This window comes from Saccopteryx leptura, chromosome 12, assembly GCF_036850995.1.
Source record: "Saccopteryx leptura isolate mSacLep1 chromosome 12, mSacLep1_pri_phased_curated, whole genome shotgun sequence".
NCBI lineage: Eukaryota > Metazoa > Chordata > Mammalia > Chiroptera > Emballonuridae > Saccopteryx > Saccopteryx leptura.
In genome coordinates this window covers 23,343,733-24,497,165 of record NC_089514.1, presented here as the reverse complement: position 1 = coordinate 24,497,165, position 1,153,433 = coordinate 23,343,733, and the positions used below count along the sequence as shown (strand labels likewise).

Genomic DNA, 1,153,433 nt, shown 5'->3' with positions numbered 1-1,153,433 from the left:
AATCACATGTGTTAAATTTGCATAGTATAGAACACATAATAAGAGCACATAAGCCCTGGCCAGTTGGCTCAGTGATAGAGCGTTGGCCTGGTGTGCGGAAGTCCCAGGTTCGATTCCCGGCCAGGGCACACAGGAGAAGTGGCCATCTGCTTCTCCACCCCTCCCCCTCTCCTTCCTCTCTGTCTCTCTCTTCCCCTCCCGCAGCCAAGGCTCCATTGGAGCAAAGATGGCCCGGGCACTGGGGATGGCTCTATGGCCTCTGCCTCAGGCGATAGACTGTCTCTGGTCGCAACAGAGCGACGCCCCGATGGGCAGAGCATCGCCCCCTGGTGGGCGTGCAGGGTGGATCCTGGTCAGGCGCATGCGGGAGCCTGTCTGACTGCCTCCCCGTTTCCAGCTTCAGAAAAATACAAAAAAAAAAAAAAAAAAAAGGAGCACATAAAATATGTGTTCACTATATTGTGGCCACAAATATTTAATCTTGTTCAAATACTATCTAGTTTTCCTCTCTGTAAAGTTGAAGCAATAATATCAATGTTGCCTAACTCTATGGTGTACCATGAAGCTCAGAGGTCTAAATGTTATTTTTTAAAATATGAGATCTATGAATGGAAAGTATTATTTTTTTGGCCACTATACTTTGTTTTATCAGCTGATTATTTTCATAAACTCAGCTATTTTTATTTTCATATTTATTCCTCACCAGTCTTGGCTTTTCAGAGCCAGCCATTGTCACCAATAAAACATGCTCTTCAATACGTTTTAGGAAAAGTGCCCTTTTTGAGTCATCAAAAATACTGATTATTTTTAAAGAAATCACCAAATTTGAACTGGCATCTTCTTAGTAACTGGAAGGTAGTTCCAAGTTTCCTACAAGAGGGTACTCATCATACAAGTGAATTTCTAAAATGAGCCTGTAGAAAACAACAATGAGAAAAAGAAACAAAATGTCTAAGAACAAGAATTCATCCAAAGGAAATAGAGTTTTTTAAAGAATGAATGAAAAGTTATAAAAAAAAAGTATAATATACAAAGAAGTTTAATCTTTAGAAGGATCATTCAAATGTCTTTTCTTTGAAAGGTAGCCTCCATTCATTAAGTGATTAGCTTGTAGTTTTAAACCGCGTTATTTCTTTCCCTGGTTCTTATTTTTCTTACTTGTTCTGTGTATATCCTGACCTTGTAAACATTCTACAATGAGCCTAAAAGCTTCATTTTTGGTGTATAAATTCAGAGTTCTTTTCTATACTGGAAACTGTTGCCATTGTGATAATGCGTTGAGAGAGAGAGATCAGCACAGAAAAAGATAAATCAATCGCCCGACAAGGGGCCAGAACCTTGGTTCGGAAAGAGCCACTGCGGCGTACAGTTAGATAGGAGGCTCTGCTGGGGTTTTCTCAACAGCGATATGTTATTTGTCATGTGTTTTCAATGTAATCTGTTTTCGCACATAAGCGTTTTCAAATATCAGACAATGAAACATCAGCTGTACGATCATATTGCATCTCTTAAGCTTCCATTCCACTCTAGTTGCTCTGGCTTTCCTCACTGAAATTCTCTGCTTACAGGGACACAAAGAGTTGTTTTAAACAGGAAGCCAACAATCTTCAGGTGCCAGACAGCATGCTGGTGCCACATACACGCAGTCCGTTGTGAAACAGCGAACCATGTCCTTTCTGGGCTGAGTGGCCCCGTTTGCCCCATCCCACTTTATTAGAGGAGATTTCCTTCATGATGCCAGCTGCTCTTCTGGCACCAGACACAAAGACTCGGGCTCAACTATCCCACTCAGACTATTGCTGGTGTCCTTGTGTCAGATGCACCACCCTGACCTGCCCTCTGCCAGGCTCAGTTGGAAGGCACCATCTCCTCCTGGCCTGTTTTAGATGTTTTTTCTAGTTTTCTCTGGATTTTGTACTTTTGCATCATTTTTGTGGGCACCGGGTTAGATAAACGAGTTGATTGCTGTTTTGATTGCTGTTACTCACGAATGAATTTCACAGTTCTTCATGCAGAGACTTGCTGCCTTTTCTTCATGGCTTTCCCCATAATGAGAATGATATCGTTGAAAGAATAAAAAAGAAATAAGGATTTAATAGTTTCAACTCAAGGTGAGACAAAAGTCGTTGTGTGGTGGGGAATCTGTCTCTTTGCAAAAGCGTAGCTCGAGGAGTGATTTTGAACTTGTCTTTAGTGTAAATTACTGGTATACTGAGGTTACTTGCACTATTTTAAGTGCATTTTATAACCCTTTTTCAATAAATGGAAGTACTTCATCATGTTCACTTTTTTGAAATTTTAGCTTTACTGAAATACAATTGACAAATAATAATGTTCATTTCTTTACCCAACTTAAGAAATGTCATCCCCTTCACTGGTCTGCAATGGTAAGATGATGGCAGAGCAAGAATTCCCATCCTTCACCAAAGTTGGATACAGGACTGTGTATTTGGGCATAGGCTCAATGATTGCAAAGCAATCTATGTTTAAGCATAAAAGAGGGAGAAAAGAACCACACTGCTTCTAAACACCAGTTCTCACCTAAGAACTCTGTATTTTAAGGATATAGGAAATCAAAGTCAAACCGGTTAAGCAAAATGAAAGAATCTACTGATTTATTATGTGGATGATGCAGGAGCTGTAGACAGGACTGCAGATTTTGAGTTGACTCAGCAGCTCAAGGATATCATGTAGACACTTCCTTTCCCTATTTCTTCATCAACTTCCTTAGTGTCAGCTTAATACTAAGACTGTCTAAATCACTTCCAAAACTCCAAAATCCAAAGCCACATGCCATACCATCCAGAAAGACAGAAATTGTAAGCTGCAGCCAATCACCTCCTCAGTCACTAAGCAACATCCACCCATGTTTTGTTGGCCCAGGTCACCCATTCCTAAACCAATGTCATTGATAGAGGGATATCTTTGGAAGCTAGACTGAAGACAGAGCTCTCTGAAACAATCCTCATGGCAAGAAGAAGGACAATTTTGGATAGGATCAATCAGGATAGGGCACACTTGTAGGCAGGGTGGGATCAGATGGCCTCCACTCCCCCCCACTCTTTGCTCCTACACTAGGGGGAATGATAGGAGAATAGGAGACAAGGAGAAGGTTGGCACTGCTAGCAATGACTCAGGGCACATCTTGCTCCCTACAAGCCCTGCCAGGGCTCCTCTGTGGCAATATGCTTGACCTCAAAATTAGGCAAATCTCACTTTTATCAACGAGTTCTCTCTCAGAACTGAGGAAATTGAGTTTTTGTTCCACATTCAGGGTATTTTTGAAATGAAATCCCAAATTACATTAAAATATTTTGTTGCATTTAATGAACACAAGATCTCCTGAACAAGCTGACAAGCACAAGATTTCCTATTTGAGGAAATATCTTGAGTGACTGATTTGAGCAAAATTCAGACATAAAATAAAAGATAATATCATCTCTGGGATAAAAGAGTAAACTGTGATTTTGGTTTTTGGGTTTTTATTTAAGTTGTTATCCAGTGAACATATAAAAATATTAATATAGAGATACATATTTTTATATTTATATAATATATATACTTATATATATTAACTCCCATATACATATATGTTCTTACCTACATATGTGTATGCCTGTATAAATATATAGATATATGTAGATATGAATATATATGCATTTGTGGGAGCACATATGAGTGTACATAGATATATGCATACATATTTACTATAATCATCAGCTACATTTGTCCTCATTTATAAAGAAACAGGAGATAAATCCTAGCCTACTTTAACTATTATGACTCTTAATATATTATTGTTTCAGTGTGAGTTTCCATCAGAGATTATAAACAGAATGTAGCCCACAGAAGTGGCCTGTTTGATGCTTATCCAGACACGCCATCCTTTCTCCTGTTTGACCAAAGACCACAACTCCCTCTCTTACACCTGACCCAGTTCACAATTTACTGTTAATCCAGCCTCTAAGATATTAGAGTATGTCCATCAAAACTGCAATCAAGATGTGGTCACAGGGTTACAGAGTGTCTTAACAGAGGTATCAAAGTTAAATTAATAATCAGGCAACTCCTTGGTAAGCGAGAGAAAAGAAGAAAGAAAGAAAGAAAGAGAGAGAGAGAGAGAGAGAGAAAGAAAGAAAGAAAGAAAGAAAGAAAGAAAGAAAGAAAGAAAGAAAGAAAGAAAGAAAGAAAGGAAGGAAGGAAGGAAGGAAGGAAGGAAGAAAGAAAGAGAGAGAGAGAAAGGAAGAAAGAAAGAAAGAAAGAAAGAAAAGAAATAAAATTAGGACTGCGTGTTCAGGCCAAAATGAAGAAGTTTAAAACTACCAGATATTTTTGCTGTCACTCTATTTTTTTAAGTTCTCTTATTATAATACCTTTTTTTCTTTCTTTTTTTTTTTTACAGATAGGGTCTAACAAAATTGAGTATGTTGCAGCTTTTATCCATGAGTCATCTAATAGCCTGGTCATGGAAATTTGTTTTTAAGTGTTTCTAGACTCATCGGTCACAGATTATTACTTTAGTTCAGTTATTTCTATAGCTTACTGTTCTCAGTTTTTTCATGATGATTATGTCTAATTTCATTCTCAGAGGGAAACCTTAATTCCAAGAGCCCAAGTCACCTAGTAGTTACCTCCAAGGTACTTAATACAATTTTCACTATGGGTGTTAAAGTCAAGATTTTAAAATATTGGCTCAGTATCACAACATGATACTAAATTGATATTGAATTCTTTGTAGTCCTTTAAATACTTTCCTAGTGTTCTCTCTATGTAGGGTCATGCTTACTCTTTAGATGAAATATAATAACACATTTTTTTAAGCACAGAATTTCCATACATCATCCTCTGACAGTCTTGGCATTAAAATAATCAGTACTGGGTACTTGCAGCATTTGATATTGCCTCATTTGCTATGCAACAAAAATCTATACACCTTTATAAGTTAAACGATGGCATAACAGTTTTGCGGACCAAGAAGGGTTGAAGTACATTTCTTCAGGACATTGTCTCGTTCCGCATTTTATTCTCAGCACCTGGGAATAAAAGTATATTTTTGAATGAATGAATTAACCACAAAAGTTGGAAAGCTCAGATAGAACATATTCTCCTACTAATTTACTTAACATGCAGGGAGATCTCTTATAAAGCATCTTACCCAAGGTGAAAGTATAGATACCATCAAAGCAATGACATAACAACTGTTTCCTTTATTTGAACTATTACTAGCAAATTACCCTTTAATGACTAATACTGCTCAAAATTCACAAAGAAGAAACACTTGTTTTTTATAATGTCTTAAAATAAAGGTCGATATTTTTGTTGAAGGAGTCTCCATTGCTAAGAAAAGCTTTACATGAAGTTAACCAGTAAACTAATATTTGATTTCTTATAGAGTCTCTTCTTAAGAGAAATGATATCATTAATTAAAGTAAAACATATTTCTGAAAGTAGATATGGACACTAAAGTGTCACAAGGTTTACCCATGTACTTAAGCACTAGATTTATTTAGCTGTGGCATTCATGCTGAGAGAGAACCTTTAACTTTATATATTTTAAGTATACTCAAATAAATGGAGAAATTAAAGTCAAAGTTAATATTATTAGCTATTACATGTTCAGATTATTTAGAACTTTGGGCCATAAATATGTTTCAATTCCAAGTGATTGTCAAAATGCAGTAAATCTTTTTCAGGGTAGTGAAAATTTGTTGAACAATAATTGGACTAGCATCATGATTAAACAGATGCTAGGCCATCAACATCACCACCTGTAACTTTGCTGGGTATAAGAATTCAGAATACAACTTTATTTTACTTATAATTCCAGCTTCAATCAAAGCATCTACTACCCCAAGCATCAATGCTCTTCAATATCTAATTTCACAGTTTTCTTAACACGTATCTCATGTTATTTATTATAGTCAGAGACATCTCAACACCTTTGTCTATCATTACTACCTTTTAAATGGTTTATCTAGCAAACCATCAATCACAAATCATGAAACATTTTAACTCAAGTAAGATCAGTTAAGAAAGAAAATAAGGCTTGTGCAGTCTAATTGGAAACATTACTCACATCAATAAGTGATAAATGCTTGTTTGGGAAAAAATATTTTTCCCTCACATCTGTCTGTAATGTACAATATGGACAAGATTAAAATCTCCAATCACTTTCCTACTTGAAGCCATGTAAGATATTGATAAATACATCCCGAAGTTTTGTCAGGATAAGTTTCAAAACCTCAATTTCAGGTTTAGATGATTGCTTGTATTACCATAGAAGTAGAAATATACATTTTATTTATGACTAATTCTCTGGTTAAAATCAGAGCTCACAAATAACTTAAAAATATTACTCCATCAATTACACACAAATGTTTTAGTTGTGTTACAAAAGCCTTTATAAATTGGCTGACTTAGCTATATCCTGAATGTCACGTGCTGGAAATTTTCAATAATCTCTTACTTGATATTTAAATTATTTATATGTTTTATTAATTGTATTATAAAGTGTATAATTCAGAATTTACTGTATTATACACATAACATTTTTATCTTGTGGAAAATGTATTAAATATGTCCAAGTAAACATATTCTCAAAATGAGAAAAGACATAATGTTTCTTTCATAAAATTTTAATCCAAAGAACATAGATGAGCTCACTTACTCCATGAGGTCAATTGCACTACCACAACCACAGTAACCAGGTGATGTTCATTGCACTTTACAGGTAATTTATTATAACTGCAGCACTGTCACAGAGATGGTTCACACAAATAATTTAACCTAGGTAAATACCATTTTCCAGGAATGATAGGACAAAACAAACTTTGGGCGCATTTATGAACACTAACATTTCATTCTCGGTACACATTTGCCCACTGATCTCTGTTGTTTGCAAATGAATTAACAATGGCTTGAAAAATCATTAGAGCCATCTGCTTTGACGGTAAGGAAGGACTGCTGGGATCACATTATTATAGGAGAGACGAGGTATTACTTTAGCATACTTTTAGCATCATTGAGCCTGATTTTCACATACAATTTAAAAATATTGCCAGTATTATTCATTCTCATTGAAGTTCCTTGTAAATCCGTTTACTGAGAAACCATTTTTTCACAAATGTTGAACATGAGAAATATCTGCTTTTCCCCTATTGAAAGTAATCATTATGGTCACCAAAAGGTTTGTTTTTTCTATATATTTTAATCCCTCAAGTGAGAACTGATATAAGAAATTAAAATCAGATTAACAAATTAGATCTTCTGGTTGTTTTATGTCAATAGGTTCCAAATGTACTTTGTTCAATGTATTTTCTTGTGTAAATAACTTCTATGAATGTTATTTTCAATGTTATCAACATTTGGATAGCATTTTTTTCACCTGCATGAAAAGTATCATATTTATCTATACTTACTTTCCAATGAATATTTGATTCTTGAACATATTTGTAATGTGACTTTTAGTATTTGCTTGTATTTGGCTGGTCTAAAAACAGAATGGGAATCAAGTGTAAATACATACGTACACACATGCAGACACACAAAGTAATCCCATTAATTGTGTATATGTCTCTCAAGGATGCATGTATTTTTTGAAAGAAAGGAAAAAGTAAGAGTGGAGGGAGGGGATAGATGGAGGGAGAGAAGGAGGCAGAGAAGGAGGCTGAGGAGGGAGAGGAAAAAGAACTGTCTTGATCAGTAGGATATAAAAAGTGGTAAGCAGGTAGATTTTACCAGTTTCTCATGATGTAAAAGGTAACTAGAAAAATAGTAGACATACTTTCTTAAAGCAGTGAATATAAAAGCATATATCTCTTAAAATTTAGGTAGGTTCATTCACAATGTAATTTCAGAATCTGGTGATTGACTTCTTTATTTTATTTTATTTTTTTACATTATTGAGAAATGCAGCATTACACTGTGATACCAATTAACCTAATTATTTTGGTACCATTTATAACCAATTATAGTGTATTTTGTGTGTATCTGTTATCACATGTCATGCACTGGCCATTTGTATATTAATAATTTATAGAATTATGCAATCTTTCAAATAGTAAGCTAGTTTATTATATGATTTTTTCTTTTTTTTATTCAGTGAGAGGCAAGGAGGCAGAGACAGACTCTCCCATATGCCCAGACCAGAATCCACCTGGCAAGCCCCCTACCAAGCCATGCTCTGCTGGTCTGGGCCACTGTTCTGTTGTTTAGTCACGGAGCAATTTTAGGACCTGAGGTGAGGCCATGGAGCCATCCTTAGGGCCTGAGGCCAACTTTGCTTGAACCATTCAAGCTATGACTGTGGGAGGGAAAGAGGGAGAGAGAGATAGAGGGGGAGGGGGAAGGGAACATGGTCACCTGTCTCGTGTGTCCTGTCACGGAATCACACCCCGGGACTTCCATAGGCTGGGTCAACATTTGCTGCTGAGCCAACCAGCCAAGGCCTATATAATATTTTTAAAATCACATTCATCAATATCACCACTAATTTATCAGAAAAGTCTTTAAGTAAATTCTAGTTATCCCTTCAACACTTAACTTTTACTACCGACAACAAACACTCTCAGTTGTTTTCCTTGAAATGATAAGCTCTCTTTCTTTGTTTTCAAAAAAAACTTGTCTACCAGCCAAGTCTGAATGGTCACAGATTTTGTCTGTCCACCATTCCTTCCAGTAAAATCAGTACTCCTGAAAATGATTGCAATTTACAGTGGACACAATCACACAAGTGTGTTTGAAATAGCTATCATACCTTGATATCTACTAGATGTTCTTTAATGAGTTGTTTCTTATTTCTTCTCTTAATGTATTAAATAGATATGAGCTCAGAGACTGAGATTTAGCAAGATTAATTTTATGGTTTCCCTTCTGTGAACGAACGGTAGTTAAGAATGCAATGACTACTGGTCCTGTTTGGTACCAAAGACTTTAGTCTTAGTTGTGCTAAGACACCAGAAATTTTATCCACTATCTTTCATTCATGAATGAAATTGTCAGTACACTGAAAATACCATATTTCCCATGTATAAGATGCACCCTTTTTCAAAAAATTTGGGATCTAAAATCTGGGTGCATCTTATACAGTGGTTGTAGTTTTTTTACTTGCATTTCCCACAGATGAGGATTTGTATGCATTTTAGGATGAATAAAACTTGAGTTTAATAACTTTTATGTAATACATTTTTTTCCAAATTTTGGGCCCCAAAATTAAGGTGCATCTTATACATGGGAGCGTCTTATACATGGGGAAATACGGTAAGTGGATAATGCTACTACTATTAATTTTTCTCAGTTTGAAAACTTTCTGAAAGGAACTCAGGAACCTCTCAAAGGACTCCACAGACAATGCTTAGAGAATAGCCAGTCCAAGCATCCTGTCTTCGGACATATGTCCCTATTTTTAGGCCCGGCGCCCTCCCCCATTTGAAGAGTTATTATGGTAGAGTGGCCAGGTATATTGTCTCTGAGTTAGAATGCTGAGATTTTGAATCTGACTGAGCAATCTATTAACTCTGTAACTCTAGGGACTAAATGTTATCTATAATAATTATTCCAGAAAAAGAAACTACAGCCTAGGAATTGACAAATTGGGAATTAAATCCCAAATTATCTGCTGGTGCCAACATTTAAAATCTTACGTTCTTCATGTGGCATTTGGGATTTCCCATAATCAGGCTCTTATGTCTAGTCTTCCTGTCTCCCTTCCTTTCATCTTACTCTACTCCAATATAGTCCCACTCCAGGCACCCCAGTACTACACTTGGTATAGTCTTGTCATTTACAAACACATCAGAAAATGTATTTCACACCTATGTGACCTTTGAATGCTCTTTTGATGGTCTCTCCATCTCCAATACCAATCTCAGTACTGGCGTCCAACATACCTTTATAAGAACAGTAGCACATTTTATTCCACTTAAATGTTTACATACCTGGTTTCCCTTTCTTTGGGCCAACATCTTTGTACAGTGGAATAGGTGAAGTAATTGTTTTTAGAACATTCAAAGACTTCAAAACACAATGTATATAGTTTTAATTTAGAAAATATAAAAGAAAGGGATTTATTGCAAAGCACTCTCATAAGTATGTTGGCTTTCAAAGGAGATTAGGAGAAATTTTCTTGCAAAAGGCTGGAAATATCCTTATTTGGAATAGCAGCCATAAATAAAATCTGGCTTAATTATCATACCTAAAGATGGCAAAGAGTAAACTAAATCACTACACACACACACACACACACACACACACACACACACACACACACACACAAATGTGGGCCCTGGCCAGTTGGCTCAGTGGTAGAGCATAGGCTCAGTATGTGGAAGGTTCCAGGTTTGATTCCCGGTCAGGGCACACAGAAGAAGCTCCCATCTGCTTCTCTACCCCTCCCTCTCACTTCTCTCTCTTCTCCTATCCTCTTGCAGCATGGCTTGATTGGTGCAAGTTGGCCCCAGGTGTTGAGGATGGCTCCATAGCCTCTGCCTCAGGTGCTAAAAAATGGCTCCAACTGCAAAGGAGCAAGGGCCCCAGATGGGCAGAGCATTGCCCCCTAGTGGGCTTATCAGGTGGATCCTGGTTTGGGCACATGCAGGAGTCTGTCTCTGCCTCCCCTCCTCTCACTAAAAAAAAAAAAAAGAAAAAAGAAAAAAGAAAAAATGTGCTGAGGTAGAGGTATGGGGAGGGCTCATTTGAAGAACTAACCGTGTCTAGAACCCAGAATAGTATCGTGGAACCAGTAAGGAATATACACCAAATGGTAAGAGTGTTTTCTCTTATTGGTTGAGTATGCGTGCATAATTTTTTAATCACATTTCCTTTCTTCCCTAATTTTCTACATTGGAGATGTCACAGTTTTATAACTTGAAAAAATAAAAATGTTATTTTGAAAAAGACCTGAGGAAAACAACACCGAGTTGCCCAAAGTATATAAAATTAAAGTTTAGTAAAGAGAAAAAAATTATCCAGAAAGATTCATCTAATCACAGGTACAGACCAAAAGGGGACACTGTAATAAATCTAACAAATGTCACCTCACAGGTGATCTGATTATAAATTCCTAACTGGGCAGGTCATGGTGGATAGTCAGGCCCCCGGTATATAATGTCTTCAGTAAAAGGTTTATCTTTGCCTTAAACAAGCCTTCTCTGTTGTTTCTGTGCTTCTAAGTTAGCATACCTTTGAAACCTTATTTTTAAAAATAACCACCTAGGCCCTGGCCGGTTGGCTCAGTGGTAGAGCGTTGGCCTGGCGTGCAGGAGTCCCGGGATCGATTCCCGGCCAGGGCACACAGGAGAAGCGCCCATCTGCTTCTCCACCCCTCCCCCTCTCCTTCCTCTCTGTCTCTCTCTTCCCCTCCCGCAGCCGAGGCTCCATTGGAGCAAAGTTGGCCTGGGCACTGAGGATGGCTCTGTGGCCTCTGCCTCAGGTGCTAGAATGGCTCTGGATGCAACAGAGCGACGCCCCAGATGGGCAGAGCATCGCCCCCTAGTGGGCATGCCGGGTGGATCCCGGTCGGGCACATGCGGGAGTCTGTCTGACTGCCTCCCTGTTTCCAGCTTCGGAAAAATGAAAAAAATAAAATTAAAATAAATAAATAAATAAAAATAACCACCTACCAGAGAGTATATGATCTTGCTAATCATCCTGTCATCCAGTCCTGCCTTGCTTTCTCTCATTTTTATGTAATCTTCCTTAAATTCCTTTCTTAATTCCAGATGTATTAAAAAAATTTTTTAATTGTAAAACTGTCTTTTTCTAGAGCATTTAAGATCTATCTGGCTTTCCAGCAGTTGCCCTCAGTTTAGCTCAAATAAACTCATAAAAATTCTCTACAGGTTTAGACGTTTCTTACATTGAAACAGGACACAAAAAAAAATAACTTTGTGGAAAAAATTCAAAGGCAGGAAGCAATTTTAATGGCGTTTAACATTGATTCTTGCGGATGTTAAATACACACACACAGACAAGCACCTCTAATAATCCTCAGGATATTCTGTGAAGGCTCTGTGTCTCACACCACACCTGGTCTCTGTTGATGTTTACAAAGGGGAGTTCCTGACCACAAGATGATCCATGGAGTATGGGTAGAAAAATTTAAAACATGTATTTTCACCTGGGTTTTCTCAATAATGCAAAAGGGTTAATAAAGCATCTAGTACAGTGCTAGTCAACCTGGTCCCTACCACCCACTAGTGGGCGTTCCAGCTTTCATGGTGGGCGGTAGCGGAGAAACCAAAGTATAAATAAAAAGATAGATTTAACTATAGTAAGTTGTTTTATAAAGATTTATTCTGCCAAACAGCAAAAATCCGACATAAAGTACTCGGTAAGTAATTATGTTTATATGCTTTAACTTGCTGTAACTCTGCTTTATAAATTTTATAAAGTTACTTCCCTACTTTATAAATCACCATTACTGTGGACCTGGTGGGCGGTTAGAAAATGTTACTACTAACAGAGATACAAAAGTGGGTGGTAGGTATAAAAAGGTTGACTGCTCTGATCTACTATACAGGGCTGCTTCAAAAGGCATGTAAGTTAATTAACAAAAAGCACTTAGAATTATTTGGAAAAAAGTTCCTTGAAGAATAATAAATGATAGTACTCACTATTGTTATTGTTGTTAATTTTTTTAGTTATAAATTAAGCTATACCTATATTTACAGAATGGGAGAGTAGTGATAACTACAGAATCATATATATTTGGGATGTTCAAATTCAAAAATGGTTACTGATGGGTTTTATAATGAAAGTTCTGGAGATCACTGAACGTACAGAAAAAAAAGATCAAACTGAATCTCACCTGAACCCAAAATGGGCCTAATTTTAGCCAAGGTGACAGATGGTACAAGAAAAACAAAACACACACACACAAAAATCTAAAAGGTAAATACATATAGTGAACTTAATATATATTTATATTATATTGTTGTGTAGTGTTTATATGTGTATAGTATATATTTTCTGTCTTTGTTTTTTTATATTTTCATATATATATATCTATATATGATGATATATATATATATCATCTCAGATATTAGATTATTGAATACTGGTCAGGGATATACATCTCCCTAGAGAAGAAAACTTTACTTTTCTTCACTTCTGTCTAACTTTAATGTTTAACTAAGACGTTCAAACTGCCAACCCAGAGAAGGCTCCACGAAGGCCACATGGTGTGGGGAAAGAGATACACTCTAGAGTCACAGAAAATATCAGGTTGGATGTTGGCTCTGCCACTTGGGAAAATCTGTCCTTTTATTTTATTACTTTATCAGTGAATTAAAAGAAAATTATAAACTTTAACACATAACACACAGCTTGCTTTCATTCTTTTATTATTATTATTATTTTCAGAATGGAACTTCCCAGCCACACTATGTGGCCATAGATTTGTGTCTTTATACACAGTAGATATCACTGGTAGCCTATAATACAATCACTGTCTCCTAAAATGGGGCTTGCATTTTTAAATTATTTTTGTAATATTAGATGATTATCTCATTTCTTCAGTACAGTAAGTTCCTTGATGACAAACTCAGTCTCTTCTACATCTTTATTATTTCTTAGATGCTAAGCCTGGGACAGAGTGCTTGCTGAATCAATATTTGTTTCTTGAATGGAATTGAGCTGGGTGGTAAGGTTTTCCTCCTGTTTTGGTTATTTTCAATGTGTGCTAATGTAAGTTGGAGTCTGGAAGATCCACTCCCTCAAATATACAGTACATGTGCCTTTGCTCAGCCTGCCAGGCTGTGATCACCAGCCAATTTTCAGCTGCAAGACCACATTTTTTTTTATTCTGGGAAGTTATAAAAATAACAATTCTGCCATCACTTTCTAATTCACAAAGTGACTTTAGTCCTGCTCTCTAATTCCTTTCATTTCTCCTTTATAGGGCTGCCAAGAGCCTTGGCCTTCACTGGCCTTACATATTTAATCAGACATACCAATGCTGATGATTTTTACAGGGAATTAAGTTTGATTTGTTTTGAAACATTTATTTATTCCATATGGCATGTAAAATGACTGAATTATTTTTGGTGTTGGAATGAGGTTGCATTAACTAGATTCAAATGTTCACACACACAACACACACACACACACACACACACACACACACACACACACACACACACACACAACAAAAGCCCAGGAGCAGTTTTGTAGAAAACATCCTCTGTTAAAGGACTTAACATATTGATACAATGGAGGGATCAGGTCAGAGGAATTGGCAAAAGCCCAACAATAATTTGTCTAAAACTAATTCTCCCACATCAATCTGAATCGCAGGCCAAGGCTTGGTCCTACACTACAGTGAGCACTGTGCCCTCCTCCCTGTGAGCACGATGTAGTACCATGCTACAGCACTCTGCAATGCTGGGGACATTGTCAGGGATACTCTCTCTTAGCTCTGGGGGATGACGGAGAGGGAGAGGGAGCCTTGTCAGGTCAGTGAAGGGCCTTCACTCTTTGCACAGGTTCGGGAAAGTCAGGGGTCCAGGCCTTTCACGAACAAACAAAAAACAAACAGAAAAATTAAACAGAGTCCAAGCCTGATCCTTAATCATTGCCTAAAGTTCACTAACCTGGATGTGAACCAAAATATTGCCTTTATTGCTTAAGCCAATGTTGAGCTGATTTCTTTTCTTGCATTTCAAAAAGAAATAATCCTGATAGATAAGTAGAGACGCAGACAAGTACATGCATAATTGGTAAATCCTTATGCTGGGTTTCCTTTTCTGGGGCCGGTAAAATATTTGTGTGTTATTTCACACATTCCCTTATCAAGGCAAGATCGCCCTTCAGCCTTTAACCGTACTCGAGGGGGAAGGTTGTGTTGGGAAGACCACTGTTTCTAATGTACGCTACCAACTGGATGCTAATAAGCATTTTAAACCAGTTTAAGTGCATCAACGCTGATTCCCTTCTTTTGCGGTTAGAGGTGTGAGTCATGCTTCCTGTTAAACCCAAAGACAGTGCCTCCGTTTGAGGTTTTATTATTTGGTAACAAAATGGAAAGCACGCTGGTGCCGTGTCAGTGAGCTGGAAGCAATCAACATTTACTAGGCTCACACACATGAAGAATGCAAATATGTTCATTCGCAGGGATATGGGTTGGTGGCTTGACTCAAACAGTTTTACACCCCCAGGAAAAAGGAAGTTAAACCACAGGCTTCATCCTTGACTAAATCTTGAGGCATTTAGAACCGCAAATTAGAAAATTAAAACCAAAATATGTTCTTCCATTTTAAAACTGAAGAGCTAAAGCTCTTACTTTCGAGGCAGCAAGCCCACTACTGTGGCCCATGTCATTGGATTTTCCCCACTGGTTTACTTTTATGGTCTACTGCCAGCCTCTCTAACACAGAGCTATGGAACCAGGACCCTCAGCTATCGAACCAGAGACTGGGTTACAATTAGGCTTGAGAGGGCTCCCAAAGCTTCCAGTGATACTTAATTACTGAACTTCTAAAGATAACTATAGGAGGTCTTTGGACTGTCTAGAAAAAAATTATTAACCTGAAAACTCACAATCTTCGCCATTGGTGTAAGAAGTATTAATTATAAATTTAGAGGTAGTTGTACTCCAAAGGAGAGAGTACAGAAAAAGGTAGAGAGGAGCCGGTCTGTCATTCAAGAGGATAAGATTCTCAGGGAACACTGATTGATGGTGATGATACATTTCCTTTAATTCACTATAAGATTTCCTTGAATTCATTTTGTCAATGCCTAATTTTATTCCACATACATTTAGCCAGAAGTGTCAAAAATCTTGAAGAAAACTGTAGCAATTTTTGAGCATTGTTAAGTTGAAATTCTTAATATTAGAAAAACTATTCAGAAACAGAAGTTGCTTATAATTCATTTTTAAAAAATGTAATGTTTGAGAGAGCCCAGAAATGAATCCGTGCATATATGGTCAATTAATACTTAACAAAGGAGCCCTCAAAACTCAATGGGCAAAAGATGTTCTCATGAATAAATCATGCTGTGAAAGTTGGATATTCACATGGAAAAGAATAAAACTGAATCCCTACCTTATATTTCTCACTAATATTAACATGAAATAGATTAAAGGCTTGTATGAAATACCTTCAACTATAAAACTCCTAGAAAAAAAGACAGGAATAAAGTTCTTTGATATTAATCTTGGTAATGATTTTTTTGTATATAAAATCTAAAACACAAGCAGCAAAAGCAAAAATCAACAGGTGGGACAACATCAAACTTAAAGGCTTCTGCACAGTAAAAGAAATGATCAGCAAAATAGAAAGACAATCTATGGGACGGGAGAAAATGTTTGCACACCATATATTTGATAAGGGGTTAATATTAAAATATATAAGGAAGTGATACAATTCAATAGCAGAAAAATAAACAAATCATTTTTTTTATATGCACAAAGGACCTAAATACAAACTTTACCTAAGAAGATATAGGAATGCCCAGTAGATTATGAAAAGATGCTCAACATCACTATTCATTAGAGAAATGTAAATCAAAACCACAATAAAGTATCACCTCACGTCTGTTAAAACGACCGTTATCAAAAACACAAGAGTTAACAAATGTTGGTAAGAATGTGGAGAAATGGGGACCCTTGTGTCCTATTGGTAGGATTATAAATTGGTATGGCCACTATGGGAAGCAGTGTGGAGGTTTCTCTAAAAATTAAAAATAGATCTACTCTATGATCTAGTGATTCCACTTCTGGTAATAGAGCATAGAAATGGAAAACACTGTCAGAGAAATATCTACACCCTGTCCATGTTCATAGCAGCAATATTCACAGTAGCTGAGACATGGAAGCAAAGTAAGTGTCTGGGAACATATGAACTAATAAATGAGTTGTGATATATATATATATATGTGTGATATTTATATACACATATATACGTGTGTATATATATATACACAGATGTGTGTATATATCACATTATATATAATGAAATATTATTCGGCCATAAAAATAAGAAAATTCTGTCATTTGCTACAAGATGGATGGAACCCAAGGACATTATACTAGGTGAAGTAAGTCAGACAACAAAAGACAAGTACTATATGATATCACTCATATGTGGACTTTAAAAAAAGAAAGAAAGAGAGAGAGAGAGAGATCAGATTTGTGCTTGGGGGCTGTGATGGGGGGGGGATTGGAAAAGGTAATCAAAGGTGTAAACTTCCAGTAGTAAAAAAAAGGAAGTGTGGCCCTGGTCGGTTGGCTCAGTGGTAGAGCGTCGGCCTGGCGTGCTGAAGTCCCGGGTTCAATTCCCAGCCAGGGCACACAGGAGATGCGCCCTTCTGCTTCTCCACCCCTCCCCCTCTCCTTCCTCTCTGTCCCTCTCTTTCCCTCCCGCAGCCGAGGCTCCATTGGAGCAAAAGATGGCCCAGGCTCTGGGGATGGCTCCTTGGCCTCTGCCCCAGGCGCTAGAGTGGCTCTGGTCGCGACAAAGCGATGCCCCGGATGGGCAGAGCATCGCCCCCTGGTGGGTGTGCCGGGTGGATCCCGGTCGGGCGCATGCGGGAGTCTGTCTGACTGCCTCCCCATTTCCAGCTTCAGAAAAATCCAAAAAAGAAAGGAAGTGCTAGGACTAGATTACAGGGGTCCCCAAACTTTTTACACAGGGGGCCAGTTCACTGTCCCTCAGACCATTGGAGAGCCAGACTATAAAAAAAACTATGAACAAATTCCTATGCACACTGCACATATCTTATTTTAAAGTAAAAAAACAAAACGGGAACAAATACAGTATTTAAAATAAAGAACAAGTAAATTTAAATCAACAAACTGACCAATATTTCAATGGGAACTATGCTCCTCTCACTGACCACCAATGAAAGAGGTGCACCTTCCAGAAGTGCGGCGGGGGCCGGATAAATAGCCTCAGGGGGCCGCATGTGGCCCGCAGGCTGTAGTTTGGGGACCCCTGGACTAGAATGTACAACGGAATTCGACACTGGCAACACCATGTGTTGGTTGAAGCACATCAAGCAGTTTATGGTTGTAGATCTAAACAGTTGTTCTATCCTTTGGATATGTTCCCCTTTGGATGCCATTTCTAGAATGCCACATTTAGATGTCCTCTTAACTTTGAAAAATTTACATTAACTCCAATCTGTATTTATTTAGTTTTGCTTTTTAGTTATACATAACTACCGTCCTTCCTCCCAGGTCAGCATCACCAAACTACCCAGGGTGAACCTTGTTAATAATGAGTTATCTGCCTTGATCTGTATCTATTTTACTCTAGGTTTAAGGCTCTGCTTACATTCTTCATGAATGTCCTTTTAAAATCAGATATCATCAGAGATCTCACTTGATAACCATATTGTTTTTTTAAATTTTTTTAATTTTTTTTTTATTTATTCATGAGAGACAGAGAGGGAGAAAGAGGAGAAAGAGAGAAGGGGGGAGGAGCTGGAAGCATCAACTCCCATATGTGCCTTGACCAGGCAAGCCCAAGGTTTTGAACTGGTGACCTCAGTATTTCCAGGTCGACGCTTTATCCACTGTGCCACCACAGGTCAGGCAACCATATTGCTTTTTTATGTTTTGGTCTCTTTCTCCTCTCTTCTTCCTATCTAGAAATTTTTATTTTGGAAGTGCCTTTTTCCCTTGGGCTATATTACAATTTTAGTTCTCTATTCAGGACAGGAGAACATCTTTCCCCCTAGTTTTTCCATTTATATAATGGTATTATGTTTCCTAGAGTGCCAAAACATATTCCACAAACTGAGTGGCTTAACACAATAAAAATGTGTTGTCTCACAATTTTGAAGGCTAGGAGTCCAAAAGCAAGGTGTTGGCAGGAACACCCTTGTTTCCTCTGCAACTTGTCAGGAATCTTCCCTTGGCTCTTTCTAGAGGCTGGTGCTTTGCTAGCAATCTTTGGCATTCCTCAGCTTGCTAACTGTCTTTTTTTTTTGTCACATAGCGTGCTCCCTATGTGTCTTCCTCTTCCTTAAAGGACACCAAGCACACTGGCTTAAGGGCCTGCCCTACCTCAGTATAACCTCACCCTAATAAATGACGTCAGCAACAGCCCTAATTCCAAATCAAATAATGGAAATCAGGACTTCGTCATATCTCTTTTTTTGTGAGAGACAATTCAACCCATAAGAATTACCAATACTGAGAAATAATATGGGTTTTGGAATGAAAAGGGTCCGATGTCAAGGCCTTGTTCTTCTACTGTCACCTTCGTCCAATTATTTCACATCCCTCAAAAGACAGTCTGTTCACATATAAAGTAGGAACAATAACAATACCTCAGGAGCTTTTGAGAATTCAGTAATTCATCAAGGTGATGAGCTCAGCACCTGGCATACAGCAAATTCATAGAGTGAATGGCATGTAGTAATTATTAGCAATTGATGTTAAAGTACTTCAACTATTTCTAAATATATTCAGGAATCCCTATAAGGTTAAAAGAGTAAAGATAGGGCAAAGGAATCACCAACTTTAGCCTAAGCTGTGTTGGGTGCTGGCGTCCAGATATTCTGGTAATTTCTGTGAAAACGATGACAAGGAACTAGGAAGAGGACCTGCAGGGAGGACTGAGGAGCCCCCAGGGCGAGAGCTCATCGCAGGGGACCAGAAAGCAATCAGCGGCCGACTTGACTTCACACTTCAAGTTGATCTTCAGAAGGGAAAGGGGAATCTGGGCAGAGCCTCCTGCCCGACGTCAACGGCCCAGCACCATGGATTTCTATCCTGAGTTCTAGTGGGAAAAGAGGACTCTCAGCTAAAACCAAAAGGACAATTTCACTGTAATCTTTAAACCTTGGGTTTACAACTTGTATTGTTTTGCTACGCCTGTCACACGTGTTAAAACCCAAAGGTGGTGCAAGGCCTCCTATTCTAAACTTCTGCAACTTTGTGTGAAGCTTGGTAACTCTGAGGACCCTTACAACACCTAGTGGTCACAATGTACTTAGTGAAGCGCCAACCTGGGTGACAGAAACAGCAGGAGCCCCCGGAAGACATTAACAGGGAAGCAATACATTAGCGATAGATGTGGAAAGTAGGACAGTGATGCTTAACATAGGCAATGGGTCCTAACAACCACCTTAGTAGAGAGGGATTACATTTACGCCCATTATATGATATACCACAGAGAAACTGAAGGTTGCACAGTGACAGTGTCTGGTCCAAAACCTCAGAGTAGTAGGCAGAAAAAAACGTGTATTTTAACCTAAATATTGAATTTCCAGGACTAAGAATGTTCCAATAAAAACCCTCTAGAGCAGAAGTCGAGGATCTTTTTCTGTAAAAGACCGGAGAGTAGGTATTTTTAACTTTGGGGCTTAATGCAAAAGCAGCCATGAATGATATGTATACATAGGAGCATGGCTGTGCTCCAGTTGCAGCTTATTTCCAAAACACAGGCGTCAGCCAGGTTTGGCCCACAGGACAGAGTTTGCTGACCCCTGGCTCCTTTTAACTGCTGTGGCAAATGATTTGCTCAGTCACGGAATACACGGCATTTAAACCCACATCACCTCTTCCTCCTCCTTCATTCTTAACCCCTGTAAAACTGCTAGATGTTAGTAATCAGCACCGATTTGTTTCACTTAGTGAGGTTAGTCCGCTTTGGTGGCAAAGCTAGAAACAGACCCTTGATGTGAATTTTCCACAATAAAGCGTTCCCTTCTGCACCTGTTCAGCCCTGCGTGCTCCTGGCATACACATCTCTCTCTTTCCCTCCGCCGGTACTGGCCCGTCTCCTCTTGCCTTTTTACTTCTAATCTAACTTCTGTTTCTGAAATTTCACTTGGTTTCTGAACTTAAAAAAAGATCTTTTTTAAATCCGTGACCATTTATGTATCCCATTTGCTGCACCTATTCCCTGTATACAGCTGTGATTTCAAGACTTTTATTTACACGTGTCGCATCTGTGTCTCTGTGGACACCACGAAAATCCTGTGACCACCAAATGATTAGAGGATTGGCACTGAGTACATTTTAAAAGTTCAATGTTATTCAAACGTTTGTGTCTATATAGCATAATGGCTGAGAAAATGACACAGGGTGAAACAGAATATACCTAAAGTGTCAGCAAACTCATCACATTTTTTTTTTCCTTGTTTTTTTTTTTTTTTTTTTTTTTTCATTTCTGAAGCTGGAAACGGGGAGAGACAGTCAGACAGACTCCCGCATGCGCCCGACCGGGATCCACCCGGCACGCCCACCAGGGGCGATGCTCTGCCCACCAGGGGGCGATGCTCTGCCCATCCTGGGCGTCGCCATATTGCGACCAGAGCCACTCTAGCGCCTGAGGCAGAGGCCAAGGAGCCATCCCCAGCGCCCGGGCCATCTTTGCTCCAATGGAGCCTTGGCTGCGGGAGGGGAAGAGAGAGACAGAGAGGAAAGCGCGGCGGAGGGGTGGAGAAGCAAATGGGCGCTTCTCCTGTGTGCCCTGGCCGGGAATCGAACCCGGGTCCTCCGCACGCTAGGCCGATGCTCTACCGCTGAGCCAACCGGCCAGGGCCCTCATCACATTTTTTAAGGACAGACTGTTTACTAGAGCTGAAGGGAACATGACTACAGCTACCACTTCCTTTTGAAAGAGACAAAACTGAGATCAAGAAATTTGGAGGGATTTACCGAACTGGTTTCAGAGTTTATTGAGAAACTGACTCTTAACTCCAAGTCTGCTGATTTCACCATCAAGACTTCATTCTAACTACTTAAGAGACACAAACAGGTGGAGAGAGAAAAAAGAACTTCTGAAAGGTGTTTCCTCCCATCGATCTAACATATTGCATCATTATTCCTGGTTCTAAGTCCTCGGGCAGAATGATCAAGGCTTCTTCCCTCACCTACAAAGATGAGGGTCAGACCTGGTTATAGCTTTAAAGAAAGTTCAGTTTTAAACACTCTTCTCAAATCACGCGTCCTTCTCTTCTCTCCTGATGACTTGCACCTGCAGAAACACTCCAGCGCCCGCTAAATCTGCCCTTGGTCAGTATTCCTACCTATAATGTGAAATGTGTTAAAGCACAATTCTGAAACTGCCACTCCGCTGCTCGCTCAGAAAAACATTCAGAGCCCTGGCCTGTTGGCTCAGCGGTAGAGCGTCGGCCTGGCATGCGGGGGACCTGGGTTTGATTCCCGGCCAGGGCACATAGGAGAAGCACCCATTTGCTTCTCCACCCCCCACCCTCCTTCCTCTCTGTCTCTCTCTTCCCCTCCCGCAGCCAAGGCTCCATTGGAGCAAAGATGGCCCGGGTGCTGGGGATGGCTCCTTGGCCTCTGCCCCAGGCGCTAGAGTGGCTCTGGTCGTGACAGAGCGACGCCCTGGAGGGGCAGAGCATCGCCCCCTGGTGGGCAGAGCGTCGCCCCCTGGTGGGCGTGCGGGGTGGATCCCGGTTGGGCGCATGTGGGAGTCTGTCTGACTGTCTCTCCCCGTTTCCAGCTTCAGAAAAAATAAAAAAAAAAAATAAAGCATTCAGAGGCTGCTCACAACTGCTTCCTAGCTCTGCAAGTACTTACTAATCTTTTGAGTTTTATTTTGCTTTTTCCTTCACCTAAAACCAAACCAAAACAAACAAAACAATCTCTCTCTCTTTAACATGATTCTCGTCAAAGCCCTTGAATTAGTTTGCCAGGACTGCCATAACAAACACCACAGACTGGGTGGCGTAAACAAAGTACTGTCTCCATTCTGGATGCTGAAACCTCAAAATCAAAGTTTTAGTGAATTTTCAGAAGTCTCCAGACGTCCCTCGGAGATATGTGGGTTGGGTTCCAGATCACTGGAATGAAGTGAGGGTGGCGATAGAGCAAGTCACGTTTATGTTGGTAAGGGTGTCGCCTCTCATGTGTAAGAAATGCAACACCTGTGAGGCACAACAAAGCACAGTGCAGTAAAAGGAGGTCAGCCTGCATTTGGCCGTCTGGTTCCCTCTGGGAGCTTTGAGGGACAATCTGTTGGAGGCTCTCTCCGAGGTCCTGCTGGTTTGCTGGCAATCATTAGTGTTCCTTGGCCAGCGCAGCACAAATCCAGTTTTTACATGGCGTTTTTCCTGTGTCTCCTGTGTCCCCCGTTCCCCTTTTCATAAAGCCACCAATCATATTAAATGAGGGCCCACTGTAATGACCTCATCTTAACTTGGCTACATCAGCAACAACCCTGTTTTCAAATAAGGATGCATTGTAAGGTTCTTGGGGACTTTAATATGAATTGGAAGGGGAGACACAATTAAACCCATAACAATCCCATTTGGGTTTCCTTATAACAAGACTCCTGTCTGTGAAATGTTTTTCTACCTCCAGGCTGCGGGAGTGTTTCCCCAAGCTGAGGCCTTTAGTGACAACTCCCTCTCCCCACTTTAGGGGCAACTTTCTTGAAATCCGTATTTTTCTCTACTTGCTACTTATTCCCAAAGTCTAACATGCTGCTTAACGTGTAGTAGACCTCCCGATAAACCGAGGAAACGGTCTGCACCCTCTCGGCTGACAGGAATGTTTACGCGGTTGGGAAACAGGCAAGGGCCCGCCATCTTCCGGTCGACATTTTCCCCGGTGCTGAGACACAACACCACATTGTGGTGAAAAGGATGGACTAGGTCCAAATACCAACTGTGTCATTTCTGTTGGTATGCAACCTAATGATGTTAACCATCTGCAAATTGTTCTCAAACTTCCCCATTTATAAAACATCACCTCTATACCACGAAGAATTTGACTCAAAGTAAAGGAAATCTGTGCAAGCTCCTCAATCATGGTAGCTAATAATATTGTTGTGTAAGACAGTTACCGTTTAAAGGACGGACACATTTTAAAGACCTGCAAGAAGGTTTTAAAGAATTTAGCAGGACTACAGTTCTCATAAAGGCCTTATATATACTCACAGAAACATTTTCTTTTTTTTTTTTTTGAGCCAAATTTATGGAGAGAGAGTGAGAGAAAAGAGACACTTCGTATAACATTAAGGAAACAGTGGTCACTACTGGTCAAGGAGAACAGACAGTGACAATGCCGAATAAAGCTATAGATCCTACCTTTGACTTTTCTGTCACACCACATAGCCAGCAGAGCCGTTTTCAAATATCAAGGGCAATGCAAACAAGAGTTATTTTCACCACTCACTCTTCAAAGCAGTGACCTTTACTTTAGGCTAGTTTCTTTGGCAAGGAAGTTTGGCGTGAAGCTACTCAAGTAACCTTAAATAGCAAAAAAAAAAAAAAAAAAATCTGTTTTTGTAACTATGCCCCTTAATGGCAATTGAACAAGAAACACCTAACATCAGTCTCAGAGGTAAAAATACTTAAGATAACCCACCTGAGACTCTCAGGCAGCCTATTTATCAAAACGAGTTAAAGTCACTTTTTGAGTAATTGCTGTGGAGGCGGTTTAGCATAGCAGACAGGCACATTTTCTGTGGGTTGAGCGATTGATCACTAAGTTCTAGTAACAGGTGCATCTTGCTTCTGGGGCCCTGAAACATGACAGCCTGTAGAAAGACTATTAAAATTGCTTTGCTAACAAAGAAAAATCAATTGTTCTCCATGAGGAGGTGCCCGTCGGCACAATCAATATACAATAGCACAGTGCTGGGCTGTAAAGCCAGTGAACAGATTTAAGCTTTTGATTAGGTAAAAGCGAGAAAGTGTAGCTGTTTTTCATCTCTCTGTTGGGCTAAGAAAAAGAAAGATGTATTTTGCTGCAAATTGCATTTGGTTTTCTTTCAGTTGATCAACTTGTTGAAAGGACAGTTTGGGGGGTTTTCTTTTTTGGTTTTTAGAGCAATCCTTTATAAAATATCATTTTATTTGTTTTTAGTTCAAAGTATTTGGGAGAGACTCAGAATTGGTAAGAGACATACTTATTCCAAGAATAAAAATGGAGACACGTGGGAACATTGACATTGTCAGTGCCATTGCTAGGAGCTGTAGTTAAATAGTATATATTTGTGATTTTTTTCTGCTATATGTTGGAGATATATGAGTTGAGATGTCAGTAAGGTCTTGATACATTTTGTGCCTTTTTCTACCAACAAATCAATAATCACTTGTCATTTACAGACACATTTCAAGAGTAGAAAAATGACATTTTTGTGGCATTTACAACCTCCACATATTTTTTCAGAGCTTTACCTGGGTGCCAACAATCTTTGAAGCAGGCTCAAAACTCCAAATAAAACTAAATTCAGGCTGTTCAGATGGGGGAAGCAATTCACAATCACAAAGAACTTTATGCTGAGAACATCAAGTGCTTTGTAACTCAAAGGAATGTTACAGTTGAATAGTGCAGACAAAACCCATTGAACAATTGTCAGCAACTTTTTATACTTATCTAGAGTGTGTATATGTTAACAGATTTGAAAGTTAATATCAAAAAAATGTTAAATGGTCTCGGTGTTATAAAATCAGTGATATAGTTCAGTATCTTCGTAGAAAATTATATGCATGGATTGAGCATAAAACAGAAATAAAAATATTTTGTAATTTGCCTAGTGTTGGGAAGTATGTACTACTTAGAGGGTAATTTTTGCTCAACATATGTCAGCTAATAAGTATCATATACTAGAACTTCCAACCTTGTGCGTTTGAATTAACCACATTAATTTCTAATCTTCTCTCTGTGAGGCTGTTTTGGCCACAGAGAAGTCAAATAGCTTGCCAGAGAGAAAGCAATGTGGTTCTCAGTCTATGAATCAAAAATAAAGAAAGATCTGGAAATCTGACAGGTAGTGTTAAGAGGTGAAGCCCAAATTTAAAGACAACAGAGTGCACTAGAGTCAAAAACCAAGAGTGGTCTGTGAGAATGTTTGCTCTAACATGGCTGGCTGCTGCCAGCTGTTCAACTGGAATGAGTTAGATATAGCTATGAATTATCCCTGACCTGCATCTCCAGAAGAGAGCTCATTCATCTCTGATCAGACACTCTCATTGTCTATACGTCTTCATAAATTCTAAAGGAAGGTCTTTAGGCAGAGAAAATTGATACAACAGGAAAACATAGAGATGAAGGAACAATAATTGGGAGAGCAATATATTTAGAAAGTTATAGGCAAAGCTAAATGAATATTGACTGTATAAAACAAAATGATTTAACTTTAGATGATAGATAGATAAATAGATGATAGATGATAGATAGATAGATGATAGATAGATAGATAATAGATAGATAGATAGATAGATAGATAGATAGATGATAGATAGATAGATAGATAGATAGATAGATAGATAGATAGATAGATAGATAGACAGACAGGTAGGTGGATGGATAAATAGATAGTTTTAAGGTCTGTGTATTATCTGGAAAATTTTAAAAGTATTAATTTACATTTGACTTTAATCAGTCTAAAAAATGTTATCTCTGGGGTTAGATGTTAATATGTCAACAAATGTTATAATGGTAAAAAATAGTATAAGAATGTGTAACAAGCTAATGGGTATAGAATTTAATAATTAAAAACAAAAGAAAAAACAGACTTAGAAGGACAAAAAATACATAGAACAGATAGAAAAAATAGAAAACAAATTGTAAGATAGTAGATTTAAACACTGATATATTAGGAAATTCATTAAATGTAAATGAAATGAAATTGCAAGTAAAAGTTGAATAAAACACTTTTAAACACTAAACTCCAATCAACATACTTTTAAACACTAAACTCCAATCAATCATTTAAGGGACATACTTTTCTATATTAAAATTCAGAAGAGTTAAAAATAAAGGATATAAGAATTAATGAGCAACATTTAAAAAAAGCTTTTGAAATTACACTGATACTAGACACAGCAGACTCAAAGTCAAGGTGCAGTATAGAAGATCAAAGAGATATTTGACGATGATAAAAGGGTAAAACCACTTGGAAAATATACCTCTAACTTTGTACACACTAATAACATAGCTTCAAAATAAATAGGAAGAATTCCCAGAGCTACAAGGAGAAACAGTTACACCATTCTACTGAAAGACTTGAAAACATCTCTCAGTAACAAATAGGACAACCAAATAAATCAGTAAGACTACAGAAGAGTTAAGCAACCTAATTAACCAACTTGAAATAACCGGCAGATATAGACTATCCAGCCCAACAACTACAGAATACAAACTAATTGAAGCTAAGAATGAAGGGAATTGACTGGCTTGTTATCATTTATAATAACAAAGGGATCTTCAGGATTCAGACATCATTGGACCGAGGGAGGTAAGAATTTCTGTAGCAGACCTATTACAATCCCATGGAGCAGGAGAGGAATTGGAGAAATAAAATTGTGTAACGTGGCTGCGTGAAAGACATAAACTTCCATCTTCCCGTACTGTGAACCCAAAGAGCGCCTTTGATGTTGGATCATAATAGAGAATTCACAAGAAGCATTATGACTGGTGCATTTTGGAATACAAATTCATCGTTAAAAAGCTTTAGCCAAGGGAATAAAATGTTTTTGTTTTTTTTCTCTTTTTATTTGGAAATAATTTCAAATTTTTATTGTTTTCAATAACATTAAAAGAACTCCCTTATGTTCTTTACCCAAATTTGCTGTTAACATTTAGTCCCATTTCTTTTGTTTGTCATTGTGCGTATGTATGTGTATTATATGAACTTATGTTTTTTAACCACCTCAAAGTATGTTGCAAACATCATGGCCGTTACCCTTCTCGGCACTCATTTCCTAAGTACAAGGACATTCTTTTATATATCATAGTACAGATGTCAAAATTAGCAAACGTAATGCCTATACAATACTATTATATAGTGTACAGTTCATATTCAAATTTCTTCAATTGTTTCAAAGTATTTAACCAATATTCCAAACTTGGATATTTAGGTTCCTCTTTTCTTCCCATGCTCCTTTTGATCGTCTACTTTCTGAACATGTGTAGCAGACTATTTACCTTGTGCCTCTTGTGTCTTGTCGCCCTGTATTATTTCCTATTCTCGTTCCGTCCCTGTGTTGCCTCCATGAGACCCAAGCATACAGTTAGTGTGTCCTCCTTGCTCCTGCCATACAACTAACTACACCACAGTGTTTTCCCCTTCTGATGCCAACAGTTAGGCAAATACTTTGGGATTCTATGATTCTATGGACATGAGACATTATTCATCCTAAGAAATATATTTTTCTTCAGAAGTAGAAAGGAGACAATGTCCCTAGGTTTTTATCAGTGTTTCTCCCAAGTTAAGAGTATATTTACATCTTCCTGTAGCTGGAAATAAGTCAATTACGCTAATATTCAATAAACCACCCTGAACTTTCAGTCACTTACCTTAACTGAAAAAAATTTCATTGATTTGTTTTTGCATGGTTACCTTTTGTGCAGGAATATAGCTTTTTTATTTTCTCTAAAATGACCTTGACATGTTTTTGTGCTGGTTGATTAAACTTCAGCAAAAGTTAAAATGATGGCACAACAGCATATCCTGTGACCCAGCACTTTCACCCCTAAGAGTTTAACAACAACAATAAAACAAATCTTATGTGATAAAACTACCAAGATAAATCTAGCTGAAATTTATAATAATGCAAAACAAACGAACAAAAACCCTAGAAGTGACTAAATGTCCAAATAGGAAAACTGATTAAATAACCTATAGAACAATGCTAGTCAACCTGGTCCCTACCGCCCACTACTCGGCGTTCCAGCTTTCATGGTGGGCAGTAGTGGAGCAACCAAAGTATAAATAAAAAGATAGAGTTAACTATAGTAAGTTGTTTTATAAAGATTTATTCTGCCAAACTTAGCAAAAATCCAACATAAAGTACTTGGTAAGTAATTATTATTATATGCTTTAACTTGCTCTGACTCTGCTTTATAAATTTTATAAAGTAAAGTTACTTCCATACTTTATAAATCACCATTACTGTGGAACCGGTGGGCGGTTAGAAAATTTTACTACTAACAGAGATACAAAAGTGGGCGGTAGGTATAAAAGGCTGACTACCCCTGCTATAGAACTTCTGTACAATTAAGTATTATATAACTTTTAAAAATCACTACATGCAGTAGTACTCAAGATCTTAGAAAGCTGTCCAGGTCAATACATTAGGTTATGAATGATTATTCTAGGATTACTCCTAGATTAGGTAGCAAAAGCTGGGATCAGATAGATTTTCTCACTGTGGAGACAAAAGGAAAACAGAGCCTACAGAAAAAACTGGAAATGTTCTTGAGGCAGACTGTCGATAACACATGAACTTCAAAAGACTTTCTGTTTTGGGGGGGCTGAAATCAGTCCTGATACTGTGACCTCTATATTAAGACTCTTCCATAATACTATACATTTTTTTGGAGAGGAAAGAAAGAAAGGGAGATAGAGAGAGAGGCATCAGCTTGTTGCTCCACTCCGTTGTGCACCCATTTATTCCTCCCTCATGCTTACCCTGACCAGGGCTCAAACCATAAAGCCAGTGACCTCAACACTCGGGAGAACACTCCACCAGCCAGGGCAATACTATACATTTTTAATAGCTTCCTCAACTAATTCAGCCTCTGTGTTTGCCACTTAGATTCAACTCCGAACCTTACCAAACTCAGTGGGAGAGCCAGACTGTCTCAGTAGTGTGTATAGTGTATACTGCTCTTCTTTAACACATCACTTAAGCTCTAGCTATCCAACCTAAGTATAACGGTGAAACAAACAACCTAACACAAGTCTTTCCCTTCCTCCATCCCATATGCAAAGTTGGAATAAACCCTATGCCAAACAAAAGTGACTGAGTTCTCCTGAAGCAGAAAACAGTGGACATATCATGGGCTCTGCAGCTGGTATCCTGGGCAAAGTAAAGAAACGTCAGGTCTGGTTTGACATGCGCAGTCAACGCAGTTCGTAATAATTCTGCACATGACCTTTATAGCTTTTATCTTCTGCTTCTAGATGACAGAGACAGGGGATAGTAACAGACTGGCCAGTGCCTTAACTGGACCACATGCAGAGGTAAAGCTTAGCTCTAGACTGCCCGCCTCATTTATACCCCTGCTTGTCCTTAGGTTTATGTACATAAGATATTTGAAATTCCATTGCCTCTGTGACCTCCTGCATGTTTATCAAATGAGCATTAGAACATGGTTATTCAGCCTGACCAGGTGGTGGCTTAGTGGATAGAGCGTCGGACTGAGACATGGAGGATCCAGGTTCGAAACTGCAAGGCCGCCACATTGAGCACAAGCTCATCTGCTTTGTGCAAGGCTCACCAGCTTGAGCCCAAGCTCACTGGCTTGAGCAAGGGGTCACTCGGTCTGCTGTAGCCCCCTGGTCAAGGCACATATGAGAAAGCAATCAATGAACAACTAAGGTGCCGTAACAACAAAGATTTGATGTTTCTCATTTCTCTCCCATCCTGTGTCTGTCCCTATTTGTCCCTCTCTGTCTCTGTCACACACACACACACACGCACACACACGCACACACACACACACACACAACATGATTATTCAATGTTTGCTTACATTTCATTAAAATATATCTTGTGGAAGGTCAAATTTAAACGCATTATCTCAATCACTTATGAGACACTAATACAGAAAACAGAATAAGCAGGGAGATAGTGGAGTGTGTTTTAGATGATTTTCCAGAACAAATGTTTATAGGGTGACATCGGGAACTGGTGACAGGAAAGAAAGGTGTTTTAGAGGATAATTATTGGGTGATGTCTGGGACACATTAAACATGAGGGACATGTGGAAATACCCAGTTTGAGTTGTCCAGTAACAAAGTTGAAATTAGGATTTGGAACTGGGGTTAAGAGTTAGGTTTTTAGAATAAGTGCTGTAACCTTCAAAGGTTTCAAAGAGATAATCCAGAGAAATGCATACAGTGAGACTACCAGGAAAAGGTCACCAGAGCAAGAATAGTGCATATAGGGGACTGACGAGGTGACCAAAGAGCTAGGACAGAGCAATACTTGGAAGCCTCATAAAGACAGAAAAAGTAACCAAATGTTACAAAAAGGTTTTGTTTTTCTCTGAGGCCCAAGTGGGTCATTGCAGAACTCAAACCAATGTAAATACTAAATACTAGAAGTAGGCCCTGGCCAGTTGGCTCAGCGGTAGAGCGTCGGCCTGGTGTGCAGGGGACCCGGGTTCGATTCCCGGCCAGGGCACATTGGAGAAGCGCCCATTTGCTTCTCCAACCCCCTCCTCCTTCCTCTCTGTCTCCTTCCTCTCTGTCTCCTTCCTCTCTGTCTCTCTCTTCCCCTCCCGCAGCCAAGGCTCCATTGGAGCAAAAGATGGCCCAGGCGCTGGGGATGGCTCCTTGGCTGCTGCCCCAGGCGCTAGAGTGGCTCTGGTCGTGGCAGAGCGATGCCCCAGAGGGGCAGAGCGTTGCCCCTGGTGGGCGTGCCAGGTGGATCCCGGTCGGGCACATGCGGGAGTCTGTCTGTCTCTCCCCGTTTCCAGCTTCAGAAAAATACAAAAAAAAATAAAATACTAGAAGTATTTTCATTCTAATACGCCCTCTCTGTGCGGAGGAGAAATGGCCTGTTCTGTTCGGAAGTATCTGATGTATAAGATGGCTCCTTCCAGTCTTCCTTGATGCAGCCTGTCTACACGTGCTGACTCTGGCTGTACTCAGACTTGAGGTCCTGTTACGATCCTTCCCGCTCTATCAGCCTCTGCTCACCTTGCTGATGGGCCTTGGCCAGCTGCTGCTCTTGACTGTGGCATTTTGCTTCTCACTGTTCTCATTCATCCTACCATGCTACCAGACCAGTCCGCCACTTACCTGGTTTCAGTGGCCATCAAAAGTGTTCAGGTATCCTGTTTCTCAGTGCAAATTTTTCTAATAGGCTCCAAGTGATGCAGGCCTGAGCTATTAAAGGCTACTTTTGTTCATTTAGTTGGTTTTTAAACTTCTGCTCTTTATGACCTATAACTGGGGGAACTGGTAACAAAAACTAGGATGATACACACATACACACACACTCTCTCTCTCTTTCTCTCTCTCTCACACACACACACATATATTCAAATATAATATATATATATATATATATATTAGATATTCAAATCTAGTCAAAGACACTCTGCTCAATAACACAAAAAGGGCCATATTCTCTGAGCTCTAATCTCCAAAATCTCAACTCTGGAATTGTCTACTAGAGAGAGCTGATGGATCATGATGGATAAAGAGTAGAGGAACACCTCAAATGCCCAATCTTCAAACCCATGCATACTGCACAATAACCTGCAATAGTGAAACACCGTTTAAATAAACCTGTCTATCTAATCTAGTCTCTTCTGTCATTATAAGGAGACAAGATGCTATTATTGAGCTGATATTTGGGGTAAGTTTTAAAGAGCCTCCAGTCAGCTCTTTTCAGATCTGGGTATACGACCTCCTCCAGCATCACTGGGTACGTATTTAGAAGCAGTCTCTCCACACCAGCGCCCCTCTGCTCTTATACAGACCACGCCTGCATGCAGCACCTTTCCACACACCCTTCCTTGGTTTATTTCTCCCCGTTATCTGGGAATGTTAGATTTTAAGGTCCTGGAGAACAGATGTGAAGATGGTAACTGTGTTCTCCATTTATTTCCTTGTGCTTTTAACATAGAAAGAAGACAGCAATATTGGGTGGGGGGGCACAAACCCAGAGGAACCCACAATTCCTAGAAAACTAGGCTCCAGGGGCTAATTACTGTCCTCATCCATCTCTTGCCCCAACTAATTGCATCCTAATTCATCCTCTTGTCTCCACTCTTGATAACCCCAGTATATGCTACACACATCTACAAAAATACATTTTTAAAACAAAAATATCACCTTTCACAGTTTTGCTTAACAGTCATTGAGGACTCACCTTAGCTAAAAGCTGAGTTTCTAAAACTTGTTTTATATTAACAGTCACTTGAGACTCTTAAATTTATTTTATGCATTACATTAGCATACATTATAATTGACATTTTTGGGGGGGTTTCACAGTTCTTTGAATTTTAATGCATGTTGTGGTAGGCAGACCAGTGACCCCTCAAATTTAGAGGCTCCCCTGATCTCCTTATCTTGCCAGAGAAGAATGCCAGCTCTAATTGCAGTTTCTTTCGATAACCACAACCCCAGGCATAAAGCCTCCTATCTTCCAGTACACAAAAGTCAGGTCAGAGCCCTGGCCGGTTGGCTCAGCGGTAGAGCGTCAGCCTGGCATGCGGGGGACCCGGGTTAGATTCCCGGCCAGGGCACATAGGAGAAGCGACCATTTGCTTCTCCACCCCCCACCCCCTCCTTCCTCTCTCTCTCTTCCCCTCCCGCAGCCAAGGCTCCATTGGAGCAAAGATGGCCCGGGCGCTGGGGATGGCTCCTTGGCCTCTGCCCCAGGCGCTAGAGTGGCTCTGGTCGCGGCAAAGCGACGCCCGACGCCCGGAGGGGCAGAGCATCGCCCCCTGGTGGGCAGAGCGTCGCCCCTGGTGGGCCTGCCGGGTGGATCCCGGTCGGGTGCATGCGGGAGTCTGTCTGACTGTCTCTTCCTGTTTCCAGCTTCAGAAAAATACAAAAAATAAAATAAATAAAAAAATAAAATAAAATAAACTTTCCTTTAAAAAAAAAAAAAAGTCAGGTCAGAGCATCATCTGTAGCCGAATGATACAGGATTAGGATTCCTGGACTGTATGGCAGGCTGACTAAATCTGAAACTCAAGAATCTTTATTTCAAAACAAACCCCAAGTGACTGTCATGTTCAAGAACCCAGCTCTGTTGGAACAAAATGTGAAGTAGTGATGTTCTCAGAGTTGAGGGTACCTTAAAATCACCTTGGATGCTTTACCAGAATGCACATGCCTCCTGATTTTTCCTGTTGTCATTGGGAGTTGGGGGAATGGGGTGCCCAGTTTAAGAAAGTTTTCCAGAAGATTCTGATAACCCCAGATTTCTGTTCTCTCCCTCCCATCTGCCAGTCCCTATTATCAGCTTCAAGTTGTCCACAAAATTTATAAGCATGGGTCATATATTACTTTATCTATAAAGACGTTTCCATATCCATATTGGAGCAAGATTAACAGCTTTCATGAACTCAAATACCTACTAGAGTTATAGTACAGAATTTCACACACTAAACTGTAGAGTTGGTGATCTGTATCTTTCTTGTGCACTAGCCTGAGTTCCTCATTAGAAGGAGCTGTGTCTTCATTTGTGTCATCTCCAGAGCCAGTACCGTATATATTGAAATTATTAAGAATCACATGTTTTATTAACACAACAAAACAAAGACCTTAGTACCAGTAATAGGGAAGTGAGGTGAGGTCTAGCACCGTAATTTTGACCCTCTCCTCTCCAGAAGACTCTGTATGACCAGAGGCAAAGCAGTTCCGTTCCACGTTTTCCTAAAGTTGGGGTTTTTTGTTTGTTTGTTTGTTTGATGAAGGTCAGTGTAGTAATCATAATTTTCTTTAAAGTTATCATTTCCACTCTAGGAAACTTTATGATGAATTCAATACATTTCCCTGAAATCCAGAAAGACTGTTAAATGCCGAAGGTAGTTTGTTGATTCATATTCAATGCCCTTTTCTGAAGAAAGCTTATATATGCCCACTCTCTGGAATTCCAGCATGGCCAGTTGACATTCTTGGCCAATGACTATGAACAGAAGACCTGGTGTAACTTCAGAGCAGCTCCAAGAGCCAGCAGATGGAGACCATGTTCCCCTTCCCAATGCAATAACTACCACCAATGTTTTGGCTTGAGATTTCACCATTAGAAGTCTGAATCAGGAGTACAGCCAACCCATGGTAGATATGTAGACAGAGAAGGAAACTTGGTTTTGTAAGCCACTTAGGAGTCTTGTATCTCCTGACAAGGGTCTCGTGACATTGGACTCTTGAACAACCATAGGCATCTTAGAATTCCCAAGCAGGTGTGACTGTGTATCTGAAATTGGAAAACTTAACTATTGAGCTGGCTATGGTGAGTATGTTTACAATTTTTCTGGAGCTTTTCTCAGGTAGGGGGATGCCCTTAGGAACACTTAAAGATATGTGTGTGTACGGTAGGTGCTATTTAATATCCTGGAGACTTACAGACGTAGTGCCTGGGGTCTTGAGATGTTAGACATGCACAGAGTCTTGTTCAAGAACTGTCTGGCCTAAACGCCCACTGCTCTGGCAGAAAGACAGAGGATCAAGCCACTTGAAACATGAAAATAAATGATCCCTTGAGAAAAGGAAAGAATGGAATGAAAGAGAGAGAGAACGAACATGCAGATTCAATAGTTATATTTATAATGAATATATGAAAAGTATATATTAGGATTTGAATTATTTATTTATTTATTTATTCATTTTTAGAGAGAGAGGAGAGAGAGAAGGGGGAAGGAGCAGGAAGCATCAACTCCCATATGTGCCTTGACCAGGCAAGCCCGGGGCCTCAAACCAGCAACCTCAGCGTTCCAGGTCAACACTTTATCCACTGCGCCACCACAGGTCAGGAAGGATTTGAATTTTTATTCCAATAGGTTCAATCTGCCAATTTGTCAAGATGATTCTTATGTTCTTGGAAAACCAGTTCAGAAAGCCATCACATTTCAAATTTTATGGCAAATTTTTAAGTCAATTCTTTAATCACAGGGTGAAATTTAAAGATTCATTCCCAGATAGTCTCCCCTTCCAAGACTTTAATTTTCATTAATGTGAATATAAATGTATTTATTTTCAGTTTTCCCAGGGATGTGTTTTGTTGTTGTTGTTTTGTCCTATAGAAGATATTCTGTTTTGCTTCTTAACAGATGTTACACAATTGCAGACTAACTTTCTAGTTCCTTTTCCTTTTTTTTTTTTTTGTATTTTTCTGAAGCTGGAAACGGGGAGAGACAGTCAGACAGACTCCCGCATGCGCCCGACCGGGATCCACCCAGCATGCCCACCAGGGGCGACGCTCTGCCCACCAGGGGGCGATGCTCTGCCCCTCCGGGGCGTCGCTCTGCGCGACCAGAGCGCTCTGGCCATCTCCAGCGCCTGGGCCATCTTTGCTCCAATGGAGCCTTGGCTGCGGGAGGGGAAGAGAGAGACAGAAAGGAGGGGGGGGGTGGAGAAGCAAATGGGCGCTTCTTCTCTGTGCCCTGGCCGGGAATCGAACCCGGGTCCCCCGCACGCCAGGCCGACGCTCTACCGCTGAGCCAACCGGCCAGGGCTCCTTTTCCTTTTAATTATACTGTACACACTGTTATCTTTCATAAGTGGAACCTGCCACTTCATAATCATCCCTTGTTGCTATGCTATGCTCTGATTTTCCTTTGTACCTCTTCGTTATTCTAGAAAAGGATGTTTCCAAAGAGAAGTAACTCAGTCTTCCAGAAGGGGCTTAAGCAGCATATTTATAAACAGATAAATCGTCCTCAAATTCATCTAATAGATCAAACATCCTGTTACATTTCTTGGATGCAACTTTGGAAACTCAGAGGCAAGTTGTGTGTCCTGTCACTGTCCCTTTGTTGCATCCTCAGGTATTGTTGCTGAATGTTTTTCTCCTTTTCCAAGTTACTCTTGTGCTTTTCATTTGATATATGCATTTCTCAGTTGTGCTGGGGTGCTGCCTAATTTTACTAACCTCACTGCTTTTTAGCAGAACCTCCCAACTGTAGTTGAACTATGAAATTCATTGGAATGCTTCTACCCCTTCCTATTTATTTAATTAGATATACTTAACTCACACCTTGAGGGCAGGATCTAACATGAAACCCACACACCATGGTGGAATTTTAGTTTCCTGGACACAAAAAAAATACAGGCCACCTGCTATCTTCTTCATGATTCTTTAGTATAAGGCCAGGCAAATTGGGTGACTTAAAAGAATTGGCTTGTTCTGAGTCGCAGAAAAATATCAAATAACAGCATCAGAACAGAATCTTAGGGCATTAAGTGAATTAAATGATCCAGTGAGATAAGTAACTATTTGCAAAAGCATCAAAAATGTTTGAGGCCAAATCTATTTCCTCCTCCCTCTCAATCTGAATGGATTGTATATGATGTCTGAAATCATGGGGTGCGTTCGATCTTTTATTCCATTTCTTTCATTGAGTCTGAGAAGCAGTGTGAATGTTAATATGTGCTGAATAAATCCTGTGATCACTGTAGCACCTTATAACAATGTGTTCCCAAGCTGCCATATCACAGTCGATTATTACTTTTTTTTTCTTTGCAATCCTTCATTTAATTTCCATGCCTCACCCTGGTGTGAATATTCCTGACGATTTAAATTCATTTTAAGAGTTCATGAGGTGCTGTATCAAATGTTTTGCTAAAATCCAAATGCATTGCATCTCTGACATTGCGTTCATCCACTAATCTTGTAATTCAATAAAGAAGAGCAATCAGATTTGTGTGGCATGATTTGTTCTGTGTAAACCCATGCTGCTCATTGCTCAATGGTGCTTAAATGATAAGTAGTGCTCAATGCAAATGTCCTCATCTAACTTCTCATTTTAGCTCAGAAAAGTCTATAGTATTTTTGTTCATAGATTTTTTTTTTCCTGGCATATAGCTAGATTCTAGGTCCTAAAAACCAGAGAACAGAAAGGACACACTAGTTTTGTTATGGTATCATTTTTTTCTTAATGTTTTTATATTACTCATTTCCCCCAATTATTAGCTGTATATATTTTTTCATTTACATTTGTATTAAATTTATTTTGGGAGTGATCGTTTTTATTCTCATTTCCCCATAAAATCTTTTTGGAAAAGTGTTTATTGATGGACAGACAAGAAGACTATGAGAATAAAATTGATTTCAAACATCTGTATTGGGAATGTAGGGTAATGCCTTGGTTATATTAATCCAATGTTTTTCTCCTTATTTGTTCATGCAATATAATAAAGATACAGCTGTAATCATCTCTTGAGTCTGAATCTCACAAGTAATGGATGAGTCATTTCATTTTAACAGAGCCTTTCACTTTCACTTGATCATAATTTAAGTTCCTGTTCTGGGTCGAATGTGTCCTCACCCTAAAAAGGTATGTGGAATCCTAGCTGTAGCACCTCAGAATGTGACCTTATTTGGAGAAAGGATCTTTACAGCGATGAGTTAACAAGGAGTCATTAGGGTAAGCCTTCACCCATTATGACTGGTGTCCCTCTGAAAAAGAGAAATTGCATCCAGGGACAGAGACAGAGGAAAGAGGATGTGAGGAGACACGAGGAAAAGGCCAACAATAAACTAAGGAGGGAGGTTTGGAGCTAACCCCACCATCAGAAGGTACCAGCCCTGTCAACTCCTTGATTTTGGACTTCTCATCTCCAGAATTTGATATAATAAATACTATTTAAACCACCATATTTGTGCTACTTTGTTTTGGCAGCCCTAGCAAATGAATACTTTCTCCTATGTGCACAGTGTCATATTGTTTCATTCTCATTATTCCTCTTAGATGATACTTTTCTTGTTAACTACTGCTTTTATGCATGTGTGCCATCTCAGTGGGCTTGAAGGAATCAAAACACTCTTGGAGAAAATGAAAGAACAAAAAGGATATCTTCATTCAGCAGTTTTCCTATTCTGAAGATAGATGATATTATTTTTAATCTGTGAGAAAGACTAGACAGACAGCCAAGAGGCAATTCTTTTTAACTCACCAATTATTTAAGGGAATTACTTCCCATTTCATGCCAGGACTCGATAGGATTATAAGAACAACCCCATTCTCTTACAGGCAAAAAGTTGGGACATAAACCAAAGACAAATTCGTGGGTTCTCTTCTTCTGGGCTATGAATATTGAGTCAAGTGATGCAAGAATTGTAAGGTAGTTGGTAATTATTGATTTCAGTAAAAGACTGACGATTATTTCTTGATATAAGGATTTTTTGAAAAGCTAAGTCCTTTATTATTTCCACCAGTATTGCCATCTACTCACTATCCTTCCACAAAGTTCCTTTTCCACTTAAAACAATTATAGTCATGATCTATTCAATTTCATGAGAACATATCTAAAATTCATAAACCTGAAAATGTATCCATTTGAGCCTCACAAAAACCAAGATAGATGCCTATGTCCTTTATTCTTAGAAACTTGCACCATTCCTTGACTGTAGTTCTCTAAGTATGCGTTAGATTCACATGGGCTAGTCTAACTATTGTGGAGGAGGGGGGAGAGTAATTTGAATGTAGAACAAACATAACAACTGACTTTAAAATTGTGTTTAATACCAACTTGTAGAAGACTCATATATAGGGATTTTAAAGGATTAGATCACTAGATTTTCTAACATAAAACAAATTGAAATAAATCATCCAAAGTCCATTCTGAATATGAGTAACTTAATATTCATTCAATGAATAAACCAGTGGGCAGTGCATTCTTTGGGATCTAAATTTTTCAAATATTTTTATATTTCCCTTTGTTTTCATTTTAGAAATACTGCCTCAGGGTTTCTATGTGATCACATTTTTTAAAAAAAAAAACCAAACGGTAAATTCTGGAGAAGTCTTTTTTTCCCCAATTGATTCTATTTCATAATATTTTTGATACTGAATTTCAGATGGAAGCAAGTGAAATAAAATGACAATTTTAAGGGTTATCTGTACCATTCCATATTTATATCTGCAAAACCAGCTCTTCATGAGACAAATACGTAAAATTCAACAAACAAATTCGGAATGTATCACATTTGGGCCTGGTATTTTTTATCTGAGAAAAAAATAACAGAAACTTACCTTTTTAGACGCTGCCTTTTCAATAATAAACCAAAAGTTTATTCCATAAGTGAATGATTCTAACAAAGGCACCTTGATCTGTATGTGATTAAGTACCGTATTTCAAGGAACAGACTTTGAAAGGAACCTATAAGAGATTTGAAAAGTCACAAAAAATATTTGGTTTGTTTTTAATTTAGGAAGTTCTTAGGTTTTACACTAAAATATGGTGAGTGGGTGGTGGGGAGTTGCCCAATATATCTTTACAACCTAATTTCACATTAATTAAATACTGTTATTAAACCTAGCATGTTTCTGTTTAGAAATTTTCTCCATAGAGGTTATCTGAAATTACCACCGTTTAAGCATAGCTTCTGTGTTTGTCTTTATGACACATTAACAAAATTTCTCCATTGAAACTAAATAAATATGAGTGCAAAAGATCAGCTAACTGACATAGCTTGTTTTAAGGGGCATTTTTATTTGTTAATATATTTAAATAACTGAATTATTTTTAAAACGTTCAATAAATAATTACCAAAATTAATTTTTTCCCTACAACAATCACTGGGGCTTTGTGGAAATAGTGTTTATACATAATGTTTATTTTTCTTAAATAAAACTATTAAACTACACTATAAAATCAAGGTCAACCGTTAATAAAGAAACCACAAGTAATGTGAATTACTGGAAAACATAAAGTTCTTATTTTACATTTCTAATTTTAATATATGAAAGTATCTCCTATAGCACTTTAAATAATACTTTAGGAATACGGTAATCTAAGTGTGTTAGACATAATGGTTATGGTTGCACAACATTGTGAATGTAATTAATGCTACTGAACTGTATACTTATGATTAAAATGGCAATTTTTAGGTTATATATATTTACTATATTTTTAAAATAGGATACATTTAAATAATTTAATATTTACAAGTAATTTTAAGTATAAAGTAAAATATTTCTGTATTATCAATATTAATAGGATAGATTTTACAGTTTAAAAAGTGTCACATGCATTACCATTTTTCCCCACATTTTTCTTCTGCTATTAAATTTACATAAAACTTTCTATAGGACAAATCGCTTTACTGGCTATACAGAAAACTAAAAGGGGCATAAGATGTCACTGTTGACTTTGCAGCAATATGATCATTTTTAAAAATTAAGATTTCTTTATAAAGTAATTTTTAAGCTTTCAGTTTTACGTTAAAAATCCATCTGTTGTTATCTTCTCAATCATGTGGCTTGTGATCTACCATGCTTTGAAAGTTTTCTGGGGAATTTGCTACTTTTGGAAGTCACGTCAAACAGTGTAAGTCGTGAGGGCAGTCTGTACAACTTTCTGAAGAATTTGATCAGGACATATATCTTTTCCAGAATCATTAAGCTGTATCTTTCTCCAAGAGAAAAAACAAAATGGCATTTCAATCATTTTGATTTCTAAATTCTTCAAGACTTAAGATGAAGAACTATAGACACATGTATGTACCATGGTTTGATTCTGCAGTTTTTAAATAGTACTTCATTTCCCCCGCAGATTTTCTATAAACACTATTCAGAATGGTTAACAAAATATATTTTTTAAGTCAGACTTTAAGCAAAATGTGAGTCATTGTTACATACTTTTGGTTTATAAAAATCTAAAACTAGAAAGAGGCTAGGTCCAGTATACACAAAAGTAGGGTTTATTAGTTTGCCCGTGATCACGAGACATCCACACAATGATGTTCTGGTTGTCCATCCGCCTCAGCTTCTCAAACAAAGTCAATACGTTCTATCAGCTGGCATATGGGAGTCACTGAAATAATTTAGATAGTTCCTTTACCAAAATTTCTTCCTTAAGTATTTAAAGGGATTAGAACATAGAAGTGTTATCAGGTGTCCTGGGACCTTTACCAAAATGAGAATGATACCTGGGAATTGAGAGCAGTGAAGACATTACTCAAGAGCCTTGATCATAAATTAAGTGGTTACGATGTTTCAGATGATTGAAGCAAGTAAAAAATTTAGACTACATTCATCAGTTTTAAAATGTGCCATCTACCAGAGTGATCACGATAGTCCAATATTTTCCATTTCTGGGCTTTTATTTTAGATTTAAATTTTGAGCATATTTATTTTGCTATAATTACATAAATTTCATAGCATGTTTTCTCAAACCATAATTTTAATACATCCAAGTGAATTAAAAATATTTCCCATAGAAACAAATATAAGTTTAGACTGGAATAAGATTAGAACCTATATGCAAAAAACAACAAAAAAACAAAAACAAAAAAACCCCACACCCTATCTTACAGATGAATTCATAAACCATAGCTATCCTATATATACTTTTAATAGAACATTCTAAAATTATTAATATTTCTATAAAGACACCCACTACTCTAATCAAATTCTCTTCTTAAACTATATTTCTCCATAAACTGATTTTTTTTTGTAAATAAATCTTTCTAAACAAATCATTTATCTATAAAAAGAAAATCAAGTCCTAAAAGTACTAGTTGCATTCTGAGTAAATTGGGCCAAATTCTTAAGAATCATGTCCAACTGACACCTTATGAAAACTTGGCTTTTATGCAATTCTTATCACAACTGGTCAATATTTCCCCTTGCCTCTTTTAACTTCCTTCTATTATTTTTACCCAATTTCTCTGTTGTTGTTTTTCACCTTTTTCCCATCCTTCATATCAACTATAAGTGGAAAATAGCTCACACTCACTTCTTTTAAGTTCTAGGTTTTCTTCTTTAAGATACAATAAGAAACATTCAAATGGTCTTTTCCTCTGTAATGTTTTGTCATTATAATCTCTGAAAATGTTGCTTCTGATAAAGTGGCTCATTTTAGAAACAGCTATGATCTAGCCAAATACTACAATATTGGGTAATAGATTTCCTTCCTTGTCATATAAAGATAAGTTGACTCATATTTCAGAATTCTTTTTAATAACAAGAGATATTCTAGGTGTTACTCATACCTAATTGAATTCCATTGTGGACTTTAAGGTTGTGTAGTAACAACTCATACTAGCACCAAAAGAAATTTACTTTAAAAACCTGGCTTGGACAACAGCATTAAATGTGCTACTACTCTGTAATTGTACCTTTTCCTTCCCCTCTCATTACATGTTTACATGAAGGGGACTTAAATCATCTAAAAGCTTGATGTGATTAGCAGATAATTTGAAGGAACAGCTGACATTTAATATAGAAGGCTTTCAGTACCATTTATGCAGAGTAAAGTAAGGCTATCTCTCTGGTAAACATAAATTGTTCAACAGTTTCTAATCAAAGCTCTGTCAATAGAACATTTGTCCACAGGTAAAGCCATTGGTATCTTTCTACACAGTGCCTTCATCCGTGGTCTGAATAACAGCACCACCCCCAGGACCCCCATTTATACTCATGTTGTGGTCACAGGAACTTGTGAATGATAACTGATCTGGCAAAAAGGGGCTCTGAAGATATGATTAACTTAACGATCTCGAGATGAGAGATCATTGGGTGTTACCTGGAAGGACCCTAAATGTAATCACAGGTGTCCTGATAAAAGGGAGTCAGAGGGAGATTTGACTACATAGAGGAGAAAGGATTGTGGCCATAGAAGTAGAGGTTGAAGTGATGGAGCCAGAAGCCCGGATCCAGGAATGTCAGCAGCCTCTGAAAGTGGAAGATGCCCTGGAAACTTCAGAAGAAACAAGATGAGCAGACACCTTGGGTTCAGCCCCTTGAGCCTCAGTTTGGATTTCTGATCTCTAAAAATGTAAGAGGATAAATGTGTGTTGCTTTAGGCTAGTGAACGTGTGGTAATTGGTTACAGCATCTACAGGAAACTGATACAGGCATACCTCAGATATTGCGGGCTCCGTTCAGACCTCCGTAATAAAGCCAGGGACCCAATAAAGCAAGGCGTGCTCTTTGTGCTGGCGGAGGGTCTCGCCTTCAGTTTGCAAAAAACCAACACCTGCGAAGCACAGTAAAGCGAAGTGCAATAAAGCGAGGTCTGCCTGTCCAGTCTGCGACAAGGTTAATTATACGACCTCCGGGATCCTACTCTGATGTGAGAAAACTGCTCTGTACCGTCAGCTTTGGGGGGTGGTTTTTTTTTTTTAAAGCATTTTTAATGGGCATAACTTAAGATTTAAAAATAGTTTTTCATTCATTATTTGGGATGCAGTGTTCTTTGCTGTCATTTGTTGGGTATTAGTATGTCATCAACAAGAGGCAGCAAACACTAGACAGATAGTTCTTTAAGTTATTCTTACAAAGTTGAAGGAAAATGTTATATGATTTAATTTCTGTTCGAGTAGCCAATTCAGTTAGAAATTCAGAACACAAGATTCTTGCAGAAATCAGCTGCCAGATTTATTCATCTATCTGAAAGTAAACACACAACCAAACAAAAAGTAGAATAAAAGCAGAACTTAAAAAAAATAATAAAGCCTTAGACACATTTTCTAAGAGTTTATAATGCGATGTTTTAAACCCTTCTGTATCACGAATATCCTTAATGTTGGCCAATTCCGTATTTCATTCAGTGAGTCACTACCTTAAACAGCAAAATATATAGCTTGTCCTTAAATATTACATAATGAAAACCAATTCTTCCTTTGATTCCTTAAGATAATTCATAGCCCAATTCTTCCCCAATGACAAATAATAGAATTAAAAAACTAAAATAAAAAGGAAGAAAAGAAAGAGAAAACAAAAACAGGCTCCTCAATACAATTTTCATTAAGATCATATTTAAAGACCCACTTTCAATTTCTACAAATATGTCAGTTCTCTTTCCAATAAAACTTTAGCTAAATATTTTAAAACCTGTTTTATTAAATGGCCACATGAGCATACTGAGGAGGGGGATAGTTCTGATTTTTAAGGCATACTTATTAGCCCACAATGGGCCTAATGATATATAATGATATATAATGTATGTATAAGAACAACCATGGGACTTACAGGTTACATACATATGTTGAAATTAGAATTTTTGTAGGATTAAACGTAAGTAATATCAATTATGGTATGTGGATTTGCCGATAATTGTTTCAATTAGAGAATGTGTGGGAAAATGGGTAGCAAGGAGATTACTTTTCAACAATTTTTCCTGTGCTCAGTGAAATGCTTTCAGAGGTTGATTTCGGATTTGTGTTTAGGATTTTCATTTATAACATTTTGATATAGACTCTTTAAAAAACATTTGTTCCTCTGGGATATTGATGGACTGAACAAATTCACGTTGCTTGCTTGTGTTGTTTAGCAAGCTTATTCAGATACTATAAAACCATTTACTTATGTTTTTCCACGGTGAATGGTACAACACATCCTGCTTTCAGTATTTTCTCCTAATGCAAGACAAAAACAAAACAATCACCTTTGAAACTTTAAATCTTTAAATCTTCTTTCAAACAATCCAATCACATTTACACGAGTGTCCAAAACAAGATGAGGGATAATATCAGTGCCAGCACTATGTCATACAGCAACTTCCTCATATACTTTTGACAGTTTGTAAATAATTTTCCATTTCACCAAAAGTTACAAAAGTTTCCACAGTTTCCCTTAGCAAGCTGAAGCTTACTCTTCATTTGTCAATGTGCATAAAAGCTGCTTATAGCATAGCATGGCGTAAGCTATTTTTTAAGCAATAAATGGTTTGAGTCATCTATTTTGTCCTGAAATGCTATCTGTAGTGAACTGCATTGCTTATAAATGGTCATAGTAAATTCAGCATGAAAGAGAATATTACAGAAAAGACAGCAGCAGAAGCATTAGCATTATCTAATATTTATATATGTTATCAACGTAACACAGCAGTAAAAGGTTTAATGCATATCAATGGGTACCATCTCTAAAAATTACTATAGTACCTATTTAGTGTACTGAATATTCTTCTTAAAGGAGTGCTTGCCTGCCGTTTTTGGAACAGCATAATATGTGATTTAGTACAGTTAATTCTTACTGATTAAATAATGTTTTTATGTACTGAAACAAGTGAAAAGACAGATTTTTTGCTTTATTGTGATTCCAGATTTAGTATTTAAATGAAGATCTCAAGGACCATGACGTTATCATTATTTAACTGAAATGGGCTTCAAAATATTGAAACAACAGTATGATTTCTGTCTAAATAGCAAGGTGGCACCAGATACACATAATGCTACTGGCCTGTGACTCAGTTTGGAGCCAGAGTCCAAAATTGTGCCCCTCATTTACAGCCATGGTAATTAATCAATTTCAGAGAGAATTACCCATATCGGGGTCATCCTCTGTGAGTCATATATAAAACAAAAACAACAGCAAATGCAATCTCTCTAAATACCTTTCTACAAGAGGTGCAAAAAACAGTCATTTCTAACACTTAAACTGCCATTTACAGTAGATTTTTTTTTGTACACCTTGCAGAGACTCAGAAGTAATAGGGGAAGATGCCCAAGGCAAACAGTCTCCAAGTGGATATTTACACAATGTGAATTAACTGTACCATAGATACCCAGAGAAATCGAACATTTCCTTATGTTGTTATGAAATCAGATAGACATGACACAGCTTTGTCATACTTAAAACCTGTAGGACCCCATCCCACGCCGAAGTAAAAAGTCCTCCCCCGCTCCCTCCCACCTGCTGACCCATTATCTTCCTGTTACACAGATTAAGTGTTTAGATTATCCCCACCCACCCACAAATAAAGTGCGCAGTCCATGGCAGACCATAGAATAATGCAACAGGAAAAGCCCCTTTTCGTGTATTATTATTTAAAAATAAAATACAAACAACAAAAGTCAAACAAAGATGGAAGAGAATTCAGAGATTTCTCTACATCTTCCAAAAAAAAAGAGAGAAAGCGTGGGAGGCCCTGCTTGACTGTCACGCGTGTTAGTACACATAGCCTTCGTTGTAGGGGTGTGGGTTGCAGCAGCCCCCTTCGGGCATGTAGGCCATGCTCTCGTCAAAGTGAGACAGAGGCACTGTGTCCTCTTCGTTGATGTGACGTTCCATGTCCGTCTTCAGCAGCGGGCGCTGGTTATCGGGAAAGGCCATGGAGAAGAGGGCTTCGGGATCACACACAAATTTGTAGACATATCTCTCTCCCGCCACCTGATGACACCACGGAAGAGAAAAGCCCGTCGTTAGGAATGCGGTACTTGATATGAACCAGATTTACAGTGGTGATCGCGGCACAATCTTTCCACATTGCGAATCATTATATTATGTAGTTCCAGGCATTACAACATAATGTTGAGTGTCAATTTTAGCTCAGTAAACACACACATATACCTTCACTACCCCAGATGGAGGGCAGAGAAGGAAAAGAACAGAAACGTGGTTTAGGATATCAGAAAGGATGGATAACAGAAGAAAAAAATCACCAAGTATTAGCAGATACATATTAAATTTTTTTTTCTTTACTTTATGGAATATATTATGGTTAAATTGAGAGAAATGCAAAATGTTGACCCTGAATAATATTTACATCACTCCAGATTTACCTAGAAAGCTGAGGTGTTTCCTTGTTTTTGTGTTGTTGTTTTTTCCTTTTTTAGCGAGAGAGAGGAGAGACAGGAAAGGAGTGAGATGAGAAACATCAACTTGTAGTTGAGACACCTTAGTTGTTCATTGATTGCTTTTCATATGTGCCTTGACCAGGGGGCTCCAGCTGAGTCAGTGACCCCTTGCTCAAGTCAGCAACCTTGGGCTTCAAGCCAGCAACCTTGGTATCATGTCGATGTCCCCACACTCAAGCCGGTGACCCCGTGCTCAAGCCATATAAGCTTGGGATTTTGAACCTGGGAGCTCAGCACGCCCGGTCAGCACTCTGCCCATCGCACCACCACCATCAGGCTTGCTTGTGTGCCTGCTGGGAGAGGCCCAGAGGTTGTCTCGAAGAAGCACGGGGGTTGCTGGTTTGATTCTGGGTTGAGGCACATTCCGGAACAGATCAATGTTCCTGTCTCTTTCTCTCTCTCTCCAAAATCAATAAAATATACATTTAAAAAAATAATATGAATGTAGACTTACATTGCTATTTTGGGGGGTTGGGAGGAGGAAAAATCAATGATTTCATGCAGACATCTCACATGGGAATTTTTTTTCTGTTTTAAAATATATTACTTCTAGCTTGTAACACAACTGGACCTTCAAGATCTAGTGTCTCCCTCTTAATACTATACCTGTGAAACTGTAAAAAAAAAAGTAAACTTCTACACTTTAAAGAAAAATCTGTGTTCTTAACAAGCCTGGACTAGTGATTCACTGATTCGCAGGGTGAACTGTTTTCTCTTTCCTTCTGTGTATTCTTATCAAAGACGAAAAATAGATACATGGCCTTATTTAAATGAAAGATGGATCTAGGGACGGCATAATCCTGGGCACATCAATTTTAAAAATGAAGGCACGACGCATTAGACAAGTTAAGGATGTGTGTGAAATGTTAAATTGAAGTAAGAGGTGCAAAAAAGTGAAAGGAATTCCAAATGCACAATGCATAAGGAGGAAATGAACAAAAGAAATGTGACAGCTGCTTGAAATAAAGGAGTAGCATAATTTGTAGGGAGTGACATGTTCCAAACTTAAATTTGGAAGAGTGATGCTTCTCTAGAAAATTACAAAGAATTGAGTGAAACAAATATGCCCCACCACCACCATTAATAAAGAATACTGAGGTTCTCAGTCGGGGTGGCGGGTGGTGAATGGATCGATACAGTTCCTTACGCTATTAACTTTGATAGTAAATTTTTAGTGTGTGTATCTAGAGTTCATTCATTTTAGAAGGGTGAAAATTAATCACCTCTGGGTTCTTATGCATCACAAAGGCAGTGCTAGTTGCTTTGTGATGTCAGGGAATGGTGAGCACATGGTTTATGGACTATCTGTATATGTTCAGAAAACAGACAGAACCACCAGAGAGAACTGGACTCAGATTTAGAATAAGTTGTCCTGTGCTTGAAACCCTGTAAGAAAATCCTAATAATTTGAATAGCCTTAGGTTTGAAAATAGTTAATACTGAACTTGTATGGATTTGGATATATTTCTTAAACTGCCCTCAGTTCCCCGATTTTTTGTGTGAAATAAAGCCGACTGTAAGAGTGAGATGGAAGTCGCTTGTACACCGCAGAGCAAGCAGGGGAACCTGGCATAAATTTATTCATTTTAGTCCCTAGAGAAAGGAAATTAAGTTCATAAAGGTGACATTACCATGAAAATAAAAATAGGCAATATCAGAAGCAAAGCTAAGATACTAATCCTAGTTTTCCTTTTTTTCTCTTTTAAAAGCAATTTGAGGGAAAAAAAATAAAATAAAGGGCTTACATATCTCAGAGCATTTAATAACCTGCTTTGTTTCGTTTGAGGCTGTGGAGAGAAAGGAATTTGCTTTTGGCTACTAGAGCTCGTTTTGTCCAACCTGTTGCTACTGGTTTTCAGTAGAAATGATTCGATAAATCCATGTGGGCAATAAAAGTGTATAATTTACAAACAAGATTATAAAATTTAAAAAAAGGAAAATTATAGAATCTATTAAGGACTTTGCCTTGACTTACTACTCTTTCTCATTTTCTTCTGAATCAACATTTTTAGGGCTATTACTATATTTATTAGACTATGTCTAATGCTGCAGAGTTTACAACGAGGGCTGATAACGAATGTAGGTAAATTGCATCTTGTATTATTACTAAGACAGTAATAATATGGAAAATGCTATACATGAATACATGATGTACACCCAAAGTGCAATGCTGAGATAGACAAAACATGAATTCTGCAGGACAGATGGACTGGAATTTTACAGATGATATCTTTTGAACTGTGCTTTAAAAGACTAGATATTTAAATTATGTATTAACTTTCAAATTTTTAGAAGTAACACAGGGATACTGAGGAGAAATTAAAAATTACAGATTAAGCCAAAAGAAATAGTGATCTATCATTATATCATCCAGGACTAACCACTGTTAAAACATTTGTATATACCTTTCTAGGCATTTCTAAATTTTAAAACAGAAGTACACACATATTCCCTTTAGAGCAGGGGTCTCAAACTTGTGGCCCGCGGGCCGCATGCGGCCTACCGAACAATTTTGTGCAGCCCGCAGTCTAATCCACGAAGTTCAAAATATTTTGGATAAAATTAAGTAAGCCTAGGGGCCTACTTGTATTTTTCATTTCTCTAGCAACCTAGCTAGATATTAGCTTAGTTAACAGCAGTTGTGATGCGAACTACAGTTTCTGGTCGTTTTGTGACACTGAGTAAACTGCATGTACGATTGTGCTTGTTGTACTGATTTTTTTTTTGTTTTCAACTGCAGTGAGAAAAGTGTTGCGTAACAGTTGCCTTTTGTAGACCTAGCGGCCCGCCGAACGGCTGTGATCTTGCTCTGCGGCCCACATGCTGAGTTGAGTTTGAGACCCCTGCTTTAGAGGGTATAATAAATAATTTTCCAATGTATCTTATCTCTTCCTAACTACTGAAACAATCAGTGTTTTTCCCATGTTTATAACCAATTGGGTATTTTTATTTTATTTTCTACTTTCCTTTTATATACCACATACACACATAGATTTAAATTTTAAATATAAACATAATCCTACACACTGAAATATATAATTCTACTGAGGCTGATGCTTGGACCAGATGAGTCACTGGCTGCAGGAGGGGAGGAGGGAAAGCAAGGGAAGAGGGAAGGGGGGAGAGGCAGTCAGTTGCTTCTCATGTGTGCCCTCACAAGGGACTGAACCCAGGACATCCACATGCCGGGCCAGCGCTCTACCCACTGAGCAAACCGGCCAGAGTCACTATCTACCCTTTATCCATTATACAATGACACCCGAAAAATTCTGTCATATACAGCATCATGCTAACTAACCTATATTAGCTGATGAATAAATACTGTAGTTGCAAATAGTTTCTTCTGGCAACTATAGCCTGAAAGGGAAAAATGTGAGGAGCAACATTTTTATCTGTATTTCAATATCTATGCCATTATTTGATTATCTGATAGCATCTTGCCTTATTAACTTATTACAATAAGAGAAAAACAAATGAAATATAAGATAGCTGGATAAGTAAATATGGACATGGAAGCGGTGGTAACTATGAAAAGGAGTATAAGTTTGAACACCCTTGAGAATATTTAAGACTAAGCACGACAGCCTGTCACATGCTGTTTCTAAAAGTTGAGGCATAGTTAGAGATCTTATCACATGTTTTGGCTCTCTGTGAATGCTTCCTTTATAGGGGCAGAGGGTCAAGACACAAAAGCTAATATGCCTTGGCTTACACTGGCTTCCGGGTGTGAAACGCATTCAGAGCTTTCATTTGTTGACAACTTATTTTTATTCTAAGTATAATGCGAGTATCTCAAATCATTGTCTTTTATATATTGTAACAAGTCTATGAGGTGAGGATACACCAGTTAGCAGGAGAAGCAAGCTATCTGCTCAAAATGCTCTAATGAGAAGATGCATGCAAATCTAGAACATGATTGCATTTTCTTTTACTGCTGAGAAGGTGAACCGCTGAACATCTACTGTGCAGCCCACCTGACATGCAGGAATTGGGCAGATGGTGATGGATGTGAAAGGAATGTGATGTATCTGAATGGATTTGGCTGCAGGTGGTGAATGAAAGAGAAGAATGAAAAATGACTCCTGGGTTGAGATGCAGAAGATGGAAGGAGCAAATAGTGAATGGTTATACATTTTGAAGGTGAGATTCAGGGATATAGGAAGCAATTAAGAATTTAATTCAGCCTTATCATTTAAGGATCTTGGAATTTTTTTTTATTTTTTTTAATTTTTATTTTATTTTTTATATTTTTCTGAAGCTGGAAACGGGGAGAGACAGTAAGACAGACTCCTCCTGCATGTGCCCGACCGGGATCCACCTGGCACGCCCACCAGGGGCGACGCTCTGCCCACCAGAGGGTGATGCTCTGCCCCTCCGGGGCATCACTCTGCCGCGACCAGAGCCACTCTAGCGCCTGGGGCAGAGGCCAAGGAACCATCCCCAGCGCCCGGGCCATCTTTGCTCCAATGGAGCCTTGGCTGCAGGAGGGGAAGAGAGAGACAGAGAGGAAGGAGGGGGGGTGAGGAAGCAAATGGGTGCTTCTCCTATGTGCCCTGGCCGGGAATCGAACCCGGGTCCCCCACACGCCAGGCCGACACTCTACCGCTGAGCCAACCGGCCAGGGCAGATCTTGGAATTTTTCATGTGTAAGCTGGCAAACTCTGGGGCATTGATTTCCTTGGGTACAGGAAACCCAGCAACGCTATCTATCCTCCTCTGTGCTAGTACGTTTCATATAGCCACTGGTCCAGTTTTTCTTGGCATAACTATGGTGACATAAGAATATTCCCAAATCTGTAATACATTGCTATGTTCATGTCCTTCCAAATGAACAAAGGATGCATTATAAAACTGCAATGTTCACAATGGACGACTTGCAGACTTAGTTCAGTCAAGACAACTGTATACACACGCACGGCTGATAATGTAGTAATAACAAATACCCATATATGTTTATCTTTACCTATTCATTTCTTCAAAAATTTTATATTATGTACTAAGTGTAATCTATTTGTTTTATTCATTCTTTTTTAAAAAATCTACTTTGAAATACTAAGAAAAGTTTATTTGAAATAAAAAAATACATTTAATTTCATTCTACCAATAAAATAAGGTCAAATGCTTATTTTTACTAAATGGTTTAGGAAGTTAAGCTCTCTGGTAATGAAAGTAGGCAAGATTTCATGCAAGAAGAGATGTTTTCAGACTGAGAATAAGAAATGTTGTGAATGCATTAAGAATCAGAATAAGGAATAAAAAGTAAGAATTTGGTTAGTATTAGACTCTAAAAGCTACAGTATTTCAGAATATAGATGGATATAAACCTCTGAGGATGAACACAGAAAATATTAATACAGAAGCAACCTTTTTTCACCAAATGCAGCAAAATAGGAACTTCCAGAAAGTCTACTACTTTCCGTATGATGTTATTTACACATTTCTCTATGATGCTCATAAATTTATAAATAGAAAAGGCTTATAATACCAAAACCAAGAGCTAAGCGTATGTTAAAGTGAGTGAAAACCTTGCTTCAGCAATGCAATAATATGTAGCTTTTAAAGTATGACATGCAGATTATGTGCAACATTTCGATGAATTCTAATGCTGTATTAGCTGCTCACCTTTTGCATGATACCTTTCTCATAATAATAGCGGAGGGAACGGCTAAGTTTATCATAGTTCATAGCTGGCCTGTTTTTCTGAATGCCCCAACGCCGGGCCACCTGCCATCAAAACAGAATTATATTGTAGTGTTAAATAGTAACTTATTAAAATATTTCATGAATTATAGCTAATTCATTAACAGCTTCCAACCTCTCCAAAAACACATCCAAATCAAAGAAGCAAAAGCCATAATCTGAATTTCCTGTGTCCTGGTTTGCTTTTTAAACCAGGCGTGCGGTAATCATTCTCAAACATCACAAGAGAATTCTTTGTCACCATTGTTTTGGATACAAAATTAAATGGAAATATGGGGATGTGTTTACAACTGGAATGAACAGGCTGCAATTCACCAAAATGAGGCAAGTTTCCCATTCTGAGATACACTGTGGTTTTTTTTTCCTTCTTGGTTTTCAGATTAAAACTATAGATTAAGAGCAGTTTAGTGACCTCTTTGTAAAAGTGTTCTTTGAGATTACGAAAAACCAAAGAAAAAAGATATCCTACTTGATGCTTAAAAAAAAAAAGTGAACAAATGGCATTGTGTGTGTAGCAGAGAAAACTATATACAAATTAATAATCTGGACTGCAAATAATTTTTATTGCCGGCAGCAGCATCAGAATAAAATTGTAGCCAATAGTAAACTGGGGAATTAAACATTCATTTTGAGAATAGTAATTGGAAACTAAAAATAAGAAGGAAGTGGAAAAGGTCACCATGTATATGAGTCCACAACTAAAATCTCTAAAGCAGAATGTCCACTTTGTTATTCAGTGAAAAATCATCAGAGCTCTTTATAATGTACATAGTTTTGGAGGAGCAACTTATCTGGCTGAGAGTGTCTTCAATGGAGCTTTAAGAAAACCTCCTTCCTCAATGTGTGTGTATCCTCCCAGCTCAGCACCAGCCTGGGCTGGCTAGAGCGTTATACAGAACAGTGTTGCTCAAGCCACGTTCTCACTAATTTCTACTTCTACTAGTCTGAGCAGAAACTGCAGCGGCCACTCACGCCAAGCCCACCCCAAGAGAGCCTTGTGTAATAGGGTTAGTGCTTTCTTTTGGGTCCATGAAATTTCAAGTTGTTGTTATGTCCCGTATATACTCCAACATTAACACTTTTCAGAGAGCTCGTTCTGTCTCTGCACTTTATTAGCAATAATTGTTCTCCAGGCTTTGTTTGTTTGTTTTTCTTTAAAAAATACGGACCCTTGCTATTTTACCTCTCACAACTTTGTATTTCCTGAAGGAAGAAACAATATAATCTAATCATATGCACCAGTAGCCTTTTCGATGGGCACAGAAATGTGCTGTAACGGGGACATGACCACAGAGCCAAGCAGACAGTCACAGTGAAGGGTACATCTTAATTTTCCAAAGATAAACTTCATTTAAATGTAAATGTCCTGAGCAACAGTGAAATGGGAAAGTGGAAATAAAATAAAGGTTATACATCCTAAATAAAGTGCCTTTTAAGAACCTAACAACGAACATCAGTTAACAGGCAAGGCCACTCAACAGCATGCAAACCTGGACGGGACATGGAAATAAAGTACAAATATCTCCTTAAATTAAACATCAACTTCTGGATACTTATTCACTTATAGATAATAATTTTCTAGAAACTCACCAAGATTCACCTAGAAAGTAATATATTTGCAATAAGCTTTAAGACAACATAGTGGAGATCTCTAGGAGAGAAAGATGATTTTTTAAATGCTATAAATCAGAGTTTAACTTTTAGGATACCAGTTAAGTCCCAGCACTGTAGGTATCAGTAAACATTTTGAAACAGCTATAAAAATATTTTCCATTGTTTCAATGTCACATTTGTCATAAAGTTGAGGGAAATGGGACATACTAATATGCCTATGAGATAAAGACAACTTAAACAAGATGGATTGCAAAGAAGTTCTAGAAATGTGCTGTACAACACGGTGCCTATAGTTAACAATACATATCAAATTCTGATGAAGGCAGACCCCATGTTAAAGTGTTCTTCACAACAGATCATTCCCAGGATAGGTTAGACCACCCACCAACTAAGAAAGTCCATCAGCCCTGACATATGACCCACACCAACACCACTAAAAACCAAGAGAGAAATAATTACAGTGATTTTCTTATAAAACTCCTTCAGATGAAAACTTTGGCTATTAGTGAGGAGAGTGAAAAGATGATGGTAATACAGCATTCAGTCTTACTGTCAAATGTCATAGGTCTAGTACTATTCAATTTAGTTTTAAAAATCATGCTTGACTATGTAACATTAAATAATAGGAACAATCAGGGCATGGCTCTCAGATGTCCTGATGACTCTTCTACCTCAATGAGTTTGAGTACCATCAAAAACTTCACCTCCGAATCCTATAGATGTTTTACTATGCTTGGATCCATGACTGATTAAAAAATAAGATTTCATTATCGTAAATATCTCAAAAAGGGAGATGTAAGGATTATCTGCTTGATAGAGTTTTCCAAATACACTGAACAGATAATCAGCCCAGGTCTGCTGTCTCACTCAGTGTCATTTTAAACTGCAAGAAGAAATATAAAAAATGGAACCCATGAGTAATTCCAACAAGCCACCTCTCATGAGTGTGCTGACATAGACTCCCAAAGATGTGCTGAGTAATAGAAAGAAGAGGGTGAACATCCTCTTCAGGCCACACAGGCTGAAGTAATTTCACAAGCACTTTCCAAAGATGAAATTTAAACAACAGCAAAGTCATGCCTCATGGAAGCAATTGCAAAAGTGAACAATGCGGCAATCAAAATCGGGATGTTTTGTTTTGAACAAAGGCCTTAGGACACATTTAGTGCTTGTCACACAAGCACCATTCAGTTAGTTAGTTCCCGTTTGGAAATGGTCTGCTGACTCTGAACTACCAAGCCCTTTTACTCTTGATGAGTCGGCTACAGAGAAGGTGTCTAAAGGTTGGTTTGTTGTATAGGATAGATGTAATTGTATTTCTTCCTTGCATTAAAAGAAAATCACAGAAATTCTGAATTTGATGGAACTTAATGGTCGTCAGGTCAAGTCTTCCACTTAATTTATACGTTGTCATCATAAAAGTCAACAGCTGCTATATAAAGAATTTAATCACCTGCATAAGAATTTTTACTCTTCTGAATGAATCAATATTGACATAATTCAATCATTTCCCCTAACTTGACAAATACACAGAACAAAAAATTTCAAATCCATTTCTTCTCAACTTTATTGTAATCACATGTGGTGAGAAATAACTGTTTGATATAATTTCCTATAGAATGTCCTCAGTTATAGCATAAACCAACTCTTAATATGATTATTAACATCTTTCATAAGGTAAAAAGCACACATTCCCGTTATGTTAAAGACCTTTCAAGGGACTTTATGTTAAGTGTTCCCAGTCTCTATTTGTTAGTGCTTTGTATTTCTGTGGTTCTTACATTTATATTATTTAAGTATTTATCTACATAAAAACTAATTTCCTTTGACAAATTAAGCTTTGGATATACTACAAAATCCAAACATCTGAACATTTAGCCCATACTAGATAATGGATACTTTCATATTCTGAGCCTTTGTATTTGTTTGCTTGGTGTGGGACAAGGCCAGTGTTGCTATGCTAACCGTCTAGTGTCACTAGTTATGTCTTTGAGGAGACTTGATTGTGCTAACCAGCTCTTCTGTCCTATACTTCTCTCAATAGGTATTTGTATCAGATAATCTCCTAAATCTTAATATGTGAATTTATCTCCTGGTTTTCAAATTGGAGCATATTATCTTATTATGACTGAATATATGTCCGTGATGGCGAACCTTTTTTATAAAAAACCTCTCACTTTTGCAGTACTGGTCAACCTGGTCTCTCCCTCCCACTAGTGGGTGTTCCAGCTTGCACGGTGGATGGTAGCGGAGCAACCAAATGGCGCCATGATTGGCCCACCATGAAAGCTGGAACGCCCACTAGTGGGCAGATGGGACCAGGTTGACCAGCACTGCAAAAGTGGTTGGTTTTTATAAAAAGGTTCGCCATCACGGGCCTAGATTGTAGATGTTCAGCCTATATGAAACTAATCACTTTAGGTTCAAAATCAGCTGAATAGCTTACTGAATTTTTCAACCGTTCCGAGGTGTTTACATGTTATAGCCAGTATGATCAGTCATACATAAGTATTTTAACCACAAGTCTTCCATTGCGTTCTTGGCTAAGTCAATTTTAATGATAACAGAGAAAAAACTTTTAATAAGACACAAACGTTTCATATAACAGTCACCTTTGTACACTGGGTCTGAAATGCTATTGGTGGGCTATTCCTAGGTGGGCAGCCTTAAGCCTAAAGCTAGTCCTGGAAAAAAAATGAACTGAGAAGTTCTTCAGGAAAATACTCTGTTTATATGGGGGGTGTGGGATCTGTGGGGGGTAGTGGTCTTTGAACAGTTAGTAAAATGTATGTTCCATTTATCCATATTATCTCTATCCAGAGTCCTCTCATTTTTTTAAAATTTCTTATGCATTATGGTGAGTTTTAAACTTTACCCCTACCTCCCAGTGGAATGTGCATGGGCCAGCTGACTTACAACAAATGTCATTAACAATCAAAGGGAAGCACTATTCCTACCAGACCTGTGTCTCCTAAGAAACACTAAAGGAGTGAAAAGTTCCCAGTGTGGCTTCTGTATGCTGCTTTTTCCCCCCAAACCCTATCACAGAGACTTTGGTCTCTAAATAGTACTCTCCAACCCCCTTAACAAAATCAAGATTGTCCGAAGAACAACTGTTGATTCACAAGAACAATTCCTCCCCACCCCAAACTATATAGTTGAACCTCAGAGACATCTTCTCTCTCCCCTAAATACCATCAAACATCTCAAATATAGATGCTCTGTTAGAGACTTCCCAAGCCCTGCATTCTTGAATAAAGACTTAAGCTAATGATGCTCTGGTTGATTTTCTCCAACATCAATTTGGTAGGATGGTGTTCAACTGGAACACGCATGCATATACTCATTTTATTTTATATGTATACATGCTTCCCAACCCCCACACTTAATTTGGAAGGTTTCCCTAAAGTTTTAAAATTAAAAAAAAAAACAAAACATATTGGGCATATTAATCACATAAGTTGCTGTATAACACATCTAATTTTCCTAAACTGAAATCGACTATACCAACCTCTTCAGGCTCAATCAGTTTAAATTCCATGCCTCGGCCAGTCCAGGCAATGAAGTGAGAATTGGAGGGGTCGTCCAGAAGAGCCACCAAAAACTGCCAGAGCTGCAGCGACCCCCGTCGCTGATACGTGGGCCCTTCCCGGTACATTCCTGGCTCTTGTTTGATGTCACCTAAATTTTTAAAAATTTTAAGTTTCTATTACTAACAATATGACATTTACATAAACTTACATTAAATCAATGTTAAATGGTTAAACCACGAGCAATTTATCTATGTATCTATGAAATATATTACCATTAAAGAAAGATTTAAAATCCTTAGGGGGTTGAATATAAACCAGAAATCTGTTCTAACTTACAGACAACTATATGAAAGGTGAGGAATAAACCAATGGATATCATTTACTTATAAAATTCTGTATTATATTTTTGTTTGTATCCCTTGCCCTCCCTCTCTCCCTCTCTCTCTCTCCCTCCTTTTTGCTTTCCTTTTTCTTTTTTACCAAAGAGAGAGGGACAGGAAAGGAGAGTGATGAGCTGCATCAGCTTTTAGTTTTGTCAGTTTAGTTGTTCATTGATTGCCTCTCACATGTGCCTTTGGGGGAGAGGTTTGCCCAAGTGAGCCAGTGACCCCTTGCACAGCCAGCAAACATGGGACATGTCTATGAACCCATGCTCAAGTTGGTGACCCCTCGTTCAAGCTGGCGAGCCTGTGCTCATGCCAGCAACCTTGGGACTTCGAAGCCAGGACCTATTAACATAGTTACAGAAAGAACAATACTTTAAAAACATAAACCAAAGTAAAATTATTGTCAGTGGGTGATAAAAATCATTATGTTGTTTTGAACTAAGATAATACGGAAGTATCTCTTTATATTTATTTCAATGACAATTTAATTTATCTGTTTTTCCTTCTGAGATTTACAAATTTTTCATTATGCAGACAGACTGAACACTGACAAATTTTACAATTGCTAGATTGCATCTGCCTATAAATGTGACTGATTGTACTGGCCTTGTCTAACGAAAAAATTTATTTTTTGTTATTCTTTTTTCCTGTTCTGTATTCACTATAAAATATAAGACTTATACTATCTTCCAAAAAATGTTTTCTTAGTATAAAATTGAGAATATTTAAAAGTCAAAGAGAATAAATAATCAAGACAGTGGCTCTGAACATTAGTATGGCATTGGCCTGTTAGATTATATCATAATCCTGTCTATAGATTTGAGCTATTTTTCTCCCTTATATGCCCATGTTGATTACCAAGATTTCTTAAAATGTTAAGCTCACTAATACAAAATGAAGTTATAAAGGTCATTTCAAGAAGTAAAGGCTTTATGCTTTGTCTCAAAAGAAAGGTTATATTTTAAGAATTGTGATGTTCTATTAATTATTAAAAATAACACAGCTCATGCCTCTGAGACTCAAAGCTTAAAACTAACATCTATTGTAGAGTAAAGCAAAAAAAGTGACCCCTATTACTTTTAACCCTGTGACCTTGAATGAATTTAGTAATTTAAAGGAAAGCAAAGGAAACGACCTGCCCAAGACTTAGCATCCCTTCTGAGAAGCCTAAGTGTCGCTGGAACCTTAAGAACAGAGGAGTTTGCAAGCAACTAATTAGAGATTTAGAAGCAATCTGAGCATGACTTTGCTCTTTAAATAATGACAATTAAAAACTTCTGAGACCTACACCAAGTCATTACGGCCATGATCCCAAAAGTTCCTGCAATCAGCTAATCAGAGGGCCCTTGCTCATTTCCTGTTAAAGAATCAAAGCAGGAAATATAGAGACCACTCTGAAGAACCAGTATGTCAATTAACTGTTCAATTTTACCAAGCTTCCTTGGACATGCTGATTTCTCCCACCTTTGTCGAGAAAAGAAGATTCAATCTAACGTGACACCCCTTTCTAACATCTAGGACCTTTTCATTACATCAGTGAGTGATATTAAATAGGTAATGCTTTTCCAACTTCCTTTTAAGCAATTACAAAGTAATGCCACATTAGTATGAACATCTTCCCAGAAAAAAAAAACAGAAAAGAAGGACTAACAATCGCCAACCAAATGGGCACTAGGTTGGCCCGGTGTTCCATAATGCATCATTTCATGAACAATAAAAGGAAAGAGGCGCATTAGTCATCTGTGCATCCACAGTAGCATGCTTTCTGTTCTGCTTTGTTAATTATGGGATCAGCTTTCAATAAATCTCCAACAACAAGTTGCGTGTGCTCAGCAGGGCAACGGAAAGCCCTGTCTGACTCTTCCCAAAGCTCCACACAAGAGAGACTCTGATTATATCTATAAAAATAAGATCTTTTGTGGGGGGAAATGGAGGCAGGAAAGAGACTTTATAAAAAAGGTGAGGTTTAGCAAGAGTTGAGTCTATCATAAGGGATGTGCATATAAATTTTTTTTTATTTTTTTTCTTTTTTTTTTTGTATTTTTCAGAAGCTGGAAATGGGGAGGCAGTCAGACAGACTCTCGCATGCGCCCAACCGGGATCCACCCGGCACGCCCACCAGGGGGCGATGCTCTGCCCATCTGGGGCGTCGTTCTGTCACAACCAGAGCCATTCTAGCGCCTGGGGCAGAGGCCAAGGAGCCATCCCCAGCGCCTGGGCCATCTTTTGCTCCAATGGAGCCTCAGCTGCGGGAGGGGAAGAGAGAGACAGGGGAAGAGGGGAAGGGGGGGAGTGGAGAAGCAGATGAGCGCCTCTCCTGAGTGCCCTGGCCGGGAATCGAACCTGGGACTTCCGCACTCCAGGCCAACGCTCTACCACTGAGCTAACCGGCCAGGGCCTGCATATAAATTTTTAAGCCGGGATGTTGACTGTTTTCAAGAGAGACAAGAGTCATTTCTCCACTCCTACTACAAAAATCAAAACCTGAAGTACAATGAAAAACCTACCATCGAATTTTTCTGGGACAACACAGGTGTCATCATAAAATTGCCTGGGGCCCTTTTCAAACATACAGCCTGTGGGAGAAATGAGATTCATTTAATCATGATGCAAATGAAGCTCACAAACGATTTAAAATAGGCACATTAACACAAAAATCGAGGTAGAAAAATGATTGCCATTTTTCAATTTGGTGATGGGGGCACATTATTTAAATCCTGTGCCTCAGTTTCCTCATCTACAAAATGGTAATAATAATAATAAACCATCTACCTTATAGGTATGTTGTAAGGATAAACTGATTTAATATATACAATTTAGAATAGTGCCTATTACACAGGGATATATCAGTTCGCTATTGCTATAATTACTGGTGCACACATAGAGCTCACATAAACACTTAAAACCTAGGATTTATAACATATCATCTCCTTTCCCATTTTCTTCCAAGTTTCGTTACCCAATGAGAAGAGAGGAAAATCAAAGTGAATTACTGATAACTGCCTTGCATTACTGCCCTGATTAACTGAAATAGATGAAGTTTAGCCCCTTCTTCCTTGGAGAACTATCTGGGCTAGCCTCTTCACATTTTCACCTCTAATAGCCACGGTAGTTAAAAAAAAAATTTTTAACTTTCCTTTATTTGCTGTAAATCTACAGGGGGGAAAAATGTGCAAAATAAAATGACAGCTTTTCACACTCATTTTATCCTCTAAATATCCTTGAGTGTAGACCTTTACTTAATTGTTCTCTTTGATCACCAGGAAGAAATTTCATACATTCACGGTTTTATTTCTCAGATATATTGGTCTCCATTATGGGTTCACAATATTAACAACAGTTTCTATTGCATTTGTGCAGAAATTTTGGTCTCAAGTGTTTTGGATTTACTAGCACATTATACTATCCTTTAAACACAGGGATTTACTGCTATTCATATCATTTATACAGAACAGCCCTAGAAGGATACATCTGAGTCATCTCACAGAAAATACATACATTGTTTACATCCAGACTCATGCATAGATTTCTTGAAATACTGTAATGTGGATGATATCTAGATAAAATCATTTTAATTCTTTTCTCTGCCAGTATCAAAGTCCATTAGACCAAAGCTTCCCCACCATAGTTACCATAAACACATCCATGATAAAAACTCCCTGTTTAGTCTTCTTATGTACATTTCTATCTTTAATTACTTGTCCAAAAATGTAAAATCCAGGATATTTAAAAGCAAATACATTTATATCTACTGTATTTTATTTTTAAAGCAATGACGTAGGTCTGAAAAGCAAAACTGAAAATTCCTCAAAGATACATTTCAGTAGAGAGCAGTAAGATGCAGTAATCTATAAAGCATGTGTTCTATCTGAAAAAAAAAAAAACCCAAAAACCCAACAAACCACCCAGAAACCCATTTTTCAGCTGTTTATAAATGCCCAGCTCATGTTAACAACCAAATACATAATATCATGACCTGAAAAATCATCCTTTGACTTTAAAAAGATAAAGGTTAAAAATAATGGTTTAGGGAAATATAAGTCATTTTTTCAATAAAATGCAATGATGAATTAAGTGACTACATCCTTGGGATGTGTACTGATTCTGACAGGTATTTACAGGGAATTGCAATAATGGAAAACTTAACTTCTGTTCTGCTGGGATGAGCCAGGAAGCCTTCTTGCCTCATGTAAATTGAGTGGCAGCTAGGCACTTCTGAAAGAAGAAAACATTGGTCACAGAGAAGCCTGGAGCTGAAGACTGCTGTTATCAACAGACAGAGTGCAGATAAGAAAGTAACAGAAATTGACAGAGTCTACACCAGGGGAACTTGTCAACACAGTTAACATTTCAGGCAAGGCCCACATAAGAAATGCAAGAAGGATATTGAACCGATACTCTTGAACATGCATGGGAATTCAGTTTTTCTGTATCACTCTTGCTAAAGGCTGGCTCTACCCACACGAATATGATGGTATTCCTGTAACAAACAGTGTCGTGGGTTGAAATACATCTCAGGCCATTTATAGAATAACTGTATATATCCCACAGCACTCCAAGAAAAAAATCAACAAAAACTATACCACATCTTATTTCATGAATACTGCATAGAAATTACTATGAAATGATGAAATTGCTAAATTTATTAAGATTACACCAGTCCTTTAAGGGAGCTGCTATTTTTCCTGCCCCGATGAAAGCATGACTGGCTTTCCATGTTGGTAAAGCCCACAGGTCATATTCAAAACCAATGAGGCTATAAAACAGAACTCCAAAAATGTCATAGCAAACACTATTATTGCCCTAACAGTGAGGCCTTCCCTGTGTGACCAAGTTAACTGAGAAAATAAACTTGGTTAATGGTTAATCTTGAATCATACTGATGGCTGTGTATTTAATATGTATTGGTAGTGGCTTAGATAGGGAGAAAAGAAATATGGATTATGAAACTGATTAAAATCCAAGTCCTTCATTTACTACAAATGAAGCTACATGCTTTAGACACAACATTTTGTTTTTATATTGTTGTAAAATAAATGGTTGCGTCGGATGTTGTCTAAACTCTATTATAGTCCCATGTTCTTTGATTCTGAATACAGAAGTTCACTTACATAATCTGAGGTGGCCTCAGGTGAAACCAATGAAGTTTAAACCTTAAGGTCCTGCACTTTCAAGAGTCTCTTCTGAGTCCTGAACCTATTTTTTTTTGTATGTGCAACTTGATTTTCTTTTCCTTTAAGAGGGTTCCCAAATTTTTTAGGTCCCACAAACTTGGGCCCAAAACTGCATGTAACATATAAAGTTTTTTTAGGAAAGTATGAATATATCTGATCAAGTTAGTTCTCCATCTCTTTCTGTATTACTAAAGTTTCTTTAAAACAATGTATACAAAAGTAAATTTATAAAACATACATGACAAGTGTGCTATTAAATATATGGCACCCTCCTTTTTACCACTGATAGTAAGCACCTAACCTAACAAGTAATAAAGAACATTTAAATGAATTGGAATCTAAAGACCTTCATTTCCTTTTCACTATTGACCTTAGACTTTCATGCCATAGATAATTAGCACTATTTGACCCCAAAGTCATCTTTCATAGGTCCAGAATGTTCCATTTTTAAAATCGGATTTATTTTTTAATTTGTGTGGTGATGAATGTCAGCCAAATACGAAGCCTTCTTTCCACAGGAAAAAAAAGTTTATCATATCTGGTTTTAGTCAAAAATATTTTAATGGCAAGCCATACTAACAATAACATTTATCATCAGGACTCAATAGCTTACAAGTTGAAAACAGTAAAAAATTCTTGATCAAACCGTTTACGACACCATGCCTTGTTTATACAAGTATTAGGTAGTATACAATTCTGTCCCTACGACATGCAGGGTTAACCTTGTTTTCTGATATCAATTCACTTCTAGGTTACTAAATAGTGACACATTTTAGTCCAACTTTTTAACCAACGGTACGTTGATGTGCTATTTCATGTTATTTTGATTTATTACCAGGTATAAAGTCCTTCGAAGCAGTGGGCCCAGCAGAGACAGGGTTAGAGACTCTGCCTCCAGCTCAGCAGCTGCTGAGAGGCAAGCGTTTTGTTGTACCAGTGTTGACACTCTGCCACAAAATACTTTTACTGTCGCTGCCCAGCTGGAGTGTGGCTGCAGAAACAGCTGGCTAGCTCTGACGGCAGCTAGGGGAAAACACATAGGCTAAACCGAAACCCTATTATAGGAAGTGTGTGGCTCAATGCAGTCTCTCCTAAGAAAGAGAAAAAAAAATGCAAGCATTTCTGAGAAAACCACTATTCCAAGTTGCAAGAATATCTAAACAGTGTTCTAGAGTAATACAAAATGAGCATAATCCTGAGAAACTAGATATTTAATATCAAAGATAGGATTTCATGGATAATTTCATGAATACTCATATAGCTATCGCATTGGCTGCTTTTGTGACCATTGTACTTACTATGTAATATTTATTAATCTGTGACATTTAAAGTACACTGATTTAAAATGGAATAAATTAATCATTTATAATTAAGGTTAAAAGCCAGAACTTTCATTACATTTCCAAAGGCCCAACTTGTGATCTAATGTCTAAAAAAGAAAGATAAAACCACTGAACAGCAATTTAGGAAAAAATTTCCTATGAGAATATAATTGTGTTCTCACCAGTTCTTGATACTATTTATTATACCTTAGAGTGAATAAAATTAACATTGAACTCTTAAAATTGACACTCGGCTAGCGTTAAGTCCGGTCTATCTTTACAATCGGTGTCTTTTATATGGTCCAGAGAAGCCTGAAAAAATATGGCTAGGAGGAGTTTATTCCTCTAAAGTAACTAAAGTCATGTTATCCTAAAGTGATATCAGTTAATTTATGACTGTCAGAGTAGGTCAGACTCTAATCAAATTGTAGAAACATTTCCAAAGTGATTATTCAATCAAATGACTAACATGGTTAATTAGGAGCCATAAACATTGCTCTGAAGTTCATCAAAGTAATGACTTGCCCAGAAAAATTACTGCTAATTAAATTGCCTGCTGCTTTCATTTCTACCTTATCTAATAAAAAATCCAGCCAATGAAGTTTGGCATTACAGTTTAACTTTTGTTAAATGCTCATCTAAGATCCCAACTAGCTAAGCGGCGACTTCAAAGGCAAATGTTTTGTGCTGAAGAAGGCAGGCATTGCATATGTATTCAATCTATTTTTCTATGCACTAAAACAATAATGAGTTGTAGTTTAAGCTATGCACAAATGACAGCTTTTTTACACTGTCCTTGTCCATAGATTATTCCCTTAAGATCATTAGTACAGCACCATGATTACAAGCGTGTACCTTGTCATTTAATAGACCTGGTTTTGCATCTCAGTTCTAACATTTCAGGGTAGTTATATAGCAGGGGTCGGGTATCTTTTTGGCTGAGAGAGCCATGAACGCCACGTATTTTAAAATGTAATTCCGTGAGAGCCATACGACGAGCGGTGCACATTACGCATTATCGAATAAAAATTTGGTGTTGTCCCAGAGGACAGCTGTGATTGGCTCCAGCCACCCGCAACCATGAATATGAGCGGTAGGAAATGAATGGATTGTAATACATGAGAATGTTTTATATTTTTAACATTATTATTTTTTTAATTAAATATTTATCTGTGAGCGAGATGCAGCCATCAAAAGAGCCACATCTGGCTTGCAAGCCATAGGTTCCTGACCCGTTATATAGCATCACTGACTCTCAACCTTCACATCTGTAAAACGAGAGTAACAGTGATATCCTTCAAACTTGCAGGCATCGCCGGATGCGGCCCCCTGAGGTCATTCATCCGGCCCCGCCGCACTCCCGGAAGGGGCACCTCTTTCATTGGTGGTCAGTGAGAGGAGCACTGTATGTGGCGGCCCTCCAACGGTCTGAGGGACAGTGAACTGGCCCCCTGTGTAAAAAGTTTGGGGACCTCTGCAGGGTTGCTGGGAGGACCATATGGGGTAGGTTCTGGGCAACATTTCACCCAATATCTGCAAATGGTGAGGATTCAGTTGATGGTTATTATTACTAATAAAAAGATCTATTTTTATGTGAACCTCACAAGTATGTGTTTAAACTGTATGAGTTACAGTTTCTTAAAACTAGAAATAATTATGTATCTAGATTACTTTTCTATCTTGATTTGCTGTGCTTAAATCCCTATCTATTGGTCAATTTGTTGCTTATCAGTGTACTTACTCTGTAATGTTCTTCACAAATCAACTAACCTACGATATTTTAAATATATCAATTTTAAATTCATTATAAATTTATTATTTATAAGGTTTAAGTGAAAATCGCAATTGTATTTAAAAACCACTTGGAAGAACCTTTTTTTAGCTTGTTTTCACAACTTCAACTCTTGATATTGAGAACTAAATAACTTTGGTTTAAAAGTTTTAAAATCAATCTGTAAAATTGAATTATGCAAATTTAATTTAAGAGAAAGGATTTTATTATTATTTTGAGACTTATGGATCAAAGAGCTGACATTAGTGTTGGGCCAAATCAGCTGGCAGAAACAAAACTGCCTATAATTTGTCACAGATTAGTTCATGGTGAAAGCTGGTTTAACAGGCTACAAAATTTCAAAGTGGAAAAGACACTGTTGTCATTTGAATGCACTAGTCAGTGTAGGGGGGAAGTTAAGAAGAATAGTAAACTAACAGTCCAAACCACTGGATTTGATTAGTTTTCATAGGTAGTAACATTGTTAAAATTCTCTTTAAATTAAGATATGCAGGAATGAAACTGAAAGGTTGGTTTCTGTGTCTGGGGACTTGCAGAGGGCGAGGGGAACTGCACTGGGAAACGTAACACCGATTTGGAAAGCTTTACCAAGCATTTGACCACAATCTGTAGTTTTGAATTTGCACATATAATAATACTGTTAGGCACTCCTCTGATTTGCTTATTTGCTGCTCAGCAGTACAGAATAAACGTTTCTCTTCAGGGCATGCTTTGCCTACAGTTTCTAGGAGCAAATCAGGACAGATCAGAGAAAAAAATATTTGTCATAACCACCCGAGGTATCCCTGTAATTTGTTGAAATTACTTATCAAACAGTTACAAACCTAGATACACTTCAGACTGTAAACTCTGAACAAGGGTGGTAGGGAACTCCCTTCTTTCATTTTGATGCTACTGGTTACATTCCCATAGCAATAATCAGTGTGATAACTTAAATCTCTAAGAGTAAATGAGAAATCCCAGTAAAACAGGAATACGTATAAATGTACTTTAATGAGATTTTGCTTTCATATGTACGTTCAAAAGCAGTTATGTGGAGTATATACACTTGGCTAACTTTTTGAGGAATTGATGTCACAAAATAAAGTCCACCTAAACTTGTGTAAACTATTTTGACTGTGGAGGAAAACTTTACATATTAAATTTCCACAGCCAAAATGTGTGTGCTGATAACAATTTCAAATTACCGGATCCTTGGGAAAAAATGAGTGTGTGTGTGTATGTGTGTGTGTGTGTGTTTGTATATGCATGTGTGCATATGTGTGTATTTCAATATGTATGTATATAGGAGCTGTAACAAGATTTTTAAAATCATGTACCTATTATCTAAGTAAATACTGAGTTGTATCAGGAAAGAATTAATGATATCAATCTCACTCAAGATGAGTATAATGGCATAATTCGCCAAAGTTTTATTTGTTCAATGTTCTACTTCACAGTTGTGTTTGTATTTCTCACTTCCTGTCAATCTCACAGTTTAATGTTTAAAATCAGAAGGTTTTCCAAAGTACATAAATAACATGGGCTTTATAAAGATACATTTAAATGCAAATGCATTCAGACATCCTGGTACAGCATCCTTTTACTCTGCATTTCTCCTTGCCACACGAATAGATTTCATGTAGCTAATTGAGAAGGCTTTATTTTATAATGTTTCCTGAAAAGGATGCTAATGGGAGGTAATTTTTTATACTCCTATGATCCCGGGATTGTGGATCAATCCTAAAAGTAACTAAGTCTAAAAATAAGGCCTTGATTTAGTAGGTCTGGATTCACTTGAGAAATTTGGCAAGTGTGATTTCAAAATAGTCCACTTTTATAAGGTCTGCTTGTTGTCAGTCACAAAAGCTTTATGGGAATATAATATCTTATCTCATGTGCAGAAGCCAGAAAGTTGGGAGTTGGCTGAAATGTTAAAAGAGTGATAAATATAGTATTAGGTCATTCTCACTTACATGGGAACTTTCTCATTAGGATTTTTAGTAAACTGTGAATATACACAATCTGCAGATATCTCTCTTCACCGCAGCTCAGATGTACTGAATCTGCTTTTGATAGACTTCGAGGACAGATAGAGAACGACAGTAGTCTTTATATGCCTAGCATAGTGTTTGTAAAATCTTAAAATGAAAAGGTAATGGACCCCCTAGTGGGCTTGCCAGGTGGATCCCAGCCGGGGTGCATGCAGGAGTCTGTCTCTCTGCCTCCCCCCTCACTGAATTAATAAAAAAAAGTAATGGAGTTATCTGCATTCAGATGCTTTTAAAACTTCAAGACTACATAGCATGAAATAACAGTGTAGAATTTTACTTACAAAACCACAAACTTCTGGAGTTATTTTTTTTTTGGGGGGGGGGACACAGTATCCCAAACAAATAATGCCCAGAATCAAACAATATCAGTTTATATGCTCTAATAAGCTCACAATTTTACAAGTTTTACAAGCCTGTGAAGGTTTTTTTTATTAAGTTAGAGTGAAAAAGTTGAAGTGATGGAAAACATAAGCACAACTGTAACTATTTATTAGACGTTGGTATACTCTAAGAATTAACAGGAGATTTTTATAAAAGAAAATATGAGAAAAGATACCATTAGTTCCCAAAACAGACCCCCCCCCTAAAAAATCTCAAAGAGGGGGAAGTTTTAATGTTGGGCTTTAGTACTAAATCATTCACCATCTAGAATCTACGTGATTTAAAACAGTGGTTCCTAACCCCCGGGCTGTGGACCGGTACCGGTCCATGGGCCATTTGGTACCAGTCCTCAGAGAAAGAATAAATAACTTACATTTTTTCCATTTTATTTATATTTAAGTCTGAACGATGTTTTATTTTTAAAAAATGACCAGATTCCCTCTGTTACATCCGTCTAAGACTCACTCTTGACGCTTGTCTCAGTCACGTGATACATTTATCCGTCCCACCCTAAAAGCCGGTCCGTGAAAATATTTTCTGACATGAAACTGGTCCGTGGCCCAAAAAAGGTTGGGGACCACAGATTTAAAATACATCATGGATTGCTTTTTCCTCTCACTTTCATTTCTCCTTGGCTCACCACAATATTCAGACGACTTATCCCACTTGCTTTGTACATTAACAGTACTATTTAGAAGTTCAGAAACAGCGTAATCGTACAATGCCTTGTTTGCCTTGCACAAATAATTATTTTCAATGTTAAGAATATGTCTCTTATTTTGACCTATCTCCTCTAGCCACCAAAATGTATTTGTAATTAGGTATAATAATGGCATCTTATTCAAGGACTATTTTTGAGGATATCTCTGGAGGTAAAGCTAAAAATCCTAGCAACAGAAATCCCTTATTATTGCCACTCTCCCTAATGTTAGATTAGTAACTTTACATATAAACGTAATCACACTTGATCCTTATACAAACACAGAAGAGCATGAAAACTATTCGGTCCTTCTTATAGACAAGGAAACTGAGGGCAGAAGAGGTGACCAAACATTCTCAAGGTGACACAGTAAACAGACATCAGGCCCAGGATTCAGTACAATACCGCCAGTGTCATACAAAGTGGGTGGTTTTATTTTTTAATGCTAAGAATAACAAAAGCATGTAGACAGGGCAGTCAATGGGGCTGGGCCGCACACTAGAAAGAATCATCAGAACAGAGCATTCAAAGATACTTTTCCAAATTGAAGAGAACAGTCACTTAATCACATTAACAACAAACTTGTCAATCTCTCGGTGTTGTTTCATCTGTTTTTCCCGTGTATCTTTCAACCTCTTTCCTCGCAAAAATTTTCAGAATTAGAAACATTTGACTAGAAAAGTCTCACACATGCGAACACATGATAAAAACAATAATCCCCTATTTACACTGACCAAAATCCCTTGAAAAATATTTTAATTAAGTTTTTCATATGTACCGTTAAAGTTGTTCTTTAAATAAAGTCTTCCTTTTTTTCTCAACCATTAAATAGTTCTCATTGAAGTAGAGAAATCATTTAAGTGTCGAAAAACTCTATAACAATTTCCTAAATCTAAAATATATCCTTCTTAAAAATCAATAATATGTATCTCCCTGCTCCTGTTCACACACACACACACACACACACACACACACACACGGGATATCCAAATAGGCACCCTTAAACTGTTTTATTTAATTTCAAATCTTAGCTGCACATGCAGAAACAGCTGTATGTTCACTTCACCCACGAGCAACAAGCAGTTTTGGGGCCTAAGCGCCTTGCTTGTTTTCTTTAAAAAGAAACTAAAATTCTCCCACTATAAAAGGACACTCTCCTCCCCCTTTCTAATTCCCCTTTTTTCAAGCTCGTACAACTCACAAACAGATTAGCCCTCCCTTCTCCCTTCCCTGCCAGTAAAATCCAAGTTAGACAAACACTCTGTGGCTGAAATGACATATTTGAATGGAATTCAGACCCACCAGTTCCTGTTTATGTTTCTGATTTGAGAATGTTGTCTTCTCATTCACTATACATTAGGAACTCTGCAAGGCCATAAATAGTGTCAGGTTACATTCAGGCAGGACCAATGAGCATTAATCATTACTTCCAGTCAACTGGCAAAAGCAGCAGCTGATGGAACACTACACCCTTCAGCTCTGTATAAATGAACATTCCAGAGAAAGAGAGTGAGTGTGTGTGTGTGTTTCCTTTCCGTCTCCATTTTATGAATGAAACTCCAGGCTCTATAGAGTCCATTCATGTAAGAGAAATGCTTCGAGGGCTCTGCCCCTAGGGATCAATCCGTCATGGGTAAAACTGATGTGATTGGCTTAAGACAGCCTTCAGCCTTCCATTACTGACTTAAATGCAGTCCCTGTCCATTTGACCTGCGTTAATGCATAAAGAGTAAATCCAGACCCTAGTCTCAATTCTCAAATCAAATCACTAGCCAATACCACTTACTGTAACTGTAGATTTAGAGCATATTCAAGTATTTCTTAGAAAAACTGATATAGTGAACCAGTGTACTTTTTTTGGGAGATTTGCTATTTTATCTCAAGAGACGAATGAGGAAAACCCATGAGATATGCTAAGCAATAAAAACAAACAAAGTAAGGCTAATCCATGGCCTCTGCTAGAATAACGAAATCAATTAGGAAGACAGCACTGTCACTTTTCACAACTGAGCCACCTAAAAATTGGAGATTAAGCGATCTACCAGTCCACAAATCATTGGCTGAGCAAGAGAAAATCATCTTTATATGTTGGAGAAACAGGTAAGATGTTAACATTTTCTGAAGGATCAATAGCTCATTCCTTTAAATTCCCAAGTGATTCTCCACTTCAATTTCTTGAAGCAATAGTTTTAAAGGTAGGAGAGGAAAAAATTAGTGGCATAAGCAAATGATTCTTAGTAATGGGACAGGACCAAGGCTCCGCTTAGGGAGGGTTACGTTTCAGGTACAAAAAGTCACCGTTGCCTGACCTGTGGTGGTGCAGTGGATAAAGCGTCGACCTGGAATGCTGAGGTCGCTGGTTCAAAACCCTGGGTTTGCCTGGTCAAGGCACATATGGGAGTTGATGCTTCCTGCTCCTCCCCCTGTTTGCTCTCTATCTCTCCCGTTCTCTCTTTCTAATAAAAATGAATAAATAAAATCTAAAAAAGTAAATATACAAAAAGTCACCGTTCATGAAACCGTAACCATCACTGTCCTAGAAATTACTAAACATGGTAATACTAGAAATATTTAGGGTTGTGAGAAAGATAAAAAGTTATTACTAAACAATTATGGGAAAGATTTCTGCAGTTTGTCCTATACTGAATAGTGTGAAACTTACAGACATCTGTAACTCGATCTTTGACTACAGAGAAAAGAAAACACTTCTCTACCAGTGACCTGCAGCCATACGGGGAAACCAGTTGCAGTCAACAATCCCAATAGATATGTCGAAACTATTTCTTATGGGATCTTCACCCATAAGAACGGAGGAAAGAAAAGAAACATGAAAAATGCCTGTTCTCTGGTTTTTAATATGTGAAGGGTTGTCTACAATGGTGTTATGACAATTCAATATTTATCTTCCACTTTTTAATATCTGGTACATAAAATGGGAGAGGATCAAGTTACCACCATATTTTGCAGTTCAAAGTTAAAACGCTTGCCACAGCTAGGTGGGGAGATGATGAGGAATGCTGTAATCTAGTATCCAGAGAAAATAGGGAACAGAGCAAGACCACTGAAGAGTGAACAAACACTGAATTATTCATTTCTAAATACTCTGTTTTCAAGGCTTTAGAAAAAACTTCGGTATTCTTTCAGTGGTTACTTTTCAAGGTGGTTCAAAGATATGTAAATAAAAAAATAATGAGATAAAAACGGAATGTTTTCAAATATGATATTTCATATTAAAATCATAATTGCCAATCCTGGGGCCTTTCGTTTTGAAAAGTACAAGCTGCTAGTTTATGGCAGCCTAGATGTTCAAAATAAATATCAGTAGCCTTTACTTCTACTCCCTCCGTTCCATCTGGCTTTAATTAATCATTCTTCAGCAGTTTCCTTTTGTAGTCATTGCATTCCATGTGTTTCTTGAACAATATGTTTCGCTTGATTACGTATGTGTCACTCAATTGTTCATAAAGGATGTAAGAAAATTTGTTAGAAAATATGTGTGAGTTTGATTTCCCTACAATATATCTCCTCGTATAAGTAAGAGATAGTTTTTAAACATAATATACACTGAAAACAGAATTTCTGAGATATTACTATATTGACAGTAGTAACAATCATAATAATAGTTTAGAGAGAAACTACTAATTTTAGCCTTCTGAATTTTGTTTTTAATTTTGTGCATGTTGAGTCTGTCGACTGAGGCCCTTATAAACTATCCTCAAACACATAAAGCACTATTTATTTACACTGCTGACAAAAAAATAGGGGTTGGGGGGCCCTGGCTGGTTGGCTCAGTGGGAGAGCGTCAGCCTGGCGCGCAGGAGTCCCGGGTTCGATTCCCAGCCAGGGCACACAGGAGAAGCGCCCATCTGCTTCCCCCTCTCCTTCCTCTCTGTCTCTCTCTTCCCCTCCCGCAGCCAGGGCTCCATTGGAGCAAAGTTTGCCCAGGCACTGAGGATGGCTCTATGGCCTCTGCCTCAGGCACTAGAATGGCTCTGGTTGCAACAGAGCAACACCCCAGATGGGCAGAGCATCGCCCCCTGGTGGGCATGCCAGGTGGATCCCAGTTGGGTGCATGTGGGGAGTCTGTCTGGCTGCCTCCACATTTCCAACTTCTTAAAAATACAAAAAAAAATATTAGGGGATCGGGGAATGTGCAGATACTCCATACTTTCAGCTTTTTGTATAGTGCATTTTCACCAATGAAATAAAAGTTGGTTTTGTATCTCATTTGCATAATTGAACAAATTTCTTTGACTTGTCGTTTGCTTTTCTGATGTTCTTATTTAATTAAAAAAATCAAATGCTTCTTTTTTTATCACTTCATATTCATTTTAAATGTATCCTAATTTCTGTAAGCAGTATATTATTTTTTGACATTTTACAGACAGCTAATCATTCTCTAAATTTCAAGTTTTATCTATGAGCCTTCATCAAAGTCCCAAAGTGATAAAGAAGTATGTGAGGGACTTGAGAGGGGTTGCTTAGGTAAAAAAAATAAATGAATTTAAAAGTGGAGGATAGAGCCTGGCTTGTGGTGGCGCAGTGGATAAAGCATTGACCTGGAATGCTGAGGTCGCCAGTTCAAAACCCTGGACCTGCTTGGTCAAGGCACATTTAACAAGCAATCAATGAACAACTATAGTGAACAACTACAAGTTGATATTTCTCGCTCCCCTACCTCTCTCTCTCCTCTCTGTAAAATCAATAAATAATTTTTTTTTTAAATGTAGGATAGAAAAGGGCCATCTTATTCTCCTGAATGTAAGCTTTTCTTATTTCTGTTTTATATGCTGCATTCTCACTTAAGCTTTCTGGTGAAAAATGGATTCACTAACAAAAGTTTGAAAATGACAGCTCTAGTTAAATGATAAGCCATCAAGCTTTCAGAGGTTTTAGAAGAGAGTGAAGTCCAATAAGAAGGCTCAGACCAACTCAAAGTTCATTTCATCACAGAATTTTAGATCTGGATGGGCCATTAATTTGCCACTTTTCCTTTTAATCATTAATTCAGCCTTTTACAGAAGAATTATTATGAAAAAGTCACTTCCTTAACGATCTCAACTCTTGTGTATGGCATACTTTAAAAAAGAAACAGACTGTATTCTAAGCCCAAATGTTACTTGAGATCCCGTATCTTCCTATTGTCCATCAGCTAACACTTGACAGTACATTTGACGGCCAGCTAATGTACCTCCATCCTAGGAAAAGCATGCCTTTGGTCATAATGCAGATACTTTTATTGCCATGGATAATACAGTTTTTAAAAACTATATAGAACCTGACCAGGCTGTGGCACAGCGGATATGGATAGAGTGTCGGACTGGGATGCTGAGGATCTAGGCTCAAAACCCTGAGGTTGGCGGCTTGAGAGTGGGCTCATCCAGCTTGAGGGTGGGGTCGCCAACTTGAGTGTAGGATTCATAGACATGACCCCATGGTCACTGACTTGAGCCCAAAGATCGCTGGCTTGAGCAATGGGTTACTGGCTCCCCCGAGCCACCCCCCTCAAGGCACAAATGAGAAAGCAATCAATGAACAACTAAGGTGCTGCAATGAAGAATTGATGCTTTTCATCTCTCTTCCTTCCTGTTTGTCTGTCCCTGTTTGTCTCTCTCACTAAAAAAATCAAAATAAAGAATAAAAACCATAAAGAAATATTTAGTCCAAATATGAGAGAAAGGATCGATAACATATGTGACTAATTATGGAGTAAAGTACTGGCCAACTATATAGAAAGATAGACTGTGAACTGGGCACTAAACTAAGAACCAGGAAACCGGTTCTAGTTCTGGCTGTTCCACAAATCATCTATGTCACTAATGACACGTTAACTTGGATGAGCCTTGGACATATTATCTGTCCAACTGGGATGTAGAGAAGTAATATGAACCAAGTGACCTCCAAGAGCACCTAAGTTTAAAGACTTATAATTCTATGAAACAACTATTTGTGTCAAGTTCTCAGCTTAAAATAGTGCTAACAACATTCGCCACCACATAAAGGTTAGCATGCCCCCAAACTGAAAAAAATACCTCATCAATACCCGCAGGGGTGGCCCATAAAACACACTTAAAAATCCAAAAACATTTTCTTCTGAAAACATATGCCAGCTTCTTCCTGCACCCTCTCCTTCTCCCTCTTCTGACTTGTCAGTTCAGCAACCTTCGCTGTGTCCCGGAAAGTACTCCCTCTAGTCTCTATCCCCCGCCGGCTCTTTGCTTCCTACTCTAGTTAGTTTAAAAGATGCCTCCCGGTCATGAAGATTTTGTTTCATTTGCCCACTACTCCCTTAAAAACACTACACAAAGCTAACAAAAGAAAAAAAAATTAATGAGGCATAGACAAACCAATCAACTAACACAACTCCAACAAATGTTACGATAAATAACTAAAATATCTGCCACACAGAAGCAGCCAAACCTCCCAGGCAAGCGTGAACATGGGAAATAACTCTGCTTCTGTGAAAACGGGCCCTGCATTGGGCACGCCCGAAGGAAGCACTGAATGCATCCAACCCCTTTTAGGTAGTCAGTCGGCCATAGGGGAAGAAAGAAAAAATCACGGACACTTCAGGAAAATCCATCCAACCAACAGTTAATCTGAATACTGCTTTGAGCAGCACTGTTAGGCTACACATTAAGAGAAGGAAAACAATGACAGATGTAATCAGACGATTTAGGATTTAATATCATAAAATAATCATGGTCACATGCCCTGGCTCACCCAGTTGGCCCTAAATGTCAATTTCTTATCTCCTCGGTGTCTTCTGATCTAAGTTTGCTTTTCTTCCTCTCTTCTCTTGAATAAAAATTTCTACTCCAATATTTTGCATTTTTTATCTTAAATGCTTTGCAGTTGAAATTGCATTCCTGTAATTATAATTATAACTAATAGACCTTCCATTTCCCATGTCATAATTAATGTCAGGCTTTATTAGAAGTATAATCATGCAGCCTTTTCATCACTTATAAAGCTTCTTTTATTTTCACAACATTTATGTTCTACTGAATTAAGCAGTAGAGAGTTTAGAGGCCTTCTGAAAGGACAGCCTTTGATCACAGATGCTGAGTAAACGAACTATGAAACATTTTTTTTACATTGTTTTTAAATCACATAATTTCCAATGTGTGATTTGTTCAATATCAACATTGAACCAAGAAATCAATGCTTCGGTGATAAATACATTAGCTATTTACAAAGGTCATTTAATGTGCTCTCAGCAAGGATGAAGGAGCTAATGACAAAACAAAATATCTGGAGATCACACTTATCGACTACAAAGTGTGATGTAAAGAGATGTGTCAACTTATTGCTACAATTTAGTGGTTAGTAAAATACATTGGTACCTACTGGTTAATTTTTCATAGGCCCTGGTTACATTATTGCTACAGTTCTTTTTAGCCCACTTCCAGACCATATAACTCTACTAGTCAACTATTCAAACTAGAACTGTATCCTACTGGCACAATATGGAAATTGGAGTTCAAAGGTGTCATACAACTTGAGCAATTTGAAATTAATTTAGAGAAGGAAAGAACAAATTAACCATTTATCAAATATTAAACAAGTATGTTGTCTGTCATTTGCAAGGTAAACGGTCCATTTACAAGAGACATCCTATATCTCTTTAAAATAGGACACTGGACTGTTTATGGACTGAATGATTGTGTCCTCCAAAATTCATTGTTGAAGCCATATTGCCGGATGTGACAGCATTTTGTGGTATGGCATTTGCAAGGTAATTAGGGTCAGTTTAGCTCAGGAGGGTAGGGTGACCGTGGTGGGATGAGTGTTTTTACAAGCAGAGAAAGAGGACCGGAGCTCACTCACTCTCTCTCTGCCATGTGGAAAACTGGCCATCTGCAAGCCAGAATAGGGCCCTCACCAGGAACTGCTGGCACCCTGATCTTGAACCACCCAACCTGCAGAACTATGAGAAATAAATGTCTGTTGTTTAAGCTTCCTAGTTGATGGTATTTTAGTGTAACAGTCTGAGCTAAGACATGGACCTATGCTTTTCAGGTTATAAGTGACTGAATGTGCTTTTGAGAGCGACTAACTCTGAAGTTCATATTCTGTATGGCCTATAAATAATGCCATTAAATCTTCCAGCACAAACTCCTATTTGGGGCCTCACTGGATTACTTAAATTGCTTCCTTGTTTGGCTCACACCTTCTCAAAAAAAGTGATACAGCCTCAACACCATGTTGCATACAATTTTATATGTACTTAAAATGTGAAGATATTATATATAACCTCCACAAAATCAAGAGAATGGTTTCAGCATTAATCTTGCTGGCACTATAAATTTAAAAAACATTTCTACAACACACAAAGAGACGTTTTAAATACTATACTCTACAAGAGCTTTTGAACCAATCATCTGAACTATTTTATAAGACGTCCACATAAAGTTTCTTGAAATTGTGGTAAATTCAAAAAACAATGCAGCAAATTAAAGTGTCATTGAAGAATAAGGATAACATCAATTAACAGAATCTGAAATTTACTGAAAAAAAAAAAAGAATCCTATCTATAATAAAGTTCATTGTGTTGCAGGGTTCTTAATTATGAATATAAATCATAGAAAAGTATAAAAAGTAATAAACTGAACCCAGAATGGTACATTTCAGGATTACCTCCAAATAATAGGGTCTGGGGTAAGATTCAAATAAAGGTCCTTGTATCATATACCATATTTTTCGCTATGTAAGACGCACTTTTTTTTCTCAAAAGTGGAGGCGAAAATGCCTGTGCAATTTATGGAGTGCAAAATACGGTATTTTATTAAATATTTTTTTTAATAATTTTAATGGGGCGACATCAATAAATCAGGATACATATATTCAAAGATAACAACTCCAGGTTATCTTGTCATTCACTTATGTGAAATACCCATCGCCTAAAGTCAGATTGTCCTCTGTCACCTTCTATCTAGTTTTCTTTGTGCCCCTCCTCCTTCCCCTTTCCCTCTCCCTCTCCCTCTCCCCCCTCCCCCCGTAACCACCACACTCTTATCAATGTCTCTTAGTTTCACTTTTAATATTATTAAATATTTTAACACACCATTTGGTTCAGAATATTGGTTTTCTTATTTTTCTCCTTAAAACCCTAGGTATGTCTTATGGTCAGGTGAGTCTTATGGAATGAAAAATATGGTATTTCATTTTTTGAAATGATAAACAAACCAAACAAGCTGATAAATACACAGTCTCTCTCCTTCTAGTCCTTGAAAATATACCATCCTAACAACCTGAAAAGCCAGGTCAAACTTATAACTTGCTGGAATTTCTAAGGTTAGCCAAGGAATCAGATGGTGTGAATGCAGCCTCCGGTCTTCAGAGCCCAGCCCACCCCTCTTGGTGCATGTCTTCCTATCCTTCAAGCCCAGACTGTGCAACTAGCTCCATGAGGCCTCCCGTGGGAGCATATGGGATCACCCACGCTCCATCCTCGTCCTCCCTACAAACAGCTGCTCCTTAGCTACCTCCTTAAACCTAGGGAGACACACAGGAGCGGTGAGCTCGACCTTAAGAAAAGCGGGCCTGGAAGGCTGGATGGACAGAGACTTCACGGGTCTTGGGTAGCTGGTGCGCTATCTAGAAGTGGGGGCATGGCCTCTGAGTGGGCAGTTCTTCTTTTGAGTTTCTTTCGAATTTCTTGCCCAGTGAGGAAGGGTAGCCGGAGGCCAGAGCGGGACTCTCAGTTATAGAGCTCCCTCCTGCCAAGATTTTAAGGGCAGTTGAGAATAAAGCAAGTAATTTTATGCAAGTTGGAAACTCAAGACCCGGAGACAATTTTCTTTCCTCAAATAGAAATGATAGAAAAACTTCAGCTGAGTTATTCTTAGAGAAGCAACAGTTTCTTCATAAAGAACATCGTTAACTTTACATCCAAACAAAAGGAAATTCCATGGTTTTCAAACAGTTCCAAGTCCACAGTCATCTACTGATCAAACTTACAGTGTTAATAATATCTTGCAAGTACATGGTGCCCTTCTTTTAAGCATTAGCTTTTATTTTATACTTAAAAAAAAAAGTTCCTGAGATGTCTGAAAAGCAGATGTCCTATTTGGAGACTGTGACAGGAGAAACTAAGCACAAATGAGTGAAATAATTCTTTTAAGGTCTCAAGGTCAAATTTGGTGGTAACATCTGTAACAGATTTAAATTCTCCTTACTTTTAAAAGAAAAACTTCCTTCTTTATCTTTATATACTACTTTGCCGGGCCGTTCAGCTTCAATAAGAGTAAAAAGCTAAGCTCTATGAATAAACCATAAATCTGTATTTTTGTATTCCTTTCCTAGTATGTAACAATCTTTAATTCTGGAATCTTAGAAACACGCCAAGAATAAAGGAGAAACAAACAAATAGTTAGAAGCAATAAGTGACCTGGTACAAAAGGACATTATACTTTCTGTAAACACAGTTATTAAATCGTGCTGTAGTAGCAAATAGAAAAAAGCCCAGAATCCAGAAAAGAATTACAAGGTTACTTACTCTCTTGGGCTGAGAGTGTGTCTAATTTTACAAATTGCACTTCTTTTTAGGACTGGTTTCATGTCTAGATACTATATCAACTATCAGTTCATGTCAAAACAGCTTGATAGCCCCACCCTTCACATATAGAGAAAGATTCAAAGAAGGAATAAAATCAGAAAGATTCCACACAAAAAAATAGTCAGGAGCCACCCAGTCTGATGCCAACACTAATCAAAGTGACAAACCAGTGAAAAGATTTCTGAAATGTAACTTAAAACATGGGCCTACCTGAATCATATGCAAAATCTCTGGGTTCCTGTTTAATCATCAGAGGAGGGGGGAAGCTTTGGCCCGGCGCACCACCAACCATGGTGTTGTGTTCATACACTGGGTCGTGGTACTCCTGCTTAAAGCCTTGAGGTGGGAAGGGGATGTTGGGCTCAGACAGCTGCCGTTGGTACATAGGACGTCCTTCCCTTGGCATTGTCGGCAAAGGAGGAAAGGAATTACAGGGTTCAGAAAGCTGGCGGCGAAATCTGGGAAGTAAGAGAGCATGTTTCAAATAAAACAATAACAAGGAATTCTCTTTAAAATACTGGTACAATTTTTTAACTGTTTAATGAACATGATATGAACTCATTCAAAGTGTAAATCTTTAACAAAGATTTCTCCTTCCTGGGTCACTAGCACTGTGCTTTTTAATCATAAAATGACAGGTGTTCCTCTCCTAAATAGTCCCCTACAGCACTATTTTAGGACAATATAGTAAGACAAAGGTGTGCTTTTCATAGAGCTAGAAAAACAGTGTACTATTTTGAGGAAATACAGTCCCTTACAGTAAAAATGCCTAGTTCTAAATCAATTGGATCATTTCCCAAATTTTCATATTAAAAAGGTCCCCAAACAATTATACTAGGGGGAAAAAAAGAACAGGAGAACACTACAAAAATCAACTCTCAAATGACATCCTCTACCTTTTAATTCTGTCACCAAACTAATCCACAAACAAACCAAAACAATCAATCAAATAAAAACCTACCGACTGGTTTTCCTTCCCCCACCACCAGTAACTGAGAAAGCAACAGAGGAGTGACTGTCCTCTCAAATGGGCAGGGCTCTTAAATCTTTGAGAATGTCCTACATAACATTATGCTCTAGTGATAAATGAAACTAGAAAATACAGAGACAAATCCAAGCTGGTGTTTATAAGACTATCTTTTGACTGTGAAACAGCAACCCAACACATTGGCTTCCATTAGCTTCAAACAAAATCTCAGGTCGATAAACAGAACATATACAGCAATGCCTCAGCCATGGAAATGACAAGGTGAATGGCATAGAGGTAGGACAGGTCGTGCTGTTAGGTCATGAAGTTTTGGGGCCTTGGCCGAAGACTGAGAGTGAGTCTCTGCTCTGTCCTTGGTGATACCCTGTACCAACTGGCTAATCACAAAATCGTTCGGTTCTGTGTCCCATCCATAATATCACTGACCCGCCCCAAAGATGCGGACTAATTAAAGATTTCAAAGAGCTCTAAAAATGCCCCGGAGTGCTTCAAAATAACCTACCCAACATTACTATGAGCAAATATAAGCCTATTAACTCCCTTCCTCCCCACGTCACCCCACTAAAAGCATTCCAGAAACTTGAATTTGGAAAGTTAGCATTTATTTTTGGTAACATTAAACGAAAACAAGGTAAAAACTAAAAAAAAAACTGCAAAGCAGTTGCTTTAGCATTTCTAAGAACACTCCATCCTGTGACTTCACTCGAGCCTCCCTCGCTGCCCTGGAACTCCCCCTCCCCCTGCAGAAAATAAACGTAGAAACTCCCATATTGCAGAACAGTGAGGCGACTCGCACCACGTTCCTTTCCCTCCCCTCGCTTATTTCATTAGCCAAAAAAAGAAACAGAAATTATCATTAAGAACTGTCAAGGAGTGAATCAGAAAATTGTAACTTGAAGTTAAAATAAGAAACCAGCTCCCTCCTGCACCCTTAAAAGGGAGTTAATAATAGGTGTGCTAAAGACTCTGTAAGGAATAGGAGCCGTTGTTTTCAGGAATCCTCCTGATTCACGTCGGCACTTCCCGAGGACCGGGTTTTAGATCAAGCACGCATGTTTCATAGCCACAAGTTTTTGGTGTCCTTCTTATGAGCTGCCGGCCTACTGTAAAAAGAATGGGACCCAAGAAGCTAATGGAAGAGAGTTAATAGGTTAAGGACAGCATGCTGATGAACTCTTGCATAAAGGAAAACAGCCTATAAGGGGCGGGAAAACATTGAGAAGAAAAATAACAACCACCATGCTCCTTCACAGCGGGTTCAAGAAAGAGTGCCAAAGGGCTGGCCCCAGGTGCAGCCTGAGCCCGAGGAAAGGAAGCAGGGGGCAGCCCAGTTGGCCGTGAAGCCTTCCCAGAGTGAGGTGGGGTGCCCAGGCTGGAGGGGGCTATTTGGGGAAAGGATCTGTTCCCAGAGCAAATCTGCCATTTATAACTGAGGGACTGTCATTTGTTGGCTGGAGCCCTCCGAGAAATCCTCCTCAGAAACATACGGCTTCAGAGATTTTCCTGGGATTGGCCAGCTGGTCCTGTCCTCAAAACCCAATGGGGGGCATTGGGAAAAGACCCTGAGCTTCCCTCTTCTAGTTCCGGACCGGCTGTTCTAAGTCTCAGAGATTTGACTTCAAGTAGAGAAACTAAAATGGGTTCTGCTAAAGCGTTTCAAGATAGGTCACCTAAAAACGGGCATCTTGCTCGTTCGCCAGCCACCTTCTATAAGAAAGAACAACTCTGCAAAAAGAGACAACTATATACACAACCTAGAATTCTGGCACTCATTTGAGGAGTGAGAGACGCATGGATCAAGAACTCTGGGAAGTCACCAGAAGGGGACAAAATGAAACTTGCTCCTTTTGTGCACTTCTTCCCTTTTAGCCCTGCACAATGTGCATCTGTTTAACGGCCCACCCTGCAATGAGATCTCTTTCATCTGTGTTTACAAAGCTGTTTACACAGATGCACATACCATTGTGATCTGACAAGGTCTCCAGTCTATGGGGTGAGAAGAGAAAGATAATTGGAAGCACTTAATAATTAAAGCTGAAGAGGACCCGGTGATGAAAACAAAGATAGGAAAGATACAGCTTCGTTTCACATTGGAAAGAATGCTTTCATCTTATCCCTTCACACCGAGAGGGTTTTTACTACATTTGAGACTGAGTTGGTTTCAAGAACCTACACTAAGCAGATCTGAGTCCTCCCTTATTTTCAGCAGGTAGCAAGTGGCACATCTTCCAGTTTCCTCTGTTGATCTAGAGGATGCCATTGGCCAAGTTAATTTTTTAGCAGAGTATCAGAAATTCTGTGAGTCCATTGTTAAAGACACCCAACAAGAAGTACATTATGTAAATTTATCATTTTTTTAACTATTAAAAAAGCAAAGGCTATTAATACTCAAAACTCTTTGCTTCCTGATTATGGTATAACATTTATTATTAATTATGCTTGAAGTTATGACTGTAGTATATGGTAGAAATACTATAAAATGGAGTGTTACTGCGCATCTCTTTCCAATTCCACCTTCAGGGTTGTCATATTGATAACTTGGAGTCAGCCAGGGGTGGGAGGGGGGTGGATATTTATATCACAGACTCATCAAATGTCTGTAGATCAGGGCTTCTGGATTTTCTCCATAGAGCCTGTTGTTCAACGTTTACGAGCACACCGCCAGTTCTTTGTAAGTACAAAGTAGAAGGGGAAGAAGGAATGCTGTACTTAATCTCCGTTTTAAGTCGTAGTGTTAAAACCTCTAAAAGTCCCCCAATATTTTACTTAAATATAAATATATTCATCTCTAAGAAACAAGAATCACAGCATGCCTCCTCGTTCCAGCCTCTGGCCCTGGCCTTGCTCCTTTCCAAGTAGTAATAACTTAGTCTTTATCTCTTTAACTTTATATTCTCAATGTCCAGAGTCAGGCGTTTACTGACATTAAATATTCATCACATGGTAAGGATGGAAAATGGTTTTAATCAAATAAGTTCTATTCTGCAAAACTGTGTACAGCTACACCATTCACTCTAAGGTAAAAAAAACCTAATTCCGTAAGCCACCTACTAAAATTAGTCTCCTTACTTTATAGAACAAGTACACACATATGCTCATAAAAAATGGGATGATCTGATTTAAAGTGTAAGTAAAGCAATTTAATTCAGGCAAAGCGAAAGGGAAATGTTGAAATGTCAGTATACAGATTAATTTTCCATTTTAGCAACAAATTTAAATGCTTTTAAAAGGTCTGTTTATAAATGACCTTCCCCACAAATAATTTGTAACTATAGATAGAGCAAGCTCTTCCCAAAAAAATATTTTGCCCAGATGTGCACAATGAATATGCTCCTCTTAAATCTACTATAGGCCTTAGGAATTCGTAACAGAATTTCTTCCAAGAATACCCGAAGCCGTTTTGACAAGAACAGGATGTGCAGTGTACCTGTGGTCCATGGGGTATCTGCTGTCCTGCATGGACTGGGACGGAGGGAGGTGAGCTGGGAAGGCGCGGTCAGGTTTCGGAGTGTGAGTCGAGTTTGGAGATGCATGATGTAACGGGGACACTGGAGTGCTGGACGGGGTGGGGGGGTTGGAGGGCCTCATTCCCACTTGTGGCTTCTGATCATAGGCACTAACCAGAAAAACAAAAAACAAAAAGACAGAGAGAATATTTCTTTCTTTGGAGCAATTTAAAAAAAAAAATCTAATCCTAAGCAAACAACAACAAAGAAAACATTTTAGGCTTAAGTCAGGGGTCCCCAAACCTTTTACACAGGGGACCAGTTCACTGTCCCTCAGACTGCTGGAGGGCCAGACTATAAAAAAAAAACTATGAACAAATCCCTATGCACACTATACATATCTTATTTTAAAGTAAAAAAAAAAAACCAAAATGGGAACAAATACAATATTTAAAATAAAGAACAAGTAAATTTAAATCAACAAACTGACCAGTATTTCAGTGGGAACTATGGGCCTGCTTTTGGCTAATGAGATGGTCAGTGTCCAGTTCCGTATTTGTCACTGCTAGCCGTAACAAGTGATATGACGCACTTCTGGAGCCGTGACACATGCGTCCCGCAACACCAGAAGTAGTACTGTATGTGAGCGACGCCACCATATACAGTACTCCAGGAGCACAGGATGCATCCTATGCTCCTCCCACTGACCACCAATGAAAGAGGTGCCCCTTCCGGAAGTGCAGCAGAGCCGGATAAATGGCCTTAGGGGGCCACAGTTTGGAGACCCCTGGCTTAAGTCATAAGGAAGTTAAAATGTTATGTCCTTTGGTGTTTGGGATTCTAGAACATGTAATCTTCAAAGTTGCCACACACTGAGATAGAAAATAGGATAAGTAATAAATTGGAAACAGCATAAATGTAAAATGTATACATTTTTAATACATATATAAACAACTTAGAATAAGGAACAGCACTATCTATGAAAGAAATGGCATTACATCCATCTAACCTGGATATGTCTCCTTAAGCAAGGTGCACAGATCATTTCAACATCATTAAATAATTCTGATATTATCATTCTTCTATATTACATTAGATTTTAGAACAAGAACATCAGTTTAATAAGATGGAGACTAAACCTGGCTTGACATTATTTGTGGTGGAATTTTAGGAAGGTGATGCTTTTTGCCTTATTTTCATTTTTTATGCAAAATAAATGATGCTTGGCATTGACTTCGTCACATGGGATAATAAAGATTAATGAGACAAATTAAAACCTCTCTGATAGATTTAAAGTTTCTTAGAGTGTAAGTACAAAATAATGTTCTTAAGAATAAATCCTGGGGGATGTACTGGGGAACACGGGAAAGGGGAGGATGTATTTGGGGGAACACTAGAATCTATGTAAACACAATAAGTTAATTTATAAAGAAAAACTCCTATTGTCATAGTCTAACTTCTGAACACACATACAGGAATAAAATGAGTAAGCTTATTTATGAATTCCAGTCGATTCCCTATGTGTACCCTTCAAGAATGTGATTTAAATAATTTTTGTGATCTAAAAAATATATCATTAGCCCTGGCCGGTTGGCTCAGTGGATAGAGCATCAGCCCAGCATGCGGACATGCTGGGTTTGGTCCCCTCAGGGCACACATGAGAAGTGACCATCTGCTTCTCTTTCCCTCCCTCTCTCTCCCTTCTTGCTCTTTTCCCCTCTCACAGCCAGTGGCTGGGTTGGTCCAAGCATCAGTCTCAGGCACTGAGGATAGCTTGGCTGATTCAAGCATCAGCCCTAGATGGGAGTTGCCCTGTGGACCCTGGTCAGGGAGGATGTGGGAGTCCGTCTCTATCTCTACCTTCTTTCACTTAAAAAAAAATTCCTAAAAGCATATTTTACTTATTTTTCAAATGAAAAGATGTTTTTAGGTTAAAACTACTATATTTCCTTATAAAATAAGAATTCATCAATTCATATTTTTTCTTTAAAAAAGAAGCATTTCTTTTTTGCATTAACTTATGTAATAATTTTTTCTGTTGCACTATCTATACAAGAGAATTACATCCAAATATAGAAAGACTACAAAGTGAGGAAGTATATGCTGTGTAAGTCTTAACGTACAGTGAGTGGTACTCATGTTTTGTTCTACTTATGTTCTCTAACAACATTTCTACATGAGAACCTTTTATAAAATGGTTCACCTGACTCAATCCCATGTAAAAAAAAATATGATGCATCATCTGCCCTAGCATATTGCTTTTTCCCACATGAAATGCTGCATTTATAGTTTGTAACAAGAAGTTGTTACCAGAATTTAATCCATATATCACTGTGGGAATTATTGGTCCCCAGGAAGAATTTCCAAATATTCAAGCAATCCCCCTACTGTTAATTTATGAATATTAGATAGGCAATATAAAGCAGTGGTTATTTCATAATCACTCTTCCGATCAATGCTAAAATTCAATGAAATTCCGTATCTAATTGATAAATTAATTAAATACTCTTCAATGTTAAATAATTATTCTGTGAATACATGACACTTAAGGGGAAAATACAAAAACAAGAAACACTATAAAATGAAACTCAGATCAATATTGTTTTATCTAAACTGAGTATGCTTCAATAGTTAACTTCACAAGAGATATTTTCTATAAAAGCTTTGTAGTTTTAATTGAACTGGCTTATAATTTCAGGGTCTCATGACCCTCCTAGAAAAGCAAACCTAAAACACAAGTCTGAGTTTGCAAGAATAAATAGTAAGAGAAAAGGCAAGTATTGGTCAGTTGCTGAAAGATTGTACACACCTAAGTTTCTTGAATCTTATATCCTGATAGAAAATATAAGTAGTAAAGATAGGAGAAAATATAAGAACCATTTGGATCCAAATATATTATTAACTTGAACCAGCATAACTTAAAAAAATGCAAATATTTATAATCAGCTTTTAAGTTTCCAAATTAACTCCTTTTAAGAACTAAGATTCTATTATAATTGAGAGTAATAAATATTCAATATACAGAGCCAACTTCTTCCTTATGCAATTAGAGGCCAGTATGAAAAGTAGCAGAATGCAATTTACTGTGAACGGTTTTTAATGAACATGTATGTTATCAAATTTTCTAACAAATGAACAATGTACTTTTATTGCTCCACCCTTTATCATCATCAGAAGGAACAACTGGCTTTTTAATAGATAATAGCCTCTGCTAAGCCTTATAAAATTCTAACTTTATTGCAATTGTCCATGAACGCATCTTATAGATCATCTGCCAAGCCTGTCAGATAACTAATGTACTGTTGAAACATGCCAAATGTTTCATTCTTTTTCCTACAAACTCTATCTGAAGTGCATAATGCATTCATTAGAATGAGAATTCTCAATTGCTGCTCAGGCCAAGTCAGACCCTCTTGTCAAACCCAGGATCACTCAGTAGAAAAGCAACCAATCAAGTGCATGAAAGTTATTGCTTTAAAATTATTCTTAAAGTGTGTAACTGGATCATAAACGTTTATTTATTTATTTGTTTGTTTTTTTTTTGTAGTTCTTCTACACACATTACCTAATTAGCTTGCAATATGCTTAAGATATAACTCATACAACTTGACTTGTGGCCCTGGCTGGTTGGCTCCATGGTAGATAGTCGGCTCGGCATGTGGATGTCTCGGGTTTGATTCCCGGTCAGGGCACACAGGAGAGGCGCCCATTTGCTTCTCTACCCCTCCCCCTCTCATTTCTCTTTCTCCCTCTCTCTCTCTCTCTCTCTCTCTCTCTCTCATTCTCCCCTCCCACAGCCATGGTTAGATTGGAGCAAGTTGGCTTTGGGCTCTGAGGATGGCTCCATGGCCTCTGCCTCAGGCACTAAGAAGAACTCAGTTGCTTAGCAATGCCCCAAATGGGCATAGCATCACCCCCTGGTGGGACTTGCTGTTTTCGTAAGAACCATCATCCTTTGTATAAACACCTGACGGCTTTACCTGACATTGTACAGGCACTTTTCTCCATAGCTGAATTTAAAGGGCTGTTCTTGACTGCAGGCAGAGCCGAGTTCTGAACATGGGCTGTGGGGTTCTTTCTTGATTTTCAGTGGTAGGCCATGAAAAGCCACTAGAAAACAAACAAACAAAAATACTGAGAAAAATGAAATGCAACTGAGAATTAGGTATATTAACCTCTACTTCATGTGCTTAACTTTTCATATTACCGTATTTCCCCATGTATAAAGCGCAACTATTTTTGAAAAATTTGGGGTCTAAAAACTGGGTGTATCTTATACAATGTTTGTAGTTTTATTTTATTGCTTGCACTTTTTGCTTTCTTGGGCTTGTTTTTGCACTTATTGTTGTAGATGAATAACTCGAGTTCAATAACTTTATGTAATACATTTTTTTTTTTTTCAAATTTTGGGCCTCAAAATTAAGGTGTGTTTTATACATGGGAAAATATGGTAGTTCTACATATCAGAAAACATTTTATGGATTTCATGGAAGAAAAGATACTGGAGAATCCCTGTATCTGCCATTTTTTGTTTACTGTTTAACAAAATACATGCTTGAACTCTCATTATGTAAAGTGAACTGCTTGCAATTTGCTTAGCTGTTATTAATTGACGCTCAGTTTTCAGAAAGTGTGTTTTAAAAACATTTCAGAAAGATTTCCAATGATTAAAGCAGAAAAACAACAGGACTGAATTAACTGAAGACTGAAACATAAAAAAAGTAAAAGAATTAACTGGAGACTAGAATATACTTTAAAGAATTATTGAAAGAAAAATACCTCAAATCCATCAATAGTAATGATTAACCGAATGACAACTGAACTATGAAAAAAAAAATCTACATAGTATAGATCCATAGGAAACTGATGGTAATTTAGACAAAACTTTCATCATTGAAAGCAATAGTCATCTATAAAATAAGAGAACAATAAGTACCTGCCTATCTGCTTACCAGAATTGTGAGGATGAAAATAATATGTGACAGTTATTTATCACATTTAATCCACATAAACAATTTTTCTCTACCACATGTTTTCTCCTGTTTCATAACTTAGTATATGGTTATACTTATATTCATTAATGTTAAATATAATACAAAAATCATATTAAATTGGAAGGCTAAAAGGTAGATGTATATTTGAACGGAATCAGAGCTTTAAAAACAATAAATAACATGTTTTACATTCTAATATATGAAAATGAAAAACAAAATCTATTAGAGATCCTGTCAAAATAACTGAAGTGTTAGTATAAATGGAAAATTTAGTATGAATGGAAAAAGATAAAGAAAATACAGATATGAGAATGGATTTTACTTTCATGTACAATATGCACAAGTATTACTAATCAAGGGATAAACACAAGAAGGACACACATTCTGGAGATTTAACTATAATTAACAGTGGAATTAAACCACAAAAGATTAAGTCTGTATTCTATAAACAAGTAACAGGAGAAATCTTGTGATTTAGATACCATTCAATCTTGATTATGATATTATAGCATTATAAACTTGTACTAGTTTAAATGTCATATATAATTTTGATATAAAAATTTGATATCAAGAACTACTACCAAGCAATAGGAAAATGAATATTATTTATTTGTTCATGTATATAATTTTGACAGAATAGTTTATAGTGCTCAAGACCTATCTGACACATCATAGAAAGCAAATTTGCCAAAGAAACCAATTTTGCCTAAATTAGCTTCCTAAGAACACTTAATAAATAAAATATAATAATTTCACTGGGTGGTCTATTTCAAAGTATTTTCATGATATAGCATGCATTTGATACACCTATTCAAAGCAGAGAATAGAGACAAAAGAGAAATTACATGTCTTCATATGCAAGGGCTCTTTAACTTTATGCATGCTCTTTAACTTGACACCAAGTGAGAAAGTCATTGTTTATTAACCATTCAGTTAAAAGAAATTTTAAAACTTCAAGAATAAATTATAATATAAAAAAGGACTTGTTAGCATTCTGATTTGAATAACCAACTAGAAAAATACATCTTTGCAACAAATAAATTTGAATATGAACTAGGTATTAGATATTTTAGAAATCAATGTTAATTTTGTTGGATGCGATAATGGAATGGCAGTTGTATCCCCCCCCCCCAAAAGACTTAAAAGTTACAGATTTGTAAAGTTCTTACAAAAAATAATATGTCTAAAATTTTCTTTAAAATATCCAGAAAAAAAGGCCCTGGCCAGTTGGCTCAGTGGTAGAGCATCGGCCTGGCGTGCAGGAGTCCCGGGTTCGATTCCCGGCCAGGGCACACAGGAGAAGCACACATCTGCTTCTCCACCCCTCCCCCTCTCTTTCCTCTCTGTCTCTCTCTTCCCCTCCCGCAGCCAGGGCTCCACTGGAGCAAAGTTGGCCTGGCCACTGAGGATAGCTCTGTGGCCTCTGCCTCGGGCGCTAGAATGGCTCTGATTGCAACAGAGCTACGCCCCAGATGGACAGAGCATCGCCCCCTGGTGGGCGTACCGGGTGGATCCCGGTCAGGCGCATGCGGGAGTCTGACTGCCTCCCCATTTCCAACTTCAGAAAAATACAAAATAATAATAATAATAATAAAATAAAAAATTATCCAGAAAAAAATGATATATGAGGGATAGATCGACTTAGAAAAATACTGATGAATATATAGGTGTTCATTATATAAATATTTTTCTCTTTACTTTTATTTAAGTCCCAAATTAGCATGATGAAAAGTCTTTAAAATGTGAAAATGAAAAGATTTAAAGTGGCCTTAGCTGGTTGGCTTAGTGGTAGAGCATTTACCCAGCATGTGAAAGTCCTGGGTTCAATTCCCAATCAGGGCACATGGGAGAAGTTGCCATCAGCTTCTTCCCTTCTCCTCCCCCATCTCTCTCTTTCTCTCTCTCTCTTCCCATCCCAGACTCCCACAGCCGTGGCTCACTGACTTGAGTGTGTTGGCCTTCAGGTACAGAGGGTGGCTGGTGGAGTCTCCTCCTCAGGCACTTAAAAATAGTTGCTTATGAGCATGGCCCCAGGTGGGCATAGCATTGGCCCCAGACAGGGGTCACTGAGTGGATCCTGGAGGAGCACATGTGGGAGTCTCTCTCCCCTCCTCTCACTTAAAACAAAATAAATAAGATTTTTTTTAAAAAAGAAAGGATTTGAAATAGTATGTGTATGCACACACACACTCTACATCCTAGAATAAGAAATATTGTATATGCAACCATTAACCATACTTTTTTATTTTTATTTTATTTTTTTAAGTGAGAGAGACAGAGATAGACAAACAGGAAGAGAGATACAAGAAGCATCAACTCGTAGTTGCGTCACTTTTAGTTGTTCATTGACTGCTTCTCGTACATACCTTGACCAGGGTCTCCAGCCAAACCAATGACCCCTTGCTCATGCCAGCAACTCCGTGCTTCTAGCCAGTAACCTTTGGGCTCAAGTCAAAGACCAGGGGATCATGTCTATAATCCAACACTCATCCCGGAGACCCCATGCTCAAGTCGGATAAGCCTGCATGCACTCAAGCCAGTGACCTTGGGGTTTCAAACCTGGATCCTCAATGTCCCATGTCCACACTCTATCCAATGCACCACCACCAGCCAGTGATTTCTTATTTTCTTAACAGTTTTTCAACTATTACTGCTTTGAATGTATATAGTAAAATGTATATCCTCAAGTTTAGCACTTTGGATTAAGTATCAGGTTTTACATTTATTCCTAAGAAAAAGATTTAACAACATATAAGGAACTCAATTTGTTACACAAAGAAGTAACATATTATTATACCTGAGGGATCAGATCTAACTTATAAGAATAAAGGTGATAAGATCTCAGAGTGAATAAATATGCAATATAATGCAGTTTATCATCTTTATCAAAATATCAGGTATTATCAGTGAGTAATATATTCCATATTACTGTTTCTTTAAGAGTGTTTGGGACCATGAGGTAGAATATAATTAGTGAACAAAACACAACAGCACTATCCATAAAGAAAATCTACAAATTAGGCTTCAGTAAACTAAAAACTACTCTTCATTAAAAGACACTATTAAAAGAATGCAAGGTATGCTACAGACTACAAGGAGTTTGCAATGGAAAAATCTGATCAAGAACTCAAAGTCAACATGACATAGTAAGAGTTGCTACACATAAGACAAATCTAGTAACCCAATTAAAAATGAACAAGACAGGGCCCTGGCAGGTTGGCTCAGCAGTAGAGCGTCGGCCTGGCATGCAGGGGACCTGGGTTCGATTCCGGCCAGAGCACATAGGAGAAGCGCCCATTTGCTTCTCCACCCCCCCCTTCCTCTCTGTCTCTCTCTTCCCCTCCCGCAGCCTAGGCTCCATTGGAGCAAAGATGGCCCGGGCGCTGGGGATGACTCCTTAGCCTCTGCCCCAGGCGCTAGAGTGGCTCTGGTCGCTGCGGAGCGACGCCCCGGAGGGGCAGAGCATCGCCCCCTGGTGGGCAGAGCCGGGTGGATCCCGGTCGGGCGCATGCGGGAGTCTGTCTGACTGTCTCTCCCCGTTTCCAACTTCAGAAAAATACAAAAAAAAAAAAAAATGAACAAGACAGGAAGTTTATAAAAGAAGATAGCCAAATGGAAAAACAAACATATGAACAACACAAAAAACATATGAAAAAGTATTCCAACATCTTCACTCAACAGAAAAATGCAAAGAACACCGCATGAGATTTTCACTATACCAGAATGGCTAAACTGCAAAAGATTGGCTTCAAGATTGAAGACCTAAAGCTACAGGAATTTGTATCAATGCAACTGAGGTTATAAACTGATACACTTTGAAACACCTTTGGCAGTAGCTAATAAGGCTCAACATAAATCTACCCTGTGTCTAATAATACTCTCTTAGGTATATATTTATATATATTCAAGAGAAAGGATTGCATATGCCCACCAAAAGACATATATATGAATGATCAAAGCAGCTTTATTCATAGCAGCAAAAACTGAAAAAATTCAAATGTCCATTAGCAGGTAATGGATGAAGAAATTGTGGCATAGTCATACAATGAAATACTATGCAGTAAAAACAAGGAACAAACTACTAACACATGCAGAAACATAGATGGTCACACAGTTGTGAGTAAAAGAAGCCAAGTACATAAGAATATGTTGTACTGGATATGAATTTCAAGATCAGACCAAACTGACAGTGGAAGAATGCCTTTCTGCTGGTAGATGAGGGAATGTTACTGCCTGAGAAAGGGCACTAGTAACCAGCTATGGTACTGGAAACATTTTATATCTTGCTCTGTGTGGTGGTTATTTGACCCCATACATCTGCAGAATTCACCAAGCTGTACATCTAAGATTTTTGCATTATAATAAGTGCATATCCACTAAAAGCTTAAAAAATGTAAGGGCGTCAACCAATGGTATACAAATTAAAATACTTGAACAGATCTGGCTTCCTGTTTCAGCAGACATTGGAGAATGTGTTTCGATGTCATAGGATAAATAGTTCCACATGAGTGAGGGAAGGAATGACAAGTTTGGGGCCCCATCAGGAGTAGTTGCTAGCACGACAGTAACCTCCTATCAAAACATCCACTGGTATCAAACTAGAAGCAAAAGGTGAATTCCATCCTAGTGGCTACACTGTCTGCCCGGAGCTTTAGGGCCTTCCGATGGACTCCACGTACTTCCTAAACTGACTTTAGAAGAAAAGACATAAGGATTTCCAAACTGCTATCAGAGGCAAGTTGATCCCTAAACTCAGGATCTTCTCCCAATCTGGCCAAAAATCTAATTACTTGGGCAACGCTTGAAAACAACACAGATTCCTAGACCCCCGGTGCTATAGGTTGAATTGTGTCCCACACAAAAATTCATATATTGAAGTCCTAACCCCAGTACCTCATGTGTGCCCTTATGTGGTAGACTAATTAAGATGTCATTAGGGTGGGATCTATTCCAATGTGTCTAATGCCGTTATAAAAAGGAGGAATGAGGATACGGAGACACTCTCAGGAGAATGCCACGTGAAGATGAAGGCAGAGATCACAGAGATGCTGCTACAAACCAAGGAGGGCTGAAGGATTGCCGGCAAACCCCCGGAAGTTAGAAGAATGGTAGAGAAGAGATTCTCTCTCACAGCGTGCAGAACGCTGCCCACACCTTCACCTCAGACTTCTAGCCTCCAGAACACTGAGACAATAAGTCTCTGCTGTTTTAAGCCAACCAGTGTGTGGTAACTGATATATATAAACACACTACTCCCAGAAACTCTGACTCCTTAAGGCTGGGATATATATCAGGACTCTCTCCTTTACACAATTTCTAAGGTGAATTTCAAATCCATTCAAATCCATTTTGACTCTTTGCACCACTTGGATCCAGTGTGAGCGGCACTGAAATGGGTTCGGTACTTTAAAAAGCTTAATCAGAAATAAAAACCAACAATGTCTTCCTTTTCGTCAGATGCCAACACTCAAGAATTCTCACAGGTTCCCCACTTCCAGAAGATGAGGGCTCCCCCAACCCCTTCTCCCTAACACAGTCAACGTGTGTGGGCCTCTTTATCATGATGGGCCTGTGATTTTCTTTTTCTAATCATAAGCCAAATAAGTAATCCAATGAATTTGAGTTGGCTGGGATTTTCTTTTCTTTTCTTTTTTTAATTGCTTTGTGTGAGGAAAACAAGGAGAAGCCACCCTAAAGATCTTCCACATTTTGCCCAAGGACCACGCGCTCCTTCATTTTCTTCCCTCTCACTTTCCTGCTTCCTGGAGACTCAGGATCACCAAAGTAACTTATTTATTCTTAAATACGGGGAGTCCCGGCCCGAGAGGGCTGAGCGGAGAACGTGTTGGGTATCTCAGCGCAGAGCTGAGCGTCTGCTAACAGGCAGTTTTCCAGCTCACTGGCACCGGCACCAGGGAAGGCAGCACATTCATTTTGTGCAATTTGCTTTACCTTCCCACATGGAGTTGGTGCATGTAAAAGGCTGTTAAGTACTAAATTATTCCTTATCAAATCACCATCATCTGGAGTCATGATCAACACTAATTAAATTACTTTCGCTGAACACGGCTCCAGCCTGCTTGCCGGGGCTGCGAGACATTTCATTTCGCTTACTGTACCGGCCTCGCTGGGTCTGGAACAGAGGGAGAGCTCCCGGCATCTGCATTGTTTGTAGTTTTAATTAAAGTGCATCCTTCCTTCTGCAAGTGTATCAAATCAAGTCAGTTAACTCCTTCATTTCATTTACAAAGAAGTGATGGTTGGAAATGACATTACACTCGGTCTTGATCCCAGACTTTAGACTGTTCAGGTAATTTGTCTAGGACATCTGCAGCCTTCCCAAGGCCATTCCTCCAGCACCTTTCCACACAAACCTGCATGACCCACGACTGCTCTGGACAGTCAGCTGTCAGGAGGAGAAACGGAAAGAACCCTGGAGAGATGCATCTTGCATTTTTTTCTTTGATGGGGGCTTGACCTTTAAAACCACATCTTAAGGCTGACTAATGATGGCCGAGTTCTTCTCATGGTTAAGTTTAAGGGCTCCAAAATACCAACCAGCACTTTAAAAAATGCACTTCCAAAATAAACTTAAACCACCTATTCAAAAATGTGCTTGGGGTCGTCGTAAACTATTTGTTAAATTAGTAATTGTTTTGGTATTAGATTTATGAACCACGAGACATCATCTTGCTTCTATTTTTCCACTGACATTTCGGAAGGAAGGCACAAGCCTGTGCTGGTTCTACTGGAGCATAGATGTGCCCTGGGCTTTCCAGATGCAGTAAAACTGGCATAGGAGCACATCTTTGGTTGAGGGTAGACACATAATAAATCACATTTAAACACCTAAAAGATAGATGAAAATAATGAACTTTAAAATTTGCTCTTAGTAACTTCCTAAACAATTATGACACAGGACCTTCCCCCCCCCCCCCCCCCCCCGTACCACTAAATTGAAAACAGACCATGTTTGTTGTAAATGACTGGTTTGTCTTTCGTCCAAAGAATAAACAATGAAATCTATGAATCGAGTTTTGGTTTGTATTTCTACAGTAAAGACAATGGTGACTTGTAAATTTAGAAGAGACAGTATGTTTAACTGTAGGTGCTGACTTCCTGAACAGTGGTTGTGCTTGGAATTGTGATAGAAGCAGTGGCTATAATGCTTAAAAAAAATACCCTCAAATTTACATAGTATTATAATCTTCACCTATTGTATTTGATTCTCATTATTCAAGACAAGAAGGATATTTATTTTCATCTCCCCATTTTGCAAACATTTTTAAAGCATAAAGAAGCTAGGCTTATGGTAAACTAAAGATCTAGAACTAACTTGTAATAGATGAAGAATTATAGTGCTCGCTGCAATTCTTGAACCCTTGAGCATGTTAATTCAAATTTTTATATTTAGAAGAAACACCCTTATATTGAATACTTTCATGAATGAGCACCACTAACACATTGTATTAGATGTTTCTTTATCATTCATTTCTTCTTTAATTTATGGCCCAGATACTATGCCAGCTGCTGGGGGAGGGGAGGAGGTAAATACGGAGCTATAGAGAAAAGATGAAAAAATACATACTTACCATCAAGAGCTCATAGAAGTCCAATTAGAGCTGTACTTAGTTTTATTGGGTTGTTTTTTTTTAAATTTTTTCTAATAAAGATACTGGCAAGTCTTCTTAAAGTTTGATTAATTTGGATGTATGCGATGCGTATTTCTGTATACATGACCTTAATAATATATTCTTGGCACTTGCATCTAAATGAAAACAACTTCTCAGAGCATTTGTGCTTGCTTTTAGGCATTCTGCCTTCTCTCAATTTATTACTGTGACCAAAGGCATTTAAAAATTCACACCACTCATATTCTACTGAAGGAAAAATGTTGCTAGCTGTCCAGCATCTAAAGTTTTCCCTAGACTCTGGTAACCAAAATGTCATCAGTGATGGGCCCCCTTCTGTATGTGGACAGTGAATGTAAATATACTGATTTAGTTGTCATGGAGTTGACCTTTGATTCTGCTTTCCTCTCAACTCATCATAAAATTGAAATAGAGTCGCAATTTGTGTGAGTACAAAACAATTACCCAGGGCTGAGAAAACATAGCACATTTTTAATTACTTCTCTAAACAGAACCAGGTCTTTGAATCAAATCTGTACATTTTTAAAGCAAAACTAGCTAGAAATACAGAGCCTTGATGGCTGTTTCCTGATTTTAATGTTGAGATTTCTTGTCTGCTCAAAAAATTCTGTTTTAGAATAACCTATTTTATAAATGTTCTAGAATGGTGGTTGATAAATTAGCCTGTGAACCAAATCCGGCTTCCCACTCTTTTAGCAAATGAAGCTTTATTGGAACACTGTCCCACCGTTTGTTTAAGGGTAGTCTCAGGCTTAAGGATAGTCTTAGGGCTACTTTGAATATCAGTTGAAGAGTATGTAGGACAGAAACCCTATGACCAGTGCTGGTCAACCTGGTCCCTACCGCGCAACCAAACAGCACTGCGATTGGCCCACCATGAAAGATAGACCGCCCACTAGTGGGCGGTAGGGACCAGGTTGACCAGCACTGCAAAAGTGGGCGGTTTTTATAAAAAGTTTGATGACCCCTGTATGATGGTCTAGAATGAAAAAGGAAAAAGAGAACACTTAAGTAGAAGAATGGGATAGTGATATCTGCTAATGACAGAGTCCAGCTAAATTGGTGAACAAAGGACATTCAATTTTGCTTTTTTTTTATTAACTATGACTCTCAAAATTTAGAGTACAGCCTTCTGTAGTCAATTTATGGGGATATACACAAACAACATGATGCAAAACAGACACAATATTGAGGCTCTAAAACTCAACAAATTTATGTGCTTTGAAAATTTTCAAGGCATTTACTTAGACCATGGTTATGTATAATGTGGAGAATTTTTTACACTTGTCTACAAAACACAACTGAGAAAGTCAAAACAAATCATTCTGTGGACACTGAAGTGCTTGTAAAAATTTTTTCACTTGGCTGTAGCAGTGAATTTTTTTTAAAAAAAAAATCTCTATAAAAGGGTAAAAAAGTAAATGGTGTACATAAATTAGATTATTTAAGACCAGGTACAAGCATGGCATGAAAAATGCATGCAGCCTTTTAGACAAACACATGTAGTTAGGAATCCACTCACTAGATGAAAAGCATTCACTTAAAGTTACTATCATTTCCATTTCAGGTGATAGATGGGTAGCAATGACCTCAATTAGTGCTCTGTTAAATTCCAGAAGCAAAGGGGAAGGCGTGTGTACAAATAAAGACACCAGTGTCACAGCCTTTCCAGAGCCATACAGGCAAGCAGCGCCATTGCTGCTGCCTCTCACCCTCTCAAAGGCTCTTTCCAGCGCGTTTACCTCCTCCAAGCCCTCCCCACCCCCTCTGTGCACACACACCACTCACAAGCACACACCCAACATCCATTACTAAGGGGCCTAATCTCAGCTATCAGCAGAGTGCCTTTATGGGGCCATTAAACCATTTCTCTTGTTTACAGTGCCCGAAGAAAGATGTGAATTATGTCTGTGACAAAACAAGCGATAACATTTCTAAACGGCTATCAAAATGCAAACCAAAATGCATTTAAGGACAGAGACCCTGATTCAAGTTTTCACGACTTTCCATTATTTGAAAGCATCTGGAAAAACAATCACCTATATTTCCCAGACAAATTTAGACCAAGGCACAGCAAGCTGATATTTATTTTTCTTTTCTTAAATAATATTCTTTTAAGTAGAGCAGTTCTAATATAGACGATACAATGTGTTTAAAGGAGTATCATCAGTTGGGGCTAAATCCCATCCCTAGTTCGCCCTTTGATGTTATTTTGGCAACACTATTTAGTAGTAGAACAAACGCAAAGCAAGGGAGACTCTCGCCCCTTATGAAGCTTGGAAATTTTTAATCGAAGAGAACATTAGATATGGACAAGTTTCAGGGTTTGAGCTAGTGTTTGTACTCAGAAAGCTTTCTACGAAAGGAATCAAAAGTGGAAGCCCGGAGGGTAAAAAGAAAAGAAAAGCTACTGGTATTAGAGGAAAGCAGAGTCATCAACATGCCCCTAACTTGAAAGTAAATACTCAGTATCTAAGGAACTTCCTGGGCAGTTTGGAAACCAAAACTGAGTTTGGGAGAAATCAGGCATTTCTCAGAAAAGGATATCAATTCTTTATCCCTAATACCAAATTCCTATCAGTAACAGCAACTGCACACTCTTGCAGGGACCCCTGATCAGCCAGCCTTGCCAGGGGCAGACCTGAATAAAGGAAGGAATGCAGTTTGAACGGCTTCCAGGGGTGGTCCTGCACCGGCACAGCCCCATCCAGAATCGATGTCTACAGACTTGGAAACTAGTGCTGAGGACACAGCAGGAAATCAAGCCAGGAGTCCTTCTAGCCTACAGGGGAAAGCCTTTCGATTTCTGTGACAGCCTCCCCAGACAGTGATTTCTTTTTTTTTTATTTTCCTGAAGCTGGAAACAGGGAGAGACAGACAGACTCCCGCATGTGCCCGACCGGGATCCACCCGGCACGCCCACCAGGGGCGACGCTCTGCCCACCAGGGGGCGATGCTCTGCCCATCCTGGGCGTCGCCATGTTGCGACCAGAGCCACTCTAGCGCCTGGGGCAGAGGCCAAGGAGCCATCCCCAGCACCCCGGCCATCTTTGCTCCAATGGAGCCTTGGCTGCGGGAGGGGAAGAGAGAGACAGAGAGGAAGGGGGGGGGGGTGGAGAAGCAAATGGACGCTTCTCCTATGTGCCCTGGCCGGGAATCGAACCCGGGTCCCCCGCACGCCAGGCCGATGCTCCACCGCTGAGCCCACCGGCCAGGGCCCAGACAGTGATTTCTTAAAAGTACACTCAATAATTCAACTTTCTCTACACTACAGAGTACCATTATGCCACCAGGAGAACAATCTGTAGGGAAACGCACCTTGACAGAAGGAAGAAGTAAGTAGTGTGGTCTGGTAGAAGGAGCACTGGATTGGGAGTGAATTAATCTGTACCTAGTACCTACCGCACCTTCAACTAGCTGTGTGACCATGGGCAAACTGGGCAACCTCTCTGGGCGTGGCTTCCATCCCTAATTTACCAAATCAAGGCACTGGACTAAGCAAGCTTTCCTTGTACCTCTAAAATTTAATGCCTGGGTATAAGTACCTACTTACTGATGTCAGAGAAGAGAAAAATGGAGAGATCTGATAAAAGAATTTAGAAGGCATAAATCTGAGGCCATTCAGAGTTCTACACATAACAACAATGGAGGACATTCTTGCATTTTAGCAAACAACGGACACTGAAATTCAAAATAATGAGCCTTAATTGTCATAAAAAAAAGGCAAAATCAGGTATAATCTACTATATTCAAGGAGGGAGGGTACATAATGCCCATTAGGAAGGTGTAAGCAATATGGTTAACATTTAAAAACACTTGGGGCTCTCAAAGGTGTTTCACGGACCACCTACGTTCCAGTCGATGTCAGAAAGTAATGTTATTTATATTCATAAACCAAAAAGCAGAATCAAAGAGAGTGATTTTCCTAATTTTAAAAGCATCACAAGGACCATTAACTGAAAAATAAAGAAACCAAGTCCAGAATGTGTTGATCCATTCCTCTGAATTGTAAAACCCAGTGCCACTCTCATTGGACATCGGCAGCAGTGGTACTAAACAGTCCTCATCTTCACAGTCTAACTGCCGGGAGAAAGTGCCCGGGAGGACACCGGCGCTTCCCTCCGGAAAAGGCTAAGACGAGGGAAGGAAAGGCCTAATGTAGGAACAATCCAGATCTAATCAGTTTTGCATTTTGCACTGGCTCCGAATCAGATCTTCCTACCCCTATTGGTCCAGTAGATGGAAAGCAGCACGACGCTATTTTTTTGGAAACGAATTTCGTACAGTGAGCCCAAACATACAGCACTTCACATCCAACTGGCAGGAACAGAACACGAGCGAGCCACAGCTATGTGAAAAACAGACCTCATCAACTGCAATGAAGTTCTGAGCCAAGATGCCCACCCAAACCCTCACCTCTCAAAACCTGCTCTACTTAATAAATTACCTCATTGGGACTTGTAGAAATACGGAGGACACCTCTTCTGCAGAAATTATTTCACTTTGCTTTCATAGAAATGCTCCTTGCAGCCTTATCAAAGTTACAAAACTAAATATTTCTTCTTTGCCTCCTAGTTCTGTAATTTCTTTTAAATAATGGCCAACACCCTTTGGAGAAGACTTTGTAGTAACTATTATTTCTAGCTGAGGAGGGGCTGGAAGATCTCATCACTCCCTGGTGTTTCTCAGTCTAGCACAGTGGTAGTCAACCTGGTCCCTACCGCCCAGGAAATTCCAGCTTTCATGGTGGGTGGTAGCGGAGCAACCAAAGTATAAATAAAAAGATAGATTTAACTATAGTAAGTTGTTTTATAAAGACTTATTCTGCCAAACTTAGCAAAAATCTGACATAAAGTACTTGGTAAGTAATTATTATTATATGCTTTAACTTGCTGTAACTCTGCTTTATAAATTTTATAAAGTTACTTACCTACTTTATAAATCACCATTACTGTGGAACCCCAGTGGGCGGTTAGAAAATTTTACTTCTAACAGAGATACAAAAGTGGGCAGTAGGTATAAAAAGGTTGACTACCCCTGGTCTAGCACAAAGAAATTCTGAGGAATGCCATGACAGATGGTTCCTGTAGAATCCGCAGCCACCAAGGGGCTAAGTCATTGCTACTGTATAACCATGAAGACAGGTCCCTCCTCAGTCAGAAGGTGTACGAAGGTGGGCTTCTCTCGTCATGCATCCCCTGCCTCCTCCAACTCTCCAGAACAAAGCCCAGAGTTCTCTCCCTGTATACCTTCTGTAGCGATCTCTAAGAAATGATTCAGCAAAAATGGGATAGAAATATGACTTGAAATCCACTGATACGAAAAAGAAGGCTGATAATAGGTAACAGAGAAGAATCAATGCAGGTTGGAGCTTATCAACATATTTTACTTTTAAGTAATTAATGATAAATGTGATCTTGAATTTACCTTCTTTATTGAATCACAAACACAAGAGTTCCATCCTACAGTTTTATATTAACTACTCTACAGACCACAGTAACAGAAAAAATGAAGTTGAGATAATATTTCATTGCCAAAGACTGCCAATTACTAATACACCTGTCATCACTCGGAAAAATAATTACTAAAAGGACCAGTGGTTACTATAATGTGTAAGCAGGAACAAGTAGGTAAACAAATGTTTTTATGAAATAAAGGATAACCATTTTCTCCAGTAATTTTTTAAGTGAAATAAGTAATTAGTGATGCAACCACTTGCTTAAATAATAAAGTAATAAAGTGAATTTATTACTGTGGTCTTCAGAATTGGAGTAGTATAATTTGGAATTTAAAATTCAACTCAATGCATTAGCGTGACCTTGAAACGTCTTTAAATAAGCCCAGAGGTAAGAGAAATGGTACATGGCCTACAGAGTCAATACCACCCCCAAGACAACTAAAACTTCAAAGCTATATACCATACACCAGGGGTCCCCAAACTTTTTACACAGGGGGCCAGTTCACTGTCCCTCAGACCGTTGGAGGGCCGGACTATAAAAAAATACTATGAACAAATCCCTATGCACACTGCACATATCTTATTTTAAAGTTAAAAAAAAAAAAAAACAGGAACAAATACAATATTTAAAATAAAGAACAAGTAAATTTAAATCAACAAGCTGACCAGTATTTCAATGGGAACTATGGGCCTGCTTTTGGCTAATGAGATGGTCAATATCCGGTTCCATATTTGTCACTGTTAGCCATAACAAGTGATATGTGCTCCTCTCACTGACCACCAATGAAAGAGGTGCCCCTTCCGGAAATGCAGCGGGGGCCAGATAAATGGCCTCAGGGGGCCACATGTGGCCCACGGGCCGTAGTTTGGGGACCCCTGGAATAGAGTGTCATTAGCCCAGTGCAATGAAGTAGCAGGGTTGATCCCTGGTCAGGCCACAAATGAGAGGCAACCAATGATTACACACCTAAACTGAACAACTAAGTGGATATCAATGAGCTGATGCCTCTCTCTCTCTCTCTCTCACCAATGGAAAAATTTATATATATCCCTAAAAAGAATCTTTCCATCTTGATTTGGTGAACTTATACTGCTTGAAAAATCTTATTTTCTTTCAAGTTAGTGAATCCTGATGCTTGATTCAGAATTTCCACATACTTTTTATCCAGGCTATATGTGAAAAGAGCCTGCAATTTTCATGGCCTTACACTGACCACTTTAGCATCAAAATGGCCCCACAAATAAGTAGGAAGCACCACTTACATAGCTGAAGTACACCTGTAGCATTCTGAAGTCACTCTACTGAGGACATGTTTCAGATTAATTCAGATATTATTGGCCACTTGGCTCCTTGTTCAAAAAGACCCCAATGGTAGACAATCCAAGTTGAAAATATGTTCTTAATACCAGAGATAGAAAAGTGTGTCCCCCAAAAGAAAGCCAGCTGCCAATGCCAAAAAAATACCTTTCAGTAAACGCCAATAAAACTTTACATGCTGCCAAAATAACAAAGGAAACTTGGAAATTTTTCTGACAATAAACACTTTCTTAAAAAGAAATTATCTGTCACCTGGGCTCAATTGTTACATCTGTTAATACTAGCTAGGGTAAATCCTGAAAACATATTTTATTTAAACCAACTACTAATTCGGCACAAAATAGAATTTCTTCCCCAAAATAAATGTAAAGATTTTCTTTAAAATGGCTTGTAATGTTTAATTTAATGTACACTAGAGCAGGTTTCCATGAGAAAAATTTTACCCAAAATATTTTGCCCTTCCTGAAAAATGTTCATTTGCCCCTATCAGATTAAGAATCCACTCAAAAAGATAAGGGAGTTGCAGGAGGGGTAAAAGTAAAAAAACTAGGATTTGGGAGCTGCATTTTTTAATACCAAAATAGCCATAGAGAAGAGAAAACAAAAGTTGTCATTATGTGGAAACATTTTTAAAAGTGCACTGTTCTTCATACAGCAGATAGTATTGATATTGGCCAATATCATCTCTAGCTGTCAATTGAGCCATTTTGTCTTTTTTTTTTTTTTCTTTTATTCAGTGAGAGGAGAGGAGGCAGAGCCAGAATCCTCTGTGCGCCCCAACTGGGATCCACCCAGCAAGCCCACTAGGGAGTGATGCTCTGCCCAGCTGGGGCACTGGTACATTGCTCAGCAACCAAGTTCTTCTTAGCACCTGAGGGGAGACGATGGAGCTATTCTCAGTGCTCAGGGCTAACTTGCCCCAATGGAGCCATGGCTGCAGGAGGAGAAGAAAGATATCCAGAGGAGCGAGAGGGGGAGGAGTGGAGAAACAGGTGGGCGCTTCTGCTTGTGTGCCCCAACTGGGAATCAAACCTGGGACATCCACCTGCCAGGCCAATGCTGTACCACTGAGTCAACTGGCCAGGGCCATGCCTTACAGTTTTGATGTAAGTTCTAGCTGCTAGTTCAAAGGACATCCATTTCTTCCTTTTTTCCTATTCTAGAGGCTTCCTATTGCACTGTCCCACAAATACATGCCTGAAACTACATCCCAGGGGACAGATCATTCTGATCCTTCAGGAACCAGTCAGGCCCAGTGATCCAAGGCACCTCACCAGTTACTAAATGTGGCTCCACAGCAACAGTGTCATGGCAACATTCCAACATATATCTTTTTACTTCAACTAGCTAACTATAAATAAGGGAAAATTAGAATATCACATTAAAAATAAAATGTAGCCCTGGCCGGTTGGCTCAGTGGTAGAGTGTCGGCCTGGCATGCAGGAGTCCCAGGTTCGATTCCCAGCCAAGGCACACAGGAGAAGCGCCCATCTGCTTCTCCACCCCTCCCCCTCTCTCCTTCCTCTCTGTCTCTCTCTTCCCCTCCCACAGCCAAGGCTCCATTGGAGCAAAGTTGACCCGGGTGCTGAGGATGGCTCTGTGGCCTCTGCCTCAGGCGCTAGAATGGCTCTGGTCACAACAGAGCGACGCCCCAGATGGGCAGAGCATCGCCCCCTGGTGGGCGTGCCGGGTGGATCCCGGTCAGGCGCATGCGGGAGTCTGTCTGACTGCCTCCCCATTTCCAACTTCAGAAAAATACAAAAATAAAATAAAATAAAATAAACTGTAGAGCATAACAAGGTAGCATTGTTTTATGGGTATTATTGGAAATAGAAAACTGCAGCAGGGAGGCAATAATAGTTGAAGATTATAATTTTTTACTTCTATCTTAGGTAGAGCATTTCCTCGTAACATCAAAATACTTATGATATCATACTAATCCTCGCACAATGGCAGCCTTTATCTTGTTCATTATACGAAGATGTACCAACTGGGAAATATATGCTGCATTTGAGTTCATGTCCAGACAAATATCAATTAAATAAATATTGACATAACTAATCCTTATGGGTTTTAAAAATTTAGGATAAAATAACTAGGATGTAAAGTATATATAAGTGGATCTCTACTCTTAAGTGAGGTGGTATATTCAAACACTCCACGCATTCTTTCTTTTAAACTGTCAAAACTATATTTACTACTATGGCAATGTAACATACCTATTTAAATTTAACCTCTTGAGACCATTAGATATGAACAGCATGCCCATAGGAATGCACAGATATCATAACGTCAGCTGCAGATTACAGAATATACAGGAATAATCATTTTTCTATAACTTGGTGATCAAAGAGGATGATACACGATGAGGACAAACAGCATTCTTTCGAGCCCCTTAATAGCAACGTGGGTGTAGAGTGGATTTTGTTTTATATTTCATTTTATTTTATATTCTAAAGTATCATTTCATCCTTTAGAACACGGAGCCCCGCCAATGCATCTGCTCCAACTCCAGGTGGAAGGTGACTATTAGGTGCGTGTGTCAAATACTGTAGCTAGCTGATACATTCAGCAGCTTAGACTCGTGCTTAAACAAAGAAGATTAATACAGACTTCCTTTGTCAGTGAGTTCCAAGAAACTAGAAAAATAAGAAGATAAAAAGAGTCCTTTCCTCTCCCCCTTCCATGTGTGCAAACTGAAAAGATGAGCTTTGGAGAAACACATGGATGCCACCTGCAAAACAATTGTATGCTCACAAACAGAACAGGCCTGCTTGGCATGAGCCTCCTTGCCCCTTGGAAATTAATAGGAGCTTTGTAAATTGAGGGTGTGCATAGGGATAAACATTAAGTCAGATGAAGCTTGGTTCTCCTCTTCCCTTACAATGTGTGCATAAATTCTTAGCCAGTGCACATTTCTTTGGATTACATTAGATTCCACTGACATAATTATAATGTCTGATACATATGCATTATTTAGTAGGTGTCTCTTTTAAATATGGTTTACTCCAGTATGTCTGCATGCTAAACCACCTTTACCAAAAATATGGCGCGCCCTTTGTGTTCTCTCTCCACTGTCTTCCACAATAATGTGAGATCTAATCTGTCATACTCAGCAAAGTCCAGGCTGGGGCGTTTATTCTTGGGAATAAACCTCAAATACACCTGATTGACTTTTGCAGACTCACAGAATTTGACTGACTCTGACCTTTCAAACCCTCTATCACTACCAGTGCATACACCTCTATCTCCAAACACTGCCTCTGGCAGTGGGCAGACAATGCTCATGGCCACTTCAGGGCAATTGACACTCGGTCTTTATCTCATCTGACTGGCTCTCCCTTCATCAACAGGTAAACCATACAAATCTTTGAAGTGTAGGAAACACAAAGTAATGAAAATTAGGTACCAAGAAAGATTAAGTTACACTTGTCTCATCATTACTACAGCAATAACTACTTGTCACTTTGGGCAAAAAAACAAAAAACAAAAAAAAAAACAAGATAAAACTCTTTGGCCCAACCACCTTATCTTTAGCACGGAGATCTATCTCAAACAGTGGAGCACAGAAGTTAGTGTGTAAACTCCATATTCAGGTCTGCAGTTTGGTCCCATGACCGCAAACATCCCGTTTACCTATTCTGTGCCTCGATTTGCTCATCTGAGAAAAAGGAGTTAACAGTTCCGACTAAAGAAGTTTATTGTGAAGACTGGATACAAAATGTTTTAGATAAGGTGCTTAAAAAAGTACGTAGCTCACAGTGAACGTAGGCCAGTACAGCTAGTGCTCGACTTACAACCATGATTGGTTCCAACAGACCAGTCGTAACACGATTTGGTCGTAAGTTGAGTAGGCTGTATGTACAGTACTGTGAAATGATGTTATAAAAACCTTTAAGTCATATTTTATCATAATTTTCTCTCATTATTGTTATATATCATAATTTTCTTTGTTCATCTTATGCCATTAGTATCATCTCAACACCATTTCATTTCTTATTTTTACATTCGTCAGGTTTAAGTAAAACACTGCATTACCAGTACAACTGGTTTCATATTTGCAAAGACAATTTCCTCTTGGTAGACATCTTGGGAGGGGTTTGATGAAAAATATCCAAGACACAAGACACAAAACACAAATTGCTGTACCGAGTCTGGGATAACAGTTGAAATGGTGCACGCGGAGATGGTAGTGCTGCCAGACGTGGAGCAGCCATGGCTAGCGATTGTGGTCGTAAAGTCAAATGGTCGTAAGTTGCATAGGTTGTAAGTCGATCAATATTTGTATTAGTTATTAGTGTTCATTAAGGTTGGATCATTTCTAGGTTCATTTCACTTATAATTACTTCATGAGCATGGGTTTCCTTTGTTTCTTTTTTTTTTTTTTAAGTGAGAGGAGAGGAGAAGAGATAGAGAAACAGATTCCTGCATGCACCCCCGATGGGGATCCACCCAGCAACCCCTATCTGGGGCCGATGTACAAGCCAACTGAGCTACTGGCTGCGAGAGGGGAAGAGAATGAGAAAGGGAGTGGGAGGGGAAGAGGAGCAGACAGTCGCTTCTCCTGTGTGTCCTGACCAGAGACTGAACCTGCAACATCCACATGCTGGGCCAACCGTCTATCCAATGAGCAAAGCAGTCGGGGTCAAGCCCAAGTTTCTAGATCCAGCTCATGTTTCATTTTCTTCATGAAGCCATTCTCAACTCTTCCAATCTACACTGATCTCTTAATTTAAAAAAAAAAAACAGAAAACAAACTATAACTTACTGTCTGTAACTTTAAGTTGTAGTCATATATTTTTACTGTTAATATTCTAATAGTAATGGTGCTAATATTTATGAATGCTCTGACTTATTTTATTCTTGTTCCACATCTATGACATCCTTATTATGGGGAGTCCCTTGTAAACTGAGAAAATGAAAGTATTGGGTGGTTAAGTGACTTAGCAAGGTCATCCAGCTAAGAAGTAGAAGACAGGGACATGGTTCCTAACTAGCAGGAAGGCAGCCCCTGTATTCTTGGCTGCTATGGTAACTCCTCACTACTGTAGCTTACCTAGCCGCAGCACGGGTTCCTTCTTCTTCCAAACCTCCCAGTCGGCTTCTTTGAAAACACGCAATTATGTCTTTGTTTTCTACATATTTTTATGCATTAACTATATAAATACTTAAATATTTGTCCATATTTATATTGACATTATAACTATATGAGTAATTAATATAATTTTTTATTTTTATTTTTTATTCATTTTAGAGAGGAGAGGGAGAGACAGAGAAAGAGAAGGGGGGGAAGAGCTGGAAGCATCAACTCCCAAATGTGCCTTGACCAGGCAAGCCCAGAGTCTCGAACCGGCGACCTCAGCATTTCCAGGTCAATGCTTTATCCACTGTGCCACCACAGGTCAGGCCATTAATATAATTTTTAAAAGAAAGAAAAAAAAGACTCTAGGTCATCGTCTAAAGATGGTTTGGTCTGTTTATACCATTTTACAGGAAATACTTAGAACATTGTGTATAGACAACCTTCATACAAACTGGAGAAAGAACAAGGTCTTCCACAAATTTGTCATTTATATACTGCCATATCTATACTACCAGCATGTAGTAGGTAGCAGGAATGATATCACAAACCAATCATTTTCACTGGTAGGCCAATCAAATGCACTCATGTGGAATTATTGTTAACGGCATTACTGGCATTACTATATGCATTATTGGCATTACTATTCTGAAACGGTTACTATAGCTTATTGAATCCTGTGGTCTCAAAACAGTACATATATTAAATAGATATTGATAATGTCTTACTTCCATAGAGCCACTGAGTTATCAAACATTCTCCTGTGTGCCAAAATCTTGACATGAAATATCTCATTTAATCATCACTTCAATCCTTTTACTTACAAGGCTTAAAGATGTTGGATAACTAGCCCCAAGACCACAAATTGGGGAATTAATATTTGAACCTAAACATAATGGACTCCCGAGCTGACATGTTGCCTTCTAAGGTTATAGCTACTTTAAGATCTTTACCTCAGCACTAAACAATCCTGATGTTAGTAATTCATTTTTCTTTTTTTTAAGAGATGCAGCTGGAATCTACTTTTCTTAAATTTAGCATGCAGAGTCCAATTGTTGGGTCAAACATACCTGGTCTTGTATAAATAAGCTCAGCCACTGCCTACTAATTGATTCACTGGAGTAGTAGCTATTTTATAAGGATGTTCTCAGGTCATTCACAATTTAAGCAGCCAATTACTTTTAAATGAGCTTCCAGAGGCCACATCTAGAGCTGAATACAATTTCATTGCAAAGTAGTGTTACAGCAAAGGTCCTATGGATTAATTTTTATTATTTAAATAAGAGATGATCATAAAATTAGCACCCTTCTAATATAGTTCTCATCTTGATTATGCTATTTAACTAGTGAATTTTTTTTCTTCAGGCTGAGTGAACACTATAATTATTATTGCTTTGCATTGGAAAGGTTGCATCTTAATCGAAAAATCAACACTTTTTTGCCTTTCAGTGAACACATCAACTTCAAAATGAACCAAAACATTAAAGATGCAGGCAATTTTGCTAGAACCACAAATTAGGGTGTCCTTGATCAACCAAAATTCATAACCTAAACATAAGATGTTAACTGTTTCTATAACCAGGCCTGTACTTTGAATACCGGATACTTCCAGCTCAACATTCTGTTCATGAATTCTTACTGTCAAAACGACAACTGGTTTCAACAGCACTTTTGAGTGTCTTCTGACAGTACCCTGTGGATATCTACCACACTGCTTAGCAGTCAGTAGTAAAAGGATAAATTATTCTTGTCACTATTTTATAGTATGTATAGATATAGCCTTTAAGTTGACAAGTGCAGATAAAATTTTCTGAACATGGCAAAAATAAACAGAAATAACACAAAGAGTTAGGCTGATCAAAACGAATGCATTTATGATACATGATAATATAAATTATGTATTTTATATATTTCATACATATCTGTGTATATATAAAGTACGTAATAGTGCTGGACATATATATCTCACATAAACATTCACAAGTTACCCTAATACCTACATTATACAAGAATAGTGATTATCAACCTTTTTCATCTCATGGTACACATGAACTAATTACTAAAATTCTATGGCACACCAAAAAATAAATATTTTTTGCCAACATGACAAAAAAATAGGTATAATTTTGACTGATTTATAAAAATAATAATAGTAATTACCTGCCCTTTCAGCTCCAAAGTGACTTTTTTTTTTTTTTTTTGTATTTTTCTGAAGCTGGAAACGGGGAGAGACAGTCAGACAGACTCCCGCATGCGCCCAACCGGGATCCACCCGGCACGCCCACCAGGGGCGATGCTCTGCCCACCAGGGGGTGATGCTCTGCCCCTCCGGGGCATTGCTCTGCCGCAACCAGAGCCACTCTAGCGCCTGGGGCAGAGGCCAAGGAGCCATCCCCAGCGCCTGGGCCATCCTTGCTCCAATGGAGCCTCGGCTGCGGGAGGGGAAGAGAGAGACAGAGAGGAAGGAGGGGGTGGGGGGTGGAGAAGCAAATGGGCGCTTCTCCTGTGTGCCCTGGCCGGGAATCGAACCCGGGTCCCCCGCACGCCAGGCTGACGCTCTACCGCTGAGCCAACCGGCCAGGGCTCAAAGTGACTTTTTAAAAAATCAGGTGCCTATACTTATATATAAGAATTTTTGGTACCAAGAATTAACCTATCAGATGTAACCATATTATGTGACTTGACCAATATGACCTATGTTTATGGTTGAAGACAGGGCATTTACACCAAATGGCTATTGTTGTGTTTGCTATCATCAGTTTTTTATTTGACAATCTAAGTGGAAAGCAGTCAGTGCCCCTGACTAAATAGTCAGGCATTGCATGTTTTAAAATTTCTTGTGGCACACCAGTTGAAAATCGCTGTCCTAACAAAAGGTAACATTATTCCTGTTTTAAGCAGGAAGAAACTGAGGCACAATGCTCTCAATCTGCATATACGAGGTCACACATCTATACAGTAAACAGCAGAAATTTGAACTTGACTGCCCTAGGTCCAATACCTTGCTCTTACACTATATTCAGTTCCCTGAAGGAACGACATCATGTTTTTATTATATGGCTTCAGTTTCTACAGCATTAATACTATAAAATAGCATAGATAGATAGGTAGATAGATAGATAGATAGATGATAGATAGATAATTTAAAAAGTAGCTTCAGACGAAATGCCAAAAGCTACGTTTAATTAATTTCATTATAATGTTAGCAAATGTTTCTGGCCAAATTATACAATGTCCAAAGATCAAGTGTCCCAAACCAAAATTTAAAAATCTTCTTTTTTAATGTACATTGTAATGAACAATCTTCTTCAAATGTACATTTGAGAGCATTATTATTTTGTTAAGCAAACGTGCAGGACCCCTGAAGCTGAAGGCTCGTGCATACACGGAACTTAACCACCCTTCTATAATTCAAAGCATGAGGATGAAGATTTTCATAGAGCCATGGGGAACTTACAGGGTTGCCTACTCCAGCCTTGCATTCCATATGTATTATTTTGTACAATACATTCTAAATTAGAAGAACTCTATAAATAAGATTTTTTGAAGTTTTGCATATTTTCTTTATGCTAATATACAAATATATGTAAGTGAAAAGGCATGTGGAAAAATACTTCTATGGGCCCTGGCTGGTTGGCTCAGTGGTAGAGCGTCAGCCTGGCGTGCAGGAGTCCCGGGTTCGATTCCCGGCCAGGGCACATAGGAGAAGCGCCCATCTGCTTCTCCACCCCTCCCCCTCTCCTTCCTGTCTGTCTCTCTCTTCCCCTCCCGCAGCAAGGCTCCATTGGAGCAAAGATGGCCCGGGCGCTGGGGATGGCTCCTTGGCCTCTGCCCCAGGCGCTAGAGTGGTTCTGGTCGCCGCAGAGCGATGCCCCAGAGAGGCAGAGCGTCGCCCCTGGTGGGCAGAGCGTCGCCCCTGGTGGGCGTGCCGGGTGGATCCCGGTCGGGCGCATGCGGGAGTCTGTCTGTCTCTCCCTGTTTCCAGCTTCAGAAAAATATTAAAAAAAAAAAAACAAGAAAGAAAAAGAAAAATACTTCTGTGTAATTCATTCACTTGCATAGTCTTAGCATTTCAATGAATGAGTATTATTAGTTCGCACGTCTTGCTGCGATGTGGGCGAGAGAAAATGGTGCAAGCTGAGTGTTGGTTCTGCCGCTCACCACCTGTGAGGCTTTGGAAATGCCACAAACCTGTGTGAGCCTTGTCTGCCCCGCAGACAGGAGATGCGGGATGTGAAAATAAACTATGAATTCTAAATTGCTAAAGTAATATAAGGGATGAGTGTTATCGTTAATATTGTTTGTATCCTTCACTCCATAGCATGTAGTACGGTGCCTGGCACTAAGAATGTTTGCTGGCTGGCTAAGCTTATTTTTCATTATGGGGGGGGGGGAACCATTGCAGGAATTTAACCAAGCGAACAAGCTGTATTTTACCAAAATAAAGATGCCAAATCTAAAACTATTGTCCATTTAACTATAAATAAGAGGAAAGAAAAAGAGTAGATCTCTTTCCTGACTTTATAATCGCAGCATTTAGCCTATGCCACTGTTTACAGTGACTGAAATCCACATTAGGGGTTTAGGAAGCATTTTAATACCAGTCCTAACAAAACAAAACAGGTTTTAGAGAATTAGAGAAAAAGAAGTGTGCTGATGATTACCATCTGACACCAATTTTAAGTGAGAACACTTTATTTTTAATAAAATAAAGATGAAGGCATTTGTATATGTGGATCTGCTTGTGTGCACAACATACTCATAAATTCATGTGATTACCTCTAAACGTACATTTGAGGATAGGTCTGTCTATACGTTCCATAAGGACATTGTTCAATCCTTCAGAAACTGCCATTTAAAAGCCCCTGGTCAAGGCACATATGAGAAAGCAGTCAATGAACAGCTAAAGAGACTAAGGAGCTGCAACGAAAAACTGATGCTTCTCATCGCTCTCCCTTGCTGTCTGTCTGTCTGTCCCTATCTGTCCCTCTCTCTGTCTCTGTCCCCACACCCCCCCAAAAAAAGCTAAAGGCCTAAATTTCCATCTTGATCAATGGAACAGCTTTATCACAAGATGGGATGACTTAAGTTTATTGATTAGCTGATAACTCTCTAATGCACCAGCCTTTAATCTACAACAAAAGAGTGAATGAAAGTAGAGCTTTCAGAAAGAAAAACGGGGTTTGATTATCTTTGAGGAAACAAGAATGTGGAGAGACTCACGAAGGCAGAAACATCCAGGGAAAAAAACACACACACACACACACACCAAAATAACCCAGAATAATGACATCCAGTTACTTGGCTTTCCCTGCAGAACCCTGAGCTGAGACAACTGTGTCACCTGACATTCTAGGGGGAGTGCCAAGGACTAGAGAGTCATATCAAATCAACATAATAAGGCCCTTGTGCCCAGGAGGATGAAGAAAAACAACCTTGAAGAGGCAGTGCAAGTTCATTTCACAGCATGATCTGCATTTCAAAGGTAAAGCTAATGCTATTAAGGGTTTACCTCAACATTATCCGTATCTCAACAGGAATGAGTCACTTTTAACCAAGTCCAGTGGCCTTGACAGCATTTGACAGAACTTTTGCTGACTCTGTGGCTGGAAGTACATCTAAGAAGACCATCTCATAACTCAAGGTCTGTGTTGAAAAGTACAGGGGAGAAAAGTAGAGAAAGGGGGCTATGCAGTTCTCTGGCCAAACTTCATCCAGAAATGTGTACTGATTGAAAAAACTTGATCATGCTTAATATAAAAAAACTAATAGTAAGCTAAGAATTATGCAGAGAGACACTAAAATTGGTAAAGGAGATAATCAAAAGCCTGGCAAAAAAGATATTTCAAGCTGGATTCATTCCTTCCCCCAACAAATATATATTGTGCAGTGAGGAAGCCGAGTTCGAACGTACTGCTTCAGCCCTCACCAAGCAGCTCAGTTGCCTGGGTAGTCCCAATGGGCCAAGGTTGCGGGTTCCTCACTGGTCCGGGAACATACAAGAAGCAACCAGCGAATGCATAAACAAGTGGAACAAGAAAGCAATTTCTTCTTCTCCTCTCCTCTCTTTGCTTTCTCAAAGCAATAATAAAAAAAAAAAGTTTCCATCTTTAACAAGACAATGGCTGAAAAATAATATTTCTTACTCCAGTGTTACAAATAGAGATTTTTGACAAATAAAAGGTCACTAATAAATAAAAAGTATCTAAGTTCATATGACTCTTATTTGCTATTTTCCCAGCACACAAGTAATATCCTACAATCGTTCTTTTAAAATCAGAGAGTCCAATAACCTTTATGAATTTCACGTTTTCATCTTTAAAATGAGAGTTTTGACATCGTTACTCTACAATGTCTTTTCAAGCTGCAGCTTTGGGATTTCCTTGGTACTATTGTTCAGAATAGTAACTAGTAATCCACTAATATTTCTGCCACTACTAGACTATTAGTGTCCTAATAACACCAACAGATTTCCCCACCATTCCCAGTAAGAAAAGTGTGTCACGTCCGAAACATTTCTGAGGTCAAAAACTGCACTTAAAGAGCATGCAAACATACAGTGGTATAAATCTCTCAAATTCTGGATAAGTAGATAAAATCTTTGAAGCAGGGGAATGCAAGCAGTGTAGCCTAGATGGGAATTAACAGTTCCCCAATACCAAGTCCTCTCATTTTGCTTTTCTACAGCTATTAGCTCAAACAAGTTCACAAAACTTCTTTTTCAGAAAACTCCTACTTATTTTATGTCCTAGATTTTTCTGTATATAAAAATGGGAATAATACCAAGATATCTCAGAGTATTTGTGCTAGTGATTACTGAGAAATGTATTGTGGATCTCAAATAATATTTATTAGGGAGCTTGAATCTGATAACTGATACTTAGATCTAATGTTACATAAGTGCAAACAGATTTCCACTACCCCTTAAAGAAAAATGAAACATGGGAAAATAAAAACAGATATGTTTATTAGATTTCTAACAACTTACTCAACCTGCACTTGAAATTAAATTTTAAAAAGATTCTAAATATTCTATAAGCTATTTATTCAATTCAACTCAGTATTCACTGAACACCTACAACATGGGAATTATACAAGCATGAGTAGGCCACAATCATTCCTCTACAAGCCAACGGAAATAGTTTTAAAACTGAGATGTATATAAAGCTCTTATGAGAAATCATTAATTCTGACTAAAATATTCAAGGTGCAATGGGATCAGAACTGAATCTCAAAGAATGAGTATAATCTTACAAGGTAGAGTAGGTCAATATTTTGTATATGTAATGATCACTAGCGTACTTAATTTTTAAGAAGCCAAAAGACAGTCTTCTTACTCCCTCATCTCAGGAATTCAGGTGTAGGCTAATCAGGGGTGTGAACACAAACACTGATAGTCATCCACCGGGAAATTCGGTGGCCACACCTTTGAGCATTGTGCTTTTTGTGAAAATTAACGTAACACAAACCAAAACAAGAAATTTTTCTTCTCAGTAGATCAGCATGTGAATACACAATGATTCAGCACACACCCTGCCCCCTGTACAATTTTACATCCCTTGACATGGTATGAATACGACTATCAGTTACTGACTTGTGGTGGCCCAGTAGCTAAAGCATCAACTTGGAATGCTGAGGTCCCTGGTTCAAAACCCTGGGCTTGCATGACACATAAGAGGCTCAAATGTATTTGTTGTCTAAATAAACTATTAGGGTCTTACAAACCTACTTTTTATCGGACTCAAAAAATATATACAACTGTAGAAATATGTATTAATAAGTAGGTTAAACTAAAATCTCAAGTAAAATAAGAATAGTTGCACTGTTAAAATTCATTTTCACTATTTTTAATCATAAAAGTGAAGATAATGGAGCCTGACCTGTGGTGGCGCAGTGGATAAAGTGTCGACCTGGAAATGCTGAGGTCGCCGGTTCGAAACCCTGGGCTTGCCTGGTCAAGGCACATATGGGAGTTGATGCTTCCAGCTCCTCCCCCCTTCTCTCTCTGTTTCTCTCTCCTCTCTCTCCCTCTCTGTCTCTCTCTCTCCTCTCTAAAAATGAATAAATAAAAATTTTTAAAAAAGTGAAGATAATGGACATGGCTCACATTTGTAAGAAAATGAACATTCCAGTTTTGGAAACAGATATATTATTATAAAATTTCCCTACATTAAGACAAAAATAAAGGAACAATCTCAAGTCAAGCCTTTTTTCCAGGATCTAAAAATCACCAACAGGACTGTAAAGCCAAAAACTAGGAGTAACTGTGAAACAAACCTTTGAATAGTTTAACAACGAAGCATCTATAGCAAAATGAACTTCTTTGCTAAGCCTTAGATTTAAATACAATTCAAAGAAGATTGCATACAAAATGATTACACAAAATTACTTTTAAGTGTAATCAGACATTGTATAAACATCACTTTAACCCCTGATAAATCGTCAATAGTTGAGTTCTTGAATTAACATCACCCTCAGGTAATGTCAAATGAAAGTACTAATTGTTGGGGTATATAATTCATTAGATTTTAAAAAACAACCACATCAAACCAACCATTTTTACTTAGTGAGACACAGCACAAACTCTCATTAGGAGAAAATTCAATAACAGACTGAAGCAAATATGCCCTGTGCATATTAAGTACACATTCAATGTGATAAAAAAAAAGGTGAAAAGAATGACATAAAAACCCATAAAAACACTAACCATACAATCATGTCAAAGATTCAGTCTAGCTTGGAGTTTTCTTCTTTACATCTAATTTCATGAAATTTACATACTCTATGAAATAGTGGCCCCAAAAGGTACTTATTTTCATGACTACTTTGGCTTTATTTGCAAAAACCAACAAATGTTGTTTTTGCATTTTTATTCAACCACTATACAGAAGCGTATGTGTATATATATTTAAAGTACTGGAACAAAGAATATTTGGTTCTGTAAATAATTTTCCACCTTCATCCCTTACCTAATTTTCAAACAAATACTGTTTGGCTCTTAGACTGATAAGTCCAGTTACTGCATAACAACATACGCATTTAATATTGAGTAAAGTTCAACCATAGATGGCGCAGACCACTTTTCTCAAAATAATTTGTTACTAATTATAGGCAGGGTGAGTGGAAAGTATTTGTTGACATACCTCCTTTGAGCATGTTTCTGAAGTCAATTTGTAGGATAATTTGTTTTGCTAAAGGCAAAATTAAAGAAGGTAAATAAAATAGGAAAGAAAAAGTAAAAACTTAGGTTGAGATATATATAACTTTAGCTTTCAGCTATTAATAGAATAAACCCCAGTTCTGTGGGGAGGGGTGTGTCTGCTTTGCTATGTTTTCTTTAGGTTTTCACTTTAACATTAAGTCTGAATGATCTTACCTGAATGAACTAGTAAATTCAAAACTTTTCACAGGATCTACTAGAGCAGACGTCATTAAAATTAACATAATTTCTAGCTATCATATAAGTATATTTTGATTTATAATTTTTATTTCCGCACTATATGTATTTTTTTAAGTCCACCTTTAAAACGGTTCAGGAATTCACCATACTTAGAGGTTATCCTTTCTTTTTTTTTCCCCCAAGTATGGAAAAAGTTACACAGGAAATCATAACACAGCTATGTCTTGGGCCTGAGAGATTTCTTTGTCATAAGTAAATAAAGGTTAGCTGAGATGCCCAAGGTGTATGAGTTAGACTTTGTTCTCTCTTTTGAACTTGATCAATTTTGGGAGGTGATCTAAAACAAAATTTCCCGCAAGATGTCCCTTTTTCCCCCCCTCTGGGTTTCTATTTTGATTTGAAAAATGTGTGGCTTGTGAAACAATCAAGCACTACACTAAACTGTCTGTTTTGCTGAAAAGGTGGCTGCTGGATCCTGTGACAGGCCTGGGGCAGATGTGTACCACCCACGGGAGAGCAAGCAGCTCTCTGATGACAAGACTCCCTACTGGAGGCACCTGTAACAGGGTGGAGCCCCCCCCCCCCCGCAGTGCTTGATTCTAATTGGCATTGGCAAGATTCACAATTTACTAGCTGTCCTTACTAAACTAGAATTGATTCTAATCAAACGGAGACCAACAACAGCCTGCGGCGACTTTCTCATAGCTACAGGTAAGAGAAAACGTAGGAATATAGTCTTTGGAATTGCAAAATACAAATAACCCTAGCTAAGGTGACAAAAAATTAAGAAACTATATAGACATCATTTTTTTACTTCCCCGATATATTTAAATAATTAAATGACAATATATTGCTTATATAAAAATTTCAGAAAGTCTATCTATTGCATAATGAATTGTATGTATGTATAAAGAGTATCGTCCATCATACAACCTAACTGCCGAAGAGTTACAAAGACGTCTTTATTCTATGAATAAGTAAATGACAGGCTAGGCAAAACGTGTAGCCTTATGTACCATGAGAAGTCAGCATCAGAATCATCTAACAGTTCCTTAGACATACGGGGACCTAATTCCAGACCTAAAAAGTCACACTCTCACAGGACAGGGAACAAGAAGCTGCATTTCAATAAACTTTCCAAAGGATGCTTATTCACACTCAAGTGCGCGTAAGATCACTGGACTCATGTACAATTATATGACTTAATAATTTAACTTGTCAAAAATGCTTCTCTATCTGAATTGGGCACAGATAAAATCTAAAACTGATAAGTCAAGAAGTTGCAATACACACATATTATTTCATATATGGGACAATTAGGGAAAAAAGTGGCTGTTTCTAGAGAATAGGATTATATAAAATGGGGAATAATCTTACTTGTTTTTTTTTTCTTGAGTATATTGCTTTAATAAATTATTTCACCTGTAAAAAAGAAAAGAAAAAGACAAAAAACAAAGCAACAAACCAAAACAACAATAACAACATACAAAAGGACACAGAACCTTCAGGAGCTGATCACGGCTTAAATCTCAGGCATACTATCTCAGATGAGGCAGGCAGCAGACGCTTCACCCTCGAATGGATACTTTGAGTCTGACTACAGTGACATGTTTCAATATGGCTCCATTTTTTACAGTAAACAAAACACAGTTACCATTTCATGTTCTCAAATCCCAGAAATGGAATTTCTCTTTGAACACGTGCCCACCCTCTCTTAAAAATAATCAGGCCTGACCTGCGGTGGCGCAGTGGATAAAGCGTCGACCTGGAAACGCTGAGGTCGCTGGTTCGAAACCTTGGGCTTGCCTGGTCAAGGCACATATGGGAGTTGATGCTCCAGCTCCTCCCCCCCTTCTCTCTCTCTGTCTCTCCTCTCTCTCTCTCTCTCTCTCTCTGTTTCTCCCTTTCCTCTCTAAAATGAATTAAAAAAAAAAAATAGAAAAAAAAATAAAAAAAAATAATAATCAAGAGGAATAAAAGACAAACTCCTTCTGGCCTAGCATAGCCCAAAACTTAATCAGGCAAGAAAAGTTCTAATATTAGTATAGAAAAGTAAACTTTTATAAAGTACTCACATGCCCAGAAAGGAATAGAGTGGAGGAAGCTAGTTTAGTAGAAAGGCAGAAAATGAGGAAACAAATCATAGATGGAACTTTCCTCTCTGGGGCAAGTACATATTAATAAAAGAACTTATTCGGTCAGGGTCTGCATAGACGACCTGTCTGATTTCAGCTTTCTAAGGAGAAGATAAGTAACAGTAACTCCACATATTCCCCATTTCACTGTTAAAAAAAGACCCAAAGTACTATTTAAATAAAAAAAGCCTTAAAACATGAAGCATAGCAATGACTTTTATCTACCCATGTAATAGTGGCTTTAAACAGTTGGGGGCCCGCACACCAATTTGTCTTGATTATTTTCAGATGGGTCACTAGAATTGTATTACAAATTTCAGTTAAACTATTGAGCTTTGCATACTTTTTATATTTAATTTCATATATATATATCAGAATTAAGGTTATTATTTCTTTAATGGCATTATTCTCATTGGCTTGTTTTCCAGTGTTCTTTCTTGATTGTAAGAGAAAGGAGAAGGCACAAGGGATTTATCCTGCTGGGCATTTTGCAGAACCTTAGCTATACCCTTGGGAATGTCCTCAGAGGATATACCATGTAATTGTGAACATCAACTATTACATGAATCACTGAAGGAAACTAACGGCAACAAATGGACACAAACAAGTTAGAAAAATAGCAACATATAACTTTGTAATCAAGAAATGAGAGGTGGTATATTTAAAAAGCGTAGTGATATACCTAAATTGAAGTGTATCATTTAAGGCCTGGCTCAGTCAGATCGCTATTCTGACACACCCAAGGTTGTGGGTTTGATCCCGGGTCAGAGCACATATAGGAAGCAACCACTGAAGGCACAATTAAGTGGAACAACAAATAAATAAAAATACTTCTCTTTCTCTCCTTTCCTCTCTCAGCAATTAAAAAAACCTTGTTTTTTAAATAAAAATAAAGTTTATAATTTGAAATATAAGCTTATTGATGATATTAAATTTAAAACACAGGATTTAGGAAAATTCAGTTTATATATAAATTTGCATCTACTTTGATAAAATAAGGCTCATCTATGTTCTAAATACCTTTTAAATTATCCTTCTGAAAAGACAAAATTCTACTTCCGCTGGAATAAAGGATATCCTAAAGTAATTTTTTTTTTCCAGCAGAGTGTCTGAATTCTGAAAAGATTTGTTCCTAAGAAGCAATTTGTTAGAGCCATGTAATTGTTCCTCTTAGCCGTCATTCATATCCTGGGATGTACTTATTTAGGGAGTTTTTCTGTTTGTTTTCATTTGTTTTTTAAGTGTCTCTATGTGCTTTAAAAGTTAGCATCTTTCAAAGGTTAGCAAGCTATATATGTACATCATTTGATTTTACATTTCCAATTGATATATTTTTTTTAAAATAAAAATAAAGAATCCTGGGAATGCTTTTAGAGAGTACCCAACCGCTACGGTTTAATCTCATTTTGACAGTTTCTGAAGCTCTATTCTCTCCTCTTCTACACATATGAATCCATGTTACAGTCAAATCTCTGTTCTCAGTGTTGAGCAGAACTTTGCAGTTCATTCTCCTAACGTACATTTACCAAAGGGCTAAAGCAATAAAAGCAAAAACAGACGCATTTTATTTGATTGAGGTATGTAAGGAAATCTGATTATTCACGTTTGAAAAGATAGCCCCATAGAATTTATAGACGGGCCACACAGGGGGATGGACTTTCTATTCGCAGAGATAGGATCCCTCTGCCCCACTAAGCATTCCCAGACAGATGAGAATCAAACATTTGTGAAGGGCATTTAGGAGACAATATAAGCTTTCAGTTCCAATATTTGATAAACTTCTCCCTCCAGAAATCCTTCTCAGAATCTAATCCATACACCCTATTCCTCTTTTTAGACCATTCCCTCTTCTTTCGTCCGGAATGAAGATTGAAACTAGCTGGTCACCATCGTCTGAACAATAGTCCTTTCTGTCAGAGAAAACTTGAAATAAAGCACACCTCCACTTTCTTTTTATTAGACTATTTCAGATTTCTTTCTACCTTTGTTTATAAGTCGCCTTTATATTTAGGTGTTTTATTCGCAAGTCCCAGAGCCATATTTATTAAACTGCAAATATTCACTAATTGAAGTAAAATATAATTTCAGCATTCTGATAATGTTTTGTTAAAACACTCATGGTTTCAGCAGATCTTTTTCCACAATAAGACTAAATAGGGCTTTAAGGCATGATCGTACACTTCTACCTTAAGGAGGGAAGAAGGGCTTTGAAAATACCTAGGAGAAAATAAGCAGTAGGATGCTGATGGTGATTATGATAACAATTTTAATTATTGCGCTTCTAGAACATACAAGGCATACTAAATATGACATGCTTCTGATCAAAAAGTTCAAAGTCTTTATCAATAGACATATCAAAGAAAGACATGTATCTAAAATATTGACATGGACAACAGTGTGGTGATTGCAGGGGTGGGGTGAGGTGGAGGAGGTTAAGGGGAAATAAATGGTGGTAGACAGAACCTTGGCTTGGGGTTGTGAACGTACGATACAGTGGGCAGATGATGGGAAGGATTGTACTGAAACCTGTATGATTTTGTTAACCAGTGTCACGCCAATTCAGTCACTAAAAAGGAAATAGAGTAAAATCCACGAAATACTATAATATAATAACACCAGAGACAAGATGTTATATAGAGTTTAACTCTGCAGGGTAAGGATGGCAAAAGGTCAAGAAAGATTTCAGTTGCACGGAAGTCTATACCGAGTCTGGAGCAGGCGGTTCACCAGACTGCGGAGCAAGAGTAAAAACGATGAAAGATGACCCTGTGCAAAAGCAAAGAGGCATTGGGAGAGTTTGCCCTGTTGGGAGAACTACAAGATTAGAAGGGCTCAAGCTCAGAGAATGGGGAGGAACACGGTGCTGGAAGGGCAGGAGTTAAAACTCAAACAGTAGTCCGGGCTTCGGTTATAGAACAACGTTCTGTCTGGTTAAAGAATCAGGACTTTGTCCTGAAGGAAGCTGCAGCAGAAAAGTAACAAGATTAGAGGCTGGTGTGTTAATGCCTCTGCAGAGAGTAGATTGGAAGGAAAAAACTGAAGGCAAGGAGACCAAACGAAAGGCTGATTCAGAAGTCCCGTCGAGGCAGAAAGTGGGCGTGAACTAAGGCAGTGAGTACAGATGAGAAAGACCACGAAATCCAGATTATTTTGAAAGGTAGAATGGACAACTTGGTAAGGGATCGGAGGATAGTGGTAAAGAACTGGTAGGGCTGAGGATAAATCAAACGTTTTCACCTTGGATGGTGACACCATCAACTTAGAGAGGCAACAGAAACAGGAGAGATGTTGGTCAGGGAAAATAACAATTTTAACGTTGGTCTTGCTGAGTGTGAACTGTCTGCAGGCAGCAGATTGAAGACTGGAGATGATGTGCAAATACTGTTTTATGCCAACGCTTCACCGAGGGCTGAAGGGGTGAATCCAGAAATGCTGCATTGCCTGACCTGTGGTAGCACAGTGGATAAAGCACTGACCTGGAATGCTGAGGTTGCTGGTTTGAAACCCCAGGCTTGCCTGGTCAAGGCACATATGAGAAGCAGTCAATGAACAGAAATGCTGCATTTTTCCAATTGCATGAGGACTCAGTATGTATCAGGGAAGAAGTTCAGTAGACCTGGCACAGTGGAGACCCCAGCTAGAGATCACCACACATGCGGAAAACATAGCTATACAGAACTGCACTGGCCACTACAGTAGCTCATAGGCACATGTGTCTATATAAAGCAACAATAATTCAATTAAAAAATTCATTTCTTCAGTCCCACCCACGTGCTCGATGACCAATGTGATCAGTGGCTACTGTATCGAGTGGTACAAAGATTTTTCCATCATCACAGAAAGTTCTATGGGATTGCGCTGCCACCGCACATGTAAAATAAGAGGGAAGGCTTGGGGACAGAACCCCTGGAAAGAGAAGTAAGGAAGATGAGTGGAGTGAGAGGGAGGAGTCAAATGAGTAAAAAGGGAAAGGAAAAATCATAGCCCTGCGACCAAGAAAATAGAATTCATAGAGACAAAATATTGAAGAATAAGACAAAATATTGAAGAATAAGAATAATTAAAAAGGGGTCAATTAAGAAAAGGGATTTTAAAAAATTACCTTAAGGTAGTTATTGTACCCTGGCATTTGACACAATGTTGGAATCATTACCAATTTCTTCAGATGTAAAATGACTCAATGAGATCAATTCTCCCACTCAGATGACAGGTTTAGCTTTTAGAAAGAATTCAGAACCCCACAGGAAGAGAAACGTTGGAAATGTGACCATTCTCTTCCCACACTGTAATGAAGGGGAGGCCTTGCCTAGCTGTCCTCCTTCGCTATCGTCCTTCTGGGATTTTCTAAGAGTCTCTAATTAAGGTCTAAATCATTGCTGTATAGGTTTCTTGAAATCGAGTATCTAATAATTATATTCAGACATCAAACAACACAATTCTCTTCTCATAGCAAAAATCAAGCTGACAGAACAGCCGTGACAAGGGCAGGGGAAAAGAGCGAGCAGTTATTTCTTAGTAAGTATAGAGTTTCAGTACGGGATCCTAAGAAAGTTCTAGAGATGGGTAGGAACTGCACATATGGGAAACTGCGGAGACCGAACAAAAAAGTAGAAAACAACGCTCGCAAATATCTGTTACTTAAAGTAACATAGGTACAATATTTGTATTAGATTTATGATATTAGGTGTGAAAATATGGGTTTGATAAATCTGTAAGGTATCAGTGTATTTTTTTTTTTTTTTGCTGTTGATACTAACTCCTGTGAAAATGTCAATAGTCTGGAAAAATGAAACAAGTTAGAGCTTTCAGTGGTGCTAACAGAACAACAATATATTAGGTCAGTATCATAATCAACAGTGGCACGTATACCCTTTCCTTTCCTTTACTATTTGCACCTCAGGTCAACAGCTGCAGTTAGCTTGCTGAATGGCAATGCATAACTACCGGAAGTCGACCCTGAGGCAACCGTGTTTGCACAGGCAAAATGCTCACTCTGCAACTACAGGAGAGGAGTACTCGAGATTCACTCCTCATGCGTCTGTGGCAGTCAAGCCCAGCAGCAAGGCTCAGAGAAGGAAACTCTGAAGAGACCCTAAGAGAAGCTGATGATGGCTGTTTCCATTTCTGTTACTGCCCCAGGAACAAAAAGTGAAAATCAAAGCAGGTAAAAGTTCACGAATGCAAAAAAAAAACACAGTAAGCCTATAAATGTTTGGTCCAGAATTTTTAAAAGTTATACAGTAATAACGTCATATGGATTTTAACTACTACCTGTCTCTCATGAATATCCAGACTTTCCCTTGTGACCGTATTTAAAAACTGGAAGCAACCACTTGCATATTCATGAACCTACCCCCATTTCTTCTCCAAAGATACTGACCAAACACAGGGAACAGGACCACCTTTTAATCAAATCAGTTTTCCTTAGCTACTATCTGGAGCTCTGCTCAAATCATACAGCGGAGTCAACTGATGTCACACCATCACAAATAAAATCACCTCGTCGAGACAGTAAGCCAAAAAGGCACCAACCCAATGCAAGAACAAACACTGGAAGTGGAAACCAACCAAAGAGAAAGAATAAAAGGAGGAAGGAAGACAGAAAAATTGAAGAAACGAGTCATACTGTACTTACAACTTTCAGCCTGATAATCTGGCACAAACTGCTCATCATTGTCAGGGACCTGAGCTGGAGGAAAAATAAAAAATAAAAATTAAGAGGAAAAACTGCCAAGACATAAGGAATGTCAAATAAGATCTTATTTGTAAGAGCTTTTTAGACTGAGATAAAATGTTATTATTTGCAGATGGGCTTCTATTAAAAATGATATTGACAGCAATACCTGGGAGGGGAAATTGAAGCCATCCTTAATGTCAAATAGAAAACATGTATGTCAGAAATATAACAGTGGCAGTCCCTCTGAATTTCACCGGCCAGACAGAAAAGACACGTGCAGTGTTTCTTTTTGCAAGTAAAATGTATACTTTTGGAGTAAAAGGTATTGCAGCTCACCCACTGCCAGTGTGTAACCAGCCCCATTTAAAGTAACCAGATAATTCTTTCAAATAATTTGCAATTATCACACACAGGAATGCATCTGCTTTACAGAAATGTCTGATTTTGGTATGTTCCATCTATAGCAAATTTGACTACCAGAATTAAAACTGTTTGCCCTAAATTTGGCCAAAGTAAGCAAAAATGTTTCTTAAATTATTGTCATGGATTTTCATCATATATTATATAATGTTATAATTCAATGATGATGGTCATATTAACATAAATAAACTCCATTTTTCCAGGCAAAGTATTTTCCTGGCAACTATTTAGCATTGACAAAAAGAATATCACTATTTCATCAGCCATAATGTCAAACAACTTCCCTATTTTTGTCTTTTAGTAAGGGGAAAAAATTACTGAATAGCAAAGACTATATTCAGCAGCAATCAAAAGCCAAGTAAACTTTTTCACTTCTACAATATTTTTTATCATGGTTGATTTAGACATCAAAATAGCCTGTTCCAAATTGACAAAGACTATTAACAAAAACAAGTTTTCACATGCACACTCACACACATACAAACTCCATAAAATAGGAGTTAGGGTACCTTTAATTTGATAAAAATGTAATGAATTATCATCCCAATTAACTTTAGCTGTGATCTGATTAGCTAGTACTTTTTTATACTATTATCTAATACTGAGACTTTTTATCCAATCAAGTCATATTTAACAAATGTCAATTTTTTAAAAAATGTCTTTTTGTATGGGGGAATGTTTATTAAAATAATCAGTTTCAGTTGAAAAACTTTTGAGATTTGTAGTTCATAAATTAAGAAAAATTCTGCATAAGAAAACTATTTAAAAATTCTAATAAAAAAGGATTACAACATACATATAATTAAAGGTTCTTTTTACCAGCTTATTTAATAATATATTTAAAAACAATTATTTGGCTAAATAAAATTTATATTATTAAGAACAGAACCAATGATAATCTTGCCTATTATCAAAATTTTTAGTCTGGCATATATTTTCTAACAACTTTCTCTGTACACCAATAGTTAAGCTTATTAGAGGCAAATACCATCCTCTGCCACAAAATGAAACCAAACAAATTAAGAACTTTTTCCAAATTATAACTGATACGTGTTTATTCACCCTATATTTGAATAAGTGTTTTCTCTTTGCATTCTACTAATATTTGATATCTAACTAACTAAACTCATGCAAAACTTCAAATCAGAGTTCTATGACTTGTTAGCTTGCTTGTATAACATGATGTAATCTTTGTCCATTTTACTCATCAGTTTAATAGTGATAATAGAGATTTTCTGTGAGGATTAAGTGAAATAACCTAAAGAAAAGGCCAAAGAAGGCCAGATAATCAAGAAATGTTATTTTCTTGTCTCTACCACCCACTCATTTATTTTCCATTTCACAAACAAAATAATTACTTCAGTCATTACAATGCAAGTTTAATATCTTTACTTCTAATGAATTACATTGAATACAAAAAAAAAATAACAGCTACAATTTGCATATTAGCATTCTCCTATCTATAAAAATTATTCTTGCATTGCAGTAAGCTTGAGTTTTCCCAGACTCACAATTCTAACTGGAGGAGTACCCTTTAAAATAAGTCTCCACACCAAAAAAATTACAAAAATGTTTCTAATAACTGTTTAATAAATAACAGCAGGTAGACAGAATCAAATCCTACATATTTTTTTCATTATATCCACTTGTTTTGGTTTTCCTTCTAAATTAACAGTTACACAGACTTAACTATTAAGATGCAAAAATGATCAACCATAGCAATTACTATTCTTTTAAAAGGCCAACATTTACAAGAACCTAATAAAAATGTAATACCCCTTTACAGGAATAGTTAAAAATAGCTGCTGAGTAACAAAAGTATATTTGTAACTGAATATGCTCCTCTGAATGTCCTAAAGGCCAGACTTTTTTGTCCTTACTATCACGAGACAAAGTTACAACTCCATGATATATATTACTTCAGGAAAGGCATGAATATCTCCGATGGATGAGTGCTGTATGATGGGATATGTTCCCAAAGAAAAGGCAAAACTTTAGGAGCAGAAAAAACTGGATGTTATACTTCAGAAAATAGCTCCATACTAGCAACTCGGAAAAAGAATAAAAATTGCTATTTCTTTTCTAACTCTTTAACATACTGAATAAATACTTCACACTTATGCTTGAACATATTACAGGATTTTAACAAAAAACATATGAGTCACATTTTTCACAGAAGCTAATCTTCAGAAACCGAATAGACCAAATGAAGCTACTTAAACAACAGACAAAGGCTGAAGTCTACCTCTAATATGAAGAGTAGAAGAAAAGCAGTTAACAACAACAACAAAAAAAAACCCAAGTTGGATCTGGACAAGGAAAATATGACAAAGTATTGCCACACTCATAGTATACATTTCCTTTTCCCCCCCTCAATTCACGGGACTTCTGTGAAACAGTGAACTAGAGCTGCCTAAAAATTTGTGACAAGCCATACCAACTCTAAGGTAGAAAATTAGCAATAGATGTCAATCTAAAATAATAATAATGTCCCTACACACACTACTACTACTAAAATATGCTTGGAAAATCACCTTTGAGGAATGAAAATGTTTCCCCACACTCCGTAATTAAAAAAGAAGGGGAAGAATATGAAAAGAGAAGGGGGAGGTATGTACCAAAAGACCAATAAAAAGCTTTCAAGAAGATTAAGCATATGGATTTTATTGGTAATAGCTGGAGTGGCTCTATCAGATCATTGTACATTAATAGACAAGTTGCCATCAAGTCTCAGGACTTTGGCTTTAAAAGGCGAGGATCTGCACTCTCAGCTATTTGCTTTACCTCGATTATTATTCAAAGTTGTTTCTCTCTCTCTCTCTTCGCTACATAGCAACACGTATCATGATAAAGAAACTGATGAAAATAATCATGACCCATATGTCACAGAATCACTAACCCTCATGTCTAATTTTAATACACTTTCTTAACATTTCCTGGGGGTGGGCAATTTTTAAATAGTTTGCCTTTATTTTACGCATTATTTTAAACTTTCAAATCAAATACTAATCATCACTTAAGGAAGAGCAGGCATGTAAGTATGTTCCAAGGTTAACTGCAGGCGCAAAAAAAAAAAAAAGACTACTTTCTTACAAACCAAATGCCTGTTGGGCTTTCTCTTAAAGCAAGGGAAAAAAGTGGAAAAATTACAAATGAAACAAATGTCAAGTATAAAAGGGGTTAATATTTAATTAAAACCAGTTCTATCCACTGTAACAATGACCTGGAGCCAAACAAGGCGGAAGATGTATGAGTCATTCTTTCTGCCCGTGAATGAGACAGCTGATCTCCTCAGCAATTCCTCCAGACAAGCAGGCAGAACTGGAGTTCTGCCTCCATTCACAAAAACACAGTCCAGCATGAGCCATGTGGCCCAACCACAATCTTTTCATGTCACACCCTTCTAGAGAGCTAAGGCAAGTCAGCTTGAACTTGCAATATAAACACAATTTTATTGCTCTCTCTCAAACACAGTTCAGATACATTAAGATACACACTGAAAGAAATAAGTTTACAAAATGAAGTCCCTATATTTATTATATTTAACCCATCCTACTTCATAAGAGTAACCTGTCACAGAAACTGAAATGTACAAAATAAAAAAGAAGGAATGAGGCAAAGAAAAAATGAAAGAAGGGAAGGAAAGAGGAAAATCTTTAAAAAGTGCCTCATTCTTGGATGAAGGTTATACCATATTACTGTTGACTTTGTAGCATTTCACTTTGATCAAAGGGTTAAAAATAACTTTCTCCGAAGAAATTTTAATTTTAAGATAAAGTTAAACAAGAAAATCAAACTTCGCATAGTGGTATTCTGTTTAATGCTAAAATAAAGCCTCAGGCCATGGAATAAAATAATCATGAGGCCACTAAGCCTGGTTTTATACCACATCCGCTTTTAACATTAAAACGAACGAACCAATGTATAAGCATTAATTAATGCAGAACTATAAACATATTTAAACAGATAAAAAAAAGGGAGCTAATTCCCCATGACTGAAACATCTTTAATACTTGATAAAGACATTCCATATGTCCTAAAAGAAAGAAAACAGTAAGTTTTAGTTATCTTTAGTCTCCAATTAGCTTCAATTCCTAACTCTAAACTGAGAGCTGAAATGACTTAAAAACTGAAGGGTAGCTCAGAGCTATTGTTTCTAGCCAAATATTTTCTCTAGTGCTACAGAGGTCTCATGATGCTGCTGCTGCTGCTGCTGATAATGATGATGATGATTTTAATTACGAGTTTATAATAGGTCAAATAGTATAAAGTTATATTATAAATTTCAAGAAACCAGACAGTTTTTGTAACTGAACTAGAAAAGCTTAGCAGTATTTCATAAACACTTATTACAGCCCTCTGGAAAAACTGTATTAATTTACAGTAAATCCAAATTCTATTCATAAAAACTATTTCTATTTTGCAAATAGACCCTACATGAAAGATATTTAAATAATTTCAATGAATATTTATAAATACAATAATTACTTTACCTGCTATCCTTTAATTAAGTACAAAGGAGAAACCTTTCACATTTTAGAGAATTTCCTGGTACAATACAAAGATGAGTAGTACCCCCCTAAAATAAATAATTCTTACTCAATTCTAAGAAATAGTATAAACTTCTGTAATTTACTGCTTAAATTCTCAATTCCTTTTTTTATGTAAACCACATAAAAATATTGTTTTTAAAGCTTTTATTTCTTGTTGCATGCCATGAAAACAAAAAGCATGCAAGAGTACATCCAATTTATATTTCTTTATAAAAAGTTACAGTATAATTTTTGGAAAACAAATCAGTACATTATGACTGTTAAATATTGTTAGATGATAATGCATATAACATTATGTAAGAAGCTTCATAATAAATGACTGAATACAAACAAGCATCTGCCACTGGCCTGAACTGAGGAGATATATTCTCTAATATTAAAAATAGATACATTCCTCCTTTTAAGTCAACTGTATTGTTAATTGAAGGTCACATAAAAAGAAAAAAAAAAAAAGAAGAAAACGTCCTCATCTGCATGAGGAAAGGACCTTCAGTGTACAAAGTTTATTCTTGGAGAGAAAACTGACTGAAGTGTGGTGGCAGCAGGAAACTTGACTTACTACAACATCATTGAAAAACACTTCACGGCCATGGCCGAGAATCACTGACTTTTTCCCTTAATATCCCTGTCAAAACGGAATCTAGACCAACAGCAAAATTAACATGCCAAAGATGCTAGGTATTTACATTAGGTGCACATGAAATTTATTTTTTCTCCTTTGTTTATGTTAGTAGGTAAGCTTATATAACAAACTTTAGTAGAATGCAATCCTTTTAACACTCAGTTTACATCCTTCACCTTCTGCGCCCCAAACCCCTACAAGAGTCCATCTTACCTATGACTTTCTAGGACACCAATTCGCTGAGGCACCCCTTATAACAGGTTGTTAAGAATAAAACATTACCATGACGTTGATAGGATTGATATCTGAACTCATTATTTCATGGGATCAAATAATTGAAATTGCCTTTCTGTCAGTTGCAATCTAATTCGAAAGCCAAAGAATCAATAGAGAATGGTATATAGTTACAATAACAATATAAAGTAGCTATTAGCAAAATTTAAAATAGGCACATTCTCTTTTGTTTTAACTGGTACTGTGTCACTGAAAGCATTACCTTTTCGATTTATTTTAGAATAAAATATAAAATATTTTAAAATGTGGAAATACAATCTTTAAACTGCAGATGTTAGTATTTGGAAAATGATACTAATATAAGATTATAGTCTTCACAAATATATTTTTGACCTCTGGAAATGAACTTTTTCAGAGAATGGAGTTCTATTTTTAGAGGTAACTTCAGTGAATTAAAAAAAAAAAAAAACGGGTTCCAACCCCACCCTCAAATAATTCTGCCTTATTCCAATTTCTCCTTAGACATAAAGCACATTTATTACTGCATAATGATCTCCTATGACTAATCCATATGTTGCACTTTGCATCTAATTTATAACATTCTTATAGGGAAAAACAAACATGCTAGGACATATCATCTCCCAAGTATTTAGGGACTTTGATCATTTTTTTAACATGATTTTTATATGATACAGGACAACTAACTTGACTCTCAGATTCTATAAGATTTTTGGACCTGTTTAACTTCCCAGTAGGACTCTAACTCATGGGAGAAACTTGATTAATTGCCAGTGATCTTTATTAAAAGGGTCAAGATGCTTTAAAATTCCATGGTCAGTTTCTTGGCTACAAAGCATTATGAAAAGAAATATGTAAACGGTTCATATCAGCCAATTTGGCAATGTTTTAATTTCTGGATGTCCAGAGGGACATAAATGGAGAGATCCAACTACAAATAAACTAGTGTAATTTTGAGATCTCTCCTTAACTAATGTTGTTCAGGACGCCAATAAGTCAAGTTAAAATGCTAATGCAAACATATTATATATATAATTGCTAAAAATAAAAATATGCTGCCTATTAATATATAGTAAAAAAAAACTACTTCTCACTATTAATACTTTAAAAACCATATTAAATTTTTGCATATATCATGCTAGGATAAATTGATGTAACCTCTCTTGAAAATGTTAAAATTATTCTAAAATGCAATCATATCCATAGCTTGTAAATAACAGTCCACCTTGGTATTCCATACAAGTCTGAGGATTAATTCCTGAACTTCCTTAACCTCATTAATTATTTTCTCAGTAAAAGTTCATATTCCCCCAAATACATGAGTCAATTTTCTAGGTTTATTTTAAATAAAGCTAATTTTTTAGATTTGATTTACAGGTATGTGAGTAACTATGAGTAAGAATAGTCAGTACAGAGTTTTTAAAGATTAACTCAGATAAATTATTAAAATTTCTTATCCGAGTGACAAAGAAACAAAACAAGTTGAAAGTAAAAAACTGTACTGAAACTGATTATAAAATGGTAAGAGTCTGTCACAGATTCCACATTAAATTCCAGGAACAGAGTGGCTATGCACATTCAAAATCTGCCAGCAAGTGCACTGACTTGGGCTCAATGAGACTTAAACATCTTAAAGAACAAATCAACTCTCCAGAGCAATTAAAATGGATGTTTTAAGTTATTTTAGATAAGCGAGTAAGTTCCCTCATAAGTGTAGTGGTCTCACAAGCCTCAACTTTGCAAACTAACAGAATAAAGTTAATACAGAAACTCTGTGCAATTTCTGTCTTGAAAAAGTTGCATTGAAATAGATGCCTTATGCTGCAAATAATAAGTAATCTATTGCAATAAGTTTCATTTACAAAGACAAGCAAAATGACCTTTAAATATAACTCAAATTTTTATTAATACTTACCTTTCATTAACATACAAACACAATCACCCTTTTGGAAGGGCTACCAGGAAAGCTATTAAACTTACAAAGATTTGAAAAGATTGCAAAAGCTCTTTGGAGAACTAGAATATCAACAAAACAAAGAAACTTATTTTACATGCTAACAGCAACTTGATCAACTGCTAGCAAGACCACTGATAAAACACAGCAGACAGCCCCAAATAGCAAGAGCTACACACTTGGTTTCCACTTAAACAGACCCTCTCTCTTCCTGTAACCATCTTAAAAATCTGTTCCAAAAACTGCAGTTCCCCATATATTGTAAAACAGAATAAAAACAATTATACTCAGTGCTTTAATATCTATAATTTTCTGTTTTCCATCAAACACATCACAAAGTAAAATTAATATTTCACATTTATTAGGACAAGTCCAAAAGAAAAATTTCAAATTATAAACACCAACCTAAGTCCCTCAACATTAGGCATTTCTCAAATTGTATAAAGCTGTATTGAAGCAATATCTCATTGTTCCTATAAAGTTTACAAAATAAAAGGTACAATAGATTTTAACACAGAATTCTATCAATAGAGCAATCAAAAATAAAAATAATGCCTGTAAATGTCTCCTTGCTGTATTAAATAAATTCCAATGAAAGTAACATAACAGCAAAGGTCAATTTCAACAAACATCACATAACAGGAACAAATAGAAAAACATTTTAAAATTCCTCCAAGCCCCCAAACATTTACTTTAAAGCCATAGATTTCCTAAGTATTGGATACACACCTATCGTTCTATGTTGTGAACAAGGTGGAAAGAAGACACTTGCACTTAAATCTTGAAGCATCCCGTCCTGATGAACCCAGAGAAACTAATTTCTGCCATCAGAAAAGTCCTCCACCAGAACACCCAATAATGATATGCGCTGCTCTAAAGGAAACAGCGAGCTGAGTTCTGGCTAGGAGGTCTCTCGAGGTACAAGAATATAAACCTGATCAATTGCAATTAAAATCGGAACAGAGGCTTAGAACTTGAAGTCTTGGTGCATTAGTTCTTGCCCAAAGCAGATGTGATTCTGAGCTGGAAGCAATTTCTCCTGGTAATTTGTGATGACACTGGGTAGTACAGCCCCAGATTCCCCAAAGACAAACTCATCAGAGGCTCTAATGTATGCATGACACATGAGGTGGCTCTTTTAGAGCTCAATTAATTGGGCTGAACATTAAGACAGCAAGTTCAGGACTTTTTTTCCCCCCTTCTAGAGTTGCTTTGCCCTTCCTTTTAAAGCAATTTTTTTGCCTTACCTTCTGCAAGCCATGTTTCCTGTAACTGACTTAGATCTTGAAAGAGTTCTAAAAAACAAGTCAGAGACAAACAAAAGGTTTGCAAAACTTTAAGTTTCATTAAATGTACATGTTTGGCATAACATTTTGCCACATATCAATTTAATTTGGGGAAGGGGCCAATATAAAAAAAAAAACAATCCATAACTTATATAGCTCAATAATCCTGCTCATTTTTCAGTATTATTTTGCAGGTTACTAAGCATTATTTTTTTAGGGAATTCTTTCAGTCAACTAAATAACAAAGTCAAAATCTCTTCTGTCCCCCTCACCCCTTTTAACAAATAGCTTAATAAGTAAGCTCAGGGACATCAAACACAATACAATGGGTTTTTTTTAAAGCTCAGGTAAAGGTATGTCCACAGAACCTTTCTTAAATATATTCAACTCTTATAAAATAGTAGGAAAAAATTAGAAAGACCGAAAAACAGTTATATCTTCTGAAATTTACATAAAAGATTTAACAATACATGGCATAATTCTCAAAGTAATGTATGTTTTCAGTTTCAATGCATCAAAAATAGAAGGAAAAACTTTTAAATACAAATTTCTAGAAGAAAATATCTATATTAAAAGGTTTACAAAAGTCAAAGAATAATAATTCCCTGGCACCTGTTTATTACTGAGTCTCAACTTTTGTGTTTTGACATAATGGGGAGGGAGATATGTCCTATAATATGAAGATGTGAAGAAGTTTCAGAATCTCATGGATAGGGCCAAATGAACTTTGATAATTCAATCTAGTGCATTAATTTTATTACTAATGCTCGCATATGGCTGAAATAATTTATAATATATTGACCTCCTACAAACTGTTCATAAAAAGAATCTGTAACCAGGTTTTCCAAATAAGTAAATTATAATTATTAATTAGCTCTTAATTGTAAATTAGTGAACACTTTAAGATCTGTCAAACAAGATTTTATGTCCTCACCGGGAAATCGTCAAAATCATCCTCCAAAAGTTTGATAACTGTGTATGATTTTCGAATAAAGGGGCAAGGAAAATCAAATAATCATTTACACTGTTTAACTTCTAATAAAGAAAAAATTAAGCAGTGTACATAGTTGCTTAATTTGTCCCACTGGGTTGGGTATTTTTAAATTCTTACCTTAGTATATGGGAATACTTATAATGCCATATGGACAGGGTATTTAAACAAAAAAGAAGGATGTCCTGTAACTTTTTCTTTCCTTCTTTCATTAGTTTGTGACAGGGCCATAAAATATCCACCAGTGCAAACTGTCACATTGTGCTCATTGCTCCAAGAGTCTTAGTTAAATACAGTAATTTGAATGTTTATTATTTTTAAGCTAAGATTGCTCCTCTTCTCTGTGGGGTGGAAAACATAGGCAAAGAGGGGGGCGCTCAGCCCCAAATCAAACCTCACCTTCTGAATCATGAGCCAGATCTCTGTTAATGAATTTTCTTTTCCTGACATTTGTTGGTTTCTCGTTACAATTTCTCCCACGCTGATTCTACAAAGGGAAAGATAAAATCCTTTAAAAGAATGTAAGCCTCAAAAGTCACACACACACACACAAAACACATGCATACATACGTCTACAGGATCCTCTCTCTAAATATAAAAATCAGAGTCCACAGTATCAATTCTAATTTTCATTTTCTGCATTCATTTCAAAGGGAAAGCTTGTGCTGAGAATTTAACAACCAGGAAGAGCTGCTTCCCAGTGCCGATCCTAACATACTACTTATTAGTCATATATTCATAGTTATCTCAGCATCAAAACAAGCAATTACACTTTAAGTCGATTTTACGCTGGATCAAAGCTAGATTAAAATATAATAAATTTATTCTGATACTCCCCACTCAAAAAAAAAAAAAAGATAGAAGAGTGGTAAAATGAAAAATATAAGAGAAAATGCGAGGGGGGGGGGGGACAATAACACTGCATGTAAACAAGAGGTGTCAGCATTTCTCTCAACTTCATTCTTTTCAATGTGGCAGACAAACCCAGCCAAAAACTTTGAGAGCAGCAGCTGCTGCTGCGCTCCAGCTCCTCCTCCACTCATCTTGGGCCCTTTAATCAGAAAAAGGGGTCTTAAAAACAAAACTATGCCTTATCCAAATCACTGAAAGGTAAGCTCATTTTGAAGGCTGGGCTTCTAGAAGCAGAGTCGCCCTACAGTGGCAACAAAGCAGATAAAGTATCTGCAGTCCCAACCCCCTTACCCCCTCCCATCTCCTGCCCCCCCCAACCCCCCCTCAGTCAAGTTTATAAACAGCAACTCTCGAACTGATCACTCACATTGGTGACCATGTAAGGCACTTGCTGGTCATAAAATCCATCCATTCTGCTGCTCTTCGCGAATCTCAGCCCAGTGGTTTATATTTTGAGCATTTAGCTGGAGATTTCCTCGGAATCTGGACTTCTATCAACCTAGAGGGGAACAAGATGGCTTTTAAGCTAAAAAAAAAAATCATGAATGAAGCTTTTTTAATTTGCATAGCTAATTACCCTCCAACTGTCCCATTCACAAAAAATAACCCTCCCTTCACCGCCTCTTTCACCTGGATCCAAAGAGAGCCAATAGAGTTCACAATTTACATATTTCGGCAGTAGCAAAAATCCGAACTAGAGGCAATGTATTTATTTACACTCTCGATGCTTCCCTGCGCGGTCGGTGTACCCCAGGCAGCTCTGATTCGCAAACGTGTGCAAAACTAGCAATGGCGATCAACGAGACTTGCTTTGCACCTAACGGGACTAAAGAGACGGAGACACCTCTTTCATAAGGATAGTTTTTGCAACCCACAACCATGCAGTTATCTGGAGAGACATAAAAAGTTGTTGGAAAGACCCACCTGAAGGCCACGCTAGGCGAACTGCTGCAAAAAATTCCCTCCAAATTTAATAAAAACATTAATTATTGCCCAGCACTTCCCCCTTGGAAGCCGAAAGCGCCTCTGACAGAGCTCAATTCAGTGGTTTTTCCTCTACTTCTCCTCCAGGGGCCTCCAATCCAAACTGATGGATCGCTGCCTCCCATTGGCTCCGCGTCTCTTTCACAAGATCAGATTTCGGGCTGTCAATCAGGCAGCTTGCTGCCCCTGCTCCCGGATCTCCCTTGCCCCTTTGCCCAGGCGGGTGCTCGGAGGGCTGGCGCAGGGTCCACAGGCTGGAAACGCCTTAAAAGAAACGGACTGCGTTCCTAACCCGCTGCTTATTGTTAAGGTGCCCGGGGACACTGAAGCCATGTGTACTGAGTCGCCAGTTCTCCTTACTTGTACGTTTGGTCCATTCTTGGGCCGATTTCCTGAAGCACATTTGTTCAGTTCAGGTATATACTCTGAGGCGTGATCCGCTAAACCGGTGCCTCCGTGCCCCCCTCCCCCCGCAAGAACGCCAGCGCCCAACCCCCACTTTTACCCTGATAAGGAGCCCACCTAGCTCAATAGTTTCGCTTCTACTAAGTTGTTGGCCCAAGTTCTCCTGCCTCTTTATTATTAGTAGTAGTATTTTTAATACCCACCACCATCATTCAGGTTTATCAAAAACATTCTTTAAATAGCCTTCCTCAAATAAGATCCAAATCATTCACGAGACAATAAAGACTATGGGGAAAACACCTGGGAAAAGCAGAGAAATTGCTTGTTAGGAAGGGTTACGTTGGGAGGGAGAACTGGAAAGAGTACGGAGCAATCTAGGTGAGAAGTATAAAAATCAAATTTCTCCCACGTGTGCACTGGGACAAGGTGCTTCCAGTCCACCGTGAAGGTGGGGAGGAGCAGGCAGGAGATGGGCTGGCTCGGATATCCTAGGGACACGCACATTTCCTGAGCTTTTGTTATGTATACAGGGAGACGGAGGGTGTCACTTACTGTACTGGATGCTTTCACTTCCTCTTCTGCTTTTACACAGCCACAGCCCGGAGTTGGGGGGCGAGCGGCCAGAGGGCTTGGATTTCAAGGACAATGAGAAGGGCGTTAAAAAGTGAGGGCTGCAACTCTGAAACCACTTACTTGCCCTGACCCTCCTGTGGGGCTTGGAGCTATAGAGTCACTTAAGAAGCTGCGGCCCAAGAGAGCACGGGAGGCAGCGGGGATGGGACTAGACTACGAGTAGTGCTGAAATTCACTTGTGATCCGGGTGGCGACCAGAGCTACAGACCAAAGGAAGTTTTCCGCAGCTGTTCCGCTCGTTGAGAAACACGCTTCAGTTCTCAATTTCTATTTGAAACTTTCCTTCCTTAAATGGACCTATATGGAGACGCATTAAAATGGAGTGTGAGTGAACAAGATTCCAAAGGAACAAGAAAAAGAAAAATCTATGTCAAGACATTTTTTTTTTAATTTTAGAAAAACATTACTGGAGATACACCCAATAATCGTGGACAGCATGGACACACAGTGTGCATTCCCTGAAACGAGTAAATCAATCAGAGTAGCTGGAACTAATGCACACCTATTGATATAAGCATTTGGAGCGGGAACTGCACTTTAACCCCAGGCAGGGAGGGTTTCCGGGCTCAGCCTGGGCCTCGAGTCTGGGATAGTGAGGCTCTTGGCTATTTTCTGAGGGTGCAATCAAATGGGGAGCCACTAGTATGGGTATCCCGCCGCCCAGCACTCCGGGGATAACCCAGCCTCTGTAATCTGAGCAACAGTTTCCAAAGACCTCTGCAGCTGGAGCCTGACAAGGTATCCAGGGTAACCGGGAAGGGGCGGAGTTTCAGTGTAGCCCCCCCCCCAACACCCCACCGTGAGGCTCTTGCCGCAGCCAATAACATACCGTATGTTTCCAGCCCATTGTTGTTTATTGCTGACCCCGCAGCGCTCCGCTAGGAGATTGGCCGCTTTAGGGATAAGGGCGGAGCCTCTCCCGCCCCTGCAGCCACCTTTCAGCTCCATTCACAAAATTCGGGACTCTCTTTGGTCACGTGGTTGGGGGCGTGGCGGGGCAGGGGAAATGACATAACAAAGGCCCAAGTTTTCCAAACCACAAAACTTTTTTTTTCTGCTTTGCAACCTCCTCTATGTCCTGTTCCAGAATGAATAACAGAAGATGAGAAAAAGGAGCCTTAGGTCTGGGAGCAACGCGGAAGGGGTGGGCGTGGGGGGAGAGGTTGAAATTAAAAGAAGGCTTACAAGGGGATGATTCCAGGTTGCACTGCAAACGAGAAAAGCTGCGAAAGATGAAAGGAAGAGAATTAAGGAGAGTGGGGAGAAAGCCTTAAGGACAGACTAGTAACTTTTGTTTCATGCTTCTTCAAGTCATTGCTTTTGAAAGTGCAAACCACTCTATTTTTCTTATTAACGTTCTGTAATTTTCGTTTCTACCTTTGATTTATCGCACAGGTTCGTGTTAACCTTTCAAAGTTTCTTTTAAAATAGTGCAGGTTCGCTGGCTGACAGTTTTAGTTTCCATTTCCCAAATCCACACTCACACACAGGCCCTCAGAGCAGACTGGCAAACAGCAGAGGCGCACTAATCCTTCCATTTTACTAGTCTTGCATGGGCTCCATATTCCCCTTTGGATTCTTTTAAATGAAATCAGCATTTAACTATTTGCTATAAATAGTAATAGAAAGTTATTTTATATCATAAGCAGACAGCCAGTCTTGCTACAGCTCAGTTTTGTTGAAACAACATGAAATTTTGAGATAAATGTGCCTCTCTAGCACCAAGCCTCTGTCTCTCTTCCACTATCTCTTCTGTTTGTTCTCTTTCAATCCTTCTTGTGCTGCGATAGTTAGTGAGACACTATCTTGTAATTTATCTTCTGTACTTGGCACTGGAAAAAACCAATACACCGAGTGGCTAAAGACGTTGGATGGGCTAAAAAGTCGTTTTCAGAATGTGTTGCCATTGTGAAAAATGTCTACAGAGGAGTCTGTTCTAGCCACAGACAGGGACGTCAAAAGTTGCATAAAGTTTCCACTACTTTTGAAAGTGAGTCTTTAAAAAAAAATCAACTTCGTAAATGCCAGTTCTTGAATGGAAAATTTCATTTTGGCAGGATTTCAGGCATAGAATGGCAGAGCAGAGGCCAAGAGGCTTTGACATTTATTTACTTGTATTTTGAAATCCCATTTGGGTTTTGAAATAAGAGCTCTTGAGAGAAAGCCACCCCTCCAAAAAAAAAAAAAAGATACATTTCTAAGTTTAGAAAGTTTTTAACTTGCATATAAAGCTATTTATATCTTTATAGTTCCTTTGCTGTTATTTAATAAAGTAAAATAATATTCATCAGTGGCTTTTCTGCAGTTAATTTATTATAGCATTATATTGAAAATGCATGCTGTTAAATAAAAACAAATTTCTAAAAGCAGCAAATAAAGGAGAAAGCTAACATGAAAATAGTATTACTTATTTTAAGTGGTTAATATGATCAAAATTTAATAAAATTTGTTCAAATTGGATATATTCTAAAGTAAAATAGTAACTTTTATAACTTTTTAAAATAATACTCTATAAAGCAAATTGTTAATGGCCTCGTTTGTACTGAGCTACATCAAATAGATAAGGAAAAGACAGACTACTGAATAGTTAAATAGGCAAAGAAAGTGAACAGATAAATATAATTGCAAAGGAAAACTTAGAAACCTGCCAGAATGGCAAAAAAACAATTCATGGTTTTCACGGTTCCCTGTAGAAAAAGTAGTTTTGAGAGAGAGTGGAGCCGAGGAAGAAGGTCAGGGGAACAAGGAAATGAACACTGTGTAGGTGCTGGCTCGCACCTCAACCCTGACTTTGTCAGCTGGGGAATATCCACAAATTCCCCAAATAGAGGAAATGCAAACATGCGATAAAAAAAATTAACTGCACTAGAAGTCAATATATTATCCATTTTTTTAAAAAACATAGTATTTTTTATCCCATCAAATTGGATAAACATTTTTAATACCCATAATTGTCAGTGTTGTGATAAGGGTACTCATATACTTCTGGTTAAATTGTGATTTTCTGCAACCTTTTTAAGTAAGTCTACAATATCTAATAAACCCTAAAATGTGCAATTTGTATTAAACCCTCTCTAAAATTAGACCAAATAATCCTCATTGGAGAAATCCATCCTATACTAATAAAAACAATGTGCATAAGAATATTTAGCCTGACCTGTGGTGGCGCAGTGGATAAAGCGTCGACCTGGAAATGCTGAGGTCGCCGGTTTGAAACCCTGGGCTTGCCTGGTCAAGGCACATATGGGAGTTGATGCTTCCAGCTCCTCCCCCCTTCTCTCTCTTTGTCTCTCTCTCCTCTCTCTCCCTCTAAAAATGAATAAATAAAATAAAATAAAGGAATTTAAAAAAAAAAGCCTGATGGGAAAAAAAAAGAATATTTATTCAAGTGCTATTTATCAAGGGAAAGATTTAGAAGCAACTTCAACACCTACAAACAAGGAAATAATTTTAACAAAGTATGACGGCTTCATACTTTAGGCTTTAATTATGGTAATTAGCTATTAAAGAGTAGGCTTTTCTTGGTTCTCAAACTTGAGATTACATAAGAAACTCCTTGTTAAAAAGTCAGGTTCTTGGGTGGATCCATCAAGTTTGTGATTCGGTAAGCCTGAGTTGGGGCCCACAAGCACATCACGTGGAAATGATGTTATGGAAGATTGTGTTGTGGTTGGTCTCTGACTTTTTTTTTTTGAGAAAACCTGGATTGGAATTCTACCAGAGGTCCAAAGGAGGCCTACAACGCTTAAAAGTACAGGCATGTTTTGCATGACTGATATATGCTGACCCTTATGGGGGATTCATAGTCAATGTTTAAAATACATATTTTCAGTTTTGTTTATTGTAAGGTCGGTGGATAGAGGGCTGGTCACGTGGGAACTTAGGCTCGGGGAACTTTGGCTAGGACTGCCCACAGTCAAGCGCGCCAAAAAGAAACTTCCTAGGACTCCTTGGAAACAAAGGCGATTGACTGTCAGCCAGTAAGATTTCTCTACGTCATATTAGCCCGACTGCCCTAGAGGGACCCTTTTTTAAATATACGCACGTGGTCTCTCCATGTGCAATTTTTTCCTAACCTCCATCTTGCACGCCAGTGAGTCTCGTCCGGGAACGCTTTGTACTGAATAAAGCCTTTTGAACTTACCACACTTGGTGGCTCCGAGACCTGTTCCTTCCTTCTCGGCGGGGAAAAATACCTTACATTTATGAAGTCAGAGAATATGATAACACTGGACCCAAATTCCCACAGGGCAGCCATCAACTGAAGCTGAGTTCTGTCGCTACTGCTGCCTCTTGTAAAGGAGCATGGACTCTCAACTGTGCCATGGTCCACACTGTTCCCAGTCCCTGTTTTTCTTGTTTATGTTACCTCCCTGAGCCCTGCAGGCATTGGCTGGTGTCAACCTAACTGACACGGGCTATAGTATGTTAAATGAAAAATGCAAGAAACAGATTAGAGTGTCAAATATCTTGTTTTTGTTTAAAGAAATAGTGTACATAAAGGTGTATGTAGGCCCTGGCCGGTTGGCTCAGTGGTAGAGCGTCAGCCTGGAGTGCAGTAGTTCCGGGTTCGATTCCCGACCAGGGCACACAGGAGAGGCGCCCATCTGCTTCTCCACCCCTCCCCCTCTCCTTCCTCTCTGTCTCTCTCTTCCCCTCCCACAGCTGAGGCTCCATTGGAGCAAAGATGGCCCGGGCACTCTGGTCGCAACAGAGCCTCGCCCCGGAGGAGCAGAGCATCGCCTCCTGGTGGGCAGAGCGTCGCCCCCTGGTGGGCGTGCCGGGTGGATCCCGGTCGGGCGCATGCGGGAGTCTGTCTGACTGTCTCTCCCGGTTTCTAGCTTCAGGGAAAAAAAAAAAAAGAAAAGGTGTATGTATATGTACACATATACAGATATATGTATATGCACACATATATCAATGTTCCTCAACATTTTTTCATTATTGACAGTAGAGACTTTCTGGACATTTAAATTAAATTTTTCTCATTGTAATAGTTTGTCACAACATGCATGTATCACAGTCATATTTTGTAATCCTTTAAAGGGAAAGAAACCAATTAGTAATTTATATTGAAGTTAGTTTTTAAGAACCACCGATATTTTTGAGGAACAAAGCATAAGTCATTTACCTTTCAAGAAAAAGAATCTTGCAGTTCTTTTAGAATTGAAGGCATGTCATTGGTAAATTTCAAATAGATGGTAAAACGTCGGCAGAGTTCGTCCATCGCCGCTCCTGTAGATGTCTGGACCACAGTGGGCGAGATACAGGTACCGCTACTGCGCTGTACTGAAAAGTAAAAGAGCCTGACCTGTGGTGGCTCAATGGATAAAGCGTCCACCTGGAAACGCTGAGGTCGCCAGTTCGAAACCCTGGGCTTGCCTGGTCAAGGCACATATGGGAGTTGATGCTTCCTGCTCCTCCCCACCTTCTCCCTCTCTGTCTCTCTCTTTCCCTTTCTCTCTCCTCTCTAAAATGAATAAATAAATTTAAAAAATCTTAAAAAAAATAAAAGACACATTAGTAACAAAGGTAAAAAAAGATTCTGAAAGTACACTTTAGAAATAAAATGTTATTTTCTGTGACACAACTTGATTTAGAATGATCTAATAAATCACTAACAATGAAGTTTATCTTTTATGTTTATTATTTCCATGCTGGCTTCCCAAAGCACCCTTTCGGGGTTGAGTGTCTTCCTGGAAATAGTTTGTTTCACCAGTTCTGAACCCCAAAACAGCATTAGGGGAATTCCTTCTGGTAGGCTCTATAAGCTGGCATTTCTCCATAGCTCTAAATTCGATCTAAAAGTTTATTACTGTCCTTCTTTGGGTAAACTCCTTAGGACCTTAATGACAATTGTGTTCTTAGCCACTGGCATATTGAAACTGCTTAATGTTTGTTGTAGGACAAATGAATCTATGAATTGATAGCATACTTCTAAATGGCCTTGCTTTACCGATACAAACACATTTCAATATTAGAAGTAATACTGCAGGCAGTGGCCGTTCAGAAAATAAATGAAAATTAACTGGATAACTGAGTAGGGCAGATTACCCAAGTACAAATGGCTTTAAGCTAAATGTTGGTTCTTAAAATTGTTGTCAAAAACAAAATTAAAAGCTGCACTGAGCTAAATATATTTGTCATATACTGTATATAGAGTTCTTTCTGCTTTTTTAACACAGAAAAACATTCTTTGTGATTTCTAAGAATATGATATTTATGTCACCAACTGCAAAGTTTCTGAAGCATATACTCCAAAATCATAGCTAGAATTATTAAATGAAAGGTTTGTACTAGGTGCTTTTGAGATTCCTTAGGAAAGAAATTACATGATTGTCTTATTTATAATCAATGACTGTGTTGAACTCACTCCTAGAAAAAAAAAACAAATAAATAAATAAAGCCTGACCTGTGGTGGCGCAGTGGGTCAAGAGTCAACCTGGAATGCTGAGGTCACCGGTTTGAAACCCCAGGATTTCCCGGTTAAGGAACATAGAAGCAGCTACTATGACTTGATGCTTCCTTCCCTCTCTCTCTCTTTCCAAAATAAATAAATAAAATATTTTAAAAAAATAAATAAAATTAAAAGAGTTCAGTGGAAAGAGGATTAACATTGTACAGTTGGATTTGAACGCTGGCTTCAATACAAATCAAATTACTCCATCTCTACGAGTCTCAGTTTCTACATCTGTATAATGGATTTGAAACCTTTGAGGCAGAAATGAGCTAATATATTTAAACTGCCTAACACGGCTGGTACTTCATACAAGTCACCTTTTTGTCCCTTATACCACTTCTCTTTAACATAGGATGATAGATCTCTCCTTTTGGGGTCAGTCTTTATTGGCCTGATGCTATAAATATATCCCTATGACCTTCTGGATGACTTTTAGAAATGTTCTTAACATCTAGAAACAGTCAGCTTGACTTCCTTACCATGATTAAAACAATTTTCTAGCTTTCCAGTTGGCAGGAGTCAATTCCTGGTCTTCAATATTTGTCCTGTTCAGGCAGGGGACTGACACATAAGACTCCTCTCCCTGGTCCCTGGTGGTCAGCTGACTCAGTGCCTGACACAACCAGTTTATCTGGCAGTTAAGATCTCCTGACCTGGCTGGATAACTCTGTTGATTAGAGCTTTTTCAGGAAGCTTAGAGGTTGCCAGTTCAATCCTAGGACATGGCACATACAGGAACAGATTGCTATTACTCTCTCTCTCTCTCTCTCTTTCTCTCTCCCTTCTTCTTTTTCTCTAAAATCAATTTTTAAAAATCTCTTCAAGATCTCCTTACTGAGTTCAGCACTAGTGGGATAGCTCTGTTGGTGGTCCTCCCAACGCACAAAGGTTACAAATCTGATCCCCAGTCAGGGCACATACAGGAACAACTTGATGCCCCCCCCCCCCCCCGTCTCTCTCAATCTCAATCTTCCCCCCTTCCTCTCTCATTAAAATCAAATTTCTTTTTAATTTCCTTACTGAGTTCAAAAATTTACCAGAAGGAAGTATGGGAGCAGGTAGTAAGGAGTAAAGGGAGCCAAATATATGGTGATAGAAGATGGTTTGACTTTGGGTGGTGGGCACACCATGTAATAAACAGATCATTTACTATACAAATTTACACGTGAAACCTATATAATCATATTGACCAATGTCACCCCAATACATTTAATAAAATAAAACAGAAAAAAAATTAGCTAAATAAAAAAAATGTCTATCATAGTAGTCAAAGAAGACAAAAAATGGTGTTTGAAGAGAATGCCCAACATATGAATTAGTCCTAAGAAAGGAGAACAGTCTGACCACTGGTGGTGCAGTGGGTACATTGTTGACCTGGAATACTGAGGTTGCCAGTTCAAAACCCTGAGCTTGCCTGGTCAAGGCACAGACAGGAAGCAACAATGAGTTGATGCTTCCTGGTCTTCCCCATCCCTTTCTCTCTCTCTTTCCTCTCTCTAAAAAATCAATAAGTAAAATCTTAAAAAAAAAAAAAAGTAAAACAGAATAGTGGCCCAAAACATAGCAGTTTCTAAAAAGGGAGCAAAAAAATAAAAAAATAAATAAAAAAATGACCTCATGTTCATCACTTCCTTAAAAGCTAGTCTCCCCTGAATGAGGGTCACTAATGATACTTAAGTCAATTTCTTGGTATTTGAAGAAAAATATGTCTTTGAACTTTGTAATAGTGATTTCACTTCTTTGTGATCTCTCTCAGTTCCCTTTTATATTTAAAATGTTCCTTTGTCCTGAATTTCTTCTCAAGTTTAAAAATAACCGTTTGACTATAGGCATTTAATGTGAGCACATCAAAGAAAGCTACAAATCTTTGTATCAGTATGAGACATCCTAAATAAAACTCGGGTTTTCATTCTTGGTTCACCTTTATATTCTAAATTAAAATTACTCCTTGTTTCTATTGTGTCAAATAATATCATTGATTTCTTCAAATATATTTGGAAGCAACACAGTCCTCCCAGAAATTAAGTTATTTATGAATGAGTCTTAGTTTTGTTAGGAAAGCTTTGGATCAGACAAGACACTGCTGGAATCATTTGAGTCTATAAAGGAAGACAATCAGGATGCAGAATCCCATTGCTTTAGGTATGTGTAAGGGTGATACCTAAAACATTTAGAGTTAAAATATAGAAATCCAGAACTTTAAGTTAAAACACAATTTAGGGATTTAACATTTCAGGATTGGGGTACATTTAGTAAAAACTAAACTAAATCTTCTACGCTGAAGTTTAAATTATCTTCTCACATTAAATTCTTTATTTATCATTTATCATCACAGTGTACCAGACATTGTGTTTTATCAGAATTACAGAGATAATATAGTATTCCACATGAAATGAAAAGCATAAACTACAAGTAGAGATCTAACCACAGCCAAACAGTCCCTTCCAGGGGCCTTCTACGAGCACTCCTCAACTCTCACTCTACATACTAATAGGTTTTATTTTCATCATCGGTTTTAACTTGCTTACATTTTCTAGTTTACATATACGCTTCTGATTTCTGTTCAGTTCCTGACCCTTTCTTCCTCCTCTTTCCCCACTATAAAACATAAGCTCTAGCAATGTAGAGTGGATCCTAGTGGTCTTGTTCATTATTTTATTTACAAGCCTGTCTAGAACTGAACTTGGCTCAATTACACACTGAATGCATACAGTAAACTAGAGGTTCTATTACTAGGCATCTATTACTCTTTTCTGTAAATCCTGTCTTAGATTATCCATGACAAGGCCTAAAGTTTTACCTTTTTTCATTTATGCTTTCACTTAAGATCTTGTCTTACAATGTTTTGATCATTTTTTTGTTCCTCCACCAAGTCCCCTTCTCCCAGCTTATTTGTTTTCAGAGACAGAGAGAGAGAGTCAGAGAGAGGGATAGATAGGGACAGACAGACAGGAATGGAGAGAGATAAGAAGCATCAATCATCAGTTTTTTGTTGTGATACCTTAGTTGTTCATTGATTGCTTTCTCATATGTGCCTTGACCATGGGGCTACAGCAGACCAAGTGACCCCTTGCTCAAGCCAGCGACCTTGCGTCCAAACTGGTGAGCTTTGCTCAAACCAGATGAGCCCGTGCTCAAGCTGGTGACCTCGGGGTCTCGAACCTGGGTCCTCCATATTCCAGTCTGGCGCTCTATCCACTGCGCCACTGCCTGGTCAGGCTCTCCCAGCTTTTTAAGCTGTGGAGACATAACATGAGTACAACATTCTTGTGTGTGTTCAGTGATCCCGCTTTTATCATTTTCATTACCTAATGTAGTTTGGAACTAAGTGATGTCCATGGGAGTTTTGCAAGAATAAGGGCTGCAAACACATCTGTTCAAATTAAATGGAAATTAAAGAGACATTTTCAAGGACATTTGCTCTAAAAATTGATCTGCTTTGCAATTAGACTCATGTAAAATTATTTTTCAGTAGCCATGGAAATCGCAGGTAGCCCCTGAACCCGAGATGAGTAAAACAGATAATTTCCTCAGAATTTATAAAAACTTGGATAGGGAAAATTTTTTAATTATTATTTTTTGTTAATTTTAAACTATTTATTTTTAAAATGTAAAGGATGAGAAATGGCTTGGGGAAAAATAAATTTATTGAATTCTCTTTTTAAGCTGTGCATTGCATGGATACGCTGTATGGGTACCCTGCATGGATTCGCAGCATGGATACGCGGCAGTAGCAGTACTAGTGTCCAGAAATCTGATAGTCGAGAAGGTGAAAGGCATCACCTTCACCCAATGTCACAGAGCCAGCAAGTGGAGGAACAGCTGTAAAGCTCAATGCATTCGATTCCTGTGCCCCTCAACACCATGACTTGTTGCTGACTAATTGCTCAACTCTGATTTTAAGCGCTTTCTAACAGAGTCTCAACAACTGTGCTTACATAATAATAATGCTAAAAGAGCCCCCCAAGGTTGGTCTTAAGGGAAGAACATCGTTTAGGAATACGAATAGATGCTGCCTGGGAAAGAAACAGAACACGTTGCGGGGGGGGGGGAAGGGGTTGAAAGTATGGGGAATGATGAGTTGAACTGAACACAGTTAAATCAATTCTAAACAAAACAAAAGGAATCACTCTTCGGCAATTATTGGAGATTTTAATGTGCTAATGTTTCCTGTTAATTAAATCAATTAAATCTAGGTGGAGGTGGTTTAGTGCCTCCTAGTGATGGGGATAGTGAGAGGGTTGCTGAGATAGAGTACACTACACTTTCCAAAAATATTTGACCATCTACTATTTTCCCTCCAGGTAGAACATTTTGTAGGAGTAAAGCTCTATGGACTATAGGTTGTGAAATACTTTTGAAAATTTTTTGAGCAAAATCAAAACATCAATTTGAGACAGTTTACTACCACGGCTGCTATTTATCCTTATTTAACATTAGCTTGTGGAACTAAAGGATATTCTTTCCTAAGAAAGGTTGTATATGCCTGACCAGGCAGTGGTACAGTAGATAGAGTGTCAGACTGGGATGCAGAGGACCCAGGTTCAAGACCCCGAGGTTGCCAGCTTGAGCGCGGGCTCATCTGGTTTGAGCAAAGCTCACCAGCTTGGACCCAAGGTCACTGGCTCGAGCAAGGGGTTACTCGGTCTGCTGAACGCCCACGGTCAAGGCACATATGAGAAAGCAGTCAATGAACAACAAAGTTGTCGCAACAAAAAACTGATGATTGATGTTTCTCATCTCTCTCTGTTCCTGTCTGTCTGTCTCTATCTATCCCTCTCTCTCTGTAAAAAAACAAAAACAAAACAAAAAAAGGGTTGTGCCTGACCTGTGGTGGCACAGTGGGTAAAGCATCAAGCTGGAATGCTGAGGTCACTGGTTCAAAACCCTGGGATTGCCCAATCAAGGCACATACAGAAAGCAACTAATATAAGTTGATGTTTCCCATTTCTCACTCCCTTCTCTTGCTCCCTCCCCTCTCTCTAAAATCAATAAAATATTTTTTTTTCTAAAAAAAAAGGGTCATAATAATGATAGTAGAAAATGGTGTCAATTAATATTGTCTGCAGTTTTAGGTGGAAGGCCCCGCCCCCTTCCTTTCCGCACCCTCGTCTCTGTTTCTCTTCTGTAGTGCCCTAACTCTGTCAGGCCTCTATTTATAGGTTTGATGACCTTACCCAGGAAAGTGGGGAAATTGTTTCTCACTTAAAATACCAGGAAATGCTCTTTATAGGGATTGCATGGTTCTTGAGTAGCTCCTCGGTGTGCTCAGATTTTGAAATGATTAAAAACAAAATACTATTTAACATAGAGCTAATAACTCTCTGTTTTGCCAGATAAGAACACAGAAACAACAAAAAAGGCAGGGTGGAGTGGGTGTGGTGTTCAGGGAGGAGGTGAAGAGCGAAAGTCAGAGGCCCCACAAGCTTGAGAGGTTCCTAGACCAAACAGGAAGTTGAGGTGTGCAGGACACTCTAAGTTAAGAAGGAGGTAAAGCACCTTGAGGCTTCAGAGGTTATTGCGGGGGGGGGGGACGGGACTTTCAGTAATTATTACTTTGCCCTACCATACAGATAGGTAAAAAGTCATTTCTGGTACTATCTCTTTTCATGAGCCAGAATCTTAATTTAAATTCTTCTAGATAGTTAAGTTAGGGAGAGAGATTTCTCTTGAGCTCACCTGGTCTTGGTTGTCTTTGGCTCAAAATAATCCATGAAATGTTACCGATCAGGGGACCTGGCTCATCAGGTCAGCCCAGAACCAGCTGGTAGTGTGTGGGTTCTTGTACAGGAAAACTTTCACAACATCAGTCCGGGTGATCTTGAGTGTACATTTATTAAAGCTGGGGAAAGCGAAGCAAAAAATAGCCTAGAACAGTAGTCCCCAACCCCTGGGCCGCGGACTGGTACCAGTCCGTGGGCCATTTGGTACTGGTCCGCAGAGAAAGAATAAATAACTTACATTATTTCCATTTTATTTATATTTAAGTCTGAACAATGTTTTATTTTTTAAAAATGACCAGATTCCCTCTGTTACATCCGTCTAAGACTCACTCTTGACGCTTGTCTCGGTCACGTGATACATTTATCCGTCCCACCCTAAAGGCCGGTCCATGAAAATATTTTCTGACATTAAACCAGTCTGTGGCCCAAAAAAGGTTGGGGACCCCTGGCCTAGAAGAAGCAATAGGAGAAGCCTAGGCAGGGCTGCCTTAGTTCCCTAGAAACCTCACGGGAAAGAAATGAGCCTACATTGGGATATCAGAGAAAAGGGGACCTTGGGGACAGTTTCAGGGGGTTAGTCCTAGACTAGTTGTGGCTGCTCACTGCTCCTCTGGTGAAAAGACCCCTGCAGTTTAGGACATGCACACCTGTGGGGGAAGAAGGTAAGGTGGAAGGGAACGGTGCGGTGCTACTTTCTCCCGAGAGGGAGAGCAGGCTGGGTCCTTGGTTCTGAAAGTTTCTGAAGACTTGGAGTTTAGGGGAATCTTAATAGAATGTTCATCAGCTTTTCTTGGTGTACCCTTTTAGGGTTGTGGTCTTTACTGTTGGTTAGTCCCAGAGTAGGGGTTCATTAGTCCTTCTATTTGGTCCTGGCCTGAAGCTAAAATTCAACTAACTGATGCCTAGATGTTATCTCTAAGGAGGTGATGAGGTGACACTCTGCTTCTGGTTGATTGACTCAGTTATCTGTCTCAGTTTCTCAACATGCTACTTGCCAAGAAATTTCCTAGCTTCCAACTATTCTGTCTCAATACCACTGAGGCACAACTTCGGGTGGATGTTCTGAGTCCCAACGTGTGTGTATTTAGGCGTTTCACTTCATCTTATATTTGTGTCTCAGTCTGTTCTGGCTGCTATAACAAACATCATAGATCAGGTGGCTTATAAACAATAGAAATCTATTTCTGCCAGTTCTGGAATTTTTTTATATTAGTATCACATGTTAAACCAGATACTCAGAACCATAGGGGAAAGACCTTTATAGACACAATAAAATGTAGCTGAGATAGATTTTCCACAAAGCATAGGACTGAAATTAAACAAATTATTTTACCTGGCCTCATTAAATTTAATGAAGAGCCACATTATTTGAGGGGGAAGGGGTGCTGTATATATCACTGGTTCTAAAAGAGATGTTAAATAAATGACAATTGCCAAGAATGGCTGAAATCACATTTATATGCACTCCAATCATTAATATTTTCAGAACAAAATAATATTTGAGGAGTAAAATACAAGGAAAGGCCCGGATAAGTATGGGGCCCTGTAGCCTGACCTGTGGTGGCGCAGTGGATAAAGCGTTGACCTGGAACACTGAGGTCACCGGTTCAAAATCCTGGGCTTGCCTGGTCAAGGCACATATGGGAGTTGATGCTTCTTGCTCCTCCCCCTTTCTCCCTCTCTCTCTCTCCTCTCTAAAATGAATAAATAAATAAAAAAAGAAAACAAAACAAAAAAAATAAAAGTATGGGGCCCTGTAAAGTGCTGAGGCCATTCTTATATGAGTCTAGATGCTTCCATGAGGGTCGTGAGTTTCCCCGGTAACCTGGTGTGCGGATTATTACATTATTAGAGCAGATTATTAGAGCTGAAAACAATTAAAGCTCAACAAACTCATGCGTTTGTTACTTCTGCCTTTCCTGCCTAAAGAAATTAAGATAGTAAAGCATGCTTCCGGAAGCAAATCTTAGCATATTCCCCTCAGCACTTGGGAATTAAGTGTGGCCTACAGGGAGGATGCAAGCCCAGATCTGGCCCTGTGTCCCACTGTTTCTGGGTGAGCCTGCAGGAATTTGTTTACCAGGTGCTTGATTCTTGTCGTTGGCTTATGAATTGCCTACCTTCCCTCCTTGGTCTAAGATAACATATGTACCTCATTGTACCTTACTGTCTCTGGAATATTCATGCGTATGTGAATTCCCTGTGCTCACCTATTAAAATTCAATTTTCTCCTCATTATTTGCTGTATGTCTTATGAACTATTGGACTAGGCAGAGGAATAAAAGGTGTAGGGGAAAATTTCCTAGACCCCAACCATTTATCTTTCTTATGTATTCTGTTCTCCACACTTTTCAAAATGAAAAGGGATAAAATGTATATGTATATTTGGTATTACTAATTCATTCTTACGGTTAGTTTTGTTCACAAAAAGTTTCTGGTACAAAGAAGTGGCATATCTCTAATGGAAGAAAAATAGAGAAGGAGGATTTGTATTTTCTGTTTGGTAAACATGGAATTTAGGAAGTGGCTGCTAAAATATTAGGGCTATATATGTATAATATGAAAATTTTGCATTTTAATTGAAATCCTATAAAAGGGGATCATTTGGGGGTATATAAAGGAAAGAGTTAAGAATTTTAAGTTATGAGTTAAAAACATGCTTACCTTAGGGTAAGTGTGCATATATAAATATACATTTTTAAAATATAGATGGAGAAAGAATATTTATGACTTGTCAATTTATATAAAGTTTTCCTATAATTTGACTACTTCGCTTATTTTTTGTGGGTTAAGGACACCAAGATGTGATTTCTTTGGTGTTTAGATGTCAAAATTTCATAAAGACTTCATAAGAGAGGCATACTTTTATTAGAAAAATACTTTTTTTTGAATAGGAATAAATAATTATAATGAAAGCCAAAAAGTTTTTAAAAGCACGAACACTGCCAAGTTGACAAGAGTTTTAGAGTAATTTAGCCATAGCGCTGGCATGCTATAGACCTGAATCCAAGTTCAAATCAATTGATAAAACACTCAGTAATTATATATAAATAAACAACTTATTTTCCTTACAAATTACTTCAAATTAGAACATTTTTCCCACCTTTCCACCTCACTTTATAGAGACAGCATAAAATCAAAATGTTTAAACAGGAATAAATGACTGTTGTTGCTTTTATTTTTTTGAATGATGTAATGATAGTTTTGGTGGCCCATTTTTCTTTCTTTTTTATTATTTATTTATTCATTTTAAAGAAGACAGAGAGAGAAGAGAGAGAGAGAGAGAGAGAGAGAGAGAGAAAGGGGGGAGGAGCAGGAAGCGTCAACTCCCATATGTGCCTGGACCAGTCAAGCCCAGGGTTTTGAACCGGCAACCTCAGCGGTCCAGGTTAATGCTTGACCCACTGCACCATCACAGATCAGGCCAGGTGGCCGATTTTTCTATGTGATCTCTCTTACCTAGTCTCTATCCCTGGCAACAGCAAGCAGATGGAAAACATACCGTAAGGGCCACCCTCTTTAGAACTCCTGGAAAAAATAGAGAGAAACCATCAGTTATTAAGCTGTATATGACAAAAGGAAAACCAAGTCACAGAGAGAGCTAAGGATGTTGATAGTAAATACAAACAGATGTAAAATAACTGAGAGTTAAAGAGAATTCAGGATTGAATTGTTAAATTTGCTACAGTAACACGCTTTACTGAACTCTTCATCTTGAATTTTCAGACCCAAGCTTTTATATGATCTTTATACTAAGAGCGAAAGAAAAACGAAGAAACAGTTAAGCCCTGAATTCTTTTTATTTTGAGCTTTCTAAAACTGTTTCATATTGCATATAAGGGGCTTTAAAGGAATTTAAGGATTTGACCCTTCTAGTATTATTAGTAGTAAGTCGAGCTAAATGTATACATTTATAAAAATAAGATTGCATAATATAGCCTAGCAAAGCGTTCTGATATAATATTTTGCACAACTATTGCAATTACTGGAAAACACAGAGAGGCAAAGATGTGGTGAAACAAATAAATGTTGAATATTTTGTTGAATAATGTCATTTTCACATAGAAGCCAATTTAAATGTGTGAAACAATCTGTAGTGTACATACATAAACATTCTCCATGACTTTTCTTTAAGAAAAGGTTTTCAAAAACGGATTTTGAGTAATAGGCATCCGATTCAACCATTGTTATTGTTACAAATTCAGATCTTACACAATTTTCTAGTTAATATTATTACAGCAGATTAAAAATTATACATTTTCATTCTTTTCTTTAGTACAAATAGATAACAAAATCCAAATTCTTTAAAACATCATTTTATTCATTAAAATTGCTAGCATGAATGAAATCATTGGGGTTTTTCACACTAGAACTATGAATAATAAAGAATAATTAGTATAGATCCGTCATATACACATTTTGTCAAATGTGAGGATATGAGGACAAATTTAATAAATATTTTTCCAGTTTTATAATGGAGATATAGAAACTAAAATTGTACACTGGTTAATTTACACTTATTTTCTTACAAGTTGCACTTGTTACAAAGAATATTTCTAATTGTACCTTTATAAATGAACTATTTTGACATATGTTCTGATTTCAAATATCAAATTTAAATGTAAACGTAATAAAAACTAATTATTTTTTAAAGTTTTTATTTATTTATTTTACAGAGAGGAAGGAGAGAGAGAAAGAGAAGTGGGGGAGTAGCAGGAAGCATCAACTTGTGGTAGTTGCTTCTCATATGTCCCTTGACTGGGCAAGCCTGGGGTTTCAAATTTGTGACCTCAGCATTCCAGGTTGATGCTCTATCTACTGCACCAACCACAGTCTGGCAATATATACTAATTATAAAGACACATGGTGTAGGTAGATCATTGTTCTTAATTCTTCATTTGTGCTCTTTGCCAAGGGATTTTGAAGTTCCCTCTTTAGAAGCATTGATATTGAGTTTGGCCAAATTATGATACTTCCTTTGGCCAATAGAATGTAAGCAGAAATGATAGTGTGTCAGCCTGTTTCTTGAGTTCCAGTGACATACTAAGAAAAAAAAAAACCTTCCCCAGATAGCTGCTGACCCTTAGTTTGACTCCAGAAAGAAGACACATGAAGAAAACCCAACTCCACAGTCTTCTAAGCCCAGTTGACCAAAAGTAGAACTCAAGATAGTTCAGCTGACACAGTCGATGATAGTCTCCTAAGCATGAAGATCAGTGCTTCTTGTAATATGCCAGTGGAACAACACTATTGTTAATTATACAGGATTGTTAAAGCAATACAATAAACTTATACACTATACTTATTCAAAAGTATGAAATAAATATACTAGTTCATGAAGAAATAAATGTATTTGGACAGAGAATTAGCCCAATGTCCTTCTGGACCTAGGTCATCCTTAAGAGTATGATTCAGCCAAGTCACTGTGGTTCTTAGATGTCTCAGCTAGAGTGTGAATGTTGGATGGGATGGTTGCTAAGATCCAAATACACTCAATAAAGAATATCTTTGGATTTCCAAGAGCAATTACAAAGGGAAAAGATGAATATTTCATAAGGTGAGTGTCCCTAGAAAACCATTATTGCAATTTATGTGTTACTATCATTTATTCATCTAGGGGGTATTTTAGAATAATTAACTTGAGTCCAGAATTTACACCAAGCACCATAAGGAATGAAAAAGATAATCTGATACTTTGTAAGAAATGAAAATCCTAACAGGGGTCCGAATACAAAAAGAAAAACGTAAGCATTGTAAAGTGTTACTAAAGGCTTTAAGACGATAATCTCTTCCAGGTGGAGAGATTAGGAAAAGCTCTTGGGAGGAGGTGGCCTTCAAACTGGATCTTGGACATGATTTCAATGGGAAGAAATGTAAAGTCCTTTGTTGAGCAAAGGAAGGACACTGAAGCAGGCAGAACTGGTTCTTTAAAACAGAGAATTTTGCTCTTTCAGTGGAGTTTACTGAGATACAGAACAGAGATATAGCTGAAAAGAATTAGAGGCCAATTTTTGAAGATTTTGATTTCAGGAGTTTAGAATTTATCACAGAATATGATTAAAAACTAAAAGATTTTAAAAACAAGGGTGCCTAATGAGGACGTCGGAAAAATGCAACTAGTAATGCTCAGGGACAAAAGAGATGAGAGAGTCTCCAGGGAAGCTGGAAGCAGTTGTGAATGGTCCTGAGCTACAGCGAGTGAGAGAAGGTGTGGGCACTTTAGATACAAACCCCAGCCATGTGCATTTCATTTTCTTCCAGGAAGAGAACATATTGATGAGATAAAATGATGGAGTTTCAGAAGAATGACTTTATTGCTAGATGATGAGAAATTAAGCCTTTAAAATAAAGTAATTCAAGTACATATTTATATATAAGTAATATTTTTAAAGTACATAAAAATCACTTGAGGTTCTTATGAAAAATACAAATTTCTAGGCTTCACCCATAGAGATCTTGAAACAGATGGTGCTGAGAGAGACCTAGAATTTGTATTTTAGTAAATGCTTCAAGTGATCATGACACAGGTTGCGTGCAAATCATTCTTTGACACTAGTTGGAAAATATTTTAGGGGGATTAGAATTAGCATTAGCTTTAGTTTAGGATAAGAGTTAAGGTGAGCTTTAGTTTTAGGGATAGGGTTTGGGTTGAGGTTATGATTAGGGTTAGGGTTAGAAAAGAGCAACAACAGAAGGAAACATTTATTGCTCACTTCCTTTGTGAGATCCTCACTTAAATACATGCATGCAGTATCTTCTTTCACCCTCATTGTAAATTTAAAATACATATACTAATATTCTCCAACTTACAGAAAATCAAGACTTAGAGGTGTTCCACAGCACTTTGAAAGTCATAGAGCCAGTAAGTGATGAATTCAGGATATGAATCAAATACTGCCTGATTTTGAACTCATATCGGAGAAGTCCATGATATTAAAGACTGTCACTTTTGTCTTTCTTCTTTTACTTTCTCTTTTCAAAACTTTCAACGAATTGGGACCAATGCCACATTTAACAAGATTGTCTGATTAAATTTACGCCAGTAAAAAATTTCATGCCTAAGTAGAGAAAGACCAGCTGGAACATAATCAGTCATCATAGTGGGATGCCCTAGATATGAAGATGCCCATCCTACCAAGAATAATACATATGCACATAGCAGTAATTTTAAAACAAATATAGAAAATTTCTACAGCATGTGTTATTATAACCATTTAAGTAGAATCACAAGAACTTGAAAGTGGGACATTATCATTGCCTTAAACATTTTTCCCTGTCTTAAAATTGACATATAAAAATAAATTCATGATCTTAAAGCCTTATCAATTGCCTAAAGGAATAGTTCACAATAAAACATGCTGAAGGTCAGATTTAACTTTATTCTTCTTAACTATCTCGTAGCTCAAGCTACTATATTTTTTAGATTGAAAAACAAGTTACTTATGGTTATTTTCCTAGTGGAAGCAGTGGTAGCTTATGTTGCTCTCAGAAAAAGAAATGACTTAAGTATGGTATGGGTCATATTCAAAGTTTAATAATTTCAGTATAGATATTAATTCTCTCCAATTTGAACAAAAAAAAAATTCTAGAGTTGGAAGAGCAATTTATACACCATCAGTTGTACTTTTCCAGTTTTAAACCCAGTAATTGTTCATTGTTATTTGTTCTTGAAGATGTTGACTGGGCAAAAGGTGGTATGTTGTCACTTTAAACTGATAGCAGAGTTTTTATTTGTTTTCCTTAACAGTGACATTCTTTCATGCTCTGACCTTTCTCCCTTGCTCCTGGAAGATGATAGCATTAGAAAAAGTTCTCTTTAATTTCAGAGTTAATAATCAAAGTCAGTTTGTGAAGCTATTATTATTATTATTTTATTTTAGGCCTTTTAGAGGTGGCTTTTATTTAAAATTTATTCAGAACTGACTACATCCCACACACTATGCTAAACTATATCCAAGGCACTAATGGTTACTGATTTCTCTGTTTTTCTTTCCATTTGAACACATCTTGCTGTATACCTTCTTATGTCATCAAAAAACTTATTACCCATTAAAGAATAAGGAAAAAATAGCCCTTACTGGTTAGCTCAGTTGGTTAGAGTGTTGATTGTAAACCTCAAGGTTGTGGCCCCTGATCCCTAATCAGGGCACATAGGGGATGCTACCAATAAATGCACAACTAAGTAGAACAACAAATGGATGCTTCCCTCTCTCTCTCTCTCTCTTCCTCTCTTTGTCTCTCTAAAATTGATAAAAAAAAATCAAAGAATAAGGAAAAAAGTAAAAGCTTACTCAATACCATTAGCAGAAAGTTTGATATATGATAAAGAATATATACTTGAAAAACACATCAGATCATATTTCCTTTTAAAGAATCATTCATCACAGGTGCTGGATATTTGGCCCTGAGAGAAGAAACATCAGATAATCCTCTAATGTCCCATTCCACATATGTCCTTTGGTCTATACTTCAGCTTAAACTTTCTGATTGCTTGATAAAGTGGAGAGAGCTAGGTAGCTGTTTATAGAAATGAAACACTGTGAGACGAGTACAAATATTATTTACATAGCATATGATTATTTATTGGGATATCAAAGAGAATTAACTGAAACTCTTTAAAACCAAGGTATAGCCTGACTTGTGATGGCGCAAGAGATTAAAGCATTGACCTGGAATGCTGAAGTTGCCAGTTCAAAATCCCAGGCTTGCTTGGTCAAGGCACATATGGGAAGCATCTGCTTTTTGTTCCTCCTCCCTCCTCTTTCTCTCTCTCTCTCTCCTCTCTCTAAAATCAATCAATAAAACCAACATGTAAACACAAAAGTGGATACAAAAGGAATGTTTCTAAATATAAAATAATCTTGTATTTAATAAAAAATACTTTGAGAATATCATATTCCTAATAAAAATTTAAAAAATAACCAGTAATAAACCTTATAAATGGACAGGACTTATATATAAAAAAATCTATAGAAAACAGAAAATTAGTATCTTTTTATATAACTAGTTTGCATAAATGGAGAGATAACAGATGTGAATACTCAATATTGCAAAGATGTCGATCCATTCCAAGTAAATCTATAAATTTAGCACAATTCTACTCAATATCCCAATTAGATTTTCCTTATAAGAACATATCCAAATTTTTTTTCTTAAGAAGAGCATTTGAGGTAAATTTAAAATGCACTTTTTATTATTAATTAATATATTGTGGTATGAGCACACAAGTTAATAAGCAGATAATTGGAATGTAACAGAAAATAAGAAATACAATCTAATGTATACAATAACTCAGAATATATTGAAGTAGTGCTTCAAGTAGAAAGAAATAGAATCAAATATTTAGGTTTTTTAAAAAACCCTTTAAGGCCTGACCAGGCGGTGGCGCAGTGGATAGAGCATCAGACTGGGATGTGGAAGACCCAGGTTCGAGACCGCGAGGCTGCCAGCTTGGGTGCCGGCTCATATGGTTTGAGCAAAAAGCTCACCAGCTTGAGCCCAAGGTCGCTGGCTCGAGCAAGGGGTTACTCGGTCTACTGAAGGCCGGCAGTCAAGGCACATATGAGAAAGCAATCAATGAACAACTAAGGTGTTGCAACGCACAATGAAAAACTAATGATTGATGCTTCTCATCTCTCTGTTTCTGTCTGTCTGTCCCTGTCTATCCCTCTCTCTGACTCTCTTTCTCTGTCTCTGAAAAACAAAACAAAACAAAACCCCTTTAAGATAACAGGTTAATTATTCAGAAAAACATCATTAATAGTTTTCAATCTCATAGCTTACACCAAAATAAATAAAAATAGATTAAATAAAAATGAAAACAATATACAGTGTAACTATTTTTCTATTAATGGGATTTGGCAAAAAAAAGTGAGGCCAAATATAAATTCGTTAAAAATTTTGAACAAGGATTTTGGTAACAAGTTCAAAAGCTTTAAATTATACACAAAGACTAACAATTCAATTTTTAAGAATTTATGTTAAGAAAAAGAATGACGGCCCTGGCCGGTTGGCTCAGCGGTAGAGCGTCGGCCTAGCGTGCGGAGGACCCGGGTTTGATTCCCGGCCAGGGCACACAGGAGAAGCGCCCATTTGCTTCTCCACCCCTCCGCCGCACTTTCCTCTCTGTCTCTCTCTTCCCCTCCCGCAGCCGAGGCTCCATTGGAGCAAAGATGGCCCGGGCGCTGGGGATGGCTCTGTGGCCTCTGCCTCAGGCGCTAGAGTGGCTCTGGTCGCAACATGGCGACGCCCAGGATGGGCAGAGCATCGCCCCCTGGTGGGCAGAGCGTCGCCCCATGGTGGGCGTGCCGGGTGGATCCCGGTCGGGCGCATGCGGGAGTCTGTCTGACTGTCTCTCCCCGTTTCCAGCTTCAGAAAAATGAAAAAAAAAAAAAAAAAAAAGAATGACAAGTGTCATATATGTATATGTACGTAAAGAAACTTAGTGTATTTTATAACAAGAAATACAGAACTGATTAATGATCCACAGTTGATGGTTTATTTGATAATCCAACCATGCCATGGAATATTATGCAGTGATTTAGAACAATGATTGAAATGTTTATTTAATTTGCCATTATTTTTATGTGCATAGAAATATAAATTTAAAAATACACATATCCTGAAGGAAATATATAGAAGGTTTAATAATGCTTATTTCTTGGTTGTAAGAATACTAATTTTCCCACTTATTCATTCTGCTTCTCTGAATTTTCTTATTTTCAAAGATAAATATACAAATGAAAAGGAATAAATCTACTCTTAAAATGAAAAGGGAAAAAAATATGTTCATTATATCCTCTGCCCTGGAAAGTGAAACATATGAAAAATCAAGAAAATATATACCGTCTCATAACAGCTAAAATTTCATTGCTCCCCTGATGGCCTCGCTACTCACACCAATCTTGCAGTAATGAAATCCCAAGTTATTGGTACCAGAACTCATTCACTGACTTGTAAAGACCATTCAAGATCTCAAGGTAACACAGAGAAAGTGGAATCCTTTTCACTTGAAGGATCTTAGGAAGTGCTATAAACTGGATAATATCCATGTGCTGTGGGATTTGTATAGTACCTTTGCACAAGACAAACTTAGAGGGAACATACAAGAAGACTTTTAAGCTGGTCCCATGATGGTGTACTGGATAAGGCACTGACTTGGAATTCTGAGGTTGTGGGTTTGAAACCCTGGGCTTGCCCAGTCAAGGCACATACAAAAAGCAACTACATGAGTTGATTCATCCTACTTCTTCCCCCTCTTTCTCTCAAAAAAAAAAAAAAAAAAAAAAAAGTTTTTTTTTAAACATCAATATAAAATATCCTCCCCAATCTCTTCCAAATTTAACTTTTTAAAATCATAACTTACCTAAAAAATGGGCAAGTTAAATGTTTTCTGATGTTTATCATACAGCAGACACTAGCTTTTCTTTGATATGCCAATGGCCATTGCTTGGACATCTCATGCCATGTATTTCAAATCCTAGATAGCTTGTTCATAAGGTGGTGATCACGCACAAAATCTCTGCAGCTAGTCTACCTGGCCTTGCCTCTGAACCAGTTATGCAACCTTGAGTACCATTGCTTCTGTTTTTTCATTAACAGACTGAGGATGTGTAGTTTATATGAATTTCTCTCATTTTCAATTCTAACTCACATCTCCTTTGTAAACACCTATATTGTTTAAACCTAGTACATTTGACAGTGGGTTTGGTCCATAGGTTGCCACATTAACGACCTCTTGGGACCTTCATAATTTATTTGAAACTCCTTGGTTTGGTATGAGACCCATTTTTGATCTGAACCTTTCTTACCTCATCTACTTCTTCAAACTTCGTAGGCTGATCAGTTCTTTACACACCTCACTGCCTGTGCGCATTTTATCTAAAAGTCCATCCCAACTTTTCTGCCTTCCTGAACACAGTTCTTCTCAAACATGTCCAGGAAGTACTCCCAAACCTTAGATTTGTCTGAGCTAGCTTCTCTTTCTCAATTTTCCCAGATTACATGTGTGTTGCTCAATCATAGCACCTAGTAAATTAAGTAGTAGCTATAAATTTGTCTTTCTACCCTAAGCTACAAACTCTCTGAAGACAGGCACTACATCTATATGCTAAATTCCTTGCTCCAAATAGATGTCAATAAATTTTTTGTCTTTTTTTCGCTTCTGATTTAGCAGTGATGTACATTCACACTCAAGTGATAATTTCTCACATGTCTTAATTGTGGCTCACTTTTTGGTATTTGTATTTATTGTGGATCCCCTACTTTTTGTTAACATATAACACCAATTGCCAAATTCTTGTCATTTTATTACACTATTTCTTCAAAGCCAACTACTCCCTGCTCTACATATTTTATTACCCTCAAGATACACAAAGCATGAAGGAATCTGAATTTTTAATCATGAACATTTTGTTTTTATATTAGCCATCTTCTTTTTTTGCTTTCCAGTAAGCTAATTGTTAAAATGTACAGAACCTATAATGACCAGGTAGAAGAGAGCAACTTGTAAGGATTATGGGTAACATGGATCCAATAAATTGTCCTCAATCTTTCAGAACTGGGTACATAACACTTCTCAATTAGGAGTAAATATTGGTAGCCCTGGCTGAGTGGCTCAGTGGATAGAGCATCATCCAGATGCGCTGAGGTCATGGGTTTGATCCCCGGTTGGGGCACATAGGAGAAGGAATCAATGAGTGTACAACTAAATGGAACAACTAAGTGGAATGAGTTGATGTTTTTCTCTTTCTATCTCCTTTCTCTCTCAAATCAGTGGAAAAAAAAAAAAAAAGACTAAATATTGGTAGTGTTGTAAATGCTTTAAGTTTCTATTGGTAAAAATACTGCCCAGTTATTTAAGCATTAAAAACTCTAAAATGAAAAAAAAAAAAACCTCCAAAATGAAGACCCATAAATAATTCTGTAATTTCAGTTAAAACTAATTATTCTTTTTTGGTGTTCACAGGAGACATAGAACGAATCAAAGGGACAAATAATTAAAACATAAAATAGAGTAGTACTTTAATCCAGTAGCAGCCGGAGTCTGGAGAGTGGGGAGTCTCCTCCAGGTTTACTATAGTCCACCTCTTTATCTGGCCCACACAGTATAGCAAGTCTGCCCTGACATCCCTCCAGGTTTACTATAGTCCACCTCTTTATCTGGCCCACACAGTATAGCAAGTCTGCCCCGACATCCCTCCAGGTTTACTATAGTCCACCTCTTTATCTGGCCCACACAGTATAGCAAGTCTGCCCCGACATCCCTCCAGGTTTACTATAGTCCACCTCTTTATCTGGTCCACAACAGCAAGTCTGCCCCGACATCCCTCCAGGTTTACTATAGTCCACCTCTTTATCTGGTCCACAACAGTATAGCAAGTCTGCCCCGACATCCCTCCAGGTTTACTATAGTCCACCTCTTTATCTGGCCCACAACAGCATAGCAAGTCTGCCCTGACATCCCTCCAGGTTTACTATAGTCCACCTCTTTATCTGGCCCACACAGTATAGCAAGTCTGCCCCGACATCCCTCCAGGTTTACTATAGTCCACCTCTTTATCTGGCCCACACAGTATAGCAAGTCTGCCCCGACATCCCTCCAGGTTTACTATAGTCCACCTCTTTATCTGGCCCACACAGTATAGCAAGTCTGCCCCGACATCCCTCCAGGTTTACTATATAGTCCACCTCTTTATCTGGCCCACACAGTATAGCAAGTCTGCCCTGACATCCCTCCAGGTTTACTATAGTCCACCTCTTTATCTGGCCCACACAGTATAGCAAGTCTGCCCCGACATCCCAACATCTCATCCTAATCTCAAAGCCCTCCTAAGAGACCTTCTCAATACACAGTCTAGACTATTTCATCAAAATCACCTAGATACGTGTATTAAAAAGGACTTGGCAGTATTCCAGATTCTTTGGCCCTGTTCCAAACCTATCCAATCATTTTCTGGACATTGTGGATAGAGAATGTTTCCTTTCACCAGCTCCCAGGTGGTTCTTGCAGCAGAATTGAAGAGTTTTATCACTTCCTCATTAGACTGCTCTGACATGGTGTTTTTTGGTTTTGTTTTGTTTTTTACTCAATACTTAGGGTAAAATTTTAAAAATCTGTTTGACAAACTAGTTTCTTCCTTGGAATTATGTGCATTTTTTATATAAAATCACTTTTTTTTCCAATTTTTTTTTTTCATTTTTCCGAAGCTGGAAATGGGGAGGCAGTCAGACAGACTCCCGCATGCGCCCGACCGGGATCCACCTGGCACGCCCACCAGGGGGCGATGCTCTGCCCCTCTGGGGTGTCGCTCCATTGCGTCCAGAGCCATTCTAGCACCTGAGGCAGAGGCCACAGAGCCATCCCCAGCGCCCGGGCCATCTTTGCTCCAATGGAGCCTCGCTGCGGGAGGGGAAGAGAGACAGAGAGGAAGGAGAGGGGGACGGGTGGAGAAGCAAATGGGCTCTTCTCCTGTGTGCCCTGGCCGGGAATAGAACCCAGGACTCCTGCACGCTGGACCGATGCTCTACCGCTGAGCCAACCAGCCAGGGCCTCCAATCTTTTTTGTTTCCAGCAATTATTTATATTCTTTAAATGAATTATAAGCTTGCGAACTCCTAATATTTTCCCCAGTTTCAACAAATCTTTCTCGTCCTCACTTATTCCTCTTATTTTTTCTTCTTCTCTTTACAGCAATTAAAAGATTTTCTTCTACGCTTCCTTTCTTCACCTTCCCCACCTCTCTGCCAGAATGCTCGCCAAGCAACATGACCTGTGTTGCTAAAACTAGTGGACCATTCTCGGTTCTTATAACAGTTGACATGTCAACAGCATTGGACAGACGTTATTTCAACACAAGTTGCAACACATTTTCCTCTTGACTTCCAGGATACTACTCTCTCCTGGTCTTCCAATTTCCTTACAATCTTCTTCCTTTCAGGTTCCTTCTTGTGAATCTTCCTCAGCTCCCTGATCTCTAACTTTTGGGGTGGCTCTCAGTTTGGTCCTTAGATTTTCTTTCTGTTGGTATGTCCACTTCAGATGGGTTTATCCAATCTCAAGGCTTTAAAATACAGTAATCCAAACACTCCCAAATTCATATGTGCAGCTGGGCCCTCATCCATTCAATTGATGACTTGGTACTTCACTTGGATCTCTCTTAGGCATATTTAATGAACTGGCCTCAAACTGAGCTCCTTATATTCAACACTCGTAAAACTACTTCTCTCCATAGATTTTTTTCTCCCATTTCTCTAACTGCAGATCCATCCATGTTGTTATGTTTAGAAACAGTCTTGACTTCTTTTCTCTTGTCTTGCTCTTCAAATATTTTATATTCTGACCACTTCTTTTCAATTCCACAGCTTGGTCCTCAGTTCAGGCCTCTATCCTTTCACTTGAACGGGAGCAATATTGTGTTAATGCTTTGCTATGGACCGAATGCTAGTGTCTGCCCACATTCATATGTTGTAATACCATAACCTACTGTTATGGTATTAGGAAGCAGGGTCTTTATGAGGTCCTTAGGTTATGAGGGTGGAGCCCTGATGAGTGGAATTTATATACTCTTATAAAAGACCCTAAGAGTTCTCAAGCCCCTTCTATCATGTGAGGATACAAAAGGAAGCAAACAGTCTGCATCCTAAACCAGTCACCAGAACTTGACTATGCTGGCACCTCAGCTTAGACTTCTAGCCTCCAGAACTGAGCAATTTCCAGTCTTTGATATTTTGTTATAGCAGCCTGAAAGAACTAAGACATACTTCTTGCTATGTCCTTCTCCTCCGAGTGTGGCAGTAAGAGTAATCCCTTTAAAACATAAGTCATAACTCATCTCCCTGAAACTTTTTAATCATCTTCCACCTCCTCTAGAGAGATGAAAAGTAATTACAATGATTGATAAGATCTTAAACAATATCATAGCAACTTCACAGGAACCCACTATTGTTCTGAATTTAATAGTATGTTTAGTCTTGTGACTGAGAGTGGGCTATATAAAATATCACTATGAATGTAGAGCACCATGCATGATGAAAAGTATCTCAGGAGTCACATACAGTTGACATTGTGAATAAAAAGATTCTCTTGACAAGTTACTATTTTATCAGCAGGTAGGAAGTGAATCTCAGTAATCCCAGATCTTATTCATTAGTTAAGATAAGAGTGTTGTGGTGGCTGTAAAGCACACAATGATCAGAAGAGAAACACTTTGTAAAAGGTCAAAGTATAAATTCAGCTAGACAACACAACTTTCAAGGCTAAACATAAAAAAGAAAACAACAGGAAGAAACCAAAACTACTACCAGATGGAGCTTCATAGGAACTTGAAGGGAAAGGTAGAGACAACTTGCAAAGTCTTTATAAATGAAACGAAAACTTGGTATGAGAGGATATGGGTAAGATATACCTTATTATAAAAGCAAGACCAAAGAGGTTGCCCAAAATTGTGACTGTAAAACAATTTAGAACTTCAGTCTGTTTTGATGGAACAGTGATAGAAATGAGCATGTCTAAAGGACAATAATTGTACAGAAAGAACTCCATTCAGATAAAAATAGTTGCCTTTGTTCTACCAGCTCTTTTACTTTCATTAGTCACTTATTGGGGTTTGCTATGTTGCATATATACTCCTTCAGATGAAGTGCAGTTAACTTTTTTTTTTTTTTTTTTGTATTTTTCTGAAGCTGGAAACGGGGAGAGACAGTCAGACAGACTCCCGCATGCGCCTGACCGGGATCCACCCGGCACGCCCACCAGGGGCTACGCTCTGCCCACCAGGGGGTGATGCTCTGCCCCTCCGGGGTGTCGCTCTGCCGTGACCAGAGCCACTCTAGCGCCTAGGGCAGAGGCCAAGGAGCCATCCCCAGCGCCCGGGCCATCTTTGCTCCAATGGAGCCTTGGCTGCGGGAGGGGAAGAGAGAGACAGAGAGGAAGGAGGGGGGGTGGAGAAGCAAATGGGCGCTTCTCCTATGTGCCCTGGCTGGGAATCGAACCTGGGTCCCCAGCACGCCAGGCCAATGCTGAAGTGCAGTTAACTTTATAACTATTAAATAATTAATTTCAACTTAGCCAACAATGACAGAATCTTCAAGAACAGCACTACATTTTTCTGCCCATTATACGGGGGGTGGACAAAAAAAAAGTAGGCTTATAATTGTTCATATGGAAAAATATATATAATACAAGATTAAAAATTTTATAAGAATAAACTCTATTTCATGTACTCACAACAGTAAACCTACTTTTGCCAACCTCTGCATTGCACTGAGATAAATGGATTTTTAAAAAATGACTGAGCACTGTTTATTTTGAATATTTTTTCATTAATTTAATATCTTCCACATTTAAGCTCACTTAATGTAAAATCACATTTTCTATTTAAATACCAAGATAAATTTGAGTATTATAATTACTAATCTAAGTTATCAAATACTAAGAAATAATATTTAAAATAATTTTACCATATTACAGAAAGGTCCAGACCTTTTAAAATTCTAATTCTGTATAAATTATACTCTAGGTTAGATTACTAAGGCAAACATTCCCGATTGCTATATAGTTTAGTTCTTAAATAGTAAAGTTTTTAATGTTATGTATTAATAGGAAGGGGAATCATGGTTTTGATTATATGTGTTTAATACTAACTAATCATATCTGTAGTTCTCTTTACCTAACATTGTTTACCTGACATTTAGAAATTAAATAGAAAGAAATGCATCTAAATCTACGCTACACATTTGAAACTGATAGTTTGTATTTGGTATAAAAGGGATAAAATTTATAGTCCTAAGTGACAATTTTATGTAACAAGGCATGAGAATGTAAAATTCCATTCAAATTCCTTTCTTATCACTATTCATGAAAACAGCATTTCTCAGCTGGGAAAGCTAACAGTGGTATTACATGGTGACATTATTTCAGAATAGTTGTCTATGATGCAGAATATCTAATTTTTTCACACATGAGTAAGGACTATGTAAAATTTAGCATTTAATTTGCATTCTATATGCAATATTTTAAAGGGCAGGATCAAGTATTTTTTGAAATATAATAACATACATTAATTTAAAAACAAGAATTTAATATTTATATACCTCTTTTCTCCCAAGTGTTTCCAAATAGCTTTTCAAAAAAAAGAAAAAAGGATATCTTGATATATATACTAAGATACAAACACTATTCTTGCTGCTTTAATAAAAAGGAAACTGGAGCATGGAATTGCATAAATGATTTTTCTAAGGCAACCCAAATAAACTATAGAAGTAGAGAAATTATAATATAGCAACAGATTCAGTATTCCTTATTTTAGTGCTTGACATTGTTCTTTTAAATATTTAGACCAGTAGAACAGCCTAATAATATCCTGTGCAAGGGACAAAGCTGTTAACTTCACTGTTTTCACAACCTTATAGAATCACAGCCATGCAAGACCATGCAATTTCATCACCTGTCATTATGGACAAGGAAACTTAAATCTAGAGGGATTGTGACTTGCTCAAGGCCATAGAGTATATTAATAGCAAGAGAAGACAAATTTAGGTATCCTTTATTCCAGGGGTGGGGAACCTATGGCTTGGGAGCCAGATATGGCTTTTTTGATAGCTGCATCTGGCTTGCAAAAAAATCTTTAATAAAAAAAATAATGTTAAAAATATAAAACATTCTCATGTATTACAATCCATTCATTTCCTACCGCTCATGTTCATGGTTGCGGATGGCTGGAGCCAATCACAGCTGTTCTCCGGGACAACACCAAATTTTTATTGGATAATGTGTAACATACATGGGTCGTTGTGAGGTCAGAAAGTAAACTTCCCTCCTTTTAATCAAGTAGTCAGCTAGCTAATGCAGAAACCCTTTTGACGAAGAAGATGGCTAAAAGAAAAAAAGATGAGGAGTATTGTACTTTTTAGCAGGAATGGACAGAGGAATTCGCCTTTGTGGAGAGAGCAGGTTCTGTAGTGTGTCTAATATGCAAAGATAAAATTGCATCGATGAAACAGTCAAATATAAAGTGGTACTTCGACACACGCTGTACTACATTTGCATCGAAATATCCATCAGGGGACAGCAGGAAGAAAGCATGTCAAGAGCTACTGTGCAGAGTGCAAGTTAGTCAGTAGCAACTCCGTGTTTGGACCCAACAATTCCAGTTGACTGGAATTTGGCTAGCTTTGTTGGTGCTTTAGCAATTGTGAGAAACAGAAAGCCATTCACAGATGGGGAGTATGCCAAAACATTCATTCTTGATGTTACCAATGAACTTTGTGACAACTTTTCGGATAAAGACAAGATAATCAACCGAATAAAAGACATGCCTCTGTCGGCAAGAACTGTTCATGATTATACCATCATGATGGCAAATCAAATTGAGGCAACACAAATGAAGGACTTAAATTCAGCACCATTCTTTTCTCTTGCTTTGGATGAGTCAACAGACGTAAGCCATTTATCCCAGTTCAGCGTGATTGCAAGGTATCCTGTTGGTGACATACTACGTGAGGAAAGTCTTGCTGTTTTGCCTATGAAAGAGACAACAGAGGGGAGGATTTAGTCAAGTCTTTCACTGAGTTTGCTAAAGAAAAAAATCTATCAATGGATAAACTTATTTTGGTGTGTACTGATGGTGCTCCGTGCATGGTGGGGAAAAACAGAGGATTCGTAGCGCTTCTTCATGAACATAAAAAGAGACCCATCCTAAGTTTTCACTGCATCCTACATCAGGAGGCGCTTTGTGCTCAGATGTGTGGCGAGCAGCTTGGTGAGGTGATGTCACTGGTCATTCGGGTGGTCAACTTTATCGTTGCCTGAGCTTTAAATGATCACCAGTTTAAAACACTGCTGGATAAAGTTGGGAATAATTATCCTGGTCTGCTTCTGCACAGCAATGTGCATTGGTTAGTTGTCAAGAGGGAAGGTGCTCAGTCATTTCGTGGCTTGTCTGAGCGAAATCCGGACTTTTCTTGAAATGAAAAACTTCGAGCATCCTGAGTTAGCTAACACTGAGTGGCTCCTGAAGTTCTACTATCTCGTGGACATGACTGAACATCTGAACCAGCTCAATGTGAAAATGCAAGGTGTTGGAAATACAGTCTTATCCCTTCAACAAGCAGTGTTTGCATTTGAAAACAAGCTGGAACTCTTCATCGCCGACATTGAAACAGGTCCTTTACTACACTTTGAAAAACTGGGAGAGTTTAAAGATGCATGCACAGCAAGTGACCCTGCTCAACATCTTGATCTCCAGCAGCTAGCGGGCTTCACATCTAATCTCCTGCAGTCATTCAAAGCGTCCTTTGGAGAATTTTGTGAGCGCACTCATCTTTTTAAGTTCATCACCCATCCACATGAGTATGCTATGGACAGCACCGACCTGAGTTACATCCCTGGTGCCTCCGTCAGAGATTTTGAGCTACAAGCTGCTGACCTGAAGGCCTCAGACATGTGAATGAATAAGTTCAAGTCACTGAATGAAGATTTGGAAAGACTTGCATGACAGCGAGCAGAATTGGCGAGCAAACACAAGTGGGGAGAAATGAAAAAACTTCAACCCGCAGACCAGCTGATTTGTCAAAACTTGGAACGCGCTTCCTGTCACATACCACACACTGCAGCGTGTGAGTATTGCTGTACTGACAATGTTTGGCTCTACATATGCATGTGAGCAGTCTTTCTCACATCTAAAGAATGTTAAGACCAACCTACAATCATGTTTAACGGATGGAAGTCTCAACGCCTGCATGAAGCTTAACCTCACCACGTATCAACCAGACTACAAAGCCATCAGCAAAACCATGCAGCACCAGAAGTCGCATTAATGGTAAGAAGTACTTTATTCATCATTGGTTAGCCACAGCATAACAACGTTATTAAAAAGAATTCAGAGACTTATTGTACTTTAAAAGTGTTGGTCTTACATAAAATGCACACATTTACTTGTATTTAGTGTTAAACATATTGCATAGCTCCTTTGGAATTACATTTTAAAATATGTGGCGTTCATGGCTCTCTCAGCCAAAAAGGTTCCCAACCCCTGTTTTATTCCCTGTATAGTGCTGTGTCCACCATGATTAAAATGAATAAATATAATCAGTTTCCCAGATACTCTGATTTTTTATGTAATTAGATTTATGATGTAAAGAGTTTTGTTATAATAGATTTTGACTTTAATATGTTGCAAATATAATCTGTATATGAGACATTGTTTTTTTACTTGCCTTTTATACTTGAGACAACATAATTTAATAATCTTTTTCACTTAATTCAGAAATAAAGATAAAATGTTTACTACTCTTCACATCTGATCTTCCACTTATTTTTTTAACAAAATAGCATTAACTCTTGCATCCCTGCAGCTTAACTATCTAAAGCAGGTACCCATAGGCCCTGGCCGGTTGGCTCAGTGGTAGAGCATTGGCCTGGCGTGCAGGAGTCCTGGGTTTGATTCCCGGCCAGGGCACACAGGAGAAGCGCCTATCTGCTTCTCCACCCCTCCCCCTCTCCTTCCTCTCTGTCTCTCTCTTCCCCTCCCACAGCCAAGGCTCCATTGGAGCAAAGTTGGCCCGGATGCTGAGGATGGCTCTATGGCCTCTGCCCCAGGCATTAGAATGGCTTTGGTTGCAACAGAGTGACGCTCCAGATGGGCAGAGCATCGTCCCCTGGTGGGCGTGCCGGGTGGATCCCGGTTGGTCACATGTGGGAGTCTGTCTGACTGCCTCCCCGTTTCCAGCTTCAGAAAAATACAAAAATAAATAAATAAATAAGTAAGTAAATAAATAAATAAAGCAGGTACCCATAAACATTTTATCTAAAGGTCCAGATAGTAAATATTTTTGTGACTATTCAAGTGTGGTGTAACTAACAAGTTTTTCTAGCACCCAAGTAGCCACAAACAATATGTAAGTAAATGGAAGTGTGTTCCAATAAAACTTTATTTACAAAAAGATGCAATGCCCCATCTTCTAAAGTTTGTTGACCTTGATATAAAGCATAATGATTGCAGATGCAGGCCCAAGATGATCACATACAGTGTGGCATTTCAGTCCAGGCGTGTATCTGTTTTTTAATAAAAATCACCATCAAAGTCTGAGAGTTTTATATAGTTTTTCTAAGTGATAACTAGACCTGCTAAATTAGCATATCTTTTTAAAAATAAAACTTATCTAAACCTTTCTCATACTTCTTTCTCCCTCTCTTAAAAAGCTATCTTAGTGTTTTCATTGGCATCATTTCTTTTTTAAGGAATAAAAACTAAAGAATTAGAAAATATCTAGGTTTTAAACAGCATGCTATATGCTCTCTTAATGTAAACACAAATATTTCCAAAACTTTGACCCCCACATTCATTTGTCTCATTTGCTCTTCTATGCCTCTCGAGATTCTAAACGCATTTAAAAAGGTACAAACCCACAAGGTTGAGAGAGTTGGAGGAGAGAAATCATGGGCCAGAATTCTTAGCCCATGTTTGGAGGATGGGAAGCAGGAGTGGAGGTTACTCAGACTAGTGGAGGAGGCTAAGTGTAAGCCACCTGCTGAGGACAGATGAGAGATTCCCCAATCCGAACTCCAAACTGCAAAACTGAGGGGAGATTCAGCCCTTGAAGTTAATAAGGAAGTCAAGATGTGAGGCATGGCAGTGAAGGCAGGAATATTACTTTTAAGTTTGCACATAAAAAGTGTAGTTGCCCCTGCCCACCCCCAGATTTTCAACACTGACAGCCCTGCATCCCTTCAATGCTTCCATCTGTACGACTGGAAGTTTACTCTAAAGAAACTATGCCAGCCTGGCCCGTGGTGGCGCAGTGGATAAAGCGTTGATCTGGAACGCTGAAGTCACCAGTTCGAAACCCCAGGCTTGCTGGGACAGGGCACAAATGGGAGTTGATGCTTCCTGCTCCTCCCCCCTTCTCTCTCTTTCTCTCTCTCTCTCTCTCTCTCTCTCTCTCTTTCTTCTCTTTCTCTAAAAATGAATTTAAAACATATGCCAGGCCAGCTCAGGACTCAGGGATTCCCAGTCCAATGGGGAGCTGGAGAAAGTACTGCAACAAAAAGCAATAAGATCAGCCCTGGCCGGTTGGCTCAGCGGTAGAGCATCGGCCTGGCGTGCGGGGGACCCGGGTTCGATTCCCGGCCAGGGCACACAGGAGAAGCGCCCATTTGCTTCTCCACCCTCCCCCTCTCTTCCTCTCTGTCTCTCTCTTCCCCTCCTGCAGCCAAGGCTCCATTGGAGCAAAGATGGCCCGGGTGCTGGGGATGGCTCCTTGGCCTCTGCCCCAGGCGCTAGAGTGGCTCTGGTCGTGGCAGAGCATCGCCCCTGGTGGGCGTGCAGGGTGGATCCCGGTCGGGTGCATGCGGGAGTCTGTCTGACTGGCTCTCCCCGTTTCCAGCTTCAGAAAAATACAAAAAAAAAAAAAAAAAAAAAAAAAAGGCAATAAGATCAAGTTAGAGTCGGCACAGTGAATTGAGATCCTCTAGGCTTGTTCTCCTTTCTTGATCCCAGAACACCCGCCATAAAGCCCGAGGAGTCTGGCCAGATAGCTCTGTTGGTTGTAGCATCATCCCCAAGTGCAGAGATTGTGGGCTCGAGGCACATACAGGAACAATATCTATGTTCTTCTCTTTCTCTGTCTCTCTTGCTAAAAATCAGTAAATAAAAGTTTAAAAATAAAGAACAAAATAAAGAAATAAAAGAAGTCCAAGGAGACTTCTCTTGAGAATCCACAGCCCTGGAGGGAAAAACACAGAACTTAGACACCCTATATGGGTCTCAATGACCCAACTTGAGCACTCAACTCCTTTCTCCCTGTCTCTCCTGTCCAAGCTAACTAGCATTTGTTTAGGATGTGGCCAAAGGGACCTGTGCATAGCATGACCGAAGGCTACATGGCTTTTCCGGTCTCTTCCGGTTCTGGGTCCCCAGGAATCTCTACAATTTGTAAGGACTGTAAGGGAGTGATAGGAACTAGATGCTATATATGTGAGTGGCCAGTGAATAAATGACTCACCTCACCAAGTCAGTTTATAAACAGGGAGAAGAGCAAAAGAGAGGAGGGACAGAATCTCACGTGATACAGAAACCCCAGGGGAGGAAAAGAAGCAGTGCTCAACTCAAAATTAGGAAAGGAAACAAGTATCAGAAGGACTGATGTTACGTGGGATGTCACCGCAACATTTATCTCCGCGTGTAAAATTGTGTATTGTATTCAGAATATCCATTTCACCTTATTCCTCTCTGGCACAAACATTCTTCATCTGAAATTTCTATTGGTGAAGTTATTACTTGGTTTCAGAGAGACTCAGACTTAAATGGACCCCCGTCCCTCAGAGTTCTCCATTTATAATAGTGCCTTAACTAGTATATCTTTCCTGGGAGAATAAATTACCACAGTTGTGGGTTTAAAATCTATGGTTACCTTCCAACCTCCTGCATTTTAAACTGAGTTTATATATCAGACTCTTCAGAGAGAAATATGACCATACAACCAAGAGAAGGTTGCATTACCTAATTCAATTGCACATTAGTGGCAGGATAAAGGCAAATTCTAGGCCCCACAAGCAAGGTAGACAATTTCCTGGAGATTCTTGTGTCTCCTGCTTTTCTACTTAGCTTTTACCTGGGACTGACTCTAGTATGATAATGGTCACAGTTATTGATAGAAAGATATCCACATTGTTCCGAAATTTGGATACCTTACTAATTTGGTAACATTTACGTTATAAATTTAACAGATGGAAGACCACAAAAAGAATAAAAACAAAACTATCAATGGGATGTTTATTGTAAGGAAGCATTTCTAAACAGAATCGTGAAGTCTACAGGTAAATCAGGTCAATCTGAAAGAGATGAATTTAATATAAGCAGGAGACATTATGAGCAAATAACATCCGAATGGGTTCTTTTCCCACAATCAGATTATACATTGGATATTGTTTAATGTGGGCATGTCATGTAACGGAGGTATGTTAAGCAAGGAGGAGGGAACTTCTGGGGCTTGGGCAGAGTCCTTGCCTTACTGCCACGCACGCCTCCAGTTTTGCTGTAGACTAACCCACGGCTGGACAATGCGCTAGCCTGCCTGGCTGCCTGGGTTTTCCTAACCCCGTTGTACCAAGTAATGTGCCAAGAAATCACCTACTTGGCACAACTGGCAATGATTTACTTGAGAAATTTCTAGTAATGCAGATGCATGTTATAATATATCCAATACTAATATTTTCCTATATTCTCTAAACTGGACAATCTGTCTCAGGTATTTACATTCTTCTGGATTCTTATGGCAATCTTTTGTGACAAGGAAACCCATAAAGGGCTTTTGTCCTTTAGCTTTTTAAATGAATCTGGAAAAATGAAAATTTATATACACATTAATTTTTATTTACGTATTGTATATTATTTTATATTATATGTAATATCTTTAGTACACATAAATATATTTTAGATAACAATTGATATAGACATAATTATATGGCCATACACATATAAAATTATTTCTAATTTCTTTTCCTACATTATTAGGTTCTTTTTTTTTTAGTGAGAGAGACAGACAGACAGGAAGGGAGAGAGATGAGAAGCATCAATTCTTTGTTGTGTCACCTTAGTTGTTCATTGATTGCTTTCTTTCTGTTTGTTTTTAGATTTTATTTATTCATTTTGAGAGAGAGAGAGGGAGGAAAGAGAGAGAACGGGGGAGGAGTGGGAAGCCTCAACTCCCATGTATGCCTTGACCAGGCAAGCCCAGGGTTCGAACCGGTGACCTCAGTGTTCCAGGTCAATGGTTTAACCACTGTGCAACCACAGGTCAGACTGATTGTTTTCTCATACATGCCTTGAATGGGGGGCTACAGCTGAGCCAATGACCCTTTGTTCAAGCCAGTTACCTTGGGCTCAAGCCAGCAACGTTGTGCTTTAAGCCAGTGACCTTTGGGCTCAAGCCAGTGACCATGGGGTCATGTCTATGATCCTATACTCAAGCCAGTGACCCTGCTCAAACTGGTGAGCTCATGCTCTGTGCTCAAGCCAGTGACCTCGGGGTTTCAAACCTGGGTCTTCTGCATTCCATGCTGACATGCTATCCACTGCGCTACCACCTGGTCAGGCTAGGATTGTTTAATAGAGTTTATTCCTGGGGGCCTATTAGCCTTGCTATTTGCTTAACCAATAATCAAAGTGCCCGGCATTTTATTTATATTCACAGGACAGAAAAAATCAGATGATACTAAAATCAGATGATATTTCAATAACCCCAGCCCAAATGTGTGTATTTTTTCTAACACGTAAGCTAACCATGCTTCAAATACTTATTATTTATACATATCTTTCAGAAGCAGCAAGCACACCACTCACTTATTTGAGAAGTCATGAATTATTTTATTTGCTCATGTTTCTATGTATTATTACTGGTACACAACTATCTAGCTTCACAACAAATTTGAGGAGAATATATCAAGTAAAAAGTGAAAATTCCCTACACTCTTTCTCTAACCCCAAGCCTTAAAGATAATCACTGTTAACTATATATTTCATGTCTACCATAATCTCCAGCTAATCCCACTCTATTTTCTTATTCTTCTCATTAACTGGCATAAATTTTGATTTTGATATATTTATATCATTGACATCCTTCCAGATTAATATAAGTGATTCTATCACATTATTTTTAATAGCTTGCAGAATACCCTTCTATTTTATTTATTTATTAATAGATGTATATTTTTAAGAAAAATACTTCCTTATGTTTACTATTTTTTATCCTTTATGATATCCCTGGTTATGTCATGTTTTCTAATGGTCCATTTCTTTAGTTTCTTTTTTTATCAGTTTAATTGAAAGTTTGTATATTTCATTAATTTTTTTCTAAGAACAAACATATTTTTTGTAGTTACACTCAAGCTGGTGACCTCGGGGTTTCCAACCAGGGACATCAGCATCCCAAATTGACACTCTATCCACTGGGCCATCATCAGTCAGGCTTCATCTGCTTCTTATATAAATTTATTTCTGGTATATTTATCATACAGGTTAATTTTTAATCATTAAATCTATCACTTTGGGATTTCTGAGTTTTGTGCTATTTAAAGGAAGCTGTGTTGCACCCCCAAGGCAATAAAAGTTTCATCATATGTTTTCTTCTAGTACTTCTGTCATTTATCTGTTGTTGCTCCTCATGTATTCAATTCACTTGGTATTTACTCTTCTAACAGTGTGTGTTATTTTTTCCAAACTGAGAGTTAATTGTTCCAACAAGAGATAGTAAATGTTTTCAGTGTTTTATATTCTCTTTTGAGAACCATACATTAAATTCCCACATCTGTCTGGATTTATTTGAAATTCTTCATTCCATTCTACCTATCTGGTTATCAGTTTGTCTTGTGTTAATACAGGGTTTTTATTACAGTAGCTTTACAGACTAACATTTAATAAATCAAGTCTCTTCTCATAATTTTTGTCATTTTCCTACCATTTTCTTAGCTATGTTCACATACTTATTTTCCTTGATGAGCATTCGTTCTTAAAAGATTTGGTAATATGTACATGTATTATAATATTTAAAAAAGGAAATTCGGAGACAATTAAGTCTGAGTATAATCAGTATACTACACATGTTATAGTTGTATTATATTAGGAGAAAAAGTACTGGACACCATTATTAAGTAAATATCTCAATTTCACAAAGGGAATTTGGTAAACACTAAATTTGCAGTGCTTTATTTCTATATACACAAATTTCTTGAATTTTCTTTTGAGTTTACCTCTTTCTTGTTTTATTGGGGAATTACTGTCTTTACTCATGTATGAATGAGGACTAATACTTTTGACCTATGGAAGGAGACACTGAAGATTAAATAACACATTTAGAGAAATTTAGGAATAAAACTGTTAAAAGTCTGACATTGTAAAAAGTTATTCACGGTCTAGGTTTTCCTTAATAGTTTTACCAGATGATTACTAGGTTGTGAACTCCCTAAGGACACACATCAAATGCTTATCACTTTTTATTCATTAGAAACTGTGGCCAATGCTTACGTATTTAAGAGAAGGAAAGGGTTTCTTGGGTGGAAAGAGAAATGGAATTACAATACAAAATATACTTAAATGGGACTAATAAAACCTAATAGTAAAGGTGAATTGGCATAGAATCTGAATAGGAATGCACACACAGAGGAAACATAATTTGGGACTATGGATGTCATAGCTTGCTTGGCCCAGAAAACAGGCGCTTGGAGAAAGACTGGACCAACTCTTAATCTCCACTACCCCAGGCAATTGTCTATACTCCTCTTGTCCTTGTGCCGACCTGTCACTCTCCACTGATTTTTTTGAAACCATATAGATTCTACAACAGTCTAGGGGATATTTCTCTTTCATGGCCTCGAATCTTTAAATCATATCTGGTTGATATTTGACATACTTGCCGACAGCCTAAATGGATTTTTTAATAGTGTAGCTTAGATAAATCTTTCTTCTGTTGTAGGGGAGCCAAAAATGTTTTTATGGCTAACTCTAGCTTAATAAGCAGCAAGAGTTTTAAAAAACTGCAACCATTTAATTTTTAATATGGATTGGTTTCTTTTGGTAATTAAAAACAAACATTTTGTAAAACTGCCAACACATTAATCAAAATAATATAGGGTTATAAGCATCAGGCACTTAAAACATGTTTTAAACCTTTCTGAGACAGAATCATGAAGTAAAATTAAAAGAGATTGAAGCAATGTTCTTTATAGCTTATGCCTAGTATAGAGCAAAGGTCATATATGAAGTTGAGCTAAGGCCATATTAAATTTCAGTGGTTTCTAAGGTTCACTTGATAATACATACCTAAATGCATATGTGAGTGTTTCACTAACAACACATAGCACCAAGAAACAAAAGATGTATGTATTACCTTGATTATGTAGGCCTCAAAGTTTTTGCCACTGGTCAAGTTTGATCAATGATGATTGAAATTTTTTTTTCTTCTTCATTTTTTTCATTAGTAGCAATGATAATGTGCTACCCTTTGAGTAAGGATAATAATGTAGCTAGAACTTTCTTGACAACTTAAAAATAGAGAGCCTGTTTTATCCAGAAAGCAAATGAAAGATCCCAATAAGAGTTTTCTTTCTTTCTTTTTTTTTGGGGGGGGGGTGGACTACATGGCTATGTTGTTAGTAAACCCCAGATTAAGGATTATTGCATATAGTCATTTAAAGGCCCTTGAAATAATTATGTTTTGCATAGTTCTATGAAGCGTGTTGGTGTTTCATTCCATTCTATTATTTTTGTACAGCCAAGGTTATTTCAGAATTTCTTTTTACCGTCTTAGCCATTATATCAGAAAAACAGAAATCAGATACTAGTTCTCTTGTATTGGTTTGTAATAAAAATAAATATGCTAACATTTTAATCTTAATATTAAACATTATGTGTCTTACTTTTTTAGTAATATCTTACTAATTTTCCAGCATCAATTTCTAATATATTTTATATCTATATATATTTATATAGATATCTATATATTATATATCTATATATATAAAATCTCATTTTTTTTCCGGTAGCTCTTTTACTTTAATCAGAATCTTAGATTATTAGAACTTTAAGAATAATCAAATATTGTATAGAACCACTGAAGATTCCAAATAGCCAAAGCAATCTTGAGAAAGAAGAAAAAAGCAGGAGGCATCACATTTTCTGATTTTAAAGTATATTCAAAATAGGATGGTCTTGTCTTAATAACAGACATGTAGATCAATAGAACAGAATATAGAGCCCAGAAAGAAATCCCTGTATATTTGGTCAATTAGTCATCCACACACAAAAAAAACCCCAAGAATATACAATGAGGAAAGCATAGTCTCTTCAATAACTACTGTTGGGAAAATTGAATAGGCACATGAAAAAGAATAAAACTGGACCCTCATCTTACTCCATACACAAAAGTCAACTCAAAATATTTGATTAAGGACTTGAACATAAGACCTAAAACGGTAAACCTCTCAAAAGAAAATTGCACGTAAGCTTTGACATCAGTCTTGGCAATGATTGTTTTAATTTGACACCTAAACCATAGGCATTCAAATGCAAGAATAAACAAGTGGGACTATATCCAATTAAAAACCTGTACAGCAAAAGAAACCATCAGTAAAAAGGTAAGGTAACATACAGAAAATAAGAATATATTTGCAAACCACATATCTAACAAGGGATTAATATATAAAATATATAAGAAGCTCAAAGAAGTCAATATAAAAACCAAATAACTCAATTACAAAGTGGGCAAAGGACCTGAATAAACATTTTTCCAAAGAGGACATACAAGTGGCCAATAGGTACATGAAAAGTTGTTCTACGTCACCAGTCATCAGGGAAATGCAAATCAAACCCACAATGAGATACCATCTCACACCTGTCCGAGTGGCGCTCATCAATAAACTAAGAAACAAGTATTTGGAGAGGATGTGGCGAAAAGGGAGCCATAGTACAATGTTGGTGGGAGTGTAAACTGGCACAGCTTACAATATAGAGGCCTCTCAAAACCTAATTGTAGAACTACCATATGACCCAGTAAAAAAAAAGTTAACTATGTAAGGTAGTAGATGTGTTAATTAGTTTGATGGTGGGCCTCCTTTCACAATGTATATGATTATCAAATCATCATGTTGTACACTTAAAAGACAACAATTTTATTTGTCAAGCACTGTATTTTTTATGGTGCATCCATAAGATGCACCTAGGGTTTTGAGGAAAATAAGAAAAAAAATATTCTGAACCAAATGGTGTGTTAAAATATTTAATAAAATATACCACAACAATATTTCAACAATGTAAACTCAACAGCAGTATTAACAACCATTAGCACTGTTATTAACAAATGAGAAGAGACTTTCATGTTCAAATGCTCTTCTAGTTGTCTGGGAACCCGCAGCAGCTAAAAAAAATGAACATTCACTCTATAGGACACAGAGCATTTTCCCTTCCACTTTTTGGGGAAAAAAGTGTGTCTTGTGGAATGAAAACTATTATATATCTCCATAAAGCTGAAAAAAAGAATAAACAGATACTTTCTGACTATGTCAAACTCATTCTTATAAAACTCTAAACTTCAATTTCCTCAATAAGTAAAACTAGTTTAATAATATTAAATGATGATCACCAATGAAATGATAAACTCAGTGAAGTTAGTTTAACAAACCGAATTCAAAAGGACATTCCCTCTGCTTAAAGATGATGCAGCTCCTTCATTTTTAGAGAAGAAATAGGTTCTAAGTGCTACTAGTTTGGCCCACATTACTCTTAGAAGTTTAAAGCACTTTGCAGTGTGAAAGCGTATGTGGCAATGGTATTGGTCTGAAACTTGAACTGCCGTCTAGATCTGTCTGCTTCCTCCTGACTGTTCGTTTTTCCATGTATTTTTGCAGTCCTGTGAAGGTGAAGATCACTAGACTCTCATTTTCTTTATGTTGATGGAGCCACTGAAAGCCCCAAACTACCACAAAGTCAGGAAATGCAAAGTGTGGTCACTTTCCACAACCTCTTATGAAATAGAATTGCTTAGTACTCTTGTGTTGTGTGAGGTTTCAGTTATTGATCCGGAGCAGAGCTCATCAGCAGTGAATGTGGCCCTCTTTCCCCTGCATTCTCTATAAAGCATCAGCCTGACTTTATAGCCAACCACAAACTTCTCTGCTCCTCTAAAGATTAGTGTCCATGCATTATGAAAAGCAACAATTAATGTGTTTTATTACTGTATATTATTAATATATGTAGTTTTTTTTGTAATGAGATGCTTAAATTACTTTTTAAAAGATGGTTTCCTGTAGTTCCGTGTTTGGAAAATACAAGTATCAACATTAAGAAAGGTTTCAGCTGAAATACAATGTACTGGATTTTGGCCTTTGGCGTATAAGGCCACGATGAGTTACATTTTGCCAATGAATGCAGCTCTCTAAGTAAAAATGTATAGGCGAAGAACAAGCTTACATTTCAAATAAATTTGCTTTGCAGCATCAACTGCATATGTTCTTTAAACTGTTGGTGTTTTCTTAAGAAAGGAGTTTATCAATTTTCCCTTGAAATGATGTTTCTCATTTGCAGCTACAAACCAAGATCATTAAAATACTATTTGAAAACATTGGACAGTTTCATTAAGGCCCCCAAAAGTCTGTAGTCCAAAAGACTACAGGATTTAAATGTGTTTAAGTTTTTAAAAATTGAATTAATGGGGGTTACATTGGCTAATAAAATTATATAGGTTTCAAGTGTACAATTCTATAATGCATCATCTGTATGTTGTATGTTTACATCCGAAGCCTAATCTCCTTCCATCACTAGTTATTCCCTGTTTACCGAATTCTACCAGCCCCCAACCCCCCTTTCCCTTTGGTAATCACCATACTGTGGTCTGTGTCTATGAGTTTTTCTTCTTTTGCTGCTTGCTTAATCCCTTTACCTACTTTACCCAGCCCGGCAAATCCATCTAATTCTTTGTTTTAGTATCATTCCCAACATTTATAAAAAAATAAAATAAAACAAATATAGGCCCAAATCCCAAACTAAAAATCCAAAACAAACTCTTTAAGTATAATGTAGTTATTGAGCACGTAGAATAATGTAGTTATTGAGCATTGGTCAGTGTCTTTTATTTCCTCGGACAAATATTAGCTCTTCTCAATTTAAATTTTGTATGTAAAATTCCAGGCAATGATTTTGTCAACTTTCTAAGAATCTTGGAAAAATTTTATGATATAGTTCGCTTAGCAGAGCACCTGCTGCATGAGAGACAAGTTACTTGGCAAATGCTCGTTGGCTCTTAGCAGACTTTATCTACTATTATTGTCTGAATTATGTTCTCCCAACAGTCATTATGTTAAATCCTAACCTGCAGTGCCATAGAATGTAACTGCTTTTGGACATAGTACTGTTAGAGCGGTGATTAAAATGAGGCTATGGGGGTGGGTGTTTATCCAATATAACTGATGTTCCTATAAGAAGCAGAGATTTGGAAAGATGTGTGAGCACAGAGAGGTAAGACTGAGTGCGTGGCTATTCACAAGCCAAGGAGAGAGACTTCCCTGGTGGTCTATGGGTTAGGAATCGGTGCTCTCTCACAAGTCCAGGAGAGAGACCTCAGAAGAAACCAACTCTGATGGTACCTTGATCTGGGACTTGCACCTTACAGATCTCTGAGAAAATAAATGACTGTGGTGTTAGCCTGTGATATTTTGTTAAATATGATTTAGAAAACTAGTATATCTACCGAAGACTCATTTCTCCTCTAATTTTGGAAACAGATCTGACTGCATTGGATAAAAGAGTTGAGCTTATGACCAGGCTAGGCCATGATCACTGCCCCTTGGCTCAGACACAGGCATTTTTCAGGCCCCAAACAGGGTCACTGGGAGTCCTTTTGGAGGCATTTTCTGCTGAAAGATGCAGATGGTTCTCTAATTCCTGACTGAATGTGGTCTTCTGGTCATTACACTTGGTAGCTGTCTCTCAGGACAAGCCTGAGAGGACAGAGCTGGTACTTGGTGAGAGGCAAGGTAAGGGCCAGCCAGGGAGCATCCAAGGGCTGCCCTTCAACCTCACCAGTTCTCTTTAATTTTGTAACCCTCCATCCAAACAGATTTTATTTTTAAATTTGACTACAGTAACTTTTAGCTAAGTGAATCCTGACTATTCTTTTCATTTTTTGTTAGAAAATTTTACATATGGTTTTAAGAAAATAAATCCTTCCATCAACAGAACTGATATAATATGGGTTGGATTGTGTGTCTCACCCCCCAGAAAAAAAGATATGTTGAAGTTCTAATCCCAGTAGCTCAGAATATGATTTTATCTGCAAATAGAATTCTGCATATGCAATTAGTTAAGATCAGGTCAAACTGCATTAGGATGGGCCCCTAATCCAATATGACTGGTGTTCTTATAAAAAAGATAGCTATCGGCCCTGGCCAGTTGGCTCAGCGGTAGAGCGTCGGCCTGGCGTGCGGGGGACCTGGGTTCGATTCCCAGCCAGGGCACATAGGAGAAGTGCCCATTTGCTTCTCCACCCCCCCTTCCTCTCTGTCTCTCTCTTTCCCTCCCGCAGCCAAGGCTCCATTGGAGCAAAGATGGCCCGGGCGCTGGGGATGGCTCCTTGGCCTCTGCCCCAGGCGCTAGAGTGGCTCTGGTCACGGCAGAGCGTCGCCCCGGAGGGGCAGAGCATCGCCCCCTGGAGGGCAGAGCCTCGCCCCTGGTGGGCGTGCCGGGTGGATCCCGGTCGGGCGCATGCGGGAGTCTGTCTGACTGTCTCTCCCCATTTCCAGCTTCAGAAAAATACAAAAAAAAAAAAACCCCCAAACAAACAAAACCTAAAAAAGATAGCTATCTGAAGACACAGGGGCACACAGGGAGGACTGAGGTGGAGGCAGAGGTTGGAGTGACGCATCTGTAAGTGAAGGAACACCAAAATAGCTGGCAAAGTACAGAAGTTAGGAAGAATTAAAGGAGGACTAAACAACACGTTTCAGAGGAGAATGACCCTGCTGATAAGTAGATTTCAGACATCTTGCTTTAAAGACCATTCTTTTAAGCCACAGTTAGTGATAATTTGTTTCAGAAACCCTAATAAATTTGCCTGACCAGGCAGTGGTGCAGTGGATGGAGTGTTGACCTGGGATTCTGAGGACCCAGTTTCAAATCCCAAGGTCATTGACTTGAGCATGGGCTTATTAACTTGAGTGTGGGGTCACTGGCTTGAGCATGAGATCATAGACATGACCCCATGGTCAGTGATTCAAACCCAAAGGTTGCTGGCTTGAAGCCCAAGGTCACTGGCTTGAGCCCCAGGGTTGGTCTGAGCAGCAGGTCACTGGCTGATCTGGAGACTCCCCCAACCCCTACTCACCCCAGTCAAGGCACAATTGAGAAAGCAATCAAGGAACAACATAAAGTGCCATAATTGTGAGTTGATGCTTCTCAAATTTTTCTCCCTTCCTGATTGTCTATCTCTGTCTCTCACTAAAAGAAAAAGAAAAAGAAAAAAAAAAACAGAAGAAAATACAGTTCATGAGAAAGGGCATAAGATCAACGACAATGAGTCTTTCCTTGAGATTCCTTCTTTTGAGCAGTAAGAGTAAGAACCTCTTCTCATCTCCACCTCTTCTTCATATTTTTTAAAGCATAATGCAATTTGTATTGCTGTTTGACATATATCCTCCATCAACAACTAGATGATAAACCTTTTGAAATCAGGACATGTTTTTAGCTCACCACAGCCCAGCACAGTGAATAATTCATCTCCACGGTGTTGTGTACCTTGTCATCATCGTCATCATCATTACCATCAGTCAATAGCATTAATACAACTACCATTTATCGATCACCTTTTACCTTGCCAGGAGCTAAGAAAGGTACATTCCATACGTTATCTCATTTAATATTCACAAGACCTGTGCCAAACAGATGTTAACCCTATTTAAAGAAGATTAAACGGCCACTGAAAGAGATGAGGAAATTCTCAAAGTTTCCCACAGTGGGTGGGGAGGAGAATTAAACACATTTCTTTGTGTCTCCAAAGTTAGAGTCTTGTTGGTGATGTAAGTGCTCTTTTGTAAAGCTTTTGTAACTTTGTGGCTGTTACACATTCTAGAATCTTATCTATGTTCTGAGTTATCCAAATGCCTTTACGCTTTGTTTGGGGGATTGTGTTACCCTATATTATTCTAGTGATTATATTAGTATACTGATCTCTCTCTTTTCCTCTCTTGCTCCATCCCCTTCACACTCTCTCTCCTTTTCCACCCCTCTCTACTTATCTAATCTTCTGGCTCTGATTGTGATTTAAGGTTAGGTGATATGTAATTACTACTTTTTCAAAACCATATAAATTTAAAATTCCAGAAAAAAAGTTTCATGAACTGAATGATTTAGACATTAGCTATTTTTAGAATGTTCAGGATAAAATAAGGATTCCCTTAAAAACCACTGGGCAACCTTGACTTCCTTTCAGTCTGAACTATGAACTAAAGCTGCTCTGTCATTGTTTTTTCAGAAAATGCTCTTTTTCCTTCCCACACTTTATCAATGTCCACATTATACATTAGAGTAGTTCCAGGCCCTAGTGAGTCTTTCGTAGCAATTATTATTAACTTTTTGAAAACGTGATACTCTCTTTACTACTGCTCTTCATTATTCTGTAAATGTCATGAGGGCACTACAACTTCAACTTTTATGTTCACTTTTATGTCCCTAGTGACTGGTTTAGTATGTGATATTATTTTAACAATTGAATAAATGACCCTAAGTGTACTGTCTCTCACTTCTTTCAATCATCATTCATTTTGGTCTCAGTATGATTTGAGCAGTTGAAATCACATTGACCAACCCCAGGGCCTATAGATTTCAAGATCTGTGTGAACTTCTTTGAGAAAAGAAGAATGTTCGTTTTCATCAGCCTTCAACTAAAATTTAGCATTTTCTTTAATTATGAATATAGGCAACAGTAGTGGTAGCACTACTTATAACTTAATCACCAGTAAAAATCAGAGATATTTTAAAATCCCAACTCAGTTGGTGACATAACAGATTATTGTTTATGCTCATGCCACTTTGAGAGGTATTTTACATATTGCTAGATCCTGCTATTTAATGTGTTTATAGAGTCACATTATTAAATAACTGCATTCCAACATAACTGGTTATGTTTATAAGCCTATATATATGTATATATTAATGCATTTCAAAACATTATTCTGAAAACTTAGTTTTTAAATGACTACCAATGGGGTCCATGGCACACAAAAAAAGATTAAGAATCTCTGATAGGGTTTGAGCAAGGCTCACCAGCTTGAGCCCAAAGTCGCTGGCTTGATCATGTGGTCACTCAATCTGTTGTAGCCCCCCGGTCAAGGCACATATGAGAAATCAATCAATGAACAACTAAGGAACTGCAATGAAGGATTGATGTTTCTCATCTCTTTCCCTTCCTGTCTGTCTGTCCTTATCTATCCATCTCTCGGACTCTCTCTCTGTCTCTGTAAAAAAAAAAAAAAAAAAGAATCTCTGATAGGTTTATATTTTGTATTAAATTAGTATTATCTGCTATGATCTATTATACCAATTAAAGTTTAAAAAATAAATAAGAATTGGAAGAAAAATTTCTGTAAAATCATAAAAATGGTGAATAATAAGGTCAATACAAAATAAGCATTTTATGTTTTAAAATGGTGGGAGGGTTAACTATCTTCCAATAAGGTATACCAATATAATTCTGAAAACCGATCCTGGATTGAAAAGCAAAACTTGATGATCTAACTCTCTCAAGGAGTTTCTGTGGTATAAACATTTCCCTTCCAGAGAACAGCATGTCCTTCTGTTAACTTGACATGGGTTTTGAAGTTATACATGTAAAAGTTATCTAATGATGATTAGATATTTTGGTATGTTTAACATAAATTCCTCTATTATTTGCACATTTTTGTTAAATTTTCTGGACAATACTGGTTTTTTTTATTGTTTTTTTTTTTTGTATTTCTCTGAAGTTGGAAACGAGGAGGCAGTCAGACAAACTCCCGCATGCACCCAACCGGGATCCACCCAGCATGCCTACCAGGGGGCGATGCTCTGCCCATCTGGGCTGTTGCTCTGTTTCAACCAGAGCCATTCTAGCGCCTGAGGCGGAGGCCATGGAGCCATCCTCAGCGCCCAGGCCAACCTTGCTCCAATGGAGCCTTGGTTGCAGGAGGGGAAGAGAGAGACAGAGAGGAAGGAGAAGGGAAGGGTAGAAAAGCAGATTGGGTGCTTCTCCTGTGTGCCATGGTTGGGAATAGAACCCGGGACTCCTGCATGCCAGGCCGATGCTCTACCACTGAGCCAACCGGCCAGGGCAACAATACTGTTCTTGTGACAGAAACATTAAAAAAAACAAGTTTTCTTTTATAAATCTAAAGAAAAAAAGCTTTAATATAAGATTGGATTTAGAGCACTGAAAACATTTCTATCAATAGTTTTAAGGGCATCTCTACATTTAGAAGGAGATAATTAAATTTTTTTCATTTTGTTTTTTAATTTGAGGCATTATTTAGAAATTGTTTCTTTCTTTGAGTTGTTTTTCTCTTTTTTTTTAAGTGGAGGTAAAATATGTTTTATGTTACCATTGCATTTTAAAACTCTCCCTAGGCAGTGAGAAATCACCAAATTAGTTCTGGAGAAGAAAGGGAAACATATTGACAAAGAAAAATAAGTCCCAACATCAATAACAAAAGTGATTAATAGGTCAGGAAGTTACTAAGCTAATTAAAAAATATATTATATATTATATATATATATATATATATATATATATATGGGCTTAAAAATAGGGTTAATAAATAATATTTATTTTACAAAAGTCATACTCTGTTACTAAGCAATTTGCTTATGGTTTGTTTGTACATGAATGTGACCCTAGGGTCCTCATTTCTATTTTTTTTTTTCCTTTTTAGGTGAGATGAGAGATAGTGTGGCAGACTCCTAAATGCGGTGAGGATTCACCCAGTAACCCCATCAAGGGCCGATGCTCAAGTACCAAGCTATTTTTAGTTACTGAGGCTGATACGTACCAATGGTGCTATCCTCAGCACCGCGGGGCAATGCTTGAACCAATCAAGTCACTGGCTGCAGCGGGGAAAGAGGCAGAGAAGAGGGTATAGCAGAAAGCAGATGGTTGCTTCCCCTGTGTGCCTTGACCAGGGATTGAACTTGTGACATCCATTTGCCAGGCCGACACTCTATCCACTGAACCACCAGCCAGGGCCAAGGTCCTCATTTCTTGTTTTCTACATTTATCTCTCTTGAATTTGTGGGATGGAATGAAGGGCAGAAGTGGGAAGATGGTGAAATATTTTAAAAGGTTTCTTTGCTCTTACTTGAAAAGTTTATGGCACAGTGGATACCATCTCTTCTACTCATAATTCATACACCAAGATAACCTTTAACTTACCTATAGAGACTTTAAAAAGGTACACTTTATGGGAGGTCAAAGTTGAAATAAATATCCCTTTTAAAAAACAGTGTAATATATATTTAGAAATTATAAAACTGAAGTCATAAGTTTTAAGTAACCATCTAACTTGTATTTATTTCTTTAGTTTGGCAAACAAGATGTGAACCACAATATGATAAAATATGGAGAGTTCATCAACATAAGTTGCTGTCTATGCACAGTGAAAAAGATGTCATTTTTTGAAGTATTAGTAGCTAACTCTTTCACCATAGCTATTATTACCAAACAGAATGAAGTTTTAATAGTGAATGTTACCCAATGTTTCTTAAACAACTGACTTGAAGGATTCTTTTAGAAGTTTAGTTGGTCCTTTAATCTAAGGGAAAGGCATATTTAAACAGTGAAGTTACAAAACAGAAAGAGATTAAATAAACCAACTTTTTAGACCTTGAGTATAAAAACGGTTAAAGTCTTTTTCCATTTTTATGGTCAGAAAGCCTTTTCTCTATCTCACCTAAGTGGAAATTTAACTTCTTGTTCATTAACTTGTTAATCATTCTCTGTTTGAGGATATGTGGTAAATTCTAACACAAATAAGACAGAAAATGTATTTCTTGCTTTTCTTACTTGTTCTAAAGCACCTCAACCTAAAAATACTTGACATTTGTATAGCTTTTTAACAAAATTAAGCTCCTCCTATTACAGTTTTTATTCAATCTATACTAAAAATGTAGATTAGATACAGTGGTGTTCTAGAGGTAGCTTGTCTTAGCGTCTATTAAATTTTCAGAAATAATTTTAAGAAAATGAAACATCAAGTTATATAAACATATTAATTACAAATTATACTAAAAACAAAGGCACTAAATACTCAAGACTCATCATTTTCTAATTATCACAAATTCTATCATTAGGGCTTTTTTTCTTCTCTACTAAGTAGCTATTATTATCCTAAATTTACTAAGTGGAAAATGACATCTTCAAGAATGAAGTAAATAAATGACTTACTTATCATAGTAGGAACTAGAGTGGGGCCTCTCACTTATATCACTCTCTTTTTTGGTCAGTTATATTGTTAACAAATATTGAAAGCCATTATAATTGGCAATCTATAGTGACAGCTTAACACTTCAGTCTCCATCCTTACTCTAAGCCAATGATTTCACCTTCTATTTCACAAAGAAAACAGACACTCTCAGGAGAGAACTTCTTCAAGCTCCCTCAACTACACTGATTATCTTTTTCTTTTTATTTTTGCATCTGTCCCTCATCTTAGGTAATTTATTAGCATTTGGTAGTGTAGATTATTGTTCTCTGAAATACTTTCTTCTCTGGGACTCTAGGATATCACTGTGGGCTAGTTTTCCTCATTACCTTTCTTAAATTTATTTATTTATTTATTTTTTACAGAGACAGAGAGTGAGTCAGAGAGAGGGATAGACAGGGACAGACAGGAACAGAGAGAGATGAGAAGCATCAATCATTATTTCACTGCGCGTTGCAACACCTTAGTTGTTCATTGATTGCTTTCTCATATGTGCCTTGACTGTGGGCCTTCAGCAGACTGAGTAACCCCTTGCTGGAGCCAGCGACCTTGGGTTCAAGTTGGTGGGCTTTTGCTCAAACCAGATGAGCTCAAGCTGGCGACCTCAGGGTCTCGAACTTGGGTCTTCTGCATCCCAGTCCAACACTCTATCCACTGCGCCAACGCCTGGTCAGGCTCTCCTTGCCTTTCTGATGGCCACATCTCCTTTTCTTTCTTTCTCATCTCATTGGCCTCTAAATGGTTGTCAATAAGGGATCTCATCATCTCTCATGGTTTTATAATCTGTCCATCTTTCTGTTTATTTGCTTTTCTGACAAACCAACAGATTTATATATCTTCATCCCAGAAAGCTCCTCTGAATTCCATATTTTTTCTCTCTCACTGGCCTATTTGACATTTCTGCTTAGAAGTCTAATAAGCATCTCAAATTTTACATGTCTTAGGCTTAAAACTGAACCCATAATATGCCTATCTTCTATTTAATCCCATATCAGCCTAGTCTTCGTATTTCAGGCCCCAAATATGAATTCTTATTTTTCACTTGCACCCCAAATCCATATGAAAACAAATTCTTTCAGTAGAATTTTCAAAATAAATGCATGTATATTATTTTATTGATTTAGAAAGAGGAGAGAGAAAGAGAGAGAGAGAGAAGAACGGATTGTTGCTTCTCGTGTGTGCCTTGACCAGGCAAACCCAAGGTTTTAAACTGACAACCTCAGCATTCCAGGTCAATGCTTTATCCACTGCACCACCACTGGCCAGGCATAAATGCATAAATTGATTGCTTCTCAACACCACCATTGTCACTGGTTTAAAGCAAACATTTGGCTTCTACCTAGAATGCAATAACAGCTTCTTAACTCATCTTCCTTCTCTCCTTTCAGACACTTGTAGTCTGTTGCCAACACTGTAACCAGCATGATCCTATTAAAGCATGTGGGAACATGCCACTTCTCTGCTCAGAACCTTTCAATGGCAACCATCTCGCTTAGAATAAAAGCCACAGTCTGTCTGATGCTGAAAAGGCTCATCCTGATCTGCACTGCCTCATTTTGCCTCCCCTCTCCCCATGGTTCTCTGACCTTCTATCCTAATTCTTCCCCTATTGACTCTGTTATTCTTTAAATATACCTGTGCTTCTTTCTCAACACTGGGCCTCTGTGTTTGTTTTTCCCTCTGCCTAGAATTTTTCAAGTATGCTCAGAGTAGTACTCTTATTTTTCCCTGTGACCTTCCCTGGCCATTTAACGTAAAATTCAACACTTTCTTCCCTTTTCTCCTTCAGTATTTCATATCTCCCCTCCCTGTTCTTTGTTTTATTTACTTTTCTTCTTATTATTATCATTATTATAACTTATTCATCTTGTTTATAGTATATTCTTTTCTATAATGTAAGTTTCAGAAGACCAGGAATTTGCTTTTGTCTGTTTCTTGTGATCACTAGAGCTGTATTGAAACAGCAAGGACACACCACATGATTTTTCTCTCCATTTGAGATTTGAATGCTTCTGCCCTTGTCTTTTGACTCCACAAAATTTCATGAAACTAAGTTTAAGGCAGTTTCTGACTATACATGCCAAAATGCAGAACACTTAAGTTAATTTTGATGAACACAAGGTTTGACATATTTGTCAATAGTACCAGGAATAGTTTTGCATACTGTAATCTTTAATAACCACAGGAGAAGGGCAAACCAATATAATTAAGGTTAAGGGTATGTGAAATAATTGACTCAGAGAACCTTAAAGTGTCCCTATTTCTATTTTAACTCTATTCAGGTTCATGAATCAATGAGTAAGAAAAAAGATATGTAAAAAGAGTACATATCCAAGCAGGGTTTGCTTGAGTTTCCTCAAATGGATTGTTAGTCATTCAGGTTAATTTATCATTTGAGAAAGCATGTTATTTTCTTGATATACCCAATGTTCTGGGGTTGTCAATCAATTAAGAAAAAAGAATTCACAAAATATCTTCAATGTTTATTTAATAATTGATTTTATTAAGATATGTGCCTTAAAAATTTCTGCAAAATTATATTCATTGAAGTTGTTCCTCTATGGCACAGAAAATTTTAAAAGATTAACAGTGGAAATAAAGCTCCTATAATATCTCAACCCATTCTGTATTTAAATGTGCTCAGTCATTAATTACATCACTGACAGGCTACATATTTGCTATACAATTATTTTGGATAAGCCCTGATATAAAAATATTGAATAGAATTAAAAAAAGACAATGGGTATAACACAATAGATTTCTGGGTTATTGATATATTTATTTTTAAATGATGTTTATACTAATAAGAGAATTAAAAGTAGTCCGACAATCAATAATTATGCAATAATACTAGAAGAACAAAATACAATGATTTTCAGTATAGTTGACTTTTTAATTACTGGTAAACCATCTTATAGAATCAGAAAAAAAGAATTTCTGCTTAGAAATGCTGATTAAACATTAGTGCACAATCAATATGTTATTTACAGATCATCAAAAAGTAGTACCTAAAATATTAGCCACTTCGAAAAAAATTATGGCTAGGTCATGAGACACTAGAGAATGACAGTGAAAGAAAACAAACATGTCATTCTGATGTATATACATTTTATAGTTGAAAATTATTAGATTAGATTATAAATTTTAAAAAGTAAAGAAAAAGCTTTTTAATTGCTTTACAAAATATTCTTGAAATAGCATTCACCTGAGATCAATATTCTACTATTTTGAGGTGAAAAGAATAAAGGTTTGCCTGACCTGGGTTGGCACAGTGGATAAAATAGTGGCCTGGAATGCTGAGGTTGCCAGTTGAAACCCTGGGCTTGCCTGGTCAAGGCACATATGGGAGTTGATGCTTCCTGTTTCTCCCCCTTCTATGTCTCTTTCTCTCACTTCCTCTCTTTCTAAAATAACTAAATAAAGTCTTAAAAAAAGAATAAATACTTGAGTGTTTTGGGTAAAAAATGAAAAGCCACTTTGGATTACCACAGAAATTATTTGTCCTGGCCCTGGCCGGTTGGCTCAGTGGTAGAGTGTCAGCCTGGCGTGCAGAAGTCCCGGGTTTGATTCCCGGTCAGGGCACACAGGAGAGGCGCCCATCTGCTTCTCCACCCCTCCCCCCTCTCCTTCCTCTCTGTCTCTCTTTTCCCCTCCCGCAGCCGAGGCTCCATTAGAGCAAAGATGGCCTGGGCGCTGGGGATGGCTCCTTGGCCTCTGCCCCAGGCGCTAGAGTGGCTCTGGTCGCAACAGAGCGACCCCCTGGAGGGGCAGAGCGTCGCCCCCTGGTGGGCGTGCCGGGTGGATCCCGGTCGGGCGCATGCGGGAGTCTGTCTGACTGTCTCTCCCCGTTTCCAGCTTCAGAAAAATACAAAAAAAAAAAAAAAAAAAAAAAAAAAGAAAAAAAAGAAATTATTTGTCTTGAATTAAGTATATAAATATTATTAAACTATGTACATTATGGACCTATGGAGTAATATGTTTCTAATGTAAGTATTCTTACACCAAAAAATATACGGTATTTTGTGGGCTATCCTACTACATATCTAATTATCTAGCCAGTTCTAAGAAACAGACACATACACAAATTTCTAGAACTGAAGTTATTATTGTCTGGTCATCAACCAATTTTTCCTTCAAGAATAACACATTTTACAAATAAGTCTGTAGGATTTTAAAAATTAATTTAAAGGACAATTTGGGTGCTTTCCTATATTTCTTTCAAATTTTGCATACTTTCTTTAGTTTTTCAGTTGGTTCATTTCAAAGACCATTGAACTACAATTAGAAAAAAATTGTCCTAATTTTTCAAGAATTAGTTTAAATTAGCCTCTGAGAAAAATCCATTACCTCTAGGTCTCCATTTCTTTGGTACTTATCATTTATCAGTGGGAATTCAGAATTGTGGAATAAGAGAAGTACTCATCCAAAGAAAGGTAAAATAAATACATAGGTGAAAAAAGATACAGGAATGTTTTGGGCATCCCCACCATGAGTATACTGATGCTCAGTTTTCATTCTGTTTCAATAGACTCAGAGAGTGCTGGTTCTCAACATACCTAGTAGAGGCAAGCTCAAGATAGACACAGACTCACCGTGATGAAAGTGTGACTGTTAATTGCAAAGTTTTACTTGAAGATGTTCAGATAGCTAAATACTTTTCGGACACAAAAATCTTGACAGAATTAATCCAAGAAAGTAAAATAAGAGATAAAAAATCCTACTAAAGTTTGAGAAATATAAAGCTACCATAAAGAAATGAAAGTTAAAAAAAAATCTTGGTGATGGGAACATCTGGAAGACATGTAAAAGAGACACTAGGAAATGAACAACTTGTTTAGGCTCATTTTATGCAAAATAAAGTTCATGATAATTTATTTAACTTGAAGAGTAAAATACACAATATCTATCTTTTACCAGGTCATTAGCTGTGAACTTCAATAATTCAACAAGGAAATTTTGTGTTTAACATGTTTATACTTGTTTAAATAAGTAAAATGATTCTCAGCAAAAAGAATATGATTTGTATCTTTTGAAAGTACTTCTACAGTTTATAATTCTTTTGAAAAAATTTCTCCAATGCAGAATATGGTTCTATCTTTATTTATAGACAGCTGCTTCATAGCAACCACAAAGGAAGAAAGCAAGAGAAAAAAGGAATAATGAGGAAGTACAAAAACAGACAGAAAACAATTAAAATGTCAATAAGCATATATTCACTAATTAATTTTAATGTAAATTGACCATGTTCTCTAATCAAAAGACCAGAATGTCTGAATGGATAAAAGTAAGACCCATCTAACTATTGCCTACAAGAGACTCACTTTAGATGTAAGTACACACAGAAACTGAAAGTAATAGAATGAAAAAAGATACTGTGTATATGGAAATTAAAGGAAAGTTGGAGTAGCTATAATAATATCAGACAAATAGAATTTAAAACAAAGAATTGTAATAGGAGACATATAAGGGCATTATATAATGCTAAAGGAATCTATCCAGTAAGAGGATATAACATTTGCAAATATTTATATATCTAACAGGAAAAGAAATTAAAACTAACATCAGCAGGCCTAAAGAGAGAAATAGGTAACAATACAATATCAGGGGACTTTAATGCCACATTTCATCAATGGAGAGATTATTAAGGCACAAAATCAAGATAAAAATATTGATCTTAAATGACACCTTAGAGCATATCAACTTAACATGAATATATAGCACATTCCACCTATGTATTGAAATCTACAAGACAATAAAAGAAAATAAAGACAACACAAATAAAGGTGAAAAATAATCCATGTTCACGGCCTGGAAAAATTAGTATTGTTCAAATGTCCATACCACCCAAAGCAACGCATAGATTTAATGCAATTCTTATCAAAGTCGCAATGGCATTTTTCACAGAAATAGAACAAACGTCACTAGAATTTGTATAGGTCCACAAAAGAATCCAAATTGCCAAAACAGGTTGAGAAATATGAATAAAGCTGAAGGTATCCTTCTTTCTGATTGCAAACTACATATTATGAAAGCTATAGCAATTTAAAAAACTATGGTCTTAGCATAAAAACAGAAAAATAGATTAACGGAACAAAGTAGAGAGTCCATAAATAACAACTCATGATTATATTATTTAATCTAATTTATAACAACTAATTTAAAACAAGGAGGTCAAGAGTATACAATGGGAGAAAGACAGTCTCTTTAATAAAAAGGTGCTGGAAAATTTGGTCAGCAACATGTGAAAGAGTGAAACTGGACCACTATTTTACATCATACAGAAAAACTAACTTGAAATAGATTGAAGATTTCATTGAAACAATAAAAGTCCTAGAAGAAAACATAGGCAGTAAACTCCTTGATATAGTCCTTGGCAATGAGTTTTTGAATCTGACACCAAAAACAAATGCAACAAACATAAAAATCATGAAGTTATTTGACTATATCAAGCTAAAAAGCCTGTGCACAGCAAAGGAAACCATCAACAAAATCAACATGTTAAGTGGGAAGACATTTTTGCAAATTTTAATTGATAAAGAGTAGTACCCAAAATATATTAAAAACTCATCTAAGTCAATAGCAAAGCAAATAATCTGATTTAAAAACTGGCAAAGCAGTATAGATGTTTTTCCAAAGATGACATACATGAAACAGGTACATAAAAAGTCTTCAATATCATTCATTTGCAGGGAAATGCAAGTCAAAACAACATGTTAAAATGGTGATTATAAAAAAAAAAAACAAGAAATAACAAGCATTAGCTAGGATGTGGAAAAAAAGAGACCCTTGTATTTTGTTGGTAAGAATGTAAATTGCTATAGCCACTATGGAAAACATTTCAAAAAGTCCTCAAAGAATTAAAAATATATCTGTCATACCATCTAGCAATTCCACTACTGGGTATTCATCTGAAGAAAAGGAAAACACAAACTTGAAAAGATATATTTACCCCCATGTTCATTACAGCATTATTTACAATAGCCAAAATATGGAAGCAACTTAAGCATCCATAGATGGATGTAAATCGATTAAGATGGTTTGCTATATATACATCATGAAATATTATTCAGCCATAAAAAAGAATGAAATCTTGTCAATTGCAACAAAATAAATGGGACTTGAGGGCATTACGCTAAGTGAAATAAATCAGACAAAGACAAATACTAGGCCCTGGCAGATTGGCTCAATGGTAGAGCGTCGATCTGGCATGCAGGAGTCCTGGGTTTGATTCCCAGCCAGTGCACACAGGAGAAGCGCCCATCTGCTTCTCCACCCCTCCTCCTCTCCTTCCTCTCTGTCTCTCTCTTCCCCTCCCGCAGCTGAGGCTCCATTGGAGCAGGGATGGCCCGGGCGCTGAGGATGGCTCCATGGCCTCTGCCTCAGGTGCTAGGATGGCTCTGGTCGCAACAGAGCAACGCCCCAATGGGCAGAGCATCGCCCCCTGGTGGGCATGCCGGCTGGATCCCAGTCGGGCGCATGTGAGAGTCTGTCTGACTGCCTCCGTTTCCAACTTCAGAAAAAATACAAAAAAGAAAAAAAAAGGAAAAAAAAGACAAATACTAAATAATCTTCCTGGGATGTCCCATCTAAATGAAAATCATGCTCATAGAGAGAACAGATCGGTATTTGCCAGAGGCAGTGTGGTTAGAGGAAGGAAGAGAAATGGGTAAATTGTGCGGTTTTTAAATTAAATAAATTGAATAATAATCATAATAATGATAAAAAAAAACTTAAAATGCTATTATAAACAAACTGACCCAACAATGTTACTTCTAGGAATCTATCCATCTATCCTACACTTATACTGATATCCATGTACAGGGACACATGGAGTAGAATCTTCATTACAAGAATGTCTGTAACAGCAAGACCGACCAATCAATCAATCAAACTAATTTTGAGAACATCAGAGTATCTGGATTAGTGAATGACAGGTGAAATAAAGTTTCAGTAGTGAAAGGACCCTCCTTGAGAGCTCCAGACTTCTAGTTGTATTCTTTTCTGGGAGCATACTTCAAATAAGTTTATGGGGCCCTGGCCGGTTGGCTCAGCAGTAGAGCGTCAGCCTGGCTTGCGGGGGACCCGGGTTCGATTTCTGGCCAGGGCAATAGGAGAAGCGCCCATTTGCTTCTCCAACCCCCCCCCTCCTTCCTCTCTCTCTCTCTTCCCCTCCCGCAGCCAAGGCTCCATTGGAGCAAAGATGGCCCGGGCGCTGGGGATGGCTTCTTGGCCTCTGCCCCAGGCGCTAGAGTGGCTCTGGTTGCGGCAGAGCGACGCCCCGGAGGGGCAGAGCATCGCCCCCTGGTGGGCAGAGCTTCGCCCCTGGTGGGCGTGCCGGGTGGATCCCGGTCGGGCGCATGCGGGAGTCTGTCTGACTGTCTCTCCCCGTTTCCAGCTTCAGAAAAATACAAAAAAAATAAAATAAAATAATAAGTTTATGGGCTGATGTTAGCTTGGTTTAGGTAGAGGGCCCCTGATGGCCTGTGGGGAAGGGAATTTTTTTTTTTCCTTCCTCTCTTCTAGTTCTTTTTGGCTGGTCAAAACACTGGGGAACAATTTTTTTTTCATTTTACTATTGCATGAGGTTTTAGAACTGTTTCTATATATTTCTGCATCACTAATTCCAAATCTGAAATCCATTCTTTTGGTGCATGCTCTAGTTTTTATGCAATTTTAATTTCTTTTTGTTACAGTTAATGGCATGCATTGGTTTTTAAATTGGAGTTAAAGGGTAATGACTCTTGGATTGAACATAACCACAAGGCAATGAATGTTTTACAAACATCACTTTTACATAATTGTAGTTGTTTTTAAATGTAAAAAATTATCTGATAAAAACACCCTCTTATTTTAAGATTGAATCATGGCTTCTTCGAGTAGTCATAGATGTTAAGAATAGTCCTGTCACCTTCTGTTATATATGTGGCTGTCACACACTTCAAAGTCAAAGGCGCAATATTTTATCATTTGTGACATGTGCATATATTGCCTATTTTCGGCGGTTCCAATTGGTTATTCAACTCATCTGCGAGAAGATTATAATGACATAAAAATTGTCCTCGACTTTCTGAAGTATGAGGAGCATAACTGAATCATTTGTGTGGATCTTAAAATGGTAAATTTCCTGCTAGGAAAACAGAGAGGTTTCACGAAGTATCCTTGCTTTCTGTGTTTGTGGGACAGCAGAGCTCGGGAGAAACATTGGACACAGAAGGAGTGGCTGAAACGTGAAGCTCTGGAAGTAGGGATGCAAAATACTGTGAATGAACCTGTAGTTAATCGAGACAGGATCATTTTTCCCCCATTTCACATCAAACTTGGCTTAATGAAGCAGTTTGTTCAGGCTTTGGATAGAGAAAGTGAATGCTTTAAACATATTATTTCTGCTTTTCCTGCTTTGTCTTTTGAGAAGATAAAAGCAGGTGTATTCGATGAACCTCAAATTTGAACCCTCAAATGTAACTAAGAATTTGCCAGGAAGATGAATAAGGAGGGGAAAGCAGCATGGCAGTCTTTTGTGGCAGTTACAAAAAACTTCCTTGGCAACAAAAAAGCAGAAAACTATGAACTTCTGGTTCAATGGATGCTGTTGGCTTTCTGCGACATTGGATGTAACATGAGCGTTAAGATTCACTTCCTGAAAACTCACCTTGATAAGTTTCCTGAAAATCTTGGAGCTGTTAGTGATGAGCAGACTACTGCTGGAGCATCAAACAAGATTGTCCTCAACAAGTACATAAACGCAAGAGCTACAAATGCAAATTTTTGCCTGAATAGAATTTAAATAAGTTTGGAGCAAATTTTATGATTAAAATAAGTGTTTTAATATATTCTATTTTGAAATTGTAGAAAAATTCTGATGCAATCATATCTTTTAGTGTATTTACTGCCTTATATAAATTTTTATATTTTCACAAAGATGATGCCCAAGAAGACATTCTACTTCATTATGTTAAACTAAATGTTGAAAATTTTACAATAAGATAAAAACCTAAAATCTTGAATTGCAAAACAACTGTAGCTTACAGAGAAAAACTAATATCAGATTTGAGATCAGCACACTCGAATTAGGTAAGAACCAGTGTTTTTGTGGATGCAACAAAAATTTTGTTCCCCAGTCAATCCAATCAACCAGAGGCTGACTGATAAGAAAAAATCAGAAAGCCAAATATATGCTGATTAAAGATGATTTGACTTTGAATGGTGGGCACACAATGCAATAAACAGATCATGTATCATAGACATGTATGCTTGAAACCTGTATGATCTTATTAATCAATGTCATGCCAATAAACTTAATAAAAAATAAATTCCACATAAAAAAATCAAATTTCCGCCCTGGCTGGTTGGCTCAGCGGTAGAGCATCGGCCTTGCGTGCGGGGGACCCGGGTTCGATTCCCGGCCAGGGCACATAGGAGAAGCGCCCATTTGCTTCTCCACCCCCACCCCCTCCTTCCTCTCTGTCTCTCCCCCCCCCCCCCCCCCCCCCCCGCAGCCAAGGCTCCATTGGAGCAAGGATGGCCTGGGCGCTGGGGATGGCTCCTTGGCCTCTGCCTCAGGCGCTAGAGTGGCTCTGGTCGCAGCAGAGCAACGCCCGGAGGGGCAGAGCATCCCCCCCTGGTGGGCAGAGCATTGCCTCTGGTGGGTGTGCCGGGTGGATCTCGGTCGGGCGCATGCTGGAGTCTGTCTGACTGTCTCTCCCCGTTTCCAGCTTCAGAAAAATACAAAACAAAAACAAAAACAAACAAAAACAAAAAAAACCCAAATTTCGTCTCATGCACAAAGAACTCACATACACGAGAGCTTCAGAGAGAACAAGGGGATGAGGTACATAAGACATATGGAACTAGGGATGAGTAAGGTAACTTGGAGGCATCAAAATGTCATGCAGGATGAGAGGAGCAGACATTTAGTAAGGAGAAGTCTGTCCTGCTCCATAGATAAGTGGTTGAAGTTCTTTCAGATAGTGAAAAGAAGGGGCAAATGTTTCTCTTGAACCTGAAGCTAAAATTGCCTTTTGCTCAAAGTAATCTGCGTACCACTGAGGTATATCTTGGGATGGCTCATTCTGAACCCCGACAGGGGACAGGGAAACCAGCACAGCTTTTAACAACTGTGCAGTCTTAAATTATGGATGGCTACTCGAAGAAAGCAAATACATGGCCAGCTTACATTTTGGGGTATTTGCTGACATCTGGGGTGATGTGGGAACCTGGGGACCGGGTTGGAAATATTTTAAGGTAGAGTGATATATTCTGTGGCTTTGTGGTACTTAAAGAACAAAGTTCTCCCGGAGAGACTGTTTCAAAGTCACGATCCTCTCTGCCGCAAGACGTGTCATATTTTAAACCACCAAGGGTTTGAAAGTTAAAAAGCTAAGCTCAAAATCTGTTAATGGTGGGAATTAATTCCCCAGTGTTTCAGGGCCACGGAAGCAGAGATCTGCCAGGCTCTCAATCAAAACCCAGATGAAGGTGTGACTGAAGCTCAGGCTTGCCCACACCCACCCTTTCCTGTTCTTTCAACACGCTTTTCTGGCTACTTACATAGGTAAGCACCATTTTTCCTTTTTGTTTTTTCCCAAGATTTTGTTTGTCCTTGGTTTCCACAGTTTGATTGTGATATGCTTAGATTTTTTTGTTTTTGTTTTTATCTGACTTTCTGGTTGTAATGAAAATCTGAGGTCAATTTTTTTTTCTTTTTTGAAGGTATTGTATTACATGCTATTCATTTAAAAGATGTTAGAACTTCCTTTGTTCTGCATTTTTAAACCTGAACCTTAGTGTGTGTCTGCGTGTGTGTGTGAATATGTATGTTTTTTTCCCTCCTATACTTCAATTTTGTCTTTGATATTTTCTTTCTAAGACTTAAGTCTTCCTTCAGCTCAGGAAATGTTATTTAGTCTTTTCCTCTTTCCTTCAATCTTTTTCTTTTGCTCACTAAAAAATAATTTCTTTCTTTTCATTTTTCTTTTGGCAATCCTCTGGAGATGAGATGCTGGACTTCCTGAAAAGTTTGTACCTTTCAACTTGACACCTATAATTTTTTTAAAGATTTTATTTATTCATTTTAGAGAGGAGAGATATAGGGGAGGGTGGGGAGGAGCAGGAAGCATCAACTCCCTGATGTGCTTTGACCAGGCAAGCCCAGGGTTTTGAACCGGCGACCTCACAGTTTCAGGTCGATGCTTTAGACACTGTGCCACCACAGGTCAAACGACATCTATAATTTTTTTTGTTTTGCTCTTTACTCTAAATTTTTTTTTTCTTCAATAGTAATGATATTTTTCTTCAGCGATTTATTTTATGATTTCACCCTAGTAAATTCTTACTTTGGCGATGATAATTTTAACTCTTACTCATACAGTGATTCTTTCCTATATCCCATCATTTCCTTTTAATTTTATAGTCGCAGTAACTTCTCAAATCACTATAACGTATAATACATTCTTCTATTTCTTGAATGACACCCCATTCAGAGCTTACTTGTTCTATTTATGCATCTTGGTCTCCTCTTTCCTATTGTTGATTTTTCATAAAATGAAATCTTATTTGTATATTTTTGTTTAAGCAATAAATGGAGTATCTTAACTTTCAACAATGGAATATCTAGGAGTGATCAGTCATGTTGAAACAAGATCTCTCTCTATCATTTCTAAACTCCATTTTCTTATAGAGTCTTCTAATTTTTAAGCAACAGTCTTTTCTCTACTAGAGAGATGGCCACAATAATTCCAGGCTAATATAATACCATTTGCAGAACACTAGCTTTGCTTTTGAAAACCTTAGCCAATGCCCCAGAAGATAATCTGTTTAGCCTAATTTAGATCACATAGTCCATTTCTGAAGAATTACCAAGGAAATACTTGTGAATTATGACATATTTCAATATTAAAATCAAACATACTTTTGAAAAATAGACCTCCCATTCTTTTACTTCAAACTATAAGATTTTTTTTCAAAGTTTTGGGTTATATGGTATCAATCATTTATTTTATTCCCCTATGAGATTTTTTTTTTTTTTTGTATTTTTCTGAAGCTGGAAACGGGGAGAGACAGTCAGACTCCCGCATGCGCCCGACCGGGATCCACCCGGCACGCCCACCAGGGGCGAAGCTCTGCCCACCAGGGGGCGATGCTCTGCCCCTCCCGGGCGTCGCTATGTTGCGACCAGAGCCACTCTAGCGCCTGAGGCAGAGGCCACAGAGCCATCCCTAGCGCCCGGGCCATCTTTGCTCCAATGGAGCCTTGGCTGCAGGAGGGGAAGAGAGAGACAGAGAGGAAGGAGGGGTGGGGGTGGAGAAGCAAATGGGTGCTTCTCCTATGTGCCCTGGCCAGGAATCGAACCCGGGACTTCCGCACGCCAGGCCGACGCTCTACCACTGAGCCAACCGGCCAGGGCCTTCCCCAATGAGATTTAAAAGGAAAATTCTTTTTTTTTAAATCGCTGTCACTTCTTTTCATATAACTAAAGGCTTTAAAATTCTGCCTTTTGAAATATTATAAAGCATAAGTAAGCTTTTTATTTTATTAGAATAAATATCAAGAGATTACAGTTAACTTGAAGGAACGCAAATGAAAGGGTAATTCTCTATGAAAGTGCAGTGATACCATTTATTTACATCTTCTAAACAGGAGTTCCTTTTGAACATATATGAACTATTAAAGCAAATATAGAATGAATGAAAAATGTAAGAAGCAACTATTTTTTTTTACTATGATTGGTTTATAAGCTAACATTTATTACAGGGTTTAATTTGAGTCCTATACACTGAAAAAAGATTATGTATAATTTATGACCTCAAAGAGAAACTATTTTGCATGATCTAATCCATGTACTGCCAAATTTATAAATTAAGCAAAGCTTAAAACACCAAGACAATTATAGATTGTGGTATTGATATAGTTTAGGAGGATGTGACTATTGGAAAGAGTAATATTTTCAGTACAAAGAGATCACTACCAACCAGTGAGAAGGAGAAGAAAGCACCTTGATGATCAGCATGAATCTGGGACAATTGTATAAGAAACTGAAGAGAAGACCTGTAACCTAGAGATAAAAAAATAAAATCCTGTTTCAGAAAAGGATCAAGGTCTTAACAACAGAGAGAAAAATCTCCAAAAAAAAAAAAAAAAATTGTTGGAGGTGATCATAGAAATAAGCTCTCTTTTCTTGGAATAAATTTGGCTGAAATTTTGTTGCATCATTCAAAAAATACTTTGAACACATCAGTGAAGTGTTTCTTCAGAGACTCAATCTCTCTAGCAGCTCGAGTTCTTTAGTTGCAAGAGGCAGAAGAAAGGGTGTTGTTATGTAATGTTCTGTGCTTGTTTTAGAGCACTCTGCAGGCCTGGAAATTTCTATCGTGTATATAGTACACAGTTTTAAAAGGTACCCAGGAACATACTAGGTAATCAGATAATGCTAACTCAGTTGTGACCTGTGAAACTCTCTGAGGTGCAGGCTAGAAGTTGGAAATAGTAAGGATATAGGATACTCTTCACATGATAGATTTAACGCACTGCTTTTGATCATTGTTGAGACAGCTTGTCCATCTATATTATATAGCAGGAGGCCCTGGCCGGTTGGCTCAGTGGTAGAGCGTTGACCTGGCGTGCAGGAGTCCCAGGTTTGGTTCTCAGCCAGGGCACACAGGAGAAGCGCCCATCTGCTTCTCCACCCCTCCCCCTCTCCTTCCTCTCTGTCTCTCTCTTCCCCTCCTGCAGCTGAGGCTTCATTGGAGCAAAGTTGGCCAGGGCACTGAGGATGGCTCCGTGGCCTCTGCCTCAGGCACTAGAATGGCTCTGGTCACAACAGAGCAATGCCCCAGATGGGCAGAGCATCGCCCCCTGGTGGGCATGCCGGGTGGATCCCGGTCGGGTGCATGCGGGAGTCTGACTGTCTTCCCGTTTCCAACTTCAGAAAAATACATACATACATACATACATACATACATACATAAATAAATAAATAAATAAATAATATATTATAAAGCAGTATGTAATGTTGCTAGTTTTGATTGTGAGCAACTCAGAGCACAATGCTAGTGGTTAGGAGTGCACTTCAGCTAGTAAGATGACTGGCAAGTGTTCACATTTCATTGTGACTATGTACTCTGTCTCACTCTTAGAGTATATAAAATTCTAGTGAAGCTGCAAACATGTATTTATTTATGAAAAATGACTCTGGAAAGAAATCCAGCTGCTAGTGGTAGAGAGTCATTAAAAGTATTAATGTTTTTATCCAGAAATTACACTTCAGATAAATTAAAAATGGATTGATTTTCAAATTACATGGTGACTTGGATATCTGAAGTAGTCAAGCCCACTACAAGTTTTATGTGAAGACAAGAAAAAGTGATTTGGTGTCTCTGATTCAGCAAATGTTCTAAATAGTCCAAAATTTGTTCTTATTGTGAAAGATAAAACTTTAGTAAAATCTGAAAAAGCAATTAACTTGTAGTATGAAACATGTAGCGTTAGAAGGAAATATGCTTTTGGAGACATTTATCTTAATAGCTGCATAAATAAGCCATAGTCACATATTACAGATGCATTAAAAGCCTGAAGGTGTCATTGGCATTTTTCAGTTATACTCTATTGCATTTGAAAGAACAAAGTATATGCTTAGAGCTGTATTCTTGAACTTGAGAAGTTCTTAGAAAAATACTTTACCACATCACTCAAGAAGGTTTCATAATGTAGTAGAAATAAAAAAAGAATGATTAGAATCCAAGAACTGAATTCCAGCCTTGATTTTGTTACCAGGTAGATGTGTGATTGTTCAGGGCATTTGATCTTTCAAGCATTTGGTTCCTTTTTCTTTTAACTTTAGGGGGTGAGGAGTGGATTAATAACCCCAGGTGTGTCCCTTCTAACTCTGAGTTGCCATGTTTTCTCTGATCTTTGTCCACAAGAAATACCAGTGTCCCAAAGTGTCTGCAGATGATTACATGTCACTTCAGCTCCTCTCAGCTTTACATGTTGGCAGCATGACAATTTAAAAAAGGCTTTCTGCCACGAGATGAGTAAGAGATTGGGCTCCATCCATGCTTTGAGCAGACTGGCTTCTCTCTGCCACACATCCTCGGAGTGAGCGGGATGTCACTGCCAAGCCAAACCTGATGACACTGTGGTTTGAACATTAGTCTAAAATACAGAGGAAGTTAAATGCTAGTACAACTGTCTATAGTTCCATCTACCCTTCCATTAAGTATTCATGGATTCGGTTATGTCATTGAAATACATTTTGGCATTCAAGTATTTCTGTGGCTTTTCCTCTCCATCATTTTATCCTTGATAACAATGTCTGTGGCATTTTACCTGTGAAAAAAATGAAAGAAGTGGGAAATGATGGGCTTGATCATACAAATCACTTATGTTCTGTATTCATCTGTGACCTTTGTTAGAGAGAATTAAGAGGAACCAGGCATCCAAAGCTGGTGTGAACCCCATGCCTCCAGTTAAAATCATAAGAGAGAGGTCAAGATAAAATTCCATTATAAATTTCATCTTAAAGAACAGAAATTTTTATCATACTCCTTTATAACTGAGATATTTCATCACTGAACTAGGCTGAGTTTTTCAGCCAGGCTTCAAAGTGTATTCAGATCAGCCCCACTCTGCACTTGGCCTGCCTCTACTCAGGGAGCTGGCTGGTCTCTGCCCTCTGCCCTCTGGTCCACATGGGGTATATGCATCCTAGTACCCATCTTTTTTTTTTTTTTTAGTGAGAGTGACAGGGAAAGAGAGAGAGACAGAGAGAGGGACAGATAGGGACAGGCAGAAAAGAAGAGAGATGAGAAGAATCAATTCTTTGTTGCAGCACCTTAGTTGTTCATTGATTGCTTTCTTATATGTGCCTTAATCGTGGGGCTACAGCAGAGCCAGTGACCCCTTGCTTAAGCCAGCAACCTTGGGCTCAAGCCAATGACTTTGGGTTTCAAGCCAGTGACCTTGGGTTTCAAGCCAGCAACCATGGGTCATGTCTGTGATTGCACGCTCAAGCCAGCAACCCCATGCTCAAGCTGGATGATCTCGCGCTCAAGCCAGCAACGTCAGGGATTCAAAGCTGGGTCTTCTGCATCCCAGTCCTATGTTCTATCTACTGCACCACCATCTGATCAGGCAGTACCCATCCCTTTTAATGCAATGTATCTACTTACAAGTTTGCAAACATAATAGAACATTCTTTGTGGACAGACTCTTTCTACTTTAGAAACTAGGAGCCACCGGACACATAGTAGGTACTTAATAAATGCTTGTTGAATAAATGTATGAGTCACGTTCCCCAGATTCTAGTTGTATCCTCTGGAATTTGTTTGCTAGAGGTTTTGCAACAGACCATAGAGAAACTTTGCCCAACAAATTGCCAAAGTTTAAGAGATATGGATGTTGCCATTTTGAAGATTAGAGAAAAAGATTTTATTCTAGTTAATATTCAGAGAGAGCTTAATTCATGCCCGGCTCTGTTCTAAATTTTTTTACATATGCTGACTAATTTATTTCTTATTCAGCCATATGTGAAAGATATCATTATTATTCCCAATTTTCAGAGAAAGAAACAGAGGCACAGAGATATGAAGTAATTTCAGCAGAGTTCCACAGACATTGGCAGACCCAGAACTCAAAGCCAATCAGCCTTGTCGCAATGTTTGTTTTTGTAACTATTATGCTACAGTCCCCTAGAACTGTATTTTTAAAAATGATAAAGCTGATTTAATTAATTAGGATTGAAATATATCATTCAGAGGAATCTTTAATCAGCTATACTGGTAACAAATTCCCTTTGTTGTTATTTTTACAGTTTCAAAAATAATCAGCTCTATAAGATAAATATAAAGGTTTGTCCCCTTTAAAAAGATGACAGGTTTTTCTTTGCCATTGACTCTGGTTATTAAACCTGAGGAAATGTGCTACTCAGCTCTCCCACATAGTTCGGTTGTAGCTAAATTTGTTAAACCAATAAGCAACCCAGGGACGCTCGACAGATTCTCATATGGCAGGTCAGTTGTGAATTCTGATTTACATTTGAATTTACATTGCCTCACTGACTTCCCAATATTGTATGATAATGTTTGTAAAGTACGATATTGTAGATTTCTGTGGCCCCAGAATAGAAAATAATCTGGACAGTCATAATGAAGAGCTAGTATCTGAAACTCCCTGTAACCCACACAAGCAGCCTGTTGCGCTGCTTAAAAAATAAAAGGGAAAAATGCTTTAAAAAAGTAGACATATACCTGGCATCAAGCCCTCCATTGTAAAACAGATTTTGGATTTGCTGTGTCCGGAAGTCGTTAGAGTAGTGAGCAAATAATGAATATGCATTTGTGCTATAATTTTTGTCTGGGAAAGAAAAGCGGTGTTAATAACACTGGCAGACCTGAGAGAGACATTTCCAAAATTGTCAGAGGATTTCCTGTTGCTTCAACTTCACTTTGGTAAACTGATTATTGTAAACTGGTATCTGAGGACCTATTATGTATTTATATACATATAGTTTAAATTTAAGTTTCTTATGCAAATCAAAACTGCAATGAGATACCACCTCATACCTGTTAGATTAGCTATTATTAACAAGACAGGTAATAGCAAATGTTGGAGAGGATGTGGAGAAAAAGGAACCCTCATACACTGTTGGTGGGAATGTAAAGTAGTACAACCATTATGGAAGAAAGTATGGTAGTTCCTCAAAAAAACTGAAAATAGAATTACCTATGACCCAGCAATCCCTCTACTGGGTATATACCCCCAAAACTCAGAAACATTGATATGTAAAGACACGTGCAGCCCCCATGTTCATTGCAGCATTGTTCACAGTGGCCAGGACATGGAAACAACCAAAAAGCCCATCAATAGATGCCTGGATAAAGAAGATGTGGCACATATACACTATGGAATACTACTCAGCCATAAGAAATGATGGCATCGGATCATTTACAGCAAAATGGTGGGATCTTGATAACATTATACAAAGTGAAATAAGTAAATCAGAAAAAAACAGGAACTGCATTATTCTAAACGTAGGTGGGACATAAAAGCGAGACTAAGAGACATTGATAAGAGTGTGGTGGTTACGGGGGGGGAGGGGCACAAAGAAAACTAGATAGAAGGTGACAGAGGACAATCTGACTTTGGGTGATGGGTATGCAACATAATTGAACGACAAGATAACCTGGACATGTTATCTTTGAATATATGTATCCTGATTTACTGATGTCACTCCATTAAAATAAAATTATTAAAAAAAAAAAAAAAGAAGAGCAGATCATTGAAAAATGTACATAGCATAAAAAAAAATTTGTTTCTTTTAATTAATGAGTTCCATTTTATTACTTTGAGTGGTATTTTTGTTATAGCTTTAGAAAATCACTTAAGGTATGTTTCCTATATTATAATGAATGTTTTTATCAGGTAATAAAAATTTATATTACTAATGCAGAATGTTTTATACTAATTTTTCACAAAAACTGTATTTTATATAGTAGCTGTGGTAGATTTTTTTTTTTACCTCAGAAATGACTGGTGAATATTTAGAGTATATTCCAAAAATTTGAATTAGTACATGTACTACAAGTGGCATTTGTGGAGTTTAATAAATTAGTTTTAAAATTACTCTACTTAAATATATTACCTGATAATAGTATTGTTTAAAATACTATGCCTGGAACAAACAATATTTAAAAAAAATAAATTATGTATACAGTTGTGAAATTAAGATATATCAGAATATAATAGAATGATTTTCAGAAAATCTGCTAGGGTTTTATTCCAGAAATTTCTACAGAATAACCAAAGTAGGAACTACATGTGTCTCATGTCATATAAACACACTGACACTTTTGAACTTTTTTCTTATTTATCTGTCAGCATCTTTTCATCTTACTGATTTGTCTCTCCCTCTTGTCAGATGACTCTTATGACACAAGTCTCTTATTTCTCTGGCTGCTTCTTCTAAGCCTTTTTGCCTTCCCCTCCACTCAACCCATAAGTGATGATGTTCCTCTATGTCTACAACCCTTGAACTTCTTTGCAGGTATTTAACTCAACATCCCCAACTACATGTGAATGACTAATTTATCCTTCCCCTCCTTCAAAAACAAAACAGACCATAATATCCATGCTCCTTAAGCAACCTTCCCCATATTTGATAATTATACCAATAGCCATTCCTTTGGCTTAAATAAAAACTGAGGAAGATATTTCATGGAGTGACTTTTTCCCTTTCTAATCTTGAGGTTGTTTCATTTCTCAGTCATCACTGTGTATAAGAATATTACTTAGAATTTCTTATTTTACATTATCACTCACAATCCATTTACTTCAACGCTTTTTTTTTTTTTTTGAGATTTATTTCTGTGGATAAATTACCTTATCCTCACTCAGGCTGTCATCTCAAAATCTTTTATTCACCAAGCTTATTCACTGATGGCTAGAACTTAACAGCTAATATTTTTTTCTCCCTAGTCATGTTATTGTTCTTTATAACTTCAATATGTACAATCTCACCTACCCTGGCCTCCAGATATCTGCTGTTCTCTTTGTTAGTGACCTTTCAATTCATTCTGTTGCTGACATTCCCTCTGATCATATACATAAACCCATTGTCATAAAAATTAAGAAAAAGAGAGATTTAAAGCAATCTTCTCTGAGATAAACTCCTATATCACTTTCTCATTAACTATTATTGTAGCTACCTTTATTCAACCTCACTGAGATGCCCTATGTGCTGACTCCAACACCCATCTCAGTATCCTCCTGCTTCCTAGACTGCCTTGTTTCTATGGTTCATAGAAAATATTTCTCTTTCAAAAATAGTTTTGGTTGCTTGACTGTCCTTCTATTTTACTCACCAAGGAAAATAGTAGGTCTAGATGAGCCCCGACATCCCTTTTTTTCTGTGTCTATATTGAACTGCAGAGTAACTATGGAAGAAATCACCCAACTGAGCTAAAGAGATTTTGCTATATATTTTTGGTTAATAAATTAACATCAGTAATTGAATTTTTTTGATTTGGCCTCAGTGTGGCCCAACAATCATATGGCATTTCAAATGGGCTGATTTCCCCTCTACTTGAAATTATTTCACACAATTGTCTTGAGACAGAAACTGATTAGCTTTTCTCCACATCGTTTCCTGTTTCAGCTGAACTCACAAAAGCTGACTGTATTTTCCAGCCTCCTTTGCAGTTAGATATAGTCATGCTTCTCAGCATGCTTCTGAGTTCTGGACAATCAAATGTAGGCAAAAGTTATATTCGGCCCTGGCCGGTTGCTCAGCGGTAGAGCGTCGGCCTGGCGTGTGGGGGACCCAGGTTCGATTCCCGGCCAGGGCACACAGGAGAAGCGCCCATTTGCTTCTCCACCCCCACCCCCTCCTTCCTCTCTGTCTCTCTCTTCCCCTCCTGCAGCCAAGGCTCCATTGGAGCAAAGATGGCCCGGGCGCTGGGGATGGCTCCTTGGCCTCTGCCCCAGGCACTAGAGTGGCTCTGGTTGCGGCAGAGTGACGCCCCGGAGGGGCAGAGCATCGCCCCCTGGTGGGCAGAGCGTCGCCCCGTGGTGGGCGTGCCGGGTGGATCCCGGTCGGGCACATGCGGGAGTCTGTCTGACTGTCTCTCCCCATTTCCAGCTTCAGAAAAATATACAAAAAAAAAAAAAAAGTTATATTCATCACTTTCTTACCTTACCCATAAGTAAATCTACACACAATTCTTCACTTTCCTGGCATATTGGCTGAATGGAAAAGCACAAGAAGGACCCAGAAGATCGTGAAGCCACAAATTGGAAAGAACCTGGGTCATGAGTGACTCTGAGAAGGTATCTTTCTCTTCCTTTGCCTATTTGTTCTATTCTCAAGGGACTGGATGACATCCACCTACATTGGTGAAGGTGGATCTTCTTTACTCAATCTATGGATTCAAGTATAGAAACACCCACTCAGACACCCAGACATGTTTCATCAGATACCTGGATATTCCTTAGCCTAGCCAAATTGACAGATAAAATTAACCATCCCCAGGGAGGGACAAAAATCCATGCCATGCTTTCTCTTTTCATTCTGCTATAGAGTCCTATACTACTGCTTTATCCAAGTTTATGAATTTAGGTTATTATTACTTGCTTGGTGTTAGATTCAAGGAGTACTGACATGCTGGGGCTGCCAAGAGTGTACAAGGTCCCTGTGACACTGAGAACAAAGAGTTCAGCAACATCCTGCATTGAGTCAGAGACCCTTATCAGAAGTTTATGTTTGAAATTCTCCACTGAGTAATACCCCCCCACCCCGTAACTGCGCACGACCTCCCTAGCCAATTGCTAAGCGCAAAATTCGCTTCTGTATGAACCGCTTGCTTGCTACGCTATAAAAACCCCTAGACTGTAGGCGCTCGGTGTGACTCTGGTGACTGCCACCTGAGATCACCCCTGCGCAGGTTTGGTTTTTTTTTTCTTTTTCTCTTGGCCATAAAACTTTGTCTGAAACTCTCCAAATGTCTCCAGTGTTTGTTTTACCCGGCGAGTGCAACATTTATGGGGGCTCGTCCGGGATTCCCATTACGGGAATTTTGGCTGGGGACAGGCGGAACAGCTCGAGCTGGTGAGTATTTTGTTGTGGAATTCCTTGTTTCTGTAATCTGGCTCCGGAGCATTTGCAGTCTGTGGTGGCAGACAGGACGCTGTCAGAGACCCGCCCAGACACTCGGGCCAAGGGCAGGATGCTGCTGGCCGAGGTTTCTGTTTCTGTTTGAAATCGATTGATCGTTTTAAAGTAGTGAGCTCACTCGCGCCGCGCTGCTGTCTGGTTGTTTGTTTAGCCTGAATGACTGTGTGGGAAATTTTGTGTATTGCCCTCCTGGGATTTGCTGCACTGTTGTGTTTGGTGTTAATTTGTTTGCCAGTACAGTGTGATCAACGTTCATCTATCTGGATCACCCTGCTTATAGGGTGGGGAATCCTGTGTGTTGTCTTTGTAGGACTAGAAGCATACCTGGCTAAGAAGAACAAGTACCGCGAGATGGGACAGCAAGAATCTACACTTAAATCCCCTCTTGATTAAGGAAGCTTCCTCTTGAATATTTGGAAACAGAGCTCTGGTTAGAAAAGGGTGTAGTGGAGCAGGCGGGACGCCACCTGATTTCTCCTCACCCAGTCGGGGAACGCAGGATGCTGCCTTCTCCCTTTGGTTTTGGTTTAGAAGTTTTGTTTGTTTTGTGTGCATATTTGGTTTGTTTGTCTGCTACTGGAATGGCCAACTTAAGAGCAAACTGGCCAAACCAAGGATTGCTAGACCCATAGAAAACATAGAGAGTCTAGCGTACTAGCACCAGCACCCACCCGCAGGCAGGTGGCATGGTCAGTATACAGCCCAGTATAGCAGCAGAGGTAGAGAAAGAAAAGGCAGCCAGGCTGCAGCTGGCTGCAGGAGAAGCGGCAGGCTCCCCTCACAGTTTCAGGCACTTTCCCCGCCCCCTTGGGCACCGGCTCAAGGGCTGAGCCACTGCTTAGTGAGGCAAAAGATAACAGCGCTGTAAGCTAGAGGTTATCATCACCTTGCTACAGCCCCCTGCCCTCCTCTGCTTTGGCTCTGGGGAATCCCCACCTCCTATCTGGAGCCAGACCCGAGGAGAAGATTTAGGGAATACGGCCCCTTCTAAACCCACTGCTTTAGCCATAATAGAATTGTATAGCCTGTCAAGTACAAAGACTTCCTTTTTGTACCAAGGATCTGTTGTTGTATTCCCAATTTTGCTCTTTTAGTCAAGCCCCTCAGTGAGATCTTCTGAGCATGGCTTTTAAGGTCTATAATGACCAAGGAAGTAACAGAAAAGGCAAATAAGGCCCAAAAGAAGTCAGGAAATACCAACTTTTGGCTCCAGTGCTCTAAGGGGCTTTATCAAGGCCCTGCTCCAGAGTGGAAAGAAAGGTCATTGAACTGAAGCCTGCCAGGCTTCCCGGCCCCATCAAGGGACATGTCTGTGCTGTGGAAAGAGGGACATGAGAAGGTAAGCTGCCCCCTTGCTCCATGGAGGGAGGGTTCAGTCTCTTCTAGCCCTGCTCCAGCTACCTGTGACCTGACCTTGCCCAGCGTGCTGGGAATTGCCACTGAAGGCCTAAGGACATCGTTCATGAGCCTAAGGTATTTCTTCCAAGTAGCAGATAAGCTAGTAACACAAGGGCCATCTACTATGCCTTGCTTGAATATTTAAGTTTTATTTATCCCTCAAAGATCTCTACTGTGGGTATTGACAGTCTGATTTTATTGCTTTATGTTTAGTGTCTCCTTTATTTCTCTTATCTCAATGCCCCATGCCTATTATAGGCTGGGACCTGCTGCTAATTCCAGCTAGAAGCAGTGGTCACTAGGACTTAAACTCTAACTGCAAAGTGTAGAAATGTAACACCTTTTCCCTAAGTACTTACAGGTTTTATAGGTTACTCAGCAAACTGTTCAAAGACTGTCCAAGAGGCACTTCTAGCAGTACACCACCCAAAGACTGACTCCCATGTAGACGGGTCCAGACACCATGATCCTGACAACTCCCACTACTGCCAAGGTAGAAGGCATACCCACCTGGGTCTACCGCAGCCGGCTGAAGCTTGCAGTCCCAGCAGAGACACCTTTGTGGACAGCGAAGACTGACCCTGCCAACCCTTGTAAGCTGACCCTGAGAAGGACAGCATGCCCTGCTTCAGCCACAAACCAGAAGTTAACTGGTCCACACATGGAGACTTTGGGGAGGGAGGGAAACTAAGGTAAAGGAAAGTCAAGTAAGTCATCTTAAGGTTTGATGCATGTACTGCTATGAGTCATACAGAAAGGGAGTGTAAGTCCCTTGGCTGAGAGAGAAGCTATAAGGTAAATGAAAATTATATATGTGCTCATAGCTACCACTATAGAATAATCTGTGAATATTGGTCATGTGTCCAATAGGCTACTTATGAAAGGGACACCTCCAAAAAGCAATCTTTAAAAGAGGATTACTTAGTACTAACTTAGTCCTCACTGAAGGTTAAAGATTTTTAAATCAAGAGTTCTGACTAGAAAGGAATTGTATGGTTTTGATAATAGAAGGTATAAGGTGTAGAGGTACTTTTGAAAAGGAAAGGAAAAAGCAAGTTGTTATGAAGGCCAGTTATTTCTGGATAAGAAAGTGCATAAAAGTTGAAGGTTTATGTAAGTTGCAGAAGGTTTGTGTAAGTTGCAGAAGGTTTGTGCAAGTTGTAAGAAGTTAGTACAGAGAAGAAAAATACAAGGCAGAAAGAAATTAGTCCATAAAGCTTGTAGTACTAAGGGCACACTATCAGCGTGCCAGCACATTCTAGGGAGGACCCCTGACCTAATTAGCTTATAGCTACAGCTAAAGTAGAAAATTCTCATGAGCCCCAGCCTTATACCATTCTCCCCACTGATGAAGAATCAAGGATTTGATTTATGCCCAAAAGAGATGGGGGAATGTTAGATTCAAGGAGTACTGACATGCTGGGGCTGCCAAGAGTGTACAAGGTCCCTGTGACACTGAGAACAAAGAGTTCAACAACATCCTGCATTGAGTCAGAGACCCTTATCAGAAGTTTATGTTTGAAATTCTCCACTGAGTAATACCCCCCCCCCCCCGTAACTGCGCACGACCTCCCTAGCCAATTGCTAAACGCAAAATTCGCTTCTGTATGAACCGCTTGCTTGCTACGCTATAAAAACCCCTAGACTGTAGGCGCTCGGTGTGACTCTGGTGACTGCCACCTGAGCTCACCCCTGCGCAGGTTTGTTTTTTTTTTTTTCTTTTTCTCTTGGCCATAAAACTTTGTCTGAAACTCTCCAAATGTCTCCAGTGTTTGTTTTACCTGGTGAGTGCAACACTTGGCTACTCTTTGTAAATTTTATTATGGCTTTCACTATATCTGAAGAGACAGAAGATAGGTTTTATGAGGAATTTCTTAGGGTAGAATTCTCCCCTCACATCTCAATCCTTCCAAGTGCTCCCATAACCTCTCTGCTCCAGTCAAAGGGACCCCCTTGTGACCGCCAGTGACCTCCTTGTGGAAAAACAAATAAATAGTTCTTTGAACTTGTCTTGCTTGGCAACATAATTTACTACGATTGTCCATTGGCTTGTTCTTGAAAGCATATCCCTCTCTGGGCTTCCCTAAAACAAACTTCTAATTCATTGGCAGCAATTTTGCTATTTCTTGGTTGGGTTTTTTCTCCTTTACTTCTGGAAGGAAAGTTTTCTTCAAAGAACAGTCTTAAGCTATTTTCTTTTTCTCCTACTCATTCATTCCTTGGCTAGAACACAAATTCCATGTTGAAGATTTCCAAGCTTATATCTATAGCATGGACTTCTACTTTGAGCTCCAGAAATGAATGTCTATCTACATATGGAGATATTTCAAATTGATCAGCAACTTAACTCAACTAGAATTTCCCTTCCCCCTTCTCACATCTCTCCCTTGTTTCTATGGTTCTAGCTGCTGTGGACACTCTTGGAAATAGTGACACCAGACACTCCTTCCTTGTGCTTTCTGCTAAAAATTCTCCAGTCTTTTACCCTTAAATAGCATAAGGTCCTCTCTCTTTGTCTGCCTGTATCTTTACTTTGAACTTTTTCTTTGTTCTTTTCTATATTCTTCTCTTACTCAGAAAAAAAAAAATGGGAGGGACAGTATGGTCTGACCTGTCTCTTAGATGAAAAGAAGAAGCTTTCAGGTTGACTTTGACCCTAAGCCTCCTTTAATACTTCTTGAATTGCAGTATCAAACAGCATCTTTGTTCTCTACTCCACCTAAAATGGTACAAAACTTAACAGCATAACTTTCCTGCTTACGTTGCTGTGGGTTACGTCAGTAGGTCCTAGTATTCTTCCATTTTCTGCCAAATCATCAAAAAATTTTCATTAGAAACTTACCCTCGTCAAGAAAAGTTTCCATTTTTATTATCTAGTTTCATTTCCTTTGTGAAAAGCAAAACAAAAAACAAGGACAAAATCTTCTCATAGCAATGAACTCAACTTTTACCTAGTCTAACAAAACTCGTGTAGGGCTTCTCTTGATTTCCTTATATCATCCATTCTTAGGTTTTTCATTAGAAAAAAGATTGAGGAGGGGGCAAGAGCAATGCAATTTAGATTCTGGGGTTTTACGAATTATCTAAACTACTGAAAATTGTTTCTGTACTAGAATAATTTTCCGGGTGACTAAACTGTCATTTAATTTAGGTTATTATTTTCTCCCACAGAATTTTACACTATCTAAAATCTGCCTTCTGGCAAATGCTTAAAATTAAACTCAGTGATACTTTTCTATTAATAGTCTGTTCTAGCCCTTTCCTCAAAGAGACTACAATTCTTTTATGTTTTAAAAACATTTGAGTGAACCTGTGTAATTTCCCCATAATCTTCTTAAAATCTAGATCCCTAAAAAGGAGGATAAGTCTAAAAATCAATTATCAGTGGTAACTTAATTTCCATAAGTCACAAGAGTGTCTACTACATTATATTATCTTATATAAGGATGTACTATCCTATAACACTAAATTAGCATTGCTTTCATGCTTACAGGCCATTCCTTGTTTTGCAAATTGCATAAAATAGATATAGACAATCCTGTTGCTTTTCAGCAATTGAAATTCTTAAAAATTCTTCCAATGCAAGTTGGGATGATAATATCTACTTTATAAGCAAACTATGGGAAAATTACTCAGCTTTGTCTGATGTACACTAAACACAGACATTCCTGGATAGCACCTTTCTGCTATTTCTTATTCTATTAATATTATTTTTGAAGTTTCTGATCTTCACTGTCAAAGGAAGTTCTCTTGATGTCAGTCTTTCATCCATGCTCACTGAAATTCAAATGGAAAGTACAGCATAAATCTAGCTTGCGAGTAACAAAGTTATATGTTTGAAAAGTTTTGCTTCTCTTAGATAAAAATTTTAGCTTTCAAAATCTAATTTATTAAAACATAAATATGAGCTGTGTTAATAATACAGACTGCAGTTATAAAAGAATAAATATATACTTCTTTAATGTAATATAGCTAGGCTCTGATAGCCTATGGACCTCTGAATAGTTTTTCTTTGCTCTCTGTTTTGTTATATACACAGAATGAGTCGCTCAGCCTCTGCCACTGCCCACTATACAACTTTACCTCCTTATCTCAAAAAAAGACATGCCATGACATCATCTCTTTGCATAAGACAAAAATTATCCTTTTGTTGTCGAGAGGTTCAAAAAGTTAGCCACATTCTATAGGATTTTGGTTTTTATTATATAACAAATGCTGTGACCTGCATTGACAGCAAAGTCACATCTCTGTACTGCAGATGGAAAATGAGAGAATTGCAACTTGCTGTGCTAAACTGCTGAGATCACCATCATGCATTATTAATTAAAATAAATAAGAAATAAAAGAAAAAAACTGACTTTTGCTCCTGCTATTTGAAAAGTTCTGCTAGTTATCAATTCAATTGCTTTTACCACATCATGCTTCCAGACTTAAACTATGTGGGTGACAAAGTTCTCCCTATGACCTTGTCACTTTAAGTTTTCATGTATTCTCCCCACCCCATTATCCTTCTCATATTCATTAGATACTCACTTCCCTGAATCCTATGCTCAATATCACAAAGACTTGGAATAAAAGGTGAGCTGCTGTCATTAATGTGTTATTTCAAAATAAATGAATATGAGTGAATCTGTCACTTGGAAAATTTCAAATGAGTTCTACATTTTGGTAGGTGACCTTGGCAGAAATATTTAGGCTATATGAAATATTTAGGCTATATAGCTACTATACTCTAAAGCAGACTACTGAGTCGGTCAATAGTGCAAAAGAGCAGATATTTGAAGAAGGGAAGAGGAAGAAGGGAGGAGGAAGAAGGAAGGAAGATAGACAGCCCATTATGTTTTAGTGAATTTATCAGCTATTAGGCTAAAATAAAGTCTTTTAAGTAAATAAGAGGAAAATCATAATCTTCTATGTATATTTGATGACGTAAAAATATTTCTACAAATTTACATGGATGCAAAATTCCTCAAAAAAGTATTAAAGAACAGAATTCAACAATATATTAAAAGGATCATATACCACAACCAAGTGGGATTTATTCCAGGGATGCAAGCATGGTTCAACATCCACAAAATCAATGTGATACATCGCATTAACAAAATAAAGGCTAAAAAGCATATAATTATCTAATTAAATGCAGAAAAAGCATTTTACAAAATTTAGCTCTTCTTCATAATAAAAACTCTTACCACATGGGGTTTAAAATATACCTCACTATAATAAAAGCCACATATGACAACACTGTAGCTAAAATCATACTCAATGCTAAGAAGTTGAAACGTTTTCCTCTAAGGAACAAGGCAATGTCCGCCTTCAATAGGTTTATTCCACATAGTGCTGAACGCCCTAGTAATAGCAATAGACAATTAATACCAATCACGAGAATATTTATATCCTTTACCACCTATTCTTTAATAATAGTGATAAATGTCCATTTTATATGTATTCTACTACAAACGTGATTCCTCTATTTCTCTACTTAAATTGCAAAGCAATGTAATAAAAACAAATAATAGTTAATGTTAAAGATGGCTTTTGTATATGATGGGGTAAGAAGTCTCAAGAATAGTGTTGTTGTTTTTTTTATAAACTTATTCACTCAACAGATAATTATTGAATGCCCAGAAGTAGAAATCTAGTAGTGAATGAAATAGACAGTATGGTGCTTACAGAGAAGTTAATCTATAGTAGTAATTAATTTATGCTATACTATGAAGAATTTGAAGTGATTAAGCATGTTCACATTGTAGCAAGTGGAGAGGCCCTCTGCACTTAATCTCTTTGTGCTACTCCAAGTTCTCATCCATGAGGAGATCCATGAGCTTGAATGGAAATCAACACACTGCTGCCTTCTTTCAAAATCTCTTACTGAGAAAAAGAAAACATCAGCTGAGACTGAGTGTGCCTCTTGATGTAGGTAACTGACATTTGGCATAAGCTCCTTATGTCATCACCACATTCTACCAAGATCCTTATCTTTTGCAGCCTGGTAAGAAACAATTTGCAGATGGGTAGACAGTCTTCTGTATTCAATTTGAATCACATGGCTCTCTGTTCCTGCCTTGGTGAAAATGATCAAGTATAGACTCAGTTCACAAAAGCTATCATTTTAGTGCATGGCTAGGGAAGACTAAATCTTAGTATGAAAAGATGTCAAGAATCCCAGTTCAGAGTACACTCTGGGGGCTTAGTAATTGTATACGTCATGGCTGGCACATGTGGTAGTAAAAGGATAAAATCCTACAACTATAACTTTTTGGAGAATTGGTTTTAGGTTTTAAAATTTTCTTTAACCATATACAATTTTTTCTTTTCTCAATACCATCCATTATTTCTTTTATCATCATCCCATAATATGCATATTTATTAAATATTAATGGAAAATAAGTCATAATGTTAATTATCAAATATCTCGGCAATGGTTAAGAGGAGACAAAACCTACAAAAATGCTGTTCTTCATCTGAAATTGGGGAAAGATAATAAATTTTATCATTTTTTTTGTTTTGGATAGGCATTTATTTTATGTCATTCTTTTATTGGTTTGCTAAAACATTTATTTAATATTATTTACTGAAAGTTTCAATACTCAACTACATAAACTATTTTTGAATGCATCAAAACAGAGTAAGCATAAAGAAAAATTGTATAAAAATTTTTAATTACTGGTATTTGAATTGTCAGTATGCTAAGATATTAGAATTTTAGAACTGGTATCTTAGGATTTAGCTGGTTTGACCCTCTCAGGTTATATACAGAAAAAATCAAAGCCCAATGAGATTGCACAAATAGTGGAGGAAATAACAGTAAAACTCAAGTTTTCAGATATGCGTTCTTTCTACTTTGTCACCTTGCTGCTTTAGGTATGCTTTTATCAGTTGTCAAATTTACATTTGGTACCAGAGTTCCCATTTTATTCTCGAAATCTTATATCTTTCTTATATCCCACTGAAGTAGGCCAATGGGACACGAGTCGTTTTTCTATCATAAAAACACTATGGAGTTAGCCTTAAATCCAATAACTAACTGGGTCACTAGTTCCCGGTGAATCATGGATACAATTGAACTGAGGTGTGATTCGGCAGCACCTGCATCATACAGGTTACTTCTTCTCTACACCTATTTTTTGGGATGTATAATCAAGGTACTAAAAATTTGGAATATGAAAATATTTAATTAATTGTTTCACTCTGTCATTCATCAGCAGAATCTCTTACATTCTTTACTTTGTTGCTGTAAATGGAAATCTGCCTATTCCCCGGGGATACTGCTTTCCCTCGACTCACCTCAAGTGGCTCAGATTTGCTTCTTCATACACTGCATGTTCTTCTCTCAGATGGGGCAGTAGGGATCCTTCCTGGTCCCTAGTCCTGTTAAACATCCAGTTTTTACTCCTATGATTCCACATCAAGCCTACCCTACTTGGTATCCCTCCTTAGTGCAGTGGTAATCTGGCTCTCTTGTTACTTTCTTTCACTTTTTGAGAACTCTAATACCTGGTTCACGGTCACCCTCTCCACCCCTACACCTGCCATAACTCTAAAGAATGTCAATATCCACTTAGATGATCCACTCAATATCTTTGTCTAAAGTTCTTTTGACCTCCAATGATTGTGTTCCGAACTATTTCCTCTCAAGATCAAACCCTAGAACTTGTCATTCCCAATAACTGATGCCCCTCTATTTCTTTTGCAAGCTTGCTTTTCTTCCCCAAAACCAATCCTATTCTTCTAGAACACTTAGCCCAAACTCCCAATTCCGACAATCTCTTTAACTCATGGTATTTATAATCTATTGATTCACTGTCTTTTATATGTATCATCCATCCTCATATTTCTGCTCTTTTCCTTGTCTTGTGCTGCTTAAATTCCAGTCACTATAACCACTCCCTGATCTCTACCCTCAGCTCCCCTGTCCTTCATTCACTTTGCTATACTTTCTTGGCAAAGCCTGTGTGCATACTGTTTTATGTCCATCTTGGCTCTTTTTCCCCTCCTGCCCAGACAGTAAAGCTGAACATGTTGGAAAAAAACACACCACATTACTTTAAATATGACCACAAATGTCAAGTGAGCTTTTAATGACGCCCAGAATTCACATTGTATTTTCCCAATCTAGTCTCTTTCCTGTTTCCCTTAATGACTATTTCAAATCATCTTCTCTCTCCTCAAATCTTCAACACCTACTCATTTATGCTCATTCTCAATCCATGATCTGGTGTGCTTTTTGAGAATACTGAAGCAATTAGAAAAGAATTTCAAAAAGCCCCCAAATACACTTACCACAATGAAAATGCCTGAGAACTGTGTCTGTTGCTATAAACTATTTATACTCTTAGCAATGACCAACTCTTCCTAATTAACCACACAAGGACATTGCTTCCACAAATTTCCCCCATTCTCCATCATTGCTTTCCTCCTCACTACTGAGATTTTTTTATAAACATAATATATTCTGTAGCATTTTCCACCTTTACACAATTCTTCCAGGATGCTCTCTTCTTTCCAGTTACTACATAAGGTTTTTTCCAACTACTATAAAGAAAAACTTCTCCAAACTAGTTGTCCTCTCTAGCTTCCTCTAGTTTCTCTTCCTTTATTCAACCTAGAACTCACCACATTCAGGTTTTCATGCTTTCAACTCCACTGAAATTACTCTCATCAATGTCCCCAAGGACCCCTTTATTGCTTCTATTCTTAGTTCCCATCTATTGAGCTATCGATACCATTTGATGTTTGGCTTAAAAACTGTCTTCATTTGGCTTCCAAGACTTCTGACTGTCATGGTTTATCTCCTGAGAAACAAGTTAGTTATTCTCAAGCTTTTTGTTGATATCTCCCCTACTTGCCTATCTCTAAAATGGGCTCAATCTGTAGACACCTTCTCTTTTGACTTCACACTTTTTATAAAATCTCAACTTTAGGATCATTTAAGTCTTGAGAAACTCTAAATGAACATCTTCAACACAGACCTTAACTGAACTCCCAACTGGAGTAAGTAATTGCCTACGTGACATTTTCACTTGGATATCAAATGGTTTATGGGCGTCTTAAAGTCAACATGTTACAAAATGATTTCCATGCAACTTTTTTCATCACTTAAAGAGAATTCCACTTTTCCAGTTACTCATGCCAGAATTTTTGAATCATCTTTTTTCTCTAACACATCAATTCAAGCTGTCAGTAAATCTTTTTGCCTCTACTTTCCAAATATAGCCAGAATCTGACCATATCTCACCTCTTTTTACCATGCTGGACAATCCTCCATCATTATTCACTTGAATTAATGATCAAACCTTCTTCCCAATAACACAACATCTGCCATGGGCCCCTTCATTCTGTTCTATCACAAATGTTAGAGTGCTTCTTACAAAACATAAGTCATACCAGAACAACCGTCTACTCATGATTCCTTAGTGGCTTTCCATCTAATTACTTGTATAAGCCAAGTTTTTCAAAAGTATCGGGACTCCTGTTCAAACCTCTGGCTTCATCTGTTACAATCCCCCCTTCTTCACCTTGTTTCAGCCACATTGAATTCCTTTCATCCCTAAAAAAATATCAGACATGTTCCCACATGAGGGCCTTTATTCTGGCTATTTCCTCTGATGGCAAATCTTCTCCCAGGGAGACCCAGATGCCACTTTTTACCTCCACCAGATCTTAGCTCAAATGTCACCTTCTCCATAAAGACCTTTGCCACCTTTACTTAAAATTGCACTTTTCATATATTCTCTATAATCCTTCCCTTCTTTGTGTCCCTTTTTAATATTATATTTATATTTATATATTCTATTTTATACCATTTATTTGTGATCTGCAGTCATTCACTAATAAAAATCAAAGCCCCTTGAAAGTCAGGACTTTGCTTTGTCCACAGGTTTCTAGCCCCTAGAGCCTGATGCAGAGTATAAATTAATGAGATTTATATTAATCATATTACACAAAGTAATGAGTTAACTTAATATTGTAGAATGTTATATATTTTTTTACATTCATGATGATAGGTACAGAAACGGGTGTTCCTTTTATTCCAGTGTTTATTTAACGTTGGGTGGATCATAGCACAGGCACAGAAGTGAAAAGTGGGAGACACGTGTTCCTACCAGACTGCACTGGCAGGCCAGCAGGAAAGTGGTTAGGAGAGAAAACATGAAGAAAGGAAGGCAATTAGTACAGGAAAGGAAGGCATGCCCTTTCTGTGGCTTGAGATTAAAAGCTGAGATTGAGTAAATTCAGGTACCCACACAATGGGAAGCATTGAGATATAGAAGATAATTTTATGAACTACCCATTTGTACAGGATTTCAGACCAAGGAAAATGAACAGTCTTATTGAAATCTATAAATAAACAAGCAGAAGCCAGCATTCACCTTTTAAACCAGGTGTTAAGGACGAACAATTCTTTTTTTTTTTTATTTTTTTTATTCATTTTAGAAAGAAGAGAGAGAGAGAGAAGGGGGGAGGAGCAGGAAGCATCAACTCCCATATGTGCCTTGACCAGGCAAGCCCAGGGTTTCGAACCGGCGACCTCAGCATTTCCAGGTTGTCGCTTTATCCACTGTGCCACCACAGGTCAGGCAAGGACAAACAATTCTTGATGTGGGCATACCCCTTCGTTGTTTTCATACATATTATCATATATGTTTTCTTATTTTTGACCCTCACAACACATGGAGAAAGGCAAAGACTCATTTCAGTTTTATAGACATGAAGTTTAGAAGTGATGTGACATGTTTAATGATACATGGCTTCAAATGAGTATAGTATCTTTGCCAGTCTCTCAGTTCCAAATGTTTCCCTTTGCATCATTCCAGGCAGTAAGCCAGGAACCCTAACTGGGCTAAACCCACCCAGAAAGGGGCTTTTATCGATGTTGCAAAAAGATGCTCTATGGCCTTTAGCATGGGACCTTCTGTTCCAAGTTGCCACCGGCTCATTAGTGTGTATAGATTCTTTCAATGAGGCAGGCTTCACAACTGTTCTAGATGGAGTATTGTTGCTATATTAGTCATCTTCTGTACATAAAAGATTATCCCAACATTTCATGGCTTAAAACAGAACCATTTATTATCTTCACAATTCTGTGTTTCACATATTTGGAAGCTGTACTGTTGGGTGTTTCTGGCTTAGAGTCTCTCATGAGGTTACACTCAAGATATCTGCAGTTATCCAAAGAATTGATTGGGCTGGAGCAATCCTCTTCGAAGGTTGCTCTTCCATGTAGCTGCCAAGTTGTTGTTGGCTCTTGGCAAGAGGCTTCATTGCCTTGCCACACAAGTATTCTGTAGGGTTGCCTGACATACTATGTAATCTCAGTTGGCTTCCCTCCCCACTGAGTGATCCAAGAGAGCAAGGTGGGATTCTCAATGTATTTTATTACCTAACATTAGGTCCCACATTCCATCATTTCTGCAGTATCCTGTTGAGTACACAAGCCAACCCAACTTATTGTGGGAGGTCATAACACAAGGAGGTGAATATCAGGAGTTGAGGATGATCAGGGGCCATTTTGGAGGCTGGCTACCATAGCTGCTCTCAAGACAACCAGGTCTCACATTTCTAGCAAGAACATTATATCTTTGAGAGAATGGATATGAATGCTAAAACATGGATTAATATATATTTCTAATATTATAAAAATAGTTATTTTGTCTCAGCTGCTTATTTAAAAATATTTCCAACCCTGGGCTTGCCTGGTCAAGGCACATATGGGAGTTGATGCTTCCAGCTCCTCCCCCCCTTCTCTCTCTCTCTGTCTCTCCCTCTCCTCTCTAAAATGAATAAATAAAAAATTTTAAAAAAAAAGCCTGACCTGTGGTGGCGCAGTGGATAAAGCGTCAACCTGGAAATGCTGAGGTTGCTGGTTCGAAACCCTGGGCTTGCCTGGTCAAGGCACATTTGGGAGTTGATGCTTCCAGCTCCTCCCCTCTGTCTCTCTCTCCTTTCTCTCTCTCTCTCTCTGTCTCTCTCTCTCCCTCTCTCTCTCCTCTCTAAAATGAATAAATAAAATAAAAATTAAAAAAAAAATTAAAAATATTTCCAATTCATGCTGCCCTTCTGATATTCCATATATACCTCAACATTCAATTTTCCAGGAAGCTTGGCAAGATCAGTGTAAGAGCAAAATAGTGAGAAGACAGAATCTCTCAACTCACATAATAAAACATCTATTACTGGCACTCCAAGAGTAGTAATGGTTTCATAATTCTCCTTAACATTAAATATCCAGCAAGCATTATCTCATCATATGTGTCCTATTGCTATAACCTTACCAGTTCAACTGTTTTCTAATCAATTAAAATGTATTTTTGAGCAGAAATAATGCTTGAAACCAAGTAATCTGTAGATATATAATATAATGTAATTTTAATATCCTAGGGAAAAAAAATTCATGATTCAATTTAATTGAATTGATTATGCTAAATTTCATCACTCTCAGAGAATTAGTTTTGCTTTTTACTTATTAACACATAAGAACAAAATTAGTAAAAGAATTTTTTCAAACAATTTGAACAATAAAAACACACAATCATAATTTAAAATAGCATACAAAGTTGAAAATAACCTAGTCCAACATTTAACCAATAATGTTCTCTTTAACAAGAGTAACAGGTGTCATCTAGATAAGCACTCAGCACACTTTTTTCTGTAAAGAGCTCAATAGTAAATATTTTAGATCTGAGGGTCAAATGCTCATCCATAAGTACATAAATTTGTTCTTGTATTGTGAAAACAGTCATACACAATACCTAAATTAACAAGCATGTCTCTGTACCAATATAACTTTATTTATAAAGACAGGCAGCTACCTGGATTTTTACCATATTTACATAGTTTTCCAACATCTGATTTTGACTATGGATCCTATACAGGCAACCCAGACCTACTGTGAACGAGATAATAGTTTTCCTTGATTACTAATGAGGTCATGTTTTTTTAAGAACGAAATGCATTAAATAGAACCATCTATTTCTTGGAAATAGAACCATCTTAGACCTTGTTTCAAACTCAGTCTGTTTTTAAACAATTGTGTTTATTGTACACATCCAAATGCATCTGAGTTTAACTCATATTTGGCTCGAATGCCTCCTGTGCTTGGGGTCTTAGTACCTCTCAAGGTAACTCATTAACTGACTCTATTTAAATGAATCAATCACCACATCTCTGTGTGTATTACTTTATCACATTTTATTAATTTTAATTTTGTAGATATTCATCTCTTAGAAACTTTCAAGCATATAATAGAGTATTGTTGATTATAATCACTATTCTGTACATAGGATCCCCAGAAATTACCGATTTTATAACTGGAAGTTTGTACCTTTGGACTAAGAAGAAATAATTAAAAACTAGTTAAAATACTCAGTGCCCTTTTTTAGGGTCCTTATCTATTTTTAACTTAAATTCAGCCTGGCAAATGAGTTTCTCAGATGCACTGGGACTCTTATGGAATACTAATGAAGTAAGACTCATTCATCTGTAACACATATAACTGACAGAAGATTACTTTTCAGAATATGTAAAAATAATTTTACAGATCCATAGAAAAGGACCATCAGATTGACTATAAGACGATAATGATAAAGACTATAAAAGTTACAGAAGAGGGAATCTGCTAGGCAAATCTCCTTAGTGATGAGGGTAACCCTGTGACCCCGATGTGGACATGCATAGTTACTTACAATAACATTTAATATTTATCTTTTTTTTTTTGTATTTTTCTGAAGCTGGAAATGGGGAGAGACAGTCAGACAGTCTCCCACATGTGCCCGACCAGGATCCACCCGGCTCGCCCACCAGGGGGCGATGCTCTGCCCACCAGGGGGCGATGCTCTGCCCCTCCGGGGTGTCGCTCTGCTGCAACCAGAGCCACTCTAGCGCCTGGGGCAGAGGCCAAGGAGCCATCCCCAGCGCCGGGGCCATCTTTGCTCCAATGGAGCCTCGCTGCAGGAGGGGAAGAGAGAGACAGAGAGGAAGGAGAGGGGGAGGGGTGGAGAAGCATATGGGCGCTTCTCCTGTGTGCCCTGGCCGGAAATCGAACCTGGGACTTCTGCATGCCAGGCCGACGCTCTACCACTGAGCCAACCGGCCAGGGCCTTAATATTTATCTTATCTCTCACTTCCTAGATATTTGTGTCTAAAAATCTGATAATAAAATTTGTGTTTCTGACAATTTTTTCAGTTATTTCTATACTGATTACTCTGTTTTTTTCCTCCCTGTGCCTTTCTTTTCCTGTGAATTTTTATTTCATATTTCATCCATGATATTTTATTTAAAATTTCTCTCTAAATGCAATTTCTAATTTCTCTATTTTCCTTCTAAATGCCTATTTCCCTAATAAAAAGTTTGAAAGCATCAACACAATCCGTATGACTTACAATTTCTAAACACTAAAAGATGTTAGAATATACATTTCAGCTCTTACGAAAACTGTCCAGCCTTCAGGATTGTAGAAACTCAAATATTTGTTAAGGTAAATTGAAATGCACTATGTACGTGTTATCTTCACATGAAATCACAAAAGGAGACAGTGGCAAGTGGGATTTATATATATCACAGGGATACAGAACATTTTCCTATTAGCTATATTATACTTGGCCTTTTGAGGACCCTACATCAATGGAAAATTTGCAAGTTGCTCTAATTAATATGAGAACATTTCACCTCTACCATTACATAGGAGTCATGATTTTCATTTGGGTTCTCTTTCTTCCCGAGGCTGAGATCACTATTTTTATAAACTATTAGTAATGATTCACAAAATCACTTCCTGATTAGTATTATTTTAGATACACAGTTTTAATATATTTACTGCTCACAAAAATTACGGGATCAGGTAATGTGCAGATACTCCAGTACTCTCAGCCTTTTGTATAGTACATTTTCACCAATGAAATAAAAGTTGGTTTTGCATCTCATTTGCATAATCAAACTACTTCCTTCAACTTACTTGCTTTTCTGATGTTCTTATTTAATTAATATCAAATGTTTCTCTTTTTTATCTCTTCGCATTCATTTGAAATATTCCCTAATTTTTGCGAGCAGTATATTTATGAAATAAGTTTTGGGACACATGTCATAATGTTCAGAAACATATTGTCAGTATATTTGAATGTAGCATGTGACTTGCAGATTCTATTTGCATTTCATTCATGAAAATTTTTTTTTAAATTTTATTGAATTTATTGGGGTGAGGCTGGTAATGAACACTGTATAGGTTTCAGATGTACAACCCATCATACATCATCTGTATATTGTACGGTGTGTTCGCCACCCCAAGTCAAGCCTCCTTTCATTTTTTTTTTCTTTTTTCTTTTTTGTATTTCTCTGAAGTTGGAAACGGGGAGGCAGTCAGACAGACTCCCGCATGCTCCCGACCAGGATCCACTCTGGCACACCCACCAGGGGCGATGCTCTGTCCATCCGGGGCGTCGCTCTGTTGCATCCAGAGCCATTCTAGCGCCTGAGGCAGAGGCCATGGAGCCATCCTCAGTGCCCGGGCAAATGCTGCTCCAATGGAGCCTTGGCTGCGGGAGGGGAAGAGAGAGACAGAGAGGAAGGAGAGGGGGAGGGGTGGAGAAGCAGATGGGCGCTTCTCCTGTGTGCCCTGGCCGGGAATCGAACCCAGGACTCCTGCACGCCAGGCCTACGCTCTACCACTGAGCCAACTGGCCAGGGCCCCAAGCCTCCTTTCATTATCGCTTTATCCTCTTTATCCCCTCACTCTCCACAATAGTATTTTTAAAAATCAAGTGAAATCTTTGCCTGGGTCCCTCCCCTTAAAAAAAGAAGTTAAGATTAAAGTATATATATGTACAGTGGTTTATTTGGACTTTGATCTCCAAAGTAGTAATTGGAGTCTGAGAGTAGTGAAACAAGAAAAACCAACCCACAGGTGTTACTCTGCTTACTTCTATGGGCTGCAGGGTTTAGATCCTATTGGTGACCCCATGAAACGTTTTGAGTCATGTGGCTCAGAAAAACAATGGAAGCAAGGAATATTTTTCACTTACTCCTGTCTCTGACAGTCAAGTTTACACCAAAAATGTGGTACCTATCTCACACTTTTGATTTTATGCTTCTCAGAATGGTTGATGGTGCTCTTGTCCAATCCAAAGCAGAGGTGGTCGAGAAGCTCCCAGGCAGAAAGCGAGAGAAACACCTGATACAGCTGAGGCAAATACTACCATCTGGGACGTGTACACTGAAGACTACACATAGTACTGGGAGCACCAAAGTTGCCCCAACACAAGTGAAACCAAACAGAATAGGATGGGAGAAGATGACATGGGATAGAATAGGTTTAAAAATACCAGAATGTGTCACATGTAATAATGGCAAGTGTTATTTCATGAAAATTACACTTAAGTTTTTTGGGGGTTTGTTTCTATGTGTGCATGTATGTGTGTGTTACTGAATAATGAAGTAAAATATATTTTTTGGCTCTTGTCTGCATATTTCTTCTCTCTTCTTGCACATATTGTTCTACTTGGATTTTTCTCTCTAGAACTGAGATTAATTTTTTTCTCACGTCCTCTGTGGTCATTTTGGTCATTATATATCGATCATCACAATCTCTAATATACAGAACCCTGCAAAACAGTTCCTCAACATTGTTAAGTTTTCTTCTATCATTTATAACTGTGTATTTGTAGTTTGACTACCTTGAATCAGGTACAAATTGCCTTGGGACTGGAGTGTGGTTTACCCAAGAAGTTAGGCAAAAGCTACTATATATATTGTACTTTGTATATATCTGAGTAACAATGGCTGCACCTAGGAATACACTTATGAGAAAATCAATCAATTAAAATGTAGGCAATGTATTGAATTAAATAAAAAAAAGAATTAAATTTCTAAAGACTAAAATCCATTCTTATAAAATGAATCCCATTTGAGGCATTTGCTATATGCTCAAGATGAAAAACAAAATAATATTTAGAGACTACATTAGGTATAATTAAAAAAAAATCTTCTGAGTTTTGATTATTACCCGATCTCTGATTTTCTACTTCATGCAAGAGTTTTGGTTACTTTTGGGATATTTTCCAGAGGTCAAATGTTTGAACCTGAAGGAAAAGCAAGGATCTTTCACATATTGTGGCATTCATATTGCAGGAGTACATTAGGGCATGTGAATTGATACCTTAGATAAATTATTCAAAACTCCCTCTATATTTTGATTGATAAGGAGCAAAGCTTTTTTCAGTATGGTGTTATCCATGGCCTTCTTCATGGAAATGCTGTAGACATCAGGGAATTATGTAGTACAAAACAGAAGTTTCTATTTCATGTCTAACATATTTGATTTTACTGGTAATGCAATCACTGTCAAGTATACTAAAAAGAGGTCATTGTGATTTTAATTCTTTTGATCTTTTAAAATGAAAAGATGTATTTATATAAACATTTCAAGTATCACTTTACCATTGTTTATTTTACAGCATTTGCTTTGCTTCGAAAATCAAATTATTAGCGATATCTAAATATGTAAACATTTAAACTAGAATTTCAAGCACTAGAAGTCAGATGTTAAATTGATTGAATTTTCTCCTTTGGATTCCAACATTCACGTGTCATCTGTGTGACATTTTCTTACTTGGGCATCACAAGCTTTTAAATGAAATACTTTTTTTCATTTTTCATATTATATTAGCTTTAACAGCATGAATGCTATTAAAGGGTAGAAGCCACTTCTTTGAAAGGGTTTCTGTTCTTAAATGGAATAGACAGCATTGGTCAGACAGCTACCTAGTGCATTTTAATTTTGTATATGTGGCTTTTTTATTTGGCATATTATTAGGCCAACTCACCAGGGAAAGGGCTCGCGTTTTGATAACATCAAAATTCTCTCTTTGGGAGAAAAAAAAATCATTTGAATGCAGACAGATACATACACTGACAAATGATGGAGAGGGAAGAAGGAAAAAGAGAGAGCATTGAAGTATATTGTCTCTAAGTCAATAATAACAAGAATCCCCAAATCCCCAACTGCCCGGGGCTTCCTGGGGGTGTCGCGGGCTTCCAGAATTACATAGAGAATGGTGGAAACACCTCCATTCTCCATTCGGTCTTTCACCTTCGTGAAATAGGCTGGACCTTGTCTGAGACAAGAAAATTTATTTTGCTACTTTAGCTTAAGTCTGTCAATCTAGTCTTACCTTGTTTTTTCCCTGATCTTAGATCTACAGATTTACTATGCTTACATGTTGAGAACGCATGGAAGATTTAGGTCACAGAAAAATAATACCTATGTCCTTCAATATTGTGTATGCACAGCCTGCAGCCTCTCTCACTCGGAGGCTTCAAACCCCACCTGTTCAGCCTTCCAAAGGCAGAGAAACAGGTCTATACTCATCTTAACCACACTCTCCATTTGGGAGGGAACATTGAGAAGACAGGAAATGCTATCCAAATTCATAAAATCAATATAACAAACAACATTGTCTGTTGATCTTACTATGTGTCAGGTATTGTCCTCAGGTCATTACATTTAATATATTTTTCTTATTTTGTAAGAACTATTATGATTCTCAATTTATGGATTAAAATAAAACAAGGGTACTAAGGATTTAGAAGTCCAATGTCAAGCAGCTAGATGGGGAGGATCTCTGGAGTTTAAAGAAGTGTGGAGAGGTACCAAAGAAATGAGATCTTCAGTCACCTGCCTCTTCCCAACTCAAGCCTTGCTCTCCAGCCACGTGTCCCACCATGCAGGCATGGGTGAATGCAGTCTCTAAGGACAGTCAGGGAATTTGGCCCCACAGAGGGCCTATCTTTAAATGTTATCATTTATTTTCAACTTTCGAGGTCTATTATTATTATTATATTCTTTCCAATTACAAAGTCTCTCTAGATTTCCAAGGAGAAAAAATCATAGGTTTCTTGAGAATGGAATCCATCGCATTTTGTATTTACTGAGCCGTTTCTACAAATGTTTAGCTTCTGTTTGATGCCAGTGTCAAAACACTCATGTGGGCTCCAGAATCATGTGCACCTAATCATCTAAAATAGGATTCAGAGCGTGCGCCAGAGAGTTGCTGTCCTATGAGACTGTCTCACTTAGGATGCAATTTCAAAGGGGAGAGGTATTTTTACCAACTTTGTTTTTATGTGTCTTTCACTCTCCCGGTAAACGTGTTTTTCTGAATGTTCTCTAAAGGCCGGAGAAATGAATAGTAATGAGCTCATTGCGAAAGAAATGGGTTTCTGATCATTTCTGGCTTTGTTCCCTCTGCAGCAATGGTTCCTGCTTGTTTTATTTTAAGGACTTTTGATTAGGTGAGGATGCTGAGTGCAGTAAGGTGCTGTTCACTGAAATAAACTTACTGAATTTTGGTGGGCCTCTGGGACCAAAAAGGAAAGACAATCACCTACAAAACATGGGATTGTTATCTTTTGGCGCAAAACAGTGGGTGAATGCAGTCTCTAAGTGATAAACACGTGTGTTTCTAACTTCACTTGTACACCTGCCAAGTCTCCCCAGCAGCTGTCTTCCTTACAGCCGTCCGAGTACCCACAGAACAGGTCCAAAACTTTCCCAACGACATGTGGCCTGACTAAAACTGCAAAAGGTTTTTATGTCATCGGCTGAAAAGTTTCTGACAGCATGTACAGTCAATTTTAGTTTGTGAAGATTTTATTCCTTTTGTTTCACATAAATACTGCAGTTTAGTAAATGAGAATGAAAATGGCAACAGTTCCTTCCATATAATGGAGTATCTGTTATTGCTTGCAGAGACGCGACCATCTTAAGAAAATGATCCTGTTATATCACGGGTTCCTATTTTTGCTGCGTACAACTTTGAGTACCCGATTCCTTACTTTGTTGTAGGGAAAGGTTGGAAAACATGGAAGGGAGAAAATACTCTGGGGCTTCTTGTGGGGATACTTCAAAGGGATGATTCCAGATTCAGGAGTTTGCTTATTCAGTATAAGAACTATAAGGTAAAACATGGAGACATCTCTACTGGGGATGCAATCCTATTGGTTGTCATCTTGAGTCCTCTCCTAACTCTATTTCTCTGTGTATTTTAGTTCACCTCTGAGTTTACCCATTTGAAACATGGATGAGGGCCAGCATCCACTGCGTATAGTTACCAGGACTGTTAGATAATATGATCTGTGCAAAGTGCTTAGCATATTACCTGGCACATATTGCTGAAGGAAGGCAATTAATCATCTCATGGGAAAGGTGAGGACATTTTTCTAGACACAGACAACATCATGGCGGTTATGGGTGGGAAAGGGGACAGGCGGGGTAGAAGAAGGTAAAGGAGAATAAGTGGTGATGGAAGACTTGATTGGGGGGTGAATGTGCAGTGCACAGATGATATATTAAGGAATGGTACACCTGTAACCTATGTAATTTTATTAACTAATGTCACCACAATAAACTCTGTTTAAAAAAGTAAAAAAAAAAAAAAAGACGTTCAATGTTAGAAAGTTAGGACATATACAAATATTGATCAATTTACGACCTATGCAACTTACAACCATTCGACTTTACAACCACAATCGCTAGCCATGACTGCTCCACATCTGGCAGCGCAAGCATTGCCCAGCTGGGCGTACAACAGTGCGGACCAGCTTCCGGCAGCACTACCATCTCCGCGTGCACCATTTCAACTGTTATCCCAGACTCAGTACAGCAATTTGTGTTTTGTGTCTTGGATATTTTTCATCCAACCCCTCTCAAGATGTCTACCAAGAGGAAATTGTCTTTGCAAATATTAAACCAGTTGTACTGGTAATGCAGTGTTTTACTTAAACCTGACGAATGTAAAAATAAGAAACAAAATGGTGTAGAGATGATACAAATGGCATAAAATGAACAAAGAAAATTATGATATATAACATTAATGAAAGAAAATTATGATAAAATATGACTGAAAGATTTTTATAACATTATTTCACAGTACTGTACATATAGCCTACTCAACGTACGACCAAATCATGTTATGACCAGTCTGTCAGAACCAATCATGGTCGTAAGTCGAGGTAGCTGTATGTGAAAGTCTTACAAAAGGAATGAGAAAGTGTCCCAAAGGTTTTACTGCATTCTGCAGTCATCCTTAAAAGTGCGTTGGTAGGAGATCTGGCCATTGTGCGTAGTGAGGTGTGATTCTTATAATAGAAAGAAAGCTCTCTAGCCTCTCAAGAAGGAAATGAGGTGGATTGCTTTGTGTGTGTGTTTGTGTGTGTGTGTGTGTGTGTGTGTGTGTGTTTGCATTCTAGCATTTGATTGGGGGAAAGGGAATACAAAAACATGAAAAGGTATAGCAGACAAAAATCTCTAAAGCCCTAAATCTGATCTCATAATTTATAGTCTAGCAGAGTTGGGAACAACAGTGAGAAAATGATTCTCATTCTGTTGTTCATTGATGTCATTCATTAAATCACATGGGAATTAAATTGTATCTGAATTAAACAAAACTTGTTTTGCTATCACAAGAATAAGTAAAATAGTCCTTTTTTTAAGTTGCATAATCTTTTGGACTTTGAAGTCACCTGGTAGACTAGAAAGTTTAGAGGCTTCAAAAGCAGACAGAGCTAGATTTAAATATAGCATCTCTCACATTGGAACAGAGTTTTAGTCAAGTCAGTTGTTTTGAACTGAGTGTCCAAGCCTAGACAATGGGGATTTCTAACACCTCCCTTTGAGACTTCTTGTGAGAATCAAAGTGAAATAATATATCTCGACAGTGCTTGTCTTATTACAGCTGTTTGAGAGATATTGTGTTCGTCTTTTCCCCTTCATTATTGGAGTTATCATTGTTAACGAAAGAGTTGTGGCAGCTAAAAGGTTTATGGAATTGAACAAGAAAAGATGTTTCATGTAAAAGAGTAATTGATCCAGATTATATTAGGAGACAGTGATGATTCAGTCAAGTCACTCATTAATAACACTAATTAAAAACCAGTTTATTAAACGCTTATTATGTGCCAGGCACTATGGTAATTTCTTCCATGCATCATCAGAGTCAGTCCTGACAAAAGCCCTGAGATATTAGAAATTCCTACATTTGATAAGTGAGCGAACAGAGATTTAGTCATGGTGCGAAGCTCAGTGAGTCCGCACTTAACATCATCAGTAGGTTCTTGGAAATGGTGAATTTAAGCAAAACGACAGATAATGAAGCCAATTTTCCTACAGACTAATTGATATAAGCAAGAGTTAAGTTCCTACAGCATATTTCTGGTCACAGAAACATTACTAAGCTTTTAAATAAAGACCACAAACATTTTAAATATTAAACACTGAAACAGATTTGAACTATGTATACAGATAAGAAAGATAAATAAAAAGAACTAGGATAATTCTTTTACCACCTGCTGATTCTAGTTCAGGGGTCTTGGGTGGCTGGAGCTTCTCCCAGCAGCTCAGGGAACCTGGTGGGACCCACTCTGATAGGATACCCTTCCATCCTGGGCCACTCACACCCACACCCTCAGACTAGGACAAGGGATTCATGCCAAGTCACCTAGTGCACATCTTTGGGATATAGGAGGAAACCAGAGTCCCTGGAGAAAACCCACACAGACATGTGGGGATCGGGAAAACTCCAGAGACAGTGGCCCTGGATCACGATAATTTTTTATTCTACTCAATGTTAGGATGACAAAATAAAGGATGTTGAATGAAATGATGTTATTTGAGGACCTGCTATGTTGCTCTTGCTACATATAAAAAATATATATTAAAAAAGGCAGATAAAACTCCATGTACCTTATTTAGGGAACAAGTTCTAACTCATTTTTTTTTAAAAAAAAATCTCTTTAATTACTTCTAATCTGACCTAAAGCCGAAGAGAAATGTAAAAAGTTCTCACATTTTAGTGTCAAGTAAGTAAGACATTTAAATTACTTTCAAGAAGGCAGATATTCTTCTGAGGTACTGTTTGTTTTTCATGATACCTTAGGAGTAATATCTTCAAATTGTCTGTAATATACATTTTTGAAAGACTTAGAATTTCACAAATTTTATCTCATATAAGGCAGCAAAGTCGAGTGGCCAGGCTATGTCACCAGAATTCTGGAATTTTAATTCTAAAATAGCTGCCATTTACCTTTGTAACTTTGGCAAATTAGAAACTTTTTTTTTTTTTTGTATTTTTCTGAAGCTGGAAACGGGGAGAGACAGTCAGACAGACTCCCGCATGCGCCCGACCGGGATCCACCCTGCACGCCCACCAGGGGCGATGCTCTGCCCACCAGGGGGCGTCGCTCTGCCGCGACCAGAGCCACTCTAGCGCCTGGGGCAGAGGCCAAGGAACCACCTCCAGCGCCCGGGCCATCTTTGCTCCAATGGAGCCTTGGCTGCAGGAGGGGAAGAGAGAGACAGAGAGGAAGGGGGGGTAGAGAAGCAAATGGGCGCTTCTCCTATGTGCCCTGGCCGGGAATCGAACCCGGGTCCCCCGCACACCTGGCGGACGCTCTACCGCTGAGCCAACCGGCCAGGGCCTAGAAACTTTTTGAACCTTTCTTTTCACAATCTAGAATATGGTCTAGATTTGCCGTTAGTCTCTTCTGATTCTAAGAAGTGTCTCAAGGTCATATAAATAAAACTAACAAAAAATCATTTGAAATGACTCCTTTTCTGCATAAGGAAATCACTACAATATGTTAGCAAAATGTTTTTCTACTACTGTGACGAATCTGCTGTCCTTTTCACAACATGCTGACGTGAATATGTAAAATTATTCACGAGATACCGTCATATGAAATATTCAAGTAAAATTGTGATTTTATTCTTTCAAGGCTTGTGGGTTGGTTATGTATATGTTGACTCCAAATATATGTAAATTGAAATTCTCTTACATTTAGATGCCACTGTTGAATTACAGATATCAATAACCCTTTCCAAATCAATCCTTACTGAGTTTTCATATTCTGTTTTGTTTTGGTCAGGTTAAATGTAGATTTTCCTATATGAATTGCATAAGTAAGAAAATTACTTTGTTACTAGTATGAATACATATAAAAAGTGTTATAAGCAATTCATATTGGATATTTGATCTATTCTCTACCTCCTGTCAGAATAAAGCTTACACTTGGCATACCCATTGTAAGAAGAATTTTGTTTAACACTAGAGGGCAAATAGACTGGTCACTGATTTTGGTTATATGAGGGAAACATTAACAAATAAAATAAGTTAAATGTGATTTGGAGTTTTCTAGCACTTAGTAGCAGAGTTCATGTTGAACTCAAATTATGGCAGAAAAGGAGGCACTTGGTAAATAGCAGGAAAAGCATAGAAATCAAATGCAGATTGTAGTATTCACTAACTTTAATGCTTGGGTACTAAAACCTATACCTGGTGAATATTATCCTGAATTACTTCCCAAAGAAGGGTTATATTTCTGATGGAAAAAGTAAATCAGGCCATTAGCCAATGACTAAAAAAAATCTTCACAAGCGCCTGACCAGGCGGTGGCGCAGTGGATAGAGCGTCGGACTGGGATGCCGAGGACCTAGGTTCGAGACTCTGAGGTCGGCAGTTTGAGCGTGGGCTCATCTGGTTTGAGCAAAAAGCTCACCAGCTTGGACCAAAGGTCGCTGGCTCAAGCAAGGGGTTGCTCAGTCTGCTGAAGGCCCGTGGTCAAGATACATATGAGAAAGCAATCAATGAAAAACTAAGGTGTCACAATGCTCAATGAAAAACTAATGATTGATGCTTCTCATCTCTCCGTTCCTGTCTGTCTGTCCCTGTCTATCCCTCACTCTGACTCTCTCTCTGTCTCTGTAAAAAAAAAAAAATCTTCACAAGCAAAACAAAAATAATCTTTCTGATCTGATGTTAAAGAAAATTAAGAAAACTGCCAGGAATCTGAAAATATTTGTTCTGAGAACTGATAAATAGCCAGTCTTGTTTCAGTGTAAATTAATATGTGTTTGTGAAAAGCAATATAGTACCACTGGGGCAGTAAATAAATACAGAAAAGTTGGAAATTTTTTGGCGTGTAATAAATTGTTGCATATGTAAGTAAATAAATATGCATATGTATATATGCATGTGTATATATGTATGTATAATACATATAAATTTGAAAAAGCTACTGACTAAAAAAAAACCCGACAAAAATAAAACCAAACACTGTTGTAACTACCATGAATTAAGAGTCCATCTAATTAACATTATACGGAGTGAAATAAGTAAATCAGAAAAAACCAGGAACTGCATTATTCCATACGTAGGTGGGACATAAAAATGAGACTAAGAGACATTGATAAGAGTGTGGTAGTTACGGGGGGAGGGGGGAGAGGGAGAGGGAAAGGGGGAGGGGGAGGGGCACAAAGAAAACTAGATAGAAGGTGACAGAGGACAATCTGACTTTGGGTGATGGGTATGCAACATAAGTGAACGACAAGATAACCTGGACTTGTTATCTTTGAATATATGTATCCTGATTTATTGATGTCACCCCATTAAAAAAAATTATTAATAAAAAACAAAGAGTCCATCTATTATGAACCAAATTGGAGTTACAGAAAGATGGAAGGCTTGCACCATCTCTTTCATTTAATGTGTTTCAACCCTTTTATGATATGCAAATATTTATTCTTATTTTTAAAGCATTTCCCTTTAGTACTTCTCAAGAGTTATCTCTTCATTTACACTGGTTTCCACTCCTGTATTATTTTTCAAACACCGAGAGCCTGAATTCCAATGATCTGGTCAGCCTCCTTTTTCATGGAAGGAAATAGTCATAGATGATGCGACCTTATGTTGAATTCAGTAGTGAACTCTTTCACTGACATCCACTCCACTGATAGATTTACTTTATAAAAAAGGTTCAAGTTACAATACCTTTTTTTCTAGAATTTCCCTTAAGTTTCACTATGTAAACATTTTAAAAAGATTTAGTATTATTTATACATCTCAAGTTCATGGCAAACTCCCTTTATATATAAAAACCACATCATTCATTTCAGTTTCCAAGTGTTAAGAGTCCAAAAACGGTAATAACTAGAGCACAAATATAGCTTTCACTTCTTTTCTCATTCATCATTACACTTTTATTCTGTTTCTTCTTTTCCTCATTATTTTCTTTTTCTCAGGATTTTGGAATTGGGTCAGGCTGACTGGAAAACCAGTGAGCTTTCTGTTATCTTAGGCTGTTTCTCAAAGAAAGTATGTTGTAAAACCTGAACTTCTAACTATAAAAACAATCTGGTTATAAATATAAATACTTTGTGTAATCATGGATTGTGTTATCAATTTCTTGATCCCCAAGACTATAAGATGTGTTTCAGTGTGAGACATTGAGCATTTTTGGTAGAATGCAACCATTGGCAGTTGGCATTGGCAAGGGAACCCTAAAAGAAGATGGGAAACACTTCCCATGAAGGAAGGTACGTATTGCTGAATTAGCAATTGACCAAGCCCAGAGTGGTACACGCATATTGGTTCAAAACGTACTTGATCAGGCAGGATGTATGTTATGTGTGTATTTTCCAAGATGCTTATAGGTAGACACATAAATTTTAGAATGTGAAAGTGAAATGCTGAGGACAGACCACCTGCAAAAGTACCTCTTGTGACTTCCTCATGACTTATTTTCTGAGGTTCTTGGCTCTTCCTCGCTAGTCACAGGTAATAAGAATAATACAACTGGTGTAAGTATGGGATTTTCCACAGAAATCTCAACCCCTGGAGATTTAAAAGTAAAGAGACCAGAGTAGAAGAGGATGTTTTCAGAAAGATCTACTGGCAGGAAAAGAAAATCTGATTCCAAAAAGAAAGTTCTTTTGAGAGAAGGTAGCGTCTAAGCTGGTGTTTAGACTTGAGACATGGGCTTAAAGCTGTTGTGAGCACAATGTCATCTGAAGAAGAAAGCCCATCCCAAAGACAGCATGGTGTTAGATTTGGAGGGGGAAATGGCCAAACTCTGTGTGTGAAAAAAGAGAAATGTAACTTTAGAACCTCCGTGTGGGGTCTGGTTGACTCCTGTAGTACCCTCGGCAGGCATCCCCAAACTACGGCCCACGGACCGCATGTGGCCCCCTGAAACCATTTATACAGCTCCTGCTGCACTTCCGGAAAGGGGCACCTCTTTCACTGGTGGTCAGTGAGAGGAGCACTGTATGTGGCGGCCCCCCAACGGTCTGAGGGACAGTGAACTGGCTCCCTGTATAAAAAGTTTGGGGACTGACTCAGCATAGGCATTGCCACCAGCTTGGTGACAATTTTCAATGTTGTCACCTTGTGGCTGCCACCAACAATAGCAAAATTGTTAATGTCTCAATTTAATTTTGGTGCAAGGGGATACTGGAAATATCAGGGGGAACTACTTTGTAAAATATATGCTGTTCTATGAAGTTAATACACTATGCTGTACATGTGAAATTAATACAAGATAATATTGAATGTGAAGTATAATTGAAAAAAAATTTTAAATCTTTATATATTCCAAAACACAAACAAACAAAAAGATTAATTTTGGTCTTTCTCTGCACCTTCCCCTCACGCCACCCTTCTTCTGACACTGTGGGGTCCTGGTGATCGATTCCTGCATCAGAAGGTATCGTTTGGTTTCCATGCCAACAGGAAATGGGAAATCATGAGCAATCAATTATAAAAATAAATATATATGTAAGTACCACACTCTAACCAATTGTGCCACTGGAGCTCCATAAAAAGAAATATGTGCCTATATTTGAATCCTGAGGTCAAAGATTAAACACATCCCCATTTTCTTCTCCATCTGCCAGAAGACTGTTGATCCACTGAAAACACACGAGCACATGGTCCAGACACCATCAGCAGAAGAGAAATAGAGTAGGAAGGAAGTGACCATGCAAAACACAGGCAACGGTGTAACAGAGAAGGGATCATTTAGTGTCATTTCCATGCATATTCAAAAACTCTACGAGTTACTTTATTCTTTTAAGTGAACTAAGGAGCTCTGTGTTATCGGTAAACATTGCTTCAAATCAGCTTTTAAATAGTTTTTTAATTAAAATAAAGAAAGAAAAGTATGCTCTTTATCTAAAATCGTATTGTACAGTGTGTCCATAAAGTCATGGTGCACTTTTGACCAGTCACAGGAAAGCAACAAAAGAAGATAGAAATGTGAAATCTGCACCAAATAAAAGGAAAACTCTCCCAGTTTCATACATATTCAGTGCAGTTGGATGTGGGCTCACGCACAGATTTTTTTTAGGACTATCCCGTATAGCCTTTACAGACTCGTCACTGACTGATGGCTACCAGAATGGGGTTTCTCCACCAAACTGCCGGTTTCCTTCAACTGCTTATCCCACCGACTAATGTTATTCCTATGTGGTGCCACTTCGTTATAAATGCGCCGATATTCACGTTGCACTTTGGTCATGGATTCGAATTTAGTGAGCCAAGAACACACTGAACTTTCTTCTGTACCGTCCACATCTCGACTGGCATGGCCGTGGGCCGCTCCACTGTATACACGGTGTTACGTCATCATCTGCACATGCACACATGCTGCCACATCAACCCGCAGAAACTGGGAGGGTTTTCCTTTTGTTTGGTACAGATTTCACATTTCTATCGTCTTTTGTTGCTTTCCTGTGACCAGTCAAAAGTGCACCATGGCTTTATGAACACACTGTATTACTGCTTTTACCACTTTTCCAGACCACTGTGGCTAGATAACATTATATCTGGCTGTTATTTCTCTTAACCAGGTTTCTTTTTTTTTATTATTTATTTTATTTTATTTTTTATTTTTCTGAAGCTGGAAACAGGGAGACAGTCTGACAGACTCCCGCATGCGCCTGACCGGGATCCACCCGGCACGCCCACCAGGGGGCGATGCTCTGCCCACCAGGGGGCGATGCTCTGCCCATCCCGGGCGTCGCTTTGTTACGACCAGAGCCACTCTAGCGCCTGCGGCAGAGGCCATAGAGCCATCCCCAGCGCCCGGACCATCTTTGCTCCAATGGAGCCTTGGCTGTGGGAGGGAAAGAGAGAGACAGAGAGGAAGGGGGGGGGTGGAGAAGCAGATGGGCGCTTCTCCTATGTGCCCTGGCCAGGAATTGAACAGGGACTTCTGCATGCCAGGCCGATGCTCTACCACTGAGCCAACCGGCCAGGGCTAAATTTTTAAAATAAATAATAGCTCAATGATTAATATAAGAATGTGCATGGTTATGTTTCTTATTGTTATTTGTAGTTATTTCAATTTTAACTTTCAATTACATGATTTGGAAGTTTGCATTTTATCCAAGACATGTATTAAAATTCTGTAAAACTTGCCATCTTCTATCAGCCCCAATCCTCAATTATCCTCATTATCATCAGGCATTGTTTTTTCAGGAAAAGCAAAGTAATTTTAATATTTGTCTAATAAAACAATTATGCTAATTGCCTCTAAAATAAAACAATATTCACTAAAACCAAATATTTTGGAAATAGCTATTCTATTATACATATGCTTTTCATTGGATAATTCAGATTTGACTATAGTTTTTATTTTAAAATCTCATAGTATTTTTTATGGCCAGTTTGAACTATTTATGGAGTAGGCAATAGTGCTGGAGTATGTGGGTGTTCTATTTCTAGTTGACTGTGAGATTATGGCCAAAGAACTTAAGCTATGGAAGCATAACTATAAAATATATGTATTTAATGAGTAGTTCTTAAAGCTCTAGATTTTTATTCAAAGTGTTAATGGGAATAATTCAGATAAATTAAAAATATGATAGAAAAATAAGTAATAGTTCTGTCCAGGTAAAGATACTAGACAATGAGGTTCATCTCCAGATATCTGAAATATATGTTCCTAAGACATAGAAAAGAAATGCATAATTTAAGAATTAAAATGAGATAATATATTTAAATTTTCATATTTGAAACAGTCAAATTTGAAATAGCTCTAAAATGAAAAGGAAATTGCAATAATTTAAAAGTCATTACAAAATCAGAGGTTATTATGCTTTTCAAAAAATACATGAAAAAGAAACTGATTCAAAATTGAGTTTTAGGAAGGAGCATTGTTATTGTTCTCTACTTTCAAATTTCCTTGGCCCTTCTCAAACTTGACAGGGTGGTTTAAGTAAGGAGCACTTATGAACTAGGAGAATAAGTCAAATCAACATAAGATCAAAGATCTAAGAATTTACAAATTTGTCTTTTTTTTTTTAATTTATTCATTTTTTTTTAGAGAGGAGAGGGAGAGACAGAGAGAAAGAGAGGAGAGATGGGGGGAAGGAGCTGGAAGCATCAACTCCCATATGTGCCTTGACCAGGTAAGCCCAGGGTTTTGAACCGGCGACCTCAGCATTTCCAGGTCGACGCTTTATCCACTGCGCCACCACAGGTCAGGCAATTTCAGTCTTTTTAAATTCTAATATGTACTATGGCTTGGGCAGTGAATATAAAAGTTGCTTGAAATCAAAGGATCATTTGGAACCTTAATTTATGTATTGATTAAGAAAAAAATATTATTACCTAAGTAAGGATCACTACTGGTTCTTCAGCTACATGAATAAAAGGGAACCTCTACTTTGCTTATGTATTTTCTTAGATGAAAATAAAAAATATAAAATAAATTGAATATTTTCCAATAACATTTTATTATTTTAAATTGTTTTCCATAATATAGATCTTTATGCCTTGAAATTAATATAGGCTATATATGACTCTTCTATACTTCAATTAAACTTATTTTGCTAAATTGTGTGTGATACGGCATGTTGTATGCATGTGAATGAGACAAAAATTGTTTCTTTTTCCTAAAATGTGTCTAAAGGATAGAACACACATTGAACAAGAAGGAAACATATCTATGATATAACTTAAAAACAAATGTCAGATATTCAGAACTTCATATGTTAAGGTAATCTGAAATATCACAAGTCAAAATAAAACTAATTATTCATAGATGTAAAAATAAATGCTAGAGAGCACAGAAAACGTTACAAATATGCGTAAGTATTCTGAAAATATTTTTAGCTCATCTGAAGACCTTTATACATGCTAAGTGCTTCAATTCCTATTTCATTCCTTATTCTTACACCAAACCATTATATGATACGTCACACTTTCATGACTGGACAAAATGAAACAAGCTGAGAGTGAATACATTCTTCACAAAACAATGAGATATTAAAAAGCACTTATTTTCTAAGATTGCAAGCATATTAGAGGGTTAAGGAAATAGAAAGGCAGTAGACTTGGAAATCCTTGAAGAGCTCAGAGTTGTTCTGGAAGGCTTGAAGGTCAGTATTATTCAATACCTTTGTCTATTGATGTGGTGGTTAAGGTCCATGCATCACTACTTACTTGATGCTGGACTGTGGTTTTGATAAGATATTGTTGATGTGTATTTCTATTATTCCTCCTCTTTCTTTCATCACTGAAAATAGCTCATTTAAGACTAGAGGGTAAAGAGTGAAGACATCACAAAAATCTTGAAGCCATTCACAGTTTTATGACAAATTAATAATTCACATTATCCAGTAGTCTTTTTTCAGTATGGATTAATATGTTGATTGTATATTAGTAATATATTTGCATTTTAGAGAAGTTTCTGACATTATGTGGTGGGATCAACTGAAAGTAGGACACACTGAGAGCAGACAGATGAGTAAATTAGGTTATCAAAAATGTTCAAATGATTAAAAATCAAAAATTAGACAGTAGCCATAGGGATTGAAGTAGAAAATGGAAAGATAGGAAATAACTTGAGTAGAAAAGATTTGGTGACGGATCAGCTATGAAGAACTGATAAGGGTTGTGCTTCCTTACATGAAAAGCAAGTGACAGAAGAAGGTTGTCGTGTGGGAATGTAGAAAAGTCAAGTTTCAGGCAGGTTGAATCTGAGATGCCTGCAGAACGTCCAAGTTGATACCAGGAGGCAGTTAGACACAGGTCTGAGGCTTAGAACCGAGATCCAGGCTGGTGGTAAAAATTGGGAGTGTAGGGCAGTGATTTTCCCAAAGCATTTTCTAATTTTCTGATTGCATGAACCTGGGAGCTTGGGCAAATATTTTGTGATCTATTGCAAAGCAGATGTTTCACTTTAATACTTGATTAATTTTAGACATATCTGTGAATTTGTCTTGGTTTTTACATAAAGTTAGTTTCCCCCCCCCCCCAAAGCTTAGTTAAATGTAGTGACCCAGGAATACATTTGACTATTACCTACCTTAGTTTAAGAGGCACCCAGGAAGTGAGTAGTAAAAAGTTCTTTGTAGAGAGTTAAGATGCTATTCAATCCCTAATATTTAGCTCTGTGACCATGAGATTATTCTCAGCTGCAATAATTTAAAAAAGGGTATCAACATATAATATAAATAAATCACCTATCACATTGATATTTTTGTTCATTTCCTTTTGGTTATGTGGTAGTAAATTTCTGAATAAAAGAGTCAATGAATTTGATAAAGAAAATAAAGTTAGAAAGCAAAGAATGAAACAAAAATTCCAAACCTAACCTAATAATATGGAAGTCATTACATCTGCTATAAAAAAACAAAAACCACAAACCTTGCTTTTAAGTTTCCCAAGTATACAATAGCTTCATGAAACTTTTTAATTGTAACTTCTTGATATGGCCATTTTAAATGGCTTACAGAGATGATTTAATGGTTCTATCAGCTAGAATATAACCCACATGAAGAGAATGGACTTTGTTTAGTCACTGATTTTTTCCTGAGCTCAAAAGCATTCAAATACCATGTACTAAATTTGTTAAAGAAATCAAGAAGAGATAAGCAACATTTTAATGTCATTGTTTTGGTACAGTTAATCTCATTTGAAACAATTCACATTAACTATGACTTCTTGCCAGAGACACTGAGGATGATAAGGTGAGTCTTATCATTATTAGATAAACAGTCCTTCTGATTGCAGAATGGACATTTTACAGAGGAAAAGTTTCTAAATGAAAACAGGTAAAAACTTTGAGCCCACGGGCTAAATAAAATTTACAGTAGTGTTTCTGCTTGTTTTTTTTTTTTTTTTTTTTTTTTTTTTAGACACAGCATTTTAAAACAAAAAGACTTCATATAAAAATCTTAGTTTGCCACTTCTCTTGAAAAATGGAAGAAATAGCAGTATCAATTACTTTCTCACTTAGCATCAATGGTGCACTGGGTAGTCACAGGCCCCTATGAACCAGGTAGCTATGAGTTTGCTAGTCACAACATAGTTCTCACCATCATCTAATGCCCACTTATGAGGTTTACCAGTGGGCTTCTCTCCTTGTATTTCCTTTGTCAAAGGAACACCACCAAAAACAAAGAAAAAATTAGTCAATGGCAATAAAGGAAGATTTATTCAAGGGGGGACTATTGTGATGGGTTATAGCAGTGGTCCCCAACCTTTTTTGGGCCATGGACTGGTTTAATGTCAGAAAATATTTTCACGGACCGGCCTTTAGGGTGGGACGGATAAATGTATCACGTGACCAAGACAAGCGTCAAGAGTGAGTCTTAGACGGATGTAACAGAGGGAATCTGGTCATTTTTAAAAAATAAAACATCGTTCAGACATAAATATAAATAAAAAGGAAATAATGTAAGTTATTTATTCTTTCTCTGCAGACTGGTACCAAATGGCCCACGGACCGGTACCGGTCCATGGCCCAGGAGTTGAGGACCACTGGGTTATAGAGACCACTGCAGTGGAATTCTATAGTGGGGGAAGAAATTGGGCTTCATTTAAATACAAGAGAGCAGGATAGGGGTCAGTGGACAGAAAATTGCTAAGAGAAAACATCGGGGTGAAGGGCATTATTGCGGGAGGCAGTCTGGGTCATTGGGATGCCACTTGGGAGGTGGTGGAAGACGCAAAGCCTAATAAGATATTGAGGGTAATGAGATAAACAGAGTGGGGGTTTCTGCTAAAACTGACCAATGCAAAGAAAAAAATAGAAGTCCAAAAGTTGAGGCCTAGTAAAAAAGTAGTTCAGAGGAGCCGAAGCACAGTCAAGGGGTATAGTAAACTGTACCAAACAGGCTGCGGAATTAATTTCTCCCACGTGTGTGAAAGACAAGACTGTCTGGTAGCTGCATAAAATGCAGTGACAGTAGCAAACGCTCTCGAATTGGAAAGGGACTCACGTTACAGGCAATGCTAAGTTTTCAGGTAGCTGGCAACCTCCCTTGCACTCAGGAAATTCAGACCTGTAAACAAGGTAAGAGGCCCAGAACGTCATTACATTGTAAAATATTTCCTAAGTACTTTGATTTTTCCTTCCAAACATCTAGTCATTGAAACATAAGCCAGTTGAAATTCAATAGCATTTGCCAAGCACACTCTTGTTCAAGAACTTCAACTTGGGATAACAACCCAAAGGCAAAAAGCAGGGCTCTGACCCAGGCGGCAGGGACGGGAGCATGAGCCGACTCTGTTTAGCTATTGCTGCAGCTCACGCTGAACCTGTGAAGTGACTGCGCAGGAAAAGGTGGGGCAGATATGATATAAATAATTTAACTTAAGAACAGTACTCCAAGCTTCTCATGTACAGTCACCTGTTATTACTTTTTTAGCCCTACAGACAAAAGTAGAAAGTGTCTCGAGAAAGGAAAATGAGCATTTTTATACCCCCAACTTCCAAATGACTAAAACCAGGATTAAATATATCACCTGACAAAAATTGAGATCATTGTCTTAGATGAAATAGCTCTTACTACAACAGATGTTTTTAATTTTTTTCCTTCTTAAAGAGATAGCAATCAAAAACTAATGAACTACGAAATAACATCTTTCGCCTTCCTCCCTCTCTCCCCACTCTCCTTATCAATTTATCAACTTAAGGGTCCAATGTAAGAACACAGTGCGTATACTGGATTCGAGCAATCCAAATGCATTTTAATGAAGATTAAGCAATTCAAATGTTAAGGTTTAAGTGAGAGAACTGACACTCTATTTTATTATTAACTTTTTTATTTAAAAATAACCAACCACAATGTGTAGCCACAGCTCTGAATGTGGACATTTGTTGGGCAGATAAAATATATTATGCTTACTTTGATAAAGCCGGCGCTGCCCACGAGGAGGCCGTCGCCCAGGTGATATTAATGTGTGTTGAGAATCCTTGTAGCCTGGGGCTTGGTTTTGGGATTAAGCCTTCCCCACCCTTTTTGATGTGGGGTGGTACAGTCCAGTCATACCTCAGAGAAGTGACTTTGTATTAGAGACTTCCCTATTTTGTATATTGGATTAGAGGTTGTGAAGCTACAGTATAAAATGGGGGCAGAGCGAGAGTTTGCGCTCTTGGTTCCTGGGATGATTAGTATGAGAGAGCAGAGGGAGCAGAGCAGAGAGCAGAAAGAGGCCATGTGGCCAGGAGAAGCAGCCAAGATGGCGGAGTATTGAGTGAGAGGCCAGTTTGTTCAGTTTGATGCTAGAGAAGGAAGGAGATGGGGAACAGAGGTGAATAAGTCTGGTGAGCTAGAAACCTTTGATTCTAGGAAACTCGGATAAGTCAGTAGCTTTGTGAGCACTGAATATGAGTGGGTTTTGGAGCCCAGTGTGTATTTTTGCTTGCCTGCCGAATGCAAGCTAGAATTAAAGACTATGGCCCACCAGTTTGTGGCTCCGTTGTTTCTTTACCGACTGTCCGAATCCAATGTGAACCTGCATGTGAATGGCCCCGATGGCGGCTCCTGGCTTTACAACATTCTATCTCTCTACCAACCTATATTAGTTTCTTATTGTTGCTGTCACAAATTACCACTCATTTGGTGGCTTAACAAAAATTTCTTATAGTATCATGGGTCAGAAGTCCCTATTGGGTCCTAGTGAGCTAAAACCAAATTGTTGTGTCCCTGCTAGAGAAAACTGGTTTTCTTACTTTAAAATTTTTTTCTTAATTGATTAGAAGGACAGATAAGAGGAAGAGAAAGAGAGAGCAAGAGAATCATTCATTTGTTGTTCCACTTAGCTGTGCATTCACTTGTCGCATTCCCTATGTGCTGGCAACCGCGGTGTTTCCGGAAGGAGAGAGCTATCCGGCCAAGGCCACCTTACCTTTTGCAGCATCCAGAGGCCCTGCAGTCTGTCGCTGTGGTCTCCCTTCTGCCACCTTCAAAGACAGCAGTGTAGCATTTTCAAATCTCCCTGTGACTCCGACCTCTTCTCTGGCCAACTCTTCTATTTTAAACGATCCTTGAGATGACATTGGGCCCACCTGGCTAACCCAGGAAACACTCTTTAAAGTGAACTAATTAGCATTCTAATCTATCTGCAATCTTTCTTGCCTGTTGCCATGGAACATAACATATTCACAGGTGCCAAAGATTACTGTAGCGGGGGCCATGCTCCTGCCTACCATCTCACCAGTATTCCTTAAGAATAGAAGACAGCTGTCTAATTCCCCTAGTTCCTTCGGACCTGCAGATCCTGCACTGGCCAAACTATCGCCTTGAGTTATTTTAAATAATGTCTTTGTGCCTCAATTTTGTAATGAGTGAATTGGCAATGGCATTGATAATTATAGAACTCAAATGAATTCACTTATGTATAGAACTCTGCATGAAACAAAGCAAGCTCTGTAAAAGCATTGATTCCTTTCCATAAGATTTACATTCTTAATGCTTGTGATGGGTAAGGTTTTGCTGGGTTTTAGCAAAGTCGTGCATTTAAATGAAGTGGTAATATGGAGGGAGAGTGAGAAGTAGGAGGTACTTCTAATTCCATACTTCTCTAAGGGCCTTATCTGTCCCCTGCAGCCTCCTTTCCAGAGCTTGTGTGTGCTTATACCACGGGCAACAAGCTATGGAATGCCTCTGGTCATGGCCAACACACCTGCTTGTCCAGCTCTCCCCGTCTTTCTTATAGCCCAACATCCACGAAGTCCATAGTTTCTGCCGCTTTGACTGTGGGGTGGGCGATTCTGGGGAGTGCTAGCTTGCAGGGTGAAGGCTACTGAACCCTCACTGTTCACTGGCAGAGGGGAGGAAGTTTGGGAGAAAGAGGTGAACTGACTAAGAAGTAGAAATTGTCAGTTACAAAATAATGATGGCATGTAAAGTGCAGTATAGGGAATATAGTCAATAATATTGCAGTAACTATAAAGAGTTCTGGGTGGATGCTGAAAATATTGGAACACTTTGTAAAATATGATTGTTTAACCACTATGCTGTAGGCCTGCAACCAATACAAAATTGTATTGAAAATAAACTGTAATTAAATTTTTATAAAAAAATATGTCCAGGAAGTGGTGCAGTGGATAGAGCATTGAACTGGGACTTGGAGGACTCAGGTTCGAAACCTCAAGGTAACTGACTAGAATGCAGGCTTACCTGGTTTGAGCACGGGCTCACTAGCTTGAGTGCCGGATTGCTGGCTTGAGTCTGGGATCATAGACATAAACCCATGGTCGCTGGCTTGAGCCCTAAGGTCACTGGCTTGTAGTCCAAGGTTGCTGGCTTGAGCAAGGGGTTACTGGCTCTGCTGTAGCCCCCCACCCCTGTCAAGGCACATATGAGAAAGTAATCATTGAACAACTGAGGTGCCGCAATGAAGAATTGATGCTTATCTTCTCTCTCCCTTCCTGTCTGTCCCTATCTTTGACTGACTCTGTCCCTGTCAAAAAAAAAAAAATTAAAATAAAATAAAAAAAAAGAAAAAGTTAATGAAATTCCAAGAAAGGTATGCCTTTGGACAGTGGCCAGGATCTGAGTGGTGAGTCTCGTATCATATTACTTTTGTCCTCAAGATGGCATGGAGGTGCCCAACTCTAGGCTTCTCCAGGTGGTGTAATGATTTTTGCTTGGATTTACAGTTGTTTTTTTTTTTGTTTTTGTTTTTTTTTTTTTGTATTTTTCCGAAGCTGGAAACGGGGAGAGACAGTCAGACAGACTCCCACATGCGCCTGACCGGGATCCACCCGGCACGCCCACCAGGGGGCGATGCTCTGCCCACCAGGGGGCGTCGCTCTATTGCGACCAGAGCCACTCTAGCGCCTGGGGCAGAGGCCAAGGAGCCATCCCCAGCGCCCGGGCCATCTTTGCTCCAATGGAACCTCCGCTGCGGGAGGGGAAGAGAGAGACAGAGAGGAAGGAGAGGGGGAGGGGTGGAGAAGCAGATGGGCGCTTCTCCTGTGTGCCCTGGCTGGGAATCGAACCCGGGACCCCTTGCACGCCAGGCCAACGCTCTACCACTGAGCCAACCGGCCAGGGCCGGATTTACAGTTTTGTAGGAGGTGATTCTGGCACATCTGCAAATGTTCAGATAGATTTATGAAATAATTAGGTTGGGAGAAGTGTAACACTATAAAAATAATAGGGACATACACTGACAAGTTATTACAAACCTGAAGTGGACAACTATTTTTCTAGTAAATAAAATAACCAACTATTTGTCAACCATTTTTTGTAGAGCAGAACAAGGTCTGCTATACCATGGATTTTTCCTGTCCTTTATTAACATGAGAAACGGAGGCACACAGGACTCGAATACCTTGTGGGGCTTCACAGCAAGGTGGTAAATCCAAGAGTTGTAATCATGTGTGGTCTTGAAGTCCTCATGCCTAAGCTCTCAACATATTGCCCTTCACTAGGAAGTTTGAAATGAACAGGGAGCTTACCAATAGAATGCTCTTCAATATTTTAACACAATGTTGAAAGAACATTTTGTGGGCTGTGCCGTGTTTAAATTTTCTACTCCTTTAAAGTCTATGAATTGCAAGAAAGATATATAAGCGTTCTTTCTGACTGTTGGGTACCACTTAAAGATATAGGATCCTAAAAATGGGGATACAGTAGAAAAAAAAGTAGACATATAATCTGCATAGTCTTCTTTGAACCCAAACATATTTTCTAATTTTTCAACAATACGCTATAAACTCTAAAACCTTGAGTACTATTATTATTAACACAATTTTAATTAGCGATGGTTTTTTCTGAGACCAACTGACTTTAGGAATGGATGTTGGACAGCAGAATTGGGAGAGCCTTCTGTACCGGTTAATGACTCTGCCTCCATTGTAAGATGTTAGACCATTTTATATTAGGAACATTTTTTATTACTCTATTACTAACTTTAAAATTGAATTATCTTGTATGTATATTTTGATATTTAATTTTTCAATATATTTAGAATCAGTACATTTCCTAATTAGCATTTTCTATTACTTTAGTATTCTATAAGTTTTAGAGTTTATAAAATTCCTTATATTATTAAAATATTTTGTCATCAATGCTTCCTGAAAATGTATTATGGCCAGATATTGCTTTGAGGCTTTATAAACCAGAATACCTGGGAACTGATTATTATTTCTCTTCCAGAATGGGAAATCAATTCTTTTTTTTTTTTTTTCTACAGAGACAGAGAGAGTCAGAGAGAGGGATAGATAGGGACAGACAGGAACGGAGAGAGATGAGAAGCATCAAACATCAGTTTTTCCTTGCAACACCTTAGTTGTTCATTGATTGCTTTCTCATATGTGCCTTGACCAGGGGACTACAGCAGACCATGTAACCCCTTGCTCGAGCCAGCGACCTTGGGTCAAATCAGATGAGCCTGCGCTCAAGCTGGTGATCTTGGGGTCTGGAACCTGGGTCCTCCGCATCCCAGTCCGGCACTCTATCCACAGCGTCACCACCTGGTCAGGCAGGGAATCAATTCTTATAGTCAATCCTAATTTTGGTGTTTGCCTTTATTCTCTTTCCCTCCCTTCCTAGCTACTCCACTCTTTATTTTTTCTTGCCTCTCTCTTTCTTTCTCCTCTATTCCTTTTTTTCTCTAGTGATTTAAAGAAGAACCACCACCCAAATGCCTAATTTATAAATTCTCTCACCTTTGTATGAAACGAGGCAACGTAGCATCTGGGTCATGGTTCCCATCCCCGTGGTTCCCATCCCCATGGTTCCCATCCCCGTGCCCTGACTCACATCTTACTCAGGAGTCCCTTCATCCTAAAACTCTAGCAACTGTGGGAAGCCATTTGCAGGCTTATCTTTTCTCATGGCATTCATGAATCCCTTCAACCAAATCATCTTTGCTCATTTGAATATGTGTCACATTTTGCTTACCTTGGTTCTTACCTTTCGCCATCATGTAATAGGGCCATTCCTTTACTCATCTCTTCTAACACATAGGAAGACTTTTGGAGAAGAGATACATCATTTAATTTTTTTTTCTTTAATTGCTGCTGCCCCCCATAATATATCTTGTACCTTGTCATTCTCCAAGAGGCATTTATTGACATTCATTACACAAAATAAAATTAGAAATCAGTTTCATTAAAAACAATTTATATAAATCCTCACAGAACCACAGCCCTTGTCTTTCAGTCTCTATGGTTCTATCATCTGGTACTGGTTTTCCTGGAATCTCTGAGATTGCTGGAATAATGTTCACAGCAGCAACTTGGGGCCAAAGCACCACAAAATAGTATGGTCTGGCTCTTACCAACATAGAATTCGGTCCCCAAATAGACAGACTCAATGAAAGGCAGGGTTGCGGGCCTGGTACGCCAAGCCAGAGTAGATCATCTTTCAGCTGCACGAAGAGTTCATTTATGGACACAATCCGGCCAAAATGGTGCTAAGGAATCACACTTATCTGAACAGTTAACATTTTTATTTCAAAAAACAGAATACTATATATAACACTTTTAGAGAATAAAAGATACCGTAATTAAATGAATACCATGTTTTTAATCACAATAAAGATGTACAGAATCCTTCCAATGTCAGTTTACATAAACATTATTTAAATAGAATGCAATTTAATTGGGAGATTTCAGGAGTGATTTCTGCCTTTCACATAATAAAAGCTCTTTTTGCAGGTTTCTGTTGGTTTTGTTTATTTAAATTTTATATCCTAAACGTATATTACAAGGGCTCATTTAAAAAAATTTAGGATATATATACTGTATTTGAATAATTATTTGGGGTTATATATGCAATGAACAGTACATTTTCTCTGTTGTAACTAATAGAGAGCAAAGTAACTTTGACATACAAATGAATGGAACTGTGTAAAAGTTTTGTCTCATTCAAGTAGAATATAGTTTGAGATTCAAAACAGATTCTTTCTTGAATATCACAACTGCTGCCCATCCCCCCTAAGAATGGAGGGAAATGTACAAAATGCAAAACCAAGTACGTAATTCATTAATTTTCACTGGGTTTAAATTTCTGCCTGCTGTAGACAACTCTAAATATCTGAGACTTTTACCTTATTCTGGTTATAATCACCTAACCAATTTAAAGAGCAAAACCTCTAAAATGTTATTTTTTTTTTCTTCCTATCATATGTCTTCTTCCTCCATAATAAGCTGACACGCACTTTTTGAATCAAATGCACACGGTATATACATCTAAGTAGAAAAATACATCCTTTCAATTTTTTGGTTCTATGTAGACGCCTCGTTCCTAGGAGAAACATGGATATTCAGGTTTATTTTGGAATCTCTTTCTCTGTTTATCAACTAAGTGTAGGATGAAAGTGCCTGTTTCCTTTTCTTTTTTCCTTCGACCCTTGAAAGCTCAGCGTGAATTTTTAGTGAAGAGCTTCGTCCACTTTAAACTTTATACCACTGTGTCTACTATACTGAAAAGAGGTTGACTCAACAACTTACACACTCACCCACACACACGTGAGAACAGATTCTATCTTGTAAAGTGTACATCCATTATTCAATATTTTAATATACCTTAAAACTTTCAGTTTAGCAATTTTCTTAAAGAGTCTGCACTTGCAGCTGTCATAAAAATGGGGAGAAAATTGTCTCTGATTTCAAAACCATCCAAGTAGTTTGTATAAACGACTTTCCAAAGCCCAGGGATAGGTGTACTTGAAGGGCAAGCACACATGTGTCTTAAGGAAAGAGTTACGAAATGTAAAATTTGATCGTTATTTGAACATTTATTATTGATACCAGTTACTCCAACTGACTGAAAAGATGGTTGCTGTTATCAGTAATTACAGTCTTGTAGCTACACTGAAGTAAAGCTGCACCCAGTGTATCAATTATTGATGTCTTATAGGCTGGCCGTTCCATTGGTCTCATCCCACTGTTCTTTCCACTGCACAGATTGTTAAGAATGATTCATGAACTGTTGCTGTCTTCAAACTATATACTGAAAAAGGTAGCCAAGAAATAATTGCAAGTTGGACTGAACATAAAATAATTCGTGGCTTCAGGATATGTTTTTGACACAAGTCTGCCTGACCATTGTAGAAAATTTTGTCAGTTTATGTGAAAATATTTATTACCTGTAACCATAAATACATACAAAAACTGCGTGTTTTATGTAACAGTATGTCAGTAATGCATTTGTTACTTTTTTGAAATTTCTTTTTGTCTTGATTACTGTTCTTCCAAATACCATTTTCAAAATAAATTACACTAGGGAAAGTGATTGCTGGGCTACATTTGCAATTGTAATAATAATTTTCCTGGGAATGCTAAGTTATAACCTTTTATTTTCAAAGCAATTAAACTTATTGTTGATTGATGTTTACCGTCTAATGTTCCTGGAACACGAAAAGAATGTGCTTCATACACAATCTTTCATTATAACACATTACTTGAGAATAGCGACTTGATATAACAGTATTCAGTTGTGTTTGCAAACCAAAGAACACAATTATCGCAATTTTACTTGAAATCCATAAATCCACACACAGGATTGAGTTCAACAGCATCACCGAATGCTATTTGTTATTCAAAGATGAATGAATCAATAATAATAAAAAAAAACCCAGAACTGATAAATCATTAGTACTTTAATGCAGAGTGGAGAGAGTAACTAATAAATCATGCATTTCAAGCACTTGTTTTCCTGATGGCATGTTTGAAAACATAAAACATGCAATGAGGAGATGCAGGTCAATATGAATGAATAATACCAAACTGCTCAGAATAGCGTTTCACTGCATATCCTAGGTTAAAAGAAACACTAAGAAAAGTGTTATTCCATAATTTCTTTAAACAATCAAAGAATCCAACCACGCCATGAGTATCTTAAACAATGATCTCTAGGCCATTATTTCCAAATAAACATTTGAAATGTCATAGAGGTGGGAGTGGAGTAAGTGAGGAGGTTAACTGCATGCATGATTTGTTTTAATGAGCTCAATATTATTACAGGTATCAATTTATATTAGAAAGCAACTAATACAATCATTTACTTTTTCAAGTGTACTTAACTGATTCATTAAAAATTACAGACACATATTTGTAAATGACTCAAAAAGCAAGAAATCAGCTTTTTACATACACATCACTTCTGTGAAGTTAATAATATTGAGCTTTGTGTTGTACGGCCTACTGTTTCTGAAAGGTGAAAATTTTCAATGATAATTAATGGGTAGTTCACTCTCTTCCAGAGATTTAGTCATCACAAAATTAATCATAAGAACCATAAATTTTCTCCACAATTAATTATGCATTAAAACATTTCTCTCAGGCATCTTTTTCTGAATCTTTGGTGGGAAACACAGTTTATTAGGCACATAGTTTAAAACACTATTTGGTTACTGGTGTGGTTATAAATATTATTCTAGATTCACATGCAGAAAGGAATAAGGCTTGTCGTATTTACCACACTTTACTACCAAGTAACATGTTCTTACTTATTTCTGGAATGAAAAACAAAACTAAACAAAATAAAAACCACTTTCTACTTTATAGCACAAGAAAATTTTATGCCTGATATTTTAAATTCCACTCAGAAGCATTAAGAAGTTAAAGGAAAGTTATTTGGATATAGCAAGGTCTCATGAAAACTATTTAATAAAATCTTTCAATGAAAAGTTTATCCTCAAGTCGAAGACTATTGGTTGGTACACTGACTCTAAGAGGGAACACTATACAATCTGCAATTTTGATCACTGTAGCATTACTGATCAGTGCTTATTGATAATAGAAATCACACTGAAAATCACATTTCCCATGGTATTTCTTTTTTATGTTTAAAAGGTTTTTTTTTTTTTTATAATGGATTAGGAAATGAAAATTGGGGGAGGAATGGGCAAGAGACATAAAAACCTATGGGAATGCATGCAACAAAAATATGCAGTATCACTTCATGTAAACTTCTGCTTTCTACATGCAAAGATGCCTATAAAAACTGAGACCAATTTTCTAATAGATGAATTTTACATTAACTCAGTAACAAAAACTGTTAAACCAATTCCATGATTTTGCATAAGCAGGAGACTTGAAATGATTCAAAGATTTCCAGGATAAGTGTTTCATGGCCCAATTATGCTAATTAGATCTCTAAGAACGAAACCATACAGGATTATTCCTTGCTTCGGTTTCTTGTTCTTTTGACGAGGGAGCAGAACAACCCAGTTTTTGGAGGAGGGCCCATCAGCATGGGGGCTTGGTTCTTGTGTGTAATTTTTATCTAGGGGAAAGAAAAAAGAGAGAAAGAGAGTCATCTCCAGATAGAATTCCAATTTCTGAGAATGTTAGGTTATTAATATTCCATAAATTACTGAAACACAAGTATATAAAATGTAGTTTCTGAATTGCTATTATTTCAAAAATATTTTTAAGAGAGATAAAGATATGCATTGAAACCATATTTCAATGCTCAGGGTACTAAGAACACATAACAATGAACTGCAATCACATTTTAATCATCATGTTACCTCTAACCTCATTTGTAACTATATGCCCAAACTCCTTGTTTAGGTTTAATAATTTTTTTTTATTTTTTTATTTTTTACAGAGACAGAGAGAGAGAGTCAGAGAGAGGGATAGACAGGGACAGACAGACAGGAATGAAGAGAAATGAGAAGCATCAATCATCAGTCTTTCGTTGCGACACCTTAGTTCATTGATTGCTTTCTCATATGTGCCTTGACCGCGGGCCTTCAGCAGACGGAGTAACCTCTTGCTCAAGCCAGCGACCTTGGGTCCAAGCTGGTGAGCTTTTGCTCAAACCAGATGAGCCCGCGCTCAAGCTGGCATCCTCAGGGTCTCAAACCTGGGTCCTCTGCATCCCAGTCCGACGCTCTATCCACTGCTCCACCACCTGGTCAGGCTTAATGATTATGTAATATAATTTGTTGACCATTAGTTATGTATCATTTATTTAAGGCAGGAAAGGATGCACCATTACAAAGTTCAGAATCCCAGCTATAGCCAAACATCAAGCTGCACTTGGTGGTCATGGCAAGCCTTATTTATCTTACTAATCAGCTTGTTTCTCTCTTTCAACACGAACTGCAAGGCTTAACTTCAAAACAATCATTAGAATTGAAAGTCACAAATTAACATGAATAAAAGGTCAGGAATGATGAACTACTTTTCTAATTTGTTAATTAATTGGTAATAGAATAGACTCAAATATTGAAAAGCCTACTTAAAACACTTGTGAGAGACTGTTTTAAAGTTACTCGTTTTGATTTCTTTGATATAAAACTACGAGTCGCCTTAAATGAGACAAGCTTAAAGTAGATTATGTCTGCAATTTTCTCTCATTCAAGTCTAAATTAGAGAAGACATTTTGTGAATCTATGCTATGCTCAAAGCTAATTGAAAGCAATTATCAAAGTGGCATTTTGTCTGTGACTTTAAGATACATTGTGAGATAATAAATGATTATCATTATGTAATAAAAAGGTCACATCTTGCCTTTGGGCTAGTGACACTAAGAGTTTTCAAAAGCAATCTGAGACATTTTCTTTAGAGAACTGCAACTAATACAAGAGCCATCGCTTATTAAGTATCAGTTGTCACCCCCATATACCTGAGTCAGGGATGAGTATTTCTTTCAAAAAGAAACACCACCTCATTAAAAGCTGAAAAAATGTATCTCTTAAAGTGCGTACCTGACATTTCCAAGTTAAAATGAATATCCTTCACTTGTCATTCACTAATAGAAATGAAACACACACACACACAATGTACGTCACGTGAACAGGATCATTAAAATTGGCACTGGGGCTTTTGGGAAATAGAGATTTACTTCACAGTCTAGAAAGACAGAAGTATGTCAAAAACCTGAAAAAACGAACAACTTTATTAAACTTTGTTGAAATCAGGTTATTCTGGGAGGATTCAGTGTTCTCTCAACTGTAAAAAGAAGTTGTACCTGTAAAGGGTCACTGGGCGAAACCAGCCCCTAACTCTGTGGATATATAATTTTATTTTATTTTGCTCTTATGAACTGGGGAATTGATAGCCATATAGTTAAAATACCAGAATGCACCTGTATATGTAGATTCAAGGAGATATCTACCAGATTTCCTGTCTTAATACTTCAGCTTTAGATTACGCCATACTATATGCTACTGATTTTAAATTCCTCTGAATCTTAGCTTTGTTGAGTATATATAATACCATATCATTCATTCATATATTCATTTAACAAAATGGATTGAGTCTCTACTATGCTTTAGGCACAGTACCAGAAACTTAAAAAAAAAAAAAGAGAATACATTCTTTGCCCATAAGAGGTATAGTCAATTAGGCAAGAAATTTAACAAGTATATGCAATAATGATATAGATGCTGAAAAAGAAGGCTAAGCAGAAAGGCACTATTTTTTAAATGTTGAAATGAGCATGAATCTTTTCATACAAAAATATCACTTTTAGATAAGTACCTGGGAAAGCACTTATTACATATTACTTATATAATAACCTTAGCTTCAAATAGAACATTAGCAGTGAAAGTAAGAAGGTAGACATTTGATTCACAGTTGCTGGACTAAATATTTTAGAGGGTACAATGGTAATAGGACATGCTGGGAAACAAGGTCATTATTTTCAATGGAAGAAATACATTCTTCTAGTTACATTTAAAGTTAGAATCAGTTTATAACAAATCGTATCCCAAACAACACAAATTATTAGGTACGAGATTTTGTTTGCTCTTTGAATTTTGTTTGACTATGGCTATCTTTATATTGGCAATCCTTTTTTGAAAGAAATCACATGTCATGTCTTCAAAAATAGCACAGTATCTCATTCGGTGCTCTTGACACAATGGGACACTTAATCCATGTTCTAGTTTTCAGTTTCTAAGCAGGATAATGGCCAGTCCTATTTTTAAAATTTTCTATAACCTGGCTTCTTTGTTGTTGAATCGGTTCCATGGTCAAAATGCACAACTCTTTCGTTTTCTTTAAGTTTTTAAAATTCATTTTTTAGAGATGGGAGATAAAGAGAGAAAGAGAGAGAGAGAGAGAGAGAGAGAGAGAGAGATGTTTACTCTAACATTAATTCTATAAAAATTAAATCTACACCTTTCTTGTCTGTTTATGGAAATGACATCCCTGACATGCTCCAAGCACGTCTGGCCCAACTCATTGGTAGTTCCTTTCCTAGCTCCTTGTTTTCCAGCTTTGAATGTTCCCATCACCCTTTATTATCAAGGGTAGTGTTGCTCTTCTCACATTATCTGAACACCCTGATGGACATCCATTCCCTAGAGACCACGGCTACCCAACTCGGGGCTTAGCAGAGCATCTGAAGGTGGCATTGTTCTCTCCTCAAGGAGTTCTCATACCTACTTCCAAAAGAACAACTTTTCCATTATTTTATTTTTATATTACCTAATTTTATTTTCTCATCAACCCTGGGAGGTAGGTGTCAACATCCTTAATTTACAATACAGGACAAAAACAAACAGCTTTCAGTAACTGGCATTACACCACTCAAGCTGGTAAGGGCAAGAAAGGCTTTGATAGCTGACTTCTCCCCCAAGCATCCCTGTTTCCCACCTGGGTACCTTCCTCCCAGTCATACCCTGGAGAACATTCCCTCTCTTCTCTGCCACTACCTCCAGCCCTGTCCGGTCCAGCTTAAGTCACACATTGTTGTGAAATTTCAAAGCACAGGGCTAAAAACAAGATTCTAAATGCCCTCTGAGAGGAAAACCAGGTCTATACAGAAAAACTAAAATCAGCATGGCATCAGGCTTCTCAAAAAACATTAGTGATAAAAGAATATGGAGAAACTCCTTCAAACCCCAGAGCAAGAGTTAATTTTATCCTGGAATATTATACTTAGTCAATGTATTGATTAAATGCAGAGGTACAATGAAGACTGTTGCAGTCAAAAAAGGATCTAGAGAGTTTACCTTTGATATGCCCTTTAAAACATATTAGTGGGTGTTCTCTGGCAAAACAAATAAGTGCGTGTAGGATGAGATTTACAACACACAGGATCACACTGACCACAGCAAAGGCTGGTGAGGGTGGAGAGTAACACTCTCCTACACTGCTGGCAGAAATGCAAAATGGCACATACAGCCACTGTGGAAGACAGGCTTGTCCAATGACAATAACACATGCAATGGCACGCTGTGATACGCACTGGGCTACGGAGGAGTTAGGGGGCAGTGTGAGCACAAAGCAATGCCAGTTAGATCGTGGTGGAAGGACAGAGCTTAATTAAATCCGAGTGTTAGAAACAGCCCTCTGGAAGCATAGATTAGGGACCAGGTGCCATGCCAAAGGCAGGAGACCAGCTGGAAGGACAACACAACCCAGAAAAGCAGCGCAACAGACTTCAGTGCCGGCAGCGGCAGATCAAACTTACCCGGGAGGGGTAATCGATAGGTCGCGATACTAGCTGACTGGTTGTGTGGAATTTTTGGAAAAGGGAAAAAGTCTAGTATGCTTTTCATGACTTTAGCTTTGTTTGTTATGTGTGTGGTGATGAGTTTTATAGAAAGAGGTGCCTTTTTGGCTGGGGTAGGAACCAAGAGGCTAGTGAGCTCAGTGCTGGGGGTGATGTGCTGAAGATGTTCAGTGTCTTTCAGATATTATTAGGTCTGGCGTTCAGAAGGGAGGACAGGTCTTGATACAGAGTTAGGTGCGATGATGAGTTTATAATAATATCCACTGAGAATAAATTATTGAAGGACAGTGTGGTGAATCCGACCATCAGAGGTTAGACTGGGTAACCTAGGAACACTGATGTCAGAGGCTGAAGCGGAGGAATGATGTCCTAGGAAGAAGTCTAAGTACAAGAAGCAGAGAGGTAAGAGAAAAGCTAGAAAGAAGCACCACCACATAGATATCGCTAATCAATCTTCTGCGTGGCCTGTTCTTCTTCTATTAATGAGGAAGAAACCATCAAATTGCATGTGTCACGGCCAGGCAAGCCTTCATTTGTCACGATGGCTTGCATATAAGTGATTAAGTTCCTGAATTGTTTACACTATTTCTAAATCTAGAAACCATTATATTTATGACTATACATAGCAGAATGTTTTACTAGTTGTTGATGGAATTCAGAGGTTGACAAGCATTTTCTGTAAAGGGCTAAGGGACAAATATCTAGGCTTTGTGAGCCAGAGAGTCTCGGTAACTATTCACCTTTGCCACCGTGGCACGGAAGAATCCACAGACTATATGTAAATGAATGGGTGTGGCTGTTCTCCAGTAAGCATACGTATGGAAACTAATATTTGAATTTTAACATTCTTATTTGGATTTTTTCAACCATTTAGACTGTAAAAAGAAGAATATTCTTAGCTCTTTGGCTATATAAAAACAGGTAACTGCTCAGATTTGGCCCAAAGGGCAGAATTTGCTGACTCCTGATGTAATTATGGTGAAATACTGAAAATTACATCCAGAATTATAAGGCATGCAGTGGAAGAAACAAATTGTAATTTAAAATTCTAATTAACGAGTCAATAGCTAAAAAATGGGTGAAAGTACAAGTGATTTCATGGGGCATATTTTTGCTATACTGCGTGCCACCATTCAGAATTCATTCTGTGAAAATTCTGAATTAGAATATAGATTAGCCTTCCCAATTTTGGTAATGCATCAACTGATTAAAATTGGCTTAAATGCACAATCTCTTTATTGCTTTGTACCAGGGTGGGCTTAATAAAGTTGTAGTTCTTAGAAAGTTACCTCAGCAGGTAGCATTTTCCTTTTGAAATCATCTCCCTGTGTCTCACCAATATTTTCTTCCCCTGCTTCACCTTTTTCAGAGTTCATTATCCCTGGATTTATTCAGCTACCTTAAAAATGAATAGACTTTTCAGAGCCAAATAAATATCATAAAATATCTGTGGGGATAGCTTAATTTTGCAATTATCTGGAACATTAATAGTTATCCAGCTTGACTCTGAACTAAGATTGTCTCCTTCCAATAAAGAAAACCATTTTGAATTCTTTTAATTCATGCATGTAGCCGAGCCATATGACAGTGGGAAGAAAGAGCACGCTAAATTTTTCGGGTCCATAACTGCCAAAAAGCAAAGCAATGAAACATAACCATTTTCCAAAATTTCTATGCCAGCGTTTTTATGATTCCAGCCATTATTTTCTGAAATGATAGTAATTTCCAAGTTTAATGTTATAGTCTTTGATCTAACATCAAATCCAGAGAAATCATTGAGAAGAATTTACAATAAATCTTTAAAATATGGGTTTGAGAAGTTTACTTGCTGATGAAATTCACAGGAGTTTTAAATATGAATGGTAACGAGAAAAGAGAAACTTTTTCCTAAAAGTGATGGGCTATTTGGCCACATTGCAGAAGAAATATTCATACCTGGAATTGAATTCTTTTTAAAGATATAAATTTGGTTCTCTCTTCCAAAATATTTTATGGTTGTAAGTTGGCTGCCAGGGATGGTCAACATTTAAAACAAAATAAACCTTTTTATAATGTTCATGTCTCTACAGATAAATTTTACCCACAACTTTAACCCAGTACTTGTTTTTCTTTTTATAGGGGCTCTCCAAAGAAACAAAAACAAAAATAGAAATAGAAATAAAAATAAAAACAGAACAAATCTAAATAACACAAAAATATTTGCATCCTTGGCTATGGCCAGAGAATATTCACAATATTTACTATTTGCAATTTTACTCTCTTAATAAGTAATATTTCTTATATCTTTCCCTACATGGTCTCCCTCAGATAGCATAGGGGTTAAGATCATGAACTTGAGATATGAGGCAAGGGTTTGAGATCCAGCTTGGCCACTGGTCAACGTTTCTCACATTTTTGAGCCTCAGTCTCTGTTTACTAAAGGAAGATAATAATACACATGCTTTATAGGACTATTACAAGTATCACATAAGACTATACATGTTATATATGTGCTCAATAAATGCTGCCTAGTATTTTTAGTGTCATTAGATTCAGTCCAAAGGAGAACACATTTTGCTAACTGCTCTCCTATCTGAGACAAGAAGGCTTTCAGGATTCCTTGGGTGACATTGGGAGATGGCATATTATGGCCATCTGCCTTCTCTCTGAGGAGGCCAGAAGCACCTGGTAGTATTCCAGACACATGACAGGTTCCACTCCTATCAAAAAAAAAGGGTAGAAAAAATATCCATGTGGGACATGTACTAACTCACAGATAGAAATTTTTTTAAACCAAGGGAGACCAATAAACACATACTGACATATTACAAAAAATAATGTTAATGAGCCAATAGCTAGACTCAGCTATACCCTTGGCTATTTGGAACATCATATAACTTAAAAACATTCTGTTAAGGTTAAATTATTTCATGATAATGCAATAAACATTTTGACGTGGTACCCATAAAAAATTGTATCAGATGGTGGAATAATAATTGATTTCCCTAACAATGTGCCTAGGACATTGATTGAGGAGCATAATCTAATTGAGTTAAATTGGAATAGAGAGAAAATAAACTAGGTATTATCCAGATTCTCCTTTTCCCAGGAATTGTTCCATCATTTGTTCAATTGCTCAAGCCAGAAGTCTGGATCATCCTTGGCACCTTCCCCTTATCTCCCATAACCAGTCTATCAATTTTATCCCTCAAATATTTTCTATATCTCTTGACTTTTTAATTTTTATCTTCCTACCACCACAACTCGAAAACCTGAACAAATTCAAAAGTCTCCTAACTGGTTATTGCCTTCCCTTATGATCCATTCCTCTCCCAGACTGATTTATCACCATGCCAATGTGATCACATCACTCTCCTGCTTAAACTCTCTTTAGTTCATGTGCCTCTTAAACTAAAGCTAACAATCCTTCTTCCTGTGAGTTTCTAGGCCCTACAGCTCTGATTCCACTGAATCACCTGCCTTACCTTACATCTCTCATCCTTCTGGTCCACATCTATCATGTCATTTTTCAGATCCTTGTGCCCACCATGCTCCTTTCCCCCTCATTCTTTCCCTTTGGATAGGACAATCTTCCCTCCTTTTATGCCTAGTTATATGCTCCTCATCTCAGGTCTGTTTTGAGTTCCCTGGAAAGTTTTCTCAGACATCCTTTGAGGTGGTCAAATTTCTTTTTTTATACCCTGTCGTAGTACCACAGTACCATGTTATGACAGTACCACAGGATCATAGCACCATGAACATTTTGTTCATAGAACTTATATCATTACTGGAGTTTTATATTTGTATGACTCTGGGTAATGTATAACTTCACTGAGTTCAAAGATCATGTCTTTATTGTTGTTGTTTCCATTATAACCTTCTAGGGCAAAGGGTCAGCACCTTTATCAAGAAGAAATTCAATAAATATTTGTTGAGAAAATAAAATAATGAATCTGACATTTTTGACTTAGCTTGGATAAAATAGTTATATTCTCTTAATTTTTATTTATTGATTTGAAAATCCTATCTAATGATATCTATTTTGTTCACCCCACAAAACTATAGTGTGGATAAAACAATACAATATGTAAAATCCTTTAAAATTTTTGCCTTCTCAAATGAAACAGGTGCAATTATGTTCTGAATATTCAAGAAAATAAAAACAATAAATTATTAAATTCCATTCAGTGTATATTTATTTATTAAGAATTTTTAATTCAAAATTTTATTTGAAATTGGTAAGTCACCCTGGAAATATCTCTGTGGAGACATGGAACCCTGTTCTGTGTTAGTAGATAATAAGGAAACTTTTACTTTTAAAACTTTCTACAATAGAGGGGGTTGCTCTTTGAGAAAAATCTTAGAGTGTCTTAGCCATATTTCCTAATTTTATAGACAAGATGCAACCAGATAAAGTGTGACCACAGGCAAACGTGAGAGAAAAATCAGGCTTAGGCCTTATGATTCTCTAGTCTAGGGGTCGGGAACCTTTTTGGCTGAGAGAGCCATGAACAACACATATTTAAAATGTAATTCCATGAGAGCCATACAACGACCCACTTACGTTACACATTATCCAATAAAAATTTGGTGTTATCCCAGAGGACAGCTGTGATTGGCTCCAGCCACCTGCAACCATGAACATAAGCGGTAGGAAATGAATGGATTGTAATACATGAGAATGTTTTATATTTTTAACGTTATTTTTTTTTATTATAGATTTGTCTGAGAGCCAGATGCAGCCACCAAAAGAGCCACATCTGGCTCGTGAGCCATAGGTTCCCGACACCTGCTCTAGTCTGTATCCTGAGAGGAGACACCTCTAACCGCTCTGGAAGGAAAGAGAAATCACATCTACTATCATTAGTCTGATGGTGCATATAGAATAGGAGACTACCCGTTCCAGAGGAATATATTCCATTTTGAACTTGATATGAATATTTTTTAAAAATTGCTCCTCTTGAAAGTTAGTGACAAAATTCTGTAAACTGCATACAATTTTACAACTTCTAGAATATGTAGCAGTCCTGGGTCAAATTAATATAAATGTGTGAAGTATTTCATCCTTGGTATATTTTTCATTTCAATTTTTGCCCTTTTGTGTTTTTGGACATTGTGTTCAGTTAGGGTTAGGAGTTCCAACCAAAGAATTAGAAGATAAAAGACACTATTATATTTTAACTGAAATGAAACAAACTTTTAAAAATTAAAACTAACGACTAGATTAATTTAGTTTTCAAAATGAATAAAAGAACAATTTAGGTTAATTTCACAGTATTTAAATAGAATGTATTAAAGAGGGGAACTATGAAAAGGTACATTTTGCATTAAATATAACATGTTTGGATTAACTTTTTCAATATAACATGGTAGGAAAATTCTTTAAAATATTTTTGTGCAAAATGCAATCAAATCTAATCAGTTTGGCATTAATTAAGCTCTAATAATGTACTTCAGTATCTCTCCTAAGTAGTGTGATCCGTTTTCCCATCACCCAGGTTTATTTGCGCACGTTATGGTGTCATCATAATTTTAAAACATACGAGAAAATGACAGAGCTGCAAAATTAAAATAAATGATTAATGGTATTTTTTTTCATGTTTTGTACTAATAGGTATTACTGAGCCTTTAAATTAATAGAGCTGTCAAGCTCACGGGTGTTACAGATCCAGCAATGAACCAAAATGGAAATTATATATTCCACAGACACCTAAAGATGACACTTTGGAATATTTTAAATTTTAATTAGTAGGTGCAATTGTTTTGTTCTCCGTAACCACCGCAAATTAATTGGAAATTAGTCACAACCAGTCCCATTTTGTAACAATCTGAAATTAAAAAGACTGGTGCTTTACACTTTAACGTTCCTGTTTGGGGGCCAGAAAGCACACAAGCAGTAAATTGCATTGTCAATTAAAAAAACACAACAACTGTTGTAAAATTAGGAAAAATTATGCACAGGTAAACAAAACTAATTAATGCATAAGTAACAGGGAACGCACAAAATAACGCCCAACTAAACACTAAAGTGCCAGTCTTTGTGGGAGAGCTTTAGAAATGCAAATTTATGCAAAGCTTTACCAACAAAGTCTTAGGTAAAAGGATGTTTTTAGTTTGTGTTTCATTTAACTGGTTTTGGGGTCTCATTGCTGCTCACACCTTAAAAAATATACCCATCAGAACAGCAGTCAGCTTATTCAAATATGTGTCAAGATGGGAAGATTGTTAATTAATTATCTATTCCTCAAAATATCAAGATAAGACTCATTAAATAGCAAATGTTGATTTTCTTTCCCTAAGATTTATCCTTATTCTGTATTTAAACATTAGGCAAAATGCAATTTCTAAGCACATCAGAAAAATATTCAGTATCTATACCTACCTGGTAAGCATTTTCTAACTGATAATTTTGGTTACTCTTTGTCTTTCATCACTAGAAGTACAAATGTTCCTTTGTCAATTATTTTTCTCTTCTAAATTAAGCTATTAGAGTTTAAGATTCCTTGAAAATGCTTATGTCTACAAAACCAGCAAGTGTCAAGTTGCAATGGCTGTGTAACTTTTAATGAGAAAATACTATTCTTATCAAGTTTTCAAAACAAGTCTCATTTCCAGGAAATCAATGTGATGCATTCAATATTATTTCATACTATTTAAAGTTAATTGATTTAATGAAATGGATGGGGAGATTTGGTAAGAGTTCGGTAAACTTGCAGATAACTCTACTGTTTACTTTGCATAATAATTTCCCAAAGTGGTGTTTTCCCTCCATCCTTATAAAAATTCCATAAAACATTGCTTTCAAGGAGAAAAACATATTTTTAACATCAGTCTATAGTGAATTTCTGCAAAAGTTCTAGAAAAGGTGGCTATTTCACAAAAAGTTAATATACAGAAGTTTTAATAAAATGAGATTCTATAATAAAACAGTTGTAAGGCTGCGTAATTTCTTTTTTTAAGTGAGAAAGTGAGAGACAGAGAGAAGGACAGACAGGGTCAGAAAGACTGGAAGAAAGAGATGAGAAGCATCAATTCTTTGCTGTGGCATCTTAGTTGTTCGTTGATTGCTTTCTCATGTGCCTTGACAGGGAGTTTTCAGCCGAGCCAGTGACAGTTTGCTCAAGCCAGAGACCATGGGGTTATGTCTATGACCCTGCACTCAAGCTGGTGAGCTTGTGATCAAACCGGCGACTTTGGGGTTTTGAACCTGGGTCCCAAAGTCCCAGGCTGACACTCTATCCATTTTACCACCACCTGGTCAGACAAGGCTGTATAATTTCTAATCTTTTACAGTCCTAGGCCTGTGATTAGTTAATTTAGGTAGTAGGTACAGGAATGCCCATGTACCATAAAAATATGCAAATTCAAGCTATTTCCTGTTTCTCAGATGCATCTCATTCTCTCCATAAATCTTTCCATGTACTATTTATATTTAGGTTTTGATAGTTTCTTGTCAGGAAACAGTTCTATTCACAATTTTCCTTTAAAATTCTGTTGCATCTCTAGTAATCAAGGGAGATATAAGCACATCAACTATGAAAAAAGGAATCCTCTGATTCCATTATAGATTATAATATAATATGATGTGTAATGTTCATTTAGATGGTATTCCCAAGTCAAAAGGATTTTCATGGCATTCAACTCTGCAAGTGGGTTGAAAGGGGTATATTTTGCTTCTGCACTATAAGTGTTTCGTGTTGGGCTTGCTGGGGTGAGATCTGCCACAGGGCCAGGGGGTTCCACCGGCCCAGCTGCTTGTTTCATCCTTGTGCCCGTTTGCTCAGTACTGTGCATTACAGAAAGCTTCAGTCACTACATTCCCACCTCTGAACTCCTTATCCATAGGAAAACAAGCATAATGAAGCAATGGCATGTTTGGCAGTAGAAAAACTATCAATAGTTAGAGACCGTCCCAGTCTTAGGACTCTATTCTCATGACCTTGGACATTCACCTGAAGTCATCTCCGCAAAGTCTAAAGCCTCCCATATTATCATGCAACTTATTTGCAAAGTCTTAAAATATGTTTGCTGATAGACAAAGTACTAGAAACAACAACAAAAACAGACTTGTGTAATCATCCATGTCATCATTGGTTTACCTAAAACTTAACTTCATCCTTAGAGGTGAGCAGAAAAGCTATGCCCTTTTGGTTAATTATTTTCACTCAAACATATAGGTAAATGCTGTCTCAACTGCTTAAATGGAGGACACAAGAATGGGGGGGGGGGGAAATCATGAAGTTATCTCAAAATGGATAAATTTAAAATTCAAAATTTAGGGCATTTTTTAGAGACTTATTTAGTACTTTTGTAAGAGATATGAAAATGGGGACTATATAGTGAAGTCTCAAAATAGGCAGAGATAATAATTGTGGCAAATAATTTGGCGACTTGGGGACAATACAGGCAGATCTCAAAATAGCCATACACAGTGAAATATAAGGAGAGTGGAGATGTTTTCAGTTCTAGTTAAAAAGAAGTACCATGTTTTCCCATGTATAAGACGCTCCCATGTATAAGAAGCAATTTTGGGGCCCAAAATTTGAAAAAAAATGTATTATATAAAATTATTGAACTCAAGTTTTAGTCATCAGAAAATTCACACAACTCATCATGTGTCTGATGAGGAATCACTGTTTTCATATATGGCCTTTTCCTGAATTCCATCTACGTCACTTGAAATGCCACACTTCTACAACCACTGTATAAGACACACCAAGTTTTTAGACCCCAAAATTTTCGAAAAAAACGATGTGTCTTATACATGGGGGAAAATATGGGTAAGCACACTTCCTGGTCTTTCCTGCTGAAGGCAGCTGCGAACCTTGCACAGGCAGCAGCTACCGCAGGACGGAGGACGCTGCAGAGCAATGGAAGGCAGGCGGGCTGGGACGGACATCAGAGCATGAGGAGTCCCTGAGCCCGTGGTGACTTTCCTGTTTCTTCTCTCCCCTCCTATTTCCTAGTCTGGACTCAAAGGCAGACCAAAACCCAGAACTGCACACCAAGTACAGGTCCAGAGCTCTGAGAGAAGCCCTGTGTTTCTGTTTTAGGTGGTAGACAATTATGGTCCCATAGGTCAGAGAGTAAGAAAATATTGTCCTATTGATCCCTCCCAATTTCCTAGACCAGGGGTTGGGAACCTATGGCTCGCGAGCCAGATGTGGCTCTTTTTTTTTTTTTTTTTTTTTTTTTTTTTTTCATTTTTTTTTTCTGAAGGTGGAAACAGGGAGAGACAGTCAGACAGACTCCCGCATGCGCCCGACCGGGATCCACCCGGCACGTCCACCATGGGGCGATGCTCTGCCCACCAGGGGGCGATGCTCTGCCCATCCTGGGCGTCGCCATGTTGCGACCAGAGCCACTCTAGCGCCTGAGGCAGAGGCCACAGAGCCATCCCCAGCGCCCGGGCCATCTTTGCTCCAATGGAGCCTCGGCTGAGGGAGGGGAAGAGAGAGACAGAGAGGAAAGCGCGGCAGAGGGGTGGAGAAGCAAATGAGCGCTTCTCCTGTGTGCCCTGGCCGGGAATCGAACCTGGGTCCTCCGCACGCTAGGCAGATGTGGCTCTTTTGATGGTTGCATCTGGCTCACAGACAAATGTTTAATAAAAAAATAATAACGTTAAAAATATAAAACATTCTCATGCATTACAATCCATTTGTTTCCTACCACTCATGTTCATGATTGCGGGTGGCTGGAGCCAATCACAGCTGTCCTCCAGGACAACACCAAATTTTTATGGGATAATGCATAATATACACGGGTCGTTGTACGGATCTCATGGAATTACATTTTTTAAATTTTATTTATTCATTTTTATTATTACAGAGAGAGGAGAGAGAAAGAGAGAGAGAGAGAGAGAGAGAGAGAGAGAGAGAGAGAGAGGAAAGAGATAGAGCAAACAGAGGAGGAGCAGGAAGCATCAACTCCCATATGTGCCTTGACCAGGCAAGCCCAGGGTTTTGAACCGGCGACCTCAGGGTTCCAGGTCGACGCTTTACCCACTGCGCCACCACAGGTCAGGCGGAATTACATTTTAAAACATGTGGCGTTTATGGCTCTCTCGCCCCTGTCCTAGACCCTTGGCAGCAGCAAAGTCCTTCTCTCTGACCAGTAAGATGACAGTCCCAAAAGCACAGGTGAATACCTGATATATTTTCTCTTATCTTCTTACCAGACAGCCCTGGAAGCAAATGCTACATCAGGAAGTACAAGAAAATCAAGGTCTTAGATTTCTAGCTGGAAGAGCAATCCAAAATCCCTGGGAAGTGAAACAAACAAAACAAAACAAAGCAAAAAAACAACAACAAAAAACAGAATGAATCTGAAATTCAGGGAGATCCTGGAGTGAAGGGAGGCATACGAAAGCTATTCCTAACGTTGTGTATGATCTCCTTTGCATTTCCCTAAGCTTGGTATGCACAGATTTGACCTTGAAAAGCATACTGAAAATTTAGAGAACTGAATTAGGGGTAGCCCACCACCCAGGTTCCAGACAAGCTTATGGCTCTTGTATATGTAGAATAAATCTGAATAACATCGCTAAGACATTGAAAACTGAACTGATATTTGAACCACAACTTACAGGAAGCAGATCAGAATTTGTGATCTGAAACTAACTGGGTCAATTACCTGCTAAAAGAACAACAACAATAACAAATTGACATTCACCACAAGAATTAAACAATACCCATGGTAAACGTGATATTTAATATATTCAAGTCATAATCCAAAATTTCTCAATATATGCTGATTCAAGAAAGTCTCAAACACTCCTGAGGGGAAAGACAACTAATGATGCAAATCTTGAGATGATACAAGGGTTCAAAGTATCAGACAAAGACTTTTCAGCAGTTTCTATAAGCAAGCTCCAAGAAGAAATGACAGACCATCTTGAAATGAAAAGAGAAATAGAGACTGTTGGCTGAGAAATAAAGCATATTAAAAAGAAATAGAACCAACTTAAAATTTTACAACTAAAAATTATTAAATAGACTAAAATACAACTAAAAAACTAAAATAAAAAATATTGGATGAGCTCAAGAACAGAATGGAGGTGAGTGATGCAAAAGACAGTGAACTTGAATATAGCTGAAGATATTTTCCAGACGAATAATCAAAAGAACAAAGAGAAAATAATCAACAGAATCACAGATCTAAGAAAAAATATATGAAGTACCTAAAACATCATCAGAGTTTCAGAAGGAAAAGAGAAAGAGTGTGGTACTTAAATAAATAGTTGAAGAAATAATGTCTGAAAACTTCACCATTTGGCACGTCATAAACCAACATATTTGCAAAGCTCAGAGAAACTGAAACAGAATACATTCAAAGAGATCCATGTCCAGACACATCAAGATCAAATGATTGAAAAGTAAAGACAAAGAAAAGAAGCTTGAAAGCAGCCTGAGAAAAATGATGCGTTACATATTGTGAAGCAATGATTCAAATGAGTGTGGGTTTCTTATCAGAAACCATATTACATAAAAGACACTATGCGAGGTATGAAGGGGAATTAAAGATGAATCTTAAGATGCTTACAGTGAAGTTGGAGGAGCTGGATGCACATGTGTACAGCTGAAATACGGGGTCGTGCATTGGGATGTCATTACGAAAATATCAACAGAGTCACAGGAGTACAAAGGATCAGGCAAATATTTTAGACAGATGGGGAGTTAAAAGGCTTCATGAGGAAATCGCTGCTAAGCTTGGCACTGAAGGAAGGGATTTTATTTTATTTTTAGTATCTATGTATTTATATCCTATCATCTTCCAGAAAGATTTTGAAGTCACTAACAAAAATACATATATCCCAACCGGATATAATAATGAAGATAGGCAATTTGACCGAAAGAAAAAAAAAAAAGTATATCAAAATAAACTACAGGTAAGATTAGATGAAAAAAAAAAATGCAAACATTCATCCTAGAAAATTGCTGAAAGAAACTCCAGATTTGCTGGTAGTTGGCTTCAAGGCTAGAAGAATGAGTCTATTTTGGAATCACAAAATAGGGAGTGGGATAGTTAGGCACAAAAGTAAGCAGTATGAGTAGAAAGCCTCTGGAAAGCAAAGTCTATGTACCATGGCAGGCTGATGCCAGCCGCGGGGGAATCATTTCCTGCCTTGACAAGGGTCTGCTTTATTCTGTGTGAAATAAGGAGGTATTCAATTTCACCATCAGGGAGTCAGATATTCATAGTTTTATTATTCAATAGTCTTTCTGGTAATAGTGTAGAGCAGGCATCCCCAAACTAGGGCCCGCGGGCCGCATGTGGCCCCCTGAGGCCATTTATCCAGCCCCCTGCCGCACTTCCGGAAGGGGCACCTCTTTCACTGGTGGTCAGTGAGAGGAGCATTGTATGTGGCGGTCCTCCAATGGCCTGAGGGACAGTGAACTAGCCCCCTGTGTAAAAAGTTTGAGGACCCCTGGTGTAGAGGATGACTTTGACTATACTGGGAAGTAAAAAAATAATGCATTAAAGAGAAAAATATATTTCTTTTGGCCACCTGTCTATCTTTTTTGGAGAAGTATCGATTCAGATCTTTTGATCATCAGTAATTATCAGAGAAATGCAAATCAAAACCACAGTGAAATATCACCTGATACATGCCAGAAGGACTATCGTCAAAACATCAATAAACAACAAGTGCTGGCGAGGATGTGGAGAAAAGGGAAGCTTCACTCACTGTTGGTGGGAAGGCAGATTGGTGCAGCCATGGAAAACAGTATGGAGGTTCCTAAAACAATTAAAAATGGAACTGCCTTATGGCCCAGAAACCTGAAACACTAATTTGAAAGAATATATATACTCCCATGTTCATTGCAGCACTATGTACATTAGCCACAATATGGAAGCAAACCTATGTGCCTAGCAATAAACTAGTGGATAAAAAAACCTGTATTATATTTACCCAATGGAATACTACTTAGCCCTTAAGAAGAATGAACTCTTACCCTTTGTGATAGCCTTAATGGACCTAGAGCCCATTATGCTAAGTAAAATAAGTCAGACAGAGAAAGACAAGTACCATAGGATTTCACTTATATGCAGAGTATAAAAAACAAAAGAAATAGACTCATAGATAGAGAACAGACTCACAGTTGACAGAGGGGAGGGGTTGGGGGGTTGGGTGAAAAGGTAAAGGCATTAAGAAGTACAAATTGGTAGGTACAGAAGAGTCACAAAGATGTAAATTATACAATAGGAAATATAATCAATAATATTGTAAAAACTGTGTATGGGGATAGATGGGTATTGGAAATATTGTTGGAGATCAGTCTGTAAAGTACATGATTGTCTAACCACTATACTATACATCTGAAACTAATACAGAATAATATTTAATGCAAACTCTAATTAAAAAGAAAAACTAAAAAAAAAGTAGCTTACCTGATAATACCTTGCTAAAGGAATCAATGAACTTTTCCCTTTTTGACATCTCTATACCCCGAACAAAACATCTTATACCTCCCCCAAAAGATATAAACATATATATATCTTAAAAATTATATGTATAAGCCTAACAATGGATTTATGTTATAAATAGGGGAGTTGTAGTTGATTACTAACATTAGTGATACACTAAAGCCCTGAGGAATGGCTGAGTGAGGCAGTGATACATCATAATTACCTCATATTTCCCCATGTAGAAGATGCTCCCATACAGAAGACACACCTTAATCTTGGGACCCGAAATTTGAAAAAAAAAATGTATTACATAAAGTTATTGATCTCACGTTTTATTCATCATAAAATTTACACAACTCATCATCACTGTGAAAACTCCTATCGATTAGCTTGTCCTCATCTGTGTCTGATGATGAATCACTGTCTGATTCACTCTTCCTCAGTTCCATCTATGGCATTTGAAATGCCACAACCATGATATAAGACGCCAGTTTTTAGACCCCAAAATTTTCGAAGAAGGGTGCATCTTATACATGGGGAAATACGGTAAGAGAAAAGGCATTAGTGTCCTAGCCGCTCTACCTCTTACTGCGTGATCTTGCGCAAGTTGCTAGACATACCTGACTTCAGTTTTATTTATTTTTAACATTTTATGATGGGGGATTATGATAACATTACTGACCTCTTAGGGTATGCTGTAATGATTAAATAATAAATATGAACACAAAGAACAGAAACTGGTACATGGTAAACACTCAATAAATATTAGGCATTGTTACCATGGTTTCCCTCCAATCATCTCCAGGACATACAAATATCTTGAAAATCCAATCAATCTTCATTAAAATAACACTAAATTTCTGGTACTGGAAACACTTAAGTTTATAATTATCTTTTCATTTTCTATCCTAATAGCCTGAGATTAATTTGTATTTAGCAAAGTATTCAAGATTAACTAACATTTTAAATTTATGATTATGTGAAATACAACAACAAATGCATAAGTAAAAATTTAATAGGCCCCAGAACACTATTCATCTTTTCAAAGAGTTTACATTTTAAAGTCAGCTGAAAATATGCAAACACAAGTGTCAAAATGAAGGTAAACTCTAGTCTAGATAACACAAGTGCCTTGGGGCAGTGAGAAAAAGATCCAGTCTTTGTAGGGACCTAGGGACGGTGCAAGCAAGGCGAGGCAAATAGCCAATGTCTGAGTCTAGAAGATGCTGGTGCCAAGGAAAGAACCTGTTATTCAAGTCAGAAAATAACATCTTATAGATTGGCTCACACAGTAAAAACGGGTACAGCAGGAGGCAGGTGTCTTGAAGCATGAAATGGTCAAGTATCTGCTCTTGAAATACCAGGGATCAAATGGAAGGCAGTGAGACAACCAGCTCTGGCAGAGACTGGCTCAGTCCTAGGTCAGACCAGGGTGGCATGTGGAAGGTATTTAACATTGGAAGCTGAGAGAGAGCAAATGGGTTTAGGGTACTGAGACATATTATACCAAGAAAGGTATAAAAAAGGCAAAACACACGTAAATCACTTTCAGAAGACACCTTGACTTCAACTATAACTTTGATGAGTCTGCACATTTTTTTTTTTCTTTTCCTTTTTCATTTTTCTGAAGCTGGAAACAGGGAGAGACAGTCAGACAGAATCCTGCATGCGCCCGACCAGGATCCACCCGGCACGCCCACCAGGGGCGACGCTCTGCCCACCAGGGGGCGATGCTCTGCCCCTCCGGGGCATCGCCATGTTGCGACCAGAGCCACTCTAGCGCCTGAGGCAGAGGCCACAGAGCCATCCCCAGCGCCCGGGCCATCTTTGTTCCAATGGAGCCTTGGCTGCGGGAGGGGAAGAGAGAGACAGAGAGGAAAGCGCGGCGGAGGGGTGGAGAAGCAAATGGGCGCTTCTCCTGTGTGCCCTGGCCGGGAATCGAACCCGGGTCCTCGCACGCTAGGCCGACGCTCTACCGCTGAGCCAACCGGCCAGGGCGAGTCTGCACATTTTACCTGTAGTCATTTCACTATTGAGCTTCTGATCTGTTCATACTTCCTTCCCATTCTCTACCACATAAGAGAAAGTTTCAGGATTTCTCTCTGTCTTACTTGTATATAAAACACCTAGAGTGATACTGCATTACAACATTTTTGGCATTACTTTTCATAAGAGTATCATCACAAGTAATAATCAACATAAGACTATTAATATTTCAAACTTTCAACAGATGTAACCGATATAATGTATAAAATAAATACGTAGAGAGTGTGGCAAAGGTAGGTTTACAGATATCCATATGAAAAATAACACAATAATAACACAATAATAATAACACAAGAATAAACTTGGTGTTTTGTGTACTCACAACTGTAAGCCTACTTTTGCCCTACCCTGCAACCAAGAATGCAGAGAGAAGTGGCCCGAAAAAGTTTAATCCTACCACATCAGGAAACATAAAGATGAAATCTTTTAAGGTTGTGAAAGTATTTTTTCTCCAAAACATTCAAATTCTATGCTTTGAATTACAAAATGAATAAAGATAACTGAAACTAATGTTTACATGCATTTAGATATATAAAAAATATGTGAATGAGTTGCTAGTCAAACCTACATTATGTTTGGTAAAAGAAGATTTAGTAGAAAGCGTTTTCTAAAGATTGTTATACGGCCCTGGCCAGTGGTAGAGCGTCGGCCTGGCGTGCGGGGGACCTGGGTTCGATTCCCGGCCAGGGCACACAGGAGAAGCGCCCATTTGCTTCTCCACCCCCCCCCCTTCTTCTTCTCTGTCTCTCTCTTCCCCTCCCGCAGCCAAGGCTCCATTGGAGCAAAGATGGCCCGGGCGCTGGGGATGGCTTCTTAGCCACTGCTCCAGGCACTAGAGTGGCTCTGGTCGCAGCAGAGCGACGCCCCGGAGGGGCAGAGCATCGCCCCCTGGTGGGCAGAGCATCGCCCCTGGTGGGCGTGCCGGGTGGATCCCGGTCAGGCGCATGCGGGAGTCTTACTGTCTCTCCCCATTTCCAGCTTCAGAAAATTTTAAAAAGAATAAAGATTGTTATACTACCTCAAAAACATTTAACAAACTCACAAATTCAAAATGCATTGGGCAGAGGCAGCCTACTGAGGTGAGGCACAGCGTACGGTCTGGGTATGAACAGACAACCGAAATCATGGTGCCTGACCTCAATGAGTTTGTGTTCCCCAAGGCAGCATGTGCAGATACAAAATAAAGTCTGACCTAGCCTATGACCTTTAATATTGTACCGTCACCCCCTTCTTCCCCAAACTGCTTTTTTCTCTGCCCATAATAGAAACATATGACAACAGAGTCAATATGTTAACAAGTTCAGGAGGAAGAAGAAGGTAGCAATGGGAAAGCAGGCTCTGGAGTCCAACCTAAAGAAAGGCTGTTCTTGAGCTATTTCTTCTAGAATATATTGTCTCTTTACTATGATATGCTTATTAAGATGGCTAATAATCAATATGGCTAAGATCCATTCTGTATTAACTCAGCGACTATAAACAACTATAAACACAAAAATTCTTAACACATTTCTGTTGAGGATTTTAGTGTGAAATAGTTTAAAAGGTCATAAAATAATTACAAAGTACATAGTTGAAGAGTTCATGGTTAAGCTCTCCGGTTTTTTCTTTTCCTGATATTAGCACTCAAGGTGGATGAAATTTCTAAGTAAATATTACCTTACATTTTTTTTCAATTACTTTTTCTTATGGTGGTAAACTATATCCTATGAAGTTTTCCTCTTTAATTATATTTAAGTATACAATTCAATGGCATAAAGTACGTCTATATTCAAAACTTACATTATTTTGACTTTTTTTTTAAAAAAAAAAGTGTATAATTGATGTAAGAATCAAGACACACTTTTCACCTGCCTTTCCATTTTATGTATGCCACTTAAAGGAAAACAGAACTTCTGCTGTGCTCTAAAATTATATCTAGAGCAATTCCCGCATAAATTGAAGATAAGCTTATGGATATTTAAATGCAGCAAAGAATTTTAACATTCTACCAATTCTTATGTTCCATAAGAAAAACAGTGTGTTATTCAATTGAAGCAAAGAATACTTTGTAGTTAAACCATACCAATGCTCTGAATACTAAACACTCTCTTTAGCTAAAGTGAAATTTAAAGTTCAGCACTCCATGTGGTTCTAGGGAAAGTAGAGCATGACAGAATGTGAAATAACAATAATGAGCCATAGTCTAGTACAGTCCTTGGCCCACGGTAGGCTGCAATAAATTTTTTAGAGGAATAAAAGTATTTACAAGGAGAGAAAATAAAATGTTATATTAAATGTATTATTAATTGAACAACTGTAGAGGCCATGATAATTGATAGGCAAAATAAATGTCCAGTTACTAATTGAAAGAAAACAACAAATATATCATTACAAGTACTTGTGTGAAATAAACTAACATTATTCTAGAACATGAATTAAATTTTAATACACATAGACTTTTACAAGCTGGAGAAGGCAGTAAGTGATTTCCTGAAGGTCACACTCGGGAGGGGTGATGTCACAAGGCCAGACGGGACTTTTTTGGGTTGAGAGCCACAGTGGAAAGAGCCATGAAGAATGCAGATGGTAGACCTGGCCACCTCTATGTCACCTCCTACTCTGCCACTTATTTTCTGTGTGGAATCAGGCCAAGCACTTAACCTTCGTCTGCCTTAGTTGTTTCATCCATGAAAGGAAGCCAATCATAAGTTTCTTTGAGCATTAAATGTGTCAATACAGATCAAGTGTCTCAAACTGTATGTGGCACAAACAAAAAGCTTAATAAATGTTAGATATTATTATTGCCATTAATCCTTCATGATTTATAATATAGCAGAAAAGCAAAATTCTCTTTCTCCTTGGGAAAAGTCCAAAACAAAACAGAGTATTAAGGGAAAGTGTTTGTTTTATTGTCTTCCATTTATTCTCTTGGGACCCAGGTTGATGAAAAGTGACCTTTTATGAAAGACAGGAATAATGCTATTACTACCACCATCCCCATCCAGCATCACACCCACCATTACCACAAGCACTGCAGCTACTGTCACCACTGTCACTGGTAACACCTCCCCTGGTTCATCATGACCATCATCATGACCATCACCACCACCACCATCATCATCACCATCACCACCACCATCATCATCATCACAACTACCATCATCACCATAGCCACAAGTTTCACCACTCTTCCACCATCATAAACATGACCTGTTTACTCCAAAACTATCATCTTCACCACCCCCTTTACCATCCACAACAATAGCAACAACTTTAACCTCAAGATGAGTGTAAATGTGATCTTAAAAGTGTCATTGGGAAAATGGACAATAACAGACAAGATGGAAGGGTATACCAGCTGGTAAAGAGAGGAATGGGACATTTTTTAAAGGATTTTTGGAACCATGTACAAAGATAGCAGAAGGCATTGATGTAGTCAGTCGAGAGTAATTTTTTACACAAGTTTGTTTTATACTGTTATTATAGGATAAATGTATTTCACAAACTTGGGATTCAAGTAACTAAAAGGAACATACCAGAAATAAACAAAAAGTCATATGCATGTGCTATAAACAAAGACTGGGCCAATAGCTTCAGAGTAAAAGCACTGGAAAGGTACAATTAAATATTCCCTCTTATAGGCTAAGCTGTGATGTTTGGAATCTGTAGCTAAAGTTGTTTAAGCAAGTGGTTAAGAAAATGTGCTTTAATGAAAGAGTTCTGGATTTGAGTTCCATATCTGCTACATATTTGACCTTGAATATATTATTTAATCTTCCAAAGCCTCAGTTTTTGCCATCTGAAATATGGTGATAAGCATAATTTAGAGTTTGTGTACTGATATAATATGCTATGTCAATTATACCTCAATTAAAAAATACATATAATACCGCCACTTAGCACAACACTTATACTAATCTTATACTATATTAAGACCTCCCCTGTTACCCTTTAAAGAGTTTTGTTCCCAATCCTTAAGGTAAAAGCAAACATCGATTCAACTCTGTCTCATCCCTTATCCCTCACCCCAAGGGACCTTATTAGCAAATTCTTTCTGTTTCAGTTCCAGAATGTAGCTCAAATCCATCCACTTCCCTGCCACTATCCTTGCCCAAACTCTTATAGATCCTGTCTTCCAGCTGCTAGTCAGAACAATCCATTCCCCACACAGCAGCCAAGGTGAACTTTAAACATATCAATCAGATAATACTCAGAGCCTTCAATAGCTTTCTATCACAGTTACAACAAGATGCTCTTTACCATCATTTTTCTACATGACGCCATCCTTATCCATCCTTTTATTTGACCTCTTACCACTTTCCCCCACCTCTAGAAGCTTTGGTCATTCCATGCTCCTTCTGTTTCCTTGGCACACTGAGCTTTGACTCTTCTTTCAAAGAGGCTCCCAGATCCACCTATCTAAAGTATGTAGTATAGTCCCTACTCCACTCAGTTCCTCTTCATTATTTTGCCTTATTTTTCATAAATCCTGTAATCTGAAGTTGTACTTAACGTCTATTTACACTTATGTATTAGCAGAAGTAAGTTCCTTGATAATTCTATTATTGATCTGGTCTATTCCCTGTTTTATTACTCCGATGTTCTATTAACAATCATGATTATGTTCCTAATCTTAGTTTCAACAGCAGTGCCTGACATATTTTTGAAATGTGATAAAATATTCACTATGCATAGGGAAACAGAAATTTTTTTGTGGTATAAATGTCTGACTTAAATAATATCTCTTTATGGATGAACCTACAGGGGGAGTTATTCTGTAGAGAAGGAAGCCTCAAATCTCCAAATGGAGGCAAAAGAACAGAAGGGAGACTTTTGTCTGAAGGTCTCATATATAATTTTCTTCTAAGCTATTCTGAAATAAGTACAAGGAAGGTTAAGAGAAACTTTATCAATTTTGTTTAGTTCTAGAGTGTATAATTGATCTGTGGTATTTAAAGGTTATACTTAGACTAACACAAACATTCCAAAGCTAAATCATTGTCAAGGGCACATAAATAAGAAAAAAAATAGAAAGTACATGGTGATATGCCCAAAGCTTAGACATTATGATTATTTAGTTGTAGGAGTATCTGATTAGTTAGTTATCAGAGTACTATAATAAGCAAAAATGAAAGTGACATAGACTGCCAACCACTCTACTCACTGTGCATGGGGTCTGCATCCACGGTTCTCCATCGATCTGCATTGGCAAGGACTTGCTAGTCCTAGAAGAAAGTATTTCTTTTAAGCATAATGCTGAAATACTTTACCTAACACACACTATATATAAGATATAAGATAATGAGACCAGGAAATGCAAATATGATCGTAGATCGGCTCTAAATTTACCTATTTTAAAAGGGACCTCCACTCTAAAATGTACCTTGATTACAGGGATGTTAAGAGCTTTCTGGCCTGACCAGGCGGTGGTGCAGTGGATAGAGTGTCGGACTGGGATGTGGAGGACCCAGGTTTGAGACCCTGAGGTAGCCAGCTTGAGTGCGGGCTCATCTGGTTTGAGCAAGGCTCACCAGCTTGAGCCCAAGGTCGCTGGCTCAAGCAAGGGGTCACTCAGTCTGCTGTAGCCCCCCAGTCAAGGCACATGTGAGAAATCAATGAATAACTAAGGAGCCACAATGAAGAATTGATGTTTCTCATCTCTCTCCCTTCTTGTCTGTCTGTCCCTATCTGTCCCTTTCTTTGTCTCTGCCAAAAAAAAAAAAAAAAGGGCTTTCTGGTAAATGTGGTGCTATAAACAAAAACTCTGATGCCAAAACAAAACAAACAAAAAAAGTAGGGTATTTGTTTAATGGCAAAATCAGAATTCCTACAGCCAGAAGAGGCTCCGCATTTTCATGCAAACCCACATTGTAAACCTGGAAAAGAGTTTTTGATGTCTTAGATTATTCAGTATTAACATTTTTATATAAATAACACCAATGATATCTGTGCCATAACCATGCTTTCAGCATAGAATTAAAAACACTTTTTTTTCTATAGGTAAAATTTTGGGAAAAGAATGTTTCTTGACAAGGTTCAAATTTAATACATATATAAAATCCTAATTCACAATAATTATTTAATGTTATAGAAAAACTAATGCCCTTTAGTTCATGAAATAATTTAAGTCAATAATGCTTCAATAGTGCTTTTCTTGGGTAATTTGCCCAGCAGATGCTGTGACACTTCAGTAAACCACACTGAATGGGACCCAGAGGGGATGATATGCGTATGTTAGAATTGCAGCCCTGGTGTGAATAAGAGAGTATCTGATCCCAATGAACCTGATAAGCAATAGCTAACCAAAACTTTGTAAAATCTGCCAATTTCCATTATTTTGCAATATATTGGTAGTAATCATTGATAACTTGAGGCACAGGTAAGACAGATGTTGCTATCACACTTCTGCATACTCTTCGTTCGTTTGTAGTCACGCCATGTCAACTCCCTCTTCCAATCACAGAGAAAGAACTACCTGATAACCACAGAGGAGCACTGAGCCAGCCGCCTCCCAGCGCTCTTTAGTCCTGTGTATATCTGCCCCATCTCCATGGCTCCTTCCAAGCCAACCACCTCCAGCAGCTGATCACTCAGATCTGAAAGAAAACAGAAGCCTTGTAAGTTACAGCGCATAGGTATATGTGTACAGTTTCATAGCATTAGATAGCGTGGAGTTTGGGAAAGAAAAGCTTCTTTGTAAAAAAAAGCATCTCTGTCTTGGATACTGAAAGTCATGAAAAGATGGCCTAATTTATGAAGAAACTCTCAGTTTAACGAAACCTTGAGGTGCTGTGGGAAAAGATTTGCTGTCAGCTTATGTTAAAACAAAATGGGGAAAATGGCTTTTGAGCCAAATAATGCCAAAAAATATACCAGTAGTTTTTAACATCAACAAACTTAATGTTATTCCACATGTATATATGGAACATTTATATATCCCACATCAGACTTTTGGCAGCAAACACACATTTCAGCACTATAAATAAATATGAGGATATGCTGTCAAATATGATTTTGTTAAATTGCTCCAACAAAAGACCTAAGAGATCATGCAATTAAAGTTCTCATTTTAGAGATAAGAAGACTGAGTCTCTAAATCACTGAGTGATTTAGCTAGAGTCATAGGTAACTTTGTGCAGAAATTCAAGAAAAAAAGATCTAGAAGTGGCCCTGGCCGGTTGGCTCAGTGGTAGAGCGTCGGCCTGGTGTGCAGAAGTCCCGGGTTTGCCTGACCTGTGGTGGCGCAGTGGATAAAGTGTCGACCTGGAAATGCTGAGGTCGCTGGTTCAAAACCCTGGGCTTGCCTGGTCAAGGCACATATGGGAGTTGATGCTTCCAGCTCCTCCCCCCTTCTCTCTCTCTCTGTCTCTCTCTCCTCTCTCTCCCTCTCTGTCTCTCTCTCCTCTTTAAAAATGAATAAATAAATAAAAATAAATAAATAAATAAATAAAAAAGAAGTCCCAGGTTTGATTCCCGGCCAGGGCACACAGGAGAAGCACCCATCTTCTTCTCCACCCCTCCCCCTCTCCTTCCTCTCTGTCTCTCTCTTTCCCTCCCGCAGCCGAGGCTCCACTAGAGCAAAGATGGCCCGGGCGCTGGGGATGGCTCCTCGGCCTCTGCCCCAGGCGCTAGAGTGGCTCTGGTCACAACAGAGCGATGCCCTGGAGGGGCAGAGCATCGCCCCCTGGTGGGCAGAGCATCGCCCCTGGTAGGCGTGCCAGGTGGATCCCGGTCGGGCGCATGCGGGAATCTGTCGGACTGTCCCTCCCCATTTTCGGCTTCAGAAAAATACAGAAAAAAAAATAGCTAGAAGTGTTTAACTGATCATAGGAATATGCTATGAAAATACTCTTTGAGAGTCGACTAGATAATCAGCACAGTTGCTTTTAAACAGAGGACAGCAGAGAGAGACTAATAGAAATAGGCACTGCTTGTTGAGTGTTTACTAAGTGCCTGTCCCTGGACTAATCACTTTCTATATATCTTCTCATTTGCTCTGCCTGGAAACCATTTTAAGACAAATATAATCATTCCCATTTATAGGCAGAGAAGGTGAAAAAGAGAGAAGTGAACTAATTTATTCATACCCACATACCTAGGAAGTAACAGAGCCAAAGTTTGAACTCAACCACTTTGATGCATAACCACTCTGCTATATTTGATAAATCAGCCATATGAAAAAGAGAGACTTTAAAAATTATAGAAATGTTTCTCACATAGGAACGGTGGTTGGGAAGGACACTGTACCCAGCCAGAAAGCAAAGGTTACCCTATCATCAATAGCATCCCATAGAACCTAGCTAGCTCTGACACACAGCTCATCTACTGAGCTCAGAATGCTTGGACCTCTGGTTTGGAGGTGAAATTCAAGGTGCAAATATATGACCCTTTTATTTCCATATCCTTATGAATTTTCAAATGTAAATAAGTAGACTTAATACTCTTTTAGCAGCAGAAAAAGCTGCATTGTCACAGAGTGGGCGGGTGTGATGATTATACAAGGCAATCAGTCATGTAATCACTTAGGTCATAATTGGAGTTCTACCTGAAGAAAAGCAAGCAAATGTGTTTCATATAGACTCCATTTTGTATAGAACACCTTCATTCTCCATTAATAAAATCCATTTTAGCAAGGAGTTCAGAGATGTTGCTGATACATTTTCAGTGTTGGTCAAACATGTGGCCAAGTTTGTTAGGCTCATGATCACTGGCAAATTCAATAAAAACCCTAAAAAAAAAAGTGTGGCCAAGTCCCTTTTTTAAAGTGAATTGATAAAATATCTGTTTAAAACTGGCTGGTGATACTTATGTGTGGCTGGTGATATTTATAAAACCACCACTACAACAAAAAGATTTAAGTTCATATTTAGTATTATCTATTTTGCATTGCCTGATTCTTAAATAGGTGAAATTTTATGCTAATTTTTGTAATGATCTGGTTAATAGAACTATTCTTCAAGAAATGAAACAGCCTGACCAGGCGGTGGCTTAGTGGATAGAGCGTTGGACTGGGATGAGGAGGACCCAAGTTCGAGACCCCGAGGTTGCCAGTTTGAGCGAAGGCTCATCTGGTTTGAGCAAAGTTCACCAGCTTGGACCCAAGGTTGCTGGATCGAGCAATGGGTCACTTGGTCTGCTAAAGGCCCACGGTCAAGGCACATATGAGAAAGCAGTCAATGAACAACTAAGGTGTCTCAACGTGCAACGAAAAACTAATGATTGATGCTTCTCATCTCTCTCCATTCCTGTCTGTCCCTATCTAACCCTCTCTCTGACTCTCTCTGTCTCTGGAAAAAAAAAAAAAAAAAGAAATGGAACAGCTTCTTACAACAGAGTTAATCTGTGAGCCCTGTTTCCTGAATCACAGGGGCTGTAAACACGCACACCATATTGCTACCGTCTACCACACTCTTTCTGATTTTTTTCCTTCTTTTAATTTGTTTTTTCTTTTCTCATGGAAAAAAAATCCCCTGCTCCTCAATCCTACCATTAATAATCATTAATGAAGGTATTTCCTATGGATTTAGGATTTCAAATGTTCGAGTCCTTGCTAGCACAAAGAACTAGTGGGCTCTTCCACAGTAACACGATTCCACAGAAATAGTGCAATATTTATTAACTCTGGTAAAGGTAAATAAATACCGTATTTCTTTTTTTTTTTTAAAGTTAAGGTATTATTTTTTTTTTCATATTTATTTTATTTATTCATTTTAGAGAGGAGAGAGAGAGACAGAGAGGGAAAGGGAGAGAGAGAGAGAGAGAGAGAGAGAGAGAGAGAAGAGACAGAGAGAGAAGGTGGGGAGGAGCTGGAAGCATCAACTCCCATATGTGCCCTGACCAGGCAAGCCCAGGGTTTCGAACCGGCGACCTCAGCATTTCCAGGTCAACGCTTTATCCACTGTGCCACTACAGGTCAGGCAATACCGTATTTCTTTTAATTAGGTGTTCAAGAAAATAAATAAAAAAGAAACTCTAAATTTGTGCGGTGCCAGTTTGCTCCCATAACACTTTCACAGTTTTTGACACAAGTCTGTATTAAATTGATTTCTCTTATACATTGTCTTTGAGATCAGGTCCTGATTGATCGCAGACTAAGAGAGTTTCTGTCTATTTAACTTTGAACTCTGTTTTCATATGTGGCAACATCTAACACTATCCACTTCTTTCTCAGTTCACATTCTAGCTAACATATACTTTAAGGGCAGGAACCCTTGGGACGTCATAACCAAACAGAGGAACCTACTCAATTGGTTTGCTACCTGGCTATTTATTTCATACTTAAGAGTAGGAGTCAGTAGCAAACAATAGCCTGTGGAACATATCTGGCCCAATAACTCATTTTGTGTGGTTTGTGAGTTAAAAATGTTTTTCACATGTTTACAAAGTGAAAAAAAAGTTTTCAAGAATAATACATTGTGACATCTGAAGATTATATAAAATTTGAATTTCAGTGTTTTAAATTAGTTGTTATTGGAACACAGCCACATTCATTCATTTAGGTTTTGTCTATCTTTGCTTTCCTATTACAATAGAGGAGTACTTGCAATAGAGACCATATGGGCCACAAAGCCCAAATTATTGACTATCTGAACCTTTAGAGAAAAAGCACCAACCTCTGCTTAAGAGAAACACAAAGTCTTTCAGGCCAATGAGGTTTTCACTTTAGTACTGCCCCCACAGCTGTTAAATGGCATTACAGTGGCTCGAGGACCCAATTCCCCAGTGTATGTGTCTCTGCTCAGAACAGCTGATCTTGGGCCTGGAGTCTCACCACACTTGTGTGCTGTAAGGTTTTTCAGTCAGTTTGTTATTCATCATGAAATACTCAAGTTCCCATCCAAGTCATGACCAAAGAAACTAGAACAGCTTAGTGTTCAACGTGCAGCTCAAGTACTGCATCCTGGCTGGCTTTCTCGGACGTAAGGAAGAGAAGGCGAGGTGCAGGCTGGAAGGAAGGCTGAAGCTACATCCAGACCTAACACCCAGGTGCGAGTCGGCTCCGCCTGTGCACGTCACCTACCACCGACTGAGGCGTCTTACATTTTGATTTTCTGAAGGGTTACGTGTCCTATTCCCAGTGGCTCCATAGGAGTCCCAGGGGCAAGAAAATATGCCAAATTTCCTTGTTTTTATGTTTAAAATAAAAAAGCCCAGAATAGGTGCTTCAGAAGGAAGAAGCTTAATAAAATAACCCAAGTTTAGTCAGAGTAGAGCAAGATTCTCATCAACACAGGGTCAATGACTCTGAATATGGAAAAAACACAATTTTATTTAAACTAACATTCCATGACGATAAGCACTTCTTTAAAGTACAAATTTAGGGAAGAAACCTTGGCTGTAGTAAAAATGCCTGTGACTTTGTCACTGACAGACAATATCTGCCAACCTTTTTCATCTCATGGCACACATAAACTGATTCCTAAAAGTCTGCAGCACACCAAGAAAATACATTTTTTTGCCAATCTGACAAAAAAAGTAATTTTGATTGATTAAAAAATAATTCCTTTTTTACTACAAAGTGACTTTTTAAAAAAAAGAAATCACATGTCTATACTTGTATTTAAGGATTTCTGGTACCAAGAATTAACCAATCAGATGTAACCTTATTATGTGACATGACTAGTAAGATACAACTCTAATATGACTTATATATTTGTGATTCAAGACAGGGCATTCATACCAGATGGCTATAATGTTGGCTGTTCTCATTTTTTTTTTTTAATCTGATACACTATGGGAAAAGAAGTCAGTGTCCCTGACTAAATACCATGTTTCCCCAGATATAGGACAGTGTCTTACATTAATTTTTGCTCCTAAAGACGCACTAGGTCTTATTTTCGGGGATGTCTTATTTTCAGGGAAACAGGGTAGTTAGGTTATTGCATGTTTTAAAATTTTTTCTGGAACACTGGGTAAATCACTGCCCTACCACATTACAGTTGTGCAAAATGCTATTGAAACTAAATATTATTTTTAAATCTTAATACCTATTGATCCGGTTAGACGTTTAAAGTTAACTTATTAATAAAATAGCTCATATATTACTAAATCAAAATTTTAAGAGCATTTCAATATAATTGTTTCCAGGGATCCCCAAACTTTTTACACAGGGGACCAGTTCACTGTCCCTCAGACCGTTGGAGAGCCGCCACATACAGTGCTCCTCTCACTGACCACCAATAAAAGAGGTGCCCGTTCCAGAAGTGCAATGGGGGGCCGAATAAATGGCCTCAGGGGGCTGCATGTGGCCCGCGGGCTGCAGTTTGGGGACCCCTGTAGCCTGTAAAACTTTGTTAGTCTGTATATATTTTATAATTTAAAAAAATTGCTCTGAAATAGTCTGTAGATTTTGCCAGACATGCAAAAAGGGTTGTAGCACAAATATGGTAAGAAACCTTACCTTGTCTTTGACTCTAAACACTTTCCTGAACGTTGCTAACGTTACATGGGCAATCGGGGTTATGTGTGTAAAAATCTGAGTCAGGGGTGAGGTATAGATTCAAGAGCACAGTAGCTGCACAGCTAGTAAGTGAGTATTTATTCATAGCTTAATCTCACCATTTTTGACAGTTATGCCCTGTTAATATGTCTCATTATGTAATTGTTTCAGACTGCCATATGTGAGGGAACAGAAGAGATGCATTGCAAATACAGACTGAATGTGGGTAGTAGCATTTCATCATGTCATGGAATATCGGGTGTCCTGCAGGGAGGGGGAGGGGGGGCAGGGCAGCGCATGCTCCTTTGAGTGTGCTGTCCAGCAACATGTCACAACGCTGCGGGAGGCCATGCCCTGAGCACACTCTGTGACTCGGCAGAGACACTTTGCTATCACTATAATTTGCTAATTATATCATCATCTAGTAAGTCCTGAGCTGGCCAGAGTGAGACTGTGCTAGTTACGGCACTGGACCTTCTGAGTGTGGGGAGATTGTAGGTCTCCCGGCGATGCTTCAGTTATCCGGCCACTCTGGCAACAAACTTGCGGACCCAGGAAAACGTTTGCAAAGCTAAGGTAGGTATGAAATGTATCCACTGGACTGGGTGCTTTGAGGATTCTTCCTTAACGTGTCCATTTATTGCCCACTAATTTAGATGATTTCTCACCAGCATAAATAGCTATTTTCCCTGACTTCTATAAATTAGAATATACAAATTAGGGAAGGGGGTAAGTGAAGAGAGCTAGAGCAAATTCTTATTGCTATGGACTCTGTTTCATAGTACACGTATGCAAACATGAAAGCAGACTTTTAACACCTTAGGAAACATATTATGCAACTAAAGATCTAACCAAAAAAATGGAAAGGGAGTGTATACACACACACACACACACACACACACGCTCTGCTCAGGGATTAAAGGCATTTTTTTCCCCTTAAGACTTACAACAATCATTTAAGGGTGGTATTAGTCCCTTCATTTTATTGGTGAGAAAAATATGTCTCTTATCCAAGTCTTCATACATAAGTTGAAAACTTGGTTTTACAACTAGGTAAGCTTGACTCCAAATCCCAGGCAACTGTCTATACAGACAACAGTACGAACTAATCATTAAATGTTATCCGTGATGACAGAAGAAAAAAAAATGTATACATAGCACCTTGAAATGGTACCATTAATTATCCTACCACGAAGTAGTTTCAGATGTCTCTAAATTAAAATGGAGTAAAAGCTCTCATTTACAATGACTCCTCAGATCATGCATGAATTATACTCTGAAGAATCTCTGGAAGAAGGCTAAGAGAAGAAAAATACATTTTGGAACTAAATTTTATCCGAAATGGTTAAAATGTAACAACTAAAAAGATTAGAGTCTGGTACATAAATGGATTAACTAGCATTATTTGGAAAATGTAGCAGTGTGAAATATCCCATTTCCTGTAGAAATCGAAAAGATAAGGGGTTAAAGTACATAAACAGAATATATATATAAAATGGAATCACATGCCTTCCTTTAAAAATGACTTTTAAAGAATGGATTTGATCATCTCTTTTAAAGCCATCTGGTTTTTGAAAACAACCAGTTAGAGCTGACTATAACTATGTATTTTCATTCTGAAATTCTCCACTTCCCTAAATGAATCCAAAAAAAGGAAAGACCAGAAATCACAGTGTGGCATACTGTCAACAACCGCCCTTTGTTGTGACCAAAGTGGCTCAGGGCCTTCAAATCACATTGTTATGGTGTACTTGAGAAGTGATCTTCATCCTGGGAACACACAGCCCAAGACATCACAAGCATTTCATTCACAAGGCTCACAGAGAACCAGCTTAAAGGCTCTCCACAGCAATCTACTGCTGCAACCAACAACGCTTATTAAAGTAAACGCCAGCGGAGAGTGTACGAGCACAAGGAACACTTCTGCTTCTGGATTCTTGAGTCGGTTTGTTCTTGTGAAGAAGCTCTGTGGAGGGACTCAAGGCTGTGGCTTGTTTTTTGTGCAGATGAGCAATCAGTGTGTGCAGGGATGTTTTCACAGAGCCCAGCCTCTCCTGCCCTCTTCCAAAAACCGAGCTGCTTCCCTTGTCTCCTCATATTAACACTATAGTGTACAGTGTGTCCGTAAAGTCATGGTGCACTTTGGACCGGTCACAGGAAAGTAACAAAAGATGATAGAAATGTGAAATCTGCACCAAGTAAAAGGAAAACTCTCCCAGTTTTATACCTATTCAGTGCAGTTCGATGTGGGCTCACGCACAGATTTTTTAGGGCTCCTTAGGGAGCTATCCCATATAGCCTCTACAGCAGGGGTCCCCTAACTTTTTACACAGGGGGCCAGTTCACTGTCCCTCAGACCGTTGGAGGGCCGGACTATAAAAAAAAACTATGAACAAATCCCTATGCACACTGCACATATCTTATTTTAAAGTAAAAAAACAAAATGGGAACAAATACAATATTTAAAATAAAAAACAAGTAAATTTAAATCAAGAAACTGACCAGTATTTCAATGGGAACTATGGGCCTGCTTTTGGCTAATAAGATGGTCAATGTGCTCCTTTCATTGACCACCAATGAAAGAGGTGCCCCTTCTGGAAGTGCAGCGGGGGCCGGATAAATGGCCTCAGGGGGCCGCATGTGGCCCACGGGCCGTAGTTTGGGGACCCCTGCTCTACAGACTCGTCACTGTCTGATGGCCTACCAGAATGGGGTTTCTCCACCAAACTGCCGGTTTCCTTCAACTGCTTATCCCACAGAGTAATGTTATTCCTATGTGGGGGCACTTCGTTATAAACGCGCTGATATTCACGTTGCACTTTGGTCACGGATTTGAATTTAGCAAGCCACAGAACACACTGAACTTTCCTCTGTACTGTTCACATCTCGACTGGCATGGCCGTGGGCTGCTCTGCTGTATACACGGTGTTACGTCATCATCTGTGCATGCGCACATGCTGCCACATCATCCTACAGAAACTGGGAGGGTTTTCCTTTTATTTGGTGCAGATTTCACATTTCTATTGTCTTTTGTTGCTTTCCTGTGACTGGTCAAAAGTGCACCCTGTCTTTACGGACACATTGTATTACAAAGTGCTCAGGAATGATGGCTGATGTCAGCCAGTTGTGAACAGCTTCTGAAGGGGTATCCTCCATCCTAACAATGTTGCCTGCTTAGGGCTGTGCAGTCACCAGGAAGATCAGTCACCCTTATGTCTCTAAGAAGTAAGCAGTTTCAACAATTAGAAAACAACACTTATTAAAATCCAATTGATTAGGGGGCAGTGGCAGATTACTTTCCATATGACTATGTAGTCTTTACCCTCAATTTTTAGAACCACTCTGAAATCAGTTATTTTCTTAAAATACAAAAAAGAATATAATGTCATGTTTTACTGTGCCCTTATTTTAGTTTCAATGAAATATGAAAAGTACTTGTGAAAAAAAAATTAAAGAAATGATATAAATTTCAACCCACTTATAAACTTAATGCTAAAAATAAGGACAACCTTAATGATAAAGAATCGTGATTTAGATATGATATTGTATATAGAAAACTCTAAAGTCTCAGTCAAAAAGCTACTGGACCTGATAAATGAATTCAGCAAAGTGGCAGGATATAAAATCAATACTCAGAAATCAGAGGCATTTTTATACACCAACAATGAACAGTCAGAAAGAGAAATTAAGGAAACAATCCCCTTCACAATTACAACCAAAAAAATAAAGTACCTAGGAGTAAACTTAACCAAGGAGACTAAAGACTTGTACTCAGAAAATTACAAAGCATTGATAAAAGAAATCAAGGAAGATACAAACAAGTGGAAGCATATACCGTGCTCATGGTTAGGAAGAATAAACATCATTAAAATGTCTATTTTACCCAAAGCAATCTATAAATTCAATGCAATACCAATTAAAATACCAATGACATACTTCAAAGATATAGAACACATATTCCAAAAATTTATATGGAACCAAAAGAGAACACGAATAGCCTCAGCAATCTTAAAAAAGAAGAATAAAGTGGGAGGTATCACACTTCCTGATATCAAGTTATACTACAAGGCCATTGTACTCAAAACAGCCTGGTACTGGCATAAGAACAGGCATATAGATCAATGGAACAGAACAGAGAACCCAAAAATAAACCCACAGTTCTATGGACAACTGATATTTGACAAAGGAGGTAAGGAAATACAATGGAGTAAAGACAGCCTCTTTAACAAATGGTGTTGGGAAAATTGGACAGCTACCTGCAAAAAAATGAAACTAGATCACCAGCTTACACCACTCACAAAAATAAACTCAAAATGGATAAAAGACTTAAATGTAGGCCGTGAAACCATAAGCATCTTAGAAGAAAACATAGGCAGTAAGCTACCCGACATCTCTCGGAGCAATATATTTGCTGATTTATCTCCACAGGGAAGTGAAATAAAAGACAGGATAAACAAATGGGACTATATCAAACTAAAAAGCTTTGGCACAGCTAAAGACAACAAGAATAGAATAAAAAGACAAACTACACAATGGGAGAACATATTTGACAATACGTCTGATAAGGGGTTAATAACCAAAATTTACAAAGAACTTGTAAATCTCAACACCAGGAAGACAAACAACCCAATCCAAAAATGGGCAAAAGAGATGAATAGACACTTCTCCAAAGAGGACATACAGATGGCCAATAGGCATATGAAAAAATGCTCAACATCACTAATCATTAGAGAAATGCAAATTAAAACCACAATGAGATATCACCTCACACCAGCCAGAATGGCGCTCATCAACAAAACAACACAGAATAAGTGCTGGCAAGGATGTGGAGAAAAGGGAACCCTCATGCACTGCTGGTGGGAATGCAGACTGGTGCAGCCACTGTGGAAAACAGTATGGAGATTTCTCAAAAAACTGAAAATCGAACTGCCTTTGACCCAGCTATCCCACTTTTAGGAATATACCCCAAGGACACCATAGAATGGCTCCAAAAGGAGAAATGCACCCCCATGTTTGTGGCAGCATTGTTCACAATAGCAAAGATCTGGAAACAGCCCAAGTGTCTGTCAGAGGACGAATGGATTAAAAAGCTTTGGTATATATATACTATAGAATACTACTCAGCCATAAGAAATGATGACATCGGATCATTTACAATAACATGGATGGACCTTGATAACATTATACGGAGTGAAATAAGTAAATCAGAAAAAAACTAAGAACTATATGAATCCATACATAGAAGGGACATAAAAATGAGACTCAGAGACATGAACAAGAATGGGATGGCAACAGGGGTGGGGGGTGGGGGGATGGGGCGAAGAAGGAGAGAGGGGTTGGGGGAGGGGAGGGGCACAAGAAAACCAGATAGAAGATGACAGAAGACAATTTAACTTTGGGGGAGGGGTATACAGCACAATCAAATGTCAAAATAATCTAGAGATGTTTTCTTTCAACATATGTACCCTGATTTATCAATGTCACTGCATTAAATTTAATAAATAAAAAAAATGCAGTTTAAAGAGTGCATAGAAGGACATAGAAAGACAGGAAGGCAAGGGCTAAAATGTAGAAAGTGGGATTTCTGAATAATGGAATTGTGAATGATTTTAATTTTCTTTACACTTTATTTCTCATATTTTCTAGAATAAATACATATTACATTTAAAATTGGAAGAAAAAAAAAGAATCGTGATTTACACTAAACATTATCCTATGCCCTGGCCCTCTGGTTCAACAGTAGAGCGTTGTTCCAGCATGTGGAATTCCTGGTTTGATTCCCAGCCAGGGCACACAGGAGAAGCGCCCATCTGCTTCCCCACCCTTCCCCCTCTCCTTCTTCTCTCTCTCTCTCTCTCTCTCTCTCTCTCTCTTCCCCTCCTGCAGCCAAGACTCCATTGGAGCAAAGTTGGCTCGGGTGCTGAAGATGGCTCTGTGGCCTCCGCCTCAGGTGCTAGAGTGGCTCTGGTTGCAAAAAGCAACACCCCAGATGGGCAGAGCATCGCCCCCTAGTGGGCATGGTGGGTGGATACCCGTCAGGCACATTCAGGAGTCTGTCTCTCTGCCTCCCCTCTTTTCACTTCAGAAAAAAATATATAAATAAATAAATAAACATTACCCTATATAATAGATGTGGGTTTTATATTCAGTTTATCCCAGTCACATAATTGTGTTCCTAGCAAGAGACGGAGAGATTCTATTATATTGGGGTCATTGTGCTTTCTCAGAGCACTTGCATACGAACACACTGCTGGTCAGAAGGAAATCATCTTCTCCTAAAAGTACGGCTTCAGAAAAGAGGTCACGTGACTAAACCGAATTCAATCCTGGTAACTTACATTTAAAACTTTTTAATATTGGAAAAATACAAGATTATATCCACAAATCTGGTGTTCTGCCAGAGAACCCTTGAAAACCTGCTGAGGTCAAGGCTTTGCACAATAGGATACCACAATTTCTGGTAAGAACAGCGTGTGTGTTTAAGAAGTTTTTCTGCAACAAAGGCCCGGGGACCCTCACAAGCCTGGGGACCCTCACAGACAGAGAACAGGCTGTGAGAACAGAGCCCAGACAGAAACCACATTGCCTCCAGCACTCACAACACGATACGGTCACTGCCTTACCATTTCAAGATGAGCGGTTCTTGACTCATCAATGCCTCTAGGACGTAAATAATTTGTTTTTTTTCATCTTTAAAATTCAGCTTATAATACACTGTAGACAGATGGGCCATCATACCTAATAAGCTACATGGTAACCAGTTAGTACAGCTTAGCATACACCTGAATTCTTCTATTTTGTATAAATCCTCCCTTTTCCCCTTTCTTCTTCTGCACCAAGATAATTCTATTTTGTGTCTTTAGGGCTACAGAAAAAGAATTATATTACATTTTGGATTACTAAATTGAATTAATGTTGACATAAGTAGTTTTATTTGGATGGGGTTTTAAATTAATCTCATTTGTAAATACTTATAAGAAATACAATATCCTTTGTCATGTCAATTACAGAGTGAGCAGAGAAATCCATTCAACACATGAAATCACTTAGAAGGGAGAACTCGCAACCGACTGCTGTTTAGGAGATTTCAGTATCTATTCACCTCATGATGCTTATTAATCATGTACTGACAAGTATCCAAGGAGCCTGAGTTTTTTAAGAATAAAGAATAAGCCCTTGTATATTAGACATGTTGAGGGTTTCAGATAAGCACAAAGGGTCTCTGTAAAAAGTTTTCCTTTCCATTTTAAAACACATGTCATTTTATCTTTATAAAAGAATGGCACCAATATTAATCCAGCTTTCAGAGAATATAGAAACAGTCATGAGTAATTGTTATGTGAAAAATAGAAACGGAACATTCAATGTACCTTCGTCCCTAACAACCCTGGTGAACACAAGAGAAGTTCAATGCAAACTTTCAGCTTTCCAACACTGAGAAACCAAGGATTTTATCTCCCCTTTTAAGAAGTTGCTTTGGAGACAAGGGAAGCCAAAACTTCTTTTTATAGTACAAACTTTACTAATATAACTCATTCTTCTCCTATCTCCTCTTATAAGAGATCTATCCTTTTTAAAAACTAGTTTATAATACTTTTGCACTGATACGCTTGGTACAAAGAAAAATTATTCTATTTAGTCGTATTCTTTTAAAACTTATTTGTTTAAAAGGGCTTCACTGTATTGGTCTTGTAGCCCTTCATACCACAGAACAAAAGCAGTTCTATGAAAGAAGTCTAAACTTGGACAAACCGTAAAAAAAAACCCAAAGTTCCTCTCTGTTTTTATCAAATTTGATTGCTGCAGCTGTTCCCAGTTTCTGTATTTTAAAAATAGCCTTATTCAGTGCCTTGTTGGCTAAAGGCCAGAGTGCCATTAGAACATGCTGTACGGAAAACCTCTATTCGGTTACAGACACAGAAATATATTTAAGATCAGTGGGGGTCATCTGCAGCAAACACTTGTAAAGGAAAATAGAATTTTAATGTGTTGGACTGATCGCCACTTTTAGTGGATAGTTTAAAGCTCCTGGGCAGAGCATTCTTATTAATGTTTTCCCTTAGGTAAAACTGCAGAGTGACTATCAATTTCATTGGAAGAATAATATTAGAAAGATTTGTTTCTCCAATAGCAGTTGTATAACTGAGATAGCACATTTCAAAGAATACCTATTAGTGGTTTCCGTCTGGCAAGTTCACAGGTATACATCCATCCAGTGGAAGGGAGGTATTAGTGAGCAAATGCTACGAATGAAATCACAACTTCTCTCTAACACAGGCCACCTAACTAAGGTCACCAATGTGTCCAAGGAAAATGAGTTGAGGGACTCATTTTGGTCCCTGCATATAGTTGGAAACATTCATCTCAGCTGTACAACTGCTATTTGAGAAACAGACTGATAAATTCATACCTTTGGATTTGCTGTGTGGGGATAGGTCAAAGAATCGGATTTTTCAGTACAGCCTCAGAGTTGTCCTCTATATAAGTTCTTTCCTTTTTCCTCAACAAAGGATTAAACCAAGCATTCGGGATTGCACAGAGTTTATAAAGAAATGTTAATTAGAGCAGCAAGTAAAAGAAAATGTATATATATCCATTCTGCATGGAACATCAAGAAAAAGAAAAGGATCTGAAGTCAGGGAAGAGTCAGAAAGCAGCAGGTCTAGGGAGAACCTAGGTGAGAAGTTTCCACTATGGAAATTCACACCATTGTCAAGAAGTGCAGCGTCTGAGATTTTTATCTTTCCTGAAAGCCTACGAGTTAGCCTTCACAGTGTTGGGGAGGCTGGTGGAGACATGAATCTCCGGAGGCAGAGTCCTAAGATTTTACTACCCAGAGCATTGATGTCAGTCCCCCGAACCTCAATTTCCGTAGAGTGAAGCCAAGACCATTTCCACCATGGACTCAAAAGGGGCGAAAGCAGGTAGATCAGCACTGCAGGCTCTTTGGAACAGAACTGGACTCATTGTGAACCTAAAGACAGAAGTTAAGACGCAGATAGTTCTTCTTTCCGTAAGGAATGGGATGAAGTGCCAATGCCCAGGTGTCCTAGGTACAAGGTGTGGTACAACCAAAACCTCAGCGGGATTGAATTGGTGAGTAGAACCAAAAGGCACTATAACAGGGTTGGTGGCCGCACACTGAAAGGAAGCTCTTCATTAGGTTATACAATTAATTCAATTAGTTTATTAGAATATTATTTAATGATTTCAGAAATAATAGTGATGACCAAGTATATAATTTCTTAGATTTATGACTGGCAATATTACAGAAAAAGACATGTTGTGTTATTTACATGTTTTTTTGTTTTTTTTTCCAAAGCTGGAAACGGGGATAGACAGACAGACAGACTCCCGCATGCGCCCGACAGGGATCCACCCGGCACGCCCACCAGGGGGCGACGCTCTGCCCCTCCGGAGCGTCGCTCTGTTGCGACCAGAGCCACTCTAGCGCCTGGGGCAGAGGCCAAGGAGCCATCCCCAGCGCCCGGGCCATCCTTGCTCCAATGGAGCCTCGCTGCGGGAGGGGAAGAGAGAGACAGAGAGGAAGGAGAGGGGGAGGGGTGGAGAAGCAGATGGGCACTTCTCCTGTGTGCCCTGGCCGGGAATCGAACCCGGGACTTCTGCACGCCAGGCCGATGCTCTACCACTGAGCCAACCAGCCAGGGCCTTATTTACATGTTTTATAATCTCAGAAATTAAAAATAAAACCAAAGTGTCAAAATAAAAAAAAAAATTAAAGAATTAGAAGTATTAAAATCACAAGTAACAGTTGTTTGGCTTTGTGCTGAGTATATAGTGGTAAGCAAGACATAAACAGAAATTCATAATATAATCACTGAAAGAAAGAAGTTCACATTCACCATAGATTCAAAATTGGGCATAAATCCTGAGTAACCTCAGGGCATCTTGTTGCCACACAGAAGCCATTCTGATCACTAAAGTAACAGGGCACTTGCATTCAAATATTCCTGATTGTTGTCATGGATTTTTCTGATACATAAGCAATACATCCACATTGTATCTTTTCAAGTAATTTTAAATTCAAACATGGAAAATAGCCCTGGCTGGTTGGCTCAGCGGTAGAGCGTCGGAGGACCCGGGTTCGATTCCTGGCCAGGGCACACAGGAGAAGCGCCCATTTGCTTCTCCACCCCTCCACGCGCTTTCCTCTCTGTCTCTCTCTTCCCCTCCTGCAGCCAAGGCTCCATTGGAGCAAAGATGGCCTGGGCACTGGGGATGGCTCCTTGGCCTCTGCCCCAGGCGCTAGAGTGGCTCTGGTCGCAACATGGCGACGCCCAGGATGGGCAGAGCATCGCCCCCTGGTGGGCGTGCCGGGTGGATCCCGGTTGGGCGCATGCGGGAGTCTGTCTGACTGTCTCTCCCTGTTTCCAGCTTCAGAAAAATGAAAAAAAAAAAAAAAAACAAAACATGGAAAATAAAAATGGTCTAGTTTTGTTTAGCTATTTGAACTCGGTCTCTTTCACTTGCAACTCAATGACACCTGAGTGACATGATTTCCAGTCCTTCCTACTGGCAGATGAATCGTCCCCCATTGTACTTTGGTGGTATCATCCCCCTTCAGAGACACCTTTACTTGATCTGTATTCTTTAATGAGCCAGAGCCTTGGTATTCAGCTATCCATAATCTTAATTTTTGTTTCCAACACTTTTCTATGTAAATTTTTACATCTTATTCAAACTAATGTCTTCTGTTCCCAAATTAGACCTGCCTGTCACTATTGGGCACCCCGATAATACGAGAGCTTTCTTCTCCTCTCCCGCTTAAACTTTGTTAGGCCTTTAAGGTTCAGTTTAATAACATCTCTTCTGCAATCCTTTCTCTGACGTCATCAACCCACTGCTAAATTTTATAAAAACAAACTATCTTTATGATAGTAGGTTAGTAGGTAACCAAAAGGTACTCAACCCACTCTGTGAGGCAACAATCACAGAATCAGATTCACACAGGGTGGTTCGCAGAGTAGAAGACCAAGCATTTAAAAAATGACACATCACTTAGCCTTTGGTCATCTCATTGCCTAATGGACCATATGAGAGCCATTTACTGTTGAGCATGCTCATTATCAATGTTTTTAGTCCAACTCTGATATTTCCCTACACTGTGGAAAAAAAGTAGTCCACATATGACATAGATAGCACTTATGTATTTCTGGTTATTTCGGTTTGTTTCATTCCAAATTTGGCCTGATATTTTAGCTTTCTGGTATAAATTTGAACTCCATATTTGTCTTGCTATATCATATATATGGTTTCGTAATGTAACTTAACATTATTTTTCCATTTCTTTCCTAGAACAAAGTTTCTTTCAACATCAAATAAATGCTCAGTAAATCAATAGAGTTGATCCTCAGTATCTGCTGGATACTGGCTCCAGAACCCCCTTTGATACCACTATTTGTGGATGATCAAGTCCCTTATATACATGGCATAGTATTTGCATATAAAACCTAATACAAGGTACATGCTATGTATATAGTTGTTATACTGTATTGTTTAGCAGTCAACTTTTCAGATTATTTTTTAGACTATTTTTGATCTGTAGTTGGTTGAATCTACAGATGGGGCCAATTGTATATACCAGCTACTATAGAAGGTGACTGAGATAGATGTGAATGAAGTTACAGTTTCTAACTTCAGAAACGTTAGTATCCTTAAGAGACCTGACATGTAAAATATGTAATGTAGTATAATTAGTTCTATAATAGACACATGTTCAGAATATACACTGTGGCCCTGGCCAGTTTGCTTAGTGGATAGAGCTTCAGCCAGGAGTGAAGACGTCCTAGGTTTGATCCCTGATCAGGGCACACAGGAAAAATGGCCATCTGCTTCTCTCCCCCTTCTCTTCCCCTCTTGCAGCAAGTGGTTTGATTGGTCCAAGCATTGGCCCCAGACGCTGAGGATGGCTCAGTTGGTCCCAGCCTCAGGCATTAAGGAGAGCTTATTGATTTGAGCATTGGCCCTAGACAGGGGTTGCTGGGTGGATCACGGTAAGGGTGCATGCAGAAGACTGCCTATCTCCCCCCCCCTACTTAAAAAAAAAGTATATATCTACATATATACACACACACACACATAGCCAAAAATGGAAAGTGTTTAATTCTACAAAAGATGGTTGGAAGTGGGGGCAGTTGGGAATGGAGGGATTTAGGGACGACAAGGAAGGCAAATTAAGTAACGAGGATCAGTCATGAAGAGCTTTCTAAAACCTTGCTGAGGAGTCTGGATTTTCCCTGTAGTTGACTGGGGCCAGTTAAAATTTCTAAGCTTAAGTAGAGAAGTGATTAGATTGCATTTTAAAAAGAACAGTTAGTGAGTTGTGTGGAAGATGGATGGTAAGGAAATGAGTTAAGAAGCAGGGTGATCAATTAGACAGGCACAGAAATAATCCTGGCGAGAAATGACAAGGAGTTAAAGTAATGCTGTGACCATGTGCATGAAAGGGAGAGCTGTTTAGGAAGTAGTGCTGACCGTGTCATGACCAGGGCGGTGGGAAGTGTTGGAGGCACAACAATGCCTAGGGTCAGCCTTGTGAGAGAAGTCAATGGCAATGTCACCAACCAAGTTAAGAAAAAGTGGGGGCAAAGCAAGTGGAAATAGAGAACACGGGGAGTTTGGTTTAAGGACATGCCAATCCGGGCTCGTTTACATAGAGCTCTCTGAAAGTCCAGAGAGGACAGCTTGGAGAAACCTTATCAATGTACAATCTCTAAGGGTAAGAAACATATATTGTGTTGCTCTGGAGTTCGATGTTTTGTTTTTAGATTCCCTAACGTACACCCTGGCATGAACAGACAAGGAATAGGATATGCTGAATTAGTAATAGGGTATTCTCTAAGTAGACATGAAGCATTCCTGATAGTCTTAGATAAGTGTCTCAGAAAGAAGCATAGACCCACCTCTGAATTTGTTTAATAATGAGTACTACTAGCCAGACAAAAAAAGTGATTCATGGTTTCAGAGAAAATTTCTGGAAGTGACAAATCAAATATGATTTCTTTCTTTCTTTTTTTTTTTAATTAATAGAATTACTTATCTGTTTTTTATTTATTTATTTATTTAAATTTTTTTGGAGTATTTTGCTGAAGCAAGAAGCGGGGAGGCAGAGACAAAATTCCGCATGTGCCTGACTGGAATCCACTCAGCAAGCCTGCTAGGGGGCGATGTTATGCCCGTCCGGGGAGTTGCCCCAGTTGCAACCAGAGCCATTCTAGTGCCTGACGTGGAGGCCGTGGAGCCATCCACAGCGCCCAGGCCAACTTTGCTCCAATGACGACCTGGCTGTGGGAGAGGAAGAGAAAGAGAGAGAGAGAGAGAGACAGAGAGAGAGAAAGGAGAGGGGGAAGGGTGGAAAAGCAGATGGGTGCTTCTCCTGTGTGCCCTGACCAGGAATTGAACCCAGGACTTTTACACACCAGGCTGATGTTCTACTACTGAGCCACCCAGCAAGGACCTAGCTATTTCCTTTGATTAAAAGTACTCTTTGAAGAGTTATTTTTTGTGTGTGATAATTATTTTTTTATATTTATCTGGCTCTATTTAGTTTTTCACATTTTTAAATGATTTAATGTACTTATAAGACAAAAAAATTAATGCTTATGGATTTTTTTTAACTTGCCACAGAAAGCTTTTTTTACTGATACAATTTTACAGAAGGGAAAAAGAAGTCAGAGAAGATAAATTATGTGTCCACAGTTATACAGTGAGTGTCTAGAGCCGTGATGGCAAACCTTTTTATAAAAACTGCCCACTTTTGCAGTGCTGGTCAATCTGGTCCCTCCCGTCCACTAGTGGTCATTCCAGCTTTCATGGTGGGCTAATCGCAGCAATGTTTGGTTGCTCCCCTAGCTACCGCCCACCATGAAAGCTGGAACGCCCACTAGTGGATGGGAGGGACCAGATTGACCAGCACTGCAAAAGTGGGCAGTTTTTATAAAAAGGTTCGCCATCACGGGTCTAGAGTTATGCTCACAATATCACAATTCCTTCATGAATCTCAAGGATACTGATGGAAAGATTCTTTAGAAAATTTTCATTAAATAATTAGATCTTATCAAGGTAATCTCAAAGGCAAATGCTGCTGTAATTTTAGTCATTCTGTTTGTCTGAAGTTCCTTTCTTGTTACTAATTCTTAATCTCATCATAACAAGAATATTGATAACTTCATTATTTTTCTGACTGCTCTAAAGATTGAAATGACTTCATAACATTCACTGATGTCTTTTTATTTATTTATTTATTTATTCATTTTTAGAGAGGGGGAGAGAGAGAGAAAGAGAGAGAGAGAGAGAGAGAGAGAGAGAGAGAGAGAGAAGGGGGAGGAGCAGGAAGCATCAACTCCCATATGTGCCTTGACCAGGCAAGCCAGGGTTTTGAACCAGCAACCTCAGTGTTTCCAGGTTGACGCTTTATCCACTGCGCCACCACAGGTCAGGCCATTGATGTCTTTTAAGCAGCATAAATAAATATCTGCCTACTGAATGTGTTTTCAAATATTTCCAAAAGTGGTTATAATCTGATAGCATTTTTAAAATTTAAAAATTATTTCTTAAATCAGAAATAGCTAGGTACTTATGTGTCATTATAAGATGTTAATCGTAGCATAACATTCTAAGTTGTTAGAAATATTTTATAAACTTTGAATTCTATTAAATGATGATTTATTTTTTCCAGATAAGTCACCATGCAAGATGCACTTACTTATTACACATGTTTTTCAGCATATGTTGCAAGTTTATTTTAATGCTGAATAGGCACATTATGATCAAAGCAGAATTCTGCCCAATTTAAACTGTTCCAAGCTATTTTCATACATTCACTCATGTAATACTGTAAGATTTACATTAAAATGAACACTCCTCTACAATTAAGTATTCAGTCAACATTAAAAAAAAAGGTGCAAATGTGTGCAACATGAAAAAAAATCAACAGATGTGCGAATAATCTCTGCATGGGGACCAGTATCAAAAAGAACAGTAGCCAGAAAAAAAATTCAACTTTTATTCTTTCTATACTCTAAAGTTTTACTGTGACCATGGTAAAGAAAATACACAAAACAATCCCAAGATTTTCCCTTACGATGGTAATTGGATTAGCCAATAATCAATTGGAATAAGAGGCAAATAATAAACTATAAGATCAACAATAGCTTCAAACAACAGCTCAGATAAGGGCCTAATTTCCAAAATTTACAAAGAACTCATAAAACTCAACAACAAACAAACAAACAATCCAATAAAAAATGGGAAGAGGACATGAATAGACACTTCTCCCAGGAAGAGATACAAATGGCCAACAGATATATGAAAAGATGCTCAGCTTCATTAGTTATTAGGGAAATGCAAATCAAAACTACAATGAGATACCACCTCACCCCTGTTAGATTAGCTATTATCAACAAGACGGGTAATAGCAAATGTTGGAGACACTGTGGAGAAAAAGGAACCCTCATTCACTGTTGGTGGGACTGTAAAGTAGTACAACCATTATGGAGGAAAGTATGGTGGTTCCTCAAAAAACTGCAAATAGAACTACCTTATGACCCAGCAATCCCTCTACTGGGTATATACCCCAAAACCTCAGAAACATTGATACGTGAAGACACATGTAGCCCCATGTTCATTGCAGCACTGTTCACAGTGGCCAAGACATGGAAACAACCAAAAAGCCCTTCAATAGAAGACTGGATAAAGAAGATGTGGCACATATACACTATGGAATACTACTCAGCCATAAGAAATGATGACATCAGATCATTTACAGCAAAATGGTGGGATCTTGATAACATTATAAGGAGTGAAATAAGTAAATCAGAAAAAAACAAGAACTACATGATTCCATACATTGGTGGAACATAAAAATGAGACTAAGAGACATGGACAAGAGTGTGGTGGTTACCAGGGGTGGGGGGAGGGAGGACAGGGGGAGAGTTAGGGGGAGGGGGAGGGGCACAGAGAACTAGATAGAGGGTGGCGAAGGACAATCTGACTTTGGGCGAGGGGTATGCAACATAATTTAATGACAAAATAACCTAGACATGTTTTCTTTGAATATATGTACCCTGATTTATTAATGTCATCCCATTACCATTAATAAAAATTTATTTAAAAAAAAAAAAAGATCAACAATAGCACTTCAAAATGTAGAAATATTTTGATCTTGCCTCATTCTCTATTCTGATAATGAATATATTTCAAGAGCAGGACATTTGCACCCATGCTCAGAGAAGGCTCATATGTAAAAACCAGAATATTGAGAATTAAAGCATCTACAGAGAAGCTAGCCAGTTTAGGGTATAATAATGACCAAAAAAACTTCTGATCCCAAAGGTCACTAAACCTTGCAGGTCAGTGCACGCACTCATCCAGGTCGTATGTCACGTAACTCTAGGGTCACCCATCACATCTTAGTGAAGTGAATGGCATCTCTTCAAATTATATAGAACAACACACACTGACAAACCAGGGACACCGGGGCCCTAAAAAACATCATTAGTTTGTGGGAAATATAAAGGTGTTTATTTAGATGAAATAAATGAGATCATCATGCTTCATAAACCGGCATTTCTATTTCCACGGAGAATATTGCTGTGAAAACTAAGTGTCAGTTGACAACCTGAAATATTTAGAATATCTGAACCTTCTGGTCAAATAACACTACTAAAAGGTATTTAAGTGTCATTCCCATTCTCTCCTTCCCCAGAGGACTGTGTGATATTTATCCTCCTGTCATTTTAACTGTGCTTCGCAGTGCCATCAATTTGAGAAAATATAAAACTGGAAATGGCACTCATTGACAAGCATATTCCTAAATAGGAGGGAAATAAGTTAATGTAATTGTACTTAAAATATTTTCCACTAATGTTCTTTTCAAATAGTCAACATTTACAGAAGTCCCTGATATATATTATATGAAGTCACATACTTTAAAGTGAGGACAGTACTTTCGTTAACAAAATTCAATGTGCACTCCTATCGTAGATGAAATTTGAACACGTGGACACTCGTTTACTGTGGCTTAACATATGCATCCATGTTCAACTCTGAAATGACCCAGAACTTCAGCTGTTTGGATCTATCGCACGTCTGCTACACAGTTCTGCAAGTATCCTTAGTAAACCCAACCTAAGTGTGGTTGTACATGTATCTATCTAAACACGAGTGAGAAAATTATTAGCCTGAAGTCTCCGGTTAAGTCACTGGCTCCACTTCACTCCATTACATGAGACCACCTCTTTCCCCTTTTTTAAATTAAGAAATATAAAACTGCTGAGAAAACACAGGGTTTATGACTTGGTGAGGAGTTCATATGACCCAAATTATCTCATAAAAATCTTCATTGGCTCTTTGCCCATGAGAACTAAAAGGTTCAAGTTCTTAGTCAGCTGGTTAAAAAAAAACTTAGTGTTTGGGAACACTGTGAAACAGCCAAGACCCCTGTTGTAACAACAGGGTAACAATTATTTTCCACACAAGAAAAGGATATTAAATCCAGGGTCATGAATATGGGAGAGAAACATATGTTCAGGTGGATTAATCCAAGGAGAAAGAATAGTTATTAATATAAATATTTTCTGTTCTTTATCTACTGGTTATATTCATGCAATTCTTTAAAATGGGGTAATGTACTTTCATTTGGAGAAACCTCAAGTGTTGCAGTAATCCCTGCATGAAGTGTGTGTGTGTACCAGCCCAAATCATTAGGTATTCAACAATAATATAGTTTTTATTTCCTGTTAATCAACTTCATTCTGCCTCCACGTTCCCATTACTCCAACCTATCAGTAAATTAGATCTCAGCTGTGTTACAGACCGATTCCCTTTCTAAAGATTGTATAGCAGCCAGGAAATCTTGAAAACAGCCTGTCATTCTTAGTGCATCCTTGCTACTGCTATGCATGTTATATCAGCTTGCATTCTGAGGACAGCCACCAAGACGTGTCCTGGGGCTGACACACAGCTCTTCCATGCGGGATCTGATCTCCGCAGAACTCTTCCTTGGAGACGTGTGGTTTGACACTGTTCTCAGCACCCACCCCCACTACCTTTCCCCTGCCTGGCCAGGCGGAACCTCTACTTTCTCTGTCCTTCCACCTAAAAGCTTCCTCTTCTTTAGAATAGCTCATAGCATCTTTTCAGAGTGTAAAATTCACACACATTGCTGGCCGGGGGCTGAATCTGGTCCACAGAACTGTTTGACTCACTCCATACTGTGTTATAAGAATTTTAATTGTTGCTAATACTTTTAAAAATCTATCAATTTTTTCTTTAAAAAATAATATAAAAAAAACACTTTATTAAGGCATAATTGACATACTATAAACTGTACATATGTATTTATTGGTCAAAGGATTTATATTACAAGGTGAAACATATTTACTCCTTGAAGCTCAGTTTTTATTTATAAAATTCCAAGAAAATAAAATCTGTATTTTTTTAGACTAATGGAAAGTAGAATAAATACTTCAAGTCATGGATGTCACTAATCATTTTTATTGGTCTTTGGAGTCACTTTTTACCTGTTTTTAAAAAAATATGTTTCAATAAAGCAAAATAGCCACTATAACAGGCATGAGTGATATCTCACTGTTGTTTTGATTTGCATTTTCTGGATAATTAGAGATGTTGAACATTTTTTCATATACCTATTAGGCACTGTATGTCTTCTTTGGAAAAATTTATGTCCTTGGTCTATTTTTAAGTCGGGTTACTTTTTTTTTGTTTGTTTTTACTAATGATTTGTAGGAGTTCTTTGTATTTTTGGATATTAACTTCTTTTTTTGGACAGAGACAGAGAGGGGATCAGAGAGAGGGACAGAGAGGGACAGAGAGACATGAAGGGAGAGAGATAAGAAGCATCAATTCTTCGTTGTGGCACCTTAGTTGTTCATTGATTTCTTTCTCATATGTGTCTTGACTGGGGGGCTACAGCAGACCAAGTGACCCCTTGCTCAAGCCAGCACCCTTGGGCTTCAAGCCAGTGACCATGGGGTCTTGTCTACGATCCCATGCTCAAACCAGCAACCCCATGCTCAAGCTGGTGAGCTGTGCTCAAGTGGATGAGCCTGTGCTCAAACCTTTGACCTTGGGGTTTGGAACCTGGGTCCTCTGCTTCCCAGTCTGATGCTCTATCCACTGTGCCACTGCCTGGTCAGGCTGCATGGCTTTTAAGCCTGATTCTCTGTCTTTTGGAGAGACTCTGGGGCTACTGAAATCATTAAATAAATTACTTTTTTCTTACAGAGAGAGACTGGATTCTGTTGTTTGCAACTAAAATTCCATACTGATACATGTGTCAAAGTAAAACAATGATTTTTATCCTGATATAGCAACATTTTTAGTTCCATTCTTTGGCATCCTTGGGAAGTAGGGTGTGAGGGTGAATGTAAATATGGAAATAAAGAGCCTGACCAGGTGGTGGTGCCGTGGATAGAGCCTTGGACTGGGATGCAGAAGACCCAGGTTTGAAACCCCAAGGTTGCCGACTTGAGCACTTGAGCCCAAAGTTGCTGGCTTGAACAAGGGGTCAATCAGTCTGCTGTAGCCCCCCAGTCAAGGCACATATGAGAAAGCAATCAATGAACAACTGAGGTGTCGCTATGAAGAGTTGATGCTTCTTATCTCTCTCCCTTTCTGTCTGTCCCCCTCTCTGTCTTTGTCACAAAGAAAAAAAAAAGAAAGTGGAAAGAGGAGAAAGAAATGGATTCCAATGCTATTGTATATCCTCAAGAAAAGGAATGTAGACTTCTTAAAAAGAACAACCTCAAAACATAAATATAACATCAACATAGTTTCTCCTGCAATCTTTGAATACTCCTACAGAATTTTGTTTGTTAAGTTTTACTCTAGAGACTCAGTAAAGTTTTATAGTGATTAAACATACAGGCTTTATAATAGGAGTGTGAATCCAGATGGTTGTTTCTTAAGTTTTCAATTGTGTGACCTTGAACACATACTTATATTTAATCTTTGCAAACACCTGTCCCTTCATCTGTAAAATGAAATACAAATGCCTAGTGAGAGAATGTATTCAACACACCTGTCACAGTGCTTGGCACCAGACAAGGACTCAATAGTTGCTGCTCATATCCTAAACAATAAAAACATTTTGTTGAACTAGAAAAGAATTGTAAGAATTAGAAGCAGAACAGAGGGTACTAGTCCTCTGGATTCTTGAGCTATGATCAGCGGGTAGTATGAGAAAGCCTTAACCACTCAAAAGAAAAGAAGCTAGTCTAGGATAAACGGTAGTCTACCTCATCCTCACATTGGAAAGAGGAGGCAGGAAGGGTTTTTGAAATTCAAGTTCTTCCTCAAACAGCCCCCATCCGTTTTCCTGACACCAGGGATTGCCAGACAGCCCTGATTTCTCCCTCTTTATCCATATTCTCCTTCTCTCTTTCTTTTCAGCCTTGGATTGATATTTCTTTGTGCCTCTGTATACGCCTATGCTGGTATTTATTTACTGAACGAGTGTTCCAAATGAAAATGGTCGCATCAATTTTAGAACATTTAAAGAAACTGCCTTTTATGGATCCTTTTCTTCATTTTTGTGTGTGTTCTGGCTTTACGTCTTTAATTTCAGAATATGGGAGTACACACTAGGTCGCCTCTGCTGCTAGCTCTATTCTCTGACTATTCACTGAACACACTGCTGGTGCCTGTTCAGCCCTATCCGAGTGCTGGAAGAGTTGTGAGGAATAAACAAAAGGACATTCACAGCCTCCTGGATAGGGCCAGTTTTTGTTTTTTTTTTCATTTAGCCTCTGCACTTCTGCATTCTTCCTTTTGGATTCTGTTCTTCTTTCAATGCAAACCCTTAATTAGCCGGCTTCTTGGTAACCTCTAATTCCATACAATGAACGGCGAAATTACTGAAGTAATATTGATATAATGGCACATATTGTTTCTCTTTTCACTGTGGGATGCCTGTAGAAATCTGAAACAATATAATCGTGTCGATAAGCAGAGAGGGAAATGAGCAGGACACTGAGGGGAAAACCTGAAAAGGTTTAACAACTGATGAAAAAAAAAAAACTTTAAAAAACATCACTGTTCATCTATTTTTAAAATGTAGCTCATGTTTAAACATTTATTTGTTTCAAATAAATAATGAAAGGCGGTTCTATCTCCCCCAAACCCAAATTAAGTAGCATTGAAATTCCTTTTCAAAATTAGGTATTTGGAAAGATGTAGGCAGTGGTGGCAACTATAAAAACAAGATCAAAACACCCTGATGCCCTTTCCACTTCAGTAGGACAGCCACTGCACAAGGCTAGTCTCTAGAGTAATGATCTTGCCTCCCTCTCTACGTTCTTTTTTATCCTACATTCAGGAGGTCATACCCAGTCTTCAGCTGCACAGAGTATAGTCCTATTAATTTAAAATGAGGACTTCAGAGGTTCACATACAAGAAGATCTCTGCTCCTTAAGAGATAAGCTCTACCAAAATCCTACTTGAAGAAAACAAGGAGAGTGCAGCTTGGAGAAAAAATATCTACTTATGTAATCTATCTTCTTCACTGATAAAAAAATGAAGAAAAGCTTAGAACAGAAGTTAACAAAATATGTTACTTGAACATAGTGCAGGTCACCGTCATGTATTAGTAAGAGTATTTTTTTTTTCTTTTTTGGATTTGGTGTTGTTATTTTTACCGCCATCGTCATTTTGTTCAGCTATCTGACAGACCCAAAAGGTTATTCACCCTGGGGCTGCGTTGTTTGTAGAAAAATGTTGAGCATTCATCGAAAAGAATGAAAAAAATGTGGTTGATGATGCAGGTGCACTGATAAATGGGTGATCTTCGGATTCTAGTATTTATGTGTGCTATGGCAAAGCTAAACAGAAACCTAAATGTTATACATACAAAGTGGTACAACAAGAACATCTGTGTTGGGGGGATTGAACTGGCATGGCTAACACCTCCAGTGCCAGGTGCAAAGGAAATTTCTGTACAGCTTGAGTAATCTCGACTGCTAGCATCTGCCTGCATCAGATTATCTCCTATGTTCCTAGTCCACCACTACCCATTACAGTATTTATATATGCATCTGCTGGTGGAACGGCCAAGCAAAGAATAGCAATTCCTCCATTACTGGGGGCAAGTGCCTGCCTCTTTTACGCAACACAAAGGCAAGCAGGGATTCTTTTCAGGGCTGAGGGCAGCCAGCCAATTCTATGAGACTGAAGAGCAGAGAGCACCCTGGGAAGGTGGCTGCTCTTCCCTTTCCTTTCCCTTTAGTTAGATCTTTATTCATCTGCATAATCTGGAGAAGGTTGTTCTCCTCCCCTCCCCCCACCAAATACCTTCCCCTTCTCTAAAGTTCTCAGTCCTTCCAAAATTCACCATCATCTACCCAATTACTTAATCCAGATGACTTAAGTCATCTTTGACACCTGTCTCTTTTCCCAAACCTATCAATTTCCAAAGACCTGCCAATTTACCTTTCGAAATTCAATGTTATCCATAAATTTGTATTTTATTAACAAAATGACAAAGATGTCCTTTCATCATCATTCCCAAACCTTGACCAGCTTTTCTTTCTCTATTCCGAAGTAAAGTTAGTTACAAATTTGGTGCATATTCATCAAACTCTTTGGTCTGTCCTTATATGAACTAATATATGTACCTGTTCAATTTCAAATATATGGTTGAATTTGCATATCAGGTTTTTTTTTTTTTAAGGTAACATATGCTGAAGTTTGGTTTATTGAGAAAAAAACATATCCTGGAGAACTATTTTTGTATGCAGTTGACAACTGAACAACACAGGTATGAATCACATAGGACTACTTATACACTGATTATTTTCACTAAGTCCTTGTACTGTTTTCTGTCTGTGGGTGGGAGTCCAGAGATGTGAAGGCTGGCTATGCGTTGATGTAGGCTACCTTACATAGAAGACTTGAGAATCAGTGGATACTGGAATCGGAAGGAGGTCCTGGAACCAACCCTCTGAACAACAAGGGTAGTTAAGTTCTGCGGGAGTCAAAAGTTACATGTGGCTTATTGGTTGTATAGGGGTTGCTGTATCAAACCCCTGTGTTGTTCAAATGTCAACTATACATGAGTTCGTCTCACTTTAATCAATGCACAAAATACCCTTGTATAAATACTGTGTACTGTTGGACTGTTTTCTTTTTAATGTTAGGCTTTCTCCTCTTTTCTATAGCAATGTTGTAACAAGTACCTTTATACAAGCACATCTTGAAGATACTGTTATTGGTTCCAAACCACTGCAGAAAAGTGAGTGGCAGTCTTTCTGCCGGGGGAGGGTCTTGCCTTCACTTTGCGACAACAACAACAAACAACCACCACCCCCCTGCAATATTTGTGAAGTGCAGTGAGGTAGAGCACACTAAAACGAGATTCCTCAGATAGCTGTTTCTCAAGGTTGATAAATACAGTTTCAAAGATACAGCCAGATTACACTCACAAGTAGAGCCGAGGGACAGTTCTCTGTGCATTTTTAGGTTTCTGTGTCTGGCAGGTAAGGCTGTGGCTGCCCTTGCTCCGCATTACCAGGTCAAGGGGCCACAGTGAGTGGTCTTGGAATCTAACGTGCAAAAGGAAGCATACTGGTTCTATAGTATAATATGCTCAGAGCTCTTCTCCTGTAACACAACACACCGCAAGGGCTGGTGCCATCTGGCCATCTTTGGTATTGCCCTGTGGGAATTATGGCTTGGGAACCAGTACAAAAAGGCTGCTTTTTTGGCTACTGTTACTGAATTTATTACGTGTTGAGTAATAAATTCTACTTCATTGCTAACCAGGGTTCTTGTGACTTCTGCCAGCATTCATGAAAGTGTGGCTGTAGCTATACAACTTATAGTCTCACCATAAGAGTGTGGTGGAGATACAATCCTTCCCACATTGTAGCCGAAGACTGAGAGTAGCAACTTTTTCTTTTTTTATTTCCAATAAAAAAGAAGAAAAACGCCTGACCTGTGGTGGCGCAGTGGATAAAGCATCAACCTGGAAACACTGAGGTTGCCGGTTCAAAACCCTGGCTTGCCTGGTCAAGGCACATATGGGAGTTGATCCTTCCTGCTCCTCCCCCTTCCCCCCTCTCATCCCCCCCCCCTAAAAAAAATGAATAAATAAAAAAAAAAGAAGAAAAACAATTGTATCTCATTGTTTTACTTTGCATTTCCCTGGTTATTAGGATAGCGAAGATTTCCATGTTTCTCTCCATTTGCTCTTTTCCAAGTATTCCCCGCACTCTTTCACTTGTGTTTATCTCTGACACCACCATCCCAACCCGCCGTAACTGTAAAGAGCTTCCTAACCGGCCGCTCCACACCTGCTCAGTCTCTCTCCACTGTGCATCTGATTGTATCACTTCTCTGCTTAAAAACATGTGGTCTTTCTGATTATCCTCAGAGAGAACTCCAAACTCTTCTCATGGCCCCATGTTATCTTTCTTCTGCTCACTTCTCTAGCTCTATCTGTCATTGTTCTCTCTTCATATTTTTATAGTAAATATAGCATTTCACTTTCTTGAATATGTCATACTCCTCTTTTGGGGATGTTCATACACTTATTAAGTCAAATCCCACGTGTCATTTCAAATGCTTGTTTTCTAAGAAGTTCATTATGATTCAATGCTCTGAAAATAGCTTTTGAAGAAACCATGTGTTTTGGTTGTATATTGCAATACAAATAAAGGTATAGAAAGAAAAACTATGGAAATGTTAAGTGGCAGTTATTTCAGGCTTATGTGATACACATACAGTTCTCATTAGAGTTGGTTTTTCATATTCCTGACCTGTGGTGGCACAGTGGATAAAGCACCAACCTGGACCACTGAGGTCATTGATTTGAAACCCTGGACTTGCCCAGTCAAGCACATATGGGAATAGATGCTTTCTGCTCCTTCCCCTTCTCTCTCTCTCTCTTTTCTTTAAAATGAATAAGTAAAATATTTTGAACAAACCTTAAACAATTTTTTGTATTCTTCCCTTTTCTTTCTTTCTTTTTTTTGACAGAGACAGAGAGAGGGACAGATAGGGACATACAGACAGGAAGGGAGAGAGAGATGAAAAGCATCAATTCTCCATGGCACCTCCTTAGTTGCTCAGTGATTGCTTTCCCATATGTGCCTTGACCTGGCTGGCCTCCAGCAGAGCGAGTGACCCATTGCTCAAGCCAGCATCTTGGGCTCAAGCTAGTGACCTTTGGACACAAGCCAGAGACCTTTGGGCTCAAGCCAGCTACCATGGGGTCTCATCTATGATCCTGCGCTCAAGCCAGCAACCCCACGCTCAAGGGCTGGTGAGCCTGTGCTCAAGCCAACGACCTCAGGGATTCAAATCTGAGTTCTCTGCATCCCAGTCTGACACTCTATCCACTGTGCCACTGCCTAATCAGGCTGTATTCCTCCCTTTTCTGCCACAAACATATCTTACTCTATTAGAAATTATTTTCTATAATGTTGCCTTTTTGTCTCTATTCTGCTCTCCTCAATCACATAATCAAAATAAAACACATAATACACTTTCAAATGCAGTGCCTGATACTATGTACAGGAAGGTAGCACAATTTTGAAAATAACAAGAAAAGATTAAGAGCATTAACTGCTTCATTGTACTCATCTAAACTAACTTCATATTAGTAAAAGTTGAGGACACTGGGCACTGAGTTGAGCGGAAATTCTGTGGACTGTTCGCAGGTTTTAGGGTCTCACAATCTTCCAGCCGTCTTTCCCCCTCCCCCATCCGTGCCCCTCCCTCAATTCCACGTGAAAAGCACTCTTGTGTGCCAGGATGCATAAAGAGAGTCAGAGTGCATGGTGATATGGAGGGGCAGATCTACCTTCATCAAAATGCCCAATGACAAAAACATGAAGGCAGTGATCGTGACTGGAGGTAGCGTTTGAGTGGTGTATCTTGAAAATGGGAACATTTGCTTGGTGACTGAGTGATGCAATCTGTTTCTGTGATGCAGGGAAAACAAGAAGAATATTGCAAGTTAGGGCAAATATAAACAATTTCATAAGGAAGGAATCTGTAGGGTAGCTATGCATGGGTGACAAGATGGCTAATGACAAACCTGGGAGAAAATTAGTTTTTCAGCCACATTTTTCTCAAGGGTAAAATAAAAATAATATATTAAAAGCATCTCACAAAGTTCAGGGCTCCACAGCAAGCATAAATATTAGTCATTCTCCCTCTTTCATCTCTTACATGTACATTTCTTTTTTCTCAAATTTCATAACAGTATATGCATGCCGCTGAGCCCAGAATAAAAATGAACATAGTAATAAGAAGATAGTAATCACTAATACTTGAGCTTCTAATAAGTGCTGTTAGTATAGAGCTGTTTTATATGCTTTATCACATTTAATTTTCAACAGTCCCATAAGGTGGGGACTAGTATTATCTGTATTTTAAAGATGAAGAAACTGAGACACAGAGTTAACTAACTGGCCTAATTAATTAAAGATGAAGCTAAGATCTGCAAGCAACCATTATGATTTTGGATTTGGGCTCTTATCTAATAAGATTATGACAGTATTACTTCTCTGTGCACTGAAATCATATTCACAAAAGTCAAGCATTTTCAAACATCCTTTTTTGTACAACGTTAATTTTTTCTTCTCTGTGTGTCCCACTGTATACACATGGCCCGAATGTTATTTCTTTAAGCAACTTGATTTGCAGATTCCCTGGAAAATAGTTACCAAACTCTTACAATGTGTCAAGCCTGTGCTAGAACTTTAAAGGGTTGAGGAAGTAGCTACCATTCTTGTCTTCATGGAATTTACTGTCTAAAGAAAGAACAAATTTGAAACAAAAACTAAGGTACAAAATTGCAATGATAATGAATACCATGAAGGAAATAAAAAAAATATGCCGAGAAGAGAGTAACAAATCTATTGCATGTGGATACATGGTCCTGCCCCTACTTTTTGCAATTAGTCTGTTTGTAAAGAAATCCTCAAGTTATCCTAACTTGAGTGTTTAATCTGTTTCCTATTAGGGCTCTTACCTAAATGTTAAATTTCATTTGGCTTTGAAAAAAATCTAAGTTTTATTTAGCAGGGTAGATTTATGTAAACACATACACCCACCAGACACAGCTTTGTGTTCCTAAGACTGCAGTCTTCAAAAAAAATTTGAGCAAAAAGAATAGTTGTTTCCAGTATGAGGTAGTCCAATATTAATGTGTCCAAAATGGAGAACAGAAAATGAAATGTACTGGTTTATTCAGGGGAAATGGAAAAAGAATCTGAAGTCTTTTCCAAATAGATAATAAATTTGAGCTCTAGCCGAACTTAACCGTGATATTTGAAGTTATATTTACAAGGTCATAGTTTACAAAAGAGTTATAAGTCTATATCAAGACTACTCTATGTGGCTCAATGCTAAAAACATCTTGCAAAAGCACTCAATAGTTAAATAAAAATATCACTCTAATAAAAAAATAATAAAAACCACAATGGTATTTGCTCAACTTCATAGGTGAATTTGTTGGTGGTCTAAGATGTCTGCCAACAAAAGCTCTTTTTGTGCTGTGAATTGACCAAATGCTAATGTGAGTGAGGCCTCATCTGCTTTGGAAGTGGCACTTCCCCATAATGAATAAGAGATGGCGTGGAGGAAGATAAGGGAAAGCTAAACATACTTTTGTCCATTTATGGGCTTTTTAAACTAAAATATGATAATGTTTGAGAAAGAGGCTAAACTGTCATTCCTGGGACAAAGATTTTTTTTACAGCTTTACAAAAATATAACTCATATGCCACATAATTTACCCATTTAAAATGTACAAGTCAATGCTTTTCAGTATATTCATAGATATGTGTACCATCAGAGCTCAGTAAATTTCAGAACATATTTATTCCCTTTAAAAGATTGCCCTATAACCTTTAGATATTGTCTCCTTATTATTACTAACCCCTCAATCCTACTATCTTCACGGCAACTGCTAATCTATTTCCCAAACCTATAAATTTACTTATTCTGGATATTTCACATGAAAGGAATCTTATACTTTGTGGTCTTGCTTCTTTCATCAAAGTTGTAGCATGTTATTAATACCATATATTTTGTGGCTGAATAATATTTTATTGTATAAATATACTACATTTTGTTTATCTATTCACCCATTAATGGACATCTTGGTTCACACCATTGGGCTATTATAAATAATGTTACTATAAACATTAATGTACAAGCCTTTGTGTAGACATATGTTTTCAATTCTCTTGGACATTTATGTAGGAGTAGAATTGCTGAGTCATATGCAATCTCTATGTTTAATCATTTGATAAATTGCCAGACTGTTTTCCAAAGAGGCAGTATCATTTTACAGTCCAGTCAGAATGGCATAAGGGTAAGGATTTCACCACATTCTCATCAACACTTATTATTATATGACTTTTTGATTCTAGCTGTCCTAGAGGATATGGATGGTATGTCATTGTGATTTTTTATTTAATTTTTTTTTTTTTGTATTTTTCTGAAGCTGGAAATGGGGAGAGACAGTCAGACAAACTCCCGCATGCGCCCGACCGGGATCCACCCGGCACGCCCACCAGGGGCGACGCTCTGCCCACCAGGGGGCGATGCTCTGCCCCTCCAGGGTGTCGCTCTGCTGTGACCAGAGCCACTCTAGCGCCTGGGGCAGAGGCCAAGGAGCCATCCCCAGCGCCCGGGCCATCCTTGCTCCAATGGAGCCTTGGCTGCGGGAGGGGAAGAGAGAGACAGAGAGGAAGGAGGGGGGGGGGGGGTGGAGAAGCAAATGGACGCCTCTCCTATGTGCCCTGGCTGGGAATCGAAACCGGGTCCCCCGCACGCCAGGCCGACGCTCTACCGCTGAGCCAACCGGCCAGGGCCTCATTGTGATTTTTAACTTAAATTTCTCTGATGAGTAATGATGTTAAGTACCTTTGCATGTGCTTATTGGACATTTGGTATCTTCTTTAGAGAAATATCCTTTCAGAAAAATTTCCGAGTTTTGAATTGGTTTATCTTTTTGTTATTGAGATATAAGTGCTCTTGACATATTGTAGATATGAGTTCCTTATCAGATATATTATTCACAACTATTTTCTCTCATCTGTGTGTTGTTTTTTCACTTTTTTGTTTGTTTGTCTAGATGAGAGGAGGGGAGATAGAGAGGCAGACTCCTGCATGTGCCCTGACCAGGATCCACCTGGCAACCCCATCTTGGGCTGATGCTCGGGTACCAAGGTAGTTTTAGTTCCTGAGGCTGATGTACTCCAATGGGGCTGATGCTCAAACCAATCGAGTCACTGGCTGTGAGAGGGGAAAAGGGAAAGAAGGGAGAGAGGGAAGGGAAGAGACGCAGATGGTCACTTCTCATGTGTGTCCTGATGGCTAGTCGAACCCAGGACATTGGAACACTACCCCTGGTCAGCAAATTGTGGCTCACAAACCACATGTGGCTCTTTGGCCCCTTGAGGGTGGCTCTTCCACAAAATACCATGTGCGGGCACTACCTGGATAAGGAATGTACCTACCTATATAGTTTAAGTTTAAAAAATTTGGCTCTCAAAAGAAATTTCAATCATCATACTGTTGATATTTGGCTCTGTTGACTAATGAGTTTGCCGCCCACTGCTAGGCCAATGTTATATCCACTGAGCAACCCTGCCAGGGCCTCAGTTTCTTTATCAATTCAGATTGTACATTTATTTATGAGTTAATTTCAGTAGTTTGTGTCTTTCTAGGAATTTATGTCTTTCATCTAATTAATCTATTAGCACACAATTTTTCATAATATTGTGTTATAGTCTTTTTTTCTTTTTCTGTAATATCCGTAGTAATATCTCCACTTTCTAATTCCAATAAGTTGAGTCTTCTATTTTTCATGGTCAATCAAGAAAAGATTTATTAATTTTGTTGATTCACATAAAGAACGAGGTTTTGATTTCATTCATTTTCTTTATTGTTTTTATTCTCTTTTTCATTATGTCTACTCTAATCCTTTTGCTTAAAGTTTAACTTCTATTTTCTGTTCTGTTGTCTTAATATGAAAAGTCACTTATAGATTTTAGATCTTTTTTAAAAAAATAATGCATTCAATGCTAAAAATGTCCCTCTAGACCCTGCATCCCATAATAGTATATATGTCTTAATTTTTAATCATCTCAATTTCTTTTGATTTCCCTTTTAACCCACTGGCTATTTGTGTGTGTTTAAATTCACATATTTGTGAATTTTTCACAAATTTAAATAAATTTCTAGTGTTGTATTATTTCTCTTATAATTTACTGAGATTTATTTTATGGCTTAGCATATGGCTGATCCTGGAGAATGTTTCTTGTGCTCAGGAAAATAATGTATAGTCCACTGTTGTTGGATAGAGTGTTACATATATATATATATATATACACTATAACTGTTTATTAGCTAGGTGTTTGTACAGATGCTATAGAATGGTTTATAGTGTTCAAAATTTCTATTTCTTGGGATGGGGGAATCCATTTGGGGGAACACTAGAAACTATGTAAACACAATAAATTAAAAATATTTCTATTTCCTTTTTGATTTTATAGGAATGGTTCTGAATTGTTTCCGAAAAGGATATAAAAGTCTCTATTACTGAATTATCTATCTTTCCCTTCAATTTTTTCAGTTTTTGCTTCATGTATTTCGGTACCATACTGTTAGGTGCATATATGTTTATAATACTTATATCCTACTGATGAGTTGACCCTTTACCATTATAAGATATCCCTCTTTATCTCTAGTAACATTATTTGATTAAAAGTCTATTTTTTTGTGATTAGTTGGGCCACTCTCTCTTTCTTGTGACTTCTGTTTGTGTGATATATCTTTTTCTGACTGTTACTTTCAATCTAGCTTTATCTTTGAAACTAAAGGGTCTCCTGTAGACAGCATATATTTGGATCTTATCTTGTTTTCTATCCAATCTCAGCATTTTGATTGGATTGTTTAATGTATTCACATGCAGTGCCGTTTTATTTTCTACAGGTGAATTTATGTCAGACATTTTATTTTTTGTTTTCTGTATACATCATACCATTTCTGTATTTCTTCACTCTTTTTTTCAAGTGAATATTTTTAATATAGCATTTTAATTACTTTAATAATATTTTTCACTATAATTGCTAAACAATGTCAGTGTTTGCTCTAAGGCCTATCATATAAATTTTAATTTATTATACTCGGTTTTCTATTTACACTAACTTAATTCCAATGAGATATAGAAATGTTACTACTATACTCTATTCCCCTTTCTATCCTTTTGTGACAGTTTTATAATTACTGTATCTATAAATGTTAAAAAACATTTTAACATTACATTTATAATTCTTATGTTATATAGTTACATATTTTTAAAGGAAGCTGAATGAAGAAAGGACAGCAAATAAGTATAGCTCTTGCTAACTAACATTTTATTTATAATTTTTAGATGTCTTCATTTTTTCATGTGGATCTATTTGAAATAAATTCCTTAGCCAAAACAGCTTTATTTCACTCACTTCCTTTCTGTTATTATTGCCAAATGTATACCATATCTATATGTTATAGGCCAAAAGGTACATTTTATGTATAATAATGCTTTTTAAATCAGTAAAGAGAAGAGAAAAGAAATATACATTTGTATTACATTTTATAGTTACATTACTATCTTTAACATTACTTTTCATCTTTTCATGTGGATTCAAGTTACTGTCTGGGGTCCTTTGTTTTTAGCCTGAATATTTTCCTTTAGTGCTTTATGTAAAATAGTTTTGTTAGCAACGAATACTCTTGATTTTGTTTGGGAGCACATTTATTTTACTTTCATTTGGGCAACATAGTTTTTGCTCAATACAGAATTCTTGGTACATATTATTTTTGAGCACTCTCAGTATGTATTCTGCTTCTTTCTGGCTTCCATTTTTTTCTGATATGTAGTTATCTATATTTCTCACTAGAATTCTTTGTACATTCGAGTGCTTTTTCTTCTTACTTCTTGCAGTAAGTAAGACAAGATTTTCTCCTTGTCTTTTTCTTTCAAAATTTTTTTGTGAGGTGTCTGATTATGGATCTTTGTGTTTATTCTACTTGGAGTTTATTGAGCTTCCTGGATGTGTTGACTAATATTTTCAATAAATTTGGGGAGTTTTTAGCCATTCTTTTTAGAACAGTTTTTTGCTGCTTTCTTTCTCCTTTCCTTCTGGTATTGTTATTATGCATATATTCGTGTACTTGATAGAGTCCATATTTCTCTATATCACATTAAAAAATTTTTTTTCTCCTTATTTTTCGGATTGTATAATCTCTATCAATCTATTTCAAGTCACTAATTCAGTTCAAATAAACTGAAATTTTCACCTCAGTTGTATTTTTCAATCCCAGAATTTAAGCTTTTTAAAATAATTTCTCTAAATTGATAGTTTTGATATTGTCTATATGAGGTAATACTGTCAACATACAGTCCTTTACTTATTTAATCATGGTTTCTTTACTTCTTTGAGCATATCTACAATGGCTACTCTGAAGGTTTTGATTGTTGAATGCCACATCTGGTTGTAATCATTCAAGCAGTTTCTGCCGTCTGCCTTTCCCCCTTGTGTATGGATCATACCTTCCTGTTTCTCTGTAGTTCTCATTTAAAAAAACATTATTGGAAAGTTGACATTTTAGATAATATGTTTTAGCAACCCTGGGTACTTCCCCTTGCTCCCCAGGCTTATTATTATTTGCCTATTTTACCACACCCAGGTCCACTACTTGCAGATCTACTGTGCTCTTATTATCAACAACGTTCTCAGGCATAAATTGCATGACAGACTCATCCAATATTTTGGGATCATCTGAAGGGATAGTTCTTAAATCTGTGTTTGAGATTTGTTCTGACCCCAGAAGGGCACTTACTCTACCAGAGTTTCTCCAGCAAAGTAGCCAACTTACAGTTCAGCCTAAAGCTCCAATAAATCTACCAATCTCTTCCCAACTGACTTTCACCTTAAGCACCACTGTTGTTGAGAACACACTTCAGCTTGAACTTTCTACATTCTATTGCACATGAAGTCAACTCCTATGGGAAGAGATATGGAGCTCTCAATTTTACAGCCTGATTTTTTCCATTGCAAACTCTCTGAGCTACGGCTCTGGAGCTAAGTGTGGGGAAAAAATGACATACTTCCCTCTGTGTAAATCTCTACTTTAAGAGCTGATTGTTCAATTGATAGAGGATGGCTCAGTAGTTTTAGCAGATTTTCTCAAATATTTCTTAATATTTGCTTCCTTAGAACCATTCCCAGAGATTTATAATTTTGTGAAACTATTTTTACCAGTTTTACTAGGGAGTACATCCACCGAGTTCTGTGTGCTGTCTTGCTGAATGGGAAACATTGACTCTCCCCCCACCCCCCATTTTTAGCTGAGAGTTAGGGGCTGGCTTTATGTAATCCAGGCACAGTATTACTTAAATGTTTACACTCTATTTTATAGATTGGATGCAGTCAAGGCCACAGAACCAAATAATTATTGTATACAGACACTAAAATACAGTGAACAGTAGAATACTGTGATGAATTAATTTGGATCAGTACAGCTAATAACATAGAACATCAAGTAATCTTAAAAGAGGAATCAATAGAAATAAAGACAATAATAAAAATGAGTGGATTAAATAAGAGTATGGTATATATTTTGCTTTTCTACAATACAAAGCCTTAAATTTACTGTCTAAAGTCAGCCAGGTTCATGCGTATAAAATGTGCTATCGTTAAAGAAAGAGAACTTATGTTTTATTTTAGCAGAGGAATTCAGGCCTTTCAATTTTATAATTAGTTTATTTAATATGAATTAGAAAAATATTACTCCTCTTCATACTTAATAATAGAACTTTTATTTATTTTTCCCTCCTTATGAGTTATTTCATTTTATAGTTTCTGGACTAGTTACTAAATTTCAGTTTGAAAGATCTGAAGGTCAAATTATTACTTGGCTATAGGGTTCCAAAGATTGAGAAAATATCTAATCACACCATAAATAACCATTCAGAATCTTAACAAGGTGTAATAGAAATGAATCTCAACAAGGTGTAATAGAAATGAAATAAGAAAAATAAATCCATATGCACAGACAGAAACATATCAGAAATTATTACAAATGGTTGAATTTCAGAGGAAAATGCTATTACAAACACGTAACCCCTAGTTACTCATTTTCCCCCATATTCTTAGATTTAAAGCCAGATTCCTTCATCATTTCTGACCTGATATGGAACACCATCTGGCATGTGCATGTTAAGAGGATTATATAGCAAAATAGATATTTTCTCTCTGACTTTAAGACTTTCCAAAGGTATGTACATTATTTATGTTTGAAATGTGAATTATAAGCAAACCAATAAAGAGAAAAGATAGTTTTTACAATCTATAGTTTAAATTAAAAAATTAAACCTTTAACTATTTTAATTGGCATGATGTAATTTCTGTTTTAGATTTTAGCTTCATGACTATTTCTTGAAGGAAAATTTTAAATTGAGACTTTATAAAGCCATTAATAAAGAACATTTTTTATAATTATGATATATATATGTCAAACTGAATTGAATAGTCCACAAATCTATGTTGGCCAAATTTTCAAGACAATTAGCAAATATTTATCAATATGTAATATAAGTTGTTCTACTTATGCAACTTTGAATGAATCATATGTGAAAAATATAATATGGCATTGGAATTAATGTGTAGGATTACTACTTTAGATGAGAAATTTCCATTTTAAACATTTATTTAGAATTACCAGTATACACTTTAAGGATAGTAGCTAAATTGGTTATTATTTTTTTCATTTTAAAGATAAAAAAGCAGAGGTCTAAAGGGTATATACATCTATGGACCTACAGCTAGGTGCTGGGAAGTCCAGGCTTAGACTACAGATTGCCAAAGTTTTGGTTCATTCCACTTGGGACCTTAATGATTCTTTCATAATTCCGATTAATTTCTGTCCAAAAAAATCGCACTTTAATGGGTCCGAGGTCTATTTCATGACCTCATCCTCCTTCACACCACACTGGACACTGAAACTAGATTCACGCTTTGGAAGGTTCCTTTTTCTTAAATTTATAGTCAAAGTGTAACAGTGACTAATGTTTGAGTTTCAAAACATTTCCAAATTTGCAAGCTATTAGAGAAATCTATGAGCAAATAGCCAAACAAAACTAGCCAATGCAAATTTTAAAAAAACCAACATAATAAATGTAACCAAAAAGGATTTTCTAAGGTCATTTACCAGGAAATAAGAATTAACTAAATTTCCATTTAAAATATGAAATAACAAGGCTCATTGGGTTCTATCTTGATAAAATTGCACAAGAAAGAAGGAGGCTTAGAGGAGAAAGAATTGGTGATTTTACTTATTGATCTTGTCCTTTATGCCAAGCTATATGAGAAAGGAAAATTTGCAAAAACTAAATGCATGGAACAAGGGCATATACATTTCACATATACCTAGGTCACATTTACCCATCATTCCATTAAAACAAAAACAAAAAAAAAGCAGGAAAAATAAGGAGACACTTAAAACTTGGAATTCTGTTTGTTTGATCTACTTTTCTTTCATCTGTTGCATACAAAGTTACATCTGTCTTCAGAGTTGTGGATGACTATGTGTGCCACTGGAAAATATGAAAAAGAATAGTGTGCAAAGGTCATTTGTTGTTGTTAGGTTGTGTCTGCCAAGAATATGATCAATTAAGCATTTATTAAGCCAGAGTTTATGGTGAACGAGCCCCTGTACAGAGTGGTTTAACCACTCACTCGTATTCTTTAGGCTCAGAGAACTCAATTTCAGCATCACAGAGAATGTCTGGCTTTGAAGACAAGGTTATTATGTCATTAGCTTCTGTGGCTCACTAATTCCAGTGATGACAGGATTCTTTGTAATTTATTTTTATTTCATTTTACAACTGATGCTGTTTGCCTTGTGGACCACAGAACAGAAACAGCTGCAACGCATGTTATTGATTATTTTCTCAATTTGAAGGAAATAGAGGCTGACAACACTGAAGGGCAGAGACGGAGTCATTGTTGGGCATACGCTCACATAGAGGCCACTTCTCACTGCAACCTGCTCTATATTAATGAGAAAATGCACTCACTGGTATATTAATACTGTAACCTTCTAAGTGGCCTTTCTGTTGGGGTAGGGAGTTTTCCCTCGTTATTGTTTTTGTAAAAACAAAGATTCTAAATTGGGAAAGACACTAAATTTTGTATGAGTAGTCCATAAAAATCTATAGGGTTACGTTGATAACATGCGTGAGTGCATGCGCGCGCGCACACACACACACACACACACACACAATGAAATACTAAACTGGGTGCATCATATGATGGCCATCTAGACAGTACAATCTACAGAGTAAAGTGCCTTTGTCCTTAACGGTGGATGTGAACAAAATGTGAAAATGGCAGATAATTTTATCCTTCGGAGCAATCAGAGAAATCAGAAGAGCAATAAGGTTTTCAGGGCTAAATAGGTACTCAACCTCTGCCATTATATGTAATTAATTAAACATAAATTTGATCATATAAATTGCATTAAGAAATGAGTAGGTAGCCTGACCAAGTGGTGGTGCAGTGGACAGAGCATCAGACTGGGATGCGGAGGACCTAGGTTCAAGATCCCAAGGTTGCCAGCTTGACCGCGGGCTCATCTGGTTTGAGCAAGGCTCACCAGCTTGGACCCAAGGTCGCTGGCTCGAGCAAGGGGTCACTCGGTCTACTGATGGCCCATGGTCAAGGCATATATGAGAAAGCAATCAATGAACAACTAAGGTGTCGCAATGAAAAACTGATGATTGATGGTTCTCATCTCTCTCCATTCCTGTCTGTCTGTCCCTATCTATCCCTCTCTCTGACTCTGTCTCTGTAAAAAAAAAAAAAAAGAAAGAAATTAGTAGGTATTAGGGAAATTATATGTAGATATATATATACATACAATTTAATTATATATGTAGGTGCATATATACATATAATTGGAATATATATATGTGTATATAGTTACATATACACATATACTTTTTAGTGTAATAATGAAGATTTGGAAGGAACCTGAAAGAATATCTAGTCTTATCCCTACACTTTATAAAGGAGAAAAATCAAGGCACATATGTATAAAAGTATAACTTTAAACTATTTCACAAAACAGGCAGAACACATTGTTCATTACCCAAAATAAATTTAATTATCTTCTATATAAAAATCAGAATATTTAATTATTTACTAAAGATGTTCTGCAATTTTATTCATTCTACATTATTGTACTTGTTTAGAAAATTTTCATTATTTTTGACACATGAAATGTGCACATACTGATACTTATACATGTACATATATATATATATATTTATGTATATCTTGTTTATTTTTTCTATTCTCTAAAATTTGCACCATAATAGAAGTGCAAGAAAATTAAGCCATCAAGGTTAAGATTCTTTGGATTAATTGTTAGAAAATAACGTTTTTGTTTTTTTTTTTAATTCATTTTAGAGATGAGAGGGAGAGTCAGAGAGAGAGAGAGAGGAGAGGCAGAGAGAGAGAAGTGGGGAAGAGCTGGAAGCATCAACTCCCATATGTGCCTTGACCAGGTAAGCCCAGGGTTTCGAACCGGCGACCTCAGCATTTCCAGGTCGACACTTTATCCACTGCACCACCACAGGTCAGGCAGAAAATAATGGTTTATAAGTAATTATAAAATGGATCTATCTTTATTTTATTTCAGTGACTATCATTTATTCCTGAGAAACCTGTTTCTAAGTGAAAAGTTATTAAATAATTTTTAAAATGTAATTGTATTAGAATATATTATAATGTATTTCTCCCTCAAGTCAATATAACCAAAATTTTTTCACTATTAGAAAGAATACATGAATTGAAAATAAACATGTATGCATAATAAATAATAATTCTAAATAAATTTATTATGCACATAAAATCCAATGTAGTGCAATTTTATTTTCTTAACCAAAACATGTAATTCATAGTGAGAGATGGTTGGTGGAAGGAATATGAAAGAGTCCATGGAAAGTTCATTCTTGTACCCTGGTCAGGGCGCTAGCTCAGTTGGTTATAACATCATTCTGATAAGCCAAGGTTGCATGTTCGATTCCTGGTCAGGGCACAGGAAATCAACCAGTAAATGCATAGATAGGTGAAACAACTAATCAATGTTTCTTTCTCTCTTTTTCTAAAATCAATACATTTAAAAAAAAATTGTAAGTCATATGGGCTCATGATTCTTCTGTACAAAAACTAAACTTAAAATACTCACAGAATCTGGGAAATTTTGGTTTCATATGTAACTATTCTCACAAGTATGAAGCTGAACAGACTGAAAAATCAACAACTTTTCTGGGATCCATAAGGAGGACGCCACAGGGCAAACTGTGGCTTCCAAGACTGGAAAGACAGACAGGTGAATATGAGGAGCCCATGCTTCCAAGGTAGACTCAATTCGCAAGCAAAAACTTCTGTGGACACCACTACTGGGAAAGGAAAACTTGAACTGTATATAATTGATGAATTGCTGGAGGCTCAGTGTGGACAACTCTGAGAGTTAAGAACTTCAGGGGGATTCAGTCATTGCGAGTCCACACAATACTGTATGATTTATCTCTAGGAGTTTGGCCAGATTTCCACAGTAAGTATCTGAGAAGAATCCCCTTAGGGTTCTAGGCAGGGAAGGGAAAAGGAAAGCAATTTCAAATATAGCAGAGATTTCTGCTCTTTAAAACAAGGCTTGGCTTTAGGGGACACTATTAACCATAACCTAACCTGTTGTGGTATTATCAGAGCCTAACTGATGTGGGGAAGGAAACTAGCTGACTCTAACCCATGGTAGCTAGCCTGACCCACCTACGGAGGAAAAAAGAAACAGATAAATACTTGTGAAGTTCACGGTCCAGAAGCACAGGCTCACTAAGAGTCTGAGAGCTACTCAGGACTACAGACCTAATCACAGAGTTATACACTCCCTTCCCTCAACACCTCACCACCATGTTGCTTAAGGCTATTTGCAGCAGATCCTTTTATGCGGAACATCACATCATGTCCTCTGCTATCAAGAAAAATTTACAAGGCATAGAAAAAGGCTGAAAACAAAATTTGAAGAGACAGAACAAAAATTATAGCCAGATATAGCTGGGATGTTAAAATGATCAGACCATATTTAAAACAACTATGATTAATATGCTAGTGCTCTAAAATAGTATTATTCAAGAATAGAGAGGCCTGACCTGTGGTGGCGCAGTGGATAAAGCGTCGACCTGGAAATGCTGAGGTCACCGGTTCAAAACCCTGGGCTTGCCTGGTCAAGGCACATATGGGAGTTGATGCTTCCAGCTCCTCCCCACTTCTCTCTCTCTCTCTGTCTCTCTCCTCTCTCTCTCCCTCTCTGTCTCTCTCTCTCCCTCTCTCTGTCCTCTCTAAAAATGAATAAATAAAAATAAAATAAAATAAAAAGAATAGAGAATGGAAGCAGAGAGGTGAAAATCTTAATAAAGTATGAGGAAGAAATACCAGGAAGAAACAGAAAAACAACAAAGAAAGAAACAAACAAAAATATTGTATAAGAAATAAAGAATGCCTTTGATGGGCTTAGACTGGACATGGTTGAGGAAAGAATCTCTGAACAAGGACTAAAAGAATGTCACATAATATACAAAGACTGTGAGACAGTAAAAAAAAAGTCAGTTGCTTTCCTTAATACCAACAGTGAATAAGAAGAATTTCAAATTATACATGGAACCAAAAAGAACTAAATAACAAATGGGACCAAAAAGAATGAAATGAAAATGAAATCACAACTTATAATTTGTGGCATTCAAAAAAAGTAGTGTTTAAAAGAATGCATGTATTTATATTATAAAAAATAGATCTAAAAATCAATAATTTCAGTTTCCACCTTAAGAAACTAGGAAAAGAAGAGAAAATTAAATTAAAACAAACAGAAGAAAAAAATAAGAATTAGAGAAGATAAAATTAAAAACAGAAAATCAACAGAGAAAAATCAATTAAACCAATATCTGGTTCAACAGCTAACAAAGATAAACAGAATCAATAAACCTCTAGCCAGGTTAACTAAGAAAAAAAAGGTTTCAAATTACTAATATCAGTAAATGAAGGAGTGTACATCACTACAGTTGCCATAGAAACTGAAAGGATAATAAAAGAATACTTTGGGCCCTGGCCAGTGGCTCAGTGGATAAAGCATTGGTTGGGCGTATGACGTCCCAGGTTTGAATACTGGTCAGGGCATATAGGAGAAGTGACCATCTGTTCCTCTCCCCCTCCCTCTTCTCTCCTTCTTCCCCTTCTGCAGCTAGAAGCTTGATTGGTGTGAGCATGGTCCTGGGCACTATGGATAGCTCGGTTGATCCCAGCATCAGCCTCAGGTGCTAAAAATAGTCTGGTACTTGAGCATCTTCCCCAGACAGGGTTGCTGGGTGGACCCCAGTAGGAGTGCATGTAGGAATCTGCCTCACTATCTCCCCTCCTCTCACCTAAAAATAAAATAATAATAATAAAAAAGAATACTATGAACAACTCTGTACTCACATATTTGATAACATAGATGAATAAACCAACTCTTGAAAGTCATAACCTTGAATTCTACAAAACATTTAAGACAGAATTTCTTTCAAGAATATAAGCAAAAGAAATACTTCCTAACTCATTCTACAAGACCAGGATTACTTTAACACCAAAACTAGACAAAGACATTAAAAGAAAACTATAGATCACTATCTCATAAACTTTGATGAACAAATTGTCAATAAAATGTTAGCAGGTTGAATACAAAAAATGTATGAAAAGAATTATACAGCACGATTAAATGGGACTTATCTAACTAATGCAAGACTGGTTTATATGAAAATCAATTAATATATACAATCACATCAATGGACCATAAAAAAAATTCCCATGATCACATATGCAGAAAGATAATAGGATAAAATTGAACATCTATTTTTAATAAAAATTCTCAGTAAACCAAGAATAAAGAGCAATTTTTTAACTTGATAAAACTATATACAAAAATCTAGAGCTAACATTATACTTAATGGTGAGTATCCCAAAAATTTCCCTCTAAAATTAGGTATGAGGCAAAGACGTCTCTTCTTACTGCTCCTTGTCAACATCATACTGAATGTGCTTACTAAAGCAATAAGGCAGGAAAATGAAAGTAATTGTTATATATGTAGCATAGGAAGACATATACTGTCTTTGGTCTCAGACGACAATATTACCTATTGAGAAAATCTGAAAGAATTGACAAAAAACTTTTGGAGCTAATAAACGATTATAGAAAAGTTGTAGGACAAAATATTAATACTAAAGTCAGTTGCTATAGAGATGTTTACCTGAAACCTATGTATTCTTATTGACCAATGTCACCCCATTAAATTAAATTTTAAAAAAAGTTAGTTGCTTTCCTTGATACCAACAATAAACAAATAGAATTTTAAATTAAAAAACAAAAACCAAAACCACAATAACATTTACATTAGCATTCCAAAAATGAAATAGGTACAAATATAAACAATATGTACATGGTCTATATGAGGAAAAGTATAAAACTTTGATGAAGGCTCTCTACCCAATAAATTAAAAAAACAAACAACTAAATAACTGAAGAGATATACCATGTTTATGGATAGGAAGACTCAATATTGTCAAGGTGACCATATGACATTCTGGGACAGACAAAACTATGGAGACAGTAAAATGATCAGTGGTTGCCAGGGATAAGAGGGAAGGGAACAAAGAATAGGTGGAACAGAAGGTATTTTTAGGGCCATAAAAATGGTAGACACATGTCATTATACATTTGTTGACACAGATAGAATATGCAATACCAAGATGAAACTTAACGTAAACTCTGGGCTTTGGGTGATTATGATGTGTCAGTGTGGGTTCATTGAATACATCATATATACCATGCTGGTAGGAGATACTGATAGTGGGAGAGGTTCTGCATGTATGTTGGCCAGAGGGGACATGGGATATCTCTGTATCTCCCCCTCACTTTTGTCATAAACATAAAGCTGCTTTAAAAAATGTTTAAGCCCTGGCCGGGTAGCTCGGTTGGCTAGAGCATCATGCCAAAACACAGAAGTTGCCAGTTCGATTCCCGGTCAGGGCACATACAGGAACAGATCAATGTTCCTGTCACTCTCTCTCCCTTCCTCTCTAAAATCAATAGAATAAACATTAAAAAACTTCTTTAATGTTTAAAAAAATAAAGTAATACACCAGGAGCCAAGTGCTTAAAACAAGACTGCCTTGAAGCAGGAGGATTAGATGGAAGTGCAGTAAAACACACTTCCCCTTTAATCCCTCACTTGGCAAATTCACACAATTCAAAATTTATTTCATATGACTTATTTTACTAGAAAATGTGACTTCCCATAGAGTGCTAAATGTACTTTTGCTTAAAACTGTGATGTCAAGTTAATACTTCTTATGGTCTAGTTGGTGTATTTTGGGGGAAAAACTCATTTTACTGGGAACAAAGAAATCTCATCTGGAATAAAAAAGGTATATATTTTCAAAAGCTGCTACGGTGAAAAATCATAACATGAGAATTATTATGTGAGGTAATCTGTAAAGTCAAAAATCCTTTACGAATTAACAAAAATGATTGGAAATTAATGACATCAAGATAAGAAAGAGTAATAACTAAAACTATTTCAAGTGAAGAAATGGTATAACCAAAGAATTATTGTAACATTAACAACTTTGCCACATTTTATTACGGCAATACAGATTCAAAAGTGTTTTGAAATGTTAAACTTTAGGTAAAACTTGCTAAATCAGCAGATTATCCTCCCAAGTCTTATCTCCTTTTATCTTTTATTTATTATTATTTTTTTTTGTATTTTTCTGAAGCTGGAAACGGGGAGACAGTCAGACAGACTCCCGCATGCGCCCGACCGGGATCCACCCGGCATGCCCACCAGGGGGCAATGCTCTGCCCATCTGGGGTGTTGCCCTGTTGCGACCAGAGCTATTCTAGCGCCTGGGGCAGAGGCCATAGAGCCATCCCCAGTGGCCGGGCCATCTTTGCTCCAATGGAGCCTTGGCTGTGGGAGGGGAAGAGAGAGACAGAGAGGAGGGGGGGGTGGAGAAGCAGATAGGCGCTTCTCCTGTGTGCCCTGGAGGGGAATCGAACCTGGGACTTCTGCACGCCAGGCCGACGCTCTACCACCGAGCCAACCGGCCAGGGTCTTTTATTCTCTTTAATGTTTACTTTTCTTATTTTAGTTTCCTAAAGCACCAGCCTCCTCTACTCAGTACAGCTCTCACACAGGCTATTATATCTGTCTGGAAAATGATTCTCTATTTCCTACTAAGTCCAAATACCTCCACACAGTCATTCTCCCTCTCCTACCAGGTGAGCTATGTCCCGAGTGTCTAGGTCTATTATAAATTTCTCCACAGCAGTTAAACAATTACTGTGTAATTATTTGTACTTTTGTTTTTACTGTAATTCTCCTGGAAGATTAGTGGGAAGTCTCTGTTGTTCCTTTTTAGTTGACAATTGGATATGCAAGAATCTACTTTTTAATGACTACTCAGGTGATGCTATATTTTTTGATAAGTCTACTTATCAAAATAAAATACTCAATGTTGAAGTAATTTATTAACATATTGAAGAACTGACTATATCAGAAGTTCATGAAAGAACTTCTATAAAAATAGTTGGGCATATTGCAAAATTAAACTTTAGGTGTTTATATGTTTCTGTGTGTTATTATATATATGTATGTGTGTGTTTGCAAACACACACATATACACCATATATATATATATGGTGTCCTAATATGGAATGGGAGGTAATTTTCTACTGTATTATATTCCCTCCTAATGCCTAAAGGTTCACTATATAGTGATTGCAATGAAAGACAATCATGTTCATAATTTTCAAAAAGCAAAAAAGTCTAGTTGAGGTCCCTTTTGACACTTCTAAGGGAAACATGGTTTTGACTGTATGTTATTCAAATATCCCAAATTTATCAAGTCTGTCTTACGATATTCAATTTTGCCTAAGCCTCAACCTACAGGTTTGAGAGACATTGATGAGGTTTATTGAAACTGCCTGTTAATATTTCTTAGAATTCCTAAGGATGCTTTCACGGCACGCAAATCTGACTAGAGTCTCCTCCTGGTCCACTCCCGCCAGCACAGGACCATGTGTTTAGAGGGTTGTACTCCTGCCTCCTAAGGATGCTGCCAGGTGCGTATCTCCTATAGAATAGTCTTCTCCTGGTCCACTCCCGCCAGCACAGGACCATGTGTTTAGAGTGTTGTACTCCTGCCTCCTAAGGATGCTGCCAGGTGCTTATCTCCTATAGAATAGTCTTCTCCTGGTCCACTCCCGCCAGCACAGGACCATGTGTTTAGAGTGTTGTACTCCTGCCTCCTAAGGATGCTGCCAGGTGCTTATCTCCTATAGAATAGTCTTCTCCTGGTCCACTCCCGCCAGCACAGGACCATGTGTTTAGAGGGTTGTACTCCTGCCTCCTAAGGTTGCTGCCAGGTGCGTATCTCCTATAGAATAGTCTTCTCCTGGTCCACTCCCGCCAGCACAGGACCATGTGTTTAGAGGGTTGTACTCCTGCCTCCTAAGGATGCTGCCAGGTGCGTATCTCCTATAGAATAGTCTCCTCCTGGTCCACTCCCGCCAGCACAGGACCATGTGTTTAGAGTGTTGTACTCCTGCCTCCTAAGGATGCTGCCAGGTGCGTATCTCCTATAGAATAGTCTTCTCCTGGTCCACTCCCGCCAGCACAGGACCATATGTTTAGAGTGTTGTACTCCTGCCTCCTAAGGATGCTGCCAGGTGCGTATCTCCTATAGACGAGAGTCTTCTCCTGGTCCACTCCCGCCAGCACAGGACCATGTGTTTAGAGTGTTGTACTCCTGCCTCCTAAGGATGCTGCCAGGTGCTTATCTCCTATAGACGAGAGTCTTCTCCTGGTCCACTCCCGCCAGCACAGGACCATATGTTTAGAGTGTTGTACTCCTGCCTCCTAAGGATGCTGCCAGGTGCGTATCTCCTATAGAATAGTCTCCTCCTGGTCCACTCCGGCCAGCACAGAACCATATGTTTAGAGTGTTGTATTCCTGCCTCCTTTTGCCCTTCCTTTAATTCCTCTCTGATATGACAAAATTAAATAAAGATTTAGGAGACAAAAATTAAGTGAACAAAGATAATGGGTTAAAGTGGATACAAAGTATCTATCCCTCCTTTAGAATCTATCACCGGCTTGCTTTGCCCTCAATTCTTCAATGCTTTGTTAATTCAGGAACCACGTGTCTTCCGTAAACAAATGACTACTCAAAGTTCCTTCCCTTCAAAGTCCAGAGAAGGTGAGAAAGAGAGAGAAAAAAACCAACAAGGCCCTGGCTGCGTAGCTCAGGTGGTTGAAGCATCATCCCGATATGTCAAGGTTGTGGGTTTGATCCCTGGTCAGAGCACATTCATGCATAAATAAGTGGAACAACAAATTGATGGTTCTTTCTTTAAAAATTAATCAATCCTTAAAAAATCATTTAAAAATCCAACAACTTAATCCCCATCAGGTATCTAGGGTTGACTTATTTTTACTTGATCTTAGAATGATTGGCAGGAAGATTATGACTTTCCTTCTGGAGAAATTCTGATCACACTATGTAGTATGTTCTGGACCCTGGAGATACAGGCAAGGGAATCTTTAAAGTAGACCAAGTGCTTCTTCTCAAAATCTGTGTGATTCAATCTTACCCTACCTGGCATGCAGCACCTCTCCAAATTTCTAATTTAAAAAGCAAAATACTAACTTTCTTAAGGGCATACTTCCTGCCAAGGAAGCACTCAAAACATATTACTAATTAGAAAACTTTGTATTGGCTGTTAATCGTCTGATTACTTTATGAGGTCAAGGTTTATCTCAAAGCCAGGAAGAAGTATTTGTCGGACTAAAAAGTGCTCACTACAGTGGCAGCTCCCAGAATGATGGGTGTGGCTGCTCTAAGGACTAACTCCAGGCTCCACTTCAGAAGCAAAAATTCTTTACCAATCTTAAGATGTCAGTTTCCAAGCTTCAACAATTTTAAGATCTAGACTACAGCCTGAGCAACAAGAATAATCTGCTGGCCACTTGAAAATAGCATTTTGTCCTTGTTACACAAAGACCACTCAGGCTTATTTCCATGCTTGATATTTTGCTGCTATGGCTGCAAAAAAGGAAGAGTTATTTCTTGAGGTGTCTTGGCTAGAGTTGGAAGACAGAGGGAGCACATGAAGGCCTTAAGACAATGCAAGCTTCTGTACAAAAAGGGGCTTGCCTTAAGCTATGTGCAGGCAGAGAGAAAAGAAAAGGGTCACAGAAAGGAAGTAGTGGGGAAGTGATTTTTTTTTCCAGACAATTCTCCACACTAGTCTGGTTAGCTAAGAACAAGAGGGACTACCAGAAGTGAATGAGTGAAAAGTGCAAAAGTCTGTCTTTCTTTTTCTTTGTACTTCCTATCTTAGCCAAGGGAGGATGCTCACATTTGCTATTTTGTAAAGCAAGAATTCACGCCAATACCCTTTCTCCTCTCCCATGGAGTCTCAGAATTATCTTTTTGATGTCCCTTTGAGCCCCAGGCCTGGCTTTTCACTCCTCTGAGTGGCAAATTTAGTGAGATAAAAGCTCTTAGTTGCTCCTTCTGCTGTCTTAGCTGTGAGAGGGTGTGATTAGAGAAAACCTTCCCCCATCAAAGGTCCACACTGTTCGGCAATGACTATTCTTTTAGTCAGAGGTACTGCCACTAAATCCTTGAGGTAATAATATAAAGTAGGAAGGAATTTGTATCCATTGAAATGATTATTCCCTACACTTCTATAAATCACTTAAAGATGATGATGATTATCTAAGAATATGAAGTACAGGCTACAAGAAAGTGAGGGGGGAAGGCGAGTAGTCACAGAGAAAAATTATCTGAAGGTCAAGAATTAGGAACTAGGGTAGGGATAGTGAATGGAGTACATCTACTGGTAGATGGAGAGAAAGATGTCCACCTTTCTCCCTGCCTTTCCCACTCTACTCCCCAGAAAGAAAAAGAAAGCTGAGATTCAAGTCTGCTTGTCATTCGACATCACAATTTAACTCAATTGAACAAAGCATTGGCAAAGGGAATCTAAACTGTGAACCTTCGGTGAAGAAATGCAGCTATTTCTTAACCTAAGCATGGCATCTTCTTGATAGTCCTTGCTAAGCAAGGAATGACCTTTATTATGAACCTTTGCCTAGTGTTCGTCCTTCTGTCTCTCCTTGGAATGAAACTGTCCAATGTGGAGAAAAAGTAGGGACTCTTGTGATAGAAATAGAAATTCTGCACACTATATAATCATTAATGAAAACAAGATTCTCCACTTCCTCTCACAAATAAAGTTACATACACCGTTGTCATTGCTAATTGGCCGGCAATTAAAGGATAAGATATTCACTACACATTTAAAAGAAAAAGAAATTTTATATATTATTCCCCAAAAGGAACTGTGATTTCTGAAATTCACAAATACACATATGTATTTATATGGTTCTTAATCTACTTGGCCCTATTTTAGCTATATCTCCCTAATAAAATATTCCTTTTCTTCCGGAAGACACAAAATGCTAAGTGAAATGCTCATTACAAATATATTTTTTCAGTGACTTAATTGCTCCAAATGCCAAAGAAATTACTAGGAATAAAGAAAATATTTTTAAAGTAGTTTCATGTGAATGGATTGTTTATGCAAACATAGATTTAATAATCAGAATCAGAACAACAAAAACCAGTCCAAAGTATACTTATTACATCATCCTATCCAGTTTTTATCAAATTTATGTCCTTGAAAATTTACTTCCTATTGATATTTTTTTCATTGACGAAAGTAAAATTCGAAGGGATTTAGAAAAGGTGATAGAGAGGGTGATATTACCAATCTCATATCATTGCAGTATTCGCTTTAAAGCAAAGTAATCCTTCTCTGTTTCTGCCCCAACATTTCATAATTATGTCATTTTACAAGAATTGTGTAATTTACATAACCACCTAAATTGTCATAATTGCTAGAAAGTGCTGAAAAAGCTTACGTTAGGCATTTCAGATTCATTTCTGCTCTCTGTTTTAAACCCACTTGAAATGCTTTTTGCATAAAAATTCTTTTGGTCAACAGAAAAGTAACTTCAGTTTCATTTTTGAAGGAATCCTCCCTGCTCAAGATGACTTCTCCTCTTCTTTCAGGAAGCTTTCCCCAGGTGCATGCTGAGGTTCTACCCAAGTACAGGTGGGCCCCCAAGGTAAACAAGCCCCTCCTCCTGATTTCACAGAAGAGGAAGCTGAGACGGACAGAGGTCAGTTGACTTGATCCGAGTCACGTGGGTCATCTCCAGAGTCGTGGGGAGCACTCACACTTATGACTTGCAGAGTTTGCTGATTGCCCCTACCCTTATCTACTGCATTTAGAAAGAGGAAACAGGAAAGATAAAAGAATGGAATGGTCTCTCCACGGTTTTCTCAGCATGCCATTCCCATTATAATTATCTTAACCATCTGTTTGGCTTGGAACAGGCAAGAAAATTTGATATTAAGAAATTAGTCTGTCATTCTGTACAGCAGAGAAGGGTTTCAGAAATGGGACACTATTTCAGGATTCAGAAGTAGATATCAATTTTATCAGACGTCCATCAGCACCAGTGATGCTGAATGACCATGTATAGTCATTATTCATTGGGAAAATACTGGATCATATACTTTTATCAATTAAATTTTATATCTAAAAATCATTGCAGCATACTATATATGATAATTTTTAAAAGTGTAATCAGAAAATATGTGAATTAAAGAACTAACAGTTAAGTGTATTAAAAAATGCAACTAATTTTCTCTAACTCTGCATTAACTTCTCTTCCTAAAAGCTAACCTATTCCGCATACTTAAAAATATATATAAATAAAATTTAGTGGCAATGTATGGCCAGTAGCCGCTGCCATCATGGCCATACACATGCAGGTTCTCATTGGATATGGGCAGGCGGTAAAGAAACAGTGGAGCCAAAAAATGGTGGGCCATTCCTTTATCAAAGTCCTGCACTAACTGATGAGCAAACACACAGGAAAACACTTCTCTCTTCACTCATTCAGAGCTCACAAAGTCCTGACACATTATCCAGTTCCACAACCAGGAGAATCTTCTCTGGTTTCTGCTAGAATCAAGGCCCTACCAGTCTCAGTGGAGCTCGCAAAAGCCCCTCACCTCTGGTTCCCCATCTGCTCACCTTCTCTCTCTCTGCACATGGCTTCTTCCTCAGCACCCTGCATTCTCTCTGCTCTCTTGCTCTGCAAACATGGCTTCTCTCTCTTTTCTTTCATCTCTTCTCTGCTCTTTTCAAAACTTTCTGACCCAAAAACCCCTCCTCCAGCAAACATTAGCAAAACAATGGCCCTTCCCAAGCAGGAAGGTAATTTGCAATTTTAGAGACCCACATATACCTGGCCCTACCCAGCTCCCAATGCAAACTATAAAGGAGCAAATATAAAAATCACATTTTACAAACTTATTTGACCAACATGGCAATATAAATGATATGCATAAGTAACAAACCACATTTCTGCAGTGTTCCCACATATAGTCACATATTGCTTACAACACACACAATTTATGATAGATATTACTAATTCAGACTGAGTTTTGAAATTAAATAAAAAACCGAGTTTATTCAGTTATTTGATAATTTTTGTAAAAAAATTACTGTAAAATGTGTATTTTAATTCCAACTTAAAGATAGAATTTAGAGTGATGTACATATTTTGCAGTTATAGACTTCAAACCAGAAATATTATTCTAAAGAACCAATAATACTTTATATTCATTATTTAAAATTAATAATTATTTAACTATAACCAAACATCAGAATAATTACCAACAGAAAAAGCAGCTATCACTTCCCAAATAAGCAAGGCAAGCTGAACAATATTTTTTGAAAGTGAAAAGAGTATCCAACTCAATTAAGGACAAAAAAGAAATATTATTTCTGCCAAAATTTTTGGAAAATATTAGCAAAGCAAGAAGAACCAGAGATCCTTTCAATAATAAATTCTTTCAGAACTTATAATTTGTCATAAAGATACTGAAGATAAAAGGAAAAAGAAATTAAATAATACATATGTTCAGAATTTAATATCAAGTCTTTCCCCTCTCTTGGCCTGTTATTTTTTTTCTTTCTTAAACCTTAACATAACATTTACCCCAAAATTTTGGCAGGATAGAAGAAGACCAACAAATCAATCTGGAGTACTTACTAAACCTAGGAATCAGTTTAGAGTAGGAGAAACATCTTTCTGAGATTTTTTCCCCCATTTATTCTTTTCTCATAAATAAGGTCCATTTTAAAGCCACCGGTAATATCCCACAGTCCAGCATTACATATGACTAATATGTATACTTTTCTACATTAATCCCATACAATAACCTGTTACTCTGTTAAATATATTCATAACTATACATACTTATACAGTCTTGCATATGTATAAATACAAAATGTATAACTATGTATAAATACAAAAATAAAGTTGAAATGAACTCCACTGAAACAAACAACATGGTTATGAATGGTATGCTCAATTTATTCATGCTTTTCTTCTCCCTCCCTCCTTTCTCCAGCCTTTCCTAAAATATTTTGATTACTTTCTGGTTTATGTATTTGCTCCTCCTCCCCCTTCAAGTGGCCAGTTGTGAAATTTCAAATAGATGAGACATTTATATTTTACTGTAGTATGATCAACCTATTAAAGTGCTGTGCAGCCACCAAATAGCCACTAATGTGAGAATACAGTGTTTTCAGTAAGTGTGACTATATACTTCATTTTTTCCTAAAAACTTGACAATTATTTAAGATAACTTTAATGCCATTTGATTTTCAATTCTAAAGTATTTAATCAATTTGTCCAAGATATTTTCATTATGAATCAGAAACAGAGTTGAGAACAATAAAATTGTTTCTATGGGGAATCAACTAGGCCATTATCTAAAATATGGAACAAGCCATGAAAATGCATCATTAATTTGGCAACAACTATTAAAAAAAGCATCATTTTAAGTTCACCTATTTAAGATAATATAGTAATTTCCTTTCAAGTATATATTTTTCTTTGTAATCTTTGAAGAATAGAATTCACTCAATATTAATTTTAGTATAATTAACACATTTTGAACATAGTCATTAAATGTGTTGGTATTCTCTTTGTATTCAAGCATGCAATAAATATATCTCAGAAGTTGGTGAAAGAAATAAGTTCCTCTTAAATCCAAGAACTTCCTTTTATCCAAAGTAAGAAGTAATGAACACTTATTTTGCCCTGGTTTCCACTAATTCCAGTGCTAAATATTTAATTCAATTACAATAACCTTTTTTGGAGTATATTTTCTGATTTAATAAAGTAACTAATGGTATAGCAAATAATCATTCTCAAAATATTATAGGGGAGCAGAGGAGTGGAGGTGAAATTTTTAAGCAGGAAAGCTTCAGGCAATATTCTCTATTTTGAATATCTGCGTAGTGGTGGGTGCTCCCCAAGCTACCTAACCCAATTTCTCTAGATTAGGTTGGCAGGCAGGAACATTCTTGGCATCATTGCTACTGTCCAGGAAGTCCCAGTGAGTCAAAAGACCTAAGTCAACTCTACTGATATTAAAACCAGGTTAGACCACTGTCTCCATGTGCCAAACCCAATTGAGATACAAGAACATAAGGATGGTGCCCACACTTAAGTCTCCCTGATGTACAGCTGTATGGATGTACCACAATGATACAACCCTGATTTTTTTGGAATTAGGTTCATCACACTATGTTGGAAATTTACGGAATTTTCCCATATTCTCACTATACCATTTTAACCTTTCACTTTGATCTCCACTCTTTTTTTTTTTTTTTTTCTCATTTTTCTGAAGCTGGAAACAGGGAGAGACAGTCAGACAGACTCCCGCATGCGCCCGACCGGGATCCACCCGGCACGCCCACCAGGGCGGTGCTCTGCCCCCCAGGGGGCGATGCTCTGCCCATCCTGGGTGTCGCCATATTGCGACCAGAGCCACTCTAGCGCCTGAGGCAGAGGCCACAGAGCCATGCCCAGCGCCCGGGCCATCTTTGCTCCAATGGAGCCTTGGCTGCGGGAGGGGAAGAGAGAGACAGAGAGGAAAGCGCGGCGGAGGGGTGGAGAAGCAAATGGGCGCTTCTCCTGTGTGCCCTGGCCGGGAATCGAACCCGGGTCCTCCGCACGCTAGGCCGGATCTCCACTCTTAAAAGATTTTAAATTTGATTGAATCTGTGTCGTTTATTGTAAAGTTTGAAAATCTTATGTAAATAGGTATAGACTAAATTCTGGTAGTATAACTTTAACAATTCAAACTATAAAACTCTTCAAAAATTCTTGTAGAAGATGAAAAGGAGAAAAATCTATGTTCAGTGTAAATAGTAGAGATTCAGTACATAATAAATATATCTATTACTAATCAGTATAAAATCAGAATTGTACAGATTTCCAAAAAATTAAACATAGAATAGGTGAAATCAGTTAACCAGGTCAAGTAATTCCTAGGAAGAACACACAGCTAAGTAGCACTTGGATACTATTTGAAGAAAAGATTACTTGATATACAACATATTTTATGTATGTACACATGGTAATTAATGTTCAGATGCCTGTTGAATTATCAGAGGAAGACAGTTTAGAAGTTAGCATGCTTTGCCTAAGGTCTTAACATTTTTAAAATTTCTTTTGAACTTGTCAAAAGGAGACAGAGACATAAAGCAATGATTATATCTTTATATTACAGTGAAGAGGGATTTTGTAATGTCAGCAACAGAGCATCTTCCAAGAGAGATGAATGCCCACTCCCCAAAGCCTAACTTTGTAACTGCTTTTGCTGTTTGTTTCTTCTCATTCATTTTGCATCCGTGTTAGGCTTGCATCTGTTTATGTGCTTGTCTATTATTCATCTACAGGATAACTGCTCAGCAGTCGTTACTTCCTTTCATATCTTTTCTGCATCTTTTGTTTCCAGGCGTTGTTCTGGCAATAAAACCAAGAAAAGGGTACAAAGCTTATAAAAAAAAAGTGCAGTTGGAACATCATGTTTTTATAGTTCTAGGAACATTATTGCTGATTTCAAAAAAGTTTTTAAAAATGTTAAAATGGATTTGGCAAAGTTGAAAGCTCGTAGGTACGATAAATTCAAAAATTTGAGAAAATGGAATTTAAAAAGTGTTTTCTAAAACAGCTCACTACTGTTTGATCTTCACATGGCAGGCTGCCTTATGCAATTTTCTGTAAACTGTACATTTAATACCGAAATCTCAAGCAGTGCAGGCACAGTAATTCCTTACATTTAGATAGCACTTCATAATTTCATTATGTGTTTACTTATTCATTATGTCCTATGATCTTTCTAGGTAGATGATTAGCATCATCATTTTAAGAATAAAAAAAAAAGAAGAGTAACTGCAGTAAAAGATGTGCTAAGGTCAAAAGGTCAAAGAATCTCTGAGCTTAGAGTAGAATCCATATTAGCCTGACACCCACCCAACCTGGTGTGAGACTTATGAATCTTCACAAATCTTCACAATATGTAGTTGCCTCACACTTCCTGTGGACTCAAGGGGTAAAATATAATTTGGAAATCTTAGATTATATAAACAGACCCCTATGTGGAATTTAAAATTATTTTTGAGATTTCAAATCCAAGAAGCCTCTACTTGAAATCAACATCCATTACTGCAGAACATAAAAATTCTGCCTTCTCTATCAGAGGGACCATGGGTTCTCTGAAATCCTTCCATTCACTCCAGAATAAAAGCTTTTGTTCTGTATGATTATTTTTGTTTTTATTATTTGTTTTTATTATTTGCTTGTTTGTTTTTATTATTACTACTCCAACTATATTATTTGTTAAGTATCTGATTCAACATGCTAGGTTGGACACAAAGTATAATTCTTAGGTTATTTTCAGCCAAAAATGCTCAAGGTATATAAAACCAATTCTTTTTTTTTTTTTATTTTTTATTTTATTTTATTTATTCATTTTAGAGAGGAGAGAGAGAGAAGGAGAGAGAGAGAGAGACAGAGACAGAGAGAGAGAGGAGAGAGAGACAGGGGAGGAGCTAGAAGCATCAACTCCCATATGTGCCTTGACCAGGCAAGCCCAGGGTTTCGAACCGGCGACCTCAGCATTTCCAGGTCGACGCTTTACCCACTGCGCCACCACAGGTCAGGCCTATAAAACCAATTCTAAGAATCAAAAAGCAAGGCACCTATATAAATTTATGTATTCAAAATATGCTTATGCTTGTTTTTTTGTGATATGGTCATATATATATATTTCCATAAGATACTTTGTACATTACAAATAATTGCTACTGTTCTTATTTAGACAATATTTTTTCAATGTTTTCATTACTATGAAAAATAGAAACCATTTAAAGTCAACAACGATATAATTCATTCAAATGGAAGGCCCACTAATCATGAAAAAGTCAAATTCCTTAAATTTTGATAAGTATAAAAAAAGTAGCGATCAAAATCATGATGAAAGTCCTTTTGTATTATTTAGGCTTGGTTGAGTTTAAAATGCTGAAAAATGACACGAAAAGTAGGGATTTTTTATCTGAATGATCACAACTATTCCATAGAAGCCTAAAGGACTTCTCAGATTTAAAGCTGCACTAATTCTTTCATTAGATGCCAAAATCTTCCACTTGAGCCTGTTCAGATAGGTTTCTAATTTCCAAAATAAGGGTGAGTGGGGTCAGGTCATTGGTGATGAGACCATCCATCCCTCCAGCTGGCCTGATTCTTATGGGATAGAAGATTAGTTGATAAGAACTCAATATAGGGTTCGGATTTAAAGTTAAATCTGTATATGTGTATTTTGCCATATCACTATTTATAGATCCTATACGAATACATTATGGATCTAAATATTGACATGTAGATATAATTTACAAATAATTTGATCCTGTCATTTTACTGGCCACCATGCATAAGTTTTGTTTAAAACATGAATGGAGAAGAGAAAGTGCAGAAGTGGAGCAGAGAGCGCAGCAGCGGTGCACATCTGTCCTCTATCGCCCCTCACTCATTCTGTATGGCCGCTGTTTTGCCATTAACTGGAAAACATGCTTCTGCTAAAGAGGTCTTACTGTGCACTCTCTCGGGAAGGTTATCTTAACATCCTCGATCCCATAATTATAAGAACAACAAAGCTATCCTCTAAAACCTAGGTTCCATTTAAAAGAAATTTTCTTTGGTAACTACGGAATACATGTGAAAAATCAGAGAATTTTAACAGGCCATTTGTATTGTGCCCACAACAATCAAGAAAAAAAATTAGGTATACACAATTGCCTCATTATTTTAAAACTTAGTCTCTTTGAAGTGGTTAAGGCTTCATTAGGTGATAAACGGTAAAATGATTTTGTTTTGGCCCACGACATCCAGGATTCTCTCAAGAAACCATCGTTCATGCTTCCTTGTTCTCAGAGCTGTCTGGCAAAAGAAAGGCTCACAAGGAAAAGTAAACTATCTCCCTCTTTCAATCTCCTTAACCAGAAATGTCAGAAAGTGCCCCCTTACCTTTTGTTCCCTCCTCAAAGAAGGATACTTGGCGAAAGGGCTTAGCTTCTGCCATTTGGATCGCCTATTCACTCATGGCAGTAAGAAAAGAAAAAACACGCAGCTAAAAGAAGCTGCCTCTCTGCTCTGACATTGTGTTATTCATTGTTGTCTTTCAGTCACTGAGTAATTAACTCTTAATAAGCTAAGTGACATCTTCAGTAAATGATTTCAGTTTAGAAGGATTATCAGAAGGTGCTATTAAAAAATGTAATATGTTACAGAGGTCTCTGAAATTTTTATGTGCATCTTATTGGATTTACAGAATCTGCGAGTTAGTCATTTCCCAAACCATTCTGGGAGGGTCTCAATACGGCTCCTTCAAGTAGTTATGGTCATACATATGGACGTAATGACTATGTGACCTTTGTCCCCCTTTTTTTGATTCTCAGTCATATATGCCAACTAGTAGTTAGAAACTCGAGCGCCATCAAGAAAATGGTCCCAAGTGGCTTCACTGTTCTGACTTAGACTTAGTTTCTTAGAGCATTAATTAAATGTATGGAGCATACTTCTTTTTTTTTATGTTTTTTTATTTTTCTGAAGCTGGAAACGGGGAGAGACAGTCAGACAGACTCCCGCATGCGCCCAACCGGGATCCACCCGGCACGCCCACCAGGGGCGACGCTCTGCCCACCAGGGGGCGATGCTCTGCCCCTCCGGGGCGTCGCTCTGCCACGACCAGAGCCACTCTAGCGCCTGGGGCAGAGGCCAAGGAGCCATCCCCAGCGCCCGGGCCATCTTTGCTCCAATGGAGCCTTGGCTGCAGGAGGGGAAGAGAGAGACAGAGAGGAAGGGGGGGGGGTGGAGAAGCAAATGGGCGCTTCTCCTATGTGCCCTGGCCAGGAATCGAACCCAGGTCCCCCGCACGCCAGGCCGACGCTCTACCGCTGAGCCAACCGGCAAGGGCTGGAGCATACTTCTTTTAACGAAACTCCATGGGCATCTAGTTAAAGTAAATGCTGCTGCAGATGATGATGAAAAATTCTAATATTAATAACTCCTATGCATAATGTATAAATATATCAGTATAAAAGTATCATACACAATTGTATTGTTATATAATTATAAAACAATCTAATAATCCATAGCTTCATTTTCACTTAGTTCAAACATACAATATCTCCTGCCTAAGATTTTTACTTTAGCATTTTCTTCTATGAACATTTATAATTCTATAAAGGTTATTAAAACTCTGACTGTTTTGACCATGTGAAGAAAGATTCTACATCAATCCTAATATAATAAATTTGAATACATGATTGTTATATTACTAAACCCAACTCACAGAACTTACAAAAAATGACATTAGTAATATCCTATAGTATTTACGCATGTCTTAAAATTGTCACTAAGAACTAAGCTGACTTTTGAGCAACTTGCACACACTTAATAGTGCAAATTAAAAGGCTTTTAAAAATTTAATTGGATTTGAAGATATTTTGTTTTAAATAGTTACCCTTTAACTAAGAGTAGGAAAGCAAAGTAAAATGAATGAGTAAAAGTGATTTGCCTGAACTCCAGGGAATATAAAATATATCATGAGAACATTTCTATACACCAAAATAGAAAAAAAAAAAAATGAAAATGCTAGTGATATAATTGCAGAGTGCAGAAAAAAATATTATAAACTATATAGATGTAAACTTACTGCAAAATAAGATTTATAATAAAGTATAAAGAAAATTCCCTGCAAAAAAATTTTTTTAGAACTATAAATACAGAATAACTAATTGAGGTAATAGGGCAAACTGCAAACCAAAAGAGGTTACTGACCTGCAGTAATTTATATATTTCAACACATCTCTATAACAAGGCTAATGGGAGGCGAGTTAACATTTTTTGGTCCATATTTATTAGACAGATGATGAGCATTAAGTGTGAAAACCGAAGCCGAATTCATTTGATGCGGTCCAGCCCTGCAGGCTGACATAATTTTCCTTCACAGACACCAGTCTCCGGTAGCTCCCAGTCTTGATCTCATCCAGTGTGGGGCGAGCTCTCTTTGAATTACTGAGCAGGGCATATGCTAGGATGGATAAATCAGCCACACAGAAAGGCCTAGCAGGGCAAAGAAGCAGTAGGGCACCTGTCCTCACATTGTCCTGAAAGTGACCTCAAGAGTGACTTTCCTTGAGGTAAAAGGTAATTCTGTCTCTACTCTGCCTTAGCTTGTGTCGCTCACAGGAAAGGTCACAAATCGCGACAGTGTTCTGGGCTTGAGAATCAGATTACTGTTTGTCTGAGAGGGAGCGGAGAGCCGTGTGGCCTGCTTCCCTTCGGAATCTAGGTCAGGATTCAACCAAGGAATGCTACCCAGGCCTTTCAAAGCAACATCTGACATTGTGGAAATACTTTGAGCAAATCCTGACGGTTGTTCATAAATTATATTGCAAGCTGAAGGGAGAAAAAGTTATTCTGTCCTCTTTTTATTTTTTTGACTCCAGCGTTTCATAAGGTAAGTCATAAAATTTAATTGGTGACCTCAGAGAAAGGTCATAGTTCTTAAATTCAGCTGTATCTTTTATAACTTCCAGGTCAATAATAATAACTGAAGATGATGTTAGTGCTTCTAAATTCAATAGAAGTGTTAGCAGCAGTAAGTACACAAGAACACCATCCAAATATATGGGAGCAAATTAAAAACGTATATAAAGCTTTCTGGGTGTCCCTGAGAATAATCTAGACTTCATTAAAAGAAGAAGCATATGCATATTCCTTAATAGAGGTGACAATATGAAGATTAGATATCGGAAGAGAGCATGATAGTGGGTGAGAATTACAGTAATAGAATAATCTTTTACTTAAAAAAGTTTTAGACATTTAATGTAAATAAATGAGAAGGGCCATAGGCATTAAGCCTATTTTTCGATGGTTTAATCTTTCTTAGAGTAAAAAAATAAAATAAAATAAAATGGGAAAGGAGAGACTTAAGGGAAAATTTGCTATTGCTCTGAGTTTATATAAAGAATGATGCCAAAATTATGCTCAGTGCCTACTAAAGTGTGGGAAACAGAATTGGCACTTAAAGTGCTGTGCAAATGTGACTCCCAAGTTTGGAAGCCTGTTGCTGGTGTGAATAGAACAGAACTTCTAGTTCCCTTGAAGAGCCAGGCAAATCAAAGGTGAATAACTGATGGAAATTGATGTTGAGAAACAAGCAGTGCTGAGACATTTTAAAATTCCTAGACCCAGATGGGTGCTAATATATTAGCTTTCAATATCTACTAATTAACTCAAATACAGTATCCTAATTTTAATGTTTAAAAGTCAAGGTCATATGCTAAAACCACCAACATCTGGTCAACCTGAGACACCATTTGAAATAGAGAACCACACTTTTAGACCCTGGTATGGCATTTCAGTTTCCAAAACAAATATACTTCTCACAAAAATTAGGGGATACTTCAAAAATGAATTTGAAGCAATTAAAAAAAAGCATTTGATTTTTTTTTTTTTTTATTAAACAAGACCATCAGAAAAGCAAATGACAAGTCAAAGAGAGTTGTTCGATTATGCAAATGATATGCAAAACGAATTTTTATTTCATTGGAGCAAATGCACTCTATAAGAGACTGAAAGTACTGGAGTATCTGCATGTTCCCTGATCCCCTAATTTTTGTGGGAAGCGTATATAAAGCAATATCTTCTAAAGCACTGGGATACCAAAGCACACTGCATTTCAAACATTTTATTCAAAGATAAAAAATTCAAATTGGATTATTTCCTTAGCTTTATCAGATAAGTAAAACCTCTCTTTTTAATATTAGCACTATTCTCCCAATAAAGCTGACACTACAATCACTTTTGACTAGCCTCTTCCTCAAATTAGTTTACAATATTGTTTCTTCTTCCTTAAAAATAACCCTCCCTTTGTCTATTTTTATCTTTATAGCCATTATCATAAGTTGAAACTAAACAGGGAACCATGATAACCAAATTCTGTCTCATCTTTGCTATTTCCTATTGTTCGTATCTCCTAACTTTATTTAGTAAATGAAGGAGTAAAGACTCCTTAATCTAGATTGTGCATGTGTGCGTGTGTGCGTGCATGTGTGTGTGTAAGGCAGAGATAGAGATAGAGAGAGAGAATGTGTATTGTGGGGGGGAATTAATCTACTGGTTTTTTTTTCTTTTTTTTTTTCGTATTTTTCTGAAGCTGGAAACGGGGAGAGACAGTCAGACAGACTCCCGCATGCGCCAGACCGGGATCCACCCGGCACGCCCACCAGGGGCGATGCTCTGCCCACCAGGGGGCAATGCTCTGCCCCTCTGGGGCGTTGCTTTGCCACGACCAGAGCCACTCTAGCGCCTGGGGCAGAGGCCAAGGAGCCATCCCCAGGGCCCGGGCCATCTTTGCTCCAATGGAGCCTTGGCTGCGGGAGGGGAAGAGAGAGACAGAGCGGAAGGGGGGGTGGAGATAGCAAATGGGCGCTTCTCTTATGTGCCCTGGCCGGAAATCGAACCCGGGTCCCCCGCACACCAGGCCGACACTCTACTGCTGAGCCAACCGGCCGAATTAATCTACTTTTCAGGTGCTTATTACCATATAAAAAGAAAATACAGTGACTTCTGGAAAAAGGAAAATGATGGAGAAGACATAAAGAGGAGACATAACTTGACCCACGTTTTGAATTATGAGACGACTGTTAGAAAGTTGGAGGAGTGGGGAGTAAAAACAAATTTCTCCACCATCATTGTTCTTGTTAACAGTTTTCTAAAAATGCATTATTTTTATAATTTTTTTCTAGCACAATTTCACTAAATATTAACCACCCTTATGGATTTTTTTTAATCTTTCTGTATCATATTTGTGGAGAAAGAGACATATGTGGAGTAATTTTTGAGTGGAAGAGTAATAATATTCACAGAGGTTTCATAAAGGAATCTCTCCCCAATTTGAAATAAATTTAGTCTTCAGATAATTTATATTAGGGAAACACACACACACACACACACACACACACACACACCATGGAAACTTTTGAGGATAATAAAAAAAAGACTATATGCTACAGTAAATATCCTACTGAAAAGTTTGTTAAAGCTCCAAACTCTAATTATGATTATTTAGGGCTAGTGTCAGATAAAGAGGCTTGGAAATTGACTGGAACTGAGTCACAGAAACATAGAAAACATGACATGTTTAATTATATTACATCCTGATGGGGGAAAAAGAACCATGGACAAAAAAAAAAAAAAAAAAAAAAAAAAAAAAAAAAAAAAAAAAAAAAGAAAGATGAAGTAAGCCAGGTAAGCATAGAAAAAGAAACATCCTAGAAATAGGTGCTAGCCAGGGGTGAGGAGCCGGTTCAAGTGGCTTCTAACATTCAAACACTGTGGTTTTTGTGGCAAGACTGACATAATAGAAACGAGTGTCTCGAGCTATTTCAATTAAGGGACAAGTTTACCAACAAAAATTATAATAATTTTACTCTCCATTTAACATGTCTTCATGAAGAAAATGTGCTGGCTGGATCAAAGTGAAAACAGATCTGACAGTTATATCTCACTGAAAACAAGAACTCCCATTCTGGTTATATATCGTTTTTTCATAGAGAAAGAAAGAAGACTTCTTAAGGGAAAATTCATAGCTAGTATGCCGGCAACGTTCATGAAGGCTGTAATCATGCCCAGTGATCTATATGTCACACTGCTTGAATTCTTTATTTTTATTTTGACAGAGACAGAGAGAGAGAGAGTCAGAGAGAGGGACAGACAGGACAGACAGACAGGAAAAGAGAGAGATGGGAGGTATCAGTTCTTCATTGCGGCTCCTTAGTTGTTCATTGATTGCTTTCTCATTTGTGCCTTCATCCAGGGGCTACAGCAAAGTGAGTGACCCTGTGCTCAAGCCAGCAATCTTGGGCTTCAAGCCAGCGACCTCTGGGCTCAAGCCAGTGACCATGGTGTGATGTCTATGATCCCAAGCTCAAGCCAGTGACCCTGTGCTCAAGCTGGTAAGCCCACGCTGAAGCCAGCCACCTCAGGGTTTCGAACCTGGGTCCTCTGCATCCCAGTCTGACGCTCCATCCACTACATCACTGTCTGGTCAGGCATACTGATTGAATATTTTTATATCAATATATTATAAAAGATTAAACCTAAGTATAATGCATAATACATACTGGGTGGTGATTACTTGCCAGATGCTGCTCTAAGTGCTTTACATCTAATCTTGACAATAACTTTATACTAACACATTTATAAATTAGTCCCATTTTACAACTGAGAAGACTGAGGAAAAGAGATGTTAAGTGTCTTGCCTAATATCACACAACTGGTAAAGGGAAGGGCCAGAACTCAGTAGCTGGTAATCTAGGTTCTATAGTCATGTTCTTAATCAATGTACCAAACTGCCTGTCAGAAAATGCCTATATTCCTTTTCACCCTAAAAATGGTATATACTTCACTTAAAGCCATTGAACACTTTCGTAACAATAAGCTGTTTAGATGAATAGCATGTGGGTTTCACTCACAAAGAAGGAGAAGGAGGAGGAGGAGGAGGAAGGGAAGGAAAAGAAGAACATCAACAACCGCATTTCATAGACGCTAAATCTGAACTGCGAAGGAAATGCGTAACTTTTCTGAGGCTACGGAACTAATAAGGGGCAGAACCAAGACTCTAATTGAAAGCATGATGCCTCCCTTATCCTCTCAGGTTCTTTTTAAGAAACCCTCGTAACACTCCTGTGATTCTCTCTATCCACTCTCAGTACTTTATTTTTTTTCTTCTGATCATTATTATTTTAAGCTGCTTCTAGACTTTTAAAAGTTTTACTAGGTGTCAAAATGTGTGTCTCTGTTTTTGTTTCTCTGCCTTTATTTCCAAGGCCAGCACAACAGTATGTTATCAAGTTTATCCTAAAAGTCAATAAGAGATTCAAAAATAAGACCCAACTGAGTTCCATGCCACACTTTTAACTCCATCTCAAACCCTCCCGTAGGACCTTTGGAAGGGTTCCTGTCTCCCAGGTCCTCAAAGATGATCTCCCAGAGCTACCCATATTCCTTAGCAATGCGCAGGTTAAACAACAGACCTTTTCTCTCCTGCTTGGCAAGGCAGCCAATGGAAGCTAGAGGAAGTCCCACATCCAATTCATTCTATTAACTTAACATGAAAAATTCTCAGGTTTTGTTTTTTTTTTTTTGTAATTTTCTGAAGCTGGAAACGGGGAGAGACAGTCAGACAGACTCCGGCATGCGCCCGACCGGGATCCACCCAGCACGCCCACCAGGGGCAACGCTCTGCCCACCAGGGGGCGATGCTCTGCCCCTCCGGGGCGTCGCTCTGCTGCGACCAGAGCCACTCCAGCGCCTGGGGCAGAGGCCAAGGAGCCATCCCCAGCGCCCCGGCCATCTTTGCTCCAATGGAGCCTTGGCTGCGGGAGGGGAAGAGAGACAGAGAGGAAGGAGGGGGGGTGGAGAAGCAAATGGGCGCTTCTCCCATGTGCCCTGACCGGAAATCGAACCCGGGTCCCCCGCAAGCCAGGCCGACGCTCTACTGCTGAGCCGCTGAGACAACCGGCCAGGGCCAGGTTTTTGTTTGTTTGTTTGTTTGTTTTTTGGGTTTTTTTTATGTAAAGAATGAGTTATGGCAGGAAAAAGGCTTCTGAAAAAAGATGAATGTAGTGGTCAATGCAATGAAGTAGAAGTATGGTATTAACCTTATTAAATGAGCCTCCTCTTAAAACTGTTCCCTCTTGCCTGGCCAAGACTAATTTGCAATCAACAAACTTGAAAAGTCTTATTGAAAGACAGATGTGAATATTGCAAGAAAAATGAAAACATTCCCATATTAAGCCTCAGGAAAAAAAAATAATTTAATTAGGGGTTTCTAATGATTAAAATATTTTAATATTAATCACCCTCCTATTGCTACTACACCTAATGCAATCAGCAGAATCAATATGTGTATACTCTTATGATGATAAAGACTAAGACACAGAATTCAATTAAAGACATTTCACTCTACTTAAAGCATCTCCCTTGGCCCCTAATTAAGTGGGAAGAAAGAAAAAAGTATAAAAAACTTCTTGAAATATTTTTAGATAACTCTAAACCAGGAAGCCTATCTAGAGGTTATTTGGAGACCTTTCTGCTGTCACAAAGGTAATAGTGAAAACAAGACTATCTTAATGCCCTTGTCAAAGACTTCGTCACACACTAAATAATACTGTGTGGACCTATGGCTATCACTTACCTCTCCATTGATTCTTCACGGCAGTTTGTGAAAAAGCCTTTCATCTTTGTTGTGCTGTCCTCCAGCTCTGTCTCCTCTTCCCTTCACAGCTAAGCTTTTAGTACAGTTAATTGCACTTTTTTTTCTATATTTTCTCACCTGTCATTCATTCACCGGTAAACTGTATTCAAGCTTTGACCATGTAGTCTGACCCCACTGAACCCGTGCCAGCAAAGATCACCTAGGTCTTTTAAGTGTCAGACATAATGCATATTTATTTCAGGCCCACTTCTCTTGACCTTTCAGAGGCTAGTGGAAGAAGTGTACATTACAGAAATGCTTGTATTTTAATCTATCATAATGTTTCCCTCACGATCTTCCTCATTCCTTTTAAATCTTAGCAGAGTTTTGTCCATTTCGTTAGACTTTCAAAGATTCAGTTTGTTTTGTTTGACATCTATTGAATATTTATTTTCTATTAAATCGAGTTTTACTCTTACCTTGTATATTATTTCCCCTTTTATATTTTTTTGCGTTTGCTCTATTTTCCTAATTTTCTGAGTTGATTTTTAATCTTATTTTCAATCTTTCTTCATTCCTAGTACTTATATTGTAGCCTATAAATTTTCTCATTAAATACCACTTGAGCTGACATTCTTGTCTATAATATTTTATATTTAACTGCATTCTGATATTTTTCTTTATTATATTTTGATGCTTTACATTTTCCAAATTATGGATATTTGAAATGCAACATTTTTTTTTTTTTGTATTTAAAAAATAGTTTTAGTGGGAGAAGGAAGCGCTGTATGTATTTAAAACAATTATTCCAGCTTTTGTGGTGACAGGAGATGGAATCTGGCCAGGATGGATATTGGGAGACAAATTGGAGGTTATTGTAGTAGGTCACTTGGGAGAAAATGATGGTTTCATCAGGATATTCAGAGTGAAGACAGAGAAGAAATAGACAGAAATGAAATAGACCTCGAAGGCTCAGCGGACAGAGTAAGTAGAGGTACCATGAAAAACAAGGGGAAAAAGTAAGTGAAGAGTGAGAGAGGGCTAGGAGCATGTAGTTTCTCTCTGATTTCTTATATGTGTCTCTTCCAATTAGCTAATGAGAATGACTCACATTGGGTCTAGGCGTTAAGTTATCTGAGCCCTAACTGTACTCAGGATTTCCACGTTTAACAAAAAATACAGCACTGATAGTTTTGATTTACTTAAGTGAACAGACTTGAAATGATGTCAACACAAAATAATGGAGTCCTTTATCTGGAAATGTCTCTGAGGAGGATGACCAAATGAACCAAAGGGCTGTTATGAGTAAATGGCGACATACATACTAGTAAAAAAAAGAAAAATCTTTAACTGTGAAAAGGTTTAATATAAATCCTGTTCACGATTTCACTGTTATTTTTTGTAAATACCAATTAGATTTTGTGATACCATTTGTTTGATATATTAGGTGCATTTAATTTTAATGGAACCCCAGAACAAGAAGACTTTGTGTGTGTTAGGAGTACGAAGAACTGTGTTTGGGGAAGCCCCTTTGGAATACAGATTCTTTTTGTTGGTACACTGAGGTTTATTTTTTGTTTGTTTGTTTTGCTTTTTTTTTTTTTTTTTTTTTTTAACATAGTCGAGAGTGCATAGTCTGAATTAAATACTTTTTGGATTTGTTGCCTAGAGGAAAAACTACAGATACATTTTCAAAGACTACAGATAAAGTTTACAGACAGCTGACATTAGGGTGAAATATAACAGGACATTCTCTGCCACTTTGTCCTATATCTTCCTTGAATAATCCAAGAACATTTAATCAGTTCAACTTTGCCTGAATGGAAGAGAACAAAACTCGCTGGAGGGTGAAAGGGCTGGGAGGGAATGTTCCAGAGCTGGCAGGGGCAGCTGCAGTTCTCCAATGGCAACAAGTGTTATGGAAATACCCATAAGCACAATCAAATCTATGTACAGCTTGGTCTTTGGTGCAAAGAGGAACAAACTTTTCACAGTTGATTTCATTTGCCCATGTTACAAAATGGAATAATGACCATATAAGGGAATAAAAAAAAAGTCAGTATCTCTAGTGTGTGTTGCCTTAAACAGGGGCCACTCCTCTAAAAAAAAAAAAAATTGGTTAGCCTCAAGAAAATCTGCAGTTTCTAAATTACTATTGGAAGACATTTATTTTAAACCAAGAAACTTTGATTCTTAAGGCCTGGTTTATGCCCTGTTCTAATTTGTAATGTACGTCTTTGATGTATTTGCCTATGAAATGTATTCAATAGGTTTGAAGTAACTATCTTATAGCATAACATTAAAAAAAATAACAAACTCTTCACAATTCCCTGTTGAACATTGTTGGGCAGATAAAATATATATTATATTATGCTCACTTTGTTAAAGATGGGCTACCCATGTGGAAGCCTGTCGCCCAGTGTTGGTTAAATAAGTTTGTAAATATGATATATATGTTTGCTCGCTTATAGTTTGTATTGGGTGTGGGGGACAGGCTGTAAGCAGACCAGGTTGTTATAGCCTAAGGCTTGTTTTAAGACTAAGCTTTTCCTCACACCCTTGACTAATTGCATGATGTGGGGTGGTACACTTTTTTTTTTTTTTTAATATATATTTTTTTTTTTTCATTTTTCTGAAGCTGGAAACAGGGAGAGACAGTCAGACAGACTCCCGCATGCGCCCGACCGGATCCACCCGGCACGCCCACCAGGGGCGATGCTCTGCCCACCAGGGGGCGATGCTCTGCCCCTCCTGGGCGTCGACATGTTGCGACCAGAGCCACTCTAGCGCCTGGGGCAGAGGCCACAGAGCCATCCCCAGCGCCCGGGCCATCTTTGCTCCAATGGAGCCTTGGCTGCGGGAGGGGAAGAGAGAGACAGAGAGGAAAGCGCGGCGGAGGAGTGGAGAAGCAAATGGGCGCTTCTCCTGTGTGCCCTGGCCGGGAATCGAACCCGGGTCCTCCGCACGCTAGGCCGACGCTCTACCGCTGAGCCAACCGGCCAGGGCTGGGGTGGTACACTTTTATGAGGAATCCCATCATGCCTCAGATAAGTGACTTTGTATCAGAGACTTCCTTGTTTGTATATTGGATTAAAGTTTTGGTTTTTACACTATAAAATAGGGCAGACCAGGAGCTTGCTCATTCTCGGTTCCTGAGATTAGCATTAGAGGAGAGCAGGAAAAGGCCACGTGGAAGAGGCCAGGAGAAGCAGCCAATATGGCAGAGTGCTGAAAGAGAAGCCAGTTTGTGCAGAGTTTGTACAGAGAGGAGATGGGGAACAAAGGTGAATAAGTCTGGTGAGTTAGAAACCTTTGATTCTAAGAAACTTGGATAAGTCAGTAGCTTTGTGAGTGCTGAATGAGTGGGTTTTGGAGCCCAGTGTGTGTTTTTACTTGCCCGCCGCGTGCAAGCTAGGATTAAAGATAATGGCCCACCAGTTCTTGACTCCATTTTTTTCATTACCATCTGTCCGAATGTAATGTGAACATGCATGGGCCAGGCGGCTGTGATGGTGGCTGTGCCTACTGGCTTTACAAACATAGTTAAAAAGAATCCCTTTAGACACCTATCTCTTTTTTACCTGGAGTAGAATACAAATATTGATCGACTTACGACCTATGCAACTTATGACCATTCGACTTTACGACCACAATCACTAGCCACGACAGCTCCATGTCTGGCAGCACAAGCATTGCCCAGCTGGGCGTATGACAGTGCGGACCAGCTTCCGGCAGCACTACCATCTCCACGTGCACCATTTCAACTGTTATCCCAGACTCGGTACAGAAATTTGTGTTTTGTGTCTTAGATATTTTTCATCAAATTCCTCCCAAGATGTCTACCAAAAGGAAATTGTCTTTGCAAATATTAAACCAGTTGTACTGGTAGTGCAGTGTTTTACTTAAACCTGACAAATGTAAAAATAAGAACAAAATGGTGTAGAGATGATACAAATGGCATAAAACGAACAAAGAAAATTATGATATATAACAATAATGAAAGAAATTATGAAAAAATATGACTAAAAGATTTTTATAACATCATTTCACAGTACTGTACATATAGCCTACTCAACTTATGACCAAATCTTGTTACAACCTGTCTGTTGGAACCAATCGTGGTTGTAAGTTGAGCACTAGCTATACATATTCACTAATATGCAATGACTGCCTCTGTCATTTTTTCTATAAAATCTCTACAAATTTTCTTATAGAAAGACTAAACTTAAATATAAACTCAAGAGAAAAATATAACTATGTCCAGTAACCTCTGACAGAGAAGGGCCATTTTATATCTACTGCTCAAAAAAATTAGAGGATATTTCAAAATGAGTATGAAGCAATAAAATATCCCCTAATTTTTGTGAGAAGTGTATTTACCAACAAGAATTATTCTAAAAAACATGCAATATTGGCAGTGTAACAAAGTCTATAAGGCTAATAATCTCAATGAAATTTTTTGCATTTCAAAATATAGCATATTTTCATCTAGTGAATATATCTAAATTGTTCATTGTCATTCAATTGTCTCATAATTTTTGAGCATGTGAGATTTTCTGTGAATAGCTATGGGTTTCTTTTTGGGGGGAGTAGTGTATGGCCAGGGGCCGCCATCGTGGCCATTCACATGCAGTTCTCATTGAATTCAGGTACATAGTAAAGAAATGGCGGAGTTGGAGGATGGTGGGTGTAAAGCCAGGAGCCGGGGCCAGGCCCATGCAGGTTCACATTGGATTCGGGCAGTCGGCAAAGAAACAGCGGAGCCAAAAACTGGTGGGCCATAGTCTTTAATTCTAGCTTGCACCCGGCGGGCAAGTAAAAATACACACTGGGCTCTCTAAAACCTAGTCACATTCAGTGCTCACAAAGTGTAAAGCCAGCAGGCACGGCCGGGGCCACTATCAGAGCAGCCCAGCCCATGCAGGTTCGCATTGGATTCGGACAGTCGGTAAAGAAACCATGGAGCCAAAAACTGATGGGCCATATCCTTTAATCCTACCTTGCACCCGGCGGGCAAGTAAAAATACACACTGGGCTCCAAAACCCAGTCACACTCAGTGCTCACAAAGCCACTGACTTATCCGAGTTTCCTAGAATCAAAGGTTTCTAGCTCACCAACCTTATTCTCCTCAGTTCCCCATCTCCTGCCTTATCCCAGATACAAACTCTGTACAAACTGGCATCTCACTCAGCACTCTGCCATCTTGGCTGCTTTTCCTGGCCTTCTCCACGTGGCCTCCTCCCGCTGCTGGCTCTATTCTCTCTGCTCTCTCATGCTAACCTCAGGAACCAAGGGGGCAAACTCTCGTTCCATCCCCATTTTATAGTGTAGAAATCCAAACCCTTAATCCAATATACAAAATAGGGAAGTCTCTAATACAAAGTCACTTCTCTGAGGCATGATAGGATTGTACCACCTTACACCAAAAAGGGTAGGAAAGGCTTAATCCCAAAACCAAGCCCCAGGCTACAAGGATTCTGCCTGCCTTTAGTCCACCCCAACACACATTAATACCACCTGGGCAACGGCCTCTTTAACAAAGTGAGCATAATACATTTTATCTGCCCAACAATCCACCCCTATGCTCACTTTACTACCCACAATTTACATCACCAGCATTCCTGTGCAAGGATATTAGAACATTACACAGATTACAACAGCAAAAATCATACAGTTTCAACAATTACAAAGGTACATTTCACCAGTCTTTGAGCACTTAGCCCAAAGCGCAAAATGTCCTCGGTCTTCTTTCTAGCCACGGGAAAAGCTTCCTGGGGTAGGGGAGTGCTTCCAGCAAAGCCACCCCCCACCCCCATCAGGGTATTTTACATTGTCCAAAATCCGTAATCCGTAAGTCCATCCAACAAAGGAGCCAATGCCCACTCCGGTCGTAGTCCAGGAAATCAGTCCACGCACGTGGGTCATCAGCCACCCCCCTCATTCCTGCCGTCCTCGCAGGTCTTACACTGTCCCAAAGAGGGGCACGTGGCAATGGCAGTCAGCATTTCCATCTCTGCTCCGGAAAACATGTCCAGCCCTATTTCCCAAAATCGCAGACCTACCAGGGCCGAAGTAGGTGCTCCTTCCAGCTGCGCTCCCATCTTATGGAGACTGCAGATTGCAACTCCAGCTCGATTCTCCTCATCTTCCAAAGAGGAACTGAAAACACCAGCTCGCACTGCCAGGCTCGAGCCTCCGTCTGCTGCTGCCTTCTGCTCCGCAGACCTTGCAGCTCCGGACCCGGCCTCAGCTTCAGCCTCAGCCCTGGCCTCCCGCCGCTGCTGGCTCTCTGCAACATCCAGGGCAATCTGCAACTCACGAACTTGTGAATCCTCCTCCAGCAGCTGCTCCATTTCCAGGCGAATCTCGCAAACCTGGTCGGCCTCCTCCTCCATAGCTTCCTCCAGCTCCAGGGTCAGCATTGGTTTCTCCTGCGTTTGCTCCATCTCCTTCCACTGCTCGGTTTGCAGGTCCCGGGCAGCCTCTTCCACAGAGCTCTCAGTTTCCTCACGCATGGCTGTAAAAGTCAGCCAGCCTATAATCCCCAAAAGGACAGCCATGGGGAACCCTAACACTAGCCAGTCCTCTACTCCACCACTCAAAGGCTCCTTGCCGATCTGTATCGAATCCTGCCACAGACTACGCCAAATGTAAAGCCAGGAGCCACGGCCAGGGCCACCATCACAGCAGCCCAGCCCATGCAGGTTCGCATTGGATTCGGACAGTCGGTAAAGAAACAGCGGAGCCAAAAACTGATGGGCCATATCCTTTAATCCTACCTTGCACCCGGCGGGCAAGTAAAAATACACACTGGGCTCCAAAACCCAGTCACACTCAGTGCTCACAAAGCCACTGACTTATCCGAGTTTCCTAGAATCAAAGGTTTCTAGCTCACCAACCTTATTCTCCTCAGTTCCCCATCTCCTGCCTTATCCCAGATACAAACTCTGTACAAACTGGCATCTCACTCAGCACTCTGCCATCTTGGCTGCTTTTCCTGGCCTTCTCCACGTGGCCTCCTCCCGCTGCTGGCTCTATTCTCTCTGCTCTCTCATGCTAACCTCAGGAACCAAGGGGGCAAACTCTCGTTCCATCCCCATTTTATAGTGTAGAAATCCAAACCCTTAATCCAATATACAAAATAGGGAAGTCTCTAATACAAAGTCACTTCTCTGAGGCATGATAGGATTGTACCACCTTACACCAAAAAGGGTAGGAAAGGCTTAATCCCAAAACCAAGCCCCAGGCTACAAGGATTCTGCCTGCCTTTAGCCCACCCCAACACACATTAATATCACCTGGGCAACGGCCTCTTTAACAAAGTGAGCATAATACATTTTATCTGCCCAACACAAAGCCACTGACTTATCCGAGTTTCCTAGAATCAAAGGTTTCTAGCTCACCAGACTTATTCACCTCTGTTCCCCATCTCCTTCCTTATCCCAAATACAAACTCTACACAAACTGGCATCTCACTCAGCACTCCACCATCTTGGCTGCTTCTCCTGGCCTCCTCCATGTGGCCTTTCTCTGCTCTCCTCTGCTCTCTCTTCTAATGATAATCTCAGGAACCAAGAGCCAAGTCCCGTTCTGCCCCCATTTTATACTGTAGCTTCACAACCTCTAATCCAATATACAAAGTAGGGAAGTCTCTAATACAAAGTCACTTCTCTGAGGCATGATTGGATTGTACCACCCCACATCAAAAAGGGTGGGAAAGGCTTAATCCCAAAACCAAGCCCCAGGCTACAAGGATTCTCAACACACATTAATATCACCTGGGCGATGGCCTCACGTGGGCAGCGCTATTTTTAACAAAGTGAGCATAATATATTTTATCTGCCCAACAGTGGGACATTCTGTTTATTGGTGTTTCACCAGGACAGACAAGCCACAAGAAAAGCCAAGGGAAAAGCAGAAAACCTGTTTTTCCCATGAAAGGCAAGGGATCAGGGAGGAGAGGAAAAGAAATCCTCCCACACCTCCCAGTGTTGGGGGCAGAATCTCCCTTCCAGTAAACATTAGCATAACAATGGCTCCTCCCAGCAGGAACGTAATTAGCCCTTTCACCTGGGCAGGGGCCATTTTTAACAATAAAAGTGCACAAAACCAGAAAATACAGATTTTACAAACTTATTTGCCCAATAGGTAGGTGTGGGTCAAATAAGTTTGCAAATATGACATATATGTTTGTTCGCTTATAGTTTGTATTGGGTGTGGGGGACAGGCTGTAAGCAGGCAGGGTCGTTATAGCCTAAGACTTAGTCTTAAAACTAAGCCTTAACGCACACCCTTGACTGTTGCATTATGTGGGATGGTACACTCTCATGAGGAATCCTATTATGCCTCGGATAAGTGACTTCCTTGCAGAGACTTCCTTGTTTGTATATTGGATTAAAGGTTTTGATTTCTACACTATAAAATGGAGCAGAGAAGCCCATGCTGGGAGAGAGCACAGAAAGGCCACATGGAGGAGAGGAGAAGCAGCCATGATGGCGGAATGCTGAAGGAGAAGTCAGTTTGTGCAGAGTTTGTGGAGAGAGAAGGAGATGGAGAACAGAGGTGAATAAGGTTGGTGAGGTAAAAAATTTTGATTAGGAAACTCGGATAAGTTTCCACTCAGTGGCTTTGGGAACCCTAAATGGAATGGGAAGTGTTTTCCCACTGTGTGTATTTCTTGCCAACCAGGTGCAAGCTAGGCTAAAGATGATGTCCTACCATTTCTTGGCTCCGTTGTTTCATTAGCGTCTGTCTGAATCAAATGCAAACCTGCACGGGCCAGGAGGCTGTGATGGTGGCCGTGACTACTGGCTTTACAATAGGTAATAGAGATTTTCTATATTATCATTGAAACATTAAAATTATAGAAAACTTTCACTGTATTTCTTCCCATTTCGCTTTTCATCTTTGATTTAATGTTAAATGGTGTTTCTTAATTTTACACACATTTCATTATGTAATATAAATACTTCAAATTGTTGAGCACTTCTATCTTCTAGGTTTGCAATTATGCATGCACTGACTTTGAAACTTTATTGCAGATTAAAACACACACACACACACACACACACACACACACACACACACACACACCTTGAATTTGCTTAGAAAAAGAAATCCATCAAAATAAATAATTCATGTTGGGATGGACTGAAATCTAGTCTTTTAGAAGGTGCCAACAGATGGTTTACATTTATAGAATGCACACTTGCTGACTTCCAAACAGAAATTAAAATTCATAAAGTATATCATTAGTACTCCTTATAAGCAGTATTATGTTTTTAATATGAATTTGGATTTTCCCAGGTGAACAGTTTTCCATCATAATTTTACTAAGAAAAAAAAAAGTGTAACAAATTGCTTTCCAGTTACTATTTTGTGTTAGCAAGTTTAAAATTAAACCCTGTTGGTGATCATCCAGCAACATAAGCCAATGGGTTCAGACCTAGATGAGGCTTTCTTTTCTTTTCTTTTTTTTATTTTTAAAGTAAATTTATTAGGGTGACATTGGTTAATGAGGCTTTGTTTTCTTAATATTTGTAAAGCTTCAAGTCTTTAAAACTAAGCCTTAGGCTATAAGGACCCTGCCTGCTTACAGCCTGTAGCCCACACCCAATGCAAACTATAAGCGAGCAAACATATATATCATATTTACAAACTTATTTGACCAACAATATTCAAGATTTTATAAGAACTCTTAGACATTTGTCATCATTAATACAATAGTCATTATCACAATTAATGAAATAAGGCAGCTTCTATAGCTTTTATTTCTTATGACATTAGTTAGGTTAGGGACATGCAACCAATATAATTAAGAATGAGACTTCAGCTTATTAAAGGTCAGGCGACTAGAACTTTTAAGTTAATTTTAGCAACTCTTTGGCCTATGTGTGGCCACTTAATACCATGGAATTAAAGTAACATTTCATTTTTAGTGAAACTTGCTACTAACAAAAATGCTAACATTTAACTTGGGTAAGGTTATCATTAAAACTTGCTTCTGGCCCACAAAAAGAGATACTTTATTGCTCATTAAGATTTTGTCTACAGAGTAGAAAAGGTAATATTGTCAATTATACATTTAATGCAATAAAAAGTCATGGAAACCATTAAAAAAAATAAGCCAGGGACCTTATTCACTAAGTGTTGGTAGAGGCTTTCTTGATCAGATTAACTAAATAAATGACAAAGCCTCTCTCAGAATGGCTTTATTTAAACATGTGGGCTTTAAGGAAATGAACTAAATGAACTGGCTAAATTACTCAATTCTCTTTACCATGTTTTAACTGCTTTAAATTATGCAGGAAAGCGTTTTCATTGTCTTCTTCAACATGTTAGGTTGCCCAAATGCCAAAATAATTTAGAAAAATATGACAGTGGCAGAAATTAGTCATTTCTGTTAAAGAAAACAAAAACAAAAGTCAAATGTAAATATTTTGGTAGCATAGAAGTAAAACAACTAGTGCTTAGGTTGGATTTGTTGCTTTTCAAGCAATAATTTTAATAACACATAGATAGTTATTCCATATATATATTATATGAGCAATATCTAAGTGCAGGCATGAATCATCCAAGGGCAAATATAACATTCTCCCTTTGTAAACTTTAGATATCATATCATATACCCTACGGTGAAATATGAGAGACGAAACTTTTGTACATATCTATTCAAGAACATCTAGAGTTAAGCTGATATGTTTGCCTTTTCAGTGATTAATTGATATTTTATATACCTGTATTTTATCCTGAGAAATATAATATAGACTATAATTTTGATTTGTTTTAAAAAATGAATACAATGTTTTTTTTAAAAAAATACAATGATCTGGTGGTACTTTTGAATTTTTTGTTCCAGCATTCAAAAGTCGTATCAGTTAATTTGGTTCTTTTTCAACTAAGCACATAGTATTCCAAAAGCTTACACTCTATATTTCTTTTTGAAAAAGAATTGTCATTAAATGTCCTTAAAAACACAAAGCAAAAATAAATTCTTTCATGTAAAGCTTCCTAATTAAAAAAAGGTAAGAACAAACGGTGAGCATAAGATTATACTCAGTAAAATATACTTTATACATTACAGGAGATCTTAACTAAATCCTGAGTTATATGGTAAAAAATAACTAGGTTTACCCCTTCTGGCCTTACATTAACAGAAGGCGCAGCGAGGGCAGAGGGATCCTTTGCAGGCATCCCCAAACTACGGCCTGCGGGCCGCATGCGGCCCCCTGAGGCCATTTATCAGTCCCCCCCCCCCCCCCGCACTTCCAGAAGGGGCACCTCTTTCATTGGTGGTCAGTGAGAGGAGCACTGTATGTGGTGGCCCTCCAACGGTCTGAGGGACAGTGAACTGGCCCCCTGTGTAAAAAGTTTGGGGACCCCTGCTAGAGAGTAGGAGTTCCCTGAATGGTATTATAGCAGTTGAATTCTCAGCCTAGCAAAGGAAACTCAAAGTCCAACATTGTTGGGTAGAAAGTTTTACATTTCTGAGCTATCTCTTTACTTTGTAGCATGGATGGGACCCCAGTGTACTCACTGTTCCTGGAGGAATGGCTTGGATGACTATTTTTCAGCTCAGTCAGGGATGTGCCACAGGGCTATTGCAAAGGACAGTTCAAGTGGATAAAGGTGAAGGGAGGAAATGTGATGGCTACTCAGAGTTCTGGCCAAAGGAACTCCTGCCAGTCAAACCGTATGAAACTATATCTGACTCCAGTTTACAATACCATGGGGCAAGCAGCAATGATCTAGACAAGCGCTACTGGCCTAGGAACTGAGGAAGCCTAAGATGCTTTATCCAATAACTTACGTTTTCCCTTTTCACCATGAGATGACTTGGGCCACACGCCCCTATCACACGTGGAGATGACATCTTGGATAGAAACTGAGGAGAGGGGCAGGCGGTGAAGCACTCTGAGGAGCTACACATTTCATCTTGACTGAGCTTTACGTAAAGAGATTCATTAACGGCCTGACCTGTGGTGGCGCAGTGGATAAAGCGTTGACCTGGAAATGCTGAGGTCGCCGGTTCGAAACTCTGGGCTTGCCTGGTCAAGGCACATATGGGAGTTGATGCTTCCAGCTCCTCCCTCTGTCTCTCCTCTCTCTCTCTCTCTCTCTCTCTCTCTCTCTCTCCCCCTCTCCTCTCTAAAATGAATAAAAAAATTTTAAAAAAAGAATCTTTAAAAAAAAAGAGATTCATTAACTATCTTAGCAGGCATATTTTCAAATAGATGGGATTATACTTTGTTTTTCTTTCCCACTATTCAGCAGATGGTGGGAAATTAGACTCAATTAATTATTGATAAAATAAACTTAATGCTTTCTATATACCTGAGTAAACTGTGAGTTTGCAACCCTACAAAACAGGTAATGTTGTTACGAGTATAATATATAATCATTATATAGACATATGTTCTTTATTGCACGATATCATATCTTACACCCCGGTGAAGGAGAAAACCATAAAAAAAACTTTTTAGTTTTCACACGTTTTATAATAAACTTCTCTGAAATAGCCATATCACATGTTCTCAGGTTGGCCTTGGTTTCGATGTTCAAGAAACCCTAAGATAAAGCCTGCCTTGAGGAACCTCAGTCGCCTGAAAGACACCTAGAAACCCCCTGTTGCTTTGTTGTCCAGGCAGGCATCCTAAAGGGCTGTTCCTAAGTCCTGATCACAATTAAGTATCCCATTAAGAGCATAGGTCCAATTTTAATGAGTCAAGATCATCAATGAATAGGATCTAAATCTTAAAAAAGCCAAGTAGCTCCTGTTTTTGCACTTTTTGGAACCCAAAGTCACTGTGTATTAAATATGACTATTCTCCTGGACTGACCCTTAGAGAGGATGTCTGGAGTGTGAGAGTCTCCTTTACACAGACAGAGAGGCCGCGCTGCCCACCTGTCTCAGCATCCGTGCAGCCGTGGGAGTGAGCCACCGTGGATGTGGCAGCTGACATCACCAGGAGCAGAGAAACTGCTACACTGAACCAAGGAAATGCACAGATTCATGAGAGAAAAAAAAATGGGCCCTGGTCGGTTGGCTCAGCGGTAGAGTGTCAGCCTGGCATGCGGGGGACCCGGGTTCAATTCCCGGCCAGGGCACATAGGAGAAGCGCCCATTTGCTTCTCCACCCCCACCCCCTCCTTCCTCTCTGTCTCTCTCTTCCCCTCCCGCAGCCAAGGCTCCATTGGAGCAAAGATGGCCCGGGCGCTGGGGATGGCTCCTTGGCCTCTGCCCCAGGCGCTAGAGTGGCTCTGGTAGTGGCAGAGCGACGCCCCGGAGGGGCAGAGCATCGCCCCCTGATGGGCAGAGCGTCGCCCCCTGGTGGGCGTGCTGGGTGGATCCCGGTCGGGCGCATGCGGGAGTCTGTCTGACTGTCTCTCCCTGTTTCCAGCTTCAGAAAAATACAAATAACAAAAGGTCATTGTTTGAAGCCACTAAAATTTGGGATGGTTTCCATACAGCAGTGAGTAACTACCACGGAAGCTTTACCAGAAGTAAGGTTTGCCTGTAACATAAGCCACAATCATGTGGCATTAGCAATGTGATGTAGACTGGCCAGGGTCTGGACTTTGAGGAGACAGTGGAAACTAGAAGGCTTCTTTTTGCAGCTTTCCCCCCCCCCCCCCCCCCCCCCCCCCCCCCCCCCCCCCCGCCAACTCAGATTTCTGCAACAGCCTATTGGTCTTCCTGTCTTCAATTCATTTTCTCCAAGTCAGTGATCTTTTAAAATCAAATCTGGCCTGACCGGTGGTTAGAGTGTAAACCTGGGATGCTGAGGTCCAGGTTTAAAACCTGAAGTTGCTGGCTTGCGCGCAGGATCATCGACATGATCCCAAGATTGCCAGCTTGAGCAAAGGGTTGCTGGTTTGACTAGAGCAAGGGGTCGGGAAACTTTTTGGCTGAGAGAGCCATGAATGCCACATATTTTAAAATGTAATTCCATGAGAGCCATACAACAACCTGTGGACATTATGCATTATCCAATAAAAATTTGGTGTTGTCCTAGAGGACAGCTGTGATTGGCTCCAGCCACCTACAACCATGAACATGAGCAGTAGGAAATGAATGGATTGTAATACATAAAAATGTTTTATATTTTTAATGTTATTATTTTTTTTATAAAAGATTTTTCTGTGAGCCAGATGCAGCCGTCAAAAGAGCCACATCTGGCTCGCAAGCCATAGGTTCCCGACCCTTGGACTAGAGCCTGAGGTCACCAGTCTGGTCGTTGGTCAAGCACAGATGAGAAGCAATCAGTGCACAACAAAAGTGAAACAACTACAAGTTTATGCTTCTCGTTCCCTCTCTCCTTCCCACCCTCTCTCTCTCCTCCTCTTTCTCTCAGAAACAAAAATAAAAAAAAAAACCCAAAATTTGACCATGTCAGAATAATAAAAAACCTTCAAAGATACTCTACTAAGCACTGAATAATTTTTAAAAGTTTTCATACTAGGGGCTTTGTGATCTGGTTTATGATTAGCATATACTTTGACTCTAGGAGTATGTGTCTGTGTTTGGAATGCTTTCCTTTCCATTGCATTCTGTTTTTTATTTCTTCTTAAATTTTGCCCCGTAATGTCAGTTCAGATATTCATCTTACCACTTTAATTTTCACACTCTTTTGCTATTTTCCCCATACTGTGCTAATTGCTCTAACTTACATATTTTTTCTAATCTCCTGACATTTGTATTCCTTTATTTCTATTGTGATTTTTACATCTTTTCTTGACCAAGCTAATATCCAACGTCCTTCTCGCAATTTGCAATATTTTTTTTTGGACAGAGAGGGAGAGAGACAGACAGACAGATAGGGATAGACAGACAGAAAGGGAGAAAGATGAGAAGCATCAATTTTTTGTTGCAGCTCCTTAGTCGTTCATTGATCTCATTTGTGCCTTGACTGGGGTTGGTGATGGTGGTGGGGCCAACAGCAGAGCGACTGACCCCTTGCTCAAGCAAGCGACCTTGGGCCCAAGCCAGCGACTGTGGGGTTATTTTTATGATCCCATGCTCAAGCCAGCAACCCTGTACTCAAACTGGGGAGCCTGCACTCAGGCAGGGGTTTCACACCTGGGCCCTCTGAGTCCCAGTCTGATGCACCATCCACTGTGCCACCACCTGGTCAGGCCTTCTTGCACTTCTTTAAAATGAAAAAATCTCTCCCCACTTTTCCAAGACAGAGTTAGAAGCTCCACCTTTGGACCCCATGGTATTTTTTCGCCCCAATAAGTGTGTTTTTCTAAGTACAGGGTAACTGTGACTTTCTGTCCACTCTTCCCCTTTAGACTTCCAATATGTTAAAGGCAAGAGCTATGGCTATTTCCCTTTATCTTAAGGGTTGAGAATAGTACCTTGTACATAGTAGGCTTTTTATAATTATATTCTGAATTAATAAATGAGAAAAACATATATAAATAATAGGGCCAAGTACTTTCATACTTTTCCCTAAACACAATGTTCATTCTGGCAAAGGACACATATATAAAATCATCTCCCAATTTGTGATTTTTACTTTGCTTCTTGCTTTTATTGTGAGGAACTTATACAGTGAAAGTGGAGGTAAAATAGGGAGTTTGGGTTGTTGTTGAAGTAGCCTCTTGCCCTGAGTCCAGATTAAATAAGTAAATGCTATTGAGTGCATGTTAGCACTATAGTACTTTAAAGGCAACCTTTTCTACAGTAGTCTATTCTCTGTGTTCATTCAATTGTTATTTTTACAAGGCAAATAGTGATCAGTGTATAGAGAAGCCATCAAGCTCTTATAGATAGTTTTAAAATACTGTTTTTAGTTTGTATGCCTTCAAATTATGCCTAAAGAACATATTTATTTTTGACTGATTGATTCTAAGAATTTTGCTCTTACAGCCAAACTATGACATTTTGCAATATATATTTTTAGCATTTTTAAAGAATGAAATGCTTTTCTATTTTTTAAAATGATTTTTCATTTTGAGTTTCAGCCAAATATCTCAAAAATCCATAGCTCCTAGAACTCAGAGAAAATTAGCAAGACCAAATAAATATATGTGGCTTACTGCTGCAGCCGTACATTTTAAAGAAAGCTCATATATCGACTAATTCTTAGAAGAGCATCCATAAATTGCTGTCTTTGAAAAAAAATGTTTGTAGCTCTGAAGGAATAGAGATGATGTCATTTTACTGCTACAGGTAAAGAGGCTTTTGTGTGTATGACCTTTTAAGTATTTCTATTGAGATTCTAAATATCACTGTACCAATATATATCCACCATTATTTATCCAACCAGGCTCAAAATACAATGACAACATTGTGCTGTATCAACTTATATCCTCTAATTTTTTTCTTACCATATGATTATTTTAATGGTCCAGTTCCTTTTTAATACACAAAGAAATATATATTGGTTTAACTGAATGGGCAATACTCTTCATTTTGATACAGCCTCATAATTTTAAATGATCATTTTCTAAGCAATTTTCTTGATCTTAATGGTTACTACTGGCATTGTAATATATTAGTTCTTAAGGAAGACGATGGGCTTCAGTGTAATTGAAGTTTTATTGTTTTAACTTCTTTGTCATATGAATATTACCTTATATTTTAGAGCCAATTTCATTTGAAATATAGATGCTGAATAACTTAGTTTCCCTCTAGAGATATCTGTGATATATAAGACATATGTGTGTATACACGTGTGTCTGTCAGGGTGGTAGATTAAAGATGCCACAAATTCTTCGATGCTTCTCCTATCAGGTCTTAGAAAGTTCTGTCGTAACCAAAAGACAATGGCAGAAGGGAGAGTGTGCTAGTCTGGGCCAGCCCTTAGGAGAGACTGGCAACTTCCACTTCCTGTCTCTCGTGGATCCACATGGAGAAGCAGATGGATCCAGCCCAGTCCAGCCTTTCAACCCTCTATGTTACAGTGCCAAGCTGAATACCACCAAGCAACCCCAGTCATGCCACATGGAACAGAATACTTACTCACCAAATTACTGACCCACAGAACCATGACTTGTAATGATTGATTGCTGTTTTAAGCCAGTAAGGTTTGCATGGTTTGTTATATAACAGATAACCAGAATATAGGATCAACGGTGTGATTCACTGGACTGACACTCATTTCATGATTTGCTTTCATCAAACTATTTCGGAACCATTCTACTAAGTAGGCGACAATAGGACAAATATCTGAATATCAGAAAATGATGCACCATGCATATAGAAATATTGAAACTATTCAATCTGGGCTTAAAAAAAAAATCAGGGTTGCCTGCCACATAATTGCCTGATTTTTATATTTGTTTTGGAGATAAGGCAAGTCTGTTCGCTTCTAGACCCCTGATCTAACCACTTAGTAGTACTATCTGACTTTAAAATTTTAAACATCTTCCCTAAACATTGAAATAACATACACACTCTCCAAATTCTTCTCTCACATCACGAGATTAGAAAATGCTTTATAAGTCATCTTATAAAGATTCTGAGAGATAAGCAGTGAATTCACCCACCACCCACAGGCATCTGCTTTTGGGTAGAAATTAATCTCTAACAGCAATAAATAAATAAAACAAAAATGGAATGAAAAACAACATGTGCATTTTAGTATTCCTGTATATGTACATAAATACACAGAGATACTCCAAGCATATGTAAGGTTATGGATTTAGAATTCAGCATGAAGGAGTGGCCAAAGAATTCTCAGAATAACAATGTAAAAACATATAAGAAATTCTTCCATTTGGTTCCTTTTAAAATTCGAAATGGAAACTAGTACAATTTCAAAAATGAATGAAAGAAATACGCTAGAAGGATCCAGTATTTTGGGGGATTCCTAGCATCATGAAACAGTTTTGAAGAAAGTTTCTTTTTCTTTTTCTTTAAGAAAAGGATGCATATCTTCTGTTAGTTAAACAATTTAATCCATTTAACCCCTACAAAGCATAATATATTTAGAACTTATACTAAATATTTTGAGGATAAGTTATTTTAAGTCAATTTCCTATCAATGCTGATAGAAAATGGGAATTGAAAAATGATTTGCATATTTAAACATTAAAAAGGAACTTTTACTTTGACAGTATCTCTGTGATGCTAGGACAGTGTATTAGTGATCTATTAGGAGTTAGAAACTGCCCTTATATTCAGCAGCAAATACATGTGATATCTCAGTTTTGGTAGGTCAGGAATTTGGGCGTGGCTTAACAAGATGATTCAGGGTTAGTCTCTCAGGAGGCTGTAGCTAAATTGTCACTAAGCATCCGAAGGCTTACCTCGGACTGATGGGCTTCTGTAATGGCTCATTCACTTGGCTATTGGCTGGTGGCCTGTTTCTCACCTGTGTTGACAGAAGCCTTAGTTTCTTGCTATACAGATCTCAGCATAGGGCTACTTGAATGCCCCCAAGAGAATAAGGGATTAAAGAGAAAGTAGGAAGTAGTAAAGCATTTCAAGACCTATTCTCTGCAATTACATATAGCCATTTGCACTTGATTCCATTCATTAAAAGTGAGCCCGTCCCACAGTCTAGAGGAAGGGAATTGGGCTCCACCTCTAAATGAGAGCAATATCAAAGAATTTCTAGATATATTTTTAAATCACCAATGGCTGGCTCAAAGACTCACCAACAATCAACTTCACTGGTATGTTTGGTTCTAAATTAGAAGTGATAGTCTAACACAGATTTTTGTGGGCCATATAGCATATTTCTAAAGACTATTCTTTTTTTTTTTTCTACAGAGACAGAGAGAGAGAGTCAGAAAGAGGGATAGATAGGGACAGACAGACAGGAATGGAGAGAGATGAGAAGCATCAATCATTAGTTTTTCATTGCGACACCTTAGTTGTTCATTGATTGCTTTCTTATATGTGCTCCGACCATGGGGCTACAGCAGACTGAGTAACCCCTTGCTCAAGGCAGCGACCTTGGGTCCAAACTGGTGAGCTTTGCTCAAACCAGATGAACCTGCACTCAAGCTGGCGACCTCGGGGTCTCGAACCTGGGTCCTCCTCATCCCAGTCCGACGCTCCATCCACTGCGCCACCGCCTGGTCAGGCCTAAAGACTATTCTTTCAGGGGCTTTCTCTGAATATACCATTTCTCCCACTCCACCTCTGAGTTTCACAAAGATCAAATATATCTTCTCAAAAAGCAACTTCACATTCTGGCAATATGGGAGCTATCCGTATCAAAGTGTTAGCTAGATTGAAGGAAATGGTGCAAAGCTGAAAACAACCAGCACTGGACAGAAGTTCATGCATTAAGAAAGTTCCTGTTTAGACACCATCCATTTGTCTATTGTAGTTATGAGGAAAATTCTGCTTTAACTCCTTAGAAATACCATGATTTGAATTCACAACAAATCTTATAATCAACTACATAGGTAAGACTTTATAGCACTTCTTGAAATAGGTGGCAGATGCTTAATTATGATATTTATATTAAAAAATCCTACAACACTACATAAGATAGGGAATTAACAGGCAGGCATTGTGAAAGGTGGAAATATATCGAGCTTTCTAAATCAGGGGTCATGGATTTCTATGCCTTTCACCAAGTTTATCTTAAGGCTGTTATAAGAGAAGGCTGTTCCTCAATTTACCTTGTGGGAAAGAGATTTTATTTTTGAAAATGCATGCAGATAGTAGTGCAAACAGAAAAGTGAAGCTCTCAAAAACGATACAACTCCGGGATTCTCACTATTTGTCTGATAGGCTGCAGACCCTGTCTGTCATGACATTTCCGCTTTTCACTGCACATACGGGACATATCCTTCTTACCCAGGTTCCTCTGCTCACTCCGAGCCCCGACTTGACTGTAACTTTAGCTGGCATTTGGCTGTTGGAGCTTCTCCCACTCCTTTTGTGTCATGCTTTTCAGCTTCTGAGTCACTGCTCATCCTATGTAATTTGGGGGTTTTCCACCCACCCTTTCTACCAATCAGCTCTGACTGAGGCAGACGGGGCACAGAGGTCACAAAACACTGCCTCTTCAGGAAGGGCTGTGGAAAATTTGTTCCTCTCAGAAGGGCTGTGGTAGTAGAGACCTTCTGAGTCCTTGCACCAATAGTACAATGTTAAATAAATAGGTTATTAAAATGCACACACTATTTTATTTTATTGTTTTTATTAAGTGAGAGACAGGGAATCAGAGACAGATCCCTCATGCGCCCCAACCAGGAGCCAGCTGGCAAGCTCCCAAGGGGCGATGCTCTGCCCATCTGAGGCTGTTGCTCTGTTGCTCAGCAACCAAGTTATTTTAGCACCTGAGGTGATGGAGGCCATGGAACCAATTTTAGCACCTGGGGCCAACCTGCTCAAACTGTTTGAGCTATGGCTGCAGAAGGTGAGAGGGGGGAGAGAGAGAGAGAGAAAGAGAGAGAGAGAGAGAAAGAAGAGAAGAGAAGAGAAGTAGATGGTTGCTTCTACTGTGTGACCTGACGGGAAATCAAACCTGGGACTTCCACACGCTGGGCTGACATTCTACCGCTAAGTCAACAGAACAGCCAGGGCTATGAACACACTATTTTAGTCATTTCTTTTCTACTAATTACCTATATGACCTGGAGAAAATGCTTTTGATATATACATTTTCTTACTTTTCACAAAGAAATTCCCTTTTTCTCTTACTAAGTAGACCTATTGAAGGCCTGTTTCTGTAAAGCCATGTATCTTGAAAGATACATAAGAAGTTTCCTTCCTTTCAAAAAATTTTAGTGATTAATAGCTGGTATAAAGCATGTAATCAACTAAGTAGAAATAAAATAAGTAGAAAGTAATTTTAAAAAACAGTTTAAACATATAGGTATTTGGGTTCAGATTAAGAGTAGGTATATCAAATAATATCTTCCTTAATTACTTTATAGAACTGATATATGTTAACTTATAATATGGGTATAAGCTTTGAAGGGAAGAGCTTATAGAAACAAGTTTGAAAAGACTATAGAGTCCTATAAGAACACATGCTCTTTTATGAGCAAGGAAACATTTAGGAATAGATGACTGATTAATTTTTTTAAGGCTGTCTCAAATTATTTAAAAATATTTTATAAGAGTTTCAAACTTTTTTTTCAAAAAAGCCAGTGAGTAAATTTAAATTCATTTGCTTTAACATTTAGTAGATATCAAAAATGTGATTCAAAGAGTGAAAATATGAGAAGCAGAATACGCCATGTCCACACTATGATGCTTGCTATTTGTATGTCCTTGCACCAGTATTTTAATTTCCAAGACTTTAGTGTTCCTTGAAAAAGGAAGTCATCATAAGATGGACTAAACCAAAAAATGTGAAGATCCTTGCAGCTCCGTGACTCTATTGAGTCTGGTCCAATTAGTCAAACAGTTACCTGCCATTACAGATGCTGCGGTGTATATACATTTTAGCACCAAACCACAATTTAATAACAGGGTGCAGGAGCCACAAAGCCTCCAATTCTGTTCCATTACTAATTTATCAGGGGCTAAAAGCAACCAAACTGAGGATCCCATGCAGACGGTGGTACCTTTGAGGGGAAGCATTACCATTCTAAAATAATGGCAGAGCACACGGCCTGAGTGCTTTGAAAGACAGAGCACTACAGAAAAGTTATTCTTGGCTTTAAGGCCCCGACACAAAAGCTTTCAGTTGGGACTTTAAGGGAAAAAAGAATATAGCTCTCAACAAGTTGATTTCACCAGTATCCTTTTGTGTGTGTGCTGGTGATTAGGGAATTTGGAGGTGGTGGGGTTTATGGTGTTGGTGGTGGTAAAGGCAAACTATAATTTCCCTAAATCTAACAATATTATGTTTCTAACTTAGAACAAAATCCCAACATTTTGCTCATGAGGATAAAGAAGGCAGAGGAGAAGCTCTTGTGCTCTTGCCAAGTCTAGTTATGGAAGGCTCATGCATACAACTGTATTTGTTCAGTGTTAGCAATACAGTTACTTATGTTTTGCTCTCTCTATTGTCCTTTATATTCAGATTTAAAACAAGTAAATAATCATACAGTGCTTTATGTACATATGTGACTTAATTTAATCTGATTTGGAGCGCAGCAATGAGATAAAAAAAAACAAATAATTTGCTTATTAATCATGTCATTTATATATTATCTCTCATAAAAACATATGATAGTTTGTTTTGTTTAAAGAATTAAATATTAATGGATGTCAACTTAAAGAAATGCAAAGGACATATTTGACAGTAACCTTTTAGGATCAGGTTGACATGGCATTTTTTCACGGATTCTCAGTACTAGAGATTTTTAATTGTGAAAACTTCATTAAAATGCCATGCATTATTGTTACCATGTACTGATACATAAAATTATAACTTAAAAGAACGTCTTGTATGAAAAAAAAGGAATGTTTTCTAAATCAGTTTAGATGATTATACAATATGAAAGAATATTAAAGATTTAGATCATAAAAACATATTTTCCAATCATTCTTTCCATTGAGATCTATGTCTTTGGAGAAGCTATGCATATAGTATTTTGAGGATAGTACTGTACAATGGTTATTATTATCTGACATATCATTAGAACTTCCTTAACTATGTTTCTTGTCATTCTACTTTTGTTGTTTAAACCAGATGTCATCATGACTGAAAACATTTCCTCTCTGCCCATTATTGTCTCCATATAACAAAATAAATCTCATAAGAACCAGGAGATATTCATAGTACACATTGTGGAGTTTTAACTATTTAACAATTTTACTTGCAGAAATGGCAATTACTCTAGCATCCTTAACTGAAATATATATTCCAACTGCAAATTCCTCCAGAATAATCAAATATATAAAGACAAAGAAGGATATAAAGTTTGTAGTTAGAATATTGAGAATAAGAAAACTATTTTGGGAGGGGAGATGGAATAGCTGAATGAAGGGATGTTTCCGATAACAGTGAGGATATTTGATACAAGAGAACTAGAAGATGTGATAATGTAATGCAATGTTAGTCTTAGTATTAGCTTTATATTCACAGAAGGATCACAATATTCCTCAATAGGACATGTGATGATATGTTTGGCAATCTCATTTCAGATGTAACAACACAACAAGGACATGAAACTGATGTGCACATGTTAGTTTATGAATTCGGGTTGATTGCTTTGTAGTCATTGCCAATATATTTATATCAAGCACTGTGGGTTCTCTGGTTTATCATATTATTGTAATGATAGCAAGGCTGATGTGCTGGGTTTAGAGATGATTTAGAATCTCATTGTTCTTGTTAGCATACTTTAATGGTAGATCTTCCTGCAATAGGAAACAGATTTTAATCAATCGACAACTCTACATACAAATGCTGTGAATATCTCCACTGGCTAAGCTCATTTCTCTTGTTTTAAAAGGCATTCTATAAAATAGACATGATATCACTCAATTGTTACTAGTAAGTGATTTTAATTTTCCTTCCTTCCTACCTCCCTCCCTCCCTCCCTCCCTTCCTCCCTTTCTTCCTTTCTCCTTTACCCATTCATACTGAGGCGAGTATGTGTGTGTATATGTACAAAAATATACCTGCTTATTAGCAATTCCTCGTTGTACCCACAGATAATCAGTGTTAGAATTTAGAATTAATTATTTAAAATTTTAAATTAAAGAATGATTTTCAGAGGGATTTATATTATTGGACGCATATATATAGTTTATTGTTTTATGGAAAAATGCTCTAGACTTGAGCAGCTATGTATGTCCCTTTTACATGGGCTTGAGCAATGCATTTTGGAGGTATCAGCTAATACGAGAGTATCAGACTTTTATGCTCAGTCCAGGAACTGAGGTAGAAGGTAACTGCCTATGTGGTCACTGACTGCCTGCTTTGCTCCACATTAGGTCCTCATAACAATGCGACAGCCCTTTGCCTCCCAGTCTCTCCTTGGACTTTGGTACTGTATGCAGGAGGTTCCTACTGGTGATACGCAATGATCAGTTCTGTATTTGACAATAGCCTTCACATTTTATCTTACTTTTGTTTGACAACAAATGATCCTGTCTTCTTATATCTGGCCAGAGTTCTTACTAAAAGGCACACCTTCTCAAGACACCGCCTATAAAAAATCTTCAATAGGCCCTGGCCAGTTGGCTCAGCGGTAGAGCGTCGACCTGGCGTGCGGGGGACCCAGGTTTGATTCCCGGCCAGGGCACATAGGAGAAGTGCCCATTTGCTTCTCCACCCCCCCCCCTTCTTCTCTGTCTCTCTCTTCCCCTCCCGCAGCCAAGGCTCCATTGGAGCAAAAATGGTCCAGGAGCTGGGGATGGCTCCTTGGCCTCTGCCCCAGGCGCTAGAGTGGCTCTGGTCGAGGCAGAGCGACACCCCGGAGGGGCAGAGCATCGCCCCCTGGTGGGCAGAGCGTCGCCCCTGGTGGGCAGAGCTTCGCCCCTGGTGGGCGTGCCGGGTGGATCCCGGTCGGGCGCATGCGGGAGTCTGTCTGACTGTCTCTCCCCGTTTCCAGCTTCAGAAAAAAAAAAAAACTTCAAAAATACCTAGTTATCCAAAATTCTATTTGTCAGTATGGCATTCCAGACCCTTTATAAACTGATTCCTCATCTACTGCCTGCTTTTATACTGTCTTTATCAGCTGGTATTTTGCTCGTTAATATCAGATTTACAGTTCTAACTCTATACTGTTTCTACAAATGTGTGTTACAAAGGAAGTTTCTACTTTGAATGTCCTCCATCGGAGTCCTTACTAAATTATCATTCATTGTTTAAACTTCAGATTAAACATCCCAACCCCTGAAGCATTCCTTTATCACCTTTGGGCAGAAGTAACTACTATTTTTTGTTACCATTACTTTGAATATAACTATCTTCATTGTATTATAGTTTTGCTTCATTTTATTGTTTTTAGATGTGTGTTCTTCTCAATATTGAGGCAGAAACCATATTATGTATATATTTATAGTCCTAACTCCTACCACAGGCTCTTACATAGGGTTGTCAGTCAATAAAAAGTCTTTGTATGAAAACTGGTGAAACTACTATTTAATTCTAAGCATTTTTCCCAAATGATAGAACACAGGTTCTTGGTCATAACTCACTTGAGCCTATTTCTTCAGTAAAACCACACTGACCTTGAAATCTTTCCACATTTTCCCCCTCTAATTGCTTTCATTTAGAGAGAGGAAAGCAATATTTAGCAAGTACTTAACCACAGTATGTGTAGAATGAGTCAAAAGGCATCCATGTGTGAACACTGTAATAGTTTCAGTTCACACAGGGTCTCTGCTGGTGGAATAGCCATGCATTCTAGGCCTCAGACATCTGACAGAAGACAAGAAACAGCTAAAACAAACAGCGTCTCTTAACAAAATCAGCTAGCAGTTCTTACTAGCTCTTAACAAATCCACAAGGTCAATGATGTCCTGTCAGTAACAGATTAGAAGAATGCCAGGTTCGGAAACACATTTTCTAAGTCTAGTCCATAACAACGATGAGGCTAATTAAATTTTAGGACAATGCAAATTTCAAGTAACAAAATCAATTGTCATGTCCTTTACAGCAGGTAGATATTTGTCTAATTCATGATTCATAAAGAGTAAGTTATTTATTGTTTTTGAATATAAATACAAAAGTTCTGAAATCTCATAATTTTAGTTGTTGGCCTCATGCCATAGAGCTAGAACTATTAGTATTCAAAAAACATTTTGTTCTTTTTCAACATTCAAAAACTAGATGGTACAAAGTTCATATCACTATATGTTAATATTTGACACTTTATTCTTAACTTAGCACAGTTATATGTAATCTGCCTCTACTAAGTACTATAGCCATGATGGCAAACCCTTTTATAAAAACCACCCACTTTTGCAGTGCTGGTCAACCTGGTCCCTCCCACCCACTAGTGGGCAGTCCAGCCTTATGGTGGGCCAATCGCAGAGCTGTTTGGTTGCTCCGCTACCACCCACCATGCAAGCTGGAACGCCCACCAGTGGGCGGGAGGGACCAGGTTGACCAGCACTGCAGAAGTGGGCTGGGTTTTATAAAAAGGTTCGCCATCACGGTACTATAGCCTCACTATTTATTTTTTAAAAATTTTACAATCAGTAATACTACACATTTCCCCATCCTTATAATAAGGGGAAGTAACTGTGTTATCATTCTCGTTGAATTGTAAACCTACATGTTTCCGCACTATCTTTTCTCTCCCATCAAACAAACATCTTTTAATAGGTGAACAGTTCTTGACATTCTACTTTATTTCAAGACATTTTTAGTTAATAAAGATATAATAAAACATGAATTAAATCAATTACGGTAGATCTATATGAGAATATTAAACACCACTTAAGTCCTATTTAAAAGAACATGTATTTATGGTATGAGGTAAATACCCTGGGGGCACTTTAGTAAAAATTTTAGTTTTGCAATAGTATATGCACCATTCCATTTGAACTTTGTGTTGCATATATAATCATACAAATATTGGAAACATTATTGGAGACAGTGAACAAAATTCTCAAAATAATTATGTCGACATCATATCACTATGAATTTCGCTTTTCAATATTACAAAATAATGACCATTAACATTTAGAGAATATTATATGCAGGTCACTTTGCTAAAATCTTTCCTATGGGTTAGTTATCTCAGTTAATACAACAGCCAAATAATGTAGGCATTGTTGTAATCTTCATTTTATAAATAAAGATATACAATATTTTAAATTAAAAAAAGTTTATTATTTCGAAAAATAAATTGGAATGTTTTACTCCTTAACATTACTTAGTCACAGTCTCTCACACTGCGCCTATGGAGGCCATTTTTGTGTTACATTAAATAAAAAATACCTTGATTTAATCCTAGTTCTTAATATATGTATTTTATTGATTTGACCATATATGTGTTCCCTGTCAAAATGAGCTCCTAAAATGTACTAGCATTGCAATGGATGCGACAAAGTTGAACAAGACATGATACTTACTAACTATTCCAGTTAAGTCATTGATTGAATGCATCACAATTACTGTTGTAATAGAGTGCTAATGGACCAAAGTAGTAGGAAGGATATAGTAAGTAAATGTCTCATACACAGAAGATGCCCTTTCTAACGTGTTTAAGTTGCAACTTCTCTTCATCTGTTTTGAAGGCATTCCAAGTATAGCAAAATGAATAAGGACAAAGAACTAAAATTAAATATACAATGATTTAGCAGAGACCAGAAAAATGTTATTTGTAGACAAAAGTCTCACAGACCGATTTGTGGATGATGTATCATTTGGGCTGGGCACACTGATAGTTGTACCAAACTGCATCTGATAATTCACATCGCATATTAGTTGGATATCAGTATGTAGTAAAGGATAGATTTTAAACCTGAGTTTATTTGTGTAATTAGTTATGATGCATATTTTTGGAAGGTACGTTTATATACATGGGAAGATGTTATATAAGTAACTTAGAGAAACAAAGAACACATTAATGAGACAAACTCACATTTGGCATATTTGAGAAATCCTTGACCTTCAAAGCCCTAATGGCAGTCAACATTTCTGGATTAGTTTCAAATACTTAAATATCACATCTTTTTTGTGTTTAAAATATATTTTTTATAAGGAGACCTATCTTTAGAGCTCTTTTTCTTTGTATTATTAGAATTCTGTATGCATCAATGGACAACTATAGATTTTTGCTGTTGTTTCTTAATTCCCATTAGAAGGTGACAGCAATTAGAAGCTGGCAGCCTCCTTGCCTACCGACCCACAAAGTTTGCAATGTCAGAAATTATTATTTATTATTAGTGTCAGTGAACAGCGAAGCATTCTCTACAACCGCTGTGGATAGATTTATCTATCTCACATAACGCACAACACCTGTGAGCCAGCTTTGCCCAGAGCTGTGTGGTATCACTTCCTATCTATTCCGAGAGTGTGCTTCATTGAGCACTGAAGCATAACACTTTAAATGGGCGGGGCACGTGTACTCTAAATGGGCGGGGCAAACTTAAGAAACATGTTAGTGTGGTAATCATATAAGCTTTATGACATCCGGACTTTGAAAAGTGAAAGAATAACAGAAAAGTAGATTTTAAGCACTAATATCTTACACTGAAGCATATGAGAACAACCAAAATTTGGAATTGGATTTCAGAATCTCTTATGGTCTTCAAAAAAAGAGGGGAGAAGGTGTCCGATTTGGGAATTGGGTAAATGTTCATGTAATGAAAATGTTTGCTTACAACTGACTTAGTTACTTATAGGTTTTAGTGCCCTAAAATCTTATTTTTGTAGTCTTTTAAGTATGTTTTAAAGAACAGTTTTCAGATTTTCTGGATAGGGAATATTCATAAGTTAACTGAACATTAAATGCCTGGATAATTGCTGAGATTCCTGACTATGTTGCAATAACTGCAGTTATAAAAACATAAGTATATCATAACAGGACATTTTATTTATTATTCTAATTATAAAATATGTGCCCCCAAAACAAGACAATGTTAGAAAAATGTTTCAGCAGACAAATAGGCACTGCAGCATAAATTTTTCTTCACCTGCAACCACCATACATATATATGCCACTTATATATTACTTTTCCCACTGGTCACATCTTCAAGTAGAAAGTGATAGATACACACACGGATATTTAAAAAAACTTTTAAATATGTTTGTTTTTGGTATGTGTGCTGGGGTGGGGGAAAGTTAGGACCGTGCAATCTCTACTATCTCTTTCAGTATTATAATTCTGTGACTATAATTTAAAATATATTACTTTTGTCCACTATAAGAACAGATTTGTTAATTTTTTATTATGGTTTAATGTATTACTCAGACCCCACAGACTCTAAAATTCTAATATGGCATAGAATAAAAATTATCTTTTGAGTATTCTGACTCTATCTGACAAAATAAGAAAGGAATCTATTTTAAGATTATATTGGCTCCTCTATTGTGTGCCATTTTAAGATTTTTAACAGTTTCCCGAGTAATACATTTTAATATTTCTCTTCTGTTAGGATAGGTTTAGCTTAAAGAAGTAGGGTTTGTGATGCTATTTTCCCTTATATCTAGAAGTTTTAATGGAAACTTGTAGGAAATTCTAAGTTATTCTAAATCCCTGTCACAGCATTCACTACATGAACAATGTAGATTTGTTGAATTAATATTCATTCACTTATCTACCTGTTACATGCTATACATCAGTGGTCCCCAACCCCTGGGCCGTGGACCAGTACTGGTTCGTGGGCCATTTGGTACTGGTCCACAGAGAAAAAATAAATAACTTACATTATTTCTGTTTTATTTATTTAAGTCTGAACGATGTTTTATTTTTAAAAAATGACCAGATTCCCTCTGTTACATCCGTCTAAGACTCACTCTTGACACTTGTCTCGGTCACGTGATACATTTATCCGTCCCACCCTAAAGGCTGATCCATGAAAATATTTTCTGAAATTAAACTGGTCTGGGGCCCCAAAAAGGTTGGGGACCACTGCTATACATAACAGGTAAAGAAACTGAGGCACTGTATGCACATGGTGAATGTCTATAGCTAATGTGGCATTGATCTTCAACAGGAATACACTGACAATGGATAAACTTCATTTAAAGCTTTTAAATGGAACATCTTTTTAAACTAGGTGGTGGAGTATGAAGACTGGAAGAGAGAAATAAGAGTGTTGAGCTCTTTGAATGCAAGAGCCCTGATATAGAATCTTCTAGAACTTGGTGTCAAAATGTTAATATTTCATTAACATGTTTCGGGCTAAAGGCATCTTAATAATTTTAATTTAATAGAAGGACATCCTGGCCTCACAGCACCTACTGTGAAGTATATTTGAAAAGTGAGAATTTTAGATGTAATCTCATCCCATGCGCTTTTCCACTTTGGTCCTATTGAGATACACTGGAACATGCAATGCGAAGGAAATGGCCGAGACAGCAGACGGTATGACACTTCTGAAACAATAGGTTTCTTTGCAAGGGGTCTTCTTAAGATTCTTATAATTCTTATGTTATTAGGATCAGAAGTAGAAGACATAGAGCCAAGAATATCATGTTTGTTGGAGCCAAGAAGATGATGTTTGAAAGCATATAAAAAATATTCACACCTTGAACTTCCTGAACTGGTTGGAAAGAATTAGAGGGTGTTGGAATTCTTGACATTTTGTCAACGAGGCCCTATCTCTGTGTTTTTACTCTTATAGCCCAAGATTGCTCTGACCTGGGAGAAAAAGATTATGACATATTTGTTTTGTAGTAAATTTTAGCGTCATGCTTATGGTACATTTCATACACTGAGTTCATATAATGAATTCAGATTCCTAATTTGAAAAGATAAATGACAGCAATTCCTAATTAGTCCTAACTACTAAAATATATCCTTGCACTGATTGCAAGGATATATTTTAGTAGTTAGGACTAATTGATAATTGCTGCCATTTACCTCTGACCAATTATATATTCTTAGGAATAAAGTACCCCACTCACTTTCAGCCATTATCTACTCCTACATCCTTCCTTGCAACTTTTTTTCCCCCTGTTTTTCTATGTTCCCCTTTTAGGCATCAACCTTATTTACACCCTTCTTTCTACTCTCTTTTGCCTTCATCAGTCTGTCCTTGTAGAATAGCCAAAGTCAGCCTTGGGTTGTTAGTCAGACTCCACGGGCAATTCCCTCACTGTTTTCATTGTTTACATGAGAACATTCAATGTATAGCAAATAGACCAGCTGGAAACCTTCCCACAGACAGACGTATCCAAACAGGAGGTTCCTTGCTGTGTTATGGTGGGTCAGTCTGGCTTTGCTACCAGAAAGAACAGCCCACACCCATATGCACTGTCGCTCCTGAATGCAAGGCTGGTGACAGCATCCCCATGGGCTGGGCCTCGGCCAAGTCTGAGCCTTTAGCATATACAGTGATACAGAAGGATGTGACAACGACAGAGTGTTGGAATATTGTGTGTAGCATGCTGTTCTTTGGCATAGGATTTCAGAATCTAAGAACAGATTTCTCCTAATTTTCCCAAGTCGCATTGTTTATTATAGAATCAGTTGGTGTTTTTTTTTATATATATATAAATGATGATAGATTTGAAGGCCATTGATCAATTTAATATGAAACTCAATATTTACTGTAGATGTTTTGGAAATTGTTTTGAAATGTTGCAAGAAACTCATGCTTAAAAAAAAGGAACTAATTTTCCACTATCTTTTTTCAGTTGGGGAAGAGGAATATTAGTACAAAATTGGAACAGTACAATGATTCTTGACTCTAATTGAAGAAATGCATTGAAAATCTTCAATAAAAGTTAAATGCTTGAGATCTGAAGCAAATATATTTGAATAAATTACACATAGGTTTTTGAACAAAATAATATATCTGTATAAGTATGCATTTATATTACATACCACAGTAAAATCCACTGCAATTCTACAAGGGCAGTGTTGTTAGAGAAACATATCTGTAGTGTCTTCTAAGCAAATGTCTTGATGGAAGACAAGTTGGACTTTGCAAATTTAATATAGTTATTATCAAGGAAAACACAGCTGTATTTTTCTGTCCTTTATGTTTGTTACTCTATGGTTATCAAACTGAAATATAAACTCATTAACTGACACTCAAGAAATGACGAAATCAAACGATGTGTTCCCATTCAAAAGTACGTATGTAGCACTTTCATTAAGTCTGGCATACATCATAACCAACATAACCGACATGAAACCGCCGGTGTGGGAGGTTTGGACCTACCTTCTGGCTCATGCTCATAGGCACAGGAGGAAAGGGTGGTCCTAGCCGGACCTCAAAGCCCAACATTGTCTCTGGGTGAAAAGCTGTATGCCTCACTCCAAGCACATCAGAGTCTTCAAAGCATTGCATTCCAAGAAAGAGTTTGGAAAAATAAGAGAGTGAAAGTGTAACTCTTATCCCTCTCTGTAAAAAACATGAACTTGAATTTCAGAGACTGATTAAAAGTTAAACAATCAGTCTTTTGTAATTTAAACATCTAGAATAAAAGTGACTTCCTATTTCACTTTTAGCTTCAGAAAACTTATAAACTGAGAGAGATGAATTTTAAATTGGTCAAGAATAGATAGGTTATCCTGTTTCACAAAGAGCGTGATGTTTTGGTGGCTTACAAACAAAGTTTGATTTTTTTATTCATGTCTAAAATTAGTTGTGAGTTGGCTGCCTATTTCCTTCAACACATCTGAAGCATTGTTAGCTGGGAAACAGAGAAAAAGGGGCCATACCACCTATACACTGGCTCTTAAAAGTTCTGCCCAAAGAAGATGCCGACTACTCACATGCTAATGGGCAAAACGAGTCTCAGGCCACACTGCAGGTGAATAGGTTAAAAGAGAAAGTGTAACCCTTTCTTACCAGATGAAAGTCTTTGTGAACAACAGTAGAGTTGACTACAGATAGCACCAGGGAACGTAATTTTCAAGAATAAGGTAGAGGCACTCGAATGGACTGCGACTTTATGGTCAAGCAAAGTGACCACAAATAACAGATCCATTGTGAAACCGCTAAAGTATTAGGTGGTAAGTACCTAAATATTATGCTACCAAAAAGTAGACAAATGCTGTTCATTTGTTAAACATAGAGTATAAACATTAAGCAACTTACTAACTTGTAAACTCAAGAAATTTCTCTATTACTGCCCAGATAGAGGAAAATACTTCATTTATTTTTCAAGTAATCACAAACTTGAAGAGAAATGTGTTCTAAAGTTTCTTCTCAGATTTTGCCCCTTTCCTCAGTAATCCCAAATTTGGTTTTGTTCAGGAATCTCCAATCCTCCTCACAGTGAATTCTCCAGTCAGTCCTTTAAGGAATCTTTAGTTTTGGGGGTCTGAAGATCTAGACCTAAATGCTTTGATGAGAAAATTTTTCAGTGCAATCACTTCTATGGGATCCAGCAAAAATTCTAATTTAAAATTTTTATTCTCAGAAACTTTTTACTGATTTTTAAATAGTAAATATCAGAAATACTTCCAGGTAAATTATTCTATGTAAGCAGAAAAACACGCTATTAGTAGTGAAATTCACAAACTCTATATACAGACAACAAATATCCTGTTGCCCTAACACTTTCGCATCTCCAATCAGCAGCCCATAATGTCATTTTAGACAACATAACAAACATTGATAGAGAGAGTCAAGAACTAATTTTAGGCGTTTCAGATCCAGTTACTGCTGGGAACTGTCAGCAGCGTCGACTATGCACCTCCTTTTCCATTTCCTCACAAAAGAGGCACAATCTCTGAGGGACCAATGCTGGCTTTGGAAGTCTCCATGTTATGTTTATCAATGATAAGGAAAGCAGTGGGAATTCTGACAACTATTTCTGTCTGGGGAAAGTCACGTCGGTCTAATAGTCTTGGTTTTTAAGAAATAATTGTAAATGTGTTTTAGAAAGATATTAATTGTAATGTTTAAATCAAGAGTCCTTTTCTATGGTGGATATGACGTGATTCATGCACACCGTCTTTCCTCCCGCCTCCTGGGTCTTCACTTGCCCAATGGCGCTGCACCATCAGCACTGACGCAGAATGGGACTGAATGGGAGTGTGGTGGGCTGCTTCTCTCACAGTACTTTCAGTGCATTCAAACTGTGACAAGTATCGCAGCGACACTCGCATTCTGTATCAGCTTTGAACTCTATTTGCTCATCTTCTAATATCTTGGTTTGACTACAATTCCAACCTGGTTATTTCATTTTTTAATACATTGGCACATAATAAAAGGCATATTTCAGTAGTGTTTTGGAACCCCTAAAATAGAAAACCAATTTTTAGACAGATCTATACCATTCCCTCTTGGGGAGTATCAATCTTGAAAGCAGCAGGTAAGAGTGCATTTCATTAAATGGCTCATTCTAATTCAGATCCTGGGTCGTCTTACTTCTGGATGAATTGTGCTGCCATCCCAAAAAGGAACATGGAAACCATCTGCATTTAGTGTTTCTGCATACCTGCTACCTGAATTCAAGCAATGAACTGAGAGGCCTCTGGTTTTGAAATCATGTTTGTCAGAGATTCTGGTTTTCAGATCGGATACCACTTCATCAAAGAAACAACAAGATAAATACACAGAGCTATGACCACTACTGGTTCCATCTTAGGCCATCTCTATACAATGTAAAATGTCTGCTCAAAAATGAGTCATTGGTGTTCTGGGCTTTCTATGTGGTCAAATCAAAAACAGAGATAACTTAAATAATTGTGTGTAAATTAATCTTAGGACAAGTGAAAGAAAAAAGAAACTTCCATAGACACCTATTGACATGGCCTATGAGTGTATACTTAAAAAATACATTTCTTTAGGCCCTGGATGGTTGGCTCAGTGGTACAGTGTCAGCCCAGTGTGTGGAAGTCCCGGGTTCGATTCCCAGCCAGGGCACACAGGAGAAGTGCCCATCTGCTTCTCAACTCTCCACCCTCTCCTTCCTCTCTGTCTCTCTCTTCCCCTCCCCACAGCAAAGGCTCCATTGGAGCAAAGTTGGTCAGGGCGCTGAGGATGGCTCCATGGCCTCTGCCTCAGGCACTAGAATGGCTCCAATTGCAGCAGAACAGTGCCCCAGAGGGGCCTAGCATTGCCCCCGGTGGGCATGCCGGGTGGATCCCAGTTGGGTGCATGCGGGAGTCTGTCTGTCTGCCCCCCCCCCCACTTCTCACTTTGGAAAAATACCAAAAAAAATACATTTCTTTAAACTTTGATTTGAATTTTTCTATTTGTTGAACACGCACATTTTTAGTTTAGTTACACGATACTTAGCAAAATAGCAATTATTGAATAATATGGAAATAAAGCTTCTTTTATAAATTTTCTCACATAGAAATAAAAACACCTCTGAAATTTTGTCAAGAAAAACAGTTTACCTGAGTTTGCAGGTGCATGATAAAAATATCTTAGTGACTAGCTTCTATTTGTACCTGCCAAGATAAAGACAAACATGTACAACTGTGTTTTCTTCCTATGTTCTGTGTTTCATTATATCTTGGGTCACTCAATGTCTTCTCTATAGGATAGGAGCTATGTCTTATACCTGTAGGTAAATACCTCCGCATATGGTAGGCCATTTATTGTTATTTTTTAAAATCACCGTGTAAAACATGCCCAATATGGGAATTTGTAAAATAGAAAAGAAAAAAAAAACCCCATGTAAATCATCTGTTATGTTACCACCCAAAATAGCTAGTGGTAACATATAGTGTGGCCTTCCAGTATTTTTTTTCTTTCCTGTATCTATTCCTTATCTCTTTCTGGGCTTCCTTCTCTTTTCTATCTGCATACTTTTACTAGGTAATATTCTGCAGGCATGCCTATAATCCATCCTCCCCAGAGTTGACAGGGTTTACTTTTTAAAACTCTCTAGTTTGTAACCACCCATGTTTTCCTCGTGTACTTTGAATAATTTCAAAGTCCTCATGCTGTTCTTGCTGAGTCTTTACAACTTGCCTCTCTGACTCTGTACAGTCTGAGTTTCCTACTCTCCCTCTCCACCCCTCACTAGTTTTCCATTGTTGAAACAAATCAGCACAACCTTAGTAACTTAAAACAATATAATTTTTTTTAATCTTTCAGTTCTGGAGAGCAAAAGTCCAAAATGAATCTCATTAAGCTAAAATCAAAGTACTGGCAGGCCATGTTTCTATCTAGAGGCTCTAGGGCAGTGGAAATCAACCTGGTTCCTACTGCCCACTAGTGGGCGTTTCAGCTTTCATGGTGGGCGGTAGCGGAGCAACCAAAGTATAAATAAAAATATAGATTTAACTATAGTAAGTTGTTTTATAAAGATTTAGTCTGCCAAACTTAGCGAAAATCCAACATAAAGTACTTGGTAAGTAATTATTATATGCTTTAACTTGTTGTAACTCTGCTTTATAAATTTTATAAAGTAAAGTTACTTCCCTCCTTTATAAATCACCATTACTGTGGAACGTGTGAGCGGTTAGAAAATTTTACTACTAACAGAGAAACAAAAGTGGGCGGTAGGTATAAAAAGGTTGACTACCCCTGCTCTAGGGCATAATCCATTCCCTTGCCTTTTTCAGTTTCAAGACACCATCTGCATTGTTTGGTTTATGGCAGGGGTCCCCAAACTTTTTACACAGGGGGCCAGTTCACTGTCACTCAGACCATTGGAGGGCTGGACTATAAAAAAAAACTATGAACAAATCCCTATGCACACTGCACATATCTTATTTTAAAGTAAAAAAAACAAAATGGGAACAAATACAATATTTAAAATAAAGAACAAGTAAATTTAAATCAACAAACTGACCAGTATTTCAATGGGGACTATGCTCCTCTCACTGACCACCAATGAAAGAGGTACCCCTTCCGGAAGTGCGGTGGGGGCCGGATAAATGGCCTCAGGGGGCCGCATGTGGCCCGCGGGCTGTAGTTTGGGGACCCCTGGTTTATGGCCTCCTTCAAAGCCAGCAATGTTGGATTGAGTCTTTTCCAGGTTATCATCTCTCTGGTTTTTCCTCATCTACTACCCCCTTCCACTTGCCAAGACCCTTAGGATTACATTGGGTCCACCCAGATAATTTAGGATAATCTCTTTAAGTCAGTTGATCAGCAATTTTGGTTTTATTTGCAAGCTTAATTCTCCTCTGCTACCTAATAACATATTTACAATTTTAAAAAATTAAGATGTGGACATCTTGAGTAGATGAGGTATTATTCTATTAACTACACTCTCGCCCACTTTTGTGTCAGGGATAGCTATTTATTACCCTCAATAACATCAAGCAGGCAGATCCTGTGACTGGCTGTGATGTGAAGAGTACCATACTACAGTGTGTCCGTAAAGTCATGGTGCGCTTTTGACCGGTCACATGAAAGCAACAAAAGACGATAGAAATGTGAAATCTGCACCAAATAAAGGGAAAACTCTCCCAGTTTCATACCTATTCAGTGCAGTTTGATGTGGGCTCACACACAGATTTTTTAGGGCTCCTTAGGTAGCTATCCCGTATAGCCTCTACAGACTCGTCACTGACTGATGGCCTACCAGAACGGGGTTTCTCCACCAAACTGCCGGTTTCCTTCAACTGCTTATCCCACCGAGTGATGTTATTCCTATGTGGTGGCGCTTCGTTATAAATGCGCCGATATTCACGTTGCACTTTGGTCATGGATTCGAATTTAGCGAGCCACAGAACACACTGAACTTTCTTCTGTACCGTCCACATCTCGACTGGAATGGCTGTGGGCTGCTCCGCTGTATACACGGTATTACGTCATCATCTGTGCATACGCACATGCTGCCACATCATCCTACAGAAACTGGGAGGGTTTTCCTTTAATCTGGTGCACATTTCACATTTCTATCATCTTTTGTTGCTTTCCTATGACTTTACGGACACACTGTATGCCTAATGAATTAATGAAAGGTTCGAAATGCGGGAATATTGCAAATTGCTAAGTGTAAGTGGTGAGAAGGACATCAGGATGGAGTACAAGTTTATTCAGCCAAAGTCTATAAAAGATAATTAAAAATAGTTGTTTGAATATACTAATGTAAGGCCAGGAGCCGCCATCGTGGCCATTCACATGCAGGTTCGCATTGGATTCGGACAGTCGGTAAAGAAACCATGGAGCCAAAAACTGGTGGGCCATAGTCTTTAATCTAGCTTGCACCCGGCGGGCAAGTAAAAATACACACTGGGCTCCAAAACCCAGTCACATTCAGTGCTCACAAAGCTACTGATTTATCCGAGTTTCCTAGAATCAAAGGTTTCTAGCTCACCAGCCTTATTTCCCTCAGTTCCCCATCTCCTGCCTTATCCCAGATACAAACTCTGTACAAACTCGCATCTCACTGAGCACTCCGCCATCTTGGCTGCTTCTCCTGGCCTCCTCCACGTGGCCTCCTTTAGCTGCTGGCTCTACTCTCTCCGCTCTCTCATGCTAACCTCAGGAACCAAGAGCCCAAACTCTCGTTCCGTCCCCATTTTATAGTGTAGAAATCCAAACCCTTAATCCAATATACATAACAGGGAAGTCTCTAATACAAAGTCACTTCTCTGAGGCATGATTGGATTGTACCACCCCACATCAAGACGGGTGGGAGAGGCTTAATCCCAAAACCAAGCCCCAGGCTACAATGATCCTGTCTGCCTCCAACACACATTAATATCACCTGGGCGATGGCATCTTTAACAAAGTGAGCATAATACATTTTATCCGCCCAACAACTAACATCCATTTATTTTAAATTACCAAATACTGGTAATTTGTTTCTCTACGTAAATTGTTCAGAATTTATTTTATTAGGCTTGTGAAGTGTTCTGGTGGCTGTCTATTATTCAACCAGTTGAAAATTACTGAACATCTATTATGGAATGACCCTGAGGATACAGTATTGAATAGGATCCAAGACTGACTTTCAAGTGACTCACTAGATTGATGAAAGCATCAGATAGGTGATCAACGAGTGATAAGGACTATATAGCATAGGTTAGAGGATTCAGGAAGTCCCCAAAAAAACTAGCCAGGAAGTCATCTAAACCAGCAATTTTCCAACATTTTTCATCGCATGGCACACATAAGCTAATTATTACGTATCTGCGGCACACCAAAAAAATAGGTATAATTTTGATTTGTTCACATGGGATAGTTATTGTTGTGTTGGCTTTTGTTATTATTATTATTATTATTATTATTTTACCTGATTGATAATCTAAGGGAAAAGGGGTCAGAGCCACTGACTAAAGAGTCAGATATTGCATGTTTGGAAAAGTCTTGCGGCACACCGGTTGAAAATTGCTGACCTTAACTACAGATCAGCAAGGTTCCAGAAATCTTCCTAAACAAATAAAGATGACCAACTGTTGGGAAACGGGATCTGTCCATGGATATCAAAGTTCTTTGTTGTTTCTTTTCTCCCAAGAGCTTCATAAGGAAACCTTTTGTCTTGATCATTTCTGTTTCCCCAGCAGGTAAACTACTTCCTGGAACAGAATAGGTTCTGTAGAGACATCTAATAAATATGAGTATATGAATATAAAATATACTACTTTTCATTATAAAAAAAAAAAGCAGCATCACACAGAAGAAACTATTTGGTAACATTTTGCTTTCAGTTAGCAGTATGTCACCATCACTGTCTGATCACGCTGTGACTGAAATTCAATCCCGAATAAATAGTTTTTGCAACCAGCCTGTCTCTATTAGCTTTATTTTGTATAATTATGAAATAAAAGATATGATTTTCTTTTACTTCTTAAAGAAACTTTAGGGACCGAAAATATGTTTGAATTATAACTTGCCAAAGCCTAAAAACCTATACATATCTAACCTGAGCCTGTTACAAAAGACCTTTGGGCTTCAGAAGTGTAAGATCTCCATTTTCTACCTGAGTTCTGGGCTATGGGACCTGCAACTTCACTTCTTTTATTTTCCCAAATGAGACTTTCTAGGATAGTTTATTTTCAATTCTCTCTCAAAACTTTGAGCCTATTCTAGGCTCTGAGTAAAGAAATATTTCGATCTTCAATCCTCCCTCTACTTTCTTTCAAAAACTTTATGGTTTTTCTAATGTAAATTGATCCTCATAACTCTACTTCATATCTATGCAATGATAGCAGCGTGGTGGTTGTGGAAGTACAATACTGGAGGAAAGGTAGGCAGAAGTGGATAGAGAAAGAAATGGCATCTTTTATAATACATTGTGTCTGTAAAGTCATGGTACACTTTTGACCGGTCACAGAAAAGCAACAAAAGATGATAGAAATGTGAAATCTGCACCAAATAAAAGGAAAACCCTCCCAGTTTCTGTAGGATGATGTGGCAGCATGTGCGCATGCTCAGATGATGATGTAACACCGTGTATACAGTGTTACAATAATATTGACCTGATTTACATCTTGTCTTTAACTCTTACCACTTCAATTCATTCTCCTCAAAATTAAATAGAGGCATATATAAATGTTTGTATACTTACATATAAACACACATATATACACACACAGGCATGTGTGTGTTTAAGTGTGTATGGATATACCCATGTATTTGAAGATCTAGAAAGCTAATAAGAGAGTAAAGAAACTGAGCCACCATCTGACTAAAGACAGAGGTCCCCTGGGAAGTGGACTTCTTTTACCCTGTGGGTTTTCATTCATTGGGCGAATGATAGAATGACGAGTACTTTTGTCAGACTCATGGGACTGAGTTCAAGGCCACCAAAGTATCTTGGGAAAGGCTCCTTTTCTTGTGTTGGCATCTCAAGTGACAATACCCTAGCAGTAAGAGCAAACCAGAATGGGGCAGTCTCATAGGGGCTCAGTTCTGTTTTGATTCTCTTGGATCTATAATACTATTAGTCTCTATAGAGCAACAAATATGAACCGACTAAAGCCAAAGACAACATACTGGACTAATTTCACAAGCATAATAGTGAGGAAAAGAATAAATGCTGAATGACTATTTTAACACAAAAATTTAACTACAATATTTAGGGACTCATTCTAAGTTGCCAAAATTAGATGTAAAATCTAGAAAGCATTTATAATCAAGGCCATAATAATGTTTCCTAGAGTGACAGGTAGAGGCTTGCAGTCACAGAGAGGGCATCAAGAAATACTCTGGGTGCTGCAAATGTTCTGTTTCTGGGAGGTGTTTACACAAGTGATCACTGTGTGTTAAATCACTAAATGTAATTTTTGTTCAGACATTTGTGTACACGTGTGCTATGCTTTCTTTTAAAGATTTTATTTATTGATTTTAGGGAGGAGGGAGAGAAAGAAGAAGTGGGGGTAGGGATGGGGGCAGGAAGCATCAACTCATAGTTGCTTTTCGTATGTGCATGACCCAGCAAGCCAGGGGATTCAAACTGGCAATCTCAGCATGCTGGGTTGACACTGTATCCAATGCACCACCACAGATCAGGTGCTATGTTTCCCTTTAAACTAATAAAGTATTTTATTAAAACATGTTGCTCCGTACTGAAAACCTTCCAATAAATGGCCATCGTCGGTCTCCTAATCTCACCTGGAAACAGCTGCTTTCTTCCTGCTCACTCCACTTCGCAGAGTTTATTACTCTTGCTCAAAAAGACAAAAAAGCCCTGGCCGGTTGGCTCAGTGGTAGAGCGTCGGCCTGGCATGCAGAAGTCCCGGGTTCGATTCCCGGCCGGGGCACACAGGAGAGGTGCCCATCTGCTTCTCCACCCCTCCCCCTCTCCTTCCTCTCTGTCTCTCTCTTCCCCTCCCGCAGCCGAGGTTCCATTGGAGCAAAGATGACCTGGGTGCTGGGGATGGCTCCTTGGCCTCTGCCCCAGGCGCTGGAGTGGCTCTGGTCGCAACAGAGCGACGCCCCGGAGGGGCAGAGCATCGCCCCCTGGTGGGCAGAGCTTCGCCCCCTGGTGGGCATGCCGGGTGGATCCCGGTCGGGCGCATGCGGGAGTCTGTCTGACTGTCTCTCCTCGTTTTCAGCTTCAGAAAAATACAAAAAAAAAAAAAAAAAAAAGACAAAACAAACAAAACCCTGCCTACTTCTGGATCTACACATTTGAATTTTCTTCTCGTCCTGCAACACACTTCCATTGGCTTGTCATATACTTGTTTCCTTATTCTTCAGCCTCAAATTAATTTTAGCTTTCAGAGAGACCTACTCCTTGGCTATTCAATCCAGACTGAAAGTCACCAATCAATTACATCACCTTGTTTGTTTCCTCCATATTAAAATGCTCTATATGACAAAATTAAATTTGTAAGTTTTAATATATAACTTTTACTTACATTAAAATCTTTTCTATAATAACAGATCTATAATGGTAGGTATATTTTTGGCTTTTATTCTCTGCACTGAATAAATCACTGACCAAGAAAACTTAGTTCAGATTTTTTTTTTTGCAAATTCTAAAGATTATATACTATGGATTATAAAAGAAGCCTATCTGGTCGCAACATGGCGACGCTCAGGATGGGCAGAGCGTCGCCCCTGGTGGGCGCGCCGGGTGGATCCCGGTGGGGCGCATGCGGGAGTCGGTCTGACTGTCTCTCCCCGTTTCCAGCTTCAGAAAAATGTGAAAAAAAAAGAAAAGAAAAGAAGCCTAAAATCTAATTTTATAATTTGGTTATTGTAGCTATGATACTACTCAATAAAGATACTTATTTACTCCAGCTATCTGGAATTATCTTTGATCAATTTTCACACACACACTGTCAATTTTTAAAATGATTTCCTTCTTAAACACGCGAGTAAAGTATTTCTTCCAGAGACATTAGTAAACAAGAGAGAATGCCCTACTTTATGTAGTAATGGAAAAAATTTTTTAATGACCATGTTAATTTGTAATTTAATGTAATGTAATGACAAACATCATTACATTTTTTTTTTTTTTTTTTTTTCTGAAGCTGGAAACAGGGAGAGACAGACAGACTCCCGCATGCGCCCGACCGGGATCCACCCGGCACGCCCACCAGGGGCGATGCTCTGCCCAGCAGGGGGCGATGCTCTGCCCATCCTGGGGGTCGCCATGTTGCGACCAGAGCCACTCTAGCGCCTGAGGCAGAGGCCACAGAGCCATCCCCAGCGCCCGGGCCATCTTTGCTCCAATGGAGCCTTGGCTGCGGGAGGGGAAGAGAGAGACAGAGAGGAAAGCGCGGCGGAGGGGTGGAGAAGCAAATGGGCGCTTCTCCTGTGTGCCCTGGCCGGGAATCGAACCCGGGTCCTCCGCACGCTAGGATTACATTTTTTTTTTTTTTTTTTGAGGAATTCCCCATATCCTTTAAGAAAATTTGCTTTGGTTGTCATAACCATTTTTTTTTTTTTTTTGTATTTTTCTGAAGCTGGATACGGGGAGAGACAGTCAGACAGACTCCCGCATGCGCCCCACCGGGATCCACCCGGCGGGGGGTCGCTCTGCCGTGACCAGAGCCACTCTAGTGCCTGGGAGAGAGGCCAAGGAGCCATCCCCAGTGCCCGGGCCATCTTTGCTCCAATGGAGCCTTGGCTGCGGGAGGGTAAGAGAGAGACAGAGAGGAAGGGGGGGTGGAGAAGCAAATGGGCGCTTCTCCTATGTGCCCTGGCCGGGAATCGAACCTGGGTCCCCCGCACGCCAGGCCGACGCTCTACCGCTGAACCAACCGGCCAGGGCCCCATTTTTTGTTCTAAGTTTATCTTTCTATTTTAGGAAGAATGTTTCCCATAAAAGCATATTTTCCATTCCACAATAATAAATGAATATTAGCCTTGAATTGAGAAACTATGTTATCTTACGCAGTGGTCCCCAACCTTTTTTGGGCCATGGACTGGTTTAATGTCAGAAAATATTTTCATGGACTGGCCTTTAGGGTGAGACAGATAAATGCACAAAATAAAATTATGCCACTGGCGTAAAAACTGTGGTATTTTTAAATATAATTGTCGAACTTACGAGACAAGCGTCAAGGGTGAGTCTTGGATGTAAAAGAGGGAATCTGGTCATTTTTAAAAAATAAAACATCGTTCAGACTTAAATATAAATAAAATGGAAATAATGTAAGTTATTTATTCTTTCAATGCAGACTGGTACCAAATGGCCCAAGAAATGGTACTGGTCCGTGGTCCAGGGGTTGGGGACCACTGATCTTACGAATTATTGATCTCTTTGACACCGTGCCTACTCCTACTTCATTAAAAGTGCCATATTTACTATATGAGCACTAGTTCACTTTCCCACTTAATTTTTTTTTTTTTTTTTCTGTTTGATGACTCTTTGCTCAGAACAAACCTGGTCTTGATCCAGCTGTACTGTGCTTGTGTTCAAGTTCAAATACATTCACTGAATCACGGCGGCACTCTGTTAACTTACAAGCATCAAAGAAAGTTGGCCTGAACAGGGAGAGAAATTCCAAAGGTCAATTGTCACTTACACTGGAGGACCGGCTGCAGGTAAACAGTCCTTTCTTGAGTTATGAAGAGTGATGTGGCCCAACAGTCTTCAAGTTCGGGTGGCCTGATGCTTGCTCTAGAGTTTTAGTGCACCTTGCCTGAAATTTTCATGCATTTTTTTCTTGCCACCATGAAAGTCACTTGATGGTTGAAAAATTTATTAAATATTAGAGGGGTGAAGCAATCAGATACACAGATAATGTACCGTTTTAAGGAAATCCTAGATTGTCAACTGGAAAATGGGCTTCTTCCCTCTTCTGTTTTTTATGTGATCTATCTGCTAGTCTACACAGCTGTCTTTTGTGAAACAACCATCACATATGGACACACACACTTTATACACACATGCACCTCTAGCAAAGGAGGCTGTAGATTGGGGTCCCCAAACTTTTTTCACAAGGGGCCAGTTCACTGTGCCTCAGACTGTTGGAGGGCCGGACTATAAAAAAAACTATGAACAAATTCCTATGCACACTGCACATATCTTATTTTAAAGTAAAAAGACAAAACTGAAATAAATACAATATTTAAAATAAAGAACAAGTAAATTTAAATCAACAAACTGACCAGTATTTCAATGGGAACTATGCTCCTCTCACTGACCACCAATGAAAGAAGTGCCCCTTCCAGAAGTGCGGTGGGGCGGATAAATGGCCTCAGGGGGCCACATGCAGCCCTCGAGCTGTAGTTTGGGGACCCCTGCTGTAGATATTTATTTTGAGAAATAACTAGTCAACCTGTAATTCTCCATGATAAAGGTAAGGTTCATGTATTTGCTTCAAGATAAAATGACTACCTTTCAGATGAATTATCTTTTTTTTTTAGTTCTTATTTTTATTTTTATTTTTCTGAGACCTGCCAACACTGTCAGGGACCTACATTTAGCAGCGTTACACTCAGTTAACATAAGACACCTTATTTTTATAGAGCGGTATATAGATTTTTTTATTGCATCATGAAAAGCATTTTGATTTCTGCCATATTCCCAGATTTTCTTGTCATAATATACAACGTTCCGCAGTTCCACTCTGTGCTAAGCCTCATAACATTCACTTATATCCACTTTTCTGCCTCAGAAGGCCAGGCAACGAGATGAGCTTTGAAAAAAAAGAATTTGCTGCTTTAGTTTTTTTTTATATTAGAACTCAAGCAAATTGTTTTCTCTTCAATTGCTAGCTGTTTCCCTGGTAAATATTCTCATTGCCCTGGGTTGGTAGCTCAGTTAGAGCATCATCCTGATGCACCAAGGTTGTAGGTTTGATCCGCAGTCAGGGCACACACTCTAATCAATCAATGAATGCATAAATAAGTGGAATAACAATAAATAAAAGTTTCTCACTTTCTCTCTCTTCTTTCATCTCTCTATAAAAATCAACTAAAAATATTAATGGTCAGTTTAGTGCCTAGTAGTGGGCTTACAGTTCATAAATGTTATTTGATTTAAATTTTTAGCTGAAAAATAGAATGTCTATTTCAGTCTTATATAAACTTTAATAAAAATTTTGCAGAATTTCCCACTTCTTAATAAAGCAGATATTTATGTTCACTTATGACACAGTTGTCCTATGTTAAGCCTAAGGTGTCCGCTAAGAAATTTATATTATTTACTTTGATTAATTTTGGTAATTTTATAGAACTATTTCAATGATAGAGACAGCTTCCAGTTTTGAAGTTTATTACTACATTAACTGTGTGTTTTTTTTTACTCAAAGTACATACATTGCTCATAAAAAATGTCATTTGAGATTCCTACCTTATTTCTTTTTTTGATAGCCATTGCTATTTATTAGTTAACATAATCTACTTAATTAGTATTATTTTTCTTACTCATTTCTGCTAATATTAAATAGAATTCTAATCACTGATAGTGAGGTTTGAGTTTGAAATAGGGGAGAATAAGGCAGTCATGATTAGAATGAACTCATTTTAAAGAGAGTGACCGCTCTCATGGATGTAGATATATGTTTGGAATTACTGATTAAAAGCTAAAATTTAAAGCTTTCTGAACATGTTTAACAGCAGCATCTATTTATAGGTCTAGTGGTCTGTGATCCATCAGAAGTCAATAGTGCCCCTAGCTTCAGGGACTAGATCTTCTTGGCACTTGGCCAACACATGGAATCAGTATAATCTCAAGACTCTGATTCGCCAATAATCAAAGCAGAGTAGTGATCACTATAGTCTTTTCTAGTTTCTCATTTTGTGAGAGAACATGAGAAAGCTGAAGGCTCTATGGTAATTTCCACAACCTGACCAGTTCTTAACAGACAAGAGTCCTAGACTGCCGCCAGCATGTTTGACTTTGTTTTTGAAGTGGTCTATATCTAAATGTGTATCCAAATGATTCATGTCATTTTGCATCAGAATAGCAGAGAGCTAAACAGATGAGCTTCCAAAGGTTAAAAAGAATGAATGAGACCTAGTTTAACTCTAGGAATTAATTTTGAAAATTATATTTCTAAATCTAGTTGGCCTCAAATCTAAGTGATATTTTTTTCTTCCTTTCTTTTTTTTTTTTTTTTTAATACAGCTGCTATTCCCATATAGGATTCTTAAAATTCATCCTAAAGCAGTTAAAAACTTTGAGAAACTATTTAGTTATTTGTAATCATTAAGGTTAATCCTAGTGGCACTGAGTGTGTGTGTGTGTGTGTGTGTGTGTGTGTGTGTGAACTGACAATATCAGTAAAGCCAGGTAAAGAAGTTAAACCGACTGGCATCCTCAAAAGAGTTAATGAAGTACAAAACTAAAATAATGTGAGCAAGAAGGGAATTAAAAAAATGTTAAGGGAAAAACAGAAAAGTTATAGGAGGAGTTAATAATAATATGTTTGATTTGTAAGAAGAAGCTGCTAATGTTGCAGGAATTTGGAGATTTAAACATCTGTTGGTTTTTACTGGCCAATATTAATATCAACAAAATGAACACAGGTAGGGTATTAACTATTAAGTGATTATTTTATGTTCATGTTCGGGGTTTCATCAAGTGATGTGAGTGCTTTCTCAGGATTTGAGAATAGCTCGGTTGGATGAGTAGAGAACTGAAACGAAGTGTTCCCTGGATTTTTAGGCTCCATGCTGCAGAACTAAGATTATGGGGTTTTGGTTTCGTTTTGTTTTCCGGGAGTCATCATGTATTTCGGGAATAACACTGGCTTTGGAGAGAAGTGAGTTGTTGCTCCCTGTTTACCATATACCCACTTTTTGAGTTTTAGCACTTTTTAAAAAGCTGAGTCAGGGCCCTGGCCGGTTGGCTCAGTGGTAGAGCATTGGCCTGGCATGCAGGAGTCCAGGGTTTGATTCCCAGCTAGGGCACATAGGAGAAGCGCCCATCTGCTTCTCCACCCCTCCCCCTCTCCTTCCTCTCTGTCTCTCTCTTCCCCTCCCACAGCCAAGGCTCCATTGGAGCAAAGGTGGCCGGGGCACTGAGGATGGCTCTGTGGCCTCTGCCTCAGGCGCTAGAGTGGCTCTGGTCACAACAGAGCAACACCCCATATGGGCAGAGCATCGCCCCCTGGTGGGCATGCCGGGTGGATCCTGGTCAGGCGCATGTGGGAGTCTGTCTGACTGCCTCCCCATTCCCAGCTTCGGAAAAATGCAAAAAAAAAAAAGCTGAGTGAGTTTACTCCACTGTTAAAGGCTGATTTTTATGAAGATTAGCATCCTGTATCCCTGTACTGGGCACAAAGTCTGTCTTCAGCCTCACGCCTTTTCTTTTCTCTTCCATATTTTTTCCCTACAAATGATTATTTGGCTACTTCTGTGTGCCAGGACTCCAGCTCCAGCTCAATCTTGGGAACACAGGAGGGAACAAAACAGGTCCATTTCCTGACCTCATGGTGTTTATAGTTCAATAGGAGAGGAAAAAACAAAGGCCAAATAATCAGGCAAATAAATAGTTAATTCTATTGTGATTTAACACTAAGATGCCTTTGTCTCTTCAAATGTGTCCTGTTGCCCTACCAGAAATCTAAAATAATATGAATATCTCCCTCCCTCTTCGCATACTTCATACTCACTCCAAGTTTCAGCTTGATAGCGTATATTTTCTAACTTCCCTAAAATCTTCAGGAAGATTTGGTACTCTTAGTATGTACATCCCATCACATAGTCTATATTTTATTACAATTACTGGATTAATTTTCTTTTTTTAGTTTCTTTCTTTTTAAATCTACCACCTTGCTTAGCACATAGTATTAGTACAACAATATTGTGGAAAAAAATAGTATGATATGCTTAAATCTATGTAGGGTTATAGTAAGAATCCAATGCCTAAAAACTCTTATCACTATTGTAAACTAGACCTTTCACTGATATCTACAACAGGAGAATTTTAATAATATAAAAAATGCTTATAGTCATTTAATATTTTCAGACTTTAATTAATTAAAGTCTTCCATAGAAAATGATGTGGTGTTATAAACTTTAATCTAAGACATTTAATTCCAGTTTTAACATATTTCTAATGTATGACTGGGCATATTAATTGAATAGTCAAATAACAGTAAAAGGTTAAAGACTAGAGGGTTTTCTAAATGAATGATGAGCGGTTGGCTGTTATATATACATGTGAAAAAAGAACAGCTGAAAATTTCTTAGACTCCAAAAGAATGTATCCATGTATGTACACATAAAGTACAAATCTTTACCATGTATATACTGAACATCAACTTATAAAACAGCTCAGTATCAGTAGTTAATATAACAGTAATGTTAGATTTAAAGCAAGTAATTTGTTTCACTTATACATTGCTAACTAACTATATAGATTATGCTTTTTTCCCTGAATATCATATTGCATTACTGATTTTGTTTTTTTCTCTTAAAATCATAATTTTATGTAAGTTATTATCTTTGTTATAAATCATTTAAATATTCCCATATTGATATTTGTAAGGTATGTGGGAATTTTCTTAACTTCAGCTCATATGTGTCAATAAGTTTACCTACTTAACCTACTGGCTTACGGCTTTCAGGATAAATATTAGTCAAATTTCCCTTAAGTACAAGTTTCAAAGTAACACATTTTCCTCATTTGAAGAGTAATACAAACAACATTAACAAATTTTGGTAAAAAAAATGTAAAATATAACCTATTACCTCATTTTTGGATATATTTACACATTTTTTGAGATAATCACATTTTTCACCTCATGTACCCGTACATACAAAAATATAACAATAATAATAATTAGGTCATTTTATACCAGGGATTCTTCCTGTAATCCTATATCATAAACATTCTCTAAAGTTATTAAAATTCTTCAATTTATTACAATATATAAATGTATTAAAGCAACACATTGTATACTTTAAACTTACGGTGTTATATGTCAATTATATCTCAATATATAAATAAGTATATAAAGTGAAATTATAAATGTGAATAAAGCAATACTTCTATCATAATTAATTCAATAATACCCCCTATATTGGACATTTACATAATTTCTCATTATGCAATAAAGACAGGGTGTGGCAAAAGTAGGTATTTTGTTTGTTTGAAAAATAATACAGTAAATAACACAAGAAAAACTCTGTGTTTCATGTACTCACACCTGTAAGCCTACTTTTCTCATTTGTATATTTACCTATAAATCATATCTCTATTTATTAATTTATAAAAGATTTATTTAACAATGATGACTAAACTAAAGAACTTAAATGTTTTTCTTATAGACTATATTATCATATTGTTAATCCTAATCCGGAGGGACCCGAAACATTGCAGACATGAATAAGGTCTGTTGATTACACACCAAAGCTTTATTGTCTAGCTTGGCCAAGCAGCGGGAACTCCAACAGGAATCTGAGGGAGCACGCGCCGGCCCTTTGTTCTACTTAGTTTTTATAGTTTTGTAAGTGGGAAGTACAGAAGCAAAAATTGTAATTAGGAGCCCCTTACCACTATTGGTTATAGTCATATGTCCTTTAACATGATAGGACCATGTTCAATTTGCAAGCCATACATCCTTTTGGAGAAAACAAAATTTACAAATCAACACATTGGTAGAAAGATGTCTCTTTACATATTAAAAGGCTTTCCTATATTATCTAGTGTTTATCTGTTATTTCTCTGTCTAGAGTCACACGTGTTAACCACACGCATTTACATAGGAGAGGTATTTTCTGTGGGGACAAATGTCCGCAAATGGCTCATTGCTATAAGAAAAGGTTTATTTTGGCTTTTCTCTTCCTGCATCTGGCTAGCCACACACCCCTTTCCCCACAGGTGTGGTGGAATGTCTGGGGATCCATGTTTTCCTCCCCTTTGCATTTACAATACAATGCCAATCACACAGTACAGAGACTATTCTCACAATTTCTCTGCACACTTTAACCCAAATTAATAAAATGTTCTCCAAGCCTCTTAAAATATTAATATTAATTCTGCAGCTTTTGGTACTTTACAACACCTGCGGGTGAAGTGGCTCAGTGGCTCCTCAATATTATTTAATGGTGTAAAAATATATGTATAAAAAAAGGGACATCCAAAGAGCAAATGCAATTTTTTTTATATCACAAATAGTTTTGCCCAATCTTATAGCCACAGAGAAGGTAATATTGAGGCATAAACATCTTTAACATGTTGAAAGACTAGGTGAAGATATAAAATTAGTTACAAGACCACAAACATCAAACACTAGATAAGAAGCTATCAGGTATACCTAGAAACAAATACGGAACAGCAAGTTTTAAGTTAAATAAAATGGAAATACATGAGTTACATTGTGAATATAGAGTGGGACCAGGACCTATTAAAACTGTGGGAAGTTTAAGAGAAGAAAATTCATAGAGACTGTGTCAGGGCACGATAGGTCTTGTTTCTAGGATAAACTCAAAATGTGGGACATATCCCTTTCAGTTCTACAGGGAGGTCTTATACAGTCTATGTACTTTGTTCTACTACTTGATATAAATGGTCTGAGTTTCTCCAGCTTAAATATCTGTAATAATATTGCTTCCTTTGCAGGATTATTGTTAGGATTAAATGAAATAATCTGCTAGAGGAAGAAGCATTCTCTCACTTGTTTACCATGTATGCTTGGAGGCTAGCACATAGTAGATCTTCAATACAGTTTTTTTAATGGCTCTATGTGAAAGCAAATATTATTCTAATATTATTCTAATTAAGTACCAATTCCAGAGGAAAAGTACAAATCAGAGGACTTCTTTTGTATGATTTTTTTTTTCTTTTTTAATAGGGAAAGCTGACCCTGAAGGTTTTGTTCTTTTTTTTTTTTTTTTTTTTTGCATTTTTCTGAAGCTGGAAACAGGGAGAGACAGTCAGACAGACTCCCGCATGCGCCCGACCGGGATCCACCCAGCACGCCCACCAGGGGCGATGCTCTGCCCACCAGGGGGTGATGCTCTGCCCCTCTGGGGCGTCGCCATGTTGCGACCAGAGCCACTCTAGCGCCTGAGGCAGAGGCCAAGGAGCCATTCCCAGTGCCCGGGCCATCTTTGCTCCAATGGAGCCTTGGCTGCGGGAGGGGAAGAGAGAGACAGAGAGGAAGGCGCGGCGGAGGGGTGGAGAAGCAAATGGGCGCTTCTCCTATGTGCCCTGGCCGGAATAGAACCCAGGTCCTCCGCACGCTAGGCTGACGCTCTACTGCTGAGCCAACCGGCCAGGGCCCTTCTTTTGTATGATTTAAAGAGCCCTAATCTTCAGCAGCCAGAGAGCAAGGAGAGCCAAGGACCAGGCCTGGCACTGAGTTATAATATAATATATATTCTACCAAATATATGCAAAATTTTAAGTCTATTATTAGTAAATTCCATTCAGTGTTGTATAAGTAAGATAGCACATCATGCAAAGTCAGATTTATATAAGAAATGCACATGGTTACTTTAAAACTGGATAATTAAGGAAGGTAACTCGTCATACCTATAAAATTAAAAATAGAATTTGCATGATTTTCTCAATACATACATAACAAGAATGGTAAAAATTCAGAATCCTTTTATCACAGACCTTAGTAAACTTGAATAGAGAGGAAATCTTCAGTCTAAGATTTTCTATTAAGATGTACCTTTCAAAGTACACAGCAAACAGATGAAATTGAAATATTGAAATACCCCCCCCACCCCATATTGGCTTCCACGATCATTACTTGCATTTAATGCTGTATTAGAAACCTTAACCAGGAAAATGAAAAAATAGATAAAGAAGAAATAAAACTGTCGTCTTTCCTATATGACACCACTACACATTTAAAAGCCAGCAGACTCTATGGATACACTACTAGAACCGATGAGTAGATTTAGAAAGTTTTGTATTTGCATAACAACAAAGACAATTAGAAAGTACACGTTAGAAAATATTCTGTTCAGAACAGCACACCAACACATCAAATATCTAGACTTAAGACCACTACATAGGGCATTATAAACCATTAGTATAAGAAATTAAGAATGACCTAAATCAATGGAAAAATACACAATCTTCAAGCCTTAGAAAACATAGATTGTAGAGATGCCAATTGTCCCAAAAGTCACCAATACAATTCCAATCAAAACTTATGCCATTATTTTTTTTATTTATTCATTTTAGAGAGGAGAGGGAGAGACAGAGAGAGAGAGAGAGACAGAGAGAGAGAGAGAGACAGAGAGAGAGAAGGGGGGAGGAGCTGGAAGCATCAACTCCCATATGTGCCTTGACCAGACAAGCTCAGGGTTTCGAACTGGCGACCTCAGCATTTCCAGGTCGACGCTTTATCCACTGCGCCACCACAGGTCAGGCTATGCCATTATTTTTTTAAAGAGGGAAGAAATTAACAAGCTGGCTCAAAAATGTGTAAGAAAAACATAAAGGGCATGTTCTCCTGAAAAAGAAAACCTTAGGACAGTGAAGTACTGTCATAAGAATTGATAAATGATCAATGGTGGAGAACAGGTGTCAGCAAATTGTAGCTCTGACAATTCTGGTCTGCAGCCTGTTTTTGTAAGTCAAGGTTTCTTGGAACACTGCCATTCCCATTCGCTTAGATACTGCCCCTGACTTCTTTCTGTTCCATGACAGAGCTGAGTAGGTGTGACAGACAGCATGTGATCAACAAAGCTTAAAATATATATTTACTGTCTGGCCTGACCTGTGGTGGTGCAGTGGATAAAGCTTTGACCTGCAACACTGAAGTCACCTGTTTGAAACCCTGGGCTTGCCTGGTCAAGGCACATATGGTAGTTGGTACTCTCTGCCTCCCCCTTCTCTCTCTCTCTTCTCTAAAATGAATAAATAAAATCTTAAAAAAAATTTACTCTCTGACACTAGAGAAAAACTTTGCCAATTTTCAGCATGGAATACATAGTCCAGAAATAAATCAATACGCAAAGGGGCACTTGAAGTAAGATTATGTTAGCACCAAGCAGGTAGGAGCGTTTATCAATATATAGTGCTGTGTATATTAAATGATATGAAAAAAAATTATTCCTGACCTTAACCTTAAACCATGCACATAAATTCATTTCATCTAAAGGTTAAACAAATACAGTTTCTCAAAAATAATGTTGGAGATGTTAAAAAACTATTTTTTTAGAAAACTCACCACAAATGAAAAGCAATAATCGAAAAGAAATAATTGATTCACTGGACTTCAATAAAATTAAAATGGTCTGATTTTCAAAAGATATCATTAATGAAGTAAAGAGCCAAGCCACACAGTGGGAGCACATACTTGCAACCCACAGATCTAACAATATACTCTAGTTCTTTCAAAGATAGATAGATAGATAGATAGATAGATAGATAGATAGATAGATAGATAGAGAGATAGATAGATGATAGATAGATAGATAGATCAATAAAAGTAAAGGTCAGAGACTCTGACATTTCACAAATGAGAGTTTTGCAAATAAACTAGCCACATAAAATGGTTTTCCATATCGTTCGTCATCAGTAGCAGGCATAATTGAAATAGGCATAATAATACACTAGGATGGCAAAGCTAAAAAGATTCACAATGTGTTGATTAAGATATGGAGCAACTGGAAATCTTATGTTCTAAACAAAGTACAAATTAGTTCAACCACTTGAACATACAATCAGTATGTTCTAAATCTGAATACACACATGCCCTATGACCCCACGACTTTAAATTACTCAGTCTAAACCCCAGAAAACATACATATACATATATACACACAAACACTGACATACCTCAAGTGATCTGTACACTAATATTCATAGCTTTACACTAATATTCATAGCTTCACACTAAAAAAAAAAATCCTGTATACTAGCATACCATTGAATAATGAAAATATAAAATTAAAGGAATCAGAAATGAATGAATATATGATATATAATTTTATTTATATAAAATTTCAAATCCAGCAAAATTCATCTATAAATTAGGTCAGATATTGAATAGGGTATGCGTTTGGGAGGCTTCTATTGGGTTGGTAATGTTCTATTTCTTGACCTGAGAGAGTGGTTACATAGATACTTTTTTACCTTGTCAAAATTCATCAACTGTACATTCATTATAGGTGCACTTTTCTATACACATGCTAAAATTCATTAAAGTGTTCAGGTTTTTAAAAGTAATATCATACAATGAGATAAGGCATATGAGATGAGAGAGGATGGTGTGATATTTTAGATTTATGGCCAGAGAAAGTATCTCCCAGGAGAGTGTATTTTAACAGTGACCTGAAAGAAGGGAGGAAGAAGCCATGTGAAACTATGTTAAGATCTGAGAAGATTCCAGGCAGAGGAAATATCAGTGCAAAGGCTCTGACATGGTATTATGCTTGGTGTATTTGTTGAGTATCAAAAAGGTAGTTGGGTTTGGTGGAGCAAGTGAAAAGACCAGTCACAAATCTGATTGGCTGGGCACACATTTAGCTATTGAACAAAGACTTCTGTTCACATTGACATTTTTGGTCCTAGCATTGTTGTTTGTTATTTATCCATTAAATATATAACACATTGGAAAATGACTTTAAAAACCCTATCGACTGGCCTTAGAAAAAACAGATTTAAATGAGGGTAATCAATTTACTCAGTTTGTGAGCTGAGTCCCATTTCATTTAATCTTTAAAGTTCTGTCCTTCCTACACTATTTCTAATGAAGACAGAAACCATCAGTTAATTAAGAAAATAGGTTGAGAAAAAAGTGTTAATAAAATCATAATCTGTTTTCAGACACTGATCATTTGTGGAAAAAAGTTATATGCATACTTTATATACACATATTAAAGAGAGAGATAATGTTTGATTGAAGATGTGACACCAGCAAACAGAAATATAGAAAACAGAATAATAGAAAATCACTTTTTTTTTTCAATGACAGAGAGTCAGAGAGAGGGACAGACAGAAAGGAACAGAGAGAGATGAGAAGCATCAATCATCAGTTTTTCGTTGTGACACCTTAGTTGTTCATTGATTGCCTTCTCATATGTGCCTTGACCGTGGGCCTTCAGCAGACCAAGTAACCTCTTGCTTGAGCCAGCGACCTTGGGTCCAAGCTGGTGAGCTTTGCTCAAACCAGATGAGCCCGCGCTCAAGCTGGAGACCTCGGGGTCTTGAATCTGGGTTTTCCGCATCCCAGTCCGACACTCTATCCACTGTGCCACAGCCTGGTCAGGCTAGAAAAATCACTCTTTAAAGGGACATACTACTCTTAAAGACATAGTTTACCCCAGCGATGTCCATGAAGATCACACAATGAAACTTGAGACAAGTGAAACTTATTTTCAGATGGCAAAAAGTTATGAACCATGATTATGTTTTCTGTACCTTATAAGAACCCAGACATCCCATATTTTAACTCATTGAGAATTTTTCTTTCAAATTTAAAATAGCAGCATGGATGTCACCAACAATAAAACAACACATGCAAAAACAGTAAAATACACATTGCAAGAATTTAGTCCATGCAAAAATCTGTACTGAGAATTGTGAGTGACCTTTAATGACACTGTATCCCTGCTGCCTAGAAAGAGTTGCTCTAAAGCAGGAAGCACTAAACTTTAAATAAAATCATAGATCTCCTTCGATCTTCTCTTTCTTACTGAGTCCACGTTAAAGGGCCATAAATCCTGTTGACAGTTATTGCTATATATGTTGGTACACAGTGAGCGTCAGTTGAAGAGTTTTGCAGCTTAGCGAGGGACCATTACCTGTCCCCTGTCTTCTCTTACAATTTATTGTCACCCCAGCTGGCAGCACCTCACAATGTTATCAATTTGTTAGGCAGCATGTACTTCCCTGTACAGCCTACTTTAGAGAGGGCTCTTACAGACATGGCTGTGAATCACAGGTAATATACTGGACCCTCAAGAGAGAATCAGAAATCTAGGAGCAGCGGGTATAATCTGAATTGGCTGCTGGGGTGACTTGGCTTCAGCTGCAAAACCACTGGGGGTGGGTAGTCATGGCCAAGGGGCCAATGTGGCTCCCAGGCAATCTGTACTGTGTCCACCACCATCTTGAAACCTGTGAGAGCTCATGAGAGATGGAAGGTGTGCAATCAGAGGGAGTGGAGAAAGCAACCATTGATTCACCAACGGAGAAACTAATTGGCATAAACATAGTATTTCAATAATTCCAACACCAAGAAAGAGTCAATGGCATTTGAATGAACTTTTATTGGTACATACATTCTAAGGGGATTTGCCTCTTTTTTGGAAAGGGATGATACACAACTGTTTTAAATCAAAGACGGATAAGAATGCAGTTAGTATCTTATTCTTCCATCAGTTCCCATTTAAAGATTTCAAGTTTTGAAATGTTACAATTTAATCATAATATATTTTTTCAGAATAGAACATTTTTTTTTTATAATTTAAAATAAGGATTCTATTTTTATAATTATATGGTGCCAGGATTAATTCCTATTTTTTGCATAGCTGGAAAATAAACCCTTAATTTTTGCCTCCTCTCTTATAAATGTGGGCCAAAAGTTGGAAGTGGTTTACATATTCTAGACTGCCCTGTGCATATTCTTAGGTTGATGAAATAATAATAAAATCACACTATATTTCTGTAGTAAGTTATTATTTGAAATGTGTTGAGATGAACAAATTATACTATGAGGTAAAAACTTCAGAAATGATTATCTCCATTCACACAGGTTCAGAAACAGACTTAGCCAAGTTAATAATTTGTCTGAGGTTGTAGTTGTGAGTATGTGAGACACAGAGTTTATTCTTTCATTATTATTTAGTAACTATGTATTATTTTCCATACAAACAACTGTAAAACAACTTTTGCTCCACCTGTATTATAACCATATAATTGTAGTCTAGAAAACTAAAACAAGCCTGCCTGTAAGGAATTCGCTGGCCTTCAACATCCATGTCAAAGTTCTCTTCCCTCAAAGGCTGCTAACTTGAAATGAAAGTAGGAGGAAGACAACCTGGATTAAGATGAGAATTCTTTGTGAGCTAAACGATTGGTGTAATATTAATTTCCTTATTTTTTTTCCTGATCATGAAATATGATAACTTCTGTTTATACTATATTTCATGGAAAAATGTAAATCCAAAATGGAAGGAGAAATCAAAATAATATAGACAAGAATACTGTATGATAAACTTCAAAATTACTAAAGACAGCCTGACCAGGTGGTGGCGCAGTGGATAGAGCGTCGGACTGGGATGCCGAGGACCCAGGTTCGAGACCCCGAGTTCGCCAGCTTGAGTCCGGGCTCATCTCATTTGAGCAAAGCTCACCAACTTGGACCCAAGGTCGCTGGCTGGAGCAAGGGGTTACTCAGTCTGCTGAAGGCCCGCGGTAAAGGCACATATGAGAAGGCAATCAATGAACAACTAAGGTGCTGCAATGAAGAATTGATGCTTCTCATCTCTCTCCCTTCCTGTATATCTGTCCCTATCTATCCCTCTCTCTGACTCTATCTTTGTCCCTATAAAAAAAATTTACTAAGACACTAGATCTTAATTGTTCTCACAGTTATGAAATAATTATGGGATATGGTAAAGGTGTTTGCTAACATGATGGTGATAATCACATTGCAACATATAAATGCATCAAATAAATACTTTGCACACCTTCAACTTACACAGTGTTATGTCAGCTATAACAATTAAAAATACAAAAATATTAAGTATCACATACACATAAAGTCAATACAGTAAAGTCAATTTTGTTTCTGTTGAAACAAAATTATCCAACAGGCCTTAAGAAGCTATTGTCTTCTAATCTGTAAGTAGGTGTAAATGAGATAAAATGGTCAATAAAGACAGTGAGTTGTTCAGCTAATATGGCAGGGTCTTCTTATCTGGAGGGGGAAGAACGATGAAATTTAAAGAATACAACATTCTTGAATGATGACATGTAGTAAAAAAAAAAAGAATACCCTTTTTCTTTCTACCTATTCCCATCCTTTGCCTATGGGTTAATGGGATAATGACTGGTAGTTTAGAGAGAATACTTTGCATCTGCAATTAAAAATAAAATCTCTCTTCTGTTTTACTGAAGCAATGCTTTGCTTTCCTGATGTTCTGATTGGGATTCTGAAAATAATATGTGTTCAAGGGATGTTTTTCATCCATGTATCATTTTGATATCTGCAATGCCCAACAGCCTTTCCCCATAAATGAAGTCAACATACATACACAGAAAGTCAGACAGAAAAATGTCACTACATATACATGATCAAGGAGTTTGAGTACTTACTAGTAAATACTCTAATTTATTAAAGGGTATTATTTAAACAGAGGTATAAAATGTCAAATTTATTTTTAGTTTAACTCAATACCTAAAGTATTACATTTTTTCTTTTTTTTTTTTTTGTTTATAGTATTTTGGATAACTGACTATTTTCCATTTCTAGCAAAGGAAACTCAATTTCTGTATCTACTCCAAACAGTATCTTTTTTCAGAATAAAAACATTGCTATAATTCCTTGTTAATTGCATAGTTAAATAAAAAGTAATGTTTCCAAAAGTAACATACATAAAAAATTTAGAAATCAAACAGTAAAAGGAAAACAAAAGAAAAAGCATAGAAATCCAAAAATAGTCTATCTTCAACAATTAAAATAAAAACCTTATAGAATCCCTTTAAAGAAATAGGTTTCACTGATAAAAAGAACAGAATATATATATATATATTAATGACGAATTTAAAAATAATGCCTAACTACAAAATAGTACAAAACCCCAGATTCAACTTCCAACTCAAAATAGCAGTTACATACTTTTAAAACGAGACAGGTAGATCAATTTATTTTTTAAATCTCTTAGAGCTCTTCAAATCCTACACACATTTAAAATTCCTATTTAAATTTAGTACAATTACTGTCTTTTCAAAATCAAATAGCACCTTCCATAATTTTATACTGGATAAAAGATGCGCTGACTCCTTGCTTCCCACTAGGCTTACTACAATAGATACCTGGTACTTCAGTCTCAGTGAGCCGGTCAAGGTGAGGTAAGAAAAGACTACAATATAAGTACACTCAAGAAAGTACTCATCATCAAGTACAGAAAGCTTGGCAAAACCATCAGTGATTAGTGTATTATTTCAATATTGCTCAATTACATCCAAGAGAGATGTGAGGCTTAAGGTATTATTTGCATGTGGCCATGGATAGCTAATTTCACAACACCAACTGTTCAAATAAGAAGTGGCGTGTCTTCGACTTGTTTTCTTCAAAGTCACATTTTTTATGCACATGACTCTTTTTAATTTTGAAAATATGTTTAATCACAAATCCCATGAAACTTTCTTGCAGTAAATCTAAAAGTAAAATGTTCTTTTATATTGGTTGTTTTTCTCTTATTATTCATCTAACAAGACATTTTGAAAATTTGAATGCCACACACTCAGTAAAAGAAAAGTATGCTTTATGTAATTTGGGGACTGGAGATGTATGTATTCTCAAACATGAATAGGAAGAAATGTCAGTATGCTAATAGCTGCAACTATCAGAAGAGACATGAATTTAAATCATCGTGTATCAAAAGATTCTTCCTTTGCTATTCAATATATTTTGAAAATATTGCTATGTTTGTTTCATTCACCAAAATTAAATTCTACAAATAGCAGCTGATTCTTTCATTTAATCAGAACCAAATTACTAATTTCAGTATTAATAGTTAGCTTTGACATGTTTAAAAAGGGTAGAAAGTACTTAATAGACTTGTCTTCAACCCTGAAAATGAACAACTATTCAGGGAAATGAAATTGTTCAGAGAGGTATTTTCTTACTGCAAATCTGTGAAATATAATATAATTATTCTCTTTTAATGAATCTCAACGAGGAACAATCTTTCAGCGCTTGAACAGGTAAAATATAATGATAATTGGAGCAGCTCTGTAAATAAAAGGATGAAACGAGATTGTTATTTTGTACCATATTATGGGATAATTAGAACAACAGTGTGGCATTCATTAGGCATTTGAACTTTCTCAAAAATAGCTCCCTAGGGCTTATTTAAATGAGTCATGTTTATCCATGGAGATTTTTAGTCTTATTTCAAATGACTGTCACCCCTGTAATATTCCGGCCTCATCTTTAACTTATTCTGATTAACAGCTATAGTTTACAGCAGTAATATCTAGATACTACCTAAAACAAAACAAAGTAAAAATACCCTCTGAGTTTGTAAACCCACAGTTTATCAAAGGAAGAGCAATAGAAATGTTCTTATTAAGCCAGGAAAACAATTATACAGTGTGGAGGAAATGGTGACCTTTATGAATCTCTACTGACTTCTTCCAAAACAGGGTTGGCTGGATACTGTCCAAGAAGCTACCATTTATATGTTAACTAGCTCTCTCTATATATATATATAAAAGATTATTCATTAACGTGACATTCATGGCAATGGAACTCCTGTGGTTAGTTACCTTGGTTAACCGAATTCATACAACTCAAAGATAATTTAGTAGATGGTGAGATCTGACTCTTCAGAAAACAGGTGTATCTTTGCTCTCTTTTGGGCTCCTGCCACCCCCTGGTAGTCAGACAAATGTGTGCAGGAGAGCCAGGTGCCAGGTTCTGCTGGTTTCATTACATGCATGAAGGTAACCATTAAAAAACAAACATAAAAATAGAGGTAAAATAAAAGTCTAATATCTCTCCTGGTAGAACTTGAAATCACTAAATAAGATGTTATCCCACAAGATGGTATAAATGAATTTTAATTCTCAATAAGATTATACTCTTTATTGTTTATTATTTTCTATTTTGATAAAAAGAAAACATAGTTTTTAATACCAGCAGAAAAATAAGAGCATGACTTATGTTTAACAACTTATGCAGTGGATTTTATGTCGTGTTAACAGTTTTTAAATATTTACTATTTTTAAAAAAGTGCTCCCTAATTTGTTGTTCAATGTCTTGATTATAAAACAGATTGTTTTAAGTTCCCTGAGACACTTCTATTATATGAGCTTCAAATCATTACCCTCAAATGGTAAGGTTCTATAGAGCTTTATATTGAAGAAACTTCTACCTATGATATCATATTTGGAAACTTTGTTTGACTACTATTTGAAATCAAGTTTTATAAATGTTATTTAATTAGTTGAGGACTGAGAAAATCAGCCAATAATTATTTAACTTGGAAATATGTTTTATATTTCCAACACTGCATGAATTAAATTTACTTAAAATTATAATGCAGTCTTAGTCAGAATAGGTGACCCACCATTATCTTCAACAGACTCAGGATTAGATACTATGTCACAGAAACAAATGACAATAAAAAAAAAAATAAGATGGTCATTTTATCCTTGATAATGGACACCAATATTGTAGAGAAAATGACCCATTAAAGCATTTATATTTTTCATCTCTCTCTGAAGTTACAATAAAAAATCAATAGATAGAAATGTAGAAGTTCTCAAAACAGCATTAGCATTTTGAAAATAAGAAAGTATTTTGCCTTCGATGTCAGACAAGGTAATAGCTGAGCCTTAATTTAAAACCTCAAGTAAACAAATTTCTTTTCTTCTTCCTACTTGCTTCTGTTACACTGATTGCCAAATCGTATATATTTCAGTATGTGACTGCTACTAAAACCTCATTTTGCTCAAGCTTTCGCAGATTCAATAGGCGAATGCAAGTTGCCTCTTGTTCTGCCATTCCTCTCTATGTGTTCTTTAGAGTTTCTCCATTTGTCTAATTTCAATTGGTTTTCAAGAATGAGCCCTTAATAATAATGATCTCCTTTATAAAAGTACTACAAAACACCACTTTCCTTTGTAAGTGATTACTTATTTGTTATATTAAATTCAAAACGACTTTGTGGCCTTACCAATGTTACATTTTGAAAATTTAACTTCAACATGGGGAAAAGAGGAAATAATACTAGCTACAAAAAGGTATTTTATATAGCTGCAGAAGGGAAATAGAATATTCTAAAGATTGTCATTGAGAGTTTTAATTGTTTCTAAAATATTAATTTATTGTATTCATGGCTTCTGCTTTCTAAATTTCTAAGAGGTTAGCAGTTTTTGTATTTAGATAACTTTATTAAGTATATGTTGCTATTACATGCATTATCCAGTGCTGGAAATCTTCAGGAAAGTATATAGGTTAAAATATACAATTAGGAGCTCATTTCGGGATACCTCTTTAAGAGTTACTAGATAGCGAATGTTTGGATGTATTCATTTTCAATCAATGAAATTATCATGGTATTAGTACATCCCTATATTTTTGTGAAATGCAACATGTCAAATGCCATGATCTTTTTTCAACAATTTTAATATCCAGGTATAATGCAGCATGAAATCTTTTTCTTGTTTCTAAATATAATTGATTTAATCACTGAATTTAAATGCTTGGAAATTGTTCTGCTTGTTGGTGTTTGAATGCCAAATACATCATCTACAGTTCTAAAATGAATGTTGCATTTATATTTAGACAACTTAAAACATTGCCTTCTAAATTACCCTAAATAACCCATAGAAATGTCTAGAAAAAAATGATAATAATGAATGACAAATGTCCATTACCATCAAATTTCAGATAAGTATAACTTTTAAGAGGTTTAGAAAGTGTTAGGGTCTAATTATTTAAATGCTCTTTGTGCAATGAATTATCCAGGCAATACAACACACAGCACACATTTGTTAATCTCAACTCTTCCAGAACTCACCACCCTCAGAGATAGAGAGAGTCAGATAGGGACAGACAGGAAGGGAGAGAGATGAGAAGTATCAATTCTTCATTGTGGCTCCTTAGTCTCCTTAGTTGTTCACTGATTGCTTTCTCATATGTGCTTTGACCGGGGGGGGGGGGGGGGGTGGCTACAGCAGAGCGAGTGACCCCTTGCTCAAGCTAGCAACCTTGGACTCAAGCTGTTGAGCCTTGCTCAAACCAGATGAGCTTGCGCTGAAGCTGGTGACCTCGGGGTCTCGAACCTGGGTCCTCCGCATCCCAGTCCGACGCTCTATCCACTGCACCACCGCCTGGTCAGGCTTACCATCCTCATTTTAAAGACTAAGATACAAGAGCCAATGACCTTATTTATCTTCATAGGCAAAAGAAATTTAAGTTTTGCTAAGCTTTCACAGATATCTATTCATTTATTCTCTTTGATCAAGTTGGCTTAAATTGACCTCTTTTTCCTATTTCTTTAGAGTTAAAAAAATAATATTTAATGTCATTTGATGTAGAGAGATTCCTTGACGGTCTATCTAATACAGCGCCTTTCTCCTCTGGCTCCTAGGAAGAATCAGGGTTTTAGTCTTTCCTAGCGTGGTGCACAGACATCAGATAAGGTAGGGTGCGGCACAGTGTGAAGTACAGGGAAAAGTCTATTCCTGGGGAACTGCTACACAGTACATTTTACACAAGATGACAAAGAATAAAATCTTGTTTACACTAAGTATTCAAATCAGGGCTGTGCAAATTATACAATGTGGCAGAAGCCGAATATTACCCTTGTGCAATTCTCCATACTTTAGTATTTTTTTGTTCCACCTTCAATTTTTGCCATTTCCATATACCAAATATAAATATAAATAAATATTAAATATAAAAACTCTTAAAACTTTAAACTATGTATCTGTATACTGCTTAAATCATCTTACATTTCCATCAATGGAGTGCTTGCTGCGCTCTGGGAAATTTTGCCCAAATAAGAGAATTAGCATTGGTAAATGGGAATTCAATTATTGAAAATTTCATGGCAGTATCATAAATTAATTAGTTTTATAAATGCACTTTTGTGTGACAGGTATCTGGTTAGCTGTATCCATAGGTGGGGTACACAGTCACCCAGATAATGAGGTTTTAAGCAGGAAGTCCAGCTGTTCGCCACAATACCTCCCTTAGCTTCTGGCAAATGTTTGAAACTCTATGGCTTCAAGGTAATTACTTTTGCACAGATGATTTCAAACTTTTTTGAACAGTCAACCTCTTCTTCTTCTTCTTTTTTTTAATGAAGCAATATTTTAAAAACCAGTAAGTAAAAGAGAAAATTAGAATTTTATTTGTAAAAATATATTTTAAAAGTTTAAATTACTAACACCTTTAATACAGTCAATCTATGGAAACAATGGGGTTACTTAGACGAAGATTGCTGTAGCATCATAGGCATCTTATTTTATTGATTTTTGTATTTTGTTTTGATTGCATAGTATTGGGAATGTCCTCATCCAGACAAACAAGTAATTGTAAATGGTACAAACTTTTTACTTCTCACTTGCCTGTCTTGCACCATTCTCTTTTTAAAATTAATTTTAATGGGGTGACATTGATAAATCAGGGTACATATGTTCAGAGAAAACATCTCCAGATTATTTTGACATTTGATTATATTGCGTATCCATCACCCAAAGTCCCATTGTCTTCCGTCCTCTTCTATCTGGTTTTCTTGCACCATTCTGATTTCAGTACTGGAAAGTGGAATTGTTGGGCTTGTTATCTCCATAATTAAAACCATCTGAATAACTAAAAACTGCTCACATTACTTGAGGGGGTCTCCACACTTTGGATAAAAAAATATTTCTAAAAGGTGTCTTTTTAATATAGTTTTTTAACATTTTCAGTACAAGTCTAAGATGTGATGCTACTTGATATCTAGTCCAGATGTTCACTTGGACTTTCAGTTGGAATATTTTTCTCATTCTGCATACTTAGCTGAAGTCTGTTTAAATTTCAGTAGTGCATCTTTAGTTGCAATTGTGAGCATGTCTATGTCACAAATCTGTGATGAAATACACTTGATATATAAACTAGTACAAGCTTAATATTGTTGGGAGCCAGTTTACTCATGTAATTTATCAGCAAAAATTCTCTGAAAAGTGATTAACATTTTCATTTAAAATATTAGCATTGCTACTTTTTTTTAATTTATATTGATTTTTATGCTGTTTGTTGACTGTGACAAACAAAAGCACCTGAGCTTGTTGGTCCTTTAATTACATGTGATTCACATGTGCTGTGGTGGTAATGTACCCATTTGTATAATTATCCACACTTAATATGCAAATATATATATTTAAGTGACCATTACAAAGCTATAGACTCTCCAGTTAATGTGACATTTACTTACTAATTGACATCTTTATATGTATATATATGTTGATACGTAAATTTATCTTTTGAATCTATCTACCTATTAGCTGATCAACAGAGAAGAAGAAGAGGAGAGAGTCGCTTTTTGTCTGGTAACAGAATTTATAGATTTGAGAGTCATTAATATGAAAAAGTGATTTTATAGAGCACTCTTTAGGATGTTTTCATGACAGCCTTTTATTGTTCCAAAGTGTGGCAATAAGGAATGTGAACTTCTGAAGAATTGCTCTTTATAACTCAACGGAATACAGTCTGAAAAATAATGGTTTAGCTGAAGGCCTTTATTTCTTTTAAAATGCAAATATCTCCACTTTCATCTGCAATCAGTCATTTCTACATTGATGTGAATAAATTTATTAGACATCTTGCTGAGGTTTAGATTTAACTCAGAAGAGGGGGCAGCAAAGATAAACTCAGCAACTGAAACCAATGGGAAAAAATGACTATTAAGGCTCAGAACACTGGAGATGTACCTGGCCTAAGCCTATTGCCTATATATAATATACTCATTTATATTTAAAATAATAAAAATAAAAAGAGAGAAAACAACAAAAGACAAACCCACTAAAGAAATGTTGTCTGACTTAGATGAGGGTGAATGAGAATTGTTTCAGAATTGCATCCAACTGTTTCAGAATATTTTTCTGGAACAATAATGTCATTAAGTGAATTACTCATAATTTTGGTCAACTTGAATGAGATCAACTGCAATTTTTCAACCAGTGTATTTTGTAATTGAAGATACTCAGATCTTATACTCTGAGAATCTTCAAAGACTGCAAGCAAATTATTTGTGCAGGAGCCCTAGATCATGTACAGCATAATATAAATGAGGATTTAATGCTCTGAACCTAATCCTGTATCTCTGGTCTATGTAACATTTTTAATTAAAGAGAAAAGCTTATAAACTTTTCTCTTAATTTAAATCCTTCTACTAAATAGAATAATTTGTCTTTAATTCGAAAATCTAGTTACACATTGTAAGGCCAGGAGCCTGATACCCCCACTCACCATTCCCATCACCTAAAGCTTTCTAACAAGAATCCATTCCAATATAGTAAAAAAATTTAGTTTAAACTTCAAGTGTTTTATGGGGTCATATGAGAAAAAAAAAAAGTTAATATTCTGAGAAAGTGCTCCTGAATAAGAAAAAAAGTCACACTACACAATTTTTAAAAGCTAATAATTTGGCCCTGGCCGGTTGGCTCAGTGGTAGAGCGTCAGCCTGGCATGCAAGGGGTCCCGGGTTCGATTCCCGGCCAGGGCACACAGAAGAAGTGCCCATCTGCTTCTCCACCCCTCCCCCTCTCCCTCCTCTCTGTCTCTCTCTTCCCCTCCCGCAGCCAAGGCTCCATTGGAGCAAAGATGGCTTGGGCGCTGGGGATGGCTCCTTGGCCTCTGCCCCAGGCGCTAGAGTGGCTCTGGTCGCAGCAGAGTGACACCCTGGAGAGGCAGAGCATCGCCCCCTGGTGGGCAGAGCGTCGCCCCCTGGTGGGCGTGCCGGGTGGATCCCGGTTGGGCGCATGCGGGAGTCTGTCTGTCTCTCCCCGTTTCCAGCTTCAGGAAAAAAAAAAAAAGCTATTAATTTGAATCTGGGTTAAAGAAACATATTGAAGCAGAACTATATTTTCTACATTTCATTGAAAGGCAATACTTGCAATTGTTTGGTATAAAATCGGAAATATATTTAGATTTAAAATGCTGATTGATTCTCACATTAATAGCATTGTTGTTTTTGTTAAATTGAAAACAAAATCAAATGATAGAAATATTTACCACTTAGGAAAAGAATACATGCAAATATTTTAAGCAGTAAATTTCACTTTTCTCTATCAAGTATGACATTAATAATTAACAAAATCAATTTTAAATCAAACTTTGAAAGTTTGGAGATGCTTTTCACCATTCTGTTGCAAAATATATGAAAATAAAAATATTTTCTTAATTCATTAAAAGGAAAAACTTATTTCATAGTCTACCTTTTATATTCAGCTGATAAGGTCATCTTTTATCAATGAAATTATACTTATTTTGAAACAAAACTATACCCAAACTATAAGCATAGCTGGGTAAGATAGGGAATGAAGAATTTACCTTATCAGTTATAAACTTGCTTCTGTTATTGCTCAGACAACAACCTTCAAAAACTAATTTCTATTGTTCTTTTCCATCTTTGTACTGAGAATAAGTATTTCTAAGGCACAAAATCTATAGGTTTTCATTTTTTTCTTTCCCAAATTTAATTTTTAATTTTTATTTATTTATTTTAGTGAGGAGAGAGAAAGTAAGAGAGACAGAGAGCAGGGAGGGGGGTGAAGGGGAGAGGACAGGAAGCATCAACTCTCATGTGCCTTGACCAGGCAAGCCCAGGGTTTTGAACCAGAGACCTCAGCATTCCAGGTCAATGCTTTATCCACTGCACCACCACAGGTAGGCATCTTTTCCAAGTTTAAAAATGAGGATCTAATAGTTCTACAGTAGACAGCAAGAAGACAGAATGGAAGAAGACACCTCTACCTACAGTTCTGAGCTTTGATAGTCTAGGAGAATAATTCTGGCTGATTTGACAGGCTTTATCCCAAATGTGTACTCTTGGGAACAGCATACAGAGGGGAAGAGTGAGGCAAGTAAATGGTGTATCTGCAGTAGCTCTAGAGGGGTGCGCACACACTTGCCTTGGTAAAGCAAAACTATGGGTCTTAGGAACTTGAACAGCTCAGTGGGTGAATGTGATTGGCAGTTGAGCAATGAGAATCTATTCAGATATGGATACAAGACTATAATATTTATATGCAAAGGACATGGCAAGTATTGGTAAGTAGTGACCAAAGAGAAAATAATCCTAGAAATTATTACATATATAACATATAAAAAAATTTTTTTTAATTAAAGGGACTATATTACTATGTAATATAGAAGTATTCATTACTTTCCTAGGGAGAGAGCGGAGCTTTATAATGTTCTTGAACTACTTTTAATACTTAGACACTTTTCATTTATTTTCTTAGAAATTTACTAATTTTACATTTAAATATAAATTCAATATTAACAACTCTTAGAAAATGATTATACTCAATTCCTTTCATTTTAAAATTTTCATACTCATTTTCTCTATGCAGTTTTTAAAAAAAAACAATTTTTGCCATAATTTTATACAGTTATATTTATTCTAAATATAAAGTATATTAATCAATTCAGTATAAACTTGTTTGTATTAAATTATGCTATTTTTGAAATGAGTCAGTCAGAGAAAAAGACAAATACCATATGAATTCTCTTACATGTGAAATCTAAAGAACAAAATATATGAACAATCAAAACTAAAACAGACTTATAGACATAGAGAGTGGGCTGGTGGTTCAAGAGAGGAAGAAGGTTAAAGGGATTGAGAAATACAGGTTAGTAGTTATAAAATAGTCACAGAGATTTCAACTACAGTATAGAGAACAGAGTTAATAATACTGTAAAACTGTATACAGTGCCAGGTGGATACTGGAAATATCAGGGGGGACATTTTATAAAGTATATGATTGTCTAAGCACTAGACTATATTCCTGAAACTAATACAAAATAATATTGAATGTAAACTATAGTTTAAAAATGAAAATAAATAAATAAATTATACTACGTTTCAAGATTTACCTCTTTAGGATTACCTACACATTTAAGGGACAGCAAAAAACTTCTGTCATTGGCAGGTTATCATAGCATTTTTTTCAAGAGGATACCTAATACATTCTCTATTAATCTCTGTCATCCTCCTAGTCACCAAATTCCACATAATGAAGTCATGGCCTGCTACTGAGACTTGAATCAGACACCTGAAGACACCAAAATATATAGCTATTTCCTATTACCATCAAGCCTACCAACTGTGTTGACATTCTACTTATTAAAAAATATACTCATTATTTTATTGAGTCCATAATAAAGCCATAAAAACTTCACATTTTATCTTTACATTGAACTGAAACAATATTTTCTTAGATATCTGAATGTGATCAGTGTTATTAGGTAGATTCTGCGAGGTAAAGAAACACTATGAATAATACACATAAATTCTTTGGGCATGTTCAATTAATTATTTGAATACTGCCAATTTGATATCTTTGTAATAAAAACTATCAACAAGAGCTGGCTGTCATCTCCCAATATAAATTCTATTACAATGGAGTTGAAAATTCTGATCCACAACGATTCTATCCTACTTAGTCCTTAGCCCTTCATTTCCCCGATTTCCTAATTGTTGTTATTAAATTTCTGGAACAATAGTATCTGATAACTAAAATTTATAGTGGAATATTTCAATATGATATTACATATGGTACTTAGAACAATAACTTAATAAATGTTGCTTCAGTATTGCCTGGCCTGTGGTGGCACATTGGACAGAGCGTCAACCTGGAACACTGAGGCCACCAATTCAAAACCCTGGGCTTGCCTGATCAAGGCACATATGACAAGCAATCAATTTACAACTAAACTGCCTGACCTGTGGTGGCGCAGTGGATAAAGTATCGACGTGGAACGCTGAAGTCACCAGTTTGAATCCCTGAGCTTGCCTGGTCAAAGCACATACAGGAAGCAACTACTATGAGTTGATGGTTCCTGCTCTCCCCCATCTTTCTCTCTCTCTATCTCTTCTCGCTCTAAAAATCAATAAATTAATTTAAAAATTTTTAAAAATTTACAACTAAAGCAACTATGAGTTGATACTTCTCTTTCTCTGCCCTTCTCTCCTCTCTCTGTAAAATCAATAAATAAAATCTTAAAAAAATACTTCAATGTCACAACCTAAGGAAAGCCAAAATAAACAATCTTGCCATACAACCTTAGAAAAGCCTGAACTAAGCCCTTATTAGAGCAACTCAAATATCCTGAACAAGACAATCGCAATCTAGAATTTAACATACTATATACACACACACACACACACACACACTATATTATCATCCACTAAATATCATCATGTATTTGTTTTCTGTAGGAAGATATACTATATCCAAAGGATAAAAAAAAGAGAAAAAAATCCATGAATAATATGGTTAGTTTATATATGATTGTAGAATCTACTATAATTTATACACACATGCATATCTGATATGAAATTACAACTGCTAAGTACAATGGAAAGACCCTAGTGCAATGGAAAACTTTTAATGTTAAAGTAGCCTTCAAAACAGAATACATGCAATTTAACAAACAATGTAGAAACCTTACCTTGACTCGCAAACTTCAACTCTTTGGCATCTGTGAGTGTGGTCCTTTTGTCAGACCCTTTTTTCTCTATCCGGCGATGGCTTCGTCTTTTCTTAGACTCTCCCCAAAGATTGGATCCTCCATGCATGCTTGGGATATTCAAAATAGCAATTCCTTCCAGAGAGATGTTTATTAAATCAATCTGTACTCCATCACACTGATCCATAAAAAGAAAAGAACATAAACAATAAGATATTTTATCTTTCTTTCCTTGATTTCTCCTTTTGCATTTTTTATCTTTTATAAGAACTTTAAAATCCACAATCTTGCCATTTCTAAATAAGCTATTCAAGAACACTTAGTTACCCTAAATGTCAATATAAAATATAAAGCAGACTAACATTAACCGGTTATCATTCCAAGTCTTTAAAAACAATCAAATTGAATCATAATCATCTCTTTGTTTACAGACAATCTTTGGGCGGGAGAGGCGTTAGCATCTGCATATAAAACAAGTTATGAATTTCCAATGTGTTACAAAGAGGTGGATTGCGGAAAGTTTGGTCAAATTTGGGGTGGGAATTTTACTGATCACGTCTTATTGAGAAAATCCTGCAAGGCGCTCAGGGTGGAGGGAAAAACTGAATTCATAATTCATGATGTGTAATTTTGGGCAGAGAAAGAAGTGGCTTAAGGACTTCTGAAGAAAGGAAAAAGTACAAAACAGCAATCGCAAGAGCTCTGAATTACATTAGAGTGGCCAAGGATGGCTTTTTGGTCTTGATGATTAAGTTCCAAGTACAGCGTTCAAGGTAAGAAGAGGCACAGCTGTCTAAACCAGGTTTCCCCAAACTATGGCCTGCAGGCTGTATGTGACCCCCTGAAGCCATTTACCAGGCCCCCTGCACTTCCGGAAGGGGCACCTCTTTCATTGATGGTCAGTGAGAGGAACATAGGATGCAGCGGCGCCGCAAAACACGGCCTGGCTCACGTACAGTACTACTTCCTGTGACGCAGGACGCACGTGTCACGGCTCTGGAAGCGCGTCATATCACTTGTTACAGCTAGCAGTGACAAATATGGAACCAGACATTGATCATCTCTGTAAAGCCAGAAGACAGGGCTGCCATCACAGCGGCCACCTGGCCCATGCAGGTTCGCATTGGATTCGGACAGTCGGTAAAGAAACAACGGAGCCAAACACTGGTGGGCCATAGTCTTTAATCCTAGCTTGCACCCGGCGGGCAAGTAAAAACATACACTGGGCTCCAAAACCCACTCACATTCAGTGCTCACAAAGCCACTGACTTATCCGAGTTTCCTAGAATCAAAGGTTTCTAGCTCACCAGCCTTATTCTCCTCAGTTCCCCATCTCCTTCCTTATCCCAGATACAAACTCTGTACAAACTAGCATCTCACTCAGCACTCTGCCATCTTGGCTGCTTCTCCTGGCCACATGGCCTCTTTCTGCTCTCCTCTAATGATAATCTCAGGAACCAAGAGCGCAAGCTCCCGCTCCGTCCCCATTTTATAGTGTAGAAATCCAAACCCTTAATCCAATATACAAAATAGGAAAGTCTCTAATACAAAGTCACTTTCTGAGGCATGATTGGATTGTACCACCCCACATCAAAAAGGGTAGGAAAGGCTTAATCCCAAAACCAAGCCCCAGGCTACAAGGATTCTGCCTGCCTTTAGCCCACCCCAACACACATTAATATCACCTGGGCGACGGCCTCCTCGTGTTATCTTTAACAAAGTGAGCATAATACATTTTATCTGCCCAACAATCTCATTAGCCAAAAGCAGGCCCATAGTTCCCACTGAAATACTGGTCAGTTTGTTGATTTAAATTTACTTGTTATTTTAAATATTGTATTTGTTCCCATTTTTTTTGTGTGTTTTTTTTTTTTTTTACTTTAAAATAAGATATGTGCAGTGTGCATAGGGATTTGTTCATAGTTTTGGGTTTTTTTTATAGACTGGCCCTCCAACGGTCTGAGGGACAGTGAACTGGCGCCCTGTGTAAAAAGTTAGGGGACCCCTGGTCTAAACGAACATGGAGGACCAGGCAGGCTGAGTGTGGGAAAGGTCATCACTCATCGCTACATTATAGCTGCTGTAACAATGAATTAAAAAATAAATACCCTTAAAAATCCCTTCACCAGGCCGATTTTTCTTTTGTTTGTCTGAAAAACACACAATTTGCTAACAGTCTATCCTTTGTGATATTAAAAGTGGTCATTGTAAAGCCAGTATCCACGGCCACCATCACAGCCGCCTGACCCATGCAGGTTCACATTGGATTCAGACAGTCGGTAAAGAAACAACGGAGCCAAACACTGGTGGGCCATCATCTTTAATCCTAGCTTGCACCCAACGGGCAAGTAAAAACACACACTGGGCTCCAAAACCCACTCATTCAGTGCTCACAAAGCTACTGACTTACCGGAGTTTCCTAGAATCAAAGGTCTCTAGCTCACCAGACTTATTCACCTCTGCTCCTCATCTCCTTCCTTCTCCCTGCACAAACTCTGCACAAACTGGCTTTTCCTTCAGCACTCTGCCATCTTGGCTGCTTCTCCTGGCCTCCTCCACGTGGCTTTTCTCTGCTCTCTCCTCTAATGATAATCTCAGGACTCGAGAGAGCAAGCTCCTGTTCTGCCCCCATTTTAAAGTGTAGAAATCAAAACCATTAATCCAATATACAAAATAGAGAAGTCTCTAATACAAAGTCACTTATCTGAGGCATGATGGGATTGTACCACCCCACATCAAAAAGGGTGGGAAAGGCTTAGTCCTAAAACCAAGCCCCAGGCTACAAGGATCCTGCCTGCCCATAGCCCGCCCCCAACACACATTAATATCACCTGGGCGACAGGCTTCCATGTGGGCAGCACCGTCTTTAATAAAGTGAGCATAATATATTTTATCTGCCCAACAGTCATTTTTCAAACTTTTTGAATTTTCTGTTCATTTTCACTGAAGGGCGTGTGGCGAGTGATAAGGCTTTAGTATCTTTGGAGTCACTCAATTTGTTCTGTGTTTCCTAAAATAGTAGTAATTACAAATATTTTCCAGCTATTGGTCACCCATGTCCTGTTATGAGTCATTATGAGAAGGGATATATAAATATAAATATATAAGTTGTTTTACAAAGAACTGTGTTAGGAACATGAATTTCATTACTTGGATGATATCAGCAGTGGGACTATTTTATGTGTCATGTCTTATAGAAAAAAACAAAACAAAACATGGATAGTAACTTCTTCATTTTCTTTCTCATGGTAATCATGATGTCGGTACCTAGAAGGGACAACACTATCTCAAAATGATCAAAACAAAAACCAAACAGATAAAAATCCTTCTTATTTTCTACATTGGCCTCACCATAGTGAACCTAATACTGCATCTTGTACCCTAAAATATAAAAACCTGTGAAATAAAGCATCCATCTTGAGCCGACTTGGCAGGCTAGAATAAAATAGAAGGTGCCAAGTTTTCATTCAAATTGTTTCAATGAGGGTGAAACCAAGCACTGGATGATGCCCCCCCCCCCCCAGAAACAAGTGATTTTTTCCCCCTTCCTTTTCATATATTAAATTAAGATGATTTCTTTTTACTAAAGAATTCTACTCATGTGTATACTCACTTACCGCTATATATTCTAGATAAACAGATATTAATTTCATAATTAAAAGTAATCTTGTGTAAATACCCTGCAGGCCTCAATGAATCAAACACATACTGTGTGTCAGGCCTCCCACTGGCTTCAAGTGGAATGTACTGGCTGGATAATTAGATAGTACATATTTTTTAACCTTATTTGCATGCATATTATATCTTTTGCACACTGACAAGCAGCAGTAACAACAAAAGTCAGATTACCACAGGGAATTCCCACAAAGAAGTCTTCATTCCTTATAATTTGCAGCCTAAATTAAAATAATTTGATCTTTGACAAGGATGAAATGTCAAGCAGAAGGGGGTCCCCTACAAGCCATGGCCTGTGGCTTCTGAAATCTGCCTAATTTATGTCAGTCACTTCTTAATACATATTTAAGTGTTACACGAAAAAGATGATAAATATGCAATCTGACACCTTTGGTATTTCCCAGCTGTTAATTTATAAAGGTCTGGTTTCCCCCAAACTGACTAAAATCATTTAAATAACAGAAGAATTGCGAAATAAACAGGAGTCGGGGCTCGGCTTCCATTTTCACTCAATATTGAACACAGCAGGTAGTACACTAAGACAATTATTTGTAGGCCTTAGAATCCCACTGTGACAAGTTACTTTCAGAATTAGCGAAGGAGTATTCCTTTGTTCCTCTGCCGAAAAAGGAGAGCGCATGGCGAATCGGCTCTTAAAGAAAAAAAAAAAAACTGAACGGTGTGTGGGGGTGGGGTGGAGGGCGAGCCACACGCAACAATTGAAAAATATCAGTGTATAGCATTACTAATGTTCCCCATCTTCAGAGTCTTGTCACTCTTCAGAGTCTTGTGTAGTTTTAAGAAAACAGAGCAAGAAGCTTTCCAAAAAGTGGGAAAAAAACCACAAAACGATTTTTAAGGAGTCCCCTCCCCAAGAAAAAGGAGAACGCTGAGGTTCCTATGAGACGAGTTCAATGTCTCGTCACTTACATAAATTGCTATTTATTAATGGTATGTTTCCACTACTTCTTGACCCCAGACTACCTTCCTCTGTTTGCGTTAACGTTATGTTGGTTTGTCTGGAAGATTTCAGCGCTAGGTCTGATGGGGACCAGGAACTGTCTGATGCGCACCAGTGGAGTGCGTGGGAATCAAAGCTATGAAATATACACAAGTGATAATACTGTGTCACATAATATTTTCATCCGCTATGAAGATTTATGAGTTTTAGAAAGGTAGCTGCAGAGGAAAAGAATATAAAAGCTTAAAAGCTAACAGCCTCAGTTAGTCAATAAATCCTGAATATTTTCATTATGTAGAAAAAGGTCATTAACATATAGTACTATAGAAGCTATTGGCAAAGTGCTTGTTAAGGACAAACTTTTATATGTAAATTTAATGCTTTAGATTTAGTTAACATGTCTTTTGATAGAAAAATTCAACGCATGTGAAGAATATGGGAGAGTTTTAAATATGGATACAAAATTTGATGAGATAAAATTAACAATAAACTGTAAATGTATTTCTTCATAGTGAGTCTAATATGCTGGGGTTAAGTAAAATTTATTCATATGTTACTCAATAAAACAACAAAACATTGCTTTGTTCATTGTAGAAAATAGCGTGGAGCAAAATGATTTATCTAACTCTGCTTTTCAAGGGTGTCTGCAAATTCATACTTAATTTATCAGACAAAATTATTTATATTTTTGCTAAAAAGTACAGTAGCAAAACTATAAAGTAAATAAGACACATATACATAAATGGCTTAACAGTGCATGAATCTCTTCTAATATGAAAGCTGAGGAACTCTATCGTTTCCCAGTGATTAATTTCCATATTTTACAGAATACATTTTTTAAGTTCTATCTATAAAACAGTGTGATAGAGGGGCTCAGGACATGCCTGTTAGGTAATTTTAGTAATATTGCTGGCTCAAGATAGCAAACATTAGCCATGGCATTAATAGAAAAACCAGTTTAGTTTCACATTTTTCTTTATTCATACATTCTGTGAAAGCCAGAAATTATTGCTGGAATTTTAGAATTCTTCCCAAAAGTTACTTTATTAAAAATAACTTCTGCGGCCTGACTTGTGGTGGCGCAGTGGATAAAGCGTCGACCTGGAAATGCTGAGGTCGCCGGTTCGAAACCCTGGGCTTGCCTGGTCAAGGCACATATGGGAGTTGATGCTTCCAGCTCCTCCCCCTCTTCTCTCTCTGTCTCTCCTCTCTCTCTCTCTCTCTCTCTCTCTCTCTCCCTCTCCTCTCTAAAATGAATAAATTTAAAAAAAAAAACTAAGCTTTAAAAAAAATAACTTCTGGTAAACATGGAAAAGAATTTTCAGCTTTTGATCATTCACTTCCCTTTTACTTAACATTTCTTCTTCACCCTCTTCACTATCAAAACTATGATGTATTTAGCCCAAAGAAGGGTTCATGCCAGGCCTCACCCTCACCATGTTTCTGGACCTTTTCTGGAAATAAGGTGATGTTTTTTTTGTTGTGGACTTAATGAGTCCATCATTGGTTTCCTATTACCATCTTTGTGGAGGTCCATACTGTATTCCTGCATTACTGATTCTAAAATTTCATTGCAAAAGATATACATTACCTGGGGATTATCAGAAGACAAGGTAGACGTTTTAAGTACTATTCTTATCACGCACACACACCCTCGGCAGGAAGAAACTTTTCGAGCTGATGGATATGTTGATGGTATGTAGTGTGTTGATGGTTTCATAGTTATATGTTTATTTGCAGATCCATAAGTTGTATACATTAAGTATGTATAGCTTTTTTTTTATAAGTCAACTATGCCTCAACAAAGTGTTTAAGAACAAATGGAATGTCCTTTCACAAGTTTCATTTTCCCATCCCCAGATAGTGTTTTGGGAGAGCCAAGACTAGATGAAGGTACTCTAATGCATGGAGAAAGAGCATCAGGATGATTTTGACACAGGTGCGCACAGACCAAGTTGGGAAACTCAACCCGATTACCTTTAAGAGCTCTGTGCTTTCCAGGTGACTGGGCAGGCAATGAGAATCTGATCTTTTGAATCTTGCAAACTTATTTCTTTGTCTTTGAGACTCTTATTGCTTCTTATTAATTCTTGAGGTCATTTAAGGTTTTATAGAAGAATTTAATCTTTTAAGACAAATCTCAGTATTTTAGGATGAAAATTCCTGGCCTTCATGGTTTGCAATCTTCCTAGTCTCACTGACAACCAAAACACTGAAATACTTCTGAGAATGGGCTACTTTATTCTCTCATGAACTTCACCTGGAACATGGAACAAATTAAAAATATACTTGGTAGTGTCAATGACAGATGTTGACCCGAGACCCTTAGGCACATGTCCCAAATAGTTTAATACAAACTTTGTTTTTAATATATTATGTAATATTTTTAAACTGCCTGACCAGGCGGTGGCACAGTGGTTAGTGAGTTGACCTGAGACACAGAGGACTCATGTTCGAACCCTGAGGTCGCAGGCTTGAACGCGGGGTTGCAGGCTTGAGCGTGAGATCATAGATATAACCCCATGGTTGCTGGCTTGAGCCCAAAGGTTACTGCCGTGAGCCCAAGATCGTTAGGTTAAGCAAGTGGTCACTCGCTCCACTGGAGCCCCCCTCCCGCAAGTCAAGGCACTTATGAGGAAGCAATTAATGAACAACTAAGGTGCCACAATGAAGAATTGATGCTTTTCATCTCTCTTTCTCCCTTCCTGTCTGTCTGTCTCTATCACTCTCTTTCTCTCTCTCTCTCACAGAAAAATAAATAAAACTTTTACTTGTCTTTTGTAACAAAGTTAGAAGATAAATAAAATTCTGAAAATTAAAATATTTAACTTTTTCATCTTTCACCATTTAAATTATCTATATATTGTCATTGTATATATACTTATATAACATGTATATGTATAAAATTTACAATTTGTTTCCTTGAGATTTAAACCTTTTGGCAGCAACACAATTCTTAGTTCTTTTAACTTATTAAAGAAAATGTACATCTGCTCAATTCTGCAATGGGGACATAAAATCTCTCTTAATTCATAAGGTCTGGAGGACGACTAAATCATATGATGTAGGTACTTTGATTAGCCCCAAGCATGAAGTATAATTAATTATAGGTAAATCTTAGCTACATTATTATAAACTGTTATACCATATTGAAGTTATTCCAAATAGTCACCCTTTTTAGAAAAAGCTTCCTCTATGACAGAACAATGTGAAATGAAGGCTCATGCAATCAATATTTATTTTAAAGAAGCAGCTTATAAAATATACATACCCATTACATGGGGTACTCTTGTACTCAAGTTGTTTTATTCTGTTATATGTTTTTAAACCATAGTTGGTATAATTTTAGGCCATGCAGGAAGCAACAGGAAACAGAAGCAAATTTCCCAATTGCTGTTTTTGTTATATTTAATTATGAAGTAACCTTGAGGGTAGAAAGGCGTATTCTGTTAATATGATAGACTGGATTCATTAAAAAGTAGAGAAGCAGGTTTTGTATAACTGCAGACACACACACACAAACAATTTTAGAATTGAGATAAATACATAAAATTATAACAGTATTTCAAGATATGCAACAATACAAGGGGGCGTGCACTGCACTGGTTCTGATTAATAAATGTTACTGCAGTTGTTTTCAGAACAACACAGTAAATGGAGAGCTGGCAAGTCAGGCTTAGAGGGAACACCACCCTAAGAAGAATAAGTTAGTTCTAGTTCAGATTTCTGAGAGGAACACCCCTGATAGTTTTCCTGTAAGAACTAAGGCACAATGATATCGCCTATGTTAATCACAATGATATCTCATTGTTAAACTTTAATATCAATATTTTCCATGTTGATTTGCTTTCAAATGTCTTTTCTATATGATACAACTATTTTCCTTGAACATTTTCATTTTGTGACACAGACAATATTTAATTGTGTGAAGGTATGTATCCATTCACCCACTGAAGAAGCTCTTGTTTGCTTCCAGGTTTTGGCAATTATTAATTAAGCTGTTATACATATCTATGTACAGGTAGATATGTATAGACCTAAGTTTTGTGTAGACCTAAGTTTTCAACTCCTTTTGGTTTTCAACTCTAAGGGGCGTGATTGATGAATAATATGATACGGGTATATTTAGTTTTGTAAGAAAGTAGCAAACTGTCGTACAAAGTAGCTCTACCATTTTGCATTTTCTACCAGCAATGAATGATAGATCCTATTGCTCTACATTCTCACCTGCATATGATGTATTCTAATAGGTGTAGAGGTGTAGAGGTATTTTGTTGTTTTAATTGGCATAGGAGTGTTAATTCTTTACCCTCTGTATTTTTTTTTCCGTGAGATGTCTATTGAAGTCTTTGATCCATTTTTCAGTGTGGTTGTTCATTTTGTTATTGTTGAGTTTTAAGTGTTCTTTGAATATTTTGAATCAGAGTACTTTATCAGACATGCCATTTGTAAGTATATTCTCCATCTCTGACTTATTTCCCCATCCCCTGGACAGGGCATTCACAGAGCAGAATTTTAAATTTCAACAAAGTCCCCTTTATCAATCACTTCTTCATGTCTTTAGAGTGTATATGAAAAGGCATCACCATATCTAAGGACATCTAAGTTTTTCCCTTTGTTATCTTCTAAAAGTCTTATAATTTTGCTATTTTCATTTAGGTCTTGTGATTGATTTTGAGTTAATTTTTGTTAAGAATGAAGGACTATGTCTAAATTCTCTTTTCCTCCTTTTTGCCTCTGGATGTCCCCTTGTTTCAGAATCATTTGTTAAAAAGCCCTTCTTTGCTTCACTAAATTGCCTTTTCTCTGTTGTCAAAAATCAGTTAAATATATTTATGGGGATCTATTCTTGAGATCTCAATTGTGTTCAAGTGATTTGTCTATTACTTCACAAACATTACACTGTTTTTATTATTGTAACTTTATGTAAGTCTTGATGTTAAGTAGAGTCAGTCCTCTGGTTCTGTTCTCTTTCAATATTCTGCTGGTTACTCTGGGTCTTTTAATTCTCCATATAAACTTTAGAATCAGTTGTCAATATTACAAAATAATGCTGGGGCTTTGATTGGGATTGTTAAATATATAGATGAAGTGGGGAAGAACTGACATCTTGACAATATTGAGTTTCCCTATACATAAACATGAAGTATTTCTCCTAAATCATTTTTTTCAGTCTTTTTTGAGTGGTAAGTTAAGGTAAGCAGAAGTACACGAGGCTTCGGAGTATCTTCCCTAGATTTTTTTTAAATTTTTTTATTTTTTACAGAGACAGAGAGTGAGTCAGAGAGAGGGATAGACAGGGACAGACAGACAGGAACAGAGAGAGATGAGAAGCATCAATCATTAATTTTTCATTGCGCGTTGCAACACCTTAGTTGTTCATTGATTGCTTTCTCATATGTGCCTTGACCGTGGGCCTTCAGCAGACCGAGTAACCCCTTGCTGGAGCCAGCGACCTTGGGTTCAAGCTGGTGGGCTTTTTGCTCAAGCCAGATGAGCCTGCGCTCAAGCTGGCGACCTCGGGGTCTCGAACCTGGGTCTTCTGCATCCCAGTTCGATGCTCTATCCACTGTGCCACCGCCTGGTCAGGATCTTCCCTACATTTAATGAGAAGCCATACCTATACCTTTTCTGCATTTTTGCCTTTTTCTACAGATTTTCTTTGAACATACTGAGGATAAAAAAATGCTCAAAATCTACTATATAAACAATTAAAAAAATAAGATTTTGGAAAAGAGAGAGAGCTTTAGGTATTTTTAAATAAATATATATTTAGGTATACAACAATATAAATATATAACACTATGTATGTATAAAGAATATACACACATATGTCTTTATCTTTATGAACAGTAATTGCAGAAAGTCTATGTTGAACCCAAATCCTTCATTTTTGTGATTATGTTGCTTTTCAGGATGGTATGATCTAATTCAGTTATGAAGCACTTTTTCTATTCCATGACTGCTACTCACCTACTAATACTTCAATTTGTCTACCAATCATGATGGTATAAAGGCAAAAAAAGTTTTATTCTCAAATAATATACTTTGTTGTCAAATAACAATATATTAGAAAGTTAGGGGTAACTAAGAACCAAGCTTGGCCATTATAATTCTATGTGGTCCATAACTACTTTTGTTTATCAAACATAATCCCTTAATATAAGCCGCTAATGATTTAAGTCTCAGAAGACAAGTTATGCATTTACTTTTTAAATAAATTTTAAATGAAATGTGTTGAAGTCAATATTTCTCAATTCCTATAAATTAGTCATTAGATGTTCCTGTTTCATCATTCTATTCCTATGGTTTGTCCTTAACATTTGTCAAAATATTACTTTTCCTTTTCTTTAACCCCTGAAATCTTTCAATATAAGTAAGTCATGTACTATTATAGCCCAACTCCAAAACTTTTAGTTTTACACTGTCTATAGATTTTGGTAGACCTATGGTATTTGCTACAAATCTTTTTTAAAGTGTATCTTTTCTTGCTATCTTTGCTCTCTATCTTGGCTTTTCCACTTCCTATAAATGTAACAGGGAAATGGCAACCTCAGGAACTGAGAAAATCTAGCTAATGAATGGGAATGGAATGGAAAGTTATACTTTTTAACCTTTATTCATGAAAGTAAGTACAATTTTCGTGAACTCTGTTTTAAAGGTTATAAGATATTGAGACCTGAAAATAATAAGGTTTTTTAAATGCATCGCACAACTTTTTCTTCTCTTCAAGTACCTCCTTTTATCTTACATTTTTCTATCCACACTATGCCCAGTAACTTCTCCATTGATTTCAGAAGTTGTGTTCCACCTCTCATTCTTTTATACCGTATTAAAATAACTCAAATAACTCATACTGAAACTTAACTTTATACTAATATTTCAGATAATGTTAGATTCCCAATGAGTGACAGAAATAAAATTTTAGATACATGGATTGCTCAAACATGATACCTGTGGAATACCAAAAACATATTAATAACCAAAGTCAAGCCACTGCATAGTATTATAAAAGATAATTCATTTTTCTTACTTCTATTTCTACAGATTCATGTAGCTTCTTGCAGGTGGCTGAAAAAGTTTCAGATGTGCCGAACTCAAAATACCAGAATTTGTTCTTCATTCTGGAAAAGGAAAGGGACAAGCAGGTTAGGCAATGATCAGTAACAGAAAGGACTTTTAAAATAGGGTAGCCCTGTCTTGTGTTATAAGTGATAGAAAAGATTTGATGACATGTACCATCAACAATGTAACAGATGGTCACATAATTTTCAGAGCTTAAATGTTGGTGTCAAATTGTATGATTGTCCCTGAGGGAATGACAGAAATGTATTAATCTGACAATTTCAAGTATATCTTAGACTTTTTAAATATATAGTAATATATATATTGCTCAGATTTTAATTTATAAGCAATACGTGCTAATGTGTTGTATGTTGCTCAGATTTTAATATATGATTTTAGTGCCTATAATTCTTAGCTTGTTCTTGAGAAGCTTCATCTGAGGTCAAACACTCATAAAGAAAAAAAAAAACCCAACCTTTCACAGGAAAAAAGAAACTAAGCTAAATATGCTAGATTTTTCTTGATGGTTTCATGTTCAACAAAACTTGGAAAATTGGATAACATTAAAAATAGTGGTTATCCATAAAAATAAAATTTAGCATTTTGTGGATAACCATTAATTATTTCATTAAGATACTGTCCTTTTATATCTGAACAATAGTGGAAAATTATGATACAACATTGAAATAAAGATATAACATTTTATCAATGTAACAAAAGTTGCAAAGAAAATCTAGTTTAAAATATTTGAGTATATAACCGGGAAGTAAGATGGTCAAAATTTGTTTTCTCCCATGACCCATTGAGCATATCTTTATTTCTTTGTGACAGTTAAATCTGTTATCATTTAACATAATTTTACAAAGTTTGACTACATTTTACTTGATATTGGATTTAAAAATTCATTCTCATGAAAAAATGCAGATTTTAATCATATGTATTCTAGTAAGTTATCATGTCCTAAATTAGAAGAAAGTGAGTAAAATGAGACATGCAGTCACACGTAAAGACAAAGAGAAAGAAACTGTTATAATATTCAAGTATTCCGCTCACATCAAACTATTATTTTTGACAAAAATTTTGCTATGTCTTTCACATTAGCATGTAAAACATTCAACAATTAAAGAGACATTTGGCAAAACCTTACTACTTAATTAAACCCTGTTTCAGTTATGGGAAACAACATGAAATCTAATATAATGCTTATTATACTGTATTCAATAGAGTTCTCTGAAATGACATTACAAATGATAAAAGTAAGCTCATCTATCTAGATGTATTCAATAATATTTAGCCTCATACAAGATTTAGTTAATAAAAATTTTTCATTAGATCTTCTTGTATCACATATTCAGGCCAGTAATCTAAAGACCAACATAGGTTTCACTGGAGTTTAGCACCATGAATCCTTATTCTTTTCTAGCAATTATTTTCTCTAGGTTATGGCCTGATTTCATATATCTAAATATATAAAAAAAATAGATGATAGTCAGTAGATAGATCTGGGGCAAGCATTTAACACCAAGATCTGTGGGCCTGAAACAACATGCAAATTTACATTAAAAATAAAACATATATTAACTTTATTGATGTACATTTACAAACTTGTACACTGGATAAAGTTATGCAAAGTTAAAAATATTTCCTAATGTTTCATTATTCTGATGAAAAATTATATTGCCCTAGTCAGTTGGCTCAGTAGTAGAGCGTTGCCCTGGCGTTTGGAAGTCTGGGTTCAATTCCCAGTCAGGGCACACAGAAGTGCCCATCGGCTCTCCACTTTTCCCCCTCTCCTTCCTCTCTATCTCTCTCTTCCCCTCTTGCAGCCATGGCTCCATTGGAGCAAAGCTGGCCAGGGCACTGAGGATGGCTCTATGGCCTCTGCCTCAGAGGCTAGAATGGCTCCAGTTGCCACCAAGCAATGCCTGAGATGGGCAGAGGATCGCCCTCTAGTGGGCATGCCAGGTGCATCCTGAAGGGGAATTTGCAGGAGTCTGTCTCTGCCTCCCCACTTCTCACTTCGGGAAAAAAAAAAGGAAAAAAAAAAAAAAAAGATAAATAATATCATTCAGTATATGGAGAGGAAAATACTGGTTTGTATGAGGTGGTCAAGACAACCTTAGCATAATACCGTATTTCCCCAGGTATAAGATGTTCTCATGTATAAGACGCCCCTTAATTTTGGGGCCCGAAATTTGAAAAAAAAAGTATTACATAAAGTTATTGAACTCAAGTTTTATTCATCATAAAATTCATACAACCTCTTATCTGCATGAATAAGCGGGAAATACAGGTAAAAATATCTACAACCACTATATAAGATGCATCCAGTTTTAGACCCCAAATTTAAAAAAAATTTTGGTATGTCCTATACATGGGGAAATACAGTAATTAGTAGATGCTTCCTGACTGTTTGTAACTCAGCAAATTTCCTAACAATATTTTTGTGTTGGACTTTTACATATCATTTTCTGGATTCATTTCTTCAGACATTTATCCATTTAACAAATGTTTAGTGAGACTATTCAAGCCATGGCTGCAAGAGGGGAAGAGAGAGACAGAGAGGAAGGAGAGGGGGAAAAGTGGAGAGCCGATGGGCACTTCTGTGTGCCCTGGCTGGGAATTGAACCCAGACTTCCAAACGCCAGGGCAACGCTCTACTACTGAGCCAACTGACCAGGGCAATATAATTTTTCATCAGAATAATGAATCATTAGGAAATATTTTTAACTTTGCATAACTTTATCCAGTGTACAAGTTTGTAAATGTACATCAATAAAGTTAATATATGTTTTATTTTTAATGTAAATTTGCATGTTGTTTCAGGCCCACAGATCTTGGTGTTAAATGTTTGCCCCAGTTCTATCTACTGACTATCATCTATTTTTTATATATATTTAGATATATGAAATCAGGCCATAACCTAGAGAAAATTCTTTTTGCTACTGAGTCTAGTGTTAAAGCTACACATACAATTGCAATTTTCTTCATTGACAAGGAGCTCAGAATATTGTATGACTATCAGCATATAAAATAATTTGAAATTTAATCTCTAAATAAAATATGAGTGAACTGTTGAGAGAAAACACTTTAATGAATCAACTACTTTTACCTGGGAGAGTTTAGAGAATGTTAGAAGAGAAGGGGACATTGTAACAGATACGTAGGAGAAAGCAAACAGGAGGAAGATGAGACAAGTTCTGGGTGTGCGTAGGAGTGCAATATAACTTAAGAAGGTACTGACTACAAGCTAGCAAGGCTGTGCTTCAAAGCACATAGGCCCAGTTAAGGGGTTTGAACTTGAAATGATTGATTAATAGGATGCTGACAGAAGTTTATAAGCAGTGGAGTGGCATGGCCAAATTTATTACATGGGCAAATAAGTCTAGCAGAAATGAATAAGTGGGTTGGAATGTTGCAATGCCAGTATCCTGGACAGAATTGTGGTTGTTGGAATAGTACAAATGTAATATAATTAAAGGCCTAAACCGCGTTGCAAGGGAAATGGAGAAGAGACACGAATGAGGTAAGAATGAATACCAACCGGTGATTTCAGATTGTACTGATTTCTGCCATACCTAGATTATCTCTGGAACCATACATGGGATACCAGAGCATCACTCGAGCAAAATAAGGGCTATGAACTCGTATTCTGACAACAGCTGGGCTCTAATGTATAATGTATTGCAGTTTGAAAATTAAATATAAATATGAGGCTTCTGATTGCATATATGTGATTACTCCCTATTTTTTCAATTTCTATCTATCAAAGTTCTTTATAGTTGTTAGGATGATAAGGAGCTCATCTAAGATATACCTTAGTATACCACAAGAAACAGGAATTCTGAGAATTGACATTCAGCTTTTACTCACCATATTAGTTAGCATTACTGCTCATGTGCAAAAGCTGTTTTAAATTCCCCATTATTACAACCATTTTATGCTTCACTTAGATAAATATATGGAGGTAATAAAAGGCACATAGAATCAGATTTCACATGACAAATTAAAATCAGTTAAATTTTATATTTTTAACTCAACTCGTCTCTAGGTTGCTGAAATGCAAAATAAAAAAATATACATTTAAGCTTGTATGCTATTTATTTTTACAGCTCCCATTAGAAAATGACCCAAATAATTCAAACTCAAATTTGTCAGAGAAAACATACAACTTTGGACCTTACAAACAAGAAAAGTGGATGCTTAACCCACCATGAAATGTTCCAAGTCTTATTTATTGTGGACATGAACAGGTTTTGTGATTACAAGTATGATGGCAAATGTCCTACCCAAAATAAGTCATTCATACTATTAATAATTTTATCCCATTAATATATTAAAACCCATTTCAATGAATTTAATTGTACATCTACAGGTTTCAGTTTAATATTTAAAGTGCCACCTACTAGAAGTTCATGTAAACATGAATCAATTAGCTCAGATTTACCAGGTATTTTCTTACTAAGAGTCATTTTGCTACTTTTACATATTCTCACAAAACTATGAACTACTGGAGTTTTTTGCTCGAATAAAAAATTATTCTTGTCATTATGAAATTTAATTACTAGTTAGCTCTCCAAGCTCTAAACTTTCAAGTATGTAATTTAAACGCTAGCAAAGTATTTTCCTTGGAAATTTCTTTCGGTTTTACATGTTTTCTGTTTTGGCTTTTTGCCTGCTAAGTAATTTTAATGCAGCCAAATAAAAAACAAACAAACAAAACGTGAATTGGTAGTACATTTCTCAAAAAGAATACCGAAAAACTTAATTAGATATGAAGCTCATTTCTAATAGAGATGCAGCCTGCAGGATGGGGTGGAATTGCCTCATTTATCTTACAGTGGAAAGCTTGAAAGTCAAAAACACAGAAAGTTTTAATTCAGGGAAATTCATCTTAAAGGTCAACTTTCTTATAGGTGTGCTTCTTTGATTATTTTATGTATTTAGAGGAAATATGGGAAGGTTATTTAATATGTATAACTAAAAAATCTTCTATTAGCCTCTTGAATCCATTTTCAGCCTCCTTACTTAAGCAATTCTATTTATATTTATGGATGACATGCTCATCAAATGAGAAAATAAAGTCCAATCTTAGCTTTAGAAATAAAAGCTAAAACATAATGTTCTAAGTATTTTAGTTAGAATAGATTTAAAATGAATATATTTTTTCACTCGTTAAGGATGTTTCAAAAAATCTCATCTTTTTCATTAGCTTTCTTTTTGCTCTTGCCCTGTTATGAAAGTATTTCAACCGCCATTTCACATCTGGCTTTAGAATTATTTTCTCACGCAGAACAATGTTTCCAACAATTCAACAAATGTGTTTAAATAATATTCAGTCTCACAATTTGATGGAATATTCTAGAAATATAGCCGGCGTTTTAAACTTAGCTAATAAGATTGGTGATGAGAGACTGGTGACTCTTAGCAATAGGGTAAGTCACGGTTTTCAACCCGCGTGCAAGAATTTTTAAACACGCAGTACCTGACTATTTAGTCAGGGGCACTGACCTCTTTTCCGTTAGATTGTAAAATTAAAAAAAAATTACAACAGCCAACACAATAGCCATCTGATGTGAATGAATTAAAATCACACGGTTTCTTTCATGTAGGCAAAAAATATATCAATACCAAAGACAATAAGGTAATATTTAGTATATAGGGCATTTTGGAAAATGGGGAAAGAGGCCATGAGGGTAGAGGTGAAATGGGTAACATGCAGGTAATTTAGAGAAGGAATAGCATACACTGTAGTCTACTTTGTGTTAGGCAAATTTTGGGTGTGCCGCAAATTTTTAGTAACCTGTTTAAGTGTGCCAATGAAATGAAAATGGTTGAAAATCGCTGTTTAAAGTGCTATGTTTACATCACAGAATTAATTCAGTTTTATTTGTTTTTCACTGCCAAGAGACATTGCATTAAACATTGGTTAAAGGGTTACTCATTTATTCCTAAACGTAGCGAAGTATTTCTTTTAAAAACATAGCAGGAGTCAGACAGAAGGGTTCTGGTGGGATCCGATACCACCAGTGGATGAGTGGTGTCTGAAATCTACAGCCCAAAACAGAAGCATTCACGGGGTAGTGGCATGTGAGCAGGTGAGCAAGGCCTTGTGAGTGCAACTTCCAGAGGTTAGTACAGGAGTCAAGGTGGGGACACGGAGTTTGTGTTTGTCATCTCTAGAAGTCTCATAAACTAATGCCGTCTGCATGGAATACAGTAATAGGCACTTAAGAACTAAGTCCATACCCAGTTCAAGTGAAATCATCAATTTAACTTTTTTCTTTTTACTGGTAACTATAAATTTACCAATAAATGGTTATGAAAAAGGTTGTTCAAAGTCTGAGGTATCAGAACAAACGGGAACTTTTACAACAATTTATAAAAATTATAGTATCAAGCATGTAAGGATGTAAAAAGTAATATATTTGCTTGTAGAAATCTAAAACTACAATTTTACGGCAACTACTATCCATATGAACATTCTAGTAGCAGAAGTAACCCAAATTCTATATCATTATATTTTATAAAGAAGAACTACATTTTACTGAAACCTTCAAAACCCGTGTTTTATTTTAAAATACCTATTTATACTTCTCTCGTAGCAAGAAAAAGATGTTAATACTATTTCATAAGAAAGAAGCATGGCTGTAATTAATACAGTGGGATACTTCATATTCACACCAAAGAGAGCAAACATTTCTCATGTCTCCAAACAGCAAGATATTATTTTTTTAATGACATATAAAAAATGCTCATGTCTAATACTCATTCATAAGATATGCCCTGTTAAGTCCCCTGGAGACAATGAAGCAAGCTATAGAAACTTCAGACAGAATCACATAATACTCCATCTTAGTTTGTGATAAAAGATGGATATGCTAAAAAGATAATATTTAATCTGAATTACTTTTGCAAGAGTAAAGAAAGTTTTCTTCCTATGTCAGTGTATGAAAGTGATGTTCCAAAGTAAAATATTTTAGCACATTTTACAATTATTTTCCAAATTCCATAAAAAAATAAGTTGTTTGTTACATGAGAGCTTTTTGCTTATAAAAACTTTATATCATAATACTATTGAAATATTTCCTTCCTAAATATATATATTTCTTTGCTTGTTATTGCATATTAGAAATAATTAGGACAGTTAAAATGGAAAGTATAAAAGCAATAGTAATGCCACATTGCACAGTCCATACTAAAGAGGTACATATACATACTAAGCTCCCAAATAGCAAAAAAAAAAAAAATAATAATAATACAGTAATGACATAAAGTGTTCAAAATATTTAAACAATGCGCAAGCATGTTTAGAACAGAATATATTTCAACGATTAGATATTTACTTCTAAAATAAATGTTTTATGATCATAAAAGTTTCCTTAGGCCCTGAATTGGTAGCTCAGTTGGTTAGAGCATCGTCCTAATATGCCAAGGTTGCGGGTTCGATCCCTGGTCAGAGCACATACAAGAAACAAACAATAAATACACAACTAAATGGGACAACAAATTGATGTCTTTTTCTCATTTAATTTTTCTCTCTCAAATCAATAAATAAAGGTTAGAAAATATGAATGGTATCTAAAATTACTACACAAAGCAGTTCCGAAAATAAACCTAAGAAGTTCAACATATCATAAAAAGATTAAACAAATATTCTTGAAAAACATTTACTTTCAGTACTGAAAGGTCAGTTAATTTTCCTATTACAATCTTCTGTGTCATAGAATAATTAAAAATCAATAATAATGTATCATTAGAATATATCATACTGTGTCACATTTTAATCTAATTTTCCTAATCAATTTTAGATGTTATATTTTTTTAAACTTGTAAAAATAGAGAAAAAAAAATGACACCTCTCTTGTTCCTTCACACATCATTTTCTTACCTATATTCTGTGACAACTACCCACAGCTTCACATCTTAAAAATTTTTACTAAATCTTGCTTTTGTTCTCTGAAAATGAAATGTTTTACCTTTTGTTTTTCCTCACGCCATCAGCAATCTTTTTCCAAGTCTGTAACAGGAAGTAAAACTTTGCATTTTGAAAATGCTGTTCATCTTAAAACTCTCCTCACACAAGATGTAAAGAGTGGGGCAATTCTCCTTTTCCCGATGCTACAGAGAAGTGGTATTATGAACACAGTAATTACCTTGTAAAAAATTATATGAATGGGAATCAGACAACTTGAGTTATATTGAAAATATTGATATTTTAATGAAATTTAAGAATTATATAGTCTAACACATAAATCAGTAAATCCATTATTATTTAGATTGCATTTTTTAACACTGATATATGTCTTTAGGGACCCAGAGGATTCTCTGAAATATTATGATCTGTTGTTGTTTCCACCAAGATGTTATAATTTATATAAAATATTCAGGCTGACTTACTTGTGTATAAACTAATTGATAGATGTAGGCATTATCATGTGGGGATTATTCATCATGCTGGTATATTCAAGTACATGTTAGATAATCAGATACATATAAAAGAAATATTTCCTCTCTGGCATTATTACTGTTTTATTTTTTATAATATGCCTAGCCAATATACTATTTTCTCTTGTTTGAAATTATGCCCATGTAAACAGATAATAAATGCAGATGAATTCCAGTTGGAAATAATTTGATAAGCTAAAACTATTTTCAATTTGCATCACCATCAACAAACCACCACATATTTTTTTTATGTTAAAATAGTTAAAGAACATGTTTTATTGATTTCCAGAATTTAAATAAGTCATCTGTCCTTTTCAATTGAGAAAGAACAAAGTGATCCCCTTGTCCACAAAAGTAGTACTATGGTCTGAAACTAGATACAGTATCAAAGTCATCATATCCTGAATATTGTTGAATATTTATAGCCACTTACTTAGGTTAATGACTCATTTAGAGATGTTTTCTATCCTGGAAAGATTATAGAGTTTGGAGGGAGTATCTCATTTTCATTTTTAAATCTATCAATACAAAAGCAAAATCTCCTGGAAACTCTTTTTGAGTGAGTGGTCAAATATTCATAAATAACAAGATTATTCCTACTTATATATTTTACTGTCATTTAATCTTGCCAAATTTCATTATTATGGATTCACAGAATCATGTCTATGAGCAGGACCGATATTTTCCATTCAGTTATTTCCCTAACAATTTAGAACATAATCATTTGAGACAGTTTAAAACAAAAAGCAACTAACTGGCCCTGGCCGGTTGGCTCAGCGGTAGAGCATCGGCCTGGCGTGAAGTCCTGGGTTCGATTCCAGGCCAGGGCACATAGAAGCGCCCATTTGCTTCTCCACCCCTCCCTCCTTCCTCTCTGTCTCTTCCCCTCCCGCAGCCAAGGCTCCATTGGAGCAAAGATGGCCCGGGTGCTGGGGATGGCTCCTTGGCCTCTGCCCCAGGCGCTAGAGTGGCTCTGGTCGTGGCAGAGCGACGCCCGGAAGGGGCAGAGCATCGCCCCCTGGTGAGCAGAGCGTCGTCGCCCCTGGTGGGCGTGCCGGGTGGATCCCGGTTGGGCGCATGTGGGAGTCTGACTGTCTCTCCCCGTTTCCAGCTTCAGAAAAAAAGCAAAAAAAAAAAAAAAAAAAAAAAAAAGCAACTAACTGCCTTAGGAACATGGAAGGGAAGACCAAAGAAAGAAATGACTCTTCTTTTTGCTGTTCATTCACAGGTATTTACTGAATACCCCTTACGTGTCAGGCTCTGGTCTAGTTGCTGAAAATTCACCTGATTGAGAAGATAAAGTTCCTATTCTCATTGCTCAGTCATATTTGTCTAAATATAAGATTAGACTACCTAGTGTCACTTAGAATGAATGAACTGCTTTTTCCTCCTTTCATTTTAGAGCAGAATATACATTAAAAAGCCCAAAACAGTAAAACAAAACATATAGATTTAATTCAGCCAATTCTTAGACTACTCTTTACAATTAAAGGATAATGTTATTCATAATCAAAGTGTTATTGAATACAATGGCAGACTGACTAATGGGCACAAATTCTTCCCAGTCCCATATACATGGCCCTCTGCCGTGGGTCTATGCCACTTCTCCTTCCAGAGCCAAATCCTTTCTCCACCCTGATAAATCTGGACTCGCCTTGGTGACTCAGTTTGGCCAATAGCATGCAGCAGAAGTGATGCTGTGCACGTCCAGAGTCTAGGCCTCAGGGGGCTTGTAATCGCCACTTTCTGCACCTCGGAGTGTTGTCCTGAGCCTCCATGTTGGGAAGAAGCCCAGCACGGAAATGACATGAAGAGGAAGATCAAGCTCAGCAGAGCCCTGCCCCCAGCCCACCTGCCAGCTTCCGGCCGCTGAAGAGCTGCCCCACTAGACCACAGAAACATGAGAAAGAATAAATTGCTGTTGTTTTTTAAGCCACTACCTTTTGGTAGGATGTGCTACGGATAAATAGATAAAAGACACAAGAATGTATTATATATGTTACAGGTGCTAAACAGAATACATATAAAAGTCAGCGAAAGCTTCCCATAAACTCTGCCTGTAATCTCTGTCCTATATTATAGTAGGAAAGATAGTAATTCCTCAAACACTCACATGGGCACTGTGAATGTGCTATGGTAATAACTGAAAAAAAGTTAAATAAAAAATGTTTCATGAGAAATTGCAATTACTGGGAGAGAAGCACATTTCTGGCCCAGGAGACTATAAGCAGAAAGGCCCCAGTTGTAGAAAGCAGATACTCAGAAACAATTGAGAGAAGGCCAAAGACCCTAGAGCAGAGAAATTGTGAGCTCATTGTAGGGTTGTTGTCAGGTCAGGGCCCGATATTTAGCTGCCTAGCATATCTGTCTTACAATGAATTCTGTTAGTAGCAGTGCTGATAAAGAATTGGTGTTTCTTTGTGTGTGTGTTTCATCTTTTTGATGCAATTATTTGCTGCAGGATCATCAGGAAATGGCAGCGAAACATGCTACTAAAAGATCAGAGGAGTAGGGCTTGAATTTCATTGTTAAAACTCCTTGCATACTCAGACCCTCAGAATTGAAACTAAGTAACCTAAATAAATTTAATAATGGAAGTGAATTAGAGAGAAAGAAGCTCTGGTAATTGTGGTTGTATTTGTCTTTCCATTGAACGATTAGACTTTTATATGCAAGAAAAGGAATATGATAAGGCAATTAAATACAGTAATAACCAAGCAAATCAACAAGTGTCTGTTGTACAGAGGCGGACTCTCCTATGAGGTCAACTTTATTCATCAGCATAATACAAAGAAAGAGTATGCAAAAATCTGAAAGGATGATGAAATTTCTTAACATCTTTTATTGCTCACATAAAAGGAAAGTATCAGGTGAAGAAATAAGTCAATTATTTCAAATCAGATAAAACTAGGGAAACAGTTCTGTTGGAAACAAAATCCTGCTTTTCCCTTAGCTCAAAAACAAAAAATATAGACGTAGCAATGAACAATCCTGGAGTTCTGTCCTTTGTCTACTAGACTCACAATAATAATGCCCAGAAGTACTAGCAAGTGACCAGGCTGGGGAGGCATTGGGGCTGATTATTGTTTTAAGCAATAACTCTGAAAGCAAAGCAAGCAAAAAGAAAGAAAAATTCTGAATTCTTTTTGTTACATTCAGTCATCACAATAGAGCAATTTTCTCCCATCATCCACAAATCTATCATCTTACTAATACTTGGGTAAAATCATTTCATTGTAGCACATAATCTATATTAATAAGCTGCTAGACTTTTCCTAATAGTCTACTTTCCTTTCCACTTTAGATTTAACAATCACATAATAATCACTGTTCTGCTTGGGAATGAATCATACGCAGTAGTGAGGAAATAGCTGAGAGGGGGATGCAGCCCAGGAGAGGTTTAATCATAGGAAACGGCTGACTCTTTCTTTCCAATGACCATCTGCACTCGTGGTAACTCAGGTGCTAATGCAGCTCAGACCCACACCGCACAGATGCGTCAGTCTCAAGAACCAAAGGCCGTGGAGCAACAGACTTCAGAAAAACCAAATTTTCTAAGGAAATGCACCCAGATTGTCATATAGAAGGTCACCATCTGTGACTATGTCACAGAAAAAAGGAATATATTTGGTAGTCTTAATACCACTTTATGACACTGGCTGAAAACATCCAATGTGTACCTTTCTTCTGAAACTCATCACTGGCGAATATTCTCATCTTTTATGGTTTCCTCCTAGACAGTCTACATCTTGAGGGTAGGGGCTATCTAGGCCAGCTTCATTTCCCTCTTCCTCATAGTGCCTCCAGCTGCTAAGTACCCAATATTTGGAGGATAACTGATGGGAATAAAATCACTAATTGTGGAATTCCACTTTCTTGAGCAGAAAAGCATCATAGAAATTTTTCCTTTTCATTTTCTCCACTGGACAAAAAAGCCAAGTCTGAATTGATTGGAACTGGTGCCAGACATGGGATCAGATTTAAGTCTTCTCAAAACCAATCAGCACGATTACATCTTCTGAGACTTTTTGTACCTAGCATCATATCATCTTAATCCTTAACTATATACTTCACCGAATCATTACTGGGTGATATTTATATTATGAATCAGGACAGAAGTAGAGGGACAAGGGACCACCCAGAACCTACAGGGTAATATAAATTCTGCATAAAAAAAAAGAAAAAAGAAAGAAAGAATTTAAGATTGCGGACTAAAAAGATTGACCTATTTCTATATGCTAGTATACAACGTAGATCATACATATCTCCATAATTATTATTATTGTATTTTCACCATTTGCAAATAATACAAAAGCAAGGCGCTGGAATCACAGGTAAAAATGATGTGTGGGATTTCTATTAGTACTTGAGTCAACCTGACTCCTCTGCATTCCTTGCTTAACTTGGCTTCATCCTTCTCCACCTACTACAATATATGCAGAAATCCTACTGCAGTACTAACAAGTCTTTTCTCTCATTTTTGCAAAATAAATTTAGAAAGCCTGAAAAAGAAATCTAGATGCTAGAGCCAATTAGTCTGTAAATAGATTTATGAATTACATGAAATGGATACTTCGAGTAGTGGTTCTTAATTTTTTGTGTGTCATGGATACATTGAGAATTTGATGAGAGTCATGAGCCATCTTTCCTGAAATATATACATAATATACATCTAAAGGATTAAGCTTAAAATTTCAAAGGTTTTAGACTCTTCTTACACTCTATTGATAGTTCCCAGAACAATGTAGATCTAGGTTAAAAGTCATGACTATGACAGCATTTGCAAATTTGATAGTTAACAAAAATCCTAGGTGATATGCATCATAAATGACAGATTTCAAATGTTAATGATTTTGGAGTTCTTATTTAAAGTGATTTCGCACCAGCATTTATTATATTAAATCACAAATATAATTTTTAAATTGCTCTCATATATCTATGTAAAATCTACATGATATGAAATAATTTTATTTAAAATTGAGAAGACAGACACATTTTATCATTGATAGATATTTGAGGACATGATAGAGCTGTAGTCATGTATTGCTTTGCTATTCTAATAGTAATTCATAAAATTAGAATTGATTACATTTCATGAGTGAATTTTAATCCCCAGTTTATATTCCTGTCTCTGTAAATCTACATTGCTATATCCTCAAAAACATAAGAATTTGGCTTATTCACCTAATTTTCTGTTAGGGAGAGGAGTATTTGTGTGGAGATATATATACAATATATTCCATAATGTATTATTTTCACCTTTACTGTTTTTCCCCCCTCTGGTTTATCTTAATACAGAACAAGAAACTGACTAACATATATTTCATAACACAAATTATTGTCCCTGAAGCCAACTCCTTATCTATTCACAATTTAACAAATAATAGGGACTAAAAAGAGATTTTACAAGATCTACAATTGTAATTAGGCATATTTTTTAAAATAATGAATTTTATTAGAGAGAGGTGCTAGTAAAAGATAAATATAAATTTTGAACTTATTTATTTTTTTTTAAATTTTTCCGAAATGAGAAGTGGGGGAGGCAGACAGACAGACTTCAGTATGTGCCTGACTGGGATCCACCCATCATGCCCACTAGGGGGCGATGCTCGGCCCCTTTGAGGCATTGTTCTTTTGCAGCCAGAGCCATTCTAGCACCTGAGGCAGAAGCCATGGAGCCATCCTCAGTGCCGGGGGCCAACTTTGCTCCAATGGGGCCTTGGCTGTGGGAGGGGAACAGAGAGACAGAGAGGAAGGAGAGGGGGAAGGGTGGAGAAGCAGATGGGTACAATTTCCACAGGGAGGGCCAATGCTCTACCACTGAGTCAACAGGCCAGGGTCCTTAATTTTTTTTTCAAAAAGTTTCCTCTAGAAAGGACTATACTTTCATATTGATATCACTTTTTATGTTAACAATAGCAGAAATCTTTAAAAACAAAATGTGCGGGACATAGAGTTGGCGCTATGGCCTGTAATGTAAGTACATCAGAACTTCTGGTAACAAGTAGCAAATGATTAAAAAAAAATAACACATGCAAAGCATTGCAGTCCTAATTGTGTCCTTATAACTTGACTTCTGCTTGTTTTATGATACATTTACCATTATGAAAAATATGTGTGTAATAGGAAGAATTAAAGATCATGATGATTTTCTAGAGCAGTAGTAGTCAACCTGGTCCCTACTGCCCACTAGTGGGCATTCCAGCTTTCATGGTGGGCGGTAGCAGAGCAACCAGAGTATAAATAAAAAGATAGATTTAACTACAGTAAGTTGTTTTATAAAGATTTATTCTGCCAAACTTAGCGAAAATCCAACATAAAGTACTTGGTAAGTACTTTATTATATGTATTTTATTTAATAATATAAAGCATATTATTATTATATGCTTTAACTCTGCTTTATAAATTCTATAAAGTTACTTCCCTACTTTATAAATCACCATTACTGTGGAACCGGTGGGAGGTCAGAAAATTTTACTATTAACAGAGATACAAAAGTGGACAGTAGGTATAAAAAAGTTGACTACCTCTGTTCTAGAGCATTCCTAGAAAAATTAGCATGTACCAAATATAAATCATATTTGTATTTATTAATTTATTACTTTATATGGTCACATTGTTTTAAATGCTCATGTACTTTCTTAGAAAACATAAATGGTAAATATGAATATATACATATATATATTTATATATATTTAAAATTTTCCTATTTTGGGGAGCAAGGAGGAAGGGAGGGAAAGAGAGAGAGAAAGAAAAAGCATCAACTTGTTTCCACTTAGTTGTTTTATTTAGTTGTGCACTTATTGGTTGCTTCTTAGTACGTGCCTTAATCAGGGGATCGAACCCAGGACCTTGATGATGCTTTATCCATGGAGCCACCTGGTCATGGTAGCAAATATATTTTTTTGATAATTATGGCTCTAGAAGAATTTATTCAAGTATATCATTCAAATCTTCCTGTTTAGTTTGGTCCATTTATATTTCTACTACTTTAATTCAAGTCATTATCATCGCTTGCTTTGATCATTGCATCAACACAATTGAACAAATATTTTCACTTTCGCTCCTTCAGAAGTGGGATTAGGCCTGACCTGTGGTGGCGCAGTGGATAAAGCGTAGACCTGGAAATGCTGAGGTCGCCGGTTTGAAACCCTGGGCTTGCCTGGTCAAGGCACATATGGGAGTTGATGCTTCCAGCTCCTCCCCCCTGTCTCTCTCTCCTCTCTCTCTCTCTCTCTCCTCTCTAAAATGAAAAATAAAATTTAAAAAAAAAAAAAAAAAAAGAAGTGGGATTACAACTCCTGGCCTGTTTATGGTAAAATGGGGCCATGTGACTACTTCTAACCAATGAAATACTAAGAAACATAAGGTGGGTCATTTCAGAATGGAACATACTTGCCAAAGAGAGCTTCTTTGGAATAATCCTCCTTTCTTGTACACTAATGGGCAAGGTTCAAGTACATGTCTGAGCTAATCAACTTGGATCTATGACTAAATAGACTAAATGAAATATCCCTGGGCTTGTAAAAAAACCTTGTAACATGACAGAAAACAATCTTTTGTAATTTTCAGTCTCTTTTATTTTGGGTTGTTTGCTACTTTGGTATAACACTTCATATTATGCCCAAAACATGCTCTAGCATATATTTTCAAACATTGTTGCTTTATTCCCAAAATATTCTCCAAAGAGTCACCATATTTTTTATTTGTTTCAATTTGTGAAACAATAACTATTATATCAAATTAAAATGTTTGAAGTAGTGTTATCACAAAGTAAACAATTTTTCAAATTTGTCTTTAAATTTATTATAAAGGCCCTGGCCAGTTGGCTCAATGGTAGAGCGTTGGCCTGGCATGCATAAGTCCCGGGTTCGATTCCCGGCCAGGGCACACAGGAGAAGTGCCCATCTGCTTCTCTACCCCTCCCCCTCTCCTTCCTCTCTGTCTCTCTCTTCCCCTCCCGCAGCGAGGCTCCATTGGAGCAAAGATGGCCCGGGCGCTGGGGATGGCTCCTTGGCCTCTGCCCCGGGCGCTGGAGTGGCTCTGGTCGCAACAGAGCCACGGCCCCTGGTGGGCGTGCCAGGTGGATCCCAGTCGGGCGCATGCAGGAGTCTGTCTGACTGTCTTTTCCCATTTCCAGCTTCAGAAAAACACACACACAAAAAATTTATTATAAAGAGTTCGTTAGTCCTTTGCTCAAAATAAAGTTTCAGTTCATTAATTAAAATGCTAGTTTCATCGAAACTCCTAACCTAATTTAATGTGGAAATTTATTTCCTGCCCTACGTAATGGCTGTTGCAAGAAGAACATATACGCTAAGAATAGGGAGGAAAGGGCACATTCTTCATTCCTATCCCACCAAAGATTTCTCTTCCTGCTTCATCCATGGTCTCCTACTTTTCCAATTTGGACCACAGGGTTGGAGAAAAGGTTAAGAGAATAAGATCTTATTGATTTGTAGCACGGTGGAAAAGTTCCACTAGTGCTTTTTAGTTTTGTCATATTTTAAAAATGTACTTCTTTTATTCTTCAGAGATTCCATTCTACACTGTCTCCTACCCTTTCCTCCCACATTGGAGATGTTTCCTCTATAGTCTCCCGGCAAGGTCAAGTGTATTGCCACCCCAGCTGATCGACACATCCCCTAAATGGCTACCAACCTAATTTCTATTTCTTTTTGTCGAGGTCACAGGATCTACAAAAAGCTCAAGCAGATTATGGTCTTCCCCACTCCACATCCCGCTTCCATGTCTCACAAGGCTAGTCCTCATGACACTAACTCAAAGAATATAATATTTCCCCAAATTGCAGTCCCCCGCTCTGCTGTCAATAGCCCCTTCGGTCAGCTTCATGCCCTTTATTGTCCAGCTGTGACTCATATGTGAGGTCCTAAAAACAGTGGACACATCTAAAGATCTCCAAGTGAGCTGCTTAAACCTCCTCTCCCACTCCAGGTTGGGTGGTGCTAGCAGGGTCTGCCCCCACTAGCAGGGGTAAAGTGCATCTGCACCGTGTCTCCCTCCAGAGAAGTCCTCAAAACCCTTCCCAGCTCCACCAGCTGGCGCCTTGATACCTGCGTGTGGCAGCGTGCATAGCAGGGGAAGGGATTCTTCCACGTCAACTGCTGTAAGCCACCACAGCAACCTTGTACATTTCTCCAAACTCTCTTTAATTTCGTAAGTAACCTAATCCGTCATGCAATATTTTAAATACTTTCTATCATTCCCCTCGTAAAGATTACAAAAACACGCATACTCTCATCACAAAAATAACCTTACACAAAACGAAGATTTTACAAAAACCTGTCCAAAAAAAAAAAAAAATTAACAAAGTTACTAACTATGCAATTTTTCATTTTAAATTAAATCATAGAATCATTTTCCTCTCTCCCTAAACCCATTAAAAGTACAGTACTTTATAGCAGTGATGACATTGAATGATTCACAAATTAAGAACACCATTGTTACAACGCTCTGAACTCTAGGGAACAGAATTATAAAAACCTATAAAAACTTGATCCCCACCCCCAGGCCCTGCTGCTTCAGAGGCACAAATGTTGCTTATTTAAATACTAAACTTTTGTAAAGCCACTTTATGAACACTTTGGGCTAACTAATTTTCTATGGTGAGTAAGGAGTACTCAGATTATTTTCACGCAGGCAGACTGGCGAGAGATTGATGAAACATTCAAATTGTAATCTTGTTCTTGAAGCACAAGTGGGCTTTCTATAAATGACTGAATCCGGAAGAGAAATTTTGCAGGTGGTATAAGAGTTTGGGGCTCCCTCCTAGCCCCCGAAGTCACGGGGAAATTTTCCAGGAGACCCGTGGCACAAGGCCTCATGGGGCCTTGGCATTACTCCAATATTGAGAAAGCATGTTTTGCAGGTTCAAGTAATGATGATACAGCATCTAGGTTATAGACTCGGGGGGTGGGGGGAGAGGTCTGAACTTTCAGAACCTTACTTCGCGTCATCTTATTCCGAGGTCTGTCCCAGTGGATTTCGTCTTTTGACCCACTGTGCAGAATTGTTTCCTGATTAGGTTGTTTCAAAACTAAAAGAGATAAAAATAGGGCTGAGCAGCCAGCCAGCCAGCCAGCCAAATGTACCTTTTATAAATCTATCTCTAAACTTGCAGGGAACTCTAACAATGGCTTCATTAATTTAGCAATCACTCAATGTCATAGCTATTATAATGTACTAAGCTCTTAAGAGAGAAAGAAAAAAAAAAAGAAAATTATTTTATTCCCATGATTTAATTTAAAATGAAAAATGAAAAATCGCATTGATGGTAGTCTTGTTAAACTTTCTTGATTTCCTTTATGATTTAAAGTGCGGACTTTCTTTTCTTGAAGGCCAGGCTTTCATCTTCTATTTTAAAACTCCCCAGTGAACATTCTTATTTTTCTAGGACAGGTAGGAAAGCACTTCAGTCATTTAGTAAAAAGTGGCAATATGTACTGAAAATTCAGTAACAAATGCAGCCCCAAGGTGTGTATTAAAACAGTGTACATCAAAACAATATACCCAGCCAGGACTGGTGGTTATTTATGATAACAGTAAAGCGCCGTGCCTCCCATCAGTAATTATGGACCTTGCCTTGGTGGGGCCTTTTCTCCTGGATGCCTGGTAACTTCCAGGAATTCCTGCCAGAGACAGTTCCCGGTGCCCTGGGGGTGAGCGGAGGTGTTGAGCTCCTCTGGGCCATATGCAGAATTGTTCACAGCCAGGGGCTTGGGATTTTTCCCACTGAAGTGGCTTTGTAGGCAGTATAAAACTGTCCCTTACTCAGAGTGCTCCTCTGATGATGCCTCAAGTTTTTGTCTTTCCCGTTCATAAAGGGTTTTCCTAGAATGGGCAAGTCTTGACCTGCCAGGCCTTCTAAGTGGTCCCTGTGATCCCACAGTGCAGTCAAAGCATCCCAGAGTTATTCAATTAGACATCCTCTAGATCAGGGGTCCCCAACCTTTTTTGGGCCACAGACTGGTTTAATGTCAGAAAATATTTTCACGGACCAGCCTTTAGGGCGGGACGGATAAATGTATCACGTGACCGAGACAAGTGTCAAGAGTGAGTCTTAGACGGATGTAACTGAGGGAATCTGGTCATTTTTTAAAAATAAAACATCGTTCAGACTTAAATATAAATAAAACGGAAATAATGTAAGTTATTTAATCTTTCTCTGCGGACCGGTACCAAATGGCCCACGGACCAGTACTGGTCCATGGCCCAGGGTTTGGGGACCACTGCTTTAGATAGTTTAGACTTCACTCAGGATGGCCCAGCCAAAAACAGTGTATATTGTAAGACTGCACAGGAGAAAGGCTTCTACTGAGAGCAGAACATAACAGGAGGCAAATAAATTTAATTCTAGACTCATGAGAGTCCTTTACCTCCCCACTATTTCTGAAGCTTGCCTCTTTATGAACACTGATTCTCTTTGGAGATTCAGTCTATGGACAGTGAAGATGACATTCTAATTCATCTGCCCATATAAATAGTCAAAAATAAAATAATGTTAATTTCTTCATTTGGAATGCTCACTTCTCAGTTTTACAAATATATCTTGATTATGTAAGAGATTAACGTTAGGGGGAAATGTGCAAAAGGTATATAGAAATTCTCTCTGCCATTCTTGTAACCTTTCTATAAATTTAAAATTATTCCAAAGTATAATTTTTATTTAAAAATTAGTCATAGTGGGGAATCTCTAGCAATTCAAAGTCAAATACATGCTACAGAATGATATTATCAGTCTTTATAAAGTACATAAAATTATCCAATAAGTATCCAAGATCTCCTTCCATCACCATTTATCCCCTCTTCACTCATTTCTACGTCCCCACACCTTCAACCCATGTTGTCGTTAAAAAACACTCATAGCTTTTTTTTTTTTTTTCAGAGACAGAGAGAGAGTCAGAGAGAGGGATAAATAGGGACAGACAGACAGGAACGGAGAGAGATGAGAAGCATCAATCATCAGTTTTTCATTGCGACACCTTAGTTGTTCATTGATTGCTTTCTCATATATGCCTTGACCATGGGCCTTCAGCAGACCGAATAACCCCTTGCTCAAGCCAGCGACTTTGGGTCCAAGCTGGTGAGCTTTGCTCAAACCAGATGAGCCCGCGCTCAAGCTGGTGACTTCGGGGGTCTCGAACCTGAGTCCTCCGTATCCCAGTCTGACACTCTATCCACTGCACCACCGCCTGGTCAGGCTAAAACACTCATAGCTTAAGGTGAATGCAGCAATAGGAAATATACTAAAAATTAATAATTTAAAGAGAAAAAAAATTTATTATTTGAAATAAACTGCATACTTGAAAGCATTTACCTTTTTATTTTCTTAAGACTTCCTTTTTACTAGATGATTATGCAAACAGTATTAAGAAGGGGAAAAAACAATCTATTTTTGCTCTTGTCTGTTATAAATATTTACACATTTTGGTGGTTTTAGCAAAACTGATTTGGAAGGATATAAAATTTTGATTAAAAATAAATTAAATCATAATAACATTTGGGAAAATGTCATCTGAGGGGAAAATTAATTTTTAAAATCAGTTTTTACCAACATTTAAAAAATATATTTTAGACAATTATGCCACATATACACTTTAAGACTTTATCCCATTACATAAGATTGCTTCATTTTCTAAACTCGTTATTTGTAAATAAAATTCATTTTTTTGGTTCATTTTCTTGCCTCATTATGCTGAATTCTGCAAGTGCTTGTTTTGAAACCCTCTTTCAATAAGAGCACCCATTTCCTTCATCATCTGCAACTATGTTCAAAATCATCGTTGTTGAACCAACTTCCCAGTCCCCACACGCCAGACACAAGAAATTCTATGATAAAATCCATCATCAGGTGCCTTGGAGAAATCGTGGCGTTATTCCCCCTCCCCCCCCACTTCCTGTTTCTTGCCTATACTTGAGAAATTTGATGATTCAGAGAAACAGGAAAAGGGGGTGGGGGCTCTGATGAATGTCAAGTATCTGGCTATTTGATGACTTCAGTTGGCTTAAAACAAATGGATTTTAATACAATATTTCCTCTTTTAATCTCTGCCCAAATGCACCCATGCCCATTTCTAGAGCCTGGGCAGTCCTGAGTGTGCAGGGCAGGAGATCTGTGCAGACCGCAGGGTCCTGTGGGTAAAGGGGAAATCCTCCCCGTGCAGGACAGAGTAGGCGGGGCCAAGGCTCCTTGCTGAGAGCTGAGGCCTCAGGCTAATTCCCTCTGTGCTGCCATCTCCACTTGAGCAACTGCAAAGAATTGGAACTTGGTGTTCTATGTTTTTGTGCCAGTTACCATATTGAGCCTGTTTTCTTTCTTTCTTTCTTTCTTTCTTTTTTGTATTTTTCTTAAGCTGGAAACGGGGAGAGACAGTCAGACAGACTCCCGCAGGCGCCCCACCGGGATCCACCCGGCACGCCCACCAGGGGCGAAGCTCTGCCCACCAGGGGGCGATGCTCTGCCCCTCTGGGGCGTCGCTCTGCCCCTCTGGGGCGTCGCTCTGCCGCGACCAGAGCCATTCTAGCGCCTGGGGCAGAGGCCAAGGAGCCATCCCCAGCGCCCGGGCCATCTTTGCTCCAATGGAGCCTTGGCTGCGGGAGGGGAAGAGAGAGACAGAGAGGAAGGGGGGGGGTGGAGAAGCAAATGGGCGCTTCTCCTATGTGCCCTGGCTGGGAATCGAACCCGGGTCTCCCGCACGCAAGGCTGACGCTCTACTGCTGAGCCAACCGGCCAGGGCGAGCCTGTTTTCTTTAACATTAACAAGCAAGTTAGAGAGATGATTGAAAACCTTTAAATGCTTATGGATATGGAATGAGGACCTCCACTGATAATTTTGCTCCAGATCTTGAAAACTTCAGGGCCAGCCCTGAGGATCATTACTGCATGACTAGGACTGGCTGAGGGGTTTCTATGTCAGATACTGTTTAAAAAACTTTGCATGTTACTATTTTATCTAATTTGGATAACAACCCTTTGAGGTAGAAAAAAAATCATATAAATATTTTAGATATCTAAATATGGAAATTACAAGAGTAGAAAGAGTGACCTTTCTAATAGATTCACCTTCTAATCACACACAGTTTCAGGAATGCCAAAGGAATGCTTGTCCTTGGCATCCAGGAAGTGGGCATTCAACAGGATTCAACGGGAACATTTTCCCCCCTGTAATAGTTTCTACTTATAATGGCTTGACTCACTCTTAGAGAAGAACACCGGAGGAGAACACAGGGTCCCTGAACATCATTTCTGTCTCCCACCTCTTTCCTTTTGGGACGGATGCCCGGGCTGTTGCTGAGGTGTACCAGTTCCCGAAGCAACGCTTAGGAAGTCAGGGTGTCATATGATCATCAAATGAATATTGCAGTTTGTTCAAACTTCTAACAATTCTAATACATTATCATTAGATGTCACAGCCCAGAACATAAAATCCAAAACCTCAGTAGCAAAAAAGAAGACAGGCTTCCACTCATTTAGCATTTAGAAGTCATCCCGAGGCGTGCCGTCCTATGTCTTGGTTTCTCAGGGTATCAAGGACCCAGATGCCCATCCTTCTGCTCTGCCATACTCACTGCGTGGTTTTTCTGCTCATAGCGCAAAACGGCTTGTGTAGCTCCAGCCCTTGTATTAATGTACCAGACCAGCAGAATGAGAAGCAAAGCTGAGTGAAAGGAGGGCCTTTATCTGAGTCAACTCTTTCAAGCACCCTTCTCGGATGTCCCACAGACCACTTCTGTATATGTTTCTTAGGCCACCCAGTCACACAGCCACACGAAACTGCAAGAGTCTGGGAAGTGTCGCCTTTTAGGTGAATTCGTTAGCACTCTGAATTAAACCGGGAATCTAAAACCTACGGAAAAAGGCCTGGCTAGAAGGTTCGGTTGATTAGAGTTTCATCGTAAAACCTAGGGAAAAAGTGGAGTACGGCTATGAAATGATATCATTTAACACAGCCTGGTGCTACAGAACATCTGAACTGGTATTCATACTGGTGTCGTAATAAAGCACAGAGTTTGTTTAGAAGAACCAAGGTTGACTGCACTCTGTGGCTGTCATTGGTCATCGCTAATCATGGACTGAGTGGCTTTTAAAGATAAGGTATGCGCTGCCTAGCATTTAAGAACAACCCACTTAGTCATGTCCACCTTAAATTCAAGCATGAGACACCAAACTGTAAACAAATCTGTGAGAAATAGGCTAAGCTGATTCATTAATTTATGTAAACAAACTTTTAGGTAAGAGACAATTCCAATTTTGAAGATGTATGGTCTATGGATTACTTATATTATATCAAATATAGGAAATAACATTTTCTTAGAGAGCATCTTTCCTTTTTCTAGACCTAAAATTGATACATAATGTTTCAGACAAGAGCTGGCAAATACAGATTGCTGGCCAAATTTGGTTTGCCATGTTTTTGTGTCAATAAAGTTTTATTGAAACACAGCCACTCTCAAATGTCTACATATTTGCCAATGGCTGCTTCCAATCAATAATGACGGAAACAAGTAGCTGTGCCTAACAATCCGACCCACAAAGCCTAAAATATTTACTGTTTGGATTCATATAGAAAATATTTGCTGATCCTTGGCATAAGGCATAATAAAATACAGGGCATATTGAATTTCCCTTATATTTAGGGCTCACAGTAACTTCCTGAATTACTGCTTTTATAATTATAGTATGCAATTGTACAGCAGATTAATCAGTTTTTATCGAGACACTGATTCATTCCTAGAGAATGGCAAATTTCTTTCTATTATAAACTAAACATTTAATCCAGCAGTGCTCAAGTAGAGGCCACTTTGTCTGCCAGGGGACATCCAGAAACATCTGGAGACATTTCTTTGTTGTCACAACTCAGGCAGGTGGGGGAGGGGGAGGCAGCCGCTACTGATATGTACTGGGGACAGGTCAGGGGGGCTGCTAAGCATCCTACAATGCACGGGACAGCTGCCCTTCATAAAGAACTCTCTGGATTTAAATGTCAATAGTGCTAAGGTTGAGAAAGCCAATGACAAATGAGAAGTCCCCAGGACTAAACAGATAGTGGCCGATAACCGATCATTTTCCTCAAAAGGAAAGGGTCTCATGGTATTCTAACTCAGTGGTAGAAGCTTTGCCATATTCCCTCATTATTTTTTTCTCTCAACAAATATATGATTTTTACCTGTACTTAATTAGTAGCTCAAAGTTTCCCATCAATCACTTAAAATGGACCAACACCATATGTCACACATATGTGCCATGTTCAGTGATACCTCCTGAGTTCTCTTCTGCAAGAGAAAAGGATCCCACGGACAAAAGAATGGTAGGAGGACACTTATAGTGCTACCACCTTTGACGTTCACCATGCATGAGGATATTAATGGTTCCGAGAAGTCTGGTGGCGAAGAAACCTGTGAACTCTGACCCTTCCTGTTGAGTACCTGCTTAGAAACAGAGTTCTAAGGCAGTGGTTCTCAACCTTTCTAATACAGTTCCTCATGTTCCTCATGTTGCGGTGACCCCAAACCAGAAAATAATTTTGGTGGCTACTTCATAACTGTAATTTTGCTACAGTTATGATTCGGAATATAAATACCTGATATGCATTATGTATTCTCATTGCCTCTCTGCCTCCTAGGCTTCTGTCCTCTGGCGCTTGCTGCACCTGCCCACTGATGACATCAGCAAGTGCCGGACACACGTGATGCGCGCTATGGACTGTGGAGCGTGTGTCCCCCCCCTCCCCCCACCTTCCCCCGCCCCTTAGGCCCCGGACAGGTGATGCAATCACGTCTGCGCATGACCGCAGGCATTCAGTTTGGAACGCAGGTCCATAACGGCCTGCGTTCAAGCTGAATAGCGCTGCTGCAGATGGTAGCGTGGCTTCTCAGCGGCTAAAGCCATTGGAAATATGTATTTTCCGACGGCTTTAGGCGACCCCTGTGTTTTGGTCATTCGACCCCCACCGGGGTCGCAACCCATAGGTTGAGAATTGCTGTTCTAAGGTAAGTGCAGTAGGTCCGCAAAGCAAAGGTGATACCAGAGTATTCTAAACAGTGTTCCCTAGATGACTTATTCAAACATGATCATCAGTAGGAAAAATAAAAGGATTCCTAAATAAAGAAGTATGGAGATTACTAGGTTGGACAGAGTTAAATGGGCTTGTTCATAGCAAGGGTTTTTCAACCACTACTTGTGTGATCATCATAGAACCCTTCTCAGAATAACACTATTATAATAGTTAAGACAAAATGCATAGGGTTTCATGGGGAAATAAATACCACTAAAGTACAGTTATCAAACTATAAAAATAAATTTCTGCCATATTTATGCAAGTATTTCCTTATTAACTCCTTAAATAAAAGTATCTAGTAGTATATCTGATAACTACCAATATTTTGAAATAGTAATAAATATAAACAATATTTCATAATATAAACTGTGATTTTTATTGAGGGCAAAGTTTCAGTTACTGCTAATACTATTGTAGATTGTCTTCACTCAAATTGAAGAAAACGATTTCAGGGAGAGGTTAGGAAAATCTACAATATACCACCTCACAGAGCCTTGCAAATGTGCTTTTGAATGTGAATTGTCAAGAGTGAGGGTTGTGGGACGTACTTGAACTTGTTAGAAAAGGGGAACTATTCATTGATTTCCCAACCACAGCTCCACACGGCACGCGGGACGTGCTGCTCTGCCCTCTGCACGTGCTTTGGGCCTGGAAGCCTCTAAAGTCATGATGCAGAACTGCATTCATCATCATTGTTTTAAGTTAGCAGTTTCCAATCCAGTTCAGCTTCCTGATAACAGCTGTTGTTTTCTTCACTGATCTATTTCACTCAGAAATGTTTTTTTTTTTTAATTCTTTGATCTTCATACTTGTTCCTAACAAGGATCTCCACTTAAATTCCAAGGATAAAAGGAAAAATGAGTTGTCTTACAGCTCTATACATAGGGAATAGAGGCTGACTGTGACTTTTGCCCTAACACGTGACTTGGTATCAAGTCTTGTACCTTTCTAATTAAGCTACCTCATTCATCAAGACAGCTCTGTGGTGATAAGGTAACTTTTTTTTCTTTTGGGCCACAGGAACCATGACATAGCCATGTGCCAGTTGCTGAAACAGTTGCACAGATTATAGTGAGAAGCAAGAGATAAGTGAGAAAGAAAGTGTAAATTGTCAGGGCATAAATTACCGCTGCCCTTGGTCCACAGTAATGACAGCAAAGCGGTGGCTAGCTGTCCCCCTGGTGAACTCCAGCAAGCATGACCTTTCAAGCTGATCAGCACATACATCTCCCGAGGAGGCGTGGCCTCTTCTAAATGATCAAATATTTTGATAGGAAAAATAAAGGTCCAAAGAGGTGGAGGAAATAAACCAAAAGGATTATTAAAATTAATTAATTTTTATATTTATTATTTTTTAAATAATATTAATTTTTAAAAGGTCTATTTAATAGGACCCTTTATCTATTCTTTGGTTCTTCTGAGGACAATTAGGACATAGCAGAAAGCAGACAGCAAGGTAAATATTATACTGTGATAGTAAAATATATAAAAGACTTATAAAAAAGAGTTTTCAGCTACAACCTCAAGTGATTGACCATCATTTCTATTACTTTCTTTTTTAACACTTTTTTTTGTTTTTGTTTTTGTTTTTTTTTTGTATTTTTCTGAAGCTGGAAACGGGGAGAGACAGACAGACTCCCGCATGCGCCGGACCAGGATCCACCCAGCACGCCCACCAGGGGGTGATGCTCTGCCCCTCTGGGGCGTCGCTCTGCCGTGACCAGAGCCACTCTAGCGCCTGGGGCAGAGGCCAAGGAGCCATCCCCAGCGCCCGGGCCATCTTTGTTCCAATGGAGCCTTGGCTGCGGGAGGGGAAGAGAGAGACAGAGAGGAAGGAGGGGTGGGGGGTGGAGAAGCAAATGGGCGCTTCTCCTAAGTGCCCTGGCCGGGAATCGAACCCAGGTCCCCTGTACGCCAGGCCGACGCTCTACCACTGAGCCAACCAGCCAGGGCCCTTTTTAACACTTTTGACCTCTCAAAAAAATCACATGAGCGAGGTGCTCTAGTATTATTCTCATTTTACATATTAGCATTGTCAGTTGGGCAAGTGTCATTTTTAAGCTCCTACTGCTAAGAAACATTGGTACCACATTTTGAAGGAAAATTTTCTTTTGAGGATTATGTAAAACACTTCTGAAATGTTAAGTAAAGGGATATGTAATTATTCTGATATTTTTCAATATTAAGCAAATTTACATAAATACCTGAGCAAAAATTTTTTTAAAAGAAAAAATACTATAAAGACAACAGTGCTAATTCTAGACTGAAGGGTATATGGGTGATCTTTTTTACTACATACAATTTTATGTATTATTGAAGCTTTTTTTTAACAAGATGTTACTTGGTTTTATTGTCAGGAAGAGAAAATATTATAAAAGGAAGATGACTGTATATCTTTGAAAATTGTAAGAATAAGAAAGTGGATGAATGCAAAGATACAACTTTGATTTTCACTGGTATTATGTTTTTTAAAATTTACTCAGTAATTTTAAGATGGAGGAAAAAGACAAAACAAAACACAGTGACCACTTCCTTAAACAGCACCATTTCAGAAAATTTACAAGATGTGGATGTGGTGATGACAACTGAGAAAAGACACAGGGATGAAATCAGAAGCTTCTTGACCTCCCAAGTCCCTCTCCTGCCAACACAGAACGGAGAGCTTTCATATAGAATTTCAAGTGCCGTCCTTCACCCCTGTGTTAACTCTTTCTAAGCATGAAGACAAGCACTCTTCGAAAGATCATTTAAAACACTAACTGCCCTCTCATAATAGACTCCTCACCCCTTGCCGGCTTGAACAGTAAATCACAAATCATTTTCTGTTGTGATTGTTGAAGCATCTCCTTCAATATTCTCACTGATTTCAGAGTTGATGTCTTTTTAAAAGTCAGAGGAACACGGTAGAATTGGGGATGAGCTCTCTCCTTTGTGTGTCAGCTTCATCTCTTTGTTGGAGTCTCCCATTTTCTGTGTATGGGATTGAGGGATCGTGGAAAATTGCCACTTGTGTGATAAATTACTGTTTTCACCCATCAAACATCGAAAACGCTCCGTAGGAGCCTTGCACACCATTATGTGGTCCCATCTTAGGACCCTTTGAAAGTCAGCAGGGTGCATCTGGCTGAAATTCAGTCAGGCGATGAAATTTATTCAAGCTTGGTGAACTGGAGAGCTTTCAAAAGGAGAGGAGCTGAAGGGATGAGATGATAGTCCTGACAGGGCTCTGGAAAGGTGTCTGACATCTGACTGCTCGGAGTGAGCCATGATACCTATTCCCATTGATTTGCAACAAAGTCTCTCTCAATAAGTATTTCCACTTAACATTTCCTCTCAGGGAACCTGTACAGTTGAAGATATTTACGAGTTGCTTTCAGCTTAAAAATAAATCACCTCTAATTCCTCTAAGCGAAATCAATCAAAAACCTGTAAAAAATGGACTGGTTGTTTGGTCGATTCTGGCAGAAAAGTAAACAGCACTTCGGCTTTTCTCTGCCATTAAAGGTCTAAATGGCCTAGAAAGTAAATCAATATTTCGAGTCAGCCTCCTGGCTATTGTTTAGCCAGTAGATATGGATTCGCTCTGGCTTACTGCACTCCTTCGGGACTAACTGATAATCCTCTGAGAGGAATAATAAGTTCGTTATCTAGTTCAGCCCTCTGTTGTACATTTAAATGGACCACATCCATCAGCAGCCCTTGTTAAAGTTAAAGGATGGGGGCATTCCATTCAACCCCCTCTCTAGTGAAACACTTCCAGTGTAGTGAGGTGGGCATTGTAACTCAAAGTTAGACTGGTTGGCAAAGGACCTAAAAACCCTAAGTGAGGGTCCAGGCAGTAACTTAAGTGCAGGGAAGCCTGTATCACCGTTGTTTCAAGACAGTAAATACTCCTTACCCAATTCTTCAGTAAACTATAATATGATAAAGCTATATGCTACAGAATCTTTAATCCTACTGATCTTTCTCTATTATTTCTATTTAAATACAGGTGTGATTCCAAGCAGTAAAAGCTAGTCTCTTCTTCTGCCATAGACCAAAATGGCTTCCTGGCTCCCTGTCAGCAAATGGAAATCTCATACTCTTATTAATTTCACTATAATACTTTGCTATAATAACTTGGCAATAGTGGTCTTGAGAATCTTGGAAGCGCAGAATCTCAGGAAAAAGATAATTCCTTGAAGGAATTAATTTTTACTTGCCTTTTCAACTTGATGAACTGCTATTCTCTTGTAAGTATTCAATATTATCCATGTTTCCCGGCTTAATATGAGGAAGTTATAATGATGGAATAATTTATCCTTGAACTGTTTTATACCCTTAGTTCTTATGTCATTTTATTGATTTCTTGATAAAAACCACAAAGAAAGAGATGAGTTATGTCATTTGAAACTTTTAAGCATAGATATTTATAGAGCACAAGAAGACATTTCTTCAACGAAATGACAACCACAATAACAAGAAATGGAATAAATTCGAGGTTATTTTTCATGTATCTAAGAGTCTCAGGAATCTCATTATAATTTGATCTACATTTCATTCAGAGATCTTTCTTTACATTTTCATTTAAGAAAAATGATCTTAACAACATTTAAAAGGCAAAGATATATAATTAAGTAAAATACCAGAACAAAATTTAAAAGATGAAATATATATGTATATGCAAAGTATACTAATTTATGAAAGTGATTTAATTAATGACTACAATAGGTAAAATGACTTGTTCTAGGGAGAGACTTAGGCTGTTTCCTTCTTGAAAGACTCAACTCTTCAATTTCTGAAAAGTTTGTTTCAGCTTCAAATAATTTACATCTTAAGTTAGAGAAAAAATAATTCTTTAGAAAGTTTTCATTGGGAAAAATTAAATTCAAGAAAAAAAACCAGGATATACTTATTTTGACAATTTATTATCTCTATTTGCTCATAGAGGTATTTTTGTGATCAAAATAACAAAATTAGTAAAAATATCACATTAATTCATTTTTAAGAATTCAACTAATGTTAATTATGTGGGAATTTATAGCTTTATATGTGTTGTTTTTTGCTGCATTTTGAGTAAGTCTATGGTCAGAACCTGACCGAGTCAGATTCTGGCATGTGCAACCCAAGACCATGTCTCTCCCCAGACCTGTCTGTCTCCATCTTACCTGAGGTTCTGGGAGGACAGAAGAAGGCAACATAAAAGATAACACAAGAGAGCTGTTCTTGTTTTTCAAATATGATATATGGACACCTGAAATTCATATTTCTAATTATTTAGTAATGATTACAGAATGTTAACTGAGAATTCCTTGTAACATTAAATAACAAACATACATTGTTACACTTGACTAATATTATTATAAGTGAGAATCACAAAGAAAGAACTTATTTATAAAATGAGTTGACTTTTATCATTGGTTATATTTGAATATCTTTGTTACAATAAAGTTTTACTCGACTTGTTTGAAAGGGTACACATATAAGAGCAATAACTCTTAGTATATTTAAAATATAAATTCATGTATTTGCCCAATACTTTTTATCTTGCCGGATTTGGAAATTTTAATGCATGTAAAAGTTCTATTTTTTTATTTTATTTATTAGTATTCTAGTATTTTAAAAAATTAATTTATATGGAGAATACTGTTATATCAATAGAATTGAATTTGCCACTCAAAACCTTTTAAGATGATAAGATTAAAACCTTTATCTGGGAATCATACTACTAGATGACATTGCTAAAAAAAAGTTAGCAGAAGTCTAGTTTACTTTGCTACCCAGTTTATATTATGCTATAATCGTCTAAGCAAAACATTCATTACATATTTCTATATCCTAATAATTACCAGTGAATGGACCATAGCATGCTTTTACAACATGATTATTGGAAGAATGTGTAAATTCATTAATAAGTAAATGAATGTATATGAATATAAAATGATGACATTACTTTGTTTCTGCAGCAGAAGCTTAGACTATTATCAGTGATCACTCAGGTCTCCCAAGGGCATTGAGAAGCAGTGTCAGAGTGAAATCACTGCGGGAAGCAAACTTGATGCTGTTACCTGCACTCAGGGAGTGGACAGTGGTTGCAAATAAGTGGTTCTAATCAAATCCTATTGGAAGTTCCAAATCCCCTTGGCAAAAGTGGTTCTGATACACAATTACAATAAGTAGAATAAGAATTCAAGGGTATGTGATCAACCCCATTTTACAGATTAGAGAACCTTTAGTCTATAAAACAAAATAACTCTTCTAATATTCTCCCAAAGAGGACACAAAACTTCTATAAAAATAGCTCTATCCTAGGTCAAAGGATGTTAGGAAAAAGACAGACAACCGTGGCTTAGGTTCAAACAGGCCTGTTTTCCTACAGCCTGTACATTTACAACTGATTTAATAATAAGGAACACCAACTTTGAACCACAATTGAGCAAAATGATTCTCAAAACTATAATCCATCTTCTTATTAATAAATATCTATTATAAAAATAAGCACTCAATTAATATGATATTATGCATGGACATTTGTTTTCTTATTACATAATAATTTATTTAATATCCGTACTTTTGCATCTTGGCCAGCAAATCTAAATATTTACTCTTTGGCCTTCTCAAAAAAAGTTTGCTTCCCTTCTGCCAACCTTTTCCAGGTTACTGCATTAATTTCTAAAGGTCATGGCAGATCTACATTGCTTATTCAGCCAATGCAACATCATTGGTCCTTTCTCTTTTCTTCCTTCCCCTATTTACTTATTTCACTCTCTTATGGGTCCACCAGTTGTTTATGGAGCAGCCAAAGATAATTAATGTTTTTATAGTTTCCAATGACATACTTGTTTCTAAGTCAGGATAAGAAACTGTAAGCATTCTCTGAACTGATTTCAACGTGAAGACTGTGAACACCACTCTAGAGCATATGACCAAGGACAATATGTGTCGGATGACACAGGCCAAAAGAGACACAGCAGTATGCTGTATGAAAAAAGTAAGTACTTGTATAAGTTCAGTTCATTTCTTTCAACTGAAGTAGCAAAAAATTGACCTTTCCATTTAATTCATAGTAGTATCTAAAAATCAGTGATGGCAAAGAAGATCAATTAGGTCATTTAGTCCCTTTCCAAGGTTCCAATTTTCTCATTCAGCATAATAACTTTGGCCTGTCCAAATTTAAGTGACTGAAGAGATGGGTTTCCACAACTTAACTTGGGAGATATTTCTAAATCAAATTCATCTGCACCAAAGCATCATTAAAGACCTTGCTATTAGAATTATACTAAATTGTTCTCTGCTTAATTGCACCTCATTTGTCCTTTATTCCCCATGGCTAGCCAAAGCAAACTTTTTTTTTCTTTGACTAGATTTATCTTAGACCAGTTAGTCCATATATATTATTGATAAAGAATATATCATTAATGGTTTCTGTTTACTGGTTGTACTGCTGCTTAAAAATTTGTTTTCCCTTGCTCAAATTACTGTAGAAAGAAGATTCCTCTGTAATAAATATTACCACATTTTATAGAAAATTTTCTGGTTTTCTGCAACAATTTCAGTGACTTATGTACAACCCTCTTTAGCTTCATTTATCAACACATCAAATCATTAACACCTATACCACTTGCTATGATATGTACACTTTCTCAGCGCTATCCATTTGCCCATCAATGCTCATATTTTGATTTCTGAAACCTCTGTCACATTAAGCTTTTCTTTCTTTTTGCAATAAAACATGGCTCCCATGCCCCTCATTGATTAACTCTAACAGCAGAAATTCTGAGGCTGCGAGTTTCAAAGCACATTGTTATCTTCTTCCTGACCAATTGATGGATATCCTGTAACACAATCTGAATCCTAATATGAGCTGATTAAAGAAGTATTAAGAAAAATCCATATATATGACTAAGTCAATCCATCAGTGTGTTGCTCAGTGGGGGTCAACATTTTCTTCACGTAGAAAATACCACTGTCAGGAGATAGTTATGAACTACGACCTCTGAATGTTGCAACAGGAACTAACGAGAAGGAAACATTTGCTATTAGAGCACAAAGACTCCTAATCAACATATTATCGATCCTTCATTTTTGTCAAGGTCATTTTGTGCTTTAAAAAATGATCCTACAGTAAGGCTTTAATAGGAGATGTGGACTAATTTGATTTAAAGAGTAAATGCTATTAATTATGAAAGACAGTCAATAAAAAGCTTGTTCTTCCAAACATAAAGGCAAATTTTACAGTGTCTTTGATTTATGGTAATGAATACAATGATCAAATATTTTCTGTAGTACCTCTTACTCTTACCCCATCTTTTGCTCTTTTTCTTGCTCACACATTAGATTCTTAAACCTTTGTTGTTCAAAGCAAATTTTGTATACAATATTTCTTTAACTTTCATTACTATGCTTTTTACTTTTAGTAGATAAATAGCTTTACATTATTTTTGTAATAAATGTATTAAAGCAAAAAATTCACTTTATGCATAAAGATCTAGGTAATAATGTTAAAATAGCTTATTAAAATTATTTCCATTCAAACAATACAGTGTGATAAGATTTAAAGAAGAATTTAGCATTCTGAAATCCAAAAAAATGAAAACATTTTTAAAAACCACCAAATAATGTCCTACCATATGTATACATATATACAAATATGAAATAAATAAGTTTTAGATTCTGGGATCTATTAGAGACATTTTTATGTTCAATTAATTTATCATTTACATTGCTTTATCTGGAAGAAAAAAACATACATTAATAGATAATAAAATATTTTGATATAATAAAATATCACTGAATTTAAATAAGTAAAATCCTGGAACATGTATTCATAACCTACTGAATTTCTAGTTTCTCCAAAAAAATGTATTTTTCCCCTATAAAATGATGTCAGCATAAACAATGCAGGTACCTCATATATCACTTCAATAACATAAAATTCTTGGTTATGAAATATGCATTTGAAGAACTGCCTTTAATATAAGTTTTCCTAGCGTGAGTCATCAATATGTGAACTGAAGTTTGCTCTCCTGAACTATAATTATGTGACCATGTCACTGGAGAATGGCAGAGCAGGTCAACCTTACATGTCTGTAGAAATATTATTTTCTTCCTTTTATAAAAGAGTAATTTTATTGGTTAGAAAATAATATATTTTAAAAATAGTAATTAAAAAAAAGTAAATGTCAAGTCTCAAAGTCTAGTTTGTTGACAAACTGTTAACTGAGAAGTCCCAAATATTATTCTAAATTATATGGGAGATTTATTTATTGTGAAACAAAGAAAACAATTAATGGCAAGGTAAAAACATAATAGTATATCTTATGGGAAACAAGGGACACAAAAATTTAGCTTTGGATAGTGATTAAATGATCAAAACCTTACATAGAATGGACATTTTAGGCCATATATCTAAATTATGTAATGACTGTATTTTCTAGAACAAGAAAGTATGCTGGCTAATCATAAGAATGCCATTAATTATGAATTTATAGGCATTATTATTTAAAACTTACATATTGGGATTCAGTGCCAAGAAGATAGCCAAGTTCAAACCAAAGCAGGAAGAATCCCAGCTCTCTGTGGCTCTGGAACAAAAGATTGTTATTGGCCCTGGCAGTTGGCTCAGTGGCACAGCATTGGCCCAGTGAATGGAAGTCCTGGGTTCAATTCTCGGTCAGGGCACACAGGAGAAGCACACATCTGCTTCTCTACCTCTCCCCCTCTTTCTTCTCTCTCTCTCTCTCTTCCTCTCCCACAGCCATGGTTTGCATGGTTGAGCAAATTGGTCCTGGGCACTGAGGATGGCTCCATGGCCTTGCCTGAGGCACTAAAAATACCTTGGTTGCTAAGCAATGGAGCAATGGCCCAGATGGGCAGAGCATCACTGGTTAGGGGGCTTGCTGGGTAGATCTGGGGACACACACAAGAGTCTGTCTCTCTGCCTCCCCACTTCTCATTTAATAATAATAATAGAAAAAGGCTGTTATGAAATTTTGTTTGCTGTGATGCTTCTTCAAGCAGCATAACATTCAACAACCTTAATGACATGCAGCCCAAAGCAGATAGCATATTTAAATATAATCAGTGTTTTATTTAAAAACTGTTCTAAGCACTTGTGTTTTAAAGGGTTTCTGGTTGTATTGCATACTAAGGTGAAAAGATGCTTCAATCCCCACCCGGTTCCCTCATCGCTGAAGCTACTTTCTGTGCAGATACCTTCTAAGTCACCAGAGTAATAAAACTCTAAAGACCAGAGCCAGAGTGAAAACAGACAGACCTTTCACTGAATATAAAAAAAGGTGGAATATGTTGTTCTCTTTTTGACATCAGATTGATTCAGTGGAGGGAGAATTCCCAACTCTGAACTGGGATGAAAGGACATCAATTAATTAATGTACACACTTTATTGCAAAAACTATGTTATATGAAAATATTAAAGAGATAAAATCCAGGGTGGGGTAAAAGTATGTTTACAGTTGTGAGCATGGGAAACTCAGAGTTTATTTTTGTATTATTATTTATTCATTTTTGTTTTATTTTCCATATGAACAACTATAAACCTACTTTTGCCCAACATGCTTTCTGGACAAGGAACTTTTCTAATTTTTGAGATAGTTCTTTAAGTTACTTGTACAAACTGGGGCATGGAAATTTCTGTAAGAGTTACGTTTTCTTGCAAATTTTATATAGGTAGACATGATATGACTTAAACATTTTTTTACATTTAATTTTATTTTTTTAACAGTGACAGAGAGAGGAATAGGTAGGGATGGACAGTCAGGAATGGAGAGAGATGAGAAGCATCAATTATTAGTTTTTTGTTGCAATGCCTTAGTTGTTCATTGATTGCTTTCTCATATGTGCCTTGACCCCGGGCCTTCAGCAGACCAAGTAACCCCTTGCTCAAGCCAGCAACCTTAGGTCCAAGCTGGTGAGCTTTGCTCAAACCAGATGAGCCCACGCTCAAGTGGCGACCTCGGGGTCTCAAACCTGGGTCCTCGGCATCCCAGTCCGATGCTCTATCCACTGCACCACCGCCCAGTCAGGCTTAAACTTTCTTGATGATAGAAGATTGCATTATTATCACTAATAGCTGTGCTGCAGTATACAATGAGCTGGCACTCTCAGTGTCATTGTTATTGGTACAGGACTGGATAGTAGAGAGGAACTGGTCTGTGCACAGAACTGTGGACGTTCGCTGCCCTCAGACTGTTTAACCATAGTGGTTGGCCTACTTTTAACATACAAACTATACTGCTCACAAAAATTAGGGGATATTTGAAAATAACTTTGAAGCTATAAAATATCCCCTAATTTTTGTGAGCAGTGTATATGTGGGTCTAGAAGTACCAGTTCATGTTTGTCTTTCCCCCCTTTCCATTATCCAGTTCTCAGGAATATTCTATAAGTGTATCTTACAACTCTATTTTCTTGTTTTGGGTAGTGACAATCACCTCTGTTTACATTTTCCACAAGTTTTGGAGTCCAGAACTACTGTGTCCTTCTACCAGCAAAAGCAGCTTTTCCAGACTGACCAGGCAGTGGCACAGTGAATAGAGCATCGGACTGGGACGTGGAGGACCCAACCTTGACACCCTGCCATCGCAGGCTTGAGCGCGGGCTCATCTGGCTTGAATATGGGATCATATACATGACTCCATGGTCACTGCCTTAAGCCCAAAGGTCGCTAGTTTGATGTCCAAGGCTACTGGCTTAAGTCCAAGGTCACTAGCTTGAGCAAGGGGTCACTCACTCTCTTGTAGCCCTCTCCCCAGGCACATATGAGAAAGCAATCAATGAACAACTAAGGTGCCTCAACAAAGAATTGATGCTTCTCATCTCCCTTCCTGTCTGTCCCTATCTGCCCCTCTCTCTATCTCTCCCTCTGTCAAAAAGAAGCTGCTTTTCTTATTATGCCTCTTCATTATTCATTGTCACTAGTGTTGACGTACAGCATTACCACCATGGTCCAATGGATCCTTCTTTACTGTGAGTCTGTTTTCATTATACACTTTTACTTTTGTTTAGTTATGTTTTGTTTAATGTGGCTTCTCTTACATCTCTTAGCTTTCATATGAAAACGAAGTTATTCTTGCCTGCCAATCAGATAATTTATTATTTGGCTGCCTTCTTATATTAAATATAATCTTTGGGTCTTCCATTCTTTTAGATATATTAATTGCTCCTGGGTGCCAAAAAATTAGACTTAGTGTGACCCTTCTTATGTATTTATGTTCTTTCATGATGAATAGGGGTATAAGAAGTCTGAGTTCAGATAGCCAAAATTTTATTGCAATCTCTGAACACTTAGCGTTGATATAAACTTTGGATTTGCTTCAAAGAATGCTTTATGCATTGGAGAAAATGTGACATAGACACCATAAATACTCACCTACTGCAACTACCTAAATATCTCCTTTGATCTCATTCTCTTGAATGATTTTGATCAATGATAATGACTGGCTGAAAAGATTAAAGATGGGAAAATAAAGAAATGCCAAGTTTTATAGTACCCGTTGTGAAACATTATGCTAAACCACATTTACCAATAAAGAAATAGTCTCCTGTGTTTCCTATGACCTGAGGCCTTTAAAAAATGTCCTTGTGAATACAAAATGAGTAATTAGGAAAACAGAAAGGGACACCTTATTATGGGCCTCCGTATGATTGATATATGCTCCTAAAGGCATAATTTGTTCAAGTGACTGGGGGGCTGATGATGCTTTGAGCAAAAGGTCATATAATAACTGAAAATCCACACTATTATTTTGAAAATAAACAGTGAGACAAAGCTATAACTACTTTTATATACTAATTGGCATGGTGAAGGCAAAATTTTAAAGTCTGTTTTTATTATCATTTTGTTTTTCTCAAATGAGCATATCATCTAGAGCAGTGGTAGTCAACCTGGTCCCTACCGCCCACTAGTGGGCATTCCAGCTTTCATGGTGGGCGGTAGTGGAGCAACCAAAGTATAAATAAAAAGATAGATTTAATTATAGTAAGTTGTTTTATAAAGATTTATTCTGCCAAACAGCGAAAATCTGACATAAAATACTTGGTAAGTAATTATTATTATATGCTTTAACTTGCTGTGACTCTGCTTTATCAATTTTATAAAGTAAAATTACTTTCCTACTTTATAAATCACCATTACTGTGGAACCGGTGGGTGGTTAGAAAAATTTACTACTAACAGAGATACAAAAGTGGGCAGTAGGTATAATAAGGTTGACTACCCTTGATCTAGGGAAAGAAAGGATTTAGTAGTGATTTATCTCTGATGAGCTAGGATAAGGGTGTAGTGAGAATAGTAGTTAGAAACGCATCATGGGAATGAAAACAGAGTGAAGAGTGGTTGACATTTATTATCTGGAGTAATCTATGAAGTAATGTGAGCTCAGATTCTAACTCATAGTCTATGATTGTAAAAATTGCAGGAAAAAATAGTGAGCAAAGTCTCACTATTGACTTTGAAAGTCATTAAGGTTTTCAAGTTGGTTGTCAATGGTGGCCCCAGTCTAATAGCAAGAAAAAAGATTTAGAGCTACTTGAGCAAAAACTTCAGCAAGTTATCCTGAGATGAGGAATGCCTACAAATGCTGCACCTCTGGGAATTCTACTAACGTTCACACATGGTGGACATGAGCAAGGGTAGGGTGAAATTAGTAAGAAAGATATGAGTCTATGAGTTTTATCTGAGACTTATGAAATACACAAATCAGAACAAACTTTTTAACTTTTCTATGCCTCATTATCTCACTGGCAAAATGGGTGTACCATTACTATTACCATTACTATTTCTTAAATAAAAGTGGCCCAAGCTTTTGAGAATATATTGAGACTATGCTTCAAAACACTTTACTGCATAAAACAATATATTAGCAGCTATTACTATAAGTAAGAATAATTTAATGTCCCAACCTTTTGGAATGTGGAATTAATTTAAAAAAAAAAAATTATATTTCTACCTGAGTTTTCAGTTTTTAACTATACCTCTATTTAGTGCCATAAACCTAAATACTATGAGATAAAAATACTTAATTTATCTGATATTAAATTTAGGATTATATTTTATTATCAATACAAGTACCTTCAATTATAAGAAAAAATATTTCTCTAATAGAAACAAAGATGACATTTTAAATCCATGTTGAACCAGATTATAATCCTTAACTAATTTTCTAACTAAGCACTCAGGTTTGAGGAAGAAAATAAATTGATCACCATGTACAGGGATTGTCCTATATATTTACTACCATGAAAAAGTGAGGTTTGATTTTGGCCCAAGAAAAAAGAAAATTAGGAGTTGATCATGCTTTAATTGAATCAGACTATGGGATGACATCCAAATTATGTTTCTAGAATGGCAAAGAAAATCTAATTCAACAGTGTGTTCTTTGAAAAGGCCTTTCTCTTGAAGTTCTCATAAAGAGACAAAACAGGAAACAGACTATTTTGAAGCCTTTGAATCGAATAAAATGTATTTTTAAAAAACTGCCAAAATTCTTGCCTTTTGATAGGAGAGATACATGAAGACAATATTAACAAAAAACTTTTAAATTAATGAAAACCACCATGAATTCTGGCAAGAAAAATAGGATTTCTTTTCAAAGTATTTTAAGGGAAGTTTTACAAAAGTATTTAAGAGACTATAAAAAAAACCCCACACTTGTACATTAAAGTATGTGTAAAAATAGTTATCTAAGAATTGATTTTGAAGTATCATATAAATTTCTTCAATTAAATTGTGATTCTGAGATGAAAACACACCATGATTTTACTTTCTTTTGACTTGCAGTAATGCCAAACAATGCATATTCAGTCAAAATAACCCCCAAATCTCCTTTATTATATTTAATAATTTGTGACCCTTAGAGAAGTTAAGCAGTGATTGCTGGGAGAATTCACCCAACTAATCCAATCAAAATTAGAATATTTCAGACCTCTTCTGTTGTTTCCACACTGGCCAAGTACAAGCATATACTCTGGCATTCGGACAAATCCTGGTGCCTGTACAGAAAGCACCATATTCTCCAGAGATCTGGCAAGTAACAGACTTCATCTTGCCAGTGTAGAAATAGCATTAGAGCAAGACTAATTGCTGGAAAGCCTGTTCAGAAAGATTTGTCATTCAGGATGGTAAAAATAATCTCACTTTTCAGAGTACATTCAAACTTCTTTTTTAATTTCCAGTATTTAATAGAGATCAAAACATTTTCATTTCCACAAGTGAATGCATTTTATGTAATACAGTCATTTCCTTTGATTTGAGTTCAAGCAGGGAAGCTAAAATGAAAGAAAGAAAGAAAGAAAGAAAGAAAGAAAGAAAGAAAGAAAGAAAGAAAGAAAGAAAGAAAGAAAGAAAGAAAGAAAGAAAGAGAAAGAAAGAAAGAAAGAAAGAAAGAAAGAAAGAAAGAAAGAAAGAAAGAAAGAAAGAAAGAAAAGAAAAGAAATCTGTCTAGACATACCATGTTTGCCCCTTATAGAAAGTGAAATTTATTAAGCCTGAAGTGTGGCTTAAGGAAGTATTCATGTGTTCCATAAATATCTTATTGAAAAGCAGCAATGCCAAGAGGGATAGACCTCTTAGATATGCTCTTGACAATACAGTAAAGAATAAGCAGGTTAGACTGCAATGATGAGTCTAGAGATTTATTGTAAAGGGAAAGTTTCAGGGAAACGACGTGCCAAGCTATCCTTGACTGCTTCCCAGCTCGTTCACTGACTTCTACTAGACATGATGCCTTTTATGTACAAAAATTACCATCAAAATGGCTGCTTAGAGCTGAAGCAGCCAGCATATACCATAACATAACAACCTGATTTGGTCAGTGACAGCATTTCTAATAAAATCCATTGCCTCTCATTATTTTAACTTTTGGTTCAAACTTCTGATTTAAAAAAAAAAAAAAAAAAGTTCTCCCCTAGAGTTACTATCATAATCCAAATACAGGGCCAAACTGCCATAGTTTTATCTAATCTAAGTCCAGATTAAGCCAATTTCTCCCCAGAAATTATGATTTTTAAAATTTTTACACAGGTGCCTGCCATGTGGCAGGCCCTTTTCATACATATGCTCACCAAATCTTTTAATTTCTTTCTTTCTTTCTTTCTTTTTTTTTACAGAGACAAAGAGAGAATTAGAGAGGATAGATAGGGACAGACAGACAGAAAGGGAGAGAGATGAGAATCATCAATTTTTTATTGTGGCACCTAAGTTGTTCATTGATTGCTTTCTCATATGTGCCTTGACCGGAAGGCTATAGCAGACCGAGTAACCCCTTGCTCAGACCAGCGACCTTGAGTTCAAGCTGATGAGCTTTGGCCAATCCAGATGAACCCGCGCTCAAGCTGGCGACCTCAGGGTCTCGAACCTGGGTCCTCTGCATCCCTGTCTGACACTCAAGCCACTGCACCACCACCTGGTCAGGCTCTCCCCAGAAATTATTAATGGTAATGTGAAGACAGTAGTTGGATTTCCAGCATTTAGTTCCCTTATCTACCATCCCCTGAGCCCAAAAGCAGCATATTTGTCATTTTTAACACAGAGAGCCAACATAACCACAGTAAATAAAAGAGAAACATGCTATGATGTTAAGCCATGTGCACTGCTTGGCATCCATTCAGTTCACTGTAGCTGAAAAAATAACTGTGAGGCTCCATATCCCATTAACACAGTGTTAATTATTGTCATTGTCTCATCAGTGGTTTGTTTATGACAGCTCTGGCTGACAGGAATGGGGGATGTTCTGTCAAGGGCATCACCTGACACGATTTTTATTGGCAAGAGATCTTTCTTTCCTTTACTCAACTATGTTAGGGGAATTGGTGCTTCATTAACTCCAAACATGAGTGTTTTTATTAAGCTAGTTTATAAATGTTTCAAATAATTGATATAACAGTCCCTTTCTAGCATTATAGTTAATCAATTCACTCTCTAAAAATAAGACTCTTCAGTCTTTTTTCACTCAAAACAATTCTTTCCACTCAATGAAGGAAACCACTACTGACCAGGGGTGACTTTTTAAATACTGACAGGATTGTTCATCCTCCAATGTATGTATGAATTAATAGTGAGTGATTACACATACACACACACACACACACACACACACACACACACACACACATATACCCCTATTCAACTAATATGAACTGTTGTCCTTTTCCTTCCTTCCTTTTTTTTTTTTTTATTCAGTGGGAGTAGGGGAGGCAGAGATAGACTCCTGAATACACTGGGACCAGGATCCACCCAGAAAGCCCACTAGGGGGGTGGTGATCTGCACTCCCGAATACACTGGGACTGGGATCCACCTGGAAAGCCCGCTAGGGGGTGATGCTCTGCCCATTTGGGTTGCCAGTTCATTGCTCAGCAACTGAGCTCTTCTTAGCTCCTGAAGCAGCATGGAGCCATTTTCAGTGCCTGGGGCCAACTTGCTCCAATAGAGCCATGGCTGCAGGAGAAAAAGGGTGGGGGGAGAAAGAGAAGCAACAGTAGATAGGAGTGAAGAAGCAGATGGGTGCTCCTCCTGTGTGCCCTGACCAGAAATCAATCCTAGGACATCCACACGCCAGGCTGATACTCTACCACTATGCCAACTGGGCAGGGCTGCCCTTTTTCTTTTAAGGTATGAGGGGGAAAGCCTTGAAGTTTCCCACCACGGAAGGTCTTTGGCAGGAACTGAAAATTACTATTCTCTTTCTTTTTCTAATCTTGATATAGGTTACATGAGAGATATAGATCTATTTCATTCCTTGCATGATTTTGATATTTATTTTTCAAAAGAGAAAAAAAGACAGTATCATTTATTACCATCATAATTGGTACACTTTGCCTATTTCTCTAAGTGAAACTACTTCCAGTTAAAGTTGCTTACAATCTTAAATTCATGGAATAATTGCAATTTAATGATAAAGAAGACTTGGCTGCCTATCCACCTTAATAATGGCTCATTTTAATTCTAACTCCAAGGACATATTTTCTTACTAAGATGTTTTTTTCCTTATTGACTGCTAATAAAACTCTTTATGATACTGAATGAGAATTGCAAAATACAATTTAAGAATTATGTGTTTTTAATTATTCTGTTTCCTCATTTGTGTTATTAGAGTCAAATTTGATACCTGCTTAAGTTGAAATATGGTTGTGAGAATATGACGTTTCTGATTATAACAATCTATAAAAGCAGCAATCAAAATGGGAAAGGTTCTTATCCATAGAGAACACCTGAGCCATAAGTGGGTATAGCAAGGATGATGGTTAGTTTTATGTATCAACTTGGCTATAATGCCTAGTCAACCACAGCCTACCTGCTGCTGGAATGGTATTATTTTATATGCGATTAACATTTAAATCAGTTGACTTAGAATAAATCAGACAGCTCTCCAAAAACTGAGTAGGCCTCATCCAATCAGTTGAAGGCCTTAAGAAAAAAGACAGAGGTCCCTGTAGAGGAAGGAATTCCGCTTTCCAGATGGTTACATACAGATTCTGCCCTGAGCTGTTGGCCTTTGGACTCACAGCTGCAATACTAACTTTAGGTCTGCCAACTCGTCTTGTGAATTTCAGTTGTGCCTGCCCTCAAAATCTAATTGCATGAGCCAATTTCTTAAAATAAATCTCTATCTCTCCATAGAAAAAAATATATATAGATATATGTATATGTATTATACATAGACACAGACATACATATAATGAATATCTATAATGTTTTACATATATTTGTATAATATATATTTTGTAATACATCTATTTTTACATAATTGTAATATATATATATATATATCTCCACCCTATTGGTTCTTTTTTTCTGGAGAACCCTAATACACTAAGTAAGTGTTTTTAGAAAGAAATTATAGAAATTTACATGTCCTTCTCATAAACTGAATTCAGGATCTCTCTTTTAATAACACAATGCCTGACATTCTGAAATAAGATTTCTCCTTGTGTCGTAATTATTTTCAGCTCATAGAGAGCAGTAAGCTTCTGCCAATTGATACCACCTCCTCTTTCCTCTAGCCTCATGCAAACATGAAAGTAATTAATTCTTATGCTTACTTGAGTTTGGTTTGGCTTTGGCACAGCATGCATTCCCTAGCAAACCATAATTGATTCTGAATAATTGATCAGTGACGAACATTCAATTTTCTTTATCTTCTCTTCCTCTCATTCTCCTATGATATATGTTTTCATTGGGGAACCATTTTCCACTTAAAAAAAAAAGCCCCAAATGCAAGGCCTTTTAGTGATCAAATCAATTTATGCTGCTTTCTGCCAATTCACATCAACTCCAATGCCACTCCTCTTGGAGAACTCTTAGAGAATGCTAATTAGTGTCCCATAGTATCCATTAAGTTTCAATACGGAAATAAACTTCTCAAGTGAAGACCTCGGAAACTATTTACATATGACTGCTTTGCCATCTATCTAACCACCACGCAGACTTGCCTCATTTCAAATGTTCTTGGATAAGGATTGTTACTGAAACCACTAAACCTAATATGAATCATGGAATCTGGCAGAATAAAAACACGTAAAATCAGGACCTGTGATACTCATCTAAGCTATTTTATTTGCCTAATGATTAAGTTCTTTATTTTTCTCTTACTTAAAAGTAAGATTACATTATATTAGCACCTCCACTTACCTAATTATTACAATTCCTTGCTACTAGGATGAAACAAAATGAAACTTCCTTCTCAGACGGAAGTAGAATTTCTTTGAGAAAGGTCGTTTTTAAAAGTCCATTTATTTTATCGTATCAGAGACAAGCGGGTAGGTTTTGCGTTAGTGTAATATGTAAGCTGACTTAGAAAGGCTGCATATTTACCTTTGTAGTCAAACACAGATATTACTATAGATCAAAGTAAGAGTTGGGTAGGTTAGAAACAGTTGGATGCTGATACTATGAGATGCATCACACATACTCTCAGACATCTCCGTTTAATCCAGTGCTTACTTCAGATGCAATGCCCTGTCTTTCTCCTCAGACTTCTAAACAAGAATGTTATCATCAGCTTCTCTTTATTGAATATTATGCTATGTCATTGTAAAGCCAGCAGCCAGGGACAGGGCTACAGCAGCCTGGCCCATGCAGGTTCGCATTGGATTCGGACAGTCGGTAAAGAAACAACGGAGCCAAAAACTGATGGGCTGTCATCTTTAATCCTAGCTTGCACCCGGCGGGCAAGTAAAAACACACACTGGGCTCCAAAACCCACTCACATTCAGTGCTCACAAAGCTACTGACTTATCCGAGTTTCCTAGAATCAAAGGTTTCTAGCTCACCAGCCTTATTCTCCTTAGTTCCCCATCTCCTTCCTTATCCCAGATACAAACTCTACACAAACTGGCATCTCACTCAGCACTCCGCCATCTTGACTGCTTCTCCTGGCCACATGGCCTCTTTCTGCTCTCTGCTCTGCTCCTCTGCTCTCTCATGCTAATCATCCCAGTAACCAAGAGAGCAAACTCTCGTTCTGCCCCCATTTTATATTGTAGCTTCACAACCTTTAATCCAATATACAAAATAGGGAAGTCTCTAATACAAAGACACTTCTCTGAGGCATGATTGGATTGTGCCGCCCCACATCAAAACGGGTGGGAAAGGCCTAATCCCAAAACCAAGCCCCAGGCTACAAGGATTCTACCTGCCCACAGAGACACACATTAATATCACCTGGGCGACAGCCTCCTTGTGGGCAGCGCCATCTTTAATAAAGTGAGCATAATATATTTTATCTGCCCAACAGTCATCCACGCTCTTTCCAATCTGCTATAACCAAATGTTAAAAGGACAAATACTCAAGTGAACTTTTTTCCTGGTTCTCTCTCCTCATCCACTCTACTATAAAACATTCCTCAAATGATGATTCAATATTCAATTGTGGTTATAAAATTAACATTTGTTGGGTAGTTACTGTGAGCCCATTGATGGAAATAGAACAGCTGCCTTATTTTGCAACAAAACTTCTCAATATGATGGTCTCTACTTTTTTGATCACTTCATCCAGCAGCCTTACTCAACCCCATTTTATCAGTCTCCTCCAATACACCCAAAGTGCTCTTTTCTGCCCTGCTTATTGTGCTCTACCTTCCCTACCATCTCTTCCCCTGTATCATTCTTTCCCTGTCATGTCTATGAATCTCTCTCCCTGCTTGCCTTTGCTCTGCTAGCGGTTCCTTGCTTGGCTTCCATTCTCACCTCACTCATTAAATGCTGCCCACAATGGACCAAAAGGGGATGGCTTCAGAAAGGTTATATTTTTATGGATATGAAAAAAAATACAGTCTTGCCTTTATATAAGGACATGAGGAACTCGGAAAAATATTTGAATGTATGAGTTGGTATACCCCTTGTCAACCCCACACTGGTAGGCCTTATCTGGTAGACTTTCAGAAAGATAACTGTGTATATGGGAAACTAGAAAAAAACTGTGATAATAACCCTTATTTCTTTAAAACAATAACAACAACAAACAAGTTCTTAGGATAAAGAGGACTGAACCACTTTGGAATTGTTTAAAACTAGTGATGTTGAAAAATGGAGAGTGAGAGAAACCTCTAGAAGATCCTATATTTTCTCTTATTAAGCTATAAGCACCATCTTGAATCATTTGTATGATATGAAATATAACCATACTCATATGTAATTTTGTAGAGTTATTCAAGTTATACACAATTTTCCCAAGGGCCATTAGTAGTTTAGATCAGTGGTCCCCAACCCCCCGGGCCGCGGACCAGTACCGGTCTGTGGGCCATTTGGTACTGGTCCACAGAGAAAGAATAAATAACTTACAATATTTCTGTTTTATTTATATTTAAGTCTGAATGATGTTTTATTTTTTAAAAATGGCCAGATTCCCTCTGTTACATCTGTCTAAGACTCACTCTTGAAGCATGTCTCGGTCACGTGATTCATTTATTCGTCCCACCCTAAAGGCCAGTCCGTGAAAATATTTTCTGGCATTAAACTGGTCCGTGGCCCAAAAAAGGTTGGGGATCACTGGTTTAGATGAAGGTGTGAAGATAATAAAAGTAGTGAGGATGAGTTTGACTTATGTTTGGGGTTTTCGAGACAGATACAGCAAATGAAAAAGCAACAGACTGGATGAAGATATAATCAAGTAAGTAACTATGGGTTCTGCATTGAGCAAAAAATTTAGTCCAAGAAAACGCTGATAGCAATGAAAGCAAATGCAGGGGTCAAGTACATGAGATCTCTAAAATGTCAAATCAGAGTTTAGGAGTGAAGGAGTGAGAGAACTAAAAGGATAGAGAATAGAAGTCAGAGAGTGAGGGTGCTGATTTTAGTATATGACTATGACAGGAAGTGGGTGAACAGAATGAAAATGGTAGTTCTTCTAGTTCACAAGTTCCAGGAAGTACATACTCTATTTAAGGAGACAGAACATACTGTAGCAAATACAGTTGTGAAGAAAACATATGGTGGTTCTCAACAAAGTAAGTATATGCTTCTCTCACAGTCTAGTTATTAGTTTACTTGGGTGAAGCTTTGGTCTCTGAAGGCATAAGAGTCAAAGTAACTAGGATTGAGACTTTGTAGAGCTTGGCATTAAATAAGCTCCGGGTGTCACAAGCATTCAGGGACAAGTCTATAATCATGGAAGTATTTAGGGCAGTGGTCCCCAACCCCCAGGCCATGGACCGATAACGGTCCGTGGGCCATTTGATACTGGTCCACAGAGAAAGAATAAATAACTTACTTTATTTCCATTTTATTTATACTTAAGTCTGAACAATGTTTTATTTTTAAAAATAATACATCCATCTAAGACTCATTCTTGATACTTGTCTCGTAAGTTTGACAATTATATTTAAAAATACCACAGTTTTTATGCTGGTCGCATAATTTTATTTTGTGCATTTATTCATTGCACCCTAAAGCCAGTCCATGAAAATATTTCCTGACATTAAATGGGTTTGTGGCCCAAAAAAGGTTGGGGACCAGTGACTTAGGGTTTTTTCCCTTGGATGGAGAAGGTATAGAAACAAAGAAGTTTTTTTAAACTTCTTTGAAAAATAAACAATCATATATTTATTTACTACTATGGATCTAGTTATAGTGGTTGAGTTACAGTGGGAATATGAAGGATTTCAGGACAAAGCATTCATTCTCACAGGGAACATCAGAGTGAAATAACCACATTATTAATGTTACCAAGTTTTAGGTTAAACAGGATATATTTGAATAATTTATTATATTGAGGTGAGGGCGAAATACCTTTGGGAGGTACATCTAATAAACTGTCAAATTCATGAAGTAATTGCCACTTCTGACTTATTTTATACTCCTATTATTATAGTTCATTGGTTTTTAAAATTTTTATCTTTTAAAATTTTATCTTTTTCTTGTTTATTATAGCAATAATCATTGGATTTTAGCAAAACACTGATACCACAATTAATAAAACCACTATTAAAACTCAAAACTCAGATCTCTTAGATATTCTGCCATCCATTTTTATGAACTTTTTATAACACCAATTTTGTTTATATCAATAATATATATTATATATATATAAGAATACATATATAAATATATATTCTTTTTAAAAATAATCATTCAACAGAAGCTTTTAACATATTTTAAAATTTATAATATAGCTATATATCTTTATAAATTATGGTTCTGTGTAACTTTCTATTCATTTTGCTCTAAATTCAATGCATGTGTACATTCATTCTATTTCTAAAACCTTTCGCTATTCCTATCTCTAAGACATTTTTATTCAGCAAGACACATCTAAAATAGATTTCATCTGCGTACACTTATATAACAAATCATATATATAATTTATATTTAAAGCACATTTCTTTCAAGAATTATTTAACCTTTATCATTAAAATGTTTTCAAAAGTCAAATCTCAAATATGTAAAAGCTTATGGTCTTAAATTATTTGGTTATAAAGAGTTAAAATGACTACAACATTAAAAGTACACCCACAAGTGCACATACATAACACACAAACAAAATTAAAAGAATTTTGACAAAGTGGGAAAATATTTGCAAAATATAAGATACACAGTTAAGGTCCTTAATATGGAAAGAGCTCTGATGATTCAATTATATTAAATAATTATACCATTATAACATGATAAAACATCTAAGACTAGAAAACTCAGAAAAAGTAAGTCTATTGGAACATGTATTCAAACATATAGGAGCATATTAATATTAATTCATATATCTTTAAATGGCTAAACATTTTCCATAACAGCAATAATAATGATGATGATAGCATAGATATGGCAGTGCAGCAGTATAGACTAATATAAAACTTCAGGAGGGCACTTGACACTAAACCAAAAAATTTTTAAAGAGTATATAGTCTATTAGTAACAAGTCTTACTATAATCAGACAATCCAGCACTCAAATTGTTGGACTGCTACTTGCTTGTTATATAATCTCAGTAACTTCTTTTGTGCTATGAGTCTTAGCTCACCTTTCTATATAATGGGGATCATAATAACCATATCACAGGGTGGTTATACACTTGTAGATTTTAGCACATTCTCTGACAAATGATAATTGCTCTTCAAATAAAAACTGCCAGTATCTCATCATTCTCCTGTACCTCTAGATTTTTCTCTAGAACTAATTATAGATATAAGCAAAACTTAATATCAAAAGATTTTACCCAAGGTATAACTCTAATTGTAAAGTAAGAGGAAACTGATTTAATATATCTTGTCATGTTCACATAGTGGAATAATATGTGGCCATTTTGGCATGGGTATTAATAAAATAACATTATTAGTAAAAATAGGTATTATAGATATAATAAGAAAATCAGATTATAACAATTTCTGTTTTATTATTACAAATAATTTACATGTATGTATGGGGAGTATATGCAAGAGCAGGTATTCATGTGTGAGAATAATATGATGTGTGTGCATGTGTAATGTTTTGCATGTATGTGTAAATTTAGAGAAAGACCAGAAGATATATATATTCCTTTATTAAAAAATATATGATGAATTTCTTCTATAAAACATATATAATTCTTACTTCAGGTGACAAAATTCTCAGAAAAGACAAACACAAAACACAAACTTGTATAGTGAACAATGTTGGGGAAAAAATATTGTGAGAGTAATCTCCCAGATTTTAAATTGCAACTGGAATAATACTACAAAGAAAAGATGTATGGTGAAGTATGCAAGAGGCACACCAACTTCTGAAGAGACATCAGACCAGGCTTTCCTACTAAAGACACAATTGAACGGACATCTGAAGAAAGGGCAGAATACAGGCAATAAAAAGTAGAGAAAAGCTGGTTGGCTCAGTGGTAGAGCGTTGGCCTGGCGTGCAGGAGTCCCAGGTTCGATTCCCGGCCAGGGCACACAGGAGAAGCACCCATCTGCTTCTCCACCCCTCCGCCCCTCCTTCCTCTCTGTCTCTCTCTTCCCCTCCCGCAGCCAAGGCTCCATTGGAGCAAAGATGGCCTGGGCGTTGAGGATGGCTCTGTGGCCTCTGCCTCAGGCGCTAGGATGGCTCTGGATGCAACAGAGTGACGCCCCAGATGGGCAGAGCATCGCCCTCTGGTGGGTGTGCTGGGTGGATCCCGGTTGGGTGCATGCGGGAGTCTGTCTGACTGCCTCCCCATTTCCAGCTTTGGAAAAATGCAAAAAAATAAAAATAAATAAATATTAAAAAAAAAAAGTAGAGAAAAGTTAGCTCAGTGAGCCTGGGGAGTCAGGTGGGCAACAGATCACACAGGGTCTGTATGGCATTCTTAAGGAGATATCAGGAAGTGTGCATATATATTTATATATAGGTGAGGTGATTATAGATCTGTTCGAAAACATCGCTCTGGCAACCGACTGAAAATGAGCAACAGCCAGTGAAGGGATCTGTGAAATTATTTGGGAAATGTAAGTTGAGAGATTCCAGGAGCATAAATCAGATAGAAGTTGGGAAAAATGGAATAAAAAGATGGCTTTAGGAGCCACTTAAGAGGCAAAACTGAAATGATATAGTAATGAATTGGATACAGTGAGTACAAGGTAGAATAATATCTAACTCATGTGGTTATGAGAACTAAAAATCAGTAAGTCGCCTAACCAGGCGGTGGTGCAGTGGATAGAGTATTTGAAACCCCGAGGTCACCAGCTTGCGTGTGGACTCATCTGGTTTGAGCAAGGCTCACCAGTTTAAACCCAAGGGTGCTGTTGGTGGGACTGTAAGGTAGTACAACCATTATGGAGGAAAGTATGGTGGTTCCTCAAAAAACTGCAAATAGAACTACCTTATGACCCAGCAATCCCTCTACTGGGTATATACCCCCAAAACTCAGAAACATTGATACGTGAAGACACATGTAGCCCCATGTTCATTGCAGCACTGTTCACAGTGGCCAAGACATGGAAACAACCAAAAAGCCCTTCAATAGAAGACTGGATAAAGAAGATGTGGCACATATACACTATGGAATACTACTCAGCCATAAGAAACGATGACATCAGATCATTTACAGCAAAATGGTGGGATCTTGATAACATTATAAGGAGTGAAATAAGTAAATCAGAAAAAAACAAGAACTACATGATTCCATACATTGGTGGAACATAAAAATGAGACTAAGAGACATGGACAAGAGTGTGGTGGTTACCAGGGGTGGGGGGAGGGAGGACAGGGGGAGAGTTAGGGGGAGGGGGAGGGGCACAGAGAACTAGATAGAGGGTGGCGAAGGACAATCTGACTTTGGGCGAGGGGTATGCAACATAATTTAATGACAAAATAACCTAGACATGTTTTCTTTGAATATATGTACCCTGATTTATTAATGTCATCCCATTACCATTAATAAAAATTTATTTAAAAAAAAAAAAAAAAAAAAGAACAATTATATCTACCTTATCATCATTACATGGTACTATGGATTCGTTTTGTTTTAGTTTTCTCTAACCAATAAAAGATATTTGAAAGTCAAAAAAAAAAAAGGGTGCTGGCTCGAGCAAGGGGTCATTTGGTCTGCTGTAGCCTCCCGGTCAAGGCACATATGAGAAAGCTATCAATGAACAACTAAGGTGCCACAACAAAGAATTGATGCTTCTCATCTCTGTCCTTTCCTATCTGTCTGTTCCTACCTGTCACTTTCTCTGTCTTTGTAAAAACTAAACAAAACAAAACAACAAAAAACAATGAGCCACTTAAACACTCAGTACAGGATCAGGCACAGAAGGCAAATGATTGAGTGAGAAGGAGCCAGTGAGGTGGCTTAGGGACCGTAACTTGTATAATGATGTAGAATTGCCATCTACTCTAATATGGGGATTATTAAAATAGCATCAAGTTTGAAGAAGAAAATAATAACTTCAACCCTGGCTAGTGGCACAGTAGATAACTCTAGTCTGGAACACTGACGTCACTGGGTTCAATCCTGAGAGCGCTGGTTCCACCTTGGGGACATGACAAGCAATCAATGGATGCACAACTAAGTGGAGCAATGATGCTTCTCTCTCTCCCCTTTCCTCTCTCTCAAATCAATAAAAAAAAGCAAAAAATCATAAATTCAGTTTTGAGTGTCCTGAGTTTGAAATACTTTCAAAATATGAAAGAAGAGATATCAGTGGGGTAGTTGGATAAATTACCCTGCATTTGAGAAGACTTCTGGATTATATGTAAAATTTTGAATTTACAAAGGAGATTAAGAAAGCTCACAGTAAAAGGGCCTAGTAATGATTCTTAAGCTATTCTGGATAAAGAAGAATAATGTTGAAGGGGAGGATAGAGAAGAAGCGGCCAGACATATGGTATCATAGAAGCTAAGAAAGCAATATGTTTTAAAAAGTATCCCAATAGCCCTGGCCAGTTGGCTCAGTGGTAGAGCATCGGTCTGGCGTGCAGGAGTCTCTGGTTCGATTCCCGGCCAGGGCACACAGGAGAAGCACCCATCTGCTTCTCCACCCCTCCCCCTCTCCTTCCTCTCTGTCTCTCTCTTCCCCTCCTGCAGCTAAGGCTCCATTGGAGCAAAGTTGGCCCGGGCGCTGGGGGTGGCTCTATGGCCTCTGCCTCAGGTGCTAGAATGGCTCTGGTCACAACAGAGCAATGCCCCAGATGGGCAGAGCATCGCCCCCTGGTGGGCATGCCAGGTGGATCCCGGTCGGGCACATGCGGGAGTCTGTCTGACTGCCTCCCCGTTTTCAGCTTCAGAAAAATACAAAAATAAATAAATAAATAAATAAATAAATAAATAAATAAATAAATAAATAAATAAATAAAAAAGTATCCCAATATAAGGAATCCTGTAGGGTCTTCATGTAAGATGTGGTTAAAAAATGTCTATTGAAGAAAGTGAGATGAAGATTACCAGAGCCCATAGCAAGAATGGATGATGTCTACACAAGATTTGTGCAGACTTGAGTAGTGAAAATAGAAAGTACAAAAATATCTTCAGTAGTTTGGCTACAAAGAAGGGCAATAAAGGGTATTAACTAAAAGTTTATAATTTGTTTTATTGGAGAGATTTCAGCACATGTAGCGTTAAGATTTGTTCTTGGAAGTTAAAGGCTAAATTCAAATTAAGCTTTTTTAAATTTAACATTTTAAAATTTCTACTAATTTTAATTCTACTGCATATTTTCAACAATATTCATTCTGTTTTTCATAGATTATACATGTTTTGTTTATAGAGCTCCAAGATAATTCAAGAAAAAAAGTAGATAAATTCTACTAAAGGTTGGGAAGCTTCAATATATAGCAATAAAAATATGAAGTAGATTGTTGCTGAAAAGGGTACAGTAATAAATTTAACTTAAAGTAACATCACAGAGTAATTTGATCATAAATTGCTAACTAGGCAGGCTAAAGGGAATAGGCACCCCCCCAAGGCATATAACTTCTTCAGTTAATCTTTCCCTTTAGCAAGTACCGTTCTAGGTACTTGTTTTTGTGCATCTAGGTTAACACACCTTTAAAATGTCTCTTTTCCAGACCCCGCAGAAGCATAACCACCCTGGAAAGATCACATAATCTTGTTAACTATTCTGTAATCCAACCCCCAACTTGCTTTCTCCCACCTTCATGTAATCCTCCTTACATTATCTCCTTAATTTTGAATCCCTGAAATAAAAGTGCAAACTGTCATACTAGGAAAAATTTTATTCAGTCTGTTGAGATCTAGCTTCTAGGCATATCCTCTGTTTGGCTTCAATCAACTCAAACTCATAAAAATTCTCTACAAGTTTCGGACTGACTTTTCTTACACTAACAAGATGAATTAGGAACTAATGTGTACCCTTTCCAAGTGTTGAAAGCTTGGAAAGTAAAAACGCATTGGGGGAGAATGGGATAGGAGAGGTCAGATATAACAAAATTAAGAGATAAAAAAAAAATCTGAGAGAGATGAAAAGAACCCCATGATATTAAACAGGACATTTAACAGCTATGAACATACAAGCCTGCAGATGGCACAGTGGAACAATACCAGCCCTAGAAATCAGGTACAAGAATTTGCCCTTGACTCTCCCAACAACATAGAGGGATAACTTGAGTAAGTAATTTAATGAATCCAAATCTTAGTTTCTTAACTTCTGTAATTAAATAATTTCCCTATATTATCTGCAAGACCATTTCAATATCATTTTATTTCTGTAAACAAAAGAAAAGATATTCTGCAAGAAAAAGTACTCCTGTAGCCTTACGTATCTGTATAGCATATTATCAGAAACGTTTATTGTAAGTCCCAATGTAAACGGGGATAAAAGCACGACACATTCCTTGACTTAATTCTAAATAGGTTGGCAGTGGTGTGAAATGACATTCTCCAGCCTTAGGGATGTGTGAAGGGCACTTAACATTTCTGACAAGCTGAGTCACTTGACATTATTCCTTGTGTAACTTATCCATTAAACCCTATCTCTCATACCCATAATTTTTTAACAACTGCATAAAACTTAAATATGCCGAATAAGGCAGCTAGCTAGTCATTTTGAGATGTTCTGATGTGATTTATGTTCGAACAAAAAAAAAAAATCTATAATAGAGTATCAGTGAAGAATAAACGTAAAGGTTAAAACATGTATTTCTAGAAGTAAACACTTAAAATAAGCATGTAAATCAATGAATATATAACATGTTATATAAAGTGGTTACATAAATACATATATTCCTTTTGGAATTGTATAGTCTAGGGAATATTAAAACTGGTTTGGCTTTGTGCATCAAATCAATGATTAACTGAATCAATTGATACTCATGTATTTTGTTTTTGTTTTTTTTGACGGAGACAGAGAGAGCGAGTCAGAGAGAGGAACAGACAGGGACAGACAGACAGGAAGGGAGAGAGACGAGTACCATCAATTCTTCGTTGCGGCACCTTTAGTTGTTCATTGATTGCTTTCTCATATGTGCCTTGACTGGGGGGCTACAGCAGAGCGAGTGACCCCTTGCTCAAGCCAGTGACCTTGGGCTCAAGCCATCGACCATGGGACATGTGTACGATCCCACGCACAAGCCAACGACCCTGAACAAAAACTGGTGAGCCTGTGCTCAAGCCAGATGAGTCCACGCTCTAGCCGGCAACCAGCTCAAGCTGGTCAGGCGATATGTATTTTTAAATAAGGCTTTGCTTTGATGTCATTATATCTAAATAAATAAAATCCTATGGTGTTTCTTCTTAGCTATGTTATATAAAATAGGGATAACTTCTGAAAACTTGGAAGATATGAGGAACCCAATTCAATTATTAAACATTGCCTCCTAAATAAAAAATATATATATACAATTTAAATATATGTACTTTAAAATTTTCTTTATATTATGGATCAAGACCAAAATCTTACTCTTGACCTCATATCCTTTCTAGAATAATTTAAATTAACTTATGCTTTGAACTCCAAGTGAATTTACTTAACATCTCCATCATCTGGTGACACACTTAAAACTTTTTAAACTGCCAATCCATGCCTTCAACACTGATACACTCTGCTCAATAGGCATCCCTCACCGAATGATTTCTTCCTTTGTGTAAGTATTCTGATGTCACAAGCTAACAGTGACTATGCATTTCATTCATTTTAAGGCTTCCCATATCTAATGGAAAGAATGAGGATCATAGGAACAGCTATTATACTTGAGTTTGTCCAAGAAATTACACTGTGACCTTGGAAGGATATTTCAGTTCTCTGCTCTTTTATTGGTTTTAGTGAACTGTTTTCTAAAATCTCTTTTCCTCTGAAGTTCTAGAGCTCTATCTCCATGAGTTGTCAAAGAGAAATATGTTTGGCCAGAACAAAGAGAAAATTGGGCATTATTTCTTATTTTTAGGACATGGGGGGGAGGGGAGGAAAAGACCACCTGATTTCTTAAATAATATCAACTTATACTTTACCACTTTGACTGCATCTAACCCAAAACTTCAAGGGAGAAACATCCATGTTCTTACTTATTTTCTTTTTTGTATTTTTCTGAAGCTGGAAACAGGGAGAGACAGTCAGACAGACTCCCGCATGCGCCCAACCAGGATCCACCCGGCACGCCCACCAGGGGCGATGCTCTGCCCACCAGGGGGCGATGCTCTGCCCCTCCGGGGCGTCACTCGGTTGCGACCAGAGCCACTCTAGCGCCTGGGGCAGAGGCCAAGGAGCCATCCCCAGCGCCCGGGCCATCTTTGCTCCAATGGAGCCTCGGCTGCGGGAGGGGAAGAGAGAGACAGAGAGGAAGGAGGGTGGGGTGGGTGGAGAAGCAAATGGGCGCCTCTCCTATGTGCCCTGGCCGGGAATCGAACCTGGGTCCCCCGCACGCCAGGCCGACACTCTACCGCTGAGCCAACCGGCCAGGGCCATGTTCTTACTTATTTTAAAAATTAAAATGCAGCCCTAGACATAGAAAACTGGGTTTTTTAAAAAAGGTTTTCACACTCTATAGACTTGCTAAATGAAAATAAAGCCTCTAAAAATGATTTCCTGGGGGGAGGGGGAGATCAAATATTGTCTAATCTGCATTAAAGAAACATTTAGTTGGCAATACTTTTTCTGTGATATGGCTAAAAACTATAACTTGGATCTTGTGAGGAATCCGTTTCTCATTGTTCTTCATTCTTTTAAAGATAATCAGCAGGAGAGTTTTCAATTTGTTTCAATTCCCTTGCCAATATAACTTCTAGGAAATTATAGAAAATCTGAGTAAACTGTCTCTACTTATTTTAAAAATCAGCAAACAGACATTTTTGGTTGTTATTATGCAGGTGAAAAAAAGGATTCTATGTAAAGCAACCTCACACAGCGATCTGATTATAGATTCATAAATGGTGGGCTGCTGCGGCCCAGGATTATAACTGCTTTAGTAAAATGTTTCTCTTTGTCCATTGTTCTTGTGCATCTAAGTTTACATACCTTGGAAATGGCAGTGTGAACCTCTATTTAAGATTTTAAAAAAAATTCATCTTAAAGAGAGAAGGGAGAGAGAGAGAGAGAGAGAAGAGGGGAAGGAACAGGAAGCATCAACTCCCATACGTGCTTTGACCAGGCAACCCCAGGGTTTCAAACTGGCAACCTTAGCGTTCCAGGTCAACGCTTTATGCACTGCGACACTGCAGGCCAGGCAGAGAGTGATCTCCTTTCTCAGACATCTGGGAGGCATAACCACGTGGACTCACGGGAGCATGGGATCTGGTTAACTTCCCTGTATTCCAGTCCCCACCATCTTTTCTCCCACCTTCCTTTAGCCTTCCTAACTTCATCTCTGACATAGCAAAATGCATAAAAGTAGCTGCAAACTGCTATTCGAGAAAGCTTTTTAAAAGTCTGTTGATATCTTTGCTTCAACGAATATCCTATTTGGCTCAAATAAACGTTTATGAAAATTTTCTACAGCTTTGGACATTCTTACATCGACAATCCCTTTTATATCAATGTATCTTTCAGAGTCTATACTTTTGAACTGAAATGAAACAACACAGTAGAATTTAATGGGAAAGTGACTTCACTGTCCTTAATCTTTTACTCTATTAATTATATAAACTCAAAAGCCTCATTTTACTTCAAAATTATTATTATTATTTTGTATTTTCCTGAAGTGAGAAACGGGGAGGCAGAGAGACAGACTCCCACATACACCTGACTGGGATCCACCCAGCATGCCCACTAGGTGGCAGTGCTCTGCCCATCTGGGGCATTGCTCCGTTGCAACTGGAGCCATTATAGTGTCTGAGGTGGAGGTCATGGAGCCATCCTCAGTACCCGGAGCCAGCTTTGCTCCAATGGAGCCTTGGCTGAGGGAGGAGAAGAGAAAGATAGAGAGGAAGGAGAGGGGGAAGGGTGGAGAAGCAGATGGGCGCTTCTCCTGTGTGCCCTGGCCGGGAATCCAACCCGGGACATCCACACGCCAGGCAGATGCTCTACCACTGAACCAACCGGCCAGGTTGGAAATTCTTAAAGACATAGTTTCGTTTACTTTAAACTTAAAATTTAAGTTATAATTATATATGGTTGACATACTAATTTATTTTAACTAAATTATTAACTAACAAAATTTTTATTCAGCTGATGATAAATAAACAAATTACTCATACTTTACAAATGTATATGCCCATTTTAATTTTTAAAATAATTTCTTAGAATTTGTTCAGTCATTGAAGAGTCCAAAAGTATTCTGGAAAAATTAATGCAACTATAAAAAATAAAAACTGTGAGGCTCAAAAGATTTCAAATAGTTAAGCCTTGTATCTGCTATTTACTGCTATTTATAGATAAAGAAATAGGTGATAGATTGATAGATAGATAGATAGATAGATAGATCACATATCAATAATTTGCTCAGGTTTAAATAAAATAATTTACTTTAAAAGTACTTAGTATACTGTAAAGTATTATGTAATATATCAGTTGTTATCACTCACTTTTCCCCAGTCAGATAAAGTAGAATGTAGATAATATTTTTTTTTTTAATTGATAATTTTTTACTTTTTTTTTTTTTTTAAATTTTATTTATTGATTTTTTTAGAGAGAGAGGAGTGAGAGAGAGAGACAGAGAGAGAGAGAAGGGGGAGGAGCAGGAAGCATCAACTCCCATATGTGCCTTGACCAGGCAAGCCCAAGGTTTCGAACCGGCGACCTCAGTGTTCCAGGTCGACGCTTTATCCCACTGCGCCACCACAGGTCAGGCCTAGATAATATTTTTTTGAAAGTAAGTTATTAAAATGTCTTAGGTCAGATGCCCTAAGCATTGTTTATTAAAAAAGAAAACATTGTGCCTTTCAACCTTTATCAATGGAAAACATTTCACTCAATCTAAAAAGATCGTTTCCACAGATATTTTATTGGGTAGAGTACACTTTAAAAGCTCTAAAATAAGAATATGGTGGTAATGGAAAACAGTATTTAGTATCAACATTCACGAGGCACAAAGAGCAATCCTGTAATTAGACATATTTAGATGTGTAGCTAAAGAAATATACCTCTGGGAGAAACTCGAACTGCTGTTACTATTTTCAAACAAACATGGGACTCAAAAGTACTTAGTTCAGTGCTGATATTTACCTCTCTTAGGGGTTTATAACTGGGCCAAAAAGGTTATTACAGCCTCCTGAGAAAATAATAAGCATATTTATAGAATGTATATTTAAAAATATTAATATATTGTACCTACCTATTTTTAAAAATAACTTGTGAAAACTAATCTTCTTTATCAATTTGCTGAGTCATATTACGTACTTCAATTCTATTAACGTAGAGAGAAAAAAATTAAATTCAGTGTCCTTTCAATTGTTTCTAAATATGATTAGTCTAGTGTCAACAAAGTATCACTGTATTTCAAAATTTGCTTGCTGGCATGCAGATAAAAAAGAGAAAGGCCAATCCTCTTAAGTGGGAATGAACTTACATTTCTGAAGTTTGTTTGTGTGTGTTTATGCATACGTGTGTTATTGTTGAAACTTGCTGTTGTTAAAACTGTGTGCTATTATCTGCTATTATCTTTAAAAAGTGTTAACAAATATATAAGTTGTCTTTGGGTGACTTCTTTAGAATCAGGAAGGCTTGAAATCCGTAAACATTTATTTTATTCAGGTAAAATATGATATTATCCAATTTTTTCAGTTATTCACATACAGCACCAAGGGAACACAAAAACTTCCCAGGCTTTATTTATTTCAAATATCAGAGGAACTCTCTTGAAAAGAAAATGCCTTCATTGTATTTGATTTGCTAGTTTAGTCTAAAGATTCTATTTCTCTCACAGGATAAATAAATCCTAACTGCTAAAAAGTTCTCCCTACCAAGACATTTTAGCTGTTTAATCCTATGATGTTCATGAATGAATTTTGATAATTAAAAATGTTATAGATAGGACAGAGTCTTCAAAATATATAATAATAATAATAATAATAACAACAACAGTAAAAACAAAACAATAAGTACTAATAGCAACCACCCTTTATTGGGCAGTTTCTGTATCTCTAGTATGGTGTTAAGTTATTTATATATTATATCTCATTGAATTCCAAAAATAACTATGAAGTCAATGCACATTTTGATGGAAAAACTAAGCTCTAAGGAACAAAATGACTGATAAAATATTATGTAGCTAATCATTGGCAATGCTGGGAATCAAATTTTATTCTGAGGATTAAGCTGATGCTTACTTATGTTCTACCTAAGTCCTACTCTACAAGAACACCATTATGCTTTATTAATTAAATGTTCTAACAATAGGAACAGTATAGCTCACCCAATTACTAGATGGCAAGATAGCAAGATAACTAGAAAATAAATAAAATAATAAACAAATTTTATGTTCTTTTTTTTTTTTTTCAAAGTAAGACAATTTTTACCATCATAGAAACTGGTCTTTAAGCTTACTACATACTGTGGTATTCCAGTATGAAATGTAAGATAAAAAATATTGCCCTTTTTAAAATAACTGTCAAAAAGAATAATGGTATTTACCTTTTGAAATCAGCAATGGAATATTAATTACATAAAAACTAATAGAATTATTTGACATTTAGGAAGTTTTAAATGGCTTCATAACTCTTTTACTTTTAGTCTTTATCAAATTGGTGTTCAAATATCATCTGGTCCATAATTAGTATATAAAAGCTAATGAATCTAGTTGTGCATAAATTTTTTATATAACTGTGTAATTGCTCCTTAGTAGTTCATAAAATTGATTTGGAAATATTTTGAAAGACTTAGCAGTTGCTTTACTTCTTTTAATTCCTGAGACTGTTATTCCATATAAAGTTAGACTAAAATTCATAAAGGAGAATTAAAAAAAAAGTTAACTGAAATCATTGACATTTCACACAACAATGATTACATTAAAACCACTGACATGCACTTAACATTTATAACTGTTTCAATCTTTGCTTTTGGTACATGGAAATTGTTGAAAATAAAGTTCTTGATCTCCTCTTCACCAATGTGCCCCTACTATAATTTTCTCCTCTTAAAAAATCTGTACTCTTCCAGTTGCTCAGGCCCAAATTACAAATCTTTCATTTATTTCTCCTTCACATCCAATTGCTCCACGCACCACCATCCCCTTAGTCCTGCCAATATGGCCCCCTGCCTGGACCTGGGTAACAGTCTCCTAACTAGTTTTGCATTTAAATCCTGATTTCTAATAATCAGTCTTCCGTGTGAAAATCAGTTGCTCCCACACACCTAGCAAAGCCTCACCATTACTGTCTGTCTATGAGAACATATGTGGCCTGGTCCTCGGCTCTTCTGTCCTTACTCTCCGCCTGTATTTTTCCTTTTGCTCATTCCGATGCTGATCCTTCCACATTGTCTCCTTGCCTTGAACGCACCAAGCCTGAATTTGTTCCTGGGCCTTCATGCCAGCTCTCCTCTCTGCTCAAAACTACTCTTCCTCCAGGATTCTGCAAGTCACAATCCATACTTTCCTAAGAATCTGCCCATCTGACATTTAGCAAAAAGCTTTCCCTGACTTCCCTTATACAAAAGGGGTAGCTCCATGACTCTCTTTCTCAAAGCTTTATTACTGTTAATATATGACATGTGCTATCTCACAATCGTCAAAACATCTTTAAATATGTTTTATTTTCTCTTGTTTACGGTATACTGAAGGATGAAAAACTTAAGCTAAGATTCAAACTTCTCCAAGTCCTCAACCCTGGCAATGTATTAACTCCCTTATCCAATTTCTTCTTCAGAATTCTTCCCAGATTTACAAACAGGAATCTGAGGGTCCAGAGTTGAAGATAAAGTAAATGGTAGAACAAGGATTCAAACTCTGGTTGATCAAAGCTGGTAATCTCCCCCCAACCCCTTACACCATGCTGTCTTCTTAAGGAAGAAGTGATTTTTGTTTGCTCAGCATGAATTCTGGGCTTTATTTTTGCTCACTTACCCAAGTCTCAAGTGAGTAAATGTCTATTTCAAATCTATTGGCTGTTGTAGAAATACAATAAAGTACACATATGATATAGAACATTAACAATATTGACACTAACCCAGAAATTATTTTGAGTTGAGATTTATGATTCTCGCTGATTTTTTTCTTAAATTTGCTAATATCCTATCCTCTTAACAATATAACTGCTACACATCCCATTTGCAATGTCCATACTACACAACTGAAAGCCCCTCTAGAATCATAACTAGTAAATCCTTTAAATGTACCTTTAATCATAATATAGTCTTTCTTTTAAAATCTTTTTTATTTACATTACCTTTTTGTTTGTTTGTTTATTGTATTGATTTTAGAGAATGAGGAGAGGAAGGGAGAGGGAGAAAGAAACAAGAGTATCAATCTGCTCCTGTATGTGCCCTGACTGGGGATCAAACGAGCAACCTCTGTGCTTTGGGATGATGCTCTAACCAACTGAGCTATCCTGCCAGAGCTTTTTTGAATCTCTTTAATGTTCCATTTCATTAGGCCATAATAAAAATTCCCTTTATCATATATTTAATGAGATAAAGATCAATTGTACTATACACTTACTATATATATGAATCAGCCTTTACATATTTAACTGAAAATAATAATTGTCATAGGTGAAAAATGCCATTTACACACTGGAATCAAATATAATCTAACATAAACAGCATAAACTTATACAAAGATATACTGAGTTAACCCTGTCACATCCACATCCAACACATAGAACCAAGCAGCTACAAGCAATAATTTGATAGTCATTATTAAGTATAAAACCATTGAAATAAAAATTAATTATAAGATTAATGTCTCCTGCTTTGGGAATAAACATTACCATCTTGTCTCAGCATCTACCCAATAGCAAGAGAAAGACGAGTTTTCTTGTGGCAACATTCTGCAGTGCCTCATTGACATTATCTTGTACACTTGCATTAAAGGTTAAAAGTGTCTTTTAGTGCCTAATCAGTGTAGTCCATATCAGCATATACAAAAATGGGATACTGTATTTTACACCTTCTCTATCCTATTCAAAGACAAAGTTAAAATAGAAATAAAATCAGGTTTTTAAGGGATTAACATATGCCTTCTTTAAGCTTTTTTGGGAAAATGCTCCATATAATATAGATATATACTCATGATTATGAGTGTGCAGTCTGTTTTTCTCTCGCAGGTAATTTGGATTAGGTAATTTATGAAACTCTCGGGTGGATATACATAAACCTAGTCTGCACTGTTTCCCCCTTGAAACAAATAATCCTTTTTCTGTTACTTTACATAAAACAATAGCTATTGCTAAATAGTGACTTAAATCTGATCATAAAACAGTTTATATTAATTAGCCAGTTGAAACAGCAACTATAAGCCAATACTGTTTAATGATATACTTTATTTAAAAATATGTTAAAATGTACATTTTTACAATGTGCTCAATATATAATTATTGATATATTTTTAAACTTATATTAATTAATTTTCTCAGCTAATTTCTCAAGGAGTGGCACACACACACACACACACACACACACACGTCTTTTCTTTAATAGAAAAGTAAAATCACTGAAAAGATATAGGCTTTAAGAAGGTATATTCTATCCATAAATACACTGACCTTTTATTTTTCTTTAGTAATGTTTGTAAATATTTTAAACGTCACATAAGTATTTTTATCGTTATTTTCTAAAAGAAAGTTCTGAACCATGTGTAAGAAACATAAGCTTTGTCATATTGGAAATACAGGATGTAGATTTTATAGTTGCAGGGTCATCCTTTTAATAAGGAAGGCTCAGAAATCTTCAATAATGGCTGGTAAAAGAAAGTCAACAATCTAAAGGGTACTTAGAGTCACTTATCAATCTGTGTATCATATCTGTTTGGTTGATCACCTTTACATGCTATTCTGATATCACACTTTAAGGACAACAGTGATAAATTAGAGGGAGAATGGGAATAAGACAAAAGGTTTGACATCACTTCTTTAAAAGAACTGAGGCTCCATTGGAGCAAAGATGGCCCGGGCGCTGGGGATGGCTCCTTGGCCTCTGCCTCAGGTGCTAGAGTGGCTCTGGTCACAACGGAGCGACCCCCCCCCCCGGAGGGGCAGAGCGTCGCCCCCTGGTGGGCGTGCCGGGTGGATCCCAGTCTGGCGCATGCGGGAGTCTGTCTGACTGTCTCTCCCCGTTTCCAGCTTCAGAAAAAAAAAAAAAAAGAAATTCAAAGAACCGAAATGTGGAGCCTGGACAAGCCTCTTTTTGCCAGCCCAGGCCCTGCTTGTTCACAGGCATCCAGAGCATCAGCATTAGAGGTGGACTTAGGAAAACACACAGCACTGCCTTATATCTCATGTTGGCCATGCACCTGGGGATCCATCTGACTGCAACATGGCTTCTGCAGTATTAGGAGCATGTACTATCTCAGTGCTTGGATACGCTGCTGGGTACACTGTCAATCCAACCACCCGAGGCCCCTCTATCCATAACACACAGGTGGGGTGGTGACGGGACAGGATGACGCTATCCACATGGTTGGAGGTGCTCGCTTTCGCTCTTGCCATTGGTGCACCTGGGCCCACCTAGACATAGAAAACCTCTGCCTGCCACAGCCGCCACCATGGACAATAAATGTATGTCCTCAGACCTGTCTGTTTCCACAGTTATCAGACCACCAGGGGCGCTCCACGTCTCAGCTGCATCCCTGTGTTAAGACACATTTGTAGTCGCACTTTTTCCTCCCAAACACCTGGAACCCCCTTCTGCAGATGCCAGGCGATGCTATTGGAGGATACAATATCCCTCACAAGATAGGAGGAACTGTTATTGTTCCTTTTTTTTTTTTTTTTTAGCACAGCTGGGGCCCACCTGGCCATAGGTGGTACACTCACATGGAAAATGTCTCCCCTATGTGGAGAGGACATAGTGTCAGCACATGCCGTTACGACACTTGCAGCCCCAATATCCGGACCACAGGCAGAGTGATGAGGGACAGTGCAAAACCTGCAATGACTGGATGTGCTTATAGACCCCCCATTCACACAAAGTTCCTGTCCCCCTGACCAGAACAGTAGTGCTATGGGGGATAGCACTATACATTTTGTGAGAGATACGCCTTTTCTCAGTCAAAACACCTGCCTCCATCCTTCAAGTTTCACTTTGGAGAAACCAGGACTGTGTTTAGAGCCTTTCTGTCCTTACTATTAACCTATCACCCCAATAAATGGTTCTTTCATCACTTCGACTAAGAACTGATCCAATTTTCAGAATATAAAGTAATGAGAAACAGACATCATAACCTTCCTAGAGCCATGTGCTTATTATGTACCATCATCACCACCACCACTTTTGGGGGAAAAAATGGGCTGCATATATTATCAATTGTCTGTAGTAGTCTCGTCCAAATCCCTTTGCTCTTTCAGGATGTACTCCTTAATGGATTCATTCCCAAACTGTTCACAACCCTTCCTGTTTCTCATTCACAGTCCTACTTCTACCTTCCCAGGTTTGGTCTGTGGCTCTTATCTTCCTGAAGGATGACTTTCAATTCACAGCCATGGCCCTCGGCTTGAATTCTACAACTAGGTGTCTTGATTTGCCACTACCTGCCAGAGGGGAGGGGGCTTGGGGAACTGGATAGAGGAAGTGAAGAGACTAGGAAGAAAAATTTAGATATTTGACTGACCATTGCCGTTATCTTCCAGAAACATCGGGCAAATGGGTTCTCTACTACATTATGACCTAGCACAATATACAAGGAGAAATCAATAGAAATCTTAACTGTTCTTCTGGCACAAAATATTCCAAATGAAATTAATGTCCAATTTTTCCATTATTTAGCATCATAATAACTTAGAAAATGCAGGATTTACAAAATTAATTTCCAATACCAATTTTTTTTTTAAGGTGAGAGAAAAGGAGACAGTGAGGCAGACTCCTTCATGTTCCCTCACCAGGATCTACCCGGCACCCCATCTTGAGCCAGTGATGGAGTACCGAACTATTTTTAGCACCTGAGGCAGATGCGCTCCAACAGAGCTATCCTCAGTGCCCGGTGCCACACGTGAACCAATTGAGCCACTGGCTGCAGTAGGATATGAGGGAGGGTGGAGAGATAAGCAGATGGTTGCTTTTCCTATGTGCTCTGACCGAGGGTCGATCAAACCTGGGATGTCCATATGCCAGGCCAACACTCTATCCACTGAGCTACTTATAATAGCCATTATTTCCTATTTTTTAAAGTTGTACTGAATATTTAGCTTTTTGAGCAAAGAATACTATAAAATAAATAGAAGCTAAAATTTAAATTCACCAAACTAATATAAATGAGAAGAGTTGGCTGTATTTACCAACACGATCAATACTGCTTCTCCTTTGGCCATGGCTGAGGACTAAGAAATCTTGCTCCCTCTCTTTATAGGCATTTTGACCCCCTGGACAGTTGTCCTGGCATATTCTTTACCTTGGGACAAGTTTCTAGAGTCTTGATACCCCTCTGGCCACCTTCCAGAGAGGATACGTTCCTAATAAACATGCAGTGTTTTGTTTTTAACTTAAATTCAGTCCAGAGATATTTAAATGTTATTTGATATCCTTTTGATTTTTCATTTTACTCTTAGTGGCTTCCTGGTGATTTATTTGCAAGTTGTATACCTGTTTCTATAACAAAATTCAAGAAAGTCTAGCCTTAGACTTTCCATTTATTCTAATGGAAAAGTTTGCAGTATTATATTAAAAGTACTGGGACATAAAAAAGCGAGCATCGTCCTTGAAAGTCTTTTAATGAGCCTCAATAAAATTATGTAAGTGAACTGTTAAAAACATCATTGTTAAAAAGCTTTCATAGTATTTACTAATTAAGACAACTACTTTCTCCTGGCTTAATGAAGTTAATTGGCATTTGGGCTTTCTATTTTTTGGTTTTATTTTTGCTTATTTCTATATTTCTACAGTAAAGTATTGCAAACTCAGCAATCCATAAATTTTATTTTTATTACACAAAACATTCTGGGAACCAAGACTTAATGATTTATGGAGATGCATTTCATTTTCAAATATATAAAGGAGCTGGAACAATGACAACAATAGAAAAAAAAATACCTTATACCAGACCCAGAAAAAGTGATTGTAATTAAAAATTAAGCCAGAGTTGATTAACTCAGTAACCAAGTCCATGAGAGTAGATACAATTTTTACATTAGTCAGTAATGCTGAATAAGCATAATGTGACTTCAAAAATTATAAAACTATTCATGCTTTTATATTTATTTTGAGTTTCCTACACATTTACTTACTAGTTTATTGGCTCCTGAATTAGAAAAGTAAACTTTAGTCTAAGCTGAGGAGCAGAACTGGTTCTATAGAAAATATGTTCCATTCTAAAAGTATGTAAACGTATTACTAAAAGTTTCTCACTAGAAGTTATTAACTTACCAAATTTAATCGCATGCGCCAGCTTTATAGAACTGATGATTTATTATTTTGATTACCTACCTCCTAAATATGTTTTCAGCTAAGATAACTGTGTTAATTTGCATCTTTAAAGAGATCCTTTGAAGAGAGAGCACTATCTTTAAGATAGTTTTTGGAGAGTTTGAAAAATATTTTCAATAACTAGCCATGAGGTTTTAAAAAGTAAATTCCCCGCTTACTCTATGACACCTAAGAATGTCCTCTTCAGCCTAGGAAAGATAAAATTATAAAAAAAAAATGAATCTTTTATGGCAAGATTACAAAATGACAAAAACCAGTAATACGTCACGGTCTCTACGTGACAACACCTTATTAACAAACCTGAAGTTTCGAGGTTTCTAAACAAGAATTTTTCCCCTAGAAGTACCTATCTAAATCACACAGAAACACAGGGATACCAGGACAAATTAATTCCAACTTGACAAAGTGCTGACCCAGCCTGTCAGGGAACCAGGAGAAGAGCCAGGATTAAGAAAATGGGGCTCCGCTCTCAGCCTTGTTAGCAGGTTGTCGGCTGTCACTGCTTCTTAGTGAGGCTGATGGAGTCGCATTAGTAGGTCAAGAGAGCAAAGCTAGTCATTAAAAAAAAAAACAACAGTCAGAATCAAACATGTGACATTTGGAGGAGGGCTTAGTAGAGACAACATGAAAAACATTTTTTTTTTTTTTGAATTTTGTACTCATGATCTAAAAAGGAAAAAAGGAGCAAATGCAGACTCTCTTATTAAAGGGATGTTGTCACACTAGACTTCCATTATGTGTTTGAGAAGAATTTACTGCCCAAACCCTCTATAGAGTTAACATAATAATTTAGATAAAAACAGAAGGAAAAGTGCAATGAATCTTGCTTCCTGGAGTGACAGAGGTTGGAGCATGGGTGAGATTTCAATGAACTACACTTCTGAGTGGCCATGAATTATAGATGACAGCGTAGTTAGCTGCATTATTTTGTCTCAAATTGGAGCCGACATTGTGAAGCAAGATGTCCTTCTCACAATTTTAGTACATGTTGGCAGCAAGAATAGGTTACAATCTAGCAATATATTCCTTAAAAAAACAGACAATTGAGTATTACCTAATTATCTTCTCTACACCTTTTGAAAGGTTAGCACTTCCATTATTTTAAAATCTAAGTACCGTAATAAGAAAAATATATATATAGTGACTGAATATACTCCCTAACCTTTAGTAATTTCTAAGACTATTTTTAAATATTTCAAATCCTATAATAATGTAGAAACTATACAATAAAAGAAAGCCTTATTATTATTATTATTATTAATTTTTAAAATTCAGGCTCATTCCAAGGCAAGATTGTCTTGTATTCCACTGGAAATAGCCAGATAAGAAATCTCTTATTAAAGGGTGTTTGAGGAAGACAAACAAACATGAAAGGGTTGTAGTTTTCTTAAAGAAGGTTTGCTATTATTACAAGTACTTATATCCAAACTGCCTTTTTACATTTCTTCACACTCTTTCCTGATAGAAGTTGACATATTGCCAATATTCTAATTTCAGTATAAAAGAAAATGAGGCTTCTTGTGACATTTATAAATGCTTGTGTAGGAATTTCAAAATAAAAGCAATAAAATATTTTATTTCTGTTGAAATATTATAAAAGATTTCCAATATGTATCAATGAATAAGAAATAAAAGAAAAGGCCTCAATTCCACTCACACATTGAAGAAAGTAAATTTAAGTATAACTCCCCATGACATCCTCTCTTCACACAAACAACCACTTTCTTCAGTTTGACACTCCCATGAATTTATGCTTTCTCTATATATGTAGATATCTCTAAAACATATAAAAAGTCCCTGCAAGTTTTCTTCTTTATTGAATTTATTGGGGTGACACTGGTTAACAAAATTATACCGGCTTCAGATGCACAATTCAACATCATATCACCTGTACACTGTGTATTCGCCACCCTAAGTCAAGTCTCCGTTTGTCACCATTTATCCCCCTTATTCCCACCACCCTCCTCTAAAATCACCACACTGTTGTCTGTGTACATGAGTTCTCTCTCTCTAAACCAGCGGTTCTCAACCTGTGGGTCGCGACCCCGGCGGGGTCGTCTAAGCCATCGGAAAATACATAATGCATATCAGGTATTTACATTCCGAATCATAACTGTAGCAAAATTACAGTTATAAAGTAGCCACCAAAATTATTTTTTGGTTTGGGGTCACCACAACATGAGGAACTGTATTGTGGGGTCACGGCATTAGAAAGGTTGAGAACCACTGCAGTCTAAACTTTATGAACATGCTATAAGAGACATGTAGCATTTTGCATTTTGCTCTTAAAATCTAGCATCTGGGGTTGTGAGTTAAATTCAGGTTAACATACTTACCTCAAATTTCTTCATTATCTCTGCTGAACAATATTCCATTGTCTCAACTTGCTACTAAAGCTTATTTGTTGACTCACTGTTGATGGCATAATAGGTTGGTTCCCATTCATTTTGCAAGCTCAAGCAATCCAAAGAGTGTTAACATTCTTAAACAGGTCTCATGATATACATCTGTGAGAATTTCTCTAGAAAATATGACTAGAAATGAAAGTGCTGGGTCTTAGCATATGCATATCATTAAATTTAGACCTAATGATAAGTTCCTTTCAAAATACTTCTATTGAGATATATATGAGAGTATCCTCATACATGTCAACATTTGAAATTGTCAGACTTTTAATTTTAGTTTTTCTGATAGATGTGAAATGATACCTTTTTTGAAAAAAGTTTGCTTTTTCCTATTTGAAACCAATTGAATAGCTGTTCATGTGTTTATTGGGTATCCATTTTTTTTCTTTCAGAATTGCTTTCTCCATATCTTTTTAAATAGAAAATGGCTCACTTTCATCATTTTATCACAGAAGTCCTTTTCATAGTCTAAATCAGTGGTAGTCAAACTGGTCCCTACTGCCCACTAGTGGGTGTTCCAGCTTTCATGGTGGGCGGTAGCGCAGCAACCAAAGTATAAAGAAAAAGATAGATTTAATCATAGTAAGTTGTTTTATAAAGATTTATTCTGCCAAACTTAGTGAAAATTTGACATAAAGTACTTGGTAAGTTAATTATTATTATATGCTTTAACTTGCTGTAACTCTGCTTTATAAATTTTATAAAGTAAAGTTACTTCCCTACTTTATAAATCACCATTACTGTGGAACAGTGGGCGGTTAGAAAATTTTACTACTAACAGAGATACAAAAGTGGGCAGTAGGTATAAAAAGGTTGCCTACCCCTGGTCTAAATAATAATCCTTCATTAATTATAGACATTACACTTACTGTTTCCCTAGAGACATTTTAAATTTTGTTTTGCTGTTGTCTGATATATAGAAGATTGCAATTTTAAGGAAATGATTTTTTTAAACTTTAAAACATGTTTGAAAATTTTGATTATGACACATCTTCAGTGCAGTAAGCATTATTTTTGTGTATTATTATAGTACAAAATGGAGATCCAATTTAATCTTTTTCCCAAATGGGTAACTAACCTTACAATATTAATAATCTCTTCTATAATATGCAATGCTACTTCTGGGCACAGACCTTTTTCCAGGCACTCATCTCTAACGGTATTTTCTGGTTTTGCACCAATGCCAGATTACACATTATCAAACCTCCATAATATTGATATTTACTGAAGAAAACTTTCTTCTTATTGTGACTAAACATTTGCCATCCATATTATACATTTCTAAGATAACTTTGTCCAGTTCTTTCAAAAAATGCATTTTTTTTTTTTTTGCAAGAAGAGAGGGGGAGAGAGACAGGGACAGACAGACAGGAAGAGAGAAAGATGAGAAACATCAACTTATAGTTGTCGCATTTCAGTTGTTCATTGATTGGTTTTTCATATGTGCCTTGATGGGGGCACTCCAGTTGAGTCAGTGATTCCTTGCTCAAGCCACAATGTTGGGCTTCAAGCCAGCGACTTGGGCTCAAGCCAGTAACCAGGGAGTCATGTCCCATGTATGATCCTATGCTCAGATCAGTGACTTCTGTGTTCAATCAGATGAGCTTGCACTCAAGCTGGTAACCTTAGGATTTCAAGCCTGGGTCCTCAGTGTCCCAGGCCAACTGCACCACCGCCTGGTCAGGCTAAAAATGTATTTTTAAGATTATGAATTAAATTAGAAATTGAGGACTGATATATTTATAATAATGTTCTTATAAATAAATAGGGGTTTAAAATATTTGATTTCTCTGGTAACTTTAATAAGTGTATTTATTTTGAAATTAACCTGCTTTGTTTCTGCTACCTCTTGTCATAGTAATGTATATTCTCATTTATTTTAAAATTTTCAACTATAACTTCTTTTTCATTGGGCTTATTCAGATTTTATAGATGAGAATTATACAAGCCCTAGGTTGTCACTGAATGTTTCCAGATAGGACTTGCTTTCGGTTCTGCTAGATAACCATTAGTGATATTAATCCAGAATTTCTTTAAAGTAAATTCTTATCTTGGGATTTTATTCATATCTTCAAGATTGTAGAGAGTCTAGTCCCAGATATGCGAGAGGTTCAGTCTGTAGTTTTTTTGTTTTGTTTTGTTTTGTTTTTGGTATTTTTCTGAAGCTGGAAACATGGAGGCAGTCAGACAGACTCCCTCATGCGCCCGACCGGGATCCACCCAGCATGCCCACCAGGGGCGATGTTCTGCCCATCTTGGGGCATTGCTCTGCCGCAACCAGAGTCATTCTAGCGCCTGAGGCAGAGGCCACAGAGCCATCCCCAGTGCCCGGGCCAACTTTACTCCAATGGAGCCCTGGCTGCGGGAGGGGAAGAGAGAGACAGAGAGGAAGGAGAGGGGGAGGGGTGGAGAAGCAGATGGGTGCTTCTCCTGTGTGCCCTGGCCGGAAATCGAACCCGGGACTTCTGCACGCCAGGCCGACGCTCTACCACTGAGCCAACCGGCCAGGGCTCAGTCTGTAGTTTTTATTTTGTAAGTTTTCATTGTATCAAATTTTCATTGTATTAAATTTGCAACCAGGCTGAAAAAGGTGTTTATCATTTCTTCTTTTTGAGAATGATCCCTACCCCTCACTCTCCTTCTCTTTAATTTTAAAGCATTTTAAATGTCTAGCTTGGTATGCAGTACCTTCTAACACCAACTGAAGAAGCTAATGACTTGGTCTTATTATCCCCGTGGAACAGGTATTTTACAGACGTGCCCAAGGAAAGTTTGCTTCCAGTTAAACTTAGCTCTTCAGTGTCTCTCTCTTTTTGGACACTGGGGAATTCTCCCTCACTTACAACCCAGTCATGCATTTATAGTTTATATTTTATCATGGCCATGCATTTGTATTTCATCCAGCTCTTTCCAGTGTTTGGTGTGAAATTTTTCAATATATCTATTTACTATAATGTCAGGATATGAAACACTACATTTAATTATTTGTGTCTTTTACAGAGTAAAAGAATCTATAAATAGACTTTGGACATGATATGGAAATAATTACCCTTTGTACAGTTTAAAAATAGCCACTTTCATGACAAATACTCCACCCATTCTCTTAAGCTGAAAAATTTTGATAGAAAATACTGTAGCATTAAGTGTTAAAATAGTAAAAAAAAAAACAAAATAGATAACGGACATTTGTTAAACATTGCACTAAGCATTCTATTTATTTCTAATGTTACAATAAAACTTTATTTGTAAAAATACGGGGTGGGCCAGATTTGACCCATAGTTTGTCAGCCTGTTAAGCATTTAATAGTGATTAAACATTTTTATCTTTATGGGAGACTGTGAAGAAGGTATGATTAATAACTCCACTTGAGAAGTATATGTAATGCATGTAATGCTATTTGTATAATACCTATTATATTGCATATGACAACACATAGCCTATTATGTTTTAAACCCTACAATTTCAAGATGAACTCATGAATATTGTGTTCTTAAGAGTGGTATAAAAAAAGCGTAAGAACAGATAGGGACAGACAGGAATGGAGAGAGATGAGAAGCATCAATCATCAGTTTTTCATTGCGACACCTTAGTCGTTCATTGATTGCTTTCTCATATGTGCCCTGACCTGGGGGCTACAGCAGACCAAGTAACCCCATGCTCAAGCCAGCGACCTTGGGCCCAAAGCTAGTGAGCTTTGCTCAAACCAGATGAACCCACGCTCAAGCTAGAGACCTCGGGTCTTGAACCTGGGTTTTACATGTCCCAGTCTGATGCTCTATCCACTGCGCCACCTCCTGGTCAGGCAAGGAATATTAAATTTTAAATGCTGGTTTTTTAATTAATAGTAATAGAAGAATGGCATTAATTCTTAATAAATGTCAGTTTGCCTACAAGTATTGCAATCATCTCCAGCTTTGTCATATATATATACTTTCAATTCTCCCTTTAATAGGCATTAATATGGTTCCTTTATGTGCCTGAAAGTCCAACACTGAATATCTTCTTTATTTTGTGTGTGTGGCAGAGAGAGAGAGAGAGAGAGAGAGAGAGAGAGAGAAAGAGGGACAGATAGGGACGACAGATAGGAAGGGAGAGAGATGAGAAGCATCAATTCTTCATTGCAGCACCTTAGTTGTTCATTGATTGTTCATATGTGCCTTGACCAGGGGGCTATGGCAGACCAAGTGACTCTTTGCTCAAGCCAGTGACCTTGGGCTCAAGCTGGTGATCCTTGCTCAAACCAGATGAGCCTGCGCTCAAGCTGGTGTCCTTGGGGTTTTAAATCTGGGTTTTCCACGTCCCAGTATAAAACTCTATCCACTGCGCCTGCCTGGTCAAGCTGAATATCTCCTGAACATTACGGTTACCAGATACTGAATCCTTTAACTACTCTGTTAAGAAATGCACAGGGAAGAATTTCTAAAGGTCAAAAAAACAAAAATCAAACAGAAAAGATAGACTTCTTTTTCTAAATCATGGGTCCTATCAATTGAGCTTTATAAAATATCTAGCTCCATATTTTCCATGTTATAAATGTAAAAGGATTAAATTTATCTCTGTTTTCCTCCACAGAATGAGTTTAAAATATTGTAGAATATATAAAGCAAATACATATTGGTTGTAAAGTGCAGGCATAGAAATAACAAAATATGAAGACTAGGGAAAATTTTAAAAATTGATATTAAAATCACACATCTGAAGAATTTAAATATTAAAAACTTCATGTCATAGAAAATAGCCAACTACCAACAGTCATGCCAAATGTCAATCCCTGAGTGAGTTGTTACTTTAAGTTCATATAATCATAGAAAATATGCTGCATTTTCAACAAGAGGATTATTTGTACAGATTTGTTGAAAGATAAATGAGCATTTAAAGGTTATTATGTTCAAGTTAACAACAAAATTTGATTACACATTCACACGAAAAATTTCTGAGGGCAAATTTTAGCAATCTGAGTAATAAAAAAAAATTCTGGGGGCAAATATTTGAGCAGATGACTGTTCTGTTAATGTAAAAATAAACTGGGAAAGGTACCTAGTTGTAATCACAACTCTGTTTAAAATCAAATGAACTTTTTAACTACTTTTAAAACATTTCAGAGAATGTGGTTGTAAAGTTACACTAACCGTTATCCTAGCTTGGTTTTTTGTTTTGTTTTTTTCTATTCTTGCTATTTCTTTTTTTTCCGGAATCCTTGTTATGATGTGTACTTTGAAGTGCATAATACAAGTGCTCTAAGACAACAAATACTGAAGAGACGTAAGGGATAAGGACTCTAATCTTATTTTTTTTTAATTTCAACTAAGTATTTAAATGTATCTTTGCAGTCTGCCCACTTTACTTTGCAGCATTTTGTGCAAGGTGAAACAAGCAATCATTGTCAAAAAACAGATGACCAATACTGAGAAAAATATCCAAATAGAAGTGTATCACAAAGTTTATAAAAGTCTTATAAAACATTGATTTATTGATTGCTTTTAGAGACAGTAAGGGAGAGAGAGAGAGAGAGAGAGAGAGAGAGAGAGAAAGGAAGAGGGGGAAACACTGATTTGTTGTCCTAACTTATTCATGTACTGTGTATAAGACACACCCTTTTTCAAAAAATTTGGGGTCTAAAAACTGGGTCCATTTTATATGGTGGTTGTAGATATTTTTTTTAACTTGCACATCCCATTTTTATTTCACACAGATGAGGAGGTATATGTTATGATGAATAAAACTTGGATTCAATAACTTGATGTAATACATTTATTTTTCAAATTTTGGGCCCCAAATTTAGGTGTGTCTTATACATAGGGAACTATGGTACTCATTGGTTGCTTCCTGTTTGTGTCCTGACCAGGGATCTAACTTGCAACCTTGGCATATTGGGGCAACTGAGCTACCTGACCAGGACCTGGTAAAAGCTTTTATTCTTTTTCTTTTTTTTTTTTTCATTTTCCGAAGCTGGAAACGGGGAGGCAGTCAGACAGACTCCCTCATGCGCCTGCCCGGGATCCACCGGCATGCCCACCAGGGGACGATGTTCTGCCCATCCGGGGCGTCGCTCTGTAGCAACCAGAGCCATTCTAGCGCATGAGGCAGAGGCCACAGAGCCACCCCCAGCGCCCAGGTCATCTTTGCTCCAATGGAGCCGCGACTGCGGGAGGGGAAGAGAGAGACAGAGAGGAAGGAGAGGGGGAGGGGTGGAGAAGCAGATGGGCGCCTCTCCTGTGTGCCCTGGCCAGGAATCGAATCCGGGACTTCCGCACGCCAGGCCAATGCTCTACCACTGAGCCAACCGGCCAGGGCCCAGCTTTTATTCTTAATTTGTCAAATGTATTTCTTTTCATTTTCTCAAATAATTTTAAAATGTTTTGCTAGGACACGTAAGATTTAGAAATGGATGTAAATAATTAGAACAAACAAAAAGAAGATAATCAAGAAAAGGCAATAGAAATGGAACCCAAAATAAAGCTAACATGCATCACATAAACTTTGGTTTTAATTATCAGTAATTATAAGATTAATTGAACAATTTTTTATCTCACTGGGTACAAACTAACTCCAAGGACCATAAAAAGAGCCTTACCTAGTAAAAAGTAAAGTGTCTCTAATGCTGTAAATGCATTCCAGGCATCCCCAAACTACGGCCCACGGGCCACATGCGGCCCCCTGAGGCCATTTATCCGGCCCCCTTCGCACTTCTGGAAGGGGCACCTCTTTCATTGGTGGTCAGTGAGAGGAGTACTGTATGTGGCGGCCCTCCAACGGTCTGAGGGACAGTGAACTGGCCCTCTGTGTAAAAAGTTTGGGGACCCCTGCTTAAACACTACCACAGTTTCATGGTTAAAAACCATCTATTATAATGCTATTTATTTTATTCTAGAACTATGATTCTTCCAAAAGCAAGTTCTTTAGTACTGTGTTCTGTGAAACTCAACTATTGTTGTAGCAGGATCTTCCTAGAATTCAAATTCCTACCAGAAGAGGATTTCTATACTGAATTGTTCACAGGCATTTTTTACTTGTAAGTCAAACTTCAATCACTATTATTTGTAACAAGAGGGAAAGCTATGTTTTATGTGTTCCTTGGCAGTTTAGTTGCTTTTTTATACACATAACAACCAGAATTTTCTTCAAACACTTCATGCTATCTCCTGTTTAGCCAATGTATAGGGTTTCCCCATACTTCATGAAAGAATTCCCTTTGAAGTCAATTTGTATTTTAGAAGGCATGGAGAAAATCCTGTTAATAGTAGATCCAAGAGCCATATAAACTTTCCGTGTTTTGAAAAGCAGCTACTTAACTAATGTTCTATTCAAACAGAATGTGTTCTTTTCTAGAATAGTTATTTACACACCCTTAAATCCTCTTCTAAGATCTTTATTAAACCTTCCTGAGAACTTAGGTAAATTGGTTTATTTAATTTTTTCTCACTTGCTCTCTTAACTCCTTAATAGTGAAACAATAGGATCAAGAGATTTAATTTTCTTTAACAGAATCTTGCCTTGTTAGCTTTTATATACTCCACATAATACTTAAACACATAACATGTAGCCAGAAACTGAGTATTATTATAAATAGCCATTTAAAAAACTATTCACCTAAACATTGACAAATCATCAAATCTCAAAATATATACTCAACAAAATATGATAAAACATCCATTCTATGCCTTGCCATATGTTCTGAGAGCTCTTTGAATTTCTCTGATATCCAGTTCACTACTTGCTCAATTTGTATCAAAAGATATGTTTATAGTACTTGGTGCAGGGCTCTGGGTAAGAGTTTTGTCCAAGGACACACAGAGACTCATTAAAACCAGCTCATAAATATGGCTTTATTAATGCCCATGCTCTATACCAATACCTTCTAAAATGTGGATAATGAATTGAGTATATACATCAATATATTACAATATATCTATATTTTTACATAGGTAGAAAAATAACAAAAGAAATTTTGGGGGGTATTTACATAACACTGATAATTTTCAAAGATACTGGTGTTTGAAATAATCACAAAATGTACTATTTTAAAGCAATGATATATTTATGTTACTTTGTGTCATTTTCTATTTTCTCAGTCAGTGGGCACTGAAGGTACAGCTAACCAACCTGTTCAGATGTGGGAATTGAAACATTGAGAACCCTTTTTTTATGTACCAACCAACAGACCTATGCTAATTATCATGCAATGCCTGGCCATCTCAGCGGGCCTCCTTTGTCCTGGCCCACACACTGGCTCTTGGGCAGTTATAATCCATGAGCTGTTAATAAGGTTTTATGCATTTGAGAACATTTCCTTAACTTTGGCCATCGCAGGAAGCACTAATACTGTGCTTTCACTCAAATTGTAGACTATTCATCTGATTTTTGGAGGGCTCTTGGCAAACATTGAACTACCTAAAACCTGGCATTGAATATTAGGAATTTTAGACCCTTCCATCTTTTCTAAAAAATCTCTTTGTTGAATACACCAGTTTATGCATGCATTCACTTAATTGCTCATTAACATATACTTACTTATTGAGCTCTTTTTGTGTGCAAAGCTGTATGTTGACTGCTGGCGCTGAGCTTTCAAAGAATTTAGCAATTTGGTTGGAGAAATATTACAAAGGCTACAGAAATTTAACAACATAACCTTATAAAAGTAGCTTAGGCTATTATTGTAGGAGGAATTTGGAAGGGGAAGATACTTAGGAGGAGGGTGAAAAAGAAAACTGATTATGCAGAAGGTGGGATTAACGGGGGACTCTGAAAATGTGCATAATCTAATATCTAACTCTGCCAAGGAGTGGAGTGTGGTATTGAAATGTTGATCAGTAGCCTAGTTTGAATAATGCAGGATGTTAAGAGATATGAGCAAGAAAGGACAAAAGAGATGGGATATGCACTGAGTAGAATGCTTGCTTCTGGAAACCAGGTTGGTTAAAATTGGAAGGTGGGAGGCAGATGGTAGCGAAGACCTTGGATGCCTGACCAAGAATTCTGAACTCCCTGTTATGCAATGGGGAGGTCTAAAGTTTTTAAGGTATGATCATGACCTTTCGTAAACACTTATAGTATACTAGCTATGTGCCTGGCATTGTTTAAAACTTTTTGCAAATAAGAATTTACTCTTCGTAACGAGTTTCCGAGGTAGGTAATTTTATTTTCCAAGTATTTTCTATTTGGACAGCTAAGCAACTGAGATCAGTTGCTCAAGGTCACAACTAGAAAGTGACAGGGCTGGGATTCAAATGTGGGAGTCTGTTTCCAGATTATGTGTTCTTACACATGACACTATCAAGTGAATGAGCAAGATCAGTTTGTAAAAAAAATCGATCTGAGAGCAACATACAGATGTGTTTAAAGAACTGGAAAGACAGAGAATGGAATTCAGTTAGTAAATTTTCAGTGGTATGAGTATGAGGTAATGCTATCTACAGCAGAATGGTGGCTATAAGAAATGGATGGATAGGCTAGATTTAAGAGTCCTTATAAATGAAAATCTGAATATAGTGACTATGTGATAAGTTACACCATGTTATTTCTCAAAGAATCTATTCATGCCAAATATATAGAGTAAATATTAGAGGTTGATAATCATATCTTTTAGATGCTTAATAAAAATCTATTCTTTTAAAACACAAGCGCACAGTTGGTTTTAGTATGATTTTTCCTAATTAAGAAATTATTATTATTTTTGTTGATCAGCAAGAGCCAAGTGTTCCAACGTGAAAATATTAACCATGTTGGCTAAGTTCTATTTTACATCGTGTTAACTTTCTGTTGGAATAACTTTGCATTTTTCTGATTCCTTACTGTGTCTTTGTGAATTGTCTGTCAGCTTTCTGAGATATAAATTCCTGGTTATTTTGAAGTTATGACTGTTTGTATCATTCGCCCACTCAAGACATCATGCATTCTTCCAACCACCCCCTACACTTGGAACAGGCACTCAATTAATATACGCCAGGCAGGCCACCTTGCTCTTCTCCTTCAAAAACTCCTAAAAAACCATCTGCTCTGGGAGGCGTTCCAGCTACAATAACCACCTACTACTTTCAATTGACTATAATATCTACATCCACTTTCTTGAGCCTCGCTGACATATTTTACCATTAAAAAAAAATCCATAAGACAAGATATTTTCTAAATATCTCCTGGTAGTATTTAACCTCTCCTCAAACCTCCACATTCCCTTAATGTAACAGCATATTCTTGCAAGCTTTTCTTTCTTGACAGCTTAAGGAAATATCACTTTCAAAAGAGTAACTGAATTAACATTTAATTTGTGTGTGACTCTTGGATCAAAATGTTTAGCCAACCCAGATAGTTATTCTGATAAGGGTTTCGTGCCAAACTCTCATGAGAGACTGTTCAGTGAAACTATCTAATTAGATACTTTATGAACATACTATACTATGAAAAGTAAACAATGTAGTGAATTGCTTTTAAATTAGTGGATTTGTGATTTTTTTTGAAGTTCATTATAGATTACTTTTTATGTAACAACTAATTCTGATCTTGTGATATTTCTGATAAACTGTTCCATGCAGTAAAAAATTAAATATGGCAAGAACACATTGTATCATTATGCAAAAAAGCTATAACAAAGACCATTTCTTTTTATTTTTGAGCTATTAAATGCATGCATGGTCTTACTGGTTAATACCAAAATCCTATATGACTCTGACTCACCTACTAATTTTGTCAACAAAACGCACATTTTATTCAGAATGGCTTTATCCGGGTAATAACCTGAAGATGTGCATTTTTTACTTTTGGGAATGCCTGAAAATTGAAGAGCCTCTTTTTGTGCTTCTACAGCAAGGATTTACAGATTAGGTGACAGGTAGCAGACGACTAAGAATAGAAGAATTAATACATTGAAGCTACTGAATAAGGATATACAGTGAGGGCTTTATGTCAAAATCGAAGGGCAAAGTCCTGCTGTTGGTGGGTCGCGAGAGGAGAGTCAAAATGTTGGAAATAGAAAGACAAGAGATTAGATGTCAGTGTTGGCTCCCTTATTCTTCAAGTCAACCCCTCAAAGTAGAAAGGGAAAATATCAGTGCAGGGCAAGGCCATCAAAGTATCCCAGGAGAAGCCTTTGGAGAACCTATCTGTGATCAGGAAGAACAGTGTTGTTCACACATCTCTGTGCCCAGTATGGCGGGGGCCAGTGAAGCAGCAATGGCAAAAGAAGGTATCAATCAGTCAAGCGGAACTAAAGAAAGCTCTGTCAGGGCATCCTGAAGAGTGCTAAGAGGATGGCATGAGAGGAGGCACAGCCTCAGGAAACGTAGATGGTGAATGTGGGACATTGAGAAGGAAGGAAATCACACTGTGTACAGCCTTCAAAACCAGGTATCACTCACATACTCAAAATGGTGGACACCGGTGGAGATGCCCAGTGACCATCTGACTTCTGCAACACTTGAGTAGAGACAGAGGCCCCCCGATGGAGAGCATGGAAGTCTCCCCTTGTTAGCAGGAAATGTAATATGCCCTTGTACCCAAAATTATTCTGGGAAAGAAGATAGGAAGGACAAAAGAGTACAGAAGAAAAAATTGGGTAGTTACATAAAAGAGGACAAGTTTGAACTCAGCAAAGTGAAGCTTCTTAATTGATAAAATCAAATGCTTATTACATCAGTGAGAATGGTGACTCAAGAAGAATATGAGATAAATTAGAAAAATTAAAGAAAGGCACTCTTTTGCACAGTTTGGATTAATGTGGTTATTTCCAAGATTATGAAATGTTATATAATAATGTAAAATTAACTTAGCAACCATTACCATTAACTCTATCCCACAAACTTTTAGATACAAACAGAAAGAGATCTTTAAAACTTCCACAAAAAAGCGACAACAACAAAAAAATAAGGTTAAAGTTTTTTTATCATTTAAAATATATTGAATACCCTATACTGTGAGTTAGGCACTTGATAAATAATAAAGAGACAAAGATGAATAAAGTAAGATTCTTACCTTTAAAATTTTTACATAACAATACTTCTAACAATATTCTTAATCTGAAATCTTTCAAAGCAATTTCTAGTTTATTTTTTGAACTCTTTTTATCGTCACTGAACAAGTTTGTTTTGAAAAATGATTTGGAAAGGTACACCTGTTTTTTGACTGTTTAGAAAATATTAATTATCACCATCAATATGCTTGCAATATTTCCTGCCAAAAAGAAAAGAGCAGGCATGGCATACATCTCTGTGCTTAAACATCTCAAGATCAGATAAAATAATGGGTAAGAAAGCAAATTTTACATTATAACTCAGTAAGCATGCAACTGATTATTTAAACAATAACAAGAGGGTTAAAAATCTTCTTAGAAAACAAAAATCACCAGGTTATTACATAGGATCTGTTAACAACTTTATTCTCTTATGGAGTCTAAACTATTCAACTCTATATTTTAAAACAATACTTCTTTTGAAATTAAACAAACAAACAACCCCCCCCCAACTCTAGATTTGCAAATGTGAGTTAGCCTTTAATATGGAAACATGTATGCTTCAGTTCATCTATTAGGGCCCTAAAGAAATATTTATATAGCATCTTACATTTGGATAACTTTTGTTTTCAAATCGTTTTATAAAATAATTTCTTGCCTATATTTTCAGATAAGACTCCATTTGTCCAAATAGATACATCTGCGTGTAGCTAAATTTAAATCAGATCCTTAGAGGGACAAAAAAATGAATTAAATGGGACCTACTGAATTCACAACAAGCAATGAAAATCATTGACATTGCATATAAATGAAACAGTGAACACACTCATGTGCGTGGAAATGGAAGTAGCAACGACTTACAAATCTAGTGACTGCTACATGCCGGGCCATGTTCTTTGAGTTTTGCACATATCGACTCACGTATTTCTGTTCACAGGGTAGGAACCACTGATGTGCTTTTAACAGAAGAAGGTATTCAGGAACAGAGAGGATTGATCCACTAGCCTAGGTCACCGGGGGTGGGAAGAAAAAGAGCCCGGATTTGGAATTTGGCTGTAATGTTCCAGAGCATGCGTGTGTCACCACTACAGCCGTTTCGAAGATCAAATAACAGGGCTCTGCTATGTCTTGCCTTTCCTACCAAACAAATAAGGAAAGCTGACATGGATATAGGACCCTCAATGCAAGAGTCTATATTTCACATATTGTCTTAGTTCACCATTTGTATAGCACATATGGATTTGAGCAGAATATATTACAATTTGGAGAGAGTATCAGTTTCTACACAACTGCTCGAAATTCACACGCTACTTAAGATTAGGAGTCTACTTCAATTCCTCATCCACTGTTATTTGTTAATTGTATCTCTTGTATAGGCCCTTACCTTTCAGACCTCACTTTTTCTGCGAGGGCCGAATAGCAAATATTTTAGGCAATTAGATCATATGATCTAGCTCACAGGTCGTCTGTGCCCTTGTGATTCAAATGCAGCAGCAGGGACACCATAGAACTTAGCTGTGTTTCAACACAACCTTTTTTTTTTTCTTTTTAACAAAGCTGGCAGAGGGCTGGAATTGGCACGTGTGCGGTAGCTCTCGGAACCCTGACCGCTCTCGTTATGGAAGCATTTATATACGTTGCTCTGCCTTTTAGGAGGGAAGTCTGATGTGAAAAAGCTCTCCTATTAATGAAACCACTTAAACCTATGACATCGCTGTAACTCTCTATTTTCTTCCTCACCACAATTTTGACTGGAAAACCATTTTGCCCCAATTCTTGTGTATTCTGCATTTTTACAAGGAAAACCATTTTGCCCCAATTCCTGTGTATTCTGCATTTTTATAACTATTACTACAAGGCCTGACCTGTGGTGGCGCACTGGATCAAGTGTTGACCTGGAATGCCGAGGTCGCTGGTTCAAAACTTGATGACCACAATAACCCTGTGAGTTGTCTTACCAAAAACATTTCAATTTACAGAGGAGGTAATTTCCACAAAAGGAATTACATTATGACTTCTTACTCTTAAGTCTGTGCTATTTTACTATATAACACATTTTTTTGCATTGCATATACAATTACTAAAGCACATTATCTCTTAAACAGTAAATTAAAAAACAAAACAAAACACCACAACCTTCCAAGTGCATTTTTCGCTTCTCATAATCACTTAATATTTCTGATCTGCCTTCCTAAATTCCATGGAATTACGGGGCCCCTGCATTATGACATCAATATTCCCCATGCACTTGAGTCAGATGATAGTTCTGATAGTAAATTCTTGTGGGATGAAAAGGACATGAAATAGTATTACATCAGCTACACTATATGCATCATTCAATTTAACTTAACCCGATAACAATCCTGAGAACTAGGAATTACTACTCTGTTGTCACTGTTGATGAAATGAAAGATCCTAAGTTCTAAATAATATATCCTAGGCTTCAGGCTGGTAAAAACTAGAAGCAGAATTAGAATTTAGTCACAGGCCTGACCTGTGGTGGCGCACTGGATCAAGCGTCGACCTGGAATGCCGAGATCGCTGGTTCAAAACCCTGGGCTTGCCCTGTCAAGGCACATATGGGAGTTGATGCTTCCTACTTCTCCCCCCATATCTCTCTCTCTCTCTCTCTCTCTCTCTCTCTCTCTCTCTCTTCTCTAAAATAAATAAATAAAATAATTAAAAAAAAATAAAACCCTTAGCTTGCCTGGTCAAGGCATATATAGGAGTTGGTGCTTCCAGCTCCTCCACCCTTCTCTTTCTCTCTCTCCTCTCTAAAATGAATAAATAAAGTCTTAAAAAAAATTTAAAAAAAAAAAAGAATTTACTCACAGGAAGGAAGGAAGGCTCGCGCCCTTTGTTATGACATCATGACATTTCTCAGGCCTAAGTTATCTTTGGGACTTAACATCAGGTCTCACTTCCAGATCATCAATGTATTTTTTTTTTTAAATATAAATTTTATGTCGAGTTCTGAATAATTTTTAATGAGGACCAGAAAAACTTGCTCTCATCATAGATAGAGTGAACATAAATATCACAAAAATAACTTCAATGTGAGTTTTATTACTTGTTTATGTACTGGAGAGCTTGGAATATTCTGAATGACATTAAAATGCATTTTACTGATGTGGAATTATGAACATTTGTCAAATTGTTTTGTACAATATTCCTTAGGTTTTTCACAGCTGTTTAAAAGCTACCTCAAAGAAATAGGCACAGCATGAATAAAAACTGATGAGGCATTTTTACATATTATCAACAAAAATTATTTTTAAAATTTTATCTTGCCAATGTCCTACAATTACTTCATTTATGTCATAACTGTGTTTAACATGTGCAAAGAAAGTACATGACATTTGCAGTATATTTAATGGTCTTCAATAAGGTTTTCTGGTTACTATATTTCTCTAGAGATTACCTTTCCACAGGAACTAATTTTATATGTTTTCTAACTAAAACCCAACCTTTCATGCTGTGCACTCAAAACTACACCAAACATTCCTCACTCTATTAAAAGTAATTGAGTCAGAACATAAAGAAGGTATTTTAAATGACTGTGCACTGAACATTCTCCAACTTGGTTCAGGAAATAGACTTTGGGAAGTTTTTAATACTCTGCAAACTTTACGGAGAGGAAATTGCCTTTGGTTATTTAAAGTTAGAGAAGATTGTGCTTTAGAACTTTAAGACAATGTGCTATCATCAACTCCAAGGCAGTGAAAGAGTTTTTTTTTTTAGTCTTTTAGTGTTTTGTTTTAATAAATTGTATTTTCAATGCTGAACATTCAAAACATCGTACAGTATTTAGGCATTTCATATATGGTACTTAGTTAATTTGGTGTAATATAATGCTAAAATTAAAATGTAATAACTTGCATGATCTAACAATCATTTGAGCTCTCCACATTAGAAATTGGGGATATTAATACACATGAACAAAATGAGTCTATGTGACTTTTCAGAGATTAAACTGTACACTTTGCATAGACAAACGAAGAAATTAAATCAGAATATGAATGAGTGCTACTATATTAGGTAGGTGTTGTACAAAGCCTAACCACTGCTTTACCTGAAAAGTTAATCACCTCATATTATTTTTCCAACTGTTAATCTTCCAAAGACTCATGCTAGCTTAAAATTAATGTTGTATATTAGATGAACCTAAAAGTTCACAGAGGAAAACCTTTTACAACTTTTAATTGTTTCAAGTTTATTATATAAAGGATTAAATATATTTAAAGCATCTACATAATTATTATTATTTTATCCAAATCTGAAAACTTAATTATCACCTTCTTGTGAAGGACAAGGAAAAGCTTTAGAGGCAAATGAATGTATCTTATCAGTGGGACAGTTTGTCATTGTAATAAATAATCATCTTTGCAAAGAAGATAGTTCTAAGCTTCATAGAATGAAGAAAAGAGATGGGACCCCCCCACATTATTACACATTAAAATGAACTTCCCATAGGCTTTATATCGTTTACTACACTTTCACTGTGTTGGGTCATAAAGTAAAAATGACAGCATTAACTTAAGATATAAGAACCAAATATGTTTCATATCATCTTTTAAATATAAACAGATTTCAGACACTACACAGATATACCATATATTTCATTGTATACAGCTTAAAGAAGTATGCTGCATGTTATAATAACAAGAAATCCTGGTATACTAGACAGGAGGGTATGTCAAAGAGCTTGCATTATTAAAAATAAGTAGCTACCTAAAATATACAGATGCAAATAATTAAAGAGCTTGAATGTGCTTAGAAAATGTTTTCCTTATTTGTTATCTAAATAGGAAACAAGAAAAAAATTATAAAGTAACTGTAAAATGAGATGTTAAAATGTCTTTAAAAGAAATATAATATTATTTGCATTTAAGATTATATTTTTACAAGATCATTATATATTTCTAAAGCAAAGAGGTATATGAGGAAAAAATCTTATAAATAAAATAATATATGAATTAAACAGAAGTCACACTACTATTATTAAATTTAATGATTTAAGAATTTTAAAAAAAATATAATTTCTTTCTAAAATGCCCTCAGTTTCAATTAGAAAATTATTTAAGAAATTTTGTCATTTAGTTATTTAGTAAAGGTACAATTCGACTTAGTTTGACTAAAGTAAACTGCTTTGTACATCAGATTAAGCCTGGTCTTGTATATCAAATATAATTAAATTAGTTATCAGGAGGAGGGTACGCAGACAGCCTTTGACCTTCTATCACAGACTGATCAGATTTTGGTATTTTATACCAGATTCTTGACTCTTTACTGGCAGGCATTCAAATACAACTCATATTATAATTTACTAAAAGAAACGCGTAATTCCTCTATGGCCATACCACCCTGAACGCGCCTATCTCGTAAGAAACGCATAATTCTACAAGAGAAGAACTAATGGTATAAATATGTAAGTTCTGGCATTAGCACAACACTAGGCAAAAATCTTACTTTGCCAATGTGCATATGAAGAAAGCACTGTTTTCTTGATCACAAGGATTCCAGCAATGACTGAGTGTGTGTGAGCCCACGCCCTCTGCTGGCTGAACTCTTTATCTTTACGTAAGAGAATCTTTGCTTAGAAGGATGCCCTAAAGCTTCTTCCTTTTCTTTATATAAGAATTTGAATTTTAAACTAAATTCTAGGCATTCTAACAAAGTAAGATTTTCTATTAGAATCACAAAAAAAACATACTTACATTTCTTATCCTGACAACAAAAGAAACAGTAAGTTACTATGCCTAAATGATAAGTAAACAGCATAATTTAAATAGTTGACAAAATTAGCAATTAACATTAACATAATTACATATTAGTATAATTCTGAAAATATAATTCACCAATGATTTTAAGTCAGTCCCTTCAAAAATCATAACTACAATTTATATATATCTCAAGCCTAGGTCAAATGAACCAAACCCAGTCAAATGCTTTAGTTAACAGTACTCTGGATTCTACCAATGCTCCTGTTCACAGTGATGGAGGGAGAATGGTTCATCTGTTGTAATGGGTACTCAGCTCTCCATCCCAGAGATCCCACCTAATTCCAGGCCAGTAAAGAATCTATAGTTTGTGGAACCGACCTGGGTAGCCCACAGACACCTCACATTCAACAATCAGAACCAAATGAATCCTCTTTTCCCCACACACCACCTCTTCTTTCTACAGTCACTTCTTGGTTAGTATAAGTGCCATTCCGCCTTCATTCACATGTTCACTCACCAGGTCCTCCACATCCTATTTATAACCATATCAGTTACCAAGTTCGGTAACAGTATACCAATTTCTTCTTCTAAAAATCCATGCCTTAGTCTTATGTCCTTTTCTAAGGCCCTATAATTGTTTCATATTATCTTAACAATAAAGTCCAAGTTTGCAATGGACCTGCCAAGTTCTTTGTGATCTGAGTAGAATGAACAAATCCCATTCAACTACATTTCTCACGTTTTAAATTTCTATCTATCTATCTATCTATCTATCTATCTATCTATCTATCTATCTATATCTATCTATCTGGAACTATCCTCCCCATCACATATTGGTAGATTTTTATGTCACTTTACCTCAACAGATGATAATTCTTCTATTGACTCCATAGTCATTTGTAAAGCACATATTCATATTATAGAACCATGATCGAATATTTTGTTTTCTACAAAGACCTCCTAGCACCACTATTACACCATTGCCACAGAAGATTTACTTTCTCATTTTTATTCGTATGTATGATACTTTGATTACTACATTTATCTCACAGTACTATATGTTTGCAAGTATCCTTTCCCAAATAGACCATAAACTATAAGAGGTTGCAATGGTATCAAATTCACCCTCTACTCTCAGCAATAAAAATATTTTATGGTTAGTAAATAAGCATAAATTCACTTTTATCTTAACAAAATGGTTAGAACATTGTTAAACATGTAAATCAGGGCAAGTCACATAAATTTAACCCAGTTATATGAAATATGTAAAGTGAAAATAATGATAGTAACCATCTTGTAGGGTTGTGTGTTGGTTACATGAAATAATCCAAGAAACCCATTTGATTAAGTCCTTGAACAGTCCAGCCTTTAAGAAATATTAGCGATGACTTTTATTATAGTACATTAGTACAATCAAAGACAACTATTAGATCTATAACTCTGTGTAGTAGGCTGGAAGAATTTACTATTAAAATAAGATGGCTATTGCCTGACTAGGCGGTGGCACAGTGGATAGAGCATCGGACTGGGATGTAGAGGACCCAGGTTCGATACTCCAGCAAGAGGTTACTCAGTCTGCTGAAGGCCCGTGGTCAGGCATGTATGAGAAAGCAATCAATGAACAACTAAGGTGTTGCAATGTGCAATGAAAAACTAATGATTGATGCTTCTCATCTCTCTCCGTCCCTGTCTATCCCTCTCTCTGACTCACTCTCTGTCTCTGTAAAAAATAAAATAAATAAACAAAATTAAAAAAAAATAAGATGGCTATTAACTTATGTGATTATTTTACATTTTCATTGCCACCCAAGATTTTATTTCTAATAAAGAATGATAAGGCTAGTAGATACAAGAAAAGCAATGGAAAGTTTTCATTAGGCTTTGCATCCTTTCTTTTATGCAAAATAATAGGTTTCAGTTAGTTTAAACACATTTAAATAAGGTTCAGATCATTAGATAAATATAAAAGAGGCCAAACCATCTATGAAATGTAAGAAAGCTGATAATATTAAAGTATCTGAGTATGAATATAAACAAATTTCATATTCATAAATTCACAGATATGAATCACTGTGTATGTTTCTGTACTAGAAAAGGTATTAGCAAAATTCCTAATGAACTTTCCACATTGAATAAGCCTTAAAAAAGTAAATGAATAAAAAACTTAATGATAGATGAAAATACATAAATATGTAAAAAATACATGTAAAGAACTGAATATGTTTGTATGTAAAAATAAAACAAATTATACCATAACAGTGACTAACAAACTTATCAGTATATTAAAAGGTTGGCATAAATTGCATGTGCCTTTCTTAGAGATAAATGAACACGTCAAGATTTAAACTTACAAAGCAGATAAATGTGAGGTTGACTGCTTGGGCTACAAAAGTGTTTTATTATAAATAAGGTTTTCATATATCACCTGTAAGTATTTTTATTACATCATTAAACAGGTGCAGTAGAACATGAGGGCCAGAGAAGTTTCGAGGTAAGTTACTCCCTACAGCTGAGAAAAAGAACTAAGAAAACTAAGGTCTATGAAAAGCCCAATTCAATTTCACAATATGCTCAGTTTTTCACAGGGACACTTGATTGAACCCTATGTGCATTTTCCTTCCTTTCTCTGTGTATGCACACCCCCTAGGTGGACACATGGCCCCACAAGCAGAGCATATTTTCCTGGGCTTCTTTCTTTCAAGTGGCTGCTTCACTAAGCCATAGGGGAGCAGAAGTGACAAGAGTGACTTCCAGTGGAGGAAGTTGGTGGCGATGCTGTGAGTACCTCATACATGGGTCTGAGAAGAATATGTGTGCAGGACAGAGCTGTGAGCAGGGAACACGGGTAGAAAGAGAATCCCTTCTGGGGAGATGTCTTCTCTCCCTCTTAGCTCAGACAGAAATAGACACTTCCTCCTGGCAGCACTTTGGACTCCATTTCGCACTTAGCTCCAGTGACAGCCTTTACCACATTTTATTTTGGTTGTCTTTCCCGCCGACCTACAGGCTTTTCAAGGGCAGGGAGGATATTTAATTATTAACCTTACTTATTTTCCAACGGCTTTCACAGTGCAGACCTGTAATAAACATTTGTTATGTCACACATTGAAAGGAATGGAAAGAAAAGATAAAGTTAAGGGTGGTTTATGTTAAAGTTGTAGAGGGTTTTCTTTCTTTTCAAAACTTAGTGGCAATAGTTTTGCTTTTACAATGAAAGAAATACAAATGTGTCAAAATTTAATTTTTTTACTGAATAAATGATATGACTATTCTTATAATATGAGAACATTAGGGCATAAAATGAGAAGTGATTCCTTTCCTATCTTGTGGAAGATAATTATATATATATTTGATGTATACACAGAGAATATCTTTCAGATATAGGGTAAATCTCCTAGTTGCCGATTAGTTATAAAGCTCACTAAGGACTTACATTCAGCATTGAAAAAGATTTAAAAAAAAAAAGAGCAAAGCAGAAACATAGTTTTTAAATCTTTAAAAGACATGTATCAAAAGTCAAAGAAATGCTAAAATAAAATAAGGAGGTCCATATAGGCTTAAAAAAAATCAGTGTTGAGTAATTATTTCTCTTTCTGTTTCATGCCAAAGACAGTAAGTGAGGGGGTAGGGGAGGGAAGAAGATACTGAGAGAAGGAGGAAGAGGAGAGAAGAGGAGAGAAGAGGGGAGGGGAGGGGAGGGGAGGGGAGGGGAGAGGTGAAGTGAGGAGAGGAGAGGAGAGGAGAGGAGAGGAGAGGAGAGGAGAGGAGAGGAGAGGAGAGGAGAGGAAAGGAGATCAGGGTGGGAAATGAAACTCAGAGAATACAGTTACTTATGTGAACACAGGTATATAAGGGAGTGAATAAACAACAAGAAAATGTAGAATAATTATTCAGAGTTTGCTTATAAAAGACATTTCAGTCTTTTCAGAAGAAATGAAGCCATATTTATGTTATTTACATAACCTATTTAAAGAAGGTTACACATAAAATATAGTATACTATTTGTCACCCTCACCAAGTCTCAGTGAATTATAGGTACCCTTACCCCCACGGCCAGCATGGTGAAGACATGGGTAATCAGCACTGTGCTCAGGGTCAGTGTCACCGATCAGCAGTTGTTGGTGTCAGTGAAATCCAATTAGCATTAAGATTATAGGACTTAAATATTACCAGATGCAGAGACCCCAAAAATGAGGTAAAAGAAAGGCAACCGGAAAATCCAATAGAAGTTGTAACTCAAGATGCAAAAAAAAGAGTGTCATGGAAAGAAGAGCAGAACATGGAGACACAAGGAGATATTTTGGAGGCACAGTTTATTTCTGACTACACACGCACACACATGCACACACATGTATACATATAACATGAATAACACATACACACATATATCTTACAAGCATGAGCTTTGGTTTTGCTACTTTTAATTGTTATGTGGACAGAATCCACCTCTGTAAAATGAAAATAGCAATCGTTACAGAGTAGTCCTATTGTAAGGATAAAATAAAAAATGTGTGCTGACCTGTGGTGGCGCAGTGGATAAAGCTTCGACCTGGAAACCCTGAGGTCGCTTGCTGGTTTGAAACCCTTGGCTTGCCTGGTCAAAGCACATATGATTTCTGCTTCGCCCCCTTTCTCTCTTTCTCTCTCTCACTCTCTCTCCCCCCCCAAATGAATAAAGTCTTAAAAAAAACATGTGTGATAAAAAATAAAAAAATACGTAATGAGCTGGAAGTGTCATTTCTAAGTAAATAGCAGCCTTTATTATAATTGTATGTTGTGCTACTATTCCCATTAAACTCTAAGTTCCTTTACAACAAGAACCTTGTATTACTCATTGTTGAAACCCCGGATAAAACTCCTCTGATTCTCTATGCCCTCTGCTTTTGAATTTGTGTGAGCTTTTGACACTTCAATCAATAAAAAGCACAGAGACCATGGAACCATGCAACTTCTAAGACTAAGTCAAGAAAAGGCCAGATAGTTGTTCTTACTGTTTTCTCGGGACAATCACTCTAGGAGGACTTCGCAGCCGTGTCAGAAGTCTGGCTACCCTGGGCCACATGGAGAAACCATGTGCAGGTGCTTGTGATGGCTACATCTATGTGACCAGTTGAATGGCTAACAGGGTGCCCAGATTAAACATTATTTCTGGGTATGACTTGGTGGATTCAGTAAAGATAACCCTTTCCAATGTGAATCTCACTGGTTCAGTTTGTCTAAAGAACCTCGATGAATGTCCCCAGTAAGGACTCAACCAACAACCAGACCCAGACACCAGACATGACAGTAACCGTGCCTCCAGCCGATTCCATCCCTGAGCTGTCAAATCATGTCCAATCGTCAAGTTTCCCCAATTGAAGGCCGAGACATACGGAAGCAAAGAAAAACCAACCCTGCTTTGCCCTGTTTGAACTGCTGAACCACAGAGACTATGCACATAATAAGATAACTGTTTTATAATTCTAAGCTTATAAGTAGCTTGTTATGTAGTAATGGTATACAGAAGAGATTTGGACATGTGAAAGTGAAGGGCTACTATACCAAAAACTAGAAAATATGTGACATTTGCTTTGGAATTTAGGGTGAACAGAACCTGGAAGGGCCAGGAGGATGCTGACGAAATTAAGAAAACTGTAGCTGTGGGAGAAAATATAGGAACAGTTTTATTAGAAAGGGGAGGAAATTGAACCCTTATCCTTATGGTGGCTGAAAATTCATAACTAGGCTATCTTGGCAAATCTTAGTAAAATTTTGATGCCTTATATTTGCCAAATAAAATCTTTAAAAATACCATAAAGTTATTGCATTTCTGGCATTTTTTTTTGTTAAAACCGTAAGTGGGAAGGTGAGACCTCTGAAAAATTAAAATAATAAATTGATATAAATCAAGATTTTGTAATTTTTAACTCACCTCAGAAATTGTACCTATTTAAAGAATATATTTCATATATTCTAAAGCTGGTACCTATATCTATCTATTTTATCTATCTATCTATCTATCTATCTATCTATCTATCTATCTATCTATCTATCTTTCTTTCTATCTATCATCTATCTATCTATGTTAAAGGCTGCTTAAGTAAAATTCCCTATGTTATGAAAACACTGGTTATAGAAAAACATAAAATATAAAATACAAACTGAAAATGTTACATGTGTAAGAATATTATTTTTTTCTCTGTAAAGAAAAATGTTTGTGAGGGAACCACTTATTAAAAAAAAAGAAATCAGCCATTGAAGGCTAATAATTTAGATTAATTATATTCAGTAAAAATAAAAAATAATGCTTACCAGAGCCATATAAGAACATGTATTCCAAAAGGAAAGGCATTAGCAACTAATGCTTGGGTGGAACAAGGAGTAATGGAGAGCCTCTAATTAGTTCCAATTAACCATGCCAGGGGATTACCTTCTAGGTAAAATTACCTTATAATGAGGTGATTAACCTCTTTGGAAAGAGTTCAAGATAGACTAAATTGATACTTAATAGATCCTATAACAAAGACATAGGACAAGATTCCTCAAAATTGTTCCTATGGATAACTCCTGCCAATAACCAATTGATTTTATTCTAGAACAAAAATCACTTTAGTATAATATTGACAGTGTGAATTATAAAGCATCTAGGCAGTATAAGTTAGGTACTTAAACTTCACATCAAATTAATTCATTTATATAGAACTAACTTTATCTCTTCTTAAAAATAGAACAACCAAAAGCTCATCAATTTCAAATTCTAGCTTATAGATGATCTCTGAACATCAAAGGAAAGAAAATGTTTGTCATTGTCATTGATCAATGTCAAAGACTCATTACCCAAAGTCAGCTGTCCATTGTCTAATTAGTTTAGTGTACCCCTTCCCTCCCCAGAGCACAACTGGTTCTTGTTATGCTTAGAGAGACTAAGGCTGCTCAAGGGAGAGGCCTGAACACACAGGAAACAAGAGCTTCAATGTTTTTACATGAAAATGCTGGTAAATTAGGGAGGGGAGTCTTAGAAACAGTAGTTTTTACTGCTGGCTAAGCTTATCTTTGGTTTTTTTTTTTCCCCTTCAAGTTGATTATTAATATGAATTAGTTAAAATTATGTAAATTTATATATAAAATATTTTATCCATATATATTTTCTCTCAGCATTTACAGAACAAGAAATAATTTACATTAGTGTTTTAATTTGACAGCTATGTCCCAACAGCCTCAATGTAGGCAGAGAATCTGAAATGATGAGAATTTTTTTTCTTAAAAGGCTTTGTTACCATTTATTACTCTTCCCTAGGGAAAAAACTATCTTGGGTTGTTCAGTTGTGATTTTGTGGAAATCTCCGAATTAACTACTGTTATTTCATAAATATTGTTTCTTCATTTGGTATCCTAGGAAGACAGTGTGTATGTGTGTTTTTATGTGTATCTGAGTGTATAAAATTTTTGCATAAAACACATGCAAATTCATGGAAAGCAAAAACACAAATCCTAGGAACTGAAAGGCAAAATCAAGGAAGAAAATAATATTTAGAATATTTGCATAGAATGATACTAATAAAATGTAAGTATCTTGCAAACAGAAACTAGACGTAAATGTTTCTTTTTTAGCTAACTGAGAGAATAAAGAGCAGCTCTTACTTTAACATATATTCTTTATAGAGCTCAGTGATCCTTAACTTGGGAGCTCCAGAAAACACCCTTCACTATGTACTATTACAGCATAGACTTTTCTTCAAGTTCATATTTTTCTACAGAACCTAATGCAATTTAAGATTTCTATGTAACCCCAAAATAATTTTCCTCACATGCCTTAAGGCTTCAAAAGATTCAGTGTCAAGGTAGATGCCCATAATATAAAAGGGGCACCTTATTAAATATCTGTAGAATAAACAATCAATCAAACTGATAGCAGATAGGCAGTACTTTCTCCAAACTTCAGAACCTTGATTGGAAGGTAAATAAACCACTCAATAATAAATAATTTAGTGAATAAATATAGCAAATATCTATTGAGTCTTAATTATGTCCCATGTCCTGTATAGATATTAAAGTCCCAGAAAGAGCCTCAGTCCATGATCTCACAATCCTACTGTTGGAAAATTAAGAATCATCCCAGAGAATAAGTATAATTTTGAAGCATAACAAATTTTCTAAATTAATGTATGCTATAAACTTTTTGGGTAATTTGGAATGCATTGGTTCCTTTAAAAATTAAGGTTTGTTAACATTATAATATCAAGTGATCCAGTCTACTATACCAATTCATCACTTTTATCTCTTCTTTTTACATGTTTGTGAGGGAAGACCATCTGACATATCTGATACCATGTCACTATGTTGATTTTGAGTTACATTGCCTCATTTAAATCCAAACATTGATTTTAGTTTTTTTTAGTTCTATACTTTTTCATCAGAAACAGAAATTCTCATAGAAGTGAAGCACATATTTCTGAACCAGTTTCAGGATAGGAGGGGGCTAAGAAAACGATTGTTGTCTCAAACAGGGACCAGATATTTCTTTTTATTTTTTCATAAAAGAGGAGCAGGGAGGCAGAAAGACACACTCCCACACATGCCCCGACCAGGATCTACCTGGCAAGCCCCTTATAGGGTAATATTCTGCCCATCTGGGGCTGTTGCTTGGCAATCAGGCTATTTTAGTGCCTGAGGCCAGGCCATGGAGTCATCCTCAGCACCCTGGGCCAACTTGCTCCAACAGAACAATGACTGTGAGAGTGGAAAAGAGAGAGAGAGGGGAGAAGAGGAGGGGTGGAGAACAGATAGTTGCTTTTTCTGTGTGGCCTGACTGGTAATTGAACCCGGGATATCCACACGCCAGACTGATGTTCTCATTGAGTCAACCAGCCAGGGCCCAGATTCTTCTTAAATAAAAATTGTTTTAAATATATCTATTTTAGAGGGAGAGAAAGAGAGAGAGAGAGATAAAAAACATTGATTTTTTTCTTCGACTTATTCATTCATTCATTCCTTGCTTGATTTTTGTGTGTGCCCTGAACAGAGATCAAACTGCAACCTTGGCGGATTATGCTCTAACCAGCTGAGCTACTCAGCCAGGGTGAGACCAGATACCTCTAAATAACTGATGTGGGTAATGAAATAGTGTATTGGTGGAGTATTGCTGGCCATCAGTGTTTGCTAGTAGATGGTATATTGGATGCAGGGGACCCAGCTTGAAAACCCCAAGGTCACCAGCCTGAGCACAGGCTCATCCAGCTTGAATGTGAGCTCACCAGCTTGAGTGTGGGGTTACTGGCTTGAGTGTGGGATCACAGACATGACCCCATCGTCACTGGCTTGAGTCCAAAGGTCGCTGGCTTGAAGCCCAAGGTTGCTGTCTTGAGCCCATGGTTGCTGGCTAGAGCAAGGGGTCACTCGTTTTGCGGGACCCTCTCACCCCCACCAAAACACATATGAGAAATCAATCAATGAACAACTAAGGAGCCACGATGTACACTTGATGCTTCTCATCTCTCTCCCTTCCTGTCTGTCTGTCTCTATTTGCTCCTCTCTGTCTCTGTCATCAAAAACAAAACAAAAAAAAGTTTTTTGAACTGTTTCCTACAAAACCACCTATGACTACAATATCAAGACATCTTTGTAAGACCACCAATACATTTTCTATACTAGGTCATTTTGCATATTACTTGTAAGTCTTTGTCAAGATTGCATGGTTTTACTCATGAAACAAATTAGTATTGCATTTTTCTCAAAATTATTCTAAGCTTCATATCATTTTAATGGATACATATGGGTATATCATTATTAATATCAATATTTTTTAAAAGCTAGAATTCAATTGCTTTACCTAATTAGAACCAAAAATGTAATGTATATGAATTATAAGAATATAAATATAATGCTAGATAGTAATAGTCAAATTATATAAATAATTTAAATACCAATATTATGTACTATATAGTTTTAAGTAGAAGCATAAATATTTTAATGATTATTTTGTTTTGAGTCTAAATGAGTGAAAATATTGAGATAAACTCAGTTTGATTAAAGAATACCTTAAAAAGTTAAACAACGTACTTTCCTTTAACAATTAACTTAGATTTATGTAAAGATTTTGAAAAGAATACAATACAAACCTCTTAACTAGCACTCTCTTAAGCACTGGAAAAATCATTATGTTTCCCAGTTCTTTCGATTTCAGTCATAAGAAGCAAAGAGAGCAGAACTATACATTTTGGTAATTAATTTCCTTAAGATAATGTTAGAAACATCATGTTCTTTGAAATATAAATGAATTTCAAGGTGAGCATGCTAGAGGATAATATTAATGGCATATAATTTATTGTGACAAGAGATCTGATCTGAAACACCATTATTAGGAGTACTTAAAAAAATCCATTTGCAAATTCCTGAAAATATAAAAGAGTTCTATGGCTGAGCCTGTCTCAATGTTGAAATCTGAAAATCTGTCCTTGTAAGGATGAAATTGCTCAGGCACAATACCTGGCTTGCCTTCCTCATAGCCATTCATAGGCAGTCCCCAGACTACAAGCCAGACAGGTTCTGTAGGTTTGTTCTTAAATTGAAGTTGTATGTAGGTTGGGACAGGTACATTTACCTACTAAATACAACTTAGATGTTTGTCCTAATATAAAATTTATTTGCACCTCTCTGCGCATATAACTACTTAAACATTTTCTTTTTTTCTTTTTCTTTTTTTGTATTTTCTGAAGCTGGAAATGGGGAGAGACAGTCAGACAGACTCCCACATGCGCCCGACCGGGATCCACCCGGCACGCCCACCAGGGGGCGACGCTCTGCCCCTCCGGGGCGTCGCTTTGTCGCGACCAGAGCCACTCTAGCGCCTGGGGCAGAGGCCAAGGAGCCATCCCCAGCGCCCGGGTCATCTTTGCTCCAATGGAGCCTCGGCTGCGGGAGGGGAAGAGAGACAGAGAGGAAGGAGAGGGGAGGGGTGGAGAAGCAAGTGGGTGCTTCTCCTGTGTGCCCTGGCCGGGAATTGAACCCGGGACTTCTGCATGCCAGGCCAACGCTCTACCACTGAGCCGGCCAGGGAAACATTTTCAAACCTACAGAAACTATCATGTTTGTAACCCAGGGGCTGCCATATTAGAAAATTTTAATATCCTAAATATGTTACTTTATACTTTAGGGAATTACCTACATGTTTCTAATTCCACATGAAGACTTAAGTCTACAAAAGTATGAACCAAAAAAACATGCCTAATTAACTAGGCAATACATATAATTTTAGGGCTGATCGTTATCTTAAAATATCATTGGCCAATAATACATTGAGCATCTACTATATACTTGGCATTCTTTGAACACACACTAGAAACATTTGATCTGTGTCCATTTAGAAGGCATTTACTATGTTATTACTGTTCCAAATGAAATATTCCCTTTAAATTATATATAAGCAAGATTTATACAGGCCTCATATTTATAAATAAGTTGCAATGAGATATAGTTTTACATTTTATAGACACCTTAGGGTGTACAAACATATGGTTGCAAAAGACATCTAACAACATATTGGACAGTAAGAAATATCATAAGTTAGTACTTTGCTTGATAATAAAAACTTAAGTAGATATATGTGAATAAGTTTTTATTAAGAAAGTTAAAACTATTAAAGAGAACAAAATTCATTACCCTCTGACATTAGGAAAGATAATATTGGTATTATTATACACAGGCTGATATGTTTTTGAGTATCACATAAATATAGTGATTTACCTCTCTATACCTTTAATTCTCCTTTCTCTCCCCCCCACTGACATATATTGCTGTTTTTTCTCTGTGCCTCTTTATTGAGTAAGTATGGGGCAAAAGTACTTTAAACATTATTATATTTTTATTCCCCTTGTTTTTCTTGAAGCTGTTAATGGACTATAAAATCATGAAAATTCAAACGGGGTACACTGAATCCTGCATTTCCAAACCACATTTTTTTTTTTTTGCTTGGAGCCTATTTTAACATATGTATATGGACACATAAATGCTTTATAGAATGGCATTGGAAAAGCATAAGCTAGTCAATTTGATAATATAGTTTTATGTGCATTAATAGACATGTTTATTTCCAGAACATTCAAAGTGTATTATTAAATTCCAAAATCTACTATAAAGTGAAATATTTATATTTTCAGTGACATCAATTTATTTTAATGTATTTCATGAAATAAAATTAAATCTTGTAAAATTAAATGTCTCTTTATTCTGGATATAAAGAAAACTTATAGGTGTAAATCTGTGATTAGATTACTTTCAACTTAAATTTATAACATGTGTGGCACAAAATTCAAACAGTACACAAAAATATAGAATAAAAATTCAGTCTCCACACAACCACTTGTTCCTTCCTCCAGAAGAAAGCAGTTAGAGGATTTCTGCCCTTCTAAAGACATTATGTACACACAGACATATATCCACTTCTTGCATTTATTTAAAAACAGAACTTATACCTGTTGGAGTTTTGAGAGAAAAAAAGTGAACTATCATTTCATAATTTATGATTTGTAGTGTAGGAAAGAACTCAAGGTGAAACCTAAGGTAGGTACTAAAAATAAGTTTTCGTATTTTTGCTGAAACATTTAAATAGGTAAATTTAATTTAAAAAATCAGATAGAATTTTACTAATCATGAAACTATTTACTGTGATGATTCTTATGTGAAGTAGTTCAGTAAAGTCGAGTTAAGAAAAATCTAAAACAATATTGAAAATACATTTTAACAATATCTTTTTATGACCTACATGAAACACAGTTATGTCAATATACTAGCGTGAGAAAGTAACACAGAGCTATAGATAACAGGACAGCAAATTCTAGAGGGGAGGGGGAGGGAGTTAGGGGGAGGGGGGCAAAGGGGGTATAAAAAGGGATATAGGGGTGGGGGTGAGGGAGTTATATTCAGTGGGACACAGAAATCCATGTAAACACAATAAATTAAAAATTAACAAAAATTTTAAAAAAGAAAATATTAAAAATAAATATAAGAACTTTCAGAGGTAGTTGTTTAATAAGTGGTCTCTAACATTCATGAAACAACATCAATCTAGCTAAATGCAGAGACCCTAGAGCCTTTGGCTTTGAACATTAGTATGTGCCATATATATATATCTTACATATATTATATTTTTATATTACATATATAATATATGCTATTATGCTCCTACTGTAACTTTATGAAATGAACAGAGTAGAAATGGGTCTAACTAAAGCAAAATATAATTCACCTCTTCTATATTTTCTAGGGGTAATAGAGGGAAATAGTCATATTCCTTTCTAGAAATGGGGAGGATAGAAGCCAAAGCTTTTGCTATTTCCTTGGATGTCAGAAAAAGTGTCAATGTCTACATTTTGGAGGAAAAATTGCTCATGTATTGCTATAGTGGCAAAACTAATTTTGGTCATTGAGGCTTTTCTCCTTGAAGAAAAATTCTTTAAAAGTACTTCATAAGCATTGATATTTCTCTGGGTTACTTTCCATTTATTTGCAGCCAATACTAAACAGTTGGTATAAGGATTGGAAGCCTTATTTAATATCGATATTCTATAAAGTTACTAATCACTATCAAATCGTAGCCCATGTTTTTCCTTGGGATTTGGGGTGATCAAATCCTCCTAGTGTGAAGAGTTCAGTATATCTTAACAAAATATTATTTTTACCTTATACTTGAAATCTTTCTTTTCAGCACAAGACAATGGACTGGCGATGAACACACTGCATTTCTCATTAAATTTTCATTAAAATATAAGGTGAAATTTGAGTTTATTTACATTTTTGTCTTTATACTTATACACTAATCCTTATTCAGTTATTACATGTAAAATATTTTAAAGTTTAGTGATCCTTTTTACAATGTAATTTATCAACAGTGACCATAATTACAATTTCATTATTTATCTTACCTACTGTTGAATTTCTCTGGGTGCTTTTCTCGCATTATGTGAAATCTGTGTGCAATGGAGGCATCCTAAGAAGAGAAAGAGAAAAGAGAAACAGGACAGTTCATGATCCTATTGTCTTTCAGAAATCAAGATGAAAAGAAAACCACATTAATGGATATTTTTTAAATTAACATTTTCTTAACAATATCATTGCCAAGACGATGTTCTGAAATTAGGCAAAACTATGTAATTCACATGAAATATGTGCAAGTGTGATTTATATCACCATTTCACTACTGGTCATTTGTCACATTTACTTCTGGGAATGGTATCTATTTCATTTATATACTTCCTTTAATAATTGGTTTGGGGCTTACTCTCAAAGTTTTATGTTTTTTAAGATTTTATTTGTTTATTATAGAGAGGAGAGAGAGAGAGAAAGAGAGAGAGAGAGAGAGAGAGAGAGAGAGAGAGAGAGAGAGAAGGGGGGGAGGAACAGGAAGCATCAACTCCCATATGTGCCTTGACCAGGCAAGCCCAGGGTTTTGAACCGGCAACTTCAGCGTTTCCAGGTTGACGCTTTAGCCACTGCGCCACCACAGGTCAGGCAGTTTTATTTTTTTTTTTAAGGCATATGAACTTAAGTGTTAAAAAGTACTTGGAAATATTATAATTCCATAACTGGAAGAATGGTTTAAGTGGAGAAATGATCTAGTTGAAAACCTTCACGTCCTTCGAAATCAATTATGGCTAAAAGATTCTCTAAGAGTGCATATCTAATAAAGGTAAATATAATACATGACTTCAAAGTTTGCTAAGTGTTTTGGATGTATAGTTATTGTTTGTTCTACAGCAACTTTCTGAAAAGTGTATCCAACAACACAAACTGTAATATTTATTTTTGGAGACTTGGTGACAAATGTAACTAGTGTCTAACACTGCAAAGACATGAGGTCTGAATCCTAATGGACGTTTCTTCCTTTTAGGAAATCCATTCAGAGTTTCTACAAGACAGAATCACAGTGCATGTGGGAGACTGGTGGAATATTGTGATCCAAGCTTTTCAAGCGCAAACTGTTCTTGCTGACTTTAAACAGTAGCCCCTGTTTCTCCAAGGAAGGAGATGTTTTCCCATTCTGTATCTACACATGATTAATCACTCCAATAAAAAACTAATGCATTTACTAGTCATCTCAATGGAAACAGAGCTATTGTTGTGATTAACTGTTAATTTTCTTTCACAGTGGTGATAAAAGAAAAAGAAAAGAACAAACATAAAGGAAATAAAGAAGTTGTGTATTTCAGAAAAATCTGAACATACTAATCAAGGATTAAAAGTCTAATGAATGAAATCAAAAGGCTAATGTGCTTATTCATGCATAACAAAGCAGGAGGCACAACAAGAGAGGGATCAATGCCCACGCAGATGGCAGAGTTGCTTTTCCCTACGAGATGGGGCCGTGATAGAAATGTAACTTTTCCTGTGTACTCGATCCTCTGGAAGTTGTCGAGTATTTGAATTAATCTACAAGTGAAAAGAATACAAAGGTATAGATAGGTGTGTCTAAAAACATTTCTTTAAAAATATTACCAAATAAAGCTCCATTTTTTTGATATTGTAAGATATAGCTGCTCACAAAAATTAGGGAATATTTTGAAATGATTATGAAGCGAGAAAATATCCCCTAATTTTTCTGAGCTGTATATATACATGGTCAACTATCTGGTTAGTTACAAAGCAGGAATATCAAGATGGTTCACTTTTATTGGTCCAACAGTTTTAAAACTCAGTCAGAGTTCCTTTTTTGAAAAAAAAATCTCATTAATAAATCATAAATATATCCTATTTTAGAATGTGAAGTGGTCTTTCTGTGGTATGAAATTATAGAAAAAAATCTTAGCTAGGTTACTTATGATATATTATGCAGCATGATCGTTAATTAATTTCAAATACTCATTTATTTTGGCTTTAACCCTAATCTGATTCAAAATCAATTTAGAGTACTCATAATTAAAAGCATACATCCAGCAGACCTGTAAAATTAAAGCAAAGGAATATGAAACAAATACTAAGAATGAATGATCAATATTAGTTATCCGTAGAGAGACTATCATTGAATTTATTTCTGCTTGAATTATTTGTTTCTGCAAACTTAGACAACTGAGACTTTTAAAAATAGATTATTTAGTATAATTTGCTTTACAAGCATATATATTTGCAATAACATATCTCCAAAGGAACATAAACAGGAGAGGGAAGAAGGGAGACAGTGAGAGAGAGAGAAAGAGAGAGAAGAGAGAAAAGAGAGTGAGAGGATGAAAAAGAAGAAAGTATCAAAATAAGACCACCTAAGTAGACTGGACAATACTGAGCAAACTTGTAGAAATATAGAATATCAAATAGCTAAAGATAAACTTAATGTTATCTCTAGCTCCATTATACTTAGGCAACGAATCATGCAGCAAATAGAGGGAAAAAATAAGAACTACTGAAGAACACTGGCATGCCTTTTCCTTGTGTTGAATGGGTTCCACCACAAAGAGAGTTGGCATTGATGACTACAGGGTTGATAAGGAACAATGACAGCAGGTGTTCATTTGGATTAGAATTCAGACCAAATTCTCATGGGACCCTGTCTCTTTGGCATAACCCCAAGTGGCTCAAAAAAGAACTGCCAAATGCTATGAACCTATCCAGCAGCCATATTTTGGATTCTCAAAAAAAAAAAAAAAAAAAGAAAAAAAGACCAAATGAGCAAAAGCTAAAATAGTGTTGTTGCTTTCTTTTATGTAAACTTTCACAATTTTGTTTATATGTATTGCAATTTTTAGGAAACATAAATTAAAACAGCATCACTTCCACACCCCAAAATGGACAAACTATGAATTTAGATAGATTGAATTTCCATGATTAATGACTTTATGCAAATTATTTATCATGAGTCTTTGTTATCTTTAAAAAGGGATACTGATATCACTTTTAATTTTGAGGTGAAATATTTTGAGATTATTTTGTATAGCAAGTGGAATAGTGTTCTTTTATTTATTATTCAGTGAGAGGAGGGCAGGCAGAGAGAAAGGCTCCTACATGTGCCCCGACCGGGATCCATGGGCAAGCTCATTAGGTGGAAATGCTCTGCCCATCTGGTGCGTTACTCCATTGCTCAGCAATTGAGCTCTTCTTAGCACCTGAGGCGGATGCCATGGAGCCACGCTCAGCACCCAGGGCCAACTCGCTCCAATTGAGCCATGGCTGCAGGAGGGGAAGAGAGAAAGAGACACACACACAAAGAAAGAGAGAGAGGCAAAAGAGGGGGAGAGGCGGAGAAGCAGATGGGCATTTCTCCTGTGTGTCCTGACTGGGAATTGAACCTGGGACATCCACACCTGGGTCAGCACTCTACCACTGAGCCAACCAGCCAGGCTTGGTTCTTAATAGTGTTCTTAATGTGATAGAATCTTTGGATCCTACTAAGAACCAAATGAGAAAACATAAATAAGTAGGAAAATACATCTTATTAAAAGATAGGACCTGCTATTATAAAATATTCCAATATTGCCTAAATTATGTACCAACTCAGTTCTAATCCTAATAGCAAAGGATTTTGGCCAGGTACTCAAAGCAAGATTAACATGATTAAAAAGGATATATAATAGAATTTTATCTAAAAATACAAGTCTTTTAAATAACCATCAAATATTTTAAAAAGAGTAAACTAATTAGGAAAGATGTTTTTAGCCTAACCAGATTCTAAAACATATAATAAAACTGGAATAATTACAGTTTTATACTGTTTGATACTGGTGCAGAGGTAACATATAGAGATATCAAGATAGAAATTTACTATAGTATAATACATTGTATCTTTCATTCAAAGAGGGAAAGTAAATGACATTATGGCAATCATAATTTCTGTAATCTATTTAGGTTTTCTCTCTCTATGTAAGTTAAAATAGCAAGTTTCATGAAGTAATCTGTATTGGGCTGAATGATGGCCCCCCAAAATATCAGAACCTATTTCCTGGAATCAGGTAAAGTTGTTGCAGATGTGATCAAGTTAAGGATTAATATTGCTTGTGACCAGTAACTCCTTTCTAACTTGCACTTCTTTCTTTTGGAATAGAACTGTCTAACTATTATACTATGCTTGTTCCATTACTGTATTTTGAAAGTAGGTAACTTGTTTTCTAATATCACAGGTGTACAATGAGTATTTTGTCCTAGGATGGAGCTTACTTATTCTCACCATAACTGCCTTTGATATTTTAGATTATGAATTTGGAACTTTGAGCTGATGATCTTTAGATGAGAATTCTGAATTAAGTTGATGATATAATAGATTGAGACATCTGTTAAAACTGAGATGAGGTGAAGGTATTTTGCATGCAGAACAGATTGAGTCTTTGAAACTAGAGTGCAGATAATAGTGAGATGAATGAAGACCCCTAAATATAACTCTTCAAAATCTCTGAGATCTGGAAATGCTATCTTATATGGTTATATTTTACGAATGTGATCAAATTAAGGATTTTGAAGAGATTGTTCTCAATTATCCATGTGGGATCTAAATGCCTCACAAGTGTCCTTATAAGATAGATCAAGAGATGTGACAGACTTAAGAGAAGGCAGTGTCACCACACAGGCAGAGATTGGAGTGGTGCAACCACAAACCAGAAATGCTGGCAGCCAACAGGAGTTAGCAGTGTCAGAGAAAGCACTCTCCCCTACAGCCTCCAGAGGAAGTGCAAACCTGTTGACGCCTTGATTTCTGCCCAGGATACTAAATTTGAACTATCGGCTTCTTGAACTCTAAGAGAACAAATTTCTGTTGCTGTAAGCCACCAGGTGTGTGGTAATATGTTACAGCAGGCATAGGAGACTTATGTAGCATCAATTTCTATAGGTTTTTTTTTTTTTGAGAAAAGCATCATCTTAAAAGATTTTAACTTTGTCTATATCTGTATTTTTATTCTCTCAATAACAATTGCATTATTTTTTGTATTTAATATGTTTAGAATCTGTAATTTAACAAAAAGGCATATGGAAAGTATTAGGATAGGCAAAACAAATTCTATATGCATACTTGATTTGGTGAGCACAAAACAGTTAAACAACAAAATCTTAGGTAGAATTTCTTTTTTAGATTAAAAAAAAGCCTTATTTCAACCACAAAAACCCCTGATAAGTATTTATTTATCACTATATTGGATGTCCTAAGAACTACATTAGACCAAGAAAAAATAAGATTTATATATTATAAAACAAGAAAAAACTATCATTATTTACAGATGGCATACTCTTTTGTACAGAACATCAACATAAATTAAGAACACAGGTTAGCCTGACCAGGCGGTAGCACAGTGGACAGAGTGTTGGCCTGGGATGCAGAGGGGACAGGTTTGAAACTCCATGGTCACCAGCTTGAGCACAGGGTCGCTGGGTTGAGTGTGTGATCATAGATATGACCCCATAGTCGCTGTCTTGAGCCCAAAGGTTGCTGTCTTGAAGTCCAAGGTCACTGACTTGAAGCCCAAAGTTTGCTGGCTTAAAGCCCAAAGGTTGCTGTCTTGAAGAGCAAGGTCGCTGGCTTGAGCCCAAAGTCACTAGCTCGAGTAAGGGTTCACTGGCTTACTTGAAACCCGCCAGTCAAGGCACATATGAGAAAACAGTCAATGAACACTAAGGTGCCACAATGAAGAACTGATGCTTCTCATCTCGCTCCCTTTCTGTCTGTGTATCCCTCTCTCTGTCTCTCTCTCTCTCTCTGTCTCCACCTTTCTCATTAAAAAAACAACTAAAAACACAGTTTAATGAGTTCTCCAGATATATTATATTACAAATAGTATAAAATTAACTATATTAAAACAAAGAAATAGAAAATTATCCCATTCACACCAACAATGACCAATATCAAGGGAAAAAGTACCAATGTAAGTATAGATACTACAGAAAAAGATGTTAATTATTGAAGGGCCCAGAAGGAGCATAAATCGATAGAGATGCAGAGCATCCTGAGCTGCACTGATGATTAACAGAGCGGGGGTTAGAGGATAGGAGGAGTGGTACCATTCATTCTGATCTTCAAAACTGGCAGAAGTGGCTGACCTTTTATGAAATACGTAAAAGTCCAACTCAGAACAGATTTAGTAAGAGCTAATCATCAGATCAGGAGCTTTCTTTCTATGGAAACTCAAAAAAGAACTGTGCAATTATATAATAGAGACACAGAGGTTTGTACTTAAGTAACAAATATTTAAATCAAACTTGTTACTGGAAAAATATGTAGAATAAAATTTTACATTTAATTTTTCATGGTTTTGGTGATACAGTAATTCCATCAGTCTCGCAGGGAAACACAACTTGCCTGAACCCTAATGTGAACCTTGAATTCTCAAGAGAACCTCAAGTATACAGTGCAGGCTTGGGAAGAGGAACCATTCACATTCTCCTTCAGAGTATTTAGACAGAGACCGACCTCCCTGAGAATGTCCTGACTTGGGTCTACAGAGGAAGATAGCAGTTGCTATGAAGGAAAGATACTCTCCCCATACCTGACAAGAGAGATGTCAACACTTTTCTTACAATTAAAGTATAGCATAGAACCAGAGTTGATGAAAGCAGGTCAAGGCTCCAGGACACAAGGAATCTAATACTGCACATGATACTAGGACATAAAGACACAAACCAAGGAAGCAATGGACTCAAACAAGGAAAGCAGAGGCTTGATCACAGCAAGGCTGGGTAGTAATCAAGGGCACATGATTTGCAATCTGACAACTAGCTTCAATAGTGCTATGCTCATGCCGTAACTATGCTGCTGTTCACTTCCTTGAAAAATAGAATACTCCATATCAACCTCCTGAGATTAATACTAATTTAATATCGTTCATGTGAGGATCTTTATGCTTTACCACTAAGCCTGACAGGAAACAAAACAAGGACAGTATTATCATTCTATTGGTTGGGTACCAGGCAAATAAAAGCTGCTACTGTAAGAGAAACCTATTATGGAAGAAATTGATGACATCTTAACACAAAACCAATTCACTTCCTTAAGTATAACTTGACTAGAAAGTATTTACAAAAATCAGGAGGTTAAAATGTGATAGCATTTCCATGATATTTTTAACTAGGCATAATTACTGCATTTGCAAAATAAATCTCAGTCAACACTCGGTATAATACTTACAGTGATTAAACTGAGGTTGGAAATGACCAATGTGGCTATGGTGAGATTCAGCCAATTTGCACTGGTTCAGCAGAACTGATAACTAACCTTTTGTTGAGTTTGGCAAACTGGTTGTTAAAATGGTACTTGTAATCGGGTTTCTCTCTAAGGTGGGCGCTTGGGCAGGTGCCCAATGTGCGAATTACAAATTTACATTTGTTACCCTTTCTTTTAAATACTTTATTCATTTTTGAAATGAGAGAGAGAGAGAGAGAGAGAGAGAGAGATGGGGGGAGGAAAAGGAAGCATGAACTCCCATATGCGTCTTGACCAGGCAAGCTCAGGGTTTTGAACTGGTGACCTCAGCATTCCAGGTCGATGCTTTATCCACTGTGCCACCACAGGTCAGGCTCCTTACTCTTTTTTTAATGTTCATCTGCACAACAGCGCATTCTAAGTGCTTAGAATAATGTTCATTTCGTCCACAGGTGAAAAATATTTGATGAAACTATGCCTGTAATATTTATTTATTCATTTCATAAAACTCATTATACCTTTGATGAAATACTACATTTTAATTCCCTCATGTTTGTTACTTCAGTAAACAAACATATAACATAAAGAGAAAAAGTGCCAAACAACCAGGGGGTGACCAGGCTGTCACTGGAAATATCTTAAATAACAGTTTTATTGTTTCTTGTCAAGTAATATTTAATATATTTCATTAATATTTTAAAACTTTTATAACACAATCTAGTTTTATGAACCTCTTTTATTGTTCTTATTTAAGTATTAAAGGCATGAAATAGTAAACTATCTTTGAGTATATCATTGGTTTTTTTTTTAATACTTAAAACAGTCATTAAGGCAGAGAACTGGTTGTTCAATTATTTGAATCCCATCACTGCAACATGGTGTAAGTACAAACAGCAAAATGAGGTGAGGTGGGATGAAAGAAGAAGAAGTGAAACAGGGAGAAATGGGGTTGAGATGGAGGAACAGGAGGAGGGGAATGGAGATTTAGAAAAGAAAATAATTTCTATGTGCTGTCTGTCGGTAGGAACGGGAGAACATATCAAAGGTGAGGGTAGAAATCAATGAACATATGAGACCGAGGTGGGGGCTCGGTCCTCCTGGAGGATATGACTGGACCAGACAGATGAATGGTTTATTAGAACTGAAAAATGGAACTAGGGTAATTTTCATGGGAAAATATACGAAAGTAAGGTTCTCTATAAAACTTTAAATTTAATAAATGTCAGCAGTGCCAATAATGCAGCAAATGCAATGTAGAAGGTCCAATTATAGTGTTTATCTCATTTAAATCTATAAGAAAACATATTGTAGAGAAAATACAGAAGGTTTATCAATTTATATAATTCAGTGTAAGATCTCAAATTGGAGCAGTCAAAACATAAACCAGAATGGGTCTATATGTAAATAGTTTATAGTCACATAGCTCGTGGTCTCAAAAGATAATTAATATTAATGGCTGATTTCAATATGTATTTCAAAGTGATACTATAAGTTCTATATATTTGCTACATCCTAGGTGACAAATTCACCGTAGAGTATTGCTACATTTCATCCTCCTGTCCCTCCTCCTTCTCCTTCCTACCTGTCTGTCTTCATTCTCTTTCTAAACATATATGTAGAAAAGTCCCTTAGGAATATTTCATCTGTTTTCTCTGCAAAGTATTGTTTCTAGAATTGTACATCTATCAGAGGTATGTTGGTTCAAATAGGGTAAAATTATGGCAGGGGCTCCTTGCTGACTTCCTGATATCTATTTATCTCCTCTTTTAACCAACAGAATTCTTATTTCATCTGGACAGCCATGTACTGAGGTAATAAACAAACAAACAAACAAAAATCCTAAATTCCCTGGGTACCTTTCTAGCTAGGAATGGTGATCAAGATATAGTTCTCCTTTCCAACACAACCACACTTGTAGGAAATGTTGTGGATGTAATTCCTAAAGGTACAGCAGGTAATTTGAAGACATGCGGATAAAAGACATTGCTGAGACTAGCAGGGAGAAAAAAAAAGGAATCTGGTCCTTTAAAACATCTGGATGCCTGAAATAGCTGTGCACTTCCTCCAGATGTGCTACTAACTGAAAAAGAAGCCCCTGACTTGTAACTGTTATTGCACGGCGCAGCCAAACAATCTTAACTGAAACATCAGTGATCACTTCCCAGCATCTCTTCCCTCTGAAAACAGAAACGTAGGGATCTGCAAAATTCTGCCGTAATGATTTCTGAGAAATAGTTCACTCAATCATTTTTCTTTAAGCCTAAAATTTCAAAACTTTATAGTTGTGCAGAGCTGTATAATTTCTAAAGGCTTTCCTGGCAAATTATGTATTTTGAACTCAATACTTTTGCTAAATTAGATAATCGGCCCCCTTTTTTTGGACAGAAGCAGGGCAGATATCATTATATTTCAGAAATAAAAAATATATCTATTTCAGTTGAAGGGACTCCTGTGAGGTCGCGAAGCTGGCCGGAAGGGCAGCTAACTTGAATCTTTTGTCTCTCAATCCATGATTTGGGTTGCGACTCCATCATTTTCCCCAGTAATATGGATATTTCACTTGATGTTTATTTTGAGGATATTAATGTTAATAAAGTAGTCTAACATTAATTGCATTTGGATGCCATTATAATACCAAATTTCTTAAAATAATAAATGTTTTCCAACAAATCAGGAGCAGCTGCTTGTGTCCATAGTTTTTATTTAAATAATGATGTATTTGCTAGAAAACAAAATGATGTTGATCAGTTCTTGTTAAATAATAAGTAACATTTGGGCTTATACTTTGTTCTCAAGAATAAAAATACATTTATTATCTTTTCCTGTAATCATAGTCTTTAAAGAGAATAAAATCTAAGTCAGTAGATCAAGTCCATAATTAGAGACTCCTAATTTACCTAATTTAAATTAGAAGAATATGAGTCCAAAGTCCTTCAGCAAAAATACCTCGTACCTCAACGCCACAATGAATATCATACAAAGTGACCACAGAAATCCCATATCGGTAAACTAGTACTTTAAAGAGGATAAAGGTCTATGACATCATCCTCATGAATGAATAATGTTGGTAAGTGAATTTGCAAAAGCCTTCAGAGATAAAATAACTTTGCTTCTAATGTAATACATGAATTAAGATCTAATCATGTATTTAAAAAATTAAACTTACAAGGGAAAGGTGTTACTGTTAGTCTGTTTTTACTATCCCTGAACAGGGCTGTAAACAGGCTATTATAGACCTTTCTATGAGCAGCAAAGAAAGAAGAAACATTTCAACCTGTTGAAATGATTGTACTGAAGGAGCAGTCCTGCTGGAGGTCAAAGAGGGAGCTACAGTCTGGGCAGAAGGGATGGTTTCAATGGAAAGTCAAGAGGGAAAATAACACTGAAAGAATATATATCAAGGATTGTTTCAGTAATATTCAACATAGTTGGTCACAGTTTTCCAACCTGAAGATGAAGGACTAATCTTTATCCAAAGAAAAGTATCTTGCCGTTAGGCTTTTTTGAAAAATAGGTAAATAAAGTTATAGTGGTTATTAGTGTGATGTGGATTACACAGATGCAGAGAAGTAATAAATATTAGAAGTGTTACTTTCATCTATGCCTCCCACAAGTCATGAACTCTTGTGAAGTGATCCTGGGAAGTCCATAATAATAGTGGTAATAAAATCTGAAACACCAAGGTATCAACCACATGCCTTTCTTTTTTTTTATTTTATTTTATTTTATTTTTTTAATTCATTTTAGAAAGAAGAGAGAGAGAGAGAAGGGGGGAGGAGCAGGAAGCATCAACTCCCATATGTGCCTTGACCAGGCAAGCCCAGGGTTTCAAACCGGCAACCTCAGCATTTCCAGGTCGATGCTTTATCCACTGTGCCACCACAGGTCAGGCCACACATGCCTTTCTTGAACAGTTATTACCCATGAAGCAGTACTATGTGTTGTACAGAAAACATTATAGTGGCAGGCTGTTACAACCTATAACCCCTAGATGTCATAATGTACACAACTCTTTGTGATAGAACATAAACTGTTAACCCATAAGAACTGGCAGCTTCCTCCTTCTCATCGCCCACTTAATTTCATTCTCTTCCTCTATTTGCTGCAAAAAGAAAGTTCAGATGACTTTTGGGCTGATTATCTAGAGAAAAGCAGTATAAGAAAAAGAATTACACCTCCTTCATGAGGTATGGGGAAAAGAGTCAGACTGAAGAATCAAAGAGTGGAATGGTGATTGTCAGTAACTAAGGAGAGGGGGAAATGGGGAGTTATGGTTTGAAGGGCATAAAAGTTCAATATAACAAAATGAATAACCTCTAGAGACCTGCTATACTTTATCCACATAAGCAGTAATATATTATACACTCAAAATTTTGTTAAGAGGATAGATCTCATGTTAGTGTTCTTTCCACGATGTAATATGATAAAATAATAAAATGAAATGAAGTAAAAATAAAATTACAATCCCCGGAGAGCTGCTTACTGAAAAGGAATATCATTTATCTGGAACATGCCCTTGTGGGGCTGTGTCAACAAAAAGAGAGAAAATATATATACAGCAACATAATGGGAGAGAAAACAATGGGATGTGTTGAAACTGGAGAGTTTAGAGTTGAAAACAGACTGAAAATAGTAATATAACTTGTTGTGTTCAAGGGAAATATGAGTACAGATGAAAGGCTGGGCCATCCTTTAAATTCAACTTTACTCCAAAATAAGAATTCAAAGGTTATTTCTTTTTTTTTTTTTTTTTTTTTGTATTTTTCTGAAGCTGGAAACGGGGAGAGACAGTCAGACAGACTCCTGCATGCGCCCGACCGGGATCCACCCGGCACGCCCACCAGGGGCGAAGCTCTGCCCACCAGGGGGCGATGCTCTGCCCCTCCGGGGCGTCGCTCTGCCGCGACCAGAGCCACTCTAGCGTCTGGGACAGAGGCCAAGGAGCCATCCCCAGCGCCCGGGCCATCTTTGCTCCAATGGAGCCTCGGCTGCGGGAGGGGAAGAGAGAGACAGAGAGGAAGGAGGGGGTGGGGATGGAGAAGCAAATGGGCGCTTCTCCTATGTGCCCTGGCCGGGAATCGAACCCGGGTCCCCCGCATGCCAGGCCGACTCTCTACCGCTGAGCCAACCGGCCAGGGCAGGTTATTTCTTCATAAGCAGTTTAGGTATTTTATTTTTATGTTTCAATATAATTTTGAAATACCGTACTTAAAAATGTTACTCTGCGAAACCTCCTTCTTTGAACATTTGTTTTTCAGGATGAAATTTCCTAGAAGAAATGAACTTCAGAAGAGTCTCCTTAGAATAGAACTGAGTATTTATAACTTTTTGGTTTTGGAAGTGCTAATCGAACCATCTCTTGACAAATATGTGGGCCAACTGCCTGAGCTGAAAGTACAGTTTTCCATAGTTGTTCTAGACCTGATGTGTTTCCAGGCTTAATCTTTGGCTGACGTCATCCTCTGGGTTCTAATTTTGGTTTGGAATGAGCTCAAGCCTCTATATTAGTGGACCCATAGTGTTCACAGACTTTGGTGTTTTGGATATATTAGACATTATCACTCTTTTCACGCCTATGTAGGTGGTCTCATCCACCACACACATACATACCCACACATACCCACACGCACGCACACATGAAGCTATCCAAAGGGACTTTCCAACATACTGTCATCAAACCTAACATATAATGTTTCCCAACATACTGTCTCCCCTGTAACAACAGAGGTTTCCATCCTTCATGCTTAAACCATTTCCTACAACGGTTCTTGGATCCTATCCCTTCTCAGTCTCTTAGGAACCACAGCTCATCAGGCATCAATAGCCTTCCTCTTCTGGATTTCATCCTCTCCCTCTCTACGGGCTCTTTTTTCTTAACATTAAAATATGAATAGCATAAACAAAAATCCCTTAACCTCCTGTGCCTGGAAATTATGGCCCCTTTCTTTCTATCTTTCACCTGGCCTTCTTAACGATCCCAACCAGAATACATAACGTCAGCTTCTCTAACACACTGCAGTCGCCCCTTCTACTTCCCTGCTTAAAATTATGACTCTGATTTCTCTCTTTGCTTCCATTCCTCACTCTCACTCCCTTTCCTACTGCAGCACGAAGAGTAATGTATCATTCCATTATAAAATTACATTCTCGCCCGACCAGGTGGTGGCGCAATGAATAGAGCCTCGGATTGGGATATGGAGGACTCAGGTTCGAGACCCCGAGGTCGCCAGCTTGAGCGCGGGCTCATCTGGTTTGAGCAAAATTCACCAGCTTGGACCCAAGGCCGCTGCCTCGAGCAAGGGGTTACTCGGTCTGCTGAAGGCCCACGGTCAAGGCACATATGAGAAAGCAGTTAATGAAAAACTAAGGTGTCGCAATGTGCAATGAAAAACTAATGATTGATGCTTCTTATATCTCCGTTCCTGTCTGTCTGTCCCTGTCTATCCTTCTCTCTGGCTCTCTCTCTTTGAAAAAACAAAAACAAAACTACATTCTCAATCTCTTGGCAATTGTCAATTTATTCTCCTGCCTTCCTTTCTTCATTCCCTTTCTCCTTCCTCCCAATATTCTCTAGCCTTGCCTTGGATCAGACCAATGCCTGGTGTCCTCCTATTTTTCAATCCACTCTACCTCAGTTTACTTGGCAAGCAACTCCTCTTCTACCAACTCTTCAGAAATGGCCCTCCTTGGGATTCCGCTCTCATACTCCTTTTTTTTTTTTTTTTTTTTTTTTTAATCTACATAAGGGGATCTGAAAAGAAATTGCCTGTAGTCATGTTAGGAAGAGGAGATTTGATTCTAAAAATAAGAAACCACAAAAATGATTTAAACAGGGCATTTTATTTACATTTTGTAACAAAAACTTAAATACTATATAGATGATTTACTTGGTGGGCTCAGTATTGGGGAGATATAAAATAACTGCAGAATTATAAAATCCAATTCAATATCTGCAGCCTTGACTTGTCTCTTCATACTCAGTTCCATGTTTCCAAACCCATGTTTTATATTGGCATACAGGTGTCATGCTGAAAAGATAAATTCAACTCATCTTCTCCCCAGAAGTAGATCCCTTCTCAAAATTATTATCTCTATCACTGTTGCTATCATCCATCTCCTTGCTACCCAGGTTCAGAATTCAAGTTATTTCTGATTTTTCCATTTTCTCCCACATATACTTACAACCGGTGCTATCAATATACTTGATCATTTATATTTCTATTGCTCTTGCCTTAGTGTAGGTCTGATCACATCCCACCTAAACGACTAAAGGGTGCACCAAATGGTTTTTCCTTTTAATAAAATGAAACAATAATATAGCCCATCCCAAGTAACATTGTTCATTTAAACTTGGTAACTATTTGGTGCCATCAAAGTTCCAAGTCTAGGGCTTAGATTTTAAGGACTTCAATCTTCTGGCCACCCTACCATTGAAAACTTACCTGCCTAAAAACTATATTCAAATATTTGCAAATATTTAAATATATGTGGTATATTTCTGTTCTGACAATTCATCTGTTTATAACTAACAAATATCTAAATATTATAAATACTATATAAAGTAATTCCACTAACACAAAACTGTTTTGAGTACCCCTATAATTATAAGACCTTTAAAATTAAGATAAACTTGTCACATCAAAAAGTAGCAGGTGCCAAGAAATTTAGATCATTTTGACATTTCACATTCAATACTGAGAAAAATAATAATTTTTACATATTTATGGTACATGAAAATAAAATAGCTTAACTTGAATAGTTGAAATAATAAAATAATATTTAATTATACTGTTTGTATGTTGCACTGAACAGTAATAACCACATTCAAATTTTGCAAGTGGTAAAACTATTAAGGTAAGTTATTTAGACATAACCATTTCTCAATACATCTATTTTGAATGCTTAATCTATACAAACTTTTAGAGGTATATTTGCCTGGGTTCCTATTTATGATAAAATATTTTATACAAATGTTTTTAGCAAGATGGTTGTAAAATTAGGCACAAAATAAATGTTCAATTCTGTTGACTCAAATAAATTATGGGTTGAAATGGAGTTTCATGTTTCTGTTGTTATTTGAAAACTTAAGAGACAGTAACTCTTGATAAGTCAATAGGTACTAATACTTTAAAGCCCTCTAGCATTCTGGACTTACATAAAAATTTCTCCCATATAAAACTATTACTTTGCACTCTAAGAAGAAATAATTAATATTCACAGAATTATATATGATGGCTATGTACACGTCAGAATAATTAAACAGAAATGTGATCTGAACTGACAAAATCCAATTTAAGATCATAGACACATAAAGGGACAAGAGATTTTATTTATTTTGGCACCAATATATTACATTCTCAATCTCTTTGAAACTGTTATGAACTTTGAAAGTTTAAAATACATGAAAATGTTCTTCAACTCAAATGATCAAATCCTTTTGTTTAGAGCAGCTGTATAACTAAAGTGTACTGTCTTAAGAAAGTTCTCTTTAAAATTATGTTTTCTATAACATTAATTTACTAGCTCAGTTAGTATTTTTCATTTTATATTAATGTAATAGTTTCATTTACTTATTGTTTTATAAAATGATCAAAATTTAGGTGTCTGATTAAATGTGTCAAAAGCAAGAGAAAATGTCTGACCAGGCAGTGGCACAGGGGATAGAGTGTCAAACTGGGACTCAGAGAGCCCAGGTTCAAAACCCTGAGGTTGCTGGTTTAAGTGCAGGCTCATCCGGCCTGAGTGCGGGGTCATTGGCTTGAACCCAAGGTCACTGGCTTGAGCAAGGGGTCACTCACTCTGCTGTATCCCCTCCCTTGGTCAAGGCACATATGAGAAAGCAATCAATGAACAATGAAGGAGTTGCAACAAAGAATTGATGCTTCTCATCTTTCTCCCTGCCTGTCTGTCTGTCCCTCTCTCTGTCTCTTTCTCTGTCTCTGTCACAAAAAACAAACAAAAAAACAAAAACAAACAAAACTTGAAAAGATTTATATTTAATGCTTTTAATGGATTTTTTTCCGGTGTTAATTGAAGCTCCACTATCCAAAAAACTTTAAAAAAAAATACTCAGTTTTTGCAAATATAATAAAAACATAATCTAAACTTTGGTTTATATATCTTTACAAATAAGCAACATATATAGAAATAGTTTCCACTTAAGAATTACAACCACCTTAAATCAGTATCACATATAAAATATTATAAGCCACTTCGGACTGAAATGTTTTGTTAGGCAAAACATCGCAGACTCTCTGCCATCAAAAATGCAAAGTGAATGAAAGAATAAAAGCGCCTATGACTTTTTAAAGATATTCAAAATTATACATTTGTAAAATACTACTTTGCTTCAATGCTTTAGTTAAATCAGTTTATGTACGTCAAAGTATATGCCACACTTTTGCTCTAATGCGAGAATAAAATACAGACTAAATCAGTATCTAATACTACCAGTATTTGCAGGCCTCATGGATATGGTTGATATGGTTTCATGATAAACTTATGTCTTACTGGTTCAAAAAGAGATGCTCTTGAAAAAGACAAAGGCAGCCTGAACAAGCGGTGGTGCAATGAATAGAGCATTGGACTGGGACGCGGAGGATCCAGGTTCAAAACCCTGAGGTTATCAGCTTGAGTGTGGACTCATCTGGTTTGAGCAAGGCTCACCAGCTTGAGCCCAAGGTCACTGGCTTGAGGAAGGGGTCACTCGCTCTGCTGTAGCCCCCCGCTCAAGGAACATATGAGAAAGCAATCAATGAACAACTACGGTGCTGCAACAAAGAATTAATGCTTCTCATCTCTCTCCCTTCCTGTCTGTCTGTCTCTGTCTGTCACAAAACAAACAAACAAACAAAAAGAAATGAAAACCCCCACAACCAAAAAGAAAAAAAAAGAAAGAAGACAAAGGCATTAAGGGGTAGTTTAAATCAAATTTGATAGTATTATTGATACCTACCATAATCAAATTATTTATTTTTGTCATTTAAATGAAAAGTCCTAATGTATTCCTTTTACATTTCAGGTTGATCTATGAGCCTCTAAATGTATTGGCTACTAATTAGTGGAACCATAGAATTCAGAGACAAATCCTTCCTGATACACACAATGGAAAGGAATTTAATAAGTAAATACCTAAGAATCTATAATACCATTACACAAAGAGAACTATAATAATGGTCAAACAAATGGCTATTAAAAAATGCACCATTTGTCACTAGATGCACTGCCATTATAACAAGAAACCTTTTGTGCTTTAAAAGGGTATGTTTCTCTCAGTAAAATATTTATGCTTTTAGAAATTACCACACCATATAGCTCATCCACAACAATTTCACTGTTATTGCATAAAATTGTAAATTATTTCTTTTAAATTATTAATGCAATGGAAAAACAGAATTTTCAGACTTTTGAAAGGACAGACTTTTGAAAGGACAGCAAAATAGATGGAAAAAAACAAGATGACAATTTCAGCATTTAAAATCTACACATGATAATTCAAACAAATGTTATGACATTTAAAATAATGAAAGCCTTCATTTATTCTACTATCTGGTATGAGTTCTATTTCACATATAAGGAGTCAGAACAGATGTCCAAATATTATAATGCCAAAAGAAAGTTAGGGCATATCTTGATTAATACCCTCAGAGCAGCCTGCCTGTAGTGTCTCTTTAAAACTGGCATACAGTACCTCAAAACAACTATTCAAAATTCATTCTGGGAAATATAGCTAGAAAAAGCATTTCCAGACAAAAAAGAAAACAATAAAGCTCAGAATAACCCTTTTAGCAATGTGAGTTGTATATTATTGACAGACCATTGCAATCAGCAAATGATTAATTGCAAATTTTTTGCTAAATTGACAAAAAAAATCAGACAAGCTTCAGGCTACTGGTAAAGAGGAAAAACAAGTTAAAAATGATTGGAGACTTTTTGTAGTGAATTCAAATCAATATGCTTGTTGACTACACACTGGAATAACGACTTCCTTAAATAGAAGAGGCTCCCATTATTGCAACATTCAAATTAATATTTAATTTACTTATGTACATTTTAAAAATTTACTAAAGTAGCATTTTTTTCCTACTTTTAACAAATAAATACTCTATGTTTCATCAAACATGTGCATAAGATTTGTATTTTGACTTCAAAAGTAAATTATAGAAGCAATGTCCATATGGGTAAACTTATATAAGTTGCGCTTGAAACAATTTGTTCTTAGGATTTTAATGATAAACCTCAGAGAAATACAAAAGGTGATAAGACAGTAAGATGGATGAGTATCATTTCTTAATTACAAGTGGCTTTTTCTTTGAAAATATAGAATCTTTTCCTATTCTTTTACTCTGATCAGAGTATTTCAAGCAAAACAAAACAAAACAACAACAACAAAAACAAGTATGGTGGAGTGGATATGTATTACAATAAACACTTTGTTCAACATGACCATTTTTATCCAACTAACTTTTAAGTCATTTCCTGAATAACTATTTATTGAGCACCTACTATGTGTTAGGTTCCAAGTTGAAGAATTAAATAAAACATAGGCTTGCACTTAGGAAACTCACAGTTATAAATACCTTCTGCCCTCTCTTATTTTATCTGAAATTTCTGGAGATGTATCGGTTTTAAAGTGACAGGGATCATATTGTGAAGTTTTGAAAACAGCAGAAGCAATAGCTTTTGCAGTAAAACTAAAAATAACTGAAAGTGGAGTTCCTTTAGATATTGTAGTAATTTAATTACTACTAAAAACTCTGTTGGTAATTATGCTGTGCCAGATTCTGGTAAGATTTCAAAAATCAATATCCCTAACAAAAATGTATTTAAAAAAATATGTGAGGATGCTTCAAGATGTAGATTGTGTAAGGTGGGAGAGTGGTTAATAAAATGGAAATGTTAGTTTTCGACACAAGCCCTCCAATTTGATGCTGCATTATACTTATGGGAAACAACGCCAAATTCTGAACTCCATTCCCCACATCACAGAGAATGTCTCTCTTGGCCCGTCTGTGCTCCTGAGAACTTCAAACCGAATGTCATTATACTCCTTACTACACATCCAGTTAGGCATAAGTTAGCATAAAGAGCCTTTGCCACATAACCCAGAGAACTCCAGATGACCCAGAGCTAGCAGACAAGAACTGAAACTTGGCTGGATCACCAATAATAACTTACTGAATAATAACTTACTAAAGTTATTGAAGGTTGAATAGTATTCGACATGTAACTGAACAAACTGAGGTACAACAATGTTAAGTAAGTAGTGCAATATTGCAAAACCGGTATCTTGCTTCAACAGATATTCAAATCCAGTTCAATTGCCTCCCTCTGATCTCAGAGATGGCTGGTTATCTTACACATGCAATACTATCGGGACTGAAAGAAATGTCATAATCGGCAGGTGCCACTCAGGGAAGGACGGCTGATATTCTACTACTACTAAAACTCTCAATAAAAGTGTTGTTACACATTTAAATTTATTAATAAAATCACACATTTACTATGTTTTTACTTATTTTAGATTTTTATGTGCCATTTGTATTGATTAAATTCTTTTTTTTTTTTTTTTTTGTATTTTTCTGAAGCTGGAAATGGGGAGAGACAGTCAGACAGACTCCCGCATGCGCCCGACCGGTATCCACCCGGCACGCTCACCAGGGGTGACGCTCTGCCCACCAGGGGGCGATGCTCTGCCCCTCCGGGACGTCGCTCTGCCGCAGCCAGAGCCACTCTAGCGCCTGGGGCAGAGGCCAAGGAGCCATCCCCAGCGCCCGGGCCATCTTTGCTCCAATGGAGCCTTGGCTGCGGGAGGGGAAGAGAGAGACAGAGAGGAAGGAGGGGGGGGGTGGAGAAGCAAATGGGCGCTTCTCCTATGTGCCCTGGCCGGAATCGAACCCGGGTCCCCCGCACACGAGGCCGATGCTCTACCACTGAGCCAACCAGCCAGGGCCTGTATTGATTAAATTCTTAAATTTTAAAAATACACGAGGAAAATAATTCACTATTCTCTCTTAAGGGTTTAAACCCAGTTTAGGAATACGTTCCATTTCAAAAGATATGTCATTTATATCTTCTCCTTAATTTGTTAAAGGTATCTTTTAAAGCAAACAAACATTGTCTTAGTGAAGCAAATTTGCCACCTTACACATTCACCTTAACAGGTCTGTTACACTTGCTTAAGTCTCATTAAAATATATTCACAAACTTCAGTGTGCTCCATTTTTAAAAATTTCTCCCCGAAGGATCTATCAATATAGCCAACTTAATTAACACAGTATTATAAAACCATAGCAATACAAATTTAAACAGCACAAATAACAAGCCATGAATTTTTAAAAATTTGAATGAATTTTTAGAGACTCAAGCTCAGAGATTCAGAGAATTAAGTAACCTGTTAAAATGGTAGTGCTGACCCAGGAGTAAAGCAAGTCTTCTAAATTAAAAAGTAAATACCTTCTTATGTTTAGTTAGACCATACAAATTTAGAGTTATTGAAGATAATTTTTGTCTCAAAATGTGTACTATTCACTCAGTGAGTCCTAGAATTTATCCATAAGCAATTGTCACCTTTTTGCTGGAAAGGATATATACAACCCAACCAATTTGGATTGTACAGTGAAAAAATATACATTGCAACGGACTGAAAATGTCAGAACTATTAATTATCTGGTAGAGTAATATACTAGTTTACTTACTTTAAATTCACTAATTGATCTCATGTGGAAAATAGATAATAATTGGTAGGAAAAAGGAGGGATCATCTGGAAATGAAGCTAGAGAAAAAAAGACATTGTGTTTAAATATGAAGGGCTTTAAAAATATGAGAATAAAGGTTTTAATTCAATTTGATTGAAAACTGTTTGTGAACAGAGAGAGAAAAACGGAATTTCTTAGAGATGAGCTTCATTGTAAAAAGACAACACTGATGCTGTTTTGAAAAACTTACATTACTCCATAAATAAAAGTCTTTTACATAGGTTTCTGCAATGGTAACATGCCCAAATATGCCCCCAAAATATTTATGCTCAAACTTATTTTCTGTCCTGTTTATTGATTTTTGCCCAGAAATATAACTCAGTTTACTCAGGGCTGGCCTCTCCAAGTTGTTCGAGCCAGAGAATTACCAGCTTTGGTGGAAACAAGTCTGTATTTGATTAAATATATTTTACTTAAATGAGAATCATTTTATTAAATTGGGTGTACACTCGAGGCAAAAATTAGTTTACTGCCTGTGGTATCCTTAGTATATGGCAGTGGTTTTCAAATGTTAGTGTGAATAAGAGTAACTATTAGATTTATTCAGTGGGTCTGCCATGGGTCAAAAATCTGTATTTCAGTGGTTTCTGATGCAAATGGCCGAAGACTATCCTTCAAAATTTTACACTGTGCAATAAGAATGATATTGAAGACAATTTTACAATAGAATTGCAAGACAGTGAGAGACCAGAGGGCCAAGTCCAGTTAGAAAACCTTTACAAAAGTGCAAAGGAGAGCCAGCACAGGCCTGGTCTAGACAGTGGCACGGAGGACAAAAAGGAGAGGAGAAATGGAAGGCAAACCAGCTATTAACCAGTTCCAGAAACTGTTCTCCATTAAAGCTGCCTTTAAAAAAAGAAAATGAAAACGCACTGTTGTAAGCACTAAAACAAACACAACCAAAAAGATGTTTTCTTAACTGGGAAATTATGATGTGCAGTTATGTTTGGTATCTAAATGCAAATTTTGCATGTCGGCTTCATTTATGGAAAAACCGAAAACAACCATAATATACTATATCATAGGAGAAACAAACTAGCTGTACTTGGCATAGCAATGATGAGCCCTTTAAATTAAATCTTTATGCAGATTCTATTTTATACTCCAAACTTTTCATGGAGCCTTGTGTAATTCTGCTGTGTAAACCAACAAATAGAGATGCTCTGTGTATTGAGTAGCCTGTTTGGGTACCAGCTGGCTTGGCTGCATGCCTTTCTAATGGTAATGAAGTCACACAGCTGCTAGGACAATCAGCTGGAGTTCAGATTATCACTAGCTAAATGGATATCCATTGACTAGCTTCTTATCCGGACTCATTAAAGTTCAGTATTGACGAATGAAGAGTGACTTAGAGGTTTACAGCTAAGAGGCATCTAGAAATAAACTTGTTGCCTTTTCTTTCCCTATAGCTTTTCCTTGCGATTCAAAGACCATCATTCATCTATTTGAGATGTGTGATTACTAATGCACTGTTCAATTTGAAGCACTCTTCCACTACTGTATTTAAAGTGACTGAATGTTCTAAAGCCAGTAGTCACATGCATCAATAAGTTGTCAGAATATGAAACCAAAAAATTACCAGAGAATATTATTTTCCTTTAAACCAAATAAAAATAGACATGATTCCCATGAAAATTTATCGTTGACTTAAATTTAATTTTTACTTTGGAGACACTTACTTATAGGTATTCTAGTGCAGTGGTCCCCAACCCCCGGGCCGCAGACCGGTACCAGTCCGTGGGCCATTTGGTACTGGTCCACAGAGAAAGAATAAATAACTTACATTATTTCTGTTTTATTTATATTTAAGTCTGAACAATGTTTTATTTTTTAAAAAATGACCAGATTCCCTCTGTTACATCCGTCTAAGACTCACTCTTGAGGCTTGTCTCGGTCACGTGATACATTTATCCGTCCCACCCTAAAGGCCGGTCCATGAAAATATTTTCTGACATTAAACCGGTCCTGGCCCAAAAAAGGTTGGAGACCACTGGATAATTTTCAAGATTTGACTCTATCTACACTAGGTCAATATGTCACTGACTACTAAATAATTCCTCTCAACAAATTATGTAAATTGTGAAACTTGGTAAATTCTATAATCATCCCTTACACATGATTAAACTTTTCCAATCCCTCAAAATAACAAAGACTATGGTCAATACTCTTTGGTCTGTAAAGGTCTGAAGCAGAGAACAACCCTGCACACGATGGTGAAGCTGTCCAATGGTCTTTCGCCCCATGATGCTGACAATGCCTGGAGCTCAGGCATATTCTATTCATTTCATTAAATCAAATTTTTTCTTTCACTTTGTTTCAAGATCACCGAAACTTACTTTCCATACTCATCCTCATTTCCCCTTATCTTGAAAACTACCTTTCACCTCTCACAGGTTTATTTCTTTGTGAAGATTTTGAAACTGTTTACTCCATGCTGTCCAATTTTTGCCTCCAAGTCAATTTAAAATTGTCTCTGAATCATATATGTGTTAAATTATTTGTCTTACACTTTGATGAAATCTCCCATAGAGTCTTTGTCCTTTAGAAACAGAAAACACACTTTAGCAGACCTTTCTCAAGAAACTCTGGAAGAACGAAGTGTTGTGGCGGAACAAATGTGAATGACACTCCAATACCCAGGTTATCTGCTTCTTTACAATGTCCTTGTATAAATTCCCTATCCCCTCTCTTGATTTGCAGTGTACATATCTAATTTCCAGGTCTCTTTACTGCTGGTTCTAAAGAGAGCAACATCTTACCTTACCAGCACTGTCATTTAAAATGCTTTGTCTGGCCTGACCTGTGGTGGCGCAGTGGATAAAGCGTCGACCTGGAAATGCTGAGGCTGCCGGTTCGAAACCCTGGGCTTGCCTGGTCGAGGCACATATGGGAGTTGATGCTTCCAGCTCCTCCCCACCTTCTCTCTCTGTCTCTCTCTCCTCTCTCTCTCCCTGTCTCTCTCTCTCCCTCTCCTGTTCTCTCTCCTCTCTAAAATGAATTTTAAAAAAAAATTAAGAAAAAAATAAAACGCTTTGTCTAACAGCTGTGCACAGATGTTTCTGTAGGTCTTGCCTAGTATTTTCAAGTGTAAGTTCTACAAAAGCAGGACTTAAGACATTATTAAATATATATTTTCAAGCTCACGTGTGCACTGCCCTATGAGTAACCACACTTCCTGGTAACTCAGAAGAAGAATTTTGGCAGAATCCTCTTATTAGAGAAGAACAAAATTCCAGGCCTCCCACAAACCAATAAATGTAAACTCACCCACATGAAGGATTTTATCCTGACTCTAGAGAGCATGCTCAGAGCAAGTCCAGATGTTCATGGAAAGTACATTTTTTGGGAGGCAAAATGACACATTCCTACACTCAGAAACTACTCCTTAATGATTTTTCAAACTTCTTAAAGGGAACAATTAAATTGTCTACCTTCAAAACATTTATGCACAAAAGGTATGCAATATGTTCTAAATTGACACAGAAATGCAACAGGAGTCAGAAGATCTAGCTAATGCTGGGAATTGTTGAGTCATTGAATCTCTTAGGATCTAAAAAGTAAAATAGGAGTTGAGCTTTCATTCATCCATTCATTCACAAAATGAAGGTGAACTATATACCACATAAGTCCTGGGAACTCATCGTAACAGGAATCCCTAGGGTTCCTGCAAAACCAAGTTTCTCTAAGTAAGTAAACAGGATATCATTATACGCTTAATTTTTCATACAAAACAAAACAATTTACTGCTCACTTTCTGTGCTACAGTAGAGGCTGTTGATACTTCCTAATACTCTATTCAATGCTGTTTGACCAGCAGGTTGACCGCTGATTAGCTCTGAACAGTCGATTGTAAATGGAGATAATAGGAATAATAGGTGTCAGGTCTAGCCATGATTGGTTTCATGCCCACGATTTCTTTTTGGCCCCTTTCCCATTCCTTCTGTAGGCAGATGATGCCAAGGTGACACTGTACTTACAATATGGCAGAGGTACTAGCTGAAGGTGCCTGGATTACTTAAAAGACAGCTGTCTGACCCATGGGAAAGAGAAATCATCTATCATGTGAAGCCACACATATTTGGAGGCCTGTTTGGTGTTGCAGCATAACCTAGCACACTACGCATAATTCAAACAATTATATAAGCCTCACTCACTGACATAAAAAAATTAAGATCAATATATTTTCCAGTGTTTTTCATAACAATTACAAAACTCAGCATCTCATTCTCTGGCTCTAAAATTGAAGAGAAGCATTTAAGCTGATATTTTCTCCAAGGGATGTTGCCAATTTTAATGAACTACTTAACTCCCCTGAGCACACTGTCAGGAATGCCTCTGAAAAATTCAATATGCCATGTAAAAATCTTAATGGTCTCTCACTAATCAAAATTTTCATGAGTAATCCACATATGACTTAATGTTAAATTATGTCAAGCCATAAGGTACGTGAGGGTGTTTTCATTTTGTACTTTGCATGAAGGTGTAAACAGTGTTCTTATTTTTGTTGCCATTTGGAAATAACTGTGGATTCCATGTCTTTGTTCGCCCTTTCTCTGCAGGTATCCACAGAAGGCCTTATGCTGAACCAATGTGGTTCCCCCTTGAAGCAGGATTTCCTCTTTAAAATGTTACATTCTGCAGCATCCTATGTACCATCCATCGACATTCTATTATGTTGGCACAGATCTGACCAACTTGCAAGCAGGCTCAACGCCAATCACACAGATGGCATGAGAGGAAAGAGCCAAAAAACACATGTGAATCAACTGTGGGCACTGATGGCATAATTCCCAGACATGGAGGTCCAAACACTTGTCCATCCTAAGCTTATAGTACATACTTACAGATATCCAGATTTGTCAACAATGATCTAGCACTGACAGATTAATTTAGAAAAAAAAAAAAAAAAGGCCACCTTTGGCTGCCAAGGAGAGGTACAAGGCAATAATTCTATAAAGGCTGGTTGGTGTTCAGTCTTTAGTCTTTACCCACGTGACTCTTCAAAAGACAATCAGACAGCATATTTAAAAAAATTATTTCTAATTAAATAGTTATAAATAAAGAGGAAAAGTATATCTTCACCTTATTCATATAAACTCTAAGGTAAAAACAGAAGGCAAATGTCAATAAAGTACACACTGGGACCAAAGGTAGTTTTGTATAGTCAACTTAAAATCGTGGCTCTATTAAATATTTATCTTTGACACTTCTGCCTCTGTGATCAAAGCTGTACTGTTTGATAAACTAGTAAAATTTATGATCGGGATCAGACCTGTGAGCATATAAAATAGTATAAGAGTTGAGGATCTTTAAATGGATCATCCACTTAAAGAATCCCTTACCTGACACTTTGGTAGTTTGCTAGAAATTTCTTAAATCATTGCCACTCAGTGAGATTAAGCTACTACCCACAAGCTACCATCCTTAAGATTCCTATTAATAGAAGTTAATAGGAAAATATTTTATTTGGGATAGAAGAACAAGAAGATTTTGAATTCTTGGGAAATGTGAGGTGGAATTATTACAGCAAAGGACCTTTGGATCTATTGTGAAAGACACCCAGTACCTCTTACTTACTCATAAGCTTTGCTAAGGGCAACTCCTATTAAATTGGTTTTAGAAACAATATCTAATAGAGAAGAGGACATTAAACTTTTCCAGGTTGAAATACTTAGAGGATTAATCCCGGACCTAGATAACTTATTTAATATGCTCAAAGTGATTCAGTGAGTCATATATTTAATCCGGGACTCTTGCCCCAAACCCAGTGCTGTTGTTATTATCTGAACATCCACCATTTTACAGAGCTGAACTAGTTCACTCACATAATTTTTAGTTTAAGATGTAAGGAGGAATATTATATCCAATTTTCAGGGGAACATTTATTATATAACCACGGGCATGTATGCTTGGGATATCAAGCTATGGAGAAAATACCTTGCCCTTTGTAAGTGGTTGGTTAAATCCTGTTATAATAATGTAATTCACTTTAATTCCATAGAATTTAGTATATAATACAAACAGTCAGTTCTATGATGAGACAGCACACCACCGCTGTAGTTTTAATTCCTGGTCAATTTATGTCCACTGCCTATACGGGTATCTTGTTAACCAAAGGCTGGATGCATACTTCCTGAAGAACATACTCAGGTTTGCAAAACCTCAAACATACTCACAGAAACTGGTGTTTGAGAAGTCCATTTCTCTTTTCTTACAAGACTCAATTATTTGGCTTTATTTGATTACCTACCAGGATTTTAATAAATGATTTATATTCAAAGACTAGTCAGAGAATAAAGTTTTCTCTATCATAATTCTGTTTCTCTAGCACTAGCCCAAAGGAAAGGGGAAGGGGAATTAGGGGAAGGAGGGACAAAGGGGGAGATCTGGGGGTGTAGTGAGACTTGGCATGCGGCATGGGGGGCCATGATACGGTGTGTCGAGGATGTTATATTGAGTGGGACACTTGAAACTGTGTCAATAAAGTAAATTAAAAACAAAAAAATTTAGCCTGACCTGACTGTGGCGCAGTGGATGGAGCATCAAACTGGGACACAGAGGACCCACATTCAAATCTATGAGGTCACTGGCTTAAGCACGGGCTCATCCATCTTGAGTGCGGGCTCACCAGCTTGAGCACAGGGTTGCTAGCTGGAGCATGGGAACATAGACATGATCCCATGGTTGATGGCTTGAGCCTAAGGTCGCTGGCTTGAGCAAGGGGTCATTTAGTCTGCTGTAGTCCCCCCACCCCCATCGAGGTACATCTGTGAAAGTAATCAATGAAGAACTAAGGCGCTGCAACAAAGACTTGATGCTTCTCATCTCTCTTCCTTCCTGACTTGTCTGTCCCTACCTTTCACTCTCTTTGTTGCTGTCAAAAAGCAAAACTAAATAAAACAACAACAAAAAAAAAAACCCCAAAAATAAAAAAATGAAAAAGATATTAAAATGTTAAGAATTAGGCTTACTCTTACAGTTTAACTTGGACATGAGATAGGATTAGAATGCCCTTAACTTCCTTAAAACTTCTTTCTAAAACCTCATCTTGAAAACTCAGTATGCCATTTATTTTTAATCTGTCTTTAAACATTCCTATAGGCATTACCTGATCAGGTATTAGGCACTGGCTTCAAGACATTCTCAAAACAAAGAAAGCAGTATAGACTATATCAGTGGCTTTTACCTGGTAGACTATATGGTTTTCTTAAAATATAATTAAGATTAAAACTTAGTTTCATAAATTTTCCCAAGTAACTATAATTAAGAAGCTTTCTATTAATATATTGTAGAACAAAATTCAACATCATTAGTTTTGAAACACCACAAAGCAAAATCTCCCTGACAGGCAAAGGTCATGTATAAAAACCTGAAACTGTTTTTTGAACTAAACAAAGAGATTCTGCTTTGTGGCAATTCATATATTCCCTTTTTTATTCCCCTCTTCACTCAATCATGTGGTCGTTTATTCATTCACCAAGTAATTGTGAAGCATTTACTATGAGTCAAGAACCAGGGCCAATACAAAGAAGATATGACACACAGTCAAAAGAAAATTCCTTTGGTACAAGATACAGAATTGAAAAGATTATATAACTTTTGCAATGAATGCATGAAAGAAGATGAGGTTTTCATTCAAGGTAGAAAATGACATCCATTATGAAAGTGCTATTAATAACAGCCCTTTAATATTTAATAGAGCAAAGTGATTAAGACAGAATTCATACTTTATTATTCTATCTTCTACATGTATTAAGTAGGACTGACCACATTTGGGGGTATTGCATATAATTAAAAATAAAACTAAAAAGTTTTTTAAAAGATCCATATAGGACATAGTATACTTATGGCGGTATCTATTTAAAGTTATTATATTTATATCAACAACTTATTCTGTATTTATCAAATACAAATTTGTTGTGTAATTACCATTTTCCTACCAAAAAAACTACAATGAAATAGATATGTGAGCACAAGGAGGGGAGAATATTTGAGGGATTATTCATTTGACTTAAAGACAATCAAACTTAGTCTAATTCTAGGAGCAGTCAAGACTCAGATAGTTATTACTTAGATTTTCATATTATACAAATACAATGATTTCATTAAAACAGTATTTTTATTACATGTACTAAATTTTAAGCACACTAGTTGAAGGCCAATTATTTTATTATGAGTGTTTTCAAAATTTTAAATTGAAATACAAATACAGTTGACCCTTGAATAACACAGGCTTGAACTTCATAGGTCCTCTTAATATAGATTTTTTTCAATAAACACTGTAAATATATTTTTCTTGCTTATCATTTTCTTATTAACATTTTGTTTTCTCCAGCTTGCTTTATTGTAAAAACATAGTATATAATACATATAGTATACAAAAAATGCCACTCAACTTTATATTATTTGTAGGGCATCCAGTCAACAGTAGGTTATTGGTAGTTAAGTTTTGAGGATTCAAAGTTACACATTAATTTTTGACTGTACAGGGGTTTTGGCTCCCTTAACCCTGAGGTTGTTCAAGAGTCAACAGTATAATGCATTGTTGTTGTTGTTGTTTTTACTAGACTGTGAATGTTTTACAGGTAGAACTATATGCTCCTCATCTTTGTATATTCTGAGGACCTAGCATAATGCTTCATTTCATGAAGGCGTAGTACAATGAAATTAAAATGATGAACATATGGATACTAGTAGTTTTCAAAATATTAAAATGTTCTATGCAGATAGTATGTTATACTGGTGCTAGTAGTTAAAATGTTCTACCTGCTATTTTGTATCTAAATTTACTAGTGCTGCTTTTGGTCTTCAAATATTTCTAGGCAGTTAATTACCAGAAATGTAATCTGAATCTCTTCCTAAAGTTCTATTTCTTTTCAATGCAAATTAAAATCTTTAAATCCATGAGACATGTGATAAATGTTAAACATGAAAATGCCAATGAAATCCCTACCAATTAACTTGAGAACTGATTATACTTACAGCAGTGTCTAAAATACAAGGCTATCAAACTTCTGACCAATGAAATTCATTCTACATCTTTCTAAATTATGATGTAAATAACATCAAATTTCAATTTTCTTATTGAATCATATAGGTAATACCCCTTTGATGTACAAAGAAATGAATAAAAGTTGTTTTCCAAAATGTTAAAAATTTTAGTTCAGAACTGACAAATGAAAATAGAGGCTCATATTCCCACAAAGAACAATTTTTAAAAAATTAATATTAACTTGACTTTCTTAAAAGCTAAACAGAAGTAAGACACTAGAACTATCAACTGCATTATTTGGACAATACATAGATATTTCCAATTATTACTTGCACTCCATAGTATTTCAGTATAACTTTAAAAAATCCTTGAAATATTTGAACATAAGAAGTATTATGGACTGGTAACCTAATTATAAAACAAGCAAGGATTAAATATGTCTGTTACTTGCTAATAGATGCTCATGAGAATCACAATTTAACATATATTGAGAATCTCATTTTGTATCAAATGAAAATATTTTTAATCTTACCTGTGTCAAATATAGTAATGAAATAAACATTTTCAATTAAATTTGACCAAATTTTACAAGAAATGTACAATTAATTTCCCATTTTAGTGACCTCATGATTCCCCGGTAAGCATTGAGACATTCCCTCAATAATAATAATAATAATAATAATAATAATAATAATAATATATATATATATTTTTTGTATTTTTCTGAAGTTGGAAATGAGGAGGCAGTCAGACAGACTCCCGCATGCACCCGACTGGGATCCACCCGGCATGCCCACCAGGGGGCGATGCTCCGCCCATCTGGGGCGTCGCTCTGTTGCAACCAGAGCCATTGTAGCGCCTGAGGCAGAGGCCATAGAGCCATCTTCAGCGCTCGGGCCAACTTTGCTCCAATGGAGCCTTGGCTGCAGGAGAGGAAGAGAGAGACAGAGAGGAAGGAGAGGGGGAGAGGTGGAGAGGTGGAGAAGCAGATGGGCACTTCTCCTGTGTGCCCTGGCCGGAAATCGAACCCGGGACTCCTGCATGCCAGGCTGATGTTCTACCACTGAGCCAACCGGCCAAGGCCAATAATAATATTTTTTAAGTAACAACTATCATGTTTTGAACATTAGAAAAGTCAGTTAACAAATAATAAAATCAAATAAAAATTAAAAATAAATCAAATTCCATGGTATAATTATATTGTTCCATTATTTCAATTCCATTAGCACCTGTAGAAAAATTACTCAAGACCTCTGATGAAACCGATTTAGCCGACTCTGTGGTTATTTGCCAAGAAAAGAATGTAGTTGCGGATAGCAGTGTCCTCGTAGCAAGGAAAGAAGTTGTTTGTTTTGAGATAGATTGTCTCTTAGTTGTTCCTGACAGGTAGACTAGACTATTTTTCTTCCAATTATTATGAACAAATAAAAAACTGATTCAAACATGTTTAATAATTAAAATTTATTAAACTGCCTTTCATTCATTTATTAAACTTGCCCATCAACTAGTTTTAAAAAGATTTTAGACACTTCATTCCAAAACGCATGAGTCAGGGAGAGGAAGAAAAATCAATAAACTTTCCATTTCAAGTGCCTAATATCAAAGTATTCACATGGTATTGCTACAATCTGGCCAATATAATCAACCTTAAGCTTTTTAATCTGGAAATAAGAATTGTATCACTAAATTTAATGAATAATCCACTTGACTATTTTTCTTAAAGCTTCTTGGATTATAAGTAAATTAAAAGGTTATTATGGACATGTAGGAAGACTAAGTATTGGAAATTGTTAGCATAGAAGTTAGGTTTGTTTTTTTTTATAAGAAAACCACTGTTTCACAAATAAGCACAATAATTTATCACTGCAGAAACGATTAAATTATTGTTGGAATTCCCAGCTCATAAAATAGAAAAGTAAATTAATAAATACATAATTTTAATAAAGTCATTGAATCAATTAAAAATATGGCTACAAATCAAACTCTGCACACTTTTTCTCAGAACTATGATAGAGATACATTCTTAAAAATACTTTCTAGCATACCTGAAGAATTCAGTGTACCTTCCAAAACCTGTACTTTGCACTCAAGTAGTTTGGGGTTACACTGAAGATCAAGAGTAAGCAAATCAACCCCAGAGGATCATATAGACCAGGAGTCCCCAAACTTTTTACACAGGGGGGCAGTTCACTGTCCCTCAGACCTTTGGAGGGCCGGACTATAAAAAAAACTATGAACAAATCCCTATGCACACTGCACATATCTTATTTTAAAGTAAAAAAACAAAACGGGAACAAATGCAATATTTAAAATAAAAAACAAGTAAATTTAAATCAAGAAACTGACCAGTATTTCAATGGGAACTATGGGCCTGCTTTTGGCTAATGAGATGGTCAATGTGCTCCTTTCATTGACCACCAATGAAAGAGGTGCCCCTTCTGGAAGTGCAGCGGGGGCCGGATAAATGGCCTCAGGGGGCCACATGTGGCCCGCGGGCCATAGTTTGGGGCCCCTGATATAGACAGCGCGATGACTAAGAAAGCGATGTGGGACAGAGGCACTTGAAGAGCCCATGCTGTCTCCTGGGAGCCCCACATCCTGCCCCAGCTCCATACTGCCATGTAGGGAAGACAACAGTGTCTCATCTTGAGATTTTTCAGGACATACACAAAATTCAGAATTTTATAGGTAATACTTCTATTTATGTATTTGCCTAATTGTTATTTAAAACATTTGAAAGCAATTGGCTTGTGGGGACTTAATAGAAATGAGCATTTTCTCAAAAAAGAGAGAGAACTAGGTTACTATAAAAAGTTGAATGTATATAGCTTACAAATTTTAGCATGTATCGAATCCCCAGAAGCCTTGTTACCACACAGTCTGTTGTATTAGACTACTTGCCTAGCATTTCTGATTCAGTAGGTCTGGGGAGTATCTAAGATTTTGTATTTTACACAAAGGGGATGCTTCGATGACCCACATATTGGATCTTCTGTTTTACTAAAGAGTAAGAAATCTTGAGCTTCCTATAACTTCTTAACTATCACTGAAGTATGAGATACATACAAGCATTTGAATGAACACATTTTTATTTCTCTTGAGTATATTTCTAGACATAGAATTAACTTTTTAAGAAATTACAAAACTGTTGTTAATCTACTAAAGTGGCTGTTTCACTTTACCTCCCAGAAATGAATCAGGGTTCTAGGTTTTTTATTTTCTCTTCATCACTTCATATTCTCTGGTTTGTGATTATAGCATTCCTTGTGCTCTGTAGTGGGATCTCATTATCATTTTAACTTGCATGTCCCTAATGGTTAATAACGTGCTCTTCATATCCTTATTAAATTTTTCAAAATATCTTCTTTGGCGAAGTGGCTATTCAAGTCATATTTCCATTTTTAAAATTCAATTGTTTGTTTTATTATCCTTGGTTAAAAAGATTCACATAATCTGGAAAAAGTCATTTAACAGAAATATGATTTGCAAATATTTTCTCTACTCTCTTTTCATTTTCTAATGGCGTCTTCTAAAGGGTAGGCATTTTAACGTTTACCGGAGTCCACTTATCTTGGAGTCTACTTGTCACATTTTAATTTATATGTCATACTATCACTACTGTGTCTAAGCACATTCTGCCTAACACAAAATCAGAAAACTTTTCACCAGTTTTCTTCTGGAAGGTTATAGTTTTTGTAATTATTATTCCAAATAGTTAACCCATACTTTTTCTTATATTTTCTTGTTCTAACTAGGTTTTGTCAGTTTTGTTCATCTTATTAAAGAAGAAATCTTTTGCTTGACCAGGCAGTGGTGCAATGGATAAAGCATCAGACTGGGATGCAGAGGACCATGGTTTGAAACCCTGAGGTCACCACTGGCTTGAGTGTGGGCTCATATGGCTTGAGTGTGGGCTCATCAGCTTGGGCATGGGGTCGCTGGCTTGAGCATGGGATCATAGACATGAGCCTATTGTTGCTGGCTTGAGCTCAAAGGTCATTGGCTTAAAGCTCAAGGTTGCTGGCTTGAGCAAGGGGTCATTCACTCTGCTGTAGCCCTCCGGTCAAGGCACATATGAGAGAGCAATCAATAAACAACTAAGGTGCCACAACAAAAACTTGATGCTTCTCATCTGTCTCCCTATCAGTCACTCTGTCTCTCTCTCTCTCTGTGTCCAAACAAAACAAAACATAACAAAACCAAAAAAACAAACAAACACCAAATCTTTCATTTGTTTATTTTATCTATTACTTTTCTATTTTATATTTTGATTTATCATTTATGATTTATTATTAGATTCTTTCTGTTGGCTTTTGATATAGTTTGAAGTTTTACTGTTGGGTTCTTAAGGATGAAACTTAAGTTATTCTTTTCTGATATAGACAATGAAATCTTTAAATTACTCTCTAAACACTGCTTTAGCTACATCCCACTATTTATTTTTAATGTAGAACTGTGTTCTTTATATAGTTCAGTCAACCCAAAAGATACCCTTATTACAGTAAGCTCAGGATGTCTGAGAATATGTTAAGATTACACTTGAAATCAAAGTTACATCTAAAGTGTAAATGGTTGTATCTTATAACAGTATAACATCATATTAAGAAGTCATATGACATCTTGTTCAGATACAATTATTATATGCAAAAATTTATACAAATAAAAATTTGAATATGGTTTTGTTTTTTTTTTTTGTATTTTTCTGAAGCTGGAAACGGGGAGAGACAGTCAGACAGACTCCCGCATGCGCCCCACCGGGATCCACCAGCACGCCCACCAGGGGCGATGCTCTGTCCACCAGGGGGCGATGCTCTGCCCCTCCCGGGCATCACTCTGCTGTGACCAGAGCCACTCTAGCGCCTGGGGCAGAGGCCAAGGAGCCATCCCCAGCACCCGGGCCATCTTTGCTCCAATGGAGCCTTGGCTGTGGGAGGGGAAGAGAGAGACAGAGAGGAAGGGGGGGGTGGAGAAGCAAATGGGTGCTTCTCCTATGTGTCCTGGCTGGGAATCGAACCCGGGTCTCCCGCACGCCAGGCCGACGCTCTACCGCTGAGCCAACCGGCCAGGGCCTGAATATGTTTTATATGAAACATTGCATATTGTAGTAGAAAGAGCTTAAGTTTTGGAGTGTAACACATCTGTGTTTGAATTTCAATTCTCCTACTTGTTAGCTGTGTGATTTAGCGTGATTCAGCCTCTCTGTTTTAGATTCCGAATCTATTAATGAGGTCTACAGTAACTTCTGTACTGTTTGGTTGTAATGACTAACTGAGCCCTGGCCGGTTGGCTCAGCGGTAGAGCGTCGGCCTAGCGTGCGGAGGACCCAGGTTCGATTCCCGGCCAGGGCACATAGGAGAAGCGCCCATTTGCTTCTCCACCCCTCCGCCGCGCTTTCCTCTCTGTCTCTCTCTTCCCCTCCCGCAGCCGAGGCTCCATTGGAGCAAAGATGGCCCGGGCGCTGGGCATGGCTCTGTGGCCTCTGCCTCAGGCACTAGAGTGGCTCTGGTCGCAATATGGCGATGCCCAGGATGGGCAGAGCATCGCCCCCTGGTGGGCAGAGCGTCGCCCCATGGTGGGCGTGCCGGGTGGATCCCGGTCGGGCGCATGCGGGAGTCTGTCTGACTGTCTCTCCCTGTTTCCAGCTTCAGAAAAATGAAAAAAAAAAAAAAAATTAATTAATTAAAGTAATGACTAACTGATAGACCATTTTACCACAGTATGGCAAATACACCAGTGCTAATAACTACCCACCTTTGCTTTCCCAGCTCTGATGGAGGCACACAGGCAAACTGATCGTTCTGTTCCCCCTCAAAGGCCACTTTAGATGGGTTTGTTTAAAGTCAATTTAATGAGAACCGAGAAGCTGATTATCAACTAAATTTCTGTATTTTGTATTTTATTGTTAGATCCAAATTATAAGAAATATTTCACATTCCAAAAGTTCCTTAGGAGATATCTTAACAATTTTAATTTAACAATCAGAAATATCCAATATTCCTTGAAAATAGTGTTTATCATCAGTACACTGGTTATAGTTCCCTTTGCCGAGTGTCAGCAACTGCTCTCACTCGTTGTTGAAATCGTGAAGAGGGCACAGCAAATACGACATTTTCCCCAGATCTGAGTCAGGCTACTGAACTATACTTTGTCACTCAAGCTATCCTCAAATCCTACTTTTTCCAAAATAGTTCATTTATTAAATTCTAAATACTCCCGATCTGAATGTGTTTTAAATTGGAATTGGGACTAATTAAGAAATTGTTAATTTTGTTGATATGATAAATGCATAGTAGGTAGCTGTGTTAATAAATAAAAAGCATCTTGGAAAAATGTTGCTAGTTATTGAAGCTGCTTGACATGTCCATTACCTTCATTATAACCTTCTCTCCATTTTGTGGTGTGGTTGAAGGTTTCCACAGAAAAACATTTTTTTGTGTTCTTTTTACTGTTGCTACTTTGTACAACCTTGGTAAGTTATTTTTAATTATAATCTCTGATGAGATGGCCCTGCTATGAATACAACTAGAACCACCATTTCTAAGACAAATTAAGTATTTTTTCTTTTGTCTGCTCTGTAGCTCTGATCTTGGTAACATTCTCACACTCCAGTTAAAAATTTCTTTATGCGGCCCTGGCCGGTTGGCTCAGTGGTAGAGCGTTGGCCTGGCGTGCGGGGGACCCGGGTTCGATTCCCAGCCAGGGCACATAGGAGAAGCACCCATTTGCTTCTCCACCCACCCCCTCCTTCCTCTCTGTCTCTCTTCCCCTCCCGCAGCCGAGGCTCCATTGGAGCAAAGATGGCCCGGGCGCTGGGGATGGCTCCTTGGCCTCTTGCCCCAGGCACTGGAGTGGCTCTGGTTGCAACAGAGTGACGCCCCGGAGGGGCAGAGCATCGCCCCCTGGTTGGCAGAGCGTCGCCCCTGGTGGGCGTGCCGGGTAGATACCGGTCGGGCGCATGCGGGAGTCTGTCTGACTGTCTCTCCCAGTTTCCAGCTTCAGAAAAATACAAAAAAAAAAAATTCTTTATGCACAACGTTAAACTTCATCTTCCTTTGTACCAGGGCAGCTCTAAGGTGCCTATGTGACCATAGTCCCTGCTGAGAAAACAGGCATGCTGAGTGGTTTAGTTAGACTTTTCTGGAAACAAGAACAACTCTTCTGGAAATTATACTCTTTTGCTTCACTTATACCATGTCCTGAAAAGTGTTATCAAGTTGTCTCCACTAAGCAGCAAGGAAAAATCATTCTGCCCATTCAAAAATTCTCTCATTCAGCTAATGATGGGGTACATGTCCTTGGCAGGTCACTTAAGTGACTTGGTCTAATGACCTTTAAATTAGAGTCATAATATTGTGGATGAGAGGCAAGATGTAATTCTAGATAGAGGGTGGGGCAAAAGTAGGTTTACAGTTGATCATATGGAAAATAATAATTTAATAATTAAATAATAATAGAAGAACAAATGTTTCATGTGCACACAACTGGATCTTTATTTTAACCTAAATGCCCTCAGCATTTATGTTCAAAGATGGTCTTGAATTACCTTGAAATTGCCTTCATATCTTAGCACTGATCTCTGGGAGGATTTATTTCATTTCTACAACTACATAGGGAACTCATTTGCTTTGCCCACTGTATACAGAAAAGCACTGGGAATAGAATAAAACCTAAATAAATATTTGAAGGCTTAAATTGAAGAAACCTTTTTTCTGTTTACCTTAGCTTTTTGTATCTCTATTACCAATAAACCAAAGTTTAAACTTTGCAAAAAAGTAAACTTGTAAATTGCTAGTGAACTAGCAACTTTGCAAAATTTGGCACTAAAGAATGCACAGAGAGAATTAAAGTAAAAATTGATTTTCACTCAATGTTTTCCTTACATTCTTTTATATCCTTAACTATGTCTAAATCTTTTCTGGATGTTATAAAAGAAAGTATAGGATAATATTATTATAAAATGTTATGTTTGGTTGGATTAAATATGTTTTTTTCCTGTTAACAGAGACAATGCCAACTTCTTTTAATTTAATATGATTGCAATGAAAATGAACATGTAGAAAATAAAGCATTATAAAATTAAATAGATTACATATTTTGGTAAAAAAAATACAACCATGTAAAACTATTTTTACAGTAGCAATCATTTTCAACTTTCAGAGTGGAAAATTATCAATTCTTGCCATGCAGCAACTCAATAAAACGAAAATGTGCTAAATATGATCTTTTGCTGAGATGCCAGGTGCTGGCACTTAAAACTTCTTGCTATAAGAAAGTGAGATGGAAATTTTTAGTTTGTGAACCTTGCACTATGTAATTTTAAATGGTCTGTTAGTAGCCAACAGCCCCCCCTCCCCCCAAAAAAAAGGAGAGAAAGAGAAAGATCTTAGAACAAAGTGAAAAGAGAGGCCCTGGCCAGTTGGCTCAGTGGCAGAGTGTCAGCTTGCCGTGTGGATATGGCAGGTTCAATTCCCGGCCAGGGCACACAGGAGAAGCGCCCATCTGCTTCTCCACCCCTCCCCCTCTCCTTCCTCTCTGTCTCTCTCTTTCTTTCCTGCAGCCAAGGCCCCACTGGAGCAAAGTTGGCCCGGGAGCTGAGGATGGCTCCATGGCCTCGACCTCAAGCACTAGAATGGCTCCGGTTTTAACAAAGCAATGAAGGTGAAAAGAGATACCTTAGTGAGAATTACTTGACTTTATAAACTTCAAAAAGCTTCAGTGATCAATACGAAGTCTGGATTTTCTCTTTGAGTACATATTTTATATTTATTAGCCATGCCAAAAATCATCAAAAGCAGTCACCACCATTTTCTTTGCTAGGCCTTTCCACCACATTGCTCTCACCTTTACAAAATTGTCCCATTTTTCAATGCAGTTTTCCTCCAATACAGCCTGCACTGACCTTTCTAGGTCTGAGTCATAAACCCCTAAACATAGGGAATTAAATCTCTGACAGTGCCTTACATATGGTGGTGTGAATGCACTACAATAATTGCTCTGTAATTACATGGTAATTATTGACCATTTAAGTACATTTAAGGACAGGGTGAATACTATGTAATCAAAGACTAATTATCTGATTATTTCTGTCTTTTAAACTGTAGGCTTAAAAGATATAAAAATTGGAAGTAACATGGTGATTAGTCATTGCACTAGTCATGGAAACGTGAAGCGTAATTATAAAGTAATCCGTAGAAATTATTTTTGTATTGTTCTTCTCCTGAACAGTTATTGCAGAGGGTTATGTTGTAATATGCATTCTATGAAGGGATAACAGAAAAAAATAAATATATTAATATAGTATAAATACATTAATCAAAAATATACGATTCATTCAAAAAATATGAAGGGGGATATATATAAATATTTTGTAAGGTAGGACATCAATAGCTGAGATAAAGATTGCTAAAATTTACCTATAAAATACAGAAGTGCTATTGTATCTTTAAATAATCTTGTAATTTTACTTGCATACTTCTTAAAAATATAAATTATGATAGGAAAACACCTGAGACAGAATAACTGAGAAGGAGAACTAATGTAAGATCAAATGAGTTAGAGTTCAGAAATTGATCAACAACACTGGGATTTACTGGCGGAATCCAGACCAAGAACGTAGCTTAACTTCATTGCTAGCTGGTGGATCTCAAGTTGGATTCAGTTATACCCCCTCACTGTCTTCTTCCTGAATTAGTCAGTGATGTGAGAACTATCTGGATAACTACTTAAAATGATACTGAAACACATTAAATACACTGGCTTATATTTATTTTCAAACCTACTAGTACTTTAAGTTAAAAAAGGGAATAATTAAATATTCTCCCTTAAAAATTTATCTGATACAGCTTGAATGTAGAAACCTTCTAAACAAAAATAGTGGATTGGTGAGGATGGGCACCAGGAGAAAGAAGGATGTGGGGGAAATATGGTTTGAACATGTTTGTTATAAAAGGTGAAGATCAACTATGGTAGTTTGTTGATCAATTGTACTGAAAATCCGTAAGATCTACTTAAGTAGCTATTTCTCCTTTGATTACATGACTGAAAGCACCAATAATATGAGCACTGAAATGAAGATCACATATATCCCATCACAAACTAATTATTTGACATTTTGTATGTAATGTTGGATGGAGCTCTGAAAAGTTTAATATTATCACTCTCCAAGAAAATTAGCTATGAGCAATAGATAAAAATTCATTACCTAAGGGATAAGGGTAATTTGAAAGCATTTAAAAAATGATAAAGCTATCAAAATAGAATTTTTTAACTTTCAACATTATCTACTTTATTTTTCAACATTAATGTAGTTGTGTTTGTCTATTTTCTCCCACAGTTCCATGAAACAATGTATCTTTGAGCATTTTTGCATGTTTTATTTTGATTAAGCCTTGATTTATATTGTTTTGCCTTTTATGTTCCTTCTCCAAGGAATTCTACACTGCAATAAATTGCAATCTGAAGTTATTTCAACTACTGTCTTGTACAATTAGCTAGATACAAATGCATAGTCAAGTGAAATGCTATTAGTAGTCACTTATGAACTTGTTAATCTTTTGACCTGAGCAGCTACTCTTAAAGTGAAATCCAAAGTGTACTGGAGTAGATTTATTTGATCAGCATGGATGAACTCATGTATCATTATTGAACTATTTCCTTTGATTGAGATCTCATTAAAGATCTCTAACTTACATAAAAATATCAATAATCCTTCTAAGACAGGAATGCCATTTTATTATGGCTATATTTTCTAGTATGGTAACTGAAAATTGTTTTAAAATTGTTTTTTCCAAAAGTGAGTTTTTAAACTCTTTTTTAAAAAAAGATAAAGTACTATATACTGTTTTATGAAGTCAAAAATAAATAAATAAAATAGAGGTAATAAACAAAGATCATTTGTTGAACAATGCCTATGGTCCACCTGACGAAAGGATTTAGAAAGTAATTAACATTGCTTGCCATCTTGTATGTACAGTAACTCCTCTCTAGTTGCCTCTTCCCTTGATCACTTCTTAGCAAACATAGCCAACAAGTTGAATTTTTTATAAAGGGGTGAGAGTTAAAGGGTAGATTGCATATATAAACCATAAAAAGATGCTTTAAGAGAGTTTATTATACAATATCAGGTGCCCTATATTAAGTTCTTAAGGAGAAAAATGCCTACATACAATATATAGCAAGGTGGTTCAAACTGACTCCTTAACAATCTCACCATGAATCATTTATGTTATTTACCGTTAGAGTAAGTCTCCTTTGTCTTCCTTTTCCCCTACTAATTAATTGAGGTTATAGGATGACATTTCTTATAAAATAAAAAAGCAAGCAGAAATTTTCAAAAATAGATACAAACCAAGTTTCTCAATTCATTTTATCTAGGCTATTTTCTCTGTAAAGAAATTTAAAATAGGCCTGACCTGTGGTAGCGCAGTGGATAAAAGCGTTGACCTGGAAATGCTGAGGTCGCCGGTTCGAAACCCTGGGCTTGCCTGGTCAAGGCACATACGGGAGTTGATGCTTCCTGCTCCTCCCCCCCTTCTCTCTCCTCTCTCTCTCTCTATCTCTCTCTCTCTCTCTCCCTCCCTCTCCTCTCTAAAATGAATAAAAAAATTTAAAAAAAAAAAAAAAAGAAATTTAAAATAATATATAGTATAGTTAAATAATCTAAATGCAAAGTAAAACAAGCTGTTATACAATATGGAGTAAAACAAAGTGATTTTAGTCTGTTTGATCACATTACTAAATATTGTCACAAATATTTTAAAATTATCTCAACATTTCTCTATTGGCAAACACATAAAAAAGAAGTTTGTCCCCAAATATACTTGAATGTATCCTTGAAAAATTGCTACACCAAATGAAATATACACTTTTATCACTTATACTCAACATTTCATTGGAGTTTGTAATTAGGACATAAAAGATTAAAAAAATTTAAAAACATCCAAATTGGAAATGAGGAAGGATAATTATCTTTTATTTGCAGACAACTTGATCCTGTACATTGAAAAATCCCAATCCAAAAACCAAAAATAAATGTTGACTAGTAATGAAAACTGAGTTTCCTATGGTCACAGGATACAAAAACTGATCTGGAAAACTCAACTGTATTTCTATAAATATATACTAGCATTGAAAAATTTTAAAGTAACATCAAGAAAACAATTTTATTTATAATCTTTTCAAAGACTAAAATACTTAGGAAAACATTTTAAAAAGTGGAAGTCATACAATGAAAACTACAAAGCATTATATTTTATTTGCATATTGATATCCAATGATCTCACTTCCATTTGCTAAAAATTCAACCCTCTCCAATACAATCCCTATAGATTTAATGAAATCCTTATCAAAGTGAAAGCAGGATAGCTTAGGGAAATTGACAAAATGATTCTATCATATATGTGGTAATAGAAAGGACTCAGAATACTCAAAACAATTTTTTTTTAAAAAGGAACTAAATTGAAAGATTTACAACATATAATTTCAAAGCTTATTATAAATCAGTAACTATTGAGATTGCAATATTGGCACAAGCATAGGCATGTAAACCAAGAGAACAAATTTAAGAGTCTCAAAATAAATCCTTACATTTATGGTCAATTGATTTAGTACAAAGACATTAAATAAATTCAGTGGGAAGAGGATCAAACTTTTAGCATATGGCAGTGAGGTCATTAGATATCAATATGCAAATAAAATAATTTAGACCTTTCAAATCATACACAGAAATTAATTTAAATAAATTCCATACCTAAATAGATGGGTTAAAACTATTGAGGTTCTAGAACAGGGGCCGGGAACCTATGGCTCGTGAGCCAGATGCGGCCATTTTGATGGCCGCATCTGGCTCACAGACAAATCTTTAATAAAAAAGATAATAACATGAAAAATATAAAACATTCTATGTATTACAATCCATTCATTTCCTACTGCTCATGTTCATGGTTGCAGGTGGCTGGAGCCAATCACAGCTGTCCTCCGGGACAACACCTAATTTTTATTGGATAATTCATAACGTACACGGGTCGTTGTATGGCTCTCATGGAATTATATTTTAAAATATGTGATGTTCATGGCTCTCTCAGCCTAAAAGGTTTCCGACCCCTGTTTTAGAAGATACTATAGATGGTAATCTTTATGACTTTTTGGTTGGACCAAGAGTTCCTAAATATGACCCTAGGAAAATCCACAAAAAATTAATAAAATAGACTTCATTTAAATTAAAAATTAAAGTAGAAAATACCAAAGACAGGTAATAGGCTGAGGGAAAATATTTTCAAATATGCATCTGATAATAGGATTATGTCCAGATATATAAATAAATCTTATAATCAATAGTAAGAAAAAATACAATATTGTTTAATGGACCAAAGATTTAAATAGCTGTTTCATCAAATAAGATATATCAATGGCTAATATTCATATGAATAAATGAAAACCACTCTTAGTCATTAAAAAATACAGATTAAAATTATAATGAGAGATACCAGTATATACACCCTATAATATGGATAAAAAAGGACAGATTATATCAAGAGTTGGTGATGTATGAAGGATCAGGAATGGTCACATAAGGTTGGTGGAACAGTAAAAATGGTACAATCTTTTTGAAAAAGTGTTTTGGTCAGTTTCTTAAATTATTTAACAGAACTTGCCAAACAAGTGAGTAATTCTACTCTTAGAAGTCTATACAATAGAAATAAAGATATATATATATATGTTCACAAAAAGAAATAAATGTAAATGTAGGATGATTTATAATAGCCCAACCCAAACTGGGAATAATTCAATGACACACTGATTATTGAAAGGACATATGATAGTATTTTGTAGTCATATAGTGGAAAATCATTTTAACAGTTTTTCTTTTTTAAGTGAAAAACAGAAGTATGCTACAGAATTAATGAACTTAAAATATTATGCTAAATGAAAAAAATCAGATGCAAAAGATTGTATATTGTAAGATACCATTTGTATGAAATCTCTAGAAAAGATAGATTTATAGAGACAGAAAGCTTATCAGTGTTTGTGACTAAAATAGGAGTTGGCATTAATTGTAAATAAACTTTAAGACACCACTGAATTATAAACTTTAAGCATAGAGTATGTAAATTATATGATTCCTATAAAAATAATACAGGACTAAAATTTGTTAAATAGAGAAAGAAAAGCAGTAATGAGGAAGAAATAAAATTTCCTAAGACCTATGGATAACAAAGACAAAATGACAGCTGTGAAAAGAACTTATCAATAATTATAGAAACATGAAAGCAATATCCCTTGCATCAAATAGCAGATTGTCATCCTGGATACAAAACAATATCAATTTATAGTCTGTCTATAAGAAATATGCTGTAGATCCAAAGATACAAATAAATTGAAAGTAAAAGGATAGAAAATAGCTGTACTATAAAAATGGTAACCATAAGGGAGCTGCAGTGGATATAGTAATACATAAAAAAAATAAACTTCCATATATGAAACACTGTTGGAGGCAAAAAATTATGTAATATTGATAAAAATGCAAATACATAATAAAGGTAGAATTATATTTATGAACACATACCAATAGATCTCAAAATACATGAAGGAAAAGTAACAAAATTGAAAGAAAAAATATTTTAATTGTATTTGAAGAGTTTCCTACCCCACTATAAATGATTGATAAAACAATCAGAAAATCAATAAAGACATAGATGACTAAACAATACTATCAAACAGATGGACTAAGCTGATATTTCACCCAACAACAGAAGCTACAAATTCTTTTCAAGTCCACAGGAAGTATTACCCAGAAAAGACCATTAGACTATTAAAGAGTGTAAAATGTTGTGTTAAGTTTAAATTTACTGTAATCACTCAAAGGATGCCATTCAACCTCAACAAAATTAAACTAAAAATCAACCACAAGAAGCAGCATCCTGAGAGATCCTCAGATAATTGTTGAAAAGCCTCACATCTAAATAACCATTAATGAAAGAGAAAATTATGAAGAAAACTAGAAAAGTCCTATATGAATGCATATCAAAAATAGAAACTGTATAGACTGCAGCTAAAGCAGTGCATAGAGAAAAACTGTTACCTTTAAAAAATTATTTCAGTAGATACCACAAAATCATTTGATAAAATCCAATAAAACACATCTCGATTAAAATATATTTTAAAATCTAGCATAGAAAAAAGCTTGCTTAGTTATACAAAACACACCCATGAGAATTTAACCTCAGATATAATGCTGAAAGATTAAATGCCTTTTCCCTAAGACTGAGGACAGGAAAGTTCACCTGCTCACTGGTAACTAGCCAGTGTTTGAAGACAAGGAAATAAAAATGATGCCAAAGAGATCTGGTCCCTGCCTGATGTGGGAGGTAAGAGCAGGGTCTGACTGTAAGGAGCATGACGGAACTTTGTGAGATGATAGAAAAGTTCTAAAACAGTTCTAGTGCAATGGTTGAATAATTTATAAAATACTAAATATCATTAAATTGTATCCTTATAATGGGTTAATTTGCTGATATGTAAATTATACACCCTAAAACAGTTGAAAAAATATTGCTGAGATATGAAACTTCGGCAAGTTACTTACAACCCTCTTCTGCAGGTACTTTGAAATTTTTAATATTTAATTTCAAATACTCATGTATATTTTTCTTGACAGCAATGGTAATTCAGTCATAAAAATGACCAATCTTAGAGTTACTATTAGTTCTTCAAACAGCACACTAAAAGGTCTATTCATAGTATATGTCCTTTGTTCACTTTCATATTATTGGTTTGTTTACCTACTTAATTTCGACCCAGAGGTGTATATCTGACCACTAACTAAATATTCATGGTATGTGGATTACCTTTCAGGGGTAGCCACTTCAGGGTGTCTCACTCAGGCTTTTTAAATACTGATTTCAATATACCTTTTAAAATTTTTATAATAATTTGCAAAACAACTTTGACTAATCTCTTGTAGCACACATTTTCATGTGAGAAGCAGAACAAAAGTCATTGAGCCTCTGTTCCTTATTTACAGACCATCAGGGATTTTACTTAAGCCAAACATATGTTTGCATGTATGAACCCTGTATTTGCTCATGATGGGTAAGACAATGATGTTATGCTGGAATCAACAGTATCATTTGATAAAGAAATTTTCTTATGCATCATTTTTGGGTGTAATATTTATTATAACTTTGCAATTGTTGTTGTGACACACTCAGAAACCATGTGACATAATTACTGTGAAAGTGGAACTTTAATGTTGCCTTTGAAGTGCTGGTCTCTTTCTTGCCATTGGCAAAAATAATAGTAATCAATTTTGTAAACAGTATGATTGTTCTAAAATAACTCAATTGGTTTATGAGAGAGGTTATTGTGTTTTGCTTGAAAATTAAGCAGAAGTTCATGCCCCAGATTGGCAGAGATACCTAACTTAAAAAGCCCTAGGGTAAGGTAAAAAAAATCATCAATTCAATACAATCTAATTTTAAAAGATTTTGATCTTCATAATTCCTATCATATCATTTCTGTTTTGCCTGCTTGTACAAAGTCATCATACTTATTTATCCACTCCTCTGAGAATATTGTTTTACCTTCTGCACTTCTAATAGAGTATGATTCACAAGTAGGGGTACCAGTTCATGACTGATTTTATCATGATATTTATATTCCAATTGTTTATTTCAAGGCTTTGATTCATTTCTAATAAGTTATGGATAAAACTCAACATAATAGTAACAATGGCAAATGCATATTTAAAACACACAAGCAGTAAGTGGAAATATTTGAACTTTTTAAGTGAGGAAATTCAGCATGTTTTCTGAACGTGTTCTGAGACAAACCGATCAACATGGCCTCTTTAGCATGAATATAAACTGTAAAATGCAAGAATTATGAACAGTATAATAGACTACCTATGAAAATAGTAATTAATCTTACTTTTGCAATTTGTAAAATATATGGTAACAAAATTACTTTACTGTGGTTTTATCTAAAGCTACCAGACAACTTGACATCTGACAGACTATAAAGATCCACCAGTGGTCCAAGGTTTACAACTTGAGAAAGAATGTATTTAAAGTATTACTCCCTGTTCTACAAACAAACAAACAAAACAAACAACAACAAAAAGGAACCGGGGTTTTTTCCCCCAACACACTCATGTGAAAAGATAAAGTTATGATCTGTTCAAATATCTGTGAGTTTTCTTTACTCACAGGAGTTGAGAATAACTCAATTGAGTGACAGCTGTAATCCCATGACAATGATTCTACGCTAGTAAAATTTAAAGTGAAAATCACTCACAAACAGGAGAGTTATACTGTCACTTTACTTGGGAGGCGCACCCAAGTGCTACTAATCTTGATAAAAAGATCTGGCAATGACTTAGAGCCCAAATGGAAAAGTGTTACTACAGGTGATATGTCCTGCTACTCGTTAGACATCACACATGTAGCAGGAACGCACTGATCCACTGGGGACAAAGAAGTACGGAAGATAAAATGTCACCAAGATGTTCCCACAAATACATGTACAGAAGAACATGTTTTCAAGTGCTCATTTGTGTTTTAGAGGCCTTTCTAAGAAAAATACATTGATAGATATTTGTAGAGAGTTATTCACAAGAAATGTCACCTAAACAATTTCAAATCCCCCCCCCCCCCCAGAAATAGAAATGACTCAGTCCTAGACTGTTATTCCCATCTAAGGGGTCTTCCTAGCAATCACATCAACATCAGTCTACTTTCAGTCTTCTGCTTTTTTACAGACCTCAGTTTTCAAGTTGATAGCAGTATGTCAGAGAATAGTTTTGAAGTCATAACATTTTTAATAGATATACCAGCCTCAATACAAATCTATTCCCAAATGATCTTAATTGTCCCTTTGTCTTTGGCACATTTCGATTTCTGATATTCCCATCCTCACAATCTTATTCTGTTTCATTACATCATCTATCTTACACCCTGGAAACTGGGCTACCTTCTGAGCTTATCAGTCTCCTTGTCTTCATTTTTAAATCATTTTCTTGGCTGCAGTCAGATTATTCTTCCTAAAACACCATTTCTTTCAAAGGATCAATTATTTTTCCTAAGTTTTCCAATGGTTCCTTAGAGACTAGAGCTAAACCTCTAACCTCCTTATTTTTTTTCAAGGTGCACCCTACTGGTCTCTTGGAATAACACTCTTAGGATCGTGACTTGTTCAGTATAAGCATCTCTCTGAAGCCACAGTGGTCTCTCATCTCTCAGCGGTTTGCACACCTGGATTCTCCATAGCCTACCTTTGTTCACATCATTCTTCCTTTCTTCTCCAGACACCTCTTGCATACTTTGTTTTCCAATATAATTCCTATGCTCCTTAAGTGATACTAGAGAAAAAGATTTTCTGTATAATTTTACCATTTTTTCATTTCACTATTTTGCCTTCTCATCTGAACCAACCTGCAGGGCCCTCTCTCTTGCAGAAGCAGATTATTCAGACAGTCAAATGTGGATATAATGCTTTTTCTGCATATCTTCCTAGGACTTTAACCAGGCCTCCTCTCCCCCAGCAGATTGCCAGGTCCGTTTAAGAGCATAGGAGGAGTTTCTAAGAGTGTGAGGAAAGTTAATAACAGTGTGGGAAAGGTTTATAAGAGTGTGGAGAGGGTCTACAAAGCCTTAAAACATATATAAATAATAAAATAAATATAAGGTCGCTACTTGGCAGAGTTTCACCTATCACAGTGGGTACTGGAACTTAAGCTGCACGACAGATGAGAGGCCACCATACATTTTATTTCTCTAATCTTGTCATTAATTATAAAATTTCAAATTATCTTGAAATCATTAAAAATACTCCTTTAGTTATAGTTATAACTCATCATCGCATATGTAGAATTCACATATATTTAGAAAGTTTCAGTAGAACAACAGAAGACAGCCTAGTGATGGTGCAGATTATAATAATGAAAGAAACATTTCTCACTACTTAAGTTCCTTAAAAACTGAACTAGATACTGTCACTGAGAATATTAATTGATTAAAGTCCTATAAAAATTACACAATATAATGACTTTGTGTTTGTAAATATTTAGTCAACAGGAATATATTGGTGTAGACACTATGGAAAACACAATGGAAATTCCTAAAAATAGAACTACTATATGATCAAGCAATTCCACATTTGGGTATATACCCCAAGGAAAGTAAAACAGGATCTTGAAGAGATAGCTGTACTCCCATGATCATTACAGCATTAAATGTCAAGATATGAAACAACTTAAATGTCCATCTAAGGAATAATGGATAAATAAGATGTAGTACGTATGTATATCATGGGATATTACAGAACCATAAGAAATAAGGACACCCTACTGTTTGTGACAACATGAATGGACCTTGAGGGTATGATGGTAAGTGAAACAAGTAAAAGCAAGACAAAATATTGTATGACATTACTTATATGTAGAATCCAAAAGAGCTAAACTCACAGCAACAGAGTCTAGATTGGTCACTACCAAGAGCTGGGCTGTGTAGAAAATGGGGAGACATTTCTCAATGAAAGCGAACTTCGACCTATAAGGTGAATAAATTCTGGGAGCTAATATGCAGTATAAAATTTATAGTTAACAAAAGTGTACTATATACTTGAAACTTGCTAAGAGTATAGATCTCAAATATTACCACCACAAAAAAGAAGCAATAATTATGTGACATATGCGGGCACAAGCTAATGCTATGGTGGTAGTAATCATTTTGCAATATAGAAGTGTATCTAGTCAACACTCTATATCTTAAAGGTATAAAATGTATGTCAACTGTGTTTAATAAAAGTGAAAAAAATTTCTATTTTATTTGTAGATGTTCAATAAGATTGCAGTGGACTCCAACACACTGGCAGGCATTTATCAAGAGATATATGCATATAGAACAAAGTAAGTAAATCTAATACACAGCATTATTTTTAAAAAATGGAATAGCAGCATGACAGGAATTTCAAAATTACTAACATATATTTGGAGAGTCACACATTTTTGCATGAAAGTGTCAATAACATTTTTTATTCTCATGGGTTTTTAATATTGCTGACTTGCATGTTGAAATTCGGCTTCTAATGAAGAATTAGGTATTTTTCAATGAATATGTAAATTAAATCTGGCATACTTATATGGATAATATGGATAGTTAAAAATCCTGGGGTCTGAATAAGAGTAATGATTAAAATTTCACATCTGTTTTGTGACAGAAAAATTCTTTCAGTACAGGGTGTTAAATTTCTTAGTAGTGTTGTTTTCTTTTATAGAAATTCATTTTTGATTTTCAAGCCATCACACTGTTTTCCCTCATATAAGTTCTTTCTTTCTTTGCTTTCTAGGCTTGCTCCCAAATGTCATTTTCCCCTCTCAATCAATCCCACTTGTATTTCTTACTGTCAGATGCTTCTTCATGTCAATGCCAAAATATGTAGTTTTAAAAAATTCAGCTTTTGAAAACTTTCCCATTTCCTTTATACCTGCTACTATTTCATCCTTTCTATCACCGTCACTTCGATCATTTTTACAGCTACAGCCAAAAGTCTTATCTTTGTCAGGTTTTCTAAAATTCTGTTGATCTTTTCTATTTCTCTCTATGCTCAAAGTGAGGATAGTCATTAGGGCTGATTCACTATATTTCAATTCTCCACTTTTTAGGCACTGCCAAAAATTCGAGGGGCCACGTGACTCGCTTTAGGAAAGAAAAAAGTGAACCAAAGTGATATACGTCACTGTCAGCCAAATGCCTTGAGAAGTTGGTGTGGGATTCATTGTTATCTCCTTTCTGCTGCTAAAGCAACCATAAACTTTCCAAGCAGTGAAAACAACATCCAATTGTGGTTCCATGAATGAAGATGACATGGATCAGAGAATCCTGGCAAAGCACTCTGGACATGTAACTTGAATGAAAAATAAAACTTTTGAAAGAGATTTGTAGTGGTTTAATCCCACTGGTGCAGAAATGGACAAATTTCAGAGAATGTTTTTATGATTAAAAAAAATAAAAGAAGCCTGACCTGTGGTGGTGCAGTGGATAAAGCATGGATCTGGAATGCTTGAGGTTGCTGGTTCCTAACCCTGGGCTTGCTCATCAAGGCACATAGGAGAGTTGATGTTTCCTGCTCCTCCTGTCCCGTCTCTCTCTTTCTCGCTCTATCCCTCCCCCTTTCTAAAATAATGAATACATATTTTTTAAAAAATAAGAGAAATAAAAGAAAACACATGACATTGGCTTAGCAGTTAGCCCTATGATGGTACACAGGTTAGCAACACTTATTGAAGGCAATGGAAAGGTAATGAGCCATGGTTGGCCAGGTGAAATATGGGATCATGTGCTTAAATATCCTGAGCTCCAGGAGAAAAGATTTTTTAAATATGTAAGTAATGTGCGCTGGCTGTCATCGGCGGTATTACAAGAAACAGGTGAGCATAGAAAAGAACTAGAGGCAGCAATAAAGTATAAGAAATAAAATAAAAAAAACAGAGAGAGATAATTCATTAGGACTGGGAGGGGAAACATCTCTTCACCTTACACAGCACAAGACAAAACTGAGATAGCTGAAGAGAACAAATGTACATTGAAATTCAACTTTTGTAAAGAAAAAAAAAGTAAAGTCAAACTCATTTTTTTTTCTTTTTTTGAGGAGGGGAGGTAGTGAGATAGACTCGTGCAAATGCCCCGACCAAGATCCAGCTGGCAACCCTCGTCTGCGGGCCGATGCTCGAATCAACTGAGCTATCCTCAGTGATGACACTTGAGCCACCGGCTGCAAGAGGGGAAGAGAGAAGGGAGAGGGAGGGGAAGAGGAGCAGAAGGTCGCTTCTCCTGTGTGCCCTGACTGGGAATCAAACCCGGGGCATCCATATGCTGGGCCAATGCTCAACCCACTGACCCAACCAGCCAGAGCCCAAACCCACTCTTAAAGACTTTCAATTTATTAAATCGCCTCAGGGCAATGCTATGATTAAAGTTAATGCCTTCATTTTCATTGTTGTAATATCTTAAAGACTAAGATGCACTAAGAAACAGGCTGATGTGTGTGGCACAGAGTAAATTCTTTGAATTGAAAAAGATGGCTCAGGGAAAAAATTAAGAGTCAGTGTATTCCACAAAAGTATATATATATAATTAAACTATTCTAGATTAGAAAGAATTGTGGATGTAGGTTTTAGACCATATTGCTGATTGGAATCAAAGAGGTTAACCAGCCAACTAAGTAATTGAAATATACCTCCAAAGCATGACCTAAAGGGACCATGAACTGAAAATGCCCTGAGAAAACATTGTCTCTCTTAAAAAAGATACATAACCAACTGCCTACATCAGACGTGGCCAAAAGGAGTAATAAAAAAGACTAAAAACAAAGGAAACATGGAAAACAATGGGCAGTGAGGCTCCTACGAAGCAGAAACATGGCTTAACTAGCTTCCAAAGCACATGTCAGAGCTGGACTCCTTGTAGCATATGCTCCACGGCACTTATGAATCACTACAAACCAAGGTCAGCTGGGAGACTGATTCTTTCCTTCTCTAGAAGCATGTATGCAGGTTATTCTGCCTTTTTTTAAGGTTATTTATTATTCTATTAAAACAAAATTTATGTACAGTGAAATCTGTCACGCATGATTGTACAACTTAATCAGCATTTATTATTATTATTATTTTATTGGGATGACGTTAGTTTACAAAACCATATAGGTATCAACTATTAAGTTAAGTGAAATAAGCCAGGCAGAGAAAGAAAAATATCATATGACCTCATTCATTTCAGGAATCCAATGAACAATGTGAACTGAGGAATGAAATTGAGACAGAGGAGAGATCAAAGGGGCCAGAGGAAAAGAGGACAGAGAGAAAGGGGATGAGAGGATGGGATAAACCTGGAGGGAAGGGGGGAGGGCGCTGTTGGGCAAGGGGGGGAGGGAGATGTTGAGGGGAATATGGGGGAGGGGGGATACATTTGGGGCGACACTAGAGCATGTAAACACAATCAATTAAAATCAAATAAAAAAAAAAAGAAATATAAAATCTGTATCCTGTGCCTTTTCATACATTTAAGCCCTACTAAATAAATGGACTCTGGAGACTGAAATAAAAACAAAAAACAAACAAACAAACCAAACCATATGCAGGGGCTCGCGGATCACATGCGGCCCCCTGAGGCCATTTATCCGGCCCCCACTGCACTTCCGGAAGGGGCACCTCTTTCATTGGTGGTCAGTGAGATGGTCATATTGACCATCTCATTAGCCAAAAGCAGGCCCATAGTTCCCATTGAAATACTGGTCAGTTTCTTGATTTAAATTTACTTGTTTTTTATTTTAAATATTGTATTTGTTCCCGTTTTGTTTTTTTACTTTAAAATAAGATATGTGCAGTGTGAATAGGGATTTGTTCATAGTTTTTTTTATAGTCCGGCCCTCCAATGGTCTGAGGGACAGTGAACTGGCCCCCTGTGTAAAAAGTTTGGGGACCCCTGCCTTATAGGTATCAAATGCACAACTCAACAAGTCACCATCTGCCCATAGCATCATGCACCCTCTGCCCCCAGCAACATCTCTTTCTGCTCATTTGTACCCACCTCTACCTTGTCCCACACCCCTTTCTTGTTGGCCATCACCACACTGTTGACTATTCTGTGTGTTATGTGTATATATATTTTTTTGGCCAATCTCTTCATCTTCTCTCATCCAGTACCTGAACCCCCACACCTTTGACAGTTGTCAGTCTTAATCCAGCATCACATACCACGTGAAAAGAAAGGCAGAAATTTGATATTTTTTTATTCTAGATTTCTAGCGCAAGAGAGGCCACACAAAGAATTGAATACTACTTTTATTACCTTTTCAAGAAGAGACATGAATGATCAATAAAGAGAGTCTGGACATTGTCCTGTCTAGATGTGATTGGCTAGGACTAACAGGTTACCTTCCTTGATCAGGACATGAATGTACTGGGTGTGGGACTGAAGTTTAACTGAAAGTTTTCTAACCAAGAGTTTATTCTAATAATCATTAAATCTGTCCCCCCGTATGTTGGTTCTTCTAGTGCATGAGTAGTCAACCTTTTTATACCTACCACCCACTTTTGTATCTCTGTTAGTAGTCAAATTTTCTAACCACCCACTGGTTCCACAGTAATGGTGATTTATAAAGTAGGGAAGTAACTTTACTTTATAAAATTGATAATGCAGAGTTACAACAAGTTAAAGCATATAATAATAATTACTTACCAAATACTTTATGTTGGATTTTTGCTAAGTTTGGCAGAATAAATCTTTATAAAACAACTTACTATAGTTAAATCTATCTTTTTATTTATACTTTGTTTGCTCCGCTACTACCCACCATGAAAGCTGGAACACCCATTAGTGGGCGGTAGGGACCAGGTTGACCAGCACTGTTCTAGTGGGTAGTTTAAAAAATAAACTTTCCTGCCCCTTGAAGTTATCTGTGGCTGCAAACTTTCTTCAGTTTTAAAATGTAATTATGAACTAATTTGTATCAACTTTGGATAAAAGCTTTTAAAATCCTCATCGCACTGACATAATGAAAGATGATCCAAATGGGGAGGCTCTATCTGCCCAAGTCCTTGAATGAGTCCAGTGACAGATAAATAACATTAAAAAAGGGTTTGTGTTCAAAACCCTGGGTTTGCCTGGTCAAGGCACATACGGGAGTTGATGCTTCCAGCTCCTTCCCCTCTTCTCTCTCACTGTCTCCCCTCTCTCTCTCTCTGTCTCTCCCTCTCTTCTCAAAAAAAAAAAAAAAAAAAAAAGGTTTGTGTTTGTTAAAGTCCTAATTTTGAGGCTCTATTTTTCTCAGCTAAACTAGACATCTTGGCAGACATACAAACTACTTTTAACTTATAACTCTGCTTTTTTACTAGTAATTATATCTGTAAAAATATTAACAAGTCAAAAATAATATTTTTTCCCTATAGATTCTCAGATCTCAGCCATATTGAAAGTTTCTTTGGGGGAAATATCATTTATTATGGTACCAAAGTAATATAGCAACAAGGGCAGTCACTCGCATATATGTGGAGCCCAACCATTTTAATTAATTTTTTCTTGAATTTTTTTTTCGTTTATTGATTAAATAATGTCCCAAAATTTTAAATGTCTTTGATGGGCACCATTTTAGCATTGAGTATCAAGCACTCTTTCTTTCTTCATAGTAGAATTTCTCATTAAAACAGGAAGCATATTCCTTGTGACTCAAGTAAAAATAAACTCATCAGCACCCACACTGTCGCTCTTTGGTATGAAAATAATTCTGGGTACAGTGATTGCTTCAGAAATGAGTCTATGCAGGGCTAGCTTCAGAGGCATAGGACTTGTGTAGTCAAAAAGGGCTCCAGCCCTGGCCGGTTGGCTCAGCAGTAGAGCGTTGGCCTGGCGTGCGGGGGACCCGGGTTCAATTCCCGGCCAGGGCACACAGGAGAAGCACCCATTTGCTTCTCCACCCCCCCTCCTTCCTCTCTGTCTCTCTCTTCCCCTCCTGCAGCCAAGGCTCCATTGGAGCAAAGATGGCCCGGGCACTGGGGATGGCTCCTTGGTCTCTGCCCCAGGCGCTAGAATGGCTCTGGTCACGGCAGAGCGACGCCCCGGAGGGGTAGAGCATCGCCCCCTGGTGGGCAGAGCTTCGCCCCTGGTGGGCGTGCCTGGTGGATCCCCGTCAGGCGCATGCGGGAGTCTATCTGACTGTCTCTTCCCGTTTCCAGCTTCAGAAAAATACAAAAAAATAAAAAATAAAAAATAAGGGCTCCACCCTCAGGAGTACCTTCCAATTGGTTTAATGTTCTACTGCTACAGTCTTGAAATTCCTAATTACTTTGAACAAGAGGCTCTTCATTTTACATTGCACAGGGTTGTGCACATCAATGTGGCCTATCCAAGTGCATGTCTAAAATGTTTTCAATCAAATTTCTCCCTTGGTTTTCTGCTGGAAGTATGAGTTGGAACTATATCTTTCCACTATGGTGATCTATAATGTCAGGCAGCAATTTTTTCCACTTGATGTGGCGATTCTGAAATAAGAAAGCCTAAGAGTAGTGAGAGAAACTGAATACATACAAACAATACTGTTTGGATCCAGTCTTAAAAGAAGTCAAAGGTCGACTGAACTAAGAAAGAGAATGGATAATATGGACAACAGTGATGATAATGGTATACCTCTAAAACCAGCATAAGCCTGATACATTCCTGGGTTAGTTATGGAATTTAATACATTTCCATTTTAGCTTAAACTCATATAAGTGGAGTTTTGGCCAACCGAATCCCAAACAGGTCTAAACAAAACATGTTTTATTTCTCTGCCGAGTCTCATTTGTTTCCTTACTTTCCTAAAATACTCTTGAATTTGTGTAGAAAAACACCATAGTTAGCATATCAAAAGCTCTTTTCTGTTTAAATAATACCTATAGTGACCACTGAAAGTCTGAACTTATTACAGATTCAGTGCTCAATATGGAATGATCAGTATAGAATAAAAATCTGCTTATGGGTTTGAAAGGTAAAAAATACCTTACTCTATTTCTTTGAATTTTTCTTACTAATAGGTATTCAGTGCAGGTTGAATGTTATACCTCTGCTTTGCATTAATATTTATTATATACACCTCCGCAATCTCAAAGAATTGAAAATAAACCTGCTGCCCTGAATGCCAGTAATAACTAATCTAATCACAATACAATCATTTATCTTCAAATTACTCAATTCTGTATATTCAATGTAAAGAATGCATATTTACTTCTGCCTTTCAAATAAAAACGTTAAATGGAATAAAATGAAATGCATGACAATTACATTATGATAATATGAATAAAATATTAACATGAATTGTTAATCATCATTTAGCAAATTACAAATTTCCTATGGAGAAAATAATACCTTACATATATAATGAATAATATTACACTTGGACTAATATGGTAGTAAGTTAATTATAGACTACACAGCTGATTCAGTTTCATTTACCTAAGGAGCGGTTCTGACCCTGTTGCAGATTAATTACATCTTTACGAATACAGTCTCATTTATCATTGTTACGTGTAGCGTTATAGCTCTTAGTAAAACTGTATGGTTTTTTTCTTTTTTTAATTAAAAAAAAACCTCCTTAGCTGTGATACATTTTACAAGTTTAGTCATTAAGAACACTTGACAGCAAAACCCAGGTTAGCTTAAATTAGCTAAGAAGCATTAGAAAAAGTCATGCCCCCCAAATTAAATATCTGTAAGGAAATCAAAATTCTGTTAAAATTATTCAAATCAGACAAAGGGCTCTCTACTATATTACATAGCATTTTTAGAAGATCCTATGCTTTGAAATATTTGTATAGAAAATATGTTGCATATTATGAATTCTTTTGTGCATATTAGGCAGCTTTTAAATAATTATATTATCTAAAATTGTTAGAAAGGCTCAAAAGAATAACATTCATACACATATTTTTGTTTAAATTACCATGGGAACTTTATACTGTTTGCTTTCCTTTAACAATGAAAATGTTCTCAAATATGAGCAAGAGAAAGAAACAGAGTTTTGCTGTCTCTTCCAATAGAGTAGAACACTTATTCATTCATAGCTAACTGATCATTTAGTATCTAACAAGAACTGCTGTGTGCTAATGTATATGCAAAGAGTAAGTATACTCAAATAACTTTCTATCCTGATCTCACGGTGCTCAGATTCCAGGAGAGAAAAAAGAAAAAAGACGACCACAAAAACAAAATTGGAAAGTGATTAATGTTAAATAAAGAAATGTGAAGAGTAATAACAGTATCAAAAAAGGTGTGGAAAACACTCTCTGAGAGCTCAGGGAAGATTTTTTGAGGGGAGAAGAGGTTGGCATGATGATTCAAAAATGGACAGGAGCTAATCTAATAACAACAGAATAGAGGCAGAGGCAGGATCAAAGGGACCAGAGGGAAAGTGGACAGAGGAAAAGAGGAAGAGAGGATGGGATCAGAGAAGGGAAAGAGATGGGTGAAGTTATATATACATAACACAGCGTTATAGAGAACAGGACAGCAAATCCTGGAGGGAAGGGGGGAGGGCGTTGGGGGGAGGCGGGCAAGGGGGATGTAGAGGGAACACAGGAGTCGGGAGATGTATTCAGTGGGACACTTGAATCTATGTAAATACAATAAATTAAAATCAATAAAAAATGGACAGGAGGTAATCTTACTACTTGCACATGAGGAAAGCGTGGGTATATTGGGGGACAGTAAAGGAGGGGGATGACCACAGTCAGTTCCATCCACACAGATGTGAGGACATGAGCAAAGCGAACAGAATAAAAATAAAACAAAACACATTTTGGAAAATACAGGCAGTTCCCAAAATGGAAGTGAGGCTGAAGATGAGGGAGGGCCAGAACAGGATGAAGAACGTGGACGTCATCTGTTGTTAACAGTGCCCAGTGGAGGCATGGCTGACAAGGTGGAGCATGAATCCGAGCAATGGAGGGAGCAATGCGCAGATACTGCAGTAGGGAAAATAGAGGTGATTAGACTGTGCACTAGTTAAGGGCTAGGAAAAAAATATTTAGAGAATTATCAGAGAGATGTAATGAACAGAATTCACTCATTAGTTGTGGTGGGTTATGAAACTCCAAGAAAAGATCTAGATCAGGAGTCAGGAAACTTTTTGGCTGAGAGAGCCATGAACACCACATATTTTAAAATGTAAGTCTGTGAAGCCATACAATGACCCGTGTACATTACGCATTATCCAATAAAATTTGTTGTTGTCCCAGAGGACAGCTGTGATTGGCTCCAGCCACCCGCAACCATGAACATGAATGGTAGGAAATGAATGGATTGTGATACATGAGAATGTTTTGTATTTTTAACATTATTATTTTTTTATTAAAGATTTGTCTGCGAGCCAGACGCAGCCATCAAAACAGCCACATCTGGCTCGTGAGCCATAGGTTCCCAACCCCTGATCTATGTGGACGAGTCCTGCTGGGGGTGAGGATGATGGAGATGCAAAGACCCGACTCCGGGGACCAGGTTTAGTGACACAGATCCACTTTATTCAGGAAGTAAACTAGCTTATATACATGGGTTCAGCCAATAGGATGTTACAGAGTGTCCTTCATAGCCAATGGCTGGAAAGATCAGGGAGCTGCGTGGTTGGCGCTGAGTCACTTCCTTATAGTGGGCAAGCTCCCTTCCTGGGTGTGCCCAGGAGGGTTCTAGGAGCTGGAGTGTTCTCACAGCATTGCATCAGCCACAGCTGCTAGGAATGTGCTCTGTGCTCCACCCACAGATCTAGATGGTTGAAACAGAAAGCTGTCATCGGCATAGATAGTGATCAAAACCAGGAGGAGGAAAGAAACAACCTTGGTAGATGCAGAGAAAAGAGCAGAACAAAAAGTCTATTCTATGATCTTCAACAGCTAAAGGGCAGATGAACTTAGTGAAGCTCTAAAAAAGTGACACAGATTCAGCCAGGGGCTCAGAGAAGTTTATAACTCAAGAGGATATGGGTATGGGAGGCCCAACGAAGTAAGAAATGAGTTTCAAGGGGGAAAAAAAAAAAAGTACATCAAGGTAAAGTGCAGCAAAAACACTGAGAAACATATTGCTATGGGACTTAAAAATTTGGACATTAAGGGTGAAAACAGTCAGACAAGTCTTGTAAAAGTGGTATGAGAGAGAATAAATAGCAGAACCAGTTTGCATTGGTTCAACAAATGGATGTTGAAGTGCTGACAAATAAAATTAATTGTTTAGGCTTCAAATGACCTAGGAATAAAAATTTTCTATAATAAAACTTATTTGTGTTTTTTTTTTTTGTCTTTTTCTTTCCCCAAATATTTTATGGCCTTATTTTAAGAGATGATCATTCAGTGAATTTTATCTTCTTCAGAGGTCAGAATTTTAATTCAATAATCAAAACTACAGTAAACTATTTTGAGTGATAAAGAAAATGCAGGAAAAGTTAATAGTAAAAATATTTAAGTTTGAATATTTTTTAAAAACTAAATATTTCTCTGGCTGTGAAAAAACAACTAAAATATAGCAAGCAGTTGCTTAATGAAAGAACAATTATTGCAATTTTATTAATAAAAGATGAACAAAATTTTGTTTCAGTCTTCTGGTACACTCTTCTTGTTGGAGTTTTAGTTGGTGCTAAAATCAAATTATAGGGTCCATTGTTTGTTTTTATATGTTGGACCTCTTTTTTAAGAAGTCTCAGTATTTTCTATTTGAAGTTTAATAAATAAATTATTTAATTATTCAGTAAAGAATATGCTACCTTATTTTTCTAAAAATAATTAAAAAGAATATAATGTGCCTAGTCAATAAAAGAGAAACTATACACAATCATAAGAAAATGATTTGAAGTATAGTTTTAATAAAATTTCATAAGTAAAATAAACTGCTTTGAGATAAAATTGCTAAGTATTCGAGATTAGTGATTGACAGTTTACTCAAATTATGTAAATCTTTCTTGAGATAAACATTTTAGAAGCAAATGTCCTATGAAACTGTATCTTCCAAAAGAAAATATGAAGTTGACTTTCCAAAAACATTTTATACCAGTATATCATTAATGTCATTATAAATTTCTTCTTGTTATAAAATGAGAATAAATATATTTCAAAACAAGCTCTTTCTATGAGAATTATAGATTTCATTTCACTTTTTCAATTTCTCAAATATATAATCACAGTTCCTTATTTAGAATCACATAAAAATTGTCAGTATAACAATAGAATTATTTTAGATCATTAAATTTAGCCAAAATAAACTTAATAAGAAGGTAGTAGGTTAAAATTATATCATACTTATAATACACAGTTAGATGAAGTAGAAAAACCAAAGATATGAGATTTTGTTCATGTTAAGAGGCCAACTTTCTTGACTTCAACAGCCAGACAAAAATATCAACAGTTTACATTTCTTTTTTTTTAAACTTGTATTTTAATCTTTTTTTTCTTTTATTAATTTTTAGAGAGGAGAGAGAGAGAGAGAGAGAGAGAGAGAGAGAGAGAGAGAGAGAGAAGGGGGAGGGATGAGCAGGAAGCATCAACTCCCATATGTACCTTGACCAGGCAAGCCCAGGGTTTTGAACCGGCGACCTCAGCATTCCAGTGTTTTATCCACTGCGCCACCACAGGTCAGGCTAATTTACATTTCTTAATCAGTCTGGACTCACAACTAAAATTCTAGTTAAGATATTTCCTTTGTATTTTTAGTAAAGGCATAGGAAAATATGTAATGTAAGAAAGAGCTGATGACTAAAGTAAGCAGTAACTATTTCCCTAACTTGAAATTTATAGTTATGTGAATTAAGTAGCCATATTTTTCCTACACTGATACAATAAGAGGCTCTTAGTGACTAATGCTGAAGGATATTAAATCACAACCACACAAATATCTATTTGATAGGACATTTGGTGGTAATATATATGGTGCACTAAAAGTCCACTTATCTTTGTCAGAGTTTTCCATACTCGGAGAGTAATTCTACAGTGAGCAAAGACCCACATCCAATTTCTGAAGTACTACTGTGGATCAGGTTTTCATTTTTCATATTGGCTTTCACTTTTTACACAGCGTGAGATACTAATTTGTTTCTGGATATGTTCTACAAAAATTGAGGACCTTTCCAGAAGCCTTTGAAATTCTTATTGCCTTGCTTGTTTCTGCTCACAGTGCTGACTTCTGTGTTGAAGAGTGTCCAAATTGGAACTTACTGGGATGATTAACAGCTGCTACAGAATCAATACACTATGTAGGGAAAACAGAATTGGGCTAAGATGGTCTTACATGAGCACTATTCTGTGGCTGAATATCCTTCGATGTCAGCAAGCCAAATATAATTTATGTTGGTGGAAGCATTTCCATGAATATAATCCATAGGGTTTTCAGATTCGGCCACAAAGACCTGGGCCTTGGGAAGATAATTCATAGGTTTAATTATGCATAATTATGCATATTCTCAGTTGCAAGGATAACTGCTAGATTTAGTGAGGGGTGGGTTTGCTTAAATCTTTCCATTATTTTAATATGCATTATGGTTGAGACACTAAGTCATGCTATTATTGTTACTGCAATCTGCCTCAAAAAGAGCCTTAGGTATTTTTCTCCACAAATTAAATAGAAAGGTAGTACAAATGTTTGTGTATCTGGTGTTTATATTCCTATGTCCAATTACAGAAAACTGGAATAGCTGCTGACATATGCCTTAAAGATCCTTTATATCTATTTTGATAGGGCTGCATACTCTTTACAATTACTTATACGCTTTACATGAACTTATTTTAACAAGTTTATAATAACAAGATAAATATGCTAACAGTCTCAAAGGAAATAAATTAATTCCCTGCGCCATTACTTATTTGTACCTCTTCCAACTAAGTTAAAGAGAAGATACAAACGTGTAATGTTTCACCTCCAGTATACTGGAATTCACATTTCTCTCTGGCACAGTGTTCATCTTTGTATCCACTGTAATGCTTGTCCCAGGAATTAAAGGAGGCACTCAGAAAGTATTTGCAGAATGAAATAAAAACAAACTCCTTTGTGACTAAAATACTAATCAGTATAAGGGCAACAAATGACTATAATAACACAATATTTTAGATTTCTGTGCAAATATAAGTACAGCATAAACCATATGATAATGTTAAGAGACATTATTCAACAATGCCATTTATAGATCTTAGTAAATGTCCCATAAAGTGGTTTCTACCTTTTTAACTGGATCCTCCACTAGAAATACCTCTGCCCTCCCTGATAGTGCATGTAAAACTTTCATTATTGTAATATGACACATATTGCTTCAGTAAATATGTCACAGGAAAGAAAACAATTAATGTTTAAAGGGATCTAAAATAGCCTGACCAGGCAGTGGCGCAGTGGACAGAGCATTGGACTGGGATGCGGACGACCCAGGTTCGAGACCCCAAGGTTGCCAGCTTGAGCGTGGGCTCATCTGGTTTGAGCAAAGCTCACCAGCCTGGACCCAAGGTCGCTGGCTTGAGAAAGGGGTTACTCGGTCTGCTGAAGGCCCACGGTCAAGGCACATATGAGAAAGCAATCAATGAACAACTAAAACGCCACAACGAAAAACTAACGATTGATGCTTCTCATCTCTCTCCATTCTCATCTGTCTGTCCTTATCTATCCCTCTCTCTGACTCTCTCTCTGTCTCTGTAACAAAAAAAACAAAAACAAAAAAAAGTTGCATATAAAGGAATCTAAAATTTTTGTGTGTGTGTGTGAGGCAGCTGCCATTAATTTGAACTACATCCTTTGCATATTGAGTATGCAAACTTTCTTCCTTTCTGTGCTGTTAGGAAAAGTAAATGTTTTTGAACAGGGAGTTATCATGGAGTATGGAGTATAAAGTCCCCAGATACATGGGTTCCTAGCAGCATTTAATCCAGAAATTGACTATCCAGCTCAAAGACACAAGAACAGAAACACAACAAAGCTGGAGCAATGTTGTTATGAATTAAGAAAGTCATAATTACCAACAAAACCAGAAATCTGGAATATTGTAATACAGAGGGCCTTGAGACCTTTAGTTATGCATAAGCCTTATCCCCAAAGGGGAGAGAGCCAAAGACAAAGTGGAGCTTTAGGAAGCAAATAGAAAAAACATCATGTGAAATAGAATTTATATTTTACCAAAAAGTATTTCCCATCCAACAGTAAAGTTGTTATGCACTATGTGTACATTTAGTATAGTACTCCCCCTTATTTGTGGAGAATGTTCCAAGACCCAGTAGATGCCTAAAATCACGGATAATACCCAGCACCCTACCCTTACACACACACACACACACACACACACACACACACACACACACACACACACACACAATACTACAAACAGTCATTGAGGTGTTTTTTTTTCTATACATATATATACTTATGGCTTCATCACTATTCTTTTGCTTTGAGGCCATTATTAAGTGCAATAAGGATTATTTGGATTCAAGCACTGCAATACCACAGCAGCTGATCTGATAAGCCATACAGTTACTAAGAGACCAATGGAGCATAGTGGATAAGCTGGACAAAGGGATGACTCATGTCCCTGGTGAGACTGTGAGACTTCATCACACTACTAAGAACAGTACTTACTTTAAAACTTATGATTGTTTGTTTCGGAAATTTCTCCTTCAATATTTTGAGTTCACATTTAAAAATGAGTAAATCAACTATGGAAGCAAAACCACAGATAAGAGGGAACTAGTACTGTACATACATCTTCTCCTTCAGACTATTTACTGCTATTTGAAATTCACTTGTTTTATGGTGTAGAACCCAATGAAAATATGCACGTAAGAAGAACTGAAGTTTTGTCTGTCCTATATTCTTCAATGCTGGTTTCTGCTGTATACATAAAGGTCACTCACATAAACAAAAAGAAATTGTATAAATGACTGAAACAGAAAAAAAAAATAATACATGAAACAAAAAGAACATCAACAGAACAGTAGCTACAGATTAGTAAAGCCTATCTACTTAAAATGTGATCTAAACAAATGAAATTACATCGTATCTCAAATCATTATTAAAATAATTCTTTAAGAGGCAGGGAAATAGAGCAGGTTAAAAGTTAATATTTAAATGAGAATTTAAGCATCCTGGTAATAACTTACAGGTTGAGAAGTATTTAAATACATTTAAATAATCCTGTAAAATTTTAAAGATTATCTGTGATCCTACAACATTTCTGAATTACAGTTAGAGAAAGTTTCATTCGCCTTTCCATATTCCCACAGATCAAAAGTTAATATTGTTAACATTTTGGTATATATATATATATATGTGCTGACTCTTTTATATGTCTTTAGAGGCAGAGCTATGAAACCATTCATATTTTATCACCATTATCATCCTAACACTTATTAAGCACCAGTGCTATGTATTATTGGAAGAGCTTTGGGATTCCTTAACGTAATCCCAACCACCTCCTTTAGATAGATTCTATATTAACCCCATCTACAAACTAAATAGGATAAATAGGGCTTCTACTACAAATAATTTGTCTTTGTGATGTATCATTATAATTTTTGGAATTCTTTATGTACTATGTATCACTTTCAAATTCATAAACATTTAAGTTTGTCCCAATTTTATGTCAGTAAATATAATTGGTGAAGTTTTGGCTTTTATATTATTTATTTCTGTAAATGGATCCTTAGAAATGGAATTGATGACCCAAAGGGTATTCACATTTTAAATTTTAACAGATACCATCCAATTATTCTCTAAAAGAATATTTTAATTTAGCAATCCATCACAATTATAAATATTTACATTTTTATATATATTTATTGACATTAGAGAATATCATTCCTTTTTATCTTTATAATAATCTGAAAAGCAACTTATGGTACTCTATTGTATTATTTTATAAATTAATAACATTAGAAATCTTTTTCATCTGGCTCTCATTGTAATTCTTTCTCATGAGTCACTCTTGCTGTTAGATGCTTATTTTTTATTAAATATTCCATACTTTAATTAACTCCATGTTTATTACTTGCATTGAAAATATTTTCTTTGCCTGACCTGTGGTGGTGCAGTGTATAAAACTTAGGCCTGTAACACCGAGGTTGCCGGTTTGAATCCCTGGGCTTACCTGGTCAAAGCACATTCAGGAAGCAACCAGAAAGAACTACTACAAGTAGGTGCTTCCTGCTTCTCCCCTTCTTTCACTCTCCTTCTCTTTCTTTCTCTACCTCTCTCTCCCCAATCCTCTCTAAAAATAAATCAATAAAATCTAAAATATATATATTTTTTATATATTGCTAATAAGTTTGAACAGTTGTTTTTTTAAACTGAAGATTATGAAAAGTAATTTTCTTTTCTTTTATAAGGTCTAGGATTCCTGTTTGTCTCACTCATGTTTTTCCTACCTAAGCAATATATTTCTACACTTTCTTCTAATATTTATAATTTTATTACCTCATTTTGCATTTTAATGTACTTTTACATGGGCATGAATGAAAATATAAATGTTTATTTAAATGGGTAAACAGTTCTGTCACCTAATTTACTGTGCACTTCCTACTTACCTAATGATTTGAAATTTCAACATCTAACATATTAAATTCTTTGCATATCTGTATATTTTTTGGTTTAATTTCATAATCTCTTATTATCAAAAATATTAATCAAAATATTAATCTATTTTTATGGTGCCATATTTTAGATAATGTAACATGTTAGTATACTGTATATAGCAAGAAAAATGAGCATTATAGGATATTAGTTATTTCAAAAAATTATTAAGCCATTTTTGTACAACTGTAAATAACCATTTAGCAAAACAACTGCCAATAATCCCATTAAATTCTTAGTAGAAATGGACTAAATGTATAAATAAATTTCAGGAGATTTGTTCTGTAAATACTATTAAATATTCTGAGAGAGAAATATGACTTCTTATTGTGCAGGTCTTATAACATTGCATAAAATTATTCAGTCTCTTTTTAACTAACTGTAAACCTTGGTATTTATGGTTTTCTGATATTGTTAACCAAACTGTATTCATATCAACATATTAATTAGTAATTTTATAAACGTAAGCTACAGTACCATTATTTTGTATGTCTAATTAGAATTTGGAACTACATGTTGATTTAATAGTTTTATTTTTAGTTGATGCATATTTTATTTACCTTATATTTGGTCTTATCACATTCAAATAATAATCATATATTTTCAATATATAAATGACTTAAAATCTTTATTTTTAAATTACTTCACTTTTCTAAAACTGTTAACTGAGGTGGTGATATAAAAATTTCAGTATCCTTCCTCACTGTATTTGGAATGTCTCTAGTCTGCCACTATTATACTGATGTTAGCTACTGATTTGATTTTTATAATGTTTTACATATTTTTCATTAGTTTTCAATTATAAAAACAAAAAACATAGTTTTCATTTAAAGTAAACATTATGCTAACATTGACCCATTTTGGTGTTCTTGAAATAATCTCTACTTGGTCAATAGGTTTTAGAACTTAAGTGCATTATTTGAATTTACGTGCTAATTTTTGTTATTTGCAGCTGTTTACTTATATTCACACATTGTATTTTCTTTGCTGGGTTATATTTATAGCTATTGATATTGAGGTTTACTAGCGATGTAAAATGAATGGAAAAAATTTCCATTTTAATCTATATTTCTCAAGTTTGTAAAACGTTACATCTCTGGCTCCTTCTCAAATCTCAGATTACTGAAATAGAAAACCCGGGTATGGGAATCATCAAACTGCATTTTAACACGTCCTTCAGGTGATTGTCATACTTGCTTAAGAGTCTGAGAACTACTAGCTTGGATTTGCTACTCCTCTCCTGTGGGCAAATGTCAGCTACATACATATATTTGGGTGAAAAATAATAATAATTCCATTTCTACTACATGATAAAGTTTATTGGCATAAAGATGCAAATGATATAGTCTTATAATTATTTAAATATTGTCCGTGGCTGAAGTTATATCTACTAACTTATTACCAGTGTACTTATTTCTTTTTGTTAAAAAATACTCACGGAAAGTGACATAAACAAAATGACGGAATAAGAATTTTCAGCCATAATCCCCATCAACAGAACACGGGTTCTGACAACCACTCACCCATGAGTTGGAGTTCAGCTGAGAGTGAGAGTATCATGCATGACAGATGAGCTTTCCAAGCCTGGCACGACGTGCCCAAGAGGTGGCTTCTTTCAAGCCTTGGCCAGAATCCGGGGGCGGGCATCGTAAGCAGAGTGGTTAGGAGAGACTTAGAAGGGATGGCACAGGTGGGAGAGGCGAGGACTCGCATTCTGAAAGGCTTGGACCTCGATGAGGAAAGTGCATCCTAGGACCTCTCCACCGAATTCATCACGAGCCGTGCACAGCTCAACTAGGACCCTGCCTCAACTAGCCTAAGTGGTCCCCTGATGCTTTGTCTGCCTAGCCCAGCCGCCTACGTGGGCAGGCTGCACTGCAGGCCCTTGCGAGGGCCTCCTGCTGGCCTTAGTGCGTGCCCCCTGGCGGGCGAGCAAGCCTAAGCACACAGCTCGTGGCACGTGCTGCCAGCTGGATCAACTCTGCAGGATTGGAGGAAGGCCCGCATGTTAAGCACTTCAGGCGCTGACTGCCCTCTCAAGGCAATACACACAGGAGCCAATCAGCGCCCAGCCAGGCTTTGCAGGATGGAGAGAAGGAACAGGATTTTAACAATCACTCCTCCACACCCCCTCCCCTACACACACACACACACACACACACACACACAGTCCAAAGGGAGCAAGGGCCGCGGAGTGGGTACATCCAGTGGTGGAATTCAAGTAATTTAGCAAGCGGTTCTCTGCCCTACTGACTGTTGTAGGTATAAAAAAATGATATACCAAAACGCGGCTTATTATTTAATGCATTTAATACTTAAATAAGAACAATAAAAGAAGTAAACTGAACTAGATGTTATAGGAAAGAGTTTTAAAATATTAATGAAAAAACATTAAATAAAACTGTTACTTATTTCCATATTGCTTCTGGATTCGCATCCTCACTTCTGCTGAAATAAACGCGAGGGAATTAAAATGTAGTATTTCATCAAAAGTATAATGAGTTTTATGAAATGAATGAATAAATATTACAAGCACAGTTCCGTTAAATATTTTTCACCTATGGAATGAATAAACATCATCACGGGCGCTTAGAACACGCTGTTGTGCAGATGAATGTTATAAAAGAGCAAGGAATGTAAATTTGTGATTTCCACATTGGGGCGGCTGCCCAGGCGCCTACCTTAGAGAGAGCCCTGATTACAAGTGCCTTTTTAATAACTGGTTTGCCGAACTCAATAAAAAATTAGGCATCGGTTCTGCCCAACGGGCCTGAACCAACCGGCTGAATCCCACCAATGGATACATGTATGGGAAAACTGAGAGAGAGCCTCAGAATCCCGAGCTGGGCTGACTGAGGAGGGTTTTCTGGACTGAGGGCAGTCAGTGAAAACTGCAGGAGGGGTGTGTCCTTCAAATGCAGTCTGACTGTGGCTCTTGACACGGCCCTGTAACCTGGCATCAGTCCCTCATAGCAATGGTCCTGGGGTGGTCCTGCCTGCTCAGGACCAGAGGGAGACACGCCATCCTACCCTGGCACGAGCCCAGCTGACAGCCAGACTGTGGCTACGGAAGCAGCCCTGTAACTGAACAGCCCCTCTCAACTACTACTCTGTAATAAACTTGTACTTCTCTATTTCCACATTCTAAGGTGTACACTTGCCAAGAGTCACTTCAATTATTTCTCGTGTGGTTTATGTCATTTTTAGTTTGTATTATAATTACATAACTTACACATATAAATGGAGAAATATGATCGCATACGATTGTTTTATATGGAAACAAATAAGATTTGGGATGATATACTATACATGCAATGCTAAAACTGCTATAGATTTATATATTTTTGCTATAGAATTAGAAGGAAAAGAGATCACTAGAAAATATTTTTAAAGCATTGAAAAGAAGAATTTTATACCCAGCTTGCTTCACGAGTGACTTTGAGGAGCTTTTATTCCACTTCAAAGAAACTAACAATGTAAATCAGAGATGGTTCATTATGGAATGCCTACAATACTTTGTTACATCCCCAGTCAGCTATCTACATTCAAGGAAATGACATTAGCTGCTCTTATAAGTGCAGACTGGTCAATTCAATTATGGTTATAGGTTTAAGATTAAAATGTCAAAGTTGTATGTATCATTTTCATGACGTATATTTTAACTTCAGTTAATGTCCAATGATGACGTCTGAAAGAAGAGCTCCTATTGCCAATAAATTGGACTACTTCATTGCTTGATTATAATTATTGACTTATTCAGTTGCCTCTCTTAAAAGACAAGCACCTCTGCTTGGCATCCAGGCTCTTTAAGACATGCAGCATCGGCCCTGGCCGGTTGGCTCAGCGGTAGAGCATCGGCCCGGCGTGCAGGAGTCCCGGGTTCGATTCCCGGCCAGGGCACACAGCTCGAGAGGCGCCCATTTGCTTCTCCACCCCTCCCCCTCTCCTTCCTCTCTGTCTCTCTCTTCCCCTCCCGCAGCGAGGCTCTATTGGAGCAAAGATGGCCCGGGCACTGGGGATGGCTTTGTGGCCTCTGCCTCAGGCGCTAGAATGGCTCTGGATGCAACAGAGTGATGCCCCAGAGGGGCAAAGCATCACCCCCTGGTGGGCATGCCCGGTGGATCCCAGTCAGGGGCATGCGGGAGTCTGTCTGACTGCCTCCCCGTTTCCAGCTTCGGAAAAATGAAAAAAAAAAAAAGACATGCAGCATCCACTTCTGCAACTGCCCTTTCTGTCATTCATTCCCGCCTGCTCTCCTTATATTCCTAGTACACTGACCTCGCAGGTCTTTTTCCCACCTCAAGCCTTAGACCTGCTTGGTATGTTCTTTCCATTTCTTTGGTGTTCAGTTCACTTATTACAGTCCCTACATTTTCTTTTTCCTTAAGTCAGCGGTTCTCAACCTGTGGGTCGCGACCCCATCCGGGGTCGAATGACCAAAACACAGGGGTCGCCTAAAGTCATCGGAAATACATATTTTATTTAAAAATGTATTGTATAATGGGTATGTATTTTCCAATGGCTTTAGGCGACCCCTGTGTTTTGGTCATTCGACCCCCGCCAGGGTCGCGATCCACAGGTTGAGAACCGCTGCCTTAAGTGCATCTTCAAGTAGGCCTTTCCTGACTACAAGATCCAAAATTGTTGTCTTTTATTCTAGCATGTGGAAACTTTTGTTTTCTTTCACAAAATTCATCACAATTAAAAAAAAAAATATATCGGTGCATGTTTTTTAATAAAGCTTCTCTCTCGCACAAAATTCCAAATTCTACTAATAAAGTGATCTGTCTCTTAATTCATTCTTATACCTCTAGGTCCTGACCCCACTCCACAAAATATACTCAGTTTTTTACTGCTGTTTTATTTGTTTATTAAGCAAATGAACGGATAACTAATTATCAGGAAAAACATAATGGTATATGTGATGGTACTGCAGTGGATAGACATTTCTTCTTGGGGTTTTTTAGATTATTTATAGTTATTTTATTGTTCAAAATCAGAATGAAAGACAACAGAGAGCAGAGTTTTAAATCAATTTCTATACTCCATGCTTCTGAGGCCCAGCTATAAATACAACCCCGTACAAGAATCCCCTCTCCCTTCACTTCAATATATGACTACTGATTACATAGATTTCTATCTTGTTCACTGACAGGCCTCAAACCATCCCTGAAATACATAGTAGGTGCTAAATTAATATGCCATTTTTTGAAAGACAACCACTGTAGAACAATATCTATTTTCAGAGTTAATTATGATTTCAGAATTATTTCTACTTTTTATGGCTAACATTTAAAGGTATTCTAAAGAAAAAAATTAGCAAAAACTGGCTAGTTACTTCTCGATTTCTCTTTTCCTTCTGGGAAAACAGAATTTCTTTCCCAGTCAATGGGTTGTAAGTGAGCATCTTCCAGGCCAGGCCCATAAAACAACAACAAACAAATAAAAAAACAAAAACACTATAATACTCTACTCTCTTTTTGTCACCAAATTGTTGCATAAACAGGGCTCTGTGTATCTACAGGAGAATGAAGCCACAGATGGAAGGGGCCTAGGATATCAACTGCTTATGTGGAGCACAGCCTCCTCCTAGTGATAACTCAGGCTGTCCTAACATGTGAGGGAAGATCTAATTTTCAGTTGTTGTCGTCCCACTGATGATAGTTTGGGGTTGTTTGTGCCTGCAGTCAACAAACTCTGACTAAAACAAGGGGCATATCAAAATGTATGCCATGTTTATCTATATATTTCTGATCATCACAGGTTTTCTAAACTTTTGAAGCAAGGTTATCCGTAAAGGGTAAAACATTACAGTCAGTCTATGAAGGGCGATAGTTGAAGTAACAAAGACAATGCTGGTAGGAGTGTCGAACTTTGAGAGTGTTTTGTAACAAGATGGTAATGGATTCCTACAGATCATTTCAAGTATAAATTATATCTCTCTTAAGCTTTCTCATGCTGGTAATAGCAAAAAAGTTGAAGTGTTCTCCTTCCCTTTTAATGTTCCAACTCCACTACTGATTGAATATTCAGAAAGAGCTTGAAAGAGGTGATTCATTTTATGTCATTGTTTTTTGGATTCATTGACTGGGGCAAGAGGAACACAAGTTGCTGAGGAGAACGCAGCCTTGCTATGTGACAGACAACACGTAAACTCTCTACAAGACGCACTGCTGTGATTGTGTCCTTGAATGTTGAACTTTTGTCTTGCTGAGGCACAGGTTACAATTAGAGAGAATGATACTCCTCTTTACACCCCTACTTCTCATGTTACTCTGAAAGAGACTCCTAGTCAAATGAAATAGGGCCCTTTGAGCGAAAACTCAATAAATAAAATAATACCCATTTAATTCTGTTCTGCCTCAAAGTCATAAATATATTTCATTACATATTATTTATTTAGGTCTTAAACTTTGCATTTCAAATCTAATAAGTACTTGAATATATCTAGTAATCGCCTATATAATGTAAAGTAGTTTTAACAAAATTGTCTCCTCTAAAAAAGCTAGTTCTTAAACACTGTCAATTAAGCAATCTGTCATTTCTCTAATGAGTTTTTCCCTCCTATATTTACTTTCAATATGTATCTCTATATCTCCACTGATGTTTCATTTATTTTTTCAAAATGCTATTCTATAATTCTCCAATCCACTGGTAGCATGTTTAATTTAGTAAAACAATTCTCCTTCTTTTTCTTTATTAAAATCAACTTACCCATTTTGTCAAAAATTTTTGGAATAGGTATTTAAGTTTGTCATAAAATTCATCTCTAATCTAAATTAATTATATATTAAATGCCTACACAATTTGCACATTATATTAAGCTAGCCTGTCTAAAAATAGAAAATGTCTTTATTTATTCTGATATTTTATGTCTTTGTAAAAAGTTTTAACATTTTCTATATCTAGGTCTCGTATATTCTTTATTAATTCCTATAAGTTTTGTTGTTTTTTAAATATTTTTACTGATTATTGCTAACAGAATAGTATTAAATATTTAAGTTGATTTTATATTTCTCAACTTTGCTATACTTTCATATTTATTTCATACATTTTCAGTTGAGATAGTACTTTTTTCTGATTATGGGTTTTTTTATATTATCACCCTTTATTATTTGGAATTTTCTGCACAATATTTTTTATAAAATTAATTTTGGAATATATATATATATATGAAATCACTGTTTTTTTAAAATTATTATTATTGAGAGGTGGAGAGGCAGAGAGACAAATTCCTGCATGTGCCCTGACTCGAATCCATCAGGCAAGCCCCCTATGGGGTAATGCTCTGCTTATCTGTGGCTGTTGCTCCATTGCTCAGCAATCAAGCTATTTTAGCTAGCACCTTAGGCGAGGTCATGGTGTCATTCTAAGTACCCGGGTCCAAATTGCTCAAATGAGCCATGACTGTGGGAGGAAGAGAGAGAAAGAAAGAAAGAGAGAGAGAGAGAGAGAGAGAAAAGGGGGAGGGAGGAAGAGGCAGGTGGTCACTTCTCCTTGTGCCCAACCAGGAATTGAACCTGGGACTTCCACACACCAGGGCAATGCTCTAACGCTGAGCCAACTGGACAGGGCCACTATTATATTTCTTAAGGATTAAAATTTCAATAACTCTTTTGATTGCCAAATGACATTTTACTTCCAATCTAAGGTTTTCAAGAAAATAAATAAAAAATTAAAAGTTAGCCTTTTGACTCATTAAACACTTGAGAATAGTAGCAACATTTTTAGACTTCAGACCTAACCATAAATTTAAACATGTCTATAGCAGTTTATAAATATATTATAATATAGATCTGAAAATAAGATGAAATTTAAAACATTGCTTTCACATTTTTACTAATGTAGAACTTTAGCTTATACTCTAAAACTTATTATTAAACCCTTATCATATATCATTCTAACCCTATTAGAAGAGGTGTTTTGCTGACACTAAGACAAAATAAATTACTTATAATCAGTATATCTTTATAGTGTAAGGTTTACAGACAGTGGTTATCCAGGACTGGTAAAAAAGAACATTCAACAGAAAATCTTACCACGCCAATGGAAAAGTAGTTGTTGATGATACTGTAAGGCACTGGGTCTCCCTTCTCATCTTTGTCATTAGGTATGACTTCAAACATCCATCTGTCCAACATGATTTCTGTGCTGTTTTCAATGTCTTTTAGGATTTTCATCAGATTTTCACCTTCATAACCTAATAATAATAATGAAAAATATTATCTTGAGATAAAAAAGAATTCAAAACCTGTATTTATATGAGATTGAGTGTGCATCATTATTAAGCTAAATAATGTATTCTAAAGCAAATTCTAATATAAGAAGAATCAACTAAAATCTTATTATACTCATACCAAAATTTTATTTTTAGCTCATATTTGTAACTCGCATTTATCTCCTGTGGTGCAAATTTTCAGTGTAGCCAACTGCCACATGAGCATTTCCACTAAATATGCCCACAAAATTTTATATCAACATATTCAAAATGAAGTGAGTTATCTGCTTCCTTATCTTTTTCCTGTGAACTGTCTCAGAAATGCAACACCTCCACCCACTTGCTGAGGTAGGAATCCTGGATGCCATTTTAGACTTGTCTCTCCTTCTAATTATATACACTACTTTCAAGTTAAATAGAAAATCCCCCTCAGTTTAACTTTGTGCCATATTCTCTCTTATTCTATATACCCAAAGTGCACCTTTCTTTTGTCCTTCTTTAAATTTTGTATTTGATAACACTTATTTTTGGAAGGCACCCTCTCAAAATAATGGATTTCATAGTTCATTGATTTATTGCCTGTGCACTCAAAGAAAATGTATTCTCCCAAAGGATAGGAGCCATTTACTCATCTTCTTATTGTATATCTATGACTGTATATCTAGTGTAAACTCATGCTGGGAACTCATAGGGGTTCATTATTAATATATATATATATATATATATATATATATATATATATATATATATATATATACTTTGACGTATACTGAAATTCATGTGTCTTTGGCCACTGATAATAATATCTTTACAATAGTTTTATAAGAGCCCTGGCCGGATAGCTCAGTTGGTTAGAGTATCATCCCAAAGCACAGAAGTGGCTGGTTCAATCCTCGGTCAGGGCGTACAGAAGAACAACTTGATGTTTCTGTCTCTCTTTCTCTCTCCTTTTCTCTCTCACTAAAATCAATAAAAATTTATAAATATTTTTTTAAAAATTTAATTTTTATAAGAAAATTAAAGTATGATAGAAATGAAACCTATATCATCAATTTTGGATATAAGCCATTTATTAGTTAGGAACCAAAAATAAAATTATTAAATTTCAGATGTCAAAACTATTTTGCAAAGGAATACAACCAGAAGCCAAACATGATTTCTTTCCTGTTAGTCAATATACATATATAAGGACTGGCAAATACAAGCATATCATAAGCAATGGTTCTATCTATCTATCTATCATCTAACTATTTGCCTTTAGGTTCTATGAAATTTACCTTAGTATGTTCTAATATTATTTTACTAAAATATATCCATAATAAAAATCTCAAATAGATTATAGGCTAATTTTTAACTTAGTCTCTGTCATACACACACACACACACACATGCACAAATATATATATATATACACACACACACACACACACACACACACACACACACACACATATATTCACAACTTAGATTTCACCCATTGGCCAGACACTCATGGAACAATTTCTCTCAAATTTTGTTGTAAATCAGAGTTACTTAGGGTATTTGTTTAAAGGGGAAATTCCAGGTGCCACCCCCAGAGACTTCTATTCAGCATATTTGGGGTGAGGACAGGTCACTGTATTTTTAACAAGATCTCCAGGGTCTTCTGATTCACACTGTCTTAGTAGACACTTTTTCAAACATCTCTAAGTGATTTTAGATGCTAAAAATATTTAGGGTTCAATTCTTGTGCCTTAGCAAAATCTGGTTTTCTTTACTTTGGTATCTTCAGTTAAGTGTAGCCTATTAATGATGCTACAAGACATTTAAAGTCTAATATTAAAATATTTTCACCTTATTCATACTGTTTCATATATACTATTCCACTATGAGTTCCTTGAATATGTTAAGTAGCTTCCGATCTCTGGATCTTTAAACTTAATGTTCTCTTTGCCTAAAAAGTCTGCTCTCAGGTCTATATGATTATGTCATTATCCTTTCATTAAAATTCTTCCTATGTCATCTTGTCATTGTGATTATGAGACCTTTCATTACACTGGTTAAATGTTTACTTGTTAGTAGAAAGTCTTATGACTTACATATGACTTTATGTGCTTCTAGAATAGAAGATCCTTTTGAATACAGACTTTATTTACCATTCTTAATACTGTATCCCAAATGCAAAGCACACTGTCTAGTGTAAAAGTGGGATTCAAAATATCATTTTATTCCTAGACAAGTCACTCATTAGCCTTTACATTTTTTTCTTAGTGTGTCATTTTAACACACAACTCAGAAAATACAAATCTGAATATAACCATAGAGTTAATCCCCGATTCTCTCACTTCTTACTTTAGAAACCCGATACCAGAGAGTTCCAGACATCTGCCTGCTCCATGAAGTCTATAATTAGTATCACATTAAAGCCCAATACTGCCTGATCAGGTGGTGGTGCAGTGGATAGAGCGTCAGACTGGGATGCAGAGGACCCAGTTCGAGACCCTGAGGTTCCCAGCTTGAGCACGGGCTCATCTGGTTTGAGCAAAAGCTCACCAGCTTGGACCCAAGGTCGCTGTCTTGAACAAGGGGTTACTCAGTCTGCTGAAGGCCCACATCAAGGCACAGATGAGAAAGCAATCAATGAACAACTAAGGTGTCTTAATGAAAAACTAATGATTGATGCTTCTCGTCTCTCTCTGTTCCTGTCTGTCTGTCCCTATCTATCCCTCTCTCTGACTCTCTCTCTGTTTCTGAAAAAAAAAAAAGCCCAATACTCCCAGTCTAATTCTTGGTTCACTATTTTTTCCAACCCAGACTATTTACAAAACCATATACTTTATATCTGAGAGCAATTATACTTGGTAAAATCACATGGCAGTTGTCAGATGGTAAAGAAATGCTGGATTTATGGAGGGGCCATGTTATGTACTATATCTGGGTTTTATTAAGGTTTTCATTGTTGTTAAAGCTATTTTACCTCCTCCCCATCGCAGGCATCTTGCTAAATCATTACCGGTTCCAAGAGGCAGAATGGCAACTGGAGGATGCTTCACTACATTAGCCTTTTCTGTGGAATTGAAAATGGAAGACAAAATAAAATTTTGATCACAGATAGAAATACAGTTAAAAAGATAGGTTGGCATGAAATGAAAACATTCCACTATGTACTTATAAACAAAAAAGTAATATTTTATAAATATATACAATTGTAAATTATGATTAATCTTTATGCATTGGTAGCAATTTGTAAAACACAACATTATTCACAAAGTGACAGGAATCTTCAAGTCTCATGCATGAGGGAAAATCTTGTAAATATACTTACTAACCCAGTTAAAAATTGTGGTTTAAGTTGGATTTAACTTTATTAAAATAAGTGAGACAGAGAAAAACAAATAGCATATGCTTTTGCTTATAAGTGGAATCTTAAGTACAACATCAATGAATGTACAAAACAGAAACAGACTCTCAGATACAGAGAACAAAGTGGTGGTTGCTGGATGGGGGGGGGGGGGGCGGGGGAGGGGGCGGCGTTGGCGGGCTGGGCCAAAAGATTAAGGGATTAAGAGGTACAAACTGGTAACTACAAAACAGTCAAGGGGATGGAAACACATCATGGGAAATATAGTCAATAATACTGTAATAACTATGGATGGTGCCAGGTGAGTAGTGCTCTACTTTGTCTAACCATTATGCTGTTCAGCTGAACTGGTATAAAATAATATTGAATGTCAATCATAATAGAAAAATTTAAGATTTCAATGTAAAAAAAAACAATTCTCAGGGGTACAGGTATATATATATATATATATATATATATATATATATATATATATATATATATATATAGCATAGGAACATACATGTAGGGGCACTGTTGACTGGAAGGGTAGGTACCTTTCTATATGAAGTTCTTTTGCAACATCAACTCTAGGTACATTTTACTTTAAGGAATAAAATATTTTGAAAACAGATTCTAAAAGCTAGTAAAGTGCAAGCAATGTCCTTGTGCTGTTCCCACCCGGTGCTGCTTGTGTCAGGGTGAACCACATAGAAGCTTCGCAACTAAGAGATCAGCAGGTTTACTTTGAGGCTTTCCATCAAATAGTGCTTTGAGTTAGGAGCAATGTAGATTTCTGCCACTGAAATTCCATATGCTTTTGCCTGAATCATCATATGCTTTGAGTAAATCTCACAAACATTTGTTAAATTTTTCTCTCTTTTGAGCTATTCAAAATCAGTACTTGTCCATGTGTAAGAGTAAGGGTGAAAACGATTATTTAGGGATATGCCACAGTTAATGGCCAAGGCTTAGATTTTGGGGGTTAAAACAAACCAATAATAACCTACAGTTTTGACTCAGAAATTTTCAAAAGTCATCAGAAATTGTTCAAGTGACTCTTTAATTTGTAAAATTATTAAATTCCTGTTTTCTCCTTAGGAAGATATATTAATAATATTTACATCTTTTGTTGTAAAGGTCAAGCAATACATCTTTTATTGTTCCTTTAACAAAAAGTCTTAGTAGATTAAAGTTGTTAGATGTTAATGAGAAATCTACTGACAATTGTATTCATTTTTAATTTGAGTATTTACATATGTATGAAAGAATAGAATATTCTCATTTGCAATGATTTTATGAAAGTTTGCTTCAATTGATTTATATATATATATATTTATTCTGAATCTCTTATTTTCTTTTTTGTTAGAGGGCCTGTTTATAAAACAGAATTGGTCATGCAGTAACTGAAAAAAGAAATAAGAAGTGAATGTTCCCTGGCCGGTTGGCTCAGTGGTAGAGCGTCGGCCTGGCGTGCAGAAGTCCCGGGTTCGATTCCCGGCCAGGGCACACAGGAGAAGCGCCCATCTGCTTTTCCACCCCTTCCCTTCTCCTTCCTCTCTGTCTCTCTCTTCCCCTCCCACAGCCGAGGCTCCATTGGAGCAAAGATGGCCCGGGTGCTGGGGATGGCTCCTTGGCCTCTGCCCCAGGTGCTAGAATGGCAGAATGGCTCTGGTCGCAACAGAGCGACACCCCGGAGGGGCAAAGCATCGCCCCCTGGTGGGCGTGCCGGGTGGATACCGGTCGGGCGTATGCGGGAGTCTGTCTGACTGTCTCTCCCTGTTTCCAGCTTCAGAAAAAAAAAAAAAAAAAAAAAGAAGTGAATGTTTATATTGGGTTTATTGTATCTCCTCAAAAAGGCCAATTCATAATCTACTTTTACTGAGCAGTAATCAGTTCTGATATCCGACTGTTTTAAACAACCAGATCTTTTATACTTTTCTTGTAAATTATGTCTACCTTTTATCCTAATCATGTAAGTGTTTGGTTTGCACATAAAAATCAAGCTTTTAAATGTAAAGAGAGAGGCAACCTTATAAATAAGGTTGAAGTGTGAGTTCTAATCGCAGCTCTGCCAGCTCATAGCTACAAGCCTTTGTTCAATTTTTTAACTTCTTCAAGCCTTAGATTCCCTATCTAAAATAAATGGAATTATCAATACCATATTATAGAATTGTAAGAATTAAGATGACTGGGGTAAAAATCTTAGCATAAGGCCTATTAGATAGTAAGTGATAAATAAAAATTAGCTATTATTATGATAATAATGATTGATGATGATGACACGAATGGACACAGAGTGTAAGGTTTTGGGGTTCCATGCTTAAATCAAATAAGTACATCTATTTGACAGACTTGATCACAAACGCTAAAATTCTTTTGGCTCCTTCTCTATGGCAAAGAAACAAATGGAGCCTGTTTTAAAAATAATTCTGAGGGTTTAGAAAATTCCATGAGAAATAGATTAGAAGAATAGGATTTATAGAAACTTGTAAATTATTTTGTCAGTTAAAAATGGAACATCTAGAAGAATAAATCAAACCTGGGAATAATATGCAACATGCAGAATGTCCAGTTCTATCACTGGATAATCCAAACATATCAATGTGTTAATAAAATGAATAAAATATACAGAATTTAAGGTTACCACTCTCACCCCAGCCACGTTAAATATGTGTCTTCATTACCTATGCAGTCCAAAATCCACCCCACAGTTCCGTCTCCACCGCAGGCTAACACTCTGAACTCAGAAACGTCACGGAAAAAGTTTAACCTGAAAAATAAGCATGGTATGGCATAGGATTGATATTTTAAAATTAGGACTTACTTAGTTTTGTATTCTTAGACTTATCAAATGAAAATATTGTTATTTTGTAAAAACTGTAAACTCTCAATGATTTCAATGAAAAAATATTAAATTTTATTTGGAATACAATTCTAAAACTATTAATGTGTCTTAATTTAAACACATTTTAATTTAAACATGTTTAAATTAAACATATATACTGTACTAGATTCTATTATAGATATATATATATATATAAATATGTATGATCTATATATCAATTCTAAAGTTTAAAAGACAAAATGTATAAATTACAATAATTTTTATTAAGATATTCTCCCAGATGTGATCTGTAGTTTACTGAATCTGAAGTCACATATACTCTATAGTATTTTATTTCATAATTTTTATTAATCAAAAGTTCTCTTTTCAGTCATTCTATAAATGTGACTGTTCTGTCAGTACATGTCTTTGAGAGGATTCTGACATCGCCATGACTGGGAGAAAAGGAGCAGGTTGCTTCTGAGGCTCTAGCCAACTAGTTCAGTGTGCCCTTCTGATTTAACAATCTGCAAATAGGAGGCAAGCTTCTCCTTGTATTTTGACTTCATCTACCATGTTTGGTAACCAGGAAGACAGACTCAAGCCTAATCACTGGGTCAGCTGTAACAAATGCCCTGTGTCTGCTGCTATTACATGGAGTGTGCATAATAATACAACCTACTTTTGGGGACATACGAAGGCAGTAAGGCAGAGAGTTATATAATCATACGTATCTATTTTCTTGCAATAAGAGAATTGAAACAGAAAATAAATATTTGGAATTTGTCTTTTTACTTCCCTTTCCACAAAGATACCTACTGGTAATATTATAATATGCTATCATCCAAGAACTTTTTCTCTATATACATATATATATACATATATATATATATATATACACACATATTTATATATACACATACATACACATATATATACATATGAGAGAGGTGAATGTGCACTTAAAGTTATTATACACTTATTTTTGACATAAATGAGTTTATGCTATACATCCTGCTAACTTTTTCGAGTGCATTTTTTATTTTAAAATTTCTAAGATGTTGTCTTGTGTCAGTACACATATGATTTCCTCAGGATTCACAATAAGAGAATGTATTATTACATAGGTTGTACATTCCATGACTTAAATAATTTTTCACCATGTACTTTCAACTATCTCTACAGTTTCACTATTATAAAAAATAAGTATTGTAGTTAGCATTATTTCAAGTACATTTATATGAAAAGGTGCATATAGCATATACTGAAGGCTAATCTAGACAGAAGTTCTACTGTACCATTATATTAGCCTCTAAATGGCTCGCATTGTAGAAGAATTAAGTCTCCATTTCTGGCAACTCTGAAACACTACATATAAACAATTTATGATATTTTTTCAATAATGGCGGGAAAATATCATGCTATTATTGAAAAATCACACATCCCTGTTTACTAGTGGGTTGAGTATATTTGTGTAGGTTTAAGGGATGTGTAACCTCTTCTGTGAATTTCATTTTCAGTCTTGACCCTTTTCTATTAAGTTCTTTTTCATTATCTTATAAACTCTTTACATACTGTGAGTGATATTTTTACTTAAATTATCCATTAAAACATTTTGTTAAAGACAAATAATGCATAAGTGATCTAGAAATGTATAAAAATAATTAAAACCCCACCATCTGATAAGAATCAGAATCTTTAGAACATGCAATTTTCATCTTTTTCTTTACTTATTACACTGTGAATATTTACCTTTTGTTAGATACATTGTAGTATTTTCTTCCAGCCTATTATCAATTAGTTGGTTTATATTAGATAATATATATTATGTACAATATGAACACCTAAATTATGTATAATAAACACCAGTTGCCCACCCACCAGGGTAGAATAGTTCTGGTAACTTCCATGTACTTCTGTGCTCTTTCACTACAACTTCCGTTTTCTCATTCACAAAGGTGAACACTTTTCTGAATTATGAGTTATCATGTGCATGCCATAAGCCACATATTGTCTGCATTTTACTTTTTTCCATAATGCACTGTTACTAAAATCTATTCATGTGGTAGATGAGGTTTTCTCCATGAGGTTCAAATCATTTTACTTCTACTGCAAAACACCATTTATGTGAATATACTTTTTTAATCCATGTCAATGGATATTTGGAATGGTTAGTTTTATGTTCTTATAAAAACTGCGTTATTGGGCATGTTTCTAATGGTCATGGGCAGTGGCAATTTTGGAAGGAGAATTTACTTATATGCAAATTTTGTTTCCAAAAGAAGTTGTACCAGTGCATATGGTCATTAGCAAGGTAGTTAAGATTTGACAGAGCCTATAATCTCTAATACTTGTAATATCACACTTTCTAATTTCCTGTGTTTTCTCTTTTATGAAATGCCTGCTCATGTCTCTTCTCTTACTTTAATCTTTGTTTTCTTGTTGATTCATAAAAATTCTTTGTTATTAATTTTAATCCAGTTTTGGAAATATCTTCTAAAAGCAGAAAGACTTGTTTTGCTTTAATTGATGTGTTTAGCACTTTAGTCTGTTTTGTGTGTAAGAAAACTCCTTACTGAAAGGTCAGAAAAAATTTACATACATTCTCTTTAAAAATGTCGGTGTTACTTTAACAAAAATTCTACGCAGTGGTGTGAGATAGAGATTATAGTGGATTAATATCGTTATGGTGGATTATCATTATATTTATCAGTATATAATAGATTATACTCCCTATCTCACACTACCACTTAGAATAATATAGTATTATATTGTATATGTTCTATAAATTATATATACGATATGTGTAAAATTCTATTGTGGTGATGTGAAGTATAAATTCTTTTATTCTCTTCCCCCCATCCTATGTTCTCTTTTCCTCTCTTTCTTTCCTTGTGTACAAATTTTTATACCATCTCTTCATTAGTGGATAATTCAACTTTTTTTTTTTTTTTGTATTTTTCTGAAGCTGGAAATGGGGAGAGACAGTCAGACTGACTCCTGCATGCGCCCGACCGGGATCCACCCGGCACGCCCACCAGGGGCGACGCTCTGCCCACCAGGGGGTGATGCTCTGCCCCTCCGGGGCGTCGCTCTGCCGCGACCAGAGCCACTCTAGCGCCTGGGGCAGAGGCCAAGGAGCCATCCCCAGCGCCCGGGCCATCTTTGCTCCAATGGAGCCTCGGCTGCGGGAGGGGAAGAGAGAGACAGAGAGGAAGGAGGGGGGGGCTTGGGGGTAGAGAAGCAAATGGGCGCTTCTCCTATGTGCCCTGGCCGGGAATCGAACCCGGGTCCCCCGCATGCCAGGCCGACGCTCTACCGCTGAGCCAACCGGCCAGGGCTAATTCAACTTTAAGCCGAACAAATTCCACCATAAGTCAAATTTCTATGTATGAGTACAGTTCTTTTTCTACTGTCTCTTCTATTTTATTCATGTATTTGTCCATATTGGTACCTGTAACACAATCTTAAAATTAGTATAGATTTATAGTAAGACCATGAGTAATCTACGCTATTCTTTCTTCTTTGCATTTCTATATGCATTTTCAAGTTAACATATCACATTTCACAAAAATAAAAATATAAAATAATAAAGACCAATCATAATTTTATTGTATTTATGTAAAGCCTATGATTAATTTGGGGGTAAATAATATTTGCATAATATAAGTTAAATTCAGTCATCAATAAATGTAGTGTCATTCAATTTTTTTAGATAGTCTTTAATGAATTTTAATAAAGTTTTAAATTTCTGCATAGAGGTCTTATAGATATTTTATTATATTTATTTTTGTTTGCTTTATAGTTTGTATTGGTATTTTAAAAATTATTAACTTTATTGTTTTTGTTGCTACTGTATATCAATATATTTAACTTCTATTAAGCAAACAACTCTCATATATTGATAACAATGGTCTTATTAGTGATTTCTACAACTCTGTCATATGTTGATAACAATGGTCCTATTAGTGACTTCTAATTCTTACAATTTTAATTTTTATCCCTGACATATTGTGCTGGCTGGGGCACCAAATATATTGCTGACTTGGTGTATTCACAGAGAATCTCTATTTCTTGTTTTTGAATTTAAATTGAGTACTTCTAGAATATCTTTATTTAGGAAGATAATTGTTATAGGGATTTTGTTTTTCTTTTCTTTTTATTTATTTATTTATTTGCTATTTTTCTGAAGTTGGAAACGGGGAGGCAGTCAGACAGACTCCCGCATGTGCCTGACCGGTATCCACCCGGCATGCCCACCAGGGGGCGATGCTCTGCCCATCTGGGGCGTTGCTCTGTTGCAACCAGAGCCATTCTAGCACCTGAGGCAGAGGCCATGGAGCTATCCTCAGCGCCTGGGCCAACTTTGGTCCAATGGAGCCTTGGCTGCTGGAGGGGAAGAGAGAGACAGAGAGGAAGGGGGGGTGAAGTAGATGGGCGCCTCTCCTGAGTGCCCCAACTGGGAATCGAACCCGGGACTCCGGCATGCCAGGCCAACGCTCTACCACTGAGCCAACTGGCCAGGGCCTTCTTTTTCTTTTCTGAGTGACACATTTAATAAGGTTAATATAGTTTTCTTTTATTCTTGTCATAGTTATTTTTACTATAAATCAATGTAAATTTTTTCTGCATATTTTGAGATTTTTGATATGGTTGATCCCATTTAATCAATAATATTATATATTTCTGCATTATTAAACCTTTTCATTATACTTTCATAAACTTATATTAGACATTGCTTATTAATATTTTATAGAGAATTAGATTTGACTTGATAATTTGTGTGGAAATTTTATGTCTTATTTCATGAATCCAATACACTTACTATTTCCTTACTGATTGCATCTCTAATTTTAATCAAAATTTTTATCTCATGAACTGAATTGCAGAGTTGGCCTTCATTTCTATTTTTGAAAGCATTTATATAATTTTGAAAGTTCTTTAAAATTAGTAACATTTGCATATAAAATATTTTGGTGAGTCTTTGATTTTCTTTTTTCTTTTCTTTTCTTTATATAGAAAGTTCTTAAATAATTGTTTGAATTCCTTTAATAATTATGGAAAAATTCTGTTTTCTAATTTTTCCTAAATTAGTTTTGCAAGTTAAGTTTTGGAATGAATTTATCTATCTGCTTTAATAATTACTGAAAAATATTATCTAATTCTTTCTAAATAAGGTTTTGGCAGTTATATTTCTGCATCAATTTGTCTATCTGCTAAGTTTTCAAATATTTTTTCACTAAAGACTCTAAAAGCTCTTCAGATTATGCAAGGGACTGAAAAGTTGACCATAGAGCTCATTGTTGCTGGTGAAAGCCTAACCGTCCATTTGACTCACCATTGTTCTTCTATTCCATGGTGTTTCATCTCTTATTCATTCTTGTTTTCTTTAAAAATTGTCAGCTGTGGTTCTTCAGCAGCATCCTATCCCCAAACATAAACCCATGTGACTGTCAGACCAGCTTACTCTCTGTAAATTGATCGCTAAGTGTGTTGAAAATTGACCTATCTCAACCTCTTAACCCAGTCAATCCATGCTGTTTTCCCTAGAGATTCATGCATTCTTTATTTCATTTTTTCATTGAATAGTAGTAGCCTTGGAAAATTATTTAATCATTTTGAGCACCAGTTGCCTAAGCTTTTAAAATCACAATGCCTTTGTTGATACATTAGAAAAACTATGAGTTCTAATACCCAAAATGGGGAAATTCTTCTGTAAGAAAGTAAATTATATGACTGTTAGTTTTAGCTTGGATTTTTTTTTGTTTATATTCAATAAACTAAGGCTTTTTAACATAGATGTATAATTTGATTTTCAAACTAAATTACTCTAGGGATCAAAGACAGAATTATGTTTATAGATTTAATTGGTGGGAATGTTTGTAAAATTACTGATATAAAATTTAATTATTAATCATAAGGAGTAAAAGGGTAAGTTGAGTACTATATTTTTAAATTAGCAAAGCAACAATATTTTTCTGGACATTTTTAATAGAGCTAGATTGAATTTTGATAAATATTTTCTTAGACTTTTTCAGATTTTGTTCAGCTCTCTGATGTGAGATTTCAAAACAAGAAACATACGCAATAGGTCATTAGTTCTGTTTCAAGAGAAATTTTATTTAAGTAAAATATGGAAGAAACTATGTTATATTAAATGATATCTTAAATTTAAAATTTAATGAAATCTATAGTATCTATCTTTCCTAAATTAAATATTTATTTTAATAGGAGAATATATTCCAAGGCTTTACTATGGAAATAATATATATGATACTTGGAATATGTGAATCTATAGGTTACCTGTTAAATTTTATTTTTAAAATTATGTTTTACATTTAGTTCAAGTAAGTAAAAACACGGATTTCTACAAACATCTATCTCACAAATGATTCATTACACTAATTATGCTGAACAATCTGAGAAAGAATTTACAAAATTAAAAAAATGTATCTTATATTTTATTTCAATTCAATAAATACTTGCAACTGATTAATAATTTAGAGATAATATTAGAATAAACCATATGTAACTTGAATGAAGCTTAGTCAGAAGGAAACAAGCACCACTGATAGCATACAGAAAACTTGATACTGACTTTTCATAAGACACATTAGCGTAAGTAGTGGTAAAACAGAGATGTGCATATTTATTTTAATATGAAATACCTATTCTATCAATACAAAGATCAGAGAGCAGTATATATTTTATATTTTCCAACTGATGCCTATAATTAATTGATTCATTTATATCATAATATGCATCATGAGGTAGAAACTACTATTATGACACGGACTATAGTTTTGGACATCTTTAAATAATCAAAATCACAGTGAAAGAATTTAGATAAGGAAATACAATGAAAACAGCCAAATAAACACCCATTTCTGTGTTGATGAAAACGATTAAAGATAAAAAGTGAAATGACCAGGGAGTTTAGCTTTTAATAGATAATTCACACTACGAATTAGCATAGTTCCAATGTATCGAGAACATTTTCTGCTCTGTAAACAAATTGTTAGAAAAAAAATAAAGAGAGGATGAAAAAAGAGACACATACAAAAAGACTTAAAAATTTGGTGTGCTAATGAGGATCAATGAGAAAAGATGGAAATTAAAGAACCAGTAACTGTAGGCTCAAGGTGGCAAATGAAATATATATTCTTTAAAGTCTATTTATTGTAGCATTGGAAAAGTAATAAACAAGAAATGGGGATGAAATTAAATCATAATGGGTATAAGGTTATTAAAGACACCTTAGAGAACAGAGCAATTTATAAAGCAACACATGAAAGGGAACCACTGCGAAAGGAACTCTCCCAGCAGACCCAGCATCAGGGATAGCACAGCTAGGTACTGGATTAAGTGCAGGATTACAGCTCAGTCTGGCCAGAGTCCCCACTCAGGACAGCCTCCACGGCATGCACCCCTCTCTCTAGATAACAAAAGAGGAACAGCTCTCTGGTTCAAGCACAGGCCAGCAGTTGAGGTTACATCATGGGCATCGGTGTCAGAGCAAAACAGGGCATGCTCGGAGTGATCAAGCTGAAACTAGAAAGTCAGTGTAATTCCATTTTATAAAAACATTAACACTTCGGGGAGAGTAAATGTCATTAAATTTTGAGAGAATAATTAGGTTTTGAATTATTATGATTTAGAAGTTTTTCAAACCAAAGCAAGAAATACTACCATAGGAGATAACAGAGTTTGCATTGAATTAAAAGTTAAAACTGATAACTGAACATTTTGAAGCTCTTTATACCACTAGACAAACAGCCAAAATGAAACATATGATGTTAACTGGTAAAAGTGACTGATTCCCTAGCAGAAATCAGTGCTCTGCTAGAGAATAGCATGGGTAAGCAGGGGTGAGGCCAGTCTCTCTCTGCGCTTCTTCACTCTGATATACAGTGTGTCCATAAAGTCATGGTGCACTTCTGACTGGTCATAGGAAAGCAACAAAAGATGATAGAAATGTGAAATCTGCACCAAATAAAAGGAAAACTCTCCAGTTTCATACCTATTCAGTGCAGTTCGATGTGGGCTCACACACAGATGTTTTAGGGCTCCTTAGGTAGCTATCCTGTATAGCCTCTACAGACTCATCACTGACTGATGGTCTACCAGAACGGGGTTTCTCCACCAAACTGCCGGTTTCCTTCAACTGCTTATCCCACCGAGTAATGTTATTCCTATGTGATGGTGCTTCGTTATAAACGTGCCGATATTCACGTTGCACTTTGGTCATGGATTCGAATTTAGCAAGCCACAGAACACAGTGAACTTTCCTCTGTACCGTCCACATCTCGACTGGCATGGCCATGGGCTGCTCCGCTGTATACATGGTGTTACGACATCATCTGCACATGTGCACATGCTGCCACATCATCCTACAGAAACTGGGAGGGTTTTCCTTTTATTTGGTGCACATTTCACATTTCTATTGCCTATTTTTGTTTTCCTGTAACCGGTCAAAAGTGCACCATGACTTTTCGGACACACTGTGCAATCTAACGAAAGTGCCTATTCTAGAATACTGCTGGTTATTCTAACAAAGAAAACAAACACCTACTTTCTGCCCAGAGTTTTATGAGAGAAATCAATATGGCTACTTGATACCTAGGGTTAAAGGAAATGATACAGAATCAAGTGCCTGTGAGGAGACCTGGAAATATTGGTAGGAAGCTCTAATCCTGTCTTGTACCAGCATGCTTATTAGTACAGCTAAAGGAGAGGCTATTTCAGCCTTACACTTATAAAACTACCATCTCAGACCTAGCAGGTAAAAATATATAGGTCATTACTCTGGGTAAAAATTACTGAGCAACTGACACATAGGCAGAGAAAATGTTTGTTGATTTCACCTACAACTTTCAACCATTTGCAAAACCAAGACTATAGATTTTACATGGGTTTCAATCTCTATATTATTAAAAATATCATTTGGTTGCCTTGGCCAGATGACTCAGTGGTAGAGCATCAGCCCAGCATGTTAAAGTCCCAGCTTCAACTCTTGGCCAGAGCACACAAGAGAAGTACCCATTTGCTTCTCCACCCTTCCCCCTCTCCCTCTCTCTTCCTCTCTCTTCCCCTCCCACAGCCAAGGCTCCATTGGAGCAAAGTTGGCCTGGGCGCTGAGGATGGCTTCATGGTCTCTGCCTCAACTAAAATGGTTCTGGTTGCAACTGAGCAACACCCCAGATGGGAAGAACATCGCCCCCTAGTGGGCATGCCGGGTGGATCCCTGTAGGGCGGATGCAAGAGTCTGTTTCTCTGCCTCCCCACTTCTCACTACAGAAAAATACAAAAAGAATTAATATATATAATTTGATTAAATCAATGCTTGTAGTTAATTTTTTATTTTCTCTATCTACATTTCTATATTTTTGGCCAAAAGAACAGAAAAAGAGGAGAAAATAGTCACATGTAGTGATGTTCCCAAAGAAGAAGTATTTGAACCTAGATATAGTAACTGCATGGAAATTTGGACTGTTTACTTTGTAGAAAGTTAAATGTGTGTTTTCAATTATATAATTAGCACTAGCAATATGTTGACTGATGTAACTTCTTTTCAATTTGTATGTTCAGAACAGAAGAAATATTAGATATCCCGATTGTTGGACTGTGGTGAACACTTCTTTATTCCCACCAAGAATCTATCTTTTATTCTCAGATTATAGTATACTCATTTGGCTTAGAGTACACAAACCATTTAGATATAGTCTTGACAGGACTGTCAGTAAAGTTGACCTATCTCAAACTAGCAAGGCTCTGGAATGGGAGATAAAGATGCTTCTCCCTGAGGTTGGAATTTTGAGAAGAGAAATAATATCAAAAGCAATTGGAATCAAGTCCTCTTGGCAATAACTCTCATAGGACTGTGTCCTTTTTCCCCCCTTCTACCTCTGTTTCCTTAAATTGTTCTGATTCCTATCTTATCTAAAACATTTCTTTATTTTTCCATTAACTCTGTTAGTAACTTCATAATTTTTCAGTACACTTTATTTTGAATATGTTGAGGTGCATTTCTGTTTAGAAAAGTAAATCTAATTAATACCATATTCAACTTTATAATTGACCAGAGACATGTAAATAAAAATGATAAGGATATATTTTCATCTGTCATGTTGGACAAAAACAGAAATTGCTAAAGATAGCCAATTTAAAGGAGATTGTAGAAAGTCAGCATTAGACACTGTTGCTGGGATTGTAATTTAGTACAAACTTTTTGTGTAGCACTTTAGCAGAACCTTACACAATCAAAAATAAATATATTCTCCAGCAAGCAATTCTACCTATATCAACATAGTCAATAAAAATATTTGAATATGCTTTATAATAAAACACATAAATTGATAGATGTTAACTTAACATGGTTGTAACTTAAAAATACAGGCACTCTAAATGTTTGTCAAGAATGGAATGCCTAAGAAAACTATGGAAAATTGTGCAGCTTTTAAAAATAATGAAACTGATCAATATGTACTGAACTCAAACAATATTTATCATATGCTTTTGAGTATAATAGAAGGACTATTCCAAGTAATGTAAAAAAAATCTCTACAACACATATGTGTCTTACATATATGTGTTATATGATATATAAATACATTATGTGTGAACACATTACGTGCATACATTACATTTTATGCTTATAGCAAAAGTTCTGGGAGTATCCATTCAAACACTTCATGTGGTAATCTCTGCAGAGTGGTAGTGCTTCTAATTTACTTTCTAAATAATATTCATAGCAGTATGGATTTTTATAAGTATACATATTACCTTTATTCTTTCAATATGTAAAATAGAAGATAATAGGATATCTAATAATAAAAGATTGAAAGGAAAGATGTAGTATATATCAATATTTAGAGTAAGAAAAAATAAAATGAGAAAACAAGGCTGAAATCAATGTTTTGCAGTGTATTTATATAGAGCTAAAGAGTAGCCATGCTATTAGCATAATAATTATTAATTACTATAAACAGTATGATAATAAATAACATTGAGGACTTAGTATGTAATAACCATACTTTTATAGGCTTTTTAGGCATCATCCCATTTAACTGCAAGACTATTCTATTAACCAACTACAACTTTCCACTTACAGCAAAGATAACAAATTTAAGTTATAAGGCTTGTAATGAGCAGAGTCAGTAAACAACACGTTCAACTATGAAACACAGGGCAAATCCTAAATTTATTTATATACAGATGTCTTAGAAAGGCTAAATTTGTGAATGCGGCTATTGCTTAATCCTGCAGAATAAAACCTACTTCTTTGAAAGTCAGAGGCTATTAAAAAAAAAAAAAAGGAAATGAGCCATCCAGCCTGAGCTTCTTACGTTAACATCAAGACTACTTTTGTTTGGTTTTATCTATTGATAGATATGATAGGTGCTTCCTATGTGTGGCTCACCTACCCAATACGCTGATCATGATCCTTAGACTCTGGAGTCTGGAAACTAACAAAGGCATTGTTCTACACTAAAGTCCCATGGTGAGCCTGCCTTTATAGCAGGTAGTTTCCACAGGTTCTAGCTCTGCATTTGAAAACTGCCCCTGGACATCGGGTAGCAGGGAGTGAAAGGAAGAAACGAATGTAATTATGGGAATGTGCGCTAATAATTGTATTACATATATTTATATATATTTAACAGAAAAATTGATGTAAATCTTATTCTGAGCATTTAAAACATTACAATTCCAATTTTTGGTTGCCAGTTTCTGAGAATAATCTAGGAGATTAATTTTAATCATACCAGGTTTCTTGTTTTTTGTTTGTTTGTTTGTTTCAAAGAAACTTGTGTAGAGTTACAGTGCTTCTCTGCACTCATCTGGTGTAATGCTTACTCTCCCATTGAAAGAGATAAAACAAGTTAGTGAAAGAAGATGACGTTAATTAGATAACTATGCCAAATTAATGGCAATTTATTTCAGTGCATACTTGTGACATCAAATGTATCTGATTTCCGTTAAAATAATTTTATTTTACTATATCTTACCTATTAAGAATAAATTATCTTATGAAAGATGATACTCATTATATTTTATAAGTAGTGAATAAAAAAAATCACATTATGAATTTAATTCTTTGTTACTAGCCTTTTCTTTACTCTGCAATTTATATTCCATATTTAACAACTAAAAGAGAGCAGTTATTCAAACAGATGGTTTAAAAGTTTAAACACCCAGCTAATATGTGTGTATACATGTGTGTGTAATTATTCTTTGCATCAGTACTAATACTGCCTCACAATATTTGGAAAGAAGGAAAATCTGCTTGAAACAGGCTATTTTGAAAATCAGCATCTGTATTGGTTTCTCTTTTATAGTTTTCAGTTTATGTATTATTTTTTTTTTGTTTTGTGTACTGATCTATCAGCCATATTCAAATAACACTATTTTTAGGTATGCCAGGCTTATTTAATTAATAAGTGTTAAATAAGTTAATGGTAATGACATTATTCTTGGACTTACCCTGGCATTGGTCCATTTCCAGAAAGACTGTAAACCTGACGGGGGTTTAGTAGATACTGGAATTTTCTGTAAATTCTATACAGATGAAAATATAAAAGAAAAAAATGTAGTGATACAGCAACATTTTAAAAGAAATACTATCCCTTAATATTATAATTATATATAGTTATAATTATATATATTTGATAAAGTTTGCATCAATAATATTAGAAACACGAAGTCAATAGAAAATAATGGTTCTTTTAAGAAAAGACACTTTCCTTAAAAGAAAGACTCTTAGTAGCAATAAAGATAATATAGCTTATAAATAAAAAATAAAGACATTTGCATTCTAAATATTCATATGCACTTAGAACATTATGTTGCTTTCTAAATATTATTTAACTCATTAGATTTTGAAAATAGCAGTATAAAGTCACTTAAGTATTTTTATCAGATCCTTGAGAAATTTATAGAATATTCAGCCAAACTAACAGAGCTGAAAACTATCTATCCCACATATAAAATAAGATTATACACTTCGCATGTACATAAGCAAAGAAAGTGTTACCTCATCTGCCTAATTATTTTACATAAAAAACTCTCTTGATCAGTCAACTCATACTGTTTAAATAGCACATATTAAAAATTTGTTCTGCCTGACCAGGCGGTGGTGCAGTGGATAGAGCGTCGGACTGGGATGTGGAGGACCCAGGTTCGAGACCCCGAGGTCACCAGCTTGAGCACAGGCTCATCTGGTTTGAGCAAAGCTCACCAACTTGGACCCAAGGTCGCTGGCTCGAGCAAGGGGTTACTTGGTCTACTGAAGGCCCACAGTCAAGGCATATATGAGAAAGCAACCAATGAACAACTAAGGTGTTGCCACGAAAAACTGATGATTGATGCTTCTCATATCTCTTCGTTCCTGTCTGTCTGTCCCTATTTATCCTTCTCTCTAACTCTCTCTCTGTCTCTGTAAAAAAAAATCATTCTTTTCCTGAAAGAAATCAATTTTTATACACCAAATGCAACAGAAATGTTTCTATGCACATATAGAGCCCACATGGTTGAAAGTCTTAGACAAAATAAAAGTGAGAGAATCTATTTAGGATTTTTACATTAATTCCCTATACATGTAAAATATTTCTATTTAAAGGGGAGACACAATATTAAGATATAATACAAGAATAAACTGTTTCATGTACCTATTTAAACCTATTTTTGCCAACCTTTGTATTTCCAAACACATTGGTACAATGTTTACTAAACTCTCTAAATTCTCTATGTAATATCTGCTGATATCCCCCACACTCCCAAATCTGCAATAACCCTTACATTCTAACTCCTGATTAATCAGATCACCTAGTGTCTTAGGAAAGAGCTCAGAGTCATTCTCCCTTCTCCCAGCGTCTCACCTTGATTGTGGACAATCTGTACTTTCTGAGTTATGTCTATCAAACCTGGCTCAGTCGTCTTACAGCTGTAATTCCAGTTTTCATGAACTGTCACCAGTCCTATAAAAATTATACCTATTTAGCCCTCTTCTATACCACTATTTAAGTACAGTCATATTGTTTCCATGACAAAAATTTTCTATTAGATTCAATTTGTCCATAATATAAAATATGGTATTACGTTTAGTATAGTTTATATCTCATCTTTCCTCTCCTTCCCCTTAAATATTAACCTCAATAACTCCTGGTTCCCTGAAAAAATACCACATCTTTTCACAAGTCTTTTTCTTTCACCTGGCAAACACTTGTTTATACCAGGACCACTCAAAAGCTGGTTCTTCTTCAAAGACTTCTCAGTCTTAAGAAATAGTCATTTGCCCTGGCTGGTTGGCTCAGCGGTAGAGCATCGGCCTAGCGTGCGGAGGACCCGGGTTCGATTCCCGGCCAGGGCACACAGGAGAAGCGCCCATTTGCTTCTCCACCCCTCCGCCGCGCTTTCCTCTCTGTCTCTCTCTTCCCCTCCCGTAGCCAAGGCTCCACTGGAGCAAAGATGGCCAGGGCGCTGGGGATGGCTCTGTGGCCTCTGCCTCAGGCGCTAGAGTGGCTCTGGTCGCAACATGGCGACGCCCAGGATGGGCAAAGCATCGCCCCCTGGTGGGAAGAGCGTAGCCCCTGGTGGGCGTGCCGGGTGGATCCCGGTCGGGCGCATGCGGGAGTCTGTCTGACTGTCTCTCCCTGTTTCCAGCTTCAAAACAAACAAACAAACAAAACAAAACAAAACAAAACAAAACAAAACAAAAAAAGAAATAGTCATTTATTCTCTGAACTTTCCCTGCACCTTTATTTGCAATATTTACAGTTCAGCATTCATCATGTGGCATTGCAATGTATCTGCTATGTGCTGCCTCCCTGCACAACTGTGCCTTATGTCTTTTTTCCCCAGTACTTAGTTGAGTTTGGATTTGCTCAGGCTTCCCATCTGAATGATGATATATAAGCACTGTCACAACTGTTTCCTGGTGTGGAAAATTTTGCATGAGTATATTATTCTGTGACCTTTTGCTACTTATCATACATCTCAAATTAAAAATCAACAAAAAATATAATTTGATATTAAACCCTGAACAAAATCGTGTGTGTGTGTGTGTGTGTGTGTGTGTGTGTGTGTGAAAAAGAGAAAGATGCTTCTTATGTGTTCAGGAAAATTTCTCATTGCATTCAAAATAGATTTTTATTTTATTATTTTATTTTATATTTTATTTTTTTGGTATTTTTTTGAAGTGAGAAGCAGGGAGGCAGAGAGACAGACTCCTGCATGCGCCAGACCAGGATCCACCAGGTAAGACCACTAGGGGGCGATGCTCTGCCCATCTTGAATGTTGCTCTATTGCAACTGGAGCCATTCTAGCACCAGAGGTAGAGGCTATGGAGCCATCCTCAGCGCCTGGGCCAACTTTACTCCAGTGGAGCCTTGGCTGTGGGAGGAGAAGAGAGATGAAGAGAGAAGAGAGAGGGTGAAGGGTGGAGAAGCAGATGGGCACTTCTCCTGTGTGCCCTGGCTGGAAATAGAACCTGGGACTTCCACATGCCCAGCTAACGCTTTGCCGCTGGGCCAACTAGCTAGGGCCAAAATAGATCATTTAAAAACACACTTACATTTTCTTTGCTTTTAAATTGTTTCAGTTAGTGTATAAATGACAAAACTTGAGTGTGTATATAGAAGTACTCAAATAACCTTCCCCTCAATTAAGCTTCACTTGATTAATTTAATTATATTACTATTGAGCTTATGTTTTTTAAATTTAAAGAAAATTATTTTTATGTATGGGAAAAGGGAAAGGCAGATATTCAATAGAGAGTATTCTACATGATCAATGTTATCTTAGTTTGAAAGGAATGAATTTTTTCTTTAAAATGTATTTTTAATTTTTTCTCTTAATACTCAATTTGTGTCTGATTCCCAACATGAATTTAAGACATCTAATTTTTCTGTGAAGAGTTTTCAACTTTGTGAAGATATACACAGAAGACAGACTGTGAATAGTAATGGAAAATTATATCTTGTTCATTGAAAAATGAAGAACATCTTCATTTTATTGAAATACAGGTAGAAATTAAATGGTAAGAAAGAAATGACTTTACTAACTTTTTATTCATGAAAACATTTCAACCTCATTATATGGTAAACCACAATGGTAATTTCTGTTTCATTGACACGAGTTTGTGTTACTGCTTTTATCTAATTATTCACATTTTAATTGGGGTTATTAAAGATCTCTAGAAACTGTTTAGGCAGGTACAACCACATTTTTGTTTATATTGTCCTCTATAGATGGATCTAAAGTTATTCCTCAATAAGGTGATTTTCACATTTTTATAAATATTATTATTTAATCAATAACTTTCCAAAAATAAAAAGTGTGTGTTTTTGGGCACAATGATGAGATAACTCATATTGTACCTTATTATTACTTAGATTAAATATATTTTTTCCTTCTATTAAATGCAGCACAAAAAACCTTTTATATATTTTGTCTAGAAGTTGAATGTAAATTCGTTTTCTCAGTACTGGGTAAGAATTTACCTAAAGTCATAATGTTGACCATTTCGAGAACCAATTTTAAGGTAGCAGTATATATGGAGCCACGTTATATACTACAAAGCTGTCTGATAAGGTCTACGGGTGATAGATAGGGTAGAGAGACTTCAGATACCTGAGCTATGATAAGAACGTTTATAAAAGCGCATTATTATTAAAATTTCAACTTCAAAATCAAGGTGAGATCATATCAATATATTACAGATAGAAGCTAGCATTATTTATTTCACAATAAAATTAGGAAACTATGAGAAAGGATTTTTTAAAATATTCTTAAACCACAATTTCAGTTAATCTTTTTACATAGATATGGCAGAGAAAATAAACACGACTTGAATACACATACCGTTCTCCTTGCTTCCCACCACTTTTGGGGTTTACAAAAACTAAAAGCGGATGAGTACCAGGAACAGGAGTGATCTAGAAGAAAAGATGGTTGTCAACAAATTAAACACATTGTTGAAGCAGAGCTCCTGTTATTTCTACATTGTGACATACCAATTAAAAATTCAAGAATATAACTATTTTTTTCTTAAATGTGGACCTCTAGATACATAAATCTATTTAGTAACTTGTTTAAATATTGTGCCATATATACAGAGGCAGATTAAGGTCGATTGAGGCCCCGGATGCAGAAGAAAATATTGGGCCCCTTACGTTATAAAAAAGTGTAAAGTTGGGGTTTTGCAGGATCCGTGTACCCACCATTAAATCCTTCTGTGTGTGTGTGTGTGTGTATGTGTATGTATATATATATAAAATATATATTAATATATATATATTAATAACAAAAATATGGAACTGCCTGACCAGGCAGTGGCACAGTGGATAGAGTGTTGGACTGGGATGCTGAGGACTCAGGTTTGAGACCCCGAGTTCGCCAGCTTGACCACGGGCTCATCTGGTTTGAGCAAAAAGCTCACCAGCTTGGACCCAAGGTCGCTGGCTTGAGCAAGGGGTCACTCAGTCTGCTGTAGCCCCCCGCAAGACAAGGCACATATGAGAAAGCAATCAATGAGCAAGTAAGGTGCTGCAACAAAGAATGGATGCTTCTTATCTCGCTCCCTTCCTGTCTGTCTGTCCCTATTGGTTCCTCTGTCTCTCTGTCTCTTTCACAAAAAAAAAAAAAAAAACACACAAAAAAAACAAACATATCACATCCTTCCTTCCTGTGTGCTTAAGCAACAAAAGATAAAATACACTACCTACACATTTCCCTGCAATTCATAGTGAAAGGGTATTTTTCTAATGTGCACAGGAATGGTAAAAATGTTAAAAACTTCACATTAGCTTTATGAGAAGGTAGTGGGAGATATTCTTAATTTTTCTGTTATCAAACTTCTTTTTATTACAATTTATCCATTCTGTTCTGTTTTACTTTACCGGAAAAAGGACATGGGTTCCTACTTCTTGATTGGTTTCTAATTCAGTTGGGAGATGAGGTGAATGAATTGGATCTGTAGTAACTTTCCAGTTTTTCTCTCTGAACCAAATGTGCTCAATCAGTTAATGTATAGAAGTGCCACCAATTTAAGCCATTGTGCTTCTGGCATTTAACAAGTTCCCTAGTTCCCCAATTAAAAGCTAAAATGAAGAAAAACTAAACACACCTTTATCTGAAAATTTTTTCTATTTTCTTTATTTCTCACGTTATTATATCAGCTCTAACTCCTAGAATTTTCACATACAAACAAACAATGCTGATAGATTTTAGTTGATTTTTGTACTTAATTTGAATTCTTCCTCCTTATTTTAAATAGAGGTGAGAATCTAAAGGCAAATATAAAACCTGAACAGATAATTACATTGGGACCAAAGTACACAGTAGGATGATTTTCCACAAACTCAACATTGATCTTACCATTATCTGAGATTATGGGAAATTGACAGTTGAATATTTGGACTTCATTTGAAACAATGTTTAGACTATCTTTCAAAAAATGATTATTTATTAATATATGCACTTGCACTATTATTATTTATTAAATAAATGTCCCAGTAGAATAGATTACAAGTATGTAGATGATCTCAGAATACAAAATTACTGATCTCATTTTTAGGAGTGTATGAATGGGTAAATAGGTTAAATAGATTAGAAAAATAAAATAAAATTTAGATAAAGGAAGCATTTGGAAGAAGGATGCTACTCTACAGGAGACAGATGTCAAAGTAAAATACCAAAATTGAAGATAAAGGAACAACTAAATCAGTAATAACCTTTTTCTCACATATCCCCTTATCAGAAATTAGATTTAAAAATTAAATATGTAAAAATTAAACATTACAAACTTTAGATATTTATTTGTAAGCTATTAGGCACTATGGAATAATTTCCCTCTGATAATGATGTTAACAGATAAAACACCTGACCAAATATAACCTATTTTTAAGGAGTGATATGTGATTCAACATCAGCACCATGAAGAGTGTGGGGTTAAGGAATCATTTAAAAGTTTTATACTAGAAATGTTAAGGTTCCAGGCAGATGTGGTATTTCCCCCCCCCCCAATACTCATTCAAAAAAGCTTTAAAATTCTGATGAATTTTGTACTTGAAAAAGAATGGCAATCTAGCAGAATGAATTTAGGTGCTAGGACACTATGGGCAGAATTGCTGGGTTTGAGAGCCAAAGACCTATAGTACTGCATAGCCATTTTCAAGTCTGACAAATGAAAAATGAACAGCCACAGTGTTCACTAATTGTCCTGAAGTAAGAAGCAGTATCTTAGTAGCATGGTATTTGTTACTGCTTTATCCTCATATTCCTCCTCATCACTGATGAAAGACCCTCGGGCAAAGGGCAATTTTGTAAGATTCCCTTTCTAATCACAGCTGACTTTGGAAGTTGTTGCTATAGTTTAAAATGTTATATGTGTGTGTGTGTGTGTGTGTGTGTGTTATGTGTGTGTCTTGTCTTGTAAGAATTCAAATAACTATTTGAAATATAAAACAATAAAAAATGTGTCTATGTTTTTTTCTGATACATTGAGAGTTGCTACGAACTGAATTGTCTCCCCAAACACATGTTAAAGCTCTGACCCCCACTGTGATAGTATTTGGAAATGGACTCTATGGGAGAAAATTAAGGTTAGATGAGCTCAGGAGGGTGGGAGTTGCATGGTTAATTTAATATTCTTAGAAGAAAAGATAGATTTTCTCTTACACACACACACACACACACACACACACACACACACACACACACACACGAGTCATGTGAGTGCTTAGAAAGATGGCTGCCATTTATAAGCCAAGAAAAAAGGCCTCAGAATGTAACCTACCATGCCAGCACCTTGACCTTAAGCTTTCCAGCCTCTAAAATTGTGAGAAATAAGTGTCTGTTGTTTAAGTCACCCAGTCTATGGTATTTCACTATAGCAACCAAAGCTAAAGAGAAGTGTCCTACGGAAACTCAAGATACGCTCTTTTAAAAGGAAGGTTGAGAGCTTCTTGTTTCTGTCTCACGATGCCAGGGAATTTGATATCATGAGGACCAGCAGCCATCTTTGATCATAAGGTGACCTTGAAAGTGCCACAGATGGAACATGTAAAAGATATTACCAGTTGATAAAAACGTGGAGCTGTCTAATTAGCCCTACTGCTGGACTTCATTTACATGAAAGAAAAAAATTATAGTTATCTTGTTTGAATCACTGCTATGTTTATTTTTTCTTTTCCCCATTAAATTCTGCAGAACCTAATGGTAATTGATATGAAAAAACAAGATCCATAGGGAAAAAGATATAGATACACATAAAACCAGGCATAGAAACATTATCCTTCATCAAACTTGTAAATATTTCCAGTCACTGAGTGAAGAACAACAGAAATTTGATAGCAAAGTCTATGACTAGCCTCTGTATTTAACTTTATCTTATATTGTCATTCTCATTATTGAATATGGACATGACCATTTTAAGTTAATCTTTTGTAACTTAATAGTCTGAGATAACAAAAAATGTAGGTATTATGAGATATGATATTTTGATCAGTATATTCAATAAATTCGCTTCCAGACCTTTTTTTTCAAAGCTGTCTAATTCAGGTGAGAACAAACTTCTAGTAATCAGAATTCAGTCTAGAGAGCTTATTTGTTTTATAATGCAAATTATATACACTTACAAGAATTTGAGTAGATTAAAGAAATAAAAACAGTTTTCTTAGTTTCTGAATTACAGTACTGTTGATTTCCATGAATAAAGTTTGAAGGAAATATCTTAACAATAATCTTTTCATTTTATACCTTTTTAAAAATTTTTATATTTTGAAACAATTTCACATTTAAAGAAAGTTGTAAAACTGTAGAAACTTTTTTTTTCCTGAACAATTTCAAAGTAAGTTTCTGAGGTGATGTTCTATCACTTCCATTTACTTGAGGATTGCCAACACACAAAAATATTATCTTACATACTTATAACACAACTTCAACATCAGGACACTAATATGATTCCAGAATAGCTTCTTTTGTTATAAAAGCCATTACCAAGACAATTGGTGAAACTTGAATCAGGATTAGATAACACGAATGTATCAATTTTATGTTCTGGTTCACTAATTCTCTTTTGAAATAACTACATCCAATATAGTCTTTAATAAATTTTTTTGAATATTTATGTTTGTATAATAATTCTAAAAAATAGTGTATATGCCTGTTATTTTAAAAACTGACTTGTTGCCATCCTAAAATATTATATTTATTTTGTTAAATATTTAGGCAGAGTGAGATGGGAAAGACAAAAACACAAACATATAAAAATCTGGTAGGCCTAAACTATTTGTTCCTGGTAGTAAATATTTATACAGCACTTGTTATAACTTTAAGTGGAACAGTGTATAAAACATATCAATGGCAAGTTGATTGTTTAAAGTGTAAAAAATACCTTGAACGAACAACGTTCAGCCTCATATCTCCCACCACTGGAGTTGAAGCATCTCTACAGAACCCTAAACTCTTCAAAACAGTGTTTCAGAAACATTAGTATAGAGTAATACCAGCAGAATCTAGAAGATATTAATAATGGGAGAAAGTGTTTGAGGGAGATTTTATAGCATGTGTGCTACTTAAAAACTAGAAGAATAACTGTAAATTAGGCATGAAGGTCATTTCAAAAGGAGTCAGTTCATACTAAATTATTCTATAGAGAACAAAGACCAAAGCAGATGAAATCTTGTTTATTCACATAAAGGGGCAATTGCATGTAATAAATATTAAAGAACATGACGTTAGGGTCAGACTGATTTGGAATCCAAGTTCAGCCACTCCTCTCTCTCTATACTCTTTCCCTTAGTGATCTCATTTTAAATGATGGTATAAAGTTCCCTCAGAATGCTTTTCACTTTGAAATTCTTATCTTCTGTCTTCCATTCTAAATTGTAGGTTCGCATATCTATCTGCCTACTTGACATTTTTGTTTAGCTGTCTAACAGCACCAGAAATTTCTCTCCACCCCTTACTCACCCAGATCCTTCTTCATCTTAATGACAACTCCATCATTTCAGTTGCACGGGTCAAACATCTTTGAGGTGTTCCTGACTTCTCACTTCTAATTGGGCCATCTTACATAAAACAATGGACAACTCCAACTCTGCGTCCTGACACTTCTTATCCTATGTAATTCCACTTTTCCATATCACTTATAAACTAGCATATTATATGTACGGAGACAGGAACTCACTTTAAAGTTGTAATACTTAAAGTATAGAGTAATAATTTTAGAAATAGTGAGGGATTTAAAATGAAAATAAAGAACTGATTAGGAAAAATCAAAAGGCTTGAGCATCCCAAAGCAAGCAAAAGATGATGGACATACACAGCTATCAAAGAAAGAGAATTTTTTACATTCACTATATAGTTGTATGCAGTGCATATGTGATGTATAGTTTACTCTTGTTGATAGTGAGACTAAGATACTGTAAATAAAAAAGAGTAGTAGACCTGGCCAGTTGGCTCAGTGGTAGAGCATCGGCCTGGTGTGCAGGAGTCCTGGGTTCAATTCCCAGCCAGGGTACACAGAAGAAGTGCCCATCTGCTTCTCCACCCCTCCCCCTCTCCTTCCTCTCTGTCTCTCTCTTCCCCTCCCACAGCCAAGGCTCCACTGGAGCAAAGTTGGCCCGGGTGCTGCAGATGGCTCCATGGCCTCTGCCTCAGGCACTAGAATGGCTCTGGTTACAGTGGAGCAATGCCCCAGATGGGCAGAGCATCGCCCCCTGGTGGTCATTCTGGGTGGATCCTGGTAGGATCCATGTGGGATTCTGTCTCTCTGCCTCCCTGCTTCTTACTTCAGAAAAAAAAAAAAAAAAAAAAAAAAAGAGTAGCAATAGGCAGGAGCAGCTGTTGTGGGAACAACACTGGTTTACTTTGAAGTATTTCAGTATACAGGTCTCTTTTCTTTTGTCTTAAGAATATTACAGTCTGGACTTTTTGTTTCTCAAGGGATCCATTTATTTGAAAATTTTCTCAAAAATAATTACAGAAAAGTTAACTTTAGTTTAATACAGTTTAAACAATTGTCTTGTGTTTCTACTTATTTGTTCACCTGTGGACAATCATCTGTGTTTTTACATGTTCTGCATGCCTAGAAATTATAGTTTCAATACATCTGATCATATATATTAAGTGTAAACCTACGGTGTGAGCAATGACAAAGACAGAGTGCCTAACCACCTCTATTTGAAGTCCCCTAGGACTCAGGTTAATTAATGAGACTCATCCTTGGGTTATACATGATCTATTACTTCCTCTAATTAGAAATAATAATCCTGATCATTATGCTGGTTAGCTGGAAAGAAGTAAGATGAATGTGCTTAACTATGATTAATAGTCTCCTTTAAGCAGTGTAGACCTCTTCTGTCACTGAGTTATATGCAAACTGGGAAGCAACTCAATGCCTTTTAATGATATATATTTTTTTAAAACTCACAAAAATATTAAGTTACTGGTAGATATTTTTAGCTTTCCTGATTTAAAAAAGCTACCATTTCATTTTTATAAAATTGATAACCACAACAAAAAATTAGTTAATTTTCCATTTTGTATGAAATAGCTACACATGAATGTTGTCTTCTACCTTTTTAAATATTTTCTCCAAAATACTGTTAATACCTATGTATATTCGATTTTACTCCATTCTACTGAAGTAAAGCATACTATTTTACATGATTATATACCAATTAATTATAATTCAAAAAATTATAGTGATGATGACTGCAGTAACTGATACCCATTTACCACTGTTTTGTAAGGACTGGTGTCTGTACTTTGCTTACTGACAACTTTACCTGACTCTATTTCCACAGAAAGCCTGAATAGTTATTGTCTGGCTACAGAGATTAAACTTGTCCACATATAACATTAATCACCTACTGCTTTTTAATGTGACTTATTTAGCTGGAGTAAGATGAAATATTTCTTCTTCTTTTTGAATAAAAGAGAAAATGCCACTTATACTGATATGTCAGTTTAAAGCCGTTAAAACACTCTGCATGCTCATTTAACTTTGCTTTAAATTCTGGGTCGAGTAAGGTCTGATGACTCAAATCTTAGGAAACTGAGAGTGAAAAAGTTATAATTCTCACACATACATGATTTTTATCTTAAAATCTGCAACAAATATCAAAGTAAATGGGAGAACAAGGTGGTCAGAAATTTAGCATTTGTATAACTGTTAACATTACTTAGCCCAGGAGATGTGGTACCTTAGATATTAAACATATAAATTCTGAGTCAGATGATCCTCTATCATACGTTGGTGTTACCAATGACAAACTGTGAGGCCCTGGAGATAATTTTACTTTAGGACGCCAATAAGCTCATTTTGAAAGTAGTAAATAATAATGATATTTATTATATGATTATCAAGGAAATTAAAATTAATGTTTATCTTATGTATATTCACTGTTGAGAAGTGCCTAGCAAAGTGTGAAATATACTTAAAATTTTAAATTGAATTTCATTGTCATTATATTTGTTGCAGGAACCCAGAGTTACTAAATATTTTTAAATAGTTGGAATTAACATATTAAATTTACACATGTTGACTTCTTTTCACTACAAATGTTATAAATGAAACTGCTAACCACCCAGGTATGACTTCCAGAAAGTCAGGGTCCTTATTTCCTCTTCTGATAACTAACTTTTATACTCTCTACTAATGCAATAACTTTATCACTCAGAATTTCCTTATTTATTTATTTATTTATTTTATTATTATTATTTTTTTGTATTTTTCTGAAGCTGGAAACAGGGAGAGACAGTCAGACAGACTCCCGCATGCGTCCGATCGGGATCCACCCCACACGCCCACCAGGGGCGACGCTCTGCCCACCAGGGGGCGATGCTCTGCCCCTCCGGGGCGTCGCTCTGCCGCGACCAGAGCCACTCTAGCGCCTGGGGCAGAGGCCAAGGAGCCATCCCCAGCGCCCGGGCCATCTTTGCTCCAATGGAGCCTTGGCTGCGGGAGGGGAAGAGAGAGAGAGAGAGGAAGGAGGGGGAGGTGGAGAAGCAAATGAGCGCTTCTCCTATGTGCCCTGGCCGGGAATCGAACCCAGGTCCCTGGCACGCCAGGCCGATGCTCTACCGCTGAGCCAACCGGCCAGGGCTCAGAATTTCCTTTTTAAAACTTGAATGTAATAATTCACAATATATTTTCTATTTACAATGTGTTTTATTAGATCAAAGCAAAGCAGTGTCCTGGTTATTAATATTTAAGCTATTATTGTTGAATGTGCAGTGAGTCCTGGCTGGTGGTGGTGTAGTGGATAAAGCATCAGCCTGAAATGCTGAGGTCACCCAATTGAGACCCTGGACTTGCCCAGTCAAAACAAATACAACAAGCAAAGCAACGAACAACTAACGTGATGCAACTATGAGTTGATACTTCTCGCTACCCACCCTCGTTCTTCTGTCTTTGTAAAATCATTCAATCAATACAAAATCTTTAAATGTTCAATGAGATATTCAAAATAATAAAGATCCTTGTGGGCTCTGAACTGTGCTTTCAAATTATGAACTATAAAAGATATACTCCATAGTATCACAGATAAAAAAATAAATGAAAGAGGAAGCTGTAATATCACATATATTGAATGCAATTGTGTGACAAAATATATCTTTGTGTGGCAAATGCTTGGTAAGTTTTCGTGGAGAACATGGAACTTGATGCACATTCTTCAGGAGACAAATTGAAAATTGGTAGAGAGAAATATATAAGTAGTAAAATTTTTTTTAAAAATTAACTTTATATTTTCATAGAATAAGCAATCCTTCATTGAGTGTTTTTATTTTGGAGTGAAAACAGGCAAGATATAATATATACAATTCAATCTAGAAGATATTCTAAAATTCAAAAGAAAAGAAATCTTATTCCTGATGTCAGAAAACCTATAGGTAACTTAGAGGGTTTTTAGTACCAAAAACATGATTTTAAGCTACTTATTTTTACTTAAACTACAAATATATATGCAGTTTTAATTATGACTTAAAGATTTGGAAACTATAAATTGTAAAAGGTTTATTATTTTTATTATTTACTTAGAAAAAAAACTACATAAGTAATATTCATCTTATTCTTCCTAAATAGTTGTTTTGCCACTGAAGTAACTCTTCCAATTATATGGAGAAAGTATACTTGTAAACAAATAATACATATGTATGTAGTACATTAGTATTTAATAATAATAATTTGCAAAAACTTATGACTGACAGCTCTCTTACCAATATGAATTTAAATGGACTTAACACCATAAATGATTAATCTAACCAGAATGTCACTCTGTCAATCAAGTATAAAACTAATGTCTTGCTAAAGTGATAAAGATTTTTCCAAAGTCATCCACTGAGCTAATCTGCACATTAAACCAATGCGTTGATATCTTGACATCTGCCCCTCTAAGCGCACAGAGTAACAAAAACGAAAGCTACTAAAACTGGTATTTAGAATAGTCATACCTGCAGGCCTTGCCCATCCACTGTAACCGAGTTGGCTCTTTGCATTTTATTCTTGTCAGACCCTTTGTTTGGCTGCTGGGAACTACCCTTTTCCTTTTTCACGGTTGCTTGTCTTTCCTGCAGGGGGAAAAAAAAACAACTCTTTTATAAAAATGTTGAATTGTCTTACTAAAAGGGGTAACATACAGAAGAGTTTCAGGGCTACAAATTCCTAGTAACTAATATGAAATCTGTTGTTCTTAACTGGCTCAATATATGGGAGATACACGCTCAAAATATCAGTTAAAGAAAGGCTGTGAACGAAGACCCAATTGTATGATCCCTATGTGCTCAATGATGACTCGATCAAAAGAACCTCAGGACCACTAAAGCCGACTTTTTATAAGCAATGGTAAAATAAGTAATATAGGATTATAAATATTTGGTACAAAGTCCTAAAAATAATGCTTATAAATATATGCGGTATTGAAAATGAATACATGATGGACTATTAAGTTACTATCAAGGATTAAGCTACTATCAAGGATGGCTTAAATTCAAAAACTCACATTGCATCCCAGTTAATCACTTTGTTCACCATAATGAAAAAGGTCGATGTCATTCTCTTCTCCCATTTCTATTTCCTCTCCTCTCACTCTCTTTTCAACTCAACCCAATAAATGCTATCATCATTAATTCACAAATCAGGCTCTTTTAAAATCACCAATGACCTTCTCATCACCACACCTGTTGGTCAGTCTTCATTTTCTCAATTTTTAAGCAGCAATGAACAGAATTAACACCTTATTCCCTCTTGAAAGCTTGCCTCACTGGACTTTAAGGGCATTTCGTCTTCTTTGCTTGCTTCTTAATCATCCGTGCCATCATAGCTTCTTATGCTGGCTCCTCCTTCATCTTCAGTCCTTGAGACTTAACCTCTGCCTTGGACTGCTTATTTTCACCATCTACACTCACTCCCCAAATACCTTCATTTAATCCAAGGGCTTTCATTTCAATTTTATGGTGAAAAATCCTAAATTTATATTTCCTGTTCAGACCTCTTCTTTGAACTTGAACTCCTATATATCAATGCCCTTTCAATATTTCCACATGAGAATCTAAAATGTGTAACAATTCTGAAAGTTTCAAAAATTAAAAAAAAAAAAAAAACTTTCCATCTGGGCCCCTTGAAAATAAATTCCAAACTAGACAATAACTCATCAACTGTATCATTATAAAATTTAAGCAACTGTAATGTCATTTGACTGAATATTGTATACATCACCAAATGGATCCATATGATTCCAACTTTGTCTCCCTATAGTCAGATCTCTCTATACAACAACAGTTACAATCAACCCTTTCACTGCAGTGTAGCCACACCCACCTACTCATTGCACCCTCATCACAGCAATCATTCTCTTAATTCAGGGCTCTTGCAATCACTCTGCAATCTACTAGAAAGCTCTAATTTGCAAAGTTGTTGGGCTTGCTTCTCGCTTACTTCAGGTTTCTGGTCAAATATCAAGATTGCTTCTCTGTTCTCTTTAGCCACTTTTTGTATGTACGTAATTTAATATAACCTAAAATGCTATCGGCGTAATTCATTTAATGCTGGTCTTCCTCTTTTTAATCCAAGTTTCAAAACAGCAATGACTTTGTATGCTTCATTGCTCTACACCAGATCCTAGATCTGTACCCTGATAAAAGTCAGGATAAATGTAGAAATATATGAAATTTAATATTATAAAAACAAAAATAATTTAAGTGTTTTAAACATTATATTGAGTAAGATTCATGGGCCATGTCTAGACTTGATACAAAAAATTGTCCTAATTACCAATGTTTTCGAAGTGTGCTAAGATGCTTCAGTGACACTTTTATGTCACTTATTTAGATATATATATTTGCTAGTTACTAATATCTGTAACTTTGGAAAATATTTTTAAGTGGACTTAAAAGTAAAAATATATTAAGGAGAGATGATTTAAAAAACTTCTTCACCAAAATAAATGCTACTCAGCATCTGTTTAAATAAGTAAAGTTTAAAATTTATATTTGAATATCCATAGCTTATGTTAAAAGTTCAAACATGGAATACTGTTAGTGAGTATGTGAATAATTTTTCCCTAGGTTCTTGCGTGTAGGGAAATAAAACATGATAACAAATAGTCTATAAATATCTTCATTGTGAAAGGTATATTTATATACCTTATATTCTACCATGCCTTTTTGGGCTATATATTCGAGCAATTGTTATTTAGCATTTAATTTCTAAAATAGTAACTTTGTAGAAATTAGATAAAATTTAAACTGTCAGACACGTTGGAATTAGGTATCTGTGACCAGATGATTTAGATATGTAATTCCAGAAATTTAAGATGTACAAGTATATGGGGGTATAGAACTGTCGCACCATCTATTAACATTATTTTATTTTTGGCTATGCAGATAGTCAGGGAAATCTCTTTGTGGTAAGATGCTCCATCTAGCAGATGGCAGTTGATTAAGTGGCTTGATGTCTCTCCAGGGAGTCATCCCTCTGAGTAAACTGTGGTATAGACTAAACAATTGCTTTGTAGTAACGATTGTAAAACTCAGGGTCGGGGCAAAAGCAGGCTGTCATTTGCATGGAAAATTATAATTATCAAGAATAAACTGTTTCACAGTCACAACTGGGAACCAACTTTTGGACTACAACACATATAAATAAATTTTAAAATCTGAAACTGAATGTTCCATAGATGGAATTTTATATTTGAAATCTGCAATTATAAAAAAGAGGTATATAACCTCACATAGGTATCATCTACCTATGACATTCATTATAGAATCTAGATATTCCTAAAGTGCTGAACATTTGTTACACACATGCTAAGAACACTGACTGGTTTCTTTGTTTGAAGTAAATGTGCTGAGCGTGTGGAATATGTGGAATTAATCAAGCCGAAAATTTTACAACAGGAGAGCCTCATTTCATTTTTCCCAGGGCTTTCTTTTTATTATACTCATTTGTTTTAGGTCTAGTTCCAAATTTTACAGAAGTCTCTGATTATATTTTCTGTATTTAAGCAGCATAAGCTAACAGGAGGATAGTTGGATACTTTTTTTCTATTTCCCCTGAGAAAATATTTACTTCTTTCCTATTTTATATGAGGGACAGGAGAAGGAAGCAAATGCATCTCTGAAAATCTGCTGTCCATAAAAATTTCACCAGCCTGTTTTGAGGATTCACTAACCCTAGCTGTCAGAGCCCAATTGTGACATTGGAGTTACTCCCAATGGTGTAGTTATTGACAAGTCTCTGGAAGACCTCACTGACTTTATGGTGCATCATTATTCAGGATAAAATAGCTCTCTGTTAATAGGGGGCAATGCTCATCACTTCACTTTCAGTATTTTTTTTTCAGTTTTGGGGCCTTTAAAAAACAAAACAAAGTTGTTATAATTAAGATAAACTTTGTTGTGCCAGATAAATGATCCCAGATATAAAAACAGTTGGGAAAAAAATTAATCAATATAAATTATTCAATCACTGAAAAGAACTACTTTAAACAAGTAAATAAATAAATAAACATGAAAGATTATAGAACAAATAACTACGGAATGTAAAAATTATTGGTAGTTCAGCATTTTCAAACAGCAAGCATTTGTGTTTGCTATGCAGACAGTTTAAATTTAGAATGCAATATTTTTTTGATTCTCAGACTCCACAAGTAGCACAACAGACCTTCGCGGGGGCATATATTGTATTAGAATTCCAAAGAATAATCACCATAATGAACGCAGAAGAAAAGGCTGAAAAAGACCATTCACAGAAATAGAATGATGAAGTAAATGAAATAAAAAGACCCAACTTTAAATATGTGCTTTAAAAAATTCTTTGTCTGGATCATGCTGCTTCTCAGATGTTTTTAGAATTTGTACGTGGCTGAACACCGCTTTTTACAAAAGGGATGTTTATTATGGTCCTCAAGCCTGCTGTTATTGATCATGCACAAACTATAAGCAGCAAGTGATGATTACCTCAAGCGCGGGGCTTTCTTCTTTTTTTTGTCCAATCTCAGCATGGGAGGCAGGCAGCAGCAAAGTGCCTGGATTGGTACAAAGCCACAAAGCAGGGGCGGGGGCACTTTGCTGCCAACGGAATCCTTCAAAGGAACCCTGCACCTTGCTTTCTCTGTGATGGAACCACTTGTCTGAATGGAGATGTAGCTCTTTTGGCCAGTGGAACAAGGCCATAAGATTCTCCCAGAAACTCTAGAATTTACCCCAAGGTAATACTTGGATGTTTATAATATACAAATCTCCTTGAAGTACAGTGTGACTATATCATCGGGTCATATAAGGGTGATGAGCTCTGAGAAACCAACTTATTGACAGCTGCAAAGCTGTCCCTTTGATTATGGTGACCTTACTGTGGGATGAGAATATTTCTCTTTTCAGAGAAACAAATTCATTTTAAAAAATGAAAAAGGCTTTAAGTCCTCGGGCAAGTCATTTACTATCTCTACCTCACCATTTAACTCATCTAAAAGATGAAAAAGTGTATTTGATGATAGATTGAGAAAATGTGAAATACTGGCATAAAATTGGCAGTCATGACATAGCAGTAATTATTAAAATATAAAAAAATGGTTATATTTAATCATGGAATTTAAAACAGGTATATTGCTTAGAGTGTAGTAGTTAAAGATGAATGCTATAAAAACCCATGCCCAAATCATTTAATTTGGGCTGCTACTGGCAAATGGTAATGCCATTAGAAAATTGTATGTGTGTGTGTGTGTGTGTGTGTGTGTGTGTGTGCGCACACGCATGCATGAACTTCAGCCGTTTCCTTCCGTTTGTAAACCATACTCATTGATGGCCACGTACACCGAAGGTTAAAAGCAGGAAGGCAGCTCTCTTGATTGTGTACATTCAGCTCCATCAGCTGAGTTAAATGATCAACATAGGAATTTCTGTGTGGCACCCAATCTGTTTAGGCCGGAATGCATCTTGTAATTTTAACTGTGTAACTTAATGATTACTCAAGCCACTGAATTATGCGTACAAAATGAATTGTTTCCATGGAAAAGAATTTGAATGTTTTGGAAAAACATACTACTATAAGGGGTGTGTGTGTGTGTGTGTGTGTGTGTGTGTGTGTGTGTCTGGTCAAGTAGGGTTTGGATACAATGACTATAAAACCATGGAAAATTAGTAATACAAATTTAAGGGATTTTATTGCTCCATGGATATCCTTGAGATTTTGTTATAACTTCAAACAATTGAAAGGAATTGAATGCAATTGCTTTAATTAAAATACAAATATGTTTAGATGAAATAGGAATGCTTTAGGTTTTACTTTAAATAATTGATCATTGAAGCTTATAAAGGAGAAGACCATAGCAAATGCAAGAAAACTATACACCATCTCCAAATAGAGGCTACGTCTTTATAGCCCTTGGTTCTGTCAAAAGTGTAGCCAATGAATATGCATTTACATACTACAAATAAATTGTTTAAGGTATGCATATATCTTTTATAAGTTTCTACATATACTACATATACAATTTAACCATATTATCAGTTGACCAAAAAGCAATTATTCCTGATGGTAGAATATTAGGGTCTCTCTCTCTCCTGTGTGTGTGTGTGTGTGTGTGTGTGTGTGTGTGTGTTCACACATTCATTTATATATCTACACATGGACTTAAAAATTCTGGAACAATATATTTGAAATAAAAATATACAACACTTTCAGAGTACGGTGGGAAATTTAAGTTAAGGTAAACCATAATAGGTTGCAAAAAAAAAAAAAAAAGAGCAGTGTGAAGCTTTTTTAAACCTTTATAGGCCTGACCTGCGGTGGCACAGTGGGTAAAAGTGTCAACCTAGAATGCTGAGGTCACTGGTTCAAAACCATGGGCTTCCCTAATCAAGGCACATATGGGAGTTGATGCTTTCTGCTCCTTCCTCCCTTCTCTATCTGTCTGTCTGTCTCTCTCTCTGTCTCTGTTTCTTCTCTCCAAAATAAATAAATAAATAAAAATCTAAAAATATTAAATAATTTAAAAAAAGATTAAAAAAACTTTATAGTAGAAAAAACATAAAAGAAAAAATCCTATTATAAAAATAATTTTGGTTCATTTATTAATACTATATAATATAAATTATATGGTTGAGACTTGGAGATTAACAAATATAAAATTAAACTGAAAATTTGAAATATAGTGCCTTATTCATTTAATGGGCTATGGTAAGGCAACAACAAACTCAAGGACCTGCACATATAAATTATTTTATGCTTAAATAATTAGATAGAATGATAAAGTGTCCTAATACCTTTGTTACTTGAATATATAGTTTAACATCTCTTTCATAATAATTATCATAAAGGTATCAACTGATTCAAACAATATAAAAGTAGGTTAATATTTCTCATAGATTAGAAACATTATCTTTCAAGCATACCTGTAAGTATATTTTCAAGTAATATCTCTAGAAAAGGAAATGTTTGAAAGTTCAATAGAGGATGTCTACACTGATTAGAAAAAGTTTTAGGAGGGTGGTAGATTGGAGTTATTTCAATTTTTATGCAACTATCCTCTAAATAAATTCATATTCTTATTTGGTATAATCACATATAAATAATATTTTTCCTTATAAGCAGATTTAAATTATAATTGTAAGAAAATAATACCATTTGAGCATATCCTTTAGAGACAGGAACAATTGAGTAGGATTTTTCACAGAACAACGTGGAGGCTTTGTTTTGTTAATGCAAAGGTAAAGCTACCACTTTACTGAAAATAAATGTAGCAATGCCTACATTTATTTTCGAAATAAGTAATTTATTCTGTGACTGTATTTTATTAGTGTGACTTTCTATACAATGTCATATGCTAAATAATTCACGCAGGTATACTGTTATTAAAGTGATAGGCACTTCAAAAGGAGAAAGAATTCTCAACATACTATCATTGAAAAGTATATTTTAATGGCTCAAATAATGTTTTCTGTTTTCTTCAAGGCATTTATTTTTTAACTTCACAAATAGGAGTGACACTATTCTCATACTTGGTCAAACCTCTTGGCAAATGCAATGCCATTATGAAAATATAAAAGTCCCTGAGGATATGAATATATATATATATCATATATATATATACACATATATACATATACACACACATACTCACACACACACACACAAATTAATATTAATAGGTCACTGAGACAACCCAAAGTGTTCTTTATAAAAATACAAGATGTTCTTTCCTGGCCAGGTTGCTCAGTTGGTTAGAGAATGGTCCCAATATGACGAGGTTGAGGTTTTGATCCCCAGTCAGGGAACATACAAGTAGCAACCAATAAATGGATAAATAAGTAGAATGACAAATCTTTGTTTCTCTGTCTCTCTCTTTTTCCCTTCACCCGCTCTCTCAAATCAATAAATAAATTTAAAAAGAAAGTAAATAAAATTTAAAGAAAGTCTTTTTTTGCTTACTCACCTCAGGGACTGAAACTCCCGAAGTGGGCAGAGTCTGTTGAAAAAGAAAAGTTCATGTTAAAGCTGAAATAAAGTCGAACTGAAAATAAATATCAATGAAGGTTCTTATATCACTATTCTCCTGTGAAAGAAAAGAATAAACATCAAATCTATTATCTTATCATAATTTTTCTGCATATGTTCATTCATTAAATGAGTATCTTTTCACAAAATAAGGAAAGTTCGAGTGCAGAGTTAGTTAGGTTGTGGAATCACTTATCCAAAGTCAAGTTTCATCCAGCTAAAGCAGACTTATCAACATCTTTGGCCAGGTTCACAAATTTCTCTATAACACTGGTATATTACACATGTATTTTGAAATAACACATATCCAAGTTGTATTATCTTTCATAAACAATTCGTACTAAATTTTTAAATTAGTACGAATTGTTTACCTAGCCTATTATTCCCAGTGCAACTCTCACCCCTTCCTAAAAATACTCATTGTCTCTTTGAGGTTGATATAGCTTAAGTGTTGAATTTATTTAGTGATTCCCTGGAAATAAGAACAAATGTGTTAATATCAGTAAAAAACAAATAATTAAATAAGAAGCAAATTTTACACGAAAGTAATATTTTATGAATAAGGTTAAATGTACTGAAGTAGTTTTCATGACAGTACATCTTCAGTGACCTACCACCCTACTTTTTCTGAGTCACATTGGAAAGGTTTGCTTCTGGCAGAAAACACAGAAGAGGTTCCTGAGTCCCAAAAGCTTTTGTCCTATGAGAACTATGACAAATCTGGAAGAATTTTTGACACTCATAATACCAGATAAAGGTTTCCCTTGGTGGTAGGGAGGCTAGTAGGAAAGTTAGATAAGAAAGTAGAAGTTCTTAGATATATGTGTGTTCCTAAAAGAAGGAAGTAGGGAGTATATTCCAGTTCCCTCCCTGGGACAGAGCTATATGAAGAGGATTTCAGACCCACAAAATGGGTTTGAAAAATTTGAGAATACAGGTATTAGTTGATATCCTTACCAGGCAAAACTTCAGAAAGGCAGCAAGAAGGAAAAGAAACAGTTGCTACTTCCAAGCTAAATGAGGCCTCACCTGCTTTCACAGCTACCCAATATAGAGATGGTTTAGAAGGATCTAATGTACCCAAAAGTGGAACAGAAGGAGAAGGGGTCGAGCACTAGCCTAGAGAAAATTAAGGTGTCCGGGAATGAAACTTTGTTTAGAAGATCTTTCTATAAGTTAAAAAAAAATATGGCAGCTGCAGATTTTTAGTCAAAAGAAGTAGTGAAGTCTGGGAGTATACACCTGGTTTAATATGATATACATATATGCGATTGCTGAACATACGTTGGAAATTTACTGGATTCATATGGCCCAATGCCACATACACAAAAAAAGACTATGCCATGTTAGGTAATAAAAATCCCATTTGGGCCCTGGCTGTTTGGCTCAGCAGTAGAGCGTCAGCCCCACATGTGGAAGTCCAGGGTGCAATTCCTGGCCAGGGCACACAGGAGAAGTGCCCATCTGCTTCTCCACCCTTCCCCTTCTTCTTCCTCTCTATCTCTCTCTTCCCCTCCTGCAGCCAAGGCTCCATTGGAGCAAAGTTGGCCTGGGTGCAGAGGATGTCTCCATGGCCTCTGCCTGATGCGCCAGAATGGCTCCAGCTGCATGGAAGCAATGCCCCAGATGGGCGGAGCATCGCCCCCTTGTGGGGATGCCAGGTGGATCCTGGTCCGGCGCATGCGGGAGTCTGTCTGACTACCTCCCAGCTTCTAACTCGGAAAAATACACACAAAAAATTCCATTTGAGGGCATTCCCCCAATACACTATGGGATGAATTTGAATCCTAACTGCCACTTTGCTAGCACTTGTGCTGAGAATTAGCCACTTATGGATATTCATTTAGTAGGCTTCTTCCTTCTCAAAGCAGTGGGAATGTGGATTTTCTACTGAGACAAATGAGTTTGGCAGAGAGGTAGTAAGATGAAGAAAGTAAGGAAGTAGTAAAGATTTTATCCCTACTTCTCTGGGACTGGGAAAGCAGTTGACTAAGGATGAGTAACAGGTCTAAATAATAAGGAGGGCTCAGCTTGGCTAGAAGTCATAAATATGTAAAACAGACAGCCACCAGCTTAAGAATTTTCTCTAGCAACTCTCCGATACCTGACAGCAACACCAGAAATTCACTCCAAGAATAATGATGATGAAACTATGTCTGAGCTTACTTACAATTAAGATGTATAGGCAAAGAGTGTATATTAAATTAACATGCCCATCAATATCTTATCTCCAAGTTATAATAAGAAAATCATGGTATCTAGATAAATGAAAAATAATTAACTTGTTATAAAATTCAGATATTATATTACTTCATTTTTATGCTTCTGTATATAATTTTAAGTATCAAAGATGAGCAGAGCAAATGTTTTAGTTTTTTTTAATTTAGTTTTTTTAAATTACATTAGAGTGTATAATTCTAAATGTAATATATTTTTAATCAAAATTAATAAAGGAACTGTATATTTGTATTTAATCAAATATGAGGTGTGACTATGGAGGAATGTGATTGATTTTATTTAATCAGTATCATTTTAATATTAAATAGAATACACAGTACAGATAATTAGTTTAAAAGATGCATTTGCCTTCAGGGCATTTGTTAAGTTCAACCTAATATCAAAGAATTTTTAAAAATCCTATTATTCTAAAGTATTGAGATATCTCTTGTCTTCATATTTTCTAACATGTAATCATTTTAAATTGACAATTTAATCCAAATTGTCATAAGAAAAAGAAAAATCTTTGGTGGAGACATTATTAAGCTTTGACTTAGTTAAAAACATAATAGGAGAATAGTACTCACATTAAAAGGGTCATTAGTTATTATAAGACTAAAATAAAATGACCAGAATTATATCTTATACCTATATAAGAAAGTTCATATATTTTTAAAAATTGTAATTATGTTTATTTTATTTAATCCTTCCACTAAACAAAGATACATACTCCATTTCTCAGATTGAAAAACTGAAAATCAGAACGATTAAATGATCAGCCTAAGAAAATAAAGTTAGTGACAGAATCTAGATGTAGTGTTTTTTTGTCCAAGAATTTAATTCATTCGGACAACAGCAAGTTTGACTAAAACTTAAGTTGATTTTTTTTAGCCATGCCTCGATTTTTTAAGTGATTTGCAAACCAAATAATTTTAAAATGCTGTTGAACACAGCTAAGTATATAGTAACCACAATATATATCTGTTTTGCCTGAAAAAACTGGCTTAGATATCAATATGGATTAATTGAACAGAATAACTCCCAGTGCGGTAATAAATTAAAGAGGCCAAATAAAGCTATTTTCAATAGTTTGTATTCCTTACATACAATTGGCTATCTCTGTCATCAAAGAAGAAGTGAGGGACAGAGAGAAAAGTAGATTTGGGAAAAGGACAATTGTCCTCTATAATTGTACACTGCCTCAGCCTCAGAGGTCAAGTTGTTCTTCCCTCACACATGATAATAAAATAATCAACATCAGCTCTAAGATAGAGAAACTAAACACATTTAGTCTCCATGAATTTTATTTCCACATTCCCGCTTCATAATTTGTTTAACTCCTTATGATTTTGCAGGTCCTTAAGTGTGTACACTCACATGTATGAACACAGTACAAATTTTAAAACCAAGTGAGATAAAAATAATTTGAAATACTGCAGTTCTCTTTATTAACATCTTTCATCACAGATGATTTCACGGATGACAAGTAGGTCAATTAGAAAAATTATAAACTGATTTTCCTTCCTGGTGGCATTTTGAGATATCTAATAAAATGTAACTAGCAAGAATAAAATATTTCAAAAAATACACGTGCTATAATCTTATACTGGAGCTCTTACCTAACTGCTTCTCACTTGAGCCAAATTTATAAGCTGCACCAACATAAATTTAGTGGTAATTTTTTTTTCCCTGAGATGATTTTACTACCCTGATAATCACTCATAAAATAGTCTATTCTTACTTCTGTAGCTGTGGTTATTTATGCTATTTGTAGAGTTTTGGTCAGGAGATATTGAGCACAATGTATAAAGTGTACGAGACTCCCTTCTGAAGAGCTCCCTCAGTCTGTGTGTGCACCTGTGTCCACAAGGGAAGCATGCTGACCCTTCAGGGAAAGTTCACCGAGTACAATGGCTATTTGGAAACTTAAGGGGTCCCAAAAGCTTTCACTGAAAATGTTAAACTGTATTTCTATAGAGATATCCAAGTTATTTCACATACAGATTTCTACATGTAAACACCATCAGCAGGAATAACTAAATCCCTCTCTAATGTTACTGTCATCGTCTTGCCTACTGATGAGCTAGTGAAATAAAATCATTAGAAACATTAGCCTACTTGGTTAGGTCTCATAAAATCATCAGAAGCCAACAAGGTTGAAGAAAGTTTCTTCAATTATTTTTTTTAACTCTGATCCACAATAAGTATAATTGTATATTTACACACTTCTAAAATCCTTTCACAAAGAACACTTACCTTGTGTGCCCCACTCTCTGAAGTAACCTATTACTCTTCTCTCTTCATTTCTGTTCTAAACTACTTTACTTAATTGTTTCTCTTACCTTCCTTTTTGAAATGCTGGTTTAGACACCCTACATTTATTTCAACAAATTTTCGGGCTCTGCAGCATAAATATTAAAAATAGGTTTAGAAAAGGGATTTTGGAGAAGGCAGATGTTGCTTCTGCCACTTGCATGTTATGTGACTTCAAGTAAATTTCTGAATCTCTCTAAGCTTCAGTTTCTTGAAATGCTCAGTGGGTATCGTAACTCTGCCTACCTTTAGCATTAAAAGGATTTCCTGCACAGTTACATTTTCAATAAATGGTAACTTTCTAACTTTAGCACCTACAGGTTTCCCTTAGTTTTCACTACCTGCTCATAGCTCAGTACGTTCTTCATCTGAAACAATTTTTTATTGTTTATAGGTACATGGGGATCAATGGACTTATCTCATTAAATAAAATATCAACGCTAGGGCTATTAAAATAGAACGAAGTAAAGATGGAGGGGAAAAGAGATGAAACCAAAGGGAAAGCAATGGAGAAAAAGAGAGAGAAGAGGTTCGGAAAAAGAAAAGTAAAAGAAAAAATTCCCTAATATTCTCCTCAATCCTGAAGACTGTCCCGTATCAAAGTTGAGCGAAGAAAACAATGAAATTAAGCAAGGGAGGGATAGGAGCTGAGAATTAGAGCATGCCTTTTGTGTTTTGTTTGATGTATTGCAAAATTCTTAAACTTCAGATTCAACCATCTTCAAAGCACATTGCAAAATAAAACATGCATGACATTTTTTTTCAAATTACTCTTTAGCACTCTTACTTTACATATAGATAATCAATAGATGCTTCTTTATGAGTATGTATATAAATGATTTAATATGTTTGTCAATGTTTGGGACAGGGTTCTGAGTATATTGGGAGGTTTTGAAATCAAAACAAAACAAAACAAAACACCCTGGAAAAAGAATCTAACATAACAGAAAGTACCTACTAAATTTTATGCTCATAAAATTAGTCAATAATACCTCCTGTTATGGCTATTCTTGCCTTCAACAGTACATGAACCCATTCTGAAATGTATCGTTGCATCATTAGTGTACTGCTGCTTCTGAAAATCCAGAAAAATCACTGTAGGTAATGAAAGATTATTGATAACAAGATTTAAATTATTAGGCTGCTAAATTTTCATTTTCATCAATCTTAGAAAAAGCCCTTAAATTAAACAAACAAACAAACACGTTATAACAAAATGTGTTCTTATCCTTTGCCTCTTAAATATCCACTAATCTCACACCAAAGCATTTTCTAACCAGGTTAAAGTCCAATTCTGCACTCACATTAGAATAAGATTCAATAGACTTAAAATTTTACACTAACTGCCAGTCAACCTTATCATGAACTTTCATTATGTGCATGTAATTAATTGGGTCCAACAAACAATATCAGTACTGTGTTATAGACTCTTTTCCCCCGACCATATAATTAGAATATAATTACCCACAGGATATCAAAATGATGCAAAACCTTCCCTCTAAATGCACCCTCATTAGGAAACAAGTCTCAATGTACATTTATTCAATCAGTGTGAATTAATTAAAATGTTACTGAAATAAAAGAGGACAGCAATAAAAAGTATTCTGACATCTATTAGACACTATCACTTGAGATTTGTATGCACATTTTATATTTAAACCCATTTGACTTGAGTAGTCAAACTTACTGTTCCATGTAAGGTCATGCATATCCAGTATACTTAAAAAATCTGAGTAAATGAATTGTTGTGTGTCATTGTTTTAGAAAGGAACATAGTATACAATGCAAAACCTAAAGAATCCACCTAAGATCTTAGAGGCCCTGTTACTTCCGGATGAATCCGACAGGGTTTTATCATCACACATGGTGGGCAGAAATCATTTTTTGCTCAAAGTCCCCAGAATACTAGTTGTTCATCCTATACCTTGCTTTTACAGATCTCACATATGTATTCTGATATGGCTCAGGAGATAAGGGTTGGAAAAGTCTTGATTTACCGAAGCACTAATTATTATTATTTTTTTATTAAAGAAAATAGTCTCAATTATTTAAGGTAGCTCAAGTTATTGAAACAATACATTTTCTTTAAGCAGAACATTTCTATGTACCTAAAATATGTTCTTTAATAAAGAGAATATGTAATGTATATAACACACATTCAGATTATATAGAACATGAAAAAATAGTAATGTATAGAGAAGCTGAGAAATATATGATGCATATCCTACAAGAAGCTGCTGATTCATGCAAAAACATTCTTCCTACCAGCTATTTATCTTGGTTTCTCTAGTACCTGGCATACTGTCATATGAAATAAAAGTTTATTAAATAAATTAAAAAATAAATAACCCTAATGCAAAAGAATACCCAGCATTTTTCAAGAACAATGTTATAAATAGTAGCAAAAATTTTTAAAAGCTATATGTAGCCTGATCAGACGGTGGTGCAGTGGATAGAGTGTCGGACTGGGATGCAGAGGACCCAGGCTTGAAACACAAAGATCTCCAGTTTGAGCACAGGCTCACCAGCTTGAGGGCAGGGTCACCGGCTTGAGTGTGGGATCATAGACAAGACCCCATGGTCGCTGGCTTGAGCCCAAAAGTTACTGGCTTGAAGCCCAAGGTCGCTGGCTTGAGCACAAGGTCACTGGCTTGCGCAAGGGGTCACTCTCTCTGCTGTAGCCCCCACCCCGGTCAAGGCACATATGAGAAAGCAATCAATGAACAACCAAAGAGCTGCAACAAAGAGCCACAACAAAAAATTGATGCTTCTCATCTCTCTCCCTTCCAGTCTTTCTGTCCCTTTCTGTCCTTCTCTCTGACTCTCTGTCTCTGTCAAAAAGAAAAAAAAAGCTGTATGAAATATTTCTAGTAATATACTCCAAATTTTTCAAGCTTTCTATGTTATCAGAAAATTCCTTAGACAATTTTAGCTTTATATAAAGGTTTTATAAAATGTACTTCTGGTAATCGCAATTTAGCATTATTCCTACAAACAGACACGTACCACTTTATAATGAAAATTTCAAAAGAGCCCTAAGAAAAATGAGGCCATCTACAAATTGCAACTTTTCATATACTTTTTAAGAGCAAACTCTAACCAACCTTTAAACTTTTGCTCTTTTGTGCTTTTTAAAAAAATTTTAACTCCACAGTATATATTTTTATATGTTTGGAATGTGTGTAATTTTTTACAGAATGGTAAGAGACAAACAAATGAAAGCAATAATGGACCCACTTGTGATAAGCAAGAAGAAAGATTATCTTACACAGTGTGTTAAACTTTTAGCATAAAAGTTTCTGTAGAATTTTGCAACAAAGATCTGCAGCTACAGTTGCTTCCTGAAAATGTTGTGATTTAAGTCACATTATCTGAAATACCACAGAAACAAAGGGTAATCAGTATATAAAAAGAACAGTAAAATTCTACTAATAGAATTGAACAATTTTAAAGTTCCATTTAGCAATAAACTCCAATTTTCATTTTCTGAACTACCCTATGAATGAATGTTTATGATAATTTTTCATGGACTGCTGTATTGTTTAAGTTATATTTTAAAAAATTAGATTTTAAGTATAATTTTGATTGCCAGAGAAAAATTTCTTGATTTTCTTCAAATTCTGCAATGTTCTCTGTAAGTTCTCTACTACTTTATTTGAAATATTAGGCATTTCACAGTACCATCTATTGGATATTTTATATAACTACAACTGTGTGACAATCACTAGTTTCTCAAAATTTAATAATAATTATAAAATATTTCAAGTGCCACTCCAGAGACTAAAACACAATGCTAATTTGACATTCACTAATGTTACCGCATCATCACATACTTTAAGCTGAATATTTTTAGCTTATAATAATAAAATTCAATTATAGGATATTCAGCATTTTAAAATTTAAATCTCTGTCACTTATTCATTGTAATTTTTATTTGATATTTGTCACTGTCCGATGTATTTCTCCATGATACAGTAATAACTGATGGAATTATAAAGAGCTGACTGAATATTATTTATTAATTCAATAAATACTTGCTGAGCATCTACTACATGTCAAATTGAATTAGGTACAAGAAATAAAGAGATTAAATCCTTTCAGTGTGAGTGTGAGGAATGATAATGGCGCTTTTCAGTGAGCATAGGGAGCAGTTTTACAAGAAACAAGTCACGTTCAGTTCCTCATATGTGGACTTTGAGTTTTCTGCAGCAGTGGTCCCCAACCTTTTATGGGCCATGGACCGGTTTAATGTCAGAAAATATTTTCACGGACCGGTCCTTAGGGTGGGACAGATAAATGCATCACATGACTGAGACAAGCCTCAAGAGTGAGTCTTAGATAGATGTAACACAGTCTGGTCATTTTTAAAAAATAAAACATTGTTGGCCCTGGCTGGTTTGCTCAGTGGTAGAGCGTCGGCCTGGCGTGCGGAAGTCCTGGGTTCGATTCCTGGCCAGGGCGCACAGGAGAAGCGCCCATCTGCTTCTCCACCCCTCCCCCTCTCCTTCCTCTCTGTCTCTCTCTTCCCCTCCGGCAGTTGAGGCTCCATTGAAGCAAAGTTGGCCAGGGCACTGAGGATGGCTCTATGGCCTCTGCCCCAGGCGCTAGAGTGGCTCTGGTTGTGGCAGAGCGACCCCCCGGATGGGCAGAGCATCGCCCCCTGGTGGGCATGCCGGGTGGATTACGGTCAGGCGCATGCTGGAGTCTGTCTGACTGCCTCCCCGTTTCCAGCTTCAGAAAAATGCAAAAAATAAAAATATAAAAAAAAAACCAAACTAACATTGTTTAGACTTAAATATAAATAAAATGGAAATAAGATAAGTTACTTATTCTTTCTCTGTGGACTGGTATCAAATGGCCCACAGACCGGTACTGGTCCGCGGCCGGGGGGTTGGGGACCACTGTTCTGTAGGACATCTAAGGGCAAATTTACAAGAGCTGAACATTGGGATTTAGAGGAGTAAGAGGGAACCTGCTTACAAATAGCATCATCAGAATTGGTTGCTGTAGTCGTGGAATTGGACGAGATTCCTTACAGAGAGCATAGCTACACGAGAATGCAATTTAAAACAGAAGCATACACATATTTCAAACAAAAAGGAGGACTAGAAATTTAGCAGTATCAGTGAAGGGTGGCTAGAGTGGTAGTAGAAAAACACGTAGAAATATATTAGGTAAATGTTACAGATGATGAGAACATAGCATTTTAAATACTGTCAAATGCTGGAGGGGATTAAAATATGAACAGTCTTGGAGAGAGACTCAAGTAATCCTGTTGGCAGCCCGAGGCCGATCCCTTGATTCCTGGCTAGCCACGTGCCCCAACAGCTATCAGTGCTGGTGGCTGAAAACCTCCCAACTGTCGTCCCATTGTCTGAAGAACTACCCTTTGCTACAGGATTAGGTCTCCGGAGAGCACCTCCTATCTGGAGAAAATCACTGCTACTGAATGACGGGTATGAGTTAGAAAAAGCCACTCCATTGCCTTAAGTTATGACTTAGAAAAAGCCAGCCCATTTGTGCTAAATAAAGAATAATCATATGGTATGATTGTTGTCCCAGACAACCAGGATTCGAGGCAAAGCAACAACTCTCCCTTGACTACTTTATTATTCAAAGTACACCCCTTCCCTTTCCTGTCTCCCACCCCCCTAAAGATGTTTTATAAATCACACACAGCTAAATCACAGGTTCATGCTCTACTCCTTGGGAATCCAACCAAGAAGAGCACTGCTAGATTTAAAATAGATGGCAAGAACAATCTTAGACCATTGTACGGTCAGAAACTTGAATTATGTGGTTTGATTAAGAAGGAGGAGGGGAATTTGATTGTATCTTCACATCTGCATATATGCATTGCTACATTATGAGGCAAAGATTACATCCACATACAAATATAGCTAACCACATTGCACATAAGAAAGAATACCTCTTTCTGGTGTGGGTCCAGGACAGACACACAACTAGGAGTAAAAATGAGAAGAAGTTCAAGTGTTGGACTCAAATCATGGTGCTGTCAAGTGCTACCTAACAGAAGCAGATTACATCTTCTTTGAGTGTTTCCATTGTAAAGGAGTATTAAGAGCAAAAATGAGTTTTAAGAGAGGCAGAAATGCTAGAAAGAATGAAATCGGAGGAATATAGGTATTAGCTCACTCAAAGATGTTGGAGAAATGATAACCAAATGAAAATACTTGAAAACTTTTGTGGTTGGGATAAAACAGGAATTATGTAATAAGGAATAGAACACAGAGTAATATTCTATATTCACTCAGGATTTCCGTTTCCTTGGACAAATGAGGCTGACTTGATCAAAGTTCCTGTGAGTATTAGCAACAGGATTTGAAATGATTTTATCATTAAATTGGATTGTAAAAAGTGGGCATGAAGTTCTCAACAGAACTAAATTATTCTTATTCTACTTAAATCGGACAAGTAGCTTTAACTAAAGAAAAAAGACAGACCTGACCAGGTGATGGCGCAATGGATAGAGCATCAGACTGGGATTTGGAGGACCCAGGTTCGAAACCCCGAGGTCACCAGCTTGAGCGTGGGCTCATCTGGTTTGAGCAAGGCTCACCAGTTTAAGGCCAAGGTCAATGGCTTAAGCAAGGGGTCACTCGGTCTGCTGTATCCCCATGGTCAAGGCACATAGGAGAAATCAATCAATGAACAACTAAGGTGCTGCAACAAAGCATTGATGATTCTCATCTCTCTCCCTTCCTATCTGTCTGTCCCTAACTGTTCCTCTCTCTGCCTCTGTCACATGCACACACACACACACAAACACACACACACAAAGTTGAGTCAAAACCTATTGCATATATGCATAAAATTGATATGCAGACAGATCTCATTTTATTGCACTTTGCTTAGGTGAGCTTCACAGGTGTTGTGTTTTTCACAATCAGAAGGCAAAACCCTCTGCCAGCGAAGACATCATGCCTTGCTTTGGTGTGATGCAATTGTTACAGTAATATGGAACTAAAACCACAGAATGTCCTGTAACTCACTTTATTGTGGTGGTCTGTAACCAAACCTGCAATATCTCAGAAGTATGACTGCATGGACAAAAAGTTATATATGAATCTATTTTTGGTTTGGTTTCAAGTGAAGGTTGAGAATAGACAAATTATAGTTAATAATAAAACAGAGAAAAGCATGAATAAAAATACTTTATGGTCACTAACTACCATACTTCATCTGGAATCACCTTTGCAAGGTGAAATTTATTCTTAATTGTCTAGTGGTGAAGGGAGTCTGATTTTTGTTGCACTCAAATTTTAAAAGTTAGAAGACAGAAATGATATAAAGTATTTACCATTTCCACTGTAATGCAGTTAGACTTGGATATTTAACCTGCGTTAACCCGAATCTTCCTGTAGAGGGCATAAGAAAAGGTACCAACACAGAGCTTCATGTATTTGGAAACAACTATGTCACAGTTTGTAGTAATCTAGTCTAACCAATATTCAATAAGAATAGATAATTCTGCACATCCTTGCCAACACTGAGCATTACAATTATAAAAAATATTTGTCAAAATGATAAAAGTATATCTCATTGTTTTAATTTACATTTCTTGATTATTTATAAAGTTTAACATTTTTAATTTTTAAAAATTATTTGCATTAATTTTATATAATGGATTTTTTTGGTATAATGCCTATTTTTATCTTAATTTGTGAGTTTTGATCTTTAACCATTTTTTAAACAAATTTTTGATTTTTTAAGTCTGTCAGCATTTTATCCTTTCCATTTTAGGAAAAGGTAAAGGAGCCTTCTAGCAGGCAAAAATTAAATCTTTAATTCATGTGTGCATTGTTTTATAATAGGTATAAAGTAAAATTTATCTTAATTTAGTATCCCATATAGTTAAACACTATCTCAACACCACTGATCTCCACCATGCCCAGCAAGATTTAATTGCAAACTTCACCATATACACAAAGTTCATTCTGAGTTAGACTTTCTAACAGTTCTTTATGTCTTCTAGAGACACAAGTTATTTTGACTGTAACTTGTATAAATATACGCTTACAATTTTTTTTTTCTAAAACAAGCCTTTCCTATTACTCTTCTATCTCAGAATTTATCTTCTGTTTGTGGAACATTAATTTGCCCAGCAAAATTTGGAATCATTTTGTCATGCAAATAATATTCCATGAAAATTACATTAAATGAAGGGATTTGAAGAAATATAGGTTCTTTTTAGTTAAGTTCGATTTTCTTCAGTATAAAGAGACCTCATATTTTAGTTTTAATTTTTATTTGTTTGTTTGTTTAGGGATAGCATGATCTCTTCCCACATTGTTGTGATACTTCTTTATACTGTAGATTTTCTTAATCCTCTCCTGGAAATTACTAATCCAGTTGTCTTCAATGTGATTTTTTTTTCTTATGCAGACACTGAGATCTATTAGTTTCTGATAGGCAGTGTTTTTTCTCTACATCTTTTCTGAAGCTTCCAATTTTACCTTGTATGTGAGTATATTATAAATTAGCTGTTTTCCTTTTTTTTAAGGTTTTTTTTAAATATTTTTTTTATCTATCCATTTTTATTGGAGAGAGAGAGAGAGAGAGAGAGAGAAGGGGAGGAGCAGGAAGCATCAACTCCCATATGTGCCTTGACCAGGCAAGCCCAGGGTTATGAACCGGCAACCTCAGCATTGCAGGTCGACGCTTTATCCACTGTGCCACTACAGGTCAGGCTTCTTTAGTATTCTTGATCATGCAAAAACACTTTCTATTAACCTTTTCCTCTTCTAGATGCGATAAATCTTCATGCATGGCATCCACCTAACTTTTAACTATTATGCTTGTGTTCTTGTTGCAAAATTATTACTATTTTATTTGGCAATAGCTAAACTTATTTATACTAACATGCAATTTAGCCATAAGCCATCAGCTGCATTGACATTTGTTATCAAAAGGCAAAAGCAAAGGAAACAAACGCTACTACATCCAGTACAGCATTATTGTTGAGGTGAAGCCCCCTACCAACACAGTATCATATGAAAGAAGTTAGTCTCAGGTTTAGTAACACAGTAACAATAAATAGTATTTAGTCTATGTGAATGCTATGTTTATGTGCTGCAAATACTGTGAAGCTTATTATATTCTCCCCTTTTTCCTAAGGCTACTAAGAAACTCAGACAAATTTGTAAACTGCCTCTATCAACTTTTTGGATAATTGTGACATGAATTTCTAAGTCTAACTTAATTCTGGCACAAACTTATGTTTTATTTTAATGCTCACTGCATATTTATATAAGTGGCCACGAATATTGTTGGTAGTAAGTTGTAGAATAACTTAATTTATTAAAACATAAACCCATAGTCACATTTTTCAATGAGACACATGTATAATATCCTTTCATTTGTTTGCATCTGTTTTATAGATTTTAGGTTTCAGTCCTTTAAATAATGCTCATTTCTGTCTATACATTTTACATTTTAATAAGATTTTAAACTAAATGAACATCCTGTTATGTCATATCAGCTTTTTGTTTTTGGTATTCTATAAATCAGGACAAAACCAACAAGGTACAAGTTTGTTTACATAAAGAAAATTATGACAACATGCTCTAGATACAGCTATATTTTAGGCATAAAATGTCATAGAAATATGTAGGAATATTTTTGCAAACCTACAATAAAATAAACAAAAAATAATACTTTAGAGTCTTAAAAATGGGACTATAACATATTTATTTTGGTAGAAACAAATATATTTAGCCATAATATATAAAATTATTCTCAAGTTTAGACCCTGTATATAAGTACAAATACTATATAATAGAGCTTAGTTTAACATAAAGATGGGTTCTTTGGAAACAAATAAAACAAGTCTACTTAAAATAATGTGAAAGATAAATGGTCCCTCTCACAAGTATATGACAGAATCATCACTAAGTGAAAATGGGTCCTTTTCCCATTTCTTATACTCTGCCCCTTTAAAGTATATGTACATGAAGACTATGTCCAACCAAACTAGGTGTACACATTTTATAAACATTAAGGCTATCTAGTACTTAATGTGTTCCTTATTAGAATTTAAATAATAAAACAATTGGCAAATAAAGGAACAAGGAGTTTAATTCTACACATTTTAGAAAATACAAAATATGAAAAGCAGCCATCCTTTAAGAACAATACCATGAAACTGAGTCTCAATTAGGTTTTCAAAATATGAAAAAAATGAGATTCCTTTTTTGCCTATCATTACTATGATGACAATTATGAATTGATCTATAATGAATATTAATTAAATGACTATTAAGAAATGACATTGATGAAACATTTATTGAGCACTGCCAATGCGCTTTGTCCAACTCTTTAGACAAAAAAAGAAAATTGCAAAGGCACAAACCCATAGTACATTACGTAAAGAATTTCAAGAAAATTGATGACTTCAGTACCTGTGGTTAAAGGTTAAAGAGGTAAATGGAAAAGAAGAGGGAAGCAGCTGAAATGTTAATAGAAAATAAAGCTCAGTGCAAGTCACATTCTTGTCCAACTGTTCCCACCTTTCCACCAGACTCTGTGTGAAACTCTGTAACTAGCACAGAAAATAGTTACAGAGAAGTCAAAATCCAAATTTTAGAATCACAGAGAATTAAAATATCTCCCTCCCTCCTTTAATTAGCTGATGTTTCATTTTTAAGTAATCATTTGTTGCTGTTAAGAGATAGTCATAGAACAGAAAGAGCCCATAATACTTGGACTGTGAGGAAGAAACACACTCTAAACTTCCAGGTCTTAACAGACTTCCAACATTACTATGTTTCAATACCTTAGTTTAACAAGTTCTAAGAAAATTTTACATACACTGTTATTTAAGACTTAGTCACCATATCTACAATGCATACTTCAGTAGAATTCTTATCATTGTAAAAGTGCAATTCATTTATACTAAAATTAATTTTGGTTTCAGAAAATAATCCAATCACTATGATCCTGATTTGAAAGCGTATTTACAGTAGGGAAGAACTAAGTGACATTAGATTCATTTGTAGAACAAAATAATACAGTATAGGAAAAATGGTACTTTGCAATATTGATTAGAGAGTTGCCACTGTTCCTAAAGATGTTATTTATAATAACAAAATAAGAAATTGACACATGCTAGATATAAATATACTGTTTCAACTCAATTATAATAGTTTTACATAATGAAATACTATGCAGTCACCAATAGTGATGTCCCACAGGACATGGAAATAAACAGTTAATGATATCAGCGTTAGTGTAAAAAATAGAAAGTCATATGATATTAAGTAGATGAACACTTGATTGGTGAGGTAAACACACTATATGGCGTACAAATTATGTGTTATAGAATTGGGCATGGGAAACCTGTAAAATTGCTAACTAGTACCACCATAATAAATTCAAATAAAAAAGGGAAAAAAAAACCTCTCAAAAATGTACACTTGAAAATTAAGAGGAAAATTTGAATAGCTGTTTTATTTATATGCTAACACTTATTCTTATGTAACTGATTATAGATTTTTAATTTTTCTCAATTTATATTGTATTTACAAACTTATTTACTGAATATATAGTTCTTGTTCTTTTATGCTAAAAGGTTAAAAATTACTCTTTTAATTCCAACACAATACTTAACAGTAATATTAGATTATCGACTGAGCACTTAGGCATACTTCTAAGTGATATTCATAAATTAATTTATCTAATTCTATTTTATAAATGAAATACAGAAGTACAAATTATTAATAATTTGCCTCATGTCGCAAATTAATGGGAAAAAAACCCAGGATTTAAATACAGAAAGGATATTGCCAAAGTGTCTTCTAATGCAGTTGAACCAATCTACTCTCCCACATGCATTGTATAAATAATCAAGTGCTTCATCTATTTTCCAAAGCTTAGAATATTTAATTGTTTTAATCATTCTGATAGGTGTGTAGTGTTATTTATTGAGATTAAGCATTTTCCAGATAAATAATGATAGTAAGCACATGTTCAATACGTTTACAGGTGATATGTATATGGACATATTGTTAAATGACTAAGTCTTTTGCCCTTTTGAATTGGATTGTTGGTTGCTTATTTTTGATTCATATAGTTTCTTTTGATATTCTGGATACATGTCCTTGGTCCCCATTCTGTAACCATTTGAAAGAAATCACTTGCCCACAGATCCACAGTTGATGTTAGAAACTTAAGTTTCTAGTACTCTAGCGTTCCTGGATTTCATTATCCCATGCTTATTTTGCCATTATTTCTCCTCAATTGATCTTCCACAAATCACCTCATCTTAAAACTTTTCTTAAGCTCTCTGGAATCTTTGCATAAAATAAACAAACAAAATTTTCTTTAAGTCTGCCATTTTCCCTTTAACACTTCTGAAAAGAGGTTGCTCATTCTCTCAACCATTACTGGTTCTATAGTTTTTTGTTTTTTTTTTAGAGACAGAGAGTGAGTCAGAGAGAGGGATAGACAGGGACAGACAGACAGGAACGGAGAGAGATGAGAAGCATCAATCATTAGTTTTTCATTGCACGCTACAACACCTTAGTTGTTCATTGATTGCTTTCTCATATGTGCCTTGACCGCGGGCCTTCAGCAGACCGAGTAGCCCCTTGCTGGAGCCAGTGACCTTGGGTTCAAGCTGGTGGGCTTTTGCTCAAACCAGATGAGCCCGTGCTCAAGCTGGCAACCTCGGGGTCTCGAACCTGGGTCCTCTGCATCCCAGTCTGATGCTCTATCCACTGTGCCACCGCCTGGTCAGGCACTGGTTCTATAGTTTTTATGGGAATCTCTTGGCTTTCCATCACAATCAATATTTTTCCAGCCCCCAGATGAAATCTTTTATCATTTTAGGGTCATGGAATCTAAAAGTCCTCCTCTCTACCATATCCATTACTGTCATATAGCAAGCATTTCATCAAGACTCTGCAGTTATCCTCGGTGCTTTAAAGGAGAATGTACAATAAATTGACCTGAGTTCCTTGTCCTCGAACATCTAGTGACACTCCTCTACACACAGTTGAACCGCCCCAATCCATGGCTACATATTGGACTTGATCATCCTCTGAAACTACTCTATCCTGAAATCAAACTCTCATGTTCTACTCTCTGCTACAATCTTCCCTCCCGGTTCCTTCCTTTTCTTACTCTTTCAATGTTTTTTGATTATTCACATCACAATCCTATAATTACCATCTCATATATCCCCTGTTCCTTACTTTAAATTAATTTAAATTATCAGGCTAGCTGAATTATCTTTCTAAAACACAAACCTGATTATGTATCTTGTATTTCTACTGGATAATGCCAATTCTTTCAAAACACAGGCCAGATTTTTCACGAACTCAGACCTTGTCTTGTCCATTTCTCTAAGCCTCGCCTTTACTCAAAACTCTTAACATTTTATAGTTTCAAGATCCCATCCTACCTTTATGCTGCTGAGATTCTTTTTTTTTTTTTTTTTTTTTTTTTTTTTTATTTTTCTGAAGCTGGAAACAGGGAGAGACAGTCAGACTCCCGCATGCGCCCGACCGGGATCCACCCGGCACGCCCACCATGGGGCGATGCTCTGCCCACCAGGGGGCGATGCTCTGCCCATCCTGGGCGTCGCCATGTTGCGACCAGAGCCACTCTAGCGCCTGAGGCAGAGGCCACAGAGCCATCCCCAGCGCCGGGGCCATCTTTGCTCCAATGGAGCCTTGGCTGCGGGAGGGGAAGAGAGACAGAGAGGAAAGCGCGGCGGAGGGGTGGAGAAGCAAATGGGCGCTTCTCCTATGTGCCCTGGCCGGGAATCGAACCCAGGTCCTCCGCACGCTAGGCCGACACTCTACCGCTGAGCCAACCGGCCAGGGCGAGATTCTTTATATACAGCTCACTTTGCATTTAATAGTTACATCCCTATTTATTCTCCAATATTTAGCTCAGGCACCATTTCTTCGAGAAAAGTTTTCATTTACTTTTTGAATTACCCATAGGATGGACTAAGGTGGTCTATCTCCTAAAGTCCGTGTAAGTAGTATTTTCATACCATAATATATACAGTTGTCCCTCGATGTATCGCGGTTCACTTTCCATGGTCTCACTGTATTGCAGATTTTTAAATTGTATATGTCTAATTTTGTATTGTAGATTGTTCACTATATCGTGGGATTTTGCGGTATATAGGTATTTTTCTATATTTATTATTTTAATTATTTTTGCTGTAAAATAAGTATAGGAAGTGTAAGAGTGGGGGAAAGGTCAATAAGAGTTTTGGGAGGGTTTATAAAGCCTTAAAGTATATATAAGTAATAAAATAAATATATATAAGGCTGCTGCTTCATGGATTTTCACCTATTGCAGGGGGTTCTGGAACCTAACCCCCACGATAAAAGAGGAACCACTGTACTCTCCTTCTCTACCTTGACCAACAGAATATAAATATGAGAGATAAGAAAACTGTTCTATCTAAAGTTTTAGCTCCATGGACTTTAATAAAAGACAATGAAAATGAGAGAAATAAACGACTCTAGCTCTACAGATACTGTATGTAAAAATAATGTACAGTGTGTCCATAAAGACATGGTGCACTTTTGACTGGTCACAGGAAAGCAACAAAAGATGATAGAAATGTGAAATCTGCACCAAATAAAAGGAAAGCTCTCCCAGTTTCATACCTATTCAGTGCAGTTTGATGTGGGCTCCTTAGGTAGCTATCCCGTATAGCCTCTACAGACTCGTCACTGACTGATGGCCTACCAGAACGGGGTTTCTCCACCAAACTGCCGGTTTCCTTTAACTGCTTATCCCACCGAGTAATGTTATTCCTATGTGGTGGCCCTTCGTTATAAACAGGTCGATATTCATGTTGCACTTTGGTCACGGATTCAAATTTAGCGAGCCACAGAACACACTGAACTTTCCTCTGTACCGTTCACATCTTGACTGGCATGGCCATGGGTTACTGCACTGTATACATGGTGTTACGTCATCATTTGCGCACGCGCACATGCTGCCACATCATCCTACAGAAACTGAGAGGGTTTTCCTTTTATTTGATATAGATTTCACATTTCTATTGTCTTTTGTTGCTTTCCTGTGACTGGTCAAAAGTGCACCATGACTTTATGGATAATTAGTAATAATCTTAAAAATCATTAAGATATATAAAACTGTATATAAGCAGTGAATAGGTTTCTGTAATATAAAATAAAGCTTAAAATAATCAATATTTTATCATTCCTTTCTTTAAATATATAAGCTTTAATAAGATAAACTGATATGAAAAATGACTAAATAACTTCTTATAGTACAGCATAGTGTATATAGTCAATAATATTGTAATAATTTGTATGGTGCCAGGTAGACACTAGAATTATTGGGGAGATTACTATATAAATCATACAAATGTTTAACCCTTATGCTGTTCACATGAATCTAATAAAAATTTGAATGTCAAGTGCAATTAAAAAAAAATAAAAGAGGCCTGACCTGTGGTGGCACAGTGGATAAAGTGTTGACCTGGAAGTGCTGAGGTAGCTGGTTCGAAACCCTGGGCTTGCCTGGTCAAGGCACATATGGGAGTTGATACTTCCAGCTCCTTCCCCCCTTCTCTCTCTCTGTCTCTCCTCTCTCTCTCTCTCTGTCTTTCCCCCTCCTCTCTAAAATGAATAAATAAATAAATAAATAAAAGAAAAAATTAAAATAATCAACTCCTTATTTAGAGAACAAGACTAGCTTTTAAATAATAATGTACCCTAATTCTTCTATGTAAAAAGAAAACAAATCAAGGAACTAAATATGATAAAAATAACTTTAATGATTATCTGCCTTATGTGACTGTTTAAACATAAAGTTTAAAACTCCACTCCTCACAAGACTCTCATCTTCTTTTGTTGACAGTGAAAGAAGAAATTGACTAAAAGTGCCCTTCAAGGTGAAGAATCATTATAAAAACATGTGTACTCCTAGATACCTAATTTGTGTGTTAATAAAAAATATATTTATAAAATCTGACAAGAAAATAAAACTCTACCATCATTTTATAGCAGTTGATTAAATTTAAAGCTTTCTCTCTGAAATTACTCAAAGAATCAAAGGGACTTTAGCCTATTTCATTGACCTCTGTGAATAACCAAATTTATATGCAATCAAAAATAATTTTACAGTACTAAATGAGACTAGTGAAGTACTAAATGAGACTACAGTACTAAATAATAGTGAAGAAAAATTTACGGATGGACTAGAAATACAGTTATAGATTAGCATGTAGAAGTAAATAATATTTATATCAACATCATAGACTAAAATGGGTATAAATTTAACTCTATGTTTTTTATGGATAAACAGCCAACAGATGATGAAGGCATCTCCAATACTGTACCCTTTTTTGTTACAATAGGGTGTTCTATGTGTTTTAAAAAACAAATATCTTTTGATGCTTATTAATGACATAATAGTGGGTAGAAATTTATTTAAAGCAAATCTGGATGGGAGTAAAAGAATGTGGACCAAGTTTGTCTTGTGTTAGGGGTAAAATTTAGAACATAACGAGTGAGTAAAATTCATGCCAGGCAGGCTATATTAAATATGGAATTATTAGTTTTTTGCATTGCTACTTTGATTGATTGGGATAGACAGTGGAGATTTCTAAGTGTGATCTAAAACAAGAATCACAAATGGCTTTTTTAAGGAAGTCCATTAAAGACAGAACATCTGTTTTGACAATCAATTAATATAGTTTAATGGCCTTTTATAGTAATTAAATTGCTTACTAAGAACCTAACTGTTTGGTTGGCTTTTTGTTTTGTTGTTGGTTTCTTTTGCTATGCAGAAGCTTTTTAGTTCGACAGAGTCCCATTTATTTATTTTTGCCTTTACTTTTCTTGCCTTTGAGGTCAATTTTATAAAATATTCTCTATGGCGAATGTACACAAGTTTAGTGCCTATGTTTTCTTCTATGTAATTTATTGTTTAAGATCTTATATTTAGGTCTTTGATCCATTTTGATTTAATTTTTATACATGGGGACAAACTGTATTCTCATTACATTTTTTTGCATGTGGCTTTTCAATTTTCCCAGCACCATTTATTAAAGAGGCTTTCTTTTCTCCATTGTGTGTTTTTGGCTTCTTTGTCAACGATCATTTGTGTGTGTGTGTGTGTGTGTGTGTGTGTGTGTGTGTGTGTGTGTGTATATATATATATATATATATATATATATATATATATATATATATATATGGTTTTATTTCTGGGCTTTCACATTGTTCCATTGGCAGTATGTCTGTATTTCTGTCAAAACCATACCTATTTGATTATCACAGCTCTGTAGTGTAATTTGAAATGAAGTAGTGTGATATCTCTGACTTTATTCATTTTTCTCAGAATTGCTTTGGCTGTTCTGGGTCTTTTAATGTTTCACACAAATATGATGTTTTCTTGTTCTAGTTCTTTAAAAAAATAACATTGGGATTTTAATGAGGATTACATTAAATGCATATAAAACTTTGGTTAACATGATCATGATATTTGCAAACAGCAGCACAACAAGAGATTAATATCCAAAATATATAAGGAATTCATAAAACTCAATGCCAAGAACCTGAACAGACATCTCTCCCATGAAGATATACAAACAGCCAACAGATTTTAAAAAGATGCTCAACTACTTCACTAGCTATTAGAAAAAAATATCAAAGCTAGAATGAGGTACCATCTCACACTTGTTAGGTTGTTTATTATCAACAAGACAGGTAATAACAACTGTTGGAGGGGCTGTGGAGAAAAAGGAGCTCTCATTCACTGCTGGTAGAAATGTAAACTGGTACAGCCACTATGGAAAACTGCCTGGTGGTTCCTTAAAAACATTAAGAATACAGTTACCATATGACCCAACAATCTCTCTACTGAGTACCTACATGAAAAACTCGAAAACATTTGTTTGCAAAGACATATGAGCTCCCATGTCTATCACAGCATTATTCACAGTCAAGACATGGAGACAACCAAAGTGTTTTTCAACAGAAGATTGGATAATGATTTGGTACATATATACAATGGAATACTATTTAGCCAAAAGAAAATGAAATACTGCCATTTGTGATAGCATGGATGGACCTTGAAAATATTATGCTAAGCAAAATAAGTCAGTCAGAAAAAAAGTAAGAACTATATGTCTTCTCTTATATGTGAACTATAAAACTGAGACTAACAGATATAGACAAGTTTATGATGGTTACCAGAGGGAAGGGGTTTGGGAGTGGTGGTAGGAGAAAAAGGGGTCAAATAGATGAAAGATTACTTGATTTGGGGTGATGGACACATAATACAATATACAGATGATGTATCATAGAGGCATACACTTGAAATCAATATAATATTATTTTCCAATGTCACCCTATTAAATATAATTTGGCCATGGCCAGTTGGCTCAGCGGTAGAGTGACGGCCTGGTATACCTGTTATGCGGAAGTCCCAGGTTTGATTCCTGGTCAGGGCACACAGGAGAAGCGCCCAACTGCTTCTCCACTTCTCTCTCTTCTCTGTGTCTCTACCCCTCCCTTAGCCATAGCTTGAATGATTCGAGCAATGTTGGCCCTGAACACTGAGGATGGCTCCATGGCCTTGCCTCTGGTGCTAAAACAGCTCAGTTGTTGTGCAACAGAGCAACGGCCCCAGATGGGCAGAGCATCACCCCAGTAGGGGGCTTGCCAGGTGGATTCCAGTTAGGATGCATGTGGGGGTCTGTCTCTCTGCCTACCTGTCTCTCATTAAAAAAAAAAAAAAAAAAAAAAAAAAAAAATATATATATATATATATATATATATATATATATATATATATAAAACTAATTGAATACATTGTATTATCTTTATATTTGTTTGGAGATGGGATGAAGGATGGTCATCAAGAAATCTACCTTTGTAACTAGTTTTTAATTCACTTTCATATGGCAGTAATTGGACTATGGTTGTAATCGTTTTTGCTGGAAAACTTCAAAGAAAACATTGTAAGTACCCAAACATAAAAATTTTTTTAAAATCTTGGTAAAATCTCTACAATACATACACTTTAAGCAATGTATTTTTTAAGATAATATCCTCAAAATATGCTAGATGCCAACTGCAATCCCAAAAAATAGTAATTATATCTGATATATGGAATCACTGATGATTACATTTTGATTTTAATTTCAGAGCAGTTGGTTTTAGTACCTTTTCATGGAAATAGGCACTATCAAGAGCAACTGTCTGTGGAAGCCATTCATACTGCAATGCTTATAAAAGCATGTCATCAGTGCAAAAAGATGCTTACCTTACTAATTCCCACAACAGGTGAGCACATATCTATTGAATTATTCACTTAAAATTAATAACATGTTTTATAGAGATGAAAAGGCTGAGAAGGGTAATACAGAGATATTGAAAATGTATAACTAATACCTGAAAAGATATTCTAAAATATCAGAAGACTGCTTAACCTTATAGTATCTCATTAGGGCACCTCAAGCAAGAATTAGGAATATATATTGAGCTTATATACTCATTTTATAACCAATTCCCAACCAAGATTCAAAGCAAAATATAAATAAAAGTAGATATCCTAGGTCTTCATTTTATATTTTCTAGAACACGATAGATATGATATTTATTGCTATTTTGCGATAACTGAGACTGAACCTCACCTGCTTTTCTTAGAGAAAATTAGCATGGAGAACTGGGATTTATAATTTTTAAGAAGGGCTTTTGTTATTAAAGAATAAAAAAAAAACAGGTTATATTATTTATGAGTGCTGACAATTGTTTTCAAACAGAAGGTTAAAATTTTAAGCAGTGATGCGGTATGAATCATTCTTGGAATGTTATGAGAGTTTACAAACTGAAAAGTTTCAGAGCCCAGCAGTCAGAGCAGATTAAGCAATTTTGTGGCCAGAAAAACTTTATTAATTTGTTTAAATTATTAGCGTTTAAACTATTAATGGGTTTAACAGTCAACATACTTATTCCATGATAAGAAAGTAATCTTTAGTGTCTACTTAACCAGGCAAGGGAAATTTTAAAGCAAAGGGTAGGCTGACTTATTAACATATACAAAATCCCAAAGGCTTTAGAGAGCAGGTATACTTAGAGAGTAACAAGTAAATTCAATCATTCTTGATATCTATCTAGTATGCCAGGTGCTACGCCAGGGTTGGCTGGGTTGATCTAGTTCAGGGATCGGGAACCTATGGCTCACGAGCCAGATGTGGCTCTTTTGATGGCTGCATCTGGCTCGCAGACAAATCTTTAATAAAAATAATAATAACCTTAAAAATATAAAACATTCTCATGTATACATATTATAATCCATTCATTTCCTACCGCTCACGTTCATGGTTGTGGGTGGCTAGAGCCAATCACAGCTGTCCTCTGGGACAACACCAAATTTTTATTGGATAACGCATAACATACACGGGTCATTGTATGGTTCTCATGGAATTACATTTTAAAATATGTGGTGTTCATGGCTCTCTCAGCCAAAAAGTTTCCCTACCCCTGATCTAGTTAGAGCCTTGTTCACCAGGCTAGTGAATGTGGAATTCAAATAAGGAATTACTGAAAATATCTTAATATAGTTAAGCAGAACTAAATTTTGCCACGTTTTCAAAAATGAATCCAGGAAGCAAATGGAAGGTACATGGAAAGAGATTTAATAATCATGGTACTAGGACAGTCCAAGGATCAATCTATGAGGGTGACCTTTGAGGCCATTACAGTGGGCTGAAGAAAAAAAAATAGATTAAAATTATTAAAAAGGTCTGCCTAATGATTAATTTGATATTTAGGATGAGACAGAATTGATGATGATTCTTAGGTTTCTGGCCTAGAAATGTTAGGGTATTAAGGTTCTAGAAAGAGAAGACCTCTTCTGGAATTTAGAGAGAGGGTGAGAATAATGAGCTCACTGTACAAGGTCCGGTGTGGTACTTAGGTTCCAATACGGAAATGCTATGTCACAGACTTGTGACACAGGAAATTGACTTCACCTCTGTGTCTTATTTTCTTCACATGTAAAATGAGAATAGTTACAATAATAGTCTTACGATGACACTATGAGGATTAAATAAATTGATACATGCCATTACCAATAACTGCAACCTCTTACTAATGTCGATTGCTCCCTCACTCACTCTTATAACCTGAAACCAAGAGCCATGAGTCCAACAATATTTGATTTAACCCTAATTCACAATGCATTGTTTCAAATATCCATTACTGAACCTCACTCCTCTATCCTAATTACCTTGTGTCACAGTTTAAATTGCTTGGTCAGTCCTTATAATCACACTCATGCATACACTCAAACTTCCTGGCTACTCTCTCCTTGTACCATATTTGACAAAACATAGTCTCTTTAAGCCTTATTCTACTTCTAAAGCTGGAAAGTAATTGGAGAAATATGACTGAATATGATGAGAAATATACTCATCCAAGCTTACTGGACTTGTTCTGGATTTGTAATTAAAAACAGCTAGTGACTTCTCATTACTTATCATCAGTTAATGATATTTCCTTGACCTGGTAAGTTCCTATTTTTCTAGGTAAATGTGTGTCCCTTCTTCCTAATTCTCAAACTGCTTATATGCCTTATATCACCTTTGTTCTCAGCAATGACCCAATTCCTATCTCTCTGAGAAAACAAAATGTCATATATATTTTTTCCACTGTTGCCACCTCAACACAGAGGTAGGTTATTCTTTTTAAGTGTAAGTCAAATCTTCCAACAGCTTCCAGCCTTGTTCTGAGTACATGCTAATCTTACTATGGCCTAAACTGCTCTATAGAATCTGAAATTCTTACGATGTCACTGACCTTCTCTTCCGCTCTTCTTTCCCCGCCACTCAGGCCCTACTATCCTTGATGCCTTTAGGTACGTTAGGTTTCTCTTACTTCTGTGTCTTTCCTAGTCCCTCCTTCAAGGGTCCTCTGCCTGTGACGTTCTCTCACCTGAGAGCCACATGGGAGACGCCCTCTCAACCCTCCGCTGTACACTCAACTGTCTCCTTGGTGTAGTCCTTGACCACCTCTTTCATCACAGCCCTACCATTTCTTCCCTTCTCCTGCTTTAATTTTGTTCTTCATGTTTAAAATACAACCAGTAATTTAATATAATTAAGCACTAAATAATTTACTCATCACACTGTTTATTGTTTATTTCAACCCCCTGGAATAAAAACTCTATGAAGGCAAAGCTTTTATTTAGCTCTGTACTATTTTCTCCTATCTGTAATACTATTTAACATATACTATACCAGGAGTCCCCAAACTACGGCCCACGGGCCGCATGTGGCCCCCTGAGGCCATTTATCCGGCCCCTGCCGCACTTCCAGAAGGGGACCTCTTTCATTGGTGGTGGGAGGAGCATAGTTCCCATTGAAATACTGGTCAGTTTGTTGATTTAAATTTACTTGTTCTTTATTTTAAATATTGTATTTGTTCCCGTTTTGTTTTTTTACTTTAAAATAAGATATGTGCAGTGTGCATAGGGATTTGTTCATAGTTTTTTTTTTATAGTCCATCCCTCCAATGGTCTGAGGGACATTGAACTGGCCCCCTGTGTAAAAAGTTTGGGGACCCCTGTACTAGACACTCAATAAGTACTTGTTAAATGAATGTTTACCACGATAGCTGGCATAATGTATGTGCTCAATAAAGAAGTCACTATGATTGCATTAAGTAATAATAACATGTCGGGCATGTAAAACAACATGGGACCTTCAGGTTGCAGATTACTGGGTTTGAGATTCAAAAGAGGAGGATAGACTAAATATAAATTAACAGGGTAATGAAATAACTAAATAAACAGGAGCCCACTGGGAAGAGGTAAAGGTGAGAAGCCGTTAAGTATGCAAAACCGTGAAATCTGAGGTAGGAAGGAACACAGGTGTTCACCAACATAAGGCAGGTTGAAGTCATGAGAGGTGGGCAGAAATCTGAAAGGAAGTATCCAGAGAAACAGAAGGGGGACCAGCAGCCTGCGGTGTAATGGAAGTCAATGAAAGGTAGAAGCTAAAGGATGAACTAATCAATAGTGCCTAATACGTCAGAGTACACAGTACCAAGAAAATGATAAAATAGCAAGTAGCGAGAGGCATAGCATGATTAAAACTGCAGTAGGATTTAGTGATTGAAAACAAATCTTCAGAATCAAAAGTTTCTAAAAAGCAATGAAAGGGTTTGCAAGATTGAGAAAAGACAAGAATATTCATATGACACAGGTCTTTTACCTTTGATTCTCTCAAAGAATGAAAGAATAACAGAATGGATCCGTCTCATGTTTGACTTTATATGACCAGAGCTGACATCAGTAGGCCAAAGAAATAGTCCTCTGGCTCACGGAATTGAGCAGAACTTATAAAAGGCCACTAGATGACAGGATGATGTAATAGATTAGTTATCAGAGTTAAAATCTAAGATGAAAAATACATCGAAACTAGTGAAAGTACTCCACTTTTTTAAAAGAGTGAAAATATATAAAAATTCTACAAGTCTTTTCTCTTTAAGAGAAAGCTATAAAGGTATAAAAATAATCCCAAAACTCATCAAAATTAAAAGCATTTTTACAAGGTCTCATTAATTTTAATTAAGCTTAAATACTACAGGATGCCTGATACGTCTTTACAAGAAGAAAAGAAAGTTATCAATAGAATTAGTTGTTGCTAGCTTCAGCAATATGGAGGTATTTGCCTTTGTTCTATATCCGTAGTTTGAGAAAATGAAGAGTTTTTAGTAATTTTTAAATAAGGTCATTTAAAATCCAACCAGTATTTTACGGATAATTACAAAATGAATCATAAGTGGGTACAAATTGAGTACTTTGATTAATTTCTAAGTTGACCTTTAGAAAAGTATTTGTCTAACATTTCTTAGTTGTATTTTTATTATATCCAACTAAAGTTCCAACTACTGCATTTTCATGTTATTTTTAAAGTTGAAAACTGCATGATGGATATAAAAGGGTTTGTTTTGTAAGAAAACCCCCCCACAAAACTGTTTCCCTTTAGAAACAGTTTGGATTTTAAAATACATTATGGATATAATACTTGAATATCCGATTTTCTTTCTACCAAGGTTTGTTCTTTTTAGAATTACCTTATCTTCCATATACATTTTTCACTTGTCTATTGAATGAATAAAGTAATTACCTTTTCTGGTAGTTCAATTTCTTGTTCATTTATAAAAAATAAAATACTCCTAATGACAATGCATACCTTTCTTCCAGGTATGTGTCCGCATTCTAGGTAGCCTCTGACCTAGATGAGAGACCTAAACGTTGCAGATATATAACGTGCATCCCTAGCAAAACTGCCCATAAGAAAAAAATTCATTCTTCTGGGAAGCTAGATCTATAAAGCATGTAAAATGCCGACGAGGTCTGCTTATACCATTTCTGGTAAGTACAGCATGACTAAGTGATAAAACCTGAGTCAGCTTCGGTTAGAGCATACCTTACTACAATGTTTATTATGCCCTGAAGGAAGAAGGAATTACGGTGGGCCAAGGTGTCTGATCCGAAGTAATGAGGCGTTTTATATCCATACAGTTCTGCATTGATCAACGGACAATTAGCTCCGGAAGCATTTAGCCGGTATAGTCTACCAGTCAGTCATAGAAACCCTGGGTTTACAGCAGCACGAGGAGGAGGAAAAACTCACCAGCACCACTGGACAGATTGCTGTGGGTGGTAAAATGTGGTCCTTCAGAGGTCCGCAGTCACATTCAGGTTTCAGATGAGAAGCACACTTATTATGCAGCTAGGGAGGGAGAAAGAGGACACTATCAAATTTTGCGTGACAACAGCAAACACAAGACAGATTATATTTCAACTCAGAGGCAGCAAATACCTTAAAATTACATTAAAAGAATTATAAGAACAAACAGGATCATAAAGAGCTTCATATGACATTTGCCCTTATATATCTACATTAAACCATTTCGCAACTTTCTGACCAAGCCTAAATATTACCCAATTTTCAGCAATGTTTACATTAAAAATGTAGTTTCAGTTTTACACCCAAAAAAGCCTGATTTCTTTGACAAACATACATTATCGTCCATTAAAATCCTTCTTTAGCATAATCTTGAAACCGCAGTGCAATCTGGAGGCTTTCATTTTTTTTTTTTTTTTTGACCCTCCTGTTTTCTCAAAGTCATTCCAAAGTGCACAGCTCAGTATGGGGCATAATTGATCCCATCATTAGTTTTAACTTTGTAATTCAATATGTAAATGTAACCAGAGATTCATCTCAGTAGGAGCAGGATATAAATATAAGAAGATGATTATCATTATAAAAATGTATCTTTATATTGTATTTTTAAGCTCTTCATCAATTTAGTGCATAATTATACAATGTATTATTTACTTTTCACCATATAGAAACCTAAACTGATATCTTTATTGATGTTGGTCACAATTAAATTGAGGTGTTATAACATAGTACATTAAATAGTTATTTTAAAAAAATGAGGTGGTTGGGTTTTTTTTTGAAATCATACAGATTTGCTAAAGTAACAGTTGTTTACATCTAGGGAATTCTGTTCCCATTCCATATCAATTAAATATGAAATCTCTTACTTTAGAAAAATTATACATGTTAATAAAATAGCGTATCTTGTTCCAACCAAAGTAAGTAACAACATCATTTTTCAGTTTTGACCCAAAAGCCATCCCGTTTAAGTCATGGTTATATTAAATTTCACAACAAACTTCCCCCTCTAACAGTTAATTAGCGACCAACGATAGGAGACTAATGAGTGTTGATTCACTGTTGGTGACAGAACTCTATTGAAGGCGCATTTCTCTTTTTCTTCAATCTAAAATGTCTGCTGTGCTAACTGCCTGCCTTGGAGCTGAGGCTACTTGTACTGTGATCATGTACATTAGGCTACACTATATAGAATAAAAGTACCTTGACACATTCATTCATAGTGAGCAGCTCTGCCGGTTAGCAGCATGTAAACTCCTTATAAAAATGTGGTTTAACCTAATCAGAAGCTGCTGATCTTTGTCAAGAGGCAAGAGGTGTTGAAAATAAAGAAACAGCTGAAGCTACATGAAGAAAAAAGAAAACAAAACCCAGAACTAATTAAACAAACACTCTGATTTGGCAAATGCATATTTCCTTCAAAATAAAACTAGTGATTGGTTTCATGATTGTATTTACTTACTGTACTTAATCTATTTCTTAGAATAAGTCATGGCCCTGGAATTTCCAATTTAGAGATAATGGATTACTAAGTACTGTGGGTTGAACTTGGTCCCCCAAAAAGAGATATTGATATCCTCGCTCCTGATAACTATGAATGTGAAACTGTTTGGAAATAAGAGCTTTGTAGATGTATTGAAGTTCAGATGAAGTTATACTGGATTAGTTTCAGCACTGACCCAATGACTTGTATCCTTATAGAAAGAGAGATATCTGGAAACATAGAAGAAAGAAGACCACATGACAACAGGGTTGGAGATTTGCTGATGAAAACGTGAGCCAAGGAATACTTCAAGGAGACAAGGAAGTCATCATTACAGCCATCAGAGGGAACATGGCCGAGCTGACATCCTGCTACTGGGTGTCTAGCCTTGGGAACAATGCGAGAATGAAGTGGTTGTTCATGGCATTCATTGTGTAGGATTTTGTTATGGTGGTCCTAGGAAGCAAGCATGCTGAGCAGTGTTAAAACTGATCCGAAACCAAGGACTGGCTGTCTGTCCTAAGGCTCTTCTGAACCATAGCATCACCAAGAAAACGATTTCGCTTTTTGATTTGGCACAACCGCTTTAAAACTGAGAACGCAGACTTTAAGAAGCCCCTATTAAGAGCAAGATTCAAGATAAAAATTCTTGTGCCAGCAGGGTGAGAAAGTATTGATTTTTACCTTTGGCCGCTGTTTGTCAAGCCTCACACGTGACTCTGAAGGACAGAGGGGTGGGACATTCTGAATCTCTTCCCAGCACTGACCACAGATGATGAGTCTGAGGGCCTTGGCCACCTCCAGAGCTCCATCCCAGGTGTTTCTAACAATTTTGAACTGATATGGTAAGAAACGATGTGCCTCTCTATAACCGTTACTTGGGGGTTACTAGATGTAAGGAGAGATAGTACTTTCCTAGCCCAAAAGAAAGAACCAAGGACTCAGGTAAAATTATACAGTATATGAACCCAACTGAGAGAGAGAGAGAGAGAGAGAGAGAGAGAGAGAGAGAGAGAGAGAGAGAGAAGGAATATCTCTTCATACTAGGGGCTGGGGGTTTCAGAGTATAGGTATTAGCAATTGGTCCCATGAAATACTGATCACTGCAGAGCTAAATAAAACTAGAATGGGATTTTCCAGTATGATTTCCATGTGGCCTATATCTGTGAGTTCTGTCTATGCAGCTGATGGGCAGAACCCAGCAGGAACATAATGTAGCATGCTCTATGAGGTCAGTAACCACATCGTCATCACTGAAACAGGCATATGCTTGTAAGAGAATTCTACAACCCAAGAAGTCTGTATGGTATAATAATGTATAAAGATACCTTATACTTTTATTAAGACTGGAATTGGTAGCTGCTAAATATAATTTGTTGGCCATCGACATCATGACATTGTTTGTAAGTAGAAATGTCCAAGCTGAGGGCACCATGCCAGAACCACTGATCAGTCTAAACACTGTGAATTAAATTTGCATCGTGGATGTAGTTTATTCACCATAATGCTCACAGACATACGTGAGGACAAAATATAAAATGTAAAAGTCAGTGAGAAAAATATTTATACTGTAGTTCCCAGGGCTATTTAACAAGATAAAAAGTGAATTATTTTAGTTGTAAACTTAAAAGTGCTCTAAAAAATAAAGTGAATTTTAAAAAGAGAGCAAATATCAACAAAATATACTGCTCACAATAATTAGGGGATATATTACCGCTTTATAGTAATTTGAAATATCCCCTAATTTTTGTGAGCAGTATAAAAACCATATACTAGAATTTAACTGCCTCTACCACTCACCCCCTGAAAAATCTTAGGTTACTGTAAATGTTCTGTTCTTGATAAGGTGCTAGTAAACATGGGAGGTTCATTTGTACAAAATTCTTTGCACTCGACCTTTAAACTATACAATATATACACTTTTTTGCATGTATTTTTAATAATAATTTAGAAAGATAAAAACATGAACATAATTAGCAATAACAAGTTGCTTATATTGTCACATGACATTTCTCAAACAAGATAAAGACACATCTGAATCCTCAGTGTCAATAAGATGCAGAAGACGATTGTCTTGAAGATAAACCAGATCCTAAATCAGCACAAGTGTTAACACAAAGATCCTCACCAAGAACAGAAATAAACTAGAGCAGTGACGAATCCTGCCTCTTCAATAAAATCACCAATGGATCCCCAGAGAAAAGGAAGTGTTATCTTTTTTAAATGTTCAGCTATCATTGCAATTTCTGAGTGAGACACAGAAATCTTCATGTCATTATTTTATGTACCAAAATCCCTATTCATGTTAAAGGAATCAGTCCCCCTCTAGGAAATCTATAAAATATAAAGTAGCTTTCCCTCTAAGTGAATTAAACATTTGGAAATAATTTTAGAGTTCATGAAATTTCAAACAGCATCTAATTTAGAGTCAGATCCATTTATTGGAGAAAGCTATCTCAAGCTGAGAAGAAAAAGCAAAAGTGTGTGTGTGTGTGTGTGTGTGTGTGTGTGTGTGTGTGTGTGTGTGTGTGTGTGTAGTCTAAAAAATGGAGCTGATAAAAGACTTGGGGTATTGTATTGAGAAGGAAGAAGTGGACTTTAAGAAGTCAACAGGACAAAAATATATAAAATGGGGTTTTGTTCAAATTTTGAGGGGAAAAAAGAAAAACAAGTAATTTTTCTAAAAGAAATAACTAAGTGACTAGTGTTAAGAAACATTTGTTGAATTATACATTCTTTTATATCAATGGGGAAGAAATCAGCCAGGTTTCATCTCTCCACAGGATACATTTGTAAGGTTATGTGGGCATGTGGCATGATCCACTTCTCTCTATCCCCTAGGAAAGGTTACAAAAGAACTGCACAAGAGATAGTAACATTCAAGCAAAGAGAAGTAGTTTTGATACAAATCAGAGCTGATTTTAAAAAATTATTGAAATATAACATACTCTAAAAAAAGGTTCACAAGGCCCTGGCTGGCTGGCTCAGTGGTAGAGCGTCAGCCTGGCGTGCAGAGGTCCTGGGTTCAATTCCCAGCCAGGGCACACAGGAGAAGTGCCCATCTGCTTCTCCACCCCTCCCCCTCTCCTTCCTCTCTGTCTCTCTCTTCCCCTCCTGCAGCCGAGGCTCCATTGGAGCAAAGATGGCCCGGGTGCTGGGGATGGCTCCTTGGCCTCTGCCCCAGGCGCTAGAGTGGCTCTGGTTGCAACAGAGCAACCCCCCGGAGGGGCAGAGCATCACCCCCTGGTGGGCAGAGCGTAGCCCCTGGTGGGTGTGCTGGGTGGATCCCAGTTGGGCGCATGCGGGAGTCTGTCTGACTGTCTCTCCCCATTTCCAGCTTCAGAAAAATACAAAAAAATAAAATTAAAAAAGAAAAGGTTCACAAATCAAGAGAAAAAACCCCCAGAATTTGGGAGATCCAAAATGGTGGTGAGGTAGGTGGAAGTTACACTCACCTCCTCCCAAGGCCAAACTCAAATTATAACTAAATTATAGAACAATCATCTGTAATATATATTCTTATATCTCTAATATTTTGTAATTTCTTTGGTGCTCTCTTATATCTGGCATTTATTAAAAAATAATTTTTTCTATAAGAAGAGCAATAAAAACCTATAAGGATTACTCTTAGTAGCTTCATATTTTAATAAAAGTAGTAGCCATACATGATAGCCAAAGTAAATAATTTATAGCCATTAATACAGGCTTTCTTTAGTTAAACTCAAATAAAATGTATCACCTCCTATTCCAGTGAGTCCTGCCTGAGCAGTGACACTTTACTATAACCAGAAGAAAATTACAACATGTTTTAAATAGAATATCAAGGAAACACACCCACAGAAGAAATGAACAGGTATAAACAACAGGGTCTTAAGGATCAAGAGATATAAGCAAGAGAAAGAATGGAGAACCGATGACGACATTTAGTCTGGATGATTGAGTCACAAAGCACAGGAAAATAGTTCCTTAAAAGTTAGAACAGTGGTTCTCAAAGTGTGCGCCAGGGTGCATTGGTGCGCCCTAGAAGATTTCCATGTATGCCCTATGGTATTCCAGAGAAATATGTGGCTCTTGGGGACCAAAAAACCATCAGGGTTTTGGGAGTTATATTTTTGGGAAACAGAAGTGTGGGAATTGGCTGTAAGCTGACAGTCTGCCCAACCCCCACCTCACTTGCCTGATTAGTTTGCAAAAAGCTGTTAAGCTGTGGTGCTGGATTGTTTATACTACCCCCCATGTTCCCTGGAAAGACTGGAGGCAAGTTTCTTCTATCCTTTGTTTAGTGTAAAGTTGAGATGATTTATATGGTGGAGGTTTTTGGCACTCAACACAATTAAAAGTAAAAAGAAAGGAATTTTTCAATGTATTGAGGAGGAAATGAGAGTTTGCCTTTCAAATATATGCCCAAACATTGAAGAAATTGCTAGGACACAACAGGCTCATGTTTCTCACAAACACAAGAATGAAAAAACTTAATACATTCATGCTGGGACCTGCCGAATTTACTAAATCTTACTAAGAATGTATCTATATATATATAAAAAGATAACTTTTTTTGTCATTTTTAAAATTTTTTAACCCCTTTTTTTTACAAATTCTAAAAAAAATAAAAAATGTAACATAAAAATGTTTTTTAATGTCAGAATAAATTGAATTTTGTCATATTTATTTCATTTAATTACCATAAAAGCACACTTGGACTTTATATTTTTTTCTTTACTATTTGACTTAATTATTATAACATATTTCTCAGAAATTAATTGTATAGTGCGCCTACAATTATTTGTAGGATTTTAAATGCACCCCGACTTCAAAATGTTTGAGAACCACTGAGTTAGAGGATAGTAAACAGTGTTATGGCTTAGGCTTTTTCTGTTTTTATTTTCTTAACAGGCTAGATTTGTTGAAGACAGAACTCAGTTCTAAGAGCCAATCTTTATAACTACAACATGGATAAATAGCATCATATTGAGAAATCACAGATACTGACTTAAAAAAAAAGGTGTTAAAATGGGTTTATATCTTTAAGAATTTGTCTAAGCTTACAAGTAGATCTGATGTAACTTGAATATTATAAGATGACAGAATTTTTTAAAAAACTGAGTTTAAGTCACATATATTTAAAATATATATTAACAGTGAGAATAGTATTATCAGTCATTACATTGAACTTAATTGAGGACCTTGTCTAAATTTAGCATTCCACCAAGAACTTTGGATAGTTAGGAAGAAAATGTGTACATTGGGCCAGATCTGGATCAGGCTGTAGTCTTGCGGTGTAAACAATACTGGCATGCAGACATACAACCACTGGAGAGCATTTCAGCCTCTCTCTTGGTATGGAACAAAAGTACAAATAGTATTCAGAAAAGAGAAATATTAGTGTCGAGGAAAATTTCAAGGGAGCTATGGAACTTAATTTTGCTCTTAAGGTGTAAACATTTAAAGTAGGTGCATTGAAGGGAACAGAGTAAGCAAAATATCAGGTGGAGGGGAGGGTGGTGCCTGGCCTTGACAAGGAACCGTCAATAAGTATGCACAGCTATATAAGAGGCTGTGTGTAGAAGGGAATATTATATATGTCAGGTGTCCTAGGTTAGGATATGTTATTTGAGAAACTGAAAATCAGGTTGGGGTAGGAGGTGAGGGCTGCATTTATTATCACAGAACTATTATAGGTTACTGAAGGTGGCATATGATCAAACTAGTATTTTCAGAAGATGCTTCTGGAGGTGGTTAGCAGCCTGCAGTATAGGAAAAGTACCTTCTGTTCAGGAGATATGCCAAGAGATTTTGATCTAATCTGGTAAAGAGGTGCTAAGAACTTGCACTTGGGCTGCGAACGATAGAGTCAAAAACTCAAATCAGAGAGCGATATTTTAAGGAGATAATTTCAAGTTCGGTGATAGGTTGACTATATGAGATAAAGGTGAAAGACAAAATTAAAATAAACTGACTTCTCACTCTGTTTTCAATGACTACAAGCATGATGCTACCATGTCTGATAGTAGGAAAGAGAGTTGTAATAGTTGCTATTTGTGAATTATAAAGAATTCAGCTTTGTCTAAGATCTAGTGAGATTCAGGATCACATGGCTCTGGATGGATGTTTTCAGAACATGAAGGTACTGTTCTGACTTTGGGCAACCATAAGTCCCTCCAAAAGTAAAAGTAATGGATGAGTAATATTCATGGAGTGTCCTTTGAGAGTCAGGAGTTGGGTTTTCTGACCCCACATAATATTTTACTCAGGTTTCACTATGATAATAATTACCAACTACTGAGCACCTATTATGTATGAGGTTCTGTCCTAAGCACATCTATTCATTTAATTATTATTAATAATCCTACAATATAGATGTCATTAACACTATTTTACCAAAGAGAAAATTGCCCACAACCTTTACATACCTGGCCCAAGATTACATAACTACGATCCTAGTTGTTGGAGAAAGATCATCTTAAGAATCTGGTAAGTCTGACTTCTAAGACTCAAGACATTTCCAAAAGTAATAAACAAAACAAAAGGAAGTGACAGCATTTGAAAAACCCTGAAATGAAGTAAACTTTCATTCTCTTTGTTTCTCTCTGCAATGTATTCCTCCTTGACTTCACTGGGATAGGCCTTCCTAACGCTCTACATTCATGATGCCATATCCCATCAATTTCATAACTTCTGCTAGCTCTTTGCTACATTAATAGCACTTTGTGGGAAGTAAGACCATAAGAAAGTAGATTCAGTTTGTTTAAAGGCAATCAGTAGCAGCAGTTAAGCATCAGTTAAGAGCAAATCAACTTTGCACTAAAATTTTCAGATGGTGGTTAAAGAAGAACCTATAAATTATACTAAATATATAAATGGACTGTGGTAAACTACTCTGTTTAACCTAAACACAAAATCAATATATTAATGAGTCCTTATAATTGCTTAAAATAAAAAAATCTAAAAGTATACAGAGGCTAAAGTTACTTTTGAGGAAGCTATGCATTTTTTTTTTGAATATATGAGAACTCTTTTGTTTATTGTGCAAGTCTTGTTGAACGAACCAAATACCAACGGGACTCTGGGAAATCAAGGTTTATAGCAAATAAGGTTGAGGTGGGCTGGAAGCCTTAGTATTGAGACAGTTAGAAAGAGGGCTGTCATATTTTTCTGACTTTGCCTTAAACCACAGTGCTCATGGTTGACTTGTTTCCTGCATAGAACTCAGGGATATAAAGACATGTGCACTTTATACCATATTCTGCCATAGTGAACATATAAAATTATCTTCATGTACACATCAACCTTTTGTTAAGAATAAGATGTTAGTGCCTGTTGTCTGAACTAATTTAAACATAAAAATACACGGATTTTAAAAAGTACAATTTATTCTGAAGTAGAACTCTCTTATAAAAGGAAGGGGCTAATTTCTTGCAAGGGTAGGGCCAAGATCAAGACCAACTTTAAATGAATAGCTTGCAGATGGATGAGGTAGAGATGTAGATTTTGGAGTTATATATTAGAGAATTTATTTTATTTTATTTTATTTTTTTAGATAAAGGAGAAAAGCAAAATGGAATATAAAACAAGCAAACAAAGTGTAAAATGCCATATGAGTAAGAGACCACTAGCAATGAAAACTCTGAGAATAGGAATTCCCATAGAACAGAGAGGGTGGACATATACTATACCTCAGGAAGATAAAATTGAAAAAGGTGGAGAGAGGTCAAAGAAAATTCTAGAAGCTTTTATATTAGCCGAGGGAACAGTGCCTATTTTTAGAGTGGTCAAGCTGAGTATACATTCAAAACACACTGATGTTTTTCAAGAAATGAAAAATAGTAAACTTAAAATATATTTGAAATTTAGAAAGAATGTGAAAATAACGAAATACAAAGAAGAAATGAATTCTGATATTCTCTAATTTTTGTTTATGTTAAAAATATAACTAGTAAAAGATGCACTATATAGAAAAAAGAAGAGGAGCATGCTCCTATCAGACCTGAAACAAAAATTGATATTATAGATGTGTAGCAAAAATATTGACTATTTTTAATGTGTATGAATTTTTGAAAATAACGTTAGCAGTGATTTTCTTAGAACTGAGAACTCAGTACATTTGAGTAACTCATATGTGTAATTTAAATCATTGTTAGACATTTTGTTATAACTCAACACTGCAAAAAATAAAACTTTTTCATAACTGAGAAAACTTTAAATGTAAATACAATTTAACTAATAGCTGAAAAAAGATTGAAGAAAATGTGCTTACTTAAAAAGTACTTTATTTTATTTTTGAAATGCAAGTTACAGTTTGTTTTCTCATTATCCTATGTGTACGTGTATTTAAGAAAATATTTTAAATGGTGTGGGGGAGGTGAAGGACACTACAGAGAAACTCATTTGCTGAACTGAGACAGGACTCCCTACTGTTTCCTTCTTACAAAAGCAAGAGCAATTTGTCCTATAACAAGAGGACTCAAACACTAGCTAGAACAAAACAAAATCAATTGAAAAACAAAACAAAAAACTACTTCTATAAATGATTGTTTGCTGTGTTGTAAAAAATGGCTATTATTGAAAATGTACAGTCTTAATTAATTTCCAGAAACTAGAAATGAAACGCTAGGAGTACCATCTAATAACTACGTTTCTTCCCTCGTCATTTGAAGAAGGGTTTAACAACCGTGCAAACCAGGTAGAGTCCTCAAGTTTCCCAGGAAAGACAATTTGCCTCTTCTTTTTCAATCGTCTCTGTATCTCTTATCTCTCAATATATGATTGAACTGAAGGAACAAGGCAACAGGTTATAAAGAAAGGACACATGAGTTCTTAGAAGCAGCCAGAGCTAGATGTGAACCCGCTGGTCTACCTACCTTGCAATGTGATCAAGCTCAATTTGCTTAGCTTTCCTTGGTCTTACTATCTTTTACTGTATACTTAAATCTTTGCACCATATTGTCCGTTCTTCTTCCCTATTCTAGTCCAGAGATTCTGCGATTAAAATAAATTTGCATGTGTAAAGCAGAAAACTCAACCAAAATGGGGTTGTGGAGTAGCTAGCGGGAGAGCTGAACTCTTATTTATTCACTCAGTAGCTCACACTTATTGCCAACACCTCACTGTGGATTCTGCTAAACTTCCTGGTAATTCCTATAGCGCCATGGAGCACAATTTAAAAATCCTATGATGGCATCATCACTAAGGCTGTACCTAGCTCTAAAATTCTGGATTCTTTGAGGACAAATCAGACTCCGATCCCTATTTCTTTTGGGAGCCAGATGAAAAAAGAAACTTCCCTGGTTTTATGCTTAGTCTCAATAGAGGGTGATCTTCCAGGGTTGAATTCTTAGAGAGCATGTGATACACAGTCTTCGTCGTAATTGAATTTTCAAGATTTGTGTTCCAGTGTTACTCACTGTGATCTGACACCAGACACAATGCAGTCCGGTCAGGCCCTGGTAGCATTTGATGGTTTTATGGCACTTATCACACTTGGTAGGGCAGTTGCCTTCGACCCAGTAATGGTGCATGACCTGGAACAGAACGAGGGCGTGGTAAGAGGAGGCAGCCAGCAGCGCCACCCTCAGAAAGCCAGCTCCGCCACGCACTTACGTCAGTGTTCTTCTTGGACTTCACATAGGTCTTGATGCAAGAGGGAGGTGCTCTGGCCACACAGCGCTCGTGCACGGTGTACTTACAAACTGTAAGGAAACGTGTACACAAATTCAGAGCTGACCCTAGCCCTGGTCGCATATTATAGGAAAAGAACGACATTAACAGAATCTCATTTCATATCCACTGCTCCCTAATCAATCCAATCAGCCACATCCAGGAAAAGTCCAAGTTGGACTGTTTTTATCATGGCATACAAAAGACCAATTAGTACAGGAAACATTATGCATGTGAAAAACCAAGACTGCTCCATCATGGCATAGCAGGAAATGCTTAATTAAATCAGGCCTCCTTCAAATTTTTCACAATAACTTCCAGATGACAAAAATATTAAAGACAAATTGATGGCTGCCAAATGGTTTGGTGTCATTTGCTAGAAAAAGAGATCTATATTTTACAAAGTATAGGCATGAAAGCAGCTGGCAGACATAGGAATAAAAGCCCATGAGTTTATGCTGTTTTGTCTATTGATTTATCTAAACCATAAATGGCTGATTAGTCTATTTCCAGAGAAGAGATGTCATCATACATGCCAGGCCTTTAGGAACAATTCATCCCTCACTGTCATCATGGCACTGTTTGTCCAAAAGGAACAACTTTTGCCAGGCAGCCTGTGATATATGTATATGGAAATGCAAAGGTTATATTAATATGCAGATATGTATCTATACACATACAAACATATAGATGTATGTGTGTTACATAAAAATTGTGTTATAAAATCAAAACATATTTCAATGGTATTTTCAAATTATTTCATGGTTTAATTTTGAAAATAACTTATACAGATTTTCTTAATAGCTTTATTCAGGTATAATATACATATTGTAAAGTTCCATATAATTAAGAATTCTAGGCCTTGGCCTGTTGGTTAACTGGTAGAGCATCAGCCTGCGTGTGGAAATCCTACGTTTAATTCCCGGTCGGGGCACAGAGGAGAAGCGACCATCTGCTTTTCCACTCTTCCCCACCCTCTTTCTATCTCTCTCTTCCCTTCCTGAAGCCATGGCTTGAATGAACAAGGTGGCCCTAGGCAGTGAGGGTGGCTCTATAGTGTCACCTTGGGAGTTAAAATAGCTCGGTTGACTAGCAACAGAGCAGTGGCCCCAGATGGGAAGACCATCAGTCTCAGATGGGGTTTGCTGGGGGGATCCCTGTCTGGGCACATGCACGAGTCTGCCTCTCTGCCTCCCTGCCTCTCACTTGATTAAATAATAATAATAATAATAATAATAATAATAGAGTTCTAAGTAGATATATAGGATAAAATGAAATAAAAACTACCATTTAATGATCTCTTAATAAAACTAAACAAAACCACTGCATATAATTACGATGAAAAATACGAAATCCACATGATACTGATATAGTAAAGCTTTTCCATATTATCCACATCTGTGATTTTTGGGGAAACAATGAATAAGAAAACATACTTTTTCTTCCATTTGCCACACTAATTGCTTTAAACTTGTGAGCAAAAATTCTAACTCTCTATATGACATCTCTCACCTTAGTTGAGAGTTATTTTCTATGCTCTCATCTATAAAACCTATCATGAAAAATTATTTTCTTTAAAAATATTAGAACTTTAAAAACTAAGTACTTCTCCTATACATGGAGAATAATGTAGTATAACTAGCCTTTCAAATGAAACCACCATTTAATAAAGTTATTAAACTTTATTAAAATCCTTAAACAAGAAATCACTTAACTGTGGCACTGAAACATGGTTTTTAATGTCAAATAATACATCTGAAAGAAAGTTCCCAAATATACTACTGAAGAAGCTGCTAGCTAAAAATAATGTCTGCCCTGGCCGGTTGGCTCAGCGGTAGAGCGTCGGCCTGGCATGCGGGGGACCCAGGTTCGATTCCCGGCCAGGGCACATAGGAGAGGCGCCCATTTGCTTTTCCACCCCCCCTCCTTCCTCTCTGTCTCTCTCTTCCCCTCCCGCAGCCAAGGCTCCATTGGAGCAAAGATGGCCCGGGCGCTGGGGATGGCTCCTTGGCCTCTACCCCAGGCGCTAGAGTGGTTCTGGTCGCGGCAGAGCTACGCCCCGGAGGGGCAGAGCATCGCCCCCTGGTGGGCAGAGCGTTGCCTCTGGTGGGCGTGCCGGGTGGATCCCGGTCGGGCGCATGCGGGAGTCTGTCTGACTGTCTCTCCCCGTTTCCAGCTTCAGAAAAATACAAAAAATATATAAATAAAATAATGTCTGAAAATTATATCTTTTGTGGAAGCCAAGTAATAAATTAGATTTAAAATATACAAAAAGTGGGATGTGTTTAACAAACTTGACAATTTCATAGCAGAAAAGGGTGTAGATGGACAAATTGCTGGACCAGGACAACTTCCCATGTTTGAGGAAGACACAATATACCCTCTGCTTTAACAAGGGAATCAGGGGATATAAAAGTTTTCTGGCATATGTGGTACTGATTTAAAAACAGGTGACTTCATGGATTAATTAATTATAAGGTAAACTATTAGAAAATTCTACTGAGTGGTACTCACTTAATAGTATACAATTAAAATCGCAAAGATAAATGTGCTAGAAGGAAAATAATGGCCATGACCCATGAACTGGTAAGACATTGAGTTCCAATATCCATTAGTCACATATGAAGAGTGTCTTCATAACAGCATTAAAATTAATGCGCCTTAGTTGTAAGATGAGTTTGTATTTTTCTGGTTTCTTAATTTGAATGCAAATTGACAATTAATTTAACTGGTTTTTCTTTTTTAATGATCTGAAGGAACTGACTCATTATGAGATATCAGTGTGAACAAAGTCCTAACTTAGAAGAAAAAAGAATAACTATGAGTTAGATATAAAGAAAAGAAACTGGCCTTGGCCGGTTGGCTCAGTGGTAGAGCATCGGCCTGGTGTGTGGGAGTCCAGGGTTCGATTTCCGGCCAGGGCACACAGGAGAGGCGCCCATCTGCTTCTCCACCCCACCCCCTCTCCTTCCTCTCTGTCTCTCTCTTCCCCTCCCACAGCCAAGGCTCCATTGGAGCAGCGTTTGCCCGGGCACTGAGGATGGCTCTGTGGCCTCTGCTTCAGGCGCTAGAATGGCTCTGATTGCGGCAGAGCAACCCCCTAGATGGGCAGAGCATCGCCCCCTGGTGGGCATGCTGAGTGGATCCCGGTCGGGCACATGCGGGAGTCTGTCTGACTGCCTCCCCCTTTGTGACCTCAGAAAAATACAAAAAAAAAAAAAAAAAAAAAAAAAAAAAGAAAGAAAAGAAACTAGTGGAACTAGTTTGATAACCTCAGTAGAAATGGGAACAATGAATAAATCTGACTACAAGTGGAAACAAAATGGCCAATGAATGAGACATGTCCTTAGCTTTTCTAAGAGGGTTTTCCTAAACTGAAGAACATTAAAATGAGAGTGATCTAAGCATTCAGACACATACCACAGGGAAGTATAAGCCATAGTTATAGGGAGGTTCAGCATCATTTCTTAGGCCTCCAGCTACACATTGGACTATTCGGTTAATATCAACCTTGCCACAAGAGGGTGCTGATGTCCAGGCAGAACAAGCATACTCACAGGAGCAGCAGAGGCCCTGCTTCCCCACCCCGATCAGCATGTTCAGGCAGAGATTGCAGTAGGCAGGCTTGTTAAAGTGCTTGAGTCTCCACACATGCTGTCCGTCATCTTTCACGTTCTGCACGGGACGTAAGAGAAACAGGTTGCACTTAATGAAATAAACAGTGGAATATGTAACTGCCAATAAAATTCAGAGCTGGACTGAAGCATTTGAAGACAATCTGTTATTTCATCCCTGACTTTCTCTAAGGTCGCCACAGAGTCTAGAAAAACACATGTGCTCTAGTGGAATGAGATCCTGCTAACAAATCTCGGATGCTATAGCAACTCGCAACTTTTTGTCTAACGTCAGCAGTTCAACAGCGTGTCCCAAACCATCATGATGACCTGCCAAACTGAGGGACGTGTCTGCCTCGCCTTGGAATACTGTATCCCTAGCACAATCCCATAAATGAATAAAGAAAAAGAAAATGAGTGGAAGAGCCTTACAAATGGCAACTTGGAAAGAAAATGTTACTCTTTCTTGCTTAGTAGTCATGATGGTGCAAATTTCATGATGGTGGTTCAGTCATATAAGGCTGATGGATGGGATAAGGAGGAATAATATTTAAAGATCTATTATTGTGATATTATACAGTTTCAGTTGGGAATGTCCAATATGTTATAGTTTATATTAATATATTTCTGTATGTCTCAAATAGTAAATTTTAAAAATACTAAACTTTTAAATGACATAAATTACAAAACCATTTTGTTTCTTCCTTTTTTGGTAAAATGTACATAATTTAAATTTCATAGAAAGGAGGTAAAATATTAAAACTGTATTACTGTATCTATTTATAATAATTACTATAGTTATAAGGCACAATAAAAACCCTAAATTTAAATTAATTCATATTTTAGCTAAACAACCGTAATAATAATTAGTTTTTGTTCTAAGTAAAACTCTATATAATATCATAATAGCTACTTCACTAATAGGTATTTAATAACATCTGCATTGTTCAAGTTTAAAGTAAAATGAGATAATATTTATACTTACGAATGTCCTAAACTCCTTATGAGAAGTTTAAGTATATTAAATAAAGTTATTATATATCATTACTTTTGCTTCCATTATTTTCTCATTAACATCTAGTCCTTCTGTATCATTCACCAAATTATATCAAATTCAATTAATTTTAGACATCATTTATTGGTATTCTAGCAAAACCATTATAGGTCTCATTTGGCCAAGTTGTCTTATTTCTTAGAATACATTCACCTAAAACATTTTGAGCACCTATTAGTGAGGCACTAACACTAATTATATAGTAGTGGAACAATATAAATGTCTTGATCATTTTCTTTTGCTTAAAAAAAATGTTCCCTAGACACTTTTGCTTATTCTCAGCCAAGAGATAAACCACCAGATTTATAGAACCAGATTAGATTCATAATAAGTAATTCTTACATTAGAACCAGAAATGTCAAATTTGCATCATAATATGAAACATTAGTGGAAATGCTTCCTGGGAGATAATTCTCCATGGGTCTCTTAAATTTCTGCACATTTTGTAAGCAAAGAACTGTTGTTGTTGTTTTTTTACAGGCTATCTTTTCAAAGATGTTTGAATAACAAACAGCTTTAGACAGTCCCTCCAGAGCAGAGTAGATAAAATAAAAATAAAATCTCTCCAGTAAAATAAAAACCTCTCCCACCGCATAAAATGTTAAGCATGTTATAAAAAAATTAACTTTCCCTAAATCAGGGTTCCAAGCTCTGATGGTCTACACAGGAATGACTTGGGTCATACTCTGTCACCCTTCTGAGACTTCATGGGCCCAGACAACTGGCTCAGGCATGAAGCTCCTGATTACTTCGCTGTGAGCAAAAAAAGTCCTTGGTCTCTGATCCTGGAGTCTCACAATCTCTGCCAGCATTCAGAATGAAACTGCCAAGCTAACCTGTTAACCTGTCATTAGGCTAAATTTCAGACCCTTCACAATACTCGACAGCGCTCAGATTCATTTCTCTGACAAAGAAGTAACAAGCTCTCAACAAAAGCAGCTAGGCAGAAGGTTTCATGGAGAAGACTTCAGAAGACGTTAAGTGTTTTAATTTTCTTCCAAAACTTACGAAATAGGCTTTGTAGTAATTTCTGGATCCAGCTCTGATTTGAGTGAGTTGCAAAATTTCCAGTATGTTTACTATATGAATAGAATCCTTTATATCAGTGGTCCCCAACAATTTTTGGGCCACGGACTGATTTAATGTCAGAAAATATTTTCACAGACTGGCCTTTAGGGTGGGACAGATAAATGTATCACGTGACCAAGACAAGCGTCAAGAGTGAGTCTTAGACGATGTTAACAGAGGAAATCTGTTCATTTTTTAAAAATAAAACATCATTCAGACTTAAATATAAATAAAATGGAAATAATGTAAGTTATTTATTCTTTCTCTGTGGACCGGTACCAAATGGCCCTCGGTCCGGTACCGGTCCGCGACCCGGGGTTTGGGGACCACTGCTTTATATAACTGGTTCATGTTGCTGTTTTCCAAACTGCCTTTATTTTCAAATTTCTATTCCTTCAATTGAGAACAAAACATCCTCATGTAAAACATTCAAGTAAGGTTAGTTTTTTAAAAGTGTATTGATACAGTTAACAGTGCAATGCTTAAAAGATATTTTAAGTGAAGAAGAGAGGAAAAATCCAGTTTTCCTATGTATTACTGTTCTTATAATCCTTGTCATTTTATTTTTAAATGATTGCCCATTACATGTGAATAAGCCTCCTCCTGTTGCAGAGCGCATATGGGCAAAGTTAGCTGGCATTTTCCTTATCAAAAATAAACAAGTCTGAACGTGGGTGTTCTGTCAATCAGAACAATTACCCATGCTACAGGCTGTAAGTGATGTACAAATCCATTACCCAGACAGACATAAAATGTTTTACCAAAAAGAAAAAAAAAATTAAATAGCTTTATTGCTCTTAGTCGGATGCATTGCCAGAATATGCAAAAGATGAAATATGTATGTAGCTTCAGGAGAAGAATCCGAGACCAGGCGCCAAGTGCTTCTCAGCAGGGCGAATTATGCTCCAACTCCGTATTTTCCTGTCCCGTCTTGTTTGTCTTATTTCGATTGTATACTTGGTGGGGGAAGAGCGAGGATCTGTCTCGTGCTATATTCTCAGCCAGTCAAGCATGTTCCTATCAGTACTTCTATTGCAAATAAATATTTATTGTCATCGCAATTCGTTTTTTATAAGAAAGAAAGGGGGAGGGCATGTGGAAGGCTTGATTCCTTGCCTCCTCTGAGATGGGGAGAAGGCATTTCACCTCTCTTCTGATTTTCCTCTTTAATCAAATGAGAATACCCACGTTCCAGTCCCAGGCCATGGTGGGTGCTTTCATTATATAATACCTGTGGAGTTAATTTAGCTCCTCAGAAGACTGGTGTTATGTAAACAGCAAATATTATTAATGTCATTGGGTTGAGTTGTGCAACATTCCAAAGTTACAGCCAAAAGATTTCAGAAGACTGTTTGGAGGTTTATCACACTTTATTTCATAAAAATTTTGTTGTCATGATTTTTTTCCATCGAAATGTGAATTCCTGATATTTAGAGGACAATGTATCTCATAACGAAGCAGTTCAGTTCTGGGCTTATGACAGAGAAATGCTTAATGAACAGCAGGCAGACTCACACAGAAACTCTCCGGGTTCTTCTTCTCCTTTTAATCCCCTAAAAGGAGGTTTCAAAGGAAAAAATGTCCTTTGGAACTTTGGAAACCTATTTTATTACCAATAGTGATTTCTAAAGTTTTAGGGTTTTTTCTCTGAATCTGTACCTTCGGGATGACATACAGCAGGGGTCCCCAAACTACGGCCCGCGGGCCACATGCGGCCCCCTGAGGCCATTTATCCGGCCCCCCGCCGCACTTCCGGAAGGGGCACCTCTTTCACTGGTGGTCAGTGAGAGGAGCACATTGACCATCTCATTAGCCAAAAGCAGGCCCATAGTTCCCATTGAAATACTGGTCAGTTTGTTGATTTAAATTTACTTGTTCTTCATTTTAAATATTGTATTTGTTCCCGTTTGGTTTTTTTAATTTAAAATAAGATATGTGCAGTGTGCATAGGGATTTGTTCATAGTTTTTTTTATAGTCCGGCCCTCCAACGGTCTGAGGGACAGTGAACTGACCCCCTGTGTAAAAAGTTTGGGGACACCTGACATACAGTGTTTAACTAAACTAGAACTATTATAAACATGTTATTTTTTTCAAAAGATCTCAAGGAGAAATGTCACTGATGTCACAGCCAAAATGCTCCTACCTCACACCCAGCCTTATATCCCCATTACAGCTGACTTCAGTTATAACATAAAGGAAATCTAATGTTGTAAATTAATTCCAACTCATTAAATAGTAAGTGCCACTAAATCACCTTATTTTCTAGAAATATGAAAGACATGTTGTTTTAGATAAAATAAAAAGCTCTGTTAGGCTTGGGCAAAAGGAATGCAGAGAGAAGTATTAAGAAAAGTACTAAAAGAAGTTTGAGTTGCAACCAGCTGCGTATCTTCAGACCACACTTCTGAAGACAGGCTCAGATGCTGCCATTCATGAGGTTCAAATGCCAACTTAACAGTATGTGACACCAGTCATTTTCCTGCGTGACCTATCTGGAATCTCAAGAACTGTTGATTTTTATCCAGCTTTGTAACTCCTTTCTAGATTGAGCAATATATAAACCAAACATCACTCAACCAAATTAAATTGCACAAAATAGAGTTTAGAACATCAGTTTTCCAAATATACCTTAGTCTATAAAGAATATCATCATACTCAAAAATTTCATCCAGATCACATTCCACCAGCAATCGGGAGGCCAACCTAATGATTGCTTTTACTTTATTGAATCAGGTGAAAAAAATAAAAATGTCCTAAAATATTTGAACCAATGGCATGGTTTGAACAACCCATGGGGATTAAAGACCAAGATTTTGTGAACACATATAGCAAAATCAAAATACATATCCCACTCTAAAATCATACAGGTCAGATGTGGGCATACAAATTCAAGGTTAAAATGCTAGGGTAGCTTAGCCTCACTTCAAACAAGCTCCTACTTAGTTGTGTACTCTTGTTTATGTAATGATATGAATTTAGGAATGTTCCTTGAAAAACCTAGTAAAGATCTAACACTACACATTTCAGGAATTTAACACTACACATTATTAATTATCTTTTTTTTGTTCTAGGAAAAGGAATTTTGTACTGAAAGAATACTAGAAGGAAAGGGATGTTCTTGACTAACTTCTTGTATGCCTAGAAAGGCAAAAAATGAGGTAGTTTGTTCATAATAGTGACAGGGTAGAGAGCAAACCAGTGATGTTCACTGTTATTACACTATCTCTTCATTAGTCCTCATGTCTTGCTGGGGATTGTTTTTGTTTTTTGTTTTTTTTTAACAGAGACAGAGAGAGAGTCAGAGAGAGCAGCAGATAGGGATAGACAGACAGGAAGGATCAATTCTTTATTGCAGCTCCTTAGTTGTTCACTGATTGCTTTCTCATATGTGCTTTGACATGTGGGGGCTACAGCAGACCGAGTGACCTCTTGCTCAAGCCAGCATCCCCTCGCTCAAGCAGATGAATCCATGCTCAAGCCAGATGAGCCCGCGCTCAAGCCGGTGACCTTCAGTTTTGAACCTGGATCCTCCACATTCCAGTCCAGCGCTCTATCCACTGCGCCACCGCTTGGTCAGGCAAATTGGGATAATTTTTATAATAACTTTTCATTGAGATAAATACCAAAGAAAGAATAAGTCTCAGGTATAAATTTTTTATGGTAATCAGAATTGCATATGCCACGGAGTATAAGAGACGGTACCACTTCACACTGAGTATGCTAAAGTTTGTTAGACTTGTGTAAGAGAGAGAAAGGAAATGACTTACTCCCTTTCACATCATCCAGATGTGTTCTGCTAAACTAAATTTTGATTCTGGCACTAAAACAGACATTATTTAAAGTGGAGTAGCTTTTACAGTTCTCGTTAATGGAGATAAATAAAATACAATGAAAGCACAGCTGTTCTGCCTTCTATTAGAACTGAGGATTACTCTCCCCGGACAGCGCTCTCATCTGTGTAATTTGGCTAGTGCGCGACAGTCACTTTCAAACACACAGTGGGATTTAACATGCCCTGTCAATTAGAATTTACTCCCCAAGCTCATAATTGACAACAGACAAGAATATATAGGACAACATAACAAGTCTGGCCCCACAATAAGTGGCTGAATTCAACCTAAAGCTTCTAGATTTCCAATTTGATAAGCAAAAGTGGATGATGAGGGGGAAGGGGGGTCCGGGGGGAAATGACACCATAAATCAAATTTTCTACAGGTAATAACATAACACATTAACTGCCTACAGAAAGTGAAATAAATCTCAATTACAAAAGAAAAAAAAAGGGCCCTCAGTAGTCAGCTGTCACGGTGTCATTCCTGCTTTGTAAAACACTACGCCTGGGAATTAAAAAGCTGTTTCCAGTGAAGAGATGCTCTGTTTTGTAATCTTAATTACGTGGATTCTGCATTTTATTAAGTAAAAAATTAAAGGATTGTTGGCTTCTTCTTTTTTTAACAGTAAAGAAAAAGGATATTAGTCTTGTAATTGTTCTGCATGGGGGAAAAAACTAATCTTGAACGGATTTATAAATTTTAAACAATGTAGCTCTGCCATCTTGTGGCCATCACTGGGAACACAGCTTTGGAAAACACTGGGTTAGTTTGATAAACTAAATTGATTTCTCCAGTTAAGCTCCAAAAAAATACCTTTTTACTAAAGATACAAAATATAAATTTAAAAACATGATTATAAAATAAATGAGATATCATTAACCCGGTGGACACTAATAGTTCAAAGAACTGTTATTCAGCTGAAATCAAGTTATCGCTACATTAGAAACTTATGTGTTTGTTTAAAATATATATTTTGAGTTAAATCCATATAGCTTGTCGACTGTATTTGCCCATGCTACTTTCATAGCTTCATAAATATATGTATCTATGAATCAAATTGTAGAGTAGTTTTTAAAAGTCATTTCAAAAATCTTTGTGATAGTTTATATATAGATGACATAGTTTTCATTTATGCCCTTTCATGTCCAAACCCACAACTACCAAAATGGTTTATTGAATTATTCTTGTGTATTTTCCCATTCTATAATACTAGAGTTTTCATAAATGTTGGAATAAACAAAATTTTAACTTTAAAAATCTAAATTTCCCCCAGGAAACTATTACTATTAGATTTTTTTTTTTTTTACTTTTTTAATGTTTATTTCATTGATTTTTAGAGAGAGGAACAGAAAGAGAGAGAGGAACATTGATCTGTTCCTATATGTGCCCTGACCGGGAATCGAACCAGCAACCTCTGTGCTTCAGAACAATGCTCTAACCAACTGAGCTATCCAGCCAGGGTATTAGAACTTCTCTGCTGGTCATATGCCAATTAGTTTTTAGTATGAGTATAAAATAAACTTTAAAATTTTAACATTCTTTCAACATTGTTTTGTTTTCTCCCAATATGTTTTTGTCACAAGGTATTTCTAACAATTAAGCAAATATTCATAATACAAAGAAATATAATTATTAGGAGAAGATACTAGATCATGTATAGTATAAGAAACTTAGAAAAAAAGAAAATAGATTTTTATTAATTTTCAAAAGGTAGAAATAATATCTATTAACAATAAGATTTATGTTTATAGTTATTATTATAGTAAATTATCAGGTTTAAGGGTAATTTCCTATATATCATCCATTAGTAATTTTTTTTCTTCCTATGAACACATATAAAATCCCAAAGAAGGGTAAGATTAACCTGAATGTAAAAGAATTTAAAGGTCCAGGTAAAAAAAGAGACATGCTACTGTCTTAAACTCCATTGATACAGTCCCAAGCACATAAATAATTATGTACAAACATAATTGTATTATAAATACTCTGACATGCTTTACAAACACAGACTGTAAGTTTCCTTGAGACTGACTTTTAAAATTTTGGTATCTTGAATAATGATGGAATAGTCTTCAATCTGCAAATTCGTTATTATCAGAAATAAGAAGTATGGAATACGTAGGTGGGACATAAAAGTGAAACTAAGAGACATTGATAAGAGTGTGGTGGTTACGGAGGGAGGTGGGAGAGGGAGAGGGAAAGGGGGAGGGGGAGGGGCACAAAGAAAACTAGATAGAAGGTGACAGAGGACAATCTGACTTTGGGTGCAACATAATTGAATGACAAGATAACTTGGACTTGTTATCTTTGAATATATGTATCCTGATTTATTGATGTCGCCCCATTAAAAAAATAAGATTATTAAAAAAAAAAAGAAGTATGGAAAATGTTGGGTTCAGCAACAAAGTGGTGGACACTATGTTTTTTTGGCTGAAAACTCCAAATATTATATGTGCCATGGTACTGTCTATTAGTAATGTTCTTTGAATTTTAAAATATGCCTTTCATATCTAATTCTTGTTTGACAATTAATGCTGAAAACAAAAATCTAGTATTGGCATGGATTTTTAAATGAACTCTTACTGAAACTCATGTCAAGTCTGGCGAGCAAGATTTGATTTCAATGTCATTATCATATTACATTCTGAATTTAGGTTGATCTAGTTGATTCTCCTAAACCACTATTTAATTACCACTAGAGGCACTAGTATAAGAAAACTTTTGATATTTTGAAACAAAAGCCTGGCTAATATGCTCGAATGTAATAATAAAAAAAAATGGTGTGTAGGTTTATCCTCTTAATCATCTTGATATATAATTGATTCCTCCAAGTATCGCTCATCAATTAAATAGATTATCTTCATAGGGAGGGGAAATATGGTATGGGGTAAAGAGCCACAGAACACAATAATATTGGGGTTTCGTGCATTAAATAAAATGAGATAGACACTAATGTTTTAAAACAGATTATATATACATTCTAAATAAAGGGAAGAAAGAGAGAAATTATGCATTACGACAAGGATTGCTACACAAGGAGTTACTGTTAAATCATACTATGACATACTCATTAAATGGTTCCGGCACTCACTACATGCTTACTGGTAGAAAACAGCCAGATCAATTTATAATCAAAATGTGTAATAGAAAACCCCAGTGACTTAGCACCAGGGCTCCGCCTTTGTGGAAATGCTTACATTTTCCAAGCCTAGGAGTACAAGAAGTGGGATTGTGGTCATTCCTCCCTGGATCCATTCTTCCAGAGAAACTGTCCCATCATGATCATAGTCAATTTCTTCCATCATTTCATGAAGGATCTGAAGTAGAGAAGGAGAGGGAACCTTGCAATAAATCAATAAAATGCATTTCATATAATCCAACAAAGCACTGCATTGGCTTGCTTATAACTGCAACTAGCAGCTAAGTGGAGAGTTGACATCAATATTTAGGTAACTTTGTACCATATTAATCTTATTACTGAGAATATAGTGGCTTTGTTATGCTTTCTAAAACCTGACTACCGTCATTGATCAACTTTTAAAAATAATTACTTAACTTTTTAATATATTACTGCTGAAAGGTACAGCTAAAATAAGAAGCTATCTTTATGAGTAAAAATGGTCTTTAATTGCTTTTTCTAGATTATTTTTTAAATTCAAATATATGCCAGATAATGTCTGAACAAATGAACTTCATGGCAAAGAGCTGAAATAATTCTTTGCTAAGTGGTAAGAGGCGGGGGATTAAGTTGCTTTTAATTGCCTTTCAGAGCTGAATAGAGCCAAGAAGTTAAACAATCAAGTCATTTTGATTAGATTTTTTTTGTTTGTTTTTAAAGATGATTAGTACAGAGTATCCCAAAATGTTCTCTACCATCTGTATTGGTAATATCCTTGGTTGTAGAGCAGTAATAACAGCATCTAATTGAAAGGTTCATTGTGTGGGTTAAATATATGAGTTATCTTCAAAGAGCATCTAGCATATATAGTAAGTGTGAAATAGTTGTTAGTGTTATATTAGCAGAAATTATATGGGAGTTTCAAATATATTACTATTGGCTCTAAGAAGGCTAAGTGTTTCCCATCTAACTGCACCATAATGACAAACAGAATGGAGTTTCAAAGTAAGTCAACGTTTTTATCTAACACAGACTTTTTCATCAATTCGGAAAAAGAAATGCAGAGAGCATTCAACAAAATTTTGATAGAGGTGTTGTTGGCCTAAAATTTCTGAACTCAGTTTATTGGTGTATTCCTTTAAAAAAAACTAGGTGAAAATCGGATTATTTTTCTCTAGAACAAGCTAATAGATATTGGGAAGAAGAGAAATTTTAAACAAAATGATGGTGAACTAATTATTTCATTTGTCTCAAAATAAAATATGAGAAATTATTTAGAATTTGGCAAATGGCCTAGCATCCTAAAACATGTCCGGCCCCTTGAGGACACACCTGTGAACTAGGAGAAATGAATAAATGAGAACTAAAACAGAGAACACCTGATTCAGAGGACTGATGCTTTCATTGTGTACCTAAGAATTCTGATGTTAAAGCCTGGGTAAGTTTTTTAAAAATTCTTTTTAAGGACATCTCAGTCTCCCCTACTCCTTACCATCAACCTCAAATGTTCAATACACTTTATTCATGTACACACTCTTGTCAAAGATCTACGTGTACAAATGCACACACTTGTTTAAAATGGGGAGAGCTGTTGAATCCCCAGGCAGTCCGAGGCTGTTCCTGTGACAGCAAACACAATGTACAAGGTAAATCTTTGATCTTGACTCTCCACTCCTGATACCAGCTGTAGATATGGCAAACTTCTCTGGGTATGCCACCAAGGACAAGTCGTGCTATACAGTTTGTTTTTTGCAGTATTTATCATCATTAGATTCTCTAGTCACCAATCATTCCCTTCCTTAGAACATCCAGATCCCCCTTCTCTCAAATCCATTCCCCCCAAATAATTTTTTTGGAAACAGTAGAGCCCAATTCTGCTTTGAAAGCCAATAGAAAAAGACTCCTCCCTCTAGCCCTCCAGTGAGGACAAGAGGCTTTATTGCTAGATAAATAATGTTCACAGGTCGTAAGGCAAGTAGGATGGTGTAAGTTGTATTAGATTCACAACAGTGAAAAGGACAACAGAATTTCTAACAAGTCTTTTGATGTCTGTGCAAATAGTATTAGAATGCATTAAGCAGCATTCTTAGAATTAAATACGTGTTAGCATAAAATTTCTCATTACTTATACAGACTACAACTTTGTTACAAGAGCTGATCTTATCATGCATGGCACGTACATTTTCACATCCCAAAAAAGAAAAAGAAATCAGGTGACTTAAAACTTGGAAAGCAATGGCCCAGTAAGAACGGCATCCTCCTCTGCACATGAAATCGCACGTGACTGTGTTGTACGTTACTGGGAAGACTTTGCAACGCGAGGGGAGGCGCGCAGGGCTCTCACACCCCACCGCCATGCCCGTGGCATGCTGGTTTAATGGCGTCCTTATGAATAGTGCTTGAAAAAACAGGCCTTTGGAATTCAAATAAAATATAAACCATTTCAATAAAGTTACTTTGTATTAACTTAATTTATGCACTATTTGCTAAACTTAGTCGTTTTGAGGAATAAACTAAAAATCGACAACACATTAACTCTCCTCAAAATATTACTTGTGGCTAAAGGCAGCTTCTAATCAAACATGTATGAATATACATTTGAATTTTATAGTAATGTTGGTATAAATCTATGAATAAGGTGTTTTTTTTTTTGTTCTTATAAGCATTGTTAGATGTATTTTCTTTAAATGATTTGATATGAAACCCCAGTTCTATATGTGAACAAGAAACTTTGACATGATAAGATCTCAGTTTCCTTATCTGTACAATAAATAAAATAGTATCTACTTAGAGTTGCAAGCATTAAATCACATACAGACACAAAATAGCACAAGACACCGGACGCAGTAAAATGTCATCTTCGTCATCTTCTTAATCACCTTCATAATCTTTTAATCTACTTTACCAATTTCCATATAAGGAAAAGCATAGATCAAACACCAGGCCAACTCTGACATCTTTTTTTTTTTTTTTTTTTTGTATTTTTCTGAAGCTGGAAACAGGGAGAGACAGTCAGACTCCCGCATGCGCCTGACCGCACCCGGCACGCCCACTAGGGGCGATGCTCTGTTGCGACCAGAGCCACTCTAGCGCCTGGGGCAGAGGCCAAGGAGCCATCCCCAGCGCCCGGGCCATCCTTGCTCCCATGGTGCCTTGGCTGCGGGAGGGGAAGAGAGAGACAGAAAGGAAGGAGAGGGGGAGGGGTGGAGAAGCAGATGGGCGCTTCTCCTGTGTGCCCCGGCCGGGAATCGAACCCCGGACTTCTGCACGCCAGGCCGACGCTCTACCACTGAGCCAACCGGCCAGGGCCCAACTCTGACATCTTTATGTCATGGAATGACAGGGGCAGAGTCTACCATCGGCTTTGATCTATCTACATGTATGTAAGACCACCGTTCACATTAATTTCCCTAAGGAAAAAAAGCAGAAGTTACTGCTATGAGTCTCAGAACACCACACAAACCCTTCCTTGTTCAGGATCCACTTTGGCTACTGAATAGAAGTATCTCAGGAGGTATCAAAATAATCGAATGACAGTAATCTATCAGGGTTCAAAGAAAGGCAAAAAAGAAAGGCGCCTTGTAGAATTTAGCCAACGGTTGAATCATTCATATACCTACTGGATTAAGCTCGGTGACATCCCATTCAAGGTACTCTGCGACATGCATCATCTGACCGATGATATTCTCTAGTTCCTGGAGCAGAGAGAGGAACCAAGATAAAGGGAAGGAAGGAGAGATAAGCAATATAAAGTCTTAGTAAATCCAGTAAATCCTTTAACTTTGACTTACAGGAATTGTTTGTTCAACAGGTAGCCCCCAAATTAAGAATTATAAGCAGAGGTGGATTTAACTGCAAATGCATTGGGTGTGCACCCTGGGCCCGACTTCTGACGGCCCCACAAAACCCCAGCTTTACACTTTTTTCTAATGACACCAAGTTTGGTTTCATATGTGCAATTTTAACATTAATAGTACATAATATTTTTTACTTATATAAAAATATGAGTAACATGTATTTTCATTTTCCCTGTATCTCTCTTTTTTTTTAAGGGGGCCCAATATTTTCTTCTGTGCCTAGGGCCTCAACTGACCTTAATCCACCTCTGGCTATATAATTCATTATATATATATATAATATATATATATATATTATCTATATACTATTATAATATTATATATAACATTATCTATATATATAAACTATACATAAATTAAGAGGTAAAATATAAGTCATTTCATACTTTGTCTTCACCAGGAGAGGGCACAACTCTACCAAGAAAGAGTTTCTCCCCCTAGAAAAACTTGAATGAAGAAACTCTTTGGCAAGGAGGGAGCATCTGATGAAAGTAGGAGCACGCATATTTTCACAAGCTGTGCAAGTCACTGAGTATCCTGACCTTTCAGCTGGAAAGCAGGTGTGGAAGGAAGTGTCTGAGGTCAACTGAGAGGTTTATTTTTATTCTGATACATGAAGAATATATACTGACTGTTCTGTCCACTTATTAGAATAATTTGCTTTGCTAGAGGAGTCTTCAGGGTCAAGACTGGGAGGCTAAGTACATGTAGGGTTTATTTTATGAGGGAATAGAATTTTAGTTGGAATTTTCATATTATTCTGCTCATATGTCAACTCTTTGAAGAACTGTAGTAAATGTATATGGTTTTGCTAATTAAATTAAAACATTTTCTCCTACCTATTTATTATTTTAAAATATACCCATCTCCAGAAGAGATTAAAGATACATTGTAAATGCTAGTAATTTTTAATGTAGTCAATGACATAATGCAAAGTGGTATTATATAGTACAATTTAAAGTATAAAAGAATAAGGCTTGAAAGTATATTAATTAAAGATTATTCTATTCAAAGCTCGGACCGAATATATGTAGTTAATATTTATAGAATCAAGATGGAAATATGGTAGAGAGGTTTTCTTCTGTGGGGGGTCATGAATCCCTTCAATAAAAGCTTAACTCTTTCTCAAGAAAAGCTATAGTCATGTATAAGTTATCTGTGTAACAAAGGTTGCCCCAGAAATTGTAATAGAAATATGTTTATTTATTATCGATAAGAACAAATTTAAACACAAATCCCTTGAAATTATAGGCTAGAATTATGTGTGTGTTATTAATCTTGCACTTAAAATATTTTTGCTTATGTATGCCTTAATTGTTTAGAATGGTTAAGTCCCTGAATAAGTTTTTAGAAATGGGAACTATTTTTGGTGGACTATTATGTAGGTTTGTGACATTAGCTAAATCATTTAAGCTCTCTTAGACCCAGTTTCTTAATCAGTAAAAATATTATTTTATTTTATCTTTTTAATTTTTTAAAGACTTTATTCATTTTAGACAGGAGAGAGAGAGAGAGAGAATGAGAGAGAGAGAGAGAGAGAGAGAGAGAGAGGAGCAGGAAGCATCAACTCCCATATGTGCCTTGACCAGGCAAGCCCAGGGTTTTGAACCGGCGACCTCAGCATTCCAGGATGACGCTTTATCCACTGCGCCACCACAGGTCAGGCCAGTAAAAATATCATTTTACTATTCCAATCGTACCTAGTTTGTAGAGTTGAAGCTAAGATTAAACATGCTATTATTTAAAAGGCGTAAAATGCACTTATCTTGTCTGCCATATTGCAAGTGACCAATAAACATTAGCTAGTATTATTAAACACAGTAATCATTTTTCAAAGTATCAATTTTTCTTTGTTTTGATGTCAGTATGTGAATAGCTACAGTCCAGTGGTAGTCAACCTGGTCCCTACCGCCCACTAGTGGGCGTTACAGCTTTCATGGTGGGTGGTAGCAAAGCAACCAAAGTATAAATAAAAAGACAGATTTAACTATAGTAAGTTTTTTGTTATTTTTCAAAGAAAATAGGAGATTTTAAAAAATTATTTTTATTTATTTATTCATTTTAAAGGAGAGAGAGAGACAGAGAGAGAAGGGAGAGAGGAGCAGGAAGCTTCAACTCCCATATGTGCCTTGACCTGGCAAGCCCAGGGTTTTGAACTGGCGACCTCAGCATTCCAGGTCGACACTTTATCCACTGTGCCACCACAGGTCAGGCTATAGTAAGTTGTTTTATAAAGATTTATTCTGCCGAACTTACCAAAAATCCAACATAAAGTACTTGGTAAGTAATTATTATTATATGCTTTAACTTGCTGTAACTCTGCTTTATAAATTTTATAAAGTAAAGTTACTTTCCTACTTTATAAATCACCATTACTGTGGAACCAGTGGGCTGTTAGAAAACTTTACTACTAACAGAGATACAAAAGTGGGAGGTAGGTATAAAAAGATTGACTACCTCTGAGATACACCTTTAAATTTCTAAGACCCATGACATCAGAAGGTGTAATTTCATCCTAATATTGAAGGAAATATACTGGGATAGTAAATATTGTGGAGAAAACTATAGAAATTAAATCCAGATCTTTAATTATAGGAAAGACTATGTATTTAATCCTAAACAAATGTATCCTCAACTCATTGTTTAATATTATAACTATACTCATATACATTGCTAGCAACTTACTATATTTTAACAGAAAATGGCAAAGATAAAAGAAAAAGACACATTTGATCAAATTTTCAAATCATCTGCCAACCCATGGCTAACAGCCTAGTAAAGAAACATCCTTATAATGTAATTAAAAAGAAACATTAAATAAAACAAATCTGCACTAAAAAATTAATTGCAATTGCATAATCAAAAGTGCTACAATAAACATATTGAAATAGCTAAAAAATAATCTAAACTCCTAGTTGTGAAATGTCACCAGAAAATGAGCAATAAATATCATGTAGTTTAATATTCCTAAATAAAAAACTGCACTTTACTATGCACACAAAAGTAATAGCATTTGAAAAGATAGACATAAACATAAGGAATCCCACAGTCATAACATTGATTAAGATGACTGTTCATTTCCCAGAGTGGAACTATATCTTTTTGTAGTTCTCTGGAGAAACTTATGTACCATTATCCTACTCCACATTACAGAAGGATTTCTCCAACTTCACTGCTTTGCTTGTAAACATCTGTTTGAGTTCAGGTACAGGGAGGAACACCAATTAATGAAAGAAGCTATCTGAAGCGATCTTTATTTGAATCAGTATTACACATTTGATTTTTGAGGTACGTGTGCACATCAAAAGTTCCACAATCTCGCCTGACCAGGTGGTGGCGCAGTGGATAGAGCATCAGAATGGGATGCGGAGGACCCAGGTTCGAGACTCCGAGGTCGCCAGCTTGAGCGCAGGCTCATCTGGCTTGAGCAAAAAGCTCACCAGCTTGGACCCAAGGTCGCTGGCTTGAGCAAGGGGTTACTCGGTCTGCTGAAGGCCCGCGGTCAAGGCACATATGAGAAAGCAATCAATGAACAACTAAGGTGTTGCAACAAAAAACTGATGATTGATGCTTCTCATCTCTCTCCGTTCCTGTCTGTCTGTCCCTATCTATCCTTCTCTCTTGACTCACTCTTTGTTCCTTAAAAAAAAAAAAAAGTTCCACAATCTCTACACTTATATTTTAATAAATATTTTATGGTCCATTTACAAAACAGAAAATAATGCAAAATATGTTAGTAGTAAATATAAAATCTATTATTGAATGAAACTTGAGTTTGACGTATGAGGCACTGATTTGTGCAGTAGAACTAAGAGTCTCTTCTAAAAACTATTAATGATTTGCATAGATTAAAAATAAAATAAACATTTAAATATTTCTTTCATTTAAATCATACATGGATGGTATTTTCTTCTATTGCTTTTTATAATTAAAACTATAGAGTATGTAAGTTGCATTTTAAATTAGATGAGACATTTTAAAAAGGGAAGTTTGCCAAAGCAATTTATTTATTTATTTTTTGTATTTTTCTGAAGCTGGAAATGGGGAGAGACAGAGACAGTCAGACTCCCGCATGCGCCCGACCGGGATCCACCCGGCACGCCCACCAGGGAGCGATGCTCTGCCCCTCCGGGGCGTTGCTCTGTCGTGACCAGAGCCACTCCAGCGCCTGGGGCAGAGTCCAAGGAGCCATCCCCAGCGCCCAGGCCATCTCTGCTCCAATGGAGCCTTGGCTGCGGGAGGGGAAGAGAGAGACAGAGGAAGGAGGGGGGGGTGGAGAAGCAAGTGGGCGCTTCTCCTATGTGCCCTGGCCGGGAATCGAACCCGGGTCCCCCGCACGCCAGGCCGACGCTCTACCGCTGAGCCAACCAGCCAGGGCTCAATTTATAAATATATTTAGGTATTTTAACAGCATAAATGATTAAGAATACCTTTAAAAAGTGGGAAAATAATAAAATGATTAAACTTGACTTTATAATTCCTTTAAATTCTACTTTTACTTTCAATATTATCCATAGTGTCAAATTTCACAACTTTTTCTTCTTTCTAGATCAATGGTTTTCAATTTTTTTGTGTTTTATTCAAATGAGGTTGGATTCTTTTTTTTTTTCTTCCAGTGAATTAAAAAGTCACTTTTATGTAATAAGATTATTCAATAGAAAAAATTGAGTCCTAACAGTTTCCTCAGACCGCTGTCTTTCAAAAACTCAGATGATAAAAATGCCGTTGGAATACATGAAAATTATATTAAGTGTGCCTTCTGTGGTAATAGCTATAAATTTATTCATTACATTTTTCAGAACAAACCACTTCAACATTTTCACAGAACACTTGAAGAAAAAAAATTACCGAGCTGTCCAGGAAGCCATTGCCATCCGTGTCATAAAGACGAAACATAACTAGAAATAAAAGAAATGTTGAAAAAAAAAGATTAGACACAAGACCAATGTTATTATAAGGCATATTATTCAAAATTTTATTTTCTATTGAAAAAAAATACTAAATCCCACCCTTACACAAAATAATTCGAGTTATCATTTCTTAAGATAAACTGAAAATGAGTTAACAAGTTAATAAAAATACTGGCTATCAGATATAAAATCTATCAATTTTTGTTATATATCTGGAAAATACTATTTGTTCAAATTTCCTATTACAAGATCATTAAATGGAAACTCAAAACTAACAGAAGAGAAGGAAGTTAGACATTCAGAGGCTGGATATGAAATGAATAATAAGAAACAACTGATTTGCGGGACAAGAAATCAATTATAATTTGGAATCTACCACCCAGTACAATATGAGCTTACTCAAACCCTGTTTTCCAAACTGTAAAATGAGAATAGGCTCTTTGCCATAAGACACACATCTGCTGTGACAGTGAAGTGACACACACAAATGCCCATCAGAAGCAGTAGGGCACTACACAAACACACGCTAGGGTTTTCACTGATCCCCAAGCAATGTGGGAAAGGAAGGAATAGTGCAAAATAAGGGATTCTTTTCTGATGAAGGAAGACATAAAATGCATTATTATCATGGCTAGAATGGTGCATTTGTTTAAATCTGAGATGTAGTTTTATAGGGTTGTCACTCTTTGAACTAATCAAGTAAGGAAAAGGACAGTGTTGGCTTTGTGGTAGTGAACTCAGGAAGGCAGGGTAACAGAGTCCGTGACTGGCGGGAGGATTCCCTTGTATAATTCACACATCACCAGGGGACTGCGGAAGTGGCTGGAAGTGGCTGCAGGTGCCGCGCTGAGATAAACAAAGAAGAATGACCCAGCTGTAAAAATAGACAAGTGGAAGTGAGGGTTTGTGTTGGGTTTGTATAATTTCCTGGAGGATCTTGATGTCTGAAGTCTATAATATTGAACAAAGACATTAATAAGTAGGAGGCATAATGGGATAATGACCTTGATCATATATTCGTAATTCTTATTTTTGTATTTAAAATCATTATTATACCTCACCATACTCTAAGATATGATTATTTTTAAGATTGCAAAGCTAGCCTACATGTTACTAAAAAGAAAAAAATGCTGTCAATCTATCATATTCTATTTATGGTAAAATGCAAAGTCTTTTAAAGATGTTAAGATGCGAAGAAAAAATGTGGAACAATGAATTAAGAGAATTAATAAGCTGGCTAAAAAATGTAAATGTGTTTTGTTTGCAAACCATGATATTTGTTCTCTTTCTTATACTCAATAGCCGAGAATAAAATTTAGAAAGAAAAAAAAACCTATCACCACGTAAATACTAAATATTTCAAGATTATCTAGTACAGCAGAAAAAGGTAAAAATATTTTGTAAATGGAAAGATTTCACTCATCACTCAGAGAAGGGTTAAACTACCAGGAACAAGGCAAAGACTTAGAAATGCCTAAGTATATTTTCGAACGACAGACACTTGTAACCCTGTTAGTGTTATTGGTGCAAATGACTGCAAAACCATTTCATTCAACTTAGCTACATGGAAACCCTATACTTGTTGGTAAACCTTGTTGGAAACATGAGCTCAAAGACATACACACAAATGGGGTGAGTATATATATAACCATCATTCATTCTGGGCAGCATTTGAAGCTTCTTGCTATATTCTGAGAGCCACACTTCACAAAACACAATCAAAGCTGAAATGCCAGTTACTCTTTCTTTACTCGTTTGTTTGGAAGGGTGACTATACACATGCCCTAGGTTCTACCATTCAGAAGCACAGCACAAGACCAGATAACCAATGAGATGCTAGTGACCTAAGAGAAGAGGTGCTGCTCAGAATCCACTCTGGTGATGGGGGTCAGCAGCAGCGGTAGCAGAGACCGAAGAGAGAGCATCAGGGTCCCAGATGTGCCAGGGACTTTCTCAGTGGAAGGTACACTATTTGAGCTCAGAACGAGAGAGCGATGGAGTTTTTACTCCAGTCCAGTTGACATTTAATTTGATCATTGTTCCTACAGAAATAGTCTCCAAATCTAGTTTTCTTCCTCTCGTAATGATCTTGTGTGTTCCTCAAAATCATTAAAAAAAATAATCACCTGATTTATTAAACAGAAACTTAATTAAACAGTAATCAGCCTCTCTGTCTCCATCCATAATTCTATGAATTAAACACTGGTTTAAAAAATAATCATATTATTGCAGTATTATATTAACAGAGAAATATAACACTTAATAAATTACCAGTATAAACACACCAGTGTAACTATTCAGTCAAGGAATAGAATATTAACAACAAAGCAGAAATCCTCTCATGGTCAACAGTCATTATTTCTTCTCCTCTTTACAAAGTTATCTACTATCTTGGACTTCTATATGCACTCTTGATTTTAGCATCATTTGCTGAATATTATGTTTCTGATCTTCATCTGTATTGTTGGGTGAAGCATTACCTCATTCATTTTCTTTTCCACTTATTAATCTAATGTATAAAGCATCACAATCTCTAAATTGAAGAGAGATTGAGGTTGTCTCCAGTTTGATGTTTCTATAATAGTAATGCTGCTACTGTTTTAAAAAATTCTGCTTCTTGCAAATGGGGTTTGCGCTTAGACAAACATTTGCCAGTTGGTAAAAGAAACGCCTGGGTCAAGGGTTTGCAAATGTTTGCCTTTAATAATATTGTCAAACATTTCAAAAGGGATTTGACCGAATTAGACTCTAAGCATCAGTCTATAAGTGTGTGAGTTTCGCCCTGGCCAGTTGGCTCAGCGGTAGAGCGTTGGCCTGTTCGATTCCCAGCCAGGGCACATAGGAGAAGCGCCCATTTGCTTCTCTACCCCCACCCCCTCCTTCCTCTCTGTCTCTCTCTTCCCCTCCCGCAGCCAAGGCTCCATTGGAGCAAAGATGGCCCGGGCGCTGGGGATGGCTCTTTGGCCTCTGCCCCAGGCACTAGAGTGGCTCTGGTCGCGGCAGAGTGACGCCCCGGAGGGGCAGAGCATCGCCCCCTGGTGGGCGTGCCGGGTGGATCCCGGTCGGGCACATGCGGGAGTCTGTCTGACTGTCTCTCCCCGTTTCCAGCTTCAGGAAAAAAAAAAAAAAGAGTGTGAGTTTCTCCACACTCTCACTAGCACTGGCTATTGCCACTCTAATGTAAGCCATTCTGAGGAAGATGTAGTGAGTAGTGTGCCAATGAGGTTTTAATTTCCATTTCCCTGATGCCTAGTGACACTGAGCTAATTTTCATACATTTATTTTCCAGAAAGAAAAATCTATTTAAAAGAATCTGGAAGTCAATGTTTTCCCCATGATCAGTCTACCAAAACTTCCTCACTACTCAGCCTCCAAGCTGTAATTTAAAGACTTTACAATTCAAAACCAGTGACATAAACCGGCTTCCTGTCTCCCAGAAACCTGGCCCACTAATTCAACTTGTCTTGATAATATCCTGAAATTTCAGATTTTAAAAAAAATCTTGTGTCCAAATTTTCTGGTTGTTTCCAGGAAGAAACCTGGTCTAAAAACACTTAGTTCACTATTGTCTGATGAAGAAGCCCTAAGATGTTTTATAAAATTAATTCATAAATACATTAGTAGGAGTTAATGGCTGTCCATAAATTTTAATTCATCAAGGAAAAATGTTGGAGAACTTTAAGTTTTAAGCAGTAAGAACAGCAATAATAAAAATAGTTTAGCATGAGTAGGTGGTGGTGCAGTGGATAGAGCGTGGGATTGGGATGAGGAGGACCCAGGTTCGAGACCTTGAGGTCTCCAGCTTGAGTGCAGGCTCATCTGGTTTGAGCAAGACTCACCAGCTTGAGCCCAAGGTTGCTGGCTCGAGCAAAGGGTCACTGTCTGCTGTAACCCCCTGGTCAAGGCACATATGAGAAAACAATCACTGAACAACTAAGGAGCCGCAATGAAGAATTGATGTTTCTCATCTCTCTCCCTTCCTGTCTGTCTGTCCCTGTCTGTCCCACTCTCTGACTCTCTCTGTCTCTGTCATACACACACACACACACACACACACACACACACACAATAGTTTATATACATTGAGCACTAAGTATCACACACTATAAAGCTCACTAAGTCTAAATCAAGGATTAATGTTTTCTTTGATTCTGGATAAGAGGAAAATTCTAGGACTTAATTTTCAGAGGAAAGACTAGTTTCCTAATTTAAAACTGTAGTGGGGTCATGCAGAATATGAAGCACTGAGCCCACATATTTATCTGGGCTCTCTATTGAGGTGCCATTATAGTTACGGATCAAAGAGGGATAAATCCACAAGCACAAAAAAATGTGAGAGGAGAAAACAACCATAACATTTTACATGCTGGGAAACATGTGGAAATAAATGACTTAGAAACTTGAGAAATAGAAATTAAAGCTGGTAGAGCAGAGGAAGCAAAGATTTGTACAGAAAAGATAATGAGTTGGAAAAATTATAATCTTCATGGAAAGAAGTTAAATCCTCAAATTCTCACTCCCACCCCTTGTACCTGAGAGTATGACAGCTCCCTATTCCAGCCGAAGATGGACCTTTGAGCTCTATAGCAGCCCAAACCTGGGAATTCTGAGCTCAGAGCAATTAGGAATTCTGACTGATGTTGGGGGCCCGGCACCAAAGCTAGGGTGATGATGTAACAGTCTGTGTGCTGCATATTGAGAGTATAAGCCCCCTTCCATATCTCCAATGAGTCGGACTTAAACCTCAACTACCCACCTACCTATCCACCACCACCAGGAAGTCCTTTCAAAACTAAGTAATCTGTATAAACAAACAAACAGAAGAACAAAAACACAGAAGAGAGGGGGGTAAAAATGTTATAAAAATAGAGAAAAATTTTAATCCACGGAATTACAAGAGGAGCATGTAAGGATCGTGCTGAGAACAACGTGGATTCTCTGAGAACTTAAAAGTATGTTAGAAAAAGTGGGGGAATGTATCATCATACATGTAGAAGATGTCCCAGATATGAAAAAAAGCAATGAGAAAATAAGTTGGAAAATGAAAAATAAAGGAAAAATAATCATTTAAAGTTCTGTCCTGGAGTTTCAACATCCAAAAATTGTGGTCCAAGAAAGACTGAATGAGTAAAATAAAGGAGAAGGTTACTACAGTGAACAGATTAAAGAATGGATACAGAGCACAGGTTTCTAATAAAAAAATTAGGGTGGAGGATCTGGAAATTAATTTGCTATGTTGAAATAGAGAAACTAATTAAATAAAAAAGGGCAATTATTAAAGCATGATTGAATTGGTTTAGTAAGTATATAGGACCTTTCCCTTTTAAAACTATATCTGAATAATATTGAAAAAATTAATACCTATCATCAAGTATTATATATAATAAGACTACTGCTTCTTGGTATTTAATAAGGTAAAGTTAGACCGAGAGTCCAGTGAATCACTGAACAAAAAGATCTTATTTTTAAAACTAATATAATAAGGCTATAGATTTTTAGGTGCAAATATAATTTGAGCCCAATATTAAAATTATTCTGTCAATATGATAGCTTCCAAAGGTAAGTACCTGTTACAAAGTTACAAGCTACATTAACCTACCTTTTCCCCATTTTTAAGCTCCTTTAATTACACTTCATACAGAAACAATTATATGCCCAGGCAGGAATCTGGTTAAAAGATCAAACAAAGGCCTATGTACAATATAAGGGTAAGCCTATAGCTCTATAATTTTTCTCTTCCAAAGATTTGCAGGTTTTTATCTATTATTTCCTTAAATATCATTTTAATATACTCTATATTTTTGCACTTGGCATTACATTATTGATATAAAAATTAATACAAAATGTGTTATTAAACATTAGAAAAAAATATTTTTAAAAACAATTAGGCTGTAATTTCTTTAAATCACTATTTTTTTTTACCATTTTATATATTTTAAGACTTAAAAAACCTTAAGGGTTGAGATGACAAAAATGAGCTCATTGGAGTCTGTGATATCTGAAGCCATGGGGCAACACTTTCTCCTGTTTTTTACAAGAGAAACAACAATAAAAACAATGAAACAAAGATTGTTTTTTTAATAAAAAAAACTTACAGAGTTAAGTTAGAAATCTAGGGTTTTAGTCATAACTAGATCAATTTTTGGTATAATTAATATCCAGTCTCAGTTGTTTTGTTTGTTTGTCAGTTGAGAGAGAGAGAGAGAGAGAGAGAGAGAGAGATTGAGTCAGGAAGAGAGAAAGATTAGAAGCATCAGTTCTTTGTTGTGACACCTTAGTTGTTCAATGATTGCTTTCTCATATGTGCCTTGACTGGGGGGCTACAGCAGACCAAGTCACCCCTTGCTCAAGCCAGTGACTTTGGGTTCAAGCCAGCGACCATGTGGCCATGTCTATGATTCCACACTCAAGCCAGCAACCTTGCATTCAAGCTGGTGAACCCACGCTCAAGCCGGCAACCTCAGGTTTTGAAACTGGGTCCTCAGCATCCCAGGCCGATACTTTATCCATTGTGCCACCACCTGGTCGGGCTCTGGGCTTTTTTCATTGACACTATTTGGGACATTGACTACAAGATCTCTAGAGATTCCTCTGTAAAAAGTTTTAATGATTTTGAGATTCACACTACACACAGTACTAATTACCTAATTACCATACAGGTTAGTCTTCATGACCTGCATGCCAATTATCTAGGTTCTAGTTATTTTCTTATTGGTTTCTCCTTAGTGATATATTTTTCAGTAAATGAAAGCTAATTTAAATATTATTCTAGTTAAGTCATTAAAAATTTGTAAACATTAACCCAAATGTCGATACCATGCATTTTAAAGTCATTTATAAATGAACTTAGTATTATTTCATGACTTACGTATTTACATTATTTTTCACTTCTCATGTTCTCATTAACTTTGATACAATTTCATTAATCTACCATTTTGAGCAACTCTGTTAAACACACACACACACATATGAAGGCATAAGCAACACACACACAAGTGGTAGGGGTAGGGTAGGAAGTTACATACAGTGCAAGGTACATGGAAAGAAAGCAAAATAAGTCTAATTTAGAGATAGAAAGAGAAACTCATGATTTGAGTTAGGATTGGATCTGACAGAGAGTGGGAATGAAGACCCCCAACAAATGCACATTATAAGCAAAGGCACAAAGGTGGAGATGCTCAGGGTTTGTCTGATGACTGAAATATAATCCATGTAACTAGGGTAGCATTTGTGTGTGTGTGGGGGGGGCAAGTTAAGCCAAACGCAAGACTAACCTCGTAGGTTGGGGGTCAAAGTGTGGAGCCAGATCAGTTTATGGGTATCAAGGTAAGGGTTGGATTTTCCTCATCAATCAGTAATACCGAGCTATCAATATGACACTTATAAATCCAAAATCAGAAGAGAAAGAGAAAAGAACAGTCTAGATGTTGACAAATTTTAGGTAACATGAGAGGAAACTTCCTAACATAAGAATTCAAACCTCATAGGTGAGAAAATGATTAAACAGGCAGGTATTTGAAGATACAAACCATATGGATAAATTTATAGTTAGAGAAATCAAGATCAAAGTTGAGTATACAGCGGCAAATGTAAATTATTTTAGGTGCTTTAATAATATATATATTTTGTGCTAATTTTAGTTATTTTTCTCCTTTTCTTCCCTCTAGTTTATATGGTATTTAATAAGTCATAAGTATTTTGGAAATGAGTATCTATTAAGTTAATAACCATTACATTTCTTTAAAGTCTTACAAGATAAAAATTAAAAACCTGCAATTGCAGAAGAGTACATGAATGTTAGAAATTAATAAAGCTGTCATTATAGAAAGATAAAACAGTATAGTACTTCATGTTGCTAAGAAAGTGGGTGAGAGGAATGAATTCTGACTGGCTTGATGTAGGAAGGGGCTGGGCGTTGGCATTCAAAAACAAATTCAAGCTCCAGGTGGTAAGTTCTACATGAAAGTCCTCCCCTATAGAGGCCAATAGAAAAGAAATCTAGGGCACAGTTGGACCACAGCTGTACCTCAATGTGCCTCTGAGGTTAAAATTCATTGACTGAATATTCTGGTGAAAACCACAGTAACAGTGCCAGGCCATAACAACTTTGCCTATGAGAGATGTCTAAGGAAATGTTTAAGAGAACAAGGCGAGACACCTACATCTGGTAAGCTCCAAAAGGAGCTGAGAAATGCAGACAAAACAGAGGGAATGGGGCCAGTAACACTGGAGAGAGGGAAGTGCAAGGCCAGGTTTGACGAGACTCATTGGGTGTTTTTGAATGAGTTGTGGGCCAACTGTCTGTAATTGTGGGCAAAGATTGTTGATTCATAGACTGAAGTTGAGAACTTAAGAGCATGCCTCTTAGGAATTCTAGCTTTAAAAAAATACACCTAGTTGACCTAAATTTAATTAAACTGCAATACAAAGATTGTGTTGGGGAGGCGTGATGGTGTCTATTCAGTCTCAGAGCTGGAAAAAAAAGTGCCTTTGTATTTTTAAATCATCACTAACAAGGTCCTGATAACACCTGAGCAAACTTTTTCTCTGGCTGTAACTTCAATAGAAATCCACTGAATCTGAATATTTATTTTGGAAGGAGAGAGACTCCTATAAGTTCTTAGGAATACAAATAAGTCTTGAAATATAAATATTCAACATTTAGGAATAATAAATATTTATTTAAAGAATAATGTTAAAATAGTTTATTCCTAAGCAGATGTGACTCAAATAATCATATTATATTAAATTATTTATTAGTAAGAGAAATATTACCAACAAGCTACTATTTAATTTGATTAAACATACTTCCTAGTTGTAATTCTGAGACATTACAATGTTCTAGATTGGATTTAGAAATGCCAAGTTTAGGAATCATTATCTTCACAATCATTTCAATAGCAAATTTTTAAAATTCATCTTAATAATATCCAGTGTAATCAATATAATCAGATTATTGAACCAACCATCAGCTCTATATTTAGCAAGGGCTTTGGATACAGAATAGATCACTAAATAAATGACCCTATAGGCTTATAGTTAATGTTTAAAGGTATTTTCTATATTGCAATGAGTACAGTTGGCCACCAGAGGGAGGTCAATCACTATATTTTATTGGAGGGAGTACTTCCTTTCCATTAGAAATTCTCTATCTGAAATACCTTCTACATTGTAGAAGAAACAAAGAGTAGCTATTATTTAATTAATGGTAATATCCAAGACCAACTTCTATAAATGAAAACTCTCATGTTTAGCATTTGAGAAGTCATTTGTTCCTAGTAAAGAAAGTGTTAGAACGGGAGTTTTCAAGGATTCCGAAGGGACAAATGCTCAAGCTGGATGTGTCCTGGGAACACCTTGCTGACTACCAGGAACATCTCCTTGTATACTGGAAACACATGTTATTTTTTTCCTTTTTCTAAACAACTCAAAGGATACTTTCCAATATCATCTTGTTGCCAAAACTGAGCAACATTTAAAAAAAAAAGTCATTTGATAGACAAACATGTTCAAGAAGTACTCAGTAATAAATGAAACTTGATAAGTAACCTGAAATCGATTAGTTATTAACATACTGTTTGATTTTAAATTAGACAGATATTTTCTTATTCATTAAGATCACTTAAACAAAAATGTATATGACCATAGTGGATGCAATTTTAAGTTAATCACTAATCAGTCCCTTTCCCGAAGCCCAGCGGTGAACAGTAAACTAAGCGAAGAAACACATACACTCGAGTTTGTCCTCGGGTCTTCCTCTCTCGAGGAGAGACAGGTAGCAGACGATGTCCTTCAGATGGATCACCTCTGGGGAACATGTACTTGCGGGCGAAGCCCGAGGGGGGGTGATGGCACCTTTATTCATTTTCAGGCCTGAAAAAAATAAAAAAATAAATTTGTCTTCATATTCTTGAAAATAGTCATAGTGCTTTTAAACAAAAAAGTAACTAAGAAAATAGGGGAGTTAAAACGTAGACCATGTAGCCTGACCAGGCTGTGGCGCAGTGGATAGAGCGTTGGACTGGGATGCGGAGGACCCAGGTTCAAATCACTGAGGTCACTGGCTTGAGCTGGAGCTCACCCGGCTTGGCTGAGGGGTCGCTGGCTTGAGCCCAAAGGTCGTTGGCTTGAAGTCCAAGGTCACTGACTTGAGTCCAAGGTGGCTGGCTTGAGCAAGGGGTCACTCACTTTGTTGTAGCCCCCCACCGGAGGTGTCACTGGCTTGAGCCCAAAGGTCACTGGCTTGAAGTCCAAGGTCACTGACTTGAGCCCAAGGTGGCTGGCTTGAGTAAGTGGTCACTCACTTTGTTGTAGCTATCCCTCCCTCACCAAGGCACATATGAAAAAACAATGAATGAACAACCAAGGAGCCGCAATGAAGAATTGATACTTCTGTTCTCTCTCCCTTCCTGCCTGTTGTCTCTCTCTGTCCCTCTCTCTGTGTTTCTGTCACACACACACACACACACACACACACACACACACACACACACACACACAGAATAAAAAACATAGACCATGTAGAGAGCTATCACTTTGACACATAGGATAGCCCAGCTCTCTGGAACTCCGGTAGAACAGAAGCAGACATATACTATGACTGTCGTATACAATGGAGTTCCTCAGACTTTGAGGCCTCGCGGACTGCCCTAGCTGCCCAATGGAGGGATTTAGGGCCAGAACCCTATTGTCCACAGTGAGCTGGTGGAAAGACTTGAACATACCAGGAATTACCTTCCTATTCTACCTTCCTCTGCTTTAGGCAGTGACAGCTATAAATCAGCTGCCTGTTTATTTACAAAAAAAACAAAACTGAAGAAGACATCTGGGTCTGTCACAACGTGATTTATATGTTGATAATCAGGACTCATTCATTCATAAAAACATTTATGCCAATATTTGCCAGCATCACAAACAAGACATCCTTTTGTCATCAAGGAACTTGCCCACAAGTCAGAGAGAAAGGGAACGTAAACAAAAATTTGGATAAACAAGAAGGATACTCCATTAGAGAGGTAATCACATACGACTATAGTTAGACGTTTCTGTGGCCCATACTTAATTTCTGAAACCCATTCACTGTGCCTACTCTAAGAACAAGGTGGAGAATTTGAATGCCTGTTTAAAGCAGCTAACAGCTGCAGATTATTTGGCTGGTGATAATCAATCCAAAACTCATTAACAATAAGTGGTTAGTTCCATCTTATGCAAAAGCCTCTGATACCAGATCTCATGTACCAGGTAAGACTTGAAGGTAAACCCCAATTATCCTTTGAGGTAAACTTGGCAATATAACAGGTGTTTGGGTAAGATGGCTACCGGCCCTCTCATCAGCCAGGAGGTGCTGAACTAGAGGGAGTAATCCCAAACAAACAGTTTACAAGTCGACCATTCCTTAGTGCAGGACTGCCTGGTCATACCCCTTGTTCTGTTTCCTTTAATGAACAACTTAGATTCAATAACTGTCATCTTCTCCAGACATCTCAAGATAGCCTGCACATTATTTGATGCACTATTAAAAGTTATAAAATAGTTTTATCATTTGCAATGCTATTACCAACAAGAGGTACCATTATTGAGTGGCGAATGTGTGACGCGAACTATGCTGAGGGCTTTAACAGGTATCATCTCACTTAATTCTCACATGAACCCTGTGAGGTACATTGTATTACTCCTATTTTACAGATGAGGCAGATTGTATTACTCCCATTCTACAGATGACTACTTCCACACAGTTTCAAAACTAGCAAATTCATTCTCTTTTTCTACAGTAATGGTTCATAGAGTATTGTTGGTTTAAATGTCAATACAAAAAAGAATACAATTCTATATCTTAATCTGGAATAATTCTTCTCTCTCTCTCTCTCTCACACACACACACACACACACACACATCAGTAGTTTTACTAACTGGCTCAATATTTTCCTATGTTACCCTGTTCTTTTTTCTACTATTCCATTCCATTCTTAAAATTCTATCTTGAATTTATCTTCCACTAATGTGCCACTACTCACAGTTTGAAAAATACTGCTTTTTATCTTTCCTTCATGTTCTTTAATGAAAGTCTTATTCAATTCAGAAACATTGCTATGTTCCAAAGTCTCTTATTTATAATTATTTAAATACATGTATATTTAATAACTTGATCTTCCTTCTTAACAGAAGTGTCACTGTATATTTAATACAAACTAATGTGTTTTATAAGCCAAAAAAAGGCAAAGAATTGAAGACAATCCTAAACTTTAAAAAAATTACCTTACTATTTCTAATTGACTAACTAAAGCTTCACCAGCTGCAGAAATGAGCACATTCAATTTATAATAAAAGACATGTTGGCATTGACCACTGACATGGCCATAACTTCCAGCCATGAGAACAAAGTCCTTGAATTACGGTTGGATAAACCATGACCTAACTCTTCTTGTCTAATGAGCTAATCCTCTCTTCTAAGCTTCCCCCTTATGGTATTGAAATAATTTAACCAGCTTGATTTAAATCTGTTATACAAAAACTCAGAACAAAACAAGAAAGAATGAAAAGACCACGCTACATTCATTTGAAAGAATGCCAAGTGTATTATACATTTCACTTATTTATAAAACACTTTATGATCATTTGTTTGTGCTTGTAAAACTAAGGGACATTGGTATTTCATATAAACAATTAAAGAATGCAAAGACCGCATGATTTTCTGTTTGCCTTTCTGGTATGTAATATATATACATATTATACATGTAATACTTAATATAAACATACTCATATAATTTATACTTAGCCCCAACCTTTTGACGAAACCTATTACTGTATGAAAATTCATTTTGTTTCTGACAAAATGAGTAAATAGTTCTGTTCAGTACATGTTGTGAACTAAAAGCTGTATTCTGTATATAATTGTGTTATAATTTTGCATTTTGAAGAGTTTATAAACAAAATTCATAGCATACATGTTTATAAATAAAATTATGAGCATAAATGAAAATACACAATGAAGAACTAATCAAATCTTTGTCAACTCCAAATATAGCCAATCAGAGAGGTAAAATACATATCTTTTGCAATGAATTATATGGTACAATAAAGAAAAAAATGCAATATCAAAGACACTTTTCCCAATTACTTTTTTTTTTTTTTTTTTTTTTTTTTTTTTTTTTTTTAAATAAATTTTTATTAATGGTAATAGGATGACATTAATAAATCAGGGTACATATATTCAAAGAAAACATGTCTAGGTTATTTTGTCATTAAATTATGTTGCATACCCCTCGCCCAAAGTCAGATTGTCCTTCGCCACCCTCTATCTAGTTCTCTGTGCCCCTCCCCCTCCCCCTAACTCTCCCCCTGTCCTCCCTCCCCCCACCCCTGGTAACCACCACACTCTTGTCCATGTCTCTTAGTCTCATTTTTATGTTCCACCAATGTATGGAATCATGTAGTTCTTGTTTTTTTCTGATTTACTTATTTCACTCCTTATAATGTTATCAAGATCCCACCATTTTGCTGTAAATGATCTGATGTCATCGTTTCTTATGGCTGAGTAGTATTCCATAGTGTATATGTGCCACATCTTCTTTATCCAGTCTTCTATTGAAGGGCTTTTTGGTTGTTTCCATGTCTTGGCCACTGTGAACAGTGCTGCAATGAACATGGGGCTACATGTGTCTTCACGTATCAATGTTTCTGAGTTTTGGGGGTATATACCCAGTAGAGGGATTGCTGGGTCATAAGGTAGTTCTATTTGCAGTTTTTTGAGGAACCACCATACTTTCCTCCATAATGGTTGTACTACCTTACAGTCCCACCAACAGTGAATGAGGGTTCCTTTTTCTCCACAGCCTCTCCAACATTTGCTATTACCCGTCTTGTTGATCATAGCTAATCTAACAAGTGTGAGGTGGTATCTCATTGTAGTTTTGATTTGCATTTCCCTAATAACTAATGAAGCTGAGCATTTTTTCATATATCTGTTGGCCATTTGTATCTCTTCCTGGGAGAAGTGTCTATTCATGTCTTCTTCCCATTTTTTTATTGGATTGTTTGTTTGTTTGTTGTTGAGTTTTATGAGTTCTTTGTAAATTTTGGAAATTAGGCCCTTATCTGAGCTGTTGTTTGAAAATATCATTTCCCATTTAGTTGGCTGTCTGTTTATTTTGATATCAGTTTCTCTTGCTGAGCAAAAACTTTTTATTCTGATGTAGTCCCATTCATTTATCTTTGCCTTCACTTCTCTTACTAAACTTGAGGCTTGGTAACTGAATTGATGAAAAACTCACTGGTTTGTTCCTGTTCCCATCCTCTCTCCCCAAGATCAGCCCACTTTCTCTTATGTGGTGAACACGGTTCTAACCTTTTCATTTATTTCTCTAAAAACAGGCCCTGGTCCTCAACCTGATTTTGTAGAGAACGTTTTCCACCCTACTCTACCATTTACAATTGTGTTCCATTCCCTCAATCTGGCTGGAGGTGCCTCCCACTGATTCACGCCCTCCGTGACAACCCACCACCTGGAAGAAAAGTCATCTTCCTTCTGGGCAGATCGTACTAATGATTATCCAGAGCACAGGAAACAACAGAAATGGCAAACAAGACCTTGCAAGTCTGGTTCCTGGATGGTAGCTCCTCAGTGAGATAGTAAAAAGAATTCTGCATTCCTCTGTAGCAACAAAGAGAAGAGGCTCAAAATCGACTTCCCGTTAATACATACCATTTTAAACCTTCCAGTCATTGCTGATAAACTCTCTCTTTAGAATTGAAACTGACCATGAAGTGAGGCAAAATGAAATTCTCTTGCCTCGAGGGATCAATATTTAGCTCTGAAGATCATGAGTTTGACTGACAACAAGTTTGTAGGTTCTCTGACCTGCCTAGGGTTATGCTTTTAAAAATATTTTCTCACAAATGTGCAGCAAGTACACACATACACATACACACACACACACACACACACACACACACACACACACACTTACATCCACTTACCCGTATATCCACACATGTCTATATTACAGTGTACAACAAGGTACTAATTAAATAAATTGGAAAATAAGCATTGCATTTAGAGTGTATTGTTTTATTAGGCAAAATCATCTTGTACTGTGAGATTTTTGTTTTTATAATGATTTTAGTATATATACTACAATGAATATACTTATATATAATAAAGTATTCTTAAAAGTTTATATATATGTCAACATTTTTTATCTTTAAAGTTTAACTACAAATAGTCAAATTGAACACTGCTTACTATTAGATTCTTCAAGCACATGATTTTCATTTTACTCCAATCCAGTCACTCCATTTCTGGAAACAGTAACCTGAAAAGTTTGGTTCTAATAGATACTCTTTATTCCAGTCTCAAGGTACAGCTCTTAGCAAATAATTCTGTGGTGCCTGTTCAATTACTGCCCCTGCTCCTGTTTTATTTCAAACACCAGCCTTTCAGACACTGCAAACTGTAGCGTCATATCCAGTTTGCCTTCAACTATTAAAATGAAATATTCAAAACTAATAACAAATTACAGTTCTAAACTTCTAAGGCAATAAAACAGTCTGGCAACTTGGCTTTTTAATTTTTTTAATGCTATTTCAATTTGCAGAAATTTATCAAGACTTATGAAGTAATTTGTCACAGGCTATAATCCGACTTCCCATACTCATATTAATAGTCAGAAGTTAAAGTGAAAACTCTTTAGTATTATTATACATTTCATGATTTTTCAAGTTACTCTTCCAACTATGTTTGTTTTAGGATAGTATTCTAATTTTTTAAATTTTTTTGTTCCCATGCAAACTGGCAGCAAAAATGAGTAAGACAGGGTACAAATTCACAAGGAATGTACAACACACTGTGAATCTTCAAAAAGTGAGGACAGGCAGTGGGATATAGTCCTGACAAGGAACTGAGGTCAGCTAAGTCCCTCTAAGCACATGCTGTGTTTCATGTTAGGACATTGCCAACAATCCCAGCCAAGCAATGACAAGGAATAGGACTTGAAGCGTCAGGTCTTTGTGGGTAAAGGTCTAGAGATATTATTATTGAAGGAGTAATAATAGCAACAACAACAACCACCATTTCTCTGGTCTGTGCTAACAACTCTTACATGGTTTGATTTGACTCTACACACCTATTTCAGTGACAAGAGGAGGAAAAGTCAGAAAATAGCTGGCTGACGGTCAGGTAGCAATCAGAGAATCAAGAACTGAAGACATGTCACCTAATTCCAAACGGTAAACACTTTTCAAAAGCAGTTAAAACAATATCTGTCCACATCAGTCCTGTCCAATAGACTATTCTGCTCTGATAGCAATATGATATATATGTCCTGCTCAATACAGTAGTATTTATATTAAGCACATGTGACTGCTAACCACATGAAATGAGGCTGGTGTGAATGAGAAATCCAATTTTTGTTTTATTTAAATGTTAATTAAATACTATATCAGACTAGTAGTGTCCACCACTTTGTATATTGCAGGTAACATACTATCTCCAGGTTGAGAACAGAAAGTTATTGAATTATTCTCAGTTCCATGAATATATCTAAGTATGGGGATAAAACCACTGCATGTTAAAAGATGTCAAATACCAAAATTTCTATTTTGCCACATTATCAAGTAATACCAATAATACACTTTAAATTTTACTATATTCTTTCAGAATATATGACATCTTAGAAAAAAAGAAACGACACTAAATTTGACCTTTATATTATGGCCACAAAACTAAAACTCTGAAAAGTAATCTTTTTAAATGAGCAACGGTAAGCATTGGCATTCACTTATAAAGTAGCTAATATATTGTTTTTCAGTCCCACAAGCCCCCAGAAAGATAGAGGCACTTATTATCTCCACTTTACATTCAGCCAAACGGAGGCAAAGACAAGCAGGTACAGCCACAATCCAAAAGGCAGTCTGAACCAGGGTTTGATGCTTGAAGGGCAATCTTGTGGGGCGAGAGAGAGAAAGAGAGATTAGAGGAATCTGTCTCTTGCCTCTCAGTAAATGACCTTGTGTTTTAGGAGTCTGGTTTCAAGGTTCTTAAATGTGCTCACATTGATTATTTCATAAGCCCTTGGAAGGAAATGAGAAATTCCAGACATGACTGAGTGCTCTGAATGTTCATCTTACATCCGTTACAATACATGCCTGTGAGGAGCATGTGCACAGGCCGGCTTGCACATACATATATACACACGTAAGCATGCACATACATACATACACGTGTAAGCTTGCACATACATATATACATACATGTAAGCATGCACATACATATATACACAGTTACCGATTTTTTACCACTATTCCGCATAGGAATATAGATTATGAATATTTTTCTTATTAATATCTGTTTTATTAGGTATATAACTAGCATGCCCTGTACAAACATATGCCCAAATAAATATTAAGGATCTTTAATATTAGTCATGTAAAAGTAGATTTCAGGCACTGGGGATAAAGCATGGAACCATCCCGAGAAAAAGCCCCCCGAGAAGGGCTTGTAGTCCAGTGGCTAGGGGTACATGCTCAATAATACTGCGTATCATCTGGCTATTACTTGGCATTTTTAGAGCATATCACAAATTAAATAACATTATTATTACTTTGAGACTCTGCAAGGTGCTGCATATCGTATTTGCCTTTATTAGATTCTCATAAACTGTAAAAATAATTGTGATCATGACAGCACTATATAATCTTAAGATAAAACTACCATGTAATATACAATTATTAAGATATAACAGAAAGCCCTTTATCCTCGGTGAATAAATCTAGTACTGAAAATGAAAAATTTCAACACCACAATTCTATTTGAAACACTCAGAAAGAATAATAAACAACATAAATAATCGAGTCCAATATATTCAAAACTACTTAATAATGAAAGGGGAGATTATGGGGAAACTTTTCCTTTACTGACAGTTTAAAATGATGACTTGAAGTTGTAAAGTTTTCTCTGGTTTCGGTGAAGGGTTTTCATGGATTCACAATAAGAGATTTATTGGAGTAAAATAATTTGTGGATAACCACTAATAATAATAATTAGAAGTGTGAATTTGGTACTATAGGGCCCTAAGAAACGGATTGGTTGCATAAATAAATGCCAACTGGTCACTGGATAGAAATTCTTTTCTCTTTCTTTCTAGAGCTTTTGTATGTAGTTATATAAGAATCATTATTTTCAAGAGTAAAAGTACATCAATATTAATAAATATATAAATATATTTTAAATGCCTACTGTGTGCCAAGAATCTCCTTATGTTATTGTCAAATAAGCCTTGTACTCTGTTCAGTTTGTGTTCATCGGGACTTTGTCCTTTTTAGCATTGTGGAAACTAAAGTAGCTTCTTAGACACAAAAGACCTGAAACACTACGTACAGCAAAAAAGTATACACACACACATACAGACACACACAAACAAATTTTAATATCCTCCAGATAGTTCTGATAAGAGTAATAGTTTCTTCTCAGCACAATTAATGAAGTGTGTATTTTGGCAAGAACATTCACTAAAGTCATTTGGCCAAATATATATATATATATATATATATATATATATATATATATATATATATATATATATATATATATAATAATTCCCAAAGGTTCAAGTACCTCATTTTCATTGGGAAATTTTCTGTTCTTAATTTGATTAACTTCCTTATGGATAAAAAAGAATTGTTTCTAGTTTCTACATAAAGAAGCACTTGGTGTTGTGATTCTTTGGTTGTATAGAAAACATAAATAAAGCTAAATTTCCCTGTTGATACTGTAGCTTTTCAGCACAAATCAAGTATCCATGACAGTGAGAGGGGACCAAAGAAAAGATACCTTAACTTTTCGAAATAGTTATTATTCTCAATCCCAAATACCTTTTGGATACACACACCTTCATCCTTCCTTTCCTTTAGGATAGCCTGCACACCACTGGCAGTGTGATTCTTTTCTGGCTTACATCCTTATAATGGCTTTCCAATTTCTTCTGGATAAAATTCAAAACTTAGCATGACAGACAAACTCTTTACCATATGGTCTTGGCTACCTCTCTGGCTCCATCTCCAAGCCATTCTCTTCTACAATAGTCACTTGATCTATCCCGGCCCAAATGAGCCAAGGCACAGACCTGTTATTTCTCAGTGTTCCCAATAACCCTACCTTCTTCTGACCTCCTAAAGCCATGAGGATTCTGACCCTGCCAGGGCCATTCCACCAAAACCACCGTCAGATTGTAACCAAAATTTCCCCAGGTCATCACTGTCACCTGCTCTGGGACTATCTCCTTATTACCTTTATTCCAATTTTGGTCAGCTCCAACCTGTGCTTTATATATGATATATATATATATATATATTTTTTGTATTTTTCTGAAGCTAGAAACGGGGAGAGACAGTCAGACAGACTCCTGCATGCCCCCGACCGGGATCCACCCGGCATGCCCACCAGGGGCGACGCTCTGCCCACCAGGGGCAATGCTCTGCCCCTCCGGGGAGTCGCTCTGCCGCGACTAGAGCCACTCCAGCGCCTGGGGCAGAGGCCAAGGAGCCATCCCCAGCGCCCGGGCCATCTTTGCTCCAATGGAGCCTCAGCTGCGGGAGGGGAAGAGAGAGACAGAGAGGAAGGAGGGGGGGGTGGAGAAGCAAATGGGCGCTGCTCCTATGTGTCCTGGCCGGGAATTGAACCCGGGTCCGCCGCACGCCAGGCCGACGCTCTACCGCTGAGCCAACTGGCCAGGGCTATATGATATATTTTTGCCAATAGCACTCATTACCATCTGACATGCTAAATATTTTTACTTATTTGTCTTTCTCTCCCTCTAGAGTGTAAGGCTATGGGGTAGGGCTATTCCATTTTGTTCACTGATATGTCCCAACAATTCGAATAGTACGTGGCCAACTGTAAGTGATCAATAAATATTTTTAATTGAATGAATACTAAATGTCTTGTCCTGACCGAGTAGCTCAGTTGGTTAGAGTGTTGTCCCAATATGCCAACATTGTGGGTTTGATTTCCAGTCAGGGGACACACAAGACTCAACCAATGAATGCATGAATAGGTGGAACAACAAATCAAGTTTTTCCTCCCTCTAAAATTAATAAGAAAAATATTTTTTAGAAATTAAAAAGAAATACTGAGTATCTTATAGTGTGTGTATAGCTCTTTGATGGAATATGTTCTTTATCAATGAATAGAAATGTACATGTTGCCTTTTTCTCTTAGACCGCTTTTCACCCTCGTTACCTACACCTGCCCCTACCGATATTAACCAGATAATTTAAATTTATAATTAAAGTCTCATTCACTTGATCCTAATAAATAGATTATAGCATTTATTTCATTGTAATGTGTTTGATCCCCTAATGATCTGACTTTCTGCTTTACTCTAAAGGATTTAGTTTTCCTGATAAGTTCCTGGCACAAAACGTGTTAATAAATGGCTGGCTGGCCCTAACCAGTTGTCTCAGTAGTAGAGCACTGGCCAGTGTGTGGATGTCCTGGGTTTGATTTCTGGTCAGGGCACACAGGAAAAGTGACCATCTACTTCTCTACTCCTCCTCCTTTTTTCTCTCTTTCTCTTTTCCCTCCCACAGCCATGGCTCAATTGATTTGAGCATGTTGGCCAGGGCACTGAGGAAGGCTCTGTGGAGCCTCTGCCACAGGCACTAAAAATATCTCAGTTGAAAACATGGTCGCAGATAGGGTAGGCCAAGTAGATACCAGCTGGGGCACATGTAGGAGTCAGTCTGTCTTCCTTCCTCAAGGACGGAAGGAAGGAAGGAAGGAAGGAAGGAAGGAAGGAAGGAAGGAAGGAAGGAAGGAAGGAAGGAAGGGAGGGAGGGAGGGAGGGAGGGAGGGAGGAAGGAAGGAAGGAAGGAAGGAAGGAAGGAAGGAAGGAAGGAAGGAAGGAAGGAAGGAAGGAAAGGAGGGAGGAAAGTTAGACTCATAAATTAACAAATTAATAAAATGAATAATTAAAACCAAAACTGTTCCATTCACAACATAATTTGATTTAAGAGGTATAAGAAAAATCTTCTTTCTTTCTGCCCTATAAAGAAACTAATAAGAAATAACAAAAACTTCCTTGGTTGGCCAGCTCAGTGGTAGGGTGTCCGCCCAGCATGTGGAAGTCCTAGGTTTGATTCCCAGCCAGGGCACACAGGAGAAGCGCCCATCTGCTTCTCCACCCCTCCCCATCTCCTTTCTCTCTATCTCTCTCTTCCCCTCCCGCAGCCAAGGCTCTATTGGAGCAAAGTTTGTCCGGGTGCTGAGGATGACTCCATGGCCTCTGCCTCAGGTGCTAGAATGTCTCTGGTTGTAATGGAACAACACCCGTGATGGGCAGAGCATTGCCTCTTAGTGGGCATGCTGCGTGGATCTTAGTCAGGCATATGCAGGATTCTGACTCTCTGCCTCCCCACGTCTCACTTTGGAAAAATACAAAAAAAAAAAAAAAAAGGAATAACAAAAACTCTTAAACTGACTCACGGATAATAATGGGTATTTACTATTACACAGTCAATGTTTTCAACATTATGGAGCCCAACAGGAATATATAGAACAAGTATCTGAACCAGTTAGTAAATCATATTACATTCTCTTTTAATTACTATGTTCTTAGGTAAAGTAACAGTTACCAATTACTGCTATTAATTGCTACCCTATACAAAAAAAAAAAGAGCTAATTTAGCTAAAAGTAGTAAATACCTGGAGTTTTTGCCAAGTCAGCACAGGTAAAAGTGGGGGAGGGGCTAGGATGTACCAGCTTGTCTACTAGAGGAAGATGCTGTGACTTTCACAAAGGGTCCAGGGCTGCTTCTAGTTGTACCCTCCAGTTATCTGTCTTACTGACTATCGCATTTCTAGCAGGGATCACGGCTCATGCCATTGAATTAGAGAGAAAGTACGGAGTCCTCAGTAAGTAAGCAGAAGGTTGTTAAGTCATCACAAACAGTGGGGCATAAATGGGGTCTAGAGTCCATGGGGCAAGGAGACAAGAGACTTTGGGGCCGTAGGCACAGCCTCTATGCTGCATGACATTGGGCTTGATGCTACAGAACTCAGATTGATCATTTTCTCAGTTACTGAAGGAGGTGTCTCTAAAGGGGGGAGGGAGCCAGTGTCTCAGACTCCCTGGATCAGGGAGTACTGCCTCTTTTTACCAAAGCAGCTCCGCTTTATTTGGTTTTACATATCAAAGATTTAAGTTTTCTTGGAAAGTGAAATTAAAAAAAAAATTCCATGATGTGACAGTGAAGTAGAAAAACTTGGAAAGCCAGGAGTGAGATCATCAGGCCTCAGTGTTAAAAAGGACATTTTGGAGATGGGAGGCATGCATATTATCATCTAGAATACAAACCAGGATGAATCAAACTGACATGAGCAGAATGTTTAAGATGTAGTTACCATGAGTAATAGAATGCTTTTGTAATGAACTAAACATGAGGCAGTGGAAGGAGGGAAAATCCACGGTTTTAGTGTTGGAAAATTGATAGATAATGGGTTACATACCCTGAGAGAGAAAATAGGAATAGAAGCAAGTTTGTGTTGCAGGCAATTATTTGACTTTCAAACCCATCTAGTTCGACTCTTTATGGAATTTACATATGAATATCTCCATCTGGATTATACCTAACCTATATTCTCTATGAGCTGAAGTAACAGTTCTGGGTTGTATAGGGAATAACTGAGGCATTTTATGTTAGTGCCTATTTATTGTATGATGTGGAAAAAAAGGTCATCTGTTGAGAATGAGGGGAAATATTTGAGTAAACTAAAAAAAGGTTTAAAAAGTTTAACCTAATTGATCTAGCAGAAAATATCAAGAATAAATACATTTTGCAATAGATCATTTTTTTTTAATTAAAAGGTGCTAAGGCCATGTTAATACAGGGTGTTAGGAACTTGTTGTGGCAACAGTAAGTGAATTTATGAAGTTTCTCTCTGGTTATTGTCAGTGTTCAAGTTGTAGAAACCAAAATATGAGATCATAATATTGATTCATAGTTAAGGGTTTATGAGCTGCTTAAGAAAAACAAGGGTTGTAAATGCTTGAACAATTCCGTAAAGAGAATAGTTCAAGTGATAGATTTTAGGGGTGAAGTTAAGATCAGAAGTTGGTTATCAGACTAAAAAAACAGTGAGGAATCAGAGACAATGAAGCAGAAGAGACCATGGATGAGTTGGAAAGACCGTTCACTAGGGATATCATCAAAACTGAAACATCTGACACAGGAACAGTAGAAGTAATCATCTTACATGTAAACAGGAGATAAGAAGACGTCAAAGTGCAACCAGATTATGTTTTTTTCCAAGAAAATATTCTTTATCGCCTGACCAGGCAGTGGCTCAATGGATAGAACATCGAACTGGGATGCAGAAGATCCAGGTTTTAAACCTTTAGGTCGCCGGCTTGAGCACCTGGTCATCTGGTTTAAGCAAGGCTCACCAGCTTGAGCCCAAGGTCGCCAGCTTGAGAAAGGGATCACTCGCTCTACTGTAGCCCCCATCAAGGCACATATGAGAAAGCAATCCATGAATAACTAAGGCAGTGGTTCTCACAGTGTGTGCCCCAGAAGATTTCCAGGTGTGCCCTATTGTATTCCAGAGAAATATGCACCTGTTGGGGACCAAAAAACCAACAGAGTTTTTAGAGTTTAGTTTTTTGGGGGACAGAGGTGTGGGAATTGGCTCTAAGCTGACAGTCTGCCCAACCCCCTACCTCACTTGCAAAAGGCTGTTAAGCTGTGGTGCTGGATTGTTTACACTATCACCCATGTTCCCCGGAAAGACTGGAGGCAAGTTTCTTCTATCCTTTGTTTGGTGTAAAGTTAAGAATCAGGGGTTCCCAAACTTTTTACACAGGGGACCAGTTCACTGTCCCTCAGACCATTGGAGGGCTGCCACATACAGTGCTCCTCTCACTGACCACCAATGAAAGAGGTGCCCCTTCTGGAAGTGTGGTGGGGGGCCGGATAAATGGCCTCAGGGGGCCGCATGTGGCCCGCGGGCCATAGTTTGGGGAAGCCTGGGATGATATGTATGGTGGGGGTTTTCTGAACTTGGTAAAATTCTTGGGTTGCCTTGGAAATGTGATCATAGACCATTGATTTGCTAATGGCCTCACTTTGCCCTATAAATAAAGCAAGACGCGGTTTTTGGGTGCACTTTGTTCTTGCCAGCAGCAATTACAGGGCCCTCCTGACCCTGTATTTTTTTTTTTTTCAGTGACAGAGAAAGAGTCAGAGAGAGGGATAGATAGGGACAGATAGACAGGAATGGAGAGAGATGAGAAGCATCAATCATAGTTTTTCGTTGCGCATTGCGACTCCTTGGTTGTTCATTGATTGCTTTTTCATATGTGCCTTGACCGTGGGGCTACAGCAGACCGAGTAACCCCTTGCTTGAGCCAGCGACTTTGGGTCCAAGCTGGTGAGCTTTTGCTCAAACCAGATGAGCCTGTGCTCAAGCTGGCGACCTTGGAGTCTCAAACCTGGGTCCTCTGCATCCCAGTCTGACGCTCTATCTACTGTGCCACCACCTGGTCAGGCCTGACCCTGTATTTTCTTAATTCTGCATATTTTCTTAATTCCGCACCATTTTCATTTAGGACCTGGAATTATCAGTTATGCTAGTTCGCGGCATGTGCCAAGATACAAAAATAAATATAGTTACTCTATTATACCATTTCATTATGGAAATACCACTCTTTCTGTTAACATGCCATTATTATATTTATTATTAACACATCATTATATTATTTTTAAATAAATACACCCAAATAAAATGGATATTCTCAAAAAGAAGTGTGATATTGAAGAATCCAATTCTGGAAGTGAGCAAAAGTTAAGTTTAAATAAAATAGGACTTGAAGGCTGACGGGCAGAATTTAATTTATAGCATTTTCTATCACTTAACACCGAACAATACAATTGGATTAGAAACCCATTCATGAAAGCTTCAAGTGATTTTGGTTTAACATTAACAGAAGAAGAACTGGCAGCTATATCTACTGATTGTGGATTGATGATTAAACATAAGACATTGTCTCTTGAAGCCTTTTGGATTTCTATAAAAGAAGAATATGTGGCAATATCTAAAAAAGCTTTGAACATTTTACTACAATTTTCAACATCCTATTTATGTGAATTAAGATTTTCTACCCTCAACATAATTAAGAGTAAAAAGAAAGGAATTCTTCAATGTATTGACAAGGAGATGAGAGTTTGCCTTTCAAATATATGCCCAAACATTGAAGAAATCACTAGGACACATCAGGTTCATGTTTCTCATAAACACAAGAATGAAAAAACTTAACACATTCACACTGGAACCTGCCGAATTTACTAAATCTTACTAAGAATGTATCTATATATATATAAAGATAAATTTTTTGTCATTTTTTTTTATTTTTTAACCTCTCTTTTTTACAAATTCTAAAAAGCATAACTCAAGAAATGTAACATAAAAATGTTTTCTAATGTCAGAATAAATTTAATTTTGTCGTATTGATTTTGCTTAATTACCATATTTTGGATTTTTTTAAATTTATTCATTTTGGAGAGAGGGGACAGAGAGACAGAGACAGAGAAGTGGGAGGAGCAGAAAACATCAACTCCCACATGTGCCTTGACCAGGGAAGCCTGGGGTTTTGAACCGGCAACCTCTACGTTCCAGGTCGACGCTTTACCCACTGCACCACCGCAGGTCAGGCCTTGTTTAATTACCATAAAAGCACACCTGGACATTATATGTTTTTCTTTAATATTTGACTTAATTATTAAACATATATCTCAGAAATTTGTATATAGTGCACCTATAATTATTTGTTGGATTTTAAATGAGCCCCAACTTCAAAAAGTTTGAGAACCACTGAACTAAGCTGCCAAAACGAAGAACTGATACTTCTCATCTCTTTCCCTTCCTGTCTGTCTGTCCCTATCTGTCCCTCTCTCTGTCTCTCTCTCTGTATCTGTCACACACACAAAAAATTAATAATCATCATCCACTACACTAAACATCAGAAAGATCATTAGCTATTAAACCTTCAATAAAATAGAATTGCATACATAACCTTCACACCTATTTACAGTTCTTAAAAACATTTTTATTCTATTAAAAACTTATTTTTTACTCTTACCACACCTTCTATCCTTGATTATTGTTCATTAACAGAAGTAACATTTTGTTTTCCTTTTCAATTTCTCTTTTTACTAAGAAATCCTTATTGTTCAGTTGATATATAGTCAAGAATAACTATCATATTTCTAATGATATTGTGTTAATAAAATATGATGAGGTCTCACAGGGTATAAACAATATAGATTATAGCACCTCTCTATTAAAAAATAATTTGTGACTTTTTTCAACCACAAATGTATCTTGGGTAAATAACTTGGATTATTGCAAAGAAAGGTTCTAGGAATAATAATGCATTTATTTTTCAGTTTTGAGTCAAGAATACCCAGGCCTTGAAAATTTTATTGCTGTCTTGTGTTCCTCATTCCTCAGAAAAGAAAAAAAAGTATCAAAATCTGAAAAGTATATAGGGTTCGAAACAGTCTCACAAAGAACACTGTGAACTTGCTTTAAAAGGTGGAGGCCAAACTCTGAAAAGGAACCACAGTTTAGTTTGTTATTGATTCAGGGTTACACAGCCTTCCCTTATAATTCCTTTCAAGTAGTTCTGTGCTGAGTATGTGTCCGCCCCAAGTGAGGCTCAAGCTATTATTCCTTAAGTTGTTTATTCCATTTTGAGACCTGAGTTGATTTCTATTCCTTGTACATTTGGCAACTTCTGTGTAGTACTTACTGTATGCTCTTTGAAAAAAAGGAGGGTTTGAAATTCAAATTTCTGGCAACACTCCGAAGTAATTTATGTTCTCCAGCCTGTCTGACACAGTTACTTAGACCAAAAACATATAAAAAAAATGTTCCCCCTTCTCCTTTCTTAAAACCCAAGGGCAGCAATGCTTTGAGTAAAATTAAATAAGGAAAACATTGTGTGTTTTTTTTCTTTCAGTCTATGTGAAATCCATTGAAAGCATGAAATGAAGAAGTAGGAAGTATTAATTTCTAGATCAAAGTAAGCAATTGTCCATTTTAAAATGTTCAGCCCAGAACACCGGTAAGCACTGGCACTATACTTTAAGGACAGACGAAACGGGACGGACTGATTCAGAGAAAAACAGCACGTGGGAGTTCTCGCGATTCATGATATGAGTGGAATTAATTTAGAGACTAAAAATACTTTATGGGTAGTTGAAGATTAGAATAAATATTAACTTGTATATATTTTGAAGGGATCAAAGTATACCATGTAGAAGGTGTATACTAGTTTTCAGAAAACTTGGACGAAAATTGCTCTAGGAAAAAATGTATTACTATGTTAACACGAGGGGAGGCAGGAAGCACAATGTAAGGTTGAACAGTGCGGACTCTTCATCAGCTTGCCCAAGCTTTGTTGACGGCTGGATCACTTATTTCTTAATTATAGATTTTAAACATTTTGTTTATCTGAGGGCCGGTTATTAAACTTCTTGTTTCTATCCTCAATCTTCCATATTCTATTTTGTGATGCTTCGGAAATTTCTGGACCAGCGGCTCCTCTGGGATTCCCTAAGCCCCTTCCAGGGGATCTGTAAGGTCCAAACAATGTCAGTGAGGACTCTGAGACACCATCTGCTCTCTCCACTTCCATTCTCTTGCAAGGGCATGGTGGTGTTTCTAAGAGTCCCGATAACATACGATATGGCAACAGACAAGCAAGGATGGTTGTTCAACTATCTTCTTTTTTTTTTTTTTGTATTTTTCTGAAGCTGGAAACGGGGAGAGACAGTCAGACAGACTCCCGCATGCCCCCGACCGGGATCCACCCGGCACGCCATCTGCCCACCGGGGGGTGATGCTCTGCCCCTCCGGGGCGTCGCTCTGCCCCGACCAGGGCCACTCTAGTGCCTGGGGCAGAGGCCAAGGAGCCATCCCCAGCGCCCGGGGCCATCTTTGTTCCAATGGAGCCTTGGCTGCAGGAGGGGAAGAGAGAGACAGAGAGGAAGGGGGGGGGGCGGTAGAGAAGCAAATGGGCACTTCTCCTATGTGCCCTGGCCGGGAATCGAACCCAGGTCCCCCGCACGCCAGGCCGACGCTCTACCGCTGAGCCAACCAGCCAGGGTCTCAACTATCTTCTATAAAAGCCAAAGATCAGTCACTGAAACAATATCAAACAATTCTACTCTCAGTATTTTGTAAAGTCATTTTTCATAATATTATTTTCAGAACGTCTCACACCTTTAATGTGGTAATAGCAATAGATATCACTCATATAAACAAAAGCTCCTTGGGATCCTCGATAACACTGAAGGGCCCAAAAGAGACCTAAGACCAAAGAGTGTGAGGAATGCTGCAGTCGGCTACAATTCTCCATGCCAGCTAGAAGCCAGTCGGGCCGGCAGGATGCACTAGCGATTAGAAAGCAGGAAAGAGAAGGGGCTGGTTCCTGCTTGTCCACCTGCACTTCCCTTAGTTCTCTCCAGGACTGCCCGCTCAGAGCACGTGGTTCCAGTAGCGAAAGGCTGGAGTCTCTGCTTATTTCCGCATCACAAAAGGCACGGTGAGCTCTCCTTTCGAGGTCCTGCCCAGACCCTGGTAATGCTTCCACGGGGGCTAACAGCCAGGGCTGCAGGCCCCTCCTTGAGCTCCTCAGTTACCATAGCCAGCCAGGAAGGAGCTCGTCCACGGACGTCGGACTCAAGATCCGCCAGACAGCCTTCCCCCGGATCTTTGAATCTCACTCAGCTCAAACAGGTCTTTTCTTCCAGCTTCTGGGTTTTGATTATTCCAACCCAGGGGGACCATGTGGTTCTTTCTCTGCATGACCTGGATGTTCCTCACTGCCTTTCAACTCCCCAACGTCACTTAAACAATTTCCTATTCCGCATTCTCTAGAGGTATAATGTGAGATTTTGGCTTTCCTGACTGGATGGAGAATGATATAATTAGCAAACGATATGAATGTACTAGACATCTCTAAAAAAAACTATACATAATGAAAGAACTAATCATCTCTTCGGTAACAAAAATTTAATTAAGTATCTAAGAGAAAAACCCTTTTCTGAAATTACAAATATAACAATGTAAAAGCATACTGGTACTTTGCACAATTTATATTAAATATTATGTTTTCTAGACATAACTGCTTTGTGACTACATTTAGATATAATCCAATCATTTAAAAGAGAACATTTTCCTATTTGATAAAAATCTCTCTTAAAATTATTACCTAAAAATAGGTTTCTAAGACATTCTATGACAAATGATAAATAATAATACAGCATATTTAACCCTAATATTTACTTAGCATTTTAGAGAAATTTTAAACACTTTGCACAATCTTAGTATGAAAGTATAAATCCTTCCACAAAGGTAATTTTTAAAGCAAATCATCTTTATAGAGCACTTGATACAGATTTTCCCTTCAAGTTTTTTTTTTTTACTGTATTTAAATTATAAAATAAATAAACTTACCCCCTGAAAGGAGAGCAGGCTTACTTTTCACCAGGGGGCTGGAGTGGGGAAACCTGTTGCTAAATGACATGAAGAGGTGCGCTGTGAAATCGTCGGGGAGCTCGGCCTCCAGGAATGTCTTCATGAACAGCTTGAAACCTTCAAAATCTATTGTCTGGAAAAAAAAATGTTAACATATATTTTAAGACTGAGCCAATGTTAAGATTTGGTTCTGTGTTCAAAATCTTTAGTAATTGAAATGACCTCATTTGTATAGCTGAGTCCGGAAAAGGAAGGTAACTCTTTGAGAGCTAGACTGGGCAGCCCCAGGCTAACCCTGGCGATGAAATGTTTACATCTTATGTGTGGCAGTACAGCAGCAAATGGGGCAGCTTCCATCGAACACTTCCACAGTACCCGGATGACCTTAAAAATTCACTCTTTGAAACTCGGGCTCCTCCTCTGTAAATTGGGGTTCATACGGTAAATTCCACAGAGTTGTTGCAATGATTGAATCCTGTCACTAAAGTGAACATGCCAATAGATTCGTAAATGCACCAAAAGAAAGGAATTCGTCTGATCTTGTTCCCTTTCTTTTCTATATAGTGAATATTGTTTTCAACAGTTAGAAGCGGCTCACATTACAGTTTCACCCTAAGACCAAGATCAATAGATATAAATCCAAAGGGAAATTTAAAATGTCCTGTGCATACTTTCAAGAAACCTTTTTCAGGATCCTTGCCAAGCCTTACTCACTGAAAGTCCATAAAGCAGGAGACATTTTTTTTGGAGATAACCAACCATGACTGCATTGAAAGTCCCCATGTCTACTTGGTGAAATGGTGATAGAAGCCTCCTTTTAGTCTCAAGTAAATAAGCACATGTCACAGGGGCTACTCAGGAAGCTTGTCATCTCCAAGCAGAGAGTGGCAGACCAACATCTGACTCTAGTCTGGAAACTTGAGGACAAGGCAAGTACATGGCACTACCGTATAAGACGCTCCCATGTATAAGATGCACCTTAATTTTGGTGCCCAACATTTGAAAACAAAAAGTATTACATAAAGTTATTGAACTCAAGTTTTGTTCATCATAAAATTCATCCAACTCCTCATCACTGTCAAAACTCCCATCCATTAGCTTGTGCTCATTTGTGTCTGATGACAAATCACTGTCTTCATATATTGTCTTGTCCTCAGATCCATCTATGGCATTTGAAAGGCCACGCTTCTTAAATGTCCTGACAACCACTGTATAGGACGCACCCAGTTTTTAGACCCCAAATTTTTCGGAAAAAGGTGTGTCTTATACATGGGGAAATACGATACATCAGGCTTAGCCAGCACTCCCCGTGACCACAGGGACGACGATGAATAACAACTCTTTCCTTTGAAATAGATTAGACCGCATGGCACGGAAGAGCCATGAAGCAGTGCTGGGTCCCATCCAGTAGTCCATTTGGAAAGTCAAGGAGACCTACAAAGAAGGAGCTGGAATAAAGCCAAGTCCAGCCAGATCGAGAGAGTGCAAGGACTGCGGGCTTCGCAGGAAGCCTTTGAAGGGCTTTATTCCTTACTCCATTTAATACACCAGAGATGAGTCTAAAAATAGGGCAAAAATAAGGTTTGGCAGGCCAATGCTCATAATTTTGTTCAAACTTCTGGCAGATGAGAATCAAAGTAATTCCTTAAACTGATATTTTGGATGGAAAAGTCTCTTTTTTTCCTTTGTAATACTATTGAGGTAAGGTCATTGAGAACAACCAGTTTTATTTTCATGTTAGTTTGAATAAACCTAAAATGGAACATGACATTCAGAGATATCATTAAAGAAAGGAAGTCTTTGTTGATTAGATCATGGGCAAATTCAGTATAGATACTACATATGCTTTCATTCCTAATATAATCTCAAGCCAAAAGAAAGCAAAGCCAAAACCTTCACTTTGTTTACTAATGATTCTAAGACGCTGTCTATACATTAATGTGACACTTGTGGTTTAGTTTAGTCTGTTTGCTTAACCATTCTCAGGAGAGCACTTCAGATATTTCTATTGGTGGCAGTTAAAAGTCATTACTTTCTTCCATTTTTAATAAATCACCCCACCACAATTTTTACCAGTAGACTGACCACATTACTAAAAACTATGAATAATATAAAAATAACCTCAAAGAACAGAAAGAAAATTGCCACAATGAACAAAAAGAAAATAGCCCCAATGAATGAAGCCAACGTTTTAAAACACAGATGAAGCCAACAGCCAGACCATGGTGTACAGACACATTTTCTTGGGCACTGTCACCTGTCTTAATGAAAAAAGTTTCTTAGAGGTGGCATATGAAAAGAGAAATGATCACTTTTGGTTGGATGAGCAACTGACAGTGAGAGATAACCCTCAACATGTATGAAGACCCATAGCAACCCAAGAGTCCATTTCATTGCAAAGTTACAGGAAGTTTGAGTGCCGAACAGAATCACAGGCATGGTGGTTAGAAGCAAGGTTATTTACACTTGCTCACCCTTCACCTCCTAAACCTTTCATAGTCAGCAATGTGTGAGTAACAACAGATGGTATGAGCATGCTTTGATGTCAGACTACTTGTATCACTCTTGGATTCAACACTTTATAGCTGATGAGGGTAGTCCATGTGCATACATTATTTCTTAATCCTTTTTGGTTTTTTTGTTTGTTTGTTTTTTGTGGCAGAGACAGAGAGAGTCAGAGAGAGGAACAGATAGAGACAGACAGACAGGAAGGGAGAGAGATGAGAAACATCAATTGTTTGTTGCGGCTCCTTAGTTGTTCATTGATTGATTTCTCATATGTGCCTTGACTGGGGGGCTACAGCAGACTGAATGACCCCTTGCTTGAGCCAGTGACTTTGGGCTCAAGCTGGTGAGCCTTGCTCAAACCAGATGAGCCCACACTCAAGCTGGCGACCTCGGGGTCTTGAACTTGGGTCCTCCACATCCCAGTCCAATGCTCTATCCACTGTGCCACCGCCTGGTCAGGTTGGTTTTTTAATTATCAGGAAAACTTTGAATTTTCTCAAGTGTTTCAGCTCTCCCTTGCTCAGCAAGCTAAAAACAGTTTGTTTTGTCTCTAACAGCTCTAAACCTTAATTGTCTGCATATAAAATCAACCATTCAGCCCTGGCCAGATTGCCCAGTTGAGTAGAACATCATCCCGAAACACAGAGGTTGCTGGTTTGATCCCCGATCAGGGCCCCATACAGGAACAGAGCTATGTTCCTGTCTCTCTCTCTCCCTTCCTCTCTCACTAAAATCAATTAATAAATTTTTTTTTTAATTAAAAAATAAAATGGACCATTCAGGGTTGTTGTATGAATATAATAAATCAATGTAAATTGATGTAAAGGGTACTTAATGCACCCTTGGGCACATTATTTGTAAAATAAATAGAATAAAATGAACAAATTAAAGGAAGTATTGGTTTATAGTTAGATGGATATTTTATTATCTTTTTTTTTTTTTTTTTGTATTTTTCTGAAGCTGGAAACGGGGAGAGACAGTCAGACAGACTCCTGCATGTGCCCCACCAGGATCCACCCGGCACGCCCACCAGGGGCAAAGCTCTGCCCACCAGGGGGCGATGCTCTGCCCCTCCGGGGCGTCGCTCTGCCACGACCAGAGCCACTCTAGCGCCTGGGGCAGAGGCCAAGGAGCCATCCCCAGCGCCCGGGCCATCTTTGCTCCAATGGAGCCTTGGCTGCGGGAAGGGAAGAGAGAGACAGAGAGGAAGGAGGGGGAGGGTGGAGAAGCAAATGGGTGCTTCTCCTATGTGCCCTGGCTGGGAATCGAACCCGGGTCCCCCGCATGCCAGGCTGACGCTCTACCGCTGAGCCAACCAGCCAGGGCAAGATATTTTATTATCTTAATTAGTCCTCCTCTTTTAATGTTCAAAAAAAAAAAAAGGGGAAATTCACTGCATTTTCCCACATCAAACCTGCAGTTCTTTATATCTTAGACATTTACCAAAATTGTTCTATATCAGACAATGTTGGCAAATTACTGCTTTCAGAAAGCAAGCATTTAAAAAGATTATCTTACTTAAAAAATAGAATCTTATTACAGACATAATGGAATATAAATTTCCTCTTTTCCTAAATGGTTTCTATGAGATGATGTCATCCTACATATTTTTGAAGTTTTAGTGACGATGTAACCTTGTTTCTTTAAAATCGTTACAATGTTGAAGGGCACTATTTCCTTTCTCTTACGTTTCCTGTCATTTAACACAACTTCAAATGTTGCGAAACTAAAACTTCTTCAAAGCAAGAAATATTAGCTGCTTCAGTCTTTCCAATTCACTGAAGAATTAATTATTCTTCAATACCATTTTTGGTTAACCCATAAAATATTTTCAAATCTATTCTAAAATGTTATGTTGTCCAAAACATCAAATAGTTCTGTGTATGAATTCTGTCCTCAGTCTATACATTTTTCTCATCTCATGATTTAGCAGAACGTTTCCAAATTTAGGTAGTATATATTTTATCATGGTTATATAGCAGTACTAGAATTTGGTTTTGAAGATTGTGACCTTTACATAGAAAGAGATCATTTCAATGCATATCACTGGAAACACCGATGAGAAAAAGTTGGGGCCCACGTAATTGAATTGGCTGTAAGCTCAGAGGCACACCAAACAATTCTTAAAGTTTTGGACTGCTTTTTCATCCTCCACCCCCTCCAAGGAGCATCCACAGACTATATAGGGAGATGATGCAGAGAATCTGTAGAGAATACAGACTGATGGAGCTGCTCAGATGTTGCTGCCAGATTGGCACAAATTCAAAACACATTTCTATATGCCTTTCATTATGATATCTGACCATCTGGAGCTTTTGTTTTTACATCCCTCTCAATACAAAATAAATAACACTAGTACTCATCCAAGTAGATTCAAAGTGAATGAAAACAAGTGTCATCATATTGTTATTAATTTATCGTGGTGCTTTGAGGACGGAGAGTGGCTCGTGTTCATTCAGTAAATGTTCACTGTGCACCCACTTTGTACTGGGTTTTGCTCTAGGTGCTGGGATAAAGTTGTTACTGGAATATGTAAAAATCCTTCCATCATGGGCTTATCTTCTACTAAACTGAATAAGAAAATAAATAAATAAATAAATATATAAGTCAGCTAAATATACAATGTCTGATGATATTAAGTTTTGTAAGAAAAATAAAGAAGACAGAGGATGTCTTCTTGAAGAGGATGTTTGTAGTTTTAAGTCTGATGGTCAGGAAATAAGAATTCGTTATTTGAATGAAGATTTAAAGGCGGTAAGGGAGACAGCTTTGCACATACACAGGTAGTGCAAATGTCCTGAGGTGTAAATGTGCTCCTTCTTAGAAGAACTTACATAGGAATCAGTGAAGAGGAGCAGGAGACCGGATAAGAAGGGAGAACTAGAGTGGTAGAAGATATGATCTTTGCTGGTGTGTGGACTGGTGCAGATCATGAAAGATATCTAATGATCAGCCTTCTGGCTCTAAAGTAGAGTGAGAGGAACAATTATTGTAGCATTTGCAGCAGGAAATCACATGATCTAACATGCTTATTAATTAGCTGTAAACATAAATCTATTAGAAAATGTGAAAACTGATATGGACTTTTTTTATCTAAAGAAGTGTTATTATAGTCATATAATCTGATAATTAACAAATGATCTTTAAAAGACAAAAAGGAATCATTTAACTATTATAGATTACATCACTAGCTAAAACCGTGAACAGAGAAAGAACTTGAACTCATTTTTTAGTAAGTGTTGATTGAGTGCCTACTTGCATATCATACCATGCTATGCTCTAAAGATCACTGGTCAAATGAGGCAGGCTAGAACTTAACTTAGCCAGAGGTTTTCTTTTACCATTTCTACTTCAATTTTGCTATAAAAATTATATAATTATGTTAAATTAAAAAATAATATAAAGGCCACTGAACCAAAGTATATAAATTCATATGTAGCATGGCAAACTTCCTAAAAATTCAAATACAGGTTTTTTGGATATTAAAATACTTTTCAGATGCATTTTAAATGCTCATTTCTTTTACTTATCTTACGTTACAATTGATTATTCATTACTTGAAATATCAGAGAGATGCTTGATAGCTCCCAAATACTGCCATGCCGAAAATTCCTTTCTAGAGAAAGAGTGAAAAGTGTGCATACTTGAAACTTTTTAAAATTAGTTTTGGCAAAATTTTTTACCACCTCAGAAACACATAACCAATTAGTTGTAGCTTCACATAAAACTAGCAGTTATTAAGACTCGGTAGAAAGAAAAATTAGTAAAGTATTTTTTGTAAAAGACGGTATGTAGCAAGAATAGCAAACAATGCTACTCCAAATTATTTCAGTGCGTAATTACAAAACACAAATAAAAGGGTTAGAAGAATTACAAGCAGAGTGTTTTTAGCATGATTTCCACTATATCTTGTAAACAATGATCTGTATCCAGGTAAGTTTTATACTTCAGTTGGAATCCATTTTGATCTAGTGTGACACCGCCTTATCTATTTTTGAGAGGTGTCACTAGGACAGGTGTGAGCTGTTACTGAAGCACACACATACATGTCTAAAGTTATTTTCTCCTGTAAAAATAAAACTCAATAAGAATTTCTTGAACAACTGTGTGTATACACTATTAGTCTATGATTATTGCTTACTTGCGTGTGTTCACCTTTAATGAAAATTTCAAAAAAGAAGCCCCTTAATGCAGATGTGTGTGCAGGCAGATTTATATTTATCTTCTTTCCTGCTAGACTATGAGATCCAACACGACTTTGCATCACATAGTGTTCAACATAACTCTTTTACATTGTAGAGCCTCATTACATATTTGAGGGATGGACACTGAAATAGAAAAAATAAAATTTTGTTCAAAAACCTCTTTGTGGGCAATCTAGCAAGAAAAAAAAGTGATTTGGGTAGGGATGATAAGAATTTGTTACATAGAATAAATATAAAAATCTTCTCAGAAGTAATATGTTCTTTTATTTAATAAATCTCAAATGAGATCATTTCAAAGAATAATAGTGTATGGTTTTATATTTAATATTGATGTAGATTAAAACAAAAGAAAATAGATAGCACTAATGATAAAATAATTAAAAATTTGAAAGGATTTTAAATATATGCTATCCCACAAATTCTGTTTTGTTTTTTTTTTTAATTTATCAGGACCCAAAACACCAGGATTAGTACTGTGAGAAATATTAAGTTGAGAAGGATTAGAAGACCAGGAAAGAGCCAACATGTAAGAGTGGGAAACTGGGATTTTACAACTGGGACAGGGGGTCCATTAATTATTTCCCAGGCTTAAGAATGCTATGAGTTGAAGCATTGTCAGAAATAGATTTATTAGGCTGATAGTGTACTCTCTGGTGGCAAAGAATCGGCTTGACCATTTATGTTTCTCCCACAGGACCAAACACAATATTTAGTGTATATTACACATGCAATAAATGCAGTTGAGATGCAACCCAATAACTTCTCTCGGTTCCAAATGCTTCTCTCACTCTCTGTGTTTATTTCTCATGGGTGTTTGTTTTATATCAAATTCCTTTTGAAAGCTTCTAATCTTTCCTCTTAATCTTTATAGTCTGTGATATGCTCTATTATTCATAGCTAGAAAGATATTAGACATTTGATTAAAATGTTTGTTACATATAATGGAAACATTCTCTAAATGTTATTCTACTTAAAGGCTAAATTTGTTATGAATGTGCTCTACTTTCATCCTCACAGTAACTCAGTAAGTAGATACTATTATCACTCTTATACAACTGAGGCTTAGAAAGTTAAGTAAATTGTGAAGGTCTAAAATCTCTGGGTTTGTACCAAGGATGTAAATATATATTTCTAACTTCAATGTCCACCATGTTACTATTATTGACCAAAGTATAACTATAAGGACAGATTTCCCAATATTCACACATAGTTAAAAGATACTTTGACACTGCTTAATCACTACCAAATGCGTTGACTAGGCTCTCAACAATCTTGCCATTTTAGAAAAAAAATGTTATAAAATAAAGTATAAAAATAAAAAGTAATGATCACTTTATAAGATATGTAAATATGTAATTACTATGTTGTTCATCTAAAATATAATATAGCAGATCAACTAAAGTTTATATATATATAACTTTAGTTATATATATATAAATAATAAATAAATATCACTAATGTTATTATCATCAACTTATTTACCCAACTTGAAATATCTGAGTTGACAATAACTTTTCATACCCTTTGGCATTCTAAGCATAACCCATTAGTTTTAACCTTATAAGAAAAATGTATTCTAAATCTGCCCCAACCTCTATTATCATCCTCACTGTGATCCCAGTTTTCATCACTTAATTATGCTGGTTTAATAACTTGTACCTGGTCTGCTCTTCTATTCAAGTTTACTGGCCACGTTGCTTTTGCATGTATTTTTGTAAATGAAAAGTTTAACTTGTTGATCCTAAAATGTTATTTTGATTGTTTTACCTATTAAAAAACCTCCAAAACCCTTAGACAATCTAAAACTTTCTACCTAAATCTCTCGATTTACTGTCTCCTAGTAGCTTTTACTGCTATACTCAAAAAAGCTACTCCTGATGATGAAAATGCACAAACTAAAACAACAAACAAACTCTAAAACTAAACTTTAGGTGTAGAAAACACTTAAAGTGCTTATTGTACTCATCCTTGGAAAAATGTAAAAAAGAAAAAAAATCACCTGGAGGTCCCAGAATCGTTTTTTTCTCTAACTTGGATTTCACCTCCTATATAAATTATTTAATAAGTGTTAATAAAGAAAAATATACTTATGAGTATTTAAATTTCACATTTCAAAGTTGGCTGTTATTTTTAAAACTATAGTTATTAACTTATTTTCTAAATTATTCAAATTTGTTTTTGAACCTTATTTGTAAATAAAATAGTTAGAAGCTATTAGTAGTATCTTAAATATTCATTTTAAAATTTCTGTATGTTTAATCTAGAAGTGTAAGAGAAATGGATCAATTGTTATCAATATTATCTGACTACATAAAGTAGTCAAAGTATTAATTTAAGATTTCAATTTAGCATAAAGTATAGCAGATGATTCATTCTCAAATTCTCAATGTTTCTATAGATAAAATAGTATGTTTTTCAGAAATGTTGAGATTTGATCTTCAGTGCAATTATTAGAAACCTGCAAGAAGCAATTAAAATTAATATGCTTAATTATGATATAACCAATTAGTCTTCTGGACTTATTTAAATAGCTTCTCAAATTGTTGGACACAATTTCATTCAAGTAAGCTAGAGCAATTCTTTGAGTATCGAGGCACAAAAACTTAAGCCACATATTATATATTTTAATAATTATTAGTACATGGTCAATATCAGGTTAATAGCATAGAATTCTGGTGGGTATTTTGTTAGTCAATTTGTTGGTCTGTTTTCAAAACTGTAATCTGGTTGTAGCTTTGATAAGAAGAGGAAGATGACTAGAAGTATATTGATAGCAACAGGAAGAGACACAGAAATACTGCTTAACATGTTATTTCCATTCCTTGCTAATATATTGTCCTCGTATATGTACAGTTGTGGTAGGTGGAGCAAATACAACCAACACAATAACTCTACTACCAGAACATCATTCTGGATTATGTCCAGCAGGAGAAGCAAATCCCATGACATGGTAGAAGGGAATTAGAGTTGGAAAAGGCATCAGAGTTATATTTTTGCATTTTATAATGAGAAAAGTAAGACTGCAAAATTGGGGTTGTCAGATTGCTTGGGGAATTTATCTCAGATATTCTCACTTTCACCTTGTATACACTCTCCAGAACTTTTGCATGAAATCATGTTGATTGCTAAAAGTGTGACCAAGAGTCACTGCTTCTAAATATCAATGTGATACCTATATATGTCAGGCACAAAGCTAATTATTTAACATACTTGGTAACCCTTTTAACAAATCAATAAGGCAGACACTCTCTTCTTTTAATAGGTAAACAACCTGAGGCTAGGACAGATTAAATAAATTGTTTAAGACCTGCTAGTATGTGGCAGATGTGGAATTTGAACTCAGTTCAGTTGGACTCCAAAGCCTACCTTTTCTGTTATACTTTCCAGATGATTTCTTTAATGGGAAAAGTTGGTTTTGGTTCTGAAAGGACAATTATAGCTTACAGTAAAAGGATGTTTATATCATTACTAATAATTATGTTAGTGTCAATATCCTTGTTAAAGACATTTAAGATATTACACTAGGCAGTGGCAGTACAAAATATAGCTTCTGAGTTTCCAGGTTACTTATTAAGGAACTGAAGCAAGTTACTTGTCTGAATGTAAATGGTATATAAAGTAAGGAAGTTATAGTACAGAATTCTGAGTGCATAGATAAGGAAAGCTCGGGGAGCTATGAAAACATAATTCAGCCTTAGTCTAAAAATCATATGCTGACAGAAAATGTAAAGAGAAAATTTTACACTTGCAGGACACTGATAGACAAAGAACACATATAGAGCAACAAATATTCATGCCCTCATTCTTTTTTATTTTGACAGAGACAGAGAGAGGGGCAGACAGACAGACAGGAAGGCAGAGAAATGAGAAGCATCAATTTTTCTTTTTGTTTTGTTTTGTTTTGTTTTTACAGTGACAGAAAGAGAGTCAGAGAGAGGGATAGATAGGGACAGACAGACAGGAACGAAGAGAGATGAGAAGCATCAATCATTAGTTTTTCGTTGTGACACCTTAGTTGTTCATTGATTGCTTTCTCATATGTGCCTTGACCGGAAGGCTGTAGGAGACGGAGTAACCCCTTGCTTGAGCCAGCGACCTTGGGTCCAAGCTGGTGAGCTTTGCTCAAACCAGATGAGCCCACACTCAAGTTGGCGACCGGGGGGGGGGTCTCAAACCTGGGTCCTCCGCATCCCAGTCCGATGCTCTCTCCACTGTGCCACTGCCCGGTCAGGGGAGAAGCATCAATTTTTCATTGCGACGCCTTTAGTTGTTCACTGATTATTTTCTCATATTTGCTGTGATGGAGGTGGGAAAGACTACAGCAGACTGAGTGACTCCCTTGCCCATGCCAACAGCCTTGGGCTCAAGCCAGCCACCATGGGGTCAACAACACTGCATTCAAGCTGGTGAGCCCATGCTCAAGCCGGATGAGCCCGCAATCAAGCCGGTGACCTCAGGGTTTCGAACGTGGGTCCTCTGCATCCCAGTCCATTGCTCCACCCACTGCACCACTGCCTGGTCAGGCCATGCCATCATTCTTCATTTTCCTGTGATTCCCCTCAGCTTCTCCTGTTCTCTCTATTCTGCAGCTGGAATTGCCTGCCTATAATAAGTAACTGCATATAGAGCAAAGACTGACCATAGGGTTAAAAAAACTTATTTTGCTGACTTCAAAAAGACACAGAAATAACTTTGACACCACTTTGCATTCAACCTCTAGTGGGGATGCAGGTTGCGCAGAAAGCTGTGTTTTTTGAATAAGTGCTTAACCGATGGTCTTTGCTACCTAAATTCTGCTTCATAAGAGCAACTATTTATACTCTGCAGTGATGCCTCCTAATACCATAAAGCCCATATAGCCATCTTTGGGGTAGCTAGTAGATTTCCACAAAGTTGAGGGATGAGATCAGGAACTCCCATCCTCTGAAAGAGGCCAGTAAAATTAATCATAGTCAGTAAGTTGACATTCCAGTTGTGACTTATTCTAGGAGATTTTACTATGTAGGACCTCCATCTAAAGTCAGTCAAGAGCATTCTGATGTAATCAATTGGACCATAACATTTTAGGATGCAATTATAATGTATTTCACTGAAACCACAAGGAACTTTGTGAATAAAAAGCTAGTACATAATCAACATTGTCCAAGGAAACAATATTATGGTTTTAGACATCACACATGTGTTAGTAAGATATATTCCTTGTGTGATAGAAGAATCCATTTAAAGAACCCCCAAAATAAGTTGTAATTTTCTACACCCAAATGAACTATAAACTTAAAACTTGCTTTACAAAATAGATTTTTCTAGCAAAGAGCAGCAGAAGCAACAGATACGTTACTCTTTTCCCCAGAAGAACAAAATTCAATAGCTTTTTTGTTATATTTCCCTCAGATTCTAACAGCACTATCAACCAAATTTAAAAATTATTATCAATTATATTCAAAGGCAATTTCAAACCTCACATTAATAAATATTAAATTACTTTATCAGAGCCTGATTATGTTCAACAATATTAGAAAATTAAACTCAAACATCTGTAAAATTAAAGCCCACACTCCGGACACTTTTTGATTCCTTTAATGTATCCGTTTCTCCATTTGAGACTTTGATTTGAACAACTATCAGTCAATTATAATTGTCTAAGTATTATGGGTAATCTTGCATATTATATATATATTATTGATATAGAAGTATAGCTCAGTGGTATAGATAAGAAATTCATAGCTCACATCAGAATAAAAGAAAGATTTGAATAGAAAAGAAAATGTCTTACTTGGTTAAGAATGTCTTGTTTCTGTGCGTGCATGCAAGGAAAGAAAGAATACATGTATTAATTTAAGATAATTTATATTCATTATCTCATTATCATTGATCATTCAACTGAAAGGTCAAGTTTACAGACTGATTTTAAAACATGCCCGAGATCCATGGGTCTCCCAATGTGGTTTCAAAGCTGCAGCATCAGAGTCAACTGGGAAACTGATAGCAATACTAATGTTTGAGCCCCAACCCAGAAACACAGAAACTAAAGGAAGGATGAGGGAGCTGGCTAAAATCAGTCTTATTAAGACCTCCAGGTGGTTCTGATGCAAGGTAAAGTTTAAGAATCACTAACCAAATTAATCTCTGATGTGATAAACAGTTGTAAGTGATATGCGATAAATATAATGAATAACACATACAATGTAATTCAACTTTCTAGAGAAGGTTATATAATATAAAAGTACGTGTAAAGATACATTAATGAACACTTAGTCCCCCTCTCTTACTGTTTCCTTCTATGAGAATAACATGCCTAGATAGATGTCTTTTCATTCATATGCCACTACTTCATTTTTCCCATCACTTTAGTTGTTAATGGAACAATTAAGAATTAAATTTGAAATATAGGACATAGATAGATAGAAGATTGATAGATAGATGGATAGATAGATAGATAGATAGATAGATAGATAGATAAATGCATTCAGTGCCAAACTGGTTCTTTCTCGTTATCAAATTCTACTGCTCTCATGAGTTATTTATGTCTTGACTCTGTTTTGCTGTGAACACTCTAAGATTGTATGGCTATCATAAACTAGTTGTAATCATACCTTTAACATACACATAAGATTAGGTGGCAATTAGTAGGCCTGAGTTAGTAATAATTGTGTGCACTGGAATATACCATACTCATAACATATAGAATGTCATTTACTGTACTATTATTTCACATGCACTGAACAGTTATTACTTATGTGAAACACCTTCCCCATCCCCTTATTCTTCTCATCTTACAAGGCCTTCCCTCTCATCGATGGCTTAATCAATGAAGCCATAGAGTCAATGAAGTTTAATAAATGAAGTGAAGAGGAAAGAGCATCAGTCTTAAATGGAGACTCCATATATAGTTAAGTTTTAATTATGGCTATTGCCATGAACTTAGCTAGTTAACTTTGGAAAAGTTTTTTTTCTTAAAATGAGTTTCTTTAATTAAAAACTTTATAATCATATTTGAGATTCTCAAGACTTTTTAAAACTTTCTATGCTTAGAGAATCTTGAAAGCCATAATTTCATATTTTATGATTATTTTATTAATGTCTTCAAAGGATGATTATCAAATTAACTTTAAAAGATAGGAACTAAAAATAAGTAAAGCATCCAAACATTATATTTAATATTTATGCCCTATTAAAATAGATTTAAACACACCACACTTTCATTGGATTAAGTTTTTATATACAATGCTTTTATAAATCAGTAATTCAAATGAATGATGAAAAAAATAATAAATCTAACATTGAAGCTACTTTATTTTGTAAGAGAAGTGATTTTTAGAAATATTTAGATAGTTCTCTCTTTGTAAATACATTTTGTATAGCTGATACAAGCCATGTTCATTTTAGAAAACAAAGGATTAGTTTTTTATTCTAAAGGAAGACTAATCATTTTTCTAATTTTTCTTGTATAATTGAGTATTATCGTCTATGCCAAATAACTTTAAACTCAACTTGACCAGTCAATAGAAAATGAAAATTTCACATATGAATTGCCAGTATGCATTCTTCATGAGTTCTTTACGAATTTTATTCCCACTGTTAGAACAACCTTTTATAAACTGGATAGAGTCCAACACTGAAGAGAATCTTAAGGCTTTAAAGATTTCTTTCTCAACATTAAATATTTCTTTTTCTTTTTTTGTATTTTTCTGAAGTTGGAAACTGGGAGGCAGTCAGACAGACTCCCGCATGCGCCCCACCGGGATCCACCCGGCAAGCCCACCAGGGGGCGATGCTCTGCCCATCTTGGGCTTTGCTCTATTGCAACAGGAACCATTCTAGCGCCTGAGGCAGAGGCCGTGGAGCCATCCTCAGTGCTGGGGCCAACTTTGCTCTGATGGAGCCTTGGCTACGGAAGGGGAAGAGAGAGACAGAGAGGAAGGAGAGGGGGAGGGATGGAGAAGCAGATGGGCGCTTCCCCTGTGTGCCCTGGCCAGGAATCGAACCCGAGACTCCTGCACGCCAGGCCAACGCTCTACTACTGAGCCAACCAGCCAGGGCTAAATATTTCTAATTATTTCCTATTGGCTTTTGTGAAATACATGTTAGTGTTTAAAAAATCACATAAACTTCAATTTTTTTTCCTGAATGGAAAATACGTATTACTGTTATCATCAGAAAATAGCTTAACACTTAAAGTTATTTTTGAATCATAATGAGAAATAACTTTTCTTATTTTTCAACTGTTATTTCTCAATATCTCACTTAAGAAGAGATCCATGCATTTATGGAAAGGTGTTACATGATTGAAAAGGCTGACATCATATGTGTGTCCAATAAGGAATTTAGCAATTACTTCAATAAATCTAGTATACAGTGACTGGTAATCTTCATTAAATATTTAATATCAGTAAGACTAAGTTTTCAGAGTCCTTTAAATAAGAAGTAATTGAAGTAAAAAGGCTGCTATGTAAACTGAGTTTCATTTCAACTGAAATTCACATTTCACCTGAATGTATAGCTAACAGCTATCTTTAGGGAGAAAATAAAACTGGTTTCACCTTTGTATATAGATTAGATAATATGCGTGTTTTCAAGTATGGTTGGTAATGTAAAAATTTTAGATGTCTATAGTAATTCAGTAATGTTGACAATTTAACTTTCTTTCTCTGCTTTCTTAGTCTTTGAGATTCTCAGTTCAACAAACTTATCTGCCAACATTTTTTCTCTCATTAGCACCTAGGAAAATAACATTTGAGCAAACATAAATCAGATGTCTGCTTTTTTCCTGAAAATAGAGAAAAAGTAATGCCTTTAAATTGCTTAATTTCCTCATAAATTATAGGCACTAAATATCAACTTTATTTTTAAAAAATAAAATAAATCTTGGGTTAAAAAGCTTTAAAAGTTATAGTAATATATCAAAATTTACACAGGAAAAAATACAGCATAAAAATAGCTCATTATTTTAAATGCCAAAGAAAAGTATAAAACAATATGAAAGTTTTAATATTGGAATTTAGAGATTGGGTATTAACTAGAATTTAAGTCCCATAAATCCCAGAGAAGTACAATATTGAAGGACAGCCAAGAACTCTGCTCTTCCAAACATTCTAAACCACAATGACAATGATAACAAAAAACAAATCACTTTTAATCAGCAAAACAAATCTATTTATATGTTGGATAATACATCCAGGCCAAAGGGTCTTTTGCAAAGGGCTGTTTGTTTTGACTTCCATAAACCCACCTATGACTCGGTGAAGGTGCAAAACACACAGCAATGATGATCAAACATTTAGAATGTAACATCTTTCAACTAACATTAAACAATAGGTTCTTTAACAAGCAATTAGGAAAGAAAAAGCATTTATTCACAAGCATGGTATTCAAAAGCAATTGACAGGTTATAGTTTTTATAAGGAAAGAATTTCAGGAATTGATAATAGGTAAAAAGAAGAGAGGGGGAAAAAATTCCCCCCTTTTTGTCCAAGCTAGCTCTTTAAAGTAATAGATCAGTTATATCCTTCATAAAAATCTTTCTTCAGTCAAGGGAATAATTCCCTGAAAAGAGTAACCTCTCTGCCCTACATCAGAGTTCAATAGGGGTTTCAATTTCTAAGGCACAGAGTGAGAATCAGGCATTCTTTCTGTCCCTTTCTACCTAATACTGTTTCCTGACTTTTAGGAAAAGGAACTAATATTATATTGTAGATTATCTATACTCTTTCGTGCACAGAATATAGAAATGTTATTTTAATTGACAAAATATTTTTGGATCAGAAAGGTAGTAAGAATAACAATTCATGTATCTCCAAGGATTACATTTCATTGTAAATTTCATTTGGTTTATGTTATATTATATGGTATATAGTATATACATTTTCAAGAACTATTCATTAAGAAATTCCTCCTCCAAGCACTTATATAAACTTAAAAAAGGAAAAAAAGAAGTTTTACCCCTTCAGGATTATACTTTGCAAGCACACCATTACCATGGAATTCTTCAAGAACATCTTTTAATTTCTTTGTAGAATCTAAAGGAAACAGAAAACACACAAATTGTTTGGATCAGAAAAAAAGGCACCTTAAAAATAAAATAATCACCAACAGATACTAAATTTTAAAGTGAACATAAAAATTTTTTAACCATTTTTGAAAGGTGATTTAACTAGAAAAAGCAATCACAAAAAAGGAACAGAAAAAAAGAGATTTGCCCAAGTGTATTAACAAAGAATGGGACTACTGACTATATATTAAATGAATTGATGAGCTAATCAATGATTAGGTAATATGTTTTTTCTTGATAACATAACTTCTAAATTAATAAAATAACCTTAAAAAGAAAACACAGGCATTTGTTAAACTTTCTAATTTATACAGTGCATTTTTATGTATTACTTTATTAACAATATAACCTTGCCTTATAAAAAAGAAAAATAAAATGTGTAGTTAAGCTTCAGTGGTGAATCTGTTCAGAGGCAAGCTATAGTATAGATTTTAGTATTTTGCAGGTATTTTCAGAGAGAAATTTACATAAAGCTCAACACTAAAGCTTATTTTAAATATCCCTCCTTCTCCCTTTAAAATCAATAATTAAAAAAATTGTTTTAAAGAAACAAAGTTTATATACCAAAAAGTTACCAAAAATTATATATTACCAAAAGTATTTTAATTACTTTTTTCAATTTTAGGAATTTCTCCAGGTGGTTCAGTGGTTTTAGCCTCTGCTTCTGGTAAGCCAGAAGTCATGGGTTCGACTCCTGGTCAGAGCACGTTTGAAAAGCAATCAATGAGTACATAACTAAATGGAACTTAGTGAAACAAAGAGTTCATGCTTCTCTCTCTCTCAAATTAATTTAAAAAAAGGTAAAAAGAGATGATGACAAAAGTCTTGAATCAAAATAAAAAATGTCATGAAAGAACAAATATTATTAAACTACAAAAATTATAAATATATGTACTTAATCTATTAAAATCCTCCCATAATTATAAAATAAAATATTTGACCAAGCAATCTCAGAATTATAATTTATTTAAATTATAGGAACAATAGCTAACAAATATTGATAAGTCATCTAATATGCACTCACTGTTGAATAACATTGATTTTAAAAAAGATTGAAATTTAAATGTGGGCTACAAGCAGAAGATCATTAGTTTTTCATTAGGAAGAGGAAATGGATATGGTTTTCTAAAATTTGAATGTAATCCTCCCTGCCTTTCCCCAAGATTCTGGGGTATCTATACTACAATAAAATATTTCCTAATTCCAAAGAACTAATTTACAAAGGAACTCTTGAAACACCATGTTAGAAAAGTCACTCTCTTAGATGTCACAGAATATACATCATAGTGGCCTATATTTTGTGATTTAAACTTTCACTTGAAATATACAATTTTGTACCTTTTTAATGTAAATTCTACAAGTTGTTCTATCTGTGGGACTGTATTGTTTATTGCAACAAAATCCACATAACATAAATATAAACTTTAATTGCTTTAAAGTATACAATTCAGTGGCTTGTTTTTTTTTAGTACATTCACAAGGTTGTGCAACCACAGCAACTATCTAATTTCAGAACATTTTCAGCATCCCTTAAAAATCCTCATATTCTTCATGTCATACAAATAGAATTATATAATACATTGGCCACGTGACCTGACTTCTTTCACTTAGACCAGTGTCTTCCAAGTTCAGATTTCCTCCACTAACTGATAGTCAAGTATTCCTATGAAATAGGACATAAACAAAAATGGCTCTACAGTGAAGAAGAAATTATCAGTTGTTTAAAAGCAAAAATCCTCCATGGATTTCTTTTAGTTAGCAAAAGCAGTACTAATGTAGGTCTTTTGTAAAAGCAAAATGTCTTAGAGAACTTTTCCAAAGTGGAAGATTCCTATTCTTGAATCTGAGGTAAATGAGTTGTTTCCATATTTCGGGTCTCATGAATAGTGTTGCTATGCATATTCAAGTATACATATTTTTGTGCAAATATAGTATATGTTTTTTGTTTTTTTTTTTACAGGGACAGGGAGAGAGTCAGAGAGAGGGATAGATAGGGACAGACAGATAGGAATGGAGAGAGATGAGAAGCATCAATTATCAGTTTCTTGTTGTGACACCTTAGTTGTTCATTGATTGCTTTCTCATATGTGCCTTAACCGTGAGCCTTCAGCAGACCGAGTGACCCCTTGCTTGAGCAAGCGACCTTGGGTCTGAGCTGGTGAGCTTTTTTTTTTTTTTGCTCAACCCAGATGAGCTTGTGCTCAAGCTGGCGACCACAGGGTCTCGAACCTGGGTCTTTCACATCCCAGTCCGATGCTCTATCCACTGCGCCACTGCCTGGTCAGGCAATATGGTATATGTTTAAATTCTCTTAGCTGTATACCTAAGAAGAGAATTGCTGTGTCATATGGTTGACTCAATGTTTAACATTTTGAGGTATTGCAAATAAATTTTCACAGGACTATACTATTTTACATTACTACTAGTAATGTATGAGGGTTTAAATCTCTTGACACTGGCTCTGTTCTACTTTATTTTTTTTATTGTGACCATCCTAGTGTATATGCATGGCTTTGATATGCACTTAATTAGTCATTTGCTAATGACAAATGATGTTCAATATCTTTTCATGTACGTATTGGCCATTTGTGTATCTTCTTTAAAGTCGTTTGACTATTTTTTAATTAGGTTGTTTTTTGCTTTTGAGATCTTCTGGTGAGTGTGTGTGTACGTGTGTGTGTGTGCACACGCATATGTATAACCTATAACACGCTGGAAGCCTACATCACTTCATATATATTTCTTTTTCAGTATATATTTTGCTAGCACTTTCAACACTGTGATTAGCATTAATATGTTATGCTGTGTCCCTTGCTAGATTATAGGTTGCCCCAGGGAATAAAGAAGTACATTTTAATTTTTGCACGGCATTCAAACTTATTACAAAGATGAAACAGTAGAATTGTAATAAATAGTGAGATTAAATTTATCAGTTATTCATACATTACAACAAATTACAGTAATAGAGCTTCAATATATCCCTTAGTGGAAACTTACATTACTCTCGAGACCAGATTGTATATTGAAAGAGACATGCAGCTGACTCCCTATTCCCAAATTCTTTGTGGATGACAAGGCACTACTCTAAGTTAGCAGAATGCCTTTTACTTCCTCTTGTAATGGTCTATGGATGTAGACCATTCTGTACACACCTACAGATGTACATATATAAACATGGGATTCAAATAATTTATTCACTGGTTCTTTGCCGTAATGACTGTTTCAAGTATAAGAAATACCCAATATACCAAAAGGTAGTTTATTATTTCATGCATTTAATTCTTAAATAAGAACAATAAAAGAGGTACACAAAATGAGATTATGTCATAAGAAAGAGCTTTAAAATATTAATGAAAAAAATATTAAATAATACCTGACAAAAACAATCCAAGTTGAGCCCCCCTGGTTGTTTCACACTTTTTCACTTGTTACTTCAGTAAACAAACAAAAGTTATTTTTTTGTTTACTGAAGTAACAAACACAAGGAAATTAAAATGTATTATTTCATCAAAGGTATAGTGAGTTTTATGAAATGAATAAATATTACAAGCATAGTTCCATTGAATTATTTTCATCTATGGACGGTATGAACATCACTACGGGAGCTTAGAATACGCTGTTGCATAGATGTATGTTAAAAAAGAGTAAGGAATGTAAATTTGTCATTTCCACATTGGGTGGCTTCCCAAGGGCCTGCCTTAGAGAAAACCCTGCCTTAGATTACAACCATTTTAACAACTGGTTTGCCAACTCAGCAACAAATTAGGTATAGGTTCTGCTGAACTGGTGCAAACCAACTGAATCCTATCACTGTATATATACAGATACATGAATTCTAGGATAATATAACCCAATAGACTGCTTCTTTTAACCGTATCTTAGCCGCATTATAAAAAAGAAAGAAAAATATTGGTTTCTTATACATATGTTTTCCACAGAACTGCCTGAAAATGGGCTTTTTTTTTCCATTTCTGGTTTTTATAGGAGTAAAAAAAAACTTTCAATAGTCACTTAAATGCCCAGAAAAGACAACTCTTAAAATTATTCATGTCATTTTTTACTAGTTTATGAGTCATTTATATTGTAATATTCTTAGTAGGGTGACTATCGGGAGTAAGTTAATAAATTGAGCTAAAATCTGCCTGACCAGGTGGTGGTGCAGTGGATCGAGCGTCAAACTTGGACATGGATGTCCCAGGTTAGAAACCCTGAGGTCACTGGCTTGAGCATGGGGTCACTGGCTTGAGCATGAGGTCAAAGAAATGACCCCAAGGTTGTTGGCCTGAGCCCAAAGGTTGCTGACTTGAAGCCCAAGGTCACTGGCTTGAGCAAGGGGTCACTTGCTCTTTTCTAGCCCTTATCTGTCCCTCTTTCTGTCTCTGTGTCTCTGTCACACACACACACACACACACACACACACACACACACACACACACAGCTAAAATCTGTGACTGCCACTTCCATGAACTTTCACCCAAGGCTGATCTTGGTCTGAGACAATTTAAGGCACTCTAATTCATATTCAAGTGAATCACTATTAACTCAGTTTGCTCCTTTTGCCACCTCAAATTCCTTTTTTAATATTTTGACATCTGAACTTTACCCACAATCCAATTGAGGTTTTGACTTGCCCAGCTAATACTGTATCCATGGGGGATTGGGTGTAGGACACCAGTGATTCCCACCTATCCTGCCTGAGCCCCATAACCTTTAAACAGTATTCCATATGTGAAATGTTTGCATATCTGCTTACATATTGCACTAGATTGTGAAAATCTTCTACTATGTTCCACCTACCTTCATAGGAGAATATACCTTTACTTATTTTGTAAGGCAGCTACTTTTATGGATTGATTCTTATTACTTATTACCATTAACATTTCTCTCTTTTTAATTATGTCAACCCTAAATCATGCCTGTTCAAAACAACAACGGGGCAGTGGCGAGGAGAAAGGCTCACAACTAGATCTGGCCTCGCCTCTGGTAGAAGACGGATACTAAGGAAATGACACCTGGATGAATAGATAGTAGATAAGTGAAAGACAGTCTCAGTCATATTTCAGCTAATATTGGAGCTTCCAGTACAAGAGCACAGTGACAGATTCTGGGCTGAGCGCGGCTGAGAAACCTGGGCAAGCCGCCAGCCAGGGAAGCAGATGTAAGCTAGGAAATCAACTCACAGTTCATACATATCAGCAGTGGAACAAATGTCTGGCACCCAGGATTGGCAACTGCAGTGCTGGACAGCCAGGTTTAAACAGCTAGTTTAATACTTGGGATAGGTGATCAGTACAGATGCTCAGCACAGACTATTGGATCGCCAAGAAAGCAAAGGAAAGTCGTGACGAGAAGCAATTCTGAAAAGCAGGGCTAATTCCAGAAGCACTGATATTTGGCTTGGCTAATAGGGCAGAGGACTTGGGAGAAGAACAGAAACCAAGGGCGGCCCTTTGTCTAGTGTATCAGTTTTCCCAGGAAGTAGTTTAATACTAACAATCACAAAAGAGGGAATGTGGTCATTTCAGATGTTCTTTTCCACCAGCACCAGTATCGTCTAAGAACTAAGGTAGTACTAACCCTAAAAGTGTGAGTAGCTTTGTTTAGGAAACATCTTTTAATATGCTAGGACAGATGAACAGTATATGGAAACTCACAGAGAACATTTTCAGATGGCTCTTCTTCCTAGCAGCCGACCTAGTGCATGGGTGAGCTGCTCTCCTGTGAATCCTTTCATGTTTGCCTGACTCATGAAATATACAATGCCATGAGCATTAAACTTGGTACATTTTCGGAAGGTACAATTACAAATGTTATGATTTTTACATAAATTACAAAAAAAACCACTTAATTCATGGTTGTTTTTTGTTTGTTTGTTTTGTTTTTTGTATTTTTCTGAAGCTGGAAACGGGGAGAGACAGTCAGACAGACTCCCGCATGCGCCCGACCGGGATCCACCCGGCACGCCCACCAGGGGTGACACTCTGCCCACCAGGGGGCAATGCTCTGCCCCTCCGGGGCATCGCTCTGCCAAGACCAGAGCCACTCTAGCGCCTGGGGCAGAGGCAAAGGAGCCATCCCTAGTGCCCGGGCCATCTTTGCTCCAATGGAGCCTTGGCTGTGGGAGGGGAAGAGAGAGACAGAGAGGAAGGAGGGGAGGGGGTGGAGAAGCAAATGGGTGCTTCTCCTATGTGCCCTGCCCAGGAATCGAGCCTGGGTCCCCCGCACGCCAGGCCGACGCTCTACCGCTGAGCCAACCAGCCAGGGCTTAATTTTAAAATAAAAATAAATTGATACATGTATCTGGCAATATTTAGAAAATAGAAGAATGATATTAACGGGTCCTAAAATATTGCAACATGAAGAATGGAACATTTGTAGTTTACCTCATGTCCTCATGTTAGGTGATTGTTGCATCTTAAATAAGCTTCCATTGTGATTTGACTGCCTCCTGATTCCAAAATCTCTCAACATGCACTTGTCAGATTAATCATAAAGGCCCCTAAGAGTAATGGAAAGATTTATAGCCAGATAGATTTGGATTTGAGTCCTGGCTCCAGCATTTTTGGCTGAATGTCACTGGGCATACTTTTTAACCTCTATGTCACTCAGTTTTCTAATCTTTAAAATTGGAATAATGATATGCACCATGCGACTGAGTCTTATAAAGCATCTGTTGCCCAACAAATTCCTGTTCTTTTATTTCATTCTAAACATGACTTCAAACAAAAGATCATCATTTAACAGTTTCCTGTTGTGTTTGGATTAAAGCACAAAACCCTGGTCTTGGCATCATAGGTGTGTCAGAATATGATCCAAACCTACCTACCAATAACTGTTTCATATCCCTCCCTCATCCATAATTCAATATCTAGACATCCAATTCCCAAGGTAACCCATAATTTCTAGATCTTTCTTTTCTCATGATGTTATTTTTGTCCAAGATTCCCTTCAATGTCAAATGAAGTTTAAGCATAATATACACCATTTTACCAGCCACCTTGTTGACAAAATCTCTCAGGACCTCCTCCAACCACAGCAGATAGCAATTTACCATCTATGGAACTCCCTAATAACTGCATTAGAATCCACACCTGATTCATGCATTAAGTACTGTTAACACAACTAATTAAACTTTGCATGTGTAGTGTTTTAGAGTTTACAAAGTGTGTTCTTATTATTTCACTTCAAACTCAGTCACCTTGTGACTTTATCAAATTTCATCTTCAGTTAATACACAAAGAAATCAAGGTTAAAGAAATCATGACTTATTCAGAGGGGTTGAACTGGTGATCCAAACTCCTGCATATGACTCAAATCTGTTCTCTTCATCTGGATAAAGAACCAATAGAAGTTTCCATTATAGCCAAGGTATCTACTTTGCAGTCCATGACTTTTGTTAATTTAGTTCAGGGAGCTTTATAATCTATTTCTTTTTAAAAAAACATAAAAATATTCTATTTATTTTTACAAATTTAATATATGAAAAATATATCTTCTCTCTATATAAGAAATATAACAAAAATCATATGGGTATTTTTAAAAGATTTTAAAAAATATGTTACTTTATTTTGTTACTGATTACACTTCTCTTTAAAAATGGAATTAGAATATATATGGGTTGTTCTTTTGAAAAACTTTAAAATACATTTAGATTTTGCATATATATTTCAGAGTTATAAGAATGCATCTTCAATAAACATTGAAACTGTTAATGCTTCCTTACAAGGGGAAAATAGGTAGAAAAGACCATATTAATGAACAGAAGTTAAAAAAAATTATTCTGCCGGCCTGACCTGTGGTGGCGCAGTGGATAAAGCATCAACCTAGGAACACTGAGGTCGCTCGTTTAAAACCCTGCACTTGTCTGGTCAAGACACATATGGGAGTTGATGCTTCCTGCTCCTCCCTCCTCTCTCTCTCTCTCTCTCTCTCTCTCTCTCTCTCTCTCTCTCTCTTCCTCCTCTCTAAAATGAATAAATAAAAAAATTTAAAAATGTCTCCTCCTGTCTTGATAAAAAAATTATTCTGCAAATAGCACATTCTCATTGTACCTCATGACAAAACCTTTTTTATTAAGTTGTTTCCAAGTAAATATATTTTGAAGGTCAAAGCCAATAGTTTTTTAGCGTCCAAACAATAGTCATAGCTGCTGTGAGAAGATGCTCATATTTCACTGTTAACACCAAGACTATCCAACTTATAAAAGGCATTTGTCATTTTTATAAATAACAAGTTTTTACAGGACTGGCTGTAGGTTAATAATCTCATCCTATATTTGCCAAAGTAGACAATATCATGAGAACCTGTTTCAGTGAGGACATTGGGTTTCCAGGGAAAAATGAAGGCTCAGACAATGCGAGAAAGACTGCCAATGTTTTTAATCTCGATTAAATCTCTTTTCCGGGACCACAGACAAGTCATCTGTTGGTACCTTCAACTCAGTGGTTTCAAGTTTCCTTCACAATCTCATCTTCCCCACACAGTTTTTTTCCCCTTAACAAAAAAGGATATTTGTACTCTAGTAATCTTTTCCTATGTCCAGTCAAAAACACTGCAGTGGCTGTTTTAACCCTGTAGTAAACAGGGTTGTGTAGCTCTAACTGTTTAAAGAGAAGAATTTTCTAACTTAAATACTGAGCTGGCATTAATGTGCATATAACATTACTATTTGGTAAAAGTTAAATTTGATAATTAAAGTTTCCTTTAACAATATAATATTTAAAATAGCAAAAGAGCTCTATCTGTTCAATTCAAAGTTTTATTATGTCTTACATGGTACTCAAACCTGGATCCATTTTAAGATCATCTGGGTAGCTTTTAAAATATACTGATGCCTGGTCCCGAAACACAATGATGGAGATTGTATCCAACTGAGGTAGATCTTATACCCAGCTAGGAATGAATTTACCACTGCTCTGATCCTTGAAAAATGCACAAAGAAATTGAGAGTTAATAAGCAATTTTTTCCTGCTATATTTTTCTATATGTGTGTATATGTGTGCATGTGTGTGTATTTTTTCCTGGTTGTTGTTCAAGGCGCTTTTGTGGGAAATATGACTTATAAGAACATTTATTCAAAAGTTTATTTACCTTGACCTCATGTTACAAGTGCAAAAAGAAGTCTTTTGGAAATTCAGAAGATCCAGAAATTGATATTGTTTTTAAATCAATTACCAGGGTGACATAAAGAATGTTCTGCTTAAGTTGTAGTCAGCAGCCAAAAGGAAACACTGACAGCACTATTGAATAAGGTGTTTGGAGAACTAGTCACCAAGAGACAGGTGTTCATATCTACTATATTTCCCCATGTAAAAAACGCACCATTTTTCAAAAAATTGGGTTCTAAAAACTGGATGCGTCTTATTCCAGTGGTTGTAGTTATTTTTTTTACTTGCATTTCCTGCCTTTTTACGCAGATGAGGAGTTGTATGAATTTTATGATGAATAAAACTTGAATTCAATAACTTTATGTAATACATTTTATTTTTCAAATTTCGGGCTCCTAAATTAAGGTGTGTCTACATGGAAAGTCTTATACATGGGGAAATAGGGTATTTGAGTGAGAATGACAATAAAAGTAGAGATATTTAAAAAGTAGTATAGAATTATTGTTAAAAATAATATGCCATGTTGTAGCAGTTATGTTGTAATTAAAACCAATACACCTGATTTTGAGACATCCTAAAAAAGACTATTCTAAGGACACAGCTATATAAGGAAGAGCTAGAAAATAAAAAGCTCTTTAGCTGTTTGCATACAAGTTTCCTCTCTGCACGGTCCTGCTAAAATCTTGGGATCACCGTTCCATGAAACGATGGTGGCCACAATATCTTACAGAAATGCATACAGCAATACACACTGCAGTAACTTTCTGTTTCTCAGGAACGGCAACTATTTAATTCAAAAATAACTGTCAATTCGAGACTATGAAGAAATTTTCATATTTCCTTTTGATACTCATTATTTTCTTCTCTTCCTCTTAAGCATTTCTTAAAAACACTTTCCTGTACTTGCTGTTATGTTTTCCCCTTCATCTACCTATTTTTAGTGTTTTGATGGCTGCATCTAGTCCAATGCCTTAGACAACGTATTTGTAAGAGCGGTTCTTTGCATTGGCAAATTTTGTATATGTGTGTGACAGAGACAGAGAGAGAGACAGAAAGAACGACAGACAGGGAGAGACAGACAGGAAGGGAGAGAAACATCATTTCTTCATTTTGGCACTTTCATTTTTATTGATTGCTTTCTCATATGTGCCTTGACTGGGGGGCTACAGCAGAATACGTGACCCCTTACTCAAGCCAGCAACCTTGGGCTCAAGCCAGTGACATTTGGGCTCAAGCCAGCGACCATGGGGTCATGACTATGATCCCACACTCAAACCAGCAACTCCACATTCAAACTGCTGAGCCCACGCTCAAGCCGGATGAGCCCCATGCTCAAGCTGGAGACCTGAGAGTTTCGAACCTAGGTCCTCTGCATCCCATTGCCACGCTTTATCCACTGCACCACCTCCTGGTCCAACCAACTTTTGATAACTTTGAAAACAAACCTGTGCTAGCTGAATACTATCCTAGAAACCAATGAAATACCTATGTTTTATATAGATTTTATTTCATAGAAAATTATAGTAAAAGAAATAAAAAGAAACACAAAAATTAAAGTAAGTCTATGTCAGGGAGATGCAATTACAGAATTTATTTTCTTTATTTTTGAAAAATAAATTTGTGATTGCTGCAAAAAATTATATTAAGAAAATATGTGCTTATATTTGAGTCAGTCATCTGAAAAATAGTAAAAAGTTGATACTGAAAATATAATTTTAATTAAGAGTTATAATTGGTGACTCAGTTGACTGGTGTGATTCAGTGGTATGCTGGTAAGAGTTTACCTGTTGAGGGTATTAATTTTGACTTGTAGAATTTTCTAATTGACTTGTTGTAAGCATTCCCATATGGTCATTTCAAGGCCGACATCATGAATGTAAAGTTGGAAAGAGATGCTAATATTCAACTGACACAAGCAGTAATCAATCCATTAATCAATATGGAAGTTTATATACTTTACAGAGAATGAACAGGTCTTTAAAAACCAATAAAGGCCAGAAATTTCAAATATTTCAGTGGCATGCATTGAGTTTAGGGTAAATACTGTTCTAAGTACTTGGAACATATCATAGTATTGCCCAAAGAAAAATATTATTGCTCATGTATTTTGTAGTTAGTGAACAGAGTGAGACGATATATATAATATAAAAATTAGTATATTAAGAGAGTAATGGCGGGGTAGGAAGCGATACCGATAAATCTCCCCCAAAACTCAACAAGATCTTCAACCAGAAACAGAAAAACCTATACTTGGAGCTTCCAGATGCTTATCATCAGAAAACCCCCACTACTAAAGGGGGTTCTCCAATCAGATACAAAGAACAAAAAAAAACAGAGCCACAAGTAAAAGCTCCAAGAAGAACACAATAAAACCAAATTTAAACTGTGACAACAACAAAAAGAAAGCGGGGGAGAAGATGGAGATTAACAGTAGCAAAGGACGATGGAGTGCAAAAGTACTCACAAAATAGTTCGCTACAATGAACAGGGTAGGGACCCTTTTCATTATTCAAAGGTAACCACCATTGAAAAAACCACCACAGAAGCACATGAGATAAAAAAGATAGCAACAGAGGAAAGATGTATGGAATACAACCAAATAAAAACAAAAGATAGAAAAACAAAAGAGAAGGATCAAACAAGACACAAAACTAACAGAAAGCAAGATATAAAATGGCAATAGGGAACTCACAAATATCAATAATTACACTAAATGTAAACGGATTAAACTCACCAATAAAAAGGCACAGAGTAGCAGAATGGATTAAAAAAGAAAATCCAACTGTATGCTGCCTACAGGAAACTCATCTAAGTAACAAGGATAAAAACAAATTCAAAGTGAAAGGCTGGAAAACAATACTCCAAGCAAATAACATCCAAAAAAAAGCAGGTGTAGCAATACTCATATTGGATAATGCTGACTACAAGACAGGAAAAGTACTCAGAGACAAAAATGGCCATTTCATAATGGCTAAGGGGACACTGAATCAAGAAGACATAACAATTCTTAATATATATGCACCAAACCAAGGAGCACCAAAATATATAAGACAGCTACTTATTGATCTTAAAACAAAAACTGACAAAAATACAATCATACTTGGAGACCTCAATACACCGCTGACGGCTCTAGATCGGTCATCCAAACAGAGAATCAACAAAGACATAGTGGCCTTAAACAAAACACTAGAGCACCTGGATATGATAGACATCTACAGGACATTTCATCCCAAAGTGACTGAGTATACATTTTTCTCCAGTGTACATGGATCATTCTCAAGAATTGACCATATGTTGGGCCACAAAAACAACATCAGCAAATTCAGAAAAATTGAAGTTGTACCAAGCATATTTTCTGATCATAAAGCCTTGAAACTAGAATTCAACTGCAAAAAAGAGGAAAAAAATCCCACAAAAATGTGGAAACTAAACAACATACTTTTAAAAAATGAATGGATCAAAGAAGAAATAAGTGCAGAGATCAAAAGATATATACAGACTAATGAAAATGACAATACAACATATCAGAATCTATGGGATGCAGCAAAAGCAGTGATAAGAGGGAAGTTCATATCACTTCAGGCATATATGAACAAACAAGAGAGAGCCCAAGTGAACCACTTAACTTCACACCTTAAGGAACTAGAAAAAGAAGAACAAAGACAACCCAAAACCAGCCAAAGAAAGGAGATAATAAAAATCAGAGCAGAAATAAATGAATTAGAGAACAGAAAAACTATAGAAAAAATTAATAGAACAAGGAGCTGGTTCTTTGAAAAGATCAACAAAATTGACAAACCCTTGGCAAGACTTACCAAGGAAAAAAGAGAAAGAACTCATATAAACAAAATCCAAAATGAAAGAGGAGAAATCACCACGGACACCGTAGATATACAAAGAATTATTGTAGAATACTATGAAAAACTTTATGCCACTAAATTCAACAACCTAGAAGAAATGGATAAATTCCTAGAAAAATACAACCTTCCTAGACTGAGTCAAGAAGAAGCAGAAAGCCTAAACAGACCTATCAGTAGAGAAGAAATAGAAAAAACCATTAAAAACCTCCCCAAAAATAAAAGTCCAGGCCCTGACGGCTATACCAGCGAATTTTATCAAACATTCAAAGAAGACTTGGTTCCTATTCTACTCAAAGTCTTCCAAAAAATTGAAGAAGAAGCAATACTTCCAAACACATTTTATGAGGCCAACATAACCCTCATACCAAAACCAGGCAAGGATGGCACAAAAAAAGAAAACTACAGACCAATATCTCTAATGAATACAGATGCTAAAATACTAAACAAAATACTAGCAAATCGAATACAACAACATATTAAAAAAATAATACATCATGATCAAGTGGGATTCATCCCAGAATCTCAAGGATGGTTCAACATACGTAAAACGGTTAATGTAATACACCATATCAACAAAACAAAGAACAAAAACCACATGATCTTATCAATAGACGCAGAAAAGGCTTTCGATAAAATACAACACAATTTTATGTTTAAGACTCTCAACAAAATGGGTATAGAAGGAAAATATCTCAACATGATAAAGGCCATATATGATAAACCATCAGCTAACATCATATTAAATGGCACTAAACTGAAGGCTTTCCCCCTTAAATCAGGAACAAGACAGGGTTGTCCACTCTCTCCACTCTTATTTAATGTGGTACTAGAGGTTCTAGCCAGAGCAATCAGACAAGACAAAGAAATAAAAGGCATCCATATCGGAAAAGAAGAAGTAAAGGTATCACTTTTTGCAGATGATATGATACTATACATCGAAAACCCCAAAGAATCCACAAAAAGACTACTAGAAACAATAAGCCAATACAGTAAGGTCGCAGGATACAAAATTAACATACAGAAGTCAATAGCCTTTCTATATGCCAACAATGAAACAACTGAGAAGGAACTCAAAAGAATAATCCCCTTCACGATTGCAACAAAAAAAATAAAATACTTAGGAATAAACATAACAAAGAATGTAAAGGACTTATATAATGAAAACTATAAACCATTGTTAAGGGAAATCGAAAAAGATATAATGAGATGGAAGAATATACCTTGTTCTTGGCTAGGAAGAATAAATATAATCAAGATGGCTATATTACCCAAAGCAATATACAAATTTAATGCAATTCCCATCAAACTTCCAATGACATTTTTTAAAGAAATAGAGCAAAAAATCATCAGATTTATATGGAACTATAAAAAACCCTGAATAGCCAAAGCAATCCTAAAGAAAAAGAATGAAGCTGGGAGCATTTCAATACCTGACTTCAAACTCTATTATAGGGCCACGACAATCAAAACAGCATGGTATTGGCAGAAAAATAGACACTCAGACCAATGGAACAGAATAGAAAGTCCAGAAATAAAACCACATATATATAGTCAAATAATTTTTGATAAAGGGGCCAACAACACACAATGGAGAAAAGGAAGCCTCTTCAATAAATGGTGCTGGGAAAACTGGAAAGCCACATGCAAAAGAATGAAGCTGGACTACAGTCTCTCCCCCTGTACAAAAATTAACTCAAAATGGATCAAAGATCTAAACATAAGACCTGAAACAATTAAGTACATAGAAGAAGACATAGGTACTCAACTCAGGGACCTGGGTTTTAAAGAGCATTTTATGAATTTGACTCCAATGGCAAGAGAAGTGAAGGCAAAAATTAATGAATGGGACTACATCAGACTAAGAAGTTTTTGCTCAGCAAGAGAAACTGATAACAAAATAAACAGAAAGCCAACTAAATGGGAAATGATTTTTTCAAAGGACAGCTCAGATAAGGGCCTAATATCCAAAATATACAAAGAACTCATAAAACTCAACAACAAACAAACAAACAATCCAATAAAAAAATGGGAAGAGGATATGAATAGACACTTCTCCCAGGAAGAAATACAAATGGCCAACAGATATATGAAAAGATGCTCATCTTCTTTAGCTATTAGAGAAATGCAAATCAAAACGGCAATGAGATACCACCTCACACCTGTTCGATTAGCTGTTATTAGCAAGTCAGGTAACAGCAAATGTTGGAGAGGCTGTGGAGAAAAAGGAACCCTCATACACTGTTGGTGGGAATGTAAAGTAGTACAACCATTATGGAAGAAAGTATGGTGGTTCCTCAAAAAACTGAAAATAGAACTACCTTATGACCCAGTAATCCCTCTACTGGGTATATACTCCAAAAACTCAGAAACATTGATACGTAAAGACACATGCAGCCCCATGTTTATTGCAGCATTGTTCACAGTGGCCAGGACATGGAAACAACCAAAAAGCCCATCAATAGATGACTGGATAAAGAAGATGTGGCACATATACACTATGGAATACTACTCAGCCATAAGAAATGATGACATCGGAACATTTACAGCAAAATGGTGGGATCTTGATAACATGATACGAAGCGAAATAAGTAAATCAGAAAAAAACAGGAACTGTATTATTCCATACGTAGGTGGGACATAATAGTGAAACTAAGAGACATTGATAAGAGTGTGGTGGTTACGGGGGGGAGGGGGGAATGGGAGAGGGATAGGGGGTGGGGAGGGGCACAAAGAAAACAAGATAGAAGGTGACAGAGGACAATCTGACTTTGGGTGGTGGGTATGCAACATAATTGAACGACAAGATAACCTGGACTTGTTATCTTTGAATATATGTATCCTGATTTATTGATGTCACCCCATTAAAAAAATAAAATTATAAAAAAAAAATTAGTATATTAAAGTGTTTCAATTGCTATGAAAAATAGTACATGGTAAAGGGTATTATTAATTTGTAGAATGTTCGCAATTTTAAATAGCAAGGTGAGAACAGACTTTTGTAAATAGGTGACATTTGAGCAAATTTTGATTTATGTTTATAAAGAAGCACTTTGTTCATGTAAACCTAATGAAATCTGAATGAGCTCTATGGATTATACCAATATCTGTGTTCTCATTTTAATATTATTTTATAAACTGTAGTTGTATAAGATATAATCAATCATAACTAATACATGGTGCCTCCCCGGTTATATTCTTTTTAAAATTCCTATGATTCTGTCATTATTTTCATTTACTTTTCAAAGGAACACTGACTATTGAATTGAAAACAGACTGTACAAGAGTATAAGCAGGGGGGTAATTATGGAATTATTACATTTATTTCAGTCTAGCGACTTGATGACTTTGCATGAAGATGTTAGCGGTGGTACAGAAGAGATGGATTATTTTGAAAATTGGAGCCAAAGGATTTCCCAATGGGTTTAATATGGTTTGTGGAAGTGAAGTGTCGAGAATGATGAGCCCCTGAGTTTTATGTTTCAGCAGTTAGAGGGAAGAAGATGCTACAACTTCACACGGGAACACTGCAGACGGAACAAGTTTGGGATGAATCATGCTCAGTGTTCGTTTTAGGCATTTTAGAGTTGAGAAATCTATTAGATATTCAAATTTAGTCATTAATAAAGCAATTATATATGTGTGTGGCATTCAGCAGAGGATCTGGGCTAAGGACTAAATTTGAGCATTATTTGTAATTTCACTCTCCATGGAATATCACAGAACTATATGATACCACATAGAACTATGTGAAATCACATGGAGACGGATCTTAGAAAAGATGCCAAGGACTGAGACCTGGAACACTCGGTGGTTCATATGCCAGAGTGTTCTGCAAGGGGGAATCTGCAAGGAGACTTAGAATGATTATCTGGTAAAATAGCAAGAGAACCCGGAGAAGCAAAGTGTCATACAATATTAAGTAAGATGAGTTGCAGAAACCAATGACTGGATTCAGAGAGACTAAAGTCATTCATGTCCCTGTTTGGAACTGTCTCAATGTAGTAGTTAGGACAAAAGCCCAAGCTGTGTGCATTAAGAGAAAATAAGCTGGGAGGAATGGAAGGCAGCAAATATAGGCAACTCATTCAAAAAGATGGACTCCAAGATAAGCAAAGAATGTGAATAGTAGCTGGAATGCAGGAAGTAAATTTAAGATTTTTTTTTTTTAAGAGGAGAGAAAAAAAAACACAGCATGTGAATAAAAATGACTCAGTGCAGAGGAAAAATTGAAACAAAAAAGGGTGGGGGGAGACCATAGAACGGTAACTTTACCAGAAAAGAAAGAATGCAATCTCACTCACAGCAGCCGGGCTTAGGTTGGGGGCATGGGTAGTCCACCTAAGTGAGGCGGCAGAATACACTGGGGCGAGGCGATGTCCAGTCAGTATACATGAAGTTCTGTTGCAACTAACTACCTTAGTAGGTGAGGGAGAAATAAAGACCATCAGCTGAGAAAAGAGCAGAGGGGATGTTTTGAGGTGATTTGAAGAAAGTACTGGAAGGTGTTGGTGAAAATCATGCAGGAGACAGCAGAGTGAATGGACAAAGGAAATGTGGTATGATTCCCAGGCCACCATGAAGCCCAATCAGCTATAAAACAGGAGGAAAGTTAAAATTAACGGGAGTTATGGTTTATCTACCCAAGGGTGATGGCATGACAAAGCAAGGAAGTTAGGGAAGGGAGCAAGGATATGATTTCACGTACTTCTCAGGGGGGATTGCACTGTAGTTTTCCATTATTACTGCAATGCAGGAAGAGTCCTCTGTGTTCCTCTGCTGGTCATCTGCGTCAGTTTGAGCGAGGACAACTTCTGGCAGTGACTGTCTTTTTGACAGCTTTATCCCCTCTACTCAAATGCCAACCTTCTCTGTACCAGCCATTAAGGGATGTGGAACAGAGAATTCTCATTCAGGTTGCTTTCTGTGTGTTTCCCAAGAGTTCGCTGTAACTATATGCTCTTGTCATTTTTTCCCCTTTTCCTTCATTCTTCTCTCTATTCTGTAAGTGGCTAATTACGTTTGGACGTATTTAATTCTGATTAGTAATTGTCTTTTCTGCCGTCTCTCTTGTCCAGAGACTGATAAATAGAGATCCTGACTTGTTCAGCTCTAGGAGGAATAATCATTAGTAGTGGTGAAAAAAAGGGGGGGTATCTCTCTAGAAAGACACCAAAAGTCTCATGTCTCCTCTTTACCATACCTGCTCCTCCCTTCTGTCTGATGATGCTATAACATCCCTAGTATGCACTCACTTGATTCATTTTGGAGTGGTTGAAAAAAAAACAGTGAGATAATTCAATAGACTGCCTGCCTCTTGATGACACCTTCTAACTCGTACGGTTGAAGTGACATTTTTTTCTGCTCCTTGGCTTAAAATCTGTTCATTTATCCTCTATATTTCTATCTTTTCAAAAGTGCCCTTAGAATATTTATTAGATTTTTACAAATTACATTTATTCTATTTCCCCCAAAAGACAGGCTAGATTTAAATATATATATATATATATATATATATATATATATATATATATATATATATGTTTTGATCAAGTAGTTTCTTCATAAATACCATGTGGTTCAAATTCATGACCCTATTTTTAACTCAGTATTCAGAGTTTTACATTGATGTGTGCTGCTTAACCAGTCACTACACTATTTGTGAGGACATTATTGCTATTGGTAAATGGGGCTAATAAAAATGTCTTCTTCAGTGTCTGCTGGGATTAGTGCCTAATTAGTACATAATTCATACTCATTAAATCTTATCATCATCTGTGCTGTCAGATTTACACTTACACTGAAGTCTGGGATAATTTTCTTTCAGTGACCATAAATTCACATTATTCTCAACTGTCTTCATTTTCTTTTGCATTTTCACTAGATGCTGCAAACTTCTATTTGAACCAAAAACCAGGATGTACTATAAAGTGTTCTAAATTAAAGTTATATTTAAGTTATCAATTTGAATTTTTTGTTATGGAAAATATTCCTTCATAAGTTATAGAATTAAGTGCAGTCATTATATGCTTTTCAATCAAAATATTTAATGAAATGCAACTATGAGTTATAATTTTGAATCTGCATGTATTAAAAAATTTTAAGCCCACATCAGTTCAGAAGTTAAAAGCTTCATCTTACTTATTTTTAAAGTTCTTATGTGGGATGCAAATCATAGAAACCAGACATTCTGGCAAGAATAGTGTACTTTTTAGTTACAATGCTAATAACATCTTGTTTTAAGACAATAAGAAGTTTCCAATTAGTTACTGACCAAAAAATTTTCAGCTCACTGGACATTTACCAACAAACACATTATCTAGCAATCTGGGAAAACCAAAATCCATTTTTAGGGGGCATACATATTTCAAAAAATGTAATTTGCACACATATAATTTTTAAAGACTATAGAACCCCAAAATATTGTCACCCATGTTTTAAATTCAAAACAGAACTCAGGGAAATTTGCCACATTTATTCCATAGCTTCCCCATGTAAAAGCTTATATGTGAAAAGGAGATCCAGATCTATTCATGGAATTAGAAGTGGTTGAGAGATTTGCTTCCTGACCTTGGCTCTTAGATGATCTATAGGATAGCCCTTTCATATTATTCATAGTATTCTAAATACCAGAAATATTAGTAGAAGGAAATGTATTCTTATTTTGCCTATTACAAGATAATGGCACAGAGGCATCTACTATTTAAAAAAATCAATAGTCAACACATGTTCAATGATGGATTAGATGCAGATAATGAGAGATGCATATGTTACACTTAGTAAGAAGAAACAGAATATATATAGGCAGTGGATGCAAAGTAACAGAAGAAAAAGAAGGTTATGAAGAAGAGACCACAGGAGTGAGAAAAGCCACATCAGTGATGAAATTTAACCAAGTGGACTAGAGGGTCCAAATAAACCTGAACAGTATAGTCCCCAGTATCAGCAACTCAACATAAGAGGTTCTAACCTCAGGGTCGCAATAAAAGAATGAAAGTCATCGATAATGAAGGGCACAGAAACATGTAATCAACTATCTCTACAGAATTCTGGAAATGATTATGGGAGGGCTTTTGCAAGGGGACAAAAGATGAGATTGCCAGGAGATGTAAAGGGACCATAGATAGAAAGGATGACACTGGCCTACATCTGGGGTAATTCTTTTGTATTGCAACTTGTCTTCATGATAAAAGCATGCTAATATTAGACAGTTACTTTTTTTTTTTTTTATAAATACACAAGGCCTCACAAGTTTTTATGGCATCCACAGCAAATGGGGGAAAAAAAAAGGACCAGACAATAAGCTCATTATTCTGATGGTGTGACATTTGTAAATTGGCTTGAATTACTAGAATGTGACAACCAGCTGCCTTGTTTGTTTTTTGGCCCTTACTTTCATTAGCGTTATTTGCTCTCACCCACAGAATTGGGAGCAGGACAAGGATGAGGTAAAAACTCTGTCTGAATAAGTGCGCAGAATGGTTGACAAGCTGTGGAGAAACTAGCAGGATGTTGCTTTGTGAGTGTAAGACCTGAGAAAGACAGAGTTCAAGTGGGTCTGGAAAAAAGCCATTTCAATTAAGAGAATTCCAAGAAATTAAACTTTTGGTCATTACCTAGCAAGAGCTTTGCCTAAAGCATATTATCTACCCACGTACAAAGTTCTAAAGATGATTCTAAATTGTTCCACATACAATTTAAAATGACAGAAAAGCCGAGAAGAGGCAGTGTATATGAAGTGTCAAAATCTTCTGTCCCTTCTTATTTGTGTATCATCATCATTATTATTTTGCTACTTGTTTCACTTAAATGTTCTATGAATGGAGTTATCGTCTTACTGACTTTTAAACAACTGGCCCATTGCAAATGTTATTTAAGTCTTAATCAGGTTATAATTGGATATCAATCCCCCTTTCTTTTGATTTAAAATCAATATAGTCATACACAAGTCTTCTACAAGGTATTAGATTTTTTATGAAAATCCAAATTAATCAAGACAGATGGCAAACTAAGTAAAATTGACATCAAATTTGTCCAAATTTATAAGATTTTCAAAACTAATTTGTTATGGTCTTAGATTTCTGCAATTTTTCTCCTCCTTTTCCTACGCCTCGTTCCAATCACAGAATGCTTTACCCATCTTAGTTTTCACTGTCTAGAGTGACATCATTTTAAGTGGCATGTATCCCTTGGCTGTTTAGATGGAAGTTATTTTAATATTTAAAGGCAAGATCATTGTGTTTTTTATGACTATATAGTTAATAATGCCCATTGAAAAAAGGAAACGAGAAAGCACTTAAATATAAAACGTATAATATATAACCATTGGTAATTTCTCTACTTAGAAATTACTACTATTATCATCGTGGTGATATTTTTTAAGAATATTTTAATATGTATCTAAAAATATTTATAAAACTAGAATTTAAAATTATAAAAATGGATTCAAGATTATATGGCATTTTAAAGCTGCTTTTACATTTAATATATTTAACATATTTTTGTTAGTAAAGAGATATCCTACTATCATTAATTTTGGTTGAACAGTGTGTCCTTGTGTGTCTGCACCATAATTTTATTTATTAGTCTTTTATATTTAAACATTTAAACTACTGGTAAATTTATAGTAGTATTAAAAGTATAATAATCAGGCCCTGGCTGGTTGGCTCAGTGGTAGAGCGTCAGCCTGGCGTGCAGAAGTCCTGGGTTCGATTCCCGGCCAGGGCACACAGGAGAAGCACCTATCTGCTTCTCCACCCCTCCCCCTCACTTTCCTCTCTGTCTCTCTCTTCCCCTCCCGCAGCCGAGGCTCCATTGGAGCAAAGATGGCCCGGGCGCTGGGGATGGCTCCTTGGCCTCTGCCCCAGGCGCTAGAGTGGCCCTGGTTGCGACAGAGCAATGCTCCGGAGGGGCAGAGCATCGCCCCCTGGTGGGCAGAGCGTAGCCCCCTGGTGGGCATGCCGGGTGGATCCCGGTCGGGCGCATGCGGGAGTCTGTCTCTCCCTGTTTCCAGCTTCAGAAAAATAAATAAATAAATAAAATAAAATAAAATAAAAGTATAATAATCATTACATGGGTATACAGGGAGTCCTCGGGTTATGACAGTGTCGATATATGATGTTTCAAGTTTCAAGTGCTCACTCCCATAAAAACTTTAAAACATTTAAGACATGAATATTTGGGTTTACACCATTAGCATCTTACATTTTTTACACTAACTTTTTGTCATTTTTCTGTTACTACAGTACATCGTACAGTATAGTATATTTATGTCATTTTCTTTCATCTGTGGCATAGTTGTGTTTTTATGTTCTAGATTATGATTTTAAAACTGTATTAAGGTATGTAAATGATTTAGGCTAGAGTGTATTTTGACTTACACCAAAATTTGGGTTATGTCACTGTCGCAGGAGTGAAACTATGTCGTAACTCAAGGACCCCCTGTATTTTCACACACATTTTTGGAACATGTTTGACGCTGTTCTTAGGATAAATTCTTAAAGGTAGCCTGAATGAGTTCAAAATTTTATACATTTTAAAAGTTATTTTTATATCATGCTAATTTTCTCATCAACAATTTTGAACCGGTTTAGTTTCTCATAACAGTGTATAAGTGGAAAGTGTTTGTTATTGTCTACAGAATCTGAACATAATTCAATTGTGATGCAAATCAACTTGCATTCTAGCTACAATAATGACATGCTCAAGTAAAACGCCATATTAATTCATTTCATAGCCCTATGAATAAGTTAGTTGATAGCTGTATTTCTAGTAAATTCTGTCTTTCTGGCATTGTAGTAATTACTAATCACCATGCTCTTAAAGATTATCAAGCAAAGTGACTGAAGAAAAAAAGTGCTCCAAAGTGGAAAGACCACAAGATTCAGAAGGCAGAAGTATTCCTGGACCTAATTTTTCTTATCTGTAATTATAAATGGTACATTAGGCAATTATCAGCCATACCCAGTTGTAAAACTTTTTATTTATGCTATACTGCAAGCTACCATTAAGCTAATAACTATAACTTATTTTCTTATTTTTTTCCCTGTAGCACCTAGCATAAAGTATTCAGCATATAATTGCCATTTTTGTGTGGTATGAACATCATGGCAAAATCTATTTTTAAGTGAGTATGCAAGCTGCTTATTAATTAAATCTCATTTCATAAAATTGTATAAAATTAAATAACTAAAACAGTATTAATTATAATTTTTTGTGATGGAATCATTTTTAAAGTTGCTTGATGTTTTCAGAAACTGAAGAGAAAAACGTTGCAAGCCCTGGCTGGTCGGCCTGGAGTGCAGGAGTCCTGGGTTCGATTCCTGGCCAGGGCACATGGGAGAAGCGCCCATCTGCTTCTCCACCCTTCCCCCTCTCCTTCCTCTCTGTCTCTCTCTTCCCCTCCTGCAGCCAAGGCTCCATTGGAGCAAAGTTGGCCCGGGTGCTGAGGATGGCTCTGTGGCCTCTGCCTCAGGTGCTAGAATGGCTCTGGTTGCAACAGAGTGACACACCCCAGATGGGAAGAGCATCGCCCCCTGGTGGGCGTGCCAGGTGGATCCCGGTTGGGCTCATGCAGGAGTCTGTCTGACTGCCTCCCCATTTCCAACTTCAGAAAAATACAAACAAACAAACAAACAAAAGAAAACCATTGCAGTGTCACGCAGTGTTTACAAACATGAAATATTCAGTCACCTAAGAGAGCATAGGTTTTCTATTTCTGCCTTTGGCTAAGTGAGTTGAAATAGCTGATTTAACTTTCATTCTTATACAGATAGCGCTGCATTTTAAATGTACATATGAGCTCATTTTTGTAACTTTTGAATAAAATATTAGTTATTTACTAAAAAGAAGAAAACGTGTCCTTATTTTTATTCCAGGTGCTTAAACTAAAAAAGGAAATAATTGAAAGATTTGTCATTTCTAAAAGAGCTGCCCTGTATTTACATTATTTTATTTTTAATTTTAAGTACTGTGATTATAAGCATCATTTAAGTGTAATATTGTTAAGCCCTGGCCAGATAGATGGGTCCGTTAAAGCAGTGTCCTGAAGAACACAGGTTACCAGTTTGATTCTCGGTCAGGGCACATGTAGGTACAGACTAATGTTCCTGTCTCTCTCTCTCCCCCTTCCTCTCTCACTAAAATCAACTAATAAAATTTAAAAAAAAATTAAAGAGTAATATAAAGTAACTATGAATATATTCAATCAAGACTGACCAGATGGTGGCGCAGTGGATAGATCATTGGATTGGGATGTGAGGACTCAGGTTTGAAACCCAAGGTCGTCCACTTGAGTGCAGACTCACGAGCTTGAGCACAGGGTCGCTGGCTTGAATGTGGGATCATAGACATGACTCCATGGTCACTGGCTTGAACCCAAGGTCTCTGGCTTGAGCAAGGGATCACTTGCTCTGTTGTAACCCCTCTCCCCCACCAAGACACATATGAGAAAGCAGTCAATGAACAACTAAGGTGCCACAACAAAGAATTGATGCTTCCCTTCCTGTCTGTTGTCCCTATCTGTCTCTCTCTCTGCCTCTCTCTGTCTCTGTCACACACACAAAAAAAGTTCAATCAATACCAAAAGAAATGAAAATAAAATAAAAAGTAAGGGCTTCCACAAACCATAGAATTAACTATTTTACCTATTTCTGTTGTGTATAGCCATCTGTTTCTAATCACAATATTTTTTATATTATCTGATATAAAAAATATGTTGCATATACACTTTCCACCAACACACAGAGAGATATTAAAATTATACTGGTTATATTGCTAATTTTATTTCCTCTTGCTGACATTTTATAATTAAATATTTCACTAAAAATTTTATTTCTTGATCCTTTGATCTTATTTTTTATTTATTTATTTTATTCTTTTTAGAGAGGAGAGGGAGAGACAGAGAGAGAGAGAGGAGAGACAGAGAAAGAGAAGGGGGGAGGAGCTGGAAGCATCAACTCCCATATATGCCTTGACCAGGCAAGCCCAGGGTTTCGAACCGGCGACCTCAGCATTTCCAGGTCAATGCTTTATCCACTGTGACACCACAGGTCAGGCGATCCTTTGATTTTAGAGTGTCAGTTATCTGTTCTCTGTGGAAAATGGGAATATTGTTTATTTACACTTACTTTATTACCCTTTTTCCAACTTTCCTTAACTACACCTCTACTTGTACCTTCTTCCTCTGTGATGTCGATTCCTCGTCTTCTATAATTAATGTTGTAGCTGGGTATAAGACCAAATGAGATGTAAAAACAGGGCATGGAATGCAAGGAAGTGATCTATGTTAATTCTAAGTTGAAACACTTAAATAAATCACATGCCTTCCTCATGCTTTCTCTGCTTTTGCCAATTGGAAAACAAACAGGAATCACACCCAGCCAAGAGTGCGTAACAAAGGGCAGGGCCACAGGATAAAAAGTAATCTGAGTCTATCCGTGACACTCAGATGTAGAGCCATGCACAGATCTGACACATTCCCCAGCTGGCTGTTTGGTGGGTGAATATACAAACTTTGTTCTTTAAATCTCAGGAATTTTGGTCTCTCTGTTTCAGCACCTTAGCCCACCTTAACAAACATGCTTCACTGTTTTGCCTATTTGTTGATTCTAAAATTTCAAAACTATTTAACATTTATAATGATAGGCATATGATAGTATAATTTACTTCTTAACTAAATAGTGTAATTGGTCACTGAGGAAAGGAGCTGTAAAAGAGATTAATTCTAGGCCCTGGCCGGTTGGCTGTCGGCCTGGCATGCAGAAGTCCCGGGTTCGATTCCTGGCCAGGGCACACAGGAGAAGCGCCCATCTGCTTCTCCACCCCACCCCTCTCCTTCCTCTCTGTCTCTCTCTTCCCCTCCAGCAGCTGAGGCTCCATTGGAGCAGAAATGGCCCGGGCACTGGGGATGGCTCCTTGGCCTCTGCCCCAGGCGCCAGAGTGGCTCTGGTCGCAACAGAGCAACGCCCGGGAGGGGCAGAGCATCGCCCCCTGGTGGGCGTGCCGGGTGGATCCCGGTCGGGCGCATGCAGGAGTCTGTCTGACTGTCTCTCCCCATTTCCAGCTTCAGAAAAAAAAAAAAAAAGAGATTAATTCTTTTTTAAAGGATTTTTAAATATTTTATTTAAAATTATTTTAATGTTCCAAGCATCAAGTATCAATATATTCCATTTTCTTACACTCGGTAATTACTCAAACTATACCTTATTTTTGTTCACAAGTATTTTGAGCATGATATTCTTATATAATTTTTTCCAAAATTCCCAAATGCCTTTCTTTATTCTAAGATGTTTACTAAATATGAGTCCTTATATCTCTGTATTATTTTGTCCAATGTTCAAAATGTATCTATCATTTATAAACAGATATTTAAACTATATCGACTATATTACTCAACGTTTTTTTTATGTTAGCAGCATACTTTTAGTTTTGGAAAACTGTTGCTAATCTTTGCTCCTATTTCTTCATAGATGTTTCTTGTATAATGCAGTGTTTTCTTAAACCTCACTACCAGCCATGGCCAGTTGGCTCAGAAGTAAGTGTCTACTCGGTGTGTGGAAGTCCTGGGTTTGATTCCCGGTCAGGGCTCACAGAAGTGACCATCTGCTTCTCCACCTCTCCCTTCACCCTCATTCTCTCTCTCTCTCTCTCTCTCTCTCTCTCTCACACACACACACACACACACACACACACTCTCTCTCTCTCTCTCTCTCTTTCTCTTCCCCTCCTATAGTTATAGCTTGAATGGTTTGAGAAAGTTGGCCCCAGGCACTGAGGATGGCTCCATGGCCTCGCCTTAGGGGCTGAAATAGCTCGGTTGTTGAGCAACAGAGCAGCAGCCCCAGATGGCAGAGCATCGCTCTGTCAGGGGCTTGCTGGGTGGACCCTGGTCAGGATGAATGCAGGTGTCTGTCTCCCTGCCTCCCAGCCTCTCACTAAAAAGAAAGAAAAAAAACCTCACTATCAATAACACATATGTTTGTTTTATTTTAATTTAATTCAACCTATAGCTTAATTTGTGCAGAGTTGATTGTTTGTTTAAAAATCAGGTTTTTCTAATCACAAACATAAAGAATTGTTCTTTTATTTATGCAACCTTTAGTGAGTATTCCCAAAGTGCTAGAACTTTCTTGGTTAGGTTTTGTGCATATTCTGTCAGATTAATTTTAAGATAAAAGATATAGTTGTTACTATTTTGAATAAAATCTTTTTATATTTTCTAGTTGTTAGTTTTGAAATAGAGAACTTTTTCTTTCAGTATTGATCTGATATTCAGAAATTGGTAACTTTAATAATTCTCAAAAGTGTTTATAAAAATCTTTGAATTTTACAAACAGATGATCATTTCATCCATGGACTATATTAATTTGCTATTTCAATTCCAATCTTTATATCTTTTGTTTCTTATTTTACTCTAAGAACCTTCATTATAAAGTTCAATAGAAGTAGTGGCAAAGGAAATCCTTGGGTTCCAAATTTTAGAGAAAATACTTGTACTGTTTTGCCATTAAAATGGCATGTGTTATATATAATACTTTTGGTAAAATACTTTTGATCCAATTGAGGACATTTTCTTATACTCCTGGTTTACAAAAAAAAATTTAATTATAAATACAGATTGAGTTCTACTGAATATTTTTCATGTTTCTTTTTCATCACAACTCTGTTATTGTTAATTGTAGTAATTGCATTTTTAGTGATAAAAAGTCACTCCTAGAGTCAATATAATAAGATGAGAATATACTGATATTATAGTTTTCAATTACCACTACCTATTGACGTCCTGCTCACCCAATGTTCCTTTTTGTACTCCATAGCTTTGCATATTGTATCTACCACTGAGATACAATATGAGCCTGTAATCTATTTTCGGAGTGTTTACACTAGAGATTGATAGGGTTGCAGGTGGGGGCCATGACCCCCTCCTCCCTTAAGTGGACAAAGGGACACTAACAAACTGGATGTTCCAGGTCACTACCCTCTGGGCATCCGGGTGACTAATGGAAGGTCCCCTAGCTTATTTATGGTTCATCTTACATAACTCACTGAAAGCTACATTTTTTCTTAATGATTACCAGCCCCCACCCTCAAATCTCCTATTTTACCCTAGGTGTTAGAGAACCGGGCTGTTCTCCCTTATGAGACAGACCCGCAGGTCTTCTCTCAATAAAGCCTGTGACACTGGTCTTTCAGACTCTGGGTGATTCTATTAGAGATCAGTCTATACATAACTTACATTAGTAAAGTTTATTTATTTATTTATTTTAAATGGCACTGCCAATTTTTTTTTTTTTTGTATTTTTCTGAAGTTGGAAATGGGGAGGCAGTCAGATAGACTCCCGCATGTGCCCAACCGGGATTCACCTGGCATGCCCACCAGGGTGCGATGCTCTGCCCCTCTGGGGCGTTGCTCTGTTGCAACCAGAGCCATTCCAGCGCCTGAGGCAGAGGCCACAGAGCCATCCTCAGTGCCCGGGCCAACTTTGCTTCAATGGAGCCTCGGCTGTGGGAGGAAAAGAGAGAGACAGAGAGGAAGGCGTGGCAGAGGGGTGGAGAAGCAGATGGGCGCTTCTCTTGTGTGCCCTGGCCGGGAATCGAACCAGGACTCCTACACGCCAGGTCGACGCTCTACCACTGAGCCAACCGGCCAGGGCCAGTAAAGTTTAATTTTAATAAAGTCAGAACATTAAAGAGCCACTGAATATTCAAATCATGTTCACCTCCTTTCCAAATTATTCACCTTTTGATTAGGATTTTAGTTATCTTTTTTTTTAGTGTTCATAAGATTATATAACAATTGTTTATATATATTGATACTTAAGATTGCTTTAATTTCTTGATATATCCTCTACCCCAAGGCAACAAAGCTTTTTCATTTTCACTCCTATGTCAGCACCTTTTTCCTTTTTTTTGGCTTTTGAGAATTTTTTATATTTAGTGTGAGTTCAAAAACAATATATTTTAATATAGGTTTATTATTAAAAGACTTTTCAACATGGCTGGCCTGCCACACTGCTAGAGAAAAAAAGCCTCTCATTCTTTTCCTTGAACACAGCTATCATAAACGAAAGTTCTGGTTGTATAACTTTGACAGGTCCTCTGTCCCCAAGGGCTGATGGAGGTAACAATGTACTTTCTATAGAAAAAACAGTAAGAAAGAGTCAGCGAAATATTTTGAGTGACTTTCATTTATATTTTTCATTTTTCCCTTGGAAGTCTATACTTATCATGACTTTCATAGTCTCAGAAAAAAAAAAGTAAAAAGACATATGGTATAAAAACATAACTCTTCAAAGGTTTAGAAATAGCTAATTGGGTTTTCAGGTAGTTTATTATCAGTCTAAAGAACAGTGTAGATAATGGCTGTTAAGCTCATTAACTGTAACATAGTATGTCTTTCCTTTTCAAACTTTTCTTGCCTTTTGATTTGTTTTTAACTAAATACTGAATCTTTCCATCTGTTCATTAAAATCAGATAGATAATGGAAAAATAGGTAAGAGATACATAGATAGATATAAAATCATGCATATAAATGGCTAAACCTTATTGTAATTCACAAATAAAGTATGTTGAGTTTATTTGCTATTGTCCTCCTGTCAGCAGACTAGAAAGAGGACAGAGGTTTCCCTCATACAAAACGAGAAATTCAAGGCCACCTGCCTCACACACAGGTGGGAGAGAGCACAGGAGAGGAAGAGCATGACAGAGAAGCCTCTGCCTGCTCCTTCCAACTGGAATTCTGAAACAGAAAATCAAATATTAAATCATAGCCTCAAAATATAATAAACCCAGTGTACATTCAAAAGTCTTGGATAAGATTATTTCTCAAACATCAGCTTTAGACATTTATTTCATACTCTAACACTTAGGATAAATCAAATGTCTCTGAATATTATTGTAAAGTATACTATTCAGATATGAACAAAAAAGGTTCTTTTCTCTTTTTTTGCAGTACTTGAAAGGCATATGGATAAAAGAAGTGTATATTACAACATTTTATCCCACAAGCTCAAACCATTATTTATAAAATAGGTTTTTTATAACTTTTTAGTAGAAAATAATTTGTGAAAATCATGCATATTTTGTGTGTGTGTGCTTCATGACATTTTAAAGTAATTGTACAGAGTGGTGTTAGAAACTTCATAGAAAGTAAGCCTAAAAATTTTCCAGTAACACACAAATACACATAAACATATACCCTTACATTATTATAGATTTTAGAAAAAAAGTGATGGTTAAGACTGAAGAGGGATTAGAAGAACGAAAACATATTTTAGGAGCACTGGATTGAGTAAAAAGCCCCAGGAGGACACTGTCTGGAAGGGAACAGAAAACCTTTTGGTACCCTGATCACAGGCAAAAGCTTTCTGCTATTGGAGGTGGGGCAGAAAAGCTTTCGAAAGCCCAGAATGTGGTCCTCATATGAAGCAGAGGTCCGTTGCCTCTGGAGGAAAAGTAACAACACTAAGAATGTTACCCATGAGGATCAGGAATATGGAACTTTTCTAAGGATGCAGTAGAACATCTAAAACCTCCACCACCATCTCCATCCCACCAAAACCCACTTATGTTAACCATGTTTTCTATTTTCTATATTCTGATGCTTTTACACCGTGGGGCTTTGCGGACTCTGGAGGGGACTGGTCCTTTAGGGTTAGCAATTTCTAGAGATAGCTGTGAGTGTGCCTTTCATATGCAAAGCAGTCAATCCAGAGCTTGGACCCACCATCTTCTTGTACTGGGATCCTACACACTATCCAACTTTTCTAACTGTCAGACCACTAGCCACAGCCCCTATAACCCAAGCCCACTTACATTATTTATATTCAACAATCCTAAACCTGCTAATCTTGTCTCCCTCATTTCTTGCCACGGAAACCATAATAAAGGCTCTGCTATGTTTCCTCCTCTCTCTATGCCCTGATTGACCGTGAAGGTTTCCTCATGTGGCCCCCTGTGGCAGGGTGTGACCCCTCTCTCGGGATCTGTGAGTACAACAATCTTTTCAATTGCAATATTCCCCTGATCTGTTGGCCCTTTTGCACAGAAATAATAAGATAACATATTTTTTTAAAAAACACCATACACCAGGTGACATACAACAGCGGTGCACTTCTGAAGGAAGGGCAGATGAAGTCTCCTACATGGCCCAGGCACGAGGGCCAGCTGAGAGACAGTAGTAAAGCAGGGACACAGAAAAATCCTTGCGATCCAGACCAGACTCCCAGTGCAGTGAAGCTGCAGCTTATCACTGCAGGAATTAATTTTTTTTTAACTAAGATCTTAAAATTGTGGTTATTGCAAATGCATAGTTCTAAAAAATAAGACAGAGATCTCATCTGTACTTGGCTTAGTTTTTCTTAAAGGTAATATCTTGTTAAAGTACAGCAGAATGTCACAACCAGGATACAGACATCGTTACAGTCAAGGGACAGAACAGTTCCATCAACACAAGCGTCCCTTCATGTTGCCCTTTTGTAGGAGATCCAGTTTCTTCCAGTTCCCATCTCCCTCTTGACATTCATCTGCTCTTCATTTCTATAATTTTATCATTTCAAAATATTATATGCATTGGAATAATTCATTATATAACATTTTTGGGTTGATTTTTTTTTTTACTGTAATGCAGTTTTTTAGAGATTCATCCCTGTCATTGCATATATCAATAGTTTATTTGCGTTGCTGAACATTATTCGATAATATGAAGCTACCGCCGTTTGTTTAAGCATTCACCTGGTGAAGAACAACTAGGTTGTTTCGAGTCTTTGGCAAGTATCAATAAAGCTGGTGTAAAGATTCGTGCACTGTCTTCTCTGTGAACAAACTCATTTCTCTCAGATATGTGGCCAGAATTGCATTTGCTGGATCACATGGTAGTTGTCTATTTTCCACAAACTGCCAAACTATTTTCTAGAGTAGTTGGACCATTTTGAATTTCCACCAGCAAAGGACAAGCAGTTTTCTCACATCTTCTCCATCAAGTGGTGCTGTCACTACTTTTCTTTACCTAATAGGTGAGTAGTGGTATCTCATTTTTGGTTTTGATTTACATCTCCCTAATGGATAATGCTGTTGAATAGCTTTTTATGTGCTTATTTACCATCTATATACCTGCTTCAGGGAAATGTCTATTTATGCCTTTGCCTATTTTCTAATTGTAATATTTATTTTGTTTTTTATCTTTGAGGTTGAAGAGCTCATGATATATTTTAGATACTAGTTTTTATTAAATCTGTTTTGTAGATATTTTCTCCCGATATGTAGGTTGTTCTTTCTTCCTCTCAAGAGAGTTTATTGCATACCAACAAGTTTATTTTGATAAAATAAAATTTATTTAATTTTCCTTTTATGGATTGTGGTCTTGGTATCAAGTCAAAGAAATCTTTGCCTAACACTAAACCCCCAAAATTTTCTTCAATGTTATTGTTTCTTAAATTTATAGTTTTATGTTTAAAATACAAGGCTGTGATTTAATTTTTTGTATGGTATAAAATATAGGCACATTTGTTTATTGGTTTGTTTATTTAATGGATGCACAATTGCTCAAGTACCATTTCCTTCAAAGTGTCTTTCCTCCATCAAGCTTTTGTACCTCTGTGAAAATTAGTTGGGATAATTGTTGTGGGTTTATATCAGGGGTCTGTATGATTCCATTGATTTACCATATTTCCCCATGTATAAGAAACTCCCATGTATAAGACACACCTAATTTTCGGGCCCAAATTTTGAAAAAAAAATGTGTTACATAAAGTTATTGAACTCAAAGTCTATTCATCATAAAATTCATACAACTCCTCATCGCTGTCAAAACTCCCATCCATTAGCTCGTCCTCATCTGTGTCTGATGACAAATCACTCTCTTCAATGAGTGCAAAAACAAGTGCAAAAAAACGAGAAATGCAAATAGAAAAACTACAACCACTGTATAAGATGTAACCAGATTTTAGACACCAAATTTTTGGGGGAAAGGTGCATTTTATACATGGGGAGATACAGTATGTCTCTATACTGGAAATATAACACAGTTTTGATTACTGTGGCTATTTAATAAAGTTTTGAAATTGAGTAGGCTAATTTCTCCAACTTTATTCTTTTTATTCTGAACTGTTTTGGCTATTCTTGTTCTTTTGCCTTTATTGTATAAATTTTAAGATGATTTTGTTTATATCTACTAATAAAATCTTACTGGGGTATTGAGATAGTAGTTGTGTTAAACTTTTGTATTATTTTATAGAGAATTTTCATTGTTGCTATGTTGAAACTTCTAAACTATAAACATATGTTTATTTATTTAGATATTATTTAATCTTCATCAGAATTTTCAAATTTTTCAGCACTCAGGTCTTGTACACATTTAGTTATATTTACACATGAGTACATTTTTGAATAATTATAAGTGATACTATTTTGAACTTTTGTGTCCACATGTTCATTGATAATATATAGAGGTACAGTTGACATTGGGATGTTTATCTTGTATCTTGTCATATATACTCTTTTAATATCCCTTATAAACCAAAGAGAGGTGTTTTTTTTTTGTTTGTTTCTTTGTTTGTTAGATTCCTGGGAATTTTCAACACAGACAATTATGCCACCTGAAGATAGTGACACTTCTAATCTCTATGCTTTTTCTTTCCCTTTCTTCACTTATGGTAGTCTAGAAATTCACACTACGGATACATGCAACAATGTACTCAAAAGCATTACATTAAGTGAAAGGAGCCAGAAAACAGGAAAAAATTAAAATAACAGCAAAACAAACTTTAAAATTCATTTTATGACTCCATTTTTATGACATTCTTGAAGATATAAAACTCTAATAACAAAAATCAATCAATATTTGCCAGAAACTGGTTGGGTAGGAATGAATTGACATAAAATAGGTTAAAGGCAACTCTTTTTTTTTTTTTTGATGGAAATTCCAAATTAAAATTTTTAAAGCATTTGAAGTAATACTTCATATCATAAGCACTTTCTCAATGCTTTCATACATTATCTCATGTAATTACCATATGAATTCTTCTGTGTAGCTCAGCCTTATGATTTAAACTTAATGAGACTGTGAACCCAAAGTATTCCCAAAGCCTCAAGAGAAAATAGAGGCAGTAAAGTGACAATTGGACTAATACATAGGATGTCTGTGTATCACTTGCTATATTCCTTATACTGCTATGCTATGCTATGCTGTGCTATTCTATGCTAGTATGTAATTTTTAAAATTCCACAACTCAAGTAGAGTAGATGTTAATGTAAGTGGAAAAAAATCAAACAGTATGTTTCAAAGGATGACATTTATTTACAGGGATGGTTATGGGAGCAAGAAGATGACAGAATAATATTGGGGTCTAATGAGGTACAAACCAGTCTTGAAGAGATAACTGAGCACAGTTAAGACAGCATAATCAGTGTTGTTTTGCTGATATTATAAATATATTTTAAATAAGTAGAAAAACAATTTGGTACATCTTAAAAATTATGTCTTCAATCTGCTTGTCTGAAAAGTTCACAGAGGTTGTTTTCAGCTTTAACATAAAGCATCTGATTGTTTCCAACAGAAATTACATATGTGCCCATGTGTCTTCTTATTGGCTATTCCCTTGTCAAATGTTCCAAAGGAATATAAAAAAAGGACAGGAAGATGAATCACTGATCAGAGGGCACCTTGCCATTTGAAATTGTCTAAAGACTATTCTGACACTTTTCAGAACTATATTACTTAAAATAGCCAACTAGGTGGGTGGAGCTCTTATTACTGTTCTAAGAAGGAACAGGTTTGATTACCAAAGGCAGGAAGCCTTGACAGAATTCTGATTGATAGTTGTACCGTCATTTACCTGGTTCAGACCTATCATTTGTGTTGCCTTCCCAGAGTGAAATGTTTTAACAGTCACCAAATCTGAGAAATAAAGAGGTGCTGTAGTTTAGTCACTCCATTCTAATCCTCGAATCCAATTAGCATTCAGCCTTGTCATGTAGCGACCTATCTAATGCTTTTTCAGCTACATGCCATTCTGTGGCTCTGATTAAAAACAGTGGGTGGCCTTGATCACTTAAGATGCTTCTTATAAAATTATTGGGAGCCTAGCAGTGAAAGAGAATGATATCCAACTGGAACACAGAGACTACATAATAATCCAAAAGAAAACCACATTGACCAATGCCAAGAAAGGCATGCTCATCTTAACCATCCATTGATAAGAGTAGGTGAAGATAATGCAAAAATCAGATTAATACTCATGTTTTGACATTAATTTGAACAATACAATATAGAGAAAAAGGAAAGATTGTTGTGGCTAATATATGCCATATACTCTTCATATTTATATTAATTATATGATTTATCCTCATAATGATCTTCTGAGTTACATGTGATTTTCCCCATTTTTCAAAGGAGGTAAATGAAGATGAGAGATACTAAAAACCTGCCCATGTCGTGGATCCAGTAAGTAGCAAAGGAAACCTCAAATCCAAGTCTCTTTTATCCCAATGGCCAAGCTATAATTTGGTAAATGTTTTTGTCTTTGAAACCTATGATTATATAATTCTATTTTCTAATTTATCAATTAACATTCTACCTTCTCAGTAACTACATTTTCTTTTACTCACCTTGCTCTGTTTCTGAAATATCTATTTTAATGACTTTATATAATCATGTATAAATATGAAATGAATTTGATAAATGCCTGGACTAAAAGAAGGATTCTGCCCAATTAATAAAACAAATATATTTAGCTTTGGGGATGGTTGGCAAAGGACTACTAGAGAAGAAATTTCATTTGGTAATAAAGAATACAATATAGCTATTAAGAAATAATGAGAGAGATCTCTATATACTTCTATGGAAATAGTTCCAGAATTTAAGTAAAAAAGCAGAGTGCAAGAGAATATACACACCTTACAGATATTTTGTTTAAGAAGAAAAAAGGATAATAATATATATTAGATTTTGCTTCCATTTGCAAAAAGAAACACTGGACAGTAAACAGAAAACCAGTAAAAATTACCAATAAAAAATTTGAAATGAATGGGAAGAGTCCTTTATTGTTAAAGAAATGAGACTTTATAAATTATTTTTTATGGTTTTAACTTTAAACCATGTACATACTTAACCTAATCAAAAATAGTTAAAAAGAAAAATGATAAGGGCATCCACACTTGAATAGTCAGAAGAGTTGGGTCAGGTTGATAAGATATAAGGTCTCAATAATTTACTGCTCTATTCAAGTAATGGGATCAAAAGTCTTATTTGAAACCTCAGATGGGCCAAGTCTTCTGGACCCTTGTTTAAACAATCACAAGTTTAAATACTAGCCTTCCTGATTGCTAGCTACATGATCTCTTCAGGTTATTTAACATCTCTGTGTTTCAACTGAATTATTTACAAAAATAACAGAATCAATTTCAAAAGGATGTAATGAAATTTAAAACTATGAATGTAAGGTTCTTGGCACATAGAAAGTATTTGATTAGAATTAAGAATTGGCATCATTATCACCATCATTCTGATCTCAGCGGTGGAAAGGAAATAAATAGTATCTCTTTGGGCCACCCAAAGGACTTATACTAGGAAAGTTTCAACTCAATTATACCGCTCACAAAAGTTAGGGGATATTTCAAAATGAATATGAAGCCATAAAATATCCCTTAATTTTTGTGAGCAGTGTAAGTGTAGTTGGACAATAATAGGCAGAATTAGGGTATCACCCATTTTGGAAAAAAATCAACCTCTTTTCCAAATGTTTCTATAAATAACAACACTGGTAGCTGGAGAGATCTTACTATTTATAGTAAAAATAGGCTGGTGTACTCAAGCCAAAAATAAATACTAAGCCAAAGAAACAACAACAAAAAAATCTGTTAAGCAAATTTTGAAAGTTACTTTGTAAATTAGAGTAATTTCAGTTTGTTTAATGGAGTTACACCTTATCTCTTTGCAAATGGCTTTAAGGAAAAGGCACAATATATCTAAAGTATTGTCATCTATCTTTTCATACTTTTTCTATTTACATACTTTTGATTCAATTCACTAGTGAAAGTTCCTCCAAGGAAATATAATATTGATCTTATAAAAAGAAATTCTATAGAAAATTAGTTCCATGTTAAGCTAAATTTCTTTAATCCATAAGTAAGAATATACAAATTATTTTTGATAGGATTATTTTGTTTCTCTTTGTGATAGTTCATTAATGATATGTAAAAATTCAATCAATTCCTAGATATTTATTTTGCATCCTGCTAATTTTTATTTAACTGTAATTGAATAAAATATTTTTAATTGAAAAAAATATTTTCAATCATCACGTGTTTAAATTTGTAAGAGGAGGACTCAATTAACATTGAAATTCAGTCAAAACGGAAGTTCTCACGTATCAAAAATATATTCAGTAGTGAATTTCATGAAATTCAAATGTACTCTACATTATTTTTATTTTTGATGGGATTGTTTTAAAATAGAAATATATCAGAATTTCAGTGTTATAGAACAAACTCCTAGTAGTACTACAAATGATAAATTATTATGTCTGTGTTGACGTTTCATGTTTTAATGTTTATGCAACTCACTTTGTTAATTAAAACAAATTCAATCAAGAATAAAAAGAAGATACAAATTAAATCTAAAGAAAAAAACCTTTTTTTTCATCAGAAGCATAATACTCTAATTAAGAAGAAAATGAAAGGTGGTGAAAATACAAACTAACCAATTGAAATTCTTAAAAAAAAAAAAGACTGCACTCACTGACCAAACTTGATTTATTTATTTAAAGAAAAGGAAATGGTGAAAACATTAGAGACAGCAACTAGAAAAGCTTCCCTGAATTCATTGAGTAAGAAGATACATTAGTTATTCTATATAAATATTATGGTAAATATTCAGAAAATGAATGATAGTCATTATGGTAAAGGGCTATTGGAAATATACATACATTCTATACCAGGGGTAGACAACCTTTTTATACCTACTGCCTACTTTTGTATCTCTGTTATCAGTATAATTTTCTAACCGTCTACCATAGTAATGGTGATTTATAAAGTAGGGAAGTAACTTTACTTTATAAAATTTATAAATCAGAGTTATAGCAATTTAAAGCATATAATAATAATTACTTACCAAGTACTTTATGTCCAGATATTCGCTAAGTTTGGCAGAATAAATCTTTATAAAACAACTTACTCTAGTTAAATCTATCTTTTTATTTATACTTTGGTTGCTCTGCTACCACCCACCATGAAAGCTGGCACGCCCACTAGTGGGCGGTAGGGACCAGGTTGACTACCACTGTTCTATATGAAATGTTACATGAAAATTCTTAGATTCAGAAGACAGAACAATTAAATGCGATTACTCTCCTCATCTTGCTTCATTGGGACATGGCATTCCACCACTACTGTCCCAAGAAAACATTCTTACCTTTTCTCTCTACACCCCTCATTTGTAAAAATCAAATACTATATACTCTTTTTGTTTCCTAGATACACTGACCTGCTTTGCCTTCTCTATCTTGTTTTCTGAACCTCATTAGGATTTAAAGCTTTTAAAAATCATAGAAGATTATATGCTTTTTAATCACTCAAATATTTTGTGCACCTACTGCTTAAGAGGTTTTATGAAGATAATTAATACTACTTTCCAGGGCAGAGCGATATACAAACATCTCAGTTTTTACAAAAAACGTATGTAAAGCTGATTATAAATGGAAAAAAAAATATGACCAGATTAATTATCTCCATGAGAAATTCTTGTATTACATCTAATGTTCCAATTACAGTCAAAGTCTGGGGTCTCACCCCTAAATTATGGTCCTTTTAAATCAAGAGTTTGCTATTGCATTACAAATTAAGGCTATTAAGATCATTTAAATCATTTCGATAGTTGATTTAATTTCCAATTTACAAACTCATTGCCACCATGATAACTGGAATCTAATTTTAAAGAAGCAATCAATTCTATAATACATTTTTGCCTTTCTCTTTTGTTATTAATTTTACAAATGCAATTATATTTTTGCAAATGTCCTCTCCAATAAGTAAGACTATGGGGGTTGTGGCAATTAAACTGTTAGGCCCATTAAAATCCAACCAGCTTTGTATTAATCTGGTCAATAGTTAAGTATTTGGCTTCTCTCTCTTCATTTTGTGAAGATTTTATAAAATATGTAAATTTTCCTAAATATTTAAAACTCTTTACTTAAAAATAAAAAACAAAAATTTGTACTTAACATTTTTAATTACATTTTTATTTATTGATTTCAGAGAGAGATGAAATAAGAGAAAGAGAAGACAGAGAGACATGAATTTGTTCTTCCACTTATTTTTTGTATTCATTGGTTGATTCTTGTATGTTCCCCAACCAGGGATGGAACCTGCCATCTTGGTGTATCTAGTGTGACATTCTAACCAGCTGAGCTACCCAGCAAGGGCCCTTGTTATAATTATTTTTTAAATTAATTTTTTTATATTTTTGTATTTTTCCAAAGAAGCGGGGAGGCAGTCAGACTCCCGCATGTGCCCGACCAGGATCCACTCAGCATGCCCACCAGGAGGCGTTGCTCTGCTGAGCTGGAGCCATTCTAGCACCCGAAGCGGAGGCTATGGAGTCATCCTCAGTGCCCAGGCCAACATTGCTTCAATGGAGCCTTGGCTGCAGGAGGGGAAGAGAGACACAGAGAGGAAGGAGAGGGGTAAGGGTGGAGAAGCAGATGGGTGCTTCTCCCGTGTGCCCTGGCCGGGAATTGAATGTGGAACTTTCACATGCTGGGCAGATGCTCTACGGCTGAGCCAACGGGTCAGGGCCCCTTGTTATAATTATTAAACAATGTTGAAACTTTACCAAATTATGATAAATAAAATTATCATTCTATTAGAAATATTTCAACTATGGAGAGAAGCGTAGAAAGTAAAATCATGAACATATGCACCCACCATATAGGTTTAGCTAATCTTAAAATGTATTGTTCTTCATTTCATTTATAAACACCAACATCAAATTTGCAGATTCAACCAATTCTGTACATGCATTCCTCTTAAGCCTACTTACAAATAAGCACAATCCTACAAATGGAGTGGATCCTCACTATCCTGAGTTTTTACATTCTTCCAGCATATTTATGTATCCATAAGCATATAGATTATTCATATTCTAATAAAGAAATAAAAGATTTTATTTTCTTAAAAGTTTTCATCAATTTACCTTCATTCATAAAATTAACTGTAAACATAATGAAAAAAGATCATAGAAGTGATAATGCTAAAAACAACAACAAAATAACAGCCTGACCAGGAGGTGGTACAGCAAATATAGTGTGAAACTGGACTGTGGAGGACCCGGATTCAAAACCCCGAGGTCCCTGGTTTGAGTGTGGGTTCATACAGTTTGAGCATAGGCTCACCAGTTTGATCGCGGGGTCTGGGCTTGAGCGTGGGATCATAGACATGACCCCATGGTTGCTGGCTTGACCCTAAAGGTTGCCGGCTTGAGCAAGGGGTCAATCATTCTGCTGTAGCCCCCCAGTCAACGCACATATGAGAAAGCAATCAATGAACAACTAAGGTGCTGCAACAGAAGAATTGATGCTTGTCATCTCTCTCCCTTCCTGTCTGTCTGTCCCTCTCTTTGATCCTCTGTATCTGTCAAAAACAACAACAACAAACAGATTTGGAGGGTTAGAGAGTATGAGCTGAGTGTAGGTTGTACTTTAAATATAGGAATGAATATGGCCTCTTGGAAAGGGTGTCATTTGGACAAACATTTGAAGAAGAGAGAGATTTATTTTCCTCATGTATTACTGCATTGATATTATTACATCTAGATTATTATTATTTAACATTATTACTCTATTATTATATTGCTATTAAGTATTACATATATTATATTAGTTTTCTCTCAATACAAGGATAAAGACCTCTTTATCCTTATAATGTGTTTGCTTTTAAGCCTTTTATCTTTCTCTACTAGCTAATTATGTGTGTGTCTGTATGTGTGAGTGTACATTTTGCCTACCATGATTTTTCTTTTCTCATTAAGTTTTTCTTTCTGGCTTCTAGGATAGTTAAGGATTTTTTTATTATTATTATTTACTATGATCTTTGAAAATAACAGATACCACTTTTTAAATTAATTATGCTTATATATTGGAGCTAAATAATCAATATAATTTTCTAACAAGGTCTAAAATAGTTCACTATCTCTATTATTGCGACAAAGACTCTTAGCACATCTTGGCTACAAATGAACATCTCCCTCACTTTTATTGTAACTACTCTCTAGAATTTTAGTTCTTTCTTTTGAAACATAAAGAAATTACTATTATTTACTCCACTCAAAATGTATTACGTTAACCATTTTTTTCCTTATATAGTTTCTTAACATTGAGTTCTTTTTGTTTTTGTAATTTATTATTTTTCTTGTTTTTTTAGGAACTTTTTGTACTAAAATTGGAGACTGCATATCTTATTTGTCTCTACTCTTGAATCAATTATTATCAACTTACAGAATTATACTTTTACAGTAAATTTTAAATATTTTGGATTATTTCTTCATTGTCTTCTAATATTGCTGAGAACATCTGGCCCTGATTTCTTTAAAGTACATTCAGGTAATATCTCTTTTTTCTCTTGCTTATAAAAATGTTCTTTTCTCTCTTGCTTATAAAAATTTTCTCTTTGTTTTACATATTCTGCAGTTTCAACATCAGAGTCCCAATTTATACTGTCTATATTTCTACTTTTATCTATTCACATATATGTATGTATGTATACACACGTAAGTACATCTCTATTTCTATCCATTTGTCCATCCATTCATCTACCCAGGTATCTTTCCCAGTCAACAATGGATGTTCACTTGCAGCTAGAAGACTTGTGTCTTCTTTCAGTTCTAGATAAATCATAAAAAGTATTTTTCAAATATCAACTCTAAAGTTCCATTCTCTTTTTTTATTACTCCTAATCATCATAAATTACATATTCTCAATCTAATTTTGGCATCTCTGAAATGATCCTTTATTATGTTATCTTCAGATGTGCTATATTTGGGGAATAATTCTCTACCCTCTTTAAATTCGCTAATCTCTTTACTGTTTCCAATGTAGGTATTTTTCAATCTATTGAGTTTATAGTGTATCATTGGCTATATATTCTTTCCTAAGATTTCTTTGGCTCTTTTTAAGCACACCAGTTATTGCTTCACTTCTATTTATTTTCATGCATTATGTCTTATTGCTGCTATTGTCTACAAATTCTCCTACTTTATCTCTGAGAATATGCAGTCATTATGAAATTATTATAATTCTCCTCTGATAGTTAATTTTTATTGGCTCTTTTCCTTTTTAATGGTTTCCTTATTGCTTATGATATTTTGAATTTTTTAGGCAGATTTTGAGTAGAAAAATTTTTTCCTTGTTTTATTCTCTCCTCTTCTTTTATAAAAATTTTATTGCTGCCTGCATTTAATCTTAAAGCCCACTGCCTAAATCAAGATTCAGATTGGCGAATTGTTATTCCTAGGACTGCAGCAGAGAGTTATTACTACATAACTCCAATGGACCTATTTATTTGGACTACCATGTGAGTGATACACGGAGAACTGGATAGCACACTACCTATACATGGTAGAGTGCCACCCTGTAACACAGTGTCTAACAGTGAACATGAAAATATCACAAAGCCATAAGCCAGTGGGTAGAATAAATCTAAGACTGTAGCTTTGTTCTTCTTCCCTATATATGCTGTCCCAGATGGCAAGTATGTAATTTCCAAGCTTCTGTTCACTAACTTGTTACACTCAGCACAGCAACTGGTTTCTAAGTTTGAACATATTTCTGGTATCTCATCTTTTGTGGAGTTTTGTAGTTCCCATTGATACATGGAAAGTGAGGTTTCAAGCTCTTATTCTGAGTTTAAAAGCAAAGTCCAGTGTGCCTGCATATTTAGTTACAGATACTACATAATTTATATCTCTTTCCAGTTGTTAGTCAATGAAGATACATATCTTATTTTTAGAAAAAAACCTATAATTTGGTTTTCAATTTTTGAAATATCTAAGTAATCAAAACTAGTGTTTGTAACCAAAGGGTATGAACTTACAATTCCACGCTGATAAGAATTCCAAGAATATGATCCATATGCTTCCTTTCGTTCTCAAAATTTTAAGCCTATAACTCTTGCTTCCAAGTAATTTCATCAAGAATTTATAGAATTTGAATCTAAAGTAAGTGTACATCTTTTTAATTAAAATATAGTCTATATTTGTACTTATATTTCAGAACCTTATCTTATGGTAATTCAAATCATTTTATCCTATTCAAACTTACCTTTTTATTATCATGCAATAACTTCCATATTATTTTTACATATGCTAGGACTCTAACAGTTCTTGATATTTTACTCCAAAAGTAGTTGAAATGATTTTTTTCTTACAAATTTATATTAGCAAATGACATAGTATTTTCTGTTTTTTCCATTACAAGTTAGCCTAGCAGCTTTTGGATGCTCGTCTTCTTATAACTCTAGCTTAGATTTTAGTCTTCCTGAAGAGCTAATTTTAAGTCAAAGAGCTATACCGTGAGTGAAGTTCAAAAGATTGAAAAATATTCTCCATCAAATTTATATTTTGATAATTTAACTAATATTCTTTTATGCATTTGTAAAAGATTATTGCCTAGCATTTGCCTCCACACTGATTATATGGTGATTGATCCTACACTGAAGTTCCTGAAAACAATCTGGGTCTTGAACATGTGTAAATTAAAATGTAGTTAAGATCATGACACAATATCTAGTTCGTTACTGCTAGTTATATAGGTACCTTATTCTCAATCAAGGGAATAGTAAATACAAATGGGCAATTAATAATTGTTTTCTGTTTTATAAAAACATATGAATGACACCTATACTGCTATAGTTGGTAAGGTGAAAACTTAGAGGTATGACATCTCTTTTGTTGGTGCATAGAATCCCTCCTACATTTTCCCATAGTACCTTTTAATTGTCACATCTCATTTCCACAATGAGTATATTTGCCTACTTGGTATTCATAAGCTTTCCTCTCTTCTCTGATAACATACCAACTTCATTTACATATCCACTGTACCCCTACTCTCAGACCCTCTTCCATGGCTATAGGAATGACACTCTAAAGCCCAGACAATCAGAGCCCAATATTTGTTGCAGCAGTGAGCAAGGGATCTGAGACATCTTTAAGCATCCTCAGCTCAAGGGTTTTCCCTGAACAGTTTGAAACAATGACAGCTCTTACTGCCAGGTTTGTAAATGACTAAGTTAGTCATCTGTCACTGCTGGAGTCACCCTGCTACCAGGAGGAATGATAATGAAGCTCCTAGAGGAAAAAAAAAGAATCAGAGCTGAGAAATGGAGACAAATCACTGAGGGTAAGAAGCTGTCCCTAAAGCTAGAACCGTCCGTATTGTCAATGGCCTGTAAATTCATTCGCTCTCCTACTGTATTCAATTAGAGTTTGGTTTCTCTTACCTACAAGAGTTTAACCTTGCAGATCATATATTGTAATTGCCTGTTTTCTCTTTTCTATCACCCACCATGTTTCTTGAGGACAGAGATCATACCTTGTTAACCATTTCATGTTTTGTTACCATCAATAGTACCCAACTCAAATATTTAATTCAAAAAGAATAAATAAGTATTAATTTTCACAATCACATTAGTATATTTAGTATTAACAAAGTAATCAATGGATAATGTTGTCTAAAATTCTGTGTTAAATATCTTAGATTGGCAGAGAATAAATATTACTTCCTTCTACTCTGACCCATGGGAGATCATTATGAAGAACTGGAATACTGAATTAGAAAAATACTTGTCAATTTCGGTGTCAAATCACACTGATGAAATAAGATCAGTATTGATGGGTATCACGCCGCCAGCCTCAAGACACTACAATGATGTGAGAACAAAACAGGTGAATTATAGTATAGTTTCTGCTAATCTAGTGAAGCCTAGTCATTCTTGGCAATTAATTTATATCCTGAGTGAATATACCCCATCTTGAATTTATATTCTCACTGTTAGGCTCAACTGTGTTTAGGTTACAACATTCTAGGACAGGACTAGCTGTCATTTAAACATGATGCAAGCCACAAAGGTGCTACCAAACTTAGTTAAAATTTAGTAGCCCTGTGAAAAAAAGTGAAAATAAGTAAATTTCATTTTAATACTGTACTTTGTGCAATTCAATATTTTATAATTATTAACATTTCAATGTACAATTGATTATTTTTCAATATTAATAAATGCATTTACCAACCAGGTGTTTGTTTATTTTATATTAATGGAACACCTCAATTTGGAGTAGACACATTTCACATGCTCAATAGCTATTTACACATGGCCAATGTCTATCATATTAGACAATGCGGTTGTAGAATGTTAAGATTTCAAATACTTTAAATGGTACCAAGCAGAGTACCATGATTTTTTTCTTTAAATATCATTTTACTGATTTTTTTTAAGAGAAGAAGAAAGGGAGAGGAAGAGAGACATGAACATCATTCTGTTCCTGTATGTGCCCTGACCGAGGATTGAACCAGCAACCTTTGTGCTTCATGACAATGCTCTAACCAATTGAGCTATCTGGCCAGGATGTTCTTGAGGATAATGAAAATGCCCCTTAATTATAATGCTATAACTAAAAGGTTATGAAGTTTCAGAAGTAAGCTAATTAGCTAATTAAAAAATGCCAGATTTCTCAACTCTGTCAATAAAATCCTTATAATGTTATGTTGCTTCAAAACCTATAATAAGGGCAATTTTAATAAGATTTAAATTGTGCTCAGTGTTTAATAATAAAGAATTAAAATGAAGGCATAAAATAGAATATATATTCTTAGACATCGGCTCTCACGCTCCTTGTAAATTCTTATCATTCTAAATATGATGTCCTTTTATTATTTTTTCTTATTTATTCCAAATTTACAATAGCAGAAATAGAGAATAAAGAAACATATCTACTTTGAGTAAACACATATTCAAAATATTTAAGTAAGTGGTAGAAACAGCCTAAAATCAGAACTCCCTGAGTTGATTGATCATTTTCATCCTGTCACTACAGTTTTTAAAATTGGCTTTCTTTCTTTTTTATTATGGTAAAATATATAAAACTTATTGTTTTAGCCATTTGTAACTGTACAGTTCTGTGGCATGAAGTGAATTTACGTTATTGTGTAACCCTTACCAGCATTCACCTCCAGAACTTGTTCATTCTTCCCACTAAACAGTAACTCCCCAATCTCCTCAACCCCCAGCTCCTGGACACTAACATTCTAGTCTCTGTTCCTATTAATTCACCAACTCTAGGTACATCATGTAAGTGGAATCATACAATATTTTCCCCTCGAAACTGGATTGTTTCACTTAGTATAATGTCTTAAGGTTTATCCAAGTAGCAGCATGTGTAAGAACTTCCTTCTTTTTAAAGCGAACATTTCTACCTATAAACTATAGTTTATTTAATATGTGCATCCTTGGGTGAGGCACTTGGGTTGCTTCGACCTTTTGGTTACTGTGACTAATGCTGCTATGACCATGGATGTACAAATATCTGTTTGAGTCATGGGTTTCTACTTTTATTACTTGTCATGAGTTTGAGAATCACTTATCTTTCCTGATGTTTTTCCCATTAAAATAGAGGCAGAATATTCTTTCACTTTAAAGTGAAATAAAATAAAATATTTTCTCTTTGTGCTGGTATATACAGTCTTGCTTCCTAATAAAACAGATAAATTTACTCCCTTGAACATTTTGATTTTTTTTCTGTCCCTTATTTCTTAGTTTTTAGTTCACTATATTCTTCTAAGGCCATCATTCTCTAATACTGAATCATTCTACATGTAGAAAATAGCTATAGAATAGTCTAAGTTACAGTTCCCTGGGTCCCAGGTAAATTATCCTAGTTTCACATTTGTGTTGGCATTTATCTTGTCACATATTTCAATCTTTCAATCCTCTTCACTCTATTAGCTCTTCTCTCAGCTCCAGCATGTGAACTATTCTTGGTATTAAAAACTCATTTTTAAAGCAATACGATTTCAACAACTAAAATACCATGTGAGCAAGGTTAGGTTAAATTTAGCCTTGTGAAATTGCACCTTAGTAATTTTGCAGCATCAGTAAGTGCTTCCCCTATCTCCAGTTCCTTTTCATCCACAATCCAAAATCACATTCAATTGTAATTTTTCCCCTCTAGTAAATATGATTTTGAGGACACATGATCCAAATCAAGAGAAAAATCAGCACAGCGATGTACCAAGTATGATCTAAAAATAAGAAAACAGAGCTCATAAAATCTTGAGAACGGATGCTCCTAGCAAAAGTCAACTGTTCTCTAACTTTTTCATTGGCATAGTTAATGTTAAGAGACTTAAGATAAGCACATATAATAATTTTATTAATAATAAGAATTGTTCCATGGACCTTCACTGTCTGAAAGTCCAACACATTTTGCATTCTTAACTTCCAGCTATTTCCTTTAGAGCAAGTCTTAGTAGGAAAGGAAGAGAAATACTGCTGAGCAATGGTACATAATGCAACATTTAATTTTTGCTTCAGGTGCAATAGAGGAACTACTCTCATTTTAGTATACCCATTAGGCATATTTCCCCAACTTTCCTTAGTTATTTCTTTATGAAATCAACAACACAACAAGGGATCATGAGATTGCAGACTATAGACAACCATGTAAAGAAAGGAAGCTGTTGAGAAGATATTGTGAAAGACGAGACCCTGAAACAGACTAGTTGGGCACTAGGGAATAAATTAAATATAACTTCGGGTTAAATTTAAGAAGAAAGACGCGGATTTTGAATAAAAAGGCCTACGTTGCAAGCTCTTATAATACACTTATATTGTATATCTATAGAGAATAGCCACAAAGTCCCTCTGCATGATTATTAGAAATTATCTTTATGTTTGTTGTCATTCTTCACCAGATTGTCATTTAATTCCCAAGTTCTGTGAGCTCTTTTCTATGTTGATGGTTGGAAATTATTGTAACAATCACTGATCATTGTTAGTCTTTCGTTGTAGTTAAGCAGAGGAATTATGGCCACTCATTAGAACAGCAAGTGAATAAAAAACAAAAACTATGGAATCAGTCCCAGCCAAGTTTCATTTCTGACTGTATGTTATAGCTGTGCCACCTCTCTAAGACTTGATTTTATTGGTCTAAAAAAGTAAAAAAAAATACTATCTCATAAGTTTGATGTAAAGATTAAATGGGATAATAAAAAAAAGGACATATTACAATGCTTTGCATATACCTGCAAATAAATAGCTATTTTTATTGTAGGATGACACCTACATTGTCTGCCATTGCCTTTATTATAATAGCAAAAAAGAAAGCAAAGAAAACAACAATAACAAAGACTCTGAACCAACACATGCAGATATTAGCAATGACTTCCTTTAGATACCCAACATATTTATGCAAATGTCATCAGCGATGAACTTCTGGAAAGAAGTTTGACTTTATGATCTGTGCTGCTGATGGGTCACGGATTCCTGATAGTTTTCTTTTTCTTTTCTTTTTTCTTTTTTTGTAAGATGCTCCTTTTCATAATATGAATCAATGTTTCCCCTCTAATTTTCCTCGTTTCCAACCCCTGCTAAAGTTCAGCAATAGTCCCAGTTTTTGAGATTTCAGGAAATAACTAAAGGCTAAGAGAGTCTTCGAAGTTCATCTTCAGTTTACTTTAATTTGATTTTAATCACTCTCAGGGATCTTGACCTTCACTTCTGATGACATTGGTTTACGGCTGCATCTACCACACATAACATGTGACTAAAGGCCATTGGGTATTTTAAGGTATTTGTCCCACTAAGAATGTATCTCGTAGTCCAGGCAATATGACAAGTTTTAATTTGAAAATCATAATAGATGTCTTGTGATACCAGAATAAGAGCTAAATTACAAAAAGCCCAGGCACAAACTTGGGCTATAGAGAAAAGAATAAAATCTTGCCAGATATTATATTGAAAGAACAAAATCAAACAAACAACCAAATAGATAAAAAAAAATATAAAGTTTCTAAGGCATTAATCATAAAAGGAGAGGATAAATAGTAATTTTAAAAACTGAGTAAGCATTGCATTTTGATTTACAGAGGCTTTTATTCTTTTTTTTTTTTCTTTTTTGAGGTGGCTAATATCTATGGTTCTGCAGCAATATACCTATTTTTAGAATCTGAATTAGAGTTATATATTTTAATTAACATACATTTTTCTTTTCACCAGGGAAATGCATGTTTTCATCTAAAATAAGCGCAAATGACACAATGTTTAGATTAATTGTCAAAATCAATGGTCTACTTTGTGTCTACTCCCATATCCCTGCCACAGATATTAACGATGACAAAATACAAATAAAGTCTATTTTTAATCAGCTTCCCAGTGAAATATTATAATACCAATATACATGTGCATGCAGCAGCACACAAATCATGGCATGATGCTGAGAGCAAGAATCACTTCTGGTAACAACAATAAAAATCAGTAGGCGTCTCATGCATCTGCCAAGTCTAATTCTGAATTTCTACTATGTGCTAATATACGAGACAGCAACCCAGATACCAACTGGGAAAAACTCCAGATTTTCTCTTGGGTACACAAATCGTGACTTCTGCTAGGAAACTGTGATAATACCAATGTTCCAGAGATTAGAACATGAATTCTTAAGAGCCTGAAACCTCCGCAGGCACATTGAAAGGGGGGCTCTTAACTGCTAAGCGTATTTGTTTCAAAAATATCAAGGGACATTAGGCCATTGTCGCAATCCTCCTACAAGGGACTATTGAGAGTAGTTGAAAGATATTTCCCAGAAATAGAAATAAAATGGCTAAATCAGAGGTGGTCCAAATTCTATTTTTTATCAATTCAAACACTTAATTCTGCCCTGTCTAAGGCATGCTGTTCTAGAATCTTAAACCAGCAGGCTGGTATGAGAAAGCCAAGCTGAACACATAAAAGAAGAGCGATAAAGAGGAAGGCAGGGTGGCTGGCTATGTTCCCCAGCTGCATGGAGAAACAGCCCATTAGACTCCTGCAGGCACCTCTTTCCCTCTGCGTCTTGCCATCCTGCCTAGAAAACTTCTAGGTGATGCTCTGTGCCGAGGACATGAAGAAAGGAACTATAAAATAGGTATAACACAAGAAGCAATACAAATAGCTATACAAACAGAAGCAGAGGCAATGGCTTTTTGGAGAAGAAGAAGAACTAAAGGAGACAAATGTTGTTAGTCAAATTATTTTATCAGTCAGAATTCTTTGTTTTTCTTAATTTTTAATTTATCATATTGACATGGTTTATCAGTCAGGTATCTAAATCCAACTTTTAGCCTTGACTGGTTGGTTCAGTTAGTTAGAGCAGCATCCCAAAGCTCAGAGGTTGCCAGTTCAATCCCCTGTCAGGGCACATACAGGAACAGCTCAATGTTCCTCTCTCTCTCCTTCCCTCTCTCACTGAAATCAATAAAATAAATACTAAAAAAACCCAACCCAACTTTTAGCTGTCAAGTGGAAGTTTCCATTTTATAAGTGAGAAAGGAATTATGTCAAAGACAATAATATCCATTGTTGTTGAAACTATATATGCTCAAAAATTGTATAGTAGGAATTTTCTTTTTTACAGGAACAGAGAGAGAGTCAGAGAGAGGGATAGATAGGGACAGACAGAAACAGAGAGAGATGAGAAGCATCAATCATCAGTTTTTCATTGCAGCGCCTTACCTGTTCATTGATTGCTTTCTCATATGTGCCTTGACTGCAGGCCTTCAGCAGACCAAGTAACCCCTTGCTTGAGCCAGTGACCTTGGGTCCAAGCTGGTGAGCTTTTTTTGCTCAAGCCAGATGAGCCCGCACTCAAGATGGTGACCTCAAGGTCTCGAACCTGGGTCCTTCCGCATCCCAGTTCAATGCTCTATCCACTGCGCCACTGCCTGGACAGGCTATATTAGGAATATTTGATGGAAAGACCAAAACAACTAGAGATGATGGTATTTTAAGGAAATGTAAGAGACAAAAGATCAGACAAGTTCCTATGACAAAAATAAGCATAGTTCTGTGATTTAAAAATGAATTTAAAGTAGCTAATATTTAATAATTCATTAAAATAACTGATTACATTTAATTGTTGGACTATTTGATTTTCCCTTACGCTATAACTCTGTCCACTTTTGCCTTCTTCTTGTTTCCCTTAGCCTTTGCCCATCATTTCCAGATGCCAAGGATTCATTCACTTTTCATATTCAATTTATTTTTCCCAATGTCTTCCATGTTTCTAATATGTACTATAATTACAGAGTAGCTGGTATGTATGCTACTGGAGCATAAGTGGGCATAGAGGTCTGGCCTTCAAGTTATACGGATTCCCTCTGAACAAATCAATTGTTTTATTGGCCAATAATGACAAGTGGAAACAATAATAATTGCTAGCACTATTTCCCTATGACATGTATACTATAATTATACACATTTTACAGTTGAGAAAATTGAGGAACAAGGTGTAGTCACTTGCCCAAAGTTGCATAATTAAGTAGTTATAACCTTATACTAGGCTTAAGAAACATCTCAAGATTTACAGTAAGTGTGCTATTTTCTCTGCGAACTTGTTCAATCAGATTGCAGAAAAAGTCTATGCCTCTGTTCTATAGTACATAAATATAGTACATAATCTTAGAGATTTACAAAACAAAATAAAACAAAACAATGAAATCTATTCACATGTAAATCAATGACATACCATGACTAGGAAGAATGAAATTAGAAAAGTTTATTTTTGCATCAAAGCCTTTATTTACTAAATTCACACTGTATGATAAATGCTATGTTTACAAGTTAAATATATATGTGTGAAAAAGTAAACTACCTTCAGAAGCTAGAGATAATAAAACAATAGTAACTTCAATAACAAAAACATTAAATCCAAATCATGTGAACTGGGATACAGGAGAAGAAAAAGGGATAGAGGTAGATAATATTATAGAGGAACAACTTCAAAGGACCAGGAGATAGATACTTTAGAGAAGTGTTGGCATTTAGACTGTGATTGAGAAAGATAAAAAGAAAGCTTCCAGAAAAAAAAATAGAAAGCAAAATATATCTAGGAAAGGGAGACAGAATATGATAATACTAGTGTATGTAACTGAATATAGCGGGAAAAGAAAGTGCGTCAGTAATATAGCATAGGAAATCAAAGGCTACCCATGAAACTCTTAGAATTGTAAGGAATCTGGATTTCATCTTAAATACAATAGGACATAATTTCAAGGTTCTTTTTTTTTGTATTTTTCTGAAGTTGGAAACGGGGAGGCAGTCAGACAGACTCCCGCATGCGCCCGACCAGGATCAACCCAGCATGCCCACCAGGGGGCAATGCTCTGCCCATCTGGGGTATCGCTCTGTTGCGACCAGAGTCATTCTAGCGCCTGAGGCAGAGGCCACAGAGCCATCCTCAGCACCCAGGCAAACTTTGCCCCAGTGAAGCCTTGGCTGCAGGAGGGGAAGAGAGAGACAGAGAGGAAGGAGAGGGGTAGGGATGGAGAAGCAAATGGGTGCTTCTCCTGTGTGCCCTGGCCGGGAATCGAACCTGGGATGCCTGCACGCCAGGCCGATGCTCTACCACTGAGCCAATTTTCAGGGCCAATTTCAAGGTTTTATACAAAGTAATGACATAGTTGGATTTATGTTTTCCAAATATTTCTCTGGCTTCTCTGTGGAGAAAATATTAGAGAGGAACATGGTGGAGGGTGGAAGGGGAGAGATGCGGGAAGATCAAGAAGGATGCTCTGATACTCTAGAAGAAAAACATTGGTGATAGGGCTTATAGTGGAAGCAGCACCAATTAAGGGCAATGGAGATAGTATTTTAGAGTGCTGACTTGCTGAGTTTATATGTTGAGAGTGAGGAAAAGAGGAGCATCAAGTTTGAGTCTTAACTTTCCTTCCAAAGTTATGAAATGATAATATCTCAAATTCAAAATGCAATAATGTATGAAAGGAACAGATTTATGTTTTATTTTAATGGAAATGAAAATCGGGAATTCAATTGTGAATCTGTTAAGTATGAAATGTCAATGAGACATCCAATCGAAGATGTCAAGTAGACAGTTACATATTTAGAGCTGAAGATGAGGAGAGAATTAGGTTAGAATTATGCATTTGAAAGTCATATCACATAACATGGCATTTAAAGCCTTGGAACAGATGATCACAAAAGAAGTGAAACATGAGTTTTAAAAGGAAACATAATCCAGTAACCAGGCAATATTAGGGGACAATTTTAGAAGAAGACTAAAAAGGAGGTTGAGAAAAATAGTTCAAAGATTGGCTAAGAAAGAAAGAATTATGGATCTGCAAGCAAGAGATGTGTTTTTGGAAGTAATAATTGGTTATTTAATTCAATTAATTTAAAGAGTTCAGAAAAAGTAAACTATGAATATTTATTATAAAAACCTTAGCTTTAATTATTTCCAAAATAGTCAAGAGCAGAAGCCAGGAAGATAAATGGAATGTTGTATATAAAGATGTTTGTCTAGTCAAGCTCTTCTAGAATGAGTAATTCTTGAAAAGATTTGTAGGTTGAGAGAAAGATAGAATTGTAGAACAGGAAAAATTATTATCCCTCTTTTTCTAGGTTTCTTTGGCTGAGACTCCCTGTAATGAAAGACAGATTATAAAAAAATTAATAATATATACAGGTTGGGGCAAAAGTTGGCTTAGAGTTTTGAGTATGTGAAACAATTTATTCTTGTATTATTATTTAATATTGTATTATTTTCCAGTTGAACAACGGTAAACCTACATTCGCCCGACCTGGTATACTTCTTGTATACATGGGAGGTGCCTAGGAAAACCGAGTAACTGTGAAATGACCAAGCCACCACCACCTTGAATACCATTTTCAGATAACGACAAAGTAAAGATGTTGGGAGGTTGGGGGAGCCTAGAACTGGGAGTTTACCAGGAAACACACAATTAAACAAGGGTATGGTTATTATACAGATTTAGTTACTAGTTGCCTTTTCCATCACTAAAAGTTTCTAGAGATTTGGTCATCCTTCTCTTTCAGGTAAAGAGGGAGATGCCTTGAAAAATGGAGATTTTCTTTAAAAAATGTAAATGTTTCCTACAAAAGGTTACCTTTAGTTTGTGTTCAGAGGTTTCTCCTATGTCTACATTAAAAAAAAAAAAAATACAACCAGCTTAGACAACCTGTATGCCAAAAAGTGTATTTTGCAGTGGCAAATTCTGCTTCCCTTCACAGTAAAGAACTAAGTACCGTATTTCCCCATGTATAAGATGTACTCTTTTAAAAAAAATTGGGGTCTAAAAACTGGGTGCATCTTATAATACGGTGGTTGTAGATTTTTTTTTACTTGCATTTCCACCCTTTTTTGCGCAGATGAGGAGTTGAATGAATTTTATGATGAATAAAACTTGAGTTCAATAATTTTATGTAATAATTTATTTTCAAATGTTGGGCCCCAAAATTAAGGCATGTCTTAGAGATGGGGAAATATGGTAGGTGAAGGAATGGGGTTAGTCCTTTGAGATCCATGAACAAGGGAGCTAGTGGCTTCTGAAATGGAGAGTCCTTATACCTTTGATTAAATTTAGGTTTGAATCCTAGCTCTAGAAATCATATTTCTTTCTGTTTACAGCCCTCACAGACCTACTCCCTCCTTTGGGTAATCAGTCACCACCGAGGAAGCAGAAGACATTAACACAGACCTGACTATTAGTCACAAGGTCTGAACCTCTGGCAGGCTACAAATAACATCTTGACCTAAATTAGATGTCAGCTCTTGAGACTTCAGGTAGATTGATCCCCCTGGCTACTGTCCTATGAAACCTGACAGAGGGACACCAGAGCAGACCTCAGAGGGGTACTCAGGACCTGAAGACATGATTTATTACCCTTACCTCACCTCCAACCAATCAGCGCCCAGCACAATCCTGAACCCATAACCCACAGGGCATGTGATTTTGCCTTGTATAATCTGTAGCCTACATGCCATTAGAGAGTCAGGTCTTTAGAACATTAGCTCGCCGCCCTCCGGATTGACCAGTTCATGATTGAGCTACTTTCTTTTCTAAACTGTGAGCTCCTATTGACACACTTCTTTTGGCCAGTGCACACAGGCAGATGGACCCAAGCACTAGAGTCTGGTAACAGTTATGAAAGGGTAAGTGTAAACTCCCAAATAACAGATTCAGTGTTAGATCTTTCCACAACTCTTCTTCTACCATGCACAAAACCAAAATATAAAGACTTGAAGTTCAGATTATGAAGCTCTATTTCTATGAAGATTTTTTTTAACCTCAGAAAGGAGGAATTACTTCAATTATTATATATTTCTACTCCATATGTTAAGTACAGTTGGATAATTTAATCTATTTTCAGCTGAATTCACCCAGAATTTAAGTAAAATTATTTATTTGTGTATATTCCCTGTATATATGTACTGAATCAATGTTTTGTTTTTTTTTTCTTTTTTTTTTTCGTTTTTTTTTCTCTTTTCATTTTTTTCCTGAAGCTGGAAACAGGGAGAGACAGTCAGACAGACTCCCGCACGCGCCCGACCGGGACCCACCCGGCACGCCCACCAGGGGCAATGCTCTGCCCATCCTGGGCGTCGCCATGTTGCGACCAGAGCCACTCTAGCGCCTGAGGCAGAGGCCACAGAGCCATCCCCAGCGCCCGGGCCATCTTTGCTCCAATGGAGCCCTGGCTGCGGGAGGGGAAGAGAGAGACAGAGAGGAAGGCGCGGCGGAGGGGTGGAGAAGCAAATGGGCGCTTCTCCTGTGTGCCCTGGCCGGGAATCGAACCCGGGTCCTCCGCACGCTAGGCCGACGCTCTACCACTGAGCCAACCGGCCAGGGCAATGTTTTTCCTGTTAATCTATCGTGTGTGTGTTTTTAAATTATTTTACCAGTCAAAAGAACTAAGAGCAGGGGAAAAAATTTTCCTCTCCAACAATAAATAAAGGAAATAGCTTGAGAGAGAAAAATAGAAGAGAAAAATACAGATTAAAAAATAGAGAAAGAAAGTGAATCAGATTTATTTAGGAGAAGGAAATTAGTAGCAAGATATCTTTATTACAATACTTTTTATTTATAATTATCCTTTTTAAAATTACTAAATTGACCTAGTCCTTGTCATTCAAGATCCTATTACAAAGTTATGTAAATAATCATTTGGGGGTCTATTTTTACTGATTATAAAATCATCTACTTTCAGACTTTTTAATTATCATTTTAAATAACCCATTTCATATTGACAAGTCAAATTGTAGATGCTTGTTTTACGGACATATAAATTAGAGACAAACTAAGAAAATTATACACCAGGTAAGCAGAAATATTAAAGAGCATTTGTGCAGTATTGGTCTGCATGTGTTCCTGGGTTGTGTGAAATACATGGTTCCCACTGTCATGAATTTATTCAATTGCCAATTGCATTAACTCTCCAGTTAGAAACTTCCTTTTGTCCACTTACTGGATTATACCTTCAGCATTTCTTCCTACTGCTGCTGCCAGAGGCAGCCTATTTGATTTTGCCTACACTGCATAGGGGCTTGCACAGCAGTGATAAACTTGCAGTAAAAATGAGACAAGCCTTTAAATGCTACTCAAACAACTTAGCTGACCTCATCATGCTTCTTCCTACCGAAGCTTTAAAATGTATTCTACCTGGGAGAAATGTTTCTTCATTGAAGCTTCTGCCCATAACTGTTCACTTTGTTATGAGTTTCTCACTGCTTTCCAAGTGACTATAAACTTCCTGCCCATCACAACTATCTCAAGGCTGTTTTAAAGGACATACTGAAAATACTTGGAAAATTATGCATTTCTCAGCCCAGCAGCTTCTATAAAATTAATATACTTTATATTTTGTCCTGTTAGTCATAGCAAATATTTTTAGCCTCTACGAATAATTTGAATTTATGGCAGAACGGAGTTTCCTGGTTCATTTATTCATGTTCTTCCATTCTGCTAAGGAGCAATTTTGTTTGTTGGTGCTTTATTTTTAAGCTAATGATCTCCCAAGGGAAAAAATGTAAAGAGCAAGTACATCAGTGATTAACTAAATGGATTCTAGATGCAGTCTACCTAATTTGAATCATGGCTTTCTAATCTAATATCTGCACAACCTTAGGCAAGTTATTTAACTTTTCTGAGCTTCAATTTCCTTATCTGTAAACTCGCAATAATAATGGTAATTACTGGTCCCAAAGGGTTCCTATAGGTATTAATTATGTCAGTATAGGTAAAGCATAGGTACCTAGAAAAATGATGACCTAAAACAAGCTTATAAGCTCTTTGTAAGTGTTAGATATTATATTTGTCATTCCAGATATGTTCTGGGTGACTATAAATATCAACATACAAACACTTGACTTACCTTAAATGTGTACTACATTGAATACTCTAAAACAGACTCAAGGTCTGCAATGAGCTGTGTTTTGCCCTCATGGGATGAAGCCATGAATAACAGTTCAACCTGACTACCCCCAACACCAAAATAATGGTCTTGCCAGCTGTGACCTTGCAGGAGGCAGGGTAGATACAGCCAAGACACCGCTAAGAGTTACAAAAAAGATAACAGAAGGAAACAAGAGAAGAAAAACATTAAAAAATGAACAAAAAGAGGTGAGATCAAAGGGACCAGAGGGAAAGTGTACAGAGGGAAAGGGCATGATAGGATGGGATCAGAGAAAGGAAAGAGATTGTGAAATTATATACACATAACACAGTGTTATAGAGAGCAGAACAGCAAATCCTAGAGCAGGGGTCCCCAAACTTTTTACATAGGGGGCCAGTTCACTGTCCCTCAGACCGTTGGAGGGCCAGACTATAAAAAAGCTATGAACAAATCCCTATGCACACTGCACATATTTTATTTTAAAGTAAAAAAACAAAACGGGAACAAATACAATATTTAAAATAAAAAGCAAGTAAATTTAAATCAACAAACTGACCAGTATTTCAATGGGAACTATGCTCCTCTCACTGACCACCAATGAAAGAGGTGCCCCTTCTGGAAGTGCGGCAGGGGCCGGATAAATGACCTCAGGGGGCCGCATGCGGCCCGCGGGCCGTAGTTTGGGGACCCCTGTCCTAGAGGGAAGGGAGGAGGGTGTTGGGGGAGGGGGACAAGGGAGATGTTGAGGGGAACACGGGGGAGGGGGAATGCATTTGGGGGGACACTAGAATCTACGTAAACACAATAAATTAAAATCAATAAAAAATTAAAAAGAAAGGAACAAAACATTTGTACCCTAGGTATGTCTTTGATTAGGCAGTCATAGTATTCTATTCTTAGGGAAACACTGACCATACTCGGACACCTTTAAAATACTGAATGGAGTAATAGCATGAGAACAGTTTGGAGAAACATTAGCAAGGATTTTTAACCTATGGGATGGTTGCACCTAAATCCATGCATACTGTAGTAAGCTCTAGAAGCCTCCACTCTGGCATTTCTATAGACAGTAGAGAGGTGTACAGCATTTTGAGAATCAGTGAGAACAAGGAGACATCTTGTACTTTGTGGTAGACCTGCTAAAGGAACACAAGTTTTGAGAAATCTGTTTCTATTTATTATAAAATATTTATTTAAAAAGCTAGATGTTCTTTATGAAGGAAAAAAAAAAGACTCATGAGAGATACTGTATAAATTCCAAGGAAGAATAATTTGACCTATTTATTGAAGAAGTCACAGTTATACAACAAAAATGGGATCCAGAAATACAAATGACATATGAGGAGGTTTAAATGCCATGTTCCAGGAAGCTTAGAGGGGAGAATCTGGAGAAACCTGGAGAAAGTGGTAGTATCTTCTATGTATTAAACTCTGCGCTATTAGTAATTTAAAAAGGAAATCTCCACTTTCTAAACTACTAATAGCACCCTGGCCGGTTGGCTCAGTGGTACAGCGTCAGCCCAATATATGAATGGCCCAGGTTCAATTTCTAGTCAGGGCACACAGGAGAAGCGACACTCTGCTTCTCTACCCTTCCCCCTCTCCTTCCTCCTATCTCTAGCTCTTCTCCTACCGCAGCCATGGCTCAGTTGGAGCAACTTGGCCCTGGTCACTGAGGGTGGCTCCATGGCATCGCTTGAAGTGCTAACATAGCTCAGTTGATGAGCAACAAAGCAACCCGGTAGGGGGCTTGCCATGTGGATCTCAGTCAGGGTGCAAGTGGGAGTCTGTCACTCTACCTCTCAGTTTCTCACTTCAGAAAATAAATAAATAAATAAATAAATAAAATAAAATAAAAAACTACCAATAGCACAGAGCCAAGATAAAGATGCTAAAATCTTGACCTCTTGATGGCCAGGACAAGAGAAATTAAAATATATGCAGTTTTGTGATACACTAGAAAATTTTTAGAAAGAACACTACAGTGGAAGCCTTAGGAAAAGAAAGCCAGTTGAGATGCTAACAAGATTTGCTAGGAGCAACAGGTCCAGTGCCAAGCTCTGCCAGCCATCATCAGTCTCTCAAATATATCTGAGTATCCCTGTAGTTTTTATTACTGTATTTTTTGCTCCATGAGACACACCTGACCATAAGATGCACCTAGGGTTTTAAGGAGAAAAATAAGAAAAAAAAATTCTGAACCAAATGGTGTGTTAAAATATTTAATAAAATATATCACAATAATATTTCAACAATGTAAACTCAACAGCAGGATTAACAACCATTAGCACTGTTATTAACAAATAAGAAGAGACTTTAATGTTCAAATGTTCTTTTAGTTGTCTGGGAACCCACAGCAGATAAAAAAAAATTAACATTCACTCCATAAGATGCATGGGCATTTTCTTCTCCACTTTTGGGTAAAAAAAGTGTGTCTTATGGAGCAAAAAATATGGTAATTCAAGGGGATTGAGTCAGAGATCATGGAGAACCAGAAAAAAAAAGAAATAGTTGAAGAGGCAAAGATCATATATCAACTAAGATCACATGTCTGACTAAAAGCTAAGATGTTGGTGGACACTTTAGATAGTTGGAATAAGAACTTTCAATCCTCACCTTTATGAGTACAAGAGGTGTCATGGGCAGGCTATGGGATACCCTGAGTCTGCAGCACAAGCTGATAAATTACGTTTCCAACACATTCTTTCTTAAAGTTGGACAAAATGCCATTCTATTGGAGTTGGCTAGGCTAATGAATAGTGGCCCATTAGAGCTCCTATCTTATAATCTCCTGAGAAAATAAGCAGTCTGAAGTGTCTGAACAGAGGAAGAATAATTCTGGACAGAGTCCCAGGGCCATCTGTGGACATTACTGCCCACATTTCCTTGAAAGACTGTTAACACAGTCTCTGTGATCTGAATACACAAAGTTATTTGGTCCTGGACTTGCTGCACTGAGGAGCCGCTGTATTTGCCAAAACACAATGAGGTCAGAGAAATGGTGCGTGTGGACCCAGCACTTGTCCCAAGGCTCACGTTGGAAAGTAGGCTTCATTCCAATTCTGATTTTTTTAGGTTTTAACCTATTCTTTACCTCTTACAGGAGAGATCCACTGGCATCCTATCATGCTTCCTTATATGCCTTTTTGTCAACCTGTATGGTCAATAGAGGGCAAATGTATCATGACAGCATTTCCAAAGGTCTCAGTTTCCAGGCTGTAGTGAAAAAGAGCTAATCATTGAATTATAAACGCTTTTGACACAGGAAGTTTTCAGATACCCAAGGACCTGAAAGAGGGGATAAAAAGGCAACTACAAGGTAGGAGGAAGACTTCTCTCATAATATGTGGGATGTGGGACTCAAGAACACTGGAGCCATATGCAATCGCAGGACACATGGAATTGTATCAGTGATCATTTTAGAGACATCTATTTATTTGAGGTAAATTATTTGAGGAACTCTTAAATTATTGGTATTGTTTCTTACTTCTTAACCCTGTGTTGTTGTGTGTTTTTTTTAATCGTACTGGGAGACAAAGTAACAAAAGGAAAATTAGCACAGAACTCAATAAAATGATGATGGCAGACAGTAGTGGAAGAAGGAAGAGTTCGGCAAGGTGCCTTCACCGGAAAGCAACTTTGAAAATGGCAGAAATCTCATTAAATGATGATTTATTTAGAGCCTCGTAAATGGCCTGTGGAGCAGTTATTGCTACTTCAAAAAAACTTCCCCCAAATTCTTAAGAGTCATACCTGATGTTTTTGTTATTGAGGATGAGAGAAAAGCTGGAGATCATTAGGATTCAATTTTCTGACCCAAAAGAACCAAAGAAGTTTAAGATACGTATTTTTTAATTCTAGCATCTGTGAAGAAAATCTGAGAGGTGAAAAGGAAAATGTGCCTATCCAGACAGGTTTCTTTGGAATAATTCTCGATTATAAGTCTGGAAAAAAAATTGTATGCACTAATTTTTTTTTCCATTATATCCATCTAACCTGATACTGGTAATAGACTATTTTAGTAGTCATATCAAACTATATTCATGCAATGATCAGAATATGTCTTCTGTTTCATAAATTTGTGGGATGCTTCTCATTACAGACTACCTCCTTGAATACCTTTAACCAAGAGCACTTAAGAACCGAATCTTAGAGAAAGACTTACATATGGCAGAAATTAATAATTAAAAAAATACCATGACTAATCTATGATATACATAGGGAAACTATGAACCAGAACCATTTGGCAGAATTTTGTAAACATCTGGATAACTTTCTGGTCCAAAACAAAGCATTTTACTCTTTTCTTGATTTTTTCCCATGTAAAAGCTTTAGTTTTCAACTGACTTCAGTAGGGGGCTTGGTTTCAAGGGACAGGGGATTATCCTAACCTAGTAAAAAACTAAGCTAAAAAGGACTAGAATTTATCATTTGGCAGCTGCAGCAGTTAAAATAGTAACACATTCTGCTCCAACAATAGTTAAAGACATTGGGCACAAAGTCAACAGCATCCTCTATACCCATTACATTACAAGAAGTTCTCAAAACATTTTGCAAAATGGAAGACTGCCTGGATTGAGGCTGTCTGTTTCCTTCTCCTGAATTCTTCCTCTCTGTGTTTATTCTAAAATAAAGCACTAAAAAGTAAGTTAGTGGTGACTGTGACTTGTAAGGGATATGTGTGTGAATGTCTGTGTTTTAAGAGACTTATTTCCATGAATAAAATCTTAAAATCAAGCCCTTTTATAATGGGTGGATTCAAAAATACCAGCAATTAAATTTCCTTTAATCTTCCCTACATAAATTTAAAAAAGTAAGTCTTCTTTTACCTTAAAAATGTACAGCACAAACAGGATGACCTGAAAACCTAGTGGTAGGTCAAATGGAATGAAAAGGGGTCAGACACCAAAAACAGAGACTTCTGGACACAACTCTGAGGCTACCTTTCCATGGACTAAAGAGTAACTTGCTGGGAAAAGATGCATTTCATCAACCAATGGACTACTGATGATGATGGTAAATATAGTACTATCATAAGTTTACATTTATTGGGAGACATGTCGCAATGTTTCATATTTCTGTAGGTTTTACAAGCAGAAATGCAGACCTCTCTCACTCCTTATCATTATAAGGATGTTTTCATTCTCAAAAACTTTGAGAGATACAGAATACAACACTGTCTTAAGCAAAATGTGTATTTGTTCACTATCCATTATAAAAGACTCAGGTTCCCCAAACTTGGGGTTCCTCTCAAATAATGAAACTCACTGCTGGTACAGAGGTCACTTGGCCCTTTTCATATTTCCCTGTGTAAACTGAAGTAGGGAAGCCAGTAAAACATGAGGTACATGCTATTTGCTATGACATAATTAGCAAAGTAATTTTCTCTAACCTAGAAGTCTCAGGCCTCTTAGCATCATGATTCTGTAGCAAGCTAACTTATTGCATGACAAGTAGGGTAAAATATAAGATCCACTACAGTTGTGGATCTTTTCTTCCTTATAAAATACATTTTTGGCCTAACCAGGTGGTGGCACAGTGTATAAAGCATGGTCCGGAATGCAGAGGACCCAGATTTGAAACCCTGAGGTTGCCGGCTTAAGAGCGGGCTCATCTGGCTTGAGGGCAGGGCTGCTAGCTTGAGTGTGGGATCATAGACATGACTCCATGGTCACTGGCTTGAGCTCAAATGTCTCTGGCTTGAGTGTGGGATCATAAACATGACCCCATGGTCACTGGCTTAAGCTCAAATGTCACTGGCTTGAGCAAGGAATCACTCACTCTACTGTAACCCCCCCACCCCCACCTGGTTAAGGCACATTATAAACGCAATCAATGAACAAAAGGAGACTAAGGAAACACAATGAAAAATTGATGCCTCTCTTCTCTCTCCCTTCCTGTCTGTCTGTTTCTATCTGCCCCTCTCTTTGTTCATCTCTCTGTCCCTCTCTCTGTCTCTGTCACAAGAAAAAAAATACATTTTGAATATGAGAAAATAATGATTGCACCTAAAGATATCTTGGGGATGCTTTAAAAGAGGAAGTAAAATTTAAACACAAACTGTGAGTTAAGCGGTAAAAAATTAAAGTTGGGCCACAAGAGCAAAAGTGTATTTCTCATATAGTCCTATAGAAGCAAATTATAAAATTCAAAAAATAATAAAATTATAAATGTGTGCTTAAGAAAAGCAGAGATATTAAACTACATAAAAAGAAAAGAAATAGTATAAAAATAACTGCAAACACTCTGTGGATAATAACAATAAAAACAATAATTAGCTTATGTATGGTAGTTAGCACTCTACAAAACTTTTCCACACATATTTTATTTGAGTCTTACAACAAACTTATTGTTGTAAGATAGGCCTCCTTTTTTTTTTAATTACACAGTTGAGAAAATTAAAGTTTGAAAGGTTACATAACTTGCTAAAGGCCAAAAGTAATACACTAAAATAAACATTAGAGATGAACTTAAGACAATTGAATAAAACCAAAACAAACATCAACATTTGGCCATAAGCTCAGAATCTTTCATTACAATTTATTTCCCCATTTCCCCCCTAACAAATATGTCTTTCCCTCCTATGTGGAAGAACAAAATCCTTCATTTTACCCTATTCACTTTAGATATATAACTATAAAATGGTATATTATTCAGTCATGAGAAAGAAGAATATCCTGCCATTTGTACAAACCAGGATAGACCCTGAATACATTAAGCTAAGTTGATATATGTCAGAAAAGAGAAAAACAAATACTGTAAGATCTCACTTATATGTGGAATCTAAAATAAACTTACTGGGACACAAAACATATTGGTGGTTGCTCTAGGATCATGGTGGGGGCAGGGAAGAGTCAGTAAAATGTGTGAAGGTAGCCAAAAGACACAAACTTCCAGAGATATGATAAAGAAGTCCTGCAGAAGTAACATGCAGCATGGTGGCTATATTTAACATTACTGCAGTGCAATGGTCCCCAACCCCTGGGTCGCAGACCAGTATCGGTCCGTGGGCCATTTGGTACCGGTCCGCAGAGAAAGAATAAATAACTTACATTATTTCCGTTTTATTTATATTTAAGTCTGAATGATGTTTTATTTTTAAAAAATGACCAGATTCCCTCTGTTACATCCGTCTAAGACTCACTCTTGATGCTTGTCTCGGTCATGTGATACATTTATCCGTCCCACCCTAAAGGCTGGTCCGTGAAAATATTTTCTGACATTAAACCGGTCTGTGGCCCAAAAAAGTTTGGGGGCTGTAGTGAATATTTGAAAGGTTTCATCAAAAAATTATAACTGTGTGGTAACAGATGCTAACTAAATTTAATCGTGCTAATCATTTTACAAAACATCAAATTATTATGTTGGACACCTGAAAGTAATTACATTTATCAATTATACCTCAATTATTTATTTTTTAGAGAGATGCAGGGAGACAGAGAGACAGGAACATCAAACGGTTCCTGTATGTACCCTGACCAAGGATCGAACCTATAACCTCGTCATTTTGGGACCATGCTCTTACTGACTGAATTAACCAGCCAGGGAGGGCAATTATTCCTCAACAAAAAAAAAAATAGTCTTGCACATATTACATTCAGTAAATGCATTTCATTGTTTTATCACCACTTGCCACCTTATTTGTCTCTCTGAATAGACTAAGCTCTTTGTTGAAAAGCATCACAATATTTATTTCTGTATTACTCAGAACCAATCATTGCCTAAGAGGAAAAGATACTAAATATTGAGTTCCTCTAGTGTGTGTGTGTGTGTGTGTGTGTGTGTGAAAGAGAGAGAGAGAGGGGAGGGAGAGAGAGCGGGACTTCCAGTTATAATAAGGGTGGGAAACTAAAGAAATATCCACTGAATAACAACCTTGAACCTATAACTGAGTCAAGAATATAATTTAATATGTATGAATATAGTGATAACTTCTGTCATCATTCATCATCCTAATATTAGTGATAAGAAAAAGAGTTACTATTTATAAATCCTTATTTTATAGATGAGGAAAGAGAAGCTTAAAGAGATTGTGCTGGCTTGCCTATTGTTGCAAGGGAAATGACAAGTTATATCTTCCTTGTACGATGCTGACCACATTAGCAACTTTCACCACATATTTCAGTTCTCCCCTGACACTGAGCTGACAGAAGGAATGCCTTTCTCCGCTTCACTCAAGTTAGATGTGGGCGTGTGGGTCGCTAAGGCCAAAGAAATATAAGCATATTATTCATGAGCAAGGAAAAGCCTGAGGATCCAGCCCCCGATTCACAGGCTCTCCATGTCTCACTGCCGCAGCACCTGCCAATTTCTCAGTTGATGACTGCTCCATCTGACCCAGACGTGATCGCAGACCATGTAAAATCAAACCATTTACTGACTCAGTTTTGGAAATGAGCAAGAAATAAACACTGAGATTTTGTGAATTTTCCACCATAGCCTAATTTGGCTCACCTTGACCAATACTTCATAAAAGTCTTAACTTCCATATGAAAGTCTGTTTGACCATAACACTTAGAACTGTTCTTGGCAAGTTTCAAAGGTTGAAAAAATAGACTTTTAAAATAATTGAAAATTAGGTCATTTTAGGGTACTAAAATAATGAAGATTTAGTCACAATTATGATTTGCTTTACTATTGCAAGACTTTGATATCAAAAAAATTAATGCGTATGGATTCAGAGAAGAAGACATTGACTGGATATTTAGTCGGAAGCGGTACAACTAATAGGAACGCAAGCCAAGGATGAGGCAAAAGAGATTATGCAGCCAACATACAATCCAGAAATAAAATCTGGGTCAGAGCCAGGCACTGCTTAGCTAATCAGTGTGAATCAGAAGAAACAGGGTTGGAAATGAGAGCCACACTCTACCTGAAACAGAGCTGCAGGCTCCAATTTCAGACCAAGTGACAGGGCAAAGTCAACACATTTCACATAAGTAGTATAAATATGTAGGTCTAGATCAAAGGGGAAAGAATTCCTTATCTCATATGAAATGACCTCAGTCACCACCATCATGAGCCTCATCATAACAATAATATCAATATATTGAGTCCTGGGCACTTTATCCACATCTCTACATTTAGTGACCAGTCCCTCCTAGTACATGGGTGAGGAAACCAATGTTTCCTGACAGCAAGTAGAACTCAAACCCAGTCTCATCTGACAAAACCCCAGTCTCACAGCCACTATGCCTAATGACCCTGTGTCATTTCCTTTTTTTTTTTTTTTTTTGGCTGGTTCAAGGAGCGAAATTATGAGTAAATTGCTTGGCCTCCTAAAATAGAGCTAATGTACATTACAGGGCAAGGGCCAAGTGTAAAAGCAAATCCTCAACAAGACAATTCATAAAGGGGACTAGCAAGTGATCTCAGTACGCTTAACAATGAACTGAAGATATGAATATGGGAGGTGGTCAGTTCTCTATCCTTCCACTCTCCTTAACCCACTTGGTAGGAATCAACACAGAACATATCTCAAAGACACAATTAGATCATCACGCCAGAGGGGAGAATTTCTCAAGAGCATAGGCCTCTTAAAGTGGAAAAGAACTTGACCAAATCTTTATTACAATCGCCTCTCAATTTTCTTCTCATCTCTTTCCCCTCGATGTTTTTCATAAAGGAGGAGTGAGAGAAGTTCCGGGTACAGGAGGAATGAGTGTGGTTGGCATGCAGGAACAGACCTCTACTTTAGGCAGAACATCAATGAGGTTACTACACAATTAGGTCCAATTTGCCGGGATGAGAGATAGAAAGACATTTTGGGGCCAACACCATAGTTAGCAGCTTTGCTTCTCAGCTTTTCCTCACATGAAAACACCCTCTGAGAAATGACTGTGGCTCAGGGAGATGTAGAGACCTGACATCTGAACTCCAGATTTCTCTACTTTGGGGACATGCTTAATAACTTATTTATTAATATATTGATCCTCATTAAGAAACATAAGTGAGTTATTACTGTTTCGATCTGTTATCACTTATTTTGCCATAGCAATGGGCCTGAAAGAGGCCATTTGCCTCTCTCTAAGGTTTAATTTGAGTTATAAGTGAGTTAGTACCTGTCTATTATTTAGAGTATGGTGCTAAAGACCCTAGTGATATACGATGATGATAATGGTGACTGTTGCATGAAATCCTACAACAGCACGTTGAGGTAGGACTCTCCTCTTCCCAGTAAGAGAGCCAAGGCACAGGCAGCTCATTTAGCATTTTCCAAGGTCACCCACTAATAAGATAGAAGGCAGGGCAGCTGTTAAATAGTATTAGTTTGCTGATGAAGTCTGTGCTCTCTCCACTAAACCAGGCTGCATGCTTCTTTCCAATGGGAAAAACTGTAGAATAGGTCCAAAATTAGGCACACTGGTCCTCATTGAAAAGAACAAGTTCATCATAATTTTGCAACTCTCCACAATGCCAGCTGCTATAAGCAGTAAGAAATTTATGAACGTTTGAAAGTGTTCCCTCCATAATAACACAGTATTTTTCAAAACTAATGTACATGCTATGCAATACACTTTACATATAGCAAATAAAAGGCCAATCCTAAGTGACAATATGTGGGCAGATAATGGATCGCTTGAAAATACTGTGTGGATTTTACCTAGAAAATACTGTTATCTTTGAAAACATTTGGAGTTTCTTAACCCTTCTTGTGCCATGAAACTACAGCAGGAATCCCTGTCAAACTATCGATAATAATGTGATAAGTTCAATTCTCTCCATAGCAGGAGTGAGAGCTATCTTATAACTACTGTTTGGATGACTTTATATAAGGAGTGGAAAAGAAAATGACACTCCTCTCCCACATATCAATGAAAATCCCTCCCATGGAGTGACTCAGCCTGCAACCCTAAACAGGAGCATGGTCTCAGCATGCTGTAGGCAGCCCCAGCGGGCTTCACATTAGCTGCCTTCACCATTTGTGGGATAACACAGCGTGGAGGCTGCCAAGAGCACCAAAAGCTTCTTCTACCTTGTGGGAAGAATCAAGTCTTGTAACAGAAAATAAAACAACCCAGTGCTCCTGAATGTGGCACTTTTCTACTTGATCATCAAAAATATGTACCAATAGCCAACATAACAAACTCACGTCCTCTCTATTACAAAAATAAAATTATATCATTAACAATTTGCCAGGCAATGTTCTTATTACTGGGCATATATTAACTCACTCAATATAATATTTACAACACTTGACATATTTTTTTCTCCATTTTACAAGTGCAAAAAAATGGGACACAAAGATGTTATGTTACTTTCCCAAAGCCAGAAATCTAAAATATGGTAGGACCAGAATTTGAACATAAGCTGTCTGATGTGCTAGCTGCCTAACCAGAAATGCTGTGCCGATACCACTTTATTCGCCCCAATTAATCATGAGGAAAGCCTAGAAATTGAGAAATCAATTATAGCTGCAAGATATAATGGACTATGTTAAGTATATGTGAAATAAATATGTGAAAACCCTAGCCCAATACAAGGAGACTTTGGGAGGTAATTGGGATTACAGAGGTCACGAGGGTGGAGTTCTGATGAAATAATTGGATTAGTGCCCTTTTAAGAGTTCCTGCAGAACTTGCTGCTTCTTTACTGCTCTCTTCACCAGTGAGGATACGCAGAGAGAAACTGACACTTTGCAATCCAAAAGAGGGCCCTTACTAGTACTCAGTCATGCTAGCACCCTGATCATGGACATCCAGACTCCAGAACTGTGAGAAATAAATTTCTGTCATTTATATGTCAACCAGTGTATGGTACTTTGTCATAGCAGTCCAGATGGTATATATTGTGTCAACTGTAGAGAGAATCCAAAATCAAATAACTTGAGAAAATTATATTCTCTAGGTTAAACTTGAATAATTTGGATTTGCTGGGGTAGGGGTTTCTTGAATTCATTCAACTTGACCTGGTGTTCTAGAGCCCCATCCCATTACCCAGAAGTGTTTATAACATTTATTTGATATATACCACATAGAATCATAATATGTTGCAAGTTAAAACTTAAATTAGTACTTTTTTTTATCTTAGTCATCTAATATATATATAAACAATTTTTTTATTGAAAGACACAAAACAATTAACATCTAGAAAGCATATCCAAATGTCATTTTGACACTATTTGCATAGCAACATGAAAAACTGGATCCCAAATGCTGCTGAAGAACAGATCACATGTACTAAATAGCATAAAAATATACTACTGTTATAATCTTCAGGAAGATAAGTGTGTTTGCAGTTATATTTTGACCATATAAATTTATGACATGAGGATACAGTCTAATTATGATAGCCTTTGCTTCTTTATTTTTTTCCGAAGTAAGAAGTGGGAGGCGGCAGACAGACAGACTCCTGCATGCACCCAACCAAGATCCACCCAGCATGCCCACCAGGGAGCAATGCTCAGCCCATATGGGGTGCTGCTCTGCTACAACCGGAGCCATTCTAGCACCTGAGATGGAGGCCATGGAGCCAGTGTCCAAGCCAACTTTGCTCCAATGGACTCTTGGCTACAGGAGGGAAAGAGAGAGATAGAGAGAAAGGAGAGGGGGAAGGGTGGAGAAGCAGATGGGCGCTTCTCCTGTGTGCTCTGGCCGGGAATCGAACCTGGACCCTTCCACATGCCGGGCTGACACTCTACCACTGAGCCAACCGGTTAGGGCCTTTGCTTCTTAATTATATAGGAAACATCATGGAGCAGCAATTTTCGACCTTTCTCATTTCATGGAACACATAATTACTAAAGTGCTGCAGCACACCAAAATATATTACATTTTTTGCCATTCTGACAAAAAATAGTTACCATTTTGATTTATTCACACTTGACAGCAATTGTTGTATTGGCTGTGATAATTTTTTTTTATTTGACAATCTAAAGGAAAATAGGTCAGTGCCCCAGACTAAATAAACACAGTCAAGTATTGTGTGTTTTAAAAATTCTTGTGACACAGAAGTTTCCCTGCAATGGTATACCAGTTGGAATGGAAGATTATGTCTAACAATTTTCACATTGTCTTGGTTATTTAAAAAAGAATAGTAAGTCTAATGCTCATGGGATATGCACTATTTTTTCATTCACAGTTAATCAATTAATTTACCTTCTCACAAAATCTATTTTAATAATGTTCTTTCACTTACCATGTTATCTGTTACTACCACTGTATTGAATGCTCATTCATCTTTGTCACAATATATTAAAAGTTTTACATTTATGACAACTTTTATTACTTGTTTTAGGCATTTACTAAATTGATTACTAAATCAAGCTTTTTTATGATATAATTAAATATACTCCCTTAGCCAATAAAAGTAGCAGCCTGTGATATATTTAAGACTTTAGTATTAAATTCTGTTTACCAATTCAAATGGAATTTGAATATCTGAGCAATAGTCATTATAAATGATATTTTAGCTATGATAATAATTTATTTTATATTAATTCTGCCTATAAGACCTTTTTCCTGTAAGTACCCAAACAGTAGAAAACATATTTTAATAATCAAGCCAAGTTCAACAAACCTAAATTAAATTTGTTGTTTTCTTGATAGGTTATGTCACCAAAGTCCCCCACACATCTCTAGCTCTCAATTATCATATTTTATTATTTCCCAACCTCTCCACTGTTGGACTCAATCTGAATCTCCACTTTTCTGTTCATCTTTCATCATCTATCCACATTATTTACTCTATTTCACCAGCCACTGGCCTGACTCTAGTCTCACTCCATTACCACATATGACTCTCAAAGTTGTCCAGTTAAACTTTCTGAAATATAGTATTATTCATGACACTCTACTATAAAAATCCTACAATTATCCTTACTGCCTAACTCCAGTTTAGCATTGTGTATTTTATTTCCACATCATTTTTACAACCTCAACACCACGTATACCCTTAATCTGCGGTTTGGCTAACTATGGTTTCTTTCTCTTCCTCAAATATATGCTGAATGTCCCTTTTTCTCTATCATTTTCTTCCTCACTTACTTTAAACCTGTATTTCAAGATTCATCAAATCCTACTTCTTCCATGAAGACTTACTTCCCTTTACCTATTTCAAATTGAATACTTAAACCATACAGAATCCCAAAATTTGTTTGTGGCACTTATAATATCCTGCTTAGAAATAAGAGTTCATACTTTAGTTGACCAATATCACCCTGTTAAATTTAATTGTCTAAATAAAAAAAATTAAAAAGAGTGCATTAGCTTTTAGCCTTTATTCAACTGTAAATTCTTTGAAGGGAGGGTCCATACCTGCTCATATTTTCATTTTTTGCAATATCAAGCAAACATTGTCCCTAAAGAAGATGTTCAGAAATATTTACTTGATTTTTGGATACAATGCAAAGAACACATAGAAATTTCAAATCATAGGTAAAATATTTTTAGTCAAATTAGAAGTTATGGAGTATGAGAATGTAGACAAGAATTTAGCCATCCTGGGCTAAATTTTTCTGGGGGTAAATGAATAAATTGTGCTTTAAGTGGCACAGATTTTGATGTCAAAAATTTATGACCCTCCTCTTCCATATAATACTTGCATTTTTGTTATAACAGCCTAAAAATGCACTTATGGATTTGTGACTTCCTGGCAAATACCCAGCATCAATCTTACACCCTCAGGTGGAGTAGTGCAGTGCTTAATTTAGAAACACTCTAGAAAATCTGTCAGTTTGGACTTTTGGATAACATGTATTATGTGATAATTAGTGTTCCTGACTTATAACATGTAGCTTGTTAATATGTTATTACTCACTATTATCATCACATTTACTTGTTCTTATTCCAAATTCATCCTCTGTGCTCAACCATTTTCTTTGCTTCTCTTTCATATTATTCAAGTTATCCCCAACACATCTCCAATATGCTGCAACTCCCTTCTGATTTAACAACACCAACTGCTTCAGTTTTTGCCTTTTTTTTTTTTTTTTTTTTTTTTTTTTTTTACTAATATGTACCATTGGATTTTTTTTCTCTTTCCATTTCTTCAATTTTATTCTCCCAGTACCATGTTATTCCCTTCACTCTCACCATTTTTTTTTTTAGGGGAGAGAGTGAGGCAGACTCCAGCATATGACCTGACCAGGATCCACTCGGCAACCCCATCTAGAGCTGATGCATATTGAGCTATATTTAATGCCTGAGGCTGATGTGCTCCAATTGAGCTATCCCCAGTGCCCACAGACCTGGCCATACTCAAACCAATTGAGCCACTGGCTGCAGGAGGGGAAGAGGGAGAGACGGGGGAGAGAAGCAGATTGTCGCTTCTCCTGTGTGCCCTCACAGGGAATTGAACCCTGGATGTCCATACACCAGAGCTAATGATCTCTTCACTGAGCCACCAGCCAGGGCCAACCACTTTTATTATATTACCTATCGGTTATTTTTTATCTACTCATCTTCCAAACCTGTTAGTGTCTCTTATTTATTAGTTGCTTCTTTTTTTCTCTTCAATACCTTGACCCAGTTGCCAGTTTTATATATATATATATATATATATATATATATATATATATATATATATATATATATCATAGGTAAATATATATATATTAAACTCATTTTATGAAACAGACCTATTTCTGAAAATCTATGGTAAAAGTATACTTTTTTAAACATAATCTTATAAAGAAACAATATTTCAAAATACTCCACAATAAAGCAAATTACCATGGTTCTTACAACTCTTCATTTTTTTTACAACCACTAAAACCAACTCTACAATATGTCTATGACTCCCAGCTCCCAGTCCTTTTTAAAATATTTGGCTGACAAATAGGAGAAAAAAGAATCTTACATTTCCCCTCCTCCAGATCTCTATGAACAGTCAGATCTCTGTGATTTAAGGATAACACCATTTTTTTCCTCCTCTTTCTTCTTAATTACAGTATTGTCTTTCTACTCTTCCTGTTGTTTTTCTTTGTGGTTCCAGGTTTGCCAGTCTCCACTCTCTTAGGCTATCTTTCCTCTGCATTACTTCTAGTACAGTTTGAGTGTTTTCAAATTTTGCATCTGAATTCTAGTTCCTTTACTTCCAGAGTTGGTGTTGGATTTATGCTTACCTTTTCCTTTTTCTCATGCCAAAAATGGAGTCTCCAGTCAACCTACTTGTAATCACAAAAGACACACCTACATTTCTCCCAGTACTGATCATAATTCACAACCCGTTCCTATAAATAAATCATAATTGCTTAGCACAAATGCCAAATAAAAAGATATTATCAATGGGAATACTTACACTCAGCATATTTCTGAAGTTGAGAAAATTCCGAGGGGCTCAGGTGGGCCCACTTTTCCTGGTTTGTCATAGTGGCTGTGAGGAGTTTTGTTACACACCAGTTGTGGAATTTTTTATTTCGGTGTTTGGCACAGTCCTATGCTTCAAATTTTCCACCAGACATGTTTCATGGTAAAATACCTCAAGCTTTCAAACTATGCAATCTGTCAATATGAAGCATCTGTGTCCATGAGGTTGTAATTTCAAAAACGCATTAAAGCACTGCAAAACAAGACACACAAAGATAAATAAATTGGAATTATTATACAAATAAAAACACTGACAAGTTATAAAATGTTAAAAAAAAAATTCCACCTGACCAGGTGGTGGTGCAGTGGATAGAGCATCAAACTGGGACACTGAGGACACAGGTACAAAACCTCAAGGATGCCAGCTTGTGCATGGGCTCATCTGACTTGAGTGTGAGATCATGGACATGACCCCATGGTCACAGGCATGAGCCCAAAAGTCACTAGCTTGAAGCAAAGGTCATTGGCTTGAGCGAAGGTTGCTGGCTTGAGCAAAGGGTCACTTGCTCTGCTGTAGCCACCTGGTCAAGGAACATATGAGAAAGCAATCAATGAACAACTAAGGTGCTGCAACAAAAATTGAGGTTTCTCATTTCTCTTCCTTCCTGTCTGTCTGTCCATATCTGTACCTCTTTCTGTCTCTGTCACAAAAATAAAAAAGAATTTTTTGTTTCTAAATAATGGATTTTCAAGTTTTTCTATTTTGCATAATACTCGATCATTAATTGCTCATTAATTCTTTAATAACATTTACAGCCTGACCCAGTGGTGGCACAGTAAATAGAGTGTCAGAATGAGATGTGGAGGACCCAGGTTTGAGATCCCAAGGTCTTCAGCTTGAGAGCAGGCTTATCTGGCTTGAGCAAAGCTCATCAGCTTGAGCCCAATGTTGCTGGCTCAAGAAGGGGGTCATTCAGTCTGTTATAACCCCCCCAGTCAAGGCACACATGAGAAAACAATCAATGAACAACTAAGGTGACACAACGAAGAACTGATGCTTCTCATTTCTCTCCCTTTCTGTTTGTCTGTCCTTATCTGTCCCTCTCTCTGACTCTCTGTGCCTCAGTCACACATACAAACAAAAGAAAAAGAAAAAAAATTACAAACATTTCCTAATGCCAATTTAAAGAAATAAGGATTAAAACTTCAAGATGTATAAAATATTTAAAAAGTCTAGATTCATAAAAGGATTATTTTTGTCAACATTATAATCTTCACATTTAAAGAGTTGACAAGGGTGTCTTTTTTATCAGTTGCAATTTATCAATTTTTTAATATCAAAATAAACATAATGCAAAAAAGATAATTCTAGACCCGTTATTATAAAGGAGGCTCTATAGTTCTAGATACCTGCATATATAATTCACTACTGCATGAAATATTCAACATTGGCTGAAAATGGCACTCAGTAGCAGCATCAATATTCACAATCAAGCTCAATTTTGGTAATATATAGGATTATATTTTTCCCTAACAATAAACAGACTATTTTGAATTTTGTTATTTTTTTAATTCCCAATAAAGTTTAAATAAAATAAATTTCAAATGTCTGACAGACTTACACAATGGATACACTATTGTAAATCATGCTTAAAAATAAATCCCCAGGGCCTGACCAGGTGCGGGAGCAGTGGATAGAGCACTGACCTTGAATGCTGAGGACCAAGGTTCAAAACGACAAGTTCCTGAATGAAAAGAGAAAGAACAAGGGATAGAAAATCTGATTGAAAAAAATCATAGCTGAAAACTTCCCTAAATTGATGAAGAAAAAAGTCACACAAGTTCAAGAAGCACGGAAAGTCTATTTAAAGAGGATCACAAAGAAATCTACACCAAGACACATCATAATTCAAATGCCAAAGATAAAAGATAAAGAAAGAATACTAAAAAGGAAACCAGTCAATCACCTACAAAGGAGTCCCCATAATGATGATATTAGTCTTTTTTTTTTTTTTTTTTTTTTTTTTTGTATTTTTCTGAAGCTGGAAACGGGGAGAGACAGTCAGACAGACTCCCGCATGCGCCCGACTGGGATCCACCCAGCACGTCCACCAGGGGCGACGCTCTGCCCACCAGGGGGCGATGCTCTGCCCCTCCGGGGTGTCGCTCTGCCGCGACCAGAGCCACTCTAGCCCCTGGGGCAGAGGCCAAGGAGCCATCCCAAGCGCCCGGGCCATCTTTGCTCCAATGGAGCCTTGGCTGCGGGAGGGGAAGAGAGAGACAGAGAGGAAGGAGGGGTTGGGGGGGAGAAGCAAATGGGCGCTTCTCCTATGTGCCCTGGCCGGGAATCAAACCCGGGTCCCCCGCATGCCAGGCCGATGCTCTACCGCTGAGCCAACCTGCCAGGGCCCGATATTAGTCTTTTCAACAGAAACACTTGAGGCCAGAAGGAAATGGCAAGAAATATTCAAAGTAATGCAAAACAAGAGCCTTCAACCAAGGCTTCTTTATCCAGCAAGGCTATCATTTAAAATTGAAGGAGAAAAAAAAGCTTCCCAAGACAAAAAAAAAAAAACCTCAAGGAATTCATTACAACCAAACCAATGCTGCAAGAAATGCTAAGGGGCCTGTTGTAAACAGAACAAAGGGGGAAAATCTAGAAAAATAGGAATATAGATTTAAAGAATAAAATGGCAATAAACAACTACATATCAATAATAACCTTAAATGTAAATGGATTAAATGCTCCAACATATGCTGTCTACAAGAGAGCCACCTCAAAGAAAAGATACACATAGACTGAAAGTAAAAGGATGGAAAAATATATTTTATGCAAATGGAAATGAAAGAAAAGCTGGGGTAGCAATACTTGTATCTGACAGAATAGACTTTAAAACAAAGGTTATATTAAGGGATGAAGAAGGTCACTACATAATGATAAAGGGAACAATCCAACAAGAAGATATTACCATTATAAATATGTATGCACCCAATATAGGAGCAGCTAAGTATATAAAGCAGATTTTTATGGCCATAAAGGGCAAGATGAACAACAATATTATAATAGTGAGGGATTTTAATACCCCACTAACATCAGTGGATAGATCCTCTAGAAAGAAAATTAACAAAGAAATAGCAGACTTAAAGGACACACTAGATCAACTAGATTTAATAGGTTATCTTCAGAACTTTTCACTCTAAAGTGGCAAAATATAGGTTCTCTTCACATGCTTATTTTCTAGGATAGACCACATGTTAGGACACACAAAACAAGTCTTAATAAATTTAAGAAGATTGAAATCATATTAAGCATCTTCTCTGATCACAATGGCATGAAACTAGAAATCAACTACAATAGAAAAACTAAAAAATATTAAAACACTTGGAGACTAACTAGCATGTTATTAAATAACAAATGGGTTAACAATGAGATCAAGGAAGAAATAAAAAATTTCCTTGAAACAAATGATAATGAACATAAAACAACCCAAAATTAATGGGACACAGCCAAAGCTGTTCTGAGAGGGAAGTTCATAGCATTACAGACATAGCTTAAGAAGCAAGAAAAAACTCAAATAAACATTGTAAACCTGCATCTAAAAGAACCAGAAAAAAAACAGCAAGTAAAGCCCAGAAGAAGTAGAAGGAAGGAAATAATAAAGATCAGAGCAGAAATAAATAACATAGAGGCTAAAAAGGAATACAGAAGATCAATAAAACCAAGAGCTGGTTCTTTAAAAAGGAAAACAAGATTGAAGAACCTTTAATCAGATTCACTAAGAATAAAAGAGAGAAGACCCAAATAAATAAAATTAGAAATGAGAGTGGAGGAGTAATAACTGACACAGCAGAAATACAAAGGAGTATAAGAAAATAGTATGAAGAACAGTATGCTTAAAAATTAGACAACCTAGATGAAATGGACAAATTCCTTGAAACATATAATTTTTCAAAAACTAATCTGGAAGAATCAGAAAACAAACAAACCAATGACAACAAATGAGATTGAAACAGTTATCAGAAAACTTCCAACAAACAAAAGTCCTAGGCCAGATGGCTTCACAGGCAAAGTCTACCAAATATTCAGAGAAGAACTAACTCCTATCCTTCTCAAACTATTTCAAAAAATTCAAGAAGAGGGAAGACTTCCAAGCTCCTTTTATGAGGCGAGCATAATCCTCATTCCAAAACCAAGCAAAGACACACAAAGAAAGAAAACTATAGGCCAATATCCCTGATGAATTTAGATGCTAAAATTCTCAACAAAATACATATTAGCAAACCAGATCCAGCATTACATGAAAAAAATCATACATCATGATCAAGTAGGATTTATTCTGGGGAGGCAAGGCTGGTACAATATTTGCAAATCAATCCATGTGATTCATCACATAAACAAAAAGAAGGAGAAAAATCACATGATAATATCAATAGATGCAGAAAATGCACTTGATAAAATCCAGCACCCATTTATGATCAAAACTCTCAGCAAAGTGGGAATACAGGGAACATACCTCAACATGATAAAGGACTTGTATGACAAACCAACACCCAACATCATAATCAATGGGCAAAAATAAAAAGCAATCTCCTTAAGATCAGGAACAATGCAGGGGTGCCCCTTTTTACCACTCATAATCAACATAGTTTTCGAAGTCCTAGTCACAGCCACAGACAAGAAGAAGAAATAAAAGGCAACCAAGTTTGAAAAAAAGAAGTAAAACTGTCATCTGCTGATGATATGATACTGTACATAGAAAACTTTAAAGTCTCAGTCAAAAACTAATGGACCTGATAAATGAATTCAGCAAGGTGGCAGAATATAAAAGTAATGTTCAGAAATCAGAGGCATTTTTATACACCAACAATGAACTGTCTGAAATAGAAATTAGGAAAACAATCCTCTTCACTATTGCAACAAAAAATAAATAAATAAAGTACCTAGGAGTAAATTTAACCAAGGAGTTTAAAGACTTATACTCGAAAAATTATAAAAAATTTATAAAAGAAATCAAGGAAGATATAAACAAACAAGTGGAAGCATATACCGTGTTTATGGATTGGAAGAATAAATATCATTAAAATGCCTATATTACCCAAAGCAATCTATAAATTCAATGTAATTCCTATTAAAATACCAATGGCATACTTCAAAGATATAGAACAAATATTTCAAAAATGTATATGGAACCAAAAAAGAACACAAATAGCCTCAGCAATCTTGAAAAAGAAGAACAAAATGGGAGGTATCATACTCCCTGATATCAAGTTATACTACAAGTCCACTGTACTCAAAACAGCTTGGAACTGGCATGAGAACAGACATATATAGATCAATGGAACAGAACAGAGAACCCAGAAATAAACCCACACCTTTATGGACAACTGATATTTGACAAAGGAGGTAAGAGCATACAATGGAGTAAAGACAGTATTTTTAAGAAATGGTGTTGGGAAAATTGGACAGCTACTTGCATAAAATAAAACTAGACCACCAACTTACACTATTCTCAAAAATAAACTCTAAATGGATAAAAGTATATGTAAGTCATGAAACCATAATCATCTTGGAAGGAAACATAGTCAGTAAGCTCTCCAACATCTCTTGCAGCAAAATATTTGCTGATTTATTTCCATGGGCAAGTGAAATAAAGAACAGGATGAACAAATGGGACTATATCAAGCTAAAAAGCTTTTTTCACAGTGAAGACAGTTTGAACAAAATAAAAAGACAAACCACACATTGAGAGAATATATTCAACAATATGTCTGATAAGAGGTTAATAATCATAATTTATAAAGAACTTGTAAATCTCAACACCAGGAAGATAAACAATCCAATCCAAAACTGGGCAAAGAAATGAACAGACACTCTCCAAAGAGGACATACAGATGGCCAATAGGTATATGAAAAAATGTTCAAGATCACTGATCATTAGAGAAATGCAAATGAAAACCACAATGAGATATCACCTCACACCAGTCAGAATGGCGCTCATCAACAAAACAACACAGAATAAGTACTGGCGAGGATGTGGAGAACAGGGAACTCTCCTGCACTGCTGGTGGGAATGTAGACTGGTGCAGCCACTGTGAAAAACAGTATGGAGATTCCTCAGAAAATTAAAAATGGAACTGCCTTTTGACCCAGCCATCCCACTTTTAGGAATATATATCCTAAGAATACCAAACCACTGATTCAAAAGAAGAAATGCACGTCCATGTTTATTGCAGCATTGTTTACAATAGCCAAGATCTGGAAACAGCCCAAGTATTCGTCAGTGGACAAGTGTATTAAAAAAGATGTGGTATATTTACACAATGGAATATTATGCAGCCATGAAAAAGAAGGAAATCTTACCTTTTGCAACAACACGATGGACCTGGAGACTATTATGTTAAGTGAAATAAGCCAGGCAGAGAAAGACAAATATTATATGACCTCACTCATTTGAGGAATCCAATGAACAATGTGAACTGAGGAACAGAACAGAGGCAGAGGTGGGATCAAAGATTCCAGAGGGAAAGCGGTCAGAGGGACAGGGGATGAGCAGATGGGATCAGAGAAGGGAAAGAGATTAGTGAAATTATATATACATAACACAGCATTATAGAGAAGAGGACAGCAAATCCTGGAGTGAAGGGGGGAAGGAATGGGGGGAGGGGGCAAGGGAGTAACAAGGGGAACATGGGGGTGGTAGGGGGAGATATATTCAGTGGGACACTTGAATGTATATAAACACAATAAATTAAAATCAATAAAGATTACTTAGTTATTGATGTCGCCCCATTAAAAAAATAAAATTATTAAAAAAAAATTACTTAGAGAGTTTATGCAACCATATGGTTAGAAGAAAGTTTATATAAATTCTGTTGCCTAAAACCACACCACCTTAATTGGCCTTAGTCTCTGACCCTTTTTCTACATCTCTTCCTGTTCTTCAGTATCAATCCCAGAACCTCATTGTCATATCCTGTCACTTTTGCCTTAGAAAACTGTACTTGTTTAGGGTTTATGTACTCATTTTTCCAAGGTGACAGTTTTCCATTTAATTGAAAAAAATCAAGATATTGCTGTAACAGAGGCCATATTGCTAGATATGTTTTCCCTCCGGGGGGATACTTTTATAGCACAATCATGACTTTCTGGACACTTGCAGACTAGAAGAAATGGGAACGTGTCATGGACATTTCTTTGTGTCTCTTGCCTAGTTTCTTCCAGATGATTTTATCCTTCACATTAATGACGTCCTAATTCTTTGCTTCTCTCCAGTTACATGCAGCTCTGGTGGACTATAATAAAACAAGGTGTCCTGTTCTCTGCATCCAAAGGGAAACAGATGATTCAGTCACATTGGGCATGTTGGACTTTGCCTCATGGGGCTTTAAAAGTTGAATGGAATGATTCAAGGACAGAGAGAAAATAGTTGTACCTAACTAATGACAGCAATGAGCAGACAGCTATCTGTTCCTGCCTGAGACTGACTACCCAGCTCTCTAGTCACTTCTGGAAACAAGTAGTATTCCTTCAGTGATTAAATTGGCCAAAAGCAGTTTCTACTTCCTGCAAAACAAAAATCTTAACTGATGATAATGGCAATTCATTTACTTATTCAAATATGTTTACTGAGCCTCTCAGTATGCCAGAAAACATTCTAGGCACTGGAAATATAACAAAGTTCAAAATACACAAAGACAAAATTAATCCTAATTCCAACAACATGTCAGCTTTGTTAAGAGTTTACAGTAGGCATGGTACAATCCTAACAGCATTTGTGGTACTGTTAGGTACTAATTCTTCCATTTTGACAAATGAAGAAACTAACACTGAGTGATGAGAATCTGATAGTTATGACAGAAACTTCTAGAAGCTCATCCATTATCCAGTCTTTCTCACTTCCTTGGGTACAGAATCCTAATTTTTTGAACAAAAATATATCCATTTGAACAGCTACATACCTCAGGTTCTTTACATGGAGAAGTGGCTAACAGGATGTGAGCAGATGTTGGGGAAGGTCTATAGGAAGGTAAAGAAAAAGCTGGGAAGTGCTCTTTTAACCATTCTTCTCCTCCTCCAACTTCCTACCTGGAATGGAGACATCTTGGTGGCAAATTCAGCAGTTTCTTGTACTGAGACAACTTTTAGAGTAACAGCCATTTTCTAAGAACAGTGGAGTTCATAAAGTAGACTAGGGATAGGCAAACAGCTGGTGCAGGAATTTGCCAATGACCTATTTTTGTAAATAAGGTATAATTGAACACAGGTGCACCTATTACACAATCCAGCAAGAGGTCAATTTTTGAAGGGGTATAAATGTAATATAAAGAGGTCTTGGCATTATCCTGAAGTTAGTAAGGAACAAAGGAAGGACTACAAGAAAGGTCAGATGCCTGATCACTTTGGGAAAATGTCCATGTCTCCACTGTCTTTCTGTTTTACTTAAATTGTTGTGATAGCTTCCTAATTGCCTTGTTCCCTCTCTCCATTCCCTAACATCACCTAAATACTTAATTATTTTGACAGAGAGGAAGGGAGCGAGAGAAAAAGAAGCATCACCTCCTTGTTCCACTTTGTTGTACCATTGATTGCTTCTCATATGTGCCCCAACAGGGGCTTTAACCACCGCCCTAGGGATTGAGCTGGCAATCCTGGGATCACGCCTGGTATCACACTGGCAATCTCGGGATAAGTGACCCCAGATGGAGACGACGATCTCAGTGCTACAGTAGAAGCCTCTATCCACTGCACCACCAGCCAGAGCAATGTCACCTATTGAGTAAAGTCCAGTGACAGTCATAAACTAATTTGATTCTAGAGGCCTGTCTGACAAATTACCAACAATAAATTAATTTACAATTTAGGATAGTAATTTTTTAGTTAATTATAACTTTCCACCTGCTCTAAAATTTATTAGAATTTTCCAGTTGATTAAGTATATAAGACTGAAATTTAACATAACTAGTTAACTAACATAATTTAGATTTTTACATGAATGCTGTCATTCCACTGAGTCTCACTTGGTCGTTCAATATAAAATTGTAGAATTGTATATTACCATCTCTACATCATGCTTTTATTTTATTTGAATATCACATCTTATTATCAGATATTAAACTTATTTATGTTACTTAATATTTATCTCCCCACACAAGAAATATGGGCAACGTGAGTGATTTTGGGTCCTGATGAAATTCCATAAAAAGATCAAAGCAACTAAAAATGCATATTGGAATTGCACTTGATAATTATTTAGATGTATTCATTATAGTCTACACCACCATCCTTTTACATTTGCTAGAATATTAAGACCCAAGAGAGCAGAAAATTTTTGTCTGTTTCCTCACTGCTGTTTTAAATATAATATACTTAGAAGAGTGGTTTGCATATAACAGTTGGTCAACAAATATTTGTAGAATGAATTTACTTATATGATTATTTTTCCATAAAGAAAAACTGGGATGGGAGAGTTTGAAGGAACCCCTGAAATTAAGAGAGAAAATGGTATATAAAAGAAGACTTCACGGACAGAAGTCACTATATTTTTACTTTTCCTAGGGGCCACACCAGTTTCTTTAAATTCATGATCAAAACAAAAGAAGCTGTATGTAGGGATACAAAGCTTTTATAGTTAAAAACAAAAAGGCTTTATTTCATAGTTTGTATGTATTTTTTTCTTTTGTTGTTATATATAACTCCATATAAATAATCATTATTCCCAAGGAATGCCATAATTTAAGATGTAAGTTCACCAATTTATAAAAAAGAACAATTACATATGAGCATCAGGACTATCTTTTTAGATAATGAAGATATTTTTCACTATCTAACAAAAAATAGTTTTCTTTTCTCTAGCATGTTCTTGTCAACATAAATCATTTTCATCTGAATCAAGAAAAGCTTCTCCAAATTGATCTAATCAATTTGCATTTTAGGAAGAGTTATTTTGAGAGTAATGGCACCCCTTGAAGGGCTCAAAGTAAATTCTCTTTGGATTTTAATTTGGTTTAACATAAACATGCTGAGAATAAAACCGCTCTTTCTCATCCTTTTCCTAGTGAAAGCCTTTGGCTTCTCACAATTCTGATAGTTCCAACTCTCATCATGTGATGCAATATGTAGTCAAAAACACAAAAACAAATTATTTACCAGTGGGCTACAGATGGAGAAGGTTGTCCTAGTCAAATGTTTTAAATTACTTGAACTGACATATCAGAAGTCTGCATATAGAGAAATGTTGCATGTGTATTACTAAATCAAGAGACAAAGTTATTCTTTATGACTCAGAAAGAGATGGGAATGATGACATTGTTTCCTAGTCTCTGCCCCTTTGTAAAGTTGTAGAGAGAGAATGACAATATTCGACTGGGATTCCCTACAGTGCTTTTACAGACTTCCCATTGCCCCAAAAGGAGCTATATCAGGCACATAAGATGAATACCAGGAAGGATCCACTTTTGGAAAGTAGGCTAGTTCTGGTCTTCTCATCTAGTCACGGATATGCCACTTTGCTCAGTTAGTGGCAGGATATCATTATGTTGGAAGAGTGGGAGAAGGTCCTTGTTCTATTGTACTTTGGCTAAAACATAGTCTCCATAATTAGGAAAGAAAATCAATATCCTTGTAAAGAAGTCACAGGCAATGCCTAGATAAATGAATCTGGTGGGTTGAGAGCATAGCTGTTAGTCACATTAATTGTAGATTTTTAAATAATTATTAAAAGTAAGCATGTCATGACTCCAATCCTTGAATAAAGTTAATACACGTTAAGGCACACTAAAAACTATATGTATATATGTTATATTTAACCCTTTGAGTAATGAGTTTTTTTCATGTTCGCTGACCCCATGGAGTGGGTTTTTTTTTCAAACAATGAAATTTGTTCCAGTTATGGTTTTATTAACTTAAAATCATGTAATCATGTTTGTTTGATAACCTTTTTATAGAAACAAGAACATGTGTTTGCCTTTTTTAGTGTTGCCTTACACCCTTTTAAAATAAAAATTTTTGTTATGATCGTGCTCTGGATGGTCAGGAGGCATGAGGACGTACATGAACCTTTGTACTACTCAAAGGGTTACAGTACTTTGAGGACTGAAAATATTTACTGAGACTCAAGGGTGATAAACCCCAAAGTACAAGGTAAATAATAGAAAAATCTTTGGGGTGAAAAAGGATGAGGGCTATAATATCAATCATAGAATTTCTGAATGAAAGGTAGGACTGAATTGAATGGGATATTGATGCTATCACTTGATTTATAATTATTTGTTCACTTACCCATGAAAAGAAGCTTAAATTAAGACCCAAACGGCCCTGGCCGGTTGGCTTAGCAGTAGAGCGTCAGCCTGGCGTGCGGGGGACCTGGGTTCGATTCCCAGCCAGGGCACATAGGAGAAGCGCCCATTTGCTTCTCCACCCCCCCCCTCCTTCTTCTCTGTCTCTCTCTTCCCCTCCCGCAGCCAAGGCTCCATTGGAGCAAAGATGGCCTGGGCTCTGGGGATGGCTCCTTGGCCTCTGCCCCAGGCGCTAGAGTGGCTCTGGTCTCGGCAGAGCGACGCCCCAGAGGGGCAGAGCATCGCCCCTGGTGGGCATGCTGGGTGGATCCCGGTCGGATGCATGTGGGAGCCTGTCTGACTGTCTCTCCCTGTTTCCAGCTTCATAAAAAAAAAACAAAAAACCCAAAGGCATGCAAGGCAGCAGGCCAGATGCTGGAGATATAGTTGTGAGTAAAACAGATATAGTATGTGAGCTCCTAATTCTTGTTTAAAAAGATGCTATATTAAACAAACCAACTACATAAATAAATCATCATGAACTGAGATAAGTTAAATAATAAAAAAAAAGTCCATGGAATCCTATAAGAGAGTATAATAGGAGCCATGATTTATATTGAGAGTCAGACAGTAACCCATAAAGAAAGTTTTATTTAAACTAAATGATGAAAGTGGAGTAACAGCTGTAAACTTGAGTGAGAAGAAAAACATTCTGAGCAGAAGCCTGAAAGTGAAAGAGAGAAGGGGGAAAAAAAACACAAAAAAACAACTGGAAATATTAGAAGCTCTGTGGTGAGCGAGACAAGTGGCACAAGATTAACTGGAAAAACAAGTAAGAGCTACATTGTGAAGACACTCCGAGGTCATAGTGAGGATTAATCCTAAGTAAATGGCGATGCCATTGATATTCTGGGCAGGAGATAAACACGATCCACACTTGTGTGTTAGAAGTCCATTCCGGGTGATAGATTGGAGGAGGACAAGAATGGAAGTGGGAGGACAGAAAACAAGGAGGCTGTCTCGGTATTGGATGACAGCTGGTGGTGAATTTAATTGAAGAAATGGTAGTGAAAGTGAAGGTAGAAGGACAAACTCAAGATGTATTTTTGAGGCAGGATTTGATAATAAGTAGAACATATGGTGTGCATGTGATATGATCAAGAATAACTTCCACAGTTTTGGCTTGAGCGCGGGGTACAGAAAGGTGGATTTTAAAGAATTCTAAATACTGGAATAGTACCAGGTTTGAGAATAAGACAAAATTTTGTATTTTATGTTGGGAGGTATTAAATCTGAGAAGAAATCTAAATTGGAAGGAGTGTGGTAGGCAGACAGACATGAGCAAAGCAAGAGCTATAGGCTAGGCACAAAATGTCACCATGGCAGAAAGCCCCAGGTACCTAAAAATGGGCAAAACTGAGAAAACAAGGACCTTGCCCCCAGGGCAACCTTTCCTCCACTGGCAGCATATCTGTAGTCAAGGGGCTCAGATCCCCTTAAAGGTAGGAACAAACTAAGGAGATGAAGAATAACCCTTAAGCATTAACCGTCAAGGGCTCAGTTGTGTTTCAGCTCCAGGCCCAGAAAAGCAGCAAAGCCAGACAAGTAATGCCTTGGTTGACCTTAGGACAAGCTGCAGACTAATAACCCCTTGTTCTTTCTGTAGGAATCACTGGGACACATTTTAAAATGAAAGAGATGGGCCCTAGCGGGATAGCTCGGTTGCTTAGCATCGCCCAGAAGCAGAGAGGTTGATGGTTCAATTCCTGGTCAAGGCACAAACAGCAATAGATCTATATTCCTGTCTCTTTCTCTCTCTCTCTCTCTCTCTCTCTCCTTTCCTCTCTCACTAAAATCAATAAAATAAAATAAATTAAATTAAAGAGAAGGGCTTACAGTGAGTGAGAAAGGTTGAAGCTTCTGAATAAAAAGAAACTGCTCAGTGTTTTTCTAAGTCCTTTAAAACAGGGGTCTCAAACTCGCGGCCCGCCGAACAATTTTGTGCGGCCCGCAGACTAATCCACAAAGTTCAAAATATTTTGGATAAAATTAAGTAAGCCTAGGGGCCTACTTGTATTTTTCATTTCTCTAGCATCCTAGCTAGATATGAGCTTAGTTAACAGCAGTTGTGATGCGAACTACAGTTTCTGGTCGTTTTGTGACACTGAGTAAACTGCATGTACGATTGTGCTTGTTGTACTGATTTTTTTTTTGTTTTCAACTGCAGTGAGAAAAGTGTTGCGTAACAGTTGCCTTTTGTAGACCTAGTGCGGCCCGCCGAATGGCTGTGATCTTGCTCTGCGGCCCACATGCTGAGTTGAGTTTGAGACCCCTGCTTTAAAAGGACTTTAAAAAGTCTGTAGGGTAAGTTCCATAAAATATGTGAGGGCCAAAATTTATCTTAAGTTTGAGTACAGTTGCAAGTAATCTTGTAGATTGGTGCTTAGAAAGCGAAGATTTCCGGTTGATGAGTTATGTTTTCTCAATGATATGTAAATCTCAGTTATTAGCTAAGAGTTTAGTTAGGCAATGAGGGGGTGGGAAAGTAACAAGGGAAAGATATAAACAAATTATGTAAAGGCTTGGTAAAGTGAGATCCCTAAAAACATGTAAAAACAGCAGGATTAAGAAACAATGAGATATTGCTGTTTATTAATTTAGAACTGTAACAGTATAATTTTGAACTATTGATTTATAAACTAAGGCATCTGAAGGACATTAGTAATATTCTTATCCTACCACTTTTGAATAAGTTAGATCTGTATTCTCATTCAAGTTCTGAGCTGTCTTCCCTACGTGAACTCAATCACTTAACCTGAGTTTCAACTCCTTTCCCATGAAAACTGGATAATACCACCCACATCCAAGAGCTATTAGCATTTAATAAAATAACATGTGCACAACACAAAAGAGTCTTAATAAAGGCTATTTTCTCCTTGCTTTCTTAAGGATTTAAGATATATCTGCAGCATTAAATTTCAACATATATATACATGATACATACAGGAAAAATAGATTGGAAGTCTACAAACCTTCCAGAAAATTTATGTGGGTGGCTTAATATAAGATTCATAATTGTGTTATTTTTCGACTCCACTGACATGTAAAAAATCTAAAAGAGTAAATTGAAGTGAAATTGTTGGTGATGTAAAACAAGGAAATATATCAAGTTTTATATTGTGTACATTTTAAAGTCATAGTTTTGAGCTTTAATTATTTTATTTTTAAGAAAATTAAGTAAATTTTTAATTCTGTTTCTTTTCACACATGGTTTTAAGGAGAATGACTCTTAGACTAGAGATGGGTGTGTTGGGTGAAAACAATGATCATCTATAAGGTAGAGCTTTTATCCATATGAAAAAGTAAATGTCCTGGCCTGTTGGCTCAGCGGTAGAGCGTCGGCCTGGCGTGCGGGGGACCCGGGTTCGATTCCCGGCCAGGGCACATAGGAGAAGCGCCCATTTGCTTCTCCACCCCCACCCCCTCCTTCCTCTCTGTCTCTCTCTTCCCCTCCCGCAGCCGAGGCTCCATTGGAGCAAAGATGGCCGGGTGCTGGGGATGGCTCCTTGGCCTCTGCCCCAGGCACTAGAGTGGCTCTGGTCGCGACGCCCCAGAGGGGCAGAGCATCGCCCCCTGGTGGGCAGAGCGTAGCCCCTGGTGGGCGTGCCGGGTGGATCCCGGTCGGGCGCATGCGGGAGTCTGTCTGACTGTCTCTCCCCGTTTCCAGCTTCAGAAAAATACAAAAAAAAAAAAAAAAAAAAAAAGAAGTAAATGTGACGTGCTCTGGAAACTTTTACTTTTAAAGCATGAATACGACAATGACTCCCATCCCATATATCATTCTAGAAATCTGCTAAACCCCTTTAAAAGGTGTTGTCTACTCCCTTTATACCTGTGAGTACCTTTTTGTTGTTGTTGTTGTGAGTATCTTTGTGACAACCTTAACCAATAAATTATAGCAGAAGTGATGCTATGTGACTTCCATGGCTATTTCACAAAATTATCATACACTTAAGTCTTGCTTTTTTTTCCTTGGGACATTTGCTCTTGGAATCTAGTTAACATATTCTAAGAAACCCTAAACTAGCCCAGGTGAAGAGCTCACTTAGAGACAGCATGTATGGGTACACCAGTCAACAGCCAGTACCAACCAACCCCCAAATATGTGAGTAAAGATGCCGCCAGATAATTCCAAGCCAAGCAGTCTAGCAGTCCCCTTCTCTAAGCTAGATGTCCTCCCAGATGAGACAGCAGATAGTGAAAAGATTTTGAACCCAAAAAAAGAAGATTCATTTTGTAAGTCATTTTTTTTTTGGTTGCATGTTTTGTTGGAAACAAGGTCTGTTTGTGTCTTTTATAAAGATTTTCCAAATACAAGTATAAGGCTAACTAAACAAGAAAAAATAAAAAGGAATAAATGTTAACCTCTTTCTTCTACCCTCAAGATGGAAAAGGAAGAAGCAATTGAATGATTTTTGCTAATCTATATGACCTGGAACTTTTTCAGCAAAAACAGGTATTTTCTAGCATATTGATCACCCTACCGCCCACTAGTGAGCATTCCAGCTTTCATGGTGGGCGGTAGCAGAGCAACCAAAGCATAAACAAAAAGATAGATTTAACTATAGTAAGTTGTTTTATAAAGATTTATTCTGCCAAACTTAGCGAAACTCCGACATAAAGTACTTGGTAAGTAATTATTATTATATGCTTTAACTTGCTGTAACTCTGCTTTATAAATTTTATAAAGTAAAGTTACTTCCCTACTTTATAAATCACCATTACTGTGGAACCGGTGGGCGGTTAGAAAATGTTACTACTAACACAGATACAAAAGTGGACGGTAGGTATAAAATGTTGACTACCCCTGACATAGGCTATGCTAAGTTGATAAATTTCTTTGTACTTTTTTCCATGTCCAACTTGGCAAAGAGGAAATTCACTAGAAAATAATTATCTAACCATTAACCCCTTTCCAGAAGAGTCTCTGATAAATACATGCAGGCTTTGTATTGAATTAAAAATGCATGTGCTTATAATTTTCTTCTATTAATTAAAAAATAATAAATTCAGTCTCATGCACTTCCTGGAAATTGATGATTGCTGGTAAGAAACTAATATCTTTCAAACCTTTAATCCCCAGAAAATAATCAACTCTAATGCTGTTATTCAACTTCAAGTTAGAGTACAAAATAGCCCAAGGAAAATCATAATCGAAATACACTGAGGACCTTTTTACCAAATGAAATTTGATGTCTGCTCTGAGAAACAAGTAATGCCTGCAGTAAACCGACAGGATAAAAATAGAGAGCTATATTTAATTTATAGAAACAGAGATAGATGTCAGCAATAAAAAATACATATTTTGGCCATATATAGTTTTGTTTTCTTTTAAAAGGAAAAAAACACTATCTTATACTTTCCATGTAAATCACGATTCACTAAAACTGCCATTGCAAAACACGATGGAATTTTCTCATTTGATTTCCCTTTTGTTGCTAGTATTTATGTATAAAATGTTGCTTTTTCCCTGCTTGACAAAATATTGAACTTGTCGTTTAATTAATTAACAAGGGTTCAGATTAGTGATGTTTTACCCATAAACTGCAGAAACTTTTAAAAGTAAAATGAACACACTTTTGGAATATATCTATTTTTCTTTCAAATTTATCTTTAAAATGATGATTAATTTTAATTGCTCCTGGCACAATCAAAATATGCATCAGTTCCATTCCTCAGGTCTTTGTATTATTAAACGACTTTATCATAATCTCTCCTCCCTCATTAGAAGTAACCCTTCTGTTATGGCACTTTAATCAAGGTTCTCTCTCTAAAATTCCATCTGCATGTGTGACTCCCACATCTGACAACCTTTAACAGTTCTTCATTACCTATGAGATAATGTCCAATTTGCATACTTCAACCTGTGTGATCCAACTGTAAACTTTAAATTAGTTAAGAACAAGCCATTCTAGAGTAAACTAACTCTGGAACTATATCAATTCTAGACCTGTCACTTTGAACAATATTAAACTTCCTTTTTTTTTAGAGAGGAGAGGGAGAGACAGAGAGAGAGAGAGAGAAGAGACAGAGAGAGAGAAAGGGGGGAGGAGCTGGAAGCATCAACTCCCCTATGTGCCTTGACCAGGCAAGCCCAGGGTTTCGAACCAGTGACCTCAGCATTTCCAGGTTGACGCTTTATCCACTGCGCCACCACAGGTCAGGTGATATTAAACTTATCCAAGTCATACCTTGGGCAAAATGAGAATACAAAGGAACCCAGGAAGACAAAGTCTATTGTGTAAGGCTCCTAGTGCCTGTCACACAGTCCTCATTTATTACAGTGCAGCACTGAACTGAAATAAGGGTTTGTTTTATTTATTTTTTATTCTTAACCTGTAAAAAAAAAAATCTATGGAATTACAAAAAAGCAAATTGGCTAACAAAATTAGTCTATTGTGCACATTACTTGGCCTAAAGGAAATATATATATATATAACATTAAAAGTTTTTATCAATAAAAAAAAGACAAAAATAAATGAATCAAAATCTGAACTGGAATAATTGCTGGGTAGAAGCATAGTGGGGTCTAATACATTGAAGAGAGCCTATGGGACAGTCTTCAAAAACCAGAAACACTGACAAACTGAACCATATTACAAAGGTTTTAATATAGGTTTGTAAAAAAAGGTATTGAAATTAAACTACTTTTTGAGAAAGAGTCACAGTATAAAACAAGGTTGTAATATTATAAATCAGCTGGCCCTGGCCGGTTGGCTCAGTGGTAGAGCGTCGGCCTGGCGTGCAGAAGTCCCGGGTTCGATTCCCGGCCAGGGCACACAGGAGAAGTGCCCATCTGCTTCTCCACCCCTCCCCCTCTCCTTCCTCTCTGTCTCTTCCCCTCCCGCAGCTGAGGCTCCATTGGAGCAAAGATGGCCCGGGCGCTGGGGATGGCTCCTTGGCCTCTGCCCCAGGCGCTAGAGTGGCTCTGGTCGCAACAGAGCGACGCCCCGGAGGGGCAGAGCATCGCCCCCTGGTGGGCAGAGCGTCGCCCCTGGTGGGCGTGCCGGGTGGATCCCGGTCGGGCGCATGCGGGAGTCTGTCTGACTGTCTCTCCCCGTTTCCAGCTTCAGGAAAAAAATAAATAAATAAATAAAATAAAATAAAATAAATAATATTATAAATCAGGTCTATTTCAGAAAAGATTGGAGAACAGCAGAAGCTGTTTGGAGATGAATGGACAAAGAGCATCCCTCAGCTCCTCCTGGTTAGGATGGCCTAAATGTTGTAGCCCTTGGAAATCCAGAGATAGCTTAAATCACCATGAGATCTACTTTCAACTAATAGATTCCTTCTTCAAGGTTTTTTTCAGAGAGACTGAAGATCTCTTCACTTAGCTATTTAGATTTAATTTTGAGATGTTTAAAATATATATCTATGACATTTTGAAAAAGGAAAAATAACTCAAAATTTGATTATGTAAATCTGTATTTTCACTTACCAACAGACATTGCTAACACCCAAAGAAATAAACACACACCACATGTCCACATGTATATACGCATACTCGCATCCACACAAACACATGCATGCACACATGTTGCCTTCCATGATTATAAGTGATTAAGCTCTTTAAATAAAGTATCAGACATTTACCAAAAATATATTTTTTAAAAACAATGTTTCTGGAAAGCTCAGATTCTTTTCACACTTAACTTGTTGTCCTCAGTATTATCTCTAAACATTTACACCCACCCTATTTGATATTGATTATTAGATGACTTTTGATGTAACTTTTTTTTTTTTGAAGAGCAGCTCACATATACTTTAAACCAGGGGTCCCCAAACTTTTTACACAGGGGGCCAGTTCACTGTCCCTCAGACCGTTGGAGGGCCGGACTATAAAAAAACTATGAACAAATCCCTATGCACACTGCACATATCTTATTTTAAAGTAAAAAGGTAAAACGGTAACAAATACAATATTTAAAATAAAGAACAAGTAAATTTAAATCAACAAACTGACCAGTATTTCAATGGGAAGGAACTATGGGTTTGCTTTTGGCAAATGAGATGGTCAATGTGCTCCTCTCACTGACCACCAATGAAAGAGGTGCTTCTTCCAGAAGTGCAGCGGGGGGCTGGATAAATGGCCTCAGGGGGCCGCATGCAGCCCGCGGGCCGTAGTTTGGGGACCCCTGCTTTAAACGGTACTTTTATTTTGAGAATAAGGTATAAAATAATAAAAACAAAAGAATATTCATGTAAATTATGCTGAAGACAATATATAGGTATCATTTTCATAGTAATACTAATGATATTTGCTGTCAATATACTAACTTAGATGATATATATGATATAAATGCTAGTAATTAATATATTCATAAATTTATACAATGTACTTGAATTTCTGAATCACATTATTTCTATCAGCTTTAATTATATAAATAATGTCTTAATCAAATATCAATTTTGATAGCATTCAAGATACTTATACAGAAATTCATAAGTGAGAAACTTTTAATTTATAAATTTTTATTAGTACCCTGAGGCTTATTTCTAAGAACTAAAAAATCCCAGCTTAAAACCCCAGACTTAAACACTGTCTCAGCAGAACATAACAAAACAATCCCAAGCTAGCCTTTAAAAAAGATTCCCATTGAAATTAAAATATAAAATATAGAGTCAATTGAATTTTTTCTAATTGGTAAGCACATTTTTTTTTCACTCACACAAACTCACACCTTTTAAATTCAAGAAATTAATACTGCTATTTATTATTTTTATGCTTCTTTTATTCTTTTACTGCATGCATTTTTATATATATGCAAAATAAACACTCTATACTTCCTTTTTCATTCATAACTTTTAAAATTTCAGACTGTCTCTCTCTTTCTGCACCTTGCACTTTTTCACCAAATTTTTTCATATTAGCAAATGTGGCTCTGATTCACTCATAGTCACTGCTGAGGAGTAAAAGTATTCATTTTATGAAATATCAGAATTATTCATCGAGTCTATTTATGGAATAGGTGTTACATAATTTTTCATTATTAACAATAATAATGCAATTGACATTTCTGCATATGTCTGCCTGGTACAGATCTATCTATACACGGAATTGCTGGATTTGAGAGTACATATGCTTTACTATATGCTGCCAAATTCTTTTTTCATAGTGGACTTATTTTAGTCAACTTCTCAAGTTTTCGCCCATAAGATGAGAGTGGGAGATACACTTAAGATGAAATTCAGTGAGTCATACCTTAAATGTGGGTGAAATCTGTGACTTGCTTTTAATCAATAAGTTAATAGACTTATTCCAATGGTCCCTTTAATGATTAGATCACATTATGAGGTAGAGATAAAGAGATTGGCAATAATGAAAGTCCCGAATCAGTTGACTTTAAGTTCATTAAGAGGAAGGGTATCCTGGGAGAACTTGATCTAGTCAGCCCTTAAGAAAGTTTAGACAACATGGTGGATGTACATTGAGAACATCATACTAAATAAAATAAGTAAATCAGAAAAAGCTACCAGGTGGTGGAGTAATGGAAAGAGCATCATACTGGGACACAGAGGACCCAGGTACAAAACCCCGAGGTCGTTGGCTTGAGCGTGGACTCACCAACTTGAGCAAGGGGTCGCTGGCTTGAGTGTAGGATTATAGACATGACCCCATGGTCACTGGCTTGAGCCCAAAGGTTGCTGGCTTGAAGCCCAAGGTTGCAAGCCTGACCCAGGGCGCTGGCTTGAGCAAGTGGTCACTCGCTCTACAGAAGTGACCTACACTTACCCCAGTCAAGGCACATATGAGAAAGCAATCAATGAACAACTAAGGAGACGCAATGAAGAATTGATGCTTCTCATCTCTCTCCCTTTCTGCCTGTCTCTCCTTATCTGTCCCTCTCGTTGTCTCTATCACAAAAAGAAAAAAAAAAGAAAGAAAAAGCAAAGAACTATATGATGTCACACATATGTTGGATATATTGTAAAAATGAGACTCATGGACATAGATAAAAGTGAAGTGATTACCAGGGGGAGGATGGTAGAAAGGAAAGGGGTAAAGAGGGACAAATATATGGTGACCAAAAAATTATTTGACTTTGGTTGATGGGTACACAACACAATAAATAGTTCAAATGCTATATATAGAAGTGTTTACCTAAAACCAATGTGCTCTTATTGATCAATGTCACCCCATTAAATTTAATTTTCTAAAGAAAAATAAAAGAGAGTCTAGAAATCAGAGACTTTTTTTTTTTTAAGATTTCATTTACTTATTTTAGGGAGGAGAGAGGGATAGAGATAGAGAGAGAATGGGGGGAGGAGCAGGAAGCATCAACTCCCATATGTGCCTTGACCACCAGGTAAGCCCAGGGTTTCGAACTGGTGACCTCAGTGTTCCAGGTCAATGCACTGTGCCCCCAGGTCAGGTGAAGTCAGGGACTTAAAAGCTCTCTCCTCCCTACCCCTAATCTCTCCCTCTGTCCCTGGCTCTGATGAAGCAAGTTTCCATGAATCCTACAGCCTCAAGTAAATAAATCATGCCAACAACCTGAGGGAGCTGTAAGTAGTCAGTCAGATCCTTCCCTAGTCAAACCTCTACATGAGAACACAGCCTGACAGGCACCTTGATTTCAACCTTGCGAGTCTGAGCAGAGAATTCAGCTAAGCCAAGCCTAGATTCCTGGACTACAGAAACTAAGGATAATAAGTAAATGTTGAAGCTGCAAAATTTGTGGTTTTGTTTAAAATGTATTAAAGTGGTATAGAAAACTAATACAATAGTTATAAAATAGCACATAGTTTGCATATTTCATATTCTAGACACCTAAGTATCTTTTCATGTGTCCTTGGCCATTTGAACATTTCCATTTACCATGTTTCTACTGGGCTACTTTTTTTCTTTTGCATGTACAAGACATTTTTACATATAAATCTATTTCTTTAAGCATATTTCAGTTGATGATGGTATTTTCTTGTCAGAATTTTTAATTGTACCATGTTTAAATGTACTGATTTTCATTGTATAATCTATTATACATATTTAATAGTACATGCAATTCTAAATATCTTAAGAGGGAGGAATTCTAGAAAATGTAAATGTCCAAAAGTGAATGAATTTTCTGCTATATGGATAATTTCTTACTTGACCTGTGACCTTTTAGAATTAATACTCAAAGGATACTAGTTCTCAGCTATAATTAAGGTTCATACTCAGTCACCTATAACCGTGTTTTTCAATGTAATGCCAATGAATATTCAAGATTGTGGTGACGAATGAGTTTGTGAAAGTAAAACTGTTTTCCAATATTAGCCTACAGCACTTTAAAAATATACCCAGGAATGCTTTACGATTTATCTTTTGTTCTCAGTTGCCTCAATCACAAGAGACTGCTTCCCTGGCAATAGTCAGTAATTCAGTATGTTTATGTTCTTGAGTCTAATTGCCACCACCAGATTGTACACAACAGATCTCTTTGTTCAAAAATGACTACAGTTAAAAGGACTGCGAAGACCAACAGTCATATACATCAAAGAACCAGCATGATTATATTTCTCTCATAGTCATTTTAGAATGTGAATGCATTTCTTCTGAGGAAAATAAAAATAGAAAATAGGTATAGAGAAAGCTGTATGTGTAAAAGCAATGGGAGGAATATAAAAGGAAACAATAAAATCTACATTAGATTAAGATCCTGCCATGTGGAGCAAGCTTTTTGAAATGAGGTGGCACCTTCAAAGGGAGTATAATTACTTGGCCAGAAAATGTGTGTACTGTCATTTGGTGGCAGAGTACCATGAGGAATATTAAGTTGTCATGGTGTCAAATGGCAACAGATGGAGCAGTAATGGGAAAGAGATAGAACCACTAGAATGACAAACAAGTCAGGAGATATAGATAGGAATCTTGGTAATTGACCAAGATATAGAGACAAAGTAGATCAGCAAGGCTTTTAATAAAAACTAACAAGGGTAGGTAAGGTCAGATATTCAAATCAAACAGTCATCTGACAAGTGCATGTCACTATCATGGGTTCTGAAGGAGAAGGACAAAACAAAACAAAACATGATTAGGCCATGACCTAGGATCTCAGCCATCTCGCAGTCTGTTTGGAAAAGGAGACTGAAATACCTTCATTTTCGTATAAGGCAGCTTGGTGGATCCAGACTGCTTCAGAAGCACAGAGGTGGACGTGTGATTCTGACTGGCAAGATAAGGGAAAGCTAGAAAGAGAGGTTATACATATTATTCAAGGCTTTTGAGAAAGGGCACGCCAGGTAACAGAAACATTGCCATCAGCATTCAAGACGTCAGGGACAGAAACCAAATTCCAGGCACAAAGAGGTTGGTATCCGGTCATGAGTTCTTAATACCAAGAAAAGAGGAAGATAAGAGTAGACAGGGTCAGAGACCGGTCTCCTACTTAGTCCTGTTAATGAGATTTGATTCCTTGGTCACATGGGAAAATATAATATATTGTTATTTACTTCATTAAATATATATTGACTTAGATTCAGAATCAGACTATATAAATGAGCCAGAAAGAAGGCAGGAAAGCTTGATTTCAAAAGGTGAAGTACAGGGGACCACTTCTTTTCAATGTGCGAGAGTGAGGGAAATGGTAACTAGTAGAACAGAATGGCAGAACAGATATTTTCAGGGGTTTTAAAAAAACTATTGTGTTTTTTGTTTGTTTGTTTATTTGTTTACAGAGACAGAGAGAGAGTCAGTGAGAGGGATAGATAGGGACAGACAGACAGGAACGGAGTGAGGAGAGAAGCATCAATCATCAGTTTTTCGTTGGACACCTTAGTTGTTCATTGATCACTTTCTCATATGTGCCTTGACCGTGGGCCTTCAGCAGACCGAGTAACCCCTTGCTCGAGCCAGCGACCTTAGGTCCAAGTTGGTGAGCTTTTGCTAAAACCAGATGAGCCCCTGCTCAAGCTGGCGACCTCGGGGTCTCAAACCTGGGTCCTCCGCATCCCAGTCCAACACTTTATTCACTGCGTCACCCCCTGGTCAGGCTTAAATTATTATTTTAAGAATTCACCTATTTTGTTCTCCAGTTTTCTTCTTACCAAACCAGTGAAGATTTCTACTGCTTTATTCTCCTGAAGCAAGAATTACTTTGGTCCTTTAATTATGGAATTTCCATGTTATTTAATATTTTTCTTTCTTCCCTCACCTCTTTTCCTGACTAAATGCAAACACCTGGAATAAATAAATGCACATCTCACAATAGTTGCATTATATTCGTCCCACTTACATTATGTCACTTAAAATACACTCTAAAGATCCTTGATTACACACACTAACCAAGTGTACCAATAATTTAGGTGACTTCAGTGAACAGCCATATGACCAAAATTGGTACCAAAAAGAAGAAACAATTTGGTGACAACTACTTAATTATTTTCACTGCCACAAATAAGATAGTAACAACAACAAAAAAACAATTTTATTAACTATTGAGATAATGAAAAAGCAGCTCTGTATTTTCATACTTAAATGATATATTCTAATGACATTGTCCAAGTATTTTCTTTGTTAAGTCTCACCTAGACTAGAAATAACAGCATAATATATTCTTAAAATACAATTGGCCCTGGCCGGTTGGCTCTATGGTAGAGCATTGGCCCAGTGTGTGGAAGTCCTGGGTTCGATTCCTGGCCAGGGCACACAGGAGAAGCGCCCATCTGTTTCTCCACCCTTCCCCCTCTCCTTCCTCTCTATCTCTCTCTTCCCCTCCCGCAGTCAAGGCTCCATTGGAGCAAAGTTGGCCCAGGCATTGAGGATGGTTCCATGGCCTCCGCCTCAGGTACTAGAATGGCTCCGGTTGCAACAGAGCAACGCGCCAGATGGGCAGAGCATCACCCAGTGGTGGGCTTGCTGGGTGGATCCCGGTTGGGTATATGTAGGAGTCTGTCTTTCTGCCTCCCCACTTCTCACTTAAGAAAAAATAAATAGGCCTGACCTGTGGTGGCACAGTGGATAAAGCATCGACCTGGAAATGCTGAGGTTGCCGGTTCAAAACCCTGGGCTTGCCTGGTCAAGGCACATATGGGAGTTGATGCTTCCAGCTCCTCCCCACCTTCTCTCTTTCTCTCTCTCTCCTCTCTCCCTTTCTCTCTCCTCTCTAAAATGAATTAAAAAAATAATAAATTAGAAAAAAAGAAAAAATAAATAAAAAGTAAATACAAAAATATAATCTATCATTTTAAAAATTATCAATTTTTTTTAAGTGAGAGGAGGGGAGAGAGTGAGACAGACTCCCACATGTGCCCTGACCACAACCCCCATCTGGAGCTAGTGCTCAAATCAACCAAGCCATCCTCAGTGCCCAGGGCCAAAGCTTAGACCAACCCACTGGTTGCAGGAGGAGAAGAGGGAGAGAAGGGAGAGAAGGAGGGGAGAGAAGCAGATGGTTGCTTCTCATGTGTGCCTTGACTGGGAATCAAACCCTGGCTGCTCATATGCTGGGTCAACACTCTATCCATTGTGCAAACAGGCGAGGGTCTTAAAAATTGTCAAATTTTATAACATAAAGCATGTATTTAAAAAAATTTGCATGTAAAATCTATAAAGAATTAAGCATTTTCTTACAAAAGACAAAAATTATTCATTCTTTTTTTTTAATGAGAGAGAGAAGGACTGATAGGGATTGACAGACAGGAAGGGCGAGGGATGAGAAGCATCAACTCTTCCTTGTGCCACCTAGTTAATCATTGACTGCTTTCTCATATGTGTCTTGATAGGGGTTGGGGGGTGCACAGGGCTCCAGCTGAAAAAGTGACCTCTTGCTCAAGCCAGCGACCTTGGGCTCAAGCCAGTTACCATAGGTCATGTCTGATCCCATACTCAAGCCAGTGACCCTGTGATCAAGCTGGTGTGTCCCCACTCAAGCTGGATGAGTCCACATTCAATCTGTTGACGTAGAGGTTTCAGAACCTGGGTCCTCTGCATCCTAGGCTGACACTCTATCCACTGCGTCACCTCCTGGTCAGGCCAAATGTTATTCATTCTTGAAAATATATTGCCTCTCTTGTAACATAAGAGCTTCTTAGATGAAATCTAAACTCTGATGACCATCATATAATACATGTATATTTATCTCCCATTGTATATTTCTTTTATATGTGTACACAAAGACTAATAAGTTGTTTCTCAGGAAATGATTTTGTGAAGGGCAGACAAAAACTGAGATAAGTTGGGAAGAAAAAAAGGAATGATTTTAAAATGATAGTTTGGTATCATTTTCAAAAGACAGATATTTCATTCTCTTTTTATAACATTGTAAAATTGGATGATACGTAAATTCTGAGTATTTCAGTGAAATAATACTAATATAGAGAAAAAATTTAATTAGATGCCTTTACTGTTAGTTGTTTTATAGTATCCCAAGGCCTAGTAATGTGTTATTTATATTTAGAGGATTCTGTGAAACAATCTCATTCTTTGAGTTTTTCCCTGAGGATATTAAACTGTTCATGTACAGTGTCAGAGTATTTTTGAACACCCTGTTACTATTTGCAACATTACATGAATATTTATACACAGTTAGAGAAAATTCATGGCTTTTGTGACATTCTTTAAAGGTTCTATTATTCTAAATATTGAGTTCAGAGACTTTTTCAGAAATTTAAAATGAAGCCATATTTTCTTTATAAATAGTGAATGATACATTATATACCTATATAACCTATATCCTGGCAAGAAATTGATTATTAGTGTTAATACAAAACATAATTTTAGAGGGAATTCAAACTCAGAATTCAAATTCAGGATGATTTCCACACAAACTCATATTATTTTAAAGTAGCTGGCACATGTGCACAATAAATCTAGAGCACTGAAATTCTTTGACCATCCTATTAAATATATAAATTATATAAATGTACTGGGTTTTCCACTATTTGTAATTTATATATTTTTTATTTTTCATATCCTGAGGCAGCCAATAAAATGTAGTTATTTCTGCTGAGTTTTACTTTCAGAAAGAAAATACATATAGAAAGTAGATTTTATAATGAAAAAATATGTTTAAATGTTTACCTTTCAGCATAGTTCATATTGAAAAAATTTGTGATTCACTTCAAAAATAAAAATAATAAATTATTAAATCTAAAGATATAAATATAGCTAACAATTACTAAGTGTTTTTTATAACCTAGGTTCATTTTTAACCCTTTATATTTATTTAGTGGTTATAACTGCTTTCTGGGTGAGATAATATTATAGATAGATAGATAGATAGATAGATAGATAGATAGATAGATAGATAGATAGATAGATAGATAGACAGACGATAGATAGACTCTTAAACTGCAAGGAGTTTGCTCAGCCCTAAGAAGTGGTGGCTTCTGGAAGTTGTTAGCCTCACTTTGGTTTCTCTCTTTTCTATTACCTTGGTTATCAAATGCCTGAAGCAGTTTCTGTCTCAACTGAAATCTGGTTGAACATCTGAAATATTGAAACTACTGTGCACAATTAAGAGGAATATACCCAGAGGCGAATTCAGGGCAGAGTTCTAGGTTGACTTTAAAGACATGAAGCCACAGTGTCTACAGATCAAGGAGGGTGTTGGGTGAGAGGGTGAAGGATTAGGCTACACTGAAACAAGAAGGAAGAGGTTGGGAGAAGGCACAGTATGCCTCAGAGTAATTTGAAATAAAGTCATGAAAAATTAAAGTTTAAAGAGAGCACTGAAAATAACTATAATTTTCATGAGTTAAGGTAGAAAAGCAGGCTTTTCTGGTGACACAAATTGAAAAATCAAAAGCACAGATATGAATACAATGATACAAATAATGATGGAAGGAGTTGGCAGGTAGTAATAGAGGCGATTTCCCAGGCTGAAGGTCCTGACTTAGAGAGGCATTGACTTTAAAAACAAAACAGTAAATATTTCATTTGGACCAATATTTAGCAGTTAGCTTTGGTAATCTGTTATCAAGATGCAGCCTGGTGCTTTTTAGATATTAATATGCATAAAATTAGGTAGATTATATTATAATGCTGGGACTATTTCATAGGTTATTTAATTATTTGGAGATTATAGTCCTATTTCTTAATATATTCACATATTATTAGGTAGTGTTTCAGAACATAACAGCTTTCTAATTAAATTGTTTTTCTGAAATGTCATACATTTTGTGTTTCAAATCATTTCTTAATGCAGCATATAAAATATATTGTTTTACATGTTTTTATAATAATAAATTCTTGAGATATTTTATTTCCTTTTAGTGAGATGGCACTTTGTCAAATTACCCTTTAAATTTAAAAACTAACTTTGATGTTTACCAAAACTGGAGCACGAATATTTCAAATTCATTTGCTTAACAGTATTTGTGAAGAACAATAAAACTCTAAATATTTATAAATTATTAAATGTAAATATAATTAACTTACATCAACACCTTGAATAAACTATGTTTCCTCCTTCCCTTTTAATAGAATACGAAGCTAACTTAGGCTTTGTTTAATCCTTTGAGAATTGTCTTTATAAATTATACTAAGAGAGTGGACGAAGTAGTCACTTAGGACATGTGTGAAAAAAACAACTAGCATTGGGTCCTTGACCGGTGTCTAATTCTGAGATTCTACCAAAACAATCAAATCAGCCGTCCATTTACACATCCTTACCGGAATACTAAGGTGTATCAACAAAGGATACAGCAGTGTTCTTAAAGTGTTCCCTCTTGGGTTTATAGCTGATTTAAAATTGTTTGCAAAGTGATATACTAACAAAAGCATGAGATTTGTAATCGGATAGACCTGGACTGAAATCCACCTTCAATCTGAATTAACATCTTCGTCTCTCCATTCATCATTAACATGTAATCTTTATGCAACTGAGCCTTGTTCTCATTCTGATCAAACCAAGACCATCCCTGGAGTCCGTCTTTTATTGACAGTAGTGTGGACTCTATAGAAGGTTTCATGGTAAAACACAGAAAGGGCTGTTGCACACATTCTTCAAAGCAAAACTCCCCCTTAATCATCTCCTTGATCACTGCTCCCTACTGCAGCCGCCCTCACTGCTTGCCTCTCTACTTGTCTACAGATTCTCACTTCAGAAACCTTCTAGACCCACATAGCTCAGGCTCTGGTTCCCCATCTCAAGCCTTCTCACCTTTTCCTCTTTAACTCGCCCCACTACTGTACCTTTAATGAAGTTTCTCTCCCAACCTCTCTAGTTTTCCATTTTCTAGTCTCCTTCTTTAGAAGTGAGAAAATGGTGAATTTTCTCTCATAAATATGAAAAAAAAACCAGTACTTCTTTTGAGGGCTGTTGTAAAATTGAAAGCTTCAGCATCTAGCATTGTCTTTGCTGTATATTCAAGCATTCACTCAATGTTAGTAAATTGTTCATTCCCTGCTTCCTTGCATAAATGCAAATGGCAAATTCCTCAGGGAAGATGAAGACATAAAACAGCTCCATGAAGACATTTAAAATAGAAGTCCTCACTGTTGTTTCTCTTAGAGGTAAAGATAGAACATTTTCATCAAACTTTAAGGACAGTCCCTTTAGATGTTATAATCTAAACATTGTCAGAATTCTTCTGAACTAAATGTTATAAATCTTATTTTGGGGTAGCAATCACTAAAATAACCAAGCCCTCAAACAAGAGCAATGGCATCTTGCCAAGGGGATTATTAAATACAAAGGAAAAAAGTCATGTTACTCATCAAAATGATGAATAACTAAAAACAACCTGTGTAATTCTAGGAACATAAAATTCAATTAATAATTTAGCACCGGTTTCTGCCTCACATTGTCCACCAAGGAGACTCTGAGATGCTATCACATTTTGACAGAGTTCAATAGTTAAGATTCACTGGGTCCATAATTCGCAGTGCATCTTAAAGTTTACAGTTTCCTTTATCTTTTTTTTTTTTTTACTAACACATTTTATTACAACTTTGTAATTGAGAATTGAGGATACACTCCTCCAAAAAGGGACTAGTCTTTCCATTTTTAGAAAAATGTTGAAGTTACCATCCTCTATTATTATTAATGGCTTTCCTTAAATAAATTAATTTATATCAAGCATTTAATTTCTAAAAAGAAATACGATCTATCTTACCTTAACTAAAAGCTTTTTTACAAGCTTATTCTTATTGAATATATAAAAGTAGTTAATTAATACAGAATATATTATAAGCATTTACTATACATAGGCATTTCTGTTCTACACCTAACTTACCTCTTGAAACAATTTTATAGAAAGCACATATTTATATGCTTAATTAATTCTGATTTACATTTACTACTGTCTTTGAAAACCTTTTTTCCTATTTTCTTTAATTAAGGAAAGCCTTACAAAGACTAACTTCAGTCTGATTTTCTTGAGAAAACTTGTTTCTAGCTTCCATGATTTTACAATTCTTATAGTCAGTCCCATATAGTTTATTACTTACTTATAAAATGCTTGTTAAAATGTCTAGATGGCCTGACCAGGTGGTGGCGCAGTGCATACAGCATCGGACTGGGATGCGGAGGACCCAGGTTCGAGACCCTGAGGTCGCCAGCTTGAGCGTGGGCTCATCTGGTTTAAGCAAAGCTCACCAACTTGAACCCAAGGTCGCTGGCTTGAGCAAGGGGTTACTCAGTCTGCTGAAGGTCCGTGGTCAAGGCACATATGAGAAAGCAATCAATGAACAACTAAGGTGTCACAACGAAAAACTAATGATTGATGCTTCTCATTTCTCTTTGTTCCAGTCTGTCTGTCCCTATCTATCCCTCTCTCTGACTCTCTCTCTATCTCTGTAAAAAAAACAAACAAAAAAAAACACAAATAAAATGTCTAGATGTTTAGTATGTTTATATTTTCTAAAATTTGGACTGAGAAAGACTAAAACTCTTGCTTCTTATGAAATATGCATAACAGAGTCCTGAATAAAAGTTATTAGAACATACAGATCACTCTCCTATCAAGACATTAACAAGCATTTAGTGAGAATTTACTAACTTAAGGGCATTGTTTAGATTTTATAAACCTATTAATATATTTAGGATGGTCTACTGCTTATGGAGGGGGAGACAAAGATGGATGCCATGGGGCAGACGTTTGTTAGCTGATCATTATCAAATGAATCTTACTGTTCACCTATTTAGTTTTCATACATTTATCTTTAGCAACCTTTAGAAGTTTGAACTGTAAGCATTCTCCAATGCTTTTTTGTTGAAACGTCAATCATCAATATGGCGTTTTGCCCAAAATAAAGCTATGGTCCAGAAGGACTGGGTTTCTCCAGAACATTAACCTTCTGACCTGCTTTGTGAAGCAAGAGGCAAAATGGTGATTCATTGAATCTAAAAATAAATGTGTTTCTAAATGATGAGAAATGGAACATCATAAGTCATTTCTGCAGTTTAATATAAGAAGAACCTATCACCTATTATTCTGTTCATATTATTTGTTATATAAAGATACTGCCTGTAAAGTGCAGTATTTTTTCCAATGAACTGCTTGATACTAAATAAGAAATTGGGAGAATAGGGATAACAAATATATGATACATATATATGATATAATCAAATATATATCTGTTACCACTAAGCGCTCCCCTCCCCAACACTCAAACAGCCAGTTATAGATGAATAATTAAATCCTCCTCCACCAGCACACAAGGCAAATACTACCAGTTGATTAATGTTGGCACACATAATGAAACCTAATTTTCATTTGCTCTAGAATCACCGAAGTTACAGAAAATATAACTGGACATGGTGTTTTTTCTCAGATTGCATTGCACTCTAAATGCCTAACCCAGCTCCTGATTTTGGGTAGCTACTAAATTGTCACAATCAACTTATGTATATATTATTTATGTATACATACAAACGCATGTACAGGCTTCATAAGATGTGTACATGCACATAAACAAAATCTTACAGTTAATTTTGAGCTCTAGTATATCTAGGCAAAGTTACACTTACAGTCTAAAATTACAGGTTCATTATTACCAAAGATGTCTGAATTGAGTGAAATGATATAAAATTCATTCAGTTTCTTAACAGAAATATAATCAGTAGAGTCAGTAATGGCATTACATATGTATTATATAAGTAATCTGTTTGTAAAATACTACCAAGTATTTTGTATTAATAATTAATACAAAAATATTAGTAACTTTAGTAATCAAAATATTTAATTACTAAGAATGAAATGAAAATATACAGTAGTTAATTTTTTTGTGTGTGTGACAGTGAGACAGAGAGGGACAGATAGGGACAGACAGACAGAAAGGGAGATGAGAAGCATCAATTCTTCATTGCGGCATCTTAGTTGTTCATTGATTGCTTTCTCATATGTGCCTTGGCCGGGGAGGGAGACGCTAAAGCAGAGCGAGTGACCCCTTGCTCAAGCCAGTGACCTTGGACTTCAAGTTAGCGACTTTTGGGCTCAAGTCAGCAACCATGGGGTCATGTTTGTGATCCCATGTTTAAGCCAGTGTGACCCAGCACTCAAACCAGATGAGCCCGCACTCAAGCAGGCGACCTTGGAATTTGGAACCTGGGTCCTCCAAATCCCAGTCTGAAGCTCTATGCACTGTGCCACCACCTGGTTAGGCTACAGTAGTAATTTAAAGGATTTTCAGTACCAGTCTTTTCCCCTTGAGTAAAATTCTCTAGTACAGCCAAGGTATCAAGCAGAGGCTGAAGTTCTCTAGCTGAAGATGAAGAAATGTACCCAGCTATCCTGCACACTTAAACACACTTAAACACACACACACACACACACATACACACACACACACACTTACCCTGGAGGAAACTGTTTTGAAAATGCTCAGAAAAGCGGGTTCTGAGATCCTCCGCTCTATCTCAGACTCTTCAGTTGCCTTGTCCACTTCTGACTAATCTTGACTTATTTGATTCCAACTGAACACATGATCATTTCAGGAGACATGCAATCTTTGTGGAGACAACTTAGCTGATATTGCTTAACACTAAAAACAGCATGTTTTTCACATTTAAAATTAAATGCATTAAGGTAAACAATACAAACATTGTTTTTATTTATTTATGTGAATAGGCCAAATATGCTAAATGTATCAGAATCCCAATTTTTATCTATAAAATCTCACCAAGAGATTGTAATGAGAAAAAATATTATACTATTTTATAAAATTATTATGAACAATACTATTAATATATAATACTAAATAATTTAAATAATACAATTCTAATATATAATACTATCTACACACATATGCTAAAAGTAGGGGAGTGTTTCTACAAAAGATTAAAGTCATCTGAAATAGTGCTTTTTTCAGTTGTTACTAAAACTACTGGAAAAAGTAAAAATTGCACCAAAATTCATTATTCCCAAAGAATCTACTCAAAAATCACTCCCCCACGTATATTTATTATTAGATACAATATAAAGTGTTTAGATTGCACAGTCTCTTTGCACGTAAATTTTCACATTGTTTCTCCAAACTAAGTAGGAGGAAAAATAGCTTTGCAATATCTTCCCTTCCCAAGCTCTTTTTTCCATCTTGTTAGTTTATGGAAAAAACAGATTTTTCTTCTGTGTTAGCAAATAATACCAATTTCCTAAAGAGGAGTTTGGTGTGCGATTAAAAAGTTAAACAGATGTGATGGAGTTAAGATGAATTTCTCCAAAATTGTGGACAGCATATAAAGAATATGATAATTTAACAATAGTTTGATCAACATTATATTAGAAATAGTGTTTATGAAGAAATGAAGTTATCTTTACAAGCCTAGGACAAAATAAGTTTCATTATTCTAAAGCTATTTGCCAACTAGAAACTTCCATTCTTTTGAAACATTTTTATTAAATGACAAAGGTTATATTTTATCTCAGAAGAGAAGTTATGCTTCTGTATCTGCGTGTAGCTTAACATCTAGGAATACTGTAACCATTCACTCTTTAGATGTCTTCATGCTTTTTTTGTATTAAGCAACATAGATCACTGACCGTTAAATATCTGAAATAAACCAATTTGCACCACTTTTTAAAATAAAAAAATTACTAGTATTATGGTAAAAAGAGATTATCTTTTCTAACACAATATTAAGCATATTACAAGTAAATAAATAGCAAGACCTTTAAAAAGTCATGTCGACATCTTTGCTTGATTACTAGGGAGAATCAAGCTAGAACTCAACCGATTTTTCTTATGTTTCTTAGGTTTTTATGTTTATTTAGTATCAATGCTACCATATTGGTTTTATATTGTTGTATTTATTATACGTTACAAAAAAAATCATCTTAATATAACTTAACTGTCTCCTGGACTTATTTTTTTGTACAACTACTATTTAAACTGAGTTATATAATTCTATGTGTTGTCATTTAACGACATACATTGTTTCCTGCAATACTATATATTTTGTACTTTCTAAAAAGTTCTCTGTGCCTAACCCTATTCTAATGCATCCCATGTAAATATTTGTATTAATTTCATCAAATCATAAATAAAAATTGAGCCCACATTTCAAACTACTTTTCTTATACTGAATGTTATTCAGCTAAGATTATTATCATCTACCAAATTCTCTTTTTAGAAAAATTAATCCATGTCTGTGATTTTAGTATCGCCATGGTTTTTATGTGCTAAGCACTGTGCTTTATGTTGGGAAGATAATCATAGAGACATTAATATTTTTAGACCTGAATGTAAAAAAAAAAAAAAGAACTTATATGACCACAATTAATTAAGAGAATTTTTTTTCTTACTTAACAATGCTGGGATGTTAGGGGAAGTGTCATAACTATGTACTGCATTTTGCCACTGCAGTCTCTGAGAATTCATAGATGTGACTTATTCTCTATAATATTATTGCTGAAATTTGGCCAAATCTTAGGGTTCCTTCTTAACTGAATTTTTTTTTTTTAATTTCTGTCCTGGGAAATTGCTGACATTGCACTCGACACCCCCGTGTGCACAGCTTGTGCTGTTTGCATATGTCAGTGGTTTATAACTCATGTATAATAACTTCTTTTGTTCTGGAACGTTCTCCAGAAAACCAAATCTGTGATAGAGGCTACATAAATGTTCATTTACTAAGGCAACTTTACATTTTAAACTTTTCCCAGAAGATGCCTGACCGGGCGGTGGCACAGTGGATAGAGCGTCGGACTGGGATGTGGAGGACCCAAGTCCGAGACCCCGAGGTCGCCAGCTTGAGCGCGGGCTCATTTGGTTTGAGCAAAAAGCCCACCAGCTTGAACCCAAGGTCACTGGCTCCAGCAAGGGGTTACTTGGTCTGCTGAAGGATCGCGGTCAAGGCACATATGAGAAAGATATCAATGAAAAACTAAGGTGTTGCAACTCGCAACGAAAAACTAATGATTGATGCTTCTCATCTCTTTCTGTTCCTGTCTGTCTGTCCCTATCTATCCCTCTCTCTGACTCACTCTCTGTCTCTGTAAAAAATAAATAAATAAATTTTAAACTTTTCCCAGAAGATAATGAAGTCTCCACAGTACAGAGTTCTTGAAGCTTTTGACAACATGCTACTCATTTATTACAGGTTAAAATCATATTTGAGGTAATTAAATCAAACCCGTTACTTCGATGGACTGATTATCATTTTTTGACATTTTGTGCCTCTAAAGAACCTAGTTTATACGAATCTTGTGTTAAAAAAATAATGCCTATTTGTGTCAATTCTCACAGAAGAGTAAAAAGATTTTCCATTTTGCTTAACCGGTAGTAAATGAGATTGTCCAAAAGAAGGGGAAAGAAGCCAGTGATATTTTATCAGTGAATTGTACACATATACAAACAGTGACAACAAAAATGTTTTCTGAACAAAAATTCTTTATATCTGACCTTTACACATACAAAGCTATAAATGAAACAAACCAGAAAAAGGTCATATTCATATCAATGACCATTCAGAAGTTAACACTTCCACCCTTTCCTTCACTTTATTTGCATTCATAAATGGTAATAGAGAGTAATACTTTCAACAATTACTTTCTCTTTCTCTTTTCCAATTGCTCTAAGGTCTGCATTGAAGCTTTAAGACTGTCAGCACCTGGTGTGAATGTGACTACACATTTTACTGCATATTTTGTAAGTTGGTGAAAAGCCCATATAAACCACATTTAATAGAGTTTAAAAATTTCAGAATATATATATTATATATATATATCTTACTTATATCTTGTGATCTATTCAAATATTTTAAAAACTAATTCTGCTGTCCTCCTATTGAATTCATTATGTATCTTGCACTTGGTTTAGCTTATGGGATGTAGGTCATAAGGTCCTCCAAGCCATTCACGGTGGTACCAAAAGCCAACAACTTCTATTTAGAAACCACTACCAAAAAAGTGTTATAGTGCTATATCATTTCATTTTGGTACTCAAAAATGTATGCTTTTGATAATAATAAATGATATACTCATGGACTCATGTTATCAGAGAGAACTAAATGTCATATAGATTTCTGACACATTTGTTTATTTAAAGAAGTAGTATGTTTCAAGACATATTACTCCAGGCTCAGGGTTCAAAATAATGTAACTCTTCCAAATAATGATAAAGAAAAATGATCTATATGAATATATTTCAAAATATCAGTGATCTGATGTAAAGAATATCTTGTGTAGAGGCCTGATTTGTCTATGTTAGCTAGCTAAGTCTATCTAATGAAATAAATTAATATGGTAAACATCCATTCTTTGCATTCAGTAACTTGGCAATTTCCAACCTGTCCGCAGACTGGTGGTGTTCTGGCAGAAATTTTGTGCCATCTGCAAAAGAGTTAACCAGCCTGATGTTGTACAGACCCAGAGGCTGTTGAAAACCACTGTAGTAACTGAATGCAGTCAGATGTACCACTTGAAAGAGATGGACTGTTTTATCATTTGAGATGAGAGTTTGCTTCTTAAATATAAAACACTTAACTCTTCCTCCAAGTTATTTGGATATTTTATACTTTATTTTTTCAGAACCTCTTAAATTAATGCTTGCATTCTATCTAAATATTTATGTCTTTAGAAGGTTCTAATACAAGTGGCCAAAACTTATTTTTTAACTATCTGAAATGACCTAGGGCTATTAAGTGCCTATGATCCTAAATATTTATGTCAGTAAGAAAACTTGTAAAACATTTTATCCAACAAAATGTCTATAGTAACAGCTCCTATAGCTGAAAAGAAAACTCAAAAAAAGGGTACTCATTCATCCTCCTGGTAAATAAAACCTATGTTGAAATAATACTGCCATATAAAACTTTTGTATGACAAGTTGAAATTCTTTTTAAATGAAATAATACAGAAGCTGTTAATATAAGTATGGATAATAAAAGGCAATTGTATGTGTGATCCTTGTTTTTTGTTATAATAGGATTCTAGAGATTTTTATTATATCTGATTAATATTCGTCTAGTTCATCTTGCACAGCATTCTCAAAAATCTTTGTATTAGAAACCCTGAGTTTCATAAGATGTTAATTTGGTTTCTATTAAAAAAGAAATTCAGCCTTCCAAATAATTATAAGAATTCATAAGAGGGAACATAGTTTCTATCAAAGGATCAAAGTGACATTTAAACTTAATCAGCCAAACAGAGTATTTATAGGAAAGGTGGATCCAGCCAGAGGGTATGATAGTGAATGAGAAGAATTTAAGGTAAGAAAGAAGTGCATTTTGGCCCTGGCCGGTTGGCTCAGTGGTAGAGCGTCGGCCTGGCATGCGGGGGATCCGGGTTTGATTCCCGGCCAGGGCACATAGGAGAAGCGCCCATTTGCTTCTCCACCCCCTCTCCCCCGTCCTTCCTCTCTGTCTCTCTCTTCCCCTCCCACAGCCAAGGCTCCATTGGAGCAAAGATGGCCCGGGCGTTGGGTTTGGCTCCTTGGCCTCTGCCCCAGGCGCTAGAGTGGCTCTGGTCGTGGCAAAGCCATGCCCCAGAGGGGCAGAGCATCGCCCCCTGGTGGGAAGAGCTTCGCCCCTGGTGGGCGTGCCGGGTGGATCCCGGTCGGGCGCATGCGGGAGTCTGTCTGACTGTCTCTCCCTGTTTCCAGCTTCAGAAAAATATAAAAAAAAAAAAAAAAGAAAGAAGTGCATTTTTATAAAATAAACTAAAAATTGGATATTGTTTCTAGATGTAGCAAAGAAGTGCTAGAGTTGCTCAAGATCAAGCTAAAGAGAATGTGAACCACAAGAGAGCTACCGAGTGGGGTAAAATGTTTGGTTATATTCTATATTTAAATTTTGAGCATGTGGGCAGACATACAACATGAAATAATTTTAAATTACATGTAATGTCATAAAATTCATATTCCTTTAAAGAAAATGCTGAAGTGTCAAATTAACAATACCTTAGGATCCTCATATCAATTTTTTAACCTTGATAAAGCTTGTGTTTAAGTTTAATTTCACTATACAACTCATCATCTATAGAGAATATTTCTTTGTCATTAGTTTTTATTTTTTAAATGTATGACCCTTCTATACTATATATATATTTTTAAATTAGAATGGATATACAGGCAATTATAACCCCTTCTTTATGATAATCAAAGAGCATTACAAAGTAGGGAAGTCTGATGTTTACTTGATTTTATTTTCAGTTTTATGCTACAAAAAAATAATATTAAAAAAAATCCTGCCATATTTCTTCAAATTCTAGTATCTTAACTCTATTGAATAAATAAATAATAATGAAGCTATTAGGTCAAAGGGATGAGAAATTTGAATTTTAATAAGTTACAGCAAAATGACTTTCAAATAGTTAACAGCATTTACAGAATTGCTCATCAATTATAAGAAAGCATTTTTTCCCCACCCTTGTCATATTAGATGTTATTAAATGTTTTTAATATATTTTTTCTATCTGGCGGGTGAAATTTGGATTGTATTGTCGCTGATGGCGGTGCTGTGGCCATCACTTCATTTCTATGCTAACAACTGACATCTGGCATCTTCTCACAGGGTTAGCCATCAGAATCAGTTCTATAAAGTGATCATTCTCATCCTTTTGAATTATTTCCGAGGCTCTGTCACCCTCCTTCAAATTGTTTTTTGTACATCCTTGAACATTACAGAGATTATTTGCTCTCAACAAATCACTCATTATAGATTTTAATTAAGATAATTCTCCATGAAAGTGTTTTAAATTTCCATATAACCAAGCTTTTATAAGAACATTCTTGCAGTTTGCTAGAAAATATATTAGAAATTCAGAGGGTATGCAGAAAAATTAAGTCGAAAGCCTTTGTCTGCATTTGGGACTGGGCAAAATCATTACTAGGTGTATTGTTTACCAGACACACCCAAACTGGATTTTTCTGATTTTTTAGGGTTATGTACTATTGTTTTACTCCCTATCTACATCAGGATAAGTTGCAACTAAGAGTAAAGGTTAAATTGTAGAACTAATCGAAATGACAGTGCCGCTTCTCTGAGAAACTTTTAAATGATTGCTGTCCAAAATAAATTCTAAGGACTTCTGTGCTGTAACCGAAATATTTTCTTATCTGACTTAAACCACTTTTGTATCTTTTGGTAAATTAATTTCTTAATTCCTTTAATGCCTCCCATTCTTAGCCCTCCCTAAGACACAGCTGCTCCTGCTTCTTTCAGCAAGGCACTGCTCGGAGAGCCCGCACATGCGCAGGACTGCAGGTGGGCCCTCTGGAAGGGTAGCGGAAATGCAGAATTCCTGATGGATAAATATCAGAAGCTCAGTGTTTTTAAAAACTTCAGGTTTGAATCACTGAGGTTAGAAGTCAGGCTGTGGTGCCTGAGCAGGCAGTGGCGCAGTGAATAGAGCATCGGACTGGGATGCGAAGGACCCAGGTTCAAGACCCCGAGGTGGCCAGCTTGAGCGTGGGTTCATCTGGTTTGAGCAAAAGCTCACCAGATTGAACCCAAGGTCGCTGGCTCAAGCAAGGGGTTACTTGGTCTACTGAAGGCCAGCGGTCAAGGCACATATGAGAAAGCAATTAATGAACAACTAAGGTGTCATCAACAAAAAACTAATGATTGATGGTTCTCATCTCTCCGTTCCTGTCTGTCTGTCCCTGTCTATCCCTCTCTCTGACTCTCTTTCTGTTTCTGTAAAAGAAAAAAAAAAGGTCAAGCTATGGCTTTACTTGAAGGATTCGAACAATGAAAAAGGAACACCTGTGTGTGGGGGGAGGTGCTGTCAGAAATATTCTGTGACTTGATCTGGGCTGGTTACATGGGATTGGACAGCTTGTGAACATTTCATGAAGCCATGCACTTAGGATTTGTGCTTTTCTTCTCAGATAAAGAGGGAAAAGGGGAAACATACATATAATTTCTTTAGTATTTACAAAATATCTACCTCCCCAATATCCTCCCCAAACATGAAGGCTTCTCTTTAGCACCTGCCACATTGCTAACATTTAGATGTATGAATATTAATGAGTGCTAGTGAACAGCAAAAAAATACATGACTAGAACACAAAACATGTAGATATACTCGATGAATTCAAATTCTCTAGTCTATTTAAATAAATATCTAATATGGAAGAATACACACATATACAGAAGGAAATAGAGATGGTAGATAGAGTTAGAGAGACAGAGATAGACACAGACATACTCTGCCAGGTTTCTACTAGAAGTCCTGACTCAAAGCCAAGTGGTTTTATATTCACCACTGTGACCATTCATACTTTTGCAGAAATTGCAAAGAGAGTCACATTTTGGCAACTACTTAGAAGGAGGGGACCTGGAGCTTTAAATGAACATTTTGCTCATATACGTAGACTCAGTAGTTCTGCAGTCAATACCTGACTCTGTAATATATGAGTGGCCACTCGTAAATGCTTTATCTGGATGAAGAAAATATAAATGTATCTTTTCACTTTTTTCTTTATTCTAAACCAAATTACACTCAACAAACAAATGAATCAGTAGAATAAGAATACCAACTAATAAACAGCTGCTACCATCATAATTCTGCATTTAGCACAATTAGAGCAAGCATATAGAAAACAGAGCAGTAAGTTCTTTTTATAACATAATTTTCCTCTAGGGAACAATACCCTTTTTCTTAAAGGACCAGATAGTAACTATTTGAAACTTTGTGCACAAAACAGTCTATGTTCGAACTACTCTGTTGTTGTAAGGAAAAAACAGCCATAAACAACATCTAAACAAATTCAGCCACATTCCAATAACATTTTATTTACAAAAACAGGTACTTCAGACAAACCTGAGAGAATATTTTTTAATACAATTATTCCTCTGATATTAAGATACAATTTTTTTGAAATAGAATGAAACAGAACCAATAAACAATCAAGTTTTCTTCAGTACTATATTACTACAGGGGAAAAAATGTTCATCTTTGAATGATCAAGAATTGCAGATTATTCTCTATGCCTACGTTATAAGCCCATAAATGACAAATACAGAGGATACAAAGTCATGTCATATTGACCTCTCCCTTACCTTAGAATGTTTTCACATAGGTTTTTAGAAGATTTGTGCTTTCCCTGCTCTGATTGCCGAATGAGGAGATAAATATGTCCTATGACAGCTGACTTCTGAGTCAGCACTCAATTTATCACTGCCCCTCAAGCACATTTTCCAGAACCTGACAAAAACATTCTGAAAACCTTCATAGGGGAAAATGAAACCCTCATCTCGGGCTGTGTAAATTACCACCAAGTATCACCATGAATAAAATAAGAATCAATTGATTCATGCTTTTGGAGCATTCTAAAAACAGCAGCTCATACTCCAGAGTCCATTGCTCTGCAGAACTTAGACCACAGGAAATTAGACAGGAAACAGGAAAGATATTAAGTACACTATTTTATGCCAATTTTTTTTTTCAAAGAAGCCAATTATTGAAGATCTCTGAGTGGAAGAGTATTAAGCTGGTGCTTGGCTACTTCTCCTAACACTGCTTCCTTCAAATTATATATACCTGGGAGGAAAAACGATGACGTTGAAACATAAAGGCAGGGCCGTCATTGCCAAAAGGACTTAGTTCAACACCCTCAGAGATCCTGAGAGCACAGGAAAGCACATTAGCCTGCATTGGTTTAAAACTGGCTTGAAAGCTCCTGTCCTTGAGAGAAAAGATGTGGTACAAGAAACTTGATGTTTCTTATCGGGGAGTAGAACCCAAACTAGTCTGTATGAGAAGGAAAAGAGAATATCTACAACAGATAACTGAAGGAATTGCCAACGTAATTACAATCATTTGCTCACAAGTATTAGAATTATAGACATTGCACGAATTAATATCCTATACTTGAGGACCACCCTAGAGTAAACCTAACAACATATCTATACACAAACATATCGATATACAAGGAGCTGACAAGATATGTTAAATATATAACTGTTAGGTAACAGAACCTGGGATTAGGGACAAGGATGGGCTGGAGAAACAAGTGAATGTTTCCTGGATAGAGTGAGAATCATGCAGGTCCCTGAGATGAAAGAATTTAGGCAGGAAGAAAATGTGTTGTGGGGAGAGTTTATCAAGAAAGAAAGGGCAAAGCCGTCTAGGCAGAATTCAAGGAGCAGAAAATGGCACAGAAGAGATATCAAAGGTGCACGCGTGAAGTGGTTACGTGTGTCTGCATACATGGATATGTGTGTCTGCGTATATGGATACGTGTGTCTGCATACATGGATACGTGTGTCTGCATACATGGATACATATGTCTGCATATATGGATACATGTGTCTGCATAAATGGATACATATGTCCTCATACATGGAGGGGGCACGGTGGGAGGCTAACAGAAGGGGAACAGAAGCTGCACTGATTGAGGGCCAGCTTTGTGCCAGGGACTGTGACTTTCATTCATTTAGATTTAAAAACAACCCTGTAAATGAGTTGCTATTATTGATCACATTCAGAAAAATAGAAAATTATGATTTAATAACTCAACCAAAATCATATAACTAGTACTAGCATTAAGGTCAGAATTTAAATCAGGTAGTTCCTTGTATAACAAGTTCACTTTGCTACACAAGCGTGTCAAGTTAAGGCAAATCTACATATTTTTTTAAGGCTGAGTGCCAGGCAAGGTAGTTCTCCAGCTTATTGAGAAGAAAAACAGCAGACACTAAATCATTTTGAGCAGGACATGAAAAAAATCACAAACTGATAAAGTATAATCGATACTGAAGAATTAAAAAACAAAAGTATCGAGCAAGTAATGGATTGAAAGTGAAGAGGCCACACAGCAGGTTAAAAGTTCAGTTAGCCTGACCTGTAGTGGCACATTTGGAATGCTGAGGTTGTCAGTTCAAAACCCTGGACTTACCTGATAGAGGTACAAATGGGAGGTGATGCTTCCTGCTCCTCCCCCTTTCTCTCTCCCTTCTTTTTCTCCTCTCTCTAAAATGAATAAATAAAATCTTTAAAAAAAAAAAAAAAGGAGTACAGGCCCTGGCCGTTGGCTCAGTGGTAGAGCGTCGGCCTAGTGTGCAGGTGTCCTGAGTTTGATTCCCGGCCAGGGCACACAGGAGAGGCGCCCATCTGCTTCTCCACCCCTCCCCCTCTTTTTCCTCTCTGTCTCTCTCTTCCCCTCCCGCAGCCAAGGCTCCACCGGAGCAAAGTTTGCCTGGGCGCTGAGGATGGCTCTGTGGTCTCTGCCTCAGGTGCTAGAATGGCTCTGATTGCAGCAGAGCAACGCCCCAGATGGGCAGAGCATCGCCCCCTGGTGGGCATGCCGGGTGGATCCGGGTCGGGCGCATCCTGGAGTCTGTCTGACTGCCTCCCCGTTTCCAGCTTCGGAAAAAAATAAAAAATTAAAAAAAAATTAAAAAAAGGAGTACAGTTAAGTGAAATTTCAGAGTGAAACTGCCTGGTAGGGGTAGAAAAGAAAAAGACAACAAAAATGTAAAAGAGAACACAGGAAAGATTAATACACACACAAAAAAATGTTTTTTCATTTTTATTCCTATTGGAGAGAGAGAGAGAGAAAGACAAGAGCATTAATTTGTTCCTGTATGTGCCGAGATCAGGGAACAAACCAGCAACCTCTGTGCTTCTGGATGATGCTCTAACCAACTGAGCCTTCCAGCCCGGACCAGAGATAAAATTTGAGTCAGTTAATATGGAAGCTGAGAAGGTACTGGGAATAGCAGACGTTTCAAAATGACTGAATCTGGGATCATGGGAAGAGGAATGTTTGGAGGGATGAAGATACGCTCAGTTTTAATAATATTCTTGAGGAATTAGTAGGATGTTTACATAGAAAAGTCACGTAGGCTGATGAGATAGCCCAAAAGTCCCTCAAATTCAACATGTTTAAACTAAATTCATTAAGGTCAACAAAAAAAAAATAACAGCAAACCCACCCGGCTCTGATTTTCCCAGTCGGTGCCAAGGCACTGCCTTTCTACTGCTGTAATGTCAGAGGCTAGAGGTAGGCTTGATTTCTCTACCTCTTTCGCTCCTATACTCTTCGCCAGACTGACATAAGCACTATCAATTCCACTTCATAAATATCACCCGCACTTATCTTTCTCTCCATTTGTATCACTACTGCTGTAATCTAGGCTAAAAGAATTACTCACCCTTATTCCTACAATGGCTTGCTATTGGGTTACCCAGCTTCCATCTGGCCAACCCAACAATTCATCCTATACACATTACAAGCTAGAGTTATCTCAGCAAGACATAGATATTGTTGTTCATATATCCCAACTCCCTTAAATCATCAACTGTGTATAATGCTCTAAGGTTCAAGACAAAACAGCTTTGTGCCAAATGACTTATCTGTAAACTCAACATATCCACTCCAAACTTTCAGTCCTCAAGTTTGCCTTTATTTGACATATGGGGGGGGGGGGAGAATGAGTAAAAGGGGGAGGAAAGAGAAAGAAAGAGAGAGGGAGAGAGAGGCAAACAGAAGAGAGAGAGAGAGGAAGGAAGAGAGAAAGAAACATCATCTTATTGCTCGGCTTAGTTGTGCATTGATTACTTTTCATATATGCCTTAACCAGGGATCGAACTGGTGAACCCAGGGTTGAGCTGGCAACTCCATGCTTGAGTTGGCAATCCTGAGCTGAAGCCAGTGACTCGGGTTTCACATTAGTGACCTCTGCATTCATGGTTGATGCTCTGTCATTGCACCAGTCAGGTCCTGTAATACATACTTTATGTGCTTTTCTGCCTTTGCTTCTTTATTATCTCATTAAACCAACTCATCCTTCAGACCTCAGTTTATAATCACTTCTTCATAAAACTTTTCAAACCCAATTGACTAAGTCAAATACTACTGTTATATTTGGAGCTTTCATTTCAGGAGCAATTTCCAATTTATTTGCATTGTTATTTGACTTGCTTCCTCTCCACCTCAACACCAACAATTCATACTATAATCTGCTTCAGCCTGACATCTGCTCCACTACTTCGTTGAAACCGTCCTTTTGAAGGTCAGCAAAGAGCTCTCTTTCCCAACCCGGTAAATAGCCTGAAGTCCTCTTGCTAGTCCTCTAAGTTGTATCTGACACAGCTGAACAGCCCTTTCTTATTGAAACACTTTGTAGCTAGGTACCCAGGGAAATACATTCTCCTGCTGCTCCTTCTCACTTAACCTTCACAGATTCATCCATCTTTTGTCTTCCGTTGGTTCAGCAATGAACCTTTTTCTCTACCTACACCCAAATCCTAGGTGATCTCTCCTGGTTTCAGGCACACAACTCTCACATTTCTGTCTCCAACTACTTTCTTTAATATCAGCCTCATGTAATCAACTGTTTACTTAAACAGCACCTCTGGGATATTGTAAAGGCATTTCAAGTGTAATATGTCCACAGAATGGGAAATGTTTTAAAACTAAATCTAAAATAGTACTTTAAAAATAACACCCACTCTCTATCACTTTCCTCTTGCACTGGGTTACTTTTCTTTATGACACTCATAGGTAAAACTTTTTATGTATGTATGTATGTATGTATGTATGTATGTATGTATGTATTTTATATAGTGAGAGGAAAGGCAGAGAAAAGACTTCTGCATGCAACCCAACTGGGATCCATCTGGCAAGCCCACTAGGGGGAGATGCTCTGCCTATCTTGGGCAATGCTCCATTGCTCAGCAGCCAAGCTCTTCTTAGTGCCTGAGGAGGAGGCCATGGAGCCACCCTCAGTGCCTGGGGCCAATTTGCTCTAGTTGAGCCATGGCTGCAGGAGGGGAAAAGAGGGGGAGAGAGAGAAGCAAGAGGGGGAGAAGTGGAGAAGCAGATGGGCAATTCTCCTGTGTGCCCTGACTGGAAATCAAACCAGGGACATCCACACGCTGGGCCAATGCTCTACCACTGAGCCTACCTGCCAGGGCCACATTACTTTGCATCTGTTCCAAGATATTGTATGTTTTTGAATGTACTATTTTCTGTGTGTGTGATAGAGACAGAGAGACAGACAGACAGATAGGGAAAGATAGACATAAAAGGAGAGAGATGAGATGCAGCAATTCTTTGTTGTGGCACCTTAGTTGTTCATTGATTGCTATCTCATATGTCCCTTGATCGGGAGGCTTCAGCAGAGCAAGTGACCCCTTGCTCAAACCAGCTACCTTGAGCTTCAAGCCAGCAACCATGGGGTCATGTCTATGATCCCATGCTCTAGCCAGTGACCCTGTGCTTAAGTTGGTGAGCCCTCACACTAGCCAGATGAACCCATGCTCAAGCCAGTGGCCTCGGGTTTCAAACCTGGGTCCTCTGCTTCCCAGTCCAATGCTCTATCCACTATGCCACAGCCTGGTCTGGCTGAATGTACTATTTTTATACTGCATTTCTGATGCCTAGAAGAGAACCTGGTCTCAAGTATGTGATCAAAATATATTTATTAACTAAACAATAAATTCTTAATATCAGTCACTCTCACCAAACTGTAGAATCACTGGGAACAGAATCCATCTATGTGTTTGATTAGCATTGCTTTCTGAGTGTCTGGCATATGGTACTCATACTCAAAATAATGCCTTTTGACTGCTTGAATAAAATTAATGTTACAGTATACAGAAGTGCAGTGTTACCAATAACAAAGAGGATAGAGTTACAACAATGAGTGAAGCTATCAAAAATAAAAAATGCTGACAAGCTGAAGATAACAAGAATTTGACAAAAAAGTAAATGCACTTAATAACTTGGACATTTGACCTAGCTTTTCAGGCCAATTTAAATATAGGTACATAATGATGCAGATTATAATTGTCTAAAGAATTAGTAAGAGGCACAGAGACAGAAGCCCGAAGGGTCAGTATGATTTAGTAAATATTAATCCTAACATGATGTTTCCTCATCCCATATGCCAGTGTTGAAATTTCCTGCACCGTTATGTAAACTAGGACTCCAATATCTCTCCGCTCTGCACTCTTCTCTATGGGGTATCTTAAATCTGAAAGTACTGGAATTCTTATCTTTTATCTTTGTGTGAATAAGGAGCTAGACATCTGAAAGTTATGAGGATAGGTCATTGCTTAGAATGGAGATCATTGCTATGAAGTTTCAAAGTTGGCTACATGTACATAGCATTTGAGCCTTCTTCTTGAAATATTGAAATTGGGAAGTACAACTAAATGAGGATTTTTCTAAGCTTAAAGATCTTTGAGACATTAACAAGACAATATAGCTTGTACCCTATGATAAGGATAAAGAAGAACACTATAGAATAGCAGAAGCCAGGAAGTGTCAATGTTATTCAGGAAATGGCAAGAAATTTACGAGACAATCCAATAAAGATCCTTTGTATCTTTGACTCTAAACTGGTCAGAACAAAAATGCTAGTTCAGTTTCTCGCATTGGCCAGAATTAGGACTATGACTCAGCTACGGTTGGCTTTCACTTGAATTTACAATTATACTAGCAAATAACCCCTGCGAAGAATAAACACAGACTTAAGAATGCAATTGAGTAGATGCTCCCTGAGGCTTTGTTTCATTCCTCACAAGGGCTTAGCCAAATTCAACACCAGCAGAGAGCCCCATGCAGAGGGAGAAATCCTCTCAGTGAGCACACAAGGGCAGGACGTGGGATTTAGTCTTTAACCATCTGGGTGGGGGCCATGCCAGCACTCAAGGGCTAGTCCTCTTGTTTCAGTGCCATTCTTGCTGCACAAAAGATAAATACTTCTGTGTTCTATTTCTTGTGCTTCATCAAACCATTCCAATTTTTAGTGCAGGCGGCTTGGCTACGGCCTACCACATACACCACTTGGAATATGGCCCCCAGCCCAAAAGGAGATGGTGAAGAAGCTCATCTCAAAGGTCAAGTAGTCAATTTAAGAAACAGAACTGAGTATCAGCTAACAGAGAATAAGCATTCCTTAGGTACTAAAAGGCAGCTGAGATTTTGCTCATCATGTAAGGAGGAACAAGTCTTCACAAGAATCAATGAATAGTTTGTAGTTAATGTCTTGGCAATCTAAAGTAGATAGTGAATGAAAAGATTACTAAAATAAGATCATAAAATCTCAGTCCCATCCTACAAAAATAAAACTGTGGAATGAGTGGAATCCAGACAATATTAAACAGAGGGAACCTTGACCTCTATCACAAAACCGTAAATTAGGTTTTTTAATTGTTTTGTACTGTTTGTCCTGGAATAAATATCATCTAGAAATACATCAATTTCATTTAGTGCTGTCTAAAAACAAAACAAAAAAAAAATGAGAAAAAAAATCAAACATACATGCATTTATCAGAATGTAACCAATCATAAAATCTAATAATATCCTAGCCTGAAAGTTTTTTTCTTTTCAGTTTTCATTTCTTTATGGAGCTACACCTCTTTAAATCTGACAAATGAAATTAATGAGGACACAGACTATACTGTGCTGTAAGCAAAAAGACACAGTATCCATTTTATTTTTAGGTCACAGTTAATCTTAGTAATATTGCTTAGGTAAAATTACACAGAAAACAAATAGTAAAAATTAAAAAGCTATTTCTGGAACAACTTCATTCTGTAATTTCCGATGCTCCTCATAAGTGAGAAAGAAACGACACTTGCAAAGTAGACTAGTATATCACCATGGAGGAATCCACTTGAAGCTAAAGTTTGATATCATTCATGTTTTCCCTCTAAAAATGCCTTCATTTACCTCTGTAGTAGATTTGTGCTTATATGGAAAGAATGGAGGATGGTTAAGGCTATCAGAAAGCAAAATTCTAAACATCTGACCAACCACTAGTGAATTATAGCTAGTAATCATGATTTATAAAAAACCTTCTGTAAGCATTTTTTTTCCCCCACATTTCTTTCAATAAATATTTGATGTGGCTGAGAAAAGTATTTTCTTCCTGTTGTCAGTGGCACATCATCATTCAAGTGAGACTGAGAAAGTGACACAGCACTGGGAAAAAGAGACTAGGTTATTTTCTATTCTCTCCACATGTGTGACCTCTTGGACTTCTGTTTACTTCCTATAAGTCCTTCAAGTCGACATGCTTGTTCTTGTCCAGTACTGAACATGACCCTGACCCTTTCACTTTGTTATATCTAGCTTCAAAACTGAATGCCAAAATCAATTCATGGAAAGTGTCAGAAATAAAACCGTTGCCTAAGTCTAACTTAAGCTGCTAATACTGGAAAACTGAAGTTCCGATGACTATACTTGCTCAAATTAAGAATAATGTCCTTCTCTTAAAACAGAATAACATGATTGAATATTATCTCCAGGATGTGTACATATAGTTCTTACTGTTATGCACCAAGGGGAAAACATATGTTAAAAAAGTAGGTGCTTGTTCAGAATCAGTACAAACCATATTGAAAAACAGACAAAGAGAAGGCAGAAAACAAGGTATTTCAGAGAATGAAGAAGAGGGCTTACCTCTTTAACAGAGTAGATTGAACAATGAAAACATTTTTGACCCAGGAAGATACTTTGAGACAACTCATCACCCCTAATCTAAAAGAGAGGCATTTTCAAATTTAATTTACTTACTTATTATCTTTTTAGATACTTCTTTTATACCAAGTACTATTCTAAGCACTGAGAGTTGTTGGTTGTTTTTTTTTTTAAATTAGAGACACAATGGGAGTGTAAGTAAGGTAAGAAAGGAGTGCAGACAGAAAGGGTGTTTAAAGTGGCTTTCTGAAAAGGAAACAGGAGATTGGAAGAAAACATCACAGTAGTCATTCATGAAGAGTTCAATGGGGGCCATGTTATTAAGCATTGCCTCTAAGCAAAGGTACAGAGAAGTTGGGGAACAGTGGTGAGCAGGACTGAGGTAATTTGGGATATTAATAATGTTTAAATTAGAACCCAAATTTAATTGTTATGCCCATACCAAAAATAAAAATAAATGATACAAAGAGGGAGAGGTTAAAATAGTCAACTTTGTTTTTCTTTCCTCTTCAGGAAATATGAAGTACATGTGGCAGGACTGCATGAGAACGCTGCCATGGAGACCAGAGAAGAAAACATGGGCACTTAGAAGAATTACCAGAGTCAGTCTGAGACGGGAGATCACGGATTTATTATGACACCAGTGTTCATGGTTTTGTGATTTTCAATAGCTCAAGCAAAAAAAAAGCTAAGCCAGATTGCTCAATGGAGACATGGTAAGGATTTTGCCAGATGTAAAATGGAAGGAAAAGTGTGCAAAGAAAAGGAGATTTGGGCAAAAGAGATTTTAAAGTTGTATTCTATAATAGCTCTTCTTGCCTGAATAGTTAGAAGAAGGTACATGAAAAAATAAAAGTCATGGAAAATAACAAGGTCTGTGAAGTTACTGAAGACTGTTGGAAGACAGAGAGAACAAGGTGATTAGAGTTCGTACTTCATCATTTCAGAGATGACAAGGTACAGGAAAGACAAAGGTTCAGAGTGGAATTACTGGTGAACACAGAGTGGAGTGGAATTTCTGTGGGGCGCTCATTGATTTATCAATTTTTTACTTTATTTTTTCTTTTACAGAGACAGAGAGTCAAAGAGAGGAACAGATAGGGACAGACAGGAACAGAGAGAGATGAGAAGCATCAATCATCAGTTTTTCTTTGCGAGACCTTAGTAGTTCATTGATTGCTTTCTCATATGTGCCTGGACCGTGGGGCTACAGCAGACCGAGTAACCCCTTGCTCAAGCCAGCGACCTTGGGTCCAAGCTGGTGAGCTTTGCTCAAACCAGATGAGCCCGCGCTCAAGCTGACGACCTCAGGGTCTCGAACCTGGGTCATCCTCATCCCAGTCCGATGCTTTATCCACTGCGCCTGGTTAGGTTCAATCTTAATCTTTATAGTTTAACTAATCATAATAATAATGACAGCAGATACAGATAAAGGAAAACTGTTGTCCAAATATCTAAATCTGAAGGAGTAAAAAGATGAGAGGATAGGTGATAATAATATAAAAGGCGAAGAAAAATAAAACAATACATCTTAAACAAGCTCTATGTTTTCCATGTCACATGGTAGCGCCTGAATGAAGTCACACATTCAGGTAAATTGTGATTACCATAAATTCATCTTAGTCAACCCAAATGGCCGCCCCATATTTCCCAGATCCTAGCACGTTAAAAATATAAAACATTCTCATGCATTACAATCCATTCCTACCACTCATGTTCATGGTTGTGGGTGGCTGGAGCCAATCACAGCTGTCCTCCGGGACAACACCAAATTTTTATTGGATAATGCATGTAATGTACACAGGTCGTTATATGGCTCTCATGGAATTACATTTTAAAATATGTGGCGTTCATGGCTCTCTCAGCCAAAAAGGTTCCCGACCCCTGCCAGATCTCTCTGGTTTATAACTTCTCCAAGCTTGTCTAAAACTACAAACTTTCTCCACTTTATTCAAATTGTACAAAGAAAATTTAAATTCCAGAAATATCCTTAATTTAGCACTATAAAACCTACAGACCTATTCGGATTGTTCCTTTCTCTCCTTCCTGCCCTCTGTCTTTATACAGAATGTTTCTTGTGGTCAAAACCCCATATGTCTTTGATCATATTCAACTCCACATTCTGAAGTATCCATTAAGTGTCTCTTCTTTATACTTTAATCACTTCAACTACTCATAGTTAATTTAAACATGCTAAACAAACAAACAAACAAACAAACAATAAACAACCCATCTTAGAAAAGTAAAATTTGCCATGGTCGGATAGGTTGGTTGGTTAAAGCATCAACCTGAAGTGCAGAGGTTGCCCCGTTTGACCTCCAATCAGGGCACATACAGGGGCAAATCAATGTTGCTGTCACCCTCTCTCCCTCCTTTCTCTCTCGCTAAAATTAATAAATAAAAATTTTAAATATATCTTTAAAATATTAACAGTTCTTCCAAGTTTCTCTTATTCTCCAGAAAAGACTCTATCATCTTTCAAACATTAATTTAAAAAAAATTTCAAATTAGTTACAATTCTGTCTTAATTTCTTGAACTCCTGTTCACTTCTTAACACATTTGTATCTAGGTTTCACCCCAATCACTACAACAATGCCATCTTCAGCTAAAATTACCAATGATCTCCTTGGGTTGAAATTCAATAGAATTTTTTCATCCTCATTTTAAGTAATCTCTCAGCAGCATCTAGCAGTAATGATCACTTTCTTATGTTTTTCCTGTCTTTAGAATATCACAGATTTCTGTTATCAGTGTCCTCTTCTGAGACAATTTATTTCCATTATTTACAATCAATATACTCCAATATGCTCTAAAAATATCACAGTTCATCAAGATTTGTTCCTAAAATTACCTTCTTTCTCACTCTATGTTCTTTCCCAGGGAGTTTTCATTTCATTTCATTACATTTCATTTTATTTTGTTTATTGATTTCAGAGAGAAAGAAAGGAAGGGAGAGAGAGAGAGAGAGAGAGAGAGAGAGAACCACCCACATCAATCTGTTCCTGTATGTACCATGACTGGGGATTAAACCTGCAAACTTTGTGTAACAGGATGACATTCTAACCAACTGAACTAGCCTGCCACAACCCCAGATTCTTATTCACTTCAAAGGAATCAATTCTATACCATCCCCAACGTATGTATCTCTTTTCCCAGGTTGCAGCTCTCAAATGTTTATTCCTGGAGCCCACTGCTCATGCAAGAGTTACGCTTGGATGAATAAAAGGAGTACTGGTTTCCATAATAGGGTAAAAGAATAATGATCTCTAGACTTACCTTTACAACTTATTTCATTGCCTTTATTTGGTAAATGCATTTCCCTCAAGACCTAACACAAATTCTAAATTATCTGTAATTTCTTTCTTAGTCTCTTACTTTCTTGATCTCCAATAGCATCCTAGATGTATCTCTGAGATACATATTTCTGCTGCTGCACATAGCCCGTGGTGTTAAATTTCTACCAGGTATCTTCCTTCAACCCCCAATTTAAAACTGGAATCTGTCAGGACCATGTTCTAGTCATAATTTTCTTCCCAGAATCTACTACTCTCATGTATCATAGCTGCTCAAAAATTTTTTAATGAATAATTGAATGCCAACAGACCAGTAAATTGTGCTCTAGGGTTTTTCAAAGCGATATTAATAAATGCTCCCAGAAGGAGGGACTCTGCGATGAAAAAGGATCGGGCAAGTTTGCACTAAATCCCACTCCTGGAGATTCCAGCACATACTTGCATCGGAGGAACTATAAGAAGTCCTTAAAATAGAAAACTATTTAACTTTGTTTAATGTTTAGATAAGAAATGCTCTCTTCGCCTTTTCTTTTTTTAACACAGGTATTAGCATTCCTCGAACAATGTTTCCATATGTCCTAACATAGTTTGGATTTTAGCTCATTAGGATCAGCAAAACTGACGTTAAAGAACCAGGGAGCACGCACATTCTCTTCACCCAGAATGTTCCCCAACGCCAAGATACAGCTGCTAATCCTTTCAATATAGCTTTGACATTTAGAGAAGAAATTCTGATAAATTTAGACCTGCCGTATTATTGACATATACATCAACTCTAAAAAATTCTTATTGTTTTTTATTTTACAATTACTGTTTCTTTTTACTAATTTAAAGAATTAAAAAAGCCTTAGCTGGATAGCTCAGTTGGTTAGAGCATCGTCCTGAAGCACGGAGTTTGCCTGTTTGATCCTGGGTCAGTCAGAACACATACCAAAACAGATCAATGTTTCTGTCTGTCTGTCTTTCTTCCTTCCTCTCTCACTAAAGTCAATAAAAATAAACATTAAAAATATATAAGAACATTGCCCAACCATAAAGAATAGTATTATTACAGCCCCATGAAACCAAGTGCTCTTACAAAGATAACATAGTTAAAACTAAACACCAACTGCACCACCAAGCTGTTACACAAGTGGCCCGAGTGAAGCTCAAAGACCACGCTTCACTTTCACATTGTATTTTAATAGCAGAACTTAGAGTACATTCAAAACGAGGGACTGAAAACAAAACAATAAACCTCCCCTGAGTGGCTTTCATGCTCTGCTTGCTTCCATGTGTGAGAGTGAGGGGACCTCTATTTGCCAAATAGAAATTTCTGACATACGCTGTGGCGAATAACATTATGTAACAATAAAGCACCCATCCTGGTAGTCAGAGCTCTTATTAAGAACAACAGGATAGCAAAGTGACTCATAAGCTTGTGTGCTCTTTGTCGAGTCTAGTAATTTGGGATAAGTATGGGGAAGTTACAAGTTGTTTATGTGCAATCCAAAATGACAGGCAAGGGAAGTTACTAAGCAACATTAAGTACTTGCATTTTTCTAATCTTTAAAAGCTGCCACAAGTCGAATAATCTTACAATATAAACAAAGATAAAAAAAAAACACAACAATGTGGGAGTCATGTTGTTGACTGAATGAAAATGTGTTCCTTAATAATTCTAAAAAATCTGATTCACCAGGAGTTCAACTGTCTTGGTTTTAAGGATTACTTCTGGTGTATAAGCCTCTTTTACTCACTATTACCATCACAAACCTATTAAATAATAATAGTAATAATAATGCACAACAGGAGGGTGGTAGGTTTGAGACTTTTAAGTCTTGAAACCAGTCATGCTCTAGCAAATAGGCCCACTGTCCTCTCTTTGAGCTTTCTGTTTCTTTCATAGCATGTTTTATAACAACAGTAAGTCGGGTACTTGTGCCTCCCTTTATCATCCACTGAAGCACCGGCAGCACCATGGGTGCTTGTCTATAATTTTACTCTTCCTTCCCCGAGCCTGACATCAGTATCTGAAGGATGGAACGGGAGACAGTGTCACAGTGCTCATAGTTCTGCTTCTTAAGGTAATAGTTTTTAATAACTATGTCTATTTATATGAACTTTAAACTTCCCAAAAGTAGCTGAGTGTTCTTTACAATCTCTAAAATACCTGCTATGTCAGGAAGGCAAACCAGAATTCCCTAGTCTTTATTTCTTTTCATTAAGGACTCAGCAAAGGGATTTCTTGGTCAAAAGCCCAGAAAGAACCATTTCCTAACATTCTCTGTCTCAGCAGAACAAGTTGCTGAATAAACTACAAACTCATATTTTGGACTTAAAGTTCTGTTTTCAGGTCAAGGATCCTGTAATAATGCTTTTCCATAGTACTGCCATTTCTTCTCCTTCCCAGCTCATATAATTCAAAAGGAATCGATTTAAGAAGTAATAGATTTCCTCACATAAGAGGTCCCATTTTCCTAGTATGCTTACACACAAATAACGGAGTACTCAATATAGATAAAAAACAGAACATCACTTTTTAATATTAAATGAATGATAACTGTGATTGTGTTAAGAATGTCAGAGGAAGAAGATGAAAGACCTCACGTTATGGTTTTAGGGAAGGGGAAGGAAATTAAAATTTCTGATGGGTGATTAAATTCCAGCAACCCTTTTGAGTGTGTTTACATGTAACTCATTTATTTGTATTAAATATCACCATTCTTGTAATTCAACAAAAACCTTTTTGGGCAAAGTAATTAGTAAAGTATACACTACATAAACAGGGTGGTTTTTATGATATTTATTATGTTTTGAGTCTCATAAATTTCTATTAATAAAACTAAAATAAAAACTGCTTTTTGATTTAGATTTTATTTAGGACATTTTCTTTGCAATTAACACATTGCACTTTACTTGAGAAAATATCCAAAGTAAATAAAAAATAATAAATTACTAATATTTTATTATTATTATTTTTTTAGCAAGAGAAATAGAGCTAGACAGAAAGAGGGACAGATAGGGACAAAAAGACAGGAAGGGAGAGAGATGAGAAGCATCAATTCTTCGTTGAGCCACCTTAGTTGATCATTGATTGCTTTCTCATATGTGCCTTGACCGGGGCAGGGGGGAGGTAGTTACAGCAGAGTGAGTGACCCCTTGCTCAAGCGAGTGAATTGAGCTTAGGCCAGTGAACTTAGGCTTCAAGCCAGTGACCTTTGGGCTCAAGCCAGCGACCATGGGGTCATATGTACAATCTCACACTCAAGGCAGCAACCCCACTTTCAAGATGGTGAGCCTGTACTCAAGCTGGATGAACCCACGCTCAATCTGGCGACCTCTGGGTTCTGAGCCTGGGTCCTTCGCATTCTAGGCCAAAGCTCTATCCACTGTGCCACCGCCTAGTCAAGCTGATTACTAATATTTTTGGATAATTATTTGTCTGCTGTTCTATGTCCCTTGTGTGCTGATTAAATCATATGATTCTATGAATTGGATATCATTTCTTAAAATTGAATTTTTTTTTATTAAGAGAGAGGTGGGGAGGCAGACAGACTCCCACATATGCCCCAACAGGATCCACCCAGCAAGCCCTCTACCAGGTGATGCTCTACCTATCTGGGCCACTGCTCTGTTGCTCAGCAAGCAAGCTATTTAAGCACCTGAGGGGAGGCCATAGAGCCATCCTCTACACCCAGGGCCAACTTTGCTCTAACCATTCAAGCTATGGCTATGAAAGAGGAAGAGAGAAAGAAAGATGGGGGAGGGGTGGAGAGCAGATGGTTGCTTCTCTTGTGTGCTCTGACTGGAAATCAAACTCGGACTTCCACCTGCCAGCCAATGCTCTCCCACTGAGCCAATCGGACAGGGCCTTTAAATTGAATTTTTGGGGTGATATTAGTTAATAAATTTTATATAGGTTTCGGGTATACAGTTTTTTAATACATCATGTGTACATTGTACTGTGTGTTCACCACCCCAAGTCAAGCCTTTTTCTAACACCATTTATCCCTATTCCCAATACTCTCTTCCACCAGTTCTCACCTTCCTTTCCCTCTGGTAATCACCATACTATTGTTTGTGTCTATGAGTTTTGGTTTGTTGATGTTTTTGTTTGTTTGTTTTTGCTTAATCCTTTCACCATTTTTACCCAGCCCCAGTACCTCCTTCCCCTGAATATCACTTTTATTGTTCCTGTTTCACAAAGAGAAATCTAAAGCATAGAATGTAAGTTATTTGCTCAAGGTTACCTAAGTAGTCAAGACTTGAGGTCAGGCAATTTTAATGCAAAGAATAAGTTTTAAACCTTATATATAAAAGTGCCTAAGAAGGAATAATAAAATCAAATAAGCATCTTTTCATATTGAGAAATTATATATGGAGTTAATTTCTCCACACCTTAATCCACAATTCCATCATCATGAATAATCAAAGCATTATATAAGCTAAAACTCTTTATGTATATATTTATATATATGATACACACACATATGTTATAAAGGAAGGCCCTGCTGTCTTATCCTGAAGTTGCTATATTGATAGAACTCCCTTCCAAAGGAAATTTAAATATATTGCTCACAAAAATTAGGGGATATTTTACTGCTTCATATTCATCTTGATATACCCCTTAATTTTTGTGAGCAGTACAGCTATAACACTTCTAATTCCATCTGCCTTTCTTCTGCTTTAAAACTGAATACTTGGCCCTGGCCGGTTGGCTCAGCGGTAGAGCATCGGCCTGGCATGCGGGGGACCTGGGTTCAAATCCCGACAAGGGCACATAGGAGAAGCGCCCATTTGCTTCTCCACCCCCCCTCCTTCCTCTCTGTCTCTCTCTTCCCTTCCCGCAGCCAAGGCTCCATTGGAGCAAAGATGGCCCGGGTGCTGGGGATGGCTCCTTGGCCTCTGCCCCAGGTGCTAGAGTGGCTCTGGTCGTGGCAGAGCGACGCCCCGGAGGGGCAGAGCATCGCCCTCTGGTGGGCAGAGCTTCGCCCCTGGTGGGCGTGCCAGGCGGATCCCGGTCGGGCGCATGCGGGAGTCTGTCTGACTGTCTCTCCCCGTTTCCAGCTTCAGAAAAATACAAAAAAAACAAAACAAAAAACAAAAAACAAAACTGAATACTTGATAACTGATCGATGTGGATTAGAAAGAGAATACAATAGAGTTAATTGACCCAAGATACTTTTAATAAAAAAATATATTTGTAAACTCATATATGATATCCATACAGTTCACACTGTTACAATACTTAAATACTAGATGAAAGAAATTTAAACAATCATTAATATGTCAAATCTAAATAATTTCATAAACTGAAAGTGCTTTTTTGGGGGAAGAGGAGTAAGGATTGATTGGCTGAATTAATATCTTCTCAAGATTATTTATCAAAGGAAATAAGAATCAAGAAACAATTTTTAAAAAGCTCCATTTTACAATTTTACTTCATTGTCCCGCAAGAGAAAAACATCTTTGATAAATTTCATTCTAAATTATTTATTTTATTTTATTTTTAAATAATTTTAGAAAGATTTTTTTTTATTCATTTGGGGGGGGGGGCATGAAGCATCAACTCCCATATGTGCCTTGACCAGGCAAGCCCAGGGTTTCGAACCGGCGACCTCAGCATTTCCAGCTCGATGCTTTATCTACTACGCCACCACAGGTCAGGTGATGAACCTTATTCTAGTATTTATTACTCTCACCCACCAAAGATACATTAGTACCAGAAATTAGCTATCATTAAAAAGTTCAAAATTGTGATCTGGAAATAAATATGCCATCTGTCATATTCAAAAATACTGTCCTATACTTTATTTTATTATTAAGTTTGATGAGGTGACATTGGTTAATAGGATCATATAGGTCTCAGGCACACATCTCTAATATACAAGATCTGTATATTGTGTTGTGTGCCCATCTTCCAATACTACAGAGTATGGTACATGTCTGTACATGTCTTTCGAGTAATTTTATACTAATTATGAGTTTAATTTATTAAAATATACTACGTGCCTCCGGCCTTGAAATTACATTTAAAAGACCACTCTCTACTCTTTTTGCGGAAAAAGACTGTGGAAGTGGAACTACTTATCCCTTCAGGGAATTGAATTAGAGCTTTGAATTCAATTTATAAAAGAAGTGTTTATTGACTTCCAATATTGTATTAGAAACTATGCTTAGCACTCAAGTTCCAAAGATAAATAAAATCTGGTTTCCTTCCCCAAGTGTAGAAAGAAGAGCATTACAACCCTCTAACAGGCGTCCCCAAACTATGGCCCGCGGACCACATGCAGCCCCCTGAGGCCACTTATCCGGCCCCCCACTGCACTTCTGGAAGGGGCACCTCTTTCATTGGTGGTCAGAGAGAGGAGCACTGTATGTGGCGGCCCTCCAACAGTCTGAGGGACAGTGAACTGGCCCCCTGTGTAAAAAGTTTGGGGACCCCTGCCTAGCATATTCCACAATAAAGGCAAGCACAATCTCAGGGACACTGCAGAGGACAGTGGGGTAGAATCCACAGAGAATCCCAGAAAGTCATGAAGCTTAAAGGAAAATGACGCTTCATCAGGTGAAACACTAATGGAGTGAGGGCAGAGGATTTGGCAGTCAAGAAAGAAATTACTGACTCAGGTGAAGCAGAGACAAAAACAGGACAAATAGCATGAACCATCAAGGGTTCTAACAAGCCAGTGATAGTTAACAGTGAGTGGACTTGGAACCTTTTAGTTAAAAACATGGCTTCTAGAGCCAGACTGTCTGATTCATACCTTAGCTCCATTCCTACTCATTTCTAACTGTAAGTCATTTAACTCTCTTTGTTTGTTCTTTTTAAAACGGGAATGGGGATGATAAGCATATGGTCAAGATTACATATGCAAGATGCTTATACAAGCAATTGACGTATAGTAAGTACTTAAGAAAAGTTCCTGTCATCTTTAAACAACAAGAAGAGATCTGAAGCCTCATATTCAAAAATGAACTCTATTCATAACCTTAACCTATAGGGTCATAAATGGCAAGAAACAAGAGAAAACGCCACCCTCCACACACACACACACACACACACACACACACACACACACACACACATGCGTGGCAATAACTCAGTAACATCGAATTTCCTTATAAAGCATAGATATACATTTATACTCCGATTTGGAATGTGACAGCTTGTGTGCTCTTTGATCTGTAGTGATTGGCATATTGCCAATACAAAATAACTGAGTCAAAGACATCCTGTTCCTAATTTATAACACAATACAGATTCTCGTTAAAAAGAAAACAAACAAACAAAAAAAAGCAAATCCTTCATTTCAAATTGTTGACTCAGGTAATATTTTAAAAATAATTTCAGCTGTTTGAATTTAGTATGCTGTGAAAGACTTATCTTAAAATATTTTTTGGCTTTCTGCCCATTATATTTTCATTTTATTCCTTGTTAGCGTTTGTCTTCTGCAATAAGAAGACAAGTGACAGTAATCATGTTATTCTCCTTAACACTTCAAATTCTACCTAAATGAACCATTTTGTTTTGATCCTCAGCAGTTAAAGATGTCCTTTTATTTCCTGGCAAATTTTCACCAAGTGATTATTCAAGAACTAGTGATATTTTCATGCACTCTCTGACCTCTTCAGTAATCACCTGACCTTTCTCTCCACTTTCCTTTGCATCATAATTTACTAGGCTTTAAAAAAATACATAAAGGAAATCACATGAACACATCTAATTTCTCTAAAGACACCTTACAATTATTTAAGGAGATATTTTGAGTCTGTCCTTTATCTGTGACTTTAAAAATCTCCTCTCGCCCTGGCCGTTTGGCTCAGCGGTAGAGCGTCGGCCTGGTGTGCGGGGGACCCGGGTTCGATTCCCGGCCAGGGCACATAGGAGAAGCGCCCATTTGCTTCTCCACCCCCCCCTCCTTCCTCTCTGTCTCTCTCTTCCCCTCCCGCAGCCAAGGCTCCATTGGAGCAAAGATGGCCCGGGCGCTGGGGATGGCTCCTTGGCCTCTGCCCCAGGCGCTAGAGTGGCTCTAGTCGCGGAAGAGCGACGCCCGGAGGGGCAGAGCATCGCCCCCTGGTGGGCAGAGCCTCGCCCCTGGTGGGCGTGCGGGTGGATCCCGGTTGGGCGCATGCGGGAGTCTGTCTGACTGTCTCTCCCCGTTTCCAGCTTCAGAAAGAAAAAAAAAAAAAAATCTCCCCACACAGCACAGTTTGTTTTTAAGACTCTCATAGGACACAGAATCTGGACAAGGTCTCATAACAGCTTTCTACCATGTGATCTCTTATTCTCCTTTCAACCCCCTTGGTGTCTGGACCTTATAACTCCTCTTCTCCTATGTGAACTCCATCATCTTTCCTGGCAAACATGTCCCCAGCTATATATATATTTTCACAGTTTATGAAGCCACAGCAGAGCACTACAATAGGAATTGTCGTGTATGCCAAGTTTTGGGTTCATTTTAGGTTTCAAATTAGGTAGATCTAATCTTGGGTACCAATAAAGGAGGGAATTTTCTCCTGACTGGTATGATTTCTCAAGCACTCTCAATAATAAAGTCACTCCACTTCATCAATAACAAAACAAGGAAACAAAGTGATTAAGAAGTAGCCTAGTCACACCTGGGGATTATCCTAGCCCACCATTTACTAAATATGTTGCTTTAGGCAGTTTGCTTATCCTCTCCAGGATTGAGTCTCTGGTAAATGGAAGACAACGTCATCTCCCTCCTGTTGCTGTTACCACATACATGACAAGACCTACTGAAAGGGCTTAACCTAGTACCTGTTGAGAGTACAACTCACAATGACTGGGAACTACTCATGCATTGTGTGGTGAGTAAATCATACATGCAGGTAACCCAAGGAGCTATTAAGGAGGTGAACCTACTTCACAGTTAATACCTAAGGGTGAATAAGTGCATGGGAGTTTTACCTGAGCTAAGAATTTGTGTTGGTGTTTTACAAGAGAGAGAAAATGCCAGAGAAGGGAAAGGGTGATTGGAAGTGGCGCCTTTAAAATTTTGCCTAGAGCTTCCTTCAGGCTGGTGCTCCGAGGCTAGAGGGTATAACTTTTAAGAGAATAGTGCACCAGTATTATGCATACATAAGTACACTTCTGTTCCTGAAACCAGCCAGAAGGAAAAGCATTTAGGATAGGATATTCTCAAAATGTCATTTTAAGTTTATATATATCAGTGTCATACTCATGATTAGTAGGCAGAATCAGATTGAGGGACCAGCAGTTATCTTTGTCTGACTTTTCTGGTTACAGGTATTCCTTCTTTCAAAAGTGTGCAAGAAAAAGCAAGAATTATAAAACACTTGTCTAATTCAGATGCTGCCCCAGCAAACCATACCAATGGTTGAAACCTTAAAACAATTGTTTCACTTAAAAAAAATGGTTTTGGAAATCTTCTCAGATATAACTTGAGGTTTGCTCACTAGTATAACCACCAAAATATGAAGCAAAGTTATTTCCAATACTCAAACTCCATCCATCTAAGTTTCTATCTTAAAGAAGTTCTGACAAATTCTCATTTGATCTCAATTCCTATCAATTCCAATCAGGCTTTGATTTTTCTTCTCTTTAGCAAAATACTCAAGGTTCAGGAAATAATCTATTCAGAGTATCAGGGAATTGCCTGTAACTTGCTTCAACCATATTCTTTGAATTTTTGTGTAGATGTTTCTTTTTCTTTTTTATTGCTGTCTAAAATGTTTAACCACCTTCATGCATATACTATCGTAACAAACATACCCCCTAAGTTATATTTACTCAGGGAGTTACAAAGTGATAGGTAGAATTCTGCCCTGAGAAATTACGTGTTTTTGTGGGATGGATTACCTCTAACAAATAGGGTATTTCAATAATGGCAAAAAATATCATATCTATAGATCTTCAGATCCCAGCAGAAGTAGGCAAAGTAACTCATTACATTCAGAATGTTTTATTTACTTGTAATAAAATAATGAGAATTAAATGGATTAGAAAAGGGTAACACAATTTAAAATGAAAATAATAGAATAAGAGGGATCCTTAGTTTCCTCTTTTCTAATAACAAAGAATTTCATAATTACATACTTTGCATTTCACAATGGTTATTTCACAAATTTTGATATTCATTTACACTATAGAATTTATGGACACATATTTATGTGTCCAGCTGAAAATACTGAGTTCTGGTTTAGGGTACCTCTGTTGTTTTATTTGTTTGTTTGTTTGTTTGTTTTCATAATCTTTCTTGGAGAAGACTATAGTACTTCAGTAATTTCTTCTATAATCCTGCAACTAATTCTTAATGCTTTTATGTAACATAGACTTTCTGCTTGAGAAATTGTTTTTATTTTTCTTCGTTGTTAAAATCTGGTTAGTGGGAAAGGGACCTGGTTAGATACTTCAAGATTTTTCAATTAATTATTTCTGGTTTCCCTTCTAGAAAAGACCTTTAGTACTCCGCTGGCATTCACATTGGGCTGGCCCTTGCTGACCTATTTTTACCTCCTTTTAAAAGAGTTGGTTATCTGCAATTTGAGCAACCAGTTGGAGTTGTTTTTTAAAAGTTTGTTAAGCCCTTTTTTTTTCTTATACTTGACAGTTGGACACAATATAGCTTGGTTCTAAGAATAAAGTCATCTAAAGTCATCAGTTAAAACCACCACTCTGAAATCACAGGGAAGGGGCCATTCAGCAAGCAGGGGAAATTATTGTAGTAGTAAGTTAGCAATGAGGGAACCCTGAACATTCCACCCACTGAAGAGTATTTGAATTTCAGTTTATCATATCATCAGTGTCTCCTAGGTTGTTGCCTAGCAGTTATCTAGAGACCTACTTCACGCTCTGTTTTGATTTAATAAAGTAAATCAAAGACTCCTGGTTTGCTTTGTTTTGATGGCTTCTTTATTTTACAGGTGAGGAAATAAGTCTGCAAAGAAACTTTTAAACAATTCACTGGGCATTTGAAAGTCTAACCCAGCCTCCTTGATGACTTTTCTGTTGAAAAGACAAGCTGTCATCCCTTAGTAACTTTCAGGAGACCACACTTGTATTTAAATCTAGAGTGCCAAGACCAGTTTTGCTGCCTTAAAATCACAATGGACGGGGACTTTCTACATACCTAGCCGACCAGCGCTATCTGTCTGCAAATAACCGAGTAACCGATTCCAGCATAACTAGGACAGGAGTCGGGAGGACAAACCTATGCCTCATCTCCTGGAGAATTCAAAGCGATGCTTCTCTAACTTTCCTCACCATCTCTTCTCGGCTTCCCTTCCCCCGCACCACAACCCCAGAAAGCCACCCAAATTGTTAACCATGTCGAGTTTAACTTACTGCAGTGTGATGCAGAAGAAGGCTGGGCGCATCTCTGAAGCGAGAGCAACTGCTTTTCCTGAGAGCAACTGGGACCAGCCAGCTACCAGGATCCTTCCCAGTTCGCACGCTCTGGGCTCCGTGAGAAAGCTCCCTCTCCGCTCGGCTTCCCCAGAGAAGTGGAGCTTCAAGAACTCTGCTCCCAGCATCTCCTCCTCCCTCCTCCCACCCCCTTCCAGCACACACGGCCCATTCTAACTAGTGTCAGTGAAGATGGAAATCCACTTCCAGTCAACAACACAGGCTGCCTGCAGCTACCAGTCCCCGAAAATGGGCAAGTCCAAAGCAGCAGAGCCTGAAAGATGTAGGTTTCCGGAGCCTGAAAGTCACCCCTGGCATCCTCCTCTCCCCACCTCTCACTCCTCCCACTTCCCTCTCCCTTTCCGCGGCCACCTCCAGTCTCCCACTCATGCTGGTTACCACGGAGGATTGTTTTATTACCCATACCAATAGGCACCAGAAGGCAACTGAATTTGTCAGAGCTGAAAATACCTGTTGTCCGTGACTAATGCTCTTCTCTCATCGCTTTGAGTCCTTGATTTATCTCAAGACGCGCTGATATTGGAAATCTGTGGAGTGTGCGAGTGTGTGTGTGTGAGTGTGTATGTGTGTGTGTGTTGAGGAGGAGGCGAGCTGCGCGGCTGCTATAGCCCTGCCTATCTCTGGCTGCCGCTTCTACAGCTGCTGTTGCTACTCTTGCCGTTGCAGCTCAGAGAATAATGAGACAGGGAGACAGTGCTTTTCAGCTCTTTTAACTGCTGGACCCCTTATAAGACAAGGAAGGAAGCGATGCAGGTATCAGTGGCTATTGTCCAGACAGTAAGCTTGATTCAAAATGCAATTGCTACCATTCAGGATACATTGCCCCTCCAACACAAAACCTGATACCAGTCTCCCCTCTCTTATTAACTGTAGTCCTTGATGGGTCATTGTTCATCAATTACCTGCTTGAACCACTTCTAGTGATAGTAACAGCTGCACACTCTCTTTCTCCATTTGAACTTGGTAACCCGAGTGCAGGGGACTAGAGAACAGATGAAAATAAAAAAGAAAAGGAAGAGGGGAAGCAGTGAATAGTAAAAGGGGAATGATATGTATATGTAACCAATTGGGGTATAGGGAAAAACTATCATTTTCAGCCATGTGTATAAAATAATGCATTGCGTTAATAAAAATGGAAAGCAGTAAATAAGCATGCCTATAAAAAAAGTACATTAACCAGTTTAAATGCAAGGTATCTTGACTTATATATCTTTGGTGGTTCTCAGCTGCCCCCATATCATTCACTGTGATTTCAATGCAATTATCTTTCTGTCAGCTACAACTTCTAGTAAAAACTACTGGTCAGTGTCATCTATGGACTCTCCCTTTCTCTCCTCATTGGTTGCTCATTCTCTGATTCACTTCCAGTATATTCTCACATAAGTTTATATCTAGCAGAACTTAAAGCCGTTCTCAAAACCCACAAAGGCTAGAATACTTCTTAACAACTAACTTAATTTGCTTTAGTAATAGTTTTCTTTATGTTTTTATTTTGCAATAGATTGGATAACCATCTATTCTAAACACACACACACACACAAACACACACACCTCTTAATTGAATAGTACTATTAATTCATTTTCAGCATCAGCTGTCTGAGCTAAAAATTAATGTAATTCCTTTTGATTTTATTCATTATTTCTGTCTTGCTCTGAGCAATTTTTATTTTTGCCATCTATTTCCCCAAGTGTTAGGGCTGTGTAATCAGGCTTAAACTGGACAGATGTTAATGCAGAAGGACAAAAATGGGGAACCCAGAACGACGAAAGGAATTCAAAAAGATGAACTAACATAGCTTCTCCAGATGTTTTACATTAGGAAACCACCACCTTTAGCTAAACAGATGAATTAATGTGCAAAGCATTTATCAATTACTCAATAAATATCAATTTACCAAAACCAACCTAACTACCGTTGTTACAGAAAACACAAAGGCTAATATTTTGCTTTAAACATCATACAATGCATAATAGAATTCAAAAAATATTCAGATTTTTCAAAATGTCCATATCCTAATAAACACAATGCCAAATAGCCACATATTTTTACCTCTTCACTTTTTTTGTTCTATTAAATAGATATTATACAACACTTAATATTATTAAAAACCTGAAAAGTAACTGCACATTTTCAAACTTATGTGCAATACAATGTATGTAAATAGGCAAAAGTAGTCTCGACCACTTTATAAATACAAAAAAAATTTTTTGATGTAAAAGGTCAACATTATCTATAGTTGATGGGATCTGAAGCTCATCTTGCCCTCAAACTCATCTGTTACTAAAATAATCAGAACCCGAAAGTCCATAGTTTAGCATTTTTGTTTGGGTTGCTTTACCTTTACTCTTATTTTAAAATTCAAATATATTTAGAAACAGCGTTTAAAATTTAAACATTCTTGAGAGAGAATTTACTAGGTATCTTTATTACATTTTAAGCAAGAGGCTTAAGATCATTTGGTCTAGGTTAAAATGGAAGAACAGGATAACTGAAGGTCTTGGTAATAGACATTTATCATGAATTTAGCTGGTTTTTGAAAAACTGCTTAGAGCATTACTGAGATTTAAGAACAAACAGCTTTCTTAAGAAAACTCCCACACCATCCCCATGGTTTGGTAATGGAGAAAGAAATTTTTCATCAGAGATTGAGAGCTGACCCTTTAAAATCTCTCACTTTTCTAATTCAAGATTTTCCATTTTGTAGGAAAAATTGCAAATTGCTGCTTTATAACCCTGTGTCCATTTCTCTAAGATTCATGCCTCTCTGCCTCAATCACTGGAGTGTTAGAAGCTATGGGGATTTTTTATATAATTAATCAATGTCAAAAAAGTGGTAAAAAAATGAACTTGCTCTATAAATTCCCATTAATCAACTAAATCAACAATTTATGGGATTATAGAAAGAAATGTATTTTAATTTTCAATTCCTTTTATCATCAAAACATGCATTTCCTAACTAAATTAAGTTTATTCATGATACTAGTTTACTGGGGAAGAGCCAAGAGATTGTAAACTCTGTAATAGTAAAAGCCATGTTTAGTTTAGTTCACTCATACATATCAAGCATCCATAAAAGTACTTAGACTGTGGTATGTGCACAGTCAATTGTTTTTTGTGGGGTTTGTTTTTTGTTGGTTTTTTTTTTTTGGTATTTTTCTGAAGTTGGAAACGGGGAGGCAATCAGACAGACTCCTGCATGCGCCCGACCGGGAGTCACCCGGCATGCCCACAAGGGGGCGATGCTCTGCCCCTCTGGGGCATCGCTCTGCCACAATCAGAGCCATTCTAGCGCCTAAGGCAGAGGCCACAGAGCCATCCCCAGCGCCCGGGCAAACTTTTGCTCCAATGGAGCGTTGGCTGCGGGAGGGGAAGAGAGAGACAGAGAGGAAGGAGAGGGGGTGGGGTGGAGAAGCAGATGGGCACCTCTCCTGTGTGCCCTGGCGGGGAATCGAACCCAGGACTCCTGCAAGCCAGGCCGACGTTCTACCACTGAGCCAACTGGCCAGGGCCTCAACTGTTTCTTAATAAAAGAGTAATGAGGAAATGCATAATGCAGGGTATTGGGAAAATATGTGAGCTAGAAATAAGGATGTTTAAAGTCTTCCGTCAACTCTGCTGGTAATAATTGTGCCACTTCAGAGAAACGACTCACTTCTTATGGTCTCAAAGAACCCTTTCAGATCTATCACTTGGAGACGCCACAACACTTTGTAATAAATGTCTGTCCCAATACCTCCAAAATGGTTTTCTACTACAAAAACTCAATCAATAAAACTCCCTAGAATCACATTTCTTGAGCATTTTTCAAACCAGAAACACCAGGACCTATTAAACCCTAAGAAATGTATGGTTTTCCCACTTTTTATTTCCAAATCTGCACCCCGTTTAGTGTGTACTGAATTAGACAATTAAAAAAATAACTTGTTACACATATATGTATGTGTGTATTCCTAAAAATTTAGTTTTGTATCAAGGATTATGAAAAAGGTAACCTTCACTGACCTTTTATGAACTAAATAAGATAAATCTTAAATAAATATGAGAAACACAAGTTAAGTGAAAATCATAGACTACTGGGTATAAATATAAGTTTATATTTAATCACCGTCTTTTATATAATTTGATGCTTAAAAGGCCCTGACTGGTTGGCTCAACAGTAGAGCACTGGGCCAGCATGTGGAGGTCCCGGGTTTGATTTCTGGTCAAGTCACACAGGAGAAGCGGCCATCTTCTTCTCCACTCCTCCCCTTTCTCTCTCTCTCTCTTTCTCTTTTTCTCCACAGCCATGGCTCAAATGGTTTGAGCAAGGTGGCCCCAGATACTGAGGATGGCTCCATGGCCTTGCCTCAGGTACTAAAATAGCTCAGTTGCCTGAGCAATGAAGCAGTGGCCCCAGAAGGGCAGAGCATCACCCTGTGGGGTGCTTGCCAGGTGGATCCTGGTTGGGGCACCTACAGGAGTCTGTCTCTGCCTCCCTGCCTCCGGCCTCTCACTTAATAAAAAAGCATCTTATGAAAATATAATTTGATGCTTAAAAACAACTTGTCACATTAATTTTAGTCAACGAACATTTATTGAGCAACTATTATGTGCAAAGCTTTCAAAAGAGAAATATACTCCAATCAGCCTCAGAATGTTTTTTGTTTTTTTTTTAATTTTATTTATTCATTTTTAGAGAGGAGAGAGAGGGGGAGAGAGATACAGAGAGGGAGAGAGAGGAAAGAGAGACAGAGAAAGAGAAGGGGGGAGGAGCTGGAAGCATCAACTCCCATATGTGCCTTGACCAGGCAAGCCCAGGGTTTCGAACCGGCTACCTCAGCATTTCCAGGTCAACGCTTTATCCACTGCGCCACCACAGGTCAGGCCAGCCTCAGAATGTTTTTAAAGAACATATATTTTTACATTTTATTTTATTTTATTTTATGAGAAAGAGACAGAGAGAGACAGACAAGAAAGGGGAGAGATGAGAAATATCAGCTCATATTTGGGACACTTTAATTGTTCATTGATTGATTTTCATATGTACCTTGACTGGGGGACTACAGTCAAGCCAGTGACCTTGGGCCTAAGTCAGGGATCTTGGGCTTCTAGCCAGCAACCATGTGGTCATGTCTATAATCCTGAATTCAAGCTAGCAACCCTGCGCTCAAGCCGGATGAGCCTGTGCTCAAGCCAGAGACCTCGGGGTTTCAAACGTGGGTACTCAGTGTCCCAGGTCCACTGTACCACCACCTGGTCAGGCTTACGTTATAATTTAAAATTTTTGATTTAAGTACATTATCTTACATTAAAAAAAATCTAAAATTCATATCAAACATGATAAAAAAATCTTGACCAGCTTTAACTAAATGATGAGATGTAAGCTATTTCCTACCTGGCCTGTGGTGGTGTAGTGGATAAAGCATTGACCTGGAATGCTGAGGTTACTGGTTCAAAACCCTGGGCTTGCCTTACATAGGTGGGGAGTGGCTGCTACAAGTTGATGCTTCCTGCTCCTCCCCACCCCCCTCTGTCTCTTTCTCCTTTTTCTTGAAAAAAAAAATCTTAAAAAGAAAGAGAAAGAAAAGAAAGCTACTTCCCATTTTGAGCAGACTGTCATATGGGAGCTTTCTCACTAATTTAATTGATGAATCAATGGATACAGGCTGAGAGGTTAGGAGAGACCCAGAAAGCAGGTTTTATGTCACTACCTTTAAAAAGAGTAATAATCATAAAATATTGAATTTGAATATGCCCTTAGGTCTCATTTAATCCAATTCTTATGTTTCATAGGCTAGGAAACAGTGGGTCACTGGAGCTTATTGCTGGGAAGGCCACTTAGCAGTCTCTGTATAGACTATCTGGTTGTGAATAGCACAGTGTTAGAAATGCAAGCTTTGGCATAAAAGAAAGGCAAGCTTCTATCCCCAGGTATGTCGATGGCTACCTGCATGGCATTGGGGAATTATATTTCCAGACCTCAGTTTTCTCATCTATAATATGAAAAAATTCTAAAGCTTTCTTGAGGTTCAATTGACAAATAAAATTAGGATATATTTAAAATATGCAAAGTGATGATTAATGGATACACGTGGAAGCAATCTTACCATTAAGTAACACATCTGTCACCTCACATATTTGATTTTTTTTTCTGCAAGACTTCAGTTCTAGTCTCTTAGCAAAGTTCAATTATACAATACGGTATTTTTTCACCTCTAGTCATTATGCTATACATTTAATCCTCAGAATTTTGCCATCTTAAAACTCAAATGTGCCCTTTCACCAGTCTTTTTCTACCCCACCCAGCTCCATTCCATGGCAAAAAACCATCCTATGATGAGTTCAACTTTTTTTTTTTTTAATTCCACAAATAAGTAAAACAAACAATATTTGTTTTCCTCTGGCTTATTTGAATTAGCACATGTATTATATTATCTTTCTCCACGCATCATTCCACAGACCTTTAGGTGGTTTTCATACCTTGGCTATTGTGAATAGTGTTGCCATGAATGGAGGTATAGATAGCTCATTGAGACAATGGTTTCATTTCCTTTGGATGTATACACAGAGGTGGGAATGCTGGATCATATGGGAATTCTATTTTTAGTTTTTTGAGAAAACTTTATAATGTTTTCCATAGTGGCTGCACCAATTAACATTCCCATTCCCAATGCACAAGGGTCCCCCTTTTTCACATCTTTGCCATCATTTATCTCTGTCTTTTTGATAAAAGAATCCCAAAAGGCATAAGGTGATACATCATTGTGGCTTTGATTTGTAATCCCAAAATGATGAGTGGTTTTGAGCAGCTTTTCATTTACCTGTCGTTCATTTGTATCTCTTCTTTGGAAAAACGTCTATTCACATACTTTGCCCATTTATTAATTGGGTGATTTTGTTGTTGTTATTGAGTTGTATGAGTTCCTTGTATATGTTGGATACTAACAGTTTATTTAATACGGAAGTGGCTGTCAAACATTTTCTCCTGTTTTGTAGACTGCCTTTTCATTTCTTTGACGATTTCCTTTGTTGTTCAGAGCTTTTTAGTTTGATGTAGTTTCTCGTTAGTTTTTGCTTTTGTTGCCTTGCTTTTGGTGTCAAATCAAAAAAATCATCACCAAGGCCAATGTCAAGGAACTTAACTCTATGTTTTTATTTTTAAAGGAGTTTTATTGCTTTAGGTCTTACAAATTCAAGTCTTTTCATCCATTTATGGTGTAGGATAGTGTTTCAGACTCATTCTTTTGTACATGGGTGTCTAGTTTTCCTAACACCATTTATTGAAAGGACTATTATTTCCTTGTTGTATATTTTTGACTCCATTGTTATACACTAATTGACTGTATGTATGTGAATTTATTTCTCGGTTCTCTAGCCTTATTTTATTTCTTTGAGTCTTTTTTCTTTTTTATAGTCTAGCTATATGTTTGTTAATTTTATCTTTTCAAAAACTAGCTCTTTGTTTCACTGATCTCCTTTACTGCCTTTTTTTGGTCTTTATTGCATTTATTACACTCTGATATTTACTGTTTTCTTTCTTCTACTAACTTTTGGCTTCTTTCGCTAATTTTTTTCCTTTGAGATGTAAAGTTAGGTTGCAAACTTAAGACCTTTTCTTAAATGTAAGTATTTATTGCTCTAACCTTCTCTTTGACAGCATTTTTTTCTTTTTTTGTGACAGAGAGAAAGAGAGAGAGGGAAGATAGGGACGGACAGACAGACAGGAGTGGAGAAAGATGAGTAACATCAATTCATTGCAGCTCCTTAGTTGTTCACTGACTGCTTTCTCATATGCACCTCGACCAGGGGACTACAGCAGAGCGAGTGACTCCTTGCTCAAGCCAGCGATCTTGGGCTCATGCCATGGACCATGGGGTCGTGTCTAGGATTCCACGCCCAAGACAGCGACCTCGGGGTTTCGAACCTGGGTCTTCTATGTCCCAGTTCGATGCTCTATCCACTGCGCCACCACCTGGTCTGGCTCTCTTTGACAGTTTTTTTTGGTACAATCTAAATTTTAGTATGCTGAGTTTCCATTTTTAATTGCCTCAAGATATTTTTTGAAATGCTCTTTTGATTTTTTTTTCACTCGTTGGTTGTTCAAGAGCCTGTTGTTTAATCTTTAAATATTTTTTAATTTTCCAGTACTCTTCTTGTAATTGATTTCTAGTTATTTTACCACTGTCGTAAAGATACTTGATATCACTTCAGTCTCCTTAAACTCATTAAGACATTTTTTTGTGACCTAACCTATGATCTATTCTAGATAAAAGTCCATGTGTACTTGTGAAGAATGTGTATTCTACAGCTGTTGGATGAAATGTTCTATATACGTTAGTTAGATTTATCTGGCCTAACATGTAGTTTAAATCTGTTTTCTTAATGATTTTCTCTCTGGATAACCTAACAATTGTTGAAAATGGGGTAATAAAGTTCCTTATTATTATTACTGTATTACTGTCTCTATCTCCCTTAAGATTTGTTAATATTTGCTTTATATATTTAGGCACTCTGGTGTTGGTTGTATAGATACTTAAAATTGTTATATATACTCTTGATGAATTGGTACTTTTATTGTTATATAATAACCTTCTTTGTCTCGTGTTGCTTTCTTTGGCTTAAAGTCTATTTTCGTGGTATCAGTCTAGCTACTTCTCCTTTCTTTGTTTTCCATTTGCATGAACTGTCCATAGGGTAAATCACTTTTCTTTGTTTCATTAAAATAAGTTTCTGAAGACTTCAATGGTGTTTTTGTTTTGAACAGATTCCCTTGCTTCTTTATTTTCCTTGACATTCGATGTTGGTGTCTGAAAATTAGAAACGACAGCCACCTCCCTCAGTCTGGAAAACAATTGTTCCCTACAAAAGATGAACCTCGCTATTCAGTCCAGCATGAGCCCCTGGTTGTTTCTCAGGCCACTGTGATTGTACAAGCTGCAGTCTTTGTCCTTGGTGGCCCCCAGTATTTGAGGATATGCCAAGACCTGTCAGTGTCCCAAAGGGATAATTGCAATAAGCACCTAGATGCAGTATAATTACAAGCTAAATTGTCAGGCAACAACTAGAAAAGTAAGCAGGTAAACCTCTTCCAGGGAGAAACCCAGAGATGGGCGTTTCTCCTTTTTTCTGTCCTGAGTATGGCTGTGGAGCTGCGTGGTAGTTGTGGGTTTGGGGGAGTGCTCCTGCTCCTGTTTAAAAAATACTACTTTAGAGCCCCGGCTGGATAGCTCAGTTGGTTCGAGCATCATCCTGAAGCACAGAGGTTGACGGTTTGATCCCTAGTCAGGGCATATACAGGAACAGATTGATGCTCCTGTCTGTCTTTCTCTCCCTTCCTTTCTCTCTAAAATCAATAAAATAAACATATACCAATAATAAAACTGCTTCTTTAGAAGACACAAATAAAAAATATTCTATGATCATAGATTCAAAGAATATTGTTTAAATGTCCATAATAACCAAAGCAGTCTAAAGATTCAATAAAACCTATATCAAAAGTCTAATCCAATGGTGTTTTTCACTGAAATAAAAATGCAATCTTAAAATTTGTATAAAACAACAAAAGACTTCAAATAGCCTAAGCAATATTAAGAAAGAAGAACAAAGCAGACATTACACTTCTTGATTTCAAACTATGTTAGAAAGCCATAATAATCAAAACAGAATGGTCTGGCATGAAATCACACACAAAATCCTATGAAAGAGAATAGAGAGCCCAGAAATGAACTCACACATATATGTTAATTAATTTATGACAAAGAAGCTAATAATATACAGTGGGGAAAGCATAGTATTGTCAATAAATGGAGCTGGGAAAACTGAAAAATTATATACAAAGGAGTGTATTTTATACACTACAAAAGCAAAGCTAATAAAAGCAAAATTAAACAAGAGGTACTACATCAAACTAAAAAGTTTCTACCCACAAAGGGAACCATAAAAAATGAAAGGCAACCTACAACACGAGAGAAAATATTTGCAACTCATATAACTGATAAGGGGCTAATATCTAAAATGTATAAGGAACTCATAAAACTCAATAGTAAAAAAAAAATCTAAACAAAGAAATGAACAAAGGATATCAATAGAGGTTTTTCCAAAGATGACATACAAATGGTCATACGTGAAAAAAATGCTCAACATCACTAATCACCAGGAAAAGGCGATCAAAACTACAATGAGGTATTACCTCCCACCTGTTAGAATGGCTATCATCAAACAGGGAAGAGATAACAATTATTTGCCAGGATGTGGAGAAAAGGCAATCCTTGTATAGTGTTGTTAGAAATGTAAATTGGTTCAGTGACTGTAGAAACATATATAGGTTCCTAAAGAAAATTATAAATAGAACTCCCATATGATCCAGCATGCCCACTTTTGCATATATATCCGAAGGAAACAAAATCATGGTCTCAAAGAGATATGTGCATTCCCTTTTTTAGCAGCATTATTCACAATTGACAAGGTATGGAAACAATCTAAATGTCTATGAAATAATTAATAGATTTTAAAAAGGTGAGATACCCACAGGAATAGTATTCAGCCTCCCTATTCACTGCTGGTGGGAATGTGAACTGATACAGCCACTATGGAAAAGAGTATGTAGCCCTGGCCGGTTGGCTCAGCGGTAGAGCGTTGGCCTAGCGTGCGGAGGACCCGGGTTCGATTCCCGGCCAGGGCACACAGGAGAAGCGCCCATTTGCTTCTCCACCCCTTCTTTAAAAAAATCAGAATGAGTTACTACACTACAGCACACCCTCTTCTTTGTATGTACATTAAAATTTTGAAAACATTTATTTGCAGATATATTCACCCCTATGTTCATGGCAGCATTATTCACGGTGGCCAAGGTAGATGATTGGATAAAGAAAGATGTGACACATATATACAATGGACTACATGGTTATAAAAAAATGAAATACTGCCATTTGCAACTACATGGATGGATCTTGAAAATATTATGCTAAGCGAAATAAGTCAGAAAAAGTTAAGAACCATATGATTTTATTCACATGTGGGGTATAAAACTGAAACTCAGAGACACAGACAATAGTAGGTGGTTACCAGAAGAAAGAGGAGTGAAGGGTAAAGGGGATAAAACATATAGTGATAGAAGAAGACTTGACTTTGGGTGGTGAGCACACAATATAATATATAGATCACATATCATAGAAATATACACTTGAAATAGATATAACTTATTAAGCAATATCACCCCAATAAATCTAATTTTATAAAAGGAAAGGATATTTAAACTAATCAGAGGGGAGGGCCTCCATTAATCTCATTAAGAAATGTCTTCAATAAAAATTTTAAGCAGTTAAATAAAAGGGGGATTCTGCCAGTTGTGACAACCTGAGAAACATGGAGGGCATTATGCTAAGTGAAATAAGTCAAACAGAGAAAGACAAACCTGCATGGTATCACTTCTATGTGGAATTTAAAACAAAAAGGTCAAACAGAGAAACAGTAGAAAAGAGGCTGGTAAAAAGTACAAAGTTTCAGGTGTAAGTTGCATAGTTTTGTGAATCTAATGTTAATATGGTGACTACAATTGAAACACTGTGTTGTATAATTAAAAATTTGAAAGGGAGTAAAACTTTATTATAAATAAATGAATAAGGTGACGTATGTATTGACTAGATGGGTGAATTATTATGTGCACATATATATGTATACACACAGATATAATTGTGTGTGTGTGTGTATATATATATATATATATATGTATATATATATATATAAATATATAAAATGACCACGATGTATCCTTTAAATAGCTCACAATTTTACATGTCCAATATACCTCAATAAAGATTAAATTAAGACAATAAAATTAAAATCACTCCCCTGCTATATATAGTCCTGTTGGGGTTGAGAACACAAGCCCTATTGCTCTCAGAATCAGGTGACCTGGGGTGTGTGCCCCAGGCGGCAGCCATAGAAGCTGGGGCATCATTTGTGCCTCAAGCTCCTCCCAGAGCTATGTTGGTGAGCTGATTTTGTCATTGTTGGTGCTGTAGTTAGAAGGTGGCAGAATTGCCCTTGTCTCCTCCCGGACCATGGACGATCACAGCCAGTTCCTAGATATATGAAAATCAGAAGCTGTACTCTCAGGCAACAGCTTGTAAAGTACATAATCAAATCACAGCCAGGGAATGACAGGGAGATGGGCACTGTGCCTACTCCCTCTGTGTTGAGCCCTAGGGGTGGGGGTAGGCGATGGGTGGGATAAACATGGCTGGTGCTCGTGTGCCCATTAAGAAATGCTTTTTTCTATAGTCCTATAGGTCTTGTGGACATAAACGTTTTTGCACTTTAGAGCTAGGTGTTTTGGAAGGCCATCCCTTGAGTAGGAGCCTAATTGAGGCTCTAGATATGTGTTTCAAACCTTTCACTCCTCAGGGAAAAGCTGGAAGTTCGAGTTTCCCTTCCAGTTATATGACACTGGGCTAAGGGTGGGCTTCAGAGGGAAGAAATATCTAGGCTCCATTTTTAGACGTGGATATTTTCTCATTCACCCAACTGGAGAGCTCACTCAGCTAGTTTCTAGAGTCCTCTCAGCTCTGCTGGTACCTCTACACTTCATACATCCACGGGAGGAGGGGCGTTCAGGAACCTCCTGTGTCACCACTGGTTCCTTCAAAAAGTGACAAGAAGAATAGCACATAACAAGGAGTGGTTTAAGGGAAAAAATGGACCATGGAAAGCACACAGCAGAGTTCTGCATGTATGTGTACACATGTGGGCCTATGTGCACATACACTACACATAGAGGTATGTATGCCTGCATGTGTGCACATGTGTGGACAAGCAATTTTAATGACTATTACCTCACTTCTTCACTGGAGTCATCATTTCTGAGGTTAATGTTGACGTACATGACTTTCTATTTTCTTTTTTTAACTGAATGACGATGGCAAATGCGACATGATTCACTTAGGGGCAGTAAGCATATTGCTCACCTAAGAGATGACTTTTAAAATCAGGGAGAATTCTCCTGCTACTTCCAAGAAGGGAACTGACATTGTGAAGAGGTCTTACTAAACCGTGAGCAATAAATAACAAGACTTACAGAAGAAGCCATTCAGTCAAACTTTCCTAAGCACCCCATAATTGATGTCCTAAACTACACACACTTAAGGAGCCATAGAAAATGCAGCAAAAACACAATTTAAAGCACAAAATAGCAGTCCTATAAAAAGAAATTGTAGTTTTGAAATTGAAGTTCTTTGTGGGAAATTAGCAACTCTAATATAGCCTAGCAATTTATTTGGCTGTCTCCATGATAAATGTGGATTTCAGTATAATTGATTTAGCAGTGGTCATCCACATAGTGTTCCTGAAAATGGCCATATTTTAGACTGTATGATCTCACTTTATTATTTAGACCACCAGTGGTTTAAAAAAAAGACAAAGCATACATATTCTGTCATGACATTTTTCTTATTTTTTTTCTAAGAAATCGGATACATAAATTTAATTCTTTTTCTGTGCTTTCCCTAACCCTAGAAAGACATGCCATCACTCTCTCTAACACCCTGAAAGCCATTTATTTGTTTCCCTCTTTACGGGATTTACTTGCCAAATTGTAATTATGTTTGCACAGAGCTGTAAAAACAAAAGGCGCTGAGAGATTTTCTATTGTATTTATATGGAGCTGTGACAAATAATTATATTAAATGCTATTTTTAGAAAGAGAAATGATAGCCTTTATCTAACCACTAACATTTAAAAGAACATGCTAAACTTTCAAGCAAATAGATAACTTAGGTTTAAGCTAACTAGTTAAATATGATTTATATTGTGCACAGTTTAGAAAATACTATCTTTAAAAATGCAGTGGTATTTTTTTTGTTTGTTTAGGTTTTTGGAGATTGAATAGCTTTCTATTATATCTTATATGTAACTGAATCTTAAATTTTTTTTGTTAAATTGAAACTTCTAGAATGAAAAGTAATCTGTAAGAAAGAGTCTATATTAAAATTTGTAACACGATTATATGCACCACCACTATGCATTAAAAACATATATCTATCTATCTATATCTATATCTATCTATATCTATATCTATATATCTATATATCTATATATCTCAACTTGTTTTGGATGGATTTAACAATGCACTTTGTTGAAAAGACCAATGCTATATGATTATTGAAATTTGATAACAAGATTAATTATATATATCTTCACTATTATGAAATCAGCCGTCTGTGCAGTATTGGTCTTTGGAGAAACTAAGAATGCATTTCTTCAATTAACCCTCTCAGTTTACACTGGCTGCAGTTTATACAGCAGTGGAAAAATGTAGGTTTGAAGTTGTTCGTAAGGAATATAATACAGTAATAAATAAAATAATAATACAATAATGAACTATTTCCTGTACTCATAACTGTGAACCTACTTTTGCCTACTGCTTTTTTAAAATAAAACATTTGCTAAGATATTATTGAAAGAAAAGAAAGAAGGTACAAATAAATGGAAAGATATTTCAGGCTCAGGGATAGAAGAAGGAATGTTTCTGAAATGCCCATAACTACCAAACACAATATAAGAATCAATTTGATCATTATCAGCATTGTAATGGCATTTTTTTTTACCACAGGAATAGATCAGTCTTAAAATTTGTATAAAACACCAAAATACCCAAAACAGCTAAAGTAATCTTGCAAATAAAGAACAATATTGGAGACACCACATTACCTGATTTCAAACTACAGTAATCTAAACCGTATGGCATTGGCCTAAAAACACACATAGACCAATGGACAGACTAGAGAGCCCAGACATAAACCCACACACATATGGTCAATTAATTAATTCACAATTAAATGTTTCTTAAAAATAGTCTCTTTTTTTTAGATGGTTTTCTATTGTACAATTTTCATGCATTTTACTTAAAGAGGTTGAGGGAGGAAAAGCTTGATTGTGTGTGTGACCTGCACAGTTGCCCAAAGCTATATATTAATTAAAACTGATTTATTTCATACTATAGTGAATAATTTCTTGTCCTTATGTTGTAATAATATTTATAATGTCACATTCTCAAAAGAACCAGCATAAAGAAAAATCTCCTGAAAGAGGTACAATGTTGTCTTCTTTTAATCATTTTATATCCTTTTTTTGTAACCTGTTCCTCTTTTTTTTTAACAAGAGAGAGAGAGACAGAGAGAGAGAGGTAAGAAGCAACAATTCTTCACTGCAGCTCCTTAGTTGTTCATTGATTGCTTTCTGAGCTGTGGCTTGACTGGGAGAGGGGGGCTACAGCTGAAGCAGTGACCCCTCGCTCAAGCCAGTGACCTTGGGTTCAAGTTAGCGACCTTGGGCTCAAGCCAGTGACCACGGGGTCATTTCTATGATCCCATGCTCAAGCCAGCAACCCTGAGCTCAAGCCAGTGACTTCCAGGTTTCGAACCTTGGTTCTCTGTGTACCAGGCTGCTGCTTTCTCCACCACTCCACTCTCTGGACAGGCATTACCTGTTCATCTTTTTTCCCCCCAAAGTTAGCAGCTGGGAGGCAGTCAGACAGACTTCCGCATGCACCCAACTGGGATCTACCTAGCATGCCCACCAGGGGGCAATGATCTGCCATCTGAGGCGTTGCTCCATTGCAGCCGGAGCCATTCTAGTGCCTGAGGGGGAGGCCATGGAGCTGTCCTCAGAATGTCCTTTGCTCCAAGGGAGCCTTGGCTGTGGGAGGGGAAGAGAGAGAGAGAGACAGAGAGAGGCAAGGGTGGAGAAGCAGATGGGTGCTTCTTCTGTGTGCCCTGACTGGGAATCGAACCCAGGACTTCCATATGCCGGGCCGACAGTCTACCACTGAGCCAACTGGCCAGGGCCTGTTCATTCTTATCTATACCAATAATATATCTACATCACATTACTGTGATTCATTCAGCTTTATGGTTCTTAGAGTATTCTGAAGAGAAACTGTAATTATTTATAAATAGAAAAATAATTTTCATTGGAGATTTTTCTAAATAGTTATAAATACACCCAGAAAAATAATTAAAACTAAAGTTTCTTGGCCAGTATGAAAAAACTAAATTTGCAAATGGGCTTTATTAAGTGTCAGTGTGCAAATTAAAAATAAATTGCATAATTAAAACAGACAATGACTGAATATGTTTTTAAAATAGCATCACTTTTTCCTCAGTAGATATGACCTGAATTCAAAGACCATTATTGTCCTGGATGATTTATCTAAAAATGGCCTTTGAGGTTGAATAGTTCCATGAAACATTGATGCGTAAGCATTTTACGTCAATAGGAATTGACGTCAACACTGTTAGTGAAAAATTGTCACCCATTGTGATAATCATAAAAAGCTGTAACATCATAATACTTTGTACAAACAAAATACATATTATTTTAAAAAGGATAAAACAACTAATGCATAAGTAAGCATTTCTTTCTTAAAAAGATTCATTCCAAAATATTTTTTAAAAGCTTGGAAGAGCATATACCTTTTGTTTGCTTTTATTTCCCCTTTTCTCTACCAAAACATGTCCATTTTTAGTAAGAACAAACACTTTCATTCTAAGTATTAATCTAAGTGCTATATGATAGACAATGACACCTCATTTTATTATCACAACTATCATATTAATCAGATACTGTTGGTACATCCAATTTTCTAATGAAGAAACAGAAATAAAAGTACAGACAACTTAAATAATCCAAGGACCTAAACCTGTTAGGAGTGGCAAAAGCAGTGGATTTTTATAATCTGGTCCCAGATGTCATTTTCTTAACAGCTCTGCTACATTGCCTCTCTATTTTAACAAATAAATATCACTTACGGTCTGAAATTAGAATGCTTAAGGCAATATAGAAATAATTGTTTAATCTATGTTTAATCAGCACAGAATGTAACTACCACTTGAAATGTCTGTAATTTATATTAATGCAGGTAGAATTGTTGATTTCATATCCTCATTGAATTACAAACTCAAGCTTACATTTTTATGTTATAATCTATTTTAAATTGATACATATTTATTGTAACTTATAATTTGGATCAGACATACTTTACACCAAGGTAAAAAATAATTAGTAGAGTCATTAATTTATACATCTTAATAACTATGTTAACTTTACTATATATATATATATATATATATACACACACACACACACACTATATATATATATAAATATATAGTAAAACATACTATGTTGTTATATTTAGTTTTTTGTGGCTCTCCCTCATTACACCATAAACTTAATGAGGGAAGGCCTCTATTTTATTTGCTTTACATCTTTAATTTGTTAAAAAAAAATGTTTGGAATAAGGAACTTTACCAAAATTATCACAGCATCAATAAATGTGTTTGTGTAAGGATCTGTCCAAATGCTGAAAATATTTTAAACAGTTGATCTTTCATTATGTAAACTTTATAGTCTGGTTTTTAGAACTGTTTATGTTTTCCTTTCAAAGGGCTTAGAATAATTAATTATTCAGTATATTTGTTATTTATTTGCTTAATGTTTGTCAGTCTCACTAATTTGTAAACCCTATGATGGGCAGGATACTGAACTTTTTTTCACCACGATAGCTCTAACACAGCCCAATGCCTGATAGATGGTCATCTAAGTTTAATGATCTATTAATTATCCACATCTAAATAAAATTAATAAATTTAGAAAATTTGGCAAATTTCTTTTTTATCTTTAATTCCGTTCAAAAAAACATACCAGCTTTTCCAAGGCTACAACATCTGAGAAGGATATGTATGTCCATCTGAGGGTTTCAGGAGAACCTTAAGCTACAGAATAAGCACCTGTTACCATGGCCCAGAGAAGCTGACTGTCGCAAGAGAATGTTGTAATAAGATAGGAGACTAAAGATGTAAAAATAAAAATGAGGCTAATTATTTAAATAAATAAATTATTCTCTGTTAAGCATTTTCTAACAATTTTTAAATACAGCAATATTTTGAAATATTGTTTGACACTGAAACAGTATATAGAAGCCAAGAAAAAAAAAAGAAGTTAAGCCTGACCTGTGGTGTCACAGAGGATAAAGCGTTAACCTGGAATGCTGAGGTTGCTAGTTCAAAACCCTGGGCTTACCTGGTCAAGGCACATATGGGAGTTGATACCTCCTGTTTCCCACCCTCCTCTCTAAAACTAATGAAGTCTTAAAAAATAATTTTACTAAAGGGTTGACTCACAGACTAAGACATTGAACTATGTTCAGAACACAACACAGAGCACTGTTTGTTTTGAATTTGGTTTAGTTATTGTTTACTCCTACTCAGTGTATAGATCCCTGTCTTCTGGTAAACAACAATAAAAAAAAAAATCTACTTTTCTTTGGATACATTTTGTCGGAACAAAAATAAAAGTACCCTGATCCCAGGGCCAAGTGGACTAAGTTAGACCAGCCAGACTCTCCTCTACAAGTTTGAGCTTCCCAAACCATGTGAAGCTAGTGGAATTGATAAATGACCATAGAAGCACCCTCAAATATTTCTGTGCAGATCTTCAAATTGCTCTGCTTCCTAATCTTTTTAAGTTTGGTCTTATTGTGGTTTATTTTGGTCTAGAACCACCTTATATTTGTTGAATGATATTATCTTGTTTCAAGTAGTCGGGATCTGCTTAACTTGTCTGTAACGAGGATATCAACAGCCAGATCAAGCAATGATGAAACAGTCTGATTTTACATCAGGGGAATGAGTTCATTTGAGAATTGGCTAGCGTAATTCATCTGGTGATAATGAGTAAAGTGTATTAGAATAAAGAGAGCCAAGCATCAGGAGGATCATGCAGGAGGCTGTTAAAAAATTTACATTAAGAGGCCAGAACTGCTTTAATGGAGTTGAAATAAAAAGCATGTAGTGTTGTTCAAAGAATTGATGCTTCTCATCTCTCTCCCTTCCTGTCTGTCCCTATCTGTCCCTCTCTCTGTCTCTGTCTCTGTCACACACACACACACACACACACACACACACACACACACACACACGCACGCAAAAAGCATTTAGTGTTATATGGATTCAACCACTGAATTCATCACTGTTTCTTTCCCTATCTGGACTAAGTAGATGGCAATGTCAAAGCTAAATTGTAAGGAAACCTTTCGAGTGACCTGTTTTATCACCATTGCTATTGTCATGATTTCAATGGTGGCTCCAGGCTCTACTTCTTTTGTAGGGTGTTGAATGTCCCTCACATGTGATTGCTTTACAAATAGCTACCTCGTCCCTACCTACAAACCATCTTTCATCTTGCCTTGTAAAAGAAACTGTTCTTTGCTTACTTCAAGTTGCCCCTTCTTGAATTAAGTCACTGTCCTCATTTAACTTGTCAAAGTCATTATTCTAACTTCCTTAAAATACTATTTCAGATTTCATGGTACTCTTTGAGACTTCCACTTGCTCAATCTTCTATTTTTTGAAGGAAATAGTATAATATTGGCATTAATTCTTTAAATGTTTGGTAAGATTCTCCAGGGAAACTTTCTTGGCCTGGATTTTTTAAAATCATATATCTATTCTCTTCAACAGACTACTTTTAATTATTTGTATTGTTCAATGAAGTGATATGTTTCTTCTATGTAGTCAAATATATGTACCCAAAAGTGTTAGTATTACACTGGGGAACAATTTTTTTTCCATTTTCGGTTGCATAAGGTTTCAGAACTGTTTCTACATATTTCTGCATTGCTGATTCCAAATCTGAAATCCTTTTTTGGTGCATGCTCTAGTTTTTATGCAATTTTAATTTTTTTGTTACAGTTAATGGCATGCATTGGTTTTTAAATTGGACTTAAAGGGCAACGACTCTTAGATTGAACATAACCACAAGGCAATTAATGTTTTACAAACATCACTTTTACATAATTATAGTTGTTTTTAAATGTAAAAAATTATTATCTGATAAAAACACCCTCTAATTTTGTTTTAAGATTGAATCATGGCTTCTTTGAGTAGGTGTAAATGTAAGAATAGTCCTGACACCTTCTGTTATATATGTGGCTGTTACACACTTCAATGTCAAAGGCGCAATATTTCATCATTTGTGACACGTGCATATATTGCCTATTTTCAAGTTCCCCCTTGGAGATCAAGACAAGAATTGGGCTCCTCATATTGTGTGTCATAATTGTGAGGAAATGCTTTGTGACTGGACAAAAGGAAAATGCAAAGGAATGCCTATTGGTATTCCCATGGTTTGGCATGAACCTAAGGACCACAGCAGTGACTGTTATTTCTGTTTGATCCATACAAAGGGCATCGGCAAGAAAAAACAGCATATGATCACATATCCTAACATTCCTTCAGCAATACGACCTATCCCACACTCTGAGCCACTCCTGGTTCCAGTTTTCAATGGTTTTATTTCTTCTAAGGATGAAGAAAGTGAACATGGTGATCAAGTGTATTTTGCTAAGAGGGATAAAGAAATGGTTGTAGAATCTGAAGGGTCTTCTTTTGATGCCAAGCAGTCATTAACCCCTCAGCAGTTTAGCCAACCCAAATTGAATGACTTATTAAAAATGACATAAAAATTGTCCTCGACTTTCTGAAGTTTGAGGAACATAACTGGATCATTTGTGTGGACCTTAAAATGGTAAATTTCCTACAAGGACAACGGAGAGGTTTCACGAAGTATCCTTGCTTTCTGTGTTCGTGGGACAGCTGAGCTTGGGAAAAACACTGGACACAGAAAAAGTGGCTGAAATGTGAAGCTCTGGAAATAGGGATGTAAAATATTGTGAATGAACTTGTAGTTAATCAAGACAGGATCACTTTTCCCCCACTTCACATCAAACTTGGCTTAATGAAACAGTTTGTTCAGGCTTTGAATAGAGAAAGTGAATGCTTTCAACATATTATTTCTGCTTTTCCTGGTTTGTCTTTCGAGAAGATAAAAGCAGGTGTATTCGATGGACCTCAAATTTGAACCCTCATCTGTGATGAAGAATTTGCCAAGAAGATGAATAAGGAGGAGAAAGCAGCAAGGCAGTCTTTTGTGGCAGTTACAAAGAACTTCCTTGGCAACAAAAAAGCAGAAAACTATGAAATTCTGGTTCAAAGGATGCTGTTTCCGCGACATTGGATGTAACATGAGCGTTAAGATTCACTTCCTGAACAGTCACCTTGATCAGTTTCCGGAAAATCTTGGAGCTGTTAGTGATGAGAAGACTACTGCTGGAGCATCAAATGAGATTTTTCCTCAACAAGTACACAAACACAAGAACTACAAAATGCAGTTTTTGCCTGAATTGAATTTAAATAAGTTGCACAAATTTTATGATTAAAATAAGTGTTTTAATATGTTCTACTTCAAAATTGTAGACAAATTCTGATGCAATCATATCTTTTAGTGTATTAGTATATTTACTGCATTATATAAATTATTATATTTTCACAAAGATGATGCCCAAGAAGACATTCTACTTCATTATGTTAAACTAAATGTTGAAAATTTTACAATAAGATGAAAACCTAAAATCTTGAATTGAAAAACAACTGTATCTTACAGAGAAAAACTAATGTGAGATTTGAGATCAGCACACTCGAATTAGGTAAGAACAAGTGTTTTTGTGGATGGAACAAAAATTGTGTTCCCTAGTGTTATCTTAGTAACTTTTTAATGGTTGCTTACAGTAATATCTCATTTTCTTCCTGATATTAATAATTTGTTGGCTATTTTTTTCTTAGAGGGTCTCACTATACTTTTAATAAACAATTGACTTTTTTTTTTTAGATAAACCAGCTTTCTGTTGCATTGATTATTCTTTTTCTATATTCAATTTTATTTATTTCTGCTCTTATTTTTATTACTACCTCCAAATACTTTGGCATATTTGCTCTTTTGGTTTCTTAAGAAACCATATCAGATTTTTGAGATATTTTTTCTTCTACTGTAAATATTTAGTGCTATCAATTTCCCACTCAGAACTGCTTTAATTACATCACACATTTTGATATATGGAATATTTATTTTTGTTTAGTTTTATATATTTTGAAAAAATTCTTTAAAAATTTTTTTGATCCATGAGACACTTAAAAGTTGTTTAATATTAAAATATTTGGGGGAATATTTCCATTGTCTTTCTGTTATTGATTTCTAGTCTGAGCCCAACATAATTAGAAAACATCCTCTGTATTACTTAAATTATTTTATATGTTTTGAGTTCTGTTTTATGATCTAGGACATGGTTTACATTGCTGAATATTCCTTGGGTGCTTTAAAATAAACCTGTATTATGTTCTGTTGCATGAATTCGTTAGATCCTTCACACCTAATATAATAGTTCTGTGTATTTCTCCTGTCAGATATATGTTTTTGCTTCATGTATTTTCAGGCTTTGTTGATCACACAACTACTATTAGTTAGGATCACTATGTATTCTTGATAGATGAATTTGTTTTGTATTATGTAATGACCATTTTTATCTCTGATAATTTTCTTTTGTCAAAAGTCTATTTTATTTGACGTTCGTAGTCATATCTGTTTTTCTCTTTTTGGTCAAGAGGTGGGGGGAGGGTGGTGGCATGCCCTTTTTGTATACCCTTTTCCTTCTATTTACTTCAGCTTCTGTTTGCTGTGGTCTGAACTGAGGTGGCCAAGTGGATAAAGCATCGGCGTGGAACTGTGAGGTCTCTTTTTCTTTCTCTGTCTCTCTTTCTCTCTAAAAATGAATAAATAAAATCTAAAAAAAAATCCTCATTAAAAAACATTTATGTATGTTATAAAGTGAATTTCTTATAGATGCTTATTTTTATAGTTTTTTAGTTCATTCTTCCATTCTCTTTTAATTGCTATGTTTTTACAATTTATGTTTTAATAATTATTGCTATATTAGAACTTACGTATGGCGCCTTATTTTCTGTATTTTGTTTCTTCATTTTCTCTTTTCTTGCTTACCTGTATTACCTGTAGATGACTTCAATTATTTTGTATAATTTAATCCTGATTTATTCATAATGTTTCTCAATGTATTGTTTTGTGTAAGTTTCTCAGTGGTTGCTCTAGGTATTACAATATCCACCTATAAGTTATCACAGTCTACTGATATTATGATTTACTGCCTCATGTGAAGTTGAAAAATCTTATTTCCCTTTAAAATGCTTTACCTTAAACTTTTAATGTGAGAATTTTTTAAGTATTGGTTTACTAGAATTAAATGATCTTTGTTTTCCTTTATTTGAGAATGTCTTCACTTTCCTTTTATTCCTGATGTTTATTTTTATTAGATAAAGAATTTGTAGTTACAGTTTTCTTGGAACACCTGGAAAAGGTACTTTCTTCTGGTACCTATACATTTCAGATGAGATATCTGCTGTCATTCAAGTTGGTTTTCCTCTTTAATTAATGGCTTATGTGGCTCTTGTGATCGCACTTTTGACTTTTTTTTTTTTGCTCTTTAGTTTTTATAAGTTTAAGTTTAATGGTGATTTTATTTGTCAGTTCTACAGTTAACAATGGAGTTTATAAAATAATTTCCATTTCTTTCCTGAGATTAAGATTTTTTTCAGTTGTTTCAAGACAATTCATGATTGTTTTCTAAAATATTTTATTATGGCTATTTTAAAATTCTTGTCAGATAACTATTTCATCTGACTCATTTTGCTATTGGCATTTGTTGACTTTATTTTCTCACTCAATTTGTGATTTTTACTGTTCTTATTATGATGAGTGATTTCTGATTATATCTTTGAATGATTTTCAAGTATTGCAGTTCCTAAGTAGTCTAACTATTCTTTTTCCAACTATCAGATCACAATCTTTCCATTCGTTGTTGTTTCATTATATATCTTTCTTTTTCTTTTTTCTTTTCTGTTTTTTAGTTGCTAGTAGGAGAATTTGTGAAGAATAAAGTTACTCTGTCTTCATGGAATCTGAAGTTTCATATTTCGTGATTAAGTTATGTATTTTGTTTGGTAAAATCTGATTGGTAACTCCTTTATGTTTTGTTTGTCTTTCTCATATATTAAATTGAGAAACATATTTAATCAAGTATTTTATATTTTTATAGCCAATATTTAATGTCTGCATTTGAATGTGCTGTCTATTTCTCACAGTTCTTACTGGTAGTACCTTTTTGTGTTTTTAAATTTTAGAACTCTGCTCATTTCCCCTTAAAATTTAGCACCAGGAGGCTGACCTGTGGTGGCACAGTGGACAAAGCCTTGACCTGGAATGCTGAGTTCACCGGTTTGAAACCCCAGGCTTGCCTGGTGAAGGCACAAATGAAAAGCAACTATGAATTGATGTTTTACACTCCTCCCCACACCTTTCTCTCTCTCTCTCTCTTTCTCTCTCTCTCTCTTCTCTCTCTCTCTTCTCTCTATAAAGTCTTAAAAAACAATTACCACAAAGATTCTATGACACCTTGCTGAAGTGTTCTCTACTGAATATTTTTATTTGTTTCTATCTGATTAGAAAGGGACTGATAACAATGTAGGCTCACTTGAATTTAAATTTCGAGCTTTGATTTTGAACCACCTAGTTAGTAAAAATTTAAACTGCAGAGTCATGAAGGAGCTTGTTTATCATTACAAATTCACTGGTATATACCTCTCTTCTTTCTACACCAAACATCAAGTTTTAAGACAGGCATTTTAGAATTGTCTGTTGTTGGGGTTACTGGGAGGTGGATATATCTACTTCCCTGTTTCAATGACAATTTAGATTTTGTGGGTTCTGGTTCTGTGCAGAGATGGGAAAGAGAGTGATCTTCTATTAAAGTGGTCTCTTTCACAATGAGTGGGCCCTGGGCCATTTTCCTTCTTTCTCATTATCTGTTTAAAACTGAAAATCATGTTTATCAGTTTTGGTAAATGCAGTCAAAATAGAAAGAACTGGTGTTAGTGTTCTGTTCATTCACTCATTGATTTGGTTTTCATCATTTCTCAGTTTGGGCCTCTACGTATTGACTTTATTTCCATTGTATTGATGCCTCTAAACAAAATTTTTAACATTCTTGTTGTTGTTTTCAGGAGACGAATATGTCAGGATGTATGTACCATCATATGTTATCCTTATTTCTAAAAAATATCAGTGTTGACCTAGGAGGAGGCATGCTATGTTTTACTTTGTTTTGTTTTATATCATCTCTGTAATTGAGAAGTGTTAAAACCATAAAAATGTAATGAAAACTCCTACACAAATTCTGTAGTATTAAACACAGAAGATATGATCAAGAAATATTAACATAAAGGTTAATGTAACAACATGATATTTACTTTGAAAAAACATATTGTTTTTTGCTTTCCATGAAGAAAAAAACACTTTCAATTAAAATTTTCTCCATTTTCTCCACAACTATATTCTGTATTCCCCAAGAAAAATCAGAGAAAAGAACTAAAAAATATCTTTTTAAAATAACTGTAGACAAGTCTTGCCGGGGGTGATGACAACAGAGACACAAAGATCCGTCTCTGGGGACCAGGTTCAGTGACACAGATCCACTTTATTCAGGAAGTAAAATAGCTTATATACATGGGTTCAGCTTATAGGGTGTTACAGCATGTCCTTCATAGCCAATGGCTGAAAAGATCAGGAAGCTGCATGGTTGTCACTGAGTCACTTCCTTATAGCGGGTGAGCTCCCTTCCTGGGTGTGCCCAAGAGGGTTTTGGGAGCTGGAGTGTTCTCACAGCATTGCATCAGCCACAGCTGCTAGGAATGTGCTCTGTGCTCCACCCACACCTCCCCCTTCTCTTTTAATTAAGGCCAATTGGACTTGAATGACAGCTTGCTGTTGTTGTAGCTTCTGAATACTACACATTATGCAACTGAACCCTAGTAGAACTAACTATATGCTAATAGATTAGCTGCATTAAACAATGAGGCAAGCTTCTGTAATGTTTGACTAGTTAGGAAATAGAATGGGGTCTTAAACAGGGGGTTCCTCCTAGGGGTCAGGATGTCATTTCCCTCCCATTGTGTTACAGAGACCTTCCAGGTGCCTTAAACACAGTTCCATTTTGATCGTAAAAAATGGACATAGGTCCATGCATGCCCCATTCCCACATAGGTCCCAGCATCCAAACACGGAATGGATGGCTTGCTGTGGGCTGCATACTGCATATGGTTGCAAGGCACATTACACAAATTACAACAACATGACAAATTATACAATTTCAACAATTACAAAGGTACATTCCACCAGTCTCTGAGCACTTTGCCAAAAGTGCAAAATGTCCTTGGCCTTCTTTCTAGTCATGGGAAAAGCTTCCCAGGGCAGGGGAAGGGACTCTAGCAAAGCTGCCCCCACCCCCAACAAGGTATTTCACATTGTCCAAAATCCGTAAATCCATCCAACAAAGGAGCCAGTGCTCACTTGGGTCATAGTCCAGGAAATCAGTCCATGCACATGAGGCCTCAGCCATCCCCTCATTCCTGCTGTCCTGGCAGGTCTTACACTGTCCCAAAGAGGAGCACATGGCAATGGCAGTCAGCATTTCCATCTCTGCTCTGGAGAGCATGATGGCACCCACCCCTATGTCCCAAAATGTCAGCAAACCCACCAGCAGCTTAGCAGGCACTCCCTGCCATTCCAGTGGCCACTCAGCGATGCAAGCCTGGCTTCCATTCATCCTCCCACCGCAGCTGCTGCTGTTTACCCTCTGGAGTCTGCAAATCGCAACTCCAGCCCAATTCTCCTCATCCTCCAAAGATGAAATGAAAACACAAGCTTGTGCTGCCAGGCTCGAGCCCCGGGCTGCTGCCGCCTGCGTCTGGGAGTCAGTGGTTACTATAGCACACATAAGCAAGAACAGAGCACCAAGGCCTGGGGGCCCATCAGGGGAAATTCTCTGGGCCTGCCCCGCCAAAGCCTCCACATTCCCCCCAGGTGATGGGGTGTGCATGCCGGCCACGAGGTCTTCTTCTGGAGCACTGAGGACCCCCTCCCCTCAGGTGTAGTTGGTGGGGAGAAGGCCAGGGCTGTGGCTTTGGATGGATGAAGACTGAACCACTTAGTGGGTGCCCAAGAAACCCTGTAAAGCAGGTTGGGAGATTTTTGGGATCCAAATTGGCTGAAAAACACAAGCATAACCTCTCCCTTGCATTAGAAGAAGGTGTGATCCCCGCCACTGTGCCATGGCTGAGTCCTTCCAGTGTCATTTCAGAGAAAGGGGCTGGAGAGAGAGAGAGAGAGAGATACAGAAAAATACACCAGACAGACAGAAAGAAAAAAGACACATGGGGGCGCATAGGCTGACCAACGGGTCTGCAGCAGGAACATGTGTTGGAGTTAAAGCTGGGGTAGAAAATGGCATCTGAGAGGCTGGGGTGGGGCATTGAGCCCCAGCAGGGAATGCAGAAATAGCGACTTCCGCTTTTTCTGGTGGCAGAGCTGATGGTGCAGTTTCTAATGTATCTGGTTTCATTTCTGCATGCTCAGCTGCAAGTCCATCATACTTGGTGGCCCAACCCTTTTCTTCCTCTACAGGGGGAGGCAAATACAGAGGTAGGGGTTCCTCTGAAAGAGGAGTAGCCTGTAGGACCTTAGGGACCAGCAGAGGGTCCCCAGCAGGAGCACCGGTCAAGCAGGTGTGTATTGCCAATAAGGCAGGAGTGAGGCTGAGAGGGAAGGTTTGTCCCCCATGCACCTCGGCCAAAGGAACATATCAGAGAGCTCGGGCCCAAGTACCCAGGTCCCAGAGGGGTGCGTCCTCAATCCAGGGATTGAGACCAGAGAGAATCTCCCAGTAAGTACAGAGATCCTTTTCACAAATATCACCTCGCCTACTCTGCAAAAGGGCGTGCAGGGCTCGAGAGTGGGGGAGAAGGTTTCCCATTGCAGAGGATCACTCACCCATCCCTTAGATGCCGGTTAGGTCCCTGCCCCATGTTTGGCCCTAGTTGTGGACAAGTCCTGCCAGGGGGTGAGGGCGACAGAGACGCAAAGACCCGACTCCAACTTCAGGGACCAGGTTTAGTGACGCAGACCCACTTTATTCAGGAAGTAAGCTAGCTTATATACATAGGTTCAGCCTATAGGGTGTTACAGCGTGTTCCTCAAAGCCAATGGATGAAAAGATCAGGAAGCTGTGTGGTTGTTGCTGAGTCACTTCCTTATAGTGGACGAGCTTCCTTCCTGGGTGTGCCCAGGAGGGTTTTGGGAGCTAGAGTATTCTCATAGCATTGCATCAGCCACAGCTGCTAGGAATGCGCTCTGTGCTCCAGCCACAAATAACCAGCTCTTAAGTAACAGCTGATGTACGTTTTATATCCATCCTCTTTCTTAAATATACATAATTATTTATATTTAGAGAGCAATTATTATTTGCCAGTGAATGGTAAATCAGAAGTAATCATAAGAAAGCTCATGAACCTAATCAGGTGGTGGCACAGTGGATAGAGCGTCGGCTTGGGACTCTGAGAACCCTGGTTTGAAACACCTGAGGTTGCCAGCTTGAGTATAGGCTAACCAGCTTGAGTGTGGGATCATAGACATGACCCCATGGTCACTGGCTTGAGCCCAAAGGTCTCTGGATTGACACCCAAGGTCTCTGGCTCGAGCTAGTGGTCACTGGAGGCCCCCCTCATCAAAGTACATATGAGAAAGCAATCTATGAACACATAAGGTGCTGCAACTATGAGTTGACGCTTCTCATCTCTCTCCCTACCTGTTTTTCCTTGTTTGTTCCTCTCTCTTCATCTCTCTGTCTCTATCAAAAAAGAGAGAAAGCTCATGGAACTTATATCCTAATGAGTGAGCTTATAAAAATTTATTTATTAGCAATTATAGCAACCTAAGAATTTTTTAAATATGCAAAAAACATTAACCATATAAATATCTAGTTAACCTAGCAATACATCAAAGTTTTTTCAGAATTCTACTTAAGTCATTAGCATCTCAAAATAATAATTTTGTTCTTTTCTTTGTCAGATTTTTAAAATCTCTTCATCATACATATTTACTTCTTTAGCTGTTATGTAGTTTTTTCTGTTCTGTTAAAACCAAGTATCTTTTAATAGTGACATACACATAATGAATTAACTTCCTCAGCATTTCAACCTCTGTTATCTATGTCCATTGTCAATATGTCACTGAAACTATTCTTAACAATGTCACCAGTGACTTCTCTTGTCAAAACCAAGTTAGAGGTTTTTTCTCTACCTGAATTGCTAATAGTTTTTCTAAATAAATAACACACTTCCATATTAGTGTACATTTTATTAATCCTACAGACGATAAAATTATACATTTTAAAGCATATGACTGATTATGTCACCTCTATGGACAAAATCAATGTTTTTCATATTTGTTAAGTTTTCATATTTGTTTTTCATATTTCATACAAGAAATAGAAAACAAGCTAGGTATTTCAAAAACTCATCATTTAATATAGGTAATTGATTACTCAGATATTAAAAGGCTGAAGCAAAAATTGAGTCAACAGGAAGCAGTTACAGTTACTAAGGTTTGAGAAACAAAGGACCATAAACTAGGAATTCAAGAAAGCTACTATGCTAACAAAGGGTTTCCAAATGGTATGGTTGGGACCAGGCTTGGACTGGGGGTGGGTGGCAGGCAGAGCAGGGGAGGGAGGGTGGAGGAAACTTTATGGGTAATTCTTGGGCCACCTTGGAAAGTGCTATCAAATGACCTTGGAGCTGCTACTGTCAGCCAATCCTGAAAAGGTGCTGACAAATTAGAGGCAGAAAGAGACTCCTTTCTCCTCTGCTGACATTTCAATCACACAACATTGCTTCCCAGACCGTAAAGAAATTGTAAAAATGGAGTTTCAACACTCCCATCTTCAATTATCACTGAGCATATTATAAACTGATGGCGTGACCCTGAGAGACAATGACCACTACAGTGTACACCACTTAAGATAAGTTTTGTTTCTAGATAAATCGACCCCTGAAGTCTCACTGTTTTTCCCCTATTGTCTGAACACATAATTTTAGATCCCCAGAGAGTACTTCCTGTTCTTCCTCTATCACTGGAAATTGTAACTATCAATACCTTAGTTTTGCTCTTAAATTTGATTTGACTGCAAAAATTTTTTTTTCTTATCCTCACAGTTCATTTTTCATTTGTAGTCTAGTATTTGGCATATAGTCTATGAGAACTTAGTGTGTTGCATGAATGAAACATACTTTTCTATCTTCGTTTGTGTTTCTCTCAAGAATGCTACATCCTGCCTTTTTCTTTAAATAATGGTTTTGTTGACTGCATCACTTTACAAGTTGTTTCAGAGTAGAAATAATGTCTTACTCATATCTGCAGTCAGTAGTACTCTTTTTTTTTTTTTTTTTCTGAAGCTGGAAACAGGGAGAAACAGTCAGACAGACTCCCGCATGCGCCCAACCGGGATCCACCCGGCACGCCCACCAGGGGCGACGCTCTGCCCACCAGGGGGCGATGCTCTGCCCCTCCCGGGGCGTCGCTCTGCCGCCACCAGAGCCACTCTAGCGCCTGGGGCAGAGGCCAAGGAGCCATCCCCAGCGCCCGGGCCATCTTTGCTCCAATGGAGCCTTGGCTGCAGGAGGGGAAGAGAGAGACAGAGAGGAAGGAGGGGGGGCGGGGGTGGAGAAGCAAATGGGCGCTTCTCCTATGTGCCCTGGCCAGGAGTCGAACCCGGGCCCCCCGCACGCCAGGCTGACGCTCTACCGCTGAGCCAACCGGCCAGGGCCAGTAGTACTCTTAAACTGATGGAATTTCCAAAATTGATGCATACAAAGATAGAAACAGAAGCAAGGTCATATGAATATTTAAACTTTAATTTTAGGATGGCAATAAGATTAACTACCGTAATTTCTTTTTATTGATTGATTGATTGATTTTACAACAGAGAAGAGAGACAGGGAGAAAGAGAGAGAAAGATAGATTTGTTGTTCCATTTATTTATACATGCATTGGTTGAATCTTGTATGTGCCCTGATAGGGGATCGAACCCACAATCTTGGTGTATTGAGAAAACACTCTCACCAACTGAGCTATCCATCCATGGCCTTAACTAGATTCTTTAGAATACAGATTTCTTTAATTTTTTCTACTTTATGCTTTGCTGCTCTTCAATTATGATTAATATTTATGGGATAAAACAAAACAAATTTCCAACAGCCCCAGAAGTGTCTCTATTAGGTTGATGCTTGAAAACTGCAAGGCATCACTTTATTATTATTTTTTTCCTTTATCAATTATGTCACATAAGTCAGGTCTACCTATGTGATGTCTCAAAATGGGTCTCTCTGGAATCCACCCCAACTCTCTAGAAAATGGATATACCATCAGTAGTAACTTTTCTTCATTATATAGCAAGAACACAATACCCTTTCTGAATACCCTTGCATTGTTTTAAATCAGCAGATGAGTAATATCCTGAGGGAAAAGTGACCATTGAACTACCTGTTAGCTCCATATTTGATAAACAAGGTTTAATTGGTTCAACGTCATGAATAATTTGAACTTCTATTTGATCAACAGAAAAATAATTTAAATTATTTTTTCCTTTTGACATTGCTAATATGCCAAATCATTATTTTAGTAAATTTTCCACAGGAGAAAAAAATTATTTTTAAAATTTTAATGACAAACCTTATTTATTTGCCAATATTCTAAATAAGCATTTGCAATAAAAATAAAAATTATGCTGTATATGAAAGAAAACAATTATCTGATAATCTACTGGATTATTAATCTTCTGAATGCAGGAGCCCTTGACATGCTATGAGTTATCAATCTATGATTCTATCAAATTACAAATTTATTTTCCTGTATTTATTTTTGGTCATTATTGTGAGATTAAGCTATTACTTTCTGAATATGCTTATTGAGAACCCCAAAAGTAGAGAACAGATAAGGAATAAGAAACCATTAAAAGCTAATTTTAGCCCTGGCTAGGTAGTTCAGTCAGAGTATCATTCCAATATGCCAAGGTGTGGGTTCAATCCCCAGTCAGAGCAATGAAAGAATCAACCAATGAGTGTATAAATAAGTGGAACAACAATGTTTCTTTTTCTCTAAAATCAATAAAAGATTTTAAATGAAAAAAAAGAAATGAATGCTAACTTTAAGAACAAAAATGAATCTTTTTTATATATATTTGATCATAAATTGTTTCTGTTTATATCTCTAAAATACATTCTGCCTAACATAATATATTTATCATGAAAAGATAATACGCAAGGATGGGTATGTTTCAGAATGAATACTCACTTAAGGAGATGAAAAACAGACAAAGCCAAATAATTGCAATAAGGAATGTCTACTTCAATTAATCATTCCCTTAACCTGATTCAAAACTCAATGTGGTGTATTGATCGTTACTTGACATCTGCCCAACTTTTTAAATTCAATGATTTTTATCGGTGGCTGAAGCAAACAAAAGCAAACCCACATAACTGAATTTCTTGGCAATCATAATTCTACCTACAGCCTAATGATACATTTGAGGTCTTGTGGTTTTAAACGTGCATTACTAAGGCTGACACAAGCCTTAGGGACAATGTATTATTGGAAAAGAAAGCGTTCAAATGCTTGCTTCCTGAGCGTATCAGCTGACAAATCAGCAGTGACCAAGTCCTGTCTCTTTATGGGCTTTAATGAGCCTGCAAATGAGATTCTAATTTAAAGTGGCTTTGGCAGCCTTATCAATCTATAAATATTCCATGTTTTCCATAGGGAATCTCCAAAAAGGAAGATACCGTTTATTGTGAAAATGTGTAAGAGAGAAGGGTGTGTCACACTGATTTATTTTTATTAATGGGAAAAATAAAAGTCCTCTTATAGCAACAGCAGGTTGAACTCCTGGTTTTGAGTAAATTGCAAAAGTCTCACCAGGACTCAATAACACACCTTAGTCATCAGAATTTCTTATCAAAAAATTATTTTTCTAAAAATATCCCATAATTCCTTACAAAAAAATGTTTACATAAAAATAATATAATGTAACTGTTATATTTTTTGCTAAAAGCATTCAAATAAATCCTTTCATTGGTTCTTGCCGTTCAGTTATGGTAATCATGAATAACAGCAATAATTCCACCCAAAAATAGAAAATGAGCAAATCAGTGAATGTAGAATGGTTGCTATGTGGATAATGTTCACTATAAGACATAATGTGTATTGCATGCAGAATTTTATTCCTTATCTGTAAGGATTTAAACAGGCTAATGTACTGTGAATATCTAAGAAGGGAAACAACATATTATCACTATTTTCTTCTCTCTATTCACTTTCCTCCTTCCTTATCCATTTCTGTTTTTAGGTCTGTGTGTCTGCCTGTTTCTCTCTCTCTCAAAACAAAACAAAATAAAACAATCCCCATGAGCTCAAATTCAACAGCAAAGTGCTTCTCAGGCACAAAGGATCTCATTGAAATGTAGACTCTGATTCAGTAGGCTCTGATGATTCTTCATTTCAGACATTCCCTGGTGATGTCTACATTGTTGGTCTGTCAACCACATTGAGTAACAAGACTATAGGATTCCTACTGAGAAATGCTAATTTAGGCAAAAGATAATGGGCAGCTAATCAGGGGATGTTGACAGTAAGACTAAGAAGTGTAATTTTTCAGAGTCTTGAGCTTGAGTGATGAGGAGCATCTCCACGTATTTAACATAAAAGAAGAAAGGTGGCCTGACCAGGTGGTGGTGCAATAGATGGAGTATCAGACCAGGATGTGGAAGTCCCAGGCTTGTGCCCAGGCTCATTTGGCTTGAGCTCAGGTTGCTGGCTTGAGTGCAGGTTGCTGGCTTGAGCAAAGGATCATAGACATGACCCTATGGTTGCTGGCTTGAAGCCCAAGGTTTCTGGCTTGAGACCAAGTTCGTTGGCTTGAGGAAGGGGTCACTTGGTCTGCTGTAGCACACCCTGGTCAAGGCACATATGATAAAGCAATCACTGAACAACTAAGATGCCTCAATGAGGAACTGATGCTTCTCATCTCTTTCCCTTAATACCTGTCTGTCCCTATCTGGGTTTTGGGGGGTATTTATTTTGTATTTTTCTGAAGTTAGAAGTGAGGAGGAAGTCAGACAGACTCCTGCATGTGCTCAACCAGGATCCACCCAGCATACCCACCAGAGGGTGATGCTCTGCCCATCTGGGGTGTTGCTCCATTGTCACAGGAGCCATTCTAGAGCCTGACATGGAGGCCATGGAGTCATCCTCAGCGCCCAGGGCCAATTTTGCTTCAATGGAGCCTTGGCTGTGGGAGAGGAAGGGAGAGATAGAGAGGAAGGAGAAAGGAAAGAGTGGAGAAGCAGATAGGCGCTTCTCCTGTGTGCCCTGAATGAGAATTGAACCTGAGACTTCCACTCTACTGCTGAGCCAACCAGCCTAGGCCTGTCTCTATCTGTTCCTCTCTCTGACTCTCTTTATGTCTTTGAAAAGAAGAAGAAGAAGAAGAAGAAGAAGAAGAAGAAGAAGAAGAAGAAGAAGAAGAAGAAGAAGAAGAAGAAGAAGAAGAAGAAGAAGAAGAAGAAGAAGGAGGAGGAGGAGGAGGAGGAGGAGGAGGAGAAAGGCAATATTATTAGCAGAAATAAAAATGTAGGCACTATCAGCAGATTTGACCTGGAAAAAAAATTCCATTTGGCCTGACTGGGACACTAGCATGACAATAGGTGAAGATCCCTAACCAATACCAGGGGCTCCTCAGGTTACAACACAGGTCTGTTCCTAGAACAGTGACATAACCTGATTTTGGGTGTAGGTCGAAACACACCCTAGACTAAGTCACTTACCTAACCTAACACAGTTGTAAAATCATACTCTACTGAATAGAACATAAAACCACAACTAAGACACAGAAAAAGGAAAAGGAAATAAATATACTGTACTGCACACTGAACTGTGTATTCTCCCGCCACGTGCAACCAAACTAGTTTGCCCACGTTGTCCGTAAGTACAGCATAAGCCAAAACACTCGTGTCTCAATTTTAAAGTTTTTAGTTTAATGAAAGTAAGCATTGTAAACTCGAAACGTTGTATGTCAAGACTCATAACCTGAGGACCCTGTATAGTTAGAAATAAAGTCTGTAATAGGGAAGAAAAATCAAACTCACACCTCTACATTTAGTTAGTGGCTAAGCCGTGGCATCCAATGAACATAGTTGAGGAACAGAGCTTAGAGAACACTCACGTTTTGCAGGTGGGCGATGAAAGACATGTCATAGAACAGAGAGAGAAGGAGCTATCAGAGAGAAGAGAGAAGGAGTGAACAGAGAGAAGAGAGAAGGAGCTATCAGAGAGAAGAGAGAAGGAGTGAACAGAGAGAAGAGAGAAGGAGCTATCAGAGAGAAGAGAGAAGGAGCGATCAGAGAGAAGAGAGAAGGAGCTATCAGAGAGAAAAGAGAAGGAGCTATCAGAGAGAAGAGAGAAGGAGTGAACAGAGAGAAAAAAGTTTTAAGGCAGGGCTTGTAAGAAAACACAGAGACTTTGAGAGTATAAGGAACAAGAAAATATATAAAATGATTTTATTGGTTAGTATAAAAAGTTTTTTAAGGCAATTTCTTCAATGTTCAAGATCAGACAACAAAGCGCAGGTAAGACACAGGAAACAGTAAATGAACGTAGCAGATATAGAGCAGTTTATTTTTATAATAGGGCAATGGGAAGAAAAGGATTGAACTGGTAACAAGGTTGAAGGAGAGATTTTCTTTTGTTTTGCTTTGTCTGCAACAGACAAGCCTGAGCTTACTGTCAGAGGCAGGTGAGGTCACCAGATAGCAGGAGATTGGCTGTACAAACAAGAATGAAGAAAATTGATGTAGACCGGTCCCTGTGAAAATTGGGCAAATTGGATCAAAATCACAAGTGGAGGTATTACACTTGGATGAAGGCTTCCCTTGTGTCAGGAGCAGAGTGGAAAGAGATGAGGATAAAGACAGTCTTTGGAAACGTCTAAATGTGCCAATAGGAGGGCTTAGCATCCTGCAGTTTTTTATTTTTTCCTTCCCATGCTGTGAAAATTCAACTTTGATTTTGATTCTAACTTTCTTCTCCTGTTTTTTTTTAATTAATTTTAATGGGGTGACATTGATAAATCAGGGTACATATATTCAGAGGAAACATCTCTAGGTTATTTTGACATTTGATTATGCTGCATTCCCATCACCCAAAGTCCAATTGTCTTCCTTCACCTTCTAACTGGTTTTCTCCCCCAACTCCCTCCCTCTCCTCCCCCCTACCCCGTAACTGCCTTTTGACCCAGTTTGGGGGTTTTGGGGTTTTTTTTTTTAAAGAACTTGGACAAAATTGGTTTTGCAACTAAAAAACCATAAATAAGACAGTGTTACGTACTGGAGGTGACAATTTGACTAATCGTTTGACAGCTTCCTAAAGCAACAAGGAAGATATTTAATATAGAGAAATTTACCTTTACCCTTCTTTCTGGGAATAAAACTTCAAGCCCTAAGATGCAGTTACATATTCTTCTTGCATTCTCTTCTAACATTATTTGTTTTTTTGTTTGTTTTGATTGATTGATTTTATTGAGAGAGGAAGGGGAGACAGTAGGAGGGAGGGAAAGAGAGAGAAAGAGAAAGAGAGAAAGAGAGAGAGAGAGAGAGAGAGAGAGAGGAATATCAATCTGTCCAGTATGTGGCCTGACCAGGGACCAAACTGGTAACCTCTGTGCTTCGGGACTATAGTCTAACCAACCAAGCTATCTAGCCACATCTCATGTTCTATTAAATTAAGTTTAGATGTTCTCCTCCTTATCGATTTTTTTTTCTTCTTTAAAGATGAGCTATGTCTTGATTATATTGCTATTCCATGCATTTAATTCCATGCCAATTATGAAGTAGTCACTCAGAAAAGATGCATTTTTCCACAGGGTGAAAGGGATAGTAATAAGTCAGGTCTTTCTTCTAGGTGTTGTAAAGAACCAGTCTCAGTGTTAAGATTATCCCTTGCACTTTTTTTGATAATATAAATATATATTTAATGGCTTGTGAAATATCCAGAGATACTGTATAGTTTATTCTTATCTTTTTAAAATTTTTATTTATTCATTTTAGAGAAAGGACAGAGAGAGAGAGTAAGGGGGAGGAGAAGCAAGAAGGATCAACTTGTAGTTCCTTCCTGTGTGTGCCTTGACCGGGCAAGCCTACGGTTTCGAACTAGTGACCTCAGTGTTCCAGGCTGACACTTTACCCACTGCGCCAGCACAGGTCAAGCTGTATAGTTTATTCTTAACCTTGGTAGCAAGAATTTTTTTCTTCCATTTATAATCTTTTGCATGCAATCCTCAAGTTGTAGAAAAATCTAAGAGAACAGAGGCCCCTGAGAAAGTGGCAAAACCTACATGCATTTGGCCAGTGAAAAAGATTATGTTTATTAAAGGGAGGCAAAAACAATGCTTTAAGTATTTCGGAAATTGAGGGCAATGCTTATTAAATAGAGCAAATAGAATGATAGGTCTTCCAAGTTAGTTTGCCAAAAAATAATGCCCTCTCTCTCCAGTTTGTCTTTCGGGTACTTTCAGGTAGATGAAATAGAATTTTGCTTTTATGTAAGTTCGCCCTGGCAACAGTTATATATCCCTTCTAATGCCTTTCTGCTTGAGTTATTAGAACGATTTTTGATATGATTTATTGTTTTTCATCTCAAATCAGCTTGACCTGACTTTTTCCTTAGATTACTGAGTATTATGGTAATAACATGATTATATTTACATGACTAGACTTACATGTATTCTATATTTACCATTATTTACATGACTGAATTATAATTATTCTACTTTTTTTAGATTTATATTATTCCAGGTAATACATATATTCACTGTTTTTATAGTGTCTATACTATCAATGCTGGATGTCTGAAATGTACAGATAACAGAGCTGAGTTGTATCAACACCTGGAAAGGAAAGATAGAATAGAGAACAGAATATGGCAATGAAGAGTTTGATATAAGTACTTTTATAGTAGATTGTATAGGTATGTTGCCTGAACTGATTTTTACATTGTAAAATTATTTCAACTAACTTTACCATTTTGTATTGATTATAATTTTTTTACATTTTTAAAAAATTTGAGATATGTCTTTCCCAAATCACATATATTTATTTTTTGGATAAGGGTTCTCCTGGAATTAAAAAAAAAATTATTAGATTCTCATTGCCAAAAAAAAGTATTACAAATTCTGAAATGTAAAATAAGCTACTGATTTACTAATAATAAATGTAAATTAAAAATAAAAGTTCTCTTCATGATTATTAATATAGCTTAATTTTATAAGTAAATTCAAATCCTGCCTGAATGGAATGTTTATATAGGAGAAAGATGTCCCTTGGGAAGATTCTCCCCTTTGAAAAGAAGCAAAAATTGTGCACATCTACATTTATAAAACTTTAACTAGACTTCATGGCTAACATAATGTTGGCAAATCAGCTACAGTCACTGGATGATCATGTTCACATATTCATCGGGATATAAATTTATACCTCCAAATCTTTGTTTTCTCTTTTTAATATTCTGCGCCTGACCTGTGGTGGTGCAGAGAATAATGTGTCGACCTGGAACCTTGAGGTTGCAGGTTCAAAACTCCAGGCTTGCTTAGTCAAGGCACATATGGGAGTGGATGCTTCCTGCTTTTCCTCCATCTCCTCTCTCTCTCTCTCTCTCTCTCTCTCTCTCTCTCCTCTCTAAAATGAATTTAAAAAAAGAATCAGTGCAAACTAAATGCAAAATAAGAGCACACACTTAAATATATTATATGGTTGTATACAGGGTGGGGAAAAACAAGTTTACAGTTGTAAGTATGCAAAAAAGAAGAGTTTATTCTTTTACTATTTGCCATTCTAACAACTGTAGACCTACTTTTGCCCCACCCTGTATTTACTCTAATTTATTATCTCATTTGTAGAATGGGAAGATGATTAATACCAGCTTTATAGCATTGTTGCAAAGATTTAATAAATTAATGTATATAAGATGCCTGGACAGTACTTAACACATACTAAGCAATAAATAACACATTTGCTCTTTATTTATCCTTTCCTCTATTGTTTCTGGGGCCCCTCTGCCCACCTCTAATATATATGAACATGCACAAGCAAACACATAAGTACTCTAGCAGGCACATATATTAGTGCACAAATACATGCAAAGAGTGTCTAGAAAACTATGGACATTCCACAGGATTTTTCCAACTCTTCAGAAGATACAAATTGTTTCAAAAATATGCATATGGGCCCTGGCCAGAAGGCTGGGTAGGTTGGATCATTGCCCTGATACACAGAGGTCATGGGCTTGATCTAGGTCAGGGCATACAGGAAGAAATCAATGTTTCTCTTTCTATCTTCCTTTCTCTCTCTTTAAAATCAATTAAAAATTAAAATATAAAGAAATAGGTATATGGTGCTTATTCCTAAAGGGTCTAAAAGGGCTTCTAAGTATAATTTTAAAGATAATATTTAAGAGAGAAAACAAAATATAAAAAAATATGAAAAAATCCTCAGCATAGATATTATTAAGCATTTGAAATGGGCTGATTATAATAGGTCAGCACGTAATTAGGCTGGAGTTTTCCTTATAGCTAAAAATAAGTCAAACTTTTAGTTGTATTATTATTATAAAATGTATAAACAAATTAGTAGAGACAAAGACTAACGTTTTTCTGGAAATATATAAATATTTCTCTGCAAGGCACATTTGTCAGGGGCCACATTTTGCCAAAAGCACTATTTAAAATCTCACATAACCTATGCTTTTATTCAATAAAAACTAAAGACATCAGTAAATCCCATTTCAGTTTAGGCATACAGTATATCTTTGGAAAGTATGATGAGATTCCAGATATTTTGTTTTCTGTTAACATATGAATTGATTTTAATAATTTCCTAGACTGTTTATTTCAAATAACATGTGTTTGAAGTAAGACTTGTTGGAGAGAATAGAAATTTATTATTGAATTCTCAAAGCGTCTCAAAGTTTCTTTGTTATGGTAAGGATCTTGATTTAAATATTAGATGTGAGGAAGACAGTTATATATTTTCATGAAAATTTATAAGATTATTTACTTATTCTTGCTCAAAGCAAAGGTCAGCTAACTTCTGTAGGGCATAGACAATGGGGATGATTCACATAGAACCAATATTGTCATAAAAATTACATCTTTTCAAGCTCATGCAAAAATAAATTGAAACAGCAGTGCTCTATATAATGAAAAAGATTCTGAGTTTGAAATTGTATGGGGCTGGTGTTAGGAAGAGACGGTATTATCCAGAAAAGTATTCAATGTGTAATCTTAGATACAACTATATCATTATAAAATCCAGCTACTTAAAATTATCTCAAAAATTGAAGAATAAATGATTATGAAATATATTAATTTTACTTAACCTGAGGCCCTCGGACTTGATGTACATACATGGATTTCATGAGGACTATGCACCCTAGAAACTTTTCTGTTGTATGATATTATAATCTTGTTCTTAGAAAAAAGAAACAGATACTGTTAAAGTTAATTTTATATTGAAAAAACATCATGTTTATATACATCAATTAGTTTCTTTCCTGAATTCACAGTCTACATGATAGGTCATAAGGAAAAAAAAATACTCCACAGTCAAAGTCGGACTAAAACATAAATCAAGTTAAATGACTACTTCTATTTTTTTTTTTTTTTTTTTTGTATTTTTCTGAGCTAGAAATGGGGAGAAACAGTCAGACAGACTCCCGCATGCGCCCAACTGGGATCCACCCGGCACGCCCACCAGGGGAGATGCTCTGCCCACCAGGGGGTGATGCTCTGCCCCTCTGGGGCGTTGCTCTGTTGCGACCAGAGCCACTCTAGTGCCTGGGGCAGAGGCCAAGGAGCCATTCCCAGCGCCCAGGCCATCTTTGCTCCAATGGAGCCTCGGCTGCGGGAGGGGAAACGAGAGAGAAAGAGAAGAAGGAGAGGGGGAGGGGTGGAGAAGCAGATGGGCGCTTCTCCTGTGTGCCCTGGCCGGGAATCGAACCCGGGACTTCTGCACGCCAAGCCGACGCTCTACCACTGAGCCAACCGGCCAGGGCAAATGACTACTTCTAGAGGGTTATTTTATAGACATATTTTGTACTCGTGAAATGCGTAAGCACATATAGAAGATATTATCTACATTATTTTTATTGTTATGGAACAATAAAAACAAATCTCAGACTCAGGCTGGTCTACTCCATAATATGGAGACATATTTGGCCAGACAATTGTTAAAAAGAATTGTATTTGTTATACCAGTGTTTGAGATAACAAAGCATATGTTAATGTATTGCTCATGCATTTTCCCAGTCAGTGCTTGTCAGTGATTTATTGAATGAAGTTTGTACTAGATCACAAGGACTAGTTGTTAGATATTCCAGAACTTGAGATCCAGTTGTTCAGTACAGCTATCAAAAAAATTAATTTATAGTTAAATATTACATGGAAAAAATGGGAATAATACCTTGAAATTCATCATCTCTTAATTGTCTTACAACCTTTTTTAAAATCTTTATTTTATTGATTTTAGAGAGAAGAACAGAGATAGAGAGAAAGGAACATCAAGCTGTTTCTGTATGTGCCCTGATTGGGGATTGAACTGGCTACCTCTGTGCTTCGGGAAGATGCTCCAACCAATTGAGCTATCCAGCCAGGGCTGTTTTATTACATTTTATTGTTAATAAGTAAAATTTGCTTTGGCCTGATCCCACAACTCTTTTGTTTCTCCCAGTGTCATCAAATTTCTCTTTAGCAGGGGCAGGCTGTCCCTCATTCTCCTGACAGACAAATGTATCCATTATTGCAACAGGCTTTTCCTGAGAGATGATTAGTTCAAGTTAATTGCCAGTGGCATCTTAATTATGTTTCATGGTATTATCTAAAAAATTCCATAGTATTAGATGTTTTATTATACAAATGTTTTACATACTTTTTATAAAAAATCACAATTAGACATCATAACAGCTCTGTGCTAATGGCAACAACATTCTGTAGATGGTAGGTTTCAGAAATATAGAGGTTTACCTACTGTTATACAATAGAATGAGTAAAAAGCAAATTTAAAAATCCATATTTATTTGGTTTAACTTAAACACAATAGCATGTATTAGAATTCTTTGGTGCTGCAATTAGATAATAAAAGAGGGAGTTTGTGGTATTGTGAAGGGGTACAGTAGGCAACAGCTGCTGATAAAAGATTTGGGAGTCCAGGATGAAGAGTTTAAACATTATTCTTTTGGCATTGATTATTTTAGAAAATGTGAATTTGATATTCGGATTTATTTTTAGAAAAAAATTTAAAAGCTTTTGCTTACAAAATTTTCTTTTTGAGGACTAAATAACAGAATTTCTTTTTTCTATAACACACAAAATCAGTATTATTTATTAATTTTTCTGGAAATTCCATCCCAATGATTCTAAATCAGCATGATTCTTTCTCCTTCCCCTCACTTCTGGGATATTTGGAAATGTTTGGAGAGAGTTTTGATTATGACTTTGTGGAGGCTGTTATTGCTTTCTCATGTGGACAGGCCAGGGCTACTGCTAAATATCCTGAAATGTACAAGACATACATTATACAAACAAAACAACACAGAATAAGTGCTGGCGAGGATGTGGAGAAAAGGAAACCCTTCTACACTGCTGGTGGGAATGCAGACTGGTGCAGCCACTGTGGAAAACAGTATGGAGATTCCTCAGAAAATTAAAAATGGAACTGCCTTTTGACCCAGCCATCCCACTTTTAGGAATATATCCTTAGAACACCATAGCACTGTTTCAAAAGGAGAAATGCACCCCTATGTTTATGGCAGCATTGTTCACAATAGCAAAGATCTGGAAACAGCCCGAGTGTCCGTCAGTAGACAAGTGGATTAAAAAGCTTTGGTACATATATACTATGAAGAGGTGGGGATAATATAATAAGATGAGAAGACTCTATGGAGCTTTAATTAACTAATCTAAAGAGAATCAACATTAATCTACATGACCTAACATAACTCTACTTAGATTAGCAATTTAGGTTGGGGTGACCTCGGAATAAAACCCAACTTCCGAGTGATTAATATTTAGACTCACAAGTCAAAATAATATCATCATTTATTGATCCAAAAAATTGATCATCTTACTCAGTCATAAGAAATGATGACATCAGATCATTTACAACAACATGGATGGACCTTGATAACATTACACTGAATGAAATAAGTAAATCAGAAAAAACTAAGTACTATATGATTCCATACATAGGTGGGACATAAAAATGAGACTCAGAGACATGGACAATTGGGTGGTGGTTACAGGGGGATGGTGGAGAAGAGGGGTGGAGGGAGGGGCACAAAGAAAATCAGGTAGAAGGTGACGGAAGACAATTTGACTTTGGGTGATGGTATGCAACATAATCAAATGTCAAAATAATCTGTAGATGTTTTCTCTGAACATATATACCCTGATTTATCAATGTCACCCCATTAAAATTAATAATAATAAAAAAGATTATACATTTAACAGATAAAATATCATTAATATATGAGTGTCTTTAATCTTCTAATATTGGTTTGTTAAGAATGTATATACTGTCTATGATCAATATTTTTCTTGCTATGTTTTCCATAATTTTACCCACTTGATATTGTAGTTGAATTCCATGTAGGTTCCATAGTATTTGTGCTTTTGTTTCTTCATTTTCTGCTGATCACTTCCAGTAATATTTAAGCTTGACTTTTGACACAGAATTTTAAGGAAAAAAATCACTGAAAAATTGTTGCGAGTAAACATCAAGGAATTCTCCATTTCCTTAACTAACACCTTTATTTAGGCCAACTGCCACTTGCTTTTACAGTGCCTTCTTATTATATTTCTTTCCAACCTGATCATGGTAATCTTTGTTTCAAACTAATCTCCCTCCCCTTCTATCACATGCACAACTACCTATAAAATAAAATCTACATGTCATAGATTGATATTTAATCTGAAATACTTTTATGTAAATGTGATATAGTACAATAACAGCCCCTTCACCCCACTTCAAAACTATACACATATACAAAAACACACAAATTTCAGGCCATCATGCTTCTCCATGTCTAGCACCCAAAGGATTTATATCACTCTCTGTGTGAGGAAACTGAGAAGTCTCAGAAGACACAAACTGCCCATAATCACATAGCAATTAAGTAATCAAAAAGGAATACCACTCAGTCTTCTGAAAGTCCAATTCTAACTTCCTTCTTCAATACTGTTTATCATGGTATCTACATTTCTTAGAAAGATTCTTCTAACACAGGGGTCCCCAAACTACGGCCCATGGGCTGCATGTGGCCCCCTGAGGCCATTTATCGGGCCCCCGCCGCACTTCTGGAAGAAGCACCTCTTTCATTGGTGGTCATTGAGAGGAGCACATTGACCATCTCATTAGCCAAAAGCTAACCCATAGTTCCCATTGAAATACTGGTCAGTTTGTTGATTTAAATTTACTTGTTCTTTATTTTAAATATTGTATTTGTTCCCGTTTTGTTTTTTACTTTAAAATAAGATATGTGCAGTGTGCATAGGGATTTGTTCATAGTTTTTTTTATAGTCTGGCCCTCCAACGGTCTGAGGGACAGTGAACTGGCCCCTGTGTAAAAAGTTTGGGGACCCCTGTTCTAACATTTGAATCAAGTTCTTTAAAGTTAGCTTCTTTTAATTATACTTGATTGACAGTATAATCATCAGAACTATCCATCTATATTATCAGACAAAAAGTATATTTTTATTTATTCATTTTAGAGAGAAGAGAGAAAGAGAGAGATAAAAGGGAGGTAGGAGCAGGAGCAAGAAGCATCAACTCTCATATGTGCCTTGCCCAGGCAAGCCCGGGGTTTTGAACTGGCAACTTCAGAGTTGCAGGTCGATGCTTTACCCACTGTGCCACCACAGGTCAGTCCAGACAAAAATATTTAAAAAATTATTTCAAAACAAAATAGCTTGTTTATGACAACCTGAAAATAATAAGCTACAATCTAAGAAAATATTTATGAGCATTGTATTTTTAAAGAGATTAATTCACATAGCCAGGTTGTTGATAACACAAGAATTAAAAGAAAGGCAGAAAATCTAAAAATAAAAATAAAAATTAACATCTGTTGTATACAAATGTGAAGGACTTCTAGTAGGAAAGAGAAATTCTAATTTTTGTTATGAGTCACCTACTATTTGACTAAGCACCTCTATAACATTTTGGTTTGTTATGTTTAAACCTAAAGTATAAGTTTCATTGAGGTATCTAAGAGCCTAGCAACAAGAAGATTGTTTTAAGCCATTTGTTACTTTGCTTGTAAAACAAACTCCTTTATATAGAAATGAAAAAAACAAAATGGCTCTGTTATAAGCCTTTTAATTTATGTTTCTGGCATTCCACTTGTTTCTGGAAAAATTATTGTCCAGATGTAAGTTTTTACTTAATAATATTGATTCTTACATCATTAACTCTTTGAATAATATAGAATTATGTATATATTTAGCTGAAATTCTTACAATAGTGCTGAGATTATACTGAGCACACTGCAGTCAAGTTAATGAATGTAATTAGATAATCATACACTAGTTAGTGTATACTGAATACTACCTATTGAAGAAAAACACTTCTAGGTTTATATACATAAAGAGCTTTAAAAACATTTAAAAATATATATATATGTGTTATTTGTGTGTGTTAATTTATATCGTACATATATTTTATTGTATATGGTCAAAGAGAAGTTTGGGAAAAGCAAATGTTAAAAGAGTCACATTAAATGTAGCAGTTATGTACTCAGTTACCCAGAATCCTTTTTAATTCAAGCATCTAATATTTTTCCCCCTTACCAATTGGTTAAATAATCCGACTCAACCGATTTTCATTAATCTACTGCTTTCATTGTAGAACTTCTCTTCATATTAGTCCCTACTTTTCCCCAGTCATTGGCTTCTCTATATAAACCAGTAAATTATGAGGAGTCAATGGTAAAAATAAAATACCCTCTGTCCCCTCCCCCAATACACACAACTACTCAAGTCAAGAGAATAAAGGATGAAAAGCCATCTGCCCAACCAACATATCTAAAGCAAGATTCTTTAAATAGGCTGCTCAGGAGGATTGGCTCTATTATTACAAACCTAAGAATTATATATTGGCAGTTGTAGTTTCCTTACCTGAAGAAGTACTTGCCAACAGAAGAAAAAAAATTATGGGGCCTAGAAAATAAGATTAAGGAGCAAGAATGTATCAGAGACTCTGAGGTAGAATAACAAAACTGAGATTGCAAACACTAATTTCACCACTTTTTGTTTTCACTATTTTCTTTCTTTTAATTTTTTTAATTGACTTTAGAGAAAGAGAGAGAGAGAGGAACATTGATCTGTTCCTGGATGTGCCCTGACCCCGTATTAAACTCACAACCTTGGTATATTGAGACAATGCTCTGAGCTCTTGCCCATGCTACTCTTTTCTTTTTCTTACCTGAACTAAAAGATTATTTAGTTTAAATTTATTTATTATAAAAATTCTTAACAACTTCCCCTTTTATGTTGCCACTGAAAATATTCTTGTAAAATTTCAAATTTAGCAGTATGGCGTTTAAGAGTGTTGAAGGCCTTAGCCAGTTTGCTCAGTGGTAGAGTGTTAGCCTGCTGTGTATATGTCCTGGGTTTGATTCCTGGTCAGGGCACACAGAAGAACCTACCATCTGCTTCTCCACCTCTCCTTCTCTACCTTCTCTCTATCTATTAATTCTCCTCCCACAGCCATGGCTTGGTTGCACCAAGTTGGTCCCAGGCGCAAAGGATGGCTCCATGGCCTTGCCCAAGGTGCTAAAGTAGTTCAGTTGCCGAGAAATGGAGCAGAGGCCTCAGATGGGCAGAATATCACCCAGTAGGGGGCTTGCCGGGTGAACCTTGGGGTACATACAGGAGTCTGTCTCTCTGCCCTCCCACTTCTCACAAGAAAAATAAATAAAATAAAATAAATAGTGTTTAAAATATATTAAGCCTTTGTATTAACTGCAATTTATACAAAAAAGTTCAATATACTACTGGGTTCACTAAAATGCAAAGAAAATATCTAAACAGTAAAACTACAAACATGAAATTTAAATTTTAGCAGATATAAGAGACAAGGAAAATAGAACATAACATGTTTGACCTTAAGGTACCGGCAATCAGTAGCTCTTGTTGAAGAAGTTGAAGACAAAACTTGCACATAAATGTAAGGACCCCTAGAAAGTTCTCATTGGTCTAGGGTGTGCTGTGGGCATTGGAGTTTTTAAAAACTCTCCCAAGTGATTCTGATATGCAGTTAAGGTTGAGAATTACTTAATTAGAGCAATGTCAATTACCGGAGACAGATTCTTATACAAACAACTATAGTACAAAATAGATTTTTTTTCCAGAATAGAATAATTTAAAAGTGACCATTGGAGAAAGAGAGAGCATAAGAAGAAATAAATGGGGAGATTAATTTTAATTAAGAAAAATTGAGAAAGACTCTGTAGAAAAGTACCTAAGAAGATGAGGAGGGATTATGAATGTACTTCCTGAGACTAGCTTTTATCTACCTATAAATGATCTCTAAACTATTTTCTTAAATTACATTTTGACATATATTAGGCTTTCAATTCTTGTTTCACATAAGACACTCACAATTTATTACCATGACTATATCTATATATTATAGATTTTTGAATGAAATATATAAATTGAAAATAAAGCAAATAGTATCATTTAAAGAGTTATAAAAGGCCTGACTTGTGGTGTAGTGGACAAAGTGATGATCTGGAATGCTAAGTTTGCCGGTTCAAAATCCCAGGCTTTCCCAGTCAAGGCACATATGAGAAAAGAGTTGCTGTTTCCTTCTCTCTCTCTTTCCTCTTTCTAAAGTCAATAATTAATGTTTTTAAATATAATAAAATTAAGTTATAAGTGAATGATATAGGTGAATACAAATATATAGTAAAATTTCAAAATTTAGTTCATACCCATAGCATTGTAAAAGCAAAAACTTTATAAGTATTGCTGTAAAACATTTCCATATTATAGCTATTTTTTACAAGTAATTATTTGATAAATACTTTTGTTTATGTAGAATCTGCTATATTGTGCATTTAAATCCATTAATTTGAAACCCCATACAAATTCTAAATTGGTCTTACATTATTCAAACAATTTTGGCAGGATCAATTCACAAGAGTTAAATCAATAAGTTACACCAAGCACCCATATAACTGTATAGATCAGCATCTTCACATAAGGTAGTGGTTCTCAAACGTTGCACTTTGGTCACGGATTTGAATTTAGCGAGCCACAGAACACACTGAACTTTCCTCTGTACCATCCACATCTCGACTGGCATGGCCGTGGGCTGCTCCGCTGTCTACACGGTGTTACGTCATCATCTGTGCATGCGCACATGCTGCCACATCATCCTACAGAAACTGGGATGGCTTTCCTTTTATTTGGTGCAGAATTCACATTTCTATCATCTTTTGTTGCTTTCCTGTGACCTGTCAAAAGTGCACCATGACTTTACAGACACAATGTATTTAGTCTGGGGCATAGATCTCTTTTGCTTTGGATTGTCAAATAAAAATAAAAAAAACAACAGCAGCTATAGGGTGTGAATGAGTCAAAATTATACCCTTTTTGGGGGGTCAGATCAGCAAAAAATGTGTTTTTGGTGTACCTTAGAATTTTAGTAATTAGTTTATGTGTACCATGAGATGAAAAGGTTTTCAATTGCTATTTTAAGTATTTGACCTCTTGCTTGTTTTTATATCTTCACAAGAGTTTCATGCATATTCAAAAAATTCTTTTAATGTCAGAATACTTTCAAAAAAACTATAATATAAAATCTTTGACTTAAAAGTTAAAAAATGCAGCAAAAATAAATATTTACAAATTTTTGTAGAAATTGTAAAAAAGAGGGTTAAAATACGCCAGAATGCGTTCATTTGCATTAAAGCCCTCTCTTTCAAGAAATGGGGACAAAGCTGAAGACCTTGTATGGTTTTGCTACTGGAAAGTGAAGTGTACAAAGTAATAGTAAAACCAGCTGTGGTCAAAGGAACCCACTACTTGTACCTACCCATTCTTGGTCTGAGGAAGTTGATAACCACAGTGTGGGGCAGAGCTTTTATGAAGATTCCTGCCACCTGCTGGGCACACAGCTGGATGTTGTAAGCTGTGCTGCAGCCTCTCCCTTGAAAGGTGTGTCTCTTGGGAAATATCTTTAGGTGAGTTTAATTCTAGGCATAAGGAAATGTCCCAGTTACTCTCTGAAAAAAAAATAATAATCCAGATGCTTATGTCAGAAGTCCAAAAAACAACCTCACCACATAATTTCAAAGTTTCATTCTGAATATTGTTTCTAGATTTCATCTCTCATTTGGTTGAAAAATCCCTGTTGTTGACTTGGTATTTTGTTTGGGATTGCACTGAGTTATAGAATTACAGCAGAGGAAGTTGGATAAAAACTGACATCTTTACAGATGTGTTTTCACAGTTGGAAATATTGCATATTTCCATGTGCTCAGATTTTTATAATCTTTAGTAAAATATTGTAAATTTCTTTGTAGAATCAGTGCACATTTATATGTTTTTTGATTGGCTTATTCCTAGGTATTTATAATTTTTTTCAGTAACATATGGGTAGTTTACTGAAAGCTATTAATTTTGACAAACTGGCTCATGACTCTGTCATTTGCAAGTGCAATAGAGAGGGTTTTTTTTTTCTTTTTAAATATATTTTTTATCCTTTTAAGGTATTTTATGAGGGAGAGGAGTCATATGCCTTTATTAATTCAATCTGCCATCATGATCCAGTTTCTTGGATTTAATAGTTCACATTCAGGAAGGAAACTAATTTGGGTATTCACAGCTCTACAGTTCACTAAGGACAGCATAACTCATTTGTAACCTAGTAACCACATTTGTCACTAAATTACATATTGCCATGCTAGCTAAGTAACAGTTCCAAAGTGTTAACCTGAAAGAGGTTACTGGAAACCTCAGTAATTTAAACATTTTAGGTCTGCAGAGGTGAAGGATGAGACTCTTCCACAATCATTGTCCTGCAGAGAAGTGGAAAATGCTATAAAATAAAATTAAACTTGACCAGTGAAAGAAAAAAGAAAAAAAGTAGTTTTCTCCATTTCTCTCTCTCTCTCTCTCTCTCTCTCTCTCTCTCTCTCTCTCTTTCTTGACAAAAACAGAGAGAAGAAACAGAGTCAGAGAGGGACAGATAGGGACAAACAGGAATGGAGAAAGATGAGAAGCATCAATTCTTTGTTGCGGCACCTTCGTTGTTAATTGATTGCTTTCTCATATGTGCCTTGACTGGGGGGCTACAGCGGAGTGAGTGACGTCTTGCTCAAATCAATGACCTTGGGCTTCAAGCTGGCGACCTTTGGGCTCAAGCCAGTGACCATGGGGTCATGTCTATGATCCCACGCTTACGCCAGGGACACTGTGCTCAAGCTTGTGAGCCCACACTCAAGCCAGATGAGCCCACTCTCCAGCTGATGACCTTGGGGTTCGAACCTGGGTCCTCTGCATCCCAGTCCGATGTTCTATCCACTGTGCCATTGCCTGGTCAGGCTAATAGTTCTTGATATTAAATCAATTCACACAAAATATTTTCTCTCACTTCAATGACAATAACTATACACATAGAAAAATATAAATACACATATAATCATAATATGCATAAAATAGATCTATATTTTTCTTTTAGCGAAGTGGTTTTGATATCTTATCTGGAGTGAAATCATAACATTTTCCTTCATGGATTCTCCATAAAGTTGTCATTTTTTCCTGTATTATCAAAGTGAAAACAAGCTTCACCAACAGCCATTTGTGACCACAGGCAAGAGACATAAATTAGAAATTTACTTCAAAGTATTTTTTGGAGGCTAATCTGTCTTCTAAATTACAAAAATGTGCTAATTAAGATCACCTCTTAACTTCTATCTGTTATTCTTACAGACTTTGAAGACAAATTTGTGAAAGAATTTGACTCAAGTATTGAAGTATAGTGAGTATATGTGGTTCTTTTGGTCACTCTTTGTGGTTGTTTTTTTAAGATTTAATTCATTGATTTTGAGAGAGGAGAGAGGACAGAGGAGAGAGGACAGAGAGAGAGAAGGGAGGGAGGATCAGGAAGTATCAACTCATCGTTGTTTTTATATGTGCCCGGAGTGGCCAAGCCCAGGGTTTCAAAATCAGTGACCTTAGCATTCCAGGTCGATGCTTTATTCACTGTGCCCCCACAGGTCAGACGGGTCCCTCTTTGTTTTGTTTTGTGTTTTTCCTATTACTTTTTAAATTTTTATATAGTTTTTATATTTTAAATTTTATTGATTTATATAGAGAGAAAGGAAAGTAGAAAAAGGAAGAAAGAGAGATTTAGAGAGAAACATCAATTTGTTGTTCCACTTACTTAAGTATTCATTGGTTGATTCATATATATATGAATATATATCCCCTGACAGGGAATGGAACCCTTATCTTCGGAGTATTGGGAGGATGGTTTAATCAACTGACGTACCTTGCCAGGGCCTCAGTCGCTCTTTGGATGCAACAGATAACTGTAAAAACTGCAGTACATAAGTCGAGTCATTTCAGCTTAACACAGGACTTTTTCAAAGTGAAAATAGCACTTTCCAATTAGAGAATAACTCTCTTTCTTCATTGACATTCTTTATTTCAGTAGCAGAATTTCAGAGGACATCACACTTTTATCTTAAAATAACAGCAGAAGCAGCAACATAAAGAATTGCACTGCTTTATTCAAAGCTGGAAATTGCATTAACATTTTATGTTTTGAATAAAATAATTTATTCTAGGATTGAGAGTACATGCTTATGTCTTTCATCATGCTGGCAAATCAAGATTTTTGTCTGTTCATTCAGAATATAATGAAGCATCTCTCTGTTTCCTCAGAGTAAATCAATGTTTATAGAATTCTATATAAATAGATGTGTACGTGTGTGTGTGTACACATGAATCAAGGCTAAGAAATGTTGCTAAAATTATTTCAAGTAATATTTTTTATTTTCTAAATTTTCATTTTATATTTACCAAACATATAAATCTCATAGCTGCTAAGTATAAACTATTAGATTATTAGATTATTTAGGACTCTATTGGTTGCAAATGATAGAAAGACAAGCCAGATGTGGGCCATATAGAATATACTGGTTCATTAATCAAACTATAGGTATCAGGGCAATAGAACCAAAAATGTGTGATCACTTGTTTCTCTCTCCCCCTCTCTCTTTCTCTCACTCTCTCTCTCCCTCCCTCCTTCTTCACTCCCTCCCTCTCTTCCTCTCTGACAGACAGGCTTTTTCTAGACCTCCTGGTTTTAAGCATGTGCCGTATTCTAGTCTATAAGAAACATTTACTGGGATTTGTTTTTGGTCTTCTTTTCAGCTGGTAAAAAATTTATTCTAATTCAACCAATATTAATAAAATCTAATGTTGTAGGCACTATGTTAGGCGCAGGGTGTAGGTGCATAGCTATAGATCTTATTTTGTGGTAGCTCGTGATCTATTAAGGAAGAGAGAAAAGTAAGTATAAGATAAAATTATATAAATGTATAGATATATATATAATATTTGCTATAATAATGTACAATAAAGTTATATACAAAGTTTACATTAGTAAAAAATCATTATCATTGAGCCCCTTTGCAGAAAAGGGGAGAAATTTGGGCATAGGGAGCGATGACATTGGAGGTGATGCCAAATAAATATTGGAAGAATTAATGTGTTTAACAGTTGACTTATATGTAAGAATATAAAATGTTAAGGCATAGAGTCACAGAATAATATGGTACATTGAAGAATTGTGAATATTTCAGATAAATGAGGAATAAATCACACAAGTAATTTTTTATAGACAAAGAGAGTGATAGCTAAGGTCAGAATAAAAAGGATACTGGAATTTATTCTAATATAATTGAACATTTTTAAACAAAATTGAGTGAGCTAAGGGGCAGTGACATGATCAAATTTTCATTTATAGATATCTGGCTGGCAAGAGTGTGGAGAGAAGATTAATGAGGAATTGACTATTGCCCATTAAATGAAACAGCAAGCAAGAGTTTAATTTCTGGAACCAAATCACTGATTCAGGAGTAAAGATTGCTGATAGAAACCTGACTATAATTAGAGAATGGTTTCTACAAATATATATTAGTATATACACACACACACACACACACACACACACACACACAATTTTACAACAAATATTAAATTTAAAAAAAAACGGTTGTCAATTATTGCTGATTAGCAGTGGCTTGTATTTATGATATGCATGTATCACTTAGTTATAAACTCAAGATTATGAAGGTTACATACATTCATTAGTAAATTTATAATTTGGCTTAAAAGACATAGAGCAATGGCCTGACTAGGTATGGTGCAGTGAACAGAGCATTCAACTGGGTCACAGAGGACCCAGGTTCAAAACACGAGGTTGCTGAGTACAGGTTCATCTGGCTGAAGCATGGGTTCACCAGCATGAGCATGGCGTCACTGACTTGAGCGTGGGATCATAGACATGACCCCATGGTTGCTGGCCTGAGCCCAAAGGTCGCCGGCTTGAGCCCAAAGTCACTAGCTTGAGCAAGGGGTCACTAGGCCTGCTGTAGCCCCATGGTCAAGGCACGTATGAGAAAGCAATCAATGAACAACTAAGGAGCCACAATGTAGAACTGATGTTTCTCATCTTTCTCCCTTGCTGCCTATCTCTCCTTCTCTGTCCCTCTCTCTGTCTCTCTGTCTCTGTCTCTGTCACAAAAAAAAAAAATAAAAAAAAAAACAGAACAATGAAATAGAATTGAGTGGTAACAGCATATTTACACAACATCTACACCCTGTTAAATTTATATAGGCCTACTCTCAAAAGAATAAAACAGTACAAAAAATATTCTGGTCAGTTCTAAAATCATATATTTGATTTTTCTTTTTTCTTTTTAAGATTTTACTTATTGATTTTAGGGAGATTTTACTTATTGATCTTTTTAAGATTTTATTTATTGATTCTTTTTTTTTTTTTTTTTTTTTTTTTGTATTTTTCTGTAGTTGGAAACAGTGAGGCAGTCAGACAGACTCCCGCATGTGCCCGGCCTGGATCCACCTGGCATGCCCACCAGGGGGCGATGCTCTGCCCATCTGGGGCATTGTTCTGTTGCGACCAAAGCCATTTTAGCACCTGAGGCAGAGGCCATGGAGCCATCCTCAGCGCCCGGGCCAACTTTGCTACAATGGAGCTTTGGCTGCAGGAGGGGAAGAGAGACACAGAGAGGAAGGAGAGGGGGAGGGGTGAAGAAGCAGATGGGCACTTCTCCTGTGTGCTCTGGCCGGGAATCAAACCCGGGACTCCTGCATGCCAGGCCAACGCTTTACTACTGAGCCAACCGGCCAGGGCCACTTATCGATTCTTGTCAGTTCTAAAATCATATATTTGATTTTTCTTTTTTAAGATTTTACTTAATGATTTTAGAGAGGGAAGTGGGCAAAGAAGTAAGAAGTTATCAATCAACTTGCAGTTGCTTCTCATATGTGCCTTGACCAGGCAAACCCGGGGTTTCATACTGGGGAGCCTCAGGTCAATGCTTTATCCACTGCACCACCACAGGTCAGGTATGTTTGACTTTTAAATATTATTTTATTATATGGCAGTACATTATGTATTGAAATCCATTCCCAACTCATCCATATAAGGCACACTCTAAAATAGCCATTCCCTTCATCCTTTTTTTTTTTTCTTTTTTCTTTATTTACTGATTTTTAGAGAAAGGGAAATGGGAGGTGAGACAGAGCGGGAAGCATCAACTCATAGTAGTTGCTTCTCATATGTGCCTTGACCAGGCAAGCCTGGGGCTTCATACCAGCAACCTCAGCATTCCAGGTCGACCTTTTATCCACTGTGCACCACAGGTCAGGCACCATCTGCTCTTTAATAACCTATCTGCTTCTGAACCCCATACTGTTAATTACATTTTCTCCCATTTTGAAATGCCTTTTATTCCCCTGTCAACAAAGTCTATCCTCCCACATTCTTAGGACCTGGCTCAAGTCTTTTTCTTCCATGGTGATTTCACAAAAACAGCACACTCTAATCATTTCCTTCTCTTATTTCTAATCAGTGAAGCAGTAAGATATAATTTAACTTTTTAACATTTTCTTCTTTATGAGTCTCGCAGTTCCTTGATGGAAGGACTAAACCTTAAAAGTCTTTTTTTTTAATATATATCTCACATAGCACAGCATTCAAGACAGAGTAAAAGTTCCCTACATAACTTTTTACTGATTCATGCTGGTAATATCAGAAAGAATTGCCATCATTCTTTTTATTCAAGGAAAAGTCCTAATTAGATAGAAATGCTTAAAGATTTTAAGGGGATATTCAATCAATGTTGTTTACTGCCTGAGCTTATACTGATTCAATTAGAACAGGCAGACCAGATGAGAGAACTCGCTGGATTTTTTTTCCCTTTGGTCCCATTCCACAATAACCCCAGGCAGTCTAATTAATGTTTGATTTTTTTCTTTTTGTCTACTCAAATACAGAAATGTTGTAAAGACAATGTCCAAAACTGGAGAAGGAAGCACTTCCACCATTTGATTACTAACAAAATTTTCTTAAAACATTCCTTATAAAATCTACATCACAGGAAGTTAAATAAAAATAAAATGATGGAAGATTCTTAATATATAAAACTCTTTAAAATTTAATCTTACAAGGTTATATGTATAACTTGTATATTTTACAATAAATTATACATGTTTTATTCATCTACGGATAAGGCAAACCCTTGCAATAAGTCATTTATTTGAAATGAACCAATTCAGTAATATGCCTGATGGCAGTTATAAGTTCAGTTAAATTACTTTATCAGTATTAACTTTTATTTTTGTATTGAAACAGCTGGTTAACTGCAGAGCTTTTAATTTTACATGAGAAATAAAAACATTTTTAAATAAAATATTTAATACAATTGTGCTAGAAAAAAATATAAAAGGATTTAGAAACTATGATATAACAAACTATTTCATTCACAATATACTCTAGGTAAGTGCTTTCTAACTTCAGAAGTATCTGGTTGACTCTTTTAAGAATAATTACTTTCAAAATTAAAGAAAAAAAGTCTTTAGAAAAATTTTGATTTGACATAATTTCAGCATAATTGGGCAACATATATATTTAGAGCTTAAAAGATTTGAATTATCCTTACTATGGAACAATCTTGTTTAAAAAAATTAAAAGGCAGTCAAGTATATAAGACTAGTAAATTCCATGGGAGAATTTTAGTGAGAAAAATAATTAGAAAAAATGTGTTAGAGAAATTGACTGAGATAAAGAGAGAGAAAGAGAGAGAGAGAGAGAGAGAGAGAGAGAGATCTAAATTTAGTCCAAAGCAATAACCTACTCTAATAATTGCTGGGCATCAGTGATTATTTCTCTTTCTGGCAAAGGCATGAAGAGAGGCATGGTAACCCATTCAACCACATTCCCTGGATTAAAGAAACTCAACTGAAATACCTTTCTGCTTAATGTTACTATTGGTAGCAGAGAAATTATAAATATTTATATTATGCTCCTTACATATATATATACTTTATCTCAGACAAGTTTGAACTTTTTTCTCTCTTTTTTTCTACTAAATATTAAAGTAGCAGGATAATAAAAACAAGTTTCCCTTGGTTTCTGCTCATATTAATCAAGAAACCGTAAATAAGCCTGCTCTTAGTTGATAAGCAACAATTAGAGCGTGAGCTATAAAAAAAAAATAAATTCCTGTCTTTGGGTTTTAGAATATTTTACTTGAAAAATCTTTGACCCTGGCTGGTGGCACAGTGGATAGAGCATCGGCCTGGCATATGGACTTCCTGGGGTCACACACAGGAGAAGCAACCATGTTTCAGTCCCCCCCCCCAACCCCTAATGATAATAATAATAATATATTTTTTTAAATCTTTGATTTCTTGTGTTTGTATTTATGGTTAACTGTATCAAGCTAAATACTATATTGACGTTTTCACAGTGAAAAGTATAATAAATTACTCCCTTGTAGCTCTCTTTAAGGTAGCAGGTAAAATTAAAAACACAGGTGATCAAGAGAGGTGATCTTTTTATTTTCTTCTATGCCTTGAATAATTTACCCAATGATCAAATCTCTGACTTCAAGGGGACTTGAGTGCCATCCACCCTTTCTACCATCCATTGCCTGTATTCTTCCTAAAACCTAACTGAGAGAATGTTTATTCTTTACCCAAAGACTTCCTGTGGCAAGACAAATACTTCCTGTTAAAATGGAAGTGAATTTTCAGTATTTTAAAAAAAATACAGCACTTGGTTTTCTTTATTCTATATATGTTTACCAAAGCACAAAATGTGTCTCATTTTTAGCATATCCACCATACACTTGCATTATTCAAAGAATGTGATACGCTTTGCTTTTGTACTAATATTGTTATTCTGGACATTTTCTTATTATTAGGTATTAACTATTTTTTTAAACCTAAACATAACGGTTTCTATTTTTTGTAAATTTTTAGCTATTTATTTTGACTTATTTTTGTTGTATCAGAGTTATATTCCTTATTTATTACTCAGCTCAAGTTTTCACTGGCCTGTCCAGCATTATACCATTTGTAAATGTTAACAAAATCGACAGTAATAACTGCACTGGCAGCAGCTGATGCTGGAGAAAAACCAGGGGTAGAATTTTGATATCACTGTCAGTTCTCTTTAAGTATTCTTGTATCTTAAAAAAAAAAAAATTAGGGTCCAGGTCTCAAATAATTATGCTTTTAGTACTTTGTTAGGATCACACATAAAAACATAATTCTAATTCTGAACATATACAAATGTGCCTGATTGATAATGAAAAGAAATGATTGTACATACTCTCTGACCTCAGGAAACTTAAGGTTATTTGGAAGTAAAATTTTAAGGAATCAGTTGGTCATTAAATGCAGTAATATGACCTGGGCCTTATTAACCTCATGATATCATTTAATTCATTCATTCATTCATTCATTCATTTATTTATTTATTTTGTATTTTTCTGAAGCTAGAAACGGGGAGAGACAGTCAGACAGACTCCCGCATGCGCCCGACCGGGATCCACCCGGCACGCCCACCAGGGGTGATGCTCTGCCCACCAGGGGGCGATGCTCTGCCCCTCCAGGGCGTTGCTCTGCTGTGACCAGAGCCACTCTAGCGCCTGGGGCAGCGGCCAAGGAGGCATCCCCAGTGCCTGGGCCATCTTTGCTCCAATGGAGCCTTGGCTGCGGGAGGGGAAGAGAGAGACAGAGAGGAAGGAAGGGGGCAGGGGTGGAGAAGCAAATGGGCGTTTCTCCTATGTGCCCTGGCCGGGAATCGAACCTGGGTCCCCCGCACACCAGGCCGATGCTCTACCGCTGAGCCAACCGGCCAGGGCCTCATTCATTCATTTATTGAACAGAAATTTTAGCTAAGGTTAACTTCTATCAATTATTATTATTATTATTATTATTACTATTGGTATTTACTATCAACATGACTATTACCAGATGCTAGGCAACCCCTTAGGTCTGGGAAATTGAGCATGGGACAACACAGAATTTCTTTTACTCATAAAGCATACACTTCATGAGAGGAAGACAGACAATATAGTGAATAAATGAAAACAAAATGGTTTCAAGTAGTGACAAATACTGTGAAGCAATAAATCAGAGTAACAGGAACATGTAAAGGTTCTTGAGCTAGGAACTAGTGTGGCAAATAAAGTAAAAATAAAATGGCTCATAATGCTCACTTAATAAATGTTAGCTGAATGGATAAATGAAAAAATAAATGATACAAGATTTTAAAAATTAATGATTCAAAGGAGAAAAAGACAAATGGGTTAGAAACCATCCTCAATATGTCCACCATTTTTTCAATCACAAAGAGAAAGCAGATACAATTAACCCTCGTATTCCCATGCCCATTCATCAGAGTTGCATAATTGCCTTTTTGTGACACCCCTACCCATGAAAGGCTATGCTTTTATTTTATCCTGTTTTAAGAATACATGTGTAGTCTTCCCTAGGCTCTCTTTTTCAAAAGATAGCTGTGAAATCCTGCCCAGGCGTAGAAACCATTTAGAGATCGCATTTGGAGTGTAAATCAATTGTATACACTAGGATGTCAAAGAATACCATAGGGAGATGTTTGGGGAGGGGGTTGGGGTGGAGGTGTCCCAGGGCTCCTGAACCATTTTTGTTTAAAGCCCTAAAGTAAAATTTCAAATGCAAATCCGAATAAAAAACTATCAGCATTTTCTTCCTTCTCCCAAGGAGTCACATAAGGTAAACTATTATGACACAATGAAAAGAAAAGTAAACCCATGCTCCTAAGTAGTGATCTCAATTGTTGGGATTAATTTCTCAGTTGAACAGCATCCACAGGTGTGATTTATTTATTTATTTTTCAACGCAGAATGTTTTCTGACAGATGGTAATAGCAAGTTAAATAAAAACTGCGTATATCAAAAGTTGGAGAACGCCTGGGCTCATGAAGAGAAAAAGAATCATAAATAAATGTATTTCAAGATATCCCTATGTTTACTGAGTTCTGAGGTAGTGAAAGAAAACTTCTCATTTATAGTGCAGAAAATAAAGCTTTCTTACCTCCATTCTCTAACTCTGATTAATACTAACAAATGGCCTGTGGTGCATTCTTGGTAAAAAACTCTGGATATCAGATATCTCTTTGTGGACACTAAATATAGCACATTTTAAATGATGATTTCACTTAAAATTTGTAAATGAATAAATATATTTAGCCTATTTTATGCATCCTAACTCCAAAACAGAATCAAATTAATCTAGAACATATATTTGTAAAAATAAGTAGGTTTACTCAGGAAAAAGAAAGAAAAAATAATAGGTTCATTCATTAACATTAAATTTATGGAATACAATCCTGTTGGTGAAAAAAAATCTAGGATGAATAAAAAATTTTTATTTTTTCAATCACAACAGAACCTAAACCTACTTATAAAAGAATACTGAATATAATTTTAAGGCAAATCAAGATGATATTGCTCTAACAAAATAATGATAGGCCACTTTACCTTAGGATCCATGTGTGAAAAAAATAATTGTGCCTGGAATTGCTGTCATTTTTTCACAAATGCCATTTTCTATGCATTGCAAATAAACTAAGGCTTGATCTATATTCTGGGTTTACATATATACTAGAAAAAAAGTTTCTATTTTAAAATTAATATTTTTCTAAATGTTATGATTCCTTCTATACTATAAAAGCTATTTGATGTAAATGAAGCTGGCAAATTGAAATATATCAGTCTATATATATTCTGTATATAACACTGAGATTTTGCTGTCCTTTTGTCTTAAATTTATAAACAGCAATTTTAATCTTCAGAGCAATCAACTAGAACATTGACATTTTGAGTTAAAAAAAGAAAAAGATTACCTGACTGCCTTCTATTTCCTACTTGCTATAAAAATCACTGAACTTAAATTTAAAACACCAGGTGAGGGAGGAATCATCAAATTAAAGTAATTAATTTAAGTTATGAATAATATCCTAATAGATGTGAACTATTTCTTAAGATTTGAACTCCTTTTTTGAGACTATGATTTTAGTGTCCTATTTCTCTCAAAGATTCCTGTTGCTTCAATCCTCAAATTAAAAAATTGTTCTTAGGGAACTGGGTTTTAAATTTGTTTACCTCTGCAAGAATTTTAAAGGGGAGACAAAAAAAATTATGCTTATTACACTGAATTATACTGATTATGTTTGGATTACACTGAAGAATAAACATAGAAGCATGTTAATGTATATTTGAATATGTGTACATGTGTGGATAGAGGTTATAAAAAGTAGTTTAAATTTAAATAGGGTATAGGAAATCTAAAACATTATTATATGATAATATAGTTTAGATAGATGGTGTCAAGCAGATTCTTTTTAGTGATATACAATATGCTCAGCTAGAGGCTTATTTTAAAATAGTAACAAAAATTTGTAAGGGAATTATGCCTCATGAAAATCAACCTCTTAAAGCAGTCAATCTCAAACATTTTTCACTAAAAATAGAATTTTGAAATCCTCTTCCTTTGAAGTTTCTAAATATCCAATAGACTTTTGACAACAGTTCTTCTCTTTATGCCTATTTTTAATTTTATTTAAAATGCTGTCGAGGCATATTCAAAATGTCTTTTATTAAAATAAAATTTATTTTTATTTAGTTTCAATGGTGTATAATACAGCCATAGTCAGTATAATTTGAAAACCAAGTGGTTTAGTTAAAAATAGTACAATCAGAATATGTACATCTGAGTTCTAATATAGAGAGCGATACAACAAAATACAGATTAAATATTAAGATAATTGTTTCACTTCTCAGAGAAATCCTATGCAGCTTATAGATAAATATAAGCAATGTTTTTAAAAAAACTATTTTTGCCAATGTTTTCATAGATAATTGAGTGACATATAAAAGATACTTGAGTTTTTCATCAGAGGATATACTTGGAATAGTGACCCTTCACCAAGAATATTTCTACTTTCCTTTCAATGTCTCTAGAACCAAATAATGCATTTTAAAAAAAATAGCCTTTCAAATCAAATTCATCAAGAATCTTATTGTTAAGAAGTATAAGGAACCATAGCATTCAACTCTATAGTGAGACCCCATGTTTAAATATATATGATTCTAAGAGTCAGATTCTCTGAATTACTCAAAATGAAAAGTAGATTTTTAAAATCAAGAGAAGTTATACCTTTTTTTTTTTTTTTGAGTCAACAAAGTCTTATAAAGAAGAAATGTCTCTGAAGAGTTTCAGATTTGGCTCAGATCAAATAAAAAGGCAAACATTACCGGGAAAATTGCCATTTGTCAACTGTTCCATGTCACCTCATGTGATGAAATAGTTCTCTAAACAGCAAATGTCAGAACGCTGACATCTACTGTACAAACTAAAACAAGAACAAAATTGAGCAAAAATGATCCAAAAATATTGGAAGTAGTGTATTTCTAGATGAATGGTACTTTTGATCTAATACTTTCTTCCTAAGACTCTAGAACGTCTCGTTTATTTTCTATGGGACATCCCTGGGGGGCAGGGGACAGAACACATGACAGTCAAGTGATTTTTAAAGTTAACAAAGAAAAACAATTTTGAATTCTTGCTTAATTAAAAATGGAACAGTACAAGAGGGTGACTCACAATCTAAAAATTAAAAATTATGCAATATCTTAAAAATATAAAGACATTCAAATATTGCTTTACATAAAAACCTGCAAATAGATCTCAAAGCTCACCTCTTTAGACTATTTATTGATATCACTATGTTGTGTTTTTTAATGCAAAATCTAAACAGTTAAAGGGTTTACTTATTACATCAAATAATTACTTATTTTATAACAAAACAATTGTTTCTTTTCTAACTGACTGAAAAGTCAAAGTATACATTCTTTAAATATTCAAATCTTACCTTTAGAGAAACATTAATGTGAATTCCTTCTTCATCCAGTTGTGATTCAACCCTATGGATTAAGGTACTATTTTACGTAAGAAAGGAGAGGTCCCTAATATGTGTTACATTTTATTCAGAAATATAGATGACAATTCCTTATACTAGGTAGCCTAGAGTGACTAGTTCTTGTCATAATGTTGTCATAGTGATAGTGACATCAGCATACTTCATGGTAATCAGTACAGCGATTTATCTGAGAAAAATATCAGTGTTGAATCCTGGTGCATTTTACATTTCAAAATGCTGTGAAATATACTACTTAATATATTACAGTAAACAGGCCTTGCTTAAGTCAAGCACTCAAAACTGCAGAGTCATTGACAGACATATGTATCCGTGAAATGCAGATAAAAACACAAGTGTCTGAATGGCTGATGGGGGATATTGGTGAACATTGCCAGGAGATCATGATTAACTGGTTGCTAAGGAAAATTCTGCTCTCAAGTGCCTCTGCCAAAAACAAAAGCTCCTCAAATCATGAGCTCATTTTAATTATTTTGTTAAATCCTTTTTAATTTTTTTTGGATTCCAAGAGTGATATGGAGGTGACAGTCCTGAATTCTGGATTCCACCCCGCCCAGTCTTGGCAAAACACTTCCAAGTCATCACCTTTCATGCCAAAGGATTGTCATTGAGACTCTGATGCTACGACACTTAGTGGTTTACTTACCTCTTACTTTGATGCTCTGCACGCTGCCGTCACAGCAAACAATGGGAGCAACCTTAGCTGAGCCTTGCAGAGATGGAGCAAACCCCCATTTTTAGGTCACCAGTCTATTAAAAATAAAAATAATATATACAAAAAAGATTAATATTTTTGGAATATTTAAAATATATTTTGTACTAGGCAGAAAGAAGTCACTTGCTGAAGGTCTCATTGCTTAGAGAGAAAGGATATGGTTACAGAATCTGCACTCTTAGCCATGAGCAAGTACAAAAAATTATGGTAACAATTCTTTAAAAAAAAAAAAGATTTTATTTATTCATTTTAGTGGAAAGAGAGAGAGAGAGAGAGAAAGGGGCAGGAGCAGAAAGCATCAACTCCCATATGTGCCTTGACCGGGCAAGCCTGGGGGTTGCGAATCAGTGACCTCAGTGTTCCAGGTCAGTGCTTTATCCAATGCATCACCACAGGTCAGCAGAAATGAATCTAAAGAGGCTTTTAATTTAATGTTTTGTCCTTTTTTTGGTGGTAGTAGTCCCAAGAAATCTCACATAAACAAACCAAAAACAAAAGTGACTGGAAGAAATTGTCTTTCATAAACAAACTACTTTAACACCAAACTATGATGCAATATAATTGAGATTATCATACAAAAAAATACAGGATTTATTTTTTAAATAATAATCCATAATGAAACATGGACGTTACTGAGTAAGTGATCCCATACTCTGATGGTGTCCAGCACACAAAGTCAGTTTCCAACATCAGAAACCCAAGGGCAACTTATGGCCATCATAGGTGTCCAGAGACTCCTGGAGGCCTGGGAATAGATTATAAACCCTCTATAGTGAAGGAGTCTCAGAGGGCACTAAAGCAAGTGCCTGTCAATTCCTTTATTTCTTAATTCAGCATTTTTTATAAAGAAAAAAATATGCTTCTGAACGAAAATAACTGAGCTTTTCTTTTGTAGTCATTTGAACAGGACAACCTGATAGGTGAGAGTAAATAATGCAATTATTGAGATTACTACTGTTCAATGCCTCCGTTTTTAGGCAAAGAGAAGTTGGGATTTCCTTTTAGAAGGGATCTATCTGCTGAGATGAGAGGCCAGACTCCTCCTGGAAAGAGCGAACATGGCCCTGGAGACTAAGCACCAATCTTCTCTCACACTGGCACACGTCCCTGTCTGGGCAGGAGTTTTCCTCTATTGTTTACTTTCATCTTTACCTTTGAATGTGTCCCAGCATACTTCACAAATTTCCTTTTTATGAGCTTCTCTCACATGTTTTTGCCACAAGGGAATATCTCTTCCGACACGGACTATCCATGTCCTGTCAGCCTGCCAGGGGAAGCAGAGCGCTCTTCACGTGAATTTCATGGCTCCACATGCATTCATTTATCTGCGGGCACTGATGAACTTTCAGCTTCTGATATTTCTCACCAGTCTTCTTACAACCTTCAACATCGCATCCTTATTGTGTTTGCTGACTATCGTGTGTGCATTCTAAATGTTTCTTTAAGTTTGATTTCGTGTGGAAGTTTTCATCAGAGCCCCTAGTGCAGGGGTCCCCAAACTATGGCTTGCGGGCCACATGCGGCCCCCTGAGGCCATTTAACTGCCCCCCCCTGCCACACTTCCAGAAGGGGCACTTCTTTTATTGGTGGTCAGTGAGAGGAGCACAGGATGCAGATGCATCTTGTGCTCCTGGAGTACTGTATGTGGCAGTGCCGCAAAGCACGGTGTCGCTCACGTATAGTACTACTTCCAGTGACGCGGGACACACGCATCACGGCTCCAGAAGTGCATCATATCACTTGTTACAGCTAGCAGTGACAAATATGGAACCAGAAACAGATAAACAAACAGTAGTATATACATGCCAGGGGTCCCCAAACTACAGCCCGTGGGCTTCATGTGGCCCCTGAAGCCATTTATCTGGCCCCCACCACACTTCCGGAAGGGGCACCTCTTTCATTGGTGGTCAGTGAGAGGAGCACATTGACCATCTCATTAGCCGAAAGCAGGCTCATAGTTCCCATTGAAATACTGGTCAGTTTGTTGATTTAAATTTACTTGTTCTTTATTTTAAATATTGTATTTGTTCCCGTTTTGTTTTTTTACTTTAAAATAAGATGTGTGCATAGGGATTTGTTCATAGTTTTTTTTTTATAGTCCAGCCCTCGAACAGTCTGAGGGACAGTGAACTGGCCCCCTGTGTAAAAAGTTTGGGGACCCCTGCCCTAGTGGCACGATTAAGTAGCCCTTGTCCAGGGTGCTTGGGATGTGGTTGCTCAGGCAGTAGTCCCTGATAAGTGAGGGCTCTGCCACACCCTCCTCCGTGTGCTCCGCAGGCGCATGTCTGGCTTCCAGGCCTTGCTGTAAATGGCTCTGCCATCTGGTCAGGGCCGCTTGTGGGGACCAGTGCAGGCAGTCAAGGCTCTTCCACTGCAAACCCTTCTAGACTAACCTCGTGCATGATACAAGGACCCTTTCTGGAGGGGTCTCCTGTGGGGCCTGCTGATTTTAATTTAGACCAATCTTAGAGGCTTTTGTGGGAGGGGGCTTCATTTCAGGTGGGCTTGTGTAAGCGGCCGCAACAGGGAGCCTAAGAGGAATCTGTAAATGGGCGCTATGTTGCCTCCTGCATGCAAAATTAGCATCAGGAAGTTAGACTTTCGTCCCCTTATGTGTGTGTGAAACAAAGCGCCGTGGAGGAAGCTGTCATCACTGTAATGTCATATCTGGGCAGTGGAGAAAGATGGATTCTGTCAAGGTCTTGTCTGCAAAGACTGTGGCCAATGGCAGAGCTGATGAGGCAGCCTAGAGAGTGGCCCGGAAAAGGTGTGCACTCCTCAGAGGGAAGGCAAGCTGCCGCTGACAGGCTGGTGAATTGGCACTTAAAGAGATCAAATTAGCAAAACAATCCCTGGTTGCTCATTGGATGAAATTGGTGATTTTATTAATAAATGTTGGGTATTGAGCACAGGGACCTTAACGGATGGGAGCACAGCATCAATGTTGCAGTAATCCACTGCGAGGTGGTATTCTTTTTTATTTTCCTTTCTTTATTTTTCAAAGGTTTAAGAACAGGCAAAATCTGACTATTAAATAGAGGAGCAGTGGGCATAGTTACCTCTCTAATAATTAGGTTTTATATAACAAGTTTGGGTTCTTGACAGCCCTTTAACTTAGATTGGGTCATCTTAACTACTTTAATTTGAAGGAAGATACATGGGGCCTCATTTAACCAAGACAGTTTATAAGTGCCAAACGTCAATTTAATTTCAATTCATTACTCATTGTTTCAGATTGTCTATGTTCAATATGGAATATTTTAGGTCAATAGATATTATGACTATGAGAAATTTAGATGAGGCTATAGTTAAAGTGAGGAATATCTATTTTTTTTCTATTTTCTATTTAGTTACTCTCCTAAGTTTATAGGTGTGCTGTGTTGAAACGTAGTGGGATCTTGCGGTATAACTGTAATTTAAGATCCAGTATAATTAATTCTATGAAGCTTTGTGAATTGGTGCATTTCAGTAGATGTTAAAGTTAATGTAGAACCTGTGAGGTGGAATCACAAGAAGCAATTAGCACCCTTTTAATCTTTTTGTTATAAAAATTATTTTAGTATATTTTGGATTTCTACTTGGGTCCAGTTATGAACCTTTGTGTGAATTTACATATATTAAATATAATTTATTTTTAACTTTCTACCCTATATCAAGACTTCCTCCCCTTTCATTCCATCAACCACCCTCAAGCCACGTGTCTGGGCCTCAGCCACCAAAACTGGGTTTTAGTTACTGTCTCTGTAACTCAGAGCAAACCTTCTAGGTGGTTAAAGGAAAGGAGGGTGAAGGGGTCGAGCAGCCTGCCTCGGAGACAGCCAGCTCTAAATAAAGCATTCCAGTCTACCTCTCATGGATTGGGGTTTGCACTTGAGGGCTATTGCAGCCTCTCCTTGGGACAGTGCAGTAAGCCCATTGTCAGAAGTATCCATTTCTTCACACGTCATGTTGGGGCGTTTGCTAAGACCCAAGCACACTGCTTAGGGATCTGGCATTATTTAAGTAACTGGCCACTGGCAGGTTTTCTGAAGTGGGCTGCTGGGATGAGATATTGTTTCCTTTCCCCAGAGGCTCCTATTGGGTTATACATCAGGCAGCTGATCTCCAAGGGTCCAACCCATGATGTTTCAGAGGGCCTAGGAAGCATGAAGTTCCTGGCGACAGCAACAAAACATGCAGCAAAGACAGGTATCTGCTGCCCCCACCTAAACAACATTGCCAGTGCCACCCAGGCACCATCACTCTACCAGCAAGGAGCCCAAGCAATGTCTTCCTGCACAAAAGTTTCCTGACATACATAGACAGAACAGAGTTTTGTCCCAATAAGAGTAAAAAAAAAATGCCCATGTCCACAAAAGTGACAGACCCCTGGAACAAGCCTCTGTTAAACACCAGAACACCTGACTCCAGAAAGCACAGCTCAGGTGACCTGTCATTCCTATGGGTGTGAGGTGGGCTCTCATCTGGCCTAGTTTCTAGCCTCCAGAATTGGGCCACTGTGCACCGCTTGTTTTGAATATTCTGAGAAACAAAGCAACCCCCAGTAGACACAGCAGCAGTCTCCAAGACGAAGGCACCAGTTCAGGTTCCTCCCAAACTTCAGTCGCAGCGGTCTGGAATCAATTAGTAAGCCCAAGAGCAGTCTCCCAAGAACTTATCCAAGATTCATTGGTTATGGCCACAGGGCCAATTATTTTATAAGCTCAAGCATTCTGTTGATGGTAGAATACAACATGTTGACCTTCAGGAAGATAAAAGTCTAAATTTTCTGTTGCTTACAACCATTAAGAGATGGGGCAAGACGGGGCCACAGAGGAAATTGCACCCAGGATCAGGTAGGTAATAGTCAACTAGCTTAGCTGTAAGGGCAGCTACGTAGGGCAGGTATGGCAATTAGGGTGGTTACTTAGGTTTTGCAAGCTTTCTGAGGATTACCTAATATGAATAATTAGCATAAGGGTCATCTCATCTCTAGTTCTCTGGTACTTGAAGCCTTTGGGGGGGGGGGCACAGAGTGGACAGGATGTGAGAGTCTCAGAAGAGGAGGTAACTTTTCAGAGCAACCTGGCTGGCTTTAGCATTGTGTGTACAACACTCTGAAGCCTAAGGCAGCCAAACTACAAGGCTGAAAGCAGAGCACTGGGTAGCTATCCAGGTCACCTCACAGTTTATAGGCATCTAGAGATCTCATTAAAAAATAATGTTTAATGATGGAGAAATGCCTATTTTTTTTTCCATTCTTTGGCACCTAAACTAAATGTTAAATTATGAACTCAATTTTCTTAGCTACTTTTTTTTATATAAACATGAGGTATTTGTTCATTTCACAAGTTTCTTTTTAGAATTTTCTAAAATTCGAACAAAATACAGACAAATGATGCCAACTTTTTTTTAAACTTCTCAAAGGAATGTTCTTTTCAAAGCCCTTAAGAGAGTTACTGAATTTCTCAAAGTCCTACATTTGTTGTAAACCTACTGACTAGAGAATTTCTAACACAGATTAATTAAGCAGGGCTAGGCAAAAATAAAATCCCATAGAGTCCCTACTCTTAGCCAGTGAAGTATTTAAAAAATGAACAGAGGAACACTAATAAATATAATTTTTAGGGCTTACTGGCATCCAAATTAATATAGTAGCACAATGTATCATTAACACGGTATTACAATGATTTATTTAGATTTGTCCAAAGTGACTTCAAATGGGTCTTCAATACTGCTCAGCAACCAACCTGTGTCACTCTAGAATCATCTTTTCTCAATTTTTCCAATGATTCCTTCAATTTCCCACTTTTCCTGTAAATTTCTCTTTTTGCTGTTACGTTAGAGGCAGTTTTAACATGTCCTGTCCACAGTCACCCCACCAGCAGGTGTGTTTAGACACCATGTCACTTCCTCAGGAACATTACCCACTTTCTTTTTCTCAATATTCAATCATACCTTCTCAGTTAGACCTTTTTCATGGACATGAAATCATACTGAGGCCTCTATCCCATATGATGCTTCCTTAAAGCCTCACCTCTCTCCACGTTGGAGTCAATCTTTCTCAGAAATGGTTTCTATTTTGCTGTCTTCAGTCTCTCACCTCCTACGCACTGACTAATATACCCTATGCCAGCACAGCTTCTGGCCCATTATTTTATGGAACAATCCTTACAAACAAAATGGCTTTCATTTTGCCAAATATAGAGGACAATTTAGTGCTCATCTCCTCGATTTCTCAGTAGTATCTGACACTGTTAACTGTTTACTCTTTCTTGAATTACCCTCTTACCTCCGTTCCCAGGATGCAATACTCTGTTCAATGCCAGAAATTAAAGTACGTGACTGAAAGCAACATCAATAGGAACATAAAAAAAAAAAAAAAAGAAGAAGAAAGACCTGGCCCAATAGCTCGGTTGGTTAGATAATCATTCTGATACGCAAAGGTTACAGGCTCAAACCCCGATCAGGGCACACATAGGAACAGATCGATGTTTCTGTCTGTCTGTCTCTCCCCCCCTTCCTCTCTCCCTAAAACCAGTAAATTTAAAGAGAGACAGAGAAAGAGAGAGATAAAACAATCGCCAGTAAACCCGACCATCTGAAGATACTACCAGCTATCCACCAAGATCCCGTCTTCATTCCTTCGTAGTAACTGGGCCTATGATCATTCAGCTGATTGCAGTTTTCTGCCTCCCTTGCAACTGCCTGTGATCATGCACTAGCATCCCCCCAAAAGGTACATAGAAGCACTACAATTTTCTTATGAAACTTCTCCCGTACCTGCTCGGTGCTCTTTCCCCTCCCACGTAGGCATGCCAAGGATGGCAGAGACCCAGTTAGCTTGGGGTTTTGTATGACACACATCTTCCTGGACTGGAAAATTGTCCCATAGACTTCACACTTCAATATGCATCAGAGATACCTGAAAAGTTTGTTTGAACTCAGACCGCTGGTCCTTAGTGTCAAAGTTTCTAATTTAGTAGATCGAGGGGCTCAAGAATCTTCTTTCCAAGTGGCTTCTGTACTTAGAAAGAGCAGCTCTGGACTACTGCATAGAAAGAAACAACTCCTTTTCTTTTTCAGCCATTACATTTTGGATATATCTTTAAAGTACTTTTTAGCATCCCTTGTCAAATTAAGAAGTAATATAAAAACTTGCTCAAAATTATGCTATTTTCATGCTGGTATGAGCATCATCTAATTTGACATAAAATATAACAAAATCTTGTAAGCCTATTGAGTGATTGAAAAATTAGTCAAACTAAGTTCTCCAATTTGTCATGTGTTTTGTGTTTTGTTTTTTTGACAGAGAGAGAGAGAGACAGAGGGACAGATAGGAAGGAGAGAGATGATTAGCATCAATTCTTCATTGTAGCACCTTACTTTTTCATTGATTGCTTTCCCATATGTGCCTTGACTTGGCGGAGGGGCTACAACAGAGCGAGTGATCCTGTGCTCAAGTCAGTGACCTTGGGCTTCAAACCAGCAACCTCTGGGCTCAAGCCAGTGACCATGATGTCATGTCTATGATCCCACATTCAAGCTGCAACCTCAGGGTTTCAAACATGGGTCCTCTGTATCCCAGTCCAACGCTCTATTCACTGAGCCACTGCCTGACATTATAAAAAATGTCATCTTTTTATAATTGTCTTATTTCTCCTGAAACTGACTTTGAGCTTTCAGGCCACAGTATCCTGTCCAAAGTTGCTCAAATGTATAAATAATTAGGGGATTAAGTCTTAGAGGAGAAGAAATACACAAAAACAGAGAGGGAAGGGAAAAAGCACTTTATAAAGAAACATAATTATGGATTTTGAAAATAAAAATTAGAGCCTGTTTTGGCAGTGGCACAATGGATAGAGCATTGGCGTGGGATGCTGAGGACCCAGGTTTGAAACCTCAAGATTGCCAGCTTGAGACAGGCTCACCAACTTGAACATGGAGTTGCTGGTTGAAAATAGGATCATATACGTGACCCCATGGTCACGGGCTTGAGCTCAAAGGTTGCTGGCTTGAGCCCAAGGTTGTTGGCTTGAGAAAGACGTAACTAGCTTAGCTGGAACCCCCCTGGGTCAAGGCACATATGAGAAAGCAATCAGTGAACAAATAAGTTGCTGCAACTATGAGTTGATGCTTCTCATCTTTCTCCCTTCCCATCTGTCTGTCCTTGTTTGTCTCTTTCCCTCTCTCAAAATAAATAAATGAATAAAAAGAAAAAAGAGAATAGAAAAATAAAATTTGCTCCAAAACTTATTTTGTATATATTTCGGGGTGGAGGAGGAAAGAAAAGGAAGAAATGTGTGTCCTGTTTGGAACCAGGATACAAATTACAAACGCTGTTCAGAGAATAGGTAAATTGGGTAAGAGTCAGAAGAGATAGTTCCTAATTCAAATTCTGTAACTGATTAGATAAAAACCTTGTATAACTGATTTCAATCAACCATAATTGGAGGTCCAAAATGCTAACCAGATTTGATAATCTGTCACTCTGTTACTGAATTGCTTATTTTATCACAGGGCAAAAGTAAAAGATCTTATTATTTTTTGTAATGACACATACATAGTAGGCTCAAAATATTTTTTATAAAAAACATATCTATTTTTTTGAAGTTTACATGCCTTGAATATTGCTGTTTCTCAGCAATTTCCAATAGTACAGGACAAAAAAAGGAATTTTTGACTTTTTAAAAACAATTTTATATTACAGCTTTACTAATATTTAGTGTCTCATTTTGTCCCAGGTTTAAGATATTCTTTTATTTAAGTATCTTCTAAATGTCCTTGGGCCATTTAATGACTGAGCACAGTTTTTCTTTTCCCATTACCATTCTTCATCTATTTCCTACAACCAGGATTGATGGGCTCTTTATTGGTTAAATTGATGGGCTCTTTATTGGTTAACATTAAAGACATCTTGAAATTTTCAAGAAACTATTTAGGAAAAGTAATTATTTCTAGCATTTCTCCTCTCCTTTGATTTGAATCATAAACCTTAAAAACCACACAAATATTGTCTCTGAGCTATCAAAGCCTAAATTTGCTCCTCTACATGTATTTAAAATGTTCTTATCTTCTGAATTTTCTATTACAGAAAAAAAAAAGGAAAGATTTCCATGTAAGAAGAAAGTGTGGCAAGTTAGGCAAACCAGAACTTAAAAGAATAAATTGAAAAACACCTACCAAAAAAGTCTAAAGCTAATCTGATTTTGTAAGGCAGGAAAGAACTGATGAATAACTACTGAAATCAATGCGGTATACAAAGTATAATAAAGGCACATTCACTGGAAATAAAAGGCACGAAAGACTAAGTTCTAATGTGGGTGATTTCTAAAGCTATTAGAGACCTAAAATGCTGTGTAAGTAGAGAAACTGGCAGTAACACAACAGGTCTGATCCCTAGTCCACCTGCCCCACCCACAGTTCACAAGTCAACTGGTTTAATGAGTGGACTAAATTTGGCGAAGATGTTTTCTAAAAATCTCTTTGTTTTTCCACCAACTATTTCTCTTAAACTTCCTTTTGGATCAGTCTTCCCTGAACCCCTGATAGCACATTATGCAAATCACATAATTTCTAAGTCACTGCTATTTCCTATTTAGTCATTATGACTCACTCAGTTATTCAAAGGTTCACTCTAGTCTATATCAGAGCTTTGATCGCTAATCCACTCAAAGCTTCTTACTTCTCTACAACACAGGGCTGACCCATGGCTCAAAGGTCTCTTGTGTGAAAGGGCATTTTGACTTTTCTGTCACTTTTTCTCATCCTTGTCTTCCTTCTTTTCCTTCTTCTTCTTGGAGTCAAGAGAGAAAGCGAGAATTGGTGGAAGAGATGCAAAAGTATGTCATATCTCCTATTTCTGCTGTCTGGCACTTGTTGCCTTTGCATGACAGCATTTACTGTATTCCCCATTTAGAAGATACACCTTAATTTTGAGGCCCTAAATTTGAAAATATATATATATATATCATAAAGTTATTGAACTCAAGTCTTATTCATCATAAAATTCATACATCTGCTCATCCCTGTCAAAACTCCCATCCATTAGCCTGTCCTTTTCTGTGTCTGATGACGAATCACCGCCCACTGGTTCCATCTATGGCAATTGAAATGCCACAACCACTGTATAAGACACACCCAGTTTTTAGACCCCAAATTTTTTGGAAAAGGGTGCGTCTTATTCATGGGGAAATACGGTATATTCATGTATAATTGCTTTTTTAGAGCATACTTGTACTTTTTTCCAGCGAGCTGGTGAGGAGCTCCACAACGCATAGACCGTATTGGGCGGGGGGTGTGGGTTAGGCCCTGGGAGCTCCCCTCTGGGCCAGCTTCCCTCTTCATTGGGCACATTCAAGAAGCTTAGAGTGGGCTAGTCTACTTTGTACCTATTGGACCATGAATCCTGGCCGCTTTCCATGATGGGAGTACAAGCCATCTCCTTTGTGACTTTAAACAATGCAAATGTATTCCTTTACAGTGGTGAAAGCCAGAAGCCCCAAATCAGTTTCACTGGGCAAAAGTCATGGTGCTGACAGGGCTGATTTCTTCTAGATCAGGGTAGTCGACCTTTTTATACCTACCGCCCACTTCTGTATCTCTGTTAGTAGTAAAATTATCTAACTGCCCACACGGTCCACAGTAATAGTGATTTATAAAGTAGGGAAGTAACTTTACTTTATAAAATTGATAAAGCAGAGTTACAGCAAGTTAAAGCATATAGTAATAATTACTTACCAAGTACTTTATGTCGGATTTTCGCTAAGTTTGGCAGAATAAATCTTTATAAAACAACTTACTCTAGTTAAATCTATCTTTTTATTTATACTTTGGTTGCTCCGCTACTGCCCACCATGAAAGCTGGAGCGCCCCCTAGTGGGTGGTAGGGACCAGGTTGACTACGACTGTTCTAGAGGCTCCTAAGGGATTATCCGTTTCCTTGACTTTTCTAGCTTCTAGTGGCCACCTGCATCCATTGGCTCATACCTCCTGTTCACATCACTCCAATCTCTTGTTTCCAACCTCACATCTGCTTCCTCTCTGATCTCCTGCTGCCCTCTTATAACAACCCCTGTGACTGAAATACCAAGCAAATTCCTCTAGCTAGGCAAGTTCTAACCCAGCAATGGCAACCTGAGCAGCACGTTTGCTCATGGTACACCATCTTGTACAGGGGTTGCGGCAGCCTGCTTGGGGTCCGCTGTCTCACTTATTGGGGTTGACTCTTCTGCTTTCCATAAAAGATCTGACACAGGCATTCAGCTGCTTTGGTGGTTAAAATAAGCTTGAGATAGCAGTTGACTTAAGTAAATATTATTTGCTTTAATTAAATATTAGTTGGCTAAGATTAACTCCTTTTTTTCATACAGACATTTCAAGTGAAAGGCTAGCTTCCACTAAGACAAGCATTTTTGTCCAGTAGTCATATGTTAAATATGCAAATTCAGCATCTTGTTATGAATGGTGATTTTCAATAAAAAGTGCATTTTTTTCTTCTCCAGAAAAGAACCTGTGTGACTATACAGGCCCACATGGACAATCCAGGATAGTCCCCCCATCTCAAATTCTTAGCTATATCATATCTGCAGGGTCTCTTTTTATTATGAGGTGACAGTCACAGGTTCTAGAGATTAAAATGTGCATATTTGGGGGGCCAGCCAATATTTAGCCTACTACAGTAGCTTTAAGGATTAAATTAAATAATTTATATAAAGAATCTACATGTCTGGCACATATTAGCTCTCTGCATGTGCTCGATTTCTTCCTTCTATTTCCTCAATTTATTTACAAGGTTGTGTGATTTCGGTTAAGATACCCGATCACTCAAAGACCTGTGTTGCCTCATTTCTTCAACTAGATACATCTATAACACTCCTTCTAGGGATATGATGATGAATAAGACTGTCTTAATCACTGTAAGTCCCTAAATTCACATTCTATTTATGGCTGGCCTATGATAACTTTAACCAGTATATCCAGCACAAGTGAATCTATTACACTTTTGTGCTTAGCTTTTATGAGCGCAGGCAGCTTCCACTTTGGTCTATGCGAGCCCTGAGCTTCCTCATAAATAGTCCTACTATCTTGCTAGAGATGTCATATGATTTTCATACACACACACACACACACACACACACACACACACACACACACACACACACACACGTACCTTGAGATACTAATTTAATTCGTTCTGTAACCGAGCCCATAAGTCAGTCAACTCATATATCAAACTGCAGATACTGGACCCGTGTGCCAATGCTCCAACTAGCGGCAGTTTCCTGAATCATGACTTGTATCTCGGAATTTCTCTCAGATCTGACACAAAAATATGGACTGAGTCACATCTCGTATCTTAAAACAAAAAATTGTAGCTTGTTCTGTTCATATCTCGAGGTACCACTGTATGTATGTGTGTGTGTGTGTGTGTGTGTATGTAAAGTTTATGTTATCAGTAGGGCTTCCAGGAATATATATATATCAAAAAAAGAAGAGAAAAAGGAGTCCCACTGATCCCAACCCCTCAACAGTCTCTGACATGTGAGTGAAGCAGTCTCAGACTATCCAGCTCGTCTACCCAGCTAAATACTATCTAGTTATCCTAAATATTTTCACATAGAGCAGAATAATTGCTCAGCTAAGCCTGGCCTGAATTTTGGACCCCAAAATCACGAGGTATATTAAAGTATAGTTGACCCTTGAGCACAGTAAAAAATTCACATCTAACTTTATATATATATATATATTTTTTTTCTGAAGTGAGAAATGGGGAGGCAGAGAGACAGACTCCTGCATGTGCTCAATTAGGATGTACCCGGCAATCCCACCAGAGAGTGATGCTCTACCCATCTGGGGCATTGCTCCTTTGCAACCAGAGCCATTGTAGTGCCTGAGGCAGAGGCCATGGAGCCATCCTCAGTGCCCAGACCAACTTTGCTCTAAGGGAGCCTTAGCTGTGGGAGGGAAAGAGAGAGACAGACAGAAAGGAGAGGGGGAAGGGTTCAGAAGCAGATGGGTGCCTCTCCTGTGTGCCCTGGCTGGGAATTGAACCAAGGACTTCCACAGGCAGAGCCGACACTCTACCCCTGAGCCAATTGGCCAGCGCACATCTAACTTTCGACTCTCCAAAAACTTAACTACTAACAGCTTACTGATTCCTGGAAGCCCTACTGATAACATAAACTTTACATTAATATATATTTTGTATGTCATGGATATTATATACTATATTCTTATAATCATGTAGGCTGGTAAAATGAAAAAATGTTATTAATAAAATCATAAAGAAGTGAAAATACATTACAACATTTATTGAAAATAGTCCGCAAATAAGTGGACCTTCGCAGTTCAAACCAGTGTTGTTCAAGAGTCAACTGTAGTTGTTTTAAGTCACTGATTTGTAGGCGTGTTTGTTAGGTAGCAATAGGTCACCTCCTAAATAAATCACTTAGACTTCAGCATGTGTTTGAAAACAATTTTTGTCAAGCCACATCAACAGACTCAGCTCCAGAACTGGATACAGTGTTTTTATATCACTTGCATCATCCTTCTGCAGTGGCCACAGGGATGGATTGTGGAGATGAATGTCTGACACTTGCACAGTAAATCAAACTATGCAATGTTATAACAAGCATGCAAAATCACTCACGTTCTGCTTTACAAGGTCGGGAAGAAACTGAGAAGGGCAGATTTGTCAGAGTATCATACTTCAAATCGGTTGGCCTAAAACAGATTGACTTGATTTTCTTCTTTAGGAAAGAGCTGACATTGAATGCTCACTCAGACTCAAGACATTAGAATTGTCTACAACTACTGCTCAAATAAAATCAGTATCAGAACCCTATAATATCTGCCATTTCTTACAAATCTTATAATATCTTTGCTTATCCCTCCATTTACTGATTGGAGGTTTTTATTACTTTTTACATAGTTTTTAAATTTTATTCCACTAATAAGTTCATGATACAGTTTTTGACCTAAAAATCTCTGATTGATTACTAATTATATGTGACATTAAAAGCCAATTCCTCAGTTTTGTTTTGTTTTCTTTTTTCTTTTTTAAGAGGCAGGAAGGCAGAGAGATAGATTCCTACATGTGCCCTGACCAGGATCCACCTGGCAATCCACATCTGGGGCTGATGCTTTGCTCATTTGGGGCTGCTGCTCCATTGCTCAGCAACCAAGCTATTTTAGCACCTGAAACAAGGCCATGGAGCCATCCTCAGTGCCCAGGCCAACTTGCTCAAACCATCTGAGCCATGGCTATGGGAGAGGGGGAGGGAAGAAAAACAGAAAGAGAGAGAGAGAGAGAGAGAGAGAGAGAGAAGAAGAAGGGATAGAGGACTAGGAGGGGTGAAGAAGCAGATGGTCACTTATCCTGTCTGCCCTGACAAGGAATCGAACCTGGGACTTCCACACACACAGATTGATGATCTACTGCTGAGCCAACCGGCTAGGGCCTCATTTTTACTTTCAAGTCCATTCTTCCTCAGTACTATAGTATTTGCTGCTATCTATGCCAAACTTACTTTTAAAAAATGCTGTTCAGTAGATCAGTGTTCAGTAATATTCAATCCTGAAGAGGAAAAAATGGGAAAACAAATTCATTCTTACCTAAGAAAAAGCCTAATGATGAGGCACATACCAACACACATTTATAAACTATTCTAAATAAAATTTTAAACATAAAACATTTTAACCCACCTATGTTCTAGAACTTTGCCCAGATTGAAGTTAGCATAATAGTTAAAGAGGTAAATGAGTACATGATGCATAATTAGAGACTTTCAGATCACAGCAATGAGGTTTTTGTCAAATTAGAAGCTGCTTGATGGGCCCCCTTAAGGGTATTCACTCATAAATCACAGTAACAGGCTTATAGACCAAGGAGAATGACAGGAAACATTTCTTCTTGGTTAAAAATATCTCTACTAAGAGTCCATAATCAATCAGCATATATCCTCTCTTTCTCTCAACCTACACATCTTAATTGATACTCTGTTATTGTATAATGCACTTTATAAACACTCAAAGCAAGCCCCAGTACCCTATAAAATTCTGTCATAATCTCCTTAGATTGAGAAATTTGTAAGGATTGCCTGTGGAGTGTTCTCTCTTTTATACCAAGCTAAATGCTCTTGAGATTGTATTACTACAGGTGTACAAAACTGTCACTAACTAAACATGTAGTCTTGGACTACTTACTTAATGGTTGTGAATATCATTTCTCTTTTCTTATATAATAATGATACATTTTGCAATATGTTGTGAGGTTTAGAAATAATATATATACATTGTATCTAATAGAATCGGCAGTGCTCCCAATCTAACTCTTTGTGTTATTCTTTTAAACTTAATTTTTATAGTAGCCTATGTCTGGAAATATAAATCTGAATAAAGAGTCAGACAGGGACGTCTTGAATAAGGATAACTAATGCTAATTTGGATTAGCAAAATCTATTTTGATTGGAACATTCTATGAATGTTTAGAGTCTACTGGCTTTTGAGACCTATAACTAAAACTGGATTCAATGACCTTTAAAATTTTTTCTGTTCTTATTAAATCATGTACCTAGAAAAGAAAAAGTCAGTGTTCTGTACTATTGATGTGTTCAGAATTTGTCAAGAATGTGAGACAGGAAAAAGAAGAAGACAATATAAAAATTTTTGAGACAATTAAGCAAAATATTTTAAGGAAATGATGGTAAAATAATGAGAAAATGCAGAGCTTTTCCAATTTCTGTTACATACAGTACATGTACTTTCAAAATACAATTAATGAAGGAGGAGGACGATGCCAAGGTCAAGTTCCTTAGGAGGCAGATTCTGAGACGGACACTTGTGTGCACACGGTTTATTCGAGGAGAGCTCTCTGGAGGAACTCGTGAGAGAGTTAATTTAAGAAGCAGGAATGGGGGCCTGACCAGACGGTAGTGCAGTGGATAGAGCGTCGGACTGGGATGCGGAAGACCCAGGTTCGAGGTCGCCAGCTTGAGCATGGGCTCATCTGGTTTGAGCAAAAATTCACCAGCTTGGACCCAAGGTTGCTGGCTTGAGCAAGGGGTTACTCAGTCTGCTGTAGCCCCGCGGTCAAGGCACATATCAATGAACAACTAAAGTGTCGCAATGAAAAACTGATGATTGATGCTTCTCATCTCTCCATTCCTTTCTGTCTGTCCCTGTCTATCCCTCACTCTGACTCTCTCTCTCTGTCTCTGTAAAAATATTAAAAAATAAAATAAAATAAAAAGAAGCAGGAATGGGTAAAGGGGAAAGACTGAACTGCAATAGTGTTAACATGGAGGATTTAGCTCATCCCTTGGGGATATCTGGAGTTCTTATTCTCCTTCAGGGATTTTCCAAACTAAATCAAGGGGGCTTGGCCTCTGTAGCCTTTCACTCTTCAACCAGTTTGTGGAGAAAGAGCTCCCTGTGGCCAAAAACAATTATTGGAATGGCCTCAGCTGTGAGCCAGGCACCACTACCAGCCTCAGGGGGAAATGGTGTGTTGGTCCTAGTGGGATTTCTGCAGTGGGCCTCTGCATCCACTACGGTGAATTTACAGTTTTATCTACTGTTGTGTGTTAGAGACAAATTATCTTCTATTTGACCTTTGAGAAAATGAACAAAGTAAATATTACTAAAGATTTACTTAGGAAAGGGAGTCTATATTATTAAATACAAGATTAAGACAATCTAAAAATAATGATCTCCTTCCCTTTTGTGCATGTAGATTTCTGTGATGTGGTTTGCTGACTATTTTTCACCTCACTTCTTTTTCCTGTTTACTGTTCAAAATATTACTATAGTTCAAAGGTTTATGTGTGGTGGAGATGAATGTCTTGAACATTGAGTTGCTCATCCCTTTGTTCTTCTACCATATTTTATTTTTTGGTTCCTACTTATTATTTTGTCAACAGCATAACAGTTTAGTTCTAATTTTGCTCTTTTTCTTACGCAAAATTGGTGGGAAGCTATGCAAGACAAGTGGTACTCCAAGGGCAGCATAGCTATAAATTACTTGCATGGAATCTTCAATTGCTATCACATGGAAGACAGGAGAAGCTTCAGAGGTATTTATATGAGAAACACTCAGTGCCAACTTATGAACTGAAACTACTTCAAATGTATCTGGTTGATAGAGGAGGCTCTTACTATTTGATTGTTTTATTTAAAAGGTGAAGGGATTAAGCCAAGGGAAAAAAAAGCTCATAGACACAGAGAACAGTATGGTGATTACAAGAGGGAAAGGGGGTAGGGACATACAAGAGAGTAAAGGGGGATAAATGGTGACTGAAGGAGACTTGACTTTGGTGGTGAACTCACAGCACAAGGTACAGATGATGTGTTATGGAACGGTATACCTCAAACCTATAATTTAATTAACCAATGTTACCCTAATAACTAAAAAATTAAATTAAATTAAAACATTAAAAAAACATTAAAAAATAAGAATAACAATGTAAAACCACTATTTATGATATTTGTTTCTGTTTTTGCTTTCCCCTTGTTCAATTTTTGAATGCCACTAAATGCTGATCTATATGAGTCTACATCCTGCTGTAGTTCCTAGATTGGTAAGGCTATGTCTAGTAGTTCATCAAGCAAACATGGGATTTAATACATTATCTAATGTGGATCATATGGCTCGGTACCCAATTCTTTTCTAATAAGACATGCTAGTTAAAAATGCGCTCTGACATATTTAGATATTCTTATTTTAGGTACTAGTTTCTGTGATAGAATCTGAAAGTTTTGTTACTTTTATGAGGAATATTAAATAGGTAAAGACAAAATGCTACCCTACAGATGTTTAAAGTATATATTTTAAAATAAAACACTTTTTTTTAAGCAAGACACTCAAACAAGGATGTTCTTAGATGCAAAGAATAAAATATAAGGCTAACATCCAGCCAAAAATGATGGCTTTTTCTGCCTGAGATGAGTGATATGCACTTAGTGTATAACCTATGCTTCAATCCACACTGGGCATTGCCATTATTTACTCTGCCCAATGGAGTCTTTAAATTGATTGTGGAAGGTTAAAAGACCATTTTAACTTCTCTAAAGGGACAGACTTTTGGTTAGCACTGTTCATTTTCCATCCTCTACTGAGACTCTAAAATCTCTTAGTGGGTATTTTATTTAATTATCTCACTGAGCCTAACAAATCCTGCTGAGTTCATCAATAGTACCTGCGGAATACCTTTGTCACATTTAGTGAAACTCTGAAGGGTAATGCAATCCTTGGAAACAAGAAAAATGTGCTCATAATTTAATTGGGTTGTTTGGCATGCATAAAATTCTCATTTTAAAATGCTTTATTCCTTGCTTATTCTTTCTTATCTAAGCAGAGGAAAACACATTTTCTTTTCTGTCTTTCTGTTTTGAGTGTGCTATTCCAATTTTCCCATACCAAGTTTAATAGAAATAGATGGACACATTCTTAGGACTTTTCTCACCTGATATATTCGATGAATAAAGTGAGTGATGATTAAAATGTTCATGTTCCCTGATCTGTAAGGGCACAATGTATAAAGCATTTACCTGGAATTCTGAGGTCACCGGTTCAAAACCCCAGACTTAACCACTCAAGGCACATACAAGAAGCAACTATGAGTTGATGCTTCCGACTCCTCCACCCCTTTCCCTTCTCTCTCTCTCCTCTCTCTAAAAAAAAAAAAAAAAAATCAATAAAATCTTCAAAAAAAGTTCAAGTTAATTAAAAGTTATTTACTTTCTTATTCTTTTTAATGTATATATATATTATAAGTTTATAACAAATATGGTTGTTATTTTTAAAACTAAGAATTGGTGTTTTAGACTTTTATATGATGGTATACACTTTTAGAGTTTATAATGATAGGATACACAATTTCATAGAAGCCTTAAGATAATCTCAAGAAGGACCCTCTAAAGGACTCTATTTTACCTATAAGCCCTCACCTCAGACAATTAAACAAATTGCTTAAATCCGTAATACATGACAGAGCCAGAGCTTAAGGTTTTAATTCCAAATCTAATTACCCCAAACCATGACACCTCTTCTTATTAAAATATACAAGCCCACTGATCTAGTTCATAAATCCTTTGTCTATGAAAAACTAATTCAAAATTACAAGTTTACTTACAGTGCTAGGCAAGGCTACTAACAATTAAAGAATGAAAAATGGTGAGTCATAGTTAATAATCAGATTTAAACATAAGACACTGACATTTGTTTTAGAATTACATTTCTAAACCCCCTTAGACAATATAACCCCCTAGTTTCTTTTAAACTAGTACATTTGACACGTAGACGGTAGATGTGAAATAGGCCATAAACAAAGTTCGTAGGCCAAGGGACTTTGTCTGACTGTAGTTCTATCTCCAACACATAAAACAGTGCCTGACACATAGGAGGCCCATTACATGTTTATTGAATAAAGGAAAGAACAACATTTAAATAGTCCACCTATAAGAATGATTTCTATTAGACCTCAGTTCCTTAGCAAATAAAATAAAATATTTGGAAAGACTCACTGAGAACTAATTTTGACCATAGAACATATCCTTTGTATTAAAAAAAATTAAATTTTTGATTGATTAAAAAAATTAATATTATAAAATTAAACTGTGGATGATGCAAACTGGGAAACTTGGCCAATGATCTACTTATTTGGTTTGATGGTTGCTTTAACTCTTATTCAGGCATACTGAGAAAAAATAATACTTTTAATTTTAATTTTAATTGGTGATTGTTTTTGATGATTTACAATAAGGCTAAGTATGGCAACACGAGCCTCTTCCTGAGGGGAAAGTAAAAATTGCAATTCATTCAAACTTCTAAAAACACATTATTGATATTTTCTTATTTGCAAACACATATTTCTGTGGTTCTATATTTAGAACATTAGAAGTTTCGCCCTGGCCGGTTGGCTCAGCGGTAGAGCGTCGGCCTAGCGTGCGGAGGACCCGGGTTCGATTCCCGGCCAGGGCACACAGGAGAGGCGCCCATTTGCTTCTCCACCCCTCCGCCACACTTTCCTCTCTGTCTCTCTCTTCCCCTCCCGCAGCCAAGGCTCCATTGGAGCGGAGATGGCCCGGGCGCTGGGGATGGCTCTGTGGCCTCTGCCCCAGGCGCTAGAGTGGCTCTGGTCGCAATATGGCGACGCCCAGGATGGGCAGAGCATCGCCCCCTGATGGGCAGAGCATCGCCCCCTGGTGGGCGTGCCGGGTGGATCCCGGTCGGGCGCATGCGGGAGTCTGTCTGACTGTCTCTCCCCGTTTCCAGCTTCAGAAAAGTGAAAAAAAAAAAAAAGAACATTAGAAGTTTCTACAATTTATGGATAGGTAACACTTTAAACTAATTCTGATTTTGTTCTTGAAACAAAATGGTTCTCAAACTTATTTTGACAAAAAGCCATTTGATAATCTTAGGTGTGACATTTTTACAGTTAGTCTCAATTAGTTATGAAAAGTGAGCTGTTTGCCTTGAAGGCCATGAAAGTACTTTTCCTCTACACTGTAGGTTCTTCTGACTGGTCTAATAAGTCCATGTGAGACAGAGTAACAAGAGAAAATAAACAAGTTTAATTACGTATGTACATATGGGAAACCCACATACATGAGGAAGTCAGAGACCTCACATACATGAGAGGTTCTGTAACAGAAACAGAAAAGGAATTATATATGGGCTGTTGAGCTAAATAATGACCTCAAAGGGGAGAAAGGTCATTCCCAAGTCAATAAGAAGAGTCAATGTCCAGTAATTAGAAGTTTACCCTATCATGATAGGTCAGAAAATGTTATCTCGGGTAAGAACTCTTATTATGGGAAAGGTCCTCAATTTAGATTTTTCTAGCTAGTTAAGGGAGGGGAATCCACAGGGCTTGATGGCCTTCAGTTTAAAATAACTCACATGCAGGCCCTGGCCAGTTGGCTCAGTGGTAGAGTGTTGGCCTGGCATGTGGGGGACCCGGGTTCAATTCCCGGCCAGGGCACATAGGAGAAGCACCCATTTGCTTCTCCACCCCCCCCTCCTTCCTCTCTGTCTCTCTCTTCCCCTCCCGCAGCCAAGGCTCCATTGGAGCAAAGATGGCCCGGGCACTGGGGATGGCTCTTTGGCCTCTGCCCCAGGCGCTAGAGTGGCTCTGGTCGCAGCAGAGTGACCCCCCGGAGGGGCAGAGCATCGCCCCCTGGTGGGCAGAGCGTCGCCCCTGGTGGGTGTGCTGGGTGGATCCCAGTCGGGCGCATGCAGGAGTCTGTCTGACTGTCTCTCCCCATTTCCAGCTTCAGAAAAATACAAAAAAAAAAAAACAAAAACCCACATGCCAGAATGGCACATCTTGGGGAGTCCTGTTCTGAACCCTTTAGCCTCTCAGATAATAGACAAGAAGAATTATAGAACGTTGAATCTAAAGTGGAACTCAGATAATTTGGTAATGCCACTTTTTTTCACAAATGAAAGAGACTAAGATGCAGAAAGATGATGTGACTTGCCCAAGGTAACAACGTTAGATATGAATGGAGCCAAAATTAGAAGGTAGAATTCTGTTTCATTTTTCAGTAGGTGATCCAATCACTCTGGAAACATGTCTCTTAAAAAAATTATAGACTACTTTTCCTCTATATTTAACCTATTTTTGAACTTTATAGTTAGCACTGTTACTAAGTGTTGTCTAATCATAATAAAGAAAGCAGGAAATCCTGTTTTCTCTCTTAATAAGAAAATACGCTATACACTGAATTTATTTCTGGCTCTCTCTTTCTTTCTTTCTTCTTTCTTTCTTTCTTTCTTTCTTTCTTTCTTTCTTTCTTTCTTTCTTTCCTTTCTTTCTTTCTTTCTTTCTTTCTTTCTTTCTTTCTTTCTTTCTTTCTTCTTTCTTTCTTTCTTTCTTTCTTTCTTTCTTTCTTTCTTTCTTTCTTTCTTTCTTTCTTTCTTTCTTTCTTTCTCCCATTCACTGTGTTATTAGTTCCTCTGGGGCTACTTAAAGACATCCATCCATCAGAATCCACCCTCTTGTTCCCTTTCCTGCCTCCTTGCTCCAAACTGCAGTCATCACTCATCTATTTACTGGGGAAGCCCTTTCCTAACTGGCCTCCCTCCTTCTACTTCTGCCTCTCTATAGTATTCTTTAAAAAAAAAAAAAAGATAAGTAATAGAAAAAAGGTTTACTATACTAAAAACCTTCCATTGATTCTTCATCTCTCTCTGAATCTAAACCAAAGTCCTATGATAACCCCCTAGATCTGACCATTCAATTTCCTACCTGACTTTGTCTCTTACCCTTGCCCACTCACTTAGTCACCCTGGTCTCACTGATTTCCTTCCTGTCACTGAGATACACCGGCTTCATCACAATGCGCAGCCTGTGCCTTAGTTCTCTCTGTCTGGAATGCTCTGCTCCAAAATAGATTTGTGACACTCACTCCCTAGCTTCTTTGTTTAAATGCTATTTCTCAGTGAGGTTACGATGAACTCCCTAGGCCTTCTGACTCCCTTCTCTGCTTTCTTTATTTATTTAGGATAAGGCTATGATGTTTTAATATGATAAATAATTTACTTGTTTATTTTGAGTTTTAGTGTCTCTTTCTCCAACAACTCAACTTAAAGGTGCTATGAGCATGAATTTTTGTCTGTTTTGTTCACTGATGTGTCCTTCTTACCTAGAAGAATGCCTGAGTACATGTTAGAGACTCATGTAACACTTGTTGAACAAACAAATGAATCCTTCAAGAACGCTGGAGAGGAAATAGCTACTTGCAGAAGGGCATCTGTGTCTTACAGCCCCAGCTGCTCCTCAAATCTTCTTTCCCTTGTAGGTATTACTAAGGACAGCTGCCATGACATTGAAGACTCTACCCTTGACCACACACCTTTTTTATAAGGCCCATACCAAACTGAAACCAGGCTGTCAAGATACTTTGTAAGGTCCAAGGATTATAGACAGGAGTTACAGGAGAGGAGATGCTGTATAATTATCTTCCTTAGGTTGTTTCTTGAATCACTCACCAGGCCCTGCCCAGACAACATTGGTCATCATTGCCCTCTTTGCTAATGGAGTCCCTTTGGTGGCTATTCTCAGAGGATAAGCCAAGCATGGATTTTGATCATTCTATTTTAGTTAAAGGACCGGTATTTTCCTCACCAGTGACTGATTCACAAACAGGAATATGACGCTTGTTAATGGAAGGTGAAAGTCAAGTCAGTAGAGACAGCATTCAGTCAGATTCTCCAGCTCTTTAAAAAGTACACAAGGAGGTGCCATGCTCTTCCCCACGCTACGCACTGCCCCTGCTTTGGGACACTGGGTGCTGTAATTTAAAGGTGTGGTTCTTGTAAGACAGTTGACCCTTGAACAATGTGGGTTTCAACTGTGAAGATTCACATATATGCAGATCTTTTTCAAATAATAACTACACTGTTTTCAATCCATAGTCAGAGTCCACAGATCCATACTCAAACTTTGGTATCTACGCAGGGTCCTGGAATCAATATTCCGCAGTTACAGAGGGATAAATGAAGCTTTTGGGGAGTCAAAAGTTACACGTGGATTTCTGACTGCACAGGGTACAGTCCTAATGTCAGCATCCCTAACATCTGTGTTGTTCAAAGGTCAACTGTACAGGATCATATCACATTCATAAAAAAATAAAACCAAGGCTATAAAGTGTTACAGTAATATAGTGTTGTAGTAATTAAATATATAGAAACAGAGAAAAATATAGACTATATCAATATATAGAAATAAGTTAGGATATAATATGAAAAGCTATTAAGGCAAGTGAATAAGGCTATGCCCTCTGGGTGGGAGCTAAACTAGTGCATAGGGATATGATAGACAAGACCATGCCCACTGTGGAGGGCTCAGTCAGTTTGTGTGTAAAATTATACATAGGTAAAAAGAGCTCCCCGTGAGGAACTCCCTAAAATCATAAGTTCAGAATTGGCTTGATGTGACAATTCTGTACACTAACATGAAAAATTTTTAATGTAGCCTGACCAGGCAGTGACACAGTAGATAGAGTGACAGACTGGGATGCAGAGACCCAGGTTTGAAAACCTGAGGTCGCCCTGGCCAGTTGGCTCAGTGGTAGAGCGTCGCCCTGGCGTGCAGGAGTCCCGGGTTCGATTCCCGGCCAGGGCACACAGGAGAAGCGCCCATCTGCTTCTCCACCCCTCCCCCTCTCCTTCCTCTCTGTCTCTCTCTTCCCCTCCCGCAGCCAAGGCTCCATTGGAGAAAAGATGGCCTGGGCACTGAGGATGGCTCTGTGGCCTCTGCCTCAGGCACTAGAATGGCTCTGGATGCAAGAGAGCGATGCCCCAGAGGGGCAGAGCATCGCCCCCTGGTGGGCATGCTGGGTAGATCCCGGTCGAGTGCATGCGGGAGTCTGTCTGACTGCTTTCCCGTTTCCAGCTTTGGAAAAATGCAAAAAAATAAAATAAAATAATAATAATAATAAAGGCAAAAATGCAAAAAAAAAAAAGAAAGAAAGAAACCCTGAGGTCTCTGGCTTGAGCATGGGATCATAGATATGACCTCATGGTCACAGGCTTGAGACCAAGGTCCCTGACTTGAGCAAGGGGTTACTCGCTCTGCTCAAGGAATAGAGCCTCCTAGTCAAGGCACATATGGGAAAGCAATCACTGAACAACTAAGGTGCTGCAACAAAGAATTGATGCTTTTTATCCCTATTCCTTCCAACCTGTCTGTCCCTGTCAGTCCCTCTCTCTGTCTCTGTCAAAAAAAAAAAATGTAGACTAACATAAAAGGGAGTTCCCTGTGAGGAACTCCCTAAAAGTGGCTTGATGTGATAATCCTGTAGATTAACATCTGTTAGAAGGCATATGCCAAAAAGAGTACTTAAGCCAAGGGGGCCCTAGCTGCAGTCAGTCATCCAGACTCCAACGTTGAATGTAGACTGTCTCCATACCACTGTGACCAAGCACAGTCAAGAGAAGCACGCTGACGGGGTTGCATTAAGCTGTACCCAGGCACACCATAGGATTTGTGAGTAATAAACTGCCTATGTGATTCTTGCAACTAACTTGTGTGTTGGTTGTGTCTTTCCTCCAGTGGCAATTGCTCTCGGCACCAATAAGTAGGATCCTCATAGTCGCCTCAAGAGTAGTCTCAAAGAGGCTGCTAGCCCTGCTGTTAAGCAGGAGTGTCCCACTGTGCAGGGAAGTCAAATCAGGGATGCCTGATCCACAGAGTGTTTGGGCTCTACTGGGACATAAGACAACACTGTGAGGATGGCAGAAGCAATGACAGTGATGACAGTGAGAAACTCTGTGACTACATTGTCAATCTTCATATTAAGAAGGGGATCAACTAATCTCCAGACTTGCTTCTCCTATTGTGAAATATTAGAGTCTGTTAATTTTTTAAGGCATTTGAATTACATTTTTATTTTAGGTGAAGCCAAAGTCATCTTCATTGACAAGAAACTCTCCAGGGCTCTCTCCAAAGCCTGGAGAGTTTCCCATTCATCTTCTTTTTCCTAATAGTGAAGATATTCTTCACTTAGGCATATTAATAGTCACTGAAAATTCAAGCCAAAGATATAAAGTGTGTGTGTGTGTGTGTGTGTGTGTGTGTGTGTGTGAGAGAGTGTGTGAGAGATCTTTTTTATTCCAGAATCAAAGTGTTCTCATGGAATTGACAAACCTTATGCCCCCCCCCAAATATCTGGGACATATAACAAAATTCACAAAATACACAAGAAATACTACCCATTATTATTTTCCTGGTGTTGAACAAGTTATAGCTTGAATATAGTTCAAGGAAAGTTTCAGGTCCTTGGAGTCTGGAAGGAGGCATTCAGGCCTTCCAGATATGGGTCTCTTCAGGGGATTCAGGTAATTCAGGTGATATGGGTCCCTTCTGAGCTAACAGTTGTTTACCTCTTAAGTCGAGAGTCTGCAATGAGGGCAGCACTTTTTTTTTTTTGAAAGATAAACCATTTAAATGATGCACACAAGGATACTATCTAAAATTAAATGGTAAAAGGCAACCTACAGAATAAGAGAAAATATTTGCCAATTATATATCTGACAAGGGGTTAATATTCAAAATATAAAAGTAATTCATATAACTCAACAGCAATAAAACAAACAATCTGATTTAAAAAATGGGCAGAGGAACTAAGTCAACAGTTATTTCAAAGCAGACATAGATGGTCAACAGGTACATGAAAACATGCTCAGTATCACTAAGCATTGGGGAAATGAAAATCAAAACTACAATGAGATATTATTATACAGCTCACAGAATGGGTATCACAAAAACAGAAGAGAGAGTAAGAGCTGGGGAGGATAAAGAGAAAAGGGAACACTTGTATACTACTGATGGGAATGCAAATAGATATAGTTAGTATGGAAAACAGTATGGAGGTTCCTCAAAAAATTAAAAGTAGAGCTACCATATGATTCATAAATCTCACTTCTGGATATAAATACAAAGGAAATAAAAACCCTACCTCGAAATTCATCTGTACTCCATATTATTTGAAGCATTATTCACAATTACCAAGATATGGAATATGGAAGTAAGCTAAGTGTCTGTCATTGGATGAATGAATAAAGAAGAGATTTTATATATATATATATATATATATATATATATATATATATATGTATATTTATATACATACACACACACACACATATAAAAACCACACACCCAAATATAATGGAATATTATTTAGTCATGAAAAGGAAGAGCATCTTGCCATGGTGATAACTTGAATCAACTTTGAGAGTATTCTACTAAGTAAATCAGACAGAGAAAAACAAATACTGTGTGATATTACTTATTTCACTTAAATGTGGAATCTAAAAAAAGCTAAACTCATAGAAACAGAGACTAGAATGGCATTTGCCAGGGGCTGTGCCTTGGGGGAAAAGGAACAGTTGGTCAGAGTGTACACACTTCCAGTTATAAAATGATAAAGTTTCAAAGCACTAGTGTATAGCATGGTGGTTATGGTGAATAATATTGTACTTTATACTTGAAAGCTGAGAAGACAGTAGAACTTACATAGTCTCATCATAAAAAAAATAAGTTATGTGATGTGAGGCAAGTGTTAGCTAATTTTACAGTGGCAATCAGTTTGCCATATTTAAATATAGCAAATATTCACATTGAATAAATTAAACTTATACAACCTTATTATGTCAATTATATCTCAATAGAGCTGGGGAGAAAAAAGAACAGTCTTTTACTTTGACCTCGTAAAACCTCTTAACAAGAATAAACTGAGCTCAATTAATTGAATTGGAAAAAGGAATTGAATAAATTGAGAGGCCTAAACTGGGATTGGGTCACTGATGTCAGCCATGACTTAGTGTCCTCATGGGGAGGCTGTACAGGTACAGAGGAGTGTTCTACAAAGCCTCTCACCATGTCTACATCTCTGCTTGTGTTAGATCTGTGGCTCAGGTGGATAGAACTACGGTTAAGGTTGAGATAGAAAATGCAAATGACTAAGAGTGTGCACATTAGGATATGGATGCAGTAAGGATCTCATTCCTACAATAATTTATAACTAAACCACGCTTTTGATACCAGCATTTTCTTTTAAATTATTTTTTTTTATTTATTCATTTTAGAGAAGAGAGACAGAGACAGAGAGAGAAGGGGGAAGAAGCAGCAAGCATCAACTCCCATATGTGCCTTGACTGGGCAAGCCCAGGGTTTTGAACTGGCGACCTCAGTGTTCCAGGTCGACACTTTTATCCACTGCACCACCTCAGGTCAGGCGATACCAGCATTTTCATATTTAGTTTCTTTTTTAAAGAGCCAGTTTTCCTGGGGAAAGCATTGTGCAAGTCAAGTGTTATCTGAATAAGTTTGTCAAGTCTTTTCTTCCCTGTCAAGAGCAGTGGTAGTCAACCTGGTCCCTACCGCCCACTATTGGGCCTTCCAGCTTTCATGATGGGCGGTAGCAGAGCAACCAAAGTATAAGTAAAAAGATAGAGTTAACTATAGTAAGTTGTTTTATAAAGATTTATTCTCCCAAACAGCGAAAATCTGACATAAAGTACTTGGTAAGTAATTATTACTCTGTGCTTTAACTTGCTGTAACTCTGCTTTATAAATTTTATAAAGTAAAGTTACTTCCCTACCTTATAAGTCACCATTACTGTGGAATCAGTGGGTGGTTAGAAAACGTTACTACTAACAGAGATACAAAAGTGGGCGGTAGGTATAAAAAGGTTGACTACCCCTGGTCAAGAGAAAGAAGACAGTATCCGAAATACGGGAGTAGGGCCACGGCTGGGAGGACCGGCTGGGTGTGCTGAGAACCTACAGGAGAGTGGGCAGGTTGGAAGAGAGCTGGCTAGAACTAATAGATCCATTTTGCAGATGCAAATACTGAGACTGAGACTCATCCAGTCAGCCTACTGAGCGATAGATCTTAGATATGCACTTACTTCCAGCCAACATAAAAACCCATAAGATTATTTCCTGGACCAAAGTCACATTGCCATGAGAGTTAATTATACTGACTGCTATTAAGCCACCTCCCTTTCCTTTGCTCTTTCTCTCTTAAAAGAATAACTAACAAACATAAGGTTGTAAACAAATCAAAACATCATTTTGAAAATGAAAGTCTGTATAGCATGGAGGTTTATAATGCGATGTGATCAAGGACAGATTCTTTCTATTCCTCAGTTTTGTCATCTGAAAGAAAGGAAAAAAGATAAACATCTATCCTAAGATTGTTGTGAGAATCACGAGTGCTTAAAAATCTGTCCAACATGCAGAAAGCATTCACTAAAGGTTTTGCTATTGTTGGAATAACTTGCTTCACTTAGTATTTATCTTATTTTTTTTCTGACAAAATGTATTTATTTTAAGTGAATTTTAGTTTAATTTTGGGTTTTTTATTTTTTTAAAAAATATTATATATTTACTTGCATCGAAATTATAAATAAAAAAGGTAAGTGCCCATCTTTTTCCTTCAATACCACTTCTCACTCAGATGCTCCTACTGGGTGTGTGTGTGTGTGTGTGTGTGTGTGTGTGTGTACTTATCCCCCTTTCTTTTCCTGAGTTGCTACTTTGTTCTTCACAACTTCTAGACACCAGAGATGAAAATGAACTTCAAACACTGCGTATCTCACCACAAACTAGCTCTAAGGACAGAATTAAATGTGTCAACAGTTCACTTAGAGCACAGAGTGACAGGCCTGAGTGCACACTGCTTTATCTGCAAATGCCCATGTTGAGGTAAAAAGAAAGACATTTTTCATGCTAGCTGATGAGCACCAAAAGGGATAAAATATTCCCAAATGGGCACAGGCTAAATCCTGAAAAAAATGTGAACTGACAACAAACCATCTCAATGCGGAGCCTAGCTCCTCACTCTCCCAGTCAGTCTTTCCCTTCTCCACCTCCAGACACATGCAACTTTAGGTGCAACCTGCTTCAAATCCACTCCTAGAGACAGCGAGAGAAGGAGTTGGAGGATTTGGGAAAGAGGGAGGTGGGAGAGGAGGAGGCAGCCCGTGTTGCCTTGGCGATAGGAAGGATAAAGTCAAAGGGGAGGGACTTATATGCTGATGGTAATTGCATTTGCTAATTACATCTATTGTGCTGACCTGCCTGCTTCCCCTCTTTCTAGTTCTGAGCCTTTTAGCTGTTCCCAAAGCTTCCCTCAGCAGCGTGTCCCCTCCCCATCTAATTTTATCTCCTCCTCCAGTCCCCAGGCTCAGTCACAGCAGTTCTACTTTGGCACGGCACTGGGGAAGGGCCTGTTGTAACTGACTAGATAAGATTTTTAAAAACCCTGTAGGAAAATATTTCCCTGATGGAGTTTGCTAGAATATGGGTTTGCTGCTCAACCATTGCATGGATTTACAACTTACAAAAAAAAAAAAGCAGCTGAAAATCCAGAGAAAATAAATCTGAAAGAAACTTCCCACAATAAAATTCAGGCTGCAAATGATTCACCAGAAGGAGGGGAAAAAATACTGAGCAGTTCGCTCTGGAATCTAATGTTCCTTCTACTGGAAAGGTGCCTGGATTTAGGGCTTTGCGATTTGTTCCCTTGCTCCCCCTGGTGGGGGGTTGAATTAATTACAACACGAATATAAGAGGTTAAGCACAGCGTAATACAAAGGTGCCTGCTGTGAATAATGCTTTCCTGTGTCCTCTCGTCACTGACATGAAGTATTAGCTTCCATCCCTTCTTGCATGTGGGAAAAATGAACAATCACGTTACACAGCATGCAGTTTCAAATGCTATGTGGACTCATTCATGAATCATGTAACATATTGAAATATTTTAAAAGTAAACTACATGAGATCTATGCTCAAGTTAAGTTGCTCCCAGTAATGCTTTTTGTTTCTGGTAATAGGCATCTCCCCCTTTTATCTCTCTCCGATCAGGGCCTAAGAAATGGTAATGTTTCTCTTCAGTCTATTTTTATTTTTCTTAATTACTTTTATGCCCCTTGATTTAAACGTTTGCTCTCCCAGTTTGTTCCATCTCGACTAATTTCCTAAGAGTGAGATTTCGGGTTTGTTCCAACTCTTGCATGTTAACACCAGACCTCTTCTGAATTCTCACCTGGTGTGTCTGTATTTTTCAAGCACTGATGCATCTCAGCGCTCTCAAGCCCAAATTGGCTCTTGGAACGCAGTGAGAGGCAGGTCAGGCTGCCTCTAGGCTGCTCAGTGTCTATCATCTTGTTTTGCATTTTGGTCGTAAAGTATGGCAGATTTATCTGAGTGGAAAATTTTTTCTGTGGAAAAGGTTAGTCACTGTACGCACTGAAAAAAACATTCCTTGCAAGACGGCAGACTCCACCACATTCCTCGTCTTTGGTCTCCCCTAGTGCCTTTCCCTTTCATTGGCCTCTGAAATTTCTTGCAATCATCCCTGATGATAATGGCAAAAGGAGAAAGGAGATGGCTTTGGCTGGGATCCCTGAGGATTAGGGTGGGTTAGCTGTAAATATATCTGGAACCCTGGCCCATTACCAGCTATGTGATGCTGATGCAACGTTAATTATTTTGCCTTTGTGTAGTGTCACCCCAATATGGGGTGATTTTATGATGCTGACATTGTTAAGGGAGCAGAACTTCTCACCTCAAAATATGTCGCTTTGGCATCAGAATTATTTTAGGTTGATTGTTTGTTTTTTTAAAAAACTGCAGACATAGAAAAAGCTCTGGAAACCTAGTAAAAGTTATCCTTTTGTAAGAGACAGCTCTACTTACAAGGCAAATCTCCTTTTGTCACGGTGGTTTTAGCTTTTTACCATGAAGACAAGGATACTAAGCTTCTAGAAACTCTTACCTACTGAGAAGGCAGGGCTTTTTTTTTTTTTTTTTTTTCTGAAGCTGGAAACAGGGAGAGACAGTCAGACAGACTCCTGCATGCGCCGACCCGGGATCCACCCGGAACGCCCACCAGGGGGCCACGCTCTGCCCACCAGGGGGCAATGCTCTTCCCCTCCAGGGCATCGCTTTGCTGCGACCAGAGCCACTCTAGCGCCTGGGGCAGAGGCCAAGGAGCCATCCCCAGCGCCCGGGCCATCTTTGCTCCAATGGAGCCTCGGCTGCATGAGGGGAAGAGAGAGACAGAGAGGAAGGAGAGGGGGAGGGGTGGAGAAGCAGATGGGCGCTTCTCCTGTGTGCCCTGGCCAGGAATCGAACCTGGGACCTCTGCATGCCGGGCCGATGCTCTACCACTGAGCCAACCGGCCAGGGCCAGGGCTTTAAATCTACATAACAACCTTACCCTTGTTTATTGTGCTTTTCTTGGTAACTCCAACAACTGGCCTTCCCCACCCCCCACAGCCTTTGTCCTTAGCTGGAGAAGGTATTTAAGGTGGTGGCCTGGGCCATTTTGGGGAGTTACTCAGTTTTTCTGGGCATCTCACATGTCCACAGAACACAGGTATGTGTTATTAAACGTGTTTGTTTTGCTCCTATTAATCTGCCTTTTATTACCTTGAGAGGGGCGATAGGGAAGGGGCAGGGGTGAGTCTCAGCTAAGAATCTAGAAGAATAAGGGAAAATTATTTTTCCTACCTTCCAATTGCAAAACATTTTTCATTACACCTCAACACAGGTCTGAAAATGCCTGCGGGTCATGTTTGCTAATTTCTGACTGAAATGAAATCGGAGGGGCAAGTGAGGACCCTTAATTGTTTTCCATGTTTGGGAAATGGATGAGACGTGTCCTCCCGGTAGCTGGGTGTATGTGATGAGGCAAGACCATCCTGGGAGAGAAATACGTCTGAACCACATCAAAGCTTCGGTTATCAGAAGGGGAAAGTCATTCTGAGAAAAGCATGAAAGAAGCACTCAATCTGTATCTCACTCAGAGTTTTGTCGATCTACCCCTGAATACTAAGAGAGGTGGCTATGAATTTTAAAAGGATAAAGCAATGAATAACGAAACATCCTCTTTTCGGAAATATCTACAGAGCACTGGAGTCGAAGATGCTATTACTGTCAGGAGATATAATTCAGGAGAGAGCACGGAGTCTTTTTTTTCTTTTTCTGAGACTACTCAGTAGAGAAGGTCCACACAGGGTATGTTTCAAAGCACTCCACGCTTCTGGAGCAGGAAGTGCATGGTGGCCGCGACCCGCGTTGGTACCAGCAGAAGTCTGCCTGGCTGGGAGCTCGGGGGACAGACAGCAGCAGAGTACCTTCACACAGTTCCCCTGGTGACAACTGTGAAGAGAACAGAGAGTCAGAGAGCAGGAGGAACAGCAGACTTCAGGGTGACCGACAGAAGCGGCTCAGGAGCGCACACGCACCTTCTTCTAGATTCCCCCCCAAAAGGAGGAGAACATTTATAGAGAATAAATAGAGCAACAGAAGGTGGAATGTTAACTAATTTCTGTTGCTATTAATTAATCTAGACTCTGTAGGGATAGGGAATAGTAGCAAAGTGAGTTCTCTATTTTCATTTGCTACTCATCTGCAAATGTTTGTCAATGGCTGTGTATTTAGCCTTCACTCTGCTCCTGGAAGCTTGTCGAAGGCTGTAATGTGGAAGCCAATGAGACAGACTCGGTTCTTAAAGAGGGTAAACAATTAAAAAAAAAAGACAATCGATTAATGAACAATTGGAATAGAGAATATAAATTGTATCTCTGTATCCAGGCCACATTATCTGTTCATGTTTCATAGCATAGGAGAGAATGAAAACGTGGACACAGGGAAAGAGGGGGCCTCGGTCAGAGTTCAAAGCCTTGACACTTTCAAGTCATACGAGTCTTCCTGAGGTGGGTCTGATTGTGCTGAATGGTCAGATTCCGGCAGGAACGGAGCCAGGAAAAGATGAGGAGGGAGATCTAGAGGAATAGACTAACAGACTTTGGGAAATCAAGGCAAAGAAAAGCAAAAAAAAAAAAAATTAATGTTGAAATTTCTCCATAAAGGGTGTAAAAGGATGGAATAGCGTGTGCACGCACACGCGTGCTCACACACAGACACACACACAGACACACAACTGTGCCTCAGTGTCTACTTAAGAATATTTAAGCCCTGGCTGGATAGTTCAGCTGGTTAGAGCATCATCCCAAAGCACAGGCTGCCAGTTCAATCCCCAGTCAGGGCACATACAGGAACAGATGTTCCTGTCACTCTCCTGCTCTCTCTCTCTCTGAAATCAATAAAATAAACATTAAAAAAAAAAAAAAAAAAAAAAAGAACACTGAAGAACAGCCACAGTAAAATTTTGTCATGGTTACTAAGCTCATTGTATAGCTCTTGCTATTATAGCTGTAATCGCTAATAAAAAACAACAACACATGACAGTTTTAGAAAAACAAATCCTCCTTTTCTCTGACATAATGAAGAAATGTAGTGTTCTGGCTAGTCAACTAATCTAAGAAATAAAGTGGCCCTATTGCCTACAATAATATATCATATGGACCGCCAATTTATTTCCACACTTCAAACTTACGAAAAAGCTGCCTAGCCTTTAGCAGAGGAGGTAGCTGCCTCCACTGTACCCATGTTTGAAAATATTTTTATCACCAAGATGCCTTAGGTCAGTGGTAGTCAACCTGGTCCCTACCGCCCACTAGTGGGTTTTCCAGCTTTCATGGCAGGCGGTAGCAGAGCAATCAATGTATAAGTAAAAAGATAGAGTTAACCATTGTAAGTTGTTTTATAAAGATTTATTCTGCCAAACTTAGCGAAAATCTGACATAAAGTACTTGGTAAGTAATTATTATTATATGCTTTAACTTGCTGTAACTCTGCTTTATCAATTTTATAAAGTAAAGTTACTTCCCTACTTTATAAATCACCATTACTGTGGAACCAGTGGGTGGTTAGAAAATTTTAATACAAACAGAGATACAAAAGTGGGTGGTAGGTAAAAAAAGGTTGACTACCCCTGCCTTAGGCATTTAACTTCTATTATTTTTTTTAGATTAAGAGTCACATAGCCATTATAAAGTATAACTATTCTACCCTGACATTCCATACACTTTCAATACTTGAGGAAGATTATACAACAATCAATTGTCAACATAAAAAGAAGCAAATGTCAAGTCAATGGAAATTTCTAGATAATAAAATAGGTCATAGCTGCCTTTGCATGTTTTCTGTGCATGTATTTCTGTATTATATAAGAAGCTGTGAATGTTTTATTTATTAAATAAATTTTCAGAAAATAATAAACATAAGCAGTAGAAGGTCCCGGGTCAGATGATTTAAAACCCAGCTGACCTATCTACTACCCTATTGTGGGGGGGAAAGGAACTTTCCTCTACCCTTCCAGATTCTTCTGACTGGTCTAATAATTAAACTGACATGAGACAGGTTAACAAGAGAAAATAGTCAAATTTAATTACATATGTACATATGGGGACACCCCCACATGGGAGTCAGAAACCCCAGACATGAGAGGTGTGAAGACAAAAGGGCAAACGGGATGTCCACTCATTCAGAGAAAGTTAGGCACTTTGAGGCTCAATGAAGGTCATTCACTGCACAATAAGAACAGATGTTCGGTAACTATTAATAGATATTTGGTCAGCCCTATAGATAGTTCATAAAAAGGTATCTCTAGTAATAACTCTTTGTTTTTGTTTTTTTTTGTATTTTTTCTGAAATTGGAAATGGGGAGGCAGTCAGACAGACTCCCACATGCGCCCAACAGGGATTCACCCGGCATGCCCACCAGGGGGCGATGCTCTGCCCATCTGGGGCGTTGCTCTGTTGCAACCAGAGCCATTCTAGCGCCTGAGGCAGAGGCCATAGAGCCATCCCCAGCGCCCGGGCCAACTTTGCTACAATGGAGCTTTGGCTGCAGGAGGGGAAGAGAGAGACAGAGAGGAAGGAGAGGGGGAGGGGTGGAGAAGCAGATGGGCATTTCTCCTGTGTGCCCTGACCGGGAATCAAACCCCAGTACTCCTGCACGCCAGGCCGACACTCTACCACTGAGCCAACCAGCCAGGGCTCTAGTAATAATTCTTGTTTTGAGTTAGGCCCAAGTTTAAATTCTCCAGGAGTAAGGCACAAATGTCTTGTGATCTATAGGGTCTTTACTGTCTTCCACTCAAATTAATTCACCTGCCAGAGTGGCACATCTTGGGAAGGCCTATTACAAATCCCTTCACTATAAGGAATAGAATCTTTTCCCCTCCTCTTTGTACTTGTGCAGTCCTTATGATTGCTTTGATCAATAGAACACAGTGAAGATCATGTGGTACCAATTCTGAGAATATCCTTGAAATAGGCTTGACAGCTCCTCTCTCTCAGTAGTCATGTACCATATAAGAGAAGTGTCATCCCTGAGATCATCAAGCAGTGAGAGGAGTCAAAGCCACATAGAGAGGCCTTCCAGGATGTGATACCAGAGAAGGAGAAGCCACGGGGGGCACCAAACAGCAGACCTGTGAGTGAAAAGCCACATTGGAAGTGGATCATCTGGTCTCAGCTGCCCTGCTGGCACCGCAGTGGGTCAGAGACATGTCTCTCTCAGCTGAGAATTTTCAAGTTCCCTATGCACAAAATTGTCTGCAAATGTTTTAGCCATTAATTTGGGATGGTTTGCTATACATCAATTGATAATGAGGATACTATACAATAGGGTGATTTGGAAAAGAAAGCAAAATAAGATACATAAAGTACTATATATTTGATGCCTCAGGCACTCTTGATAAATTGTAATAAAAACAGTGCAAAAGTTGACATTAGAGTCATTTCAAAATGGAGCCACTACACTGGAGGAGCTGCCTTGCTTGTCTTTCTCCTTGGACCTTTGGAATGTGTGAACTGAGCAAAACAATCTTTGGACTGGGCCAAATCAACACTGTTTTATAACTAGTTGTAGCAGCAATACAACAGATATGCTGACCACCAGGCACTGATAATTATGGGCTCTGAAGACGGTAACCAATCCTGGATAGCCCAAGAGTAACTCAGTTTTATAGCATCAATAGAAATTCTTTCATCTTTTCATGTAATTAGTCTTTTCCTATTATCATAAAAACCTTCATTCTATAATTGGGACACTGTCTGGGTTTCTGCCTGAATCTGTGCTCTCTGAATTTCAATTCTTTGATCCCAAATAAATGCTTATTACCTCTTCGTCCATCCAGCTTTTTAATTTTAGGTTAACAGTAGCAAGCAATTATTTTCAGAGTTCATGGCTGTTTAAAAAGAATTAAAAACTGTAATCCTTAAAAATCTCCCTGTGAAGCAAAATGATTGCCTTCATTTTATAAATGAGATTTTAGAGGATCAGAGAAGATAAATGATGAGCACAAGACCCTGCACGACCGTGCCAGGAATAACACCTGGTCTTCTCGATCTGAGCCAGATGCCACCCACAGCTGTCCTCTAGAAAAAAACCATTCTGTCTTCTTGACACTGAGTGGACCATAGAATTGTCAACCCTAAGTGAAAAGCACCTAATCATCTCTCTTTTCTTTTACACAGTATCTGACTTTACAGTTCAGGGAGGGGTTTTTAAAGAACATTTCTATAATTAATCTGTGAAGCCCATGAACTAACATCTATTTCTATAATAAACAGAGGGTAAAGCAAGAACAATCTCTTCTTTGGAATAAAGCCCTTTTTTTGGCATGAGAAATGTGATTGAAGCCAAGTCAAGTTTTCGATTAGGACCAACGATGCTTACATTATAGTTAGAGTAAATGAATTCATAAACATGTATATATTCACATGTATATCTATACCCCTTAAAGTTTCTTAAGAAAAAAAGCAGTTTTTCTCACTGTGAGTTCATTAAACTATAGCATTCAGTCTGATTCCGTAACTTCTTGAAAAATTTACTTAACAGTCATTTGAGATTCAGACAACATGGGGGCGGGGAAAAGCAGTCACCTGCCATGCATACTTACCAGGGGTATCTGCTGGGATTTCCCATAGTTCCTCCTGTAGCATTCATTACTGAATAATGGCAACCACTTTGCAGCGGCCCTCTAGCTATTCACCATCTCCCCCACCCCCCAAAGCCAGGTGACAGCAGCACTGCCATACCTGGTATAGCTCTTCTCCTTCATCAGTGAACTTGCTCTCATTCCTGGGAAGGGGCCCCCAGGGAGACTCATGTAGAAATATACATACATATATACATACGTATTTATGAGTATGTATCTAAGGCTTTCTAGTTCATGCATAAAAACTGCACACCTACTTGCCAAACTTCTGTAAAATTATATTTCAAAAAAAGGACAGGTATTACAAATCATTACGAGTGATTTATTATTTTTTTTAAATAATAGAGTTCCTTTCAATTACCAAAAGGAAGCTTCACCATTTCTTGGCATGAAGCATTGTGCAGATAGGGGAAGGTGATGAAGGGAGGAGAAATTGAGCGTCAGTACCCCTTCAAAGTAATCTTAATTTGAAAAGTCTGCATGCTTTTTTTCTACATGTGCTATAATTACCTGATCATTTTATTTAACTAAACGTAATTATCATTTTATAACCCCATTTCATTAAAATGGTCTAATACAACTCACATGCTGGTCTCAAAATTATTGTATTTCACCCAATACTTATAAAAATATATTACCTATTTAACAAAATATTTTTCTTCTCTGAGAACATTTTCTTTGCTCACTCCCCCCCCCCCATTCATCCCACACACATGCACATCGCAAATGGGATGTGAGATTTTTCACCACGCCTTGGCTTCCCAACTTCTTCCTTATCATTTATTTGATGCCTTTTCTAACCTTCTAGGATACAGTTCTTTAAATCTCAGATTCCCCAGACTTGTGGACCATTTGTGAGCTCTGTCTCTAGAAATCTAATGGAAGTACAAGCGTACATAGATTCAGTGCACTTCAAATAACTTCAAAATTATTATTATATTTGTTCTGGTGATCTATGATTGGTAATTTAAAAAAGATTCTACTTGCCCTGGCCGGTTGGCTCAGTGGTAGAGCGTCGGCCTGGCGTGCGGAAGTCCCGGGTTCGATTCCCGGCCAGGGCACACAGGAGAAGCGTCCATCTGCTTCTCCACCCCTCCCCCTCTCCTTCCTCTCTGTCTCTCTCTTCCCCTCCTGCAGCCAAGGCTCCATTGGAGCAAAGATGGCCCGGGCACTGGGGATGGCTCCTTGGCCTCTGTCCCAGGCGCTAGAGTGGCTCTGGTCGCAACAGAGCGACGCCCCAGAGGGGCAGAGCATCGCCCCCTGGTGGGCAGAGCATCGCCCCCTGGTGGGCGTGCCAGGTGGATCCCGGTCAGGCGCATGCGGGAATCTGTCTGACTGTCTCTCCCCGTTTCCAGCTTTTTTAAAAAAAAAAGAAGAAAAAAAAAAGAGTCTACTTAGGGATTTTAGAGGCAGGGAGGAGTGGGGAACGTCAACTTAACTAGTAAATGTTGTGTTGTGACCTGACTTCTCCACCTACCAGTCACTTCCGTCTCTCTGTTCTCCCCCACCCCGGGGCCTTCCTATTCCCTGAGACACAGAAACATTGCAGTGAGGCCACTTACTAACCCTATAATGGCCTCTAAGTGTTCAAGGGAAAGGAAGAGTCTCATGCCTCTCACTTTAAGTCAAAAGCTAGAAATGATTAAGTTTATTGAGGAAGGCATATATAAAGCCAACACAGGCCAAAAGCTAGGCCTTTTCTACCAGTTCGACAAGTTATAAATGCAGAGGGAAAGCTCTTGAGGGAAATCAAAGGTGCTATTCCAGTGAACACAAGAATAATAAGAAATTGAAACAGCCTTATTGCTTATATGGAGAAAGTTTTAGTGTCCGGATAGAAGATCAAACCAGTCACAACATTCCCTTAAGCCAGTGCCTAATCCGGAGCAAGGCCTTCATTCTCTTCAATAATATGAAGGCCCAGAGAGGTAAGGGAGCTGTAGGAAATAAGTCTGAAGCTAGCAGAGGTTGGTTCATGAGCTTTAAGGGAAAAAGCCATCTCTGTAACAATAGAAATACAAGGTTAAGCAGCAAGTGCTGATGTAGAAGCTACAGCAAGTTACCCAGAAGATCTAGCTAAGATAATTAATAAAGGTGGCTCCATTTAACAACAGATTTTTAATGTAGACAAAACAGCTTTCTATCAGAGGAAGATGTCCTTTAGGACTTTCATGAGGACATGTCAGTACGTGGCTTCAAAGCTTTGAAGGACAGGCTGACTCTCTCGTGAAGTGTTAATGCAGCTGGTGATTTCAAGTTGAAGCCAATGCTCATTTATCACTTCAAAAAACCAAGTTCCCTTAAGAATGATGCTAAATCTAATCTGCCTGTGCCTTACAAAGGGAACAGCAAAGCTTCGATGACAGCACATTTATTTACATCATGATATACTGATATGTTAAGCCCACAATTGAAATCTACTGGTCATTAAATAAATAAATAAATAAATAAATAAATATATTTTTAATGTTACTGTTCATTGACAATTTAGTCACACAGACCTGAGTGAGATGTATAATGGGATTAATGTTGTTTTCATGCTTGCTAATATAACATCCAACCTGCAGACCATAGATCATGGAGTAATTTCAAATTGTAAGTCTTATTTAGGAAATATATCTTATCAGGAAGATAGCTGCCTAGGAATCACTATCTGATTCCTCTAATGCATCTGGGCCAAGTTAACTGAAAATCTTCTGGACAGTTTCCTCATTCTAGGTGCCACTGAGAACACTTGTGATTCATGGAAGAGGTCAAATATCAACATTAAAAAGGAGTTTGGAGGAAGCTGATTCAAACCCTCATGGATGACTTGGGGGCTTCAAGACTTCAGTGGAGTAAGTAACTGCAGATGTGGTGGAAATAGCAGAGAGAATTCGAGTTAGAATGGAATCAGAAGATGGGCTAAAATGCTATTAAACAGCACTGCACACAACAGAGAACCCATTCATGTAAGAGTCAACTGATACAGCAAACTTCAGCATTGTTTTAAGAAATAGTCATGTTCACCACAAACTTCAACCACCACCCTGATCAGTCAGCAGCTGTCAACAACCAAGGCAAGACTGTCCACCAGCAGAAGAGATTATAACTGGCTGACATTATGATGGTTAGTAATTTTTTTAGCAATAAAGTATAATATTTTAAAATTAAAATATGTACATTTTTAGAAATAATGTTATTGCACACTTAGGGCACAGTATAACATAAACATAACTTTTATATGCACTGGGAAACCAAAAAGCTAGTCATCATGTGACTAGCTTTTAGAGATGTGTGCTTTATTGTGGTAGTTTGGAACTGCAATATCTCCAAGCTATGTTTGTGGAAGTGCTTTTTTTAAATGACCTATGTGAAAAGCAACATTTTTGTACTTATGTGATGTGTGTGTGTGTGTGTATCTCCAAACTAAATATTTTATGCCCAAAATGCCCAAGCTCACATTAGTAGGGGGACTATTCTTAAATTAGGACAGAAAGAGTGAAAATTATATTTTCATTACTATTCTTGAAATTGGCATAATGGAATACCAGAGAAAAAGCCCCTAAACCCAACCTATTTATTTATAGAAAAAAGAGAACAAGCTAAATTCTCTTAAATAAATAGAGTAAATACATTTTCTATCTGTAGGTTAAACATAAAACAAAAATTATTCTAATTCAAATAACCAGTGCCAATTATTTTTCTAATATGTGTAGATATAATGGTTATGAGATTTAAATTTTCTTGTATGTACTTTGCCATGATTTTGTTCAAAACAGAAGGCAAGGGGGTCTTAGCTTAAAGCATCACTTGGCATCATGTCTCCTACTTAACTAAGGAACACCTACAATCACTGAGGCTATATGAGTAGACATCAACCCTGGCTGGAAATGAGTCACCAAAAAATCATTTAATAATCACCAATGCCTGAGCCCCACCCTAGAACAGTTAAATCAGAAACTTGTGTGGTGATCACCCAGATGATTCCAGCTTAGATCTGCTGTGACATTCTCATTTCATTGTTAGAAAACAGTGATTGCCAAGGCTACACACTCAATATATAAAAGCCGGTGTTTTGTCCTCCAGCTGCTATCGTGAATAGTGTATAGTGTTGTTAGGATTATAAACCTAAGACAAAACCATGGTCCATGATAGTCCTTCTGAGCTTACCTAGATTTCAGTGGGCGGTCTGTTTCAAACCAGGCATGGAGACGCCAGAGGTTAAGCAGTCACAAGGAAAGCTAACCTCATATTGGTTCTACACAGCAATCACAATGAATAGAACTCAACCAAAATGAAGTGATGTCAATAAATAGATCCTATTTTCAGATAAATCGCCATCATGTTTGAGGAGAATAACTTGGCCTTACTGAATTTTGAAGCACAGCCAGCACATGGGTCCAGAGGCTTTGAAATATGTAAAGAAATAGGCAAAGGAATCAAGAAAAGGAAGACTGGGATTAAAATGATTAAAAGGAAGATTCCATTAAAATGATTTCCCATATTAACAATTTATCTAAGCCTATTTTTACATTCTGAATGACAAACCATTAATCACTGGGAGTTGAGACTAAGGATCTATGATTTGCCAGGTTATGGATACTTAAGCTATTCAGCTTTTGACCTAATTATATCTCTAAAATTAGTGTTTTAGCTCAGGAAGAAAAATATAGCCTTATATAAAAATGTAGTCAATCAAGCTTAAGTGATTTAATTTGCCTACCCAAAATTCTTTTTCTAGCAGGCATAATATTTGGTTCCATTAAGAATCAACCACAAAAATAATTTTTTTTTACACCTCGTTACAAATGTTCTAAAATGGCATGGAACAACTAATTCTTCTATTTTTGGTTCAGTTAATGAGCTTTCTCCAAGGAAATGACTACAATGAACTAAAATAAATCAAGTAAACTATCTTTTCTGAGTCAAATTCACCATAATCTATTACAGTCTGAATAAATTTGTGATAGCGTTTATATATACTAAAATGCAAAAATTAATATTCTCCCTGTTCTTTCTCATGAATTTATTACTACTTGAATTCTCACTTGTAATACCAGTCAAAGTATCAGTGTGGGATTCAGCCAGTTTACACTAGTTCAACAGAACCAATATCTAATTTTTCTTTGAGTTTGGTGAACCGGTGATTAAAATAGCACTTGAACCAGGGTTCTATCTAAGGTGGGCACCTGGGCAAGCCGTCCAGTGTGGAAATCACAAATTTACATTCCTTACTCTTTTTTAACATTCATCTCTGTAACAGCGTATACTAAGCACCCACAGTAATAATGTTCATTTTGTTCATAGGTGAAAAAAACTGCAAGTCAGGATGCCAATCAAGAAGCAATAGGGCATATTCTAAATAAGAGTTTTATTTTTTTTTTGGTCAGGCATTAACATTTTTTTCATTAATATTTTAAAACTCTTGTAACATAATCTAGTTTTATGTACCTCTTTTATTGTTCTTATTTATTAAATGCATAAAATAATAAACTACCTTTTGGAATATCTTCTTTTTTTAAATTTTTCTGAAGTGAGAAGTAGGCAAGGTAGAAAGAATGCCATATGTGCCTGACCAGGATCCACCTGGCATGCCCACTAGAGGCGATGCTCTGCCCATCTGGGGCATTGCTCCATTGCAGCCAGAGCCATTCTAGCACCTGAGGTGGAGGCCATGGAGCCATCCTCAGCGCCCAGGCCAACTTTGCTCCAGAGGAGCCTTGGCTGTGGGAGGGGAAGAGAGAGAGAGAGAAAGGAGAGAGGGGAGGATGGAGAAGCAGATGGGCACTTCTCCTGGGTATATATATTTTTATACTTAACATGATCATAAGGGGAGAGAAGCAGTTGTTAAATTATTTGAATTCCACCACTGCAAAATCTATCTGTCTGTCTATCATCTATCTATCTATCTATCTATCTATCTATCTATCTATCTATCTATCTATCTATCTATCTAATCTATCTATACATATCTTGATGTTGTAGAAAATATTATGCTTTAGAAACCAGAGACAGTTGATTCCTAGTTCTGGTCGTGCTACACTCCATTCTATAACTTTGGGTAAATCATAAAACTGTCACCCTATAAATTTCTTTATTTTCTGAGAAATATTCCTTCTGATGACTTTTGTAAGACTAGTAAACTCTAATGAAATAAAAAAAAACCACAAAGCACTTAAAAAATTTATAAAGCCACTTACACTCAGCACCTGCCTCTTTTTGGAACAGTGTGGACATACAATTTGTGAAGATTAAAATGTAGAGATAACAGTGCATTGATTCCTTCAGCTGTGAATTATCAGTGTTTGAATAGATAGACAATCAAACATAAGGTCACTGTTATACTTGTGAATGGAGAAGAATTCAGGGTGGCGATCGACTCTTGTCAAGTTGTAACAATATGAAGAGAAAATAGATCAAAGAATAATGATAATGTCCCTGTTGTCCAACAGTAAACAATGTTGCGGACAGAAGGAGAAAGACCCACCATCAATGTCAAGCTCAAAGCACAAGTAATCGAAGAAAGGGCATGAAAATGGTTACTAAAATGGAACAGCAGTTAAGGCTGTTTCCAAGGACAAGATTCTCCTTTCTCCCAGTTGTTGACTGTTAACCCTATGCTAATGATTTCTTCTTTAATTGGAATTATAAACAATATCTTATATTCTTCTCTCAATTGGGAAATTATTTTTAGACTCTGAATTAGGTTTCTTTCCTTTTGTTTGAAACACTTAAAAAATTAAACTTCACCAAGAAAGGAAAAATACATTTTTTATTTAAAAACTATTTGTTGCAACTGTGCATTAAAATGGCATGCATAGCCCAATTCTTATTAAACAGTTTTCATCTATATAGTTCTAGCTAAATATCTATGTATTCTTGTATTAATATACATCATAGGGATGTCTGAAATGGTGTTAATCTGTTTCTTAATGTTTATTTGCATATATGATATCAGGTGATATTTTACTTTTTCTCTTGTGATTTAAAAAGTAATAAGCATGCACTGTTTTTAGAAAATAAAATAATTTGGAAAACACTAGTCAAGTATTTAAATATAGACATGATAGCTACAGTGTAAATTATTAAAGTCCTACTAATGTGTGGTAATACTTGTTTTAGCTATAGTGAAAAAAATTTAGAAACTGAGATGTTATCACTGACAATAATATATGGTCTCTGTCATGGCAGTCCACACATTTGTAAGCAAATTCATTATCTGTGACAGAGTTGGGAACTTTGAACAGAATATAGTCACAAAGAAGAACATAAATGGTAACAAATTCAAGCTAACAGAATAAATTCTTGTAACTGCTGCTTTAAAGTTATACTTACGTTTTCATTATTTCAGTTGGCATTAACAACAATCATCATTATTATAGTTACACTATTTAATTGTTAAAGCAATGTTTTTTTTTCCAGTTTTTGCAAATCACTCTGCCTGAAGGTGTTTAAATTGCACAAAGATTAAACTATAAAGTATTTGTGATAGGTATCATGTCACTTTCAACTATTCGTTTTCTCATAATAAAGAACTGTGTTACTTTAAAGCATAGTAGTAGAACAATAAATGTTTGAAGGGTGGAAAAAAAGAAGTGAACAAATGAGTCAATAAATGAATGAAAGAAGCATAGTTCCTGCTTCCTTGAGTTTCTAGTAGGAAACAAAAAGCAATAATGGCCTCTATTGACTTACCATGTGATTAGAGAAAGCATGATGTTTGAATCAGAGAAACCAGACATAAGTTTTAATTTTGTTATTTAATAACACCCAGTTTCTCTGTGCCAGGGCTTTCTCGCTTACCAAGGACCCGAAACGTATTGTGAGTGTGTGTGTGTATGTGTGTATGTGTGTATGTGTAGGACTGTTGTGAAGATAAAATTAAATTGAGACATAAATCCCAAATAGTTTGTAACACAAAAATTGCCAGATGGAATCTTCTGTGTATTAATTTTTTTTAAGATAGAAGAATAAGGAATGACTACATGATCTTATTTGTGAGACTACAAGAATGCGAACAGTATGACTAAATGTATGGGCTATAGAAAGATTCAGGTTTGAACATAAAGATGGGGAAAGGAAAGAATGACAGACAGACAGTGAGTCCAGATGAGTTAAATGTAACATGCTGGTGAGATTTCTGGATGTTTTCTTTCAGGAAATAAGTGTTTGCTGAAGAGGCAGCTGCAAGGATCATTTGCATCTTGATGACTACTGAAGTCTTAAAAGTGCTGTGCTCACCTAAGGAAAGATTTACCTTCACTCAACATTTTTGTTAATTACCCATTTGATAGACTGGCGAAGTCTATGAAATTTTTTGTGGATAAATCATTTAAATGTGTAGAATGAAATAGAGTCACAGAGAAGAATACCTATTACGATATAGTCATCAAAATATTTATAAAACACATTTGGGTTATGGTCACACACCTACTTCTTTACTACATAATCAATAACAGACTCTAGTAGAAAATGTAATAGCTGCTATCATTTTAAAAGTGGTGGGTATAAAATGATATACTATCTATAATAACCTTCATATAATATAAAATAACTCAATTTTTTATTTTTAAAAAAATATTTATTAATTTTTAGAGAGAGAGAAGAAGGGGGAGGGAGAGAGAAACATTGATTTGTTGTTCCACTTATTTATGCATTCATTGGTTGATTTTTTGCATGTTCCCTGACTGGGGATTGAACCTGCAACCTTGGCATATCAGGATGATGCTCTAACCAACTAAACTACTAGGCCAGGGGAAAATTACTCAATTTCTAATGGTCACAAAGATACAGGTACTATTACTACTATTGAGGTTCCTTACCACATTCAAAATTTAAGTTAAAAGGTAATCAAAATATAATTATATTTCTCATCCAAGTTCATAGGTCATTCTAAATTCTAAGAACAATTTTGAGGTCTGCAAGCTTCAAGTTAAGAATAGCTGACTTGGACTCACACAACCCTGGTGAGAACTAATCCTTAAGGAGAAAACATGAGAAGAAGCTACCAGCCAAGGCTTAAGAGAAAAAAGAAGTAGGAGGAAAAACAAATCAAGAGTGGCCATCTTGAAGTAAAGGCAGAAAACAGTACCTGCCGGTGGGTGGTGGCCAATGCAACGCTAATTTTGTATGAGATCAAATAGAATAAAATTTACAAAGCAAACAAGTTCAATATTTAAGAAGTCATTGATGTTCTAATGTTCCAGTTTCTATTAAATACACAAGCAGTGTATTAAATAGAAACCCTATGTTCATTTTGAGCACAAAGTATTTTGAGATATTTGATAAAACAATTACTCAGTTTAATATTGACCACATACCTGGGACATTGTAGATATTTCAGAAACAATTAAAATGAAAACAATTCAGATTTAACAGATAGACACTTATAGACTACTGTGGTCTATACTAAGTCCTACCACTTCTTTGAGATGATCAAATTTTTATTTTTTAACTAAATACATGCACATGAAAAAAGACTAAGCACTGCAAAGAGAAAAAACAGGGGACCTTTTCTGAGGTGACATATTCTCCTCTGAGAGGCTATGTTTGTTGACCATTTGTGTACTCTTTAAGAAAATGTGTATGCATATTAAATCACACATACATAGGTAATATATATCAATACATATATGTAGATATATATACCTTTTCACTAAACGAATACATTATCAACATTTTCTACCTTTTTTATATAAGAATATATCTTAGCAGTGAATGATATACCTTAGATATGAATTTGTAATTTTTATAAATACTGCTATGTCACCCCCGATGGTCCTACAGAGTTACTCTTTGATGTTCATACTCTGCGTGAAAATTCCTGCCTTCCCACACTCTTACCACTCAGTGTTCTATCAAACTTTGTGCTTTTTGCCAACATATAATAATAAGAGAAAAATATCTCCTTGTTGCTTTAATTGTACCTATTTAACTATGAATATCTTAGGACACTATTTACCCCTTATCTAGATGGCTGAGATAATCTGACTAAATACAGTTGATCTAATTCATTCAGCCATTTCCACAACCAGTTCAGACACAGAATCCTACTCAAGGTACTTCAATGGAGTATTCAAGTCATGAGAAATGAAAACATTGGAGTCAATCCTGATTTCCTTCTTTCTTTCATATCCCACATCTTTTCCATTAACAGGTACTTTATCTAGTGTCTAAACCGGTGGTAGTCAACCTGGTCCCTACTGCCCACCAGTGGGCATTCCAACTTTCATGGTGGGTGGTAGCAGAGCAACCAAAGTATAAATAAAAACATAGATTTAACTATAGTAAGTTGTTTTATAAAGATTTGTTCTGCCAAACTTAGCAAAAATCCGACATAAAGTACTTGGTCAGTAATTATGATTATATGCTTTAACTTGCTGTAACTCTGCTTTATAAATTTTATAAAGTTACTTCCCTACTTTATAAATCACCATTACTCTGGAGCCAGTGGGCGGTTAGAAAATTTTACTACTAACAGAGATACAAAAGTGGGCGGTAAGGTATAAAAAGGTTGACTACCCCTGGTCTAAACTCTTCTCATCACCTCTATTGCTACACTTAGACCAATAATCAAAATTTGCCCACATTATCACAATAAAACCTACTTAATAAATTTCACATACCCACACTTTCTACTCTACATCCTATTCTCAATTTTTATGCAGAGATGTCCTGTCAAACTTAAACCACATCAAATCATTCAGGTGAAAGCCATATCCTTAGAATGGATGGAAACCCTCCCTGAGCAAGTCCTTTAAGGGCTGCGGGGCTTTCCATACAGGAGGCCCCCACACACCAACCTGGCTATGCAGTAAATGTGCCCTTTAGGCTCAGAAATTTAATGTTTCTTGAAGTTTCTTTTTAGGGATAACATGGGAAAGACAGAGAGGGCCAATTGCTGTTGGTGGTGGCAATTTTACTTAGAAGTGTGACTTTGCAATCAGGAGATCGAAATACCTATTGATTCATAGTAACACCATATGTATATTGATTGAAGTGCAAAGCTCATCCAGGTTGTATAAAATGCAGTCCAAGAATAAATAAATGAGAGGTTATCTTACTTCTCAAGTTGGTATAGCTTTTCAATACAGAATTTCAGCCACGACATCAGACTCTGCTCTAGTTTGGGACATTCTGATAAGGAAGTATATGCAGAACTGAGAAGGAAGTGTTAACAAAGGAATTGGATAGATACTAGAGAGAATTAGCCCGTTAGAGAGGCACCAGTGGTTGTCAGGAGAACCCATAAACCAGGGGTCCCCAAACTTTTTACACAGGGGGCCAGTTCACTGTCCCTCAGACCGTTGGAGGGCCGGACTATAAAAAAACTATAAACAAATCCCTATGCACACTAACCACCAATGAAAGAGGTGCCCCTTCCGGAAGTGCGACAGGGGCCGGATAAATGGCCTCAGGGGGCCGCATGCGGCCCGCAGGCCGTAGTTTGGGGACCCCTGCCATAAACCATAAAATTCTCTTGATGTCCCATCATGCTGCAAAGGACAGAGCACTCTGACTGGCCTGTTTGCTGGCTACTAGCTAATCTGAAAGGGGGAAAAATTACTTTCACCGAAACCATCTATATTTTTCCCTCACCTTCTATATAAACCATTTTGTATTTTTTCTTTGTTGAACAAAAACAGTCTATTGATTGTTAATGTCTTATAGACAAAAGCATTTTCTAAAAATTAACTCTAGATCTGTTTCTAATAACAAAAAATATCTAATCGCCAGATGGATAGCTTGGGTTTACTTTGCAAAACAATATCCTTATATGTACTTTTTAATTTATTTATTTTTGTTAGCCACATCAAAAACCAATTTAAAAGTCTAGCGTGGGCACAGAGCTCCGCCGGTCATGGTGACATATCACGTTTCCTACTTTGCTTTCTTATATTAAGTGCAGTGGAAAACAGGGACTGAACTAAAATCTACCTCTCGTTTGACTGCAGCTGAGATTCTGCTAGCATCGAGGAAAAACCTCTTTGTCCCTCTTCCTTTTCTTTCCCACTTCGTACAGGTTGTTGGGTAGGGAGAGAGAATGAATGTGGAGAAAACCACACAATGAACTAAAGCAGAGACAGGCACAGTTCTGCACCTTTTTCCTTTTCTTTTCCCATGCAGGTGATTCTAGAGAAGAGCAATTTGAACACTGAGATACAATATTTCTAATCAGACAATCAGAGAAAGAAAACGAATTTGCACAAAATTATTTGGAGCTAAGGACTTCATAGAACACTGGTATCAGCAGGATTTTTTTAAACCGGGTACTGCAAACATTTGAAACCTGTTTTTAACTCCCATGTTTTAATTTGATGCTTTGTAAGCAATCATCTGTTTATAGTTTGCCTTTCCTAGATTGCTTTTCCTCAGAGGAACAATAGCATGTAGGTGATGAGTTCCTGTATAGCAGCTTTGAAATTATTAATGTAAACAGGTAAATAAGTATTTTTGATATAAACAATTGTGTGTGTGAACTTAGTTAATGGAATTGCATATGGGAGATGTAACATTAATTGGTATAGTCAACGTCAGGTTTCTGCAGCTATGTGGTTGAATGCCAGCCTAAGAAATAAGCAGATTTTGACCTGTGATTGCGTAATGGATAAGGCATCGACCTGGAATGCTGAGGTTGCTGGTTCAAACCCTGGGTTTGCCTGGTCAAGGCACACACAAGAAGCTACTACTATTAGTTGATACTTCCTGCTTTCCCTCCCCCCTTTTCTCTCACTCTCCTCTTTCTTCTAAAATCAATCAACACATACATAAAAAAAGAAATGAGAAATGAGCTGATTTTTCCAAGGTGCAGGCCATGGTGTAGGAACCTGTCTGATCATTATGACATTCCAGATCTCTCATTGTGAGATATCTTTGAAACATTCACATAACTACGAACATAAATAATTATTAGAATCTTCTAGAACATGAATTCTAAGAATACAGGAAACATTGCTTTATTTAATGATACATCCAAAGTACTGGAACAGAGCCAAGCACTCAATAAAATGTGATGTAAAAATGTATTCTCATTAATGAAATTGTTGCTATGTATAGTTCTAGCATAAATTTTATTTTTTTATTAGAGTAGATAATTTGGGATTATGGATTTATTTTCTTTGTACTATGAATGAGTCCTAAGGATTCTGAATGATAAAGCAAAATACTAGTTTCATTATTCTAGCACTTATAATAAGTAATATAGATTGATAACTGATAAAATAACAGTTAATATTCTAATTTGCCTAAAATTATCTAGTTTACTATAAATAGTTTATATTTTCATTTATATTTTTATCCATATTAGATTTTGTTGAGGAAGGCAAAAAATTCCATCTTTAATATACAATTTTCTTGAGGGAGAAATTAGTCAGGTATTGAGAGATTTCATGGGTGAAATTATAGTTTTTAATATAAATGGAAAAGTTAGTACAACCAATTTTTCCTTCTGAGTGAGTGCAGAAAAAGGCTTAGCTCTTATAAAGTTGGGAAAGCTGGCTTACAATTTTCTGTGTTTGTTGCAGTTATACAATGCTTTTGAATTCCAATGCAATACGATTCAGGTATTCCACTGTAACATACTTGAGATGAAGTAAAAAATGTTTACGCCACTCACAGTCTAAATAGAGTCTTAGAGTACCTTTAAGTGTGATGCTTTTCTGTGTATTTAAAGAAGACTGAGCCTCCTTTTAATGTGTAGTACCTTCAAAAAAGTGAGTAAAGGATAGAGTCAAAAGTGGTGGAGGTTGTTAAAACCCGAGCATAGTTCTGGCTTCTGATTGGCCTGCAGGTTTTTTTCCCCCATGTTCCTTCTTCTGATAACAGACCTTGACCTTGAACACAGAGTGAGAATAGTACCCAGGCATACTCCACAATAACTCCAAGGCACATGATCCAGCAGGGCCAACCAATCCCCTCTTCTTGAATTTTTATGTGGGTGTTGAAAGAGAAAAGGAAAGCTTATTCCTGCTCTGGAGTGAATGTGCATAAAGTAAACTTGGAAATCGAAGCAGTCATCATCCCAAGCTACAAGGTAGAAGTCCATCAATGACAGGAAGCAATACAAATAGGACAACTGCGCTGAGATGGAAGACCTAGAAAAGGACAGGTTGCAATAAAACGTGTTTGCATGGTCACATTAACCTAGTCTGAAGTGCCAAGAAGGTCTTTCATCAGCGGATTAGTCTGCTTCTGCTGCCATAACCAAATGCCATAGACTGGATGGCTTCAACAACAGAAGGTTATTTCTCACAGTTCTGGAAGCCGGAAAGCCCAAGGTCAAGGCGCTGGCATGTCCAGTTTCTGATGAGAGCGCCTCTCCTGGCTTGCAGCTACCTTCCTGCTATGCCCTCTCCTGCCCTTCTTAATCCTCTTCTTATAAGGCCACCAATCCTATCAATGAGGATCCCAAGTTCATGACCTCCTTTAGCCTGAATTATCTCCTAAAAGCCCCATCTCCTAATATAATCACATGGAGGGTTAAGACTTCACCCCTGGTATTTTATAGGGGGTAGGGGTAAGCCTATAGCAATCAGAAAGTGAAATGCATTTCTTCACTCTGGCTTCATCTCTTCCACATTAGTGCCTTTATGCTGCTCCACTTTGCCTAATTAACTGTTATTCATTCACAGCTCAGCTAATCATCATTCCACGGGAACTCTGCAGCCTCTATGATGAGGCGAAAACTCTTATTATATATTTCACACCACCACAAGCTTTTCTCTCAGAACACTTTTATAATTGTCAGGTTATTTGCGCAAATATTTGCTTCATGTCTGGTTTCCTATTTTGACTCTAATATCCTCAGGGCCAATGTCTCTGTCTGATGTTCTCTGCAGGACTTCTGCCATATTATCATAGTGCCTGTCACCCTGTAGTTTGGACATAGAAGTCTCTTGCATGAATGAAAGGACAAAATATAAATATGAGAGTCGTCTGGCTATAAAATAAAAGAGCAAGCAGTTTTCAAGCAGAGGTACCAGAACAAAGACTCTGTTAGAATCTTCTCTCAGTGGAAAAGCTCCTTAAAGAGAAAACTATGAGTAGAAGAGGGAGGGTGAGGAGGGTGAGAAGCTTGGAAGCAATCTGATTCTGCATGTGCTTATTGCGTATGTTAAAGTTAAAATTTTCTGTCAATTTTTTTCCTAAAAGAAATGAATATTAAAATTGTCATTTTTTTTCCTGAAAGAAATGAGCAAATAAAAAGAACTGTAGGCAGAAATTATACATAATTTGTTTTGCACATTATCAGAATCTTTCTGGCTCCCAAAGAGAAATGGTTAGATGTGAAAAACGGTTGTTGAAGAGTGAGACGGTAGGACAGATGGGAGCCTTATAAGAATCTAGCAAGGAGATGAGTGGAGATGAACTAAGGGAGTGACAATGGAGATGAGGAAATAAAAATATTAAAAGGTGTTTGTAGGAGGGCACATATTATCGTTTAAAATTTACCTATAATAAGGCAGTTCAATATTTTTATTATTACTGGCTAATGTCCCCTTTTTGCAACCAATATATCAATTTTTAATTTATGTCAAAGCTACCCAATATATGCCGTTATGGTTAAGATTATTTAGAGCCAAGAAAATAAAAATGAGGAATAGTAGTAATAAATGGCTGGAACGTCAATGATTTGCTATTAAAATCCTTCAGGCATTCAATTTTATGGAGGCTCTGCGACCAGCTAAGAAAGAAACCAATTCATAGAAATGCATAAATGCATTTCATAATATTCAGGATATGCTCGTTTATACTTGGCTGTATTAATAATAAATTCAAGATATTAAATCTGTTGGTACACAAACTTGAGATACTTTAGTAAAGACTTTGCCTTATATAACCTTTTTGTAAAGTATTAGATGCTTAATTCCATTAAACATGAAAAAATACTTAGTGTAAAGCCTATAAAAACTCTCATATTCAGAATATGTTAGTAAAGTTTTTAAAGAACACAGGCAATTTTCTCTGTATTTTGTTTTTCCATTGACTTTTAGTCAATAGTTGGGTGCCAGGAATTTGCTTATTATTCTAAAATTAATTTTAGCAGTGTTAAAACACTGGTAGAAAACACTTGCATAGTATCACAATATCTAGGGCAGGAGTCTCCAAACTTTTTACACAGGGAGCCAGTTCACTGTCCCTCAGACCATTGGAGGGCCACCACATACAGTGCTCCTCTCTCTGACAACCAATGAAAGTGGTGGCCCTTCCAAAAGTGCGGCGGGGGCCCCATAAATGGCCTCAGGGGGCCGCATGTGGCCTGCGGGCCATAGTTTGGGGACCCTTGCTCTAGGGAAATATGGGTAGTTGACTATTCAGGTTTATCTCTTCTACTTTTGAAAAACTTACCAAAATACCAAAAATAAAATATAATAAAATATTACCTGTGCTAGTGACCTCAAAAGATTGCAAAGATATAGTAAACAAGCCTAGGGAGTTAATAGAATCGACTAAACTAAATGGGTCCCATACAATTAATTGTGAAACTTGAGAGAGTTGAAGAGTTGGTGATTCCATGTTACTCAGAGACAGGATTTAGGTTTTTTGTTGTTGTTGTTGTTTTGTAGTGGGAGAGAGACAGACAGACAGGAAGACAGACAGGAAGAAAGTGAGATGAGAAGCATCAGCTCATAGTTGAGGCACCTTAGTTGTTCATTGAGTGCTTTCTCATATCTGCCTTTAGCGGGCTTCAGCCAAGCCATGACCCCTTGCTCAAGCCAGTGACCTTGGGCTCAAGCCAGCAACCATAGGGTCATGTCTATGATCCCCCACTCAAGCCAGCAACCCCCCACTCAATCTGGCAGCCTCGATGTTTCAAACCTGGGTTCTCAACATTTAGGCGCTGCTCCAACCACTGAGCCACCACCAGGTCAGGCAATAGGAACTAGCTTTAAAGGTTAATTTTCAGCCTTGGCCAATTGGATCAGTGGTAGAGCATCAGCCAGGCATGTGGATGTCCTGGGTTTGATTCCCAGTCAGGACACACAGGACAAGTGGTCATCTACTTTCCACTTCTCCCTCTCTGGCTTCTCTCTCTCTCTCTCTTTCCCTTTCCATGCTTCACTGAAATGAGTTGGCCCCAGGTGTTGAGGATGGCTCTGTGGGCTCTGCATCAGGCACTACAAAGAGCTCAGTTACTGAGCAACGAAGCTATGGCCCTAGATGAGCAGAGTATCACTCCTACGGAGCTTGCCGGGTGGATCCCTGTAGGAATACTAATTGGAGTCTGTCTCTGTCTCCCCTCCCCTTAGTTAATTAAAAAAAAAAGATGAACTTTTGTAACAGAATCTGGGAATTGATATCTCAGGGGACTGAGGACAATAGCCTCTGCTAAAGGGTGGCAAAATATTCAATACTATTCTTATGTTCTTTCTTTAAGAGCTGCCCACTCCAGTGTTTGTCGTGGCTTCAATAGTGGTGTACAGCTGTTTAAGTGAAATGTAAAGTTCTTGAACATATTTTTCATATTTATTCCCAAATATTGCCTTTTTAAATTTAAACACTGTCATTCAAAAAATGTTTTCTATTACTTGCTGCTATTTGAAAGTGCAATAGTATTTTATATATTGTTTGTTTGTCTAATAACCTTGGTAAATTAACAAATTAGTTATATTACCTATATACTATTTTTTCTACATACACACATTTTTCACATATAATTGAAGCTTTTCCATTTTAATTTCCTATTTTTACATTTTTACTTTATTTTTTGGATTTGTTGAATGAATTAAGACCCCTAGAAAAATGATTGACAGAAAGTATAAAAGTGAATTTTTACCTTTCTAGATGTAGCGGAAAAATTTTTTTAAATTTTACTCATTTGGATAATATAGGTTGCAGGAATTTGTGGATATACTATATTGATTGAAAAGGTTATTCCTTTTCCTGGTTTATTTAAGAGGATTTTTCTTAAAAAGTCCTATTTAAACTGTTGAGTTTTATCAAGTGCTTGGTCTGTATCTATTAATAGAAGCATAGAGTAACACTTTCTATGAAGCCAGCATTACCTAACACCCAAACCAGGCAGACATCACAAGAAAGAAAAATTACAGACCAATACCTCTTCTAAACATTGATGTAAAAATTCTCAATAAAATATTAGCAAATCAAATGTAACAATGTACAAAAAAATTATATATGCATCATGACAAGGTTGAATTTATTTCAAGTATTCAAGTTTGACTCAACATTTCAAAATATACACTTTGAGACTATTTTTCCATGTGCATATACATTAAAATTGTTATAAATTCCTATTTATTCCTGTGAAGTATTCCTTTTCAGATCGACAAATGCCTTGAGTGGAAAATATGAGGTGGCTCTAAATAATGCAAAATGTTTTTATCCACCTATGTGTTAGAAATATATTTGAATCATTTGAAATGAGTCATTCAGTTTTGCTTGTTATTATATCAGAAGCCCCAATTGTACATATTTGCTGATATATTTGAAAACTTCAAGTCATCTTTAAATTTCAAAAAAGAGATATGTGCATCCTGTATCAGACACAGGATAATATCAGAACAATTTTCTTGTCAAAAACAATTAGCAAAGCTGGAAAAAAGAGAAACAAAATCTTGTTTGAATCTATCAGAGTTAGCAAGACTACAGGACTTGAGGACTCAACATTCTATAGAGAAAGGGTCAAGTGGTGAGAAGAAGCTTTCCACTCTCCCTCTCTTATATTGTAATTTTGAAAAAATACTTAAGACTACCTATTTGGCTTATTCTATAACATATATTCAAGAGTTCAAAAATATTTTGATATTTATATTTCTCAAGAGTTTGCAAAATTTCTACACTTATGCCCATACACGTAAATGTAGATAAAAATCTTCAGAAATCTCAAATTTTGCCATTGCAATTCCACTACAACTATATATCCAACACGAAGAATTTTATTTATTTATTTTTAAGAATTTTAAATTGATGGAGTGGGCATATACTCTTTCTACATCCTGGGCCCATTAAAAATCTAATCAGAGAGTTTCTTAGTGAGACAAATTAGAAATTTGGGCATATAAATTGTAATCATGTCTAAATCTTTTAAGAATGCAAGGTTGTCTATTTCTTCATTGGCTTCATATGGAACTTCTCTGTCCTGAACAGGCAGAGAGCATTAACTTGCTGTCAAACAGGAATAAAAACTAATCCTTGTTGACAACATATATCTGTTACAAATGAAGCTGATGACACATTCTTCTAAACACTCAATTTTCCAAATGTTCCTTACCAAATTCTTGTATTTTTAAAGAAAACATATTTCATGCAGAGACTTTCTTAGTAGGCAATGTTTAAAAGAGTTTGATGAAGATATGCTAATATGACGTCTCAATGTATACATGATTTGCTTATATAATTATGGCATACTGATTTTTCCTCTTTAGTGAAAAAATGCAGGTGGTGAAATTTAAGATATGCACATCTGTATCTTTCATAAGAGATGCTTTTTTTCCTAAGCTTTGGAAGGGTACCAGTTTAAAATGGTATACCTAAGTATGTTTGAATACATGAAGTAACTCAATTTTGTCAATACTGACATGTTATAGTAACCATATAACATGCTGAAAGTTATTGGAAAAGAAATATTCTCATTCAAAAGACTAGTAATTCAAGATGATGAAATTATAAACTCTGCAAGATCTTGAGAATTTTTAGTCCCAAATTTATAATAAAATGATAAAAGTCAGTAATTTTGGTACTTTAGCTATTCACAAAACATTTATCATGTTTATTGTTTGAAGACAGTATTTTTATAGAAGATCATCATTGATTTTGAGACTAAATGCACATGTTTCAAGCTATTCTTCAGCATATTAAGGGCTATAATTATAAAAAATAATATTTTTCCCATTTAGTTCTTCCATCTAAAATAAAGATTTATCATTTTATTAAGTGATTCTTAGATATTGATCTGCATATGAAAACATAAAGAAATAAAGAATATATGCAATAAATCATGACTAAAAACTCTTTGTTGACAAATAAAATCCATCACTTTGAAGACATTCCAAGATGGCAACTTAGTAGGCAGACATTCCAACTGCCACCTCCCAGGACCAAATTGGATTACAACTTAATTTAAGATCAATCATCTTGAAAAACCAACTTTGAACTAAAGGAAGAGGACTCTATAACCAAGGATCACAGAAGAAGCTACATCAAGACTGGTAGGAAGGGTGGAGATGCGGGAAGGGCTGACCCACTCCCAGGAGCGAGGGGTGGCGGAGGGTCTGGAGGAACTTTCACGGCGGGGAGGGTCTCCCTGAGAGGTGTGGGTGCTCAGCCCCAGGCCTAGAGCACCAGAGCCTAGAAGAGGCACCAAGACAGAATTGGGTGGTGAAAAAAGCCAGGTTTCTGTCTGCAAAAAAGAGATAGCTTTCTGAGATGCAGACTCCATTTTAAAGGGCCCTCACAGAAAACCTCATTCACAGCCACTTACTTGGGCTCTGAAAAAGATAGAGCTGAGAGGACTGGAGTTGCATAAAGAGAATGTCAAGTTGGAGGCCCAGGGAGAGACACTGTGGGGGATCGCCACTGGAACCCCTGTGCAGAGTCATTGTCCAGTGCTGCAGTTGTCATCTTTCTTGGGTGGAGTAAACCCCTCTGAGTGGCCTCAGCCTGAGGAAAAGCAACTGCTCTGCCCTCAGAAGTCTCTCCTGCTACAGTCAGGGCAAAGGGTCATTCTGAGAGGCCAGGAAGCAGGGGGCACTTTAGTGACTCAGTTTTCTAGTGATGAAGCTGGAGCTACCAGCCTCCCTCCCACGCTGCTGAATCTAAGGCTGGTGTTTCCACCTTACAGGAATCTCAGTTGAAACTGTGGGCAGGCAGACCACACCTCTGGGTCTCAGAGGCCACACCCTATTGAGGTCTGTGAAGAAACTCTGGAAAGACTGACACCTGGGGCTAGGGGTGGGGCCACACCCACCACCCTTTCTAATCCTTGAATTGCTGCAGGCTCTAGACCAGGGGTTGGGAACCTTTTTGGCTAAGAGAGCCATGAACGCCACATATTTTAAAACGTAATTCCGTGAGAGCCATACAATATGTTTAACACTAAATACAAGTAAATGTGTGCATGTTATGTAAGACCAACACTTTTAAAGTACAATAAGTCTCTGAATTCTTTTTAATAACGTTGTTATGCTGTTGCTAACCAATGATAAATAAAGTACTTCTTACCATTAATGTGACTTCTGGTGCTGCATAGTTTTGTTGATGGCTTTGTAGTCTGGTTAAGCTTCATGCAGGCATTGAGACTTCCATCGTTAAATGTGATTATAGGTTGGTCTTAACGTTCTTCATATGTGAGAAAGGCTGCTCACATGCATATGTGGAGCTCAACATTGTCAGTACAGCAAAACTCACATGCTGAAGTGTGTGGTATGTGACAGGAAGTACGTTCTAAGTTTTGACAATCAGCTGGTCCGCGGGTTGAAGTTTTTTCATTTCTTCCCACTTGTGTTTGCTCGCCAACTCTGCTTGCTGTCATGCAAGTCTTTCCAAATCTTCATTCAGTGACTTGAACTTATTCACCCACATGTCTGAGGCCTTCAGGTTAGCAGCTTGTAGCTCAAAATCTCTGATGGAGACACTTGGGATGTAACTCAGGTCGGCACTGTGCACTGCACACTCATGTGGATGAGGGATGAACTTAAAAAGATGAGTGCACTAAGAAAATTCTCCAAAGCACACTTTGAATGACTGCAGATTATATGTGAAGCCCGCTAGTTGCTGGAGATCAAGATGTTGAGCAGGGTTACTTGCTGTGCATGCATCTTTAAACTCTCCCAGTTTTTCAAAGTGTAGTAAAAGACCTGTTTCAATGCTGGTGATAAAGAGTTCCAGCTTGTTTTCAAATGCAAACACTGCTTGTTGAAGGGATAAGACTGTATTTCCAACGCCTTGCATTTTCACATTGAGCTGGTTCAGATGTTCAGTCATGTCCATGAGATAGTAGAACTTCAGGCGCCACTCAGTGTTAGCTAACTCAGGATGCTCGATGTTTTTCATTTCAAGAAAAGTCTGGATTTTGCTCAGACAAGCCGCAAAATGGCTCAGCAACTTCCTTCTTGACAACCAATGCACATTGCTGTGCAGAAGCAGACCAGAATAATTATTCCCAACTTCATCCAGTAGTGTTTTAAACTGGCGATCCTTTAAAGCTTGAGCAGCAATAAAGTTGACCACCCAAATGACCAGCGACATCACCTCAACAAGCTGCTTGCCACACATCTGAGCACAAAGCACCTCTTTTTTTTTTTTTTTTTTTTTTTTTTTTTTTTTTCTTTTTTCATTTTTCTGAAGCTTGGAAACAGGGAGAGACAGTCAGACAGACTCCCGCATGCGCCCGACCGGGATCCACCCGGCACGCCCACCAGGGGCGACGCTCTGCCCACCAGGGGGCGATGCTCTGCCCATCCTGGGCGTCGCCATGTTGCGACCAGAGCCACTCTAGCGCCTGAGGCAGAGGCCACAGAGCCATCCCCAGCGCCCGGGCCATCTTTGCTCCAATGGAGCCTTGGCTGCGGGAGGGGAAGAGAGAGACAGAGAGGAAAGCGCGGCGGAGGGGTGGAGAAGCAAATGGGCGCTTCTCCTGTGTGCCCTGGCCGGGAATCGAACCCGGGTCCTCCGCACGCTAGGCCGACGCTCTACCGCTGAGCCAACCGGCCAGGGCACAAAGCACCTCTTGATGTAGGATGTCGGGAGCCGACCCACAACTGCTGGCTGACAAGGTCACAGCAGAAGAAGATCAAAAACTGCTGATTGACAAAGTCACAGCAGAGAAGACCAATGGCTGCGGGGTGATAAAGTCACCGCAAAGGAAAGGCATAACGATACTTCCCCCTTTGACCTTTTGAATTAATCTGGCCTTATATCCCCCCTTTTCTGGGTGTGTGCTATTGTTTATGGCACAGGGATAATAGTACCGTGCTTTCCCTGTAGATTTGTAGTAATTTCTTTGGAAATGAGACAGAAGGTGTAAGTTCCACAGAAAAGCCTGTAAGCCCCTTGAACTGGGCTCATAAACATAAGAGGCTGGCCATGATATCCCTCATAAAGGGTTAAGTTTGTAGGAGAATTTCTTCTTATTAATCATGTTAGAAAGAATAAAGTTAGAACTTAACTAGTGTATGAATATAGTAAATGAATAAAGTTTAACTAGACATTAGAATCTTAGGTAAAGTGTAGTGGAGTGGCCTGTTGTGTGGCCTTGGATAGGAGTGCAGCTGGCAAGTAAAGAATGTTTTGTTAAAAGACTTGTTTTGTCACTGAAGGCAGTTGCTGGGCTTTTCTCAGTAAAACATTCTCATGAGATTTTTGTATTTTCCAAGAATAAGGAGAGGAATGTGGTGGGATTCATAGCAGCAGTAGCAACTAATACCTTCTGATATTATGTTGCTACTAGCTATCTTGCAAATGCGCTCTATGTATCTTCAAGTAAAAGTTACTCTTAATACTATGTCAGTTTCTTAAATAGCAAGCCTTTTGTAGTCTCATGGGAAAAGAATTAGGACACTGCATGAACTCAAGGCCATTTGCCTGAGCAAGCGGTGGTCCTTTTGCTAGTCCTTGATGATTTCATCTGCTATCTCTTTCTGCGCCCTCGACTCAAAACAACAACAGTAAAATAGAGTTATTAATTAGTACTAATCTTTTAGAAGTTTGTACCAATATTGTTATTACTATTCAAGTTATTGTATAACTGTACTTTGAATAACTTACCACCTAATTTGTAGTTTATAGATATGAATTAACTGTTATCTGGAAATATGTAACCACAGTGAAACTAAAACAATGATGTATTCAAAATACCATGTGATTGTAACTTAGTGTGTGTGCATAAAAAGGAAGCTAGACCAGCATTTAGGGGAGATGCCTGGCAGTAAATGCTAACCAGAGAATAAAGAATTCGGCTCTCTCACTCGATTTCACCAACGCCGTCTCTTCCTGTGGGACCCCTGGATCCCCCCGGGGCTGGACCCCGGCAGTAGGATGCAGTGAAAACTTAGGATGGGTCTCTTTTCATGTTCACAAAGAAGCGCTACGAATCCTCTGTTTTTCCCCACCATGCACAGAGCACCATCTGTACACACAGAAATAACTTTATTCATCAGTAGATTTTTTTCTTTAGCAACCTCAGTGAAAGGCTTGATAAATTCTCCCCTCTTGTTGTCTCTTTCATTGGCAAAACAGCAAGAATTTCCTCACGTAGTGTGTCACCGACAGCATACCTTGCAATCATGCTGAACTGGGATAAATGGCTTACATCTGTTGACTCATCCAAAGCGACAGAAAAGAATGGTGCTGCATTTATGTCCTTCACTTGTATTGCCTCAATTTGATTTGCCATCATGATGGTATGATCGTGAACAGTTCTTACCAACAGAGGCATGTCTTTTATTCGTTTGATTATCTTGTCTATATCTGAAAAGTCGTCAAAAAGTTCATTGGCAACATCAAGCATGAATGTTTTAGCATACTCCCCATCTGTGAATGGCTTTCCATTTCTCACAATTGCTAAAGCACCAGCAAAGCTAGCCGAATTCAGTCACCTTGTTGGGTCCAAACACGGAGTTGCTGCTGACTAGCTGGTATTCTGCACAGTAGCTCTTGACATGCTTTCTTCCTGCTGTCCCCCGCTGGATATTTTGATGCAAATGTATTATGGCATGTGTTGAAGTGCTGTTTTATATTTGACCGTTTTATCAATGAAATTTTATCATTGCATATTAGACACACTGCAAACCTGCTCTCTCCACAAAGGCGAATTCTTCTGTCCATTCCTGCTGAAAAGTATGATACTCCTCATCTTTTTTTCTTTTAGCCATCTTCTTCATCAAAAGGGTTTCTGCAATTAGTTAGCTGACTACTTGATTAAAAGGAGGGAAGTTTACTTCCTGACCTCACAACGACCCATGTACGTTATGCATTATCCAATAAAAATTTGGTGTTGTCCTGGAGAAGAGCTATGATTGGCTCCAGCCACCTGCTACCATGAACATGAGCAGTAGGAAATGAATGGATTGTAACACATGAAAATGTTTTATATCTTTAACATTATTATTATTTTTATTAAAGATTTGTCTGTGAGCCAGATGCAGCCATCAAAAGAGCCACATCTGGCTCATGAGACATAGGTTCCCGACTCCTGCTCTAGACTCTAGCGGAGGTTTATTTAGCAGCTGAGATCAATAAGCAGCCAGGAGACAGAGGCCTCAGAAGGATGGGCTCAGGGAACTCTGGCCTTTTAAGAGGAATTTCCTCCAGGCCCAGTGTGGGTAAAAGCCAGCCTAGGTGTGCAGCTGGTATTTCCATGTGCACCTGGGCCCAGCAGAGGCAGTCACAACTCTGGATTACTTGTAGTTCCAAGAAGGTTGCTGAGGGCCAGACATGGGCAGTGTCTCCCATTGGTCTGTGACAGTTTTCTGCCAGGGAGGCCCAGGGATGGCACATTCAGGGGCCAACTGCAGAGAGCATTGGTTCAGGACCTTAGAACCCTTGCTAGAGTGGTATCTTAGGGAAGGGCTCCTCATACCTGGCCCAGCTGAGGCAAATTCCACTCTCTGTGATTAGCACTGGCACAGCACCTCACATGCATTGATAGGGTAGGGCTTCTCAGTCAGCCAGCCTGGGTGCTGGATATCCTACTCTGCTGAAATAGACTTCAAAGGGGTAAAGGAGAAAGGTTTGGAGCATGGACATTCAAAGTGTGGGTCCCTGTGAGTCTACTGTTAGATCTGGTTGAGGGGCTTAGCCACTTTCTGGGAGGCAAAGTCTGCCCCAGGAGAGGACTCTCTCAGTCTTCCTCCTTGAGACCAAGTTCTCATCAGCTATAAAAACTTTTTTAGAGGTGACTGTCGGCCACACTAGATCTGAACTTGCTGCTCACCTTGTTGGGGAGAAATAAAATTTGAGCATCCAGCAGTGGCTGAGGGATTAGGCTCTGGAGTAGGGGCCACAATGCATGTACTGAGCTCCTGCCCAAGAGACCCCTGAAGTAGGGTGTCCCACTACAGTTTTATTCCCAAACTCAGCTGCCATAGCCCAACAAGCTTGCAATCTGTAGAGGGGTTGGTTGAGTGAAGCCAATCTGGTCCCATACTACAATCTTTCTACAGAAGACTCTAAGAAGAGCTGCAAAGGAGGTGGAGTAGCTGGAAAATGGAGGCAAATCTTATAGAGATTGGGGCTTTTACGGAGCTGCTATCAGCTCTAAACAGGAGGAAGCTGATCCTTATACATACGTTGGCCACTCCCACACTACCCAGGCACAGAAAACACAGACACAAACAGTAAAAAGAGCAGTAGCTACAGACAAGTAACCCACAGGAGGTTACAAACAATAGCTGACACCAACCTAAGAAGATCTAGAACCAACACAACTGGTACTTGGTGGCAAACAGCCCCAAACCTAGACTCAGCATGCCCAAAGGAGGAGTCTATACACAGACAAAATGGGTAGACAAGGAAGTATGACTTAAATCAACAAGAGAAATCCCAAAAGAGAACTGAGTGAAATGGAAGTAACCAAACTACCAGATGCAGAGTTTAAAATAATGAGTTTTAGGATGCTCAAGGATCTTAGAGCAACAATGGATGGACAAAACGAGCACCTAGTAAAGAGGTAGCAAGCATCAAAAAGGACATTGAAATCAGAAAAAAAAACCCCAGTCAGAAATGACAAATACAATATCAGAAATGAAGACTGCACTAGAAGGAATAACAGCAGGCTGGATGAAGCAGAGAATCAAATCGGCGATTTAAAGGACAAGATAAACAAAAGCACAGAAGCAGAGCAGCAGAAAAAAAGGAGGCTCAAAAAAAGACTGAGGAAACTCTAAGAGAGCTCTGTTACAACATGAAGAGAAACAATATCTGCATCATAGGGGTTCCTGAAGGAGAAGAGAATGAACAAGGGATAGAGTCCCTGTTTGAAGAAATCATAGCTGAAAACTTCCCTAAACTGATGAAAGAAAACATCACATAACCTCAAGAAGCACAGAGAGACATTAAAGAGGAACGTAGGGAGGCTGAAACCAAGGCACACCATAATTAAATTTCCAAGGTTAAGAGACAAAGAAAATACTAAAAACTGCAAGAGAAATGCTGTTAATTACCTACAGAGGAGCACCCATAAGGATAACATACGACCTCTCAACAGAAACACTTAAGGCCAGAAAAGATTGGCAAGAAATATTCAAAGTGATGCAAACCAAGAACCTACAACCAGGACGACCTTATCCAGCAAGGCAATCATTTAAAATTGAAGGAGAAATAAAGATTCCCTCCAAAAAAATAGACTCAAGGAATTCATTACAACCAAACCAGAGCTGCAAGAAATGTTAAGGGGCCTGTTGTAAAAAGAGTAAAGGAAAAAAAGGAAATCTTGAAAAAGAGGAATGTAGATTTAAAGAATAAAATTGCAGTAAATAAGTACATGTCTAGAATAACCTTAAATGTAAATGGATTAAATGCTCCAATCAAAAGACATAGGGTAACAGCATAGATAAGAAAGCAGTACCCATACATGTGCATTCTACAAGAGACCCATCTCAGAAAAAAGATATGCATAGACTAAAAGCAAAGGGATAGAAAAAAGGTTTCATGCAAATGGAAATGAAAAAAAAAAGCAAGGGTAGCAATACTTATATCTGACAAAATAGACTTTAAAACAAAGGCTATAGTAAGATATAAAGAAGGTCACTACATAATTATCAAGGGAGCAATCTAACAGGAGGATATAACCATTGTAAATATTTATGCACCTAATATAGGAGCAACTAAATATATAAAGCAGATTTGATGGACATAAAGGGTAGGATCAATAGCAATACTATAATAGGTGATTTTAGTACCCCACTAAGATCAACCAACAGATCCTCCAGACAGAAAATTAACAAAGAAACAGCAGCCTTAAATGACACACTAGATCAACTGGATTTAATTGATATCTTCAGAACCTTTCACCCCAAAGCAGCTGAATATACATTCTTTTCAAGTGCTCATGGTACATTCTCTTAGATAGACCTCATGTTAGGACACATAACGAGTCTCAATAAATTTAAAAAGATCAAGTATCTTCTTTGATTACAAGGGCATGAAACTAGAAATCAACTACAATAAAAAAAACTGAAAAGCATTCAAACACTTGAAGGTAAATAGCATGGTATTAAATAGCAATTAGTTAACAACGAGATCAAGGAAACAAATGAAAATGAACATACAACAACTCAAAATTTATAGGACACAGCAAAAGCAATCCTTAGAGGAAAATTTATAGCATCACAGTCGTACATTAAGAAGCAAGAAAAAGCTCAAATAAACAAACAACTTAAACCTGCATTTAAAAGAACTAGAGAAAGAACAACAAATAAAACCCAGAGGAAGTAGAAGAAAGAAAATAATAAAGATCAGAATGGAAATAAATGACATAGAGGCTAAAAACACAATACAAAAGATTAATGAAACCTAGAGCTGGTTTTTTGAAAAGGGAAACAACGTTGACAAACCTTTAACAAGACTCATCAAGGAAAAAAGGAGAGAGAATTGAAATAAATAAAATTAGAAATGAAAGTGGAGAAGTAACAACTGACATCACAGAAATATAAAGGATTGTAAGAAAATATTATGAAGATCTATATGCAAAAAATTGGACAATGTAGGTGAAATCAATAAATTCCTAGAAACATACAATCTTTCAAGACTCAATCTGGAAGAATCAGAAAATTCAAACAGACTGATTATAACAAATGAAATTGAAAGAGTTATCAAAAAACTCCCAGCAAACAAAAGTCCTGGACCAGATGGCTTCACAAGTGAATTTTACCAAGCATTCAAAGAGAACTAACATCTATTCTTCTCAAGCTACCAGTATTTCAAAAAATTCAAGAGGAGGGAAAACTTCCAAGTTCCTTTTATGAGGCAAGCATTATCCTCACTCCAAAACCAGGTAAAGACACTACCAAGAAAGAAAACTATAGGCCAATATCCCTGATGGACTTAGATGCTAAAATTCTCAACAAAATATTAGCAAAACCATAAAAATCCTAGAAGAAAACATGGCAGTAAATTTCAGACATTTCTTGTAGCAATTCTGATATAACACCTCGGCAAGGGAAGCAAAAGAAAAATTAAACAAATGTAACTACATCACACAAAAATATTTTTGTACAGCAAAGAAAACCATGAACAGCATGAAAAGACATGCTAAAATTGGAGAACATGTTTGGTGATTCATCTGATACAGGGTTAATGTATAAAATTTCTAAAGACCTTATACAAGTCAATACCAATAAAACAGCAATCCAATTAAATATGGGCATAGGACCTGAACAGACATTTCTCCAAAGAGGACATACACATGGCCAAAGATGTATAAAACAAACAAACAAAAAAAGATGCTCTCGACCTGCGGTGGCGCAGTGGATAAAGCGTCAACCTGGAAACGCTGAGGTTGCCGGTTCAAAACCCTGGGCTTGCCTGGTCAAGGCACATATGGGAGTTGATGCTTCCTGCTCCTCCCCCCTTCTCACTCTCTCTCCCCTCTCTATAATGAATAAATAAAAAAAAACCATAAAAAAAGATGCTCTCAATGTCACTAATCATCAGTAAAATGCAAATTAAAACTAAAATGAAATATCATCCCAACACCCGTCAGAATGGCTATCATCAATAGATCCACAAACAATATGTGATGGTGAGAATGTGGGGAAAAGGGAAGCCTTGTGCATTATTGATGGGAATGCACATTGGAAGCTATTGTGGAAAGCTGTATAAAGTTACCTCAAAAATTAAAGATGAACATGTCTATGACCCAGCAATTCCATTGCTGGGCATATAGATAAATAAACTCAAAACACTAAGTTGAAAGAATATATGATACCTCTCTAGCCAGTTGACTCAATGAATAGAGCATAGCCCAGCATATGGACATCCTGGGTTTGATACCCAAACAAGGCACACAGGAGAAGCAATCATCTGCTTCTCTCCCCCTCTGATTTCACTTTCTCTCCCTCTTTCCTGCTGGGGTGGCCCAGATAGGTTCAAGCACTAGCCGCAGATGGGGAATGCTGGGTTGATGCTTTTGGGGTGCATGCAGAGGTTTGTCTATCTCCCCTCCTCTCACTTAAAAACAAATAAAAAAGAAATAATATATGCACCCCTATCTCACTGCAGTTTTATTTCTTTTTCTATTCAGTGGGGGACGGAGGGAGAGACAGACTCCCATATGTGTCCAGACTAGGATCAATCTGGTAAGCTCACTAGGGACTGATGCTCTGCCCATCTGGGGGCAGCAATGGAGCTCTGTTGCTCAGCAATGGAGCTCTTTTTAGCACCTGAAGAGGAGACCATGGAGCCATCCTCAGTACCCAGGGCGAACTCGCCCTAATCTAGCCATGGCTATAGGAAGGGAAGAGAGAAAGAGAGAGAGAGAGAGAGAGAAAGAGAGAGAGAGAGAGAGAAGTGAGGGTGGTGGATAAGCAGATGGGCACTTCTCCTGTGAGCCTTGAATGGGAATTGAACCCTAGACATCCACACCCCAGGCCGACGTTCTACCACTGAGCAAATAGACCAGGGTCTGTAGTGTGATTTACAATAGCCAAGATCTAAAAGCAGCTCAATTCTCCATCAGTAGATGAGTGAAGATAAGTTGTGGTATATTTACACAATGGAATAATCTTGGCCATAAAAAGAAGGACATCTTACCATCTACAACAGCATGGATGGACCTGGAGTGTATTATGCTAAGTGTAGTAAACCAGTCAGAGAAATACAAGTAGCATTTGATTTCACTTATAATTGGAATCTAGTGAACAAAACAAATTAACAAACAAAATAAAAATAGATTCAGGGACAGAAAAAAAGACTGACTGCTGTCAGAAGGGAAGTGGTTTGGAGGCTGGGTAAAAATAGTGAAAGATTTAAGCAAAAAAAACAACACCCCAAAACCCTAAAATACAAGCCACCAAAATAAATAAATAAACAGTCAACTCAGACACTAACAACGGTATGGTGTCTAGCTGAAGGACAGATGGTGGGGGAGGGAGAAAAGGGTAAAAGTGGGATAAATAGCGACAGAAGGGGACTTGACTTGGGGTGGTAAACAATACCATATACCGATGAATATAAAAAAAGACAAGAAAGCCTGACCAGGCGGTGGCGCAGTGGATAGAGCGTCGGACTGGGATGCAGAGGACCCAGGTTGGAGACCCCGAGGTCGCCAGCTTGAGCGTGGGCTCATCTGGTTTGAGCAAAAGGCCCACCAGCTTGAACCCAAGGTCACTGGCTCCAGCAAGGGATTACTCAGTCTGCTGAAGGCCCGCGGTCAGGGCACATATGAGAAAGCAATCAATGAACAACTAAGGTGTCGCAATGCGCAACGAAAAACTAATGATTGATGCTTCTCATCTCTCTCCGTTCCTGTCTGTCTGTCCCTATCTATCCTTCTCTCTGACTCACTGTCTCTGTAAAAAATAAATAAATGTCTTTAAAAAAAGAAAGGACAAGAAAATTATTTAAATTTTGCTCTTTGTCCAAATTTCAAAGTTAAAATAAAAACAAAATCAAATTTATTTTTAAATGATTGCAACATGCCTTTTTTTTTAACTTTTTAAAAATACTCTATATCATAGGTACTTGTGGTTGTGAGTATGCAGCATTCTAAGCAACTTTCATGATATTCCCTTTGAGAGAAACCAGACTGGCCTAAAGAGAGATTGTTTTTCTTTATACTTGGTTTTATATAAAAAAATGAAAATGGTGAAAATACTCATATGGCTTTACCAGTATTTAGAAACTCTAATAAAAAGAAAAAGAAATAAAATGTTAATGTATTTTTTTTTCTTTTCTTTTTTTTATTTTTACAAAGACAGAGAGAAAGTCAGAGAGAGGGGTAGACAGAGACAGACAGACAGGAACGGAGAGATGAGAAGCATCAATCATTAGTTTTTCGTTGCGCATTGCGACACCTTAGTTGTTCATTGATTGCTTTCTCATATGTGCCTTGACCACGGGCCTTCAGCAGACCGAGTAACCCCTTGCTGGAGCCAGTGACCTTGGGTCTAAGCTGGTGAGCTTTTGCTCAAACCAGATGATCCCGCACTCAAACTGGCGACCACGGAGTCTAGAACCTGGGTCCTCGTCATCCCAGTCTAATGCTTTATCCACTGCACCACTGCATAGTCAGGCAAAATGTTAATGTATTATAGATAAAATACACAATGTTTTTCTTTAAACTTGGTTTTATAAAAAAATTGAAAATGATGAAAATACTCATATGGCTTTATAAGTATTTAGAAACTCTAATAAAAAGAAAAAGAAATAAAATGTTAATATATTATAGATAAAATACACAATCTTAAAGCATGTGTATTATCAGTGATTTGGCTTTTCTGCTGACAAAAAAGACATAAATCACACTTTGAGAAATTAGCTAAGAAATTTGATGACTCCAACTAATGAATGTTTTTTAAATGAACATCTGAAATAAAATAATAATACACTTCATTTAAATAAATATGTTAAAATGTACTTTTTTTGCAATGTGTTCAATATACAATTATTGAGAAAATTTATATTATTTTCTTACTAATTTGTGACCTATAGTGCGTTATTTATACTTCTAGGACATCTCAAATGTTAGATTAATTCTATAAGTGCTCAAAGTCACATGTCTAATAGCTCCCCTATTAAACAGTATAACTCTTCTATTTACCTCCAATTTTCAACTGGTACTGATAAATCACTTGATTAAAAATGTACAAGTTTGATCCTACATAAAACATAAGTGTAGAGAAATGGAAGCATATAAATGTACATAAATTAAAGATCTCTCTTTCTGAAATAAACAATAGATTCTGATTTTGGTTAAATTCAATAACCATTTTATTATAACCAATTTTAAAACATTAAATTTTGATTGGATGCCACTGTGATTCAAAACTAAGAAAATTATCTACTTTCAGATGTTAATTTGAACAAGGGTTCCTTACATACACTATATTTTTATAATTTTAACAATAAAAATTACTATTATTCTAAAAGAAAGTTCAGCACCATGTTTAACAGAGATAGGCTTCATAATATAGAAAAATATTAGAGGTTATAGATTTCAGTTACAAGGTTATCCTTTTTATGAAGAAGCCTTAAAAATCTTAGATAATTGCTGACAAGAAAGTCTACAATCTATAACTTACAAATCTGTGTATTATATCTGTTTGGTTGATTAATCTGGTTGTAGTATTCCTACATATTCTGTTTAGTGAAGTACTGATTTCCTGTAGGCTACTTAATTTTAAAGAATGTTTCCTTGGGTCTGACCAAGTAGTGGCACAGTGGATAGAGTGTTGGCCTGGGACGCAGAGGACCCAGGTTCGAAACCCTGAAGTTGCCAGCTTGAGTGTGGGCTTACCTGGCTTGAATGCAGGGATGCTGGCTTGAGTATGGGATCATAGACATAAACCCATGGTTGCTGGCTTAAGCCCAAAGGTCACTAGCTTGAGCCCAGGGTCACTAGCTTTCTTTAGCAAGGGGTCACATACTCTGCTGTAGTCCCCCATCAAGTCATATATGAGAAAGCAATCAATGAACAAGCAATCAATGAACAGCTAAGATGCCACAATGAAGAACTGATGCTTCTCATCTCCCTTCCTGTCTGTCTGTCCCTATCTGTTCTTTTCTGTCTCTGTCAAAAAAAAGTTTTCTTGGGTTTTTACTATTTTACATTTTTACCCTTTTAGTGATTCTAACTAATCTTTACTATTGTATGCAGTTGTATTTAGAGAACGAATTAGGTAAATATGCCCAGAATTTCTATGTATATGTAGAAAACAAAACCAAGTTTTTGTGCCCCAAATTCTATGATTAAGTCATTCAGTCCTTTAAACATTAGTGATTTAGAATTTAATTCAATTAGGTGAATAGTAATGTATAAATGTCCACACTGGGTGGTGAGGTGAGCACACATTTCACCTGGAAACAAACAGCTTAGAAAACCTCTGAAATACAAAGTGTATCATCAATAAAAATATATCCATGGGGGTCCATGAAACTGAGCATTTTAATGTTCTAACAAAGTCAAAGACTATTATTTCCACATGATTAAAATGACTGATAAGCCTGACCTGCGGTGGTGCAGTGGATAAAGCTTCAACCTGCAACACTGAGCTCACTGGTTCAAAACCCTGGGCTTGCCTGGGTAAGGCACATATGGGAGTTGATGTTCCTCCCACCCTTTTCTCTCTCTCTAACTGTTAAATCAAGATTTATGCTCATTGTGCAAAACTAAATAAGAAAATCTGTTATATGTAGTATAACTTTCACATTAAATTTGTCCAGGTCATTTCATGACCACATGAGATACAAGAGTTATTTTTGTCAAGTAATATCATTTTGTTCATGGTTTATTTTTTTTTCCCCCTTAAAGTCTCATTCCTCCTAATAAGAGCAACAGGGGGCACTGTGCCTTGAGTGGTTGAGACAACAGTAATATACAAATTAACAGGCGATATAAACCCAAGTTCTTCAAATGCTATTTTTAAGATTTTTTTCCCTGGATATTTTGGTCTTTTATTTTGAAGACCTTTCACCTCTTGGACCCCTGGAAAGGTGCCAAAGGGCCAGCAGAGCTGGTGTTCAGGCAGGGTGAGGGATACCAACTGGGGCATCCAAGTTCTGAACAGGCCCTGCATGGTGGCCCATCTGATGCCAAACACCTGCACCCCAAGGGGGGAGTCCCAGGCTCTAGGAAGGCCAGAGGGGTGGGTAGGGCAGCCATTGAGAAGTGTCACTTTGCCCTCTGCCATTTTCCCTTCACACACTGAACTTCCACATGCCCCGCCCCGTGTTCCGGGCCCCCAAGTTCTGAGCATTTTTGACATCACAGGCCTGTAGCCAAAGTTCCATGCCTTCAGTGAGAGATAGAACTCCAGACAAGAGGCAGCGTAGGAGCACAGCTCCTACCACCAACTCTGTTTCTGGGTTTGTTTTACTCACAGAAAGCCTGAGATGGGCCATTTTCTGTCAAAATTGACTTTATCTTTCTTCTGCCACCGTCCCTTGACCGGTGGCCATCATTCAACTGCTTCGTCTGCTGGCAATCTTCGTGCACCACCTGCCTGGGACCAGCTCAGTGTGCCTGCACCCTCTCCTCCGCATACTTATGGGCAGCTCTACCAAAACCAAGCGGTGTTTACATCGACGAGGTATGTGCAGCCAACGGGGTGGCGTCCTATGCCTCAGACCAACTACTCCTCTCAGAGGGTCCTCCCTCTAGTTACTCCTAACCCTCCGAAGACATCTGCTGGTGCCACGCATCCAGCGACTTATTTCCCGCCTGGCTCCATGATCAGCCGCACTCGGCCCTGGGCCAATCAACTGGCGGAGACCCCTATTTCTGTCAAAGCCAGAGCCTCACCACGTTTGTCACCTGTGCCACCTGTGAGTGCTCTCATCAATGAGATCAACACGCCTGCGCCTTCCTGCACTGTCAGATCTGCAAATCTCATAACACCTGCTGTTCACATCAAGGATCCTTTGCAGGGAGTGCTGTCCCACTCTGCCCCTGCCATCAGGGAGAACGATGCCAAGCCGACGGGTCCCACCATTCCTGTTATAGTCACCAGTGAGAAGGTCGGAGAACCATGGAAAACCACACTGCCTCCTTCCGCTGCTGCCCACAGAAAGCGCCATGGAGAGCCGATTGGCACAAGATGTCCTCCTGCTGTTTCCTCCAGGAAGGATGTTGTGAAGCCGATGGACTCTACCTTTCCTGTAGCTGCCACCAGGGACAACAATGAACAGCAGATGGACACCACTACTCCTGCGGCTGCGGCCAGGGATGACGACGAACAGCTGATGGACACCACTACTCTTGCGGCTGCGGCCAAGGATGACGACGAACAGCTGATGGACACCACTACTCCTGCGGCTGCAGCCAAGAATGACGACGAACAGCCGATGGACACCACTACTCCAGCGGCTGCGGCCAAGAATGACGACGAACAGCCAATGGACACCACTACCCCAGCGGCTGCAGCCAAGAATGACGACGAACAGCCGATGGACACCACTACTCCAGCGGCTGCGGCCAAGAATGACGACGAACAGCCAATGGACACCACTACCCCAGCGGCTGCGGCCAAGAATGACGACGAACAGCCAATGGACACCACTACCCCTGCGGCTGCGGCCAAGAATGACGACGAACAGCCAATGGACACCACTACCCCTGCGGCTGCGGCCAAGAATGACGACGAACAGCAGATGGACACCACTGCTCCTGCGGCTGCCAGGATGGATGACGATGGGGAGCCGATGGACACCTCCGGGTAGTCTACCTTTACCAGCCTTCCCCTCTTACCAATGAAAGTCACTCCCCAATGTCCATGCTCCACCTAAAACCCCTTTAATCTTCTTAAAAGGAATTGCCCAGCACAAGATGTGGGTTTAACTTCACCTGCCCTTTAGCCAGCCAAGGGTAGCAACAATGCACTCCAGTCGTGCATGTTTCTAATTGCCAGATTCCACATTTAACACCAGTGGCAATACCAATAGGTTTCCTATTTTTCCCTTATAGAATGTAAGTTAGTTGTATAATAAAAGTTCTTATTTCTTTATAAAATAGCAAAATTGCAGTCTTTGTATTAAATCAATTGAAAGTGTCCTTATCTACAGAAACCTACCACTGGAATTAATGGGCGGACTCCAACCTGTGCTGACCAGCTTACCTTTACACATAACTCTGATATCCCACTTTAAGGGCGACATTAGTAAACTAGAAGGATAATGTGAGCAGCAAAAAGGGTTTGACATCACTTGTTAAAAGCAGTAGTTGAAAGAACTGAAATGTCTAGCGTGGACAGAAGTCTCCTTGTCCACCCCAGGCCCTGCTCATTCCCAGGCATCCAGAGCATCAGCAGCAGAGTTGGACTTGGGAAGACAGAGGGCACTTAGGGACCCACCGGCCATAGCACGGCTGCTGCAGTAGGAGGAGCGGGCACCCTCTCAGTGCGCAGATACACCGCTGGTCACACCTTAAATCCAATCACCCGAATCCCACCTGTCCATAACACATGGATAGTATGGTGAAGGGGCAGTGTGACACCATCCTTATGACTGGAGGTGCTAGCATTCACACTTACCACCAGCGCACCTGGGCCCACCTGGACATGGAAACCTCTTATACTTGCAACAGCACCACCATGAACCATAAGTGTATGTCATGAGACATGTCTGCTTCCACATTTATCAGACCACCAGGGGGCTCTCCTGGCTACACATTATCGATGCCAGTCACAGCTCCATCCTTGTGTTTACACACACATGTAGTTGCATTTTTTTTTCTCAAACACCTGGAACCCCCCTCTGCAGAATCCAGGTGATGCAACAGGAGGGTGTGATGTCCCTCCTAAGACAGGAGGACCTGTTATTCCCACTTTCCATCAGTTCAACTGCTCCCCCCCAGCCAAAACACAAATGGTGCACGCATTGTGTCTTCACATGCCTTCAAAACACTTGCAGCCCAACTATCTAGACCACAGGTAGAGCAATGAGGGGCAGCACAGAATCTCCAATGACTGGATATACTCATGGACCGCCACTCAAACACCATTTCTGGGCTCCTGTGACCAAAACAGTGGTGCTGTTGGAGATATCGCCACACATGTTTAGGGACATAGGCGTCTTTTCAGTCAAAGCACCTGCCTCCATCCTCCAAGTTATGGTACGCCCCTTAATTTGGAGGAACCAGGACTGTGTTTGGAGGCCTCAGCTCAGAGCATGCGCCTGTGCTCTGGGCATGGCAAACGCTGGCCTCACTTTTGGGACTCTTACCCAGGGACTCATAAGAGCCTCCAACCAATTGGATCAAATCTCGACAGATCTGGAGAAGATCTTCCTCTGTGAACCGTGTGTAACCATGAATGGACTTTGCTCCACTGGAGAGGGGCTTAGTCCCTTTAAGTAATACTTAACCTGATCATTTTTTTACATTAAGTGAGAGGACCACACCTGAGGAGATTGTGTGTGTATGTGTGCGTATGGGGGGAGTATTTGAGGGTGAGGGGCAAGTGAGGCCGGTTGACATGAACACTGGAATAGATGTTCTAATATGGAGAATAGAAGATTGCTATACATTTCAACGGTGCTATTCTTGGCTAAATGACTAATTTGGCCAACCCAAGCTCTGGGCCATTTTTTTCTTGTCTTGGAACTGTTAGGATATTGTACCCATTTGCTCAATAGGCCCAGTTTACACACACACACACACACACACACACACACACACACCCTTCCCTTGTTCCCCTGTCAACTAACTTCAGGGCTTCTTTCTTGCACACTGGCCTACTTTTACTATTGGGACCTCTGCAAATAGCTCGCAAGGAATAGCTTGCAATTTTCTCGGTACACATAACCCATCCTCTGTAGAACACAATTCAATGTAGACTCTATACCAGGGGTTGGAAACCTTTTTGGGTGAGAAAGTCATGAACACCACATATTTTAAAATGTAATTCCGTGAGAGCCATACAATGACCAGTGTACGTTACACATTATCCAATAAAAATTTGGTGTTGTCCCGGAGGACAGCTGTGATTGGCTCCAGCCACCTGCAACCATAAACATGAACAGTAGGAAATGAATGGATTGTAATACATGAGAATGTTTTATATTTTTCATGTTATTATTTTTTTTTTATTAAAGATTTGTTTGTAAGCCAGATGTAGCCATCAAAAGAGCCACATCTGGCTCGCGAGCCATAGGATCCCGACCCCTGCTCTATGCCCTGTACTCTGATAGGAAACCTGAGAAGAACACAATGCGGCTTAGCATTTGCTTCTGAGGATCTGCAACTGGGGGCAATGGGCGGTAAAGGGACTCACTGGTCATGGAGGAAGGGAGCTGGGAACACAGAGGAGGCTGGCACTAGCCCTGGCTGGGTGAGGATGCATGCAGAGGAGAAAAGAGAACATGACGTTTGAGCTGAGTTTCCAAGGATGAGCTTCCAGGGAGTTTGTCCACCAGATGCTTCCTGGGAGGCATCTCCTTAAACTGGCTGGGACTGCCATGGCTACAGAGCTCACTGGGGAAATGCCACAGACCCTATGTCCCACCTCTGCTACTCACTTCAACAAGAAAGCTAGAGTTAAACAGTCTCTTTCAGAGGGGTAGGACCATGGGATGAATAATACAAAAACTCACTCTGCGGATAGTAACAGTCTTGAGTTTGGCTATTTTCTCTTCCCATGGTGAAATTTGACCATCGGAGAGTAAGCTGGTCATTGAAAGGGCTCAAAACCCCCAAAACAGCAGCAAAATGTTGAACCTAGGAAATAAGAACAGAGGCCATGACTGTGCACCTGCCGTGGGCCCGGTGCTTCCCACACTTGCCTCATCTAAGTCTCACGACCAGCCTGCATGTTTCCTGTTATCCTACTTTTCCAGACAGACTCCTGAGGTCCGGAATGGCTGAGGGCCTGGCACAATGTCACATGGCCATGAAGGACTGTTTACTTTATAGACAGTAAACTGGGGCTCAGGAGGCTCCTCTCAACTAGCAATGAACAGTTTGACTTTGAATCCAAACTGATCTGGTCTCAAGGACTGTCCTTTTTCCATCACAAGATTTAGGGCCCTTGAGACAACACAGCTCACACAGTGTCTCCATCAAAAAGTTATTTCCTGGATGTGCTCAATTTCAAGTACTCCCACCCAGACCAACATAATAAAGCAAATTGTTTGCATTCCTATAACACTCTATGACATATGAATTCTTTTTATATCTCCTCTTTTTTTCCCTTTTTATTATTGGGGTAATACTGGATAACAAAATTATACAGGTTTCAGTTGCACAACTCTACAACACATCCTATGTACACTGAATTGTGTGTTTACCACCACAAGCCAAGTCTCTGCAACAACTCTATGGAGTTAACAGTGCAGAAAGGGTCTCCTCAGGTCCCAGATAAGGAAGCCAATTCTCAGAGAGATGGTGTGACTGAAGTCACGGATCTCACCAGTACAGAGCAAGATATCACCCTGGACCTTCTGGGCACATTTTGTCTCAAGAGTCTTGTCCTGTAGGGTCCCAAGATGCCAGGTAGAAGAGGAAGGGCTGGCATGGACCCAGTTGCCAGCTATCTTTAAGATCCCATTCAATTTCACAAGCTTCTTGTGAATACAGTTGACCCTTGAACAATGCTGGGGTTAGGAATGATGAGGTTGTCCAGTCAAACTTTCACACAAATGCACATTCTCAACCGCCAGTTGGCCCTTGAACAATGTGAGTTTCAGCTGCAGGGGTCAATGAAACTGTGCTGGTCAATTAAATTGAACGAGTCAATTGAAAAAAATGTGCTTATATATAAGTGGAACCACACAGTTCAAATGCATGTTGTTTAAGGGATGACTGTACTTCCCTAATGGGCAGGCACCTTGCTGGGCCTTGGAGGATGGTGGCATCACTGATACTCACCAGAGAGGTGCTGGTGGGTCAGAACAATGTCTTATATCTCTATTCCCTGTCCCTCAAACTCAAATAATCTCTCTGGTAGAAACATACAGTATATATATATACATATGTACATATATATGTGTGTATGTATCTATGTGGGAGGGAATGAATGAATAAATGAATGAAAGAAGCAGAGAGAATCTGCAGACTCCAGCAACCACCCCCTAAGACAAATATAATCAGAATTATGATTCCGGTGCATATATTGCATCAGCCATTGACCACTTTCCTGTTATAAACCAGACCCTGGAACAGGAAGGGTATAAAGAGGAACAAACAAACTTAAAACAGAGCCTGGGACCTACTACTCTATGGGGAGAGGGGCATGGACATGTTGGCAAAAATATACTCAGGAGCGATGCTCACCCACTCTCTCATCCAGGTTGTGGAATTTGAGAAGCACTAGCGTTGGAGCCCTAAGGAATACTCCCTTGTTGCTTCCAGCCTCTGAAAACACTCTTAATTCATTTGATGCTCTCTCCCCCTCCCTGATCCCAGCAGCTGCGAGTTAGGAGCTGGAGAAAAACAAACATAGAAGAAGCTTGAAACTATTTTTTTTTTCTTTCATTTTTCTGAAGCTAGAAACAGGGAGAGACAGTCAGACAGACTCCCGCATGCGCCCGACCGGGATCCACCCGGCACGCCCACCAGGGGGCGACGCTCTGCCCAGCAGGGGGCGATGCTCTGCCCATCCTGGGCGTCGCCATGTTGCGACCAGAGCCACTCTAGCGCCTGGGGCAGAGGCCACAGAGCCATCCCCAGCGCCCGGGCCATCTTTGCTCCAATGGAGCCTTGGCTGCGGGAGGGGAAGAGAGAGACAGAGAGGAAAGCACGGCGGAGGGGTGGAGAAGCAAATGGGCGCTTCTCCTGTGTGCCCTGGCCGGGAATCGAACCCGGGTCCTCCGCACGCTAGGCTGACGCTCTACCGCTGAGCCAACCGGCCAGGGCCTGAAACCATTTTTCCATGTGGTCTCTTCAAAAAGTCAGTCGATTCCCCATCCACATAGTGGCACACTTAAAGGATGTTCTCCCCTGGATCCCTAAGAAGGCCGATAATATGTCTATTCATAGCAGAAAGCCTAAAGTGCTTGTGTCCAAGGGTCTTCCTCCATCTGCAAATGGAGGGGCTTGCCTGATCCTGACCAGAAGGGAGGAGGCTAAGAGGCCTCCCGTAGCCCCTGTGGGTTTCTGTCTTCTGCTCAAGGATCTGGGCTGAGATGAGCTCAGGTTTGACTCCCCGTCTCTCGCTCTAGCCGCCCACCTCTGTCCCTTAGGCCTGGGAGAGTGAGGGCTGAGCACATATTTGGCTGATGACATCTTGAGGCAACAGAATGGTGTTGTTGCAGACCTGGCCATAAGTGGTTCCACTCTTCCAACTCTTAGGGCAGGGGTCTCAAACTCAACTCAGCATGTGGGCCGCAGAGCAAGATCACAGCCCTTTGGCGGGCCACACTAGGTCTACAAAAGGCAACTGTTACGCAACACTTTTCTCACTGCAGTTGAAAACAAAAAAAAAATCAGTACAACAAGCACAATCGTACATGCAGTTTACTCAGTGTCACAAAACACCCAGAAACTGTAGTTCGCATCACAACTGCTGTTAACTAAGCTAATATCTAGCTAGGATGCTAGAGAAATGAAAAATACAAGTAGGTCCCTAGGCTTACTTAATTTTATCCAAAATATTTTGAACTTCATGGATTAGTCTGCGGGCCGCACAAAATTGTTCGGCGGGCCGCATGCGGCCCGCGGGCCGCGAGTTTGAGACCCCTGTCTTAGGACCTCAGGGCTGGGGAGCCAGCCACAGCCTGCAGAAAGGCCTGGGCTTTGGAGGCAGAGGAGGAAATTCTCTGAGTGCTCAAAGTAGGTAAAGACAGAGTCAAGGACCACAGCCTCGCTCAGAGTGGGTGGATTCCCCTGCCCTTTCTGCCCGATTTCTTTTTAAGACTGTTCTGCCAACTTTCTCTTATACCATGGCTAGAAAGGCCTGATGTTACCACTTTGGGAGATTCTCTTTCATTTCCTGACCTCCCTGCCTGAATCCACAGCACTTTGGCTCTCTTCTTTCTGAACACAAGGAGCCTGGAGCATTGCCTGCCCTCTGGGTGAAAGGACCCTGAAATAACCAGGGAGGGGTGTGGCCTAGGCTGTGCCATCAACCAGCCTAAGGGAGATGCAAGTAATCAGATGAATATCAGATAGCTATGTACATAAGGACAATATGGTTAAATCAGGGGGTGACATGATGAAAAAAAGTAGCAAACAATGTTACCAGCAGCAGTCTCATATAATCCCTACCCCAGCTGTGAGAGGGAAGGCCTTTATCCCCCGTGAAGGAGGCAGACCAGAGAGAACAGGTGGTAATCCAGGGATTTGTGTCAAGGGCTCAGAGGGGGACTCGGGGTTGGGTTGGATGGATTGTAGGGTGTGGAGCATGGTCCAGTGAAAAGGGAAGACTTGACACAGTCTCTCCAGGATAATGGGGAAGCCAGCGTTTCTCCTACTAATTGTGTTTAGTCTGCTAACAAACTGTAACTTCTAAGCATCCCTCTTGCAGGACATATCACAGTGCATTACATTAGTCAGACATAAGAAAGGATTGCTAAAATCAATAACAAGTAACCAGGCTAAAATTTGGAGGAAAAAAATTATTATGTTAAGCAGAGAAATTAGTACGTAAGGCAAAGAGAGTGTATATAAAATAGTATGATTACGTAGGCTAAGTCATGCGTGTAGGAAGAGGACAGGTAACTTATTTGAATCACAGGAACTACTTCAAAACAAGAAGTGGGCCCTGGCTAGTTGGCTCAGTGGTAGAGCGTCGGCCTGGCATGCAGGAGTTCTGGGTTCGATTCCTGGCCAAGGCACACAGGAGAAGTGCCCATCTGCTTCTCCACCCCTCCCCCTCTCCTTCCTCTCTGTCTCTCTCTTCCCCTCCCGCAGCCAAGGCTCCATTGGAGCAAAGTTGGCCTGGGCGTTGAGGATGGCTCCATGGCCTCTGCCTCAGGTGCTATAATGGCTCTGGTTGCAACAGAGCAATGCCCCAGATGGGCAGAGCATCGCCCCTCGTGGACATGCCGGGTGGATCCTGGTCGAGCGCATGCGGGAATCTGTCTGACTGCCTCCGCATTTCCAACTTCAGAAAAATACAAAAACAACAACAACAAAAACAAGAAGTGGAAGAAATGAGTAACAAATAGAATAAAGCAATGGTAAACTATAATTTAGCTATACCAGTAAGTATATGGGCACCATGGGGTTCTGATCTAGTACAAAAAAATCAGAAAATAATACAACTCATGATATAGACTGCTAGATATTGCTGAGCAAAAATGACTGGGGAGGAAGAGTTTGTTTGTTTCTGTGTTTGTTTGTTTGTTTTAGAGTCCGCATGTGTGTTATCATGCAGTATTTATCTTTCTCTGTGGCTTATTTCTTTTAGCAGAATGTCCTCCAGTTTCATTCATATCATTGCAAGTGATAGAATTCCCTTCTTATTTATTTTTAATTTTAGTATTTTTTTAAATTTAATTCATTGATTTGAGAGAGAAAGAGAAAGAGACAGAAACATCAGTCTGTTCCAGTATGTGCCCTTGACCAGGTATAGAACCTGCAACCTTTGTATTTCAGGACAATGTTCTAACTAACTGAGCTCTCCAGTCAAGGCTAGAATTCCCTTCTTTTTAAATATTGAATATTATTCCATTGTGAGTATAACATTTTGTTTACCCGTTTGTCTTAACAACACTTCCCTTCACAGGAGATCCATTAACACACTCCTTCTAATTCCAGGCAGAACTGCCCTGCTTACTGTGGGCTTTTGGCAAAATCTGAAACAGATTGAGTTCTGTAGTTTCGGACAGGGGTTGTTTTCCCTCACATGTCTGACTGGTGCAGAGCTCTCCCTTCACATGGCAAAGTCTTGGTCCATTGGGTCCTGATAAACACTACTGGCCTCGCACTGATTATTTCCTGAGACCCTGCCTCTCCATAAAGGTCTGCGAGCTCCCAGCAGGCAGCAGCTCAACTTGTAAAAACACTGAGATGGAACCTGTATCAGTTATTAAATAACACTCACCCCGACCTGGTGACTCACTAAGAACTCATGTGCTGCCAGAAACTGTTTCAGTGACTGAGCCTAACCAGCAGCCATAGGTGAAGGCAGGAAGAGGTGGATCTTGGGGTGCCTTGGGTCTTTTGCTGACCTGCCCCCACACATGGTGCCAGTGGATGCTGACCCTGGCACACAGCTTGGTCCTTCACACACATACCCGGGCCTAGCAGAGGCAGATACCAACTGTGGATCTCTTGTAGCTCCAAACAGGTTGCCCGGGGCCAGCCACAGGCAGCATCTGACATTGACCTGCACCTGAGTTCCTCCCAAAAGGCCCAGAACCACATACCCAGTAAACAGGTACAGAATTCAATTAGCTTCACAAGTGGCATACCCAAAGCAAGATCTCAGCAGGCACCAATCCCTGTTTAAGCAAATTCCACTTAGTGTGGTCAGCACCTGCACAATAGCTCATATACTGTGGCCAATGAACATCCTCATAGCCAGCCAGCCTGCGGCTTGACCACACCTACAAATGGGCCAACAGCAATCAAGGCTCAATCACAATTGGAGAGCTCACATAGCCCACAAAGGAACATTCCCGGAGCACCCAGATAAAGTGATCAAGGAGACTATGCTAATAGGTCTCAAAGGACACCTACTACATAAGGCCACCTATCGAGGCTGGGAGATATAGCAGAGCTACCTGATACACAGAAACAAACACAAAGAGTCAGCCCCAATGGGAGACAAAGAAACAGGCCCCAAATAAAAGAACAGGAGAAATCTCCAGAGAAAGAGCTGAATGACATAAAGGCAAAGAATTGACCAGATTATAGAGTTAAAAAAATTGGTTATAAGAACGCTCAGGGAACTTAGTGAGAAATATAAAAAATTTAGTGAGAACTACAACAGAAACCATAAATAAGGACCAGTCAGAAATGAAGAATACACTAGAAAGAATAAACAGGTTGGATGAAACAGATGATGAAATCAATGATTTGGAATACAAGGTAGAAAAAATACATCCAACCAAAGCAGCAAAAATAAAAAAAAGGTGCCTGACCTGTGGTGGCGCAGTGGATAAAATGTCAACCTGGAAATGCTGAGGTTGCCGGTTCAAAACCCTGGGCTTGCCTGGTCAAGGCACATATGGGAGTTAATGCTTTCTGCTCCTCCCCCCTTCTCTCTCTCTCCCCTCTCTATAATGAATAAATAAAATCTTTAAAAAAAAATTTAAAAAAGGCTTTAAAAAATGAGGATAATTTAAGGAACCCTGGGAACATATAAAGCATAACATTTGCATCATAGGGATACCAGAAAGAAAAGAGAGAGAGCATGAGGTTAAAAACATATTTGAAGAAATGATAACTGAAAACTTTCCTAACTAGTGAAGGGAAAAGACAAAACACATCCAGGAAGAACACTTAGTTCACAAAAAGATGAACCCAAAGAGACCTACATCAAGACAACATAATTAAAATGGCAAAGGTTAAAGATATAGAGAGAATCTGAAAAGTTGAAAGAGAAAGATAGCTAGTTACCTACAAGGGAGTCTGTCAGATGGTTTCTCAACAGAAACAATAAAGGGCAGAAGGGATAGGCATGAAGTATTCAAAGTGATGAAAAGGAAGGACCTACAACCAATACTACTTTACCCAGCAATGCTATCATACAAAACTGAAGGAGCTTCCATGACCAAAAACAAAACAAACAAAGACAACAAAAAAACTAAAGGAGCTGTTACCACCAAACCAGCATAATAGTAAATGTTAAAGGATCTTCTTTAAAAAGAAGAAAATAAAAATTAAAAAAAAATGAGAGAAACATAGTTATAAAGAATAAAATAGCAATATATACATACCTGTCAGTAATCACTTTAAATGTAAAAGACTTAAGGAGTCCAACATGGTGACAGAGTAGGCAGACGTTCCAACTGCCACCTCCCAGGACCAAGTTGGATTACAACTTAGTTTAAGAACAATCATTTTGAAAAAACAACTTTGGCCTAAAGGAAGAGGACTCTATAACCAAGGACCACAGACGAAGCCACACCGAGACTGGTAGTAAAGTTGGAGACACAGAAAGGGCTGCCTTGCTCCCAGGAGCGAGCGGTGGATGAGGGTCTGGAGTAACTCTCAACATGGGGAGGGTTTCCCTGCGAGGTATGGGTGCTCAGCCCCAGGCTCGCAGCCCCAACCTAGAGCCCCAGTGCCTAGAAGAGGCACTCAGACAGCATTTGGTGGTGAAAAGAGCAGGGTTTCTGTCAGCGAGGAGACTGAGCATTCTGAGACACAAGCGCCGTCTTAAAGGGCCCGCATAGAAAATCTTGTTCACAGCCACTTAGCCAGAGCTCTGGCAGGGGAGAGCTGAGAGGACTGGAGTTGTGAAAAGAGAGTGTAAAGTTGGAGTCCCAGGGAGAAACACTGCAGGGGATGGCCACCAGAACCCCTGTGCTGAGTCATTGTCCAGTGCTGCTGTTGCCATCTTTCTTGGGTAGAGCAATCCCCTCTGAGTGGCATTAGCCTTGGGAAAAGCAGTTACTCTGCCCTTGGAAGTCTCTCCTACCCTAATCACGGTGACATGTCATTCTGAGAGGCCAGGAGCAGGGGGTGAGTCAGTGACTCAGTTTTCTGGTGTTGAGACCAGAGTGTTCTCTCACACGCTCCAGACTCTAGGACTGGTGCTTCCACCTCACAAGAGACTCAGGTGAACTGTGGGTGGGCAGACCACACCTCTGGGTCTCAGAGGCCACACTCACCAGACTCCTGGGCCACACTCAACTGAGTTCCGTAAAAAAAATCTGGACAGACTGACACCTGGGGCCACAGCCACCACCCTTCCTAATCTTTGCATTGCCAAAGGCTCTAGACTCTAGCAGAGCATTTTTCAGTGGCTGAGCCCAATAAGTAGGCCACAGATAGAGGCTGCAGGAGGTGGAACTCAGGGAAACTTGGCCTTTTAAGCGGACTTTCCCCAGGCACTGTGTGGGTAAAAGCCAGCCTAGGTGTGCAGCTGGTATGTTCATGTACACCTGGGCCCAGCAGAGAAAGTCACAAACACTGGATTGCTTATAGCTCCAAGAAGGTTGCTGAGGGCTAGTCACAGGCAATATTTTCTACTGATCTGCACCGGGTTCCTGCCAGGGAGGCCCAGGGCTGGCACATCCAGGGACAAGCTGCCAAAAGCATCAGTTAAGGATGTAACAACCCTTGCTAGAGTGGTACCCTAGGGAAGGGCTCCTCACACTTGGCCCAGCTAATGCCAGTTTCACTCTCTGTGATCAGCACCGGCACAGCAGCTCATGTGCATTGGATAAGGTGGAGCTTCACAGTCAGCTTGCCTGGGCACTGGATATCCTGCCCTGCTGGGCTAGATTCCACAAGGGGAAGGGAGAGAGACTTGGAGCATGGACATTTAAATATGGGTCCCTGTGAGTCTATTGTTGGATCTGGTTGAAGGGCTTAGGCACCTTTGGGGAGGAGCACAGTCGGCCACAGGAGAGAACCCTCTCAGTCTTCCTTCCTGAGACCAGGGTCTCACCAGTTGAAAGAACTTCTACAGATGGGACTGTTGGCAACACTTGGTCTGAACCTGCTGCTCATCTTGTTGGGGAGAAATAAAATTTGACTATCCAGCAGTGGCTGAGGGATTAAGCTTTGGAGTAGGGGCTACATTCCCTGTACCGAGCTCCTGACCAAGATACTACTGAAGTAGAGGGTCCCACTAATGTTGTGTTCACAACCTATGCTGCTTTAACCCACCAACCATGCAACCTGTAGAGGGGTTGGTGGGCGAAGCCAGTCTGAGCCCACATTACAGTCTTACTACAGAAGAATCTATGGGAAGGCCAGACAGCTGCAAGAGGAGGAGGAGCAGCTTAAAAGTAGAGATAAATCTTACAGAGCTTGGGTATTTTACAAAGCTTCTGTCATCTCAAAGCAGGATGAATTGATCCTTATACAAGGTTGGCCCCTACCAGGCTACACAGGTTCAGAAAACACAGAGAAAAACAGTGAAAAGTGCAATAGCTGCAGACAGGTAGCCCACAGTAGGTTACAAACAGCTGACGGCAACCCAAGAAGATCTAGAGCCAACATAATTGGTAGTGGGTGGCAGACAGCATCAACCCTAGACTCAGCTACCTACATAAGCAGCACACCCAAAGTTGGAGTCTAGTAGGCACCAGACACTGTGGAAAATAAACACGCCCAAGAGGACAGACTTTGCATAGTGCAAATACATGTGATCAAGGTTGACCCTTACAGCCAGCCAGCCTGAAGGGATAACCATATCCACCAAAGGACCAACTGCATTTAATATTCACAGACAACAAGAGAGAAAATAGTACCCTCAAGAAGCACTCCTAGAACAAGAAAAACAGGTGGCCCTGAGGTCAATACCACTGAGTTCATCTTCTTCATAAAGACACCATAAAATTTTCAAAGTCAGTGCTACCTAATGCATGGACAAAATGGGTAGACAAAGAAATGCAACCCAAATGAATCAACAAGAGAAATCCCCAGAAAAATAACTGAATGAGATGGAGGTAACCAAATTAACAGATGCAGAGTTTTGCAGAGTTTGAAATAAGTTTTAAGATGCTCAAGGAACTTAGAGCAACAATGGATGGAAATTTGAGCATAGAGAGATAGAAAGCATCCGAAAGGACAATGACATCATAAAAAAGAACCAGTCAGAAATGACAAATACAATATCAGAAATGAAGACTGCACTAGAAGAAATCAATAGCATGCTGGATGAAGCAGAGGATCAAATAAGTGATTTAGAGAACAAAATAAATAAAAACATGGAAGCAAAGCACCAAAAAGAAAAGAGGCTCAAAAGAACTGAGGAAACTCTAAAAGAGCTCTGTGACAACATGAGGAGAAACAATATCCGCATCATAGGGGTTCCTGAAGGAGCAGAGCACAAACATAGAGAAATTGTTTGAAGAAATCATAGCTGAAAACTTCTCTAAATTGATGAAGGAAAAAGTCACAAAAGTTTAAGAAGCACAGAGAGTCTCATTAAAGAGGAACCCAAGGAGGCCTACATAAAGAAAATTCATAATTAAAGTGAAAAAGTTAAGAGAAAAAGAAAGAATACTAAAAGCTTCAAGAGCAAAGCTGTTAATTACCTACAGAGGAGCCCCATAAGGATGACATCCGACTTCTCAACAGAAACACTTGAGGCCAGAAGGGAATGGCAAGAAATATTCAAAGTGATGCAAAACAAGAACCTACAACCAAGACTTCTTTATCCAGCAAGTCTATTATATAAAATTGAAGAAGAAATAAAAAGCTTAACAGACAAACCAACAAACAAAAATCCTCAAGGAATTTATTATAACTGAAATACTACTGAAAGAAATGTTAAGGGACCTGCTGTAAAAAGAGCAAAGGGAAAAAGAATCTAGAAAAAGAGGATTTTAGATTTAAAGAATAAAATAGCAATACATAAGTACATAGTCAATAATAACCTTAATTGTAAATGAATTAAATGCTCCAATCAAAAGATATAAGGTAGCTGAGTGGATGAAAAAGCAGGACCCATAAATATGCTGTCTATAAAAGACCCACCTCAGAACAAAAGATATACATAGACTGAAAGTAAAAGGATGGAAAAAATATTTTATGCAAATGGAAATAAAAAAAAGCCGGGGTACCTAGCGTGCGGAGGACCCGGGTTCGATTCCTGGCCAGGGCACACAGGAGAAGCGCCCATTTGCTTCTCCACCCCTCCGCCGCACTTTCCTCTCTGTCTCTCTCTTCCCCTCCCGCAGCCAAGGCTCCATTGGAGCAAAGATGGCCCGGGCGCTGGGGATGGCTCTGTGACCTCTGCCCCAGGCGCTAGAGTGGCTCTGGTCGCAATATGGCGACGCCCAGGATGGGCAGAGCATCGCCCCCTGGTGGGCAGAGCGTCGCCCCATGGTGGGCGTGCCGGGTGGATCCCAGTCGGGCGCATGCGGGAGTCTGTCTGACTGTCTCTCCCCGTTTCCAGCTTCAGAAAAATGAAAAAAAAAAAAAAAAAAAGCCGGGGTAGCAATACTTATATCTGACAAAATAGACTTTAAAACAAAGGCTATAGTGAGGGGAAAAAAAGGTCACTACATAATGATAAAGGGAGCAATCCAGCAGGAGGATATAACCATTGTAAATATTTATGTGCCTAATATAGGAGCACCTAAATATATAAAGCAGATTTTGGTGGACATAAAGGGCGAGATCAATAGCAATACTATAACAGTAGGGGATTTTAATACCCATTAACATCAATGGATAGATCCTCCAGATAGAAAATTAACAATGAAACAGTGGCCTTAAATGACACACTAGATCAACTGGACTTAATTGATATCTTCAGAACCTTTCACCCCAATGCAGCACAACATACATTCTTTTCAAGTGCTCATGGTACACTATCTAGGATAGACCACATTGAGCACACAGAACAAGTCTCAATAAATTTAAGAAGATTGAAATCATATCAAGCATCTTCTCTGACCACAATGACATGAAACTAGAAATCAACTACAATAGAAAAATTGAAAAACATTCAAACACTTGAAGGCTAAATAGCATGTGATTACATAACAAATAGGCTAACAATGAGAACAAGGAAGATACAAAAATTTTCTTGAAACAAATAAAAATGAACGTAAACCAACTCAAAATTTATGGGACACAGCAAAAGGGGTCCTGAGAGAGAAGTTGATAGCATTACAGGCATACCTTATGAAGTAAGAAAAAGCTCAAATAAACAACTTAACCCTGCATCGAAAAGAACTAGAAAAAGAACAACAAATAAAGTCCAGAGGAAGTGGAAGGAAGGAAATAACAAAGATTGGAGCAGTAATAAATAACATAGAGGCTAAAAAACCAATACAAAAGATTAATGAAACCAAGAGCTGGTTCTTTGAAAAGGGAAACAAAATGGACAAACCTTTAACCAGACTCATCAAGAAAAAAAGAGAGAGGACTCATATAAATAAAATTAGAAATGAAAAAGGGGAAGTAAAAACTGACACAGCAGAAATACAAAGGATTGTAAGAAATACTATGAAGATTTATATGCCAAAAAATTAGACAACCTAGGTGAAATGGATAAATACCTAGAAACATACAATCTTCCATGACTCTGTCTGGAAGAATCAGAAAACCTAAACAGACTGATTAAAACAAATGAAATTGAAACAGTTATCAAAAAACTCCCAGCAAACAAAAATCCTGGGCCAGATGGCTTCACAGGCAAATTTTACCAGATATTCAAAGAACTAACTCCTATCCTTCTTAGGCTATTTCAAGAAATTCAAGAAGAGGGAAGACTTCCAATTTCCTTTCATGAGGCAAGCATTATCCTCATTCCAAAACCAGGAAAAGACACTACGAAAAATAACTATAGACCAATATTCCTGATGAACACAGATGCTAAAATTTTCAACAAAATATTAGCAAACCAAATCCAGCAATACATTAAAAAAAATTCGTACATCATGATCAATTGGGATTTATTCTGGTGAGGCAAGGCTGGTACAATATTTGCAAATCAATCAGTGTGATTCATCACATAAAATAAAAGAAGGATAAAATTCATACAATTATATCAATAGATGCAGAAAAAGCATTTGATAAAATCTAGCACCCATTTATGATCAAAACTCTTAGCAAAGTGGGAATACAGGAAACACACCTCAACATGATAAAGGCCATCTATGACAAACCCACAGCCAACATCATAATCAATGGACAAAAATTAAAAGCAATCCCTTTGACATCAGAAACAAGGCAAGGGTGCCCCCATTCTCCACTCTTACTCAGCATAGTTCTGAAAGTCCTAATCACAGCAATCAGAAAAGAAGAAGAAATTAAAGACATGCAAATTGGAAAAGAAGTAAAACTATCATTATTTGATGATGACATGATACTGTACATAGAAAACCCTAAAATCTCAGTCAAAAAACTACTAGATCTGATAAATGAATTTGCAAGTGGCAGGATATAAAATTAATATTCAGAAATCAGTAGCATTTTTATACACCAACAATAATCTGTCTGGAAGAGAAATTAAGGAGACAATCCCCTTCACTATTGCAACAACAACAACAAAAAAAATAAAGTACCTAACAGGACAGCAAATCCCAGAGAGAAAGGGGAGGGAGTTAGGGGGAGGGGGACAAAAGGGGTGTACATAGGAGCATGGGGGAAGAGGGTGAGTGTTATATTCAGTGGGACACTTGAATCCATGTTAACACAATAAATTAAAATTAATAAAATAAATAAATAAAATTACTTAAAATCTAAAAAAGAAATTCATCACTTTGCCAAATCAGACATATCTAATTTCAGAAATGCTTAATACTATATATTAATAATGCCTTATGATTTTCCCACACTACATATGTCACACACTACATATGTCAAGTACAGCATCTCATTAATTCTTATAATCATATGAAGGAAGTAGAGAAAGACTTGGGGTTGTAAAGTGACTTCCTTGGCCCCAAAAATGGAGTAAAAAGTGCATATTAAAATGTTTTTGACTTTGACTCCAAGTCAAAATTGGACCTAGAAAGGTCTAGCATTTTTCAATTTCTAATGTGTAAAATATAAATTAAAAGTTATATTGATGATATGTCACTTAATATAGTTTATATATTTTATATATTTTAAAGGTATTTTATTTGCTCTCTTAATCTCCTTAGAGCCTCACAGTGACTTAAACATAGCTCATTCACAAAAATGTTTTGGTTATGTTACGTGACATATATTAATCTAATCATATGTAAATAAAGTTGAACATTGTATTTTATTTATTTTATAGACTCATTCGTGCAGAAAAACAGAACAAACTATACCGCAAACAGCAGAAAATTAAAATCTAGAAACTTCATTTTAGACTCCCAGAGGAAATAACTATAGGTATTATATAGGTTTTAAAGCTTGTATATTTGAATTTATTTATCTGTGTATACCATAACACACACCATCTAAAAACCAACTTATCTATATTTGAACAGTTGTATCTTCTGCCTTCTAAAATAGGTATTTTAAAATGTTAAACACAAATATAAGAATAATAAATATATATAGGATATAACCGGGAGTGTGGAAAGTAGGACCAACAAAACTTAGAAAACTAATGGTGAAGTTTCAGTTCAAAATGTATTACTCATATGGTACTTTCCATTCCTCTTCCATTCCTCTATCCCACGTCATGTCCTAACATTCAGAACTTCCTTATTCATATTAAGAATCTCAGTTATATCAGAACGCTACTGCTAGCCTTCAGGGTTTCCCAAAGGGAAAGCAGATAGAATGCCAGAATCTTTGTAGAGAAGAACACAGTCTCATTAGACATGGTTTTGCTTGCTTGTTCAAGGAAGCCATCTAGAGACAAATTGGCCACACAAATACTGAGAAACCAGTTGAACACATATATTTGTCATTTTCATACAAAATAATCAATAGAATGAACATGCTTCAAAGATGCCTGTGTTGATAAACCATTTTACTCCTTGGCCAGGGACACAGATGTCTTGATTAAAAATAGTACAAAATAGATTGAGATAAAGGTTCTCCCAATCACTTTAGTACTGATAAAAATCTAGAAATATTTATGTTCTAAGGTTATTCCCTTTAATTTAACATTAAAAGTGTTAACTTTTACATTTTTACCATGTATATTCAATGTAATAGTTTGATATAGCCATTGGAAGTGTACAGTACAATAATGAAAAGTATACAAAATCACTAGGTCATTTTAATGAATTAGGAGATATGAAATGAATTAGGCAGTTTATCCCGTGCCATGAAAAATGTGACGCTGGTAAGCTGCAGATTGTAAAATACCACATAAAGTTCCCAAGTATAAATATATACATAAAAATATCTATGCACCAAACAGTCACAGTTATCACTGGCAATTGAAATTACAAAATATGAGGGAATACTATACAAACTTGCAATAGGAAAAAACAAAAACAACCAGAATACAGCTTGCCCTTTTCACTTCATTGTGAGCCTTTTGTAATATGGTTCTCCCATTTTCTAGGTTTCAGCAGCATGTACCTGTTTTTTACTTTTCTAGCTATTATTTAATCGTAGTTCAAACACTCTGATGTTACATTAACATGTAGATTTCTGTTTAGTAGACAAGACTAGCCCCAAATTATGGATTTATTGCCACACAGAATATTAACTAGGATTGTTCCTAATTTATCTTATTTTTACTGCTTTCTTCTACTATTCTTCATATTCTTCCTTTTCCTTTTCCTATAATTTCCAGCATATCAAATGTTCCTCAATCAGCTTTACAATTTTAGTGTTTTTTTCTCATTAGCGGGTGATAAATCTTTGATATTTTACTGGGGCGAGTGTGGTGAATCCTTTGAGTAATTTCTAAGTGCCAATAGTACATTAATCTCCCTCTCTCTCTCTTCCCCTTTCTCTTCCTCCTCCTACTTCCCATTTTGGTTTGGTTTGTTTCACAGTCATGATCAGGTTTAGTTCTAATTTGGCCAATAACTTATTTCTCATTTGGTGGCAGCAAAGATTAGGATTCTGGCTTTATAGTCTGATCATCTGGTGACTTCCATTGATATTTTTTGTTCAGGTGAGCATTTGAAATATGGATATTTAGTTCTTTATTTTGTCTATGTGCTTTTCTATTTGTGAGCTTCACTAATAAGGAAAATATTTCTTGCTCACTGGAATGGAAAGCAGCCATTTGAGATTTGCAGCTGTGATACTTTTGTTGTTCAGTATTTATTTTTTTTTTAATTAAAATTAGTGAGGTGACATTGGTTAGTAAAATCACATAGGTTTCAAGAATAAATGCCTACAAGATCTGTATCTTGCATTATGTGCCCAACATCCAAAGTCAAATTATTTTCCATCACCATATATTTGTCCCCTTTTCCATTTAACTATACTGCCCACCTCTTTCCCTCTGGTAACCACTATACTATTGTTTTACATTCCACATGAATGAAATCATATGGTTTGTAGGTTTTTCTGACTTAATTTGTTTAGCATAATATTCTCAAGGTCCACCGATGTTTATGCAAATAACACTATTTCATCTTTTCTTATGGCTCAGGAGTATTCCATAGTATATACGTACCACATGTTTTTTATCCAATCCTCTATCGAGGGACACTGGTTGTCTCCATGTCTTGGTCACTGTGAATAATGCTGCAATAAATATAGTGGTGCATATATCTTTGTGAATAAATGCTTTTTAGTTTTTTGGGTAGATATCCAGAAAGAGGGATTGCTGGGGCATATGGTAACTCTATTTTTAATTTTTTTGAGGAACCACCAAACTTTCATTCATAATGGTTATACTAGTGTACATTCCCACCAGCAGTAAATGAGGGTTCTTCTCTCTCTACAACTTAACACTTATTACTACCTGTTATTGATAACAATCATTCTAACAGGCTCAATGTTTATTTTTAACTTGCAACTGAGATAATGGAACTAAACCTGAAAGCTCTCTCTACATATATGTGCTTATAACTGAGAATCACCTATACCCCTAGCTTTTGAGTTTAAAATCCTTTACAGTATATCATTACATTAAATTTTAAAATTTCTTAACCTGAAGGAACTTTATTTTATATAGTGTAATAAGGGGAACATAAATCAAATGTTGGAAACTCAGTAGTTACAGAACCTAGAAGGAGCAATAACTGAACTTCTAAAACTTTACATATTCTTATAATTAAAGGATTATTAAAGTGTACCATCCTAACTTAACTTAAAGACTTGACTAATATCAAATCAAGTAATTGATAAATAATATTTAGATATCTGTGTGTATGTATTTTCCCTTGTTACTTTATTATTTTACAGGTCAAGTAAATAAATATGTTCACTTAGCCGCTTGAAGAACAAGTAAAAGGGCCCTGGCTCAGTGGACAGAGTATCCTCTTGGAGCGTCAAAGTCAAAGGTTCTTGATCGAGGTCATTGGCTTGGTACTGAGGGCACCGACTTGACCCCTGGGGTCACTGGTTTAAGCCCTGGTTAGCGTACATATGAGAAGTAATCAATGGGGACAAAATTAAGTAAAAAAAATGAGGTGATGCTTCTCTCTGTCTCTCAAAAAATATCATCAACCAATGAATGCATAAATAAGTAGAACAACAAATCTACGTTTCTCTCTCTCTCTCCCTTCCTCTCTCTCTAAAATCAATAAAAATAAAAAAATTTTTAAAAGTATGACTAAAAGGAGTGTGGACTTTCAGTAGGTGGCCATTATTTTGTTCACAAGCCTTTGTTGTCTGTCAACCTGTTTAGCATTGACCTTCAGTTATCAATCAGTACCTTCCAGTCTTATCTTTGAGATAAAGCAAACATTGATGAGAAGTTATAATTACTATTGATGTTTGAGGTTATAATAGGAATGATAAAGGTATGAAAAAACAACTCCCTATGTATGAGATAATTTCTTGATCTTCAGTAAAAGAAAAAAAAGATTAACTTTGTCCTAAAGAAAATTGGTCAGGTAGTCTCCAAATATACAATATCAAGTCAAGGGAAAAACTTGAATGTGTACAAGTTTTAGAAGTTTTAAGAGAAGTTAATTTTATTGACCTTCAAAAGAATCAGACTGCAAATAATAAATATGAAAAGAAGCAAAGAAAACATTAAAAATTTGGCATATTTTTAGTATTGATGTCTTAATCAATAACATTTTAAAGTGAGCTTTGAATTTTTTTTATTGACACATATTACATACATTAATGTAAAACTGCATTTGGTTATTGTCATGAAAGTGACAACTGAAGTATTTAGTCTTTCTTAACAGAGTATTAAAATAATATGCCCAAATATCTGAGTTTTTATGCCAAATCAGAGTAACTGAATAATTGTCTGTGCTTTGCATTGACATCAAGAACTTTAATTTTAAACATTGAAAAGAAGTTATTCATATCTAAAGAACCTGAGCTCCTTTTTCATAATATTTAAAATATTACATCAACACATTGATTAATAGTTCTTAGGCATCTATGATCCAATTTTAATCAAAACACCAACTCCTCCCAGCTATTTTTTATTTTATTTTGCCATCCATCCCCTAAATCTGATGCTAACATTTGTGGAGGGAAAAAGCTGCATATCTTTTATGTCTAAACTAAAGCTTTGGGATCTCAGAGGGTTTGTGAGAATCAGATTCATTTGATATATTCCTTATTTCTTGAGTAAGTTAAAACTATTATACAAGATTTATGGAGAGAGCTTTCAAACCAGACTATGATGGTATACAAGTATATTGTGAATAATATCAATATTTCAGAGTTTCTACAATTTATAAAATGGCTTTGAAGGTCCTGAGGATTTGTTAATGCTCTCGCTGCCCTATATGGTTCTCAGAGGCAACACTGATAAAATTCTTGGGAGTTACTCATTGTACTCCACTAAAGAACTCTTCAAATTGATATTATTGGTTCTGCAATAAATTACAGTCATCTAATTTCATCTACAGATGTTTTCTGCTTTTGTCCCGTGCTTGCCTCAAGGCTCTGTAATGGGCTATAGAGTAAATGTCTTCAACAAGAAAGACATTTACATATGCTCACAGTCTCATGGAAAGCAACACTTCAGGTACTATTGATACTTAAAGTGATAGACTCACAGCTATACGCTTTGGGGGTTAAAGCTGATGTTATTTAGACAACTATGAGGCTATACAAGAAGATTCAATCAGGACATCTAGGTTTTGTTTGTTGTTTGATCCAGAAGCAGAAAACTTCCTAAATACAGACAGCTGATCTAAGACTCAGTAAAATAATTAATTCCATTGAGCTGAAAGGACTGATGAGGGAAATTTAATTATGGTTATTTGTTTGCAATATTCTTGATTGAATTTCATTGTTCTATTTTCTGATCAGTATATAAATAAACTCATTCTATTCCTCTTAATCAATGTCTAACCTCAATTTACTAATCTTGTTTGCCTCTCATATTTCAAAAATACTTCTAAGATTCTATACTTTTCATGAAAATATAGTTATTTGCAAAGGCTAAATAAAAATTTGTTTTTATTTTACTACAATATAATTGCAGCTATTAATGCTGGATCTAAAAGAATACCTAGAGTGTCATTTTGAGAACAAGGCTCATTTAATCTGAATATGCCAAGAGATGCCAAGCCCACTCTTAAAGAATCAAATTTCTATGTGGAGCCTATGCTAACAGCAAACTCTCAAGGTAGACTGCTAACCTGTTACATATCTCTAACCTCATCAGTAAGAAAGCAGTTCCTGAAAAACCAAAGATCTTAACAAATTTTGCATACTACAAAAAAAGCAGAATTCCCTCAAACTTATGAAGAGAAAAACTTTCTTGATTTCGGTTTCCTTGTCGTGATATAAAAGAATAAAATAAGCTTGTAAGAATCAAACTGAGCTTCTTGTTGAAAATTTGTAGATAGATTTATTTGTCTGGTAGATGCTCAGTTGCTCAAAACTGTGAACTCAAGGAGATTTATATGGGTGATGGGCAAAAGTAGATTTAAAGTTGTTTGTACAGAAAATAATGCAATAATTAATAAATACTAATACAAGGATAAACTCTGTATTTTGTCTACTTACAACTCTAAACCCATTTTGTCCCATCATATATTGTTAATAAATATCTCTAAAAATTGATTGATTGATTGATTGATTTTAGAGGTGTGGGAGGAGCGGGAAGCATCAACTCTTAGTTGCTTCATAGTTACTTCTCATATGTGCCTTGACTGGGCAAGCCCAGGGTTTTGAACCGGCAACCTCAGCATTCCAGGTCGATGTTCTACCCATTGCACCACCACAGGTCAGGCTAATCAATATCTCTTGATTCATTAAGCAGTTCAACAGTAAGCTGGTCAATCTTTGTTTGGGATAACAAATATTCTTTGCCGATTATCAAAATGAGGGTACTATCAAGAAAAAACACAACATTTGGACAAAAGGCAAAAAGAAAGTACATAATGTTCTTCTAGTGTCATACTGGAGCACTGGCTTCATAGGTTCAGACAGGGTTATTAAAATCTCTAGAAGGGAATACCTGTGTTTGACTTTGTGATTTGCTATTTGATTAGAGCTCAAAAAATTATTTATATAATGTGACATAGTAACTTGCAGATTCTGCCAGGTAGAAAAGATAAGCCCAATTTGATTTTATTGCCCTGTAAGATATTAATAAATTTTATATCTAAAATAGAACTTTTATTAACAAATTCCCCTTTAAAAATGCTTATAAATACCCAATTGCACTGGCAAACAATATTTAACATACTACTAGTTCCTTTATTGAGTGCAAAGTTCTTTGACATGTTTATTCTCTATATGTGCAAGTGTCACGCTTTCATTGTTTTAAAAAATATGCTTTGAGCAGGTGAATTTGACATTCCAAGTTCTATGTTTCTAAATGTTTACAGTGATTTTTATATCACTTTGTTATCAGAAAAAAGTAGCAAAGAATTGAAATAGATTATTTTGTGTCTAGGGTAGCAAAGGTATTTTTGGTGGGGGGATTAATCAAAATATTTCTCGTTATAATACATTTAAGACAAGAAAATTCCAATATTTTTGTTCATTTGGATCTATAAGTAGCCAAAGATATTTGGTATTTAGCACCAAGGCACCCAAAATAATTGAATTACATTAGACATAGAAACAAAATACACTGGCAATATTCTCTCCAATACAGCTCAGGGACACCACTGCTCTCTTGCATTGATCAGAAGAATTTTTACCACCCCTGACACTTTCAGTCTTGCCCCCTTACTAAGTTATGTGAACCGGATCTATCAGATAGTGATGATCTGCAGGTGAGGGAGAGAGAACAGACTAATGTTATATGCTAAAGCTTCTGCAAATAGAAACTCACCACCATTATTCCACCTTTTCCTACACATGACTGAAAAACTCCCCTGATGGAAAGGGCTACAGAACTTTCTCCTACAAAAATACCACGATATTCCAAATGGAAGCCCAATTGTATAAGAGTGATCAATGTTTGCCTAGAAAAGATTTTGGAGTTTACTTTGATGTCATTTTGGGTGAGGGAGAAAGACTGATTAAAATGGATTTATCGAAGCTTGTTGGAGTGATGTCATGGAAATGGCGCCGTGAGCTGCGCGTCCGACAGCTCTCCCCTAAATCACAACAAATTTATCAACTAGAAACAGAAAAATCTATCCTCGGAGCATTCCGGAATTCCACACAAACTGATAGCAAAAGGACTGTTATCACTTGAATCTGAGAGACGAGGGTGTGGAGGAAGCTACCGCAGGGACGTTCATTCAAGCCGCGAGGAAGTGAGCCTGTGTGCTATCAACAAGACCACCCTCAGATGCCGATAAGAAAGAGGAAATCGAATATTATGGATACAAAAGAAAGAGAGGTAACACAAATAGATGTGGAAAAATCTATGGAGAAAAGATTTAACATATTGGAAGCCTTGGAGCTAAATGACAGAGAATTTAAAATAGAAATCTTAAAAATACTCAGAGATATACAAGAAAACACAGAAAGGCAATATAGGGAGATCAGAAAACAACTCAATGAACACAAAGAATATATTACCAAGGAAATTGAAACTATAAAAACAAATCAAACAGAAATGAAAAACTCAATTCACGAGCTGAAAAACGAGGTAACAAGCTTAGCTAACAGAACAGCCCAGATTGAAGATAGGATTAGTGAAATAGAAGACAAACAACTTGAGGCACAACAGAGAGAAGAAGAAAGAGACTCAAAAATAATAAAAAACGAGAAAGCCCTACAGGAATTGTCTGACTCCATCAGAAAGAATAACATAAGAATAATAGGTATATCAGAGGGAGAAGAAAAAGAAAATGGAATGGAGAATATACTCAAACAAATAATAGACGAGAACTTCCCAAGCCTGTGGAAAGAACTAAAGCCTCAAATTCAAGAAGCAAACAGAACACCGAGTTTTCTTAACCCCAACAAACCCACTCCAAGGCACATCATAATAAAGATGACACAAACCAATGACAAAGAAAAAATTCTCAAGGCAGCCAGGGAAAAGAAGAGTACAACATATAAAGGAAGGCCTATTAGATTATCATCAGATTTCTCAGCAGAAACTCTACAAGCTAGAAGAGAGTGGACCCCAATATTTAAAGCCCTGAAAGAGAGGAACTTTCAGCCAAGAATACTATACCCATCAAAGCTATCCTTCAAGTATGAAGGAGATATAAAAACATTCACAAATACAGAAAAAATGAGAGAATTTATCAACAGAAAGCCCCCACTCCAGGAAATACTAAAGGGGGTTTTCCAACCAGATTCAAAGAACAAAAGAAAACAACACCACAAGTAACAGCTCCACCAAGAACACAATAAAACCAAACTTAAACTGTGACAACAAAGGAAAAAAAGGGGGGAGAGGATGGAGATTAACAGTAGCAAAGGACGATGAAGTGCAGAAATACTTATAAGATAGGGTACTACAATGAATATGGTAGGTACCCTTTTCATTACTTAATGGTAACCACCCTTGAAAAAACCACCACAAAAACACTTGACTTAAAAAAGGTAGCAACAGAGGAAAGAAGTATGGAACACAAACAAACAAAAACAAATGATAGAAAAACAAAAGAGAAGAATCAAACTACATACAAAACTAACAGAAAGCAATTTATAAAATGGCAGTAGGGAACCCACAAGTGTCAATAATTACACTAAATGTAAATGGATTAAATTTACCAATAAAAAGACACAGAGTAGCAGAATGGATTAAAAAAGAAAATCCAACTATATGCTGCCTACAAGAAACACATCTAAGCAACAAGGATAAAAACAAATTCAAAGTGAAAGGCTGGAAAACAATACTCCAAGCAAACAACACCCAAAAAAAAGCAGGTGAGCAGGTGTAGCAATACTCATATCTAATAATGCTGACTACAAGACAGAAAAAGTACTCAGAGACAAAAATGGTCATTTCATAATGATTAAGGGGAAGTTGAATCAAGAAGACATAACAATCCTTAATATATATGCACCAAACCAAGGAGCACCAAAACATATAAGACAGCTACTTACTGACCTTAAAAAAAAAAACTAACAAAAATACAATCATACTTGGAGACCTCAATACACCGCTGACGGCTCTAGATCGGTCATCCAAACAGAGAATCAACAAAGATATAGTGGCCTTAAACGAAATACTAGAACACCTGGATATGATACACATCTATAGGACACTTCATCCCAAAGCGACAGAGTATACATTTTTCTCTAGTGTACATGGAACATTCTCAAGAATTGACCATATGTTGGGCCACAAAGACAATATCAGCAAATTTAGAAAAATTGAAATTGTACCAAGCATATTTTCTGATCATAAAGCCTTGAAACTAGAATTCAACTGCAAAAAAGAGGGGGAAAAACCCACAAAAATGTGGAAACTAAACAACATACTTCTAAAAAATGAATGGGTCAAAGAAGAAATAAGCGCAGAGATCAAAAGATATATACAGACAAATGAAAATGAAAATACGACATATCAGAATCTCTGGGATGCAGCAAAAGCAGTAATAAGAGGAAAGTTCATATCACTTCAGGCCTATATGAACAAACAAGAGAGAGCCGAAGTAAACCACTTAACTTCACACCTTAAGGAACTAGAAAAAGAAGAACAAAGACAACCCAAAACCAGCCGAAGAAAGGAGATAATAAAAATCAGAGCAGAAATAAATGAAATAGAGAACAGAAAAACCACAGAAAAAATCAATAAAACAAGGAGCTGGTTCTTTGAAAAGATCAACAAAATTGACAAACCCTTGGCAAGACTCACCAAGGAAAAAAGGCACAGGACTCAAATAAACAAAATCCAAAATGAAAGAGGAGAGATCACCACAGACATCATAGATATACAAAGAATTATTGTAGAATACTATGAAAAATTATATGCCACCAAATACAACAATCTAGAAGAAATGGATAAATTCCTAGAACAATACAACCTTCCTAGACTGAGTCATGAAGAAGCAGAAAGCCTAAACAGACCAATCAGCAGGGAGGAAATAGAAAAAACTATTAAACCTCCCCCAAAATAAAAGTCCAGGCCCAGACGGTTATACTAGTGAATTCTATCAAACATTCAAAGAAGACTTGGTTCCTATTCTACTCAAAGTCTTCCAAAAAATTGAAGAAGAAGCAATACTTCCAAACACATTTTATGAGGCCAACATAACCCTCATACCAAAACCTGGCAAGGATGGCACAAAGAAAGAAAACTACAGACCAATATCTCTAATGAATACAGATGCTAAAATACTAAACAAAATACTGGCAAACCGAATACAACAACATATTAAAAAAATAATACATCATGATCAAGTGGGATTCATCCCAGAATCTCAAGGATGGTTCAACATACGCAAAACGGTTAACGTAATACACCATATCAACAAAACAAAGAACAAAAACCACATGATCTTATCAATAGATGCAGAAAAGGCTTTTGATAAAATACAACACAATTTTATGTTTAAGACTCTCAACAAAATGGGTATAGAAGGAAAATATCTCAACATGATAAAGGCCATATATGATAAACCATCAGCCAACATCCTATTAAACGGCATAAAACTGAGGACTTTCTACCTTAAATCAGGAACAAGACAGGGTTGTCCACTCTCTCCACTCTTATTTAACGTGGTGCTAGAAATTCTGGCCAGAGCAATCAGACAAGACAAAGAAATAAAAGGCATCCATATCGGAAAGGAAGAAGTAAAGGTATCACTTTTTGCTGATGATATGATCCTATACATCGAAAACCCGAAGGACTCCACAAAAAGATTATTAGAAACAATAAACCAATACAGTAAGGTCGCAGGATACAAAATTAACATACAGAAGTCCATAGCCTTTCTCTATGCCAACAATGAAATACTAGAAAACGAACTCAAAAAAATAATCCCCTTCACGATTACAACAAAAAAAATAAAATACCTAGGAATAAACATAACAAAGAACGTAAAGGACCTATATAATGAAAATTACAAAGCATTGTTAAGAGAAATCGAAAAAGATACAATGAGATGGAAAAATATTCCTTGTTCTTGGATAGGAAGAATAAATATAATCAAAATGGCCATATTACCCAAAGCAATATACAAATTTAATGCAATTCCCATCAAAATCCCTATGAGATTTTTTAAAGAAATGGAACAAAAAATCATCAGATTTATATGGAACTATAAAAAACCCCGAATAGCCAAAACAATCCTAAGGAAAAAGAATGAAGCTGGGGGCATTACAATACCTGACTTTAAACTATATTATAGGGCCACGATAATCAAAACAGCATGGTATTGGCAGAAAAATAGACACTCAGACCAATGGAACAGAATAGAAAGCCCAGAAATAAAACCACATATATATGGTCAAATAATCTTTGATAAAGGGGCCAACAACACACAATGGAGAAAAGAAAGCCTCTTCAACAAATGGTGTTGGGAAAACTGGAAAGCCACATGCAAAAGAATGAAACTCGACTACAGCCTGTCCCCGTGTACTAAAATTAATTCAAAATGGATCAAAGACCTAAATATAAGACCTGAAACAATAAAGTACATAGAAGAAGACATAGGTACTAAACTCATGGACCTGGGTTTTAAAGAACATTTTATGAACTTGACTCCAATGGCAAGAGAAGTGAAAGCAAAGATAAATGAATGGGACTACATCAGAATAAAAAGTTTCTGCTCAGCAAGAGAAACTGATATCAAAATAAACAGACAGCCAACTAAATGGGAAATGATATTTTCAAACAACAGCTCAGATAAGGGCCTAATATCCAAAATTTACAAAGAACTCATAAAACTCAACAACAAACAAACAAACAATCCAATAAAAAAATGGGAAGAGGACATGAACAGACACTTCTCCCAGGAAGAGATACAAATGGCCAACAGATATATGAAAAGATGCTCAGCTTCATTAGTTATTAGAGAAATGAAAATCAATACTACAATGAGATACCACCTCACTCCTGTTAGATTAGCTATTATCAACAAGACGGGTAATAGCAAATGTTGGAGAGGCTGTGGAGAAAAAGGAACCCTCATTCACTGTTGGTGGGAATGTAAAGTAGTACAACCATTATGGAGGAAAGTATGGTGGTTCCTCAAAAAACTGCAAATAGAACTACCTTATGACCCAGCAATCCCTCTACTGGGTATATACCCCAAAACCTCAGAAACATTGATACGTGAAGACACATGTAGCCCCATGTTCATTGCAGCACTGTTCACAGTGGCCAAGACATGGAAACAACCAAAAAGCCCTTCAATAGAAGACTGGATAAAGAAGATGTGGCACATATACACTATGGAATACTACTCAGCCATAAGAAATGATGACATCAGATCATTTACAGCAAAATGGTGGGATCTTGATAACATTATAAGGAGTGAAATAAGTAAATCAGAAAAAAACAAGAACTACATGGTTCCATACATTGGTGGAACATAAAAATGAGACTAAGAGACATGGACAAGAGTGTGGTGGTTACCAAGGGTGGGGGGAGGGAGGACATGGGAGGGAGGGAGGGAGAGAGTTAGGGGGAGGGGGAGGGGCACAGAGAACTAGATAGAGGGTGGCGGAGGACAGTCTGACTTTGGGCGAGGGGTTTGCAACATAATTTAATGACAAGGTAACCTAGACATGTTTTCTTTGAATATATGTACCCTGATTTATTAATGTCATCCCATTACCATTAATAAAAATTTATTATAAAAAAAAATGGATTTATCAGGATTTTACTTCAAGCAATAGATTTACCAAATGAAAAAAAAAGAAACTGTATCTTTTGCATTATTCATGTTGGGTTTATGAGTATAAGACATCAAAAACTTTATATATGAATTCTCTATGGCAATAAGTTTTACCAGTTAAAATCAAGAGAATTAAAATTTTAGCCTAAGAGACTGTATCCCAGGTTTCTTTTTGTTTTTAAAGAATTTCTGATTTTTTCTACTAATTCTTTTATTCCTTGCTGATACTTAAGTTTGTGTCAAATGTATGAAATAATAGAGATAGTTTAAGAATTTACAACAAAAAAGTAGTTTTAAGTGCAGTAGTCTTTTATAGAAGGGTCTTTATGCAGCATTTAAAAGTGTGAAGAAAAACAAAATAATTGTGTATTGTATCAGCAAAGAATAGACTTAGGAAAGAAGAGAAAACTGATGAATAATCAGGTCATAATATGTTAATGCTGCTTCTGGAAGTGGAAATTTGTTCTTATATTTCAAGGGTGCTGTTGCTATCTAGATGCTTACCTTGTTTGTAAAGACCCTAAGTTTCGAAAGACATCTTGAGATGTAGAAATTCTGGTTTGAAACTTTAGAGAAGGAATCTATTCAACTATAAGAAGATTAAATATGCTGATTCATTAATTAAATTAATAAAACCATCTATATTTATTCTTTTTTGTTTTTAAAATGCTTTTTCTCAATTCATTTTAGAGAGGTGGGGAGGGGAGAGAGGAAGAGGGAGAGAGAAAAGGAAAGGAAAGCAGAGAGAGAGAGAGAGAAGGGGGGAGGAGCAGAAAGCATCAACTCCCATATGTGCCTTGACCAGGCAAGCCCAGGGTTTCAAACCTGCGACCTCAGCATTCCAGGTCGACGCTTGATCCACTGCACCACCACAGGTCAGGTTATATTCATTTTAATATAACTGCTAGAATGAAATGTCTAAGAAATATTTTAGGTATGAAAATACCCAGTCATTTGGACAGTTATACCTTTGCTCTTGGCAGTACATTATCACAGACATTTTTATATCACAGAGATAGGAAGTAGCCCATTCTTATACAATCAAACACAACTAAACTGATTGGAAATCCAGTTTCGTTCTATAAAATAGAGTGATAACAAATGCCCTAATCCACCTCCAGAGGGAGCCCTGTTCAGAACTCCCTCAATTCTCTTTCATCACATGTCTGCTGGTTGCATTACACATATAGGTATATTTGTTCCTTCACTTTTCCCCCCTTTCTCTTAGTGCCTACTAGCCCCATGAGTTGAAACTGAATTTGACTTGAACAAATTTGATAATAAGTTGTCTATGTGCTCCAATCCATTTATTTCCAGCCAAGTTCTATATGTTCTTAAATAAAACTCTGAAGAATATCTCACTTGACTTATTTAGCTGATTTTTATTTATGAATATATTAAAGTGGATAAAGAGAGTTTATTTTCTTTTTGGAAGGACTACTTTAATTTAGAGAAGAAGCTTTAAGTTATTTGCTATAAGTTACAGTATTGAAAAATCTCTTATATCTCCATTCTTTTATGACTTTATTTTATCCACTTAGGTCGAAATCAAGATTATAGGGAGAAAATGTTTCTAATGCATCAGAGACTATATTTGGCCTTAGACTAAAGATTTACAATTCAAGTAATAAAGAAAGGGATACAAAAAGATGTCTTCTAAGAAATGAAACTGAAAATTAATTTAAAGAAACACTTATTTTTGTTATTAAGTCACTAACTTTTAAAAGTCCAAGTAGAAGAAAATAATGATGTGCAATTATTTCAATGCAATATGTAGGAAATCTTTAGCTATTCTGAAAGATTGTAGGGATTTTAAAGTTGCAAAATCATTATACTGGTACTATTCTGTTTTTCTCTCATTCCTACTATGGACAAAGTTTTTCACTAATGATTGCTCATAAGGCATACTTTTAATTAAAACTGTAATACTTTAAAATATTTAATAACAACTTTAGTTAGCCCTTTGCATATTTCCCAACCTATTCTGTCATAGGGCAAACAGTTATATGTGTATTTGTATAAGAAGTTAAAAGCCTAAGATCAATGCCTTTGCTTAAAGAAAATTTATCATCCTTATATTTTAATCCTTCATGTTTGCTGCAAACCACAGTAATAAATATTGTCAAAAGCATACTTGCTCCTAAATATTCTTCAGCCCTGAAATATTATTTATATATATATTTTCAAATAAATTACTATTTTACATTATATATGTATGGATGTCATTACATAATGCACATATTTATGTACATGCATTTATCCATATGAAGTTGACTGTCAACTCATCTATTGAAAAATGGTGGGAGGAAATAATTATAATAACTTGCTTGTCCCTTGGAAAAACTGAATTTAAAACATTAGAATAATTTCTCACTTATATTATATGTGGAATATAAAATAGAAAGCAACAAGTGAACAAAGCAAACCAGCAGACAAAAATAACAGCATGGTGGTTACCCGAGTATGAGGTTGGAGGAAAAAGAAAGAGGGGAAAGAGGGCCAAATATATAGTGATAGAAGAAAACTAGATTTTGAGTGGTGAGAACATGATGTAGTGTACAGATGATGTATTACAGAATTGTATACTTGTTTCTTACAAAATTTATTAACCAATATTTTATATTAATTTGATGAATTAAAATATATTAATTCAATTAAAATACATAAAATAATTTGTTTATAATATTGACATTTAGAAATTAGTTGGCACCATTACTGGTTACATCGACAATATGCTTGTTTACTAAAAATGGATACATGTGAATTTCTAACCATTTGATAAAATCTCTGCAGTATAACAATGGCCTTCTGTAAACAAAACAGTCTGATGATTCACATAATAAAAAGTCTATGGTGAAAGTCGTCTTTTAGAATTTGGTGAAAAGAACACATTCATTTTTGAATACATCAAGGAATAAAGTCAATTCTTTAAGAAAGTAAATAGAGCCTGACCAGGCAGTGGTGGAGTGGATAGAGCATCAGACTAGGATGCAGAGGACCCAGGTTCAAGACCCCGAGCTCACCAGCTTGAGTGCAGGCTCATCGAGTTTGAGCAAGGCTCACCAGCTTGAGCCCAAGGTTGCTGGCTCAAGCAAGGGGTCACTCATCTGCTGTAGCCCCCTGGTCAAGGCACATATGAGAACTCAATCAATGAACAACTAAGCAACCACAATGAAGAATTGATGTTTCTCATCTCTCTCCCTTCCAGTCTGTCTGTCCCTATCAGTCCTTCTCTCTGACTCTCTCTGTCTCTGCCACACAAAAGAAAGAAAAGAAAAAGAAAGTAAATATAATAGGATACAATACATCTAAGTACAAATTTTTAGAACTGCTTTTTAATCAAACTTTTACTACCATTTTAATATTTGGAAGAAAATGACAATGAGAGTAGAAAAGCATCTCACAGAGGAAAGGTAATATTTGTAGTATAAATATCTAACAAAGGAATTATACAAAAAATAAAATTTTTATAAGAAAAAAAAAAGTCCAACAGAATGTGTAAAGACTCAAACAGACATTTCACAGAAGATGCTAAATATTTTAAAGCCAATAAATACTTGAAAAGTTATTCAACCTCCTTATTGTTGCTTATAAATCACTGGAGTGAGCAGAATGGAATGCCTCACAGAGGGATACTACCCAGTAAGAAGAATGAATGATCTGCAACATAAGACACAGCATGAATAACTTTTATAAGTAAAATGTTAAGACAAAAAAAGCAGATACAAAAAGCAGATGAAAAATCTCTTATATCTTCATTCTTTTATGACTTTATTTTATCCACTTAGGTCGAAATCAAGATTATAGGGAGAAAATATGTTTCTAATGCATCAGAGACTATATTTGGCCTTAGACTAAAGATTTACAATTCAAGTAATAAAGAAAGGAATACAAAAAGATGTCTTCTAAGAAATGAAACTGAAAATTAATTTAAAGAAACATTTATTTTTGTTATTAAGTCACTAACTTATAAAAGTCCAAATAGAAGAAAATAATGATGTATAATTAATCAAACTTTTACTACCATTTTAATATTTGGAAGGAATCAAAATGTCTGATTCCTTTTATATTAATAACAAAAGAAAGCCTAACTAATACATGCTTTTAAAAGTCAGTATAGCAGTTTTCCTTATGGGTCACTCAATGGAGCTCTCTGGTATACTGATGAAGTCTTCTCTTGACCAGGGTGCAAATTCCATAATTGTGTTCAATTTTGTGAATAATCATTGAGTTTGACAATTGCGATATGTTTTTGGCTGATAAATTATACTTGATCAAGGTTTAAAAAATGAAAGCTTATGGCCCTGGCTGGTTGGCTCAGCAGTAGAGCATTGGCCCAGTGTGTGGAAGTCCCAGGTTTGATTCCCAGCCAGGGCACACTGGAGAAGCACTCATCTTCTCCACCCTTTCCCCTCTCCTTCTTCTCTATGTCTCTCTTCCCCTCCGACAGCCAAGGCTCCATTGGAGCAAAGTTGGCCCCAGGCACTAAGGACGGCTCCATGGCCTCTGCCTCAGGTGCTAGAATAGCTCTAGCCACAAGGGAGCAACGCTCCAGATGGGCAGAGCATTGCCCCCTGGTGGGCACGCTCAGTGGATCCTGGTTGGGCTCATGCGGGAGTCTTTCTAATTGCCTCCCTGCTTCTAATTTTGGAAAAATAAAAAAATAAATAAAGAAAAGGAAAAAATGAAAGCTTATCATCTGAACACCTCAAGAAAAATAAAATATTATATATGAAAATTAATATATAAAATAATTTGTTTATAACTCTTAGTATCTTAGAGATATCTGTATGACAAACTTCTTTGAACCACAGTTTCTTTCTAATATTTGGCAATCTTATTAAAGTAGAAATCAGTGTTTTATTGTATTTGGTTTTACTTAAAATATATCAAAATACAATAGAGCAGTTAGCAGTGTACTACATAAAAAATATTTGAAGGACTCAGTGTGGTAGGCCCCATTATATCCCCTTAAGTTCACTTAGGGGCCTCTGGTTAAGACCATATAGATCATGGTGGATGAAGTGGTCTACTGTCAACTAATCAAAATGGTAAACTTAATTTAAACTATGGTGCCTGGAATGGAATGAATTAGATAAGACCGTCTCTGGCACTTAATATGCAACATTTGCTCATAAAATTTCTTCTTGAGCTCCATTCTGGAGAAACTAAAAAAAGTTTGCTTCTGTATGTTAAGACCAGCAGTACAAACTTCAATGTAGAACTCAGGATAATGCTCTTCTTCTATCATGATATATCAAAACAGAATTAGATTTTCCTCAATATTCCACAAAACATCACACAGGATGTACTTACACTTAGTTTACAGATTATCATATGCAGTCTGTTAATAACACCATATTGATCCTGATGAGAAGAATACTGCAAGTATCAATGTCAGAATATAAAATATCTTTGATGGAGCTGGATTGCAAGGTTTGTGAGACCCAAGTGTACATATCTCTTCTTAAGTACATATTTAGGGACACCCCTTTGATAGTTTTAAGTCAGCCATAGTGGTATCTACATGAAAAAATTTAACAAAGCTAAAAATTATTACCTTATTCTTTTTCCTAGAGAGCTGACTGTTAAACATTTTTCAGCATACTGCATTGAGAATAACCTTCTGACTTATTCATCGCAAGTTGTGGAAGGTTGCTAACTGTTAATAGATCCCAATGGAAGAGAGGTCTCTGAAGCTCAACTAAACAGTGGGTTATGTTTCTCTGCTAATTGAGCAATATTAACAAGAACTTTTGACAGGGCTGGAGTTTTCCTCAGTGAATAAGGATGTTTAATGGAGCCTCTGGTAAGCCTCAAAGGGTAAGATGCAATGCAGATCCCTAAGATTCTAGAGCAAAAACAAGTCCATCATGATAAAGAAAATATTCTACTTGGAAACAAACATCTCTCAGTATGTTACTGGGCATTTTTAGAGAGACATAATTTAACCACAGAGTCTGAAGTGCCATCCATAAGTTTCATGGTATTGAGTTACTAAATTGTGGTATCATGGGTATTTCAGAATTCATCATGCAATGGAAATTATCTGATTAGGGTAAGACTCAGTTCTACAGTAATGGTGATTTATAAAGTAGGGAAGTAATTTTACTTTATAAAATTTATAAAGCAGAGTTACATCAAGTTAAAGCATATAATAATAACTACTTACCAAGTACTTTATGTTGGATTTTCGCTAAGTTTGGCAGAATAAATCTTTATAAAACAACTTACTATAGTTAAATCTATCTTTTTATTTATACTTTGGTTGTTCAGCTACCGCCCACCATAAAAGCTGGGACGTCCACTAGTGGGCAGTAGGGACCAGGTTGATTACCACTGGATTACATGAAAGCCATTCAGAAAGAGACAGTCCATTAACTGGACAGTTCTGAGCAAGATACACAAATACCTTTTTTCAGAAAAATATATTGAGAAGTATAGAAAGGGCAGTATCTTATTTTATTTGGATTTCTGCCTCCTCCCAACCTCATAAGTGAGGACAATCCCTGAGTTTCAGATTATATTAGCTAGACTTTACATGGCCATTGGGGTAGTCAGTTCCTTGGTGTTGGACTTGATCTGGAAATGGTGGTGTTGGGGATCATGAAACTCTGGGCATCAGCCTCTGGTGGGCAACAGAGCATGGCTGCACAGAACAATTGACATGTAGCAGATGGTGGAGAAATTAGCTAAAAGTCCAGGAGGCATGTAAGGTTGAAAGAATCTGACACCCACTATGCTTGAGATATGTGAAGCTCACATCCATAATGAAAATCAATAGTCTCAGACCAGATTTTAAAAATCTAATTAAACTTTGTTTACTCAACAAAAAAATAACATCAAACAGTTATCATGTGTCAGGTAATTTTTAAAGCAATGTCATATTGTAGACCATTTAATCCTCATCAAACTTCAAATGATAGGTACTATGACCTAGAAAGTTGTAAAATATTAGGAGAGAAATCACTATATAAAATCATGAAAAATAAAGATGGTAATTTAGAAATGTTAGGTAACGTAGTATTTTAAGCAAAAGCAGTAAAAATGAAAAGAAGTCACACCTTAATATAAGCAGGTATTCATATCACAAAACATGAAGACTAAAACATATGTCAACAATGGAGCAAAACCATTGTTGTGAAAATACACCTAGTGAAAACGCATCCAGTTTCAGTCTATGTATCTATCCAGTAATAAGCAATAAACCCACGTAGAGAACTACATTCAACACAAATTGCATCCTCATTATAATTTGATGACAGATAATGCTGAGACATTAAAATAACTTGAATTTAAAAAAATGATAACTCATTAAATAGCAGCAGTTGATCTCTCACACTAGTATGTCACTTTCCACCAACAAGTTTCTAGGAATGAAAGCCGGGACAGCAGAAGGAGCTTAAGTTATTGATGTTATGTTCACTTTCTTACAGAAATTTGAAAGCTTTTCCTCGTTTTTATTTCTTTGGAATAATTTAATGAGCAATGAGACTAAATGAAGGGTTAGTAGAATTCCTCGGTGGAACCATTTGAGCCTGGTGCTTCCGGAGCAGCTCCTTAATAATTTACTTTATTAGGAAACTGGTTTGTTGCAGCTGTCTAAATCTATTGGGCTTGATTTTGGTCATCTATATTTCCCCAGGAAATGACCCGTTTCATCTAGGTTTTCAAATTTACGTGTGTAGACTTCCGCAAAGTAGTCTCTTTAAATTCCTCCCGTCCCCATGGCTATCTTCCCTTGTTATTTCTCATTTCTAATAGTTATGCCTTCTCCTGTTTGCTCTTCATGGTTGCTTTGTTTTGTACAGTGAGTTATATAAAAAACACGAAAGCTAACCCTTCGCTCATGCCATAGATCTTCTACTATGGATGAAAAATATTTGTGCTTGCCTCATGATTTTTTGCTTCTTTAATCAAGAAATTAAAAAGCATCTATTAGAAAAATCAATGAATATTAATTTGTTTACATGATTCAAAGGAAAAACATCATGAATTTTAAAAATATTAAATGTTTATAGTATAAATCACCGTCTATTTCTGATTATAAAACAAATTAAGCTCAGTGAAATATAAATAAAAGGATACTTATTGTAGTATAATTTACAATCAGATGATACAATCATGCTAAATGGTAAAAAACAGACATTTCTATTAATTAAAAAAAAAAAGCACAGGCCCTGGAGGGTTGGCTCAGTGGTAGAGCATCGGCCTGGCGTGCAGGAGTCCCGGGTTTGATTCCCGGCCAGGGCACACAGGAGAAGCGCCCATCTGCTTCTCCACCCCTCCCCCTCTCCTTCCTCTCTGTCTCTCTCTTACCCTCCGGCAGCCAAGGTCCATTGGAGCAAAGATGGCCCGGGCGCTGGGGATGGCTCCTTGGCCTCTGCCTCAGGCGCTAGAGTGGCTCTGGTCGCGACATAGCGACGCCCCGGATGGGCAGAGCATCGCCCCCTGGTGGGCAGAGCATCACCCCCTGGTGGGCGTGCCGGGTGGATCCCGGTCGGGCGCATGTGGGAGTCTGTCTGTCTCTCCCCGTTTCCAGCTTCAGAAAAATGCAAAAAAACCCTAAAAAACAAAAAAAACCCAGCACAATAACTACTGCTACTGTTTACCTGAAAGTGTTAGCTAATACATACTTGAAAACAAAATAAGAGCTAAAATATTTAATCAATGTGAACATTATCAAAGTTTCACAAGGCAAATTAGTGGTTCTAAAACCTTTTGTGGGTCAGTTTCCGTTGGGGATCTGATAATTATTATTCTTATTCTCTCTCTGAGAAAAAAATGCCATATACTCCTCAAAGTTACAAAATTTTGCATGAAACATATTTTATCCCTTTGAAATTCAGTCATTATTTATGTATATAATACAGAAACAGTTACAAAGACATATTTCTCCTATATGTCCATGTTATCAAAACATTGATTACCATTTCAGAAAAAAAGAAAATTTTTCCAAATGATACAATAAACTTTAATAATGCTCAAAAGTAATTTTCAAAAACAAATATGCTAAAATGAATTTTAAGTAAGTATTTGGAAACCTGGACAAGTTTCAGAAATGACAATGCACATGTAATTGCTTCTATTTAACCAGTTTTAGTTTCATATTTAGGGCCATATGTACTGAAAACTCAGACTCACAAATATATGTGGGAACAAAACAAATAAAACAAAACAAAAGAAACAAAAAAACAAGAACAAAAACAAGGGTTTCTTAGATCAGTTTGCCAAACATGTCTGAATTGTGTTGAGGAACATCAGAATTCTTCAAAGATGTTCAAGGTGAACTGTGGCAATAACTGCCTCTGTTCTTATGCCAATTACACAATATCTGTATGGGTTTTGTCTAAAGTGCCATTTGCACAAGCAAAGAAACAATTGAGAAACCTTCAAATTTCAGGTATTCTGAGTAACAAAAAGAGTTTTGCAATGTTTTCAGCTGATTGAATATTTTAACTTTCAGAGACAATAAATACCATTATCATTCTTTTTTTTCTAGTTTTATTTATTTATTCATTTTAGAGAAGAGAGACAGAGAGAGAAGAGGGAGGAGCAGGAAGCATCAACTCCCATATGTGCCTTGACTGGGCAAACCCAGGGTTTTGAACCGGCAACCTCAGTGTTCTAGGTCGACACTTTATCCACTGCGCCACCACAGGTCAGGCCCATTATCATTCTTAATTCCCATGTCTTCCAACACTTTTTTAGCTTTAAGGAATATATATACATGGCTGAACATTTTCAACATATGTTGAAAAAAGAAGATTCAGAATAATTTGAGGAAATAATATACCCACATGTATAATACAGAAACAGTTACAAAGATATATTTCTCCTATACTTTCATGTTATCAAAAAGTTAATTACCATTTCAAGTTAAGTACCAAGGCCAATTAACTTGAAATCTCAATAAGTTAATGATTTTTCTAAACAAACATATGTATAAACAAAATTGACTCAAGAAGAGAAAATATAAATAAATCAATAACTGCAGAAAATACTGAAAAAATTAATAATGTTACCCAATAAAGCTCTGGGATAATATAACTTACTAATAAGTTCTTTTCAGCTTACAAAGAATAAATGATTGCACATTATAAAATTTATGTATTTTAAAGTTATTTTTTTAAGTAAGAAGAGGGGTATGGAGAGACAGACTCCCACATGTGCCCCAACCAGGATCCACCTGGCAATCCCTGTCTGGGACTGATGTTTTAATCAACTGGGCTATCCTTAGTGCCTGAGGCCAATGCTTGAACCCAACTGAGCCACTGAGAGAGGAAAAGAAACAAAAGGGGGAGAGGTAGGGGGAGAGGGAGAGGAAGAGTATGGTCGATTCTAATGGGTACCCTGACTGGGGATTGAACCCAATGCTCTATCTACTGAGCCATCTGGCCAGGGTTTATTTTAAAGTTCCATTAGGCTGCCAAGATATCTAAAACCTACATCTGGTAATGAGATTTAATATATGGATATATGAAAAAGTTTAAAAAGTTAGAACAGCTAGCTGAACAATCAAATCTCACATAATAAATGGTAGATTACTCAGCATGAAGTAACTCTATTGGCCTATATATCTCATCCCCTCCACGGCCGATGTTTATTGTTACATAATTAGCACTTATTTACCCCTACCACATTTGATTAAAAATCTACTTTTACACTGATTACTTTCATTTTCTTTGTAAAATTTAAATTCAATTGCCTCATATAGAGAGGGGAAAAAGAAACAAAAACAAAAACAAAATTTGGTAAGTAAACATCTATTTTTGGTCACCTAGATTGAGAAGAGTTTATGTTGTTTTCATATAGGCTACATATGCACAAAACACAGAATCACTCAATCAACAATAAAATTTAGTCATATATATAGATATACATGTGCTCTTAAAAAGAACGTATGAGAACAATAAGATAAATGTAGATATTAAAATCCTATGTAAAGTCTAAGTAACTGAAATCAAACACCATGATGAACATAGAGTTAACCTATCAATTAAATAATAATTTAGTATTATAAAATTACAGCATTATGTTTTAGGTGACTTGGAAAAATGTTCACAATTGCATTAATAAATGTCTGTCTCTAGGAAATTTAATTAAACTATTATTAAGTTAAAATTAATTGCAAAAAAATTCTCTACACTAATAGTTAATATGATACTAGAATCATTCACATTAAAATTAAAAAGTTGCTGTTAATAGTATTATTTATGCCTCCATTTGGACATCTGGCCAAGAAAATAATTTTTTTGTGTGTTAATAAATGTCTGTTTCCAGGAAATTAAAATGTCCTTAAGGTTAAAAATTACTGGAAAAAAATCTCCTACACTAAGAGCTAATATAATACTAGATTCATTCATATTAAAATTAAAAAGTTGCTGTTAATAGTATTATTTAGTCCTTCATTTGGAATATCTGACCAAAATATAAAAAATAATAATAAAATAAATACATAAAAGAGAATTGTACTAATGAAAAAATAATATATATTATTATTTATTTATTTATTTATTCATTCAGTGAGAGGAGGGGAGGCAGAGAGACAAAATCCCACATGTGCCTCCCTGGTATCCATGCAGCAAGCCCAGTAGGGTGCAATGCTTTGTCCATCTGGGGCATTGCTCTGTTGCTCAGCAATCAAGCTCTTCTTAGTGCCTGAGGTAGAGGCCATGGAGTCATTCTTAGCATCCAGGGCCAACTTGCTCCAATAAATCCATGGCTGCAGGATGAGGAGAGGAGAGGAGAGAGAGAGAGAGAGAGAGAGAAAGAAGCGAGAGAGGGAAGAAGCAGATGGGTGCTTCTCCTGTGTGGCTAGGAATCAAACCCAGGTCATCCACACTCCAGTCTATTATTTTACCACTGAACCAACTGGCCAGGGCCTATTTTTTTTAACACAAACATTATGTCTGTTACTTTGCCTAGAAAATGCAATGAAATAATTTGAAAACTAATTTAAACTAATGATTAATTTCAGTAGAGTGTATCAATATCAGGGTTGAAAAATTAGTGTATGTAGAGCAAATCCATCCAATGACAATATCTGTAAATGCAGGTTTTTGTTTTGGGTTTTTTTTTTTTGTATTTTTCTGAAGCTGGAAACGGGGAGGCAGTCAGACAGACTCCCGCATGCGCCCAACCGGGATCCACCCAGCATGCCCACCAGGGGGCAATGCTCTGCCCATCTGGGGCATTGCTCTGTTGCAACCAGGGCCATTCTAGCACCTGAGGCAGAGGCCACGGAGCCATCCTCAGCGCCAGGGCCAACTTTGCTCCAGTGGAGCCTTGGCTGCGGGAGGGGAAGAGAGAGACAGAGAGGAAGGAGAGGGGGAGGAGTGGAGAAGCAGATAAGCGCTTCTCCTGTGTACCCTGGCCAGGAATTGAACCCAGGACTCCTGCATGCCAGGCCGATGCTCTACCACTGAGCCAACCAGCCAGGGCTGTAAAAGCAGTTTTATTGGAACACAGCTATGCACATTTCTTTAGGTATTATATAACAGCTTATGTGGGTAAGTTGTACCAGATACTCTATGGATTGCTAAATTCTAAAATATATATTTAATACCTAGCCTGTTAGTAAAATGTTTGCAAAACCTTGATCAAGATAAATATTTAATAATAAAAATGTTAATACAGTAATCAAGAGTTTCAGAAAGAGATAACAAAGAAAAATACATGGAGGAAAATTTATCAGATATCAAGGACATGAGTTTTCAGAATGTAGGTGCTGATTACTCTGCATAACACAGACACACACACAGATAAACATACAAACAAAACAAAAACAAACAACAATAACAAAACCCCAAAGCAAGCCAGGCAAGACAAGACTTCCATTCAGATCCTGAAAACTTCCAAAGAAGGAAGATCACATGTAAAATTTTCACCATACTTCTCAAAATCAACCTAGGAACCAAAAGCTGATAAAATAATTCCAGCCTACAATTCTATATGTTTAAGCATAGATGGTCTTTAATGGTCTACTACTGATATCTTAGAGAATATACACCACCAAAATTAGGGAGTAAACACAAAAAAGGAGGACATAGAAGGTAAAGATAAAGACAATCCAACAGTAAAGAGAGAGGAAGAAAGTCAACAGGACAATTAAAAAATTGGTAATTTTCCAAAGCAATGTAGACAGTAGGTTTTGTAAATAAACACGTGAGATGGGAGCAGGGGCCAGAGAGGTTTAGGAAGAGCATATCGAGAAAAAAAAATAATGAAAGTTATAGATGTATATGAAGTATTTGACCATATTGAAAATAATTTTGCAGTTCTGTCAGAGCTTTGGGGTGGCAAGTTAGAAATAAGTATATAGGAAAAAAGCAATTGAAGAGAATGAGGTAACTCCAGAATAAAGAAAAACTCACGAGAAATGAAGTGTTAGTGTCTTTGGTTTAGAAATGAAGTGTGAGAGTTCTGACAATGGCTCAATTGAGAGCAACATTTGCAAAACCATATTAATATAAACATCGAAATTTGACTTATCCAGGAACTTGGATATTAGCATTTTAAGAGAATGGCTGTTAAAGTGGAGTCCCAGAGGAAAGAAGAACTTTCTGAGCTAAATCTTTCTCTTATATTACAAAAGTTAATAACTTGAAGAGTTCATGTCTCACAGTGAAAAGTAAAGGAATAGCTAACTCTATAAACGATATTAGTTTGAAATGTGAAGACATTTTAAAAAAGAGGAAGACAGAGGGTCTAAGCGTAGCGGTAATTGGTGATGTCAAATAAAGGGCGTTTGAATTATCAGCTTTGTACTATTCGTTATTTAAAAACAAAATAGAATTTGTCAATTATATCTCAATAAAACTGGAAGAAAATAATAAAACAAAATAAAAATAAAGTATTGCTTTAAAATGAAGGCTTTATATTTAGAAGGCCTATGTATGGCCCATACTTGGTCACATACTAACTGTAATTAAGGATAAGTAAATCAATATTCCTCTATGCTCTTCAGGTTTTTTTCCTTCTTAAAATAGAGATTATGAAACTAGCTACAGAGGACAGGCATAACAGAGAGCAAATGAAACATTTAAAGCATTTATTTTAAAAATGCATAGTACTTTGATAAAGTAACAATTACAATTTTTAAAAAGTAATATGGAATATAAATGACAAAATGTTCTCTTTACAACAATAAATTTACAAAAAATAATTTGTATGAGTAATGTATTAGACATAAATTGTGAGAGAAAAGTTTTGAGAAATCCTATATAGGATATCAGTTCATTTAAAATCGTTATTAATAACAATAAAACATATGTTTCATGCAGCTGAATCAGGCTATTTTATTTGCAATAAATGTATACAGGTATTTATAAAATATATAAAATTGTTTTCATAAAGTTTTATAGACATTTAGAAAGCCCTTGGCCATTAAATATTCTCCCTTAAGAAGAAAACGTTAAACTTATACAAGGAAGAGGTGCATATTGGTTATTCAAATGCTAACATTTTTGATGAAAAGAGGAATCTCTGGAGAAAGAATTTAAAAAGTCTATGTATGCCTAAAATTGGTCCAGAGATAAACATTTAAAAGTGTGTAAAATATTCCTGAACTCTAAAGAAAAACAAAACAAAACAGTTCATAGACCACCCCCTTCTCCTGCCAAATGAAATAATTATTATGAATATGGACTGACCTCATAGCAACCATTAACTTTCATTGTAAATTGAGAAACATAACCACCCAATGTGTGACATCAGTGGAATTTACGGTCTCAAAGTAATTTGCCTGAATACAGCCCCCCAAAACCATTTACACTTTTGCAACTATCCTGGCATAGCGGATAAAATATCTGGAATGATCTGCAATCTGCTTTGCTATTTCAACCTTGCCTTTGTCACTACTGTGTATACACTTGGTTTGTTATGAACCCCTTCCTAGCTTAGCTGCAAAAGCTTCCCACTTTTCGAAAGGAGCTGATCATTTTAGAAACTTCTAAAAAAAAACCAAAAAAAAAAACCAGTGATCTGAAATTTATCACACATTTCTCTATAATGTAGAGATAATGTAGAAATGCATCCATTAAAAGGGACACAGTATGTTTCTACAATATGATATTTTTTAAAAAATTTCCAAAGGTTTCTCTTTCAAAATACGTCAGTGAACAAATAGAGATACATTAGGAATGATATAGTAGTCCTCTACCAGGAAAGAGACAGTGAGTAACTGAACATAAAATCAGCTTTGTTGAGGACACTTGGCAGAAATGTGCATTACAGGTCAACAAGAGAAGGTGTGTAATCTTGACTGGTAGGATAAAAATGGAGCAGCAGAGGCAGCACAGGGGTGTAGAGGTGGCTTATCATAGTGGTTACAGGCCCAGTCTGGAGCCCAGTCTGAATAGATTTGAATTCCAGCTCTGTCACTTACTAGCTGTGTCCCTGGACAATTGATTTGTCTATGTGTATCGTAGTCTCCTCCTCTGTGTAATAGAGACAATAAGAGTACCCTCTTTGTAGGGTCATGGTGAAAGTTAAATGGACTCCTATCTGAGTTTAAAGTAGTTACTGAAAATATAATGAGCAACAACTATACTTTTATTAGACAAAGCACTCAGAAAGAAGAGTCAGGCGGGCAACCCAACCTAAAGTTTCTTGCCCCTTGATTTTGTGTAGGTCTGTCTCAGATGACTTTCTCTATCCCAGATTGGCTGCACTGTGGCCTCTTAAAGATTATTTCACATCTGTGTGAAATACTTTATGTGAAAATTCCAGCAGAGGGCTGACCTCCCTCAAAGGAGGATTAACTGGTAACTGATTGCCAAGCACTTGGAGCACTTGAAGATTTCCAAAAGCGCTGCTTGCTAATTCCCCTCATCCTGAGAAGGGCCAGCTGATGACAATTCGAGGCTGAAGTGTCTCGTGTCATATACGTACTCAGTCTGACATTGTTGTGAAATTTCCAGTTTGTAAGCCGCCGGAGGACACAGTAAGAAGACAGTCATTGACGACCTGCACATTCTGCACCTGGCATAAGATTAGTGCTGCTTAAGGAAATGTTATTTCCGGCATTCGGTTTTCAGTTTGGCTTATTTTTCCACATTTTGACATCTGACTAGTTAAGTGAGCTTTCCGTAACAATCTTCCTGTCATATATAAGAAGATCAAATGGTGAAAGACAGTATTATCTGAGAAAATCTGCTAGATTGAGACTATGGACATAAAATAGATATTTTTGTGTGTGTGTAAGATCTGCAGATGACATTACGTTCACAATTTTTATTGTATTGAAATCCTCTAGGAAAGATACTTAATGGTCCCAAAGGCATCTTCAGCAAAAGTACACCGTGAAACCTAAAAGGAAACAGTTTTTGTGGAATTGTGAATCGCACAGGAGTACCATCTAGAGATAAATATTCATAAGTCATTAACAAATCCCAGATCGGTTCATGATTATTCATCATTTGAACACATGTACTTGATTTTATATGAATTATTCATCAGCTTTGTTTATGAACATCTTTAACTGATTAATGGCAAATCTTGATGAATATTCCTGAATTGCTCAAACTGAAGCATAGATCATAATGAATGAAGTCATATATTGCTTTTCAGGAGTGTGAGATGAATAGCTGATACAGGAAGAAAAATAAGAAATTGCAATGGTTTTTGCAAATATGTCTGGTTTAGAAATCTGAGGGCTTAACTTTTTATTAGTAACACATTGACAGTCAATATCCACTCTTTAAGTTATGAGTCTTGGCTTCAGAGTCAGAAAAGGTGATGCGAGACGATGCCAGGAAACATGCCTCAAGCAGTTCAGACAGTTTCTCTGGCCAAACTTTCTGAAACCAGACCCCATCTCATGAATAGGTAGATCATAGATTTAAATAGCTTCCTAAAATATAGTACTTCATTCTAATTTACCCAATAATATGCTTTTTTATTTCATTTTGTTATGGTAACATTTAATATGAGATCTATCCTCAGCATGTTAAGTATACAATACAGTATTGTATACTTAACTCTCGGCATAATAGTCTACAGTAGAGCTCTAGAATTTGCTCATCTAGCATTACTAAAATGCTACACCCATTGAAATGCAGCTTCTCATTTCCTCTTGCTTCTTGTGCTTGGCAACCATCATTCTGCCCTCTGCTTCCATGAGTTTGATTGCTTCAGATACCTCATAAAAGAGAAATCATGCAGTATCTGCCCTTCTGTGGATGGCTTATTGCATATAGCTTAATGTCCTTAAAGTTCATCCATGTTTTCATATATTGCAGGGTTCCCTTCTCTTTTAAAGGTTGAATATTATTCCACTGTGTGTATATGCCACATGTTCTTCTTCCATGTATTTACTGATGAATATTTATACTGTTTCCACATCTAGCCATTGTGAAAGCGTTGCAATGAACACAGGAGGGCTAATATATTGTTGAGGTCCTAATTTCAATTATTTTGAATACCTAGCAGTGGGATTGGTGGGTAGCTCAACTGTTAATTTTTTGAACCACCACCAAACTTTTTCCCATGGTATCCTTAATCCTTTTTGCATTCTCACCAACAGTAGACAGGGTTAAAACTTTTGTACCTCTTCAATAATACTTATTTTTTTTAAAGTAATACTTATCTAATAAGTGTGAGGTGATATCTTGTTCTAGTTTTGATTAGTGTTGTTGAGCATCTTTTAATACACCTGCTGGCCATTTGTATGCCTTCTTTGGAGAAATGTGTATTCAAGTTTTTCACAAAAATTTGTAATAGGGGTTTTAGTTTTTTGTCTATTGAGTTATAGGAGCTCCTCGTATATAAATATTTGTAAGTTAATTCCTTATCTGACATATGGTTAGCAAATATTTTCTTCCACTTTGTAAGTTGCCTTTTCAATTTGTTGATTGTTTCCTTTGCTGTGGGAAAGCTTTTTAGTTTGATTGGAAAAATTAATAATGTTAAAAATGTCCATACTATCCAAAGGGATCTACAGATTCAATGCAATCCCTATCAAAAACCCAGTGGCATTTTGATATGGAAGTAGAAAAAATAATGTGTTGTGGACCGTAAATGGCAAAAAGCCATTGTAGATTTGGAGGCTTAGCAAAAGGCTAAATTCTTCCCCCTCCATCTCCATATTTGGATTTGATGCTGAGTATGTGCACCCATTCCACTTGCTTCCTTGGGTTGCTAGAAGCAATATACATGCCCTTCCTCTGACTCTTTGTTTGTCAGATGTTGGTAGATTTCACTAATGTATCCTGTTTTTGCCTTGGGAGAGTTCCTATCTTAGCCTTTGATGTGCAACTTTGTATCAGGGTCCCTGATTTGCATACGTCTATATAATAAAGCGAACTGGGTCTATACTCAGTTCTGATATTCTGGGTCTATACTTCACTCAGATACTGCCAGGCAGTTTGAAGAGTCCTCCTGGTCCCATCGTTTTTGTTTTGACAAGTGTGTTTCCTTAATTCCACACCGTTATTAGGAGCTGTGCTGGTCCGCGGCAATAATGGAACCATGAAAGATCTAAATAATCAAAATAATCTTGAAAAAAGTGAAAAAACCTGGAAAGATCACACTTCCAGATTTCAAAATATATTACCAAGCTACAGTTAGTAAAACAGTATGTCATTGGCATCAATACAGACATGCAAACAACAAAATATAGAGAATCCAGAAATCTACACTTCAGGGTTTAACTGATCTTCTAAAAGAGTGCCAGAAATGCCAATGAAAAAGGATAGTCTCTTCAAACAAATTGTGCTGGATAAATTGAATATGCCTACACACACACACACTCACACACACACACACACACACACAGTGTAATTAAACCCTTATCATATGCAAAAATCAACTCAAAATGGATTAAAATTAAAGTATAAAATTGAAAACTGTAAAAGTTCCACATGAAAACATTTTTAACACTCTATGAGACTGGTTTTGACAATGATTCAGAGATATGACACCAAATGCTCAGGCAACAAAAGGAAAAATAGACAAATAGGAATATTTATGATCACCAAACAATAACCTTATAATTTATAAGAATCAAAATTTCTTAATTAGAAATGATTTAAAAACCCAGTCATTAAAATATATATTTTTTCCTTTTATTTTTGTATTCTTCCGAAGCTAGAAGTGGGGAGGCAGTCAAACAGATTCCCACATGCGCCTGACCAGGATCCACCCAGCATGCCCACCAGGGGGTGATGCTCTGCCTATCTGGGGCATTGCCCTGTTGTAACCAGAGCCATTCTAGCACTTGAGGTGGAGGTCACGGAGCCATCCTCAGTGTCCAGGCCAACATTGCTCCAATGGAGCCTTGGGTGCTGGAGGGGAGGAGAGAGATTGAGAGGAAGAAGAGGGAGAAGGGTAGAGAAGCAAATGGGGGCTTCTCTTTTGTGCCCTGGCCAGGAATCGAACCTGCGACTTCCACATGCTGGGTCAATGTTGCACAGCTAAGCAAACTGGCCAAGGCCTCATTAAAATATATTAAAAATTGAAAAAAAAAATAAAAGGATAGTATATATTTTTGTCTATATTCAACATAGTAGGTAAAGTTCTAGTATGTATTTATATCTGTTCTTGGGTCTATTTTCATATATATTTTTCTTACTTTAGTATTTTAACCTGATTTGTGGTATACCAAGATATTCCTATATTAGCTGATCACAGCTGTTTCCAAGTTTTTTTTCTTAATTAACATGTCATGAATCCATTTGGACATAATCAAATATTCATTTTTAACAGTATTTTAAGGACCAACACATTATCATGAATGCAGAGAAGATATATTATGCATATAAAGAAGGAATGTATAGAGAATATACATTATTACATGTATAGAAAACAGAAAAATACAAATTATAATAAAAATGTATTTCAAAGTCAGATTGGAAGGTAAAATAAGGGACAAATATCAGAGAAGGAAAAGTCAAAGTAATAAGAAGAAAATCTGGCAAGTGTGATGTCCTATAAATTAGATAAGTCAGCAGTTCAGTAAGAAGGAGAGGTCTACTGTGTCAGCTACTTCCAAACTCAATAACCTTAGTGGGAATCACACCAATGAGGAGATTGAACTCACTTCCCCACTTCGGGAAACACAGAACATAGAAGCCATGTGAGGGGATGATAGAGAGTCCAACATTAAATATAGTAGACCTCACGGAAACCTGTCATAGATGACTGCCTGTCTCCAATATACTGTTCAATGATCTCTAATGTCTTGGACTATGTAAAGTGAGAATTTTGAAGAATGGGTAATGAATGTTTGGCAGTCATGTCGATTTCAAATGTTTTAAGTTTCTAGAACACTAGGATGAATGAAGACAGCAGAATGTGTAGACATAGTCAAGAAAAAGAAAAAAATGAGACCTTAAATGGCAGAAATCTCACTGTCTTTCAATAAATAGATTCTAGATGTCTGTTAATAGTGTGTCATGAGTAGTTAAAAGAAATATATTTTTAAAAAATAACGTGTCATGTTATAGTGATGGAAAGCAGGAAAGAGACTGGAGGTAACTGAGAAAGATCTTGAAAATTTGCTCAAAAGTTTAATTTTTTGAATAAAATTTGAAATGGAATCTAACCTACTTCTAAAGTTTCCTCCTTTGCACCACAAAAGTCAACAAAAAATTTGAATTCAGTGTGCTAGACATGCCTTTCTTTATTCTTTGGAGAAACTACAAATGTAAATTACAATTCTAGTAACACAGAGCATGGAGGAAAAATGGAGTCTTTTGTAGGGAACACATTTGGCAGCAGGGGAAGTTAGATGATTGGAGTGATGAGAACATGCTTTATAAAGAGCAGAGAATTCAAATACAGCTAACTAGAATGTGCTTTTCTATAAAAATTATAAACCCCTTGACTGCAACTTGATATCCTGAGATTTTGCTTTCAAATCTTTCCAATACATCTTTTAGTTGGATAGGCTATCTTTTCAATAGTGATTTTTGAAAGCTCCTTTATTTAGGGGCTTAAATTATCTCAAGCTTTTTTCCATGACAATGCAAAATATTTAAAAAAAAGGGGGGAGATGGGAAAGTATATTTTATGACTAGATCTGGTTGGTATTAAAGAATTTACTAAAATGATAGTTCCTATTGAAAACAATCCCCTGCTCATTTACACCATTGGAGTAATGCTGAGAAATTCTGGGGCTCTGATTCAGTGTTAGCAGATAAGAAATCCCTGAAGCATCAAGTGGAGGAAAATGATCTCTATCAGAACAAATAGACAGGGTCCTGGGTGACATTTTCTGTCATGTAGCTTATTAGAGTAATTTAGCTGTGTTTCTTTTTAGGTCAGTTTAATGCAGGTTTAAAAATATTAAAAAAAAATTAAAGAAAAGCTGCTATCTTCATAACATTGAACTGAGTCAATTCAAACATTAGAGGTCTGATTTACTTGATAGCACCATGCACCTAATTTTTATTTTATTTTAGGAAGGTCTTCTCAGAGTTAGGTGCTTAGACATCAACCATTATCACAAATAGAAGCAGGAAGATTACAAATCAGCAGAAAAAAGAAAGTGTAGAATGAAGTGCAAAGACAAATACTGGCAGGCAGTTACACCCAAGTCATCAGGTTCACGGCCAGAAAACTATTTATTTGGCACATAATTGCTTATTCAATTGGCAATGTACCAAAGAAGGTAGATATAAGGAAAACTACTAGTAAGAGTCTCCCATAGCAAAAGAGGATAAAATTTAGGAAAATAATACTGGTTTTCCCCTATGCATATGCTCTTCGGCAATCCTTTCCCATAAACATCCTGATCACTTTCCCTGTTATTTTCCTGCCTGCCTCAGTATCATGATAACAACTATTCTGTTTCTTTAATTTCCCTTTTCATTCTTTTCTTAATTTTGATTTCTTTAGATGTTCATTTCAGGATTAGTTAATAACAATGTTTCAAATAATGATATTCCTATTTATGGACAGAGTACATAATCATGTACTAATATAAGTCATTTTAACAGATACGTGGTGCCTTAAGGTCTTAGGAAGGACATTGCTATACTTTGAGGCAAGTGTCTCTCTCTCTCTTCATTAAATCTTAATCTGGTTAATGGTGAGTTCTAGTTTGAGGTGCTAATATATATGTAAAAAAATAAGAAAAATACACTAAATCATCAATTCTAAACCAGTGTTGGGATCTTCTAACAAAAATCAATTACATACAGTTAATTACTTATTAGACTATTATATTTTCTACAAAATACTAGAATAAATAAAAAAATTCATAATCTTAACTTTTGAGGCAATATAATAAATATGGTATTTTTGAATAGATGATACTTAGTAGATAAATGTTGTTTAAATGGTACCATGGGGATATAAATATGTACTGTCAAAAAGTAAGGGTCAAAGGTAATTAGAAATTTATTTTATTCTTGTGACTATCATAGTACCATGGACAGTGACTCACCGACACCAATAGTTTTAAACCCTGCCTGTTGGTTAATCTGGAAAATGCATAAATGCTCAGGTTTTATAAAGATGGATTAACTATATAACAAGTCTTTCAGGCCATAACTAAAATTAGATATTTGATTTAGTTTCTATGCTTCTATAAAAAGCATAATATAATGAAAATAATTTGGACTAGCAATAATGATAAATATTCTAACCTAGGCTATCTTTAGTAAGCCAATCATTATACCTGGAATTTGTTGCATTCTCTGTAAAATGGTGAGGGGGAAAGAAACTGTGGGAAAAGTTATCTAAACTCCTCATTTGTTTAAATTATGACTAATATTACCAAAAAGTTGTCCTATATATTTAGATGAATGCAATTCTAATTTATATAACCATGACATTGATACAGATTCTCAAGGTTCTCAAATCCTCTCAGATATAATAGTTAACATAAACATTTCAGTCTTTGAATACCAAGTATTAAATATGATGCAAGAGAAAACCCAAACAAAAATAACTTGGCAATACAGAGATTTAACATTGCATATAAAAAGTTTATAGGCAAAGTGATTAATTTAGTGAATAAAATACATCATAATGACTCCTTATAACAATGATTTTTCTCAGATTACTTGTATGTTGACTAAATTTCTTATGTGGCCTTTACTCATGTTCCTAAAATGACTGTCAAATTTTCAGGTGTCAGAAGAGAATCTGACAAAAAGAAGAGTTTTTGCTTCTAATTTCATTATTATCAGTGAGAAAAGTGGTCTTTTCCAGAATCCCCCTTGCAGCTTTCTCTTATGTCTGTTGGTCCAGAATTCAATTACATGTTTGTACTTATACCAGCCATTAGTGTGAAAAGTGAATTACAATTATAGGCTTAGTTGAGTAAAATTAGCCACTGGTAGGTACATTTTGAAATATATGAACTTATCTTTGATATGTAGCTATTTATTCAGTGCCGGAGCAGAACTGGGGTTCTGTTAAAAATAACGAGAAATGGCTTTCAGGTTTACCTTATCTAAGTTAAAAAGAAACATAGTTTCTATCCCGTTCTGCATTCTTTTCTCTGTGCAAGTTGACAATGACAGACACATGCAGACATTAGAAAATTGACCATCTCTTAATAGGAAGATTATTTATACATGGCTTTTCAAACTCTTTGAAGTTTTATAAGTTATGATCATCATTTTTATATGATTTTAAACAACTATTAATTACTATCTTATGACTTTAGTTCAAATGAGTTTGTGGACAATGAGTATCTCATCTATCCTGTTTTATACAATTATTCCATCAAATTTATCCCAGAAGTTTATAATAAATCCTAACATTTCCAATCATTATCATTTCCAGTTAGATGCTAAATTATATACAAAAATATCTACTACATTTTCTATTACTAGATGCAACATAAAATTGCCTTACCTAAAATCAGATTGTTTTTTTTTTTAAGATTTTATTTACTGATTTTACAGAGAGAGGAGAGAGAGGAAGGAGAACAAGAAATATAAACTCATAGTTGATTCATTTTAGTTGACCATTGCTTGCTTGTGGTTTCTCATATGTGCCTTGACCAAGCAAGCTCAGGGTTTCAAACTGGTCACGTCAGCTTTCCTGTTCAATGTTTTATCCACTGTGCCACCACAGGCCAAGCAGAAACACTTCTTTTCTTTTTAAGTGTTTTCTTTCTTTAAAATTCCATATTATTTTTTCCTCAGTTCTAATACCCCAATACCTACATTTTAATTTTTACTCAAAGCTGGTGACCTTAAATCCTATAACAATAATATGTAATTTACTGATAATATTAATATAATTATTCATTTAAAATCCTCTTCAAAGCATTTTTTGAGAGTATGCCTTAGGTTTTTTTGTTTATTTGTTTGTTTTTGTATTTTTCTGAAGTTGGAAACGGGGAGGCAGTCAGACAGACTCCCGCATGAGCCCGACGGGGATCCACCTGGCATGCCCACCAGGGGGCGATGCTCTGCCCATCTTGGGGCGTTGCTCTGCTGCAATCACAGCCATTCTAGCGCCTGAGGCAGAGGCCACAGAGCCATCCTCAGCACAATGGAGCCTTGGCTGTGGAAGGGAAGAGAAAGACAGAGAGGAAGGAGAGGGGGAGGGATGGAGAAGCAGATGGGCACTTCTCCTGTGTGCCCTAGCCAGAATTGAACCCTAGACTCCTGCATGCCAGGCCAACACTCTACCACTGAGCCAACCAGCCAGGGCCGCCTTAGTTTTATTTGCAGGGGTAAACCATTAGCACCTGAGACGTATAAAAATCCTCATGTACACAAAATGTGAAATCACTTTCTAAAGCCCTAAGTCTATAAGAAGACATTGTGCATTATTATCTTTATCAATGACACTTATACAGACAGGTCAAAAGATTTGCCATACCAAAACTGGAGACTGAGAGCAAGGTCATTATGAGTCTAATAACCAACTCTATTCTTAATTCTCTTAGTCACAAAAATATGATTAATGAAACAAATGTAGGCTTGTTACCTGATTATTATCCCCTCTGGGTATGACATAATTCTGTCTGTCTCTTTACAAATATATTCCATGTGTGATGTTGATCCCGTGCTCTGAAAAACACACCATGAAGGTATTAAAGTTTCTGCTCCGGAGAAAAAAATCATCAGATTTATGCAAGCACTGAAAATGGAAATTTATATGTTTAAACACTACATGACATTTTAGAGAGGGCTCTGGTTTTTCCATGGCAACATCATAATTGTCCTGTGAGGAAAATGGGGAATGGGAAAAGTAGTTAGTAGTTGATCCTTCAAAGGACAATGCCTCTTGGATCTGAAAATGGTTCACTCCAATATTAGTTTTCTAAAGATACATTTTGGATTAAACACAAATTATACAAAAGGTCGTACTTAGTTTCACAAGTGTCAAGTTGAGTTTCATCCTCAGTGTCAAAGTCTAAAATCAATGAATAATGGTAGTGAGAATGCCACTCATAATTTCTTCATCATAGAATACATTTAATGTTACAGTTACTGAAAATGGGGGAGAGGGCGAGACAAAGACTGAGGTAAATGCAAAAAGTCTAAGGACTCTCTAGATTAGTAAGTATACATGATCTTTTCATTTATATAACTTAATAAGTAGTGATTAAATTTTTGAGAAACTCAATGCCTCATAGAAGGTAAACTTGCCACAGATCACAGCATACTTAGTAGAACCTAGAGCTTGAAGAGAGTAACATGCACTGGTGGTATGATATGCACAGGTGGAATATTATCACTTGCAACCATTTCTCAGAGGTTCAAGGACATATTGTCTTGCTTTGTGAAATCTGTACTATGAAAGAAATGCCCATAAAACTATTCTGTATGCAAACCATGATTAATTTAAATCCTGAAAAATATATTCCTCAGTAAGACAATAAATTATTTTACAACGAATAAAAAATATTGCATAAGTAATCAGAAAGAAATTATTTTCAAGAAAATGTTTACAGAAAAATTTAAATATAGATGTAAAGTGATATTAATGTTTCCACCATAGATTAAATGTCACCACCAGTCCACAGGTTCACAGCCTTATTAAAAAGGAGGAGACCAAAATTCCACAAAATCTACTAAAATTTCATAGTAGTTGTTCTTGTTCGGAAGTTGACTTAGAAAATCACTGGATGGATATTATCAGAATATAAAATGGATTTGTTGATGTATAAAAGTTGAAAGAGAAAATCTTTAAAAATATAACAATTCAAAATGTAGAAATAAATGGAACATAACTCTATAAGTGAAATATGAAAAATAAATGAAATATGAAATATGTTTTATGAACACTGAAATAATAGGGTTTATTTATAGAACATTTTTCCCCAAGACCCTGAAAATTTTGTATAGAAATTAATCAGAGTCTGAAAATCAAAATTTCTTAATGTATACTCTTCCTGTAGAAATGGTTTTAAATTAATTTTGTTTGTGTCTTAAAAATATTTTCTATTCATTTTTTAAAATGTAGAAATTAAAAATAAACATAAGGAATAATATGAACTGCCCATAATCAGTGGATAAAAACATACTTTTCTCTGATTTCTTTGTAAATATATGGTTATTTAAATCGACAGTAGAGATTATAATCTGTAAATATATCTTAATTTTTATGATATTGGTAATTTTCTGCTTTAATCTAAAAATCATTAAAATCTTTAGCCTCCTTATCTAAATTATAGCACTGTGATATTTAAATTAAAAGGTAAGATTTGTTGAAGAAAATTTGAAAAAATAGACAATTTAATCTATACTGTCATTAATAAATGCCTACTGCATTGGAAAATGTATAATTTGTTGAATACAGATTTTTTTTTAAATTTACTAACTGGTTAAGAAGCACTGTAGTGTACAAAATGTGTTCGTAATAATAATAGCTTTTCTGCTATATTTTTTTTCATTTTAGATTTGCTTTATAAGCGTTGGGATTAATTCAGATTTATTTTCAGTGCTTTTGGATGATTCTGGTAAACATTCATTCTAGTACTTATGTGAAAAATTGTATTAAATATACATTTAAGTGTCAGTTTTTCTAAATTGATTATAAACAGTTTCAGGACCTGGGAGTGTTTTTCCTTCCATATTTACACCAGTCAGTTTCTTTTCAGCCGTCTCCATTTAAAAGACGTGTGTATTGAACTGTACTGACTCCCCTCGAGGAGTGTTGATATCATTGCCTACTCTGCTCCATCTTAATGAGCTCTCTGCTAAAACAAGATTACATATCGTGTAAACGTTCATTTCAAGTTGCAGTTATACTTGTAAGAATTGGAAGTGAAGAATCAATGCCATTATTGGAAAAAAGTTGACAAAAATATTGTGATCTAGTTTGGCTAGTGGAAAACTAATTTCTCAATTGCCTAATTCTTTCTCTACTTGTTTTGTTTGGACACAGCTAAATTTCATAGAAGTGAGATGTACAGTCATGGAAATACTAAGAACATGTGGTTCTGTTTGCTTCTTCAAGGAAATCACTGACATTCAGAATTGGCTGCAATGTAAACAACATTAGAGTAGCAACTGCTATTTAATTAATTATTTTTTTAAATCAAGCAGGGGACCCTCAAGTAGTATTGATGGAGGCTGCTAATTCTGATACTCCCTCTGGGAACTCTCATCAAATAAAATGTGTTAAATATGCCTTTAATCTATGCAAAACAACAGCCGTGAATGACATATGAATCCAAGGCATCTCCATAAACAAATCAATGAACTAGAAGCCTCAAACAAATTTGTATAGACATTGTTCTGGTTAATACACTTTACTGGCTGTGCTTTTAAGTATCTCATTAGCTGTCCATTTAGAATAAGACATCTTCCCCCCAACCCCATCCCTGGGGTGGGTGAACTGACCTTGTGCATTCTCTGGTGACAGAATGTCATTATCAAGTTAGCAGGTATGTACAGTTCTTTATCCACACTGCCAAAAAGGAACACTGCTTGAGAGCCATTCAAGTACAACTTCAGAATGATCGGTTTTCCTGCAGAAGCTTTTAATCTTAAATTATCAGTCTCCCTACATTTTTAACATGCTGGGAAGACTGAGAGATAAAGTATTCACTTTTTTTCTTGTATAGCTGAATCACTATACATTTTAATTTTATAAATAAATAATTTATAATAATCTCTAAAATAATTTCTAAGTGTGTTACAAGGAAAATTGTAAGTACTAAATATTTTTCAAGGGATGCTATCCGTGTTTTTTTTTTTCCTTTATCATGAAAAGTGATGCCCGTGAAAACAGCAATCAAAGAGTAATTACCAGACCAGATGCTCTCACATGAAAATTAGAAAAGCTGTTAAAATTAGAGATGGCAGAATTATTAATACAATGTGCCAATACAAGAGCAGAGGTGAGCATCCAAATTAGATGAGAAGAGACAAGGCTCTTTTATTTCTTTCAAGTGAAATTGTGGAATAAGTCATCATTATTGTCATTATACTGGCAAAAACTTTTCTTTAGGATATGTATTCTTCAAAGACATAGCTCTGTGATTTGGAGTACATTTGTTTTTAACTCTGCAGATACTCATAAATTACTCATAAAGCAATGTTAAGTTTCTTCAGATCATTGTTAAAATAATTCGAGTCACCAAAATAATAAGAAAGAATCATGAGGCATTGAAAAAAAGAGAGAGAATAGGAAGATGCCTAAAATAAATTGAGTCATTAATTACATCTGCAATATACTTTTCTTTGCCATACAGTCTCTCTTTAAAAAACTAGTTTGGTTATCTCACTATGCAGATAAAGCCAAATATATTTTTAGCTTAGATTTCATTAGACTGTTCTTCCCCAATCTAATACTAGTCTAGCAAACCTGCCATCTTCCCAGCATTCTTGGTGTCAATAAATGGGACTACCATTGTCCTATCTACCTAAGTTATAATGTTGGGGTCCTTGAACACAAGCATTTCTATATGGAGACAGTTGATCTGAAGACCTTGATGACTACTAGTGACTAATGAGCAGGTAGCGCATACATGGCATGGGAGAATTCAATTCACATCCTGGGTGAGATAGGGCAGGACAATGTGAGAGTCAATCACATTATTCAGAATGGCGAGCCATTTAAAACTTATGGGTTATTTATTTCTGGAATTTTGCATTTAATATATTTTAAATCTCAAATGAATGTGGGTAACTGAAACATCAGAAAGTAAAATCACAGAAAAGGGAGAAACAACTGTATCGCTATAATTTTGAACAAGTTAGTCAAACATTTTAAGAATTAATTTTCTCAAATAAAAATAGCTTTATAAGGCTATCATAAAAATTATATGATATAATTCATGTACTAGACTTTCTACAGTACATGTCAAATAGTAAGGTGCTCAAAAATGTTACCTGTAATCACCATCATCATTCTCATCACCATCAGCATCACTATCATCAAGATCATCATCATTATCATAATCATCATTTTGAATCTATTCCTATCTCTCTATACACAGATCCTCTGCCTTAATTTAGATCATCAGCTCATGACCCTTGGCTGATCTGATGCACTCCTGTCGTCCCATTCTCAGAATCATCACACTGTGCAAGAAGTGTTTTAAAATAAAAACTGCTTATGCCTCTCTCCTACCTAAAAAATATTATCTATTGCAAATTTCATTTATGTAGTTGAATATACAATTTTTTTTTCTGAAGTTGGAAACAGGGAGGCAGTCAGACAGACTCCCGCATGCGCCCGATCGGGATCCACCTGGCATGCCCACCAGGGGGCGATGCTCTGCCCATCTGGGGCATTGCTCTGTTGCAACCAGAGCCATTCTAGTGCCTGCGGCAGAGGTCATAGAGCCACCCCCAGCTCCCGGGCCAACTTTGCTCCAGTGGAGCCCTGGCTGCGGGAGAAGAGGAGAGAGACAGAGAGAGGAAGGAGAGGGGGAGGGGTGGAGAAGCAGATGGGTGCTACTCCTGTGTGCCCTGGCCGGGAATCGAACCTGGGACTCCTGCAGAATATACAAATTTTAATGACTTGATCATTTACTTCAACTGGCTAATCTCACAGAATCCATCCATTAAGATACTATACTCCAGGTGTTTCAGAAGTACAAGCATTGCCTGAGACAAAATGCCATCCAGCCACAGCCTTATCTTCACCTGGAGAACACCTGCTGTGCTGTCCTCTGGGATGCTCTCCGCAGTCCTCCAGTCTCGATGTGTGCTTCAGTGCTTCCAAGGCACCTCGTTTCTACCTCACTTACCTACCTGATCGTCTTGGAGTTTCTGTCCATTTTCCTAGGTGAACAATATGCTTCATAGATGCAGAGCTGTATATTATACATGTGTTTGTATCTCTGCTCCTTGCACAGATGAAACACAGATAGATGGGAAATGAATGCTATATGCTTTTTAGCTTCCCTTTTCTGGAGCATTCTTGTTGTCCTGGATCTTATCATCTCCAAAAAACTATATCAATTTGTTACAAAAAACCTATAGATGTAATTTTCTTCAGTGCCTAGCGCCATCCAGTACCAATACCAATTTCTTCTGACTGCTACTAGCTAATATGCCTCAGCTCCCATTTATCTATTATCTATTTTCTCCATCTTGTGCACCTCTACACTATCTGGAATTCATTTTCCAAAGACATAGTGGAAATGCATTTATCCTCTCAAACTCAGATTCATGTGTCAGTGTTTTTCCCTTGCTCTTTTAATTTGCTTCAGTACACATTTCTATCTGAATGTTCACTCTGAACAGCACACACAATCTTCTGGCCAAATGTCAGCTTCTCTTTTTTGAACCTCTTTCCCTGTATCTCTCTCTTTTTAAAATAAATGCCATTGGATCAAAGTCCTCTTTGAGTTTTATCATTAAAGATGACCTTTCTGTGAACATTTGTTTACAAAGTATATATTTGCTTTTCCAGCTCCTTAGGAATTGTCTTTTTCCCCTTTGGAGTTCCAAACCACTAATTCTCTTTCTCTTTAGGTAAAGGTGGCATGTAAGCCTCAACTGCCCAATTTGTCATCAGCCCTACTGTCTTATGGAGTCCCCATATATATTTGCATAATTATATTTGATTATTTTCTCCTGTTAATCTGTCATATATCATTTTAATTATTCAACTGGCCAGAAGAATTAAGAGAGGCAAGGGGAAATTCCCCCTCTCCCACAGCACCAACCTGACTGGTCAAATTATTACCAATAAGATGTCTAATTTACAAACTCATATGGTCCCTCCTTAAAAAAAAACAAAACTTTTCTATGTTTTTACCAATTATATATCTTTACTCAGGATCCACATAGGATTTTTGTTTATTCTCTTAAAACATTTACCGTAATCAATTCTGTCTATCATAGAAACTTTTCAACTTAAAGAAACTATTTACTTAATCTAGCTTCACATTAAAAAAAAGAAAAAGGCTGCAAATGTCAATGTTATATAGGCTGAAATGTTTCAAAAAAGGAAAAAGAAAAGCTAAGTAGGAAGACAAACATCTATAATGTGCAATGTATTTTAGGTAGAAAATCCAAAATTTATTCAATAAAATATGATTCTATATTTTAAACTATTATTACCTCAAAAATCAAAATATACCCATATTTTATGTAAAGAAGAACTTTAGGAGGAATGTAACTTTAGTTGCATAAATTATCTACTATTCAATTCTCATTCTAATAGTGAAGCTATGTTCTCAACTTCTAATTTGATCGAGCATTTCTGCTATTGATTGTAGAAAACTAATCATGTTTGCCCAGCATAAACTAATGTTGTCTATCATAGTTTTCCTTTCTAATAAAAAAATGTTGTAAATGATTGATTTGGACTTGTTTAAAGACCATTTCAATCATATATTTCTAATATATTTTGTGTAGGCACATTACTAATGGCTTTCTGTTGTTATGAAACCAGAGAGGTAATGAGTGAAATTGCCTTTTGTCAATCTTTGATTATCTCTACTAAGAAAGCACAGCTCAGTGTGACTAGATATATAAACTTTTTATTTTTTTAGTGAGAGAGAGAGAGACAGATAGGGACAGACAGGAAGGGAGAGAGATGAGAAGCATCAAATCTTCATTGTGGCACCTTAGTTGTTCATTGATTATTTTCTCATATGTGCCTTGACCAAGGGGGCTCCAGCAGACTAGTGACCCCTTACTCAAGCCAGTGACCTTAGACTCAAGCCAGGGACCTCTGGGCTCAAGCCAGTGACCACGGGGTCATGTCTATGATCCCACGCTCAAGCTGGCAACCCTGCACTTAATCTGGTGAGCCTGCACTCAAGCTGGATATGCCCTCACTCAAGCTGGAAACTTGGGGTTTCAATCCTGGGTCCTCAGAATCCCAGACCAACATTCTATCCACTGTGCCACTGCCTGGTCAGGCCAAACATTTTTTAAAAGCTATTGCTCTTTAACACTGGCTTCCCATTAGGACAACTAGACAGCTTTAACAACTATTTACCTATACCTCCACTGCCACCCCATCCAATGCCTCATATTTGATTTAGTGGTCTGAGACAGAGCCCAGGTGCCAATATTTTTTAAAAGTTTACCAAGTAATTCTATTACATATCCAACATTGGAAGACACTGAGTTAAGCTATTGATTTTTTCTTTTGACATTTTTAGGAACTGGATATGAGCAGAAAATTGATTGATGTAAATGTCACTGAGAGTAATTCTTCTCACTTGCTCCTATAAAAATGAATAATCAGTGAAAAAGGTTATCCAAGATATAAGGATAAAATATAGATAATATAGAGATATAGATCTGATAATATAGAGAAATAAATCTATTTGTTCTTAGATATATTACATCTTGTGAATGGAATATAAGGCCCTTAGTTAGGAAGTATGTAACCCTGACTTTTATGATCATCCCTAAATAAATGTTTTGATTACATACCAATAATGGACAATATATGTATATGAATTTAGAGTTGTAAAAGTTTAAATGCTGCATACATGTGTAATAGTGTAAGTTGAAACCTTCTAAATGTTGACAAAATAAAAGATGTAAAACAATTGCAAATGACTAAAATATAGTAATATAATCTGTAAATTGGTTTGTGATTGGTTATTAAACTTAAGATAAATTAGGAATTGTGCCACCCGCTCTTTTAAATATATGTTTATAAATAAATCTTACATTTTTATAATAAATTATGCCTGGGATTGAGATGTACTGGTTATCAAACTCCCTCTACCATATACAATATAATTTAATCAACTGAATTAATATAAAATATTATAGCAGGAATGGATACTCAGACTCATGTTGGCAGAATAAGTTTCTCAAATTTAATACTTCTGATTTCCACAATGTTAAAATCAGCCTTACTAACTGTTTACTACCCTTTACACTCTTCTGCCAATCTCCCGTCCTTACCCAGTTTATGACCTAAACTCAGTCATTATAAACACTTCTTTGTATGCATCCTCACTCCCCTGCACCTCTGCTGATTATATAGTTTCTTTACTCCTGCACCCTTGCAGTTGAAAGTGGTTGGAGGAAGACACATGACCTATTGCCTAGGAGCCACTTCAAATATATTACCATGAACCTCAGACAGGCTCTTCATGCTCCCATGCAATTTTACTTTACAAAAACAAATATTCCATAATTTCTTTTCTTCATTCCCAACACTATTTCCCCCAGTCTTAATCTCATACAATTATTTTGTGCCCTACAGAAAAACTAACACAATCAGAACAGAACTTCCACACATGCCCACCACCACATCTATGAATACACCAGCACCTGCTCCCACTTTTTCTGTCTTACTGTCTGCTATCATAAATAAATAATAATGAGACAAGGCTCAGCTTTGTGGCCATAATGCTTAAAAAAAACAACAACACCCAGATACTATCTTATTTAGTCCTGCTGAACTGGAGAAATAAGTCAATTGACTTATCCTTTAGAGAGATCTTTGATGAGCTCATTTAGGTCACATACAAACTGTGACAGGAGTAGAAGTAAAATTGAATAATTTGTCATAATAAAGAGAATGTACCCTTTGCTATGACACTTTTCTTACTCAGATAAGAATAGCTTTTTAAAATTTTTCAATAGCTTTTTTATTAAATCTGAATCTGAGTCAATCTCAAATATTGTTATAAAATGTCTCAAATCAGTAAGTGCAGCATAATGTGAATGTATACTAAAGCTCAGCATTTTCACTATATTTGGGAGAAAGTCCATTAGCAGAGATGGCGGACCTGACAGAAAGGCGGTGATGTGCCTGATCAGGTGGTGGCGCAGTGGATAGAGTGTCGGACTGGGATGTGAATGACCCAGGTTTGAGACTCCGAGGTCGCCAGCTTGAGCACGGGCTCATCTGGTTTGAGCAAAGCTCACAAACTTAAGCCCAAGGTTGCTGGCTTGAGCAAGGGGTCACTCTCTGCTGTAGCCCCCCAGTAAAGGCACATATGAGAAAGCAATCAATGAACAACTAAAGTGTCGCAATGAAAAATTGATGATTGATGCTTCTCATCTCTCTCCATTCCTGTCTGTCTGTCCCTATCTATCACCCTCTCTCTGACTCTCGCTCTGTCTCTGTAAAAAAAAAAAAAAAAAAGAAAAAAGAAAAAAGAAATGTGGTGATGCACAGCCATTGTTTCACACATATATTTACCAAAATAACAGGCAAACCAAACACACCAACTAACATACCAAAAATAGCTAAAAGAATTGTCCTTTGCTTGCTGGTGGCTAACCAGCTTTTTCCCTACCCTGTCTTTTACCCAAGCCACTTAGTTCTGCAGGAGCCTTGGTGTCTCCTTGGAAACGTGCTTTTGTGTGATCCACTATGCTGAGCCCAGACCTTTTCCTATAGCCTGTCTGTATTGCCAATTATAATGACAAGAGAATTTTCTGGCAGTTCATATTGTGTTGATTTTGGCCTAACACGATTCAAGATATTGGAAGATCCCAGACCAAAAAATGAAACAATTTAACAGTTTTCAGTCCAGAGTCACTCACTTAACTTGAATCAGATAAAGCCTTTTCTTGCTTATACAATGTTCAGTTCACTGATACAGTCTCATGATCATTGGAAGAAAGCCAGAAATGGGGTTTTTCTCCTTACCATCCCTTCAGTATTCATATGATTTCTTTCTTTCTTTCTTTCTTTCTTTCTTTCTTTCTTTTTTAAGTGAGAGGAGAGAAGATAGTGAGGCAGACTTCCACATATGCCCTGACCAAGATCCACCTGGCAACACATCTGGGGCTGATGTCTAAATACCAAGCTATTCTTAGCACCTGATGCCAATGCTCAGACTAACTGAGATACCTCAGTGCCAAGGTCCATGTTCAAACCAATTGAGCCACTGGCTGAGGGAAGGGAAGAGGGAGAGAAAGGGGAGAGGGAGGTGGGGAGAAGCCAATGGTTGCTTTGCTGGTGTATCCTGACTGGGAATCAAACCCAGGACTTCCATATGCTGGGCCAATGCTCTATCCACCAAGAAACTGGCCAGGAGCTGATTTCTTACACATAACTAAAGGTATACATTTTCTAACAAAGTTGGAGTATCTACTAGGTTTTACTTAGACTCAGGAAAAATATCAATGAGCCACTTCTGAAAGTGTTATAAAAATGTTGGAATTGTTAGTACATGGGTTCAGATATTCAAGGACTGTTCCTTAGAGTAGGGCCTCCTATAAGGCCTGCACTCATAGCAACACCGAAGTCATAAAAGTGACTCAGTTGCAGGGGAGCCTCTTACACATTAACGTAATGGCTGAGGATGGACAGAGAATGGCACAGAAATCAGTCATGACAGTAGGGCTTGATCAATTTCATAATAAACTTATAAAATACTGTATAGATTTAAGAAGTGGAAAAGAAACATTTTTGGAATGGAATGCCTTCGGGAAGCAAATGACAGTTGAGCTGGGACACACTTATGCAGAGTATTTTTATTCTACGCAAGAACAAGATACTTTCATTTACAGCTCAAATCTTTTTTTCCCAATATCCAAGAACAATACTGCATTTTTATATCTTTAAGAAGATTTAATAGTCACTTCTGTAGGTGGGATGTTGGGGATGAAACCAGGACGCAGGAGTTGGTGCTCAGTGCACAGGAGTTAGACCTCTACCTTGACCCTCCATCTGTGCTCTACTCACGGAGTGAGTACGGTAATTAAGGAGGGAACACTGAGTGGTTTCTGGTCTGCACACTGGGGCTAGAACCACAGTGGTGTTTCTATTATTGGACTACTATCAACAGACCCATAACTCACAGCGAAGAAGTGATTGATTTTGATATAAACAACCCACATAAAGGTGGGTGCCCCAAATATACTTAATGGATCTCTCCCAATCACTTTTTATCTTTGCCTCAGCATCCAGTTCAGAGTGCTTTAGCTATTATTAATTTTTTCCTTTGGTAATGTTATTATTTTTTAAATAAAGGACCTTTGCAATAATGTGTATGTTTACCAGGTGTCATGTATCTCCCAACAATGGGTATATATAGCCAATAGCTTAGAGAAATAGGTAGGTTAAAGAAATGAACCAGCCTGACCAGGCGGTGGCATAGTGGATAAAGCATCACACTGGGATCCAGAGGACCCAGTTTTGAGACCCCCGGGGTCGCCAGCTTGAGTGAGGGCTCATCTGGTTTGAGCCAAAGCTCACCAGCTTGGACCCATGGTCGCTGGCTTGAGCAAGGGGTTACTCAGTCTGCTGAAGGCCCACGGTCAAGGCACATATGAGAAAGCAATCAATGAACAACTAAGGTGTCACAATGTGCAACGAAAAACTAATGATTGATGCTTCTCCTCTCTCCGTTCCTGTCTGTCTGTCCCTGTCTATCCCTCTCTCTGACTCTCTCTCTGTCTCTGTTAAAAAAAAAAAAGAAATGAACCAACTGGTAGGTCCTCAGAGGGAAGGGTAGGGGAGAGCAAGAAAACAAGAACAGAGTCCCATGAAAACAAGGCAGGGTTTTGCCTGTAAGAGAGCAGGAGAACCTGGAAGAGGCATAAAATGAAAAAGAGGAGGGTATGAACTGTCAACTGTGTAACCTCGGATGTGTGATTTGATCTTAGAATCTCCATTTCCTTATCTAAAATAAAGGTACTATATAAAATACATTTTAAAATTATTTTTAGCATTAAAGAAATACCTGTAAACCACCAAATATAGTGTCTGGTATTTAGTAGATATTATATAGTATATTAATTAGTCATGAACCTATGCTTATGACTAGGTTTAGGCATTCAGTGAAGTTATATATTCTATACTAATAAAGTATAGGAATCAGGCAGACAAAGCCTCCTTCTGGTGAGACACAAGCAGAGTAATGGAAATAAACTCAGTTTGAAATGAGAAGACTTGGATTCTGACTTAGACATTACCACTTACAAACTGCATATTTTCATTAAAAAATGTTTAAACTCTTTGTGTTTAAGTGTTTACCACTTGAAACCAATAGTAATAAACTTTAGTGACATTGTAAATATCAGAGATGTTCATAAACCAGAGTGCATACTGTGAAAGGTGTAAGAAATGTAATAATATCTAAATTTAAGAGAATCACAGAGTCAGCCTATTGGCTAAGCAGAAGTATAAAATCTATTAAATTTTTGTAATAGCCTCTTATTGTGATCCATTGTTGCTTGTAATCATGGGAAATGAAAGAATGTACTCTTACTTGGTATCATATAGAAATAAAATTCAAGTGATCAAATCTAAAAAAGACAAGCACACAGTTATATGGCTCTGAGTCTCATATTTCCCTGAAATATCTTTTTTCATAATGTGGCACTGTTATGGCCCTTTGTGCTGAAATGACAAGTATTTTCTCAACTTTGAAAATTATTATTATGACTAACGTATAAAAAAATCCCCCAAAACCTATTTTCTAGTAATGCAACAGGGCCTCCAGGATCTTTTCACATTGAGAGAAAGTTTATTAAATCAGCTTTAAAGAAAGAAACGTACAGAACTATGTTGTAAATAACAATGGAAACTAAATCTCTTTCAAAGACTGAGTGGTAATCCACTTGTGCTGGTCTAGAGACAAAAATTCAAATCACTCCAAAATTAATCACTAAAGTAAAACTGAATTAGTTCTAAGAATAATTTGTTTTAATATCCATAATTTAATTTTATAACCCTATTTAATTTTCTATATTTTTATGTTTTAACATCAATATTTAATGAAATCATATTTGTTTTTCCTCTAGAATTTTCAAAATCTGATGTTCTGTGGTTATAAATTTGTCTACTGATAATCTTAAATTTTCATTCTGAGAAATGTAGTAAGAGTTAGTTAGAATTCATGTAATTTCTCTCCATCTAACTGTACCACCAGGAACTTGCAGTGTTTTCTCTTTCTTTCCTTCTCTTTGGGTGACATTCCTGTACCCAGCCTTCAATTCTTGCCAACCATATTCATAATCTAATTCCTCCTGTTCTAAACTGTTGCTGGTAGGTAGTTTAGAAAACACATCCACACCCACATCCACAAGGCTTAAAAATGAGTCTTATTTCCTTTTCTCTGGGTTAGCAATAGCCCTGTCTTGTCTGTTCTGAATCCCAACAGTGTCACCCAGTGATTTGCCTCTAGTCAGTAGTGCTCACTGCCTTATGCAGACCTTGTTAAAAGAGATGTCTGGCAGCAACTCAAGCATGTGTGATAACAGACATGCCTGGTACCCCGGGCAGATAAAAGACAAGCAGCTATGGTCATATCTCCATGTAGCGGGGGTGGGGGTTAGAGGATTTCTAAGGGAAAAGGAGAAAAAGGAGTAAATTTAGTAACGTTGAAGAAGTTACTCAGTTTTCAAAGTCACTAATGTAGTAAAGGACATTCTAGGCAAACTCCCTTTTTGTTATTTATTTACTTATTTATTTATTTTAGGGAGGAGAAAGAAAAAGAGAAAGAGAAAGAGAAAGAGAAAGAGAAAGAGAAAGAGAAAGAGAAAGAGAAAGAGAAAGAGAAAGAGAAAGAAGGGGGGGAGGAGCAGGAAGCACCAACTCCCATATATACCTTGACTAGGCAAGCCCAGGGTTTTGAACCAGCAACCTCAGTGTTCCAGGTCGAAGCTTTATCCACTGTGCCACTGGTATGCCAGCACATGCTAGGGAAGACCCCTGACCCAATTTAGCTTATAGCTACAGCTAAAGTAGAAAATTCTCACAGCCTCAGCAAATATAATGTTGCTAGCACAGGCAGGAAGCGTTCCTTGTGCGTCAGCCTGGCAGACATTGCAGGAAGGCAGTTTATTATCTTAGGACAGTGTGTACTTGTGTACTTTTGCAAAGATATTTTACAAACATGCTGAAGTAACTGTAACCTTGTGGATTTTGCCTATATATTCCGCTCTCCCCCTGAGCTCATCGCGGTCTGTTGTGAGAGGCGTGGCAGGCTGACCACTGGCCAGTGAATAAAGTTCCCAAATTGATTGATCAATTTGAGGATCCCTTTCCCATATGCTGCGGTTGCACCGCAACAGCCACCACAGATCAAGCCCCTTTTCCTTTAAGTTATACATTTTATTTTATTAGTAGTCCGGTAATTGTGTCTATAAAAGTAGTTCATTTCTATGTCCACTAGGGTGATGATTCCTTTCAACATGTGATTTGTCTGAACTGTTTAAAAAGAAATAAAATTTAGCCCTGGCTAGATAGCTCGGTTGGTTAGAATATTGTCCCAAAGCTGGTTTGATCCCCAGTCAGGGCACACACAGGAAGAGATGTTCCTATTTCCTGCTCTCTCCCTTTCTCTCTCTAAAATCAAAAAAACAAACATTAAAATTTTCTTTTTAGATAAAAATAAATTTTAGTTTACCGATACAAACAATGCTTTTTACTTTATTTTTAAAGTGTGAGGAGGGGAGATAGTGAAACAGACTCCCACATATGCTCGGACCGGGATCCATCAAGCAACCCCATCTGGGGCTGATGCTTGAATCAACGGAGCTATCCTCAGCACCTGAAGCCAATGCTCAGACCAACTGAGCCACTGGCTGCAAGAGGAGAAGAGGGAGAGAAGGGGGTGAAGGAGCGGAAGAAAGGCAGATGGTTACTCCTCTTGTGTGCCCTGACTAGGAATCGAACCCCGGACATCCATACACTAGGCCAACACTGTATCCACTGAACCAACTGGCCAGGGCCAGCTTATCTCTCATTATATAAAATGATTTTGGAACCAGTTTGAAATGATACTCAAATACATGAAGTAAAAATGGATAAATATGTGTTTATGTAATAAAAAATGAAAGTTACAAAAATATATAATCCTTTCCTCAGAAATACTGCATGAAACAGTTTAAAACAACTTTAATAAAAAAAAACCTTAAAAATTAATGTGCACACTTTCAGGACATTAATTTGTTATGGAAATAGATGAACGCCACCCAAATGAGAGCAAACAGATTGTTTATTCAGAGATTGCCCTAGCTCAGGAGTTGGCTACTATCATTCATATTTGGCAGATATACTTAAAGGCAGTCTGGGAGTGGAAAACTTTCTAGTGAAGAAAGACAACTTCTGGTATACTTTGCTTAGAGGTCACTCAAATGAGGATGCAGAAGGTGGTCTGTCTGGAAGCGGGGCATCATATGTGATCAGTTCAGGAAGTATATTTGGCTTTCTCAGGTTGGAAGCTGGCAAGGCACAGGATAGAATAGGGGAGCTGGCAGTCTTTGGCCAAATCAATTATTTTTAAATGATTGCTGCAGAGATATTGTTTGACTTCCTGGACTGGGTAAAGCCATTGTTTGGCTTCCTAAGCTGGTTTTTACGGAGGTGTGGGTTTGAGTTCTGTTCTATTTTTTAAGAAATATCCTCTCCCTGGCCGGTTGGCTCAGTGGTAGAGCGTCGGCCTGGCATGCAGGAGTCCCGGGTTTGATTCCCGGCCAGGGCACACAGGAGAGGCGCCTATCCGCTTCTCCACCCCTCCCCCTCTCCTTCCTCTCTGTCTCTCTCTTCCCCTCCCGCAGCCGAGGCTCCATTGGAGCAAAGTTGGCCCGGGCACTAAGGATGGCTCTGTGGCCTCTGCCTCAGGCGCTAGAATGGCTCTGGTTGCAACAGAGCAACACCCCAGATGGGCAGAGCATCGCCCCCTGGTGGGCATGCCGGGTGGATCCCGGTCAGGCACATGCGGGAGTCTGTCTGACTGCCTCCCTGTTTCCAACTTCAGAAAAATACAAAAAAAAAAAAGAAAAGAAATATCCTCTGCCCATTGTTCAGTTGCATAACCTACACCTCAATTTACACATAAATTCATTTATTTCTACCACATACTTTATCAAATAATTTTATATATGATATGAAGAGCCTGACCAGGCGGTGGCGCAGTGGATAGAGCATTGGACTGGGATGTGGAGGACTCAGGTTAGAGACCCCAATGTCACCAGCGTGAGTGTGGGCTCATCTGGTTTGAGCAAAGCTCACCAGCTTGAACCCAAGGTCGCTGGCTTGAGCAAAGGGTTACTCGGTCTGCTGTAGCCCCGTGGTCAAGGCACATATGAGAAAGCAATCAATGAACAACTGAGGTGTCGCAATGAAAAAACTAATGATTGATGCTTCTCATCTCTCTCTGTTCCTGTCTGTCTGTCCAATCTATCGCTCTCTCTGACTCTCTGTCTCTGTAAAATATATATATATATATATTATATATATATTATATATATATATAATATATATATATGGTATGAAGAAATGAATAAAATATTGAAAGATGATATGTGTTTTCCATCACATTTCAATAAAGTAATACCTTATTGTGAAAAGTGGGGAAAAACATTCTTTCTGACCAATTGAAGATTTCCCACTGTGGTGACTTATAATCACCGATATAATATTAGTGTTTCAAAGGTAAAGTCTGTACTCTGAAAACGTCCTTTAAAAATGTATTATTTGAAGAGACCAGTCCTCAGAGGAATGTGAACAGAGTATGAATGGCTCACCACCTGGGGCCAGGATGAAGTGTTTTCCCTCAGGGGTATAGAATTACATATCCATCCAATTGCATTATGGGTGGTTTAGCCCTTCTTTAGAAGCATCTGGTAGAAGCTGCTTCTCAGACAGGATATTGAACAAGAATTCTGTTCTGGTATGACAATAACCACAGGCAGGTCCTGCAAATATTCATTTAGTGATAGTGGCTGAGCTTAACTCAATACAGCCTTGTTGTCGCTTGTCAGATAAATCAAAGGCACATAGTGTGTATTGAATGCCTGATAGTATCTAAGTGTATCGGTCATGCTTGAGTAATCCCAAAGGTTTAATTTAAAGAGGGAATTGAAAAACCTGCATTGTATAAAAGTTGGGGGTATGGGAAATATGTTCTAGAAATAGGAAATCATAAAATGCTACATACAATTCCTCTCCATTTTGCAATTTTAATATGTTATTTTATTTGGCGTATGAATTAAACTAGAACTATAGTTTTATTTTAAATAGCATAAATATATGTTTAATTTGGTCTCTAACCATTCAAGTTTGTTTAGGGCAATGGTTCCCAAATTTATTATGAGAGTTATACTTCAGAAACGCTTAGCTTTATATTTCTTTTCTCATGTTTAAAATCAGATTGCATTTATACTCACAAATACCCTACTTTTATTTTTTTTGCATATATATGGCCACATCTTTTTAAAATTATTATTGTTTCTTTGTTTTCCTCATACTACATGTAAAAATAATATTCTAGAGTAATAGAACATTTTCATCAATGATATTATATATTCCAAATACTTTTTCCATTTCTCCATCTCCTACACTTCAAAAAATGACTCGGTCTGGAAATCATTAAAAGTGTTCTAATATTAAGTAAGTGGATAATCTAATTGCTTTAAGTAGTAATCAAGGAGACTAAAGAACGAGGGCTTAACACAAAGGAATACCTGAGAATAAGGGAACAGATTACGATAGTAGGATTTCAGTTATGTAACCTATGTAATTGTTAGAATTAATATACTTGGCCATTGGTTTCAAGGTGAAGAAAATTTTGCGTTTGTTTGAAATATTGCTTAAAAGAATAGAGAAAGAAAAACAAATACAGTGTTAAACATGATGACATCACTTTAACCTCACTAATATGACATCTGGCACGTATGTGTGTACATGAATTTGTCCATATTTTTCTCAGGTGTGAGCAATGAGCAAGCTTTGTTTTTTATTCTTGAGTATCAAATCTGTTGTGCTGTTTAAAATAATTAACCTCCTTGAACACAGACCCTTGGTTTATAAAAAATAATTTTAAAATATCCAAATAATATCTTAAGCTTTAAAAACTCTTCAGCTTCTCAATGCTGATAGTTATAGCATTCTGTTTCAAACTTTTTTTTTACTTATAATTTTTTTGTAGATAGATGAAACCACTTTGTAAAAGAGGAGGTAACCACCAAACGACATATTGAAGGAGAAGGTTCTATCCATTTGACCACTGAGAGTATGTATAGCTTAAACACCAGTTACATCAAGAAAGGGAGACTTGTTTTTCTGTAGAATAGTACCTATCATTGATGAATGAAACAGTGTATTAGGGAGAGCAGAAAAAATGCTTAATTGCTTACAAAATAGAATGAGAGCTCAGCAATTTATGGGGTAACAGGATATGATGCTTGTCATTCCCTGGGCTTTAGAACTGGGTTAAACTTACTCATGAATGAGAATGATTTATTTACACCCCCCAATTGCTTGATACTTTTCTGAGTATTAAATCTTTGGTGTCTTAGAATTTGAAGACCTTCTCCACAGCCATTAGGTATTCAGAATTTTTGACCACTTTTGCTCATTTGTCAGTAACTTATATTTTAGAAGATGCCTTTGTCCACGCTACTGAGAAATTTCTAAGTGATGCATATTGAAGCTATTTTTTATACATTTACTTGGAAAAAACAGTAGATGTTTTTGATTTGAAAACTTGTATTCTTCAGCCCTAATGATTACTCTTCTATTTTTATTTGTGACTTTTCCCTTTCTGCAGTCTTGATTTTCTGTTATTTAAATGGTAAATAGTTTGGTATAGTACTTTTGGAACTATAGAGAATTTTGACATGGGAATAATTCTGCAGGGACTGGAGGAGTGTTTTGAAGGAAGCAGAACTTGAAATGTACCTTGAAACAGGTAGAATAAGGAAGTAAACAAGAACACTTGAGAACAAGGGAACAGATTAGATATGATGCAGTAGTGAGGGTAGACATGTAAAATCATGAGGACACGCAATGGTGGTAGACATATGAAATGAAATGCATGCACATCAGAGAGTACTGAAGAGAGTGGATAGATTCATTTTTTTTTTGTATTTTTCTGAAGTTGGAAACGGGGAGGCAGTCAGACAGACTCCCGCATGCGCCCGACCGGGATCCACCTGACACGCCCACCAGGGGGCGATGCTCTGCCCATCTGGGGCATTGTTCTGCCGCAATCAGAGCCATTCTAGCGCCTGAGGCAGAGGCCACAGAGCCATCCTCAGCGCCCAGGCCAACTTTGCTCCAATGGAGCCTTGGCTGCGGGAGGGGAAGAGAGAGACAGAGAAGAAGGAGAGGGGAAGGGGTGGAGAAGCAGATGGGTGCTTCTCCTGTGTGCCCTGGCTGGGAATTGAACCCGGGACTCCCACATGCCAGGCTGATGTTCTACCACCGAGCAACCAGCCAGGGCCAAGATTCATTTTTGATGATATGGTTTTATAGTAGGAGACGAGTAAGAATAATGGTTCAAATGAACTATTTTGATCCTACTGAGGCGATCTTTGATTGCCAGAAAATATTTTAAGATGCAGAAGGAGAGATCAGTGAATATTTTGTACTGGGGAATGACATGATTGCAAGTGTTTTTTAAAGAGTGATCTAATTGCACTGGGGAGAGTGAGCAGGGAGAGGAGGAAAGAGGTTAATTGAAAAACCTCTTTGCTTCACTGTTTTCTGAGAACTACAGCCTCCTCTTCACTTGATTTCCCAACCCTGTCCTGTCCTTTGCTCAACTTGCACCCTGGTCCTTCCTCTAAGGCTCTATCCTTTTTACTCACCAATGTTATTTCATATTCACTTTAAATCCAGCTCAGCTCTCAAAGTTCTCCATTTGTTATCATCTTCCCCGTGACCTAGTTAGAATGACCCTCTCCCCTCTGATCACACATCTCTGTTTCACTACATCTATTATTATTTAGTACATATAGTATTAGGTACTTTGATCTTGCATAATTATTACTTATTTCAGAACCTGTGAATACCCCTAGGTAGTCCTGAAGATAGGGTGCTCTGTTTTAGTCACTCATATGCCCAGAAAACCTGGTGACATCCGAGTTAGATAGTAATGGCAAGATACAGGTCATATGTCCGATGACTTTACTTACTCCTGGATGACTTAAGCAAAGAGTAAAAGACACAGCAAGTAATTAGATTTCACTGCACCACCTGGGCAAGATAAATCATAATCATGACATCCCAAATATTGTGCACACTCTGTGGCAATGAGCTGTTGAATGAATCAGTATTCATCAAGCTTATCTGCGTGAAAAAAAATTCCAATTATAGATGTGAGAAATATAGCCTAGGCAACAACACAAAGACATAATAAGTTCGCCTGAGAGCTCTGAAAACAACTGCATTGTCAGGTGATACATTACAGAACATAAAACTGAGTAGGTTAAGCAGGTAGGGGCTGAAAAACTGTGGTCCAAATGCCAGTGTTTCAATACTCGTCTTCTCACAAATAATGTACAACCTGAGATGGCAAATATCAATTAACTTCAATGAAGTTGATCAACAGAAAATAAAGCCCTTTTTAATAAAGATAAAATGTCACCTGGATTGTGGTGGCACAGTGGATAAGGCGTTGACCTGGAACGCTGAAGTCGCAGATCTGAAACCCTGGGCTTGCCTGGTTAAGGTACATATGGGAGTTGATGATTCCTGCTCCTTCCTCCTCCTCTCTCTCTTTTTATCTCTCTCATTCTCCCCTCTATAAAGTGAATAATTTTTTTTAAAAAAGGCCCTGGATAGTGGTAGTCAGTCTGGCATGTGAATGTCCTGGGTTCGATTTCTACTCAGAGCACACAGAAGAAGCACCCATCTGCTTCTCTATCTCTTCCCCTCTCACTTCTTTCTCTCTCTCTCTTTCTCTCTCTCTCTCTCTCTCTCTCTCTCTCTCTCTCCCACCTGCAAGAGAGAGAGAAAAGGAAAGACAGGGACAGACAGAAAGGGAGAGAGATGAGAAGCATCAACTCATAGTTATGACCCCTTAGTTGTTCATTGATTGCTCTCTCATATGTACATTGACCAGGGGGCTCCAGCTAAGCCAGTGACCCCTTGCTCGAGCCAATGCCCATGAGGTCACGTCTATGATCCCAAGCTCAAGCCAGTGACACTGCACTCAAGCTGGTGATCCTACTCTCAAGTTGCTGACTTTGGGGTTTCAAACCTGGGTCCTCAGCATTCCAGGTCGACACTCTACCCACTAGGCCACCACCTAGTCAGGCCATAAATTGATTTTTAAAAAATTATTATTTTAAAAATGATATTTTTCTTTCTTAAAGTTTATTTTGTTTCTTCTAAATTTACTGATTATTTTGAATTATTTTTCTTTTTGTATGACTTTGTTTTTTATAATCTAAACATTCCATATATGGTTCTTTTAATTTTACATATGATTCTGCAATGTGACAGAAGATGCCACCCCAAAATATGCCACTTTGGGATAAGGACTATTTTGAGTTAAAGGTACTTGAAAAACAGCAGATGCGAGAAGGATATTCTAACCTCCTCTTTATTTCCTTCCTGGAACAGGAGGTAAAACTCCCATGTGAAGATGCCTTCTGGTACTAGGAGAAAAGAAACATTCTTTGATGGGAAGGCAAAGCCTAGAGAATTTCATATCAACAAACCTTGTTAAAATAATTCTCATCTTCCATTAGCCTCTCCATATATTTTAGTCACTTTTCCACAATTGCCTTTGTTCAAATTACTCTAAAAGTATTTCAGTTTTGTCACTTCTTTGGGGCTCCCTTTCTTTATGTCCCATAAAATTTTATTCTTATGCTTTTCTCCTGTTAATTCATTATACATCAACTAAATTCTCAGGACCAGCTGAAAACCCTAAGAAGGTAAAAGTCAAGTTTTGCTTCACCTACAACTCGAATAGCTGAAGTTTTGGGGGAGCTCCTAAACTGAATACCTTTTCCTGGCTGTCACTGATGTCATTTGTTTTCTTGTATTTGGTGCTCTTTGATTATAGGCTTATATTTAATTAACCTTAGTGATTGATCTTCTAGGGTAGATATACATTCCTTCCCTCCAGGACTAATGGGAACTATCAACTAGGACTGATTTATCTACCTCCTAGGGTCCTGGTCTGAATTAAGAGTCTCAGGACGTTTATCTTGTAAATAGCTCATGGTCCAGTCACCTGACTACAGCACAGATGGGACGCACCCCGAGTGGAAAGTGCTCTTTGGGTGTCAATAGGAGGTGGGCTTCAGTCCAGTGACAATTTCCTTTTCTGTATCTTTGTTGTATTTTTTTTTTGTCTTTTTCGGAGATGTCCCTAAATTCTGATTATTTCAGTAATATGACCATGTGTTCTGCAACATGTAGTTTTGTTCTGCGTTCTTAAAGGCCATTCAGAGAAATTGCTGAAAACGAAAATTCCACAAATCTGACTTTTATAGATGCTAGCACACCTGGCAGTTATAGCCAAGTGAAAATCACGGTTATGTTATATCAGTTCATGTTAATAATGGTAACTGCAGCACAGAATCATCTTTAAAAACAAATTGATGTTAGTGTCATATAATATTTAATTTTGTATATAGTCTTAGAACTAAGCTAGGACTCTCTTTCTGTAAAGTAACAGACCTCTTTGTAGCATCTGTTAAATGCTCTTAGATATAACACCTAAGCCTGATCAGGCAGTGGTGCAGTGGATAGAGCATCAGACTGGGACACAGAGGACCCAGGTTTAAAACCCCAAGGTTGCCGGCTTGAGCACAGGATCATCTGGCTTGAGTGCGGGCTCACCAGCTTGAGCCCAAGGTTGCTGGCTTGAGCAAGGGGTCACTTGTTATGCTGTAGCCCACTGGTCAAGGCACATATGAGAAAGCAATCAATTAAAAACTAAGGAGCTGCAATAAAGAATTGATGCTTCTCATCTCTCTTCCTTCTTGTCTGTCTGTCCCTATCTCTGTCTCTGTCACATAAGAAAAAAAAAATCATAAAAAAGGAAGAATCACCTCTACCAGTATTTATTTTCCTACTAAAAGGTTGGTCAGTGTGTCTTTGCCTGGTGGCTTCTCTTTCCACCAATTTCCAAAGTTAAATACACCTGACCTGTTAGGTATTCATCTTCAGCTCTATACAGTAAGGTTCAGTCTAGGTTCAAACTTGTAATATTGCTAATCTCCAAGTTCGTACTCACAGGTGTGCTAATGATTATAATGTAGAACCCATGAATCACAATTCACAAACTCAAGTACAGAGGAAATACCCTTTTCTTTTTTTATCTATTCTTAATAATCAAATTAGAATGGATTCTCAGCCTCCACACATGGCAGGTGAGATGTTCAGATTTAGTCATTGTTAAGGCCCCATTCTCTTTAAAGATCTCAGCAAAATATGGCCTTGCAAGGAAGCCAGACCCTTGACCATTTCAATAATAATAGTCACAGTTAAAAATGATCCTGCATTGCCTGACCTGTGGTGACGCAGTGGATAAAACGTCAACCTGGAAATACTGAGGTCACGGGTTTGAAACCCTGGGCTTGCCTGGTCAAGGCACATATGGGAGTTGATGCTTCTAGCTCCTCTCCCCTTCTCTCTCTCTGACTCTCTCTCCTCTCTCTCCCTCTCTGTCTCTCTCTCCTCTCTAAAAATGAAAAAATAAAAATAAAAAAATTTTAAAAAAATGATCCTGCATTAAATGTGAGGAGGTTTGAAGATCTAGACATTCTGTTTTCATGGTTTGTTTGGAATAAGAATGCTGTCCTGAGGCTGGGAATCCTGGTGCTTATTGTGCAGTATCCACAGTCTCTCTTTAAAACCTTTACCTGTGGTGTCTTCTTGCCTGTTGTTAGATAAGAGGAAATACCTCTGTATTTTTTTTTTTTTTTTTTTTTTTTTTTCCTGAAGCTGGAAACAGGGTGAGACAGTCAGACAGACTCCCGCATGCGCCCGACCGGGATCCACCCGGCACGCCAACCATGGGGCGACGCTCTGCCCCCCAGGGGGCGATGCTCTGCCCATCCTGGGCGTCGCCATATTGCAACCAGAGCCACTCTAGCGCCTGAGGCAGAGGCCACAGAGCCATGCCCAGCGCCCGGGCCATCTTTGCTCCAATGGAGCCTTGGCTGCGGGAGGGGAAGAGAGAGACAGAGAGGAAAGCGCGGCGGAGGGGTGGAGAAGCAAATGGGTGCTTCTCCTATGTGCCCTGGCCGGGAATCGAACCCGGGTCCTCCGCACGCTAGGCCGACGCTCTACCGCTGAGCCAACCGGCCAGGGCAATACCTCTGTATTTTCTCCTGATCTTTCAAATCTTCTTTTCCTCTTCTATTTACACTCATGAGCATTTCACCCAATTCCTTCAACCCAAGTATCTTAACATCAAATGGCAAGAAAGGATGTGTCTTTTAAATGTTTTTGACTGTGAGCCCAGCAAAGCAACTTCCCCCGAGATTGTGGTACACTAAAGACTGTGGCTTCTTCAATGAACCGGAGGGTGGGGGAATTGCAGAGAGAAAACAGACTCTCTCGCCACCATAATGACTGCTAATATTTATTTAATATTTCTTGAATGCCAACATTAAGCTAAGAAATTTACTTTATATTCATTATGTCCTCATTGCAACCTTATAAATTAGGCACTATTATTAATATCTCCATTTTACAAAACATTAAAAAGTTTAAATCGCCAGGATTCGAACCTCAACAATCCCACCATAAACCTTATTGCCTTTGGTCCTTGATTAGGTTCCCAAAACCTTGCTTGTTCCCTCGTTCCTTTTTTAGTAACTACTAACATTGCCCATTTAGGAATTTCAATTACCATTCGATGTTTATATTTCTTCTGAATGTTTCCTCTAAGGATTTGGCATCCTCCTATTATTGAACCTGAGATTGGTGAGTGAAAATCTCACTATCGTTTGAAAGACTAATTTAAAGCCACCTTCTAATCACAGCCAGCCATTCTACAGATTGCCCGGAAGTCACGCTCTGTAAATGCACTTGAACAACTAGCTGCTATTGCACTAACCCCAGCTGGGACGTGCTGCGGTGGTAGCATGGGCTGCTCAGTTCGTCTGACCCATTGGTTTACCTGATGTGTTCCTGTCTTGTCCCGTTTCTTCCCTTTATGGAACAATGACATGACCCACTGGGTGCCAACGTATGACTAGCTTAACATGAAGACAGACTGCAGTAAACTGAGAGGTATTTAAATGGTTAAAGGCATTTTTGTCAATGAGCAAATATTTAAACTATATAAGTACTAGTTCTTTGGTGCCAACTGTATAGTCGGAAGTAACTAAAATACATCCTTCCACTTAGTCAAGTAAGGCTTACAGAAGGAGTTGGCATGGGAATTTTTAGCCAAAAAGTTTGTAAAACATATACAGAAAGGTTTTTTTTGAGAGTGTAAAAACAGTTTGCTTATTAAAAGCTTTATGATTTTTTAGAATGGAAGGAGTGATGGGAAGATTTTAAGAATGACTAATCATCCTGGAGAACACTATCTCAGGACGATTCATTTTGCAGATTATTCTCAAATAGGGTAAATTATGTGGGAATTACAAAGCAAAAACATTCCACATTGAAAAGAATTGATAAGTAGACATTATAAATTATACATTGTAACAGGAAGTTTTATGATACAAAAATTATGATAAAATATGTATTTGGTGTACATTTTTATTACTTGGCCTTAATAGTAAGATAAGTACCAATATAAAGTTTTAATATTATATTTAAAAATATTTCTTTTTCACATGCATAATCTGTTGTCAGACTCAGAAAGTTAACTATATGCTACTTTTCTAGAGTTGAGAACTTAAGCTAAAATTTGTGTTCTTAGGCAGATGAGTATGCCAAAATATGAAGTCAAATATTTTAAGATGATCCAAAGGAACTGGATCTCTCTTTTTAAATAGTGTTCTAAACAGTGGTCCCCAACCTTTTTTGGACCACGGACCAGTTTAATGTCAGAAAATATTTTCACGGACCGGCTTTTAGGGTGGGATGGATAAATGTATAACATGACCGAGACAAGCATCAAGAGTGAGTCTTAGACGGATGTAACAGAGGGAATCTGGTCATTTTTTAAAACTAAAGCATCGTTCAGACTTAAATATAAATAAAACGGAAATAATGTAAGTTATTTATTTTTTCTCTGCAGACCGGTACCGGTTCGCGGCCCGGGGCTTGGGGACATCTGTTCTATACTACATCTTTGATTTGTAAGAATTAATTATGTTTTTTTTTAAGATTTTATTTATTGATTTTACAGCGAGAGGACAGAGAGGAGAGAGAGGGACAGGGAGCGAGAAGTATATCAACTCACAAAAGTACCGCTCACAAAAATTAGGGGATATTTCAAAATGAATATGAAGCAATAAAATAAAGAAGCATTTGATTTTTTTTTATTAAACAAGAACATCAGAAAAGCAAACAAGTCAAAGAAAGTTGTTCAATTACGCAAACAAGATGCAAAACCAACTTTCATTTCATTGGTGAAAATGCACTCTACAAAAGGCTGAGAGGACTGGAGTATCTGCACGTTCCCCGATCCCCTAATCTTTGTGAGCAGAAGTTGCTCTACCTTTAGTTGTGTATTGATTAATTGCTTTTCATATGCACCTTGATCAGGCAAGCCCGTGGTTTTGAACTGGCCACCTCAGCATTCCAGGTCGATGCTACATCTGCTGTGCCACCCCCAGGTGGGAATGATTATGTTTTACTTACTTAAATGGCATTAGAAAATAGTACTTTCTCCAAATTTGTCTCACAAAATAAAAATTAAAGTTTAAAAAGAAATGAATTGGAAACCTCAAAAGATTATTTACCTGCTACCCAGAAAAGCATAAGAAAACACAAACCTGAAAAACAAAAAAAGTGCCTGATTTTTACAAATGCCTCACATTCTCAGTTATGTGCATGTGTGTGGGGATAGACACACGCATATTTTTAGTGAAGATGAATAACTGTTTCCAAAATACATTATGTTTACCAAAGATAATCTTTCTTCAATTGTATTGATGTGTTTACATGACTCTACATCTCCTTTAAAGCAGGCTACAAAGTTTTGGGAATCATCATAATTTAAGTGCTAAGATGTTCTATATCATCACTTATGTTTGGAGTCACCTTTATGTTTTATTTGCAAGGAAACAGGACAAGTGGCTTAGTAACTATTTTCATCAATAGGGTTAAAATATCATATGACTACTGCATTATACTTTTGAAAGAAGATGAGGTAAGATATTAACTAAATAATGTTCTTATTGTCATTTTCAACTTGTATCCTTTTTTTTTTAAACAGAGACAGAGAGAGAGTCAGAAAGAGTGATATACAGGGACAGACAGACAGACAGGAAGGGAGAGATATGAGAAGCATCAACTCTAGGCTGCGGCACCTTAGCTGTTCATTGACTGTTCTTTCTTATGTGCCCTGACCGGGGTAGTACAGCAGACTGAGTGACCTCTTGCTCAAGCCAGCGACCTTGGGCTCAAGCTGGTGAGCCTTGCTCAAACCAGATGAGCCTGCACTCAAGCTGGCAACCTCAGGGTTTTGAACCTGGGTCCTCCACATCCCATTTGACACTCCATCTACTGCGCTACTGCCTGGTCAGGCTCAACTTGCTTCTCATTAATAGTATTTAAAAAGATAAGCATTTCCTGAATGCCTTCAAAATAAAGAATAATCACAAAAATCCTATGAAATAAAGTAAAATAAAAATATAAGCCTATTTAAAATATATGGTAGTTTAGTCTATTAAAGTATGAATACAATGTAAATTCACTATTATAACAAAGTTGTAGGTATGTTATAGATATATAAGCATATATACACTCAGAATAAAGCACAGAATAGAAATATATTAAAGCAGTGGTCCCCAACCCCCAGGCCGTGGACCAATACTGGTCCAGAGGCCATTTGGTACCGGTCCGCAGAGAAAGAATAAATAACTTACATTATTTCCATTTTATTTATATTTAAGTCTGAATGATGTTTTATTTTTAAAAAATGACCAGATTCCCTCTGTTACATCTGTCTAAGACTCACTCTTGATGCTTGTCTCGGTCACGTGATACATTTATCCATCCCACCCTAAAGGCCGGTCATGAAAATATTTTCTGACATTAAACTGGTTCGTGGCGCAGAAAAGGTTGGGGACCACCATATTAAAGTATTAATGATAGTTATTTGTAGATAATGATATTATGAGTAATTGTCTTCCCAGTATTTTCTAAACTCGTAATCCTATAAACTGTAATGTTTAAAACAAAACTATATGTTAATTTTAGATTAAACAATTCTCACCTTTCATGGTTTTTCACATACGGCACAATGTCAGTCTCCATTATTCTCACAATAGAAGATGCTAGGATTACTATCCCTTGTCTCTTAAGGATATTCTGTAACAGCAATTAATGTTTATTTCATGATTACACTATAGAACAAATTCTATGTGCACTTTCTTAAGCTTCACATTTTATATGTAAATTATTTGCACCATATCTACTTCCGTCCAAAGTAGACCATGTTGAAAAACTTTGATTTCACCTTTAAGTTTTAAGTTCTATATTATTGCTCATACATAATGTTTTCAAAGGAAAATTAATGTTAGGAAAGAAGCAGAAGGTATTTTTCTTTTTCTTTTTTTTTTGGTGACAGAGAGAGAGAGAGAGACAGAGAGAGGGACAGATAGGGACAGACAGACAGGAAGGGAGAGAGATGTGAAGCATCAATTCTTCGTTGTGGCACCTTAGTGGTTTATTGATTGCTTCCTCATATGTGCCTTGACCAGGGGGCTACAGCAAAGCAAGTGACCCCTTGCTCAAGTCAGCAACCTTGGGCTCAAGCCAGCGACAATGGGGTCATGTCTATGATCCCACGCTCAAGCCAGCAACCCCGCACTTAAGCTGGTGAGCCCGCACTCAAGCCGGCAATCTCAGGGTTTGGAACCTAGGTCCTCTACATCCCAGTATGATGCTCTATCCACTGCATCACTGCCTGGTTAGGCCAAAAGGTATTTTTCTCATTAAAACATCTGTGCAGCCATATTTTACTAATGAAAATTAAGAAATTGAAAATTTGTGTTCTTAGAAGTTGATTTATTAAATATAAAATGTGAAGAACATAAGGCATAGATCCAATCCTGCACTCAAAGCATAACACATAAAATTGTGATATAAAATGATTACTATAACCACATAGTTAATTTTGACACATTTTATAACTTTTGAAGTATATGTATTTAGCTTTGTCAAGTTAAACCTACAAAACTATTTTTTGTCAACTGATTTTTGTCAACTGATTCTTTAAATCTGTAAGGTTCGTATTTTTCTTACTGCAATTCTAAATTCATCACCAGTTTCCAAAGAGAAGAAATTATGTAAATAATTTACATATAAAACAGGAAGTTTAACATATGGCTCAAATATTGTAATCCCAAATGAATTACTAAAGGAAAGAAAGATGTAATAGATTGTTTAGTGTTGCATGAAAGCTAAGCATAAATATGATGTAATTTAATCAATTTCTTATATATTTTAACAGTTTAGCTTTATACACTCTACAAAATGATTTTGTCTAGACAAAAAACAAACAAAAAAAACCAATCAGCTATTTTTGTCAGTTTTCTTCATTAAAATGAAGTGATTAGATATGTTAGTTGTCTTTGCTCTGAGACTCCATTATAATTTTATTAAAGTTACAACAAAAAACATTATCCATTATTATTATTATTATTTAAAATGACTTCTATTATTAAACAGGGCACAAAAATTTAGTCTTAAAGGCACACTGTATTTTTTTCTGGAGGACACATGCTTTACAGATGAAAGTATCATTACAGATGACCCCCTATAGTTTTCACTAGTGCTTTCATGATCGTGGTTTTATCTTCTAAAATAAATAATAGTATTACTGCCTAAGAAACAGTTAATGGTGTTTTTCATGAAATGTACAAATCAAAGCTGTGTTTGCAATAAAGAAATCCAGTGTGCCTATAAATTTACCTATGCATCTTTTATAGTAACTCTATTATTAAGTTCATATTATATAGTTAAACTAAGTTGAACAGGTTTGAAATCATAGTGGCTTAAATAAGCACGAATGTCCAGGCTGATGGGGTGCTCTGCAGTGTCACAGACCAAGGCTCCAAAATAATCTCATCACAGCATTCACAGTCTAATATTAAAAGAGTGGTTATGGCCTGACCTGTGGTGGCGCAGTGGATAAAGCATCGACCTGGAACGCTGAGGTCGCCGGTTCAATACCCTGCACTTGCCTGGTCTAAGGCACATATGGGAGTTGAAGCTTCCTGCTCCTCCCACCTTTCTCTCTCTCTCACTCTCTCTAAAATGAATAAATAAATAAAAAGAGTGGTTATGGTAAGCAGTGGACAGCACAGTCTTTCCGTTTCAGGGTATATGTTGGAAATCACACCCACCACCTTTTCTGTTTCTCACTGGCTGTAATTTAATCTCAGAGTTACAGCTAACTACCAAGGAGACTGGAAAATTTAGACTTGATCCTGGGTGGCTTTGTGACCAGTTAGGACCTCCGTCTCCACCAAAGAAAGGAAGACTACATACTGTGAGAAACCTAGGAGCCAGATTCGCATCAGCTCTACAAATCTAGCCCCTGAAAAACAGTAATGGTTAAAAGGTACTAAAACATAGAATTTTCCTTTTTTTTTTTTTGTATTTTTCTTAAGCTAGAAACAGGGAGAGACAGTCAGACAGACTCCTGCATGCGCCCGACCGGGATCCACCTGGCACACCCACCAGGAGGCGACGCTCTGCCCACCAGGCGGCGATGCTCTGCCCCTCCAGGGCGTCGCTCTGCCGCGACCAGAGCCACTCTAGCGCCTGGGGCAGAGGCCAAGGAGCCATCCCCAGCGCCCGGGCCATCTTTGCTCCAATGGAGCCTTGGCTGCGGGAGGGGAAGAGAGAGACCGAGAGGAAGGAGAGGGGGAGGGGTCGAGAAGCAGATGGGTGCTTCCCCTATGTGCCCTGGCCGGGAATCAAACCCCGGACCCCTGCACGCCAGGCCAACGCTCTACCACTGAGCCAACCGGCCAGGGCCTAGAATTTTCTTGATTTAGACACTACACTTGTACTAGACTGACCATTATTATTTTGAATTGTAATCAGTATGTAATATTCATGTCACAGCGGTAAATTTTGGAATCTTTTCCAGCCATGTAAAAAGGAGGCCCCAGCTAGAGCAGCAACACAGCTAAATTTTGTTTACCGCAGCAAAATCTCAAAAGGAAAGTCCCAGAAACCCTCCCGAGTCATGTTGAATAATAAAAAGTATCAGAAGGACCCAGTTACTGAAAGTATTCGTATCAATATTACTTTTAATAGAACTAATATTTTTAGATTTAGTTACATTTTACACCTTATTCATTCTTACACATCAGTCCTGTCTCTAGAATGAGTTTTCTTCTAATTTCTTAGAATTTCCATTAAAAAATGAGTGGTAAGTCTCTTACATGTGAAAATATATTTTGACTTTATTTTTGATAGAAAGTTTGTTATACAGTTGTTGACAGTTTTTTTTTCTCTCTTAGCACATTGGAAAGACTATTCCCATAATTTCTACTGGCTTTTAAAGCAGTTGTTACAAAGTCAGTGACATCTAGCCACTGTTACTTTTAGGCAGTCTCAATCTTCTCTCTGGGTATTAAATTCTTAAGACTGCAAATAACAATGTTATGTGATGCAGAATTGGAACTATTTTGATAGATTACGTCACTCACTTGAATTGTGGTATACTGAATCGAGAATAGTAACTAACAGTTACTGAGTACTTACCATGAGCTTGATGCTGTGGTAAAAACGCCATACCTGATTTGTCTCATTAGAGTTTCACAAGTCTTTTGAGGTAGATACACTTTTAATCTCTATTTTCATATGAGGAATGCAAGGTCACTGAAGGGTAGACGACCTCCGCCATATCACACAGCTAGTGCGTGGTGGGGTTGGAAAGAAAATACTGGAGTTGGAGGCGGTGGCGTAAATCTAGCTCAGGTAAAAATGATTGATCATCTGAGAGTAACAGGTGCAACCACTTGTAGCTTCCTCAGCTCACCTGGAAATACATTTCCCAGAATCCTTTTTCTACACGTTGCCAGGTTTGTGTTAGCAGAAGGGAAAAGCAGCAGGAGACTCGGGAGGGGGGGTGCAGAAGCAGTCCTGACTTTCCAAAGGTCATGCAGTTAGCTTTGAGGAGAATCCAATGCGGAGGAGGCTATGCATGAATTCATGCTTGCCTTGCTCTCTGTTCCTGAAGTCCCCCAGCTTCCCCTGCCAGGCATGGGGCCCTCGTGACACACAGTGACCCAACCCCACCTCCTGCCCCAACAGAGGCAACAGCCATGCAAGAGACCTCTCCTGGCTCGCCTTGCATTGCTGGTCCTCCTCCCTCACCTGGGCAAGCCTGCCTTCCCGGAATGTCCTGTCTGCTAACATCTTTCCACCCATGCCTACACCCTTCCCAAACCCTATTTCTCAGAGCTATTCCCCATTGTGCAAGACCTAACCGTCTAATTCAGTAAGTCCTCACTTAATAGATTCCATAGGTTCTTGGAAACACGGTTGAAGCTAAACAACATATAAAGAAACCAATCTTAGCATAGGCTAATAGGCATATCAACAGGTAAGTTCCTAAAGCATATTTCTAGTCAAAAATAAATCACCAAACTTCTAAATAAAGACCCGAAACACATCTAATATTAAACACTGAAATAAATATGAGCTATAGATACATTTAAAGAATGATGAATACAAACAAGTAAGAAATGATCTTTAAACCTGCTGATACCAGTTCAGGGTTGGGGGTGGGATGGGGCAGGTCAGAGCACAAGGTGGGTAACCACCCAGGACAGGACTCACTCACACACATCCACGCCCACTCATACCGGATCAATTCAGATGCATCGATTTCTTTCACGCGCACATGTTCGTAATGTGTGAGGAAACAGGGAGTCCCCCACGAAAACCCACACAGACATGGGAAGAAAGTTCCATGAATCTATTTTTTTTTTCTCTCTCTCATCATTGCTATAAGAAAAAGCTGTTGAACTTAACAATGTTATTCAAGACCAGCTGCACAGGGATGTTAAATAGTAGGTTTACAGTTGTTAGTATGGAAATAATACAAATAAATAATACAATAACAAATAGTATGAGAATAAACTGGCAACTGTAAGCCTACTTCTGCCAAACCCTCATATATGTTTTATTCCATAATTCTCATAATGATTCCATATCACGGATTGAATCCTGACTGAATCCAGAGAGGCTATAGTATTGAAATATTGCTCCAGAGCCTTGTTTCCAAAACTTTCTTGAGTGTGCTCACTGAAATGCCGATTCTGGGCCCCTGCCTTCAAGATCCTGGTGAGAAGGCAGGGCCAGATGCTGACTTTCATGGGCCCTAGGCACTTTGCCTTCCATGTAGCCCTTGAGACATAAAAATATGAAACATTTTATAACTGTTGGTATATAAACAAATATAATCCAAACTAGGTTATATTTATTTATTATGTATTTACTTTGATTATAAAAGAAATTAGAACTTTTTTTGGATCCTACCAGTACTGTGGACCCTAGGAACTGTGTCTACTGTGGCGAACGGAGAAGTTGGCCCTGTCACTGTTGGGAGAGGGGCCAGAAGGCTGTGTGTTAGTGAACCTCCCTGGGTGCTTCTTCTCATTAGGCATGTTTGAACAGCATATGCATACGTCAGGACCTTGAAGAAGCTCTGTGAGCACATGCGAGAGGATAAACAACAACAACAAAATAACCTTCAGATGGAAGGTAACTCATTTGTGGGGAAAACACATTTCCAAATATATAACAACAAAACAAAACCTGACCCTGAAAAACACAACAGCTTTCTCACCCTGTGCCTTATGCTTATGACACATCTGATACTTCAAGTTTTGATTCTTCCCACACATTGGTCTTATAATAGCAATATTGCTGGAAGGAAATAGTTTTATATCAACGAATGTCTTATAAGCCCCTCTGAGAATTAAGGTCCAAAAGCAAAGGCAACTTAGGATAAACTAAGTCCTCCATTCATAAGGCAGAATTTCTCAGACGCCTGGGCTTATAAAACTCTAGCGTAAAATTGATTTGCCTTTATTTGTTTCCTGTCTCTGAATTAAATTTTAATTTCCTTTCTGGAGAGAAAGAAATTGTATAATGCATTCCAGGACTTAGGACAGTGCTTTAATGGGATTCCTCAGAAACACTAAAGATAAAAATCAAGAATACCAGTAAATATGTTTTATTTGTCCCCGAAATAAAAACAAACTGCTAAGCAATGGCAAATATTTAGAATGACATGTTGCTTTTTTGTGTGAAACTATATTTCTTAAGCTATTTGTATGTGTATATGTTTTATCTCTATTATTAGATGACTTCTTGATATTATTTTCTTTGTATTCGATTCCCATAACACCTATATATTGTCATCAAAGTAGAGGTCCCACAAAAATAATTAACATTTTGTACTTAATGATAGAGAAAAAAAAAAGATAGATTATAAAAATATATTTCTGGTTATTTGTAATGGAAGCTGGGAAATGGCATAAACCTATTTATGATGAGTTAAAATTTGGTTTAAATAAACTTTAAAAAATATCTTAGGGCTTAAATTTGAAAAAAAAATCTTTAAGCTTTAAAGAAGGACTAGCACACACAGTAGAGATTGATTGCTTTGTTTTCAGTTCTCCTGCTTAGAATCTACTTCTTCTGTTTCTTCTCACGACACGCTCCCAGGGCACATTTCCAGGACTGTAACAGAACAGAGGGTGAGTTCATTTTCCCCTACGCTTCTCATCAGCTAGAATGCATGTTAAAGAGAAAATGAAATTCCTATTTTTGTCTTTCCTAGAGAAAATAGGAACCGGCTAGGAAACAAAAATGCTTTAAAGGAAAGAGCACGACTCATATAGCCCTGGAACACGGCATCACTCTGAGAGGTGTCTCGTTCTATCTCTCCTGGTAGGTAGAGGATCTTGAATTACCACACAGTGGTGCAGGATAATGCTTTCAGAGGTTTCCAGTTGCCTCAATGTTAGGTATTTCATGGGACAATTGTATTACTTTGCTAATTTGTATATTCTCAGAAAAATTATTGTGAAGTATGCTATAAATCAGATTTTCTACTTACATTTGTTCAGAATCCATAAAAAGAAAGCAATAGAAAAGAAGAGTGTGTGTCCAACTCCCATTTAATTGGTTGTCCTGGTGTGAAAATGCAGAGAATTTTGTAGACATAAGAAACTTAACTGATGGTTTGCTAGATCATGCCCATTAAAAAAAATCCTGCTATATCTGTTCTCTTAGAAGATGGTTGCCATCTCATATGAGTGGTAGAAACATTAAAAATACAAAAATACTAGTATGTATTTTCAGACACATTCTTCAACCTTAAGATGAATTAAGCCTCACTTACTGTTTTGGATATCAAAATGTGTTGCCTATTGGCAAAGCATATTTAGAGTTGAGAACATTTTTCAGAGAAGCCTGAAGTGATAGACACAGAGCCTGCTTGCATTCTTGCCGGGGGCGGGAGGTGACAATCAAGCGTTTTTGGTATGTGAATTAGACCTACTTTAATCCTGACGTCTTCCTCACTGTTATTTCCCAAGATGTTCCTAAAAAGGAAGATAAGAAAATAAATAAAGTCTGTGAAGTAAAAGGTATAGCGCAAGTTGACAATAGTATATTAAGTACAATTTAAACATTTACTTGTAAGCAGTGTGAATTATTAAAAGTTATTTTGGCCTTCAGTTGTTTTTTTTTTTTTTAAATCCCAAAGTGGTATAAAAGAGAAAAAAACATTGAATGCTTTTTCACTTTTCTTAAAGAGGTCACTTTTATTATATGTCAAAAACAATGCTGGACACAGTTCCCAACTTCACAACAACAATTTTCCTGAAATTTTCATTTTCTATACCACAAATCTCACGAGAAAGGCTTCCTAAAAGCTGTTTGTACCTGAGACAGCACTGTTTCTGACCACTGGTTATGCCAGCGGTGGACATTCGATTCAATTTTAGCCCAATTCACTCCAATAAAATGGAAATTGAGATTAGCAAACATCTTGCACCAGACCTCTGTAGGTTGCTGGTACTGAGGTGAGAAAAATTTGGTAGCTATGTATAGAAAAACAAGAAAAGTCGGACCAGAAAAAGAACAATGTAGTGCAGAGGTCGGGAACCTATGGCTCGTGAGCCAGATGTGGCTCTTTTGATGGCTGTATCTGGCTTGCAGACAAATCTTTAATAAAAAAATAATGTTAAAAATATAAAATATTCTTATGTATTACAATCCATTCATTTCCTACCGCTCATGTTCATGGTTGCGGGTGGCTGGAGCCAATCACAGCTGTCCTCCTGGACAACACCAAATTTTTATTGGATAATGAGTAATTTACACGGGTCGTTGTGTGGCTCTCACAGAATTACATTTTAAAATATGTGGCGTTCATGGCTCTCTCAGCCAAAAGGATCCTGACCCCTGATGTAGTGGATGTAATAGTGAGATATATTGCCTCAAAGGGGGGAGAATAAAAGAACTGGATTATCTTGTTCTCTCACTTCCATTTTGAATTTCCAATACACTTTTTACCTCTTTATTACATAACTGTATACCCTCAAAATAAATCTCCCACTTTTTGTATCAGCAGAGTCAAAGCATGCTTCTATAATATGAAACCAATATCCCTAACACATCATCCCAAATTAGCAATTGCAAATACTGTCTAAAAAAGTATTTTAATTTTCTTAAATATTTTTAATACCCATTAAATAGCAACTAATTTATTTTTTTGTATTTAATTTATTCACAATACCAAATTGAGCTGTATTCACAGGTATGGGTAACAGATGATATGTCCACAGTTATGACATTAATATGCTGCTCATGCTGCTTGCTCACATTTCCCAATCAATCAATTAACAAATTAACAAGAAAAAGCAATAGAGTACAAAATATTTAAAATTGATTTTATTTTTAAGTGATAGGAGGGGAGACAGAGAGACAGACTTCCAAATTCACCCCCACTGGGATTCGCCTAGCAAGCCCTCTACTGGTGATGCTCTGCCCATGTGGGGCCGTTGCTCAGGAAACAAGCAATTTTTAGCTCCTGAGATAAGGCTCCATAGAGCCATCCTCAGCACCAGGGCCAACTCACTGGAACCATTTGAGCTTTGGCTGTGGGATATGAAGACAAGGAGAAGAGAGAAGGGGGAGGGGTGGAGAAGCAGATGGTCACTTCTTCTGTGTGCCCTGAGAATCAAACCCAGGACATCCACACGCTAGGCTGACACTCAACCACTGAGCCAACCAGCCAGGGCCCAAAAGGTTTTTTAAAATATTGAATTTGGTGCTGTGGAAACTGCAAAGAGAAAATAATGCAATTTACAGAAAACACATCATTTTTTAATAACAGAGTATCTCTGATATGTGAAAAGTAATAATCTATTCACTATATTTTTACAAAAGTTCCAAGGAAGATGGGTTTAAGCATACAAATTGCCCACCTAATTTTCTGGAAGACTCACATTATACCATAATTTAATTATCCCTCTGAGAATTCATTATAGAGTCTCCAGACTTGGAAGTAATTCCAGGTAGTTTGAATAGACTTTTCACAATTAGTTTTCCTTCGATAAGGCCAATTAAAAGCTTAGTACGTCAATAAATATTTTTAGTTACACAAATCCGTGCTGACTGGAATTAAGCAGAATTTATCAGAGGATATTAAATGGTGCATAGCATCAGGAGAAGCAATGAAAATCTAAGATTAGAGATGATGAAGCAATAGTCATTGCTCAAAACTGGAGAACTACTGAGAACGTGGCCTCCAATACAGGCATGACAAGCTGTAGCTCCCACAGTCAAAAAAGGCTGCTGTTTTACCTGCCTGTCAATTCAGTCAGCATTCCAGTTCCAGAACTCAGTCCCCAAGCACCTACGCCTACCCCTCTTTCAGAGAGAATTCTGTAGCTCCTGTTTCTTTGCATGATTAGCACCAAATTTGCAGTCTCTCAGAGTATAGCACCACAGTGTAATAGAGCAAAAGGTTCACCCTTTCTGATTTTATCTTAACTCCAGCCTGCACTTTTTTCTATGGCATTCAGGCTAAAAGCTCCTGCTATAGATATGCTAATTATTAGAGGAATTCTGCTTGAGATTTCAGCTTGGGGCACTTTACCTCTCTATCTCTTGTTTTATGAGAAAATACATTTCTGTATTATGTAAGATTTCTGAAACTTCTAGCTGAACTGAGCTACATAAAAGAGGACAGGAGATTAATTTTACATTAGTCTACTTTTTTAATTGTACAAATAATTATGATTAATATAGAAAAAAAGAGGATAAAGTGAGAAAAAGAAAACTTCACCTAAAGATTACCAAGGTTAGCATATTACAATGCCATTCCAGGTGTCTCACAAGGTATACAGACACACATAAATAATTTCCATTAACAATGACATACTATACATTATATTTAGTTTTATGTATGTATTTATTTATTTTTAGATTTTTATTTATTTATTCAATTTTCAGAGAGGAGGGGGGAGAAAGGGGAGGAGCAGGAAGCATCAACTCCCATATGTGCCTTGACCAGGCAAGCCCAGGGTACCGAACAGGATACCTCAGTGTTCCAGGTCGACACTTTATCCCATTGCGCCACCACAGGTCAGGCCTAGTTTTATTTTTTTAACATTTTAAGTTTTAAACAGTTTCAGATTTATAGAAAAGCTGTACAGAATTTTCCCATATACCCCATACTGGGTTTATTCTATTAGTATGGTATGTTTATCACAATTAATAAACCAATGTTGATATATTAATGTAAGGTCGGTGGATGGAGGCATGGTCCTGTAGGAACTCAGACCCACCCACTTTGGCTAGGACCGCCCACAATCAAGCCCGCCAAAGGAAGCTTCCCAGGAACCATTTGGAAAGAAGAGATCGTCTGCCAGCCAGTGAAATTTCACCACTTCATAGTAGCTCCACTTCCCTAGAGGGACCCTTTAAATATCTGCCACGTGGTTTAATCTTTGCAACTTCCCTAGCCTCCATGTTTCTTTCCTCGGGGCCAGGGAACCTTGCCGGGCGGGGTGTGCGCTCTGTACTCAATAAAGCCGTTTATTATTCCACACTTTGTGGCTTCGAGCCCCGTTCCTTCCTTCTCGGCGGGGAAAAATACCTTACATTTTTGGTGCCGAAACCCGGGAGTGGCCAGGCAGCTGCCGCCCGCCCAGGAAAAATACCTTACAATTACAATTCACTAAAGTCCATATTGAATTCATATTTCCAGCCCTGGCCAGTTGGCTCAGTGGTAGAGCATCGGGCCAGTGTGTGGATGACTAGGGTTTGATTTCTAGTCAAGGCACACAGGAGAAGCAACCATTTGCTTCTCCACCTCTCCCTCCTTCCTTCTCTCTCTTCTTCTCTCACCGTCATGTTGATTGGTTCGAGCTTATTGGCCCCAGACACTGAGTATGGCTCCAAGAAGCCTCTGCCTCAGGCACTAAGAATAGCTAGGTTGTGAGCATGGCCCCATATAGACAGAGCATCATCTCCAGGTGGGCGTTGCCAGTGTATCCCGGTGGGGGCACATGTGTGAGTCTGTCTCTATCTCCCCTCCTCTCTCTTGAAAAAAGAAAAAAAAGAATTCATATTTCCTTAGTTGCTTTAAATGTCCTTTTTTTTTGTTTCAGGATCTCATCCAGAATACCACATTCTTTTCAACTGGCCAATCCCCTCAGGCTCCTCTGGCTGAGATCATTTCTGAGACTTGCCTTGTTTTTGAAGATATTGATGGTTTTGAAGAGGAGTTGTCAGGTATTTTGCAGAATGTCACTACATTTTGTTTGATCTTCTTTCTTGAGGTTAGACTGGGGCTATGACTTTTGGTAGGAAGGTTACCACGGTAAAGTGCTACTTTCTTCACTTCATATCAAGTATACATAGTATCAACAGGTCTTATCACTGATAATGCTGACCTTGTTCACCTGCTGAAATAATGTTTGTCAGTGCAAAGGGTAAAATTTTCCCCTTTTCCATACTGTGCTCTTTGGAAGGAAGTTGCTATGCACAGCCTCCACTTGAGTTACGGGGAGTTCATTTCTGCCTTCCTGAGGCAGAGTATCTCCATCAATTATTTGGCATTCTGTACAGGAGATTAGGCTATTTTCCTCCCATTAGTGATGTAGAGTGTATTTAACCACCACTTTCATTAAGCAATTTCTTATGTTTTCTCATATCAGTAATTGAAAGATTTGCATCATTACTTAATTAGCTACTTATATGTGTATACCATAATTTATTATAGCCAATTTCTTATTAACATTTGTTTTCTTTTTTTTAACTATTATGAATACTGAAAATACATTAAGAAAAGTGAAGCATTCATGGGATGTGTCATCTCACAGTGCTCAGCTGAGTTTAAAAAATGTCCTAAATTGAGACTCAGTGGACAATTTCAGGGATGGAGTCACACCCCGATATCTAAGTAACCATCTCCATGACAAAGCACTAGAGGCCACATTTGGGACATGTATTGAGAGCCTGGGATAATCCCAAATTCATTACTACATCTCCAGTGGAAGAGCACCTTTTTTGGGGGTTTCCACACAAAGACCAATACCAGAAAGTTCTATGCATCCCAGCAAGACTTGGAGGCACAGAAGCTCCAAATTCAATTTGATAGTTAATTGTTTGTAGACAAAAAATTTTAAATTAAATTACAGTCTTCATTGTAAGCCTTAGGATATCTCAGCCTCAGGAATAAGGAAGAAGGAAGTGTTCATGGCTTTGCTTTGGGCACAAAATAGCAAACAGAGGTTGGGAGCTGTCCACTGTGGATATGCTCCAGATATCAAAGAGTGAATCTCAGTATCAGGACATGAGTTATCAGTGGGTGGGAATGTGTGGGATAAGCCGTTTCAATTCCTGTTTCTTCAAGAGGGATATCTCTGCTCAGGTGAAAGGCAGTCCTTACTTAGTTACTCCCAGTCCCCCAGGGAGTGTCAGAGGGGGTTGCAATAGTCATTTTTAGGCCTCAGAAAGGTGAGGTGGGTTCCTTGGTTGTACCCAGCTTGACTAAAACATCAAGACCTAAAGAAAACATGACATTTCACTTACTTGAAATGAAGAGCAACATTCGTCGAAAGGTTGTAACCCTGACTTTCACTGGTGCTTGAACACCTTTGCTTCTGACAGTTACAACGGGAAAGATTCTGGAGAGTTCTACAATACTCAGACCCAATACTCTAAGAATGGCCTGTGAGGGCACAGGAAGCTCAGCATTTCGGTTCCTCCACAGACTGGAGAGAAGCAGGAGGCTCAACTGGAATCCAGGATAGGTGGAAAGGAACAGACAGACAGATGAGGTACTGGGGAAGAGGGTGGCACTGTCTTCCCCTCCTTTTCATTCAGACAAAACACTACCAAGAAAATCTTTTATATCTGAAACATCTTACCATCATGACCGACAGACACAAATCACCTAAGAGGCCAATCTCTAAGACAAGGACTTCTCTGCAATAATTTCTTATAACATCTGCTTAAGAGGTGAACTCTATATAGCTTCTCATTTTGTACATATTTTTAGACTGAATTTCACTTTTCTCTTTTGTTCAATTGAATTAAAGATTCATGTGTTACCCCAGAAAGGCCAGATACATGCACAGGAGCTCACAGAATAACTCTGTATAGATTTTTAATAAACAACACCACTAAAAACATGGCATATCTCATTTTATAGGATGAGACAAAAATGTCATCTATTTTTAGGGAGTAAACATTTTCTCTCTTGGCTTTTATATTGTTTTGACTCAAAAAATTTTAAAGCCATGCTAATTTCTTATACCAATAGGAGTAGCCCCGGTAACACCAGTTTCAGTTAAGATAGGTCTCTGACAAGTAGTTCATCACACTGAGAATCAACATAAAAACAATGACTAGATTGGATAAAGAAATGTGAATATAACATAATAAAAATATGTAGCTGAAATACAAAATAGATAAATATCAAACTACTATATTGTAGTCCTTATGATTACACACCCATGACCATGTAAAACTAGTATAGCTAATTAAAAAATGGGAAAAAGAATGGAAAGGGAGTTGATGTTTACAAAAGCCTATATTTTGCCTAGCAAACAGCAAATAGAGGCTGCAGAAATTTGAAAATGCAGTTTAAGAGAAAATATGCCTTTATATATAAATATTTATTTCATGTTAACTTCATATTTTTTCTCTTATGTGTAGTGGAATTTATCTATTGAAATTAATACATTTATTTATTTATTTATTTATTTATTTATTTATTTATTTATGACAGAGACAGAGAGAGGGACAGATAGGGACAGACAAACACAAAGGGAGAGAGATGAGAAGCATCGATTCTTTGTTGTGGCACCTTAGTTGTTCATTGATTGCTTTCTCATATGTGCCTTGACTGGAGGGTTACAGCAAAGTGAGTGATCCTTTGCTTAAGCCAGCAACCTTGGGCTTCAAGCCAGCGACCTTGGGTTCCAGCTAGTGAGCAGAGCTCAAACCAGATGAGCCCACGCTCAAGCTGGTGACCTCAGGGTTACGAACCTGGGTCCTGTGCATCCCAGTCTGATGCTCTATCCACTGCTCCACTGCCTGGGCAGGCTGTAATTAATCCTTTTAGAATATTTATTTAATTCCCAGCAATTCCTTTGGCTTTATTTCAACTTTTCTTATTTTTGTAAAAATCATGTCAAATATTTCAAATTTTAAATTGTAAAGTAACATGAGCAATATTTATACTGTGTTTAGATAAGAGATGCCTGAAATGATTTCAAATATTGAAGACAAGTGTTCCTTGGTAGTAGCATTTGGAAGATTGTTACTGCCATTTTAAATTTTTTAGTAATTTTATGTATTTCTTAAATTTCTAAAAGTAGTATTTCTCTCACAAATACACAGATAGATGCATATGTGCATAAATACACAGACAGGAATCCTTTAAAGTCCAGTGATGTAAACAGTTTTCATCTGGGAGGAGTGGTGTTGGGGGGGGGGAGTAAAGAGCAACTGTCACTTTTCATTCTCTGTATTATTTGCATTTGTACAACAATCATGTATTGCTTTTGTAATTTTAAATGTCTAATTTTTAATCAAGAAAAGGGAAATATGAGTGGGGCATTGAGGTAGGAGGGATAAAGGAAACACTATATATCCAGTTCTCTCTGTACCCCTCCCCCTCCCCCTCTCCCTCCTTCCCTCCTCCCACCCCCCGTAACCACCACACTCCTGTCCATGCCTCTTAGTCTCGCTTTTATGTCCCACCAATGTATGGAATCCTGCAGTTCCTGTTTTTTTCTGATTCGCTTATTTCACCCCGAACAATGCTACCAAGACTCCACCATTCCGCTGTAAGTGATCCGATGTCATCATTTCTCCTAGCTGAATAGTGTACCATGGTGTATATGTGCCCCATCTTCTTCATCCAGTCCTCTATTTTTTTTTTTACAGTGATTAAAAGCCTTTAAGCAAACTCTTGGCCAATACAGCAAGAATCCATAAAAGAGTAGTGTCCTTAACATGTTCACCAAGTCCAAGTTGGCCCCATCACCATGCCAAATCCCTGAAAAATGCAACCCAACCACAATTCAGTCTGTTAGGAGCTGTCACGGGGAGCAGGAGTCCAGGAAAGTTCCCCACAGGAAAAGTCCGCATGGCACTGGAATTGTTGTCACCATTCTATACTTTGCAGCTCATGTCCAAGTCCCAATGACCGCTGCTTCTAGCTGGTAATGATTCAGGTAGACTGGAAAAGCCATTTGCAGCATGCGTAGATATGGAGCTTCTGTTCTCCTCTGCCTGGAGAATTGAGACTAGGTTGCTTTTCCCTGGAGCTCTGTGACTGTGGCATGGTAAAGAGAACCTTGGGATACACTAAGCTGGGTGGCAAAGGTAAATTCATAATACAAGTTGGCAAAAGGAGGAAAAAGAGCTCTAAATTAGGAGTAGGTCCCAGGCGGAGGACGATCTCTCTTCGGGTGATGGGTATGCAACAGAACTAAATGACAAGATAACCTGGAAATGTTTTCTTTGAATGTATGTACCCTGATTTATTGATGTCACCCCATTAAAATAAAAATTTATTTATAAAAAAAAGAAAAGGGAAATACTAAATTTTAAGAAAAGTACTTTTCTCCATTGTATACTTGATTTTCTTACATTGGTAAGAACGCAAAATAAAACGATGGGATATTTGGTAAGGTCTGCAGCACAGCTCAATGTACAGAAAATGTGTTCTCTACAGGCTATTTTAGGAATCAAGGCTCCTACCTTGGAAATGTGCGTTCTGCGCCTCCATGGAAATGTCTGGGAATTCCCGTGTAGGCTTAGTACCGCCAGATCTGCCTAATTTGAAGAGAGATTTGGATAGTAGTTTCACAGTAAGAGTACATGCTTTACTGGGCATACACATTTTTCCCAAGTGGCAAATAGATTTAGAAAAGCCATTCCCCAAATATAGTTAAAAGAATATTCACAGATGGGATCAATTAAACTATTACAAAAAAGGTTCTTTTCTTTATGTTACCAATTCAGAATGATAGAAAGAAACATCTTCGGAGAGCCTGAAAATGGACATTTCAATTTAAGTCAAACTTTACACTTTTCTTTCATTATTTAACGTTCAGTTGTTAGTTTGAGTCACGGGCACATTACCCAGAGTACCTGAGTTTTAAAGGGTATATAATCATGTTTGCAATAATAACTACTACTTTTAAAAGGTCTATGATATTGAAACTCATATAAATGTGTTGTTAGGTTATTAGACAATGGTATTAAAATGGTTAATCTATTTACACTCTTAATTTTTAACTTAAATTTTTGTTTTAATTAATTAGTTTTTATTTGATTTCAAAACAAACACACACAGATTCTCTTGTTTTCCATTAGATGTCAGTATTAAAAAAGAAAAGAGCTAGTTGTTTCATATAACTGTCTCATCCTTACAAGGAAAATATTATTTTCCCTTATTTCTGGTTTCATATGCTCAGAATTGCTAAGGTTTGGTCTAAGCAGTCCAACATGGGACAGTAGTTTTAAAACACACAGAGTTTATTATTTGGGGGCTGATAATTCATGTTATTCATATCCATAGGGATTATTATGCTTAGAGTGAAAGGAAATAATAAAGGAATATTTGGCTGTTTTCTAGATAATCACTAGTTGTTTTTTTTTAATTTCTTTGTGGCTCTTCTATTCTTCCTGTCTTCTCTATATAATATTATCTCTCCTCTTTAGTTTCCATTTCCCAATGTTAATTCACAAATTATTTTATATTCAAAACAGAAGTCTACATATTTCACATGCCATTTTAAGCTTTGAAACATAATTAAAAATAATAACTAGTCCTTCTCATCTATTACTTCATTTTCAATATTACAGAACTTTAATTTACCTTAAATGAAGGATTATATTTAAAATAAGTATTAGTTACCAAAGTTTTCAAATTAACATCATATCAAATTCAAGGCTGTAGATATTTGAGAACTTGATTAAAAATGTGGGCCCTGGCCAGTTAGCTCAGTTGGTTAGAGCATTATCCTGAAACACCAAGGTTATATGTTTGATCCTTGGTCAGGACACAGATGAGAAGCGACCAATGAACACACAATAAAGTTTAACAACAAATGAATGCTTCTCTCCTCTCTCTCTCTCTCTCTCCTCCTCCTCCTCCTCCTCCTCCTCCTCCTCCTCTCTTGTTACTCTAAAGTCAATCAATAAAGAAATGGGAAGGATATCTATTCTGAAATTGTATTTACTCATATGTTGTCAGTATGTATTGAGTCCTAGCAGATTTTAACATAGGATGTGGTCACAGAGCAGATCCACTGATTCATGGATCTTCTGAACTAAGAGCTCACAAAGCAATGACATCATTATACATGAAGAGCAGCAGTGTGATGGGTTGGGAAGAATGGCTCACAACATTCATGTCATGATTACCGTTTTGTTTCATTGCATCACGTTAGTCTAAATTGACCTTTCTTTATTTATTATCAGTATTCACACCAACTTATCAAGAGAGAAATGAAAAAAAAAATCTCACATTTCTTACTTACATATCATGTGGTTGAAGCATTAAAAAGAGGTCCATTATATTTTTTTCCTTCACGCTTTACTCTTCTTCCTTTCTCTGTGTGCTGATGACTGAAATGGAGGTGGACTAAGAGACAAACCATGTTCAAGTTTCTGATCAGCACCAGACTCAGTTTGCCCTTCAGCATGCAACCATTCTGATTTTGCAGGATCAGAACTGAAAATATTAAACTTTCTTGTTAGTGATCAGAAATGCACAATATGAGAGTGTAGACGTGTTGCTTTTCACATTCTCTTGTAACAAGAGAAAACAGGATATGAGAGCAGTTTTAATGCTACTGAAATTATAGGCTCTGATAGAATCTGTAGGATGCTATGCATTCATTTGTGTGGGCATTTTTGTTTGACTTTTTGACTAAGGGTCTAAAGGATATGGTCTTATATTACTTGTCACTCATTAACATGACCAAAACATGTCACTTAATTTTTACAACTGGATAGAATATCTCATACTTGTCTAATGAGTTAGCTATTTTGTTAAGGTATTTATAAAAGCACTTTATATACACTAAAAGATAATAAAAATCTAATGTTCGTAAAATCAGAGGAAAAAAAGCAATGATATAAAACCATATTTTGTTTGTTTTAGATTACTTGTGCCAATTAAGAAGTCTATGTGCTCTCTCAAAAATCTTAGAAAAGAATATAATGCTATTATCGCTTTTAGTGAGGTGAGTTCTATGTATCTGAAACATGCCTAGTAATAAACAAATTTTTAGAAGTTAATATCTCAGGTAATGAATGAATGAAAAAAGTGTTCCTTGTATTTAGTCTGCACAAACCTGGCTTCTGTTTTCCTTTTAATTAAGTGCAATTATTTTTATAAAAATATTTATATTACTTTAAAAAATTAAAAAACATGAAAGAATTAAATAATAATAAAATACTAATAGTAAGTAATAAAAATAAACCATGCCCTTCTGACTTCAGAGAGTATAAAATTTCTCATACCTGAATCCTACACAATTGAACAAAGATCTAAGTAAATGCATCTCATGGTGCCCTCCTATTCTCCGGGGTGTAAGAGAACAACATTCCCAGTGTTGGACTTTGCAAGTGTCGAATTTTCTATTATCTGTCTATTATCTAATGCCTCAATTTCTAATATGTAAAGTGTTAATTTCATGCATAGCTGAATCAATGTCCTTGAAAATCAGGCTGCTTTATCAACACTATTCTCATCTCAATACCTTTCTTCGTCTAGATTTTGTTCTTGGTTTTCAGCTCAGGGAGAGATAAGGTAATTAACATACCAGATTTCAGATGAAAACACTCCTAGTTCTCCATCAGATTATTTCATTTAACCAGCATGTGACTTTTAACAAGTTGCTTACCCTCCCACTGGCTCCATTTCCTCAAATATAAAAGGGAGCTAATAACTATTTATGGTAATAGGATCAATGTGAAGATTCAGTGAATTAATGCACAAGGCAAGAAATTGATCATCCACAGAATCTCTGTTTCTTGGGGGACCAAATTCCAGTTAGATCAGAGTAAATTAAGGCTTTTGGAGCCAATTAATTGTATCTAAATCAAAAACTACATAAAACCAATTCTCTTTAATGCCAAGAGGGGCTCAACAAAGAGGGACAGATAGGGACAGACAGACAGGAAGAGAGAGATGAGAAGCATCGATTCCTCATTGTGGCACCTTTGTTGTTCATTTGTTGCTTTCTTATATGTGACTTGACAAGGGGGAGGGGCTACAACAGACCAAGTGACTCCTTGCTCAAGTCAGCGACCTTGGGCTCAAGCTGGTGAGTCTTGCTCAAACCAGATGAGCCTGTGCTCAAGTCGGCAACCTTGAGGTTTCGAACCTTCCACTTCCCCGTCCAAGGCTCTATCCACTGTGCAACCGCCTGGTCAGGCCAGTGTAGCGATTTTAATAAGTTTGGCTTATCAAACTCATAAAATTAGATTACTGTGCCCCTTTTGCAAGTATAATTTTCTACAATGTGATTTTTACTGTTAAGTACATTTAAGGAAAAAAAGAGCATGCTTTAATAAACTGCTAATAACTTTATTAAAAATAATACTTCCAGAGAAACAGTCTTCAATTTAATCTCCCCATTTTTACTAATCTGAATATTTGGACAATTATCTTATACTTAATCTGTGTCTCAAATACCAGTATGCTCATTTGAATTCAATTTCTAAAAAGCTTTGAAAGAAGTAAAATGGCATCACTTTTTGGAGAAAAAGAGAGAAAGGAAAGGAGAAATAGAAAAAGGGAGGAGAGAGAGAGGGAAAATAACTATTTAAGGGTATCATAAAGCAGCAAATGAATTGTTTAATTGTGTGAGAGCATTTTCTATCATGTAATATAGTTAATAAAAAAACTATTCTTTTAAACTTCCTCCTGAATATATGTGAAAAAATATCTCTATAAAATTAAAATTTATGAAAGTATTTCATGTTCCTATTATAATACAACCTACTCTATCGTCTTTCAAAATGCTTTGAAAGTGGTCATCAATGTACTGTTATTTTTCAATGAACCATTTTGGTTAATATTGATTTTTAACTAATTTTACCAGGCTGCCTTTCAGAAAAAGAAATATAAACTAAATGGCATGAAATATTTAAATTAGAAAATCTAAGCTCTTGCCTGCCTGTTTTTGGCAGTAAACGTTGGGTCCTAACTTCCTTCTAGCTTTCGGGTATTTTGTAGTTCTCTGCAGTAGTTACTTCAGGCAAGACAGCGCGACCTCTGTCTTATGGCTGCCAGTCTGCAACCAACCAAGGGAGGCTGCCCTCCTCATAGATGCAGGTGTGGACCAGGCGGGACGACTTTTCTGAAACCTAATCAGAGCCAGGGCTAGAACTTTTTTATTTTTTATTTATTTTTTCTTATTTTAAGATTAGAGCCCAAACTCTTGCTCACTACAGCTCCGAACTAAAGGTGAATAGCAAAAGCCACAACCTATAAAGAATGTGTGTCTGTCTTGTTTTCTATAACAGTAAGGTGAATAGAATTTTAGTTATACTGCACCTACCAGACTTACTAAATCAGCCCAGAATTAAAATTAATTTAACAGGTTCCAATAGTGTGTGGTAGATACATCTTCCAGTCCGATCTTCTGAGGATAGCCCTGTCCAGTATGATTTTCATAACTCTGTAGAGTGAATTTTAATTGTTCTCATACATAAGTGATTTGGTGGGCAAGATGTTCAGTAACACACGCTGTATGCTAAAACAACCCACCCGTTAAACCCATCTGTGAGCAATTATAGGTGTATCGATATACTTATCACTCTCAATCCCTTGTCATGATAGTTGGAGAGTCTTCCTTTTATTGGAAAAGTTAAATCTGAGTCCAGCATTGTTTTCCTAATATTCTGCTTGTTATGTGCCACTTGGTAAAATTTGCTTCATGAGTTCCAGAAAGCCTTTGGCTCTCAACAACACAAAGGACCATTGCAAGCATTTTCGGTCAGTTTTGATTGAACGCAGATTGCAGGATTGTTTTGCTAGACCACATTATTCTTTCAAATGTTTCCTCGGTAGTTGCATATTACTTTCTAATGATAATCATTTGCATTTCAGAACCCTTTCCGCCCCTGATGTTTTACAATGAATTCACTCAAAATTCATCTCTTTCTTCACTGTGCTGCTCTTTGGTTGGAGAGCAGTCCCGTGGTCCTGGACTTTTGAACAACCACTTTCATAATAAGATGCAAAGGACAACAGGAAGGACCCCATGAAAATCACCCAGGTTAGGCTCTATAGAGGGTGATGTGCAAATCAGAATGCTAACATTTTTCATACTCACAGAAAAAAAAATTTTTTTTGATGGTCCTATATGAGCTCTATATTGTCAGCATTTAAAAAAATCGTTTTTCCTATGCACACAAAGGCTCTTAGACATCTTATATAACATGAAAGGTAACGTGAAGGTTAGGCGATTCAGTTGGATGTTTGGGACCTGAACTGAGCAGCTCCCAGCTTTTCTTTCATTGTCTGCCGCCTCCGCCTCCGCATGCTCCGTTCCCACTCCACTTCTGGTGGTCCACGGAGGAGGCTGCAGATGTTTCTCCCACACAGTGGAAACGTTCCCTAATGTGTCGGTAGGCTTCCAGGCTCTGCTCATATGGGAAAAGAAAAAAAAAATTGGAGCGAAATAATGAATTTCTGGATTGGTCTTATTTCCTTTTGTGCCTTTCAAAAATGTTGAAACAAAGAAGAAAAGAACTCTAGACCTATTCACCTTTCCCACACTCCTAACTATAGAAAATGGTGTGAAAAGTGATTTCTTACTTCTAAAAAGTCAGTAAGTAAATAATCTCACGCCATTTTCCAGAAGTCTCAAGATAGCTATTCTATCTGAGAAAACTATACAATTTTGTTTATATTTGATTGTTTGCAAAATAAGAATTATATAGATTACTGCATGGTTGGAAAATCAGAGTATCTGTGTTTTATTCTTTACAAAGCCTATAGATTGCATCCTGTGGTTTAAAAATAAATTTCAGAAAGAGATACCCTTCCCTGTTTGCACAATGAAATACGGGCCCAATGTAGTGAAAATGCAGAACTCAAAGATATCAAAAGAAAACTTGATTTTTTTTTCATTTACTCTCTCTCTATTTTCTCTGTAAAGACAACTATAATTTTTTTTTTTTGCCCTTGAATGACATCTAAGCAGCAGCCATAATTTACCTGGGTACTCTTCAACCATGTAACTCCTTTAGTCAACTTAGTCATAACAATATTCTCAGTTCAAAAATGAATATACCAATGTCTATGTTTCAAAAAACACTTCTAAACTTCCTTAAAGTTAGAGTTCTTCCCTGCCCATGCCTCTATCCCTCCCACTGCAGCCAGCTTTTGGTGAGAAGTGTATGTGTACGTGTTGTATAGAAGTACTGGGGGTTGATGTTGGTTTCTCTTCCTGACCACTGCTGATTTTCTACTGTTTTCCCTGTGCCCTCATTTCTCACACACACACTTCCTCCTAGTCCATGGGGGATCTTGCAAATGAGACCCACTGCTATGAATGGTTTCTTCTCCATTGCAGCCACATGGCCAGACAGGTATGGGTCAGACAGATGTTCACTGGAGCACACCACAAACTTTAGAGCATGACTATTCAGTTCTTTATTGGACTCTGTGAAGTTCTGCTTACCAAATTTGAGAGAAAGGGAAGGAAGTGCACCGTTTTTTTCTCTTGTGGAAGGAAGGACAGGTGGAATCTTCACATCAGCATGCTCTCTCTAGCTATTCTCTCTCCCATCCTCATCTTCCAAACTCACGAGTCTTCCACTTTTTTGTGAGGAATCGAGTGTTAGCACTAAGTTTAGATGATGTAAATCCTTCATGGTTTTTACTTAGGATTTTAGGATTAATTTTTAACTATTGTCTTTAGAGTCAGCTAAAACTGACACACACACACAAAAAGTCAGTTTTTCTTTGGGTTACATATGTGGTCTTAAAAACCTAGGGAGTCCATAAATTTTTTTACACAAGTATTTATTGAGCACTTCCTGTAAATCAATCAGTATTTGAAGAGCCCGGAAATAACACTGTAAAACATCAACCAATTCCAGCTCTCACAGACAAAGAAAACAAAAGCTGGGTAAAAAAGGTGAAGGGATTGAAAAAAGAAAAAATATGTATAGACACAGACAACAGTATGAGGATTGCAGGAGGAAAAGAGGGTGGAGAGAGGTGGGAGAGGGTAGGGGGGATATACAGTGTGTCCGTAAAGTCATGGTGCACTTTTGACCGGTCACAGGAAAGCAACAAAAGATGACAGAAATATGAAATCAGCACCAAATAAAAGGAAAACCCTCCTAGTTTCTGTAGGATGATGTGGTAGCATGTGCACATGTGCAGATGATGATATAACACTGTGTATACAGTGGAACAGCCCAAGGCCATGTCAGTGGAGATGTGGACGGTACAGAGGAAAGTTCAGTGTGTTCTGTGGCTCACTAAATTTGAATCCATGACCAAAGTGCAACGTGAATATCTGCGCATTTATAAGGAGCGCCACCACATAGGAATAACATGACTCGGTGGGATAAGCAGTTGAAGGAAAACGGCAGTTTGGTGGAGAAACCCCGTTCTGGTAGGCCATCAGTCAGTGACGAGTCTGTAGAGGCTATACGGAATAGCTACCTAAGGAGCCCTAAAAAATCTGTGCGTGAGCCCACATTGAACTGCACTGAATAGGTATGAAACTGGGAGAGTTTTCCTTTTATTTGGTGCAGATTTCACATTTCTATCATCTTTTGTTGCTTTCCTGTGACCGGTCAAAAGTGCACCATGACTTTAGGGACACACTGTATACTGATGGAGGGAACTTGAATTGGGGTGGTATAATACACAATATAATACACAGATGATGTGTTATAGAATCGTACACCTGAAACCTGTATAACTTTATTAACCAATGTCAATCCAATAAATTCAATATAAAATTAAAAAAAAAGAAATTAAAGCTATTACTCTCTTCATGTATACATGACATTCTGTTTGTGTTTGTCCACATTTTTAGGTTTTATAAGGACGCCAGTCATATTGGGTTAGGGTACATGTTGCTCCAATATAACCTCACCTTAACTAATTACATGTGTAACGACCCCATTTCCAAATTAGGTTATGGCCTCAGGTACAGGCAGGGAGAGTAGACGTAAATCTATACATCTTGGAGGGACACAATTCGAGCAGTAATCAAACATCTGGAGAAGGACATTCTAGACAGAGGAAACAGTGAGTACAAATTCCTGACAAAGGTTTAAGGAAACCTGAAAGATGAGGAATGTGGCCAGAGAGAGTGTCTGCGGGGCAAGGGATGGAGGAAATGGATTCAGAGAAATAAAACGAACAGGCAAGATTACGTAGGATCATAGATGGAATAGTGTGGAGGTTGGTTTTTACTCTGCATGAGATGACTAGCCAATAGAGGATTTCAAGAAGAGGAATGATATAAGTTGGCATATTTAACCAAAGTGTTCTGGCTGCACACTGAAAGTAGACTTAAGAGAAATAGTGACACAAGTTGGAAGGTATAATATTAAGAAGAAGCCATAAAGGCTTGCATCAAAGTGGTGCAGATGGGAGGGATATGATAAGCAATTAAGTTCGGAGTATATTTTGAGGGTCATTCAATACATATTGCTGGAGATTTGTTGGGTAGAGTATGAGAAAAAAAGAAGCTCCCATGACAATGCTAAGATTTCTGGTTGGAGCAGGTAGAAGTGCTGTCCACTAGGATGCAAATGACCAGGAGAGAATCAGGATTGGGGTGCACCACAGCACAGTTTCCAACACCTGAAGGATGCCTTTTAACTGGGTAATATGAGAGGTAGTGTAATCACCACACTGATATCTGTCTTTGAAGTTTTCTTTTGTTTTTGCTTCACCCCTTCATCTTTTTTACCTGTATTATTATTTATTTATTTATTTTTACAGAGACAGAGAGAGAGTCAGAGAGAGGGATAGATAGGGACAGACAAGAATGGAGAGAGATGAGAAGCATTAATCATCAGTTTTTCATTGAGACACCTTAGTTGTTCATTGATTGCTCTCTCATATGTGTCTTGACCGGGGAGCTACAGCAGACTGAGTAACCCCTTGCTCGAGCCAGCGACCTTGGGTCCAAGCTGGTGAGCTTTGCTCAAACCAGATGAGCCCGCGCTCAAGCTGGCAACCTTGAGGTCTCGAGCCTGGGTCCTCCGCATCCCAGTCCAATGCTCTATCCACTGCGCCACTGCCTGGTCAGGCTTTACCTATATTATTAAAGGGATTTACTAATAGGGGTTTATAAGGTCTCCTAAGATTGAAAAGATGTCAACTAATTTTTACATTTCTTTAGGATTTATTTTTTTTTATTTCCAATTATATAGAAATAGGTTTTCTATTTATAAAATTTTCAAAGCCTTTATTCCATTAGATAGTTAAAAGGAAACTCAATTTTGTGCTGCATTCAATGCTAGCTGAGCTGGGCCGGCAGGCAGTAAAATGAAAGGGGCACCCTCTCTGTTATCAGCAGCATACTCCTTTCACTAGCCTTCCACACCACTCTGGAGTCTTACAAGCATACAGAGTTGTAGCCATGTATTTCAATTATCCAAATACTCAAGTAAAACTACCTTTCATATTTTATCTTTGCCACTCATCTATTCCAGTAAGGAGAGGTAAGGACAGAAAAAGCTGTTTCTTATTTCATTTTATAAACTAATAAGTCACCTTTCTAGAAAAAAACAAAGAAATAGACCAGTTCCTTAAATAAATGTTATTTGCCGTTCCAAATTAATAATCCATTTAAAATATGAATATTTTTCTGATATAATAAGCAATTTCTTTTTGTGTTCTGAGGCTTTCCCACTGCTGCAAAGGGCGGACCATAGTCACTTGTATCCGATGACCTGAATTTCTGGGGTTGTTTGTGTGGTCCCCATACTCTAGACTCCCAAGGGCTCTCAATGCAGTGGACAGCTGTTTGTTTGTTTTAAATTTTGGAGGAAACATTAACTAAAGAACTACCTGAGATTTTTCTTTCTTTTTTTTTGTATTTTTCTGAAGCTAGAAATGGGGAGAGACAGTCATACAGACTCCTGCATGCGCCCGACCGGGATCCACCCGGCACGCCCACCAGGGGGCAATGCTCTGCCCACCAGGGGGCGATACTCTGCCCCTCTGGGGCATCGCTCTGTTGCGACCAGAGCCACTCCAGCACCTGGGGCAGAGGCTAAGGAGCCATCCCCAGCGCCCGGGCCATCTTTGCTCCAATGGAGCCTCGGCTGCGGGAGGGGAAGAGAGAGACAGAGAGGAAGGAGAGGGGGAGGGGTGGAGAAGCAGATGGGCGCCTCTCCTGTGTGCCCTGGCCGGGAATCGAACCCGGGACTTCTGCACGCCAGGCCGACGCTCTACCACTGAGCCAACTGGCCAGGGCCTACCTGAGATTTTTCACTCCAAAAAAAGTGAAAGGAAGGCTGAATAACTAATTTATCAACTAGTAAATCAAAATGTGGTGGCCATAATCAGCATACAGAATGTAAGGTTGACCATGCTTTATACAAAATTTCTTTAAATTAAGTACAACATAAAAGATAAGAGGGAGAAGAAATGGAATATATAGAATAAAATACAGAGAGCAAAGAAAAAATAATAGGCATTAAAATAGAAAGCATGTCTGAAAAATAAGAATAAATATTTATTTGTTTATTCATTTTAGAGAGGGGAGAGAGAGAGAGAGAGAGAGAGAGAGAGAGAGAGAGAGATAAAAGAGATAAAGGGTGGAGAGGAGCAGGATGCATCAACTCCCATATGTGCCCTGACCAGACAAGTGCAGGGTTTTGGACTGGCAACCTCAGCATTCCAGGCCAACACTTTAACCACAGGTCAGGCTGAAAAATAAGAATTAGATTTTGTAAATTGTTCTAGGATTCTTAAATGGATAAAAATTTTGTTTTTTTCCACTATACCTTAATAGTTTCCTATCTTCTTACCAAAGTTGTCCTCATTAACTTCATTTTAATGAACATTCTCTGAAATAAAATCTCAGTAATACATTATTGATCCAAGCCCAAATTTGATCATAGTTTTAAAATAGATATGGTTATACTATTTTAAAATATAGAAATAATTTGGATAAACTGCTCATTGGAAGGTCAGAGGTATAAGGGATCAGAGACATGATCTGGTCTATTTCTCACATTTTATTTTTTATTTATTTGTATTTTTATCGAATTTGTTGGGTTGGTTTTGGTTAATAAAATTATACAGATTTCAGGTGTACAGCTCTCTATATATCATCTCTATATTGCATTGTATTTGATGAAGGACCTTTGACAAACCATGACCAGGCTAAGTTTTGAGGCTTGTGTTTAATTAAATCTGAATTCAATGTTTCTCTCAGGAATTCACATTTTAAAAAAAGATTAATAAGACATTGTATAAAGACAAAGCCAGCCTTTTTTTCCTGTGTTCTGTAATGTAAATATGCAAGTTAGAATTTTGGATATATTTCAACTAAAACAAAAGGAGAACACACCCAAAAATAAATTTATGATCTCTGGATAGTGTGGTATCTGGAATAGTAGGAAATTCTGACTAAAATGATGAGATAATTGTGAAATTCCAAACAAAGAAGACACAAGCCACCAGAGAAAACTATCAATTCCTGCTTATTTGCTAATAACTTTATCTAGTTGAGATTTCATGGAGAGAGGGCTTTCATTTGTTGCACTATTGAGAATAAGGGTGGCGGCCCTGGCCGGTTGGCTCAGTGGTAGAGCGTCGGTCTGGCGTGCAGAAGTCCTGGGTTCGATTCCCGGCCAGGGCACACAGGAGAAGCGCCCATCTGCTTCTCCACCCCTCCCCCTCTCCTTCCTCTCTGTCTCTCTCTTCCCCTCACGCAGCCGAGGCTCCATTGGAGCAAAGATGGCCCGGGCGCTGGGGATGGCTTCTTGGCCTCTGCCCCAGGCACTAGAGTGGCTCTGGTCGCAACAGAGCGATGCCCCGGAGGGGCAGAGCATCGCCCCCTGGTGGGTGTGCCGGGTGGATCCCAGTCGGGCGCATGCGGGAGTCTGTCTGACTGTCTCTCCCTGTTTCCAGCTTCAGAAAAATACAAAAATAAAAAAATAAAAAAATAAAAAAAAGAGAGAATAAGGGTGGCAGACTAAAGTGAGATTTGAAAAAAATAGTCTAATAACAGATTGACCAATTTCTGTTAATTTTTTTTTCTTTTACTGAGGCAGGCTTAAAAGGGAGCCCGACTTCCTTCCATAGTGCTGCTTACAGTCATAACATCAAAAAAGTTTTAGGAATCTGAAAGCCAAACTAGTCTCTATGTGGTCAATTTCTCCTTGGGAATCTGGAAGCTACAAATATGAAAATTTAGAGGAGGGGACCAAAAAAGCGAGCTCATTTTCTAAACACTAGTGCTGTCCCTGATGAATCACATGGCTTTCTGCCGTGAGTTTCACTGTACCTTGAAGAATTCCACTCAGCGGTTCCCTGGCAAATTCAGTCATGAAATGACTGAATTATATGTTATCAGTAAAATGACACTTGAGAACTTCTAATAACTTATAATGCAAGTTGGTAATGTTATATTTAACAGGAGTTCATATATATACTTTGTTATGAGCTTCAGATACACAATTACAGATATATACATTGCTGAATATCATGGCGATGCTATGATTAGATTATGTTGCAAAATACTTAGAAGGAATAAGATGAAGGGAAAGTAAATGACACAGTAGCACTAAAGTAATGGGCACTTCTAACAAATCAAATCAGGTTCAGGAATGGGTTCTTTTAGATGTGTGGCATTTCTACAAATAAATCTAGAACCTTAGACAGATCAGTTCTCTATTCATTCAACCTAGAGAACTAGTACATCCTATACCGGAAGCGCTCATCTTCTGAATTTTATTTTTTTGTACCTTGAAGTATCAAATTGAATAGATAGCACTCTAAACAGAAACTCCCAAACCTATCCTTTTAAAGATTTGCATTGGCTATCTGACATCATGGAATGGAGAAAACATTCTGGGATTTGATGCTGAATGTCTGAGCTTTCAAATTTTATTTTGGCCAACAATTTTGCATCATAGCCTTGAGCAAGTGTTTACATCACTCTCAGCCTCAGAATTCTCTTCGGCAAAATAGTATTAACAGCACTTAATCCCCTGAGTTTTAGAGACTAAATGGAATAATGCTAATTGAGTACTATTCAATAAACAAATGTGCCTCCCTCTCCCTCTCCTTCCTTCTAGTAGATTAGCAAACCTGAGAATCTTCATAATTATCTGCATAGTCAGTGTGCATGTGTCCATTATAAGTGTTGAGTAATTCATGAGTCCTATTTTTAGGGGCTTTTCCTCTAGAGAAAATGAGAGAGTTAAAGTGATTCCAGTTAAGAGTAAGGATAAATTACATGGCATCACTCAAGATCAATTTACAACATTAATAATAGTTATGTGATCTGTCATCATGTATTAGTGTTTGGCAAGAGAAAACTGGACTGGAAAATTAGCAGGGTTGAAGGTGAAGAGTATAATGCCCCGCTTAACACACACAGGACCTGGGAACACTACCAATCTGGGAAGCGCTTTCACTTTCAGAGGCTTAGAGGACTGTAGCTTGAAAGTGTCTGCATTTCTCAAAGAAAATCATTACTAACCAGCAAGGGTGTCTGAGAGAGAGAATAAGAGAATGAATGATTAGGTTTGAGTTTACTTGAAGAAAACTGAACTTCATAAAAGTATCTTGTAGTCTCTTTTACTATTTTTGAGTTATTTTTTCTAATAAGAAAAAAAAAATCTATTAATTTTGAGAGAGAGAGAAGGAAAGAGAGAGGAAAGCATCAAATCATTGTTTTATTTAGTTGTACCATAATTTAGTCCTGCGCTTATTGGCTGCTTCTCATATGTGCCGTGACCAGGGATAGGGATTGAACTCATGACCTCAGTGCACCAGGATGATGCTTTATCCACTGAGCCATGCAGCCTGGGCGCAAGGCTCATTTGTGAATTCTTTACTTTCATTATTAATCTCATTCTGAGTCCTGAACAGATACCTCAATTATTTAGAGCAGGAGTCGGGAAACTTTTTGGCTGAGAGAGGCGTGAAGGCCACATATTTTAAAATGTAATTCCCTTCTTTAGTTATTAGAGAAATGCAAATCAAAACTGCAATGAGATACCGCCTCACACCTGTTAGATTAGCTATTATTAACAAGACAGGTAATAGCAAATGTTGGAGAGGCTGTGGAGAAAAAGGAACCCTCATACACTGTTGGTGGGAATGTAAAGTAGTAGAACCATTATGGAAGAAAGTATGGTGGTTCCTCAAAAAACTGAAAATAGAACTACCTTATGACCCAGCAATCCTTCTACTGGGTATATACCCCCAAAACTCAGAAACATTGATACGTAAAGACACATGCAGCCCCATGTTCATTGCAGCATTGTTCACAGTGGCCAGGACATGGAAACAACCAAAAAGCCCATCAATAGATGACTGGATAAAGAAGATGTGGCACATATACACTATGGAATACTACTCAGCCATAAGAAATGATGACATAGGATCATTTACAGCAAAATGGTGGGATTTTAATAACATTATACAAAGTGAAATAAGTAAATCAGAAAAAACCAGGAACTGCATTATTCCATACATAGGTGGGACATAAAAGTGAGACTAAGAGACATTGATAAGAGTGTGGTGGTTACGGGGGGAGGGGGGAGAGGGAGAGGGAAAGGGGGAGGGGGAGGGGCACAAAGAAAACTAGATAGTAGGTGACAGAGGACAATCTGACTTTGGGTGATGGGTATGCAACATAAGTGAACGACAAGATAACCTGGACATGTTATCTTTGAATATATGTATCCTGATTTATTGATGTCGCCCCATTAAAAAAATAAAATTATTTTAAAAAAAATGTAATTCCGTGTGAATGGCTCCAGCCACCTACAACCATGAACATGAGCGGTAGGAAATGAATGGATTGTAATACATGAGAATGTTTTATATTTTTAACGTTATTATTTTTTTTAATTAAAGATTTGTCTGCGAGCCAGATGCAGCCATCAAAAGAGCCACATCTGGCTTGCAAGCCATAGGTTCCCAACCCCTGATTTAGAGTATCAATTGTCCTGATGTGCAGAGGTCGGTTGGCAATTCTATCACTCGTTGGGACAGGAACAGATTTGATGTTCCTGTCTTTCTCTCTCTAGTCAATAAAATAAACATTTTTAAAAAGTCTCATTTTGAGGCCACTCTTATACATTCAGAAATGCTCAAGTCTCTGTATATG

At 37.1% G+C, this 1,153,433-nt stretch overlaps 2 protein-coding genes and 2 non-coding genes across 15 annotated transcripts; 1 reads left to right on the top strand and 3 right to left on the bottom strand.

The window, feature by feature from the left end:
- Nucleotides 1–41,666: 41,666 nt before the first annotated feature.
- On the bottom strand, nucleotides 41,667–140,447 carry ETV1 (ETS variant transcription factor 1). Of its 10 annotated transcripts, none has more exons than XM_066353756.1 (14): nucleotides 140,331–140,447; nucleotides 139,562–139,798; nucleotides 137,847–137,978; nucleotides 136,967–137,054; nucleotides 135,538–135,585; nucleotides 126,448–126,501; nucleotides 88,756–88,885; nucleotides 84,757–84,945; nucleotides 80,552–80,799; nucleotides 62,527–62,593; nucleotides 60,886–60,956; nucleotides 57,971–58,140; nucleotides 52,768–52,869; nucleotides 41,667–46,678 (listed from the first exon to the last, which is right to left on the bottom strand). In XM_066353756.1, exons 3-14 carry the CDS (start codon nucleotides 137,889–137,891, stop codon nucleotides 46,457–46,459), a joined length of 1,434 nt encoding a protein of 477 aa, XP_066209853.1. In that variant the 5' UTR covers nucleotides 137,892–137,978; nucleotides 139,562–139,798; nucleotides 140,331–140,447; the 3' UTR covers nucleotides 41,667–46,456. The 10 variants fall into 10 exon arrangements, with proteins under 10 accessions (XP_066209853.1, XP_066209854.1, XP_066209857.1 ...); XM_066353757.1 differs by having other exon boundaries at nucleotides 139,710–139,798; XM_066353760.1 differs by lacking the exons at nucleotides 139,562–139,798; nucleotides 140,331–140,447 and adding exons at nucleotides 138,110–138,305; nucleotides 139,421–139,515.
- Nucleotides 140,448–202,010: 61,563 nt separating this feature from the next.
- On the top strand, nucleotides 202,011–202,086 carry TRNAA-UGC (transfer RNA alanine (anticodon UGC)). The gene has a single exon. It is a non-coding gene; the product is annotated as a tRNA-Ala (tRNA).
- A 54,159-nt stretch (nucleotides 202,087–256,245) lies between these two features.
- DGKB (diacylglycerol kinase beta) lies at nucleotides 256,246–902,052 on the bottom strand. 3 transcript variants are annotated; one of them, XM_066354004.1, is made up of 26 exons: nucleotides 901,994–902,052; nucleotides 836,766–837,026; nucleotides 763,008–763,084; nucleotides 758,842–758,862; nucleotides 746,335–746,488; nucleotides 726,554–726,694; nucleotides 716,760–716,809; nucleotides 711,675–711,749; nucleotides 708,134–708,253; nucleotides 698,924–699,041; nucleotides 695,310–695,398; nucleotides 695,114–695,230; nucleotides 684,179–684,277; nucleotides 654,917–654,949; nucleotides 647,439–647,555; nucleotides 637,839–637,912; nucleotides 633,461–633,535; nucleotides 620,841–620,926; nucleotides 617,791–617,880; nucleotides 614,657–614,817; nucleotides 540,580–540,644; nucleotides 438,218–438,308; nucleotides 426,531–426,726; nucleotides 286,120–286,240; nucleotides 284,809–284,869; nucleotides 256,246–260,042 (listed from the first exon to the last, which is right to left on the bottom strand). In XM_066354004.1, exons 2-26 carry the CDS (start codon nucleotides 836,833–836,835, stop codon nucleotides 259,935–259,937), a joined length of 2,409 nt encoding a protein of 802 aa, XP_066210101.1. In that variant the 5' UTR covers nucleotides 836,836–837,026; nucleotides 901,994–902,052; the 3' UTR covers nucleotides 256,246–259,934. The 3 variants fall into 3 exon arrangements, with proteins under 3 accessions (XP_066210101.1, XP_066210100.1, XP_066210102.1); XM_066354003.1 differs by lacking the exon at nucleotides 901,994–902,052 and adding an exon at nucleotides 901,463–901,713; XM_066354005.1 differs by lacking the exons at nucleotides 758,842–758,862; nucleotides 901,994–902,052 and adding an exon at nucleotides 901,463–901,713.
- Nucleotides 560,641–560,715, bottom strand: TRNAT-CGU (transfer RNA threonine (anticodon CGU)). The gene has a single exon. It is a non-coding gene; the product is annotated as a tRNA-Thr (tRNA).
- Nucleotides 902,053–1,153,433: the final 251,381 nt, after the last annotated feature.

What these genes read in the sequence shown, in the direction of transcription:
- DGKB (XM_066354004.1), bottom strand. Translation starts at nt 836,835, where the DNA reads ATGACAAACCAGGAAAAGTGGGCCCACCTGAGCCCCTCGGAATTTTCT. An exon ending in ATGGCTTCCTGGACAGCTCG is followed by an intron (nt 711,750 to 716,759) that starts GTAATTTTTTTT and finishes TCTCTGCTCCAG; the next exon opens with GAACTAGAGAATATCATCGG. An exon ending in CAATCTGTCCAGTGGTGCTG is followed by an intron (nt 654,950 to 684,178) that starts GTGAGTTTTTCC and finishes CTTTTTCAACAG; the next exon opens with ACTCTGCCCACTTCGGGAGT.
- ETV1 (XM_066353756.1), bottom strand. Translation starts at nt 137,891, where the DNA reads ATGGATGGATTTTATGACCAGCAAGTGCCTTACATGGTCACCAAT. An exon ending in TCTGGCTCATGATTCAGAAG is followed by an intron (nt 135,586 to 136,966) that starts GTGAGGTTTGAT and finishes CTTGTTTTTTAG; the next exon opens with AACTCTTTCAAGATCTAAGT. An exon ending in AAGTGCCTGTACAATGTCAG is followed by an intron (nt 84,946 to 88,755) that starts GTAAAGCCGTCA and finishes TTTTCTGGTTAG; the next exon opens with TGCCTATGATCAGAAGCCAC.